This window comes from Heterocephalus glaber, unplaced genomic scaffold (genome assembly GCF_053883595.1).
Source record: "Heterocephalus glaber isolate CG9 unplaced genomic scaffold, H.glaber_assembly_v1.0 deba00001707, whole genome shotgun sequence".
In the NCBI taxonomy this organism is placed as follows: domain Eukaryota; kingdom Metazoa; phylum Chordata; class Mammalia; order Rodentia; family Bathyergidae; genus Heterocephalus; species Heterocephalus glaber.
Genome location: NW_028258427.1, coordinates 1,038,618 through 2,192,050, shown reverse-complemented (window position 1 = coordinate 2,192,050; position 1,153,433 = coordinate 1,038,618). Strand labels below are relative to the sequence as shown.

At 38.1% G+C, this 1,153,433-nt stretch overlaps 7 protein-coding genes, 6 long non-coding RNA genes and 4 pseudogenes across 38 annotated transcripts; 7 read left to right on the top strand and 10 right to left on the bottom strand.

Moving 5' to 3' along the window:
* Positions 1 to 28,898: 28,898 nt before the first annotated feature.
* On the bottom strand, positions 28,899 to 34,708 carry LOC147821764 (uncharacterized). Its single transcript, XR_015446562.1, has 2 exons — positions 33,784 to 34,708; positions 28,899 to 33,140 (listed from the first exon to the last, which is right to left on the bottom strand). It is a non-coding gene; the product is annotated as an uncharacterized LOC147821764 (long non-coding RNA).
* A 1,964-nt stretch (positions 34,709 to 36,672) lies between these two features.
* Positions 36,673 to 37,243, bottom strand: LOC101705189 (membrane-spanning 4-domains subfamily A member 13-like). Its single transcript, XM_087199376.1, has 2 exons — positions 37,115 to 37,243; positions 36,673 to 36,828 (listed from the first exon to the last, which is right to left on the bottom strand). The coding sequence occupies exons 1-2, from the start codon at positions 37,241 to 37,243 to the stop codon at positions 36,673 to 36,675; spliced, it is 285 nt and encodes a 94-aa protein (XP_087055502.1).
* A 4,293-nt stretch (positions 37,244 to 41,536) lies between these two features.
* Positions 41,537 to 51,744, bottom strand: LOC147821763 (uncharacterized). The gene is made up of 2 exons (XR_015446586.1): positions 43,997 to 51,744; positions 41,537 to 43,283 (listed from the first exon to the last, which is right to left on the bottom strand). It is a non-coding gene; the product is annotated as an uncharacterized LOC147821763 (long non-coding RNA).
* Positions 51,745 to 57,730: 5,986 nt separating this feature from the next.
* Positions 57,731 to 64,199, bottom strand: LOC147821762 (casein kinase II subunit alpha-like; annotated as a pseudogene).
* Positions 64,200 to 72,162: 7,963 nt separating this feature from the next.
* LOC147821761 (uncharacterized) lies at positions 72,163 to 78,150 on the top strand. The gene is made up of 2 exons (XR_015446561.1): positions 72,163 to 72,416; positions 77,678 to 78,150. It is a non-coding gene; the product is annotated as an uncharacterized LOC147821761 (long non-coding RNA).
* Positions 78,151 to 97,436: 19,286 nt separating this feature from the next.
* Positions 97,437 to 104,305, top strand: LOC101705934 (cleavage and polyadenylation specificity factor subunit 5 pseudogene; annotated as a pseudogene).
* A 30,740-nt stretch (positions 104,306 to 135,045) lies between these two features.
* Positions 135,046 to 172,344, top strand: Gpt2 (glutamic--pyruvic transaminase 2). Its single transcript, XM_004873890.3, has 11 exons — positions 135,046 to 135,411; positions 146,091 to 146,180; positions 148,389 to 148,497; positions 153,082 to 153,215; positions 155,457 to 155,700; positions 159,974 to 160,053; positions 161,930 to 162,066; positions 165,415 to 165,589; positions 167,089 to 167,244; positions 168,461 to 168,573; positions 169,957 to 172,344. The coding sequence occupies exons 1-11, from the start codon at positions 135,184 to 135,186 to the stop codon at positions 170,045 to 170,047; spliced, it is 1,557 nt and encodes a 518-aa protein (XP_004873947.1). The 5' UTR covers positions 135,046 to 135,183; the 3' UTR covers positions 170,048 to 172,344.
* A 16,944-nt stretch (positions 172,345 to 189,288) lies between these two features.
* Positions 189,289 to 205,762, bottom strand: Dnaja2 (DnaJ heat shock protein family (Hsp40) member A2). The gene is made up of 9 exons (XM_004873891.3): positions 205,565 to 205,762; positions 204,176 to 204,235; positions 203,655 to 203,878; positions 200,792 to 200,872; positions 200,248 to 200,381; positions 197,521 to 197,717; positions 192,114 to 192,258; positions 191,852 to 191,979; positions 189,289 to 191,024 (listed from the first exon to the last, which is right to left on the bottom strand). Exons 1-9 carry the CDS (start codon positions 205,640 to 205,642, stop codon positions 190,833 to 190,835), a joined length of 1,239 nt encoding a protein of 412 aa, XP_004873948.1. The 5' UTR covers positions 205,643 to 205,762; the 3' UTR covers positions 189,289 to 190,832.
* A 68,896-nt stretch (positions 205,763 to 274,658) lies between these two features.
* LOC101699848 (transgelin-2-like) lies at positions 274,659 to 278,921 on the bottom strand. 2 transcript variants are annotated; one of them, XM_087199377.1, is made up of 2 exons: positions 277,876 to 278,921; positions 274,659 to 275,828 (listed from the first exon to the last, which is right to left on the bottom strand). In XM_087199377.1, exons 1-2 carry the CDS (start codon positions 278,435 to 278,437, stop codon positions 275,695 to 275,697), a joined length of 696 nt encoding a protein of 231 aa, XP_087055503.1. In that variant the 5' UTR covers positions 278,438 to 278,921; the 3' UTR covers positions 274,659 to 275,694. The 2 variants fall into 2 exon arrangements, with proteins under 2 accessions (XP_087055503.1, XP_087055504.1); XM_087199378.1 differs by lacking the exon at positions 274,659 to 275,828 and having other exon boundaries at positions 277,198 to 278,917.
* A 56-nt stretch (positions 278,922 to 278,977) lies between these two features.
* On the top strand, positions 278,978 to 296,416 carry LOC147821760 (uncharacterized). 3 transcript variants are annotated; one of them, XR_015446579.1, is made up of 5 exons: positions 278,978 to 279,146; positions 286,519 to 286,739; positions 292,491 to 292,655; positions 294,176 to 294,283; positions 295,203 to 296,416. It is a non-coding gene; the product is annotated as an uncharacterized LOC147821760 (long non-coding RNA). The 3 variants fall into 3 exon arrangements; XR_015446578.1 differs by having other exon boundaries at positions 294,176 to 294,291; XR_015446580.1 differs by lacking the exon at positions 286,519 to 286,739 and having other exon boundaries at positions 294,176 to 294,291.
* Positions 296,417 to 307,218: 10,802 nt separating this feature from the next.
* On the bottom strand, positions 307,219 to 361,637 carry Neto2 (neuropilin and tolloid like 2). Of its 4 annotated transcripts, none has more exons than XM_004873893.4 (9): positions 361,215 to 361,637; positions 343,435 to 343,491; positions 340,688 to 340,828; positions 339,711 to 339,959; positions 334,247 to 334,291; positions 334,036 to 334,163; positions 327,683 to 327,911; positions 310,539 to 310,652; positions 307,219 to 309,229 (listed from the first exon to the last, which is right to left on the bottom strand). In XM_004873893.4, the coding sequence occupies exons 1-9, from the start codon at positions 361,246 to 361,248 to the stop codon at positions 308,649 to 308,651; spliced, it is 1,578 nt and encodes a 525-aa protein (XP_004873950.1). In that variant the 5' UTR covers positions 361,249 to 361,637; the 3' UTR covers positions 307,219 to 308,648. The 4 variants fall into 4 exon arrangements, with proteins under 4 accessions (XP_004873950.1, XP_004873951.1, XP_021107127.1 ...); XM_004873894.4 differs by having other exon boundaries at positions 334,268 to 334,291; XM_021251468.2 differs by having other exon boundaries at positions 334,268 to 334,291; positions 340,688 to 340,846; positions 361,215 to 361,571.
* Positions 361,638 to 361,766: 129 nt separating this feature from the next.
* Positions 361,767 to 481,174, top strand: LOC110347324 (uncharacterized). 9 transcript variants are annotated; one of them, XR_015446568.1, is made up of 11 exons: positions 361,767 to 361,915; positions 363,941 to 364,060; positions 406,249 to 406,372; positions 407,833 to 407,948; positions 444,815 to 444,949; positions 448,583 to 448,778; positions 452,328 to 452,404; positions 453,644 to 453,814; positions 454,870 to 454,994; positions 462,964 to 463,081; positions 480,127 to 481,174. It is a non-coding gene; the product is annotated as an uncharacterized LOC110347324 (long non-coding RNA). The 9 variants fall into 9 exon arrangements; XR_015446569.1 differs by having other exon boundaries at positions 363,921 to 364,060; XR_015446571.1 differs by having other exon boundaries at positions 363,916 to 364,060; positions 453,665 to 453,814.
* On the bottom strand, positions 393,726 to 679,843 carry Itfg1 (integrin alpha FG-GAP repeat containing 1). Of its 6 annotated transcripts, none has more exons than XM_087199355.1 (19): positions 679,393 to 679,843; positions 677,574 to 677,646; positions 671,213 to 671,295; positions 666,989 to 667,134; positions 665,700 to 665,757; positions 665,376 to 665,450; positions 654,891 to 654,985; positions 588,086 to 588,147; positions 580,442 to 580,523; positions 547,251 to 547,345; positions 544,948 to 545,120; positions 496,287 to 496,437; positions 494,270 to 494,378; positions 461,077 to 461,120; positions 454,232 to 454,310; positions 400,938 to 401,062; positions 400,156 to 400,238; positions 396,784 to 396,901; positions 393,726 to 394,119 (listed from the first exon to the last, which is right to left on the bottom strand). In XM_087199355.1, the coding sequence occupies exons 4-19, from the start codon at positions 667,074 to 667,076 to the stop codon at positions 394,060 to 394,062; spliced, it is 1,497 nt and encodes a 498-aa protein (XP_087055481.1). In that variant the 5' UTR covers positions 667,077 to 667,134; positions 671,213 to 671,295; positions 677,574 to 677,646; positions 679,393 to 679,843; the 3' UTR covers positions 393,726 to 394,059. The 6 variants fall into 6 exon arrangements, with proteins under 6 accessions (XP_087055481.1, XP_087055477.1, XP_087055480.1 ...); XM_087199351.1 differs by lacking the exon at positions 671,213 to 671,295 and adding an exon at positions 611,058 to 611,093 and having other exon boundaries at positions 679,393 to 679,786; XM_087199354.1 differs by lacking the exon at positions 679,393 to 679,843 and adding an exon at positions 611,058 to 611,093 and having other exon boundaries at positions 677,574 to 677,632.
* On the top strand, positions 494,364 to 496,190 carry LOC147821759 (uncharacterized). Its single transcript, XR_015446573.1, has 2 exons — positions 494,364 to 494,403; positions 495,865 to 496,190. It is a non-coding gene; the product is annotated as an uncharacterized LOC147821759 (long non-coding RNA).
* A 33-nt stretch (positions 679,844 to 679,876) lies between the features above and the next one.
* Positions 679,877 to 890,851, top strand: Phkb (phosphorylase kinase regulatory subunit beta). 7 transcript variants are annotated; one of them, XM_087199368.1, is made up of 32 exons: positions 679,882 to 679,988; positions 682,020 to 682,131; positions 723,018 to 723,107; positions 725,369 to 725,507; positions 728,905 to 729,004; positions 735,547 to 735,654; positions 747,539 to 747,619; positions 771,557 to 771,672; positions 793,393 to 793,456; positions 800,995 to 801,090; positions 802,480 to 802,677; positions 806,111 to 806,168; positions 806,647 to 806,724; positions 808,537 to 808,695; positions 819,060 to 819,151; positions 840,848 to 840,903; positions 841,403 to 841,496; positions 846,541 to 846,624; positions 847,601 to 847,705; positions 848,875 to 848,957; positions 849,154 to 849,244; positions 856,732 to 856,793; positions 856,881 to 857,043; positions 858,070 to 858,151; positions 860,175 to 860,232; positions 862,389 to 862,479; positions 865,308 to 865,510; positions 879,195 to 879,329; positions 884,158 to 884,287; positions 887,473 to 887,580; positions 889,523 to 889,663; positions 890,307 to 890,851. In XM_087199368.1, the coding sequence occupies exons 2-32, from the start codon at positions 682,077 to 682,079 to the stop codon at positions 890,442 to 890,444; spliced, it is 3,258 nt and encodes a 1,085-aa protein (XP_087055494.1). In that variant the 5' UTR covers positions 679,882 to 679,988; positions 682,020 to 682,076; the 3' UTR covers positions 890,445 to 890,851. The 7 variants fall into 7 exon arrangements, with proteins under 7 accessions (XP_087055496.1, XP_087055494.1, XP_087055493.1 ...); XM_087199367.1 differs by having other exon boundaries at positions 819,057 to 819,151; positions 890,307 to 890,626; XM_087199370.1 differs by lacking the exon at positions 846,541 to 846,624 and having other exon boundaries at positions 679,877 to 679,988; positions 819,057 to 819,151; positions 890,307 to 890,626.
* Positions 890,852 to 919,778: 28,927 nt separating this feature from the next.
* On the bottom strand, positions 919,779 to 927,169 carry LOC106008560 (origin recognition complex subunit 6-like; annotated as a pseudogene).
* A 137,450-nt stretch (positions 927,170 to 1,064,619) lies between these two features.
* LOC101707023 (large ribosomal subunit protein bL19m pseudogene) lies at positions 1,064,620 to 1,147,165 on the bottom strand (annotated as a pseudogene).
* Between the last annotated feature and the right edge of the window lie 6,268 nt (positions 1,147,166 to 1,153,433).

Here is a 1,153,433-nt window from a genome sequence, read left to right as displayed (position 1 = left end):
TCTGGGATTAATGTAATAATTCATAAATAATTCCATTCATATCGTCTAATGCATGTTCTTAGACTAATAGTTTAGTTAGCATTATTAAGCACTTACTGTACTGAACTGAAAAGGACTAATAGTAAAATGGGAAGCAGAAAAAGGAAATGATGGGGGGGTGCTAGGGATTGAACCCAGGGCTTCATGTATATTCAGACCCTGTGACACCAATGAGCTACACATCTGTCCCCTATCATACATAACTTTAATGAAGTAGAGTTTAAACATAAATGTGGTTTCTGCCTCTGAATAACTTATCTGTTTAAAGACACCACATAAACACGAGAAATTTAATAAACAGTAAAATATTGCCCCTCCAGGTTCCTGTTGCTTCTAAATCTTGTCCATGTGGTTTTTATTAATAGGAAACTTCTAAAAATAAAACATCAGAGAAATCATCACTTTTTACAGGTAATTGTGAGAGCTTACCACCTCCTTGTTTTAATTACATTAACTCAAAATTATTTTTTGTGAGTTAAAAATTTATTTTTTGGGCCAGGGATTTCAAGTTCAATCCCCAGTATAAAAAAAAAAAAAAGTTATTTTTTGCTGGTAAGGTTAAAATGTTAAAATCTATTGAAATATATTGTTGACTTATAGATACAATAAGTTGTTACAGAAATCTCGGAAAGAAATACACAGAGACACAGAATTTGGATAAAATAATAAAATTTCTTCATGCGAGCAGGCAGGAATGCCAGAAACCAGCCTGGTCAGTATCCTCACCCCCTTTGTTCAGCATTTCCCTTTTTATATCCTTTTTAGCCATTATCTCATCCCTGGTGGTCTTTGATGTGTAAATACAATTCCAGTTCCTAGTTACAAGTCACAGACACAAGATAGGCCATATACATTGTAAATTCACCCTGACAAGGTAACTTTGTTAGGTTAATGAAGTTACCAGTTAGAGTCAGGTAAGCCTCACCTTAAACAAGGAGTTATAGGAAAAGCAAATCTTAAAAGAACACATTATTTATTTCGTTTCTACAACTACCTTAATATTCGATCTATTAAGTTATCTCAGGCCCAGGATCTAGCTCAGTGGTTTTGCCACCTGCCTCGCAAGCGGAAGGACCTGAGTTCCATCCCCGGTACCAAAAAAAAAAAAAAAAGTTAAGTTATCTAAAACTTTTCTGTATTAAAGTCACTTTATGATATTGGTTTGTTTTTTATATAGTATATTCATAATTAGTAACTCCACTATACTGATAAAGCTTATAATTTTAATGAGAAATATTAACTTGAAAAAATGTTAGTCATACAAAAAAGGGAACTTTAGAGGAAGCTCCCCACCTCCATTCCAGGCTCCTAGGGCAGTGAAGCTCAGCCGGTCCCAGCACCCGGAAGGAAGCTCCCTGCCTCCATCCTAGGCACCTAGGGCAGAGAGGGTGAGCCGCCTGGGCGCCAGAAGCACCCCCCCCCCCCCCGTGGAAATGAGAAGACACATAAACAAGCCTCAAAAACAGACTTCTGGATCACCTACAGCAACCCCAAAGGGAAACGAGATGGAACACTCTGATACTCAACCACCTGGACTCTCTGAACTGGCAACAAAAGAGGATCTGCGAAAAATGAAATCAGAAATAATTACTCAGATAACAGCAAAGATTTTGCTCGTGGTGCAAGACATGATTAATAAATCTAGAGAGGACACAGATTAAAAAAATAGAGGATCTGAGGAATATGATGGAATCTCAACATAGGAAACAAATGGAATCCATAAAACAGATACAAACAGATTTCCAAGAGATTAAAAACTCCATCAAAAGTCTGCACAGCAGAATGAACCAATGTGAGGATAGAATTTCACATTTAGAAGATAAGATTGTAATTAGTGACCAGGAAAAGAAAAATTGCTTTAAAATTGTAAGGGAACATGAGAAATCAATCCAGTAGCTGCTAGATGATGCAAAGAAGAATAACGTAAGACTAATTGGAGTCAATGAAGAAAGAGGAGAGAGTGCAGATGACATCAAAAAACTCTTCACAGAAGTGATGGCAGAAAACTTCCCAAGGAGAGGAAAAGAATTTGACATACAGATAAGTGAGGCATATAGCATATAGCAGCTAGCCTTAATCAAAAAAATCTACACATAGGCATATAATAGTTAGGATTCCAGAAATCCAACAGAAGAATAAAATTCTACAAGCAGTGAGAGAAAAGAAACAAATCACATACAAAGGAAAGCCCATCAGAATCACAGCAGACTTCTCAATGCAAACCCTCAAGGCAAGAAGAGCTTGGAGTGATGTATTTCAAGCTCTAAAGGAAAACAGCCTCCAACCCAGATTGATGTACCCTGCAAAACTATCTTTCAAAATTGATGGAGAAATAAGATACTTTGATGATAAAGAGCACCTCAGGAACTTCATGAATACCAAACTGGCACTCCAAAAAATTTTAGACAATACCCTAGGAAAAGACAATGAGGATCACAACCCCAGGAAACCCAGCAGAATGAATCCACTGGGTGTGACAAATTAAACGCAAAGGGGGAGAATCCAACAAAAAGAAAAAGTCATGACAAGGCTTTTAAAAACTTTTGACTTCATCTCCCTAATGAGTGTATAATTCAATCTTATTATTGTACTGATTAGTATTTTTCTGATTCTGGAATTGCACACCATTCCTTGTGCTACACTGGCTATTTATCATCTTCTTATGTCTAAATTTTAATTGGGTTGTCTATTAATGAGCTCTAAGAATTCTTTATATATTCAGGTCATAGGTTATATGTATTGTAAATATGGTCTGTTTAAAGACTACTTTTCATTTTAATGATGTCATTTAAAGTTCTAAATTTTGATGGAATCTCATTTATCAATTTTTTTCTTTTATACATCATGTCTTTTGTATCCCAGGTAGTTCTTGCCTACCCTGAATTCATAAATATTTTCCCTTATAATTTCTTCTTAAAGTTTTATACTTTTAGGCTTTCTTATTTAGGTTCATAGATCCCTTCAAGTTATTTTCATGTATGGAAAAAAAGGGTTGAGGTTAATTTTTTATATTTGGATACCAGGTGTTCTAGTGCCATTTGCTGAAGACACTATCTCTTCCTCGGCTCTTGAATCGAGTTTATATTCTATAAAATGCTAATGTTAAATAATCTTTCAAAACTCAGTGGACCATATATGTGTGGTTCTATTTCTAGATTCTCTGTTTTATTCCAATGATCTATATATCTTTCCTTATACCAACACTGCCTTGGTTACTGTAGCTTTAGAAGAAGTCTTAAAATTGGGTGCTAAATATCTTCCAACACTGTTTTTGTTTTTGTTTTTGGCTTTTCTGGGTCTTTTGTACTCCTACATAACTTTTAAATTTCAATATTCAGTTCTTCATTTATAGCAAGTATACACAGATCTGAATTTTTATATATACCTTGTGTTTTCTAATCCTGCTAAATTCAAGTACAAGTTCTAGGGGCTCCTAGAGATTTCTTAGTATTTTCTCTGTAGATGATCATTTCATCTACATATAAAGATTTTGCTTCTGCCGTGCCAATCCTATCCTAGTTGTGTCATTTTATTGCCAGACTATTTTGGTGGGGACTAGGTTTCAAAGTTTAATGGACAGATAAACAGTAAGCATTTCTGCCCTTATTCCCCACCTTAAGGAGAAAGCATTGTATCTTCTCCATTTATACAAGGCATTCTCGCTGGAAGTATGGAGTACATGTCTTTAATTTGTTGAAAAGTTTGTGTTCTACTTCTAGTCTCCTGATAGTTTTTACCATGAACAGCTGTAGAATTTAGTCCAATACTTTTTCTCCATCTAGTGACAAGATCATATGGCTTTTTCCTTTCCTCTGTTTAAATGATGACTTTTGGGGGTGAATCTTCCCATGCTGAACCAACACTGCCATCCCTATAACAAAACCACTTTCTACATACTGCCAGATCTGACTTCTAATAGTTTGTTTTGTTAAACAAATTTCTATCTATGTTCATACTTTTTTCTATTATCTTTATCCAATTTTAGGATTAGCAAAATGTTGAGTTCCTAAAATGAGGGGAGAAGTGCTCCTTTTTTCTGCTTTAATTGTTTGATATAATTTATCAGTTAAAATGTTTATGAGCCTGCTGTTGTCATATAGGTAGGTTTTCAAGCTAGGAATAGACTTTCTTTAATAGGTGCTATTCAAATTTTATATTTCCTCCAGAGTTAGTTTCATTAATTTGTTTTCTAAGTTACTTCTTAGAAGTTGTCAAATTTATTTCAAAAATGATTTTTGTAATATGCTTTCTATATCCTTTTAAATTCTGTAAAATCTGTGGTAATGTCTCCTAGATCTTAATATTGTAATTTTTAAAATGTATAACTGATATTGTGTAACAGGAAGAAAAGGTCTAAAAGAGCAGGAGAATTGGGAGGGGTAGGGGAAGGGAAAAAAGGGAAAGGAAAAAATATGAGAAGAGGAAAAAAAATGGAAACAAGGTCTTTGCAAATAGGGAAGGGTGGAGGGGGTGAAAGGAGGGCAAGGGAAGGGGAAAAAAAATAAAGACCAAGAGACTTATGTAAAGGTACAAGATCCCAATGATGAATGTAACTGTATTTTATACCTAAAAAGTACCAATAAAGCTAATGGGGGAAAAAAAAAAAAGAAAATGGGAAATCCTTGAAGTTACAGGTAAAAACTTCCTGAATAGAACAACAGCAAAGGAAATACAGTAAAACAAGAATCAACAAATGGGACTACATCAAATTAAAAAGATTCTATACAACAAAGCAAACAATAGAATGAAGAGACAGTCCACAGAATAGGAGAAAGAATACCTTTGCCACCTACTGTTCTGAGAGGATAACTAGAATATATAAAGAACTCAAAAAACTTAACATCAGAAAAGAAAAAAAAAATCCAATCCAATCCATCGTCAGCTGGCTCCAAGGCAGAAACAGCACAGTGGAGGGGCATAGCAGAAGAAACCTGCTCACCTCATGGCAGCCAGGAAGCAGAAGAGAGCAGAAAAGGCCAGAATAAGAACATACCCTTCCAGGTCAGGTCCCAGTGACCCACCTTTTCCAACTAGGCCCACCACCTAACAGCACATTCAGCTAGAAATTCATCAATGGATTTATCCCCTGATAAATTTAGTGCCCCATGATTAAATCTCCTCCTGAAAGCCTGTCCTCTGAACTCATGAGACATGGGATTTAGAATTTTTAAATCTAAAGCACAGCAATCATGTTAGGCAAAATAAGCCAGACTCAAAAAGTCAAATAGCATCTCCAAGACTGGAAAGTAGAAGACAAACTATTAGAGAAGAGGAAGGAAATCAGAGGGACAGGAGAAGGAAGAGGAAGAAAAGTAACTGGGGGATGAAAATAAAGTATATTATTTGCATGTACAAATATGCCAAAGCAAAACCATTATTCTGTACAACTAATATGCACTAACAAAATAAAAAATAAACTTTAAAAAAAGAACAGTTAGCCAGGCATGGTGGTGCATGCCAATAATCTGAACACTTGAGAAGCTGAGTCAGGAAGATTGCCCTGAGTTTAAGTCCAGCCTGGGCTTCATGGTAAGTTCACAGCCAACTTAAACTACACAGTAAGACTTTGTCTTCAAAAACCAAGAACCTAAATAAAATAAAACAAAAGAGAGAACAATTTTATAACCCAGTTTTAAGTTAGAAATCAAATAAACCATCAACTTAAAAAAAGTTAGAAAACTCAACTATAATATAAAATTACTTTTTTTCAATTTTTCTTTTTACTAAAATGATGATGTTTCTTAAGAATTTAAAAAGTCCAAAGTAAGGGGTTTCCAGGCTGCCGTTCCACTGCTCCCTGCCCAGAGGTAGGGGCTTCTAGGCCATCATTCCACCTCTCCCATACCAGAGGTAGGGCTTCTGGGCCACTGTTCCACCACTCCCAGCTCAGAGGAAAGGGCTCTGGGCCACTGTTCCACTGCGCCCAGTGCACAGGAGATGAACCATGCAGGTGCCAACAGCATGCCCCACTCATCAAAATGAGAAGACATGTAAACAAGTCTCAAAACCAGACTTCCAGATCACCTACATTAACTTCAAAAGGAAAGGAGATGGAACACTCTGATACTCAACCACCTGGACTCCCTGAACTGGCAACAAAAGAGGATCTGAAAAAAATGAAATCAGAAATAATTTCTCAGATAACAGCAGAGATTGTGGTTGTAGTGCAAGAGATGATTAATAAATTTAGAGAGGACACAGATAAAAAAATAGAGAGGCTGAGGAATATGATGGAATCCCAACATAGGAAACAAATGAAATCCATAAAACAGATACAAACAGATTTCCAGGAGATTAAAAACTCCACTGAAAGTCTATCCAGCAGAATGAGCCAATGTGAGGACAGAATTTCAGATATAGAAGATAAGATTGCAATTAGTGACCAGGAAAAGAAAAATTGCTTTAAAATTGTAAGGGACCAAAGAAATCAATCCAGCAGCTGCTAGATGATGCAAAGAATACCAAGGCTGATTGGAGTCAATGAAGATACAGGAGAGAGTGCAGATGACAGAAAAAAAAACTGTTCACAAAAGTAATGGCAGAAAACTTCCCAAGCAGGGGAAAAGAACTTGACATACAGATAAGTGAGGCATATAGGACCTCAAATAGCCTTGATCAAAAAAAAATCTACACATAGGCATATAATTGTTAAGGTTCCAGAAACCCATCAGAAGAACAAAGTTCGAAAAGCAGTTAGAGAAAAGAAACAAAATCACATACAAAGAAAGCCCATCAGAATCACAGCAGACTTCTCAATGCAACCCCTCAAGGCAAGAGGAGCTGGTAGTGACCTATTCCAAGCCCTAAAGGAAAACAGCGTCCAACCCAGACTGATGTACCCTGCAAAACTATCTTTCAAAATTGATGGAGAAATAAGATACTTTCATGGCAAAGAGCACCTTAGGAACTTCAAGAATGCCAAAAAAGCACTCCAAAAAATTTTAGATAATATCCTAGGATCAGACAATGAGGATCACAACCCCAGGAAGCACAGCAGAAAGAATCCATTGGCTGTGACAAGAAATTAAATGTACAAGAGGAGAGTCCAACAAAAAGAAAAAGTCATGACAATGATAATTCAATACGTATCAGTTATAACCATCAATGTTAATGGTCTCAATTCACCAATCAAAAGAAATAGACTGGCAGAATGGGTCAATAAGCAAAATCCAACAATATGCTCCATGCAAGAAACACACTTAATTCAAAAGGAAACTCATAGATTGAAAGTTAAAGGGTGGAAAACAATACTCCATGTGACGAGAACCTGAAAAAAAGCAGCAGTAGCCATCCTCTTTGCAGATCAAGTGGATTTCAAACAAACACTGATTAAGAGAGACAAAGAAGGACACTACATCCTTGTAAAGGGAACAATCCAACAGGAAGAGATGACAATCATAAATATCTATGCACCAAACACTAGTGCACCCAACTATATAAAACAAATACTAATGGACGTGAAAAGTCATATATGCACTAATACAATTGTAGTGGGTGACTTGAACACCCCACTGTCACAAATAGATAGATCAACTAGACAAAAAATAAGTAATGAAATACTAGAACTCAAAAGAACTCTTGAACAAATGAATTTAACAGATATTTACAGAGTGTTCCACCCCACAAAATCAAAATACATATTCTTTATAGCTGCACATGGGTCATTCTCCAAAATAGACCACATACTCAATCATAGAACATGTTTAAGTAAGTGCAAAGGAATTGAAGTTATCAGACCATAGTGCCATGAAATTGGAGATCAATAGCAAAAGAAGCTGCAAAAATTACATAAATATATGGAAATTGAACAACACACTTTTGAATAACCAATGGGCCATAGAGGAAATTAAAGAAGAAATCAGACAGTTCCCACAATTAAATGACAAGGACAATACAACATATCGAAATCTATGGGACACAATGAAAGCAGTCTTATGAGGGAAATTCATAGCAGTGAATACCTATATTAGGAAAACAGACCAAGCCCAATTAAACAACCTGATGCTGAACCTCAAGCTTCTAGAAAAAGAAGGGCAGGACAAACCCAAAGCTCATACAAGGGAGGAAATTATAAAGATCACAGCAGAAATCAATTCAATGGAGACTAAGAGAATGATACAAAAAATTAATGAAGCCAAGAGTTGGTTCTTCAAAAGAATAAATGAAATTGACAAACCCTTAGCCAACTTTATCAGAAAAAGGAAAGAAAAGGCCCAAATCCATGCAACTAGGAATGAAAAGGGTGAAATGACAACAGACCCAGCAGAAATCCAGAGGATCATCAATACCTACTTCCAGAACCTATACTCCAATAAGATGGACAACACAGAAGAAATGGACAGATTCCTAGATACAGATGAATTACCAAAGTTGAACAAAGAAGACCTAAAAATTCTGAACAACCCAATATCAACCAATGAAATTGAAAATGTAATTAAAAACTTATCAGCTAAGAAAAGCCCAGGCCCTGATGGCTTCACTGCTGAATTCTACAAGACATTTAGAGAGAAACTGCTGCCACTACTGTTTAAACTCTTCAATGAAATTGAAAGGGAAGCAATACTCCCAAATTCATTCCTGGAAGCAAGCATCACCTTCATCCCCAAACCAGAGAAAGACCCAACCAAAAAAGAGAACTATAGGCCAATCTCACTAATGAACATAGATGCAAAAATCTTCAATAGGAGACTGGCAAAGGGCCGGGGATTTAGCTCAGTGGTTTCGCCGCCTGCTGCGCAAGCACAAGTACCCGAGTTTGATCCCTGGTACCAAAAAAATAATAATAATAATAAAAATTAAAAAATAATAATAAGATACTGGCAAATAGAATGCAGAAGATCATAATGATCATATACCCTGAGCAAGTGGGATTCATCCCAGGGATACAGGGATGGTTTAACATATGCAAATCAGGGCCAGGGATTTAGCTCAGTGGTTCTGCCGCCTACCTCGCAAGCGCAAAGACCCGAGTTGGATCCCCAGTACCAAAAAACAACAACAACAACAAAAAAATACACAAATCAATCAATGTAATACACTATATCAATAGAGCCAAGGATAAAAACCATGTGATCATCTCCATAGATGCAGAAAAAGCATTTGACAAAATCCAACATAAATTTATAATAAAAACACTACAAAAAATTGGAATAGACAGTCTCTACCTCAATCTGATAAAAACCATCTGTGAAAAACCAACAGCCAATATCATGCTAAATGGTCAAAAACTGAAATCCTTCATGCTAAAATCAGGAACAAGACAAGGATGTCCACTATCACCAATCCTGTTCAATATAATTTTGGAAACATTAGCCACGGCAATTACACAAGAGAAAGAAATAAAAGGAATAAAGACAGGAAATGAAGAAGTCAAATTGTCATTATTTGCAGATGACATGATACTCTATATAGAAGACCCCAAGAACTCCACCAAAAGTCTTTTAGACTTAATAACCAAATTCAGTAAATTAGCTGGATACAAGGTCAACACACAAAAATCAATAGCTTTTTTCTACATGAACAATAGACTCACTGAGAGAGAAATAGGGCAAACAATTCCTTTCACAATAGCATCCAAAAAACTGAAAGACCTAGGAATCAACCTAATGAAAGAAATCAAAGACCTCTTCTCTGAAAACTATAGCACTCTGAAAAGAGAGTTTGAAGATGATATCAGAAAATGAAAAGACATCCTCTGCTCCTGGGTAGGAAAGATCAATATAGTGACAATGGCCATATTTCCAAAACTGCTATATCCCAATTGAAATCAATGCAATCCCAATTGAAATGCAATCCCAATTGAAATCCCAGCAGCATACTACACAGACCTTGAGAAAACAATCCAAAAATTCACTTGGAACAAGAAGAGACCCAGAATAGCAAAAGCAATTCTAGGTAACAGAGACATGGCAGGAGGTATCACAATCCCCAACTTGAAACTATACTACAAAGCTACTGTGATAAAAACAGCATGGTACTGGCAAAGAAACAGACCTGAAGACCAGTGGAACAGATTAGAAGATGCAGAAGCAACTCCAGAAACACTCAGTCATCTCACCTTCGATAAAGGAGCTAAACACCCTCACTGGAGAAAAGATAGCCTCTTTAATAAATGGTGCTGGAAAAATTGGGTTTCAACTTGCCAAAGATTAAAACTAGACCTATATCTCTCACCATGCACTAAACTAAAATCAAAATGGATTAAGGATCTAAATACTACAATAGAAATGCTGAATCGGCTGGAATAGGGGTTAGGTAGAACTCTTGAAGACATTGGTGTAGGAAAAGATTTTTTTTTTTGGTATTGAGGAACCTTGCATTTTCAAAGTGGGCACTGGAACCACTGAGCTAAATCCCTGGCCCAGGAAAAGATTTTATGAACAAAACCTCAGTTGCCCATGAACTAGCACAAACAATCAACAAGTGGGATCTCTTCTTATTAAAAAGCTTCTGCACAGCAAGAGAAACCACCAGCAATGTGAAGAGACAACCCACAATGTGGGGAAAAAATCTTCACTTGTGGTTCCTCCTCAGACAAAGGTCTACTATCTCGAATCTATAAAGAACTTAAAAAAATCAGACCTTCCAAATTTAAAGACCCAATCCGAAAATGGGCATCTGAAATGAACAGACATTTCTCAGACAAAAAAGTAGAAATAGCAAATAAACATATGAAAAAGTGTTCAACATCACTGGTTATTCAAGAAATGCAAATAAAAACAACACTGAGATTCCACCTCACTCCAGAAAGAATGGCTGCTATCATGAAATCAACCAATAACAAATGCTGGTGGGGCTGTGGGGAAAGAGGAAACCTGCTGCACTGCTGGTGGGAGTGTAGACTGATGCAACCACTGTGGAAATCAGTATGGAGAGACCTCAAAGAACTAGGACTGGAAGTCCCATTTGACCCAGCTATTCCCCTGCTGGGTATTTTCCTCAAAGAATTAAAAGAATCATACCACAGTGATATATGTGCACCCATGTTCATAGCAGCAAAATTCATAATAGCTAAAACTTGCAAGCAGCCCAAATGCCCATCAACTGGAGACTGGATAAAGAAAGTGTGGTTTTTTAGTAAAATGGAGTACTACTCAGCCATAAAAATGAGAAATTAGAGACATTTATAGCTAAATGGATGCGCATTGAGGCGATACTCTTAAGTGAAATAAATGGGACACACATGTGTAAATACCGAATAGTTTCTCCAGTGTGAGAAACTGAAAGTGTAAGTAAGGACTAAATGGTATAATAGGTAATGTGAAATAGGAAGAAAAGGGGCAAAGGGGAAGGGGAAGTGGGAGGGGTAGGGGAAAGGAAAGAAGGGAATGGAATTAATGTGAGAAAATGAAAAAATGGAAACAAAGTCTTTGTAAATAGGGAGGGATGGAGGGGTTGAAGGGAGGGCAGGGGAAGGGGGAAAAATAAGAACCAAGAGAGATTATATAAAGGTGCAAATTTCCAATGATGAATGTCATTATATTGTATACCTAAAATGTACCAGTAAAATAAAAATTTTTTTAAAAATTTAAAAAGCAATATAAATCAGGTATAGTGGTGGATATCTGTAATCCCAGCCCTCTGGGAGGCTGAGGCACAAGGATCTCAAGTTTAAGCCCAGCCTGGGAAAGTTAATAAGAATCTGTCTCAAAATTTTAAAAGGGGCATAGGGGTGGCTCAGTATGAAGGCCCTGGGTTTAATACCCAGTATTACAAAAAAGCATCTAAATTAAAAAGTAAAACTATCTCAATGTGCTTGTGATGTGATCTAATATACAGATATTTCAAAATACATATACACACATTAAATTAGAACTAATGAAGGAATTCAGCAATGTTGCCAGTTATAAGATCAATATTCAATAATCAGCTTGTTCTCTATACACTAACAATGAACAATCAAAAATAGAACTAAGAAAACAATTTACCAGACCACCAAAAAGAATAAAGTATTACAGCCAGGCTCATGTGTGCGGTCCCAACTACTTAGCTGAGAAAGAATGAAGGTCACCTCAGCCCAAAAGTTTGAGGCCAGCTTACATAGCCTATTGAGCTCTTATAAGAGAAAAAATAAAAATAAAAAAGAATAAAACACATAGAAATAAAATTAACCAAGGAGATTGTTATGGTTCATGTCTAGATGTCTCCCCAAGGCCTCATCTGGTCATAAAGGTTTTTCAGTGGTGGCTGCATCTAGACTGTGTGATTCTGGGGATTAAGGATATATGATTACTAAATCAGTCTACTGATTGGTTTGGTACCACCCTAATTCCGGTAGTCTGGATAAAATAAAAGGGGCAAAAAGATGCTGTCAAGGTCCCTTGTTTCTTTTCCTACCATGCGGGTGCCATGAACTGTTTCATCTCTGCAATGCCCTTCTGCCATGTGTCACTCTGCCTTGGAGCCAGCTGATTATGCATTGAAACCTCTATAAACTGTAAGCTAAATAAACTCTTTCCCCTTTAACTTTGAGTGTCAGGTATTTTGTCTCAGCAATGAGAGATATAAGACCTATACACTGAAAACTACAAAACATTTTTGAAACCTTAAGGAACTAAATAAGACAACCGTTGTTTATGAATTAAAATACCAAATATTAAGATTCCAATAATCCAAAAAGCAATCTACAAATTCAATGCAGTCCATATTAAAATCCCAATGCCCTTTCTTTGCAGAAATGGAAAGCCTGATCTTAAAATTCATACAGAATTGTGAAGGTCCTTGGAAAGCCAAAACAAATATTAATAAAGAACAAAGCTCCAGGATTCACTTTCAAACTTCAAAACTTGCTACAAAGCTACAGTAATCGAAACACTGAGGTACTAGACCAAGAAGAGACACATAGATGGAATGGAATAGAATGGAATAGAATAGGTGAAATGGAATAGACTTGACAGTCCAGAAATAAACCCATATATCCAGGGTCAACTGACTTTCAATAACAATGCCAAGACCACTCAGTGAGGAAAAAATAACCCCTTCATCAAATGGCACTGAGACAACTGGATATCCACATACAAATGATTGACGTCAAACTTACACATATATACCAAAATTAATTAAAAACTAATCAAAAGCCAAAATAAATATAACTAAACTATAAAAATCTTAGATGAAAATGGGGCTGTAAAATTTTGTGACCTTGCACTTGAAAATACATTTAGCTGAGACACCACAAGCAGACTACATTAAAATTAAGAACATCTGTGCAACAAATAATACTACCAAGAAAATGAAAAAACTCACGGAGTGGGTCTATGCAAATACAGTGGTGCCTCAGTGCCCGAATGCTTTTGTTTGCAAACAATCTGTTTCACAAACACAAGCGTCTGGCAAAATTTTGTTTTTCTTTGCAAATTCTGCATCGGGTGACAGACACCACGGCCGCCATCTTTCCCACACAAACACAAACGTGGCCATCTTTTCCAGAATTGTGGAACGAATTAAATTCATGAACCGAAGTACCACTGTATTTACATATATCAAAATCATATATTTGATAAGGTTGTAGTATTTACGCAGAATTATTACAACTCAAGAACAAAAAGAAAACCCAATTAAAAATAGGCAATAGAGGGCTGGGGATTTAGCTCAGCGGCACCGCGCCTGCCTCGAAAGCGGAAGGTCCTGAGTTTAATCCCTGGTTCCAAAAAAGAAAAAGAAAAGAAAAGAAAAAGGCAATAGACTTGAACAGACATTTCTCCAAGGGATATATAAACAGCCAAGCACAAGAAAAGATGCTCAGATGTGGCTGATTTGAAATTACAGCTCTGGGGAGCCAAAACAGAATCAATCATCAAACAGCTGATCTGTACCAAGTACTCTTTCAAAACTTCTTATGAAACCAGAAATTCATCCTACACAGCTCTATCTCTGGAGGTTGTATTTCTCCATAAACAGCATTTCCCAGGACAGTTTTGTTGCTAGTCTAAGTTTACCCTATACAGTGCTATATTATAAATCTTAGAAGGTGGTACAAATAGAGAATGTGTACAAAGAGATACTAGGAGACTGAGGAAAAAAGGTTTGTAAGAATGAAAACAAATGAACTGATCCCCTTCAAAAGAAAGAAAAAAATAAGATGGTAAGTGTCTATTACAGTCTAAAAAAGAAAATGTCCTCCAAAAGGCTCATGTGTTCATATTTTAGAACATGATTGGATCATGAGGGTGCGAACTTCATCATTAATGAATTCATAGATGAATAGATGGGGCCTCGTTGGAGGAAGAATGTCACTGGGGCCTCACAAGTGCAAGGTCCTGAGTTCAATTCCTGGTACTAAAAAAAAAAAAAAAAAATCAATTAAATAGGGCCGGGGATTTAGCTCAGTGGTTCTGCCACCTGCCTCGCAAGCACAAAGTCCTGAGTTCGACTCCCAGTACAAAAAAAAAAAAAGTCACTGGGGGTGTAATGTGGAGGAGTATATGTTTTCCCTGGCCCATCGCTCTCTTTCAGTGCTTCCTGGCTACCATGAGATGAGCAGTGTTCTTCTACCATGCCATTCCTCCATATTTCTGCTTTGCCAAAAGCAACAGAAGCAGGTAAACATGGAGTGAAACATTTGGTGAGTGAAAATAAACACTTCCTGGTCTTTCTCGAGTACTTTGTCACAGTGATGGAAAGGTGACTAACACATCCTTTATTAGGAAAATTAAAATTAAAATCGCATCTCGCTTCACACAAACTTAGGGTCCCTAATAGTTTTATAATAAAATAAAATGGTGAGAATATGGAAAAATTTAGAACACTCATACACTGTTGATGGGAATGTAAAATAGTATAATTGTTGAAAACTGGCAATCCTTCAATAAGTTAAAAATAGAATTATCTTATCTTACAATTCCACCCCTACATATGTACTAAAAGAAATAAAAGCAGGTATCCAAATGAAACTTTGTTCATGAATGTTCCACTATTCACAAGAGTGAAAAGGTAGAAACAATCCAAATGTCCATCAACTGATGAATGGATCCAAAATATAGTATACCCACACTAGGAAATATTTTTCAACTACAAGAAGCAATGAAATATTGACACATAGTACAACATGGATGAGTCTTGAAAACATACTAAGTTAAAGAAGTCAAACATAAAAGGCCACATATTGTATGATTCAATTTATATGAAATATCAGCAAGCAAATTTATAGAGACAGAAAGCAAATTAGTTGTTGCCAGAAGCTGGGGGAGGGTGGAATACAGAGTGACCCCTTAGTGGATACTGGGTTTCATTTTGGGGTGATAAAATGTTCTATAACTAGATAGTGGTGGTGGCTGTCTAAATGTGTGAATGAAAGAAAACTTTTGTATATAGGAAGGGGAGGGGGCTTGAGGGGGGAATGGGATAAAAGAAAATAAAATTTATTAATAAAAAATAAACATGTGACTGTACCACTGAAATAAACACTTCGAAAAGTTTTAAATAGTGAATTTTATGTTTTTTAACCACAATAAAAAATTCCATTGTATTTCTATATGTAATTCACATTGAGAAAATTAACTCTGTAAACCAAGTTGCACTTACAATAGCATCCCAAAAACCAAAGCTCACAGGAAAAAATTTAACATAATATGTACAAAACATGTACATTGGGCCGAGGATTTAGCTCAGTGGCACCACGCCTGCCTTGCAAGCACAAAGTCCTGAGTTCGATCCCTGGTACCAAACAAATCAAAACGAAAACAAAAACCCCACAAAAAACATATACACTGAAAACAACACACTGCTGAGAAAGAGAAGGCAATAATTTGTTTTCTTGTTGAAAGAAAGGAAGAGGAGATGTAATTATTTTGAAAAAAAAATATCAAGGTTTGCATTTCTGGCATGTAAGAAAGAAGGGATCTTACAAATGGTTTCAATTGAGAGAATTTCAAATGAACTACTTTTTCTAGTTAAGAATAATCAAATGTTGGGCCGGGGATTTAGCTCAGTGGTTTCACCGCCTGCTGCGCAAGCTCAAGGACCCAAGTTCGATCCCCGGTACCAAAAAAAAAAAAAAAAAAAAAAAAAAGAATAATCAAATGCTATATACTTTCACAGAGTAAACCATTAAAAATGGAATATGGCTGGCCGAGGATTTAGCTCAGTGGTTTCGCCGCCTGCTGCACAAGCGCAAGGACCTGAGTTCGACCCCCGGTACCAAAATAAATAAATAAATAAATAAAAGTAAAAATGGAATATGGCTGGCCAGGGATTTAGCTCAGTGGTTCTGACGCCTGCCTCGCAAGCACAAGGTCCAGAGTTCGATCCCTGGTACCAAAAAAAAGGAATATGGCATTTAAAGGAAGAGGTGACAAAACTCTCTTTCATGAGAATAAAGTCATTTGGTTAACCTTCTTCTAGAAATGTTAGTCTAAGCCAGAGTTGGAATATAAGCAACATTACTTAGCAATACTGCTTATGCTACTATTGGATTCTACGCTGGAAAACTGAAGACGTACTTGGTGAGAAGACATCCCATTCCTTATTCATTAAAATCATGCCATTCCCTGCAGGGCCTTGGAAAATAAAGCTTTGATCACAGGCTATGAAACATAAAAGTTTTAAGGCATGGTGGCTCTTGGACTTGCCAGCATGGTCTTGCTTGCTTATATCTCAACTATACTTTGGGAAGGCCTGGGATACTGTGAAGGTCTCACCACAATTCTGGGACTGGACTGCTGATAGACAGTGTCTTCTGCATTGTATCTGGGCACTTGAAAATTTGAATGTCTAAATTAACCCTGGAGTACTGGTGCTGCGCCAGCATCTGGCCTTCCAAGATAGAACAAATTCAGTTTAGAAAGTAGACATTAAAAATTCCAGGAGATAGACTTCCCTGAATATGGCAGAACAGTAAGCAGAAATAAATCAGCCCCACCAAGATTCAGAAGCCAGACTCTGAAAAACAACTTGGGGAAGAAAAGAAGGAAGGGGTGAAACCCTGGGACCCAAGAAGGATCTAACAGGAAAACTGGAGCCTGAAAAGAAATTGAAGAGACAGACCACAACACAGAAAAAGGAAGGGGCAACTTGCACTCTCTCCCCAGCTCCAGGCTTATGGCATCAAAAAAGAAGATCGAATATACACCGTGAAACCAGAGGACTTCAGGGAGAAATGTACCAGTGGAACAGAGCAGTGGATGCTGTGCATTACAACAGCTGGTGAGTGATTTTAGTCCAAGCATCTGCCATATCCCCTGGAGAGGGTGCATGGTTGGAAGCTGTTATAGGGAGGGGAACAACAGAATCTGACTCAGAACAGTGATGAGTTAGCTTCATCTCAGGGGTTCCAGTGTTGAAATCCCACAGTTACTGGGTGAGGGACAACCACAGAAGATGTCCATGGTCACAAAGCTGTGGTTAGGCCAACAAGAGATACCCAGAGTGTTATAAGCTAAACAACTCAGGCCCTATCCCAAAAATTTCACCAAAAGACTCCTAGAATTAATAACCAAATTTGGTAGCATAGCAGGATACAGAGTCAGTACTCAAAAATCAATAGCATTCCTGTACACTAAAAGCAAACTCACTGAGAGAGAAATCAGTGAAATAACTTTCACGATAGCATCAGGAAAAATGAAATTCTAAGGAATCAATCTAAGAAAGGAAGTGGAAGTGCTTTACATAGAAACCTACAGTACTCTGAAAAAGGAGATTAAAGAGGATATCAGAAAATGGAAAGATATCCCTTTTTCTTGGATAGGCACTCAATATAGAAAAATGGCCATACTTCCAAAACTGTCATACAGGTTTAATGCAATCCCAATCAAAATACCAATACCACAGCTCACAGAACTAGAAAAAACAATCCTAAAATTCATATAGAACCAGGAGAGACCCAGAATAGGAAAAGCAATTCTGAGCAACAAGGGCAAGGCAATCCCAGATGTGAAGTTATACTACAAAGCTATACAAAGTGATAAAAACAGCATGGTACTGACAAAGAAACAGTCCTGACAATCAATGGAGCAGAATAGAAGATGCAAAAACAACTTTAAGAATATTCAGTTACCTTATCTTTGGCAAAGGGGCCAAACACCTTCACTGGAAGAAAGATATACCTCTTTAAAGGAGCATAACACTAATTTTGTCATAAAGAGCCACAAACATATCCATGACTATTCTTTAGACTATTTCTATTGATGAATTATCAATTTTAACTTTATGAGTTTTATTGTATTAAACATGAGTACTTAACTGGAAAAAAATCACAAAAATAACGTATTGAATTTTTAATATTTATTATTTATAAAAAAGCATCAAAAGTTTCAACATCAATTGTTTTTTGGTGTACAACATCTAAAAAGGAACACAGAAATAAAGTCCTATATGAACAACAATGAAAATACCAATAGCATGCTAGAAAAAAAATTTTATTTCAATTATCACACCTAAGGGAGTCTTCACACATTACAACAGCATGTTCCATACACACATATTGTTTACCCTGACAGCACATATGTTTTGCTTTCCTGGCCTTTTTGTAGGACATCTATAAAAATGCTTGACATCTCACTGGTCTTGCTGTTTTGTCAGGAGGTTCTTATTATATCATACAGTGTATACTTAACAGGAACTTAAAATATTTTAAAAATGGAGGGAAAAAATGGAAACAGCTTTTGCAAATGGGGAAGGGAAGAAGGGTTGAAGGGAGGGGAGAATGGGAAAAAAGCAATAAAATATACATATTATGTACACGTACAAATTTCCTATAATGAATGTGATCATTATGTATGGCAAACATGTACTAATTTAAAAAAAGGTGAATGCTGCTGCCTAGTGCCATCCAACAGAAAGGCAGGCTCCTAAAAACATGATGCTGTGTCCTCATTCACCTTATTCAGTGGATTTGGCCCTGTGTGGCTTCTGGCTCTTCCCCAAAGTCAAAATGACCATGAAAGAAAAACACTTTCAATGGACTCAGAACATGGAAGTAACCATGAAGGTACAACTAAGGACAATCAGGAAAGAGGATTCCAGAGCTGCTTCTGAAAGTGGCAAGGACAATGGGATAAGTATACTCAAAGTGAGAGGGAGAATTTTGATGGGGACATATGGCAATGTGTCATTTACCGCAATAAATTTTTCATCTAAATATTTTTACACCCCCCCCCCCCCACACACAGCAGAACAAATTTCAAAAAAAAATTTCCAGGAGATAAGATAGATGAAGGGCAAGGCTGGGGATTTAGCTCAGTGGTTCCGCCGCCTGCCTCGCAAGTGCAAGGACCCAAGTTCGATCCCCGGTACCAAAAAAAAAAAAGATAGATGAAGGGCAAATTCATTTTTTTAAACATAGAAAAAGACACAGCAATTTTAAAGAAAGGAACACCAAGAAAAACAGGACTTAATGGGAACTAAGTTTCCTCAAAGTTTTATTAAAAATTTAGAACAACTGAACTCAGGGAATGAGGAAGCCCAGCCTCCTCTTAGGCGTAGGGGAAGACGCCAGCTTTGGATCGGGTTGGTGAAAGTCAGAGCGAGGCAAGATTTTTGGTTTCAGTGTGAGGAACTAGGTGGAGTACCCTCGATTATTTATGGATCAAAATGTTTATTTTTATGATGTGCAAGTTTTAAATGAAGGAGAATGAACATTTAAAAAAATTTTAGAACAGATGAGCAAGTATTGGAGTTATGGAATTAAAAGGGATATAAAGATGACCCGGGGTTTGGCTCAGTGGTTCCCCCGCCTGCCTTGCAGGCACAGGGTCTGAGTTCGATCCCTGGCACCAAAAAGAAAAAAAAAAGGCGTATGAAGATTTTCAATTTGCTGAAATCTACGTCACTACATGCTGCCCCTTTTGTCCCGTCCCCGGGGAGCCACCCACACCTCCGCCTGGGACAAAGCTGCTGCAGAGGCAGGCGGGCTTCTGAGCCAGGGCCCGGGCCGAAATACGTGGGCCCCGACGCCGGCCCCGCCCGGCCCAGTCAGCCCCGCCAACCCCACCTGTAGGTCGCATTCAGCGCCGAATTTAGTGGCCATCCTCACTTTCTTGGCTCGAATTTCTGACCAGCTCCTCTCCACTGGCAGCGAAGCCCAGGCTCCGCCCAGCTCACTACATCGCCCGGCCTCCTCTGGGCCCGGCCTCCTCTGGGCCCGGCCCCGCCCCCCAACACTCCCTACAATCCCTACCCCACTCCCCTACTCCCCACCTCCCGGATCCTGCTGGGTTGCCAGCCCTGCGCCATACCCTCTCTCCAGCTAGGGGCGGGGCTTGGGTGGGACTGGGCAGTGACAAGCTTCGAGTACCACCAATGAATGCGAGAGTGGGGCGGGCCGTGGAGCTGGACACGCCCCCGGGGGAGGGACCCTAGACCAGGCCCTGGGGTTTAGTACACTTCAGTAAATGTTACCGCCGAGGAGTTATAATAATTTGATGAAAGCCCTAATCCAGCGGCAAGGATCGAAAGCTCATTCATTTATTAAATAAATAATTTTCTTTAAGATGCAATATGTATATATACCAATTCCCCAAAATCCATGCAATTATTATGTATAGACTAATTAAAAAATGAAAGGAAATGATTTCCTAAGGTCTACTGTCAGGCACATTAAATGAAAGGACATGCCTGTCATCAAAGAGACTGATAATGTAGAGCAATGTTACTGTCTAGTATTTTTTACCCAAACCATCCATCTCTGATACTGACAAAATTAAGATACAAATAAATTACTGGTAAAATTAAAAAATAAAATTAAAATTGTCTTTAAATGTTAAAATCAGTATGTAACTGGCACTATACAATAGAATTCCAAACTTCCTCCTTCGGAGCACATAGCAACACCCCCCCCCAAGCCCCCTCTGCCCTCTGCCCAAAAGAAGTGACAATATGCACATGCCAGGCCAGGGGCCAGGAACATGGGGGTTTTTTCTACAAGAAAGAGGAGGATGAGTTGAAAAGGGCTGGAAGTACATTTTGCCCATCTGTACACAGGGAGATGGTGATTTGAGGCATACAGGGCTCTTCATCTCCTTGGAGATAGCCGTGAATAAATCGTTTTTCCTTTTTACCCAAATATATGGCCTCCTTTGATGTGGTCAGCAGCAAGCAGACTACGCAGCAGATAACAAACAGACATGAAATCTTAGTAAGCAATCAGAAAGAACATAACAGAAATAAAAAGAATTTAAAACTGTCCCGTCCCGCGGGTAAGTCAACAGAGACTCTAGAGGGGGAGTGAGAATGGCAAAGGACAGGGGACACGAGAGATGGAGACAAGACAGGTTTCTGATCAAGTCTCGTTTATTGCGGAAGCTGCTACAGCATATATACCGTAGGGCTAGAGGGAAGGAGCAAGGGGAGGGTACTGGGGCTACTTCCTTGTTGCCGGGTAGACTTGCAGCAGGCCCAGACATGCCCGTAAAAGGCACTCAAGAGTTCTAGCGGGGGGGGGGCAAGGCCCCCCACATAAAACAATAACTTTTGCTCAGGGAAAATTTGCCATTCAGCATTTATTACAGAAACTGGCTATTCTACTCATAACTTCTGGTTCTCCAATTGTAATGAAAGAAAAGCTTTGAATTTATATTTCTCATATTAAATGTGCGTGAACATGCTCTGAATAAATATATGTATAAAAAATTAATGCTTTTAGTGTGACGCAAGAGATTCCTTCTTGTTTGATTGTTAAACCTGATTGGACTGACAAAAGCGCTACTTTCCACACAAATTTTACATCTAAACTATGTCTATGTCTGTGTTCTCATGGTAACAAAGGCAGATTCATAGAGATGTGTTAATGGGAATGGAAGAACAGATTAAAAGCAATTTCAGTAAATTCAGGATATTCATGAATTGATGATATATTTACAAAATTCATATACAAACCTTATGACTGGCCAGTTTTAACAATTTATCCTGTAAAGTAATTGTTAAATATTAACTTATCTTTCAGTGAAATAAATTAATTCCAGATCCATGATTTTCCTATGCATGCATTTTCTTTTGAGAGAGAAAAATTCAAGCTGTTCTGTCACATTTGTAAAATATTCAGTTATAACCCATCACAGATGTGGAATGTCAAGTTCATTGCTCTTTTTCATTAATAATTATTGTTAAAATATGGACCATAACATGACCATAGCATGTAAAAATGTGTTTTTCTAAGGGTGTTTTTTTTTTTGGTACTAGGGATCAAACTCAGGAAATTGTGCTTGAGTGGCAGGTGCAGCACCAATGAGCTAAATCCCCAGCCCTCCCAAGTTTTTAACCTAAATTTTTACCCTCAATTTTAACCACCAGAGGAAAATATGCTGCACTTCCTCCTTGCACTAAAATTTTAAGATAAAAAAAAAAAAATCCAAAAATTAAGGAATACATAGAAACCTGATGAAACAGTATCTTGGGAGTGTGTGTGAGCATGTTTCCAGGGAAGGTTGGCATATGGGTTTAAGTGGGTTTGCTGGCCTTTGGACTCCAGAACTTAACACCAGCAGCTCCCTTCCCTAGGTACCCAGACTTTTGTAAAAAATTACACCATCTGTTTGGAATCATGGGCTTTACCGTTACAGGAGCTACTGCATCCTAGAATTGTTACAATGACTTCTGTCGTTCTCATCCTGTGCTTCTGCAAGAATCACAAGAGTGCAGACCAGAGTTAAATATTCTGTGTGAGACTGGAGGAAGGCAAAACGTGGAAGGGATCATAGAGCTGGAGATCCCTTCTTGCTCTGCAAAGCTGAGAAGGGTCGTGATCCCTGGGACAGGTCTCCAATCTATGGCAGCGCTGGTGGGTCAGCCTTGGCTGCACTTCGGACTACATAAGTGTAAACATGTGCCTGTAACTTTATTCTAAAAACAGAATCATACTTATTAGGAGGAAATTCTGATTTAATAGAAAACAAAAAAATAGAGCCAGGAGAATATACTATGTTTGCAAAGTCCTGGGTTTCCTTTCTCTCTCAGTGAGGGAAAAACAGTTTCCTTCCCTGCCTACTGGTCCACCTGGAACTAAAAGGAATACTACTTTCTAACAGGATGTGTCTAGTAGGGGAGAAAGCCACCAAAATAAATATATTTGTTAATAGTTAAAAAAAAAGTTACACCATCAACTTCCAGGGATCTAAGGCATTCAGAGTTGGACTGAGCAATACTACTAGCTTCTCAGGATCTCTAGCCTGCAGAGGACCTGTCACAGGACTTCTCAACCTCCATAGTCATAGTGTCTACTGTCATAATAAATCCCCTCTCATATATCTATATACATATCTTATGCTTTCTGTCTCTATAAAGAACCCTAACTAATATAGCAATCTGCTGGCAGAGTTCTGAGGTGATACAGGGCATCGAATGGCAAGAGACAGGAAGTATGAATGTTTCTATCTTCTAGTGTCTATCTTCTTTAAAGTCATCAGTATTGAATCACTAGGTATATTAGTTACTTTTCTCATTGCTAGGACAAAATACCTGACACCCAAAGTTAAAGGAGGGAAGATTTATTTGGCTCACTGTTTGTAGAGTCCATAGTCAGCTGGCTCAAAGGCTGTGTGGCATGGCAGGAGGGCATCACAGAGGAGAAACAGTTCATAGTAGGCAGAAGGTAGCAAACCAAGAAAGCAAGGGACCACCAAAAAGCCTCTTTCTGTCCCTTATATCTTATTCAGGCTACTCACCCTTAGAGTGGATTACACTCACACACTTAATCCTATTGTCCTTAATCCTAGCATTGCACCATAAGTCAATTCCCAGTGTCACACATTCTAAATCCAGCCACCTCTGAAAAGCTCCACCTATGACCACATGAGGCTTGGGTGACATCTAGACCAAATTCTGTCTTAGTTACTTTTTCAAATTGATGAGACAAAATACTCTACACTCAAAGTTAAAAGAGGAAAAGTTTGGGCCAGGGATTTAGCTCAGTGGTTTTGCCGCCTGCTGCACAAGCCCAAGGACCCGAATTCGATCCCTGGTACCAAAAAAAAAGAGGAAAAGTTTATTTAGCTCATGGTTTGTAGACATTTCAATTCATAGTTGTCTGGCTCCAAGATAGAGTGGCATGGCAGAAGGGCACCACAGAGGAGGAACAGTTCATGGCAGGCAGAAGACAGCAAAATGAAGCAACCAGCAACAACAGCAGCTTCTTTCAGCTCCTTTTGTATTCTATCTAAACTATGCGGCTTAGGAAGGGTGCCAAACCAATGAGTGGACTAATTCAGTAATCACACACTATTAATCCTAGCACCCTTAATTCTAGCATTGCACCATGAATCATAATACACTCTAGATTCAGCCACCTTTTTTTTTTTGGGCAGGGGATCAAACTCAGGACCTTGTGCTTTCGAGGCAGGTGGCAGAATCACTGAGCTAAATCCCCAGCCCAGAATTTCTTATAGAGGATTTATATCTTCTTTTCAAGAGTTTTTTTTTCTTTTTTTTCTTTTTTTTTGGTACTGGGGGTCAAACTCGGGACCTTGTGCTTGCAAGGCAGATTCAGCCACCTTTGAAAAGTCCTACCTATGACTGCATGAGGCTTGGGGGTCGGGGGACACATCTAGACACTAGCTCATAACACTGGGGTCCACCCTGATGACTTATCTTGTTCTATGCACCTCTGAAAAGTCCCACCTCTAAACACCATAGTCAGATTAAATTTTCATTCTCTTAATGCTTCACAATGAGGATGAGCTCCAACATGAGCTTTAGATAGGGAAAAACTAAGTTCAAGCCACAGCATACACAAAAGAATCAAAATCTAGGACTCAGGTATTTGTAAGAGTGTCTTTATTTGTAATGTGGTTGCCTCAAAACATTCACCTTTCAAGGTCTTTTTTTTTGGTACTGGGGATCCAACTCAGACCTTGTGCTTGCGAGGCAGCCAGTGGAACCACTGGGTTAAATCCCCGGCCTTTCATGATCATTTTGACTTTGGAGAAGAACCAGAAGTGCTATGGTACCAGATCTAGTGAATAAGGTGGATTTGTAATGTTTTTGTGAGGCTCCGTTTCCATTGGATGGCACTCACCAATAGCATTCACTGTAGTTTTTGACCTCATATTGTAAAGATACTCACAAAAGAGGGCTTCCAGAACTGTTTCAGAAAGTATCAAGAATGATGGGACAGGGGCTGGGGATTTAGCTCAGTGGTTCTGCCGCCTGCATTGCAAGAGCAAGAACCCGAGTTCGATCCCCAGTACCCCCCCCAACTCCCAAAAAAGAATGATGGGATAGTTGGGCTGGGGATTTAGCTCAGTGGTTCCACTGCCTGCCTCAAAAGTGCAAGGTCTGGAGTTCAATCCCTAGTACAGAAAAAAAAAGAATGATGGGATAACAGGCCAGGTATTTAGCTCAGTGGTTCTGCTGCCTCCCTCGCAAGCGCATGGTCCCAAGTTTGATCCCCAGTACCGAAAGAAAAAAAGACGAGATAAGGTGAAGTGAGAGGGAGTATTTTAGGGCTGGGGATTTAGCTCAGTGGTTCCGCCGCCTGCCTTGCAAGTGGAAGGATCCGAGTTCGATCCCTGGTACCGAAAAAAAAAAAAAAAAAAGAGAGGGAGTATTTTAAGAACATCATTAATGGCATTGTGTCTTTTGATGTAATATATTTTTAAAATTTAAACATTCACTGTATATTTTAATCACTTTGTATGCCAGTAGTCAATCCAATATTATTCATAATAGCCAAAAGGTAGACACAACCCTGGATAAACAAAATATGTTGTATAGGCATACAATGGAATATTATTCAGTAATAAAAAGGAAAGAAAGCCTCATACATATTACAATATAGATGAATGTTAAAGACATTTTGCTACGTGAAATGAGCCAGACACAAAAGAACAAATATTGTTTGATTCCACTTATATGAAGTACCTGCAGTAGTCAAATTCATGGAGAGAGGGCTGAGGTATTGCTTAGTTGTAGAGTGCTACATGAGGCCATGGGTTCAATCCCTAGAGTGCCCCCCTCAAAGACAATAACAAAATACACCACATTGGACAGAAAGTATAGTATTTGTTACAAGAACCTAGAGGGAGGAGAAAGGATAAATAGTATTTATGGATACAGTTTTCATATCCAGAGATGCATAGCAAAGATGTTTACACAGAATCATGCACTTGAAAATGGCTAAAATGGTAAATGTTATTTTATGTATATTTTACCACAATGTAAAAAAAAAAAAAAGCTAGAAATAGAGGAAAAAACTTCTTCACATAATAAAAACTATACTTGAAAAACCCCCAACTAACATCATAATCACTGATAAAGGACTGAAAGTTTTCCCTTAACATTGAAAACAAGACAAGGATTCCCAGTTCCCCTTCTATTTAATTTAAAATTAGAAGTTCTAGCCAGAACAATTAGGCAATAAAAAATAAATATGAGACATTTAAATTGGAAAGGAAAAAATAAAATATTAGGATCATTAAAAATACCAAAGGGGCCAGGGATTTAGCTCAGTGGTTCTGCCGCCAACCTTGCAAGCAGAAGGACCTGAGTTTGATCCACCACACCAATAAAAAATAAATAAATTAATTAAAAATACCAAAGATATTAGAAAAATGAGCATGTCTGACTAATTCTTGACTTTTAAAAGTTCAAATTACATTTGAAGCTCTAGCCAGAGCATTTTGAGTAATTGTAGTAATCTAGCTTCTAGGTTTATATGCAGTATTAGTTCATTCTCTGTTGGTAATACCACAGAGTATGTTATAGTCATGATCATATATGTAGGATGACATGACCATGTGTGTAGAAAATCCTAATAAATCCACCCAACAATTATTAGAATAAACAACTTCAGCAAGGTTCCAGAACACAAGATCGATGTACAAACACCAAACCTATTTCTATAATCTTGCAATCAATAATATGAAAGTGAAATTAAGAAAACAATTCCATTGATAATAGTCTTAAAAAGAAAATACTTAGGAATAAATTTAGCCAAAGGAGTACAAAATTTACACTCTAAATATTACAAGATATTATTGAAAGAAATTACACATCTTGGGCCAGGGATTTAGCTCAGTGGTTCCGGCACCTGCTGTGCAAGAGCAAGGTCCCAAGTTCAATCCCTGGTACCAAAAAAAAAAAAAAAAAAAAAATCACACATCTAAACAAATGAAAAGATATTCTTTACTTATGGATTGAAGAACTTAATATTGTTAATTTTTTTTTTTTTTTTTTTGGTACTGGGGATTGAACTTGGGACCTTGCTCTTGCACAGCAGGTGCCGGAACCACTGAGCTAAATCCCTGGCCCAAAACTTAATATTGTTAAGATGACAATATTCCCCAATTTAAGGTAGACAGTTAACACAATGCCAAAATCTATCTAGCTTTATTGCAAAAAATTGATAAACCAATCTTTTTTTTTTTTTTTTGGTACCGGGGATCTAACTCAGGTCCTTAGCTTTTGAGGCAGGCAGTGGAACCACTGAGCTAAATCCCCAGCCCTGACAAACCAATCTTAAAATTCATTCAGAAGTTCCAAGGATTTGGAGTTTTGTTCATGAACAATCTTTTCTAAAAAAATCTTTTTAGCCAGGCATGGTGGTGAGCATCATGAGAGGCACCTTGAGAGGCTGAGGCAGGAGGATCACTGCAAATTCCAGGCCAGCCTGGGCTACATAGTAAGACCACATCTCAAAAACCCCAAATAAATATTTTTTTTAAAAAACAAATTCAGGGCCAGGGATTTAGCTCAGTGGTTTTGCCGCCTGCTGTGCAAGTGCAAGGACCCAAGTTCAATCCCTGGTACCAAAAAATAAAATAAAATAAAATAAAAAATAAAAAACAAATTCAACCTGGACTGACCATTTCAGATTTAAAATTTACTTCAAAACTATAGTAATCAGGGCTGGGGATTTAGCTCAGTGGTTCTGGTGCCTGCCTAGCAAGCACAAGGTTCTGAGTTCAATCCCCAGTATCAAAAAAAAAAAAAAGTATAGTAATCAAGCCAATGTACTACTCTTACCAGAAATAAACCTTATACTCACATTCAATTTTTGTGTGTGTGTGGTAGTGGGGATTGAACCCAAGGACCACTAAGCAACATCTCCAGCCCTTTTTACTTTTTCTTTTTTTGGTTGTGAAACAACCAACAAACAAGTTCTCACCAAGTTGTCTAGGCTGGGCTCAGACTGACAGTCCTGCTGCCTTTGATATGGAAAATTTTAGATAACTTAATAGATTGAATATCAAGGTAGTTGTAGAAGCAAAATAAGTAATGGTGTTCTTTTAAGATTTGCTTTTCCCATAACTCCTTGTTTAAGGTGAGGATTATCTGACTCTAACCACTAACTTCATTAACCTCACAAAGTTTCCCTGCCAGGGTGAATTTACAATGTATATGGCCTATCTTGTGTCTGTGACTTGTAACTAGGAACTGGAATTGTATTTACACATCAAAGACCACTAAGGATGAGATAATGGGTAGAAAGGATATAAAAAGGGAAATGCTGAACAAAGGGCGCGGGGATACTGACCAGACTGGTTTCAGGCATTCCCACCTCCTTGTGCGAAAAAATTTTATTATTTTATCCAAATTCTGTGTCTCTGTGTATTTCTTTCTGAGATTTCTGCAACACCTTAGCCTTCCAGAGTGCTGGGATTACAAGAATGCACCACCATGGCTGGCTCTGTCAACTGATTTTTGACAAATGTACCAAGACCATTAAATAGGGAAAAAGTACTTTCTTCAATAAATGATGCTGGGACAACTGTATATCCACATGCAGAAGAATGAAGTTTGACACCATATGTACAAATTACTACAGAATAAACCACAGGTTTAAAGTAAAAGCTAAAACCTTTTAGAAGAAACATACAGGACATAAATCTTTGTGATCTTAGATGTAAGTTTCAATTCCTATTATGTGACTGGGTGGAGGAAAGTAGTGTTATGCCCAGATCGCGAAGTCCCAAAGACCACCAGGAAGCCGATTCTGATGTAAGCACACGAGGGCCATTTATTCAAGCTCGAGCAGGGGCTCCCAACCGTCACCGACGCAGCGGATCAGAATTGAGAGCCCCGAATTTCAAATTAGTGGGGTTTTTATAGAGGTTACAGCAAGGTTTGGAGATTTTCCACTTAGCAGTTACATGATTGGTTAACATTTAGCAAGCATGAAGTGTACATTTCTGATTGGCTAGGTTCATGGGGGGGGGGTTGAGGGGCAGTTACATGTAGGTTTTACGAGGGAAATGAGGGACAAAGGTTAGTGGTCGACTGTCACATACTGATGGTCAGCAGACACACTGACTAATAGTCAGGACCATTACGCACTGACAGTCAGCACATCTACAGATTGTTCTATGGATAGGGGGCCCGGAACATTCTTTTCCTAGGCAAACAGATGGTTGAGTAATTAACTTAGGAACTTTGCTTCAGTACAGATTGTGTCTTTTGTCCCAGAGCATGCACATTTTAACCATTAATTTGTGAGAGACTAGGGGAGTGGTGCATTTTAGCAAAATGGAGTCGCTTTGGTCTCACATTCCCCCCTTCTCATGATGCTATAGAGGACCAATCATGGGCCTCTGGGGGTTAATTCTATTAGGTCTGTAGAAACTGGCTGGTATTGGGACCTGAGTACCATCAGCTGTACAGTGTTAATGCGTTCTCTGATGAATGAGACTAATCTATTGAGTATACAAGGTCCAAGGGTTAACAGTAGTAACAAAATAAGCAAGGGGCCCAGTAGAGTAGAGATCAGAGTAGTCAGCCATGGGGAGGAATTAAACCAGGATTCAAACCAACTTTGAGTTTGTTCTCGCTCTCGCTTTCGTCTAGCGATACCCTCTCTAACTTTGGCCATAGATTCTTTGACCACTCCTGAGTGGTCTACATAAAAACAACATTCCTCACCTACGGCAGCACAGAGCCCTCCCTGTTGTAGAAAGATTAAATCTAGCCCCCTTTTATTCTGGAGCACCACTTCCACTAGGGAGGTTAATGACTCTTGAAAGTGTGTGATGGAGTTTTCAAGTCTCTCTATATCAATATCTATGGCAGCCCTCAGATCATTATAATGCTTGTTTTGTAAGACTAAAGAGGAGACCCCAGTTCCTGCTCCTGCCAAGCCCAGGCCTAGGAGAACTGTCAGGGTGATTGCTGTTATGGGCTCCCTTTTTACCTGACTGGGGGCCCCCACTAAATGAGCTAGGTGAGCATAAACTTCCTCCTCTGAATGATACAGCAGTCTAGGTACTAATTGCACCAGCACACGAACATCCTTAGTCTGATTGAGTACTCCTCCATGTACACATGGGGTGAGCCCAGTAGAACATGCCCACCAACCATCTGAAGGGGGTACAAAATATTTTTCTGAGGACATTGAATGAGTCTGGCTACACAGGTGTTGGTGGGTGGGAGGCACATCACCTAGACATGTGCTTCGTCTGACCACCGACTGCAGGGTTAATCTAGCTGAACCCTTCTGCTGCCATCTGCATTGGCTAGGACTATCTGATTCAGTAAAATTCCCCAGAAAGGCTATCCCTTCATAGTAAGGGGGCTTAATATCATAACATAACCAACAAGATTGAGTAAGATCAGGTCGAGAGGCATTTAGGGTTTGGAAAGTTTGGACCATGAGTTTCCAGAGTCGTTCATCTGGGTTCTGATCCTGTCCTGAGTCCTTGTGAATCAGTTGAATACCTCTTAAAGAAAATAACAGCTCTTGATCACCAAGCTCAGTGAGCACTTCAGACTGGAGGTTAGGGATTATGGGAGGGGGCACCCCAAACATAATTTAAAAAGGAGTCAGTCCATCTTATTGAATTGCATACCCTATAGAGGGCGAAGGGAAGGAGAGCCACCCAGTCACCACCAGTCTCTAACGCTAATTTAGTTAAGGTCTCTTTTAGGGTCCTGTTTGTTCTCTCTACCTGTCCTGAACTCTGGGGTCTGTATGCACAATGTAATTTCCAATTTGCCCCCAGGACCTGCACTAAACTCTGACTCACCTTAGAGACAAAAGCAGGTCTATTGTCTGATCTTAACATAACAGGAAAACCATACCTTGGTAGGACGTCTTTTAAAAGCTTTTTGGCCACAGTCTGTGCCATTTCATGCTTGGTGGGGAAAGCCTCTGTCCAGCCCAAGTCTTCATGCAAAGCTTCGTCAAAAATGGTGGGCGAGTTTTTAAATCCTTGTGGAAGTCGGGTCCAGGTCAGCTGTCCATTGATGCCCTGCTCAGAGTCGCTCCATTCAAATGCGAAGATGTGCTGGCTTTTGGGTGCCAGTGGCAGGCTCACAGAGGTCCTGCACTGGTGGATAGTCATCCCAGTGGGGTTTCTGCACCGGCAACAAGGGGGTGTTCCAGGCCGATTGACAGGGCCTTAGAATACCCTGAGCAAGCAACCTCCTGATGTGTGGAGTTATTTCTTTGCAGGCCTCTAGGGACATGGGATATTGGCGAACTTGTGCAGGGTCCACTCCTGGCTTTATCTCTACGAACACAGGTGTCCTGTGTGTGGCCAGCCCCATGCCCCCAGTCTCAGCCCATGCTCGCGGGAACATGGCAAGCTATTGTTCCAGTCAGGATCAGGAGGGGACTGCTTCTGATGTAGCAGATATTCATCCTCAAGGCTCATAGTTAACACTTGGATGGGCTTTTCCTCCTGGTCAAGGACCTCTGTGCCCCCTGGCTGAAAATGGATTTGGGCTCCTAACTTAGTGAGCAAGTCTTTTCTAAGTAGAGGATAGGGGCAATCAGGTATAATCATAAATGAGTGGGTTACCCGGCCCACTCCCAAGTCCACCATTCTTCGGGTAGTCCATGAATATTTTTTTTCATGCCTGTGGCTCCTTGGACCCAGGGAGTTTTGTCAGATATATGGCCATGTGGTTTAAGCAGAACTGAATGTTGAGCGCTGGTATCTACCAGGAACTCAACGGGCTCCCCCTCCACTTTAAGGGTTACCCTGGGCTCGGGGAGGGGTGCCGAGCCCCATCCCCCCTAATCACTCAGTTCATCCATAGCCAGGATGGGGGCCTTGGGGCAGCTTCCCGGCTTTTTAGGGCATTCTCTGGCCCAATAGCCTTCCTCTTTGCAATAAGCACACTGGTTCTTTCCCAATTGGGGGCGATCCCTATGTTCCCCCTTACCTTGTCCTTCTGCTGCAATCTTTCTCAGATGACGTTAACATTCCCTCGGCTCTCCCACAGTGGTGGCCAGAAGAATTCGAGCCAGGTTTCGGGTCTGGCAGTTGTCAGCTTTTACCTGTTTTTCCTCTGTGGTTTCCCTGTCGTTATATGCTCTCTCTGCCACTGCCACTAAATCCTGGATACTCTTCTCTCTTAATCTGTCTACTTTCTGTAACTTTCTCCTAATATCTGGCGCCGCCTGGTTGACAAAATGCATTATTACAGCTGCCTTTGTCTCAGTTGCTTCTGGGTCCATAGGAGTATACCTACAGAAGGCTTCCTGAATTCTTTCTATGAAGGCTGCAGGGCTTTTGAGCAGCTGGTTTGAGACCTCCCAACAGAGCCTGGCGATAGACCTGGAGCCTCTCCTTACCTTCTGCTGTGTGGAAGTCCCAGTTGGTCCAGGACGAAGGAAAAGAAGTGTTGATAGTATCACCATTGGTGGTGGGTTGACCACTGTCACCAGGAACCAATTTCCTGGCCTCGTTCTGGATTCTTTCACGCTCCTCTGTTGTAAACAGGATCTGGAGGAGCTGCTGACAATCATCTCAAGTGGGCTGATGAGTAAACAAAACAGTTTCTAATAGGTTAATCAAATCCCTAGGGTTATCAGAGAAGTTGGTGTGTTGAATTCGCCAGTTATAGAGGTCACTAGTGGCAAAGGGCCAATAATGATGAAGCTGGTTGCCATGCTCATCAGGGGTTCCAGCCGCCCTTAACGGGAGGACAGTGGAATCTGCCGGCCCTGCCGGTGAGGCCACATGTGGTTACAGGTGTTTTGGGCAGGGCCATCTCCTCCAGAGGCGCTCCAACTCGGCCGCCACCAGTGCTCTTTCCTCTCCCCCTGCTGGCAGTGGCAGGAGTGGAGGAGCGGGGTGTGGGTGGTAGGGAGGGGGAAAGAGGAGATCTTCATCAGTTCCTCCTTGAAGAACTGGGTAAAGCGGCGCAGTCAGCTTGGTCTCAGTTTGTCTTTTTCCATCGTGTTCTCTGGGAGTCTTCTCACAGGCTGTCAGGATTACCTCTGGCTGCTGTTTCTATGGAGGCAAAAAGGGCTTGACCCATGGTGGGGGGTCACAGATTAAACTCTCCCAAGTGACAATGTAGGGAACCTGATCAGGATGTCCAGTGTAGGGACAGAAAACAGCTCCATGGACCCTGCGTATGATCTGCAAATCAAAAGTTCCCTCGGGGGACCATCCCTGCTCAAAGGAAGGCCACTCCGAACTACACAGAAGGACAAGTCTGGATTTTTTTTTTTATTTATTTCTAGACTTAGATTATGAGCGCACTCTTTAACCTCTTTAAAATGGTCCATCATAAGGGATAGAGGAGTGGTCATGGTCTGTCCCATCGTCTCAGTCCAAGTCAAGTGACAACAACAATACACGGCAATAGACAGAAATCAAGCACAACAGAGAAACAAGAGACAAGACAAAACAATCCTCTGGAGGCAAAACTGAAAGTAGGACAACGACCTCACGCCGTGCCGTGGGAGCGACCCGCACCATCCTTCCAGAAATCACGGGGCACTCTGTCCCCTCCAGAAGGGTCTGGAACGTCTTCCAAGACCCTGGGTCGGTGGCCCGCCTGCACGTCTGCTTAGACCATCTGCCGACCTACTCAGAAATTGGGCCCCTGAATTACAGACAGACAACTTACGGATACAGAGACACTTACCAGCTGGCATCGACCCTCCAGTTTGGGGGTCCTGGGGGTCTTGGGGATCCCAGATGAGCCCCCAAATGTTATGCCCAGATCACAAAGTCCCAAAGACCACCAGGAAGCCAATTCCAATGTAAGCACACAAGGGCTGTTTATTCAAGCTTGAGCAGGGGCTCCCAACCATCACCGATGCAGCGGATCAGAATTGAGAGCCCCGAATTTCAAATTAGTGGGGTTTTCATAGAGGTTACAGCAAGGTTTGGGGATTTTCCACTTAGCAGTTACATGATTGGTTAACATTTAGCAAGCATGAAGTGTACATTTCTGATTGGCTAGGTTCATGGGGGTGGGGGTTGAGGGGCAGTTACATGTAGGTTTTACAAGGGAAATGAGGGACAAAGGTTAGTGGTCGACTGTCACATACTGATGGTCAGCAGACACACTGACTAATAGTCAGGACCATTACGCACTGACAGTCAGCACATCTACAGATTGTTCTATGGATAGGGGGCCCGGAACATTCTTTTCCTAGGCAAACAGATGGTTGAGTAATTAACTTAGGAACTTTGCTTCAGTACAGATTGTGTCTTTTGTCCCAGAGCATGCACATTTTAACCATTAATTTGTGAGAGACTAGGGGAGTGGTGCATTTTAGCAAAATGGAGTCGCTTTGGTCTCACAGTAGCCTCTAACAACTTTGCAAATCCACTCACTGTGAATTTAGCACTTCAACTAGGAGTTGCAGGGCATGAGATGGCTAGTGGCCTTCTCTTCCTGGTAAGATAACACACCCTTTAACCAGAGCTGGGGAGAGAGGAAGCCCTACCTTTTTGGTTGTGACTGCCTAGAGTAGCACTTTTGTCAAGCTGAGATGGAAGATGGCAAGAAATGGGTCAGGGCTCAAGTGCCACAGATGCTTGTTCTTATGAGTTTTGGTAGATTTTCCTGAATACATGAGTTTTGATTTGCTGTATGGCCTTAAAACCATTTCCAGAGACATTAAAATGTTCTCTAGTTGTGTTCATCAGTTGTGTTTGTTTCTCTGAGGACCATGTCCATGGAGCTCCTCATGCCACCATCTCACAAGTAGAAACTGATCCCTAAACTGATTTTTTAAAATCTTGCAGAGATATTAGAAGTTTGTTCCAAAATTCAAATATTTTAATAGAACATTTTCTCTGGATAACCATCATAATCAGCTTGTGTTCCAGTTATTTATTGATTGTTCTGTACAAATAAAATTTAGTGGCTTTAAACAGCAACCATTTGATTATACCTCACTTTTGTGGGACAAGAAAGGATTAGTTGGCTTGACTAGGGTCACTCAGTGGTATTCATCTGGAAGCTAGGCTAGGCTGGAAGGTCTAGGAAGGTCTAGGTCAACTTCACTTACATGCTCAGTACCTCAGAGGGGTTGGCTAAAAGGCTGGAATCAACTTGGTTTCTCTCCATACCCACATAAACTCAGGACCTGTGCACACAGTCTCTTCAGTAGGATAGTCAAATCAGGGCTTCAATAATGAGTGTTTCTAGAGACCAAGGTTGGAGCTACAGGCCTTTTTTGGGCTGAAAACACAAGACTAGGACATACTCACTGGTCTGGCAAAAGGAAACCTCACAAGGACATATAGTTGATTCTCATTATTAAGAGCAGTTCCCAACCTTTTCAGCATCAGGGACTGGTTTCATGCAAGGAAATTTTTCAAGAGACCAAGGGAAGGGGATGGTTTCAGGATGATTTAACCACATTACATTTATTGTGTACTTTATTTCTATTATTATTATCATTATCATTATTATTATTATTATACAACTCACCATAATGCAGAATCAGAGCAAACCCTGAGCCTGTTTTCCTGCAACTAGAAAGTCCCACTTGGATATACCATGGAGACAGTGACACCCAAAATGTGTTGCTTATGTCCAGTCTACTCCATAATCTTGTTTTGGTTGCTGTCACTGCAGAAAATGCTGCTTCACAAAGATAGGGTCTTGGAAATAGAAGCAAGTGTTTCAGTGCTTTTGTGGAAATCTCAGGATATTCTGCCTTGACTTTAATCCAGAACATACAGAGATTTGAAATTGTTTCTCTTTTTTTCATTAGTACATGTTTGCAGTACATAATGATTACATTCATTGTGGGAAGTTGGTACATACACATAACAAAACTAAATTCTTTTTTCCCCTGTTGCCTTCTCCTCCCTTTCCCCTCCTTCTATCTTTGGTCCCTTCCCATTTGCAAAAGACATATCTCCCTGTTTCCTATTATCTATCTTTTATTTTGCTCTTTGATTTATACTTTGGGTTTCTCATATCAAATATGTGATATTTAAGATTATGTGTCTCATTTATTTCACTTAATATTGCAGTTTCGATGTGTATCAATTTTTGGGGGGGCAGAAAGGAACTTTAATGAGGAGTGGTGAAAGTCAAGGAACAATGAGCAATTCTGAATTGGTGGCCTTTGTCATACTTTGTTAAGGGAAAAGCTAGTTCCGCTGACAAACTTAGAATGTGAAATATGATTTTTACTCACAGGGAGACAATATTTTCTTGTGAGTTACACAACATCACACTTGAAGTCTTTATAGCCTGCACTCTAGAGAAAAAGTGTGTTTTGGAGTGCTTTATAAAAGTTTGTGGGATGTTGACAGCTATTCATACTATCTAGATAACAAATTCTTCCTTGTAGTAATCACATCCTTAGGTAGGAAAAAGCTTTCCCCTTGGAGCCTAGAAAAGTGCATATGGAAATTTCTTGAATGTTGAGGACAAAAATTCATCTTGTTTTATATTTTCTTTTGCATAAAATCTGCAGGTTTTGCAGCAGCTTTGTTATACCAAAATATCATAGCACCCACATCAGGTATCGGCATCAGTAAAAATCTCACATTTCTAAGGTTTTCACAAAGCACTTTCAGCCTCCTCTGTAGCAGGCATGGAAACACTGCCATGCTGTTGACTCAAACTGCCACATGTGAAGATTGCGTGCATAAGGGCAATGGAAACATCCAGGTGGTAGACGATCAGTAACACACGTGAAACTTCCCTCCCCAGTTTTGCTTATCCATAATTCTTATATGACACAGTTTTAAATTTAGACAACTCCAGGGCTGGGGATTTAGCTCAGTGGTTTTGCCGCCTGCTGCGCAAGCACAAGGACTCAAGTTCAATCCCTGGTACCAAAAAAAAAAAAAAAAATTAGACAACTCCACCGTCAGAACTATTGCAGTCAACCCAGTAATTATGCATAAGATATCCAGGCCTAAAGAAGACATCATCATACTTCGAGTTGGATTCTTTGTTGCTTTTATTATGCAAGCTCCTGATATGATAAAAAAAAAAAAAAAACTCCCCACAGTGTGCATCCTGTTCTGTACGTTAAAGGTTCACATTTCCTAAAGACTCCTTTAATTTGTCCCATATATAAAGCCAACAGGAAATACCACATTAAAACATTAAAGATGCCAAGCATAATCTGGATAGTCCCTAAAACAAGGCTGTCTGCTCTAGAGATTTGTGCACTTCCACACGCCGTACTACCAGCACTTCCTCTAGGTGGTTTTGTTTCTAACCTTTGGCAATATCTTCATTATCAAACTTCAGTGCCCAGGCTGAAGAGGCAAGTCCCGCCTGAGGTGGCCCTCAGCGCTGGGTGCCCGCACCCCGCCGAGTAATGTGCATCAATTTTAAAGAAATGACTCAAGCTTATACTTTTTTATGGCAGAGTAGTGCTCCATTGTGTATAAATGCCACACTTCTTTATCCATTCATTTGGTGATGGACATACAGACCACTTCTGAGACGTAGCTATTATGAATTGTGCTGCTAATAACCAGGGTATGCATATATCACTCTACTATGATGTCTTTAAATCTTTTGGGAAGATACTAGAAGAGAACTATCTGGGTTGAGTGGAATTTCACATTTTTGTTTTTTGAGGAATCTCCATATTGATTTCCGTAATGATTATACTAGTTTATACTCTCATCAACAATGTAGGAGAGTTCCTTTTTCCCAACAACTTCTCCAGCATTTTTTATTATTTGATTTCTTGATTTTTTTTTTTTTTTTTGGTACTGGGGATCGAACTCGGGTCCTTGCACCTGTGAGGCAGGGAGCGAAACCACTGAGCTAAATCCCTGGCCCATTATTTGATTTCTTGATGACAGTCATTCTTTCTGGAGTAAGATAGAATCTCAGGGTTGTTTTAATTTGCATTTCTCTGCCACTGGCCATAGATGTTGAATATTTTTCATGTATTTACTGGTCATTTGTACTTCTTCTGAGAAGTGTCTATTCATTTAATTTGCCCAGTTTTAAATTGGGTATTTTATTTCAGGGGATCTAATTTTTTTGAGTTCTTTATATACTCTATATATTAATTCTCTGTCTGAGAAATAAATGGTAAGTGGCCGGAGATTTAGCTCAGTGGTTCTGCCACCTGCCTCACAAGTGCAAGGTCCCAACTGGTTTCGATTCCCAATACCCCCCCAAAAGAAATAAATGGTACAATTTTTCCCATCCTTTACGTTGTTGCCTCACTCTGTAGGTTATTTCATTTGGTGGGCAGAACTGTTTGATTTAACGTGATTCTATTTGTTGATTCTTTTTTTTTTTTACATTGATACATTGACCTTTTATTGTACAACTTTGCTAAACTGATTCATTAATTTTCATAGCTTTTTCTTTTTTCTTTTTTTAAAAAATTCTTTTATTGGTACATTTTGGGGGGGGGTACTGGGGATCAAACTTTGGTCCTTGCGCTTGTGCAGCAGGCCACGAAACCACTGAGCTAAATCCCTGGCCCAATTGGTACATTTTAGGTATACAATGTGTTTACATTTATCATTGGGTGCTTGTGCCTGTACATGATGAATCTTGGTTTTTATTTTTTCCCCCATTACCTATGCACCCTTCACTCCCTCCACCCTTCCCTATTTATATAGATTTCTTTTCCATTTTTTTTTCTTTTCTCATAATTTTTCCTTTCCCCTTCCTCTCCCACCACCCCTTATTTATTGATTGTTGACATTTCTTCTTGTTCTTTCGGGGTTCTGTTCAGAAAGTCCTTGCCTACAACTATCTCTTCAAGAGTTTTATCTACTTTATCTTCCAGCAGATCAAATGTTTCTGTTTTAACATTTAGATCTTTGATCCATTTTTATCTTAGTTTAGTATCTGGTGAGAGATGTGGGCCTAGCTAGGTTCAATCTTCTGCAAGTGGATAGCCAATTTTCCCAGCACCACTTGTTAAAGAGGCTATCATTTCTAGCAGATGTTTTTGACCTCTTTGTCAAAGATCAGATAGCTGAATGTGCCTGGGTGGTTTCTGCATCCTCTTCTGTTTTATTGATCCACATGTCTATTTTTGTGCCAGTGTCATGCTGTTTTTAATCACTGTAGCTTTGTAATATAACTTGAAGTCCAGGATTTTGATGTTTGTTCTTGTTTGCTTAGGATTGCTTTTGCTATTCTGGGTCTCTTCAGGTTCCATATGAATTTTTCTCTAGTTCTGTGAGGAATGTATTGGTATTTTTATTAGATTGAATTAAATTTGTATATCAGTTTTGGAAGTATGGCCATTTTGAAAATACTGGTTCTGCCTATCCAGGAACAGGGGGCTATCTTTCCATTTTTCTCATGTCTTCTTTGATCTCTGTTTTCAGAGTACTATAGTTTTTTTGCTTGTTTGTTTATTTTTTCCATACTGGAGATGAACTCGGGTCCTTGCGCTCAGAGTACTATAGTTTTCATTATATAGGTTTTTCATTTTCTGGGTTAGTAAATTCCTAAGTATTTACTGTTTTTTGATACTATTGTGAATGGTATTATTTGCCTAATTTTGTTTTTGGTCAGTTTATTATTGGTGTATAGAAACATTATTGATTTTTGTGTGTTGATCTTGTATCCTACTACTCTACTGAATTTGGTTATATATTATAGGAGTCTTTTACTGTTCTACGTAAAGGATCATGTCATCTGCAAATAATGATAATTTGACTTGCTCCTTTCCTATACATATCCCTTTTATTATTTCTTTTTTTGCCTGATTGCTTTGGCTAATATTTCAAGTAGTATGTGGAACAGGAATGGTAATAGTGGATATCCTTGCCATGTTCCTGATTTTAGAGGGAACATTTTCAGTTTTTCCCCATTTAGTATGATATTGGTAGTAGGTTTATCATAAATGGCTTTTATCAGATTGAGATAAGGTCTTTCTATATCGATTTTCTTCAGGGTGTTATCATGAATGAATGTTGGATTTTGTCAGAGGGTTTTTATGTGTTATTAAGATGATAATGTGGACAGGGCCGGGGATTTAGCTCAGTTCTGGCTTCTGCTTTGCAAGCACAAGGTCCTGCCGAATTCAATCACCAGTACCAAAAAAAAAGATGATAATGTGCAGCTCAGTAGTTCCGCTGCCTGCCTTACAAGTGCAAGGTCCAGTATTTGATCCCAGTACCAAAAAAAAAAGGATGATAATGTGGATTTTGTTCTTGCTTCTGTTTACATGATGAATTACATTTATTTATTTATTTATTTGGTACCGGGGATCGAACTCAGGACCTTAAGCTTTTGCAGCAGGCATCGAAACCACTGAGCTAAATCCCCAGCCCTGAATTACATTTATTGATTCACATATGTTAAAACATTCTTGCATCTCTGGAATGGAGCCTATTTGGTCATGATATACAATCTCTTTGATGATTCATTACATTGTCTGCCAGTATTTTGTTGAGGATTTTTACATCTGTCCTCATTAAAAAGATTAGCCTATATTTCTTTTCTTTTCTTTTCTTTTGACTGACTTTTTCTCTGATTTTGGAATCAGGGTAATGCTAGCTTTTAGGAATGACTTTGGAGTTAATTAGAGTTTGAAGAGTATTGGCAATAGATCTTTCCTGATGTAGTACAATTCCCCAGTGAATCCATCAGGTCCTGTACTTTTCTTTACTGGTATTTTTTTTAATCACTGCTTCAATTTCATTGCCTGTTATTGGTTTATTCAGAGTTTTTATATCTTGTTGGTTCAGTTTTTTGGGGGGAGGGGTACCGGGGATTGAACTCTGGTCCTTGTGCTTACAAGGCTGGCAGTGGAACCATTGGTTCAGTTTTGGTAATTCACATGTGTCTAGGAATCTATCCATTTCTCTTGAATTCTCAAATTTATTGGAGTATATGTTTTTTAATCTTCTGGATTTTGGTGGTGTCCATTGTGATTTTGCCTTTTTCATTTCTAATTGGACTGATTTGGGTCTTTTCTTTTCTTTTTTTGGCAAGACTGGCTAAAGTGTCTATTTCCAGCTATAAACTTGCCTGTTAGAACTACTTTTGATATGGGGGGGATGTAATTCCCAAACCTACTAGATATCTGAAACACGAGTTCGTGTTCTCTAAAATCAAAGAATGAATTCTAGGAACGACAGAGATTAAGAGTAGGAAAAATGTATTGGGAGAAAGAAACCTTGTGCCTAAGAGAGACTCAGAAGGGGAACCAGAAAGTGGGTTCCCCACCCATCCCACTGTAAGACCAAGGGCCTTATCAAATGCTCCGAGGAGCTGACTATAGTGAAGCACACCCAGGGATCCCAGCGGTGCCTCCAGAATGTAAGGCCAAGGGCCTTACCAAATGCTCCAAGGAGCTGAAGTGGAGCACACCCGGGGATCCCAGCGGTGTCCCCAGAATGTAAGACCAAGGCCTTACCAAATGCTCCAAGGAGCTGACTACAGCGAAGACCACCCGGGAAGGAACACACCGGCCATGTTGGGAAAACAGACCTTTATTAGTCTGGCCAGACGGCACTCCCGAAGCAAAATAGCTCAGAGAGGCAACTGGCTCAGAGTCCGAGGCTGTTTTATAGGGGGTTGGGGGGGGGGTTACCATGTAGATTTACAGAAAGAAAAGAACAAAGGTTAGTGGCTCACTGTCACATGCTGATGGTCAGCAGACATCCTGACTAATAGTTATGACCACCCTGTTTTCAGATTGTCCTATAGATACTGGGCCCCGGGACATTTGGATTTAGGGCAAACAGATGGCTGAGTAATCTCACCCTATTACTGATTGTCCATTGTCCCGAGGCAAACATGAAATTTACAACAGAACCTAGGGGAGTAATTAACTTTTGAATCACACAGTCCCACATTCCCCACTGATTTTTTGTAATCTAAGTAATCTTATGCATAAATGTAGGCATCCATTGTATACAACAGCATGATAATAATAAGCAAATACATATGATTATAATGGCAACAAATAGTTGTTTCAACCATTGTAGATTGGGTAACCACGAAGTCAACCATTTGAATAAGTCCTCGCCATCTTTATTATGTACTTTTTGAGCCAGATCTTCTAATTGTTTTATCTCCTTTTTAATTTTTGGACCATTATTAGTTAGATTGAAGCAACACATATTTTTTACTTTTTTTACAGCCTTGGTGGTGGAAGAGCAACAGGTAATCTATTGCTGCTCTATTGTCTAAGATCGCTTGTCTCTGTTCTTGTAACTCTTGGTTGATTAGCGCCAAGGCCGACGAAGTGGCATTTAACCCTTTTACTACCTTACAAGCTAATTTTTGTACTGCCTTTTCAGCATGTACTCCTATAGATGGCAGGGCAACAAAAGAAGCTATCATGGTTATTACTTCAGCATCTGTTAACAGACCCACATCATCATCACATCTTGGTGCAGTATAAGGTGACCACCGTTTAGTTCTGTTAGGCACAATCAAATCAGTTCTATCTGGTAATACTACAGCTAATTGACTTGAACAGCAGCGAGTTTTGGTTAAATTGGCTGGAATGTAGTTGAAAGTTTCTCCTTCACAGGTATAGAACCATCCCATAGGCAAGGAAATATGGCAGTTGTTATATACAATTTTTTGTTCTACACGGCAGGACATTTTTTTAACCATTTGATCTTTAAACATTTAGTTGTACAATTTTCATATACAGCACATTCAGTCTTATTTGACATGATCACTTTAGGCGTATACAATTTTACAGCATTTCTAGGCTTATGACATGTGACAGGTCCCCAATTATAACTATCTATATAAGTAAGGTTCTTTTTTTTTTTTGGAATATCTTTAAACAGAGTATAAGGCCGTACTGACTCTAAAAGGGTGCATACCGGGATAAGACAACTTTTTAATACATAATGGAAATTTACATCAACACTTAAACAGAATTCAGATAGATTAAGCAAGTTTGCCAATTGAATCCATATATTTTTTGTGTGATCTAACTCTCCTGAGGGCAATACTGTCAATGTCCTAGAAAATATTATCATGAAGGCGAAGCATATCTAACCCGCTCCAGTCTTAGCTTTTGGTCGCCTGGTTGGCTGATAACCTTTCATTTGTCCTTCTCGATGTCTGTGGGGGGTCCTGCTTTTAGATGGTTGTGATGTATCCAGGCAGAATGTCCAGCCACCTTCACTGCCAAGGGAGTTGACAGGACAATAGGAACTGGTCCCTTCTAACGAGGTTCCAGGGTCTTGGAATCAAACCTGAGAATAAAAACCAAATCTCCCGGCTTATAGGGTAAAAGTTGTAAAGGTTTATCATTTGGACTAGTCATTTTCTTTCGTAATGTTTTATGTAGCTCTGACTAAGGCTGATGAACTGCTTTTAAGGATTTAAGGAGCCGAAGGTGGGAAAACTTTTCCTTTAATTCTACATCTATTAATGGAATGATTGGGGGAGATCACCCATAAATAATCTGGAAGGGGGACAGATTGAGGGGAGGCTTGGGAGTGCACCTCATTTGGAGGAGGGCAAAAGGGAGAAGCTCTACCCAACCTAGCTCAGTCTCCAAGCATAATTTAGTCAGAATCTCCTTTAAAGTCCTATTTGTTCTTTCTACCTGTTCTGAACTTTGAGGCCTATAGGCACAGTGTAGGTTCCACTTTATTCCAAGAATATTACTAATTAATTTAGATATCTTAGCCGTGAAGGCCGGACCATTGTCGGACCCCAGAGCTAAGGGCAAATCGAAACGGGGAACTATTTCTGTCAAAAGCTTTTTGACAGTTACTTCAGCTGTCTCTCTCTTAGTGGGGTATGCTTCTACCCATCCTGAAAACATATCTACAAAAACTAGCAGGTATTTGTACCCATACATGTCAGGCTTTATTTCAGTAAAGTCCAATTCCCAATGTTTTCCTGGAGTTAGTCCTCTGTGTCGGACCCCAGAGGGCCCGGTTACCCGATTAGCATTTACCTTGAGGCAGGTGGGGCATCGTCTCACCATGTCCTGGGCCTTTTGAGCTAATCTCTCACTGACAAAATGAGGTTGCAGGGCAGCCATCATCCTTTTCTCGCTGAGGTGAGTGGACTCGTGTAGTTCTCACAGCAACATATCTGCCACAGTGGCTGGAAGCACCACCTTTCCCTCTTTAGTCGTCCACCATCCATGTTCTCCTTGAGTCCAACATTTCTTGTTCATTTCTTTTATTTCTTTATCTGTGTATTCCAGTTTTTCTGGGAGCACCGGTGTGGGGAGTAGAACCATTTGTTTCCCCACTGATTTGGGGGCAGCTTGTTTGGCTGCCTGGTCAGCAGCATTATTACCAATTATTTCGGGGCTAAGCCCCTTTTGGTGCCCACGGCAGTGGATGATGGCGACCTCTAGAGGTAACCAGATTGCTTGTAGCAATGCCAATATCTCAGTCTTATTTTTTAAAGTCAAATCCTGTCCAAAGGTCAATTTGTCAGCCTCTCGGGTTAAAGCAGCTGCTGTTGTTATTGTCCTCAAACAAGTAGGCCACCCTCAGGCCACTGGGTTGAGCTTCTTTGAGAGGTATGTCACAGGCCGTTTCCATGGCCCAAAAGCTGAGTAATCACTCCCTTAGCTACCCCATTTATTTATTTTTTTTTTTTTTTGCCACATACAGGATAAAGGGCTTGTTTAAGTCTGGCAATGCCAGGGCTGGTGCCAATGTAAGTGTAGTCTTAAGCAATTGAAATGCCTGCTGGCAAGCCTCAGTCCATTCGAGGGGTGTATTTCCTCCCACAGTGGCCTCATGCAGTGGTTTGGCAATCTCAGCAAAGCCAGGAATCCAAATCCTGCAATAGCCAAACTGTCCCTAGGAACTCTTGTACCTGTTTCTTTGAGCCTGGCTTCGGAATCTGGAGAATTGCAGATACTCTCAATTCTGCCAGCCTCCTCTTTCCCTTTTTAAGAATATAGCCCAAGTAGGTTACCTTGGTCTGGCAGAGTTGAGCTTTTTTCCAGGACACCTGATATCCCAGTTCCTGGAGGGCTTCCAGGAGGCCCTCGGTGGCTGCAAAGCATTCCTTATCGTTTGAAGTCGCCACCAGGAGGTCATCAACATACTGAAGAATAGTCGCCTGGGGAAACACTTTTCTTACCTCTTGCAGATCTTTGCTGAGAGCTTCCCCGAACAGAGTGGGGGAGTTTTTGAATCCCTGCGGCAGCCGGGTCCATGTCAGCTGTCCAGTGGGTCCGGTCTTTAGGTCAGTCCATCCGAAGGCAAAGAGAGGCTGGCTCACAGGAGCTAGAGGCAGGCTGAAAAATGCATCTTTAAGGTCTAATACTGAGTTCCACACATGACCGGGAGGGATGAGACTTAACAGAGTATAGGGGTTTGGCACTGTTGGGTGAATGGTCTCCACCCGGCTGTTTACTTCCCGCAAATCCAGTACCGGTCTGAAGTCCGAGGTGCCAGGCTTCCTTACAGGAAGCAGGGGTGTATTCCAGGCAGACGGGCAAGGGACGAGGATGCCGGCTTTCTGGAGTCAGTGGATGTGTTTGGAGATCCCCACCTTGGCCTCGTCAATCTTCTTTGTCTACCAAGAGAATTCTATCTCTCTTTTTTATTTTCTCTGTATTCCTTTCAGATAAAACTTCCATCTGTCAAGGGTGCAATGTTCACCCTTCCTATCTTTTTAGCCACTCTATCCTCAAAAGGATCCCTATTGTTAAACACCTTCATTGCCACACTCATCAACTTTTCTCTATTCTCTCCCTCAAATCCTTTCATCTGTTGTGGTTTTTTTTTTAATATCTGGGGCCAACTGAGTAACAAAAGCCAAATTAATTGCCTGCCAATTTGCAGGGGCATCTGGGTCAATTGGATTATACATACTATATGTTTCCAACAGATGCTCCAGAAGGGCAGAAGGGGATTTCTCAGGTCCTTGAAGGACCTTGTTTACCTTGTTCAAGTTGGCAGCTCCCCTCAGGCCGGCTAGGAGATGCTGACGATAGGTTTGGAGAGCTTCTCTCCTGCCCGAGGAATTAGCTCGCCACGGGGGACGGGTGGACGGAAGTTGCGCCTCAAGACGGGCCCACTGTTGCTCATCGAGGGGGCCCTCTGTTCGCGTGTGGGAGGGGGAGGTCTTATAACAAGATCTAAGGGGTCAGGATCTTGTGAGAGCACTGGCTTGGGAGCCCGGGTTTTGGTCTCTTGGGGTTCCCTTGGGGCCATAACCAGAATGCGAGAGTTTGTTCGCAGGGAACAACGCTGCAACCATGCCGGAGGCTCTTGACAAGCCCGAACCCAGATATTTATATATGGAAACTGATCAGGATGGCTAGGGTGCCCAGTGACCCTTTTCCATACCGCCCTGCAAAGAGTTGGGTCAAAAGTGCCCTCAGCTGGCCATCCGACTCCAAAGGCTGGCCACTCCAATTGGCACAGGGAGCGAAGTTTTCAGCGAGAAAATTTAACCCTATATTCTTCCTCCTGCTCGGGGGAAAAAGCCAATTGAAAATTAGTGAGAAAACAATCCAATGGGGTATTTCTGGAGCAGAATCCTCCCATCTCCGTCCTGATGGTTTGGAAAAAAATACAAAATTAAACACACAACAGACAGGACTCTAATGCACGAATGACAAGACAAATAGGCGCCACAACGAAACTGAAATTAAACCTTCCCTTATTTCTCGTCAGGAATCTCAGGGTCAGGGGAGGCTTACCGGCCCGTCAGCCACCTCACTCCTGACAACAAACTGTTGCAATCGGCCAAAAACTTACCTCCGGAGGTTTTCTGAGGTCTGTGCCTGAGTCTCCTGCTGGATCCCGCCACAGAGTCTCGGCTGAACCAGGGTTCCTTACCCGGGCATCTCGCTGGGGCCTCCAAAATGTAAGACCAAGGGCCTTACCAAACGCTGCGAGGAGCTGACTATAGTGAAGCACACCCAGGGATCCCAGCGGTGTCTCCAGAATGTCAGACCAAGGCCTTACCAAATGCTCCAAGGAGCTGACTACAGCGAAGACCACCCGGGAAGGAACACACCGGCCATGTTGGGAAAACAGACCTTTATTAGTCTGGCCAGACGGCACTCCCGAAGCAAAATAGCTCAGAGAGGCAACTGGCTCAGAGTCCGAGGCTGTTTTATAGGGGGTTGGGGGGGGTGTTTACCATGTAGATTTACAGAAAGAAAAGAACAAAGGTTAGTGGCTCACTGTCACATGCTGATGGTCAGCAGACATCCTGACTAATAGTTATGACCACCCTGTTTACAGATTGTCCTATAGATACTGGGCCCCGGGACATTTGGATTTAGGGCAAACAGATGGCTGAGTAATCTCACCCTATTACTGATTGTCCATTGTCCTGAGGCAAACACACTCCAACCATCAAATTTACAACAGAACCTAGGGGAGTAATTAACTTTTGAATCACACAGTCCCACACCACTTTTCAAAGATGTTTTATACAGCAAAGCCATGTGGTGAGGTGGGTACAAAGTGGGACAAAACTATAAGACCCAGTGGAAATTTACAAGGTGGGCATGAAGTGGGACAAAACCATGACCAACCAATAAGATTACAAGTATAGTCAGCCAGGTACTATTGATTAAATGGGGATCAAATGGGAAGACAAGTCACATACAAGGAATTTCTGTTTAGAATATCAATGCTATCTATCTCTAGGGGAAGCAGTGCCTCTTCTTTTTACAATGCTAACCAGTGAATTTGCCTCAATTGTTCTCTGTCCTAGCTGTGTTGGCTCCTGGAGGGCTGGCACCTTAAGGGAGGCCCTGTCTAACTGCCTAAAAGGTATCTAATTAACTTACTTATTTACAATACTTTCATTGTCTCCCATATGTTCTGGTATGTTGTACTAGTATTATCATTTGATTCTAGAAACATTCTAATTTTTTCCTCAGTTTCTTCTGTGGCCCACTTATTATTCAACAGTATATTGTTTAATTTTCATGTGTTTATATGATTTCTTGACTTTTTTGCAATTGATTTCTAGTTTCATCGTGCTATTTTCTGATAATATGTATTTGATAATTATGATTCTTTTGCATTTACTTAAGCATGATTTATGGACAACTATGTGGTCTATTTTTGGTACCAGGGATCAAACTCAGGTCCTTGCGCTTTTGAGGCAGGCAGCGGCACCACTGAGCTAAATCCTTGGCTATGTGGTCTATTTTCAAGAAAGTTCCAAGTGCTGCTAAGAAGAATGTGTATTTTGTTGTATGGGATGCTCTGTAGATAAGCATTAAGTCCATTTGTTCAAAGGTTTGGTTCAACTCTGGCATTTCTCTATTGATATTTTGTTCAGTTGATCTATTTGCAACAGTGAGATATTGAGTTCACCACTATAGATGTGTTGATATTTGTCTAATCTTTTCTGTCAGGTGGTGTTTGTTTTATGAAGTTGGGTGTGCTGGTGTTCAGTGTATGTATATTATCTCTTCCTATGGAATTGTTCCTGATAGATTTCCCTCCAATTTAGGGTGGCTGCTGTATATAATAGCTACCTTCTTTCCAACATGCCCCTACTCCCACCAAAAGAGTAACCTGTTGCTTGCTCTCCTCCTGGCAACTAGTGACATCACAGGCTCCTCCAGTCCCTAGCCACTACCTTACTCAACCCCACCACAGCTCCTATGAGCCCCACCCCTGCTCCTATAAAAGGCACTTGCTGTCCTGGCCATATTGCTTTCGTCTCTCCTTTGTTCAGAGACAGCCCAGCAGATCTATTCCCCTAATAAAGGCTTGTTGTGGCCTGGTCTGGTCTTGGTTTTCAGCCTTTTACCTGACAGTTCCCTTAACCAATATATAGTGAAATTCTTTCAATCAGTTTTGGCTTGAAGTCCATTGTGTCTGAAAATAGAATAGCCATTCTTGCTTATTTTTGTGTTCCCATTGCATGGAATATTGTTTTCCATCATTTGATTTTTAGTCTATGAATTTCATTTTGGATTAAATGTGTTCCTTTTATACATTATACCATTGGATTTTGTTTCTTGATCCTGAGTCTTTTGATTTGGAAATTCAGAACATTGACATTGAGAGTTATTACTAAAAGGTACTGACTTATTCATGCCACTGCATTAGTTTCCTGTTGCTGATTCCCCTTTCCCCTTCTGAATAATTGCTAATCCTGCCTGGTGTGTTCATTCTATTAGATTTTTGGCATTATTGGCTTTATTATGTCTTTCTAGGATATCCTTGAGAATTTTGAGGAGTGATGCTTTGATGGTCACAAATTTCTTAAGTTGCATTTTTGTCATGGAAATACCTTATTTGTCAGGGTGGAAGTTGTTTTCTTTTAGGGTTTGAAATGTTTCACTCCATGTTCTCTTGGTCTTTAAGGTTTGTGTTGAGAAGTCTGCTGTAATTCTAGTAGGTGTGAGACCTGAGTGACTCCATTTTAAAATTTTGGCCCCATTTTAGAGTAAGGTGGCCTGGACATAAATTCTAGTTCCAAGAAAAACCACAAGATGCACTTTGGCCACCTGCCTGTGATAATGTTCAGCAGTCGCCTAGCAACAGCTAATCGGTAGCTGCCTCAATGTCCCAGATGCTCTTCTCGATGGCCTGCAACAGCTAATCAGTAGTTACCCCAATATACCAGTATCCCAGATGTTCTTTTCGATGACTTGAGCAGCCATTTGCAGTTCAGCACGCAAGGCCCAACCAATTAGGTTTAAACTTTCAAAACTTGCTAAATGCTAGCCAATTGTGTGATTTGCATGTGATTTGAAACCCCGCGCCTTGCTGTAACCTCTATAAAAACCCCTGGTGTTTTAGAGTCAGGGCTCTCAACCCTGACCCGCTGTGTTGGTGTCGGATGAGAGTCCCTGCTCAAGCTTGAATAAACGACCCTCGTGTGTTTGCATTGGAATCGGCTCCTTGGTGGTCTTTGGGGACCTCGCGATCTGGGCACAACATAGGTTTATCTCTATTTGTAATTCATTTCTTTAACAGCTTTTAAGAGTCTGTCCTTGTATTGGACTTCCAGTATTTTGACTATGATATGTCAGGAGTGGCTCCTTTCTAATTATGGCTATCTGAGGTTCTATACCTCACTTATCTGTATGTAAAATTCTTCTTTTTTTTAAGACAGGGTATTGCTATGTGGTTCAGGATGGCCTTGAATTCACTAAGGAGCCCAAGTTGTCCTTGAATTTGTGGTGATGCTCCTGCCTCAGCTTCCCAAGTGGTGTAATTACAAGTGTGCATCACCACAGTTGGCTAAAAATAAAATTCTTTCCCCATATTTGTAAAGTTTTCTTCTATAATTTCTGTAAATAAACTTTTAAATACCATTTGTTGTGTCTTTTTTTTTTTTTTTGGTATCAGGAATTGAACTCAGGACCTTGTGCTTTTGAGGCAGGCAGTGGAACCACTGAGGTAAATCCTCAGCCCAATGTCTTTTGCTTTTTAATAACTCCTATTAATCATGGATTAGAATTCTTCATATCATCTAGCAATTCTTGGATTGATTTTTCATATTCTCTTGTTTTTAAGTTATCTCTGATTAATTGGTTTTTAACAACAGCCATATTTCCTAGCTCTGACACTTGGTCCTCACACTGGTCACTTCTGCTGCCCCTATTGTCAATAGCATTTTTAATCTCCTCAATTTCTGTTGGGTACCTTTTCATGGACTCTAATTCTTTGCTAAACTGATCATTCATGTTTGTATCATTTTGTTTATCTCAGCTCGAATTTTATTAGTGTCTTCTGTAAACACTGAATGTTTTGTTTACTAAGCCCGTTATTTGTTTATTTATATCTTCTTTGAGTTTTCTGAGCATCTTATTTATCTTTTATTTTCACTCCTCTTTTATCATTTTAAACAATTCAATGAATGGCTTTTGATATCCTCCCTGTTGACTCCATAGATCAGCTATGGGAAAGCTAGGAGTTTTTGGAAGCATTTTGTTTCCTTGTCTATTTATATTGTGTGTGTAATGTCTGTGCACATGTGCACACACATGAATGTGTATATGCTGAGTTTTATTGGTTGGAAAGACTGTTTGTTGCTAGTATGAACACTTCCTTAATGTCTGCTTTTCAGTGATGCACTCTGAGCATGACTATCTAAAGGCCTTTTTCTCTGACCCAAGATCAAACCACCTGCATTAATTTGTAAGTGGAAGATACAATATAATTGTCCCAGCACTATAATCTTGGAATAGATGGAAGTACTGTTAATGACACAAAGGCACTCCAGATACTGGCATACAGAGAAAATGTATTAGTGACAACAACTGCCCCACCCTGGAAATAGCTTCTAAATCAACAACAATAATACCATCAAAGACAAATTGGTCATTGACATACCATAAAAAACAATAATGGGGCTGGGGATTTAGCTCAGTGGTTCTGCCACCTGTCTTGCAAGCTCAAGGTCCCGAGTTCAATCCCTGGTACCAAAAACAAAACAAAACAAAACAAAAAACCAATGATGTACTACACTTAAATACAGAAAAGAGATTTGTAATTATTGTATAAGCACTAAGGTATACCAAATATCGATATACAGTAAATATCTACTAAATGCAACAATTATAACTCTACTAACAATCAACGGTAAAGGCATAGAGTTGACTAAATATCTAAAGATTCATAAAGCTTAATCACCTCTATAAAGATAGAGGTGAGGGGGAAAAATAGGATGAACTATGTAAAATGTGAAAAATTAAGCAATGGAAGATGAGATAAAAATGAGATAAAGGATCCTATTAAGGAATGAAAGGAAATTAATCCAATTAAGTGAAAGTAACAGCAAAAAACAAACAAAAGAAAGAGAAAGAAGAAAAATCAGATAGCAAAACAAATAAGAAAAAAACCCAACCACCTCCCCCAAAATGAAAAAAAAAATAATTAAAATTTTTTTTCTGTAGTTTTGAATGAGTGATTTCTTTCCAGAACCTGTAGTATTAGATTCCAGAAAGTCATAGTTTTCTCCACGTACCTTTATAGCCTCTGGGTTTGTGCAATGCCCCAACACTACGTTTCAGAGGTACCTCTGTCCATACACCCCAGGCTGTGGCAACCACCCAAGACAAAGTATGTCTTTGGACATGTTGGTAGATGGGGAAAGCAACCTGACCACTGGTCTTTTGTGTTGATTGTAGGCAGCAGAGTGGGGGCTCAAGCAGATCACTGGATTAATGCCAGTACTTTCAGATCCAGCTACCTCTGAAAGCCACAAACACTGGATACGGCTTTGTAGGAAAAGAGGATCAGAGGCAAAGAAGAAAATAAAATGGGGCTCATTAGGCTTTATTAAAGAAATTATTAGGCAATTTTACTATAGGAAGCTTTAGCCTCTGCATTTAGACTCAAGCATTTAGAAAGACAAAGGGGGAGAGAGAGAGAGAGAGTAACTAGACCTGGGGAGGTGCCAGGTAACACAATTAACACAAAAATTTAGCAAAAAGAGTTGACAGGCAAAACAGATTAGCCAGAAATATGAAAGACCAGGGTAACTAGCCCCCCTCACCTGATAAAATGTAAAGGAGACAAGGGACGGCCACCTAAAAACTTTTATTTAGTATATAAAAGACATACACCTATACATTTATACATATATGTATATTCTCATTCTAGGGTCAATATTTTACCACATCAGGCACACGCTTTACCTAATTTCTAACTCTAAGCTGCCCTTCTATGAGCTCCCTCCCTCATTTATCCAACACAAAAGGACAAAATGAAATCAAAGGACCAAAAAAAATGTAGACAAAGGTGCCTGGGCTAGTGTCTAAGACAGCCACAGAGCCAATCAGATTGTTACAAGTTCCAGGTCCCCACGTGGGAAGAGTCACTGGTCTTAATAGTAATTTAAAAAAAGCTGCAATCAGAGACCCATGGATATTCACCTTACCAATGCTGAGTAGCTAGCTGTCTACCTTCACCTTTCTCCCCTCAGCCTTCTTTGAGTAAATCATCTTCCTTTATTTTAAACTTGGCTCCTTTCATTTTTCACTGGTGCTGAGTTTTACAATCCCAGTTAGCTGCATATTCCAGCAGATCAGTGCCATAGTATACACCCCTGGACACAACAGCTTCTCACCAAACAGGCAGGTCCTTGTGTCCTTCCTAACCTGAATAAAAATTTCTGAGGAGGTCTGTGTCTAGCACGCACTCTCTCCACAACTCTTGTGGCTGTCTCTCACACAGTCAGTGTAGTCACATTGAAGGTCCTGAAGTGAAGTGGTTTTGTAGTTTTGTGGCTCAATTTTAAACAACTAATACCTTTCCAAAATGGTTCCTGAGTAACCCTCTCAAATGTGGTGGACATAGCACTGGGTTTCTTCTCCAACTCTAGTCTGCTCTGAGGAAGGAGTCACTTTCAAAGTAAAACCCTTGGCTAGTTTTGCAGTCTACAATAGTGGTGGGTTTTTCTTGGGGGCTGCTATCCCAGTCCATTGTTTCTTCCTGGAGCTGCTGACCATCTGGGATTACCATCATTGCCAGGTGTTGGCCTCATCCACAATCAGGTCAGTTGGTCAGTTGGCCCAATAACAATCATTTATGATCAACTTCCATATTATCACTTAATAAAATTAATTTGCCTTCATTTTTATATAATTCACAGTTGTCCCTAAGTATACAATTTCCTTCAGCTGAATTTTTTTCCTCATAGCACAATTTTCTTGATAAAGTTATCCATGTTTAGATTCACATTCTAATCCTTGCTTTTTTTTTTTTTGGTAGGGGTGAGGGTGTGGGAGTTGAAACAAGGTCTCACTATGTAATTCAGGCTGGTCTTGAACTCACTATGTAGCCCAGGCTAGTCTCGAACTTGCAGCAATCCTCCTTCCTCAGCCTCCCAAGTGCTGGGATTACAGGTGTGTGCCAAGACAGCCAGCTTGCTGCTGCTTCTTCTTTTTTTTATGCTTTTTTCTTTCAATATTGGGTTTTTAATTTTTTAATGTAATACAAGTATATGTTAAGAAAATATAAAAAGTACTGATTCTATGAAAAATAAAACAAAATTTCATAATAAATTAATTAAAGAATAACAATAGTTAATACACTGTGTATTGTTATCTTAAAAGAATGACCAAAATGTTACTCAGAGTACAACTATTTTACAAAGAAGAAACAAGTAAGCAAAGAGCAAAACTTTGCTTTCAATGAACAAAGATAAACAAGTAGTATAAATGACCTTGCTTTTTAAATTAGTTACTTACTCTGGAGTTTTTTCCTGTTGCAGCTGTACCATCCAAACATACTTCTACACAATCCTTAAACTCTAAACCTCATTTGGTGCCATCTATATATTTTAGAGTTTGTCATGCTTGTGACCAGAGAAGTAGGTGGGGGATCTTTTTTTGTCACCATCATGTTCAAACTGCACATCTTAGTATCTCTCTGCATGTATCTTATTGCAATGAAAATTACTTGTCTAGATTTTTTGTTATTTTTTATCCACAGATTCACACAATATTTACAAGCAAATACCTGTGAAACAGTCTTTTTGCACTACTATGGCAATCATGTAAGATGTCATCAAAATATGCTGTGAATGTTTTTTATTTTGGTACCAGGGATCGAACTCTGGGACCTTGCACTGGCATGGCAGGCACCAGAACCACTGAGCTAAATCCCTGGTCCTAAATTTTTAAAAATTTATTAAGATAAAAGATATATTGCCATTAATTCCCCATCAAAATACTCCTCCTTGCATCAAACACACTTATGCCATCATTCTCACCACTTCCTGAAGAAGTTCTGGAAGTCCTCTTTCATGAGTGTCTTTATTAGATGTAATAAAAAATATGGCGAAAGCTGTTGCTGAGTACCATCCAACCTCATCCACCTGATTCACCAGATCTGTTACCTTGTGACTTCTGGCTCTTCTCCGACATCAAAATGACCAAGAAAGACAAACATTTTGAATCAATTTAGAACACTGAGGCAGTCACAACAGTGCAACTAAAGATACTCACAGCAAAAATGATCAGATATGTATGTTCAAAGTGAGGGTGGGTAAGGGCTGGGGATTTAGCTCAGTGGTTCTGGCCCCTGCCTCAAACGCACAAGGTCCCGAGTTCAATCCCCGGTACCAAAATGAGGGTGGGTATTTTGAGGGGGATCAATGGCATATGTCTTTACTGTGAAATTTTTTTTAAATTTAAAGTTAACTGATTTTTTATCACACCTGATTTTTTGACATACTTTCACATGCTAGGCAGATGATCTATCACTGAGCTACATCCCCAGCCCTTTTTAGTTTTACTTTTGAGACAAGGTCTTTCTAAGTTGCCCAGACAGGCCTCTAACTTGCAATTCTCCTGTTTCAGCCTCCCAAATACGTTGGATTACAGATGTGTGCCACAACACTTAACCAATTTTTACTTTCTTGAAAAAGCAAAACAAAAAGTTTGTTTGCCATATGAAGTTGAAAAAATAAAATGAACTTTCTTCACTAATTTAGCTAGCAATAAATGACACTTATTTTTAAAGACCTAGCTAAGAATTTTATTAATTATAAAATTGGGAGCAGCTTACCTCAGTGGTTCTGATGCAGAGACTGTCTGAGATGATTTCAATTGAGCTGTTAACAAGGGCTGCAGCCATCTGAAGTCCTGATTACACTAGAGCAGAAGCTTCCAAGGTTGCTCACTCATGTAGCTCTTGGCATGTGGCCTCAACCCTCACCACATGGACTTGTGTAGGGATCCTTGAGTATCCTCATGACATGTCAGCTGCCTTCCATCTGAAAGAGGAAACCACCCCTCCATAGGGAATTGGGCAACTATGAGTTAACTGGGTAACTATGCTCTTTGTGGAATGCAGCTGAGTAACCATGACAACTTCTGTACTCTGTCATCAAAAGAGCATAACTCAGAAAGTGCTGCCAGATCTCTGGTCTTTCCTCTCACTGCTCTGCTGTGTAAATTCTGCTTGCTCCAATGAAATTAAGCCTCATAGATGTAAAAAGAGGTATATAAAGAAGAGCAAACTTCTATTCAGTGCTCTCAAGAGGACAAAAGTCCCTTCTTCAGCAACAGGCTAATAAAGCCACTTTACTCCTATCTCCGTGTTAGAGTGCTCTGTCCAGGGTCCTCACAGTTTCCTGCTTCACTTCCAGATGAAGCAATTCAAGAGAGATCAAGTATAAAGTAACTTTCATGTTCCATTCTCAGAAGTCACAAACCATCATGTGTGCCACATTCTACTTATCAGAAGTGAGTTACCAAGTCCAGCCCACTTTCAAGAAGAGAATTTAGCTCCCCTTTCTTTCTTTCTTTCTTTCTTTCTTTTTTTCTTTCTTTCTTTCTACACAGGGTCTCACTTTGTAACTCAGGCTGGCCTTGAACTCACTATGTAGCCTGGGCTGGTCTTGAACTTTCAGTGATCTTCCTGGCTCAGCCTCCCAAGTGCTGGGATTACAGGTGGGTGTGCACCACCACACCTGGCTAAACTCCACTTCTTTAGGAAAGTGATAGAGGAGTGCTATACAATAAAACAGGCCCTTGCCTTGCCTCCATTTTTTTTCCCCACAGAATGTTTTGTTTTGGAAATATAATAGTTTGTGCTCCTGCCCAATGTATCAAATGGTTGTGACTGAACTGTGTGACCTCTCAGGAATGGTCTATTAAGCTCTGCCCCCTATCAGAAATGTTCTGTTACTCTGCCCCTTGCTTCATTGAGCATGCTCACCTACCCTGTAGATCCCTATATAAGGAGGCTCTCATTTCTGGTAGAGTGTTCAGAATCTTCTGAGCCTGCTGGGGCTCACTGGCATAATAAAGGCTTTTTCTCCACCTCTTCAACTAACCATCGGATTCTCAAGTCTTCGAATTATGACAGCGATATTCCAGAGCCACCACACTGAGCTGTAAAGCTCAGCCATGCCTCAAGGCTGTGGCACTTAGCTGAGACACTAAACTGGAACACTTGGCTATAGCACTGATCTGCTCTGTTCTGCCACAACAAAAGCATAATAAGGGATTTTTCGATCTCTTTTAAAATCACCACACTAGCTAATATGAGGAGGCCTCAGTTCATTACCATATGGGCTTCTCCACAGACCTGCTTCAGTGTCCTAATAATGTGGCAGCTGACTTTCTATAGAGTGTGTGACCCAAGAGAGAATAAGAAGTAATCTACTAATGTCTTTTATGACCTAATTTCAGAAATTAAGCTTTCATTTCTGCATTAACACAGTTATTACACAAGTTTGCCCCATTCATTGGAAGGTAGAGGACTAAATAAGGTCATATATCCAAGAAGGAGATGCTACTACCACAGGTACCTGAATGAAGCAACAATTTTTTTGTCAGGGCATTCTGGGGAAGATTTCACAAAGGAAGTGCTCTAGACACTTTGCAGGTCATGCAGTAACCCCTGAGCCAACTGCACCATACTGGCCAGATGGAAACCTTCACAAATGTCCTGTCATGTATTTATTTTGGGTCTATATTGTTTGCACAGACACAGAAGTAAGTGGTGCTTTTTAGGGAAAGAAAAAAGAGAAATAAGAAAAAAAGAGAGAAATGGGCCTTTGGGCACAACTCAAAATAGCTAAATCTCAGAAGTGGCCTCTATATCCATCTACAGTTTAATGAGTAAAGAAAATGTGGTAGTTGTATACAATGGAGTACCACTCTGGCAGAAAGAAGGATACATTTGGGGCCAGGGATTTAGCTCAGTGGAGCTGCTGCCTGCAAGGTCCCATGTTCGATCCCTGGGACTAAAAAAAAAAAAAAAAAAAGGATACAATTGGGTCATTTGTTGGAAAATGGATGCATCTAGGGCCATAATATGAAGTGAAATAAATCAGACCCACCACCTTAAATTGTGTACAGGTACCAACTCCTGACAATCAATGTAAGCATTATGTACTGCAAACATGTAATATATAAAGAAAGAAAGAAAAGAAGGAAGAAAAAGAAAGAAAGGAAGGAAGGAAGAAGAAAGAAAGAAAGAAAGAAAGAAAGAAAGAAAGAAAGAAAGAAGCCTTTGGGGCCCCTATATCCCTGAGAAAAATGAGAAAGTTTAGAAGAGGTCATCTGGTCTGTCCTTGACATGAATGAAGATAGAAAGTAAAAGCCAGGGCAGATACCAGGGGAGCCCACTTTTCCCTGGCCTCTGATGCTGTTTCTAACTTTGTTCAAGATCTTTCATGGGTGCTGCTTAAGTGACTATAGATGCTTCTCATCTTACAATATGCAATTATGACTAGGCAGTAGTTGCTTTAATAACAGGTATTAAGTACTTGATGAAACATAATGGTTATTCAAAGTCAGTTTTTTCTCTTGTATAATTAAGACCTGAGTTTCCTCATGAAGACTTGGGAAAAAATGAGATGCAGCAGCTCCCACTTCTATTTCTGTCATTGTTTTGACATTCAGAACTCAAAATCTCTATCAATGAACCATTTAAAATATTTAACATTTCTGATAGGAGAAGAATAATAGAAATCTCAGCAGATCTTTAAAAATAAAATTATCCCACCAGCGATTTAGCTCAGTGGTTCCACCTCCTGCCTCACAAGCACAAGATCCTGAGTTGGATTCCCAGTACCATAAATAAATAAATAATGCCAGGGATTTAGCTCAGTGGTTCCAGTGCCTGCCTCAAAAGTGCAAGGTCCCGAGTTCGATCCCCGGTTCCAAAAAATAAATAAATAAAATAAAGTAAAATACAATAAAATTATCCATTTTTGTCAGAAAATAACTGCTATGTTGTAAAGTAGAGGTCTTTGCTCTTGCTTGCTTGTGTTTTTCCCCTAAAATCTCTGGAATTATCACAGTGCTGCAAATATTGTGATTCCTTGTTTATTGCTTTTACTTTACAAACTTTACATATTTTTACAAAGAAATATCTTACCAATAACAACGATAACAAAGATAAATTCAAAGAACTAACCAGATGAAGAGAATGATCGTGAGAAGTCCCATTGTTGTCCAGAAAGAAAGCTTTGCTTTTCTTCCAGTTTGAGCTGTGCCACGGTGATGATTGTGTCAATTTGAGTAAGAGAAGCTCAATTAAATTGGCTCAGGAATTCCACACCTTAGGGTGGGGAAGACCCACCCTACAGTGGCTTGTCACCTGGATGGTATAAAGGGGAAATGAAGAAAGACAGATTGCTTCTGTTTCTTCAGAGGAGCTCCAGTCTTCACCTTCACCTTAGATGTCATTTCCTGGTTTCTAGCACAAACTCCAGCTTCTGGTGCAGATTCTTCAGCCTTCCAGCATAGACTCTTCAACCTTTTATCACAGACCCATCATCCTCCTGATACAGACTCCCATGGGACCCTGTAATTAGCTCCAAACCTTCAAATGAATCCTTTGGTCTCCAATGTGCAGACAGACCTTCTGCAGTCTTCCATATCTGACTCTGGGGGTGCCCATTGCAAGCAAACCTTGTAAATTCTATATATTTGTATATCTTGCATTATATCTGTTTCTCTAATAAACACTGACCAATATAGCCACCTTATAACCCATTCCCTTTTCAGTCAACCACCAGCCAATGACTAGGCATGGCAAAGTGTTCTAGGGCCTGGTCATTTCTGTCCAATGCATGACTCCTATAACAGGCAAACCTTGCTCTAGAATTCCCCATGTCATTTGCCAAAAATGTCAGTTGGGTTTTGTTCTGAGCATTCCCCTGCTCAATCCTATTTCCTTATCTTTTATCTTTTTCAGACATTAACTATTCCCCTAAGTAAACCTCTTGTACTCCAAACCCCATCTCAGGAGTCAAAGGATACATAAGTCACTGGCCCTGATGACCACTTGAAACAGATGTCTTTGCTTTATTAAGATTTCTTTTTGTTGTTTTTCAGTGTGCTCTACTCAGATAGTCTCCTGTCAGAATACGGAAGCCAACCCAACATGCAGAAAGTCCACCGTGTCTGAGAATGACTCCCTCCATTCACCTCCTCCCCTGCCATTGATCACTGCCATGATAGGTCAGGACATTCAATGCCATTCCTCTTTGCCTCTGGTCAAATCTTCTGAAACATAACTTCCTCCAGAGAACTTCAGGATGAGGATGAAGTACCCATCACAGGACTTTGCCTGAGATTACATCTGCCTGCTCCCTCCCCATGTGATCTACTCCCTCCTGCCTCCTTTCCAATGTTCCCTGGAAGTGTTTTCTTAATAAATACATCCACATGAATCATCCTCTTGGGGTGTGCTTCTCAGAAACCCAACTACAGCTCAGTATTTGCAGCCATAGCACTGATCAGATGACTCTCTCCTACAGAAAATTTGTTGCTAGGTCCTCTTTTTGCCCCATCAGAGTTACCTATAGGTGCTAGCTGCTTTCTACTGTCACTAGTTCTGGTCCTCTCCCACCACACTCCTGGAACACAAGACCTCATGAATGCTAAGCAGATGCTCTACCACTGAACCATATCCCCAGGCCTTCTTTTATTTTTTACTTTGAGACAAGGTCTTTCTAAGTTGCCCACTCTGGCCTTACACTTGTGATCCTCCTGCCTCAGCTTTCCCAGTAGATGAGATTACAGGTATGTACCACTGCACTCAGCTAGCACCCTATATCCTGGAGAACCCTGAATCATAAATAAGACCAATATGAGATTTAGCCTTTCAAATATCTATCAACTTGGTCTGTAAAATTCATAGCACTCAAGAGATTTGGAATGACATATAAGTTTAACATGGATGTCTCCCCACTTTTCACATCCAATCAATTTGGCTCTGGGACTATATGTATAATAAGCTAATGTAGAGAACATTATTGAAAGTCTGATTCTAAAGTTTTTCCTAAGTGTAAAGGTAGAGTTAATGACAAAACCCTCATTCTCCCTCAGTTGCCCCTCAGAAGGCATTCCAACTGGGAACAGCCAGTAAACAACCTGCAAAACTGACATCTGACACTAGGTGGCAGCTGTGACCCTTCAATGTTGTTGCTCACAGAAACTCATTAACAGTCCCAGCTTACCTGGCCCTGCATGTTCACTATTCACAGCCTAGAAAAGCCAGCTCTCATATCATCTCTCTATTCTCAGTTTGAGATTTTCCCACATTTTTTTCAGTGCAGAAGCACCTGAGGTACCTAGGTCTCCCTGCCCTGGGAAGGTTCCTAGTGATATTTTCCTCTGCCTGTTGTCCCTTAGTGCACTTGTTGCTAGACACCTAGCAGACCCAAGGGTCTGGATCCCTGGGGAAAAGGCTGTAGAAAAGGCACTTCTGATGCAGGAAATACTGGTGTGTGTGTGTTTGTGTGTGTGTGCATGTACATGCACACTTCCTCTCCTTCACCCTCTTTGATCTTAAAAAGAAATCAGTGACAGTCAAAATCATTACATTTATAAGGACTTTTTTTTAAGTTACAAGTAACTGAAGCCCTGTGAATGTAGCTTAAGCCAAATAAAAAGACTGGAAAAATATTTCATTAATAGTTTTTAGAAGCCCAGCATGGTGGCAGCCTGGGCCACATCGTGAGTTCAAGGCCAGCCTGAACTACATAGTGAGACTTGTCTCGAAAAGGATAAAAAAGAGTGCACCAGACCTACAGCACCCCTTTCCACAATGTGAGCAGTGGCCTGCACTGGACTCAAGTCACCAGTTCCCAAGGCAAGCAAGGAGTCCCACACCAGCTCTTCAACTGATGTAAGCAAGGATGCAAGTATGCAGACCAAGGATGTGTGGTGCCCCTCCCCCAGTGTGGGGGAGCAGACTCACACAGGATGTTAAGGATCTCATCTTCGACAACAGAGCGAGGTCATCCACCAGTTCTATATTTTGCTTCCCCTTGGTATGGGGGAACACAGGCAAGGACTACCCAAATGATCTGATCCAGGACAAGGCCAACACCTGGGGAAAGAAGGGAGCAACCAGAACCCATGACTATTGACATTCAGTTGAACAGGTAACTTGGACTCCTGCCCTAGTGACCTATATCCAACAGAGACAAAAGGACTGATTGTGGTTCCCATCTACTAACAGGAACAAGGATATGCCTTGGTTTAAACAGGAACCGCAGTTTGGGTTGAACAGACAGAGGGGCCTCTGGTGCAGGGATTGCACCTTGAAAACCCATAGGCCCTGAAGCTAGGAAGAGAAAATCATGATTGCTGCACAGACTGCAGATCTTGGAAAGAAACTGCTCATTCAAAAACACAGGAATTTTTTTCTTGACTCAATCCCTTTTTGATTTTTCCATTTTAATTTTTATCTTTCTTTCACTGTATTTTGGGGGATCTGCAGGTTTTTCTCCCTCTTTTGATTTCTTTTCTCTCCTTTTCTCTTTTCCCCTTGAAACTCCTTCCTTCTAATCTTTCTTTCACATCCTGTATTGTGCTGTTTGTTCTTCTTTTTCTTGTTTGTTTTTTCCTGCAACTGTTCTGCAACACAGGTAATTTCCATTTATTCCTCAATGGGACACTATCTCAATTCTCTCCTCCATCTCCTATCTTATTGATTTTTAAAATTTTTTTTTTAATGACTGAACTATGATAAATCCACAAGCAACAGTTCAGACACGGTGCTTCTGAAGTGTTTCACCCTCCCCACCAGGTGCAAGCTGCATCAAGGAGAGGGTAGACTTCCCCACCTCTGCTCAGGCATCAGGAGAAAGGTGGGGTCATTACTGCTGAACACCAGCTGCACAGGCATCCCAAGGGGGTTGGCAGAAGCAATCACTGGTGAGCCTGCCAGAGCTCTTAAGGGTGAAGGGGTTGGCACTGAAGAAATTCCTGACATCACGTTGGCGCTGCTGACAGGTGTACTGCCCCCTGGCATGCTAGATGAACCCATTTGAGCCTGGCCCTTCACAACAGTATAGAAATAGGGATGTTCCATGGCTTCTCTTGCAGTGAGCCGTGACTGGTGATCATATCGCAGCAGCTTATCCAGGAAATCCAAGTCCTCTGGGCTGACAAGGTGCTGGTTTTCTCTGTGGACAAAGTGTTCCCATCACTTACGATAGTGTCTGCCCAAGATATCATTGAAACGGGGATCTAATTCAATGTTGTATTTGTCAATATAATCATATAAATCTTCTGTCCCCAGAACCTTGGCTATCCTCACCAACTGATCGTAATTGTCATGTCCGTGGAAAAACAGCTCCTTCTGGAAGATCATACTAGCCAGGATACAACCCAAACTCCACATATACAAACTATAATCATACATCTGATAGTCTACAAGTAGCTCAGGGATTTTGAAGTATCAGGAAACAACTTGGACATTATATTCTTGACCAGGATGATAAAACTCAGCCAGGCCCCAGTCTATAAGCCATAGCTTTCTGTGCTCATGATCAGTCATGACATTATGGAGCTTCACATCTCTGTGCATAATTCCCATGCTGTGACAATAATCCAGGGCCTTCAGAATTTCATACCTGTAAAATCAAATATCATAGTCTGTTTAACGTCTGGTACAATTGCTTGAAGTCTGTGTTGTTTACATGTTCAAAAACCAAGGTGGGGGGTCATGACACAGGGTCTTTTACAATGTCTGCCAATGTGATGATATTGGGGCCTCCTCTTAAATTCTCCAAAATCTTTATTTCACGCTTAATTTTCTTCTTTTTTACTGACTTGAGAATTTTAACAACAACCTTTTCATTATTTGTGATGTTGATGGCTTCAAATACTTTACTGTATTTACCCCTGCCTAGTTTTCTAACCAGTTGGTAGTCATCTTGATTTCCCCATTCCACCACATGTGACTCATAATTCCAGTACTCTTGGGGTCTGTGCATAGTAACATCTGTGTAAACTCTGGCCCTGCTTGGCACAGGTCTCAACATGTCAGACAGGTTGGCAGACAAAGCTGAACTTGATGTCTGAAGATCTGTCAAACACTATGTTCAGAGGCAGCTGGGGGTAAGACCTTGTTTCAGACCGATTTTCTTCAAACTTGATTCCACCTGTATTTCTTTCTGGAACCTGGCGGGGTGGGGTTCTGCTGTCTGCTTATTCAGGTGGTTGCTGAATTTAATTCTTTGTAGTTGTAGGACTGAAGTTCCCATTTCTTTTTGCTGCTGTCAGCTGAAGCTGGCCTTTGCTACTAGAGGCTGATGCTTGTACTTTCCCTGTAGCCAGTTCTAGTAATGGCAAGTGGAGTTCTTGTCATGCTCCAAATCTTTTAACTTCTTCTATACCATACAACTCTGTGATGGAAGCGGCAGTGGCAGCAGCTGCTCTCCCCTCTCATCAACCAGACAATATGGGGGTGACAGAGGAGGAGACACACGGGTTGGCCGCCAGCCACAGGGACCAGAGCAAGGCTGCATGTAGCCTCCACTGCCAGAAGCAGAAGCCCCCTCTCTTATTGATTAATTTATCAAATTTTACTTTTTTCATTCTCTGCTTCTCCACCCCTTCTACCTTTATAACTACTAAGTTTTATGAATCTCTAGATATCTAATTTTATGCTTTTAGTTGTTCAATACTGTTCTATTGTTGACATAAAGTTGTTTCACTTAGTAGATATGTACTGCAGGTCAAAAATAGGTCAATATCTGGTTTGTTTTAGTGTTTATGCTACAATTACAGAACTCTTTTCTTTTTTTTCTGGTACCAGGGATCGAACTGAGGACCTTGTGCTTTCAAGGCAGGCAGCAGAACCACTGAGCTAAATCCCCAGCCCCCTACAGAACTCTTTTCTATGGTTAAGGGTGGTACATTTTTAGTCCTTAGGATTTGTCAATACTCAGTTTGTATTGAGCACTATAATTGATGTGGATTTTCTTAATATAGCCAAATTGATGAAACTATTGTTCTGGAAATCTTGGAAAGAAAATACATGGAGACACAGAATTCAGGTAAAATAATAAAATTCCTACTCGCAAGTGGGTGGGACTGCCAGAAACTGGTCTGGTTAGTATCCGCTAGCATTTCCCTTTTTATAGCCTTTTTAGCCATTATCTCATCCCTAGTGGTCTTTGATGTGTAAATATAATTCCAGTTCCTATTTACAAGTCACAGACACAAGATAGGCATATATACATTGTAAACTCACCCTGGTATTGCAACTTTGTTAGGTTAATGAAGATACTGGTTAAAGAGTCAGATTACCTTCAACAAAAACAAGGAGAGTTATGGGAAAAGCAAATCTTAAAAGAACACATTACTTATTTTGCTTCTACAACTACCTTAATATTCAATCTATTAAGTTATCTAAAACTTTTCCCTATCATTCCTCCCTCTGTTTACTTCAGGATAATTCTTCTATCCATTATAAGTTCTATCTAGTTTATCTACATTTCTTAACACTAGCATTTGGTAGTGTTGAGCTGTAGCACTGTGCTACTGTATAAATTTTGAAATCTATTGGCTGACACAAGGACCAAACATTAATACTAATATTATAACAAGAAGGGGACTCAGAAGAGGTCCTATCCAAGCTTTTTTCATCCTGCCCAAGTAAAATTAATCCCACAGGACAGCTCTCCTATACCAAATTTCTCATCAAGAGCCTTGATCTGATCTTTTAGTTTGTCTAGTGATGCTTGCACTACATCAGATTTATTTGCATAATAACAACACTCTTTGCCAAGAAATAAGCAAGTCCCTCCTTTCTGGGCTGTGAGCAAATCGAGAGCACACCTATTCTGTAATATGACATTGGCCAGTGAATCTAGTTGGGTTTCTAAAGCCTGAAGTGCATCTCGAATTTCCTCAAGATCTTTTTAAATTTCTTGTCCTAATGAAATATATTACTCCTTGTAGCCAAATAAGATCCCATGGGGCTGGCATATACACAGATATAGGATTACATTGACCTCGTTTCCAATTGTTACAATTACCAGTGGCTCATCCAACAAGGGAGCCATTGATCCAAACTTGTGTTTTCTCTTTGCAATATAATTTTTCATTAGAATAGTCCCCCACAGTCAGAAGTTACCCCAGGTCCCCCATAATGTTCTTTTAGGCAGGCATCAAAGAATATTGTAAATGGATAGCCTTCCAGTTCCCCTTTACCATTTTAAAAGTCACATATCGTTCATCATACTTTTCATTACTAGGCCTAAACACCCACAGTTCAAAAACAAAGAAACTTAAAGCAGTGGTGATCTGGCACAACACAATAATCCGTGTCATCCTTGTTGATGCTTCAATTCTTCAGCCATGCCTTGACTCACCAGCCTCCAGAGTGGTGAAAGCAGGGCTTTGAGTGCGTTGTCTTTCTTGGCTTTCAGCGTCGATCTCGGTGTGGGATCTTTTTCACTAGGGAGTGGTGGATCCACAGTTGGATCTCGGTGACCTTTTCAGCTGTGGGAGTAACCATAAATGTAATATACAGTCCTTCCCATAGGGTTGCAAGGGTGTCTCTTTCCAATTTTTAACATAAATTAAATCACCAGGTTTAATCAAATGTGTAGGAGTCATAGTGAGTAGGTTTTCCTTTGATCTCAACTGGCCTTGCATATTGTTAAATGCTTTACCTAACTCTAGGATTTGCAATTCCATAGTGGAAGTTCCCAATTGAGTAAGGTTACCTGTAAAGTCCCTAAGTATGCAAGGGGGTCTTCCAAACAATATTTCATAAGGAGTGAATTCCATATGGCCTGGAGTGTTTCTTATTTTTAATAAGGCCATAGGGAGCAAGTCTATCCATGGTCCCTGTGTAGTTAGACAATACTTAGTTAAGGCAGTTTTAATAGTTCTATTCATCCTTTCTACTTTTCCAGAACTTTGTGGCCTATAAGCAGTATGTAAATACCATTTGATGTGTACCATTCTAACCAAAGTTTGCAAAGTATCTGCTATAAAAGCTGGTCCACTGTCACTCCCCATAGAGAATGGGAGGCCAAAGCAAGGAATAATCTCCCTTAACAGAACTTTACACACTTCTGAGGCTTTTTCTGTTAGGGTAGGGAAAGCCTCAGGCCATCCAGAGTATGTACAGATGCAAACTAACAGATACTTATAATCTCTACAGGGTGGCAATTCTGTAAAATCCAATTGGATATCCTCAACTGGGCTAGTACCAGCTCTTTGAACTCCTGGGAGTGGTTTTGGTCCTGTTGCAGGATTTATTTTCTGGCAGGTCTGACATCTCCAAGATACCTGTTCACATAGAGCAGCCACAAGAGGAATATAGAAATATTTTTCTAGTAACTTCTATAGTGCAGTCTTGTCCCCATGCATTAACTCATGATACGGCTTTACCCAAGTAATAGGATGAAACTTTAGGAATAACTAATCTCCCTTTTGGAAGTACCCAAATATCTCCTTGGGTTTTTTTTTGCAAGCTGTTCCTTAGCCCAGATGTTCTCCTTGTCTGAATATATTATAGGAATCTGTGGCTTCTGAGCACTTTGTCATGCAGCTTTGTCCAAGTCAGCACAGCCATCTGTAATTTTTGCTTGGCAGCCTTCTTGGCTTCCATGTCTGCTCTATTATTACCCTGTATAATGAAGTCTTTGCCTTTCTGATGTCCTGGGCAATGAATTATTGCAACTTTGCTAGGTTCCCACACTGCCTCCAGCAACTGTATAATTTCCTGTTTATTTTTAATTAGTGTCCCTTCTGCCATGAGAAGACCTCGCTCTCAGTAAATCATGCCAATGATGTGTAATGTAGCAAATGCATAGCAAAAGTCCATATATATTTACCTTTTTACCCTTTGCCCATCAGAGTGCCTGTATGAGTGCCCAGAGCTTAGCACACTGTGCCAACTAAGGAAGGGGCCCTGGCTAGGATCACCTCATCCTTCATGGTTACCTTATATCCAGCATGATGAACCCCATCTTCCATGAAGCTGCTCCCATCCATTAACAGAACAAGGTCAGCATCAGACAAGGGTGTCATTTGTAGGTCAGGGTGGCTGAAAAAGAGCTCATGGGTGACACTGAAGCAGTCATGATCAGGAGGGCCTGTCTCCATGGGCAAGAAGGTAGCAGGATTTAAATCTTTTACAGTAATAAACCAGAAGCGCGGGTTCTTACAGAGAAGGGCTTGGTACTGAGTAACCCAATTATTTGAGAGCCATTGATGTCCCCTTGTGTTCAACAGTTCCAAGACTGATTATGAAACCTGCACAGTCAGTTCCTGACCTAAAGTCAGCTTGTCTGCTTCTTGGATTAATAAACCTGAGGTGCCAAGGCCTGAAGGCAAGGAGGCCACCCTTTTGCTACTAGATCTAAATTTTTAGACAACTATGCCACTGCTTGGCTCCACGGGCCTGCTTCTTGGGTTAATATTCCAAGGGCCACATGTTTCTTTTCAGTCACTTACATCCAGTATGCCTAAAGCAGGGGCGGCTGCTAAGGTCAGTTTTAGTCTCTTAATTTAAAAGCTTTTTTTTCCCCCTGTAGACCAAAGTAAATGATTTTTTTTTCCTTTAGAGCTTTGTAAAGTGGTTTAGTGATCTATGCAAAACCAGGAATCCAAATTCTACAAAAGCCTGTCGCCCCAAGAAACTCCCTCAGCTGTTTCTTATCTTGTTCATTTTTCCTCTTAGCCCGTTCCTTCTCTCTCGCTGAATCTCTTCTCACATACACTTTTTTAGTCAACTGTAGCAAGTATGTTATATTCATACCCTCCCAAGTTTTTTGCTTTTGAATTTTCTTCTAATATCTTGAGCTAACTGGGTCACAAAGTCATATTAACTAACTGATGGTTATCAGTAACAACAGGATCAAAAGGTGTATACATTCTGTAAACTTTACAGAGCTACTCATAAAAATCTCTCAGGGTTCTCATCAGGCTACTGGCATGTTTCTAGCACTGTAATCATATTTATAGGCCTTGTACTTGCGGCTCGTATCCCTGCCAGGAGGGCTGTCTGATAATTGCTTAAGCTGTCCTGGCCTCCTGGGGTGTTGGGGTTCCAATTGGTCTGCTCATTCACTGGAAATTGCTGTTTATGTCAAGCATCTGGATTTTTTGTGCCTGCCAGCATTCTAGGAGCATTGATCTTCTTAATTTCTCCTAAAACTCTCTGCATTTTTTTAGAAGTTAACAAAGTTTTACAAAGTTCTTTACAGTCCTCCCAATTAGGACAATGGGTAGCAAAAATGGAATCAAATAATTGAAGCATTTTGGAGGGGTCTTGGCAGAGAATAAATCACTTTTTCTCTGGACCTAGCCTCCTTTGTCTTTTTTAAGTCAAATCGCAAATACTGCACACCTTGGTCTGACATATTTGTGCTTTTTTCCAACAGTCTTTTTTTCTAACTCACTATAAAGGAGGAGGTCATATTGTAACCTGTTGGCTCTTAAACCCTTGAAGATGACCAATGTACATATATTATAGTAACATATTTAGAATTTAACCCTTTGATGACAACCAATATAAACATATTTAAACTTTTCATAACAAACTTGAAACCAACAAACACATATTTTTGATAAATCCCTTTTGCACATCTTTTGACATACCTAGGCCTTCTGGTCTTGTTTTTTTTTTTTATCTTTCTAACAAGACAAACATACAAAATTTTTTTATATCAAAATTGCATCTCTTTTACTTATAGCTTTTTAATATGTGTTTTTTATCTCACTGTAGACCTTTTATCACAAACTTGTCTTTAGCTGTTAAAATTTTAAAGTGTCCCTTTTTTGTTCTCAGATTGTTACACTTTAAATTTGGTTGGCTGCCAATAGAACGGTAGTAACCTTGAGGGTTTCTTTTTATCAATAAAGTACAGAAAAGAGCAAGTTAACCCTATAATTACAATTGAAATGCAACCTCCCATCCCTAGTAAATGGGGGTGGTTGGATCCTGGGGCAGGCGAAAATGCAAATAGTCATGCCCAGAGGACACCACCAAAAACTAGACATCAACTAAAGAGGGCTATAGTAGAAACAAAGCTTTCCATTACAATCAACCTGCAAGCCTCAACACAAAAAGAAACAAACAAACAAAATGGACACCTGAGAAGACAAGGCAACAAAATAGCTCCCCAAACCCCCAACTCTCTTAAAGCTGATCCATGAGTCATCAATGGAAAGGAATCAAAAGCTATACCCCTGAATTATTGAAATTATATAAGAGGAGATAACAAAACAGATCAATAAGATATCTGGCAAGCTCACAGAAGATAAAAATAGTATGTTAGACAAAATACAATGATTAGTAAATTTACAGAAGGTACTAATAAAAAGCCAGCAGAGGGCCAGGGATTTAGCTCAGTGGTTTCGCTGCCTGCTGCGCAAGCGCAAATGACCGGAGTTCGATCCCCGGTACCAAAAAAAAAAGCCAGCAGAGTTAAGTAAAATGATGCAATACATGAATGACCATCATAGAAAAGAATTAGAGTCCATAAATAGGCTCCAAACAGAAAGTCAGATTAAAATTTCTATCAAAAGTATAGACAGCAGAATAGACCAGTGTGAGGACACTTAAAGAAACTAAAAGATTGGGCTGTGACTGGTGACCAATTAATGAGTGATAACTTAAAAACAATAAGAAAACATGAAAAATGGATCCAACAGCTCCCACATGATGCAAAGAACACTAAGATTAATTGGAATTAGTAAAATATCATAAGACAGCACAAAAGGCTTTAAAAGCCTACTTCAATAAATAAGCCAATATTGTCAAAATGCCCATATTCCCAAAATTGATATACAGATTTAATACAATCACAATAAAAATAGCAAAAACATTCTTCACAGAACTTGAGAAAACAATCCTAAAATTCACATGGAACTAGAAGAGATGCAGAATAACAAAAGCAATCCTGGGTAACAAGGGCAAAGTGAGAGGCATCACAATTCCAAACTTGAAGTTATATTGCAAAGCTACAAAGATTAAAAATAGTATGGTACTGACACACAAAAAAAACAGACACGTGGACCAGTTGAATAGAAGAATATAGGATAATGGGCTGGGGATTTAGCTCAGTGGTTTCGCCACCTGCCTTGCAAGCACAAGGTCTGGAGTTCAATCCCCAGCACACACAAAAAAAAGAATACAAGATGCAGAAACAACCCCAAGCACATCCAACTATTTGATCTTTTTTTTCCTGGTACCAGAGATCAAACTCAGGACCTTAATTCCCAGTCCTTTTTAAAATTTTCAACTATTTGACCTTTGACAAAAGGGCCAGAATCATAGGGTGGAGGAGTGATAGCCTTTTTAATAAATAGTGCTGGACCACTGTGGAAATCATTATGGAGATTCCTAAAAAAAACAGAATTAGAGGTCCCATTTGACCCAGCTATTCCCCAAATTAAAAGCAATTAAAAGCATCATACCACAGCAATATATGCACACCCATGTATAGCAGCATAGTTTGTAATAGCTAAATCCTGGAAACAATCCAAATGCCCATAAACTGATGAATGGATTAAAAAATGTGGTTTTAAAAAATATAATGGACTACTATTCAGCCAAAAGAAAGGATAAACTTGAGACACTTCTAGGTAAATCAATGCATCTTGAGAACACTCTCTTAAGTGAAATAAATTGAACACACATGTGTCAATATCATATTGTGCCAGGGATTTAGCTCAATGATTTTGCTGCCTGCTGTGCAAGCGCAAGGACCCAAGTTTGATCCCCAGTACCAAAAAAAAAGAACTGTTGGCTGGGGATTTAGCTCAGTGGTTTCGCAGCTTGCTGCACAAGTGCAAGGACTCGAGTTTGATCCCCGGTACCAAAAACAAACAAACAAAACAAATATCACATTGTCTGTCTCATATGAGAAACTGAAAGTGAAAATAAGGACCAAAAAGAATAATAAATATTGTGAAATAGGAAGTAATTGTTCAAAAGTATATAGAATGTGAGATACTTTGTCAATATTTAAAACGTTTTATGCAAATAAAGGTATAGTATTAGTAGGAAATGAGCTGAGAGATAGACTGGCAAATATATTCAAGATCATAATATACAATGTACTGACCATGATTATTCTTTAATAATTTTTGTTATGAAAAATTATTTTTTATAGAACAGCTTTTATATTCTTTATTAATACCTACTTGTAATACATTAAAAATTAAAAAATTATATTAGCCAGTGAAATTATCTATTTCATTGTTTTTCTAAGATTTAATTCTTAGTTATAGTTACTAGTTTTCTCTTTGGTATATTTTTCTGTGGTGGGCCTTGCCCCCCCGCTAGAACTCTTGAGTGCCTTTTACGGACATATCCGGGCCTGCTGCAAATCTACCCGGCAACAAGGAAGTAGCCCCAGTACCCTCCTCTTGCTCCTCCCCTCTAGCCCTACGGTATATATGTTGTAACAGCTTCTGCAATAAATGAGACTTGATCAGAAACCTGTCTTGTCTCCATCTCTCGTGTCCCCTGTCCCCTCTCATCCTCGCTCCCCCTCTAGGGTCTCCGTTGACTTACCCGCGGGCCGGGACAAGTGGCGCCCAACGTGCGGCCAGAGAACGGGGGATCCAGTGAAGGACGCTGCTCAGGGGCCCTAAGATTAAGATTGAGGAACAAAGAGCACACTCGACACGGGAGAGGCTTGCAATTGACGTGGACCTGCCGTCTTTTTGCACCTCGGTAAGTTGAGCAGCGATTATGGGACAGGGCATTAGTCAGCACGAATTGTTTGTGCAAGGTCTCAAGAAGACATTACAGGCACGAGGGGTAAAGGTTACAGTCAAACAGTTGTTAAGATTTTTTGATTATATTAAAGATCTCTGTCCCTGGTTCCCTGCTGAGGGAACCATTGACGAACAGAGATGGAAAAAGGTGGGGGAAGCTCTCCAGGATTATTATGCCACTTGCGGACCCGGGAAGGTCCCTATTGCGGCGTTCTCATATTGGAATTTGATTAATGATATTATTTCTCATAAAGCGAGGGATCCACTGGTGGCGCAGGCTATACAGGCTGGGGAGGTAGCTCTCCGAGATGGTAAGGGGCTGACACCCGCCAGTGATTCTGACGCAGTCTCCCGGGCCAATATGGCGCCGGGGCCCAGGCCCGTTGAGACCACGACTTCTTTGTCAGACAAAGAAGAGGACTTGATGTCCTTTGACAGTGACGACGATCCCGTCCCCGACGGACATGACGTCCCTTCGGACCAACCCCAAACGGCCACGAACCCTGCCAAGCCCTGTAGGGCAGGGCCTCGCCGAACCCCTGCTTCCTTGCTTTCCGCCACCGCCTCTAGGACAGCCCCACCCTCGCAGAAGGTTCCGCCCCTATATCCCTCCCTTCAAGCCTATCGTGGCCCGCCTCCGCCCCCAGATCCGCCCCAAGAGGGCTCCGGGTCGGAGGAGCCCGCGGGGGGAGCATTGTGGGGCGACTCCGGATATCCCCCTCCTTATATCTCTTCAGGCCCCGACACTCCCACTCTGGCATGTCCTGTTGTTGATCCCCAAAAGGAACTCCGGGACAAAATAGAATTTCTAAAAGAACAGATAAGGTTAGAAAAGGAACACCAAGAACTTATTACCCAGCTTGAAGGCTTAAGAACAGGCAAAGCCCATAAAAATGTCCGTAGAGAAGACAAACTTAAGCCACGACCCCCCGTTAGAGGGGCGGCCCCTAGGGTGCCATCCGGGTCGGGAGTATCCCTGAAACTTAAAAATGCGGAAGCCTTTCCCGTAACTAAAACTACTGACGCACAGAGACAGGCGTGAAGACACCACAGTGGTTTTGATTTTAAGGTCATTAAAAAATTTAAAACGGCTGCAGCTCAATATGGGGCCAGTGCACCTTACACCATGGCTATTTTAGAATCGGTGGCAGAAAATTGGCTCACCCCAATTGATTGGCAGACTCTGGCCCGCGCCACCCTTACAGGAGGTGATTATTTATTATGGAAATCTAAATATGTTAAAAATTGCCGAGAAACTGCTAGGCGCAATGCTCAGGCGGGGAATGGATGGGTGCTTGACATGCTCCTTGGGGAGGGGGCCTACGCCGCCAACGACCAACAAATACAATTTGATGCGGGGTTATATGCCCAGATTCAGACCGCCGCCACTAGGGCCTGGAAAAAGCTCCCCTCCAAAGGAGACGTGAGTGCCTCCCTCACTAACATTCGGCAGGGCCCAGACGAGCCATTTGCGGACTTTGTCCACCGCCTTCTCACGGCGGCAGGCCGGATTTTTGGGAGCGCGGAGACAGGGACAGATTTTGTTAAACAGCTTGCTTTTGAGAACGCCAATGCCGCCTGTCAGGCCGCTATCCGCCCCTATAAAAAGAAAACTGACCTTTCCGGCTACATTCGCCTTTGTTCTGAGATTGGGGCCGCCTACCAACAGGGCCTTGCCATGGCGGCCGCCATGCAAGGCTTCACAGTCAAACAATTTTTGCAACGCCACGTCGGCAATAAGTGTTTCCGGTGTGGGGCCACCGGCCATTTTGCTAGAGAATGCCCGACCACTAAAATGCAGGGCCCCAATGCTCCGCCCCCCGGGCCCTGCCCCCGATGTAATCGGGGGAGGCATTGGGCGAGTGAGTGCCGATCCAAAACTGATGCCCAGGGCCGACCCCTTCCCCCTCTTAAGGATTCGAATTCGGGAAACGGGAAAGGGGGCCAGCCCCAGGCCCCCAACTCCAAACAAATTTACGGGGCGCTCAATTTTGCTCCAATAAACAGCAATCCATTTCAGACCTCATCAGAGCCACAAAAGGAAGTGCCGGATTGGACCTCAGTGCCACCACCCACACAGTATTGACCCCAGAAATGGGAGTCCAGGCCCTCGCCACAGGAGTCTTTGGACCCTTACCTAGAGAGACTTTTGGCCTCGTAATAGGCCGAAGCAGTAGTACCATAAATGGGCTGTTGGTTTACCCAGGAGTGATAGATAATGACTACTCTGGGGAAATTAAAGTTATGGTTTCTTCTCCCAAAGTTATTAATACCATTCAATCAGGCCAAAGATTTGCTCAATTGCTACTCCTTCCCCTTCTCTCTACCTCTAATAAGGCTCTAAACAACGCCCGAGGCAGCCAGGGATTCGGCTCATCTGATGTTTACTGGTCAGAGATACTTTCAGCACAAAAGCCTCTCGTGACCTTGTGGTTAGATGGGAGACAATTTTCTGGGCTGGTTGACACTGGTGCCGATGTAACTATCATAAAGGGAGAGGATTGGCCTCAGGCATGGCCATTAAAAGACACCCTCACCCATCTCGGGGGTATAGGTCAGAGTGAAAATCCTAAACAAAGTGCCAAAGATCTGACCTGGAGAGACCAAGATGGTAATCAGGGCACCATTCAACCTTATATCATTTCAGGGTTACCTATTAATCTATGGGGAAGAGACTTACTATCACAAATGGGGATAATTATTTCCAGCCCCAATGAAATTGTCACTATGCAGATGTTTAAAAATGGGTACATTCCAGGAACGGGACTGGGGAAACACCCTACAAACCTTACTCACCCCATTGAGCCTGTCCCTCGGCCCCCTCGGGCAGGGCTAGGCCATTTTCCATAGGGGCCATTGACACTCCTGCGGCCCATGCTGAAAAGATTACCTGGCTCTCAGATGATCCAGTGTGGGTCGATCAGTGGCCCCTCTCTAAGGAGAAATTGTCAGCAGCTCAACAGTTGGTGCAGGAACAGCTTCATGCTGGCCATATTATTCCTAGCCACTCCCCTTGGAATACTCCCATTTTTGTCATTAAAAAACGGTCGGAAAAATGGAGACTCTTACAAGATCTTAGAGCAGTTAATAAAACCATGGTACTCATGGGAGCTTTACAACCTGGTCTCCCTTCGCCGGTAGCCATTCCCCTTGGGTATTACAAGATTATTATTAATTTAAAGGATTGCTTTTTCACCATTCCCTTACATCCTGCTGATCAAAAACGCTTCGCATTTAGCCTTCCAGCGACCAATTTCTGTACCCCAATGCAGCGCTTTCAGTGGCTGGTTCTGCCCCAAGGCATGGCCAATAGTCCCACCCTGTGCCAGTCATTTGTAGCCGCGGCACTCCAATCCACCCGAGACAATTGGCCTCAAATGTATATTATCCATTACATGGATGATATCCTTGTAGCGGGGCAATTAGGAAGTGAGGTTTTAGCTTGTTATGCTGACCTTCGACGGGCACTTGAATCTCATGGCCTCCAGATTGCCCCTGATAAGGTTCAACTAAAAGACCCTTATAACTACCTCGGATTTCAGATGAAGGGACGTCACATTTCCTCCCAAAAGCTTACCTTGCGGCTGGACGGTCTTAAGACTTTAAATGACTTCCAAAAATTGCTAGGAGACATTAATTGGCTTATGCCCTATTTAAAGCTCACTAAACATGACCTGAAGCCTCTCTATGATACCCTACAAGGTGATAACCACCCTACTTCACCTCGACAGCTCACTGCCGAGGGGCGCAAAGCCATCAGTACAGTGGAACAAGCCATTCAAAATCAAACAATTACTTTTATGGATTATAACTCTCCTTTACAGTATATCATCTGCAAAACCTCCCTCTCTCCCACTGCTGTCTTTTGGCAAACCGCTCCCCTTTTGTGGGTTCATCTCCCAGTTTCCCCTAAGCGGGTCTTTTACCCCTATTATGTTGCAGTTGCAGACCTAGTTATCTTGGGCAGAGACCATGGAAAGATGTACTTTGGAAAAGAACCTGATGTCATTATCCAACCCTACCCTAAGGACCAGGTCGATTGGCTTATACAAACCACCGATTCCTGGCCAATTGCTCTTGCTTCTTATTCAGGGTTATTGGACAACCACTATCCTCCCAGCAAACTTATTGACTTTGCCAACAGACATGACTTCATTTTCCCGAAGATCACTTCTTGCTTTCCTCTGCCAGAGGCTCTACCCGTTTTTACAGACGGTTCTTCCACTGGAATGGCTGCCTATGTGTGGGATGATAACATTGTCCAGTTCCGAACCGCCCACTCTTCGGCCCAGTTAACCGAGCTCCAGGCAGTCATAGCGGTCTTTACCGCATTTCCTGCCCGAGCTTTTAATCTCTTTACTGACAGTGCTTACATTGCCCAATCTGTTCCCTTATTAGAAACATGTGGACTGATCAAACTTGCCTCTCAGACTGGTGGTCTTTTCCTCCAATTACAAGATCTAATCAGAAAACGATCCAAATCCTTTTTCATTGGGCACCTTCGCGCCCACTCTAACCTACCCAGCCCACTTGCAGAGGGCAACCGCTTAGCAGACCTAGCCACAAGACCTCAGGCTTTTGCCTATTCAATAAATACTGATGCCCCCAGTCCGATTGACCAAGCACAGAAGGCACACCAATTCCATCATCTTAATGCTCACACGCTTCGCCTTATGTATAAGCTTACTAGAGAACAAGCTAGACAAATTGTTAAGGCCTGCCCTACGTGCACTCTGCACCTTCCTACACCTCATCTGGGAGTTAATCCTCGTGGCTTGATTCCAAATGCCCTATGGCAAATGGACATCACACATTACCCTAAATTTGGAAATCTTAAATATATACATGTCAACATTAATACATATAGTGGATTCATATTTGCCACCCTGCAGTCTGGGGAAGCTACTAAACACGTCATTGCTCATCTCCTCACTGCCTTCTCAGTGCTTGGCTGCCCACAACAAATTAAAACAGATAATGGTCCTGGCTATATCAGCTCTGGCTTCTCCAAATTTTACAAACAATTTACAATAACACATATAACGGGAATCCCATATAATCCACAGGGACAAGGCATTATAGAAAGGGCTAATCTCACACTTAAAATTACTTTAGACAAAATAAAAAAGGGGGAATGGTATCCTACTAAGGGGTCTCCTAGAAATCTGATATCACATGCACTATTTATTCTTAACTTCTTAAATTTGGATGCCAAAGGTTTATCTGCAGCCAATCGTTTCTGGCAACCAGAGACGCAACGACAATTTGCCTCGGTGATGTGGAAAGACCCCCTGGACCACTCATGGCACGGGCCGGATCCTGTACTTATCTGGGGCCGAGGATCGGTGTGTATTTACTCCAAGGAAATGAAGTCAGCCAGGTGGCTCCCAGAACGCCTAGTAAAACAAGTTGATAGGTGTGCTGATGATGCCGATGACCTGACGTTGTCCAATCTTAACCAGTTAACAATGGCGCCTACAATTACAATCTAATAATCATCAAGAGTATAGTATAATTCAATTTGGCTAGTTATATTTGGGTGCACCCTAATTTTATACACTGTCTTATATGTTTGTCTATTGTCTGTTGTTTGTGTTTGTACAGTTGAGCTCAATATGTTCCTTCCTCTTCAAAGGATATTCGCCTATTGTTAAATTGACTTATAGATAATATTATTAAACTAAAGACATGCTTTTCTTCCCAGGTTGTGTTAATTGATCAAAGTACCACTGAAATTTATTTTATGAAAGTGACGTGCATTGTTACCCACACGCAACAATCAAATTACAATTAACAGTTATAAAATAAAAAGATATATATTCTTAATTGTTTGTCAAAACGATTATAGATGGGAACTCCCTTTGATGAATATAGAAGTGGCCACCCAGAAAATGATTATTCTGGTCTTAATTCATTAAAGGGACCCCCTAGTAAATTTTATATTATATAATCTTATGGGAGACATATCACAATGAATATTATCTAAATATGTTATAAATTGATTGTATTGGTTGTCCTTGATATTTAAGCACTAAATATGTTGTTACAAAACGTTCATATTGGTTAAGTTCTGAATATGTTATTGTAGCATGTCCACATTGGTTATCTTCAAAAGCTTAATCAGGGTAGCTTAACTCTCTTATTCACAGTCTAGCCTTAAATGAACATTGCTGTTTTTATGCCAACAAATCTGGGATCGTCAGGGGAAAAATTCGCGAACTTCAGGAAGATTTAAACAGATGACGACAAAAATTCACTCAAAATCCCCTCTGGACTGGCCTCAATGGTTTCCTCCCTTATCTCCTCCCTTTGCTGGGACCCTTATTGGGTCTACTCTTGCTCATTTCTTTAGGGCCCGTACTTTATAACAAAATCATGGCCTTTCTTAGAGCCCAGATAGAGGCAATAAAAACAGCGCCCATACAGGTCTACTATAATAGATTGGCAATGGCTGACCAGGACGAATGTCGGACCATCGATTAGGTCCTTGCCGTGGTGAAGTGTTCTCGCCCCACCTGGTGAGTGGGCTGGCAAGCCAATGACGGGCAACTGAGCAAGCGTGCCATGCAATGAGAGAGCCCTCGTGTGCCGCCTAAGACAGGTGCCAAAGCCTTGATTCTCTGGTTAACCGATGACGGGTAAGGTGCACGGTGCAGACACGTGTGTTGCTCTGACCCAAGACAGGCTCAGCCCCCGCAGGCTTGGCTCTCCTGACGCCTTTCTAAAATTATAATTTTAAAGGGAGGACCTGTGGTGGGCCTTGCCCCCCCGCTAGAACTCTTGAGTGCCTTTTACGGACATATCCGGGCCTGCTGCAAATCTACCCGGCAACAAGGAAGTAGCCCCAGTACCCTCCTCTTGCTCCTCCCCTCTAGCCCTACGGTATATATGTTGTAACAGCTTCTGCAATAAATGAGACTTGATCAGAAACCTGTCTTGTCTCCATCTCTCGTGTCCCCTGTCCCCTCTCATCCTCGCTCCCCCTCTAGGGTCTCCGTTGACTTACCCGCGGGCCGGGACATTTTTCAAATTCATTGCTTCCTGTTTTTGTCTTTATTTCTTTCATGTTGTTTCTTTTGGCTTACTTTTGCTTTCTTCTTCTAAAATGTCTCCATTTGAAAGCTCTTCTAAATAATAAAAATAATTTAAAAAATAAATGGTGCTGGAAAAACTGCCTATCCAAAAGCATATTGAGTCTAGATTCCTATCTCTCACCAACATCTCGCTAAAGTCAAAAGATGAAAGAACTAAATGCTAAAACAGAAACACTTAGCCTACTGGGAGATAAAATAGGTAAAACTCTTGAAGTCAAAGGTGTAGGCAAAGACTTTCTGAACAGAATCAATTGCACAGGAAATAGTCCTGAGAATCAAAAAAAGAAACACAATTAAAGAAACAACCAACAGTCAAAAGAACACCTACAGAATGGAAAGAAATTTTGCCAGCTGTTCCTCAGAGGACTAATATCTAGACTATATAAGAACCCAAAAAATGAGGCCTCCCCACAAAGATTCAATATAAAAATGGGCAACTGAAATGAATAGACACTTCATGGAAGACGTATAAATGGCCAATAAATACATAAAGGCATGCTCAACATTTCTCTAAGCCATTAGAGAAATCCAAAGTAAAACAACACTGAGAGTCCATCTTACCTCACAAATAATGGCCATCTTCAAGAAAACAAATAATAAACTGTACATGGTGGTGCACATCTGTAATCCTAGAATTTGGGAAGCCTCAGCAGGAAGATTGCCTGAAATTCAAGGCCAACCTGAGCTACTTAGTGAGTTCAAGGCCCACCTGAACTACATGCCAGACCCTGTCTCCAAAAACAAAAAAGGCTGGGTGTGGTGATGCATGCCTATAATCCCAGGACTGGGCATGAGGGCCAGGGGTGGGGTGGGGTGGTTGCTGAGGCAGGAGGATCGCTGCTAGTTTGAGGCCACCCTGGAGGAGTTCAAGACCAGTCTGAAAATAAACAAAAAAATCAACTGCAAATGCTGGTGAGGCTTCAGGGAAAATGAAACCTTTTACATTTTTGGTGGGAATGTACAACCACTATGGAAATCAGTATGAAGATTCCTGAAAAAACTAAAAATGAAAATTCCATTTGGCCCAGAAGTTCCCCTTCTAGGCATCTTCCCAAAAGAATTTAAAACATCGTATTGTAGTGATACACGCATGCTCATGTTTATAACAGCACAATTCATAATAGCTAAATCTTGGAAGGAGCCTATATGTCCATCAACAGATGAATGGATAAAGAAAATGTGGTATTGGTCCAGGGATCTAGCTCAGTGGTTCTGCTCCTGCCTTGCAAGGTTCTGAGTTCGATTCCTGGTACCTCCTCCCCCAAAAAAGAAAGAAAATATGGTATTTATATACAATGGAGTACTACAATGCCATACAGAAGGATGAACTTGAGCCATTTGTAGGAAAATAGATGCACCTTAAGACCATAACATTAAGTGAAATGAATCAGACACAGAAGTTTAAATATTGCATGGTTTCTCTTATATATAAGAAACCCAAATTATAAATAGATAACAAAATAGAAGATAGATACTAGAAAGTAGGAAGACAGATCTTTCTCAAATTGGAAGGAGACCAAGAGATGGAAGGAGGAGGTAGGGGAGGGAATGGGGATGAAAAAGAATTAAGATGTGGTATGCACACGGACAAACTCCCCACAAGGAGAGTAAATGTTATACACTGAAAATATCTACTAATAAAAAGTTATTATTAAACCCCATTCCCCTAAAAAGATCTTTAAGAGGCATATGTAGCCAAGGGTGGTGGCACACTCCTGTAGTTCCCAAACTCTGGGAGGCTTAGGCAGGAGATCACAAGTCTGAGCCCAGCCAAGGCAATATAAAAGTTAATGAAATCCTGTCTCAAAAATAAAGAAGGCCAGGTATGGTGGCACATGTCTGTAATCCCAGCACTCAGGAGACTGAGGCAGGAGGATTGCTGTGAGTTTGAGCCCAGCCTGGGCTAAATAATGAGCTAGTCTGCACTACATAGCAAGACCCTGTCTCACCAAACAAACAAAAAGAGCAATATGTATGTGAATTTAGACACAACTTTATACACATGAGTCTCAGGAATGCCTGGACTCAGGTGCTCAAAAAAATTCAGCAGTCTATTTTCATCTTTATCGTTTTCTGTCAAGCACATCTCCCAAGTGCTGAAAGAAATACATAGCTGTGTCAAAAACCCCAGTCTTGCCTTCGGTTCAGAATCACACCTAGATTAATCTCATGGGAGAAGGCCTGGGCGATTTGTCTAGGCCAAGTGCCCGTTGTTAGAGAGACAGATCAGGATGAGAAAAAGGGAGACTTGTAGCCAAGAAAAAAAAAAATCAGAGTACTGGGCTGGAAATTTAGCTCAGTGGTTCTGCCGCCTGCCTTGCAAGTACAAGGTCCCAAGTTCAATTCTAGGTACTGAAAAACAATCAGAATGTTGTCACCTGAAGAAGGGACACAGGCCAGGCCAAGTTAGCATATTCCCTTTATACTCAGTTATCTGTGTGTTCCTTCACTACACCCCAGGAACTCTTGGCTGGAAGCACTCTTAGCCCTCCCTCTCCCTTCCCCCCAGGTAAAAGTCCTGCTTATCCTATCTCTGGATCCTTCTAACATCTTGTTCTCTTTCTTCAAAACACTGATCAGTTCAAGATTATACAGTGATGTATGTATAATTGTTACCCTACTGTATACCTTTCCATTAGATTGTAATTTTCAAAGGGACAAGGTATTGGTGTCCCTACAGCCCATTACAGTAACTGGAACATAGTAAATAGTAAATATATTTCATTCATTTGATTATCAATTGGACACTGAGGATCTTAAGTCCAAGTAGGTATCATCCCTTTCTGGCTTCCATCCTAGCGAGGGAGACAAACATGTAAATCAATATTTACAATCCAACTACAATGCTTTCTCCAAGAATGGCAACCTCAAGGGACCCTGGGGCAAGAATATCTAAGTCAGGGCTGGGGATTTAGCTCAGTGGTTCCGCCACCTGCCATGTGCAAGTTTCCAAATTTGATCTGTCCCACCACCACCAAAAAAAAAAAGAATATCTAAGTCAGAGGGATCCAGGAAAGTTTCTCAGCAGAGTCAAGATGCTGGCCTATATGTAGAAAAATGAGAAGGCATTAGCAAGATGAAGGAGAGGAAGAAAGCCCACTGAAGTGTGCTGAAAGACATACACCCAATATGCAATGGCCTCACTCTCATGGGATTAATACTACATAGTAGTAAGTAACTAGACAGGAACTAGGTTCTTTAGCTAAGCCAATGCCTGTTTTTAAAAAATACAAAATAAAATATCAAAAGTGGAATTTTTTGGACAAAGAACTGGCTAAAAAAGATAGAGTAACTCTGATTTTATCAGTGCCTAGTAGGGCAATTGTCACATACTAGGTTTTCAATAAATATGTGAATGCCTGGTTAAAAATAATAAAATTAATATGTCTTGCTTAAAATAGAACACAAATCTTGCCAGGGATATAGCCCATTAAGAATCCAAGCAAATTCCTAAAGGCACACAAAAGAAATAAAGGGCAAAAGAAATTAGTTTAAAACAGGAAGATTTATATAACCCTGTCTATATAGAATAAGAATGTACCCAAGTTTCATATGCCATTTGCTGCCAAGATCTGAGATTGTTACAAAGAGAGGGATGGGAGGAGTTTGTTGAAGAAAATAAGATGCCAGGCCTGGACACAGGCACAGAGAATTCAACATTTGGAATTTGAAAAGAAAATTGGAGCACAAGTCTCTTTTGTTTTTCAGGCTTCCCATAATTACCACATTTGAGACCCAAATTTATAAAGAAAAATACTATTCAAGAGGATAATTTACACTTCATTATAGAGAAAGTTCAAGCATAGTCCACAGTTTCCCTCTAGCCTCACTGCATCTGTGATACAGCTGGATGAAGTGGAGAGGAGAGCTATAAATGGTTTATAAATCAGTGCATTGCAACACAAATTGAAGCAGTTGCTGCTGCCCAGGCTGGTGGAGAAATCAGTCTAAATTCTAGAGCAACGTTTGTGTTTCAAACCCCACAGTGGATTTGTCACCTCAGGATGCAAATGAGTGGAACCTGACAAAGATGGATGAGCTAATTAAAGGTGTCATTTCTAATCAGTGTTTCACAGCCTAGGCCAAAGGCCTATCCTTTGCTGAACACTGGCTATATTGAGGATTTCCCTAATCTCTCCTAAAGATCACTAAATCTCAACAATGACAAAGCTTTATCTGGATTTTTCCTGCACTAGTCAATGTTCTAAGTACTATATAAAATTAATATTGTGTCACAACAATCCCATTTTACAGATGAAGAAGCTGAGACACAGGGAGGCTTGATAGTTTACTCAAGGCCAGATGCCTGTAAATGGTAAAGCCAGTGTTAGAATCCAGGTGGTTGGAGTCCATAGTCCACACTCTCAAGCACTATGATAAGCTGTGTCTTCAGAGGGTGCCATCTAAACTATGCTGAGCCATTCCTTGTCACAGCCCCACTCTGCTAACTGTACCTGATTCTGTCCTCCCTCTCTCTTCAGCCCAGAGGTTCTGAAGGAGCTGCCTTCCCCCTACCCTGTTACATCAGTGGAAGCTTGACTAGAAGTGAGCCAGTCAACACACCACCCTTCCCCCGACTTCTATGATTAGCTCAGACTAGGATTGAGACCCAGTAAGAGCCAGTGAGTTATAAAGGTACTTTTCTGAGGCTTCTGGGAAAAAGAAGTTCATTATTCTCTCCTGAGCCTCTACAGCCCTTTTATCTGCTGTGAGGACAGGGTATACAAGGTGGAGACAGTACATAAGGTAGAGTAAGGAGGGATTCAGGCCACAGCACACACTCCAGGGGGCACTGCTAAGTATGAAATTGGACTCTTGCTACACAGTGTAAACAGGGCAAGATAGTATTGCCGTCATCTGTTTGGAACTATGAAGCTAGCCCCTCTTGGAGTGTCAAATAGCTCCACACTGTTCGGTTCCACGAGACAATACGTATGTTCCTATAAGTCATGTGAATCATAATGCAGCCTAATCAAAACAATCTCAATAGGGCTGGGGATTTAGCTCCCTGGTTCTGCCACCTCCCTCACAACCAAAAGGTCCCGAGTTTGATTCCCGGTACCAAAACAAAACAACAACAACAACAAACAACCTCAATAAGCCTAGTGAAAGCCAAGCTAAAAGCTCACTACTTAGTAGTGATGTAAAGAATAGTAAGCTTGCTGATCAAAGACTAGACAGAGACTCAAAGCCCTCACCATGCTAAAGACACACAGAGAGCCATGAATGTGTTTCTAAAATTCTCAAGTTTTACATTTTTATACAAAGGGAAGACAGCAGGATCACAGATAATTCCTCAAAACTGCTATAAATGGGTTAATTTTCATAATTATAGTTGACTCTTCTAAATGTTAAAATGATTTGAAATGCTGTCTCAGTGAGGCAAAGGGTCAGGGCCCAGAGTCTGTTAAAAATGTCCCAAAGTGAGCCAGAGATAAAAAAATAGGCAGGGTCCTGGGTTGGCCAAAGAGACTTTAGCCTTATCTATAATCTCTTATAAAAGAAAGTATTTGTAAATAATTCATATAATTAAATGTTAACTTTAAAAAGTTAGAGTTAAAAAAATAACCAGTCAGGGCTGGGGATTTAGCTCAGTGGCACTGTGTCTGATTCACAAGCACAAGGTCCTGAATTTGATCTCCACTACCAAAAAACAAAACAAAACAAGTCATATATTTATACTAACTTAGATTGGTGTTATCATACTTTTATATGGAACTCCTCAAATGAAGCCCTGTATAAAGCACTGTAGTAAACTTCTGTTAATGGTTTTACTTTTTTTGGTGTAGAATTAAAAATATGATAACTCGCTTCCTGGAAACCACTTCTGTTCACAACTATGGTTCAGGATCACAGCACCTGGGCCTGGCCTAGCCATGGGAACAAATATAATAATCTGCTTCCTGAACTCTTCTGGTTCTTTTTCCCTCCATAACTCTGGAAAAATACAGTGCAGGTAGTTTTTTAAATCTCCCTGTATCTTTCCCACAAGGGGGGAAAAACTGGCAAAGTGACTAAAACCTAAAGCTTTTGAACACTATCTTCAATGAAGCCAGATGATAAAGTATCTCCATGAACTCTAAAATGTAAAAGCAGGGCAGCCAGGTATAGTAGTACACACCTGCAGTTCTAGTGTTCTGGGAGGCCGAGGCAAGAGGATCACACGTTTGAGCCCAGCCTGGACAACTCAGCCATGTAGTGAGACTGCCTCAAAATAAAGGGGAGGGGAGGTGCTTCTTGATCAATGACAAAGGGCTGGGGATAGCTCAGTGTGAAGACCCTGGATTCAATCCTCAGTACTGCCAAAAAGAGATGATAGATAGATAGATAGATGTTCAGTCTAGGGTTATTATCCACTGTAGGATCACTATATTTATCATATAATTACAGACTACAACAGACATCTACATAGCCCTTTACTATCTCTAAGCTAATGATGAATAAGAAATACCCTTGCCCGGGTCAGGGATTTAGCTCAGTGGCACCATGCCTGCCTTGCAAGCTCAAGGTCCTGAGTTCAATCCCCAGTACCAAAGGAAAAAAGAAAAAAAGAAATACCCTTGCCCACCCCGAAGATAAGGCCCTCAAAAGTAGGTCAGGGAAAAGTAAACAAACAGAAAAAAGGGTTCATGTAGATAACCAAAAGAGATGACATAAATCCAATTAAGTTAGGGCATTTTCTGGGTACAGTGAAGGGCCTTTACCCCTTATAAAAACAGCTGGGAAGAAGGCCTCATGGGTCCTCCATTTTCCAGAGCTGCCTACTCTGGTAGATTTTTATTAGGGTAGCTATCTGTCTTCTTACCCCCTCCCCTTTCCTCTCTACAAATAAACGGTTTTCCTTTTGTTAAACTTTGTCCCTTTAATTTTTTATTGAGGCTGAGTTTACAAATCATGGGAACTGCTTGCCACAGCAGAGCAGCAATGCTTGTCCCCCAGATGTGACGTAATCATCAATGTGGATATTCTCAATTTGCCAATCAAATGACACAGATGAGCAGAATGGATCAAGAAACAAGATTTTAAAAATGTACTGTATACAAGAAACACATTTAACCCAAAAAGAAATTTATAGGCTGAAAGTAAAAGAATAGAAAACAGCCCGCTGCAGACAGGCAGGTCTGCAGACACCCTACCAAGGTCCCGAATCTGCAGAACATACTGAATCAGCCCCGCCTGGCAACAATCCACTGGACACCCCCCCACCCCCACCCCCACCCCCACTCCTCTGTACAGCCACCTGGTTCCACACTACAAAGACGCAGAGGACACCGGACCACCAGACCACGGTACTGAGTCCCGCTGCTCCCGACCCAGAGATAGGGGCTTCTGAGCCGCTGTCCCACTGCTCCTGGCCCAGAGGAAGGGGCTTCCGGGTCACCATCCCTCCCACTGCTCCCAGCCCAGATGTAGGGGCTTCTGAGCTGCCATCCCACTGTTCCTGGACCAGACGAAGGGGCATGCCGGCCACCATCCCTCCTGGTGCTCCCAGCCGAAGGGAAAGGGCTTTTGAGTCACCATCCCTACCACTGCTCCCGGCCCCTGTCCCACCTCTCCCAGCTCAGAGGAGGTAATCCGTGCAGGCGCTAATAGCATCCCGCCCCAGTCAAAATGAGAAAACATGTAAATAAGTCTCAAAACCAGACTTCCAGATCACCTGCAGCAACCCCAAAGGGAAATGAGATGGAACACTCTGATACTCAACCACCTGGACCCACTGAACTGGCAACCAAAGGGGATCTGGAAAAAAGGAAATCAGAAATAATTTTTCAGATAACAGGAGAAATTGTGCCCCTAGTGCAAGACATGATTAATAAATCTAGAGAGGAGCTCAGGAACATGATGGAATCCCAACACTGGAAACAAATGGAATCCATGAAACAGATGCAAATAGATTTCCAGGACACGAAAAACTCCATTGAAAGTCTACACAGCAGAATGAGCCAATGTGAGGACAGAATTTCAGATATAGAAGATAAGATTGCAATTAGTGACCAGGAAAGGACAAATTGCTTCAAAATTATAAGGGAACATGAGAAATCAATCCAGCAGCTGCTAGATGATGCAAAGAAGAATAATATAAGACTGACTGGAGTCAATGAAGAAACAGAAGAGTATGCAGATGACATAAAACAATCTCTTCACAGAAATAATGGCAGAAAACTTCCCAAGCAGGGGAAAAGAGCTTGACATACAGATAAGTGAGGCATATAGGACTCCAAAGAGCCTTGATCAAAAAACATCTACACATAGGCATATAATTGTTAAGATTCCAGAAACACAACAGAAGAACAAAGTTCTCCAAGCAGTCAGAGAAAAGAAACAAATCACATACAGGGGAAAGCCCATCAGAATCACAGCAGACTTCTCAACACAAACCATCAAGGCAAGAAGAGCTTGGAGTGACATATTCCAAGCCCTAAAAGAAAACAGCTTCCAACCCAGATTGATGTACCCTGCAAAACTATCTTTCAAAATGGATGGAGAAATAAGCTACTTTCATGACAAAGAGCACCTTAGGAACTTTGTGACTACCAAACCAGCACTCCAAAGAATTTTACACAATATCCTAAGAATGGACATTGAGGATCACAACCCCAGGAAGCAAAGCAGAATGAACCCATCTGCCATGACAAGAAATTAAATGTAAAGGGGGAGAACCCAACAAAAAGAAAAAGTCATGGCAATGACAAGTCAATACGTTTCAGTTATAACCATCAACGTTAATGGTCTCAATTCACCAATCAAAAGAAATAGAATGGCAGAATGGGTCAAGAAGCAAAATCCAACAATATGCTGCATACAAGAAACGCACTTAATTCAAAAGGAAACTCACAGACTGAAAGTGAAAGGGTGGAAAACAATACTGCATGCGACAGGAGCCCTAAAAAAAGCAGGAGTAGCTATCCTCTTGGCAGATCAAGTAGATTTCAAATCAACACTGATTAAGAGAGATGAAGAAGGACACTACATTCTCATTAAGGGAAGAATCCAAGAGGAAGAGATGATAATCATAAATATCTATGCACCAAACACTAGTGCACCCAACTATATAAAACAAATACTAACGGACATGAAAAGTCACATATGCACTAATACAATTGTAGTGGGGGACCTCAACATCCCACTGTCACAAATAGATAGATCAACTAGACAAAAAATAAGTAATGAAATACTAGAACTCAATCGAACTCTTGAACAAATGAACTTAACAGATGTTTACAGAGTCTTCCACCCCACAAAATCAGAATACACATTCTTCTCAGCTGCACATGGGTCATTCTCAAAAATAGACCATATACTCACACATAGAACATGTTTAAGTAAGTGCAAAGGAATTGAAGTTATCCCCTGTATATTATCAGACCATAGTGTGATGAAATTGGAGATCCATAGCAAAAGAAACTCAAAAAATTTCATAAACATGTGGAAATTGAACAACACACTTCTGAATAACCAATGGGTCACAGAGGAAATTAAAGAAGAAATCAGACAGTTCCTCCAATTAAATGACAATGACAGTACAACATATCGGAATCTATGGGACATAATGAAACAGTCTTACGAGGGAAATTCATAGCAGTGAATACACATATTAGGAAAACAGAATGAGCCCAATTAAACAACTTGATGCTGCATCTTAAGCTTCTAGAAAAAGAAGAACAGGACAACCCCAGAGCTCATACAAGGGAGGAAATTATAAAGATCAGAGGAGAAATCAATGCAATGGAGACTAAGACAATGATACCAAAAATCAATGAAGCCAAGAGTTGGTTCTTCAAAAGAATCAACAAAATTGACAAACCCTTAGCCAACTTTGTCAGAAAAAGGAAAGAAAAGGCCCAAATCCATGCAATTAGGAATGAAAAGGGTGAAATGACAACAGACCCAGCAGAAATCCAGAGGATCATCAATACCTACTTCCAGAACCTATACGCCCATAAGATGGACAACACAGAAGAAATGGACAGATTCCTAGATACATATGAATTACCAAAGTTGAACGAAGAAGACCTAAAAATTCTGAACAATCCAATATCAACCAATGAAATTGAAAGTGTAATTAAAAACTTATCAACTAAGAAAAGCCTGGGCCCTGATGGCTTCACTGCTGAATTCTACAAGACATTTAGAGAGGAACTGCTGCCACTACTGTTTCAACTCTTCAATGAAATTGAAAGGGAAGCGATACTCTCAAATTCATTCCTGGAAGCAAGCATCACCTTGATCCCCAAAGCAAAGAAAGACCCAAACAAAAAGGAGAACTATAGGCCAATCTCACTAATGAACATAGATGCAAAAATCCTTAATAAGATACTGGCAAACAGAATGCAGAAGATCATCAAGAAGATCATATACCCAGATCAAGTGGGATTCATCCCAGGGATACAGGGATGGTTCAATATACTCAAATCAATCAATGTAATACACTATATCAATAGAGCCAAGGACAAAAACCATATGATTATCCCATAGACGCAGAAAAAGCATTTGGCAAAATCCAATGTGAACTTATGATACAAACCCTACAAAAAATTGGAATAAATGGTCTCTACCTCAAACTGATAGAAGCCATCTATGAAAAACCAACAGCCAATATCATACTAAATGGTCAAACACTGAAATCCTTCACACTCAAATCAGGAACAAAACAAGGATGTCCACTATCACCACTCTTGTTCAATATAGTTCTGGAAACATTAGCCATGGCAAGCAGACAAGAGAAAGAAATAAAAAGAATAAAGATAGGAAATGAAGAAGTCAAATTTTGATTATTTGCAGATGACATGATACTCTATATAGAAGACCCCAAGAACTCCACCAAAAGTTTTCTAGACTTAATAACCAAATTCAGTCAAGTAGCTGGTTACAAGGTTAACACACAAAAATCATTAGCTTTCCTCTACACCAATGACAGACTCACTGAGAGAGAAATAGGACAAATAATTACTTTCACCATAGCATCCAAAAAACTGAAATACCTAGGAATCAACCTAATGAAAGAAATCAAAGACTTCTTCTCTGAAAACTATGGCACTCTGAAAAGAGAGATTGAAGATGATATCAGAAAATGGACAGGCATCCCCTGCTCCTGGGTAGGAAGGATTAATATAGTGAAAATGGCCATACTTCCAAAACTGCTATATAGATTGAATGCATTTCCAACCGAGATCCCAGCAGCATACTTCATGGACCTTGAGAAAACAATCCAAAAATTCATTTGGAACAAGAAGAGACCTAGAATAGCAAAAGCAATTCTAGGTAACAGAGGCATGGCAGGGGGTATCACACTCCCCAACCTGCAACTCTACTACAAAGCTACTGTGATAAAAACAGCATGGTACTGGCAAAGAAACAGACTTGAGGACCAGTGGACCAGATTAGAAGATGCAGAAAGAACTCCAGACACACTCAGCCATCTCATCTTCAATAAAGGAGCCAAATATCCTCACTGGAGGAAAGATAGCCTCTTTAAAAAATGGTGCTGGAGAAATTGGGTTTCAACTTGCCAAAGACTGAAACTAGACCTATATCTCTCACCATGCACTAAATTAAAATCAAAATGGATTAAAGATCTAAATACTAAAATAGAAGCTCTGAGCCAGTTGGAACAGAGGTTAGGTAGAACCCTTGAAGACATCGGTGTAGGAAAAGATTTTATGAACAAAACCTCAGTTGCCCATGAACTAGCACAATCAACAAGTGAGATCTCTTCTTATTAAAAGGCTTCTGCACAGCAAGAGAAACCACCAGCAGTGTGAAGAGACAACCCACAATGTGGGAAAAAATCTTCATCTGCTCTTCCTCAGACAAAGGTCTACTATCTCAAATCTATAAAGAGCTTAAAAAGATCAGACCTCCCAAATTCAAAGATCCAACCTGAAAATGGGCATCTGAAATGAACAGACATTTCTCAGTAGAAATAGCAAATAAATACATGAAAAAATGTTCAACATCACTGGTCATTCTAGAGATGCAAATGAAAACAACGCTGAGATTCCACTTCACTCCAGAAAGAATGGCTGCTATCATGAAGTCTACCAATAACAAATGCTGGCGGGGCTGTGGGGAAAGAGGACCCCTGCTCCACTGCTGGTGGGAGTGTCGACTGGTGCAACCGCTGTGGAAATCAGTATGGAGATACCTCAAAGAACTAGGACTGGAAGTCTCATTTGACCCCACTATTCCAGTGCTGGGGATCTTCCCCAAAGAATTAAAAGAATCATATCACAGCAATATATGTGTGCCCATGTTCATAGCAGCACAGTTTGTGATAGCTAAAACTTGGAAACAGCCCAAATGCCCATCAAGTGGAGACTGGATAAAGAAAATGTGGTTTTTTTTATAAAATGGAGTACTACTCAGCCATAAAAAATGAGAAATTAGAGACATTTATAGCTAAGTGGATGCACATTGAGGCAATACTCTTAAGTGAAATAAATAGGACACACATGTATAAATACCAAATAGTTTCTCTGGTGTGAGAAACTGAAAGTGTAAATAAGGACTAAAATGTATAATAGGTAATGTGAAATAGGAAGAAAAGGAGCAAAGGAGAAGGAAGTGGGAGGGCTGGGGAAAGAATAGAAGGGAATGGGATTAATATGAGAAAATGGAAAATTAGGAACAAAATCTTTGTAAATAGGGAGGAATGGAGGGGTTGAAGGGAGGGCTGGGCAAGGGTGAAAAATAAGAACCAAGAGAGACTATGTAAAGGTGCAAATTTCCAATGATGAATGGCATTATATTGTATACCTAAAATATACCAATCATTAGAATGAATAATCGATAATGTAAAATAGGAAGAAAAGGTCCAAAGGGGTAGGGGTAGTGGGAGGGGTAGGGGAAAGGAAAGAAGGGAAAGGAAAAATGCTGAGAAATGGAAAAAATGGAAATAAAGTCTTTGTAAACAGGGAAGGGCGGAGAGCGTGAAGGGAGGGCTAGGAATGGGGAAAAAATAAGAACCAAGATGCATTATGTAAAGGTACAATTCCCAATGAGAAATGTAATTGTGTTGTATACCTACAATGTACCAATAAAAGAATTTAATAAAGTGCAAAAAAAAAGATAGAAAAGGAAGAAAAAGAAAAAGAAAAGAAAACAAATGTTCTATGCAACAGAAAACAAGCAGGAGTAACTGTCTTATTTTCAGAGAAACTAGGCTTCGAAACTGATCAGAAGAGGCAAACAAAGTCACTACGTATGTATTGTTTAAGGGAACCATTCAAGAGGTAGAGATAACAATAATAAACATATATGCACCAAGAAACAGTGCGCCAAACTTCATAAAACAAACACTACTGAAAATAAAAGATCAGATACAAGGGACCTCAGTTTCCCATTATTAGAAATAGATGGGTCAACTAAACAAAAAATCATAAAATAAATATCAGAGTTGAATGAAACCTCTGGACAATGGACTTGATATGTACAGTGTTCCCACCAACAGCAGAAACACTTTCTTCTTGGCAGCATGTGGAACTTTCTCCAAAATGGACCACATACTAGCCCATCAATTATGTTTAAGTAAATGCAAAAAATTCAAACTTTACCATGCATATATCAGATCATAATGCAAGGAAACTAGAAATCAATGGCAAAGGGAACCACAGAAATTACACAAATGTATGGAAATTCAGCAACACATCCTTGAATAATCAATAGTTCACATAAGAAAGAAAGAAATAAGACAATTCCTACAATTAAATGATAATGCCATACAGCATATCAGAATTTATGGGACACAATGAAAGCAGTCCTAAGAGAGACATTTATACCTGTGAATTCTTACATCAGAAGAGCAGCAAACCACAATAAAGGACCTCACTAGGTCCTTCAGAAACAACAACAATCCAAATACACAGCTAGTACAAGTGAGAAAATTATGAAGATCAGAGCAGAACAGTGAAATGGAGACCTTAAAAATGAAGATTCTAAAAAAACCATAAAGTACAAAGAATCAATTATTCAAAAAGCTGGTTTTTTAAAAGAATAAAAAAATAGACAAATATTTAACTAATCTTACCAAAAAAGGGGAAAGAAAAGACACAAATCAAGGGCCAGGGATTTAGCTCAGTGGTTCTGCCTCCTATGTTGTGAGCACAAGGTCCTGAGTTCGATTCCTGGTACCAAAAAACAAACAAACGAACAACAAGAATGGCACTTAATTTTGGGCCAGGGATTTAGGTCAGTGTTTCTGCCTCCTGTGTTGTGAGCACAAGGTCCTGAGTTTGATTCCTGGTACCAAAAAACAAACAAATGAACAACAGGAGTGGCACTTAATTTTGGGCCAGGGATTTAGCTCAGTGGTTCTGGCTCCTGTGTTGTGAGCACAAGGTCCCGAGTTCGATTCCCGGTACCAAAAAAAAAAAATGGAATTAGAAAGTAAGAAGGTGAAATCACAACAGACACTATCAAAATCCAAAACATTATTACCAGCTACTTCATAAACTTGTATGCCAGTAAATTGGAGAACTCAGAAAAAACAGATTCTCAAATACATATGAATTATCAAAACTGAGCCAAGAAGACATAAAAATGCTGATTAATCCAATAGCAGGCAATGAAATTGCAGCAGTAATACAAAAGCCTACCAACTAGAAAAGCCCGGGACCTATTGAATTGATTGCTAATTTTAGAGGAACTCCAAGGAAGATCTAATGCTAATACTCCTGGGCCAGGGATTTAGCTCAGCGGTTTCACCACCTGCTGCGCAAGCACAAGGACCCAAGTTCGATTCCCAGTACCAAAAAGAAAACAAAAAAAACTAATGCTAATACTCCTCAAACTCTTTAATGAAATTGAAAGGGAAAGAATACTCCCAAATTCATTTGTGACTCCAAAACCAGACAAGGATCTAACCAAAAAAGAGAAGTTAGAGTTTGAGGCCATCCCAATACCCCAGGTCTGCTTCTTGTTTTAGAGAATAAATTGAGGAAAATCAGCCTCTTCACGATTTGGAATACAGACACTGGAAAATAACAACTTGAGGAAACAGAGGAGAGAGATGGATCCCTGGGAACCATGAAGGACCTGAAGGGAAAATTGGAGCCCACAAAGAAATTGAAGAGACAGGCCACAGCACTGAAAAAGGAAGGGGCAACCTACACTTTCTCCCCAGCTCCTGGCTCATGGCATGAAAAAGGAAGATCGAATCTATAGAGACACAATGAAAGGTGACTCCAGAGGCCTCCAGGGAGAACACAGTAATGGATGCTGTACACTAAAACAGCTGGTGAGGGAATCCAGTCCAAGTGATTACCATATCCATTGGAAACCATGTATCATCAGACATCATTTTAGGGAATAGCAACTGAGGCTGGGACTCAGAGAAGCCACAGGATATCTCATGCCATGGCATGAGATAGATGCCATGGGATTTATCTCAGGGCTACCAGTGATAAATTACCACAGAGACTGGGTTAAGGAGAGTCACAGGAGACATCCATGTTCTGGGAGCAATGGGAAGCCTGGAAAGAGACATCCAAAGCTAAATAACTCAGGCCCCAACCTCATGAATAGACATCAATTCACCCTGAACTTCTGTGGACTGGAAAGTTCCAGAACCAACATCATGCCATAATACTACTGCTGACTTGCTGGGATTATGCAGCACCCCATCCTAATCCCACAGTCAGCTTGCTGGGATTATTCCACATAGATCTAGGCTCTGAGCACCTCCTTTATCTAACAGCAAGAGCAGAGTGACACCTTGAAATGGACACTGCCACAAACTATAGACTCTGGAAAATAACTACAGTCTTGAAATCACAGAGAAACTTCTTATTTGTTGTTTCATTCCCTCCTATCTTCTCCACAAGTTACTTGAAGCTTGCATAAACTTCCTCTATCTTTCAGCTTTATTTCTAATCTTTTCTTCCTCTATTATTTCTCTATTTATTTCTCTTTTCTCTTTTAATTATCACACATTAGGGTAAAATCATTCTATTGAGTGAATATTTACTGTATATAATTTCCTGATTTATCTTAGATTTTGTTATATAGGTCTTGTACATATGGTTAAAAGTGGAAAATTATTAGTTAGCACACTGTGTCATTTTCCAGTCTCTGCTATTGCAGGCTGTAATACTTCAGCCAAAGTGACATAGTTGGTGTGATCAACTGATCTTCCTTGTACAACAATAACTAGATTGTATGGGAGACATAAACAATACTATAGTTCAGTACCAAAGAACTGGGTACCAGGCCAAACAGGATGCAACTTCTCACCCTTAATAAACACAAGAGGCATGATTTTGGGACAGACTCAAAAGCTAAAAGCCAGCTACCCCTAGAAGACATCTCTGAGAAGTAGTAACTTCCTAAAGAGGTATTGAGACTAGTAATAAAGCTATCTACCATGAGCAACTTATAAGCATCAGTGCAGAAAACAAATACACACACACACACACACACACACAAATAAAGAAGAAAACACAGAAGCAAGATGCAACCCCAGACCTCCAATTTGCCCAAGGCAAATCCAGAGGGCATTGAGGTGGAAGAAATAAAAAACCACCCATCTGAACTTTCTCAAATGGTAGCAGCAGAAGCAACAAAGTGGATGAATGAATCTTTAGAAAAAAACCAAAACAAAAATAATTACACAAAAACATCTTTGAAAAGTGGGGTGGGTGGGCAACCTACTCTCAGGCCCCTCCTCTGTCTCTCTTAGAAGCTTTCCTTCTCTCAATAAATTTTTCCTATTCTTAAAAAAATAATTACACAGATAATTAAAGAGATGATGAGCATAATGAAGGAAATGGTTAGTAAATCTGGGGTAGATAGAGATTTTAAAAATAGAGGAGCTTAGAAAAGATACAGAAACTATGAATGCCCAACATAGGAAAGAACTGGATTCCATAAAACAGTTTCAAATAAATATCCAGGAGATCAAAAATTCTACTAAAAATATGTGCATCAGAGTCAACACATGTGAAGAAAGAATATCAGATCTAGAAGACAGGGTTGTGGTTACTGATCATCAAATGAAAAAATTCTTAAAAATAGCAAGGGACCATGAAATCAATTGAAAAGCTGCTAGATGATGCAAAGAAGACTAATATGAAATTAATTAGTGTCAATGAAAATTAGAAGATGGCCTAAAAGACATAAAAAGCTTATTCACAGAAATAATAGCAGAAAATTTCCCAAGCATGGAAAAACAATTTGACATACAGAGAAGTGAGGTATATAAAGCTCCAAATAGCCATGATCAGACAAAAAGCACATAAAGGTATATAACAGCCAAGATTCCACAAATTCAACACAAGAAAAAAAATACTAAAAGCTGTTAGAGAAAAGAAACAAATCACCTATAAAGGAAAACCAATCAGAATCACAGCAGACTTCTCAACCAAACACTTAAATCAAAAAGAGCTTGTAGTATTTCAAGCCCCAAAAGAAAACAACCACCATCCCAGAATGATATACCCCATAAAGTTATCTTTCAAAATAGATTGAATTCAGGCGTAGTGGTGGATGCCTGTAGTCCCAGCACTCGGGCGGCTGAGGCAGGAGGATTTCCATGAGTTTGAGGCCAGGATGGACTATATAGTGAGTGAGTTCAAAGCCACCCTGAAATACATAGTGAGACCCTATCTCCAAAAAAATTGTTGGAGAAGTAAGATACTTCCATGGTAAAGAACACCTGAGGGACTGGGGATTTAGCTCAGTGGTTCTGTTGCCCACCTTGCAAGCACAAGGTTCTGAGTTCAATCCCCAGTACCAAAACAAACAAACAAACAGAAAAACAAAAAGACTCTGTCCTACATTTCTGTTTGCCGGGGATTTAGCTCAGTGGCTTTGCAGCCTGCTGCGCAAGTGCAAGGACCTGAGTTCGATCCCTATTACCAAAAAAAAAAGAACACCTGATGAAAGTCATGGCCACCAAACCAGCACTCCAAAAAGTTCTGAACAATATGCTACAAAAAGGCAATGAAGACAACAATTCCAAGAATCCCAGTAGAAGAAATCCACCAGGCAAGGCAAGCAATTAAATTGAAAGGAAAGAAAAGGAATCAACAACATGATAATAACATGTTGACAAGGACAAGTCAATATCTACCAGTTATAACCATAATCACCAATGGTTTTTCAATTCACCAATCAAAAGAAATAGATTAGCAGAATGGATTAAGAAATGAGATTCAACACTATGCTGCTTAAAAGAAACACGTTTAGCTCAAAAATAAACTCATAGACTGAAACTCAAAGGATGGAAAACAATACTTCATGCAACAGGAACTTGGAAAATAGCAAGGGTAGCTATTCTATCTGCAGACAAACTGGATTTCAAGCCAAGACTGATCAGGAAAAACAAAGAAGGTCACTACATACTTGTTAAGGGAACAATTCAAGAGTAAGAAATAACAATCATAAATATATATGCACCAAATACCAGCACACATAATTATATAAAACTAACACTAATGGATATGAAAAAATCAGATAAGCATTAATACAATTATAATGGGGAACAACAATACCCCACTGTCGCAAATAGACAGAATGATTAGATTTTAAAAATCTACAAATAAATATCAGAGCTGAACCAAACCTTTGAACAAATGAACTTAGTAGATATCTACAGAGTTTTCTTTCTTTCTTTCTTTCTTTTTTTTGGTACCAGGGATCGAACTTGGGACCTTGTGCTTGCAAGGCAGGTGCCGGAACCACTGAGCTAAATCCCTGGCCCATCTACAGAGTTTTCTACCCAACAACAAAAGAATATACATTCTTCTCAACAGCACACAAGACTTTCTCCAAAATAGACCACATACAAGCTCATAGAATATGCCTAAGTAAATGCAAAGGAATTAAATTATCCCATATGTATTATCAGATCACAGTGCAATGAAATTGGAAATTAATAGCACAATAAATCAGAAAAACTAGATAAACACATGGAAATTAAATAATACCCTCCTGAACAAACAATGGGTCACTTATGAAATTAAAGAAGAAATTAGACAGTTTTTACAACTAAACAATAATGTCAATATGACATACTGAAACTTATGTGATGCAATGAAAGCAGTCCTATGAGGTAAATTAATAGCACTGAATTCCCACATCAGAAAAACAAGGCAAGCTCAAATAACCAACCTAATGTTGAACCTAAAGTTTCTAGAAAAAGAAGGGCAAGTTGTACTCAAAGTGAGTACAAGGAAGGAAACTATAAAGATCAGAGCATAAATTAATGCAATTGAGGATAAGAAAACAATACAAAAATCAATGAATTAAAGAGTTGATTCTTTGAAAGATTAAATAAAATAGACAAACCCTTAGCCAATCTTATCAAAATAAGGAAATAAATGACCCAAATATATGCAATTAGGAATGAAAAGGGTGAAATCACAATGGATCCTGTAGAAATTCAGAAGATCATTAATACCTCTTTTAAGAACCTGTACTCGGGCTGAGGATTTAGCTCAGTGGTTCCGTTGCCTGCCTCACAAGCACAAGGATCCGAGTTTGATCCCCAGTACCAAAAAAAAAAAAGAAAAAGAAAAAAAAAAGAACCTGTACTCTAATAAGAAAACATTCAGAAAAAAATGAAAGATTCCTAGATACATATGAATTAACAAAGCTAAATTAAGAAGATAAAAATTCTAAAATATCCAATATCAGTTAATGAAAATGAAGAAGTAATATTTTTAAAACTGCAAAGAAGGAAAAGCCAAGGTTCTGATGGATTTATTGCTGAATTCTACAAGAACTTTAGAGAAGATATAATATGACTACTCCTCAAACTCTTTAATGAAACTGAAAGGAAGCTATAATCCCAAAAGTATTCTTGGAAACAAGCATTACCCTGATACTAAAACCAGAGAAGGATCCATTAAAAAAAAAAAAAAAAAGAATGACAGGCCAATTTCCATAATGAACAGAAATGTAAAAATCTTAAATAAAATACTGGCAAATACAAGGCAGAAAATCATCAAGAAGATTATACACAGGGCCAGGATTTAGCTCAGTGGCACCATACCTGCCTCAGAAGCACAAGGTCCTGAGTTCGATTCCTGGTACCACCGAAAAAAGATTATACACCACGACAAGTAAGATTTATTCCAGGGATGCAGGGAAGTTTCAACATATTCAAATCAAGAAATGTAATACACCATGTTAACAGAACCAAAGACAAAAACCACATGATCATCTCAATAGACACAGAAAAGTCATTTGACAAAGTCCAAGCCTCATTCATGATAAGAACCCTACAGATAATTGGAATAGAACATTTTATCTCAATCTGATGAAATCTCTCTATTACAAACCAACAGCCAACATCATACCAAATGGTCAAAAACTGAAATATTTCACTCTCAAATCAGGAACAAGACAAGGATCCCTAGTTCTGGAAACATTAGCCAGAGCAATTAGACAAGAAGGAATATGGATAGGAAAGGAAGAAATTAAATTATTGCCATTTTCTGATGACTTGATACTCTACATGGAAGACCCCCAAAACTCCACCAAAAGACCCCTAGAATTAATAACCAAATTAAGTAGTAGCAGAATACAAATTCAACATTCAAAAATCAGTAGTATTCCTGTACACTAATAACAAACTCACTGAGAGAGAAATTAGGGAAACAACACTTTACACAATAGCATCAAAAAATGAAATGCTTAGGAATTAATCTAATGAAGAAAGTGAAAGACCTTTACACTGAAAACTACAGTACTCTAAAAAAGGAGATCAGAGAAGATATCAGAAAATGGAAAGATATTCCCCTGTTCTTGGATAGGTAGAAACAATATAGAGAAAATGGCCATACTTCCAAAACTGTTACACAGATTAAGGCAATACTAATAACATACCTCACAGAACTAGAAAGAACAATTCTAAAACTCATATGGAACCAGAAGAGATACAGAATGGCAAAATAAATTCTGAGCAAAAGGGCAAGGCAGGGGACATCACTATCCCTGATTTGATGTTATAATATGAAGGTACCATGATAAAAACAGCGTGATACTGCCAAAAAACAGGCCCAGTGATCAATGGTACAGAACAGGAGATGCAGAAACAACTCCAAGCACACTTGCTTACCTTATCTTTGATAAAGAGCCCAAACACCTTCACTGGAAGAAAGCCTCTTTAATAAATGGTGCTAGAACCTGAAGTTGCATTTGACCCAGCTATTCCCTTCTAGGCATCTTCCCAAAAGAGTTAAAAGCACCATGCCACAGTGGCATACGCATACTTGTGTTTATAGCAGCACAGTCTATAATAGCTAAATTTTGGAAACAGCCCATATGCTCATCAACTGATGAATGAATATAGAAAATGTGGTGTTTATATACAATGGGGTACATTGTACTCCCTAAAGGAAAATAAACTTGAGTCATCTGTAGGTAAATGGATACACCACAAGACTATAATTTTAAGTGAAATAAATAAGACACACAAGTTTAAATATCACGTTTTCTCCTGTGTGAGAAACTCTAAGGGTAAACAAGGAGAAAAATGGAGGACAGATGTTGGGAAGTAGGAAGAACATGTTCATATGGGAAGGGGAACAAGGAAGGTGGAGTGGGGAAGGGAAGAAAGAGAAAGAGGATTTTTTTTTAATGGAAGGAAAAAATGGAAATAAAGCTTTTATAAATGGGAAGCAAAAGAAGAGTTGAAGGGAGGGAAGGGGAATGGGGAAAAAAGAAGAATTAAGATATATTATGTATAGGTACAAATTCCCAATAATGAATGTGAGCACTATGTATGGCAAATATGTAGAAAAAAAATTTTAATGTTTGAAAAGAGAACTAGGCCAATCTCTCTAATGAACAGACACAGAAATTCTCAACAAGATAATGCCAAGCAACAGAATGCAATAAATCATCAAAAAATATCATACACCATGACCAAATAGACTTCATCCCTGGGATGCAAGTATGGCTGAACATATGCAAAACAATAAATGTAACTCATCACATAAACAGATCCAAGAACAAAAAATCACATAATTATCTCAAGATGCAAAAAAAAAGCCTTTGGCAAATTCCAACATCCATTCATGATTGAAATCCTGAAGAAAATATGTATAGAAGGATTTCATCTCAATCTGATAAAAGCCAGTTATGAAAAATCTACTGCCAACTTCATATTAAATGGGGAAAAATTGAAAGCTTTCCCTTTAAAATCAGGAACAAGACCAGGATGTCAACCATAACCACTCCTGTTTCACATAGTACTCAAAATATTAGGGAGAACAATTAACCAAGAGAAAGAAATAAAAGGATACATATAGGAAAGGAAGAAGTCAAAGTATCATTATTTGCAGAAGACATGATCATCTACATACAAGACCCAAAATATTTCACTAACAAGAATTAAGTAGAGTAGCAGGATACAAATCAACAAATACAAATTCAAGGGAGTAGCAGGATTCAAAGTCAACAAACAAAAATTAATAGCATTCCTATATGTTAATAATGAACTCATTGAGAAAAATTAGGAAAACAATACCATTCTCAGTAGCATCAAGAAAAATTAGGGCCAGGGATTTAGCCCAGTGGTTCCGTCGCCTGCCTCGCAAGCGCAAGGACCCAAGTTTGATCCTCGGTACCAAAAAAAAGAAAAAAAAAGAAAAATTAAATACTCAGGTATTAACTAAGGAAGTGAAAGATCTCTACAATGAAAATTACATCACTTTAAATAAAGAAGTTTTAAGAGGACATCAGAAAATGGAAAAATATTCCATCTTCCTCTGGAATGGCAGAACAAATGTAGTCAAAATGGCTATACTTCCAAAAGTGATGTATATATTTAACGCAATCCCAATCTAAATACCAACAGCATTACTCATAGATCTAGAGAAAACAATTTAAAAGTTTATATGGTACCCAAAGAGACCCAGAATAGCAAAAGCAATTCTGGTTAACAATAGCAAAGCAGGAGACATCACAACCCCAGATTTGAAGTTATAGTACAAAGTTACAGTGATAAAAACAGCATGGTATGGGCACAAAAACAAATATGGATCCATGGAACAGAAGATAGGAAGCAGAAATATAGGAAGAATATAGGAAGCAGAATATAGGAAGCAACCCTGGGCTTAGTCAACTATTTAGTGTTTGACAAAAGGACTGAGAACATATACTGGAGGGAAGATGGAATCTTCAATAAATATTGCTGGGAAATTGGATATCCATATTGGATATATACATGGAGAAGCTTAAGTCTAGACCCATATATCTCACAACGTACTAAACTAAAATCAAAGTTGATGAAAGATCTAAGGTTAAAACAGAAATACTTAGTCTGCTGGAAGATAAAATAGGCAAAACTCCTGAAGACAGAAGTAAGCAAGGGCTTTCTGACAGAACTCCAATGGCGCAAGAAATAGTACCAAGAAGGCCAGGGATTTAGCTCAGTGGTGCTGCCACCTGCCTCGCAAGTGCAAGGACCTGAGTTTGATCCCCTGGTACCAAAAAAAAGAGAGAAAGAAATAGTACCAAGAATCAACAAATGGGATTGCATCAAATTAATGATTCTTTACATCAAAGGAAACCATCAACACAGTGAAGAGACAACCTAAAGAATAGGAAACAATTTTGCCAGCTATTCCTCAAACAGAGGGTTGACATCTAGAATATAAAAAGAACTATAAAAACAAAAAAAAACCAGACCTCAGAAATAAAAGACCCAGTCAAAAAATGGGCAACTGAAATAGACTTCTCAGAAGAAGTACAGATGGTCAATAAATATATGAAAAAAATGCTCAACACTGCTGGTCATTACAGAAATACCAATTAAAACAACACTGGCCCCTATCTCTGGCTTTCTGGTCGCTTCCAGGGCCAGAGCTCGCCAGCCTGTCTGGGGTACCGCCCAATCGCTCGCAGACGGGCTGGCCGCGGGAAGTCAACCAGTTCCGCAACAAGTACATCCAGCAGACTAAGCCCCTCACCCTGGAGCGCTCCATCAACCTGTACCCTCTTACCAATTACACTTTTGGTACAAAAGAGCCCCTCTGTGAAAAGGACAGCTCTGTTGCTGCCAGATTTCAGCGCATGAGGGAGGAATTTGATAGAATTGGAATGAGGAGGGCTGTAGAAGGGGTTCTGATTGTACATGAGCACCGGCTTCCCCATGTGTTACTCCTACAGCTGGGAACAACTTTCTTCAAATTACCTGGTGGTGAACTTAACCCAGGAGAAGATGAAGTTGAAGGACTAAAACGCTTAATGACAGAGATACTGGGTCGCCAGGATGGAGCCCTGCAAGACTGGGTCATTGATGACTGCGCTGGTAACTGGTGGAGGCCAAATTTTGAGCCTCCGCAGTATCCATATATTCCTGCACATATTACAAAGCCTAAGGAACATAAGAAGTTGTTTCTGGTTCAGCTTCAAGAGAAAGCCTTGTTTGCAGTCCCTAAAAATTATAAGCTGGTAGCTGCACCATTGTTTGAATTGTATGACAATGTGCCAGGATATGGACCCATAATTTCCAGTCTTCCTCAGCTGTTGAGCAGGTTCAATTTTATATACAACTGAATTCCTGCGCAGAGGAGAAGAAAAAGAAGCCGTCTCTGTGAGCACAGCTATAAACAGTGTAGAAGAATAAACATGTTAGAAAAGTTTTTTTGGTGTTTATCCTTTTCCCAAACCCTAAATTTCCCCCTTTCCATTGTTTGAATAGTAAAGTTAATATGAAGAACTAGATAGTGATGCAAATAATGTAATGTTTACTTTTGGTTCTACTCATGCTTTTTTGTACAACATTAAAGAAAGTGAACTTCTACTTGTATTTTTTAAATTTCTCATTAAACTTTGAAAACTCAAAAAAAATAAATAAATAAAACAACACTGGAGGGGCCGGGGATTTAGCTCAGTGGTTCCGCTGCCTGCCTTGCAAGCGGGAAGTCCTGAGTTCGATCCCCGGTACCAAAAAAAACCCCCCAAAACAAAAAAACAACACTGGAATACCCTCTTGCTCTGGAAAGAATGGCTATCATCAAGAAACAACTAGGGCCTGAGATTTAGCTCAGTGGTGCCGACGCCTGCCTCATAAGCACGAGGCTCTGAGTTGGATCCCTGGTACACGCCCCCCCCCAAAAAACCCCAAAACCAATAACAAATATAGGTGAGGCTGTGGGGCAAAAGGAAACCTTCCACATTGTTGGTGGGAATGTAAACTACTACAACCATGATGGAGATTAGTATGGTAAATTCTCAAAAAACTAAAAATAGAGGGCTGTGGTGTTCACTCTTGCATGGTGGCCTGCCCTCATGTTGTATGTGTACTTCTTTTTCTACTTTTACTTGGCCCAAACTCACTCTGAAGAGCCTGATTCCCCCCCGCCCCATTAAGTTTATTGGTACATTTTCGGTATACAATACAGTTATATTCATCATTGGGATCTTGTACCATTACATGAGTCTCTTGGTTCTTTTTTTTTTTTTTTTTTTTTTTTTTTTTTGGTACCAGGGATCAAACTCGGATCCTTCCGCTTGCAAGGCAAGTGGCGGAACCACTGAGCTAAATCCCCGGCCCCGGTTCTTATTTGTTTTCCCCTTCCCTTGCCCTCCCTTCACCCCTTCCCTATTTGCAAAGACCTTGTTTCCATTTTTTTTCCTCTTCTCATATTTTTTTCCTTTCTGAAGAGCCTGATTCTTTTCCTACCTTTAATAAAACTTTGCTTCCATTTGCACTTGTCTTGACCAATTTTTTTTTTGTGCAGGACAAAAAGAACCTAGAAACTACCTCCAGAAGGGGATGCCAGCACCCCAAAACCAAGTAACATTTTTGGCTTAGCCAGGCAGAACAGGTAAAGCCTTTGGCCATATTGTTTTTATTTTTGTTTTCGTTTTTCTCTCTCCCTAGGCTGAGGAATCTGGGAGGCTCCTCATGGTTCTGGGAACAATTTTCTGTTTTCCAGCATGTAGGATGGAGGGAGAATGATGGCCTCTGTGTTTTTCTTCCAGCCATAGGTGGCCTACAGGCCTGCTTGCAGTTTACCTCCCATTTTAAGAACTCCCAGAGAGCCTGTCACTAACCCAGTTGTAGAACAGATTGTTCAGGTATCAAGTGTGAGACCTAGAATTTAGAATGACTTTATCTCATGGTTCTGTTCACCATGATATTTTGCTCAGCTTTCTCACTCTTTTGAGGAAAAATACCTGTTGATAACTTGGTACCTGCCTAAGTAGCCTATTCCAGTTTACTCCTTTTTCTGCTCAAAGTCTCATCTCTGCTTTCCCCCTACATGGACTTTTCTTCCTCAGGGTATTATTTAATCCTAGTTAGTTCACCTCTTCACCATTATGGTTTGTCACATGAATTAGCCAAGTGGGTTCCACCACCTTTGTTTTCCTCATGATCACTGGAAAGTCTCACACTTGTAGATAAGAGCTAAGCCTCCAATTGCAAGAAACACATGGGCTTTCCCCCTCTTTTCTTTTGAATTAGGCTAGACGCCCTACCTTGTTTCTTCCAATAAAATTCAGGTAAGTTAGAAACATGTGCCTGACAGCCTAAGTAGAACAAAGAACCACCAGTAATGGTTGGGTCAAGTGACTGAGTCAAAGGTAACCATCATTATTCTTAGGATTTAAATTTTTTTTCTTAAAAAAGAGGTTTCCATCTCTACTGCTTTAAACAAAGTACCAAAGTTTTTATTATCAGGGTAAATGCAAGAGATATTGTTACCAAGTGTAGCCACCCTGCTTAGGTAGAGCCATCGTGAGACAGGAGATTAGGGTATGGCAAAGCTAACTGGGGAAGTAGCAAAATCCCAGGACACATGTGCAGAACAGAACTCAAAGCACTGCACATGGACTTCTTGTGAGAGTTCAAGCAAGTTTTCGATAGGATGGCCCAGACCTGATATTAGCCTGAGGCATGGGTGATTCAAAAAGGACAGTCCGCATTGAGTTTTGGCCACTGTATTCACTCTTGCATGGTGGCCCAACCTCATGCTGTAGGGTGTACTTCTTTTCCTACTTTTACTTGCCCCAATCTTGCTCTGTGTGCCTGTTTCTTTTCTTATCTTTAATAAAACTTTGCTACCATTAAGAAAAACTAAAAATAGAAATTCCAGTCAACCCAGCTATTCCCCTTCTAGGAATCTTCCTGAAAGAGTTAAAGTCATCATATTACAGGGATATATACACACCCATGTTTATAGCAGCATAATTCACAATGGCTTAATCTAGAAAACAGCCTATATGCCCATCAACAGATGAATAGATAAAGAAAATATGGTGATAGAGACCAGGGATTTAGCTCAGTGGTTTCGTCACCTGCTGTGAAAGTGCAAGGGCCTGAGTTTGACCCCCGATACTAAAAAAAAAAAAAAAGAAAATGTGGTGCTTATACTCACTGGAGTATCACTCTGCCATAAAGAAGGATAAGCTTGAACCATTTGCAGTAAATGGAAGCATCTCAAGACCACAATGTTAAGTGAAATAAATCAGACTCACAAGTTTAAATATCACCTGGTGTCTCTTATATAAGAAACCTCAAATATAAATAAAGAACAAAATAATGGATAGATAATAGGAAGTAGGGGATGTGAGGGTGATCTGGCTGCAACATCTGCTACCCCATTGATCACCAGGGTTGATTTGGCTGATAGGGCTTGCTAGGTGGTTGTCCCTTTCCCCCTTCACCACTCCATGTGCATCCCTCCTGAAGCTGCATGCTGTATGGAAGAGGGTAATCACCCCCAATAGAGGAGGACCATTTCCTCAGTCAAGGGTACACAAGCAGCTGCATTCCCCTGCTAGAACCTCCAAACAAGCTCTCAAGATAATAGGAAGTAGGGAGATCTTTTTCAAACAAGAAAGCGGACAAGAGATGAAGGAAAGGCAAAAGGAAGATAGGGAAAAGGAGTTTTTTTAAAAAAGAGTGAATCAAAGAAAAAAGAAAAAACAGAGCTTTTTCAAATAAGAAAGAGAACAAGAGTTGGAAGGAGCAGGGAGAGATGGAAGCAGACGAGGACAAAAAAGAATTAATATGTGTTATGTATATGTACAAACTCGACACAGTAAATGTAATCATTATATGCTGCAAACATGTACTAATAAAAAATAATAATAAAAGAAAAATAAAAACAAACAAAACCAAGAAGCTTAAGAAGCTCCAAGGAGGATAAATTCAAAGAGACCCACACTGAGATATATTTAAATCAAAATATTCAAAGATAAATTAAAAAAATTTTTAAATATAGAGAAGGAATCCATCACATAAAGAGATTCCTGATAAGACTATAAGCAAATTTCTCAACAAAATTCTTGTGGGCCAGAAGTCAGTGGTATAAATATATTTAAAGTGCTGAAAGTAAAAACCTGTAAACCCAGAATTTTGTATCCAGCAAAACTGTCTTTCAAAAAACAAGGAAAAAATTAAGGCATTTCCAAATAAATGAAAGCTGAGGGAGTTCATATAATAGGAATCCTTTAAGTTGAAAAAAACCAGCACTAGACAGTAACTTGAAGACATAGTACTTGATGCAAATACAAAGTACTTCAGTAAAAGTAAATATATAGACAAATATAAAATCCAGTACAATTGTAATTTTGGTTTGTAACTACACTTATGGGATGGTGAGCACATTGGTGTGCTAGGAGGGTGGTATACCTAGAAAGGACATAGAAGCTCCACATCCCTCATCTCCTACAGTACACATGGATCTAAGTTTCTCTTCAACTGACTGTTCCTAAGTTGGAGCCTTTAATGTAAAACTGTAATAACAAGATGGTTTCCTGAGTTCTGTGGGTCATTTAGCAAATTATCAAACCTGGGGAGCAGTTAATAGGAACTCCTCCAGAATTTTTAGTCAGTTTGGTAGATCTACAAGTAGACTGGGGGTCCCACTTATGGGTGTGTCTGAAGTGTGGGTAGTCCAGTGGCACTGAGCCCTTAACCTGTAATGTCCTAAGTTCACGTCTTAGCTCTGCATGGTAGCTATGTGATCTTGATAAGTAGCCCAGCCTCTGAGCATCAGTTTTCCTACTGGTTAATGGGAATAGTAGTGATAATTATGTCATAGGATTGTTCTGAGTCATGAGAGATGATGTGCTAAGCATAATACCAGCAAAATGCTCAATAGATCTTAGCTATAATTTTAATAATTTTATTATCTTTTTGCCAGCCCACCTAGTGCTAAACCTAAACATAGATAATATTCTAGGTAAATAACATTCTAAGCAAATATTCCAGGTAAATATTTGTACCTGTTTCTCCTGCCATGAAATAGGAAACAGAATTCCTTTCTCAAAACATACACAAATCTGAAAAATGAAAAAAACCAGAAATTTAAAAAAATGGAAAAATGAATGAGAACTACAAAGTGTAAGGTCTTGTGGTACTGTGCAATTATTTTTCTTCTAAGTTTGTAGGTTCAAAAGCTACTTTTGAAACTTCTCTAGCTGAAAGGTTCTGAGGCTTTATGAAGAAAATATCTGAGCAATTTGACACATAATCCCCATGGATATATTGATTTACGCCTTTGCTGGATATTTTATCTGTGTTTTAGGGCACTCAATAGTTAAATGAGTTTGTTGCTAAGAATCCTCTCTCATTAGTCCCTTGGCTGCTGCTGAAATCATTCCCAAACATCTTCCTCAGCAGAAGTAAAAGTTTAAGAGTCCTAATATCACTGGAAGATGAGGAAACAAGAAATCAGGGAATATGGGGCAACAACCATGTTCTGAAATTGCTCTTTCTCCCTTTTTTCTTTCCCAGTACTGAAGATTGAACCCAGCACTTTCACAATGAGGTGCACTCTAGTCCTTTTTAAAAATTTTGACAAAGAGTCTTGCTAAATTGCTAAATTGCCCAGACTGGGCTCAAACTCAAGATCCTCTTGCCTTGGCCTCCTAGAGCTCTGGAACTAAGGGCATGCACCACCACGACTAGCTCTCCTCTGCGTTTTCACTCCTTCTTCAGTACTACCTGGATTTAGTTGAGTTGGCAGATAAGACCAAAGTGTACAGTGAATGAATAGTAAATACTTTTGTGAAGTGTCTTTACTCAGCTTCAATCTCCATAAGTTACATAAACATTGAATTGCCAAATATCTGTAGTATCATAAGCTTTTCTTCCTTCCTTCTTTGTTTTCTTTCTTTTTTCAATATTGAGGATTGAAACCACAGCCCTGTGGTAAGCTGCCCTTAAATTTTTTTTTTTAATTTTGAAAGGAAAGCTTTTACTTTTATTTAAAATCTTCAGTACATAATAAGCCTAGCCAGGCATGGTGACACACATCTATAATTCCAGCACTTGAGAAGCTGAGCCAGGAGGATCGCCATGAGTTCAAGGCCAGCCTGGACTAGGTAGTGAGACCCTGTCTCAGAAAAACAAACAATGGGGCCGGGGATTTAGCTCAGTGGTTCCGGCGCCTGCCTTGCAAGTGCAAGGTCCTGAGTTCAATCCCCCGTACCAAAAAAAAAAAAAAATTAAAAAAAATAAAACAATAAACTTCATCCAAGAACTTTCACTGAAGATTGTTCTTTTTCTTTGAAAGTATAAATGTACACTTTCTTATTTATTAGCATTAAGTAGTAAGGCATACTCATGTAAGTGTTAGAAGAAAGCTAAGATCTGTACTGAGCAAAGAGCAAAATTGAAGATAATATAGAACTGCTGGGTGTGTGGGTGCACACCTGTAATCCCAGCACTTGGAAGGCTGAGGCAAGAGGATCATTCCCAGTTCACGGCCAACCTGGGCTACATAGAGACGCTGTCTCTAGTATGTAAATACTAATCATTAAATATATTGTTTTGGGTTTTTTTGGTACCAGGGATCGAACTTGGGTCCTCGCGCTTGCAAGGCAAGCGATGGAACCACTGAGCTAAATCCCCCGCCCACATACATTGTTTTTTGATTGACTTGTGTATATAAAATTTTGGAAGACAAAAGCCCACAATTTTTAGCTAAAACTTTACATGATAAAGGGAAGGGAGGCTAGGTGCAAAGCTCAGGGCTTAGCATGTGGCGGGCCCTGGGTTCATGTCTCCCAGAAAAAACTTGAATTGGACCTTGAGATATATATCTGTAATCTCAGCACTTAGAAGACCTTATAGAATTTACTGCCTCATTTGTCTAACAAAAATTTAACGAGCTAGGTATTGGGGATGCATATCTTATCACTCACACCTTCATCTGGCCAACATTAAACCCTGATGCCTTAGTTCATGTTCATGCACATTGAGCCCCTCAATTCTATCCTCTGTGCAGCAGAATTTAAGGCACAAATCTGAATTTTTAAAAAATTTTGAAATGGTGTCTTCCTTAGATGCCCAGACTGGCCTTGAACTCATGATTTTCCTGCCTCAGCCTTTCAAGTAGTTGAAATTATAGGAGTACACTATTGCACCTATTTTAAAATTTTAAAATTATACATATTTATGGGATATAGCATGATAATTTTATACATGTAGACAATCCATTATAATCAAATCAGTGTAATTAGCATTTCCATCTCCTTAAATATTTATTATTTCCTTGCATGGGGAAAACTCTTCTCTAATTCTTTAAAAAATACATAATAGGGGGCCAGGGATTTAGCTCAGCAGCATAGCATCTGCCCAGCAAGAGTGAGATCCTGAGTTCGATCCTTGGTACAAAAAAAAAAAAACAAAAAAACCCCTCATATATATATAGGGCCTGGGATGTAGCTCAGTGGTACCATGCCTGCCTGGAAAGCACAAGGTCCTGAGTTCAATCCCTGGTACCGGAAAATAAATTAAAAAATAAAAAATATATAATAAATCATTATAAACTATAATTATCCTACTGTGCTATAAAACACTAGAATTTATTCTTCCTATCTAACTATATTTTGGTAGCTGTTCTCAGACATCCCTCTATCTCTTCTCCCTGTGACGCTTCCTAGTCTCTATTGACCACTATACTACTCTCCCTTTTTTGTTTTGTTTTTTGGAAGTTAGAGAAGCATTTATTTATTGGAAATATAAGGCAAAAGATAAGCCAGGTGTAAGCACAGGTCTGTAGTTCCAACACTTGGGAGGCTGAGGCAGGAGGAATGCTACAAGTTCAAGGCCACTCTGGGCTACATAGCGATAATAATACAGATAGCTAAGTTAGGTAGAAATATTATAGGCAGTCAGATAGGGCTAGGTCCTTGAGGAATCAGTGCAGTAGATGAGAACACATCACAACTGTGGCTGGATAAGCATCTGTTGAAGGCCAGGCCTGGATAAAGATGGAATGACCAAGCCTATATGCCTCTCCATGGGATAAACAATAACTTGAAGATTATACTTACCTGGTCCAATAAAGTCTAGATAGACATCAATCACCCAAGTGGGTGGCCAGGACCTCCTACTCCTTCCCTTCCTAAAAAGGTCTTTATTCTTTCCATCTACATTTGCTATATGACCTGCTTCCCCATTGGATCAATATTACCTAACTGGCTATACTTGTAATCTTATTGGTTGATCATAGTTTTAACCCATATTCTACCCACCTCATGATTTTGCTCTGTAAAACATCCTTTGAGAAGTGGGCTCATTGGCAACGTACTTTCAGGTCCCCTTCCTATCTCTCAGAAGCTATTTCTCTCAATGAATTTTCCTATTCTTAATTTCTATTGTTCCTTGGAATTCATTCTTCAATTTTGGAGAACACAAACTTGGGGTATCTGACATCTAACAGGTTGAGAGTTACACTTATTTCCCTATATCACAGTGACAGTTATCACATCTTGTGATCATGTGTTTGTATTTTGCATGTGATAATCTAACTGATGTCTGTTTTTGCTGAGAAACCGTTCACCAACTCCCAAAAACAAGGGCAGGGGATTTAGCTCAATGGCACCATGCCTCCCTAGTAAGTGCAAGGTCCTAAGTTCCATTCCCAGTACCAAAAATTTAAAAAATAAATAAATAAATAAGCAAATATCACTATTCTGAATTATGATTGTGCACTAATTTAGAAGATGAAGAAGAAGAGGAGGAGGAGGAGGAAGAAGAGGAGGAGGAAGAAGAGGAAGGGGAAGAGGAAGAGGAGGAGGAAGAAGAGGAAGAAGAAGAGAGAGAAAGAAAAGAGAAAAAAAAGAATGTCAGTTCTGAGCAGGAAGGAAGGGATGGGAACTCAACAGTCTAAGCAGGTTTATTTCTAAATCTGAGAGGGATCTCCCTATTCAACCAGAACAGAGAAAGTGTCTCTTACAAGCTAAGAGGCTTTTAAAAATAGCATTTGTTGGCAGGCTTTTGAAGGGGTGGGCCATTGAAATGAAGGGCTTGTAGCTTGCTGATATGTCATCTGTGACCTACTGACATGTCTTCTGGGGACTGCTCATGACCTAAGTAAAATGAAAGCTACCTTTCTCTAATGGTGGTGGCGGGGATGTGATGAGTGCTCATTTAAACTGGTGATGTTCCTGTCGTGGCTTTATCAAGTTCAGTGTAGACAGGGACAGTCCGTTTAACTTCTCCATGTTCCAGAACTTAGTCCACTGCCTGGTACACGGTAGGTACCTAACAAAAACCTGTTGAATTAAGAAATGAAGATAGGTATGTCTAGCAAACATACAACTACCCTGAATGTGTGGGTGGATGGGTGTTTATTGTATATTTGAAGCTTTCCTTTAGCTCACAGGGAAGACATTCATGATCATTTCTACCAGATTTTATCTTTAATCTTTAGAATCCTGTTTGTGCCCCACCTCCACCTGGTCTAGAGAGCAAAATAAAGGCAAAGCTCATACTATTACCACCATTATCATTACAAATACTAACCAGAAAGGTTTTTTTCAATAAAAGCATTTAATTGAAGGATGCATTTTTTCGAAAAGAATGAAGCTAACAGTTGTTTATAGTGTATATAATTTTTATAAACCAGAAGTCAGTACCTTTTTTTTCTATCCTGCTCAGTTATTAGCTTTATTTTATTTATGTAATAATTTTATTGATTATAGAATATATTTTAAAATCATCTAATTTACATGATCTGTCTGTGAGGCAGGAGATTAAGGTACAGCCAACCAGCGGGGCAAATAGGTGTAACCTGCCAATCATGGAGATCCAGGAGACCTGCACCTAAGCCCTATACCTGGAACCAAGGAGAAAGTGCTCTCGGTGTGTTCCGCGCAACTGGGGACCTCGGTAGGGTGTGGGCAGACCTGCCTGTCTGCAGCAAGGTGATTCAGCGTCTTCCGTGCGACTCAGGACCTCGGTAGGGCGTGCACAGATCTGCCTGTCTGCAGCGGGCTGATTCGGCGTGTTCTGTGCGACTCAGGACCTAGAGTTGACTGAATGTTGGAAGAGCTGGCTATGTTTGATCTCCTGTTTCTTCATCTGTTGATGGTGTGTTAATTTGGACCAAAAAGGGCTTCAAAATCCCTAAAGGATCTTTCTTTGCTGTTTTGCCGTTGTTGAATGGTGTCCTAAGGGCCCCAAATGGGGGAGCCAATCTAGACTTCCTGGAAGATGAAGGGCCCTGTGGAGAAGATCCAAGGCACTTCATCGGAGGCCCAGCAACCATGTAGCAGTTAATTACTATATCTTGTGATAATCACAAAGGTTGTAGAAATTTGCCATAATAACCTAAGACCTCTCATGTGAATCACTTTCTCCATAAACAGAAAGACAAGCATCCCAAACCCTAAAAAACAAACAAACCAAAGCAAAACTTCAGCAAAGTCCATTGTGATATCTGCTTTAGTGAAGAGGGTAAGAGTTTCCATTTTATACTCAAAGGAAAATTAAACTTCATATTTAGGAAGGAAATTTAGCAAGGAACAGCCTCACAGAGATAGGCCCAGGAAGAAGGCAGGCCATGAAGGCATAAGAAGAGAATTTGAAAAAAACTTTGGGAGAGACATCTTGGTTTGCCACAGACCATGAGATTGGATGAGGTTTTAAAAAAAATAATGTGGGTGGTGTGGTCTGAGAGAAATGTTCCTAATTAGCATATAAGAAACATTATATTCTTATAATTATTATTTATCTTAACTGAGGCTGCAATAACAAAATACAGTAGATTGGTTGGCTTAAACAACAGACCCTTACTGCTCACAGTTGTGGATGCTGGGAAGTCCACCGTCAAGGTGCTGGCTGATTGGGTTCTTGGTGTGGGCCTCCCCTTGGCGGGCAGTGAGCCCTTCTCTGGGGACCTCCATGTGCTGAAAAGAGGAAACTCTGGTGTTCCTTATCAAAAGAGTACTACTTTCATCATGGGGTTTTTACCATCATAACGTCTTCTAAACCTAATTCCATATGAAGGCCTTCCCTTCTTATAACAGCACATTATAAGCAAAGACTTCAACACATGAATTTTGAGGAAACACAAACATTTAGTCCATCACACAGTTGTTATTGTTTGAGCATTGTTGTACCATTGTTAATAGTAGAGCCAGTGTAAGGAATTATAAAGCAGTGGTGATATAATCAGTAGAGTGACTAAAATTAGTCACCATGTAATTAAAATCTGTCCATTATTTTTCCATAAAGTGTCCATGTTTCAGTGCCTTCCTACATAAAATAAAATCATAACTTCTCTCATAAGTTCATAGGAAAAACTAAGGTAAATAAAATATGTAAAGTGCTTAGTACCAATATAAGGAGATAATAAATGCTCATTAAATTATTTTATAACTATGATTCTTATTTATCAAGAAATTCTCAATATAAATCTAATTCCTACTCAAATCTACTTAACTTGAAACTTTTTTTGTCTCAGTAATATTTTCATTAGGAACTGCTTAGATATTGTCCTAAAGTTGAGATTAAAACCCCAGCTGCACAGTACATGTGTGTTGTAATTAATCCATGGGCGTTCTGAAATAACAGTGTTAAAGGAGTTTCTGAGTCGAAGAGGAAGAAATAGCTTCACTTGCCTTTGTGCAAGGCAAGTGAGACTAAACACAAGGTGATAAATAATGTTGCCAGAAATTCAGGAACTAGGAAGCAGGTTAGAATAAAGACAATAAAAGAACTGTGGGCAAATGATTTAGAATGGATACTATGAATTGTGAGTGCTTGTCTGCTACAGATTTCTCTTGTTATGTAACACATTATTTTTAACAAAAATTTTGGCTTAAAAATAACAAGTGTTTACTATCAGAAATCCAGAAGCAGCATATGTGGTTGGTTCTAGAGTACGATGTCTCATGATAATGCAGTGCTATGGTCTAGATTAGAAGGATTTACTGGGCAGAGGAGCTCAGCCAGTCCCAGAATCCAGAAGGAAGCTCCCTGCCTCCATTCCAGGCTTCTAGGTCAGAGAAGCTCAGCTGGTCCCAGCACCCAGAAGGAAGCTCCCTGCCTCCATTCCAGGCTCCTAGGGCGGAGAAGGTGAGCCAGTCCCAGCACCTGGAAGGAAGCTCCCCCGCTGCCATCCCAAGCTCCTAGGGCAGAGGTGAGTCCTGTGGGCGCCAGAAGCACCCCCTCCTGTGGAAATGAGAAGACACATAAACAAGTCTCAAAAACACACTTCTGGATCACCTGCAGCAACCCCAAAGGGAAACAAGATGGAACAATCTGATACTCAACCACCTGGACTCTCTGAACTGGCAACAAAAGAGGATCTGGGAAAAATGAAATCAGAAATAATTACTCAGATAACAGCAAAGATTTTGCTTATGGTGCAAGACATGATTAATAAATCTAGAGAGGACACAGATAAAAAATAGAGGATCTGAGGAACATGATGGAATCCCAACATAGGAAACAAATGGAATCCATAAAACAGATACAGATACAGACAGATTTCCAAGAGATTAAAAACTCCATCGAAAGTCTGCACAGCAGAATGAACCAATGTGAGGATAGAATTTCACATATAGAAGATAAGATTGCAATTAGTGACCAGGAAAAGAAAAATTGCTTTAAAATTGTAAGGGAACACAAGAAATCAATCCAGCAACTGCTAGATGATGCAAAGAAGAATAACATAAGACTGATTGGAGGCAATGAAGAAAGAGGAGAGAGTGCAGATGACATCAAAAAACTCTTCACAGAAGTGATGGCAGAAAACTTCCCAAGGAGGGGAAAAGAACTTGACATACAGATAAGTGAGACATGTAGGACTCCAGCTAGCCTTAATCAAAAAAATCTACACATAGGCATATAATAGTTAGGATTCCAGAAATCCAACAGAAGAATAAAATTCTACAAGCAGTGAGAGAAAAGAAACAAATCACATACAAAGGAAAGCCCATCAGAATCACAGCAGACTTCTCAATGCAAACTCTTAAAGCAAGAAGAACTTGTAGTAATGTATTTCAAGCCCTAAAGGAAATCAGCCTCCAACCCAGATTGATGTACCCTGCAAAACTATCTTTCAAAATTGATGGAGAAATAAGATACTTTCATGATAAAGAGCACCTCAGGAACTTCATGAATACCAAACTGGCACTCCAAAAAATTTTAGACAATACCTTAGGAAAAGACAATGAGGATCACAACCCCAGGAAACCCAGCAGAATGAATCCATTGGGCATGACAAATTAAACGCAAAGGGGGAGAATCCAACAAAAAGAAAAAGTCATGACAAGGCTTTTAAAACTTTTGACTTCATCTCCCTAACGAGTGTATAATTCAATCTTATTATTGTACTGATTAGTATTTTTCTGATTCTAGAGTTGCACACCATTCCTTGTGCTATACTGGCTATTTATCATCTTCTTATGTCTACATTTTAATTGGGTTGTCTATTAATGAGCTCTAAGAATTCTTTATATATTCTGCTCATAGGTTATATGTATTGTAAATATGGTCTGTTGAAGGACTACTTTTCATTTTAATGATGTCATTTAAAGTTCTAAATTTTGATGGAATCCCACTTATCAATTTTTTTCTTTTATACATCATGTTTTTTGTATCCTAGGTAGTTCTTGCCTACCCTGAATTCATAAATATTTTCCCTTATAATTTCTTCTTAAAGTTTTGTACTTTTAGGCTTTCTTATTTGGGTTCATAGATCCCTTCAAGTTATTTTCATGTATGGAAAAAAAGGGTTGAGGTTAATTTTTTATGTATGGATACCAGCTGTTCTAGTGCTGTTTGCTGCAAACACTATCTCTTCCTTGGCTCTTGAATTGAGTTTATATTCTATAAAATGCTAATGTTAAATAATTTTTCAAAACCCAGTGAACCATATATGTGTGGTTCTATTTCTAGATTCTCTGTTTTATTCAAATGATCTATATGTCTTTCCTTACACCAACACTGCCTTGATTACTGTAGTTTTAGAAGAAGTCTTAAAATTAGGTACTAATCGTCTTACAACACTGTTTTTGTTTTTAACTTTTCTAGGTCCTTTGTATTCCTACATAACTTTTAAATTTCAATATCCAATTCTCCATTTATAGCAAGTATACACAGACCTGAATTTTTATATATACCTTGTGTTTTCTAATCCTGCTAAATTCAAGTACAAGTTCTAGGGGCTCCTAGAGATTTCTTAGTATTTTCTCTGTAGATGATCATTTCATCTACATAGAAAGATTTTGCTTCTGCTGTGCCAATCCTATCCTAATTGTGTCATTTTATTGCCAGACTATTTTGGTGGGGACTAGGTTTCAAAGTTTAATGGACAGATAAAGAGTAAGCATATCTGCCCTTGTTCCCCACCTTAAGGAGAAATCATTGTATCTTCTCCATTTATATAAGGCATTCCCGCTGGAAGTACGGAGTACATGTCTTTAATCTGTGGAGAAGTTTCTGTTCTACTTCTAGTCTCCTGATAGCTTTTACCATGAACAGCTGTAGAATTTAGTCCAATACTTTTTCTCCAACTAGTGACAGGATCATATGGCTTTTTCCTTTCCTCTGTTTAAATGATGACTTTTGGGGGTGGATCTTCCCATGCTGAACCAACACTGCCATCCCTATAACAAAACCACTTTCTGCATACTGCCAAATCTGACTTCTAAGAGTTTGTTTTGTTAAACAAATTTCTATCTATGTTCACGCTTTTTTCTTCTATTATCTTTATCCAGTTTTAGGATTAGCACAATGTTGAGTTCCTTAAATGAGGGGAGAAGTGTTCCTTCTTTTTTCTGCTTTAATTGTTTGATATAATTTATCAGTTAAAATGTTTATGAGCCTGCTGTTGTCATATAGGTAGGTTTTCAAACTAGGAATATACTTTCTTTAATAGGTGCTATTCAAATTTTTTTATTTCCTCCAGAGTTAGTTTCATTAATTTGTCTTCCAAGGTACTTCTTAGAAGTTGTCAAATCTATTTCAAAAAAGATTTTTGTAATATGCTTTCTATATCCTTTTAAATTCTGTAAAATCTGTGGTATTGTCTCCTAGACCTTAATATTGTAATTTTAAAAATGTATAACTGATATTGTGTAACAGGAAGAAAAGGTCTAAAAGACCAGGGGAATTGAGAGGGGTAGGGGAAGGGAAAAAAGGGAAAGGAAAAAATATGAGAAGAGGAAAAAAAATAGAAACAAGGTCTTTGGAAATAGGGAAGGGTGGACAGGGTAAAGGGAGGGCAAGCGAAGGGGAAACAAAATAAGAACCAAGAGACTCATGTAAAGGTACAAGATCCCAATGATGAATGTAACTGTTTTTTTTTTTACCAAAAATGTACTAATAAACTTAATGGGAAAAAAAAAAAAAAGAAAGTGCTCTCTTCAATTCTTTTCATGAGAACTCAGGCAGGTTTTTGATGGGACAGCCTAGACCTGAGGAGTGGGGGATACAAAAGAAGGCCAACATTAAGTTCTTGGCCACTGTGTTCTTTTTTCTTAAATAAACGTCCTTTGCTTTTATTCTCTTTTGTTTATCTTAACATTTGATCATCTGAGACACATTTATATCCTAAATATCTCTTTTCTAATAGCAAAACATTTATTGGTACATTTTTAGATGCACCTAATGACAACACTCGTAATAGGAAATTTACACATGATACCTCTCGAGTCTTTTATTCTCATTCCCTTCTCCTCTCAAGCTCACCTCCCCTCTCTATGTACAAAAGCTTTGTTTCCATTTTTCAATTCTATTTTCACTTTTTCCTTGTCCCTCCCTTCCTTTCTCCCTCCCCTCTCCCCTGTTGCCTTTCCCATTTGAACATTTTCTTCCATTTCCCAGTATCTATTATACATTTTATATATTTCACTTTTGGTTTCTCACACCAGAGAAACAACGAGGTATTTAAACATGTGTCGGGTTTATTTCACTTAAGAGTATGGTCTCAAGGTGCATCCATTAGCTAGAAATATCTCAAGCTTATCCTCCTTTATGGCACAGCAATATATATATATAGCTAAATATTGGAGCTATTACAAACTGTGCCGCTATAAATATGGATGTGCATATATCACTATGGAAGGAAGCTTTTAATTCTTTTGGGAAGATACCAAGAAGGGGAATAGCTGGGTCGAATGGAGCCTCTAGTTTTAGATTTTTGAGAAATCTCCACCCTGATTTCCACAGTGGTTGCACCAGTCTACACTCCAACTAGCGGTGGAGAAAGGGTTCCTTTTTCCCCACAGCCCTTCCAGCGTTTGTTATTTGTTGATTTCTTTCTTTCTTTTTTTTTTTTTGTGAGGCAGGCAGCGGCACCACTGAGATAAATCCCCGGCCTTATTGATTTCTTTTTCTTTGGTATCGGGGATCAAACTCTGGACCTTGCACTTGCGAGGTAGGCAGTGGAACCACTGAACTAAATCCCTGGCCCCCTGCTGATTTCTTGATAATAGCTATTCTTTCTGGAATGAGATGCACTCTCACAGTTATTTTAAACTGCATTTCTTGAAACACAAATGATGTTGAACATTTTTTCATATATTTATTTGCTGTTTCTACTTCTTCATCTGAGAAGTGTCTATTCGTGTCAGATGCCCATTTTTGGATTGGATCTTTAAATTTGGGGTGTCTGCTTTTTTTGAGTACTTTATATAATCTACTCTGTATTCTTTTTTGGTACTGGGACTGAAACTCAGGACTTTGTGCTTGCCAGGCAGGCATGGTGCCACTGAGCTACATCCCCGGTCCTAAAGAGTAATTGTACTGACAAATTTATCTTCCTTGCAACATCTTTTTTTTTTTTTTTTTTTTTTGCTACTGGGGATCAAACTCAGGACCTTCCACTTGTGAGGCAGGCGGCAGCACCACTGAGCTAAATTCCCAGCCCATATATTCTAGATAGTAGTCCTTTGCCTGAGGAATAGCAGACAAAAATTTTTTCCCACACTGTTGGTTGTCCCTTCATTCTGTTGGTGATTTCTTTGCTGTGCAATGGCTTTTGAATAAGATGAGATCTCAGTTGTTGATTCTTTGTAGTATTTCCCATGTAGTCTGGGTTTCCTTCATGAAATCTTTGCCTACTCCTAAGGCCTCAAGCATTCTACCTATTCTCTTTTTTTAGGAGATTTAGTGTTTCTGTTTTGATATTTAGATTTTTGATCCATTTTGATTTTAGGTTAGTGCATGGTGAAAGATATGGATCTAGTTTCAATCTTTGGCACATGGAAAGTCAGTTTTTCCCAACACAATTAATTAAAGAAGATATCTTTCTTCCAGTGAAAGGTGTTTGGCCCCTTTGTCAAAGATAAGGTAACTGAGTAGGTCTGGAGTTATTTCTGCATCTTCTAAACTGTTCCACTGATCCTCATGTGTGGTTTGCTTTTTGTTTTGTTTTGGGGCAGTACCATACTGTTTTTATCACAGTAGCTTTGTAGTATAATTTCAGATCAGAGATTGTGATGCCCCTTGCTTTGCCTTTGTTGCCCAGGATTGCCTTTGCTATTCTAGGTCTCTTCTGATTCCCACTGAATTTTAGGATTGTTTTTTTCTAACTCTGTGTGATAGGCTGTTGGAATTTTGATTGAGATTGCATTAAATCTGTATAACAATTTTAGAAATATGGTCATTTTCACTATATTTGTTCTTCCTATCCAAGAACAAAGGATATCTTTCTATTTTCTGATGTCTTCTTTTTCAAAGTACTATAGTATTCAATGTAGAGGTCTTTTACTTCCTTCATTAGATTGATTCTTAAGTATTTAAATTTTTGGATGCTATAGTAAAAGGCATTGTTTCTCTAATTTCTCTCTCAGTGAGTTTGTTATTCGTGTACAGGAAGGCTATTGATTTTTGAGTGTTGATTTGTATCCAGCTGTGCAACTGAATTTGGTTATCAAATCTAGAAGTCTTTTGGTGGAGTTTTTGGGGTCATCTATGTAAAGTATCATATCATCTGCAAATAATGATAATTTAACTTCTTTCTTTCCTTTCCTTTCTCCTTTTATTTCTTTCTCTTGTCTAATTCCTCTGGCTACTGTTTCCAGAATTATATTGAACAAGAGTGATAACTGTGGGCATCCTTGTCTTGCTTCTGAAATATGAGTGAAAGTTTTCAGTTTTTGTCCATTCAGTAGAATGTTGGCTGTTGGTTTGTTGTAGATGGCTTTTATCAGATTGAGATAAAGACTATCTATTCCAATTTTCTGTAGGGTTTTTATCATGAATGGTTGTTGGATCTTGTCAAAAGCTTCTTTGCATCTATTGAGAGAGGATCATATGGTTTTTGTCTTTGGCTCTGTTAATATAGTGTAGGACATTTATTGATTTGTGTATGTTGAACCATCCCTGCAGCCTTAGGACAAACCCAACTTGGTCATGGTGTATAATCTTCTTGATTATTTGCTGCATTCTGTTTGCCAGTATGTAATTGATGATTTTTGCATCTATGCGCAGTAGGGAGATTGGCCTGTAGTTCTCTCTTTTGGTTGGATCCTTCTCTGGTTTTGGTATCAGGGTTACACTTGCTTCCAGGGATGAATTCAGGAGTATTGCTTACTTTTCAATTTCGTTAAAGAGTTTGAGAAGTAGCAACATTATGTCTTGTCTAAATTTCTTGTAGAATTCAGCAGTGAATCTGTCAGGGTCTGGGCTTTTCTTTGTTGGTAGGTTTTATAACTACATCTTTAATTTCATTGGCTGATATTGGTTTTTTAGAATTTTATATCTTCTTGATTCAGTTTTCATTATTCATATGTATCTAGGAATCTGTCTATTTCTTCCATATTTTTCATCTTATTAGAATATAGGTTCTCAAAGTAGGTATTGATGATCTGGATTTCTGCAGGGTCTGTGATGATTTCACCCTTTTCATTACTAATTACATAGATTTGAGTCTTTCCTTTTTTTGATAAGGTTGGCTGAGGTTTTATCAATTTTATTTAATCTTTCAAAGAACCAACTCTTGATTCATTGATTCTTTGTATTGTTTTTCCTGATATATTCCTGATATATTTCCTGATATATTCCTTTGTATTCTGTTTTCCTGATATGGTTATTCAATGCTTTAAATTTCCCTCATAGAACTGCTTTCATTGTGTTCCATAAGTTCTGGTATGTTGTATTGTCTTTATTGTTTAATTGTATAAACTGTTTGATTTCTTCTTTAATTTTATCTGTGACCCATTGGTTGTTTAGGAGGGTGTTATTTAATTTCCATATATTTATGAAGTTCTTGTGGATTTTTTAGCCATTGATTTCCAATTTCATTGCATTGTGGTCTGATAATATGCATGGGATAATACCAATTTCTTTGAATTTACTTAAGTATGTTCTATGAGCTAGTATGTGGTCTGATTTGGAGAACATCCTGTGTGCAGCTGAGAAGAATGTGTTCTGATGTTGTAGGGTGGAACATTCTGTAAACATGTACCAAGTCCATTTGTTCAAAAGTTTAGTTCAGTTCAATATTTCATTGTTAAATTTTTGTCTGGTTGATCTGTCTATTTGTGACAGTGGGGTACTGAGGTCCCCCATTATAACTGTATTACTGTTTATATGATTTTCATGTCCATTAATATTTATTTTAGTTATAGTTTTAGTTATAGTTGCATGCATTGCTATTTGGTGCACATATATTTATGATTATTATCTCTTACTCTTGGATTGTTCCCTTTACAAGGAGTAATGGCTTTCTTCGTCTCTCTTAATCAGTCTTGGCTTGAAATCTGCTTTGTCTGAAAATAGATTACCTATACCCACTTTTCTGGGTTCCTGTCCCATGTGATATTGTTTTCTATCCTTTGACTTTCAGTCTATGAATTTCTTTTTGAATTGAATATGTTTTTTGTGTGCAGGATATTGTTGAATCTTGATTCTTGATTCATTCTGTCATGCTGTTTCTTTTGATAGGTGAATTGAGACTATTAACATCAATGGTTATAACGATGTTTATTGTCGTATCTCTCTCATGTTATTTTCCTGTTGTTGGTTTCTTTTTTTCCTTTTCTATTTAATTTCTTGCCTTCCCTGGTGGATTCATTCTGCTGGGGTTCGTGGAGTTGTAATCCTTGTTGTCTATTTCTTTTTTTGTTTTTGTTTTTATTTTTGTGGTTTTTTTTTCTTGTTGTCTATTTCTAGAATATTGTTCAGAGTACTTTGGAGTGCTGGTTCGGTGGTCATGAATTTCTTCAGGTGTTCTTTGTCATTGGAAGTATTTTATTTCTGCATCACTTTTGAAAGATAATTTTTCAGGGTACATCAATCTGGTTTGGAGCTTGTTTTCCTTTAGGGCTTGAAATAGTTCATGCCAAGCTTTCCTTGAGTTAAGGGTTTGTATTGAGAAGTCTACTATAATTCTGATGGGCTTTTCCTTATAGGTTATTTGTTCCTATTCTCTAACATCTTTCTTGCTTTCTTTTTTTGTTTGTTTGTTTGGTACTGGGGATAGAACTCAGGACCTTGTGCTTGGGAGGCAGGCGGCAGAACCACTGAGCTAAATCCCCAGCCCTCTCTAACATCTTTTGATATTTTGCTCTTGTGTTGAATTCCTGGGATCTTGACCATTATATACCTTGAGAAAGTTTTTTTAGACATGGCTAATTGGAGTCCTGTATGCCTCATTAATTTGTATGTAAAATTCTTTTTCCCTGTTTGGGAAGTTTTCTGCCATTATGTCTGTGAACAGGTTTTTTTATGTCATTTGTACTATCTCTTACTTTTTTATTGACTCTGATCAGTCTTATGTTATTCTTTGCACCATTTTTCAGCTGCTGGAATGATGTCCTCATGGTCCCTTGCTATTTTTTAGAAATTTCTCTTTTCCTGCAACCCTGTCTTCTATATCTGATATTCTGTCCTCACCATTGGCTCATTCTGCTGTGTATACTTTCAATGGAATCTTTAATCTCCTGGATATCTATCTGAATCTGTTTCATGGATTCTATTTCTTTTCTATGCTGGGTGTTCATGGTTTCCATTTCTTTTCTGTTCTGGGCATTCATTGTTTCCATAATGTTCCTGAGCTCCTCTATTTTTTTTTTTTTTTAATCTGTGTTTGCGCAAGAGTCATTAACCATGTCTTTCATTCTGGTAACTATCTCTGTAGTTATCTGAGAAATTATTTCTGCTTTGATTTTTTTTTTCTGGTACTGGGGATCAAACTCAGGACCTTGTGCTTGCAAGGCAGACATGGTGCCACTGCGCTAAATCCCTGGCCCCTGCTTTGATTTTTTTCTGGGACCTTATTCATCTACTTTGTTACTTCTGCTGTTACCACTTCAGAGAGTCCAGGCAAGTGGCTTTCAGATTGTTCTATCTCATTGTCCCCTGTATTTTCCTTTGATGAGCTGAAAGTCTGGGGTGGGGGCTGCATTTTGTTTAAGTGTCTTTTCATTTTCTATTTTCTATTTTCTTAACGTTTAATTCCTTGGTTGATGCTTGTAAATTGCTTATGGCAAGTAGCTTTATTGCCAGTATTCACAACACTTAGGAAATGACTACTCTCAGAAGTCCCTTCCAGGTGTTGTTGGCCTTTGGTTTTTGAGTCTCTTGCATGATCCTACCTCTTCAACTTATTGGAAATGAGAAGTTTCTGCCTACTTGGCCAAGTCACCAGTGCTTTGGCACTGGGTTATAGGTTTTTTTGTTTTGTTTTGCTTTGGTTCGGGTTTTTTTTGGTACCAGGGATCGAACTCAGGTCCTTGTGCTTGCGCAGCAGGTGGTAAAACCACTAAACTAAATCCCTGGCCCAATATAAGGGTTTTTTTAAGGCCCTTATGCCATCTCAGTCTTGGTATGCCAGGAGGAACAACTGATTAGCACAATTATGTCACCTTGGTTAAAGTAGTAAAATCACCAATAATAATAGCATCAAATACAGCCTAGAAAATGACAACTGTGGTAACTATTAATTTGCTATCTTTTACAGTATGAATTAGATTTGTGGTTATACAAGAAAATCTAGAATGAATCTGAAAATTTTATGCAGTAAATAAGCCCTTAATATGGCGATTTTATCCTTAGGGGAGAAGATTTAAAAGGAGTTAGGGGGGAAAAAAGCAGAATTAGAAGAGGAAGAGATCAGAAACAAGGCTGAAGGACAAATTTTAGGAAATGGTAAAGAAGACAGAGGAAAGAGAAAAGGAAGAAATAAAAACAAGAACAGAACAGAACAACAACAATGAAAAACTAGAAACCATGTTCAAACAATCAAGAAAAAATAAACAAAACAACAACCAGAAGGGAGGAAAGAAGAAAGAAAAAAGAAAAAGAAAGCGGAAAAAAGGGAAAAAAAAGTCCAATTCAAGATGTGTCTCTGCTATCACTGGTAGGCAACATAGGCAGACAGAGTCCAGAGGCAAATTGATTCATTCCAGCAAGCCAGCCACACAGCTTCATGGTGGAGTAGTGGATAATCCCAGCCAGTATGCCCCTTTAGTTCCACTAAAGTTCAGGCCAGTTTCTGGCTATGAGGTTGGAACTGGATTCCTTGAGCCTACATCAGTTCATGTGCCTCCTGACACTCTGAACTCTGCTCTCTGACCTCCTGCTGACTTGAACTCGGCACCCACACCAAGACGCCGGGAGCCACTAGATGGAGCCAGCCCATAGCTGTTCTGAGTTCTGAGCTCAATTGGCCCCTCGCCAAGATGGCTACCAGCCAATTGCCCTCTCATGGGTAAGTCGGAACCCAGATAACTCACCAGCCACTGCAGTCCTCTTCGTCCATGGCTCTGTCCCAGTGGTGTGTTTCTCCATAGAGGCCTCTGGGGTCACCAGTAGTCATCATGTGTCTGCAGGTTCAACCTGCCATTTCCACAACATGAATCTAGACTCTGGGAGAGAGCACTGCTTATTATCTTCCTTCCTCCTCTTCATTGAGGTCTCTCTCTTCATTCTCCCTGTGGATTTCAATTCTCACTTCAGATCCTTTCTGGGTCATGAGACCCACTTCCCTCCTTCTTCTCCCCTCACACTGCTATATTCCAGTGTTAGGATATCAAATCTTAGAGAGGCTCTTTCTTTGCTGCTCCTTGCTCTGCCATCTCCCTGGAATGGACACTGTGTTCTTTCACAGGGGTCTGTTCTCACCCTGTTGAGTGCACTTCTTTTCCTACTTTTTTTTTTTTTGGTACCAGGGATCAAACTCAGGACCTTGCACTTGCAAAGCAGGAGCCGGAACCACTGAGCTAAATTCCCAGGCCCTTTTCCTACTTTTGATAGGTCCATACTTGCTCTGTGGAGTATATTTCTTTCTCTACCTTTAATAAATGTAAAACCTTGCTACTTTTTGTGGTTGTTTTGTCAAATTCTTTGTTCAGGACAAGAATCTGGAAAGCAGTACAGTTGTAAACAATGAGCTGAGGGAGTCATTCCTTTCCCTCCATTTAATTCTAAACTATCAGAGGATGATCAGTCCTATGGTTTGCCTAGAAAGGGGAATGGTGAGAGGTAAAGAAAGAAAGGTAATAGACACTTGCAGAATTTCATAGTACATGGGGGTCTGAGTGGTCGGTGCCTCAGAGTGGCAAAGACAAAGACTCTCCCAAACTAGCCATTATTTATTGTGTACACACAATAATTGGAGGGAGCATCAGCTGATAGGACTCAGAGGTTAGTGGTAATCTTATGTTGATGAGGGTGGCAAGGAGAACATTCTTACAATAGTTGGTGGGATGAGATAGCAGGCTAATAAAGAATTTGTCCTAGGCCAGGGATGTGGCTCAGGGACACAGTGCCTGCCTGACAAGCTTGAGATCCTGAGTTTGATCCCCCTCCCCCCCAAAAAACAAAGAATGTGTCCTTTCCTCAAGTGAAACCTTTCCTTTTTTATTACTACTCAGTTCTCAAAGAACCAGGATGTCTTCAGCTGATGTACTCTTGCCCTTGAGCATCACAGTATCATAGGACCATTGAGGCCTCAACTTGTGACTACAGGTACACAGAGTTATGTTTCTGCATACCATAGCCAGTTTGCAGGCAAGGTGACATTGGGCCTTAGACAGCTTTAATTATGAAATTATTTTTCCCCCAAAATTATGCAGAATGACTCCTGACAGATTCCTCTTTCCGTTTATTTGCTTGTAGAAGTTGGATCATTGTGATCTGGGATTTTAATATCTCCAGACATCATTTGGTTTGAGCTCCTCTGCAGCAGACTAAGACAAGAACAAGAAGACATAATCTACTCACTACTAGCACAGCAATATAAAACCAGAAATGAGCCTTGTGATAATTAACAGGATATAAGCTGATCAAATATATCAGAAAATGTATCCCAGTTTTGAATCTGGTTATCAAAATTAGCGGTCTGTTGGGACATAGATAAAATTTCTTTTTGGAGGGCATCTAGATCTATAGTCATATTTTTGTGTGTTGCTCCTTGTACATGCTTTTTAACATGTTCCCATGGGTGGCTAGACTGATTAGAAGGTAAAGGAACAATGCAGAATTGAGTAATGTTGTCTTTTTTGGGGGGTACCGGGGATCGAACTCAGGTCTTTGCACTTGCGAGGTAGGCAGCGGCACCACTGAGCTAAATTCCTGGCTCAAGTAATGTTTAAATGACATTGGAGGCCTTGTTATAGCTGTAAACTTTCAATCTGATCTCCTATTCAGAGAACAGTAGTCTCAAGCACACTAATTTGGGATTGAAGTTTAGCGTCTATAGAATGTTGTATTTTCCAGGCCTCATCAGCAGTCTTGAAATGAGCTGTTCGAATGGAGTGGGCTTAGGCCACACAGGCAACAGCTATACTTGAAATCAATAATACCAGAGAGACTATGCCAGCAATGATAAGTTCTTGCACTCTCTTCGTTCTGTCTATGAGACAATCAAGCAGGACTTATAACAAATGAGCAGTAGGTATATATCACCACGGTTCTGTTAAATTAACAGGAACCCATACTCTTGGCATATGCCCTAGGATCATTAGAGTCTTATTTTGTGCAGATTCAAAGGGAATACAGTAACTCAAGATGCATTTCTGACAGGTAAAATTATTAGCATCCCATTGTATATTCCTATACCTAAAAGCATATGGGTTATAGATACATATGGAAGCTCGAATAGGCCAATCATACTTTGCTAACAATATAGTATTACCTGAGTCTGATTTTTAAATCATTACCAGTCCATAAGCATCCTTCAACATAGGCTAGAGCCAATTTCCATAATGTTTTTTGGGCAGACCCAAATTTTCCAGAATATAAAAGCAGGGGAGAAGGTATATTAAAACTTCTTCTATCCAACTCATTTCCTTAGTAGGGACAGATTTTTATCAAGGTTAGTCCAGTTTAATTTATACCAGTCTGCATTATTGTCTTTTCTTCCCATAAAATTTCCCCATTGCCCTCAGTCAATAAATTCATATGGTTACAATTTTCCATATCTTCCTGATCAGCCCCTACATATATTTCATGGTGGAGGTGAAATCCATTCCATGTAATACGAGCCTGAAAAATCAGATATTTGGGTAGGAAGGAATCTATTTGTTCTCTAGCCACATGAATAGACCCAAGAGTTAACATAACAAAATTTTCAGGGGTATGGGACAACCAGGTCTGAGATGAGGTGGCATAACAATAATTAGACTGTATGGAACCATCTTCCACACACAGAGGAGGATAAGTAAAATGAGAAGTATAATTAACAATTGTTTTATCTTTCATGTCTACAGGGATGAATGGGTACACAATTATTATAAGCCTCATCTGATTCTGGTTCTTCCCCAGAGCCAGAGGAGCATTAGGTGACTTTTCCTCCTTAGTACATTTCTCTTCCTCATCCTGACCAAGGACAGGAGCCTCAGGAGAAGTACTGTTTAAAGAACTCAAAACTGATTTTACTAGGTCCCAAGCTGAAAAGGTCTTAAGAGAGATAGGTTCTCCTCTGCCATGAGCTCTTCTTAAATTTTCATTAATCTTATCCCAATCTTTTAAATCTAAAGTTTTCACCTGCAGAGACCAAGGATTGAACTTAATAATCTCACACACCATTTTATTTAAGATCCCAGTACTAACTTGAGCTTGGGCCTGTTTAAGCAGCTTACACAAGAGTTGGATGTAATTTTACTGTTCTATAAACTGATTCCTCCCCATTATCCCAGCTACAGAAACTTTCCATGGATCAAAGTGCTTTACCTTTCACTTTCTCTTTGGACACTTTCTGAAGTCGTCCAGTAGAGTCTTCTTTTAGCCTTACGCACCAGCCCCTTCCTCCACTCACGTGGAATCATCCCTCTCAGACCTTTGTGCTCCCACATGGGTGCCAAATATCAGAGGCCAATCAATCCTGTGATCTGCCTAGAAAAGGGAATGGTGAGGGCTAAAGAAAGATAGACAGTAGAGACTTGCAGAATTTCATAGTACATGGGGTTCTGGGAGGTCAGTGCCTCAGAGCAGGCAAAGAAAAAGACACTCCAAGCTAGCCATTATTTATTGGGTACACACAATAATTGGAGGGAGGGCCAGGGATTTAGCTTAGAGATGCTGTGCCTGCTTGGCAAGTGCAAAGTCCTGAGTTCGATTCCCAGTACCCCCCCCCCTCAAAATAAATAAATACAGGGCCGGGGATTTAGCTCAGTGGTTTCTCCGCCTGCTATGCAAGCACAAGGACCCGAGTTTGATCCCTGGTACCAAAAAAAAAAATTAATTAATTAAATAAATAAATAAATAAATACTTGGAGGGAGTATCAGGTGATAAGACTCAGAGGGTGGCAGTAATCTTTTGTTGATGAGAGCAATAAGGAGAGCATTCTTATAATAGGTGGGATGAGATAGCAGGCTAATAATTTGTCCTTCCCTCAGGTGAAACCTTTCTGTTTTTATTACTACTTGGTTCTCAAAGAACCAGGATGTCTTCAGCTGATGTACTCTTGCCCTTGAGCATCACAGTATCATGGGACCATTTAGGCCTCAACTTGTAACTGGACGCAGAGTTATGTTTCCGCATACCACAGCCAGCTCTTGGGCAAAGTGACATTGAGCCTTAGACAGCTATAGTCATACTTTAATTATGCAATGATTTTCCCCCCAAAATTATGTAGAATGGCTTCGGACACTAAACAGTACCCTACAGTTATTCCTGCTTCCACTGTCTTAAGAGGGGTATAAAATAACAAAAATCCAAGAGACCTCTGATGCTCTAGGTGAGAGCACAGGCATGTTGGATCTCTAAACCTGACCTTCTTGTCACCTCTACCCTGTTCCCACCTCATTACAGGTTCATAAATATGCCCTACATGTCATAAATATAATTAAGATCACAGTAAATTCTGGGACAAACATGTGTTGAGAGCCCCTAAAATGACCCTGTCAGTCATTCTTGTCAACCACACCCAGAGATGAAGGGGGAGGCACCTAAGCAGAGGTGGTTGGCCTTTAAATTCCAAAAGCCTTATTTATTCATGGTTTTTGTTGCTCTGTTGCTCTGTTTGCTGCTCTGTTGTGTGCTTTGACCTGCGTGCAGTGCTTTTCTGTCACCCCCATACTTTCTTCTGTCTGTGCTTTAGCTTGTGGTGGCCTGATTTGCCCCATTATAACTTCTCATAATCTTCAATAAATGTAGCTACTTGCTACTTACTACAGGGTTTACACTTGGTAATTCTTTCCGAGTCATAAACAAGAACCTGGACTAATATCAGCCTGTTTATCCCAACAGAAAGAATCTCTAAGAGTGCCCAGTACCCCAGAAGCTGTTAACCACCAGGTATGAACATTGTTGATTTGAGTTCAATTTTTATTGACCCAGTAGAAGTAGAATTACACTTAGGTGGTTAAATGAGATATAATAACAATTTAATACTAAATGTACCTTTCTTTTAAAAATTTGATTGGGGGCAGTGATTGAGACAAGATCTTGCTATGTAGTCCAGGCTGGCCTTGAACTCACTATGTAACCCAGGCTGGCCTCAAATTTGTGGAGATGCTCCTGCCTCAGCCTCCTAATTACTGGGATTACAGACATGTACCACCATACCCATCTCGGCTTTAAATTTTTATTTGCCTATTTTTGTAGTATAATAGGCAGCTAAGTTAGATAGAAATTAATGCACAGTCAGAGAGGAACTGGGCTCTCAAGGAAGTCAGCAGATAGAATAAAGACATCAGAATTGCGGCTGGAGGCACATCTGAAGAAGACCAGGCCTCAAGATAAGAATGCAATACATGCCTCCTTGAGGGAAAAGTAGTAACTTGGAATTTTAGTATAATTAGCACCGCTTGAATAGACATTGGGAAATGGGAAGAAAATGTTCAAATTGGAAAAGGAACAAGGGGGGGGGGATGGGGAAGGAAGGAACAAGAAAGGAAAGTGAAAATAGAAAGAAAAAATAGAAACAAAGCTTTTGTATATGGGGGTGGGGGAATGGGAAAAAAGAAGCAGGATATATGATGTACAGGTGCAAATTCTCTATGAGTGTTATTATGTATACCTAAAATGTACCAATAAATGTTTTGCTTAAAAAAAAAAAATGTAGCACCACTTGGTCCAGGAAGTCCAGATAAACATCAGTTGCCCAAGTGGGTGACCAGAGCACTTGGACCCATCCTTTCCCCAAAATACCTTTGTTCTTTCTATGCACCATTGCTATGCGACTTGCTTCCCTATTGATCAATATTAGCTAAGCAGCTATACGTGTAGTACTATAGGTTGATTATAGTCTGACCCCTGTTGTACCCACATTGTGAATTTGCTGTATAAATTATCCCTGACAAAGGGCCTCGGTGGCAACCTGCTTCTGGGACCCCTTCTGTCTCTCAGGAGCAATCTCTCAATAAACATTCCTTACTCTTGCCCTCCTTTGTCCTTTGGAATTCATTCTTCAACTTCAGAGGACATGAACTTGGCACATCTGACATCCAATAGGTTGAGAATTATATTTCTTTTATATCAGTTATAGGGAATGGGGAAGGGACGTCTGCTACAATCAATAGTACATAATAATTACATTCATTGTGGGGAGTTGGTACATGTGCAATGGGCAGTTCAAATTTCCAAACAAACAGCTATGCAAGACTGGTCCCTAGGTGGGTGGGTGCTGCAGCACTGCATCAGGAAGTACAATTCTTATTCCAACTGAACAAGTTACTTAACCTCTCTGAACCTCTGTAAAGTGGTGATAAAACTGCCCTTTTGGACAAGAAAGTGCTTATAAACTGTGGTTCACAATAGAGCAAGGGAGTTTTCTTCTTATGCAAGTTCAGGGAGATACATTGACAGAACATGTTAGGGAAAATAACTACTTGTTTTTTCAGGGATGACGTTGGAGCTCATGAATGTGGGTTGTGCTGGGTGTTGTTTGTCCCTGTTGTGCAAATGGATTTTGTTTACCTCAGCCCGCCTTCCCAGCTCCCCCGCTGCTACAGATCTGGGGCAGAGAGAGCAGGAAGGACATAGTGCACTGACTCTCTGTGGACAGCAAAGAATTGTATTTACATCACACAGGTCAGGGTTAAGCACATCTCTGAGGTGGAGACATGTTTGTGTCCCCTCAACTGAGTAAACTGGGTGACTACATGATACAGAAGGCAGTGGAGTCCTCACAGGAGATCAGATCACTGCGGGAAAATATTTTACCTGGGAGGCTGGGAAGAAGACAACGTAGACACAGATGCGAGGGTTGGAACTTGTATATTAGCAGCCTAAAACAAATTCCCAGGAATGCTCAGAGATAGCTTTGTTTTCTGTTCTCTCACCCCACTTTACTGGTAATCAACTTAATCTAAACTTATGGCATTCTCTTGACAAGGATTATTAACAAGAGTGACTCACAGCATTAGGATCCAAGCTCTGATTTTTACAAAGTTCCTCTTGAACTTTCTCCACAGTTGCATGAAGTAGGTGTTGCTATACCTTTGCACAAGAAGGCCAAGTAACATGCTCAAAGTCACGTATACAGTAAGTGACTGTATGCAACTATGTTCAAATCTGATTCCCTGATACTTTCTCTTCTACATTGTTGGGTTTAAGCATCCCCTACCCCTAACTTTCACAAATCTAATATGAATGTATATGTTTATTGAGCTGTACAAATTCTGGGCTTTCTGCCTGGAAACACCTAGACTCATAGAATTTCCAAGACAGAAAGGTACTGGAGGCATTTAATCCAATTTATTTTGCAAATAGTCTGAAGCCCAGAGAGGGGAAGCAGCTATACATTTCGATGTCTCAGTCCCCATATTTTCTATTCCTACTCTTTGCACCATCGCACTCTACCACCTACACTGGTCCTGGATGAGCCAGGTTACCTTTTGTCTTAGCAAAGCCTTTACCAAAAGTAATAGCCACAGGGCCGGGGATTTAGCTCAGTGGTTTTGGCTGCCTGCTGTGCAAGCGCAAGGACCCGAGTTCGATCCTCGGTACCAAAAAACCCAACCAAACAAAATAATAATAATAGCCACTCTGTGCTGAGCAGTCCTTCTTCAATAAATACTGACTTCCATGTTCTGGGAAGTATTAAGACCTGCTGTGAATAAGGCGAAGAAATTTGTCCCTGGCCTTTTGGAGCTTATATGGTATGAGGTGGGGCATAAGCCAGTGAGAATTATCTAAAGATGACAATTTTAGATATTAGAAAAGAAATAAAGCAGGGAAGGGGCAAAATGGTCGGAAAAGCCTCACTACCTGGCATATGAATCTTTAATTCTCACAGCAACTCTCAGAGAGGGTTTTGCTGACAAGGAAACTGCTGGTGACAGGCGTCAGGGACGCACAGACAAACCCAGACACCTTTTCCTCACTTCCCTCCCACTAGCGCTGTAGAGCGGCCAGTGCCACCACTCTGTCCTGGATGATGAAACCCGGGGCGAAGACTACACCATTTCCAAGCCCGTGTTCTTGCAGGTGATGCGAGGTGAGGGTGGAGAGAGGCAGAATGGGTCTCCAGGAAGAAACTGCCAACACTTCTAAATTGCAAAGACAGAGAGGACAGGCTGGCCTGGCGTGGATACAACAGCCATTGGGCCCCCTATCTCCTCTGCAAGTCCCACATCCTCTCAGCGTGGACAAAGAGCCCGCCCGGCCCCGGCTGGAGGAGCGCGCCCGCCTCCTGCCCGGCCCCCTCGGCCAGCGCGGGGCATCATGGGACTTATAGTCCACCCGGCCCTGCGCCGCGGCTACAGAGCAGCCAGAGGACTACAAGGCCCAAGAAGGGGCGCGCGGGCTGGGCGGAGCCGTGAAGGTGGGTGTGCGGGGTGGCGGGGCTGGCCAGGACCTCTCCAGACTAGCTTGGCCGGGCGCAGCAGTGTGCACGCCCTGTGATTGGTGCGGCAGGATCAGGAGAACGGTCCCCGCCGCCGGGGGATGGTCGCCCGGGTCCGCAGCTAGGCTGGCACCGCTCGCCCAAGGAACCCTGGGCTAGGCGTGTGAGAGCACGGGCGTCCGCCGTGGGCTGTGCGCGACGCTCGTGTTCCCTTTTGTGCCAGGTCTCCCCGGCAGGCGCGCGATGCAGCGGGCGGCGGCCCTGGCCCGCAAGGGCTGCTGTCCCCGCACCGCGGGCGCCTGGGGCCGCCGTTGGAGCAGCGCGGCCGCCGAGGCCCCAGCCGTGCTCCGGGCGCGGCGCGGGCGCATCCTCACCCCAGAGTCCATGAACCCGCAGGTGCGCGCGGTGGAGTACGCCGTGCGGGGGCCCATCGTGCTCAAGGCCGTCGAGATAGAGCTCGAGCTGCAGCGGGTGAGCGCGGGGCGGGGGGCCGGGCGCTGGCGGGGTGGGACGGCTCCAACCGCTGCTGGGCTCCCCCGCGCCAGACCTTGTCCCACTCCCATGACTGGCAAAATGAGAGCATGTCCTCCTCCTGTTCCCTCCCCAGCTAGTGCCCGGCAGCTGGCACAAAGTAGGGCCTTCAGAAACGGTTCACTTGTTGAATTGTGTCCAATTGAGTCACCCATGCTACTAGAAACAGCACATTAGTTGTGTGTCTTACCCTCCTGGAATCAGGATCCATTGGAGGAAGGAAAACAACCTGAAAGAGTTTTCACAGTGAATAAGTGCTTTGAAGAAGTAAAAGGGAGAGGGTGGAATGGTGCTCTTGGATGGGGTGGTGAAGGGGAAGCTGTGAGGAGACTTTGCTCCTGAAGCTTTTCTGTCTGTCTGAGGTCTGTTGGGTCTTTGCTCATCATGATTCCCAGACATGAGTGGGATGTAGAGGAGGATTGGGTAGAATTCCTTCTTTTAGGCCCCTAGAATCTTGATGGGCTAGCCTCTTTTCTGTGTGAAGAAAGTCACTAGTAGTGGAGACTTAGCGACTTTAATAAGGGACTTTAATAATAAGACTTTAATAAGGTAGCCCTGGGACTTTCTTCATCTTCGTTGCCAGCTGACATCTTGGCACATGTAAAGTGACCACACAGCTCGGAGTGATTCCTGCCTTCCTACAACCAGGTAGATTCCCTGAGCTTGCTCTCAGAGGTACCAGATCAATGTCTCTCAGGCAAGGTGGTCACTTAGTGTCCTTGAATACACTAAAGGAAGTGTCAAGGAACAATGACACTTGACCCCTATTCCCAAGAGGACTTTGGGAGTTTAATGCGCTCATGGCCTGCTGAGACCTCATCAGGACATCCGGTTCTGCTGACTCAAACCAGTGAGCTGCACAAGTCAGAGTACAGCATCTCCTGCCGACCGACTTCTTGCAGAGCTAAGTTTAAAGCTTGGCTCAAAAATCCTGGCTCCGTTTCTGTGCTTCCTGGCCCAGAGGGCAGAAGGGAAGGGCAGAAAACGTGTTTTTGCTACTCTGTTCTTTGTTGGTATCTGGCAATCTGCACCTGGCCCTCCTTGAGGCAACAATCTTCCTGCTGAAACAACGCTGGGATTACAGTGTTCCCAGTTTATCGCAGCACAGCTGATTTCTCTGATTCCAGATCTGGGAAAGGTTGCAAGAATTATCTTTACCTTTTGTTAGACAGCAAATCCCATGTTGGCTCCAGTAAGCATGAGGAGGATGAGGACAGAGAGGGTACTGTGGTAGCTTTCAGGGAGCAGACTGCTATATTGTTCCCTCAGCCTCTGCCTCTCCTCCCCCAGTTCATTAAGGAGGGTAGGATTTTTCGCAGGGACAGAATATGTGAGAACAATCCAAGTGGAAGTGGAGCTGTGACCAAAGACAGGAGGTTGGAAAGTTTTGCACGTTCGGAAGGGAGTTGGTGCTCATAGCAGAACTGTTTGCTGGAAGGCTGTGGGAGGTGAAGGAGATGGAAAGGTGGAAGCTTGTGCTCCGGGCTCAGCACTTGGTGGTGCTTCTGGTGGGACCTGGGCAGCCAAGAAGGGCTTCAGCAGGGGAGGACTCAGTGCCTGGAGGTGGGCACATTTCTTGGTCATTGGGCAGGAGGCATCCTCAGATTTGAGACAGATGCTCCACACCCCCATATCCTACCTCCAAGTTATTTGAGTTCTTTCTGTCCACCTACATTCTCTGGTGCTTTCACTCAAATGTGTCCCTTCCCGTTCTCTTCCCACTTAAGTGTCTCTGTTGTCCGACTGTAGGAGCTGGAAGTACAGCTCTAGTCTAGACAGCGTAGTCGCACTTAAATCTTCTTCCTTTCCCAGCTTAAACTGTGTCCTTTCTGAGACAGCTGCACTTTGTCAGTCATTTCTTTTCTTGGCCTTGCACAGCTTTGGTTTTCCAGCTTCTGTTTTGAATTGTAGTGATCAAAGTTGGATTAGCATACAACGGCTTTGATCTAGCAAGAGATGGGATGGAGTGGGATTTTAGGGAATAAGAGGGAACTGAGGTAGGTCCCATATCTTCTATGAGCCTTAGTTTCTGTAGTTTATGAAACGAGAGAAGAGTTAGGTCTGGTAATGGCACCTGTAATCCCAGCACTCTGGAGTCTTTTTTTTTTTTGATACCGGGCCTAGAACTCAGGACCTTGCCGCTTACAAGGCAGGCGGCGGAACTACTGAGCTAAATCCCCCGCCTGACTCCGGAGTCTTAAGACAGGAGGATTGCCCTGAGTTTGAGGCTGTGGAATGCAGAGTGAGACCCAGAGAGAGAGAGAGAGAGAGAGAGAGAGAGAGCGAGAGAGAGCGCCCATCCTAGTTTCATACCTCTGAAAATGTCCTGGGGACCTAAGATGACTCCAGGTAGTACCAGGACCTTTATGCTGCCTCATGGAATTGTTTCACCAGGTACTCTGCAAACAGTACAAACAGTGCTGTTGTCTAGACACGTGACTCTGGTGTTTGACTTTGGGGTGGCTGGCTGGACTGAGTCCTCATCCTTTTTGCCTCTCTGACCAGACAGCCTGAAGGAAGAGGGGAGGTGGCTAAAGAGAGTGAAAGGGGCTGTTCTCCTCCAGCCTAGGCTGTTTGCTCTTAGGGAGGCTCTGTTTCTTCCTGACAACTCCAAGGGTAGGGAGAAGCTCTCTTAGCTTTTTTCCTCTAGTATGCACTAGGAGCATCACTTAAAAATAGCTGCAATTAAAAGAGCTTTGAAAAGAACTGACAGTTCCTCAGCCTACTTCTTTTTCTCTTGTCTTATTGAGGGCCAATGGTTAGGAGTTGGCACAAGATGAGACAGGAATGGCCATACTGTTGTCATTTGTAAAATACATACAAGCTGGGAGTGGTAGCACATACCTGTAGTCCTAGCTACTCGGAAGGCTGAGGCAGGGGGTTCTTGAGCCCAAGAGATCAAAGTCAGCCTGGACAACCCATCCCAACCCATCCCCCCAAAAAACCAAAATATATCTGGCAAAATATTCAGAAAGAGAGAAGACTGATTACTACTATTAACATCCACATGTGTTGAGTCTAAACATAGATAAAAATAGTGTGCTATACCACACGACTATCATAGCTAAGAACTAAGATTGGTAACCTTAGATGTGCCATTCACAGGTAGTGAAATATTACTGGTCATTTTCTGTAGAGTTTAGATGCTGCCTCAAAATATGGAAAGTTGAATAATAAAAAAAAATACAAATAAAATAAAGACAGTTGTAGTGTAGCCTTCCAACAGGATGAGCCCCCTCCTGTGTTCCCCTCACCTGGTCACAGGTCCACCTGCATCCTAGGCTCTGCCTTTAGGTGCTGTGAGGCTCAGACAAGTTACTTGGAGCGCTTCAGCCTATTTACTTTTCTGTAAAATGAAGCCAATTTATTTCTTCCAAAAACTAGTTTGCAGTGTTAGTGATAATGCTTTGAACATCTAGAAACCAATTAGAATGTTTAACAGTCTTTGTTCTCAGCCCAGTGTGGGGAAGCATAGCCCAGGCTAATGGGGGTGGGGGTCCCTGAGACAGGAAGATGGCTTAAGCCCAACCTAGGCAACAGAATGAGACCCTGTCTCAAAAAACAAAAACTGACTTTCTTCTCAAGCTAATGAGAGTTGCTTGGGGATAAGAAGTGCTGAGAGTCTTTCTTTCCTCTCCTACCTCCTGAGCACAATGTCCTTTGGTCTGGGACGTGCTCAGCAGGCTTGTATTTTCCCACCTGTTCCTCAGCCTTGCTTTCAGGAAGGATCCTGTTTGGAGATAACTGACCTTTCATTCCTGCTTCTGCCTTACAAATCTGGATTCCTGCAGTTGAACCCCAGGGTTAGGGGCCTACACCCAGCCTTCCCTGCTTTATATTTTATTTTTTTGAGACAGAGTCTCACTGTGTAGTTCAAATTTACAGCATTCCTCCTGCCTCAGCCTCCCAAGTGAGATTACAGGTGTGTGCCACCACACCTGGCTAAAGGTAACTTCTGATTTAGTAGTTAGGAAATTTGGCCCCTTGGTGTGCTCACCTAATTTCCCATCCACACAGGCATATATTGCTGCTCTGCTCTGGTTTCTTTTGTTCACCTTTTTCTTTTATTTGCAGCACTGGGGATTGAACCTAGGGCCCTTTGCATGTCTTGCATGTTTTGCATGGCAGGCAAGTGCTCTACCACTGAGTTACACCTCCAGCCTAAGTTTTATTTCCAGGCAAATTCTCATTAAGTTGTCCAGCTAGCTTTGAATTTGGTGATGCTTCTGCCTCAGCCTCCTGAGTAGCTAGGATTACAGGTGTGCACCACCACACCCAGCTTTACCTTCCTTTTCATGTCAGGGCTAGACATTGTGCTGAGCCTTAGTTTCCTCCTCTGTGAAATACATCTGCTTTCAGGGCCCATGGGTCTGTTTGGAGTTCATCTCTGGAGCTCTGTGTGACTCTCTGCCTTCCCCAGTCCTATTCATTGTCCATTTGGGGTCAGGCAGCATGGGCCCTTTTCACATGGCCTTTCTCCCACTCACTACCCGCTTCCCTGCACCCACTTTTTATTCACTTCTATCCCAGGAATGATCAGTAAGTGTTGTTGTTGTTTTTTTTCCTCAGTGCTGAGAGTATTTGTTGGACTAAAGGGAGATTCTTGTTGATAACCATCCTGCCCATCTTTCCTGCCCCAATGTCTCATGAAATGACAAAACCCATTCTTTGTACAAGCAAACTATCTTGTTCCTGTTTTTCCCACAGCTTTATGGAGGTATAACTGACAAATAAAAATTGTGTATATTCAGGGTATACAATGTGATGGTTTGATATGTGTATATATTATGAAATTATTACCACAGTTATTTATTTATACAGTCATCACACATAGATACTTTTGTTGGAGGAGGCTAAAGACATTTAAAACGTACTTTCTTAGCAAATTCCAAGTAAACATTATATTACTAACTATAGTTACCCATGCTGTACATTAGATCCCTAGAACTTATTCATCTTATACCTGAAAGTTTGTATCCTTTGATCCATATTTCTCCTGTGGCAACCACCATGTACTCTCCACCCCTCTAAGTTCAGCTTAGATTCCACATATAAGTAATATTATACCATATCTGTCTATGTCTAGCTTATTTAGCATAGTGTTTTCCAAGTTTGTCTGTTGTCACAACCAGCAGGATTTCCATCTTTTTCATGACTAACATTCCTATGTGTGTGTGCATCTATCACATCTTTGTACATTCATTTGTTAACAGATACTTAGATTGAGTCTGTATTTTGACTATTGTGGGTAATGCTGCAGTAAACATGAAAGTATAAATTTCTTTGAGATACTGATTTTATTTCCTTTGGATATGTACCTAAAATTAGGATTGGTGGATCATGCAGTAGGTCTATTTTTAATTTTTTTTTTTTGGGTACCAGGGATTGAGCTCTGGACCTTGCGCTTGCAAGGCAGGAGGTGGAACCAATGAGCTAAATCCCCGGCCCTTATTTTTAATTTTTTAAATAAATTTGGTTTTTTGGTTCCAGAGATCGAACTCGGGTCCTTGCATTTGTGAGGCAGGTGGTAGAACCACTGAGCTAAATCCCTGGCCCAACATTTTTTTTTTTTGGTACTGGAGATTGTACCAAAAAAAAAGTCCTTGCGCTTGCGCAGCAGGCAGCGAAACCACTGAGCTAAATCCCTGGCCCTAATAAATTTTATTTTATCCCATTTCCCCCCCTTACTATTTTTAATTTATTGGGGAACCTCCACCCTGTTTTTTCTAAGGGCTGAGCCAATATACATTCCCACCAGCAGTCCTCACCAATACTGAATCTTTTGACTTTTTAATATATAATATATATATATATGGCCTTCCTAAGAAGTATGGGGTTGCCAGGCAGAGTGGCTCATGTCTGTAATCCCAGCATTTGGGAGGCTGAGGAAGGAGGATTGCTGTGAGTTAGAGGGCAGCCTGCACTTCGTAGTGAGGTCAAGGCCAGCCTGAGCTAATAGCAAGACCCTGTCTCAAAAAAAAAAAAAAGAAGTATGGGGTGCTGTCTCCATGTGATTTTGATTTGCATTTGATTAGTGATGTTGAACACCTTTTTCACAGACTTGTTACCCTTTTTTTTTTTTTGATACCGGGGATTGAACTCATGACCTTGCACTTGCAAGACAGGCGCAGTGCCACTGAGCTAAATCCCTGGACCCTGTTGGCCATTTTTATGTCTTTGTAAAGATATCTCTTCAGATGCTTAGCCTACTTTTTGTTTTGTTATTGTTATTGAGTTGGAGTTCCTTATATATTTTGGATATTAACTCTATCAGATACATTTTTCAAATATTTCCTTTCTATAGGTTGCTTTTTGTTTTGTTCATTATGTCCTTGGCTATGCCTGGTACCTGTTAGAATCATCCATTAGCCTGTTCACTTCCATGATGCTGGGCCTGTGGGCTGGAAAGAACAATGCTACAACATATGATTGAAACATATGGTGAAATTTTTAAAAAGTTTATGATGGTAAAAGACACATTGCCATTAATACCCTTCATAATATTCCCCCTGTCTTAGAACACACATCCCATCATCCTTGTCATTTTCTAAAGCAGTTCTGGAAGTTGTCTTTTTTTTTTTTTAAGGATTTTTGAGACAGGAGCTCCCTTTAATTCAGGTTGGCCTCGAACTCACAGTGGTCCTTCTGCCTCAGCCTCTCAAGTACTGGGATTATAGGCATGTGCCACCATGCCTGGCTTTCTTCTTTTTTGAGTGTCTTTAGTTGCACAGTTGTGGCTGCTTGGATATCTTAAATTGATTGAAAATGTTGACCTTTCAGGCAGGTGTGGTGGTGCATACCTGTAATCCCAGCACTCAGGAGGCTGAAGCAGGAGGATCACAGCAAGTACATGACCAGCCTGAACTACATGACAAGAGCCTTTCTCAGCAAACAAACAAACAAACAAAAAACCCCACAAAAGAATAATGTTGACCTTTCATGATCATTTTGATTTTGGAGAAGAGCTGAAAGTCACATGGTTTCAGATCCAGTGAATAAGGTAGATGAGGACACACTGTATTGGTTGGCAGCAGCATTCACACTATTTTTGTTCACACCTCATAAAGACACTCAGGAAAGAGGAATTCTAGAACTGCTTCAGAAAATGGCAAGAATGTTGATATTATAGACGCTAAGTTAAAATATTATAGGCAGTCAGACAGGGCTGGGCCCTTGAGAGAATCAATACAGAAGATAAGAACATATTACACCTGTGACTAGAGACACATTCATTGAAGGTCAGGCTTCAAGACAAGAGAAATTATTACACCCACATACTTCCCCCAAGGATGAACAGCAGCAATTGATATTCTGAATAGGTATCAGTCACCTTGGGTGGGGGACCAAAACCTCCCTAGCCCATTTTTGTCCATGTATGCTAGTTTCCCCATTTGGTCCTCATTTAATCAATATTACCTAAGTGACTATACTTGTAATCTTATTGGTTAACCATAGTTTCTTCCCACCTCATACCCACCTTGTGATTTCCCATTGGATCAATATTACCTAAGCAGGTATACTTGTAGTCTTATTAATTGACTATAGTTTTGTCCCACCATATACCTGCCTCACCTATGATTTTGCCGTATAAAACTCCCTTGAGAAGCAGGGTACACAGGCAACCCACTTTCCAGGCCCTCTTCTGTCTCTCTTAGACAGAAGCTATCTTTCCCACTTAACCTCCGTTGTTCCTAGAATTCATTCTTCCATTTTAGAGAATACTAACTCAGCGTATCGGGCATCTAGCAGATTGGGAATAGTAATATTTCCCTTGTATTATTTGGAGGTCCATATTTCATCCTATATCATATGCCCTGTATCAATGAGATAAGTATGTTCAAAGTGAGGGGAAATATTTTGAGCGGAATTAATGGCAATGTGTCTTTTACTGTAAAATTTTTTACATGTAAAGATTCACCAGGGCTGGGGATTTAGCTCAGTGGTTCTGCTGCCTGCCTTGCAAGCGCAAGATCCTGAGTTCAATCCCAGTACCCCCGCCCCCCAAAATTCACCATATATTCAGTTGTATCTTGTAAATCTTTTTCTTCTCTTCACTAATACCCTCTGAAATATGCCATTCCCCCAGAGCTTGGGGGGCATACTCCCACAGCCCCTATCTGAGCTACAGTGGTGGGACGGGAGCCCTCCCTGGGTAAGGCCTTCCCTCAGTGCTACACATGGAGGTGGTCATAAGTGGGCTGTGTGTAGATGGATTAGACAGGTGGTCTCTACAGTGCTTTGAGAGAAAACCAGGATGCTACATGCTTGTTAGTCCCCAGGACCAGGGGCTGGCTTGGGACAGCGTCACCCCTGGATGTACCTACCAGGCCTAGATGAGCTACTAGGGCAAGAGTCTGCCCAGGATTCCCTGGTATTTCCCAGTGCATGAAGACCCTGTAGGCTCAAATGCAAGAGTCTTTCCAGAACAGTTGCTTCTGTATGGCTGACCTTGGCTAGTAATGCTGGTCCCCTTGCCCATTCAAGGGAGCCAGTTTCCTCTCCACCCCCTAGCTCATCTATCATAGCAAAGTGTTCAGTGTCTGTGGACACCAAGACTGAAGAAAGGACATGCTCAATGTTCCCAGGCTCCATGTCAGCAGGCCCTGAATTGGCTGAACAGTGCCAGGGGGAGGGCACAAGAAAGGAACATCCAAGACTCTGTTCCAGTATTATTCTCTTCCGGTGTCAGGCTGGCCTAGGGCCCAAGTCCCTTAGCTGTGTACTGGTTTCTGGCCCTCACGACTAACAGATTTACTCATTAATGAAGACTAGGCTCTGCATACACGACCGAAATGACCTGTCTTCCCCAAGCTGTAGGCCTGGAGGCTGAGGTAATTCAGTCAAACTGACAGAGTCCTGTGCCAGGAACCAGGCCAATGTCAAGGATGAGTTAAGCCTGTCCTTTTGCCATAGCAACTGAAGTAGCTACCCTGCTGCCAACTTTCGTGGGTCCTGCCTGTGGGGTGATCCCTGGGGGCCACATGCCCACACCGAGTCCCCAGGGTGCCTGCTGTCACCCCCAGCCTAGCTCTAGTGCAGTGGGCAGTGCTGCCACATCCTTTGGCCTTCTAGGTATTTTGGCTGCTTGTTGTTGTCCCAAGAATCTTTCTCCACGTTGGCCAGCCCTGAAAAACTCACGGAAAAAGGACAAGGGGCCTAAAGGGCCACCCCTTCCACCCTCACCCCCTGCCAGATATATGCCTTTTAGAGACCTATTTATGAAGATCCAAGGCTGTTTCTGGTGGCAAATGAGGATCAGAAAAACTTGTTTGGCAGCTGCTTTTGTTTCTCAAGCCTACTGGTTATTACTTAAGTTGTAATTACTGATTTTTTAAGAGCAGCTTTCCAAAGTTGGTTTTATTCACACATTGTGTGAGATGGGGAAAAGAACAAGTGTCGAAACCATAGAATTATATCTTTAAAATTTGTATTTGGAGTATCTTTTGGGAAAAGGTGACTGGAAATGGGAAGGTGACCAAGCTTTCCCACTGGGGCCACCCCTTGGCACTGCCACCTCTTTACCCTGACCTTTTCTTCCCCACCATGACCCTCAGGGCCTCATTCCTGGGCCAGCTTTGTAGGATGAGGATGTTTGTACTTTGCAAAGTGCTTTCAGGCTGTTTATCTCAGATTATCCCTTTAGCCCCCTTGGGAGGTCTTTAAACTCATTGATTCCAATTCTCTCACTAGCTGACTCTGGATTTATTAGGAGGCTGTGCGGAATTCCCATTTTTCTACATCTCTATGTCAAACTGTGTTTTCTCTTTTGCAGCAGCTGAGGTGTCTTAGTCACCTGCCTGAAGACGATTAAGGGTCTGAGTTCCTCTCTCTGCAATCTCTTTTCTGTGCTAAACACCTTGCTCAAGCAGTGGCCTCAGTTTTTCTCTTCAGTCTTTCATCCCTACTGTCTTAAAAGAAAAAAAGTGAAAATCAGCCCATATTCCATGTTCTACAAAACCAAGCTTGCAGGGGACCAGCCCTCAGAATTTCCTGCAGGGAACGATGTCCTCAGTATCCCTGGCTACTTACGTAAACTGTTTAGTGGAACCATGCTTGGTATCAAGGTGCAGGGGTATCTGCAGCTCCCTCTTCGACATTTGGCATGCTCTGTTGCTGACCCCTGCCTCCCTCCCATGTTTTCCTTAGAGCCGTCTTTAAGACATTCCTGTGATGTGATAGGCCATGGACCTCCCGTGGAAAGCTCTGCCAGCCTTTCCGGAAACTGAAAGCCAGTGAAGCGTAGTAGTGAAAAATTATCTTGGGTTTGTGTTTCTTGGGTTCAAATCCAGTACGTGTATTGTATTATATTATTAATATATTATTAATCATAATAATATATTATAATTAATACTATATTATTATATAACATTGGACACATTTCTTAGCCTTATAGAACTGCAATTTCCTCACCTGTACAATGAGATTAATACTAGTTCTCCTTCATGGGGTGGTTGTGAAGGTTAAATGAGACCAGGCGTGTCAAGGCCTTGGGATTGTGCTTGATACTTAGTAAGGCTCAAAATAGGACAAACTTATTAATAGCCTGTGGGAACACTGCTCAGTGTCAGGAATCCCGAGTCTGAGAGTATCTTACCATCTGTTGCCTTCTCTCTGCTCAGGGTATCAAGAAACCATTCACTGAGGTCATTCGAGCCAACATCGGGGATGCCCAAGCCATGGGCCAGCAGCCAATCACCTTTCTCCGTCAGGTAAGCCAGCCCTTGGGGTTAGATACTGCTGAGAAAGCAGGGGATTGCAGGCTGGGAGGAGGCAGCATGGGTTTGTGGGGCAGCCTCTATCTCCTTATCCATCTAGTCCCATTGGGACACAGCAGACACCAGAATCCCTCAAGGAAATGCCTGTGCAGGAGCAGCCCTTCCAGGCCTGAAATTCCTTGGTTCTATCCCTTAGCTCCTCTCTTTCCAAGGCTGTCAAAAATTCCTAAGCCTCTGGGCTTGATAGTACATGCCTGTCATCCCAGCTGCTCAGGAAGTTGAAGCAGGAGGATGGAAAGTTCAAGCGCAGCCTGGGCAATTTAGAAAACCACTGTTTCAAAGTAAAAGATAGATAGATAAATGGATAGATAGATAGACAGACAGACAGACAGACAGACAAACTGGGAGGGATGTAGCTCAATAGTAAAGTACTTGCCTAGCCTCACATGCTTGAGGTCCTGGACTCAGTCCCCAACACTGCAAACAAAACAAAAAAATCACACGTATCTGAACCTATTTAGGTGTTGCTCTGGTTTGGAAAACTCCAGGAACCCAGGAAGTTCACGATCCTGGATGCTGAGTTAGGAGCTTGGTTAACAAAGGTGTTCTTTATGTAGGCTGCAGCTGGGAAGAGAGCTAAGCTCAGTGTACAGGGAGGTGGTGAGTGAGGTACCCTGTGTTTGAGGGTGGCCTTGGGCAGGGGGACATCACCACAGACTGACTTGGAGGATGCTGAAGGCCTTGGTGAGATGAGGCCTTCTTCCAGCCCATCAGGAAAGTGCAGGCTGTGACTCCACTGTCCCCTGCTATGCTCCTGGCCACCTCTGCTGTGACCCAGATTACTCGTAAGGGCTCTATGAGGAGGCAGGTGTCAGTGCTTCAGTCTAAGCACCTGCTGCACGGCCAAAATTGTGACATTGGTGGGCCACAGAGAATCAAGAGGACATCCTGAGCAGAGGTGGGAGACGTGGCTGCAGACAACTTTCTCTGTGAGCAGGAGTAATCATTGTGTGTGGTTAAGGTTCTCAAGCTGGGACAGGCAAGGAAGTTGAGTTTTGGTGCAAAAGAGGAGCAAGCCTGCTCTTTGGGACAGGGGCTGTTGGGGGCTAGAAGGCCCCTCCCATGGGCCCTGTGAGAGGTGACCGGTCTGAGGAATGTCATAGCCGTGTTGACTCTCTGAGAATGCCTGCTGTGTGTGGGTATCAGATCCCCAGCTGGACCCAGGATGGGGAAGTGGATCCAACCAGTGAAGAAAGTAAACAGTGGCTTGGCTGTGTCAAAGTCCAGGCAGGGGGAGGGGAGAGGCTCTGATTGTCATGGAAGCACAGGTTTTGGAAGGAAGGAACCAAATGCAGCCTCTTGGCTCCAAAACAGGACTTTACTGGCTATCCAGACACATCTTCAGACCCAGCCCGACACTGCCCTGGGCCTTAGCAGGCTCAGCCTCCTGCACAGTGCGGGGTACCTGCAGCCCTCAGGCATCTCCTCTGGTCTTCACAAGAGCCCCTGGGCAGAGGGCAGGCCATACCCCTGCCCATGGTGCAGAGAGAGAAAGCCTGTCTCGAGAAGCTAGGGTGTCAGTCCCCTGAGCGCAGGCCCCTCCACTTAGCTGCCAGCTGAGACTCACCTGGCACACTGGGGTTTACCCACACTGCGGCACACATGTCCCTGTGTAATCTTCTTACTTTGTCAGGTTCTGGTGATTTTCTGTTACAGAGATGAGAAAGCTGTCCTGGTTTTCAGGTGCCAGGAAAAGCAGTGATGAGGAGGTGTGGGAAGGAGCTTAGGCTGTGGGTATGAAGAGGATCTTGCAGCCCTGCTCTGGCCAGCCTGGCTTCACCTGCCCACCCAGTCCTGGTTCCGTGTTCGGGAGACCTGGTTCTTAGGACTTCAGCTGTGTGAGCCCACTGTCCTAATTGTGGGCAAGCTGAGGCCAGGCCTTTGAGGCAGCCTCTGCTTCTTGCCTCTTCTCTGGCAGCTTGTGCTTGTGTCCCAACTGCAGGTCATGATGCACTATGGCTCTCAGCGTCTCCCTGCTGCTGCAGGGCCTGGTGGCCTCCCACAGGCTCAACCCATATGGACAGGCACACTGTAGCACTGGGGAGTTGCCACCTTCCCAGCAGCCCCAAGTCCTTTTTCGAGAATGTTGTAAGGCTCTGGGATAGGGGTGCTGGGAGCTCACCCTGCATGCTTCTTCCCTAGGTGATGGCCCTGTGCACCTACCCAAACCTGTTGGACAGCCCCAGTTTCCCAGAAGATGCTAAGAAAAGAGCCCGGCGGATTCTACAGGCTTGTGGCGGAAACAGCCTAGGTGAGGCCCAACTTGCCAGGTCCCCAAGGGCATGGAATGAACGTGTGTTGCCAGTGTGGGCCTGGATCCCCAGGCCTGAACGAAGAGTTGTGTATGTGTGTGAATATGTGTGGAGTGGAGTGCAGAAAAGTAGCATTTCTCTTCTTATCCATGCTGTGCTAGCCTCTTATTTATTTATTTATTTATTTATTTTTTGGTACCGGAGATCGAACTCAGGTCCTTGGGCTTGCACAGCAGGCAGCGAAACCACTGAGCTAAATCCCCAGCCCTAGCCTCTTGTTTATTAAATTGCTGGCATAGATGCCATCTTTTGGTAGATTGGGGCACTTAGGTGCACGTGCCTGCTCACTGCTGGGTTTGGGCTATAAAGCTGCTCCAGCTGTGCCTTTCTGTAGTGACCAGCCTCGGCAGCAGGAGGCTGAGTGAGAAGGCAGTGCCCAGCTCTGCTCCGTGCCCAGGTCTGCTCTGTGGCCAGCTTTGTGCAGCTCCCAGCCACAGAGACGTCCCCCCATCATCTGGGAGGTGAGTGGCAAGTGCTAGGGAAGGGAAGTGCTCTGAGACTCCCGCCCCCTGGCCTCTTCTGGGGCTGCCTTCAGTCTGACTGTTCTTTACCCTCCCATTTCATTGTGTTCCTATCACCCCAGCCTTTCCTCTCCAAGCCCAACTGGCTGCCTCCTGAATGAACATCAGGCACCACCAGAGGGCTTCATAGAAGGAGGTCCTAGAATTTGGCCCCTGTAGATATGAAGATGATACTCATTCTCCCTCTGTGCTGAGGTGGATTTCCAGCCTCCGGGCCTCTAGCCTTTTATTCTTATCTCATTTTCTTTCCTCTGTTTTTTTCCCCATTCCTTCTCCCAGTATCTACACAAGGAATCTGACTTCCCTTGTTCTAAAGAAACCAGTTGTTCATCTTTTAGGACATGTGCCTTTATGGTCTGAAATACGAAGCTAGGAGTTAGGGATTTCTGTGCCTTATTCATGGGGATCAGCCTTCTTGGCTCTCCCATACTATTTTTGCGCTGTGCTTTATCAAGGCCCTCTGCTTACTTTCCTGGCTGTGGTCACCCCAACAGCCCTTGCTTCCCTGCCTGCCAGCCTGGATGATGTGTGGTACACGCTTCTTTTTCTCCTGCCCTCTCTGCCCAGCCTGGTGGACAGGGTGCTTCTTAAAGACCCAGTGGCCATGGTCCTGAGGCTCCCGGAAGCCCCGGTGAAGAGGTGGGAAGGAAGAGGCTGCTTTCTGTGCCTCCTGGGTGAGGGTGAGGGTGTGGGGGAGGGGATCTTTGTTCTACCAGGCTAAGCCTGTCCAGGTTTTGGCAACTCTGTCAGCCAAAGCCGGGATGGGTTTGGGAGGCTGTGTCTGGGGATCCCCTTTTGGAGTGTTACAGCAAACCAGCTGACCTCTAGGGTTTTTGTGAGCCTGAGTTCTGTCCTAGGAGCTCAGGGAAGTACACTCTCACCCCCACACCCTAATCCTTGAGCAAAGAAGTGCTTGTCCCCTTCTGAGCTTGCAACGAAGGTTGACATGTGTACCAAGCCCCTTGTTAGGTTGGAGAAGCCCCGTTTCTGTCAGGGCACCAGTAGACCCTGCCCATGCAGGGGGCAGGCAATATGGTCCTTACTGTGACAGGAACACAGAAGTGTCCTTCTCTGTTAACTAAGCCTTGGGCAGCCTGAGCGCTTTCCTGCCTATAGAAATAAAAGTAAGTAGAACGTGTCACTGTGCTCCAGGACCACCCTGACCCACGTGGGAATTACTAAATATGTACACAGTCTTGAAGCTCACCCAGGATGTTCTTATCATGCCCTTTAAAATGATTTATTAGGGCTTTATTTGTTGTCAGTTGGACAAGTAATTCAGTTCTTAGGCTGTGTCCTGGATCTTAAATAGGATTAAGCTCAAGACCTAGCACACTGTCTGGTTGTGGTAGGGTCTCTGTGCCCTTGTCCAGCCCCTTCCTGAACATACACCATGAACCAGGTGCTGTTCCAGATACAGAAAGACATTGGTGAACAAGGCAGGTGGGGTTTCTGTGCTCGTGAAGCTACTATTAGATTTGAGAGAAACAAACATAAAAGACAATTGACTATGTAATTCTCAGCTTTCATTAACTTGCTGGAGAAGAGACAGAAAGCTGTAGAAATATATCAAGGGATTCTAATGTCAAGGGCTTAAAAGGAGAAGGCATTCACGCCCATGTGGATGACAAATAATGTGCAGATGCACACCGTACAGAAGGAACTGTGCATGCAAAGGCCCTGAGGTTTAGAAACAGTGTGATCCAGTGAATATGTTCTGTACATGGCAGTATTGAGTGCAGCTGGGAAGTTTGGCAATGATAATGCTGCCAGCTTGGCTCTCATTCAGGAAAATGAGCCTTAAGTATGGGTGTGATGGGATTAGGCCCGGTGGTAAGCTAGGTGCCCTAGGAGATGCATTAAAAAAAAAAAACCACAACAGTCCTTCCCTCAGGGAATGTGGGAAGGTAGGGCTTCTTCTGTATAAAATAATTAGAGAAATTCCAACCCAGGCTGGGAATGGAGCAGAAACTTTAGGGCAGAACTCCAGGCAACAGACTAGAAATGAGCCTTGAGGGACCAGCATAGTGAGATTTGGAACAACAGAAGATCTAATGGGGAAAAAAAAGAAAGAAGGAAATCACTAGAGCCTCCTAGAAAGGGTGGAAGGCCTGCTGAAGCAGAGAGCTTGCCAGTAGTGGTGCCTTGGGGAATCTAAGGAACCAGCAGGACTGAGGGGCTGGAAAAAGGAGGCACCTGGCTGGTGTGGGGTGCAGACCCATAGAGTGAAAGGGGGCAGTGAAAGAAAGCAAAGGGAAGGAGGGAGTCCTGGAAGGTCTCAGGGCTCAGGAGCTTAAACATATCAGTGAGGGCTGGGGATTTAGCTCAGTGGTTCCGGTGCCCGCTTTGCAAGCGCAAGAACCCAAATTTGATCCCCGGTACCAAAAAAAAAAAAAAAAAAGTATCAGTTAATTACCTAGTGGGGGAGGAGTTCTCCAACAGTGTTTGCATACATATATTCCCTTTTTAGTTTGCAGAACACTTCAGATTTTTAGCATACCCAAAGTCTCTGTACTCACCAGCCAGAGGTGATACATGTTTATGTTTGCTACTTGGCATCTTAGTATGGCCTTATGAGGTCCAGCCCCCTCCTTTCACATGGGGTGAAGCTGGTCAGATGGGAAGGGGTGAGCCCAAGGCTGCATATGGAGGCTGAGGCAGAGTCAGAACCCGCACTCTTACATTCTGCAGAACTTCACTGGGTACCAGGCCTGGGGTGAATGTGCTGAGATTCCAGAGAAGAATCTGCTGCTTCCAGAGCCCCATCCGGCCTCTGGTGGTTTTGTAGTAGTCATACATACAATGAATGGGCTGATTCCCTTTAAATATGAAATTGAAAAGTTGTGTGTGTATAATGAAAAATCTGCCTCCCACCTCTGACCCCAGCATCCCAGTGTACTTAGAGAACTCGCTCTGCAGTGGAGCCTTGTTTCAGAGACATTTTGTGTATATATGCAAGTTCGTTGTTTCCAACTTTTTTTTTTAAATAGTGGCCTGGCATTTAAAAAAAAACAAAACTGTTGTACTGGGGATGTGACTCAGTGACAGAGTGCCTGGTCAGTGATGGCAAACCTTTTAGAGCTTTTAATGACACAAACAGCCTGTTGCAGAATGCATGCCATAGGTTTACCACATTGACCTCGTTAGTGTATGTGAGGCCCTGAGTTCAATCCCAGCACTGCGTACAAAACAAAATTTGTGTGGATCTGTAACAAACATACAATAAAATGTACCGATATTAATGTACATTTTTTACATAGACACCACTGGAACCCCCCACCCAGATTATGCACCTCAGAGGGCCCCTGGGTACTCCTGTCCAGTCAGTACCTCCACCCTTCATGTAGTTACCACTGTTCTTACTTTCACTGCCATCAGTTAGTTTTGCTTGGTTTTACATTTCATATAAACAGCAACCTGACTTTTAATCCTAAATGGCAGGGCCAGGGATTTAGCTCAGTAGTTTCGCCACCTGCTGCGCAAGCGCAAGGACCCAAGTTTGATCCCTGGTACCAAAAAAAACAAAACAATCCTAAATGGCAGCAGTCTAAGGATGTTCTTGGCATGAGGTGGCATGGAGGAGCAGGACTGACCACCCCACAGATCTATGGTTGGTGCTTCTTGGTGTTCACCTACCCTGCCCAGTTCTGTGAAACCATTTGCAGGCAACTGAATAAAAGCATGATTATCCCAGATCTACAACCCAGGAGTGCTGGTAGGACAGGTACAGGCACTGTTTGACTGGTTAGAGACCAGGGTCTATAATAATGCCTAGAATATAATAGGTACACAGTAAATATTAGGTAGAAGAATGCATGGAAGCAAGGATAGGTGGATGGAGCCCAGGTAAGTAGTTAAGCAGCTTGTCACAGTTACAGGGCCTAGAGATTAGGACTTGGGCTCCACCTGAGACCTCTTCCCAGTTAATTATGCAAATGTTACACTCGTTCTGTGGAGCTAGGCATCCTGTCTCTACTTGCTATCTTGCCTGCTATCTTACAGGGTCATACAGTGCCAGCCAAGGTGTCAACTGCATCCGTGAAGATGTGGCTGCCTACATCACCAGGAGAGATGGTGGCATGCCGGCGGACCCAGACAACATTTATCTGACCACTGGAGCTAGTGATGGCATTTCTGTATGTGTGAGGCTGGCTCGTTCCTACTCAGTGTTCACTCACGTGAAGAATCACCTTGCCTGTTAGGGCCAGTGAGGTGACAGGTCACCCTCTGGTCCCTCTGTCCTGTAGAATGCAATCCTTCCCTCTTTTAGTCTTCCAAGCCCTGGACATGACCGCAGCCTGTCTCCCTGCAGAGTCCTCACCAGCAGGTCCAGCTGGAGAGAAGCCATGGGACATACCAGGGTGCCCAATGGCCTTGCTATCACTCAGCACATATTGGTGTCCCCTTCTGCCAGGCACTGTCCCTGTGCTAGGGAGCCAAGCACATCATTTGGCCTCTGGCTTCACACCAGCATTGGCATCTTGCATATAAAAGTCAGAGCACCAGTTTTCAGTTTCTCACCCACAGTGCAAAGGACAAAGTACTGTGGGAGGGAGCAGCAGGGACACTGAGCTGGTGGGGTAGCGTCAGGAAGGCAGAAAGGTAGACAGGAGTAAGCCGGGCAGGCCAGTGAGGGATGATGTCTGACCCAAAGGGCACTGTGTGGAGCTGGGAGGAGGCTACTGCTTGGCAGTGGAGTCAGGGTGCAGGGTGGATGAGCATACAGTGTCATAAACAGGGCCAGACAGGCAGATGACCGCAGGGCCTTAGAGGCCACACTGAGGATTTAGGCCACAGAAGGGTGTGAAGCATGCTCAGTACTCTTCAACTTCAGCTTTGCCTGGGAGGAACCTCATGGATGTGGGGCACACTTACAAGAGATGACTCAGGCTTGGGTCAGCTGTGGATGAGGAGAGGGTGGTGTTGATGATCACTCGGCTGGAGGAGTCTAAAATCCTGTGCTTAGGGGACCTGCAGGCTTTTTGAGGTGATAGGGCTGAAGTTCATTGTTTCCTGATGCTAGGTGAGCTCTCTCCCTCCATCCGTTTAAGGCCTCCCTCCAGGGCCTGGCCAGTGGTAGGTGCAGTTAACTCACTTACACTCCCTATTCCGGGAGTGGTGTGCTGTCCTACAGTTCCTTGTTACTGGGGCTTTTTATCTCCTAGCTTCAGAGACTTTTGTTTTTGATGTTTGTCATGTGCTTTATTCCTTTCCCAAAGCATCTCAAATCATTAAATTCTTACTGGAGCCCTTGAGGAAACAGGCCCAGAGACATTAGATGGTGCCTACTTTGAGGCATTTCTTGTGACATGGGGGATTTTGATCTTACGACTTCAGTCCCCAACCTCAGCATCTTCCACAGTTTTCTGCTCTCAGAGCCCCTCTCCCTTCCCAGAGAAGCCCAGTGCTGGCAGACATCCCGAAGGAGGGTAGGGAGTGCCCAGAAACTCAATGGAAAGAATCAAGTCATTGCACTTTTCATTCATACTTGGAGCAAGGAACTGCTCCTGAGAAAGGACCTACTCTGCATTAGGTGGAGATTCTCCTTAGAAGGGTATTGGCTTGGTAATTTAATGAATTACTGCTGCCTCCACCAACACCCCACTGGATTCCCGTGGCCTGGTTCCTCAGGAATCCTACAAACATGAGGCCTGCTAAGCCTTGCAAGCAGGTTGAAGCACCATCTGATGGTAGTGAGTGGGTATTTCATCCTATTTCAGCTGTTTCTGTTAAAGGGTCTTTCTAGCTATTGGCACCTGATGCTTACCGTAAGAGATTCTAAATATAGGTCCCAAGGATGAGGTCATAATAATTCTGAGACAGGGCTAGTTTGGAGGTGAATGTTTTCTAAGTATTAAAAATACTAACAAGGCTGAGCATGGTGGCACAAGACTTTGATCCCAGCTACTCAGGAGGCTGAGGCAGGAGGATCAAGTTCAAGGCTAGGATGGGCAATTTAGTGAGACCTTGTTTCAAAATGAGAAAAAAAAATGTAGTTCAGCCGTGAGGCCTTGGGTTCAATCCCCTGTTCCACAAAATAATTTAAAAGTGGCTGGAATTACAGCTCAGAATTCCCTGGGTTCAGTCCCCACAAAACAAAATGGTAAGAATTGAGCCTGTTTGTTATGTTCCATACTCAGTACACTGTGCTGAGTCCTTTAAGACATTCCATTTTGCTTACTCCTTCCAGCAGCCATAGTTTTATAGGCGAGGGAAGGCTGCCTTGGGGAAGTGAAGCAGCTTTCTTGGGTTACACTGGAAGCAGCCAGTGGGGTCAAGGTGAAAGGCTGGGGTTGGGCCAGCTGACTTGGCTGGTCATCAGCTCCCAAAGAGTGGGGAGTGGCAGGGACCTTCTGACTGTGACTTTTTGGTTGCAGACAATCCTGAAGATCCTTGTCTCTGGGGGTGGCAAGTCTCGAACGGGTGTGATGATCCCCATCCCACAGTATCCCCTCTACTCAGCGGTCATCTCGGAGCTCGATGCCATCCAGGTGAATTACTACCTGGACGAGGAGAACTGCTGGGCCCTGAATGTGCACGAACTCCGGCGGGCTGTGCGAGAGGCCAAAAACCACTGTGACCCCAAAGTGCTCTGCATCATCAACCCAGGGAACCCCACAGGTCTGCATTTCCCTTCTTCGCACGTTTCTTGGGAGGTGCGGCTGTGTTTGACATTTACACAGTAAAGAGTTAAAATAATGAGAAGCCCTCTCTGCACCCAGTTTCCCATGCCAGTTCCAGCTTTGCTAACAGAGAGCTATGAGATTTGTCTCAGGAGGCAGCAAATGCAGGCGTTTTCTTAGACAGGGTTCTAGTAAAGATCAGTTTTCCTTTTCCGTTCTTGCATGTGTGGAGACTCACCTCCTTGAGATTATTCACGCACAAACTCTCACCACTGATCCTAGACCTTATTTTCATTCCCACTTATTTTCCTGAACCAGTTTTCAGAATGCTGGTATGTGTTTTTTGGTTTCTTTGGTTTTGGTTTTTTTTTGACATAGCATTGCTGTGTACCTTGAGGCCCGAGAAGGAAATGCCATATTGAAAACAAAAGCAAACCAGAAAACAAAAGGCCCATTTCCAGAAATTGAAAGGCAGCCCCAATTTTGCACATTTTTCTTTTCAAAAAGTACACAGTCCTGCCTGTTTTGATCTTTCTGGGCTGCTGGCTTCATATGCCCCCTGTGCTATTTGGATGTAGAGAACAAGGGCTCCTCTCTCCTCCTTTGTTGAGATAAATTGGGTCTGGTCCAAAATGCGTTGGAGTTGATTGTGGAATCTGCTTCTCTGGAACATCAAATGATGCTTCAGTCAGCTGAAAGCACCACTTGAATTCCTGAGTGCAGAAAATGGGTGCAGCTGGCAGTAACACTGCCTTGTTTACCCCAGTGCCCTGGGGGAAGAGATAAAGAGTCTAACCAGGATGCAGCAGGAAAATGACAGAGAACTGGGTCCCAAACCCAGTGTATATTAGAATCACAAAGGGAACTTTGAAAACAAATCTGAAAGGCCATGCCATACCTCAGACTCTGGGGTACGAGGCCCAGGCGTCAATAGTGCAGCTGATGAAAACTACTTCCTTACAACAGTAGTTCTCAAACTGTAGCTTGTTAAAATGCAAATTTTGGGTTCCGCTCATAGATATTCTGATATAATTGGCCTGGGTATAGCTTGAGGATTTGCATTTCTCATAAGCTCCCAGGTGATACTTTTGCTGGTTCCAGGACCACATTTACTAGTCCTGCAACATGTTAGGAAGGATGTATGCCTCATCTATTTGAGTCAGCACTTTCCTATCCAGGTGTTTACATAAATCTTTTCACCTAGCTGTCTGGGAAGAAATAACTGCACCAGGGACTTTCTTGTTCTAAGTAAAGGGGTCATGTGAATGAATTAATGTAGGTAATTTGTGTAAAGAATAATTTTGTCAATGGAAAGAATCTGGTTTTGCTCTTTGGGTCTTAATGTATAAAAATCAGTCAACTATTAGAACAGGCGCAGTGGAACCTGAGAACCCACCTGTGGTGACCATGTATCTTGTCCGGACCACACTGTGTGACCAGTTTGGCTAAAAAAAAATCAAAAGTGCCTGGGGTATTAAGCCAGGGCTCTTTTGATTTCAAGACAGATACTTAACTCAAGAATCAGGGGATTGGATCATGGCACTGTAAGGTCCAGGCAGGGGTCAAAGCAGTACACCTGAACCAGTACAGTTTTGTTTGGTTTTGGGTTTTTTCCCATACTGGGATTCGAACTCAGGACCTTGTGCTTGCCAGGCAGGCGCAGCTCCACTGAGCTAAATCCCCAGCCCTTGAACCAGTACTGTTGTCAGAAGAACCTCAATCCATTTCTCAGCTCTGCTGTCCTCTGTGCTGGATTCCTTCTCAGGAAGGGTCTGTCCTTGTGTTGTTGACCTTCATTGACTCCACCATTGCCCACCAGCTCAGCATTAGAGGGGAGTTTCTCCCATAGGTTGACCAAAAGTCCCAGGCCAGACTTTCATTGGCCCACATTGGGTCACCTACCTGTCCCTGAACCAGTCACCAGGACTGTGATTGTCCAGGTCTGTGCCAGTGCTCCCTGCTAGAGTTTTCCATAGTGCAGCTGCGATCTGTTACTTATAAAAGCAAAGGATGCTCAGCAGCCACAAGCCACACATACTCCACCAGTCCATGAGAGATTCTTTTGGCCTAGACTGATGATAGGTACTTAGGAGCCCTGTCCAGCCTTTGAGGGTCTATATCAAAGCCAAGTCTCCTGTCTCCTAGCCCCAGTCAGCCCATATGTAACTTTCCCTTCTCCTCCACCATTGTTGATATGTTTGTCCCCTTCAGTGGCTCAGCAAGTGTGAGCCGCCCAAGTGACTGCTGTTCCCTGGGCACTGGAGAGGTAAAAGCTCTGTCCTTGTCCTCAAGTTTGCATTATGCGCATCAGTAGAATTATTTGCATCCATCGGATCTCATTTCCACTACCAAGCTTAAGGCTTTTTGAGGCTCTGGTTCTTTCTCAATTTCTCTTCGTATTACCCTTAGCATTTAGTGAACATGTTTTTGCACATTCTGGTGTTCATGTCCTTGCTTGTTTTCTAACAGGATATAGTTTTGGGATTACAGGTATGAGAGGGCAAGACCAGGAGGATTTTCAGGCAAATTCTGCCCCTGAGGCAGCCAGCTCTTGTCTATCTGTGAGAACAGTGCTGGGTTCTTTTGAAAACTAGGGGCTGCTGTCCTCTTGGAATCCTATTGCACTGAGCTTGCTTCATAGGAAGCCTAGTTGGTAAGAGAAAAGTCGGTTGAGCCAGGCACAGTGGCACATGTCTGTAATTGCAGCACTCTGGAAAGCTGAGGCAAAAGGATTGCAAGTTTGAGGCCTATCTAGGGAACTTTGTAAAACCCTGACTCAAAATGAAAAATAAAGGGCTGGGGATTTAGCCCAGTGGCATTGCGCCTGCCTCGAAAGTGCATGGTCCTGCATTCTATCCCCAGTACCGAAAAAATAAAATAAAAATAAAAATGTAGTTCAGTGCAAAGGCCCTAGGTTCAATCCCCTCTACTGCAAAAAAGAGAGAGAGAGAGAGCAAGCACGAAACAAAGAAATTGGTTCATTGCTTACATAGTTCAAGGCAGAAATCCTAGCTGAACCATACCATGCTTTTATAAGATACATGCATTGGGGTGGGGATTTAGCTCAGTGGTTCCGCCACCTGCCTTGCAACCACAGGGTCCCGAGTTCTATTCCAAGTATCAAAAAAATAAAAGATACATGCATCTATTTTTCCCAGATATTTTTACATAGATAAGAATATAGGCATTTTTATTTTTTTGCAAAAACATATAAAATTCTATGTACTGCTTTGTGTAAGATACAAATATACATATATATGTACATATGTACATAAAGTTAGATATACATATGCATAAAGAAACATGGCTTTTTTAAAAAAGAAATCGATGAGCCTGGTCGTAGTGGTACTTTTCTGGAGGACATTGTGAGTGCGTCAGATATTCCTGGTGCTACACTCAAGGTATGTCTCAGAAAATACTGGTCCCATCTCTACCTTGTTACCTTAGTTCCTTTACTGACCTGAACTGGGACATTTCCTCTGAGCTGCTGGGATTATTATCTTACTCTTTGCACTCATTTCTCAAAAATGGGTGGTGGATGTTTTCCCTGTTTTTATTAAGTCCTGAAGGAGGACAACTAAGCCAAAGAAAACTGCAAGGTGCTTATCATAATGGTGTTCAGTGATGCCTCACTCTCCAGGAGTAGCTGACAGGAGATATCAAAGCTGTTGCCCAGGATCACTCATTTAGTGTTGTCCTGCAAACATTTATTGAACCCCTGCTGAGTGTCAGCTGTGAGGATAGATGGTGAGCCAGGATAAACCCTGTCCTTGCCTCTTGGGGATTATGTGTTCCTCTCTGGGGAGAAGGTGTTTCCACAAGTTGAAAACACCTTCAGTTTTGCTCCAGTAACTCTCACCCAGTTACCCTGTCAGGCATGCAGTTCTCTCCATTGTTTGCTGCTGGTAGAGTAAGGTGAAGAGGGGGTGAGCTGATAGATTAACTCCTTCAGTTTCATTTTCCTCCTCTTCATGACACTTCCATGCCTTCCTGTCCTCCAGAACAGACAAATCCACTCATAAGAATACCAAGAAAATTGAGTGGGAAACTACTCCCCCACATCCCTGGCTTCAGTGAGTCAGCTAGAGCAGACTGACCCCCCAGACATCCCTGGAGGTTGACTACACCATCGTGCATTGCAGCTAGTAGTGTGGTCTCTTGGGATCCTAAGGGAACTCAGGACACCAGAGTGATTCTGGGTGGGATTCTGACCGGGGAACAATTTAAACAACATTACAACCTACATTTTGGTTTTCTTGGGGATTTTGTAGGCCAGGTACAAAGCAGAAAGTGCATAGAAGATGTGATTCACTTTGCCTGGGAAGAGAAGCTCTTTCTCCTGGCTGATGAGGTAAGAGTAGTCCCAGCTTCCCCCTCAGAGAAGGGTGGAGGTGAGCTTTCTTTTTGAGGGGAGGGATCCAGACCTGATTGTTCTGCAGCCAGAGAGATCTTTCTTCTAGGAGTGATTCTGTCCAAGGATGAATGAATACGATCAGTTGTACTACCTATGACTCTCTGACATAAATTGTTCTTGTATTGGTTTGGACTCATAAATTCTTAGAAATTTAACCCAAATAATTTTAAATTTAAAAAGAAAAAAATGGTGAGTGTGAAGCCATGTCAGGTAACTCATACCATATCTTCCAAATTCTCTTTCTCCTTTCCATCCCTCAATGTTGTCCTCATACTTAGGCCTGTTGTCTTCCCAGCCTAGAAAGAGGGTTTGTCACCCTAATGGTTCTATCAAAAGTCTCAGGATTATACCTCATTGGTTCATCTTGAGCCACAGTCCCATTGCTGAACCAATCACTATGGCCTGTAAGTTACAGTATGCAAATCGGGTATGGGCTTTCTGCCTGTTTTCTCCCAAACCTCCAGAAGGACAACTAGGGGGAGGGGTATTTCCTGAGGACAAATTGAAGGACTTTTTTTTGGTACTGGGCATTGAACTCAGGACCTCACACTTGCCAGGCAGGCGCTATGCTGCTGGCTAAATCCCCAGCCCAAAGGACTCTTAACCTAAGAAGGGAGACTGGATGCCAGTATGACAGAAACAACTGATGTCCACTCCTCAAAAAGCTGCAATTCTGTGCCTTGTACATCTATATCTCCTGTCTCATTTAATAGCCCATGAGACAGGGATCCTGATCCCATATCTGTTGCCTTCTGAACCCCATTTCTGAGGTTGAGGCCTGCCTATTCTTTTTCTGCTTTGCAAGGAAGAAATTGATGATTCATCAAATTCCACTTTCATCTTCATTTCTGCATGGTTTCTGCTTAGTTGTAGCTTCTGACACACTACTGTACTTTTATTTCTTTGCTCCATAGCATCCCCAAGCCACCACGACACATACATACACCTTACCCACCAATTTGTTCCATAATTAATAATAGATGAGCCTGAAATCTTCATTTCTAAAGGAAAGAGCAATAAAGAGACCCATAGTTTTCCTTGTGACTTGTGCCATAACCACCCCTGACCCTGGGGTCTGGGAGGAAGAGGACGAGTAGGACAATGCCTGGCTTGTTGCAGATGGAGCCCGACTGACCCTTAGGCTCCAGAAAGCCGCTCTGATCTTCCAAATGGGTGTGAGAAGTTATTCTCAAAGGGCAGAGTAGGGTGCTCTGGGGCTGTGAATGCCAGACCGTTGAGGGCACAGAGGAACAAAATGGATATGGGTGTTTCTCTGGCAGTGAAAAGTAGAGAGAAAAAGAGAATAATTTAAAACTGGATAAGTGTTGGAAAGGAAATGCAACAGAGTTAACTCCGCAAATAGGGAAGTCAGAGAATGGGTGCATTAACTGCTGTCATTGTTAATGTGATTAAAGGGAATCAACATTATGTTTTAGGAGGAAAATTTGTTGGGAAGATGAGAATCACTGGCCTGATGAGGGAGAAAGGAAACCTGAAGACTGGGTGGGGATGAGTATGGGAAAAATCAAGTGAGCTCCTCAGCTGTCAAGTGAGCTCGGTGTCCAGCCTGAGACCTTTCTCCCTCCTCATTGTAGGGGCTCTGTCAAGCATGTCCCAGCTCATCCCTGGAGGTGCACAGGAGTCTGGGCTGGCTGGGCTGTTCAGGACAGGACCTCAGACCCGACCTGATGGAGATGAACCCTGAGCATCTGTACCATGTCTCCTCTAGCTCTGCCCCCTCAGCAGCACCTTCCTGGGCTCAAGCCTCTCAGAAGGTCTTGGAGTGACTGTCCCTGTCAATCCTCCCCTGCAGGTGTACCAGGACAACGTGTACTCTCCAGACTGCAGATTCCACTCCTTTAAGAAGGTGCTTTATGAGATGGGACCTGAGTATTCCAACAATGTGGAACTTGCCTCCTTCCACTCTACCTCCAAGGGCTACATGGGCGAGTATGTTGGCCTCTACCTCCCTCCCACTGTCCCTGGGATCAGCGCTGCCACCTCCTCCCTGCCTGCTCCTCTGCTGTGCGGTCCACCCACTCAGATGGAGAACCAGGTGTCCCTTATCCACTGCTGCTGCTGATCTAGGAATCAGGAGGAAGCAGGCCGAGTGAAGGGAGAACTGTCACATAAAATAAGGCTAAGCTGAAGGAAACCAGACTAGATAAATGACAGAAAGGAAATCAGGATCCTACAGCAGCTTCCAGCACTGACTATTTTCTGCCATCCCTGTTACTGTTGCTCCAACGTTGACTAAAATCTGAGGTGCCAGGGGGGCAGGAAGAGTGCAGAAATGCCATTAGGGCCAACAGGCTGAGTCTGTGTGCAAGGTGCCTTAGCACCAGATGAGCTTGAGGGCCATAAATTCAGCTTGGACCCTGTATTTGCTTGTTTGGGACTTACTGACCCAAGCTCTGAGGATACAGTAATCAAACTACACCAGTAGTCCCTACCTTCACAGGGCTTGTGTTCTGGTGAGGATGGAGACAATAGCCAAAAGAGTGAAATGGGGTGACAGGTGGAGGGAAAGGCCAAGGATGAGGTAGGAGTACAGTGTGGGTTAGGATCACAGCCTTACAGAGTGCAGCCTCTGGGAAGCTGGCTTTTGAGCTTGGATGCCCAGGACAGGAGGGAGGAGGGTATGTGGGAGAGAGCATTCCAGGCAGAAGGAACAGCTCGTGGAAAGGCCCAGAGTCACCTCTGCCAGTATAAAGGGCATGGTGGAGAGCAGCAAGAGGGCTGGAAAACACTAAAGAGGAAGAAGGTGACAGAAGGTGAGACTAAACTCATAGGGGTCCAGATCACCTGGGCCATCTTGATTACCTTTGACTTTGACTTGCAGGAGTCATTGAAGAAGCCAGTGAAGGATTTGAACAGAGGTGCAACCTCATCCAGTGATACGTGTTTACTGGATCCCTGGTTTCTGAATAGTGGGGAGCAGGGCAGAAGTGGGAGCTCAAGTCAGGAGGCTGCTGTAGTCCCCAGGAAGGATATTGTGGACCAGGGTAGAAATGGGAGAAGATCTGGAATGTATTTGAGGGTGGAGTTCACAGGAGTTGCTGATGGAAAAGATAGGTGTGAGAAAGAAGAGTCAAACATGACTCCCAAGTCTTTTGTTCAGACAACAGGAAGGATGGCATTGCCTTCAAAAGCTGGGGAAGACTTGGAGGGCAGGAGTGGGAGTTTGGCTTTATACGTGTCAAATTTGCAAATCCCTAACTGATGTCCAGATAGAGATGGCTGTGTGAGTCTGGACATTAGGGCTCACATTTGTCGCCATATGCGTTCTTAGCCTGCACATCTCACACAGAGTGAGTATAGAACAGAGGTCTCAGGGCTGGGCCTGGCACCTCCTGCTCAGGTTGAGAGGAGAGGAAGAACCTGCAGGGCAGGCTGAGAAGGAGTGCTGGTGAGTTTGCCGTTGCGGGTGCTGTGAGTGCTAGGCATCAGCATGGGACAGGTTCTTGTTTGGCTGCTGGAGGCCACTGTAACTGTGAAGCTGGAAGTAGTATCTTAGCCAGGTTAAGAGAGCTCCCTTTGACCTGCTCAGCAGACTGTTGTTGGCTTTGTCTGATGGGACAGGGGTTGCTTTATGGTTGTCTTTCCGGTCCACTCAGGTAACAGTGCTGGCTCCTTGCCAGACTTTCAGGTACTGTGTAGATCTTTTTCTAAAGAATTCCGTTTTCTGTTCATTTTTCAGTTGCAGGTGTGTTTATCATATCTCTCTCCATCTCTCCATCTCTTGTTATCAATTACTTTTAAACAGACAGTCCTTTGGGTTCTGGTGCTCTGAGTTATGCCCCATTGTTCTCAGATCTGAGTTACCTAGGATTAGAGGCTTTGTGCAATTTGATTTCTGCTCATCAGCAGAGGATTAAGTACAGCAGTGGCAAACCTATGGCACACATACCACAGCATGCATACAGAGCCTGCTCTTTTCAGCATGCGAACCAATTTGCCCCAGCATTGCCCCAGCAGCCAAGCATTCAGGTTTAGTTGCAGTGTTGGCACTTTTCAATAAATAAGTGAGTTTTGGGTTCCAATTTGGGCACTGATCTCTAAAAGGCTCGCCATCACTGTGATAGAACATTCTTCCTTTCAACACTTGTTGTGGAAAACTTTTCCAAAATGCCAGTTTATTTCCCTACCTTGGAAGGTCAAGTCCAGGGATCAGATTGGAATCTGTCTTTGCCAATTCAGTTCAGCTGCATGATCCCAGAAGCACATCTCATCTTGTCAGTTGCTCTGAATTTGGGGCATGGGATGCATAGCAAAAGGAAACCATGACCCTGCCTCAGGACGCCTGTGTTTCTGTCCTTAGTCCAAACACTGGCAGGACCAAACCAGAGAAGGAGGCAGGGTAAGAAAACATGCCTGATATTGCTGATTGGGTTAAGAAAGATTTTTTAAAACTCATTTTATGTCAGTTCATTTTCTTGTGATTTAACCCTGCATCAGTCAGGATGTTTGGCTGCAGATTACAGAGGTCAATTTGAACTGACTTACACTAACAAGGCATTTTTTTTTTTTAAATCCAAGGGTAGACTTTAATCAAAAGGGTTAAAGATGGCTATGGGGATACTGGAGGTGTGTGGCTCAGTGGTAGAATGTATACTTAGCATGTGCAAAACCCTGGCGTCAATCACCAGCACCAAAACTCAAAAACAAACAAAAGATGTCAGTGGGACTGTCTCTGGTTTCTTGCTTTGTCTTGTTTTCTCATTTTCAGCTTTGCTCTCTTTTGGATTCACTTTGTTTTCAGGCACCAAAAATTATTCCAGAAAAAGATGCTCATTAGCACCAATGAATCATGTGCCTACTCCTGGAGCTTGTACCAGGGGTATGCCAGGGCTGGGTGCTGCACCCGTCTTTTGAATAGGTACTAGTGATTAGGTTTCAGGCTAAATTGCTATAACAGAACACCCCAAAATACAGTGGCTTGCACAAGATAGAAGTGTGTCTCTGACATAATGGTCTAAAGGTAGGAGGAAGGCCAAGGTAGGCTATGCTCCACAGGGTCAGGCAAGGACAGGGATCTGGCGTATCTGCCTTCTCAGCATGTGATATCCATCTTCAGTACTGGGCTGCTGCTCCAGTATCTCAGCAAGTGGGGACAGAGCAAGAGGAGCGCACACTGCTTGTATGGAAGTAGGGTTGGTACATTGGCACTTCTGTTCACCTTCCAGTGGCAGAAACTTTGGGTGTTGAGGTGGGGATGGTGACAGTCTGGGTGTCCAAATGCACTTGGTGAGGTCTTTCTCTGACTGCTGGCTGTGCTCTGTCTGCTCAACCCTCCAGATGTGGCTACCGTGGAGGCTACATGGAGGTGATCAACCTGCACCCCGAGATCAAGGGCCAGCTGGTGAAGCTGCTCTCAGTGCGTCTGTGCCCGCCTGTGTCTGGACAGGCCGCCATGGACATCGTCGTGAACCCTCCAGTGGCAGGGGAGGAGTCCTTCGAGCAGTTCCACAAGGTGAGTCCGTTGTGACCCATCTACATCACTGCTGCTGTAAGGTCACAGGTGAATTCCTGTCATGGCTGATGGTGGACCTGTCTCCACATGGCCACGTACTCTCATGGGTGTATGTGTGTGGGTGGTCCATGTGCCTGTCTGTCCTCCAGGGGGTGCTCAGGGTCCTCTTGGTGCCTAAAACACCCTCACTAGTTGGTGATGTCAGAGGATGCGGCAAGATAGGTTTTGGAGTGGGAGGACTGTGACTGCATGTGGGGGGTGGACCTTTCTTCCTCGAGATACCCAGGCAGAGGGCCTTGTGCCCTATCATTACACTAAAAGAAAGGGGAAGGAGGTGAGGCATAGCATGGGTTGTAACTCTGGCCTAACCATGTATCTTCCTGGCTCAACATGATCCATTCGCGACCCTATCAGTTATGTGACAGAAACCCAGTGCTGCCTAGTTTAAACAAAAAAGGACTTAGGGAGCTAGGTATTATGCTATGCACCTGTAGCTGCAGCTCTGCAGGATGCCGAGGCAGGAGGACCACTTGAGTTAAGCTCAGGACCAGTCTAGGCAACATAGTGAGACTGTCTTAAAAAAAAAAAAAAAAAAAAAAGAACTATGTAACCTACTGGTCCAGGGTCTTCTTTCTTTTTTTAAATTGTAGTAAAGTATACATACCAAAAAATTCACCATTGCTAAGTCCAAGGGTAAACTTGGACTACCCTTGGCAGTATGTAGTTCACTTTGTTGTACAACCATTTCCAGCATCCATCTCAAACTGAAACTTCATCCTATCAAATGACAACTCCCTACTCTGCCCTTCTCCCAGCCCCTACTTTCTGTTTCTGTGAATTCACGTACTTTAGATACCACATAGGGGTGGAATTGGCGCTGGTTGTTCTATATGACTGGTTTATTTCACTCAGCAGCTTCCTCCAGGTTCATCGTGCTGTGGTCAGAAGTCCCTTCAGGAAAGAAGGCCAACTTGTATCATCGTTTACCCACTCCTCTGTAGACACGCACCGCTTATCCCCTTTCCCGACGGCACTTACTGAAGTCCTGGGAGGCTCTGCTCCAGCTTTGGACACTGTCTAGCTCTGCGCCAGCAGGGACTCTGTTGCTCTGACCGGACCCTGTGTCCAGTGCACACCACAGGGACTGAGAGAGAGGAGAGGGCCCCTAGGGCTCATGTCTGCTAAAAATATTCCTAGGGTGTTCTGCCCAGGGCCGCGTCCATCCAGACTAATGTGCAAGGAATGATTTGTTTTGCTTTGTGAAATGACATTCTGGTACAAGAATCGAGCTCATGACACAGGCCACCTATGTGTACTGATGTGCCTCAGGGTGCATAGCAGTCTTGGGCTGTGAGTCTGTACCTACCGGCTGTGCTCACACACACGCAACTTGTCCTTGTCAATTGGTCAGTTAGCACGCTTGGAAGGAGTGGTCTCCTGTGGCTGGGGCAGGCCTCATCCAGAAACGCTGACCCCTATCTATACTTTGTCTTTCTCAGGAGAAGGAGTCCGTCCTGGGTAACCTGGCCACAAAAGCAAAGCTGACAGAAAACCTGTTTAACGAAGTCCCAGGAATTCACTGCAACCCCTTGCAGGGCGCCATGTATGCCTTTCCTCGGATCTTCATTCCCACCAAGGCTGTGGAAGCAGCTCAGGTCTGGGTGCGGCCAGGCTAGATTCCTCTCCCAGGATTCCCTTGAGACAACTGGGTCAGGGGGCTGGCCCTTGCCATGGGGAGCAGAGGCTCTGGTTGTCAGGGCTTTAAGCTCTGTGAACCTCTTAGCCAGACACTGCTTACTGTGAAAGAAAGATGGGGCCAGGGATTTAGCTCAGTGGTTTCGCCGCCTGCTGCGCAAGCGCAAGGACCCGAGTTCGATCCCTGGTACCGAAAAAGAAAAAAAGAAAGAAGGATGACAGGTCCTCAGAGGCCCAGCCCCGGTGGTGTGTTGGCAGTGGTGCAGACGTGGAGCCACCCCTGGAGGAGATGGCCGGTCTGGGCTCTGTTAACCCCCCGGCCCCAGGGGGGATGTTCCATGTGATGTCCCACTGCTTCCCAGACTTGATCATGTACACTAATCACCTAGAGTCTTGTTAAATGACAATTCTGGCTCACTGAGCGTCGAGGGGCTCAAGATTCTCCATTTCCAAATTCTCAGGTGGTGCTGCAGACCCCACTTTGAGGATCAAGGGCAGAGCAGCATTTCTGAAAGTGTTATCTGCACCCACCCAGAACCTCCTGAATACCTTGTTAAATGTTCAGAGCTATCCTAGACATTCGGAATCTGAATCCCTGCCGTTGCAGCCTGAGCATCTGTATTTAACAGGCTCCCTGGTGATGTGCAAACCAGTGTGTGAGAAACACTATCATCAGTGGCCCCAGAAACACTTGTCCCCTGAAAGCCCACTGAATGCAGACCCCAGGCCTTGTTTTCAGAGCATCATGTAGCTTAGTTCCTATCATCATCAACTTTTTTTTGGTACCGGGGATCGAACTCAGGTCCTTGTGCTTGCACAGCTGGCGGTGAAACCACTGAGCTAAAACCCCGGCCCTAGCTCAGCTCCTAGAAGGCCACCGACAGTGCTCACCAAGCAGCCACTGGGAATGGGGTACTGAAACTGGCTGGCACTGCCCAGTGGGGAGCAGCAGCATCGCCACCCCTGGATGGCCTGAAGGAACCTTCAGTGTCTGGTTTTTGAGCCAGCTACTACCGGCAGCATCCTGCCTTGGGCATCTGGCAGGGGAGGGTAGAGGGGTCCTGCTACAAGAAGAATAACCTGCCTTTCAGGTTATGTTTGGCGTTGAGTTTTTAGTGGTGTGTTTGTACATTGTGAAGCTAGGAATGAATCTTAAGTTCTGCTCTGCTCCTGCAGGCCCATAAAATGGCTCCAGACATGTTTTACTGCATGAAGCTCCTGGAGGAGACCGGCATCTGCGTTGTGCCTGGCAGTGGCTTTGGGCAGAGGGAAGGCACTTACCACTTCAGGTACGATGCCCTCTCCAACCAGGGACCTGCTTATGGTTTGTCCAGCCTGACTGGAGCATAGGCTGGCTGCAGAACTAAGAGGAGAGAAGCCTCTGTCCTTCCAAGTACGGCTCACCCTTGTGCTGTCCTACTGTCCTTGTTCCTGTGGGTGCCAAAGGAGTCTCCTCTGGGAGGTCTTCCTCAGCTATCCTGTCTTTTGCTTCTGTTGCCTTCATCTATCACATCACAGATGTGATGTCCCCAGGAATGTGTTTACTTATTTTCTGTCTCCTTTAAACTTCATGATAAGAGCACACAGCAGGCACTTGGTAGTTGCACCATGGACTCTGGCCTGTTAGGAGTCTCCGAAGTTATACAATGGAATCAGCTACTCTTCCCAAGATCCTTTTCCCAAGCTCACCCTGGCCAACCCTCAAGGGTGGAATATGATTCCCAGGGCTGCATGGCTCAGCCAGGGTTACCCACAAAGACCTAATGTGTCCAGAATAGCATCTTCCCCACGCATAAAGCTCCCAGATGTCTTCACCTAGGTTGTGAGTGGGGCCCTCCAGAGGCATGCAACACATCTGCTTGGTCTGCTTACCTCAGTCAGGATCGCCTCTGACCCAGGCCCACTCCAACATGGTGCTGGGTTGGGGTCAGTGTAGAGCACATTCCAAGTGTGAGGCCCTAGGTTCCATCCCCAAAATGACACAAAAAAGCAGTGTCCTCCTTCAGGAAGGCTGCCTCAAGGGTTAGAAAGCTGGTTGTCAGGGCTGGAGGGAGAGGTTGGCTTAGCCATGGTGACTTGGGAATGAATGTCTTCGGAAGGAGAGCTGTGAATGGAGGCTGTCTCACTGTTAGAGACTGATGGCTAGAGATTAAAAAATAAAAACCAAACTCCCATCGGGCGGGAGTAAAATCTTGCTTTGTTGTAGAAGAGACCAGTAGTCATGCTCTAGAAAGTTCTGTGCATTAATCCAAATATGGCCTTCGTCAGTAATGGGTAAACGTCTGAGTGAGCCTAAATGCTGCCCGTCTCTGCCTTTGTTTCCACCTATTACCAGTGGTGCATACCTGTTGTCCCAGCTACTCCAGAGGCTGAAGCAGGAGGATCACTAGAGCTCAGGGGTTTATGCCCAGCTTGGGCAACAGCAAAACCCTATCTCAAATGATCCCCTCATAGCAGAGGGTGGTTTCAGTCTCTGAATATATGAATGGAGTGAAAGTATTTTAGCAAGTGCCAGTCACTGTCCAGGGTCTCAAACTTTTCCGAGGGGCAGGACAGACAGGCCTGTCCTCCTCTCCCGCACCTCCATTTCTAGCAGAGCAAGACGAGCAGCTAAGTTTGTTCCTTCCCCTTTTCTTGAGCAGCCAGATTGATGCTGCTCTCTTTCTTGACAGAATGACCATCCTCCCTCCAGTGGAGAAGCTGAAGACAGTGCTCCAGAAGGTGAAGGACTTTCACATAAAGTTCCTGGACAAGTACGCCTGAGGACTCCGCAGGCCGAGGGATACCCCCACCTCGGGTTCCCTCCTTACACCACCCAGCATCCCCCACTGACTGCCTCGGGCCTCAGGGAGGTCACTGCTCATGGTCATGTCATTTTGCACAGGAGACTCCTTTGTGCCTTGATGTTGGGAGCAAATGTGAATTCACAATGTTTCATAGGCCCTGGTTTTGCAGTGCACCAAAGTAGAGAGGATTGCTCAGCAGATGTGGCTGGAGTTCTCTGAATCGTCTATTGCTGCTGCTAGTTTTGAAAAGTTCTCTTTGGGCTTTAAACAACCAGGCCGTGTTGGATGAGGTGTTTCAGACCTGGAGAGACAAGCAGGTGTTGGGAAATGTGTGACTTAACCACAGTGAGAACTGGTAACAATTCACCCTTAGTGGTGTGAAAACGTAGTCCTTCGAACAGTAGAGCCTGGAATCCATAGGGCCTCAGGAAGGGTCCGTCATTGTGGCCTGGATAAGAGCAGCCCATCTCAGGCAAGAATGATGAGACACCTGGGTAGGACAGGATGCTAGGTCAGGTTCTAGTGGCACCAGGGGCTGCAGCCAAGGTCAGAGGTCCCACAGGGAGGATTGAGTGTGAGCCAGGGTGCAGGCCAAACCCGGTCTCCACTTCTGAGCATCATGGCAGATATGCGTGCAGAGCTTCAGAGATGCAGGGTTCTCCTGAACATGCTTAGGCTGAGGCCTTGGTATGAGAGATCTCCTTGGACTTCAGGGGCCCAGGTTACAGCCTAGCCATATCCCAGTTATATGGAGGGGTTCTGCCTGGTGGCCTATGGATCATCCTCCTGGTTACCCAGTGGGAGTTTTCTCTCCAGTACTTGACTGAGCCATTACATTGCCCCTTGCTGGTGGCCGCAGGGATGAAGCAAGACTGAAACCACCCTCAGCTGTGGGGGGATCCTTATGGAGTTGACCAACTAAGAGCCTAGCCTCTGTAGTTTCATAAAATGTTTCAAACTGAATTTGATCCATTTCATAACTGGTAATTGATCAGAGTTCCTGGTAGTCAGGCTCCAGTGGAAGAGTGAATGCAGTCAGATTCAACATTTACTGGTGTTTTGACTTCATGCAAAGTGTTCTCCCTTTGTATTTGCTCCTGCCTCCCCTCCTGGCTCTGTACACGATGTGAGATGGCCATGGTCATTTTCTCCAGGAAGGAGGACAGTGTTCACAAATATGCAGCTTCCCTGCAAAAGCAAACCTGCCACCCAGCCACAGGCCCAGAAGCCAGTGTTGCAGGCAGCAGCAGGCCTTGTACTCTGTCCTTATCACCAGTAGCCTGGACCCCCTCATTGTCTGCCTTCACCAATGGGAAGTGAAGGAAGCTGTGACCAGCTCAGGCATCTGGGGACCCAGCAGTTCCCAAAGTGGAACTGAAGGAGCTAGAGAGCAATCTGAAGAGACAAAGGAGGGACGTTGGAAAGCAGCTTCCTGTGCTGATTTCCACTCTGGGTCCGTGCGGGGAAACACACTCAAACTTCAAACTGTCCTTACTAGCATTACTGTCCCTGTGAGAAAAGCAGCCACAATCTCAAATAACAAAAGAGAATGTTTTGGAACTTTTCCTTGCTTACAAAATTGAAAGACGTGTGCTTGTGCTTTCTGTACGGTATATAAACCAGGATGTGTCCCACAGTCATGAGATTTCTGGTGGGAAGGTTAAATAGTACAAGCTAGTATATTTTTTATATTTTTGTAACAATTGCTTTTTCATGAGGGAATAGGGTTAGTATTTATAGTCTTAACAAGTCCAGTAATTTTTATAAGCCTCTTCAGATTATAAATAACCCCTAAAAACTTTGCAACGTTTACATGATTTTTTAAGAGATGCTATATACACTTGGTTTGCTTTTAAAATAAAGTAATAATGTCAGCTAGTTGGGAGGTTAACCTAAGGTCGGAATGCCAATCATGACAGATTTGATTTTCTGCAGATTCTGTTACAATGCCTTTCCTCTTCTAGCATCACCACAGAAAGTTGCCTGTGGGTGTCTCACCTTAAGGCCACACTTGTGTGCTTTCTGCTGTTTAGCCTTCACATGTGGGTGGTGCCAGGGAGTCTGTGCCTCACTGCCTGGTCAATCCCTCACCACACACCTTCAGGCCACGCTGCTCATTTTCATTCTGATGTCTTAGGTGCTCAGGAAGAGCAAACACAAACTGCCCTGGGCTGTTCTCCAGTCTGGGTTCTCACAGGCATCTCCTGACAAAGGTATAGCTGGATGATAGCTCTGCTGGAAATTTTTAAACAATAAAATATGTGTCCCAAATGATGACTGTTTAATTACCCTCGTTTAAATATGAAAACTGAGCGGCCCAGCTTTGCACCATCATTCTTGGTAATGTATGTTCATAGCACAGTAACAACCATTTCTTCCTGAACACTCCATGTCTTCATAGGGTTCGGCCCTAAGGACCTTGAGCTATTGGTGGGGGGGCTGTTGTATGGAGGGAGAATTGTCACCTGAGGTGCAAAAACTTCATGGACTAGGGCTGGGGATTTAGCTCAGTGACGCCACGCCTGCCTCGAAAGCACAAGATCCTGAGTTAGATCCCCGGTACCCTAAAAAGAAAGAAAAACTTAATGGATTCTTTGAAATAGGTTGTTAATATGAACACAGACTGGCTTTCTGGTAGAAGTGAAATAAGCCTGTCTTCATAGGGACTGGGGGAGAGGAACGGGCAGGTAGAGGGATTAGCTTAATGTTTTCCACCAAACTTAAATTTTGTTTTTATTATGGAAAATACACAAAGGAAAAAAATGAGGACTATCTTACTTGGAACTGTTAGGAATCTACTCAAAGTAGCTTAGGCAGAAAAGATATGTGTTGCCTTATGTCTATGGGAGGAAAGACGGCTTTACCTCTGATGTTCACTGTTAAATGCACTCATGCCCAGCACACGCTGGAAGATCCCAAGGAAGGACTGACTGGCTGCTCTGGTCCCTGTGCCAGGATAAAGGAGAGCTTTGCTGACCGGATGTGTAGACAAAGATGCAGAGCAGGATCTGAGATCAGTCCTATTGAAGGGGTAACCCTGAAAGGAAGGAGAAACTGCTCCCTATAGAAAAGGGGGTTGGAGGAGAAGCTGCACCAACAAATCTCATTTGCCATGGGACCTAGTAGAGGGTTAGAAAGGGAGTGGTGCTCAAGCTGGATTGGGGACAGCAGGTGCTCTACATCTTTCCTCACTGCACACAAATCCATGGGGAAACACGGACCTTGTCTGGGAAGGAAAGTTGGCATTGTACAGCAAATCTGTCAGGGAAAAGAATGTTATTCTAGATTATTTCAGCATAGAGTGTGTTGTAGCTACACTCAGAATATCTTCAGTAGATGTCCCACAAGGAACCACGGGCTTCCTTGAGGCGTGGAAAGCTAAGGTTGTCCTCAAGGGGCCTAGAGGTGGAGTAGACACCAGACAGTTCAATGTGCTGCACTGAAGTATGCCACCTTTCTTGTCTCTTCCCCAATTTCATCTGCCTTTTTTCCAGTGTGACTATTGGGGCATCCTTTGAAGTCCTCTTGAAGATACAGTACTAAAATTCAAACTTTCTAAAGTTTGTTCTAAAGTTTGTTTCTAAAGTTCTAAGTGAGTCCAGTGGTAGAGACATTGTCTCACGTGTGCAAGGAGCCGATTCAATCCTCTGTGGGGTAGAGGTGGGGATCCACACATAGTCTAATAAAAATATCAACCACCTCTTTTTTTTTTTTTTCAGTACTGGGGATCAAACTCAGGACCTTGCACTTGTGAGATGGGTGGTGGCACCAAGGAGCTAAATCCCCAGCCCATCAACCACCTCTTAAAAAAAAAAAAGAAAATGGGTGCAAGGCCCTGAGTTTGATTCCCGGTACCAAGAAAAAGAAAAAGAAAATGGATCCAGAATCCTAGTGATGCTTAGAACAAGATCAGAGAGCACCAAAGGGTACATTACACAAAAGTGTTAAACTGAAAAAAATCAGATTATCAAAGTAAACACATTCATGTGGAAAAGCTAGAAAACAAAGGGCAAGGGGGAAAAATAGGAAATCTGCCGTAATCCTCTAGCCAGAGTTCATCAAGCAACAAGTTCTTCAAATTCTGGGAATATATTCTTACTGTCCTTTTCCTGGTTTGTGTGTGTGTGTGTGTGTGTGTGTGTGTGTGTGTGTGTGTTTCTGGATACTAACCTCCCCCTTGAATATTAGAACATGTTAATAAAAATGCCTGATGGACAATTCCCATGAACTAGTTCATCAATTCTATAGGTGACCCTTATTTAGCTACTGGCACATTTAAGCATTTAGGGTGTGGCCAGTTCTTGATTCTTAAAAACGATACCACATGGGCCAGGGATTTATCTCGGTGGCTCCGCCACCTGCCTCGAAAGCACAAGGACCTGAGTTCGATCCCTGGTACCAAAAAAAAACCATGCCACATGAAGAGTATTCTTACATAAATAGAGTATTTCTCCCTGTTTGTACTTAGGGTTGCTTGGAGCCTCTGGAGGAGTGAGTGTTTCCCCAAAACTTTTCCAAGGCACTGAGCATGCTTTTGCTAAAGTCCCACTGCAAGATGGCAAAGGGGCTCAACCCGAGGCAGTGTCCAGGGTGGGGCAGGCCGTGGCAAGCAGCTTGGCCATAGTACTTAGGAGAGCTGCTGGATCACTGTTATTGTCTGTAAAATGGAGTTGTTAATACCTACTCATGGATTCCGCTGCCTGCCTCACAAGTGCAAGGTCCTGAGTTTGATCCCCGGTACCAAAAAACAAACAAACAAAAAAATACCTACTCATGGGGTAATAGAACAAGTGTGAGCTTTAAATGTGTTTGTGTGAGTGTGTGCGGTGTGTGTGACTTACAATAATTCCTAGCAAGTAGCTATACTTGAACATGTTCCTTGACTATCTTATTAATGTTGAATTGAAGAAAAAATATGCCCTTCGCATCCCAGACTCATTGTGGAAATGACATTTAGAGGCAGTGATGACAATTTCCAACACTTTCATTTTTTTTTTTTTGCAGTACCGGGGAATCAAACTCAGGACCTTGCACTTGCAAGGCAGGCACAGCGCCACTGAGCTAAATCCCCAGTGCACTTTCAATACGTTTGAACATATTCTGCTAACCAGAGTACACAGGTCATTTTCTTGTCAGTGCTTCTGAAATATGAAGTTTATTGGTCTAGTTATACTATCATTGTACAAAGTGTGTCTTAGGCCGGGTGTGGTGGCAACTGTAATCCCAGTGCTCAGGAGGCTAAGGCAGGAGGATCACCATGATTGTAATGCCAGCCTAGGCTACATAGTGAGTTCAAAGCCAGCCTGAATTATATAGTGAGGCCTGGTCTCTACCCTGCCCCCCAAAAAAGAGAAAACTGTCTCCTGAGCTGGACCTACTTCCTAATCTGGTAGTGTAGACATTTGGTTTTGGTAAAGATCCATCTTGAGGGGTTGGCACCATTAGATACAGGAATCACTTGCACTCCTTAGTATTTACATGGGGTCAAATCTTCCCCAAAAGATCTTTGTGAGCTTTTAGTCTGTTATGGGTAAGATTGGCTGCTGTTTGTCATTTCTAAATTAAAACTTTAAAATAAAATACCCCTAATCTCCCTTCCTTCCTCCATCCCTCCTTTCCTTTCCTTTCTCCTTCCTTCTTTCCTTCCTTCCTTCCTTCCTTCCCGCAATACTCGAGATTGAACCTAGGGCATTCTACCACTGAGCTATATCCCAGGCCCCTTTTTTAAATGTTTTATTTTGAGACAGGGTCTCAGTTGCACAGACTAGCTTTGAACTTGTGATTCTCCTGCTTCAGCTTCTAGGATTGCAGGCATGTGTCACCACACCCAGGTGTCTCCACAATAAATACTGCTTGTCAAGACCCCACTTGAGGAAACAGGACATATAAGTTGATTCTTCTGCTCATACACGACAGAAAGCCAAACTTAGAAGCGCAGAAGAACTTGGTATATAAAGTCTACACTTCCATCTTGCCATGCAGCTATGTGTGGCCATGCACCTAAGGAGACATAGATCAGAGTGTCATGTGGCAGCTGCTAGGAACTTTCCTTAAGAGAAGTCTGCCCTGTGCTCCCTTTCTTGTCTTTTCCTCTATCTGCTGCTCGGGCCATGGCCACAAGAGGTGGTATCTTAGCTATGGGGTGCAGACTGGACCCACTCTTGCCCTCAGTAAACACTGTACAGGATTTAGCTATTATTTTGTTGTTATTATCACACCCTACTCTGAGTGACAAGATCTTTTGGGATTTTAGAAACATTTGCCTAGAGTTTAGTTTAGTTGTCCCATCTTTGTTACCATCATAAGATTCCCCTTTGTAAGGTACTACAGTTTGGATCCTGAATATCCCCAAGGACCATAAGTTAAAGACTGGGTCCCCAGGGTGGTGCTCTTGGGCGGTAGGGGAATCTTTCAAAGTAGGGGGGCTTCGTGGGACTCCCTAGGTCCCTCATGGGACACCAGCCGTCTCCTTGCTCTGTTTCTTCCCAACCATGAGGTGAACGGTTTTCACCCTACATACCTGCAGGATGTGCTGCCTTCCAGGCCCCAGACAGAAGGGCCTGGGCCAGGACTAGAACTCCAAAACTCTGAGCCAAAAGAAGCCCTTTCTTTTTATAAGTTGATTATCTCAGATATTTTTTTAAAGCAACAAAAAGCTAATACATAAGGCATCTTCATAAGTGTTGCCAACATTCAGATCTGTCATTCACTCAGCAAACACAGGAAGAGCAGCCATGTGCCAGACGCTTGCTAAGCAATGGGACTGCGGGTGAGCCCAGTGCAGGCCTGCGATTTGGAGGGTGGATGACGCCCCCTGCTGTTGGTAAGAGGATGAGAGAGCACTTAGGCAGCATCAGGGTTTAACACACACGTGCCTACTCTACAAACACAGTAAGCTGCCAGGCACAGTGGTGCATGCCTATAATCCCAGCCCTCTAGGAGACTGAGGCAGGCGGATCACAAGTTCAGAGCCAGCCTGAGCAATTTAGTGACTTAACAATACCCTGTCTTAAAATATAAAATTTTTAAAGGGGAGCAAGTTGGGAAAGTCTCAGTATGAAGGCTCTGGGTTCAATCCCCAGTACTGAGAAGAGAAAAAAAAAAACCTACAGAAATCAAGATGATCTGGTATTGATGAAAGGACAACAAAGAAACAGAAGAGCAAAAAACAAAAAACATCGGCAATAACAAAAAAAAACAAACAGAAGAGCCAGTTGTGATGGCACACACCTACAATTCCAGCACTCCGAGAGCCTGAGGCAGGAGAATTGTGGAGACTTCCAGGCCAGCCTGGGTTACATAGTGAGCTCAAGGATAATCTGAACTGAAACAGGAAACAGTGAGGACCCTGGCACGGATAACTCTTTAACACAAAGATAGGAGCAAAAGCTGATTTTAATGATACTGGTGGCTCAGCGAGTGACTCTTGTTAGTCTCGAGAGCCCCAAACAGAAATTTGTGCTTCCTTATACACCTCTTTTTACATCTGGGAAGCTTAATTCCACGATGTTTCCCTGGGAACATAGCAAGGAGGATTTACACAAAGCAGGGCAGTGGAGAGGGGGTAGAAAAGAGTCTGGCAGGACTTTCTGAGTCTCCTTTGGTGACAGATTACAGAGTTGTCATGCTGTTCAGGTACATTCTACAAAGAGCATAGTTACCTAGTTAATCTGTAGTTGCCTAATAACACATTTAACTCATAGCTGCCCAATTCCATATGGAGGGGTGGTGTCCTCTCTCAGAACTACATAGTGAGACCCTATCTCAAGAGAAAAAGAAAAAGAGAAACAGAATAGAGACCATAGTGTATGTATGCATGCACACATATCTTTGATGTGTGTGTGTGTGTGGTTTTTTGTTTTCTGAGACAGTCTCCTATGTAGCCTAGTCTGGCCTCAAACTCACAATCCTTCTGTCTCAGCCTCCTTGGTGCTGGGATTACACGTGTGCACTACCATGCCCAGCTAGATCTTTGAGGTCTTGCACTGACAAAATAGTTTTTGACAAGTATGCTGAAATAATGTAGTGGAAAAGGAGAATCTTTTAATAAATGATGCTGTGGGCTGGGGATTTAGCTCTGTGGTTCCGCCGCCTGCCATGCAAGCACAAGGACCAAAGTTCGATCCCCAGTACCAAAAAAAAAAAAAAATGGTGCTGTAACACCCAGATATCTACATGGGGGAGAAATGAACCTCAGTGTCTAATAAGAAATGTAAAATTTTAGACTACAGATCTAAAATTTAAGAGCTAAAACTATAAAGGTTCTAGAAGAAAATATAAAAGATCCTTACAACTTTGAGGTAAGTAAATTTTTCTTAGGATAAAAAAGACACAAGTAATACAAGAAAAAAAATGATAAACTAATCTTCATCAAAATTAAGAATTTCTGTGCTTGCTCCAGCAGCACATATACAAAATTAAGAATTTCTGCTTATCAATGGACATCAAGAAAATAAAAAAGACAAGCCACAGAGCATGAATTTGATACAATATTTATATCAAATACAGATAGATATAATCTCTTCAACACTTCAATAACAAATATGTTATAGTTTGGGTCTAGATGTCCCCCCACAGCCTCATGCAGTCATAGGTGGGTGAATCTAGAGTGTGTGATGCTGGGATTAAGGGCATGTGATTACTAAACCATTACACATAAGTGATTGGTTTGGCACTGCCATAATCCTGGTGTTCTGAATAAGATAAAAGGAGTAGAAAGTCACTGTTAAAGTCCCTTGTTGCTTTTGCTGTGTTCCGCTGCCTTGAACTGTTGCCTCTCTGCGAGCCTGCCTTGGAGCCTGCTGATTATGGACTAAAACCTCTATAGAATGTAAGACAAATAAACCTTTCCCTCTTTAACTTTGGATGTCAAGTATTTTGTCTCAGCAACAAGAGAAAAGTAACTAACACAAAAGACAATCCAATTTCTAAAAATAGAGGAAAGATATGAATGGGCACTTTACAAAAAAAAAAGGTATATAATAAGCATATGGAAAAATGCTCAACATCATCAGTCATTGAAAGAAAAGCAAATTAAAAACATTAGTGGGCCGGGGGTTTAGTTCAGTGGTTCTCCCGCCTGCCTCGCAAGTGCAAGTCCTGAGTTCGATCCCCAATACCAAAAAAATAAAATAAAATAAAAAATAAAAACATTAGGAAGGGTTGAGGGAGGGGAGGGGAATGGGGGGAAAAGGAAGAATTAAGATATATTATGTTCAGGTACAAACTCCCTATGATGAATGTAATCATTATGTATATCAAAAGTGTACCCATAAAATTAATTTTAAAAACAGTAAACCATTAAAAAAAGAAAAGAATATTAGAGAGCTGGCCAAGGAAGCACATGCCTGTGATCCCATCTACTTTGGAGACCAAGGATCTAAATTTGAGTATAGCAGGGGCAACTTAGGAAGATGTGTGTCAAAAAATAAAAAAGGGCCAGGCATAGTGGCAAGTGCAAGGATTGCTGTGAGTTTGAGGCCAGCCTGGCCTACATAGAGAGACGCTGTCTCAAAAAATAATAAATAAATAAATAGAAAGGGCTGGGAGTATAGCTCAGTGGCAGACCATATGTGAGGCCCTGGTTTGATTCCTGTTACTACCACCACCACCACCACTACCACAACAACGAAACCACAAAGATACCACTGGATGATTGAAATAAAAAACATTGATGATATAATCAAAATCTTAATGATAAGAATGAAAAAATAATGCAATCACTTTGGAAAACTGGTGGCTTTTTACAAGGTTAAACATACGTTGGGGTAAAAAACATGTCTACTCTATGACCCAGGAATTCCATTGTGAGCTAGGTATCTACCCAAAAGAAATATATATCTTTAAAAGCCTTTTATAAGAAGTCGTTTTAGGATTTTCTGCTATTGTGGGTCCTGTAAACTCTCCCCAGGCAGAAAGCTGGGGTGGTCCTAAGGCTCATTTCATTAGCTCCTTATCTCTCAGAGAACACTGTGTTGTGTTGCTTGCTGAATAATGTCTGAAAACTATTATTTCATATATATTTCCCAAGTTTTTAGTTTAGTTTTTTTTTTTTTTGGTACTGGGGATCGAACTGGGGTCCTTGTGCTTGTGCAGCAGGTGGCAAAACCACTGAGCTAAATCCCCGGCCCACCACGTTTTTAGTTATTTAAGGTGATCTGGTAATTTCAGACCTCCGAAATTCTCCTGTTTCATAATTTTTGCAGAGTTATCAGTTACACCGATGTATTCATTTGTCAAAACTTGCAGAACTATCCTCTCATTGTGCATTTTATTGCAAACTATAATTCAACAGACTTCACAGAAAGGATATAGCTGTTCTTTCATCTAGAAATTCCACCTCTAGAAATTTATCCTAGTTATTTTCCCACACCTGAGAGATAGATGTATAATAATGTCATTAATAGTACTGTTGGCCATAACAAAAATTGATGGTGAAAAAAAAAAAGAAAAAAAGTTGATGGTGGTGGGGGGTGACTCACTATCCATTAATAAGGAATTGTTCTATCTCTTCAAAGGAATATGTATGCAGTTGTCAATCCAGACATCTATATCTACTGACATGAAAATCACCTAACATCCACTTTTAACTTGAGACGGTGATTGCAATCAGCATATAGTCTAGTAGTGGAATCTTGCAGTGTTGTCTGATCAGACTCATTCTATTCATCTCCTGAGAATTTCCTCTTCTCTTCCAAATAGGTGAGTTGCATCCTTGGTCTTTTGATGGATCAGTGAGTCCTTTCTGTTGGGCTGGAGATGCAGCTCAGTGATAGAGCATTTGCCTACAGTGTGTGAGGCCATAGGTTCAATGTCCAGCACTTGGAAAAAATGAAAAGTATTTTTCTAGGTTTATCTAATTCAAAATCTAGTGCTCCAGAGGCTGAAATTATTTTTTAAGAAATATGAAACTCAGCCAGGCATGGTGGTGCACACGTGTAATCATAATACTTGGGAGGCAGAGGCAGGAAGATTGCTGCAAGTGCAAGCCCAGCCTGGGCTACCTAGTGAGTTCAAGGCCAGCCTGGACTACATGGCAAGGCCTGTCTCAAAAAAACAAAACAACAATACAAAACAAAGACTTCAAGAGAAAAGTTCAGTGCAAAAAAAAAAGAATGGGTAAAAGAACTGTGGCAAAATATTAGTAACTTAATTGAAGCAATGAGTATATAGAAACTCATATTATCTTTACTTTTATGTATATTTTTATAATAAATGTTCATATTAAAACATTCATAATAACAACATTTTTATCCAGGTTTTCTGGCACACAACAGTAACCCAGCTACTTGGGAGGCTGAGGCAAGAGGGTTGAAAATTTGAGACCAGCCTGACAATTTAACAAAACTCTATCTCAAAATTAAAAGAATAAAAAGGACTGGAGATATAGATCAGCACTCCCTAGGTTCAATCCCCAGTATTTCAAAACAAAACAAAAATTTTAAATACTCGTAATTCTTAAATCTAGACAAAATCACTGACTTTCAATTTTGTGCACAACTCATCAGAACAGCTACGCTGACATTTATAGATTCTGGGGAAAATCCAGAGTCACGTGCATGAAAACTTACGCTCTACCTCTGAGATAAATCCCCAGCCTGGAAGGCACAGATTTGAAAAACAGTATTGAACGGCTTCTCAACTATTGCATAATCAACACCATGTTGCGAAACAGTTTTGAAGATGTTGTTTTCTAATAGCTACATATTACTCATTAAGTAGCCATACAAAATTTAGTGAGGTGTTCAGGTTATTTCCAGTTTCTCACGATCATAAGTAATCTTTCAACAAATTACAAGAACAAAATTCTTGTAATGAATTTTGTTGCACTGCCATAACATCCTTTAAAGTAAAGGCTTAGAAAGAGAAATTTTTTTTTGGTACTGGCGATCGAAATCAGGACCTTGTGCTTGGGAGGCAGACACAGCGCCGCAGAGCTAAATCCCCAACCCCTAGAAAGAGAATTTCTTGAGGGAAAAACTATCTAATCAGCAGGGGCAGCTGGTCACTTGTATGACACTGGTGGCAGTGGGTATTGTTTTATTTTATCTTAGTTTCAAATTTTATTTTATTTATTTATTTTTTAATTTTTTTTTTGGTACTGGGGATCAAACTCGGGTCCTTGCTTGCGCAGCAGGTGGCAAAACCACTGAGCTAAATCCCCGGTCCCCATTATTTTATTTTTGAGACAGGGTCTCATTACGTAGTTCAAACTGACCTTGAACTCACTATGTAGTCCAGGTTAGCCTCAAACTCACTGTGATCTTCCTGCCTAACCCCACCCCACCCAGTGATGGGATTACAGGCGTGAACCACCATGCCCAATGGTGTTTTATTGTTTGTTTTTGTTTTTTTTCAGTACCAGGGATGGAACTCAGGACCTTGGACTTGCAAGGCAGGTGCATCACCATTGAGCTAAATCCCTGGCCCTCCAGTGGTGTTGTTTTAAAGGAAACCCACTTCCTCTAAAGTGCAAAGCCCTTGGAGCTTACAGCTCCTACTTGGCATCTAGGAATTCTTAGCAGAACATACCTCTGTGCCTACATTCTTTAATATGGACAATTTATATTCAAATGTATAAAGAGGCATTTCCTTCAAGTCCCAACTGTTTCTAGTGAAAAGTCTTTTTTTTTTTTTCTCTTGAGCTGCTCAGTGCTTTGCATATACTAGGCAAGTGCTTTGCCACTGACTACACTGCAGTCCCTAAGCTCTTCCTATCCCGACACAGGACATGCTGGCACTGCCACTAACAAGTGAGTCATTTGTCCCTACCTCTGGCTCCCAGTTGGACCCAACCACTCAATGCCCCCAGGGCTTGGCTTGGGCAGCATATAACCCCACCACATCAATGAAAGCCACACTCAGGATTTTTACTAGAAGTATTGGGGGGGCATTACTGCATTTACAAGGGTTTTTGACTTGGTTTTACAATATTGTGTTGAAGAATATGGGCTTGAATTGGAATCCCCTCTTCATCACTTACAGGCCATATAACCTTTCCAAAATTTCCTTTAAAATTAGTTAATTATTGTATTAGAAATTGAACTCAGGGCCTTTGCATTGCATTACATCCCCACCCTTTTTATTTTTCATCTTTAGAAAGGGTTTCACAAAGTCATCAGGTTGCCCAGGGTTGGCTCGAACTTGCAGTCTTCCTGTCTCAGCTTCCCAGAGTACTGGAATCACAGGGGCAAGCCACCACAGCTGGCTTAAAATTCTGTAGTATCTCTGAGATCTGACTTATCTTTAAACTGGGGCAGTCATAATTTCTACTTTACACGTTGTGGATTTCATATGATGTAACATGGAAAACACTACTCAAATGTTTCTCAGATACCTGGTGTGTATAAAACATTTCATGAAGTCAGCTGGCTGCTAATGGCACGGTCCATGCCCTGAAAGGCACAGGTAACAAACTGTCTCACTGAGCCTGTTAGTCCACAGCACTGTTGCTCTCTTACCGCCTCTTCTGCTATTAGTATACACACAAGTGAGGTATCCCCAGATGGAGACACAACCTGGGAATTTCTAGGAAACTTGCCCTTTTCAAACAGAAAATAATCTGAAGCTTCTGATCAAAGGAACATAATTCCTGTCCACCCATGATGGGAATGGACACCGTTCTAGGCATGTGTTTAGCTGTACCAAGAGAAAGGATGATTTTTGTTGGCCTTGCTTTGTGTCAGGTAGGACTCAACTGGTTGCTAAGTGACAAAAAACTCAAACAAAAGAGGAATTTCTTAGCTGATGGATTGCAGAACAGTTCTAATTCATAAGAAGTCAGTAAGATTATGGTCTCTAGAGCACAAATGAGCAAACATTTCCTATAAAGAGACAAAAGTAAATAGTACAGAGTTTGTAGAACATTTAGTAGTGTGGGTTGGATTTTTTTTTTTTTGAGACAGTTATCTCACTACATAGTTCAGGCTGGCCTTGAACTCACTATATAGACAGCCTGGTCCTGAACTCTCAGAGATCCTCCTCTCTCAACTTCCCAAATGGTGGGATTACAGGCATACATCACCATCCTCAGCAAGGGTTGAATCTTAAATGTCCTCCGAATGCCATTGTTGAAGTCTTGGTCTATGGAGCTATTGGGAGGAGGTGGAACTTTTAGGAAGTGGGGCCTAATGGAAGGAAGCTAGGTCATGGGGAACCCCACACCCTCCTCTCTGTCCTTGCTTCCTGGCTGCCATAAGGTGAACAGTTTTGCTCCACTGCGTGCTCCCTGTCATGACGTTCTGCCTTGCCCACTGGCCCAAAGTAATGGGGCCAACCGACCATGGAGTGAAACCTCCAAACCATGAGCCTAACCTGATGTCGCATACACCTGTAATCCAAGAACTCTGAGGGAGGAGGATTGCAAGTTTGAGCCCAGCCTGGGCAACTTAGCAACTTAGTGAGAACCTGTCTCTAACAGGGCTTGGGATGTAGCTCAATGTAAATATGAAGGGCCTGGGTTCAATTCCCAGGAATAGGAGAAAAAATAAAAATGAACCAAAATAAACCTTATTTAAGTGGATGTCCTCAGGTATTTTGTCACAGTAACAGAAAGCTAACTAAAACATATGGGATCGGTTGCAACTGTTCAACCCTGCTTTTGTTGCATGAGAGAAGGACAGAAAATATGTAAAAGGGGCTAGGAATGTAGCTTAGTGGAAGAGCACTTGCCTTACCTGCACATGAGGCCCTGGGTTTGATCCTCAGCACTGCAAAATGTGTGTGTGTGTGTGTGTGTGTGTGTGTGTGTGTGCATGCGCAAAAGAATGAGCATGGCTATATTCCAATAAAATTGAATTTACCAAAACAAGAAGTAGACATGGGTAATCTTTTTGTCCTTTCAAGCAGACAAAAGGACATGAAATGACTAGCCTGGCCCAGGGATCCAGTCAATGCTGATGGAACTAAGAGATTATGATTTTGCTTAGTTTATCAGGGGATCAAACTAAAGACCTGGACAGAGAATGGGCTAGGGCTTGTGTGTTGAAGTTTTATTTTTTGTGGTACTGAAGATTCAGGGCTTCACATTGAGCTATATTACTTGTCTTTCACTAAGTAACCTAACTGGCCGAGGCTGGGCTTGAACATGTGGTCCTCTTGCCTCAGCCTCCCAAGCATGCTGAGATTACAGACCATGTCTGGCTCAGGTATTCTTTTTTACAAGCTGATTTCTGTTGTGCTCACTCTGATTTCTTAGCGCTCTGGTCACATGATTGTTCTTCATTCAAGACCCTGGATATGCTCACTCTCCAGATGTGCCTTACTGTTGTTACAATGAGTAAGTTTTTCATTCAGTATACAGTGCCATAAACGTGGTGATCAATGTTAGTAGAATGTGGATCAATAGCGACATACTAGTAATGCTTTCGAATGTCTTGTTCAAACAGAAATGTGTACCATTCTAATAATTTCATGCCTAGCAAATATTAGTCAGAAATCTTATGTTGAGCAAATGTAGTCAGTGGTCCTCTGTGAGGACATATGAGAAAAGATCAGGAAACTGTGAGTGTCGTTAAGACAGAAGCCACTGCAAAAGTATGGAGGCAGTTTCCACAGGAGTGATGCAGAGCCAGCCAGCTGGTTCTCTATCCTCAAAGTCTTGGAATTCTACACCTCCGTAGCCTCAGGGTTTTTTTAACTTTTTTTCTTTTTGAGACAAGGTCTCACTACGAAGTTCAATCTGGCCTTGAACTCCTTGTGCAGCCCAGGCTGGCCTCAAACTCATGGTGATCCTCCTCTCAGCCTCCCTAGTGCTGGAATTACAGGCATGGCCACCATGCCCATCATGCAGCCTCAATAATGCCGAGTCTGACAAAGGCTGGAATCTTCTTTCTTTGATAGCAAGAAAGGTAGCATTCCAAACATACATTCCTGTAGTAGGGCCATTATGGTGGACAGCTCTAGACTACTGGGATACACAGGGAAGATCCAACATTGTCAGTCCTGGAATGATGGTTCTGGATATCAGATGCTGACTCATGTCCAAGACCAAGCCAGAGAGGACCAAGAACCTAAGGAGTTGCAGCTATTAAGACATATATTCCTAAACCAATGGACAGAGAAAAGAAAGGGATGGGGTATCACCATGTTGTCCTGTCATGCCCTGTTAATACAGGCTTGTCTGGAGAGCCCAGGAATCAATAGGCTTGGGAACCATCACAGAGAATAGCTCAACTCTTCTGATGAGCTCTCTAGACTCAGCCTTTAGACTCCTGGGTAAGGTTAGGGCCTTGGCAACTCCAGTCCAAGTGCAATCAGTTGCCTGCAGGGCAAACCTAATTCCCAGTGACATCAGGATTAGTATTTAAGGCTTGATACTGGGCCCTCTTTAAGCAGATGTTTCACCCAGAGTAGTGATTTTTCTCAGTAGGTACCTACACAGGCATTCTCCATGACTGAATCTATGTTCTCTTAAGTAGACTTCTTTTTGAGTTAAGTACCACCGAGTAGATTAGAAAAGCTCTGAGTGTCTGTGGACGATTGACACATAGGCCACAAATGAAGGAGGGAAGACCCTGGACAAAATAAAAAGAGAAAGGAGGAATATTTTTTCAGAGTGCTGCTCTTCACTACTGCTTTTGGACATTTGTTTCCAATTCCTTCAAGTTCCTGGTGGAAACTCCAGCATTCCAAGCAGACCCTTCTGCTTTCTAACAGACTCACACTGGACTCCAGAGTTCCCGCCCTCAGGCTTCAACTGGATCCTCCAGTTCTCTAATGCACAGTGAACAGCTTCCAAGCCCTGCACCTGGCACCGTCTTCAACTCTTCTGGCCCAAAGATTTCACAAGTTTTTGATAGGAAAGCCTCTATCTGAATGGATACAAAAGATGGCAGCTGTTAGCCTCGGCCCACTACTTTCTCAGTGGCCCACTCTGTGCTCTGCAGAGCTACTTCTTTTCCCATCTTAACTGGCTTGCACTCACTATGCAAAGCATACTCCTTTTCCTACCTTTAATAAATGTAAAACCTCATTGCCATTTGCACTTGTCTTAACTAATTAATTCTTCAGGACAGTGAGAACTTAGAAAGGCCCAAACCCAAACAACAAAAGTGCTACTTAGGTAAATTTGAAATGGCATCCCTAAAATTAAAAATACAAGGAACTGTACCTAGCACTGTCCTCTCGTTGACAGTTGCTTCCATGTGGGCATGAAATTAAAAATTCTGAAACCGGGGCCAGGGATTTAGCTCAGTGATTCAGCCACCTGCCTCGCAAGCAGAAGGTCCCGAGTTTGATCCCTGGTACCAAAAACAAAAAATTCTGAAACTGCTATGCATGTACCTGTGGTTACTGGCTTATGATGGCCCAGTTTGATTTTTTTTTATTTTACAAGGGGCAAAACAAATGCATTCAGTAGAAACTGTACCTCTCCTTTTGAGCTTTTTCTGGGTGAGCAATGTGTTGTACGATAGTCTCATGACGCTGGGCAGCAACAATGAACCACAGCTGTCAACCACATTATCATGATCATGAGGTGACCTGATACCTAGCATGCTTTGTTGGGAGAATTTTTAGTTGTCTTTTGAGACAGGGTCTTGCTATGTAGCCCAGGCTGGCTTTGAACTTGTGTCAATCCTCCTGCTTCAGCCTCCCAAATGCTGGCATTACAGGAGTCTGCCACATTTTGTTGCTAGTGTTTTCTGGAGGTATATTACATGATACGCAACACTTTATTGCTTAATACGCTTTGTGTAGATGACTTTGCTCAAAAGTTGATTAATGTGTTTGCAGGACATTTAAGGAACATAAGGTATACTAAGAACATTCTGACTTACAGTATTTTCAATTTATGATGGGTTTATTGGGATATAAACCCATAAGTCAAGGAGCAGCTGTACAGAGGAAATGATTAAATAAATGGCAGATGGTGAGAGCCAGATTTCTCACTGATTCACTGAAGTAACACTACACTGATTCACTTGAATAAAATGTACTGTTAAAATGTTTACACATGTACTTTTACAAAGTTTGTCACATGTAACATCAAATTGTTTTACTTAAGTAAAATTAAACTGATCCATTCATCGGGCCGGGGATTTAGCTCAGTGGTTTCACCGCCTGCTGGGCAAGCACAAGGACCCAAGTTCGATCCCCGGTACCAAAAAAAACACCTGATCCATTCATTAGAAACTTAACATCAGTCTGAGGACAAATTTTGGAGGATATTCTGTAAAATACCTGACCAGTATTCCTCCAGTGTCTAGGTTAACAAAAATAAGTCAGAAAAATGGCTTTAGAGCAACCTACGCAGATCTAACAAATACACTGTATCCTAAACAGAAAAGGGGAATTGGGAAGATATACAAATGACCACCTTAAACACGTAAGACACTTACCATTCATTAGACATCAGGGAAATGTAAATCAAAATTTCACACCCACTAGCATGGCAGTATTCAAAAGTGGAGGCAGGGATGCAAAGAAACTAGAACCTTATACTGCTCCTAGGACTATAAAATGGTGCAGCCACATTGTACAAGTTTAAAAGTTACCATGACCCAATTCTATGCCCAGTTATGTATCTAAATGGAGAACACACACAAAAATGCATCAATGTTCATTATCAGCATTATTCAGGATGGCTTCCAAATGGAAAAAAGCCAACTACCAACTGCTCAATGGCTAAAATGTATGGTATAGCTAAATAGAATATTATTTGGGAATAAAAAAATGGAGTCCTAATGCTATAGACAAGGATAAAACTTGAACACTATCGCCACAAAAGACCATGTCTTTATACAAAACGTCCAAAATATGTTAAATATTTAGAAATATAATTAGTGACTGCACAAGGAATTAGGGAGCGAATGGAATGGGGAGTAACTGCTAATGGATTCAGGGATTTTTTGGAATGGTGGTGATGGTTACATAAACATGAATATATGGGAGACTACTGAAATATAGTACTTTTTTTTTTTTTGGGTACTGGGGATCGAACTTGGGTCCTTGTGCTTGCAAGGCAGGCGGCAGAACCACTGGGCTAAATCTCCGGCCCTTGAAATATAGTAAATTTTGTGGTATGTAAATTGTATCTCAATACAACTGTTCCAAAAAGTCTGTAGTGATGCTATACACGTGTACTTTTTAGACAGGTACACTACACAGCAGAGTGAGTGGAATAACAGCTCTAACAGTGTTTAGCCATCTTCCAAAAAGTGTTCTTTGGTCTAGCAAAAATTCTAGGTAGAAAGTGAAAGAAAGACTACACTGAACAACTGGTTTTATAAACCTTTATTGGAAAGGCTACAAACTTTATATTGCCACTGCATTTCTTATGCTTAAAGTGTTGTGGGGAAACAACCTTGAATACAAAACTATGCTGCTGAATCTTGCCCAGGCTTGTTGCAAAATATTTTTTGTACAATGGAGGTAGAGTAAAGAGGACAATAATTTAAACCTCACAGGCCTTGATTAGTATCAGGACACCTTTTCTCATCAAGATTCTAAGAGTCAGAAAAAACTACATACTATATTTAGGATCACGATGGTGTAATACATTTAAAATTTTTAGTTTTAGTTTTTTCCATCTGTTGCTTTACAATGTAAAAAGAGCATCTGATGTTTCTTTTCCCTCAAATAAGCACATTCAAAAAATATCTACTCTGGGAGTGAAAAGGTAATAATCAGATGAAGAGGACTATAACAATAGTTTTACCTAATTTTTCTCATACCAGCTTGAGTCTACTTTTCTATAAAACATTATAGAAAACCAAATAGTCAATGCTTCCCCCAATTTCAAGTATTCAACTTAATGGAGACAGAGCATCTTTTAACTTAACATTTAATGAAAAAAGAGCAATTTAACAGGTTCTATGCAAACATGGTTCTACTACAAATTCACTATTATCTTATTTTGAAAAGGGAGGAGGAGGATACAGAGGCCTGGGCTAGCCCCAATGTTCAGGATCATAACTTAACAAGTTATACAACTTAGATGTCCTTGACTCTACAACGCATCAATTGAAGTCAATAAAGCCTGTTTCTACCAACCTTTTGTCTTTAAAAACTACAAATGGGCAAGTGCCTGAGGAATACACTTCAGGCCAATGGGTTTCTATGGACTGTTTAAAAACCAGAACTAAGGATACATTCTTTAGTTTAAGAATACATTTTACAGTTCAAAATATATTCTTCCTTCTAAAAATGTGACACAAAGAATAATTTACACCAACTGCTTTTTATTATGGAGTTTCAGACACCTTTCACAAGATGGTTAAAAAAAACCCAAAAAACTTTACAACCATTGCTAATGTAATTTTTCCATTGTTCCCAGTCAGCTCCAAACCCATTGTGTGCAAAGCCCATTTTTCCATGCATCTAAATGATAGATACAGGCTATGAGATTCTTTATTCTATTTGTAGCAGCTTATGCAGGTGCAGCCAAACACAAAGCTTCAGGACAAATTGTACAAACTTTACAATGTGGGATTTAAATTTAAAATATGAAACATAAAATCTACACAGAACTGATAAAAATCAAGCACAGATACCAGGACTGAAACTTATAACCCAGGTGTGAAAGGGAGTCTTGTTTCCTTTTGAGTGCTTTATTCTGCTACAGAACAGTCGAAATGAAGATGTAAAGCTTTGTGGTTAGTTTAAATTATACACTCTGTAAGATACTATACCAATTTAAAAAGTTACACAGAGACCAACAGATGTCCATTAGTTCATCTGGATTGATCACACTCCAGCTGGATCGCTGAGAACAAATTAGGCAAATATGGAAAGAAAATCCACCTGTGCAATTTGTCTGCAGTTTACTGATGGGCACATTGCACTCCAGGTCCATGATGGCTGCTGTTTTCTTCATCAGAGCTATCATTATAGGCTTCCCGCCTCTGACCACCTCCTGAGCCTCGAGTACTATCAAATTCCTGAAGCTCTACCTCCTCAGTTTCTCCAATTATGTTAGGAACCTCTGGTCTAGATGGCAGAAGATCTTCTAGTTCCTTCATTAAAACAAACAAAAGTGAAGTTAGTTTCAGTATTTTCTTAAACTTCCCTTTTGATACAATCCAGGTGCATGCTTCTCTCGGGTTCAAATAGGGAAGTGATTGGTTTTTGCACTTAAACAGGCCAAATCCGCAGACACTTTTTTCTTCAACCTATCCATTGCTTAAATTAAAAACAAAGAAATGGAATTAGCCATCACATTTCGATACTGGAAAATGTCACAGCAGACATACCTTCCTGTATTCAACACCAGCTATGCAAAGGGAAGGGGGAGGGGAGTCCCCTTTGCCCTACTCAGGTGAGGGATCTGCTTCTCCAGGGAGTCCTACAATGTCCATCACTACCTCACCCCTGTCTGTTTTTCTTCCTTCACAGCTTCCTTGCTTAGCCCCAAAGACATTTAAATCAACAACCCTCAATTTCATTAACCAGGAAAACCCATCAATTAAGTAAATATTAAAATAGTGACATTTAAAATTATGTGATTTCATCTTAGCCACAAAAGCAAAGTAAAGGTGATTAAAGTCACACGTCTATTAGGAGGCTGAGGCAGGAGGGTAGTAAGTTCAAGGCCAACTTGGGCTACAGAGTAAGGCACTATCCCCAACCCCCTTTCCCCAAATTCAAGATGCTTAAATTTAAACACCACTTACATGGGGCTGGGGATTTAGCTCAGTGGTTTCACCGCAAGCGCAAGGACCCGAGTTCACAAGGACCCGAGTTCGCAAGGACCCGAGTTCCCAAGGACCTGAGTTTGATCCCCGGTACCAAAAAAACCCCAAAAAACCAAAAGCAAAAAAATACAAAAACAAACACCACTTACAGAGAGCTTATCTGGGTTGATCCAGTTGTTTTCAGGAAACTGCACATCAAACTTTATGTAAAGGTCACCTTTTTCAAAGGGATTACGATACTGTGGCATTCCTTCACCTCGGACTACACGAACACATCCTATTATTTAACAGGAAATGATGTAAGAATTTTACCAAGAAAGGTGTTCAAAGGTGTTCCTTTGAAAGTTACCCACTAAAAAAAATAACAAATTGTAAGAATAAAGGAAATCTGGATCACATATCAAAATTTACCTGGTTCAATTACTTTGCCAGGGGGGTATTTCACCACAATCTGACGCCCATCAAGGTGCTTAAAAGTGAACTGAAATCCACATAGAGCTTCAACAAGTCCTATCTTATATGTCATGTGCAAATCATTCCCATCTCTTTGGAATACCTATACATAAAGCACACAAGAAACATTTTTTTTAAAAAAAATTATGGATCTACAGCCTGTTGACTACATACTTACAATTTCAAAACCTTAATTCTACCATTCACTGCAGAAGTCAAAGTACCACTGCCCCTAATTTACTAAATTTATGTTAGGAGAGCTAGATATTTAAGTATATGGAAATTCCTATCCCAAAAATTCCTATCAGGAAGGCACCGGAAATAGGAAAACACAAACATAAAAACAACACAGCTGAGGCACTAAAAATTTGCACTATGTTTTGAAAGCTAGGTGGGCTTCTGTAGAACAGATTCAGCCTGGAGTGCTTCTGTTACAGCTTGTGTCTAGATGTCCCCTCAAAAGCCTCATGTGGTCACAGATGGGGCTTTTTTACAGGTAGCTGGATCTAGAATGTGGGACGATGAAGTTGATTTCATGGTGCAATGCTAGGCTCAAGGGCACTAGGATTAAGAGTGTGAGTGCTACCGCCCTAAGTACCTGAATAAGATATAAGGGCCAGAAAGAGCTTTGGTAATCCCTTGTTGCTTTGCTACCTTCTATCTGTCTGCCATCCACCCTGCCTTGGCCAGCAGGTTATGTACTGAAACCTCTACAAACTGTAAGCTAAATACACATTTCCCCCTTTAACTTTGGGTGTCGGGTATTTTGTCTCAGCAACAAGAGAAAAAAGACAGCTCCCCAGAAATGGAGGGGTGAGCGGGAAGGGAATGAAAAAAGGAAATAAGATGCATTATGTACACAGACCAACTCCCCATTGAGTGTAAACATCATGTACTACAAACATGTACTAATAAAAAAAACTTTTAACTTCAAAAATAAATAAAAAGGGCTAAGGATGCACATAGTCTAAGGCCCTGAGTTTGATCCTCAGCACAAAACAAAACCAACAAAAACAAAAGTAAAGGGGTTCATGAGGTTCTGTACTTTATGTACATGTATGAGGTTTTTTTACCTAAAACTCAAAACCTGCTTACATGAACATAACTGAATAATAAGTGCTAAAATTAACTTACTTATAGTCTAAGTCTATGGCAAAGGAAATGTGCAATAAAAACAAAATCACTTTCACAAATACTTTTAATTTTTACTCAGAAGAATTTGCAATTATCTATCTAAAGATGAAACAAAATTAACTGCAGTGAAGGGTCACCTACATTTTTAAAAATACAAATTTCTCTTCTAAAGAACAATCTTAGCCAGGCATGGGTACACACCTGTAACTTTAGCACTTAAGACAGGATACCAGGGCTACAAAGTGACTTCAAGACCAGCCTAGGGCCGGGGATTTAGCTCAGTGGTTTCGCCACCTGCTGTGCAAGCGCAAGGACCCGAGTTCGATCCCTGGTACCAAAAAAGAAAAGGACCAGCCTGAACTACACAGCACACAGCAAGACTCTCTCTCAAAAAACAAACAAAAACAAAAAACCGTGGCAGGTTCATTGGAAGAAACTTGAAAGAAAAGAAAAGGCTCTTTTCACTAAAATTACCCATGATGAAATAATTTTTTTTTTGTAATACTGGGGGATTTAACCCAGGGTCTTGCACATGCTAGGCAAGTAAGTGCTCTATCACTTATCTATATTACAGCCCTTTTTAAAATTCTGAGACGTGGTTTTGCTTAGTTGCCTGGTCTGGTCTTGCTTCACCCTCCCGAGTAGCCAGGATTACAAGTGCATAACACCAGGCTTGTCAATAAACTTTTCTTAAATAATGATTCTCTTGAATGTGTTTCTGGACCAGCAGCCTCAACAGCACCAGGAAACTTGGGCCCTACTGCACAAGCACTGCCAGAAACTATGGAGGTAAGGCAGAGCAATCAGTAGTTTTAACAAGCCTGCCAGGGAATTCTAAGGTAATGTTGAAGTTTGAGAGCCAATGAATGTATGTCATCTAGGCACATTTACTCCAAGACAAGACTCAACATAAGGTGTCTTTATTAACTTTTACTATTACATGTTTGCAATACATAATGATTACATTCACCATAGGGAGTTGGTACATGTACATAACATCTCTTAATTCATTTTAACCCCCCCCCCCCCGCTGTTGTACAAGATGGGCATGGACCACCAGGCATGTAATCCCAGCTCTCTGGGGGATTGAGGAAGAAGGATAGCCAAGTTCAAGCCTTGCTTGGGCAAAAAAAGGTGAGATTGTCTCAAAATTTAAAAAAACGGCTGGGGACATAGCTCAGTGGTACAGTCCCCAGTACTGTGCAAAAAACCCAAACCAAAAAAGCTATATATATTGCCAAATGCTAGGATTTTGGAAATAGTAGTGAGCCCATTTATTGTACAATTAATGTTAATAATTATAAAAGACTAGAAAATATTTTTGATCATAATATATCTCTAATAATACTCATTTGTATTATGCCATATTACTTTTATGAATATTAATATACTAAGGAATTTAATTGTATTGCTATATATCAATTCTTTTTTTTTCATTACAGGGGATCAAACTCGGGTCCTTGCGCTTGCCCAGCAGGCAGCGAAACCACTGAGCTAAATCCCCAGCCTGCTGTATTGCTATAAAAAAGTAGTAGGGAGCAAGAAGGGATACCATGTTCTTTTTTTTTTTGGTACCAGGGATCAAACTCAGGACCTTGCACTTGTGAGGCAGGCAGAACCAATGAGCTAAATCCCTGGCCCACCACGTTGTACCTTACATAGGAGTTCAATTTAAAGTGATTCCATGGGGCTGGGGATTTAGCTCAATGGTTCCGCTGCCTGCCTCACAAGCCAAGGACCCGAGTTCGATCCCCGGTACCAAAAAAATAAATAAATAAAATAAAGTGATTCCAACAAAAAAAAATTAGAATGGTTGCTGTGGTTTTGGTGTGGGTGCTGGGGTGGCTAGACAATTTAATGCTATAGTAAGAAATGAACAAGCAAAAATGCCATAGGATTCTTTTCTTTCTGTTGCCAGAGAATGTTTGAAAAGATCAATGAGCAACTGCCAAACATCAGATAACAAAACAATTTAAAAAATCTTAGTAATTTCTGAAAAATAAAAGTACAGATTATAGAGGAAGGATTAATATCCCCAGACACTGGTTCTGCACTACACGAATGAACTGCAGTAGTAGCCAGATCACTGAAATACAAACATATACACACAGCATAACAAATGCACATGATATAGCAGTGCCAAGACAAGTGTTTTCTGATCAGAAGATTTATACTGTTTCAGCTGTAGCACCCATACTAATCTCATTATGGCCTCAATTCCTTGGGAAGGAAGGGATGGACACCACCCAAAATAAACTACAGTTTTTCTTTTTTTGGTTTTTTGAGCTAGGGTCTGTAATTCAGACTAGACTCGAACTCCCTATGTAGCCCAGACTGGCCTCCAATTTGTAGTGACCGATATGCTAAGATTACAGGCATGCGCCACCATCCCCGGTTACTTTTCTTGAACAAATGTTTTAGTTCAAAACTATTCTTAGTTTAAAACTTAGTTCAAAACTTTTCTTCAGAAGATTCAGTTTTGGTGGTATAAATTAACTAAGAAGCCTAAATCTCATCTTTGGCCCAAGTATACTAGAAATAATAAAACAAAGAAGGAACTAGATGAACTTCACATTTGCTTTCTGTTGGAAATTCCACGCAATTCCATCGCTGCCAATAATTTTAAGAGGCGAGGCCAAACAGGAGCCAGAACTTAAGTCCTTTCCCTTCAAACCCAGCAATCTACTTTTAAAATCCTAGTTTATTTATGCAGCATACTAAAGATTGAAACTTAAGGGTAAATGGTTTCAACACTTAGTCTGACCTGCCCCAAACTGAGAAGCATCTCCTCTTTTCCAACTAAGTATTAATTCTTCACTTCCTCGCTGTCTTCATGCTGATGCACTGCCAGACATCAACTGCCCCAGTGAGTTCATCAATGGAAACACCCTAGTGATGTTTGTAATATTATTCACATAGTTTAATCTATGCCTAAGTAACTATAAACTTTTTCACTTAGTATCATTGTAATTTCCTGCCTCTTGTTCCTTTTCATCCTCTAGGGATATCCTTGTCATTTGTAGGGTTAGCAAAACATAGGAGGAAAGCCAAAATTGTAGTAACTAAGGGCTTTGTTGCAACATGCGCTGACTAGTGGACCCTGAAAGGAGTCTACTGGGGAAGCAGGTCACAACCCAGTGAGGGAATACAATTGAATTCCCAGAATTTGTTCAAGAAGGCTCCATTCTCTACTGGATGAAGTGATTAAAAATGTTTTAACTGGGGCCGGGGATTTAGCTCAGTGGTTCCGCCACCTGCCTCGCAAGCAGAAGGTCCCGAGTTCGATCCCTGGTACCAAAAAAGTTTTAACTGAAAAAAAAAAATTCTGTAGAAATGACCACCAAGCAGGAGAAAAGTATAAAGAGGTTGGTTAACCTGTGTAACCTTTCTGAGGACAAGTCAATGCTATCAGACACTAAGGCAGACTCCTGTCAAATGCTTTTACACTTACAGTTCTAAGAACAGTTCTAGAGATGTATTCTACATGAATGATGGTTGACAGGATACTACAAAAGACATTTAAAAACAGGTGCATTCTGCCCTGTAAGACCCAGCTACCAGAGACAATGAAATAGAACTGCTTGAGCCCAGGAGTCAAATAAGAATTTTGGATTTGTTTTCCTCTTTCTTGAGACTGGCTCTCACTATGTAGTTCAGGCTGGCCTTGAACTCATGATGATCCTCCTGCCTCAGCTTCCTGAGTGCTGGAGTTACAGGCATGCACCACCACAAAGAATTTTTAAAAAAAAAATTTTTTAAACCCCCCAAAACAGAATAAAACAAAAAACACCCCAGATCCCTTTCTTTCAAAGAAAGCTCATCTAGTTACCCAACAGTTTAAAGCAGAGAAGTGCTGGGTGCGAAAGTCCTGTCCATTCATTACCCATCAAAGGAGTTTCATGGTGAAAAATAGACACCTTAGGCCATTTGGGCCAATGCCTTTATTTTCATAAGCAAGAAAACAGGTAGAGAGACAATACTAGTAGAGATTAGTGCTAGGTGGGACTAAAATTAACTCCCACAGGGCTTCTGACTGCACCTGCCCTTGCTGGTCTTACTTACACAAGTCAGTTCTGGTTGCTTATTGAGTGAATGAAGCCTTAGCTCAGCTCTGTTCCCTTAACTTCAGCTATGTTCACTGTCACTTTAGGGTAACAAATAGAGTTACCCTATTTCTCATGAGCAGATCCATTCCAAATAAGACAAAATACAAAAAGTAAAAGGAAATTACCTCATGTTCTTTCTCCTGCAGCAAAAGAACAATGTCTCCTGGTTCCACTCCTGGAGCCTGGTCTGCTTCCCCAGTGAATGTAATTCTCTGTCCATGTTTCATGCCTTTGTCTACATGAACTTCAAGAATCTTGACTTCTTTAATCACCTTCTTCCCTTCACATTTTTTACAGCGATCCTTTTCATTAATTACCTCTCCTGGAAAGAGAGGTCATTAAAACTTCTAATAACAGTACCATATACTGAACTCTCAGGTAAGAAAAGTCTTGATAATGTCTTTTATTCATTAAATACATCTTGTGAACTTCTTTTAATCTCTAGCTAAATTTGTTTAAGTATTGTTCTGAATGATAAAACCTCACATCTTTCAGGCTGCCTGAAAGACCCAGCTACCCACTATTTCAGCGTGTAATATGTCTTAGTATTATTCTCCTGACTACTTTTAACTCACTGTGTAGGGCAGGCTGGCCTCAAACTCATGGCAACCCTCCTGCCTCAGTCTCCCGAGTGCTGGAATTACAGACGTGTACCAGACCCGGCTTGACTCTATTTTTAAAACTAAAACAAAACCAAAAATCAAGAAAACATTTGGGGGCCAGGGATTTAGCTCAGTGGTGCTGCACCTGCCTCACAGGCACAAGGTCCTGAGCTCAATCCCTGGTACCCCCAAAAACCAAAAAAACATTTGGGTAGAGAGACACTGAAGCATCTACAACTGCTTACGTGAAGGTTTTTTTTCAGTTCTAGTTTCGAGTTAGCTTAACAATGGACAGAAGACAATTTGAATAAAACTGTAAATATTCTTTATAGCCCATTATTAAATTGTACAGGTGGTACCAGAGTTTATTTCATAGACAAAACCTTGCTCAGGATTCCCACCAGAGCTTCCTTTTGTTGTCTGCTTTGGAGTTGGAGATCAAAACCAGGGCCTTCTGCATGCAAAGCACATACCCTGTCATTGAGCTGTACACCCTATCCCCAGGTCTTCTTTTAATTTATACTGTCAAATAAAAGAAAGACCTGGGTTTCTAATGTCTGGTTATTGGCACATTTTGTTAGAAGTATATAATTAATAACTTCAGGGACTATTTCTAGAGCAGTACTCTTGAGGTTTTGTTTGAGACAGGGTCTTGGTATATAGTTTAGGTTGGACTTAAACTCACTATGTCACCCATGCAGGCCTCGAACTCCCAGTGATCCTCCTGCCTAAATCTCTCAAGTGCTGGGGTTACAGGCATGCACCACCATGTTCGGCAAGAACAGTACTTTTGCAAAGTATGTTCTATAAAAAATTCTTCAAAATGATGGGAAAAGTTTTCAGTTGATTTTGATTTCTTGATATCAGCAACTGTTAGCAACTTTAAGAAGGTAAAATGCAGGAAGGGAATATATCCAACTTAAAATTATCTCATGACTTCCAAGAGCAATTTGGAAAAGAGTGCTATACAACTGCATTGTCTAATATGGCAGTCACTAGCCACACGTGATTAAACCTAAATTAATTAAAATGAGAGCTGGAGGTATATTTTAATGGTAGAGCACCTGCCTAATATAGGCAAGGCCTGGGTTCATCCCAGCATGCAAAACCAATTTAGCAGGTAAATTAATCAAAAGAAAAATTCAGTTCCACATTTCTTTTTTGTATTGCTGGGGATCAAACCCAGGGCCTTGAGCATGATCAGCAAGCACTCTACCATTGAGGTACACCTGGTCCTACTGGCCATCATCACAGAAAAAAACCCAAAAAACTACTGGTTAACACTGCTCTAGAACAGAGGTATGCCACAGGGCAAACCAGGAAAACTGCTTATTTTTATAAAGTCTTACTAGGACACAGACATGCCCACTTGTTTACACAGTCAGTGGTTATAAGAGTAGTAAAAGGGCAGAGGTGAGTAGTTGTGACAGAAACTATTTGGCCTACAAAACCTAGAATATTTACTTCTGTGACAACAACTTCAACATGTATCAATGTTTTCCATGATGACTATAATCATTATGTACTGCAAATGTGTACTAATAAAAAAAAGAAAGAAAGAACTTTAGCCAGGTGTGGTGGTACACGCCTATATTCCCAGCACTTGGGGGGCTGAGGCAGAAGAATCCCTGCAAGTTCGACACCAACCTGGGCTACATAGTGAATTTAAGGCCGCTGCCTGCCTCAGTATCAAAAAAACCAAACCGAAACAAACCAACACAAACCACACTTAATTTAAGGCCAGTGTGCACTACAAAGCAAGATCCTGCCCCAAGAAAACAACAACAACAACTTCAGTCCTAGTATCTATTCTCAAGTTTATTAAAGCTTACAGTAAAATCCTCCATCAGAATAACTAATCTGCCATCTCATTACTTACCAAATACTATAATCTCTAAAACTATAAAGGGATAGTCATTTTGCCCATCTTTTTGGAATTAAAAAGACTAACCTACGGGGGGCTGCAGGTGTAGTTCCATTGTAAGAGTGTATGCTTAGCAGAAGCAGAAATGATACCCTGGGCTCTATCCTCAATACCAATAAAGAGATTAACCTTTCACTGACTATAGCACAAATCTACTATATAACTGTGTTCACTGGACCTATGTGTAATGAAGTAATTTTCACACTTTAAGAACTCTTTTTATCTTTACTGAGTACAAATTCACTATGAAGAAAAATTGTAAGTCTCTAATACCTGCATTCCCAATCCATTCCAACATAAAAACAAAGAAATACTGGTACACATACCTTCTCCATTACAATCAGAGCACACAGACTGCATCTGCTGCACCATTCCCGGAGCCAGCTGTCTGATCATGATGCGTACACCTCGACCTCGACAAGCACTACACTTCTGGACAGCTCCAGATTTTCCACCTTGACTAAAGCAAACAAAAATATCAATTAGATTTTTGCCCACAGACCTTTCCAGTCAGTCACAGTAACAGGAATTGTGCCTTTGCGGGGTGGGGCCAGGGACTGAACCCAGGGTCCTGAACATGGCAGGCACTGCACTTTTTTTCACCTTCATCTTTAACCCTCAATAACTAATTTCAGGGCCGGGGATTTAGCTCAGTGGTTTCGTTGCCTGCTGCGCAAGCGCAAGCACCTGAGTTAAAACTAATTTCAGAGGTATCAGAAAATGTTCTTTCTGTTGGGTAGTTTTAGTGTATGTGCTGTCAAAGTGAGCAAGGGTAGTAAGCTTTAAATCACAATTTTTACTTAGTATAGAGTTTCAGAATGCCATTGAAAGAATGTACAAAATATACTGCATAAAGTGGAACATACTTACCCACTACATGCACTACAAAGTACATTCTTGCTAAGTTGCAGTTTGGTTGTTTTGCCGTTATACAGATCTTCTAGGGATACTCTGGAGAGAAAAGAATCAGGATCAACCAAATTTTGCAATTTCTTAAATAAGATATAGCTGATAACAGAATTAAAAGAGATCTCCCATTAAACTAATTCAACTGACTGAGGTTTTATTTTGTGGTTCAAATTCACAGAGATTATGGACTATAAATATGGTGCTTAAAACCAGAAACTACAGAATCAGGGCAACAATTTCCTATCTCACAATTTCTGACAGAGCTGATGACTATACAAACTCAAGCAAACTGAAACAACCTTCATCTGACCTTAAGGCAGGAGCCTTTAAGTAACTCTTCATCAAAGAGGTACAATCATTATTCCCATTTTACATGGTAAAACTGAAGTACAGAGAGGTTAAGAAACTTGCTTAAGATCACAAAGGCATCTGACTCCAAGTCCAAGCTTTATAAAAAAGGCTGCTCTCTCTCCCTGGACAATAAGAATGGTTACAAAGCTTTATTACTGCTTAAGAAAGGAACTTAGATTGTGTCTGCCTTTACAAGTCTTCTTATCTACATTGTGACAGGAGGGAAAAAACAGGTTTTCAACAGATGGCCTCCAAGTTTTAGTTTTCTGGGGAACCTACCAAACCGTAAGCAACACCGTTATGTTTGAATAACTTCTATCAAATTTTCAAAGTTTGGGTCTATGACCCAAAAGAATGGATCAAAGGCACAGCAGTGCATGCCTATAATCCCAACCTACTCAGGAGGCTGAAGCAGGAGGACAGGGAGTTAAAGGTCAGCCTGGGCCACTGAGCAAGACCCTGTCCCAAAATAAAGGGCTGAAGAGCTGAGGATGTAGCTCAGGCATAGAGGGCTTGCCTAGCATGCATCAGGCCCTTGGTTCCACATCCAACATAGGGTGGGCTGGGGGTTATCCAGACTTAGCAAGTTGTAAGTATTAAATATGCACAGCATTTTTGTACATCACACCTCAGTAAAGGGGTAGAGGGGGAAAAAAATTAAAAATAATCACACAGGATATCTGAATTACAAGATCAATTTCCAAACTAAATCTTAAAAAAAAAAAGAAAAAGAATAAACAGGGCTGGGTGTATAGCTCAATGCCAGGTTGCTTGCCAGGTAAGGCCTTGGGTTCAATCTCCAGTCCCATAAAAAGAAAAGAAAGAAACTACATATATTAAAAGTCTCACTGATATTATTCAATTAGGATTTGGCAGCAATGCATTTATTAATTTAGTTTTATACTTGTTTTAAACTTTCCTTAAAAAAATTATTTTTTTTTGTGCAACTAGGGACTAAACTCAGGGCCTTGTGAATGGTAGGAAAGCACTCTATCACTCAGCTTTTTCCTTCCTTCCTATCTCTATTTTATGGTATTTAAACTTCCTCAAAATTGTTTTTTTAAGCTAAAAGTTTAATATACTGTAGGCAAGATAAGATACCAATGGACAAAACGTTACCAACACCACTTTGAAATAATGATAGCCTCTATTTTAGCCTTAGACAAAAATCTTGTTTGCACCTGTTTTTATATTCCTGGTAAAAATGATTAACCAAAGTTTAGACACGTCATTTTTAAACCCTACATATTAAGTTCCAATTACTATACAAAATCACTATCCCAAAAGTCATAAAAATCTGCAGTGCAACAAACAGCCAGAAAGGAAAAATACGAGTAATGATCTAGCAAAGCCTGCCACGATCCTTCCACAAGACAATTCAGTTGTATTTAAGACATTTACAGCAACACTATTTATTACAGAAAAAACTGGCAAGAACCCAGATGAAAGGCACATGATTAAATACACCATAAAATGGAATACAATAAGGCCACCCAAAAGGCAATGTTTGTAATAACAGGAAATTTTAAAATGTTAAAGCCACAGAAAAGTGCATTTACTGTACTGTATGAAATATTTCTGAAAAGAACATGAAGAACTATAAGGTACAGTAAACATTCTAAAGTTTATTTACTTTTTCTTTGACTACTTACTTTTTTTTACCAGAGAAACTCCTCTATCAAAGAAAAACATGAAAGAAGTAACTCACGCTGCACACATACTACTCCTGGGAGTGATACCCAAGTAGTATTTCTGAGAGTAAATTCTTTTAAAATACACACAAATTTAAAGATGAGACTCAAACAAAATAACAAATCACATACAAATTCTTCCAAGTTACTCAAATGTGAAATATAAAATATTTTACTTTCTTAAAGAAATATTTTAAATATAAATTTTGAACCTCAATCTTGGCATTCGCTAGTTAAAACATTATTAGTTCATGAAAATATTAATGACACAAAATACCTCATAAAACTTGCAAAGTGAAACAGTTATTTTCATACTGTCGAGGGCTTTTGGACTCTCAGCCTAAGATCAAGGTCGATAACATTCATATGTTGGCAGGTTAATGCCAGGCTGGAAGCCAGTAAGCTCCATGGAAACCATTTTAGGAGAGTTCGCACTGAGGATCAAGTAATGAGTGACTATAACACGTAAACACACTAGACACTCATTTCATAAGCTTTTAAATAAAAAGTAACTTGGAAAATTTACTTCAAGGAATATTATCTTCATACCTGAAATTCTAAATCTTAAAACAAGTGGCCTCAGAAGTATATGAAAATACTGCCTTGCTACTCAGTAAACGAAACCAACCATCCTTGAAAGATTTGAAACAAAATACAAACATCCAATTATCAAATTCTTTTAGTTACCTAATGAACACAATAACAGATTTTTTTCCCCTGAAGCATAGAACATCCTATGATGCTTCTACTACCATTTGAAAATTTAAAAACAAGATATTTACTTGAGTGGATGCATCATGTCCTCTCCTCTTCTTCTGCCATTTCGACTTCTACTCTGATTACCCATGAAGCCGAATAATCCTCCACCAAAAATGTGAGAGAAAATATCATCCATGCCACCACCTCCGCTGCTACCTTCCCGAAGACCTTGTTCTCCATATCTGTCATATAACTCTCGCTTTTCAGGATTTGATAATACTTCATATGCAAAACTTATTTCTTTAAACTATAAAGAAAAAGAGTTGGATTTTCAAACAGAGGAATGGGGGAAGGCTGCAGAAACCCAGAACCCATTTAACTCTAACAGAAGCTTCAAGTTTTCTTTGGTTTGATTCTGGTCTTACTCACCATCTACTGCTACTGCTAGGAATGTCAGTAGTATTGTATTCCCATTACAAAACTAAAATACAAAACTTGAATCTATGGATACAAATGGCTTTTTCCTACAACACTGCTCTTTTCAAACAGTAATTTAAGTTTAAAATGAATACCCCAGGAATAAAAATATTTTAAAATAACTTACTTTGTCTCCAGCATTTGGATTCTTATCCGGATGATATTCCTTGGCTAACTTTCTGTATGCCTTCAAAAAAGATTTTTAAAAAGGGTTATACACAAACACCAGTTTAAAGATTTGTAGTAACTTAATACCTACTTTTCTGAGAAGCAGTGTACTAAAGTCATAACATTCCAAGAACATCTATCAAGACTGGAATTTTCCATCAATACTATTTATGATATTTATAGACAGCAGCTATACTCGGGAATAAGTTATATTCAGTTAAAATCAGATACAATGAAGTGACCGCTACAAAGAAAAACAAAATATTGAAACATTATTCCATATCTTCACAATTTGATGGCCAGCAATTATACCAGGAAGGGCCTAAAATGCGAGATAGATGATTAAGTTTCACAGCTCTGAATTAGGCTAATCCAAGAATCCCTGCCCTTGAAGACTGTTTTCTAACAGTAACATCAAGAAGTCATGAGATGGCGTTGTTTTGGGGTGTTCTATTTGCACACTATTTGTGGTAAGTGGGTCTAAGTGACCTTGGTCTTAGTGAGGTGTGCACACTCCGAATTAGGTGGTGTAGACCTGAAGCATTCAAATCTTCATTCACAACCTCATGAATTATATAATACAGACTAACATTTCCGGTGAGGTAACAGGAAGTCCATTTTACTCTCGACTCTACCGGTCCTACCACCTAAGAAGCTTTCTCATTTTTCTCAGTTTACCAATCTGGATACCCTAAACCCAGGCGAATGCTGGGGATGCTTAATGAAACGCCTTGAGTGGCTCTGCAATCTAGAGATGAAAGGTTTCTGCAGCACTGCAAAGAGCGATAGGAAGACCTTTCCGATTTAGTGTGCACTCAGGGGCTGGGCTGGGACCTGCGGTTTATCCCTGACGCGGGGAGACGTCTGGGTTACCTGACCCAAGAACAAAGCTGGCAAACAGACCCATGCCGCCTCCGGCTCTCAGAAAAGGAAAGGAGAAGGAGCTCGAAGCCGGGAGGCCTGGAGGCCAGAGGCCGCGGCCCGGAGAAACAGACCCCAGGGCTCGGCCCTGGCGGGGTCGGCCTTGGCTTCCCGCCCCGCGGCCCTGACCCGCAGCGAGTCACCGGCTGGACGCCGGGCACCGCGCCCCGACCAGTTTTTCCGGGGTGGTGACCCGGCGCGCGGAACGCCAGGAGCCCAGTCTCGGAGCTCCTGAGCACAGAGGAGGGAGGCAAGGAGAATTTCCGACGTCTTTGCACAGGGCGAGTTTCACCGGCTGCATCAGCGAGCGGGCGAGCCGGCGGCCCAAGGTCAGCCGAGGCCGGTCCCACCGCCGGCCCAGCTCCGTCCCGCCGCCGCACAGGCCCCGCAGGCCCCGCGCACCCTCCGCCCGACCGCGGCCCGGTACCTTCTTCAGCTCGTTCTCGCTGGCGCCGGGCGGGACGCCCAGGATGTCGTACAGCTTGGTGTCAGCCACGTTCGCCATGGCGGCCTGTGAGGCAGCACTCTGAGAAGGCGACGGCGAACTAGGAGCGAAGCCGGGCCACGAGCGGCGTTGGCGGCGGCAGCGCAGGCCGATGGAGTCAGCGAGCGGAAGCGGGGCGGGGCCGAACTTTGACCCAGCGCATGACGCGCCGTGACGTCACCGCGCAGGCTCACCTTGCGCTCTGCCGGCCGTTGGTCTTGTAGTGGCAGTGTCCGGTGAACTCACCTGCGCTGGAGTCTGCGCGATGCGCGTCCCATGTAGGAGATGAGTAGGGGCTCGCGCCGGTTCTCAGGAGCTCAGCTTCCATGACCGCGTCGCGCGTTAAGCAGGGTGCGGAGAGTGCAGGGTCGTGCCCAGGAGCTGGGCAGCGCAGCGCGCGCGACCCACAGGCCTGAGTCCCTTGGGCTTCCGGTGAAAAACCGGCACGTGGGTGGTTGTTTTATCTTACGAAAATCCTCAGACATTGACAGAAAGTGTGTTCCCGAGTATAATTACGTTATACCAATTTATTTCATCAGTCTTCCTCCCTATACTCCAGACCTCAAGTGTGTGAAGGAAACCATGCATAAAAACACTAAATTTGTATATCTAACACAACTTGTTAAGGAATAGTTAACGCCATTACAGTAACTATTGTTAATAACAATAACTATTTCTTAATTCGTACTTGAATTTTCCTAGTTTTGACCTTGTACTGAAACAGGAGATGAAATATGAAAAGATATCTCCCAACCTGTTAGATGTCAGATACGCCAATTCTCTAAAATCGAAGAATGAATTATAGGACCAATGGAGATTAAGAGTAGGAAAATATGGCTGGGGATTTAGCTCAGTGGTTCCGCCGCCTGCCTTGCAAGAGAAAGGACCCGAGTTCGATCCCCGATACCAAAAAAAAAAAAAAAAAAAAAGAGTAGGAAAATATTTATTGCGAAGACAGCCCCTGAGAGGCAGGAGTGGGGATCTGAATGGGTAGCTAGGGACCCTACTTTACAGGGAAGTTTTATGAAGAAAAACCCACTAGGGTACAACGTGGGTTACAGCTATGATTAATTAACCAATAAGGTTACAAGTATAGTTGCTTAGCTAATAATGATCCAGTGGAGAAACAAGTCACATAAAAAGAGTGCATGGAAAGAACAAAGACTTTTTCTAGGACATGATGGCTCTGAAGTTCTTGGTCACCCAATTGGGTGACTGATACCTATCTGGACTTCATTAGGCCCGGTGTTTGTCTTTTGAGGCATATGCAGACCTGGTCATTTTGTCTTTATCTTGAGGCCTGGTCTCATCGTCTGGCCATGGTTTTGATGTGTTTTATTTCTACCTAACTTAGCTGTTATAATATTACCACTGGCTTGTGGCATCCAGAGCTAAACTGAGGTTGGCCTAGTCCCAGCTTAATCATGTGTTAAACTCTCAATTGATACCGTTAAAATTAGCCAACAGGAGAGGTCTAGATGGCCTAAGGCAGTCTGACTGGGTGCACTTGGTGGTTTGATGCCCATTGATGTAAATTTGTTTTAGTTTAGCTCTGCCAGGGCCAGAATGGACAGCCTGCTTTCAAACCATTTGCTGTGTATGGAGACAGTAAATTAATGCTTTTTGTTCCTTTGGAATCTGAACTGGTAGCAAAGATTTCAGCATAAGCCTGCCACTGAAGACAATCTTCATTGGCATTCCCCTTACCTAGTTGTGGAGGGCATTCAGTGCCAGGACTTTCAAATTCAGTCTGAAAACCCTCAAGAGTACCAGGTGAGGTGGGACATACTTGTAATCCCAGCAGTCTGAAGGTTGAGGCAGGAGAATGAAGAGTTTTGAGGCCTCCCTGGGCTACATAGTGAGATCCCATCTCAACCAAAACAAATCCCCTCAAGAATCTATTAATATGTAATGGTGTTCTTTACACCAAATTCCCCCTTATCCTCAAATCCCATCAGAAATGCTACTCCCTCTGAAGCTTTCCTTGATTCCACAACCTGGTGAATAGTGCTGTCTCATTTGAGTTCCCACTACCCTTAGTTTGTGTTTTTTGTGGACAGGTATGATGTCTGGACTCCCTACCCCCACACAGCCCCACCCCAGTGCTGGGGATCCAACCCAAGGCCCCAGGCATACTAGGTAAGTGTTCTCCCACTGAGCTATACTCTCATTCTTGAATTTATAGACTGCAAGATCCTGCTAGGTACGATGGTACAGGCCTGTAATCCCAACTACTTGGGAGGCTGAGGCAGGTTATCCCAAATTCAAAACCAGCCTAGACAGTTTAGCAAGACCCAGTCTCAAAATGAAATTTTAAAAATGGGCTGGGGCCTGGTGTGGTGGCACATGCCTGTAATCTTCTCATTTGGGAGGAGGCAGGAAGATTGTTGAGTTCTAGCCCAGCCTAGATTACATAATGAGACCCTCTCCAAAAAATGGTTGGGGAGGGAAGGGGTGCTGGGGATATGGCTCAGTGATAGCATGCTTTCCTAGCATGTGGGTTTATCAAAAAGAAGGAAATAGCATTCCTTATGGAAGATTTGCTTATACTACTATGAAATACCATTTCTCTTTCTTTTTACATTTTGAGATGTTCATGAAAAGGAGTATAAAGTTGTGAAGTTAAATTGTGTGTGTTGGTAGCCTGACTATGCCATTAACTATGAAATTTAGCAAATTATATTTTCAGAGGCTATTTCCTCAGTGTGAAATGAGGATTAATAATAGTGGCTATAACACTATCAAAGAACACATTCAGAGTACTGAGAGGAGAGTTAAAAGCAGTGAAGTATTAGCTATTGTTTTTGGCTGTATGCCTGTCACAGGCTATCTCTACATTTCTATTGTCTTTATTCATTTAAATTCCCTACTGGGATTCCCCAACTTCCTCCATTATCTATGCGGAATGCCCCTCAGTCCCTTTTCAAGACTTCATCTCCCTAGATCTCCCTGCCTGCCACTTTAACATTTTCTTTTATTTCTCCATTAGTTTCTGCTCCATATGAGAATTTGAAGACTGTCTTTTTTTTTTTTTTTTTTTCCAAGACTGTCTTTATTGCAACCTTCAGCCATCATAGTTTATCCTAGTTTTATTTTATTCTTCCTGCCCGTGAACAGTGCTGGACTTTCCTGTTTCACTCTCAGTCTTTTTTTCTTCTTCTTCTTTTTTTTTTTTTTTTTTTTTGGCAAGGGGAAAAATATCCTCATTCTAATAGTTTAGTGAACAGTACCTCAGTAAATTCTTTCCTTAGATCTGTTATTTTTTTTACCTGATGTAACCAGTACCCACAGTTCTTATTTTTAAATTGTATTTTATTTGCAATATTTTATACATTTAATTGTAGTGTTAATTATGTTACTTGCTAATTTTATAGGTCAACAAGTTAGTTTCCTCCCTGTCCCCAGGGACTTGAGTTACTTTTCTTATTATGAGCACTGTAACATTTCAGCCACTGACTATATTTTTTAGTTACCTCACTTATTTTAGCTCCATTATTTATCTCATGTCATGAATGAGACCTTTATTGTGTTTCTTGTCTCAGGCCTCATAAAATGGTGAGTCACAGTGCATCTGAGGTCTCTCACAGGCTATTGATTTAAAGTTTGAGGCTGGAGCAATTTCAGATTTTAGCCAGCCTTATGTTGTTCAGTTCTTTTGTTTGACTCAGTATGCTTGTGAAACTGTGGGGTTGAAGGACTCTCCTAGTGTGGGACAATACTTTATAGTTCTAGTGTATGAACAATAGTACTGTGCATTTGTTCCCAAGTAATTGAGTACAGAAGTGTAATCCATTACTAATAGACAACCTTGTATAAATCATTCAGGCAGTTCAGAAAGTAGTTTTCCTTCCTGCCTTTCACTAGTTTTGAATGTATAGTATAGGTGATACAAGTAAAAATATTTTTCAGGGATAAAGAAGGTGCTAATGGTTCTTGTTACAAGGGTGTCAGAACCAAAGAATTGATGATTACTTGTACTCTGGAAGAAAAAGTTGTGGAATTTGGTTCATTAGGTAATCTCTAAATTCCTTTCAGTACCTAAATAGGTTATTTTGGAGCAGCATGATTGTACAACTGTTAGCCTGTTGAAATCCTTCCATATTAGCAGATAGTAAAGTTTTGATTTTCTTAAATAACTTAAGTGGTACTAGTACAGTTAGAAACAGTGCAACTGAGGGAGTCACTCCCTTCCCTCCATTTAATTCTAAACAGTACCCTATGGTTATACCTGTTACCAAGTCCGAAAAGAGGTGGAGAATAAAATAACAAAAGCTTAGGAGATCTCTGATGGTAGAGCTGAGATCATAGAGTTGTTCAATTTCCCTTCTCATCACCTTTACCCTACTCCTATCTTATTACAGTCTTATAAATATGTACTACATCTCATAAATATAACTAAGATTACAGTGAATTCTGGGATAAGTGTGCATGTTGAGAACCCCTAAGATGTCTCAGCACCCTGTCAATCACACCTAAAGATTTAATGGGAGGCACCTAAAGCAGATATCCCTGACCTTTACATTCTAGGCAGACAGTTTTTTTCTGAGACAGTCTCACTTTGTAATGCAGGCTGGCCTTGAACTCACTATGTAGCCCAGGCTAGCCTTGAACTCATAGCAATCCTTCCTGCCTCAGCCTCCCAAGTACTAGGATTACAGGTTTGTGCCACCATGCCCAGCTGTGGCCTTTAAATTTTGAAAGCCTGACTTATCCACCCCTTCTTTGTTATTGTTGCTACTGTTGTGTGCTTTGATCTGTGTGCAAAGCTTTTGTCACCCCAGCACCTTTTTCTGTCTGTGACTTATCTTATGGTAGCACAGGTACTCCTGTGATCTTCAATAAATGTAGCTGTTTGTACACTTGGCAATTCTTTTCTTGTTGAACATAAGAACCTGGACTATTATTGGCCCATTCCACTGTAACTAGTAGATAGAGAAGCTGACTGGATAAATTTAGCTATCTGAAAAAATAGTGGAGAAGGTATGTCTATATATTCATTCATTCAACAAATATGTATTGTGGACCCACTCTGGGCACTGTTCAGTTCTATAGATAGAGCCATAAACAAAACAGTTCTCACTCTCACAGAATTTATAGTCTAATGAGCAAGGCAGACAACAACAAAAAAATATGTAGTATATCAGATGGTAAAGTATGCTCTAGAGAAAAAGAAGGGTAATTAGGCCTCATTGATAAAGTGACATTTGAACTGTGATCTAAAGGAAGTCAGGCAGTTAGGCAGGAAGGTATTTGAGAAAAGAATTTCCCAGACAGTGGATCTGAAAAGGCCCTGAGGCAGAATATGCCTGGCTAGTTAGAGGAAAACCAGTGGGGCTGGGAAACAAGTTACGGAGATTGTAGAAATAGTTAATGTCAGAGAAATTGTGGGGGACCCGGTCAGGTCCATTATAAATTGACTTTTTATCTGATTGAAATGTGAAGCTATTTACAGGTTTTGATTAGAAGAGAATCATAAATTGCATTTTATGTTTTGTTTTTTTGAGACAGGGTCTTGTTATGTAGTTCAGACTGAGTTTGAACTCATTTACATAGCCCAAGTTGGCCTGCGATCCTCCTGCCTCAGCCTCTCAAGTGTTGGGATTACAGGCATGCACCACCACATAGCATAAATTGCATTTTAAACACATCATATCACTCTGATTGTTTTTTGTTTTGTTTTTTTTGCCATACTGAGCATTAAACCCAAGGTTTTCATGCTGAGCTATACCTCCAGCATTTTTAAATTTTCAGACCGCATATCAATAAATTTCCCAGGGTAGACTCAAGCTTCCATCCTGCCTCAGCCTCCCAGGGTGTTGGGATTACAGGTATGCACCACCATAACCATTTTGTACTGCAGATCTTTTTTTTTTGGTACCGGGGATCAAACTCGGGACCTTGCGCTTTCGAGGCAGGTGCCGGAACCACTGAGCTAAATCCCCGGCCCTGTACTGCAGATCTTGAAAACTTATTCTCCTGTCTTACTAAAACTGTCAACATCATGATCAACAGCTTGTAGGGAACAGGGGAAGGGGACATTACCAGAACCTCTGCAGTAAGTCCTAGTCTCCTGCGAGCCACAGCAGCACATGGCGAATTACAGGAAAGGTAGACAAATGAGACTGAGAAGCTGAGCTTTGGGTCTGATCAGAGCTGCTCTGGGCAGCAAAGACAAAGACCCCCTAGCTTGCAGCACCTTTTATTCAGTACATGGGGAAACAAATGTAACAAATGAAATGCAGAGTTCAGTACTTCACCTTGGGATAAACAAGGTGTAACAAAAGACTGAGGGGCAGTGGAAATCTAAGAACAATGAGGAACTATGCAGATGAAGATTTGGTTCCTCCCAGGGTGTCTCCCATAGGTGTGGTTACAGCATCCGCGGATCCGAAGCCAAAATGGAATTATGTCTCAGAATGCCATAGCTGGGCTTGTAGGCAGGAGAACTAGGCTAACCAAATGATTTTTCCCTAAAATTATGTAGCGTTGCTCCCGACAACAGCTCCCCATTCTCTCCCCCTACCAGCCTCTGGTAACCACCTTTCTGCTCCTTCTATAAATTCAGCTGTTTTAAACTCCCCATATAAAATGTGAGATCATGTGGTATTTGTCTTTCTGTGCCTGTTTTAATTCACTTAGCATAATGTCCTCCAGGTTCATTTATATTATCACAAATGACAGGATTTTCTTCTTTTTAATGATAATCCACATATCCCATATTGTCTACAGCCATCCCTCCATTGCTAGATGTTTAGATTGATTCCATTCTTTGACTATGGTGAATAATGCTGCAGTGAATATGGGAGTGCAGTCATTTCTTTGAAATACTGATTTCCATTTTTTTGGTATATATCCAGAAATGAGATGGCTAAATCATATGGTAATTCTATTTTTAGTTTTTTGAAGAACTGGCACATTGTTGTCCATAATAGCTATATATTCCCAGCAGTGTATAAAATTTTCCTTTTTTCCACAGCTTTACCAACCCGTTAGCTTTTATCATTTTGGTAAGTCATTCTGACAGGTACGAGGTGATTTCTCACTAAAAAAATTATATTTCTCAAGAAATATCAATTAAGTAGTTGGGTTTATACAAATAGTGTTGGAAGGGATGGCAGTCCAGAATGGTGGTATAAATTTGGGCCCCCAAACATAGTGATGGTGTATAAAGAGATAAAACATACAATAATTCACTCTGACCATCAGAAAGCTTGGGAGGTTGAGTGTAGTAGCCACCTATCTCAAAATAAAAACATAAAAAGGGATGGGGATACAGCTCAGTGCAAAGGCCCTGGGTTCAATTTCCAGTACTGGAAAAAAAAAAAGAAAGAAAGAAAGGCAAAAGAAAAGAAAAAGCCTAGCAGAACATTCTAAAAAATGCCAGTGCTTAGGCCTCTCCTCACAGAGTTCCTCACTAAGTTGATCTCAGGTAAAGTGAGGCATTGCATTTTTTATTTATTTTTAGGAATCGAACTCAGGACCTTGTGCTTGCCAGGCAGGCCCAGCACCACTGAGCTACATCCCCAGCCCTCTGTATTTTTAAAAATTGCCCAAGATGATTCTGTTTTTTGAACAGTTAGATTGTTTTCGGGTTTTTTTGTTCTTTTGGTACTGGGGATTGAACTCCGGTGCTTGTGCTTGCTGGGCAGGTGGCAGAACCACTGGCTAAATCCCCAGCCCTGTTTTTACTTTTTCACTTTTACTTTTTTTTTTACTTTTTTACTTTTTAACATTTTTACTTTTTAACATTGTAAACAATACTTCTGTGAACAGCCTTATAATCTAATATTTTCATTAGTACATATTTGCATCATATAATATTTACATTCTTTGTGTGGAGTTGGTAAGTATAGTCTAATTTTTGTGCACATTCTTAGTTGCTACCATAGAATGTATTTCTAGTTTATCACCCCCCACCCCCCAACTGAGGCGGGGGTGGGGACCCAGAGCCTTCACACTGAACTATATCCCTAGCCCTCTTTAAAAAAAATGTTTTTCTAAATTTTGAGACAGAGTTAAGTTGCTGAATTGCCCAGGCTGGGCTCAAAGTTGCTATCCTACATCGGCCTCCTGAGTAGTTAGGATTACAAGTGTGTACTACACACTTAGTTTACTAATAGTTTTATTTTGTCAGTTTCACATATGAGAAACACATAATTTTGTTCCAGCCTAGTGAAAAATATTTTCTCTAAAGTCAGAATGAATTTGCTTAATAAAATTACCAGACTTGGGAAGCTAAGTCAGGAGGATCCTGAGTTCAGGGCCAGTCTGGGCTACAAAGGAGTTTAAGCCTGGCCTGGACTACATAGACTCTGTCTCGAAAACAAAAATGGAAAAAAACCCCCAAATTTTCATGCCTTAAATTTTCTCTTAGATATAGTGCTAAGATGTTCCACATTGTTTGATGAAAAAAATGAATAGAATACAGAAAGTACATTCAATTCTGACTTGTCGCCAAGATGGTCATACTCTGGGGCTCAGTTTTATTTTCTTATGTACTTTCCTCTTAGTGAATTTCATCAAGTAAAAACTAGCCACAGTATCAAAAATACACAAAACAAAATACTGGTAAATCAAGGATCAAGGAAACCAATTAGGAAGTTCAGTTGCGGGGGTCCAGGAGAGAGAGAGAGAGAGAGAGAGAGAGAGAGGAAGGAAAGTAGACAGCTTGGACCAGGATGGCAACAGTAAAAATGGAGAGGAGTAGATGGATTTGGGACATATTTTAGAATTAAAACCTGGGCATGAATTTGATATCTGATCTTCATTACTGTTGGCAAGTATTTCTCCCACATTCCCCAAAACAAAGTTTTCATTCTCAAGTAATCAGACATCACCTGCTATGCCTTATTGCATTGTCAATTTATTGACCTCCTTGAAGTCATGCCACTGTATTTTTCAAAAATTTTAGTGCCTGGTGCACTGTCTCTCCAGTTCCACTTCAGTTTTAATTTTTGGCTTTTTCTACTACGTGTAAATGATCCTTCTAACCCCCTGGCCTCCCAGTTCCTTAAACTCTCATCTAGTGATCTTGTTTACTTCTCAGCTACTCAATACCATGGTCATATGACTTTGTCATGCCAAACCCTCAATTTCATTCACTGACCACTGCCTCTTACCTTGCTACTCCCCTCTAACAACCTGACTCCAGTAATCCTTTAACTGTCATAAGAATTGGATTTATCAAAGTGGAGGGCCTTATGAGATTGGAGCAAAGACTGAGAGTATATAGGAGAGAGATGGTAATGTTTTTTGTTTTGTTTGTTTTGAGATAGCATCTTGCTCTGTAATTCAACTGAACTCACTATGTAGCTCAATCTGGCCTCGAATGTGGCAGTCCTCCTACCTCAACCTCCCAGGTGCTAGGATTACAGGCACACACCATCATGCCTGGTGAGAGATGATAATGTTTAACAGTGGGATTTTAGTGAGAATGTGGTACTATGGATGGCTTATGGGTCCTGGTCTTTATAGGTCTTGCTGATGAATTTGATGTGGATGTTGGAAAGGAGAAAAATCAAGATTACCCTCAGATTTTTGATAAGTCACTCAGCTGGTGGTATTCATTCACAGAGATGAAAAAGATGGGGAATAGCACATATAGTTGTTATGAATCAAGAATTCTAGTTTGGCAGAGTTAAGTTTGAAATTACTATATTTAAATAGAGATGTAGACTAAGGAATTGCACCAGATCACTTGGAGCTTGGAGAAAGAGGTCAGGGTTGGAAGAGTTTTGCAGCTGTCTTACTATGGTGGCATTCAAAGCTGGGATCTGATTAAAGTCACTGTCCTTCTACAGAGGAAAAAGAGCCATAAATTGAGGTCACTGCAAAATATCTAATATATTTTAACATAATCAAATCTGGTATGGTCCAACTGCAGAAGTCCTGTGACTAATTTATTATAGGTCTTTAATTATGTTAAAATATATTAGATATTTTTCCAATTCTAGCCTAATCAAGAGAGTCCAGTGCTTTCTCTCTATAAACTTTTGGATCTAAAGAATTGACCAACTTCTTAAATGGAAAAGGAAAGTAAAAACTTTACCTTAAAACATTTCACTAAATGATTTTCAGAATCAATTTCCGTAGTTTTTTAAATCATAATTTGAATATTTCTTAGACCTATGAGTCTATAAATCTATACTTCTTACCTACAGAGGAAAGTAAGATGTTATAAATTATTTTTATTAATATATTGATGTAGTTCAAAAGTCTAAACTATATAAAAATCACACAAAGAGAAATCTTGTGTCCATTTCTATTGTGACTGTAAATCCTGGTTTTTGTCAGCTTCATTGGATTAACCCAGTAGATTAGTGACCATGCACCTGGGTGTGTCTGTGTGGGTCATGGAGGTGTGATCCGAGATACTGTATATGGACCCTAGCCAGTTCTTCTGCACCTCCCCTACTCTGCTTCCAGACTGCCATGAACTAAGCGGCTTCCTCTGCTGATCAGGTACTGAAACTCTGAGGAAATTAAAGCTCTACTCCTTTAAGTTGTGGAAAGCTGGATAAAACACCTATCTGTGCCACCTCTGTTTATTTTACCCCAGTCCCTCTATTTTTCTTATACTTCCTTTGTTTCTTTTTACAAGTTGAAGCAAATAAAATTTATATTATCCTCAATACAAAAAGTAGCATACTTTATACACTGCTCTGTTCACTTAGTGGATCCTAAAAATCTTTCTACATCAGTACTTAAAGATCTTCCTAAAAAAAAAAAAAAGATTTTCCTCATTCTTTTTTATAGGCATATGGGTATGAGGATACACCATGATGTATTTAGTTTTTTACTGTTGCACAGTTGGCTTGTTATCTGGTAACTAAGATATGTATCTATCAGAGATAAAAATGCCTCTGGAGTGATTATCTCTCAACTTTTAGAAAATCTTTGGAGGGATTTTATTAAGGCTGAATCAAGTTCAGAATTTATTTTTGATAGTTTAATTTTTAAAGGAAGTTGCTTTAGTCAAAAGAAAAGTTCATATTTTCTTTAGAACAGAAGGAATTAATTTCAAAATATCCTGGAATTGATGATCTCCCCAGTGGACTGTCTGAAGCCAGCAACCATCAACATCAGCATTTGCCATTTGAGCTTGAAGTCATTAGCTTCCTCCTATGATTCAGGGAAAGATACCTTATAAAAACAGTAGCTTTGGATTACAGTTTCTAGGTCAAAAAGCATTACTTTAGTTGTGATATAGCTGTAAACTTGGCCAAAAACTAATAAAATAAATCACTAGGGTCTAAGTAGGAAAATGCATAGAAGAAATCCAGAGGACTATTGGCCTTGGTGATGGAATCCCTCTTCCTCTATAGCACAGCAAAATACTTTTTTAGAAAGCTTTTCATGAGGGATGCAACACTGATGGTTGTAGTTTAAGTCTATTTCTCTTTGGAAAGCAGATCCTACCTTGAAATTTTCTTTCAGCCAACCAAAGATAATCCTTTAAAATAGTCTTTTCCTACCACATTAGAGGACTGAATGACTAGGATCAGGAATGAATAGCCCTTCACTTTTATGAGTATTAATGAATATATTCATCCTGGGGAGATGGTACATGAATATAACACACCTTAATTCTTTTTACTTCCCCTGACCCTCCTCTCCCCCCAGTTTATAAACACTGGATATAAGTGTTAATAGCATAACTGCTCAAAATTGGAAGTAATATACATGTCCTTTAATGGGTGAATGGGTAAACTAACTATGATATAGCCATATGATAGAATAAGGTTCAACATTTAAAAATTAACAGACTACTGATGTATACGACCTGAATGAATCTGAACGGTATTATGAAAGTAAAAACATGCTGGGGTTTTTTTTGTTTGGTTTTTGTTTTCGTAGAACCGGGGATCGAATTCGGGTCCTTGCGCTTGCGCAGCAGGCGGCGAAACCACTGAGCTAAATCCCCGGCCCAAGACTGGCATCTTTCAATAAATAAAAACAACATAGGGCCGGGGATTTAGCTCAGTGGTTTCGCCACCTGCTGCGCAAGCGCAAGGACCGGAGTTCAATCCCCGGTACCAAAAAAAGAAAAAAGAAAAAAAGATGCCAGTCTCAAAGCATTGCTTACTTGGTGACTCCATTTATATGTTATTCTGCAAGAGGTTAGGATTAGAGAAGGGTTTGGCTACAAAAGGGCTTCATGAAGGGATTTTAGGGGTGATGAGCTACCTGTTCTATGTCTTTTTGTGAGGGGAGGAGTTTTGAGACATGGTCTTGCTATGTACCCCAGGCTGGCCTTGAACTCATGGCAATCCTTTTGCCTCAGCCTCCTGGGTGCTAGGATTACAGGCATGCAGCACCATACCTGGCTTGTTCTATATCTTGAGGTGATGCTGACATGCAGCTATGTCTGTTTTGGAATACAAACAATGTACATTAAAAATGAATCAATTGTATTCTATGTAAAAATTTAAAATTTCTACTTGATGAGTGATGTAGTAAGAAGCATATATTTGGTCCTTGCCCTAGACTTCAGGTATATACCTCCTAAAACCTTGGAATCTTCAAAGTCATAAGTATCTTTGTTTGCTAATGAGGTGACTGGTGGGAAGGGTTCCTGGACAGTTTCAAGGGTGCTAGGGAACCACTTTTTCAACCCCACCCCAACCCATCTCCAGAGAAGGGAAGTGAACTAGATATTGAGATAAATTGCCAATAGCTGATAATTTAATCAGCCTTTATTATAAGACTATAAAACCCCCAAAGGGTTGGGTCTGGTGGGGCATCCCAGTACTCAGAAGGCTGAGGCAGGAAGATAGCTCTAGGTTATCCTGGGAAATTTATTGAGACCCTGTCTAAACACCTTTCCCCTTCCAAAAGAAAACCCTCAAACATGGGCCAGGGATTTAGCTCAGTGGTTCCGGTGCCTGCCATGCAAGCGCAAGGTCCCAAGTTCGATCCCTGGTACCAAACAAACAAACCCCTCAAACTAAAAGCCCCAAAAGGACAGTGTTCAGAGAGTTTCTGGGTCAACACATCCACTGGGTGGTAGGGTGTCACACACCAACTTCACAGAGACAGAAGCTTTCAGAACCCCTGAAACTTACCTTACATATCATGTCATCTGGCTGTTCATCTGTATCCTTATATCCTTTCTGTTGAATTGGTAAACATAAGCACTCCCCTGAATTCTGTGAGCTGTTGTAATAACTGATCAAACCTGAGGAGGAGGTCATGGGAGCCCCTGATTTGTAGCCAAGTTGGACAGTTGGGTAACTGATACCCATTACTTGTGATTAGCATCTGAAGTTGGGGCCATTCTTGTGGAATCTGCATTGAATCCAGGTAATAAGATCATAGTTGAATTTTAGAACACCTAGGTGATATCCAGAGAGTTGTGGAATTGGTTGATTATAGAGAAAACCTCCACTCGTCTGGTGTCAGAGTGAAATGTTATGGAAATTTTGAGAAAAGCTTTTGAGAGGAAACAAGATTTTGTTTTTTCCTTCAGATATATAGGAAAATTAGCTTTGAACTGTGTCATGGCAACTGCACAAAGGCAGACTAGGCCCCTACTCAAAGTTTGGTTTGGCTGTCAGGACTGAGAACAACACACACACAGACACACACATGCACGCACGCATGCACGCACGCACACACGACGGTATAAAAAGCACATATTGAGTCTTTCTGGAGAATGCAGGTTAGGCTTCCCTAGCTGGCGTGGAAATATTGGAGAGATCACAGAAAGGAGAGTGGCTTGGGGCTTTTATCTGTTTAGAGGGTGGGCAAGGGAAAGATTCCTGTGTGGTTGAGATTTAGCATCTGCTTTCTTAGCAGCTTGTCTGATTCAGGGCAGAAAGGGCAAAGGGAGGCATGAGGCTTAAAAGTGTCAGCAGGCAAACATCAGAAAGTGGTATTAAACTCTTTATTACAAAATAAACTAAGCAACATGAAAGGTTAAAAGTCTGTATGACCCTAGTTTCAATCCAGTTCATGAGCAGAAAAAATGAACCTGCTTCAAGAAAGTTAGAAGTTAGAATGGCATGATTTAAAGGATTATAAAATATGAATATGATTTAATCTTCTTTTAACATATACAAATGCTATAGATTACAATATTATTGAAAGTAATTAAAATATTAGGGCCTTAAGAGTAGAAGTTCTTCCTCTCCCTTCACCTCTACCTCCAATTTACTACTAAACTAACTAATTCTTGGGATAACTAATGTTAAGTTTGGTGTACATCCTTCAACCTTTCACTCACTGTACATGAGAATGGTTGTGCACACAAATATATACATGCCAAAGGCACTGTGTATATATTGGGTTTTGGGGGGGTTTTTTGGTACTGGGGATCGAACTTGGGATCTTGTGCTTGCGAGGCAGGCGGTGGAACCACTGAGCTAAATCTCCAGCCCATGTGTATATTGTTTTTAACTGTTGGGGCTGCTGTTACATGGTGTCTTAGATTTGGTATTTATATACAATAGAAATTTATTGCTCACAATTCTGGAGACTGCAAAGTCCAGGTTGACAGCAGATTTAGTGTCTGGAGAAGACTTGTTCATTAGGTCTTTATAAATGATACTTTCTATGTTCTCTCATGGCAGAAATGACAAACAGGACTTGAGTCTCTTTTATAAAGACACTGATGGCATTCATGAAGGAATCACCTCCCTATAGCTCTATCTCTTGATATTACTTCATTGATTGGATCTCCACATATGAATTCAGACCATAACATGTATTTTGCCACGTGGCGTGCCATTATGAAAGTATTTAAAAGGCTTTTACAAGCTCGGTTGCTAGATTTGGTGCTGATTGTCTGCATATAATCTCTGGGTTCCAGAGGCTCCAAAAGGTGATCTCTGTGCAGTCATGTGATTCTGGATGTTGATTCTAAGTCTGAAATTGAATTACTGTGGTAACATACTCAATCCAGAGGCACTAAAAAAGGTTATTTAAAAATAATTTCATGGGGCTGGAAATGTAGCTCAATGATAGAGTGCTTGCCTCTTGCCTACCACATAAGAGGCCCAGAGTTTGATCTCTAGCAACTAAAAATTTTTTTTCTCATTAATGTCAAAATGAAACTCAATCCTCATAAATATACTGATATTGTTTAAGTGTATGTAAAATAATAACAACTAATCTTTAAAACAACCACACAAGAACAAACACAGACTTTCTGTGGGTGCTGGTCATCTGGGAGGGGTTGGGAGAGGAGGGAACATTCATTTATTTTAGTGGTGCTAATGCTTTTTAAAAGAAAATTTTGTACTTTTTTTTCTTTTGGTGCTAAGGATTGAATCCAAGGCCTCTTGCACTCTAAACCCATGCTGTAAAACTGAGCTACACCTCCAGGGCCTTGTTTGTGTGTTCATTTGTTTGTTTTGTGACAGGGCCTTACTGTGTAGCCCAAGTTGGCCTTCAACTCTGAAACTCATTATGTAGCCCAGGTTGTTCTTAAATTTGTGATTCTCCTGTCTCAGCCTCCCATGTAGCTGTGATTGTAGACATGCACCATTGTGCCTGGCTGTGTACTTCTTTGAAATGTTCTTTAGAAGCAGTTATCTGTGAACATCAGACTTCTTTCTTCTTTTTGGAATCAAACCCAGGGACTCACACATGCTAGGTAAGTGCTCTACCATGGTGTTACAGACCCGTCCTAAAATCTGGCTTTAAATTCAGGGTTTTGAAAACTCAAAAAGCAAAACAAGAAGCATCAGAGTCCTGGATTTTAAGTTGATTGCAAAGCTATAGTAATAAAAACAGCATGTGCTAGCACAAAACAGACAAGTGGATCGATGGAACAAACGAGAGGATCCAAGAACAACCCCAGACACGTTCAGCTGTCTGATTTACAAAGAGTCTAAAAACTGATGAAGGGAGGGGGGGGGACTGATGAAGGAAAGATAGTCTCTCTCTTTTTTTTTTTTTAGTACTGGGGATTGAACTCAGGACCTTGCGCTTGCTAGGCAGGCGCAGTGCCACTGAGCTAAATCCCCGGCCCAGAAAGATAGTCTCTTTAACAAATGGCTCTAGGAAAACTGTCTATCCTCAGGCAGAAGATTGAATCTAGACCCATATCTCATCATGTTCTAAACTAAAAATGAATCAAAGATCTAAATGTTAAAACAAACGATCTGCTGGAAGAGAAAATAGGTAAAACTCTTGAAGACATAGGCATAGACAAGGACTTTCTGAACAGACCTCCAGTTGCATATGAAATAACATCAGGAATCAACAAATGAGATTATATCAAACTAAAAAGCACAGCAAAGGAAAGAACCAACAGAGTGAGGAGACAGCCTACAGAATTGGGAACATTTTTGTGAGCTACTCCTTGAACGGGACTAATATCTAGAATATAAAAAGAACTCAAAAAAATTAGACTTCACCTAAAATAATCAAAAAATGGGCAACTGAAGTAGACACTTCTCACCAGAAGCACAAGTGACATGAAAAAAACGTTCATGATCTCTGACATCAGAGAAATGCAAATTAAAACAACACTGAGATCTCATCTTACCCCAGAAAGAATGACCATCATCAAGAAATCAAATAACCAATATTGATGAGGCTGCAGGGAGTGGCAGGGGAGGAAGCCTTCTGCATTGTTGGTGGGAATGTAAACTAGTACAACCACCATGAACTTGCAACCACTGTGGAAATCAGTATGGATATTCTTTTTTTTTTTTGGTACCAGGGATCAAACTCAGGACCTCGAGCTTGCCAGGTAGGCACTATACCGCTGAGCTACATCCCTGGCCCTAGTATGGAGATTCTTCAAAAAAACTAAAACTAGAAATTTCATTTGATCCAGCTCTTTCCCTTGTAGATGTCTTACCAGAAGAGTTAAGAGATTGTATTACATGCATATCCATGTTTATAGGAGCACAATTCATAATAGCTAAATCTTGGAAGTGGCCTGTATGTCCATCAACAGATGAACGGACAAAGAAAATGTATTTATACACAATGGAGTACTACTCTGCTATAAAGAAGAATAAACTTGAGTCCTTTGTAGAAAACAGATGTACCTTGGGACAATACTGTCAAGTGAAATAGATCAGACACACTATCTTAACTATTGCTTGATATTTGCTATGAGAAACCCAAAGTATAAATAAAGAGTAAAATAAGAAATAGATAACGGGAAACAGGGAGGTAGATCTTTTGCAAATGGGAAGGGAACCAAGACGTAGAGGAAAGAGAAGGGAAGGGGGACATAAAAAGAATTAAGATGTGTTACATATACGTGCCAACTCCTCGTGATGAATGAAATCATTATATATGCAAACATGTACTAATAAAATTTTTTTCCAGTACCGAGGATCGAACTCAGGACCTTGCATTTGTGAGGCAAGCGCAGTGCCACTGAGCTAAATCCCTAGCCCTAAAATTTTAAAAAACCCAAACCAGCATTAATCAGCTTAAGATAGCGGTTTCAGATTGTAAAAATAGCCATAGTTTTCTACCCTTTCTTAAATTTCTTTTTCTTTCTTTTTTTTTTTTTGGTACCGGGGATCGAACTCGGGTCCTTGCTCTTGCGAGGCAGGCAGCAGAACCACTGAGCTAAATCCCCAGCCCTTAAATTTATTTTTCTATGCAATGTGACTTTGCATTTCTTTGTATCAAAATGTAGGGTCTGTTTTTTCATCTCATGAATCTGGGCTGGTTGTGTGTATGTTACTTTGGCCAATAGAATATACTGGAGTGCTAGGATTGCTGAGGCAGGAAGATTGCAAGTTCAAGTCCAGCCTGGGCAATTTAACACAACTCTGTCTCAAAAATTAAAATTAAAAAAGGGCCTTGGGGTGTAGATCAGTTTGAAAGCCCTGAATTCAATCTCCAGTAACCACATATGCATGAGCGCATATGCACTCGCACACACACACACATATACACACACAACGTGGCAGAGTGATGTTCCAAGTGTAGGCATTAAGAAACCTTGGGATGTTTCTCCTTTCTGATTTTGGTTCTGCTGAGCTGCCACATAAATTCAGGCTAGCCTCCTAAATCATGAGATACACTAGGCCTGTCATCCCTGTCATTGCAATCAAAGGTTGAGTCAACTGCCAGGTGTGTCAGTGAGGCCTGCCCTCCTCCACTACCGGACAACAGATTAGCAGTTGACTCTAGATTCATAGGGGAGCTCTGACAAAACCAGAAGAACTGCTCAGTTAAGCCCAGCCCAAACTGCCAGGGCACAGAATCATGCACTATTATGTACCTGTTGTTTGGAGGTGGTTTGTTAGGTAGCAATAAATAATTGGCACAACACTGTAGGCCCCAAACTTATAATGAAGAAATTGACTTTAAAAAGTCAACACTCTTTCAAGGATGAAGATATACCACCACTGAAGATATTTCAGGTAAGTAGATAAATATTTTTTTGCTTATTTAACTTCATTTAAAGTAACAGGTTCTCCAGGCAATCTAAAAGCAGCACTTCCAAGTTGTTTTGTACAAAGGAAACTGTTAGGGTCTATGTCTAGATGTCCCTCTAAAGCTTCATGTGCTCATAGGTGGGGTTTTGGGAAGATGATTGGATCATAGGGGGATTAGTCCACTGATGAGGTTTTTTTAAATAGCAAAACATTTATTGGTACATTTTAGACGCGCACAATGATAACGCTCATGATAGGGAATTTGGAGCTGTACACAATACCTCCTGCCTTTTTTTCCCCATCCCCCCTCCGCTTAAGCCCCCCTCCCCTACCTATGTACAAAAGCTTTGTTTGCATTTTCCCCTCGATTTCACTCCTTTTCTTCTTGTCCCTTCCTTCCTTTCCCCTCCCCTGTTCCCCTTCCCATTTGAACACTTTCTTCCCATTTCCCAATATCCAGTATACATTTTAGCCCTTATTTCCACTTTCAGTTTATCACACCAGAGAAACAATGAGGTATTTAAACATGCATGTCTGATTTATTTCACTTAAGAGTATGGTCTCAAGGTGCATCCATTTTAGCTATAAATGTCACAAGCTTATCTTTCTTTTTTTTGGTACTGGGGATCCAACTTGGGTCCTTGCGCTTGTACAGCAGGCGGTGAAACCACTGAGCTAAATCCCCGGCCCAAGCTCATCTTTCTTTATGGCAGAGTAGTACTCCATTGTGTAAAAAAACCCCACCACATCTTCTTTATCCATTCATCAGTTGATGGACATTTGGGTTGTTCCCAAGATTTAGCTATTACGAACTGTGCTGCTATAAACATGGATGTGCATATATCACTGTGGTAGGATGCTTTTAATTCTTTTGGGAAGATACCAAGAAGGGGAATAGCTGGGTCAAATGGAACCTCTAGTTTTAGTTTTTTGAGGAATCTCCACATTGATTTCCACTGTGGTTGCATCAGTGTACAGTCCTACCAGCAATGGAGCAGGGTTCCTTTTTTCCCACAGCCTCTCTAGCATTTGTTATTGGTTGATTTCTTCATAGTAGCCATTCTTTCTGGAGTGAGATGGAATCTCAGCTTTAATTTGCATCTCTCGAATGAACAGTGATTTTGAACATTTTTTCATATATTTATTTGCTGTTTCTATTTCTTCATCTGAGAAATGCCCATGCGTTTCACATGCCCATTTTTGGGTTGGGCCTTTAAATTTGGGAGATTCTGATTTTTTTGAGCTCTTTATATATTCTAGATAGTAGGAAGAGCTGGCAAAAATTTTTATCCACATGGTGGGTTGTCTCTTCACTGTTGGTGATTTCTTTGCTATGCAAAAGCTTTGTAATAAGATGAGATCTAAGTTGTTGGTTCTTTGTAGTATTTCCTGTTTCCGTCTGGGTTTTGTTCACGAAGTCTTTGCCACCTCCTATGTCCTCAAGTGTTCCACCCATTCTCTCTTCCAGCAGATTTACTGTTTCTGTTTTAATATTTAGCTCTTTGATCCATTTTCATTTTAGGTTAGTGCATAGTGAAAGATATGGGTCTAGTTTCAGTCTTCAGCATCAACTGACGAGTTTATAGCTAAAGTGATGTTAGGAGGTGGGTCATAATGGGTGAGGCCTGAAAAGTTTTATTTCCTCCCTCCCCCTTTGATCTCTCTGCTTCCCATCACCATGCTTTGAGCCATTTTTCCTCTGCCAGGCCCCTCTGCCATGCTGTCCTGTCTTGGAGCCTGCTGACTAGGGACTGAAACCTTTACAAATTATGAGCTAAAGTAAACCTTTTCTCCTTTAATTTATAGGTGTCGGATATTGTGTCTCAGTGATGAAAAATAACTAAGATAGGAACATTGTTAGAAGTATGTGATTTCCTTTTGCATGTTTTGAAACAGGGTATTGCTATGTAGCCTAGACTGGCCTTGAACTTGCAGGAGTCCTCCTGCCTCAGCTTTCTAAGTGCTGGGATTACAGACATGCACCATCACACCTGGCAAGAATTAAGTGACTTTTTTTGCATGGTTTCCCTTATACAAAAAAGTTAATAGAAAAAAAGTTATTGTATTATAAGTATGTTTCTGATGTTGGTCTACTTTCACTCTGATATAGTGTAAGAGATCACTTTACAGGTTTTCAGTTCTTTGCATATGTTAAACTCTTTATTGTTGCTAGGGGTATGGTATATTTTGTTTTGTTTTTTCATTAGTACCTGTTGATCATACAAAGTGATCACATTCATCATAGGGAATTTGTACCTGATAATATATCTTAATTCTTTTTTTCCCATTCCCTTCCCTTCCTTCAACCTTTCATCCTCTCCCCATTTACAAAAGCTTTGTTTCCATTTTTCCTTCCATTCTTATTTTTAATCCCTTATTCATTCCTTTTCTGCCCCCCCACCTTGTTCCCCTTCCCATTGGAATATGTTCTTTCTACTTCCCAATATCTACCCTCCAGTTGAGCATGGTGTATTTTGAAGTAAAAAATTTAAAAATAAATAAATAAATAAATTCCCTAAAGAGGAAAAATCTGTGAAGGATAAAGAGTAGCTCAGTGGTTGCCCAGATTTAGGTGGGAAGGGAAGGGAAGGGAGGGGAGGGGAGGGGAGGGAAGGGGAGGGGAGGGAAGGGAAGGGAAAATGATAGCTAGTGTGTAGAGTATTTTGTTTTGAGATAACAAAAATGAAAAAAAAAATCCCAGTAAAAATAGAGCTGCCATTTGATCTAGCTATACAACTCCTTGTATATACCAGAAGGAATTAAAGTCAGCACACTATAGGGCTACCTGTATATCTGTTTATTGCAGCACAATTCACAATAGCCAAGATATGGAACCAGCTAGGTGCCCATCAATAGATGAATGGCTAAAGAAAATGTGGCATATATACACAAGGGAGCATTATTCAGTAGTAAAGAAAAATGGGATTATATCATCTACAGGAAAATGAATGGAACTGGCAATCATCACATAAAGTAAAATAAGCTGTACTCAGAAAGACAAATATTGTGTATTTTCCTTAATATGTGGAATCTAAAAAAGATGACATGAAAGTAGAAGGGAGACTTCTTAGAGAAATGGAAGGAAATAAGGGGGGACTAAGAGAGGGTATTGGGGGATGGAAAAGTCTTTTCACAATACATATGTATCTCAAAACATGTTGTACACCTTAAATATATATGATTTTATTTGTCAATTACACTCAATAAAAGTGAATTAAATTTTTTAAAAAGGGTTAAGTGATTTTTCAGAAAATGATCACTGGGGTTACACAAGCATAGCTTGTGCTCCTGATCTCTGTAGGAGGGAGCAGTAAACTCTGGGGAAGTAGCTGGGGCCAGCAAACTTCATTCAGGCACACTGGGGCCCCTTGCCATCCTATAGGGCCCTAACTTGCTTCCTTTTTATGAGAGCAGTCTTTCCATTTGGTAGGGGCCTCCTGCAAGGAGGAGGAAGGTCAGTGTCTTAGGTTGTATGTGGTTATAAGAAATACCCAGAATGGGTAATTTACAAAGACCAGAAATTTACTGGGGTGGGGTGGGGTGCTGGGAATTGAACCCAGCAGCTCATACATGCTAGGCAAGTCTTCTACCACTGAACTTCATCTCCTGCTTTTTTTTTTTTTTTTTCCTGAGACAGGGTCCCACTAAATTGTGTAGGCTGGCCTTGAACTTGCAATCCTGCCTCAGCCTCCTAAGTAGCTGGGATTACAGGCATGTGTCGACCTGCCTGACAGTTCTACAGACTGGAAAGTCCAACACCAAAGTGCCAACATTTGAAGTCTGGTGAGGGTCTTCTTAACTATTACTTCACATGGTGGGAGGGACAGAAAGGCAAAGAAAAGGGGACAAACACTATATCCTTCCATGGCAGAAGGGCAGAAGAGAATGCATTCTTGCCCTCAAAGCCCATATTTTAGGGCCCAATCCAATCCAAAAGAGCCCTCCCCTCAGTTTTAGTCACTCCCTAAGGCCACACTTATTAATAGTAGCACATTGGCCATTAAGTTTCTTTTTTTGTTTGTTTTTGGGGTTTTTTTTGTTACCTGGATCGAATGCGCTTGCGAGGCAGGCAGTGGAACCACTGAGCTAAATCCCTGGCTGGCCATTAAGTTTCAACTCGTGAATGGTAAGGGTCTTACTTAGACCACAGCAGTCAGCAAGGTTATTTGGAACCTCCTGCAAACTCTTAGCTTCCTCTTACTTAGTTTCCTCTTTTTTAGTGTAGAGCAAAGCTGTTTCATATTTTTTTTTCCTCAGAGGGTGTTAAAAAATTAACTTCTTAGAAGTCTGATATAAAAGCCCATCTATCTATTTATATAAGTAATATTTGTTCATTGTAGAGAAATACAAGTAGGTTTTCAGAAAGCAAAAATAAATTGTCATACTTTTTTCTTGTGAGACAGAGTCTGTACAGGTTGGCCTCAGACTCATAGTAATTCTCCCGCCTCAGCCTCCCAGAGTGCTGGCATTACAGGCGTGCGCCCCCACACTTGGCTGTATTTACATTTTGTAACAAATTTTTACTTAATATGAATGTTTTTCTGTATTAATAAATACACTTCTATTATTTTGAATAGACAGTACATTTACGTGTTTCAGAATGCTTTTTTTCTCTCTTTCTGAGATGGGATCTTGCTGTGTTGTGGCTGGGCTGCTCTCAGGCTTGGGAGCTCAAGTGACCCTCCTACTTCTGCCTTCAGAGTAGTTAGGACTTCAGGTTGTGCCACCATGCCCAGCTTTCATGTTTCAGAATTTAAAATATTTGAAAAGACACTCACTGAGACATTACTGTCTCACCCTGACTCCCTACTCCACACCACTTCCAAAGCTCTGAGCTTCTTTATGCACATGCAATAATATATATATATATATATATATATATATATATATATATATATATATATTTCCTGCTTTTATTCCTTTTTGGGGTTTTTTTGTTTGTTTGTTTTTGGTACTGGGGATCGAACTCAGGACCTTGCGATTGCGCAGCAGGAGCCAGAACCACTGAGCTAAATCCCCAGCCCTTTTATTCCTTTTTGGAGGTGGGTCATGAAAGATAAACATTATGTATCTTATTCTGCACGTTCCTTTTTGAACTTAACCATGTATTTTGGAGCTCTTCCCATATCAGGACATAGAGTATTTGCTCATTTTTGTTTTTTAGAGTTGGATTCTATTTCATTGTGTGGATAACCTGTAATTTAACAAATTCTTTATTGCTTTGGTGTCCATTTTGATAGTATAATTAGTGCAGAATATAATTTAATTTATTTACATATCTGTGCACATACATGATTGTTTCCTAAGGACAAATTCCTAATAATGGCTTCAAGAATTAGGATAAGTTCTAAGTATTTAAAAAGTAGGTATCAGTACTAGGAATGTAGAGTGCTGCCTAGCATCCAATAGGGTTCAACCCCCAGTAATACTGAAAGAAAAGCATCAACATAAAAAAAAGGAGGCATCACCAAATTGTGTGTGGTTTTGTTTTGTTTGTTTTTACAAATGGGCTGATTTGTGGCCCCACTAGCAGAATAGGAAGGTTTCATTTCCCAGAATCTCAGGAACACTTGGTAATATAGATATTTTTTAGTATTTATTAATTTGACAAATGAAAATGGCATTTCATTGTTTTAATGTAACTTTTTTTCTTGCAATTTTTGGGGTCAAACCCAAGGCCTTGCCACATGCTAGGCAAGCACTCTACCACTAAGCCACATTCCAGTTCCTTAATGTAACTTAAAAATAGTTTGTCAGCTATTTTTTTTTATTGGTTATCTGAGTCTTTTGCCCATTTTTTCTGTTTGGTTGTTTGTCTTTTCAAGGATCTTTATATAATTAAAGACATTAATCTTTGGCCATATATATTCAATTTCTTTCTCAGTTTATTCTACTTGTTTTCATTTTGTTTATTTTTATTTAATTCATGATTATTATTTGCAATGCTGGGGATTGAGCCCAGGACCTTGCCTGTGCTAGGCAAGCGCTCTACCCCTGAGCTACATCCCCAGCCCCTCTTTCCTTCACATTCAGAAATGTTACGTAGTCAATTTTTTTCTCCTTTACTTTATGGTTTTTACCTTTGGTGTCTTGCTTACACCATAGTAAATATCAGGGACACTGGCAAAGTGAGCCTGAGATCCTGTCATGCCTGGGAATGCTGATTTGATTGTGTAAAGTAGGGAAGCTGTCAAGACATGAGTTTTGCTTTTATTTGTGTCCACTGTGGGATGTTTTGATCTGGAGAAATCTTAGTAGAATGTCTGGAAACATAAGGTGGTCATCAAAGTTCCCCTGTTGGTGAAGTGGAGGGTGACAACCAACGACCTTCCAGGATTTCAGGGCAGGCTAATCCCTTGGAATGATCTCTGATGCTTAATAAATGTTGACAAAACTAACGTAGTTTATACAAGCATTTGTTAGACACAATCAAAGGTTAAAAGTTCTAACAAGTTATGAAAATAGCAGAATGACAGGTAACAACTCTGCAAAACTCTGGAAGAGATGCTAATTAGAGGAAATGTCAAATAGCCTTGAGACTCAGGTGAAACAACACAATATTAAAACGACAGAACATTGAGGAAGAAGAATGTTTAGAAGAGGAAAGAGTGAAGTGTTCTAGGACTAGTCAGGTAAAACAACTGATATAAACCATCCACTCATCATCTTTGACTTGGAAACAAAACACACATCCCAAATCATCTGTATAAATACATTCTTGTTAAAAACAAAACAAAACAAAAAAACCCTTGCTATATATTTCAGCACTTCAGTGCCCAAAGTTGCCTGGGATGGGGTTATAAGAAAGCTTACTTTAATCCTCCAAAATCTACATTTAACCATTGGCAATATACCTGATTTTCTCAAGAATTTGACATGCTCTGTCTTTATGAGGGATTTATGTTGTGTTTGTAATAAAGCATACCAGAGGTTAGCAAACTAGAGTCCAAGTCCTACACTTCATCTGTTTTTGTCAATACAGTTTTATTGGGCCAGGCATGGTCGCACATGTCTGTAATCCCTGTACTCTGGGAGGCTGAGGCAGGCGAATCACAAGTTTGAGCCTAACCTGGGCCACTTAGCAACCTAGCAAGACCCGGCCTCAAAAAAAGGACTGTGGATGTAGCTCAGTGTAAAGGCCCTCGGTTCAAGTCAGTACCACAAACAAAACAAAATGACACCATCACGCTAATAACTATGAAGTTCTGGCTGAATGAGCATATTAGCTGTGGATACAGAAATGAGCCCCTGCTTCTGTTAGACCTGAGGCTAAGAGGAGGCAAGCAAGAGGCCCAGCAAGAAAGGGTGAAACACACAGGATAAAAAAGCAAATCAAAGTCCTTTCCATTGCTAATGGGGAAAGGAGATGAAGTGCCTGGTGTAAATATTTGTTTTCAAATCAGCCTTCCTTCCCCTAAGATCAGAGATTTCATTTCTGGCTTCTGTTAGTCAGCTCTTGGATGCTGTGACAAAATACCTGAAGTAATCATTAGAGAAAAGGAAAGGGTTATTGTGGCTCATGGTTTCAGAGCTTTCTGTCCATTGTTCTTGGCTCCGTGATTTGGGCCCTGTGGTGCGGTAGGGACTTGTAGTGAAGCAGAGTTGCTCACCTCATGGTGATTAGGAAGCAGAGAGAAAGAGAGATGAGGCTGGGGTTCCAATATCCCCTTTGGTGGTGGTCCCTAATTACTTAACTCCCCCCTCCCCAGGCTCCAACTCCTAAAGGTTCACCACTTCCCAGCAGTGCCATGGGTCAAGGACCCAGCCATCACCAGATGGGCCTTGGGGCTAACTCCAGATCCAGGCCATAGAGGGCTATTCAGGTGGCCAGCAAAAGAGATTCCTATGTAAAGAAGGTTGTACTATAAGGATTTGCAGGGTTTGATTCCTGGGATCCGAGACTAGGAACCACTATGCTATGGTTTAAATGAGTGTATCCCCCCAAATCCACATGTTGAAATGCTAAACCCCAGAGTGAAGGTATTGAGAGATGAGGCTTTCTTAGAGGTGATTAGTGTGTTACAAAACAAGCCTAAGGGGGCTCCTTTACCCCTTCCACCATGCAAGGACATAAGGAGAAAGCACTGTCCATGATCAGAAATAGGCTGTCTCCAAACACTAAATCTTCTGGTGCCTTAACCTCAGCCTTCCTGGCCTCTAGAACTGTGAGTAACAAATTCCTGTTGTGTATAATCCTTCTAGTTTATGGTGCCCTGTTATAGCTGCCCGAATGAACTTAGACACGACACCAGGTGCCTGGACTCAGAACTGTGGGAGTGGAGGATCCCCAATTTTGGCATCCTACTCTTGTTGCTCATTTGCTTCCTCAATCTAGTCCTCTATTAGCTCTGATTTGCAAGTGACTTTGGCCTCTCTCTCTCTCTGTGTATGTGTGTAATTGCTTATGTTGCTTTTAAATTAAAGTAATAAATGCATAGTAAGAATTCTTTCCTTTTCCACATCCCCATCTCTCTTCCCCAGGAAGCAATTTCTGTTAATATGACCCTCTTAGGCATCAACACAGACTTTTCCTATGCAAATATAAGCATATATATCTCTGTTTTATGCACACATAAGGGCACTAAATGTACAGCTTTCCATTTTTACCAACTTTTAATAAAAATTATAACCAGAAAGAAGTTGGTTTATATCTCTTTTGGCCAAAGCAGAATTCATGTTAGAAAAAAAATTCTGTGAAACAATTTCTATTTTCTCTGTAGTCTTATTTATTCTTTAGTTTTCCTTTTTCATTTTCCAAATCAGATGAGTGCTAGGGAGACATATTAAATGGCTCTAAATTTTATATTATAAAATTACTCATTCCCAATAAGATACACACCATGCATTATTCATTTTAGACACACTGACCATGGCTGTGTGTGGCTGGGAATGTTTTATGATTTTAGATTCACAGTGCTGTTGTCCTTGGCCAAAATCAGATCAATTTACATTTTGTAATGGTGTGCAAGAAAGGTGTGCAAGAGATAGAGCTTTGCCTACTGTTCTATAATTCAACCTGACTTCTGCCTCTGATCCACCCTTGACCTGCATGGTGGACTCATGGAGCCCCTCCCTTGCCTGTGGTTTGTCCCAGGGCTAGGGACTTCAGTAACCCCAGGAAGTTGGGATTTGTCCTCTGTGCTGCCTCCCAGGGGTCCATAGAGCTGTCCATCTTGTCATTTGCCTGCTTCCTTCAGGTCTCGTGGCTTGGTCCACACTGTCATGAACTAAGAACAGGTCAAGGTCATTCTGCTGCTGTGCTTGGGACTGGGAAGGAACTGTCACCATAGCTAGCCGCATCCACCCAGACTCTTCTGCAGTCATTTCCTCTCGGAGTTTTGCAATTTTCCCACACAGTGGGTCACAGGCCCACTTGGATTTTAATGTGTTTCCTTCCACTCAGTGTCTCAGGACAGCTCCCTTTATCCACAGTCATCACTTTCCCTCTATCTCTCTTTTCTACCCTCACCCAGTCTACCAGCCTGCAGTCAAAATGTCTTTGGCTTTAGCTTTAGCCTGGAAGAGAGGGAGGCAAGGGGTCATGAGGGAAAGGGATGAAAGGGAACATTATTCTGCTGCAGTGTTATTACTCTTTGAGTGTTTCTTAGGTTTCTGTGATAATCAGCTTTTTGTTACTGTAACAAATATGTGAGATAATCAACTTATGAAGAAGAGAGGTGGGCCGGGGATTTATCTCAGTGGTTCCGCCACCTGCCTTGCAAGTGCAAGGACCCGAGTTCGATCCCTGGTACCAGAAAAGAAAAGAAGAGAGGTTAATTCTTACACCCCACAACTGTGAGTAAGAATTAACCTCTTCTTCATAAGGGCAAATTTGCCTTGTTGCTTTGGGCACAGCCCAGGGTGGTCAGAGCACATTGAGGAAGAGGCCTGTTCATCTCATGGTGACTCAGAAGGGAAAAGAAATAGCAGCAGAGAAGACTGAGGTCCCATGGATCCCCTCCAGGGCACACATCCAGTGATTTAAGAGCTCCCAGAAGCCCCGGTTAAAGTCTCCACCATGTACTGTTGGCTCCGTGCTGGGGAACAAGCCTTGAGCACTGAGCTTTTGGAGGACACTCCAGATCCAAACTGTAGGCATCTCTGTCCTGGGGATAACTGGTCAGTCCTCCCTCCCACCTGTATCTGGCTCCAGTGAGTCAGCCCCTCTCTGCTACATCATCATGTAAAAAAAAAAAAATCAATTAAGTTCGGAGCAGTGGCACACACCTGTAATCCCAACACTGAGGGAGGCTGAGGCAGGAAGATTACAAGTTCAAGTCCTACCTGGGCAGCTTAATGAGAACTTACCTCAAAATAAAAATATAAGAAAAGAGCTGGGGATGTAGCTCAGTGGTACAGCACCCCTAGGTTCTGTCTCCAGTAATGCACACTCACAATATTCGCGTACACACGTGTGCGCACATGCAATGCATTAGAAACGCTATATCTGGTCTGCATTTAATTTTCCCAAGGGTTTTGTTTACTTAAGGGTGTTTTTGTCTTTCTTTTTTTTTGGTGGTGGGGGGTGGGCAGGAGGCGGGGGCAGGGCCTTGCTATGTAGTCCAGAGAAAGGCTGTCAGAGAAAAGACCCATTATCATAAAGACTCTATTAGTACTTACCCTGCCCAGCTTGGATGTGCCCCCCCCACCACAGGGGAGGGGATCTTCCTCCCCACTACCTCTCAGACTCACGTACTCGCCTCCTCTTGAAACACGTGTGAGACACACTCAATGCTTTACTGGGTTTCTGGGCATTCCTTAATCCAGGCACGTTGACATCTAAAATTAACACACACTTCCAATTTAGAAAAACCATCACCACGTAATTTAAAGTCTCTAGGACTGCACAGAATCCCCCGGCACTGGAAGGTGGGTACCGGTTGGGAAGTGACTGTTTCAGCTGGCAGCTTCAAGAGTATTACAGTAAAAGAAGTGTTGCTCATTTCTTTATTACATTGTCCTAGAAATGTGCAAAGCCATGCCTTTAAGCTAGTTTTGTACAAGATTTCCTCTGTTTCATTTCTCTGTCTTTCTTTTTATGATGCTTTGAAAGAAATCATGTAGACCAAGAAAGCACTTCATGTCCTAGATCAGGACTAGAAATTCAAGGACTGCCGAGGTGCGGATGGGCAAACTGACTGTGGCTTCTAAGGCTCACATGCCAACCCTGTGAGGAAGCCCCTTTCTGGATCCAGCTAACTGTAACCATATGAAAATATGAGCCCTGTGTTGCCAGAATCGCTGCTTCAAGACATATAGAAATACAGATTTTCATGTCAACCTATTTTGTTTTTTTGTTTTGGTGTTATGAGACCTACCCAAACAAACCTGTGTGCCATATTTGGTCTGCAGGTTGGAATTTCTATTCTAAACTTTCAGACTTATACTTCTTTTGTTATAAAAAATGAAACCATAGGACTCCATAGGCAAGTTCCACCAAGATACATCCAGTAGGCACAAACACTAGAGAAATTACTTTTAATCAAGGCAAGAGAGTGAGAAATTTGAACTCCTTCCAAATGGAGGCTCTACTGACACATTTCTTCAGAGATTATGGATAGAGCAGAAATTTCACTGAAGAATGTGCCTGTGGGAAGCATCTTTCAGAAAAGGATGGGACAAGAGCTGCTAAAAGGACCCTGAAAACCCTGAATACACCATAGCCACTGATTCAGAGGAAGGGTCTCTGGGGGTGCTAGTAGGATTTAAAAATTCTTCTTTCATAATTTCTACTTAATTAAAAATATACTCCAAATTTTGGCAAATATATTGATTTATTGTTAGTATTTTATCATATCTTAGACTTATAGTTGCTTCACAAGCATTTTTATTTTTTTCAAGAATTGATAAATAAAGAGCTGGGGTGGTGGTGCATGCCTGTGACCTCAGTACTCTGGGAGACTGAGGCAGGAGGATCGCAAGTTCAAGCGTACCCTGGACAATTTAGCAACTTAGTGCAACCCAGTTTCAAAATAAAAAATAAAAAGATTTGGGATGCAGCTCAGTGCAAAGGCTCTATGTTCAATTCCCAGTACCAGGCATACACACACACACACACACACACACACACACACACACAAATTGATAATTAAAAGATTCTGACTTTCAGTTTGTGCTTTGTGGTCATTGTTGCATACTGGGGCTCTAACCCAGGGCCACATGTGCAATAGACATGCTCTTGACACTAAGCCCCAGTTTCTACTTTGTAAAATAAAATAACAAATCATGCACCAAAGTCTAGAAGACAATGGAATTGTGAGTAATGAACATTAGAACTAATGACCTTGAACTGCGTGAGAAGAATAATGATTTTAAAATTTTTCATTTTTAATTTTGATACAAAAAGTTTGTATCAAAACATTAATGGGTACCATGTAATATTTGAAACATGAATATATTGTATAATGTTTAGATCAGGTTAAACATATTTATCTTCTCAACATCAGGTTTTTTTAAACCTCCATTTTTTTGTGTGGTGAAAACTTTCAATATGATTGTTCTCATTAGAGTTACAAAGTAAGTTTATAAAGAAGTACCTAAAAGCTTGACAGATGTTGGTTGTGGTGGAACACACCTGTAATCCCCGCATTCTGAGACACTGAGGCAGGGGGATGACAAGTTGCAGCACAGCATGGGCAGCTTAGCAATTTAGTAAGACCCTGTCTCAAAAAAAATAAAGGGCTGGGGATAGAGCTCAGTGTGAAGGTCTTGCATTCAATCCCCAGGTCGGAAAAAAATAAAATAAAATACTTGACACATTTCAAAAATTATTTTAACATAACTTGGATAAAAATACTTATAGGAATTAGAAAATGCCTGAAAAGGCATAAATGGAATACACCAATAACTGGTGAGAAACCAGGGAAGTTCAGGGTGGATAAGTCCTACCTGGTCTTTTTTTTTTTTTTTTTTTTTTGGTACTGGGGATCGAACTCGGGTTCTTGCGCTTGAGCAGCAGGAGGCGAAACCACTGAGCTAAATCCCCGGCCCCCTACCTGGTCTTTGTTAGAGACCAAGACACTCAAGTGAGCTGCACACTGTGTTAGATCCGAGCAGGGACCAGAAAGAAACAAATATTTGGCCATCCTTGAGAGGAGGATGAGGTTAATGAACTATTTATTTTACTTTACTTATTTATTTGGTTTTTTTGAGGCAGGGTCTCACTGTAGACTTCAGGTTGACCTTGTACTCACTATGTAGCCAAGACCGGCTTCAAACTCAGTGATCCTCCTGCCTTACTCGCTCGAGTGCTGGGATTGCAGCCGTGTACCACATCTTGGGGAGTTGGTCCGTGTACATAACACATCTTAATCTTTTTTCATCCTCTTCCTCTTCCCTTTCTCTCCCCTCCCTGCATCTCTTGGTTCTCTTCCCATTTGCAAAAGATCTATCTCCTTGTTTCCTTTTTTTTTTTGAGACAGGTTCTCGATATGCACTTCAGGGTGGCCTTGAACTCACTTATGTAGTCCAGGCTGGCCTCAAACTTGAGGCTATCCTCTTGCGTCAGGCTCCAGAGTGCTGGGATCACAGGTGTGCACCACCATGCCTGGCTCTCTCTTTTCTGTTATTTTCTTTCTTTCTTTTTTTTTTTTTTTGGTACCGGGTATTGAACTTGGGACCTGTGCTTTTGAGGCAGGCACCAGAACCACTGAGCTAAATCCCTGGCCAGACTTGTTTTCTATTTTGCTCTATAATTTATATATACAGTATTTTATACAGTTTAACATATAAAAGAAATCACACAATATTTAAGCTTGTGTGTCTGATTTATTTCACTTACCATTATTGTCTCAAGCTGCATCCATTTTCCTACAAATAACTCAAGTATATCCTTCTTTATGGCAGAGTAGTATTCCACTGTATATAAATACCACATTTTCTTTACCTGTTCAATATCATCAACATTTCATGTTTTCTACAATGAATATGTATTACTTTTCTATTAAGAAAAAACTGTAAACATCCCACACATATTTACAGCAACAGGAACTGGCTATTCCTCTCACTAGCTTATCCTTCCATTTCATGGGATGGCCATTTGGTGGCCAGTGCAGACAGGGGACATAGCCTCCAGCCCTTTGGCACTAGGGAGCTGGAACTGATCGCTGCAGAACTCTGGAGTCCAGAGGGCTGTACTCCTGTGTCCTGGGTCCAGAAAATGTTACTCATCCTTGCAGGCTTGGGGATCTATCATGTCAGGACTCTGGGGGGTGGGGAGCAGCCTCCTCAAAAAGCTATAGGGCTTGGCATGGTGGTGCATGCCTATAATCCCAGCACTCAGGAGGCTGAGGCAGGAGGATTACCAAGAGTTCAAGACCATCCTGGGCTACATAGTAAGTTCAAGGTCAGCTTGAACTACACAGCAAGACACTGTCTCAAAAAAAAGGCTGCAACCCCAACCCAACACCATTCAAGGCTCAGAATCCAAATTGTTCTTCCTACTTATGACAATACAGAGACAATAAATTAACATAAAAAGTAATCACAGTCAAGTGAAATATGGGGGTTCTTGCCAGAGGCAAATTCAGACCTGCTGAGGGGCTGTTTTCACTTGCAGAGCTCACAGGACACCCACTTGTGCATGTGGCCCCCTCATTTGTGAGAAAGATGAGCTCTCCTGAGAAACTTGGATCCCCCATTAGAGATTATCAGCAGACACAGCATCAAGAGAATGGGTGTCCCTAAGAACTTGAGATAATTGGACAATGTGAAAAGTGTTGCTGCAGAAAAAGAACAGTCAGATTTGATGAATAAATGATTTGCAGAAGTTCCCTGAATGCTCAGTGGGATATGTAAAACTTGATGCACCCTGGAGTTATTTGTTTTGTTAGTACAGAGTTTCACAAATCAAGTGTTCTTACAGAGGAGCCCACCACACACAGGAGAGCTTTCTGGGAGGATCTGGGGACACTTTTGACAGTTGAAAAAAAGAGGCCACCAATTTCCAAATGTTTGGACAAGGACTCAGCCCACAAAACTGCTTTTATCTTGAAGAATCCCCCACAGTCCCTGTCTCCTGTGGCTTGGTGACCCTCCGCATGTCTCATCCCCCTGATCTGTGCAGGGTGCTGGATTAAAAGGTTAGTAGGTGGACGCTGGATTCGAGGAGCTGAAAATGAGTACTGGGCAGGATACCATATCCAAGATGACAAGTCTATGCTGTGACAATCAACAGGTCTGCACAATGAAGAGAGGAGGGAAGCACTGCCTGTCACTGTGGCCACCGACAGGCCACACAGGCCTGCCCACGGGTTAACAAGGGCAGCCACCTAAACTGAGAAATAGAAAGTTGAGAATGAGCCAGGAGAAGTCTGTCAGAAACAGGAGAGGAGAGGACATTCGTGAGGAGAGAGAAGAAGGGACTGGACACCACACAGGCTGTGTAGCACGTAGTGAGGTGGCTGTGCAATAGTCACCCAGCCAATTTGGTCCCTGGATGACCTGTCACTTCTTCTCCTCATCCTTCAAGACATCAGTGCCATGTCCTCTCTTGTGAACCTTTCTGTGGGCCCCGTCCCAGACTCAGCTGTGCCCCTGCCTCAGTGCATCTTTATCTGTCCACTCAGAGTCTGTATAAACCAAAAGGCCAGGGTGACCCAGTCTTCCTCTTGCCAGGGACCTGAGCGCCTTTGGCTCCCCATGGCCAGCAGAGGGCAGGACTCCCAGCAGGGCTTCAGAGGGGCTGTGGAGAGGAACAGACTCCCACGGCTGCACATTGTCCAGACAACACCAGCAGAAGTTGCTACACACAGCCTTGATAGCCACCAGGTAAATCACTTCAATTTATTTATTTATTTATTTTTTTGGTACCGGGGAACGAACTTGGGTTCTTGTGCTTGTGCAGCAGGCGGTGAAACCACTGAGCTAAATCCCTGGCATCACTTCAGTTTATTAAGACAAACTCCAGTTCAGTAGGAAACAATCACCTAGATATCTTGGCATGGTGTAGATAAAGCATTAGTTGGCTGAGATTTCTGTTCAAAGTTCAGATGTTTTGGCATCACTCACACTGTCATTTTACCTGCTTTCCCGAGATTAAAAAAAAATTCTGTGAGGTATTTTTTATCTTTTCTGGCCAGCTCTGCAGGAAAAGACTCATCAGGAGAGCTGGCAATCTATTTTTAAATACGGAACTATGGATATATTCGTGTTACTAATTTTTCTACAAAGGATTTAAACATTTATTTTAGTTATTCCTTAAGACTTTCTGTGAGTGGTAGTGGAATACAAGAGGATCATACTGTTTATTTATTAATAGGAATATAGTGCATGTAAAATAAGCTACTATTAAGCTAGACTCTGGAACTTAGTAAAAGTGGCTCTGATCAGAAGCCCAGTTTTTGAATTGGGAAAGGTACTTGCTAGGAGCATAATCTAGCATGCTCCAGCACTGAAATTAGAAGCAAAGCAAGAAGTTCATAAAAAATCCATTTATAAGCTCAGTAAATCTTCCTTTCATGAGCAGCAGCTTCTCTCCTGAGTTGGTTCCGGCTCAGCTCTGACTGAAGAGATGTTCTGCTCTAGAAAGCTTGGACGTGATTCCAGTCTATTCATGCTCGGGGGGTACAGATGTGGCTGTAATGTGGCTCTTGGCCTCATCTTCCGGCCAAAAAAGAGCCTACAGGACTCCGGGAGCCAGCACTGTTGCTGTAAAATGCCTTTTGCTACCTAGCCACATGTTCTGGGCTGAGGCACATAGTAAATGTCTTTCTGTGTGCAGTGAAGTGACTGGTACCTAATTTCTGCCTCTAGGAGGTTACAGTGTGAGAGGGGCTCTGGACAGGGTGACCAGAGTGTGCAGTCAGAATAAATGCTGTCTTGGAGCAGAGATCTAAAAGAGTGATTTGAAATAAGATCAGGCATGATTCAAAATAAGCTCAGACTGGGTAGCTTATTGTTTAAAGCCAGTGGTGAAATCTGGCCAGTGTCTCAAATGAAAAGTCATGTAGTCATCTTGTTTGGATTTGGGGAAAATCGCTTCCTGTAAATGGTTTTCAAACTTATCTGGTATTAGGAGTTGCACAGGAAACTTTTAAAACACAAATTCTTGGGCCCACCCCAGATTTTTGGAGTTAAGGATTGGGAGAATGGAGTCCAGGAATCCTGAATTTGGGAAACTCTAGGTGGACTTTAGGGGAAGAGTTTAGTTTTAGGGCCAGACAGAACTGGTTTTGAATCTTGCCTGTGTGCTCTGGAGCAAGTTTCTCCTCCATTCTGAGCTTCAGAACCTCAAGGAAGAGTAACTTTGGGGTCTGCACAGGCTGGACAGTATTTGATATTCTGTCATAGTGGGTTGCCCTCCCCGCTCCCTCTAGCAGATGCCTGAAACCACTGCCATATGATGGTAGCCAATCACACCACAGCCAGGTTGCCACATAGCAGGCCCAGAAGTTGGCTGGGTCACTGGAAGTGTTTGGCATCACAATTTTTTCTGATAACTGCAGGAGGAACCTGATTAACTGTGTGATGTCCAGTCCAAAGCCAGCAGCGGTTGGAGGGAACCAGTTGGGTAGGCTGGCCCAGGCCTCGGGGCTTCTGATTCACTGAGGCACAGCTTGGGTGAGATAGTCACCCTCTGTGTTTATTTGATATCTTAGGGTTCACTTGTTCTCACCACAGTTCGGGGATGGCCCGTGGGCACTGTCTCCAGGCAACACCCAGCTTGCCTGGCCTCCATCCTCTTTCATTTCTCCCGAGTACAGAAACAGGGCCTGCAGCCACTGGGAGCCACAGAGTAAACATCACCACGCTTACTGGGTTGGCAATTTTACCCGAAGCCCAGAAGGGACAGTGCTGTTTTTCTTTCTTTTTTTTTTTTTTTTGGTACAGGGGATTGAACTCGGGACCTTGTGCTTGCCAGGCAGGCACCGGAACCACTGAGCTAAATCCCCAGCCCCCGGAACAGTGCTGTTTTTATGGTAATAATAGCAAGTGTTGATGGAATATGTACTTTGTATGTGAAATTTTACCCTAATAAGAATTCTATGAGAAAATCCTGGGAGGTGGGAAATATTTTTTATTTGTCCTTGTATATTTTAATTTTTTTTTTTTTTTTTACAAATAATGGAACCCAGGGCCTGGCATGTGCTAGGAAGAGAATCCTTATTACCAGATCAGGGAAAAACCCCAAGAAAGAGAGAGGTTAATGAGGCAAAGAAGTATTGGAGAAGAATGAGCATCATGCAGAAAGGAGCATTCCCAGCTGCAGGGACAGAATGAGCAAAGGCCCTGAGGCAAATAGAATCTGTGTTTGAGGAAGAGACAGGTCACCATTGCTGGGACAAGGCTGCCAGACTCCACAGGCTTTTCCGGGCCACAGTGATTCTGACTGTGGGAAGAGCAGTGGGTGGTAGCACAATCCCAATACTCTGGGAGGCTTAGACAGGATCACAAGTTTGAGCCAACACTGGGCAAGTTAGTGACTTAGTGAGAGCCTATCTCAAGAAGCTAAACAAAGAAACTGGCTGGAGTAGTGGGAAGCAATTGAGTTTTTGTTTTTTAAATAGTTATGGAATTTTAAAAATAGACACAAGAGTAGAAGAGGATCCTAGGCCTCTGTGTACAAACCTCCAGCTTAAACAATGAGCTACTGTTATTGGGATGGAGAGGAGCAGGCAGCACCCCAGGAAATGCATGTGGAGGGGTCTCAGAGCAGATCCTAAAGCAAGAATTTGGTACAAGCAGTGTATCTGTGAGGCAGGAAAGAGTGACAGAGAAGTGGAGAGGAGAGATAGGGAAGAAAGGAAGGCATCCATGAGGGCCTTCTCATGTGGGCTTAGCAGGACTAGCATCATGATTTGCAGGCCTCTTGCTTACAAATTGTGAAGAATTTTAAAATGAACCAGGGCCCGATGCCTATCCCAGATATATTAGAGGCTGAGGCAGGAGTATCCCAAATTTAAGACTAGCCTGTCTTTAAAAAAAAAAAAGGAATGGGGATGTGTTCTGGGTTCAGTTTCAAAGTGGTGGCAGTGGAGCACAAAACCCAATTCAGGGCCCTCCTGAGCGCGGGGTCCTGGGTAGCTGTACCTGTCCCACACCTCTGAAGCAGGTCTCACCTTTGGGCCATCGTAGCCTATCCTCGGAGGAGACTTGGTGCACAGGGAGAGGCACGCATCTCAGAGGGATGAGTAGTCCAGTGCTGGTGGGAGATTGCTCTTGCACTGTTCCAGCTTCCTGGCTCTTCCCATCTGTCTTGTTTGTTTGTTTTTTGAGACAGGGTCTTGCTAAGTCATTCAGGCTGCCCTTGGACTCTCTTCGGATCACAGCAATCCTGCCTCAGGCTCCCAAGTTTCGGGATTATAGGCATGCACCACCACACCCCGCTTCCTTTCTGTCTTACCAAGGAAGAACGGCTTTCCCTGGCTTCCTCAGGTATAGCCTGGCAGTCGGCATGGTGCCAGTGCCACTGACATGGTCAGTCCCACGGGACATGGGCCAGGCACCAAGAGCCTCTGCTACGTGGACCAAGGACAAGGGAGCATCTCAAAGGGGACCAAAGGGACTTCTCATTTCCTGAGTTTGCTCCTGCAAGGCTGGAAGTCCTTCCTAGAGAGACAGGGTGCTTGGGAAGGGCAGTGGGCAGGGTGTTTGTGTGTGTGGACTTTGACTTCTCCACATGGCAATGCCAAGATGGCAGCTGGAGACTGGGGTCTTAGGCTAACAGTGAATGTCTGGCTATGGGTGAGGATAGCAGTGGCAAGGGAGGGAGTGCAGAGGCCCCAAGATGCGTGGTGTCCATTGTCCTTGCACTGGGGCCAGGCTACTGCAGTGCCAAGTGCTCATTAACTAAAGCAGAGAGCTGTCCTCAGGCGGCCACCTGCCCCTGCAGCCATCACTCAGGGAGGAAGGCTGGTGTCCTCTCCCTCCACAGCTCCTCCTGCAAAGGGCTTCTTGGTTCACAGCTGTCCCCATTCTGCCCTGGCCTTGGTAGGAGCAGAGAGCAGAGGCCCTGAAACCACACACCCCACCCCCCGGCCGACCTCCGCTGCCTCCCCGCCCCCCATCCAGGGGTACAGGCAGAGGCAGAGGCCAAGGGAGAGGGAAGTTCTAAAATCACCAAACATTGAAATAGTTTTTCATTCTTATCTCCAGTTTCTGTTTCAGGAGTTTTCTCTGTGCAAATAAAACTAAATTTAGCAGTGGATATTAAAATAACGAATTTACCCTCAAAATGGAGATGAGCGAAATGGCTGGGGTTGCAGGGTCTAATTGCCAGGGGCAGTTAAGGGAGCCAAGACTTTGTGAGTGGGCCTCTGGGTGATACGGGTGCTCCTGTATTTCAATGTCTGTTAAACAAAGGGCAGCCAAGGCTCTCTCAGTGGGGAGAGCCGCTCCTGAGCCGCTTTGTCCTGTCAGTAGAGTCAATCTGAGTTTCCAAACAAGGAAGAGGGTAAACAAATGGGACCTGCCAGGCCCTGTAGCCTGGGGATCCTGGGCCCAGTAATTGTTCCTTATTGTTCTTTCTCATTAAAATGAAGGTTAAAGAAGTCATATGCCCGCTAGCTGTTAGAGAATCTGGGAGGGGAGGTCCTTGAGACAGTGGAGGAACCTGTGAGCCCCTGAGGGCTGTCAGGCTCTAGGGCCCTGCTTTAGGCTTCTCTGGCAGAACCCTTCTGCTTTCTTTGCTGTAAAGAATGGGCACATAGGAAGTCATCCTGTAGGTTCTGGTGTGAGCAGGTTGAGGCAGCGCATCTTATTCTAAAACACGTCAGTGGAAAGTAGAAGAAATGCAGATGAATGAGTCGTATTTGTCATTATGGAAAATTAAACATCTGGTCTGTTAATTTTTTTTTTTACTTTTAAATCTAGTGATTTAAACCATCCAGGCACAGCTTGAGAGATTCTTATTTATTATAATTTCATGGTTGTTTAACTCAGGGGTGATATTCAATATTAAATATCAGGTTCACTGTGAACACCAGCCCCAAACAACCAACACACAGTTATGTTGTGTGCTAGACAGATGACAGTTCGTCATCTTGTTCCCTCTTGGAGACAAGAACAAGAAGGGACACTGAGGCAGGGATTCCTGACAGCATGCCCATCTGGATGTGTAGTAGTGCCATGTGTAAAGGGGAGGTGACAGGATGCTGGCAATTCTGCTCCCCAGGGCCAGCTCCTCCTGGCCACCCGCTCCAGGGCAGTCCTGTGCTGCTCACTGTCCTCCGATCCCGGAGGACTTGGAATCTGAAGATGGATAATCTGCAATATCAAAAATGACAGTCCAAATTGGTTCCAAATACAAGGATGTTTCATAATGGTGCTGGCGCTGATAGTCTCACGCGGCTTCATGCTGCAAATGTTTTCCCCCCAAATAAAGAGGACGAAAAACCATCAAACTCTTGTCCAGTGTAATTACCATAAATCATTATAAATGAGTTCTAATATTGCTAGGAACACAGATACATGGCCATGGCCACAGGATGTGGTACTGAGAGGTTTCACTGCAGCAGTGTGATCCACATTATCCTCGAAGCCTGCACTTCGCTCAGGATGAGAAAACCTCTCTAAATGTCTTGTGCTCTTGTGGTTGTTTTCTTTCTTTCTTTCTGTTTTTCGGTAGTGGTGATCGAACTCGGGACCTTGTGTCTTGTGGTAGTTTTAGATGCCATCAATGTGGGAAAGAACTGACATGCAATACCACTCTAGGAGAAAAACCTGTGATGATACCTGTCTCATAAGCACTGTGTACGTCATAATAATAAAGGTAAGAGCCAACATGTATTGTTCTAGGTAGTTGATACTTATTTTTATTTCTGTTATTGAGGATGGAACCCAGGGCATCCTGTATGTTAGGCACAAGTTCTACCCTGGAGCCCAGCTACTTTATATATATTCCCTACTTTATAAGATATGCTTGCTTGATGGTTGTTTCCATGTTACTAATGCAGAAACTGAAGCACAGAGAAATTCCAAAACTAGCTCACACTATACTGCTTGAATAAGGCACTGGCCTTACATGGTGGCAATCCTGCCATCCTCTTTATTTTTTTGGTTTTTTTTTTTGGTACCGGGGATCAAACTCGGGTCCTTGTGCTTGTGCAGCAGGCAGCAAAACCACTGAGTTAAATCCCCGGCCCTCTGCCATCCTCTTTAAATCCATTCCTTTTACACCAGTTCTTGTTACCTTCTAGGTCACTTGGGGGAAGGAGACTCAGCTTCTGCCCTTCAGGAATCAGTTGAGCTGATGAACTTGGATGAAGACTGTTTCAGGTGCTGCAGGCGTCTGCTAAATCAATGGGGTCCCGGTGGCTGGAGAGCCAGGGAAGGGCATGAGTGGAGCTGTGAACAGGTGGGGTCTGCTTGTTTTCACCACCGCACCTCGGACGATGTGGGTGTTAGTCCCAGGTAAATATGTGAAGTTCGAATCACTGCTCTCCCCTCTCTGGCTCCAGATTTAGGCCCAGCCCCTCTCCCTGTGCCAGCCTCTGGGGACTTGCGGTCCCACCTTCCTTTCCCTTTGACCCCGGTATGTCTAGATGGGCTCCTGATGGCCCTGCTCCACCCAGCAAGTTTTGCCAGATTTAGCAAATGAAAATAGAAGACATTGATTAAATTTATATTTCAGATGAGCAGTGAAAAGTTTTTAGTGTACGTGCTGTCATATTTGAGATATACTTAGATTAAAAAACATTATTTGCTGTCTAACTGCAATTCAATTTAATTGGATTGTCCTGTTTCATCTGGCAACTCAATACCCAGCGCCCCGGGCCACCCCGTAAGGCTTTCCCTGGTATAACTACAATTCACCCGCGCACCCACCATGGAGAGCCAGAGGCTCTGGGCAGGATCAACCCTGGGTGGGTAGGAGAGAGGGAGGACAAGGAGGACGTAGAGTGTCGCTAAGGACCTGCTGAGTTGATGGGGCTGAGTGAAAGTTTCCAGAACGAAGCTGTCTTAGAGAGGCATTGAGCGAGGGTCGCACCTGGTGGCCAGAGAGGCCAAGGGCAGAAGGGTGTCGCGGGGCTGGGCTCAAGTTGAGCTGTCGCACCAATGCAAGGGCTGCAGAAATAGTCTGGCAAAGATGTTCCTGAGCGCCAGGGATTTAGCTCAGTGGCACCGTGCCTGCCTGGCAAGTGCGAGGTCCTGAGTTCTATTTCCTGTACTGAAAAAAAAAAGAAAAGAGGTTCCTGAGCAGAAATAAACACAGTGCCAACTTCGGCCACCAGAGGGCGGGCTAGCTTGCGAAATGATTTTCCTCACCGCCAGGAAGAAAACATGGATGAAGTTTCACGCTGAACAGATGCCCGGGAACCAGGTCCAAATGGAAAGAAAGCCACAGTCGCATCCCTTCTTCTCTGACAGCCGAGGCTCTCCATGAACCGTGTGATAGCAAGGACTGTGGCTTTTTGGGTCAGAGGCGTCCCCCAGCACCTCTGCAAGGCTGCATACTCACAGGGTGCTGGGTAAATAGGTACAATACATAGAGTAAGGAAGTGAAGGCGGTAGGCAGACGAAGGCGTAAGGCCCAGGCCCAACCGACCCAGGGCATAACACACCGAAGACGCTTCGTAAAATACTGGCTGAAGCCAGGTGTGGTGGTGCACGTCTGTAATCCCAGCTTTGAGAGGCGGGAGAAGCGAAAATTTCAATCCAGCTGGTGCAAATTAGTGATTTAGCAATGCCCTGTCTCAAAAAGAACAAAAACGACTGGGAGTGTAGCTCGTTTGCAGGCCCTGGGTTTAATCCCCAGTACTGTGACGGGTTGAAAGGAGTATACAGGTGATAGAGGAATGATGCCATGGGTTTCAAATCTGCTCTCTCTCTCATTCTCTCTTTCCTTTTTTTCTGTTTTGGCAGTGCTAGGGCTTGAACCCAGGGCCTTATGGATGCTGGGGAAGCACCTCTGCCTTAGCCAAACTGCCAGGTCTGAAATGTGCCTTTGTGGAGTGATTGCATAACTTTCTTGAGCCTTCATTTGGAGTCAGTAAACTGGGAATACACTTTCCCCACTTCAGTGGTCAAGTGAGAAAATAGATGTGATCCCAGGGCGGAGCTCTGTAAACTGGAAAGTATATAAAACAAAGAGCTGTCAGCCACCCTTGTCACTGGGACTCCCTTGCCCTTAAAAAACGATGGGAGTAATTAAAAAACGGGCATCTGAAATGAACAGACATTTCTCAGACAAAGAAGTAAAAGCAGCACATAAATATATGAAAAAATGTTCAACATCACTGGTCATTCAAGAGATGCAGATGAAAACAATGCTGAGATTCCACCTCACTCCAGAAAGAATGGCTGCTATCATGAAATCAACCAATAACAAATGCTGGCGGGGGCATGGGGAGAAAGGAACCCTTCTCCATTGTTGGTGGGAGCGCAGACTGGTGCAACCACTGTGGAAGTCACTATGGAGATACCTCGAAGAACTAGGACTGGAAGTCCTATTTGACTCAGCTCTTGCCCTACTGGGGATCTTCCCAAAAGAATTAAAAGAATCATTCCACAGAAATGTATGCACACCCATGTTCATAGCGGCACAGTTTGTAATAGCTAAAACTTGAAAACGGCCCATCAACTGGAGACTGGATAAAGATGTGGGGTTTTTTTTTTTAATATAAAATGGAGTATTACTCATCCAGAAAGATGAGAAACTGGAGACATTTATAGCTAACTGGATGCACACTGAGGCCATACTCTTAAGTGAAATAAATAGGACACATGTGTAAATACCAAAGTTTCTCTGGTGTGAGAAACTAAAAGTGTAAATAAGAATCAAAATGTATAATTGATATTGTGAAATAGGAAGAAAATATTTAAAGGAATAGGGGAAGTGGGAGGGGAAGGGGAAAGGAAAGAAGGGAAAAGAAAAAAATATGAGAAAAGGAAAAACATGGAAACAAAGTCTTTGTAAATAGGGGAGAGTGGAGGGGGTGAAGGGAGGGCAGGGGAATGGGGAAAAGTAAGAACCAAGATACATCATGTACAGGTACAAGCACCCAATGATAAATGTAACTATTGTATACCTAAAATGTACCAATAAAATAAATGGGAAAAACCCCAAAAGACGACAGGAGTGGCTGGTGTTGAATGAAACAGAGGAAGGAAAGAAGGCAGAAAGAGTGGCAGGAGAGAAGAACATGAGAACACACAGGTGTGGTTGTTTTCCTATTCTGGAGAAGCTGGGCTCTAATTTTCCTGTTTTCAGATGAGAAGCTCACTTCATACTCAGCAAGTCTTCCCTGAGCCCAGGTCCTGCCCTTTGGGGAGGGATTGGGGGCTGCTGGTACCCGAGGCTTCTGCAAGCGTCCTCACCGCCCCAGAGCACTTCGATGGCGATCTTCTAATTTGTCCTCTAGTAACCTGGGGCAGGCACTGGGACGGGCTTAATTTAATGCTGAGTTTTAGAGACAGGAAGCAAGGTGCTCCAACACCATGTGCTGCCCAAGGGGACTTAGCAAGGGGTCAGCACAGCCTCTTTCCGAGTGGAGGGGTTTGAAATGCATAACAAGAGGAAATGATCTTGCTTTTTTGGTAAATGAGTGACATATTGAAAACTGAAAACAAGCTAGGTGTTCTTCAGCAGGATGAGAAATTCCCACACATCCTCCCCATGGAGGGGCAGAGGGTCGTGCATGAGAGCTCTTTCTGTGGCTTTTGGTTTACTTGTTTGTTTTTCACTACTGGGTCAGAAACCCAGGGCCTCACATATGTTGTGAGCCAGCCAGGCACTGAGCCACGCCAGCTTGGTTTTTTGTTTTTTTAGTTAATAGAGCTTTCATCATTTTAGGTCTCGTATGCCGTAGGCGCTCTGCTGAGCCTTCCACACCAGCTCTCACTTGATCCCCAGAGAGCAAGACGAGGTCATGTGACCTCTTCAAGGTCACACAGCTGGGGTCTGTGGGGCTGGGCTCTGACCCAAGTCACTCTGACCCTGGAACCACCCAGGGTGGGTAGCACTGGGCAGCGTTGATAGAGGCTAACAGACTGGCACTGTGCCATCCTCCTGCAATGGGCACTCTTCTGAGTAGCCTTCCTGCGATGTGGAAGCTCCCCCTGGGCTGACCTGGTGAAGAAAGCATCCTGGGGTCTTGCTGAGTAGTAAGCAAGAAAAGGAGGTTTCTCTGTGTGTTAAAAAAAGCAAAATTTCTGCCCAGGCACCCTGAGAGGCTAAGGCAGGATGATTGCAAGTCTGAGCCCAGCCTGGACAACTTAATGAGACCTTGTGTCAAAATTATAAAAATAAAAATAAAAAAGACTGAGGATGTAGCTCAGTGTAAAGGCTGTGGGTTAAATCTCCAATATTGGAAACACACACACACACACACACACACACACACACGGAGCAATAAGACAAGATTTCACATGAGCTTGTACTTTTTTCTGTGTACAAGAACAACTGAGAAGATTTTGTCCAATTTTCAATGGTCCCTTCTGTGGGGAATGGGGATAGATTGAGGGAGAACTCCTGAGCTAATTTTACAACCCTGGCTATTGTTTGAATTTCTTGTAAAAAGTCCGGAACTTTAGAAACCTCAGAAATGCATTGTTTGTAATACTGTAAGCTTATAAAGTACCTCGGTCCCCACCCCCCCAACTCCACAGGTCCTTGCTGGTGGTTCCGGCTGGCTGCCCTCCCCACTCAGCCTGGGGCGGCGCTGAAGGTTACAATCCATCCAAGAATGGGAGTCATTGTAGATTTGAGTCAGAGGAAAAGGCTGTGACCATGGCAGGATCTACTACCCACCCCCTAACACACGCATGACAGGACTGGAGCCGAGTCCTGTGGGTGTGTGGGCACGCGCATGCGCACACACATACAGACATGTGTGCACACACAGATGTGTAAGCTGCTCCTCCTTTCCTCCTGGCCTCTGCTCCCAGCCTACAGAGCCCATCCCTGTGCCCAGAGGCCTCTCCTGCTCCTGAAGCCTCCTCAGGGAAAGGGAGCAGACGGGGTTCCTCCCCTGGGACCATTCCGAGTCCTGGAAGACTGGGCTTCTGGGCAGGGAACGATGAGGCCAGGCTCATTTCCTTCCCTCCCTCAGGGTGAAGTCGGGGAAGAAGGCATCTTCCTCCTGACTGCTCCCAGGCCCGCCTCTCTGGAGGAGCTGAAGATGTGTGAACCCTGTCCCCTGTCCCCCGACGTGGCTTGGTCATGAGGTGCACGAACATGTACAGAGAAAACTTAGTGGAATATTGTCCATACTGTTCACCCCGGTTTTCTCTGATTGAGCTTTGTTTTCTTTTCCTCACATTTGTGGCTTATTTTACTTTTGAGTTGTTGTTTGTTTGTTTTGTTGGGTTTTTTTTTTTTTTTTTTTTTTTGAGACAGGGTTTTACTAAGTAGTCCAGGCTGGTCCCAAACTCAGGGTGATCCTCCTGCCTCAGCCTCCTGAGTGCATCACAGGCATGCATTACTATGCCTAGCTTGTGGTTTATATTTGCTTAATTTGTTTTTTATTTTTTTTATTTATTTGTTTGTTTGTTTTTGGGTACCGGGGATTGAACTCGGCTCCTTGCACTTGCACAGCAGGCAGCGAAACCACTGAGCTAAATCCCCGGCCCCTTAATTTGTTTTTTAAAAGTTTGTCACAACCCCATAGATAAAAATCACCAAGAATGGAACATAGAGAAAAAGAGATACACAAAAAGAAGAAAAGGAGAAGAATTAGAGAAGAGAGGATGTTAAAGTGAGAAAGAGAAGGTATGAGAGGTAGAGAATTAATGTGGAGGCAGAGGAGCCCCTGAAGCACCTGGGAGCGGCAGCTGGTGTCTGAGAGCCTCCAGTCTCAAGGGCAACAGCCTGGTCGGGATTGGCCTTACAGCTGCTTGTGGACACCCTCTAGATGGCATGAGAGCCTCTTCCCAGGCCACCCTCCCAGGTCCTTGGGCACCAGGGCAGCCCTAGCTTCTCTGCTGGGCTGAGGCAGCAGGTGCCAGACATGACCAGGCCAGAGCAGCTGCTGGGACTGGCATTTCTGCCCCGCTGGCATTCTCTTCCCATTGCTCTAGCAATGTGTCCTTGGCTATTTATGTAGCTGAGAAAGAGTGATCATGTTTCTTCCTGGAGCAAAGAGCAGGTACACTTACTGCCCATTATAAAATATTCTGTTCCCCTAACTTTAGGGGCCCTTTGATGGAGATTTACATCGCACCCACTTCCTGCAGTTTGTTCGACTCTGTCTTCAGAAACACAAGGAGGCAGAGGAGTCTCCCAGTGAAGAGATCGGACTCTGAGAGGCCCAGATCCCAGCTGCACCACCGACAATGTGACCTGGAAGAAGCTTTGCACACAGAGTGGGCCACCAGGGGTCAGCTCTGGGACAATGCCTAGAAGGAAGTACAAGGACTGGTTCTGGAGCTCATCCTGAGCTGGGTTTCCTGTACAGGTGTGAAAATTAATGATGTGTCTCCTCATGCCTAAGTTATTTTCCAGTAAGAGGTTTAGAAAGTGGAAAGGGATGGTTGAGATGCATTTTGCTTAATTCAACATTAGACTGGGTTCCTTGGGAGCCAGAAAAGGGTTATTTCTGAAAAACATCTTTGAAAAATCTTTGAGGTTATACTTTTCACAAGGCAAATAGTGTTCAGAGAGATAGACCTTTGTAACACAAGCAAGCAGAGCGTCAGCGTGTTCCAGGAAGCTTTCTCCAGTGACTAAGAGAAGCCATCTTAATAAACTTTCAGATGTGGCCTGTGCATTTCCACACCTACCCAATCTTTATGTGTTGAGTATGGGCAAATTATTCCAATGGCTGGCATTCTAAAGAAGGACACAAACCTTAGGAAACACTCTGATAAGCCAGTTTGTAGGTGGAAGGTAATATCCTGGTTTGGAAGGTATCAGTGACACAATGTTTCATTGCTCAACGTAAGAAATGCAAGAAGATTTTGGGTGGAGGTGGGACAAATTAGAGAAGGGATGGGTGGACAGTGTGGGGCAAATGGTAGAGCTTGACATTACACAATACCTACTCTGGCAGGGGGACCCCCCTAATGTTGCCTCACCAGCACACAAGTTCCAGCAGGCAAAATTACCCAGTAGTCTATTTTGCAGGGAAATGATGTTTGGCTGGCTTGTTCAGGTTGTGTGCCCAACGTAATTCAATAGAGGAAATCAGGGGAAAAGGCTGAGTCGCAGATCCTGTCAGCTCCAAGAGCTGCTGTGAATGGATGTGAGGTCCAGTGAGCTGGTAACACAGAAAGGACCAGAGTTCCTCTGAGTTCAGCCACAGCCAGGGATTCACAGAAATCTTGGGGCGGATATTGCATTTCCATTAACGAGAAATCTGGGGTGCCAGCCCATTTCATTTAAATTTCAAAGAACAGCATGTCTGCCCCTGGCATTTGGGTTCTATCCATGACTCTGAGAGATGGCAAGGAAAACCAACCCCCAAAAGGGTAAGAAATTTGTTCATGGTCACACAGTAAGGATAGTACAGTGCGATTGAAATCAACTGTACTTATAGGACACAGGGAGAGGATTTGAGCCCTAAAAGTACAGTTCCTGTCTGCTGAGTCTCCAGGCCGTCTTGGCTCCTGTTTTCCCAAGGCTAGGAAAGTTTGTTTCCCCCTTTCTTCATCTGTGAGCTGCCGCCTGGTCCTTCTGGTAAATTTCCTTCTCTGGCTTCAGCAAGCCAGGGGTGGTTTCTTGGCTTGTGACTGAAGAACTCAACTGAGACAAGTGTGCGGCTGCCCTGTGCCCAGCCTCAGAGGCCCTGCTAAGGGCGCCCCAGCCTCTCTCCGGGAGGAGCTCACGTCTGGAGAGGAAGGAGGGAGCTGCCCCCTGGAGGAAGGGGATGAGGAGGTCTGGAGGAAGTCTGACCCTGAGCTCCCCTGGGGCCCAGGACCCTCAAGGAGTGGGGCAGGGGAGAATGTGCCTCAGGCACAGTGATGGGACTCAGACCTATAAATAGCCACAAGAAGTTGGGCTGGGTGGGTCAGGTTCCCATTTAATTAAACAGTGGCCTTTTTCTTCCGGTCACTATTTGATTCTATTCAGGGTGAAAAAAAACCCAAACAACAAACCACCTTGAATTACTAAGTAATCTACTCAGCCTCCCCAGAGCTGATTCAGGACTCTGGTGGCCCTTGGCCAGGGCGTGTGAGTAGGTGGCTTGCAGGGTGGAGTGGGGACTGCAAAGCGCAAGCTCTGGCCCCCTTCCCCAGCAAACATCCCTGCAACACTCATCAGTTTGACAGCTAGAGCGGGAGACATTCAGCAGCAGATCTGCTTTTGCATAATTTCATTGCTGGCATTAGCAAGTGTGCTTGGCCTTCCCCAGTGTAAAGGCCATGAGAGAGATGTGAGGAGACACAGGCTCTAACCCTAGCAGCAGTTTTCTGAGATGATAATTAATAACAATAGCAAAACTGTTAACAAGACATTAGTTTTCCCTCCCTACACAGCTATGAAAGAGGAAGCAGGTCTGGATTATTCTCCAGTCCTGTGGTCAGTGCACCCCAGGCCTGAAGAGGTGCGGACAGCTGGGAGGGACTGTCCTGGAGGGATCCTGTCTTGGGAGCTTCATACACTCAGTTGAGCTCAGTGGCCTCTTTTGGAGACAAGGTCTCACTATGTAGTTCAGACTGGCCTCAAACTCATTACGTAGCCCAGGCTGGCCTTGAACTTGCAGTCTTCCTATTATAGACAGCTAAGTTAGGAAGGAATATGATAGGCAGTCAGACAGTGATAAGCCCTTGAGAGAGTCAGGACAAAGGTAAAAACACATCACAACTGTGGCCAGAGGTGCATCTATTGGAGGCCAGGCCTGAAGATAAAGACGAAATGACCAGGCCTAAAATAAGCGGTAACATCTGGTCTAATGAAGTCCAGATAGACATCAGTCACCTCCATGGGTGACCAAGACCCTCGGACTCATCCCTTCCTGAAAAATTCTTTGTTCCTTCCATGTACACTTGCTACATGACTTCCTTCCCCATTGGATCAATGTTACCTAAGCAACTATACTTATAATCTTCTTGGTTGATCATAGCTCTAACTCACATTGTACCCATGTGATTGTGCGCTATAAAACTTTCCCTGAGAAGTGGGGTCCTCAGCAACCCACTTTCAGATCTCCTCCTGCCTCTTAGGAGCTATGTCTTGCCCATCAATAACTATTTCCTACTCTTAACCTCCATTGTTCCTTAGAATTTATCCTTCGATTTTGGGGAGCATGAACTCAGTGTGTTGGACATCTAGCAAGTTGAGAGTTATATTTCCCCTATATCATTTGGAAGTCCTATATCATTTCCTATATCACTCCTGCCTCAGCCTCCCAAGTGCTGGGATCACAAGTGTCCACCACCACGCCCAGTTCTGAGTGGCTGCCACAGCCTCAGAGTGGCCGCCACAGTCTCAGAGTGGCCTTTTGGGAACAAGGGGCTCAGGCAGCACCTGCAGGCTCTGGCCCCTTGGTCCTTAACTGGCTGCATCAAATTCCTGTACTGACAACAGCAAGAGGAGCTACAAGAACAAAATTAATATGCTAATGCTGGCGACACACATCTGGTCACCTAACATGCTTTCTGATGCACAGTCTCATCAATAACTCACGGCTATTCAATGAAGTGCGCATCAATGTAACCATAATTCCCTGATGAGGAGATGAAGACTCAGAGAGTCATAAAAGACACCATTTGGAGTGACCCTCTGGTCCCTAGGGAGTCTCTTTTTGCTGAATGATCTGGAGACAGGAGAGTCACAGTGGCTGTGGCTTTGCCACATGACATGTCACATGCCATGTCCCCTTACCAAAGTTGATTGAACCAAGAATGAGCTATTGACCCCAGTTTGGCCACCAAAGTCCATGTCTGGAGTTTGTCAGGCTGGAGGGAAGGCAAGGGAAGGCATATTCTTCTACTGATGGCTGGTGCCATGGCAGACCTATTCTTCCCATGTGGAAGGAGGCAGACTGAAGCTGGAAGGTAGATACAGGGACAAGGTAGGGAAGAGTGGGTAGCATCCTGTGGTATTTGAATCCTTCATTTTAGGTGTCCCTTGAAGCACATGGGTTGTGGGAAGTGGTAGAATTCAGCTATCTAGTTGTAAGAATAGATCACAAGAAGTTTGTTAACTAAGGGAATTAAGTCGTTTCTGGGAAATTCCACAAGTCTGTTTGTTAAAAGAATGCCAGAAAACTTTGAGACCTTGTAAAAGTCTCACAGGAGAAAAACAGGTTTTCCTATTTACCATTTTCTGGGATCAGAGGACCGTGACCCAATGACTCTACAGGTGGTAAGAGAGATACGACTCACTATGCACATCTGTGATGTTTGAGGTGGGCCTGTGTGCTTGATTTTTGGCTAAAGTTGTCCTGCTTTCTTGATACTATCTGATAAGAAGAGGGCTGCGGTGTGCTCTTTGATGTACGGGATTGGTGAATGGAAATAGGGGACTTGTGAATTCTCCTGTAGCTTTTATGAGTCACTTAAAGTCACTGGTTATCATCAGAGGTGAAAATCAGAAAGCCGATAGCCAGAATAACTAAGCTGCTTTCCTACATGTATAAAAGCCTTGCTTCTTTCCTTTGTGATTGTTGAATAGTGCCAGAGGAATTAAACTGCTGTGCGTCACCCAGGCTGTCTCCTTTTCTTTCTTTAAAAGTCGATGCTTTCCGGGGCTCCAGGTCTCCCTCAAGAGAGACCAACGACAATGGGTAATGACCAGCCCCAGGATCTCCTTTTCTTTCTTTTAAAAAAAATTATTATTATCATCATTATTATTATTATTATTATTTTGGTTTTTTGAGACAGGGTCTTGCTCTGTAATTCAGGTTGGCCCAGGCAGGCCTCAAACTCAGGGAAATCTTCATGCCTCAGCCTCCTAAGTACTGGGATTACAGGCATGTGTCACCACACCCAGTTTTAATTATTTTTATTAGTACATGTTTAAGGTTCATAATGATTACAGTCATCATGGGGAATTGGTACATGTACATAACACATCTTCATTCTTTTTACTTACTTCTCCTTCTCCTTCCCATCTTTCTCCCCCTCCCTCCACCTCTTGGTCTCTTTCCCTTTGGCAAAAGATCTATCTCCCTGTCTCCTATCATCCATCTTTGTTTTACTCTTAATTTATTTATACTTTGAGTTTCTCATGTAAGAGAAATTATATGATATTTAAGCTTGTGTGTCTGATTTATTTCACTTAACATTATGGTCTCAAGGTGCATCTGTTTTCCTACAAATGATTCAAGTTTATTCTTTATGGCAGAGTAGTACTCCATTGTGTATAACTACCACACTTTCTTTATCCATTCATCTGTTGATAGACATATAGGCCACTTCCAAGGTTCAGCTATTGTGAATTGTGCTGCTATAAAAATGGGGATGTAAGGGCTGCCGTACCACTGCTCCCAGTGCAGAGAAAGGGGGTTCTGGGATGCTGTACCACAGCTCCCAGCACAGAGGTAGGGGCTTCCGGGCCGCTGTACCACCACTGCCAGCGCAGAAGAGGTGAGCCCCGTGGGCGCCAACAGCACACACCCCCTTTACCCCCCACTATCGAAATGAGAAGACACACAAACAAGTCTCAAAACCAGACTTCAAGATCACCTACAGCAACCCCAAAGGGAAATGAGATGGAACACTCTGATAATTAACCTGGACTCCCTGAATTGGGAACAAAAGAGGAACTGGAAAAAATGAAATCAGAAATAATTTCTCAGATAACAGCAGAGATTGTGCTCATAGTGCAAGATCTGATTAATAAATCTAGAGAGGAGCTGAGGAACATGATGGAATCCCAACATAGGAAACAAATGGAATCCATAAAACAGATGCAAACAGATTTCCAGGAGATTAAAAACTCCATTGAAAGTCTACGCAGCAGAATGAACCAATGTGGGGACAGAATTTCAGATATAGAAGATAAGATTGCAATTAGTGACCAGGAAAAGAAAAATTGCTTTAAAATTGTAAGGGACCAGGAGAAATCAATCCAGCAGCTGCCAAACGATGCAGAGAAGAATAACATGAGACTGATTGGAGTCAATGAAGAAACAGGAGAGAGTGCAGACGACATAAAACTGTTCACAGAAGTGATGGCAGAAAACTTCTGAACAAGGGGAAAAGAATTTGACATACAGATAAGTGAGGCATATAGGACTCCAACTACCCTTGATCCAAAAAAATGTACACAGGCATATAATTGTTAAGATTCCAGAAACCAAACAGAAGAACAAAATTCTACAAGCAGTTAAAGAAAAGAAACAAATCACATACAAAAGAAAGCCCATCAGGATCACAGCAGACTTCTCAACACAGACCCTCAAGGCAAGAAGAGCTTGGAGTGATGTATTTCAAGCCCTAAATGAAAACAACCTCCAACCCAGATTGATGTACCTTGCAAAACTATCTTTCAAAATTGATGGAGAAATAAGATACTTTCATGACAAAGAGCACCTTAGGAACTTCATGAATACCAAATCAGCACTCCAAAAAAGTTAAGACAAAATCCTAGGAAAAGACAAGGAGTATCACAACCCCAGGAAGCCCAGCAGAATGAATCCACTGGGGATGACAAGAAATTAAAAGCTAAGGGGGAGAATCCAACAAAAAGAAAAAGTCATGATAATGATAACTCAATATGTATCAGTTATAACCACCAATGTTTTTTTTATTATTATTAAATTCTTTTATTGGTACATTGTAGGTATACAACACAATTACATTTCTCATTGGGAATTGTACCTTTACATAATGCATCTTGGTTCTTATTTTTTCCCCATTCCTAGCCCTCCCTTCATGCCCTCCACCTTTCCCTATTTACAAAGACTTTGTTTCCATTTTTTCCATTTCTCATCATTTTTCCTTTCCCTTCTTTCCTTTCCCCTGCCCCTCCCACTACCCCTACCCCTTTGGACCTTTTCTTCCTATTTTACATTATCTATTATTCATTCTAATCATTGGTACATTTTAGGTATACAATATAATGACATTCATCATTGGAAATTTGCACCTTTACATAGTGTCTCTTGGTTCTTGTTTTTCCCCCTTCCCCTGCCCTCCCTTCAACCCCTTCATCCCTCCCTATTTACAAAGATTTTGTTCCTATTTCTCCATTTTCTCATATTAATCCCATTCCCTTCTATCCTTTCCCCTAGCCCTCCCACTTCCTTCCCCTTTGCCCCTTTTCTTCCTATTTCACATTACCTATTACACATTTAGTCCTTATTTACACTTTCAGTTTCTCACACCAGAGAAACTATTCGGTATTTACACATGTGTGTCCTATTTATTTCACTTAAGAGTATCGCCTCAATGTGCATCCACTTAGCTATAAATGTCTCTAATTTCTCATTTTTTATGGCTGAGTAGTACTCCATTTTATAAAAAAACCACCTTTTCTTTATCCAGTCTCCAGTTGATGAGGCCCCCAGCTCTTGATGCCCAGACAGTGGGGCCAAGCAGAGGACTCCTGTGAGTAAAGAGTGGTGCTGAGGCTGTGTCAGCTCAGCCCCCAGTCACCCCAACTCCTTGAAGCTGCCCCGCTCTGTCCTGGGTCCTAGCCCAGGGCTGCACTTGACTCCACAAATTTGCATGGAGGGGCCCTGCCTTCTCTCCACCGGCCCCGGGGCCCTCAGGGTTCAGGATCTACTTCTCAGGACTGTCAAGTCTCCATCCAAGGCCTTTGTAGGAAGAAGGGCTCAGGCTCCCCTGGGCCAACCTTATGAGTGAGCAGCTGGCACCTGGGGTGTGCAGGACTATGGGAGCCTACAAGGCTCAGACATGGGTGCTGCCAGTGCTTGGCATGTTCTTTGACTTCTTCATGCCTAGCACTCTAACACTATGATGAAAAAAATGACAATAATGATAGGACCCTACCTTACAGAATGATTGTTAGGACTAAAGACACAGGGAAAGTGCAGAGCTCAGTGAATTCAGCCGATACTGATTAGTGAAGATGGGGGAGCAGATGCAACAGGGAAGGTGATTTGCCCTAGTCACCTTTCCTGTGAGTGTGTGGCTGGGCCAGCAGACAGGTCTCCCTGGGAAGACCCTGAGGATGCCCCACTCCCTGCTTGAGCCCACCCCATGCAAAGCCCTGCAGATATCTGGAGGTGCTGGGTCAGGGTTTTGCATTTGGAAATGCCCAGGGAGGGAATGTCATGGTGTCAGGGGCAATATATTTCAAGGATTGGAGTTCATGAAGCGACAGAATCAATTCTGGTGATTCAGAAAATTGCGATTTATTGACATTTCAAGAAAAGCTGTCACCCCACCCGGGTCAGCTTCTTCCTTCCTTCTTGAAGGCCCAGTCACCCAGGAGGCCCCCATGAACCTAAAACTGGTGCCCTAGAGGTAAGGTGTGGGGGCAGTGGCCGGCGTGACGGGGTCACTATTTGCTGAGGACGTGTGGTATGAGTTACTTCCTGCTCCACAGAGGTTAGGTCCCGCTAACCTCCTCCCTAAGGGTGCACGCCAGCTGATTTCCCAGAGTGGGACAGGCACTGCACTCAGGGCAGTCTGTTCTGACAGGGGCCACGCAGAGAGACCCAAGAGCTGGACCTTGGAACTGGGGTCTGAGGACACAGGCTCAGGAGCTCTGCCAACATCAGGGTGGCTGAGGAGACCACCCCCTCCTGTCTTCTATCTCAAAGACCTTTGATTTTTTTTTTTTTAAACCAGGACGATTGATTGTCTTTACAATAATTATAAAATTAATCCATGAAGACAGCAGTGGTCTGAGAAAAGTCTTGAAGGAAGGAAGGACAGACAGCACAGGGCCAGGAGCCACACATCAGCAGGCCTCAGAGAGTGCAGCATGGGGCTCCGGCTGCTGGGAGGCTGGGACTGGTACTCCAGGACCTTGGAGTAGGACTGTGTCGGATGGGACAGCCAGGTCCAACATGTGACTGACTCACATGTGCACCTGCATGGTGGGTACAAAACAATCCCATGACTCTCCTTCCACAGGTGAGAAAACCAAGGCTTGGTGAAGAGACCACAACTCTCCCAAACTCACGCTGTGAGTGATGGTGGGGCCCTTGCCAGCCTACCTGGCATTCTTGGGGGAACTCAGTCCTTCAGGGCACAGCCGGAAGCTAAGCCCCATTTGGTAGGTGTTTGGTTGCACGAGACATAGCAGCGCTCATCCTGGCCTGCTTGAATCATAATCTCCGAACTCCAAAGGCCCAGTTTCTTCTAATATCCAGGGCAGCCCAGGAACGATGAAGAGCAGCAGGAAGGGTCTGGAGCATCAGATGAGCGGGCACGAAAGTGAGTGTGGATGGAGCAGTCTGAACTTCTGCTATCTGGGCCTGGGATGCCTGGGTGAGGGGCATCAAGGCACACAGAGAACTGCCATGGATAGAAATAGCTGCCAGCCACGTGTCCCTGTCCCGATTGATGCTTAAGCCATCAGTTGATGCCCAGACCTCAGTAAAGACGTTTTCAGTGTTTACTTCTAAGACATCCCCTCTCCTGGTATCACAGAGCCACAGACAGCACAGAAGAGCATCAGCCTGTGGAGTGTGGCTTTCCCTTGGGCATTGTCTTCCATCATCCCCTCCACTCACTAACACTGGGAAGGATGAGGTCAGCCACCTTCTCCAGAAAGCGTGAAGGTCACTGGACTCCCTGCTGCTGGACTGTGGGTCAAGTGGTCAGCAAGAACTTGGTGAGCAGGTCTGGGTGCAGTGAGGGCCAGGCACAGTGGAGAGAGGCCAGAAGATCAGGCTCAGTGTTGCAGTAACACTTGAGTTAATCTGTCTGTCCAGCTGTCCACTGAGCATCCACCCAATGCCAAGTACCTTCTGTGGGTAGAAGTTTCTAGTACAAAGTGTGTGCAAACATGAGGGCAGAGGCTGACTCCACAAAGGCTTTGGCTGTTGGTGGATTCAACATACTCCTGTTGCGACTCTTAGTCTCCAGGTTCCATAGGTGCTACCTGATCAGTGGGGAGGGAACACAGGGCGTGCTCTGGAATAACGACAACTCCTGGAGGTCACTTCCAGTTCTCTTTCTGAACTGTGGACACTCTTTGTTTGCAGAGATGCAGACCCCCAGTGGATGCCACTTCTGGACCTGATGGGGAGAGACCCCTGTGCAGCCTGGGCAATATTGCTGGAAGCCACACTGGGGCATCGGGTGTGCCGGTGTCTTCAGCTCTCCTTCTCTTCAGATGCCCATAACCTCCCCTGGCATTGCTTATTCTCATCTGTCCTTCTGGGTAATGTGAGGTCCCAGGATTTCATGGTATCTCTGGGCGGTGAACTTTCATGCCCTCACTTCATCCTGTATTCAGTGGGGTTAATATTTACATTTTAGTAGGATATTTTTTGATGAGTTTATCTAGAGGTAAAGGAATGGGCTTAGCGGTGTAGTTACACCAGAGGTGGACGTGCTTAGGTACTTGTTAGAGCCTCCAAAATCTTAATAAGAATCTATCTCTCACTAGGTAGAGGCAACAATCCCATCTCATCTAAGCATTCATTCCTCCCTGTGTGAAATGTGGATGCTACAGGGTTATGATCCAGGGCTTAGAACGGGCCCGGTTTCTCAGAGGCAAAGGCTCCTTTTTGGGGTGGCATTGTGCTGGGGATTGAACCTAAAGCCTTGCAAATGCTGAGCACTCCTGCCACTGAGCTATGCCCCAGCCCCACCAGCTCTTCTTATTCTTACCACAGGGCCTCCCCTCTGAATTCACTTTTTAAGGGACCACCTCTCCTTGCCCCTGTCTTTCAGACTTCCCCTTCTCAATGCACAGACTTCCCTCACTCAAATGCACAGCTGTCTCTTCCCTCCAGAGAGGAAGTGCTCCCCAAAGGGCATTGGGTGTCTCACTGTGGGGTGCTGGCATTGGCTTGAACAGTGATGTCCCAGCCCCGAGAGGGCTCTACTTTCTTTTTTTTTTTTTTGGTTCTTTTATTGGTACATTTTAGGTATACAATTTGTTTACATTTATCATTGGGTGTTTGTACTTGTACATGGTATATCTTGGTTCTTATTTTTTTCCCCATTACCTGTGTGTCCTTCACTCCCTCCGCCCTTCCCTACTTACATAGATTTCATTTCCATTTTTTTTTCTTTTCTCATACTTTTTCCTTTCCCTCTTTTCCTTTCCCCTTCCCCTCCCTTCACTCCTTCATCTTTGGACTTTTTCCTATTTCAAATTATCAATTATTCATTTTAATCATTTTAACCCTTGTTCACACTATCAGTTTCTCACACTAGAGAAACTATTCGGTATTTACACATGTGTGTCCTATTTATTTCACTTAAGAGTATGGCCTTGCTATGCATCCATTTAGCTATAAATGACTAGTTTTTCATTCTTTATGGCTGAGTAGTACTCCATTTTATAAAAAAAGCACATTTTCTTTACCCAGTTTCCAGTTGATGGGCATTTGGGCTGCTTCCAAGCTTTAGCTATTATGTGCCACTATGAACATGGGTGCACATATATCACTGTGGTATGATTCTTTTAATTCTTTTGGGAAGATACCCAGCAGGGGAATAGCTGAGTCAAATGGAACCTCTAGTCCTAGTTCTTTGAGGTATCTCCATACTGACTTTCACAGTGGTTACACCAGTCTGCACTCCCACCAGCAATGGAGAAGGGTTCCTTTTTCCCCACAACCCAGCCAGCATTTGTTATTTGTTGATTTCTTGATAGCCATTCATTTTGGGGTGTGGTGGAATCTCAATTGTTGTTTTCATCTGCATCTCTCGAATGATGAGTGATGTTGAACATTTTTTCATATATTTGTTTGCTGCTTTTACTTCTTTGTCTGAGAAATATCTGTTCATTTCAGATGCCCATTTTTGAATTGGGTCTTTGAATTTGAGGTGTCTGATTTTTTTCTATTCCTTATATATTCTAGATAGTAGTCTTTTGTCTGAGGTACAGCTGCTAAAATTTTTTTTCCATATTGTAGGTTGTCTGTTAGCTCTGTTGGTGGTTTCTTTTGCAGTGCAGAAGCTTTTTAATAAGATGAGATCCCAGTTGTTGATTGTTTCTGCTAGTTCCTGTGTTGCTGAGGTTTTGTTCATGAAGTCTTTTCCTATGCCAGTGTCTTCAAGAGTTCTACCTACTTATCTTCCAGCAAGTTTAGTGTTTCTGTCTTAATATTTATATCTTTAATCCACTTTGATCTTAGTTTAGTACATGGTGATAGGTATGGGTCTAGTTTTAATCTTTGGCAGATTGAAATCCAGTTTTTCCAACACCATTTATTAAATAGGCTATCTTTCCTCCAATGAGGGTGGTTGGCTCCTTTGTCAAAGATGAGGTGGCTGAGCATGTCTGGAGTTGTTTCTACATCTTCTAATCTATTCCACTGATCCTCAGGTCTGTTCCTTTGCCAGTACCATGCTGATTTTATCACAGTAGCTTTGTAGTATAGTTTCAGGTTGGGGATTGTTATACCCCCAGTCATGTCTCTGTTGCTTAGAATTGCTTTAGCTATTCTAGGTCTCTTATGGTTCCAAATGAATGTTTGGATTATTTTCTCTAGTTCTGTGAAGTATATTGTTGGAATTTCAATTGGCATTGCATTGAATTTATATAGTAGTTTTGGAAGTATGGCCATTTTCACTAGATTGGTTCTTCCTACCCAGGAGCAAGGGATGTCTTTCCATTTTCTTGTATCCTCTTTGATCTCTTTTTTCAGAGTGTTGTAGTTTTCAGTGCAGAGATATTTTGCTTCCTTTGTTAGGTTGATTCCTAGATATTTCATTTTTTGGATGCTATTGTAAAAGGAATTGTTTCCCTAATTTCTCTCTCAGTGAGTCTGTTTTTTGTGTACAAGAAGGCTGTTGTTTTTTGAGTGTTGACCTTGTATCCAGCTACTCTACTGAATATGTCAATTAAGTCTAGAAGTCTTTTGGCTGAGTTTTTTGGGTCTTCTATGTAAAGTATCGTATCGTCAGCAAATAATGACAGTTTAACTTCTTCTTTTCCTATCTTTATTTTTTTTTTTTTTGGTACTGGGGATTGAACTTAGCACCTTGCGCTTGCAAGGCAGGCAGCAGAACCACTGAGCTAAATCCCCTGCCCTTCTTTTCCTATCTTTATTTCTTTTATTTCTTTCTCTTTTCTAATTGCTGTGGCTAATGTTCCCAGAACTGTATTGAACAGGAGTGGTGAGAGTGGGCATCCTTGTCTTGTTCCTGATTTTAGTGTGAAAGTTTTCAGTTTTTGACCATTTAGTATGATGCTGGCTGTTGGTTTTTCATAGATAGCCTTAATCAGGTTGAGATAAAGACCTTCTATTCCAATTTTCTGTAGGGTTTTTATCATGAATGGGTGCTGGATTTTGTCGAATGCTTTTTCTGCATCTATTGAGATGATCATATGGTTTTTGTCCTTGATTCTGTTAATATGGTGTATTACATCTATTGATTTACAAATGTTGAACCATCCTTGCATCCCTGGGATAAATCTGACTTGGTCAGGGTGTATGATCTTCTTGATGACTCTCTGTATTCTTTTTGCCAGTATCTTGTTGAGGATTTTTGCATCTATGTTCATTAGGAAGATTGGCCTGTAGTTCTCTTTTTGGGTTGGGTCTTTCCCTGGTTTGGGAATCAAAGTAACACTTGCTTCCAGGACTGAATTTGGAAGTATTGCTTCCCTTTCAATTTCCTTGATGAGTTTAAAGAGTAATGGTGTTAGTTCTTCTTTAAATGTCTTGTAGAATTCAGCAGTGAAGCCATCAGGACCTGGGCTTTTCTTTGTTGGTAAATATTTTATTACATTTTCAATTTCACTCATTTTAATTGGGGTGTTTAGAATTTCTATATCTTCTTCATTTAACTTTGGCAATTCTTACGTATCTAGGAATCTGCCCATTTCTTCTATGTTTTCCATTTTATTGGAGTAGAGGTTCTAGAAATAGGTATTGATGATCCTCTGGATTTCTGTTGGATCTGTTGTGACTTCACCTTTTTCATTCTTAATTACATGTATTTGTGCCTTTTCTTTCCTTTTTTTGATAAGGTTGGCTAAAGGTTTATCGATTTTATTTATTCTTTCAAAAAAACCAACTCTTTGATTCATTGATTTTTTGTATTGTTCTCTTAGTCTCCATTGCATTGATTTCTGCCCTGATCTTTATAATTTCCCCTCTTGTACAACTTTGGATTCATTTTGCTCTTCTTTTTCTAGGAGCTTGAGGTTCTGCATTAGGTTATTTATCTGAGTTCTCTCTGTTTTCCTAATATGGGCATTCGCTGCTATGAATTTCCCCCATAGAACTGCTTTCATTGTGTCCCATAGATTCCTGTATGTTGTACTGGCATTTTCATTTACTTGTAGAAACAGTTTAATTTCTTCTGTGACCCACTGGTTGTTCAAGAGGGTGTTATTCAGTTTCCATGTGTTTGCTGGGGTTTTGCGGTTTCTTATGTTATTGATCTCCAATTTTATTGCACTATGGTCTGATAATATACAAGGGGTAACTTCTATTCTTTTACATTTACTTAGACATGCCCTATGAGCTAGCATGTGATCTATTCTGGAGAATGACCCGTGTGCAGCCAAAAAGAATGTGTATTCCAATTTTGTGGGATGGAACACTCTGTAAACATCTATTAAGTGCATTTGTTCAATAGCTTGGTTCAGTTCTAGAATTTCCTTGTTAACTTTTTGTCTAGATGATCTGTCTATTTGTGATAGTGGGGTATTGAGGTCCCCCACTACAATTGTGTTAGTGTTTATTTGGTTTTTCATATCTATTAATATTTGTTTTGTATAGTTGGGGGCATTTGTATTTGGTGCATTTATATTTAGGATTGTCATCTCTTCCTCTTGGATTGTTCCCTTCACAAGGATGTAGTGACAGTCTTTGTCTCTCTTAATTAGTTTTGGTTTGAAATCTACTTTGTCTGCAAATAAGATTGTTACCCCTTCTTTCTTCTGGGTTCCTGTGGAGTGAAGAACTGTTTTCCATCCTTTTACTTTCAGTCTGTGAGTTTCTTTTTGAGTTAAGTGTGTTTCTTGTATACAGCATATTGCTGGGTTTTGCTTCTTAATCCATTCTGCCAGTCTATTTCTTTTGATTGGTGAATTGAGGCCATTAACATTGATGGTTATAATTGATAGATATTGATTTATCCTTGTCATGATGTTTTACTTTGGTTGGCTCTTTTATTTCTTATTTTTTCCCCCTTTCCCTTTAGTGTTTTACCTTGCCTGGTGGCTTGCCTCTCTTGGGCCTCATGGAGTTGTGACCTTCATTGCTTTTTTTCTAGGATATTGTTTAGAATTGCTTGTAGTGCTGGTTTGGTGTTCATAAAATTTCTCAGGTGTTCTTTGTCGTGGAAGTATCTAATTTCCCCATCAATTTTGAAAGATAATTTTGCAGGATACAACAGTCTAGGTTGGAAGTTATTTTCTTTTAGGGCTTGAAATACTTCACTCCAGGCTCTCCTTGATTTGAGGGTTTGTGTTGAGAAGTCTGCTGTGATTCTGATGGGCTTTCCTTTGTAGGTGATTTGTTTCTTTTCTCTAACTGCTTGTAGGATTTTTTCTGTTGGGTTTCTGGGATCTTGACTATTATATGTCTAGCTGTAGATTCTTTTTGATCATGCCTAGTTGGAGTTCTATATGCCTCACTTATGTGTATGTCCAATTCTCTACCTCTGTCTGGGAAGTTTTCCACTATTACTTCTGTGAACAGGTTTTTTTTTTATGTCAATTGTACTTTCTCCTGTTTTTTCTTGGACTCCTATCAGTCTTATGTTATTCTTTGCAGCATCTAGCAGTTGTTGGATTGATTTCTCATGGTTCCTTACTATTTTTAAGAAATCTCTATTTTCATGGTCTTTAACCATGATCCTGTCGTCTATATCTGATATTCTATCTTCAGATTCCCTTAATCTGCTGTGGATACTTTCAATGGAGTTTTTGATCTCCTGAATATCTGTTTGAATCTGTTTCGTGGATTCCATTTCTTTCTTATGTTGGGCGATCATGGTTTCCATTTCTTTCTTATGCTGGGTATTCATGGCTTCCAGCATCTTTCTGAGCTCATCTATTTTTTTTATCTGTTTCTGTTCTAGATCCTCTAACCATGTCTTTCACTCTGCTCACCATCTCTGTAGATATCTGGGAGATCATTTCTGCTTTGAATCTTTCTAGAGCCTCATTCATCTGTTTTGTTACTTCCTGTGCTATCAGTTCAGGGTATCCAGGTGTTTGGTTATGGGGCTCTTCCATCTCATTTCCCCCAGGATTTACCCTTGGTGGGGTGGAAGTCTGAGTTTTTGCCTTGCTTAAGAGTCTTCTCATTTTTGTTTTTGGTACTGTCCTTGGTTTAACTCCTGGGTTGATAGTTTTAAATTGCTTATTGTAGGTCTCTTTGTTGCTTGCAATCAGAACCCTTATGGAATCACTGCTTCTCAGAGGTGTCTTCCAGATATAGCTGGTCTTTAAGTTTTGAGTCTCTAATGACTCTAAGGCTATCTCATTTTCCTTATACTAGGAAAGCTCATTGACTAGATCAATACCAACACCTTAGCCCAAGTGATACAATCAGCAACACCACTGCATCAAGTACATCTTTGAAAACGACATTTTGTAGTAGTTATTAATCTGTTACCTTCAGCTGTGTGAATTAAATCAAGATCAAGGACCAACCCAACATATAGTGAATAAACTCTTCAATATAACAACTTTACCTTTTGGGATGGGGAGTTAGAAGGGGTTGGTGATGGAGGGACAGATGGGAAGAAGGATAGGGGAAGGTTAGCAGTGTGGCCAGAGGACACAGGTGAGAAGGAAAAAGAGAATAATAGGAAAATAAAGAACTCTGAATGAGGACCAAAACAGGGACAAAAAGGGAAGATGAACAATGTGGGAGAGCAAGAGAGTGAGTGTAAGAGAGAAAGGAAAGAGAAAAGAAAGAAGAAAAGAAAAGAAAAAAAGGAGAGAAAAACAAACATTTGCAAAGAGTAGGAAAAAAGATATGAGGAGCAAAGGAAAAGAAAAGAGAAAAAGAACAAACGAATAATACTAATTTTGGGAATAAAAAATAACTATGAAGATGAAGGGCCTCTTTCAGGGTATGTCTCTGCTGTCACAATAGACAACGTGGGCAGCAGTGTGCAGATATAAGTCAATGAGTCTCAGCAAGCCAGTCGCAGACCCATGAGATTCAGGGAGATTTCGGGATGCAAGTCCCAAGTTGAGCTCCCTGTCCTCCTGTAGGGTTGAACTCTGGAGAGTTGTATTGCAGGTTCCAGCTGCCCTTCCCCTGAAGATAGACCCGGTCCTGATGGGAGGTGAAGATGACTCCAACTTACCCAGTCCAGTGGTCTGGTGGTCCGGTGTCCTCTGCATCTTTGTAGTGTGGAACCAGGTGGCTGTACAGAGAAGAGGCCAGAGGAGAGGGGGTGGTGGTGGTGGTGGTGTGTCCAGTGGATTCCTGCCAGGGCGTGGGCTGATTCGGCGTGTTCCTCGCGACCCACGACCTTGGTACAGTGTCTGCAGACCTGCCTGTCTCCTCTACTTTTTTTTTAATTAACTGAAATCTCTGCCTCCTGATGAGATCTTGTCAAGAATATCACTTTCAGTGTAAGTAAGGACTAAAAGGTATAACAGATAATGTGAAATAGGAAGAAAATATGCAAGGGGAAGGGGAAGTGGGAAGGGTAGGGGAAAGGAAAGAAGGGAATGGAATCAATATGAGAAAATGGAAAAATGGAACCAGAGTCTTTGTAAATAGGAAGGGATGGAGGGGTTGAAGGGAGGGCAGGGGAAGGGGAAAAATAAAAACCAAGAGAGATTATGTAAAGGTGCAAATTTCCAACGATGAATGTCATTATATTGTATACCTAAAATGTACCAATAAAATAAAATTTTTAAAAAACAATATCGCTTTCACTCACATAGCTATTTTCCTTTCCAATGAGTTTCTAATTCTCAGAATGCTGCCCTAATTTATCGTGGCTCCTGAGATGGTAGTGATACCAGGGGCTGGGGTGTGTGTGTGTGTGTGTGTGTGTGTGTGTGTGTGTGTGTGTGTTTGTGGAATGGGGAGTCTCACAAGGCCAGATTGCATAGCCACATTGGACATGGTGTCTGTGTGTAGGAAAGACTCCATTTTCTCTGTTACTCACATGGAAATTCTGGTCACCAAGTATGTGGATTAAAAAAAAAACCATGTAAAGCAATTTTCCAGTTCTCTGTGGACATCAACTGGATGTCTTATACTTCAGTTCAATTCTGACACTGTCTACCTGGAATTAGTACAGGTACCAAGGGTTAAGGGCTCTGTCCCATGAGACAGCTCCCCACTGTAGATGCTAGGTACAAGTGATAGGTCCGTAGTTGTGCCTAACTTCTATATTTTGACAAAAACTCAGTACAAATGGCTGTGTCCCAGGATTCCCTCCTCAGGTTCAGACATCTGCTGCCATGTCTCATAGAAACAGGGAAACACCTACCTGTGCACACTGGTTTATTACAAAGGATGCAGATAAATGAGCAGTTGAAGCAGCAGCTGGGTGAGGCGTGGTAGGAGCTCTGTCCCCACGTGGCTGGAGTGTGTATCTTCCCACACGCAGATTGCAGATTCATTCACTAATCTGGAAACTCTGCAAGTGCTCCGGGGATCGAACTCCACCTCCTCTCGCCTCCTCAGACGATAGTGGGTAATACGGAAGATTCCAAGCTTCAGCTCATGGCTTGGTCTCTCGGCAACCAGCCCCCAGCCAGGAGCCTCACAAGAAACACCTTATTAGAGCAGAAGATGCTCCTACCACCCAGGAAAACTGAAGGGATTAGAAGCTCTGGGTCAGGAGATGAGTCAAAGACCAAGTATTTTAACAAAAGACGCACCTAGTATCACTTTTGTTCAGGAGATCACAAGGGTCTTTGCCAAGAATAGGGAACAAAGAAACAACGTGTCTGGGCTGGGGATTCAGCTCAGTGGTTTGGCCGCCTGCCTCGCAAGTGCAAGGACCCAGGTTCGATCCCCAGTACCACAAAAAAAAAAAAAAGAAACAACATGTCTCTTACTATACCAAAGTATCACATTCTGTGAAACCATGTGTATTAGGATAAAATAGGTATACTTTTATGTTAAACATATAACATCTTGGGGGGGGTGCTGGATCAAATCCAGGGCACTGTATATTCTAGGAAAGTGCTCTAGTACTGGACTACATCCACAATCTTCCTTTTTGTTTTTTGAGACAGGATCTCAATAACTGCCCGGAATGTGATCCTATTGCCTCAACCTCCTAGGTAGCTGGGACTATAGGCGTGTCGCCCTGCAATATGTAACTAATGAAACAAAAGATTGCATGCTGTGTTTCACCTAAGTCATTCCATGTCCTGCTAGTAATATCTGCTGCTCTTGAAAACCTTAGTCTGAGCTTTGGGAGATGGAGAGGGGGCAAAGCCACACATCTGAGCAGATGCTAACGAGTGTCAGCCTGGGAGCTGGGTGGGAATAGAGGCTGTGCCCATCTGTGCTCTGCATGTGCCAGGTGCTCGGGATGGCATGGTGTGAGTAGAGAACACAGCTCCACATTCAGAGCTAAGTTGAAAAATAGCCTCTATTTTACCATCTGTGCAATTCAAGGGAAGCTAATCTTGGTTTTCAGTCTGTATAATGGGGAGACCTAGTAATGTTTGGGAGGCTCAATAAGACAGTCTTTCCAGTACCTAGTACAGAGAACACTGCTAATAGATGCCACTTTCCTTCCTTTCTGTCTCCTCATGTTTGATTGACCAGTCTGTACCTAGCTGTTTGTGAGGCTGTACATACATCACCTCCTTTCTCAAAGGAGTCTGCATGGAATGTCAAGTTTGAACCTCTGGTCTGGAATTCAAGCATCAACAGCACAGCTGAGTGGCACAGAATCTGAGCAGGTGCCCCTGCCCCAGTCTTGGTTCTCAAGCACCTTGTGGTGCTGACTCCTGCCAATCCAGAGTCACAGGACGGCTGCCGACCTTGGGTTGTGATCTCAATCCTCTTGGGCCCAGGTGGACAGGATGAGGTGGTAGGGGCCAAAGTGGAGCGAATGGAGACAATCAGGGGTGGGGTGCTTCAGCACCTGGAGAGGGATTTGTGGTGTCATGTGCACAAGAGAGCAGTTACACAGCTGCACTGGCTCCGTGAACCGGGCTGCATAGTTTGCAAAATTAGAGAATTTATTTACTATGAGAAATTTAATATCACTTAATGTTATAAAATGTTGATAGCCAACTTCTTTCTTTCTTTCTTCTTGATTTTTCCTTTCTCTGATAGGGTCTCCCTATATAGTCCAGGCTGGCCTTGAACTCATGATGATCCTCCTGCCTCAACCTCCTGAGCGCTGGGATTACAGGTGTGCACCACCATGCCTGGCTGATAGCCAATTTTCTAATTAACTCTAAGTTTTAAAATAATTTCTAAGGTAACATTAATATACACCCAAAACAAATATTGTAAAATATCCAAAAAATATATGCAGACTTCACATTTTCTTTTGATATAGATTTCTTTTGGACATAGATTTTATCTATGTCCACCGCAGTTGTTAAAGCTTTAAATTTCAATTATACCATCAAGAATGCAATTAATATTCCTTAGTCTTTTGAGTCAACTTATCACAAAAGTAAATTAAAGCAGAATAAGCATACATTTCCTTCTGCATGTTACTTGCATTCAACTTTCAGACTTCTTTCTCTTACAATCTCATTCAATCTTCCTGAAGATTTTTTTTTCCTGCTACATTGGGAGGGTGTGGTCTTTGTCTAAAATTCTACCACTTTACTAACAGTGTGGTTTCAGAAAATTTTCTTAAGCCATTAGCCTCATTTTTCCTTATTTCTAAAAAGTTAAGATATAACATGGGGTATATTATGGTAATTTGATATATGTATACAATGTGTAATAGTCAGATCAGGGGAATAAGCATTTCCATCTCATCAAACACTAACACATGGCAAGGTCTGACCTGGCAGGAGGCCTCTAGATTGTAACCCTCGGGGGGCTGTTGAAAGTGAGAATCATATTCACACCACTTAACCGCCAGAAATCCTGGTCACTGGACACTAGGAGCTCCCCCTTGACCCTCCCCTCCACTTGAAACTCTGGGGAGAGTGAGGCATGAACCTTTCCTGGCCCCAAGACCTGACGTTGCCCCTGTTCGCTGGTCTTTTGTGCCCTGTCTCCAGACAGGTGCTTGCCCACAGGGTGGCTGCTCTTTGGCCTCCTTCCCTGAACCCGAGCAGCTGAGCAATTGTTGCTCCAGCGTGTGGAATCTTTGGCTTGTGTGAGTTGCTCCTTTGCCTCTGGGAAGCTCTGTCCAGTCCAAAGTAGCCCAGTGTGACCTCAGATCCAGGCTATTGTGTCCATGCAGTTTCCAGCTCAGGTTCTGGGAGCTCAGTCCTGGAGGGCTGGAAGACTTTTATTCATGTCTTTTCCAGAAGGAAAGTGGGGTTGGGTAGGGGTGGCAGAAGCCCTCTAGTTGTATGACCTTCCCTGAGACCTGGCTTCTCATACCCCAGGACTGTTGGGAGGAATGAATGGAAAGCCTATCTTACTGGAGCAGTGAAAATCACAGACAGCAGGGTTGACAATGTGTGGTGGCTTCCGTTCCCTCTGGCCAGGCTGCTTCAGGTCACTAAGGCTCGGTGAGGGGATGACCTGGACCCTGCCCTGGCTCTGGGCATCAAGTGTTCCTCCCACCTTGTGTTCCTGTTTGGAGCACACTTCCACATTGACACTGCCAACCCTGCTCACCGCTCCTGATGGAGGCAGGACAGAACATGTTCTATCTGTGTCTTAGGGGCCAGATGAGAAGTCAAGGTCTTATTCAGGGTCACATAGAAAGACAGGAAAGTGAGGATGAGAACATAGGTTTCTGGCCTCCCTGTGGATTCCCACTGTCCTCTACCCCTCAATCCACCCTGAATATCATGCACACCTCTGGTGCTGCTCTGCTTGGAAAATGAGGGCATGAACAGGCACACATCCTTCTTGAAACCAGCAAGCTGTGAAACAGAAAGGGGCAGGGAGCATTTGAAAGCCAGCCAAGGTTCCACAGTGGGCCTGGTTGAGACTGTGTGTGCTCCGCACATTATGTGCGGTGTGCATTGCCACCTAAGATGTGTTCTGGCCCAAGTGTTCAACCTGAATTCACCAGTAGAGGACCCAATTCAGCAACACCACCTCAAAGCTGCTCGAAGGCAGGGCACTCTGCAGGACAAGGGTTCCGTCTCCACACCAAGTTTAATCATGTAAGGGGAAACTGCCAAGTTAAAGGAGACCTGAGGAATGTAACTGCCAGATGCAGTTAGTGGTACTAGATTGGACACTGCTTTGGGCACTGTGTCCGTAATCAGAAATTTCTTCATTCTTGCGTGTTATATGGCAGGAAAATGTTGAAGGACAAATTGACATGAAAAATGGAAGGAAAACTGTTGACTGAACAAAGTAGGCTTGGAAACTCTTATGTATCAGACGAATCCAAGATGAAGGAAATTCCATCAAACAACTGGTCCATTCAGGAGAATTAATATGATAAAGGATTAAAAAAAAGGCAGAGAAAACTGCTGTAGATGAGAGGCTTATGTCCTTCAAAACTCACATATTGAAACCTAATCCCTACTGTGAGGGTATTTGGAGGTGGGGCATTGTATGGTGAATAGGTCAGGGGAGTGGACCCCTCTGATTGGCTTTAGTGTCCTTATGAGAGGCCCCAGAGACATCTGCCCCTCTCAGCCAAGCTACGAACCAGATCACACACTGCACCAGACAGCAAGTCTGCTGGTCAAACAACTTGCTGTTGTTTATAAGATACGTTTATGTTTATTTGGGGATTGAACCAAGGGCTTTGAACATGCGAGGCTCTTACACTGAGCTGCAGGCTTTGAAGCTGTGATTCTCCCGTCTCACCCAGCCCTCCAGGAGCTGGGATGACAGACATACTCCACTATACCTGACAGTCTACAGTACTTTTGCAACAGCAGCCAGAGGAGACTGAAGAGATGTGACAATGTGAGATTGGGTCTGGAAGTCATGGAGGTGCCTTCCACATCTCCCTGAATCCACTGCATTTTAGAGATCAGAGCTTGCAGAGGGAGTCTTGTCATCAGCTCTCTGGATCCACTTCAGCCTCTTACTCTTCTTGTCATCTTCTTCCTGCTTCTTTTCATAGGGTGCATGTTGCTTGCACCCCAAACTCTGTCTCTGTATGAACTTCCAGAGCCCAGCTTTTGATGCCAACTGGAAATTAGGCATTTAGGGAACTTTGGATAAGCGTTGCATATTGGTTATTGGTATCGTGTCAGCGCAGTTTCCTGAGTGTGATAGTGTGTGGTGGCAGTGAAGGTGAAAGTCTTTGTCCTCAGGAGACATATGTGAAGCTGTTTATCAGGGAAAGGTCATGACATAGCTAATGGACCCTCCAATGGCTAACATGGCTCTTTATCTGTCTTGCAATATCTGTCTATATAGATCTCTTAACACACAGATCTCTCTACATACAGATATAGATATACAGATATCTGTATCTAGAGGCAGATACAGTATATAGAAAAAATATATACAGTAAAACCTTGGATTGCAAGAAACTTATTCTGCGAGTGTTCCACAAGATGAGCAAACATTTCTAATAAATTTTAACTTGATAAACAAGTGATGTCACATGATCACAACTGAGCCAATGGTTCTTCTCTCTCTCCCTCCCTCTTCCTTCCTCTCTCTGTCTCTCTCTTCGGGATTGTGGCTGATCATTTCCCAATAGTAAGAGGTTATGGAAGAGATTTTGTCTGCAGAGGAAGAGGAGAAAAAAAGGTGGAGGAATCCCTCACTTCAAATGAGATTAGGGAGATGAGTAAAATGTGAAAAACAGTGCGACAGTGATGAATCTGTTTAACAACAGTACAATGTCACATTTCTGTGAAATCCACAAAAGGAGGCAAGAGCAAGTGTCATTGGAAAGGTTCTTTGTTAAAGCTGCAGGAAAAAAAAAAGATTTCATTGAGCCGTTAGATAGCAGTGATTCCTTTAGTTACAGTGAAAGTCGTCCTGCAGAATAACCCTCCTCTCTCTTGTCTCCCTTGCACCAGCCACTAAGATTTTCAAAGATAAGTGCAAGTTAATTTATTTTTCTTTATATTTTGTGTTTTCTTTATTATTTTGTATTACAGTTTTATAATCATATTTATATGAATTTTTTTTGAGTTGTGGAATGAAACATCTGAGTTTCCATTATTTCTTATGGGGTAATTCACTTGATATACAAGTGTTTTGGATTATGAGCATGTTTCCGGAACAAATTATGCTCACAAATCAAGGTTTGACTGTAAATAGTGGGGTAAGAGAGAGATAAAACAAATCTGGCAAAATAGTACCAGTTCATGAATCTAGAATTATTTTTAGATGCACATTATACTACATTTTCCATTTACTGTAGATTTGAAAGCTTTCAAAGTAAAAATTGAGAGAGAAAAAAATCAATGTGTGGTATGACCTCATTTGGATAAAGACAGTCACATGCCTATTCATATACAGAAAAAATCCAGAAGGCTGTCGTGATAATCTCTAAGTGGCTGGAAACCTGTTACTTTAGTTTTGCCTCTCAGTATTTTCTTGTTTTCTAAAATTCAACATGTATTGACCTAATTATGAGGAGAAGGTGAACCTCACTCTGATCCAGGAGGGCAGAGCTGGAGAGAGGCCACCTCCTCTGCTCTCCTCAAAAGGTGAAGCTAAACTCCCAACAGTGTCTCCTCAGGCAGCCCAGGCCGGCCTGGTGGTGGGATGTGCTGGGTTAGCACCTAGAGCCATCTGCAGTCACCAGGCAGATGCTCTTTTCGATTTCCACTTATGGCTGTGTGTAGAAGAATTTCAAGTATTACTTGGAGTTATATCTAAAATTGAATTTTTTCACCCCTCTTGAGTGTCATTGTGCAACTAGCAGTTCTGATATTTTTGTCACCTTTTTTTTAGCCTTTCCCCTTTTTTCACATTGCTTTCAGTCTGAGAAAGATTTCTCAGCAATAACCAGTTTAAAGGGAAGATTACATTTAAATGGTTCCAGAGTGTCCAGGCCAACCAACAGGAGGCTGATGCTGGTCCTCAGAGATGCCCACCTGTGGCCTGCTCCCTTATTTCCTGCTCCCTTATTCACCACCCAGTGCTAGAATGAAGAGAAAGCTTTGACAACTTAGCATGGTCTTTTCTACTACTCTGTGGTCCCCAAGCTTCAGCACAGGTCGGTGGCTTCTGTGAGCTTTTCTTGTTTCACTGAAGACTTTCCTGCCTCTTTAGCTGGTCTGGGATATTCTGGATGAAAACCCAGATATTTTTTTTTCCCCCAAACGACCATGATTATTTATTTAAATCAGCAAACTCATATTCCTCAAGCCCCAGATCGTGGTGGGAAGCCCTCCTTCTTCTGTTCCCTCAACCCCATCCCTGAGCCACAGTGCGGGGAATGGAAAATGAGGAACCAAGAGGGCCTCTGCCAGGGAAGGCTGCCCCAGATGTGTGGTGAGCACAGCGCAGCAGCTGTGGCTTGAGTGGCAGTCGCCACAAGGCCCTCCCTATAAATTAAGTCCCTGCAGCCACAGCTTCGGGACAGGCATACTTGTGGAAGGAAGGCCAGTCCAACACCAGGCCAGAAGGCAGCATCCCTGACTCTGAGCCAAGGACCGCTGAGAGCACAGAGCTCAGGGTCAGGAGAGGCCAGAGAAAGAGGACAGGAATGGTGGGGAGCGGAAGGCTAAGACCTCCCAAATTTTGGTCCCAGGGGAAAAGTTGGTCCAGTTTTGATGGGTGTGGGGGAGTAAGCGCAGGGGGAGAGGCTCCATCAGGCACCCCCACAGGTGACAGGAAAGACTGGGTCCCCGCCCTGGCAGAGGGGAGCTTGAGAGCTCCGGGGGCTCTCAGGGAATGTCACTGCTAAAACGTATATACATATATATTAACCATTCATGGGAGGGCGGCAGGGTGGGGCAGGATCAGAGGATCTGGCGTGGCATCCCATAGCCAGTCATACCTGCCTGAGATGCCCCTCGGTTGGTGCCCATCTGTAACCCGATCACATTCTTGCCCTCTTGCAGCTGGTTGTCCGAGAAGTTCCGAGGGTTCTCCTTGGATTTCTTAGGAAACCCGATGGGATCCCCAGAGAAGAGTCCGTCCTCCCGGGCCGCAGCCAGCCCACCCAGGTTCATCAGTGTCTGCTGTACACAGGCCTTGTTCTTTCCTTCCCAGAGATCCACACTTTGAAAGATGTCAGTGGTATTGATGCTGTAGCGCTCAGCCGCCTGCAGGAACTGAGAGATCTGCTCCATCGGCTTGAAGGCCATGGTGGAGGCCTGGATCTTCTTCACTGGGGCCTGTCCCTCAGGGTACAGCCCATTGATGAGCTCACACAACACCGTGCCATCTTTGAGCCAGTTCTGGAAGTTCTCACGCCCAGGCTGGGGCCAGCCCACATCCTTTCGGCACTGCATGGTGATCCACTGGATCCGGATCTGTTCCAGGTCAGCGTCATACTGTTTCTCAATCTTCTGTTGTACCTCCCGGCTCAGGCCATATGCAGGTCCCCTGTTGGCCATTCTGAACACCTGTGGTGTCTGTGGGGAGCGTCAGGGCAAGCTGGATACTGCCGACAACCCAGATTTGACTCTTCACATTCGGGTCAAATATAGTGAGCAGGGGCCTTTCTGGCCCCTGCTGGCTGGGATCCTAGGCACTGGCTGGGTCTGGGAGGCCAGGGACTCAACCAGAGCAGCAGAGACCTACAAAATCCAGAGCTATGTCCAGGCCCTGCCTAATCAGTGTGCTCCACTTAGACCTCATCACTTGACTTCAAGGGAACTTCTGTTCATGGAGGCCTTCCCTGAGTACTACACTAAGTTAAGGGTTGGACATATACTCCAAAGGCCTTTACTTCCCCTATGTCACTTGTCATGTTTTAACACCTTCTGAACATTAGCCTCTGTAAGAGGCTCTACAATGGCTTACATGTAGTTTATACCTCAAAGAGTCCAGTGCTCAAAGCTTAATGCTCAATGTTAGGCTGGGAGGTGGGACATCCTTATGTAATGTCATTATTACATCATGTCATTATTACATCATTATTACATCAGGTCATTATTACATCAGGTGGGGATGAACCCTCAGAAAGGACTGTGTGACCCTAGTCTTTCTCTGGCTTCCTGTTCAAAGTGTGATCTCTTCCTTCCATATGTGCTTCTGACATCTGCCATGAGGTCCTCACTATACCAAGCCAAAGTGTTGTGACACCCTTGAATGTCCAGAAGGGTGAGCTCTCTACATCTTGTTTCTTTATAAAGATAACATGCCTCTGGAATTTTATTATAGTAGTCCAAAACATACTAATGCAGTACCTAAGTTTATATAGACAAGGATTAGGTCCTCCTGATATAGTATCAGATTCTTTATACTTGGCCATGCACAATGCCATAAATAGAATGAATGACAGAATGAAAATCCAACTCATAGTAAAGAAGTAAGTGGAAATCAATCCAGAAGAACAGCTTACCTCAAGCACAGGTCCAAGGGCCATAAGCCAGAGAGCAAATGAGGGTCAGGGAGCCATTGTTAGGTACAGGCCAGGTACGTGGCACCAGGCAGCCATGGTGTGAGCCATCTCCTGTGGGCAAGGAAGGGAGCTGGGACCTGATTGTATGGAGGACAAACGATATGGTGAGCCGGGAACTGGAGGTAGACTTCAGTCAAACACTGGCTCTCCATCATCAATGGCTCTATCAGCGCTCACTCAATTGAATATGAGTGATAGCATAATTATCGGCTCCATAACTTCGAATTATTTTTCTGAATTTGTGTGGAAGTGCTCTGCACAGATCTTGGCAGTCAGCGGGACTCAATAAATGATATTGACCCTAAAAACTAAAGAGCAAAATTATACTATTCAACCAAAGAAAAAGAGTTGTGTCTATTAAGGTTCTCCCGTTATAAACATAAGAAGCTGATGTAAGCAGATGCTTAACTGAAGACAGGGTGGAAGAAGTAGGGTTTGGAATGGACAAGAAGCAACACAGTTCTGGGAATCCAGGCATCAGAAATAGAGAGTTTCTTCAAGGTGTCCCCATGGGGAAGAATTTGCTTCATCTCTCCTGGGTCCATCTGACACCCTTCTCAGGAAGGAGGGGCCCCCTGACCAACAGTCCCACGAAAGCTGTTTGTAACAGGCACAGGGCACCTCCCAAAAGAAAGGAGTGTCAGGGTGGGAGGCTTTGGCCTTCATCATGTTCAGGCTCCCAGTGAGAGTCTTGGCACTGCCTGGCTGTCTTGCCGCTGTCTATTTTCTCTTCCTGGGCCTTGGGTAGCTGTTCTTTGACGCCTTGGACTAGATGTGTGGAACTTTTGGCTTTCTGAGCCACGTGATTTGGCTCTCCTGCTTGCATTTTTCATCCATATGTCTGGGCTTTCTACCCTTACTTCCTGAAACTGATCCTCCTGCTTGCCTGGGAGGAGAGATCAGATGAGGACCCTGGGAAATCTGTGCCATCTGCAATCAGATAGGATCTGGACTCTGAGGCCTAAGGGAGAAGAAACTAGGTCAGGGTCAGTGAGTGACTTAAGGGTAGATTCAGAGCCATAGCCCAGCTTCTTTTTTCTTTTCTTTTTTTTGGGGGTGGGTGGGTACTGGAGATCGAACTCTGGTCCTTGCACTTGTGCAGCAGGCAGCGAAACCACTGAGCTAAATCCCTGGCCCCTTCAGCTTCTTTTTTCATTAAAGGAACTCTAGAAAAATCTATAAAAGTAAGAAGTAGAAAACATGCACCTAAGTCAATCAGACATTTGTATTTGGCTATCTGGTTACTGGGGAGGTAACACTGCAGATTGGGTGTGAGAGTGTGAAGCGGGAAACTGTGAGGACCCCAGACAGACAGCTCTTAACACAAAGATAGGAGCAAAATGCAGCCTTTTAATGCCATTGGCTCAGCATGTGACTCCTGTCAGTATCGAGAGCCCCCCAAAAAGTTTGCACTTCTTTATATACCTCTTTTTATATCTGCAAAGCTTAATGCCATTGGAGTTTCCCTAGGAATATACCAAGCAGGATTTACACAAAGCAGGGCAGTGGAGGAGGGGGGAGGGCTAAGAGTTCTGACAGAACTTTCTGAGTTTGGTACACTACTTTGGTGACAGATTACAAAAGTTGTCATGGTTACTCAGGTGCATTCTACAAAGAACATAGTTACCTAGTTAACCCATAGTTGTCCAATAACACAGTCAATCCACTGTTGCCCAAATCCATAAGGAGTGGTGATCTCCTCTCTCAAGAGGGTTCTGGACCCCTGCTGTTGGCAGTTAACAGAAGGTGGCCTTGGAAATGTCCCCTAACCTAAGCTTTAGCCCTCCTCTGTAAAACAGAGGTGTGATGTGGAAAAGCCATGGCAATGTGTCATCTGCACTTTAGTGAATATCAGTGATATCAACCTTGCTAGATATTAAATTTAGAAACATCATGTGTCATTGCCATTCAGCCTGTCCTAACTCTTCTTTTTTTCGGTAATACAGATGTCTATTTTATTTAAAAAGTTACAAACAGGTGGACTGCAGGGTCATCTTACAAAAATGACAAGAATGAAATCTATTGGAAAAAATTTACTTTTACAAAATTTATTTGCCATTTTCCCTTCTATTTTCACTTTTTTTCTTGTCCCTTCCTTCCTTTCCTCCTCCACCCTCCCTTGTTCCCCCTTTTCCCAATATCTATTATACATCTTAGTCCTTATTTCCACTTTTGATTTATCACACCAGAGAAACTATGCAGTATGATTTATTTCACTTAAGAGTATGGTCTCAAGGTGCATTCATTTAGCAATAAATGTCACAAGCTCATCCTTCTTTTTGGCAGAGTAGTACTCCATTGTGTAAAAATACTACATCTTTATCCATTCATTAGTTGATGGGCATTTGGGCTGTTTCCAAGATTTAGCTATTACAAACTGTGCTGCTACAAACATGGATGTGCATATATCACTGTGATAGGATGCTTTTAATTCTTTTGGGACGATATCAAGAAGGGGAATAGCTGGGCCGAATGAAACCTATAGTTTTACTTTTTTGAGGAATTTCCACACTGATTCACACAGTGGTTGCACCAGTCTACACTCCTACCAACAGTGGAGAAGGATTCCTTTTTCTCCATAGCCCCTCCAGAATTTATTATTGGTTCATTTCTTGATAACAGCCATTCTTTCTGGATTGAGATGAAATCTCACAGTTGTTTTAATTTGCACCTCTCAAATGACCAGTGATGTTGAGCATTTTTTCATATATTTATTTGCTGTTTCTACTTCTTCATCTGAGAAGTGTGTATCCATGTCAGATGCCCATTTTGGATTGGGCCTTTAAATCGGGGGGGGGTCCTGATTTTTTTGAGTTCTTATATATTTTAGACAGTATTTCTTTGTCTGAGGAATAGCTGGAAAATTTTTTTTCCCACACTGTGGGTTTCTTCACTCTGTTGATGGTTTCTCTTGCTGTACAAAAGCTTTTTAATAAGATGAGGTCCCAGGGGTTGATTCTTTATAGTATTTCCCATGCAGTCTGGGCTGTGTTTATGAAGTCTTTGCTACTCCTATGTCCTGTCCTCAAGCGTTCCGCCCATTCTCTCTTCTAGTAGATTTAGTGTTTCTGTTTTAATATTTAGATCTTCAATTCATTTTCTTTTTTGGCTAGTTCATGATAAAAGATATGGGTCTGGTTTCAATCTTCAGCATGTGGAAAGCCAGTTTTTCCAGTACCATTTATTAAAGAGGCTATCTTTCTTCCAGTGAAGGTGTTTGGCTCCTTTGTCAAAGATAAGGTGGCTGAGTATGCCTGGAGTTGTTTCTGCATCTTCTAATCTGTTCCATTGATCCTCAAGTCTGTTCTTTTGCTAGTACCATGCAGTTTTTATCACAGTAGCTTTGTAGTATAATTTCAAGTCAGGGATTGTGATGCTCCCTGCCTTGCCTTTGTTGGCCAGAATTGCCTTTGCTATTCTAGGTCTCTTCTGGTTCCAAATGAATTTTAGGATTGTTTTTTCTAATTCTGTGAGATATGCTTTTCAGATTTTGATTGGGATTGCATTAAATCTGTATAACAATTTTGGAAGTATGGCCATTTTCACTATATTGGTTCTTCCTATCCAAAAAAAAGGATATCTTTCCATTTTCTGATATCCTCTTCAATCTCCTTTTTCAGAGTACTGTAGTTTTCAACGTAGAGGTCTTTTACTTCCTTCATTAGATTGATTTGTAAGTATTATACTTTGTAGATGCTATTGTTTAAAGTGTTGTTTCCCTAACTTCTCTCTCAGTGAGTTTGTTATTCATGTACAGGAAGGCTATTGGTTTTTGAGTGTTGACTTTGTATCCAGCTATTCTACTGAATTTTCTTATTAAATCTAGGAGTCTTTTGGTGGAGTTTTTGGGTCTTCTACGTAGAGTATCATGTCATCTGCAAATAATGATAATTTAACTTCTCCATTTCCTTTCTTTATTCCTTTTATTTCTTTCTCTGGTCTAATTGCTCTGGCTAATGTTTCCAGAACTATATTGAACAAGAGTGGTGACGATGGACATCCTTGTCTCATTTCTGATTTTACAGTGAAAGTTTTCAATTTTTGTCCATTTAGTAGGATGTTGGCTGTTGGTTTGTCATAGATGGCTTTTATCAAATTGAGATTAAAGACCATCTATACCAATTTTCTGTAGAGTTTTTATTATGAATGGGTGTTAGACCTTGTCTTTTCTGCATCTATTGAAAGGATCATATGGTATTTGTCCTTGGCTCTATTAATATAGTGTATTACATTTATTGATTTGTGTATGTTGAATCATCCCTGGATCCCTGGGATGAACCCAACTTGGTCATGATGTATAACCTTCTTGATTTGCTGCACTCTGTTTGCCAGTATCTTATTGCGAATTTTTGCATCTATATTCATTAGGGAGATGGGCCTGTTATTCTCTTTTTTGATTGGATCCTTCTCTGGTTTTGGTATCAAGGTAATGCTTGTTTTCAGGAATGAATTTGGGAGTATTGCTTCCCTTTCAATCTCATTAAAGAGTTTGAGAAGCAGCAGCATTATGTGTTGTCTAAATTTATTTTTTTTTTTGTCTAAATTTCTTATAGAATCCATCAAGGCCTGGGCTTTTCTTTGTTGGCAGGGTTTTTTTGAGGGGGGTACCAGAGATCAAACTCAGGACCTTGTGCTTTAGAGGCAGGTGGCAGCACCACTGAGCTAAATCCCCAGCCCAGTTGGTAGGTTTTTAATTACATCTTCAATTTCATTGACTGATTATTGGTTTATTTAGAATTTTTATATCTTCTTGATTAAGTTTTGATAATTCATATGTATCTAGGTATCTGTCTACTTCTGTGTTTTCTATCCTACTGGAATACAGGTTCTCAAAGTAGGTATTGATGATCTTCTGGATTAGAAGGTCTGTTGTGATTTCTCCATTTTCTTTGCTAATTACATGAATTTGAGTCTTTTCTTTCCTTTTTTTGATAAGGTTAGCTAAGGGTTTGTCAATTTTTTTTAATCTTTCACGAACCAACTCTTTGATTCATTGATTCTTTGTACTGTTTTTAAATCTCCATTGGATTAATTTCTGCTCTGATTTTTGTAGTTTCCTCCCTTGTATGAGCTTTGGGCTTGACTTACTCTTCTTTTTCTAGAAGCTTGAAGTTCAACATTAGGTTGTTTATTTGAGCCCACTCTATTTCCTTGGTATGGGTATTCACTGCTTTAAATTTTCCTCATAGAACTGCTTTCATTACCTCCCATGAGTTCTGGTATGTTGTATTGTCAATATTTAATTGTAGAAACTGTCTGATTTCTTCTTTAATTTCATCTGTGACCCATTGGTTGTTCAGGAGGGTGTTATTTAATTTCTATGTGTTTATGAAGTTCTTGTGGGTTTATTTTGCCACTGATTTTCAATTTCATTGCATTATGGTCTGATGATATGCATGGGATAATTTCAATTCCTTTACACTTACTAAGGAATGTTCTATGAGCTAGTATGTGGTTTATTTTGGAGAATATCTTGTGTTCAACTGAAAAAAATGTGTATTATGATGTTGTGGAGTGGAACACTCTGTAGACATCTACTAAGTCCATTCTCTCCACAAGTTTGGTTCAGTTCTAATATTTCATTGTTGATTTTTTGTCTAGTTGATCTGCCTATTAGTGACAGTGGGGTATTGAGGTCCCCCATTATAAGTAGATTAGTGCTTATATGATTTTTCATTTCTGTTAATATTTTTTATATAGTTGGGTGTACTGGTATTTGGTGCCTATATATTTATGATTATTATCTCTTCCTTTTGGATTGTTCCCTTTACAAGGATGTAGTGATCTTTGTCTCTGTTAATCAGTCTTGGCTTGAAATCCACTTTGTCTTCAAATAGAATAGTGACCCCTGCTTTTTTCTAGGTTCTTGTCACATGGAATACTGTTTTCCATCCTTTGACTTTCAGTTTATGAACTTATTTTTGAATCAAATGTGTTTATGTGTTTCTTTTCTTTTTTTTTTTTTTGGTGGGGGGTACCAGGGATCGAACTCAGGACTTTGCACTTGTGAGGCGGGTGTGGTGCCACTGAGCTAAATCCCCAGCCCTTAAATGTGTTTCTTGTATGTAGCATATTGTTGGATCTTGCTTCTTGATCCATTCTGCCAGTCTATTTCCTTTGATTGGTGAATTGAGACAACTAACATTGATGGTTATAACTGATATTTATTGTCTTATCTCTGTCAAGTTATTTTCCTATTGTTGGCTTCCTTCTTTCCTTTTCTGTTTAATTTCTTGCCTTGCCTGGTGGATTCATTCTCTTGGGGTTCATGCAGTTGTAATCCTTGTTGTCTATTTCTAGAATATCCTTCAGAACACTTTGGAGTGCTGGTTTGGTGGTCATGAATTTCTTTAGGTGTTCTTCTTCATGGAAGAATCTTATTTCTCCATCAATTTTGAAAGATAGTTTTGCAGGGTACAACAATCTGGGTTGGAGGTTTTCAATTCTCACTTTAGAACTTATGTGGGTCCTGGGGATCCACTTTCCTTCTCCTCCTCACACAGCTATATTCCAATGTCAGGACAGTAAATCTCTGAGAAGCTCCTTCTCTGCTGCTCACCACTCTGCTATCTTCCCAGAAGTCCTGTCTCAACTCTTTCCCTGAATTTCTTAGGCAGCTTATTCTGGGCTTCCCAGGTACTGCTAGTTTCAGAAGTTACTTTTACCAGTTCCATGCCCTAAAAACAAAGCCAGCACCTGAGAGATTATATTGAGCAATGTGGGTAGCATATATTGGAGAGACTAAAATATAAAATGCATCAAGTGCACATTAAGCTTTATGCTGGGACGTGACAACACAGCCATAACCATTCTTCCCTCTAGTAACCACACCTTCACTCTTTCTTTGGGGAACATCTTCTCCTATTCCAGGTGGTTTGAGCAAGGCTGTGAACCATGTTACCTAGTTTCCTGGCCCTGACTCTCCTGAGCTGTAGTGGTGGGCAAACAATCCAGGCCTAGCCTGTCAGAGCATCTCAATAAAATGGCCTCAGAATGTTGATTCATAACTAGCGAGTGACCTCAGCAAAGCTCATTGGATTTATATTTGGAACATTTGTTTTTGGAGTGAAGGAGCTAAAGGTATGTAAGAGCATATTCACCATGTGGTGCAAGTAGCCTGTGGAGAATGACAACAAAACCAAGAGAAGGAGCCCGCTGTGGACAGGCAGGTCTGTGCACACCCTACCGAGGTCCCGAGTCATGCGGAAGATGCCGAATCACCCCGCTGCAGACAGGCAGCCATCTGGTTCTACACTACAGAGACACAGAGGACACCACACCAGCAGACCAAGGTACTGAGTCCCACTGCTCCTGGCCCAGAGGTAGGGGCTTCTGAGCCACCGTCCCACTGCTCCTGGTCCAGAGGAAGGGGCTTCCCAGTCACCATCCCTCCTGCTGCTTCCTCCCCAGAGGAAAGGGCTTTTGGGCCACCTTCTGTCCCGCTGGTCCTGGCCCAGAGGAAGGGGCTTCTGGGCCAACATCCCTCCCACTGCTCCCAGCCCAGAGGTAGGGGCTTCTGAGCTACCATCCCACTGCTCCTGGTCCAGAGGAAGGGGCTTCCCGGCCACCATCCCTCCCATTGCTCTTAGCCCACAGGAAAGGGCTTTTGGGTCACCATCCCTACTGCTGCTCCCGGCCTCTGTCCCACCTCTCCCAGCTCAGAGGAGGTAATCTGTGCAGGTGCCAACAGCCCCCCCGCCCAGTCAAAATGAGAAAACACATAAATAAGTCTCAAAACTAGACTTCCAGATCACCTACAGCAACCCCAAAGGGAAATGAGATGGAACACTCTGATACTCAACCACCTGGACCCACTGAACTGGCAACCAAAGGGGATCTGGAAAAAATGAAATCAGAAATAATTTCTCAGATAACAGGAGAAATTGTGCCCCTAGTGCAAGACATGATTAATAAATCTAGAGAGGAGCTCAGGAACATGATGGAATCCCAACATAAGAAACAAATGGAATCCATAAAACAGATGCAAATAGATTTCCACAAGATGAAAAACTCCACTGAAAGTCTACACAGCAGAATGAGCCAATGTGAGGACAGAATTTCAGATATAGAAGATAAGACTGCAATTAGTGACCAGGAAAAGAAAAATTGCTTCAAAATTATAAGGGAACATGAGAAATCAATCCAGCAGCTGCTAGATGATGCAAAGAAGAATAACATAAGACTGATTGGGCTCAATGAAGAAACAGGAGAGAGTACAGATGACATAAAAAATCTCTTTACAGAAATAATGGCAGAAAACTTCCCAAGCAGGGGAAAAGAGCTTGACATACAGATAAGTGAGGCATATAGGACTCCAAATAGTCTTGATAAAAAAAATCTACACATAGGCATATAATTGTTAAGATTCCAGAATCCCAACAGAAGAACAAAGTTCTCCAAGCAGTCAGAGAAAAGAAACAAATCACATACAAAGGAAGGCCCATCAGAATCACAGCAGACTTCTCAACACAAACCATCAAGGCAAGAAGAGCTTGGAGTGACATATTCCAAGCCCTAAAAGAAAACAGCCTCCAACCCAGATTGATGGACCCTGCAAAACTATCTTTCAAAATTGATGGAGAAATAAGTTACTTTCATGACAAAGAGCACCTTAGGAACTTCGTGAATACCAAACCAGCACTCCAAAGAATTTTACACAATATCCTAGGAACAGACATTGAGGCTCACAACCCCAGGAAGCAAAGCAGAATGAACCCATCTGCCATGACAAGAAATTCAATGGAAAGAGGGAGAACCCAACAAAAAGAAAAGGTCATGGCAATGACAAGTCAATATGTTTCAGTTATAACCATCAACGTTAATGGTCTCAATTCAACAATCAAAAGAAATAGACTGGCAGAATGGGTCAAGAAGCAAAATCCAGCAATATGCTGCATACAAGAAACACACTTAATTCAAAAGGAAACTCATAGACTGAAAGTTAAAGGGTGGAAAACAATACTGCATGCAACAGGAACCCGAAAAAAAGCAGGAGTAGCTATCCTCTTGGCAGATCAAGTAGATTTCAAACCAACACTGATTAAGAGAGACAAAGAAGGACACTACATCCTTGTAAAGGGAAGAATCCAAGAGGAAGAGATGACAATCATAAATATCTATGCACCAAAGACTAGTGCACCCAACTATATAAAACAAATACTAATGGACATGAAAAGTCACATATGCACTAATACAATTGTAGTGGGGGACCTCAACACCCCACTGTCACAAATAGATAGATCAACTAGACTAAACATAAGTAAAACCAAGAGAAGAAGATAAGTGCAGATGACTTTGGATATATCAATTTCCAAGCCCCAGTCCTGGAAGCCCTGATTCGTGTAGACCTTCCAATTATTCAATTTTCCTGTATCCTTCCTAGCCAAGGGAACCATATACCCCCCGACACACACACACTTTTTTCAGTACTGGGGGTTGAACTCAGGCCTTTTCCTATGCTAGGCAAGTGCTCTACCACTGGGCTACATCTCCAGCCCTTGCCCCTCCCGCTGTTTCCATTTGAGACAGGATCTCACTAAGTTGCCCAGGCTGGCCTTGAAGCTGTGATCCTTCTGCTTCAATTTTCCAAATAGCTGGGCTTATAGGTGTGCTTCACTATGCCTGGCAAATTTCCACTTTTTGCTCAAACTGATTTGTCCTGGGCTGCTATTATTTTCAAGTCAAACAGTCTTGACTAATACAAATCCTTTGTTTTTGAAGGAGGGAAGGTAATTGTGTAATCATTTGTAATTTTGTGCATTCTGTGTCTGATGAGAAACAATATTATCCCTAAGTTGAAAGGGGTCCCAAGCACACTGACTAGGATCAAGGGAATCTTGGGGGTAGGGCTTGGTGGTTTCTCCGTCAGAGCTCTCTGGAGTTGCACTCTGTCTTAATGATTGCTGCATTCACTCCATCAAGCAGAATTTGAGTCTCACAAGTCTTTGGAGTTACTTGAAGAAGCTGTGGTCCTTTCATCTCTTCTGGTTTCCTTGGAGCTTGTTCTATTCCCTTTCATCTCCAACTCGGCTCTGTGAAAAGGTGTAATGGCAGGAGATCTGGGAGTCTGGCTGTGTAGGAAAGTGTACAGATTCTGAGCAATCCGAATTAGTCATGCAATGCATGTGTGCTACTCTTTATCATCACAGGCTTGGTGACTGGGAAGTCCCCAGGGGAGACACATACAATCCTCCCTGAATTGCAGAGGTGCAGGGAAGAGGCTTGGTCATGTTCAGTGAGGTGCAGCAGACCTCAGTCTACTGTCTGCCTGAGTCCCCCATTTCAGTGTCACCATATTGTGGGAGGTCGGCCCCCTCTCGTCCTCCTCTCTTGGCCTGCTCCTCCTCCAGGAAGGTGCCCAGAACACTGCAGGAAGCCTTTTTGCCTGATTCTTTTCTGTGCCAGTTAGTTCATCATTTGTTCTCACATGTGCTTTTTTATTTCTTTATTTGGGATAGGAATAGTGTATCTGTATATCCCTAAATTTCCCATAAGAATATCATAGAAAAACAGGGAGTAACTGTTTAAAGGTGATTTAATGGAGGCGAGGGCAGGCCCAGGGTCTCATCATCACTTGCGGAAACAGACCCAGGAGGAATGTGCTATGTGGAATCAGAAAGTTTGGGTTTTCATTTCAAAACATTCATAAGAAATGATGTTATTTTCTGTCTTCTATTTAGCGTATCTTTGCTGAGATTCTTATTATTTCCTTCCTTCTACTAAGTCAGAATTTAGCTTGTCATTTTCTTTCTGGGTATAATGTTAAGCAGTTGATTTGGAATCTATTTTCTTTCTTTCTTTTTTCTTGGTACTGGGTATTGAACTGAAGACTTTTACGCTGAACTACATCCCCATCCCCCTTTTTATTTTGAGGCAGTTACTAAGTTGCCCAGGCTGGGCTTGAACCTGTATTCCTCCTGCCTTAGCCTCCCAGAGTGCTGGGATTAAAGATTTTTATTCTTTTTTACGCCAGTGTTCACTGCCGTGAACTTCCCTCTTACCACTGCTTGTGAACTTCCCTCTTACCACTGCTTGTGCTGCTTCCTGTAACTTGTGGCATGTTGTGCTTTCATTTCATATATCTGAACACATTGTCCAGTTTCCCTTGTGATTTCTTCTGTGACCTATTGGTTAAGAGTGTGTTTAATTTCTACATATAATAGTTCCCCTTTACCTGTGGCTTCGTTTTCTTTGATTTTAATTGCTTGCAGTTAACCACAGTCTAAGAATATGAAATGGAAAGTTCCAGAAATAAACAATTCATTAGTTTTAAATTATGCCCCATTCTGAGTATAGTGTCCCTGAATTTGGTTGTATCAATTTCCAAGCTCCAGTCCTGGAAGCCCTGGTTCTTGTAGAACTTCTAATTATTAACAGTTTTCTTGTATCCTTCCCAGCCAAGGGAATCATACAAATTTCCTTTTTTTCCCCTTTTTGCAGTATTGGGGGTTGAACTCAGGGCCTTTTATGTTAGGCAAGTGCTCTACCACTGAGCTACATGCCCAGCATCACATCCATGTCCAGCACATCCACGTCTACAAATTGCCCACCTGTTAGTCACTTGATAGCCGTCCAAGTTATCAAATTGACTACTGCAGTATCAGTCCTCACGTGCAAGTAACCTTTATTTTATTAAAAAGAGCCCCAGAGTGCAAGAGAAGAGCTGAAGGGTACATGAAAGGACAGAGGAGCTCGAATACTGTGCGAGGCACACAGCAGAAACCACAGCAGAAACCACAGCATGTACTGTGTAAGGCTTCGGCCTCCCACCTGGGTCTTGGCATATGTCTCTACAAACAAGTGTATCCCCTGCAAATGAGGGGGACAACTGTATCTGTGTATTTTCCAGTTTTCCTCCTGCTACCTATTTATAGTTCCATTCTGTTGTGGTTAGGAAAGATAATTTGTATGATTTCAATGTTTTCAAATTCATGACTTGTTTTCTGGCCTAACATGTGGTCTGACCCACAGAGAGTTCTTTATGTGTTTGAGGAGAATGTGTGTTCTGCCCTTGGTGAAAAAGATTCCCCTTGACTCCCTTAGTCGGGCTCCTTGGGGGCCCTCACCTCGGTGCCCGTGCATGGGCCTCCGTCACCCAGTAGCAGCAAGAATCTTAAGTCAGATCAGAGAGCTCCCTCCTCCCACCTTCAGATCTGATCACTCCGGGCCATGAGTAGTTTCTTCGTCCCTGATCACAATCTGATCACCCTGGCTTGCCTTCAGCAGGAATCCTGTGGAGTCTGCCTGGCCAGAGTCCCTCCCAACACTTTGTTTCCTCTTAGTAGCTTCCTGTCCACTGTCCCCACTTTGCTCCTCTGCTGTAGGTCCCCACTTGTCTGATCTGTGTTTGGAATTGAGCCCGGTTCTGTACTGAGGTCTCCTTGCTATTATTGCAATAGTTCCTGCATAAAATCTGTTTTTACTGCTTCAAGTCCTCTCAGGCTCTGGTTTTCTTTAAAATTGGAAACCAGAGTTTTTGAATATTCACACTGACACAGACAAATATACAGATGCCCCCCAAGGCTCTTTTTGTGGTTTTATTTGTTGGCGTTACACACACACCATTCATCTTCACTGAGAACCAGTCAGCCAGGTGGATCTAACTGAAGAGCAATGGAGCCTTTCAGCAATGCCCCAGTTGGCCTTCCCAGGGTTCCAACTGGCACAGAAGCTGGTGCAAGACCAGACTGGAGCTCAGGATCCCTGTCCTGCTCCATCACTAGTCCTGGCTAGATGTGACCTGGGAGGCCAAGAGACTCTTTGATCACTTAAAAAAGATTCGATAACACATATTAAAACTATAATAAGATATCACCTCGTACCTGTCAGAGGGCTGTGATTAAAAAGACAAAGGACAAGTGCTGGCAAAGACGTGGTGAAAAGGAAGCCTTACACGCCGTTGGTGGGAATGTGCATATTAGCATAGCCATTATGGAAAACAGTGTGGAAAGTCCTCAAAAAATTAATATACCATTTTCCAGCATACATTCAAAGGAAATGAAATCAGTATCTTAACAAGATGTGCACTTCCATTCTCACTGCAGCATTATTCACAGAAGCCAAGATACGGAAGCAACCGAGGCATCTGTCAACAAATGAATGGTGAAAGAAAATGTGGTATACACACAATGGAATATTATTCAGTCATAAAGACATGGAAATCCTGCCATTTGGAACAAGCTGGATAAACCTGGAGGACACTATGCCAGGTAATATAGGCCAGGCACAGGAGAAATACTGCATGACCTCATGTACGTACAGAATCTAAAATTGTTGAACTTATAAAAGTAGAGACCAGAATTGTGGAGATCGAGGATAATGTGGGATCGGGGATACATCATTTAGAGAATATAAACTTTCAGTTAAATAGGAGGAGTGAGTTCAAGGAATGGACTATAAGACGTGGAGTTTTGAATGAAACTCTTCCGAGTTTTATTACCAACTCAGCTGGTGGCTGCCATTTCCAGCAGTCACCAGGGTGGGAGACAACATCAGCAGGTGACCCACCCACCTGTGTAAGTCTCCTTAGTGTGGCTTCGCCATCGGGCATCAGACCACACAATCATCAAGTAACAGTTTTATAGTGCTTAGTATTCTAGATGTTAGTACATGGGACACCTGGAGGAAACACACAAATGCAGAGGCCAGGAAGTTCGGGAAGCTTCATCTGATGATTTTTTAAAAAATGGAAACAGACACTAGTTTCAAGAGATCATGCTATGACTGAGAGGTGGTCACTTTAAGCAGCCAAGCAAATGTCAAAATGGCCCATTTAAAGGAAGTGGTGGGAAAGCAGGGAGCCAATCTTGGCCAGAAGAGATATCTCTAAGTCTTTAGCTCTGGCCATTTGGGTAGGGTACAGTATGGAGACTGTGTCACAGGTGATTGAGCCCCACTCTGGTGTGAGAAAGTTAGACTTCTATTTACAAATAAATGCTGAGGCAGTAGAAAATAAAGTTGTATGTCACCACTACACATGGTGACTGGAGTTAAGAACAATGCATTGTGTTGCTAAAAATCACTAAGAGTAGATTTCAAGTGTATGCTGGGCACGTGACAGTTCTCTTAAATGTTTTTGAAACTTTTTGCAAGTCTAACAATTTTTTCAAAATAAAAGCTTACAAAACCAAGATAGTTGAATATGGCCGGGTACAGTGGCACCACCCATAGTCCCAGCTACTTGGGAGACAAAAGCAGGAGGATCCCTTGAGCCCAAGAGTTTGAGGCCGGGCTGGACAACACAGCAAGATCCCCATATCAAAAAAAAAAAAGGATAGATAAAAATGATGTGGAATTTAATATTCTAATGGATCAAAGGGATTAGAAATTACAGAGATTTCTTTAAACATGAAAAAAACTATGTGAACCTCCTGCCTCAGCCTCCTGAAGTGCTGGGATTACAGTTGTGCAACACCATGCCTGGCTTAAATTCTTTTATTTGTTTGTTTTAGTTTTTTTTTTTTTTTTTTTGAGGCAGCATCTCGCTATTTAGTTCAAGTTGGCCTTGAACTCACTATGTAGCCCAGGCTGGCCTCCAACTCACAGCAATCCTCCTGCCTCAGCCTCCCTAGTGGTGGGATTACAGGCGTGCACCACCACCACCACACCCAGCATGATCTTTTTTTTTTTTAGTGTTTTTTGTTTTTATTTATGGTGAAGAGGAAAGAGGAGGAAATACAGGGTGTGAAGGGGCTGAGATCAGGTGATGTTTTCTTTTTCCTCCAACCAGAAGTACGGTCATTCCTACGGCAGGCTCGCCTGCAGGGCACATCTTGCGTTTGTGGCAGCATCCAGGACTGTTCTGTTCAATTGGACAAATCATGTGCACCAGCATCATGTGAGCAGGTCTGGCTGTGTTTCTAAGGGGAACAGGCAGAGATGGCCATGTGGCTCCACTGATCAGCCTCTTCCATTGGCTGCCAAAGGAAGCAGGGAGGACAGAGGACTCATCACAGGGACAGTGACCAGACACTTGCAGGGGGAGGGGGAGGAGAGTGATGAGACTTGGGCAGGCCAGTGCTGGAGACTCCAAGGGGGCCACCCTTCAAGAAGGGATGGAGGAGTAAAGGCTGATGGGATGGAGAAGAGAAGATGGGCTAGGAAGTATGAGGGTGGAGGCGAGAGAGAGAGAGAGAGAGAGAGAGAGAGAGAGAGAGAGAGAGAGATATGCCAGTGCCATAGACGAAGCAGGAAAGCATCTTCCAGTAAGACTGCTCTGTCCTACTGCCACTGGGACTGCCAGGCACTTCGGCCTGGAGGCTCAAGGTGACCCCCTTTCCTTACAGACACAGAGTGACAAAAAGCTACTTCAGAGTCCCTAAGGTGCTTCCTCCCTCAGGTTCCACACTAGGCACAACTCAGAGCCCAAGCAGCTGTCACCCCATGGGTGACAAGGGCAGACTGGGCACAGCCAAGCCCCTTCACGTACAGCATGCTCTCTTAAACCAGGCCTCAGGGACACCAGCAGGGCACACAGCAGCCCCAGCAGGCAGGTGATGGGCTAGGGACTCTAAAAGTGGTTGAGGAACCAGAAGTTCCACATTTTCTTGGAATGATGGAGTCAGGATGACTTCGTTTTTCACTTTAAAACTAGCCCAGAGCACAGTGGCTCACAGCAGCCTTTTGTGAGGCAGCTCTGTAGACTCAGGCTGTCTTTGGGGGGGCTGCTAGAATTCTCTAGAACTGCAGCCTCCTCCCCCACCCAACCAGGACAGCTCCCCATGACCCTGTTTTAGGGAACACATGCTTCGTTGCAGCCACAGCCAAACTGATGTCCAAGAGTTCCCGTCACCATGATTTAGTGATGAGCTGGGCGGGATTCTGCTGGCTCCAGAAAGGAGGAAAAGAAAGTGACAGTTCATGGAGGGCCGAGAAGAGGAAGTGAATGGAAGCAGTGGCCCCCAAAAGACAGGGGTGCAGGGCCCTGAAGCTCAGCACACCGATGGGGCCTGTGGTGTGTCCGCCACTCATGCCATCCTGGCCAGTCTGGGAAATGACAGGTTCTGTACCTCCACAATCTGGCACCCCGCAGTCAGCGTGTCCACTGGCTTCAGCAGAGCCCAGGACAAATTCCATGGAACTCATGTTAAAACGCCTGACTTGAGGCCAGGGCTGGTACCCAACCCTGAATGATCTTTTAAACTGTACCTGACATATTTACCAAGAAAGACTATATGCTGTGTCCTAAAATGAGTCCTAATAAATTAAAAGGACAGAAATCAGAGTGTATTTTCTAGCCACAAAATAATTAAATTAGAAATCATTAACAAAAACAGTAATAGAAAAGTCTAAAGTCAATAACCTAAGTTTCTAACTTCAGAAGCTAGAAGAACAAGTAATTACTCCAATAAAGTAGAAAGAAAGACCAGAAGAGAAACTCAACTAACTTCATGAGGCGAGCATTAGTAGATACCACAAAAATTTATAAACCTTTATCCATCAAGGAAAGGAAGGCAACTTTTTAAAAGTGGATATCCCTATATAGAATATAAACTCAATCTTTACTTTGTACCATACATAAAAATTACTTGAAATAGGTTATATATCTAAATATAAATATTAAACCATAAACCTTCTAGAGGAAAAAACAAGAGTAATCTGCTTTCTTTGGGGTGGGCAAAGATTTTTTAAAAAGGACCCCTCCAAAAGCACAAATTATGACAGGAAAAACCTGATACAATTGTACTTGATCTGCTATTTGAAAGGCACAATTAAGAAAATGGAAAGGTAAATTGGCCATGGTGGCACATGCCTATAATTCCAGACTCAGGAGGCTGAAGCAGCAGGATTGACCCAAATTTGAGGTCAGCCTGGGCTATGTAATGAGTTCAAGGCCAGCCATGATCATAATGAGACGCTATCATAAACAAACAAATAGCAAACAAACACAACAACAAAAAACCCTTAAAAAAAAGAAAACAGAAAGATAAGCCACATTTAAGATAACAAGTTAACAGAAATAGAGTCAACAGAAATAACACATAACAGAATTAGAACCCACTTTAGATAATGGAATTATTGATTATAGAATATAAAATTAAGATGTGTTATGTAAATGTACCAACTCCCCACGATGAATGTAATCATTATGTACTGCAAACATGGCCTAATAAAAACGAAAATTGAAAAACAGAATATAAAAATATGTCAAAAAATGTTTACCCAGATATAATGGCTATATAATCCCAGAATTCAGGAGGCAGAAAGACCGTGAGTTCAAAATCAGCCTGGACTACAAAGGAAGACTCTGTCTCAAAAACAAACAGTGTAAAGAAAGAAATGAGAATAAAAACCAGGAAAAGCTCCCAACAAATGGATATATCTAACATAGGACCTTTATTCACAATATATAAATGTTGTCAGCCCATAATAAGCCAAGAAAGAAGATATATAGGTACATGTAAAGATGCACATCATTAGTCAGATATTTTGTTTTTAGAAATCCCAATATGAGAAAATGATGCTGGACTGAAGGTGCCCTGGGAGGGGCTCATAGGTGCAAATACAAAGCCCATTTATAGAGTAACCTCACACCAGGCTTCTTAGAAATCCACAGGTAGAAAGCCTTTCCTAGTTATATTCACACTAGAAAGAAAATGAGAACCACCCAAGAAAACCAAATACCATGAGCATGGGGAAGCACAAAGATTACTCATAACAGAATTAAGTCCTCAAGAAAGTTAGGTAATATAATTATGGAATGCAGAATAAAAGTATATTTTAAATGGTTAAAGGGCCCCCTCCAAATAAAAGATTAAATCAAAATATGGGCAACTGAAATGAATAGATACTTCGCAGAAGTACAAATGGCCAATAAATACATGAAAAAAATCTTAAACAACTCTGGCGATTAGAGAAATGCAAATTAAAAGAAGACTGAAATTCTACCTCACTCTAGAAATAATGACCATCACAAAGAAATCAAATAATAAATCTTGGCGAGGCTTTAGAAGAAAAAGGGACATTTCTGCACTGTTGGTGGAAATGTAAACTAGCACAACCATTATGGCAATCAGTGTGGTGATTCCTCAAAAAACAAAAACTAGAAATTCCATTCAATCCAGCTATTCTCCTTCTAGATATCTTCCCTGAAGAATAAAAGACACCATATCACAGTGATACATGCACAATCATGTTTATAGCATCAGAATTTATAATAACTAATTCTTGGAAGTGGCCTATATGTCCATCAACAGATGAAGGGATAAAGAAAATGTGGCATTTACACACAATGGAGTACTACTCTATCATAAAGAAGGATAAATAAGAGTCATTTATAGGAAAATCAATGCACCTTGAGACCATAATGTTAAAATCAGACACACAAGCTTAACTACGGCATGGATTCTCTTATATGAGAAACTCAAAATATAAATAAAGAACAAAATAAAAGACAGATAATAGGAAATAGGTAGGTGGATCTTTTGCAAATGGGAGGGAGACCAAGAAAAGGAGGGAGAGAATAAGGAGGGTGAGGGAAAGGAAGTCAGGAAAAAGAATTAAGATGTGTTATGTACCTATACTAACTCTCCATGATGAGCGTAATCAATGAGTAATGCAAGCATGTATTACTAAAAAATAATAAATGAAAAAATAAAATGGTCACAGAGAAAAAAGACAATTAAAAACAGAAAAAGAGAATATCAATAAAGAGCAGGAAGACTTAAAAAAAAAAACATAGAATTTCTGCAAATAAGTACTCACTGGACAGTTAAATAAAGATTAGACCTGGCTAAGAGAATATGTATCACAATGAATATATGAAGAGATGGACATACTGAAAGATGAGGATATGAATGACAGACTTCCAGAACTGATAAAAGGTATGCATTTTTAGATTTCAGAAACATATGGTGGCACATATCTGTAATCCCAGCACTCTGGGAGGTTGAGGGAGGAGGACTGCAAATTTGAGCCCAGGCTTAGCGAGATCTTGTCTCAAAATAAAAAATAAAAGGGGCCGGTGATTTAGCTCAGTGGCACTGCGCCTGCCTGGCAAGTGCAAGGTCCTGAGTTCGATCCCCGGTACCTCCTTCCCACCAAATAAATAAATAAATAAATAAATAAATAAATAAATAAATGGGCTGGGGATGTAGCTCAGTGCAAAAGTCCAGGGTTCAATCACCACCACTGCAAGCAAACGAACAACCCCCTCCAAACATACATAAAGATAAAGACACATGTAGACAAATCGTAGTAAAATGGCAAAATAGAATAATGTAACATCAGCTAAGAAGGGAAGCTCGGATTATAGATTCAGGCATTTAGATTTATAGAAGAAGCCAGGTCATCATTAGATAGGCACTGAGAGAACGTAACTGCCAATGCAGGACACACTATCACACCACAATGAAGAAATGGGTTTTCAGAAAAGCAAAAACTGAACAGATCACAGCAAGTGTCTGGTTTCTAAAGGAAGGCAGAAAGACTGCAATCCCGGATATGAGGCGGGCCACAAGAAGGCATGAAGAGCAAATAGCTGATAAACATAGAGAAAAACCTGAGCATTTACCACAAAAACCAAAAATACTGACCATTTTGAGGAGATATTAAAAACAAGATAGAATTAAAATGCTGAAAAAATTTACAAGATGAAAGAGGGGCGATTGATTGTTGTTTTGTTCAGAAAGGGCAGAAATATCAATTTGACTTGACTGTATGCGTGAGAAAATCTGAAGACCAGCCACAAAAGTAAGCTCAATTATAGGAAACTTCTCACAGCTGCATCCATAGCACTGGTAAACACCAAGCAGGCCTCTGGCAGAGGAGGGGAGGAGGCCAGTGAAGTGTAGGGCTTTACAGTAGCTTTCACTTACATTTACAGAACATTATTTCTTAAGCAGGGTAATGAGTATGTGGGTGCTCACTGTTCTTTTCATTTTTCATAAGTCTGAAATACTTCTTTAAAGTAGGCTGCAATAAGTTTTTTAAAAAATTGCTTTAATCTTTCTGTAGCAGTGGTTTTCAACTGGGGTCAGTTTTCTACCCCTCTCCCTCAGGGATGCCTGCTATTTTTGTCGAAACTGGGGTAGTGAGTGTTACTGGCATCTAGCTACATATAACTTACAATTCACGGACTGGTCACTCCACAGACAATTACCTAGTGCAAAATATTGATAGTGCTGTGCTTGAGAAACTCTCTTCTTTAGGATGAGAAATTTTTTTCAAAACTTAGAGTTCCTTTCCCTTCCCATGTGTATAAATATTATTACATGGTGATTTTGTTCACAATATTTCTCTTATATATCTTCAGGAAGTAAAAATGCTTGACAAAGTCATCAGGAAAAACACCAACTTCATAAATGGGCAGCATAATTAACATTTTAAAGCATTAAAAATTAACCCTTGGTTAAGTAGCATGCACACAGCTGCAACCATGAGTTACTTTGGATTGGAATTTCTTTATGAGGTTTCCATGAAATGGCCAATTGCTTTCAGTCTATGTTCAAGAGACAAAAAAGGTAACATAAAGAAGCTGCTTCTGTTTTCTTGCTTAGTGCCACATTAGTATTCGGCTGTGGTCCTGAACTGAATTCGGGGGCTGCTACTAAGATGTCATCATTAAATTCCAACTGTACACCTCTGGCATGCTGCCTAAGTGCTCAGTGTGTTAAAGTGTAGATTAAAGTCCAACAAATCAATGCTCTCAAATTGTGGGTTTATGTAAACCTGCAATTAAAAACAGTATGCAATCACTTTCTTTGCCACCTGATGAGGGGAAGAGAAGCAAGCTCTTTTTCCTTGGTGGAGAGGTGAGAATGGCAGTTTAAAGAGAAGCATTCCCCTGCACAAGCTTTAAGGCGTGGCTTTTGATAAAGGCAGTTTCTCTGTACTGCTCAGCATCTTGGTGACCTGTCCATTTCAGGGAAGTTTCATTTTCTTTGACAAATCTGGGTATTTCCATTTAAAAATCTGTAAGCGTTTGTGGATAATAAGGAAGGGACCAAACCAGATCAAGAAAGGTTACTGACCAGAACCCTGATCCAGGAAGAATGTGACGAAGTGTGTGCAGGATAACCTTACTCAAAAGTGATGGAAGGATATTTAGAAGGCTTCTATTGGAAAAGCAGGTGCTTCTCCCAAATCAGAAGACAAAAAGCTCAGTGAAGTGCTTCAAGAAGCAGTCACCACCTGCCACCTAGCATTTAAGAACAGCAGGAGCAGGGCCAGGAGTATAGTGGTACAGCACTTGCTTAGCATGCACGAGGCCCTAGGTTTGATTCCCAGCACCTCAAGTGAAAAAAAAAAAAAAAGAGTATACACATTCATCTGATTTCTTGCTTGCAGAGATCTGAGAATATGTGGAGCTTTCAAAGCAACAGGCACTATCTTATTTGCAGAGACTAAGATTTAATGGACTGATGCTAGAAAAGGATTTAGGACACAATTATATTCACAGGGCAAAACTATATCAAAACTATGCCACAATAGTAGCTTCAAATTCAAAGGAAAAATTGATGCAGATACCATTATGGATACAATTGTATCCTTCATAGCAGGGTCTCTATGGCTGTCAGCCAGCTATTGAAAATAATTTCAGAAAGAGAAACTTTCCTGATTTGGTCTTTTAATACAGCAAAAAAGAGCCTTCTCTTCCAGGAAATCTATGTTTCATCACAACAGAAAAAAATGTTTGTATAGAAATGTTTTGGCCATACTTCTCATTTTGGGGGATAGGATGAGTTCTGGCAAGGAAGGCTTGCCGGCATTTCTTTTTTAGTTTAACAGTCTCCTCCACTTGTCCCACTGTTTTCTATCACCATTGTCCCAAGAATCACCCAGCCTGGCAGTCTAGGAAACCTGCTAATGTGATTGGAAATAGGAAAGATGTTGGCTGCATTATGGGGATACTTTTATAGAATCATAATAGAATTATATCCTTTATTCTTTTTTAGATAATTTTATCACACTCGAAGGAGAACTGATAAGTGACTTAAAAGGGACAGCATTTAGAGTTAGGATTTAATTGTAGTCTAAATTAATTTCAAATGGAGAATAATTGAATTTCAGTTTCTTTGGCTATCCCTGAGGGAAAGCATGAATTTGGTTATTGTTATTATTTTTTGGTACCGGGGATCGAACTCGGGACCTTGTGCTTGCGAGGCAGGCGGCCAAACCACTGAGCCAAATCCCCAGCCCAAGGTTATTTTTATTTGTAGATGGGGAGACTAAGACGGCTCATTCATCAAGATAATGTACCCATTATTTTGAGTTCTTCTGTAAACATTAAAACATCAGGTTGGATTTCTCCTGACTTTTACCCTAAATATGGAGTTGGGGTATGTCATTGTCTTCTCTTCCTAACATTGTATTAGTTACCCATGGTTGCACAAAAAAATTACTCCCAAATGTAACAGCTTCAACAACAAACATTCTCATGGTGTCTTTGAGTCAGTAATCTGGATGTGGCCCAAGGTCTTCCACAAGGCTGCAGTCATATCTAGGCTCTCCCTGGGTGAAGATCCCCTTCCAACTCACTGTATTGTTGGCATAATTTACTTCTTTGTAGGTTGTTGAAGGCCTCAGTTTTATGTTAGCTGTTGGCCAGAAATCTCCATTTCTTGTCACGGGGCCCTCTCCACAGGATATCTCAGAACATGACAACTGGTTTTAAGAAAGCATCAGAGTAAGAATGGGCAAGGCAGGCGAAGCTGAGTCTAAAGGCCACCTAAACTCAGAAATGACATCTGTTCCTTCTGCCACACTCTTCCTTGGAAGCAGATAAATAGGTGCAGTTCATACTCCAGGATGGGGAATCACACAGAGGTATAGAATCATAATAGAATTCCATTATGATTCTATAGTTACAGCAGGCAGAAGTCACTGGAAGCCACCTGAGAAGCTGCCTACAAACGTTAGTAACTATTATTGCATAAAACACAAAGAACTAAGCAAAGAACAAAGCCTGTCTTACTCTAACAAGGCAGAAAGGTGCAGGTTGGGGATGAGCCATTCCAGTAAGTTTGCCACCTGTTCCTTGTGCTCACTTTCAGAGCTAGCTTGTCCTAGGAGCTGCATACACAAAAGCATGATAAGTCAGAGAGACAGAAGAAAACTCCCTCACTCTTCATATGACTAGTTTTTCGTGCAAAATGTATGAATAGTTCTTTGAAATACCACTTAATACAACAGAACAATGTTATTGGTAGAAGAATAAAACAAAATTTGAAAAGCATGGTTCAATATCTAAACTTCTGAAGCAAGTTCCTTTTAGCAATCAGCAGCTACTCACGATGTTTCAATGGAGTACTCACCAGCTCAGAGGCTGGTGATGTTTTAGAGTATGACAGGGCTTGGAAGATGAGAACATGTTTAAATAAAACCTATTTCTTGATCCCAAATAATGAAGAATCTAGTAAATCTGCTTCAAGAATTTGTAGAAAAATACCATGGTAACAAATCCTCCTCTCTTACTCCTTGACCTGTACCTAATGATTGTTTTCAACCTTATTTTGCTTTACCCTCAGCACCCTTTTCTTGAGGTCCACTCCTTTTCAGTGAGCATGGCCAAGACCAGTGCATTTCACATCTCGAAAGAACAGCTTGGTTCTGGCCACCCACTCTGCAGATGCTCGCTGCCACTTCCAGGACTGGATGAAGTAGATTTGGTCCTGCAGGCAACTTCAGACAAAATGCATTTTTTAAAAAAGTGCATTTTTTCTGAACCTGAGAACATAAAATGGTTCTAATTGTCATGGTCCAAGGTTGCTTTTTACAAAAACCGTAAGTAAAGGGCCAGGGATTTAGCTCAGTGGTTCCGGTGCCTGCCTTGCAAGTGCAAGGTCCCGAGTTTGATCCTCAGTACCAAAACAAAAACAAAAAAAAACAAAAACAAAAACAAACAAAAACTATAAGTATGATTATTTTATTCTGGAATCTAGTAGATAGGAAATGCCAACTTTATCCTAGAAATTATTTCTGCTGCCCAACGTGGCCTAAATTCTTTGCCAATTCTAGAGACTTTAGAAATCAAGGCAAAGAAATTAAAACAAGTATTTATTTCTAGTTCAAGGCTTAAGATTCTTAAAGTGCCAAATCTAGGATTAAGCATTGGAGAACTCTTGTATGGTCTAGATCAGTGAGGGCAAACCTTTTAGAGACCGAATGCCAAACTGCAACTCAAAGCCCACTTATTTACCGCAAAGTGCCAACACTGTAATTAAACCTGAATACTGTTTTACTTTAGAAAAACAACTCATACATTAACATCTCTCGTCTTAAAAGGAAAATACAATAACACATGTGACACAGGTTCACCACCATTGGTCTAGAGGTTCATCTCTAATAAAAAATGTACTGTGTTCAGAAAATGACTCTGGACAGTACATGCTAAACATGCACCCCAGTCATCAGCAAGACTGCTGGGCTTCTGCAGCCATTTAACCAATCCCAGAGCTATATGGAAGCATACGAGAAAAAAGTTAGTAAAGGAGGGTAAATTATTAGCAGAAGAAGCTAAAAGAGATATCTAAGGTCAGTTGTCATTTAGGGTGGCTCAGACTCAAATCATTCTCCAAAACTCAAGAGATATAGCACACAAATGTTTAATTTCTACAGTATACATTATTTCCTTTAAAGTCACAAAAGCAGAAACACTGAAGCTTTTTCTAATATCAAGCGAATATATTGTTAACATTATTAAGAATTCACAGTAATTGCTTGCAGTTTGTAGGCCCCAAAGAGTTATGGTAATAAATCTACAGAAGATGGTGTTACATAAATAAAAAGGAGAAATATAGTGTTCTGAAAAAATGATAGAATTACATTTTAAATGACTTACAAGCTTTACAGCTAGGCTATTGTTTCGAACTGCTTGACTTAAAACTCAGCCAGCAATAGCTGGGAGAGAGTGCTATGGAAAGAACATGGGGCTGGGAGGTCTGAGACAGGTACAGTACTACTTTACTTCTTTGGGCTTCAGTCTTCTCATTAACAAAGGAGGACCACATTTTCTTTCTTTGATCACTGAAAACCAAATTCCTTCTGGGTCTAATCAGTGTGACTCAAGGAATATTATTGTCAGTACTTGCGAGAAAAATAACATGAACAATCCAAAGAACTCATTTTGCAATGAGCACATGGTCTTTGGGAGTCATCCTTGGAGTGGCAGCCAGGCTTTTCTCACCATTATTTCATCAACTGATAAGACACCTGAAACATCCTTCTTAGCAGGTGGCAACAGAACTGTAGTGTTCAGTGCCAGACACTCAGGAGCTTAATAACCAATGATTTTATGAAACATGACAAAGACACTGACATAAGAGCTGTGAGCTCGAAGTTCAAGGAATGGTTTTAATCTTTGTGATGTGAAAATTCTCTGCTTTTTAAAGCTAAACTTTTATATTGAGTATGGCCCGGCCCCCCCCAACGATACCACACTTTACTCTTGTACACTTGAGATGCGGGGATTCTGTTTCCTGCAGTTTGTGGGCAAATGAGGTAACAATGACATATCATAAAGGTGTATCTTTTGGGCTGTGGATATAGCTTAGTGGCAGAGTGCTTGTTAGCAAGGCCCTGAATTCAATTCCCAGCAACAAAAACAACAAAAAAATTTTTTTTTTAAGTTGAGTCCTGCTATGTTGCTCAGGCTGGTCTCTGATTCCTACCTTTAAGTGATCCTTCTGCCTCAGCCTCCCAAGTACTGGGACTACAGCCATGTGCCACTGTGCCTGGCAACACTGCTCCTTAACTGAAAATACTGACCTTTTGGTCGGTATACATTTAGCGTTAGAAGGTATTGTATACTTCACACTAGGGCACTGGGTAGAGTGTAATCACTTCCATAAGATGGCTAAATTTTATGTATTTTATTACTTAGTAAATAATTTGTAAAATTTTCTCACTGATCTCAAAGATTAAATATACAGCATTAACATTATTCTGGTACTGTCTAAAAGTTATTAGTTCCATTCTCTTTCTATAAAATACAGATAAATGTTAACTAAGAAATGAGATCTAATGCTATGTTCAAAGAAGGCAGTCTTCGGTCTTCTGGTTCTCCTGTTCCAGCCCTGCAAAAGGACTCAGCAGAATACAAGGTTCCTGGACTACATTAAGTTGTGCTTTCACTGGCTGAAGGTTTACATTGTGACTTCTCCTGCATTTTTTTTTAATTCTGAGGAAATATTGTCCTGCACAAGGATCCTCAAGCCTTAGAGAAAACTAGCCTCTGCAGATGGTGTTTTCTATTGTAAAAAGTAAAAACTGTTTCCTTCATTTTAGCAGCCAGAAAATTTAGAACCAAATTTGCTGTCCAAGCTTTGCTTTCTAAGTTGCATAAAACCTTGCATTTCTGTGCTGGTTTTATTTGGGGGGGTACCAGGGATCGAACTCAGGACCTTATGCTTCCGAGACAGGCACGGTGCCACTGAGCTAAATCCTGGGCCCCTCTGTGCTGTTTTAAGGTTAAATGTCTTTTGTAGGTCTCGTCAAATCCTTTTAAAATAGGATACAAATTCTAAAAATAAAAATATAGTTAAACATACTATCACTATTTCCTACCATAACTAGAGGTTAAAAATGGATTTAACAGCTATTTTTATAATAATTTTACATAGAAATTATGCTAATTTTTCTTATTATGAAGAATGAGAATAGTTATTGTTTTATATTAAGTATGCTGTTCAAATGTTGGCTGGCCTAAGTTAGCTATTAAAATGTCTATCCAGGGGCTGCTTGGCAAGCATGAGGTCCTGAGTTCGAATCCCTAATACCAAAATAAATACATTTAAAGAATGTACCAATAAATGTTTAATCCCCCCAAAAAAACACTTGAAAAACAATAAAATGCCTATTCAACTTAGCTATTTAAAGAAATTAGTTATCCAAGCTGTCTCTGGTATTAGTTCAATGAATATTACATTCATTAAGTCTTTTTATCCTTCCCTTTCAACTTGTTTTGTTTTTGTGTGTGTGTTTTGTGGAACCAGGGATCGAACTCAGGACCTTGCACTTTCCAGGCAGGCACTGGCACCACTGAGCTAAACCTCTGGCCCTTTCCAACTTGTTTTGAAAATAGAAAATTATGTTAACTTTAAAAAAATTAAATCATGAATATATTATGCGTAGATTTTCTCCTGGATATAATCTAATTTGTAAAAATGAATAGATAAAGAAAATGTGGTATTTATATACAATAAAGTACTACTCTGTCATAAGAAGGATAAATTTGGGTCATCTGAAGGAAAATGGCTGCATCTTGAGACAATACTGTAAAGTGAAATAAATCAGACACTCAAGCTTAAATGTCACATGGCTTCTCTTATATAAGAGAATATATAAAGAGTAAAATAAAAGATAAAAGATAATAGGAAACAGGGAGATAGATCTTTTGCAAGTGGTAAGAGGATCCAGAGATGGAAGCAGGGGTGGGAAAGGGAAGTAAGAAGAATTAAGATGTGTTTGAAAATGTGCCAACTCCCCATGATGAATAGAATCAATACGTATTCCCAACATGTACCAATAAAAATTTAAAAAGAATCTGAAAAAAATACGATTCAAGATACACACTTTGAGGCAGTATTTTGTTAAGTATAAAATTTAAAGTCAGAGCTCTCACTAATTTGAAAACTTATCTTTGTAATATTTAGAAGAATGAAATCCAGTGAAACTTCAGTCTTATGTCAGTGAAAATTCACTACAAAAATGTAGAAAATAAAAATTTACTCTTAAAGAGCATATCTGTATTAGTTATAATTTGATAAATGAATTCCTTTTTACATGTATCTTAAGATCCAAAATCTCAGTGCCAAAAATAACATGATTGACAGATCAAGTAGCAATGCATATTTTAATATTTGTGTAATGATTTAGAGCAATAAATATCACACTGAAAAATTATCACAAACTAAATACAAAGGGAAAGAAAAAGCTTATGTACATATGCCAACATGTTTATAATAAATTAGAGTGAAGAGTTCCATCACAGCTTATTTGCATACAAAGCTACTAATGTGAATAGTGAAAGAAATCTGGCATGTAGATCTTTAATTTAGATTTAATAAAGATTGTACAGTATCAAATGATATCAAAAGTCTAAAAAAACACATTTTTATAGCATGTTTATAAATTATTGTTTTATATACCATAAAAAACATAAGGTCAAAAGTGCAGTTTAAAAAAAAGTTGATATTACTTTTGATAATCGGTAGAAAAATGTACTGTACCAAGAAAGAAGCAATTTAAATGTGCACACAGTTTTTCAGAGAATTTTCCTTTAACTCTCCTACAATCTTGGTTACCATATGCCAAAAAATGAACAGAAAGGAAGCAAAGTAATTGTTTTTACAAAAATAATAGAAAACATCGATCTGGTGATAAGAAATGCTGCAAATGAACATAATTACAGGTTTCCCTACAAGTGGATTAAATGACTGTTGTGTAGGGACATCACTGACTGTGACCACATGTAAGAAATTTTGAAGGCTTGCTAGAAGTTTTTATCTTTCTCAAATTCTTTTAGTCATACTGGCAATGGTACATACATCCCAGTATTATAAATTTTCTAGTATAACTAAAAAAAAGTATGATTTAAAGGTAATAAATCATATAGCCTACTTCTTGCAGAAAGCAAGGACTAAATACTCAGTAATTAAAAGGCAGTACTATAGAAATTAGTTAAGAAGAAACAAATGAAATCTATCTGAGTCTTAACTGGCACTAATCGCAGTAACTGTATGTTGGAAACTGAGGAACAAATGCCTATCCTGAAGTACAGAACCTCTTATGTGAGAAACCAAAAAAATGGTGAAACCACAGGCATTTACCACAAATTACTTTTAAAGAAAAGTAAAAGGAATATAAGAAAAATCTTATTTATAAATTTACTGTGGGATTAAAATAGTAACAGCGCTCTATCAGTCAGGAGTAGCATTCCTGATGCTCAAACTAACAGGCAGCCTGAGCCTGGCTCATCATCACCACTACCCTCCTCTTCGACTGCTAATTAACTGTGGTGCTTTGCCTGTATGATGCCAACAAACAGGTGGGGATGAGTTTTTCCATGAATATATTAAGCTCCTTGGTTGGTTTAACATATATTACTGTCTGAGAAAATAAAAACATCACCATTACCATAGGTTAACAGCAAATGAAGGTCTTTCTAGTTTTGATGGGAGAAAAGGATTGGCTACTGCAAACAGAATGGGCATTCTGTAGGCTGCATACACATACTTAATAATTAATGTCACCTTAGTGGAAGATTAAAAGTCGATGGATATAGATGCTTGTGCAGAATCTTCTCGCCCTCTGACATAAATTTCACAGGGAATCTCCTCCATTACTCTGTCTTCTAGGGCCTGCTCAGGGCACTCGTGTGCCTGTTTGAAAGTGTAGCTACTTTTCTTGAAGGTGCTATTGAATGTTTTCATTGGCTGTGGTTGTGCAAAATCATTTCGGAAAGGAAGTTCCATGGAACTGAGGTTGGTCCTACTTTGTTTGACACTGGATGTCTGCGACCCACAGTGATGGTCATGGATGCACCGGGAGGCGGTGGATGAACGCCTCATCTTCTGGTAGTTGTCCAATTCTTCTGACAAGTCTGCCAGATCTGCAGAAATCTCTTTGTCCCTTAATGAAAACAGTTCATAATGAGGAGGATCAAACACTTCTTGGAACCCAGTTTTATTAAAGGCAGTTTTGCAAGCCATGACCTTTTTCCGGGGCTGTTTCACTTGTACTAAAATAGAAATAATGAGAAGAACCAAGACAATCCCTGATGTAATGCCAATAATTGTTCCATGAGTTTTAGTGATTTGTTCAAATATTCCGGCTTTCTTTTTTTCTGTAGAAAAAGAAACATTGAAGTTTTCAAAATTCATTAATAGAGGTCCTAGCACAAATCAGTAAGGTATTTTTAGGTAAAGAAGAAAATACGAGTGAATATATCACAGACAATGCAACTGAAAACTAGACTCTTAACTACTCCTATTACTATGATGTCTAAGTAATCACAATACAGCTAGACAGATAATAGAAAAGATAGAGTATGTACTTCATTACTCATATACATATACTTGATTACTCACATACATAAATGCATGTAATTTTCAAAACAAATCAAATACAGTAATATAGAAAATTCCAACATACTCTCTTGTTCTATCAAGTTCAGTTTTCTGCTGTATGGCAGGTTTGACCAACATCCACTTTACATAGTCATAGTATTTCTACTGATGATCACCAAGAAGAGAGAACAAATACAATCAGACTGACCCCTCCAGGTGTATCATTCTAGTCTACTGGGTTTTCTTGGTTTGTTTTTTCGTACTGGGGATCGAACTCGGGATCTTGCACTTGCAAGGCAGGCGCCAGAACCACTGAGCTAAATCCCCTGGCCCTTGTCTACTGTTTTTGAATGATCACCTGAAAATATTTCATGTTCAGTACTTAATGCAACCATATTAGATCACACCACTTTTTCATTTACTGAACTCTTGGAAAGATACAGGTGAACTTTAGTTCTGAGAGTGCTTTGACATCCAACTTGCAGACATTCAATTATTACCACAGCCATGTTTATCTTTCACAGAGTATACACTGGAAACACAGCATACGAAATTTGATGGGAAAAAAAACATCTCCTAGTGCATCTATTTTTACACTGTAAGACTGAATCTTTTAGTTGATTTTTACCAGTGTTTCCATATAATTCTTTAAAAAAGAACAATACTCTAGAGGCTATTCTCTAAATATTTGGACAACTTAAGATGAATTTATAATACAAATGACAAATTTCAACAATAAGAAAATAAAAGGGCAGGAAATACCACAATGCATTTTGAATGACTTGAAAAATATACTCAACAAAAAAGCTTTTTTTGAGTGTTTTTCTTTCCTTTTACCACACTGTAAAAGTCTATTATCCATTAAAAATTTATATATCTCTATTTCTGCTAAAGTAGCTATGCTAAACACAGTTGTAGAAAAGTACCTTTAAGCCTCTTTTTTTTGGTAACGGGGATCGAACTCGAGACCTTGAGCTTGCAAAGCAGACAGCGGAACCACTGAGCTAAATCCCTGGCCCCAAGCCTCTTAGTGAAAGGCTACAGCCACTCTTTTCTCAAAAAGGTTGGCCTCCACATTGGACTCACCTTTACAGTGATTTTCATCCCAAGGGTATGCACAGTTTTGAACACCATTACAGACTAGAGAGTTATTGATGCACATGTTGCTATGGCAAAAGAAAGTGTTGCCTGTGCAGGGAGCTGTAGGAAAATAGAAAATTGTGTTGCTAAGAACAGAGATTTATAGAGTACAAGCCCATCGTGATTCATTTTACACTTAAGAATTTGACTTTATAAGTAATTTCTTACCTCAAAGTCCTTTCCATAAACACACTCTGTGCTACACACATAATAAGACAAATGTCAAAATTTCTGATGCTGCCTCATACAAACTTTTCCTAACATTGGGCACCAAAGCGTTGCTCTCAATGTAGTGACAATATAAATGTAGTTCCCATAATTCTTATGGAATTGCTGTATAGTTTGGTAAATTTCTGCAGAATTTTAAAAGACAGTGTATGCAAGGATGTAGAGACACAGGAACCCTTCATATGTTGCTGATGGGAATGTAGAATGTTGCAGATGCTGCAAAAAACTGGTGGCAATTCAAAAAGCTCAATATACAGAATTACCTTATGATTCAGCAATTCTACTTTTAGGTATAAGCCAAAAGTAAACAAGTAGGATCACAAACAGATACTTGCATACCAATGTTTATAGCAGCATTATTCGTATCAGCCAACAGGTAGGAACAACTCGAATGTCCATCAGTAGATATAGAAAATGTGCTATATATATATATGATAACAGAATATTAGTCATAAAAGAAATGAAATTCTGTTACATGCTACAACATGGATTAAGTTTCAAAACTACACCAAGTGAAATAAGCCAAATATTTCTTAGCATAATTATTATATGATTATATATATTACCATATGACAATTAAGTATGATTCTTCCTCTATGAGGTGGTACCTAGAAGAAGCAACTTCATAGAGACAAAAAGTAGAACAAATGTTACAGAAACTGGAGGAGAAGAGGAATGGAGAAATAATATTTAAAGGGAATAGAAATTCAGTTTGGGGTGATAAAAAGCTCAGGAGACTGACAGTAGTGACAGGTGCACAACAACATGAACGTACTTACTGTCACTTAACTGTATACTTTAATCAAGGTAAATTTTAGGCTACAAATATTTTATCACAGTAAAAAAAAAGGGAGGAAAATCCACTTTTCTGAATTTCAAAAAAGGTTTCTAAAAGGCCATAAAATTATATAGAATACATACAATGCCATTTCGTATTTTCTACAAGTTATTTTTTTCAGCTCATAATGTCTCCTTCCTCCATGGTGATCACCTATTCATCTTGCAAAATAATCTTAAATGTCACCCACTAGAAAATCCCCTTTGTTCTCCTCGATGGTTACTTCCATGTGTTTCTCTCATACTCTATACTACTCTATTTGACACTTCTTGTGCATGTAAATATTTGTTATAATGGATTATGATTAAATATACTTACTTCTATTATGAAATAAAGCTCTAATCTGGAAACCAAACTCACAGTAACAAAGTATCTCAGGTGTAAAGACACAAACAAATCTGAACATTAAGAATGCAGCTTAATATCTTCCTCCCATTAAGCAAAACTGTAGCAGTATCACAAAGCCCAAAACATTCAACCATTTTGACTTTTAAAATTATAGTTAAGCTGGGCATGGTGATACCTGCCTGTAATCCCAGCACTAGGGAGGCTGAGGCTGGAGGACAGCTAAGAGGTCAAGGTCACCCTGGCTACATAATGAGTTTAAGGACAACCTAAATTACATACTGAGGCCCTGTCTCAAAAATAAAAAAGAAAAGGAAAAAGAAAAGAAAAGCTAAACAAAATGTATTTCCTGCCTAAAAGATTCTTTTTTTTTTTAAATTCAGAAAATATGTGATTTATCAAGGAAGGACAACTGAATATTAGCTCTATACCATGCTGACAAACTTAAGTATTTATACATTTTCTTTTTAAGTTTCTTTTCAATATGAAAGAAATATCTAACAATTTTACTGAAATAATACATGTTTTTTCCCCTAAACAAGATCTATTTCTTTCTTTAAAAATGTAGACTGAACCTCATTAAAACTACAGCCACAAGTTTAATATTTTTTCCCCCTAAAGAGAAGACTCTCTTTAGGGTGTAGTTGCAGGAAGTTTTGTAATACCTGGTCATGATCTCCTTGTGTTTATACTGTTGGTAATAAAACTGGTACTTTGGTGTCCACTTGCCATACCTCCTCTGTATTTTTCTCAAGTACCTCTGAATATGGGCTGGAAAATGTATTTGTTAGGTCTCCAGGAAACCTCAAATGTAATCTGATAAACACAGGTTAATAGAGATTATTCAAAATTGCTTGGTTATCAGGATGTAAACATCCCCTTAAGGCAGAATCCTCTTTCACAGTGATGGTGAATCTTTTAGATTGCCCAACTGCAACCCAAACTCACTTATTTATCGAAGTGCCAACACTACAGTTAAACTTGAATACTGAGGTTTTAGTTCAGAAAAAACAACTCATACACTAACATCTTCTGTCTTAAAAGAAAAACATAATAACAGAGCTTTCAATGATACAAATGCCTTCCTACTGAAAGGTAAAAGTTTGCATTTGGCATGCTTTTGAATAATTAATGTGATCTTTGCTGTTGTATGCATGCTGATAATCTGGCAAACCTTGGCTGGGATGACTTGGCTTGTTGCTGCTGCAGCATGCATGCCATAGGTCCACCATCATTGCTCTAAAAGGTGCTATTTTCCCAAGTTCCAACAGAGCAGGTTAATAATCTTCGGTTAGTGATTATGAAGTAGGATTTTATAACCTTTCTGCCACAAATTTGAGTTTAGATATGGCTTTTTTATCTACAGATGATAAAACAGTAGTCTTCACATTAAACTTTTAAGCTTACTTGCTAAATATGTAACCACTACAGTTTAACTATAACTCCTAGGTGACTTGCATCACTGGAGTCTAATGTAGCTAAGGACTGAATAACTTGGGGAACAGTGATGTACAGCAGAAAGTGGAAGACACAACAAACTAGCATCAATATAAATTGCTTCTGTGATGGGTCCATTTGTACACTTTAAGATATTTAACTTCCCTAGGCTTCAGTTTCCTCTTTTAAAATGAATAGGAAGAAACTGGCCATGGTGGCATATCCCTGTAATCCCAGCACTCAGGAGGCTGAAGTAGAAGGATTGATTGCTAGGAGTTCAGGCCAGCCTGGACTACAGACACAGTGAATTCAAGGCTAGCCAGAACTTCACAGCAAGACCCTGTCTCAACAAACAAACAAACAAACAAATAAATAAACAAACAAGCAAATAAATAAAAAGGGCCGGGGATTTAGCTCAGGAGCACCATGCCTGCCATGCATGCACAAGGTCCTGAGTTTAATCCTGGTACTGGAAGAAAAGAAAACAAGGAATGGTATGGAATATAACTCAGACTTCTGGTTCTAAGAATTGGTGAGACTAAAACTAGTGGCCTTGGTTTTTCATGTTGATACTTTTGTTCTTAACCTAGATGCAAAAAAAGTATGTAACTAGTAAGATTAGAGAGGCTGTTAACTCGACAAAATGTTATCATTTAAATTAAAACCAGTATTTCAGGATTCTTTTTTTTTTTTTGCAGTACCAGGGTATCAGGACCTCGCACTTGTGAGGCAGGTGTGGCGCCACTGAGCTAAATCCCTGGCCCCTGTATTTCAGGATTCTTACAAAAATGCCTGTTGATTCCAAAGCTCATCATAAGGACAATAGCTATTATTTACATAATTAACCTATCATATTGAGAATAGGTCAGCCAGTAAAGATGTACAATGGTATTTTATTTACATAGTAAAATTTGCTAGTGTACCTACCTACTTTAATTGTGTTGTAAATAGCATAAAACTGTATTTTACAAATGACTGTACTTTAAAATAGTGAAAATGGCCCTAGAGAAATAGCATTTTTTTTTCTTTTGGTACTGGGATTGAACTCAGGATCTTGCACTTGTGAAGCAGGAGGCAGAACCACTGAGTTAAATCCCAGGCAGGAAATAGCTTTTTTTTTTTTTGTACCAGAGATCGAACTCAGGACCTTGTGCTTGCGAGGCAGACAGGAGAACCACTGAGCTAAATCTCTGGGCCAAGAAATAGCATTTTTGAGCTCTTCATTTCTACTCACTGCAGTTTTCCTGTATTTATAGACCATGCCACAATTATATTATATATGATGCACTATTATATTTCAGTTCTACTATCTATTTTAGCTAGTTCATATTGTGGGAGAAGATAAGTCATTTTTGCAACAAGTTGAATGAGGTTATAAATAGCATTGTAGCTCCATGGTATTCTGACTTTCTCAGAAAATTATGTGACCATACTTTGATGGCTCTTAGTAACTTAAAAGGAGCCTAAAAGACAGGTTTTCTATTCCATGCTCAATAATTGAACATTGAGAGAAAAATACCCTTAGTTTTTATTATAGACTCTATAATTGCTCTCCATAGTATTTAAAGAAGTTAGAAAATAGTATTGATAGTCAGATTTTGTTTTGTAGAAATGCAAATTACATATATAATTACAAGTACATTAGGCTTTATGGCTTTTAATCAGATCAGCACAGATGTTTAAAATAAGAATCAGTTTAAAAATTTAGCTCAGTGGTTTCACTGCCTGCTATGCAAGCGCAAGGACCCGAGTTCGATCCCTGGCACCTCCCCAAAATAAAATGCATCAGTTAGGGCCCACCCAGTTGTCCGCAGGGAGTGAGGACTGGCCCGGACCCCTGAGGCCACAGACCTCAGTCCCAGGCTGGTGCCCTCCATGGTGTAGACGCCCTGACCGCCCTGGGATGCCCAGCAGGGCAGGGACCCTGGGTGGTGCTCTGGGGCAAGGTTAGGAGACACCAGGCTGCAGCAACCCCTGCCCTGCCTCCTTCTGTGCTTTTCTAAGGTGTAGAGGGGAGGGCGAAGAGAGGAAAGGCAAGTAAAAAGGATCAGGTAAAAAGGATGAAGCGTGGTGATCAGGTGTGGTGGCCCATGCATGTAATCCCAGCACTGGAGGCTGAGGCAGGAGGATCACCAGGAGTGCGAAGTTAGAATGGGCCACATAGTGAGTTCAAGGCCAGCCTGTATTACATAGTCGGACCCTGTCTCAACAAAAAGTAATTAAATAAAGCATCAAGACCTGCTGGAAATGTGTTCCCAAAACCATTAACTGGCCAGAACTTTACTGGATTTAAACATAAAAATGCAGCAATTGAAAGAGGATTACGAACTAGAAATTGCATCAGAATCTCAAAGCTCAAAAGATAATGCTGTGAATGAAGAAGATGGAAATGTGCACTGGGAAATCTGACCCCTAAAAATAATAGTGGTGACTCAAACAATTCTGACAGTACCATATGGATGCTTTGCATGGGCTCTGCGGGACAATTTGTAGACCAAAAAAGTGAAACTGACAAAAAAATATATAAGAGAGGGGAGAGAGAAAATGGTGCAGAGTGTTAACTTTTAAAAATATTTATTCATTGTTGGGGCTTGTTTTTCACAAGAAATTAAACAAGAGGGCCGGGATTTAGCTCAGTGGTTTTGCCGCCTGCTGTGCAGGTGCAAGGACCAGAGTTCAATCCCCGGTACCAAAAAAAAAAAAAAAGGAAATTAAACAAGAATGCTTTAATGCCAAAAAAATGCATCAGTATTGATACAGAATAACAATGACCTGCTTCAATTAGAAATCATAATAAAATGGCCAAATTCTAAGTATCTACAAGTAAGGACAAATAACAAAAATTGTGCCTGTTATGAAACTGCTCTCTGCTTACTGCCTGAGGCCTCTACTCCCCCCTCCCCCTTTTACTTACAATCATATTAGGGAAAGAAGAGGAGAGTTAGAGTTTCAGCTTCACTCCACTTTTGATGAGATGCGGCAATGAAAGATGGCTCTGTCCTTCAGCTGAGCCTGCAGGGGAACTGTAGGCAATGTCACTGGAAATCACATTATGGATTTAGTGATTTCGTGTAACAAAAATATTTTCTGCTGCTTTCACAGTTCTAGTCCTAGAAATTATCCTAAAACCATATCCTTTCTTAAAGAGTGAGGTATATATATTAGTAGTTCCTGGGAGAAAGTTAAACATATCCTCATTGCTATGCCACATCATCCATTCCAGCAAAGTTCTACTATTTTAGTCATATCTATCTGCAATAGGCAAGCATGAAGTAAATCGCTCATGCAGAATTAGGCCAATTATATAAACCCTTCTTAAATACTGTTTTCATGGATGGACTCATGACAATTACAAATCATAACAGCTTAGAGAAGAAAAAGAGTTCAACAACTTGAAATAATAAGCATATAAAAATTTCCTATCTTGAGCTCTGAAATGTGCTTATCAAATGGAGAGTTTCAGACTAAGTTTTGTTTATATAAAATTCTGTGAAGTACCTTATTTTGATCACACTTTTGAAGGGGCAGTTTTCTTCTTGTTTTGGATAATAAAGTTAAAATTTGGGATATGGAGCTATGTCTACTACAGGCTTACAATTTAGCTTTACATTTAATTAATGTAAGAATACCACTTAAGGGAGATGTTTTCCCTCTTTAATTATCAGATACTTATTAATGGAAAAACCATTAATGTACGTGGAGAAAATACCATAACTAAACCACATTAGAAAATAATTTTTTGGTAAGATACAGACTAGTACTGCACAAAATAAAATGTGATCCAAATACGTGAGCAAGTAGCCACATATATAATCCCAGCACTCCAGGAAGCTGAGGCAGGAGGATCAAAAGTTTGAGCCCAGACTGGGCAACTTAGCGAGATCCTTCTTAGAAAAAAAAAAAAAAAGGTGCTGAAGACATAGCTCAGTGTGAAGGCTCTGGTTCCATCACCAGTAACACATGAAAAATGTTTTTACAAGAGGAAAAAGGTAAATTTATTTCACTAATATAGTTTACTTAACCCAGCACATCTGTGCAAAAAACAGATAACAAAGCAGGCTGCTACATTTAGCAAGTTCAGTTACAAGGCTGGCCCTTGGCTAACATCTGTAAACTTGGCTTTCCAACATTCCCTAAAAGGTGTAAGTAGTTCTTTATGCATACAGTTTGTGTAAACAATGTCACTTATGCCCAAACACCTGCTTTCCTTTTGGCAGTTAGAAATTTTGGTACATGCAACACAGAGGGTGCCTATATAACTAGATCACAAAAAATCCTTGGGTGCTGAGTCCTAATGGGCTTCTCTGGTCAGAAACATTGTGTTACATGCTAGTGTTTTTTTTTTTTTTTTTTTTTTTAAGGTACTGGAGATTGAACCCAGCACCTTCCCACTTAGCTACATTCCCAACAACCCCACCCCTTTTAATTTTGAGACAAGGTTTTGGTTAAGCCACTAAATTGCCCAGGCTGGGTTTGAACTTGTGATCTTCCTTCCTCAGCCTCCTAGAGTGATGAGATTACAGGTATATTACAGGTGTGTTCCCCCACGCCCAGCTTCTACTGTGTTTTTGTGGCAGAGAAACAGCATGCAGAGTGTGTCCTCGTAAGAGTATTACGGAAGAGCACAGGAAGCCTACACAAGGATTTTTCCAGACCCTGAAAGTTCTTTTCTTTTGCTGATCCTCCTGTGTTATTCTCTCACTGTAATCATTCTTAGCTATGAGCACAAACATATGAGCCCTTCTATCAATGGAATCTTGGGAGTCTGAAACAATGTTCAAAGTTGTCTCATTTTAACATGTAATTAACACAAACTATTATTAGTGAGATACTTTACACTGTTTGATATCTGTCGTCTGTTCTAATCATAACAGCATATGCCCCTTTAGCCTGCCCATACATGTGGCTCGATAGCCACATGTGGCTGGAGGACAGTGCTCCGGACAGCACAGATGTCAGGAGGAAATGAACTGAGGTGAAAAGTAAGAAGGTGAAAAGGTTTTCTTGCTAATTATGTTTTTGTATAAATCACTGATGTGCAGTTTTTTCAAACAGTGAAATATCTTCTGTATATTTATTTTATAGTTTTAAAATTTCTCAAATTAAAAATTTAGAAATTTCAATGGAATTAATATGAGAAAGTGGAAAAATGGAAACAAAGTCTGTAAATAGGGAGGGATGGAGGGGTTGAAGGGAGGGCAGGGGAAGGGTGAAAAATAAGAACCAAGAGAGATTATGTAAAGATGTAAATTTCCAATGATGAATGTCATTATATTGTTTACCTAAAATGTACCAATGATTAGAATGAATAATTGATAATGCAAAATAGGAAGAAAAAGTCCAAAGGGGTAGGGGAAAGGAAAGGGAAAGGAAAAATTGGAAACAAAATCTTTGTAAATAGGGAAGGATGGAGGGGGTGAAGGGAGGGCTAGGAATGGGGAAAAAATAAGAACCAAGATGCATCATGTAAAGGTACAAGTTCCCAATGAGAAATGTAAATGTGTTGTATACCTAAAATGTACCAATAAAAGAATTAAAAAAAAAATAAAGTAACTGGACTGAAGTCACATTGCTAATGAGTGGAGGAGCTACACTGGAGACACCTGCAGAGGAGCACTGCATCTGTGGTCCCAGACTCTACGCTATTACAATTGCTGTCTCCAGTAAAATCACCATTGTACAGTCAAGAAAACTGACCGAGAAGAGAAGTGTGTACACTAGAAAGCCAACTGAAGATGCAGGGAAGAGTTCCATTTCCTGATTCTCCAACAAGGGCTGGGGTTTGGAGGGCCACTCTAGGTAAGAAACCTTGCTAGAAATTTCTCTCACTGCAGACACCATATCCCAACCCTGCAAATCCACAATTGGGCAAACTGAGTGCAGAACCCGGTCTTCCAATGCAGGTAAAAGCCACTGGAGTAGACCTGGGCTTATGGAGTTCTCAGTACGTAAACTGGAAAGATTTTTTCTTTTCTTCCGTCCATGGCCAATTTTCTCAACTTAAAGAACATTTAAAAAAATTTAGAAATTTCATAAACAGCAAATACCACTGCTGAGCTCTTGACATTTCCAACTGCCTGAGGCACTCACTATGTCCAAGACAACTGAACACTTTTCCATTCTTGTCTGTTGACTTTTCATTTTCAAAGTCAGTCTGACCCAAAATTGCAGGTGTCTCTGACTCACTCTCACCTTCCATTCCTGATTAGTTACCAACTCTTGATTCTAGCTCTGTAACTTCTTTACCCCCTAACTACTCTGGTTCAGGCCTTCATGGGCTCCCACCTTGAGCATGACCCCTTAACTAGCCTTCACGCCCCATCTAAAGTACAGCTCTCATTATGCCATTCTGCAGATGCCTATACGATAATGTCTAAATTTAGTCTTTAATGTTCTTCATACTGCAACTTAATCCACTTTTCCTGGCTCATTTCTCTCTTCTTTCTCTATCATTACTTCTTGTGGTCCAAATTAGTTTCGGTTCAATGCCTTGTTCATTTTAGTACTTCAGTTTAGAATAACCTCAATTGATGTTTTTACCTTCTAAAATACCTATTCTCAAGGGTAAACTCAAAGAACTACACTCAAGGACCACTTCCTCTATAACTTATGTTGCCTGCTAGAAGTAACTTGTTTATTTAACAGGAAAGCACTCTGACTTATGCCTCCAATTGTCTTTGTCACAGTCAATCCTGTACTGTCATTACTTGCAGATGTCACCTCACAGAAGTGACTAAGAAAGGGACTGTTTCATCTACTTTCATATCCTCACAGCATCAAGCACAGGAGCTTCTATGATAAATGTTAAACAAATGAAGGGAAGGTATGTAGGAAAGCTGGTCGGCTTAACAGGTTCCCATGTTAAGCTGGCTTTAACCACTGGTGGTACATGTATGACTGTCCCGTTGGGTGGCATGGCACAGTCCCACTGGGTGGTACAATCTGCATGATGGGACAGTCATGTAGGTACAGCCCTGTTGCTAATGTGTTAACTGGCTTCATAACCCAACTGACCAAGTGGCAACTTAGGTACTTTAAAATTATAGATATAAGAGTTTAGCTGTAATACAGTGTGTATATGGTTACAAACAGCCATGAATTTTACACAGAAACCATGGAATAATAACCTATCTTGTAATTAATATAGAAAAACTTATTTTTCAAATTTCTCAAGAAGAATACCTGATAATATCTTACTATGTGTAGTTAGAAACTTTAGATTTCCACAAAGTATATAGCTTATCATTACACCATATTCATCAGTCAGCGTATAAAGTCGAGATTTTGTTTCTCTCATGAATGTAACAGACAATACTACTAATTTTTTATAATATATATGACATGATCATACACAAGTATATCTGGGCAATTTGAATGTCACTTAAGTGGTAATTTTCTTCATATAGGAGATGAATCTGAGGAAAGGAACCAGAGACTTAATCAGCTTTGTCCAAAGGTGGATTAGAGTCATTTAAAACCAAGTGAAAAAAAATGACAATATTTTTGAGAGCAAATTCTTGTCAAAGATAACAACATGATTTGTACTTATGATAAATAAAATAACCAAAATAAGTATTAAGAAATATTGACACGTCACTTGGATTTTTAGGAGATAGTAAAGGCAAAGAAATAAAGGAAAGCCAGTTTTTCCTGGTGGAGATTTACTTATTTGAATTATCAGAGAACTAAGGGAAAAATCCTAAAATCTCTCCTGAAAGTTTCACCATGTGTACGTGTGTAGGTGTACATATGTGTGTTTGGGATTGAACCCAACGTCTCCATTGAGCTATATCCCTCACCCAAATCTTTCCACTTTTAAGCTGGATAAGTTATCTGTACATGAATTACAGTATCTTTTAATATGAAAAAGTTTCCATATGCTCATCAAATAGTAAAGATAACTTTTAAAGCAATCCACAAAAAAATAAAATCTCCATGGTAGCCACAAAGGTCATATCTAAAGAATGTGCACCAAAGAAAAGGGAATCAAACTTTTTTATTACAAAAAAAGTCAACAATAAGATGAGGTACAACAAAGCAGTAAGACATACAGAATAAATAGCAAAATGGCAGAATTCCTTTCTTGTCAATTTCTTATAATGTAGATAGATTAAATTCTCCAAGCAAGAAGAAGAGATTGGCAAAATGGATTTAAGAAACAAGATACAATTATACGCTATCTGCAAGACATTCTTTAGATCTAAATATGTAAAAAATGTTAAAGTCATAGGATGGAAAAGGATTTTATGCAAAGTTACAATGATAGTCAATTTAATTCTAAGACAAAAATTGACTTCAAGTCAAAACTGTTACAAGTGACAGAGAAGGACATGATATATTTATAAAAGGGTAATTCACCAAGACATAATACTTAAAAACACATCTGGACTAAAAATCATAGCCCCAAAATATATGAAGCAAACACTGACAGAAAGGAAGGGACAAACACTACTTCTACAAACACAGACATCCACTGCCCACTTTCAATAACAGTAGACCAGATAGTGCATCAACAAGGAAATAAAGGACTTGAACAACCCTACAGAGAAATTGGATTTAACAGACATACACAAAAAAAGGCTACCCAACAATAGAATAAGTATTTTTCTCAGGACAAACAGAATAGTCTCCAAAATAGAATATTTATTCAGCTAAAAAACGAGTCTTAATGAAAATTAAAGTCTTAATGAAAATGAAAAGACTGAAATCATATATTTTTCTCCAGTCACAGTGGAATTGAAACTAGTTATCAATAACTGAAGGAAATCCACAAAATTCACCAATTTATAGAAAATTAAACTGTACACTACATAAGTTTCAAGTTGTGATTTCAAAGAAGAAATCATGAAGAACATCAGGAAATACCTTCAGACAAGTGAAACCAAAGACATAACATACCAAAACTTATGCGGAATCCTGAAAGCAGTGCTTAAAGGGAAAGTGATAGCTATAAATGCCTACATTTAAAAGAGAAAAGAAGCTGGGAGTGGTGACACAGGCCTGTAATCCCAGTACTCAGGAGGCCGAGGCAGGAGTTTGAGTCCAGCCAGGGCAGTTTAGTGAGACCTGTCTCAAAATAATAAAAGGCTGGGGATGTAGCTCAATGTGAAGGATTTAATTCCTAGTACCACAAAAAAGAAAAAAAAAAGTAGAAATCAAAAGAAAAATGTAAGATCAATAGCTCAATCTGTACCTTAGGGAACTAGAAAAAGATCAAATTGAACCCAAAAGTAGAAGTAATGAAGATTAGATTAGATAAAGAAAATAGAAAAATGAATGAGAAAAACCCCAAAGGTTCTTTTTTTTTTTTTTTGGTACCAGGGATCGAACTCCAGTCCTTCTGCTTGTGCAGCAGGCAGCGAAACCACTGAGCTAAATCCCTGGCCGGCCCCCAAAGGTTAGTTCTTTCAAGATTAGCAAAACTAAAAAAAGAAAAGATAAAGACTCAAGTCAGTTTGTTCCCCCACCCCAACCAGGGATCTCATTGCACTCAGGACCTTGAGTTTGCAAAGCAGGCACATGGTGACACAGAGCTAAATTCTGGGCCCAAGACTCAAGCTGTTGAAATCAGAAATCAAGGTGAGGACATTACTACAGATGCATAAAAAGGTTAAGATAATGAATACAAACTGTTAACCTAGATCAGTGGTGGTGAACCTATGGCACACATGCCATAGTGTGCTGTTTTTTTTAATCATTGAAAGCTCTAAAAGGCTCACCACCACTGAATGAAAGACACAAACTCTTAGGAACATACAATCTACCAAGACTGTATCATGAATAAATAGACATATTAACAGACCTATAATTAGCAAGGAGATTGGAGAAATATTTTTTAAAAACCTCCTAACAGCTATGTATGGTGGCTCATAACTCCAGCTACTTGGGAGACTGAGGCAGGAGGACTGAAAGTTCAAGGTCAGCCTGGGTCACTCACCAAGACCTTATCACACACACACAAAAGGACTAGGGATGTAGCTCAGTGAGCACTGTGCATAATCCCAAAACTACAAACAAAACAAAACAAACAAAAAAACCTTTTAAAAACCCTGGACTACCAAACAGTTAAGAGAAAATGAACACCAATTCTTAAACTCTTCCCAAAAGGTGAGGAACAAACCCCTCATATTCATTGTGCAGCTGGCATTACCCTACCAAAGCTAGAAAAGATACAAGGAAAGAGTGCTAAGGATTAAAATCCCTTATTAATACTAATGGAAATACTATTTAGAATTCAGCAACATATTAAAAAATTATATACACGACCAAGTGGAATTTATCCCAGAATGAAGAGATGGTTCCAAATCAATCAATGTCAAGTATTACATTAATAGAATGAAGGTGAAAAAAACCCCACACGATCATCTCAACTGAGTAAGAAAAAGCAATTGACAAAATTCAACATCCTTTCAAGATAAAAGCACCCATTAAAGTAGGAACAGAAGAAACCATTCTTAATATGAAAACCCGAAGGTAACATCATACTCCACGGTGAAGGACTAAAAACTTTCTCTTTTTTTGGTGTGGTATTGGGGAATGAACCCAGGGCTGTGCACATGGAAAGCAAGTGCTCTACCACTGAATCACATACATACCAGACTTTTTATTACGAGACAGAGTCCCACTGAATTGCCCAGGTTGGCTTAAAACTCAAAGCCTTCCTGCCTCAGTCTCTGAAGCAGCTAAGATTACAGGAGTGTGCCACCATACCCAGTGGGAAAGATTTTCCAATAAGACCAGGAACAAGACACAGATGCCCAATTTCATTTCTATATAATGTTGTACTAGAAGTAGTAGCTAGGGCAAATAGTCAAGAAAAGGAAATACGTGATACGGGAAAGAGAGAGCCAGCTATTCCAGCGACTTGGGAGCCTGAGTGATGTAGGAGGATTGCTTGAGCTCAGGAGTTGGAGCCAGCCTGGGCAACATAGCAAGAACTCATCTCAAAAAAGATATCTGTTTGAAGATCACATGATTTTATATGTAGAAAATCCAAGATTATATGCATACAGACATACACAGTTGCATACCCCTTAGAGCTAATGAAATAATCCAGCAAAGGTGCAGGTTGCAAAACAAATACACAAATATTAGTCATGTTTGTAAATATTTATAAAGAACAATAAAAATTAAGAAAATATTTCCATTTATATCAGCATCAAAAGGAATAAAATACTTAGGAATACATTTATGAAGAAGTCAAGAGACTTGTAACTGAAAACTACAAACACTGCTTTTAAAGAAATTAAAGACAACAAATAAATTGGAAGACATCCTGTGTTCAAGGATTTGAAATCTTATCGTAGGTAAGAAGACAATACTACTCAAAGTAATTTACAGATTTAAAGCTGATCTCTCCTCAAAATGCAATGGAGTTGTTTTTGCAGAAATAGAAGATCCCATCAAAAAATTCATGGAATCAAGAAAACTAGAATAGCCAAATCAATCTTGAAAGAGAAAAGAGTCAGAGTACTCACACTTCCAGATTTCAAAATAGGTGTGGTCAACAGATTTTTGGTAAGAGTGCCAAGACTATTCAGTGGGTAAAGGACAGTTCTTTGAGCAAATGGTCCTGACAAAACTGTATTTATAAGAAAAAGAATGATGCCAACCCTTACCCTATACCATATACAGAAATCAACTGCAAATGGCTTAAACAAAAGAGCTAGAACTATAAAGCTCTCAGAAGAAAATATATGGAGAAAAAGCTTCACAACATTGGAAGTGGAAGTGACTTCTGGCATATCACACCAAAAGCATAGGTAACAAAATAAAAAACAAAATGGACTTTACCAAAATGGAACAATTTATGTTGTGTCAAAAGACTATTAGGAGTGAAAAGAGAACATATAGACTGGGAAAAAATATCTGCTAATCATGTTATCCGATAAGTGACTGATATCCAATATATATATTAAGAACTCATATAACTTCAAAAACAAATGACTCAATTTAAAAAATGCATGAAGGACTTGAATAGACATATCTCCAGAGAATTTATAATAATGGCTAAAGACGACAACGAGAGTACTTTACATACATTTGGATGGTTATCATAAAAATTATGCAAAACACCCAAGTGTTGGTAAGGATATAGAGAAATTGAAATCTTCTATGCACTGCTGGTGGGAATGTAAAATGGTGCAGCCACTGTAGAAAACAGTTGTCTTCTCAAAAATTTAAACATATTTTCCATGTGATCCAGCAAAGAACTGAAAGGAAGAACTCAGAAACTTATATGCCAATGTTCATAGTAATGTTATGCACAATATCCAAAAGGTGAAAAGAATGCAAGTGTTTATCTATGAATATATAAGCGAAATGGTTATATATATATAGTATTCAGCCTTAAAAAGGACTGAAATTCTGATACATACTATAACAAGGATGAAGCTTGAAAATCTTTATGCTAAGTGAAATAAGTCAAGACATAAAAATATTGTATGATTCCATTTATGTGAGTTACTTACAGAGACAGTAAGTAGAACAGAGGTTACCAGGAGCAGGGAAAGAGGAGAATGGAAAATTATTGAGAATGGGGCTGAAGTAGAGAAGAGAGGGCAATGACATTTTTCCAGTATTTCTCTTTGCAGAATTCGATAGGAACAATAATCATGTTCCAAGTACCCTAAAATAAAAACAGCTTAAAGTAACTAGATGTGACAGAAGACACAAAACAAAATATAAACAGTCACAAATGAATCTAAGTGCATATTATAACCACAAAGAAAGGAGGCAAATGAATCTAAATAACAGGTGTGTCATGACAATAAGGCTAATAACAATGAGAACTGTACATAAATAAAATAGTCTGCTAGGGAATTTCCCACAGATGTAAGGGCTGGCAATTTGACAAATCTTAGGATTGGACAAATGTGTATACTAGGATTGAACAAATAGATACAATTGTGCATTTTGGATAAAGGTAGGTTTCTTAGAGTAAGACAGATAAAGGGCTCTTTGGAAATAAGACTGTTTCTAGGGCTGGGGCAGGGAACCACAGCTATGCCTGATTCATCCAGTGCTGCCTGAAAAGTAAGTGAATAAAAAAGTAATAATTAGGCACATTGAATAGATACAGGAGGCAAACTAAGTAGCTTCCCATGGCCAAAGCTTGGGCTTTAAGCAGCAAAATAATGTTTATATTCTAGAATTATAACATTATAGCATAATAAAATAAATACACATAAGCTCATACTGATGAAATAAGTGAATAAGCAACTGAAGGGAAAATAGCTCTTCTGATTTCAGCAGAATTCCAATTAATGTACATAGAAGGGAGGATGTAACTAAAACAACTTGGATGTTACAGATAGGATCCATCAGTGGATACTAAAATAGTGACAGAAAGAATAGAATCTTAGACTTATTAAACAGAAAGAAAAAGAAATAGCTATTTTATACTGGGGAAAACTGTCAGCACCTCCGTGAAATGATAAAAGTTAATACCACTAGCAATAAGACAAATCAATAGTATGTGCCCCTACTTCACTGATATGATGCACTGAGAAATGCACAATATAATTGTGCTATTCTTGATGAAACACACATTCTCAAATGAATCTGTGACAGAACATTAGACAAACTGGTAGACATTCTACTACATAACTGGTTAGTACTCTTCACCATATGTCAAGATTATGAAGACCAAGGAAGACAGAATAGCTATTATAGATGGAGTAGACTAACGATATTTGACAAATGAATGCAATGTGGGAAACGAGATCATTAAAAGGCATTAATGGCAAAACTAGTGGTATCCGAACGAGGTCTATAGATTAATTAATATTGCATCAATGTTAATTTTAATTTTTGTTTTGCAAGATGTTTATGTTAAGATTACCTGAGTAAAGGTCATATGGGAATTCTGTACTATTGTACAACTTTCTGTAAGTTTAAAGTTATTTTTTTAAGTTCAAAAAATATTCAAATCTTTGGTGACCACAGTTTGATGGATTAATAATTACAAAGCTGAATACTACTACTGGTCATTATTTTAAAATTAGAAAATCTTGACAGTATTAAGTCTCCACTTTCTGCAATCCCTATCATTTGTTAATACTGTAAGTGTGATGCTGTCACAATTTTTATGTTAACATGGCTTTTTCACAAGGGCCAAGGGTTATTAATTTCTACATGCTGTAACCTTGCCTTTTAGTCACAAGTAAATGCTCACTGAGTATATTGTGAATGAGTCAAAAGTATATAAAACATCTCAACAGTATAGGAATTATGTACTTACGCTCCACAAAGGAAGTAAAGAGCATTCTGAACCTGCTAAGCCGACTACCTTCATCTGCCCACATTCGTATCACTCCAACTCCTGTTTTAAGCATTACATCATTGGCCACAGTGCTGCAAAACTTGGCTTTCAGATTTTCAATAGCACTGCTTCCATCATAGACTGCCACGAAGTTTCTCTTGCATTCATTTGAGTGTTCCATTTGATAATCTAGGAATCTCAAATAAATCTGTACAATTAAAACAAAAACAATGCTTTAAAAAACCTTTTTTTCCCCACTTCTCAATGTTCACGGTCAACATGGCAGACTGAATTTTAATAGCTGAGGGAAAAACATAACAGATAAAAGTTTGATACTTAAGTAGTTAAAAGATCTAAAACTAATGGTCTGATTCTTTGTCTGAATGGAACATAAACTTTTTGTGTACAAAGAGAAGAAAATTTTAAACTTTACACATTTTCCTTATAAAAGCAATCTCATGGTACTGATAGTGGAATCACTCATAATTTTATTATTTTAATAGTGAGTTCATTTGTTTCTCTATATATTTTAAAATCAAAGTTTAGAAGATATCTAAGGCACATACTTCCTGCTTTTGCTGTAACATATCAGAAATGTTATGCTCTTTATAACAAACTCATACCCACAATGTCCTCTCATTTACTCACCCATTTTTCTACTTGTTGCACACTTAAGTTCTTTTATGATTCACCCCTAACACTTTCTATACTTTCAGACAAAGTCAGCACCATAGCGTCTTCTTTATTCAAAACTTACAGGCAGTTTGCTAATTAACACTGTTATTTCTTAAAATACATTTGGTTCATTCTTGTTCAAAGACATCTTTTACATCTGCAAACTGTGGGTTTAGAAGGAATTTAATCATTAATCTATAAAAGAACACACTAATAAAACAGGTATTTGCATCATGGTGAGAGATTCAGGAACTTGCCCAGGGTTATTCAGGGCAAGGATCTGAACCCAGGTTGGTCTGACTCTATAAAGTATTTTTCACTCCATGGGTTCCCTTACATGTGTCCTTGTGCATACACATTTTGTTTTCAGAACTAGTTGTGCATACGTGACTACAACTAAAATTATACTAAGAATAAAAATTTCCACTAAATTACAACTGAAGACATTTAATAGGCACTCACTTTCTAGCTGTTACTCTTGATTTAAAGGGCTTAGTAAAACAAAAAGGTCAAGTCACATATGTTTCCCTTCTAAAATGCTTTGATGGCATAAAACTAAATGCAATTAAAAATATAGCTCAAATTTTGACTAACTTTAAGTTATTTGAAATGACCAGTTTTCCATTTTCCGTAAGAATGGTGGGAAATAGGTAATGAAATAGATTTTCCACTCCAAATGTTACAAAACCTCTGCATATATATTTTAACCTTTAGGCAGCATGTTTTTGTAAACATATCACTACTTCTCACTAATTTCTGCATTATGTATGTAGCCAAAACACTTTGCTCATGGTTCTATGGTGGCAAATAATACATATTTTTCTCTCAATTAGATTTTAAGGTCTTCCAATGAGAGAATATTTTGCTAAATCTTACCTAGTATCATTACTGCTTACAGCAAGTCTTAAACGGCTAGGTTTGTAAAACTATAAATTGGTAGAACTAAATATCAGCAAAATGGTCAAAATGTTTGAAGTTACTTACTTTCTGCTTTTTTTAAAATACAAAGAAACAGCTCTGTACAAGCCTACAGTAAATGCTCTTCAAAGTCATTTTTATTTTCAATTCAAGAGCTAAAGGTAAGTCATGACCATATAACATTTCTGTTGTAAATACAACTAAATATTCTAGTTGCTTAGTTCAACCAATTTTTAGAAAATATTCTTAGCAACATGAATGAGATGAAATGTGGAAGGAAGGGTACAAAGTACTCTTATTTCAGATGGTATGAAAAGACATCTCTTACTAAATTTTCTTCATTTTTTTTGGTACTGGGGATCAAACTCGGGTCCTTATGCTTGTGCAGCAGGCGGCGAAACCACTGAGCTAAATCCTGGGCCCTTAAATGTTCTTGATCTCTTATCCTACCCCTATATCCCAAACAGGGAGGTGGAAAGTTACCAGGATCATGGGGAGTTTGGTCTCCTTCCCTGGATAGGTATATACAAATACAAATCTGGGTAACTTTCCTTGGTCTGGTCTTGTCTTAAGGTGAAACCAGTGGGTAGGGCCTTAGCAAGACACCTGACAGTCTCACTAAGCTGATTTCCCTCACCTAGCCTTAGTTTACTATAAAAGGAACTACTTTGGATCTCCATACACTGGGTTTTTACAAATGATTCAGATACTTTTCCCAATTGGTTCAGAACTCAAGTGGGAAAAAGGGCTGCCATTTATTTGGAGTCTGAGAAGACCCCCAACAAAAACGACATGAAGTCCTGGAAATCTATTCCAATTATGGAAAGGGCACTGATGAAAATGAAAACACCACTTGTATACTCGTAAACACTTCTGTATAAGTGTGGGGTTTTTTTGTATAAGTGTATTTTAATAATCTCCTTTTGTGTATTTATGTAAGTTCTTTGCACATTTTCCTTGAATATCATGCATTAACTACTTTACTTCTTGGGTATTCAAGTGTTATGGTAGCCTTTAACTTTCTTCTCTAAATGTCTTAGACAAAATCAGTGTTTGCTCATTTAGCCACTGGGGCTGGGAATGTAGTTCAGTGACAAGAGCACTTGCGTAGCATGTATGAGCCCTTGGGGCTGCTCTCCAGTACTGCAAAACCAACCAACCAACCAACCAACCAACTTGTCCACTCACCCACCCACAAACCACCAGCACCACATCACCACAACACTGGGCTGTGTTTGTATTCTTGAGTTTGGCTTTCTGGCATCTTTCACAGAGAAAACTTTATTTTCTACCAAATACTTTATAATTTTACATTTTTGTTCATGATCTGCTTCAATTTTTGTATAAGGTATTACATATAGGTGAAGGTTCTTTTTAAATTTTCCCATGTGGATATAAAATTGCTCCATTCCTATCTGTTGAAGACTGTCCTTTCCCTATTGAGCTGTCTTTTATTTGTTAAAACCAATTAACCATACTGCACAAATCTCATCTCTGGGTTCTTTTTTCTTTTCCACTGATCTGTGTCTGTCCTCTTGTCAATACCACTGTCTTGATTACTGAAGCTTCATAGTAAATCTTGAAATCAAGGGATCGGTCTTCTACCTTTATTCTTTTTTAAAATTATTTTGGGTTTTATAACTCTTGTCTATACATTAAGTTCTAAATTAGTTTCATAATGTTTACAAAAATATAACAGAGATTTTGATGGAATTGTCTTCAACTATATAGATCCACTTTGGAAGAAATGAAATTTAGTATTGCAGAGACCATCAAAACACATGCCTGGTGCATCTTCTCATTTGGATTGGTCTTTGGATTTTTCCATCAGGGTTCCACACATTTTCAGTTTACAGATGATATGTATACTTTTTAATGGGGAGTGATTTTTTAAATGGTACCGTTTTCTTAATTTTGAACTCCAGTGGGTACTGCAGGTATACACTGATACAATAAATTGTTGATCTTGTATCCTTGCTAAATACTTATTTGTTCCAGGAGCATTTTTAGGTAGATTTTTGGAAATTTTAAATATAAACAATCAATCACATCACATAAAAAGCTTTTATTTTTTTCCTTTTCAATCTGTATGACTTTTTGGTCTGTACTGCACATTTTATTAAATGTTTTTTTATGTACATGACTTCATCTGATCCTCACAACAACCTTGTGAGGTAAGCAAGGAAAATATCAGTTTACAGATCATGAAATTGTAACAATTATATAAATTTACTTCTAGATAATGAAATTAAGGTTCAGAAGTTAAGTTATCTTCCCAGGTAGCTAGTAAGTAGAGACAGAATAAGAACTACTGGCTCTAAAGTTGAGGGCTCTTTTCTCTAAACTACACAGCTTTTCGAGAGTATAATTTTGTATATGACACACATTTTCTATAAAGTGATATAATTATATAACTTTATTATTTACAAATTATATAAATATATAAAAAATTAAGTTAAAAATTAATTGATAATTATGTGATTAAGTGATTGATTCATTGATAATTAATGATGTGATAAGTTAAGGTCACCAGTCATTTTTTTGGTCAACACTTTGAAGATATTATCCTATTGTCTTTGGGCTTCTATTTTGCCATTAATAGTTCTGGTATTAATCATTTTTTGAGGGGATTAATGGCAGTTAAACCTGAGGCCTTTGGACTGAGATACATCCCAGCACTTGAAAAAATATTTTTGAGACAAGGTCTTAAGTCATTAAGTTCCCCAGGCCGGGTTAAAACTTTTTTTTTGGAGTGGGGCAAAAATTAAATAGAGTTGTACTTAAGGAATTTCACATGTAATTCCTTCAATATTCATCAAGGTGACCTTAATGAGGCTGTCTTCAACAAAGCCCTTTTTTTCCTGTCCTGCCACAATTCTTTTATCTCCACTTGAATTATGGACAAATAATGACAACTTCAAAATTCCTCAGATCCAAATCTCTTCCAGCAATTTACCTGGGCTTAAACTTTCAACTCTCCTGCTTCAATCTCCCAGAAGGCTGGGATTACAGTCGTGTGCCACCACATCAGACTTCTTGAGATCTTTTAATAGCAGTATGTTTTATTTATAGATCCATTTGATTATTTTAAAAATCTGGTCATTTTCTTTCTCACCTTTTTGTTTCTTGCAAGATAATTAATACATTTAAGTTCTTAGAGGACGAAGAAACTTCTTCCCGTTGGTCTGCTCTTACCTGATGGGTGGACTGTGAGCACAGATGTTTTCTAATTTGGATTCTGAGGTTTTTCAGTGGTGATTTATCAGTGCTAAACCTGAAGCCTCATGGGTCATTTTGGGTTTATTTTTGTTAAGTGCCTCAAAGGTTTTATGAGTTTATGACCATTTTGTTAATTTTTGGGCTTAGTGGTTCCCAGATTGAACATGAAATATAAATTCATATCCCAAATCCAAAAGCAAGTTCCTAGGTATATACAGTGTTAGAGGAAACCCCAGTTCACCTCCACCCCCACCCAGGGAACAAACCCAGAAAAACATGTTTCCTTATCAGTGACATGTGTTAGTGTAATTTTTTTCCTAATTTACCCATTCATGTCAATCAAATTCTTTTTGATGACTATGGCTTTATTTAAGGAAGTCTTATGAGCCCTAGCCTTTTTTCTTTTTTTTACCTCAGTGTGGGTATCCAAGCTTCTGGTATGTTTACACCTGGGCATTAACAGGCTATTGAAATTAACTAGGGGCATTTGTAATATCAATTTCAGCTTATTGCTCTAATTTATAATTATCTTTCTTCATTTGTTGTACATAAGAATTACCCACTTTTTTGGAGCTTACATATGCTTTTATAAGGATACTTGTTATATTTTACTCAATGTTTCTAAGTGCTTGTTAACCTGGTGGGATTTGTGGTTATCTAATCTATCATATTACCACAACCATAAACCTGATTTTTCATGATTCCTTTAAGTACATTCTCTCTTCTTTTCTCTTTCTCTTCACAAACACATGTGGGATGACCAAAAAATATAATGAATGTTTAAATAATCCTCCTCAAAATATTTCCCTTCACTTCAAACATGCTTATCCCATTGTACTTGGCAATGTGTCTTTCACTGCACTAAGTTTTAAAAAATTTAAACATTCACTGTATTTGTCAATCAGCCCTTATACACATTAAAACAAATTTTTAACTGTTGATATTCCTAGAAATATAAATTAAAAGCAAAAAATAGCAACCAATCTCAATCTGTCATAATGATTTAAAAATGTTTCTCTGTAGTACTTTCCAATAAAAGCTCAATATAGTCAGCAGCTCTACATGCTGAACAGTAAGAACACAGAGGCAGGCTTAACATATTTATATCTTTTGAAGCCACTGTAAGCAGAACTGTTTCTTGATTTCCTTTTCAGCTAGTTCATTATTGGTACACAGAAAAACTATTGACTTTTTAATGTTGATTTTGTATCCTGTCAATGTGTTTATGTTTTGCACTGTTATAACCAACTTTGTGACCTTCAAGAAGACATGACTTGGTTTTAAGGAGCCTTTTTTATTTGTTAGACTGCATTGCCCAGGCTGACCTAGAACTCATGATCCTACTGCCTCTGCTTCCACCAAGTAACTGAGATTATGGGAATATTCCATTGTACCTGGCTAATTTTTAAGCTATAATCTTAATTTATATATTCAATAAATATTGCCATGAAACAAAAAATAACAATTATACAAGCCATGTTGTATTATGTTCTTTGAAATGACTCAATACATAGCAATACCTTAGCTTTTGGTGTAGCTTTAATTGTCCAAATGCAATCAACTGCTTGGCCTGGTTTTGTTTTCTCTTCTTGTTCTACCTGACTAGAACGCACTATTCCATCAGCTCCTGAAAGCTCAAACTGGCAATCTAGAAAGAATAAATGAATGATGTTCAAAGGAAAATAAAACTGATCAAAAATGCCACGGGGAAAAAGAGGTAATATACTAAACCTGGGATAGGATTTAAAATACCTCCTAGGTAAGTAAAGTCTGGATCTGTAACAGAAAAAAGAAGACAGTCATTGGCACAGATATCTTAAGGCTTAACATTTTAAGATATGTCAAAGCTTCATTTAACAGCAATGTAAAAAAAGCTTTTTATAGATGTAGATTACATGTCACTAGTCAAGTATGAACTTGCTTATAGGATCAACATTTATGTAATGATAATGTTTATACTTCCTAATACCAAATTTATGCTATCAACTATCAAAAATAGTAGCTAGTCCACTAAGAGATGAACAGTTAGATAAAATGTGGTCTTATGCAACAGTGGATTATTCAGCTTTATAAAGAAGTGAAATTTCTTTTTGCTGAATCATATTAATATTTGTCTTTTAAAGTTTTTGTTTAAACCTTGAAACCATAATGTTAAATTAAATAAGTCAGACACACAAGCTTAAATATGGCCTGGTTTCTCTTATATGAGAAACCCAAAGTATAAATAAATAAAATAATAAAAAACAGGAAACAGGGAGATGTATCTTTTGCACATGGGAAGGGGACCAAGAAATGGGGATGGGGAAGTAAAAAGAATTAAGATGTGTCACATACGTGAGCTAACTACCCACAAAGTATGCAATCAGGTGAAACGTATACTAACAATTTTTTTTTTTTTGCTTACGTGGGTAGTGGTGATGGTTGCCAAACATTGTGAATGCACTTAATAATACTGAATTAGATTCTTAAAAGTGGTTAAAAGGTAAATCTTATGTGATATAAATTTTACCACAATAAAAGTAAGTTTTTAAAAGTTATAAACATGGGTGTCTTAAAAAATTTATTTCAAAGTTCAGATAGAACCTGAATATACCAAATTGCCAGAATGAAAAAACTGCTGGGTAGTCTCAAATGCCTCAGAATCCTTAGTCTAGAAAACTTATTTCACACAGTTTACTGTATGTAACAGTATGCTCTGTTCTTGTTAAAACTGTCTTTAACTTGATATACTTTATAAAGTTATCAAATTACAAATTGGGAAAATGGAAATAAATTACTAAATTTAGAATACATCTCAGATACTATCCTTTTTAAACTTAAACTTCTCTTTTCTAAAAGGGGATAACTCTTTTGCAGAGAAATGTCAAAAAGATTTAAATCCTAAATGGCATGGGGGGTGGGGGTCATACTAGCTATCTGGAAAATTAATCAGATTTTTTCCATACATAGGCAAGAATTTCAAGATATTATTATTATTGCACTAATAAAATTGCCCTAATTATCCCAGTTACTAACTTTTCACCATCAATTGGTTTTTTCCTAATGTATCATTCTCTAGATAAAATTTATTCTATAAACATGACTTTAAGTAACAGCAGATAATTATGCTTACCTATTTATTTTAACACAAAGTGTTTTTTTTTCATTTAGCAATCACTCTGCAGAATCCTCAGTACATTACAAAGGCTACATAACAGAGCAGAAAAAGTTCCCTAGAGAACCGGAATCTAGTCTTGGGTTTGTCACTGTAAAAGACAATCACTTCTTCTCTTACTACGTTTCCTCACCTAGATAAAAGGATATTACATAATCCTGCTGACACTACTAGGATAAAATTAAATACTATATATATATATATATATATATATATATAGAAATTCTGAAGCACTATCAAGTATAAATAAAAGGTAAAAGTCTAGAAATCCTAAGATTTTATAACTTGTCTGTATTTTAACTACCTAACCATCATAAAGTTTCTCTCATAATATATACAACTGAGAGTTTGAATCTCATAATATATACAACTAAGAGTTTGAAAAGGAGCTACTACTTTTGGTCAAAGTAAGAATCTTTGAGGTTGGCTGATTTTTAAAAATTAAATATTATTAAAAATTAAAATATTATTCAAACAAGAACAGGGCTGGGGATTTAGTTCAGCGGCACAGTGCCTGCCTGGCAAGTGTGAGGTTCTGAGTTTCATTCCCCGTACAACGACCCCCGCCCCCAAAAAAGAGCACCGTTTTTGTTGTCTTTTTCTTTCAAACAGTCTAAACTTACTTGTAAAGATTTAACTTGTGTAAGATTTTGTAATAGTGTCTTTAGGACACAAAAAAGCATCAATTCAGTTAATTGATTTAGTTAATAAAAGTCAAATAACTGACCAATTTTATCACATCAGTTATTTTAATATAAACTATTGGTTCTCAAACTTCTGTGAACTAGTTTACAGGGAAGAATATCTTGTGTTATCACATAGTCATTTTTCTTTTCCTTGCCATTGGGAAAAAAGAAGTTACTAGCTACTTCTTTTTAGTTTTGAGAAATGACACACAAAATGGGCCATGTTAACCATTTTTAAGTGTACAGGTCAGTGGGTTTCAAAATGTTATACAACCATCACCACTATTTCCAGCACTTAAAAACAAATCCTGGGCCGGGGATTTAGCTCAGTGGTTCCGGCGCCTGCCTCGCAAATGCAAGGTCCCGAGTTCGATCTCTGGTACCAAAAAAAAAAAAAAATCCCAAACTGAAAGTCTGTACCCATTAATGACTACTTCCTTATTCCTCTTATTCCTCTCTTCCTCTAGGTGACCCAGTAACTACCATTCTGCTTTGTTTCTGTGAATTTAACACCTATCTAAATGGACCCATACAATATTTGTCCTTTCATTTCTACCAATTTTACTGAGCATATCTCAAGTTCATCCATGGTGTAAAATGTAACAGCATTTACCCAAATCAGTTAATTTCATCCTTACAAAACCCTGCACAGATGTTTATGAGCAGCCTTACTCATAATTGCTAAAACCTGGAAGCAACCAAAATATCCTTCAATAGAACAGAAAAACAAACTGTGTTACATTCAGATAATTAAGTGTTTTCAGTGCTTAAAAAATGAACTGTCAAGTCACAAAAGGACATGGAGGACTATGATGAGTGTACTCATTATGTACTACAAACATGTACTAATAAAAATAAAACATTTTTTAAAACCCTGAAAGATATGAAAGAATCTTACACGTACATGGGTTTAAGTGAATGAAACAAACCTGAAAAGGCTGAACACTGTATGATTCCAATTATACCTTACATTCTGGAAAAGGGTAAAACTATGTAGACATAAAGACATCAGTGGCTGCCAATGGTTTAGGGGGAGGGACTGAGGAATGAACAGGATGAGCACAGGGGAAATTTAGGGCAATGGAACTGTTGTATAAGTTTTGTATAATGGAGGACACATGTCATTAAGCATTTGTCAAAATTCACAGAACATACAGTATCAAGAGTGAACTCTCACATAAGCTGTGGGCTCTGAGTGATAATGACGGTCATTCACTGTTGGTTCACTGATTATGACAAATGTACTACTTGGGTGCACATTTATGGCAGTAGGGGAAGGAGGAGGCATATGATTACTTTGTGCAATTTTGCTGAACCTAAAATTGCTGTATAAAATTACATCTATCAGATAAATTTTATTTTTTCAAAATGTCCTAGCATTTAGCAGATAAATATTGGCACAAAAACTTTATTTTTAAAATTATCCAATTATATTAACTACACAAATGAGTTTCACTGTGACATTTCCATACATGCATGTACTGAGTCCACCCTCTTACTACTCCTCTTTTCCTCCCTTTTCTCTCCCTCCTCAGCTCCCGTTCCTCTTCCCTAATAAGTCTGCAAGAACCAAAACTTCACAATTTCCATAAAGAGTCACTCGTATTTTTCAGGTAAAAAAACAGGTAATAAAGGTGTATGTAAAAACTAAGCAGAAAAACACCTGAAGGGACAAACACCAAACTATCACTGATTTTATACAAAGGGCGGTAGATTATGAATACAGTACTTTCTTTTTATTTGGGTATGACTTAATTTTTTTCAATTAAATTTCTTATAAGTAAATAAAAGCAAAAAGGATTATATAGTTATTCCATTTTCAAAATATTTTTATCTTGTTAAGTCTGTAATCTGTTTGGACACAGTAATGACAACTTGTTTTTATATTTGGGATACCTATACTTTACACTGGGTAGGGTTTTATAGTTCTCAGAGAGTTCTCAGTGTCCTACAACTAACAGGAGGAAGGTAAAATAGTATAGGAGGCAGGTGTATAATAATGCAGTAGGCCAAAAACTTCCCACCGAATATGTCTACATTTGTGAATATTACCGTACATCAGTGATGGCAAACCTTTCAGAGTTTTCAATGATAACAAACAGCCCACCGCGGCATGTGTGTCATAGGTTTGCCATCACTGCCTAGTTAAAAAAAAGAGTGAATATTACATTAGAAGGGAAAAGATGTCATTGGTAAGGATTTGAGATGAGAAAGAGATGTGAAGACTGAAGCCATGACTGGAGTAATATGAAACTAGACGAGACAACAGATTCCCTTCTAGAGTCCTAAGAGTGAGTGAGGCCCTACTGGAATATGGACTTCTGACCTCCAGAACTATGAGAAAATATGTTTCTATTGTTTTAAGTCACCAGGCTTTTCAGTCTTAGCAAATACAGTATAACAGTATAATCATTTTACTAAAATAGTAGCTGTTACCATTGTCCCAATGGCAAATCTCAGTCACAACTCTGTGATTAAGTCTTATAGCTATTAGGCAGCAGAGAAAGGACTCAAATCCAGATCTTTTACCTCTAAATAGAGAGCAGTATTTGTTCAATTGATCAATATTTTCATTCAAATAAGTGGTTACCTCAATCAGCCAAATGAAATAAACCTGCCAAAATAATTTTTGTGGGCACTGTGAAAACCAGACAATATATTGGATTTTTTTCTTTTTTGGGGGACAGGGTCTATGTAGTTCAGACTGGCCCTGAACTCACTATGCAGCTCAGGGCTAGCCTGAGATTCTCCTCCCTCAGACTCCCGAGTGCTGGGATTATAGGTGTGAACCACCATGCCCAGCCCTTGAATTATTATTATTTTTTTGTTTGGGTAATTGAACTCAGGGCCTTTTGCTTGCCAGGCAGGCACTATGCTGCTGAGCTACATTCTGGCGCACCTTGAATTATTATTATTATTATTATTTTGGATTTTTGAGATAGGGTCTTGCTTTGTAGGGCAGGCTGGCCTTGAACTCACTATGTAACCTAGGTTGCCCTTGAACTTGCAGTGATCCTCTTGCCTCTGCCTGAGTGCTGGGATTACAAGCATGTACCACCGTGCCTGGCCCTTGAATTATTTTTAAAAATACACTTATTTTGATGTTATTGGCCTTAAGTATGTGCTGTAAAATATATTTTAAAACTGAGAAAATATATCACATGATATGCTCAAAATTTAAATGATATAGTTCTATTTCCAATTTTTATTTATTTGTTCATATACTATTTCCTTTTGATCTTGATAATTTCTTTAATGTCTTGATTTGATTAACTTTGTCAAATTTTCTCTATTCTGTCCTTAAGATTCTAAAATCAGAAATGCTCAACCACTGAAAAGATAACTTATTCTTTACCTGGAATAAATGAATATTTTGCACGAAATCCCAGTCCTTCGAGTTCTTCATCAGAACTAAACTTAATCCACATGAATCTCCCTGTTGACCTAATTAATGGGGGGCTTTTCATGCCACAGTAGCGATCTATAAGAGGAGAAAAACCAAATGGCCCATCTCGAACTTCCAAGTGATCAAAGCGACATTCAAATGATGGTTCTATATAATAATGTTCATCGAAGGTCAACTCTATTCTTTGACGTGGAGCAGCTGATAAAAAAAGAGGAAGCAAATTAGGACAACAAGAATAAGAAACATACCAATATACTGACACCAATGATTAAATCAAAACTACTGCTCTGTTAATGCTTCATAGATGAGGATCATAATGGGAATTATTCATCATAAATGTCACATTTTACATTAATAATAATGCTACTCTGTAGAAATAGGATAACCTTCCTTCGGCATAAACTATTTATTAAATGTACTTGATTAAAACTGAAGTGTTGAAAAGCTAGTATTTACTGAGTTCATGAGATAAAATGTATCATGATACACAAAAAGATAAATAGAACAAATGAAAAGAGCTACTAAAGTGTACAAAAATTTGTATAAAGCCTGGTAAGAGATCCTAGTAACTTTAAGTCTTTATCACAAGTTTCTCAGGCCGGTGATTTAGCTCACTGGTTTTGCCGCCTGCTGCGCAAGCGCAAGGACCCAAGTTCAATCCCTGGTACCAGAAAAAAAAAAAAAGAAGTTTCTCATATATACTGACGCACTTAACTGAATTTTATTTTTAGAGATTCAAAACTCCATTAAGTTTCAAATATCACTTTGTTAATGTAGTTAATATTTATAAATATTTGGTATTATTAGAATTTAATTCAAAATATATGTTTATTTTCAAACTGCTTTAAATGAAATTTTACAAATGCAGTTAGTTTTACAATAAAGTAAAAATTCATCCAATGAAAGAAAGTTAAGTGGTCAAATACCTTCCAAAATGTAGATACATTCCTTGTTTGGTGGATATGAATCAGGATAATTTGGTGAAGCAAAATGACCTCCATTGCTGGTTCGAACCCAAATGCCACACTGAGTTGCAGGCATGTGCTTGATTCCAATATTTTGTCCATCTAGGGAAAAAACAGCATCTAAAACATAATTACTACAAAAGAGAATAGCATTCTTCTCTTTCCCTCACAACTTTCCGAACAATTGCCCACTCTATTACACACACACACACACACACACACACACACAAAATTTATTAGAACCAATGCCAAAATTAGCATAACAAATTGAGTACAGCAGAAGTAAAAAAATAATCTATAAACTGCTTGCTGGAAAAACTTACTGCTAGAGGACAAGTTGGTTGGTTATTCCTATAAGGGAATTAGGAAATAAAATGCTTATATTTTACAAGGGCAAAAATATGGGAGAATCTGATAAATCAGTAAAATCTAATAAAGTTCTATTCTGATATAAAAATAAAAGGATCTGTGGGGTTATTATGGTATCTATACTTAGTTTAACACAAAAGTTAAATAAGATTAAAGATTACAGAGGGATTTTAAAGATTATAGTTGAACATACATTTAGCTCTGTTCTTTTGTCAAATTCTACTTAAACAAGATTGGAATTTTCTTTTTTAAGGTATCTATCCATAAGTACAAAGAAGTAGATCTAATAGCAACATCTACCATTACTAGAAATATTGTGAGGGGTTGTACATAAAACTGGCCTTATAAAAAACATGAGTCTAAAAACAAAACAAAACAAAACACACGAGTCTGGTTAAAAACCTGTTTATAGCCTATTTGGTTTCATATACCCTTCCCTTCTCCATCAAACCTAGGCAGCTGCTGCTCTATTATCAGAAAACTGGAGAAAGTAAAATAGGGTTACTGGACTAGAGGACACCAGATACAGCTGAGTGTGAAAATACTAACCTGAAAACAGGGACAATGGTGAGTATTACTGAATGATATGTCAAAACCTCTCCTACTGAATTTGGCAAAGGCCTCGGGGTGAGGGAATCTCTAAACAGGAAATGGAAAGCTGCTTTTCTGGGGAGTCTTTTAGCCCTGAGAAAGACTCAACAATACATACTTAGGGGCTCCCCAGTGTCAAGCGATTTGACTGTGGGGCCATAGCAAACAGATATTATCTACTTCAGAAAACTAACTTTCAGTGTCCCTCTTGAGATAGGAGCAGACATTTAAGGAAAGACTATAATATGAAAAACATATCCAAGCAAAAACAAATAAAGTAACTCCAAGGAAACAGACTATGTATAAAAACCATTTAAAAACGAGTAATAGCACATTCCAGATATTTCATTTAATCTCGGACAAAAAAGTATATCCATAAAATAAGGATACTCTTTTAAAAAGCATATTCAGAAAATAAGAGTGCTTCCACAAAGTGGAAGAAATTAAAAAATTACACGTTAGAGCAGAGGTCAGGTCCTGGGCCAAGCTGACCTGTGGCTGCACAGAGAGTTCTACTGGGATATTTCCATGACAATTATTTGTATATCATTTACAGCTACTTTCACACCACAGCAGAAGAACTGAGAAGATATTCCAGAGTGTGTGGTCTGCAATGATGTAAATACTTATTATTTGATCCTTTACAGAGAGTTTCCTAAATTTCATTTAGAGGATATCAACTTGAGAAAGCGTCCTAGAACATGGAGCAAAATGAGAGGTGGGGAAAAAAAAAAAGGCCATAACCAAATACTAGGAATCACTGAAAATGCAGAACAGGAAAAATGGAGACTGATGAGTGGCTCTGTACCGATTTAATTCGAATTGTGATATAACTATACTGAGAAGGGTAGTGCAAATGCAAAGAGAACATTTGTATGTCAATGGGGGTGGATAGTAGGTGTATGAAAGAGCTAAGTTCTCATATTCCATAAGAAATCAGAATCTAATGTCTAAAACTGACAGTCAAGAAATACCAGCATAGCATGTTATTCAAAGATAGGAAAAACAATCTTTTTTTCTCTCTCTTGAGACAGGATCTCACTATGTAGTTCAGGCTGGCCCTGAACTCACTGTGGAGCCCAGGCTGGCCTCGAACACAAGACAACCCTCCTGCCTCAGCCTCCCTCACAGGTGTGTGCCACCACACCTATGACAATATCAAAAGAATCAACAAAAAGCAGTTATTTCCATGGACTAAATAGGGGAGTAGACTAGGATGGGAAATCATTTTTTTCCTGATTATTTAGTACACTTTAATTTTTATCACTTGTATATGTAACTTTTGTGAAAATAGTGTAATATAGTTTAACATTAAAATCTGGCTCAAAATTCACATTCATTAATCTTTTTTCATAAATCAGAACAATTAGAATAAGACCAAGGGGCTTTGAATAATACATTGATAAAAATGCTTCATTTCTTTACACTGGGAAAAGACATTTTTAAAATTCTTTTTTGTGATAGAGCACGAATCTCATTTAATTTTTGGACATAATCCAGTGTTGTAGGAGTTACCAGTAATGCCAATTTTTTTAAACTTAAAGGGTAAAATTTATGTTGACAATTTACTCTAGGTAACTGCAGCTAAGCCCAGTTAAATTGAGGCTGACAGGTTGATATAAAAGCCTTTGGTCACTGCAACACCCCAGAAGGATTGTGGATATAGTATTCAAAAGTTGCAATCCTCTCTTAAATAAGCTATCCCACTGTTATGAACATGCAGGAAGTTATCAATGTAAGTACTTTACCTTGGGTCTTTTGAGCCACAGCGATCCCTTCCACTACAAGTATCGTTATTAACAACACTAGAAAAACAAAAACAAAATGTTAAAGAACAATCTATACTATATTTTAGTCTGTAAGGAAAATCAGACAGAATGAAAGATCAGCTAAAATCACTATTTCTAACATCCACTCTCATGACTTTTAAGTGTTAAATGTTACATTCTGACATATTATTTGATCCTTAAAGACAACTAAAGATGAAACATAATTGATTCTGTATTCATGGGTGTGAGTACATGATGTGGCATTTAAAGTATTTTTCAACCTGACAGATTTAAAAAACACACTGTGCTGCCAGGGATTTAGCTCAGGGGCACCTTGCAAGTGCAAGGTCCTGAGTTGGATCCCTGGTACCAACCCCCCTCAAACCAAAAAAACTCACACTTTTTCTGTTTTGCAAACGCAACCTTTCTTTTGCTAAGCATAACAATTCCTCTACTCATTGCACTTCATCTCAGAATGTATGTACATCTGGCCAGCACAGCAATGTGTTGTGTCAGTCAGAGTTCAGAGACTACCCAACTTGTCAGTGTATCCAGGCAGAAGTGAGGAGCAGTGGTCTCCTAGAAGTCAACTGAAACTTTTACAGCTTTACATTGCCATGCTATCTGTGTGTTGTAAAAGCTACCTGTACCTGTACACTGAAGCTTTTTTCACTCTAGATGAACACTGCTATGACCCAGTCATGAATATACTGAATTTTGTATGTGTTTTGAAGATCTAAACTTTTTTTAAAAAAAAAACTTTTATGAATGGTACACTCTTTGTTCCAATGAAAACTGTACTATGGGTTTGCCATAAACTACTGTGAGAACTAGAGTTATATTCATTCAGTCAGTAAGCACTTACAGAGTATCTACTAAAGAACAGGTACCGAGGATACACAGGTGTGGAGAGAGAAATGAAGCAAAATGGTTTAGAGTATGGGCTTGGGCTGGGGATGTAGCCCAGCGGTGCAGCACCTGCCCTGCAAGCACAAGGCCCTGGGTTTGATTCCCGGTACCTAAAAAAGAAAAGTGAAAAAAGAAAAAAAGGAAAAAAAGAGTATGGGCTTTAGGAGACAGATTAATCTAAGCTGGGGTTCAAGTTTCGTCTTATACTATCTGTGAGGCCTTTTCAGCCAACTTTACTTATTTATAAAATTGGGATATGTACCAAGTGTAGCAGCAACTTCATTGGTTGTGAAGATTAAATAAAATGTACTGTATATTGTACTGTATATGCCAGGTAGTCTACTAAGTGAATGATATCAGGACAAATTAGCACCTACAAGGATTCCATTTGTCAAAGGCAATCTACAGTACGAGTGGAAAAGAGATTTAACAGAAGGAATAATGAACGCATATGGGAAACACAGAAGAGGGAACCATTCTTTCTGCTGGGAGTGAAAGGGACCTAAGTGAGGAAAACTTCAGAAAAAAGAAGGCATATTCTAGTTGGAGCTTACAGGAGAGGAAAAAGAAACAGCTTAATATGGGGAGGGGCATGGCACTAATCCATAGCAGGTTTTAGGGAACTCTGAGTAATATAGTATGGCTATCATGTGGAAGGGAATGGTGGGATAACAAGTTAGAGACTGTAAAAAGTCTTGAATGCAATGCTGAAGATTCTGGACTTTTGATTATAATGAGAAGCTACTGCAGGTTTTTAAATTAGAGAGTGATTAATACGTGAGTTTGAGACCAATAATCCTGATGGTTGTGTGGAGTCTAACCTTTCAAAGAAAAGAAGTAAGATCATTTAGGAAACAGAAATGTGTTGAAGCAGAGCAGTGATGGTAGAAAGGGAAAGATGTAAGCAACTGCAACCAGAAACTTATATTAGGAGTGAGGGAAACAGGTATTGAAGAATTTGCTAAGTGACTAGCAATCATATCACTGCTTACTCAACAGCACATACTGAGTATCTACTAACCAAAGTTATCAATATACAAAGATACAGTCCTTGACATTCAGTTCATATTTTAGAATCTAACTATGTAACCTCTTCATCTTTGATTTCTTATATCTGGCTGATCTTTGGCTCTCTCCTCCCAATAACCTAAGCTGCCCCTTCCCCTTTCTTCAGTTACTGGTAGTGTTTGAAGATACCACATTATAAAGGAACATTCCTTCCTTCAAACTCTACATATTGGAAATGAGTTAGAGGAATGGTGTCTCGAAACTTTTTAAAAACAGATTTATGACAAAAAAGAAAACCCAAGGTAATGTTATATACTGATAACTCAGCAAATAATAGTACATTTGTATCAGTTTAATCTTGTTAGAGAACATTATCTCCCAAGGCATTCTGTTCAGAAACTGGTCAAAATTTTGTACTTAGTGTTTTTCCTTCCTGAATCACATGCATAGTTAATTTACTAGTTTTAACATTTAGGATTCGGTTTTGTTTTTTTTTGTACTGGGGATCAAACTCAGGATCTTGGGCTTGCCAGGCAGGCACTATGCCACTGAGTTAAATCCCTGGCCCTATGATTCAGTTTTTAAGGGAAGTAACCACAAGGTCAGCAGACAGGATAAGAAATCAATACACAGAAATCAAGAGAGCACCTGACAAAAAGATGAATAGTGCCAGAAGAATTAAAATACATAATGACCAGTAAAGTCTGTATAAAAGAACTGATTTATGAAATTTGCACAGAATATAAGGTAGAAAATAAAGTTGCAAGGTCAAGCAAATCTATCATAATTTGGGGGGGCCGGGATTTAGCTCAGTGGTGCTGCTGCCTGCCTTGCAAGTGCAAGGTCCTGAGTTGGATCTCCAGTACAAAAAAAAAAAAAAAAATATATATATATATATATATATACACACATATATATATTCTACATATTTTTTTCTATCTAGAGGTCTGATCACAATTTTCCCCCCAAATAATTATTCACAATTCAATTAATCAAATGAGCTATACCACTGAATTACAAAAACAACATGTAAAGAATAGGGCAAAGCTGCCCAGTAATTTGGGGTAGAAATATTTGTTGACACAATTTTTCGTGATACAGTGGTGACTGTTAATCATTCTAATTCTACATAGACCTAAACACAGTTCTCTGATTTGAACAGTAAGATCTTTGTACATTGCTTGACTTATAATCAAATTGATACTAAAATTCTATTAATGTTAAACAGTGGAATTATTTAGTACATGAAACGTTCTGTGAGCTTTGTTCAGTCTTTAGTCCCGACGTATGTGCCACTATACCCTTTCTTCTACCAAAAGGACCAATTTCTCAAATACAACAAATATCTTACATTTTAAATGCAAAGATAATGTACTCAAACAAGTACTTACTATACTTAATTCTTTGAGTCAGAAATAAACACCAAATTAAAAATTCTAAACTTCATACCTGAATACCATTTGATTATGCAGATAACTGCCTGTGATTTGATGCTTGAAAAGGAGTGGGACCCATCATTTATGCTCTTGTTTCTGGCTCTGGAGTTTAATTTACATTATATTAATCTGTATATAGATACGAATTATAGTCACTTAACAAAGACAGGTGCTAATCAAGGTGTTAAACAGAAATCCTCAAAGTCATTCACTTTATTCTACTACTTTTTTTTTGGTATCAGGGATCGAATTCGGATCCTTCTGCTTGCAAGGCAGGTGGCGGAACCACTGAGCTAAATCCCTGGCCTCTATTTCACTACTTTTTATCCTAGATCATTGCCCTTGTAGCTCTAAGAAGAAAGTCTTGTCTAGGCTTACAGTATTTTGTGGGCACTGGGGATTGAACCCAATGCCTTCACACTGAGCTACTTCCTTAACCTTTTTCCTCAATTTTTTTATTAGTACATGTTTGCAGGACATAATGATCATACTCCTTGTGGGGAGTTGGTACATATATATAACACATATTAATCCTTTTTTATCCCCTTCCCCTCCCTCCATCTATTGGTTCCCTTCTCATGAGCAAAAAATGTGTTTCCCTAATTCCTATTATCTATCTTTTATTTTGTTCTTTATAATTTGGGTTACTCATATAAGAGAAACCATGTGATATTTAAGCTTGTGTGTCTGATTTGTTTCACTTAACATTATGGTCTTAAGGTGCATCAATTTTTCTATGAACTCAACTTTATCCTTTATGGCAGAGTAGACTCTATTGTGCATAAATACCCCATTTTCTGTATCCATTCATCTGTTGATCAACATATAGGTGGTTTCCAAGATTTAGCTATTATGAATTATGTTGCTATAAACATGAGTATGCATGTATCACTGTAATATGATGTCTTTAACTCTTTCAGGAAGACATATACCTAGAAGGCCTTTTAACACCCTTTTTGCACAGTAAAAACTCAGTCACATTTATTCTTTTCAGTGTTTCTGATTAGTGCTAACTCTGGCCAATGTGATAAATATTGTGAAAATGACAAAACTATTATCTATATTATTCAAAACCTAAAAACTCCAGAATTACTTGGCAAGTTATACCTATTAAAAGACTAAAGTAATTAAATGAATAAATAAAATGAAGTAAGTGAATAAAAAATGAATAAATAACATGTTCTGGATAGTAAAACAACTTACTTCCCAGTTAATTATGCATCTAACGATATTTTAATAGACTAATGGGTTCGTTTGGATTTAGTAAAACATTTCTTGTGCTCATCTTTTTTTTATTCATGAAGTTTATTGGTTCATTTTAGGCATACAATATAATGACATTCACCACTGGAAATTTGTGATATATTTTGGTTATTTTTTTCCTCATTCCCCTGCCCTCCCTTCACCCCCTCCACCCCTATTTAGTTTTTTCCTTTTCTCGTATTTATTCCTTTCCCTTCCCCTACCCCTCCTACTTCCCCTTCCCCTTTGGACCTTTTCTTCCTATTTCACATTATCTATTATAACATTTAGTCCTTATTTACACTTTCAGTTTCTCACACCAGAGAAACTATTCAATATTTACACTTGTATCCTATTTATTTCACTTAAAAGTATGGCCTCAATGTGCACCCATTTAGCTATAAATGTCTCTAGTTTCTCATCTTTATGGATGAGTAGTACTCCATTTTATAAAAAAACTACATCTTCTTTATTCCCTCTCCAGTTGATGGGTGATTGGGCTTTTCCAAGGTTTAGCTATTAAACTGTGCTGCTATATATGGGTGGTCATATATCACTGCGGAATGGATCTTTTAATTTTTGGGGGAAGATACCCAGCAGGGGAATAGCTGGGTGAAATGGGATCTCTAATCCTAGTTTTCTGAGGTATCTCCATACTGATTTCCACAGTGGTTGCACCAGTCTATATTCCCACCAACAGTGGACGAGGGTTCCTTTTTCCCCACAACCCCACCAGCATTTGTTATTGGTTGATTTCTTGATAGCAGCCATTCTTTCTGGAGTGAGGTGGAATCTCAGTGTTGTTTTCATTTGCATCTCTCAAATGACCATTTGAACATTTTTTCATATGTTTATTTGCTGTTTCTACTTCTTTGAGAAATGTCTGTTCATTTCAGATGTCCATTTTTGGATTGGGTCTTTAAATTTGGGAGGTCTGATTTTTTTAAGTTCTTTATATATTCTAGGTACTAGACCTTTGTCTGAGGAACAGCTGGTAAAATTTTTTTCCCCACATTGTGGGTTGTCTCTTAGCTCTGTTGGTTTCTCTCGCTGTGCAGAAGCTTTTTTTTTTTTTTTGTCTTTTTGGTACCAGGGATCGAACTTGGGTCCTTGCGCTTGCACAGCAGGCAGTGAAACCACTGAACTAAATCCCTGGCCCCAGAAGCTTTTTAATAAGATGAGATCCCAGTTGTTGATTCTTTGTGCTAGTTCACATGCTCATCTTAATGACTTTTAATTAATGGCCAAGAAAACTTACAAATAAAATAAATAAAAACAAAACAGAAATAGTACATATCTATTGTAAAGCAACAGTAATTAAGAACATGTGGCAAGGACTGGGGATGTAGCTCAGTAGTGCTGCATCTGTCTGGGAAGCACAAGGTCCTGAGTTTGATCCCTAGTACTGGAAACAAAACAAAAACATGTGGCAAAGTATGGGGAGAAACAGATGATCTCTAACACATGGCACCCATTATATAACAGGTAGTAAGTCAGTTCTGGGGACAATGAACCAAGCAGTTAGGTCCTTATTCTTTAGTACCTTATTGATAATTAAATGGAAGAAAGAAAAGTAAATTTAAAAAGCTCAGAAACAAATATATACAAGTATTATGATGATATATGTGGTATTTGAAATCCTTGGTGAAAAGATGGAATAAATGCCTCTGGGATAATGTGTTAATTATTTGGAAAAAGTACTAGATCTCTACTTCAGGCTAAATACAAAATAAGTGCCAGATTTGGTGAGGGTGGGGGTATATTAGGTATATACTTTTGAGTGAAGAGCACTTTCATTTACTAAATATACATTTAAAATTTACATATTTTATTAATATTTATTTTACATACACAAATAACTAGACAAAAAAAGATTACACTGTCAGAAATACATACCAAAACACAAAACCAAACAACATGGCATTATTAATACAGATTCTAGTATCAACAAAAATTCACTAGGAAAACTTGGGGACACTATTCCACCAAGCAGCTCACCAAACCAGGGAGATATGGCCATCAGTAGAAGTGGAAAGTGAGAAATAAAGAAACAAAGAGCAACTAGCTTATACAGCATTCCCATCCAGGTTCCCACTCAGGTCCTCTGGGTAAATGAGGAACCCAAGGGTGCTAAAAGTGCGGGACTGCTGATTATTATTTACATTTGATTGCAGGTCATATTCCATAGGCAGGTCTGGATAAGACTTTCTGAGGCTATTTATCTTGGCTGTTGAAAATAGAAACAGGCACAAACAAGAGCTGAAAACTTTAGTTTGTGGTTCTTCCAGAGGTAGAGGTGTGACCCCAGTCAGTAAACGCCCATGATATTCCATTTTAAGTTCAGGTCCAGTCAGGTACTTGGGCCCCTTTATTATGTCCCATCAAGGAATCAGAGCAAGTGGAAGCTGCTCCAGGTCCAGCCATCCCTTTGTCTGCTCATGAGGGACCTAGACACCTGTGAGATCTAAATCACTCTCTCAGATTCAGCTGGCTATGGTTTCTGACTGAAGCCTCAGAGGTATGAATAGGATGCTGACAGAAATCTCTTGTAGGTATGTTACACAGGCACAATGATCTTAAAAGAGAAGTCAGATGCTTACTCACGAATGAAGACAATCATTAAAAATTGTAGGGCAGAGCACAAGAGGGAACCAATGCCAGAGGGTAGTGAGCTGAAATATGAGAATTTGAAGTTTAACAGCCACAAGGACACTTTTAGAGCTCCTTTAAGAACCTGACTAATTTTAAGATTTTCCAACTCAACCTGGCTAGAAGTATTTATCTTAGCACAACACAAGGTATTTGAAAAGCACAGACACCTCTCTGCCCAACAAACCCATCATCTAATACTGTATTATGCAGTTATGCAGAACTGTGTTAGTAAGGAATCCAAAGATTTCTGTTGAGCTCTAATGGCTCAGGTGGCAGAAAGGATGATTCTACTGACGGTGCAAGAAAGGGTAATGGTCATGCATTCATTCTAGGCAGTGGCAATTCCTAGACAGGATCTTAGTTCAGCCCAATCACCAGGATCAACTCTTCTTGGTAAATACACCCTTGGGAATGCCCACAGCTACCATCCTCACAATCTGAACGGTTATTAGGGGAACCATAGAAAATACAAAGAGGCCCCTTCTTTCTAGTGTGATCTGGATTTTGACTAGCTATTTGTAAAATAGCAAAAGATATAGTCGAACATCCCAAGAGTCATGTAACACCAATCTCCAACTGTTTAGACACTTAAGGTCTAAAGACCTGTTCTTGTAGCAACTGGTAAGAATAAACCCAGGAGGATACAAAAGGGCCTTGAAATCTTTTGGAAGTTAGTGGAAAGGGAGATAATAAGAGTGGAATAACAGCTGACAGTAAGAGGAAGAGACCAAGGCAGAGCAGGGTAATACATTTGGCAGTGATGGAGCATAGGTGGTTTTGCAGTTGACATGTACATATTGCAATAAGATATACGTTGCTGACAAAGGGGCACAGGTCTTATTAAGGAGCAAATTTGCGCCTGAAAAGCCTCAGATTGAGTACTCTAGAGTGGGTCACAATAAAGTTGTAGATGACAGCAAAGTGAGTTATTGTAATTCCAAGTATTGGGTTACCAATACCAAAGGCTTCAGTAGGTATATGGTAGCACTGTTACGTTTCCAGTCAGGACCAACACTTGGGAGTATTAGATGATGGCATTTCTCCCCATTTGCACAGGGGATTACAGATAGATAGACAGCCAGGACAACAATGAAAATCATTACTGGATTTAAATGGACCAGAGTGTGGGGGAATGTAAGGATCAGAGAAATGCCCAGAGGTCACTGAGCTTTCCAAGAATGAGGCAAATTGGCCCAGGTAGTTAAGGATCTTTACAGAGTTTTAACAAGAGGATAAGTAAAAGTACAGTAAGTGCCCGGTTTGGGTACATTTGCATTGCAAACTTTCACAGGTGTATTGTATCAGATTCACTTTGTTGCCTTACAAATGAATCCACCTTATGAACAATTCCCCTGGAAAAAAACTCATTCATAAGTTGGGGGCTTACTGTAATGTGTGTAATGTAATGTAAAGTGCTGAGAAGTGAAAAGATATTGTTGTTCTATGACCACAGAGGAAGAAAACAATAACAGCAACCAGGCAAGGTAGGACAAAGAAAAACCCAAAGATTTCAACTGGTTGCAGGTTCATTTTGAGTTTACATTAGACTGGTCCTGATTCTTGGGAGAACCAATCTACTCAAATGCCAACTGTTTTTTGTCCTGAGAGGCAGGCTTTCTTTAGCTCAGTCGTGCCACTGCCTGCCTCGCAAGCACAAGATCCCGAGTTTGATCCCCATTACCAAAAAAAAAGTATATTGGCTGTGAAGATGTACTGGTATGCTAAAGAAAGCACCACAGAGGCCAACAGCTTTGAAGTATAGGATCACAGATACAATCAAGGGTCGAGGATCAAGGGATGTTAGTAACCATGTTGTTAATGGCTCTGAAATCCTGCACAAATCTCTATCCTCTTTCATTAGGTCTGTGGACAAGTAGGATAGGAGCACTGCAAGGGCTAGTGTAAGGAATAAGTTTCTTATGTATAAAGTTGTACACTATGGGTTGTATGTCAGCCAAGACCTTGGGATTTAGGGAGTATTGCTTGATATTGAGCAGATTTTAATGTACCTGGATTTTAACTGAAGTTGCTAAATGGACATGAGTAACATCAGTACTGGAAGATGCCCCAAGGCTCTCAGGCAATTCTTGGAGGGCAGGATGGGTAGGGTTAATGGGGTTGATAGGATAGATTGGGTACGTGCTATAAGGTCGAGGCTTTCTGATGGGGCTAATTCTAGTCTCATTTCGTCCTTTGGGAGAAAGGGGTATGGGGTTAATGTGCTTCCAGAAAATTCCTCCCCCAAAAATGTATGGGTTATTGAGTAGGAAGCACCGACCTTCTGAGAGTGGGCCTAATTAGAAAGGAAAGGGCTGAGGCTAGGGAACAGTCATAGGTTGGTGAGCAACCCCAACCTTCTGGAAGAACTAAGAACTCTGGGGAGAGCACATGAAAGTTTGTCAGGGTTAAGGATGGACAGAGGAGCCTCAGGTGTCAACCAGGGCCTTGTCTATTTTGTCCCCAACTTTAGTAATTTCCCTAGTTGGCTCATTTTAGGTAGATGAAATGTTCCCTGAAAGTCCCTGAAGCTCCCTTACTTTTACTTGGAGGGGGTGGTGAAGTAGCTTCATCAGGGTTTGACTTAGGCCATTGTTTGGATTTGAAACAAAACCAGCTAATGTGCTTTTATTGAGACGTGAAGGGAGTTGGGGTGACCCTTTTTAATTGTTGTAACGGAGATGCCATTAATCTAGCAGTTTTCTCCTACCTTAGCAATCTAAGGCTTGAGTGACTACATTACTTAACCTTTTCTAGGGATTTTGGTTGGCTAAAGAGGCTATTTCAGGGAGCGTTTTACTGCCCAAACAACATCATACTGTTTCTCTAAGAGTGCTGAGGGCCACAAAAATAAACAAGCTGAGAATCACAGTTGCTTAATTCCTGAGTTTTTCTAAAAGGTTTGTTCAAATCTATCAAAGCAATCAAGGGCAGGCTCATCTTTCTTTGGGGTATAGTGCTGTTCAACTTTTGGGAAATAATTAAAGGAACGATTTTTAGTACACTAGCTGCTGTTTTTTATACTTTATTAAATTCTAGGCTACCACCTAGCTAACAGTCTTCAAAGAGTCCTTCCCTTTCATCAGTTAGCATCTATTCATTTGTACATTTCCACAAGCATGCGAGTAAGTTGGTAAAGATCCAAATATCCAGGTTGGTTATGTGCTAATGTCAGACTAAACCAGTGGCGGTGAACTTATGGCACATGTGTTGTTTTTCTTTTATGACAAAAGAGGTTAATGTAGGAGTTGTTTTTTTCTAAACTCGGGATTCAGGTTTAATTGCAGTGTTCACACTTTGTGATAAGTGGGTTTTGGGTTGTAGTTTAGGTACTTGTCTCTAAAAGGTTCACTGGACTAAACTGTCATATGAATTAAAGAGTATCAGTTTTGGGCCTAAGTAAACCACTGACAATGGCTAAACATTCCAATTTAGTTCAAGGAGTGTAGGCAATCAGTCCATTTCTATTTTCTATAATGGAAATCTTAATGGGCACACTTAGGAAAGGGTCTGAATGATTGGAGAATGGAGCAGGGATGTCAGGAGAGAGTAGGGAGGAGGGAGAAGGGTAGAGGTAGTGGGGAAGGAACAGACGGTAGGTAGGGAGAAATAATTTCGGCAGCATTTGCTGTGGGAGCACTCATGGTTTTAGCTTTGTTATTGCAAGAACTAGTTTCTTTTTCTAATTTGTTGAGTTTGAGATTTTGTTTGAATTATTCTCTTTGAGAGAAGCACAGAGATTCTTGGGTTCATTTAGAAGACTTGAAGTACCAGTTAAAGAATGCCTCCCAATGCCTCTGAGGGGTTCAGTATTTTATATATTTTAATTGTATACATAAATAGACAAGTTTTGGAATTGAGAAGAACCCCATACTAGCAAGCCAGGTTTTAGATTATCCCAGGTTATCTGGCTCCAGAGACCTAACCAATTACAGCTTTCTGAATTATAATTTTTTTTTTTTGGTACCAGGGATCAAACTCAGGACCTCATGCTTGTGAGGCAGGTGGTGGCGAAACCACTGAGCTAAATCCTCAGCCCTGAATTGTAATTTTTAATGAGAGAATCAGGAGTATCTGGAAGGTGACTGGCAGAGGGTTTGGGACCTGGGTCCACTTTGCAGTCACCTAATGAAGTGGGCAACTAAAACAGTTGTGGAAGTCCTCATTGTCATCTGTGTGGACTGAGTCTTTTTTTTGGTACCAGGGATCGAACTCGGGTCCTTGCGCTTGCAAGGCAAGCGACGGAACCACTGAACTAAATCCCCGGCCCTGGACTGAGTCTTGATAATGTAAATGAAGCTGTGCACTCTGAGGTCTGGATCCAAGAAGACTTACCGGCTGTATCTCAGCACCGGCACCATCAGAGAAATAACTGAACTCAAGGGGGAACTTGCAGGTGGCTGTGTGTTGGTCCAGGATGGTGCCAGGAAGAACTGAGAAGGTCCTTTGGATTCCACTCCTAACACCAAGGAATGTCAACAAAAATTCACTAGAAAATTTTTAGGACAAAAAAGGTGGCTTTACTTCAAATGGGAAATACAGCCTTTGTTAAAAAAACACAACTGTGATCTGAAGGAAAATAGCTGGCTTATATTAAGCAAGCTCCTGCCCAGGTTCCTACTACAGTTCACTGTATAAATGAGGAATATAAGTATGCAGGAAAAGCTTAGTTCTGATTGGTTGTTATTTAAATCTGATTGCAGGTCACAGCTCAATAATCAAGTCTGGGTGGCAAAAATGGTGGCAAAAAATGGAGACTATCTTGGCAGCTGAAATAGGAACATGCTGGAGTAAGGGCCACAAAGTTCAGTTTGTGGTTCTTCCAGAAACAAAGTATATATGTAAGCTCTTGGCCAACAAAGGGCTACCAGATTCCATTTTGGATTTAGGTTCAGTAAGCTACTTGCACCCCTACAACCTATTCTTATGCCCCTTAAAATATTTCTCATTGTTTCTGGTCATCTGTATTTACCATGGACCTCTTTCAAGTCTAGAAAATTGTCTTTACATTGTCTAAAACCTACTTTCTCTTGGAACCCTTCCCATATTAATTTTATTTGACATTATTCACTTTCATTTCTGTGAGTTTTCACCAGCTTGCTCTCTCTGGTTTTTTTTACTTTCACTGATGTCACATACTCCTATGTTAGCATTAGGATTGCCACAAGTAACAGAAAAACCTAAACAACTTAAATAAGATGGAAGTGCATTTCTCTAACATATAAACAAACTAGAGATAAACAGTCAAGGGACACAGTGAAGGCTGTATCATTACCAGGGACCTAAGCTCCTTCTATCTCATTATTCAGCTGTCTGACTTTCATTTCCAAGGTCATTTTATGCTTCAATGTGGATGCCAGAACGCCAGCCATTTTAGTCTTCCTTATGCCTGCATTCAATTTAGCAAGAATGACATGATATAAAGCATTCCTTCTCCCTTAAAAACACTTGCCCAGATCTTACAATTATCTCAAATTTTAAAAAAGTTAAAATAACAAGGTGACACTTTTCCTAAATTGTACATATCATTTTCTACTAACATCTAACCCGGCTAGCCATAGCCATATGGCTATACCTAACCCCAAGTGAAGCTGGAAACTATGGTCTTTATTTTAAGGAATTGTGTACTTAAATAAAATTCAAAGAATTACTGAAGAATGGTAAAATGAGTATTTGGAGACAACTGTAAGTTTCTGCCCCAGTCTCCTATCGCCTATTGTGCATGCAGTAGATAGAGATTACCATACACAGCAGATCATATTACAACCTTTCATAAAATCTTTTGGTAGAGTTCCATTAAATGTAAATAAATGCACTCTCCCACCTGTGGTTTCTGAGGTCCTGTGTGATCTAGAACCTGACTGATTACTGTCAAGGGCTACAAAGGCTTTCTTCCCATTACTTGAGCATGACTAGCTAATCCTTGCCTTAAGGACTAAGCCAGTGATGGCGAACCTTTTAGAGACAAGCGCTCAAACTGCAACTCCAAAGCCACTTATTTATGGCACAGTGCCAACACTGCAATTAAACCTAAATACCGAGGTTTTAGTTTAACAATAAAAGTCAGATGCTCTGCTGCTGGGGTGACCCGGCTTACGTGCTGACAGAGAGGGCTTTCCATGCCCACTGCAGCACACATGCCATAGGTTTGCTACCACTGGACTAAGTCGTACCTTTTGTTTGGAATCTATCTCTGCATGGCTGACTCCTTTGTATCACTCAGGAGTTGCAGGCCTCCCAGTTCTAAAGCAGCCCTACATTTTCTCCTGCTCCTTGGTTTTCATTATTGCTATACTATTGCATTTTGGGGTCCGATTCACTGACACTTCTCCATTGCCTGGCCCATGCAGCACTCCATACAAATTAGATGAATTCATGAGGTGACTAAGTGTGATCCTGAGTATACACTGCACAGACAGCCCTGTACCTAACTGACAAACACACATCTCAGTGTAACAGAAGCCACATGTACAACTCAGCTTTTTATCTGAGCATAAATCAGGGGATGGGGGGGCCGGGGATTTAGCTCAGTGGTTCTGCTGCCTGCCTCGAATGCACAAGGTCTGGAATTTGATCCCCGGTACCAAAAGCAAAACAAAACAAAACAAAAAAACCCAAACAAATCAGGGGATGGGAAAAGAACAGGTATTTTCTCCTCACTTCTTCAGATACCCAACATTTACTATTATCTTTTTCAAGCTGGCTCAATTTAATCTTGTTAGTAATTAAACATGTCTCTTTCTAAAACTTCCTGTTAAGTTTCTAAATGGTTCACTTAAGACTTGTTAAATCTAACATAAGATGTCAGAATGTAACAACCCTAACTGGTCTCCCTGCACAGTCATGTTTTCTATAATAGCAGAATGGAATACAATTAGAGTTCATGTACTACTTGACACAGCAGTAACTTGTTTCTTATAAACTAAGTTCCAAAGGACAAAAAAGTACCTCAAATTAATCAAATTCAACCTTATTTTTTAGATGAGAAAGAAGATGGAAGGTGAACCTTATGAACACTCCAGCCTACACATGCTAATCTCATTGCCAGTCACTTTTCTAGGAAAGAATAACTGCAGCACAGTGCTTTCTATTTCTCGCAGAATGTGAGAAACTCTTTGTTAAAATGTTTTGAGACGGCAGTTTGTAGGCTCTATTTTGATGAATTAAAGGAGTCTTCTTCTGACGTCCACAATTGTCATTAAATTTTAACAAGACCAGATTATACCTGAAAGAGTAGTTGGTATCTTCCAGGGTTATAATTTCCAACATACCACTTGGCAAATTTAAACCAACACGTTTTAATATCCTTTGGATTAGAAAAAAAACAACTTTCATGTTAGTGTACTGTAATCTGTAATTTTGTAAGCAATATAACAAACTTCAAAAAGTGTCAATTTCCGGGTAGTCACCCAGATGTCTGAAGTTACTGGAAGGCCTTCCACAAATCACAGCAATGAATACTTTCTCAAGATTGCCTTTGAAGGAGTTCTATTAAAGGAAGTTTAGAGACATTCTGGATTAGATCACATTTTAGGACTTTCCTTTCCAATGAAAAGACTATAACGAAGATCTCAAAGTGCCTCACAGATGCATTTTTTGGAACATCAATAATTATTCTGCAGGACCATGAATAGAAAAAAAAGATAGGAGTTTACGCTAAATTTGTTGGCGGTACTACTGCACAACAGAACTTGGATTGTTTCAAAATTTTATATGAACTTTACTTATAGTGTGGAATTTCCCCGATTTGAACTTGATTTGTAATGCACTCATTTTTTCCTAAAAGTCTGGCTTCAAAATATAAACCGGCTTTAAGGATTTACTGTTACATGTTAAAACAGCTTTGCTACCCCTCAGCTTTTGATAGGTAGTATCTATAATTATGCAAAAAGTTAATTTTAATAAGGCTGTGTTAAAAACTTTATTCATATACAGCTTTTCAGTACTATATTTCTATATAGTTAGCTTATGTTCTTGCATGAAGCTGAAGAGTAAAGAGTGAAAAATAATACAGTCTCAGACAAGACTTTTAAAATATAGTGTCCAGGGATATTGATGCTCTGTTACATCACAAATTTAACCACAGTTTATGTAGCTTTAAATATTACTGAGTCTAATAGGATCCTCCTGTAGCAAGTGTGCAGTATAATAAAAAATAATTTTATAATCTCAATGTAATATTTTCAAAGGACTATAATGCCTAGCCACCTCAGACAGTTAACACAAATTTTGTAAGACCTGGAAAGATAATAAACAGATAAAAGTGAATTATTTAGTACCACACACAAGAGGGTTTAAAAAAACCTAATAGGAGTTATCCTGCCCTCGATGCTGAAGTAAAACAAAAAGAATCAATAGCATTTAAAAAAACTAACTTCATACATTCATTATGGCCATTTTAGTAGAAACTGACCATAATATTCCAAACAAGGTTTCTGACAGACAGTATCCATTATTATGCAAATGTTAAATAGTTGCTTTGGATAAGAATCCGTGATATTGAAGCAACTCACCTCGTAGGATATTTGAGGGATACTCTTTCATGCTTTAGGACACATAATGAATAATAGCACTGGGAACCTATATGAAAGTTAATTTTTATAAATTAAAATTGTTTATGTTTACATAGGTAATAACTGTCCATGTATTTGGTTTAAAAAAAATCTAGCAATACAAGGCGGGTGGTAAAACCCAAGTCATTCCTTCACTCTTGTTTTCAGTCCCACAGGAAAAAGAAAAAGAAGCAATTTTTGTTAATTTTTTTAATATTCACATACCAATTTCTGGCACTTACACATACCACAGAAGATTTAAAAATAACTTGCTTTCTCTGTAGTGAACCTACAACAATTTAGCTTGAGCTTTAAAATACGCCAGTATATAAAAATAGCGTAGGGTGAGTGACATTAAAAAGAGAAGAGCCAAACACCACACCTCTGTAGGTAGCTCTGCCTTCACCACAGAATCCCTGCCTGAAAGGTCCAACAACTGAATGCTGCGCAGTGGCCAGAGAGGGCAGTGTGTACCAACCGCAAAGACAAGGCACACTCGCAAATCCCTTCCCCATCAGCGGAGCATCTACTGAGACTCTGCCCAAACTACTCAGTCTTGTCAAGTTGTGCAGGTAAAGGTGGCGAACAGATCTCCGATTTCTTCAGCTGCCGGTGGAAGGAAGGGGGTACTCTCAAATGGACTGCCATTAGGATGTTGGTAATTCTAGCATGGTGCGTGTACAACCCGAACAAAAGAAAATGTGGCTAAGCAGCACCATCAGAAATCCTATTGCCCATGTAAGTTTATTGTGAAAGAGTAAAACAAAATCTTAATGTCCAAGGAATGATTAAGAAGTTATACAGGACTACAGAATTTCAGAGGTGTTATTAATTGTAAAACAGTGTAGGTACCATTAATGATTTATGCACTGACTGAAATATTCACCAGCTAGAAAGTCTTACTTTAGTTACTTTAGTCCATGCTGAATATATGTATATAGTTGAGTGTTTTAAATTAAATGGTTAAATTATCAATTAATAATTTAAGCATATTTGTCCATTTGAAACGTAAATTTGTCCAAAACTTAATTTGTCCAGTTAAAATTACACTGAACTTTGAAAATAAAACAAATTTCAAAAAGTGTTAATGGCGGTTAAGAAAAACACCAACATTTGTTACTGTATAAATGCTAAGATACAGTGATGAGCTACACATGCCAACGTTAATACAAAGCTTTGACATCCTTCTCAGTTTAAAAAGAGGCTATCTTCTGACATTACAAGTATTCAGACATGCAATTTCCAATTAAATCAGCGGAGGGGAAAAAAGGGAAGTCCTTCATTGCGTGGTGGTGCCGATTTCCCCGGGAATAAAAGGATTTATTCAGTTCGAGTTTCAGAAGCAACTTTGTATCCCAAGCTAAAGGACCTATATTTTGGAATTTTCATCTAAAAAAACATCTCCCTGAAAAGCAAACCGACTAGTGTGTTTCAGAGCTTCGTGCACTTGGTGAGCCGACTCTGCCTGTTTCGCGCAACAAACAGGAGTCCGGGCAGGCGGCGGGGTTCGGGTGCCTCGGCCACCGAGCTGGGTCCGCGAGCGCCTGGGGCCCGCAGTGGTGCCGCAGCCTCCGCGGCCGCAGCAGGTGGGACCAGGCCGGGCGGCGGCGCCGGTGCTCTTCGAACCGAACCGCTCCACGACGTCTCAGCCGGGTTTTCGTGGATTGGGTGGAATTACTTTTTGCTATTACGTTTTGAGAAGCCTCGGCCTTCGCTGCCCTGACCTGAGCCCACAACTTTGCAAAGCGGAGTGCGGAATCTTCCGGGGGAGCGCGAGAGGAGCAGCCGAAGGGCCGCCCAGGGCCTCGCCGTGCCCGGCTCCGTCCTCGGCTCCGTCCTCGGCTCCGTCCCCTCCGCTGGGCGCGCAGAGCCGAGGAGCCGGACGAAGCAACCGGCCGGGTGCGGGCGCCGCCACACAAAGGGGTGCGACGGGGCGCCGGCCTCGCCCGCAGGGGGCGCTTACCTTTGAGGACCGCGCACAGTTGCTCCAGGGCCATGTTCGCGAGCGTCTCGGCGCTTCAGAGGGGCCGAGGCGGGGCTCAGGGCGCTCAGGGTGCGGCGCAGCGACTGCCTCGCTCCGTCCCCATGGCCAGTCCCAGCCTCCCCGCGCGGTCAGGCTCAGGTCCGGCGGCCCTCCATGGCCGAGCCCCGCGGGGGGATCCCGCACAGCACGCGTGCCCCGACGGCCGCCGCCTCTCGCTCAGCGGCGCTGCGTCCCATCGACCGCTCGGGAGCCGAGGGGCGCTGACGCGCGAGGAGGACTCACGAGCCGCTCTGCTCGTTGCCGGGCTCGGGCTGTGCTAAAGTGGCGGGCGCGGGGTGCCCCGGTTCATTTAAGCAGGGAGCGCGAGCGCCGCGTGCCGGCCGCGCCTCCATGCGCATGTGCGTGTTTCGGCCCGCCCCCGCGCCCCGCCCCACCAATCGCCTGGCAAGCCGCCCGCGGCCTCGCGCCTGCCCCTCTCGCGTGCCCCTCCAGCCCTGGATCTGCGGGCGGCCAATACCGTTAGGGCCGGGGTCAGGGCCGGGGTCAAGGCCGGGGTCAAGGCCGGGGTCAAGCCCGGGGGTGGGGGGGCAGGGCTTGGACCCCGGGGCGCCGGGACCTCTGAGGAGGTCAACGCCCTCTGGCTCTGCCCTGCAAGCTGCCTGTGGCCACCTCCGTGTCAGGTGAGTACATCGGAGCAGACTTGCGGATCTCTGCCGGGCCCTGGACGGGCCGCGCAACCCGCACTTGCAGCATCCACACGCACCGTGAGGCAGCTGCGTGGGCAGATCGGGGCGGGCTGTGGACCTGGAGGACCCCCTGCCACCACGCCGGTCTGACCGATCGCTTGACTCAGTGTGACAACGTGCACATCTGCCTCCTTCTGCTCTGAGGTGACCTTGCTCTTCAGCGATCGCCTGGGTACCCTACTCATTTCACCAAACAGAAGCCGCCTGAAGGCGTGAGGCTGCGTGTGTTCTTGCTGTGTGAAAGGCGAGGCTGTGTGCCAAGGAGGTGACAGACGAGGTCTTGACGGGGCGGCAGCTCAGGCCTGCGCCGCGAAGTGGCTTCCGAAAGTGGCGCCTCTGACTGCAGCGAGGGCCCGGCCAGGCAGCTGGGGGAACAGCCCAAGGGTGCCAAGCCCTTTGCTTTTCCTTGTATCCTCTAGCAAAGGCGCTACAGTGTAAGAAACTCACAGGGCTTACCGGTGAAAAACATTTAACATCATAATATTGATGTGTTTAGCCCTTCGATGTGTGCTTTGGGAGGGTTATAAAAGAGATGTAAGTTTAGGTTTCTCAGGACAGTCACCTACAGTTGAATGAAGATTCCACCCAAGAACCAACTAGTAAAAAAAGCCTTTAAGAATCTTTTCCACAAATATTACATAGTAAGGTGGCATGTGGGTAAAGTAGGACAGTAAGTAGTGAGACTATCAAGTCTAAGTTATAGACAACAGTTCACAAAAATGTGGGAGGACAGGACCCCCTGAGGTTTGGGACAATGACAGGTTCTTAATACTGAGCCACTGACTGAAGGAAAAGTCAATGCATGTATGGTGTCATTCGAGAAGACACATGACAAGTAGAAAAGAGACTGAGTAGGAGAGCGGGTTAGGCAGGGTGCAGGGATGAGCCCTGGATTTGGAGGAGTTTTGCTTTTTTTTAATATACCACTCTTTTCTTTTTTTATTTAAAATATTGTAACCAATTGACATACTAGAAAACATTGTTTACATTCCAGTGGTACATGTTGAATGACTAGGGCATGAATGATTAAAAACCACAACAATGATCTCAGTATTCCCTACAAAGTGCCCCATTTTGATTCATCTAAAAGATAGGAGAGGGAATGGCACACAGGGAAGGGAAGGGACGGAGGGACAACATGGAAAGGAAGAAAAGCAAATGTCAGTCATCATACTTAGGCTTCCAGGTTCAAAAACCTATTGAACAGGACAGACTGTAATGAGAAAATAGATGTCACAGTCCAGGTAGACAGCTACTCCAGTTTAACTTCATCATTTGGCTAAAAGATTAACAGCTTCTCAAAAATATACCAAATATTGGGCCTACAAAAGTAATTTATTTCTTCGTAAAATTTACTAAGATACACTCCTTTTGTAAAATGTAAAGAATGGACTGGTATCATGAGCAGGTTTCTACTTACAAAACAGACAGTAATAATATCAATAAGCGCATCTAACACAATTCTCCAGGATACACAGTGAAAGATTTTACATGTGTCTCTTACTGATGCAAGGTCTATATTTTTACATACTTACTGGTATTTTGTCAACATTGGCTATAAAGTATTCAATGCACATTTATAATTCACAGTCAGTAAAGATCTAACACTAAGGGCAACAGCTTACTTGGGAAAGCATAGAAAATTAGTGTGAGGTAGTTCAATAAAAACCCAGTTTAATTTTAAGTCATTGTGAGAATAGAAACATTATACAAAGCTAATCCACAGGTAATATTTCTCAGAAGTTTCAGTAATGCAGAGAATCTAAATCAGAAATGGCTGGAAGGTGTGACTTAACTACACTCTCCTGAAGAGCACGTCACTAACAGCAATCACTTTGAAATTAATTAGGATTTTTATTTTCCAATCATACCCCAAACTATACATTTCCACTTCAATGCCCTTTACCTCTTCATCTTTCTTGCTACTTATTAAGGACAGATGAGTTTCCTCTGATTCAGGAAGAAGCTGAGAGAGATCAGTAGAAACACAATGCACACTGAAATGCAACAGGCTGTGGAGCAATCATATCCAAGAGGGCTGCTAATGATGAAAGGTGGTGCTGGATTTCCTACTTACTGGTAAGAACTTCACTGGGGTCACAGGGCATCATGCATCCACTCTATAGCTAACATGCGACTAATGGACAACACGAGGAGTGTTGCTTTTGATGGTAAAGATAAGGTTGAACGTGCGTGTTTTTATAATGGAGAAGTCCTCATGTCCCAGTGTGCAGGCAAGATTGTTCCTGCCTCCAGTGTACCCAAATTGACAGGTGTTTCAGCCCCTACTAGAAAATGGTGTAGTATTTGTATATAACTTACACACATCCTTCCTTGTACTTTATTTTTTTAAGTTTTAAAAAAAATTTTGCTACTGGAGACTAAACCTGGGGTCTTCACACTGAGCTACGTCCCCAGCCCAATTAAAAAAATTTTTTTAAGACAGGGTCTCACTAAATGGCTAAATTGTCCAGGTGGGGCTCTTACTTGGTGATCATTCTGCCTCAGCCTCCCAGGGTTGGGATTACAGGCATGTGCCACCACACCTGGCCTAAAAAATTGTTTTCTCGGGGCTGGGGATTTAACTTAGTGGTGCTGCTGCCTGCTGCACAACGTCCTCAGTTTGATACCAAAAAAATTGTTTTCCAATCTGTTCTTAGTTGAATTCTTCGATATGGAACCCTCAAGATTTAGAGGGCAGACTATCCTTGCTGGAAAGCTAGACAGATGCGTTTGTTCCTTTTTTTTTTGGTACCAGGGATCGAACTTGGGTCTTTGTGCTTGCGAGACAGGCGGCATAACCACTGGGCTAAAACTCCAGCCTTTTTGTTCTTGACTAACATAGCCAGAGGGGTCATTTTTGATAGTGGAGTGGTAGAGTTCTGAGAGAATTAACCTGGCAATTGAATTGAGGATAGATGAGAGAAACCAAGAATTTTAAAAAGTAGATATATAGAACTTCTTCATTTAGGTTAGTTGCTTTTACAGGTAGTATCATTTTGATGAAATCTAAGAAAAATATCTTTGAGTATGATGGCTTGGGAGTAGATTTCAAATGGGAGTGTTTCTTTTGTGGCCCCCTGTTAAGACATCTATCTTTTAAATGTACTGTGTAATCATCGGTAGTAGATTTTTCAAGGAATGTAGTAAAGCACAGATCATAGGTGAGACTACTGTGTGGCCATATGTTAGCTAAATCCAAAGGAAAGCAGTTTGCCTATCTCTGCTGAGGCATTCTGTATTTGAGTTATTATTTTTCCGGAAGACCACCTGGCAGTACCCAGTCTGTTCCCAGATTACCTGCCAGTTTTGAGGTGATTGAGGACTCTGCTTTCATTGCATCCTGCCCAGTCTTCCAAGTATAAGTGTAGCCTCTCCAACTCTTCAGAGTTATTCCTGTAGTTCCATTTTTTTTCTGACCAAGTCTCATATAACACTTTAATGGTGTTGCATGCCACTCACTTATTATTAGAATGAATTATTTTTTTAAAATGAAGCTTTTTATCTCAATGTTTATATACTTAACAGATCTTTTTGTCTCTCTTTTTTGTTCTTGTGTGAGAGCTCCAACAGTTTATTAAAGGATAACCTATGAAGGCAGTTGCTATGTTTAGAGATTGTTATTGACTGAATGTATTCTCCCTAAGTGCATATGTTGAAGCCCTAACATGAACTGTGGCTATACTTGGAGACGGGAGCCTCTGAGGAAGTCATTAAGGTTGATTGATATCATAAGGGTAGGGCCCTGATCTGATAGAAAGAGGGCTGGTTCTCTCTATATATACAAAGCCTCTGAGGTTAGGCCATTTGAGGACATAGCAACAAGATGGCCATCTGCAAAGCGAGGGACAGAGGCCTCACCAGAAACTGAATTGGCTGGTGACTTGGTCTGGGATTCCTGGCCTCTAAAACACTGCAAAAACACATCTGTAGTGAACCCAATCTATGGCATTTTTTGTGGCAGCCTGACCTGACTAACACAGAAATGTAACTAAGGAAGAAAAGGGAATTTATGAACTGTGATACACAAAAAATCTATTTGAACTAAAATATAGTATGGATTTCAAAGTACACTATTTACAGTATGCAAATATAGCTACAATAATGGTGAAATTTAGTGAAAGCCAAAATCAGTCAGGATTTTAGTGTATGAAGATTTTATTTCTCATACAATTTTAAGAGTTTTTAGGGAAGGAGAAAAAGAAAACTATAGAGAACAGAGGAGGCTTCTGGGTAGGCACGCCACAGCTCCCAGCTCAGAGGAGGCTTCTGGGTAGGCATGTCATAGCTCCCAGCACAGAGGAGGCTTTCGGGTCCACATGCCACAGCTCCCAGCGCAGAGGAGGCTTCTGGGTAGGTGTGCACAGCTCCCAGCACAGAGAGAGCTTCCAGGTAGGCATGCCACAGCTCCCAGCACAGAGGAGGCCACTGGATAAGTTTGCCACAGCTCCCAGTCCAGAGGAAGCTTCTGGGTCAATGTGCCACAGCTCCCAGCACAGAGGAGGTGAGCCCCACAGGTGCCACCAGCACATCCCCCACCCCGCGGAAATGAGAAGACACATAAAGAAGCCTCAGAACCTGACTTCCAGATTACCTACAGCAACCCCAAAGGGCAATGCAATGGAACACTGATACTCAACCACCTGGACTCCCTGAACTGGCAACAAAAGAGGATCTGGAAAAAAGGAAATCAGAAATAATTTCTCACATAACAGCAGAGATTGTGCCCATAGTGGAAGACATGATTAATAAATCTAGAGAGGACACAGATTAAAAAAGTAGAGGAGCTGAGGAACATGATGGAATCCCAACATAGGAAACAAATGGAATCCATAAAACAGATAGAAACAGATTTCCAGGAGAGTAAAAACTCCATTGAAAGTCTATGCAACAGAATAAGCCAATGTGAGGACAGAATTTCAGATATAGAAGATAAGATTGCAATTAGTGACCAGGAAAAGAAAAATTGCTTTAAAATTGTAAGGGACCACGAGAAATCAATCCATGAGCTGCTAGATGATGCAAAGAAGAATAACATAAGACTGATTGGAGTCAGGGCTGGGGATTTAGCTCAGTGGTTTCGCTGCCTGCTGTGCAGGTGCAAGGACCCTAGTACCAAAAAAAAAAAAAAAAGGGACTGATTAGAGTCAGTGAAGAAACAGGAGAGAGTGCAGATGACAGAAAAAAAAAACTGTTCACAGAAGTAATGGCAGAAAACTTCCCAAGCAGGGGAAAAGAACTTGACATACAGATAAGTGATGCATATAGGACTCCAACTAGCATTGATCAAAAAACATCTACACATAGAATTCCACAAACCCAACAGAAGAACAAAATTCTACAAGCAGTGAGAGAAAAGAAACAAATCACATACAAAGGCAAGCCCATCAGAATCACAGCAGACTTCTCAACACAGACCCTCAAGGCAAGAAGAGCTTGGAGTGATGTATTTCAAGCCCTAAATGAAAACAACCTCCAACCCAGATTGATGTACCTTGCAAAACTATCTTTCAAAACTGATGGAGAAATAAGACACTTTCATGACAAAGAGCACCTTAGGAACTTCATGAATACCAAACCAGCACTCCAAAAAAGTTAAGACAAAATCCTAGGAAAAGACAAGGAGTATCACAACCCCAGGAAGCCCAGCAGAATGAATCCACTGGGGATGACAAGAAATTAAAAGCTAAGGGGGAGAATCCAACAAAAAGAAAAAGTCATGGGCCAGTTATTTAGTTCAGTGGTTTCGCCGCCTGCTGCACAAGTGCAAGAACTGAGTTTGATCCCTGATACCAAAAAAAAAAAAAAAAAAAGAAGAAAACTGACAATGACAACTCAGTATGTTTCAGTTATAACCATTAATGTTAATGGTCTTAACTCACCAATCAAAAGAAATAGACTGGCAGAATGGGTCAAGAAGTGAGATCCAACAATATGCTGCATACAAGAAACACACTTAATTCAAAAAGAAACTCACAGACTAAAAATTAAAGGATGAAAAACAACACTCCATGTGATGGAAACCTGAGAAAAAGCAGGAGTAGCTATCCTCTTTGCAGACCAAGTGAATTTCAAACCCACACTTATTACGAGAGACAAAGAAGGACACTATATCCTTGTAAAGGGAACAATCCAACAGGAAGAGATGACAATCATAAATATCTATACACCAAACACTAGTGCACCCAGCTATATACAACAAATACTAATGGACATGAAAACTCATATAAGCACTAATACAATAGTAGTGGGGGACGTCAATACCCCATTGTCACAAATAGATCAACTAGATAAAAAACAAGCAATGAAATACTAGAACACAATCAAACTCTTGAACAAATGAACTTAACAGATGTTTATAGAGTGTTCCACCCCACAAAATCAGAATATATATTCTTTTCAGCGGTACACAGGTCATTCTCCAAAATAGACCACATACTCGCTCAAAGAACATATCTAGGCAAGTGCAAAGGAACTGAAGTTATCCCCTGTATATTATCAATGAAATTGGAGATCAATAGCAAAAGAAACTGCAAAAGTTTCATAAACACATGGAAATTGTACAACACTCTTCTGAATAACCAATGGGTCACAGAGGAAATTAAAGAAGAAATCAGACAGTTCCTTCAATTAAATGACAATGCCAATACAACATATTGGAATCTATGGGACACAATGAAAGCAGTCTTACTAGGGAAATTCATAGCAGTGAAAACTCATATTAGGAAAACAGAACGAGCCCAATTAAACAACCTGATGGTGAACCTCAAGCTTCTAGAAAAAGAAGAGCAGGACAAACCCAATGCCCATAGAAAGGAGGAAATTATAAAGATCAGAGCAGAAATCAATTCAATGGAGACTTAGAGAACGATACAAAAAAAGTCAATGAAGCCAAGAGGTGGTTCTTCCAAAGAATAAACAAAATTGACAAACCCTTAACCAACCTTATCAGAAAAAGGAAAGAAAAGGCCCAAATCCATGCAATTAGGAATGAAAAGGATGCAATTACAATGGACCCAGCAGAAATCCAGAGGATCATCAATACCCACTTCCAAAACCTATACATCAATAAGATGGATAACAGAAGAAATGGACAGATTCCTAGATACGTGTGGATTACCAAAGTTGAACAAAGACGACCTAAAAATCTAAACAACCCAATATCAGTGAAATTGAAAATATAATTAAAAACTTAACAACTAAGAAAAGCCCAGGTCCTGATGGCTTCACTGCTGAATTCTACAAGACATTTAGAGAGGAACTACTGCCACTCCTTTTTAAACTCTTCAACAAAATTGAAAGGGAAGTACTACTCCCAAATTCATTCCTGGAAGCAAGCATCACCTTGATCCTCCCAAAGCAGAGAAAGACCCAACCGAAAAAGAGAACTATAGGCCAATCTCACTAATGAACAGAGATGCAAAAATGCTTAATAAGATAATGGCAAACAGAATGCAGAAGATCATCAAGAAGATCATACACCCTGATCAAGTGGGATTCATCCCAGGGATGCAGGGATGGTTCCACATACACAAATCAATCAATGTAATACACTATATCAATAAAGCCAAGGACAAAACCCATAGAATCATCTCAATAGATGCAGAAAAAGCATTTGACAAAATCCAACACGCATTTATGATAAAAAACCCTACAAAAAATTGGAATAGACAGTCTCTACCTCAATCGCATAAAAGCCATCTATGAAAAACCAACAGGCAGTATTATACTAAATGGTCAAAAACTGAAATCCTTCACACTAAAATAAGGAACAAGACATGGATGTCCACTATCACCACTCTTGTTCAATATAGCTTTGGAAACATTAGCCACGGCAATTAGACAAGAGAAAGAAAAGGAATAAAAATAGGAAATGAAGAAGTCAAATTGTCATTATTTGCAGATGACATGATACTCTGTATAGAAAACCCCAAGAACTCCACCAAAAGTCTTCTAGACTTAATAACCAAATTCAGTAAAGTAGGTGGATACAAGGTCAACACAAAAAAATCAATACCTTTCCTTTACACAAACAACAGACTCACTGAGAGAGAAATAGGGCAAACAATTCCTTTCCTAGTAGCGTCCAAAAAACTGAAATACTTAGGAATCAACCTAACAAAAGAAATCAAAACGTCTTCTCTGAAAACTATAGCACTTTAAAAAGAGAGATTGAAGACGATATACGAAAATGGAAATACATCCTTTGCTCCTGGGTCGGAAGGATCAACATAGTAAAAATGGCCATAGTTTCAAAACTGCTATATAGATTCAGTGCAATCCCAATTGAAATCCCAGGAGCATACTTCATGGACCTTGAAAAAACAATCCAAAAATTCATTTGGAAAAAGAAGAGACCCAGAATAGCAAAAGCAATTCTAGGAAACAGAGACATGGCAGGAGATATCACAATCCCCAACTTGAAACTATGCTGCTACAAGGCTACTGTGATAAAAACAGTATGGTACTGGCAAAGAAACAGACCTGAGGACCAGTGGAACAGATTAGAAGATGTGAGGCAACTCCAGACACACTCAGCCACCTCGTCTTTGACAGAGGAGCCAAACACCCTCACTGAAGGAAAGATAGCCTCTTTAATAAATGGTGCTGGAGAAATTGGGTTTCAACTTGTGAAAGACTAAAACTAGACCTATATCTCTCACCATGCACTAAATTAAAATTGAAATGGATTAAAGATCTAAATATTAGGGCAGAAATGCTGAACTGGCTGGAACAGAGGTTAGGTAGAACTCTTGAACACATTGGTGTAGGAAAAGATTTTATGAACAAAACCTCAGTTGCCCGTGAACTAGCACAAACAGTCAACAAGTGGGATCTCTTCTTACTAAAAAGCTTCTGCACAGCAAGAGAAACCATCAGCAGTGTGAAGAGATAACCCACAACGTGGGAAAAAATTTTCACCAGCGGTCCCTCAAAGGCCTACTATCTAGAATCTATAAAGAACTTAAAAAAACCAGTCCTCCCAAATTTCAAGACCCAATCCAAAAATGGGCATCTGAAATGAACAGACATTTCTCACACAAAGAAGTAGAAATGGCAAATAAACATATGAAAAAATGTTCGACATCACTGGTTATTCAAGAGATGCAAATGAAAACAATGCTGAGATTCCACTTCACCCCAGAAAGAGTGGCTCCTATCAAGAAATCAACCAATAACAAATGCTGGCGGGGCTGTGGGGAAAGAGGAACACTGCTCCACTGCTGGTGGGAGTGTAGACAGATGCAACCACTGTGGAAATCAGTATGGAAATACCTCAAAGAACTAGGACTGGAAGTCCCATTTGACCCCACTATTCCCCTGCTGGGGATCTTCCCCAAAGAATTAAAAGAATCATACCACAGTGATTTATGTGCACCGATGTTCATAGCAGCACAGTTTGTAATAGCTAAAACTTGGAAGCAGCCCAAATGCCCATCAACTGGAGACTGGATAAAGAAAATGTGGCTTTTTTATAAATGGAATACTACTCAGCCATAAAAACCAAGAAATTAGAGACATTTATAGCTAAGTGGATGCACATTGAGGTGATACTCATAAGTGAAATAAATAGGGCACACGTGTAAATATGGAATAGTTTCTCTAGTGTGAGAAACTGAAAGTGTAAATAAGGACTAAAAGGTATAATAGATAATGTGAAATAGGAAGAAAAGGGGCACAGGGGACAGGGAAGTGGGCTGGGTAGGGGAAAGGAAGGAAGAGAATAGAATTAATATGAGAAAATGAAAAAAAGGAAATAAAGTCTTTGTAAATAGGGAGGGATGGAGGGGTTGAAGGGAGGGCAGGGGAAGGGGAAAAAATAAGAACCAAGAGAGATTATGTAAAGGTGCAAATTTCCAATGATGAATGAATTTATATTTTATACATAAAATGTACCAATAAAAGGATATACAGTGGGAAAAAAAGAAAACTATGATAATTTCACAGCACGTTGTATTTTTCTGCTTGGGCTGCTATGACAGAATACCATGCCATGGTGGCTTAAAGAAAAGATATTTGTTTTCTCACAGTCCTGGAGGGTGAAAGACTGAGATCAAAGTGCCCTTGGCCACTAGAGAAATGCAAATGAAAATAACACTGAGATTCCATCTCATTCCAGAAAAAATGCCATCATCAAGAAATCTTCCAACAACAAATGCTAGAGAGGCTCTGTGTGTGTGTGTGGGGGGGCACAACCCTTTTTCATTGTTAGTGGGAGGGTAAACTGGTACAACCACTATGGAAATCAGTATAGAGAGTCCTCAAAACACTGAAAATAGGGGCCAGGGATTTTAGCTCAGCGGCACTGGCACCAGCACCGCATCTTCCTTGCAAGCACAAGGTCCTGAGTTCGATCCCAGGTACCAAAAAAAAAAAAAAAGGAAAGAAAAAAGAAAACGAGTTGAAAATAGACATTCCATTTGACCCAGCTATTCCCCATCTAGGTATCTTCCCCAAAGACACCATATTACACCAATACCTGCATAACCATGTTTATAACAGCACAATTCTTAATAGTTAAATCTTGGAAGCCACTTATGTATTTATCAGTAGGTGAAAGAATAAAGAAAATATGGTATTTATATATGGTGGAGTACTACTCTGCCCCAAAGAAGGATAAGCCTAAGTCATTTGTAGTTCAAAACCATAATGTTATGTGAAGTAAATCAGACATGTAAGCTTAACTATCACAGTGTTCCTCTTAGATGAGAAACCCAGTATATAAATAAAGTGCAAAATAAAAGACAATAGAAAAAAAAGAGAAAAAATTATTGTAATCCAACATGGTTAATATATCTAAAAGTGTACCTTGATTTAGCATAATCATTTTATGTGTTTTGTATCTTTTTTTCATCTGTTAGTCTGGCTGTTAATCTGCTTATGATAACTAATGCTTAAAAATGAATTTGATGCTTTCCAAAAATAAAGATATGTACCTGTACCAACTCCCCACAATGAATGTAATTATTATATATGGCAAACGTACTAATAATAAAAATAAAAAGAAGAGGAAAGAAAAAAGCAAAGAACAAGGTACCAGTGGAGTTGATTTCTGTTGCGGCTCCCTTGGCATGCAGGCTGCCACCTTCCCACTGTGCTCATGTGGCATTCACTCTGTGCACATGTGCATTCCCGGTGTCTCTTTCTCTTATGAAGACACCAGTCCTTTCGGAGTAGGGGCCCACACTTATGCCTCATTTAGCTTGTTATCTCCTAGAGGCCTTGTCTTCAAATACTGTCATGTAGGATGTCAGAACTCCAACAAATGAGTTTTGGAAGACACACAATTCAGACCATAAAATACAGGAGCCAGAATTTATTTCCCTCTTCATGGTAGTGAAAGAGAGCTGCCCCTTGGGGAGCTAAGAAGAGCTCTTTCAAGTAAAACTACCCCCTAAACTTATTTTCAAATTTTTGAGTTAGTGTAATTCCAAACCAGGAAAGTTTTAATGAAATATTGCTTCCTACTAGTTTTAACGTCTTTCAACTTTTTCAGGAAAATGTCAGGTGGTCAGGATTAATTTCGCCTCATCAGTTGCTTTCATTTTGAAAACCTAAAAAAGACCTTAATTGCTTAGAATAACGTTGCTAACCTATATGGCATCTTTCAGAAGCCAAAATCCCATTTTGAAAGGAGCTCTGTTTATGTTATGTTTAACCCTATTTACTAAACAGTGAAATGAGAGCTAGTTTATTGGTGAAATATGAAACTATAGATTTTTTTTGTATTAAATTCTTTTATTGGTACATTGTAGGTATACAACACAATTACATTTCTCATTGGGAATTGTACCTTTATATAATGCATCTTGGTTCTTATTTTTTCCCCATTCCTAGCCCTCCCTTCACGCCCTCCACCCTTCCCTATTTACAAAGACTTTATTTCCATTTCTCATCACTTTTTCCTTTCCCTTCTTTCCTTTCCCCTGTGCCTCCCACTACCCCTACCCCTTTGGACCTTTTATTCCTATTTTACATTATCGATTATTCATTCTAATAACTGGTACATTTTAGTTATACAATATAATGACATTCATCATTGGAAGTTTGCACCTTTACAGTCTCTTGGTTCTTGTTTTTCACCCATGCCCAGCCCTCCCTTCAACCCCTCCAGCCCTCCCTATTTAAAAAAAATTTTGTTCCTGTTTTTCCATTTTCTCATATTAATCCCATTCCCTTCTATCCTTTCCCTTAGCCCTCCCACTTCCTTCCCCTTTGCCCCGTTTCTTCCTATTTCACATGACCTATTATACATTTAGTCCTTATTTACACTTTCAGTTTCTCACACCAGAGAAACTATTCGGTATTTACACATCTGTGTCCTATTTATTTCACTTAAGAGTATTGCCTCAACGTGCATCCACTTAGCTATGAATGTCTCTAATTTCTCATTTTTTATGGCTGAGTAGTACTCCATTTTATTAAAAAACCACATTTTCTTTATCCAGTCTCCAGTTGATGGGCATTTGGGCTGTTTCCAAGTTTTACCTATTACAAACTGCTCTGCTATGAACATGGGTGCACGTATATCACTGTGGTATGATTCTTTTAATTCTTTGGGGAAGATCCCCAGCAGTGGAATAGCGGGGTCAAATGGGATTTCCAGTCCTAGTTCTTTGAGGTATCTCCATACTGATTCCCACAGTGGTTGCACCTGTCTACACTCCCACCAGCAGTGGAGCTGGGTTCCTCTTTCCCCACAGCCCCGCCAGCATTTGTTAATGGTTGATTTCATGATAGCAGCCATTCTTTCTGGAGTGAAGTGGAATCTCAGCGTTGTTTTCATTTGCATCTCTCGAATGACCAGTGATGTTGAACATTTTTTCATGTATTTATTTGCTACGAAACTATAGATTTAAAGTGTAAAAATTTTAATAGAGTTATCTGGGAATGTTTTCCAGATAATAGAAATTTCTTTTTTTTGGTGTTAAATTCTTTTATTGGTACATTGTAGGTATACAACACAATTACATTTCTCATTGGGAATTGTACCTTTATATAATGCATCTTGGTTCTTATTTTTTCCCCATTCCTAGCCCTCCCTTCACGCCCTCCACCCTTCCTTATTTACAAAGACTTTATTTCCATTTCTTCCATTTCTCAGCATTTTTTCCTTTCCCTTCTTTCCTTTCCCCTGCCCCTCCCACTACACCTACCCCTTTGGACCTTTTCTTCCTATTTTACATTATCGATTATTCATTCTAATCATTGGTACATTTTAGGTATACAATATAATGACATTGATCATTGGAAATTTGCACCTTTACATAGTCTCTCTTGGTTCTTATTTTGCAGCCTTGCCCAGCCCTCCCTTCAACCCCTCCAGCCCTCCCTATTTACAAAGATTTTGTTCCTGTTTTTCCATTTTCTCATATTAATCCCATTCCCTTCTATCCTTTCCACTAGCCCTCCCACTTCCTTCCCCTTTACCCCTTTTTTTCCTTTTTCACATGATGTATTATACATTTAGTCCTTATTTACACTTTCAGTTTCTCACACCAGAGAAACTATTTGGTATTTACACATCTGTGTCCTATTTATTTCACTTAAGAGTATTGCCTCAACGTGCATCCACTTAGCTATAAATGTCTCTAATTTCTCATTTTTTATGGCTGAGTAGTACTCCATTTTATAAAAAAACCACATTTTCTTTATCCAGTCTCCAGTTGATGGGCATTTGGGCTGTTTCCAAGTTTTAGCTATTACAAACTGCGCTGCTATGAACATGGGTGCACATAAATCACTGTGGTATGATTCTTTTAATTCTTTGGGGAAGATCCCCAGCAGGGGAATAGTGGGGTCAAATGGGACTTCCAGTCCTAGTTCTTTGAGGTATCTCCATACTGATTTCCACAGTGCTTGCACCAGTCTACACTCCCACCAGCAGTGGAGCAGGGTTCCTCTTTCCCCACAGCCCCGCCAGCATTTGTTAATCGTTGATTTCATGATAGCAGCCATTCTTTCTGGAGTGAAGTGGAATCTCAGCGTTGTTTTCATTTGCATCTCTCGAATGACCAGTGATGTTGAACATTTTTTCATGTATTTATTTGCTATTTCTACTTCTTTGTCTGAAAAATGTCTGTTCATTTCAGCTGCCCATTTTTTGATTGGGTCTTTAAATTTGGGAGGTCTGATCTTTTAAAGTTCTTTATAGATTCGAGATAGTAGACCTTTGTCTGAGGAAGAGCAGGTAAAGATTTTTTCCCACATTGTGGGTTGTCTCTTCACACTGCTGGTGGTTTCTCTTGCTGTGCAGAAGCTTTTTAATAAGAAGAGATCCCATTTGTTGATTGTTTGTGCTAGGTCATGGGCAACTGAGGTTTTGTTCATAAAATCTTTTCCTACACCGATGTCTTCAAGGGTTCTACCTAACCTCTGTTCCAACTGGTTCAGAGTTTCTATTTTAATATTTAGATCTTTACTCCATTTTGATTTTAGTTCAGTGCATGGTGAGAGATACAGGTCTAGTTTTAATCTTTGGCAAGTTGAAGCCCAATTTTTCCAGCACCATTTATTAAAGAGGCTATCTTTCCTCCAGTGAGGGTGTTTGGCTGTCAAAGATGAGATGGCTGGGTGTGTCTGGCATTGTTTCTGCATCTTCTAATCCGTTCCACTGGTCCTCAAGTCTGTTTCTTTGCCAGTACCATGCTGTTTTTATCACAGTAGCTTTGTGGTATAGTTGCAGGTTGGGGATTGTGATACCCCCTGCCATGTCTCTGTTACCTAGAATTGCTTTTGCTATTCTGGGTCTCTTCTTGCTCCAAATGAATTTTTGGATTGTTTTCTCGAGGTGCATGAAGTATGCTGCTGGGATCTCAGTTGGAATTGCATTAAAACTATATAGGAGTTTTGGCAGTATGGCCATTTTCACTATATTAATCCTTCCTACCCAGGAGCAGGGGATGTCTGTCCATTTTCTGATATCATCTTCAATCTCTCTTTTCATAGTGCCATAGTTTTCAGAGAAGAGGTCTTTGATTTCTTTCATTAGGATGATTCCTAGGTATTTCAGTTTTTTGGATGCTATTGTGAAAGGAATTATTTGCCCTATTTCTCTCTCAGTGAGTCTGTTGTTTGTGTAAAGGAAAGGTATTGATTTTTTTGTGTTGACCTTGTATCCACCTACTTTACTGAATTTGGTTATTAAGTCTAGAAGACTTTTGGTGGAGTTCTTGGGGTCTTCTATATAGAGTATCATGTCATCTGCAAATAATGACAATTTGACTTCTTCATTACCTATCTTTATTCCTTTTATTTCTTTCTCTTGTCTAATTGCCGTGGCTAATGTTTCCAGAACTATATCGAACAAGAGTGGTGATAGTGGACATCCTTGTCTTGTTCCTGATTTGAGTGTGAAGGATTTCAGTGTTTGACCATTTAGTATGATATTGGCTGTTGGTTTTTCATAGGTGGCTTCTATCAGTTTGAGGTAGAGACCATCTATTGCAATTTTTTGTTGGGTTTTTATCATAAATGCGTGTTGGATTTTGTCAAATGCTTTTTCTGTGTCTATGGAGATAATCATATGGTTTTTGTCCTTGGCTCGATTGATGTAGTGTATTACATTGATCGATTTTCGTATATTGACCCTTCCCTGCATCCCTGGGATGAATCCCACTTGATCAGGGTGTATGATCTTCTTGATGATCTTCTGCATTCTGTTTGCCATTATCTTATTAAGCATTTTTGCATCTCTGTTCATTAGTGAGATTGGCCTATAGTTCTCTTTTTCAATTGGGTGTCTCTCTGCTTTGGGGATCAAGGTGATGCTTGCTTCCAGGAATGAATTTGGGAGTATTGCTTCCCTTTCAATTTCATTGAAGAGTTTAAACAGTAGTGGCAGCAGTTCCTCTCTAAATGTCTTGTAGAATTCAGCAGTGAAGCCATCAGGGCCCGGGCTTTTCTTAGTTGATAAGTTTTTAATTACATTTTTCATTTCATTGGTTGACATTGGGTTGTTCAGAATTTTTAGGTCTTCTTCATTCAACTTTGGTAATTCATATGTATCTAGGAATCTGTCCATTTCTTCTGTGGTGTCCATCTTATTGGCGTATAGGTTCTGGAAGTAGGTATTGATGATCCTCTGGATTTCTGCTGGGTCTGTTGTCATTTCACCCTTTTCATTCCTAATTGCATGGATTTGGGCCTTTTCTTTTCTTTTTCTGACAAGGTTGGCTAAAGGTTTGTCAATTTTGTTGATTCTTTCGAAGAACCAACTCTTGGCTTCATTGATTTTTTGTATCATTCTCTTAGTTTCCATTGAATTGATTTCTCCTCTGATCTTTATAATTTCTTCCCTTGTATGAGCTTTGGGGTTGTCCTGCTCTTCTTTTTCTAGAAGCTTGAGGTTCAGCATCAGGTTGTTTAATTGGGATCGTTCTGGTTTCCTAATATGAGTATTCACTACTATGAATTTCCCTTGTAAGACAGCTTTCATTGTGTCCCATAGATTCTGATATGTTGTATTGTCATTGTCATTTAATTGAAGAAACTGTCTGATTTCTTCTTTAATTTCCTCTGTAACCCATTGGTTATTCAGAAGTGTGTTGTTCAATTTCCACGTTTATGAAATTTTTTGAGTTTCTTTTGCTATGGATCTCCAAGTTCATCGCACTGTGGTCTGATAATTTACAGGGGATAACTTCAATTCCTTTGCACTTACTTAAACATGTTCTATGTGTGAGTATGTGGTCTATTTTGGAGAATGACCCATGTGCAGCTGAGAAGAATGTGTATTCTGATTTTGTGGGGTGGAAGACTCTGTAAACATCTGTTAAGTTCATTTGTTCAAGAGTTCGATTGAGTTCTAGTACTTTATTACTTATTTTTAGTCTAGTTGATCTATCTATTTGTGACAATGGGGTGTTGAGGTCCCCCACTACAATTGTATTAGTGCATGTATGACTTTTCATGTCCGTTAGTATTTGTTTTATATAGTTGGGTGCACTAGTGTTTGATGCATAGATATTTATGATGGTCATCTCTTCCTCTTGGATTCTTCCCTTTACAATGATGTAGTGTCCTTCTTCATCTCTCTTAATCAGTGTTGGTTTGAAATCTACTTGATCTGCCAAGAAGATAGCTACTCCTGCTTTTTTTCGGGTTCCTGTCGCATGCAGTATTGTTTTCCACCCTTTCACTTTCAGTCTATGAGTTTCCTTTTGAATTAAGTGTGTTTCTTGTATGCAGCATATTGTTGGATTTTGCTTCTTGACCCATTCTGCCAGTCTATTTCTTTTGATTGGTGAATTGAGACCATTAACGTTGATGGTTATAACTGAAACATATTGACTTGTCATTGCCATGACTTTTTCTTTTTGTTGGGTTCTCCCCCTTTCCATTGAATTTCTTGTCATGGCAGATGGGTTCATTCTGCTTTGCTTCCTGGGGTTGTGATCCTCAATGTCTGTTCCTAGGATATTGTGTAAAATTCTTTGGAGTGCTGGTTTGGTATTCACGAAGTTCCCAAGGTGCTCCTTGCCAGGAAAGTATCTTATTTCTCCATCCATTTTGAAAGATAGTTTTGCAGGGTCCATCAATCTGGGTTGGAGGCTGTTTTCTTTTAGGGCTTGGAATATGTCACTCCAAGCTCTTTTTGCCTTGATGGTTTGTGTTGAGAAGTCTGCTGTGATTCTGATGGGCTTTCCCCTGTATGTGATTTGTTTCTTTTCTCTGACTGCTTGGAGAGCTTTGTTCTTCTGTTGTGTTTCTGGAATCTTAAGAATTATATGCCCATGTGTAGATCTTCTTTGATCAAGGCTATTTGGAGTCCTATATGCCTCACCTATCTGCATGTCGAGCTCTTTTCCCCTGCTTGGGAAGTTTTCTGCCATTATTTCTGTGAAGAGATTTTTTATGTCATCTGTACTCTCTCCTGTTTCTTCATTGAGCCCAATCAGTCTTATGTTATTCTTTTTTGCATCATCTCGCAGCTGCTGGATTGATTTCTCATGTTCCCTTATAATTTTGAAGCAATTTTTCTTTTCCTGGTCACTAATTGCAATCTTATCTTCTATATCTGAAATTCTGTCCTCACATTGGCTCATTCTGCTGTGTAGACTTTCAGTGGAGCTTTTAATCTCCTGGAAATCTATTTGCATCTGTTTTATGGATTCCATTTGTTTCTTATGTTGGGATTCCATCATGTTCCTGAGCTCCTCTCTAGATTTATTAATCATGTCTTGCACTAGGGGCACAATTTCTCCTGTTATCTGAGAAATTATTTCTGATTTCATTTTTTCCAGATCCCCTTTGGTTGCCAGTTCAGTGGGTCCAGGTGGTTGAGTATCAGAGTGTTCCATCTCATTTCCCTTTGGGGTTGCTGTAGGTGATCTGGAAGTCTAGTTTTGAGACTTATTTACGTGTTTTCTCATTTTGACTGGGCGGGGGGGGCTGTTGCTACCTGCACAGATTACCTCCTCTGAGCTGGGAGAGGTGGGACAGGGGCCGGGAGCAGCGCTAGGGATGGTGACCCAAAAGCCCTTTCCTGTGGGCTAAGAGCAATGGGAGGGATGGTGGCCGGGAAGCCCCTTCCTCTGGACCAGGAGCAGTGGGATGGTGGCTCAGAAGCCTCTACCTCTGGGCCGGGAGCAGTGGGAGGGCTGTTGGCCCAGAAGCCCCTTCCTCTGGGCCAGGACCAGCGGAACAGAAGGCGGCCCAAAAGCCCCCACACCCCCCGGCCGGGAGCAGCGGGAGGGACAGCGACCGGGAAGCCCCCCCTCTGGACCAGGAGCAGTGGGATGACGGCCCAGAAGCCCCCATCCCTGGGCCGGGAACAGCGGGACCCAGCACCCCGGTCTGGTGGTCTGGTGTCCCCCGCGTCCTCGCAGGGTGGAATCAGGTGGCTGCCTGTCCGCATCGGGGTGACTTGATGTCTTCCGCATGCCTCAAGACCTCAGCAGGGCGTGCACAGACCTGCCTGTCTGCAGCGGGCTGATTCGGCGTGCCCTGTGAGACCCAGGACCTGCCTGTCTGCAGCGGGCCGATTCGGCGTGCTCTGTGCGACCCAGGACCTCGGTAGGGCATGGGTAGACCTGCCTGCCTGCAGCGGGGCAATCAGGCGTCCTCCGCGAGACACAGGACCCCGGTAGGGCGTGCACAGACCTGCCTGTCCGCAGCGGGGTGATTCGGCGTGTTCTGCGCGACCCAGGACCTGCCTGTCTGGAGCGGGCTGATTCGGCGTGCTCCACAGGACTCAGGACCTCGGTAGGGCATGGGCAGACCTGCCCGTCTGCAGCGGGGTGCCTAGGCGTCCTCCGCGTGACCCAGGACCCCGGCAGGGCGCGCACAGACCTGCCCGTCTGCAGCGGGAAATTTCTTACAAATTCAACTTGAAGACTTGAATTCTAGATACCTGTGGTGGTTGATACGCATATGCTCTTCAATACTAGTGTTACTGAAAAATGAATATATTCAACCATATGTTGGTGTTATTCAATTCTTATATGTAAGGAAGGTATATTTAAATTATAATATTACCAAGTCTCGTACTACTTTTTGTGCAGTAAAATATATAATCTAAGATTTATAATGCAACTCATTGCTACATACCGTATTTCTCATTTACAGCAGTCTACATTTATTCATGTACAACAATATACATTTACTCATATACACCATCTACATTTATTCATGTACAAAATTTACATTTATTCAAATACAGTCATATCATCTTCTGGGACATTGTCATAACTCTCCAAACTCGGAATTCTGACTGGATTTTTTGCGACTCCATTTCCCGTAGAATCATTGGCCCCAATCTCTTGTGTCTGTCAACATGTCTGTCAGTGATTTTATCCCATGACTTTTTCACCCAAGTCAAGTCACGACCTCTTAGAGGCTAGACCTCACAAAGTTTCCATTAAATCAAGTCTTAATTGAAGACTTACAGGACAGGAGTGGCAATAAAAATGATGACAGTTAAGAACGATGGGCCACACTAAAGCAACAAAAAATTGCAGGCACCAAAATTCAGAAAATGTTTATTTCACATGAGTACTGTTTATTTCACATGAGTGCTTTAAGTCTGTTGCAATACACGAAGTACTGACTTATGAAGATTCGTATTAGACATAACCACATACGTTCGTTATCAAGTGTGCACATTATATGTGTGTTGTGTCTGTACTCCGATTGGTCATTCAGCAATAAGTCTCGAGTTCATCTCTTTACATAGGCATTTACCTTTTGTGCAAATGTGCCCACGTGGGTATTTACAAATAATTATAATTTATATTATCATTATTAATGTCAATATTTATATATTAATATTATTTTATAATTCAATACATCCATTATGTGTTGCAATGGTTGTACTAAATCTGTCTGGCTGACAATCTTAACTGGGGCTTATTTTTGGGGTACGGCATATACACACAGTACACCCCCTCAGCGTTGGGGCTCCGAGTTTGCGGCCTCAATCTTTTGAGGATTTTTCCTTACAACTTGTTTAATTGCTTGCGGAAATACCCACAGTTTCACGGAATCCTCAAATATCTTCCTCAATTGTTTTTTTCTGGCGGGGGGGCAGGAGGCTTGCAAGTAGCCAACTCGAGAGCATTATTCAGTTCTCCTTGCTTCTGATTGGCTGCTGCCCTGTAACCCTGGCAGATGCACCAGCATTCTTGCATCATAACAGGTTGCTGTACCACGTGTAGCTATCTCGAGTGTTCTCAGTTTTGTTCTTCTTAAAGCCTTAAGATCCCTAAGACACCATGAAAACGCCCTGCACCTTCTAAGGCTTTATTAATTTATATTATTAAATTTATTAATTTAATATTTTATTAAATTAAATTATATAACTGTGGGACACATAGCATATTTAGGGTTTAAACTATAAAAATAGGCATTTAGGTGCCAGGGATTTAGCTCAATGCTTCCACCGCCTGCCTCACAAGCGGAAGGACCCGAGTTCGATCCCTGGTACCAAAAAAAAAAAAAAAAATAGGCATTTATACTCATTTTTCTGACCATATCTGAAATTCATGATTTTTCTTAATTCACGGGTGCTCTAGGAACATAATCCCCCTGAATTTCAAGGGTCCACTGTATTATGAGCATCCTGAAAAATCATGCTCTGGCTTATTTTCCAGTTAGGTATTGTTTTCAGGGAAACACGGTAATTGATTTACAAAGGATGAAATATAATACGTATTTGGAAATGTGCCTAAAACAAATATATCTGCACAGTTTAATTAGAAAGAGCCATGTAAATACCTCACAAATCAAGAAATGCAGCGTGTGTGCTGGTTGTGGAGCTTACAAGTAGAGTGTTTGCCTAGCATGTCAATGCCCTAGATTCAATGCCACCAGCACTGAACAAAAAAGGAGAAAAAGCATCGTTATACCCTGAAGTCTTCCATGTGCCTCTGCTTCGGCCTGATACTCTTCTTTCAGTTCCCTAGAATTCATCCTTGCTCTGACTTTTATAAATTCCCGCCTCTTTTCATTATAATTTATATGTACAAATGCATCCTTAAGCAAGAGCTTAATCTGTCTTATTTTTAAACTTTGTCTGAATATAATCATGCTGTATTTACTGTTTAGTCTTGCTTTTTTGCCTGTCTGTATGAGAGAAATCTGTGTTGTTGTAAGCAGTTGTAGTTCATTAAATGTCATGGCTAGTGTTGCATTGTATACAAATCCATGGAGACAGATATTGAGGGAATTTACAGCTTTTGACCATTACAAATGTTGCTGCCATGAACATTTTTATACCTACATCCTGGTATACCTGGACAAAAACTTCTTAAGAGTAGGTGTATGACTTTATACATATCTTCAACTTTAGTAAATTAAAGCAATTACTGCTTTACAAAGTGATTATATCACTTTATAAAATTCCACCAAGAGTGGTAAGACTCATTGCTCCTCATGCATACCAATATCTGATTATTGTCAGCTGTGTTTCTCAATCTTTGTGCTCATTTTTTTTTTCTTTTTGTACCAGGGATTGAACTCCGGACCTTCCGCTTTCGAAGCAGGCGGTGGAACCACTGAACTAAATCCCTGGCCCCTGTGCTCAGTTTTTTATTCAGCTGTCTTTTTCTTTTCTTTCCCCCTCCCTCCCTTCCCAGGGTCTTCTCATTGAAGTATGCCCTCAACCCCTATTTTATTTTTTTGACAAGTTCTCACTAAGTTGCTTAGTTGTACCAGCTGGGCTCAAACTTGTAATCTTCCTGCCTTAGCCTCCCACAGTGATGGGATTATGGGATATCCTTACCATTCCTGGCCGTTGGCTTTTTTCATCTTTTTTTTTTTTCCCTTTGGCTTTATGAGACAGGGTCTCATTATGTATTTCAGACTGGCCTTGAACTCATAGCGATCTTCCTGCCTCAACCTCCCGAGGGCTGGGATTTCAGGTTTGTGCCACCATGCCCAGCTTCTCTTTTAAAATCATTTTTGTAGAATTTCTGTATTTTTGATACTAATCAGTTATATATGCTAACAAATCTTTCATTTGTGGCTTGCCTTTCACCCTTTTTATAGTGCTGAGTAGAGGTTATTAATTTTAATGTACTCTGATACATCAGAAATTTCCTTCATAGATTTGTGCTTCTTGTAACTTGAATAGGAAATTCAACCTCGTTCCAGAACCATGAAATTATTTGCTTATATTAAGTACTAAAAGCATATAAATTTGCATTTCACATTTAGTTTCAATCCACCTGGAATTGACTTTTCTGTGCATTGAGGGTGCAATTAAGTTTTAGTTCACATAGGCACTGTTTCAGCCTCATTTGTTGTTATATGCCGTTCTTATTCCACTGTTTTGCAGTGTTACGCCTTTCCCATCTGAAATGTCCATGTATGTGATACTATCTCTAGACTGTAATATGTTCCATTCCTCTGTTTGTCTCTTCACCATACGAGTTAATCAGTATACCTTAATTTTTTAAATACACAATTCTTACTAAATTGCCCAGATTGGACTTGAAATTGTGATCCTCCTGGCTCAGTCTCCTATAATGCTGAGATTACAGGCATGCACCATCATGAAGATTGATATCTAGGAGGACAAGTCCTTCTTCTCTCTCAAGATTATCTTGGCTATCCTTGACCCTTTGTATTTTCATATACATTTTATGACTAGCTCATCAAAATCAGCAGCAGCAACAACAACAGCAACAATAGTAACAGCAATCACTGGTATGCTGAGTTGGGTTAGGATTTGACATCTGCCTTACTGTCCATGAACTTGGTTCAGCTGTATTGTGACCCAAGATTTCTTTAGTGTTTCTCATTAAAGTTTTATAATTTACTCCATAGCAACATGGTGGAGTAAACACATCACATCTTGCATTATATTGATTCCTAAGTTCTTGACCTTTTAAATGCTGTTATAAATGTTACCTGTTTTTGAATCTCATTTTGTACTTGGTCGTGCTGGTATATACCTATGATTTGAGTTTAGAAACTGTCAAACTGTTCTCTAGGGTGGCTTTATCATTTTGCATTGCTGGAGAATGTAGAATTTCTGTTGTTATTCAAGCTCTCTGGGCCTTGGAATTGTGTTCTTTGTTTTGCCATTATATTGCTCTTCATGGTTTTTATATGCAAAAATACATATTTCAGTGGTACATGCACACCCATGTTTATGGCAGCACAACTCATAAGAGCTAAATCTTGGAATTAGTCTTTATGCCTATCAACAGATAACTGGAAAAAGAAAATGTTTTCACAATGAATTAATGCTCTGTGATAGAGGATAAATCGAATCCTTTGTGGGAAAATGGATGCACCTTCAGTCCACAATGCTAAAAGTGAAATAAATCAGACACAAAAGGTTAAATATCATATGGCTTCTCTTATGTAAGAAACCCAAAGTATAAGTAAAGCACAGAATAAAGATGATAGGAAACAAGGTGACTGTATAAAAGGGAAGGGGATCTGGGGTGAGATGGGAAAGAGGGGAAGTGAAAGGGCAGGAAAAAGGATCAAGATACAGTATGTATGTGTATCAATACTCCACAGTTAATATGTATCACAAGCATATACTAATAAAAATTTAGAATATAACCAGTAAGGTGATGTAAAGCTAGGCTGCAAAGTTATCACAGGGGCTAGGTTTTTTTTTTTTGTTCACCTTCACAGTGAGGACCTTGCCCTTAGGTATTCTAGATTAACCCTTGGCATGCTGTCATGGCCTGTGGGACACATTTTAACTTCTTGGAAAATTTCTAGCTATTTTTAGGATGGCGAAATGTGAAGGGCTAGTCCAAATCAACAGTGCTTTAACAATGTGTTTACAATATCTTCAAAATGATTGTTAAGTCCTAAGTACTCCTGCTCATCCACTGAAGAGGATCACCAAAGTATAATCAATAGTAGAGAAGATATTACTGTGATGGGAAATAGGAAGGAAGAAAGGAACCAGCACTTAACAAATTCTTTCTACATACAAATTGCCATTTTGAACTCTAACTTCTAAGGTAGTTATTAGTGTTATTTTGCAGATGAAGAAGCTAAAGCTCAAAGAGGTAAAGAGACCAATTCAAAGTCACAAAATGTGAGTACCACACAAGGATGCCATCACTCCCCCAGTTGCCCAGCAGGCATGAAGAGGATGCCCCCCTGCCCCACCTGTTGGGGGCGTCAAATTGCCAACTCCTACCTGGTTCTGCACCTTGGATCCTCTCAGCACAGGGCCACAGAGGTGACTATCAATCAACCTGATTGAGGACAAGGCCAACACCCTGTGGAAAAGATACGCCTGGAAGAGTTGACAGCTTCAGGGAGAAATAATCCACAGGACAGCAGCAGCACAAGCTCCAAGAAAAGCCCACGCTGACTTAAACTAAAAAAAGAGCATGGTGTTTTACCCCAAGAGTGACTTCTTCATGGAAGGCTAGGGTTCAAGAAGAAATCAGTGCAGCATCCACTTTAATGCCAGAGTATAATCAGGTGCCATTTTGGGAAGTGGCTGATTGGGACTGAGCCACAGAAGAACTATATTACAGGTTCACTCCAGAACTGAAGTGTTATCGTACCACAGTGATTGGGTGAGAGACAGCCACAGGAGACAGAGAACGAGGGCTAGACATAGATCCCCTGAGAAGTTCAAGCACAGACCAGGAAGGACACAGGGCCTGCAGTCCATGGTGGGAAGCTAGAAGACAGGGCTGTGGTTGGTGGTCAATTAATAAGAGATATCCTAAAAACAGGAGAACATGAAAAATGGATCCTGTGTGTAGATGACACAAAGAAGAGTAGTCTAAAATTAATTGGAACTGGTGAAAAATTAGAAGGCAGCACAAAGAACATAAAAACCTGTTTATAGAAGAGCAGAAAACTTTCCAAACATGAAAATAAAATTTAACATACAGATAAGACAGGTATATAGAAACTCAAATAGCTATGATCAGAAAAGAACCACTCCATGACACATAATCAAAATACCAGAAATCCAGCACAGGAATAGATTCTTAAAAGCTGTTAGAGAAAAGTAATGAACCACTCATAAAGAAAAACCCATTAGGAAAACAGCAGACTTCTCAAAAAGACTTAAAGGCAAGGAAAGCTTAGAATTAAGTGTTTCAAGCCCTAAAACAAAACAACTTACAACACAGAGTGATATATCCAGAAAAATTATCTTTTAAAATTGATGAAGAAATATGATATTTTCATGATAAAGAGCACCAAAAGAAATTCATAACCCACAAACTAGCACTCAAAAAAATTCCAAAGGATATCCTAGAAAGAGACAATAAGGTGAACAATGCCAAAAGGGCCAATATAATAAATGAACCAGGTAGGCAAGCAAAAGTAGAAGGGAAAGAAAAGTAGTCAGGAGCAGGAAAATAACACAATGAGAGGAATAAGACAATACATATCAATTATAACTATCAATGTGAATGATCTCAATTCACCAGTCAAAAAACACATTAGCAGAAGAGATGGGAAACAAAATCCAACAGTATGCTGTATTCGAAAGAAATTCATAGACTAGAAAAGGATGGAAAGCAATATTCCATGCAATGAGAACCTGAAAACAAGCAGGGGTAGCTATCCTATTTTCAGACAAAGTGGGCTTTAAACTAAAATTGATTAGAAGAGTCAAAAAAGGTTAAGGGAACTGTTGGTTAAGGAAGTGTATTGCTTAAGTGCACTATTCAACAGGAAGAGATAACAACTATAAACATATATGCACCAAACAAGAGTGCATTTTTCTTCTTAAAACAAAATCCTATTACACATAAAAGATCAGGTAAACATCAATACAATTATATTAGGGGAATCTCAAAACCCTTCTAACACAAATAGATCAACTAAACAAGACAAAAATAAAGTATCACAGATGAACCAAACCTTCAAACAGATGGGACTTAATAGATATACAGTGTTCCCCCAAATGGTAACAGACTATACATTCTTTTTAGTAGCATATGCAATTTTATCCAAAATAAGCCACACATTAGTCAATAAAGCATTCCTAAGTGCAAAATAATCAAAATTTTACCATGCATATTATCAAATCATAGTGCAATGATACTAGAAATCAATGGCAAAAGAAACCACAGAAATGCACATGCATGGAAATTAAATAACACACACTTGAATAAATCAGTAGGTTACAGAATAAATTAAGGAAGACATAAAATAGTTCAAGAATTAAATGACAATGCCAATCAGTACACCATAGCAGAACTTATGGGACACAATGAAAGCAGCCCTAAGAGGGAAGTTTATAGCTGTGAATGCCCACATCAGAAAAGTGGAATAAGCCCAAATAAATAACCTAAAAATGCACCTCAAGGTCCTAGAAAAAGAAGAATTCAAATCCAGAAGTAGTACAAAAAAGAAAATTATAAAAATTAGAGCAGAAATCAATGAAACAGAAATCAATGAAACTAAAAACAAAATACAAAGCATCAATGAATTGGAGGAATTGGAGAGTTATTTGAAAAAATAAACAAAAGAGACAAATCTTTAGCCAAGCTCTCTCTCTCAGTCACAAACACAAAGACACACATAAATGGAATTAGAAATCAAAAAGGTGAAATCACAATGGACACTACTAAAATCCAAATTATTAGCAACTACTTCACAAACCTATACATCAATAAATTGGAAAAGTCAGAAGAACTGGAGAGATTCCTATAACATATGAATTACCAAAACTGAACCAAGTTCAGTGAATAATCCAAGAACAGGGAATGAAATTCAACTGCTAAAAAAAGAACAAAACAAAGTAAAGCAAGCAAGCAACCAACAACCTCTTCAGCACCTTCAAAACAAAAAACTACTAATCAAGAAAAGCCTAGGACCTGATAGATTCATGGCTGAATGGTACAAGAACTTCAAGGAAGATCAATGCCAATACTCTTCAAACTCTTTGATGAAACTGAAAGGGAAAGAGTACTCCTGAAGTCATTCCTGGACGCCATCATCACCTTGATTCCAAAACCAGACAAGGATCTAACCAAAAAAAGAGAACTACAGACCAATCTCTCTAATAAACATAGATGCAAAAATCCTCAAGATAATGGGAAACAGAGTGCAACAAATCATTAAAAAGATCATACACCCTGACCACGTAGGTTTTATCCCAGGGACACAAGGATGGTTCAATATATGGATATCAATAAATGTAATCCATTGATTAACTATTGGTCAACTTGGAACACCCTGGCCTGAACCGTGTCAGTGTGGATCTGGGCAATGGAAGACACACCTGAGGATTGTTGCCAATGGCATAAAAAGAGAACTGGAGAAGATTTTATGCTGATGATTTTCTTGGAGAAGCTTGCCACAGCTGGTTTTCCTGATACAAACTCGGCTGTTCTCACTTGGGTCCTCACCGTCACCGGGGATGGCTACTGTTCTTGTTAGGGGAGCTCTGGTCTAGGCCTTCCTGGCTCCTGTGCAATCTCTCAGCCTGGTGGCACAAATCCTTCACCCCTCTGGTGCAGACGTCCTAGCTTCCACCACTGGCCTCTTGGCCTTCTTGGTGTAGATCCTCCATAAGGACTTGCATGAGACATTGGCTTGGGCTCTAGGCCTTTAGGTGGACTTGTGTGGGACATTGCCATGGGATCCAGGCCCTTGGCTGGATTCTTCAGGTCTCTAGTGTGTGGACAGGTTTCTTGCACTCCTTTGCAATTGACTTTTTGGGTGAATATTATAAAATAATCCTATAATTTGTGTTTTGTATTAAAATTGATTCCCTTGCAAACCCTGACTACAACAATCACATAAACAGAACAAAAATCGCATAATCATCTCAACACAGAAAGAGCTTTTGACAAAAATCCAACATTCATTCATGATAACCCCCCCCACCGAAATAGGTATAGAAAGACCTTATGTCAATCTGATAAAAACCATTTATGACAGACCTACTGCCAATATCATATTAAATGGGGAAAAAATGAAAGCCTTCTCTAAAAGAAGGAACAAGACAAGGATGTCCACTGTCACTATTCCTGTTCAACATAGTCCTTGAAACATTTGCCAGAGCAATCAGGCAAGAGAAAGAAGTATAAGGGACACACATAGGAATTGAAGAAATCAAAGTATCATTATTTGCAGATGACATGATCCTTTACTTACAAGACTCAACAATTTCCACCAAGGGCTGGGAATTTAGCTCAGGGGCACAGCATCTGTCTGGCAAGTGCAAAGTCCTGAGTTAGATCCCTGGTACCGGAAAAAAAAATTTCCACCAAAACACTTCTAGAATTACCACATTCAGTGGAGGAGTAGGATACAAAAATCAACACCCTCAAAAATCAATAGTTTTCTTATATAACAACAATAAACTCAAGAATGAAATTTGGAAAATAATACCATTCACAATAGTATCAAGAAAAATCAAATACTCAGAACTTAATTTAACCAAGGAAGTGAAGGACCTATATAATAAAAATTACATCACTGAAAAAGGGGATTGAAGAGACATCAGGAAATGGAAACATCTCATTTTACTGGATAGGCAGAGCCAATATAATCAAAATGACTATTCTTCCACTGATATATAGATTTAACACAATCCCAATCAAAATACCAATAGTATTCATCACAGATCCAGAGAAAACAATCCTAAAATTCATATGGAACCAGAAGAGACCCAGAGTAGCAAAAGCAATCTTAGGTAACAAAAGAGACATCACAATCTCAGATTTGAAATTATTACAGAGCTACAGTGATAAAAGCATGGGTACTGGCACAAAAATAGACATGTGGATCAATGGAACAGAATAGAGCAGTAGTGGTGAGCCTATGGCATCCATATTATTTTTCTTTTCAGACAAGTATGTTAATGTATGAGTTGTTTTTTCTAAACTAAAATATCAATATTCAGGTTTAATTGCAGTGTTGGTACTATGTGATAAATAAGTGGGTTTGTGGTTGCAGTTTGAGCACTTGTTTCTAAAAGGTTTGATATCACTGGAATAGAAGCAGACACAACACCATCACTGGAATATAGGAAGCAGAAACATTCTTGTTTGATAAAGGGGCCAAAAACATATTGGAGGAAAGATAGCCTCTTTAATAAACGGTGATGGGAAAACTGTTTATCCACACGCAGAACATTGAGTCTTGACCCACATAGCTTGCCATGTACTAGACTAAAATAAAAATAGATCAAAGATGTAAATGTTCAAACACTTAATCTGCTGGAAGACAAAATAGACAAAATAGACACTTCTCAGCTCTTTTTTTCATCCTCTACCCCTCCTATGCCTCCCTGCTCTTGCAACTCTTAACCCCCTTCCATTTACAAAAATGCTATGTATTTCTATTTTTCTTCAACTTTTTTACTCCATCCCCTTTCCCTTCCCTTTCCATCTCTTTGTTCCCCTTCCCATTTGAGAAAGCTCTCCCTACTTCCTATTCTTTTACTTTGCTCTTTATATTTTGAGTTTCTCATATGAGAGAAACCATGCAATATTTAAGCTTCTATGTCTGATTTATTTCACTTAATACAGTATTATGGTCTCAAGGTGTACCCATTTACCAAGTGCCTCAAGTGTATGCTTTATGGCAGAGTTGTGCTCCATTAAGTATAAACACTACATGTTCTTTATCCATTTGTTTATCAATGGGCATATAGGCCATTTTCAAGATTTACCTATTATGAGTTGTGCTGCTATAAACATGGGTATGAATGTATCACTAATATGATCTCTTTAACTCTGGGGAAGATACCTAGAAGACATATAGCTAGGTCAAATGGGGTTTATATTTTTAGTCTTTTCAGAACCTCCATACTGATTTGTTTCTATTTTTTTTTTTTTTTTTTTTTTGGTACTGGGGATTGAACTCAGGTCCTTGTGCTTGCGCAGCAGGCAGCGAAACCACTGGGCTAAATCCCCGGCTGACAAGTCATTTGTAAGACTCATACTTTCTAACTTGATAGATACTAAGCCTGTGTCTTGAAAACATGGAGTGCTTGGCATTCCAGCTCCTGGCAGAGCACTGTGGGCTGGTAACTGTTGAGTGAATGTGAGTACTATCAGGAGAACTCCGTGTTGTTCCTGACTTACAAACAGGGAATGGACAAGTCAGCTTCCCTCAGTGTCAGGGTCCAGATAAGTGATTTATAATTCAAAACCTCGAGTGCCTCTTCAGCTCCAAAATAATTGTTTAAAAACTGACCACAACACTTTCTTTCAGTAAGGCATATTTATTAGGAAGACACATTAACATGCTTAGATACACAGTAAATAATTAAACACATGCCACTCTCAGTGAACTGTAAAGAAAAAAACAGCATGAAGGGAAAAATTGTTTTCAGAGAAATTTTTGTATTTTAGAGCTATCACATGTCTATTTGCATATTAGAAAATTATTAGACTTCATATATAAACTTGTTTCTCAATCTTTTTTTTTTTGGTACCGGGGATCGAACTCCGGTCCTTGAGCTTGCACAGCAGGCAGCGAAACCACTGAGCTAAATCCCTGGCCCTTGTTTCTCAATCTTACACTTCAGTCTCTTTGAAGTAAATTTTGGCAATGTGAATATAATATAAAATTTGCATTGAAGTTTGAATGTAAATTACAGACTTTTCTAAGCCTTTGAGAACAGAAATGCAATTGAAGATTTTTTTTCCCAGATGCTGCCTACAGTAGCTTCTTTTCAAGAAACCAAATGTTCTTCATTATCACATGATAAGGATTAGTTTTCACATGAACGTTTTTAGAGCACATTTATTCTTGGAGAGTACTATAATTTTTAGTCAATATGAGCAAGTAATGTACATATAAGTTGTGAACCACCAAGAATTTCGGTTTTCCAAAGAACATGATTTCCTCATGCCTGAAAGTAAAATTCTACCAATTCTATATAATTTTTAAAATGTAATTTGATAATTAGTTGTAGAAGTCTAATAAATCATCTGAAAATAATGACAACTATCACTTAATGAGCACTTACTCTGTGCTAGGCACCAAGCTAAGCATTTTACAAAAATCTCCCCATGTAATGTTTACAATAACTCAAGTGAGTTAGGTATACTATTAGCCCCATTGTGTAAACAAAAGTGAAGCACACAGTGGTTAAGGAAGAGCCAAATTCAAACAATATCTTTGCAAGCTCTGGAAGCAGGAGTTTAAGGCAAGTCTGTCTTGCTGTGACTCCAAAGCCAGAGTGCTCAATCACTACATCGTGTGCCAACAATGAGACCCCTGAACTGCTGTAATGAAGGTGCAGGTTTAATAACTCTATCTGTGATGCATCTGCAAAAGTATAATTTGTATTATCATAATAAGAAACAAGACCAATTTAAGTGGAATAAAAGAATCCTGCTCATTTAAATAGTTTTATTTACATGTCTTTATCCATCATTATTACTCTAATAAGATTATAAATACATAGACACCACAGTACATGCAATACATTCCACAAAGGAAGAAAAATGCACAGAACTACTGAATAATGAACCCAATTGTATACAAACTGCTTAAAAAAGACCTTGTGAGACAGTCAGACTGTATTTAATACTTTCCAAATAATTACCAAATGATGCATCATTTATAAATAATATTCAAAATCTCCTATTTTTTGATAAGCCAGAAGTTGGTTATTTCAACTAATCACATGAAAATTCATTCCATTAGGCAATATTAAACCCAAGTCACATAGCATCAAAATGAAACCGATGGGCTTCTTGTCGCTTTTCTCTATCATCTGCTTTCTGAAAAAGAAGTTTAGACCAGTTTAGAAATTATAAGAAAATGTTAAGGACACTCATTTCTGAAATACAAGTGATGAATTTTTAAACAGCCCTCAGGAATTAGCAGATAATAGGTGTGATTTTATAATGCAATAATGAAGCTATTTTATAATTAATGGTCTACTAGTTCAATTTAAAAATCAACAATAGATATTCCTTAAATTCTTAGCTTGTCCTTTATTTGAAAGTAGAAATAGGGCTGGGGATATAGCTCAGTGACGCTGCACCTGCCTGGCAAGTGCAAAGTCATGAGTTCGATCCCCCATACTAGAAAAAAAAAGAAAGTAGGAATAAACATTAGATTCTATAATGACAGATTCAACCACTGGCTTCCCACCCATTCTTAACACTGATGTTAATAGACAAACCTAAAGTATATTCATTTTTTTTGGTTAACCTAATGATTTAGCAGATGTTTATTGACCTCTACTCCAAGTAAGGTATTGTGTATGTTATTTTAGGGGATTAAAATATTCCCCAGTTTCATAGCTTGCTCTTCAGCAACTTAATACTTAGAAAGAAAAAAAAAATGAAACACACTGTCCTTCAGGTCACAAAGTGAGAATGTTACTTCTGAGAGAGATTACTTCTAGGTGTGAGTGAGGAAAGGGAAAGTTTGGAAAAAGTGGTATTTATGGAAATAGGAGGGAAGGGCATTCATTTCAAGCTGGGAGAACATGATCAGTCATGGGAATTCTGAAAGAAGAATGGAATATATGAAAGGAATCAGTAAGAAATAAGGATAAAAAGATATATTGTGGAGTCCTGTGAAATCATGTGAAGGTCTGGCTCAGGAATTCACACAGTTTATGCAGCAGACAGAGATTTTTGAGCAAGAGAGTGAAATAATTAAGGCTAAACTTACTGATGAGTAATCTGAAAGCAATAGGATATGTCAAATGGAAAGGGGAGAGAAAGAAATTAGAGATATCAGGTAGGATATAAAAAGGGGCTGAGCTACAGTGGTATTAGGAAAGAGGAAGTGGAGTCAGCTAAAGACAGTCTTATGGGGAATTGACAGAAGAGAGAGAAAGCTTTAGAATACTGATTTTGAGGTGCTTCTAAGTAATCTAGGTAGAAATAAAATGGTGACAGGTGGAAATGAGGGGAGAGAGCTTTAAGAGGCTCAGCATGGTAGGTAGAGCTCATGCTTGTAATCCCAGCTCCTCGGGAGTCTGAGGAAGGAAGTTTGAAAGTTTAAGGCCAGCCTGAACAACTCAGCAAGACCCTGCCTCCAGAAAGAAAGAAAAGAAAGAAAAGAAAAGAAAGGAAAAGAAAAGAAAGAAAGAAAGGAAGAAAAAGAAAAAAGGAACAAGTGGGCGTGGTGGTGTATGCCTGTAAGCCCAGCACTTGGAAGGCTGAGGCAAGAGGGATGCTGTGAATTCGAGGCCAGTCTGGGCTACATAGTGAGTTAGTTCAGCCTGAACTACAAATAGAGACCCTGTCAACAAAACCAACCAACCAACCAAACAAAAAACGGGGGAGTGGGAGAGAAAGGGTGGGGAATGGGGATGTAACTCAGCAATTCAGCAATTACTGGATTCAATCTCTAGTAGGGAGACAGGGAGAGAGAGAGAGAAGTAAAGATGCAAAGAAGTGTCTGGGAATATTTTGAGTTAATAGCTGAGCCATGATATTACATGAAATTGTGAGAGAAAGTGTATGAAAAGTTCATAGAGAAGATAGACTAGGGCAGACATTGTAGAAAGCTTGCATTGAGAGATTGGGAGAAAGTAGCAGCCAGCATACATAAAAAACAGGTTAAAGAAGAAGAACCAGCAAAGTGCCACAAGAGACACAGTATATACATGGCCAAATATATACTTGTAATTAAAACTTTAAGGCATTGTATCGTAATTATTTATGCTATAAACAGATCTCCTGAGAAATTAATGAGATTAATTTCATGTCTTCCATAATACACAGCTATGTAATATTTTTAAACTATGTTCTCGTATGTAGAGTCATCCTTGATCATACCTTTTAAGTGCAATTTTCTCTCTCTCTGTTTACCTGAGATTGAACCTTTTGCATGCTAGGCAAGTGTTCTACCACTGAGCTACATCCCCAGATATAGCTCTAAATTTTATTTTGAGTCAGGGTCTTACTAAATTGTCCAGGTTAGACTTAAACCTGTGATCCTCTTACCTCAGCCCTCCCAACAGGAATTACAGTGGTTACCACAACTGGTTTAAACTGCAATCTTAAGGTTAACAGAATATGTAACTTTGTTATTGTTTTTGTAATGTAAAAGAGTGATTTAATTTGAGTATCAAATGTATGAATATTTATTAGAATAATTAACATGTGCTTTTTCATAAAAGAGTAATTAAGATGAAACTGAAGGTAATTTTAGTAAAAAAAGATTATGACAGGACACTCCATCAAATAAAACCCTAGCTCTTTCCTATGAAGAAGCCCTTTTTATGGAGCGGCATTACTGGAACCTTCTTATATAGTTAATACTTTTATTGTGGTGGTGCTGGGGATCTAACCCACAGCCTCACACATGCTAGGCTGCTGCTGTGTTACTAAGCCACAGCACTGGCCCTTTAATGTTGTTTTAAAGAGGAACACATTATAATACATTAACTAAAGTTAATGTTTTCATTGAAATGAACAAACCTTTTCCTGCCAATGTAAAATGCCAATTATTGCCAAGATGAAAACACAGACACCGACGAGCGCAATAGCAGTGAGCAGAACAATGTTACTTGGTGTGAGATATAGTTTGGCACTCCAGCTACAGATAAAAACAAAAAAAATTAAAATTACAAATCTTAATGAGAAGCTTAAACTGAGATGAAAAGGAAAACAGGTGAATTAACAGTACATTCAGTAAATCATTAGTCATCTACACATTCATTGTGAGTAAAATAACTTAGTAAATTTCAATAGTGGTAAGAATACTGATGATCCCTCAAAGTCCATTTCTTTCTTGATAGTCAAGAATTTTTTTTTACATGGTGCTGGGGCTTGAACCCAGGGCCACCTTGAAGGTAAACACTTTAACACTGAGACACACTCCTCACCCCTCTGAGGTATAATTCTTTTTTTTTTTTTTGGTACCAGGGATTGAACTCGGGACCTTGTGCTTGCGAGGCAGGCGCCGGAACCACTGAGCTAAATCCCCAGCCCTATCTGAGGTATAATTCTTGATGAGACATTTTGATATTTTTCCTTTTCCAAGTTTGATCTTCTGACAATTATTATTATATAAACTTACCAAGGCTATTTAGAAAAACAAAGACATCTTTTTGATATTTTGATCAACCTGCTGAATTTGAAACCTTGAACTCCAAGAATATGTAGTTACATGATTTGAATAAACCTTTTCTGACCTTTGCCCACACATGTAATATGACCAAGTAAAATGACCATATGTCTGGGTGTAGACAGGTGGCTAGTAGAAAAATCTACTATTTCTGGGTCATACTGGAGGGTTTAACATTACTGTAATGACTTTTATACTGAGATCTCTTACAAAATCACCTTTAGTTCCTCACTGTTAATGGCAGGATACACAAACTAAAGATCATTAGAACTAGCTCTTGCCTCCTAAAACAATATATATAATCCAGCACTTGCAACCCCTGAAAAGCCTGAAAGCAGGTCTTTATCACCAACACTGCAGGTAGTTATATATATGGGAATTTCTGTTCTCCCTGGAAACAGAAAACAGATATATTTTCATTTTAAATATTTAATAAAGGAAAAACCATTTGATGAAAAGCAAATCACTATTGATTTATTTTGGTATAATTAAAATTTATTGATCTTCTAGTTAGCCTCTAGTCAATAAATCTCAAAATACACCTCAAACTAAAATCAATTTGGTTTTTATTATGTACATAAATTTGAAAAGAATATTTGTTCACGGGCTGGGAATTTAGCTCAGTGGTTCCGCTGCCTGCCTTGCAAGCACAAGGACCCGAGTTTGATTCCCGGTACCCGCCCCCCAAAAAAGAATATTCGTTCAGAAAGAGCAAGAGAAACATGAAAATACTGAGATTGTGGATGAAAGCTATTGGTAAGATTTCCTGAAAATTCAGAAGAATAAGTAAACTTTAAGAAAACATAATTAGTTGAGGTTTAACTATGAGTACTTAAGAACAATTGTTTCATGAGGTTTTGCTTTTCTGGCAGTTCTACTTTTAAAATAATATTAAAAAAATAAAAAACATAGGCATTTTGGTACAAAAATAAAGTAGGACCAAAAAAAAAGCCAATACTCATTTTCCTGTTCAGGGGCAGTTGCTCAGACCTGTTTCTTGCATATTTTTTTCAGAAATAAACATATATTATACATATTCAAAGATGCCATCTTTCAAAATCACAATGGTCACATATTTTACATACTTTTCTGCATTTTGCTTTTTTATTTTTTGGCCTACTGTTTATCTTAGGAGACTGTTCTATGTCCATGGTAGTAAATATGAACCCTGGTACTGCACTATATGATAGTACCATGCTTTGTATAGTTTCCTATTCATGATATAAAGTTTTTATTTTTGTTATATATTTCATGTACAGGAAACTAACATAAATGTACAATATAGGCTCATTAAAAAAAATCTGAATCAGGGCCTGGCACAGTAGTGTGAGGCTGTAATCCCAGGTACTTGAGAGGCCTTACCAACTGGATATACAGTGTGATCCCCATCTGAAAACAAAGCAACAACAAAAACAAAAAAGAAGCAGGACTATAACTATTTCTGTTGTTTTAAGCATAACAGTGTAATAAGGTTTGTTTTCTTAAGCAAATTTGTTTGTAAAGCCTGTAAATCTACAATAAAATATATCAAGTGCTGCATTGGTAAAATGGCTCTCAAGTGGGATTAGACCTGATTTATGACATTTACCCATTTTCATGGAGCAAATTCTCCCATCACAACTGAGTTTAATGTGACTTCACTGAATAGAGATGGAAAAGGATGCACACAGCTCCAGACATGGCATGAGCTTGTTCTAGCACAGATCAAAAACATTCATCTAGGAATACAATAAATAACAGGACTGAGAGGTGGTACAGTGCATGCTTGGCATGTAAAATGCCCTGGGCTCCATCCCCAGGCTGAGGCAGGGGAAGAACAATAAAGCCTATCTTTTGAGAAAATGTGTAAAAAGCAGGACCCTATTGGTTACATATTCATAGATAAATCACACCATCTCTCTTTATTTTCCCATGTTGATACCAGACTAGAATATTTTTCCTAACCAAATTTAAACATTACTGAACACCTTTATCACCTACTTTAAAAAGAATAGCCAATCATATAATTAAAACTTGAAGAAAGATAAATTAAGCATTACAGTTAAATGCTATATCATGAAAGGCACCTGCTTCTGATAAGAATAAAAACACCTACTATTCACAACATATGTCTGGCACTGTGTTAACTGTGTTTCATCCTTACCCTCATAAGGCAGGTGTTCTACCTCCCATTCTACAGATGTAAACATTGGGCCACCGGAGAAGCAAAGGTTAGTTTTCAGATTTGCTTCAGTCAGCAATAGAGCTGAATTTTTCTAACCTGCAGACTGTTTGACTCCAAATATAGCACTTCTCAAAGAATTTACTTAAAAGATCAGTGCTTATTAAAAAATACAGCAACCTAAGACTGGAGTTATAGCTTAGTGGTAGAGTGCCTGCCTAGCATGTTCAAGGCTCTGGGTTAAATTGCTGGCAGCACACACACACACACACACCCTGAAATTTTAAAATTTATAACTAGATAACTGAAGAGTAATTTATTTAAGCAGAACATGTATAAATCTTTAATTAACTGGCTGTTTTTCCAATAGGATTGAATTTTTTCTTTATTAAATATGTCAGAGACCTTTTGTGTAAGTATGTTTACTCGTTTAAAATTTGCTATAGGCAGATTACATTACTCATGAGAACATAGTAGGAATATGAGTTTTAAAAAGATGTAATGATCTATGATTCAGAGTTGATAGTACCTTTAACAAATTTAGTTTAAGCAAGGACATTACCTTCGAGGGACATTGTGGGGGTATGGAATGACAATTAGCTGGGAATTTGGAATGATTGCAGTCCATTCTTGTTTTCTTATAGACTGAAAAAAGAATTTAAGAATATTTAACATCTATTACATTCAAGAAGCACACAATTATTTTACATAAATAAGGAAAAATCTCAGTTATTTTGAGAAATTGAAATCCTGGGTATGGATTAAGCTAAATTAACATATGTAGTCCCCAACAGATGTTCTGTAACATGTTGGAAGAACTTCTGGACCTTTTCAGGGAAAGATTATATTTGTGCCTTATGAATGCATTCATTACTCAACGAATATTTATTGGACACATATAGCAGGTACTGTTTAAAGCATTATGTACAGATGCTGTTTAGAGTTAAAATTTAAGTTGAGGAGAGATGGACAAACAAAGTGAGTATACTATTATACTTATTATATTTAGGTGTAATACAATACATAAATGTAATACTATATTATCCATGGTAGGAAAATAAATATATTAGGTGGTAAAAATGTTAAGAAGAAAAACCAGGAAAGAAGGGTAGGAAGTCTTGAGGTTTATGGGAGAGGAAATGGAAAAAACATACAATGTCTTCAAATCATGATATAGTCTACTTAAGCTTAATCACTACCAATCAATTTTTATTCCCTACAGGGAAGAACAAATATTTTAATTACTTGAATTCAAATAGAACTGGACTCATATTATTACATTCAAATATTTAAGTAGTGATTATTAAAACAGATTAATTTTAGACAAATTAAATTTTTACTTACCTTCTCTCCGGGTGGACGGGGAATACCAACATAAAGATGGTCAAGAAAATTTGCACTTCGACCTAAACCAAGTACATTGTATGGTAGCTGGAGTGCTAGATGTGCCGACTGGCTCAGTTGTCCAGCTAGATTTATTAAAACAAAGCAAAACAAAAAACAGTTTTGAAAACATTGTCCCATCAAATATTAAAATGTTAAAAATTCAGGTAACAGAAATGTTTTCAAGTTTAAAAATGTGAAATATTAATGAACCTGAAGCCACCCCCAGAGTTTTCAGAGATGTTAGTAATGAATTCTGATTTTGTTTATCTCAGAATGTCTAAAATACTTCATTTCTGAAAGATGGTAGTTTTGTCAGATACAGAATTCTTGGGGGACAGTGTTTTTCTTCTCAGCACTTTAAGTGTATTTATCCTCTGCCTCTGGCCTCCAGTTTCCGAGGAGCAGTTAGCTGTTAATCTTCTTAAGGAGCTCTTAATACATGGTGCATTGCTTCTCTTTGCCTTTGCTTCCAAGAATCTCTGGTTATCTTCTGGCAGTTTGACTATGATGTGTTTGAGTGTGGTTCTCTAAGTACCCTACTTGGAATGTTCTGTGCTATTCAGATGTGTAGATTAATATTTGTTATGAAATCTGGGTACTTCCAACTTTCTTTTAAACAGTGCCTTCATTCTGAAAAGTGAAGGGTGAAGGGGTAAGAGAGAAACTGGCTCTGCAGATCAAACTTGGGCTGAACAAAAGAGGAAAAGAGCAAAAATAAAAGTACACCTTAGGTCTAGGAGACCCAGGTGAATCACGATAGCCACAACTTATTTTTCAGATATTCCTTCTCTTTCTTTCTTTCATCCTATGACTCCTATTATGAAGATGTTGGCATGCTTGACGGTGCCTCCACATGTCTCTGAGACTGTTAATTTTCATTTTTTCCTATAATTCAGAATGCTTAATTTCAATTCACGTATATTCAAGTTTGTAGATTTGTTTGCTAGCTAGAATCTATTGCTGAGCATTGTACTGAATTTTAAAATTTCAGTTACTGTCCTTTTTCCAACTTCAGAGTTTTTTCTTTGGTGGTGCTGAGGACTGAACTCAGGAGCCTTATGCATGCTTGGTAAGCACTGTTATCACTGAACTACAACTCCAGCCCTCTATTTGATTTTTAAAAAGTGATTTCTATATATATATGTATTCTCTATTTAATGAGATACAGTTGTCATACATTCCTGCAATTCTTTAACCCTGGTTTCCTTTAGGGCTTTTAATACAGATTGTAGATAGCTGATTTACAGTCTCTAGTAAGTCCAACATCTGGTCTTTTCAGGCATATTTTCTGTTGCTTTTTTTTTTTTTTTAACTGTAATGTGTATGTAGCATACTTCTTTGTTTTTCCGAAAGTCTTGTAAGTGAACTTTTTAGATTATGTGACAAAAGTAGGACCCCTCCCCCAGTGTTTGCTTTTGTTTTGTTGTTGTCGTTATTTAGTGACTTTGTGGATTAACTGTGTAGATTCTTTATTGCCCGTAGTGGCTGCCCCTACATTCTTTTTAATTTATATCTTAGGAGTTTTTGTTCTAAGTCTAGCTTACTGAGGGGATACCTGGGTCAATATAATTTAGTGGCCAATGGTTGGTCATAAGAATTCCTTAAGTAACCTGCCTGTGTCTTCTACCCTTTGTCAAGGGGACTGATGTGTGAAAACATGCTTTCAAAGTTCAGACAGTTTATAGGACAGCCTTAGTTCTCATTTCCTGCTTGAGCAGGACCTTAAGGTCAAGGAGAAAGACAGCTGAGTTATTTCTACGAGGTATTTTCCTTTCTAGGTCTTTTTCAACTTTCAACATCCTCCATGAATATGCTGTAGCTTTTCAAAGTTGCCTATAGTTATCAATTTTCCAGGATTTCCTTTTTTATAGTTAAGCAAAGTTCTTGTTTCCTTTAATCAAAGGCTTAGATAGTTGTAATGTGGCCAGCAGACTGCTGTTGTTTTTTGGTAATGCCCAGGGATAGTTGCCTCTCAGCCCCCCAAATCTGGACTCTGAGTCAAATCAAATAGTCAATATCCTGAGAATGGAGACTTTTCCCAGGAGGTGCTAGTCATATAAAATACTGACAATGCTACAGGGAAGGAGACTATATTGGAGCACCAAGGAGTTCAGTCCTGTCCATTGGCTGTGAAGTTCCTAGGTTTTCATGGCAATGCTACTACTCTAGTGGAGAAGGGAAGCAGGATGGGAACAGCCTCAGGATTTCAGTGAGTGGCAAGGGATAAGCTGCATCTTGCTCTGCTGTCTTGTAGATGGTCAGTAGTTTCCTTGGCTAGATTAACACTTACTACCCTCTGTGGCTCTGGTTAATTTCCAGAGTACTATAATGACTGATAGGAGTTGGTTGGCCAGTACTTATTTTTTTTTTTTTTTTTAAGGTTAAGGGGAGAGATTCATCTACTGCCATTCTGAAATTCAATCTCTCCATATTACAATTTCCTTTTAAGGTATGTGTATTTGCTAGGTGTTCTACATGCTTAAACTGAACATTTAACTCTCAATGTTAATTAATACATACTTTTTTTTTTTTGTACCAGGGATTGAACTTGGGACCTTGCGCTTATGAGGCAGGGGGCAGAACCACTGAGCTAAAATCCCCGGCCCAATACATAAATATTTTAATATTCAAGGGGACTCTGCTAGACATCACTAATGTTACCCAGAAATGTGAAATTGCTTCAAAGTATATATACCATTGTTAAGCTGGAAGTTGTAAGGTCTAATGGAAAGGAACATGAATTAGAGACAGGTATTAAAAAGACTGAACAATGTATATGAAATTGTAAAACAATATAACAAATAGCATGGGCACAGAATTAGTCCATTCCTGACTGAATAATGCTTAAAAGACAAGTGTCTGACAGTCCATACTCAATACATGCTAGGTGTCTTTATTAACATAACAAGTTGAATTAAAAATTAAACATATGCTGATTTCATGATACTCTTAGCAAGGGCTGTCTTAATAGACATTAAACTATGCCTATAAACTATGTCTTTTTTTGGGGGGGGTAATGGGGATTGAACTTGGGACCTTGAGCTTGCAAGGCAGGTGCCAGAACCATTGAGCTAAATCCCTGTTCCAACTATGTCTTAACTATACTAACTAAACTATGTCTATAAACTATATCTTACGGAAGTGCCAATTTCAAAACATTTTTCAATCATATTGAACAGATTATAGAACATAAATTTCAAATTAAAGTTGCATATGCAATAAAAACTGAAAACTATTAAGTAAACTTATCTAAAATCTCAAAAATGAAAAGATTGTTTCATTATTTTATTTGAGAATACTTTGTTACATACTTTTTCCACCAAGGCACCTGCATGCACAAACATTTTAACATATGTTAAATACTAACAAGTTTAATATTATCTTCACTCAATATTATTTCATGAGCATTATTAAAACACTGAAATTCTATCAACTAAGACTAAAGGTAATACAGGGGTCCCAACCCAGGCCATGGACTAGTACCTGTATGTGGCCTGTTAGGAACAGCAGGAAGTGAGTGGTGGGCAATTGACTGAAGCTTCATTTGTATTTACAGCTGCTCCCCATCATTTCACTTCCTGTCAGATTACCGGCAGCATTAGATTCTCATAGTGCAAACACTAATGTGAACTGGATATGCAAAAGATCTAAGTTGTGTGCTCTTTATTAGAATCCACTGTCTGATGCTCTCAGCTGGAGCTGAGGCTGTGATGCTAGTGCTGGGGAGAGATTGTGAACTCCAATTAACATGAGAGAGGTCTGACTGTAAGGGGACCATAATAAATCAACTGCTTGCCGACTCATTAAAACCCTAGATAAGCTGCATCTAGTGTAAGCTTTATAGTGGCAAGTTAGTTGGTGAACATCTGCATCTGGTGGCAGGCAGTAAGTCAGAATCTGACACTTATTTTAGTCTGTGTGTGGCTGACTCATTATTTAACCACTTATATCCAAGCCTCTTTCTCATATTGTACATTTGTCTCAGTGACAGTTTTGGGAAGCCCACAAGCTAACCCTAGCCAAAGAGAGTGAAAAACAAACATCACTGGAGAGCTTCTTTGCAAAGGAGAAGTACTCCACGATGAGACAGAAGAAGACTCTAAGCCAACAAAAACAAAGGTAGTTGAAAAGAAAATACTGAGAGCCCTACTTAAATTATGAGTTCACTGCAACAGGCTTTGTAAAATATGTCGCTATCCAACCAAGGCATGACTCCTTCATAACTGCTTCACTACATGGAGATCAAGCACCCTGCATTAAAGGACAAGCCTTTAGTTTAAAAAAAAAAAACAATATGAAAAGGAAGAACAGAGCAATTATTGAAGATCACCACTTCATCAAATGTGTCTGCACTGATGGTATCATTCTTAGTAACTAACTTCACTGCTAAAGCTAAGAAGCCTGTTACTAATGAATAGTTGATTTTGCCTGCTGCTAAGGACATTTTTTTTTTTTTTTGGCAATACCGGATATCGAACTCAGGACCTTGCATTTGCCAGGCAGGTGCTGTGGCACTGAGCCACATCCCTGGCCCACCTAAGGATATTTCTGTCATGAACTTTTAGGACAAGGTGCAGTTCAAAAGGTGTACTTGTGCCAACTTCCTACAAGGAATGTAATCATTATGTACTACAAATATGTAATGATATAAAATAATTGAAAAAAAGGCACATGTTCCTCTTTTGACTCTCACTGTAACTATACAAATTGATGCAACAGTAGAGGATATTGAGGCACAATTGTTAGAGAGGATTAATGGGTCACCATGGTATGCAATTCAGGTTGATTATTCTACTGATGTTAACAAGACAACAATGCATTTGTGTGATATATTTTTCAGGAGGATGTGTTTCACAAGGATATGTTATGTGCACTTTTGTTGCCAACCAGGATCACAGCTGCAGAGATATTCAACAAAAATAGTCAAGCCTGAGATATTACATATCAGGAAAACTGAACTGGTCATTTTGTGTAGGAATATGCATAGACTGTACAGCTTTCTGGTTTCACTACTAAGGTCAAAGAGGTCACTTTTTTTTTTTTGAGACAGGGTCTCGTTATGTAGTTCAGGTTGGCCTTGAATTCACTATGTAGCTCAGGCTGGACTTGAATTCATGGAAATCCTCCCACCTCAGCCTCCCAAGTGCTAGGATTACAGGCATGTGCCACCATGCCCAGCAAAGAGGTCACTTTTGAATGTGAGTTTATGCACTATGTCATCCATAGAGAAATGCTGGCAAGTTGAAAAATGTTACTGAATGTTTTGCAGATGTGATTAAATTATCAACCACATTAAAGGACATAGCTTAACTCATGTCTGTGCAGCTCTGTCAGGAGATGGACATAAGAGCATATACATCTGTTATCTACAGAAGTGAGATGGCTTTCTAAAGGTAGGTCACTGGCTGGAGTTTCTAAGTTATGGGAACTGTTCAAGAGAGTTCTTTTAGAAAAAACAAGTCACCACTGGCAGTATATTTCAGTGACATAAAATGGGTCACAAAACTTATTTACTTATGTGACATATTCAATTCAACTCATCACTTCAGGAAAGAATGACAACTGTGTTCACACTGACAGATAAAGTGACTGCATTCCAAGACAAACTGCAATTATAGGGGTGATCAGTGAACAGTGGGGCTTTCTGACATGTTTCAAACATTAGCAGAGATTTCAAAAGAGACAGCCAGGGCATCAGATCACCAATTTCAGCTTTCAAAAGAGCTTGAGTATTACTTCCCAACCACAAAAGACCCCCAAACTGGGAGGAAATGGATCTGTGACCCATTTGTGAATAAGCAGATATACTGACTTTGTCTGTGCTAGAAGGCCAACTTCTTGGGATTGCAAATGATGGTGGCCTTAAAAGTCCGTTTGAAACAACTTAGAATCTCCACACATTGTGGATTAAAGTCAAGGTGGACTATCCTGAGGTAGCTACATAAGCACTGAAAAGCCTGGTTTCAACATGTCTTTGTGAAGCAAAGTTTTTGCAGTGACAACAACCAAAACAAGATATGTATATATTAAAAATTATTTTTCTAAAATGATATCTATGCAGATATGACAAAATATAATGTTCTTGTCTACATAATATCCTATTTTACAGTGAATCCTCTACTATTGGAGATTTAGGAATTCCTCATCTTTCACTGTTATAAATAGTGAACATCTGTGCATTACATCAATAAAACACTCATTTCAGTTTATTCTTTTTTCTTTAAGTTGAGATGAAATTCACATAACAGCCATTTTAAAGTGTAAAATTAGATATCTTTTACTGTATTCACAATGCTTTATAACCATGAGCTCTCTCTAGTTCCAAACTTTTCATCATCCCATTAACATATCCTGTTACCCATTAAGTAATCACACTCAAGTCTTCCTTCCCAGATAATGTTTAATCTGCTTTCAGCACTAAGGATTTGTCTATTCTAGTTGCATCACACAAAACAAATAATATAATATATAACCATTTCTGCTTGGCTTCTTTCACTTAGCATAACTTTTTAAAGGGTCATATAAGTTTTAGTAGGTATTAGTATGTTCCTTTTTATGGCTGAATGATACTCCACTTTCTCTATCCATCCTAAAATTTTATCTTTCTTGGTAGGTGAAAATATATGTGGTGTTGTTCATTAAAGAGTACTGAAATTTTTCGCCTGCAAGGTTTCAAACCACAAGGAATTTTCAATTAACAGTATTAACTACAACCCTGGTACTGCCCTGTCTTAAGAAAAAATAGTACCTCTATAAAAATGAAATGAAAGGATACATTGAAATAACCAATGTTTTGTGTAACTTTGAAAAAGAAAATTGTCTCAGGAAGTATTTGTTACTCTTCAACTGACAGCTCTGAAACAATTCAATATTGACACCAATTAAAATGAAGGCAGAGAAGAACACCGAAGGATGAAGTCTAAAAATTAGACAAAACACATTCTGCATAAATAAAAAGACAATTAACAGGTATTGAATGCTTATGATATACCAAAACGTGTGAGAAGTATTTTTGTGGATTATTTCAATATTTCTTAATAATAATTATATGAGGGTGGGTGCTATTATTATCTCTTTACCACCAGGAAATTGAGAGGTTAAGCAATTTGATTAAAAACACATAGTTGCTATGTGGTGGAGTTGAGAATTCATCAGCCTAATTCCAAATCCTACACTCCTTTGTCACCTGAGATCCTGTCTTTGGTCAAAAAAGAAATGTGATATTTGTCTTATTGCTCTATAAAAAGGACTTCTTATGATACACACTTTTCCAATGCTAATTGTTTATTTGTTTTATTATTTGTCTCTCTGTAATATTTGTGAGGTTTTTAGGATGTGATCTGGGAATTGGTAGCATTTTATGCCCAGTTAAAGATTCCGATTAACATGGCACTGGCTGTTTTTTACAAATCTGGACTGTTAGGCCATTATTCATTGTTGTTGTGTTTGAGCTCATTAAGTATATCTTAGGCTTTGTGGTTTTCCTACTCTATAGCCACAAATGGGCTATTAAAGTGATCCTTTTGGGGGATGAAGGTGATTAATCCTGTGGATGTTTGATGAAGGGCAACAATTTGCTGAGGAAGTTTTTAACCCAGTGATATAACCTTGCAAAATGAGATTATGAAAAAGACAACATCTGGATGGGACCAGCCCTTGACCTACATTACAAGAGGCTCAGATCAGCTGGCTGATTTCAGATAGTTAAAAAGGCTGTATCTGGGAGCGTGAAAATTTCAGGACTATTCTTATTGCTAGTAGCGGGATGCTAAGAGAAATGTTTTTGTACCATGTGGTATGACTGCTAAATTAATTTTCGTGTAATAAAACAATCGGTTGAGGACAATATTTCTTTGTGAGGAGAATTTGTAATTTTGAGAATGGCAAGCTGGATAAATAACATGAACAATAAAGGTTAAGAAATACAAAGAGAAGACTGTGAAAGAAAAACATTATATTCACAGATAGTTTTAATATTAAATACATTTTTTTACACAGGGACTCTTACAAATAATTTGCCTGGTAATGTTTCCTCTTGCTAATGGGCATGTAACTCTTCTTTCATGGTGTGCGTCTATCTTCTAGTTGCCTAAACGAATAATGCTTTTGTTACACGGTCACATTTGACTTGAGACTTTCAAGAGTAAGCGGTAGATGCTCTCTTAATCAGTGTGCTCTTTGCTCACTGGGTGACCCACCTGTGGAGATACATGGGGTGGGGAAGGAGACTGACTTCCATGTACTGGTGTATTTGTTTTCTCATACCAGAGTCAGAGTAAAAAGATTCTATTAAAATAAATGGTTCAAGTCTTTTTGATAAAAGATAAAATTAAAAATAATTTGCTGCTAGTCTATTTTAATTGCTAACAAGGTAGGTTCTGATATGTGTGTTAAAATATTTCTGGCTATAATAATTATCATTATCTCTTGTTCCTAACTGCCAACCTGGGGTAATAATTTGTTAATGTGATAAGGCTCACTGTAAACATACATAAATTGGATATTCTAGCCAGAAAAAAGTCTAGCAATTAAATTAGTGTTTAAAGTGTTCTCTGACAGTGCAATTCATTGATATTTTACAATAATTTTAAGGTGTTCCAAGTTTCATTTGAAACACAAACTTAGAGAAAAGAATCTTCCTGTTAGATGCTGCATATATGTAATTTAATTCTATGAGAATCAATTAAAAAATCTAAGGTGATTTTAGTGACTTCTTATCGACATATCTCATGTGAGTGTTCAATGCCCTGAATATTGTGGGTAACACAGAATATCACAGCTGTTATCCTAGGATAATTTCTAATAATAGACCAGTGACCACTGATTTTTTTTTTAAAAAATCAACTAAGCTAGAACAGTGTGGCCAAAGACAGCAAATGATAAAATATTTTGTAACAGATTTTTAGCTGGATGTGGATTTGTATGCTAGTAATCCCAGTTACTGTGGGAAGCTGAGGCAGGACCACAAGTTTGAGGCCAACCTGGGCAATTTAGCAAGGCTCTGTCTCAAAATAAAAAAAATAGTAAGGGATGGGGACATAGTTTAGTGGCAGAGTGCATGCTTAACATGCATAAGCACCTGGATTTAATATTTAGTACCACAAAAACCAAAACAAACAAAAAATTGATGATTAATACTGAAACTTATTAATCACACATTTAGACTGCAAATTTCTATATGTAAAACACAGTACGTAATTGTGAAAAGGCTGTTGTCAACACGTACAACTTTATCAACACACAGCATCATATTACAATGTGGTTCTAGAATTCAGCAATGGGGAGAAAAAAAGAGGACATAATAGATTTGAAGGAAGCCAGCTTTGACTGAGAATAATAAAAACACTGGCATTTAATTTTAAAGTTTGGATGGTTTTTAGGCTCTACTCACTTGACATTTAAACATTTGCTAAATTATACAGTTTCTTATCCTCTTATTTTTCTTTTTAAAAATTCACTGATTTTAAATGGTTACTCACATACAAAAAAATGGCCTCTACTTCATGGTAAATCTTTCACTGGCTTACATAATTAAAATACATGATTTAACTTGGACTTTGGGGAAAATCTAGTTTCTGATGTTAGTGGATGTACTCTTGGTTTGCTTATTCTATGGATGGTAGGTATCTGCCATAAATCAGGCATTGTATTCAAGAGAGGAATATCCTAATTACTCTGGGATAAAATTATAAATCTAAAATCTGTTAATTTAATAATAAGTACTGCTGGCTTTAAAGCCAGCTTAGTGAACAGCTTAAGAACAAGAAAGAAGCCATCTTCAAAGAAAGGCAAATATATGAAGAAAAGGTGACCAACATCTTTTAAAAGTTTGTGGTGGTACTGGGTGCTCTAGAATGTGGCTCCAGAAAGATGCTAAAAACACTGAGTGAGCAGTATATGAGAAGTTGGTGAGGGTGTGTACAAACATGCTAAATCCATAGATTTTAGAAGTTAGAATTGTAGTTATTTATGTTAAATTTCTTTAAACAATAATTGGCCTCTTTTCCTATGAGTTGATGTGTGGCTTACAACAAAGAATAATAGAACCTACTGAGTTTGTTATTCTTTTAAAATATTTTATATTATCTGAACTCAACTTCTAGATAACTAAAAGGATAAAGTAATGAAATATATTAGTAGGATCTCCAACTAGACTGAAAGTAGCTCCATAAAAAGAGGTGCTTAGATGCTACTATTCTCAGGGCATACCATAATGGCTGGCAAACAGGCACTTAATGGATGTCTGATGTACTAAACTGATGGTTTGGTTATAAATAGCAGGTATAATTTGTACAACTATTTAACTTTAGTTTTCCCTAAGGTCTTACAAGATGCTAGATCAATGATTATGGTGAAGACAAATATATGGAGTTTGAAAAACAACACGACCCTAGCTAAAATACGGAGGCTTGAACAAATGATTAGGGAACACAGAAAAATAGTAATGCAATATTATGGAAAACAGGTTTTTGAATGCCAAAGATATGTATTCTAACACTGCTTTGTTTGATCTTTGGTATGTCTCTTGACCTTCTTAATCCTTAATATTTGTGTATTCATTAATCTAAATAGTTACTGAATGCATAATGTATGCCTTTGACAAAGAGAGGAAAGATACAAATCCTGACCTGGAGATGCATAAAGATATATTGTTGGGAGCCATTCTACATAATTTTTGGGAAAAATCATTTCACAATTATGATTAGGCCTAGTCTTTTTGCTTATAGGTTGGCTATGACATGCCTAAACTCCATTTTTGCCTCTGGTCACAGCTGAGATCTCAATGGTCCCGTGATGCTGTGACATTCAAGGGCAAGATTATATCAGCTGAAGACATCTTGGTTCTCTGAGAACCAAGTAGTAAGAGAAAGGTTTCACTTGGAAAGGGACAAATTTTTTATCAGCTTAACTCATCCCACCTACTGTTGTAAGAAGTCTTTGCTCATCTTACCATCCTAATCAACATAAATTCCTCATTGACTAGATACCCTCATCAGCATAAGATCCTTGTTAAATTAGGATTATTGCCATCCTCGGAGATATACGATCCTCATTGTCCTAGGATTACTGCCATCCTCTGAGTCATCTGTTACTCCCTATGAACCCAATAAATAGTGGCATGCTTGGGGGGCCTTCATCTTTGCTGCCCAGAGCAGCATTGATCAGGCCCAGAACCCAGCTTCTTCTCTAAGTCTCACCTATCTTTATTCTTTAATTCGCCTTGTGCTGTCATGGCTCACAGAAGATCAGGACCCACTGCAGGGGTTCTGGTACATCCCCTTTCCCTGTTCCTTACATTATCAACAGAAAGAGATCACTGAGTGTTTGAATGTTTCCTTATCTCTAAAATTAGTAACAATACCACCTACTGCATGGATTTGGAGAATCAATTATAATAGCAGAATAATTTTTTTTGTTGTTTTTTTTTGGTACTGGGGATCAAACTCGGAACCTTGCACTTGTGAGGCAGGCAGCAGAACCAAGTTTTTTTGTTTTTTTTTCTTAAAGAGGGTCTCTTTTTAATTTAGGCTGGTCTTGAACTCACGATGTAGCCCATGCTGGCCTTGAACTCACAGTGATCCTCCTGTCTCAGCCTCCAGAGTGATAGGATTACAGGTGTGTGCCACAACACTTGGTGAACAGTAGTACTTTTTTTTTTTTGGTACCAGTGATCGAACTCGGGTCCTTGCACTTGCGCAGCAGGTGGCAAAACCACTGAGCTAAAGCCCCGGCCCCAGTACTTTTAATGTATACAAAAAAACTTGGTAAAATGTAAAGCACTATATAAATGTTAGCTATTTTGTTTATTATATGATCATTCCTCAGGTTTTCTAAGATTGAATTTCAAGTTGATATTAGTTACTGAAAGACAGTGTAACAACTTTTAATGATTTTTTTTTTTCTTTTGGTATTGGGGATCTTGTGCTTGCAAGGCAGGCATGGTGCCACTGAGCTAAATCTCTGGCCCTTTAATGATGTTTTTCTAAGACAGTTGTTGAAGTGGTTTAAGATTCTCTGTCAACCTGCTTCCTAGTTATAATTTAGAACATGAGTGTTTTTTTTGTCTCTTTTGCTACATGAAAATTCAAATGCCACAAAACTCAATTTAATGTATAAAATTCAGTGGCTTTTAGTATATTCATAATTGTCCAACTGTCACCAATAATCCTAGAATATTTCATCATCCAAAAAAGAAGCACCATATCCACTGTAGTTACTTCCCATTGGTAACATGAACCTCTATAGATGTGCCTATTCTGGATCTTTCATTTAAATGCAGCTGCACAATGTGTGGTCTTTTGTGCCTGGCTTCTTTTACTTAGAAATATTTAACAAGATTCATTCCTTTGTAGCATGTCTCATGTTTTCATGGCTGAGTAATATTTCATTGTATGGATATTCAATAAAATGAACATTTGGTTACCTTTCACTTTTTGATTATTATAAAAAAATGCTATTATAAACATTCATGTCTAAGTTTTTATGTGGATATACTGTCACTTTTCTTGGGAATGTACCTAGGAGTGGAATTAGTGGGTCCTACCCTAAATTTATATTTATCTTTTTAAGGAATTGAGTAGTCTGATTTTGGTAACTGCTTTTCTATAGCTTAATACACATAAGTATCTAATGAAGGAACTGTAAAAAGCCATTGCTAATATATGTAAAAAATGCCAGGGGAAACAATAAAAAGAAATCCACAGCTCTCATAAAATCAAATTGCATTAGGTGTTACTGCCAGTGGCATATCAATTTAATGGTCAGTGTCTCTTTTGAGTTGCATTAGGGAGGTAAACTTTTCTGAGGTGATATGCAATTATGTTTCAAATGTCATTTTCTGATCAAAACAAAACAAAGAAAAACAAAACAAAATTCTGGTTTCCAAGGTGAATAATGTCTTTTAAATGAGCTAAATGGGAAAGCTTAGCTTATACCCTAGTGTACTTTATTTTCCACATAGATCTATACTTCTGTTTGAGGCAGGCCAATGGTCACTGTGCTATAATGGGACTTTTTCAGTAGCAACAAAAGCAAGGGAGTAAAACTGCTTAGTTTTGAGACAGGGATGAAAATGTGTAACTATTTTATCAATCAAAGATGAGAGTTTTTTTTTTTTAAGTCTCAAATTGCGAGGTAGGTTATTTTTACTGAAACACGTGTTTTTTTTTTTTTTAAAGTTCATTAGACTAGGGAGATTTTACATGTTACTCATCTTAGAGAGACCTGGAGGCAATTACTAGCTATCAATAGACACAGAACACAAAAATACTTTATCATTCTCCTTTGTGCAAAGGCATTTTTTCCATATGCATGTTCTTTAAATTCTTCATTCTTATCTTCTGCTTCTTTACCTTTCTTCCCCTTTCCTAACCACTCAAGTCTGAACTGTCCCTTTTAATCAATGTTGACACTTCCAGCTTTGTAAATTCTTTTGGCTTGAAAAAAAGTGGAAGACTTTCTTTTTTACAATTATTTAACAAGCTAAGCCAAAATTTAATGGCTTACATTATACCCCTTTTATTTCTCATGATTTGGTGCATTGGTGGGGCAGTTTTGACTGGGCCCACTCATGTGGCTGCACTTGGCATGTGGATTAGCAGGGGCAGATTAGTGAATGAGGTTCTTTGAATGTATCAGGGCAGCCTATCAGGAGGGCAGGTCTCAAGGTATTCAGGACATATCAAGGGTTCACTTGCCTTAAGCTTGCTGTTGTCTTTTTAGCCAACAGAGTCAATGTTAGAGGGGAAAAATTAAGGTACGGATTGAGGGGAAGGACATATTAGTGTAGCATTTTACACCTGAATGTTCATTAAGGCGAAACTGCCTTTGTTTTTTGTTAGATTGAGTCTCAATATGATGTTCAGGTGGCCTCAGACTCCTGGACTCAAGTCATCCTCTTGCCTCAGCTTTCTGAGTAGCTGGGGCTACAGGTGCATGCCACCATGTCTGGCTAAAAATGTATTTTTAATTTGTTTTTCTCTTTTCAGTTTGAGAAGTTTCAACTGGCATATATCAAGGTTGCTGATTCTTTCCTTAGTCATATCTAAGCTACTGATGAGCTATCAAAGGCACTCATTTCTATTATACTGCTTTTGATTTCTAGCATTCATTTCTTTTCCCCATTATAGCCCTTAGCACACTAATCAATTATGTTAAATTCCCAATCTTATAATTCCAGTGTCTGCTATAACTGAGTCTGGTTCTGATGCTTGCTTTGTCTATTCAGACATGTCTATGTTTGTTTTTGTCTTTTTAGCATGTCTTGCAATTTTCTGCTGAAACCTGGATATGATGTATGGAATAAAAGGAACTATAGTAGAGAGATCTGTAGCATGAGGCTTTATATTAAGCCATGAGTTAGGCTGCATTTACTGGATGCTATAGCTTTGTGTCACAGGCTAAAATGCCCTCTTATTCTTGTTTTTATCTCCTTTGTAGTCTCTGGGTTCCTTTAGAGATTCCTTTTTTAAAATTAATTAAGTAATTAATTTATTTTTGGTACCGGGGATCAAACTCAGGTCCTTGCAGTTTCGAGGCAGGCGCCAGAACCACTGAGCTAAATCCCCAGCCTAGAGATTCCTTTTTAAATAGGACATGAAAGGGGCTGAGGGTGTAGCTCAGTGACAGAGTGCTTGTGGTCTAAGCTCTCAGCTAGGGAAGAGTGTGTGTGTGTGTGTGTGCGTGCGCGCGTGCACCTTTTATACTACTGGGTAAAGAACGCAGGGACATTCTAACACTGAACTACATACCCAGCCCTTTTTATTTTTTTGCAGGAAGGTCTTGCTGAGTTGTCCAAGCTAGATTGCTAGAACTTGCAATTATCCTGCCTCAGCCTCTCGAGTAGCTGGGATTATAGGTGTGTATTTTTTCACTCTTTCCTTTGTGGTACAGGTGATTAAATCCAGAGCCTTTTGAGCATGGTAGGCAAGCTCCTGACCACAGAGCTACACCTCAGCCCTCTCTGCTTTCCTGTACTCCCTTTATTAGACTGGAGACTGTCTGGTATCAGTAGGGGCAGAGTTGGTGTTTTATAGTCTCTGCACTCTTGGATGAGACAGAAAGGATGGGGGGATGGAGTTGGGAGTTTCACTTCTCTGAAGTCCATCAGACTCTGGTAAAGGCCCAGTAGGATAAGCTTTGGTACAGTAGTTTCTGTTCATGGCAGAACAGAAGAATAAAGCAGTCACTCTGGGAATATTCTTTAAAATGTGTGCTCCCTGCCGCCAGACACTTAGAGAAGCATGAGGACTATTTCTTAGATAGTGACCTAGAGGGCATGCTAGGCTCCTGGAGGTAAAAGGCTCATGACAAGATGTGGGCCCCAGGGGTACTGGATCTCAAGCTAGCCTGAGCTAAGTCTCCAGCAGTGAATCTGTTACATGGGAAGTGGTCCACCCATTTGCTGGTTCCAGCAGTGGCCTCTGTTCCCAGTGAACTGTGATTCTCTATACTTGCTTTACTTCCTAGTTTTGAGGGCAGTGAGTTGCCTTTATCTTCAATTTCGGATGTAGATCTAAGTAGAGTTGTTGATTGTTTGTTCATTCTCCTCCCCCATTCTTTTAAATATGATTCAAGAAATGGGCAACCATACCCATGTGAGATTTATTGATTTCTTTAATATGTAAAATGTAGTCAGGTATGATGGTGCACACCTGTATTCCCAGCACTCTAGGAGGCCAAAGCAGGAGGACTGAAAGTTTGAGCCCAGCTTGGGCAACCTAGGGACTTAGATCCTGCCACAAAAAGAGACTAGGATGTGGCTCCGTGTAAAGGTCCTGGGTCCCCAGTAGGGCAAAAGAAAAAAAAAGATAAAATTTTGAAATAAACTAAGAAAAAATCAATCTTTTCATTACCTCTGAAAATACACATAATGAAGTAAAATTTACTGTAATGGCTAGTAAATGCCTAAATTATCTTTAAATGCTCTAAATTATCTTTAGAACCAATAAATATTTTCTACAAGGAAGAATTAATACATGATTTCAGACCATTTGCCAAGTTATGGAAAAATACTAGAACAACTAAATGAAACGAAAGGAATATCTGAGATTTTTCTGAATGAAATTAAGAAAATAAAAATAAAATAACTCGGGCTGAGGCATAGTACAATGGTACAATATTTACTTAGCAAATGTGAGGTCCTGGGTTTGATCCCCAACACTGCACAAAAGAAAAAAAGTCAAGGATGTAGCTTTTGTTTAAACTAGGAATTTAAAAACTATTACAAAATTCTTCTTTGTTGAAAATTAATTTTTTATATTATTCTAATAAAATTATAATTCTCATTATTTTGATTTTGCTAATGGTAAATCTACTTTTCTTTTTGTCCATACACATTAATCCATTACTTATAAAGTATAATTTGATAAATCCAGTCCACAGTAGTCTCTTCCTCATTCCTATTGCACTTACTATAACTGCCACTAACATTTATTGTTTTATGATTTCTATTTAAGAATACATTTTGAAATTTAAACTTGTAGCTCCAAATACATAGTTTTTTATGGCAGTGACCTCATCTTAATATTTTTGAATATCCATACTACTTGGCAAATTTCCATGCTCAGTTATCCAGGAAAACAAGGTCAAGAAAGACATCACATTTCTAGGAAGTGTTTTCTGCTCTAGACAGCTAAGTGTTACACAGAGGCTAATAAGTAGTGAAGTTAATCATCTTTTAGAAAGCTATTAGTCTGATAAATCTTTTATTAGTGGTTGATCTTATTTATTTTTCCTTTTTTTCTCTCTAAACTGCAGACTTTTGAGGATAATAAATATATCTCATAGTTCTCTTTAATGTATCTAGAATTACAGGGTTTTGGTTTTTTTTGTACTGGGGATTGAACTTGGGACCTTGTGCTTGGAAGGCAGGCAATGGAACCACTGAGCTAAATCCCCAGCCCTAGAATTAGTTTGTACTTAGTTGATGCTCAAGACTTTTAGAATAATAATAATAAAAAAATAAATTTTTAGTGCTGGGGTGATAGAGTGCTTGCTTAGTATGTGCAAGGGTCTGGGTTTGATCCTCAGCACTGAAAAACAAAACAATGCAAAAAACCTTCACAGAGTAGCCCACTGTCCCTCAGGCTTTACAGTCTATGTGCACCCCTACTCACAGATAACATGCACATCATAAATGATTCTAATGTCTGTAAACTTGTCCATTTTCATTTAGGCTTAATAATTTCTATTTATTCGCTTCCTTTTTTTCTTATTGCTTGGTCCTACTTATTTTCTAGATTTGTCCTTATGTTTCTTTCCCTTTCATTACTATCCCTTACCTTTATGTGACTTTATCGCTTCAGTTTTCTTAAATGTTACAAAATCATTAATCTTTGAAAACTTGTTGAATTTTTAGTCCACAATTGTTTCACATGAAGAAGTCATTACATAAAGCTGGTGGGAAGGAGGTGCATGTGCGCACGTGTGTGTATATGTGGGACTAGGGACTGAATCCAGGGGCTTTACATTGAGCTACATCCCAGAATTTCTTTTCATATTTTGAGACAGTCTTGCTAAGTTGCTAACTGCCCAGGCTGAGATTGAACTTGTGATCCTTCTGCCTCAACCTCACAGGTGCTGGGATTACAGGTGTACCATCGTATGACAGGAGACCTGTCATTTCCAGGAAAAGGCAGAATTTTAATAAAAGTGTGTTTCTAGTTCTCCCTTCTCATCTTACAGCATTGCTGTCATTCATATTACTTATCCATATGCCATAATCACTTAGTACAGTTATTTTTTTTCAGATCACCCAAGAATAAGTAAAATAAAAGATTTTAATCTCCATTTATTCCCTCACCAATGTTCTTTCTTTCCTAAGAAGGTATGAATATCTGCCCTATCAATTTGTTAATGGAGTTTTAGGGTGAAATCCCTGGCTCCAGGGGTCCCAACTTACCAGGCTTGATCACTCATCCCAAAATGCCAATGAAGGACACTAGCAGTGGTGAAGGGCAGGAAAGGAGATTTAATCAGCATGGCCATGCCAGGAGGACAGATCAAGTGGTTCAAGATCTGTCTTTTAAGGGCTAACAGAATTGGGGTTTTAAACAAATATGAAACAAAGGCAAGGGTAGGGGGTTTGGATAGCTGGTAGGACAGGTAATTCTGGTCAAGTTAACGTCCAGCTGATCTCACTCAGGAGCTGTTCTACAAGGTTCTGGGAGACCCATCACTGTTTGAGTGGACAAGTCAGTTCCCATAGTGAGATGAAGGTTCCTGTCTTGGGTAACTGTTCCTACCTGAGGGGTGAGGGTGATCTCATCATGGGGTGGTCTGAGAGGCTCTGCTTGAGGTGAATGCACAATTAAGACTGGAGACATTTAGGCATCACTCCATGGAATCTAGGACTGGACATTATAAAAGCTGGTAATGTGATATTCCTGCAAATCCTCAAAATTAGTCTTTTTGTCAGTCTTGAAGTGGGATGAGATAGGCAAGGTAAATTTAGAGCTAATAAACCTTGTATTATATAAAAGCAAAACAAAACAAAACAAAACCCTTGTATTATAGACTCTGTTTAATGATTAAAATCTCTAAAGAATCTTTTAACATTTTTAAGGGGTCAGACCTGCTACTGATGAATTCCCCTTTTGTTCAAGTTGTTTTTTTTTCTCCCTCACTTTTAAAAGATAATTTTACTGCTCACAGAAGTCTAGTTTGGTGGGTTTTTTTCCTCAACACTTTAAATATTTTACTTTAATCTTTTTGCTTGTATAGTTTTTTGCTGCTATAGGTTTTTCTCCTCTGGCTTATTAAAAAAATTGTATTTGCTTTGTTTCAGTTAGAATATGGTGGTATGCTTAACTATAATTTTTGGTATTTACCTTGTGTGACTTTTTTTCTGAGCTTTCTTGGATCTGTGATTTGGTACATGTCATTAGTTTTGGAAAATTCTTAGCCATTAATTACTCCAAATACAGTGGCACTTCAGTTCACAAACTTCATCTGTTTTGAGATTTTGGGGAAGATGGCTGTGTTTGTGTTTGTGTGGTGAAGACATCTGAGGTTGTGCTTATCACCTGATGTGGCATTTGTGAATAGGAAGCAAAATTTTGTGAAACACTTTGTTTGAGAACTGAATTGTTTGCAAACAGAAGTGGTTGTGAACCAAGGCATTTCTATACTTCTTTTGTTCTCATTTCTCCTTTAGGTACTCTGATTTTACATCTTTTTCACACTTAGAAATTATTCCAGTGTTTGGATGTTCTTTTTTTATTCTTCCCATTCTTTTTTGTCTTTGCTTTTATTCTAGAGGATTACTACTGATATGAGTTAGTATCACCACTCTTTCCTTGGCCATGTCCAGTCTACTGATGAGCCCATCAAAGTCCTTCTTCATTTATGTTACAGTGTGCAGAGGACTGTAATACTGATTATGCCCAAAGCAGGCTGTAAAGAGTTAACCCCACAATTGGCTTGTTCTGAGAAGTGAGTCTGGAGAGTAACTCACACCCAAATTCTGTTTCCACAACTAAAACCTTCAGACTAAAAGGACAATGTTCCAATTACAAGCATATATTTTGTCTATTCTGTTCCTAATTTGAGAATGCTTTGTCTTGTCCTTTATGCCTTGTTTACATTAATTTCCATAGAAACCACATGTCACCTTTACCCCAATTGACTGCCAATAAAAGTCAGTGCCTGGAACTGTCCAGCGCCTTTGTCAGTTGCACTGGCATTGGTCATCCTGGTGCCCTGCTTTCTCTCTCTTAGTGTATTCTTTTTCTCAGGCCTGTGTTGCTCACTGGGCAGGTGGGTACTGGAACAGGGTACTGGGTACAGGGGTCTCTGGCAACAGTGTTTTTGATTTCTGGCATTTCTTTTTGATTCGTTCTTAGAATGTCTATCTCTCTGTCTTTATTATTTCTGTTCCTAAACATTCATTTTTTTCTAAAGAATATATTTATCTTATTAATCACAGATGTTTTTAAAATTCCTGTCTAATAATTCCAAAGCCTAACATATCTGAGTTTGGTTCTGACGTTTGGTTTGTCAGACTGTATATTTTATGGTTTTGTAACTTTCAGTTGAGAGCCAGAAATGATGCACTAAATATGATTTATTAAAGGGAGTGAAATAAACAGGCCTTTAGTGTGAGGTTTTATGTTACCTTGATTAGGATTTGGGCTGTGTTCAGTTTTTCTGTAGCTGTAGGTGCCAGGGCTTTCACATTCCTTTAGTGTCTTTGTTTTTGTCTCTTGTTATCTTGGACTTCATTAAAAACTTAAGAGTCTGTACTTACAGTTTATTCTGCTATAATCTACTACTAATGTATTAAGGCCTGTTGGTATGATGGTATGGCAGTAAGGCTGTGAGAGGGGTAACATTCTATGTTATGATAAAATGTGGTTTTCAGTAGGCTTGTTCTCTGGGCTGAGAGATTCACAGTGTTTCCAAGCATTCACCTTGTCCCCATAACTCACCCTCGGTGAGACAAGAAGGTTAGACCGTTGAAGTCAAGTAAATGTTCAAAGGTTTTTCCCTGGGGAGTAAGTTATTTTTATTATGGATAATGCTCAAAATGGCTACTTTCCCACCCACTGCGGGAAACCTGAGGGGATCTTTTTGGATCTCCATCATGAGAATCTAGTAGTTACCAGAGGTAAAACCCACAACAGTGCAGAGCTAGTTTTAATAAATACAGGACAAAATAATTTTCTCTGATTTTTACTTCTGGATGTTTATCCCACTGATTTTGTATGTCAAGTGAGGGAAAGTCAAGATATAATAAGTTCTATAGAATAATTTCTTACTACAGAGCTTAGATATGGCATTTAAGAAAGCTTAAAATATTGGTTTTGTCACAATGAATCAAGTCTTAATATCAGCTATTAACCATGAAACGCTCTCATCTTTTCTACATGTTTACTTGTAATAGTTTTAGGATGAGTAACTTGAGCTCAAATTTTAGTCTCCAAATTTATTAGTATATTAGAATGCTGTAACAAAGCACTCGAAAGTTTCACATGAAATAAACAGCATTGCAAGTTGAGACAGGGGGCATACTTTATTGTTTAGCTGTACATTTCTACACAGTAGAGATTAAAAATCAGAAAAGTATTCTGTGATGTTTCCTTCCCTTGTCCCTCTGCCTTCATACCAGGAAAATGATATACTATAAACAAATAATAAAAGTGAGGATTAAAGTGGTTAGGAATCACATATTTATTTCCAATCCTACCCCCACCCCTTTTGTAGTACTAGTGTTTGAACCCAGGGACTTCCCATTGAGCTGCATCATCAGCCCTTATTTTATTTTTTATTTTGAGACAGGGTTCCACTAAGTTATTAGGTTGTCCAGGCTCAAACTTGTGATCCTCCTGGCTCAGTTGCCCAGACTGCCTAATGCATAGTATTATTAGTAGTATTATTTTTTGGTACCGGGGATCGAACTTGGGACCTTGTGTTTGGGAGGCAGGCAGCGGAACCACTGAGCTAAATCCCTGGCCCCCTACTGCGTATTATTAAATGTCACTACACCTGACATAAAAATATTCAATTATGGGGATAAGGAGAAGCTGAATGAGTTACAGGTCATTTAGATCAGTGGTTTTTAAATATCTACAAAACTTTATTAAGGGAAAAAGGAAAGATACAATACTCTTGAAACATTGGGTATATTTTTAGTCATAAAATAGGTAAAACACTTGAAGCCATAGGTTTAGGAAAGGATTTTCTAAACAGAACTTCAAATGCACAAGAAATAACAGCAAGAATCAACAAATGGGATTATATTAGATTAAAAAGCTTCTGAATGGCAAAAGAATCAATTAGAGTAAGAGACAACCTACAGAATGGGAAAAAAATTTTGCCAGCTACTCCTCAGATAGAAGACTAATATCTAGAATACATAAAGAACTCAAAAAAAAATTAGACCACCTAAAATTAAAGATCCAGTCAAAAAAAGGGCAAGAGAAATGAACAGGCTCCTCACAGAGGAAGAAATACAAATGGTCAACAAATACAACAAATGCTGGCATGGCTGTGGTTAAAAAAGGAACCTTCCTGCATTGTCGGTGGGAATGCAAACTAGTACAAACATTATGGAAATCAGTATGGAGATTTCTCAAAGAACTAAAATTAGCAATTCGTATGACCCAACTATTCCCCTTCTAGGTATCTTCCTGAAAGAGCTTAAGACATTGTACTACAGTAATACATGCACACCAATGTTTACAGCAGTGAAATTCATAATAGCTAAATCCTGGAAGCAGCCTGTATACTCATCAACAGACAATTAGATAATGAAAATGTGATATCTATATATAATGGAATACTATTCAGCTATAAAGAAGGACAGATTTGCGACATTTATAGGAAGATATTTCCAGGAGACACCCAGAAAATATAATGTTGAATGAAATAAACCAGATACACAAGCTTAAATACCACATGCTATTTCTTATTTGAGTAAGGCAAAGTACAAACAAAGAGAATGATGAAGGATAGAAGGAGAAGAGGGGATGATCTCTTGCAAATGGGAAGGGGTCCAAGGCACCAAGGGTGAGGGGGAAGGGGGTGGGGATGAGCAAATAAGTAGAACAAAGATATGTCATGTACAGGATCCTAGCAACCTCAGTGAATATAAACATTATATGCCATAAACATGAACTAAGTTTAATAATATCAGTAAGCATGAAAAGGGGGAAGGGGAATTAGAGGAGAGTGGGAGGGGAGAGTGAAGATGAAGAGGATTAAAAAAAGAAATAAGTGGGCCGGGGATTTAGCTCAGTGGTGCCAAGCCCGAGTCTGATCCCCGGTATCACATACACACACACACACACACACACACACACACACACACAGAGCTGTATTATGTACACGTACCTACTCCCCAAGATGACTGTAAAATGCATGTACTGCAAACATGTACTAATAAAAAAACTGAAAAAATCTTTATGATTTCTCAAAACCCTGGACTCCTGAATCACCCCCAGGAAGTTGTTAGAAACACAAATTCTGTTTTCCCATACCAGACCTTCTGTGTTAAAATTTTGGTGGTGGGATCCAAAATGCGTTTAAACTCTCAGGCGATTTGATGTATGCTAAAGTTTGACAACCATTATTCTATTCAAAATGAAAAACATTAAAAATGTACTGTATTAAAGAGAAAATAGCTACTATACATGATAATTTACTAAATTCCCAGTTCACTTTTCTTATGTTTTTAAGGACCTACAAGATAATAACAATCACTATCAAGATTTTTAAAAGCAATAAAGTTTGGAAACCACTGCAACAGGGAGAATATTTACTCTTTACAGACTAAATGACAGCTGTACTGTATATTTGACAATGAGGCTCATTTTCAGAGTAACTATATATTCATTTGAAAAAGTAGCAAAGCTTTATGAGAAGGAAGATTATGTTTAGGATATTATATTTAGATTTAGAAGATTATATTTAGGATAAAAATTTCCATTTTGTGCAGTACTTAAAGCTAGAAGTATCCTTATGGAATTTAACTTTGTATATCAACAATATTCTCAGGCCGGGAATGTAGCTCAGCAACAGCACCCTGAGTTCAATTCCCAGTACAAAACAAAACAAAACCAAAATAAACAAACAAAAGAACAAATATTCTCATAGTTTATTGATGGTAAGACAACAATGAATAACGAGGCAAACAGTATGGTTGGATGAATTGAGAACCTGTAAATTACTGCCTCAGTTAAATTCTAAGTCAGTAAATAAATGACAAAGGCCCTGAAATTAGTTCATAATAGTCCTCAGTATGTTATCTTATAATTATTAATATTAAAATCTTTTCAGGGAATAGTCAATTAAATTTTATAAAAACCTCCATAATAATTCCTTGGGGCCTTTAGTGAAGGGGCTGACTTTGTGTTGTTTATCTCTCTATTCTCTTCAAAAAATGGTCTGGCTCATTACTGTGAATGTTACACATAGCAGCTAAAAATATGCAAAGAGCACTAACAATTATTTTAAGGTTTCAAAGTGATCCCTTAATGTTTATAGTATGGCGATGGAGACATTTTTCTTAGTAATAAACTTCATGTTTCTTAGGTCCCTACACTGATGTTTGTACATCCAGTGGAACAGTTCCATTTACAGTTTTATGAAATTGTTTTGTTGGCAGGGGGTGCCATGCAGAGACATTTCCCTAGGGGTCGGCTGTGTATGGTAGGCCAGCTTTAATTCTGGATAGGTTCAGTAGTGCAATTTCTGTGCAGGGTCTTCAGCTGCATTCCTTATCTACCAGTCATAGGAGGTATCCTGTTTGAGTGTCCAACAATTCATCTATTACATCTCAGGTCTTCTGTAGCAGTGTAAGAACATGCATCTTTGCTCTGGTTGAGTTGTGATCCTCTGTATCTCCCTCTCAGCTCTATTATTCAGAGGGCAGTAAGTAGTTTGCTCTATCACCTCTCTTTTCTTACAGATCAGAGTTACTCATTTTTCATTTTGTTTAGCTTTTTAATTATTTTAAGGATAGAGTGGCAACTTCCTAGCCCCTTACATGTGGACCAAAAGCTGAAAGTCTCATCCTCTTATTTACATTCTGCTTGTACTGTTATATGTATTAGATTTTTTTTTTTGTACCAGGGATTGAACTTGGGTCCTTGCGCTTGCACAGCAGGCGATGAAACCACTGAGCTAAATCCCTGGCCCATATATGTATTAGATTTTAACAGCTGTATAATTTTTCAGATATAGAATTGATGCATTTTATAGTATATTTCTGATCTACAGTATGAATGACAACATCAAACCAACATCAAGCCATTCGGCCATTATGCTAAAAATCAAAAGGAAGGGAGTAATAATTTATGTATTAATTATATGTATATCTTATAGTTAAAGGCACTTGGTTCCATCTTTGTAGGAGTTTTACATCTTTTCACTCTGCATCTTCTCTACAGATAAGTGCTGTCCACTACTTTGCATAGCCCATGAATCACATTTCAGCCTTAAGACCACAGATAGTGTAAGTTTCAAAGCCCACCTTTGGCTGTACAGACATTTTCAATGTTAATTTAATTGAACCACCTTTGTAATTCATTGCCTCTGCTTTGACAGTGCAATTCATTCATTGCCCAAGCTCCTACACTGACCATTCTTGATGGTAAGTGGTGCTTATTTTCTTCATTACCCACTGATGAAGTTAAAGCCTTCATAATACAGTTGTCTATAGAAACACTCTCAGAAGTATGAGCTATTAATTTCCTTGGCATTTCTCAATCCAATCAAGTTAACCACAATCAATTTTAACCACATCACAACCTATAAGAAATGGGTAAGCTCCAGGACACATATAACCTACCCAAGATTAAAATGTGAAAAACAGAAAATCTAAGAGGACCAATAATGAGAATGAACTTGAAACAGTAATGGAAAATCTCCCCTAAAAGAAATGCCTTGGCTTCACTGCTTAATTGTATTGAACTTTTTAAAAAGAAGAAATGACACCAACTCTTCTCAAACTATTTCAAACATTTGAAAGGGAAAAAATTCTTCGAATCTTACTGTGTGAAATCAGCATTGCTTTGATGCCAAAACCAGAGGCGGCCATAATAAAAAAAGAGAAATTTACAGATCAATATCCCCGCTGAACACAGATGCAGAAATTCTCAACAAATTATTAGCAAACTGAATCTTGAGAACTGCAAAAAGATTATAAACCATGATCAAGTGGGCAAAGACTGTTTAACAAATTGATAACCATGGTATACCACACCAAGAGAATGAAGAACAAACAATCCTATGATTTTCTCAGTAGATACAGAAAAAGCTCTTGATAAAATTCATTATTCCTTTTTGATTAAAAACTCAACAAATCAAGTATAGAAGGAACATTAATACAATTAAGGCCTTGTATGAGAACAATGGATGTCTACTTTTATCACTCTTATTCAACACAGCATGGGAAATTCTATCCAGAGCAATAAAGGAAGTGAAAAGAAAAGAAAGACATTCAAGCTGGAAAGGAGAAAGTCAAACTATTTCTCTGGGTAGACATGAATTATATATATAGAACTGGGTTGAGTATGTATCTCAGTGGTAGAGCACTTGCCTAGCATGTGCATATGTGTAAGGCCTTGAGTTCAATATCCAGCCCAAAGGAGAAAGAAAAAGAAAGAAGGAGGGGGAGAAAGAGGAGAAGTAGCAGCAGCTAGACACTCTCCCCAAAACTGCAGAACCAATATCAAATTAAGTAAAGTTGTAGATCAACATAGAAAAATTAGTAATATTGCTGTATGTCAAATAAGAAGCCAGCTGAAAAAGAAATCAAGAAAGCAATCCCACTTATAATAGCTACCAAACCCCAAAACAAACAAATGAAAATTCTAGGAACCAATTTAACTAAGGAGGTGGAAGACTCTATAATAAAAATTAAAAATGCTGATTAAAGAAATCAAAGAGATCACATACAAAAAGGGAAGACATCTCAGGTTTATGGCCTGGAAGAATTAACATTGTTAAAATGTCCAATACACAAAGAAGTCTATTGATTTAATGCATTCCTGTTCAAAATATCAATGACATTTTTCACAGAATTAGAAAAAATACTCCTAAAATGTGTGCAGAATCACCAAAGTCCCTAAAAAGCCAAAGCAATACAAAGCAAGCAAGCAAACATACAAAACAAAAAGCAAAATACAAAGCTGGAGGCATTATAATCCCTGATGCCAAAGCACATTACAGAGCTACCATAATCAGAAAAGCATGGTACTGGCATAAAAACTGATGCATAGAGCTGTGGAAAGGAACAGAGAACCTCAAAATTAATCCACACACATACAACCAACTGATTTTTGACAAAGGTGCCAAGAACATACACTGGAAAAAGGACAGCCACTTCAATAAATGAAACAAAGAAAACCAGGTCTCAATGTGAAGAATGAAGCTAGAGCTCCGTTGTATTTTGGAAGTGTCCCCACTGATCCATGTATAGGAGGTCTGGTTGTCAGCCTGTGGTGCCATGTGAGGTGGTGGAACCTTTGAAGGGCAAGGCCTAGTGGAAAAAAGTGAGGTCACTGAGTGTATAGCCTGAAGGGGATCATGAGATTCTAGCCCCTTCCTGTCTGTTTCTTTTCTTCCCAAGTGGCATGATGTGAAGAGGCCTCTTCTACATTTGCCATAATGTTCTGCCTCCCCACAGGCCCAAAAGCAATAAAGTCAACTATGGACTGTAACCTTTGAAACTGTGAGCCAAAATAACTCATTTTAAGTTGATTATCTCAGGTGTTTTGTTACAGTAATGTAACGATGACTTACATAACCTTCATATATCTCATCGTGCACAAAAATCTAAGGTGAAACTTGAAACTATGAAACTACAAAAAGAAAACATGAAGGAAACACTTCAGGACAGTGGTCTAGGCCAGTGGTGGTGATCTTATGGCATGTAAGCCAAGTCGTTCCAGCCAAGGTTTGACAAATTATCAGCATGTGTGCAACAGCAAAGATCACATTAATTGTGCAAAAGCCAAATGCAAACATTCACCTTTCTAAAAAAAGCTGTGTCAATGAAGACTGTATGAGTTGTTTTTTCTACACTAAAACCTCAGTATTCAAATTTAATCACAGTGTTGGCACTTTATGATAAATAAGTGGGTTTTAGGTTGCAGTTTGGGCACCGTGTCTCTAAAAGGTTAGCTATCACTAGTCTAGGCAAAGATTTTTTTTTTTGGACATGATGCTGAAGCAAGGGTAACAAAAACAAAAATTTGACAAATGAGACTACATCAAACTAAAACATTTCTGCACTGCAAATGAAGAGATAACCTATACAAAATGGGCAAGAATATTTCAAACTATTTATCCTATAGGGATTAATATCTACAATACATAAGGAACTCAACAGGAACTCAACAGCAATAAAAATAACTCAAATAATAGGGAAATGATTTGATTAGATATTTCTGAAAAACATATCAAAGGGCCAATAAATATTTGGAAAAAGTTCTCAATAACACTTATCATCAGGGAAATGTAAATCAAAACCAAAATAAGACATCTCACTCTGGTTATCAAAGAGATTAAAAATATCAAAGTGCTGGTAAGAATATACAGAAAGAGGAACTCATACACTGTTGTCACCAGTTCCACGAGTTCTTTCATTTATTTTTCAAAAGATCAATGACATTTTGGGATGTGCTCATCAAGGTTTAAGGATCAAATAAGGCAGCAGGGAAATGCTGTGCTGGTGGCTACAACAATCTCAACCTATTCCACTGTTTGGGGTAAAAACAGAAAGATTTCAAACCTGACTATGTCACCATACCTCACCTCATTCTTTGCTTGAGACAAAAACAGAAAGGCTTTTTTAGCCTGTTTTTACCCTAGAAATCTCCAAGCTAAAGGAGACTCCGAAATGGGGAACCATATGCTGCTAGGCACAAAATTGGGCTGAGTGCAAAAATGCACACGCGCTCCACTATCATTTCATACTCATGCATCTACATTATGTGATTGGTACTCTTTCCATGTCTGACTTTATAGAAAACATGTGTAGTCAATCTCAGTGCATCCATCCACAGGCTACTACATCTACAGAGTGTTATGCTTTACTTCTCTATCCTGAGTGCTCTGTCTAAGGAGCAGCTTACTTTGCTTCTTCCCTAAGCTGCTGCTTCTATGAGGCAGCCTGCTGCTATATTCTGTGTGATTCTAATACACTAATTCCTCCTGGCCATGTCTGATTTCCATCTTCAATAAGTCAGAGAACTCATGGAACTGGTGACAAAGCAAGACACAAAATGCCATTTCTGAATACGATCCCATTTACGTGTAGTTGTTCATGAGAGGCAGCTGCACAGAGATGAAAGTACTCATGGTTGTGAGGGGCTGGAGGGAAAGGGTAATGGGGCTAATGTGTACTGGGTGCTTTTTTGAAGTCGATGACAATATTCTGGAAGTAGACAGTGGTCATGTTTGCACAACTGTGAGAATATACTAAAAACCACTGAACTGTACATGTGAATTTTATGGTATGTGACATATCTCAAAAAGAATCAACTGTTGGGTTTTTGGCTTGACTAACACCAGGACAGAAAGATGACTGGTAAAGAACATGTTGGCTGGGGGAAGTGTTGGTAGTTATATGTTCTTTAGATCCAACTGGAGAGCTTCTGCTGACAGTTTAGATAGTAAACATTAACTATTATTATCAAATACTTAACATCATTTTGTGCAAAATTAATACAATTGAATATATACAGGTGATGGTTGGAGGCAGAGTTGAATCTTTGTATATGTTCCTAAGACAAAAGTCTGTTAAAGTGCACAGCTCTGTAGCTCTCACTGGCTGTTCTAATCCTGGTTACTTGCTGCAGTTAGGTAATTTCTCACTTACGATTTCTTCACAACAGTGGAAGCTAATAGTTTTATTAGAATATGTAGTCACAGCCTAGAAAACTGATCAATAAAAATAACCTTTTCCTCCTCCCTCAGGCTGATTGTACAGAATACCATTTTTGTCCCAATTTACTTTTCTTTTATCTTTATTTACAAATGCATTGATTTACACTGAGTATACTAAGAATCTGAGTTGAAAGCTGGACACCATGGTGCCTGAGTGTAATTCCAGCATTCTGGGAGGCTGAGGCAGAAAGATTGCAGGTTGAGCCCAGCTTGGGCAACTTAGTGACTAAGTGAGACACTGTCTCAAAAACAGTAATAGAAAAAAGAGTGGGGATGTAGCTCAGTGCAAAGATTCTGGGTTCATTCCCCCATAAAAAAACAAAACAACAACAAAAAAACGAACAATGGAAATGAAGAATTTGAGCTGATTAACTGTAAGAACTGTATCTACACTAGTGGTTACAAATCAAGGGTAATTTTGCTGCCTGGAGAGAACTGACAATATCTGTAGACATTTTTGATTGCCACAACTTTCGTGGGTGCTATTGGCCTCTCTAATGGGTAAAGGCCAGGAAGGCTGCTAAGTATTTTACAGTAAATAGAGCATCCCACAACAAAAACTTATCTGGCCCAAAATGTCAATAGTGCTGACTTGAGAAATATAAATTATAAAAGTCACAATTATAAAACATTTACAAATTCATAAGTATTCAGTTATGATTCCAATTTTCTGTGGGTATTTTTTTGTGACAGTGGGGAAAGAACTCAGGGCCTGTGCATCCCGGGAAGGTGCTCTACCACGGAGTGCACTCCCAGCTTTTTGTATAGTTTGGATCACCTTCCTACCATTCTATCTAGACAGTAATGCTACTTGCCAGGTTATTTTATGACTGCAGATAGAAAGAGGAATTAGGATAAGCATTTTAAGTTGAGGAGCTCATGTTGCAAGGGGGAAGACACAAGAGGACATTCAGATTGTCCTTGGATATGTTTTTTTACTTTTTGTGATGGCTTAACAAAGGCCTGGCCTGACTCAGTAAGTCTGAGTTAGAGCAATAGAGGCCTTTTTTTTTTTCCCTATTAACTTTATTGGTACATTTTAGGTATAAAATACAGTCACATTCATCATTGGGATCTTGTACCTTTACATGAGTCTCTTGGTTCTTATTTTTTTTCCCCTTCCCTTGCCCTCCCTTCATCCCCTCCACCCTTCCCTATTTGCAAAGACCTTGTTTCCATTTTATTCCTCTTCCCATATTTTTTTCCTTTCCCTTTTTTTCCCTTCCCCTACCCCTCCCAATTCCCCTGGTCTTTTAGACCTTTTCTTCCTGTTACACAGTATCAGTTATACATTTTTAAAATTATAATATTAAGATCTAGGAGACATTACCACTGATTTTACAGAATTTAAAAGGATATAGAAAGCATATTACAAAAATCTTTTTTGAAATAAATTTGACAACTTCTAAGAAGTAACTTAGAAGACAAATTAATGAAACTAACTCTGGAGGAAATATAAAATTTGAATAGCACCTATTAAAAAAGTATATTCCTAGCTTGAAAACCAACCTATATGACAAAAGCAGGCTCATAAACACTTTAACTGATAAATTATATCAAACAATTAAAGCAGAAAAAAGAAGGAACACTTCTCCCCTCATTTAAGGAACTCAACATTGTGCTAATCCTAAAACTGGATAAAGATAATAGAAGAAAAAAGTATGAACATAGATAGAAATTTGTTTAACAAAACAAACTATTAGAAGTCAGATCGGGCAGTATGTAGAAAGTGGTTTTGTTATAGGGATGGCAGTGTTGGTTCAGCATTGGAAGATCCACCCCGAAAAGTCATCATTTTAACAGAGGAAAGGAAAAAGCCATATGATCCTGTCACTAGTTGGAGAAAAAGTACTGGACTAAATTCTACAGCTGTTCATGGTCAAAGTTATCAGGAGACTAGAAGTAGAACAGAAACTTCTCAACAGATTAAAGACATGTACTCCATACTTCCAGTGAGAACACCTTATATGAATGGAGAAGATACAATGCTTTCTCCTTAAGGTGGGGAACAAGGGCAGATATGCTTACTGTTTATCTGACCATTAAACTTTGAAACCTAGGCCCCACCAAAATAGTCTGGCAATAAAATGACACAACTAGGATAGGATTGGCATGGCAGAAGCAAAATCTTTCTATGTAGATGAAATGATCATCTACAGAGAAAATACTAAGAAATATCCAGGAGCCCCTAGAACTTGTAGTTGAATTTAGCAGTATTAGAAAACACAAGGTATATATAAAAATTCAGGTCTGTGTATACTTGCTATAAATGAAGAATTGGATATTGAAATTTAAAAGTTATGTAGGTGTACAAAGGACCTAGAAAAGTTAAAAAAAAAAAAACAAAAACAGTGTTGGAAGACGTTTAGTACCTAATTTTAAGACTTCCTCTAAAGCTACAGTAATCAAGGCAGTGTTGGTGTAAGAAAAGACATATAGATCATTGGAATAAAACAGAATCTAGAAATAGAAACACACATATATGGCCCCCTGAGTTTTGAAAGATTATTTAACATTAACATTTTACAGAATATAAACTCAATTCAAGAGCAAAGGACAAGATAGTGTTTTCAGGAAATGGCACTAGAACACCTGGTATCCGTATATAAAAAATTAACCTCAACCCTTTATTTCCATACATAAAAATAACTTGAAAAAATTTATGAACCTAAATATGAAAGACTAAAGCTATAAAACTTTACGAAGAAATTATAAGGGAAAATGTTTATGAATTTAGGATAGTCAAGAACTCCCTAGGATACAAAAAACATGATGTATAAAAGACAGGAATTGATAAATGAGATTCCATCAAACTTTAGAACTTTAAATGACATCTTTAAGAAAATGAAAAGTAGTCCTTAAACAGACCATATTTACAATGCATATAAACTATGACCAGAATATATAAAGAACTCCTACAGCTCATTAATAGACAACCCAATCAAAATGTAGACATAAGATGATAAATAGCCAGTACAGCACAAGGAATGGTGTGCAACTTTAGAATCAGAAAAATACTAATCAGTACAATAACAAGACTGAATTATACACTCATTAGGGAGATGAAGTTAAAAGTTTTAAAAGTCTTGTCATGACTTTTTCTTTTTGTTGGATTCTCCCCCTTTGCATTTAATTTGGCATGCCCAATGGATTCATTCTGCTGGGGTTCCTGGGGTTGTGATCCTCATTGTCTTTTTCTAGGGTATTGTCTAAAATTTTTTGGAGTGGTTTGATATTCATGAATTTCCTGAAGTGCTCTTTATCATCAAAGTATCTTATTTCTCCATCAATTTTGAAAGATAGTTTTGCAGGGTACATCAATCTGGGTTGGAGGCTGTTTTCCTTTAGGGCTTGAAATACATCACTCCAAGCTCTTCTTGCCTTGAGGGTTTGCATTGAGAAGTCTACTGTGATTCTGATGGGCTTTCCTTTGTATGTGATTTGTTTCTTTTCTCTCACTGCTTATAGAATTTTATTCTTCTGTTGGATTTCTGGAATCCTAACTATTATATGCCTATGTGTAGATTTTTTTTTGATTAAGGCTAGCTGGAGTCCTATATGCCTCACTTATCTGTATGTCAAGTTCTTTTCCCCTCCTTGGGAAGTTTTCTGCCATCACTTCTGTGAAGAGTTTTTTTTATGTCATCTGCACTCTCTCCTCTTTCTTCATTGACTCCAGTCAGTCTTATGTTATTCTTCTTTGCCTTCTCTAACAGCTGCTGGATTGATTTCTCATGTTCCCTTACAATTTTAAAGCAATTTTTCTTTTCCTCCTCACTAATTGCAATCTTATCTTCTATATGTGAAATTGTATCCTCACATTGGTTCATTCTGCTGTGCAGACTTTCGATGGAGATTTAATCTCTTGGAAATCTGTTTGTATCTGTTTTATGGATTCCATTTGTTTCCTATGTTGGGATTCCATCATGTTCCTCAGATCCTCTATTTTTTTTTATCTGTGTCCTCTCTAGATTTCTTAATCATGTCTTGCACCATGAACAAAATCTTTGCTGTTATCTGAGTAATTATTTCTGATTTCATTTTTCCCAGATTCTCTTTTGTTGCCAGTTCAGAGAGTCCAGGTGGTTGAGTATCACACCGTTCCATCTCGTTTCCGTTTGGGGTTGCTGTAGGTGATCTGGAAGTCTGTTTCTGAGGGCTGTTTATGTGTTTTCTCATTTCCACGGGGGGGGGGGTGCTTCTGGCGCCCATGTGGCTCACCTTCTCTGCCCTAGGAGCTTGGGATGGAGGATTGGAGCTTCCTTCCAGGTTCTGGGATTGGCTCAGCTTCTCTGCCCTAGGAGCCTGGGACGGAGGCGGGGAGCTTCCTTCCGAGTGCTGGGACCAGCTGAGCTTCTCTGCCCTAGAAGCCTGGGATGGAGGAGGGGAGCTTCCTTCCGAGTGCTGGGACCAGCTGAGGTTCTCTGCCCTAGGAGCTTGGGATGGCAGTGGGGGAGCTTCCTTCTGGGTTCTGGGATCAGCTGAGCTTCTCTGCCCTAGGAGCCTGGGATGGAGGCGGGGAGCTTCCTTCTGGGTTCTGGGATCAGCTGAGCTTCTCTGCCCTAGGAGCTTGGGATCAATAGAGCCCTTTAATAAGTGAGGCTTAGTTACATATCCTTCCTTTCTACAAAGGTTTACTTCCTCAACTTTCATGTCTTTGGGATATTCCAATGCACAGACAAAATATAAAATAGCACCAAGATGGGCTTTTTCTACTGGAGCACTTTCCATGGTGCGATCTGCTAACAGCTGATTCAAGTGTGTCTTATGACAGGGTAATGAGGACAAGGATCCAGGCATTCTGATATTTCTCTGCCTGTTAGTGCTCATTAAACCCCATTTTACTTTTACATAATATGGCACAAGTGATGTGTTTGTGCATATTTCCTTTGCACAACAGTCAGACAAGTAAAGAAATAGAAGAGCTATAATACAGACAAATGAATACTGACAAAACTAGAAGCTATCATAGTTTAAATGTATCTCAGTTAAGTTACAGAATTTATCAAACATCTGCAGAAGCTGTGTGGCTAAAATTTTTTCTTCATCCTTGTCAATACTTGTTATTATTATTTTTCATAGCAGTCATTCTGTTTGGTGTGTGGTGGAATCTTATTGTGATTTTGATTTGCATTTTCCTAATGATTAGTGATGCCGAGTGTATTTTCATGTTTACTGGTCATTTGTATTTCTCCTTTGAAGGGATGTCTGTTCAAGACCTGTGGTTGTTTTTGTTTTTTTTCCAGTACTGAGGATCAAACTCAGGACCCTGCACTCCCAAGGCAGGTGTGCTGGCACTGAGTTACATTTCTGGCCCCTGTGGTTGTTTTTGAGCATGCTCATGTATGTTAAGATATATTCTTGAGGAAGTAAGTTTGTTCCCCCCCACCAGCCAATTTGGTGCTAGAAATTAAACCCATGGCCTTTGCACTGAGCTACAGCCCCAGTCCTGTTTTTTTTGGTACTGGGGATTGAACTCAGGACCTTGCACTTGAGAGGCATGCGAGGTGCCCAGTCCTTTTTTTGAAAAAAAAAATTGAGATAAGGTCTAAGTTGCTAAATTAGTCAGGCTGGGCTTTAATTTGTGATCTCCCTGACTCAGGCCTGACAGCGCAGGTACTATAGGTACGTGCCATCACACCTGATTTTTCTTTTTTTAATTTGTGAGACAGGGTCTCACTATGTCATTCAGGTTGGCCTTGAATTCACTATGTAGCCCATGCTGACCTTGAGCTCATGGTGATCCTCCTGCCTCTGCCTCCTGAGTGCTAGGACTACAAGCATGCACCACTACACGCCTGGCACTGCTTCATTACTGTACCTTATTTTTGAATATTTACAACTGTACAGCAGCCTCTCAAATAATTACTTAGTCTCAGGGTAGAGTATGAAAAGAATTAATGGAAGAACATTAAAGAATATTGATTAGTATATGTTTCTGCAAAGAAGTGGCACATGTTTTAAAAAGTTAAGAGGCTTTAAGTTTTTTTTTTTTGTATTAAATTCTTTTATTGGTACATTGTAGGTATACAACACAATTACATTTCTCACTGGGAATTGTACTTTTACATAATGCATCTTGGTTCTTATTTTTTCCCCATTCCTAGCCCTCCCTTCATGCCCTCCACCCTTCCCTATTTACAAAGACTTTATTTCCATTTTTTCCATTTCTCAGCATTTTTCCTTTCCCTTCTTTCCTTTCCCCTGGCCCTCCCACTACCCCTACCCCTTTGGACCTTTTCTTCCTATTTTACATTACCGATTATTCATTCTAATCACTGGTATATTTTAGGTGTACAATATAATGACATTCATCATTGGAAATTTGCACCTTTACATAGTCTCTCTTGGTTCTTATTTTTTCACCCTTGCCCAGCCCTCCCTTCAACCCCTCCAGTCCTCCCTATTTACAAAGATTTTGTTTCTATTTTTCCATTTTCTCATATTAATCCCATTCCCTTCTATCCTTTCCCCTAGCCCTCCCACTGCCTTCCCCTTTGCCCCTTTTCTTCCTATTTCACATGACCTATTATACATTTAGTCCTTATTTACACTTTCAGTTTCTCACACCAGAGAAACTATTCGGTATTTACACGTGTGTCCTATTTATTTCACTTAAGAGTATCGCCTCAATGTGCATCCACTTAGCTATAAATGTCTCTAATTTCTCATTTTTTATGGCTAAGTGGTACTCCATTTTATAAAAAAACCACATTTTCTATATCCAGTCTCCAGTTGATGGGCATTTGGGCTGTTTCCAAGTTTTAGCTATTACAAACTGTGCTGCTATGAACATGGGTGCACATATATCACCGTGGTATGATTCTTTTAATTCTTTGAGGAAGATCCCCAGCATTCGAATAGTGGGGTCAAATGGGACTTCCAGTCCTAGTTCTTTGAGGTATTTCCATACTGATTTCCACAGTGGTTGCACCAGTCGACACTCCCACCAGCAGTGGAGCAGGGTTCCTCTTTCCCCACAGCCCCACCAGCATTTGTTATTGGTTGATTTCATGATAGCAGCCATTCTTTCTGGAGTGAAGTGGAATCTCAGCGTTGTTTTCATTTGCATCTCTCGAATGACCAGTGATGTTGAACATTTTTTCATGTATTTATTTGCTATTTCTACTTCTTTGTCTGAAAAATGTCTGTTCATTTCAGATGCCCACTTTTTGATTGGGTCTTTAAATTTGGGAGGTCTGATCTTTTTAAGTTCTTTATAGATTTGAGATAGTAGACCTTTGTCTGAGGAAGAGCAGGTGAAGATTTTTTCCCCACATTGTGGGGTGTTTCTTCACACTGCTGGTGGTTTCTCTTGCTGTGCAGAAGCTTTTTAATAAGAAGAGCTCCCATTTGTTGATTGTTTGTGCTAGTTCACAGACAACTGAGGTTTTGTTCATAAAATCTTTTCCTACACGGATGTCTTCAAGGGTTCTACCTAACCTCTGTTCCAACTGGTTCAGAGTTTCTATTTTAATATTTAGAGCTTTACTCCATTTTGATTTTAGTTTAGCACATGGTGAGAGACATAGGTCTAGTTTTAATCTTTGGCAAGTTGAGGCCCAATTTTTCCAGCACCATTTATTAAAGAGGCTATCTTTCCTCCAGTGAGGGTGTTTGGCTCCTTTGTCAAAGATGAGATGGCTGAGTGTGTCTGGCGTTGTTTCTGCATCTTCTAATCTGTTCCACTGGTCCTCAAGTCTGTTTCTTTGCCAGTACCATGCTGTTTTTATCACAGTAGCTTTGTAGTTAGTAGAGTTGCAGGTTGGGGATTGTGATACCCCCTGCCATGTCTCTGTTACCTAGAATTGCTTTTGCTATTCTGGGTCTCTTCTTGCTCCAAATGAATTTTTGGATTGTTTTCTCGAGGTCTATGAAGTATGCTGCTGCGATCTCAACTGGAATTGCATTAAATCTATATAGCAGTTTTGGAAGTATGGCCATTTTCACTATATTAATCTTTCCTACCCAGGAGCAGGGGATGTCTGTCCATTTTCCGATATCATCTTCAATCTCTCTTTTCAGAATGTCATAGTTTTCAGAGAAGAGGTCTTTGATTTCTTTCATTAGGATGATTCATAGGTATTTCAGTCTTTTGGATGCTATTGTGAAAGGAATTATTTGCCCTATTTCTCTGTCATTGGTGTAGAGGAATGCTATTGAGTTTTCTGTGTTAACCTTGTAACCAGCTACTTGACTGAATTTGGTTATTAAATCTAGAAGACTTTTGGTGGAGTTCTTGGGGTCTTCTATATAGAGTATCATGTCATCTACACATAATGACAATTTGACTTCTTCATTACCTATCTTTATTCCTTTTATTTCTTTCTCTTGTCTAATTGCCGTGGCTAATGTTTCCAGAACTATATTGAACAAGAGTGGTGATAGTGGACATCCTTGTCTTGTTCCTGATTTTAGTGTGAAGGATTTCAGTTTGTGACCATTTACTATGATATTGGCTGTTGGTTTTTCATAGATGGCTTCTATCAGTTTGAGGTAGAGACCATCTATTCCAATTTTTTGTAGGGTTTTTATCATAAATGCATGTTGGATTTTGTCAAATGCTTTTTCTGCGTCTATGGAGATAATCATATGGTTTTTGTCCTTGGCTCTATTGATATAGTGTATTACATTGATTGATTTTCGTATATTGACCCTTCCCTGCATCCCTGGGATGCATCCCACTTGATCAGGGTGTAGGATCTTCTTGATGATCTTCTGCATTCTGTTTGCCAGTATCCTATTAAGGATTTTTGCATCTATGTTCATTAGTGAGATTGGCCTATAGTTCTCTTTTTCAGTTGGGTCTTTCTCTGCTTTGGGGATCAAGGTGATGCTTGCTTCCAGGAATGAATTTGGGAGTATTGCTTCCCTTTCAATTTCATTGAAGAGTTTAAACAGTAGTGGCAGCAGTTCCTCTCTAAATGTCTTGTAGAATTCAGCAGTGAAGCCATCAGGACCCAGGCTTTTCTTAGTTGATAAGTTTTTAATTACATTTTCCATTTCATTGGTTGATATTGGGTTGTTCAGAATTTTTAGGTCTTCTTCATTCAACTTTGGTAATTCATATGTATCTAGGAATCTGTCCATTTCTTCTGTGTTGTCCATCTTATTGGCGTATAGGTTCTGGAAGTAGGTATTGATGATCCTCTGGATTTCTGCTGGGTCTGTTGTCATTTCACCCTTTTCATTCCTAATTGCATGGATTTGGGCCTTTTCTTTTCTTTTTCTGACAAGGTTGGCTAAAGGTTTGTCAATTTTGTTGATTCTTTCGAAGAACCAACTCTTGGCTTCATTGATTTTTTTGTATTATTCTCTTAGTCTCCATTGCATTGATTTCTCCTCTGATCTTTATAATTTCCTCCCTTGTATGAGCTTTGAGGTTGTCTTGCTCTTCTTTTTCTAGAAGCTTGAGGTTCAGCATCAGGTTAATTGGGACCATTCTGTTTTCCTAGTATGCGTATTCACTGCTATAAATTTCCCTCGTAAGACAGCTTTCATTGTGTCCCATAGATTCCGATATGTTGTATTGTCATTGTCATTTCATTGAAGGAACTGTCTGATTTCTTCTTTAATTTCCTCTGTGACCCATTGGTTGTTCAGAAGTGTGTTGTTCAATTTCCACATGTTTCTGAAATTTTTTGAGTTTCTTTTGCTATGGATCTCCAATTTCATTGCACTATGGTCTGATAATTTACAGGGGATAACTTCAATTCCTTTGCACTTACTTAAACATGTTCTATGTGTGAGTATGTGGTCTATTTTGGAGAATGACCCATGTGCAGCTGAGAAGAATGTGCATTCTGATTTTGTCAGGTGTAACAGTCTGTAAACATCTGTTAAGTTCATTTGTTCAAGAGTTCGATTGAGTTCTAGTATTTCATTACTTATTTTTAGTCTAGTTGATCTATCTATTTGTGACAGTGGGGTGTTGAGGTCCCCCACTACAATTGTATTAGTGAATATATGGCTTTTCATGTCCGTTAGTATTTGTTTTATATAGTTGGGTGCACTAGTGTTTGGTGCATAGATATTTATGACTGTCATCTCTTCCTCTTGGATTCTTCCCTTTACAAGGATGTAGTGTCCTTCTTCATCTCTCTTAATCAGTGTTGGTTTGAAATCTACTTGATCTGCAAAGAGGATAGCTACTCCTGCTTTTTTTCGGGTTCCTGTTGCATGCAGTATTGTTTTCCACCCTTTAACTTTCAGTCTATGAGTTTCCTTTTGAATTAAGTGTGTTTCCTGTATGGAGCATATTGTTGGATTTTGCTTCTTGACCCATTCTGCCAGTCTATTTCTTTTGATTGGTGAATTGAGACCATTAATGTTGATGGTTATAACTGAAATGTATTGACTTGTCATTGCCATGACTTTTTCTTTTTGTTGGATTCTCCCCCTTTCCATTGAATTTCTTGTCATGGCAGATGGGTTCATTCTGCTTTGCTTCCTGGGGTTGTGATCCTCAATGTCTGTTCCTAGGATACTGTGTAAAATTCTTTGGAGTGCTCGTTTGGTATTCATGAAGTTCCTAGGGTGCTCTTTGTCATGAAAGTAGCTTATTTTTCCATCCATTTTGAAAGATAATTTTGCAGGGTCCATCAATCTGGGTTGGAGGCTGTTTTCTTTTAGGGCTTGGAATGTCACTCCAAGCTCTTCTTGCCTTGATGGTTTGTGTTGAGAAGTCTGCTGTGATTCTGATGGGCTTTCCTTTGTATGTGATTTGTTTCTTTTCTCTGACTGCTTGGAGAACTTTGTTCTTCTGTTGCGTTTCTGGAATCTTAACAATTATATGCCTATGTGTAGATTTTTTTTGATCAAGGCTATTTGGAGTCCTATATGCCTCACTTATCTGTATGTCAAGCTCTTTCCCCCTGCTTGGGAAGTTTTCTGCCATTATTTCTGTGAAGAGATTTTTTTATGTCATCTGCATGCTCTCCTGTTTCTTCATTGGGCCCAATCAGTCTTATGTTATTCTTTTTTGCATCATCTAGCACCTGCTGGATTGATTTCTCATGTTCCCTTATAATTTTGAAGCAATTTTTCTTTTCCTGGTCACTAACTGCAGTCTTATCTTCTATACCTGAAATTCTGTCCTCACATTGGCTCATTCTGCTGTGTAGACTTTCAGTGGAGTTTTTCATCTTGTGGAAATCTATTTGCATCTGTTTTATGGATTCCATTTGTTTCTTATGTTGGGATTCCATCATGTTCCTGAGCTCCTCTCTAGATTTATTAATCATGTCTTGCACTAGGGGCACAATTTCTCCTGTTATCTGAGAAATTATTTCTGATTTCATTTTTTCCAGATCCCCTTTGGTTGCCAGTTCAGTGGGTCCAGGTGGTTGAGTATCAGAGTGTTCCATCTCATTTCCCTTTGGGGTTGCTGTAGGTGATTTGGAAGTCTGGTTTTGAGACTTATTTACCTGTTTTCTCATTTCGACTGGGGCGGGGGGCTGTTAGCGCCTGCATGGATTACCTCCTCTGAGCTGGGTGAGGTGGGACTGGGCCGGGAGCAGCAGTACGGATGGTGGCCGGGAAAGCCCTTCCTCTGGACCAGGAGCAGTGGGATGGTAGCTGAGAAGCCCCTTCCTCTGGGCCAGGAGCAGTGAGACAGAAGGTGGCCCAAAAGCTCTTTCCTCTGGGCTGGGAGCAGCGGGAGGGATGGTGACCAGGAAGCCCCTTCCTCTGGACCAGGAGCAGTGGGATGACGGCTCAGAAGCCCCTATCTCTGGGCTGCGAACAGTGGGACTCAGTACCTTGGTCTGGTGGTCTGGTGTCCTCTGCATCTTTGTATTGTGGAATCAGGTGGCTGCCTGTCTGTAGCAGGGTGATTCGGTGTCTTCTGCGCGTGTCAGGACCTCAGTAGGGCATACACAGACCTGCCTGTCTGCAGCGGGCTGATTCAGCGTGTGTTCCATGCGACTGGGGACCTCGGTAGGGTGTGGGCAGACGTGCCTGTCTGCAGTGGGGTGATTCGGCGTCTTCTGCAGGACTCAGGACCTCCGTAGGGCGTGCACAGACGTGCCTGTCTGCAGCAGACTGACTCGATGTGTGTTCCGCGTGACTGGAGACCTTGATGAGGTGTGGGCAGACCTGCCTGTCTGTAGCAGGCTGATTCGGCGTGTGTTCCATGTGACTGGGGACCTCGGTAGGGTGTGGGCAGACCTGCCTGTCTGCAGCGAAGTGATTCGGCATCTTCCGTGTGACTCAGGACCTCGGTAGGGCGTGCACAGACCTACCTGTCTGCACTGGGCTGATTTGGCGTGTGTTCCGTGCGACTGGGGACCTCGGTGAGGTGTGGGCAGACCTGCCTGTCTGCAGCCGAGGCTTTAAGTTTTATCCATATCATGTTTGTTCCTAATATCTTGGTTCTAATCTGAAACTGAAGACCAAGTTGCCAATGTTGTAGGACAGTTCTGTGTTAATAGTAAGTAGCTGTTGAGTCCTCCAATACTTGAGTTTACTAAGTTATGTCTACTTAGGTAAAAGATAATTCTTGACTCTTAATAATGACTATCTAGCTAATCTCATCTATCATTCAGATTATTACTAAAAGAAATGATAAAATATCAATTATACAATAAATGCCTCTTATTTATTATCAGGTTTAATATAAAAGATAATAATAGCTTCATATTTGGTAGAGAACACTGGTTCTTAGTATGCAGTTTATGAATTACTATCATATTTTCTAACTTGCGACTATAAACTGTTATTTGTTTTGTTCAGTAAAACCGTCAGTACTATGTATTGCCAAAAAGCTTTTAAAAGCAATTCTTTTGATATGGAAAAGTTTTAAAGATACTAAAGCTAGACAATCAGTCAAAATGGTACATTTATTTGTACTAATGGTACATTACTCGGTTCACATTTTTAGTTATATCTATGGCCAGGTTTTTTAGTTAAAATGACCGACTTTAATTACAGCTGAATGGTTAAAAACATAACTTCTTTGGTCTTAAATTTCAGAAGTATCAGAGGGATATTTTGAGGCTAGTTTCCTTCAGAATGTATTAGGAAAACAGAAATCCACCTTTATTAAGTCAACAGAGAAAGAAACACAAGAGTAGAATACCAAGCTAGGGGTATAGCTCAGTGCAGAACTCACCCACCATGGGCAGGACCCTGGTTTGGTCTCCAGCTCGGTGAGTGGGTAGGTGGGGAGGGGAGTAGAGTACCCTGGTGTTCTCGTACTTCCTAGAACTAGAATATTTTTTCCACTTCCTTATTCATCAGTATATGTTAGATTATGTTACTACCCTATCAATAATTCTCATTTTACAGTCTTTACATATTTTTATTTTTTGAGCTTTATGCAATCTATATCTCTATATATCTGATGGGAAGTCCCACAGTTTCTCTTACTAAATAAGAAGATCAAGGGAAGTGTTTAGCAGGTGATTGCTACAATGCATCTACTAGTCAGTGTCAGCTATTATTACTACTTAGAAGCAGCCCTCAAGTCCTAAGTCATAAATATCACTCAGCAACAAACATTAAGCAATGTGTTAAAATCACTGGGTTGGTGGAGTATAGCCCTTTTGCTATGATTGAACTACTAAATAAAGTAGTATAAGCAACACCCTAGGAAGCTGAGGAATGTCATCATTATTTAAATGCTGTTTCTGAAATAAAAAATAAAGTAAAGAAATAATGAAGCCTAGGGCAAAACACAAAATTCCAGAAACATCATAAAACAACAGTTTGTATTTGTTAAATTGGGAGTCATCATTTTACTTTATATAGTTATCATTGTTTAAAAATAACAGAAACAAAGATTGTTAGGAATAATTTCCTCTTTAGGATAACCCAAATTGTTTTTTGTTCTTCCCTCCATGGCCTTTCATTCTATTGTTTTCAGTGGTCTAGAAAATGAAGATTAACAATGGACAAAGTATATAACGAAAGTTCAGAATTTGTCCCAGGGATGAACTGTCCTGTTAGCCATTAAATAATATTGATAATATTCAGTATATTGCTTCTTTAAATGTACTTACTTGACTGTAGCTGATTCTGTATTTATAAAGAATTTACAGTAGAAGTGATGAAAATTAACTAAGAGGATGAAAATCCAGTTTTAGTTTTTCAAACTATTCTATGCCAATTTAGGCTCAGCTTACAGGAAACAATTCCTTGTATTGCAATACTATATTTTACTATATGAGAGAATTATCTCAAGAATTGAATTTTAAGGTGCCATACATCTGTAACCCCAGCAAGCTGGGAAGCTGAGGCAGGATGATCACAAATTCAAGCCCAGCCTGGGCAACTTAGCAATGTATTGAGACCCTGTCTTAAATTTAAAAAATTAAAAAAGGGCCGTGTATGTAGCTCAGTGAGAAGGCCCTGGGTTCAGTCCCCAGTACCACACTAACACACATACAATTTTATTTCATTCCTGAATTTGGTCAGTGTACTGAGTGCCTTTTATGTTACAGGTGTTCTAAACATAACTATGTCTGTGAGTTTCAAGCTTTATTGTAGCATACAGTAGCTTTCTATGGTTTGTGCACAACTGATACTGGAAGGAAACATGGATACTTTGAATGGCTGAATCCCGAAATAAGACTAAGGTAATGAAAAGGAATATATATATTAACAGTATTGCTGAGTACTATTTTAATCGATTTCCTTTATGCCAAACATATTTACATTGTAGAAAGGATTTGTTGAATTATATACAACACCTTGTAGATAACAACACATTGTAAGCAAAGATCACAGAGTAGATATATTTTTTCTCACTTCCTGTTCCCATTGTTATGTGGCAGTTCTTCCTTAAGATATATGATGACTCTAAATATTATATTAGAAAATAGCTTGTAAATATAATTTCAGGAAGTATTTTTGTTGGCTTTACAGTTTTTTTCTTTTGATATTTTTGGAATATAACTTCGATATATTTGTATCTGTGTAGAGGGGATTTCTAATTGCTAAATAGCTGGATAATCAGCAAAGTTTCTTATAGTTTTTAAAATTTTTAATTTATTAATTCCTTCAGTCATCCACTTATATCAAGAAGATACATCAGTTGCTGTTTGCAGCTATTCCATATCTTTCCAAATTCTTTTCTTTCATTTCAGTGCAAGAATATCACCCATCACTGAGCCATATACCCATCTCTATCTCTACCTCTGCCAATTTGGCTTTTCTCAAGACTTTAGTTGATATGAGATTAAAATAAGAGAATGATTTTCTTCATAAAAACTCCTTCTTTCACAGGAAAGAATGTCATGGATAATCCAGGAAAGGATAACAAGTTTTTCCATTTTCTTTTGTTATACATTATGATTTTTACACAAAAAATAAGCCTCATAATTATGTATTATCAGGGTAAGATTTTTGGTTGAACTATGTGTACAGTAATTTAAAATATGATGAACGGTTAAAATAAAACTGATATGAGACTAAAAAATTTATTTTTTGGACTATTACATGTGGATAAATAGAATATGGCTATGTTTTTTGGAAGACGGCTTCAAAAAATAAGTGAGAAATGAAAATAAAAAATCAAATGGTTTTTGCTGGGCACAACGGTGCAAGATGTAATTGCAGCTACTTGGGAGACTGAAGCAGGAGGATCACAAGTTTGAGATCAGCCCGGGGAAGTTAAGAAGTGCCAGTCTCAAAACATAACCAGGGTTGGTAGTGTAAGTGACAGGGCAAAATAGATGTTTAAAAGTTAAAGTTTTTTTTCTTTTAGAGACAGACTCTTCTCCAAACTTCCTCATGCCAAAGGCTTTTCCTCCTCTCCTTTATCCATATAAATAGATTATTTAGATGATGGAACCAGGAGGTCAGGGTCCAATTATAGGAAAGGAGCCTGAAGGAAAGAAGCTGAAAGGGCCAGCGGACAAAACTAGCTTGGAGTTGTCTACTGTCTCATTGTATTTCTTCTCCCTTCTCTTCTTTACTATAAAAGGCCCATGTATACTTAAACACAAGTAAGATGGTGATTTGTAGTGATAGGAGGCTCTCCATCCCTCAGTGGTAGCTTTTAAAATTTTTTTTAAATTAAAAAATTTTTTTTTGCTACTGGGGATCAATCTTGGGACCCTGTGCTTGCGAGGAAGGCGGGAGAGCCACTGAGCTAAATTCCTGGCCCTATGGTAGCTTTAAAAAAAAAAAATTTATTGGTACACTTTTGACATACATAAAGAACACATTCACCACAGGAAATTTTTATCTGTATATATTATATCTTAATTCTTTTTTTCCTCCCTCCTCTCTTCCCTTCAATCCTTTTCCCCTCTCCATCTATCTATGAAACTTTGTTTCTATTGTTTTCCTTCCATTCTTTATTATTTTTATCCCTATTCCCTTCCTTCCCTTCCTCTTCCCCCCTCCCTTGTTCCCCTTCCCATCTGAACATTTTCTTCCTACTTCCCAATATCTAAGTTCCATTTTGGTCCTTATTTAATCTTTGGGTTTCTCACACGAGAGAAACAATGTGATATTTAAACATGTGTGTCTCATTTGCTCACTTAAAATTATGTTCTCAAGGTGTAACCATTTACCTAAAAATGTTTCAAGTTTATCCTTCTTTATGGGAGCGTAGTATTTCATTGTATATAAAAACCACATTTTCTTTGTCCATTCATCTTTTGATGGACATATGAGCTGTTTCCAGATTTAGCTATTATAAATTGTGCTGCTATAAACATGGGCATGCATATATCACTGTGGTATGATGCTTTTAGCTCTTTCAGGAAGACACCTAAAAAGGGAATAGCTTGGTCAAATGGAACCTCTAGTTTAGGTTTTTTTGAGGCATCTCCATATTGATTTCTACATTGGCGGTATCAGTTTACACTCCTAACAGCAATGAGGAAGGGTTCCTTTTCCCTCACAGCTCCCCCAGCATTTGTTAGTAGTTGATTTCTTGATGACAACTGTCCTTCCTAAAGTCAGCTTCCCTTGTTTTTGGGGAGTGGAAAACGTCAGAACCCAAACCTCTGCTGACAGTGCAGCACCCTGGATTGCCTCTGGAGGAGGGGGAGTAAAATGGTTTTTGATAGTAGAAGAATTGATAATCATTGGTTGAAATAGAGAAATTGGAAAGGTTAAAATTATAGACAACTGCTTATGTGTTATACTGAATAATTTTAATAATCTATTTACTGTAAGTATAAATTCTGTTATATGGTAATTCAAATGTTTCTCTGCTGCTCCAACATGCTGCCATCTCAGTCTGCAATACTGCTCCCATATTTGGAGCATATGTCATATTGTAATCTATAATAAATGTATGGGGCTGCGGGCTTAGCTGGTGGCAGAGTGCTTTCTGAGCACGTGTGAGCCTTTGGGTTCCACCCTCAGCACAAGAAAAAAAGTACACGGGCTGGGGACTTAGCTCAGTGGTTCCACTGCCTGCCTCGCAAGCACAAGGATCTGAGTTTGATCCCCGGTATAAAAAAAAAAAAAGTACACACCCACAAACACAGTGTGATTGAAATATACAGTGAATGTTTAAATAAAAAACCTTATTACAGTAAACGGCACATTGCCAAGATCAATGGGAAAAGTGTCTTCGAGGTGAGGGGGGAGTATTTTGAAGGGGATTAATGGCAATGTGTCTCTTAGCATCATACATTTTTTAAATATTCACTGTAGTTTTTGGTTACACCACATTCATTCATACATATATAAACACAAAGATATTATATATACACATATAAAAGTATATATACATATATTTACATATAAAAATGTTACAGAGATGACCCTAAAGTAGCATCAGTTAGACAAAAGTCTAGCCCACTAGGTTAAGAGCTAATTTAAGCAGCTAGTTAGGCTTAAAAATATTTTTTAAAAACTCCGTGAAAACAAAATATAAAAGTTAACATAAAAGAGTTAAAAGACTTTTCCTCCCAGGAAGAAGGTATGTTAATGAAGTCTGTTGACAGCTCCTGCCTAACCTCTGGGCTGGACTGGGAGAAACTTAAAAACGCAGAGTAACCAATTTCCTTTAAACTCAGTTTCCTGTTAACCAGCTAAGTAACTAATTTCCTTTAAAACTTAAATCCACACAACCACCTGTTTAAAATGAGTCCCAGCAATCTGCCTATTTATATAAGGCCCAAACAACATTCTATTCAGAATCCTCTCTTAGAGGGCCCAAGGGCCTTTTTCTTCTTCTTTCCAATAACCACTCTCCTGATTCTCTCATTTTGTCTGTGATTTTTTTTTTTTTCTTTTGGTACCAGGGATCAAACTCGGGACACTGGACTTGCCAAGCAGGCGTTGGAACCACTGAGCTAAATCCCAGGCCCTTGTCTGTGATTTTATTCTTCAACTTTGTGAGACAAAACCCCCTGAGATTTATATAAAATTAACTTTCATATCTGGAGGTCCCACTGCAATCACTCTAGACTTTAAATCCAGCAAACAGACTGATAGGAGGTAAGAGATCAAAGAGTGTTTACCATTTTACCTTTTTTCTCCACTTAACCATGTCTACATTTGGGAGTAGATGAGATTTGTGCTGTTTTTTTTTTTTTCCTCTAGATAGCCTTATATTTCTTCCTTATAGATAAAATTCCTGTGTCTTGCATAGAAAGCTTAGATTAGGCATTTCCTTATCCTTTCTCCCCTGCCTTCCCCTGAGAAACATTTACCAAGCATCTGGTGTTCTTAATAAAAATAGGGGAGATTATTAGTCTTTTGAGGCAGTGTCATTACAGTACAGATGATTTCACTAAAACAAAATACAGTGTAGGGACCCAAAAGCCTCTGGACTGCACTGCAACCCCCTCAGAGGGTCAGGGTACAAGCTAAAGAGTTCTTTTACCCCGCTGCAGAAAGCTTTACTTCTCATCTACAACTGACAGCCCTGGCTGGTGCCACTCTCCAGTGAGCCACTTTCTCTTCTGAATACTGCATCTGGCAGCAACAGCCTGTCTGGGCCAAATCTGTCTCCTCCACTGATCCCCTGCTGTGGCTGCCAGCCCAGGACTCTTGAATGACTAGGTTGGTGAGTTTCTCCCTCTCTGCAGCCATTCAGTGCCTAGCTCACCACTGTGCCTTGTCTTGATAGCATTTGTCTCAGTGAGGAGGAAACTGATTAAGACAATGGCACTTCATGTTGGAAAAGTAGTTGGTATACGAAAAAAAAAAATCAAAAAACAAAACTTAGTTGCTTTACAGGTGTGTGTGAGTGATGTGTAGAGTAAATGTGTAGAATGGAAGAAACTATTTTTTTTCCCCACATTAGAACATGTGATTGTTTAACACCACTTTGTGAGTGGACTAAGCACAGTGAAGGTAAAGGGCTGCTTAGGTTTTGCTCACACTTAAATAGTATCCTCAAAGGAAAAGGAGAAATAATTTTCTGTAGATTTAAGTAGCAGAGTTGAATAATTTAGGAGCCAGAGAAACAATTTTTGATTATTCATAAATGATCAAGAAGCTATTAGCCTGCCAAATTTTGCCAATGTGCTCAAATCTACTAAATTCTTGTCAAATATTATTTAGAGAATTTGGGTCCCCTTTTCAGATCTTTTGCTAGTTTGTAAGAGGAGTGCTACACTCAAAACAAGAGAATTTAGCTCCTAATAAATACAATTTAATTTTATGTTTTCATCTGTCACAGACCTGTTGTTTATTAGAAAACTAATGACTCCTCTGTAATATAACTCTCTAATAACATTTGGCTCTTCAGGCTTTGATAGGAATGAAGAAAGATCATAGAGTACTGTGTAAGAAAGGTAAAATCTATCTATAAACAAAAGGAAAATTAGGCTAAGCCTTTAATAAAAGACATTCATATGGGTTATTATCGCTCTCTAGTAGTGGCTTTCAAACATTCTGGATTGTACCCTGGAATAAAAACTACATTTTATGTTATCACCAAGTATAAACACATATACACACATTCTCCACTAAAAAACATTATAAAATAATACCTAACTTTTCTGTAATATATTGTGGTATTTTCTAGTGTTCTTTTATTCAATTAAATAAAAAGTCCTATAGTTACTAAATTAACTTCATGATCCACTAATGGGTAGTCATCTTCAGCTATTCTGTGAATAAACCAGTTATGCAATTTTAAAAATATATGTGTGGTCATCTTCCTATGGAGGAAAATTCTCAATTGATAGGCAGGATGGGACGAGCAGTATGGTTTAACCAAGTGTTTCTCTTTTCTTTGTTTGGTAGTACTTGGGGATTGAACCCAGGCCTTTGCATTGAGCTACACATCCAGCCCATTTAAAAAATTCTGAAATAAGGTCTTGCTAAGTTGCCCAAGCTGGGCTTTAATTTGTGATTCTCCTGCCTCAGCCTCCCAGAGTGCTGGGATTACAGTTCTGTGTCACTATGCTTCTGTCTCTTGAGTCTCTGAATATTAAGGACCTGAAAATCTGGTAACACCTAAATAAATGAAAGTAAGTCACACTTTGCTGTGGATGCAACACAGCATGTATCTGAAATATGTTCCAAACCTTCTTTTCATCTTCAAATTTTTTTCATTAGTATGTTTGCAGTACATAATGATTACTTTTATCATGGGGAATTGGCACATGTACATCTTAATTCTTTTCCTCTCTCCCCCACCTCCATCTCTTGGTAAAACCTTTTTCTTAAATTAAAATTTTTTCTTAAATTACTCAGTAGAGTAAACTGAAATGTAAAAAAAAAATAATGAAAATCCCACAACCAACAGATAAACAGGGTAACATTTTTTTGGGGGGGGTACTGGGGATCGAACTTGGGACCTTGTGCTTGCAAGGCAGGCGCCAAAGCCATTGAGCTAAATCCCCAGCCCCCAGGGTAACATTTTAAAATATGTCTTTTGCTTATATCTTTTTTCTTACAACAGACACATTATCACACCCATACAATGTGGATTACACATGCAAGTATGTCTCCTTCCCAAATACTTGCTCATTTCCTCAAAAATCATAATAAAATATTTTATAGGCTGGGGAATATTATAAAGTGGCTTAATTTATTACTTCTCTCTTTTCTAGACATTTAGATTTTTTCCCAGTTTGCTAGTACCTTTAATTTTTATGATGTTTGCTATAAAAACTTATACACTCATTTGATTTATACACTGGATTGCATTTATCATTATTTACCTTAGTATTTTCTCCCATGCTTTTATAATATTTATAAATTCCTTCTCAATCTCTATCCCAGTCTAAGAGGTAAATATTCAAGTTGGTATGAAGAAACCCAATATTCCGTTATTGTTTTGAGGGTAGATTGAAAGAAATGATGCTAAATAAATATTCCTCAGTTACTTAATAATAATGGCTAGCTAATATTATCAAATGGGGTTTATTATCTAATAAGATAATTTATGAAGTGCCAATGGCTAGTTTATAGAAGAGGTTTAGCACATGTCTGTGAATGAATCAATGATCACAGAATTAAAATACAATTTCTACATTAGTTTTTATGAGTAATCTTTTTTGTTGTGTTGAGATGGAGGTCTCACCATATTGTCCAGACTAGGCCTGAAAGGGTGATCTTCCTGTCTCAGCCTCCTGAGTGGCTGGGACTATAGGTACATGCTACCACACCCAGCTACTGCTACCATGCTGGCCTGCAAGTAACATCTCAGATAAGACTTTGATTTGGTGTAATCTTTATACTTTTAAAAAGTTAAACTGAGGGCCCGGGATTTAGCTCAGTGGTTTCGCCACCTGTTGCGCAAGCTCAAGAACCCGAGTTTGATCCCCGGTACCGAAAAAAAAAAAAAGTTAAATTGAAAAAGGCCAAAAAACAGTAAATTATTACAGAAAAGTACAAAGTAGGACGTAACTCTGAAAATCTTGGTTCCCATGATAAAAATTAATTTGGTATATATTCTTCCAGATTTTTTATTTAGTTGTACAAAAATATATTTATGTAAAAATAAGACGCTTACTGTTGCACTGCTTTATTATGATGAAAAAAATTGAGGACTGCTTAGAGTTGTTATTCTATCTTTACACAACACAGACCTAAAAGAAACTAGGACCATCATATGAACAGACACGGAAAGATGTATACAATATATCATAGTAAGAAAAAGGAAGGTAGGACTTTAAAAAATTGATCTATTGCTATAACAATTCAGAGATTATTCTATTGTAAACTGCCATGCATTCCTACGATAATCATCTACTTGGTGGTAGTTATCTTTTTTTGAAATGTAGCTAGATTTAAATTGTTAGTTTTTTAGATAGTAGTTTCACTGATAATTCACCAGTGAGCCAAGTTTTTGGTTTTTGGGTGTACTTGCTGACTTTATTAGTTTCATCTTGTTTTTATGTATTCTGGAAAATCTTACTTAGCAGTGAAATTATTTGCATCTTGAAAGTTTAAAATAGTTTATTGATAGAAGATAAAATTAGCTGATCCCATGGCCTTTTTTTGGACTAAATATGTGCACAAATTAAATTGAGAATTGCATATTAAATTATTTGACTATAGTTGTATTTGTCAATTTTTCCTTAAATTTTTAAAATAGATTTTGTTTTATGAAATGTTTCTGTACTAGAACATCAATACCACTGAGTCTCAAATGTGTATAATTAGCTAAAAAGTAAGCTCATTCTGATATATTTGATTTATGTAAGGCCAGTATATAAAATCAGAATGGCCATAAAATGAGTTCCTCCTTTTTTTGTTTTTAATCCAAAAAAGAAGAGTGACTAAAACTCTTAGAATATCAGGGAAGCACAGAAATATATTAGGATTCCTTTTCTTATTTAGGTAATTGAGATGATCAGTTGAATTTACTGTAATTTGGAACTAATCTTAGTCAGTTATCTGTTAAATACAGATATTCTTTGTTCAGTCTTGATTGCATGTCCTTTTATTATTTATTTAAATGTAAATTTGATTTCTTTCTTTTATATGTGAAAAAAATCTCTCTACTTTTCAGCTTCTATTCCAGATAGTAACAGGATTACTTTAGATTGTAGTAGCAATTGGATCCCTAATTCTTTCTTTTAAAATGAGCTTAATTTAAATAATTTACCATTTCACTCTTTGATTAAGATAAAACAAGCAATTTCTCCCAATTTCTCTTCTACTTCAAGTGAAAAACAGAGACAATGAGTTGGATCCGACACGAGTGATAAATGATGAGTTAAATTTTAGTATTTTTGTCGTATCTTTTATAATTTGTTGATATAGTCTATAGAATAACAAAGTATAATAAAAGTGAAAATTTTATTAAGAGGTATGTTGCCAGTTTACCTGGTCAATATATTAAATCAAAGTGCTTCTGTATATTAGGGATATAATATCTATATCTGGCCTTAATATAGATTGTGCAATTGGGGCTACAGGATCACTCCCCTCCACTGACCTGAACCCAGGAAATCTCGCAGGCGAATCTTGACTTCTGTCCTAAAGTTTACTACCCAGAGGCAAAGAAAGACAGAGACTCCTGCACCCATCCACCTTGGAAGACTCTGAAGTCCCAAGCCCAGACACAAGTATGTCAGATTCTCTAGCATGACCTACAGTAACCTTTCTTCCCTGGAGCTTACCAAGGCTCATGCATAAAGGACTGCAACTCATGCAACCAATTGTAACAGAGAATTATGGAAAAAGACATGTGTGATAGACAGCTGACATGACTCAATGCCCTGCCAATGACATTGTCAGTCACACTCTGAAAAACCCAATGGGAGGCGCCCTAGACCCAGTGCAACATTTTAAATTCTTAAACCTAACATATTCAGTGTGTGCCATTTTTCTTTCCCAGGTGCAAGCCTGCTTCCACTGAGCATTCCACTAATTACACTTCTTTAAACTTTGCTGCTTTTTCCTGTCACATACCATGTCCAGTTATTTGTGCGTCCCACATAAGAACCTGTCTGGCAACCCATTATCCATCGCAACAGCCTTACCTGAACCATTTTTCAGATACCCATTTGCATCAACAGTTGTATACATGATGTAAGGTCCAGGCTGATTCACTCCAAAAGGCTGTAATAAGAAAGGAAATAGTCTTGGAAAATAAGGGAATGATTTGAAATTTCAGGCAAATCTATTATAAGTAAAGTAAAAAAATTCTTACATATAGTTCTTAAATAGATGAAGTTACTTAGAGAACATTTCTACAAATATAGTACTTCAAAATAAAACCTATCTACTAGAAAATTTGTAACACTTTAAATGACCCGAGAGTTGTGTTCATTATTCAAATAATTCATTATTTTCATGAGGTATTTCTAAAATCAAATATTGTCTCTTTTTAATAAGGGTGAATATTTTAAGCCATTTTTTTTACCTTTTTTCAGTTTTTCTTTTACTTAGAATAGAATTACAACAATTTTGTGGCTAGGGGTATAGCTCAGTGGTAGAGTGCTTGCCTAGCATGTGTGAAGTCTTGGGTTCAAGGGCCAGCACTGGAAATAAAAATACAACCCAAAATCAAATGACAAAAAAAATCCCCCAAACTATAATTTTAATATGCTATATGCTGAATACAGCATTGCTTTTCTCTTCAGTGATGGATTGGACATTTTATATTTTCTCCCTACAGTATCAAGATAAACGAAACTCATGCACAATAATTACAAGTGGATGAAAAATACTGATGATTAATTCAATCACATTATTTTCTGGCTAAGAAGAACCTGACAAGACTGGCCCAGCCTTGTTACAGTGGTAAAGTTTATCTCCAACTTATTATTTCTAGAATCTCCTTCAAACCTTGAATAAAATGATTTATTCCTTCTCTTTAGATATCAAGGCTGATTAAATAGGACATAAAGAAACCAATGATTACAATAGACATCCTATGAAAATATGTTAACAAAGGGTTAAAAAATGCTTTAAAATTTTTGAATACATTTTACAGAAATAAAATTCTACAGATCCTCTCAATAAAGTAGGTAAAAGTTAATAATACCTCTAGATACTCTATTAACACTCTAAAGATAATTTCCTCCAGGATAGGCAAGAATTAACAGCACTGATGCCACAACTACTTGACTGATAGTTTAAGAATCTTAGAAGTTCATGTGTTCCCAATGGCCATGAGAAGTTAGGCTGCTATAAGAACAGAATTACTCTTAAGACATTACTAACTGAATAAAACAGTTGTGAGGACTGTTACACAAATATTAAAAACAAAGTTGTTCATGAAGTACTGTTATGTACAAAGATGAATATTACACTTTGTATTACATACTGTTTTCATCAAAGAATTGCCAAAATTCTGTATCTATAGTGTTATTTTCTCAGATACAATTTTCAAGTCAACTAGATCAAGTTAAGATAAGAAGTTATCTTTTTCATTTAATTATTCCTTTTTTTCTTATAGTTTTATCATTAAAATACATTAAAGTACAATCTGAGGGCTGAGGACGTAGCTGAGAGGCAGAGCTCTTGGCTAGCATGCACAAGGTCCTCCCTTGGTTCAATCCCTAACCACCACCCCCCACCCTGCAAAAAAAAAAAAACCAAAATAAAAAAACTCCATATACATGGTTTCTGTTATGGCAGTAGAATCAGACTGTATGTGTTCTTTGTTAATAAAATACATTTTTTTGTTTTGTTTTTATATTATGGAGGACTGAACGTAGCGGATTGGTGGTGAACCTATTGCATTCATGTTATTTTTCTTTTAAGACAGAGGATGTTAATATATGTTTTTTGTAAACTAAAAACTTAGTATTCAGGTTTATTTACAGTGTTGGTACTTTGTTATAAATATGTGGGTTTTGAGTCGCAGTTTGGACACTAGTCTCTAAAAGGTTCACCATCGCTGTCCTGGGGCCTTCACGCTAAGCTGCATTATCAGCCACTTTTAAAAATTTTTTATTCTGAGTCAGGGTCTCACTAAGTTGTTAAGGTAGGACTTGAACTTGCAATTCTCCTGCCTCAGCCTCCCAGAGTGCTAAGATTAAGATGTGGGTCACCATGCTTGGCTTAAAATACATTATTTTGAGACTCATTCATGATTAAACATGTTGCTGTAGTCTATTTTTACTGCTGTATAGTTTTCCATTGTGTGATTATGCCATCATTTTTTCATTCTATTGTTGACTGACAATTTTCCACTTTTTTTTTGCTGCAATAAACACAGCATTTTTACATGTCACCTGATGCACAAGTGCAAAAGATTATTGGGGGTTAGGAACCCAGAGGGAGAAGTCATAGGATATATGCCTCTTCAACTCTATTTTTCCTACGTGGTATTACCACTTTATACTCCAACCAGCAGTACATGAGAGCTACTATTGCTTCTCATACTTAACAATCATTATTGGGAATGTAGTAATCACTTCTTAAAATGTTTTATTTTTTTCTAGATCCGTTTCTTTGCCATAGGGTATATACTCTTTTATATTTTAAGCTCATTTTATTTCAGGGAGGCTAGAAGATAATATTCATGAGGCCACATTTACTACCATGTGATAACCTCAAATTTACTCTACACTGGAACAGATGTCCTGCTGTTTTCATCCAAGAATTGTTTTCAGTGAATACTCCCAATTATTTTTTTTTTTTGAGACAGGGTCTTGCTCTGCAGTTCAGGCTGGCCTCAAACTCATGGTGATCCTCCTACCTCAGCCTCATGAGTGCTGGAATTATGGGTGTGCACTACCATGCCCAGCTCTCAGTTACATTTTTGAGTATTTGTTCTAATACATGTGGAATATTTCATAGTACTATGCATAGTATCTTATTTTATAGATTATTTAGGCATCTCTCTCTCTCTTTTACCTGTTCAATTAAAAAAATTAGGTCAGCACGTTCCTGCATCTGAAAGCTGAATTTCACTTTTTACTATGGGTCAGTCATTCTAATATCTGAAGAGAAGGTTCCAGAAATCTAAACTTGATTGTTCCACACAATGGTTCTCAAAGTGTGGCACATGGCCCCCCAGTACTCCCAAACACTTACAGAAGGTCACATTCGATATAGTAAGATGTCATTTGTATTATATACTGTTAACATTTACACTAATAGGGCAAAAGCAACGGTGGGTAATGAGCAGTAGCACCAGAAAATTATTCATGCTTTTTTCAAAATGGACAAAGTGAGTCTGTCATTTTTAGGAAAATGAACTGACAGTATTTGTTGATAGTAATAAAATTAGAGCTTCCAAGTGAAAATCTGAAATTTTGAAATCCTGTATCTGCCACTGTGAGCTGACATCTTCCCAATACTTAAAAGTTTTCTTGACAAAATTAGAAGTGATGTTAATAAGTGATTTAAAAATATTATGCAATGCCAGGTATTAACAAAAAGATTTGCACGAGTTGGCACTGTGTATCAATATTTTCTAAATGCAGAATGCAGAAAAGTTACACAACCATGCGTGAGTACCAGGTGAATTCAGAGCGTACAGAGTAGGGTGGAACTGGTTCTGGAATGGTATAGAAAGGACCTCAAAAATCTGCTCTCTCAAAAATGCAATGAGAACTCTGGCAAAAAATTGTCAAAATTAACTTTTTAAAAACTTTGCAAAAACCTAAGAGGCATTTATTCAAGAAAAACAGCTGACTCTTTTCCACACTTCTCTGAAATGATTTACTTAATGTTTGTGTCGCTTTTTTGTCTTAATGTTTGCATTTAGAGACGGGCCCTTGGGAGGTAATTAGGGTTAGATGAGACTATAAGAGTGGCACCATCAGGAGAGGGTGAGTGCCTGAGAAGAAACCAGAGAGCTTGCTCTCCTTTTCATGACCATAGGCTGGGGAGAGGCCAGATGGGCCCACATGGACAAGGCAGCTAGCTGCAAGCCGGGAAGAGAGCCTGCACCAGAACCCAACAGGATGGGACTGTGATCTTGCATGTCCAGCCTTCAAAACTGTGACAAAATATTTTTCTGTTGTTTAAACCACCCAGGCTATGGTATTTCCTTATAACCGCCTGACTCACTTACACAGTAATTCAAGCCCTTTGAGTTCATTTATGTATTTCACGTCTTGAGACTTTCCAGTATTTGTTTCCAGATTTTGAAGATAAGAATATAGTCATTATAATCAGACATTCTGGGTTCAGACTTCTCCTCTGTACTTTCTGTGTGACCTTGGGCAAGTGAACTTTACTTCTCCGAGTTTCAGTTTCCTCGTCTTAAATTAGGAATGATCAAGGTATCTAGTAAATAGGATATAGTGGATATATCATAGGATTATAGTAAGGACTGAGTAAATATGTGTAATGTACAGTAGTTTTCCCTTATTTCTGATAAATACATTCTAAGATCCTTAACTGGATCTAGAGCCATGGATAATACCTTACTGTATACATACACTACTATGTTTTTTCCTGTATACGTGTCTCATAAAAGTTTAATTTATAAATTTGTACAGTAAGAGATCAATAATGATAATAAACTAGAATAGTTATAAAAATTTGCTGTAATACTAAGTGAATGTGTTCTCTCTCTCAAAATATGACTTGTTTCTTAGAGTGCATGGATTCTTCACATGGTATGCCTGGTTTTTTCATATCCCCTGCACATGATACCTGAGTTAACCTGTCCTTCCATGTGTTATGCACCAGTGCTACTTTTGCATTTTTATGAATGCAGATTGCATTGGTCATTTTCTCCCCAAAGAGGGCAATTTCATCACAGTTAAAGACTCGCTTTGAATGATACTCTTATCTCCTTAATCAAATTCTTCAGCTGTGCTGGGAACATGGCAGCTTCTTCTCTGGCAGATGCAGCCTCTATTTTTCTTCTGAGTACATGAGGATTGAACCCAGGGCTTTTGCACTGAGCCCTTTTTATTTTGAGATACAGTCTCACTAAATTGATAAATTGTCCTGGCTGTGCTTGAACTTTCTATCCTCCTGCCTTAGCCTCCCAGGCATGCACCACCACACCTGGCTTCCAGTAGTCTTTATATTTTTCAGTCTGAACATGTAACTGAATCTGAGTAGTCCTTCCTTACTGCAGTAAATGCCCTGGTATCAGTATGGATGTTGCAATTCATCATCTAGCTCTTCCCTTTAGGACTGAGACACTTATTTCCTAGGTGGTCCAAAGTGTTGGCTGCTGGTAACTCATAGCTGGGTCACACCTGGCCACTATTCTCAACTAAAGAGATCTGCCTCACATACTCTAAGTCCTTCCTAGGAGATGGCTGGATGCTCTGCTCTGTCTGAATAATGCAGAATGTTAAGTTTTGGCCGCTTTGCCTCACTTGGAACCATCTCTGAAGGACCATCAAAGCCTCAGTGCTCCCTATGCATGATAGACCAACATCTCTCCTTCTGTCAGCCTTGCTTTCCTCACTATTTCTGAGGTCTTGCTCCCAGGTTGAGCCTAGATTAAATCTCTGGGTCAGGGCTTGTTTCCACATATTTTAAACATAGGAAGTTCCCCAACCATACATAAAATATTGGTAATGTAGTGCTTAAATAGGATTAAGTATATGAGATGATAATCAAAACAACTAGTTTTGTATTGCAGTTCTATTACTTAATAGTTCTGTGTGACTCTGGATTATTTAATCTCTCTGAGCTCCAGTTTCCTTATCTTTAAATGAGGGATAATTTCTTATGAAACTGTCTTCCAAAAGGCTTGTTGTGTTGACAGCTTGAGTGCTGATGGGATTTGGGGAAGTGATTAGATCATGAGAGTTCTAAATTCAAGCCACTAATGGGATCATAATTTGATGGAGCTACTGGGAGTGATAGAATGAAGAGGTGGGGCCTAGTTAGAGGGAGTGGACCATAGAGGTATGACTTTGGGGACTAATCTGGGCACATTCCTTTGGTCTTCTCATTCTTTTCATGTTTCCTGGAGGGGAGCAGCTTTCCTTTGCCATGCTCCTCTGAATGATGCTCTGCTTTACCACAGCCCAGAAACAATGAAGCAGAGTGACAAGGACCGAAACCTCTGAAACTGTGAGTTAGAATAAATCTCCTTTAAAATTGTGTATGTTAGGTATTTTGTCACAGTAATGGAAAGGTGACATCCACACAAGGGTTACTATAAAGACCACAGCAGGTGCTTACACACTCACAGACACACAGACACACAGACACACGCACATACACTTTCAAAAATAGCTGGGCATGGTGGTGAACTCCTGGAATCTTTAGCACCCTGGGAGGCTGAGGCAGGTGGACCTCAAGTATAAGCCCAAACTGGGCAACTCAGTGAGACCATGTCTCAAAATAAAAACTAAAAAGGCCTGGGGAATGTAAGCTTAATGTGAAGTCCCTGAGGTTAAATCCCAAATGATGCAACCCAAACAAACAAATAAAACCCTACAAACAAAATAATTTCTATTTTCTAAACATTCTGTATGAACTGGCTTCTTTGAAACTAAGCGTGATTATTTTCACATTTTGTTATTTCACTGAAACCCATTAGCAAGTCTTTATAGTGTGATAAAGACTACAAAAAGTCATTAATTGCCTTGGATACATTTCCCCTGTGCTCTGTACCAACTATGCAAAGCTAAATGATAAGGTTCTTGACCTCAAGAGGTTATACTCCAGTGTATGAGGCCTCTATCCTAAAAGTATGAGATCAAATAAAAATACCAAATGTTCCAAAATAATGGGAAAATATCACGAAAGGCTTCATAATAGAGGTGACCCTTGTGAGAATTTTTTTTGGGAAAGGCAGTACATTCCAGCAACGATTTTTTTGAGTACTGAAGGGTACTACTGTCTGTTAAATAGTAGTAACAATTTTTACCTTATAACAACTATGTTGTGTGTATTTATCATGCAGACAATTTCCCTGACATAATAACTGAGAATTAAGTTTACTTACTGTTATCCTCCGAGGACAGTCATTAGAACACAGACCACTAAGAACTGTGGAAAAATAAAAAAAATAGGCAATTATTACTGTTGTAATGTAAGCTCTAATTTCCCCCTAAAATCCATTAATATGCCTATATGATAATAAGCAGAAATCATTTCAATTTCTTTAGGTCTGAGCAAATTAAATTTCATTTGTTCACTTTTTACCAATATTTCAAAAACCTTTATTAAGCTGTGAAGATGTTGCTGTTTAGTGTACTATATAAAGAGATAATTTATTATGGTTATATGACATAATGCTTTTCTGTTTTCCTACTGGCTAGTTAAATTACAAGGATGGCTTATATTCTGCCAGACAGATGCCAAATATAAACCAATTAAAATGAATACTGAGAAAAATAAAAAGAACATCTAGCACTTTGTATCTCAAGCTACACTTTTTCCATTTATCTTGTCAAAGATTTTGGATACCCTTAATAACTATTATGGAGAGTATAATTAAAACAATTGATAGGACTAAAAAATACACAAAAATAATTTAATGATACATTTGTTCTACAATTACCAAAAAAGAAAAATGGTAGGTTTTTCTGAAAAATCGTTATATCAGTAATGTGGGTTTTGAAATGTAACTACAGTGATACTTCGGTTGTCAAACGGTTCCAACCTCAAACTCTCCACTACCCAAACAGCAAAGTTTGAAAAACATCTGCTCAGTGTTTGTAACTCTGCTTGACAGTCGAACCAAAAATCTGACTTGAAAAAACCTGTAGGGGCAAGAAAGTCACAAGTGGTGTCTCGCCATGGACACAAAGGGGTGACGCTTCTGTTTAAGCACTACTCTCACCCAGACAACATACAGTGCCTTTGTCAGTATGTTAAAACCATTGTCATTGTGCTTTTCTTGTCTTTTTGCACTTTGTGTAAAAGATTATTTTGTGTGTGTGTGTGTAAAATATTGTAACCATGGCTCCAAAGAAAGTGATAACAGCAATAAAGCTAAGCAGAAAACTGAAAACCACGATAGAGTTAAAGAAAGAAATCATTGAGAAATGTGTTAAAGTCTTGGAAAAATGAATTTGTAAGTGTATTATTTAGGCCTCAGAGTCAGTTATTTGGTTTTCCATTATTTCTTATGGGAAAAAATGTTCAGTTCTCGAACATTTCAGTGTTAACACGGCTATGGAATGAACTGAGTTCGACAACTGAAGTATCACTGCATATTTCTACTACTTCTGGAAAAGTGATGCAGATATTATGTGCTACTAAATATTCTACATATTAAAATGAAAGAAGTTTAATTGAAAGTTCAGCTCAGTAAGCACAAAGTACTTCAATAAGAATTAGGAACATTTGTCAGTGGATTAGAATACATGCACAGGAAAGTGGTTTCTTACATTTATTTACATTATATGAATGTGGAATTATAAACATTATAATAGAAATGTTGTACTTAAGCTGGGTGTTATTGGTATTGCTCCAAAATCTGTATGTTGTGACCTAATAACCAGTAAAGATTATGAAGTGGGGCCTTTGGAAGAAATCAGGTCACAAGGGCTCCTCTTTCATGAATGATAGTGGCCTTAGGAAAGAGGCTGTAGCAGGCACATGCCTGTAATCCCAGCAAGGAGGGAGGCAGAGGCAGGAAGATCACAAATTTAAACCCAGCCTGGGCAACTTAGTGAGACCTTAGTGAGCCTGGCAATTTAGTGAGACTTAGTGAGGAGTAAGCTGAGAATGTGGCTCAGTGGTACAGTGCTCCTGGGTTCTATCACCAGTATGGGTGGGGAGAGATTTTAAGCTACCTCCCTTGCTGGGTTCTGTCATGGGATGACACAGGAAAGAGGTGTCAGCAGAGTCAGGCCCATCAATTTCTTTTCTTTTTTTTTTTAAGGAGTAGGAAAAATTTATTGAGAGGAAGCAAGCTTCTAAGAGAGACAGAAAGGGGACCGGAAAGTGGGTTGCTCACTCACCCAACTTCTCAAAGGTGTTTTATGGGACAAAGCCACAAGGTGAGGCGGGTTCAAGGTGGGACAAAACTGTAGTTAACTAGTAAGATTACAAGTACAGTCACTTAGGTAAAGTTGATCCAATGAGAAATCACAAGGTGGACAAAACTATGAACAACCAGTGAGATTATGACAAGTACTGTTGCTTAGGTAATAATGATTAAATAGGGATCCAAAGGGGAAACAAGTCACGTAGCAAGCATACAAGGAATGAGCAAAGATTTTCTGTGGTAAGGGGTGGGGCAGGGATCTTTCTTGCAAGATATTGGAACCCCACCCAGGTGACTGATACCTGTTTAGAATATCAATCATTGCTATTCATCCTACACAGGTGTGGTAGTTTCTCTCCTTTTACAATGCTGGCCTTCAGTGAAGTCTGGATTGTCCTCCATGTTGGCTCCTCCTGGGCTGGCCCTGTCTAACTGCCTACACGATATCTAATTAACTTACCTATATGCAATATTCCCCCCTCTGAAGAAGTACCCCTAAACTGCTATGAGGGGGCAAAGGGCGAAGACTATTCTGGCTAATTCCTGCTGAAGAGGGTCATAGTTGTGATCAGCAGTCAGAGTTACTCTACGGGGGGTCTATCTAAAGGCCTTCAAAAGGCACCAGCCAGGCACTGTCATCTTGGGTAGGCATATACCTTTGAGTCAGTTAAGAGCTGTTTACAAGGTCCATCTGGTGCATCCTGGTAAAAGAAGTCTAGCACATTTGTCATTGGTTCAATTTGTATGACCGCTTGGAATTTGGCAGCCTCAAGGCAAGAATAAATAAAACTTTTAAGAAATTAGAGCACGTGTAATCTAAGCATGAGTATACTAGAATGGAAGGGCAGGCTGGGGAGAAAGTTACACTTAGAAACTGAAATAGTGATTGTAACCTGCTGGTCTTAGATTCTTTCATTGGTAGAGGTTATCTGTAAGTCTAATACTTTGTCATAAGTTTCTCTAGTTTTAGCTGTAAGAAGGTAAGAGAAAATTTGAAGAACAAATTTCACTAAAAATCTAAAACTCTGAGCTCTTACAGATTTTACCTTAGTTTTTTTCTAATTATCCATAACCATGGTCAGCTACTGGTATAGCTGGAAACTGCCAGAAGGGGTCAGTGATTGAAGGCCCTTTTTATATCTAGCTTTATTACTATGGCATTATTTAAAAAAAAATTTTTTTCCCCATTCAGTTTATTGGTACATTTTAGGTATAAAATACATTCATCATTGGGATCTTGTACCATTACATGAGTATCTTGGTTCTTATTTTTTCTCCCTTCCCCTGCCCTCCCTTCAGCCCCTCCACCCTTCCCTTCTTGCAAAGACTTTGTTTCCATTATTTTCCTTTTCTCATATTTTTTCTTTTCCGTTCTTTCCTTTCCCCTACCCCTCCCAATTCCCCTGCTCCTTTAGACCTTTTCTTCCTATTACACAGTATCAATTATACATTTTTTAAATTACAATATCAAGATCTAGGAGATGTTACCACAGATTTTACAGAATTTAAAAGGATATAGAAAGCATATTACAAAAATCTTTTTTGAAATAAATTTGACAACTTCTAAGAAGTACCTTGGAAGACAAATTAATGAAACTAACTCTGGAGGAAATATAAAATTTGAATAGCACCTATTAAAGAAAGTATATTCCTACCTTGAAAATCTACCTTTATGACAACAACAGGCTCATATACATTTTCACTGATAAATTATATCAAACATTTAAAGCAGAAAAAAGAAGGAACACTTCTCCCCTCATTTTAGGAACTCAACATTGTGCTAATCCTAAAACTGGATAAAGATAATAGAAGAGAAAAGTATGAACATAGATAGAAATGTGTTTAACAAAACAAACTCTTAGAAGTCAGATCTGGCAGTATGTAGAAATTAGTTTTATTATAGGGATGGCAGTGTTGGTTCAGCACTGGAGGATCCATCCCCAAAAGTCATCATTTTAACAGAGAAAAGGAAAAAGCCATATGACCCTGTCAGTAGTTGGAGAAAAAGTATTGGACTAAATTCTACAGCTGTTCATGGTAAAAGCTATCAGGAGACTAGAAATAGAACAGAAATTTCTCAACAGATCAAAGACATGTACTCCATATTTCCAGCAAAAACACCTTATATGAATGGAAAAGATACAATGCTTTCTCCCTAAAGTGGGGAACAAAGGCAGATATGCCTACTCTTCACCTGTCCATTAAACTTTGAAACATAGGCCTAAACCAAAATAGTCTGGCAATAAAATGACACAATGAGGACAGGATTGGCAAGGTAGAAGCAAAATCTTTCTATGCAGATGAAATGATCATCTACAGAGAAAATACTAAGAAATCTTTAGGAGCCCCTAGAACTTGTATTTGAATTTAGCAGGATTAGAAAGCACAAGGTATACATAAAGATTCAGGTCTACGTATAATTGCTATAAATGAAGAATTCGATATTGAAATTTAAAAGTTATGTAGGAGTACAAAGGACCTAGAACAGTAAAAAGAAAAAGAAAGAAAAACAGTGTTGGAAGACGTTTAGCACCTAATTTTAAGACTTCTTCTAAAGCTACAGTAATCAAGGCAGTGTTGCTGTAAGGAAAGACATATAGATCATTGGAATAAAACAGAGAATCTAGAAATAGAACCACATATATATGGTCCACTGAGTTTTGAAAGATTATTTAACATTAACATTTTACAGAATATAAACTCAATTCAAGAGCAGAGGACAAGATAAGTGTTTACAGCAAAGGGCACTAGAACACCTGGTATTCATATATAAAAAATTAACCTCAACCTTTTATTTCCATACATAAAAATAACTTGAAAAAAATCTATGAACCTAAATATGAAAGACTAAAACTATTAAACTTTAAGAAGAAATTATAAAGGAAAATGTTTATGAATTCAGGGTAGGCAAGAATTTCCTAGGATACAAAAAGACATGATGTATAAAGGAAAAAAATTGATGAATGAGATTCCTTCAAAATTTAGAACTTTAAATGACATTGTTATAATGAAAAGAAGTCCTTAAACAGACCATATTTACAATGCATATAACCTATGACCAGAATATATAAAGAACTCTTACAGCTCATTAATAGACAACCCAATTGAAAAGCAGATACAAGAAGATAACAAATAGCCAGTAAAGCACAAGGAAAGGTACACAACACTAGAATCAGAAAAATACTAATCAGTACAATAACAAGATTGAATTATACATTCATTAGGGAGATGAAGTTAAAAGTTTTCAAAGCCTTGTCATGACTTTTTCCTTTTGTTGGATTCTCCCCCTTTGCATTTAATTTGGCATGCCCAATGGATTCATTCTGCTGGGTTTCCTGGGGTTGTGATCCTCATTGTCTTTTCCTAGGGTATTGTCTAAAATTTTTTCGAGTGCTGGTTTGGTATTTATGAAGTTCCTAAGGTGCTCTTTATCATGAAAGTATCTTATTTCTCCATCAATTTTGAAAGATAGTTTTGCAGGGTACATCAATCTGGGTTGGAGGCTGTTTTCCTTTAGGGCTTGAAATACATCACTCCAAGCTCTTCTTGCCTTGAGGGTTTGCATTGAGAAGTCTGCTGTGATTCTGATGGGCTTTCCTTTGTATGTAATTTGTTTCTTTTCTCTCACTGCTTGTAGAACTTTGTTCTTCTGTTGGATTTCTGGAATCCTAACTACTATATGCCTATGTATAGATTTTTTTTGATCAAGGCTAGCTGGAGTCCTATATGCCTCACTTATCTGTATGTCAAGTTCTTTCCCCCTCCTTGGGAGGTTTTCTGCCATCACTTCTGTGAAGAGTTTTTTTTATGTCATCTGCACTCTCTCCTCTTTCTTCATTGACTCCAATCGGTCTTATGTTATTCTTGTTTGCATCGTCTAGCAGCTGCTGGATTGATTTCTTATGGTCCTTTACAATTTTAAAGCAATTTTTCTTTTCCTGGTCACTAATTGCAATCTTATCTTCTATATCTGAAATTCTGTCCTCACATTGGTTCATTCGGCTGCGTAGACTTTTGATGGAGTTTTTAATCTCCTGGAAATCTGTTTGCATCTGTTTTATGGATTCCATTTGTTTCCTATGTTGGGATTCCATCATGTTCCTCAGATCCTCTATTTTTTTATCTGTGCCCTCTCTAGATTTATTAATCATGTCTTGCACTATGGGCACTATCTCTGCTGTTATCGGAGTAATTATTTCTGATTTCATTTTTTCCAGATCCTCTTTTGTTGCCAGTTCAGGGAGTCCAGGTGGTTGAGTATGAGATTGTTCCATCTCGTTTCCCTTTGGGGTTGCTGTAGGTGATCTGGAAGTCTGTTTTTGAGGCTTGTTTACATGTCTTCTCATTTCCATGGTTGTGGGGTGGGGGTTGGGGTGGGGTGGTGCTGCTGGTGCCCACGTGGCTCACCTCCTGTGCCCTGGGAGCAGTGGAATGGCGGCAGGGAGCCTCTTCCTATGGCATTATTTTTATACTTCTTTTGGTTATTCTTTTGCGCTGGGTGTTTAAGACCTTAAAGTGAGACCTGTGTTAATCAGTATGAACCTCTTGCTATCTATCAAGGATAGCTAAGTCTCCTCAGGCACTATTTTGGAACCATGCATAGAGCCTCTCAGCTCCTCTGTCAGTGTCAGCCATCAGGATGGATCACAGCCTTGCTTGACCATGTTGCTTTCAGTGAAAGCATGGGAGACTTTTCCCTCTTGGTGACCCTCCTTTAAACCCATCAATTTCTTGATCTTGGACTTTCTAGCGTCTAGAACCAGGAGCAACAAATTTCTATTGTTTATAAATTATACTGTCTAAGGCATAAATGTAAAGAAAAAAGCATAACATTTTATCTCAAAAGAAAACACCTGTTCATTTACTGTAGTACATCAACATTAAATACAAGTTAAAACAGTAAAATAAATATTTTATACTTGCAAAACACTTTTCAGTGTTTACATTTCCTATTGCAGCACAAGTGCTTGGTTCTCACTATTTTATTTTGAAACTTTCCATGCCCTAGCATCTCTCTCTCTTTTGTTTGGACATTGGTACTTTGAAAATTGTGCCCAAATCATTTTCATAAACCTTCAATTAAGACATGTATGTTAGTGAATAGTAATTACTTATTCACAAGTGTCTTTGTAGATAGCTGTTGCCTCTGCATCATTTCATCCTTACTTTCTCAGGGTCTAACCCAATATATTTGCTTAATAATACTTGTTAAAGGTTGGGAAAAGATGGATTATTTAATAAATGGTACTGGATAATTGGCTACAAGGAGGAAAATAAAGCTTAGGCTTTATGTCACAATATAAAACTCACATTTGTTAGAGACATAATAATAAAAGAAATCTTACAGTTCAATAATAAAGATAATTTAATTGAAAGATGGGCAAACGATCTGAACAAACATTTTTTCAAAGAAGAACAGCCAATAAACTCATGAAAATATGCTCAGCATTATCAGCAACTAGGGAAATGTATATAAAAACCATGATGATGCACACACCTATGTTCATAGTAGCATTAGTCACAACAGCCAATAGTAAGTCAATTGTCCATCAACAAATGAATAACGTGTAGTGAATATATATAGAATACTGAAAGAAAATTCTGTTACATGTTACAACATTGATGTACCTTGAAGATGCTCTGCTAAGTGAAATCAGTGAGTCATACACAAATGAATACAACCTGCTTTCTATTCCTGGAGGTTCATGATATGCAGGTTCAACTAACTAACTTGAAAATATCTGAAAAATAATTGTCTGTACTAAACATTTACAGATACTATTCTTGTCACTATTCCTTATTTGATACAACATAACAATTACTCACAAATAATTTATACTATATTAGGTATTATAAGTACTTCAGAGATGATTTAACATATATGGTGAGACACAAACAATTTTTGTGCAAATATTATGCTATTTTATAGAAGGGATGTGCGCATCCTTGGATTTGGTATCTGCAAGGGAAGGCTGGGTTCCAATCTCCTGAGGATACTGACGGACATTTACCATATGACTCCACTTAATGAAGTCTCTTGTGCAGTCAAGTTCAGAGAGACAGAGGCAGAATGGTGGTTAGCAGAGACTGGGGTGAAGAGAAAAGGGGAGTTGTTCAATGGGTAGAGTTCCAATTTTATAAGATGAAAAAGTTCTGGAGATGTGTTTCACAGCAATGCAAATACACAAAATACTACTAAAGGGCCGGGGATTTAGCTTAGCGGTTTCACCGCCTGCTGTGCAACCGCAAGGACATGAGTTCGATCCCCGGTACCAAAAATGTACCATGAATGTTTTTGTAAATTATATTACAAAGAGATACTATTGCTAATATACAAAGACTTTTAGGTATTAGAAGATAATCCAACAGAAAACAAGGGGTTTCACGAATCCAGAACAGAAAATGCAAATAATGAAAACAACATGAAGATGTTCAACCTCAATCTTTAGGAAAAAACTCCATTTTATTATATCTTTGGAGAAAAACGGAAAATAAATGACATACTAAGAAAAATATTTGCAACATATATGACAAAGGGATAATTTCCATAAAATATCTTATATTGAATTTACAAATCAATAAGGATGAAAGAAAGGATAAAAAGCATTCACAGATGTTCAGAAACAAATGGCCCTAAGTGATGAGCTCTGGTACTCAAGGTCCCACTTTCCTTGGTTTAGTCAGTCAGTGGAGTCAGTACAGCACAATAGAAAATGGAGAGCTGGGCGTAGTGGTGCATATCTAACAAACTAGCACTCCAGGGGCTGAGGCAGGAGGATCACCCGGGCTACACAGTGAGTTCAAGGGTGGCCTGAACTACATAGCAAGACTGTGTCTCAAAAAAAAAAAACAACAAAAAACGTGGCAGAATTAATCTATAGTGCTGGAAATCAAAGTAGGGATTCCTTTTAGGTACATTGGGTTAGTAACAGGAGCACATGAAGGCGTGTCTGGTTATTAGTAAAATCTGTTTCTCGATCTGGGTATAATACACTGGTATATTTACCTTGTGAAAATTTATAGCTCTGTATACTTAGGTATGCTTTTCTATATGTAGGCTATATTTCAATAAAATGTTTTAAAATATACATATATATTCTTTAATAATTCCACTTTTAGGAATTTATACTACAGGATATTCACTGCAACATTAATAACAACAAAAGACTGAAATGAACCTTGATATCTGTCAATAAGGAACACATTAAATTATGTTGTGCTTATACTAGGTGATACTCTTCAATAGTGAAATTAATGAAGCAGCTTGAGGTTATCTTGCTGTTATATAATCTCCAAGATACATTGTTAAGTGGAAAAAGTGAAGTCTGGAATTACAATTTATGTAATACACAAACATATATGTTATATATATATATAAATAACATACACATATATATTATATGCTTATATATATGTAAAATAGTGTGGATACAATCAAATTTTTTTTGGGAAGAGAACTGGATCACTAGGAGACAAGACTAAAAGGGAGATTTACTTTTCACCATATACTCTGGTATTTTTTGTTTTTTACTATTTGTATCACTTATTTTACATTTACCTCAGAACTTTTAAATGACTATATGGTAAACAAGACAGTGTCACATGCTGGTGGGGATATAGAGGCCTGAACAAATTTCAGGGAAAGCAATTTGGTGTTATCTATTAACATTAAAAACACAGTCTCTTCAATTTCATGTGTATGAAATAGTGGAAATCACCTAAATATCCACTATGAGTGAAAAGGTAAATAAACTGTGGGATATCTAGAATGATATGGAACTATTAAAAGAATGAGGGAGGACTTTAAGTTCTGGCTTGAAAGGGTGTTTATTATTTCTGTTAAAGTAAAACATTTAATGCAGACAAATATGCCTAATAAGATTCAATTTAAACATGTATATGTTGGATGAATCTCACAGTGTTGAGCACAGGAAGCCAGAGCACATATTATATGATTTCATTTGTATCTTCTCTCATTAATATTCAGCACCATGCAAGGAGATTGAGTCTCTTTCCTTATATGTATTTATTCTCTTTTACTGTGATTATAGTTTCCCACCTGGAATGCTACTTCCCATTTTAGCCATTCCAAATTTTAATTATCTGTGAGGTTCTTGGTTCTTACCATCTTCATGAAGTGAACAAACTTGGGGTAGTGACTGAAAGTGTTATTCTAAAACCTCATAGTCACAGATATATATGCTGTCTTAGTTACTTTTCTCTCATTGCTGAGACAAAATACTGGACACCCAAAGTTAAAGGGGAGGTTTCAGTCCATAATCAGCTGGCTTCCAGGCAGGGTGGCTTGGCAGAGAGGCAATAGTCCAAGGCAAGTAGACAGGCGAGAACAAGCAAGGGACCTTAACAGCGTCTTTCTGCCCCTTACTAGGCTACTTACAGCAGGAAGCACTCACACCCTTAATCCTAGTGCCCTTGAGCCTAGCATTGTACCATGAGTCAATTCCAGCATCACACACTCTAGATCCAGCTACCTCTGAAAAAGCCCCATCTATGACCACATGAGGCTTTGGGGGAACATCTAAACACAAGCCATAACATGCATACATGTACAAGTATGTACACACATTTTTGTAACAATGAGATATAATTTATCCTATAATTAGTTTAATGTGTACTAGTCAATGTTTTTTAGTATTTTCCCAGAGATATGTAACCAACATCATAATCTGTTCAGAACATATTCACCTTTTCAAAAAGAAGTCTTGTGCCCCTTTAGCTATCTATTCCTTAATCTTATTCCCCCATCTCTAAGCAACTATTAACCTATTATTTCTATTTTTAGTACATGCTTATTGTTGAAAAAACTTAAAAACATAAAGTAAAAAGATACAAAAACCAAAGCCCACTTATAATCCAACTACACAATATTTTTGTGTAAAGTGTGTCGGACATTTTGAAATAAGAAATACACAGTCAACATGGTATTTATGAGTGACACAAAGTCTGTGGATGCTCAGGTCCCTTACATAAATTGATGTATTTGCATATAACCTAAATACATCCTCCCATATACTTTAACAATATAAATTCTATATAAATAGTTGTTAATACTGTATTAACAGTTAGGGAATAGAAAAAAATCTGTAATAGTACAGATGAACGTAAAAAATACGTATTTTTGTTTGTTTTGTGATACCATGGATTAATCCTAAGTCTTCATGCATGCTAGGCAAGCATTCTACCACTGAGTTACACCCTCATCTCTTTTTATTTTTTATTTTTTTAATTTTTTGTATTAAATTCTTTTATTGGTACATTGTAGGTATACAACACAATTACATTTCTCATTGGGAATTGTACCTTTACATAATGCATCTTGGTTCTTATTTTTTCCCCATTCCTAGCCCTCCCTTCATGCCCTCCACCCTTCCCTATTTACAAAGACTTTATTTCCATTTTTTCCATTTCTCAGCATTTTTCCTTTCCCTTCTTTCCTTTCCCCTGCCCCTCCCACTACCCCTACCCCTTTGGACCTTTTCTTCCTATTTTACATTATCGATTATTCATTCTAATAACTGGTACATTTTAGTTATACAATATAATGACATTCATCATTGGAAGTTTGCACCTTTACATAGTCTCTCTTGGTTCTTATTTTTTCACCCTTGCCCAGCCCTCCCTTCAACCCCTCCAGTCCTATTTACAAAGATTTTGTTCCTATTTTTCCATTTTCTCATATTAATCCCATTCCCTTCTATCCTTTCCCCTAGCCCTCCCACTGCCTTCCCCTTTGCCCCTTTTCTTCCTATTTCACATTACCTATTATACATTTAGTCCTTATTTACACTTTCAGTTTCTCACACCAGAGAAACTATTCGGTATTTACACATCTGTGTCCTATTTATTTCACTTAAGAGTATTGCCTCAACATGCATCCACTTAGCTATAAATGTCTCTAATTTCTCATTTTTTATGGCTGAGTAGTACTCCATTTTATAAAAAAACCACATTTCCTTTATCCAGTCTCCAGTTGTTGGGCATTTGGGCTGTTTCCAAGTTTTAGTTATTACAAACTGCGCTGCTATGAACATGGGTGCACATATATCACTGTGGTATGATTCTTTTAATTCTTTGAGGAAGATCCCCAGCAGTGGAATAGCGGGGTCAAATGGGACTTCCACTCCTAGTTCTTTGAGGTATTTCCATACTGATTTCCACAGTGGTTGCATCAGTCTACACTCCCACCAGCAGTGGAGCAGGGGTCCTCTTTCCCCACAGTCCCGCCAGCATTGGTTATTGGTTGATTTCATGATAGCAGCCATTCTTTCTGGAGTGAAGTGGAATCTCAGCATTGTTTTCATTTGCATCTCTCGAATGACCAGTGATGCTGAACATTTTTTCATGTATTTATTTGCTATTTCTACTTCTTTGTGTGAGAAATGTCTGTTCATTTCAGATGCCCATTTTTCGACTGGGTCTTTAAATTTGGGAGGTCTGATCTTTTTAAGTTCTTTATAGATTCGAGATAGTAGACCTTTGTCTGAGGAAGAGCAGGTGAAGATTTTTTCCCACATTGTGGGGTGTCTCTTCACACTGCTGGTGGTTTCTCTTGCTGTGAGGAAACTTTTTGATAAGAAGAGATCCCATTTGTTGATTGTTTGTGCTAGTTCACGGGCAACTGAGGTTTTGTTCATAAAATCATTTCCTACACTGATGTCTTCAAGGGTTCTACCTAACCTCTGTTCTAACTGGTTCAGAGTTTCTATTTTAATATTTAGATCTTTACTCCATTTTGATTTTAGTTCAGTGCATGGTGAGAGATACAGGTCTAGTTTTAATCTTTGGCAAGTTGAGGCCCAATTTTTCCAGCACCATTTATTAAAGAGGCTATCTTTCCTCCAGTGAGGGTGTTTGGCTCCTTTGTCAAAGATGAGATGGCTGAGTGTGTCTGGCGTTGTTTCTGCATCTTCTAATCTGTTCCACTGGTCCTCAAGTCTGTTTCTTTGCCAGTACCATGCTGTTTTTATCACAGTAGCTTTGTAGTTAGTAGAGTTGCAGGTTGGGGATTGTGATACCCCCTGCCATGTCTCTGTTACCTAGAATTGCTTTTGCTATTCTGGGTCTCTTCTTGCTCCAAATGAATTTTTGTTTTCTTGAGGTCTATGAAGTATGCTGCTGGGATCTCAACTGGAATTGCATTAAAACTATATAGCAGTTTTGGAAGTATGGCCATTTTCACTATATTAATCTTTCCTACCCAGGAGCAGGGGATGTCTGTCCATTTTCCGATATCATCTTCAATCTCTCTTTTCAGAATGCCATAGTTTTCAGAGAAGAGGTCTTTGATTTCTTTCATTAGGATGATTCCTAGGTATTTCAGTCTTTTGGATGCTATTGTGAAAGGAATTATTTGCCCTATTTCTCTCTCAGTGAGTCTGTCATTGGTGTAGAGGAATGCTATTGATTTTTGTGTGTTAACCTTGTAACCAGCTACTTGACCGACTTTCGGTGGAGTTCTTGGGGTCTTCTATATAGAGTATCATGTCATCTGCAAATAATGACAATTTGACTTCTTCATTACCTATCTTTATTCCTTTTATTTCTTTCTCTTGTCTAATTGCTGTGGCTAATGTTTCCAGAACTACTTTGAAGAAGAGTGGTGATAGTGGACATCTTTGTCTTGTTCCTGATTTTAGTGTGAAGGATTTCAGTTTTTGACCATTCAGTATGATATTGGCTGTTGGTTTTTCATAGATGGCTTCTATCAGTTTGAGGTAGAGACCATCTATTCCAATTTTTTGTAGGGTTTTTATCATAAATGCATGTTGGATTTTGTCAAATGCCTTTTCTGCATCTATGGAGATAATCATATGGTTTTTGTCCTTGGCTCTATTGATATAGTGTATTACATTAATTGATTTTCGTATACTGACCCTTCCCTGCATCCCTGGGATGCATCCCACTTGATCAGGGTGTATGATCTTCTTGATGATCTTCTGCATTCTGTTTGCCATTATCTTATTAAGGATTTTTGCATCTATGTTCATTAGTGAGATTGGCCTATAGTTCTCTTTTTCAGTTGGGTCTTTCTCTGCTTTGGTGATCAAGGTGATGCTTGCTTCCAGGAATGAATTTGGGAGTATTGCTTCCCTTTCAATTTCATTGAAGAGTTGAAACAGTAGGGGCAGCAGTTCCTCTCTAAATGTCTTGTAGAATTCAGCAGTGAAGCCATCAGGGCCCAGGCTTTTCTTAGTTGATAAGTTTTTAATTACATTTTCCATTTCATTGGTTGATATTGGGTTGTTCAGAATTTTTAGGTCTTCTTCATTCAACTTTGGTAATTCATATGTATCTAGGAATCTGTCCATTTCTTCTGTGGTGTCCATCTTATTGGCATATAGGTTCTGGAAGTAGGTATTGATGATCCTCTGGATTTCTGCTGGGTCTGTTGTCATTTCACCCTTTTCATTCCTAATTGCATGGATTTGGGCCTTTTCTTTCCTTTTTCTGACAAGGTTGGCTAAAGGTTTGTCAATTTTGTTGATTCTTTCGAAGAACCAACTCTTGGCTTCATTGATTTTTTGTATCGTTCTCTTAGTCTCCATTGCATTGATTTCTCCTCTGATCTTTATAATTTACTCCCTTGTATGAGCTTTGGGGTTGTCCTGCTCTTCTTTTTCTAGAAGCTTGAGGTTCAGCATCAGGTTGTTTAATTGGGATCGTTCTGGTTTCCTAATATGTGTATTCACTGCTATGTATTTCCCTCATAAGACGGCTTTCATTGTGTCCCATAGATTCTGATATGTTGTATTGTCATTGTCATTTAATTGAAGAAACTGTCTGACTTTTTCTTTAATTTCCTCTGTGACCCGTTGGTTGTTCAGAAGTGTGTTGTTCAATTTCCACATGTTTCTGAAATTTTTTGAGTTTCTTTTGCTATGGATCTCCAATTTCATTGCACTATGATCTGATAATTTACAGGGGATAACTTCAATTCCTTTGCACTTACTTAAACATGTTCTATGTGTGAGTATGTGGTCTATTTTGGAGAATGACCCATGTGCAGCTGAGAAGAATGTGCATTCTGATTTTGTCGGGTGGAACAGTCTGTAAATATCTGTTAAGTTCATTTGTTCAAGAGTTTGATTGAGTTCTAGTATTTCATTACTTATTTTTAGTCTAGTTGATCTATCTATTTGTGACAGTGGGGTGTTGAGGTCCCCCACTACAATTGTATTAGTGCATATATGACTTTTCATGTCCGTTAGTATTTGTTTTATATAGTTGGGCGCACTGGTGTTTGGTGCATAGATATTTATGATTGTCATCTCTTCCTCTTGGATTCTTCCCTTTACAAGGATGTAGTGTCCTTCTTCATCTCTCTTAATTAGTGTTGGTTTGAAATCTACTTGATCTGCAAAGAGGATAGCTACTCCTGCTTTTTTTTGGGTTCCTGTTGCATGCAGTATTGTTTTCCACCCTTTCACTTTCAGTCTGAGTTTCCTTTTGAATTAAGTGTTTTTCTTGTATGCAGCATATTGTTGGATTTTGCTTCTTGACCCATTCTGCCAGTCTATTTCTTTTGATTGGTGCATTGAGACCATTAACGTTGATGGTTATAACTGAAATGTATTGACTTGTCATTGCCATGACTTTTTCTTTTTGTTGGGTTCTCCCCCTTTCCATTTAATTTCTTCTCATGCCAGGTGGGTACATTCTGCTTTGCTTCCTGGGTTTGTGATCCTCAATGCCTGTTCCTAGGATATTGTGTAAAATTCTTTGGAGTGCTGGTTTGGTATTCACGAAGTTCCTAAGGTGCTCTTTGTCATGAAAGTATCTTATTTCTCCATCCATTTTGAAAGACAGTTTTGCAGGGTCCATCAATCTGGGTTGGAGGCTGTTTTCTTTTAGGGCTTGGAATATGTCACTCCAAATTCTTCTTGCCTTGATGGTTTGTGTTGAGAAGTCTGCTGTGATTCTGATGGGCTTTCCTTTGTGATTTGTTTCTTTTCTCTGACTGCTTGGAGAACTTTGTTCTTCTGTTGTGTTTCTGGAATCTTAATAATTATATGCCTATGTGTAGATTTTTTTTGATCAAGGCTATTTGGAGTCCTATATGCCTCACTTATCTGTATGTCAAGCTCTTTTCCCCTGCTTGGGAAGTTTTCTGCCATTATTTCTGTGAAGAGATTTTTTATGTCATCTGCACTCTCTCCTGTTTCTTCATTGAGCCCAATCAGTCTTATGTTATTCTTTTTTGCATCATCTAGCAGCTGCTGGATTGATTTCTCATGTTCCCTTATAATTTTGAAGCAGTTTTTCTTTTCCTGGTCACTAATTGCAAACTTATCTTCTATATCTGAAATTCTGTCCTCACATTGGCTCATTCTGCTGTGTAGACTTTCAGTGGAGCTTTTAATCTCCTGGAAATCTATTTGCATCTGTTTTATGGATTCCATTTGTTTCTTATGTTGGGATTCCATCATGTTCCTGAGCTCCTCTCTAGATTTATTAATCACGTCTTGCAGTAGGGGCACAATTTCTTCTGTTATCTGAGAAATTATTTCTGATTTCATTTTTTCCAGATCCCCTTTGGTTGCCAGTTCAGTGGGTCCAGGTGGTTGAGTATCAGAGGTTCCATCTCATTTCCCTTTGGGGTTGCTGTAGGTGATTTGGAAGTCTGGTTTTGAGACTTATTTACCTGTTTTCTCATTTCGACTGGGGTGGGGGGCTGTTCGTGCCTGCACAGATTACCTCCTCTGAGCTGGGTGAGGTGGGACAGGGGCTGCGAGTAGCTATAGGGCTGGTGACCCAAACGCCCTTTCCTGTGGGCTGGGAGCAGCCGGAGGGATGGTGGCTGGGAAAGCCCTTCCTCTGGACCAGGAGCAGTGGGATGTTGGCTCAGAAGCCCCTTCCTCTCGGCCAGGAGCAGTGGGACAGAAGGTGGCCCAAAAGCCCTTTCCTCTGGGCTGGGAGCAGCAGGAGGGATGGTGACCGGGAAGCCCCTTCTTCTGGACCAGGAGCAGAGGGACGATGGCTCAGAAGCCCCTTCCTCTGGGCCGGGAACAGTGGGACTCAGTACCTTGGCCTGGTGGTCTGGTGTCCTCTGTGTCTTTGTAGTGTGGAATCAGGTGGCTGCCTGTCTGCACTGGGCTGATTTGGCATGTGTTCTGTGCAACTGGGGACTTCGGTGAGGTGTGGGCAGACGTGCCTGTCTGCAGTGGGCTCTTTTAATTTTTTTAAGACAGGATCTAAATTGCCCAGATTGGCTTTATACTTACAATTCTCTTGCCTCAGCCTCCTGAGAAGTTGGGATTACAAGCATGTACTGTCATGCCTGGCTTTAAAAATAGTTTTGATCTACAGTTCATTGAATCAATAAATGCAGATTCAGATATGGAGGGCCAACTGTATTTGGTCTCTCATACAAGTTCCTGGCAAGCAGTTCACAAAACACTGGGAATAGCAGGAGTGGTAAGAATGCCTTTTTTACGTTAATAAAATGACTAGTGGCTGGGGCTGATCAGGAGAAACACCAAGACAAGATTAGAGGGTGGGACTTTAAAGGCCACCTCTCGACTTTTAGAGACTGGAGAGGAGCTAAAGGCTGGGCTGATCACCGACGGCAGATGATTTAATTGATCACGCCTACAGGAGGCTTTCATAAAAACCTGAAAGGACTGGGTTCAGATCTGAACACATGGAGGTAACTGGTGGGGGTCAAGCCCAGAGGAGCAAAGAGGTCTGAGCCTCCCCTCTGTACCTAGTCCAATGCATCTCTTACTCTGGCTGTTGAGCCAGATCCTGTGTAATGTCCATTACAATAAATATGTAAATACAAGTAAAATGCTTCCAAGTTGTTTGAGCTGCCTTAAAAAATGAATCACACCTGAGGCAGCTGTCATGGGTGCCTCTAGTCAGTTAGAACACAGTTACACCTGGCACTTGCAATCAGCACCTGATGCAGGCAACCTTACCGGACTAAGACTTCAAACAATAGCATCAATCATATAACCAGGATCTCCAGATATAAAGCATCAGAAATGACTGGCTGGTGTGTATGGAGAAATTTCCACACAGTTTGGTAACCAGAGGTGAAGTACTGTATGTTGTAGTGACTGTGTGAGAGCAGAGAGAAAAACATTTTCTTTTTTCCTGCATTGGTTTGGACTGAATGTTTGGGTACTCTCCAAATTTCCATGTGGAACCCTTATCCCACTGTGACATATCTGGACAGGGAGCTTTAGGTTAAACAAGATCATAAGGTCTCGTAGGATTAGTGACTCCCTGAAAGGAGAGGTCTTTGTGCAGGCACAAGGAGAGAGGTCCTATGAGCACATACTGAGAGACAGCCCCTACAAGTCAAGACAGGAGGCGTCTTCAGGAAACTGACCTTCCCAGCACCTTGACTTTGGACTTTCTAGCCTCCAGAACTGTGAGAAAGAAACTGCTGCTGTTCAAGCCATCCAGTCTGCATTATCTTTTTTTTTTGGTACTGGGGATCGAACTCAGGACCTTGTACTTGCGAGACAAGTGTGGTGTCACTGAGCTAAATCCTGGCCCCAGTCTGCAGTATCTTGTTGTGGAAGTGTGAGCAGACTAATACATATGTATACTTGAAAAAATTATGAAATGAACTCATACTATACAATTTTGTTGTCTGCTTTTTGGGGGGTGGAAGCTTAACTAAAATCAAACTTTTCCCACATAACTGCAAGGTTTTCCACTGTATTTACCATTCTCCTTATTAGAACATTTAAGTTCTTCCCTACTTCATGTGCCAACTTTTCTTTTAAAATACCATTGGGAAGATTATCTATATAATCTTAGAGCATTTATACAGAGACCTCTGGCATACTTCTGACATTTTCCTTGGGATAAATTCATAGAAACAGAATTTCTGGTTCCAGTCTTAAAGCTTTTAATGTATATAGTGAAATTATCCTACAAAAAGGTTATCAAACATCTTTTTGGCAAACATTCACTGATATTCTGATAAGTGCCAACTGGAAAACATGAATTAACTTTCAGAACTTCTCAAATCAACAGGTTGAAATAAATCTAATTGTTCTGAGATCTTTTTCCTTTCTTTTACAGACTGGAAACCAAAGCTTGGGCCTATACATTACTTATGGTCACAAAGTAAATAGAACTATTTTGCAAGACTATGTGGCGACTGCCTTCAACAAGACACTAACTCATTTAAAGAACACAGTATCCTTCTGTTATGGCAGATGGGAAATCAATGAATAATTGCATTATTTTATTATTTTTCTGTGCAAGATGAAAATGTCTCTGTTGTGTTTAGTACGGTGAATATTCAAAATTCTATAACAGACTCTTATTTTGTGTATTATATACAGTAAACTAAACATCTGGTTTTATTATAAGACTTCCTGTCAAATTTGAAGTTTCACCTATTGCAACAGTACCAAAATAATAAATGTAAAAACTTTTTTATACATCTAGAGTTTATCTCTACAAATGAATTTTATATAAAGTCAGAGTATTACAAAATATATATATGTATCCTACATATATGTCACATACATTATAAAAAGAGATGCACACATAATACAAATAGAATACACATTTCCTGGGTTTTTGTAACCACTGATTAAAGAATGAAGAATACCAATTCTTAATTATCATAGTGGTTGTTAATGCTGTTTAATTAAGAAATCAGAACTCCTACTACTACCATCATAAAAGTTAATCTAAGTCTGAAATTATTATTCTGCCTACAGTATAAATTCATCTTTTTCCAGTGACATGTACCTTGGCTGGCATAGCAGATAATGCAGATTTATACTGTGGGCTTTATTGGCTATGTATATTTGTTTTTGTTTTGTTTTTTCGGTACTGGGGATCGAACTCTCGAGACCTTGCACTTGTGAGGCAGGCACCGGAACCACTGAGCTAAATCCCCGGCTTGGCTATGTATATTTGATACAAGTAGGAAACAAATTATATCTTTAGCCACTTTCAGTAATTATACTGTTGATTATAAAGAACTGTTATAGAAATAAGTAAAATTTTACTTTTAGCTTTGGCATAATCACTAAAATCTGCTGTGATCCATCCTTTAGTTTTCTTACCACGAAAAAAAAGATACACCTTCTCATAACCCTACTTCTTAATTCCTTCTTCCCATCCTGAATTAATAAAATTTGAAAAAGGTCTGAAAAGCATTGTTTCTTGAAATTTACAGATTATATAAAGAACATCTGGTTGAAACTCATATCCTTTTATTTTTCATTACATTATTGTGACAGACTTATCAGGAATATGGTTTAAATCACAGTTTATTACATATGGATTTATTCAAAAAAGAAAAGAATAACTAAATTAAATGCTGCTGGGAAAATACACTGTAAGTTCTATATACAGTGGCACCTTGGTTCATGAACTTAATTCTTTCCACAATTCTGGTCATAAACTGAATTGAATGGGACTGAATCAAATTTGCCCATAAGGTCAACGTTGAAACTAACCATTGAATTTAATTTGGTTCTCATCCAATTTGGTTTGTGACCAGAAGTTCATGAACCAAGGTACCACTGTATATTTCAGTAACACACGTTCTCTTATTAATAGTTTTTTTTTCCCCTTCACCTTAGTTTTTCTTTTTCCCTTAAATTCTTTTATTGGTACATTTTAGGTATACAATACATTTACATTTATCATTGGGTACTTCTACCTGTACATGATGTATCTTGGTTCCTATTTTTTCCCCATTCCCTGTCCTCCCTTCACCCCTTCCCTATTTACATAGACTTTGTTTCCATTTTTTTCTTTTCTCACAATTTTTCCTTTCTCTTCTTTCCTTTGCCCTTCCCCTCCCACTTCCCCTATGCCTTTGGACCTTTTCTTCCTATTTCAAATTATCAATTATTTGTTTTAATCATTTTAATTCTTATTTACATTTTCAGTTCTCACACCAGAGAAACTATTCTGTATTTACATGTGTGTCCTATTTATTTCACTTAAGAGTATGGCCTCAATATGCATCCATTTAGCTATAAATGTCTCTATTCTTTGTGGCTGAGTAGCACTCCATTTTATAAAAAAACCACAACTTGGGCCGGGGATTTAGCTCAGTGGTTCCGGGACCTGCCTTGGAAGAGCAAGGTCCCGAGTTCGATCCCTGGTACCAAACCAAACCAAACCAAAAAACCCCCACATCTTCTTTATCCATTTTCCAGTTAATGGGCACTTGGGCTGTTTTCAAGCTTTAGCTATTACAAACTATGCTGCTATAAACATGGGTGCACATGTATCGCTGTGGTATGATACTTTTAATTCTTCTTTCTTTTCTTTTTTTTTTTGTACCGGGGATTGAATTCAGGACCTTGCACTTGCAAGGCAGGCACTGGAACCACTGAGCTAACCCCTGGTGCTTGATTATTTTTAATTTTTTGGAGAAGATACCCAGGTGGGTCAAATGGGACCTCTAGTCCGAGTTTTTTCAGGTATCTCCATACTGATTTCCACAGTGGTTGCACCAGTCTGCACTCCCACCAAGAATGGAGAAGGGTTGCTTTCTCCCCACAACCCTGCCAACATTTGTTATTGGTTGATTTCTTGATAACAGCCTTTCTTTCTGGGGTGAGGTGGAATCTGTGTTGTTTTCATCTGCATCTCATGAATGGCCAGTGATGTTGAACATTTTTTCATATATTTATTTGCTGCTTTTACTTATTTGTCTAAGAAATGTCTATTCATTTCAGGTGCCCATTTTTGAATTGGGTCTTTGAATTTGGGGGGTCTGATTTTTTTAAGTTCTTTATACATTCTAGATAGTAGTCCTTTGAGGTACAGCTGCTAAAAATTTTTTCCTATATTGTAGGTTGTCTCTTAGCTCTGCTAAAGAGAGCTAAAAGCTCTTCCAGTGCAGAAGCTTTTTAATAAGATGAGATCCCAGTTGTTGATTCTTTGTGGTAGTTCCCATGCTAATGAGGTTTTGTTCATAAAGTCTTTTCCTATGCCAATGTCTTCAAGAATTCTACCTATCTTTCAGCAAGTTTAGTGCTGTTTTAATGTTTAGATATTTAATCCACTTTGATCTTAATTTAGTGCATGGTGAGAGATATGGGTTTAGTTTTAATCTTTGGCAGGCTGAAATCCAGTTTGTCCAATGCCATTTATTAAAGAGGCTATCTTTCCTCCAGTGAGGGTGTTTGGCTGTCAAAGATGAGGTGGCTGAGTATGTCTGGAGTTGTTTCTGCATGTTCTAATCTATTCCACTGATCCTCAGGTCTGTTTCTTTGCCAGTACCATGCTGTTTTTATCACAGTAGCTTTGTAGCATAGTTTCAAGTTGGGGATTGTGATACCCCCTGCCATGTCTCTATTGCCTAAATTGCTTTTGCTATTCTAGGTCACCTTAGTTTCTTTTCCTACCAGATTAGTTATATAGTCTTCAGGTCATAAGTGTTGATAAAAGTAACTATCTGATACCAGTGCTGGCTAAAACCGTTATGCTTGGCTCCTTTCAAGTGTTCCTTTTGTGAAGTACAGGAAGTGTCACCAAGTAGCACTTTTTCCTGCAGTGTTTGCTAACACAATGTGTGGTCACTAGCAAATCACTTCACTCTTTTATGCCTTTAGAAAAATCTCTAAAGTAATATCGTTGGATAAAATAATTCATATAGGGTTATAAAACCTTTCAGTTTTTATGATTCCAAACTGCAATCTATTACTATCAATTAGTTTGTCTGTGCCCCAGGATAGAGGGAATTGTTACTGTTTGTTTTTTGGTACCGGGAATCAAACTCAGGACCTTGTGCTTGCCAGGCAGGCTGGGTGCTACTGAGCTAAGTCCCTGGCCTGGACAGAGGGAATTGGTCTGGATATAAAGGACCCTTTTGCTCACCTATGACAAAATTATCTAGAAGAGAGAGAGCCCTGTAGAGACATGGTCTGACTGGATGACGAATGCCACATCTTCTCTAAAGCCAGAAACACAAAACACAGCCAACAGTACAAACTTGTTTTTGCCCTCTTTCCTTAATATGTAATACTATGCTATTTAAAAAGGTATATACTGTATTTTCATTTTAAAATTATATATAGAACATTATCAGGAGACAATCATGTGTACAAAAAGACATGGCATATTATAAATTAAGATTATTTTATTTTGATAACAGATTCTACAGTTCTGGATTCAGGATTTAAACTATCAGCTTTCATTGCTACAGCTTCTATCAGTATTCCTGAAACTTTAGGAACCAGCAGAAGCAGGCAGAGAATCCTCTGTGCTCTTGGAAGGGATATCTACTAAGTGGGAATGAATACAGCTTTTAAAAAACACTTTTCTAGACTTTCCAAATGTTTTCTAGTAGGTTGTCTTACTTTTGTAATCATAAAATAAGAAAATACTAAATCGAAATTTTACCAACACTATCAACAACTAATGCTTTAATTTTCTGCTGCAAAATACAAAAAAAGGGTAGACAGACTCTAATGGCAATTTCTACAAGTGACATCCTGAAATTTAAGATTCTATAACGTCAAGCTTATGAGGAAGTAAAATGTACCAGCAGTCTATTAAATGAGTGTAAGAATGTAATTTCTCTAATAATATCAGAATAAACATTTCATCATTTGTATTTAGTTAAGGGGGGGATAGCCCAAGGCTGAAGTTACTATAATTATAGTCAAAGCCTAAACTTTCTAAAAATGGATATAAAAGTATACAGTATACTTATAAGTGAAGTGAAACTCATTTTTCCTTTTTTTTTTTTGTACTGGGGATCGAACTTGGACCTTGTGCTTGCGAGGCAGGTGGTGGAACCACTGAGCTAGATCCCGGGCCCACAAACTCATTTTTCTTAAGCAACTGTAACATCAAGTGGGAAGGTGCAGTAAAATACATACACAGCTCATTGTGAGAAAGGAGAATTTAATAGAACAGACACCTGTATAACTCCAAGCTTCTGCTATTTGTGCTCCTCACTATCATGACCTTCTTGAAGACAAGAATTGTGGCTGTGAAGCATTGTGCAAGTGTTACTAAATGCTTTCTAGTTAACTAGATGTTCTCGTCTCACCTACATTTAATTCTAAGAAGTTTAATGAATTTAACTGTTTCATAATCTTTTAGAATTATATATTATTTGTAATCATATTATAAAATTCTATAGACTTAGTATATATATTTTTTTGGTACTGGGGATCGAACTCAGGTCCTTGTGCTTTCGAGGTAGGCGGCGGAACCACTGAGCTAAATCCCCGGCCCTTGACTTATTATATTTTAATACTCTTTTAAATAAACCATTCTTAAAGTGATTTCTAATATTCCTAGACTTTTAAAACCAAAGATTTTTTAAAAAGTCAATGAAATCTATACGAAAATAGCCTAGTCAGAATTAAATGAAAAACAGTAATTAAAATACTTAATGAGTTATGTGACACACAACAGATTATGGTTATCAATACATTTAATTAGTTTAAAATATAGCTAATGGGATGCATAATTATGAGTTTCCTTTAAAGTGACTGTGCTTGGTACATGTGCTGTCGAAATGAGAATGAAAGTGACTATGCTTGGAATTTCTTTTTAATTTTTTTATGCTTGGACCCTTATTATGTTAAAGCACACTATATGTAATAGCCCATGTATTCTTTCTTTTTTTTTTCAGTACTGGGGATTGAACTCAGGACCTTGTGCTTCTGAGGCAGGCGGGGCACCACTGAGCTAAATCCTCAGCCTAACCCATGTACTCTTATAACTATTAAAAGTCTAAAAAATTGGCTTCTAGCTTTATAATTCCACTTAAAATTAGCTACTTCACACAGATGTCAAAACCAAATCCAAAATAATCATGCATAAATACTATATCACTAAACCAGTGAGCAAGCTGGGAGACAGATGACTTGAATAAAATCAAAGCTATAAAAGTCAATACTGTGTATTGGTTTTAGGAGTATTTAAAGTAAAAACTCCTAGCATGGATTATGGATGACAATTCACATCCATTTGCTGAAAACATCTTTAGCTTTTGTTTCTTTAAGGCAGATGAATGAATAGAAAACAATGTCTCTATCAATTACTCAAGCTTTGTATAGATGTGTGAAATAACTCTGCCACTGCTATTCTTATTATTTGTACAACATTTTTCAAGTAGTTCATAGAAAGATGTTTTTTCTTTACTGATTATCCATTCTCTGTTCATTATTGTTTTAATTATAAAATCATATGTGGCATGTAAAAAACTTCAGCACAGAAAAAGAAATGTAAGGTACAAATTTTGTTCTAAGTAATTTTAGTTCTGTTCTCCATGTATACAACATGTTAAATAGTGTAGGTATATGTTTTATACATATTAATATACATACAAACACATTATATATATATAAATGTTAAAATTTTGATAAATCTAGAATTTTCACCTTTAGAAACATACAGGTAAAATGAGATGATAGATCTAAATCCTTCAAAATACATGTTAACTGAAAAATACGGTGTTTCAATTAAAATTTATTACAGAAAAAGACACATTACCATTAATTCCCCTCAAAATCCTCCCTTTCATTTCAAACACACTTATCTCATGGTTTTTGCCACTTTCTGAAGCCATTCTGCAAGTCCACTGTTGTGACTGTCTTTAGTCATGCTTTTGTGGCTGCTCAATATCCCGAATCCATTAAAAACATTTACCTTTAGTGTCCATTTTGACTTTGGAGAACAGTCAGAGGTTGCACAGTGCCAGATCTCGTGAATAAGGTGGACAGAGATGACACATCGCAGTGATTTTTATGAGCCTGTCTTTCCACTGCATGGCACACAGTAGCAACACTCACTGTATTTTTGATCATACCTCATGATAACACTCACAAAAGAGGACTTCCAGGACGGCTTTATAAAGTGGCAAGAATGATGGGATGTGTGTTTGAAGTGATGGGGAATACCTTCAAGGAGATTAATGGCAAGTATCTTTTATTGCAATAAATTTTTTAAAAGTTAAAATTCACCATATATTTTGATCAGCCCACATGTGTGTATATAAATATCACTTTGTACACTAAGTATAATAAATACATGAAAAAATAAACCTACTGGCTCTAGGTAAGTCTATCTGAAAAAACATTTATTAAGTAACTTCAAATCTAAAATATATATTTACCTACCTGAATTCTCTAAGTAGCAATGGAATGATTAAAATATATAAATGGCAGGTATTTTCAGAAATTTCTAAATGATAGAAAAGAAGTGAATAAAAATAAGAAAAGCTAATTGGTGCTGACCAAGTCAAGCAGCCTGATCATCTGATCATCTTTGAGCTGTAGCAGCTGAGAACAAGCATGGTGGGCCTGGGGAAAAAGGGCAGGCTGAAGGTCTCCAGGAAACTGGGCCAGAGGCTCATATTAGGAAGAGCTACATTTGTCATGTGCTGTTTCTTATTAAGTGGGGGATACGCTGGCTCTTCTATACAGTGATCTAAATAACTTCAGATGACTAAATAATTTTATTAAAAAATACTAAAGGTGAAAAACACAAAAAAGTCTCAGCGAAGCTGTGGGATTGTCTAATAACCTCTGCCTCCCTGAATCTTCGCTTTTCTCCTTGTCACTGGAAGAAAGCACAACTTGGTTAAGACTCTGAGAGCCTAAGGCTGTCACCCCTCTCCACTGAATAAGTCAGAAACTCTTCCAGTCTGGAGCTAATGACTCTCAGAGAAGGGAGTTGGAGTTCAACTTGGATATATATATCACTTTGGCTGTATTCTCTGAGAGCTCCCAAGCTAACGTCTTGGTCAAATACAGCTACCATCTCAGGTTGGCTCCCAGCTGCGAGGAGCTTCTACATGAGCAGGGGAGCAAGGAGTGCGGCAATCCTCTGCCAGGCAGAACTACATAGTGAAACAACTGCTTTTGCTATCCACACTACCTATCACCACTGACTGTTTTTAGAAATATAAGCAAGGTAAAATTCTCAGATACATGAAGATAAACAATAGTTTAAAAGTGAGCAATCATATAAATGGCTCCCACCTAAACAGAACATGTTGGCAAAGGAATTTCCAAGACTATCATACTACTGCAAGAAGAACACAGAAATTCTGTGTGAGATTCCATACTAGCAACAGTGTAGTGTTAATATGTGAGGCCAACAGAAGAATATCATAAGACATACTAGTATGTTCTCAGAAAATATATTTATATGCTAGTTTTGTGAAAATCAATGGAAGAAATACTCCACCAAAAAACCCCCACAAAAAACCAAAAACCAGAAAAAAACCCAGGAAACAAAATGAAAAAAGGCAAAGATGTGGTATATAAGAAAAATGACAGCAATAAAGCTGGAAAATTTTTAAGCTTAAATAATTATTGATAATATGATTGTGAATTATTAAGAATTTGTAAAATAAAGGCATAAAAGATAAAATTAAACATCCAGGAATAAATTTCCATATTATTTCAACAAAATCTGGAGACAGGCAGGAGAATAAAAGATTTCTAAAGGAAAGTTCTCGTTTTGTTTGATAAATGAAGATACTGCTAATATTTAAAAGTGCTAGGAAAAAATAGGTTCATATGTTTCTTAAAAATGAGTTAAATTCTAGTAGTTAAGAATTAGAATCTGGAGTCTCCAAATGTAGCTGACAAGAACAACAAAAACTACACCTAAGAATTAGTCTTCTTTACAGGAGCCAGGGACCCTCACAATCCTGCAGTATATAAGGTTCCCTGTCTTTATCCACATGTGGTGGGACTGTACTGCTATGTCAGCTGGCAGAGGGACGACAGCAGGACAGCTTTACCTTTCCTTGGCCACATGTAAAAGCGTAAGTACACAAACTTACTTAATTGAAAAAGAATGACCTTTAGTTTAGACTGGTTTGAGCATTAGGGTAACAGAATAATTTTAGAGCAAAATCAACTCTGGACATTATATATGGTTTTGAAAGGGTAATTACATAGTAGTAATTGACATAAGGCAAACAAGTAACAATCAAAGGAAAAAGTAGAAGGGCATAATAAAATGACTAGAAGGTTATTTTTCTTCCAAATGATTGCTTTAAATTGGTATCTCATTTCCTGTGACCTTTCTGTAAAGTATGTTATTAATATTTATGTTAATATCCTTAATGCAAAATTATCCTGTTTTCTAAATCTAAAACCTGCTGCACCAAACTGGCTATTTCTAGACTTGGGCTTAAAGATGTGTGGAGGGAGAACCTTTCTGTAGGGACAATATTACTCAGACAGGAGTGTTACCCATGGTACTTATCTTAATTTAGGCTAGGAAGTCACAGGTCAGAGAGTCTTTTGGGTTTTTTCTTTTTAAAATGTATGTATGTCTGAATTAATTAACTCATTTATTTAAGACAGGGTCTTATTACATTTTCAGCTAACCTTAAACTTGTAATCCTTTTGCCTCAGCGTTGCAAAATGCTGAGATTACAGGTGTGCACAGCCATGCTTGTCTTTTTAAAAATGGTTTTTACCAAAAAAATTCTTTTTACAGTGATTTTCCTTCCTCCTTTTTTGTTTTTATGGGTGGTATACGGGATTGAACCTAGGGTATTACATGTGCTAGGCAAGCATTCTACCTGAGTCACATCCCTAGCCCTTACCAAGATTTTTCAAACAAAATTTCAAGTACATAAAAATTAAAAAAAAATAATGAACTTTATATACACTTCCTACAACTTTAATAACTGTTAAAAGCATGGCCAATCTTATTTCATCTACCCCACCTTCCTTCCTTGGATAACTTTCAAGAAAAACTTAAGACATGACTCTTCATCCTCAAGCCATTTGTTGTCTTACTACATAATTTTTTAAAGCAGTTCACTTTCTCCTGACAAGACCATGATGTGTATACAGGTATTCTGTTTCTACAGTTATAATTTAGGATCTGCTTTAAGGATAAAACTGTAGTAATTTTATCTGGTATACTATTTGGTTTTATTCATCAGATACCAATCAAGGGCTTACCACTTGACACCAAATAGTATCACTGGATAGAAGTTACTAAATATGCACACAGTGACTTAGGATAGACTGTTTCTACCCACGAAGTCATTTAATAAAGGAAGTCTGTGCTATTTCATGGCTTGGTGAACACATAAGACTTCCTTACAATACATTCAGGCGAAGCTGCTGAGACTGGCAGTAGGCTGGACTTGGGCAAGATGCCTTCTGAGGCCTTTTCCATCTCAAGGATTCCCTGAACCTTGTTTTCTAGTTTTAAAAAATGTCATGAGTAAATATCAAGAAAGGACTCAGGATCTTAACATTTATGTATGCATTTCCCACACAGTTTCCAAATATCTAATACCATATAAAAAAGAAAGATTTTGATTCTGCTTCACACTGATACCTGCCTTCTCTCTTTAGCATAGTATGACTACAGCTGGGAATCTGAATTCCTTCCCAAAGTCAGGAAAATCCTATGCTATGATTTATTTATATTCCTTATGTCTGAGGACTTGTCCCATGAAGGAACCTATGGACTCCCGCAGGGAGAGCAATGGCCACATGCCCTCACATAAGTTACATTTGTAACAAGCACAGAAATTCAGACATTCATTTTTGAGAGCACAAAACAGAATTTTTAATATGAGTGGTTTTAAGTTTTGAATAAATGAACTTGCTGAATGTAGGAAGAACTTGATTTGTCCTAACAATATCCAAATTAATCTCTTTCATTTGAAATTTTCTTTATTCCTCAATTTGTTCCAGAAGGCAGTAATATTCAATCCATCCAGGTATATACACATACATATTTCATATAAACTAAATAATAAGTTGTATTTTTTGAAGGTGTGAATCTGAGAAATTAGTTTCTCTAAAGTAGACTGGCAAAATTGAAGTGAAGGACACAGATGCTATAGCCATCTCAAAGAGAAATAGTATTTTGAAATAGAATTATTACTAATTTGAATTTAATATATATTTTTTGGGCAAATAACATTTACTCTAGGTTTGATCAAAGGGTTAGTTTTATAGTATTCTATTAAGATAATGAGAGAAAAGTCTTTTCATATTCATTTTCTTATGCTTTCCATACATTTTGGGTGTAAGTCTATGAAATGCAGTTTGAGTTTCTACTTAACACAAAATCTGAAAAGCTGGATAGGCTTGACAAGTTAAAGCAGGAAAGGGTAACTTGTCCACTAGGGTATTTCAATCTTCTCTTTAAAAAGACACGGATTACTAATGAGCTGTGTCTTCAGTGTCAGAAAATAGGTGAAGGTGGATTATGTGTCCTTGACTGGGCATTTCATGTTGCAGTAGAATGCTTCATAGAGACAGAATATGAGGTCAGGGGCATCAAGATCTGCCTGATTTCTAGAGGAAAAGGGAATATACTTAAATTAAGACAGTAAGTTCATATGTCAGAAAGCAGCTCGTTGTTTGACGTAAGTTTTCTGAGTGCCTATGTGCCTGACCCTGTGTTTAGCACCACAGAATCAAAGATAAGACAGTTACTACCATTAAGTAGGAGAGAGAGAGAGAGAGAGAGAGAGAGAGAGAGAGAGAGAGAGAGAGAGATGCTAATACAAATGGCACAATAACCTTTATTTTAGAGTGCTTCTCAATATCCTGGGATGGAGGAAAGGAGGTTATATGTTTTACAATGTGTTGCTCTTTACAAAAGAAGATTATTTTAGTGATCTGTGGTTAAAGAACAGATTTTTTGATATACTTTTGTCCTAGGGATGATATGACTTCTTTTGACTCTTTCTCTGGAACTAAAGTTTGCATCAGTCAAATGGCTACAGTGGATTTAGTAATTTATCCGTAAACAATGAAATCCCAAACTCTTACTCCAAAAACACTTTGTTTCAATGTACTGACTACATATATAATTATAGTTAGCAAAAGATCTGTCTCCCTGTTTCTGATTGTCTTTTATTTTCCTCTTTATTTATACTTTAAGAGAGCTTTTGAAAATAGGAAAGGGACCAAGAGATGGAGGAAGGGGAAAGGAGAAATGGAAGGGGATGCAAAAAGAATTAAGTTGTGTCATGTACATGTATCAACTATCCATAATGAGTGTATTTATTGTGTACCACAAATATGTACTAACAAAAAAATTACAGTTAGCAAGTTTTAAGGATCCTTCATTTTCTAATCTTGACGTTTACAGTTGAAAAAAAACCACTGAGAAAAAAACATGCTTTCAAATACGTAAGTTACTAGCGTACTAAATAAGCAGTGTATGGTATTTTAATTTTTTTTAGTTCTGAAATAACCAAACAATACTCCATGAAAATAGCAGAGGAGATGCTCAAACGGAAATAAAAAGTACAGAAATGGTTAAGCTCGTGTATCAGTATTTTGTAGCTGCAGCAACAATGAAGATAGGAGCCACTCTTAGTGTATCCTAAGATAATTTGCTGTTTAGAAAGAAGAGTTTACATATTTTATCATTTTCATTTCTCAAATCTCTCAACACTCATTCATTGTTTGGTTGCTTTTCTGTTAGCTTTGTATGCTCATTTAAAAATTGTAATAAATATTCCTACAAAGTACATGTTACATTTCATTGATAAACAAAGTGATGGAAGATAATAAAGGTAACAAAAAAAGTCATCTTCTAACACTAACTCATAGTAAAACTGTCAGTAAACCAGGAATAGAATGAACTTCTTTAATATGGTAACAGGGCAAAAAAAGAAAACCCCTGTATGTAGTATACTTAATGGAGAAAGATAGAATGCCTTCTCCTTACTTTAATTTTTGCACCTTAGGACTGGAAACAAGGTAAGGATGCCTGCAGTTAACTTTCTTTCTAGCTAGTATAAGAAAAGATGATATAAAATGGCAGAGATGAGAAAGAATACCGTTCCTCCTTGCAGATGACAGTTGTCTATGCAGAAAAATTTTAAGGTATCTATAAAAAATAAATGAATAAAGGAAGGTTGCTTCTTTGGATGGTAGTACTAGGGATTGAACCCAGGGTCTTCACATTGAGCTACATTCCCAAGCCCCCAAACCTCCCCCCCTTTTAAAAAATTTGAAACAGGGTCTTCCTAAGTCACTAAGTTGTGCAGACTGAGCTTAAACCTGCAAGCGTCCTGTCTCAGCCTCCTACGGTGCTGGGAATTACAAGCCATGTTTATGATGAACACAGATGTCGAGGGAGGAGATGCCTGCATGGCTGTGATTTGTTTACAGTAAAAAAACAACACACTGAGGAACATCAGAACAATTCTCACTCTTAGAAAAGATATCTACAGACAAAGAAGAGAGTAGAAAGAACTTTCGAGTACTGTGTTGGATCAGAAATGGATGTACTTTTATAGTACATATAAAATATGTGAAAATAGTTACAAAGGTGCATATTTGTCTGTCTGTGAAGCCATACTTGTGATTTTTTACTTCTGCTGCCCACAGAAAAATTGGAAGTGACAACTCACTAGCACGAGCACACTGAACATCCAGAATGTGCCTTTTACATGCATGCTCTATCAAACGGAACAAGACTAAATGGAAAAATGTCTGATTCAGGATTTGGGTCAAGGGAGGTATAAGATGAATAGTAGAAAGGCTATCTTATAAATATAGATGGAATGATGGGAAAAGAGAATCACTATTTGACAAATGAAGGTTGATTCAGGCAGGAGCTATTAATGAACTCTAAGGGTAGCAGGTTGAGAACTGATGAGAAATGTGTATTTAAATATAACCGAATATGTCTTTAAAAATCCTAAATAATTAACAAGAGAAAACAGTGAATTTAGGATGGATAAATCTGGCAGTCATTGACACAAGCAAGAGAAAAATATTAATGTCAGAGCGGTGAGACAGGCAGGTCAACATCCTGCAGTCATGACATGATGGACTGAGAAGTCCTTGCAATAGAATTTCTGCAAAGAATTCATTATCTGAGACAGGTCATGAGAAAACAGGATTATCTCAGAGAGTGCAATGGCTGCATTCTTTTAAACTGTTAAGCACTGTACATGAAAAATAGAAAAAGACTAAGGAATTGTTTCAGATTGAAAAAGTCTGAAAACACGTGAGAGATGCAGCAGGATTCTGGGCAGAATCCTGGACTAGAACGAAAAGGTACTCACTTTGGGACAGCTAGTGAAATGTGAATGGGGCCTATGTGTAGATAATATGGTGTTATCCCAGAGCTGATTTCAGAATTTGGACAGCTGTACACAGACTACATAGGAGTCTGTCTTTGCCTTTTGGAATATTGGGGTGGGGTGTGGGAGAGAGGCAAACAGAATATTAATAAAATATTAAATTTTAATATTTAAAATACTTACCAATGACTTTAACAAAATAGGCATCTGCTTCAAAGTTATTCTTTAGTGTATGGATGGCAAAATCATTTTTTGTATATCCTTTACTCAGTACTATAATGTCCAAGATTCCCTGAAAAAAAAACAACAGAAGAATGGTAAGAACAAACTACTAGATGAATCAAGAAAAAGACCATTAAAATATATGGCAAGTGCTAGTTAGACAAGCATTTCCCAAAGTCCTGTGTGTTCAAAGCTTGGTTGCCAGCCTGTGGGACTTTCAAGAGGTGAGGCCTCGAAGGAAGTGAGGGCCCTGGGGCGGCCCCGGGATATGGGGACCCTGGCCCTTTTTTCTCCTTTTCTATTTCCCAGTTGCCCTGAGGTGAGCAGGCTTTCTCCATCACTAGCTCCTGCTATGATGAGCTGTAATACCAAGGCAGAACCCAATGAGCTGAACAACCCTGGGGCAAACTTCTGAAATTAAGGCCAAAATAAACTTTTATGCCTTTAAACTGATTATCACAGGTATTCTGTCATAGTGACAAACAGCATGTTTTACCATTTAAGTATAAATCTTATTTACTCAAGCTGATGTATAAAATAAATTAAAAAGTACATATATATACAGATACACAACTTTAAATAGTAACAGATGAAAAACATTTAATTTTATCTTTGGACATAAATGTTAATATTTTGGTATATTTCCTTCTGGCCATATTTGCATACATTTTATTTTTTCTTTTTCACGTTTTTGCATACATCTTAAAGTATCTGTTACAGGGGTTGCCAGATCCTTTCCAGCCATAAGAGAAAGAGAGGACAGACCTTTTCATTTGCTCCTGCCATCACTGTGTACTATTTTTTTTTTCTTGACTAAAAGGGGACGCTTTGGTAATTTTATTGAAGAAAAGAATGAGGGCTCATTTACAGTGGCATTCCTTCGGCTCTCCTCAAGGGGCTGGCTATTTATCATATATTCATGTACAGTTTTCCCTGTAAGTTGACTGTGTTCTACTTTTCCAGAGTCTTTTTTTTTTTTGCAATGTATCCATTTGTATGAATTTTTTTATAGTAAGGTTATTAATTATTTGACTCATTCATAGCAAAATTATTTCCCCAATTTAAAAACAACTTAAAATTTCTTTTATAATTTTTTTTTTTTTTTTGGTACCAGGGATTGAACTCGGATCCTTGTGCTTGCGAGGCAGGCACCGGAACCACTGAGCTAAATCCCCAGCCCCTCTTTTATAGTATTTTTGATGTACAGAATTAAAAATTAATGTGTAGTCAATTCTCTTGATTGTCTTCTCCTTTGTAATATTTCTGTCAATTACTTTTTTGCTTGGAAACTGCTACTGTAAACTGAAATAAGATTTGGTAGTTGGACAAACAGGAAAACAAAGATTTGTATAATTTGTAATTGAGAATAAGCCTCTTATAAAAGAACAAAATAAAACCCCAAACTGGGCTAATGGAGACATAACTGTCCTGATGGGAATTTAACTTTTAAAATGAATGATTTTGCAAGGATATACTTGGATACATTAACTGTTATTTAATTGTTTTTCTTCAAAATTCATTATTTTTCTGAGCAGTAATCTGACTTTTCTTTTCAGGAGGGGAAACTGGAAAGCCTTTCACAAGGTCACCTGGCAATCAAAGAGAATTACAAGGATTTGCAGCAATAGGTGCTACTTCCACCACAAAAAGAAGATTGAGCATGGAGTTCATCCTTCTGTGATCTTCTCAGGCTTAAGTCTGCTCTCCCTTGACTCTGCTTCTATGGATTCATCAGTGTGAAAGCATTCTTTGGAAGTTTAATCCCAATGAGCACAAAATGAGAAAAGGGCATTTTCCTATTTGATTATAGCAATCTGTCAATTTTTTCTCCCTCTACTATATAACTTCCAAAGGCCTTTCTTTAATAAATTCTTTGCTTTCATATCATCTATATTTTCTGATCAAAAAGGGTGAAGGTAAAGTGAAATGAGGTAGATGGCAATTAAACCCCAAACACACAGGATAACTGTGAACTTACATCTTCGTAAATGTCAAAAAAGGTGGCAACCACAGCATCTCTGATTTGATTTAGGTCTGTCAGGTCCCAGTAGACTTTAAACATCCGATGAGCCCCCTCACAGCTTGCACTGTTACAAGGAACATTCTCCAGTAAAAAAGCCTGCTGGTTGCTGTATAACAAACAAAAGACACTTAATTATACAACATATCAATGCTATACACCAACAGCTGTGCTGTGTTTTCTAGAATCAAAGGAGATGGGAAATGAAGATTAGAAAAATTCCTTCAGTTTTTGATTATTGTACAGTTATTTAAGAAAAAGTTATTTGCTATGTTTTCTCAACCTCTGGCAAAAATCCTCTGATTTTCTGAGGCCATTCAGCTAGCTGTTGGCCTCTTCCCTCTTTAAATGGAATTTCTAAATCTATCCCTCCTTCTTCCTTTCTTACTCCACAGTCACAGACCCTGTGTCCCATTATTTCATTCCTTGACCTGTAGATGTGTATTACTACTCAATGAGTATTTGAATTTTAACTGGAAACTCCTGATACCCCCAAGACTGTAAACTCAAAGTAACGAATCTACAACAGCAGAATTTCACCTACTCCAACACATAGTAAGGTAGATACAGTGGACCCTCAAGTTATGACTGGCCTGACATACGAACAACTTAGGTTAGTTAGGTTAAGGGAAGATTCATCTGCCTCTTGTTATTTACAGCATATATCCAGGGAAACATCCAGATGGGTCTACTATACTGCTCAAAATCTCTCAGATAACAGAACAGCTATGGAGTCCTTTCTCTTAAATTTTACACTACGGACAGAGTAGTCATTAGCTTAGATTATTGGATTCAAATCCTGGCTCTGTTGTTTAGCAGATAAATGACCCTGAATAAGTTATTTAACCTAAGAACAAGATCCTCCTTTGTAAACTCAGTAAGAAAAGTTTTTACAGCATGAGACTATTACAAAAATAAAACAAAATATGAAACAGAAAAGTGTAGTACTTGGGACAATTCTTGGTTAGCCTTTAGCAAAAGTAGTACATATTACCATCATTCCTATTATGAAGTGCAATACAATGCCAAGTAAAAATATTTACTTTAGCTATAAAAGTAACTTTGTAAACTATGATCTTATGTAATGGCTCTTATTTGTAGTCATTTTCCATATATAATATGTATACAAACACATGTATATGTATATATGTACACACAAATATAGTAATAGCTTTTATAGCCATTCCCCATATACATAGTATGTATATATGCATACACACATATAAAATGACTTTTATAAGCATCTTCCATATATATGTACATAAACATATGCACATACATGCATATACATATATACATACGTTCCTTCACTTCATACTATGTCCATAGAAAATAATAGACTACTAGTTTATAGGGGTTAAATTTTATTATTGTTCAACTTTTCTAATTACTTTAATTAAATATGTAAAGACAGACTCCTTGTGTTTAGTAAAAATCTTAATCTGTGTCTGGGTTATTAGGAAAAGAGAAACAGTCTCAATTATAAGAAAGGAAAATTTCTAAATGTTTAACACAGATTGGAGACCTAGGTACAAAATATTCATGCATGATGCAATAATGCATGATTGGCTTATTTTTTTCAGATAAATATTCCAATAGGAACACTGGCCAAAATAATTCTTTAATGAAAAAAAAATCTCAGACTACAACATTTACTGGGAAAATTTTAGGTTGCGTTTGTTCAAGACCTAACATGTAATAGTATTCCTCCACTAGAAAGAATAAATAATTTCTTGGTTTTTTTCTCCAACAATTGTTTTTTAATTCTAATTTATAATATTTTTTCTGGTAAATTACCTATTCTAACTTTTAAGACAATTTTACTAGAAACTTTATAGAGATGAACCATACTCTAGTTTGTTATTAGATCATATTAAAATATGAGAACATGTGATACAAGCAGGCTTTCTTCCATATTCTATGACCAATGTACCCTACTTGGCAGCCTTCTGAGTGAGCATCTACCCTGTTTCTCTTTTCAAAGCCACTGCATAGATTTCATGATTATAACACTGGTCACAATTTCAAATATACAACAGTAACCTAAAACAAAACCTTTACTGTAGTTGCATAATGTCATTTTTAGGTTAGGCACAGTAGCACATCTCCACAATCTCTGCTACTTGGGAGGATGAGGCAGAATTGTTAGTTCTAGGCCAGCCTGGACAACTTAGTATGACCCTGTTTCACAGTAAAAAATAAAAAGGGTGGGGATGTAGCTCAGTAGTAGAGCAACCCTGGGTTCAATCCCTAGTACTGAAAAATATTCATTTTCAATTTTTGATAAATGTTTATAAAAATTATAAATGTCTTTGGGATCACTAACTGCCTTTGTCTTGTACTGTGGAACTTGGGATGTGTAAAAGTTCAATCTTTTAAATTACACTGAATTCTAAAGGCAGAACTCAGCATTTTACCTTTAAAAATAAAATCTGATTTAAGCTCAAGAGGGAAAAACCTTGATACATTTTATTTTGAAACTCTTGGAAAGAATGTATTTGCTTCTTTTGAATCACTTTCTCTATATTCTTGAAAATTAGAATTAATGAATCTTTAAATTTTCTTTTCATATCAAAACAAAAACTACTGTAAAATTCAATAGACATGTTTTTCAAAAGTCAAAATCTTTCCTTTTCAGGAATAATTATTGTTAACAATTTTCTGTGTATCTTTCTAAATCTTCTAGACACATACAAATATGTAAGTACATATATCCTTAAAAAACAAAAAAAAAACCCCAAACTAAATGGAGTTGAGGTATACACATTTTTCTGTGACTATTTTTTCCACTAAATAACAATATTCATGAATAAAAGACATACTGTCAGATTGAAGATTTTTGATATCTAAGTTGCATCATCTTTTATCTCTCACCAGTAGCCCATCAAATTGTGTATTTCTCTAGGCTTGTTCTTTCCAAAGCCCACGACTAAGAGGTAATTCATTTTAACATTCTGTTATTGATGGGCAAGTTGCTGCCAACTGCTCTCCATCACATACATGCATGCACACACACATTCGTGGAAGTTATTTTTCTTTGGGAACTGGTAGAAGGATTTCTAGATGATAGCCACTGGGCCAAAGGATATACATATTTTAAATGTTAACAGGTAAAGCTAAATGGTCCTTTAGAAATATACTAATTTACACTTCCAGCAGTGTGTATTTCATATCTTGCCAATACTATTGGTATGGCTTCTTACTCTTATCAGTTGAATAACTTAAAAATATGATCACATTCTTCTGACTATTTGTAGCTAAGTATTATTTTATATTTATTAGCTATTCATACTTTTGTGAATTGCCATTTAAATCCTTTTCCTTATTGATTTTTGGATCTCTGACTGTTACTCTTAGATCCTTATTTGTAAAACGGGAATAATAATAGTACATTGCCTCAAATCACCACTGTAAGGATTAAATAAGAAAATGCACAGTAAAGTGTAGTATAGTGTCTGGTACATAGCACAGTACCACCTTTAATAACTGCTATTATTATTTATTATTATTACATTGCTATTATTACTTTGATATGTTGAAAATATTTCTTCCCTTTTTCTTCTTAAAATTTTGTTCATATCCTTCACTAAAAGATTTATAATATTTAATATAGTCATTTATGGCAATAGTTTTCCTTCTAGGACTTTAAAAAGATAAAGTTAAAGATCTAACCTATAAAAACTAAGCTATCTCAAATGAAGAGGAAAAAAAAATCAAAGAAAAAAACCAAGATCGACAACTTAAATCTAACTATACCAATACTGCCACAAAACAAAAATAGCTTAAATCCACAAATAAAAGCTATAAATTATAAGACTGGATTAAAAAACTAAGACTCAATTATATTCCACCTCTAAGAAATCTACCTTAAATAGAAAAACAGATGAGTCACGCGGAAGACGCCTAATCAGCCCGCTGCAGACAGGTAGGTCTGTGCACGCCCTACTGAGGTCCTGAATCACGCGGCAGACTCCGAATCACCCCGCTGCGGACAGGCAGGTCTGCCCACACCCTGCCAAGGTCCCCAGTCACACAGAACACACGCCGAATCAGCCCACTGCAGACAAGCAGGTCTGTGCACGCCCTACCGAGGTCCTGAGTCACGCGGAACACGCCGAATCAGCGCGCTGCAGACAAGCAGGTCTGTGCACGCCCTACCGAGGTCCTGAGTCACGCGGAACACGCCGAATCAGCGCGCTGCAGACAGGCAGGTCTGTGCACGCCCTACAGACAGGCAGGTCTGTGCACGCCCTAGCGAGGTCCTGAGTCACGCGGAAGACACCGAATCAGCCCGCTGCAGACAGGCAGGTCTGTGCACGCCCTAGCGAGGTCCTGAGTCACGTGGAAGACGCCGAATCACCCCACTGCAGAAAGGCAGGTCTGCCCACACCCTGCCGAGGTCCCCAGTCGCGCAGAACACACGCCAAATAAGCCCGCTGCAGACAGGCAGGTCTGTGCACGCCCTACAGAGGTCCTGAGTCACAAGGAAGACACCGAATCAGCCCGCTGCAGACAGGCAGGTCTGTGCACGCCCTAGCGAGGTCCTGAGTCACGCGGAAGACGACGAATCACCCCACTGCAGACAGGCAGCCACCTGATTCCACATTACCAAGGCGAAGAGGACACCAGACCACCAGACCAAGGTACTGAGTCCCACTGTTCCCGGCCCAGAGGTAGGGGCTTCTGAGCCGTCGTCCCACTGCTCCTGGTTCAGAGGAAGGGGCTTCCCGGTCACCATCCCTCCCGCTGCTCCCAGCCCAGAGGAAAGGGTTTTGGGCCACCTTCTGTCCTGCTGCTCCTGGCCCAGAGGAAGGGGCTTCCGGGCCACCATCCCTACCACCGCTCCCGGCCCAGAGGGAGGGGCTTCTGAGCCACCATCCCACTGCTCCTGGTCCAGAGGAAGGGGTTTCCCGGCCACCATCCCTACGGCTGCTCCCAGCCCACAGGAAAGGGCTTTTGGGTCACCATCCCTACCGCTGCTCACGGCCCCTGTCCCACCTGACTCCGCTCAGAGGAGATAATCCGTGCAGGTGCTAACAGCCCCCTGCCCCAGTCGAAATGAGAAAACAAATAAATAAGTTTCAAAATCAGACTTCCACATCACCTACAGCAACCCCAAAGGGAAATGAGATGGAACCCTCTGATACTCAACCACCTGGACCCACTGAACTGGCAACCAAAGGGGGTCTGGAAAAAATGAAATCAGAACTAATTTATCAGATAACAGGAGAAATTGTGCCCTTAGTGCAAGACATGATTAATAAATCTAGAGAGGAGCTCAGGAACATGATGGAATCCCAACATAAGAAACAAATGGAATCCATAAAACAGATACAAATAGATTTCCAGGACATGAAAAACTCCATTGAAAGTCTACACAGCAGAATGAGGCAGTGTGAGGACAGAATTTCAGATATAGAAGATAAGATTGCAATTACTGACCAGGAAAAGAAAAACTGCTTCAAAATTATAAGGGAACATGAGAAATCAATCCAGCAGCTGCTAGATGATGCAAAAAAGAATAACATAAGACTGATTGGGCTCAATGAAGAAACAGGAGAGAGTGCAGATGACATAAAAAAATCTCTTCACAGAAATAATGGCAGAAAACTTCCCAAGCAGGGGAAAAGAGCTTGACATACAGATAAGTGAGGCATATAGAAATCCAAATAGCCTTGATCAAAAAACATCTACACATAGGCATATAATTGTTAAGATTCCAGAAACACAACAGAAGAACAAAGTTCTCTAAGCAGTCAGAGAAAAGAAACAAATCACATACAAAGGAAAGCCCATCAGAATCACAGCAGACTTCTCAACACAAACCATCAAGGCAAGAAGAGCTTGGAGTGACATATTCCAAGCCCTAAAAGAAAACAGCCTCCAACCCAGATTGATGGACCCTGCAAAATTATCTTTCAAAATGGATGGAAAAATAAGATACTTTCATGACAAAGAGCACCTTAGGAACTTTGTGAATACTAAACCAGCACTCCAAAGAATTTTACACAATAGCCTAGGAACCGACATTGAGGATCACAACCCCAGGAAGCAAAGCAGAATGAACCCACCTGGCATGAGAAGAAATTAAATGTAAAGGGGGAGAACCCAACAAAAAGAAAAAGTCATGGCAATGACAAGTCAATACGTTTCAGTTATAACCATCAATGTTAATGGTCTCAATTCACCAATCAAAAGAAATAGACTGGCAGAATGGGTCAAGAAGCAAAATCCAACAATATGCTGCATACAAGAAAAACACTTAATTTAAAAGGAAACTCATAGACTGAAAGTGAAAGGGTAGAAAACAATACTGCATGCAACAGGAACCCGAAAAAAAGCAGGAGTAGCTATCCTCTTGGCAGATCAAGTAGATTTCAAACCAACACTGATTAAGAGAGATGAAGAAGGACACTACATCCTTGTAAAGGGAAGAATCCAAGAGGAAGAGATGACAGTCATAAATATCTATGCATCAAACACTAGTGCACCCAACTATATAAAACAAATACTAACGGACAGGAAAAGCCATATATTCACTAATACAATTGTAGTGGGGGACCTCAACACCCCACTGTCACAAATAGATAGATCAACTAGACTAAAAATAAGTAATGAAATACTAGAACTCAATCGAACTCTTGAACAAATGAACTTAACAGATGTTTACAGAGTCTTCCACCCCACAAAATCAGAATACACATTCTTCTCAGCTGCACATGGGTCATTCTCCAAAATAGACCACATACTCACACATAGAACATGTTTAAGTAAGTGCAAAGGAATTGAAGTTATCCCCTGTAAATTATCAGATCATAGTGCAATGAAATTGGAGATCCATAGCAAAAGAAACTCAAAAAATTTCATTAACACATGGAAATTGAACAACACATTTCTGAATAACCAATGGGTCACAGAGGAAATTAAGGAAGAAATCAGACAGTTCCTTCAATTAAATGACAATGACAGTACAACATATTGGAATCTATGGGACACAATGAAAGCAGTCTTACGAGGGAAATTCATAGCAGTGAATATGCATATTAGGGAAACAGAAGGAGCCCAATTAAACAACCTGATGCTGAACCTCAAGCTTCTAGAAAAAGAAGAGCAGGACAACCCCAAAGCTCATACAAGGGAGTAAATTATAAAGATCAGAGGAGAAATCAATGCAATGGAGACTAAGAGAACGATACAAAAAAATCAATGAAGCCAAGAGTTGGTTCTTCGAAAGAATCAACAAAATTGATAAACTTTTAGTCAACTTTGTCAGAAAAAGGAAAGAAAAGGCCCAAATCCATGCAATTAGGAATGAAAAGGGTGAAACTACAACAGACTCAGCAGAAATCCAGAGGATCATTAATACCTACTTCCAGAACCTATACGCCAATAAGATGGACAACACAGAAGAAATGGACAGATTCCTAGATACATATGAATTACCAAAGTTGAATGAAGAAGACCTAAAAATTCTGAACAACCCAATATCAACCAATGAAATGGAAAATGTAATTAAAAACTTACCAACTAAGAAAAGCCCGGGCCCTGATGAATTCACTGCTGAATTCTACAAGACATTTAGAGAGGAACTGCTGCCACTAGTGTTTAAAATCTTCAATGAAATCGAAAGGGAAGCAATACTCGCAAATTCATTCCTGGAAGGAAGCATCACCTTGATCCCCAAAGCAGAGAAAGACCCAACTGAAAAAGAGAACTATAGGCCAATCTCACTAATGAACATAGATGCAAAAATCCTTAATAAGATAATGGCAAACAGAATGCAGAAGATCATCAAGAAGATCATACACCCTGATCAAGTGGGATGCATCCCAGGGATGCAGGCAAGGGTTAATATACGAAAATCAATTAATGTAATACACTATATCAATAGAGTCAAGGACAAAAACCATATGATTATCTCCATAGATGGAGAAAAAGCGTTTGACAAAATCCAACGTGCATTTATGATAAAAACCCTACAAGAAATTGGAATAGATGGCCTCTAACTCAAACTGATAGAAGCCATCTATGAAAAACCAACAGCCAATATCATACTAAATGGTTAAGAACTGAAATCCTTCACACTAAAATCAGGAACAAGACAAGGATGTCCACTGTCACCACTCTTGTTCAATACAGTTCTGGAAACATTAGCCACGGCAATTAGACAAGAGAAAGAAACAAAAGGAATAAAGATAGGAAATGAAGAAGTCAAATTGTCATTATTTGCAGATGACATGATACTCTATATAGAAGACCCCAAGAACTCCACCAAAAGTCTTCTAGACTTAATAACCAAATTCAGTCAAGTAGCTGGTTACAAGGTCAACCCACAAAAATCAATAGCTTTCCTCTACACCAATGACAGACTCACTGAGAGAGAAATAGGGCAAATAATTCCTTTCACAATAGCATCCAAAAAACTGAAATACCTAGGAATCATCCTAACGAAAGAAATCAGAGACCTCTTCTCTGAAAACTATGGCACTCTGAAAAGAGAGATTGAAGATATCAGAAAATGGACAGACATCCCCTGCTCCTGGGTAGGAAGGATTAATATAGTGAAAATGGCCATACTTCCAAAACTGCTATATAGATTTAATGCAATCCCAATTGAGATCGCAGCAGCATACTTCATAGACCTTGAGAAAACAATCCAAAAATTCATTTGGAACAAGAAGAGACCCAGAATAGCAAAAGCAAATCTAGGTAACAGAGACATGGCAGGGGGTATCACAATCCCCAACCTGCAACTCTACTACAAAGCTACTGTGATAAAAACAGCATGGTACTGGCAAAGAAACAGACTTGAGGACCAGTGGAACAGATTAGAAGATGCAGAAACAACGCCAGACACACTCAGCCATCTCATCTTTGACAAAGGAGCCAAACACCCTCACTGGAGGAAAGATGGCCTCTTTAATAAATGGTGCTGGAAAAATTGGGCTTCAACTTGTCAAAGATTAAAACTAGACCTGTATCTCTCACCATGCACTAAACTAAAATCAAAATGGATTAAAGATCTAAATACTAAAATAGAAACTCTGAACCAGTTGGAACAGAGGTTAGGTAGAACCCTTGAAGACTTTGGTGTAGGAAAAGATTTTATGAACAAAACCTCAGTTGCCCATGAACTAGCACAAACAATCAACAAATGGGAGCTCTTTTTATTAAAAAGCTTCTGCACAGCAAGAGAAACCACTAGCAGTGTGAAAAGACAATCCACAATGTGGGAAAAAATCTTCACCTGCTCTTCCTCAGACAAAGGTCTACTATCTCGAATCTATAAAGAACTTAAAAAGATCAGACCTCCCAAATTTAAAGACCCAATCCAAAAATGGGCATCTGAAATGAACAGACATTTCTCAGACAAAGAAGTAGAAACAGCAAATAAATACGTGAAAAAATGTTCAACGTCACTAGTCATTCGAGAGATGCAAATGAAAACAATGCTGAGATTACACTTCACTCCAGAAAGAATGGCTGCTATCATGAAATCAACCAATAACAAATGCTGGCGGGGCTGTGGGGAAAGAGGAACCCTGCTCCACTGCTGGTGGGAGTGTAGACTGATGCAACCACTGTGGAAATCAGTATGGAGATACCTCAAAGAACTAGGACTGGAAGTCCCATTTGACCCTGGTATTCCACTGCTGGGGATCTTCCCCAAAGAATTAAAAGAATCATACCACAGTGATATATGTGCACCCATGTTCATAGCAGCGCAGTTTGTAATAACTAAAACTTGGAAACAGCCCAAATGCCCATCAACTGGAGACTGGATAAAGAAAATGTGTTCTTTTTTATAAAATGGAGTACTACTCAGCCATGAAAAATGAGAAATTAGAGACATTTATAGCTAAGTGGATGCACATTGAGGCAATACTCTTAAGTGAAATAAATAGTACACACGTGTAAATACCGAATAGTTTCTCTGGTGTGAGAAACTGAAAGTGTAAATAAGGACTAAATGTATAATAGGTAATGTGAAATAGGAAGAAACGGGGCAAAGGGTAAGGAAGTGGGAGGGCTAAGGGAAAGGATAGAAGGGAATGGGATTAATATGAGAAAATGGAAAAACAGGAACAAAATTTTTTTAAATAGGGAGGGCTGGAGGGGTTGAAGGGAGGGCTGGGCAAGGGTGAAAAACAAGAACCAAGAGAGACTGTAAAGGTGCAATCTTCCAATGATAAATGTCATTATATTGTATAACTAAAATGTACCAGTTATTAGAATGAATAATCGATAATGTAAAATAGGAAGAAAAGGTCCAAAGGGGTAGGGGTAGTGGGAGGCACAGGGGAAAAGAAAGAAGGGAAAGGAAAAAATGATGAGAAATGGAAAAAATGGAAATAAAGTCTTTGTAAATAGGGAAAGGTGGAGGGTGTGAAGGGAGGGCTAGGAATGGGGAAAAAATAAGAACCAAGATGCATTATATAAAGGTACAATTCCCAATGAGAAATGTAATTGTGTTGTATACCTACAATGTACCAATGAAAGAATTTAATACAAAAAAAAAGAAAACATGTAAAATGATGATAAAAGGCAATGAAAAAGGCTATGAAGAAAGCAAAAATACAACCCAAAATGTGAGAAAGATTTTACAATCATGTTTCCACACTTGATCTTAGCCAAAAGGCCAAGAAGCGATTGCAATCATGTTTCTGATAAGAGAACTGAATTTAGAATATATTTTAAAAACTTAAAACTCACTTTTAAGAATGGACTATGGGTCCTTGAATAAAAGATTTCTTGAAGGAATAAATAAATGTCCAATATGTACATAAAAAGATATTCAACAAACAAGCAATTAGTGAAGTCCAAATCAAAGTCACAGTGAGAAACCACTTGACACCCAAGAGGATGGCTATAATAAAAAGACAGAGCTAGCAGGTGGTGTGGTTAGGCCTGTAATCTCACCTACTGGAGAGGCTGAGTCAGAAGGATCTCTTGAGCTGAGGAGTTTTGGGCAAGCCTGAGTGACATAGCAAGACTTTGCCTTAGAAACAAACAAACAAAACAGCTAACAGCAAGTGTTAGAGTGAATACAGAAAAACTGGGATCCTCTTATATTGCTGGGAGGGTTGTATCATGGTACATCTGCTTTGAGAAACAGTCTGGCAATTAATCAAATGGTTAAACACAGAGTTACCATGGTCCCTAGATTCCACTCATAGGCATATTGTAAGAGAAATAAAATACACATCTACACACAAACTTGTGTGAAGGAATGTTCACAGTAACACTATTTGTTGGAGCAAAAAGGTGGAAATCATCTAAATACCCATCAGTTGATGAATGGATAGACAAAATGTGGAATAGGTATACAATGGAATATTATTTGAATTGAAAATGTTGTATACTGATAGAAGGACAAACCTTGAAAATACGCTAAGTGAAGGGCTACACGTTGAATGACTCTAGTTATATAAAATGTCCAGAATTGGCAAATGTGTGAGTATAATGGGTTAAGGTTTCTTTATGACATAATGAAATGGTCTAAGGATTATTATATAACTCCATGCATGTTCTAAAAACTGTTGAGTTACACACTTTAAATGAGTGAGTTGCACAGTAAGTGATCACATCCTAATAAAGCAATTACAACTGTTAAAAAAAGATATATCATGTTAAGACAAATTAGAAAATCAGAATGACTATATTAATAATACAAAGAAACTACCAGACTAAAGAGTGATTTCATAATACAGTAAAACCTTGGATTGTGAGACACTTGTTCTGAGAGTGTTTCAGAAGACACTTTTAATAAACTTTGACTTGATAAATGAGTGACGTCTTGCAATATGAGTACATCACATGATCACAACTGAGCCATGGTTGTTTTTTCTTTCTTTCCCTCCCTCTTCCTCTTCTTCCTCTTTCTCTCTTGCTGCGTGATTGTGGGTGATCATTTTCCAGCAACAAGAGGTTATGGAGGAGATCTTGTCTACAGAGGAGAAGAAAAAGGCAGAGGAATCCCTCTCTTCAAATGAGATTAGGGAGATGTGTAAAATGTGGGAAATAGTGCAAAATTTTGTAGAAAACCACCACCCAAATAAGGCTGTAGCAGTGCAGGTGCTGAATTTTTTTAATGACAATGCAGTGTCACATTTCAGCGAAATTCTCAGAAGGAGGCAAAAGAAAGTGTTATTTGATAAATTCCTTGTTAAAGTTGCACGAAAAGAAAAAGATTCCATTGAGCCAATAGATGGCAGTGATTCTGTTAGTGACAGTGCAGATTAATTTTTCTTTATATTTGTATTTTCTTTATTATATTACAGCATTGTAATTTTTATATGAATATTTTGGGGTTGTGGAATGAATCTGAGTTTCCATTATTTCTTATGGGGAAATTTGCTTTGGTATACAAGTGCTTTGGATTACAAGCATGTTTCTGGGATGAACTATGTTCACAAACCAAGGTTTTTTTGTTTTTTTCTTTTTTTTTTTGGGTACCGGGGATCGAACTCGGGTCCTTGTGCTTGTGCAGCAGGCAGCGAAACCACTGAGCTAAATCCCCGGCCCATACACCAAGGTTTTACCGTTAAAAAAAGAGTGAATTCCACTAAATGTTTATGTACATAATAATAGTTTCAAATTACATAGCATAAAAACTATGACATGCAAGGTAAAAAAAATAATTTAACATATTGGTGAAAGCTTTCAATATGCTTCTTTTAATACCTGATAGATTAAAATAAGTTCCCTGGTCAAAATGGAGTTAAATTAGAAAGTAGCAACAAAGATATCTAGAAAATCTTCAAGTACTGGGAAATTACATATAACACTACCAAATAATCCAAGAGTAAAAGCAAAATTAGAAAGTACTTTGAATTGAATGAAAATGAAGACAATGCACATGAAAATGTGTGGGATGCCACTATAGTAGTATTTAAAGGGATATTTATAGCACTAAGCACCTATATTAATAAAGAAAACATCTCAAATTATTGACTTCAGGTTCCATTTTAAGAAATTAGAAATATAAGAGTAAATTAAATGTCTTGAGGAATAAAGAAAACAACATAAGAGGAAATAACCTGGAGGAAAATAGAGATCAATGAAAACACAAGTTGTTTTTTATTTTTTTCAAAGAACAATAAAATTGATTATGTTCCATTCAGAATAGCTATATAATTCTTTTTTTATTTTTATTTAAAAAATTTTTCTGGTACCGGATATTGAACTCAGGACCTTGCACTTGTGAGGCAGGTAGCGGCACCATTGAGGTAAATCCCTGGCCCTATAATTCTTGTTTTAAAGAAAGGATACAAAGATCTAATACCAGGAAGGTAAGAGTTGACATCACTAATTATTTTAGTGATAGTAAAAGGATAATAAGGGAATGTTATAAAAACTGTGCTAACACAATCCTCAAGTTAGGCGAAATGGGCAAATTCTTTGAAAGTTAAAATATACAAAAGTTCATGCAAGAATAGTTTGAAAAAATTAAAACTGTAGCTTAACACTTTCTAAAAGAGAAAAGTCCAGACCCAGATGATTTCATTGATGAATTCTATATATATCCCATGAAAAAAAAAAATCAGTTCTGCACAAACCCTTCAGAAGACAGATGAGGTGGACATACTTCCCAAATCAATCCATGCAGCCAGCATTATACACCAAAATTAAGCAAAGACCTATCAAGAAAACTATAAACTCATTTCCTTCATGAACACAGATGCAAAATTTTAAAACAAAATTCAAATAAATAAAGTTCAGGAGTAAAGTCAGATTATTTGCAGAGTACAGTGCTCACTGAAATTTGTGCATTTTGAAATTGTGCCTCTGCTTTTTGATTACCAAAGAACCACACAGACATAGTTCTGATAATAAAGATATTTCAGTGCATATGGTACCTTACAAAGTGAAGACTACAGGAATATAAAAAAGAGAAAAGTCATGAACAAGTTGGGTTTATTGTAGGGACCTAAAATTGCTTTTATATTTGAAAATAAATCAGTGTGATTCATTAATTTAACAAAAACCATATAATCACCTTAATAAAGACAGAAAAAGTTTTGGACAAAACCACAACCATTTCTGACCCAAACTCTTAGGAAACTAGGAACAGAAGGCAGAAGAGAAGGAAATTTCTCAACACTATAAAGGGGATCGACAGAAGATCAAGAGTGAACATCATACTAATGGTGCAAAACTGAATGATCCTTGTTTCTACAAGAGAAGGATCTCTGCTCTTTCCACTTCCACTCAATAATGCAATACAGGTTCTAGCTATGTAAGAAGCAACATCAGCAACAAAGAACTCCCAAAAGAAACCACAAATAGAATCCATGCAGGAATTATATGACAATGTACTTAGAAAATCCTATGAAACCTACAAAAATTACTTGAAATAATAGGTAACTTTAACTGGTGTGAAACAGAAATACAGGAGCTAGTTGTATTTCTATATAGAACCACCAGAAATTGAAATAAAAAAGTACCAGTCATAAATGTCAAAATAAGAAATATTTGGTACAAGTCTGACAAAATATGCATATGACATATACATGTAAACCAAGAACACACTGCTGAAAAAAATTAAAGATATAAAATAAGAGATGTATGTACCACATTTATGTCCAGAGAACTCAATACTGTAAATATATAAATTATCACCAAATTAATCTATAGATTATTGTAATCCAATCAGTATTGCAGCAAACTTTCTTTTTTGGGGGCAGAAACTGATCAGTGGATCCTAAGGTTTACAGAAAATGCAAAGAATCCAGAATAGTGAAAATGACTTTATAAAAGGGTAAGTTAGAGGACTAATACTATCTGAATTCTTAGTCATTTTAAACAAGTCACCAAAACAGTATATCACTGGAACAAAATACCCAGAGATACTGTCAACTGGTTTTCATAAAAAATCAGAGGTAACTGAGCAGAAAAGGGAATTTTTTTTTTCAATAAACAGTACTGGTACAGTTTTTTTAATTTAAAATTTTAATTTTGTTAGTATATATTTATGGTATATAATGATTACATTCATCTTGGGGAGTTGGTACATGTATGTAACACATCTTAATCCTCTGTATTCCACCCCAATCTCTTGGTCCCTTTCCAGTTGGCAAAAGATCAATCTCCCTGTTTCCCATTACCTATCTTTTATTTTGCTCTTTATTTATACTTTTGTAACTCTCATATGAGAGGAAAGCATGCTGGAACAATGTTTTAAAAAATGAACTGGATCCATACCTTGTGCAATATACAAGCATCAACTGTAATCAAATCCAAACATAAATGGGAAACCTAGAACTAATATAGTAACAAGGGCAAAACATAATAGGAAATCTTTAGGTAAAGATTTCTTAGTAATGACATTAAAACCACAATCTATAAGTGAAAAATTTAACTATTGGAGAATGTTCATAGAGTGAAAAGCAAGAGATTGAGAGAAAATATTAGCAAACAACATATATAAAGGCAAACGGCTTACACACAGAATATATAAAGAACTTTAACACTCAATACTTTAAAAAACCTACTAAGATATGAGGAAAAGACCTGAACAAACACTTCACAAAGATGTGAAAAGTGAATAAGAATGTATAAGAATGTGAGAAGATACTTAATCACAGAGAAATTAAAAATAAAATTTAAAAAGATACACTACAAACAATAGATAAAACACTAAGGAGACCAATGTTGGCAACAATGTAGAACTGAAAGTATTTCGTATTTTCTCAAAAAGTGAAACGTGCAAGTTCTGAAAGACCCAGTTCTCCATTCCTTGGTATTTACCCAAGACACATGCAAGCATATGTTCAGATAATGACTTGTACATGACTGTTCACAGCAGACTATTTATAACAGGGAGCCCTGGTAAAAACATAAATAATCAGCAACATTTAGGATACACTAAGAAAATTTATGTCTATACAATTGAATACTCTAGTTATAATAAGCCACAAACAAAAGATACATATACAACCACAGATGACTCTCAGTATTTTTTATTAGTATATATTTGAGATACTATATATATATATATATATATCCATCCATCATGGGAAATTGGTAAATATACATATCACATCTTGATCCTTTTATTTCTCCTTCTCATCCTCTCCCTCATCCTCAAATTCCCTACCATCTCCGTGTCTCCCTGTTTCCTATCATGTATCTTTTATTTTGTTCTTTAATTATACTTTGGGTTTCTCATATAGAGAAACATGATATTTAACATTCTGTGTCTTATCTCAATATTATGATCTCACAGTACCTCTATTTTCTTATAAATGACTTAAATTTATCCTTTTTTATGGCTCAGTATTACTCCATCATGTGTGTGTGTGTGTGTGTGTGTGTGTGTGTGTGTGTGTGTATTTTTTCTTTATCCATTCATCTGCTGATGGGCATATAGGCCACTACCAAGATTTAGCTGCTACGAGTTGTACTGCGATAAACATGAAGATGCATGTATCACTGAAATATGATGTCCTTAACTCTTTTGAAAAGATTCTTAGAAGACATATAGGTGGGTCAAAGAGAATTTCTATTTTTAGCTTTTTGAAGAATTTCCATAGTCGTTCTATTAGTTTACATTCCCACCAACAATGTAGAAAGGTTTCTTTTCCTCCACAACCTCACTAGTACTTGTTGATTTTGGAATTCTTGATGATAGTCATTCTTTCTATAGTAAGACAGAATCTTGGTGTTGCTACTGACTTGCATTTCTCTAGTGGCCAAAGATTCTCTAACATTTTTTCATATATATATTGTACTTCTTCTTTTGATAAGTGCCTATTTATTCCAACTGGCCATTCAGTGATTGGGTCTTTTATTTGGGGAGGGGGGGTGTCTATTTTTTTGTATTCTTTATATTTTCTAGATATCAGTCCTTTGCCTTAGGATTATTTGGCAATTTTTTTTTCCATTCTGCAGGTTGTCTCATTACTGTGTTAACTGTTTCCTTTGCTGTGTAGAAGATTTGTAATTTGTTATAATTCCATTTGTTGATTGTTGATGTTATTTCTTGTGCAAATGGGGTTCTGTTCAGAAAGTCCTTGCCTATGCCTGTCTTCAAAAGTTTTACCTATTTTATTCTCTATCAGATAGTGTTTTTGTCTTTGTATCTAGGTCTGATTCAGTTTGCTTTCATTTTAGCAAGATATGGGTCTACATTCATTCTTCTGCATGTGGATAACTAGTTTTCCAAGCACATTTGTCAAAGAGGCTATCTATTCTCCAGTACATTTGGTCCCTTTGATGAAGCTTAGATCATTGAAATGTCCCTGAGGTTGTTTCTGCATCCTCTATCCTGCTGCAGTGATCAATCAACATTTCTGTTTTTGTATTAATACCATATTGTTTTCATAATTGATTACTTGGGATTGTGATGTGTTCTGTTTTGCTTTTGTTGCTTAGGATTGCTTTTGTTATTCTGGGTCTCTTCTGGTTCCATGTAAATTTTAGGATTTCTTTTTCCAGTTGTGTGAAGAATTCTGTTGGTATTTTGACTGGGACTGCATCAAATGTGTAGATCAGTTTTGTAGTTACGGCTGTTTTGATAATATTGGTTCTGCCTATTTCAGGAACAGTAGATGTCTTTCAATTTCTTTCTTCAGTGTACTATATTTTTTGTTATAGAGGTCTTTCATTTCCTTGCTTTGGTTAATTCCTAGGTATTTAATTTTTTTGAAGCTACTGTGAAAGGGATTGTTTTCTTGATTTCTTTTGTGGTAGGTTCATTGTGTACAGGAATGCTACTGATTTTTGTGTACTGATTTTGTGTCTTGGTACCTTGCTGGATTTATTATTTCTGAGCATTGTTTGGTGGTGGTTTTTGGATCTTCTATGTAAAAGATCATGTCATCTGTGAATAAAGATAGCCTGACTTCTTCCTTTCCTAAACACATCCCCTTTGTTTTGTTCTCTTGCTTGATTGCTCTGAGCTTTGAACACTATATTGAACAGGAATGGTGGGAATAGACATCCCATCTTGTTTCTGATTTTAGAAGAAAAGTTTGTTATTCCCCATTTATTATGATAATGATGGTAGGTTTGTCATCAATGGCTTTTATCAGTTTAAGGAAAAGTTTTTCTGTACCTATTTTTGTCAAGGTTTTTACCGTGAATGGATGTTGGATTTTGTCAAAGGCTTTTTCTGCATCTATTGAGATGATTATGTGGGGTTTTTTTGTCTCTTTTTTATGTCATGTATTATATTTATGGATTTGCATATGTTGAACCATCCATGCATCCCTGTGATACTTTAATGATTTGTTGTATTGTTTGCCAGGATCTTTTGAGGAGTTTTGCATCTGTGTTTATAAAGGGGACTAATCTATAGTTTTCTTTTATGTTGAGTCTTTGTCCAATTTTGGTATTAGGGTAATGCTAGCTTTTAGGAATGAGACTGGCAGTGCTCCTTTCCCTTTCAATTTTATAGAGGAATTTGAGGAGTTTAATGTTAGATCTTCCATGAAGCTCTTGGAGAATTCAGCAATGAACTCACAGGGTCCTGGGCTTTGCTTAGTAGGCTGTCTCTTACTGCCTCTATTTTATTGCCTGTTATTGGTCTATTCAGGATTTTTATATTTCTTGGCTCAATTTTGGCAACTGATATGTAACAGGAATTTCTCAATTTATTCTAGGTTCTCTAATTTATTTGTTTTGTTTTTTGACACAGCGTCTCTAAGTAGTTCAGACTGGCCTTGAACTCACTATATAGCCCAGGATGGCCTTGAACTCACAATGATCAGCCTCTGGAGTGCTATGATTACAAGCATGCACCATCACGCCCTGCTTCTTCCAACTCATTGGAATATAAATTTTTGAAAGTGTTTCTTACAATCCTTTGTATTTTAGTGGTAGCTATTGTAATTTCATCTTTTTCTTTTCAAATTACACTGATTCAGGTTTTTCTTTCCTTTTTTTCATAAGTCTGGTTAAGGGCTTATCAATCTTGTTTAACCTTTCAAAGGGCCATCTCTCTCTTTTTTTTTTTGGTACCAGGGATTGAACTCGGGTCCTTGAGCTTACTGATTCTTTGTAAAAAAAAATTTCAATTTCATTAATTTCTACTATGATCCTTTCTACTAGATTAGGATTTGGATTATTCTTTTGTTTCCAGGCCTTTGAGATGCATTATTGTTTAGCTGGGATCGATCTATTCTTTTAATCTGTGCATTTGTAGCTATAAACTATAAATTTCCCTCGGAGACCTGCTTTCATTGTTTCTAGTAAGATATGGTATGTTGTGCATCCACTGTCATTTGCTTCTAAGAACTTTTTAATTTCTTCCTTGATAGTACTCTCAATATTATGCTTAGTGAAAGAACCTAGGCATATGACAACATACTTACATGATTCCATTTCTCTAAATATTAGAAAAGGCAATCTCATCTACAGTGACAAGAAGCAGATCAGTGATATGGAAAGGGTAGATTAAAAAAGGTTAAGAGGGTATTTTGTGGGTGATTAACATAGTTGTTACTGATTAGGATGATTTTTATAGGCATATGTATATGTCATATGTATCAACTTTTATACTTCAAAGATATGCAGTGATTCTATTATTAAACCTCAACCAAGCAACTATTAAAATATATGGAAGTCTTTCATGATAAAAACACCAAAAGCACAAGCAATAAAGAAAAAAATATGCAACATTGTAAAAAATGAAAAACCTGTACTTCAAAGAATATCATAAGTGAAAACATACTTGGAATATTATTTTTATGTGGTAGTAAAATTTTCAAAAGGTGAAAAGATAATCCATAGAGAATGGGAGAAAAAGTTACAAATCAGATAAAGAATTTGTATCTAGAATATATAAAGAATTCTTAACACTTAGAACAGAAATACAACCAATGTAAAAAAAATAGGCAAAGGGTCTGAATAGGCAATTTTGCAAGGAAGATACAAAAATTTGTCAATAAACTCATGAAAGAAGCTGAACATCATTAGTCATCAGAGAACTGCAAATTAAAACATAATGAGCTAATGCTTCACATCCATCAAAACAGCTATAACAAAAAAGATAACTACTGGTCAGGGTGTAGACAAATTAGATTTTTTTTACATTGTAGATGAGAAGGTGAAATGCTGCAGTTGGTTTGGAAAACAGTCTTGTGGTTCTTTAAATGGCTACATATTGAGTTCTACCCCTAATGTATATCCTACTCCTAAGTATATCTAAAGAGAAATGAAAATATGACCACACAAAAACTTGTAGTATATAAATGTTCACTGAAGTATTTTTCATGTAAGCCAAAGAGTGGAAAAAAATCTGAATGTCCACCTACTGATGAGTGAATAAATAAAATATAGTACAGCCATATAATGGAATGTTATTTGATAACAGAAAGATGTGAAATGCTGCTACAGGCAACTACATGGGCAAACCTTGAAAACGCTACATAGAGTTAAAAAAAAAGATATAAAACACCATATATTGTATGACTGTATTTATATCAAATGTCTAGAACAGCTAAAACCAGAGAGATGGAAAATAAATTAGGGGTTTCCCAGGGTTGGTAGGGGTGGTAAGATTGGAAAGTGACAGGCTAAAGTGAATGTGGCTTCTTTATAGCATAATGAGAATGTTCTGGAATTGATTGTGATGATGGATCTACAATTCTGTGAATATGCTATTAAGTAGGAAGAGTGAAGAGAATGGACTATATCTGGTAAAAGGGTGAATTATATGGTGTGTGAATTATATCTTAATAAAGTTAAAAATAAGTAATTGCAGAAAATTTTAACAATTAAGAACATGGGCAATGTTTAAGTGGCATACATAGAAAATACACCTATTGCCACTTCTATCAGATATTGCCTCCCCCCACAGACACACACACACACACACACACACACACACACACACACACACACAGTTTGCAATCTTTTGAGAGTGGTTTTAATTTTTCTTCAAAGGCTATAAAATTGCTGTGTATTTCAGTGGACTATCACTTCACAGTCTGTGTTATTCTAGGTCTGCGGTGGCAAACCTATGGCATGCACACCATAGCGGGCTGTTCGCATCATTGAAATGTCTAAAAGGTTTGCCATCACTGGTCTAGGTTCTCAATGTGCTGTGTGCCTCTGTCCTATTTCTCATTAAGAAAGGGAGGTAGGTGATGGATCATTTAACTTGATCCCTGGCTGCTCTTAGAGCTTTTGAGTCCACTTTAGACATTTCAACCTCTAGTGACTTTTTCTAGATTGTTCTTAATTCTCTTCCTCTTAATTCCCCAATTTCATTATTAGCTTAGGCTCACATAGAAGGAAGAATTTCAATTCTGGGAAATGTGTATCATTCTAGGTAAACCTTTAGAAAATTAAGAAACACAAATCCACTAGGAATCCTCTCAAAGTGAATCATCTTTTTTTTGAATTGGTTTTCTGAAGCCCATGGTGTCTGCTACTGGCAAATATAGAATGCTCAGCGAAGTAATAGAAAACTACTTTGAAATACTAAAAATGTGTTTTGTTATTGATGTCTTTTGTAATGTACAGTACTGACAATTAAAAATGTTCAAATAAGATGATCAATCTGATATTCAGAATAAATTTCACTGGAGTTCTGGCAAAAGCAATGTATGTATTCCCCAGGCAGTATAAGGATATGTGATTCAGTGGACTGGCCAATAGTAAATGTTTCCTGAATGAAAGAAGGAAGTGAATATCTTTGGTAGAGCAAGGGCAAGTGAAAGAGAAATCTTAATGAGAGCTAAGACTGAATGCTTAAAGTTCCTATCAAATAAATGGTTAGAAAATATTTTGTCATGTTTTAATTTATTTTCAATGGAGTTTCTTATATTGGCTGGCCAGTATAGTATTTTCTTTCTAGGGATGATAATATGTGTTATTATAAAAATAAAATACAAGGGTCATTCTTTAGTTGGGTAATGGAGTAGAAAAGATATTCAGATTGTGTGTGTGTGTGTGGTTGTGCATGGATTGCTGGGGATTGAACCTAGGGTCTCATGCATCCTACGCAAGTGCTCTACCACAAATTATCTACATCAGCTTGTAGACATATAACAACTTATTAAATACATAGGTAGAAAGAACAAAGAGTGGTTGGGGACATTACACATTACACTAGTCCTTGGTAACACTGTAGGATGAAGTGATGAGTTGGGTAAGTGGAAAGAGAAAGGATATGATAAGAGATTGGGAAAGGAAGGATGAAATTTCTAGTTTGAACAATGGTAATGGTGATGATCATAGATAAAATACAACAAGAACAGATTTAGGGGAGAGAAGATACTTTTTAGGGTTCCATGGCTGTAACATCCAGGGAGATAATATCTGTATCTGTATCTATATCTATATATCCGATACATTGATTTTTAGACTTCTGATCATATGAAGTAGTAATTAAAATTACCAAAGTCCATGAAGAACATGCAGAATGGGAACAAAGGGCTGAGAATGGAACCTCAGGAACATCAATAGTTAGGGTGGCCAAGACAAAGAAGACAGTGCAGGATACAGAGAACTGCTAGGTTCAGGAGTACATCAACGGTCAAATTTAGGCAAGAATCTAGAGACACAAAAACTATGTGATTTACACTGGATTCGTCAATTAGAAGTCAATTAATAGAGTGAAGTTGGCTGAAGCTTGACTGTCAGGTTAAGGGAGAATGTGAATGTTTTCTGATCTGAGCATCTAAATTCACATGCCATAAATATCATTTCTTTATACAACATAGCAGGTTTTGCTATATCCAATGTACACCCATTAGCACTAATTAATTCCAGAACATTTTATCATATTCACATGGAACCCTACACCATTATCAGTTATTTCCCATTCTAGCAATTCTGAAAGAATTTATAAAATGTTCTAAACATCATTAAAGAAGTATCTGTTCTACCCAAATGAGTCCTTTGTGAAGTATAACTGATTCACTTATGTTATTTTTATATAAATATCAGTCATATTCACTTATTGTTGGGCATACCAATAAAGTTCAATATGGAATTTTTCTGTTGCTAATCATATTTTGTGTTTATACTATATTCCCAAACTGATGCCTGAGAAATTCATTAGCTTGTGAAAGGTAAGAAATCTATGTACTTTAATACCTGTGAGATATAAGAACTAACCAAATTTAAGATCCAATTTTATATTTTTTTTGGAAGAACCCAACAACATGCTAAGATAATTATGTACCTTAAAAAAGGGTATTAGCTGAGCAATGAAAATGCACTAAAATAAGATTAAAAGAGGAATCTATACCTAATCACCTATGAAACTTTATTAAGCAGAGGACAAAACATTTAGATAATTAACTAAAACTTGGGCTGAAAGAAAAAGCAAATATAACACAATTATTCCTTCTAAAGTATTAAAAACTTTTTCCTTGGTAAATATTTGTTGGCTTTAGGTGGTAATAAGTGACCCAATTTAAGTTCAGCATGCTAAGTTACTTTTTACTATTACACAAAGATGAGATAACATTCTCTTTTCTTGGGAAAATGCTGGCTTAAAAACTGCCAAGTAGTGGCATACCTATGATAATGCAAATTTATAGAAAATAACATTAATTGTGACTTCTATATTAGGATATTCTCGCTAACAATTATTGAAGATGTGGAGAATTGTAACTGCAGTGGGAATGGCTGTGAGTCTGATTTATGCTCTGTAGGAAAGAAAACCTGAGTAAGTCTGTTTAAATAACCTTTGCTGTCATGTGAAAGATGTTTTCAGGCAGTCTCAGGATTGCTTCTTCACTCTTCAGAACTCTATTTTAAACTCTACAGTATGTAGAAAATGATAATTTATGTTCTGTTTTCCCTTTGGTCTTCTATTTGGTTTCTGATGTTCATTTATGGGAAAAAATAAAAAAAGAAATTTCCTAGACTTTTTACAACAGCATTTTAAAAGCCTGGGTGATAGAGACTGCCAGAGAGAAAGAAGACAAACTCCTGGCCCTTAATAACCTGTTATTCATTAAAAGCATGGTTTGTGTTTTCTTTTGATGTAGTCAAGGACCTAAAAGTGGTTTTTGTTTTAAAAATACAAGTGACTCTTCATTTGAGCTTGCAGGTGCCCAATAAGCAACTGAGAGCAGAATAACACTTGACTTCACCTTAAAATGTTGGGTCAATCTTTGCAGATAGACATGTCTGTCCAAAAGTTGGCAAAACAAGGTTGATTAGCCCCCAAATTACATAACATATCTCATCTTCCTTCATGACTGAGGATACCAAGATAAGAGATTTAAGCAGGTTGTGATGTCATGCACCTGCAATCCCAGTAGCACTCTGAGACAAATGCTCAAGTTGAAGATCCTTTCCTATTTTCCTTTCCTTTCTAATCCTGCCTAATAAGTTGGTCTCTGTCCCACACTGGTGTGTCCTGAAATGCTTTTCTGTGATGAGAGTTGACTAACCTACTTGGTGATGGTGGTGGGGGTGGGGCACAAGTTGAGGTCCTCATCTCCCTTTTAGGGTCCTCCCTGAACCCCAACTGATGACATGGATAGTACAGAGAATTTTTTTTGCTGGTGAATTTTATACAGTATATCAGATTTCTGATTTTAAGTTTCCTCTGCTTGGATTCATATTCATAAATCTTCTGCTAACTTAACGTATATTCCTGAGCATGTATGAATCTGTTATTTTAATCTGTTTAGTTGACATTGATTGTCAACTTCCTGAAAGGACTTTGAATAAATATTTTCTCAGAATTTGAGAATTTCAGTCCTCTTTCTAGCTATTACATTTCTTCAACTGCTATTTTTATATTATAAATGATACTGCTTTTAAAATGCCAGTTATGGGCCTAAACAAAAATCCTAGCAAATAAACATAAAATAATAAAATGGTTACATAAAATAAGTACATTTTAATGAAAGACTTGAATCTTATACAAACTTTGGTTTTAAATTCGTAAGGCGAAAACCATGTACATACTGGAGTTAATCTGTAACATTTACCATCTTGAACCCAACTAATATATAATTCATGGCACAGTGTAGTTTTGTACACTGTAAAATATCAATACATAGTCTGTTATTAACTGTAGAAATAAAAAGGCTATAGAATTGTACTTTCATATGTAGTCTTCTCTATTTCATCTAACAACATATATTAACTTGTGAGTGACTGAATGGACTTTAAGAGTAATTTTGCTACTTTTAGATTAATTTTTAAAACTTATTTGCGATTCTTCCATATATCAAAAAAGCAAATAATGATCATCTCTAAGTGATGTGATTAATGGTGATTTAAATTTACTTTTTATTTGTACTTTGTAAGTTTCTTTAATTTCAGTTAGAAAATACATAAAATAAAAATATTGTAGGGGTTGCAGTTCAGTGATAGAATGTATGCTTAGCATGCATGATTTTCTGTGTTCAATCACAGCACCAAACCAAACCAAACCAAACAAACCATCCACAAAAAACCCAAACCAAAACGACTGTACTATATTTGCATTCTATCAATAGGCTTCCTACCCATCAACAATAATCATTAGAAAATTAACAGAATTCTCATTTACAGTAACATATCTATTTACAGTAAATATCTAAGTTATTAAAGAGAATACAACCAGATCTCTGTGGGAGTTTTATGAAGATATGACAAAACATTGCTAAAGGACATCTAAAGAAAGTGTAAATAAATGTTATGGACTAGAAGATTCAATGTCACAGACATGCTGGTTCCCCACAAATTAAAATCAGTAGTCAAAGTATAAGTATATTTTTTGGTAAAACAAAAAACTCTAAATGTATACGGATGAACAACAAACAGACAAGAACAGTCAAGACAATTCCAAAGAAAAAATTACCTGGGAAGATTTTACAATAATTCACACAATGTGCAGTCAGTGCAGAGAGTGAGGAGCAAGGCAAGGCACCAGAATGGAAGGGACAGAAACAGAACCACATACAGAGAGAGCCCTGACACACGACAGATGTGGCATTACAATACAGTGAAGGAGAGACATACTCACTAAACACAGGGGCAACTGGTTTTCCAAGATCAAAAGAATAAAATTAGATCTCTTTGATGCAATACATAAAAATAAATTTTAGGTGGACTGAAAAGAAACATTTTAAAGCTTTTATGATAAAGAAGAAAAACACCTTTATGACCATAGGATATATCATTACTAATTATCTAAATAAGATTGAGAATGTTTAGGTTGCATACAAAACTGTATGTATTCTGTGTACATTTCTAATATTAAACTGGATACAATTACCCTATTTTCTATCACTTCTTTGTCACTTCTTGGTATTTTTTGTGTTTAGGATCCTTTTGGACTTGTCCTAATGTACCTTGACATTTGGCTCTCCTGATTTTCCTTTGTATATTTTATAATAAAGTGTAATAGTATAAGTAGCATTTTCCAGAGTTTGAGGAGTCTTTCTAGCAATGGGCTGTGGGAACCTTGGAAGGGTATATGTTGTCCCCAGTTCCTTCCTCTCTGGCTGTTTGCTTCCCAGCTGCCATGAGGTGAGCACTTTTCCCCTTCCACACCCTCCCACCATGTTGTCTTGTCTCAGTTCTGGCTGAGAAAGAATAAAGCCAGCCAATCACACACCTCTAAAACCATGAGTGAAAACTAAGCTTTCATCCTTTAAACTGTCTTTCTTAGGTATTTTGCTGCATTGATAGAACACTGACAAACACAACTGTAACAGCTTCCTCGGATAATGTGTGGATTACATGAAATACCATGTAAGGTTCTTAGCAAAGTATGAGGTCACTAGTGCTGAGCAAATATTGGCAATTATCCTGAGAAAACTGTATCAATACATAACCTGGGTTAAACAGAACAATAGTCACCCAAAGATTCTGATGTGCTAAATCCCTAGCACTAGTGAACATGTTAGTTTAGATGGCAAATAAAACTTCAGAGGTGATGAAGTCACAGATCTTAGGATAGGGAGATTATTCTGTGTTACCTGAATGGGCCCAATGTCAGCACAAGTGTTCTTATAAGCGGAAAGAAGGAGGGCAAAGTTAAGACCTAGGACTCAAAGACAAAAGCAGATGGAAAAAAAGGTGATGTGATTTTGGGCCACAAGCTAAGGAATGAAGACAGCTTCTAAAAACTAAAAGAGGCAAGGAATATTCTCCTAACAAGTCCCCAGAAAGAACTAGCCCTGTGGACAACTTGAATTTTATCTTGTAAGATTAATATAAAAATTTGGACCTGCAACAGTATAACAGAATAAATGTGTGCTGTTTTATGAATACTTAGCTTCCATAATAATGTGAGGCAATTCTTCATAATAAATTTATTTCTTTATTCTTCCTACTGGTTTAGTTTTGTTGAAGAAACAGGATTAAACAAAAGTGTTACACAGTTGGCTTTGAAGACAGAGGAAGGGGCTCTAAGTCAAGGAATGTTGGCATCCTTGAAGAGCTTGACAAAGCAAGGGAATGCATTCTTTCCTATAGCCTCCAGAAAAACTAGAAGTGTTAACATCTTGATTTTAGCCCAGTAAAACTGAGTTCAGACTCCTGACTTCCAGAATTGTAATACAATAAAACTTGCCTTAAAAAAAAGACACTGTTTGTGCCAATTTGTTACTATGGCATTACAGAGCAAATACATAATCCAATGTTATACTTACTATCTTTCTACCATATTCTGTCAGTCACCCTTTGAAGCTCATGAATGGATAAATGTGACATATCCATATTATGGAAGATTGCTTGGCAATAAAAAGAAATAAAGTATTGATATTTCTACTGTATGTATTATATGATTTTATTTACATACAGTATACATATATGGTCAAATATACAGAGACTGAAAATTGATCAGTGATTGTCTATGGCTGAAGAAGTGATGGGTTTAGAGGTACAGGGTTTTCTTTTAGGCGTTGTACTGAAAATGTTCTAAAATTGAAAGTGGTGACAGATTAAAAAAAACTGTGGATATGTGAAAAGCCATTAAATTGTATACTTTTAATGTGTGTATTTTATGGCATGGCACTTTATCTCAATAAAAGTATTAAATAATTATACATTTATAAAAATATTACTATAGAACAAAAACGAGCATTAATAAGATATCATATTTCTTTAGTCATGAATATAAGCAGATACTATGTCTATTACATAATAGTCTTTGAAAATATTTTTCTTACCCTCAACTGTTTTAACGCTGATAGATAAACCTCAATTTAACTTTTCTGATATGTTTAGCAACTGGAGTGTACAGTGTGGCCATCATTTAAACAGATGACAGATAAATACTTTCATAATATTTTTTTCTTAAACCAACCATTCATAATAGACATTTTAATAAATCCTTCAAGTATCTGTCAGATTAATTCATAAGGGGCAAGTCAACTATGCTTACTTTCCCCAGAGCCACCCTCATTAAAATTGTTCCCTGTGTTCCCTGGTGAGTCAAGAGAATGAATATGCTATTTTTGACACACATCTTCAACAAAATTAATGTGTTTCATATAATCCAAGGAATGATGATTTTGTTTTTCAGTTTATACAGCTGTTTTAGCTTGTCACCAATAAACAAAATGCTGTTAATAAAATATTCTTAACTTTCTGGATGAACACCCAAAAATAGTAAGATTTTTTCAATCATGCATATATTTTGCTAACATTTACAATGTAATATTTATTCTGAAGGAATAAAAATGTTAATAATTGTTGAAATCCCCATTTCCAGAGTTGCTTTAAGTCCTGAGCTGGCAGCACATCATCATCCACTACACTGTGCACATACCATGTACCAGGTACAGAACTTTGACACATTGTTCAATTTAATTCCTATAGTCTTATGAGGTATGAATTACTATCGCTATTGTAGTAAGACAACTGAGACAAATAGGGTTGAAAGAGGTTAAAAAACATCTGAGACCTAATAATGTGGTAACTTCTAAAATCACTATTCTTTCTGCTATCATATATGTAATTTCATATAGTTTATATTCAACAAATGCCTGTGAAATTAGTAAGTTTGTTCAAAGGTTTGGCCCTTGGAGGCGAGCAAAACTTGTATCAATTGCAAGGCCCATTTCATAGATGAAGGTAGTTTAGATGAAATGTAAATAATGAAGGGTGCTTGGTCAAGAAGTGATGGTAGTAGGGGTGTAGCTTAGGGGTACAGAATTTGCCTAGCATATTCAAGGGCCCTGTTTCAATTCCCAGCATGGGGTGAGGGTGAGAGATAAGAAGAGAGGGAAAACTGATGCTGCCAGTTTAGACTAGAAATTCTACTCTGACTCTAGACAAACTTTTCCAATATAATTTTCTGTTGAGAATGCTCTGTATTTTTGATATGGCTTCTGAGAAGTTGGAAAAGTGGCTACTGAAACTAAGGAACTGAATGTAAAGATTTTATTTATAAAGATTTAATAACCACAGGTGATTAGTGACTACAATGTTAGCTGCCCACGATACACTTATTTTTTATTAAATTAATTCATCTTTCATAAAATACATTATTTTAGTAAAAGGAGAAAGATTTATACGATCTGGAGAGAAATCAGAGTATAAATACACTATTTTAAAATGTACAATTTAGTGGATGTTAATATCACTCTGGTGTGTAAACATCACTACACTAATTCCAAACATTTCTATCATCACAAAATTACCATCTAGTCCCCAATTCCTTCCTGCCCCATCTCCTGCTAAATACTAATTGACTGTCTGTGTCATACTTATGCTTATTCCTGGAAATTTTATATAAAAGGAATCACACAATAATTAGTCTTTGTGTCTGGCTTCATTCAGCTAGCAGGTTTTCAAACTTTAGTAGTGTGGTAGTATTTATCAGGATTTCATTTTTTTTTTGGTTAAATATATTCCACTGTTTCTAGTCTTAATTTTTGTGAATAATGCTGACATGAACATTTGTATACAAGTTTTTGTGTGAACACATGGTTTCAATTTTTTCAAGTATACATCTAGGAACGGGATTGCTGGGTCAGATCACCACTGCATTTCCCATTTTTGAGAAATTGCCAAAGAGTTTTCCAAAGTGGCTGGATGACTCTACATTTCTTTCAGTAATGTATGAAGGTTCCAGTTTCTGAATTTCTAGGTTACACTTGTTACTGTTTGAATTTGAGATTTTTGCTATTCTAATGGATTTGAAGTGGTATCTTATTATGGTTTTGATTTGCATTTCATTACTGAAATGGAATGTCATTGATCATCTCTTTGGGTGTTTATACAGTGTCATACATACATGTATATATATATACATATATATACACATACATACATATAAATGTATATAAGCACTTCATATCTTCAAGGAAGATTTCTTACTTGAGTTCCTCTAGAGTAGGAGAAATAGTCCTGGTGTACTTTTTCATTGTATCTCACACTATTCTCTCATAACAGTTAACCCAACTTTACCAAAAAATTGTCCACTCAGACTGAAGCAGCACAAGGACAAGGAAATGTATTATTGTCTTGCTCACTTCTGAATGTTCAGAGTAGACAAATTCTTGAATGCATAAACAATAAAATGAACTGGAATCTGCAATGAGTTGAAACCACTAATTGAGTGGTGCACTAAATTCTAATACTGAACAATCTTAAACAAGTTGTTTAACTGCTCTGAGCTCTATTTAATTTGTAAGTAAAGAAGGAGAATATGTGATTTTAAATTTCCTTTCAGCCTTAAAAACCCATGAGTCCAAATTAAGAAAAAGAAGTATTTGAACACAGAACTCTACATACCTTTATAAATAGGTAAATAAAACAAAATCAGAACAATTTTTTATATTATTATATTACAACACTTGCTAAACTCAGAACTGCCCTCTAACTCATTTCATTAGGTAATTTCACATGGAAGCCAGATGCTGAAGCAGCAGCCAACTGTATGGATAAGACCTTGTCTAGTTTCCCCAAGAGATGCTTCAAAAAAGAAAAAAGTTTTGGGTTACCAAAAGTAATGTGGTATAGTATATATATATATATATTTTTTATTATTCATTAAGTTTATCGGTACATTTTAGGTATACAATATGATGACATTCATCATTGAGAATTTGTACTTGTACATGATATATCTTGGTCCTTATTTTGTCCCTATTCCCTTGCTCTCCTTTCAACCCCTCCCCTCTTCCCTATTTACAAAGCCTTTGTTTCTGTTTTTTCCTTTTCTCATATTTTTTCCTTTCCACTACCTCCCCTCACTTCCCCTTCCCCTTCTCCTTTGGAATCTGCTTTCCTATTTTACATTTTCTATTATACATTTTGGTCCTCATTTATAATTTCAGTTTCTCATACCAGAGAAACTATTCGGTATTTACACATGTGTGTCCTATTTCTTTTGTGGGACAGCGTATTTGAAAAGAAGCTCAGGCATAAATAAAAAAGTATTGTAACTCTTAAAATAGGCCATTATTCTGGTTCTTTATAAATTTTACAGGGATTTTTTTTTATATTAGTGGTAGCATTAACAATGAATTAATAAAAAGGCTGGGGATTGAACCCAGGGCCATTGTACTGACCTACATTCTCTCCCCTTTAAAAATTTTGAGACAGGGTTTTACAGAGTTGCTAAACTGCCAGGTTGGGCTCAAACTTGTGATCCCCCTACCTCAGCCTCCCAGAGTGCTGGGGTTATAGGCATATGCCACCACACCATGCTAACAGTTGCTTTTAATGGTCAAAATTTGTGTTCATATTTATTTACAATGTTCATATTTATTTACAAGGCAAGAGAAATTTGAACTTTATCTTTTAAAACAAGTCATAAACATTGCTCTCAAATACTTTAGTTGACAGAAGTGCTGCCAAGGAATAGATCTTTTATTTAGCTGTGACCTTTTTGGTCTTGTTTCTTTTTAGCTGCTTGTTTCTTTTTCTTCATGTCTAATACATATAGCAAGAAATATATTTTTGCCAGGTGTGGTGGTGAACGCCTGTAATCCCAGGACTCGGGAGGCTGAGGCAGGAGGATTGCTGTGAGTTTGAGACCAGCCTGGGCTACACTACGAGTTCAAGGACAGTCTGAACTAATAGGGAGAACTTGACTCAAAAAACTAAAAAAAAAAAAAAAAAAAAAAAATATATTTCTTTACCTTTGCTCATAAAAAATATATGCATATGCAAAATAAATAATAAATTCCGGTAATACAGGTCTATTATTGTTTTTAAAATTCATGTACAAGACACTGAAAAGTTATCTACTGTTGCTGTAGGGGAAAAAGGTTACAAAATGAGGATACAGAGAAATTTGGAAATTTCGTGACTTTTTGCTACTACCGTTGACTTCTTCCTGTTATAGTCACTGATATAGTCTTTTGCAAGCTGTCAACAGATTCCACACTTAGTTAAAATATGCTGATCTGACTAAACAACTTATTTTTTTTCCTTATTTTATTTTATTTTTGTTTAAATTCTTTTATTGGTACATTTTAGGTGTACAATACGTTTACATTTATGATTGGGTGCCTGTACCTGCACATGATGTATCTTGGTTCTTATTTTTTCCCCATTCCCTGGGCGCCCTTCCCTATTAAACAACTTAGTTTTGACGAAAATGTTTATCTTCCATGCTTAGATTTACGTGTTTTAAATTTTCTAACACATAAACTGCTCTTTGGGCCTAGAGTTGTGGAACAAAAATAATAGAGACATCAGTCTTACTCTGGCCAATAATCTGTGTAGTGTATAGCTGGAAGGAGGTTACTAACCTACTGCACACCTTTTGGAAGTAAAGCCAACATTAACATTGTGCCAATCTAGCTTGAATACAGGTTTTTTCCTAAGTAAAGCCTGAGAAGAAGGGGGAAGTAATGGTGCTTCACTAATGCTCATGAGAAACCTGCAGGATAGGTATAACTACTTGCATTTTACTGATCTATAGATGACAGGCAGGTTAGACAACCTGCGAAAGAAAACAACTACCAAGTGGCAGGACTGCCATTTAAACTGAAGTCCAGAGCTCATGTTTTCCCAATCTCCCCATCTTAAGATGCATTTAGAAATAAACTGCATTTCATCTTATGTGAGATATAACGTAGTGGAAGAACTAGTGCCATGTGTTTCATAATGTACTGTTTTCTAAATTCCTTTCAGGAAAATTTTTTCCCATAATATTGAAATAGAAATTTCCACTTGTGTTTTCATATATATATATATATATTAATACACACACAAAAAATGTGTTTTATGTTCACAACAAAACTGCAAAACTGAGCAGGAAGAGTCCCATACATCCTCTGTATATGCACAGCCTTCTCTACTATCACCATACCCTGTGGAGTGCTACATATGTCACAACTGATGATCCTATACTGACACATGATCATCACCCCAAATTCACAGTTTACTTTAGAGTTTATCCTTGGTGTTGTACACTTTATGGATTTTGATAAACACGAAATGACACATTTCCACTGTTAACAGTATGACAGAATAGTTTCACTGTCCTAAAATTCCTCTGTGCACTGCCTGTTCATTCTTCCTTTCTCTTTGGCAACCTTTTTACTGTATTCAAAGTTTTCCTTTTTTCATGATGTTATGTAGTTGGGATCATTCAAATTCGCTTTTTAAAAACAATTTATTTTTATTAGTTTATGTTTGCAATACCTAATGATTACATTCATTATAAGTAGTAGGTACATGTAAATAATACGTTTTAATTCTTTTCATATTCCGTCCTCCACCTCGCTCCCTCTATCTTATTACAGCTATATACATAAACCAGAGAGGTCTGAATCTAAGTTCTGCCTTACTAATGGACTATTAAGAGAAGAATTTTCTATTCCTTCATTCTGGAAAACAGATTCCACATAACAAGACCAGTAGTAATCACAAATATAAAAGCTCAAAATCTTCCATGACACTAGTCTTTTGAAAAGGACTGATAATGTTTATTATAGTCATGAAACTTTGTGGCTACTATTTTTGTAAGAAGCTGGTTAAAGTGAAATAAAATGGGTTTAAGTATATTATTTCAGAATGCCTTTCTCCTTTCTCAGCATGTCTTTTATATTTTTGTGAAATATACCAGTATATATACTGATGATTCAACAGCTAAAAGGTTTATTTTATCATAGTATAAATTAATGCAAAAATAACATTAGCATGGCACCTACCTGTTATAGATAAAATACTTACTAGAATTTATTTTGGTAGTGGTAGTGTGCAAGGAATAAAATTTATCAGCCTAAGCAGTCTGAGAAGAATAGCATATATACTCATGCATCATTCACTACTCTGTCTTTGTAATTAATTATGTTCTACCCTCTACATTAGGTTATAAACTGCATTGTAAACCGGCACTCCTAAGCCACTGCCAGTAAGTAATATTTTCTGAGTACTTTTCACAGAAGTGACTAGTATTTGGTACTGATTAAACCTCAATTCTGTCTTGGTAATTTCTGTAATCAAGGTAGTTAGTGAGCTGAGCAAAGACATTTCTGTAAAACATAGTACAAAAGAAAAAAGATGAAAAATGTGAAAGATAGAAGGAGACAAGGAACACAGATCTAGACATTCTCTCCTTGGTTCTAATACAGGCGTCAGAAAAATTTAACAAGTCAACAGACAGAGAATACAAGACAAATAACAAAAGGAAATTTACAGGAATATGAGTGGATACAATTTACTAACATTAATACTATAAAGTACAAATCCTGTATCTTAGACTATAACAAGGTTATCTGCAAGAGAACAGGATTAGCACCACATGTTTAACTTGCAAAATTGTATATTAAAGTTTAATGGTGAATTATCTTTAAGGAAAACAAAACAAAATGATTTTGAACCTAGGCTCCTATACTCAGGTAAGTTAACATTCAGGCTAGGGGAAAATAAAGCAATTTTAAGACAGGCAAGATCTCACAGTCTAAATAATCTTCTTGATAAAATTGATACTGTATCCAGAAAAACAATATACAAACTTAAGAAGGAATATTCTTTCATGTTAAGGGAAAAGTAGATAAACATGAATAATTGTAGCAACAAGATGTGAAAATCAGCCAATCAAGGGTATCACTGAACTGGGAAGAGAGAAGTGAAAGTGTGCTAGAATTCTTCTCTTAGGTATTCATTCCAGTATTTATTAAAAATACCTAGGCATATGTACTTAGATATAACACTTACATATAATCACTATAACAAAAATAAAATTTGTGACATATAAACCACTTAGTAAACATGAAAGGAAAAAAATATGAGTGATCTAACAAAGGCAGAAAAAAGGGGGAACCCTCCCCCAGGAAAAGGTCATCAATATAAAGCATAAAATAGAAAGAACAAATTATGTGTGATGAAATAATGATAATGACAATAATAGTAAAAGAATACTAAACACATTGTAGCCATATGTGCCAGGCCATGCCATGAGTCCTTTACATTTATTAACTTAGTTAATCCTCATAATAAACTTAGGAGGTAGTACCAGTGTTCTCATGAAAAGACCTTAAACTTGGAGAAGCCCTTGTGGACTATCAGTAAGTGTGTCCAGACCCCAGCCAGAAGCCCACTCACACACCAGCGGCTCAAGTGCATAGCTCCCATCTAAAGGCCCTTCCACATAGCAACTATGCAGGTGGGGAGGCCTAAACCAGAGGCAAGCCAGATACCATCTTAAGTGTGCTCAGGCCCCAGCCCAGAAAACAGCTAAGCACAGGGATCCAGGTCACCATGCTGAACCTACAAATTGGCTAAGTGGTAAGCAGCAGAGAGAAGGGCTCTCTGAGGCTTGCTGAAAATTGAAGCCCACTGGGTGAGCAAAAAGTTGCCTCAACAAAGGCCCAGCAAATTGCATTTGTTGAAATGAGAAGAAAGGTAAACAAGAATCAAAACCAAAATTCCAGATCACCTAAGGCAACCCCAAGAGGCAATGAAATGGAACAATCAGATACTCAACCACGAGGACTCCCTGAACAGGCAACAGTGTGAGAAAACCCACAATGTGGGAAAAATTTTTTAGCAGCTGTTCCTCTGACAGCTTTATGTATCTAGAATACATAAAGAACTTACAAGAATCAGACCTCCCAAATTTAAAGACCCAATCCAAAAATGGGCATCCGAAATGAACAGACATTTCTCAGACAAAGTAGAAACAGAAAATAAACACATGAAAAAATGTTGAACATCACTGGGCACTCTAGAGATGCAAAGGAAATCAATGCTGAGATTCTACTTCAGCCCAGAAAGAATGGCTGCAATCAAGAAACCAACCAGTCGCCATGCCAAGCTCCTAGGGCAGAGAAGCTGAGCCAGTCCCAGCACCCAAAAGGAAGCTCCCCCGCCCCCGCCATCCCAAGCTCCTAGGAAAGAGAAGCTGAGCCGCGTGGGCGAGAGAAGCACCCCCGCACCCCTCCGTGGAAATGAGAAGACACATAAACAACCCTCAAAAACAGACTTCTGGATCACCTACAGCAACCCCAAAGGGAAACGAGATGGAACAATCTGATACTCAACCACCTGGACTCTCTGAATTGGCAACAAAAGAGGATCTGGGAAAAATGAAATCAGAAATAATTACTCAGATAAGAGCAAAGATTTTGCACATGGTGCAAGACATGATTAAGAAATCTAGAGAGTACACAAATAAAAAAATAGAGATCTGAGGAACATGATGGAATCCCAACATAGGAAACAAATGGAATCCATAAAACAGATGCAAACAGATTTCCAGGAGATTAAAAACTCCACTGAAAGTCTGTGCAGCAGAATGAGCTAATGTGAGGATAAAACTTCAGATATAGAAGATAAGCTTGCAATTAGTGACCAGGAAAGGAAAAATTGCTTTAAAATTGTAAAGGAACACAAGAAATCAATCCAGCAGCTGCTAGACGATGCAAAGAAGAATAACATGAGACTGATTGGAGTCAATGAAGAAACAGGACAGAGTGCAGATGACATCAAAAAACTGTTCACAGAAGTGATGGCAGAAAACTTCCCAAGGAGGGGAAAAGAACTTGACATACAGATAAGTGAGGCATATAGGACTCCAGCTAGCCTTAATCAAAAAAAATCTACACATAGGCATATAATAGTTAGGATTCCAGAAATCCAACAGAAGAACAAAATTCTACAAGCAGTGAGAGAAAAGAAACAAATCACATACAAAGGAAAGCCCATCAGAATCACAGCAGACTTCTCAATGCAAACCTTCAAGGCAAGAAGAGCTTGGAGTGATGTATTTCAAGCCCTAGAGGAAAACAGCCTCCATCCCAGATTGATGTACCCTGCAAAACTATCTTTCAAAATTGATGGAGAAATAAGACACTTTCATGACAAAGAGCACCTCAGGAACTTCATGAATATCAAACCGGCACTCCAAAAAATTTTAGACAATACCCTAGGAAAAGACAATGAGGATCACAATCCCAGGAAACCCAGCAAAATGAATCCATTGGGCATGACAAATTAAACGCAAAGGGGGAGAATCCAACAAAAAGAAAAAGTCATGACAAGACTTTTAAAACTTTTAACTTCATCTCCCTAATGAGTGTATAATTCAATCTTGTTATTGTACTGATTAGTATTTTTCTGATTCTAGAGCTGCACACCTTTCCTTGTGCTGTACTAGCTATTTATCATATGTCTACTTTTTAATTGGGTTGTCTATTAATAAGCTGTAAGAATTCTTTATATATTCTGGTCATAGGTTATATGCATTGTAAATATGGTCTGTTTAAGGACTACTTTTCATTTTAAAGATGTCATTTAAAGTTCTAAATTTTGATTGACTCTCATTTATCATTTTTTTTCTTTTATACATCATGTCTTTTGTATCCTAGGTAGTTCTTGCCTACCCTGAATTCATAAACATTTTCCCTTATAATTCTCCTTAAAGGTTTATACTTTTAGGCTTTCATATTTAGGTTCATAGATCCCTTCAAGTTATTTTCATGTATGGAAATAAAGGGCTGAGGTTAATTTTTTATAGACGGATACCAGGTGTTCTAGTGCCATTTCCTGAAAACACTATCTCTTCCTCAGCTCTTGAATTGAGTTTATATTCTATAAAATGCTAATGTTAAATAATCTTTCAAAACTCAGTGGACCATATATGTGTGGTTCTATTTCTAGAGTCTCTGTTTTATTCCAATGAGCTATATGTCTTTTGTTACACCAACACTGCCTTGATTACTGTAGCTTTAGAAGAAGTCTTAAAATTAGGTACTAAACGTCTTCCAACACTCTTTGTTTTTTGGTTTTTTTTTTTAACTTTCCTAGGTCCTTTGTACACCTACATAACTTTTAAATTTCAATATCCAATTCTTCATTTATAGCAAGTATACACAGACTCGAATTTTTATATATACCTTGTGTTTTCTAATCCCGCTAAATTCAACTACAAGTTCTAGGGGCTCCTGGAGATTACTTAGTATTTTCTCTGTAGATGATCATTTCGTGTACATAGAAAGATTTTGCTTCTACCTTGCCAATCCTATCCTAATTGTGTCATTTTATTGCCAGACTATTTTGGTGGGGCCTAGGTTTCAAAGTTTAATGGACAGGTGAAGAGTAGGCATATCTGCCCTTGTTCCCCATCTTTAGGAGAAAGCATTGTATCTTCTCCATTCATATAAAGCGTTCTCGCTGGAAGTATGGAGTACATGTCTTTAATCTGTTGAGAAGGTTCTGTTCTACTTCTGGTCTCCTGATAGCTTTTACCATGAACTTAGTCCAATACTTTTTCTCTAGCTACTGACAGGATCATATGGCTTTTTCCTTTCCTCTGTTAAAATGATGACTTTTGAAGGTAGATCTTCCAGTGCTAAACCAACACTGCCATCCCTATAACAAAACCACTTTCTACATCCTGCCAGATCTGACTTCTAAGAGTTTGTTTTGTTAAACAAATTTCTATCTATGTTCATACTTTTTTCTTCTATTATCTTTATCCAGGATTTAGGATTTAGGATTAGCACAATGTTGAGTTCCTAAAATGAGGGGAGAAGTGTTCCTTCTTTTTTCTGCTTTAATTGTTTAATATAATTTATCAGTTAAAATGTTTATGAGCCTGCTGTTGTCATATAGGTAAATTTTCAAGGTAGGAATATACTTTCTTTAATAGGTGCTATTCAAATTTTATATTTCCTCCAGAGTTAGTTTCATTAATTTGTCTTCCAAGGTACTTCTTAGAAGTTGTCTAATTTATTTCAAAAAAGATTTTTGAAATATGCTTTCTTTATCCTTTTAAATTCTGTAAAATCTGTGGTAATGTCTCCTAGATCTTGATATTGTAATTTAAAAAATGTATAATTGATATTGTGTAACAGGAAGAAAAGGTCTAAAGGTGCCGGAGAAGTGGGAGGAGTAGGGGACAGGAAAAAAGGGAAAAGAAAAAATATGAGAAAAGGAAAAAAATGGAAACAAGGTCTTTGCAAATAGGGAAGGGTGGAGGGGGTGAAGCGAGGGCAGGGGAAGGGGGAAAAAAAAAGAACCAAGATACTCATGTAAAGGTACAGGATCCTAATGATGAATGTAACTGTATTTTATACCTAAAATGTACCAATAAACTTAATGGGGAAAAAAAAAATCAACCAGTAGCAAATGCTGGTGGGGCAGTGGGGAAAAAGGAACTAACCCTTCTCTACTGTTGGTGGGAGTGCAGACTGGTGCAACCAATGTGGAAATTCGTATGGAGATACCTCAGAAAACTAGGATTAGAAGTCTCATTTGACCCAGCTATTCCCAAAAGAATTAAAAGAATCATACCACAGTGATATACGTGCACTTATGTTCACAGTGGCACTGTTTTTTTCCCCCATTAAGTTTATTGGTAGATTTTAGGTATAAAATACAGTTGCAGAGCCAGGGACTCCAGGGGCCGCCCTTAAGGATCCGTGTGAAGCCTGTGTGGGCACCTGAGGATGAGCATGGGATGGCGGTGGTGGAGCTTCCTTCTGGGTGCTGGGACTGGCTCAGCTTCTCTGTCCTCCGTGGGACCATTTTTAAGAGCTAAAATTGGGAAAGAGCCAATTCCCCATCAAGTGGAGACTGGATAAAGAAAATGTTTGTTTTTTTTAAAAAATAAAACGGAGTACTACTGAGCCATTAAGAATGAGATACTAGAGACATTTATAGCTAAATGGATGCACAGTGAGGCCATACTCTTAAATGAATTAAATAGGTCACACATGTGTAAATACCAAATAGAGTCTCTGGTGTGAGACACTGAAAATGTCAATAAGGATCCAAATGTAGAATAATTTGAAATAGGAAGGAAAGGTCCAAAGGGGAAGGGAAAGTGGGAAGGGTACGGGAAAGGAAAGAAGGGAAAGAAATAAATATGAGAAAAGGAAAAAATGGGGGAAAAAAGACCTTAAAGGTGGATGTACAGAAATTTAGTTACTTTCTTATGAACGTGTTAAATTCTACCACTGAAGCTAGAGACTCACATATTCAGTTGTTTTTTTTTAAAGGGTGCTTTAAACAATTTATTTAAATGAAATGCCATGTACTTCTATTTGTTTTTATACATCTTTTCCCCAAGGTGACTTAAGAGGATCTTCAAGACAATATAAACATTTCATAAATATTTGTCCATTTGGGTATACACCTGCATAATACCTCATATTTTTCAGCAAGAAAACCACTGAAGTGTAAATACACAATTAGTTGGGTATAATGACAATCTGTTCCAAATATTTGTTGCTTTGAGGCAAAGGCACCACATACCTGTTCAATTAAGAAAACCATCCTTACAACACAGGATGATTTTTAATTTTTAAGTAGGGTCTAGAACATGTAGCTGCTAATTAGGTACTGAATAGCAGAGCTACATCCCCAGCTTATGCCATGAATTTACAGGGAACAGGTTCCAGCAACTCAGGCTTCTTATCATTGCTTCTCACAAAATGTGCTTCTCTGGGAAGGGCAGGCTGGTGCTTCAGTTGAAGTCTGGTACCTTTCTCTTTGGCTTCCTTCTTTTTCTGATCATTTTCCTTGACACATTTCAGGAAGCTATCGAAACTCTTTGAGTGTTTAATATGCTTAGTATGCACATTAATCCTCTTGGCAAGTTATCTTAACCTTAACTTGCTTGTTTACAACAATGCCAACAGCATGGTGGGTAACACTGTAGTTTCCAGTTTTGCCATGATAACTTCTGTGGCATTCTTTTTCAAACAAGACCCAGTACCTTGATGTCTAGAGTATCACCTTTTTTGTAGATTCCCATGTATGTCACCAACGGAACAATCCCATGTTTTCTAAAAGGCCTAGACCATATACCTGGTTCCCCTCCTCTTTCCCTTTGTGTTCATCAGTTTGGAAAATTATGTGAAGATGGCAGTTCTGGCTGAAAGGCACATACTCAGTTTGAAAAATTCCTATCAGGTACCCCCTACCTTTATCTTAACCTAAGGATTTTGAGATTCATCTTTTTTTTGGCAGGGGGTTTGTTTTGTTTTGTTTTGAGACAGGGTCTTGCTTTGTAGTTCAGCCTGGCTTTGAAGTCATGATGTACCCCACGCTGGCCTCCAACTGGCACTCATCCACTCAATTGCTGGGATTACAGGTGTGCGTCACCACGCCTGGCTGTCATCTATGTTTTTAACTATGTATTCTTCAGTAATTTATTATATCTTTTTAAAATTATTAAGCAGTACTATTAAATAAATGCACTGTAATTTGCTTATCTTTGTCATTAAGTTTACTGGTACAGTTTAGGTATACAATACAGTTACATTTATCACTGGGATCTTGTACCTTTACATGATGTAACTTGGTTCTTCACCCCCTCCACCCTTCCCTATTTACAAAGACTTTGGTTCCATTTTTTCCTTTTCTCATATTTTTCCTTTTCCCTTCTTTCCTTTCCCCTACCCCTCCCACTTCTCCTACTCCTTTAGACCGTTTGTTCCCATTTCACATTATCAATTACACATTTTGAACCTAATTTACAGTTTTAGTTTTTCACACCAGAGAAACTATTAGGTATTTAGACATATGTGTCCCATTCATTTCACTTAAGAGTATGGCCTCAGGGCTGGGGATTTACCTCAGTGGTTTCGCCGCCTGCTGCGCAAGCGCAAGGACCTGAGTTTGATCCCTGGTACCAAAAAAAAAATGGCCTCAATATGCATCCATTTGGCTATAAATGTTTCTAGTTTCTTGTTCTTCATGTCTGAGTAGTACTCCATTTTATAAGAAAACCAGGTTCCAATGGGAGGTGGTGATCCCTCTAACTTACCAACTACGGTGGTCTGGTATGCCTTTATTGCAGAGATTTTCTTTACTTTTCTAGTGAGCTTCCATTTTATTAAGGAGCCTCAGAGAGGCCCACTTTCTGTTGTTCACTTCTGTTCTATCTTCTGGAGCTGAGAACAATGGCCTCTATGACCCCCTACACCTCTGCAGTGTGGATCCAGGTACTGGCGTGGCCTAGTGGCCAGAGCAAGGGCCGGGGGGGGGGGCGCGGAGTGGTGCTTTTGCAGCCCATACAGCTCAGCTCCTGGGCTCCTCCTCAGCGGCCTGCAGTGCAGTGTTTGCTTATCTGTTTTCCTTTAATGGATTTCTGATGTTCCCAAATTGTGGCTATGATGAATACAGCTACAGTGAACATTCTTTTATAAGTTTTTTTTGTGCTTGTGTGTGAACTTCAGTTTTCATTTTTGTTGCATAACCTAGCCGTGGAATTCCTGGTTCACGGGAGTGGAAGTCCTATAGAAGTTTTCCAAAGTGATTGGGCCATTTTATATTTCAATCAAAATGTGTATGAGAGTTCCAGGTGCTCCATAGTTTTACCAATATTTAGTGTTGGTATTCTTAATTAGCTACTTAAAATTGGTGTTACTGGTTTTAATTACAACTGTTCTAGTGGATGTGATAAAGTATATCATAATGGTTTTATTGGTATTTCCCTACCTACTCATGACATTAAATGTCTTTTCATTTATTACTGGCCACCTCTATACTTTTCTCATTGAATTGCCTTGGCATGTTTGAAAAACAAAACAGTACATCATATACAGACACCCTTCCTTTAACAACAGAGTTCAGGTTCTGCAACCAGGTTGTTAAATGAATTGGCTGCTAAATGAGGAATTGTATATAGTATGCATAATATTCAGAATAAAGAAATGGTCAAGGGAATCTCCAAATTGATGACTCTGCTTTTATTTGCGTAACTGTTACATGCAGTACTGTAATGCATAACAGAATAGAAAACTCCAGTACTGTACTGTACAAGCAGAAAAACTATAGTAGTATATAAATAAGATGTAGTGTAAATAAAAAGACATTGAGGCTCTAAAAAAAAGATATACAGAACTGTTAAAAAAAAAAAAGACAGGTCCCAAGTCAGAGCAGTGGGTCGTTAAGTTGGAACAGTGTGCCTCAGTCATATACGCAAACAGTCATTAAATAGGTAGGTTGTTAAATGAAGAATACCTTATGTTTATAGGTCTATTTCTGGACCCACTAGTCTGTTTCACTGTTCTTTGTAAGTATCTTTATGTGAATACTACAGTGTTTTAATTACTGCACTTCATAGTCAGGTAGATGTTGTCTGTCTCTTTTTTCTTCAAGATAATGTGGCTAATATAGGCCTTATGCTTTTTCACATAAATATTAGAATCAGTATATCAGTTTCTACAAGTAAGCTTGTTGGGATTTTTGACTAAAATTGCATTCAATTTACAGATTAAGCTGAAGAAAACTGCATTTGGTATATTATTCCATTTTTAAGGTATTTTATATTCTCAGGAGTGTTCTGAGGTTCAAGAACAGATAAGACCAACATATGGTGATACAAATCAAGAATGGTTACCTATGAAGCTGGAGATGAACTAGAAGGAAGGTATGAATGAATTTCTAGGGTGATGAAAATGTTTTACATGTTGACTGGAGTATTGTATACATAGGTATAAACACCAACAAAACTTAGGAACTTTGCATTTCACTCACTGTAAAATTTGCCTTAACGGGATGGTAGAGAAAAGCTGAAAATGAAATAAAAAGCAATACTTTGCAAATGATGAGAAAAAAAAAGTGCAGAAACTGGAATATTATTTACAAAAAATAATTCAAGTACTAAACGAAAAAAGAAGATATTTCATTATAATAAAGGGAACCTAAAAAAGCAGTCATAAGTTATGCACATAGTCAAGGTTGCAAGCATGTTAACTAAAATTGATAGAGAAGTTGATAACTATATTTTTATAGTGAAAAACTAAAACTGATTGAGAAGTTGCTAACTATATTTTTATAGTGGAAAGCTAACATACTTTAAAAAGTAAATAATAAAGAAATAGGGATATACAGGAAATTTAAATAACATAATTAAGATGAATAATAGTTCAAATGATCATTCATATTAAAGTACTAGAGAAATCTCAAGTATTCCACAAGTTATATTTATATTTGGAATACATTAAATTTAAGAGAGTAACAGTAAAAATCAATCCCCAAACATACTCATGGGAGCACTAAACTGTGATTAAGAAAATTTAAAATACATAAAAGAACCATGAAAACACCAATGGTCATAATATCCAGTCTAAAGCCAAATACTGGGTAACACAGGAAAACAAAAGGGTAAAAATATATTAGCTTAGGAAGATAACAGGGGTGACTCAGTGGTAGAATCCTTGGCTAGTATGCATAGGTCCTGGATTTGATTCCCAGCCCTGGAAAAAATACTTATTAACATAATATTAAATGAAATAAACTAAATTAAAAATGAAAATGCATCTGAAGAAAGGAAAGCAGAAAGGAATAAATATAAAAACAATAAAATATTCATAAAAATTACGACTGAAAACAAAGGTGATCTTTTGAACCACTATAATAATTAAAAAACATGGTCATGGGCTCGGGATTTAGCTCAGTGGTGCTGCCGCCTGCCTTGAAAGTACAAGGTCCTGAGTTTGATCCCTGGTACCAAAAAAAAAAAAAAAAAATTCATAAATGAAATAATAAAATAAGCCTTTTTCAAGTGTGATGAAAAACAAAAAAGAAAAAAATATTAGAAACATGAGGGGTTATAGTTACAGATTTAGAAGACATTAAAACAAATGTTAAAAAAGCAACTTTATGGCAATACATTTAGTCTAATTATTAACAGTTTAATTAAAATTGATTGCTGATAGAGTGAATAATGTTTAACTCCTTTGGGAATTAACAGAGCCCGAGAGTGTTTTTCTCTAATAACTTATATGTAGATGCTTTTCAATTTAGTAGAGAATGAAGAATTTTAATACAGGGTTCATTAGGGCAGAATAAGCAATCTTATTCCAGGAAAAAAACTGAAGTTGGAGTTCTCAAGTGAGTGAAGGCTAATCAACATACCAGTGTGAGTTCTTCGATGAGAATGAATTATCCTCCAGGACAAGATTTCAAAACATATATCTTGGCATTCTCATTTTGTCATACCATCTTAGGCTCATTTACTATCTTCCCTCATTTGAAGTCTCAAAGCTAGTGATGTTCACTAAACACTATGATCAGGAATAATGTAAAATTAAAAGTCAAAAGCCTGCTAAAATACTCTACATTGTAAAAATTGACTTAAGAAAAAACTGTATGTTAAAATACTTCTGGAATCTTTGTAACAAGTGCTCAGTAGAAGTAATGAATTTTATGAAATCCAATAATGAAGCGGAGATGATTCTTAAATTCAGTACTTTTTAATTTGAGAAACATTTGACAAAAATAATTCTGCTGTAATAATTTTATAAATTATATATATATACACATACACACATACTAGTTGTCAACAAATTATGAATAAAGGTAATTTATATTTTGTAGTTATTTATTGTCTAAAGATTAACTAATTATTTTGCTTGTAAAATTTAAGAATGTAGGCCATTATGTTAAAAATAGCCTATGCTTCTCTGTAATGTTTAAAATGGTTGGAATACTAATATGGTATGTGACATAGTTAAACAAGATTTACTTTGTCAAACTATTAACAAACATTTATTGGCAAAATGTGAATGGGATTTTTTTTCATTGCAAATTAGGAAATGTATTACATTTTCCCTATCCACGTATGTGCTTGCAATTCAGTTGCCCAGAATCATGGAAAAAATTCTGTAACCAGAATGATTAAATTCTTTAAGCTTGTGAACTGAGGTACTATACCACTTAATATATTTTATTATTTACTTAAGAGTATAATATCAGAACAGTGTCATTTTGTCTTTCATCTCCCAAAAACACCTACGTTCAAAGAATAAAACAACATGATTATACACAGAACATGGCAGTGATCACAGGCAACTGACTAGCACTGGGATGACCAGAGAAAAAAAATGAACCAGGGCCTTCGGTCTGCACTGCACATATGTAGAACCACTGATCTCTGGTTATGTCATTTAGAATCACTTGCTGCCTCCATAAAATGTCAAAGCAAAGATCTTCCTCTTTTAATATGATTTTAAAGGTTAACTGATAACAAATTAGATATTTAAAGAAATAGAAACCCAAAAAACTTCCTTGTCAAAACAAAAACAAAAAACCTGCAAAACAAGTTAATTTATGTTTTTAGAATTTCTTTTCATGAAATACATGTTATGGATTTCATTTTCATCTGTCAAGTTGCTCCCTGATTTTCACAATATGCAGAAAAAAGGAGACAGACATCTCCAGGTAGCAATCCCTTGAAATTAAGAACATCAACCCAGTACTAATTCTCAGCAATATAGCAATATTGAAATCAGTTAAAAATTAGAAACCGCTTTTTCAACAAAAATAAATTCATGTAGAAAATATTCAAGTGCACGTGTCTTTTCTTATCCTATTTTACCAAGAGTCTACTATGTTGAATTTTTCTAGACACACATCTCCCTCTTTAGTAGAAGGCCATTTCTCATCTAGTTATTTAACAAACACTGCAATATATCCTTCAGTTCTCAGTTATCAAAACAGAACAAAAAAACTCTCGGATTTAAACAGCTGCTTTTATAAAAGTATCTAGACTTTTACAAGAGTATGACTGCCTTTGGTACCTATAGATGGTTTCCTGTGTAACTATTCTATACACTGCTTAATTAGCTGTTGATATATCATCATTATTACTGAAAGACAAAGGAACCCAAGTTAAACATTTGAAGACTTAAAAGAGAAAATGTTAATAATTTTAAAGCCAAAATACAAATTATTTAGATATTATTCTAAGGATAAGTAGTTATAACTTCAGTGAATATAAGATACAATTTCTTATTTTTTTGAATAGGTCTAATATCCAAAACAGAGAAATTTTACAAGTTTCTTTTTGGGCCACAAACAGTGTGGCACACTTATAATTCAGGCTATTCAGGAAGCCGAGGAAGAGGATCACAGGGTTGGGGCCAGGCTAGCCAAGCCTTAACTCAAAATACAAAATAAAAAGGATTGAGATGTTGCTCCACAGTACAGTGCCCAGACTAAATTCCCAGTATGGGGAGTGGGAGGTGGATAAGAAATAGATTATGAATAAAACCCCTAGAACAACATGGTGACCATATCCATGGAGAATTCTGTAAAACAATTTAGAGGCATTCTATTTTCAAATCAAGGTCCTTAGACAACCTTAAGCACAGTTTCCCCATGAGTCTTTTTCTGGTACTGGAGACTGAACTCAGAGTCTTCACAATGAACACCCTAACCTCTTATTTTTAATTTTGAAACAGAGTCTTCCTAAGTTGCTAGATGGGCTTAAATTTGCAGTATTTCTGCCTTAACGTCCCAGAGTGCTAGAATTACAGGTGTGCAGCACCATGACTGACTGACTTGCCTATAATTTTCTATAAATATTTTAGGGGCATTAATGATACAATTTTCTATAAAAAAAACTAGGTTTCTAGACAATGTTTTTTGGTATTAAAAGCAATAATGAGTCTGATTTTTTTGTTGAGAAGCTGTACTGCATCATGAGCTTTTGTAGTGAATGTGAACTTGAATAATTACTAGATTCAACAAATCAATTAATGCTCAGAAGAAAGATATAGGAGCAAGAAAGTATAAGCAGGTCCAATGAATACAACTAATGGTAAGATGAGTAAAATAGTAAAGTATTAAAATTTAGGAGTAGTCTTCTTTATGGAATCTTCTAAGATTCTGGCTAAGTGTAACTACTGGTTTATGTACTAGCACTTCTACTTAAAAGAAAAAAAAGTAACTGCAGCTTTCAACATCTCTAGAAATATCATAAATCTGCATTTTATATATACACATAGCAATAATAATCATGTTGGAATTTCCAATGGCATTACAAAACAAGCAACAATGAGGTAATATTAACTAAAAGTAAAATCTGTTATGTGCAGAGTATTTTACTAAATCAATCATTTACTTTTACCTAATTTATGCCAGAAGCACAGTTCTTACTTTCATTTTAAGTTGAGGAGTTTAGGTTATTTGTCTAAGGCCACAAGGATAGTTAGTGGCTAGGCTGAGACTAAAGCCTAGGGTCAGTTCATATCCACCATTGTCTTCAGTCTCAAAATATAATTGGAACATTTGTCTATAAAATAAATTTGATGCTTAAAGATCCAAGTATAGTGAATGAAAAATCACTTTTTATTTTATCTGTTCATTTTTGTTCTACAGTAAATAAATCTATGAAAAAGTACAGGCATTCTAAATAGTTAGGGAAAGCTCAAGGATCACAGAAGGAAATAGGAACTGAGCTCATTATCATGGTCCTTTCTTGAAGGGACTGTATACCAATTAGTTACAAATTGCCATATGAAGATATTTTATTAATATGTCTTACTTGATTTAATTTTCATACCTTCCAGATGTATTCTTTAGTATGGCAAGCGCATCTGGATAGCCATCCATGTTGTAGTCTCCAATATGAAGGGTAACTGGAATTGGAATTTCAGTTGGTCGTTCTTCATGTACAAATGGCACGAAACCCCAGAGTGTGCCCTTATTGCTGAAATCTTGTAGGACTGGAACCCACTACAGGTTAAGAAAAAATGATTAGATTTCAACAGTTATTTTTAAAAATTACCGTCTGCAGCTGGGGATTTAGCTCAGTGGCATTGTGCCTCCCTTGCAAGCACAACGTCCTGAGTTCAATCTCCGGTACCAAAACCCCCCAAAAAACCCAAACCATCTGCAAAAGAAATGATCCATTAAAATAATCAACATTTCTCATTATTTCGATAATATGATAGGGTATTACTTATTTTGATGAACAGGTGAGTGATAATCTGGGAAAAAAGCAAGTTGCCCTCAGAAGTTATCACCAGTCATCTTTGCTTGAATTCAGTACCTACAACCATAGATGGCTTTTTTCAAACTCACAGAACCTCAGGATTGAACTGATATAGTTCTCATGTAACTGAATTGCCCAACTTAAAATTTATGTCAAGTAGAAACAGAACCTCAAGTGAATAGTTAAGAACTAGAGTAAACTATAATATCATCTAATACAGATGCCCCTTCAGATGGCCCAACTTAGGAAGAAAGATCACAATGACTCTCTCGTTTCACTGCTGTACCTCTTATAAATGAAGACTTTTACTTTCTATTATTTTATTTAATTATTTATATTTATTTACTTTAAAATTACCTAATATAACATTAAAAATCTGAAGAATGAAAGTTATGTTATTGAAATTATAGGTGTGCCCACAGTTAGCTAAGAGCACAGATGTGGACACATAACCTGGAGATGTCTGAACAAAAGCAGGCATAACGAACTTGAAAGGCCAGCAGGTCAAATGTGCCCAGTGTTTTTTTCCCTTATAAACAGGTAATTCATTTTTTTGTGGCTCCAAGTAAACCATATGAAAATAGCATCTTTAACAAACAGATTTAATGGTTTAATAAGCAGAATTATCTCCAATATCTCATAAAATTTTTTCTAAAAAAAACCTGACCTGTATTTTAAACTAATTTTTCAGTCATCTATCAAACAAGTATTATTTTATATATCATTGAGATGTTTTATTTCACTTGACTTGGAAGAAAGTGTTGGTTTTATTTTAGAAAAAGATGGGAAATGTCACAAAAAATTGTTATCACAAATTTCTTAAGTGTAGAGTTTATTAATGAGGATAATTGACTGGAAACAGCATTTCTATTAAGGCAATTTATTAAAGTCTAAAAAGTAAAAAGATTTTTTCATTTACTATGACATCCATAACAGTTACCAAAGAACTGCAGCATTTATCTTCTTTGAGAGCGATGTCCTTGTAATTTGAATATATTGTGATAGCTTGTCACTTGAAGATAGGATATAATTACTAGGTTTATTTATACCTATGAACCAATAATAGGGTGTACTTTACCTAATGTTTTAAATGAATTCAAACCTAAAAAAAATTTCAAGGTAATATAATTTATTATAATGTATAATGTATAATGGTCAAATGATTTTAGAATGCTGGGCCTGGTGGGCATGCCTATAATCCCAGCATTCAGGAGGCTAAGGTAGGAGGATCACTGTGAGTTCGAGGCCAACCTGAACTACATAGCGAGTTATGGACAGCCTTAACTGCCTATTGAGACCCTGTCTCAGAAAACAAAAACAAAATGATTTTAGAATGCTGACTGTATGATTTCTTTAGTGTTTTAGTATAAAATGTGATGTTTCCTATTCATAAGGGATATAAAAACCTACCCCCCAAAAGAAAACAATGCTGATTAAGTCTACTACTGGCATAAGCTTTCATTCACATATTAATACTCTATTGTGACTCAATCATTGAAATATAAGATATGGGTAAAAAATCAGCATTAGAAAATGAAATAGATCTAGATACCACAAATAAAAACAAGGTTAATTTTGAAGACATATAATGTTGTTTTATATAACCAGTATATTTTATTAAATTTGTGGCATATAAAATACTAACAATTCATTTAATTACAGGATTCAGAATGGGTTTTCTTCGCCAGAAATGATTATAGCAGTACTTTCTACCTAAGTGAGTAAAAAAGTTTTAATGTACTTTAAATTAAAATGAGATAGATAAATGAAGTTTGAATTTTTCTCTGATTATTCCAATGTCTTTCTTAAACTCTGAAGAATTTTCAAGCACATAACTCTTTTTATATTAAAAACAAAAAGCACGGGCATACCTGTTTTGTTCCAGATCGTACTAGGTAGATGGTACTTCTCTGGCAGCTTTTGTCTTCACAGCCTGGCAGCAAGTGATCCATGTGTCCATCTCCATCTGCCAAAAGAAACTTCAAGAGTCCATTTAACAGCCACTTAATAAAGTGTTTATTTATGGCAGATTAAAGTTCCTATTCAAAGTTTCTATTAATCTGGATAAAACCAAAGAATCTGACACATGGCTTTATCATGGTGTGTCATTTAAAAAAAAAAATCAAACTAGACCATGTTTTGTTTTAAATTTCAATCATTTCTATCATTAAATATTTACCTAGTGTTAGAAAAAAACTTTCCTTTGAGCTTTCCTGTTAAAATCAACATTTTTACAAAAGGTAGCTTTTACATAATTGTCCTGGCAGCAGGAGAAAAATAAGCATGTCAATAGTAACACATTACTTTACAGCCTATTTTATACATCAGACTCTTATCTTTATAGATAGTTTTAAGTGCCATTTATTCAAGGAGAGAGCTTGACTCCAAGAATTACAATGTTCTTAGCACTCTGGCTTCTAAAATGCACTAAGTTTTTATCAGTAAAAAAACCAAATGAAGGGAAATACAGACTTTGTTTACAACGGGCTGTTTTTTGTTTGTTTGTTTGTTTTTTGTTTTATAAAACTGTATACTATTTTGCAAATATCTCTAGAGGTGAGATTACTGAGGAACCTGCAGGCAGTGCCTCTTTAGCTTCACTTTTTATCTATTGCCCTCACCATCTGATGAGGTTTACAGATTTTAATGACCCAGAGCTAAATCTCTTAATGTGAACATTCACAATGGAGTAGTCACATAGCTTTTAATTTGGGAGCTTGATTTTTATGTTGCTTTAATTATTGATTTACATGCTATGGTTCATTATATCAGTCAACTTGTGCCCAAGGTAGTATTTATACTAAGAAAGCAATAAAATAATTACTGATAATTAAATATCCATTACTGTGTAGGTTTACATACAAAGAAGGATACATAATTATAATAAACATAAAAATCTCCCATACTGTATTCAAAAGCACAAAAAAATTAGCCTGAGTGGGATATAAATATAGTCAATGAAAGGTGATTTCAATAAGGAAATATAGAGATTTAGGGGTTTTTAAAAAAGAATTCTTCAAGAGGTATTCAGTTTTTAAAAAGTATGTTCCTCCTTCTTTTGTCTCCTGCTCCCTTCCACGATGACAACCACTAGGGCAGTTTCATGCATATCTTTCCAAAGACAGTCCATGCATGTACATGTACTGTATGTAATTCTGTACAAATATAATAGTACTTTATACACTTTCTGGGACCTTGAGTTTTTTAAATTTAGTATATTTTTGAGATGGTTTCATATCAGTAAATTTATAACTGCCTAAAATATAATATAGTATTATATCATATGCACATATCTCAAGATTTCTCTACTGGTATGTGAACACTGGGTTGTTTTCCAATCTTTTAGTAATACAAACAATCTAAGAATCAATAACCTTGTACAATCTCATTTTAAGGAGATTTTATTTGTGGCATAAATTCCTAAAGTGGGAATTACTGTTTAAATCATTTTATGAAATTAAAATTTTTGTTTAATCTCCAAAAGGGTGTAGTTCTTAAACTTTCTGATACTGTTAAAAACTAAGGACATGAAAAGAGCTTTGTTTATATGAGTTACATCTATCTATAGCTATTTACTATATTAAAAATTAAGACTGAGAAGTACCTAAATATTTATCTATTAAGTCAACAATAACAACTATAAATATGTTACATGTAAGTTTTTACAGGAGTAGAATCACCTGGTTTCAATGCCTGTCTTAACTGTTACAATGTAGTTTTAACTGACAAATATGAAAATATGTAGTTGGAAGAAATATTTTAACAGCTTTTTCATATAACTCTAGATATTATTCCATACTACCACCAAAACAACAAATAATTTTTTTCTTATAATAAAGTTTATTTGTAATGAAGACTCTAAAGCCACATTAATGCACTTTACCCACTCTGTTAATTAAAATCTATTGGTCTATCTTGCATTTTCAGTGGATGTTTTATATCCATCTGTGCAATCATGTAAAATGCATGAATTTTTAAAATCACACACTGTTCATTTGTAAAATGGTGGTTCAATGAGTTATGCAGATCTTCCAAAAAGCAGGCACACTTCATAATACAATATTAAATATTCACACTTGGTAATGTCTTCACAAGCTCATCAGAAAAGTATTAAAGTCTTTTGTCTGAAATCTCAAATTTTATCACTGGCACCAACTCCTAGCAGTTGTTTTGTTTAACTAATGAGCTCAGTTTGTTCATTTCAGAGAAAATGTCTATGAAAACACCCTATTAAATACACAAGCCTAAACAACTAGTTTGTCTGTCAGTTCTTATAAGCAAAACATGATGCAACATGCAAAAAAAAGAAGTGGCTAGGTTCAGCTTGCAACTCAATCACACCAGTATTTTTTGTCAAGACAACCATCTTATTCAGTGTACAGTAAGAGTGTTTAATGTATAGTTTATATTTCCGCACACAGACTAAGTTAAAAAGATATATACTAAAGGGTTAAGATTTAATAAAATCATTGTTTTGCTACTTCAAAAAAAAACCCATTGTTTTTTTTTTTGGGTGGGGAGGGTCTCGCTAGTAGTTCAGGCTGGTCTTGAACTCATTCTGTAGCCCACGTTGACCTCGAACTCCCAGAGATCCTCCTGCCTCAGCCTCCCCAGTGCTAGGATTACAGGTGTGCACCACCATACCCAGCCAACAAAAGCATTCTTAAGTGAAACCATATTTCTTATTTTCTTCCTGCCCCAACTTACTTTAACAGTGTGAGTATATGCCAGTGGTGAACACAAGGGATGTCAGGAAGATTAGGTGCTACTACTCTGATTTGTGCTGAACTGCAAACAGCTTTAACCACCACTGATTTGACTCATCAATGCAGGGGCCAATGTCATGCCCCGTGACATGACATAACCTGGTCACCATCCACCAACTTGGCGTCAGGGGGAAGAACCGTTACAGATCCCTGGTTGGAAAAGCCGTGGCTCTCCCCTTTGTGGGCCGGCAGCTGGGGTGCCAGTGGGAAGAGCCTCTATACAGCCATATGTCCCTTGTGGGAGGAGCACAGGCCACCCTATCTCTGCCCCCAGACTCCTTACTCCAAGACCAATGCCTGGCAACCCTTGCCCTTTTTAAGTCATTGCCCCCACCCATGAATAATTCCCTTTAGGAATCAGCCCTCCTGCTAGGGCTTGAGTAAATAAACAGCTTCCTTGGTCTTGCAAAGCCTGTGCAGGTGTTCTCTCTCTCCCCTCTGCATCTTTAACAGAGTCAACACAGGCAAAATGGCAAAAACAAAACAAAACAAAACAAAATGAAGAAGCTTAGCATTATTATGAAAATAGTTTTGACCTCATAGATGCCCTGAAAGAGTTGTAGGAACTCTCCCCTAGGTCAGTACTTTGGAGCATATTTTGAGAATCACTGCCACAGAAGTGGCACTGAGAACTGAATTATTTTTATTTTTGATAATCTGATTTGTGAAAATGATGTCTCATGATTTTAATTTTTGGTTTTCTTATGAATGATATTGATAGGGCTGGTGATGCAGCTCACTGTGAGGCTCTGGGTTAGGACTCCAGTACTGGGGAAGAAAAAGAAAAAACAAGGAAGAAAACTACAACTTTATCTGTGATATATTAATATTTTCTTTTGGAGTTTATATTTTGCTTGTAAGTTATAAAAGCCTTTTCACACTATTGCTGAAACTACCTGTGCTCCCCCTACCCATCCTACTCTCTTCTAGTACTTTTGGATATTATTTTTATGTTTGAGTGTTTGAAATTTATTTTGGCACAAAATGTGAATTATGATCTTACTATAATTTTCACAGAGAGATATAGTTTTCCCATATGAATTCATGAGTGAAAATAATTTAATTTTCAGAAAAGAAATTAAATCTCTTTTGCATTATTTATCTTTATCTGTAAATGGGGCATGACTTGTTTACCAAATGGGATTACTGAGAGATTTAAATATGGAAAGAATAATTTGGGAACAATTATAAAGCATTAAACAAATACAAAACAGTGTATTATCACCAATATCCCTTCCCTTACTGTATGCAGTGTACTCAGCACAGGGTGGACAGGGAATAGCTGGTGCAGGCAACAGAGTTAAAGCCAAAATCCTGAAGGACAGACATGCTTTTCCCTCAGGGCTCTCACTTCACTGAAACACTTAGTCATGAAAGGTAAAAATAACAATTTAGAGTTTGATAAACTTTACAGATGGAAAAAAAGATTGTTAAGTAAAACAGCTAAATATTTTGATCTGTACTCTGGAATTCTGAGTTCAAATGTAAAAATAAATTGATTTCTGATGTATGGAGCAGATTATACCATGGCAGCTCTAACATGGGGTAAGGTAAAATGTCACCTTCCACCATCTGGAAAACTTATTCATGGATCTGGCTGTAGAGTAAACCAGACACTGTATAAATTCTAAAAGTCACAAGACTAATTAATTGTAGAAGTTTTTAAATAGAGTTCAAGGTTTTCTTTAACTTTTAATATATGGGACCCAAAGCTGAAAGACATGTATATCAAGTTCTTAAAACTGCGTTTCTGGTTGAAACACACAATAGTAAAAGTAGCAGCTTTCCAATGACATTTGTCAAGAGTTGTAGGAGATGGATGACAGATAATGTGTTCACACATAAAACTACATTTTTTAGTCTTATTAATGTAAAGCTGGAAATTCATACTAAACTTTAAAAAAACTTACCCCAGATCTATTTCCTTTTTATTTCCACTGAAACATATAAAGAATATCATTTTATATTTCTCAGAGAACACAAGAAAAATTATTAACACAAAAGAAAGTACTGACAGAAATACCATGAATATGACACAAAAAGTATAAGAACTAGATTGGATTAAAAAACAAAATTCAAATTCAAAATTTTAAAATAATGAACAATATTAGGAATAGAAGCTATGCATTGAAATAATTTATTTTTCAAATGCTTGTTAACCAAGATAAGCAATAAGAGCTGTATCACTGGCAAGGAAGGAAAAAGAGAATCACACTATCTAGCATAGGGATTTAATAAAGTAATAAACTTAATTTCTATTTTTTTTTTTTTGGTCTGGTATAGGGGATCAAAGCCAAGGCCTTTGGACTGAGCTACAACTCTAGTTCATTTAAATTAAAATTTTTTTCTTTTAAATTTTGAAACAGGGTCTCACTAAGTCATTAAGTTGCCCATGCTGTGCTTAAACTTGTGATTCACCTGCCTCAGCTACCTAGAATGCTGGGTTGACAGCCATGTACCATCATGTCTGGTTTAATTTCTTCAAAATATTCGTATTTAAATGATATAAATGGCAGGATTATGACTATATGCATGAGTTTACTTATTTTGCTTCAGTTACTAAGTAGCATGCAGATTAAATTTTAAGTTGTAACCATAGAAACATAGCACTAATGTACCTGTATGATTGAAGTCTACAAAATACCCGGGCCTTAAGTGAACTTCAGGGATAAGGAGTACCATCAAAGAATATGAACAAGCCAGGCATGGTGGCTCATTACTGTAATCCCAGCTCTCAGGAGGCTGAGGAAAGAAGACTGCCATGAGTGTGAGGCCAGCCTGGGCTGCATAGTGAGTTCAAGGCCAGTTTGAAAAAAAGTGAGACCATGTCTCAAACAAAGAAACAAACAAAACAAAACAAAGAATATGAACATAACCAGAACAAGAAAACTGTACTTCTGTTTAAGATGCTACTGGTCACTATCAGATGTAGTAATGCTAGAAAGTATGGGGTGGGATCAAGGAAGAGAAAGCTGACCAAATCTACTTATTAAAAGCTTTTAAAAGAAAATTATTTTTTTCTTTCTTTCTTCTTTCTCTTGCTTTTTTACAAACAAAAATGTCTATTTTTATGGTACTTTACAACATGATGTTTTGAAATAATGTCTATGTTGTAGAATGGTTAGCTCAAGATTATTTGCATGTGTGCTATCTCACATATATCAATTGTTTTGAGAATACTTGAAATCTATTCTCTTACCAGTTTTCAAATCCACAATACATTGTGATCAGCTATAGTCATCAGGTTGTATTTAATATAAGTTTAGGCTTCATCAATAGCCTGGTCATAAGATAGGATTTCTATGATGATTTTTTTTTTTCTCTTGTAATAGTCTGAGATAACCATTCTCTTTATGCTCTGATGCAGAGTAAAATATGTGTTAGGCTTCCATGATATCTCCTGGAGGATATTCAAGTGGTGGTGCTTTTCTGTCTTGCTAAATTAATTGATTCTTTGATTACTATGCTGTGATGATTTTATAAAGCAAAGTAATGGCCTATTTACTTCCTGTTCTCTGCTCACCAATTTGTGGAAAGAGGTAGAAACTGGCTATCTCTGTGAGTAAGATATTCACGACTGGACTAAAGCCTAATTCCAGCTCAGTACCCAAGGATATGATAGCAGAAACATCTTCCAAACGTTCGACATGGCAATGGTTTTGTTTAATTTATCTTCTGAAGTTGGAAAGGGAGTGAGAAGAGGGAGTATGGATTAGTTTATTCTAAAGATCCCTATAATTAAATCTATAATTATGGCTATTATATTATTAAATGTATGAAAAGTATAAGTTGTTTAGCTTTCTTATAAAAACAACTTATTTAATTATATAGATATAGTATAATTTTCTATAATGTTCATAAAATATAAAGACATTTCTAGAAAGGGTGTTTTAAACTTTTTGAATATATCTTTAAAAATCAAACTAATATTATTTAAATGTTTTTGTAGGAAATATGACAGAAACTACATGTCAAATTTCCATATACATTTGTCATGTTGATAAAACAATAGAAAAAGATTTAAGAACATTCTACTTGTACAACTGATTAGCTTACTTTATACATCTTTATTGTCCACAGAGTAGAGTGATATATAAAGATTATTACTTTGTTTATGTATTTCCCAGTGTTTTAAATGGGAAAGTAAATTTGGGGGTAGGGTAAGGAATCATTCTAAGATAAGTTGGCTTAAGTGAGAGATTAATTTTTTTTGTCAATGGTCATGAATCCTGCTATTCAAGTAACCTATTATGACAAATTGCTAAGTCAAACCCATAAGCTGAATTCTAAAAATAAATAAGAAACTAAAACAAAATCCTATTTTTTGCTTTACTCACTAATTCAATCCACCTGTAAAATTAGGAAAGGTAACTTCTACTCTCTTTCCACTAATACAATCCTGATTCCAAAATAATGTCTAAGATCAGAAGGACAGATGTATTTAACTATGAAAATCCGCACATAAGAGGGCAACAAAATGACTCCAATTCCTGTTTTGACATAGATAAGGAAGCATAAAATAAAAGTTAAAATAAACTTGGTAAATTTAAGAATAAAATCTGTAATTTAGCTGGGGTGTGATGGTACATGCCTGTAATCTCAGCATTCCGGAAGCTGAGTCTGGAGGACTATGAGTTAGAGCCCAGCCTGGATAACACAGTGAGACCCCTTTCCCAAAACAAAACCAAACAGACCTTTAATTAATTTCCAACAATGCAGTATTTTATATTTGGATTAGAAGATGACAATAAAAATGTGTATGATTAAAGCTTTTTCAACTTAAGAAATGCAGACATGCTAGGTAGTAGAAAGGACAACAGAATTTTGCTTTTAGGGTTGTTTTGTTACTAAGGTGCTTGGTCAGTTCAGTTTTCTATCCAAATGTAAAGTGTGGTTTCCATATACACATACATGACATTCTAAAATGCTATGAAGAGTCCACCTCTACTAAGGCTGGGGCCCAGTTTAAAAGCATGAGGTTAGAGCTGGGTGTGGTAGGGGATGCTTGTGATCCCTGTACTCCAGAGGCTGACTTAGGAAAACTGCCTTGAGCTTTAGGCCAGCTTGGGCTACATAGTGAGTTCAAGATTAGCCTGAACTATATAGTGGGACCCTGTCTCCACAAACAAACAAACAAAGGCATACATGCATCAGAAGAACTTGAGTTTAGCAATGTGATACTGAGCAAATTATCATTTCTTAGCTTCAGTTTCTCTATCTGTAAAATGTACACAGTAACCCAATATAATCTTATGAAAATTAAATGATGATGATACTAGCAAGCATTCATTTAGTGCTTACTACATGCAGAACACTGTTAAGAGCTTTGAACATTCAATATTAACACTTGTTATAATGACTCTAATAGTGTCTTTTTTTATTTATCAAGTTGATTGATACATTTTAGGTACACAATATGATGATACTTATCATTGGGAATTTGTACTTTTTTTGGATTAAATTCTTTTATTGGTACATTGTAGGTATACAACACAATTACATTTCTCATTGGGAATTGTACCTTTAGATAATGCATTTTGGTTTTTATTTTCTCCCCATTCCTAGCCCTCCCTTCACACCCTCCACCCTTCCCTATTTACAAAGACTTTATTTCCATTTTTTCCATTTCTCATCATTTTTCCTTTCCCTTCTTTCCTTTCCTTTCCGCTGCCCCTCTCACTACTCCTACCCCTTTGGACCTTTTCTTCCTATTTTACATTTTCAATTATTCATTCTAATCATTGGTACATTTTAGGTATACAATATAATGACATTCATCATTGGAAATTTGCACCTTTACATATTCTCTCTTGGTTCTTATTTTTCACCCTTGCTCAGCCCTCCTTACCTTCAACCCCTCCATTCCTCCTTATTTACAAAGATTTTGTTCCTATTGTTCCATTTTCTCATATTAATCCCATTGCCTTCTATCCTTTCCTCTAGCCCTCCCACTTCCTTCCCCTTTGCCCCTTTTCTTCCTATTTCACATTACCTATTATACATTTTAGTCCTTATTTACACTTTCAGTTTCTCACACCAGAGAAACTATTTGGTATTTACACATCTGTGTCCTATTTATTTCACTTAAGAGCATCGCCTCAATGTGCATCCACTTAGCTATAAATGTCTCTAATTTCTCATTTTTTATGGCTGAGTAGTACTCCATTTTATAAAAAAACCACATTTCCTTTATCCAGTCTCCAGTTGATGAGCATCTGGGCTGTTTCCAAGTTTTAGCTATTACAAACTGTGCTGCTATGAACATGGGTGTACATATATCACTGTGGTATGATTCTTTTAATTCTTTGGGGAAGATCCCCAGCAGTGGAATAGCGGGGTCAAATGGGACTTCCAGTCCTAGCTCTTTGAGGTATCTCCATACTGATTTCCACAGTGGTTGCACCAGTCTACACTCCGACCAGCAGTGGAGAAGTGTTCCTCTTTCCCCACAGCCCCGCCAGCATTTGTTATTGGTTGATTTCATGATAGCAGCCATTCTTTCTGGAGTGAAGTGGAATGTCAGCATTGTTTTCACTTGCATCTCTTGAATGACCAGTGATATTGAACATATTTTCATGTATTTATTTGCTATTTCTCCTTCTTTGTCTGAGGAATGTCTGTTCATTTCAGATGCCCATTTTTGGATTGGGTCTTTAAATGTGGGAGGTCTGATCTTTTTAAGTTCTTTATAGATTCGAGATAGTAGACCTTTGTCTGAGGAAGAGCAGGTGAAGATTTTTTCCCACATTGTGGGTTGTCTCTTCACACTGCTGGTGGTTTCTCTTGCTGTGAGGAAACATTTTGATAAGAAGAGATCCCATTTGTTGATTGTTTGTGCTAGTTCACGGGCAACTGAGGTTTTGTTCATAAAATCTTTTCCTACACCGATGTCTTCAAGGGTTCTACCTAACCTCTGTTCCAACTGGTTCAGAGTTTCTATTTTAGTATTTAGATCTTTAATCCATTTTGATTTTAGTTTAGTGCATGGTGAGAGATACAGGTCTAGTTTTAATCTTTGGCAAGTTGAAGCCCAATTTTTCCAGCACCATTTATTAAAGAGGCTATCTTTCCTCCAGTGAGGGTGTTTGGCTCCTTTGTCAAAGATGAGATGGCTGAGTGTGTCTGGCGTTGTTTCTGCATCTTCTAATCCGTTCCACTGGTCCTCAAGTCTGTTTCTTTGCCAGTACCATGCTGTTTTTATCACAGTAGCTTTGTAGTTAGTAGAGTTGCAGGTTGGGGATTGTGATACCCCCTGCCATGTCTCTGTTACCTAGAATTGCTTTTGCTATTCTGGGTCTCTTCTTGTTCCAGATGAATTTTTGGATTGTTTTCTCGAGGTCTATGAAGTATGCTACTGGGATCTCAATTGGAATTGCATTAAATCTATATAGCAGTTTTGGAAGTATGGCCATTTTCACTATATTAATCCTTCCTACCCAGGAGCAGGGGATGTCTGTCCATTTTCTGATATCATCTTCAATCTCTCTTTTCAGAGTGCCATAGTTTTCAGAGAAGAGGTCTTTGATTTCTTTCGTTAGGATGATTCCTAGGTATTTCAGTTTTTTGGATGCTATTGTGAAAGGAATTATTTACCCTATTTCTCTCTCAGTGAGTCTGTCATTGGTGTAGAGGAAAGCTATTGATTTTTGTGTGTTAACCCTGTAACCAGCTACTTGACTGAATTTGGTTATTAAGTCTAGAAGACTTTTGGTGGAGTTCTTGGGGTCTTCTATATAGAGTATCATGTCATCTGCAAATAATGACAATTTGAATATCTCATTACCTATTTTTATTCCTTTTATTTCTTTCTCTTGTCTAATTGCCGTGGCTAATGTTTCCAGAACTATATTGAACAAGAGTGGTGATAGTAGACATCCTTGTCTTGTTCCTGATTTGAGTGTGAAGGATTTCAGTGTTTGACCATTTAGTATGATACTGGCTGTTGGTTTTTCATAGGTGGCTTCTATCAGTTTGAGGTAGAGACCATCTATTCCAATTTTTTGTAGGGTTTTTATCATAAATGCATGTTGGATTTTGTCAAATGTTTTTTTGCGTCTATGGAGATAATCATATGGTTTTTGTCCTTGGCTCTATTGATAGCGTGTATTACATTGATTGATTTTAGTACACTGAACCATCCCTGCATCCCTGGGATGAATCCCACTTGGTCAGGGTGTATGATCTTCTTGATGATCTTCTGCATTCTGTTTGCCATTATCTTATTAAGGATTTTTGCATCTATGTTCATTAGTGAGATTGGCCTATAGTTCTCTTTTTCAGTTGGGTCTTTCTATGCTTTGGGGAATCAAGGTGATGCTTGCTTCCAGGAATGAATTTGCGAGCATTGCTTCCCTTTCAATTTCATTGAAGATTTTCAACAGTAGGCGCAGCAGTTCCTCTCTAAATGTCTTGTAGAATTCAGCAGTGAAGCCATCAGGACCCGGGCTTTTCTTAGTTGGTAAGTTTTTAATTACATTTTCCATTTCATTGGTTGATATTGGGTTGTTCAGAATTTTTAGGTCTTCTTCATTCAACTTTGGTAATTCATATGTATCTAGGAATCTGTCCATTTCTTCTGTGTTGTCCATCTTATTGGCGTATAGGTTCTGGAAGTAGATATTAATGATCACCTGGATTTCTGCTGGGTCTGTTGTAGTTTCACCCTTTTCATTCCTAATTGCATGGATTTGGGCCTTTTCTTTTCTTTTTCTGACAAGGTTGGCTAAAGGTTTGTCAATTTTGTTGATTCTTTCAAAGAACCAACTCTTGGCTTCACTGATTTTTTGTATCGTTCTTAGTCTCCATTGCATTGATTTCTCCTCTGATCTTTATAATTTCCTCCCTTGTATGAGCTTTGGGGTTGTCCTGCTCTTCTTTTTCTAGAAGCTTGAGGTTCAGCATCAGGTTGTTTAATTGGGCTCGTTCTGTTTCCCTAATATGCATATTCACTACTATGAATTTCCCTTGTAAGACTGCTTTCATTGTGTCCCATAGATTCCAATATGTTGTATTGTCATTGTCATTTAATTGAAGGAACTGTCTGATTTCTTCCTTAGTTTCCTCTGTGACCCATTGGTTATTCAGAAGTGTGTTGTTCAATTTCCATGTGTTTATGAAATCTTTTGAGTTTCTTTTGCTATGGATCTCCAATTTCATCACACTATGGTCTGATAATATACAGGGGATAACTTTAATTCCTCTGCACTTAAACATGTTCTATGTGTGAGTATGTGGTCTATTTTGGAGAATGACTCATGTGCAGCTGAGAAGAATGTGTATTCTGATTTTGTGGGGTGGAAGACTCTGTAAACATCTGTTAAGTTCATTTGTTCAAGAGTTCGACTGAGTTCTAGTATTTCATTACTTATTTTAGTCTAGTTGATCTATCTATTTTTGACAGTGGGGTGTTGAGGTCCCCCACTACAACTGTATTAGTGTATATATGATTTTTCATGTCTGTTAGTATTTGTTTTATGTAGTTGGGTGCACTAGTGTTTGTTGCATAGATATTTATGATTGTCATCTCTTCCTCTTGGATTCTTCCCTTTACAAGGATGTAGTGTCCTTCTTCATCTCTCTTAATCAGTGTTGGTTTGAAATCTACTTGATCTGCAAAGAGGATAGCTACTCCTGCTTTTTTTCGGGTTCCTATTGTGTGGAGTATTGTTTTCCACCCTTTAACTTTCAGTTTATGAGTTTCCTTTTGAATTAAGTGTCTTTCTTTCATGCAGCATATTGTTGGATTTTGCTTCTTGACCCATTCTGCCAGTCTGTTTCTTTTGATTGGTGAATTGAGACCATTAACGTTGATGGTTATAACTGAAACGTATTGACTTGTCATTGCCATGACTTTTTTTTTTTGTTGGTTCTCCCCCTTTACATTGAATTTCTTCTCATGGCAGATGGGTTCATTCTGCTTTGCTTCCTGGGGTTGTGATCCTCAATGTCTGTTCCTAGCATATTGTGTAAAATTCTTTGGAGTGCTGGTTTGGTATTCACAAAGTTCCTAAGGTGCTCTTTGTCATGAAAGTATCTTATTTTTCCATCCATTTTGAAAGATAGTTTTGCAGGGTCCATCAATCTGGGTTGGAGGTTGTTTTCTTTTAGGGTTTGGAATATGTCACTCCAAGCTCTTCTTGCCTTGATGGTTTGTGTTGAGAAGTCTGCTGTGATTCTGATGGGCTTTCCTTTGTATGTGATTTGTTTCTTTTCTCTGACTGCTTAGAGAACTTTGTTCTTCTGTTGTGTTTCTGGAATCTTAACAGTTATATGCCTAGGTGTAGATTTTTTTTGATCAAGGCTATTTGGAGTCCTATATGCCTCACTTATCTGTATGTCAAGCTCTTTTCCCCGCTTGGGAAGTCTTCTGCCATTATTTCTTTGAAGAGATTTTTTATGTCATCTGTACTCTCTCCTGTTTCTTCCTTGCGCCCAATCAGCCTTATGTTATTCTTCTTTGCATCGTCTAGCAGCTGCTGGATTGATTTCTCATGTTCCCTTATAATTTTGAAGCAATTTTTCTTTTCCTGGTCACTAATTGCAATCTTATCTTCTATATCTGAAATTCTGTCCTCACACTGGCTCATTCTGCTGTGTAGACTTTCAATGGAGTTTTTCATGTCCTGGAAATCTATTTGCATCTGTTTTATGGATTCCATTTGTTTCTTATGTTGGGATTCCATCATGTTCCTGAGCTCCTCTCTAGATTTATTAATCATGTCTTGCACTAGGGGCACAATTTCCCCTGTTATCTGATAAATTAGTTCTGATTTCATTTTTTCCAGATCCCCTTTGGTTGCCAGTTCAGTGGGTCCAGGTGGGTGAGTATCAGAATGTTCCATCTCATTTCCCTTTGGGGTTGCTGTAGGTGATGTGGAAGTCTGGTTCTGAGACTTATTCATCTGTTTTCTCATTTTGACTGGGGCGGGGGGCTGTTAGTGCCTGCACAGATTACCTCCTCTGAGCTAGGTGAGGTGGGATGGGGGCCGGGAGCAGCGGTAGGGATGGTGAGCGGGAAGCCCCTTCCTCTGGACCAGGAGCAGTGGGATGGTGGCTCAGAAGCCCCTACCTCTGGGCTGGGAGCAGGAGGACTCAGTACCTTGGTCTGGTGGTCTGATGTCCTCTGTGTCTTTGTAGTGTGGAACCAGGTGGCTGCCTGTCTGCAGTGGGGTGATTCAGCGTGTTCTGTGTGACTCAGGACCTTAGTAGGGCATGCCCTTAGTTACATTTTCCCATGCAGAACAGGAGTGCAGTACATGGAACATTGAGCGACCTATCCATGATTGTTCTGGATAGTGGGAACACTCAGAGAACAGCAAAAGGAAGCAGACCTCAATTCTTTGACAAAGTTGGAAAATGACTCAGCCACAGCACTATGCCCAGGAGCCATGCAAGGGAAAGAGCACCCTCTTGTGGTTTCTGCAGATAGGGCTTGCAAATCGACCATGACAGTTGGATTCACCAAGCTCTGTGGGGTGGGGGTGGGGAGCACAGGCAGTTTGTAGAGGTTTCAGTCCGTAATCGGCTGGTTCCAAGGCAGGGGGGCATGGCACAGGGGCATCACAGTGGAGACACCATTCATGGCAAAGGAGGGCAGGCAGAAGGCAGCCAGCTGCAAAGTAGCAAGCAGCAAGGGACAAGTCGGGAATTTGTACCTTGACATGACATATCTGGGTTTTTATTTTTGTCACCCATTCTGCTGTTCTCCCTTCAGGATCTACCTTTAGGTTCTCCCTTTAGGTTCTGCCTTTAGGTTCTACCTAACATCTCTTCCAGCCAGTGTAGTGTTCCTGTTTTAATGTTTAGATCCCACCATCCCTTCCTATTTACAAGGATGTTGTTTTCATGTTTTCCTCTTCTTTTATTCCTTTCCCTTCTTTACATTTCCCTACCCCTCCCACGTCCCCTTAGGACTTCCTATTTCAAATTATCTATTATGCATTTTGATCCTTACCGACACTTTCAGTTTCTCACACCAGAGAAACTATGTGGTATGTACACATGTGTGATGGATTTATTTCACTTAAGAGTATGGCCTCAATGTGCATCCATTTACCTATAAATGTCCCTAGTTTCTCATTCTTAATGGCTGAATAGTAATCGATTTTATATTTTAAAAAAACCACATCTTTTTTTTTTTGCACTTTATTAAATTCTTTTATTGGTACATTGTAGGTATACAACACAATTACATTTCTCATTGGGAATTGTACCTTTACATAATGCATCTTGGTTCTTATTTTTTCCCCATTCCTAGCCCTCCCTTCACGCCCTCCATCCTTCCTTATTTACAAAGACTTTATTTCCATTTCTCATCATTTTTCCTTTCCCTTCTTTCCTTTCCCCTGCCCCTCTCACTACTCCTACCCCTTTGGACTTTTTCTTCCTATTTTACATTTTCAATTATTCATTCTAATCATTGGTACATTTTAGGTATACAATATAATGACATTCATCATTGGAAATTTGCACCTTTACATATTCTCTCTTGGTTCTTATTTTTCACCCTTGCTCAGCCCTCCCTTCAACCCCTCCATTCCTCCTTATTTACAAAGATTTTGTTCCTATTTTTCCATTTTCTCATATTAATCCCATTGCCTTCTATCCTTTCCTCTAGCCCTCCCACTTCCTTCCCCTTTGCCCCTTTTCTTCCTATTTCACATTACCTATTATACATTTTAGTCCTTATTTACACTTTCAGTTTCTCACACCAGAGAAACTGTTTGGTATTTAAACATGTGTGTCCTATTTATTTCACTTAAGAGTATTGCCTCAATGTGCATCCACTTAGCTATAAATGTCTCTAATTTCTCATTTATTATGGCTGAGTAGTACTCCATTTTATAAAAAAAACACATTTTCTTTATCCAGTCTCCAGTTGATGGGCATTTGGGCTGTTTCCAAGTTTTAGCTATTACAAACTGTGCTGCTATGAATATGGGCACACATATATCACTGTGGTATGATTCTTTTAATTCTTTGAGGAAGATCCCCAGCAGTGGAATAGCGGGGTCAAATGGGACTTCCAGTCCTAGTTCTTTGAGGTATCTCCATACTGATTTCCACAGTGGAAAAAACCACATCTTTATCCAGTCTCCAGTTGATGCGCAACTGAGCTGCTTCCAAGTTTTAGCTACTACAAACTGTGCCACTGTAAACATGAGTTATATGATATGGTATGGTATGAATATTTTAATTCTTTTGGGAACATACTCAGCTGCAGAATAGCTGGGTCCAATGAGCCCTCTAATCCTAGTTTTTTGACGTTAACTCCATAGTGGTTTCTACAGTCTATACTCTCACCAACAGTAGAGAAGGGTACCTTTTTCCCACAACACCATCAGCATTTGTTGTTGGTTAATTTCTTGATAACAGCCATTCTTTCTGGGGTGCGGTGGAATCTCAGCATTGATTTCATTTGCATCTATCAAGTGACCAGTGATGTCCAACATTTTTTCATGTGTTTATTTGATATTTCTACTTCTTTGTTTGAGAAATATCTGTTCATTTCAGATACCCATTTTTGGATTGTGTCTTTAAATTTGGGAGGTCTGATTCTTATAAGTTCTTTATGTATTCTAGATAGCATACCTTTGCCTGAGGAACAGCTGCTAAAAAATTTTTCCCACATTGTGGATTTTCTCTTTTCTCTGTTGGCAGTTTCTCTTGTTGTGTAGAAGCTTTTTAATAAGAAGAGATTGCAGTTGTTGTCTTTGTGCTAGTTCATGTGTGACTGAGGTTTTGTTCATGAAATCTTTTCCTACACCAATGTCTTCAAGAGTTCTACCTAAACACTCTTCCAGCTGGTTTAGTGTTTCTGTTTTAATATTTGGATCTTCAATCCATTTCGATTTTAGTTTAGTGCATGGTAAGAGATGAAAGTCTACTTTTAATCTTTGGCAAGCTGTAAACCAATTTTTCCAGCACCATTTATTAAAGAGGCTATCTTTCCTCTAGTGAGGGTGTTTGGCTCCTTTGTCAAAGATGAGGTGGCTGAGTGTGTCTGGAGTTGTTTCTACCTCTTCTAATCTGTTCCACTGATCCTCAGGTCTGCTTCTTTGCCAGTACCATGCTGTTTTTATCACAGTAGCTTTGTAGTAGTTTCAAGTTGGGGGATTGTGATACCCCCTACCTTGTCTTTGTTGCCTAGAATTGCTTTTGGTATTCTAGGTCTCTTCTTGTTCCAGATGAATTTTTGGATTGTTTTCTCAAGGTGCGTGAAGTGTGCTGTAGAAATTTAAATTGGGATTGCACTGAATCTATATAGCAGTTTCGGAAGTATGCCATTTTCACTATATTGGTTCTTCCTACCCGGGAGCAAGGGATGTCTTTCCAATTTCTGATATCATCTTCAGTCTCTCTTTTCAACATGCTATCGTTTTCAGAGAAGAGGTCTTTGATTTCTTTTGTTAGGTTGATTCCTAGGTATTTCAGTTTTTTGGATGCTATTGTGAAAGGAATTGTTTGCCCTATTTCTCTTTCATTGAGTCTGTTATTCATGTGGAAGAAAGCTATTGATTTTTGTGTGCTGACCTTGTATCCAGCTACTTTACTGAATTTGCTTATTAAGTCTAGAAGACTTTTGGTGGAGTTCTTGGGGTCTTCTATATAGAGTATCATGTCATCTGCAAATAATGATAATTTAACTTCTTCATTTCCTATATTCCTTTTATTTCTTTCTCTTGTCTAATGCTGTGGCTGTTTCCAAAACTATATTGAACAGGAGCGGTGATAGTGGACATCCTCGTCTTGTTCCTGATTTTCTTGTGAAGGATTTCAGTTTTTGACCATTTAGTATGATATTGGCTAGTTTTTCTTAGGTGGTTTATCAGGTTGAGATAGAGACCTTCTAATTCTCTGTAGGGTTTTTATCGTGAATGGATGTTGGATTTTGTCAAACACTTTTTGGGCATCTATTGAGATGATCATATGGTTTTTGTCCTTGGCTCTGTTGATGTAGTGTATTACATTAATTGATTTGCATAGGTTGAACTATCCTTGTATTCCTGGGATGAATCCCACATGGTCAGGGTATATGTTTCTGATCTTTTGCATTGTTTGCCAGTAACTTACTGAGGATTTTTACATCTATATTCATTAGTGAGATTGGATTTTCTCTTTCGGTTGGGTTTTTCTCTGCTTTTGGGATCAAGGTGATGCTTGCTTCCAGCAACGAATTTGGGAGTATTTCTTCCCTTTGAATTTCTTTGAAGAGTTTAAACAGTAGTGGCAAAAGTTCTCTAAATGTCTTATAGAATTCAGCAGTGAAGCCATGGGACTTGGGTTTTTCTTCACTGTTAAGTTTTTAATTACGTTTTCAGTTTCGCTGATTGATATTGGGTTGTTTAGAATTTTTAGGTCTTCTTCGTTCAACCTTGGTAATTCATGCATATCTAGGAATCTGTCCATTTCTTCTGTGATTTGCATCTTACTGGTGTATTGGTTATCGAAGTAGGTATTACAATCCCCTGGATTTCTGCTGGGTCCACTGTAATTTCACCCTTTTAATTCCTAATTGTATGGATTTGGATCTTTTCTTTTCTTTTTTTGATATGGTTGGCTAAGGTTTTGTCTATTTTTTTTTATTCTTTCGAAGGTCCGACTCTTTGCTTCATTCAGTTTTTGTATCTTTCTCTTAGTTTGCATTGCATTGCTTTTTGCTCTGATCTTTATAATTTCCTCCCTTGTATGAGCTTTGTTTGTCCTGCTCTTCTTTTTCTAGAAGTTTGAGGTTCAGCATCAGATTGTTCATTTGCGCTTGCTCTGTTTTCCTAATATGAGTATTCACTGCTATGAACTTCCCTCATAAGATTGCTTTCATTGTGTAACACGGATTCTGATATGTTGTAATGTCACTGTCATTTAATTTTAGAACCTGTTTGATCCCTTGTTTAATATCCTCTGTTACCCATTTGTTGTGCCAAAGTATGTCGTTCAATTTAACATATTTATGAAATTCTTGTTGTTCCTTTTGCTATGGAACTCCAATTTCATCACACTATGGTCTGATAATGTACAGGGGATAAACTTTAATTCCTTTGCATTTAATTAAACATGTTGTATGAGGAAGTATGAGGTCTATTTTTGAGAACAACTTGTGTGCAGATGAAAAGAATGTGTATTGTGATTTTTTTTCAGGTGGAACACTCTTGTAAACATCTGTTAAGTCCATTTGTTGAAGAGTTTGGTTGAGTTCTACTATTTTGTTGTTTATTTTTTGTCCAGTTGCTCCGTCTATTAGCACAGCAGGGTATTGAGGCCCCCCTATTACAACTATAGTAGTGCTTATATGATTTTTCATTTCTATTAATATGTGTTTTATATAGTTGGGTTCACTAGTATTTGGTACATAGATATTTATTTATTTATTGCATACCAGGGATCAAACTCAGCGTTTTGCAATTGCAAGGCAGGCGATGGAACCACTGTGCTAAATCCCTGGCCCTGGTGCATATATATTTATGATTGTCTTCTCTTCCTCTTGGATTGTTCCCTTTACAAGGATGTAGTGGCCTTTGTCTCTCTTAATTAGTGTTGGTGTGAAATCCATTTGATCTGAAAATAGGATAGTTACTCCTGCTTTTTTTCAGGTTTCTGTCACATGGAGTATTGTTTTCCACCCTTTAACTTTCAGTTTATGAGTTTCTTTTTGAATTAAGTGTGTTTCTTATATGCATCATATTGTTGGATCTTGCTTCTTGACCCATTCTGCCAGTCTATTTCTTTTGATTGGTGAATTGAGACCATTAATATTTATGGTTATATTTGATATGTACTGACCTATCCTTGTCATGACTTTTTCCTGTTGTTGGATTCTCCCCCTTTACATTTAATTTCTTGTCTTGCATGATGGGTTTATTCTGCTGAGCTTCTTGGGGTTGTGACCCTCATTGTCTTTTCTTATGATATTGTTTAAAATTTTTTGGAGTGTTGATTTGGTATTCATGAAGTTCCTCAGGTGTTCTTTGTCATGAAAGCATCTTATTTCTCCATCAATTTGAAAGATAGTTTTGTAGGGTACATCAATCTGGGTTGGAGTTTGTTTTCTTTTAGGGCTTGAAATACTTCACTCAGGGCTCTTCTTGACTTGAGGGCTTGAGCTGAGAAGTCTAATGTGATTCTGATGTGCTTTCCTTTGTATGTGATTTGTTTTCTCTAACTGCATATAGGAGTTTGTTCTTCTGTTGATTTTCTGGAATACTGACTATTATATGCCTAGGTGAAAATTTTTGATGATGGCTAGTTGGAGTCCTATAAGCCTCACTTATGTGAATGTGAAATTCTTTTCCCCTGCTTGGGAAGTTTTCTGCCATTACTTCTGTGAACAGTTTTTAAATATCATTTGCACTGTCTCCTGTTTCTTCATTGACTCTGATCATTCTTATGTTATTCTTCTTTGTATCATCTAGAAGCTGCTGGACTGATTTCTCTTGGTCCCTTGGTATTTTTAATCTTTCTTTTCATAGTCACTAATTCCCATCCTGTCTTCTATATCTGACATTCTGTCCTTATGTTGGCTCATTCTGCTGCATAAACTTTCTATGGAGTTTTTAATCTCCTGGATATATGTTTGCATCTGTTTAATGGATTCCATTTGTTTCCTATGTTGAGCTTCCATAATGTTCCTCAGCTCCTCTATTTTTTTAATCTTTGTCTGCTCTAGAGTTATTAATCATGTCTTTTATTATGGACACAATCTCTGTTGTCATCTGAGAAATTATTTCTGATTTTATTTTTTCCAGATCCTCTTTTGTTGCCAGTTCAGGGCATCTAGCTGGTTGAGTTTCACATTGTTCCATCTAGTTGACCCTTGGGGTTTCCTTTGGTGATCTGGAATTCTGGTTTTGAGTCTTGTTTAGGTGTCTTCTCATTGCAACCAATGCAATCTGCTGTGCCTTTATTGAAGTGACTCTTGGCTCTCTTAGTGGGCTTCAATTCTCAACAGGCCATGGAGAGGCCTTCTCTCTACTGTTCACCACGGCACCATATCCTGTGTTCAGAATTATGGCGTTTTGGATTCCTGTGCTGCGCTGTTGTCCCCATGGGCTTCTGGCTGGGACCCTTGCAAGCGCGCTGATGTCTGGGCACGCTCTTGGGTGGGTTCTGCGCACAATGATTGATGACATCTTGGTGGGCCTCTTGCTGAGGCCTGTGTGCCTGTGCCACTGTTGTCAGGGTGGGCTTCTCATAGTGTTATTATTTTATGTTATCACCTCAATTTAATCAACCATGAATCTGCTAAATTCACAAGCAAGGGACACAAATAGCAACTGTGATTTCTGTATTTCATAGCAACTAAATGTAAATGTTCTACCCAGTAAGAGGTGTAAGGGCTCCTTCTCAAAGTGCTTTTTCACCTACATATTCTATTCATATTTTCCTTATTATCGATCTATTTTAAATAATCAGAATATAATATATAATCTAAACAATCAAAATATAATAATCAGCTTTAACTAGATTAATTTACTAAGTGATTTCAAATTATATAATTTTAGAACTATAAAGCTCCATAGAAATTAATGCCATTTATTTTTACAATTTCACAGACAAGAAACTTGAGGCCCAGGAATTTTCAGCCATGTGTCCAGGATTACATAGACACGGGCTGGCAATACTTGACTACAGCCACACATTTGTTCAACCATGTAACCTCTATTTAGGGATGGTTAGAACCAGGTAATTATTCAATTAGTTAGGCAAAAGTCACTGCACAGCCTTGGGATTATTAACATCAGGCTTTTCTATAAGTTTCTGCATTAGAACAGAGATTATTCAAAGATACAGCACAATTCAGGCAGTTACTCATCTATGAAATAATTGAAACATCATTTAATATCATACTTGAAATAATTTTGTGTCCATAAGCACTGGATTAATCACAGAAAAACAAAAAAAGAAAAAATATCTAGATGTGCAGTTGTCTCTAATTTCAATAAATACACAATGCTTAAAGCCGTGGTTGTCAATTTTTTTCTATTCCAATAGATACGATAAATGTGTCCTGGGATGGAGGAAGAGAACTGATAATTACTGAACATGTAGCAAAGTTTCTTCTTTACACACTATTATGTTTGATTGTGCCAAAAACCATGAAGCCAATAATATTCTCATTTGACAGATAAGGGCACTAATTTTTGGTGATATTAATATCCAGGCAAAGAGCCAATAAACAATAGGCATATATGGGATATAAGTTCATTTGTCATTGAGTATCCTTCCCTTCCTGAAACTGGTAGGTATATTTAAAGGGTTCATGTAGAATTAGAGACCTAGCAAACAGCTGGGTAATATAGGTTTTCTTTCGATGGAAAGGGAATGATGGCTAGTACTGAAGATTACATCCTCAAATTTGACTTTTTACCTTATTCTGAGCTATCAATTCAGATATGAGAAAAGTATTTCTTTGAAACTCTTTCATTCAGTAAAGTACACTAGGAAGTATAGCCATAATACAAAATGGCTCATTGTCTTCATAATTTCATAAAATTAGTAAGGGGGTAGATCTCAGATTCACAGGAAGAACTATCTGGCTTCAGGACCACAGACAATTCCACTACAGTTAGTTTTCTAATCTACCAAACAGGCAGAGTAGACCTTGTTTCATAAGTAGCAAGCAGATATATTTATATTACTGACTAGGCATTTACTAATATTTCATTATTACTACTGTTACACTATTACTAATGTTTCAATGTTAAAACTTAAAAAATATAATGATCTGAATTGAAATATCAAAATTTCAACAAAGTGAATACTTGCACAACTCTACTGCATATCAAACAGTAACTTTTTTTTTTTTTTGTACCAGGGATTGAACTAAGGATCTTGCACTTGCAAGGCAGGCACCGGAACCACTGAGCTAAATCCCTGGCCCAAACAGTAACTTATTAATTTAGATATCCACAAAACACTCTCTTAGTCACTTTCCTTATTGCTGAGATAAAATACCTGATACTCACAGTTAAAGAAAGAAAGGTTTATTTGGCTCACAGTTGTAGATGTTTTAGTTCATAGTTGGCTGGCTCCAAGGCAGGGTGACATGGGAGAGGTGTGTCATAGAAGACAAACAGTCCATGACAAAGCAGGGAAGGCAGATCCCAGCAAGCAGCAAGCAAGGGATGATCCTCTTTTTGTCCCATATATCCTATCCAGGGTATCCACCCTGAGGGTGGCTAGCACTCAAATCCAGGGTAGGGTAACCTTAATCCTACCATGGCACCATGAATCAATACCAGCATCACATCCTTGATCCAAGAATCATATACCCTAGACCCAGCCACCTCCAAAAAGCCCCACCTTCAACCGTATGAGGCACAAAATAAAAGCTATAAAAGCACTTAGGATGCATCACTTACCAGATTACTATATTGCAGATATGTATGTTGGAACAAATTACAAATTACTAAAACATATTACTATGTGAATGAACCTTAGAAATATACTAAAAGAAGCCAGAAAAATTGTATTATCACATTTATATAAGATTTGTATGTATAAAAAAGCTATTTCAAAAAGCAAAGTTAAAATTTATTTGAATAAAAACAAAACAAAACCTGGCATGGTAGTAATAAGCCTGTAATCCCAGCACTCTGAGAGGCTGAGGTAGGAAAATTCAAAGTTTGAGCCGAGTCTGGGAATCTCAGGGACTTAGGGAGATCCTTTCTCAAACAACAATTACAACCCCCTTCCCCACTGCAAAACAAAAACAGGGGTGCAGATGTACCTCAGTGCAAAGACCCTGGGTTCAAGTCTCAGTAATGTAAAACAGAAAAACATAAAAGAATCCCAAAGTACATAAAGAGTATGGAGACAAAAATTAGATCAAGTGACATGGCTCTGGTTCCCTCACAGACACACTGAATAAATAAGCAGAAAATGTCAAAAAGAAATCTGTCATAAGTCTGGAAAACTATCAAAAGTTAACATCAACCAAACTAATTCTGAGTGAAGGAAACTCAAACACAGGGAGACCCTGGGTTGTACTCTTAGCATAGGGAAAAACTAGAAAAATGTATAGCATTTTTACTCATCCTGCTCTTGCCCCATTTTTGATGTGGTAGCAGTATTAAGGAATTGGCTTCCCTGGTCACTGGATTCAGAGACAACAAAGTAGAGCTTTTACATAAAGTAGTGTCTTTCTGTTCTACCTGCCTAGACTATCTGAATGTTGGATGCAAGGTGCTTGTCTCTCTTTTGCATAACTCTGAACTCACTTTGGTTATTATTATTATTATTATTTTTGAACTCACTTTGGAAAAGTAACGGACACTGTTCAAAAACTGCAAAGCCTGGAGACACCTGTGAAAAAAGATTTTGAGTCAAGACTTATAATCAGTAATCTAAGGTCACTACAGGAAAAGCTGGGAGAAATTCTTTGGGAAATTGGGATGTTTAAGTACTTATCAATGCTGAAGATACTGGTACCTGATAGCCTCTTAAGGAAAATTTGCCTCTATATTTTAAGCTAGAAAGTCACTGGAATAAATGTTCAAAAAAATCATCATGCACAGCCTTTCAGACTTATAGTACATAACAGAAAAAACTTGACATTTCCTTTTTATTAAACTAAAAATACAGTAGTTCTGTAGGATACTGTGGTAACAAGGTAGGTTACGTACAGATAATATCTATCTCTGTGTGTAACAGGGACTAGAAGGGAACAGTCTTGTTATTGTGGACCAGGAAAATGGAGTTGCTTTCTGAGGCTGCTAAAGGAATAGATTGCTCTGGACAAAAGATAAGTAGTAAGGGTACTTTCATCCATTCTTTCTCTATCCATTCATCATCTATCATTCATTCAACCCACTTATTTATCCAATCCATGCATCGATCAACTTTTCAGTGGGTGAATGTTAAGCACAGAGAAGCTGTGTACCTACCTACATCCAAGAAGCACAACTGTGATTTTGCTTATCAGTGGATGGGATATTCAGAATGAAAAATGCAGAGGTGTAAGTGGAAAAAAAAGGGTCCAAATGAAGCCAGGGTTGTTTAAAAATAGGGCAGGATATTTAATAAAGGGGTGGCACTAGGCTTTTCATAATGTATCCTCAGGCTTCTATATTGTTTTGACCAACAGCAGGGAATTCCCTTCAGTTATACTGTATAAGAATTTCACCATCTTCTAAGACAGATGTATCTGTAAAGTCTAAGAATAAGCAAAGAGCCTGCAACAGTCTCTTTCACAGTACTTCAGAGAGTGAAGGGATGTGCATAGTGAAGTTCCCTGGGCTGTTTATTGGTTGCTCCACTTTTCAAAGGTCTATTTTACTAAAGGAGACTTACAGTGAGAAATGTTTCAATTAAGTGTTAGGTTGTGTAAGTATTGAAACGATCCATTAAGTTACAAAATAATAATGTGTAACAATGTAAAATATAACATTTTCCTATAGGATTTTAAGTATTTTAAATATTGAGAGTTAATATACATTCCTATTACCATGGATAATTTAAAAATTAAATGCACAGTAGTTTCAAAACTACAAGATGTCAGAGATACAGCTTTTCAAAAATGCACACACACACATAACTAGAAAATCAAGGATTTAAACTTATACAGAAAGGCTTCGGGCATAGAGATCTAGTTTTTCCCCATATTTGTATACCTTAAAAGAAATAAAACTTACTCTATTTTAATTGCTGAATATGTGTAAAATCAAGACTCTTAGGTAGCAACTTCATAATTTTTATATAAATTATCATTTCCAATCAAAAAGTATTCAAAGTATTTATCAGAATCACATCTGGCACTCATGACTCACCAAGATAGATGCCTCATATAAGTAGAATCTTGGGGACTAATCACTTGTTACGGCATCCACTGCACTGCAATCACCAAAGTGACATGGAATGGGTAGAAACTCCTCATGAATTAGATTATTTGTTTCAAAGAGTACTGTAAATATTAGTAGGATACTCTAAGAACATCTAAATACTTTAGGTGCCATAATATATTTCAGCTCTACCAAAACTATCCAGTAGCATTGGTCTTTCTTTGCTGGGACACACGGAGAAGTATTTAAACTGGTTACTTTTACTTTCATAATATGAAAACAAAACTTGGAAATTTTTGTTAGGTACAAAAGGATATTAAGTTGTGTAATACAATTGTTTATTTACATGTTAAACATAACAAATAACATAAGGTATGCATATTGTTGTTCATTGGTCAGAATTAAGAAATTTAAAAAATACGAAGACTAAGAATTACAATTTTTTGGGACAATGATTCTTTCCTACTGAAATCAATACCCATCTACTGTGGAGACTCAGAACAATTTTTAGTTCAATCATTTAACTTTAATGAAAATAAGCAAAAGTAATGATATATCAGGTTTCATCATGTGAACAATGCAAGTTCTGGTTTAGAATTATAGCTGCAGGCACTTAAGATGCCCTACATTTGGACTCAAATCTTAAAAACCAGTTAGTTAAATCAATGAGAATATTTTTTCATTTAATTAAATAACTCAATCAAAACTACTCACTTAGAATATTTGTACCTTAAATGGTACTGCTGTAGGCTTGAGAGATTTAATACTGACCAAAACACACCACTGGAATATATTCTAGTGAGGGCCTAAAAGTGGAATGTGTACCATGTCAGATGGTGATAAATATACCCTTCCCTCCAACATCTAACCCCTCAGCAGTTCCTGGTAAGCCTGGCTCCAATATACCTAAATAAGACCATTTTTCTCCATCTCCTGGTGGTTGCCCTGGTCTCAGTCATCCACAGTCTTTGCCTGACTAATAGCAGGTCCTCTTAAAGAATCTTCTCAAAGCTTTGAATTATATTTAGAATAAAATCTAAACTCCATGCCATGATCCACAAAGCCATTCAAGTTCCTGCCAGGAGTCAGGCTTCTTTTTGTTCTTTGAACATCAAGCTCATTTCTGCCTGAGAACTTCCCCTTTGATGTTCTCTGAGTGAGCACTCTTCCCTCAGACCTCCTGAGTCTCTGGTCAAATGTAGTGACCTCTAGCCAGCTACCTAAAAGAGCACTTATCAAGCTCCTATTAAACCAGCTTGTTTTATATCAAGTTCTTACTACCTTCTAAAAGAAATCCATTACTAATTTACTACTTTTGTTTTTGTCCCTCAGTAGAATTTAAACTGTGAGAGCTGGGTTCTTCTATGCTTCATTCTTGGCTGTATGCCAAACATCTAAGACAGAGTCAGCCCATTGAATAGGTACTCAAAACTAATTAAAAATATATTCATCAACATCTTGTACACATTAAATCTTACAAAATAAGAAAGAAACTAAGGGGACGAAAAACATACATAATTTAAAAAAAACAGATTAAACTATTTGATTGAAGTGATGTTTGTACCATACAAAGAAAATAAAAGCTTTATATTTTAGATTCCTTGAACCTAGACTCTGTAGTCCACATATTAAAGTACTCTGTATTTACTAATAAATTCTGATGTGGTGAAAGTGATACACTGCGTTTAAGAGAAGATATCTGAAACCTCAAAATTTTTCTCTTTTTGATGATTCTCAAGTGGAGTTCAGTGTCCTTTTCAACAATTAAAAACAAGGCTATCTAACAAAAGAGCAGTCAATTTTCATCAACAAAAACTAAAGTCTATCATTTAAGACTCTGGAATTAAAGGCAACTTTAAACAATTCATATAATAATGCCAAGCACAGAAAGCATGATCCCCAGAAGTTTCCCCTATCCTACCTCTTTTATGATATAGTTATCACCTGTCTATTTGAAGGTATTTGATTTTAAAAATTATTTTGTAAGAGAGAATATGAACATTTAATTACCAATTAGCACACAAGTAAAATATAAAATTTAAATCTCCATACATGGCTCATATGATTTATTTCAAGATCAAGTAATAACAAGAAACAATTTAAATTTGTCAGGGTGCTACTGAATGCACCTAATTGTAAAACAAAGGGAATACAACTGCTATAAGTATTGATTTGAACTAAGCAATTCGGCTCTAACAGGGTTAATTTAAAATTAACATCTAAGAGGGCTGGGGATTTAGCTCAGTGGTTCTGCTGCCTGCCCTGAAAGCGCAAGGAACCGAGTTCGATCCGTGATACCAAAAAAAAAAGACTCTTTAACATCTAAGTTTTTACTAAGTATTATAAAGATTTTAAAAAATAACTTCATTCTGGGCTCTTCGGGCTTTTCTCCTTAACTTTAGTAAACAATATAATTATCTTCATGTTAAGCACAACTGAATTGGATTTAGTGTCAGCCACAAACAACACTTTCAAGTTGTTTAGTATCTTCTAATATACTAAAAACTTTCATGGATGACAAAGCTTGTCATTGTCATTAGTTGCTTTATTCATCATAGGACTGTCTAGAGACATGATTGACTGTAACACCTAATACTCTTCCTTGAAGAATAAAGGATCAGATCTTGTATGGATTGGATACAGAAAAGCATCCAATCTGGGTATATAAATTTTTTTCACTCAGATTTAAAATGATTAAATCTATAAAAAATACTAACATCTTGCACAATGTTTGTCCTTCAGTTTGTAGCTTTTTACTGATTTCCATATACATATAAAATTAATAAACATTTTCTCTAGGTCTGATCCTATGCAACTTTTTTTCACAGAAAAAAGTCTTCTATTTTCTTTTTGTCCTATATAACTTGATAAAGAGCACCTTATTTACTGAGATTCTGGAATTTGATATTCTGGTCCTACCTAGAAGACTCAACTTTAATATATTGTTTAAAGGGGTGACATAGTATACAGCAAGACACAAAACATGTCTTCTAAAAGATGCACCTTTCTTAGTGGCTGCTTACCTAACACGGCACTTACGGGCTGCGGATCTTCCAAGCATGAGGCAAGGGCACAAACTCATCGAGTCGCCAATAGTAGCCACTACTTATTGGGTGATTTTGACGGCTCATGGACTGCTCTGAGTTCTGTAAATGGCAATCCTAAAAAAACAAATGGCCTACTGAACTATAAATCTAAAGGTCTTTCTAGGGCATTCTCTGTCAACAGTTCTGGCCACCTTTTAGCACTCTTCTATCTTGAGCCTTCTTCGTACTGCTATTTTACAGCTCTGGAGGGCTTGTCTATGTCTTGACCTCGTCTAGACTTGTGGAGGGCTCTCTAAACTCTTCCTCCAACATCTAACTCCTCAGCAGTTCCTGGTAAGCCTGGTTTTACTCCTCAGCTTAGATTTGCTAAATGTTCCAGCTCTGGTGCCTTATTAATGTGATGATTCTAAGGTACTTTGATATCCAATCAAGTTTCCTTTCCTGCTTTATGCATTAAGTCATTCAATTTTTTTTACTTTTCATAATCTCTATTATTAAACCAATCAGCAAATTTGACTGACTTTTTTGGTAGTTTCTTATACAGTACCTGTTCTTCCATTTACTGATATAGCTCTAGCTCTCATCACCTCATCCCCTGACTGGCTCTCATCCTGAGAAAACACAAGCACCCTGAAACTGTTTTGATATGCCTCTTTTTTGAAGTAAAAATCCCAGGCACATTAGAAATTCTAATAATGTTCCCTGAACTCTGCTTCCAGGCCCAAGTAACATTACTTTACCCCACAGGATCAAGTGATTCTGTTCAACCTTAATTCCTTATGTTAATAAAAAAGGCAATAACAGAGCTCTTCAGCATTGTTCTACCATTTCCTGCTACTGGTACGGATAATATCAACATTTGTTCATCTGCTATTCATTTGATAATCCAGTGTGTTCATAATTAATTTGTATATTTCTATGTTTTTACAGAAAATTTCTGTTCAAACCCAACTGTTTATTTACTAATTGTTAACCATTGCAGTTTTCATGTGTCCACAAATAGTCAAACCTTAGAGCTGCTCCAATTCCAATCCCAAATCCACCTCTTCAATAAGGCTACCCATTCTCAGTGTGGAATGATCTATATTACTACAAGACAGAAATTTTCAGTGGCATTAATTTCATAATTTACAATGAAATAATCTGGTTATTCTCTTATTCTGTGGCAGCTGTTTCCTTTCTTGTATTATTTTAAATACACTTTTCTGTTGTTTTCCAAACTAGACTATAAATTTCTTAAAGGCAAGAACCTTGCCTTTAAAATCTCAGCTTTCTTACATGACTTTTCAATACAATATTTTAAGTATAACAGAGGTCCAAGTTTTGCATTTTATTTGTAGGACTTAATGTTTCTGTGAAATAACATAATTATTTCTAAAGGAATTGTTCATGGAACTCAGAAGACAAAATCAATTTTGGATGAACTTGGAAGTTGTATGACAAAAATTCTAATTATACTTAAAAATAATTTACTGAGCAATACATGGTTTCTTTCCTGCCACTGTTGACTACTGGTCTTTTGTAATTTACCTTTTCACTATTAAATTAATCACATAAGATAACAGGGAAAATGGGAAATAAGATGACTGATTATTTTGATGTATTTGTTTATCCTTTTTTTTTTTGGTACCTGGGATCGATCTCAGGTCCTTGCGCTCGTGAGGCAGGTGGCAGAACCACTGAGCTAAATCCCAGGCCCCTTTTTATCCTTTTTAAAGTAGGAGATTTACATGATAAATGAGTTGGGAGTCATTTAAACGCTCTTCTTTGGTAGGGGGCTTCTCCTTTCACCCTGTATCATTTATTCATGCATGTGTTTTCTTTAATAACTAAATGATAAATTTCTGAAATTGTGCTGACTTCCTGTTTTGGTTCTAAAAGAGTGGGTGGAGTGGAAAATGGAGGGCAGAATGTAATTCACAGATGTAATCAAATGTATATTTTTCATAGAAAAATGCATATTTTGAATACATTAATATTCATAACCTTATTTAATACCATCTGCTTTTTTTCCACTCAACAGTCTTTTTTTTTTATTTTTTGGAAACACCCAACTAAAAACACATGGACTTTAAAAAAGGCACTGTGGATAGATATTAGACGTTTACTGATAAAGTATGTAAGATTCTTAATAAGAGAGGAGAAACATTTATGTTTCTTAATTTGATTGTGTTCTATATTCTGCATATCTTAAAAATTTCAATTGTAAATATCTACATTTATAGTTAACAATTCTTTTTTTTTTTTTTGGTACCAGGGATCGACCTCGGGTCCTTGTGCTTGTGCAGCAGGCGGCGAAACCACTGAGCTGAATCCCCGGCCCAACAGTTCTTGATATAAAACATATTAAACAAAACATGCAACTTCATTCTCATTTATTTATATTTTTGTGGTACTGGAGATTGAGTCCAGGGTCCTGCACCTGCTAGGAAAGTGCTATTCCACTTGGCTATAGCTACAATCTGTTTTACTTCATTTTGAGACAGGGTCTCACTAAGTTGCCCAGGCTAGCCTAGAAATTGCAATTCTCTTGCCTCAGCCTCCAGAGTCCCTGGTGTGTATCTCCATGCTTAGTATTTCAGTATATGTGCTGCCAAAGTAAGTACAATGCTTGGCTATTTTATTTGTGGGATGGTGATGTCTCACTGTATTGCCCAGACTGGTCCTAAACTCATGAACTGAAGCGATCCTCCTACCTCAGCCTCCTGAATAGCTGAGATTACAGATGTGGTCCACCACAGTCAATTTAAAACACAAAACTTTAATTGGAGGTTCTTAAGCAAGAATTAGGAGAGATCAGGGACGTCTGTAAAATCCTAGAGAATTATATATGCTTTTTTTCCTAGAGAGATGCAAATGTATCCACTTTTAATCCAGGTAACCGAATTACTCAGCAAATTTCAAAAAATAATTCCATGAATTTTAGCATCTGAATACTTATTTATTTATTTATTTATTTATGGTACTGGGGATCAAACTCAGATCTTTGCACTTGTGCAGCAGGTGCTGAAACCACTGAGCTAAATCCCCGGCAAATCAAAGTGTGTGTATTTTTTTTCCCTGGTGCCGGGGATGGAACTCAGGTCCTTGTGCCTTCGAAGCAGGTGGCAGAACCACTGAGCTAAATCCCCGGGCCTGAATACTTTTTTAAAAACTACAAATTAGGCATTAGAAACTTAGATAAAATTAACGTAACAGTCAATGTAATAAAGCTAAAAATATAGCATAACACAGAGATTCCTGTTGAAATTTCCACTGTATGACACTGTCAAATCTCCTGTTTCAGTTGTCTTAGAACACTTCCCCAAGGCAATGAACAATATGTTAATTTAGTCAACCAAGCAGCAACAATAAAAACAAGTAAATTCAATGAAAAAATTTAAACTACACTTTCTTATGCTCTTGTGATAAGCCTGTCACTGTGTTTTACTCAAGTTGTGTTACACCATTTGTGAGATGAATATTATTGTCGTCAACATATTATCAATCAGGAAGCTGGGTCTGTGGAGATGATGTCACATCATCATTTCAAGGAACAGGCAGAGAGAGGTTTGTTGGCAGGATGAAGGAACAACAAAATGGGAATGAGCTTCGACATGTTTTAGGTTGTGGTCATCTACTACCTAATATCTTCTCATCTAACATAAAAATTCTTTTAATAATTACCCTGACAAAGGATGAAAGGAGTCATATGTGTTTTGAAGTCCCTTATCAAAGTGAACTTGAGTAACTGTGTAGAATCTTACAAAAAAGAGAAAATCACAATAGATGTCTTTTTTTGAATTAAGACTGAAATAAAAGTATTTTTTAAAATATTAAAGTTTAAGAGTTCAGGTTAACTCCTTCAATTCTATTTGTTGTATATTCTGGACATACAGGTTGAATATCCATCATGTGACAATCTGTTATTTTCCAAAATCTGAAGCTTTCTGAACACTAACATAATGCCACAAGTCAAAAATTTCATACCTGACGTTGTGTGATGGGTCACAGTCAAAATCCAGGTACACTAAAAATACTGAATAAAATTACCTTCAAGCTAGGTGTATGAGGTTTGTATGAAACACAGATAAATTTTGTGTTTAGATTAGGGCCTCATATCCTAAGATGTAATTACACATACACAAATACAAAAAATCCAAAATCTGAAACATTTCTGGTCTCTAGCAACTTGAGATAAGGGATATTCAAAATTTACACGAAAAATTCATTATAATTACTTTTGGTATTCTTTAGAAAAGCCTCAGTAGGCTTTCTTATTTTATATGTTATTCTTACAAAGATTAAATACAAATTATTTTTAAAACATACAGGCTATAAATCCTCTTCATTTATTAAGGAATGGACCACATGTACGATACTAGAACTGGCATCTTTGAAATCTAAAACCATTCTAAAAACATTTAAGTTATTTGCTAGATGGGTAATATCATGTCAGAAAAGAGCAGAATTTGAGAGACAAAAATAATCTTACCAAAGTCTGCAAATGCTGACTGTCCAACCACCAGCATATTTTGAGGTTTTTCTAATGTGCTATTGACAGAGAAGTTTCCATCCTGTTAAAATCAAAAAATGTTGAATTAGACCATCATAAGCTACTCATTTGTCAAGTGTGAAACAAAGTATTTTTTAATGAAGCACGGAAATAAATAGTTGAAGCCTTTGTTGTACTGCAATAAAATCATTCTAATTTCCTGTACATTATTATTATGAAACAAAAGAAACCACTGCAAGGTTAAGAAAATATGATTTTGGAAAACAGCTGTGCAGGCACACAGGCCACAGCCAGAACCGTGAGAGGATAATAAGACCCTGGGTGCACAGGCTCCAGCCTAAGGCCCGTCTAGAAAACAGTTGCATAGGTGCACATGCCACAGCCAGAGGGCAGCCCCGATACCACTGGTAAGTTCATAAAGACCCCAGCCAGAAGCCCACTCAAACACCAGAGACTCAGGTGCACAGCCCTCAGCCAAAGGCCCTCCCAGACAACAGCTATGCAGGTGGCCAGATACCATCCTAAGGGTGCCCAGGCGCCAGCCAGAACCCCGCCCAGACAATAGGGCAGGGCAGGGGTCCAGAAGGCCACCATTCTGCACCCAGAATTGGTGAAGTGGTGAGCATCAGAGAGTGGCCTTTCTGAGGTTGCTGAGAACTGAAACCCACTGGACGAGCAGAGAGCCACTTCAACAAAGGCACAACAGACTGCAACTGTTGAAATGGGAAGACACGTAAACAAGAATCAAAACCAAACTTCCAGATCACCTAAGGTAACCCCAAGGGACCACAAGATGGAACAACGTGATATTCAACTAGCTGGACTCTCTGAACTGCCAATGAAAGAGTATCTGGAAAAAATGAAATCAGAAATAATTTCTCAGATAAGAGAGATTGTGTCCATAATGAAAGACATGATTAATAACTCTAAACCAGACACAGAAAAAAAAAATAGAGGAGCTGAGGAACATGATGGAATCTCAGCATAGGAAGCAAATGGAATCCATTAAACAGATGCAAACATATATCCAGCAGATTAAAAACTCCACTGAAAGTTTATGTAGCAGAATGGGCCAATGTGAGGACAGAATGTCAGATATAAAAGACAGGATGGTGATTAATGACCAGGAAAAGAAAGATTACTTAAAAATACCAAGGGACCATGAGAAATCAATCTAGCAGTTGCTAGATGATGCAAAGAAGAATAACATAAGAGTGATCGGAGTCAATGAAGAAACAGGAGACAGTGCAAATGACATTAAATAAAACCTACTCACAGAAGTAATGGTAGAAAACTTTCCAAGCAGGGGAAAAGTATTTCACATACAGATAAGAGAAGAACATAGGACTCCAACTAGCCATCATCAAAAAAAATCTACATCTAGGCATAATAGTTAAATATCGAATAGTTTCTATGGTGTGAGAAACTGAAAGTGTAAATAAGGATCAAAATGTACAACAGATAATGTGAAATAGGAAGAAAAGGGGAAAGGGAAGTGGGAGGGATAGGGTAAAGGAAAGAAGGGAAAGAAATATATATGAGAAAAGGAAAAAATGGAAAGAAAGACTTTGTAAATAGGGAGCCTTGGAGGTGTTAAAGGGAGGGTGGGGAACTCGGGACCTTGGGCTTGTGAGGCAGGCAGCGGAACCACTGAGCTAAATCCCCGGCCCAGAATGAAGATATATTATGTAAAGGTATAAATTCCCAATAATGAACATCAGCATAGTGTACACCTAAAATGTACCAATAAAATTAATGAATTAAAAAAAGATTAAAAAAAAGAAAATATGATTTTGGAGTGCTTTCTTTGCTATCAAATCTGATATACTATCCTCTACCAAACCATCGTCATAATTTCAGTTATAAGAAGTGTATTCTAATTTCAAGTAAAATGGAAGTCTCTGAAAATACAAAGAAGTATAAAAATTAGTTCATATCTTTGAAGGGTTTTAGTCCAGTTGGGAGATAAGATATAAATCAGAAAGGCAATTTCTGCAGGTAACATAAATTGCACGCCTAAGTAGCAAAAATGCCATGTCTTATACATTTCAAGGAGAGAAGATTCTGTTGGGGAGAACTGGGAAAAGATAATCAGGTGAGAGGAGAATTCTAATGGCCCTTAGGGACCAATGAATTCATGCACATCATCAATGAGCTTATCTACCAATGAAAAGGGGAGCAAAATATCACAACAGCTGCCATGTACAACAGGAAAGGAGAATCTATTACAGATATTTGTCTTTGAAACTCTACAAAATCAGAGTATACATAATTGACTTCCAAAAATAAAAAATCTTTCTTATGTCCTTTCGTTTCTGTAATTTTAATTACTACATAAAAAAACCCTGAGTTTGCAATTTTGAGCTCTCTGTTTTATAATGAGCTCTCTTATTTCTGACATCTCTATTCACTCTTTGATATACTGACTCTGCTTACCATATACTTTATATAGGGTGGTTATACACTTGGATGTTTTTCCTTCTTTTTTCCTCTAAGGATACTGTAAATCGGTAACACAGCTCCTTAAGAAACAATTTTTGACCTTTATAGAGAATGGAAATGCTACAATGACAGCCGATGTTTGAGGACCATGAGTAGGTAGTAAGATTCGTCTTATGAGAGGTATTTTTGAACCATTCATTCCATTATCTACACATAGAAACATGTTTCTCTTAATGTTATTAAAGTATCTGATGTATTTTTAAAAGACTTTTCTATAGACATCTTATTTACATAAGTATATTAAGGGTTCCCTGACAGTTTTCCTAAAACCTGAATTGCTATTAAAAAAAAAGTCCAAGAATTGTTTACTGAGTGGATATAATGTTCCTTAAAAGAATGGAAAAATCTCTCTTAAGACACATCAGCCTTGTATGAGATGAAACTGAATATTAACCCAATATACTGATTCAGTGAATGGATTACCCCACTGGAGATCTGGAAAATTCAGTGAGAACATCTTCTAAATGTAACCTCACAAAACATTTCCATCAAGAAAAACTGACAGGTAATAGCTTCCCATGTCTAACACACCACATTCACAATGTGCATCAATATAAGAGGAATACTTTCTTCTAATTAAGGCAGAAAGAGAACATATTCTTGCCAAAAGGAATGTAGACAGAACACATTATATATATGATACAGCTGGGGAAAAGACAATACTTAGATGAATTTACTATCATTACCATTATTTATTCTTTACTCCATTTGGCAGTATAGATTTACATGACTTTCATTAAAAATAGTGCCATTACATGTTGTTTGATGAAAATAATTTAACAAAATGTTTCATCCACATTGCTAGTATTATCATTGGACAACACATTTTAATGTGGAACATCCCTCCTCTTCAAGTTGAACCTCTTACCTATTTAATATAGGAAGATAAACATGAGATCAATGTTCTTTTTCATCCTGACTCTAAACTGAGCGGGAATACTCTGGTACAAAGAGCACCAGTCTTGGGCTCACTGTAACATGGGTTACAGTGCTGCTTTCCATATAAATGGCTTCACTGGTTTCACTTTGGGATAGTCATTTACTACTTGGTTTTGGTTATTCACTGTTAGAAGGAGATACATGTACTCACAGGGTTCTGGAGAAGATCAGGTGGAATGATAGGTAACAGTGTTCTGCATAATCAGGTACTGGGAAGGTATCTTTACAATGACAGTCTTGTGCTTTTAGTCCCCAAGTAGTTTTTTTCTGAACTCATCTATTCCATTGTGTGCCTATTCTTTATTATGGTGATCCTACTAGACTTAACTGCTTTCCTGCATTCCAAATAGGACCATACGGGTTTCTGCTGCCGCTGTGTTCTGTTATTTTATTTTGTCTATTTGTTTCCTAGAATTATTGTACAATGACTTCAGGGTAGAAGTTTTAGAGATTTGCTAGTTCAACTCTCAACTCCACCATTTTCTAGCTCTAAAGCCTGAAAAAGTTACTTTGTATACAACAGTTGACTTAACTTTAAAATACACTTTTACAAGTTATTTTTCTTTGTGTGTGTGATTAATGAGATAATACACATACAGTGCCTAGCACATAGTAATGTATTCAGTTAATATTAAGTACCATTAGTAGTAGGAACATTAGTAGTAATATTTGTCAAAAATACTACCACCACTGAAGCGGTTGAGCCACGGTAGTTGATAAGGGGAACTGACTGGATTTTCTGCTTGAATTCCAACCATAAGTGCTACATTGCACCAAGTACCTTTTCATGGATGAATGTCAACGCTTTGGCATGAATATTTTAATATTTAATGTTAAAACTGCCATATCCATAATGTTAAAAAGTGATCAGGAAGAAATATGTAATAACTATTGTACATATCTTTATTCATGTAATGCAGTGGTTCCAAACTGAGGTGATTTTATCTGCTAGGGAACATTTGACAATGTCTGTACACATTTTTGACTGCCACAACTGGGGGTGGGAAGGGTACTAGCATCTAGTAAATAGAGGCCAGGGATACCACTACAATACACAGGATAGCGCTCTACAACACAATGGCAATAGTGTCAAAGTTGATACTGACCACTCTTAACTCTTTTCTAATGACACTTACCTTTGTTCTTAAGTTCCAGTTCTACATTTCTAACTATTTTGTCAATATACCTCTATTTGAAATTTTTTCCCCACTCCAAATGAATTATATTTTTTCTTTCTGTCATATGGTCATTCTGTCCCCTCCTATCTAACCTTTCCTGTCAATGGCTCACCTCTTTCTCAGGGTACAGTGAATTCCACCTATGTCACTTCCTCACCTCCAGATATTCCATGTTATTCTATCTAATATACAGCAGCCAGATTAAGTGCAACAATGAAAGCTGCATTCATTCCACTCTCAGTCCTAGAACATTTAATAATTTCTGAATAGATTTTTAAAAGATCAAATTACTTGGTTTAGAAATCAAGGCCTTTGGTGCTATTGTCTAAACCAATTCTTCTAAACTTAACTTCCAATATCTCTTTCATATTCTGGCCCAAATCAGGCACTTTGAACTATGAGTATATTCTGGGTTTCCTATGTACTTCCTTGTCTGTCTCTTCTTTTTTTCTCAATTCAAATCATTAAAATCCTATTCATCTGTACTAGCCATTTCAAATGTCTTATCTTTCTTGAAGCCTTCACTGATAATCCTAGGTGGACCAGAAAAGCAAATGCTCTCTATCTTTCAAATTCTGTAGCACAAGGTTTGTACCTCTTGTCATACCAGCCAGAGTCATGAACATTCAGAACACAGTCCTCCTCCCGGCCTATAAGCTCTATTCACATCTGTATCTTCCAGGGCAACATCACAGGGAATTGTGTACACACTGATTCTCTAAAAAAGATCTTTCTTTTTTTTCAGTGCTGGGGATCAAACCCAGGGCCTTGTGCATGCTAGGCAAATATTCTACAATTAGCTATATCCTTAACCCTTAAAAAAAGATTTTATGCAGTTCTTATTTTTCTACTAGCTAATATGGTATGGGTTTTGAAGTTTTTTGGGTCAATTTTGTGTTACTATAAAGTGCTTGACTAATTTCTCATTGAAAATGATCATCCATTTTACGAATGTACTTTATCTGAACTGGTTAATTTTGAATCTACATACTCCTTAATTTGTACTAAAGACTTGACTTAATATGGATACTGACATAGATCCTCTCCTTAACCAAACTCTCTCTCCTTAGGCTCCTTTGAGACCTGTACTAGACTAAGCCCAAACTGGGCTCAATTTCCATCCTTGTATAGTTCAGTTGTAGGGAAAATCCTGTGGAGTCAGTTGTCAGAATCTCCCAGTTAATATCTACTCATTCTGACCTGTCTATACCTAAACTCCTGTTATATGAGTTTAGCAAAGAATAATTCTACTACTTTAGTAATTTAAATTCACTGACCTTCACCCTGCTCCTGGCTATAAAGTCTCACTTTCCTTTGTCATATTTATAGTTGAGCTCAATGTTTCCCTCCTACTGTAAAATAGCAGCCCTCTTGAATAAAACATGCCGTAACCATGTTTAACAACTATCTGAATAATTTTTTTCTTTAATGGTTACTCACTGATGCAGTGGCTTTATTGCCAAGAACAAGTCTTAGTACCTATTATCTAACAGCCAATTTAATAATATTCTCTAAAGAAAATTATATTCAAAGGGAAAAGATCCCAATCAAATTTTATTCTCTTTATGAAAATTTTTTTCCCTATTGAGTTGCTTCACTTGATTACCTTTAAAAACAGACCCTGGTGAGAGGACATCATATACTTAAAAGTATTTCACAATTTTATATACACATTCTACTTATTTGTATTGAGGCTCTCCTCCCCTCAGCCACAAAATAATCAAGTAGATCTCTTATATTTCTAATACCTCAAGATTCATCTGAGGTAGGAATGAAAGGCCATCCATGAGCAAGTATCCTTGGCAATGGGAGTTTTAATGTATAATTACCATAAGGAATGTAATGACCATATTTCTAATAATCAGAAACATAAATATAGTAACATTTAAACATTTAAACAAAGAAGTTTTTTTGGTTTAAGCTTCCTACTTTTCCTTTTTTCATGGTAAAAATGATCACTTCGCTTAGTTTAGAAGCAGTTAGAAGCTCTGATCTTGTCTAATCAAACCCCTTCTCCTATCCATGAAATGTGAGTCATAACCAATGCCAATGATTATGCTATAAGAAATGGCTAATAATTAATCTCCTTCCATAAGTTTTTGCTTTATATTTGTTAGAACTGATTGTTTTTCAAAAGCATTCTCATAAAATTCATAAAAGGTTATGGGCTTAATTTGGATGAAATAAAAGATAATCAGGAGTAACTAGGTAGGAAGTCAAAAGATCTAAAACTAAAATTTGTTAAGTGTCTACTGTGTGCCAAGGTATTTTAAACATATCGTTTGTGAAGTTTCACTATCATTCTGTGAAGTAGATTCTTATATCCATTTTCCATGTGAGGAAACTTAAGTTTCAGGCTTGACCAATAAGTGATAAATGTCACTAAGTTGACCCATTTTTTTTACTGGCTTCAAATCCTGTCTTTTTATTATACAGCTTGAAATCCAACTTCAAGATTTCAAATGGTTTACTGTTCATTAATTAATCTTTAATCAGCTAAAAATAAAATCATGAAATCAGTCTAGTTTTCTGTTAACAATTTCCAAAAAACCTAGTGGGAGAGAATCCTTAATCCTAGTCAACTTGGCACTAAGTTTAGTGTATGTTCTTATTTCTTCATATAAGCCTGAAGGCAAAGAGGAAAAATTAGTCTTTTAAAAAGCGTTTTCTTCATAAACCATCATGCTGACAAATTAAATGACAGTAACCTCTCTCAACAGCTGACAGCCTAGCAGGGGTCCTGTTAACATGCACATTAAGGCAGACTGATTGGTTTAATTGGCAGTCATGCCTAAAATCCTGCAGAGGAACTGATGCTGAATGAATCATTTCCTTCAGTAACATTCAGCAGTTTGAATGCAGCAATGCAATCCAAGGCTCTTAAAGTTGTTCTATTTATTGTTGAAACCAACCAACCAAGTGATTACTTTAATTTTATTTTCTAAATTGTATACCTTTACTGAAAGCCATCATTTAAAAATGTTTCAAAGAAAAGATTTCTTACCGAATTTTCCCATATTTCAAACTGGAAGGTACTAGAGGAAGACAATGTAGTGAGGAATAAATCTAGAAGGAAAATAAAAGAAATGTAAATTTTTGTAGTCATACCGATGTGTATTTTTAAAAACAGAAAAAAACTGCAACATATAAAAGTATTAATACAATTCTACCAAAATATATTTAAAATTATATTTTAACAAGTTTGATGTTATCAGTAATGAAAACAAGAAGAAAAAAAAGAGAACGTAGATGTCCCTATGTTAATATAATTAAGAAAAATTATTTATAGGGCATGTTTAGTATTAATCCTTCAAAAACATTATTTTAAGAACTGTTTATATTATTCATTATATAATTTTAAATAATTTTATTCTAACTTAAAAGCTTCAGCAATATTTAAAATCACCACATTTCAGCATCTAAAACCTTTAGCAGTCATGTTACATGAGCAAAAAATTATGTTTCAAGTTTTAAGAAACTGAAGAACTGCCTTTGTAATTTCAAATAACAAAGTTCCTTTTATTGGAAAGTACAAGAATTTTACTATTTCAATTTTTTCTTAATTTTTGTGGTTCCTATGTGCTTGGAAATAGTACATGTTCAAGTGATTTACTGAATAAAGGGGACAATATTACATCATATTGTGAGGTTATACAAATTTGCTTGGACATTTAAAAATAATCATGCTATTGCATCTTTAAACAGAAAGTCTTGGGAAAAGGAGGATCTGTGTTAAAGTATTTTATCCAAAATAAGTATAAATGAACATAGGGACCAGCATAGTAAGAATGTTTAAAAGGTAATCAGCATAAGTGATAAAGGATTAATAACTACAGAGATTTCTGAGCTTCACTAAAAAAAGGCATGTCAGTGTAAACTCTGAACTATTTGAAATAGTAAAACCCAACATAAGAACATTAGTCCTACTTGTTCAAACTGAATACATCAAGCTGGTGAAACTCTTAAACCAATGAAGAATAAATTCAGTGGCCTCTTTCCAACAAGGGAGCAAAGGATCAGTACCTTGATGAGGCAGCAGGCAGCATGAGATTAGAACTACTCCATTACCATGTATCTCTAAACTGAGGTAGCTATAAGAATTATTCTATTACTATGTAGCCTAAACTGAGGTAGTTATAAGAACTTCTCCATTCTCATGAATGCCTAAGCTGAGATGGTTGCAAGGGACAGTAGGTGACTACCAGCAATCTATTACCATTCCTAGAAAAACAATTCAAATTTTTTTTCTACTGGTGTTGTATTAGTTTTAGTATATATATTTGAATTATGAGCTTCCTCTTGTTTCATGGATATTTAGAAAATCTGAAACTATAATACCAAGTGCTGATTCTATTTTCATAGTTTCAATAGCTATTTATTAAACCATAAATAGCACTAAAGCTAAATGAGAGATTGGAAGTATCTTGTAAAGAGGATTTTAAAAAAATCTTTCACTATTCAATTATGTAAAGAGATTACAGAAAGATGAATGATTCATTACACAGAGAAATAAAAAGAGATGATTAATAATTAACAATTCAATATGGAGAATCATGCTTCAGACTTTGAATGAAATGAGAATGAAAGAACTGTGAGAAAAATTTTAGTCAACCCAATAATAATGTCTCACCTTCCCACATGGCTAAGAGTAATTTGTACTACACAATTAAAGGAAATGTAGACAACTATAATGAATGCTGTGACATCCCACCCAGATCATCTCTTAGTAGTGAATGATTTATTTGCGCAGCTGCTGAAAATACTGCAAGTAGATACCTTCACTAATCTTTGGGGAAGCTGCTGGGGAGCCCATATCCAATAATTCGTCAATTCAGAGGGAATAGGGTAGGTCCAAACAAAACTGAGGACAACTCTGGAGGGCATTCTAGTTTCAGAGCTCCTCACAGGCAGCTGAGGTTTTTATTGATAACTGAATCAAAGTCCAACTCTGCTTACTTTTCTGCTCTTCCACTGGTATTGACTATAAGAACACTCCCTAAAATGACATTTCCTGGACATGAATCTTAATCTCAGAGTCTGCTTCTGAGGGAACTCAACAGCTGATAGTAAAACTGAGCTAAGAAATAGGAGACACTAAGATGAGATTTTGGAGCTGGATCACCACAGGGCTGGCAGTTAGGATTCCTCCACTGGGGGAAAGCTGAACATGGACAGTCTAACTCATAGCACTGCCTTTACTAATGCAGTCTTGGGTGGGAGGGAATGGACTAGTGTGTGTCATATTTCAAACTTTTTGAGAAATATGGAGTAAAGAATATAAGGACACTGGAATTAAATGACCATTGCTATGCTCATTGAGGAAACAAAGTCACAAAGGCCAAGAATGACTGATTAGAAATGAAAAGCTAAGTATGGTGGACTACAAGATGGCCAAACAGAAGTGCCTGATATTCAGCTCTTTGAAGGGATGGATCAAAACAACAAATGAATGCTGCTTTTAAAGGTGACTGCCTGAGGGAGATCACTGGTTCCCAGAAAGGAAGCCACAGGAATCCTGTAAGATGGGGAGACCTGGGATGGCAGCAAGAAGAGAGGAATAAAAGAGGACTACTCATTGTGGGGGAAAGAGTAAATGGGAGAAGTCCATCAGATCTCATGACTGAGGACACCAACAATCCTAGCTATGAGAGTTCCACATTATCACAGGCTTGAAGAGAAAGCCTTCTACTATGAAAGCCACTACACAGAATTGGTAAAGATAACTTATTTGACAGATGGATAAATATCACTGAAGGGAAACAAGTATAAAAAAAGCAAGGTAACATGCTGCCTCTAAAGGAACACAATATCCTCCTAGCAACTGACCCCAAAGAAAAGGTTATTGATGAAATAGCTGATAAAGAATTCAAAATACAGGTAATGAGACTAAGGAGACTCAATGAACTATAATAGTATATAGAGTGTTTCATAAAGTTAGAACAATTCATGATTTGAATGAAAAATTCAGCAAAGTGATAGAGATTATGAAAAAGAATAGAATTGAGTAACTCAATAAGTCAAACAAAAATACAGTTGAGAGTCTCAACAACAGACTACATAAAGCAGTGGAAAAAACTTTCGAATGTCATGGCTGGTCCTCTGAAATATCCTAGTCAGGTTATATCATCAGGATGGCAGACTAGAGGTAACTAGTATGCTTCCCTCCATAACAAAGGACCAAAATAAGACAAAACAACTACTATTTTACTTAGGTGTTTAAGGTAAAGCATTGGAGAGAAATGAGGATGTGTAGATATGTTACAGAACACAGAGATACACAATGAACTTAAAAGAAGAGAACTAAGTGTATAGCAACTACCATTTCATCTTTTGAGATCAACTCTTAACCAAGGGGAACGCCGCAAGGGAATGGCTAAGCCACAGAGATACCTGAAAACATTGCCAAGGGTGATAATGGCTGAAGATGCTACATGGACACTATAGCAAAGCACTGACATGAAATTAAGGCCAACGTAGCACATCCAGCCAACACCCTAGGACACAATGGCTTTCTACCCAAGTATTTCATTATTAAAGCCACCCTTAAAATTTTGTGAAGGTGGACCTGGGATGTAGCTCAGTGGCACCACACCTGCCTGGCAAGCACAAGTTTCTGAGTTTGATCCCCGGTACTGGAAAAAAAATTTTTGTGAAAGTAACTGACACAAGAGGCACGAGGCAAGAAGGTAACAGGATGCCTCTAAAGGAACAACTCCCTAGCAAAAGACTAAAAAGAAAAGGAGATCAATCAATTACCTGACAAATCAAAAGATCAATCTCTGGAATAACACAATCAGATGAAAAAATTACAAAAATTAAAGTTTTTGAGACTTATGGGTTACCATTAAGCTAGGAAACATTTGTTTTAGCTATTCATGTTCCAGAAAGAGAAGAGACAAAAACCATGAAAACCTATTCAACAAAATAATTGTTGAAAACTTTCCAAATTGTGGGAAAAATATGGACATCCAAGTCCAAAAGACCTTAAACCCATCAAAAAAGTCCTCTCGGGGCTGGGGATTTAGCTCAGTGGTTCTGCCGCCTGCCTCACAAGCAGGAGGTCCCAAGTTTGATCCCTGGGTACCAAAAAAAAAAAAAAAAAGGTCCTCTCTAAGCATATTATAGTCAAATAGTTAAAAATCCAAGACAAAGATAGATTCATAATGCATTAAGAGTAAGGTATCACATTACTTACAAGGAAGTCCCTATTAGATTAACAGTAGACTTCTCTGGAGAAACTTTACAGGGCAGGAGAAAATGGAATTATACATTCAAAGTCCCAGAAAAAAAAGAAAAAGAACTGCCAATGCAGAATACTACACACAGTAAAGCTATTCATCAGAAATCAAGGAAAAAAAGACTTTCCAAGACAAGCAAAGTTAAGGGAATTTACCACCTCCAGACCTGTTCTACAGGAAATGCTTAAGGGGTCCTATGCTAGAAACAAAAGGATGATATTTATCATCATGAAGATATGTAAAAGTACAAAATTAAACAGACCAACCAAAGGAAAAGAGAAAGAATCAAATACTAATATAGAGAGCTACCAAACTAATTGACAAAGGGGATAATTTGACAAGTGGAAATAACAACTGTAAATATATATGGACTCAACAGTGGAGCACACAATTTGCTTTATATATATGTAAATATTATTAGATATAAAAAGAGACTAATATAATAATAGCTGTGGAATTCATCAACCATCTCCATAAATGCACAGATCAGAGACAGAAAATGCACAAACATCAGAGTTAAACTGTACTATATACCTAATGAAACCAACAGACATTTACAGAACATTTCATTCAACAGTTACAGAATATACCTTCTTCTTGGAAGCACACAGAATATTCTCTAGTACAGCCAAATATAATAAGATATAAAACAAGTATCAACAAATTCAATAAAACTGAAATTGTATTATGTATCAGGTCTGTCCACAATGAAATAAGACTAGAAATCAGCCCAAATGCCCATCAACTGGAGACTGGATAAAGAAAATGTGGTTTTTTTATAAAATGGAGTACTACTCAGCCATAAAAAGTGAGAAATTAGAGACATTTATAGCTAAGTGGATGCACATTGAGGCGATACTCTTAAGTGAAATAAATAGGACACAGATGTGTAAATATCGAATAGTTTCTCTGGTGTGAGAAACTGAAAGTGTACATAAGGACTAAATGTATAATAGGTAATGTGAAATAGGAAGAAAAGGGGCAAAGGGGAAGAAAGTGGGAGGGCTATGGGAAAGGATAGAAGGGAATGGGATTAATATGAGAAAATGGAAAAATAGGAACAAAATCTTTGTAAATAGGGAGGAATGGAGGGGTTGAAGGGAGGGCTGGGCAAGGCTGAAAAATAAGAACCAAGAGAGACTATGTAAAGGTGCAAATTTCCAATGATGAATGTCATATTGTATATCTAAAATGTATCAATGATTAGAATGAATAATCGAAAATGTAAAATAGGAAGAAAAGGTTCAAAGGGGTAGGGGTAGTGGGAGGGGCAGGGGAAAGGAAAGAAGGGAAAGGAAAAATGCTGAGAAATGGAAAAAATGGAAATAAAGTCTTTGTAAATAAGGAAGGGTGGAGGGCGTGAAGGGAGGGCTAGGAATGGGGAGAAAATAAGAACAAAGATGCATTATTTAAAGGTACAATTCCCAATGAGAAATGTAATTGTGTTGTATACCTACAATGTACCAATAAAAGAATTTAATAGAAAAAAAATGGTGCTGCGATGAACATGGGTGCACATATATCACTGTGATACCATTCTTTTTATTCTTTGGGGATACCCAGCAGTGGAATAGCTGGGTCAAATGGGACTTCCAGTCCTATTTCTGTGAGGTATCTTCATACTGATTTCCACAGTGGTGGCACCAGTCTGCACTCCCACCAGCAGTGGAGCAGGGTTCCTCTTTCCCTAAAGGCCCGCCAGCATTTGTTATTTGTTTATTTCTTGATAGCAGCCATTCTTTCTGGAGTAAGATGGAATCTCAGTGTTGTTTTCATTTGCATCTCACCAATGACCAGTGATGTTAAACATTTTTTCATATGTTTATTCACTATTTCTACTTCTTTGTGTCAGAAATGTCTGTTCATTTCAGATGCCCATTTTTGGATTGGGTCTTTAAATTTGGGAGGTCTGATCTTTTTAAGTTCTTTATAGATTCGAGATAGTAGACTTTGTCTGAGGAGCAGTAGGTGAAGATTTTTTCCCACATTGTGGGTTGTCTGTTCACATTGCTGGTGGTTTCTCTTGCTGTGCATTAGCTTTTTAATAAGAAGAGATCCCACTTCTTCATTGTTTGTGCTACTTCACAGGCAGCTGAGGTTTTGTTCATAAAATCCTTTCGTACATCAATGTCTTCAAGAGTTCTACCTAACCTCTGTTCCACCCGGTTCAGCATTTCTTTTTCAATATTTAGATCTTTAATCCATTTCCATTTTAGTTTAGTGCATGGCAAGAGATATAGATCTAGTTTTAATCTTTGACAAGCTGAAAGCCAATTTTTCCAGCACCATTTATTAAAGAGGCTATCTTTCCTCTAGTGAGAGTGTTTGGCTCCTTTGTCAAAGATGAGATGGCTGAGTCTGTCTGGAGTTGTTTCTGCATCTTCTAATCTGTTCCACTGGTCCCCAGGTGTGTTTCCTTGCCAGTAATATGATGTTTTTATCATAGTAGCTTTGTAGTACAGTTTCAAGTTAGGGGTGATGATACCCCTGCCATGTCTCTGTTCCCTAGAATTGCTTTGCTATTCTGAGTCTCTTCTTGTTCCAAATGAATTTTTGGATTGTTTTCTCAAGGTCCATGAAGTATGTCGCTGGGATTTCAATTGGGATTGCACTGAATCTATATAGCAGTTTTGGAACTATGGCCATTTTCACTACATTGACCGTTCCTACTGAGGAGCAGGGGATATCTTTCCATTGTCTGATATCATCTTCAATCTCTCTTTTCAGAGTGCTATAGTTTTCAGAGAAGAGGTCTTTGATTTCTTTTGTTAGGTTGATTCCCAGGTATTTCAGTTTCCTGGACGCTATTGTGAAAGGAATTGTTTTCTTAATTTCTCTCTCAGTGAGTCTGTCATTCGTGTAGAGGAAAGCTATTGATTTTTGTGTGTTAACCTTGTGTCCAGGCACTCTAAAGAATTTGGATATTAAGTCTAGAAGACTTTTGGTGGAGTTCTTGGGGTTTTCTATATAGAGTATCATGTCATCTGCAAATAATGACAATTTGACTTTTTCATTTCCTATCTTTATTCCTTTTACTTCTTTCTCTTGTCCAATTGCCATGGCTAATGTTCCAAAACTATATTGAACAGGAGTGGTGATAGTGGACATCCTTGTCTTGTTCCTGATTTGAGTGTGAAGGATTTCAGTTTTTGACCATTTAGTATGATATTGGCTGTTGGTTTTTCATAGATGGCTTCTATCAGTTTGAGGTAGAGACTATCTCTTTCAATTTTTTGTAGGGTTTTTATCATAAATGCATGTTGGATTTTGTCAAATGCTTTTTCTGCATCTATGGAGATAATCATATGGTTTTTGTCCCTGGCTATATTGATATAGTGTAGTACACTGATTGATTTGCATAAGTTGAACCATCCCTGCATCCCTGGGATGCATCCCACTTGGTCAGGGTGTAGGATCTTCTTGATGATCTTCTGCATTCTTTTTGCCAGTATCTTATTAAGGATTTTTGCATCTATGTTCATTAGTGAGATTGGCCTATAGTTCTCTTTTTCAGTTGGGTCTTTCTCTGCTTTGGGGATCAAGGTGATGCTTGCTTCCAGGAATGAATTTGGGAGTACTGCTGTCCTTTCAATTTTGTTGAAGCGTTTAAACAGAAGTGGCAGTAGTTCCTCTCTAAATGTCTTGTAGAATTCAGCGGTGAAGACATCAGGACCTGGCCTTTTCTTAGTTGGTAAGTTTTTAATTATGTTTTCAATTTCATTGATTGATTTTGGGTCGTTTAGAATATTTAGGTCTTCTTCCTTCAACTTTAGTAATTTATACATATGTACGAATCTGTCCATTTCTTCTGTGTTCTCCATCTTATTGGTGTATAGGTTCTGGAAGTAGGTATTGATGATCCTCTGGATTTCTGCTGTGTCTGTTGTAGTTTCACCCTTTTCACTCCTAATTGCCTGGATTTGAGCCTTTTCTTTCTTTTTCTTGAAAAAAAATGAATTTGGGCCATTTCTTTCCTTTTTCTGGGAACAGTGGCTAAGGGTTTGTCAATTTTGTTTACTCCTTCAAAGAACCAACTCTTGGCTTTACTGATTTTTTGTACTGTGCTCTTCATGTCTATTGAATTGATTTCTGCTCTGATCTTTATAATTTCCTCCATGGTACGAGCTTTGGGTTTGTCCTGCTCTCCTGTTTCTAGAAGCTTGAAGTTCAGCATCAGGTTGTTTAATTTGTCTTGCTCTGTTTTCTTAATATGAGTATTCACTGCTATGAATTTCCCTTGTAAGACTGCTTTCATTGTGTCCCATAGAATCCGATATGTTGTATTGTCATTATCATTTAATTGAAGGAACTGATTTCCTCTTTAATTTTCTCTGTGAACTACTGGTTATTCAGAAGTGTGCTATTCAATTTCAATGTGTTTATGAAATTCTTGTGGTTTATTTTGGTATTGATCTCCAATTTCATCGCACTATGGTCTGATAATATACAGGGGATAACTTCAATTCCTTTGCACTTACTTAAACATGTTCTATGAGCAAGTATGTGGTCTATTTTGGAGAACGACCCATATGCAGCTGAAAATAATATGTATTCTGATTTTGTGGGGTGGAAGACTCTGTAAACATCTGTTCAGTTCATTTGTTCAAAAGTTCGATTGATTTCTAGTATTTCATTACTTATTTTTTGCCTAGTTGATCTATCTGTGACAATGGAGTATTGAGGTCCCCCATTCCCATTGTATTAGTGCATATATGACTTTTCATGTCTGTTCGTATTGGTTTTATATAGGTGAGTGCACTAGTACTTGGTGCATATACATTCATGATTGTCATCTCTTCCTGTTGGATTGTTCCCTTTAGAAGGATGTAGTGTCCTTCTTTGTCTCTCTTAATCAGTGTTGGTTTTTTTTTTTGGTACTGCGGATCGAACTCGGGTCCTTGTGCTTGCGCAGCAGGTGGCGAAACCACTGATGTAAATCCCCAGCCCATAATCAGTGTTGGTTTGAAATCCACTTGACCTGCAAAGAGGATAGCTACTCCTGCTTTATTTTGGGTTCCTATCACATGGAGTATTGTTTACCACCCTTTAACTTTCAGTCTATGAGTTTCTTTTGGAATTAAGTGTTGTTCTTGTATGCAGCATATTGCTGGATCTTGCTTCTTGACCCATTCTGCCAGTCTATTCCTTTTGATTGCTGAGTTGAGACCATGAACATTGATGGTTATTAAGTGATACATATTGAGTTATCATTGTCATGACTTTTTCTTTTTGTTTCATTCTCCCCCTTTGCATTTAATTTGTCATGCTGAATGGATTCATTCTGCTGTGCTTTCTGGGGTTGTGATCCTCATTGTCTGTTCCTAGGATATTGTCTAAAATTTTTTGGAGTGCTGGTTTGGTATTCATGAAGTTCCTAAGGTGCTCTTTGTCATGAAAGTGTCTTATTTCTCCATCAATTTTGAAAGATAGTTTTGCTGGGTACATCAATCTAGGTTGGAGGCTGTTTTCCTTTAGGGCTTGGAGTATGTCACTCCAAGCTCTTCTTGCCTTGATGGTTTGTGTTGAGAAGTCTGCTGTGATTCTGATGGACTTTCCTTTGCATGTGATTTGTTTCTTTTCTCTAACTGCTTGCAGAACTTTGTTCTTCTGTTGAGTTTCTGGAATCTTAATAATTATATGCCTATGTGTAAATTTATTTTTGATCAAGGCTAGCTGTAGCCTTTTATGCCTCACTGATCTGTATGTGAAGTTCTTTTCCCCTGCTTGGGAAGTCTTCTGCCATTACTTCTTTGAATAGTTTTTTAATGTCATCTGTACTCTCTCCAGTTTCTTCATTGGCTCCAATCAGTCTTATGTTATTCTTCTTTGCATCATCTAGCAGCTGCTGGATTGATTTTTCATGTTCCCTTACAATTTTAAAGCAATTTTTCTTTTCCTTGTCACTAATTGCAATCTTATCTTCTAAATCTGAAATTCTGTCCTCATATTGGCTCATTCTGTTGTGTAGACTTTCAGTGGAGTTTTTAATCTCCTGAAAATTGTTTACATCTGTTTTATGGATTCCATTTTTTTCCTGTGCTGGGATTCCATCATGTTCCTCAGCTCCTTCTAGATTCATCAATCATGTCTTTCACAATGAGCACAATCTCTGCTGTTACCTGAGAAATTATTTTTGTTGCCAGTTCAGGGAGTCCAGGTGGTTGATTATCAGTGTTCCATCTCATTTCCCTTTGGGGTTGCTGTAGGCAATGTGGCAGTCTGGTTTTGAGACTTATTTACATGTCTTCTCAGTTCAATGGGGGGGGTGCTGTTGGCACCCTCGTGGCTCATCTCTTCTGTGCTGGGACCGGTGGTACAGTGGCCCGGAAGCCCCTTCCTCTACACTGGGAGTGGTGGAATGGCGGCCCAGAAGCCCCTTCCTCTGCACTGAGAGCAGTGGAATGGCATCCCTGAGGCCCCTTCCTTTGGGCTGGGAGAGGTGCAACTGCGGCCTGGAGGCCCCTTCCTCTGCACTGGGAGCGGTGGTACGGCCTGATTAAGTCCTTTTGAAAATTAAGCTCATCTAGAAATTAAATAGTGAAATATCCAATGCACATGCATTTTCTCCTCCATAAAGCATGGACACATACTGAATTATCTCCCTTCACAGCTTAAAAGGAATAAAGGAGTAAAGCTCTCTGACAAGTGCAGCATAACTTTCCCTTCAAATGAGGAGCCTTCTGGGGCCAGGGATTTAGTTCAGTGGTTCTGGCACCTGCCTCACAAGCACAAGGACCTGAGTTTGATCCCCTATACCAAAAAAAAAAAAAAAAAAGATTCCTCTAATTTGTCGAGAGGAGTTCTCAAATGAGGAGCCTTCTGGTTTAGGTTGGCATCAATACTTTCGATGGTTTGGACATGATTTGAATGTACTCCAGAAAGTTTTATGTGGTGGAAAGTTGGCCTGCCACACAGTGGTGGTGAGGTGGCACATTTTACAGGTGGGACCTAGCAGAAAGTAGTTGTTAGGTTTTGGGGGTACTGCCCTTAGAAGGGAGGAAGGCTATCTTGGAGAGTGGCCTGGTGGTGCCAAGAGCAGCTTGCTATGAAAAGAACAAGCTTGGCAGCTTCCAGTCTCTCCATCTTTTTTTCTCATGGGATTTTTCCCACAAGCTCTGGCCATTTGATGTCATCAGCAATAAGAACTTCCCTAGATTTCCCCGGAAACCAGTACCATGTTCTTGAACCTCAAAATTGTGAGCCAAAAACACCTTTTCTTTACAAAGAATGGACTAAGATAAAACAAGAAACATTAGGAGTTTTAGAAACTTAAATCAGAAATTTGACTATGTAAATTAAATCACACTGGAAAAAATAAAAACAAAGCTTAATGATTAATAATGCACCCATGTGGGAAACTGTAGAATTTAGTTATCTAGTTGTAAGAATAGATCACAAGAAGTTTGTTAACTGAGAAAATTAAGTTGTTTCTGGGAAATTCCACAAGTCTGTTTGTTAAAAGAATGCCAGAAAACTTTAAGAGACGTTGTAAAAGTCTCAGGAGAGAAAAACAAGTTTTCCTAGTTTTCTTATTTACCATTGCCTGGGCTCAGAGGACCAGGACCCAGTGACTCTTTGGGTGCTAAGAGAGATAGGACTCACTATGCACATCTGTGATGTTTGTGGTGGGCAGGTGGGCTTGATTTTGGCTGAAGTCATCCTGCTCTCTTGGTACCATCTGATAAGAAGAGGGCAGCGGTGTGGTCTTTGATGTATGGGATTTGTAAACAGAAATGGGGGACTTGTGAATTCGCCTGTAGCATTTATGAGTCACTTAAAGTCACTGGTTATCATCAGAGGTTAAAATCAGAAAGACAATAGCCAGAATAACTAAGCTGCTTTCCTACATGTATAAAAGCCTTGCTTCTTTCCTTTGTGACTGTCGAATAGTGCCAGAGGAATTAAACTGCTGTGCATCACCCAGGCTGTCTCCTTCTCTTTCTTTAAAAGTCAGTGCTTTCCGGGGTCTCAGGTCTTCCTCTAGAGAGACCACCAACACACCCACAGTATCTTTCTGATACACTATGGTATGATGGAAGAAGATTAAAAACTGAAGGTCTCTTGCAATATATCTTTCAGTGTAAAGGCTTGAGATTTAAAGAATATTCCAATGGAAAGTTTTAAAATGTATTCAAAATATCATTTAGAGTTCCTGCAGTGAAAAAATTCATCTTGGATGAAAATAGCTAATATATTCTCATGAGTAATCTTATGGTTCATTTTTTAGCAAAAAAACACAGCTAAGAAAACATGTGTAGCATTTTTTTTTGATGCTTGAGATATTTCCACAAAGTAGAGAAAGCAGTATAATTATCTATACTGTTTCTACACTTGAGCTACAAGGATATGTCAAGCTCTTGGATTTTATCTGTTCCATAGTATAGTATCATTTTTCTTAGGCCCAGTTATATTATAGGAAGGGCTGGGCAGATTGCAGTAGAATAAAGCTCTTTAAAGTAGTTTTTATTTGTTCTTAAAAAAAACCCTGAAGTCTACATAACTGCTTAAATCATTAAGACAAACCAGTGGATGCCAAAAACTCTCACTCTTTGTAGTAGAGTTTAAGTGCATTGTGTAGGTCAGAGGTCATCAATACAAATACCATCAGAGAAGAGGCCCTAACTGAAATGTTAAGATGGGTGAGTACAAATGAGATGAAGGCATAGGGCGTGCAAACTGACAAAGGGTGTCAGGATGGGAGAGATAACAGTAACTAAGGGACTTGGATGAACTAAGAGTCCATCATTGACCAAAGGGGATAGTAACTTAGCTCCCACTGTTATTACGGAAATATAACTTCTTCAATATGAAAAATCATACTTCTGAGATACTGAAATTTTAATTAAAATATTTTAAATTCAGTAAGGGTAAAAAAATTAAAATGTCTGAGTATTGATTTTGGGTCACAAGCACTGGTTTGAAACCTCTGATAGAGACTGTTGCTATATTTGTACAATTTGTTTGCAGACAGCCGACTATATTCTCTATATTTACCTTTACCAAATAATTCTGCCAGATAACATTCTGCACAGATATACCAATTTGGTAATATTATAAGAGGAACTGGTTTGAATGGGTCCTCATTCAAAAGCTAGTGTTCTGAAGAAGTCTAAATTTCTAGGACTCATTTTAAAATCTCACTTTTTAAGTTCATAATCATCTGTGTAGATTTTTTTCTCTTACTTTCCTAAAACATCAGGCCCAAATGAAAATTTACCGTGGTTAGCAGACTGCTTTGACTATCTTTTATGTTATAAAATATATAAGACACAGAAGGACACACACTGTATCCTGAATACATACACATGCTATTACAGGGCTGAAAGCCATAGATGCTGGGTAAACAGTGAACATATTCCTACCCTCTGTTCTCTCATCAGTTAAGTCACAATCAGAGATGCTTTTGTTCTAAGGGGGGCCTGGGGTGGCAGGATTTTTAAAATTTCAGATTGTACTTGAATATGGCAATCATAGGCAAAAACTAACTCCAACTTCCAGGCTGCTGGGAGAAATCATCAGTTAAGTCACAATCAGATGTGCTTTTGTTCTAAGTGGGGGCTTGGGTGGCAGGACTTTTAAAATTTCAGATTGTACTTGAATATGGCAGTCATAGGCAAAAAACTAACTCCAACTTCCAGGCTGCTGGCAGCAAATAGTGATAGCATCTATTAACTGCCCAAAACAGAATGTGTAAGGGGATCGTAATTTTCATTTGTCAAGGGTTAATATCAAGTGAAGAATAAATTACAATTTTATTATAGGAGATTTGTTTTCCATAACATATATTGAATTAAGAAAAATGGAAGCAAAGTATGATGTTAATAATCTTCAAAGACTTACAAATATTTTGAAATACACGGTTACATGTATACCTTGAATTAAGTCAAACATTTCTTCTACTTCTGAGATCAAGATCTTAAAGAACTTGGGAGAACTTTTGTACTTTCAATATACTCAGTCTTGAAGGACTAAAAATGGCAAGGGTAGATATCTGCAGAAAAATACAGCCTCTCCAGGACTTGCAATGGAGATATAGTACTTGGAAAATGACTGGTGAAGAGAAAAAAAGAAGTACATATCCAGGAATTGGGAGACAGCTGGCAGGAAAACTAGGAACTACAGAGAAGCTGGAGAAATGGAGTACAACACAGAGAAAGGAATCAAGTAGTCTGGAAAGCTCACCCCAGCTTTTTTTATTTGTGTGTGGAGAGCTGTCTGTGCTGACACAAGATAAGCCAAGGATAGCAGGGTTAGCTCCAAAAAAAGCACACTGTTTTGTGAATTTCCAAACCAGTATGGGGTTTTAGTTGGAAAGTGACTCTTTCTCATGCCAGGCCAGAGTTGGAGAAGAAATCCAGTGCAGTGCCTGCCACACTTGAGAAGGTTTAATCAGGAGCCATTTGGAAAGGGATTGTCTAAAACTGAGCTACAGAACAGCTACAGAAGAACTACACTTCAAGGTTTCAAGGGTCATCCTACCAGTGACTGGGGGCAGGAGAAGGCCACAAGAAACAGCCACGGCAAGGGCAAGTTTAAGCTCAGGCCTGGAGGGACACAGGGGTCCCACCCTCCAGGTTGAGAAGCCAGGCTGGTCCAGTGTGGCTTTCAGAGAGACTGGGTATAAAAGTGATGGCATTATGTCAGCAGTCTGCTTGCACCCCTGCCTTCCTGCCTACATCCAGCACAGAACTCAGTGTTCTGTTTGGCTTCCCCATTTTCTATCACGAGCAAAGATAGGTCTTCACTTGAAGGGTTGTCAAAGTGTGAGATATATGGACAGTGTGTGTGGGGGGCAAACCCACGGACTGTAAAGCTAGGCAGAGAAAGCCATGATCTGCGGTGCATAGAACAACAAGGGAGCTGGGAATAGCTAGAGAGACTACAGACTTAGGGTGAACACCTCTGACTGACCACATCCAACAGGAAAGGCATAGCAGAATTCAGTATCCACATACAATAAATTGAGTGTTAACAAAATAGTTCTTAGTAGGGACTCACTATCCCACACATGGTGGATTCTAATACTTCAGACTTTAGAGAGAAACCACTCATTGTAAAACATGGAGGACTTTTCTGGACTCATTTTTCTTTTTCTTCATTGTTTTTTTGGAGTATTGGGTTTTTTGTTCATCCTAGGGATGCAAGAATGGTTCAACATACACAAATCAATAAACGTAATCCATCACATAAACAGAAGCAAGGTACCAAAATCACATGACCATAACAGATGCAGAAAAGGCCTTTGACAACATGCAACATCGGTTCATGATAAAAGTCAAAAGAAAATAGATAAAGAAGGGCCTTATCGTGATTTGACAAAAGCAATTTATGAAAATGTACTGCCAACATCATACTAAAGGAAATCAGGAAAGTGATAAGGATGTCCAGTATCATCAGTACTGTTCATTATGGTACTCAAAACATTAGCTAGATCAATCAGGCAAGAGAAAGAAAAAATGTGATACATATAGGAAAGGAAGAAGTCATCATTATTTGCAGATGACATGATGCTTCCTCTACACAAGACCAAAAAAATTCTACCAAAAGACTCTTAGAATAATCAAATTCAGCAGTGTAGTGGGACACCAAATCAACACATAGAAATCAGTAACGTTCCTGTACATTATTAATGAACTCACCAAGAAAGAAATTAAGAAAATAATACCATTCAAAATAGCAACAAGAAAAATTAAATAGTTAGAAATTAATCTAAGCAAGGAAGTGAAAGACCTCTACAACAAAAACTAGAATATTCTCAAAAAGATCCAAGAGGACATTAGAAAATGGAATGATCTCTGTAGGCAGAACCAATTATTGTCAAAATAGTCAAACTTTCAAAATTGTTACACAGATTTAATGCAATTCCAATCAAATCATCAATAGGATTCATCACAGGAAATAATTCAAAAATTCATATGGAATCAAAAGAGACTAAGAATAGCAAAAGCAATCCTGGGCAGCAAGAACAATGCAGGGGGCATTGCAATTCTGGTTTTCAAACTATATACCAAAGCTTCAGTGATAACAGGATGGTATTGGCATAAGAAAAGGCATGCAGATCAATGAAACAGAATAGAGAGTAGTGGTAAACCCATGGCATGTGTAGTGCAGCCAGCTTGTTTGTTATCACTGAAAGCACTAAAAGGTTCACCATCACTGGAATAGAAGATGCACAAATAACTCCAGGGGCATTTGGCTATCTGAACTTCAACAAAATGGTTGAAACCATAAGCTGGAGGAAAGATAGCCTTTTAACAAACAGTGCTAGGTAAACTGGCAATACACATGAAGAAGGCTGAATCTAGACTCATATCTTGTCATGTACTAAAGTAAAAATGAATCAAAGATCTAAATGTTGAAACAGAAACAATCTGCTGGAACATAAAACTTGGAAGACAGGCATAGGCAATGACTTTCTGAACAGAATCCCAATTGCCTAAGAAATAGCATCAAGAATCAACAGGATCAAAGCTTCGGACAACAAAATAAACAATAGAGTGAAGAGAACCTACAGAATGGGAAAAAATTTCTGCCAGCTACACCTTGGAATGAGGAGTAATATCTAGAATATATAAAGAACTCAAAAAAATTAGACCACCTCCAAAATGAAAGAAGCAATCATAAAATGGGCAACTAAAATGAACAGATATTTCTCAGAAGTACAAATGGTCAAGAAATACATGAAAAAATGTCGAACAAGTCTGCCAACTTGAGAAATGCAAATGAAAACCATACTGAGATTCTATCTTACTGTAGAAAAGAATGCCTGTCGTCAAGAAATCAAATGATAAGAAAGGCAGAAGAGGCTGTGTGTGTCAGGTGGGAATGTAAACTAATACAATGAGTATGGAAATCAGTATAATGATTCCTCCTTTAATGACCTATTTGGTGAAGGACTGATTGTTCAGGCTTATGAATGAGATGCATCATTTGGATTTACAACCTGCTGCTCGAACTTATAACCTGTCTTTTCTGGGGAGTACAGTCCTGTACATCTTGTTTACAGAGCGTCATTGTCTTCTTTTTGTACAGTATGCCTTTATATAGTACTGTAATTTTTGCTGATTGTACTGTAGAGTACTGTAGTTTTATGTTCTATTAAACATGACAGTACTGCATGTAAGAGTTATGTAAATAAAAGCAAAGCCATGAAGTTGGAGTTTCCTTTGATCATTTCTTTGTTCTGAATACTGTAATGTACATACTACATACAATTCCTCAGTTAGAAACCAATTCAATGACTTAGTCATAGGAATGAAGCTCATTTGTTACACAAGGAATGTCTGTATGGTGATTCCTCAAGAACCTACAATTAGAAATTCCATTTGACCCAGCTATTCCCCTTTTAGGTGTCTTCCCAAAAGTTAAAGATATTACAGTGATACATGCATATCCATGTTTATAATAGCACAACTCTTAACAGTTAAATCTTGGAAATGGCCTATATGTCCATCGAGAGGTGAATGGATAAATGTATTTATACATAATGGAGTACTATCCTGTCATAAAAAAGAATAACTCTGAGTCATTTGTAGAAAAATGGATGCCATCTCAAGACTACAATGTTAAGTCAAATAAAACAGACACATGAGCTTAAACATCACATGGTTTGTCTTACATGAGAAACTCAAAATATAGATAAATTAAAGAGCAAAATAAAATTTAAATAATAGAAAATGGAGATAGGTTGCAAAAGAGAAGGGGACAAAGAGATGGAGGGGGGAGAGTGAGAGGGGAAGAGGATGAAAAAAGAATTAAATTGTGTTATCTACATGTACTAACTTCCCACAATGAACGTTATCATTTTATATTGCAAACATATAGGGAATGGGGAAGGGGACATCGCCAGAACCTTTGCTGTGGGTCCTAACTTCCTGTGAGCCACCACAGCACAAGGCGAATTAAAGAACAGACAGGAAATGAGACCTGGAGAGAAGCTGAGTCTTGTGTCCTGGTCAGTGCTGCTCTAGGCAGCAAACACAAAGGCCCTCAAGCACATCCAATATTTATTGAATACAACTGTGGGAAGGAATAAGGAGCAGGGTATGCTTTGAAGGCATCTAGTGAAATACTGACAAATACTGACCAGCATGATGGCACCAGGCAGGGCTGTTAGGGAGTAAGCACTGTTTGTCTTGCTTTGATGGAACAAACTGCTACTGGGACCAGGTGCAATTAGCAAGCAACCCATAGGGTCAGTGAGAAGACATAATTCAGGGGAAAGGATTTTAATTGGGGTCACACTGACCTCACCTGCACATAACTCAGCAGAGCCCTGGCACTTCACAGACCAGAGCCTAGGTTTCTGTGCCAGTCACTGAGGGAGGGGCTATACTTGCCCAGTCAGCCAACTGACATGCCCATTTAAGTCACACAGAGCTTTGGTCTGACTCCTGATATAAAACAATATAGCCAAATTATGGAAAGCAAGAAGCAGGTGCCACTCATAGCCTGCTAGTACTGGTCAGGGATGTCTGCTACACAAACGCACTAATAAAAATTTTAAAAAGCACTTTATGAAGCAAAATTTTTCAAATTTGATATATTTCTATGTATTAACAGACATAATTCCAAATTCCAATATGAAAATCCTCCACTTTATAGAAGAGTTCTCTATATTCCAGGAAGTGAAAAACTCAATAGAGATAAGACTCAATGATGGAAAGAACTGGGGAACACAATCCTGACACCAATCATCACTAATATTTTGTGACATTCCATCAACTCTCATTTATGTAGATTTACTTGAATGTAATTTTTAAAATACAAATGCTAATACTGCATTTGTCCTACTTTTCTTTAGGGCAATGCAGTTAGCCTGTATCCATAGGGTTTATACACTAAGACTACCTACTTTTATCAGTCCCTTTCATTCTCAGATCTGATCATTTTTAATCATATCTACCTGTGCTTCATTTATATAGCTACAGAGGTTTTATACTTGCTAACTGCTCAACAGCCAGTTACGCAACCACTACTGTAAAAAAATGTTTTTTTTGGGCAGGGGATGTAGCTCAGAGGCACAGTACCTGCCTGGCAAGTGTGAGGTCCTGAGTTTGATTGCTGGTAGCAAAAAACAAACGGTTTTCTTTCATTTCTTTCTCTTTTTTTGCAGTGTAAATGTAGATTGTTGGGATTTTTGAGTATTTATTTCCTTTTAATAAAAAGACTGTATCAGTCTATGCTAATGAGGACTTCCAAAATGCATTTTTATGCATTTCTGTCTTCTGATTTATTCTATATTTAACAGAATTCTAAATTTTCACTACATGGTGGGCTCTTATTCCTGGAGTTTAATTAGGAAAAAACTCTAAAGTCTGCTCACAAAAATATTAGCTAGACATTTAAAATCAAATTCAACCTGAAAATAATTTACTTCTGAAGTAGCACAATTTAATCAAGTTAGTAAGTGCTCTCAAAATGTATGAGTTTCTCTTTAGTAACTGTTGTATCAGACTAAATAGAGAAATATCATACATATAGTCTACTATGTTTACCACTTTATTTCTCTCATAAATCCAAGGATAAGATGGCTAAAAATACAAAATGAGTTACCTGAAATGATGTATATACATATTACCTCAAAAGCAAACCTCTAAGAATAGGCAGTTGCCTCATTCAGTGTAGAAACTCCTGATTTGCATACTGTGTTCTCTTTTAATTGTTCAGTTCCCTTTCTACACAGTAGGGAGAAGCATTTGCACAACAGAATAATGATGACCTTAATGAAATAATCTGTGAATACAGTTTCTACATATCATTTCTGGAACATATGGTAGTAGAAGGGAATACTGATGCTGAACCTAGAGCAGTGCTATGATACAATGCTTGAAGCATAATAAATTCGGATAACTTGGAAAACATCAAGCAAAGTATTAACTTCTTGGGGCTTCATTTCCTTAAGACACTTTGCTATCATATCACATGCTTCTTCAACATCGTTTATCTCCTATTTGCTTGGCATTCAAATAGGTATCAAAGAGATAAACATAAATGAAGTGCACTCCTTGCTTTTGAGGAACTTCTTGTCTCAAGAGAAGACAGATGTAGAAACACACACTATGTGGTAATGGCTCTTCTAGAATTATGAACATGTATTATAGAAACAGCAGACAGAAATACTCACTACTCAGATGAATCTAGGGAAGGTTTCATGGAAAAAGTGACATGTGCAACACTCAGAAACTTATTGGGAAGTTATTACATTCACATCAATTAATGCTAACATTACCAACATATGATATTTTATAGTCCATAAAACTTTTCATATGCAGAGTAAGTTAAAATCAAGTAATCAGAGCACTGATAAACTTCAGGTTAAAGCAACTTAAGAAAATGATGACCTTTAATGTGTTGCAAATGGGGGGGGCACTACATAAAGCTTATCTTATTAATGTAATATCCACAATAAGTACACCTGACAATTATAAAAATTGCTTATATATCTATTCCAGCTGTACAAAATCTAAGGTTAATGATAATTTCTGCAAAGTAGTTTTCTCAGCATTAAGGTATTTGATTAAACCAGTTCTTAAAGGCTACATGTAAAATTATAAATATATTTCTCTTAAAGCAAAAACAACTATAATAGTGATTAAACATGAAGATTAAGTGTCCATTAAATGCATTAAAACTTCCAAATAGCTACATGAAATACTTCAAGAAACTTCGTGTTAACTCTAAAGATATCTTTAATGACATGAAAAGGGGACAGTTGTAATGCAAATAGTAATCCTTACAGTGACTAACAAATCTCCAATTAACCTTCTTTTCCTCAGTCTTCTTTGCCTGTTAGAACAGCAGAATGCTATTTATAGGTCATGCCAGGAGTGCTCATTTTAATAAAAGATTTAATATTTCTTTTTTATGTCAAATAGCCTTACATGATAATTGGAATTTTTAGCATTTAAAACAAATCTTAATTAAAATAATGCACCAAAAGTAAAGAAAAGCTATTTAATACAGACAGGAAATTTCTCATGCTGCTTTGTAAATTTATGACATTAAATTTATAGAATAATCTGTAATGTGGCAGAATAACATCATAAGTATCCATTTTAAAACCTTCATCCTGAAACAGTAGCATCAGAAGGAGTGGACAACACAATTCAAGGCCAAGGGCTTAAACAGAAACCATCAGTTATGCATTAGGAGCAACGACCTTTAAGTAGGTAAATGCCTACCAAATGCAAAAGCTCCCTTCTGGAATAGCTGTGGGCCCTGTATGTCTGCTGAGCAGGTCTTTGTGGTTGGGGGACAGCCAAGCCAAGGCAACCAGAAGCTCTTGTTTCCATTCCAATGTGCTCTGCCCTCAAAGCAGTGCATCACTTACAAGGGAGAGCATCATTATCTCTATCTCAGCTCTGAAGCCTTGAGTAAGAAGACTGGCCAAAAGGAGAGGCAGACTGTAGCAGACAGTTCTAGAAATCTCCGTAAGGAACTGACTGAAATAGTGTTTGGGAAGTTCAAACTTAAAGGTATACTCAAAAGCAATACAGATTTGGTGGAAAGCAATTCAGAGGAGTCTGTCAGCTTCATGAAAGAAACAACCTAAACAACACGAGAGAGAACCAGGGAAAGAAGAACTATGAAGAGTTTTCCTAGGGCCTGAACAAACTTACAATACCTCTCCTAAAAGAGTAACCTACAAAGAAGCCTCAACTTCCTTCTTAGACTAGGTAACAATTTATGTTCCCAAGCTATTGTTACAAACAACAGAATAATTATCTTGCAACTAATGGAACCTCAGAGCTGAGTGTGATGAGAGAACAAAACAGAGTCCTGCTAAAAACCAGCATCATCCAGACTGAATGGGCACAAATACAAAGCTGTAGCCTCTAAAGAGCAATGTCAGAAGCTTTATGCTACAGGAAAAATATACCTCAGCAAAATAGTCCAGACAGTCTTTAAAGTAATAAATAAACAACAACAACAAGAAGCTTGGGAGGGGGTAGGCTGTACCCAGAGGTGCTATATTAAACAATGTGATTCCATGTTTTGATGTTTGACTGCTGACAGGTTTCAAGCTCCTCTTTCTCCTCTTCCGCTCGGGACTCAGATATTTGCAAGCTCATTAGAAAACCAGGGTGCCGCCTCATTTGGTGCCAGCAGAAGTTCACCCCACACAAGCCCCTGCCACCCACAGAAACCTCACTCAAACCCTAGCTCTAAAGCACACACACATAACCTAAACCAAAAAACCCTCAAAGCCAGTCTGCTTTATCTGCTCTCTCAACTGTATTCAGATCTGTTAGGAAGGCCTGCTCTGCTAATCCTGGAAAGCCCCATTCTATGAGTAATAAATATTTTCATACCCGCTTTGGTATGTGTATGGCATCATTACTCTCAACCTCTGAACTATATTTTGGAGGTTGAATGCTCATATATTTTTGTGGGATGGCTACAGTGAATAAAATGTTTAATTACCAACAAGAATTATAAGGCATATAAATAGAAAAGTATAATCCATACACAGGGGAACAAAAACAAAAAAACTGACAACAGAAGCTGTGTAAGGTTTAACAAATATTTCATGCGGTCATCATTTATTATACAATAAATGTTAATAAAAACAAAGGAATCTATACTTAAAGGGAGATATGTCTTACTAAATAGAGAATACCAATAAAAAGAAATTATTAAAAAATTGGAGTTGAGAAATAAAAATACTAAGATAAAAATTGTGTAAAACAATATGTATATGGGTCAGGGATTTAGTTCAGTGGTTCTGCCACCTGCCTTGAAAGTGGAAGGTCTTGACTTCGATCCCCGGTACTATAAAAAACAAAACAAAACAATATGTATAACTGTACTGCTGAGCCTAAAATATAAAGAAATGAAATATACTTGCCAACACAGCACTAAGAAGACAACTGGGATTAAAGTGATATTGGACTAAGGAAATGACACCTGATGGTAACTTGAAATCACAGAAATAAATGAAAAGAACCAGAAATTGTAACTATGATGATTAATATAACAAATATTATAAATACATACATGTTCACTTTTCTTCTCTGAGTTTCCTTACGAGATACAAATACAACAATTTATAGTTTAGTTTATAACATATAATATGTATGGCAATAAAGTAGTAAGGTTAATAAAGCTATATAGGAGTAACATTTCCATATGTCATTGGAATTAAATTAGTTCCTGTCTTAAGTAGATTCTTATAAGATGTGTTAAACCTGAGGGCAATCACTAAAAAAGGTCATTAAAGAAGCCATTACACTAAAATAATTCACCAACTGCAAAAGAAAACAGTAAAGAAGGAATAGTGAAACAAAAAAGACATGAAATATACAAACAAAAGTAAAGTAGGCATGGTGCTGTACAACTCTAATCTCAGCACTCTGGTGGGCTGAGGCAGGAGGACTAAAAGTTCAAGCCCAGCCTGAGTAACTTAGTGAGATTTTATCTCTAAATTGAAAAAAAAAAAAAAAAAGGGTTGGGAATGAAGCCTAGTGGGAAGGTCCAGGGTTCAGTACCCAGCACAAAAATACAACAACAATCCCCCGCCCAAATCAAAAATCCAAACAAAACTGAGTAAAAAAAGGAAACAACAGTAAAATGGCAAATACAATTCCATCTGTATAAAAAATAACTCACTTTTCAAGTTACCAATGGATTAAACAATCCAGCTAAAATGCATAGATTGTCCGACTACCTAGGCCTACCAAATACAAAGACTAGCTCTGTATTTAGTAAAATAAGTAATTCAGAGTCAAAGTATTTTCATGTAGAAAGAAGCAGAGCATGAATGCATACAGAGAAGGATTTCTTTTCAGTTTGCTAGCATTGAAGCTCATCACCAGATACATGATGAATGAAATTTTAGATGAAGATGGCAATCATTGAAGATTAGTACTGAATATGATATAGGCATGGCATAGGCTGATGTTAACAGTGTCACTGTGACAGATCTGAAGAAGTATCAATAGCCAACATTTTGTTTTGAGGTTTTAAGTCAACTTTACTTGGAGACAGGTTCTGCATGTGAGATCAAATGCAGAGGAAAAACCGATGAATCCTGCAACTAGCCATAAATTAACTGAAATCAATTCAGAATAAAATGAATCAGGGTATCATAGTGCTTACTATTGGAAAAAAATTGTGTCTGAAAATTGTACTCTTCACTGATGGTTAGTGATGGTAACTGAGTGTACTACAACATGCTTAAAGATAAATCAAGTTGAGGTGAAAATATTTTTAAGGAAAGTACAAATAAAGTACATGCCAATCTTGAGGACTATAGAAATTCTCAGTAACTGGAGCACCTAAAAAGTTTCACCAAGCCTCGAGGTGTAGAAAATAATGGGGTTTGCATAGGTGCAAGGAAAGCCCAGGAGCAAGGCACAAAGGTGGGCAACAGAGAATGCAGGGAGCTGAGTACTCAGCTCAGATTACTCAGGGAACTATCTTGATTCAGCTATGATTTAAGATTATGTGTTCAACTGTTGTAAAGGGTATTTATACAAAATGTTTATTTAAGTGATGTTTCTATATGTCTTAAGATTCGAAGGTTGAAGACAATCTATAAAGTGATACCTATGATATATTCCTATTAGTTTGGAGTTCCAAGTAAATTAATTCTTTCCCTCTCCCCTTCCTCCAGTTTTGACTGAATCCAAAACTTCTGAATGGAGGTAACACTCCCAGCCCTTCTTAATGTAATTTAATTTTTATTTTCAGACAAAGTCACACTATATTGCTAAGTTGCTGCTAAAACTTGTGATCTTCCTGGCTCAGCCTCTCAGATTGTTGGAATCACAAGTGTGCACCACTACACAGGGCCAGAGTAAATATATTTCTATAGATGAATGTTGGTGCTTTTTTCTGTGAGATACTCAAGTTACTTTCCATTTAGTATTAGTTATTAGGAAACAGTAAAATCAAGTGGACAAATATTTCAATTTTGCTTAAATGTGTAGGTCACATTTAATGCCCTCGGATTAATAATAACAAATGCCTACATCATCTCTGGGATGTTTTAAATTTTTTTGTCCCAGGCAGCCTGGACGACACAATGAGTTCAAGCCCAGCTTGACGTGCAAAGCAAGATCCTGTCTCAAAAAATCAAAATCAATCAATCAGTCAATAATTTTGGGGTCCCTATTTTATAGCACATGTTCCTTAAAATTCTTTCAGAAATATGAAAAGGAGGGGCATGCCCACCAGCCTCCAGCTTAGAAGACCGCATGGGGAGAGCAGGCCCAAGATGAATGCGCCCTGCTCAGTCCAGCTCAATCCGCCCAGTTGCAACCAGGAGACCTAACCAGTGAGGACCCCCTGGGCATGCCCACTAGCCTCCAGCTTACAGTCCCCCCACCCTCTTGGCTGTAAAGCTACTTGGATCCACACTACTGAGGCACAGGGGGGCATAAAGGCCATTGTCCTGAGCTGCAGAAGTGAACAACATAGAGAGGGCCTCTCTCAGGCTCCCTGATGAAAACTGAAGCCCACTGGAAAAGTGAAGAGAATCTTTGCAACAAAGGCACACCAGACCACTGTGCTTGGTAAGTTGGAGGGATCATCACCTCCCATCGGAACATGGACTATCTTCAGGGGAAAGGCAGCTGGAAGCTGCAGTAGAACCTGGCAGAGTTCAACCCTGAAGGACGTCAGGGAGCTCAACGTGGGACTTGCAGCCAGAAATCTGCCTGAATCTCACGAGTCTGTGACTGGTTTACTGAGACTCACTGACTTATAACTGCACACTACTGCCTACGTTGTCTATTGTGACAGCAGAGACATATCCTGAAGGAGGCCCTTCATTTTTATCTTTTGTTATTTTCAAAATTACCACTATTATTTTTTTGCTCTTATTTTTAATTTTTTTTCTTATTTGCTATTCTTTTGAAATTGTTATTTTTCTCTCTTTTCTTTCTCCCTAGCTCTGCCTCGCTCCCTTGCTGTCCCACTTTGTTCTTCATCTCCCTTTGTGTTCCTGTTCTGCCTCTAATTCCTGTTTCTTCCTTATCTTTCCTTTCTTCTCTTTCTTTCTCTTGTCTGTGCCTCTGGCCCCACTGATAACCTTCCCCTGTCCTTCTACTTACCTATTCCTACCTCACCAATGCCTTCTAACTTCCCAACCCCAAGGGTAAAGTTGCTATATTGAAGAGTTTATTCACTATAAACATATGTTGGGTTAGTCCTTGATTTTAATTTAATTCACACAGTTAAAGGTGAAAGATTAATAACTACCACAAATTGTCATTTTCTAAGAGGTACTTGATGCTGTTGTGTTGCTGATTGTATCACTTGGGCTAAGGTGTTGTGATTGATCTAATCAGTTGTCCTTCCTGGTATAATGAAAATGAGAAAGCCTCAGAGCCATTAGAGACTCAAAACCTAAAGACCAGCTATATCTGGAAGACACCTCTGAGGAGCAACCATTCCATAAGGGTTCTAAATAGATCAACAAAGATACTTACAATAAGCAACTTCAACGTATCAACCCAGGAACTAAACCAAGGACAGTATCAAAAACAAAAATAAGAAGACATTTAAGTAAGACACAAACTCAGACTTCCACCCCACAAAAGGCAAATTCTGGGGGAAATGAGGTAGAAAAGTCAGATAATTCACCACCTGGACACCCTGAACTGATAGCACAGGAAGTAACAAAACAGATGTATGAGGGTCCAGAATAATTCAAAACAGAAATAATTTCCCAGATAACTACAGAGATGGTGAGCAGAATGAAAGATATGATTAGAGGCTCTAGAACAGAAACAGATAAAAAAAAATAGATGAGCTCAGAAAAATGCTGGAAGCCATGAATGCCCAGCATAAGAAAGAAATAGAAACCATGATCGCGCAACAAAAGAAAGAAATGGGATCCATGAAACAGACTCAAACAGATATTCAGGAGATTAAAAACTCCACTGAAAGCATGCAGAGCAGATTAAGGGAATCTGAAGATAGAATATGAGATACAAAAGACAGGATTGTGGTTAAGGAGCATGAAAACAGAGATTTCTTAAAAATAGTAAGAGACCATGAGAAATCCAGCAGTTGCTAGATGATGCAAAGAAGAATAACATAAGACTGATAGGAGTTCACAAAAAAACAGGAGAAAGTATAATTGACATAAGAAAACTGTTCACAGAAGTAATAGTAGAAAACTTCCAGATAGAGGTAGAGAATTGGACATACAGATAAGTGAGGAATGTAGAACTGCAAATAGCCAAGATCAAAAAATATCTACACCTAGACATATAATAGTCAAGATCCCAGAAACCCAACAGAAGAACAAAATCCTACACACAGAGAAAAGAAACAAATCACCTACAAAGGAAAGCCCATCAGAACCACGGCAGACGTCTCAACAAAAACCCTCAAGTCAAGGAGAGCCTGGAGTCAAGTATTTCAAGTCCTAAAAGAAAATAACTTCCAATCTAGACTGTTCTATCCTGCAAAATTTTCTTTCAAAATCAATGGGGAAATTAGATACTTCCACAACAAAGAACACCTGAGAAATTTCAGGAACACCAAACCAGCACTCCAAACAATTCTAAGCAATATCCTAGAAAAAGACAATGAAGGTCACAACTCCATGAGGCCCAACAGAGGGAAGCCACCAGGTAAGGTAAGAAACTAAAGGGAAAGGGGGAAAAATAAGAAATAAAAGAGCCAACAACAGCAAAACATCAAGACAAGGATGAGTCAATATCTATCAATTATAACTCTCAATGTTAATGGCCTCAGTTCACCAATCAAAAGAAATAGACTGGCAGAATGGATTAAGAAGCAAAATCTAGCAACATGCTGTATACAAGAAACACACCTAACTCAAAAAGAAATTCACAGACTGAAAGTAAAAGGATAGAAAACAGTGCTCCACACGACAGGCACCCAGAACAAAGCAGGGGTAGCAATCTTATTTGCAGACAAAATATATTTCAAACCAAAACTAATTAAGAGAGACAAAGATGGTCACTAAAGCCTTGTGAAGGGAACAATCCAAGACGAGATGACAACCCTAAATATATATGCACCAAACACATGCCCCCAACTATACAAAACAAATATTAATGGATGTAAAAAATCAAATAAGCACTAATACAAGTGTAGTAGGGGACTTCAATACCCCACTATCACAAATAGACAGATCATCTAAACAAGAAATTAACAATGAAATTCTAGAATTGAACCAAGCTATTGAACAAATGGACTTAATAGATGTTTACAGAGTGTTCCACCCCACTAAATCATAATACACGTTCTTTTCGGCTGTAAACGGAACATTCTCCAAAATAGACCACAAACTAGCTCATAGGACATATCTAAGTAAATTTAAAAGAACTGAAGTTACCCCCTGTATATTATCAGACCATACATAGTGCAAAAAAATTGGAGGTCAATAACATAAGAAACCACAAAACTCCCACAAACACATGGAAACTGAATAACACCCTGCTGAACAACCAAAGGGTCACAGAGGAAATTACATAAGAAATCAGAAAGTTTCTACAAGTAAATGACAATGCCAGTACAACATACAGGAAACTATGGGACACAATGAAAGCAGTTTTACGCTGGAAATTCAAAGCAGTGAATGCCCATATTAGGAAACTAGAGAGAATGCAGATAAATAATCTAATGCAGAACCTCAAGCTCCTAGAAAAAGAAGAGCATAACAAACCCAAAGCTCGTACAAGAGGAAAAATTGAAAGATCAGAGCAGAAATCAATGCAATGGAGACTAAGAGGATGATACAAAAAATTAATGAATCAAAGAGTTGGTTTTTCGAAACAATAAATAAAATCGATAAACCTTTAGCCAACCTTATCCAAAAAAGGAAAGAAAAGGCTCAAATGCATGCAATTAAGAACGAAAAAGGTGAAGTTACAATAGACCCAGAAGAAATCCAGAGGATCATCAATACCTACTTTGAGAACCTGTACTCTAGTAAAATGGAAAACACAAAAGAAATGGACAGATTCCTAGATACATATGAATTGCCAAAGTTAAATGGAGAAGATATAGAAATTCTAAACACCCCAATTACAATGAGTGAAATTGAAAATGTAATAAAAAATTTACCAACAAAGAAAAGCCCAGGTTCTGATGGCTTCACTGCTGAATTCTACAAGACATTTAAAGAAGAACTATCACCATTACTCTTTAAACTCATCAAGGAAATTGAAAGGGAAGCAAGGCTTCCAAATTCATTCCCAGATGCAAGTGTTATTTTTATTCAAAAACCAGGGAAGGACCTAACCCAAAAAGAGAACTACAGGCCAACCTCCCTAATGAACATAGATGTAAAGATCCTCAACAAGATACTGGTAAACAGAATACAGTGTCATCAAGAAGATCATACACCCTGATCAAGTCGGATTTATCCCAGGGATGCAAGGATGGTTCAACATTTGTAAATCAATAAATGTAATACACTATATTAACAGAGTCAAGGACAAAAACTGTATGATCATCTCAATAGATGCAGAAAAAGCATTTGACAAAATCCAACACCCATGCATGATAAAAACACTACAGAAAATTGGAATAGAAGGTCTTTATCTCAACCTGATTAAGGCTATCTATGAAAAACCCACAGCCAACATCATACTAAATGGTCAAAAACTAAAAGCTTTTATACTAAAATCAGGAACAAGATAAGGATGTCCACTATCACCACTCCTGTTCAATATTGTTCTGGAAACATTAGGAACAGCAATTAGAAAAGAGAAGGAAATAAAAGGAATAAAGATATGAAAGCAATAAGTTAAACTGTCATTGTTTGCTGATGATATGATACTTTACATAAAACAACCAAAAAACTCTACCCAAAGACTTCTAGACTTAATTGACAGATTCAGTAGAGTAGCTGGATATAAGGTCAACACTCAAAAAACAATAGTCTTCTTATAGTAGACTCACTGAGAGAGAAATCAGGGAAAGAATTCCTTTTACAATAGTATCCAAAAAAATGAAATATCTAGGAATCAATCTAACAAACGAAGCAAAAGACCTCTACACTGAAAACTACAGCACCCTGAAAAAGGAGATTGAGGAGGATATAAGAAAATGAAAAGACATCCCTTGTTCCTGGGTAGGAAAACCCAATATAGTGAAAATGGCCATACTTCCAAAACTACTATATAGATTTAATGCAATGCTGATTGAAATTCCAACAATATACTTTACAGAACTAGAGAAAACAGTCCAAAAATTCATTTGGAACCAGAAATGACCTAGAATAGCAAAAGCAATTCTAGGCAACAGAGACATGGATGGGTTTATCACAATACCCAACTTGAAGCTATACCACAAAGCTACTATAATAAAAACAGCATGATACTGGCAAAGAAACATACTCGAGGATCAGTGGAATAGATTAGAAGGTACAGAAACAACTTCAACATACTCAGCCACCTCATCTTTGACAAAGGAGTCAACCACCCTCATTGGAGGAAAGATAGCCTATTTAATAAATGGTGTTGGGAAAACTGGATTTCAACCTGCCAGAGATTAAAACTAGACCCATATCTATCACCATGCACTAAACTAAGATTGAAGTGGATTAAAGATCTAAATATTAAGATAGAAACACTAAACTTGCTGGTAGATAAGTTAGGTAGAACTCTTGAAGATATTGGCATAGGAAAAGAATTTATGAAGGAAACCTCAATAGCACGGGAACTAGTAGAAAGAATCAACAGCTGGGATTTCATCTTATTAAAAAGCTTCTGCACTGCAAGAGAAATCACCAGCAGAGCTAACAGACAACCTGCACTGTAGGAAAAGTTTTTTAGCAGCTGCAACTCAAAGGGCTAGAATATATAAAGAACTGCAAAAAATCAGAACCCTCAAATTGAAAGACCCAATTCAAAAATGGGCATCTGAAATGAAGAGACATTTCTCAGACAAAGAAGTAAAAGCAGCAAATAAATATATGAAAAAATGTTCAACATCATTGGTCATTCGATAGATGCAGATGAAAACAACACTGAGATTCCACCTCACCCCAGAAAGAATGTCTGCTATCAAGAAATCAACCAAAACAAATACTGGCGGGTGTGTGGAGAGAAAGGAACCCTTCTCCATTGTTGGTGGGAGTGTAGACTGGTGCAACCACTGTGGAAATCAGTATGGAGATACCTCAAAGAACTAGGACTGGAAGTTCCACTTGACCCTGCTATTCCACTGCTGGTGATCTTCCCCAAAGAATTAAAAGAATCAATCATACCACAGTGATAAATGTGCATCCATGTTTATAGCGGCAGTGTGTAACAGCTAAAGCTTGGAAACAGTCCAAGTGCCCATCAACTGGAAACTGGATGAAGAAAATGTGTTTTTTTTTATAAAATGGAGTACTATTCAGCCATAAAGAATGAGAAACTAGAGACATTTATAGCTAAATGGATGCGTATCGAGGGCATACTCTCAAGTGAAATAAATAGGACACACGTGTAAATATCGAATAGTTTCTCTAGTGTGAGAAACTGAAAGTGTAAATAAGGATTAAAATGAACAACTGATAATTTGAAATATTAAAAGGTCCAAAGGTGTAGGGGTGGTGGGAGGGGAAAGGGAAAGGAAAGAAGGGAAAGGAAAAAGTTTGAGAAAAGAAAAAAAATGGAAACAAAATCTATACAAAATAGGGAAGGGTGGAGGTGGTGAAGGGGGGACAGGTAATGGGGAAAAAAATAAGAACCAAGATTCATCATGTACAGGTACAAGCACCCAATGTTAAATGTAAACACATTGTATACCCAAAATGTACCAATAAAAGAATGAAAAAAAATATGAAAAGGAAATACAATTCTGCTCCACCGGTAAGTTAATCAAAGATTTATCTATGTGAAACGCTTCCCAAGATTCCTTTTGAAAATAAGGGTAGATGACAGAAATAGTAATGTTGGGTTACCCTGCTATACTGCTGAAAGACCTTCCCAAGAAATTATATTGTGTACACTTTTAGAATCTAGTTTGTGAATTAGGAGTTAGATATATCACTTCTAATGCTTCAATATCCTAAGACTTATTTCAGAATTGACATATGTACTGGATAGACATATCTAACCCTTCACTGATTTTCAAGAATACTTACTAAGTGCTTAAATACTATTTTTACATAAAAATAGGTAAAACGTACTAAAGAGCAAAACAGAGCAGGGATAATAGATAAGAAGGTTCAGCGTCATGGAGTATTTGGAGTTTCACCTGGCCAATTTAGAATCTTGAAGTCCACTGTAAGGACTTGAGTTTTATACACTGTGGCATAAAGTACAAAGAGTATGCAGGTTTGAGAATCGAAAAGTCATCCCTATCAACTATTAGCTATGTGATTTATGGGTCTTCGTCTTCAGTACTTCTTAATTTATCAATGAAATGATATAACTGATTAAAAATTGATTTTAGGCATGAATAAGAAAAAGATGAAATGAATAATGTATAGAGAATATATAAGACAGTGCTATGTGTTGAAGTGCTTGACATGTTTTAGTTTTCTTGGGGTTGTTTCTCACAAGTACATGAAAAAAAGCTGATGCTGGTCTCAAAGAATCATAGAGCCCTTAGTGAGAAAATATGCAGCATCCTAAATACAAGTATTAGAACAATCACTCAACCACAGCTTCCTGCTGATCAAAGTACTAATTAACTTACAGATGCCTTAATACAAGACATCCCATCCACAACTGGCAGGTAATTCAGGAAGAGACTGAGTACAAAAGCTACACCAAAGATAGATTATGATTTGCTGGGTTAGAATTCTGAACAGGGAAGTACATAGAGATTTACCTGCCCAAAGAGGGAAGAGAAATAAAGACAAACAAAGGTGGAAAAGAGGTAGTGTTGGCATTTTAGGTCAAATGGAGTGTTGAGGTTCAAGAAGAGATAAAGAAGGTCACGGAGCCCCCACATTTCTTAGATCTTTAACAAGAGTCACGAATATGTCTTCTTAATGTATGCGCTCCTTTCCTTACCACAATGTTCAAGGTGTTTGCAAACAGGACAGCGAGACAAGATAAGCATATTATTATGACAGTGCTTGCAATGATGGACCATGGATAGGGAGGGAAATGGAAACTGGAAGAAAGTTGGGTGGATACAAAGTAGCAGGTGGAGTCAGGGGACTGGAGATCACAATGCAGTCCAAAATATAGTGAGGAAAGCATTTCAGCAGGCAGTCAGCCCAGAAAGACAGAAGGTTCAGTGATCTGAGGCACAGTATATTTTCTGGTATCTACAAGAAGCAGGGAGAGAAATGAAGTGTTAGAAGTGGGGAAATTATGGTGTTGGATTGGTTCATCCCTGTGGACAATGGATTCATCTAAAATAATGGCAAGAGTCAGACAACTATCTGGGAGGTGTTATGTCTCCAGTGAACCAGGCAATTGGTATACGTTAGTAATGAAAAAGGGAAGTTCATGGTTGGTATAGCCAGGTGTCAGATCCCTCAGAGGAACAGATTTCCAGAAATACAGGGAAGAAATAATTTGTAATTGACACTAAGAATAAAAGTTGTTGCCCTCTTAACATCTAAATACAAGAAAGGTGCTATATTCTATTTCAGATATCTAGGGGGATGTTTCCATTAACAATGAAGGAAGCACTGTGAAAAAGCGTAAATATGACTGAGAGTACTGAGCATGGAGCTGGTGCTCCAGAAGACACAGAAGTATTCAGAGGTAGTTCAGGGGTCAGGAATGGGTAAATTGGGGGATTTACAGAGATTTGAGGGGATGGTTACCCTGACCAGAACAGTATTACCCAAAACTTGACACTTAAAGGAAGAGAGCTTTACTTGGCTTACAGTTCCAGTGAGTTCAGTCTATGGTTAGCTGGCACCAAGGAAGAAACAGTATGGTGGAAAAGCATGGCAGGCAACGGATGCTCATCCCATGGCAGCCAGGAAGGAGAGTAAGGAAGGGGCCACGTACAGGAAAAGACCTTTCCAAGTAATGCTCCCAGTAACCCACCTCTTCTGACTAGGCCTCATCTTTGAATGGCACAGTCAGCTAGGAACTCACCAATAGATTAATTCACTAAGTATATTGCCTGCAATATCCAGTAACATTCCAAAAGCCTCACCTGGGAATACATGAGACTTTTGGGGGACATTTTAGATCTAAACCAAAACAAAGAAATATAAATACAGTTAACAACACAGGAGTCAGGCTAGCAAAGAGAAAACACTAGCAAGGTTTAGAAGAAATGGCATTTGAGATAAAGCTTGAAAAGCAGACAAGTATGCTATAGACAGGCAGGACTTGAGATTTTACCTGGTCCAGAAACAGTTGTGAAGGAGGAGCTATTTTAGTGGACACTGAACAATATCTATAGAAATTTTTAGTTGCTATTCGTATTCAGAAGGTAGAGGCTAGAGGTGCTACACAACATCTTACAACGCACAGGGTAACTCCTATAACAAAGAATTATTAAACTCAATATGCCAACAGTACACAGTTGAGAAATCCTGATGGATACTTAAGAAAAAACACATTTTGGCTCTGTAGAAGAATAGGATACACTGATTAAGAGAGACAAAGAAGGACACTACATCCTTGTAAAGGGAAGAATCCAAGAGGAAGAAATGACAATCATAAATATCTATACACCAAACACTAGTGTGCCCAACTATATAAAACAAATACTAACAGACATGAAAAGACATATATGCACTAATACAATAGTAGTGGGGGACCTCAATACCCCACTGTCACAAATAGATAGATCAACTAGACAAAAAATAAGTAATGAAATACTAGAACTCAATCAAAACTCTTAAACAAATGTACTTAACAGATGTTTACAGTGTCTTCCACCCCACAAAATCAGAATACACATTCTTCTCAGCTGCACATGGGTCATTCTCCAAAATAGACCACATACTCACACACAGAACATGTTTAAGTAAGTGCAAAGGAATTGAAGTTATCCCCTGTATATTATCAGACCATAGTGCAATGAAATTGGAGATCCATAGCAAAAGAAACTCAAAAAATTTCAGAAACACGTGGAAATTGAACAACACACTTCTGAATAACCAATGGGTCACAGAGGAAACTAAGGAAGAAATCAGACAGTTCCTTCAATTAAATGACAATGACAATACAACATATCAGAATCTATGGGAAACAACGAAAGCAGTCTAACGAGGGAAATTCATAGCAGTGAATACTCATATTAGGAAAACAGAGCGAGCCCAATTAAACAACCTGATGCTGAACCTCAAGCTTCTAGAAAAAGAAGAGCAGGACAAGCCCAAAGCTCATAGAAGGGAGGAAATTATAAAGATCAGAGGAGAAATCAATCCAATGGAGACTAAGAGAACGATACAAAAAAAAAAAACCAATGAAGCCAAGAGTTGGTTCTTTGAAAGAATCAACAAAATTGACAAACCCTTAGCCAACCTTATCAGAAAAAGGAAAGAAAAAGCCCAAATCCATGCAATTAGGAATGAAAACGGTGAAACTACAACAGACTCCGCAGAAATCCAGAGGATCATCAATACCTACTTCCAGAACCTATATGCCAATAAGATGGACAACACAGAAGAAATGGACAGATTCCTAGACACATATGCATTCCCAAAGTTGAACGAAGAAGACCTAAAAATTCTGAATAACCCAATATCAGCCAATGAAATTGAAAATGTAATTAAAAACTTATCAACTAAGAAAAGCCTGGGCCCTGATAGCTTCATTGCTGAATTCTACAAGACATTTAGAGAGGAACTGCTGCCACTACTGTTTAAACTCTTCAATGAAATTGAAAGGGAAGTCATACTCCCAAATTCATTCCTGGAAGCAAGCATCACCTTGATCCTCAAGCAGAGAAAGACCCAACTGAAAAAGAGAACTATAGGTCAATCTCACTAATGAACACAGATGCAAAAATGCTTAATAAGATAATGGCAAACAGAATGCAGAAGATCATCAAGAAGATCATACACCCTGATCAAGTGGGATTCATCCCAGGGATTCAGGGATGGTTCAATATACGAAAATCAATCAATGTAATACACTATATCAATAGAGCCAAGGACAAAAACCATATGATTATCTCCATAGACGCAGAAAAAGCATTTGACAAAATCCAACATGCATTTATGATAAAAACCCTACAAAAAATTGGAATAGATGGTCTCTACCTCAAACTGATAGAAGCCATCTATGAAAAACCAACAGCCAATATCATACTAAATGGTCAAACACTGAAATCCTTCACACTCAAATCAGGAACAAGACAAGGATGTCCACTATCACCACTCTTGTTCAATATAGTTCTGGAAACATTAGCCACGGCAATTAGACAAGAGAAAGAAATAAAAGGAATAAAGATAGGTAATGAAGAAGTCAAATTTTCATTATTTGCAGATGACATGATACTCTACATAGAAGACCCCAAGAACTCCATCAAAAGTCTTCTAGACTTAATAACCAAATTCAGTCAAGTAGCTGGTTACAAGGTTAACACACAAAAATCAATAGCTTTTCTCTACATGAATGACAGACTCACTGAGAGAGAAATAGGACAAATAACTCCTTTCACAATAGCATCCAAAAATCTGAAAAACCTAGGAATCAACCAAATGAAATAAATCAAAGACCTCTTCTCTGAAAACTATGGCACTCTGAAAAGAGAGATTGAAGATGATATCAGAAAATGGACAGACATCCCCTGCTCCTGGGTAGGAAGGATTAATATAGTGAAAATGGTCATACTTCCAAAACTGCTATATAGATTTAATGCAATTCCAATTGAGATCCCAGCAGCATAATTCATAGACCTTGAGAAAACAATCCAAAAATTCATTTGGAGCAAGAAGAGACCCAGAATAGCAAAAGCAATTCTAGGTAACAGAGACATGGCAGGGGATATCACAATCCCCAACCTGCAACTCTACTACAAAGCTACTATGATAAAAACAGCATGGTACTGGCAAAGAAACAGACTTGAGGACCAGTGGAACGGATTAGAAGATGCAGAAACAACACCAGACACACTCAGCCATCTCATCTTTGACACAGGAGCCAAACACCCTCACTGGAGGAAAGATAGCCTCTTTAATAAATGGTGCTGGAAAAATTGGGCTTCAACTTGCCAAAGATTCAAACTAGACCTCTGTCTCTCGCCATGCACTAAACTAAAATCAAAATGGATTAATGATCTAAATATTAAAATAGAAATTCTGATCCAATCAGAACAGAGGTTAGGTAGAATCCTTGAAGACATCAGTGTAGGAAAAGATCTTATGAACAAAGTGTCAGTTGCCCGTGAACTAGCACAAACAATTAACAAGTGGGGTCTCTTCTTATTAAAAGGCTTCTGCACAGCAAGAGAAACCACCAGCAGTGTGAAGAGACAACCCACAATGTGGGAAAAAATCCTCACCTGCTCTTCCTCAGACAAAAGTCTACTATCTTGAATCTATAAAGAACTTAAAAAGATCAGACCTCCCAAATGTAAAGACCCAATCCAAAAATGGGCATCTGAAATGAACAGACATTTCTCACACAAAGAAGTAGAAACAGCAAATAAAAACATGAAAAAATGTTCAACATCACTGGTCATTCGAGACATGCAAATGAAAACAACGCTGAGATTCCACTTCACTCCAGAAAGAATGGCTGCTATCATGAAATTAACGAATAACAAATGCTGGCAGGGCTGTGGGGAAAGAGGAATCCTGCTCCACTGCTGGTGGGAGTGCAGACTGGTGCAAGCACTGTGGAAATCAGTATGGAGATACCTCAAAGAACTAGGACTGGAAGTTCCATTTGACCCCGCTATTCCATTGCTGAGGATCTTCCCCAAAGAATTAAAAGAATCATACCACAGTGATATATGTGCATCCATGTTCACAACAGCACAGTTTGTGATAGCTAAAACTTGGAAACAGCCCAAATGCTCATCAACTGGAGCCTGGATAAAGAAAATGTGGGTTTTTAAATAAAATGGAGTACTACTCAGCCATAAAAAATGAGAAATTAGAGACATTTATAGCTAAATGGATGCACTTTGAGGCGATACTCTTAAGTTAAATAAATAGGACACACATGTATAAATACCGAATAGTTTCTCTGGTGTGAGAAACTGAAAGTGGAAATAAGGACTAAAATGTATAATAGGTAATGTGAAATAGGAAGAAAAGGGGCAAAGGGGAAGGAAGTGGGAGGGCTCAGGGAAAGGAAAAATGCTGAGAAATGGAAAAAATGGAAATAAAGTCTTTGTAAATAGGGAAGGGTGGAGGGGGTGAAGGGCGGGCTAGGAATGGGGAAAAAATAAGAACCAAGGCGCATTATGTAAAGGTACAATTCCCAATGAGAAATGTAATTGTGTTGTATAAAATGTACCAATAAAAGAATTTAACCAAAAAGAAAAACAAAAAAAACAAACCAACATCGAAATGGATTAAAGATCTAAATATTAAAAAAGAAATGCTGAACTGGCTGGAACAGAGGTCAGGTAGAACTCTTGAAGACATCAGTGTAGGAAAAGATTTTATGAACAAAACCTCAGTTGCCCGTGAACTAGCATTAACAATCCACAAGTGGGATCTCTTCTTATTAAAAAGCTTCTGCACAGCAAGAGAAACTACTAGCAGTGTAAAGAGACAACCCACAACATGGGAAAAGATCTTCACCTGCTAGTCCTCAGTCAAAGATCTACTATCTAGAATCCATAAAGACTTTTAAAAAATCAGACCTCCCAAATTTCAAGACCCAATCCAAAAATGGGCATCTGAAATGAACAGACATTTCTCACACAAAGAAGTAGAAACAGCAAATAAACATAGGAAAAAATGTTCAACATGACTGGTCATTGGTGAGATGCAAATGAAAACAACACTGAGATTCCACCTTACTCCAGAAAGAATGGCTGCTATCATGAAATCAACCAACAACAAATGCTGGCGGGGCTGTGGGGAAAGAGGAACCCTGCTCTACTGCTGGTGGGAGTGTCGACTGGTGCAACCACTGTGGAAATTAGTATGGAGATACCTCAAAGAACTAGGACTGGAAGTCCCATTTGACCCCACTATTCCACTGCTGGGTATCGTCCCCAAAGAATTCAAAGAATCATACCACAATGATACATGTGCACCCATGTTCATAGAGCACGATTTGTAATAGATAAAACTTTGAAGCAGCCCAATTGTCCATCAACTGGAGACTGGAGAAGAAAATGTGTTTTTTTTTTTATAAAATGGAGTACTACTCAGCCATAACAAATGAGAAATTACAAACATTTACAGCTAAATCTACGTACATTGAGGTGATACTCTTAAGTGAAATAAATAGGACACATGTGTGTAAATACAGAATAGTTTCTCTAGTGTGAGAAAGTGAAAGTGTAAATAAGGACTAAAAGGTATAATAGATAATGTGAAACAGGAAGAAAAGGGGCAAAGGGGAAGGGGAAATAAAAGGGGTAGGGGAAAGGAAAGAAGGGACTGGAATTCATATGAGAAAATGAAAAAATGGAAACAAAGTCTTTGCAAATATGGAGGGATGGAGGGGTTGAAGGGTGGGCAAGGGAAAGGGGAAAAATAAGAACCAAGAGATTATGTAAAGGTGCAAATTTCCAATGATGAATGTCATTATATTGTATACGTAAAATGTACCAAAAAAAATAAAGAAAGAATAGGGTACCAGCAGGGGAAGAGGGATAAAACTGGAAACAGGCTAGGATCACAATATATGCAGGCAAAAGACCTAGTATCAATTTTAGATAAGGAGGAGCCACATAAGATCCTCGAGCAAATATCTGTACAATATCATTGAATCAGAAGCCTTTACATATGATTAGAATCTTATTTTCTTTCCAGTTCACAAGCAAATTTAAGCATTAGTTGAATCACCCTTTAATACTTTATTGATGTCTTATCTCTAACAGAACAGAAAGCCTGTGAGAGACAGATGTAGGCACACACAGTAGGCTAGCCTGAAATTCTGACTTTAAGCTTGATAACTTTTTAAAAAATATATATTTTTGCACATTGTAGGTATATGACCAACTACCTACCTATCTATCTATCTATCTGTCTTGAGACAAATGACATATTCATCATCTCACAGTTACCCGTTCTTCCATCCCTGTAGTGAAAGCAGCTATAATCTACTCATTATTAACTCTCGTCTTCATATAGTATGTTTCAACCTGTTCACCCTACGTATCTGCTAGTTGGTATCCTTTGATCCACATCTGTCCCTGTTTCTTCCCTCCTACCCTACCCGAGTTAACTGCAGTTTTAGTTCATTCTCTATCTCTGTATATTTTATCTTTTCCCCCTTAGAATCCACATATAAGTGAGATTATATAATATTTTCATTTCTGTATTTGGTTTATTTCACTTAATATGATGTCTTCTAGGTCTACCTATGGTGTGGCAAATGGCAGGATTTACTTTTATATGTCTGAAAATATTTTTTAAGTCTGAGAAATATTTGGTTGTACCCACATATATCACAATTCCTCTATCCATTCATTTGTTGATGGACACCTAGAATGATTCCCTAACTCGGCTATTATAAATACTACTACAATGAACTTGGAAGTGCAGATATTACCAGGTAGTGATTTTACTTCCTTTTTTCTTTACATCCAGGAGAGAGATTACTGGGTCATACGGCATTTCTATTTTTAATATCCTTCCAAATTTCCATACTCTTTTCTGTAATGGCTATATCAATCTATATTCACAAGAACTGTACAAGAATGCCCTTTTCTCTACACCCTTGCTAATACATGCTATTTCTTGTCTTTCTGATAATAGCTATTCTAACAGATGTGAGGTGGTATCCCATAGTGGGATAATTCTGATTTGTATTTCCTTGAGGACTGGTGATTTTATGTACCTTTTCATATACCTGTTGGCCATTTTATGTTGTCTTTGGAAAAATGTGTATTCAGGTACTCTGACCATCACTTAATCAGGTTATATGTTTTATTCTTAATGAGCTGTATGACTTTTTAATACATTTTGATATGAATACCTTATCAAATATATGGTTTGCCAATAATTTTCCCCAATTTTAGGCTGCCTTTTCATCTTTACAAGCCTGTCACAAACCTCCTTCAACTATTAAATTAGAGAAAATATGAAGAAACTTTACATTTCCTTTTCTTCATTCCCTGTGTCTAGTTAGAGGTGCTAAGTAACAAAGAAATGTCAGAAAGAATGAGGCAAAGAAAAAAAAGGCCTGAAATAATATAAGAAGTATCTAGATTCGGAAAAACTAATTATAAAGAGTATTGCTGGATTTTGGAAATATTCAGGAAAGCTAAAACAGAGGTAACTAAACTGTAATCATTTTTAACTCTTCCTCTTCAAGAAGGAAAGCATTATTAACAACTGAAGCTTTTCAATGTATACCATTTTTTAGCAGTTCCCTAAGTTCATTTGGCTCACTTCAGTCATCAGTTACTTTCTGGAATAATGGTAATTTATAAAAGCCTGAATAAAATCAAAGCAGTATGTTCCTAAGAAGAAAATATTAACTTGACTTAAGATGTCTTTTTTTGTTCCTACCCCTTACAATAAATTAGATACCAAACAAGGTCACCAAAGCAATAAGGCCCCCAAATGAATCAGATCCTTTCTAAGAGGTAAGAATTTAATCTCCTGGCAGGTATTCTGTTCTGAATGATAACCACAATACCAAACTGTCATTTATTTTTTCGCTGGTGTACCAAATGTAGCCTTAGTGACATTAAGGAGCTAATACTAGTTACAATATTCTTCTATTTATACTTAAGAAAGCTTATTCATCAGACAGTGTTTCAGTGAACACTTATCAAAGAGAGAAGCCTGATTCTCCAAACCACATGCATGCATCAGGCTAGATAAAACCCACAATGGGAAAATTCTTCCACATTAGAAAGGAAAGAGAGTATTTCTCTCTGTACTTTTAATCAGCTCAAAGAAGTGCTTCCTTCTCTTTACAGATCAAACTTTGAAAGCTAGGGTACTCAGAGAGACTGCAGAGAGTAAAAAAAAATGTTAAATGCAAAAAAACCCTGACATCTTCTATTAATAGATGATAAATTCAGTGAAAATGAGATAGAGGGTAAATGGAGTAACACTATCAATTCAATTTTAAGAGAGCTATATTTTATTTTCCTTTGTTAAGAATATTTGAAGATACATACTTTGTAAACAGTATTTTCCATCTGAGAAACTTCAGAAAACTCATTTTCTGTTCTGTTATTAATTACAATTAAGTGTCTCTTCCATTTTATGCACCACACATTTATATAACAACTTTAAAAATATTGTAGTTAGTCTTATGGTTCCCTATAACAAAGACGTTTTTCTTCACATGATAATTATTAACATTTTTATAATACTGAATTCTCAGAGGCTTAAGGCTGCATATAATATGCCTTTTTTCTTTTCATATTAAACAAGCAAACTTTCAATTTAGATGTCAGGTGCTGTCATGGTTTGGATTTGAAATGTCCCTCAAAACGCATGTGCTTAAAAGATTGGTTGCTGATAGATTTCTGGATATGATTAGATCATGAAAGCTCTAACTTCATCATTATATTAACCCATTGATGAGATCAGATTTGATGGCTTTACTGGGAGGTGAAGGAAAGGGGAGGTGATGGAGGAGGTAGGGTCTAACTGAAGGAGGCAGATCAGGGGAGTGTTATCTTGAAAACTATGTAGACTACATCTGGTCCCCAATCCCTTCCTCTGGGCTCTTTCCTTTTCACTATTGCCAGCTGCATAAAGTTAGCAGCTTTGGTCCATCAGGCCCTTCCGCAATGATGTTTCTACTTCATCATAGGGCTAAAAGCAATGAAGCCAGCTGACTATGAATGAGAACCTCTGAAACCATGAAGCAAAATAAAAATTTTCTCCTTTAAGAGGTTTATGTCAGGTATTTGTTCACAGTGACCAAAAGTTAACGCAGATGCCATTAGCAGACTGAACTAGAAGGAATATGCAAGAAATTGTTATATTAAACTAAGCAAGAGGTAACTGAGGTATTAAAACTCAGTAGTTGTGATGGAATGCATGGTGATGGTTTCAAAAGATTTTTTTCTTTGGTATTGGGGATCAAACTCAGGACCTTGCGCTTGTGAGGCAGGCGGCAAAACCACTGAGCTAAATCCCCAGCCCCTCAGAACTTTTTAAGGAGGTAGAATCATGAAACTATGGGAACTGATTAGATGTGAGGAGCAAGAAAGAGGGGATCAAGAATGACTCTTGAAATGGCTTCATGATCGAGATGGTGTTGGCACCACTGACATGGGAAACAGAAGGACAAAGGTTTGAGGCAAAGGTAACATGTTCTATAGAAAATGCTTGTCAGTTATAGAAGTGGGGATATCCATAAGAGAGATCTGGGATAGGAGATACAAATTCAAGACCTGGTAGTATAACTAATATAAGAGATGTAAGCTCTGGAAGTGGACAAGTCAATGAAGTGTCCAATAAGAGTGCTAAGTGTAAAAAGGTCTTTCTGAGTACAAAATTCTGAGCTTTACTCAGATCAGCGAGGTATAGAAAAGGAGTCCAGAGAGGGCATGGAAAAAAACTGTAATTTTCACAGTAGCCAAAGAAAGCAAGTATTACAATGCACAAAAGTAGTAACTATTAGATGCTACCCAGAGGCTAAATAACAGCCAGGAGGACAGGCAGTTGTGGTCAAAAGTGTGGGGACATAAGGATTAGATTGTCCATGAATCTGGGTACCTGAAATGAGGGGGCTTTTAGATCATGGAGATTACTATTAAATAGGACAGACAATTAAAGACTAAAATTATTTGGGGAAATGATCTGCACACAGTATTCTTGATATGATGGATTATAATTAGTTCATGAAATAATAATCTGTCACACATCTATTGTAAAGCTGATCTGCCTTGAGATTCCTTTACATTCTTTACCTATGTGTTTCTTTGTGACACATATGACACTTTACAGTGTTGTGTTTTCTTGTTTATGTTCTTTTTCCCTAGGGGCTACAAACTTCACAAGATTAAGGGCAGCTAGTTTTGTTCATAAGGGCATATGAAAACTATTTAATAAGTATTCAATGACTGAATGACCGAAGTGATAGAATCATATTTTATAGCATACTCTGAAACTAAGCAAATCTTTATGTAGTACTTTCAAACAGAGTGTCATCACCCTCAGCTTGTGGGTCATAATGTCAGTTTAGTGGGTCATAAAATCAATTTCACCAATGTTTTAAAATAAAGAACACCACACACACTACAAGTCTTTTTGTGTAAAAATAGCTACACATACAGAAACATACAAGAGGCAAACTGTATGTACAGAGGTCGTGATGTAAACTATGTTCTTACTATAGTTTCAGAAACATGCTAAAGCCACTGCATCAAGCTATTTGATAATCTCATTTTTTTTTACATAGACAAATTCATCCCTTTTTTATGTTTTCAAAGCTTTGCTTTTTATTAGTACATATTGATAATCAGAATGGTGAGGTTCATTTTGGTAAATTGGTACATGCATTTTACATATCTTGATGTTTTACTGTCCCATTACTCTCTCTCCCTTTGTTCTGCCTTCCTCTAACCTCCTTCCTCATCTCCAAAATTCTACCTCCTAGTTTCCTGTCATACTCTCCAGTCCCAGTTTCTTATAGAAGACAAAATGTGGTACTTAACTTTATTTTCTGAGTCTGGCTAATTTCACTTAATGTGATGGTCTCTAGTTCCATCCATTCTTTTACAAATAGCATGTTTTCATTCTTATTTATGACTGAATAATATTCCACTATGTATATATACACCACATTTTCTCTATCCATTCATCTGTTGATGGGCACCTAGGCTATTTCCACACCTTAGCTATTGTGAACTGCACTACTATAAACATGGATATGAATATATTATTATGCTATGCTGACTTTACTTCTTTTGGGACTATGCCCAGGAGTGGTATGCTGGATCAAATGGTATTTCTATGCTTAACTTTTTTTTTTTGGTACTAGGGATCGAGCTCAGGGCCTTGTGCTTTCGAGGCAGGCACTCAGCTAAATCCCCAGGCCTGTTTAACTTTTTTTGAGGAATCTTTTATTGATTTCCATAGTAGCTTACATTCCCACCACCAGTGTAGGAAGGTTCTTTTTTCCCAGTATCGTTATCCACACTAGCATTTATTGCTTTGTATTCTTGTTTTTGGGGTGTTTTGGGGTTTTTTTTGGTACCGGGGATCGAACTCGGGTCCTTGTGCTTGCAAGGCAGGTGGCGAAACCACTGAGCTAAATCCCCAGCCCAACAAAGATATTAATTCACCTCTCTCTGTTTTTGTTTTTTTTTGGTACTGGGGATTGAACTCGGGTCCTTGTGCAGCAGGTGGCGAAACCACTGAGCTAAATCCCTGGCCCCGCTTTTTGTATTCTTGATGATAACCATCCTGACCGGGGTTGTATTTTTTTTTTTTTTGAGTACTGGGGATCGAACTCGGGACTTTGGACTTGCAAGGCAGGCGGCGGAACCACTGAGCTAAATCCCCAGCCCCTGACCAGGGTTGTAAATGGCCACTTTCTCCCTGTCCTTCACATCATCCTCCCTCTGTGTATTTCTCTCTTTGTGTCTGCATTTCCCTTCTTTATAAGGTCACAGTCATATTAGAATAGGGCCCACCTATTTGTTACCAATCAGTAAAGGTTCATTTGCTCAATATGGATAGAAATCACAATTAGGCAAAGTTAATTTGCCCATTTATGTTAATTGCTCTGACTATGAATGCCAAAGCTCTAAGCTCAAAGTATTAGTGGCCGTTCTCTCTGCTCTTCTGACAGCTTGGACCAGCAGCTACTGGTAATTCTCCATTGCTCTTCATTGTTCTCTGGCTACTAGTTGCCCTCAGTGTTACCAGCCCTGGCTGCTGGTTGGGTTTGGTGCCGGCAACCCTTAGTGTTACCAGCTCTTAATGTACCAGCTTAGATTGCTCTATTCAAGGTAGAAATCATGAATAGGCAAAATGTATCATCTGAAAGAGATTATGGTATAAGGGTGAACAGTGCATGGACTGACCTGGGAGGGGGCTATCTGGAGTTCTGGTTATATAGGAAAAAGGAGGACTCACATACATGTAATATCTTGCCAGCTAACTGCAGGCTTTCTTAATTAATCATGGGTACGAGAGGGGCTGTGGATCACTTTGAGGATGGATACAGGGTGTGGAGTCATCCAGAGAGGCTGATGGGCAGAGTAATGTAGGATGGACTCATGACCACAAATCTTGCCATAGACAAGTCAGATATCTCTGGGAGCTGTTGTGGGGCATCTGATGTAGCCACGCACAGCCATGAGGTGTTTGGGGTGCTTGTGGGAAGAAAAATACAAAATAACTCTTTGGAAAAAATGGATCCTTCACTTGTCTCATAGTCACTTAATTTTAACCCAAGGACATCTGTGAAGACTCTTCAAATAAAATCGTGTTCTGAAATTCTGGGGTAGGCCTTCCACGTGCATTTTAGGGAGACATTATTCAACTTGTAACAGGAGAGAGTTCTGTGTTTTAGATGAAGTGGTGAATGTTGCACTGCACACTGGGAACCTTGTACGTCTTCTTGTAACCTTGTAACATCTTCTGTCCTGTGGTGTCATTCCTAATGCAGCCCTTGCTTCCCTTGGAGGCTGAGTTGACTAAAAAGCTTCAGTGCTGTCCACTCCATTCTTGACCCCTTATTTGTACAAACACTGTCAGTGTTGTCCTCTCACAACTATGAGGAAAAAGGTTCCACTTTTGGTGAGTGAAATCAATAGATCTTCCTGCCTTGAGCCGCTCTCTTCATTTATGAGTGTCAGTGTCCTCATCGAGTACTGTAGTCTGATGTGCCTTTATTGTAGAGATTCTCTTTACTTTTCCACTGAGCTTCATTCAGTTTTCATTGAAGAGCTTGAGAGGCCCTCTTTCTGTTGCTAACTTCTGCTCTATCTTGTGGCGCTCAGGACAAGGACCTTTATAATCCCCTGTGCCTCTGTACTGTGGAACCAGGTAGCAGAAGAGCCAGGAGGCCAGAGGCGGGGGGCGGGGGGGATCGGGGCGCCAAGCCTCACCAGGGTCCTTACGGTGCTGTGGGCGGAGCCCAGAACTGATAATCTCATTTTTACAAATATGACAGGGTCTCAAAGAAAAAAGGGACTTGCCTAATACCTGGACTGTGAGAGGAAAAACCTAAAGCTGGACCTATTGAGATGTTATAGCCACTGTTCACCTCTCAAGAGTTAGGATGCATGGTGGTTAACTAATGCTCACTTAGCCTTTTGTGATTATAAAGATCTGGAAAATATTTCTATTCTGCATGAATGACCCGGTGACCATAATTACTTTGTCTAGTCTCAATAGCTTTTATAGACTGAATTTACTGGTAAGTGACTTAAATGACCAAATTGATCGTGCATATAAGAAGACTACTTTTTAATTTCTAGAGCCATAAAATATAAAGGGGTGGAAACATCCTTGCATGGAATCAAAGAATATATGTTCAACGTATTATTTTACATGCCAAAATCTAGCTGTGTTTACAATATAGAGGAAAAGCCATACCTCATACATACAAATACCATAAGCTATTTTAATCAAAGCAAGAAATTCCACCATGTTACTTCTATGTAGTAACTAACATACTATAGCATTATAATATGAAAAAAATAAAAAAATGCTTGATGTTTTTAAAAAGACCACAAATGCATATGGCTCAAATACTTCTTTCTCACTGGAAATTCAACTAATATAACACACACTCAAAATCTTTGACACTTCTATTTTTTTTTAAAGATCACATTTGCAGTATTTATAGATTTGCTCCTTTCCTTTCCTTATAACAAACAAAAAATTCATCTATTACTTTGTCAGATCACATCAAGCCAACAACATTTAGCTTTCTGTAGTCTCTTCTGCTTTTTTACTTTAAAAAGTCAGTATTCCAAAGTAGAAACAACTAGATAAATCCAGAAGGTGGGACATGCTAAAATAGATGTGGCCTGGACTCTGCAAACATCTGAAAGTATAAAAAGAAAAAAGAAGAAGAAAAAAAGGGCAAGCCTGTAGTTAGACTATGAGAGACCACAGAGAAATAACCACTAAATGTATAGATATAGAGTCACCAAAAAAATGTATACACACTTCAGGAAAAGAAAAATAGTTGGGTTTTTTTTGGTACCAGGAATCAAACTCAGGACCTTGCCCTTCCCAGGCAGGTGTGGCAGTGCTGAGCTAAATCCCCAGCCCAGGATGTTTTTTAAAGAAACAGTGTTACCCTTGAATGCGGGACCCTAGAGGAGGATGTTGTATATCTCAGAAAACTCACTCCAATGCCAGCCCTTAGAGAAGAAACTGAAAATGCATGTGCAGCAGTCTTGATGATCAAAGTTACTCAAGGAAGCAGTTCACTGAACTAATAAACGTCTGGAAGTCAATGGCCACCACTTTGAGTACTTCTTGTAATTATAGAGGTCAAAGATAACTTGTATTAATCTCATGCAGTCTCAATAAGTTTAGTATTAAAATATACAAGCATTTCTTGTGTCCCCCTACAAGATACCTTCAATACATACAGATTTTACACTTTCATACACTTCTTACATCATTAAAAATAAATGAGGCTGGATGTGGTAGTATATGCCTGTAATGCCAACTGTTGGAGACACTGAGGCAGGAGGATCACAAGTTTGTGGTCAGCCTGGACAACTTAGTGAAACTCTGTCTTAAAATAAAAAATTAAAGAACACTGGAGATAGCCTTAGTAGCACAGCATCCCTAACTTTGATCTCTAGTACCACACACACAAACAAAAACACACACACACAGGAAACCACAAAGAACTCAAAACAAAACACAAAAATCACATATATTTTGTTTCATATAGTGAATGTGCTTAAAAAACAATCTGGTGAACAAATATCAAACCAGTATCTATATTACTATCTAACGTTTCAGAAAACATAAGACTTTCACTTTCTGTACCATATGTCTGTAATGTCTGAATACTAAAAGTGAGCATGAATTACTTCATTTTTAATCAAGAGCAAGTTTATGGGCAGGTTTCAGGGTGTTCATGAATATTTAATCTAATTTTTGTGGATATTTTTCTTGGGAGAGCTTCTACAACTTTCCCGAGGTTTTCCAAAAGGTTTGGAAACAAAAAATGTTAAGAATACAGCTCTAGAGGCTGGGGTTTAGCTCAGTGGTTTCGCTGCCTGCTGCGCGAGCTCAAGGACCCGAGGAGTTCAATCCCTAGTACCAAAAAAAAAAAAAAGAAAAAAAGAAAAGAAAGAAAGAATACAGCTCTAGATAGTCACGTAAAATGTATAGTAAACTCTGTTTAAAGGCATGATGCCTCTTGAGTTCCACAGCATGCCTGGGGGAAGTTTAACTTCTATATGTCAGTATCACAAATACGAGTAACAGGTTAATCAAAAACCCGTTCTGTAAGACTGTTGTGATGATTAAATAAGCAAAGACATATAAAATGCTTAGAACACGGTCAAGGTCTAAGTGTTCAAAAAATGGTAGTTTCTTATTATTTATTCCTGACTATACTTCAGATCAAGACAAAGACCCCCACCAGATTTAATGCTTTAACAGACATTTTGGGGGTGAGCAGGGAAGAAGTGGATATCCTTGGATTAAGCCCTAAAACAAACAATAGATATTTAATATCTATAAAATTTCTCTCAAGTGTTTGCTCTAACAATATAGATGTGCAAGTATTAGAGAAATCATAGCATACTTGCAATAAAATATTTTCTCTTATTTTGTTCCCCTGGTGTCTCATTCTTTCAGAGAACATGATGATAACATCAAAAATAACTGCAGCTTTTAGTAAACAGGTCTCTTCATCTTTGCTGATAAAGATCACCTATTATTTAGAAGAGAATTTGAATCAGTTCAAAGTGAAAGCATTTAGAAGCGATTTATAAGATAACCTTATGAAATACTAAAGTTGGAGTGGTTTAATTTTTATTTTAGAAAAATGAAGAAAATTTTTGAATGTTCCCATTATTTTTATATCTGCTTAGATAAAATTCTCACTGTCAAAGTTTCTAAGCTTTGTATATATTTTCAGAAACTCCTTGCGGAATTTTAAAAATAGTCTATTCAGAAATATATATTTGAACTTCTACAAACACTGATTCCATCAAAAGCACACTTACTTAGCTGTTAATCTTTTGTTGAAAGAGGTCTCCTGATTAGGGATAGTTTAAGCATTTGAAAACATGGTAGTTGTGTTTATGTTCTGTTCTGCTTCAAAAAATGTGACTAGTGAGCAAATATCCATTAAGTTCTTATCAGGTATAAGGCACTGTTCTAGGCACTGGAGAAACAACAGTGATAATAAACTCTGCTCTCCTATATTTTATGTTCAATTTTAGAATGACACAGTAAAAATAAATATACAATATTATCTGAGTTACTTTTCTCATTGTTGAGACAAAATACCCAACACTCACAAGTTAAAGGAGGAAAAGCTTATTTCAGCTCATAGTTTGTACAGGATCTAACCTGTGATTGGCTGGCTCCAAGACAGGGTGGCATGGCAAAGAACATCACAGAGGAAAAATAGTCCATGGCAGACAAGAAGCAGTGAGGAAGTAGCAGTGAGCCTGTCCTTCTCTTTTCATTTTATCCAGGGTACAAGTGTTTTGGGTGGTGGCATACCAAGAGTGGGGCTTCTGTCCCCAGTAAATGCATTCAGCCCATCCAGAGCTATGCTAATTCTAATTAGTGGACTAATTTAGTACCACAAACCCTTAATCCCAGTATCACACACTCTGGATCCATTCACCTCCAAAAAGCCCCACATCTGACTGTTTGAGGCCTTGGGAAGACATCTAGATACATGCCATAACATTCTGCCCCTGGCCCCCTGTGTTAGTTACTTTTCTCTTGTTGCTGAGACAAAATACCCGGCACTCAAAATTAGCGGAGAAGGAGTTTATGTGGTTTACAGTTCATAGACGTTTCCATCTATAGTTGTCTGGCTCCAAGACTGGGATGGGAAACAGACATTACAGAGGAGAAACATGGTAGTTACAAAGTTGCAAAGGCAAAAAGAGAGTTTAATAGCATCTTCCTGCCCCTTTTATCTTATTCAGACTACCAGGACTAAGGTGGTCCCAAACCTGTCACTTAAGTGTAGTGGTTTAAAAATCACAAGCCCTTAATCCTAGCATCACACATTCCAGACTGAACTACATCAGAAAAAGAAAGTCCCACCTCATCTGCATGAGGCTTTGGGGTACATCTAAACACAAGACATAACCCCCCCACACCAGAAAGACTCATGCACATCCCTTTATGCAGAAGGATTTAGTCTAAGAGTTGCCAAAGTCCTATCCATTTCAGCACTGCTGAAGAGTCCAAGTCCAAAGTCTCTTCTGACACTTAAGGCAAACTCTATCTGTGAGCCCCTGGAAAAATGTAAAAAACGTTAAGCACTTTTAACATACACAATGGCACAAGATAAACATGCCCAATCCAAAAGGTACAAATAGGGGGATAGAAAGGAATGAGAACAAAGAAAGCCCAATATCCAGCTGGGCAAACATTAAATCCCCGTAGTTCCACATCTGGCATCTGGTACAATCTGTGGCAAGATGTGAACTCTAAAGGGTTTGGGTGGCTCTGCCCCTATGCCACTGCCAGTGGTTGTAGCTTCTCTGGCTTTTTTCTCTTGGGCCAGTTTGCTCTCTCCTTGCAGCTTTCCTCAGATGATTCCTCACATTCCTGGCTTCTCCATTTGGGGTCTGTACTGTACCTTCAGCTTCAAACTTATAGCTTCATACACTACCTTCTCAGTGGCACACTGCCCGGTCTTCCAGGCCTAATGAAATATAAGTGAGAGCTTTCCTAGCACTGCAACTCTTGCATTCTGCATGCAACTAAAACAAGCACCACACAAATGATGCCAAGGACTGCTGGCAGCTAGAGCAGTAGCCAGGCTTCCTCCTCTCTTGGCTGTAGGGGTCAAGAGCCTGGACTGCTGAGCACTATATACCTAATCCTGAGGAACAAATTCCCTAGGCCGCCTTGAAATTTTTTCCGCCAGATTCATTAGTCTGCTGCATAGTAAGTTTCCAACTTATGAACATTTCGAGTTGTGAACTTTCACAGGTGTGCTGTATGAGACTCACTGTCAGCTTACAAATGAATCTGACTTACGAACAATTCTCTGGGAAAGGAACTCATTTATAAGTCGAGAACTTACTGTACTTAGTCTCTTGCAAAGTATCTGAACACGAGGAAAATGCAGACAAATTTTCTGCTAAAAGTATAACACACATGGTCTGGAGTCTAACATGCAGTCTTTGTTCCCAACTAAAACTTTCTGAGCTTGGACTCTACCAGCTGCAATTCTATCAGCATTCTGGTCTTCTGAGCTCTCACCAGAATCTCCCATCAAGCTCAGTTTACAGCATCCTAAGGCTGCTTCTTTAGCTGGGATCTCTAAACCTTTCCAAACTCTTATATGCCAGTTCCAAAGGCTCCTGAACCACAGGTACAGGAACAGCAATGATCCAACTTATTTGGTACCAAAATCTGTCTTAGTTCCTTTCTTGTAGTTGGGACAAAATACCTGACACAAGTTAAAGGAGGGAAGGTTTATTTCAGCTCAGTTTTTAGAGGATTCAGTCCATAGTTGGGAGGCTCCAAAGCAAGGCAGCATGGCAGATGGGTCATGCAGAGGAAAAACAGTACAATGAAGAGCAGGCAGGAGGTAGCAAGTAGCAGCAGCAGCCTCCCTTTCTTTTATCCCATCCAGGCTACAAGCCTTTTGAGTGGTTCCACCTACACTCAGAGTGGGTCTTCCCACTACCCACACCCAGAAATATGATACACCAATTAGTGGGCTAATCCAGTATCACACACCCTTAATCCCAGTATCACAAATCCTAGATCCAGCCATCTCCAAAAATCCCCACCTATGAGTGCACAAGGCTTCCAGGAGACATCCAGATACAATCCATAACAAATATTTTCACTGGTGAAAGGGCCATGGAGGAAAACTAAAGCAGGGCAAGAGTAAAGTGGAGTGCTTCAGTGATGTAATTTTGAATACAAGAGGTCTCCCTGAGAGAAAAGATAACATCTAAGTAAACATGCAAAGCAATTGAAGTATGTTTGGAGAAATAACTTGAAGAAGGTAATATAGGTTAGCTGGAGGAATAATAATTTCCAGGCAGCGAAAATAGTTACCTGAGTGAACCCCTAAGAATGGACCTTCTCTTGTAGTGTTTAAGAAACATCAAGGAGGGAAAGTAGAACAGAAGGTCAGAGAGATAATAGTGGGCCAAAGTATGTGGGACATAGTAGGTCATTTTAAGAATTTTAGCTAGTTCTCTAAATGAAATGAAGTCACTGGAAGATTCTGGGAAGAGTGACATGATCTGATTTACAGTTTTAAAGGATCACAGCAGCTCATGTATTACAAACATTGTTAGAGGCAGAAGGAGGATGGTTATGAGGAAAAGCAGTAATTGGATAAACAGGTAAAATATGATGGTATATTAAAATGGGATGGTTACAAGGGAGATGGTGTAAAGTGATCAGGCTGTGTACATGCTGAAGGCTGAATAAACAGGATTTCCCATGAGGCTTGATGTTGGATATGTCAGAAACAGGCAGCAAAGATGACTCCAGTGTTTTCACAGAGGATCTGGAAGGATGGGGCTGCCATTTAGTGAGATAGGTAGATTACGGGTTGAGGGGGTTGTCTTACTTTCTCCTTGCTGGGACAAATACCAGACAACCACAAGTTAATGGAAGAAAGGTTTATTTTAGCTCATAGTTTGTAGAGGTTTCAGTCCATAGTTAGCTGGGTCCAAGGCAGGGTGGCCTGGCAGAGGTGAAATAGTCATGGCAAGGCAGGCAAGAAGCAGCAAGCAGCAAGCAGCAAATTCTTTCTCTTTTTAGTTCAACCAGGCTATAAGCCTATTGATTGGTGCCATCCACATCAAGGGTGGGCCTTCCCATCATCCACGCCTGGAACCATGCTAAACCAACCAGTGGACTAATCCAGTTATCACACACCCTTAATCCAGTGTCATATACCAGCCACCTCGCAAAAACCACACCTATGAGTGCATGAGGCTTCAGGGGAGGCATCTAGCTATAAGTCATAACAAGGTTTAGGAGAAAAGATCAGGGATGCAGTTTGGGAAACAGTCTGAAATGTCTACTGGACACAGGGACAGTAGTAGAGATGGCTTGTGGCTAGCTGATGTGTAAGTTTGAAACTTATCGATTTGTCTAGTCTAGAGATAGATGAATTTCTCATTAGGATAAAGAATAGTTAGGATATAGATGATACTTAAAGCCATGAGATGACCAAGGGAGTACAAGAAAGGTAAACTGCTTATATAGCTTCATCAAAGGTAGTACAAACAAATGATCCTGTGAATATTAGTGTTTACCCAGGGCAGAAATTCTGCTGCATTTTAAAACATTTAAGACACAAACCAATGTGTTTAAAAATAAAGTTTAATCTTCTCAATGCAGAATGAATACAGTGATGTCTTGGTATAATGGTACCTTTGAAATTTATACTATAGTAGCACTTAAATCTGATTTTTTTTTTTTGGTACTGGGGATTGAACTTGGGACCTTGAACTGGTGAGGCAGGCGGTGGGACCACTGAGCTAAATCCCCAACCCGATTGGTTTCTTCATCGTTGAGCCCTTGGATCCCAGCATTAATATCTAGCAGAATAATTACTGAACTTGATAAAATGAATAAAAAGAAACTGTGACAAAAGGAAATTTTCAAGCCATGTTTCTCTTGACCAATAACGTAACACCTGCCCTTTAAATGCCTAACAGAACCTGTCCGCTCTGTACAATGAAGAGACTGGGAGGCTTCTGAGCATGAGCACTCAAATCCTAAAAGTAAAAAACATGCTTGCCATGACCAGGAAGTGTACAGCTAAAGGCCATGCAATAAGCTATCTTTCCAGTTTTGTCATAAGCAAATAATCAAATAAAGAAAAAGGTACAGTCCTTGGGCTGAAGGACTATATATTTTATATCATCTCACCAGTAGATCATACTTTAAATTTCTTTAGTTGGCTGCATCTCAGGTCTGGATGCCAGAACCATGACAACATTTTGGCATGAACAAGAAAAGGGATTTGAGTTGGTGCTCAGACACTGTTATAATCTATCAGACATGTCACAGCCAGGATCATACCTTTGCTTGACGAAGTTTGTATCAAGGACATTAAATTATTCCTTCTTATTAGATTGTACAGTGATCCCAGTAAGCCAGAGGCACTCAACTGTCTAAGGCAGAAGTTTGTTCTCAGGAATTATTTATACTCTGAGAAATGCTAGATATACTATTTACATGAGTTACAGTGGTACCTCGGTCACAAACTTAATTTGTTCCAATTTTAGAAAAGATGGCCACTGTAGTGTTTGTCACCCAATGCAGTGTTTGCAAACAAAAACAAAATTTTGCCAAATGCTTCTGTCTGCAAACCAAATTGTTCACAAACAAAAGCATTTGAAAAACCAATGTACCACCGTGTATCTATTGATATAGTCCATATAAAAAATGAAAAACATTTAAAAAACATAAAACATAAACATACATACCAGATGTCAGAAACACATTTAATTAAAAAAGAAATCCATACACTAACAATTAAAGAAAAACAATATTCCATAAAAGAGGAGCTCAAAAACAAGTGGAAGCAGTTATCCTATTTTCAGACAAAATGGACTTGAAGTCAAAACTCATCAGAAAAGGCAAAGAAGGTGACCACATATTAGTTAAGGGAACAATTTGAAAAGAAGAGATGACAATTGTAAATATATATGCACTGAATGGGACCAGCATAACCAATTTTACAAAACAAGTACAACTAGATATAAAAGATCAGATAAATATCAATGCAATTATAGTGGGACCTCAGTACTCTACAATCACAGATTAATGAGACAAAAAAAATCAAAGAAATATCAGAGTAGAACCACACGTTTGAACAAATGGACTTAACAGACATCTACAGAGTGTTCTGCTCAACAACAAAATATATATTCTGCTCAGCAGCACACAGAACTTTCTTCAAAATAGACTATACTATCCCATAAAGCATGCCAAATAAAAATGATCTGAAATTATACCATGCATATTATCAGATTGCAGTACAATAAAAAAAATCAATAGGAAGAGAAACCACAGAAATTATGCAAACACAAAGAGATTAAACAATATATTCTAGAATAAACAATGGGTCACAGAAGAAATAAAGAAGAAATTAGTTCCTACAATCAAATGATAATGCTAGCACAACAAACCAGAACCTGTGGAACATAATAACAGCAGAGCTAAAAGAAAGTTTATAGCTGTAAATGTACACATCAGAAAAATAAGTAACCCCAAATCAATAACCTAAAGATATACTTCAAGGTCAGAGAAAAACAAGAACAATCCAAATCCAAAGCTAGTGTAAGAAAAGAAATTATAAAGAGCAGAGGAGAAAAAAATAAACTTGAGACTAAAGAAACAGTACAAAGAATCAGTGAATGAAAAAACTGGTTCTTCAAATGAATAAAAAAACTCCCAAAAACCAGACAAACTCTTAGCAATGTTACCAAAGGAAAGCAAAGATCCATATCAATGTAATTGGAAATGAAAAGGGCAGAATCAAAACAGACACCACTAAAATTCAGAAAATATTGTAACTACCTTAACTTGTACTCTAAAATTTAAACATATATTTAAATTTTTCTAGAGTTTATTGTTTTAGAAAAGCTTTATATGTCTTGGAGAACAAGTGTACTATGGACATAAGAACTACGTGGCTCAATCTTTTTAAAACGGTTGGCCAAATTCTTAGATCAAGTGTGTAGGGCTCTACAGTCCCCAAAATAGTGAGAGTACATCCTGTTATTACCTTCTTTAGTAGTACACAGCAGTTTGTAACTAATATGCATTTATTCCATTCTGGCACAATTACAGCTAGACTTCTCAGTTTCTTCCAATAAACTAAATACTCTTTGATACGTACCAATAAATTACAAAGGGCTTTCCATGGTACAGGTACTCAGTAAATTTTTGCTAAAACAACTTCAAAGGCAAAGATAGAGTTCTGAATAACACAATTCTAATAATTAGAATTTTAATACTTCCAAATTTAGTTTAACTTCCAAAAAAGACTCATCCAACAGAATGACCCTACATTTTACACAATAAATTATTTAGCTAAAAATCATAACTCCTGTAAACAAATGGTTTTGATTTGTTTCATAATAAAATATTACATTGATGACTGTATAACCAAACCTAAGAATATTTTAGAAATTGAATGAAAAGTCAGTATTTTTTGAAAGTCTAATACTACTGAACAAAATTAACTAAGTTTCTAAAATGTCATAAAGTAGCCTTTTCTTAAAAAAGGAAATATAAAGTGTGTGTGTGTGTGTAACCAGAGTGAGATAATAGATAATAAGTCTAAACAGAATTTCCTTATCTTGAAAAGAAAAATAAACTCTCATGATAATGTACTCAAACCTAATTGTTGAAGGTTTCATATGATTTAACACATGATAAGCCATGCTAAAAATAACCTCTGTTTTCTCTTCTTAAATTCCTTCTTTCTAGACTAAATAGGAATCTAACAACTTACATTTGGGTACTAAAATTTTCTTTGTAAATCATTCATAATAATGAAAACACAATTTATAATCAATCCAGAGTTAGTAAGTAGTTTAAATTGTGTAATTTTATTTGCTACCTGTTCCTCAAATTTATGTGTTTCATTATGGAATACTTTTAATAAAGTTTAATTATTTTTAAATGCAGGCATTGCTTTACTCATTTTCAGTTAGTAAATGGAATAAAAACCTCACTGTAAAATCAAATCAAAAGCCTTTTAAAACTGGTAAAAAAAAAGTGGGAAGGAACAAAAGCCTATCTCAACTGTACTTCAGGTGAGATGTGGCTGTTCTCTTTGTCTTTTTAAATAGAAAACTCAAAGTAGTAACGTATGTAGTGAGTCAAAGATTTAGTGCTCTGCAATTTTGAAACCACTACTGAAATAATGGGCCTGAAAATGATTCTCATAGCTGATAAAACTATTAGGATACATTATAGTAGAAGATCAATGCTTAAGAAAACTGAAAGTACTGATTCATTACAACAGCCCATGGGAACTCAATGAGCTGAAACAAGCAACATCACCTAGGAAGTGTTCCTGACCACAGTTCTCCTCTTTAACTCCTTTCCACTGCCCCAGTCCAAGAAAGAAAAAAAGAAGACAGGGAGACAGACTGACTCTGATTCTAGTCAAGGGGTCAAGCTTAACGACGACAAGAAAACAGTATAAAATAAAATGTTAACATAACGGAGATATAATCAGAAAAAGGTAGACTGAGAAATTCTACAAAATATAAATTTCTGTCTGTAAGGACCTGAGACAGAGTTACAGATCTTCATAGGGATAAAGGGCAAATGTACTCCTGGGCCCGTCTCAGGACCAGTCAGTCATTGTGTACTGTTCCCTATTCCCTCATTCTCCCAAACACTCTTAGTGATCTCAAAAATCAAGTGCATTGTCAAAGGGAGGATGCCCTTATCATAGTGTTTCCAAGAATAAACTAGATGAGAAAATAAAACAGTTGGAAATCATCACAAAGGGACATCAGACAAACTCCTAAGACCTTATTACACTTAATAAAACCTTGATTCGTGTTTTCTCAGGCAATCAGGGACTTAAATGCTGCTTTTGTTAAAAAGTTACTCTTCTCATGGGCCGACAGATATATATATATAAAAGGACACAACTTGGCATCTTTGCTTTCATTTTATATCTATCTTCTAGATAACCTTTTTTTCTTTGGGACAGATCTCTGTTCAGCTGTGCATATAAGCATGTGTCTAAAAACTGAGAATACGAGATTAATAAGCTCTAAATTTAATAACTTATCTCACCCCTCTTTAAGACTAAGAACTTGGAGATAAGACACTTACAGGACATATAACTATGAATAGGTGCCAAAAAGACTTCCTAAACCTATGGTTACTTTGTATTTCAGCAGAGCTTCTACAAAACTGAGACTAGCCAGCAGAAGTAGGCATTCCATGGAGAACAGACTGCTTCCTCAATTGACAAGGCTCCAAGGCTATCTTTAGAGAACAGCAAATCAGATCCTAGACCACACTAACAACTCCACAAAAAAACTAGTCCCTTCCCTGTTTTGTTGAGGGGTCATTCTGATCTTTCTCAGAGCTAGGCCCTTTCAGCTCTTCAAACTGAAGTCCCTTTCCTATTTTCTCTTACTTTTTTATTTGGCCTAATAATTCTGACTATGTCTCTCACTGATACATCCTGAAATACTTTTCTGCAATGAATATGTCAAGAATCTGCTTGGGCTGAGTTGTGGTCCCCATTTCCTCTTTGGAGGGACCTACTCAGACAGACCCTGTTTGGTGATGAGACTTGTTTAGCTCTTGATTTGATAACAACACAGGAGGAAATTGAAAATTTTGAATACAGATCAGAAATTTAAATATATTAAAAATCATTACCAAATTTTTTAGGTTTCAAAATGATCTTCTGATGGTTATAAAGTCATTATTTTAAAAGACAGAGTGAAATATTTACAGGTGAAATTGTATGCCTGGAATTTTGTTTAAAATTATCTGCAGTGGGAGGGGCTTGGTGGCAGTAAGGATATAAGACTGGCAATACACAGCTGGGGTCTGCAATCCCCCAGGCATGGATCAGTACTGGTTTGGTCCATTGTCTGTTAGGAACTGGTACCAGTCTATGGCCTATTAGGAACTGGGACATACAGTAGGATGTGAGTAGTAGGCAAACAAGGAAAGCTTGACCTCTGTTTGCAGTCATGTTCCACTGCTCCCACTATCACCTAAGCTCCACTGCCTGTTAGATCAGTCGCAGGAGCAGATAGATTCCCATAGGAGCGTGAACCCTATTGTGAATAGCAAGAGATGTAGGCTGTGTCCTCCTTAAGAGCATCTAATACCCAACGATGTGAGATGGAGCCAAAGCAGTAATGTGAGCACTGGGAAGCAGCTACAAATACAGATTAACATTAGCAGAGAGGTTTGAGGGCATAGAGACCACAATACATCAATTGTTTACTGATTCATACAAAAACCCTGCCAATGAGTGACAAGCTACATCTAGTGGTTGGTTTTACAGTGGTAAATTAGCTGATGTACTTCAATTGTACAGCTGCATCTGATAGCTGGATTTAAGCCAAAATCCAACACTTACTCTAGTCCACATGTGATGTGTCCATTTTTATTTACCACTTTCATCTGTGCATCTTCGCTGCACTGTGCACTTGTCTCGGACAGTCTGGGGAAGCACATAAACTAACCCTAGCCAAAATAAGTAAAAACCAGTGTCACTAGAGAGCATCTCCAAGATAAGGAAGGACCTAATGATGAGACTACAGAGGACTTTAAGACTGTAAATAAAAAGAAAGCTGCATTTAAAAGAAAATACCCAAAGTCCTACTTAAGTTATGGGTTCACTGCAACAGGTGATTCACATTTTCCAAGCCTGCTTTGTATGATATGTGTGGACCCACTGCCCAATGAAGCAATGAAACCTTCAAAACTGCTTCACCACAGGGAGACCAAGCACCTGCATTAAAAGAAAAGCCTTTGGAAAAAAAAAAAAAGAAAAGCCTTTGGAGTTCTTCAAAAGGAAAAAAAAATGAACAAAAAGTATACAAGCAATTTCTGAAGGTCACCACTTCATGAAATGAGTCTGCACAGATAGCATCATTCTTAGTGCCTAAACATATTGCTAAAGCTAAGAAGTCCTTTTACTACTTTTAAAGAGTTGATCCTGCCTGCTGCTAAGGACATCCGATGTGAGCTTTTTAGAAGAGGCTGCTGTTCAGAAAGTAGCATGTGTTCCTCTTTTAGCCAGCACATAGGTAGACAAACTGATGAAACAGGTTAGGATATTAAGGTGCAACTCCTAGGATTAATGAGTCACTGCGGTAGGCAGTCCAGGTTGACAAGTCTACTAATGTTGACAACAAGGCAACAAGGCTTATTTTTGTAGAATATATTTTTCAGGAGAATGTGCATGAGGATATTTTTGTTATGTGCAGTTTTGCTGCCAACCAAGACACAGAGTCTACTCTTATACACAGAAATGAGATGGCTCCGTAAAGGCAGGCCACTGTCTGGAGTTTTTGAAATGTGAGTTGCTGTTTAGAAAACAGCACTACCAATACTATGTTAGCCACTAGTAGTAGTGCATTTCAGTGACAGAGAAGACAAAGAAGGGTCACAAAATTTGCTTACTTGTGTGAATTTAAGCTGTTCAATGAACTCAATCTGTCATTTTAGGAAAGAATGACAACTGTGTTTAGGTTGGCACATACAGTGACTGCATTCAAAGCAAAACTAGAACTGTGGGGGCAATGAGAGAACAATGGGATTTTTTACATATTTCAAACATAAGCAGAGATTGTGAAAGATTGAGCCAGGACCTTCTTTCTCCGAGCTGGTATATGATCAGGCATTTCAGCTAGCTTGCTTGCTTCCTTCCTCATCCACCCCTCCTTTTTTGGCAGACATTGGGGATTAAATTTGAGGCCTTTATACTGAACTACATTCCCAGTCCTGTTTTAGTTTGAGACAGTGTCTTACTAAGTTGCTATACTTGCCAGGCTGTGCTTGAACTTGTGATCCACCTGCCTCAGCCTCTCTGAGTGCTAGAATTACAATTATGTGTCCTATACCTGGATCTCAGCTTTCCAGCTACAAAAGACTCCTGAAATAGAAAGGAACTGATACCAGACCCATTTGTGAGTAAGCCAGGTGAATCAACTTTGTCTATGCTAGAGAATCAACTGCTTGAGAATACATGACTGTGGCCTTAAAAATCTGTCTGAGAGACCCCTGCAAAAGAGAGGAGGTGAGCTGCTCCCAGCGCACAAGAGGACGCTTCCAGGCCACCATACCACCCTTGCCAGCACAGGAGGTGAGCCACTCCCAGAGCATAAGAGGAGGATTCCGGGGCACCATACCACCTCCACCAGCAGAGAGAAAGTGAGCACTCCCTGCGCACAAGAGAAAGCTTCCAGGCCACCGTACCACCCCCGCCAGTACAGAGGCGGTGAGCTGCTCCCAACACATAAGAGGAGGTTTCTGGGGCGCCATACCACACCCACCAGCAGAGAGGAGGTGAGCCACTCACAGCACACAAGAAGAGGTTTCCAGGCCATTGTACCACCCCCGCCAGCACAGAGGTGAACCCCGTGGGTGATAGCAGCACCCCCTCACATCAAAATGAGAAGACACGTAAACAAGTCTCAAAACCAGACTTCCAGATCATCTACAGCAACCCCAAAGGGAAACGAGATGGAACACTCTGATACTCAACCACCTGGACTCCCTGAACTGGCAACAAAAGAGGATCTGGAAAAAATGAAATCAGAAATAATTTCTCACACAACAGCAGAGATTGTGCCCATAGTGAAAGACATGATTCATAAATCTAGAGAGGAGCTGAGGAACAGGATGGAATTCCAACATAGGAAAAATGGAATCCATAAAACAGATGCAAACAGATTTCCAGGAGATTAAAAACTCCATCGAAAGTCTATGCAGCAGAATGACCCAATGTGAGGACAGAATTTCAGATATAAAAGATAAGACTGCAATTAGTGACCAGGAAAAAAAATTGCTTTAAAAGAGTAAGGGATCATGAGAAATCAATCCAGCAGTTGCTAGATGATGCAAAGAAGAATAACATAAGACTGATCGGAGTCAAAGAAGAAACAAGAGAGAGTGCAGATGACATTAAAAAAAACTGTTCACAGAAGTGACGGCAGAAAACTTCCCAAGCAGAGGAAAAGAACTTGACATACAGATAAGTGATGCATAGGACTTCAACTATCCTTGATCAAAAAAAATCTGCATGTAGGCATATAATTGTTAAGACTCCAGAAACCCATCAGAAGAACAAAGTTCTATAAGCAGTTAGAGAAAAGAAACAAATCACATACAAAGGAAAGCCCATCAGAATCACAGCAGACTTCTCAACACAAACCCTCAAGGCAAGAAGAGCTTGGAATGATGTATTTCAAGCCCTAAAAGAAAACGGCCTACCAAGATTGATGTACCCTGCAACATTATCTTTCAGAACTGATGGAGAAATAAGATACTTTCATGACAAAGAGCACCTTAGGAACTTCGTGAATACCAAACCAGCACTCCTAAAAATTTTAGACAATATCCTAGGAAAAGACAACGAGGATCACAACCCCAGGAAGCCCAGCAGAATGAATCTGTCTGGCACGACAAGAAATTAAAAGCAAAGGGGGAGAATCCAACAAACAGAAAAAGTCACTACAATGATAAGTCAATATGTATAAGTTATGACCATCAGTGTTAATGGTCTCAATTCACCATCAAAAGAAATAGACTGGTAGAATGGGTCAAGAAGCAAGATCCAACAATATGCTGCATACAAGAAACACATTTAATTCAAAAAGAAACTCATAGTCTAAAAGTTAAAGGGTGGAAAACAATACTCCATGTGACAGGAACCCGAAAAAAAAGGGAGGAGTAGCTATCCTCTTTGCATATCAAGCGGATTTCAAATGAAAATCTGAAACACTCTGGTCCCAAGAATTTCAGATAAGGGATACTCAACTTGTATGTACAAATCTATTGTGAATATGTGTTTTCATTCCTCTCAAGTAAAAACTTAAGAACAGGACTGTTGGTTCTTAACAGTAATACAAGCAATTTCTATATTGTTTTCCAAAATGGTTTTGTCATTTTACATTCACATTAGAGTATTAGAAAGTTCTAACTGGTTCACACCTAAGCTGACATTTGTTCTTTTAAAGCTTTTAACTTCATCTCCCTAATGAGTGTATAATTCAATCTTGTTATGGTACTGATTAGTATTTTTCTGATACTAGTATTGCACACCTTTCCTTGTGCTATACTGGCCATTTATCATCTTCTTGTGTCTACTTTTTAATTGGGTTGTCTATTAATGAGCTGTAAGAGTTCTTTATATATTCTTGTCATAGGTTATATGCATTATAAATATGGTCTGTTTAAGGACTACTTTTCATTTTCTTAAAGATGTCATTTAAAGTTCTAAAGTTTGATGGAATCTCATTTATCAATTTCTGTCTTTTATACATCATGTTTTTTGTATCCTAGGGAGTTCTTGCCTATCCTAAATTCATAAACATTTTCCCTTATAATTTCTTCGTAAAGTTTTGTAGCTTTAGTCTTTCATATTTAGGTTCATAAATTTTTTCAAGTTATTTTTATGTATGGAAATAAAGGGTTGAGGTTAATTTTTTATATACGGATACCAGGTGTTCTAGTGCCATTTCCTGAAAACACTATCTTGTCCTTTGCTCTTGAATTGAGTTTATATTCTGTAAAATGTTAATGTTAAATAATCTTTCAAAACTCAGGGGGCCATATATGTGTGTTTCTATTTCGAGATTCTGTTTTATTCCAATGATCTATATGTCTTTTCTTACACCAACACTGCCTTGATTACTGTAGCTTTAGAGGAAGTCTTAAAATTAGGTACTAAACGTCTTCCAACACTGTTTTTTTTTTTCTTTTCCTTTTTACTTTTCTAGGTCCTTTGTACTCCTACATAACTTTTAAATTTAATATCCAATTCTTCATTTATAGCAAGTATACACAGACCTGAATTTGCATACATACCTTGTGTTTTCTAATCCTGCTAAATTCAAATACAATTCTAGGGGTTCCTAGAGATTTCTTAGTATTTTCTCTGTAGATGATCATTTCATCTACATAGAAAGATTTTGCTTCTACCTTGCTAATCCTATCCTAATTGTGTCATTTTATTGCCAGACTATTTTGGTTTAGGCCTCTGTTAAAAGGATGACTTTTGGGGGTGGATCTTCCAATGCTGAACCAACACTGCCATCCCTATAATAAAACCACTTTCTACATACTGCCAGATCTGACTTCTAATAGTTTGTTTTGTTAAACAAATTTCTATCTATGTTCATACTTTTTTCTTCTATTATCTTCATCCAGTGTTAGGATTAGCACAATGTTGAGTTCCTAAAATGAGGGGAGAAGTGTTCCTTCTTTTTTCTGCTTTATATGTTTGATATAATTTATCAGTTAAAACGTATATGAGCCTGTTGTTGTCATATAGGTAGATTTTCAAGGTAGGAATATACTTTCTTTAATAGGTGCTATTCAAATTTTATATTTCCTCCAGAGTCAGTTTTATTAATTTGTCTTCCAAGGTACTTCTTAGAAGCTGTCAAATTTATTTCCAAAAAGATTTTTGTAATATGCTTTCTATATCTTTTTAAATTCTGTAAAATATGTGATGTCTTCTAGATCTTGATATTGTAATTTTTAAAAAGTATAACTGATATTGTGTAATAGGAAGAAACGGTCTACAAGAGTAGGGGAAGTGGGAGGGATGGGGGAAAGGAAAGAAGGGAAAAGAACAAATATGAGAAAAGGAAGAAAATGGAAACAAAGTCTTTGCAAATAGGGAAGGGTGGAGGGTGTGAAGGGAGGGCAGGGGAAGGGGAAAAAATAAGAAGAACCAAGATACTCATGTAAAGGTACAAGATCCCAATCAAGAATGTAACTGTATTTTATACCTAAAATGCACCAATAAACTTAATGGGAAAAAAAAAATTCTGCATGAGCAAATTTCAAATCTCTGTACGTTCTGCATTAAAGTCAAGGTAGAATATCCTGAGACTGCCATAAAAGCACTGAAAAGCCTGCTTCCATTTCCAAGATCCCATCTTTGGGAAGCACGGTTTTCTACGGTGACAGCAAACAAAACAAGATTATGAAAGAGACTGGACATAAGCTGCACAGCTTGGGTATCACTGTCTCCCGTCACTCCTAGATAGGACTGCCAAGTTGTAGTACAATAAGTCCAGGGTTCCCTCTGATTCTGCACCATGGCAGATTGTATAATTATTCCATAATATATTATAATGTATTGCTTCTCCGCCTTTTGGCTAAGATCAAGTATAAATTACAATGTAATAATTATAAAGTGTATAATAAGTGCAGTGTACTTGAACCTTTCTGAAACCACCTCCTCCCAGCCCATCCATGGAAAAACTGTCTTCCATGAAATTGGTCACGAGTGCCAAAATGGTTGGGGACCACTGATAAACAGTATTTATAATTCTTAAAACTAGGTGATGATTAAATGTGCATATACAATACTACTTTCTCTTCTTTGTTTAAATGTTTTCATAATAAGTTTTTAAAAGACCCTGCTGTTTGGTATATAAGCAATTATTTTTCTTATTAAATTTATAGCATTAGTGAGTGAAAAAATTTTAAGTAGGAGGGAAAAAAACATCATGCAACATATTTCACTTACCATGAATTCATAAAAAGTAGAGAATTCAAATTCTGAGGTGGTTTATAAGCAACAAAAATATTAAAGACTCAATTACACTCACTAATTTTTCTACACTTCTAATACAATTGACTTACAGCCTTTTAGCAGTTTGATGTAAACATGGACTCATTATTAAATTAATACTAACTAAAGAGTAAATAAAATTCCACAATTCTTAGGCAGTTCAAGCATTTCACATTTTTGTGCAACTCACCTGCCGTAAAATCTTCAGTCAGATCAATAAATGCATGAGAATGTGGAATTCGCATTTTACTTTTAGTGGTCAAAGCAGGATGCCATGATAAATTTCTAAAATGTAAAATAAAAAAATGTTCTTAGAGTAATATCAAATGAATATTATTTCAAAATACAAAGACATGGATGGAAGACTATATATCAATATAACGGAGTATTATTCAGTTATAAAAAGGAATGACATTGATACGTGGTACAATAGAGATAAACTTTAAAAACATAATGATCTATGAAAAAGGCATATACAAAATAGATGAGTTGCCAGTAGGGAGCAAGGGACAATAACAGCTTAGTGGCGTAAGGTTTCCTTTTGGAGGGATGGAGTACAGGAACTAGATAGAGCTAATGGTTGCACAACATTGTAAATGTCTTAAGTACACTAAATTGCACACTTTATTGTACACTAGAGACCATACAACCAATGAAATGGGTTAGTTTTGATATCTGAATTCCATCTCATTAGAATGAAAAAACCAACAGTGCCAAGTTTCTATGTATCCCTCATTTAGGCTCAGCTAGTATTAACATTTATATAACCATTGTAACCCAAATCAGAACATACTATAAAACTGATAGACTACTATAAAGAAGGAAGAACGAGTTTACATCATTCCCCTACAGTTACCTATCAGGTAAGAACTCTTCAGACTTAAAGGCATTTCCACCTATTAAGACAGCCTCAAATCAGCTTCTTCCAAAAGGTTTTCTCTCCTTGTTTTCCTATTAAATTTTTCTCTTTGAATAGCATTTTGGTTGGTATTAAAGTTACTAGCAGAATTTTCTCTTTGATCTTGTAAAACTCCTCCAGAAACTCTGGCTCATATATATTTATATCTGCAATGCCTAACCAGAACCTAACTTCTATGAAATTCTCAGCAGTCAACTGTTATTTCTTATTCTCTATTTCATTTGAAGTCACTAATTTTTTCATTAGTATGTTCCAGTCCAACATGGAACCACAGATATGTCATCTTCAAAAAGAAACGTGAGGCTAATTAAATTCAACTTAATTGTACATACAGTATGCAACTGACTGGATAGGAAACAAGGTATGATTTGTGAATTTAATTTTGATGACTTTATAGACACACAATAGACTGAGATGAACTAGCACTTATCCCAGAGGCAAGAAAAATCCAGTCTTCCTGTACTGCTTCACTTGCTTTGTTTTCCTTCTTAGTCCTTTTCAATATTTGAATTTGTATCTCTTAAGGATATGGATTGCAATCTTGCTTTCTTGAACATTTAAAAGGAATATTCAAGTTCTTCACAGTATTTTGTTTTATATTTTTTGTCTATGCTCTTCTATTTTATATTTATATCACTTACAAGGCAGTAGCTGACTCTCAGAGTTTATTTTATACACAGCTCTCTGATCACAATGGAAGAAATAGCAGAAGTGAAAAAGTAGGCAGTTCTAAGCCATATTAAGTATATTCACTGACATTTTTGAACCTCTCAGAAAATTTTAATTAGCATTTCACCCCACAGAAAACACAATTACAGCAAAGTGTTCTAATTTGTATTATCACTCTTAATTTCAAAGAATAGCATGTATCAAACGATGACTTTAAAAGTAATTAATGTCAATTGTAGCTTTTGGTTGCCTATGGTAACTACTCTTTGAAATGACTATTATCTCACCCAATTTTCATTGATTGGCTCATACTGAACTGTCACTATTTAACATATTCAGGTAAGAGCAGATACTAGGATATAGGTTTGGTATGAAGAAGAATCTACTTCTAGCTCACTGATCTTCAAACATTTTAGCTCAGATATGCTCTAAAAATTGTTTTAAAAAATATAAACTCAACACAATTAATCTTTGCACCTATTAGATTCATTAAACTTTTAAAGTAAAATGATTACTTTAAAAAGGTCTTCTTTAATATTCAGAAATTATATATCTTTCCCTTTTATTTCTGAACTTTTACTTCCACTCCTTTTTTCTTAAGAGAATTTTATCATGATGTAAAATGTTTTCTGTATTTAAAGTCCTTTCACTGATGACTCTAGTGTAATTCTCTAAACAAGAGTATGTCTATAAAGTGAACTGTAAATTAAAGTTGTTATTACGTTGGTTCTCTGTTTGGATGTCAGTATTGAAAAAATCTCTTCGAAGTTGCTTTATTTTAACTACTAGTACAGAAGTGAAGAAAAGACATATGATATAATTTGATAACTTATTAAATCAAAGGTAAAATTTTATTAGAAATCCATTTTAAAAGGGATGAATGAAGCTTTAAAATACATTAATTTATTTATTCTTAAGAAATGTCTCACTGCATGAATGAAACAGAATTCAGCCTAAGGTCTATTCGTACTTTTCACTTTTTACAGATATAAGTGCTAAGACATTTTCATATAAGTAGGTAGATTAAAATGAATGGGTATTTATTATAGCAACGACTCAATTCTTTGAATTCCTTTGTAGTCAAGTTAAAAAAAATCACATAATTTATCTTTCATCAAAAATAATTTCTAATATGCTATCAATTAGATCTTCCTTCAAGCTGTTGCTAGAAAGTACCTGGAAATGAAAAGGTATATAATCTATTCATTACAGCCAGCTATATTCTCAATTTTTAAGTATACAAAAGGCCTTACTAAAGATTTATCTAACTATTAGCTATGCCTATTACTCTACATTTAGAGAAAATGTTTTTAATCAGATGTACTAAAAAAGAAATTGGGGAATCAATCTTTTTATTTTATCTTTGGCAATATTATATATGCATATATTTTTAATAAAATGTTTTTATGTTATATGTTAAGAATATTTTCATCAAACTCTTCCTGAAATTTTAATACAAGAAACTATCCTTAATTTTTTAATGTGATAAGTGGGTTATTGCACAATTATGTATATGCTACCACTATTTTTTAAAAAATCCTTATCTTTTGTAGATATGTAGAAATATTTGTATATTAAAGATGTCTAAGCAGGTATGTACAGAGATAGGAGAAATGCCAGAAAAAGGTGTGGAAAACTTTACTGGTCACGAATTGGCAATTGGTCAGGCTAGGTAATAGGAACATTGCATACAAATTTATTGTTTCATTCTCTCTACTTTTCTAAATGTTTGAAATTTTCCCCCCAAAAAGCTAAATATAAAAACAAATTTAGAGCTGGTGATTTATTTTGCTCAATTAGGGAAAAGATTGGCCATATAACCCAATCAGAAAAGTCAGACATTACTGTCATATCAATCTCCAAATGAAAGTTACTTTTGGACCAAAAGAAACCTAGTTTTCCAATTAAAATAAATGTGTTAATATGTATTCCCAGGGATGTTATAAAAAGTGCTGAGACATTACAGAATATATTTTGTAGGACAGATTACTGAAAGCAGTCAAGATTAAAATAATACAGTTTTGATAAAAGTAATTTATCAGATTTTATAAAAATACATTATAAAATCAAGATAGTAAGGTAATATGCTCTTTGTCACTAACTTGTTATTTTATGAGAAGTATGATAAAGGACACAATTGTCCAGTAAATGTGCATATACTAAAAAAATAATGTGCATATACTGAATTCTGGGGTCTGGTTTTTGGGACAGAGTAATTAAATAAAAATATAATATAAAAATCAGAAATAAGTCAGGCTTGTTGGCACAAACTTCTAATCCTAGCCACTGTGGAGACTGAGGCAGAAGGAAGCCAGTTCAAGCCCAGTCTGGGCCACTTGGCAAGAACCTGGATCAATAAAAAGGGCTGGGAATATATAGCTCAGTGGGAGAGTATCTCTGGGTTCAATTCTCAGTAATCCCCCCAACCCTCTAAAAGGAAATAAAAATAACACCATTTATCTTTTCATTTCATTGAACACAAGAAACTTCCTATGACTAACAAAAAAGGTATACACTGTGAAAATTACTTTGCTCAGAAGCTAGAATGTAAATTTATTTTTTATTAATAGAATACAGAAAATAGAAAGCATAAAATTTCCAAAGATGAAATAAGATGCTTGACATTAAATGGTGTTATATTGATATGATAAAATACAATGCTCATTACAGAAAAGCCCACATACATATGAAAGAAATTGTGTAAAAGTTTTATCTATGGATTTTTCAGTCCTAGAGAACATGCAAGTCACACCTGAAATAATTACTGTCAATCATTCAAACTTACTTTGGCAAGAAGTGTACCTTTCCAGTGAATGGTGTATCCTAGGGACAGAGTACTAAGAGGAAGGGGTGCTTTGTGGAATTTGATAGTTCTTCAGGGTGCTTACTTTGCTTTGCTCTCCTCTCTCTCAACAATGATGGATTCTTTGACCACAAAGGGACATGGAAGAGGCAAAGTCATTAAAACAAAAACTGCCATGACTACCACAGCCTCACTCCAGCATGTCTGAATTAGAATATCTCAGTATGGACCAAAATGCCTCCTTTTATAGCCAAGCCTCATCCTGTGAAAAATATATCTAAGAGAAAAATTGGAAATTTAGAATATCTTGATTAATTGTAAAAGAAGATTTCTCCTGTGTTTGATGCCTATGAGCTTTTACTCTGCAGGAAATGTATCATTAGTAAGTGTTATGGTTTGTAACTAGATATTCCCCAAGAGCTTCATGTGTTCTTAGGTGGGGCTTGTGGAAGGTGATTAAATCATGGGGCAGTAATGCAGTGCATCACCTGGAAAGACAGATCTCCCTCCCAGCTCCTCTCTCTTTCTGCATCCTGGCCACCTTGACTTAAGCAGCTCTCCTCTCCCAGTCCCTATCACCATGCCTTCCTCTTTGGAACCAGCCAACTTTGGACTAAAAATGCCTAGGGCAGTGATGGTGAACCTTTTAAAGCTTTCAGTGATATAAACAGCCCACTTTGGCATGTGTGCAGTAGGTTTGCCATGAGTGTTCTTGGGTATTGTGTCCCACCCAGCCATGGGAAGTGACTGAGAGTTAAGATTTAGGAAGGGTAAAGAATATGTTATTCTCATGTGAAGGATGAGAAAGTTAGAGTGAAAATGGAGACTACTCAGGCATGTCTAACCTGAGGGCTGCTGGGGTTTTTTTTGGCCTTTTTAAAATGTTGCAATAAAAATATTGTGAATAGTTACTTATATGCATTAACCTCATAATATATTTTATATACAGCTCTAAGGACAATTCTTCTTCACCCAAAAAACTGACAAACAAAAACAGGCAAAAAGATGGGCTACATGTTGGAGACACCTACCTCATCAAGGTGATTTCCTTGAAATGCTCTCTGCTTGTGTATTTCTCTACAAGTCTTTACTATGTAAACACAATCTACTATTTGTGTTTTCAAAGATGGCCACATTATTTCTTATTTCACATGCTCTTTTATACTTCAATTTTGCCATGGTTACATCAAGAGGTACAGTCTATAAGGGTGCTGGTGAACCTATGGCACACATGCTGCATGCAATGAGCTATTTGATCATTGAAAGCTCTAAAAGGTTGACATCACTGGTGTATAACTTCCCTACCACACTGCCACACTGAATCTTAGTGCTCTGATACATTCTGACCAATTGACAAAAGTGATGCTATCTAACTTCTGTTCCTCTGTGCGTGTGTGTGTGTGTGTGTGTGTGTGTGCGTGTGTGTTGTACAATGCTGGAGACTGAACCTAGGGCTGTCACACTGAGCTACATCTCCATATCATTTTTATTTTGAGACAGGTTTTCTCAAGTTGCTATGTTGCCCAGAGGCTGGGCTCAGATTTGCGATCCTCCTGCCTAAGGCTCTCAGAGTGCTGGCAGTATTATAGGCATGCGCCACCACACCTGGCCTAGGACAAGGCTGTAAGAGACGTGCAGCTTCTACTACATTTCTGAAAATGCTCCTCAGAAAACTGCCATTATGCTAGGAAGAAACACAAGGTAGCTATTCATATGGCAAGAAGCTTCACAAAGGAGAACTGCCAAAGAGGCTCTGTGACTATAATGATGGTAACAATTGAACAGAAAGGAGGGCAAGAACATAGGTTTTAAAATTTAGAAAATCAAATTCAAATCCCAGGTCTATTATTTATATAAACTGTGAGCTTGATGTGGCCACTTAATCTTTGAATTAACCTCTCTAACCACCATTTCTCACACAAAATATCTGTTTGAGGAAAAAAAAAAAAAAAAAGGAGAACTGATGTAAAGTGCCAACCCCAGAGATACTAAATAAACATTTTTAAAAACAAAAAGGCTTGAGATTCTCTTTCTCTTCTTCCTTTTCCATCTAACTCTGAGCTTCATAGGACATTTTATACATATATTGAAACATCACACTGTAACCCATAAATATGCACAATTATGTGTCATTTTTTTTTATTTTTTGGTATTAAATTCTTTTATTGGTACATTGTAGGTATACAACACAATTACATTTCTCATTGGGAATTGTACCTTTACATAATGCATCTTGGCTCTTACTTTTTCCCCATTCCTAGCCCTCCCTTCACACCCTCCACCCTTCCCTATTTACAAAGACTTTATTTGCATAATTATGTGTCATTTAAATTTTTTAAATAAATAAAAAAAATCAATAGAAAAGTTTGCTGCTTTCTGTGCCATTAATATTACATTCAAAAAAATTTTTTTTAAAATCTTTTTTTTTTTTGATACCTGATATCAAACTCGGTTCCTTGCACTTGCGAGGCAGTCGGCGGAACCACTGAGCTAAGTCCCCGGCCCAATTTTTTTTTCTTTTTTTTGGTACCAGGAATCGAACTTGGGTCCTTGCGCCTGTGCAGCAGGCGGCGAAACCACTGAGCTAAATCCCTGGCCCACATTCAAAATTTTGATGCAACCACTTGTGAAGTAAAGCAGAGTATGCCAAAATATATATTTGTCACATACCTATGTCAATACCACCAAGTATACAACTTGTGCCTGACCCAGAAATGTATTTGAACTCAGCATATGATTTATATCAAACATGAAGAGAATGACATTATATTTGCCTTTGATTAAAATTATAGGTAAAAGTATTTTCATTTCAGTACTAAAACAATATTCTGAATGCTTATGCAGTATCAGTTTCAAATCCCCTTTTACAGAAAATGCTCATTACATCACTGCAGAAGCTGCCCTAACACTTAATAGCTAGCTATGTGTTATCTCTAAGTAATGTGGCACATTATTATATGATTTCAAGTTACCATAAACTTGAGGCGCAAACTGAAGCTTCACCTGTGACTGCTTAACACACTTCAATTATCCTGTACCTTAGTTTTAGCACTTTTCCTGTACCTGTCAGGTGACGCCTACACCACCAATGAGAAAGGATTCCTCTACTTATTACCATTACCTGCTGAGATGGACCATATTTCTCTTTACTTCTGCCAAAGTGGCTGTGCTAGTTTTACCTGAGAGCCATCTCCAATACTCACATGTTTACTGGGCCAGGTTATAATCATAAGCTTTCCAGCACAATTCTTTGAAGCATTGAGCATTCTATTAAAAACTCACTGAAAATTTCCCATAAATTTAAATTGCTGACCAAATTTAATTAAGATGATTTTGGGTCTGGGATTCCAATAAAGCACAATATTTATGTTGCAAAAGATAGGTTAGAGTTTTTGATAAACCAGGTGAGTTTAGACTTCTTAATAAGATAAAGCAGCCACCCAAGGTCATGTGAGTAGCCCAAAATGCCAATGTTAATGGCTTTTCCACTTATATACATCTGCATATATCTGTCATTTATAAAACTGATATGACCTTTTATGGTTTGGACCTTAAATGTCTCCCAAAGGCAGTGAAGTGAATCCCCAAAGGCCATGTGCTGATGGCCTGTGGAGTAAGTCTGTGGTATTACTGGGAGGTGATGGAATCTTTGGGAGGTGGTGCCTAGCAACAGGAAGTTAGGTCACTGAGATGTGCCCTTAAAGGGGATATTAGGACCCTGACCCCCTCTCTGTCTTTGCTTCCTGGCCACTTGGTGGTAAAAAGATTTCTTTTGCCATGCACTCCTTGCCATGATGCTCTGCCTTATCACAGGTCTAGAAATAATGTTGGCAACAACTATAGATCAAAACTTCTGAAACTGTGAGCCAAAGTGAACTTTTCCATCTTTTAAGTTTATCACCTCATGTATTTTGTATTAGTGATAGAAAGCTGGCTGGCACATGTCCCAAATGTACTTTTCTTATTTTATTAATGTAGTAATGTTCGCTCCTAAGGGGACAAATTCATCCTTTGATTGTATGAATAATGATACTGCTAGGCTACAGTTACCCTAACGATGAAATTGACAGAAATTGTGTTTTTAGGGAGTGGTGTTGTAGGGTATTAAGCTAGGTGTAGTGGTGCACACCAGTAGTCCTAGCACTTTGGAAGGCTGAGGGAGAAGGACTGCAAGTTTGAACCCAACCTTGGCAACTTTCAACTTAGTTAAGATCCTGCCTCAGAATGAAAAAGAAAAACTTTAAAAAGGGCTGGAGATGTAGCTCAGTGTGAAGGTATTGGGTTCAATCCCCAGTACCATTAAAAAATAAATAAAGAAAAAAGAAAAAAAAGGTTGGTATAGGGAAGTGCATCCAGGACTTTGTGTATGCTAAGTACACATTCTACCACTAAGTTACATCTCCATTCCTTAGAGAAATTCTTTTCTGTGATTTCTTATATATTTGTCCTTTAAATTAGCATCAGGACAAACCTTGGGTTCAAACTTGTCATCTAGACTAAAGTTAGCTACTACTGTTTAATCCGTAACTGAAGTTTAAATGAGGGATAGCATATAATAATGGTATTACTCAGAACCTTGAAGTATACCTGTAAATAATATATAAAAAGTGTAAGCGAACATGACTTTATGCAGAGTTAAGTCCTAAAAGCTATACTTCTTAAAGAAGTATTAGAAAAAGTCTAATATAGAATTAAGAGCTAATAAATAAGCTATGAAAATATTATATGATATTCTAAAGTTTCTTGGTATATTAAGTACAAAATTCATAAAGATATTAGAATTTTATTTTCTGAAATATCAAAATAGGTATTTCACAAGTTTTAATTATCAAAGGTGAAACAGTATCAGATTAAAGACACTGTAATGATATCTGTGACTAAAGTGGAGGTTACCCTGGAATAAACTAGGGAGAGGTCACTATCTCATTCTTAATCCCATGTCTGCCTGTAAACAGAGGAAGAGGTTTCCTGAGCATTCCCAGCTTGCTGTGTGTTCTCCTCTCACTCCTCATACTCATTTCTTCCTAGACATGGCCACAAGGCATGTCAGGATCTGCTTCCAATTTGTCTCTAAAGCAGGACTTGTTTTCAGATATTTTGCCACATTTGGGGGGGATGGGGGGGGTAAAAACAAGTTTCTCACTAAAGATTCACAATAATTCAAAGTTCACTATACTAGCATCAAAATATTCATATTCTTTATGAAAAGCTTTTAGAAAAAGTGACATGTGATCTGACAGTTTCTTTTTAGAATACCTTACATTTTGACAATTTAATCATCTGTGTGTCTGTGAATCATATCTCAAAAATTAATCATTAAAAACATAATACTTCTCCAAAGCATAAAGAAAATTCAGTAGATTTCCATGTACCTGAGTAAGACACTTATAAAGGTGGTTCCCTGAATTTCCTTAAGAACTATAAAAGTAAATGTGTTCTACCCTCTTCAACTAAATTCTGCCACATCAGCTACAGAAAAAAAAAAATTAACCAGGTTGACAGTATGATTCAAAAAGAATCTTGATATCATGAGTGCTTGTATTAGGCGGATATAAATTATGGTGGGGATATTTGAAATGCAAGATTCCAAGCAGTTTTTGTGAAGAACTGCAGAGTTGGATAGTAAGAGAGGCTTAGCACAAATTTCCAAGGCTTAGAGAATTGCTTACATTTTTCAGATAATTATTGACTGGTTATTGAAAAAAAATGAAACAAAGCTTATCAATTAAAGTAGCTATCAATCTAGGCACTAACAAGACTAAGGTGGATCCAATCAAGACTGCAGCTAACCATCTTATTTAAAAGAAATACTTCCAATTTCAGAAACATCTAATGAATCAATATTTACATAGACACACATAAAGTTTGTATCTATAATTTCCAGGAGTACAGAAGGAATAAGTAAGCTCTATTTAGAAAGCAGTTACAGGCTAGGTATGCTGCTCAATGCTTGGTGAGCGCAAGGTCCTGAGTTCATTTCCCAGTACCAAACGAACAAACAAACGAAATCCAAACTCTTTGAGAAAGATTTTACGTTGACCAAATGCTTTAAAAAATGTTTTAAAAACTAAGATTTTTAGGTCTGGGGACTTAGCTCAGTGGTTCTGCTGCCTGCCTTGTAAGCGCAAGTTTCCGAGTTTGATCTCCGGTATCAAAAAAAAAATTTTTAATCAGGTAGTTTTTCTCCAATGGTTAAAGCAATCAGATCACATAGAAACACAGTTCCTGGAGCAGCAGCAACAATTTATACAATTAATTACATGATTTTCATCAAATGTACTCACCCTCCTAACAGTATCTGTGGTTGGCTAGATTCATTTGTGACACCAAATATATCAGGAATTAAGTCTCCATTGAAGCTAAAACGAAAATATTTAAAACAGTAAGCAGTTATTTTATTAAAGTATCATTTCTAACTTAAAACATACTTTTGGGAAAAATTGTAGACACTATAATGTTCATCAGTATCTAGTGATAGACAATGAACTATCAGCGAAAGTGCATCTGCCACCTCAAAGCCAAAATTTTTAACTTCTGTTACTGGACCCACAGCCCTCACTAAGCCTCACTAAGCCTGCTGTTGTAATGATAAGAAAATGCATACTTACTCCATAATTAGTGGTTGATCTTGAAAAGTCCTATTGAGTATGGTCATATTGTTAGGATCTATAAAGAGAGAATATATATAAATTAGCAGGCCTTTCAGATTATTTTTGATACCTATACTGAGGAAAATATTCTTTTATTCTTTACAAGATTCATATCTAATTTATTTCAACTATTATTAACGAGACACTATCAGTCCAATTTAAAGATAAAATATTGACAGAGTTTATTCTATATTGAAGACCAGCAAGACAAACTCCTTTGGAGGTGTCCATCTAAGTATCATTTGTTTGAGTCTTTTTTCTACACAATTTAGCATTAGAGAAGTTGACAATTAACAAGGTTTTGGTGACATAGAAACCAATATAAGCAAAATTGCTCAACTCTACCACATCCATACTCGTATACAAGAAGCAATTTGTATGTGGTATCCCTTCTTTAAACATTTATTGATGGAATATAAAGTACTGTGATAATTGACTGCATTTCCAAATGTGACCACATAATTGCAACCCCAATGTTCCCTTGAAATCTGGCACTATGAACAGAATTTTCTATTCAGTTATCATTAATTAGCTTTTCAGATAAATCTTATTAAAGATTCAGAGGTGAATATAGCAGACTGATACTCAACTTTTACTTCAAATTTTTGTATTTTTCTGTACTGAGGAGAAATAAAAAATAGCATTTCTCAGATACCTTTGCATCTGAGTTACTAAAGGAAAGACAAGCCTTGCCAACCAGATGCACTGTGAGCTTTGAAATGCACAAATGAGGCAAAGGCTGTGCTTCTGCTATTTCTGAGTCTACTCACTGAACTTCAACACGTTAAGGGGCCAGGTATATTATGCTGGTGAGAAAAAATAGCAGACATAGAATTATCCTGACAGGTGTTGTGCAAATGCCCAGTTCAGATAGTTAAGAGAGACAGTGCCTTCACTGATGTCATTAGAGATTGTTCTTGAAAGCTCAACCTAAGAGTTTCATCTTTCACCATCCCAATAAAGTTATAAGCTGTTAAAACTCTTTAATAGATCTTCCTTCTTTAAACTAACAATAGTACATTTTTTTCCTCTGGAATTGACCTTAGACTGGTTCTGGGCTGAAGAAGAAAGATCAGAAACAAAACTTTTGAAAACTTTTTATGATTACTGATACTTAAGAACAGCATTATGAAGAAGTAATTTCAGAACAATATTTTTGTTATATTTTCCTAAGAATATCAGGCATAATCTACATTTTTCATTAGATAGCTAATAATAAATATTAAAAATGCCTAAAACACATTCACCTAATGTTTGATTTTGTCCCCAGAAGATAACAGCTCCTAATTCACTGCTGGCATGATTTTGGGGAAAATACGTTAGAAGGACATCCATCTGTGAATTGCCATCATAATCCCCAGGGACCACACTTGTTATCAATGTACTGTGATTCCTAAGGGAAAAAAGCATTTAAAAATGATTATATAAGAAAGGACATCACTAAATTTTTACCATACATGTTTTTAATATAAAATGTAATATTTCATAGAACTGGTTAATCTCATTCTCTTCTTTTTATCTTATCACCTTTCATGTATTTGACCACTCTGGTCTCCAAAAAAGAGTTCCAAAGTGAATACAGAAAGGTATACAAAACAAGATACATCTGAAATATATCAAGTAAAAATTGATTTATACTTAAGCATTGGCTAATATGTTTTATCTTTTGTCAAAGATGCACATTTAGACAGTGTTAAGTTATAAAAAATGGGGGTATAATTACTATTCGAGTAGCAAAGAGTATCCCAGATTTTATCAAAGACAAGCTATTATTTATAAAATATTTAATTTATCCTTTAATGTAGACTAAAAATTTACAGTAAATAGTATTTTATTTCTGAAAGCTAGACCAGATTTACAACGGATACTTTTAGAGCTACTCAAACATACATATCTAATTTTACATTTTTAATACAATTCTAAAATTACTTATATTACCCTTGAAAACATCCTAGTGTCTTGTCATAATGGTGCCTGAGTGACTCAACCAAAAAACAGGGCTCACATTCAACTTATATTTAATAATTCTACCTAGAGCAAATAGCAAGACAGTAAACTTTCTCTTAGGTTATGGGTACGTATCTTCTAAATGCAACAGTGATAGTCCCTTATCCTTTTTGCTCAGCAAGACAAGAACCATGTGATTTATTTCTAGAAAGTGTTAGGCATTATGGATTTAAGTAGTAACAGAAGTTAAGGTTTTGGTCTTAAGCTTAAAACAGGGAGTCAATGAAAAGTATAAAAGTATAAAAAATGAACAGTTTGACCCTTGCCTGCACCTAGTTTCCTCAAATGCCAACCAAGTAAGAAAATGATTGTGATTCAAAACAGCAACTTGTGAAGCTAAGACAATAAACCAACTAAAGTATGTAAAGTAGAAAAAGATTCTGGATATGTAGGACCTGTGATGTACCCTTCCTCAGTAATGCCCTGAAGAATGAACTTCAGTTAAGCAACCAGGAAAAACAGAAAAAGGAAAAAAAGCCTCACTCCAGTGTGACTAAGCAGGCCTGTTCCAGATAACCTGACACACCAAGATTACAGCCATCTACTAGCTCCAAGCCAGATCTACATTTTGCTTTCCCTTGGCACAAGGGATGAACCAAGAGGCGAGGATGAACCAACTAACCTGATCCTGGATGAGGACAATGCCCAGGGAGAAAGTGAAGCAACTGGACACTGCAACTGCCTATATTAAGTCCACTTGAACCCATGTCCCTGGGCCAATATCCAGCAGAGAAAATAGGGTTGATTGTGTTGCCCATCTATCAACAGGAGGAAGGAAGGACATGCCTTGGCTTGGAAGGTAACCACAGTCTGAGGTAAATGGACACAGGGGCCTCTGGTGCAGGGAAGAAACATCAAAAACCCACAGACCTATGCTTCACCTGTAATCCCAGCACTCAAGGCAGGAGGATCATACAGAGTTCCAGGCCAGCTTGGGCTACATAGTTCAAGGATAGCCTGAACAACAAAAAGAGACCAGTCTCAAAAAACCAAAAAACCCAGAAAATAAAACAAACTGAGCCAAGAAACCACAGGCCCTCAAGCTAGGCAGAAAAAATCATGACTAGCTGGATCAAAAGACTGCGTATCTTGGAAAGAAACCACTAATTCAAAAACACAGGGATTTTTTTTTTTTTGACTCAATCCTTTTTTTTTGAACTTGGGTCCTTGCGCCTGCGCAGCAGGCGGTGAAACCACTGAGCTAAATCCCCGGCCTGACTCAGTCCTTTTTTGATTTTACTGTTTTTTATTACAGTAAAATCTTGGTTTGTAAGACTAATTTGTTTTGATTGTAATTCAAAGAACTTGTATATCAAAGCAGTGAGAGAGGGACAGAGACAGAGCAAGAGAGAGAAACCAGTTCAGTGTGACATATTAGTATTGCAAGACATCACTCGTTTATCAAGTTAAAATTTCTTAGAAATATTTGCTTGTCTTGCAGAATACCTGCAGATTGAGTTACTTGTCATCCAGTGTTTGACTGTATTTTTATTGCTCCTTCACTGGGTTTGAGATCTTCCCTTATTTTTCCTCTTTCAGTTTATCTCTTTTCTCCTTTCCACTTTTTTCTCTTCCTTATAATCTTTCTTTTATTTTCTATAATTTCTTCTATTTTTTTCTTTTTATTCTTCATTATTTCCTGAAACTGTTTTCTACTATTAATTTCCTTTCACTCTATTATCTTACTTTTCTTTCCTCTAATATCTCACTGATTAAATTTTCAAATTTTGCTTTTTTAAATTCTGTTCTCCACCCCCTCTACCTTTACTAGTACAACTACTAAATTTTATGAATCTCTACATAGTTAACTTTACACTACCGCTGTTGAATATCCTATTGTTAGTAGAGCTAAAGTTGATACATTTAGTAGATATTTATGGTAGGTAAACAGTAGGTCAGTATTTGGTTTGCTTAGTGTTCATATTATAATTATAGACCTCTTTTTATGGCTAAGGGAAGTACACTATTGGTGTGTAGTGTTTGGCAATATTCAGTTTGTATTTGATGTTATAATTGATGCTGACTTTATTAGTAGCTTTATTATAGCCAAGGTGAAATAGCTGTTGCTGTTCATTGGTTTTATTACCAATAACTGTAATGCCTTGGTGTCATTAACAATTCTGTGGCTCATTCCTGGCCAACTGGATACTGGGCAAAATATTCTAGAATTTCCCATTCCAAGTAAATGGGAGGTGGATGGAGCCTGGTCAGAGGCAAAGGTCAATAGTTAGCCGTGCCCAGAGAATACCACTGAAAAGTACACATGAACTAAGGAGGTCTCCATACTAAAAACAAAGCTTTCCTTTATAATCAATCCCCAACGTCAACACCAATTAACAAAGAAACAACAAAACTATGAGAACCAAAGCCAACAAAATGCTTCCAAAAAACACCCAACTCCCCCAAAGCTAATCCATGGGGCATCAAAGGGAGGAAACCAAAAGTCACACAATTGAATTATTTAAAGTGATATCATGAGAGATAAAACAGATCAATCAGGCATTTGTCAAGCTCAGAAGACATAACTGAACAGATATTGGACCATACAAACAAAATGATCAGCGAGTCTACAAAAGACACTAATAAAAAGCTAGCAGAAGTAAACAAAATGATGCAAAAACATGAAAGACCAATCTAGAAAAGAAATGCAAATATAAGTTCAGGAGATTAAAAATTCTATTGAAAGTATGGGCAACAATATGAGGACAGAATGTCAGAGCTAGAAGACAAGGCTGTTGTTGGTGACCAATTAATGAGATAACTTAAAAACCACAATGTGACAGGTAAAATGGATCCAACAGTTCCTAGATGATCCAAAGATTAATGTAGAATTAACTGGAATTAGTGAAAAATCAGAAGTCAGAACAAATGACATAAAGAATTTGTTTACTATAATAATAGAAAATTTTCCAAACACAGAGAAAGAATTTAACACATAGGTAAGTGAAAACATATAGAACACTTAAGGAATATAAAGAAAGCAGTCTGAACACATGATCAGAAGAGAAGCTCTCCATGACACATAATCTAAATCTCAAAAGTCCAATATAAGAATCTTAAAAGCTGTTCAGAGAAAAGCAACAAATCATTTATAAAGGAAAACTCATTAGAATTATAGTAGATTTTTCAACAGAAACCCTAAAGACTTAGACAGAAGTCTTTCAAGCCCTAAAAGAAAACAATTTCCAACCCATGCTCACATATCCTACAAAAGTAGCTTTCAAAATTAAGGGAGAAATAAGATATTTTCATGATAAAGAGTACCTATGGAACTTCATGAACAACAAACCAGTATTCAAAAAAAAAAAAAAACTCAAGGATACAGTAGAAAGACACAATGAAAGAGAACAATAAAAACGGGTCTAATACAATGAATATACTAGGCAGGGTGAGCAGTTAAGTAGAAGGGAAAGATAGGAAACCAGTAACGGGAAAATAATGCAATGACAGGAATAAGTAAATACCTTGTAGTAATAACTCTCAATGTGAATGGTCTCAAGTCTCCACCAAAAGGAAGAATGGATAAAAAAGTAAATCCAATGGTATGCTGTATACAAGAAACACAGTTAATCCAGAAAGAAAGTCATAAAATAAAAAATCAAAGGAAAACAATATTCTATACAATGAGAACCTGAAAAAAAGCATGTGCAGCTATCTTATATGCAGACATTGTGGATTTTAAGCCAAATTTGATAAAAGAGGCAAAGAAGATCACACATATGGTATTGGTTAAGGGCACAATCCAACAGGAAGAGATAACAATCATTAATACATATGCACTGAACAATGGTACACCAAACCTCAAAAACAAGTACTACTGGATATAAAAGATCAAATAAACATAAACACAGTTATACTAGGGGACCTCAATACCCCACTATCACGAGTAGACAGGTCAATCAGACAAAAAAATCATCAAAGAAATATTAATGAGCTGTGAAACCTTCAAACAAATGGAATTAATAGATATCTGCAGTATTCCATTCAACAAGAACAGAATACACATTCCTCACAGCAGCACAGGGAACTTTTTTCGAAATAGACCACATACTAAACAATACAGCAGGCATAAATGTAAAACAAATGAAAACCTAACATGCATATTATCATACCATACCAGGAAACCAGAAATCAACAACTAAAGCAAAAACAGAAATCATGCAAACACATGGAAACTAAACAGTACACTATTAGTAAATTAATGGGTTATGGAAGAAATAAGATAGTTACCAAAATTAAACAATAGGGCATGCTTATAATCCCACCACTGGGGAGGCTGAGGGAGGAGGACTGCTTCAAGTCTGAGTTCAGTCTAAACTACACAGTAAGACCCTGTCTCCAAAAAAACCAAAACCAAAAAACCTCAACAAGAACAAAAAAAACTAAATAATGTCAGTAAAACATACCAGAACTTAAGGAATACAAAGAAAGCAGTCCTAAGAGGGAAGTTTAAAGCTGTGAATGCTCACATCACAAAAACAGACCAAACCCAAATAAAAAAATCTAAACACACACCTTAAGGTCTTAGAAAAAGAACAATCCAAACCTAAAGCTAGTACAAGGAAGGAAGTTATAAAGATTAGAGCAGAGATAAATAAAATTGAGAACAAAAAAGCAATACAAAGAATCAATGAATAGAATTAGTTCTGTGAAGGAATAAAAAAAGCAGACAAACCCTTAGCCAATCTAACCAAAAGACATAAATACATTAGAAATAGAAAAAGTAAAATCACAAAATGAAATGAAGAAGATTATTAACAAGTACTTTGCAAACATGTATGTCAAAATATTGGAGTATTCAGAAAAAATGGATAGATTCCTAGGTACACATCAATCACCAAATTGGAAGGAGGAAGATTTTAAAACTGAATAATCCAATAATGGGCAATGAAATTAAAGCAGTAATAAAAAACCTACCAACTATAAAAAGCCTAGGTTTGGCTGGATTCACTGTTGAATTCTAAATAAGTTTAGGAAAGATCTAACACCAATATTCCTGAAGCACTTTAATGAAATTGAAATGGAAGGAATCCTCCCAAAGTCATTCCTAGAAGCTACCATTACCTTGATTCCAAAATTAGACAAGGATCCAATCAAAAACCTGAACTAAAGGCCCAACTCTTTAATGAATATAGATGTAAAAATTCTCAACAAGACACTGTCAAACAGAATGCAACAAATCATCAAAAAGATAAAACATCATGCCTATGTAGGCTTCATCCCAGGGATATAAGGATGATTTAATATATGCAAATCAATAAATGTAATACATCACATAAGCAAAAGCAAGATTAAAAATCACACGATTTCAATGCATGCTGCAAAAGCCTGTGACAAAAATCCAACATCCATTCATGAAAAAATCTGAAGGAAATAGTTATAGAAGGACCTCATTTCAATTTGATAAAAGCCATTCACAACCAACCTACTACCAAAATCATATTAAATGGGGGAAAACCTGAAAGCTTTCACTCTAAAATCAGGAACAAAACAAGGGTGTCCATTATCACCACTCTTGTTCATCATAGTATTCAAAACAACAGAGACAATAATTAGGCAAGAAAAAGAAATAAAAGGGCTATGTATAGAAGAGGAAATCAAATTATTGTTATTTGCAGATGACAGGATACTCCACCCAGAAGATCCCCAAAATACCAAGAGATTCCTAGGATTAATAACCAAATTCGGTAATGTTTCAGGATACAAAATTAACACAAAAAAATCAATAACATTTCAGTAACTAGCAATGAACCCACTGAAAAAGAAATAAGGAAAAAAATATCATTCACAAGAGCACCAAGAAAAATTAAATATTGTACTTGGGAATTAACCTAAGGAAGTTACTCTACAATGAAGACTACAGTACTTGAAGAAGGAAATCACAGTGGACATCAGGAAATGGAAAAATATCCCCTGTTCCTAGACAGGGAAAAGCAACATACTCAAAATAGCCATATTTCCAAAATTGATTTACAGATTCAATGCAATTAAAAAAAAAAAAAGAGAATTCTTCACAGAGCTGGAGAAAACAATCCTAAAACTGATACAGAACCAGGAGAGAAATGGAACAGTGAAAGAAATCCTGGGTAAAAAGAACAAAGAATCCCTAGCTTGAAGTTATATTACAAAGCTTCAGTGATAAAAACAGCATGGTACTGGCACAAAGACATGAGAATATATGGAACAGAACAGAGGATACACAAATAACCCCAAGCACATTCAACTATCTGGTGTTTGAAAAAGGGAACAAAAACATTCACTGGAGGAAAGAGAGCCTCTTTAATAAATGGTGCTGGGAAAACTAAATATACGTAAAAGACTGAAGCGAGATGCATACATTTCACCATATAGTAAACTAAAATAAAAATAAATCTAAAATTTAAATGTTAAAACAGAAACACTTAACTTTTCAGAAGATAAAATAGGTAAAACTCTTGAAGTCATTGGGATAGGCAAGGACCTTCTGAACACAACCCCAGCTGCACAGGAAATAGTACCAAGAATCAACAAATGGGATCATATGAAATTAAAAAGCTTCTATACAGCAAAAGAAACAGCCAACAGAATGAAAAGACAACCTATAGAATGGGAAAATGTTTTTGCCAATTATTCCTCAGACAGAGTACTCATATCTAGATTATAGATACACTTCAAAAAATTTGATCCCCCCCAAATAAGACTCAACCAAAAAAATGGACAAGTGAAATAAACAGACACTTGACAGAAGTACAACTGGCCAATAAATATACAAGGAAATGCTAAACAATGCTGGCCATTAGAGAAATGGAAATTAAAACAACACTGAGATTCATCTTACTCCAGAATGGCCATCATCAAAAATCAAATAATAACAAATGCTGGTGAGCCTGTGAGGGAAAAAGGAATCCTTCTACATTGTTAGTGTGAATGTAAACTAGTACAACCGCTTTAGAAATCAGTATAGTGATCCCTCAAAAAATAAAAAAGAAATTCCATTTGACCCAGCTATTCTCCTTCTATGTATCTTCCTGAAAGAGGTAAAGATATCATTTTACAGTGATATATGCAAAATTATGTTTGTAACAGCAGAATTCATAATAGCTAAATCTTGGAAGCCACCTATATATCCATGACCAGATGATATAAATACCGTATTTATACACAACAGAGTATTACTCTGCCATAATGAAGGATAAACTTAAGTCATCTGTAGGAAAATGGATGCACCTTGAGACCATAATGTGAAGTGAAATAAATCAGACACACGGTTAAATTTCACAGTTGCTCTTATATGAGAACCTCAAAGTATAAATAAAAAGCAAAATACAAGATAGATGATAGGAAGGAGACCTTTCTCAAAAGGGAAAGGGATCAAGAGTTGGCAATGAAAAAAGAGTTGGGGATGAAAAAAGGAATTAAGATGTGTTGTGTACATGTTCCAACTTCTGGCAAGGAATGTAAACAACATGTACTGCAAACTACTGTTGCTCATGTACTAATAAAAATAAATAAAATTTTTTAAAAAGGCAAAAAAAGGCACCAGATGTAAAAAGTAATTTTTTAAAAAAGGCAACAGAAAAATTTCTAAATGGTAAATGTGAAGAAATCTTGGAGAATGAATCCAGAGGACCCTATGAGTGAATAAAGCATCATAAATTCAAGGCCAATATAAGGGAATATTTGCAAAGACATTAAAGATATATACATATAAAACTATGCAGTATTTTTTAGCAAGAAAATCATTTACTCAGGGGAGAAAGCTATGCAAAAAATTCATACTATTACTGTACACTATTTCGATATGAAGTGCATAGAAACTACATGTTTAAAATGTAAATAATGATTACTACTTTGGATGATGGAGGTAATTTAAAGATGCCAAATCTTTATTGATGCTAACAAAACACCCAAGAGATGAGAATCAAAAATAACTCAAGAGGGCCGGGCCAGAGATTTAGCTCAGTGGTTCCAGCGCCTGCCCTGCAAGTGCAAGGTCCCAAGTTTGATCCCTGGTACCAAAAAAAAAAAAAAAAAACCCTCAAGAAATTGTAGTGTAAAAATTTATTTTAAAACATGGAAATAAACACTTTTAGAAATAGCTAAAGTTATAAACATGATTGCTTCTGAGAGAGGAATAGGGGAGCATGGGAGCAAAAGCCTGAAGCATAGTTAATTTTATTTCAAAAAATACTCTAAAGTAAAATAACAACAATTCATATAGAATTAACCAAAGAAAAATAAATTAATTGGTATTTCTGTTTTAGCTTAACAGACCTCAAGCCCTTTGTATCCTATATATTCCAAGAAAAATGATTTATTGGCAGTTAATTCATTTCTGTTATGTAACATTTATTCTCTTAAATTTTTCCCCCATTCTAAGAATTGTTGCCACCCTGTACAAAGATATATTTCTCAAGGTTTATAAATTTCATCATTGATTTATAACTTTTCTCTCAATGTTGTAGTTCAAGGCCAACTTTATTTAGTTTTGAGGATGTGTTAAATTTAAATACTGCAGAGCGTGAGCCCTAATTAACTCACAAAAGATGTGGGGGGGTGGGGATGAGGGAGCTGATTTATATCCCTAGCCCTTTTTATTCTTTGAGACAGGGTCTTGCTAAGTTGTTAAGTTGCCCAGGCTGGCTTGGACTTGTGATCTTCCTGCCTCAGCCTTCCAGAGTGTTGAGATTTAGGTGTACACCACTACTCCTGGTTCCCACACAGGATTTTTAAAAAAGAAAAACTTCCTAATTAGGCCCTGATCTTCCATATAACAATTCATCCTTCATGTGGTTAGCAAGTGAATCAATTAAAAATATTGTTTCATTATCTTTTCTACATAAGAACCTGTGATGACTCCCTTCCTTCTATAGGACTGAGTTCACTCTATGGTATTTATGATGGATCCTAGGTTGCTCTACTTTCATCATCCCAGACCATAACACTCCAAAATGTGTTACTCTTCTGTTGGGCAAATCTTTCTGCCCTCTCTTCAGAACACACCTTTTTAGTGCCATCTCTTATAAATACTGTGTCCCTCAAACTTAAACAGCTTCATTTACTTCACACTATGGTCAAGTTCAAATTCCACTACTGTCTGGCAGTTACTACTTTAGCTTGCACTCAACTTTTGCATCCTGATGTTTGGAAATTGTGTTAGCTTACATTGTGGGTCATTTTTTTCATGCAATGCCAACCATAAAAAAGAAAAATAGGGGCCGGGGATCTAGCTCAGTGGTTTCGCCGCCTGCTGCGCAAGCGCAAGGACCCGAGTTTGATCCCCGGTACAAAAAAAAAAAAAAAAAAAAGAAAAGAAAAATAGGAACTACTATTTGAAAAACATTTTTAAAAATTCAGATAAATTTAAAACCTTGATTTAAACTCCTTCAAAATTAATCTTAAGAACTCTTTATCTATTGCAATTAGAAAATTAGAACAGAAGTCATTGATACTTTCCTCACTGAAAGCTACACTTTCTTTTCCCCAATGCATACAACCTGCCTAGCATGATGAGCTTTCTGTGAGTGAACTGCAGTTCAGCATGAGGGACAACTCCCAGCACATCCAGGAAAGTATAATAGACTGCAAGAGAATGAAAGGTGCTTATATAGTAACAAACTTGATTCCACTCAAATTTCTTTCTTTTAAAGGAAATTATTTTTAAACTGTGGTATTTTGCTATTCTTCCCAACAAATCACTTGCTAGTCATACTTCATAACTAGCTGTTTTTGTGTCACAATACTACAGGGGTGTCAGACTGATTACAAAAGCAATCCAACCAGGGTATTATTACACTGAAGACTAATATTTAAACAACAACAAAAAAACACAACACTTGTACTTACTTTAAGGATATCTTTACTTTGGGCTTAAAATAGGGTGCGTTCTGGTCTGCCAAAAAGACGATTAAATCATTTCCTAAAAGAAAGAAATATATGACATTAGAAAGATATTTCCTGGTAAAACATCTAGCATCCATACAGTTGTTACAAACTTTCTGGGAATTGTTCTCAACAAGAAAACTCTTATTCTGTTCCAGTTCATCTGCCCTCTCAAAGATGGTTCTACCTACCTAATGGAATGAGGCCCTAAAACATAAGCTTAATGTTTAAAGAAGTAGAGGAAAGATAACCCCAGAAAAACACAGCTGATCAAGACAAAAATCAACTAATGAATTCTGCCAAGAATCTGATTGGTGGGCTTAACAGAAGCACATAAAAACATGCTTTAAAAAGACTATACTATAGAAGGCACAGGTCTTGTGTTTAACCCACAGTATCCCTTCTCCCAAGAAAAATAAGCAAATAACAGAATTACATTGTACTATATATTAAGCCTCATGCTTTCCAACCCCAACCCTGCTGCCACTTTTAAGGCTGTTTAATTCACCAGACAGATGCATCACATCTAGGATGCAGGACCTCCCACTGTAGGAGTCTGACAAGGGACAAGGACATGATCAAACAATATAAGCACAAAAAGCTGATTCCTCTAAGAATGTGTTTTTAGGTTTCCTATGAAACAATTTCCCCAGTCCATGCTTTATTGGAGCTAAACTAACATTCACTGGGACAGACCTTTTAAATTGTTTAATGAAACAAACGTTGTCTTTGAAGTCAAGGAGAGGCTCTATCTAGTTCAGATGCTGTAGCCTCAAGTCTGGCAGAATGTACCCTTCTTCCAATATGGGGCATCATTAAAAGGTGGGAAAAATATTCAGAGGGCACAAGAAGTTCTAGGCTTCTCCCAAGGGCCTCAAAAAGTCTGGCTCAGGATCCTGTCCATCAAGTTCTGCATCACCTCTTCACTTCCTTCTTTCACGGTTTCGAGCTTTAAGCAACAGGTGCTTCTGTTTGTACTGAACAATGTTAAGATCGCCTCTAATGTCCATTGTCAGCATCAAGATTTACAAAAAGTTTTTAGTGATGGATAAAGCAAAGGCCTTCCAAGAAACACATGCTGGCAAAGAAAGATTTGAAACTAGGGTGTTGACCAAGGTGAGGAAGAGTCAGGTGTACAACAGACTAGGCAGCTGATGTGGGAAGAATTTGTAGTTTGAGAACATTTGCCCCCAAGAAGGCACTGGGTTTACCAGTGGTTCCTGCAAAATGCTTCTGGGAGCTGTGGAGTGTTCGGGTCTTAGGATGTCAAAGTACTGTGCTTCAAAGAAAACTGAGAAAAGGAAGGGCGGATGAATTAGACAAACGGGTAGGCAAGAAGTCTTGTATGAGAAGAAATTGCCAATTGCATTTTATGTTCATCAAATGAGAAGGATGATTTAAGTAAAGTAGAAGGAAATGTGAGGGCCTCGGGAGAGAAGGTAGAGGCCAACTACAAAGACTCCTGGGAATCAGGAAGGACTTTGGGAAGAAACAAAATTCATGAAGAGGGCGGTGCGTGGGTGAAAGCCGAAAGCTTTCCAGAAAATAAACAAAAACCCAGACAAACAAAAACTGGTGTGTTGGCATGGGTTTCTGGGTCAGGTTAAATGGTGGGATAACTGGATCAGGACCCGCAGTTAGAATAGGATGCTGAAGATAAAGGTGGGGCACAGGGCTGGGAGAAAGGGGCTGGGCAATGCAAGAAGTCTAGCGATTCGGACAAGGGGCACGGGGAGCACCGGGAGGGGCACACGGACAGAGGGAAGGGCGGGCGAGCACTGACTTTCCCGCAGCACGAAGAGGTCCGTCTGCTTGTCGGAGTTGAGATCCCCGAAGGCCGCCAGGGTGCCCCAGGCCTCGGCCCCGAAGAGCTCAGCCGTGACGTTGTGCAGCGCCCGCGCCGGGACCGGCCCGGCTCCCAGCAGCGCGAGCCCCCACAGAAGTGGCCCCAGCAGCACCCAGGAGCTATGCAGCCGGCCCGCCGCCGCAGCCATGGCAGCCCCTAGGCCCTCCCGCGGCCCGTCGTCGTGCTTGACGGCAACCGCAAAGCACCCCACGGCCCTAGACAAGGAAAGCACGCAGCTTAGAGGCGCGTTCGAGCCGCTGCAGCGGATCCTCTCTCAAAGCCCCCTAGGGAAGACCCTCTCAGGACCTGGAGGGCTGGGAAATGGGGTGCCGCGCGCTCTCGCGCTCACTTCCGGCCGGCGCGCCTCCCGACAGTGTCGCGCGCGGGGGCGGGGCCGGGAGGTGGGTCTGACAGGCAGCCCGGGGGCGGGGCGGGGTCTGGCGGCAGCCCGAGAGCCATGGCTGGGGTGGCTGGGCTCATGGCCGATGTGACTTGGAAGGTCCTGGAGGGAAGAGTCCGAAGCAATCGCTCAGGTTTGGCTGGCTGGGGCGCTGTCTTCCCCACCCCCCGCACAGCGGGCGGTGCTTCCCCTCTAGCGCCCGGGGAGGGAGGCCGGTTGGGGTCGTGATCACGAACCGGTGTCTCCCGAGTTTCTCAGAAAGCAGGCGGCGGACAGGCCTTGCACCTGAACCACCCCCCCACCCCCCGCCTCCTTCAAAAACAAAGCAAAACAAAACAAAAATCGTTAAGTGGCTGTTCCAACTCTGTTGTGTGACTGTCCCCCAACCATAGAAAACACCAGCAATCCGACTTCACCTGGAGTCTCTCTACCCCAGAGATCAGGCAGTGACGGATTTCTGCGGAGGAAGTGTGGCCTCCCAAGTGTGTTCCTCCGCAAAAGTCCCTTCAAATGTAGATAGGAGGATCTGACCCCTCAGAGTCAGAGTCTGCCCTTTGTTTTTTTTTTTTCATGAATCCCTTCTACGTTCCCCGCTAGTTCTGAGCCTGAGCCAGGTATCTGTGTGGCACGTATTGAGGGAGGCAGGGCCTCAGAGCACAAAGTAAGTCAAGTTGAGCATAGTTAGGGCTCAGAACGAAGTGTGCCTCTTTTTTGTGGCAAAAGGCTCTGGGACCTGTAAGTTTCCAGTTGTGGTTTTCAAGCCCAAGTCACCCAGAGGTCAAGAGATGCCAACAGTTCAAGTGTCCTGAACTGACTTGTTGAAAGTGCGAAGTCATGACTTTTAAATTTAGCCCTTGAGGCTGATAGCTCCTCTGACAGCTGCGATTGAAACTTCCCTTATTTCTGGCTGGCTAGATATAATTTTGAGCAAAAAGTGTGGCAATAAACAGTTGAGATGGTGGCATGACAAGTCTTCAATTGAGGGCCTTTCTTTTTAAAGGATTGATGACTATATGTCATTACTGGATGATGTGAAAAGCATTACCTAAGAAAATTAACTCTATTTACATTTTTTCCCCCCTTCACTAATATGCCCCTGTTTTTCTTTTGGGCTTTTCTTATTCAGTTAAAATTTTTAGTTTTGTATTATTCTTCATCACTTTAAAAAAAATTGTAGAAAGCATCATTTCATAAACTATTTTGTTTTCAATTTTAAACTTGAAAGTTCTGTGTTTATTTATTTGGGGTTGTAGTAAAACTCCCACCTATAAAGTGTGACAGAAATTTTTAAAAAAGTAGTCTTTAGTACATTTTAGTCAATAGAGTTCCTTGAAGTAGTCATCTTTTTTTTTGTTGGCTACTAACAATGTGGGTATCTAAGCTATGAAAAATATTATAGGATTCATTATGTCTGGACAAAGAGAATAACCTGAGTTTTCTTACAGGGAACTGAACACTGCAATGTATTTTTACAGCATTCTTCTTTTAATAAGTACATAGAGTTTTTTGTCTTCTCCAATCTTTATTTTGTTTTCTCTTAAACACGTCATAATAGTAAGCTTTGAAAACTTCTTTTCTTAACTGAAAAAAAATTAAAATTTTATTTAATTGTTCTTAAACTGTAGTTGCTTAAATTGAGTTTCATGTTCAAAGTAGTTGTATGGATAGCATCAAGATTGGATGTTCCTATGTGTTTATATCACAGAAGTAAAGAGATACGAGTTGAAGCGAGTCCATCAAATTTATACTTTTTTGAGGTTTCAGAATCTTAACTCTATGAGGTATAGATGATAAGGGTTCTTGAATGAAACACTTATTTTTCTTGTCATTAAAAACATTTAACTTGATTCTGTTTGTGACTTTAGAAGAATAAAACAGAGCTTTGAATCTTGAACTAACCTACCTTTGGTATAGATTCCTTTGCAGAGTTCTAAAGAATGCTACTCTGATGTTTAATAAATAGATACTGTATTTCCTACCTCATCTATATGAGCAAATGTAATTTATCAAACAAAGGAAATAAGATTTTCAAATCATATGGAAAAATAAAATTACATAATGATCATCAATTATTGTCCTTTGTTGCATACTGCATCATGTTAATAACTCCTCACACTGCTTTCATTTAATCTAATGTTGATTGCTTCTAACCTTCACTAAACAGTTTTAAGATTGCTGTAGTTTAGCCTGGGACGCTTATGATTAGAGTCAACAATTTGAAATGGCCAACTCACCAGATGCAGTCGTCTCCTCTTCACCTGCTTTCTTAAGGTCTGGTAAGTGTGTGGACCCCAAAAGGGTAACTTGGTAATTTTAAATACCTTTGTTTCTGAAAGCTAATGATATCATATGGAATTATTTATGACCATATGATGTTATTATTTTATGCCTCTTTGTTGTGCCCAAGCCTGAGCATTATTTCAGCTAGTGTTAGGCTCAGGATTACATTGTATTTTGAATGTAGCCCTATCCTGCTTTGCCTCTAGGAGGATAGGCAGTCAGAGAGTGGAGGCTCTGCGTTGACCCTTGCAAGCTGTGTGACTGGGGCAGTTCCTTAATGCTGGGGAGCCTCATTTGTCAAATGGATGCATAGTGTAGCTTCTTAAATGATTTTTGTCTTCTCACATGATGGAAGCAACTCATAAATTGGAAATTTTGGGTCAATATCCCACTTAACTATTGTATCAACTCCCTATGAAATAGGTATTGTTGTTTCTTAGGCATTTTCATAGACAAGAAGAGATTTGTCCTCTTTCCTGTTCTGTTTCAAAAGTCTGTGCTTTGCACTGCATCCCATGGCTTCTTGGTGTAAGGAATGGAGATGCTTGTGCAGTGGCTCTTAGACTGTTGTGCAACATACCCCTGTGAGAGTTGGGTGGAACCTGTGGAATCAGCTCTTCAGAGAAATGAGCAGCATTTTGAAAACAATTTTGAGATAATTTTTGGCCCCAGAATGACCATATATGGATTCCTGTTAGGAACCCAAGTCTTTGGAAGTATTCATTTTACATTTCAGAAGAAAAATCAGGTTAAGTGACTGCATGACTGACATGTAGATTGAAGGGCCCTTTTCTGTAGGCCATTAAAAGTGTAATATGTTAGAATACTCTGGGAGGAGTTTTTCCACAAGAGGCTGCTTTGTCTTTATGGTTCTTAAGTAGAATATTCAATAATGAAGCCTCAGTACTCAAAAACAGGTAAATGTGAGTTGAACTCCACAAACTGGAACTTATTTGTCTTCACAATAGCCATTCAGAATGGTTCCCCCATTCAATTCTGTTTATATGTCAAGTCCTAGTTTTGGAAGATAGAGGAGAAAAATTCAACTTGAGCCTGAATCAATCAAACATGAGAAATCAAAGCTTATACTTAAGGAACAAAAATGATCCTTGTATTTAGTTATTATCTACTAACTGACAAAATATTTTAATAATATCAATTTATTTTTAATTTTGTTTTCAACTAAAAAAAGATGACATATTTCTCTGCTGTGTTTTTATTATAGATAGCTAAGTTAGATAGAAATTAATATATAATCAGAAAGAGACTTGGCTCTCAAGGAAGTCAGCAGAAAAATAAAGACATCAGAATTGTGGCTGGAGATGCATCTGTTGAAGGCCAGGCCTCAGAATAAAGATGCAACGACCAAACCTACATGCCTCCCTAAGGGATAAGCGGTAACTTGGAATTATGCTATACTTGGTATCACCTGGTCCAATAAAGTCCAGATAGACAACAGTCACCCCAATGAGTGACCAGAGCGTCTGGACCTATCCCTACCCAAAATACCTTTGTTCTTTCTATGCACCCTTGCTACATGACCTGCTTTTGGATCAATATTAGCTAACTGGCTGTACTTGTAATCTTATTTTTTGATTATGGTTTGCCCACATTGTACTTACCTTGTGATTTTGTACCTACCTTGTGATTTTGCTCTATAAAACATTCTTAGAGAAGTGATCTTGGTGGCAGCCCACTTTTGGGTCCCCTCCTGTCTCTCAGGAGCTATCTCTCAATAAATTTTTCCTGTTAACTTCCATTGTTCCTTAGAATTCATTCTTCGATTTCAGGTGACACGAACTTGGAATATTTGACATCTAGCAGGTTGAGAGTTATATTTTCCCCTATATCATTTTCATTTTAAGCACCAGGCTCTTATTTTCTATTTTGGCTTTCCTATTAGGAGTTACGGTATGTTTGTAGCACTAGCCATCATTCAGTAGTAAGGGGGAAATAGAATGCTAAAAAATAGGTTTTTATGCACCGATAGTCATGAAAATTTCAAATCTAAAGAATTATGCTTCAACATTATATAGAATGTTTGAAGGCAATATAAAGCTTATAAATATATAAGCTTTTCCACTGTCATCTTATTAAATTAAAATCAAATATACCAAGAAACGAAACAGAAAAATACCAAATTGCAGTGTTATGATCCATTTAAAAGATTGATTCTTTATAAATCACTTATATATTTTTGGAGGGATTCCTCTATCCAAAACTTAGAGTGTCACTGGTCTGGGTCTGAGGGTCCTCGAGGCTGAAATAAGGAACTTAACTCACCTGTTTAAAATAAGTATGTAGATTTGTTGACTCCTGTCAGGGAAAAAATTTTCAGTAAAAGAAGTATAAGAAGGATTTATCAGAGGTAGATATAGGACACACTCAAGACTGGAGTGCAGGTGCTCAAAGAAATGAAGCATGTTACAAGCCAGAGTAGGGCACATTTAAAGACTGTCTTCAAGATGAGTGATCTAGGATGTATATTCCTACCATCTGCCAGATTACAGTACAGGCCATCTATATGGATTTTAAGAGGAGATAGGGGTTTGAAGTTAAGATTTGGTGTCTCCAATGCAGCTGCGTTTTGGACTGGAAGAAAGGGCAAAGGTGAAAAGGGTAGGGGACAGTCACTTGCCAGGATAGCCTCCAGTAGCAGGAAAAGAGCTTGTCTTGAAGCTGCAGTTTTTCTTAAAAGTACAGTTTTAAAATCTCAATTTCCTTGTTTCCTTTCTATCTAGTTTTATTTTTTCTACTCTACCTCATTTCCCCTCTCTCCCTCAAGACTTTGATCTCTTATTCTTAAGGGGTTGCAGAAGGCCAATGGTCCCTCTTCAGTAACTGCTTCAGGCTGAGGAGGGGCCTTGATCTTGCCTAGTCAGCAACTGAAAGTCTTGTCCTGAGTTGTGTAAAGGAGATGTAGGAATATCAGGTTCCATCTTGTGAACAACCATCATCGTTTGATAGTCAGAAAAAGAAGGCAAGGACATACAAGACATTAGTCTGCAACAACAATGAATCATGCAACGGACAAGAATATCAATGCTCAGTATCATAGCAAGAAAAATGAAAACTTTTTTCCACCAGGTTGCTCTGGGGAACCAGCCAGTCATGAAAGCTCATGGCAGGGTCTGACACTGCACTGAGTTGTGAACATAGATCACACAGTGCAGATGACACATTTGCAGAGTTGTCAGGAATGTACACACAATGTTCTGCTGCTGATAATGGCACACATTCTCCCTTGTGCTGCTGTTAGAAAATGCAGGGCCATTTGATTTTGTAAAATGGCTTTTTCATCAAGAGGATAAAGAAATACTTAAAACTTTTATCTGCTAAAATAATACTTCAAGTAGTTTGCATGTGTAATTAATACTAATTCTGAAATACTACATTTATGCTACAAATGATTTGCTTTCCCTTATAGTTCCTTGGATAGTATCATTATGAGAGTATTTATTGCATGATTTCATTTAATAACCATTTTAGAGCATATCCTGAGTTCATAGCTGAGCTGTTCATTGGTATTTTTTTACCTAGAAACTGCTCAATATTGCCAAAAATTAAAGCATGTGTCTTGATTTTGGAAAATTAGTTTCCACCATACCTGATTGTTTTATGTATTTTAACCCTCCTTTATCCTTCTGGGTATGCATCAACTTTCTATTTTTTTCTTTGTTTCTACTCTATCAAATTTAGTATGAGTCCTGCATTTTTATTTCTTTGTGCATGCTTAAGTTGTGCTCTGACTACTAATGTGTCAGTTTGTGCTGTGGTTTAAAGTAATTTGTTTTGACTGCCTAAATTAAAAGAGAGATCTTGATATCCAGGTTTTCTTTAAAGAACCTTAGGGGAAAAAAATAAAGTACCTTGGAGTAAAATGTGCAAAACATGAATTTATAAAAAATTCAACAACCAAAAGAAAATAAATAATATTACAGAAGGAATGTAGTATATAATACCTCAGATTGCTTCCATTTTTCTCATATGGCTGCTGTAGTATACAGTTTATCAGATTAACAGAGTTCACTGACTAAAGCAGTCACCCTGTTATACTATTCAATTGTTTGGAATGATTATACCATATTTTGATGAGAAAAGAAACGACTTAGTACTTTTGCTTTTGTTCTTAAAAGATAACACATTTAAGAAATTGTTCCTTTTGAAAGAAGGGAAAGGAAAAATGATGAGAAATGGAAAAAATGGAAATAAAGTCTTTGTACATAGGGAAGGGAGGGCTAGGAATGGGGAAAAAATAAGAACCAAGATGCATTATGTAAAGGTAAATTCCCAATGAGAAATGTAATTGTGTTGTGTTCCTAAAATGTACCAATAAAAGAATTTAATAAAAAAAAAAAGAAATTGTTCCTTTTAAAATGAATCATCACCTTTCCTCTGTTTTGTCTTCCTAAGTTTATCAGCCAGCATCTTATAAGTGAGTTTCAACCTGTTACTTGAGTTTTTTCTGTACTTATTTTTTATAGGTTTTTGGATAATTTTCGTGTATTAATGTGATTGATATCAGTTCCTGGTAAAATTTTGTTATATGTTCTGCGCAAACTCAGTTTTTTACTTTTTAGATTTGATACTGTTTTGTAAAGGCATTTATGCAACCTATGTTTTAAGACAAATTTAATATCAGCTAACCAGAAAGATTCTTGTGGAAAACCATATGTTTGAGGTTCCTGGACACTTCTGAGTCATGGTCCTCTGTAAGAGCCTAATGAAAGAGTAGCCAGGTATGGTGGTCCACACCTCTAATCCTAGTACTCTGGGAGGCGGAGGCTGGAGGATTAGAAGTTTGAGACCAGCCTAGGTAACTTGTCAAGACCATTTCAAACAATTGAACAAACAAAAAGAAAGGGTTGGGTGTGTAGCTCAGTGTGAAGGCCCTTGCTTGAATTTCCCATTACTCCCCCTGCCCCCGAGTATACAGTTTGTATTTACCGATACTCAGAATCTAATCCTGGTTCTGTTGTTTACTATGTGTTTGATTATAAGCAAGTTTCTTCACAGTCTTTTTCAAACTCAGCTTCTTTCTCTATAATGAGTGTAATAAAAACCTATCTGAAGAACTTACTGTGAGGATTAAACAAGATGCTATATGTAAAACATTTGATTTTTAGTAGCTATTCAATACATTTTAGTTCTTATCTTTCCTAAAAATACACGTCTTTTACAATATTGCTTTTATTTATTACAGAGCGAGGACTAATATATACAGTTTTAGCATGTGTACTGTCAAAGTGAGCACATGAACTTATATACATGGATATGGTTGCTTATCTTTCTTTTTTTTTTTTTTAATGCCAACTCTCAGATTATCCATTTGGTTAAAAAACTGTCATTCAAAATTAGCTCTAATAAGATTACTGAGAGTATAATATTGATAGAGCTTGAGGCATTTCATTTTACTCTCTTGTCAATCACTGTAACTCTAAAAGCATTGTTTCTGACAGTTTGTATAGAAACTTCTATAAGATACCAGGTAGAGCAGTTGTTATTTTATGTATAGTTAGAAGATACTTTTGTCTTATACTGGGAATGTAATGAGCTCCCTTCATGCAGGATGAAAGTTTCAGAAGCACTTACAAATTTTATCCTATCAGGAGCTCTGATTTCTGCTTAACTAGTCTTGTCTTGTGATTTTATTAGGCTTAGGAAATAGAAGCCATATGATATGGCATAACTGCCTTGGCATAAATCTCATTGACCTTAAAGTTTGATCTCCTAATATGCAAAGCAAAGACAGTGTTTCCAATTTCATAAGTGAAATGATTTCATGAAGAATGCAACAGCTTGACTCACTGTTTCAGATTGTTAACCAGATATTCACATTGTGCATTCATTTTCCTCTTGCTGTTTTTTTTTCTTCTGTTTTCCATGCAATCAAAGAAAGAGAACTCTCTAGAATTCCTGATTCAGATCCATATGCCCACTGAGCTTTTCCAAATGGATATATGCTGAGCATCACAAATGTAACCTGGCCCTGAATGGAACTCTTATTTTCCAATCACATTCTTTTCCCCAACATGTTCCCCCTTGAGTATTCCCTGCCTCAGTAAACTAAGCCATCATTCTTCTGGCTGCTCCAGCTGAAAATATAGGGATTATTTCTCTCTTTCCCTCATCATTTTTATTCAGTTCATCTATAAATCGTTTCTATTCCATCTATAAAATATATGCCAAATCTTTGTTTTCTCCAGCTTCCCTAGTTCAGGCCACTTTCATCTCTGATCTAGCCTACTGAAATATCCCCTTTCCTTGTGTCCACATACTTACCTCACTACATTCTGTTCTTTACCCCACAATGAGAAGGCTTGTAAAAATGTAAATCAGACCGTGTTACTTTCTTGCTTGAAATTGCCTCATTGGATCCCTCATTACCTTAGCATAAAATTCACAGTCCTCAAGTGATCTAGCACTTGCCTACTTCTCTGACCTCCTCATGGATTGTTCTCTTTACCCCAGCTGCTTGCAACTATTTTGACTCACTTTGGATCCTTAAGTTATGATCTCATTTTCATTTTAGTTCTCTATAGTAGCTATTTCCTCTCTGTATTATTGCTTTTTGGGCAACTTCTTCCTTAATTGTTCTTTAGGTTCTCATCTTAAACTTAGCCTCTTTAGAAAGAAAGACCTTCTCTATACACTCAATCTAAGTGGCCTCCAGACACATTACTCTTAGTGTTAATTCTCTGTAGCATACTTCTTGCTTTTTGATATTTTCTCCTTCATAGTTCTCCTGTCCATCTCTATCCATTAAAGCTATAAGGAAGCACAGACCTCATTTTTTTTGCTGCTTTTATTCTAGATCCTATAATAATTCAGTAAATCATAGTGCTTAGAAAATTGTATTATTTTTCACACATAAATTCTTATCGCCCCTTTTGACAGTGTTATAACGTGGTTATTGCACAGACTTTAGGCTATTGGGCTCAAGTATCAGTGCTGTTACTTAGAAACTGTAAATGCTTTTGCACATAATATTTCTCATTATACAATAGAATTATACATATCCATATTTTGTTTGTGAAGATCAAATGATATGTATGAAATTCCTACTGGTGGTGGTAGTGGTACTACTAATACTAATGATTATCATGTTGATGACAACAGCTATGACAACCATTTAAACAGCTAATTTTTATTTAATACAGTATCGTGTGACAAGTAGTGTTCTAAGTACTTTATTTTAAATCTCATAATTCTATGCTATAAGTAATATTGTTGTCCTCTTGAAAAATATCAAATGAAAGAGTAAAGTATCTCGTGTAAGTTATTCAACTAATAGATAACAGAGCTAGGAAACAAACTCTGGAAGAACCTCTGTTCCTAAGCACTGCTGGTTTACCTCTCTTCATCCTTCATCTACTACTACTACTACTACTACTACTACTACTACTACTCTGTAAGTAAATGGCAGTTATTACTTTGTGCATCTTGGTGATATTAACTGTTCTTTCTTTCATTTCAAATTAATGTTGACTAGATCTTTGTGATGTCATAAGAAGTTTATAATACAAATGCTTCTCAACTTGTGATGGGATTATATCCTAATAAGCTTATCATAATTTGAAAATATTATAAATCAAAATGCATTTAATACATCTAACTTGCAGAACATCATACCTTACCAAAGCCTTCCACAAATGTACAAAGTCCATCAGCCTACAGTTGGGCAACATAATCTAATAAAAATCCTATTTTATGATAAATATCTCATTTATTTACTACCTGTATCTAAAACATACTGGTAACTCAGTAGAGTTTGTGTTGTTCCCTGTGATTGAGTAGCTGACTGGGACATCAAGAGACAGTATTGTATTGCATATTAGTAACTTGGGAAAGGATCAAAATTCAAAAGTTGAAGTATGACTGCTGTTGCTTATGGCTTTTGTACCTCTGTAAAGTTGAAAAATTGTAAGTTGAAAGATTGTAAGTCAGGGATTTTTCTTAGAGAGCTCCTGATGGAACTTTCTGCAGAGCTCAGGGTGACCAGTACTTTTTATTTTCTTCAGTTTTTTAAAATTGGTAAATAATAGAATTATATAGATATATATAAAACTATATAAATATATATATGTAACTATATATATATATATATATATATATATATATATATAAAATGATCAATTCAGAGTACAGACATTCCTTGTTTAATGACCAAGTTCATTTTTTTCTGCGACTGGGTCATTAAATGAATTGGTCACTGAAAATTCTTGCTGGTTTTTTGTGTTACTGTATGTTTCTTTTTTTCTTTTATACTTCATTTGGTTTTTGTTTGTTATACCAACAAAAATGTGACTTCTTGGTCCTTTAAAATTATTTTTCATTTCATAGCGTTTTTTCATTCATTTTTCACAAGTTGAGGAAGTTGATTTTTTTAGATAAATTTATAAGATGCCTGAACATTAAATGACTTCCAGAAGGCCATAGAGAGAATCTTCTTAAGTGTAGGATAGAAATTGGCCATATTTATAGGTTTTTGATATGTTATATTCTCATTTCTTCATTTTAGTCTTTCAAAATAGCATGCATCATTAGTTTAAATTTAAGATTTTACTATAATTGGTAGCAGATATTAAGTGTACAAATTAATGGAATTTGTTGTGATATTTCCAGGTGTGACTGTATTGTGTGTTGATTAGGACCATCCACTATTCTTCTAGCCTCTCCCCACTTCCTATCTTGCCCCTACTCCCACCCCATTCGCAGTTCCTAATAGTTCTTCTGCTTTCAGATTATCTTTTTTGTTTCCACACATGAGATAAAAATGTAATAGTTTTCTTCTAGATCTGGCTTATTTTGCCTAACATGGCATCCTCTAGTTCCATCTATTTTCCTGCAGTACATGAGATTTCATTCTTTACGGCTGAATACTACTTTATAGTGTGTGTGTGTGTATATATATGTGTGTGTGTGTGTGTGTGTGTGTGTGTATAAACTATCATTTTTTTTTTACCCATTCATCTGTTGTCAGCATCTAGGCTAATTCCGTATCTTGGCTACTGTGAGTAGTGTGGCAGTAAAGATAGTTTGTTAGTATTATTTTCATATGCTGATTCAATTTCTTCCAGATATATACCTACAAGTGGAATAGCTGGATCATATGGTAGTTCTGTTTTTAGGATTTTGAGGAATCTCCATATAGTTTTCCATACTAATGTAGCTGTACTAATTTATATTCCCATGAAAAGTGGGTATCGGTTGCTTTTTCTCCACATCCTTACCAGTATTTATTCTTTTGCTTCTTCTTGTTTCTTTTCTCCCTTTCTTTGCTTCATTCTTCCTATCCCTCTGCTTCACTCTCCTCCTTTCTCTTCCCCCCCTTTTCCCTCTTCTGCTCTCCCCTCCCTCCTTTCCTTCCATAATAGTCATTTAAAAAAATTTTTTTTAATTCATTGGTACATTTTATTAGTACATTTTATGTATACAATACATTTACATTTCTCCTTGGGAACTTGTACCTGTCCATGATGCATCTTGGTTCTTATTTTTTCTCAATTCCCAGCACTCCCTTTAACCCCTGCACCCTTTCCTATTTGCAAAGACTTTGTTACCATTTTTTCCATTTCTCATCATTTTTCCTTTCCCTTCTTTCCTTTTCTCTGCCCCTCCCACTTCCCCTACCCCTTTGGACCTTTTCTTCCTATTTTGCATTATCAATTATTCATTCTAATCATTGGTGCATTTTAGGTATACAATATAATGACATTCATCATTGGAAATTTGCGCCTTTACATAATCTCTCTTGGTTCTTATATTTCCCCCTTCCTCTGCCCTCCCTTCAACCCCTCCATCCCTCCCTATTTACAAAGATTTTGTTTCCATTTTTCCATTTTCTCATATTGATTCCATTTCCTTCTTTCCTTTCCCCTACCCCTCCCACTTCCCCTTCCCCTTTGCCCCTTTTCTTCCTATTTCACATTATTATCTATTATACTTTTTAGTCCTTATTTACACTTTCAGTTTCTCAGACTAGAGAAACTATTCTGTATTTACACATGTGTCCTGTTTATTTCACTTAAGACTGTCGCCTCAATGTGTATCCATTTAGCTATAAATGTCTCTAATTTCTCATTTTTTATGTCTGAGTAGTACACTATTTTATAAAAAAGCCCCGCATTTTCTTTATCCAGTCTCCAGGTGATGGGCATTTGGGCTGTTTCCAAGTTTTAGCTATTAAAAATTGTGCTGCTATGAACATGAGTGCACATATATCACCGTGGTATGATTCTTTTAGTTCTTTGGGGACGATACCCAGCAGGGGAATAGCTGGGTCAAATGGGACTTCCAGTCCTAGTTCTTTGAGGTATCTCCATACTGATTTCCACAGTGGTTGCACCAGTCCACACTCCCACCAGCAGTGGAGCAGTGTTCCTCTTTCCCCACAGCCCTGCCAACATTTGTTATTGGTTGATTTCATGATAGCAGCCATTCTTTCTGGAGTGAGGTGGAATCTCAGCATTGTTTTTATTTGCATCTCACCAATGACCAGTGATGTTGAACATTTTTTCATGTATTTATTTGCTATTTCTACTTCTTTGTCTGAGGAATGTCTGTTCATTTCAGATGCCCATTTTTCGATTGGGTCTTTAAATTTGGGAGGTCTGATCTTTTAAAGTTCTTTATAGATTCGAGATAGTAGGCCTTTGTCTGAGGAACAGTAGGTGAAGATTTTTTCCCACATTGTGGGTTGTCTCTTCACACTGCTGGTGGTTTCTCTTGCTGTGCAGAAGCTTTTTAATAAGAAGAGATCCCATTTGTTGATTAGGTTCTGGAAGTAGTATTGATGATCCTCTGGATTTCTGCTGGGTCTGTTGTCATTTCACCCTTTTCATTCCTAATTGCATGGATTTGGGCCTTTTCTTTTCTTTTTCTGACAAGGTTGGCTAAAGGTTTGTCAAGTTTGTTGATTCTTTTGAAGAACCAACTCTTGGCTTCATTGATTTTTTGTATTGTTCTCTTAGTCTCCATTGCATTGATTTCTCCTCTGATCTTTATAATTTCCTCCCTTGTATGAGCTTTGGGGTTGTCCTGCTCTTCTTCTAGAAGCTTGAGGTTCAGCATCAGGTTGTTTAATTGGTCTCGCTCTGTTTTCCTAATATGCATATTCACTGCTTTCATTGTGTCCCATAGATTCCGATATGTTGTATTGTCATTGTCATTTAATTGAAGGAACTGTCTGATTTCTTCTTTAATTTCCTCTGTGACCCATTGGTTATTCAGAAATGTGTTGTTCAATTTCCACGTGTTTCTGAAATTTTTTTAGTTTCTTTTGCTATGGATCTCCAATTTCATTGCACTATGGTCTGATAATTTACAGGGGATAACTTCAATTCCTTTGCACTTACTTAAACATGTTCTCTGTGTGAGTATGTGGTCTGTTTTGGAGAATGACCCATGTGCAGCTGAGAAGAATGTGTATTCTGATTTTGTGGGGTGGAAGACTCTGTAAACATCTGTTAAGTTCATTTGTTCAAGAGTTCGATTGAGTTCTAGTATTTCATTACTTATTTTTTGTCTAGTTGATCTATCTATTTGTGATAGTGGGGTGTTGAGGTCCCCCACTACAATTTTATTAGTGTTTCTATGACTTTTCATGTCTGTTAGTATTTGTTTTACATAGTTGGGTGCACTAGTGTTTGGTGTATATATATTCATCATTGTCATCTCTTCCTCTTGGATTCTTCCCTTTACAAGGATGTAGTGTCCTTCTTCATCTCTCTTAATCAGTGTTGCTTTGAAATCTACTTGATCTGTAAAGAGGATAGCTGCTCCTGCTTTTTTTTGGGTTCCCGTCCCATGGAGTATTGTTTTCCACCCTTTAACTTTCAGTCTGTGAGTTTCCTTTTGAATTAAGTGTGTTTCTTGTATGCAGCATATTGTTGGATTTTGCTTTTTGGCCCATTCTGCCAGTCTATTTCTTTTGATTGGTGAATTGAGACCATTAACATTGATGGTTATAAGTGATCCGTATTGATTTATTATTGTCATATCTTTTTCTTTTTCTTGGGTTCTCCCCCTTTATATTTAATTTCTTGTCACACCCGATGGGTTCAGTCTGCTGTGCTTCCTGGGCTTTTGATCCTCATTGTCTGTTCCTAGGATGTTATCTAACATTTTTTGGAGTGCTGATTTGGTATTCACAAAGTTCCTAAGGTGCTCTTTGTCATGAAAGTATCTCATTTCTCTATCAATTTTGAAAGATAGTTTTGCAGGGTACACCAATCTGCATTGGAGGCTGTTTTCCTTTAGGGCTTGAAGTATGTCACTCCAAGCTCTTCTTGCCTTGATGGTTTGTGTTGAGAAGTCTGCTGTGATTCTGATGGGCTTTCCCCTGTATGTGATTTGTTTCTTTTCTCTAACTGCTTGGAGAACTTTGTTCTTCTGTTGAGTTTCTGGAATCTTAGCAAGTATATGCCTATGTGTAGATTTTTTTGATCAAGGCTAGTTGGAGTCCTATATGCCTCACTTATCTTTATGTCAAGTTCTTTCCCCCTGCTTGGGAAGTTTTCTGCCATTACTTCTGTGAACAATTTGTTTATGTCATCTCCACTCTCTCCTCTTTCTTCTTTGACTCCAGGCAGTCTTATGTTATTCTTCTTTGCATCATCTAGCAGCTGCTGGATTGATTTCTTGTGGTCCTTTACAATTTTAAAGCAATTTTTCATTTCCTGGTTACTAATTGCAATCTTACCTTCTATATCTGAAATTCTGTCCTCACATTGGCTTATTCTGCTGTGTGGACTTTCAATGAAGTTTTTGATCTCCTGGAAATCTATTTGCATCTGTTTTATGGATTCCATCATGTTCCTCATCTCCTCTCTGGATTTATTAATCATGTCTTGCACTACGAGCACAATCTCTGCTGTTATGTTAGAAATTATTTCTGATTTCATTTTTTCCAGCTCCTCTTTTGTTGCCAATTTAGGGAGTCCAAGTGGTTGAGTATCAGAGTGTTCCATTGCATTTCCCTTTGGCATTGCTGTGGGTGATCTGGATGTCTGTTTTTGAGACTTTTGTACGTGTCTTCTCATTTGGACGGGTTGTGGGGGTGCTGTTGGTGCTTGCGCGGCTCACCTCCTCTGAGCTGGGAGTAGTGGGAGGGCAGCTCAGAACCCCCTTCCTCTGGGCCACGAGTGGTGGTAAGGATGGCAGCCGAGAAACTCCTTTCTCTGTTCCAGGAGTGGTGGGGTGATGGCTCAGATATCCCTTCCTCTGGGCCTAGAGCGGTGATAGGGATGTTGGCACGGAAGCCCCTTTCTCTGGACCAGGAGCAGTGGGATGGATGGCGGCCCTGAAGGGACTTCCTCTGAGCCCGGAACAGCGGGACAGTGGCTCAGAAACCCCTTTCTGTGTACCGGGAGCATCGGGATGGATGGCCGCCCAGAAGCCCTTTCCTCTGTGCTGGGAGTGGTGGGATAGATGGCGGCCCAGAAGCCCCTTCCTCTGAGTTGGGAGTGGTGGGATGGTGGTTCAGAAGGCCCTTCTTCTGGGCCAGGAGCAGTGGGATGGACGGTGGCCCAGAAGCCCCTACCTCTGAACTGGGAGCAGTGGGATGGCAGCCCAGAAGCCCCTTCCTCTGGGCCAGGCCATAATAGGCATTTTAATTGGGGTGAGTTGGAATCTCAGTTTAGCTTGGATTTGCATGTTCCTGATGGCTAAATATACTGAGCATTGTTTCATATGTGTGTTATTTGTCATTTAAGTGTCTTCTTTTGAGAAGTATCTATTCACTCATTTGCCCGTTTTTAAATTTGGTTAATTTTTGCTGCTGCTAACTTGCTTGAGTTCTTTGTATATTCTGAATATTAATCCTCTGTTAGTAGCTGGCAAAGATTTTCTCCCATTCTTTTTCTATCTTCGCTCTGTTGACTGCTTCCTTTGCTTTGCAGGAGCCTTTTAATTTAATATAATCCCATTTTTTATTACTTTTATTTCCTTTGGTTTTGGAGTCCTATTCAAGAATTCGTTGCTTATACCAATATGATGAAGTGTTTTCTCTGTGTTCCTTTAGTAATTTCAGAGCTTCAAGTCTTACATTGAGATCTTTCATACGTTTTGAGTTGATTTTTTTTACAGTGTAAGAGATAGGGATTGAATTTCAATCTTCTAAATGTGACTATTCAGTTTTTGCAGCCCCATTTTTTGAAGAGGCTGTTTTTACAGTAGTGTATATTTTTGGTCCTTTTGTCATGAATCAGTTGGCTGAATATATGTGGATTTATTGCTTGGCCTTCTATTCTGTTCCGTTGGTCAGTCTGTCTTCTTATGCTGATACCTGATGTTTTTGTTACTATGGTTCTGTAGTATATCTGTAGTATGGCTTTACTCTGTTTGCTGAAGACTACTTTGGCTATTTAAAGTCTTTTGTGCTTCTGTGAATGTTAGGTTTGTTTTTCTTACTTCTGTGAAGAATGTTATTAGTATTTTGGTGGGGATTGCTTTGAATTTGTAGATTTTTTTGGACAGTATGGAAATTTTAACAATAGTAATTCTCCCAATCTGTAAACATAGGTGTCTTTTCACATTTTAGTCTTCTTCATTTTCTTTCTTCAGTACTTTGTAATTTTCACTGTAGAAGTCTTTCACATCTTGACGTTTATTCCCAATGTGTGTGTGCGCGCGCACTGTGTGCTTATGAATGTGTTTATGTGGTTATCGAATATATGATTGCTTTTTTGGTTTCTTCTTTTTCAGCAAGGTCATGGTTGGTGTACAGTCACATTTTAGTACTGGATTGCTTTGAAACTTGTCATATTTGGTATTCAACACATATTTTGTTTCAGTGCTTGTTTGTTTGATACTTGAAATGTGAGCTAGAACTTTTAGCGTCAATTGCCTAGTAATTCACTACCCTTTTGAACCAAAACAATTTGTTTGGTACAGTATTCCTGAAACCAATTAATGATGACTACTGAGGTACTACCATATAGAAAAGCTACTGATTTTTATATGTTGATTTTTTTGTCCTGTTTCTTTACTGAATTTATCAGTTCTTATAGTCTTTTGGTGCAGTCTTTACATTTTTTATGCATAGAATTGTATCATCAGCAAATGAGTAATTTAACATTTTCCATTCCTGTTTGTATGCCTTTTTTCTTGCCTAATTGCTCTGGGTAAAATTTCTAGTACTATTTGTATAGGAGCAGTGAGAGTGGACATGCTTGGTTTGTTTTCAAGTATTTTCCATTATGTTGGTGGCTATGGGTTTGTCATATATAGCCTTTATTATGTTGAAATATGGTTCTTTTTGTGTATAATTTCTTCAGGGTCTTTATCATGAAAAGATACTGAATTTGATCAATTTTTTTGCATCTATTGAGATGATCATGCTATTTGTATTACTGATTCTATTTATGTGCTGTTACATTTATTGATTTGTGTACATTGAACTATCCTTGCATTCCTGGATGAAACCAACTTGATAATGGTGTTTGACATTTTTAATGTGGTATTGAATTCATCTTGCAGTTATTTTATTGAGAATTTTGGCATACAAAATTTTAAACAGCTTTTGTTTTACTCTACTGTCAGTAATTTCACCATTTACCTTGCCCTCCTTTTTGGCCACTTAAGATTTGAATTACAAGGCTGAGAATGTAGCTCAGTGACAGAGTGCATGCCTACCATATACCATGCCCTGGGCTTGATCCCCAGCACCACACAAAAGAAGAAAAAGTAGAAGGAGGAAGAGGAGGTGGAGGAGGAGGAAGAGGAGGAGGAAAAGGAGAAAGAGGAGGTGCAGGATGGGGAAGAGAAGGAATGGAAGGAGATTGTTAAGATTCAAGTCTTATTCTTCAGGACTTTAATTCGCAATTATATACCCCTCGTTTGTAGAGGTGAACATTCATGCTATTATTTGGACTATAAATCAAGTCTTATTCCAAAAGATGTAAATAGAAATGCAGAGAAACATGCACAAGTTGTGTAATTAGGCAGTTGAATTCTTGCTAATTCTTTATTATACATATTTTAGCTTCCTGGTATGTTTTAAAAACATTACTCATATAAAGTGTTTAACTTACTATTCTTACTACATTTCTGTTTTCTTTTATCAGTTTAATTAGTGAATAATTTTCTTTATATTTGAATAAATTTTTCCATTTTCTTACATTAACTTTGTAAGCTTGGTTGTAAATAATTGATGGTTGACTAGAGTTATTAAATCATCAGTATGTCAGAAAGAATGAATGAACCTTGCTTGTGGTTTCAGTCATTGGATTGTTGTTTACATACGGTTTTCACTTATAGGCCAGCTTATTATCTATTCTTGGTAGTTTATGTTCACATTTAAACTTCCAATAGCTTCTGATTTAGAATGATTTTAGTCTTGTCCTTTTATCTCCTGCCTTCTGAATATATTTCCTTCATAAATTTTCATCTGTGTACCTAAATGCCAGTTATGAATGCTAACTCTTCAAAAGTTAAGGACAAGAAATCAAACCTTTAAATTTACTATTATCTCCTATTTTAAATGTTTGATATAAGCATTTACTGATTTATTTATTTATTTAGTACCTGGGATTGAACTCAGGTCCTTGTGCTTGCGAGGCAGGTGGCGGAACCACTGAGCTAAATCCCCGGCCTTATTGATATATTTTAAAGGTGGAAGTTTTGGTATGTCTCAAGTAGCAGTCAGCCTGTTTGTGTTTCTCTTAACTTCTTTTCTTACTTCATTTCTATTTTCTGCCAGTAGTTGATTCAGATTTTGCTGAGAGATCTCTTAATGAAGATGGTCTTAATATCTCTTTTCTTTTTAAGCAAAATAATATATTTAATCAATTTCAAACAATAGAGCACCCTGTGACTAAATAATTCCAAAGCACATAGCACTGTTAGACTTTCACTAATGTTGGGCAATAGATTTAGTTAGGTGACTTCATCTGGAAATTTATATTGCGAAACCTGGAGCTCTAGAGCAGATATACTGTGCATCTTCAGGCTTTGCTAAGTATAGGAAATAGAGTTGTGTTTCATTTGTTAGCATTTTTCTAACTCAGCAAACTTGCATGATTTCAAGTAACTTTTAAAAATGAACCTTATTTTTAAAATGTTATTTAAACATAATTTTATTTGGTATTGTGGCAACCATTGGTAAAGAATATTAATTTTTTTATTGATGTTCTTTTTGCCCTGACAGTTTTTTACATCCAAATTTAATGCTTATAAAATATGACTAATTTAACATATGGCCTGTAGATTTTCAAATCTAAGCTCTTTACCTTTCATTTGGGTTAAACAGTTTTTAAATGGTCCAATGATGAAGTTTCCACATTAAATGTTTTTGATAATAGAGGTATTAAAATAAGAGTTTGTTTTTTTAATTTACATATTTATGAAGGTAATTGTCTTTGTTTTATGGAATCTATTCATATGAGTTTTTATCTGTTGTTTTTATCAGTTCAGGGGTCCCCTTGTTTTGTTGTATTATCTTATTTTTATGGACATACAAAATGAAGTCCAATTAATTTATTATACCCACGTAATCCCAATTCTTAATGTGTGTGTAGCTTTGATAATAATTGATTACACATTGAAACCATAAAAGATTTCTAGCAGGATGTAAAGTTAATGATTATAAGCTAGAAGACTCTTTTTTATGCTCTATTTCACTGTATGCTAGTAATATTTTTCCTACATCCAGACCAAATTTAAGCCTTTCCTGTCTCTTAAATATTTCTTTAAAAAATATATATATTTCTTTAATATTTTCTCTTTTCTGTATCCTTACTTTCACTATCTTTATCCAAGGGCCTTGGATGACTGTTTTGACTCTTGTGTCCAGGGTTCAATGCCTTTTCAGCAGTCCTTTACTGCCAACAGACTCACCTTTCCAAAGTTTAGATCATGTGACACTCCAAGGGCTCTCCATTATCCAAAACCATTGTGTACCGAGTTTAGCTTTCCTTGTAGTGAAAATGGAAGAAATCACATGAATTACTCATCCACATTGTTATATAAAAAAAGTCATCTATAGCATGTTTATTCTTTCAGAAAAATAAAGTCAACACTATTTAATCTGATAGACTTTGTTTACCATAGTGTAGATTTTACCTAAGATATCTTCAAATATGAACTTGGCATTTAAATATCAGAAATCTGTTACTGAAAGAGAGTAAAATAGTATAGTTCTAAGGGAAAGGGGAAAATATAGCCTAAATCTTGCCATCTAGAATCAGTTCAAATTTTTTCAAAATATGATATAAAATCTATTTCTGGAAGAATCTTAAACTCAATGCTAAATAATGCACTAGAGAAAAATCTGTTTTTATGTTAGACCTGTTTAGAGCTTGCCAGTTAATTAATATGTGTTTAACTTATATAAAAAGGAGCTCTTGTTTTCTCCTGTTCATTGTAGTTGTCTTATGCAAATATATTATTGAAATGGAAATAAAAGAGACTAAATCTAGATTGAGGGCAGGTACATGCAGTGATATGATAGCTGAAATAATTTATGTGGCTGATACGGATAAAGAACAGTAGATGTGAGAATTGCTTAGAAAATACCTTAGTAGAGTAAACTTTTTACAGCATCTTTTAAAAACTTGCTTTTATTTATTTATTTTGGCTGAAACAACAGAAACTTATTTTGTTACAGTTTGGGAGGCAAACAGTCCCGAAATCTAGATATTGAACATTGGGTTCTTTGGAGGCCAGTTGTAGATGGTTATCTTCTCCCTGTATCTTCACATAATCTTTTCTCTCTGCCTATTTGTGACCTAATCTCATCTTTTTTTTTTCCTGGTACTGGGATTGAACCCCGGATCTTCCTACTAAGCTACATTCCCAGCCCTTTTTTAATCTTTTGAGACAGGATCTTGCAAAGTGGCTAGGTTGCTGAGCTGAAACTTAGGATCCTCCTGCTTCAGCCTCACAGAGTGCTGGGATTACAGGCATGTACCGCCATGCCTGGCTGATCTCTTTTTATAGACATCAGTGATTAACTCTTTAAAGATTATATCTATCTTCAGGGCCGGGGATTTAGCTCAGTGGTTCTGCCGCCTAAGCGCAAGGATCCAAGTTCGATCCCTGGTACCAAAAAAAAAAAAAAAGATTATATCTTCAAATACGACCATATTCTATGGTACTTATTAGAGGTTAGGACTTCAACATTTGAATTTGGGTGGGGGGGACACATTCGGTCCATAATGTAGAACAGTATTTCTTATTTAAATGTTACCTCAGAAATAGGTTATATATTGCTTTGAAAATGCATTGTTTTCATAATGAGAAATTTAACTTTCAAAAGAAGACTTGAAATAATGGCTAAATATTATCTCTTTTGTTGTGTTTTACCCAAAAGAACAACAACAACAACAACAGCAACAAAGCATGTTTAGGTCCTAGCACTTTCACTTGCTATGAGTGCAACCTTGGATAAATCACTAAATCTTTACAATGGGAATAATAATATAGTACCTACTTAATAGGATTATTATGAGAATTAATTAAAATTACTATAGAGCCCTCAATACAATACTTCACACATGATAAATGCTCAACTAATGTTAGTTGTTTCTATTATGATGATGATAATGCTATTATTATGTTCTTATTTACCTTTTAAAATATTAAAATTTGATTTATATGCTTATATTCAATCTAGCATTTTGATAGCTATCACTAATCATAATGTTCTTGGTACACTGGTAAAATACAGTAGCACAGTGTAATGTCATTGTCCAAGACAAAGTGACCAAAATGATTAATAAAAAATTATAAAAATGTATCAGACCCATGAATAGGGAGTCTTGTTGCTGATGTTGGTTCTACTTTTAACTAGCTCTGCATTCTAGAATAAATTGTGCTTTTCCTCTATAAAATAAAGATCTTAGATGAGGTGCTTCTTAATATTCTTTTCTGTGTTAAAATGATGATACTCAATCATTGGCTCAGGAGAATCAGAGTTCAGGGTTTTAAAACTAGGCTATGTAGTTTTAAGGAAAATCTTGCAAAATGGGGGATTGGGATCGTACAGAGTTGAGTTGGTGAGGCAGTAGTTTTGGATTGTCAGTATAAACTTAAGTGTTCATAAATGAGATGTTAGTCTTAATATTTAAGATGTATTGTTTGGTTCATGGTTTTATTTTCTTGGAGTTGTAGAAGCTAGGTTTTCTGAAGAAAGCTGAGCAACTATTTGATATTGATCTTTGGCTTCTTTCACATTTTATGTCCTTTTTTTCTTCCCTCCTCTCCCCTGTCTCGTTTATTAAAAAGTAGAAATACTACCTCTGTAGAGCTCCAGATCTCCTTAAAATACAGGTTCTGATTCAACAAGACTGAGTTCACAGTTGTAGCAAGCTGCTAGGTAAAGCCTTTTCTACTGCTGCCACTATCTAGCACCAAGGAGAAAAAGTCTGTCTGTAGCACCATATTTGTGAATAGTAGTTCTTTACATCCTCATCTCTTAGCTGTGTTATAATTTAGACTGTAGATTCTTGGCCTCTGAAGTAAGTGTCCTCATATTCTCAGCCTTGAGCTTCGTCTTTGGATAAATATGTCATTATCTGCATCTTTTTCCCATTGAGAAATACTGTACAGTTTTTACCTGCAGCTGTGGCTCATTCTGCAGTTGCTTTTCACTGATTCTAATACTGCAGATTTGCTAGACAAGTTCTAACTTCTGGCCCAAACTTAGCTGGCTGAGATCCTTTTACTGAACTGGGCCCAGTTCAGGGATTCAATGTTTAGACCAGTGATGGTGAACCTTTTAGAGCTTTCAGTGATACAAATAGCCTGCTGTGGCACACATGCCATAGGTTCACCACCACTGGTTTAGACCATAACTTTACATTAATAGCAAAAGTTTAATATTCTAACAGATGCTATAGGAAATGACTGTATATGCACATCTCTTTCTAGTCTCTTTATCATATATGATTGTAGTAACTATAGTGGTGATCCCTTCTATTTCTAGAGGATCACGTAGTTCCTTTTCATTGGGAAGTTTTGCTTCAGGGCGCAATGTGTGCTTCCATTTTCAAGGAATTGCCTAACCAATAGAATGGAAATTAGAGGCATAATTGGCTAGCATTAAAAGTTAAGCTGATCCCCATCCTCAGTCCGATTTATTTTTCCTCAAGTATTTCTTTGAGAAACACGTGCTGATTATTTGATGGTCTTTCTGGAAGCTCCAGAATAAATGGTGGCAGGTATGGTTCCTTTTGGCCTCTTGCATATCTCGTGCAGCTCTTCATTTAAAGCAAAAAGATGCCAATAAACATTAGCTTCAGAAGTATTTTTCCCCCTAGTTATGCTTATAAGGAAAGATTTACCAATCTTGTGTAATGAACATAAAGATATGGGGATGGATGCTTCAAGTATATGGTAATTTTCTTTGAAAAGTACAAGAAAAAGCAAGCAGTCTCCAACTATAAAAATCTAACAAGCCTAGCTCCCAGTATAGTTTAATGTTACAGAAATAGTTTAGTTTCATTTGCAGTAGTTTAAACTGAATGAAAACCCTAAATACCCATTTTCATGACTCTAGTTTTTTTTTCAATTTTTTGCTATAATGAAATCCTTATAACTAAATTATAATGCAAAGTATGACAAAATTTTAATAGACTTAGTGTTCACTCAGGGTAACTTTTTTTCAGTTTTATATTACATAAAAAACTAGTACTCCATAAAAAACATGGTAAAAGTTAACTACACATAGAATAGACAAGGGAAACTTTAAGCTAAACTAGTTTGAAGTGTTTCACATGATGAATTAGAACTTCAAGAATACCTATTTTCGTATTCCAGTTCCATAATTTTAAATGTACATATTAGAAAGTAGATGTAGGGCATCCATCCTTGCATTGGACAAAATAATTCTGATGTTAACCTGACAAAGCTAATTATATCCAGAATTAATTCAGAATTCCTTGCTTTCCAATTTTGTGCCCAGTGCCGTTCTAAGTACCAGAAGATATGACAGAGTTTATGGTAGGTAGGAGAAGACAATCAGTATTAAAAATGTACTCTGCTAGTTTCTTTTCTTTAAGTAAATCTCAGCAGGGCCAGGGATTTAGCTCAGTGGTTCCGGCGCCTGCCTCGCAAGTGCAAGGTCCCAAGTTCGATCCCTGGTACCAAAAAAAAAAAAAAAGTTAAGTAAATCTCAGCTATCCCATTAGGTTATATAATTTTCCTCACTTTTTAAATGAGAAGGCCTAGCTCAGAGAGATCATGAAAGTTGTAAAATGATTTAGTTGTGATTATTACTAGTTCTTTCTGTTTTCAAAACCGATGTGTTTTCTACAGCTTTCTAGGTTTTAGGACAGTCTTCCCTCAGGAGTTGATGTTAATGGTGATGAGGGTGGGGAATGGGTTGCGTTATCTCTATTTGATTTATCCTTGGACTTAATCTCATTCAGTAAAAAGTGAAAATTGGCTTGTGAAATATGTGGCTTGGAAGTTTGGTCAGTTAATGATTATGTTGTAGTTCAGTCTCTGCAAAACACAATTAGACCCTCAGCACAGCATTGGAGCAAATTGCTATAGTCTAAGGGAAGAAGCATAGTGTAGGGAAGATTAATGCTATTTCTGCCCTGTTTTGTCTTCACATCAATGAATTTTGATGGGAAGAAAATTAACTAGCATTCATTATCCATGGCTGTAGTTTTCTAATGGAATGTCCCATAAAAGCCCATATCTTATATCCTTGGTTGCCAGCCTGTGGCACTGTTGAGAGGTGATGAACCTTTAGCACGTGGGGCCTAGGGGAAGAAAGATGACTTATTGATGGAGTTGCCATTGAAGGGAATATAGGAACACCAGTATCTTCTCTTTCTGCTTCCTGGCTGTCATGAGATGAACATGGTTCCTCTGCTGTGCTCTCTCTTCCAATCCCCCCATAGTGATGCTACCACAGCCCCAAAGCCCTAAGGCCAAACTTCCATGGACTGACATCTTTGAAACTTTGAGCCAAAATAAACCTTTCCTCCTTTTAAGTTGATTATCACAGGTATTTTGGCTTGGCAATGGAAACCAGATTAACCCATTTACAAACTCTATACTGTCTTACAAAGTATTTCTAGTTTTATTCTGGGTATGAATATTTTCATTTAATGTTAATGTATACTGTTGCAATAAAACTAAACTACTTTGCTAATTCATAGCTTTTTTGGTTTTTCTAAATTGACATTCAAGGCTTTATTTATTCATATCTATTGTACAGAGTACTATCAGGACAGTTTTTAATTAATAGTAATAACACTCATATTAAATGCACTGTTGAATTTTGCCAAGACAGGAATATAGAGTGGGCTTTATCAAAGTGTAAACGATAAATGGAAATAGTTCAAGTCTATTTTTTCAAAGTGCTGGATGATTTGAAAATATTATTTCTGCCAAATAAAATGCAACACAACAAAATGGCTGTCACATTTTTACCACTAGATTAAAAGAACACATTCTAAAATTAAATATCTCTTCTAAAAATTGAGAATATTGTATAGTGGTAAACTCATTTAAATCTTAGAAATTTAGAATTTAAAGTTTTAATATGTAATATAAATATGAAATCATGATCCTGTGCTTTTCTTGAGAAACCTTCTACATTCAGATTCATATTTTCTTTTATAAAGTGATCCCTTATAAATACATAAATATATTCTAGTGATGCTGCCATGTCTCAAATTATTTTTAAGTCATCTTTTATGATTTCATTCACATCTACCTTTATAAGCCCTGGAAGAATAAAATACAGTAGGGCAGAATAGAACAAATTTAATTACTTCCTGGTCATAGTTTATATTATTGATGAGCCAATCTTACTTCATCTACCCTGATGAACTACCTTATTCATCATAGTTGATTCTAAGTAAGTTTTGACAAAGTTTAGATGTAAGAGGGTAGTGATTTCATTTTGTCAATAAGTACTTATTAAGCCCTCACTATGTGCCAGGCAGTGTTGGCCCTGGAGTTACTGCAGTAAATAAAAGAATCACTGCTGGTAACATTAAATAATTTATTTTGCTTCTAAATGCATTTTTTTTGCTAAAATAAAAGAGTTTTAATAAATTTTTAGGAAGAGTAAAAGTGTAGAATACAGCTCTAACCTCACAGAAATCATACAAAATCATAGTACATTATGGCAAGGTATTCTACTAGACTATAAATAAGAAGGGAAAATGTAATAGCTAATTGAGTGATTGGTATTCATAAGGTCAACACATGAAACATCAACCAGATTTAATATCTTTAAATAGATTTTATGGGCTGTGCTCCTTCTCTAAAGGTCACTGGAAGACTTAACACCTTTTTTAAAAAAATAATGTAGGAATGGTAGAATATTGTTTTCACATCTTATTTGAATAAGTTGAATAGAAAAATTTTACTTCCATTTTGTAAAATTGTGTTATTCATATTTTCCAGTTCATATTTTATGTTTAATATATTTTATCCAGTTTTATATTTATAATATATCTCTTCCATGGAAAATTGTAAATTATAAACTTGAGGGTTCCAGTGAACTCTAATAATAGTCAAAAGTCATTAAGTAAGTCAAAATATACTTATAATTTTGTAGCAATCTACTGTTTAAGGCAGAAAATGAAAGCGAGAATTAAGGTTCTTAACTCTTCTCTGTAAGGCATTTTTTTCAGCCTTAATTTTTTTCAGCCTTAATTTTTCAGCCTTATTTTGTTCGGCATTTTTTTCATTTATGTTGTAAAGAAAAGACCACGCATACAGTTCCTCTTCAGAGAGCCCTGTATTCAAATTTAGACCACCATTTAATAAGCTCTCTATGCTTTACTTTAAAAAATACCTCACACCATTGTCAGGACTTCGAAATGAGATAGTGTATAATCTACCTTCTACAATCTGTAATGGTTAGGCATTCCAATTTTTTTTTCTACTTTTAAAAATTATTTAAGTACTAAATAAATGCCTTCTTATTTAGTATTTAGATAGTCAAAAATGTATAGAGTAAAAGTCACACTCTTATTAGTGGTAATCATTTTTAACAATTTGTATATTCTTCTAGGCTTTTGAAAGTACTTTGTCATCTGTATATGCATATACATTTCCATACATTTACAAACATTACCTATATAGTTGTTATTGCTTAGTTTTACAACATATAGAAGTGTGCTGTATATGTCTAATTCTATAAGATTATGATTTTCAGGGTATTCATGATATTGCAAATTGATATATAACTCATTCCTTTAATCTTTTCAAGGTCCTTCATTAAGTAGAAGTGTGGTAATTTACACATTCACTCTCCCTCTGAGGATACTCATTCTTCAGTGTTTTAAATTTCTGAGCATGATGGATCTGAACACAAAAGAAAATTAGTTTAAATTTTGTTTCTGTCTTTCTTACAGCAATATTGGTGATCTTGAAGATGCTTAAAGTGCTGAGTCACATATAGGATGTTCAAATCATGTAACTATAAAAGTTAACATTTATCCATATACAATTATGAGTATCCCAGCTTTTTTGATCAAGGAAATCTTGATGAGGGGTGGGACTTCATCATTAAATCAGAGGAAGTAGATGGGAAATGGTAGCAGATAGGTTACTTGTGAGAATTAGTTTATAAACTAGTCATCAAGTTTCCTCAAATAAATTTTTGTCAGCTTCTTTCCTACCAGGCACTGCTGCCATCACTAGTACAAGATATCCCTGTTGTTGATCATCTTCCAATGGAGTATGAATGATGACACATTAATTAAATAGTGAAAAATCAAATGTATTGTGATAAACAAGAGCTGTCATAAAGGTGTTTACTAAGTGCTATAAGAATACAGAAGATTGTGGGAATTCAAGAGAACCTCCCCATAATCATGTGGATCACCTAGTTCAATCAATATTTCTTGAGAATCTCCTAAGTGCCAGCATTAGAGATACAGTTTAGGCTAACTTGTTCTGTCTCTAGCAAGATTCCTGTAGTTTGCATAAATGGAGGGATAAAGGGGAATTTTAAAGTGAAATTGTCATCTGAAATTAATGAAGTAATTTAAATGAAAATATATTGTATAGGTGGTACATAGGACAGATATTATTTTCCTACAGCTTCAAAATTAATATTTTAATAAATTACTGATAACCACTAATGTGGTTTGGATATAATACTGTATTTTGCACATTCATATATAAGGCTGTGTTTCCTTTGCCTTTCCATGCCTATTCCACCCCTTCCTATTGCCTTTACCTTCTTTATATGCATATATGAGTACAGGGAATATAGCATTTCCTAAAATTATGGGACTAAGTAATTCTATACAATAGAAGATGTTCAGATTGTGCTTAGTTTTTGATTGTCCCTATCCTAATCTAGGGATTTTTATACTTTCTTAGCCCCTGTGCTGTGCTTCAGTCTTCAAAAACTGAACTCCTCAGGCTTTCGGAGACTTGTCCCTACCTCTGAAAAAAATCATAACTTTTAACATGTCTGTTAAATTAGCTGTTTACCATTAGCTGAGGAGAAGAATCTAAACCATTAAATTATTAAAATTAGTAAATTTCAACTCACTCAATTCACAGATTTAGAGAATCGTTAGTAAAACACAAAGGAGTGATGCAGATTAATTCCTTCCTTAGGCTATGATTCTACATTCACAAATTTTATGTATTTTTTTTTTTTGCTAGAACCCAAGATCTAAGGAAATATGGAAATACGTCGTTTAGATGTTAACTTCAGATGTCAATGTCCAGTATTTATTAGTATATAAAAAACAATATATGTTGCCTCAGATAATAAGCTTTTTGCAGACATTAATGCAACTTCACATAAAGCTCTGGCTGTTGTTCAGGCTACTTGTAAATATCACATGCCTCTATTAGGCTTGAAATTCTGTCTAAAAATGTTATACCTGCAAGAAAATATAGTACGTTAAATTCTACAGTATTAGTTCTAGAGTTTTTATATAGCTTTCAAAAATTAAGTTGTTTTATTTTAAGAGGAAGTGGTCTATTAAAAATCCCATAACTTGGGATATTCTCTGCTTGTGAATTAGTTGATTCAATATTTTATACCCTAAAAATTGGTCATTTAAAGTTATTTTTAAAGATTATAGAATTGAAACATTGTTACATTGTTTTTATTTCAATATAATACAAGTAGATTTAATAAAGTATTAAAAAGCAGTGTTCTGTGAAAAATAAAAATTTCATAATAAAATAGAGAATAACAGTGATTAATACTCTTTGTATTATGATCTTAAAAGAATGGCCAAAATGTTAGAGTACAAGTAATAGACAAAAAAGACTCGCTCTTAGAAAGAAGATAAAAGTATAAAATTTTCACTTCAGTGAACTGAGAAACTAGTAGTATAAATGAAACAAATTAGCATATATATTAAAATATTTTTGAAACAACAGAATAGATAAAAATTATTACATTACTTTAAAAGCCGTTTAGAAAACATTTTCAATACATTAAACACTTAAGTGGAAAATTTTATCTTTTTACATGAAAAATCTTAGTAGAAAATTGAGGTGACTATGTATAACCTAGGGGTTGTCAAAAACCATTTAAAACAGACTGGATACTTAGAACTAAATGAGAAAAGATAAATGTATTTTTGAATGTTAAATTTTTTTTTTAATGTTTGAAGTCTGGCATAGTGGCACCTGCTCGTAGTTCCAACATTTTTGGAGGCTGAAGCAGGAGAAACATAAGTAGTCCACTCTGGGCAATTTGGAACTAGTGAGATTAAAAATTAAATATCAAAATTTTAAAAAGGGCCAGGGATGTATTTCAGCGTAAAAGCCCTGGGTTCAATTCCCAGTACTGCCAAAAAAATTATTTATATATGTCAATTGTAGTACACTTATGAAAGCTAAGGGAAAATATTTGTAATGGAAATAATAAATATAATACACAATGAGCTCTTAGAAATTGATAGCAAACAACTTGACAACAATATAAATTGCAAAAGGTTGCAGACAGTTGATTCACAAAAGAGCAAATCTAAATGGCCAATTTGTAAAGATGCTCAAACTCACTAATAAATAGTATGGAAAAAGAAAAAGGAAGTAAAAAATTTTTTGTAGAGGTGAGATTGGGGATTGAACCCAGAGAGACACTCATGATAAACACACATTCTACCATTGTTCTACACCTCTGAACTTTGGTAAACTTAGAGTGGAACAATTACCTTTGTAGAAGGAATAAGCATTATTTTAGCTTTTTGGAAAATGCAATTTGCCCTTATTTTATAAAAATTACATTATTTACTTCATTACTGCTAATGGGAGTTTAGACTGGGGAAGCCAATCTTATAAAGGAACAAATGACAATCATGTGATTTTTGTCATAACTATTCAATTATATGTGACATTACTGAATGCAGAGTTGGAGAAGATGTAACATGATATTATATGATCTTTCCAATATAGAGGAATATAGATGAAAATAAATTTAAGAACCTAGATAAATAATGATGTTGAAATGGAGTACTCCCAAAGTCATTTCTGGGAGCTACCTTTACCCTGATTCCAAAGCCAGGCAAAGATCTTTTTAATGAATATAGATGCAAAAATCCTCAACAATATACTGACAAACAGACTGTAACAAATCATCAAGATCATACATCATGACCAGGTAGGCTTCATCTCAGGAATGAAATGGTGCACCATGTGCAAATCAGTAAATACAATGGATTACATAAATAGAAACAAGGATAAAAACCACATGATCATCTCAATAGGTAGAGAAAAAGCCTTTGACAAAATCCAACATCCTTTCATAATAAAACCACTGAAGAAAATAAGAATAGAAAGACTTTATCTCAATCTGATAATTGCAATTTATAACAAACTTACTAGCAGCATTATATTAAATGGGTAAAAACTGAAAGCTTTCCCTCTAAAATCACTAACTAGACAAGTATATCCTCTATTGCCACCCCTGTCAACATAATACTTAAAACATAGCAACACCAATTAGGCAAGAGAATGAAATAAAACCTCAAAAAATTAGACCACCCCAATAAAAGACCCAATCAAAAAATATGCAAGTGAAATGAATAGACACTTTCACGTCTTATCCCAGAAAGAATGGCCATCATTAAGAAATCAAATAATGACAAATTCTGGAGAGGCTGTAGGGAAAAATGAACACTTCTAAATTGTTGGCGGGCATGTAAACTAGTACAACCACTGTGGAAATCAGTGTAGAGATTTCTCCAAAATCTAAAACTAGAAATTCATTTGACACAGCTATTCTACTTCTATGTATCTTCATGAAAGAGGCAAAGACATTGTATTACAGTGATACATGCATACCCATGTTTATAGTGACATAATTCATAATCATAAACATAGGTAAATCTTGGAAGTGGCCCATATGTCCATCACCAGATGAATGGATAAAATGTTGCATTTACACAGAATGGAGTACTACACTGATATAAAGGAAGATAAACTTGAGGCATTTGTAGAAAATTGTTTTCTCCTTGAAATTATAACGTTAAGTGAAATAAATGAGACACACAAGCTTAAATATCATGTTTTCTCATTTAAGGAAGTATGAATAAGAAACAAAGTAAAGAAAGTAGGAAATAAGGAGATAGACCTTTCTCAAATGAAAAGAGGATCAAGAGATGGAGGAAAGGGGAAGGAGGGAAGTGATGAGGGATGAAAAAAATGAATTGGGATGTGTTGTGTACATAAACCCACCCACTCTACACAAGGATTTGTAAACATGTACTGCAATCATGTTCCCCCAAAAACTACAAAAAAAAAAGAGGATCAAGAGATGGGTAGAGTTGAGAGGGAGGAAAGGGAAAAGGGATGAAAAACAGATGTGTTATATACACACACCAACTTCTGACAAGGAATGTAGATATTGTGTGCTATACACATGTATTAATAAGGTAAAAAAGAATTGAGTTTAAGTTATTTAGTGTTTTATTGATTACTTGGTGGTAGGTTTATAAAATTTAATTTTTAATAACAGCTGTTACACATCCTGTCCTAAAATTTCTGGAAATGTAACAGTTGGACTCTCTCCAACAGGTAGTAGGTGGCTTCAGCACACTATTAGCTATTCCTGTATATAAGGATGCCTCTGCAGTATTGTTAATGTTGATGAGAACAAGAAACAAATTGCATTACCACTCGGGAGAATAATTAAATAAAATGTACTGTATCTATACCATGACATAGAAAACAGTTCTTAGCAAGAGTAGAGTGATTTTTTATTTGTGGTTAAATGATAGGAGCAAAATCCAAGGATGACTGTATATCATGATCCCATTTTTATAAAACCTCTGCAAATTCTCCCCTTATTTATGCATATTTGTTCAATCATGATTGTATAGACATGGAAAAAAGTATGGTTATCTGAGAGGTAGACCAGAAGGGGACTACTAGTGAGGTCTGGGACAAAAGGATTTTTGTCCATGATAAAAATAGCATATATATTATTTCATGTTTACTAAACTTTATGTACGTTTTTAGTAATTGCTGACAAAAATGTCTAAAAGGAATGCACCAACGTATTAATGGTGACTATTTTAGGGTGATAGAATTTCCTCTTTTTTTAATCTGAAGAGAAATTATTTTGAGGGAAAAATCAGAATCCTATAAGCATAAGGATTTCAATTTATGATACAATGCTCTATCTTTCGAAAGGACACTTTTGGTTCAGTTGTTAAATAAAATTTACTATTAATGACACATCCTTTATCTAAATCTTTTCCCTAAGTTAAAATATTTCAGTATGTAGTATCTTAAAACAAGTGCATTTTCCTAAGTTTTACAACTACAAATATTAAGTATGTGTGCATCTATGTGTATGTGTTTATAATTTTATGCCTTACTAGATTTCAATTGTCTCATCTTTATATGGTGTTTAATTACTTGAGATTACTAGTATTTGCAGAATTTGCAAGGCAGATGTTGCCTGTTTTTCTTTTTTTTTTTTATCCCACAAGAGGACTGAATTTTGGCCTAGTTTGTATTTTAAGAAACTCCACCACTATCTACCTTGTATTATTTTTATTCAGAACTTTTTTTGGCTTTCACCCTTAAGCTATAAGCCTTGTTAGCTTCTGGATGTATTGTCCAGAGTATTAATTAAATGAATAAGTAATAGTATTTATCTTACTTTATTACTACTTTTATATAGATATATAGATAAATGTATATATGTAAAGCTACTTAATGGATCTTTATACTCTGTCTTGATGAGTAACATTTTTGTATGTATTAGAGCTTTGAATCATGTAATGGAAAATACCATTCCATAATAATAGAGTATTGCTGTACTATTGGTTGGCTGAACAATTTTCCACCTACAGTTTCCTCGTAGGAAATCTTTTTTATTCTTTGACTTGTTCCTATTTTAATTATAAATGCTTTTGTGATTTTTTTTTTTTTTCCCTCAGTACTGAGATTGAACCCAGAACCTCATGTATGCTAGGCAAGGGCTCTACCATTAAGCTACATTCCCAGACCATTTTACTTTTATTTTGAGACAGGCTCTCACTGAGTTGCTCAGGCTAGACTTCAACTTGCAGTCCTCATGCCTCAACATTCCAAGTAGCTGGGACTGCAGACATGTGTTACCATGTGCACCTGTTATTTATAATTTCTTATGAGCTACCCCAAAATATTCAGCAACCTTCTTAGTATTTTACAGTCTAAGATTCAGGCAGTTTATTCCTTTGTTAAGTTTATAGTCTTTCTTTATATTCTTTTGGGCTCATGGGCATTTCTTAGGAAATAGCTTCTGCTTTAATATGTTAGTACATAGCACTTTCATATTTCATAATAAAGCTGTAATATTTCTCTTCAGGTATTTCTCTTCTTGTCTTGTCTTTTTATCATTGCATCCCTTTGACAGTAATGTGTTCTAAAATGAAGTTGTACATCATATTTTTCTAGCACAAAGGGTATTAACACATAAAATCTGTTAGTTTTGCCTTACTTATTTTACAAACTTAGTAACTAATAAATTAGTTTTATTTTACCTTGTAATGTTTGTATATAGACATAATTCAAATGGAAAAACATAGAAATGAAAAATTTGTATTTAAAAATTTATTCAATTTTGACCCTAATCATTTATTAGGATTTTTTGCTATAATTTTTCATCTTTTTAATTTTCTTCTGGAATTCATGTTCCACTAATTACTTTCTTCTTTTTTTTTTTTTTTCGTATTGATGCTTTTCAAATGACTTAATTCTTTTTTAAAATGCTGCCATTGATTATTTTACCTTTGGTTTCAGATATTGGTATTGTTTACCATAAATTGTATGGAATATTGTGCTTAATTTTATGCAGTTACTGAAGAAGCCCAAACAATGACCACTAAAATGTTAAAATTTACTTAAACAAGTTATTCTTAACTCACTGTGGGCTTTCTTTGAAGATTAAAAAGATAAAATCTTGATTCTTAGTAAATTAGATGATTTTATATTTTTATACTTCTCTGCTATGCTTTGAACATTCCCCCATATATGTGTATGTGTGTGTATTCATACTGCAGTACTAGAGCTTAAACTCAGTGCCTCATGTATACTATGCAGATTTGCCACCATTGAGCTAAGTACCTAGATCTTTAATTCTTACTAATAGGTATTTTCTTGAGAAGTCTGATTTTCTTTCTGTTTATGTATTATTGCCTGTAAAAAATCAAAACTCCATTGGTGATTTTTTTGGAGCAAAATTAGATGACAACATCATTTTAGTTTATTTTGGCTTCAATGCAATAGCACTTTTAAAACTATATACTTTTTTCAACCTAAAACCATTAAAACCTTAAACCATAAAACATTAAAACTATCTTTCAAAATCAGCTCACCTACCATTGTAATGCAAGTTGATTTCACTTTTGCATATTTGATTTCTTCCAAAATTTTTTTGTTCTTTTGTTAATTAATACATGCTTATGTTACATAATAATTTATATTCATCTTGGGCATGTTTGATTTCTATCTTTATCCATATTAACAAATATTATTTACCTAATTAATGAAAGTATATATTAAACGTTTGATGATTTTTTTTTCATATGTAGTACAAAATACTTGCTCTGGTAATTTAGATCTAAATAAAAAATAAGTATTTTTTAATTTATTTGCAATTTTCCCTCAGCAAAAGTTACCCCTTATAATCTTTACACACATACACCCATCCACACACATACAATTTATAACTTGTGAGTATTTGTATCTGATATTACTTTCTTTTTTTTTTTTAATTAAATTCTTTTATTGGTACATTGTAGGTCTACAACACAATTACATTTCTCATTGGGAATTGTACCTTTACATAATGCATCTTGGTTCTTATTTTTTCCCCATTCCTAGCCCTCCCTTCATGCCCTCCACCCTTCCCTATTTACAAAGACTTTATTTCCATTTTTTCCATTTCCCATCATTTTTCCTTTCCCTTCTTTCTTTTCCCTTGCCCCTCCCACTACCCCTACACCTTTGGACCTTTTCTTCCTATTTTACATTATCGATTATTCATTCTAATCATTGGTACATTTTAGGTATACAATATAATGCCATTCATCATTGGAAATTTGCACCTTTACATAGTCTCTCTTGGTTCTTATTTTTCACCCTTGCCCAGCCCTCTGTTCAACCCCTCCATTCCTCCCTATTTACAAAGATTTTGTTCCTAGTTTTCCATTTTCTCATATTAATCCCATTCCCTTCTATCCTTTCCCCTAGCCCTCCCACTTCCTTCCCTTTTGCCCCTTTTCTTCCTCTTTCACATTACTTATTATACATTTAGTCCTTATTTACACTTTCAGTTCCTCACACCAGAGAAACTATTTGGTATTTATTCATGTGTGTCCTATTTATTTCACTTAAGAGTATCGCCTCAGTGTGCATCCACTTAGCTATAAATGTTTCTAATTTCTCATTTTTTATGGCTGAGTGGTACTCCATTTTACTAAAAAACCACATTTTCTTTATCCAGTCTCCAGTTGATGGGCATTTGGGCTGTTTCCAAGTTTTAGCTATTACAAACTGCACTGCTATGAACATGGGTGCACATATATCACTGTGGTATGATTCTTTTAATTCTTTGGGGAAGATCCCCAGCAGTGGAATAGCGGGGTCAAATGGAACTTCCAGTCCTAGTTCTTTGAGGTATCTCCATACTGATTTCCACAGTGCTTGGACCAGTCTGCACTCCCACCAGCAGTGGAGCAGGGTTCCTCTTTCTCCACAGCCCCGCCAGCATTAGTTATTGGTAGATTTCTTCATAGCAGCCATTCTTTCTGGAGTGAAGTAGAATCTCAACGTTGTTTTCATTTGCATCACTCAAATAACCAGTGATGTTGAACATTTTTTTATGTATTTATTTGCTCTTTCTATGTCTTTGTCTGAGAAATGTCTGTTCATTTCAGATGCCCATTTTTGGATTGGGTCTTTAAATTTGGGAGGTCTGATCTTTTTAAGTTCTTTATAGATTCGAGATAGTAGACTTTTGTCTGAGGAAGACCAGGTGAGGATTTTTTCCCACATTGTGGGTTGTCTCTTCACACTGCTGGTGGTTTCTCTTGCTGTGCAGAAGCCTTTTAATAAGAAGAGACCCGAATTGTTGATTGTTTGTGCTAGTTCACGGGCAACTGACGCTTTGTTCATAAGATCTTTTCCTACACTGATGTCTTCAAGGGTTCTACCTAACCTCTGTTCCAACTGGTTCAGAGTCTCTATTTTAATATTTAGATCTTTAATCCATTTTGATTTTAGTTTAGTGCATGGTGAGAGATATAGGTCTAGTTTCAGTCTTTGGCAAGTTGAAGCCCAATTTTTCCAGCACCATTTATTAAAGAGGCTATCTTTCCTCCAGTGAGGGTGTTTGGCTCCTTTATCGAAGATGAGATGGCTGAGTGTGTCTGGCGTTGTTTCTGCATCTTCTAATCTGTTCCACTGGTCCTCAGGTCTGTTTCTTTGCCAGTACCATGCTGTTTTTATCACAGTAGCTTTGTAGTAGAGTTGCAGGTTGAAGATTGTGATACCCCCTGCCATGTCTCTGTTACCTAGAATTGCTTTTGCTATTCTGGGTCTCTTCTTGTTCCAAATGAATTTTTGGATTGTTATCTCAAGGTCCATGAAGTATGCTTCTGGGATCTCAATTGGAATTGCATTAAAACTATATAGCAGTTTTGGAAGTATGGCCATTTTCACTATATTAGTCCTTCCTACCCAGGAGCAGGGGATGTCTGTCCATTTTCTGATATCATCAATCTCTCTTTTCAGAGTGCCATAGTTTTCAGAGACGAGGTCTTTGATTTCTTTTGTTAGGATGATTCCTAGGTATTTCAGTTTTTTGGATGCTATTGTGAAAGGAATTATTTGCCCTATTTCTCTCTCAATGAGTCTGTCATTTGTGTAGAGGAAAGCTATTTATATTTGTGTGTTGAACTTGTAACCAGCTACTTGACTGAATTTGGTTATTAAGTCTAGAAGACTTTTGGTGGAGTTCTTGGGGTCTTCTATATAGAGTATCATGTCATCTGCAAATAATGACAGTTTGACTTCTTCATTACCTATCTTTATTCCTTTTATTTCTTTCTCTTGTCTAATTGCCGTGGCTAATGTTTCCAGAACTATATTGAACAAGAGTGGTGATAGTGGACATCCTTGTCTTGTTCCTGATTTGAGTGTGAAGGATTTCAGTGTTTGACCATTTAGTATGATATTGGCTGTTGGTTTTTCATAGATGGCTTCTATCAGTTTGAGGTAGAGACTATCTATTCCAATTTTTTATAGGGTTTTTATCATAAATGCATGTTGGATTTTGTCAAATGCTTTTTCTGCGTCTATGGAGATAATCATATGGTTTTTGTCCTTGGCTCTATTGATATAGTGTATTACATTGAATGATTTGTGTATATTGAACCATCCCTGCATCCCTGGGATGAATCCCACTTGATCAGGGTGTATGATCTTCTTGATGATCTTCTGCATTCTGTTTGCCATTATCTTATTAAGGGTTTTTGCATCTATGTTCATTAGTGAGATTGGCCTATAGTTCTCTTTTTCAGTTGGGTCTTTCTCTGCTTTGGGGATCAAGGTGATGCTTGCTTCCAGGAATGAATTTGGGAGTGTTGCTTCCCTTTCAATTTCATTGAAGAGTTGAAACAGTAGTGGCAGCAGTTCCTCTCTAAATGTCTTGTAGAATTCAGCAGTGAAGCCATCAGGGCCCGGGCTTTTCTTAGTTGATAAGTTTTTAATTACATTGTCCATTTCATTGGTTAATATTGGGTTATTCAGAATTTTTAGGTCTTCTTTGTTCAACTTTGGCAATTCATATGTATCTAGGAATCTGTCCATTTCTTCTGTGTTGTCCATCTTATTGGCGTATAGGTTCTGGAAGTAGGTATTGATAATCCTCTGGATTTCTTCTGGGTCTGTTGTCATTTCACCGTTTTCATTCCTAATTGCATGGATTTGGGCCTTTTCTTTCCTTTTTCTGACAAGGTTGGCTAAAGGTTTGTCAATTTTGTTGATTCTTTCGAAGAACCAACTCTTGGCTTCATTGATTTTTGGTATCATTCTCTTAGTTTCCACTGAATTGATTTCTCCTCTGATCTTTATAATTTCCTCCCTTGTATGAGCTTTGGGGTTGTCCTGGTCTCCTTTTTCTAGAAGCTTGAGGTTCAGCATCAGGTTGTTTAATTGGTCTCGCTCTGTTTTCCTAATATGCGTATTCACTGCTATGAATTTCCCTCGTAAGACTGCTTTCATTGTGTCTCATAGATTCTGATATGTTGTATTTTCATTGTCATTTAATTGAAGGAACTGACTGATTTCTTCTTTAATTTCCTCTATGACCCATTGGTTATTCAGAAGTGTGTTGTTCATTTTCCACATGTTTCTGAAATTTTTTGAGTTTCTTTTGCTATGGATCTCCAATTTCATCGCACTATGGTCTGATAATGTACAGGGGATAACTTCAATTCCTTTGCACTTGCTTAAACATGTTCTATGTGTGAGTATGTGGTCTATTTTGGAGAATGACCCATGTGCAGCTGAGAAGAATGTGTATTCTGATTTTGTGGGGTGGAAGACTCTGTAAACATCTGTTGAGTTCATTTGTTCAAGAGTTCGATTGAGTTGTAGTATTTCATTACTTATTTTTAGTCCAGTTGATCTATTTGTGACAGTGAGGTGTTGAGGTCCCCCACTACAATTGTATTAGTGCATATATGACTTTTCCTGTCTGTTAGTATTTGTTTTATATAGTTGGGTGCACTAGTGTTTGGTGCATAGATATTTATGATTGTCATCTCTTCCTCTTGGATTCTTCCCTTTGCAAGGATGTAGTGTCCTTCTTCATCTCTCTTAATCAGTGTTGGTTTGAAATCTACTTGATCTGCAAAGGGGATTGGTACTCCTGCTTTTCTTCGGTTCCTGTCGCATGGAGTATTGTTTTCTACCCTTTAACTTTCAGTCTATGAGTTTCCTTTTGAATTAAGTGTGTTTCCTGTATGGAGCATATTGTTGGATTTTGCTTCTTGACCCATTCTGCCAGTCTATTTCTTTTGATTGGTGAATTGAGACCATTAACGTTGATGGTTATAACTGAAACGTATTGACTTGTCATTGCCATGACTTTTTCTTTTTGTTGGGTTCTCCCCCTTTCCATTTAATTTCTTCTCATGCCAGATGGGTTCATTCTGCTTTGCTTCCTGGGGTTGTGATCCTCATTGTCTGTTCCTAGGATATTGTGTAAAATTCTTTGGAGTGCTGGTTTGGTATTCACGCAGTTCCTCAGGTGCTCTTTGTCATGAAAGTATCTTATTTCTCCATCCATTTTGAGAGATAGTTTTGCAGGCCACATCAATGTGGGTTGGAGGCTGTTTTCTTTTAGAGCTTGAAATATGTCACTCCAAGCTCTTCTTGCCTTGATAGTTTGTGTTGAGAAGTCTGCTCTGATTCTGATGGGCTTTCCTTTGTGTGTGATTTGTTTCTTTTCTCTAACTGCTTGTAGAACTTTGTTCTTCTGTTGTGTTTCTGGAATCTTAACAATTATATGCCTATGTGTAGATTTTTTTTGATCAAGGCTATTTGGAGTCCTATATGCCTCACTTATCTGTATGTCAAGCTCTTTTCCCCTGCTTGGGAAGTTTTCTGCCATTATTTCTGTGAAGAAAGTTTTTATGTCATCTCCTCTCTCTCTTGTTTCTTCATTGAGCCCAATCAGTCTTATGTTATTCTTTGCATCATCTAACAGCTGCTGGATTGATTTTTCATGTTCCCTTATAATTTTGAAGCAATTTGTCTTTTCCTGGTCACTAATTGCAATCTTATCTTCTATATCTGAAATTCTGTCCTCACATTGGCTCATTCTGCTGTGTAGACTTTCAGTGGAGTTTTTCATGTCCTGGAAATCTATTTGCATCTGTTTTATGGATTCCATTTGTTTCCTATGTTGGGATTCCATCATGTTCCTGATCTCCTCTCTAGATTTATTAATCATGTCTTGCACTAAGGTCACAATTTCTCCTGTTATCTGAGAAATTATTTCTGATTTCATTTTTTCCAGATCCTCTTTTGTTGCCAGTTCAGGGAGTCCAGGTGGTTGAGTATCAGAGTGTTCTATCTCATTTCCCTTTGGGGTTGCTGTAGGTGATCTGGAAGTCTGGTTTTGAGACTTATTTACGTGTTTTCTCATTTCACCTGGGGCGGGAGGCTATTAGCACCTGCATGGATTACCTCCTCTGAGCTGGGAGAGGTGGGACAGGGGCCAGGAGCAGTGGTAGGGATGGTGACCCAAAAGCCCTTTCTTGTGGGCTGGGAGCAATGGGAGGGATGGTGACCGGGAAGCCCCTTCCTCTGGGCCAGGAGCAGTGGGACAGAAGGTGGCCCAAAAGCCCTTTCCCCTGGCCTGGGAGCATCAGGAGGGATAGTGGCCGGGAAGCCCCTTCCTCTGGGCCAGGAGCAGTGGGACGGCGGCTCAGAAGCCCCTACCTCTGGGCCGGGACCCACAGGACTCAGTACCGTGGTCTAGTGGTCTGGTGTCCTCTGCGTCTTTGTAGTGTGGAACCAGGTGGCTGCCTGTCTGCAGTGGGGTGATTCGGCGTCTTCCCTGTGACTCGGGACCTCGGTAGGGCATGTGCAGACCTGCCTGTCTGCAGCGGGCTGATTAGGCATGTTGGCTGTGACTCGGGACCTCCGTAAGGCGTGGGCAGACCTGCCTGTCTGTAGTGTGGTGATTCGGTGTGTTCTGCACGACTTGGGACCTCGGTAGGGTGTGGGCAGACCTGCCTGTCTGCAGCATGGTGATTCGGCATCTTCCGTGCAACTCGGGACCTCGGTAGGGCGTGCACCATACAATGGAAGATTACACTTCAATAAAAGAATTAATTCTCTTAGTTCACAATTCAACAAAATGGCAGTCTCTAGTTGGCTGGCTGCAAAGCACGGTGGAATTGTACAAGGCCATGGCAGAGGAGAACCACCCCGTGACATGCCAATCAGGAAGCAGTGATATTACTTTCTTAATGGGTGATCTTAAGTGCAAGTGTGAAGTCTCCCAGAGCTTACTCCCTTCCTAACTAGCAATGACCCTGTTATTCCTTCCTGACTGCCAGGCAGCCTACATACTTATACCTGCCTGGAGCTAATTGAATGTAGGAAGGTAGAGAACATATTTGGGCCCTTGATTTCTATATAGGAGGAAGTAAGCATCCTTCATAATCTCCTGTCCGTGTTGATAAATCTCTCCATTCTTTACTATGGAGCCATTCCAGTTGCTGCCACAAGAAAGATTTTTTTTTTTTTTAGAAAATGTCTTAACTCTGAGCAGGTCATTTCCTACTCCTTTTTTTCCCCATGAAATATGTAATCTAATTACCTCTTATTCTAATAGAAGATAATGGGGTTATTGCCTTGTATAGGTTCTTACTTCTTTCTTAATGTTTATTATCTGCCTAAACTTAGGGAGATTCCTAATAATGTGGCTTTAAACTAGCCTGCTAGGCGTAACTATTTTATGATCATAAATTCTTTAATTTTTTTTCAAAATCAGAATCTAAATCCATGTCAACACCATCTTTCTCCCTCTCCCCAAGGCAAATTATAGGTTCACTTTTGTGCTGTGTTATCAGACTATCTGGTATGCATTACCTGAATCCAAAGGTAGATTAATTGTGACCTTGCAATGTTGATGATTTCTGAGTGCTTTTAACAAGAATGAGAGATAGTACTTAATTTGATGGCTGACTTTCTTTCAGCCACCATCTGAGAAAGTGCGCTAGTCAAGTGAACAATTTTCTCTACCCATTTTGTGGCAAATTATCATGATTGTTGTGTATTCTGTAGCTTTTGAGCAGCATATTCTCCTAATGCCTCAGAATAGTTTTTGTGGCTGAAAGTTGAAATGATCTCTGCTTATAGACCAGATAACAATGGAAGAGTATTACCTGCCTAGGAGAAAGTGGAGAGTTAAGAATTTCAGTATAAAACCTAGTCCAGTATTTGTGGCATGCATGACTTTAAAATACGAGCTTTACTTTTTTTCCTTGAGGTTTTTAGGGTATGATCATTGGACTGAAAATTGGCTGGAGAAGCATCAGCATAAAGGTGTAAGGTTTGGATTTAAGGGCACATAGTTAGCTATATTTCTCAGTAATGGGAAATTATTGAACTAGAGACTGTCACATGAGTATTTGGTGTGTTTGTGTTGTTAGGACTAATGTACTCATCAGATAATTGGATCAAGTGCTGGGCATCAGGGTGGGAATATCCTATGAAATTTAATGCTCATTTATACCTGTTGTTAAGAGTGCTTTCTTCTTTCTCCTTCCCTTAGCAAAAGTTTCACCAATACTGAAATATGGTAGCTTACATATAAAAATGAAAATTGCATTGTTATGTAGTTACTTTGTTCAGAACTTTTCTTTGTTCATCTGGTTGAAAAATGACTGAATTTGATGGGTTTTCATTTTTCTTTTAGGCTCAGTTTATGAACCTCTTAAAAGCATTCATCTTCCAAAACCTGATAATGAAACTCTGTGGGATAAATTGGATCATTATTACAGAATTGGTGAGCAGAACTTGAGGAAAACATGGTAGCTCTGATTAGTATTCACTGTGCCCTAGCTATTGTGTACGTTATGTAGATGATATTATTGTATTGTTTGGATTTTGGGATGGTTTCAAGCTTAGTTAGGCTGCTATGTATTCCATACCAAGACTGCAAAAGGAATCCAGCAGGTCATACCTGGCCCTTGAATAACTTTATAACTATCACTAGTATCTTCTGTGTTTTTTAAGCCTTACTAGGTTTTAGAACTTCAGGATATTTCTTCAATAATACACAGATATTTCATATATTAACCTGCTCACCTACCTATACATATATACATAAACCCTAGCCCTGAACCTTTTGTATGCCTTTCTAATTCACTGAGATACAAAAGGTAATCTCAGGTTACTATTTTTAATATCAAGTCTGGATTTTTCTTTTTCTTTATGGTACCGAGGATCGAACTTGAGTCTTGCACTTGCCCAGCAGGTGGTGAAACCACTGGGCTAAATCCCCAGCCCTTTTGTTTGTTTTTCTAGATTAACCTGGCAATTGTTTTCTAATGTGAGTAAATAGCTTTGAGATATGTACATATGGGACTCTTATTCTTCAGACTATACTTTGGAATATCTATTAATTTTTTTCAGGTTGTTTATTGTGCCATTTATTGTCCTATATGTCAAGTGGCAATAGGCAATTAATGTCCTATTATGGCAAAATTTTTTTTTGTCTCCAGAAATGTGGATTGGTTTTGACTTATTTTGATCTCATCGTAAACTTTATTTTAACTTATTTTTGGTTAAGATGCTACATGCATTCTTAAGTCACTCTTTTTATCTTCTTTTTTAGCAATAACTACCTAAAGAGAGCTAATTATAGTTTTAAAAGAAATGTCAATTATTTATTTTTGACTAGAAGGACCAAAGTAAATTTTACTCTATGAAAAATAATAAATATACTGATATTCTGAAAAAAAATGTTAATGATAAGATCAATTTAGACTGAGAGAAAATGAAATTTTAATTCCTTAGTCTGTATGAAGTATTTTAGACTTTTGAAAAGCTATCTAAAACATAGTCAATATATATTAATTAAGATTAGATTAATTTAATGAATTTTGAGACAAGCATTATTATCCATTTACTTAAACAGTTATCTTAGGTTTCTGTGACTGACACAAAATACCCATGAAAAACAACTTAAAGAAAGAAAGCTTTATTTTGGTTACCAGTTTCAAAGTTTTCAGTTCATGGTCAGCCAGCTCCATTGCTTTAGACCTATAGTGAGGCACAAACCTCTCCTGGCTGAAAGGTGTGGGAGAGGAAAGGTGCTCACTCTGTGGTGGCCAAGAAGCAAAGAGAGGGCAAGGGACCAGAGACAAGATAAACCCTTCTAGATTAAACCCCCAGCGACCCACTTTCTTCAATCAGACCTCATCTCTACAGCCGAATCAGCTTAGTGCCCCCAATTCCAAAAGCCCCACCATAGAATATGTGAGCCTAGTGGGGCACATGTTTGGACCAAACCAGAATAAGAGGAATAAAATCACTTTTAGGAAATGTAATTTTAGTATATTTGTTTTCTTATTTTAGCACACTAAAGATTATAAAAGATTAATTTCAAACTCGTTTAAGTAAATTGTTCACAAAGATTATTTACCAATGTCTTCATTCTATATAGAGATGGAATTCAGATTTTAAAATATTAAAGCATATCCTTAACCTGTACAATCTAGTAAGTAAAATGAACATACTTCTGTGAAGACCAGTCACAAATTAGTTCTCAGTGAAATACAGCATTCTTGCCTTTTTTATGGTGAATCTTCATCTTCCTAAATTTTTGATGATTGAGTTAGCTATATAATTTAGCAAATGTGGGATACTCTGTTGTAATTTGCTTTAAGTTTCCATATTGAACTAGTTATTTAGAAAAGATGTTGTGCTCAGATTTTTGGTTGATCTATTTTTCTCTGCCAAATAGTCTTAAGAATATTTGTATCATGTGTTCACATTAACCAGGATATGCTAATGGCTTTAAATTCTAATTAACTAAGTCCTTTTCTCCAAAGTAAAAAGATATTTTCATGGTGGGTGGCTTCCCACTTAGGCTGGAGCAACATGAAGTGCCTGAGTATCTTCAGATGTTTTATAGTATACCTAAGTTTGGAAGCAACAGAATTATTTAGAAGTAGGATGAGGTTATCAAAGATGTTTAATATATTCAGTCAAGGGAAATGGCTGGCTGTATGATTAATTTTTTTTTCTTATCTTCCACTATAGTCAAATCAACATTGTTACTGTATCAAAGTCCAACCACTGGTCTCTTTCCAACTAAAACATGTGGTGGTGATAAGAAGGCCAAGATCCAGGACAGTCTGTACTGTGCTGCTGGGGCCTGGGCGTTGGCGCTAGCGTACAGGTGAGCTGCTGTGGTATCGTCTAGTAATTCTAAGACTAGGTAATAAGAGTTTTGTCGGACCAAGGCAAATTGAGTAGCTGTCCTTCCACTCAATTGTTGATTACTGTGTGACTTGTGACTGCTCATGTCCCCCTTAGACCTCTAAACCTTTTCAATTTATAAGGGCTACACAAGACCAGTTGTGATATTCTATGATTTTATGACCAATATTTTTTATCTTTAGTTTTCTCAAACAGCATTAATCTTTGGCAGAATAAATTACATAATCAATTCTCATTGAGTGGTTGGTTCAATCATAGAAGGAATTAATGGTAATTAATTTTGCAGATGATAAAATTGCAGTTAATAAATTTGTTTAGCTGGGTGTGGTGGCACACACCTGTAATTCCCAGCACTTGGGAGGCTGAGGCAGAAGTATTGCTATGAGCTTGAGGCCAGCCTGGGCTACATAATGAGTTCAAGCCCAATCTGAACTACTAGTGAGACTCTGTCTCAAAGAATGAAAATTAAAAAAATTTAAAAATTAATTCAAATTGTACAACTAGTCAGTCATGTCTTTAAGACCCCTTTCTTCGTCTTTCTGGTCTAGTGTTTTTCCCACTGTACTTTTTTGAGGTATCAGTTGTTAAATCTGGTTGTAAGTCAAATAATTACTTTATGAAATTAAAAAAAATTTCACAGTACAAAATTTCTCCTTTTTTTCATTGTGTGTAGAAAGCACCAATTGTGAATCCTGAGACTTGATCTTAGAAATACATTTTAACTATAATTAAGATTATTAAATTTCTGAATATTATTTTTCTGACAGGACCTTTATATTTCTGATTTGAAAATTTTATCTTCTAAATGAACATGGTTCTTTTGTCATAAATCATTGAAATGTTAGATTTTTAAAACAAAATCAAGTATTGTGTGTTAATTGTCAATTTGATTATTTCTTTACATATTCTATGTATGTACACTATGGCTTTATTAAGTGTAAGGCTGCTAGTGGTCTAATGGGTACAAGAAACATCACTACTACTAGCACCTTAACTAAGTGCTTAATCCAGAAATAACACATAATGATGTTAAGTCCCTTGTGACATGACACAATGGTAAATACACACCAACAATGCTAATTTTTTACCAAAATGTCTTAATATATGTCCACATGAATAAATAATCAGTCACAGCTGGATTGTTGATTTTCATAAGATAAATTGCCCAAACTATTAAAAAATTTAAGTGTATTAAGCAGGGTCTTCTAGAAGAACAGAAGCAATAGAAGGTATATATAATTATAAAAGAAGATTTACTAGATTGGCTTACATGATCAGAGGCTGGACAGTCCCACAGTGGCCATTGTCAAGCTGGGGTACCAGGGAAGCAAGTAGCTGCTTAGTCCAAGAAGCTGGAAGCCTCAGAACAAGAGAGACCAGTGATGTAGCCCTAGTCCAAGGCTGAAGGTCTGGAAAATCCCTAGAGAGTTGCTGTTGCGAGTTCATATTGAAAGTGTGAAGAAGCTGGAGTCTGATGTTCCATCCACTCAAGAAGAATTAAACTTGTGTGCTCAAGTGCACTTCCCCTTCTGCTTTTTGTTACATCTGAGCCCCATCCCATTAGATGATGTTCACATTCAGGGTGGGTCTTTCTCAACAGTTCACTAACTCGTGTGCCCCCTTTCTCTAGAAACCCCCTTACAAACACACCTAGAAGTGTGATTTACCAACTTAGGCATTTCTCAATCGAGTCAAGTTGACAGCCAATATTAACCATCAGGATAAGTGTCCTAAAGATTAGGAAAAATGTGCTTGCTGATTACTATGAGCATAGCTAGGTCAAGATTAAAGAAATACAACAACCAAATGTAATACATGATCCTTAATTAGATCACATTTTTAAAAAATACAGTACAGTGCATTTTGAGGATAATTTGATAAATTTGAGTCTAGATTATTAGGTGTGTAGTATCAACTTTAAATTTCTTGGTTGTAATAATGATATGAGCATTATATAGGAGAATGTTTTTTGTTTTTACAAATATTCTGATGTGTAGGGTAAAGGATCAAGATGTTTGTAGATTACATTAAAATAGTGAAGGAAAAAATTATTGTTAGCTGTAGATTATATAAGCTAATGTTAACTGCTGAGTCTAAAAGGTTTATTCGTTGTAGCATCCTTTTAACATCTTTGCACATTTCAAATGTGGGAAATTTCTTTAAAAAATAAAAGTACAGGCATATGCTGTGCACAAAAATTAGGCATTAACCTTTTCTTAAAACATTTCAAATATTGGATAGAGAACTGAAAGTACTACTTTGCTGGACATGTTATCTGTGTAAAATTTGCCTCTAATAAAACACTTGCATTTGATACTGGAGAAAGAGGAGATATAGTACAGAGCAAATTCATGTTAGTTTTTCTGTAGTGCCTGCATAAAAAAGGAGAAATAATTGACCACAGATTAATGATATAGAATAATTTCTTCTGACATTGTCCATACAATATGAACACGATCATTCTTTCTAGTAGTTCCATGTGAGATGAGAGTAGGAGTTAATTATAATATATTTACTTTTTAAAGGGTGTGTGTGTTACTTTTTATCAAGTGAGGATGATTGCCAGATATGTTAAGATTAAATGAAACATAAGTCATTTTTATTTTCCAGTAGTGGGTAATTCTCTTCTACCTTTTAAAAGTTACTGATTTATAATTAAAAAGCAACTTTTACACACAAGGAACATTTTATCCTAGTTTAATAATTATATTTTAGCTGTTCTTTAGTTTTAAAAGCAAGAGATATAAAATATGGTCAATTGATTTTACAGAACTACTTGAGAATATAAAACCTTATGCCACAATATGTCATGTGTCATACTGGATGTGTATTTAGTTAAGGACATGCTTGACTGTAACTATTTCCTGCTCTGACAGTACCAAACACATGGTAGAGCAAAGAAAGCATGTGGTACCTTAGCCTGTGCTTCTTTAAGCCCAAACCATTGCATAGACTAAAGGAATAGGTATTTTAAATTGCCTCTGTTTCATAACAGTGAATTATAAAAAAAATGGTTGGTACATTTTTTTCCTGTGTGTGTGTGTGTCTGTGTGTGTCTGTGTGTGTGTATGTTTCAGCTAAATCATTGTGGAAAATATTGTATGCCATTTTCAAAAGAATTGGCTTACTTCCTTCAAATAAGGAAAAATCTGCACAAGTTCCGTCACATGATTTTTTTTTTTTTTTTTTGCAACATTTCAGCATCTGCTGGGAAAATGGAGTTTCACTGTGACAGAATTAGTAGACGTTACCAGAACACAGGATTAGCCAGATAGTTAAATACTTAATTAACAACAGTTCTTCTTCCTTTTCAAATACATTTCCAATTTGTTTCATGAGTTATCTCTCTCACCCAGGCGCATTGATGATGACAAGGGAAGGACCCATGAGCTGGAGCACTCGGCTATAAAATGTATGAGAGGAATTCTCTACTGCTATATGCGTCAGGCTGATAAGGTAAAACACTGTGGTGTGGACTCGAATTCTCCCATCATTCTGAACAATTAATTTATCCAGTATTGCAATAGCATTTTCTGAAGGAGCATGTACTTTTATAAAGCAAAGCCACATGCTAGGGCAGTCTGAATAGGTTAAAATAGCCTTTTCCTTCCCAGCCCATGGTTTTGGAATCCTGGAGTTGAAGGAGTACTTCAGTAAGAGATGATTGAGATTATTATTTAGACGTAAATTTGTGTTTGCATCTGGTGTTTGCTTGATAAAAATCAAGTCTTGGAGAAACCTCACAAATGTCCCTAATTCTAACCAGTATTATATTACTTTAAAAAAATGCTTGTCAGAAGTACTTTTGGACATGTGAATTGCTCAGGCTAAAGTAATCTTTAAAAATACTTCATTCATTTACATCAAAGAAGCAAGGAGTTATGTACTTTTAGAAAATTGAACTTTCCAAGGTTTTATTGAAATTTCAGAAAATAATATACATGGCATATTTTTTAAACTATAAAGCTTTATATGAGTGTCGTATGCTGGTCCTTCTACCTACCTACCTCTCTGTGTCCCCAAGTCCTAACATAGTAAATGTCCAAATACGTAAATTAATGTGTCATGAGTTCCCAAGACCACTGCCCAATATGATGATTCGCTCAGAGGACTCACATGACTCAACAAATAGTCATATGTATGGTTTATTATAGCAAAAGGAGATAAAGTGTAGTGATCAAAGTGAAAAACTATCGAATATAATCTGGAGGAAACATAATGTCACCTTATAAGAGCCCAGGGAGTCACACAGATGCACTTAATTTCCCCAGCAACTCATTGTAACAACATATGAAAAATGTTACCTACCAAGGAAGCTCTTGGAGGTTCAAAGTTTTTATTGATCAAGGTTTTTATTGGTGGCTGGTCATGTTGGTACTCTCTGCCCATCACTTACCACAATTCCAGCCTCCCAGAAGGAAACCAGGTGTTTAGCTTAAATCACATTGTATAAACAATGTAGCATAGCGAGTCACTCCTATGACAGAACCCTCACAAATCTGAGTTCCTTTGTGCTAGCCAAGGGGAACTTCTTACAAGCAGTCTTTTCTAAAGTTGGCAGTCTCTGTCCTATGATGTTAACTCTTTTCTGAACCATCAGTAACAACTAATATACTAGTTTCTAATATATTACTAGCTGTGTGATGTTAGATAAATTATTTAACTTCTACATACTTCAGGTTTTTTCATTTGTAAAATAAAATACAAATACTTGTAGTATCACCCCCCACATGGTCTTGTAAGGATAATGAAATAATGTAATATCTGAGGTGCTGGTACCAGGTGAACATACAGTAAATATATGCTCTGATATTATTATTTTCCCTCTGTCTTCTACATTATGTACTTCAGATATGTTTTTAACTCTTACTGTTTAGCAAAGATGCATATCAGTAACCATGCAGGCAGTATGATCATTTAATATTTTGTATGTTATTAATCATATGAATATATTATTTTAATTTATGCTTTAAAATAATTTTTAAATTTTATAGAAAACCTTTCTAAACTGTATTTGATGTCAAAACTTTAAAAATAATTTATATTCTGTCACCAGAATAAGGCAACAGGAAAATGTTAGTTGACAGAAAAAGTAAATTTATTTACTGGCTTATAATAGAGATACAGAACAAACCTGTTAAGTTCCTGCTGAAATTTGATTTTGCAGATGATTATTACAGGAGTTTTTCAAATGCTTGAAATCAAATAGTAGGTCATAGATTGGCATGCTGAAATTAAGCTCTTATGTCATATATTGATGTGATTATGATTAAAGTTACTTTTTTGTAAGTGAGAAATTATTGTTTCCAATATATCATTTCATGAATGCCTAATAGCTTTATGAATTCACCTTCTCTCTCTACCAAACATTTCATGTTTGCTAAACAAGCTGACAGACTTAAATTAGAATTGTTTATCAGAAGGAAGGCAAAGGTATAACAGTTTAAGGTATTTTCCTTGTGGCATGGTTAGCCAGGCAGTAATGGCCTTTTCTAAATATAGTTCAGTTTTATTAACCAGTCATCAAAATTATGTTTTCTTTTAAACAGAGCTTGAGTATAACTTAAGCTATTTGAAATCCCTCATTTAAAAAGGATTAGCATTTCTTTCCTTTTGTAGTTATGTATGTGTAGACCATTAAAATGATTGTGAGTTATAGAAGGATCTAGATCATATTGAGTACATACCACAAAATGCTGGACTTATGAGTAAAATGTGCTTTACAAATATTAAAGTATTTTTGTGGTTATAATCTTTCTCGATTCCATAACCCTTTAGAGTAGAAAAGGAGACTGTTATGATGATCCACACATGAGTATGAATGGCTGACTCAGAGAGATTGAACCATGTGCTAATTCAGTACCTCTCACCATACCTCTTCTTGGTGCTCACCTTTCTTTTCCTTCAACCTTGGCCATTTTCTTAATGATATGTAGCAGTCAAAATATGAACATATTTGAAAAATATTAAATATTTGTATTTTGGACTTTCTTTAAAACTCAAGTGAAAGACTTTCATACTGTTCATTTGCTGTTTGACTTTGAACTTTATCTTATTTTAGGAAGTAAAATCATAACCTAGGAATCATAAGGTAAATCATAAGTATAACCTAAAATCATAAGTGAAATCATAACCTAGGAAGTCTAAACCTTCTTCTATTTTGAATTTTCATTACAAAACAGGCTTTCTCACATTTTTTCCAAAAGCACTAGCTAAAAAAGATATTTTGAATTTATTAAGAAAGTGAGTGGGGTAGGCATGGTGACATATGCTATAATCCTAGCACTGTGGAGGCTGAGGCAAGAATATTTAAAGTTTGAGGCAAGTGTGGGCTACATAGCAAGTTCTGGGCCAATGTGGACCATATAGTAAGTCCCTCTCTCAAAAACACACCAAAAAAGAAATAAAAGGAAAAGAAAGAGAAAAAGTAGAATTGCTCTTGATTTATAGAATGTAGAGGATTCTGATTTCTGTATTTTATTATCTTGGCTGTCTTGACACTTCTTTTTATGCCTGCATAGTAATGTCAGGTGTGTTTTGCTCCTTAATGTATGCGCGCACACATGCGTGCGTGTGTGTGTGTGTGTGTGTGTTTGTGTGTGTATTTTCCCCCCTTTGGTGTAATACTTCTTAAGGAGAAGTATTCAGTCTTTCAGTTAATTCAATCTATAGTTGGTATTTTGGAGGGCAGAGATTTGCTTAGCAACAGGCTATGAATGTCACTGGGCCCAGTTATCTACCTCAAAAACGTGTTTAAAATGCTGCTAAGTAGTACCTAATTAATGAGAAATCATTGAAGTATTATGAAATTTATCCTTTCAGAATTCCCTTATGAGATGATTGTTTTCCATTGTGTGTATTTTAAGGGTATAAATTAAGAATGGATCACCAAATAGTTACCTTTTCCTAAATAATAAGTTGTTTATTTGTAATGGTAAAAGTTTTTAGGAAACATCTAAGCAAAATACAAGTTGATTGAGTTTAGTGCAGAAAATTTTGCTTTAATCATTATCTTTACTTGCTAGATGCTAGATATTATATAAAATACTAATTATTGTACTCTTGTATATGACTGCTTTCAAGAGTACTTTTTGTTTATAATTGACATACAACATACCCCATTAATCTTCAAAGCATGTAGTGTTTAGAGCTTGTTTTTTTCCCCTGAAATTTTAAATTACTTGTCTTTTAACAGCTTTAAAACTCAACGTGTAGTTATATAATTCCCCCTTTGAACATCACATTTGCTTTCTCCCTGACACAGTGATTAAATATAAACTCTCCTGCTGGGTGCTTGAATGTCTTGAAGACAAATGACAAGCACCCGCAGCAGTGACTTAACTAAACTGATAAAGCCTTATCCTGTTAAATCCCCATCAAGTGGGAGAATGTATTGGTCTCAGTTTAGCCGTATTTTTGTATAGAAGCCCAGAACAGTGTTCAGAGTTTTGAGACAGTAAGCGTAGTGCTGGGAAAGGAGTGACTATGTTGATTTCTGTTTGTGTATTTACAGGCTATTGCTGGTGGTTTCAGATATTTTGGTGGGTTATCCACCTTCTCTAGGATGTTTTGATCACTGTATAAATAGAGAAAGAAAAAAAATATATATATATATATATTCATTCCTAACCAAACCCTCATCCTCTCAGTCTCGATCTCTTACTAATAGTTCATGTCTTTGATGATCTGGTATTTTAGTCATAGGGAAGTCTCTTATTTGTTTGTGCATACCCTTTAAGGAAAGTAAAATTGTTTCAGCCCTTAACAGTTCTGTCCAGTAGAACTTCTTGTGATGATAGAAATATTCCTTATTATTGTGTTAAGCCATACAGTAACCATTAGTCACATGTGGATGCTGAATACTTGAACTATGGCTGTTGTGACTGAGGAAATGAATTTTAAACTTTAATTAACTTTAAATAAGTCCTAGTTAGCTGGTGACTAACATTTTCAACAGTGTAGGCTTCAAGAGTCATACAATATAGTGAGAGTATAAAGGAGAACTGTTTCTTGTCACAACACTTTTGATAACAAATGTATAGATATTCCATGGCCAAAAAATCTACATTTGGAGACACCAATTGGGTATTCTACAATTTAATTCAATTTTACTAGTAACTACCTGGAGTTAGTGTAGATCCCACAAGTTAACATCTCAGTCCCACAAGACTACTTTCTTCCCCAGATACCCATTCCAAATAATTTGGGAAATTTCCCTAACTTACCCATACATCTGTCTGACTTGGTTACAAATCAGAGGGTCCCACGATCCTTCCTCACATTCATTAATTTGTCATAACACCTCACAGACTCAGGGAAACATGTTGCTATTATTAGTTAATTATAAAGGATGCAAATGAATGGCTAGATATAGTATATAGTGCAAGATCCAGAAAGGTCTCCAGTGCAGGAGGGGCTTCTCTCCCTGTAGACTCTGGAATATGCTGTCCTGACATGAGTTGTCTACTAACCTGGAAGCTCTCCAAACCCTATTTTTGGTGAGTTTCTGGAGGTTCCATTATGTAGGCAAGATAGATTAAATCATGGTCATTGGTGAATGACTCATTTTCCAGCCGACCTTTTCCTTCCTCTGAGGTGAAGGGGAGAGGTTGAGGTGATCCGAACTTCAAATAGGTTGAAAATTCAACATTAATTACCAGCTGGTTCCTCTAACAACTAGCCTGCCATCCTGAAGCTATGTAGTGATATGTCAGGAAGTACTTCATTAACTTCTCATTAGCATACTCTCAGGTATGGTTGAGAGGGATTTACTATGAATAACAAAAAATGCTTCTTTCACATTTATCACTTGGGAAATTCCAAAGGTTCTAGTCTATTCAGGAACTGGGAGGAAAGTCGAATATATTTCATAATATCACAAGGAAGTACAGACAGTTAAAAGTACAAGAGATCAATAACCAAGAGAACCTCCATGATGTAGAAGTACAGAGGAAGGAATTTGGTTGGGGTTCAGAAAGGGGTTTGTAAAAGAAACATTTCTCAGATTGTGTTTTAAGGATGAGACAGTTTTTGAAAGATGGAGATGAGAATATGGCTCTACAAGGTTCTTTAGCCAAATAACAAGGCAAGATCACAGTTGCCTAGGTTTTTTTATCATTTAAATCTTTTCAAAGATGATGATCATTGCTATTGCATATACCTGTATCATTCTGGGTTTTTTGTTCTAATTTATCTTGTACATCCAGGGATTAACATAATATTTGGCACATGGTTGGCGTCAGCAGATAGTTCACAAATTGAATTGAATAGGCCCATAACAATGGATGAATGTGTTTTTTTATCCTTAGAGTTTATCTGTTGGATCATAGTACTTATACTTAGTATTTTAAAATAATTAAGACAGGTAAAATGGCATGAGCCAGTGATCCCAGGTATTAGGGAGACTGAGATGGAAGGGTTCTTGGGTTCAAGACCAGCCTGGGCAACATAGTGAGAGCCCCTTTCTAAAAAAAAAGTTATGTCTAATAAAGGTGTGGCCAGTGACATTTTACAATTAGTACCTTGGTAATGAGAGCATATGTAGAAGGGGAAATGAAAACATGTTCACAGGAGAATAGGTTAAAATTTGTGATCATTACAGAAAAAAATTGCATTTAAAACTTGAACACTTACTATACTAAAATGTGGCCTGCTTGATATGCATTTTCTCATGAGTGTCATGTAAGCATTTTCAAATAACAATATAGTGAAGTATAATCACTAAAGTAAATCAGTCTTTTACTCTAAAATGCAAAACATTGCAAAAGCTATTGCTGAGTTGTTATGATTGTGAAGTAGCAATTGACAATCATATTAATTCTTTTAAGTTAGTTGCTATGAGCTTTGTATCACTTCTTTTCAAAGGTGATATTTGTGCTTTCTTCAGTCCTTTGCCTCATAAGCATGATCTTTACTTATTAAAAAGTTGAGTAAAAATAACTTATATTCTTTAGTTAGTGAATTACTAGCATTATTTAAATTTTATATTTGATTTCCAGGTCCAGCAGTTTAAACAGGATCCACGCCCAACAACATGTCTTCACTCTGTTTTCAATGTGCATACTGGAGATGAGTTGCTCTCTTATGAGGAATATGGTCATCTTCAGGTAAAAAGAGAGGGTTACGATTTTTTTCATCATAGAATATTTGAGGCTATTTAAATTTTTCAAAGTAAATTTCATACATTGTTTAAAATGGAAGTATAAGAGCCGGGGATTTAGCTCGGTGGTTCTGCCGCTTGCCTCACAAGCAAAAGGTCCCGAGTTTGATCCCCAGTTTAAAAAAAAAAAAAAAAAAAAAAAGGAAGTATAAAATGAGCTCTGAAATGGATTAGAAAGTGAAATGCTAACCACTAGGACTGAAGTAATTACTGTGATTGAACATTAAATCTGACTGAGTACTTGGGCAAGAGGACATACTATAACATTATTCCTGTCTAGAAGAAGGAAGCCTACCATTCTTTTGGTAAGAAAAACACTTCTTTGTTATCAGATTTAGAAAAATTTCAGCACTTAGAAGTTAGGAAATAAAAGACAATTACGAGTGGTAAAAGTGCATATCAAAAGATTTTGTTACACAGCACATCATTTTAAAATATATTAACCTTCAGTAAAGCTAACGTCATGCCATTAAAATGCCAAAAGGCACTGTAAAACCCATAAATTTTGTCTCATGTTAAATTTTATATCTATGATAAGAATATACTATAGAATTTTATGTTTCATTTTCATTGTTTCCCCCTCTCACCTCTGTATATTGGTGTTTTTTGGTTGTTGTTTTGGTACCAGGGCTCAAACTCAGTACATTGCACTTGCGAGGCAGGCATGGTACCACTGAGCTAAATCCCTGTCATGTATATTGTTTTTTTTCCCCATTAAGTTTATTGATACATTTTAGATATAAAATACAGTTACATTCATCATTGGGATCTTTTACCTTTGTATGATATATCTCGGTTCTTATTTTTTTCCCCTTCCTCTGCCCTCCCTTCACCGCCTTTACCATTCTCTATTTGCAAAGACTTTGTTTCCATTTTTTTTCCTTTTCTCATATTTGCCCTTTTCCCTTCTTTCCTTTCCCCTACCCCTCCCACATCCCCTACTCCTTTAGACCTTTTCTTCCTATCACACAATATCAATTATACATTTTTTAAATTACAATATCAAAATTTATAGGACATTACCACAGATTTTACAGAAATTAAAAAGATATAGAAAGCATATTACAAAAATCCTTTTTGAAATAAATTTGACAGCTTCTAAGAAGTACATTGGAAGACAAATTAATGAAACTGATTCTAGAGGAAATATAAAATTTGAATAGCATCTATTAAAGAAAGTGTATTCCTAGCTTGAAAATTTACCCATATGACAATAACAGGCTCATACATATTTTAACTGATGAATTATGTCAAACATTTGAAGCAGAAAAAAGAACACTTCTCCCCTCGTTTTAGGAAATCAACATTGTGCTAATCCTAAAGCTGGATAAAGACAATAGAAGAAAAAAGTATGAACATAGGTAAAAATTTGTTTAACGAAACAAACTCTTAGAAGTCAGATCTGGCAGTATGTAGAAAGTGGTTTTGTTATAGGGATGGCAGTGTTGGTTCAGCATTAGAAGATCCACCCCCAAAAGTCCTCATTTTAACAGAGGAAAGGAAAAAGCCATATGATCCTCTCAGTAGTTGCAGAAAAAGTATTGGACTAAATTCTACAGCTGTTCATGGTAAAAGCTATCAGGAGACTAGAAGTAGAACAGAACCTTCTCAACGGATAAGACATGTACTCCATACTTCCAGCAAAAATGCCTTATATGAATGGATAAGATACAATGCTTTCTCCCTAAGATGGGGAACAAGGGCAGATATGCCTACTCTTCATCTCTCCATGAAACTTTGAAACACAGGCCCAAATAAAAATAGTCTGCAATAAAAAAAACAATTAGCATAGGATTGGCAAGGTATAAGTAAAATCTTTATATGTAGATGAAATATGATCATCTACAGAGAAAATACTAAGAAATCTCTAGGAGGCCCTAGAACTTGTATTTGAATTTAGCAGGATTAGAAAACACAAGGTATATATAAAAATTCAGGTCTATGTATACTTGCTATAAATGAAGAATTGGATATTGAAATTTAAAAGTTATTTAGGAGTACAAAGGATGTAGAAAAGTAAAAAGAAAAAAAAACAGTGTTGGAAGACATTTATTACTTTTGTTTGTTTGTTTTTTTGGTACCAGGGATTGAACTCAGGGCCTTGCGCATGCAAGGCGTGACAGAACCACTGAGCTAAATCCCTGGCCCTTATTACCTGATTTTAAGACTTCCTCTAAAACTGCAGTAATCAAGGCAATAATTGGTATAAGGAAAGACATATAGATCATTGGAATAAAACAGAAAATCTGGAAATAGAACCACACATATAAGGCCCACTGATTATTTAACATTAACATTTTATGGAACATAAACTCAACTCAAGAGCAGAGGAAAAGATAGTATTTTCACCAAATGGTACTAGAACACCTGTTATCTGTATGTAAAAACTTAACCTCAATCCCTTATTTCCATACATAAAGATAACTTGAAAGGATCTATGAACCTAAATGTGAAAGTCTAAAACTATAAAAATTTATGAAGAAATTATAAAGAAAAATGTTCGTGAATTTAGGGTAGGCAAAAATTTCCTAGGATACAAAAAACATGATGTATAAAAGAAAAAAATTGATAAATGAGATTCCATCAAAATTTAGAACTTTAAATGACATCATTAAGAAAATGAAAAGTGCTTAAACAGACCATATTTATAATACATATAACCTATGGCCAGAATATATAAAGAACACTTACAGCTCATTAACAGACAACCCAATTAAAAAGTAGACACAAGAAGATGATAAATAGCCAGTACAGCACAAGGAAAGGTGTGCAACACTAGAATCAGAAAAATACTAATCAGTATAATAACAAGAATGAATTATACACTCATTAGGGAGATGAAGTTAAAAGTTTTAAAAGAGCAAATGTCAGCTTAGGTGTGAACCAGTTAGAACTTTCTAATACTGCTAATGTGAATGTAAAATGATAAAACCATTTTAGAAAACAGTATAGAAATTTCTTGTATTACTCTTAAGAACCAACCAGGAGTTCTCTTCTTAAGTTTTTAGTTAGAGGAATGAAAATACTTGTTCACAATAGATTTGTACATGCAAGTTGAGTATCCCTTATCTGAAATTCTTGGAACCAGAAGCGTTTCAGATTTTCATTTGAAATCCACTTGATCTGCAAAGAGAATAGCTACTCCTGCTTTTCTTGGGGTTCCTGTCACATGGAGTATTGTTTTCCACACTTTAACTTTTAGGCTATGAGTTTCTTTTCGAATTAAGTGTGTTTCTTGTATGCAGCATATTGTTGGATCTTGCTTTTTGACCCTTTCTGCCAATCCATTTCTTTTGAATGGTGAATTGCAACCATTAACACTGAGGGTTATAGGTACCACCACTCGCAGTGCAGAGGTAGGGGCTTCCGGGACGCCATACCACCGCTCCCAGCACAGAGTAAGGGGCTTTCAGGCCGCAATACCACCGCTTGCAGCACAGAGAAAGGGGCTTCCGGGCCCCCCCGTACCATTGCTCCCAGCGTAGAGGAGGTGAGCTGCATGGCTGCCAACAGCACACGCAACCACTACCCCACCCCCCATCAAAAGGAGAAGACACATAAACAAGTCTCAGGACTTCCAGATCACCTACAGGAACCCCAAAATGTTATGAGATAGAACACTCTGATATTCAACCAACTAGACTCCCTAAACTGGCGACAAAAGAGGATCTGGAAAAAATGAAATCAGAAATAATTTTTCAGATAACAGCAGAGCTTGTGCTCCTAGTCCAAGACATGATCAATAAATCTAGAGAGGAGCTGAGGAACATAATGGAATCCCAGCATAGGAAACAAATGGAATCCATAAAACAGATGCAAACAGATTTCCAGGACATTAAAAATTCCATTGCAAGTCTACACATCAGAATGAGCCAATGTGAGGATAGAATTTCAGATAGAAGATAAGATTGCAATTAGTGACCAGGAAAAGAAAAATTGCTTCAAAATTGTAAGGGGCCATGAGAAATCAATCCAGAAGCTGCTAGATGATGCAAAGAAGAATAACATAAGACTGATTGGAGTCAACAAGGAAACAGAGAGTGCAGATGACATAAAAAAATTGTTCACCGAGGTAAAGGCAGAAAACTTCCCCAAGCAGGGGAAAATAACTTGACATACAGATAAGCGAGGCATATAGGACTCCAACTAGCCTTGATCAAAAAAAATGTATACATAGGCATATAATTGTTAAGATTCCAGTAACCCAACAGAAGAACAAAATTCTACAAGCAGTTAGAGAAAAGAAACAGATCACATATAAAGGAAAGCCCATCAGAATCACAGCAGACTTCTCAACACAAACCCTCAAGGCAAGAAGAGCTTGGAGTGATGTGTATTCCAAGCCCTAAAGGAACACAGCCACCAACCCAGATTGATGTACCCTGCAAAACTATCATTCAAAATTGATGGAGAAATAAGATGTACTGATGACAAAGAACACCTTAGGAACTTCATGAATACCAAATCAGCACTTCAAAAAATTTTAGACAAAATCCTAAGAAAAGACCAGGAGGATCACAACCCCAGGAAGCCCCACAGAATGAATCCACTGGGCAGGACAAGAAATTAAAAGCAAAGGGGGAGAATCCAACAAAAAGAAAAAGTCATGACAATGATAACTCAATATGTTTCAGTTATAACCATCAATGTTAATGGTCTCAATTCACCAATCAAAAGAAATAGACTGGCAGAATGGGTCAACAATCAAGATCCAACAATATGCTGCATGCAAGAAGTATACTTAAACAGAAATTCCTAGACTGAGAGTTAAAGGGTGGAAAACAACACTCCATGTGACAGAAACCTGAAAAAAAGCAGGAGTAGCTATCCTCTCTGCAGATCATGTGGATTTCAAACCCACAATGATTAAGAGAGACAAAGAAGGATACTACGTCCCTATAAAGGGAACAATCCAACAGGAAGAGATGACAATCTTACATATATATGCACCGAACGCTAGTGCACCCAACTACATAAAAGAAATGCTAACAGACATAAAAAGTTATATATGTACTAATGCAATAGTAGTGGGGGGACTTCAATAACCCACTGTCACAAATAGATAGATCAACTAGACAAAAAATTAGTAATGAAATACTAGAACTCAAACTCTTGAACAAATGAATTTAACATGTTTACAGTGTTCCATCGCGCAAAATCAGAATACACATTCTTTTCAGCTGCACACGGGTTGTTCTCCAAAATAGACCATGTACTTGCTCATAGAACATGTTTAAGTAAGTGCAAAGGAATTGAAGTTATCCCCTATATATTATCAGACCATAATGTCATGAAATTGGAGATCCATAGCAAAAGAAACTGCAAAAATTTCATAAACACATAGAAATTGAACAACACACTTCTGAACAACCGATGGGTCACAGAGGAAATTAAAGAAGTAATCAGACAATTCCTTCAACTAAATGCCAATGACAATACAAAATATTGCAATCTATGAGACACAATGAAAGCAGTCTTATGAGGGAAATTCATAGCAGTGAATACTTATATTAGGGAAACAGAGCGTACCCAATTAAACAACCTGATGCTGCACCTCGAGCTTCTAGGAAAAGAAGAGCAGGACAAACCCAAAGCTCATACAAGGGAGGAAATTATAAAGATCAGAGCAGAAATCAAGTCAATGGAGATGAAGAGAACCATACAGAAAATCAATGAAGCCAAGAGTTGGTTCTTTGAAAGAATCAACAAAATTGACAAACCCTTAGCCAACCTTATGAGAAAAAGGAAAGAAAAGGCCCAAATCCATGCAATTAGGAATGAAAAGGGTGAAATTACAATGGACCCAGCAGAAATCCAAATGATCATCAGTACCTACTTCGAGAACCTACATGCCAATAAGATGGAAAATACAGAAGAAATGGACAGACTCCTAGATACGTATGAATTACCAAAGTTGAACAAAGAAGACTTAAAAATTCTAAACAACCTAATATCAATCAATGAAGTTGAAAACGTAATTAAAAACTTACCAACTAAGAAAAGCCCGGGGCCTGATGGCTTCACTGCTGAATTCTACATGACATTTACAGAGGAAGTACTGCCACTACTGTTTAAACTGTTCAATGAAATTGAAGGGGAAGCAGTACTTCTGAATTCATTCCTGGAAGCAAGTATCACCTTGCTCCCCAAAGCTGTGAAAGACCCAACTGAAAAAGAGAACTATAGGCCAATCTCACTAATGAACATAGGTGCAAAAGTCCATAATAAGATACTTGCAAATAGAATGCAGAAGATCATCAAGAAGATCATACACCCTGATCAAGTGGGATTCATCTCAGGGATGCAGGGATTGTTCAACTTATGCAAATCAATGAATGTAATACACTATATCAATAGAGCCAAGGACAAAAACCATATGATTATCTCCATAGATGCAGAAAAAGCATTTGACAAAATCCAACATGCATTTATGATAAAAACCCTACAAAAAATTGGATTAGATGGTCTCTACCTCAAACTGATAAAAGCCATCTAGAAAAACCAACAGCCTGTGTCATACTAAATGGTCAAAACTGGAATTCTTCCCATTAAAATCAGGAACAAGACCACGGATGTATATGTGATGTGCACCCATGTTTATAGCAGCAGTTTGTAATAGCTAAAACTTGGAAGCAGCCCAAATGCCCATCAGCTGGAGACTGAATAAAGCAAATGTGGGTTTTTTTTATAAAATGGAGTACTACTCAGCCATAGAAAATGAGAAATTAGAGACATTTATTGCTAAACGGATGCACATTGAGGTGATGCTCTAAAGTGAAATAAATTCAATGTCTCCATTTCTTTGCATCAGAAAATTTTGTACCTTATTAAATAGTTCCTTGGAGAATTAGTGTTACATGAATTTGTATCTTTTCACCTTAATGTAGTAACTGTAACATAATTAGATTTTTTTGGTTTTTTTGCATTGATAAATACATTTACTATAAGAAATGGGGTTTTCAGAGTATAACAGCTCACTTAGTTTTTAAATGATAATGCTGTTATATTTATTGACCTAGAAATTTTCATACTAGATTATTCAATTTAAAATATGAAGGATAGAACATTAATTTCACCATTATTTTAAAAATAAACATTAAAAAGTTTAGAAGGGCTCACATCAAAAGGTAATGGGGAGTGGGGTTAAAGGTTGTTTTTTCTTTTCACACTCATTTTCTAATTCTTTGATGAATGTGTACTATATGTATAGTTTAAACATCTTTAAATTGTATTTTAATTGACTAATTCTAAATATTAAGGGGTACAATGTGACATTTCCATACTTATATGCAACGTGTAAATCAGATCAGTGTAATTGGCATATCTATCACCTTGACAGTTGTGAACTGTAGTTATCCTACTGTGCTAATTTGCCACTGTGCTGTAGAACATTTGAAGCTATTCTTCCTCCCCAGGTGCACCCTTGTCTACATTCCTCTCTCCCATATTCCAACACATGTTCCAGGCTCTGGTAACCATTATTTTATCTTCTTCTTCTGTTAGATCAACTTTTTAGTTTCTATGTAGGAGAACATGTAGTAATTGTCTTTCTACGCCTAATTTACTTCACTTAACATAAGATCCTCCATTTTCATTCATGTTACTGCAAATCGTAAAATTTCATTTTTTTCATGACTGAGTAATAGTACATTGTGTATATTTTCTTTATCAATTTATCTATTGATAGACTCCTGAGGCTGATTCCACATCTTGGCTAGGAGGAATAGTGCTGTAATAAACATGAGTGCAAATGTCTCTTTGACATACTGATATCAGTTCATTTGGTATATACCCAGTGGTAAGATTATTGAAGCATTATGTTCTAGTTCTAGTTTTTTGAGGAGCTTCTGTACTTTTTTTCCATAATGGCCATATTAACTTACATTCCTATCAATAGTGTATTGAGTTCCTGGTCCCTTCCCATCCCTCTTAGCATTTGCTTTTTCTTTACTTGATACTAGCCTCTCTGAGATGAGATGGTATGTTATTATGGTTTTGATTTGATTTGCACTTCCCCGATGGTTAGTGATGTTGAGCATTTTTTTATATGCTTGTTGGCCATTTGTGTATCTATTTTGAGTAACATCTATTTAGATCATTCACCCATTTTTAAATTGGATTACTTGTTTTGTGCTATTGAGTTGTTTGAGTTCTTTATATATTCTAGAAATTAATTGCTTACAGAATGAACACTTTCCAAATATTTTCTCCCATTCCGTAGGTTTTCTCTTCTCTCTGTTGGTTCTTTTGCTGTACAGAAATGTTTTAATTTTATATAATCTCATTTGTCAATTTTTGCATTTGAGGCCTGTGCTTTTAAGGCCATATCCAAAAAATGTTTGCCTAGACCAATACCTAGAAGTATTTCCTTATATTTTCTTTCAGTCATTTTTACTTTAGGTCTTACATTTAAGTTTTTTATCTACTTTGATTTGATTTAGTATATGATGAGAAAATAGGGGTCCAATTTCTTTCTTTGCATATGAATATCCACTTTTGCTGGCATCATTTATGGAAGAAACTTGCTTTACTTTTTTTTATATTTATGAATACATGTTTGTAATACATAATGATTACATTCATTGTGGGGAGTTGCTGCATGACACATCTTAATTCTTTTTACATGCCCCTTTTTTTCCCTTTCCTCCCCACTATTTCCATATCTTGGTCCATTCCTTATTTACAAAAAAAAAAAAATCTAACCTTGTTTCCTTTCATCTGTCTTTTATTTATTTAGACTTTGGGTTTCTCATGTAAGAAGCGATGCAATGTTCAAGCTTTTGCATGTCATTTATTTCACTTAACATCTCATGCTGCACCCATTTTCTTATAAATGACTTAAATTTATCCTTCTTTATGGCAGAGCAGTACTTTACTGTGTATAAATGCCACATTTTCTTTGTCTAGTCATCTACTGCTGGACATATAGGCTACTTCCAAAATTTAGTTATTAGTTGTGCTGCTATAAACATGGGTATGTATATATCACTAAATTATGTCTTTAGCTATTTTGGAAAGATACCTAGAAGGAAAGAGCTGAATCAAATGGAATTTCTGTGTTTAGTTGTTTTAAGAACAATTGATACTGATTTCTATAGTGATTGCAGTAGTTTACATTCCCCAGTAATGTAGAAGGCTACCATTTTCCCCACAGCCTCACCAAAATTTGTTGTTATTTGACTTCTTGATGATAATCACTTTTTCTGGAGTACGATGGAGTCTTAATGCTGTATTCATTTGCAGTTCTGTAATGGCCAGAGATGTTGAACATATTTTCATGTACTTATTGATCCTTTTTTCTTCTTCCAAGAAGTGTCTATTCCTTTTGGTTACTCATTATTTGAATGAGTCTTTTATTTTAAGAGGGTTGAATTTTTTTACTTCTGATTTTTCACTAATTCCAGTTAATCTTAGATTAGTCTTTTTATCATGTAGCTGCTGTTGGGTCCTTTTCCCATGACCTTTTATAGTTTTTGAATTATCTCTGAGTGTGTGGTCACCTGCATCAGCCCTGTCTTCCAGTTCTGTCCTTATATTGGTCACTTCTGCAACCGCATACTTTCAGCAGAAGTTTTTGTCTCCTGGATTTGTGTTTGGTACCTTTTATGTACTATAATTCTCTGCTAAACTGGTCATTCATATTTTATATCATTTTTATCTCAGGTGGCTTTTTATTAGTGTTTTCTATAAGCTCACTGATTATTTTATTATCAATTATGTGTTTAGTTATATCATCTTTGAACTTGCGGAGCATTTTATCTCAGTATTTTTTGTCTTTTCTTTTATAATTTGTATAATTTGTATAATTTCACTATTTGGCTTTTGATTTCCTCCCTATTCGTGCTCCATAGATAAGCTTTGGAGAAATTGGGAGTGTTTGGAGGCATCTTGTTGTCTCATTTTTTTATGTTTCTTTTTTTTTCTTTTAGGTGTGTTGAAAGTTGATGGTTAGTTATAGTTGATGTATTTTGTTGCTAGATGGATATCTATAGTTAGTGTTTGCTTTCCAGTGATGTACTCTGTGCAGCCAAACTGTATGCCTTTTCCTCTATTCTAAGATCTGACCAACTCTGTTACTTTGGAAGGGAAGAGTGCAGTGTAATTAGCCCAACAACAGGCTCTCTGGAACTGAACTGTCATATTGTTGCTGACAGAAACACAAGCTGGTTATTGGCATACAGTAAAAACCAATTCACAGCAAAAACTATGCTGCCCTTGTAATAGCCATGAAGGAAGCAACAGGAATAGAGTCAAACTCAAACTGGATATTGACATAACATAAGAACCAATAAAAGCTTCCAGTGTACCATACTTCACAATAGAAAAGAAATCTGCAACAATAATATAAACACAAAGAGAAACTAAATATTGACATATGTTAAATATCTACTAAATGTAACAATTATACCAACATTGACATTAGAAAAGAATCAAATAATAGTTAACTAAATAACTAAGGTTCTGTGTCTCTCTGAGTACCCCAAGTCACTGCTTTCTTCACCTAGCTTTATAGCCTGTTGGTTTTGTGAGAGCCCCCCCACCCTCCAGAGGCCCCTCTGTCCATACAGGCCCAGCTATCGCAACTATCCAAGCCAAGGAATATCACTGATTATGCTGGCAGATAGAGAAACCCAACAGACTAGAGTTCTGTGCTGGGTGCAGACAGTGGACTGGAGTGAGGAGGGAGTGTCAGGCAGTCACTGAACCTAGTGCTAGTACTTTCAGAAAACCATTACACATGTCTGGCCTGGCTTCTCACCACAGAGGGTGGATCCCCATGTCCTTCTTGGCCTGAGCTTAGACTCTGAGACTGTCTCTTGTAGTAGTCTTCCACCTAGTTACTGTGGTAGGGTGACCCCAGAAACCATCAGGTGTAGTTGTTCTGTAGCTCAGTCTTAAACAGGTAATCCCTTCCAAAATGGCTCCTGATTAAACACTCTGAAATATGGCAATGCTGCACTGGATTTCTTCTCCAACTCTAGCCTGCCACGCAAAAGGGTGATTTTGCGGTTGATAGTAGCTCTGAGATGTTGTTGGTGACGCACTGACGGCCTATTCCTTTGTTTCCCTGGAGCTGCCAACCCTCTCAGGGTTTTCCTTGTGTGAAATGAGACAGGTCCCCTCCCCAGGACCCAGGGTTGACTTCACAGACTGCTTCATCCTTTTTTTCTGTTATTGTACTCAGTTTCTCTAGCTTCTCTGGAATTTATAGTTTTCCTGTCACTTCGCTCTGAATTTCTGGAGATCCTTTTTTTTTTAAAGACTACCCCTCTTTTGTTCATAAAACTAATTTGTTTATAAATATATTTTATGTTGTACCACTTACTAAAATTAATGGGTTTCTGGAGTTGTTTACATAAATACTGTGTTGTCTGAAAATATAACTATTTTCAAGATATACTTCCTATTGTTTATGGAGTTCTGGCATAGTACTAAAGTCTTGCCAAATAACTTCATTTACATATACAGATGGAGTGATACTATAAAGCTTCCCATGGGACAAAATTACTTTAAAGTGGAAGTATTTTAGACCAAGTTTGAAGATAAATCTTATGAACAAATGTTACATAGTGTTAACAGTTCTAATTGCAGCCATTTCCCTTATTGAGTGTTAACCCAACATAGTGAGTTTGATGATTTTTCAATATTACATACAAAACTGAGATTTCATTATGAACTAAATCTATAGCTCCTTTATTTCATAATAGGAAAAGATAGTTTTTGCATGACACTGTTAGAGCAAGTGACTTGTAATCTTAGGTTTTACATTTAATTTCTTTACATAATATTTTGTTTTCATTTGACCTTTTAATATTACTGTTTATTTTCAGATAAATGCAGTGTCACTCTATCTCCTTTACCTTGTGGAAATGATTTCTTCAGGACTGCAGATTATCTACAACACTGATGAGGTATGATTTTCCCAAATTCTATATTACTAAACACTGAGAATATCTTTCCCCTTTTACTTTTAAAGATTTATTTTTAGTTTCATAAAGTGGATTATGCTTACATTTCATGTAATGAGATATTAGTTTTTGGATATTGTTTCAAAAAGTATGTTTTCAATGTAATGCACCTTAAAAGGGAGCACAGGTGGTAAAATTTAACTCCTATGATGGCTGTATTTCAGATGATCTGAAAGAAAAACATGTAACTTTCACAAAATTTCAATGAAAATAGGATTTACAGACTAAGTTAATGTCTTTTTTCACAGCATTGCTTTTTATAACTCAGACATTTAAAAGCATAAAGAAACTTTTATCATGTGATATTACTGTTATTTGTAAGACTTCAGTAGGGTTCTTCATGCTTTTCAAAAAACAAATACCATATTCTTATTTTTCATTAGCAAAATTGTAAAGAATTTATACCCCTAGTTGAGAGGCTTTTCTTTCACACACATTAAAGCTTCAACAAACACACCAGCACACATGCTGACTTTGCAGTGTGCCCTATGGGAACAGGAATGCTTTTATTACTTGGTGGCACACACAGTGAGAATTATCAGAAACTAGGTATGCCATGCATACTTGTTATTCCTTTCCTATGCGAAGAGAATTGTTACATCAAATTCACAGTCATCATTGGCCAGTGTTTGAATTGGGGTTCATGTAAGCCTGTCCTCTAGTAGTTTAGTCTTGTAAGTCAAGTCTTTAGAAGTACAGGTAAATAATACAGAAGAAAATACAAGAAATAATAATAATTATAGTTTTTTTCTATTTGATTCATCAATAATTTTGTGTTTTATTTTATCTAAATCATTTTTAGTTTCACAATATTGTGAAATAATTGTATTCAAGCATTTTTAGTAGAGGAATGGTTGGAAAATTTCTGTTACTGATAGTTGTAAGGTGCATCTTAAATGTAAAACAGAAGGGGTATGACTGGCAGAAGAGAGAAAGGCTTCCAGCACCAACTTGTTTAGCTTCTCATTTCTTTTCACCCATAGAGGCTTCAAGGCACTATGAGAACTATGTCTGGTACCAGAGGACCACAGTGTGATAACCATTCACAATAAATGCCAACTAATATTGTTGTTTGGAAGTGATTTTGCACTGCTCTTACTTGAAGCAAAGATAATGGTGAAAGTGTCATAGCAGCCAGGGATTTAGCTCAGTGGTTCCGGCGCCTGCCTCGCAAGCGCAAGGTCCTGAGTTCTATCCCCACTACCAAAAAAAAGAGAAAGTGTCATAGCAGTGGTTTTGTTTAGTTTGGTATTTTATTTTTGAAAATTTATTTTCTGCTCTCTAAACATATACTTTATTTCATTATAGATCTTTGTCAGTTCTCATTATTTGTCAGTATGATATTGCTTAACTTATTTTTATCTTAAACTTTCTGATAGTTTTTCTTGACCTTATTGTGTTTATATGGTGCATATAAAATTGTTACATAGCTAATATTGATAGATTTATCATGTACACTTTAAAATCCTATGATAATAAAATGTATCATTGTTCACCATCTTTCTCCTTGAGATTCTGTTTAATGTATCCAGACTGTATGAAAAGGTAGCCAAGAGGTCAACATAGACTCTTTCAATGAATGAAGTTACTTCTCTCTAGATATTTCTGAGAATTTAATCCTGCAAATAGTGATATAACTTGGATGCATTGTTTTTTCTGAATGTATCTAAGGCCCTGGTTTGGCAGGTTTGTAACCCATCTCTTCTTCAGTAGCTAGTCACATTTAGATTTTAGGGCAGTACAAGGACTTTGGAGATAATACAGCTGCCATTCATTTCCTTTTATATTTATTTTCAAATTTTAAATTTGGCACAGTCTCTATTGTTCTTAGAATTGAAGAAAACAAAGTTTGGGGCTATATATACATATATACATACATATGGATATATATACATATATACATACATATGTATATATATATGTAATGCATATATTGTCTGCATTTTTTATTTTTCAATAATTCATTTCCTTTTATAATGCATCATTTTAATTTTACTGATCCTCTTGAATCTCTGTACTGGTTTCCATATTGGTTGCACCTGTTTACACTGCCACCAACAGTGGAGAAGGATTCCTTTTTCCCCACAGACCCAGTAGCATTTGTTATTGGTTGATTTCTTGATGAGAGGCATTCTTTCTGGAGTGAGATGGAATCTCAGTGGTGTTTTGATTTGCATTTCTTGAATGACCAGTGATATTGAACATGTTTTTCATGTATTTATTTGCTATTTATACTTCTTCATCTGATAAATGTCTATTCATTTCAGATGCCCATTTTTGGATTGGGTCTTTATATGGGGGTCTGAGTTTTTTGAATTCTTTATATATTCTTGATATATATATAGTCCTTTGTAAAAAAAATTTTCCCATTCTGTGGGTTGTCTCTTCACTCTGCTGGTGGTTTCTTTTGCTGTGCAAAAGCTTTCTAATATGATGATGTTGTTTCTAATGTCCAAGTTGTTGATTCTTTGCAATATTTCCCATTTGATTAGGCTTTTGTTCATTCAGTCTTTGCCTACACATATGTCTTCAAGAGTTTTACCTATTCTAACTTCCAGCAGATTAACAGTTTCTGTTTTTATATTTAGATCTTTGATCCATTTCTATTTTAGTTTAGTGCATGATGAGAGATATGGGTCTAGGTTTACTCTTCAGTGTGTGGAAAGCTACTTTTCTCAGCACCGTTTATTAAAGAGGCTATCTTCCAGTGAAAATGTTTGGCCTCTCTATTAAAGATAAGGTAGCTGAGTGTACTTGGAGTTGTTTCTGCATCTTCTATTCTGTTTAATTGATCCTCAGGTCTGGTTTTTGTTTTGTTTTGTTGTTGTTGTTATTGTTTCTGCCACTACCGTGCTGCTTTTATCACTATATTTTTGTAGTGTATCTTCAAATCAGGAATTGTGATGCCCTCTGCCTGGCCTTTGTTGCCCAGAATTGCTTTTGCTATTCTAGGCCTCTTCTGGCTCCATTTGAATTTTAGAATTGTTTTCTCTAGTTCCATGAGATATGCTATTGGTATTTTGATTTAGATTGTATTACATCTGTATAATATTTTTAGAAGTATAGCCATTTTCAATACATTGGCACTGCCTATCCAAGAACGGGGGATATCTTTCCATTTTCTGATATCCTCTTTGCTCTCCTCTTTCAGATTACAGTAATTTTCAATGTAAAGGTCTTTTACTTTCTTTGTTAGAATGATTTCTGTCTTTCATTTTGCCTGATGCTATTGTGAAATGTGTTGTTTCCTTAATTTTTCTCTCATTGAGTTTGTTATCTGTGTACAAGAATGTTATTAATTTTTTAGTGCTGACATTGTATCCTGCAATGCTAAGGAACTTGGTTATTAATTCTAGGGTACTTTCAGTGGAGTTTTTAGGATTTTCTCTGTAGAGTATTATGCCATCCACAAAGAATAATACTTTAACTGCTTTCTTTCCTATCCATATTCCTTTTATGTCTTTCTCTTGTCTAATTGCTCTAGCTAGTGTTTCCAGGACTATATTGAACCGAGTGGTGATAGTGGGCATTCTTGTCTTATTCCTGATTTTAGAGTTAAAACTTTCAATTTTTGGTCATTTTGACCATAGTTATGATGTTGACTATTGATTTGTCATAGATGACTTTTATCAGATTGAAATAAAGACCTTCTATTCCAATTTTCTTTAAGGTTTTTATCCTGAATGAGTGTTGGACTTTGTCAAATGCTTTTTTGTGTGCCTTTTGAGATGATCATGTGGTTTTTGTCCTTGATTCTGTTCATGTTGTATATTACATTTGTCAATTTACATATGTCAAACCATCCCTCCTTCCCTGGGATGAAACCTACTTAGTCATGGTGTATAATCTTTGTGATAATTTGTTGCATTCTGTTTGTCAGTATCTTATTGAGGATTTTTGCACTATGTTCATTAATGAGATTGTCCTGTATTTCTCTTTTTTGGTTGCATCCTTCTCTGATTTTGGTATCAGGGTAATGCTTGTTTCTAGGAATGAGTTTGGGAGTATTGCTTCCTTTTCAATTTCATTAAAGAGTTTGAGGAATAATAATAGCATTAGATCTTCTATAAAGTTCTTATAGAATTCAGCAGTAAATCCATCAGGACCAGGGCTTTTCTTTGTCGGTAATTTTTTTTTAATTCTTTAATTTCATTGACTGATACTGGGTTATTTAGAATTTTTCTATCTTCTTGATTCAGCTTTAGTAGTTTATATGTATCTAGGAATTTGTCCATTTCTTCTGTGCTTTCCATCTCATTAGAGTACTATTTCTTGAAGTAGACATTGATGATCTTCTGGATTTCTGCAGGATCTGTTGTGATTTTACAGTTTTCATTCCTAATTGCATGGATTTGAGTCCTTTTTTCTCTCTTTTTTTATTTTGATAATGTCGGCTAAGTGTTTGTTAGTTTTATTTAATCTTTCAAAGAACCAACTCTTCAATTCATTGACTCTTTGTATTTTTTTTTTTTTAGCTTTAGTTGCATTTATTTCTGCTGTGATCAGGAGTGGTGATAGTGGACATCCTTGTCTTGTTCCTGATTTGAGTGTGAAGGATTTCAGTTTGTGACCATTTAGTATGATATGGGCTGCTGGTTTTTCATAGATGGCTTCTGTCAGTTTGAGGTAGAGACCATCTATTCCAATTTTTTGTAGGGTTTTTATCATAAATGCATCTTGGATTTTGTCAAATGTTTTTTCTGCATCTATTGAGAAGATCAATCATATGGTTTTTGTCCTTGGCTCTATTGATATAGTGTATTACATTGATTGATTTGCATATGTTGAACTATCCCTGCATCCCTGGTATGAATCCCACTTGGTCAGGGTGTAGGATCTTCTTGATGATCTTCTACATTCTATTTGCCAGTATCTTATTAAGGACGTTTGCATCTCTGTTCATTAGTGAGATTGGCCTATAGTTCTCTTTTTCAGTTGGGCCTTTCTCTGCTTTGGGGATCAAGGTGATGGTTGCTTCCAGGAATGAATTCGGGAGTATTGCTTCCCTTTCAATTTCACTGAAGAGTTTAAACAGTAGTGGCAGCAGTTCCTCTAAATGTCTTGTAGAATTCAGCAATGAAGCTATCAGGACCTGGGCTTTTCTTAGTTGGTGTTTTTAATTACATTTTCAGTTTCATTGATTGATATTGGGTTGTTTAGAATTTTTAAGCCTTCTTCGTTCAACTTTGGTAATTCATATGTATCTGGGAATCTGTCCATTTTTTCTGTGTTTTCCATCTTATTGGCGTGTAGGTTCTGGAAGTAGGTATTGATGATCCTCTGGATTTCTGCTAGGTTGTAATTTCATCCTTTTCATTCCTAATTGCATGGATTTGGGCTGTTTCTTTCCTTTTTCTGATAAGGTTGGCTAAGGGTTTGTCAATTTTGTTGATTCTTTCAAAGAACCAACTCTTGGCTTCATTGATTTTCTGTATGGTTCTCTTAGTCTCTATTGCACTGATTTCTGTCATGATCTTTGTAATTTCCTCCCTTGTATGAGCTTTGGGGTTGTCCTGCCCTTCTTTTTCTTGAAGCTTCGCATTCAGCATCAGGTCGTTCATTTGGGCTCACTCTGTTTTCCTAATGAGTAGTCACTGCTATGAATTTCCCTCCTAAGACTGCTTTCATTGTGTCCCATAGATTCCGGTATGTTGTATTGTCATTGTCATTTAGTTGAAGGAACTGTCTGATTTCTTCTTTAATTTCCTCTGTGACCCAGTGGTTATTCAGAAGTGTGTTGTTCAATTTCCATGTGTTTATGAAATTTTTGCGGTTTCTTTTGCTGTTGACCTTCAATTTCATCGTGCCATGGTCTGATAATATGCAGGGGATAACTTCCATTTCTTTGCACTTATTTAAACATGTTCTATGAGAGAGTATGTGGTCTACTTGGGAGAAAGTCCTGTGTGCAAGTGAGAAGACTGTGTATTCTGATTTTGGGGGTGGAACACTGTAAACATCTGTTAAGTTCATTTGTTGAAGAGTTTCATTGAGTTCTAGTATTTCGTTCCTTGTTTGTGTAGTTGATCTATTTGTAACAGTGGGGTATTGAGGTCTCCTACTACTATTGTATTACTACTAATATGATTTTTCATGTCCATTAGTTTTATATAGTTGGTTGCACTAGTGTTTGGTGCATAGATATTTATGATTGTCATCTCTTCCTCTTTGATTGTTCCCTTTACAAGGATGTAGTGTCCTTCTTTCTCTCTCTTAATCCCTGTATCCTTTACTTTCATTCTTTGGTCATTTTTTAAATGGTGAATTTAAAATCTTTGTCCAGTAAGTATGATGTTTGTGCTTAATCAGGGACAGTTTCTGTTAGTTTCTTTTTTCAGATAGATGGACCATTTTTTTTTTTTTTTTTTTTGGTTCCAGGGATTGAACTCAGGACCTTGCCCTTCCAAGGCAGGTCTGATGCTGCTGAGCTAAATCCCCGGCCCTGGGCCATACTTTTATTGTTGTTAGAAGTAGACATTTCAAATAATATAGTATTTGAACTCGAGAAATCAGATCCTTCTCCTCCAATACATGGTGGTGTTGATTTGTATTTGTTGTGTTTCCTCTTTGTTTAGTATGTTTCCTGAAAAATTTCTCTGTAAATTCTTTATTGTTTGTTATATGTACCATTGAAAACTTTGCTCAGTTAGCTCAGTGGTCAATTAAAAACTGAAGAGAGGGGCCAGGGATTTAGCTCAGTGGTTCTGCCCCCTGCCTCTCAAGCACAAGGTCCTGAGTTCAATCCCCAGTACCAAAAAAAAAAAAAATACAAAACTGAAGAGAGATTTACCTAGATGCTCCTAGCAGTAAGTCTCCTAGTCTGTGTAGATTTCCTCTATGTGTGTTTTGGGCATAACTTGAGAGCTCTCAACAGGCGGTATACAACATTTGCTGTAGCTTTCATTTAATTCCTGCCTGAGATTCTGTACAATGTGTTAGAACCATGCAACCAGATAAGTATTATCCATTCATCCTCAAAAAGTTACTGAATACCTGTTGTGTGCCAGGGCTTTGTTGGGATAGACTTCTATCAATACATTACTATTATAATATTTATGCTATTATAAATCATTCTCTGCTAAACAATCATATTCATTTTAAGCAGAATCAAGAAGTTCTTAGATTTAAGTCTTACCTTGAATCATAGTCTTACCCTGTAATTGGTATCACTTCACTGATTTCAAAACCAGGTAATGAATTTATATTTATGTTTAATGTCTGATTTTTTCAAAAGAAAATCAGACTCAATTTATGTTCCAATACTTTTGTAATTTTTGTTGGCTGTATGACTGTTAAACCTAGCCATATCAGATTTTTAAGAGCTTGTCCTATGATTATCTGGAATTTGTCTTCAACTTAGATCTACTTCTTTGGGATAACTACAGTTTCTTCAATGAATGGGTGCTTTTTTTTTTTTATTTCTCATAAGATGCATGGAGGTGGCTGATAGCTTAGTCTGTCAGTCTTTCTTGTATTACCTAAAAATTGCTACCAAAAAAAAGAGAAGGAAGGAGGAAGAAAAGAAAAGAAGGAAGAAAGGAAAAGAAATGAGAAATACTTGATTTTCTAGGGAAAGGATTTAGCCAGTTTTCATTAGAAGTAGCTCCTTTTTATCAAAAACCCCAGAGATTTCTATTTATGATTTACTGGTCAGAGCTATTGTGAGGTCACCTCCACTTGAACATTAAAGCTGGAAAAGTATATGTTTCTTTTCCATGTATAGTTATAGTGTCCAACAGAAATAAATGTGAGCCACATGTGTAATTTAAAGTTTCTTGTAAACCGTGTTAAAAACTTGGATGAAATTAATTTTTTAAATTTATTTTTTATTAGTACATGTTTGTCATACATATTGATCACACTGATCATAGAGAATTTGTACCTGTACATGATATATCTTGATTCTTTTTTTCATATTCCCCTCCCCATTTATAAAAACTTTGTTTCCATGTTTTTCTTCCATTCCTTTTTTTTTCCTTTTCCCTTCCCTCCCTTTTACCCTTCCCTTGTTCTTCTTCCCATTTGAACATGTTCTTTCTACTTCCCAACATAGTATCTATCCTCCATTATGTTCCTTATTTACCATTTGGGTTTCTCACACAAGAGAAACAATACATTATTTAAACATGTGTCCCGTTTATTTCACTTAAGATTATGGTCTCAAGCTGCATTCATTTTTCTACAGATGACTCAAATTTATCATTCTTTATGACAGAGTAGTGCTTCCTTGTATATAAATACCACATTTTCTTTGTGCATTCATCTTTTGATGGGCATATTTTATTTAGTACATTTCTAATGATATTTTAACATGTAATTAATACAAAGGATTATTAAGGAAATATTTTACATTTCTTTCTTTTGTACTAACTTCAAAATCTGATGTGTATTTTATACTGTGAAAGGCCTTCTTAATTCAGACTAGCTGGATGGTAAGTGCTCAAAATTGTCTAAACATTGGTACCTTTCCATGCCCCTGTCTCAATTCCACTTACCTATTTCTTGAAATTTTTACATTCTTGAAACCTCTCTTTCTACCTCAAATGATAATTCATCTTTCCTTTGTTGGTAACCCTTGTGCATTATTTCTGTTAACCAAATAAAAATATTTTCTACTCAGAAAATTTTTCTCCTTATTTTCAGTTGTTAGGTTGGTGTCTGGATTCAGGATAATGCTATAATTTGCGAAGTTAAAAAGATGAACCTACAGTATATTGGGTATAGATTTCTATAAAGAATAGTGTCACCATCATACATATTCTAAAAAGTTATTGATAACAAGCTAACAGGGAAGAAAATTTCATGAGAAATTGTTATGGCTGAAATTAATACACTAATTTAAAATATATAAAATGATCATTGCTTAATTTGAATTGACATCTCTTTGTGACATGTTATAAGGAAAGAATATAGCATTAGGAATTGTTCATAATAATGTATTTCCCAAATATATTTATGTTTAGTAAACAAAAAAGGTGTTACCTTTAGAAGCAAGTTAAATAAATATGTGTATATCTGTACATATGTGTGTATATATATATGTGTGTCTCATATATAAATCATAAGTATATCAGAGTACTGTTCTCGATTTCATTAGGCATTGCTGATATTTTTATTGAATAACTGAATTACCTAAAGAATTTTAATGTTATGCAGTGTGACAGTTTACAGTTATATACTAGGAATCTCATTTCCTTGTATCCATTTGTGCCAAATATTTCTATTTGGACATTAAAATGACTTCTTTTGAAACAGAATTCATTTACATTGGTCATATTTTCATGTCTATCTTCAAAGCAAATGTTTAGGCATCATTCTTGATTTATAGCATAAAATTCAACTTTCAGGATTATTCCAAATTACTATTAAGAGGAAAACAGAATCTTTTGCAATTACCTGAAATTTTAAACAATTGCCTTTCCATAATTAAGTGATGTTTATTTGACTTTCTATATATTTTGTAATGAATGAAACAGAAGAGAACAATTAATATTCTTCTGTGACGGAAAAGCTTTTCCAGACTCCTAATTTATCTATTTTTAATTGTTCCTTAGTCATTTCTCTGCAGCATCCATTCATTTTGACTCTGTCACTGTTACCTGCAGTTTCTCAACTCTTGTGAGAATAAAGTCACTGATAGTAAGATTAGTTGCTAAAGTCAGTATTCAAATATTTGATCTGCTAAGAACATTCTTTGAGGAGGATGTCTTTCACTTCTAAGCTTTCTTTATTATCATTGAATGTTACAGTGTTATCCTGAAGTATTTTTTTAGACTATATTATGAAAATTTCATTTGGGACACTTAAAATTTTAAAAGGCCTTTTATGGACATTTTAAATGAAGTTAATTATTATTAGTGTCCAAGAATTTAAATAGAATTTAAAATGTATTATTTTTCACTTGTTTGAAGTATTTTGGATCTGACAAAATTTGTCATTTTTCAGTAGGATTATTATTAGGGTGACATAAATTATCCATGTTTCCACTGAAATCTTGGAATCCCTGTTTGGAAGTTTTTTAGTATTATATACCCTTGTGGATTTGTCACCTGCAACAATATAACAGAGTTAGAAGAATAGCACATCTCCAAGAACAAGCTATTTTCATATTTTTAGAAGAAATCAGGCTACAGTTTAGCTAAGAAAAGAGTTATTTTTTGATTTTAATATTCCTGGAGTTTATGCCCACCAGTTATCATTATTGTAGGATATAGGTGGCATTTTCTTCAGTAATGCTAAAACATTAAATAGATAACTGGCATCTTTTACAAATGACGAGGGGATTTAGAGATGGAGGGAGGAGGAGCGAAAGGTGAAGTAACCAGGATTAAGATTTGATGTGTACCCCAAGATGAATGTATTCATTATGTATCACAAACATGTAATAATAAAAAAATTAAAAAGTAACTGTCAGTGTTGACAAATGTATGAATACATACACACACCAATTTCTGAATGCATAGAATTGGGAAAAGCCAGTATTGGAGGAGACAATGAATGAAAATCTGAATTGAAGAAAACATTAGGTCTTGTACAACATAGATAAACATGCCAGAATCGCCACCACCACCACCCTGAAAGTCCATGGGGAACAATACATGGAAGGAGCTTTGGTTCCTAGATGACCTTGTGGAAGTAATTTACCTCATCGGTCTGTGCTTTATAAACTTAAAGTTTTAATTTTTGATAGCTGGAAACAGTAGTAATGAAATGCACACTCTTTATTATACATCCTTAGAAGAAATGAGCAGTTCTTTGTTCTTTATAGCTTTAAATAAGACAGAGCCTGGATGCAAGGCCAAGAAGGAATTGTACTGGAGTACAGTTTAAATAGCACTCTACAACTTTAGGAAGCTGTTTTGTGTGACAAAGCGGGTGGAATTTGAGAGGTTTCTTGTTTTTCCTGTGCCCTGGCTAATTTGTTAGTGCTTTTTTTTTTTTTTGTACCAGGGATCGAACTCTGGACCTTGGGATTGGGAGGCAGTGGAACCACTGAGCTAAATCCCTGGCTCACTGGCTAATTTGAATACGGTACTTGTGTGGACGCTAGTACATAGTGGTAGTCTCAACTCTAAAGGTATCTGGCCTTGAGCAATTAAGGTTGCATAACGGCCTATAGTGTGAAAGCAAAAAAGGGAAGTGGGAGTAAGTGGATCCACTACTTAGGGTGAGGAGCTCACCAGCCTCTAACCAGGCCGTCAAAGTCAGGGTAAAATAACATTTTTTAAAAAGACCATTTTATACTTGGACCAACAATGGTAAAGTAAATCAATTATACCTCAAATGGTGTATTTGAGGCAAAAAAATAAAGAATGACATTACTAAATTATTTTAAAAAAACAGCTCGCGTTAAAGATACATCTGTACAAAGTGTATGAACCTGATAGTATTGCCTCAAAATATATAAAGCAAAAATTTGATGCAGTTGTTTGAAAAAAAACTTTAATTGTTCCTGCTAGATAGATATAACACAGAATACTTATGGACCGTATGTATGTAGATATTTCCCCTATACCAAGCAATTCTTAGCAGACACTAGCTGGGTGGGTGTCTTACAATTTAACTCAGTCCTAACACTATTTGGAGATTGAATCAGATTCCATAAGTTAAAGGCTCAGTGCCCTATGGCCGTTCCTTACTTCAGATGCCAATCACAATTTTCTGGTTGCAACCTGTACTTCTGAATAATTGGATATAAATCAGAGTCCCATTGTTTCCTTCTCGGTTTGATTAATTTGCTAAAATGGCTCATAGAATTCTGGGGAACACATTTAGCAGTTTATTACCAAAAATATTACAAAGATACAGAGGAATGTAGAGATGCATAAGATGACATATATGGAAGAAGACAATGGAGCATCCGTGCTAGCCACCCCCTAGCACCTCCACACATTCAGCAACCCAGATGCTTTCAAAACTAGTTTTTTTTGGCTTACTATGGTGGCTTCATTTCATAAGCATCATTGTTGAAATCATCCCCCATTGGTGATCAACTTATCATTCAGTCTCTTTCCCCTCCTTGGAAGAATAGGAACCAAGAGTTTCACCCTCTATTCCTATAGCTTGTTCACTTGGCAACCAACCCACATCCTGAGGCTATCCAGGAACCCACTAATCATCTCCTTAGAAAGAAACGTTCCTATCATCTAGGAAATACTGAGAGGCTTAGGAGTTCTTGTTAGATGCTCCTGTCACTCCAGAACTTCCAAAGGTCTTAGAACTGTATCATGAATTGAGGTTTAAGATCAGATATTTGAACAAACGATTCTTCTGGCATTCTGTCTACAAAGGTTTTAGGAGCATTGTCTCAGGAATTGGGAACAGATACCAAATATGTACAAATTTTTTGTTTGTTTTGTTTTTGTAGTACTAGGGAACCTTCACACAGATCTACATCCCCACCCATTTTAAAGTTTTAAATTTTTCTTCTTGAGACAGGGTCTCATTGAATTGCTAACTTGCCTAGGCGAGGGTCAAACTTGCAATTCTTTTGCAAGAATGCTGGGATTACAGTGTGCCACCACACCTGGCCTATATTTGTTCTTATATTACAGTATCATAAAAAGATAAAAAATCAGCTTAAGAAACTGATAAACCAAGGAGATAAAAAAATAATAAAAGATACGGTATAGAGTATTTGAACAGCAGTTGGTCCCAGTAAATTTCATAATGACTAAATGGATATCAAAGAATCAGTGGCTGTGTTCTCTGGCTACATTGAATTTAGAACTCAGTAGCTAACAGATGCCCGGTAAATGCCCTTTCTTAAAAATAAAAAAATGCAGTGTATTATGTAAAGTTTTAAGTGAAAATGGAATTGAGAAACAATGAGGAATGTTAATAAAAACATGACATAACAATAGTTGTTGAATGTAGCTAACATTTATTATGGGCAGTTTTAAACCTTGAGTGCTCATATAAAAAAAGTTGTGATGGAAAATTACTAAGTTAAATATCTATTTTTATGAAGTTACAAAAGAATACCTTAGTAAATGAAAAGGATAAAAACAAGAAGCAAAAAATAAAGGTGTAAAAAGAATGTTGTAAAATAGAAAAGTAAAATAGAGATTCTCAGTAAAACCAACAGCTTTTTATTAAACAAAAAGATTAAAGATGCATTCCAGATGTGTAAAAATTCTGGTAGGCAGGCAAAGAATAGTAAACCGTTAAATAATATTATCAATGAAAAGAATTTAACTGTATATATGTAGATATTTTTAAAAAACAGAATTTACCTTAAATTATGTGACGATAAATTTTAAAACTATCCCAATGGACTGGGTTCTAGAAAAGCCATAAGTTACTGTTATAGACTGACTTGTGTTCCTCTCAGAATTTTTGTGTTGAAGACCAAACCCCTAGTACCACAAAATATGAATGTATTTGTAGATATATAGTCTTTTAAAGGCTGAGCCTTGAAAAAGTAAGTGAATTAAAATGAGGCCCTTTGATGCGCTGTAGCCAAATCTCACTGTGTCTTCAGCAGATGAAAAAATTTAGACACACAAAGTTTCCAGGAACATAGGGCCATACTAAGAGATGTCAGGGACTTGGGCCTCAGCAAATAGATGGCCATCTTCAAGCTAAGGAATGAGGCATTAGAAGGAATACAACTTGCTGACATCTTGATCTTAGACTTCTGACCTTCAGAACTGTGAGAAAATAAATTTCTATCATTTAAAGCACCCACTCTGTGATATTTTGTATGATAGCCCAAGCAAACTAATACAGTTACTGAAACTAATTTAAGAAGAAATGTAAAAAGAAATAAATAGACTCATAATGGTGTTTCAAAACCTTTTTGTTGTTGTAAACCCCAAGGAGGAAAAAGCTATTTAAATTAAATTTTTCTTAATGAGAGAAGTTAAATACTAAGAAATAAGAATGTCAGGTCCAGCTGAGCCTTGAAAGACTATGCATTATTATAATATCTAAGAATTTTTGCCCACTCCCAACCTCCCTAAGAACAAATTTGGACCCCTTAGGAATGCAGGATCTGTAATCTTCAATAACAATGAAAATCATTAGTTAAAAATCTTCCCTCTCTCCTTCATCTTACTGAAAAAGGAGAACAGTTCCAGCTTGTTTTTTTTTTTTTTGGTACCGGAGATCGAACTCGGGTCCTTGTGCTTACCCAGCAGGTGGCAAAACCACTGAGCTAAATCCCCATCCCTGGCCCACCAGCTTGTTTTATAAGCAGATTTTACTAAAGCTTAAAGTAACAGAGAACTCTTACCTCATTAAACAGAGAAAGCTTCCCAATAAATTTTATGAGGCTTCTATAATTTTATAAAATTGACACTATTGGTATGAAAAATCAAACTTTAGGCCAGTCTCCCTGTAATTTTTCATTTTTCATGTATTCCTTTGGTCTAATAACTGTTCATTTAACAAATATATTGAGCTTCTGCCACGTGGAAGTTACTTTCCTAGATACTAGCAATTAAGAGTGATGAAGACAAAAATCCTTGCCTTATAGAAAGTATATTTTTGAGGAAACCTGGTAAAACCCAAATTCCTAAGTGCAAAAGAGATGATTGAAATAACATGGTACAATAGTGACAAATATACTGCTTTTGATTTATTGGACAGAAAAGGTTAAGATCCTAAATAACTTGCAAACCAACTCCAGCTAACAAGGAAGACATTAAGAATGTGAATGAACCAGGGTTAAAGTATTATTTAAAGTTGCTTTTGGCTACCAACCCCCTCCCCCAGTAATAGTTTTAATACATAAAGGTTTTATTTTCTGCACTAAAAGTTCTAGAGATTGGAAGTCCTGGGCTTTAACAATAGCTGATCAGTGTCATCAAAGATATATAATCCCTGTCTCCAGCCCTGCAGTCTTTAACATGGAACATTATTCAAGTAATATTAATATAACTGCCATTCTCTAGGTATTATGTCTACTGGCAAGAACTGAGACAGAGAAACGCTTATAAAAGTGTGCGGAGGCTTGATCTCACTGGCTAGGACTTGGTCCCATAACTACAGCTGCTTCTGGGAAGCCTTGTAATGTTAAAATCAAGATTCTCTTAGTAAGAAAGAAAATGAGTACATAGATATTAGTGGTCAGCTAGCCTTATGTACAAGGAGTATATAATCCAAGAAATGCAGATTATTCAAAATAATGCAGTAATGTAATCTATCAGGGCAAATTAAGGGAGATAAAACATTTAATCATCTCAGTAGGTATAGGAAAAGTACCTAGTCAAAATGCATTATCTCTTCATAAAAAACATTCTTTTAACCTATTAATTTATTTATACTAGTGATTGAACCCAGGACAAGCATTCCACCACTGAGCTACATCTCTAGCACTTGAAAAGCATTCTTAGGAGAATAAAGTGGTATTTCCTTAACTTAAAAAGGTATATCTGCCAAGATATTTGCATAAATATATTTACTGATAAGCTGTGTTTTAGTTACTTTTCTTGTTGCAGAACTCAATACTCAACACCTACAACTTAAAGGAGTAGAAGTTTATTTTGCCTCATGTGATTGGCCAACTCTAAAGAAGAAATAGCATGGCACAGGAGAAAGGGGAAGAGAGCTGCTTCCTTACTCCCATCCATGAAGCAGAGAGAGAAGGAACGAGCTGGGGAGAGAGATAAACCTTCCAGGCCACACCCCCAATGATTAGTCTTCTCCAGCCAGACCCTGGTTCCCCACAGCAAGCCAGCTGTTACTCCATAATTCACTCAACTTCCAAACACATGAGGCTGTGGAGGCCATTTTAGATTTAAACCATAACAAGCTGTTAGAAGAACTTCTAAGTTAGAAACAAGAAAAGGATATTGATTATATACATATATTATACAGATGAGTTAGCCAAAGCATTAAGATAAAAAATAAGATAAATTTTCAGTGATGCTATTGTTTATGTAGTAAATCCAAGTGGATCCTTAAATAAGCTATTAAAGTCTTAAAATTGTTTAGCCACAAAGTTGAATATATGATTAACGTGAATCAATAACTTGTCTGCAAAGGAATAATTACTAACTAAAAATTAAGTATAATGTAAATGAAATATTCTATTCACTATAAATAAACCTAATGGACAAAATTTAACTTCACCAAAATGTCCATGCAAATTTTAACATAATTTTCATGAAACTTTAACAAAAGGATGCTATAGGTTTTAGAGAAAAATAAACTATAAACTTCAAAAGGCCATGTTGGAGAAGCAAAAAATATGAACAGAATGAAAGGAATCTTAGTTTATCAGATATAAGACCCTACCATACCTCCAATAATACATGAAATTAAACAATATGTTATTAGTACAGTGATAAACATATAGTCAGTGGAACAGAATTTAGGATCCAGAAACAGAATGCACATACACACATGCATATACATAAAAAGTGTGATAAAAATACAGTAAATATCTTTAAAGCTTTAAGACATATTACTGTAAATCCTCTTCAAAATCCTCCCCCTTTCTTCAAACACACCCATTGTTCTCGCCACCTTCTGAAGTAGTTCTGGAAGTCCTCTTTCATGAGTGTCTTTAGGTGTACTTTGACTACTGCTTTGATGTCCTAGATTGACTTAAACAATTACCTTTTGTGGTCATTTTGACTTTGAGGAAGAACCGGAAGTCACACGGTGCCAGATCTGGTAAATAAGGTGGATGAAGACCCACTGTGGTGTTTTTACTAGCCAGCCTTTCTGTTGAATGGCACTTGCCATAGCATTCACTGTAGTTTTTGATCACGCCCTTCAATTTTTTTTTTTTTTTTTTTTTTTTTTGGTACCAGGCATTGAACTCAGGACCTTCCGCTTTCAAGGCAGGTGGCCACACCACTGAGCTAAATCCCTGGCCCACGCCTCTTATTTTTATCTTAACAGAAGATATGCAGATTGTTGTGCCCTGCTTTTCCATCAGTCTGTTGCAATATCACATACCATGCAACCTCTAGAAAACATTTTGCATTTGTAAAGGCATGAGAGTGAAAATAATTTTGATTTTAGAGGCCTCTGGGGTTTCTGTCTCACACTTTGAAAGTGACTGTTTTAGAGGAAACTATAGGAAAATATCTTTCTGACTTCAGGATAGGGAAGGCTTTCTTCAGTGAGACATAGTAAGTATGAACTACACCCACACAAAAGATAATTTTGATCCATTAAAGTAACAATCTGTTCATCAAAAAGCAAGCAACAATAAAGAAGATGAAAAGGTAAATTAGACTTTAAGATATTTGTAACACAAGTATCTGACAAAGATACATATCTAGAATATAAAAAGAACTATTAACCAATCAATTAAATACCTCTTATAGGAAATTAGGAAAATTCAAAATTTAGTTAAATGCCACTTTACATCCATCAAATTGGTATCATAAAACTGTTGGATAATGCTATGTATAAGCAAAGGGTACAAAGTAAAGAGAACTTTGCATGTTACTGGGATGGGCATAGGTTCTTATAATACTTTGGAGAGCAATTTGACAGCATCTGCTAAGCTGAAAGTACATCCTCTATAATTGAGCAATTTAGCTTTCAAAGTATACCTTACATTAAAGCTTACTAAGGTGATACAGACAGGTTGGAGACGTGTCAAGGTACATACTGAGACCTCCATCCTAAACATATTCATAGAGCGTGGGTTAGCCATGCTACCCAGGCCAATAACCTCTGGCAGCCAGGAGTTTTACCCAGCTGCCGCACTGTTCTGTATATGTACCATGATGTCAAAACATTTGGAAAACTTTCTCTTAGATACATACTTAAAATATTCATTTCAGTAGCATTCCATTAAAAATATGTTGAGGTAGGATTCTAATTTATATATGTAGAAGGAGAAAAATAGAAAATAACCTTTAGGTGAGAACTATAATAATTACAGTAGTATGAATATGATCCACTGACAAATGCTAAAATTATTGGGTGAAAAGATGAGGAAAATTCATGTAGTCTGAAAGCATTTTCCATAAAATATTTATTAAGTGTAATGTGAAAGATTATAATATTAGAGAAGATAACCCTGGATAAACCACTTAATTAAGTCATAAAGGTCACACAATCAGTAAGAAAACATGGTAACATCACCATTCCTGGGTTATGATGTGCAAAGAAAACCACAGAATTATATTCCATGATATTTTTGCCAAAAATACATTATCTCAATTCAATCATGAAAAAACATTGGACAGTCTGATTTTGAGGAACATATGACAAAATAACTGGTCAAAAATGTCATAATCCTACCAAAACAAGGAAAGAACAAAGAAGAAATAAGGTAAGAGAAAGAACTAAACACCATAAAAGTTAAAACTATGTCACTTTGGATATAAAGGAGGGACTTAGGGAGTAAATTGAAGCTACCCAGAGCTGTCTCCTTGAGCAACCACTGACTCTGAAGGTGAGCCTCAGTCACACTAAAAATTATGTAGAATTACAAATGCCTGAAGCATGATTCAGAAAGAAAAAGCTTTTTAAATTTTTTTAAATTTTAATTTTATTAGTACATGGCTTTAGTACATGAAGTTTACATTCATCTTGGGGAGTAAGTACATGTACATAACAGCAGTTTCTTTTTTTAATCCCCTTCTCATCCATCTCTCTCCCTCTATCTCTAAACCCCCTTTCCCCATTTTCATTCTTCTTGTTATTATTCTTAGCTCATGTTTATGATATATAATGTTTGTACTTGGCATATCTTACATCATCTTTCTTTTCCTTCCCCTCCCCCACATTACTCTCCCTTGGTCTCCTAGACCATTTCCCATGTTTCTTCTATCCATCCTTTATTTTGTTTTTTTGTACTTTGCTTTACTCAAATGAGAAATATCATATGGTGTTTAATCTTGTGTGTGTGCTTTATTACATTCAATATTGTATTTTCTAGGTGCATCCATTTTCCTACAAATGTCTCAAATTTATCCTTTTTATTAACCAAGTAGTATTCCATTATGTACAGATATCACATTTTCTTTGTCCATCTATCTGTTACCGGACATACAGGCTGCTTCTAGAATTTAGCTATTATGAATTGAACTGCTGTAAACATTGGTATGCATGTATCACTCTAACGTGATGTCTTTAGCTCTTTTGGGAAGATACCTCAAAGGGGAAGAGCTGGGTCATATGAAATTTGTAATTTTAGTTCTTTGAGAAATTTCCAGACTGATTTCCGTAATTGTTGTACTAGTCTGCATTCCCACCAGCAATAGAGAAAGGTTCCTTTTTCACCCCAGCCACACCACCATTTGTTAGTTTTTGACTTCATGATGATTGCCATTCTTTCTGGTGTAAGATAAAATCTTAGTATTGTTTTAATTTGCATTTTTCTAATGGCCAGAGATGCTGAACATTTGTCCATATGTTTGTTGGCCATTTGTACTTCTTCTGAGACATGTCTGTTTTTAACCAATAAAAACATTTAAATTTACCATTTGGTGTTGGGTCTGAATTGTTTTATTTCAATGACCATTTATTAAAGTCCCTAATAAACTTCTCTTTGGTCATTTGCAACTTCATACCCCTTATTAATTCCTTCATTACAATTTCAAGTATCTTATTCACAAATTATTCTACTATAAGTTTTTGTGTGTGAAATTTTAATTTTAGGATTTATAATTATTACATAATTCTAGAATTTGATACATGTATACAGCATGTAATTGCTGAATTAAGTTAGTTAATATATATCCATCACCTCAAACCTTTATCATTTTCTGGTGGTAGGAACATTCAGGAACCTCTCTTGCAGCTATTTGGAACTGCACAATAAATTATTATTAACTGTAGTCACCCTGCAATGCTACAGAACACTAGAATTTATTTCTTCTTTCTAACTGTAGTTTTGTAATGCTCAGAATTGAGGGGTTCTATACAATTTGATAGGGAGAGAGAGAGAATCCTTGCCTTGGAGTTTAGGTAAGCTAATTAAAATTATATGTTCAATGTGAGACCCTTTCAATTCTTCAATTTGTCAATTTTTTATCATACATACCTTAAATTTTATGAAGTCCATTAGGATTTTGTTTTTAACATAATATTACCCAAACTTAATATATCCCAATATGTAATTATTTCATTTGCTTGAACTCTATTTTGAAAGTATTTCAGATATATGAATTATTGTTTTAAAGCTATTAAAGTATTCAGAAAATACCACGAACGACATTTGGAGTTGACCCTTGGAGCTGTTTCTGAAATATTTCTCTGTAGACTTGTTCTAGAAGTGGATTTCAGAGAAATACACTGTGAAGAGCAAGATAACACATTGGAAATTGGTGTGAATTGTGAAGAAAAGGACCAACAGCATAGGGTACATAAACTAGAGTCAGGAATTGAAATCAATATGCAGAATACCCTGACATTGGAAGAGGTTTGTGATCTTTGTTTTCATATTCTAGTAATCTCATATTTCCTCAGGTGCCCAGTCCTTACTAAACCATGGTATTATTTTTGTGGAAAATACAAGAAATTTACATTTCTGAGTTCGGAGAAGTTATATGGGTCCACAAATCCTTATCTGTAGAAATTTGACAACTAGCTATGTTTTAGATTTCAATTTTTTTGGATTTAAAAAGGATAATACAAAGAGCAGTGGTATATACCTGTAGTCCTAGCCATTTGGTGAGGCTGAGACAGGAGGATTGTTTGAGCTTAGGAATTCAGGGCTAGCCTGGGCAACATAGCAAGACCTTATCTTTTAAAAAAAAAAAGAAAAGAAAAAGAAAAAGTGACTACTATTTAGGTATATTATATAATGACCCCACTAGGGTTTAGGGCAGAGTCACATAATTAGCACATTAATACTTTTGCAATAAGATATATTCATACAAAGTGATATATATGTATATATAGTATTTATATATAAAGAATGTATCTATATCTATATCTGAATGAGATAATCTCAGTTTCTGGTTTTCCTGATAAATGAGTGAAAAAAATGACTGTTTTCAGAGATTGTGGTATTTTAAAGTTGTAAATATGAAATGGTGGACTTTATACTAATTGGAGGTGAGGAAAAACAAACACATGAAATGAAAAATTAAGAGCCTTGCCTTTAGAACAATGAGAGTTAATAGTTTCCCTCTACTTGCACTGGGATTGGAGGAAAATTCATAGAAAAGTTTCAGTTCAAATTGAGCAAGACTAATGCCAGTGAGCCCAATTGGAGCCCAGGATATCTGTCAGAGGAAATAAATAGAGGCATGTGAGGACAGAGTGGACAGAGTGTGGAAGGTTTGAATGTGAGATGTGAAAGTTGTGACAGTGTTAAGATTCACAAAACTTTTTTGACTAAAGAAGTGCTGTGAAAAATAGCAGTCTTGGTGAAAAATGAATATAATTGATAAAAGTTGACATAATCATGTCAAAAGATAAAATACAACAAAATATACAGAAAGGGGTTGCAGAAAGCAGAAACGGCAAAATCACAGTAGTTGTCTGAAATTGCTTCCCTTATACAATTAAAACAAGGAACTTCCTTAACATTCTCGCTTAGTTAAACCAGGTCTCTTCTTTTGGTTCTGAATCTCTTATTTTTTCATGTTGGCCCATGTAAGAGGGCCTTATAAATTTCAGAAGGCAAAGATGAATTCAAGATATATAGACTGAGCCTAGAAAAGCAGCAGGCTTATGGAAAAAGGAAAATGAAAAGTGCTTCCAAGCGAAAGTGTTTAGAACATGTTGGGTTAGTGAGAAATCTAAGTGGAAATACTTCATAATTGAATATAGAAGCAAAGTATGTGTTGAATATTGAAAGCTAGAACGGGAAAATCACAAAATTGTAAACTTTCATTGTACACATAGAAAAAAATCATTCATTTCATTTTATAGCAACCATGTGTCACCCAGCTAATCCATTGTACTATATAGTGAGAGCAAGACTAAGTAACCCATGTGTGATAGATGTTGTTGCCTTTGCATTGTGTTGTATAAACCATCTCTTACACCACTATCTGTAGTGGAAACTTTGATAGTGACTAAGCTTCCTAGAGGGATGAGGTATGCATACAGAAAGAACAGGCAGAGCTTTGGAGAATGCTCACCAGTAGCGATGGCAGCAAAAAGAGGAGGCAACCAGGAAGATGAATGTAGTGTCAGTGCCAAAGCAATGGGAACTCTACAGGAGAAACAGGTGACCAGTTTTATAAAATCTGTGACGGATATGTGATTGGACATCCTCCCAAGCAGGGGAAAGGAGGAAGGGAGAGGAATAAGAAGTGATAGACGATACCCTTGAGAAGTTTGTCATGAAAGGAAGAGGGATTTGGATTGTTTTGAAGTTTCAAACTTGGTGCCCTGGCAAACTATAAAGTATTTTCTGTATGTGTTGTAAAACCTAAACAACTCTTAGGACCGTGGAAAAGCTGACATCATAAAAATGACCAGATTTATGTTTTTGTTTGTTTGTATGGCTCTGAGCATGAATGCTAGGCAAGCAGTGTACCTCTGAGCTGCATCTCCAGTCCCAATGCCAGATTTTTTTTTACAACAACAGTTTCCCCTTGTGGCATATAAGCTAGGGCAAGCTGTGGAAACCTCAGCAATATTCAATTTGAAAAAGAAAACAGTTTGTTGTTGATCTGTACTGCTCTACTCTTGGGTGGAAAGGTTATGGAATAGGTGTATGTTTTGCAGAAATCTAGAATTACCTCACACTGTACCCTATTTCTGTGTGCTTTACCCTATAAGACCTTTCCTTCACAGAAACAGGTGGGCTGTTCCTAACTCCAAAGGTAAAATGTTCCTGTTGGAGAGAAGTTCAGGAGTCAGGGATTTAAAACCCCAGCCATTCACCATCTGTGAGGTAATCTGAGCAGACTAATACCTTGATCTACTCTTGATCATTGAGCTTGACTCTGAGTTTAGTGGGTTTCTAGAAGGCCTAGAGAACAAGGAAGAATTCTTTCAAAAGGCTTTGGTCTCTCTCCTCTTAGGTTCTTCCTCAATTCCTACCCCATCTGTTTTCTTTCGTCTTTTGATTTCTCAAATCTTCTGTTGTACTGGTGTATCCTTACTTTGATTTTGTGTATTATTTTTTCATAAGTGTATACATTTTATTAATTATGTTGTGGTCAGAGGCATGTGTTGCCATCTCAAAAGGATCTTGCGATGAGGGTATTGAGTGATCTTGTGATACTATATTGAACCAGACATGAAAATTAAATTTAAAGCACTGTAGTCAGGATTTATAGCCCACTTTAGAAACTGTCTTTATTTGAATGAATACACTTTTATTAAATCAGAACTGAACATAATCTTTGGTTTCTATGTTCTTTTGAGAGTATAAATTTAACCAAATGTTTGAAGTCTGTATCTGAAAGCTATGACTCCGGCCCATTTGTTGGAGCCCACCTCCAACTGAGGTTTGCGTATGTAACCAAAGGTACTTGTAGCTATTGAAAAGGTGGGCGGGAAGATTAGCTGCTGGGAGAATGAATAGACCCAAGGCTCCAGCTTGATCCAACATGGAACTAGCGCTATGCAGGACAGAGAAATACTTTTTGATTTCTAAAGTTTAGATTTATTTAACATTTCATATGGACACTTTATATTCCAGATATTATCTATATAAAAACAGTGCTTTATATTTTTGTTAGCTTTTAAGATATACAGTATTCAAATGTTAATAGACATATCATTGAAGAATTATAGTTTGAACACTGAAAGGATAAAAAATTTTATTTCTGTACTGTATAAGTTCTCACTGAAAGTGAATTTTATTTAAAAAACCAAGTATATAATAGAGGATTCATAGTAATGAAATAATCACAAGAATTTCAACAAGTTGAAATATATATTGAGGAGCAAGTTAAGTATATCTGGATTTCAAATGGTATCTAATTATTCTTGGTCCATACCTAAAGATTCTGTTATTTCAAGTGCCCTTATGCTTCATTTCTTTTTTTATTTTAGGTCACTTTTATTCAAAATCTTGTGTTCTGTGTAGAAAGAGTTTACCGTGTACCTGACTTTGGTATCTGGGAAAGAGGAAGCAAATACAACAATGGCAGCACAGAGCTACATTCCAGGTAATGTGCCAGTTTCTTGGGGGTATTTTTGGTTGTTGATGTTGTTTAAATGTGTAGAATTTGAATATGAATAAAATCAAAGCTGTAGACTGAAAGTGTGGTTTCTTTGTTAATCTTCAACACATTATTTGTCTGTGCATGATGCAAATTCAATTAAAATTAAAGCCTAAAGGTTCACTCTCAGCTCTTAAAACAGATGCAAGAAAGGAGTAAGGCATCTTTCCCAACCTCCCTGGGGATCACTACATGCATTCAGCCTTAACCATTAATTCATAGCTTGGCCTTCATGCATTAGAATTTCCAAGCACCAGTTATATATACATGGCATGTAAAATTATAATTTCCTTCCATGTTGCGGAGCTGATTTTTACCCTAACCAGATTCTCATGCCTTTTGGTAAACTTAATATTCAGTGCTTTCTCTAAGAGTTGTGATCAACATCTTGAACTGTAGTTTAGTGTTTGAATAAGCAACAGTATTTGATGAGTGATGTTACTATTTTATGAGTTTTCTTTACTCTTAGGGTTTAGGAAATAGTTTTGGTGACTGAACCTTTTATGTATCCTTACTTTCTGCCAAGGAGGTTATCTTTTAACTAACTAGTTCAATAAGTCCTGTCCATGTTTCACTAAAAGATATTGAACTAAATAAAGGAATTTACAGGTTAGCAGAGGTCATGTAAAGGAGAAAGGTCAGTTTGAATTATTGAGATTTAAATGAAATAGAGAAGGAAATGCAGGTTACCAACAATCTGCAGCTTTGTACTTTTTGGGACACAACAAATTAAGCTAATAGAAGGTACTTAATGAACTAAAAACTAGCTTCAGATCTGGGGTGTGTAGCCCTGAGTAGATAACTTCTAAAAAAGGAAAATAATTATAGTTTTTACTTTACAGAGTTATATTATATGAGTTCATGTTGTTTATGTTTTGACTGGCTGACATTAGTAAAGACTGTATTCATACACTTAAGAACGTTTTAGTAACAAAGGTTGAAATGAAAAGAACTGTCGGATATCCAGGTAAACTAATATACAAACCTTTTTTCATAAGTTTTGTGATTTACGTGATGCAGTTTTACATAGAACAGGATAGTAGCAATCAATGAAGAATTCAAAGATTTTGTGAGAAAGCTCAGTTCAGAAACTAAATTCTTGCCCAGTGTGGTGGTGCACTCTTGTAATCCCAGCACTTGGGAGGCTGAAGCAGGAGGATTGCTGGGAGTTTGAGGCCACCCTGGGTTACATAGTGAGTTCAAGACCGACCTGATCTACATAGTGAGACCCTGTCTCAAAACACAAACAAACAAACAAACAAAAAACCCTTAATTTTTACAAATACTAAAAATAGTAAGATATTATACTTCAGCCATCTTCCAAATTAAGTTCTCAGCATTCCAGATTATTAAACTACAAGAAAGTGATCTGATTAAGTTATTTCAAAATTTTACATTTTCAATGTTTATAAATATCACATTCCTTCCTTGCTTTTTAATAAACATTTAATATCATGCCGGTCTGATTTCAGACTGCGATTATTTGCAGTATAAAATGCTGACAAGTAGGAGTTTTTCTGTAAGAAAGCCAGGTGTGTTGGTGCTCACCTATAATGCTAACACTTCAGGAGGCTGAGGCAGGAAGTTTCCAAGTTCAATGCCAGCCTGGGCAACTTAGCAACTTAATCAAGACCTTGTGTCAAAATTTCAAAATAGAAAAAGAGGGAGCAATTATGTAACTCAGGGCTTGGTTCAATATCCTTTACTGCAAAATAAAACAACAAACAAATAATTAACTATAGTATACTCAGAAAAGTTAACATTAACCCTAGAAAGTGAGGATGTCTGTAGTGAAAAATTATAAGAGACTCAAATTTGTCTTATAACTGATATATCATTCTTTAAGTTGGATCAGTAAAGATTTTATTTCAAAAATTGCAAAGTAAGTATATGTTTTTTTTTTTTTTTTTTTTGGCTCTTGGGATTGAGTCTAGGACCTTCACACTGAGCTACATTCCCTTTTATTATTTATTTATCTATTTATTTATTTATTTTTCAGACAGGGTTTTACTAAGTTGTAAAGTTGCCTAGTCTAGCTTCAAACTTAAAATTTCTCCTGCTTTCAGCCTCCAGAGTTTTGGGATGATATATGTGTACTATCACACCAAGCTGTGATGTTCTTTGCTATCTTTTGCATGCAAAATTAATCTTAATTGTAGCCAGTCAGTTTTATTCAAATGGATGGGAAATAAAGTTTATCATTTAGGTTTTCGTGATATATTTTAAATGAGGTGTGATCAAAGATACAGTGAATGTTTAAATTTTATAAAATTTATCACTACAAAAGACGCATTGTCACTAATGTCCCTCGAAACACTTTCCTTTGCTTCAAACACACTTATGCCATTGTTCGTAGTTCTAGAACAGTTCTGAAAGTTCTCTTTTGTGAGTGTCTTTATTGCTATCTCAATGTCCTGAATCAGTTTGAAACATTTACCTTTCATGGCCATTTTGACTACGTGGAAGAGCCAGAAGTTGCAAGGTTCCAGATCCGTTGAGTAAGGTGGATGAGGGCAACACCATAATGTTTTTACAAACCTGCCTTTCTTTTGGATGATATGCAGCAACAATGTTCACCATATTTTTAATCACACTTTGAAAAGACAGGAAAGATGACTTTCAGAAATGCTTTAGAAAATGGCAAGAGAGCCAGGTGTGGTGGCACACACCTGTAATCCCAGCACTCAGGAGGCTGAGGGAGGAGGATCACCACAAGGTGGAGGCCAGCCTGGACTACCTAGTTAATTCAAGACCAGCTTGAACTACATGGCAAAACCCTATCTCATTTAAAAAAAAATGTGGAGAGAATGATAGGATGTATGTTCAGAGCAAGGGGGTATATTTTGAGGAGGATTAATAGCAGTGTGCCTTATACTGTAGTAAAGTTTTAAAATTTAAACTTCCTCCTATATTTTGATCACACCTCATACATTTAACATTGATCATCTAATCGTTCATTGTGTAAAACTTTACAGTTGCTGAAAAGAACTTAAAACTTTCTCTAAGATGCTTTTTGAGCTCATGCATACATAACCTGTTTTAGATGTGTCATCTCTGGACCCAACAGGACATTGTTATGGTTTCTGTCTAGATATCCCTCAGAGCCTCCTGCACTCATAAGCAGGGCTTTTGGAAGGGGATTGGATTATGTAAGGGGTTTAGTTCTTTCTTGCTGCTAGGAGGTGGGGTCTGGTCAGAAGAGGCAGTCACTGTGGGCATGGCCTGGAAGGGTGCATCTCCCTTCCTGGCTGCTTCCCCAAAGCTCTCTGCTGCTGGGCTGCCATGAGTTGAGCAGCTCTCCACCACACCCCTCTGCCACACTGTCCTGCCTTGGTGCCAGCCAACTCTAGATGTGAGCCAAAATGAACCTCCTCTTGTAAGATGTAGGTGTGGGGAATTGTGCCCCAGGAATGAGAAAGTGACTAAGACAGACACACACACACACATTTTAAAATTTTTATCTTTATTCATGTGTACAGTACATAATGATCATATTCATCATGGGAAGTTGGTGCATGTATGTAATGTATCTTAATTCTTTAGGCTTCCCCTGCCCTTCCACCATCTCTTGATCCCCTTCCTGCTTGCAAAAGATCTGTTCTCCTGTTTCCTTTTGCCTTTTATATGGCTCTTTAATTTACTTATATTTTGGGTTTCTCACATAAGAGAAACCATATCATATGTCATATCACTAACATTTTCTCAAGATGTGTCCATTTTCCTATAAATGACTCAGATTTATCCTTCTTTATGGCATACTAGTACTCCACTGTTTATAAATATATTTTCTTTATCCATTCATTTGTTAATGGACATATAGATTGCTTCCAAGATTTAGTTTTTATGATCTGTGCTGCCATAAACATGAGTATGCATGTATCACTGTAATATGATGTCATTAACTCTTTTGGGAAGATACCTAGAAGGAAAATAGCTGGATCAAATGAGATTTTTATTTTTAGTTTCTTGAGGAATCTCCATACTGATTTCCATAGCAGTTATACTAGTTTACATTCCTTTTATTTTGGTGGGGTGGTACAAGGGATCGAACTCAGGACCTTGAGCTTGCGAGGCAGGCATGGCACCACTGAGCTAAATCCCCAGCCCACTAGTTTACATCCTTACCAACAGTGTGGAGGGGTTCCTTTTTCACCTGCAGCCTCACCAGCATTTGTTACTATTTGATTTCTTGATGGTGGTCATTCTTTCTTGGATAAGATAGAATTTCAGTGTTGTTTTAATTTGCATTTCTCTAATGGCTAGCTATGTTGAACATTTTTTCATGTATTAATTGACCACTTGTATTTCTTCTTCTGAGAAGTACCTATTTTAGTTGCCCGTTTTTTTAATTGAATCTTTTATTTTGGAGGGGATTCTAACTTTTTTGAGTTCTTTTTATATTTAGATAGTAGTCCTCTAAGCCAAATACATTTTGAAACTGCAGAACTGAGTTTCACAGTGCTTCTAGGCACACTGATGACATTGGTTTTCAGGGGGTAAGTTCTTTTTCATATTTAGGAATATGTGGTGGAATGGAGGGCTGATTCAAGGCAGGGTTCAGTCACTACTCTTTGACTATTGGTGTTATAAAATGCCCCTGAAAAGTTTTGGCCTAGCCAGATCTGATTTTTACTGCTTAATGCATTAGTCTTGCTATATTCTTATATTATTTTTATAATTGCAGAGTGCTTGAATTAATATTCACAGGTGTTCTTTCACTTAGATGGGGTTACTTCCTGGTAAACCCGTGGTAGGTTGAAGACATTATAAGTCAAAAATGCATATAATACACCTAACTTGCCAAACATCACATCAACACAGCACACTGTAGAGTATCAGGTGTTAGCTCTGGTGTTGGCATGACTGATGGGAGCTGTGATTCATCAGTGCCCAGCCTTGTGAGAATATTGTGCAGCACAGCACCATCATGGGAAAAGATCAAAATTCAAAATGTGGTTTCTACTGAATGCTCATCACTCCTGAATACTTGTAAAATTGAAAAATCATTGTTAAACTATCATAAATCAGACTGTAGTAATACTTGCTATAAATACTTACATATCTCTTTGCCTTTTGACTTTCTCTGCTTACCAGTTGTTCTAAGTTGAAAAGGTCTCTTGGTAAAACTGGTAACTTTTGAGGTTATCTTTGTTTAGTGATTAGGGCCAAATTCATCTTGATCTGCCTTTTTCTGACTCCGGTTTGCTGTTATCTCTTCAGTCCAAATTTTTTAATTATTTAAGATTTTTTAGATAAACCCTAGAATGTTTTTTTCTGAATAGCACTTTCTTCCATTTATCACAATTTCCTTCTAACAGCAGACAACCCTTTCCCGGAACTTCAATAAAAGCATCTATTGCTCTAAACTCACTGTGATTCTCTTGAAATGTTTTCTAAGCAAGCATTCATGCATTCTTGCTTCTCCTGTTGGTTTGACTTTTCTCAAGCCAGTGTGCTCCTTTCACTTTCTCTAGAATGTCTAGAACTATATCAGATAATGTGCTTTCTGTCTCCTTCAACTTCTAGTTCTTTTTATATATATACTTTAAGTTTATTGGTACATTTTAGGTATAAAATATGATGACATTCATCATTGGGAATTTGTACCTTTACCTGATATATCTTGGTTCTTATTTTTTCCCCATTCCCCTGCCCTCCCTTCAACCCCTCCACCCCTTCCTATTTATAAAGACTTTGTTTTCATTTTTTTCTCATCTCATATTTATTCCTTTCCCTTCTTTCTTTTTCCCTACCCCTCCTATTTACCCCTTCCCTTTGGACCTTTTCTTCCTATTTCACATTATCTATTATACATTTTGATCCTTATTTACACTCTCAGTTTCTCACACCAGAGGAACTATTCAGTATTTATACATATGTGTCCTATTTATTTCACTTAAGAGTATGGCCTCAATGTGTATCCATTTAGCTGTAAATGTCTCTAGTTTCTCATTCTTTAGGGATGAGTAGTACTCCATTTTATTTTTTAAAAACCCCACATCTTTATCCAGTCTCCAGTTGATGGGCACTTGGGCTGCTTCCAAGTTTTAGCTATTATAACTGCCGCTATAAACATGGGTGCACATATATTGCTGTGGTATGATTCTTTTAATTCTTTTGGGAAGATATGCAGCAGGGGAATAGCTGGGTCAAATGGGAACTCTAATCCTAGTTTTTTGAGGTATCTTCATACTGATTTCCACAGTGGTTGCACCAGTCTGCACTCCCACCAACAGTGGAGAAGGTTCCTTTTTCTGCACAGCCCTGCTGGCATTTGTCACTGCTTGATTTCTAGATAGCAGCCATTCTTTCTGGGGTGAGGTGGAATCTCCGTATTGTTTTCAGTTGCATCTCATAAATGACCAGTGATGTTGAACATTTTTTCATAGATTTATTTGCTGTTTCTACTTCTTTGTCTGAGAAATGTCTGTTTATTTTAGATGCCCATTTTTGGATTGGGTCTTTAAATTTGATTTTTGTAAATTCTTTATATATCCTAGATAGTAGACATTTCTCTCAGGAACAGCTAGTAAAATTTTTTCCCACATTGTAGGTTGTCTCTTTATGCTGTTGGTGGTTTCTCTTGCTGTACAGAAGCTTTTAAATAAAAAGCCATCCCAGTTGTTGATTCTATGTGCTAGTTCACATGCAACTGAGGTTTTGTTCATGAAACCTTTTTCTACACCAATGTCTTCAAGAGGTCTATGTAAGCTCTCTTCCAGCTAGTTTAGTGTTTCTGTTTTAATATTTGGATCTTTAATCCATTTCGATTTTAGTTTAGTGCATGGTGAGAGATGTAAGTATTTTTAATCTTTGGCAAGTTGAAACCCAATTTTTCTAGCACCATTTGTTAAAGAGGCTCTTTCCTCCAGTGAGGGTATTTGGCTCCTTTGTCAAAGATGAAGTGGCTGAGTGTGTCTGGAGTTGTTTCTATATCTTCTAATCTGTTCCACTGATCCTCAGGTCTGTTTCTTTGCCGGTACCAATGCCGTTTTTATCACAGTAGCTTTGTAGTATAGTTTCATGTTGGGGATTGTGATACACCCTACCTTGTGTTTATTGCCTAGAATTGCTTTTGCCATTCTAGGTCTCTCCTTACTCCAAATGCGTTTTTGGATTGTTTCCTCAAGGCCTGTGCAGTATGCTTGCTGTTGAAATTTCAATTGGAATTGCATTGAATCTATATAAAGCAGTTATGGAAGTATGTCCATTTTCACTATATTGGTTCTTCTTACCTAAGAGCAAGGGATGTCTTTCCATTTTCTGATATCCTCTTCAGTCTCTTTTTTCAGAGTGCTATAGTTTTCAGAGTAGAAGTCTTTGATTTCTTTTGTTAGGTTGATTCCTCGGTATTTCATTTTTTGGGATGCTATTGTGAAAGGATTTGTTTCTCCAGTTTGTCTTTCAGTGAGTGTTGTTCATGTACAGAAAAGCTATTGACTTTTGTGTGTTGACCCTGTATCCAGCTACTCTACTGAATTTGGTTATTAAGTCCAGAAGACTTTTGGTGGAATTCTTAGGGTCTTCTATATAGAGTAATATGTCATCAGTAAATAATGACGATTTGACTTCTTCATTTTCTATCTTTATTCTTTTCTCCTATCTAATTTCTAATGTTTCCAGGACTATTTTGAGCAGGAGTGGTTATAGTGGACATCCTTGTCTTGTTCTTGATTTTAGTGTGAAGGATTCCAGTTTTTGACCATTTAGTATGAAATTGGGTGTTGGTTTTTCATAAGTGGCTTTTATCTAGTTAAGATAAAGACCATCTATTCCAATTTTCTATAGGTTTTTTTTTATGAATGGGTGTTGGATTTTCTCAAACACTTTTTTTGTATCTATTGAGATGATGATATGGTTTTTGTCCTTGACTCTGTTAATACAGTATATTACATTTATTGATTTGTGTATGTTAAACCATCCCTATATCCCTGGGATGAATCCCACTTGATCAGGGTGTACGATCTTGATGATCTTCTGTATTCTGTTTCCCAGAATCTTATTTAGGACTTTTATATCTATGTTCATTAGCGACATTACCTATAGTTCTCTTTTTTGGTTGGGTCTTCGTCTGCTTTTGGGATCAAGGTGATGCTTGCTTCCAGGAATGAATTCGGGAGTATTGCCTCCCTTTCAATTTCATTGAAGAGTTTAAACAGTAGTGGCAATAGTTCCTCTCTAAATGTCTGTGAAATTCAGCAGTGAAGTCATCAGTGCCCAGGCTTTTCTTTTTGATAAGATTTTAATTACATTTTCAGTTTCATTGATTGATAGTGGGTTGTTTAGAATTTTTAGGTCTTCTTCATTCAATTTTGATGATTCATATGTACCTAGAAATCTGTCCATTTTTCTGTGTTTTCCATCTTATTGGCATACAGGTTCTCAAAGTAGGTATTGATGATCCTCTGGATTTCTGCTGGGTCTGTTTTAATTTCACCCTTTTTCATTCCTAATTGCAGGTAATTGGGCCTTTTCTTTCCTTTGTTTTGCTAAGGTTTGGTAAGGGTTTATCTATTTTTGTTTATTCTTTCGAAGAAGCAGTTGTTTGCTTTATTGACTTTTTGTATCATTCTCTTAGTCTCCATTGCATTGATCTTTATAATTTCCTCCCTTGTATGAATGATCCTTCAGTTTGTCCTGCTCTTCTTTTTCTAGAAGCTTGAGGTTCAGCATTAGGTTATTTGAGCCCGTTCTGTGTTTCTAATATAAGTATTCATTGCTATGAATTTCCCTCATAAAAGTGCTTTCATTGTGTCCAATAGATCCCAATATGTTGTCTTGGCGTTGTCATTTAATTGTAGAAACCATCTGATTTCTTGTTTAATTTTTTCTGTGACCCTTTGGTTGTTCAGGAATGTGTGTTTCAGTTTCCATGTGTTTTTGAAATTGTTGTAATCAATTCACGAATTGATCTCCAATTTCATTGCACTATGATCTGATAATGTAGAGGAGATAACTTCAGTTTCTTTGCACTTACTTAAACACTTTCTATGACCAAGTACATAGTCTGTTTTGAAGGATGATCTGTGTACAGGTGAAAAGAATGTGTATTCTGATTTTGTGGGGTGGAACCCTCTGTAAACATGTTAAGTCCATTTGTTCAAGAGTTTGGTTGAGTTCTACTATTTTGTTGTTTGTGTTTTGTCTAGTTGATCTATCTATTTGTGACAGTGGGTTATTGAGGTTCCCTACTACTACTGTATTAGTGCTTATTTGATTTTTCATTTCCATTAATATTTGTTTTATATAGTTGGGTGTACTAGTATTTGGTGCATGTATATTTATGATTGTCATCTATTCCTCTTGGATGTTCCCTTTACAAGAATGTAGTGGGCTTCTTTGTTTCTCTTAATTAATATTGGTTTGAAATCCATTTGATCTGCAAATAGGATAGCTACTCCTGCTTTTTTTCAGTTTCTTGTTGCATGAAGTAATGTTTTCCACCCTTTATTTTTCACTCTATAAGTTTCTTTTTGAATTAAGTGTGTTTCTTGTATGCAGCATATTTTTGGATCTTGTTTCTTGGCCCATCCTGCCAGTCTATTTCTTTTATTTGGTGAATTGAGACTGATATGTATTGACTAATCCTTGTCATGACCTTTTCCTGTTTTTGGATTCTTCCCTTTTGTATTTAATTTCTTGTCTTGCCTGATAAATTCATTGTGCTGGGCTTCTTGAGGTTGTGACCCTCATTGTCTTTTTCTAGGATATTGTTTAAAATTTTTTGGAGTGCTGGTTTTGTATTCATGAAGTTCCTCAGGTGTTCTTTATCATGAAAGTATCTTATTTCTCCATTGATTTTGAAAGATACTTTTGCAGGGTACATCTGGGTTGGAGGTTGTTTTCTTTTAGCGCTTGAAATACTTCATTCCAGACTCTTCTTGACTTGAGGGTTTGTGATGAGAAGTCTGCTGTGATCCTGATGGGCATTCCTTTGTATGTGATTTGTTTCTTTTCTCTAACTGCTAGTAGGATTTTGTTCTTCCATTTGGTTTCTGGACTCTTGACTATTATATACTGAGGTGTAGATTTTTTTTTTTTAAATCATGGCTAGTTGGTGTGTTATATGCCTCAATTATCTGTATTTCAAATTCTTTCCCCTACTTGCTTAGTTCTGTGGACAGGTTCTTTTTTATGTTGTTTGCACTGTATTCTGTTTCTTCATTGACTCCCATCAGTCTTATTTTATTCTTCTTTGCATCATCTAGCAGCTGATGGATTGATTTCTTGATTTGTGGTCCCTTGCTATTTTTAAGAAATCTTTCTTTTCCTGGTCACTAATTGCAATCTTATCCTCTATATCTGAAATTCTGTCTTCACATTGGCTCATTCTGGTGCATAGACTTTCAATGGAGTTTTTAATCTGGAAATCTGTTTGCATCTGTTTTATGGATTCCATTTGTTTCCTATGTTGGGATTCCATCATGTTCCTCAGCTCCTCTACTTTTTTTAATCTTTGTCCTCTCTAGATTTATCAATCATGTCTTGCATTATGGGCACAATCTCTGTTGTTATCTGAGAAATTATTTCTGATTTTACTTTTTCCAGTTCCTTTTTTGTTGCCAGTTCAGGGAGTCTAGGTGGTTGAGTATCAGATTGTTCCATCTAGTTGCCTCTTGGAGTTGCCTTTGGTGATCTGGAAGTCTGGTTTTGAGTCTTCTTTGGGTGTCTTCTCATTTCAACCAATGCACCTTTATTGTGGTGACTCTTTGCTCTCCCATGGGCTTCAAATCTCAGCAAGCCTCAGAGAGGCCTTCTCTCAGCTGTTCAGCACTGGACTATTTCTTGGGTTCCTGATGATTGCCTTCTAGATCCCCATGCTGCTCTCTTGTTCAAGTGTGATTCTGGCTGGGGCCTGAGTACACTTAGCAGTGGTGTCTGGGTAGGCCTCTGGCTCGGGCATGCCCACCTGGGTAGCTGTTGTCCAGGAGGACCTTTGGCTGGGGTCTGTGCACCCAAGCCACTGGTGTCTGGGTAGGGCTCTGGCTGGGGCTTGTCCAACCACACGGGTGTTGTCCAGGCGGGCTTCTGGCTTGGGTCTGTGTTCACTTATTGATGGCATCTGGGCAGGGCTCTGTTTGGGGCCTGTACTGCTTGGCTGCTTTTGTCTGGGGGGGGCTTCTGGCTGAGTCCTGTAGATACTTATCAATGGTATCTGGACAGGCCTCTGGCTGGTTCCTGAGAGCCTGTGCAGCTATTGTTTGGGTGGGCTTCTGTCCCAGTCCTGTGTACCCACGCTGCTAATGACCAGGCAGGCTTTTCTCTACTTCTTTTTATACCCATATATTTTACAATTAAAATTACATTTACCTCCATGTATAATTTTGCTTTCACTTTTGTAGCATTACATTAATCATTAAATCCTATAGTTACATAACCAAGTAATCTCAGCCTTTCCAAGTTTAACTCAAGTATTTTATTCTGTAAATTTTCCCTTCTCCATTGATGTAAAGATTTTTCTGCTCCTTGTGAGCTACCTTTGAACACCATACTTCTTTGTTTTGGTGGTAAGACGAGTTTTTTATTTAAATATGAAGTGAATCCCAATCCCTAACTTTGAATGTTTTGGCTATCATGAAACAAGGGAGAAACTATACTTCATAAATTAGTAGTGTGTATATGTGCCCCAATGGAAAGAAAAATTTTGAAATATTAACTTCTTTGTTTGTTTGTTTGTTTAGAGCTTTGTATTGAACTCAGGGCCTTGCATATAACAAGCCTGTATTGTACCACTGAGCTATAATCCCCAGTCTGAAACATTAACTTCTAAGCAGAACTTTACATTCAACAATATAATTTTTCTTTTTTGAGGCTTTTGTTGCAATGTAAAGACAATGTTAGAAGTAAAAAGAATTAAAATCTGATTTTTATTGTTTTTTAGTTTTGTGTTCTTTTTTCTAGCAGAGAATTAAATATTAAGTAACCACCGTAGCATCATTTTATTGTGCCATTTTAAACTATGTAGTGCTTATTATTGAAAGTAATTATTTAGTCTTAAGTCATTTTGATGTTCCAGTCATTGAGTTATGATAGCAGCATTTGCCTATCCATTCTTCTTCATTTTATGTGTTTTTGCCATTCTGAACAGCTCATGATCACCAATTAGACCCATAGTACTAAAAACCCCTTTTTCTTCCTAAAATATGATTAGTCTTTCTAAAATATGATTAGGTAGTTAAAAGAGTTAAAGTATCATGTTGTGAGCAGGAAACTATGAATGTAGTTACTACAGTTACTACTGTGGATTTTCTCATGGGTTATAAATCACCTAATCCAAACCCCATCATTTTTTTCTAGAAAAGCTTTGATTTATATAACAAATCACTTTATTACAAAGTTCTTCCAAGCAAATATTGCTACATCTTAAGTCTCTCAAGTGAATGGCAAAACACAAGATGTTATGATATCACTTTGCAAGAATCAAATCAATGTATGCTTTCTTTTACATACCCACCAAATGTTAATATATTCCATACCTAATTGAATAATTTAGTTTTCTGAGAATGTCTTCGGCCATTAAAATATTTAAATGTTACAGTAGTATAGCGTGTATTTGCCAGCTAAACGTAAGATCACATTAGGAATGTATTTGGGTTGCTGAATAGCTTTCTGTTTCCAGAGATGTAAGTAACCATTGGATAATAAAATTCTCATTTTTTAATTTATAGTGTATCTAATTATTTAACCATTGTATTGGAAAAAGGAGTTAAAATGTAAAAGAATCAATAAACATTTACTTTACTATAGGTATTGTTTTTGTTTCTTTTGTAATACTATTGAATTTCAAAGATGGTTTCCAAAATCATACTATACTCTCTTTCTTTGTTGTTTTTTGAAATGGTGTCCCACCGCATTGTCCGTGTTGGCCTCATACTGTTAGGCTCAAGTGATCCTTCTGCCTCAGCTGCCTGAGTAGCTTATACCCCACACAATCTTGAAAAACAAAGTTAAAGGATTCACACTTTCCAATTTCATAACTTACTACAGAGCTACAATAATTAAGATACCGTGATTGTGACAAAAATAGATACAGAGATCAATGGAGTAGAATTAAAGTCCATAAATAACCCCATATGTGTATGGTCAGTTGATATTGATAGAACTTCAAAGAGTCAGTTGATTTTGATAGAAGTTCAAAGACCTAGGTCAGTGAGAGAGAACAGTCTATTCAATAGATAGTACCAGGACAACTAGATGTCAGTGTTCACATGCAAATGAATAGATTTGGACTGCTACCTCACACACCATACAAAAGTTGACTTGAAATAGATCAAAAACTTTTCTATGTGTAGGATCTAAAACTGTAGAACTTTTAGAAGAAAAAATGGTTGAAAAATCATTGTGACCTTGATTAGGTACTGATTTCTGAGATGTGACACCTAAAGCATAGGTATTTAAAAATAAAAAGAAGTTTATACAGGTTTTCCTGGGAACAGAGGTATTTCTCTCTCTGGAATAAATGCCCAGTAGTTCATGCAGCTGATGAGTCATATCATAATTTTGTGGTTTTTTAAGAAACTGCAAAACTTTTCCAGAGTCCTTATATCAATTTGCATCCCCACCAACAATGTATGAGTGATATATTTTATCTCCATCCTTTCCAGCATTTGGTGTAACTGTTTTTTATTTCCATCACTCTGGTTTATAGTGATAACTCATCATGATTTTAATTGGAATTTTCTAATAGGTGTTGAATATTTTTTCACGTGTTTATTTGCTATCTGTATGTCCTCTTTGGTAAAATGTTTCCTCATATTTTTCCCCATGTTTTTAATTAGATTGTTTTTATTGACTTTTGAGAGTTCTTTATATATTCTACATACTTGTCCTTTGTTAGAAATGTTTTTTGCAGATTTTTTCTTTCATCCATATCTTATCTTTAGGGTCTTTTGCAGAACAAAAGTTTCAAATTCTGATGAAGCACAGTCTATCAGCTTTTCCTTTTATTATACTTTTCTTTTTGGTACCAGGGATCAAACTCAGGATCTTGTGCTTGTGAGGCAGGCTTGGTGCCAACTGAGCTAAATCCGTGGCCCTATGAGTTATACTTTCGATGTTGAGTTTGATAGCTCTTTAACCAAGTCTTTGATTCTGAAAGTTTTCTCCTATTTTATTTTGTCTAAAAGTTTCATAGTTTTATATTCTTATATTTATATTCATGATCCATTCTCAATTAATTTTATATAAAGTGTGAGACTTAGATTGAAGTTTCTCTTTTTAAAGTTTTTCTTTCCTTATTTTTTTATCTATTGATATCCACATCTCCAGCAACATTTAATTAAAAGACTACCCTTCCTCCAAAGAAATGCTTTTTGTCCCTCAAATAAAATGGGCATATATATGTGGATCTATTAATGGGTTTTATGTGCCTGTCTCTTTGCCAATACCAGACAGACTTAATTACTGTAACTATATAATAAGTCTTGAAATTGACTAAAATGATTCCTCTCACTTTATCTTTTGCTTTCCAAATAGTTTTAACTATTGTTGTTCCTTTGATTGTCAGTATAAATTTTAGAATAATTTTGTGTGTTTCTACAAATTTGACTGCCACGTGTTCATTGCTAGTATGGAGAAATATAATTTGCTTTTTCATATTAACCACACATCTTGTGACTTTGCTGTACTCACTAGTTCGAGAAGTTATGTTTTACTTTGTTTTTTAATACATTCCTTGGGATTATGTCTACAGAAAATAATGTCCCTGCAAACAGGGACAGTTTTATTTCTACCTCCAAACTATATTATTTTCCTTTCTTGCCCTATTATGCTACCTAGAACTTCTAGTATTATGTTGAACAGTTGTGGGGAAAGTAGACAGCCTTGCTTTCTTCACAGTTTTAGAGAAAAGGCATTCTTTGACCATCAAATATAAGGTTCACTTTAGGATTTCTATAGGTCAAATTGTATATATTTCTTCTATTCTTAGTTTTGTGAGTATTTAAAATCATGAAGAGGTATTAAATTTTTTCTCCATTGATTGATATGATCATCTGGCTATATTGACTGATTTTTAAATTATTAAACAAGGTTGTATCCCTGGAATAACTCTCACTTTAGTCCTCATGACAACTTATTTTCTATATTATGGAATTTGGTTTAGTATGTGCTTTAAGGATTTTAATGTGTATGTTCGGGAAAGTTCTGTTGGTCTACACGGTTTTTCTTTTGTCTTTTGGTTTCAGAGTAATGCTGTGGTAGCTTCATAAAATGAATTCTGTTTTTTTCTTCCAGGGAAGAACTGTTTAGAATTGGTGTTCTTTTTAAGTATTAGGTAGAAGTATCTAATGAAATCATTTAGGCCTGCAGATTTTTATTTGGGCCATTTTAAAGTTATTGATTAAATTACCTTAATAATTGCAGGGCTGTCTAGTTTATCAGTTTCATATTGAGTGAATAGTGGCAGATTTGGCTTTCTGCTTTTCTAGGCTTGGTCCATTTCTAAGGTGTCAAATTTAAATGTGTAGAATTTTTTGAAATACTTCTTATTATCCTTTTCTTGTCTACAGTAACTATAGTGATATCTCCTGTATTATTTCTTCGCCATTCTTGTTAGAGGTTGGTAAATTTTAAAGTTTGCTGCAAAAAGCCGGCTCTTTGCTTCATTACTTTTCTCTTGCTTTTCTATAAAATTTTATTGACTTGTATTCTTATCAATGTTATGATCTTCTACTTGCCCTGGATTTAATTTGCTTTTCTTTTATTAGATTCTTAAGGTGAGGCCTTTACTTCTTTTCAGATATACACATTTAACACTATAAATTTCTCTGTTGGCACTGCTTTAGTTGTGCTATATGTATTTGGTATGGTGTATTTTCATTTTCATTGAAGTCACTGTATTTATTTTTTTTGTACTTCACTTGAGATTTCCTCTATGACCCATTTGGATTATGTTAAAGTACATCGTGTTGTTTATAAGATTTAGAAGATTTTCTTGTTATCTTTGTTTTTGCTTCTAATTTCATTCCATTCTATTGAGAAAATATGGTGTAACTTTGACTCTTATTTTTTTGAAGTTTTACTTATAGCCTTATAGGTTATACTTATAGGATAATATTCTATCTTGGTAAGTATTGACGTGCACGTTAAAAAAAAAAACAACACAACAAAACACCACCACCCCCACCCCAAGTGTATATTTTACTCTTGCTATGTAGAGCATTCTAAAAATATCAGTCAATTCTGTTGATGGTATTAAGTTCTTATATATCTTTGGTGGTTTACTTTCCCCTTTGGTTCTATTAATTTTGTTTGAAATATTTTTCACCTCTGTTGCATACAGTTAGCATTGCCGTATCTTGTTACATTGAGCCTTTTATCATTGTATAATTTCTCTTTCCAGCTTTAGTAATTTTCTTTGCTAAGAAGTCTACTTTATTTCTTATTAATATGTTCATTCTTGTTTTCTTTTGATTAGTGTTTGCATGATATCTTTTTCTATCCTTTTAATTTTATCCTACTTAATTATTATATTTGAATTGAGTTAGTTATAGCTAATATATAGTTGATTCACATTTTAACTTGATCAGTCTTTTTAATTGGTGTATTTCGACCTTTTATGTTAAACTGTTTTCTTTTACTTATCTTCTTGTGGATACTTAAATGTTGTTTAGAAGTCCATTTACATTCATCTGTGGTAGTTTTGGTTATATCTTTTTGCATAGCATTTTTGTGGTTTCTTTACTTATTATATTGTATAATACCTCAGAATATCAGTGTCATCATTTTAATACCTTGATGAAAGTATAGAAACCTTACCTCTATTGTCTTAGAATACAATTATCTTAAATAATACAATTATTACATTTATAATACAATTGTCTTAAATATTTTCTCTATACAGATTTAGAATCATGTCAGATAGTGGTATAAGTTTTGCTTCAACTGCCAAACATTGAACTGGAGAGAAGAAGTCTATTGTATTACCCATGTTTTTGCTTAACATGTTATTCTTCCTGTCCTCCCTCCTTTTATTCATTCTTCCTTCCTTTTTTCCTTGTGTGTTTCAAGATTTTAAAAATTTCTTTCTCTTTCTCTTAATTGATTTTAAATCATTAACTTTATGTTTAGAGAACTGCCTATAACCTTTTTTTAAGAATAGATCTGGTTTTTTTTTTGTATTCTTTTATTGGTACATTGTAGGTATACAACACAATTACATTTCTCATTGGGAATTGTACCTTTACATAATGCATCTTGGTTCTTATTTTTTCCCCATTCCTAGCCCTCCCTTCATGCCCTCCACCCTTCCCTGTTTACAAAGACTTTATTTCCATTTTTTCCATTTCCCATCATTTTTCCTTTCCCTTCTTTCCTTTCCCTTGCCCCTCCCACTACCCCTACCCCTTTGAACCTTTTCTTCCTATTTTACATTATTGATTATTCATTCTAATCATTGGTACATTTTAGGTATACAATATAATGACATTCATCATTGGAAATTTGCACCTTTACATAGTCTCTCTTGGTTCTTATTTTTCACCCTTGCTCAGCCCTCCCTTCAACCCCTCCAGTCCTCCCTATTTACAAAGATTTTGTTGCTATTTTTCCATTTTCTCATATTAATCCCATTCCCTTCTATCCTTTCCCCTAGCCCTCCCACTTCCTTCTCCTTTGCCCCTTTTCTTCCTATTTCACATTACCTAAGAATAGGTCTGTTGGTAAGATAATCATTATTTTTTCTCGATCTGAGACTATCTTGGTTTCCCTTTGATTATTAAATAACATATTTACTCATATAGGATTCTAGGTTACCAGTTTTCTTTTTTTCAACTCTTGAAAACTCTTGGTGACATACTTCTACCTTTTATGATTTTTAATAGGCAACCGTCATTTTAATGTTTTTTTCCCTTTAGAAGTAAGGTGTTTTCAGTGGCTACTTCTAAGATTTGGTGTTACTGTTTTGGGGGTTTTTTGGTCTTTAATTTTCAGAAATTACAGATTTTTTTTTTTTTTTTTTTTTTTTTTTGGTTTTGGGTATTGAACTTGGGACCTTGCGCTTGTGAGGCAGGTGGTGGCAGTACTGAGCTAAATCCCCTACAGATTTGTTTTTAATTCTATTTGCCTTTTACTAGGCTTCTTGAATATGGATTTCATGGTTCTTGCTACTTGGGAATTTTTCTGTTATTATTTCCTAAAGTACTTTTTCATCTCCACCCTGTTTCTTCTCTCTAGATACTCCAGTGATATGAATGTTAGACCTTTTGTTGTGTTCCCAAGCTCTGATCTTTTTTTTTTTTTTTTTTAGTTTGTTTTCTCTGTATTGTTCAGATTGGGTTATTTTGATTGTTCTTTCTTCTGGGTTAGTTATTCCTTGTTCTGTCTCCTTTCTTTTGCCATTGAGACCATCCATTGAGCTCTTTATTTTGATTATTGTATTTTTAAGTTCTAAAAACTTTGCCTGAGATTTTCTGTTTCTTAGTTGAGGCTTTTTTTCATTTGTCTCAACATGTTCATAACTGCACATTGAAGTATTTTTTTTTATTGTGGCTGCTTTAAAATCTTTGTTGGCTAATGATAACATTGTTGAATTCTCAGTGTTAGCCTGTATTGTATTTTTTCATTTGGTTTGAGACCATCTAGAGGACTAGTTTTTAATGGCAACATGGACATCTTATATATAATGAGTCTTTGCATTTAATTTTAACTTTCTGAGTTAAAGTATTTTGCTCTGCCACTATAGACTGTGGAAATCAGTCTGAGGAGATACCTCACAAAACTAAGATTAAAGGTCCCATTGACCCACCTATTCCCCTGCTATATACCTTCCCAAAACAATTAAGAAAATCATAACAGTGATATATGTGCACCCATGTATATAGCAGCACAGTTTGTAACAGCTAAAACTTGGAAACAGCCCAATTGCCCATCAACTGGAGACTGGATAAAGAAGACATGTTTTTTTAAATTATATAAAATGGAGTACTACTCAGCAGTAAAGAAAGAGAAACTAGAAACATTTATAGCTAAATGGATGCACATTGAGGCCGCACTCTTAAGTGAAATAAATAGAACAAATGTGTAAATACCGAATAGTTTCTCTGGTATGAGAAACTGAAAGTGTAAATAAGGATCAAAATGTATAATAGATAATGTGAAATAGGAAGAAAAGATTCAAAGGGGAAGGAGGAGGGGGAGGGGAAAGGAATAAATATAAGGTAAGGAAAAACCAAAACAAAGTCTTTGTAAAGAGGGAGAGGTGGAGGGGTTAAAGGGAAGGCAGGGGAATTAGGAAAAAAAAATAAGAACCAAGATATATCTGGTAAAGGTACAGATTCCCAATGATGAATGTCATCATATTGTATACCAAAAATGTACCAATAAACTTCCTGAAAAAAATTTTTGCTCTGACAAGGAAAGTGGAAAAAGATCATCTTATTACTGCCAGGTAGGGTAATGAGACCAAGGTTTGTGTTACTACCCAGGGTGGGGGACTTCTCATTCCTCTTGGATCTGAGGAAAATGTCTAGCTCCCTAGATAGGCTTCACTAATACCTCCTGGCTGGGAAGGATAGCAGTGTCTCTTTACTGGTTCCCAATTAGACTCTATTTATGTGATTGTAGAAAAGTTACGGACTCCTCTGGATTTTCTTTGATACTATGCCAATAGATAAGGAAGGTTTGCCTCATTACTTATTTATAGGAGAAGAAGTCTAGGCTTTCCCTATAGTCTCCATTGATACCAAAGTGTGGGGGAAGTGTGTGAAGGGAGCATTACTGCCATCCTTCTGGAGTGGAGGCCTTGATGTCCTCTTTATGGTTTTCTGGCATGTCCATGGCTGAGGTGGTTAGGGTTGAACATGGTGCCTCATGGCAGATTCATGATGTAGAAGCCTGGGCTTCCCACTCAGCCTTCACTGAAGTGAATAGAGGTAGGATCACAGTGTTTTCTGAGTGTATATTTTTTAAAGGTGTTCTATTTTGCTAGGCTGCACTTTTCGTGGTCCATTGGCTAGAGAGGACTGGCTTTTATTGGTTCTGTTTTGCAATGCCCCTGCTGGTATTTTGTGGTTGTCCTTTAGCTGTTGTCTGGTATGTATGAGACAAAAAGGAAGGCCAGGGAGCTTACCACAGTGTTGTGTCTAGAGCCCTGGAGTTCACAGTCAGTCTCCTCATCTTTCTGAGCCGTCTTATGTTTGCTTTAAGTGTATTGTTCAAGACTTTTAATTGTATTTAGTAAGAACAGGGAAATTATGCCTATTCCATTTTCTTAACCATGTATATTTAAAATAAGCATTTACTGTCCCATAATAAAAGTAATCTTTTGGGCTGGGCATTTGACTCAATGGCACCGTGCCTGCCTTGCAGGGGCAAGGTCCTGAATTTGATATCCCCCCCCCGTACCCCCCGGTACTAAAAACAAAAAAATCAAAATAAAATAAAAGTAATCTTTCTTTGAGAATAGTTCTGTAAACAGCCTTTAAAAATGTCGCTCATGATGTCATGACTAACTTGACAAGGGTTTCTGATTTTATTTTTCTTTCTTTGCAGTGCTGGGGATTGAACTCAGGGCCTTGTGCATGTTGGGCAAATTCTTTACCACTGAACCACACACCAGTCCATGGTTGTGAGATTTAAAGTACATTCTAAGACCTGGAAAGGCTTTTTTTTTTTTTTTCCTTTCAGTATTGGGGATGGAACCTAGGGACTTGTGCATTCTAGGCAAGTGTTCTACCACTGAGCTGCACTTCTGCTTGGCGGGGGTGGGGTTGTCATTGGCACTAACTAACTGAGCTGCACTTCTATTTGGAGGGGCTCATTGGCACTACTCCAAAGAAGCTTGAAAAACCCATACCAGTTCCCCAGATGGGACCCTTGCTGTGGCTTTAGGGGCAACAATAGTAATCACAGATTCAGAGGGTGCTGGATTGATGACAGCTCATTAATTTCTAGTGATGTTAATACATATGCACGTGCTTTGAGTGAGACAGAAATTTGCAATAAGTCAATTGGACATTATATCTAAACTTTTTAAAAGTATGTTGTATTACTTTTAATGAAATATGTCCCATTTTCTAACACTATTATATATGGCATTTGAAAGGCCAAAGGAGTAGAGGGAAATATGGATACAGAAGGAAATGCTGCTTATTTTATTACAAAAAGAATGTACCAAAAAGTGAGAGGCATAGTGATCAGGTATTTTGTGAGCATAAAATAATACCTATTTTATTGGATCCTAAAAAAAGGAATATTTAAGTGGATACATTAAACCACACTCTATAACAAGTGTATGACATGCAAAATCATTTTTAAAGCTCAGAATTGACATCAGAAAAGCTCTATTACATTGATCTGAACTAATGATGCCCAACCTGGTCATTACTGCACATATCATCATAACACACATTCCTCTAAAGTTCATTTTTTTTCTTGAGTTAGTGAATAGAAATGAAACTAGAATTAAAACTGCTCCCATCAGTAGTATGACTGATAGCCTAGATCAAGGTGAACCTAGAAATATTTTTCCCAAATGATCACTAACTCTTTAAAAGAAAAATTAAAATAGTGAAATGTCAAAATGCTATCTCTTAGACATTGTTCTTTTATGGAAGTTATTATAAGTGTTAATAAAAACTTGCTTGTGAATATTCATCAGATAATGATTCTTATTTTGTAGCTAGACATTTCAAAGTAATAAATTTTTTCCTTTTTTTTTTCTTTTAGCTCTGTTGGCCTAGCAAAAGCAGCTCTAGAGGCAATTAATGGATTTAACCTTTTTGGCAACCAGGTAAAAAAAAAAGAAGTCTTTGATTATTTGAATTGCATGTTTAATTAATTTTGATATTATTTAGTAAAGTCATTTCATCATAATTATTAAATATCTGAAATATAAGTAGCAGTCTATGCATGGACAGCTTTTCCTTTGAAAATGATCTGCCAGTTAAATTTTAATTTTTTTGCCAAAAACAATTGTTTTAAACATCTCTTTATAAATAATTCTAATGTTTTGGGTTAATAGCTTCCTCAAGTTTCTTACCTATTTCTTAGGGACTTCATTCTTTTTTTAATATTCCTGGCATTATATATTCCATGTCAATTTTCATATTGGTTTCAGTTTAGTATATGCAATGCAGAGGGGAGTTTGTATAATGTATGGAGTCAGATAATAGGGAGTTTTGATCTTAATTTTACCCTTTACTATATGTAATTATTTATCTTCAATCTCATTTATCTGGGGATAAAAGGAAAAGCCTAAGGGTCACCTTAAATTTTAATAAAAATTTTAACCAGTTTTTGCATGAGAAGAAACTAATCAACTGCCATAGATTGAGTTGTCAATGGAAGGAAATAAAATATAATGGTTGCTATTCTGGGTCAAGAAGTAGGCTACTGTTTTAGCAGTTTTTATAGAGTTGCCAAATGATAAGGCAATATGAAATTTCTAATTCATATTATAATTAACCTTAAGGTATTAAAATACTAAGTCTATGAAGATGCATTTTAGGAAATTACACAGATGTGTGGCAGTTATAATACTGTGTATCTGGAATCTTGAATTTAAGAAAGTTTCAAGGTGTAATATGATAGCATGACTTCCTCTCTTCCTTCCCCTCCCTACATATATAATCTCATCTCACCCCAGCTTCCCCTGGAGGATGGGTTCTAGTTATAACTAGGATATGAGGAATGGCTACAGACAGGATTGGGAGGAGAATAATGTCTTTTCTGGGTGCACCAGAATTATCCCTGGATCATCCACTTCCTATATACTACTGGATGGATGGATGGATAAATAGGTAGGTGGATAGGTAGGTAGGTAGGTAGGTAGATAGATAGATAGATAGATAGATAGAGAATTAAAGAATGGCATTATATTATTAGTTAAGACAGGATCACTATATGCTCTGTACCAAAGTTTCAGCTTCCTCATCTAAAAAGGTAGAGATAATGATAATAGGATCTAACTCAAAAGTTTTTCAGTCAAATACAGTGTGCCCAAAAAATGCATACATACTTCAGCAGTTTGCCATACTAATAAATGTCTGGAAAGTAATGGCTACCACTTTGAGCACCTGTTATAATTGTAAAGGCCAAAGGTAACTTTTATTAATCTCATATCTCAATAAATTTAGTATTAAAATATGTATTTACAAGTTTTTCTTTCCCTGATGTATACATGTTTTTGGTGGACTCTGCATAATATGGCAGAAGTTTGGTAAAGATTAAAACCTCAGTAAATGTTATCTATTGTTACTGTTATTAATGAAATATAAGTAATATTAAAGTGGGGGAATGAAGAGATTGAACCAAAAGTCCTATAGAGAGTTATCTCAAAGACACTGAAGAGTCATGAATTATGTAATTTAGGGGTGGTACAGTTAGTCTGAAGAAGTACAAAAGTACAAGTCTGAAGTACAACTCCTGTGAGGATGGCTTCTGTGGCATACTAAATAGAGAACTGAATGAAGTTAAGTGACTTTAAGTTGACTGTGAACAATAGTGTCCAGCTTTTATTTTGCAGTCATGCCATTTCATTTAATGTAACCGAGCCTTAGTACATGTTACTTTCATGTCTTTAGGTACCTCCTACCTCTGTATACACCTACCTACATACACACAGTTACCTTTCTTAACTCTCCATAGCCTTCAAGGCATTGATTTTCCCAGGAGGCTGTTATAGGTTGCTTAGCTATAATTCCAAAACAACTGAATTTGTTTATTAGGACTTCTAATCCTCAGCCAGTTTTTCAGTCTTGAGTGCACATTGAAATTATTTGAAGAGCTTAAAAAAATACTGATGTCTGAGCTTCTCCCCCCCAGGGATTCTGATATAACTAGTGTAGGAAGAAACCTTAGCTTTGAGATTTTTAAAAATTGTTCTGAAATTCTAAAGTGCAGCCAAGGATGAGAACAGCTATTCCAAGCAGAGTTAATTTTTGCCTTGTTTAGGTTATATCTGTTTCCAACATAGCTGTGCATCAAATGTTTGCTAAATGAACCATTATTTGATTATTTCAGATAGGAATATAAGTAAATAACATCTTATTCCTTAGCCATACAAATATTACACTTACAAGTAGAACCTCTTCATCTTCCATTGTCACAGTATAGTATCAATGTCCTAGTTTTACAAATTCTCTTTTGTCCTTTCATCTGATGAGGAATATTGCAGAAATCTGATTTTTTTTTTTCTTTTTGGTGGTGCTGGGTATTAAACCCATGTGTAGTAGAGAAGTGCTGTACGATTGAGTTGTACCTCCAGTCCCAGAAACCTGACTTTGAAAATGTTAATATCCCCACCTCTGTACTAGTTCAAATGATAATGTGCCTGCTAAACAGTGGGACATTTTAAAGTGCATGATCATCTGAGTATTTAATCGTTTTATATTACTCCGTATCTTTAAAGAGGTGTGATCTTACTAAAAGTCAGTGATAGGGAAAAGAACTGCCATAAAATAATTCTTTTTATTCAAGTGAATACCTAAAATAACCCTGAGATTTGGGTGGGGATTTCAGGCCATATGGGAATTCATTTATTTCCAATGACTATACAGTGTTTTGGAAGATCTGATCATGTATCTTTAAGTAAATTAAGTTAGAGCCTTCAAAAAGTACATTTCCTAGATGGGATAAAGAAGATGTGGTTTTTGTTTTTTTTAATAAAATGGAGTACTACTCATCCATAAAGAATGAGAAACTAGAGACATTTATAGCTAAATGGATGCACATTGAGGCCTCACTCTTAAGTGACATAAATAGGACAAACGTGTAAATACTGAATAGTTTCTCTGGTGTGAGAAACAGAAAGTGTAAATAAGGATCAAGATGTATAATAGATAATGTGAAACAGAAAGAAAAGGTCCAAAGGGGAAGAGGAAGGGGGAGGGGAAAAGAAAGAAGGGAAAAGAATAAATATGAGTTGAGGAAAAAACAGAAACAATGTCTTTGTAAACAGGGAGGGATGGAGGGATTGAAGGGAGGGCAGGGGAATGGAGAAAAAGTAAGAACCAAGATATATCATGTAGGACCGAGGATTTAGCTCAGTGGCACCACACCTGCCTTGCCAGAGCAAGGTCCTAAGTTTGATCCCCAGTACCAAAAAAAAGATATATCATGTAAAGGTACAAATTCCCAAGGATGACTGTCATCATATGGTATACCTAAAATGTACCGATAAACTTAATAAAAAAGAAGTATGTCTCCTGTTGATGTCAACTCAAGAGAGTCATGGATCTTTGGAGATGGAAAGGCCCCTCTCAACCCGAATGGTCAGAGTTTGAAATAGCTTTTCTCAGATCACACAGCAGGACTAAGAATTAAACAAAAGCCACTCAATAATTAATCTAGAAGATCAGCTATTGGTATAGGACCTCTAGGATCTTGGATGTGTCCTTCCTTTATCATTTGAAGCTGCACATTTTCTTTGAAAACCCTCATGCCATTCTCTGGGTAATAAATATTTATCTTCTGAAGGTGGTATCCACTTTACAAATAGTGTGAAAAATTTGCCTTTTGCCTTTTTGTACTTTAGTACATTAGATAAAACAAATGTTAATTTTATTGTTTACTGGTATTTGGTGGGTGGCAAAAGCATTTAGCTTTGGTTATGATTATGTGTGCCTATATTTTCTCCTTTTTCTCAGCAGTCATTTTCCTTATTATTCAAAAGAAACATTATTTAAATCTCTGCTCTGAAACTATTTTCAGAATTTTTTTCTTTGGGATACTTAAGAATATAGTGTGATAAAATGACCTAATTTCTTTAATGATTGGTTGATATTAAAGGTTAATTTGGGACTATGCCTCATTTAGAAGCATACTCATGAGTCCTCTATAAAGGAATCATATGTTTCATCAGGATCTAAAACACATTCTACATAAATATAGTGATAAATATATTTAAATGTTATTTAAGTAATATTTGATAATGTTTAAATCAGGATTTAACAGTATAAAATGTCATGGATATAATAAGAAACAATTTTGTGATTCCTTGATTTGAGTCTAGCTCTGCTCTTCTCAGACCCTGAGAATTAATGCTGAGGTGCAGCTTACTCTGATTTTAGCATAAGAGCAGCATCTCGTATAGAGGAGAAAAGCCTTGATTTGATTGTAAGAGGGGCTGCTGGAAACAACTTCAGGGTTGGGAAGCAAAAGTTGGCTGTTTCCACACCCACTGCTGGTACAACCATGATATAAGGGAGAGTTTCCATCAGTAAATATCCTTGCTGGAAGAGCTCCCTTCTCCAGACTGTGCTGCAGAACTAAGGAGCAGCCTAATACTGCATAGGAAGAAAAATCTCCAGATTTTGGTTTTCTGGTCTGATTTGGCTTTCAGAATGAGATATACTGACTTTTTATTTTTTTATTCTAGGTGAAGGCAGAAAGTTCGTTAGTTTAGACTCAGACAAGTGATTAAAACACAAAAGAGGGGCTCAGATAATATTTCAAATAATTTTCACTTTTAATTGAGACCGTTGATAAGATGGTACCACTAGCCCTAGGAACCATCTCAAAAGTGTCTGTTCTGGTCATGAAGATTGAGGGTAGAGGTGAAAAGTGTGAGTATGGTCCTTTGCTATCATTGAAACTCATGTCCCTGTGACTGTGGTCAAGTGCAATCATCTCATATGTTTACTAGAACAAAAACAATTATAAAACTCCTCTTGGAGAGTAAAGTTTGAGCTATAACTTATAAAATATCCTGTTTTGGTTGAGTCAGGAGATTAGGGCAGGAAATAAAAGGTGAAGATCAAATATCCAAAGTTAATCAGATACTCTAAAGTGATGTATACCTATAAAGTAGCCTTTCATATTCTTGCTTTTGATTGGTGAACTCAAGATACTAACACATAAGCTGAGGCCAGAGTCTAAAAGGTGATGACTAGAGAGAATGCTCATATTATGCAAAGTGCTCAAAGTGATGCAGACAGCTACTTCCTTTGAAATTTGCAGGCCTAAAATTAATGTGTCTGATGATTTAAAGTAGACGATAATTAATTCGATATGTGCACTCTCCTTGATGACTTTTTCTAAAGACTTGCTTTTGAATGGGAAATAGCGGCCCACGACCTTAAGTAATTTTGCCCTCCTGGAAATCTGGACCATAATGCCTAAACCATGACATTGTTTGTTTTTGAAAGAGGACAGCCCAACAATATAAAAGACTAACCTTTAATCTCACTGTTAGAGTAATATTATGAGATTAGTTTTCCATTCGGGCATATTTCTTAGAGCCTAACAGACCTTAATTGAGACCTTAATAAATACTTGATGAATTTAGATTATTTTTGGCCAGAAAAAAAAAGTTGGCTGTTTACATTATCAAATAATGGAGAGAATTGCCAAATTTGTCATTTTACTTCATTATATATAAATTATCCTATTCAGATTGTATCTTTTAAAGAGTCAATTTCAGATGATTTGGCATGTAATTAATTTTATTAATTATTAGCCTCAGGATAAATTACAACTCCTATTATTTTGTGTATTCATAGGCTCCTAAGATAGTATACCATTTATTTTCTGAGTGTTTTGTTGTAACTATTCTGTTTGCTTTTATTTCTCCAAAAATTCAGATCTTAGATTTGGTCCTCACCTTCTCTGCTTCTCTAGGGACTCATTATAATCATTATTCTTACATATAAGGTACTTACGTGGTGCTTAGTTGCACAGTGCCATGTACGTGCCATGTGTATTTTTCTTTAATGATTGTCTTGGACTGTATATTACCTGAGACAGTTCCTTGAGATCACAGTTCAAACTTTGTTTGTTTACCACAAAGCAGAGTGCACAGTACTTTAGCCGCTACTTGGTAACACTTTGTTGAATGAATAAAGATGGAAGATTGGAACTCGCAGTAGGAAGAACAGTGAAGCATCAGTCAAGTTGTTGAGAGACAGCCTCCCTCATTTCCTTCATTTACATGATGGTATTAATTTACTTCCTGGAGTTACAGATATTTAAAAAAATGTTCCAAACAAGAAGTCACTCTGGAAGCTAGTACTCATATATGAAAGAAAGTTAACGGGAAATATATACAGCTAGTGAGTCTGATATTTGGGAGTTTGGTGCTATTAGATTTGAAGTTTCAGTCTAGGTGATTAATATGAGGTATGTTTAGTTTTCAGGGTAAGTGCATCTTTGAAGATGATGAGAATTGGAATGAGGTTTAGAAAGTGATATAGAACCAGCATGAAATGTATAATAGTTCTGTTTCTCCACACCTGTTTTTGACTATTCTCTTGTAGTGGCAGCAGTCTTTGTATTCCCATTTCATTCTGTGTTTTCAAATATTAAACTGTTCACTAAAAGAAAGTCATGTTTACTTACAACTGTGCTGTTGAATATGGAAGGCACTAATGGGTAAATGGTAAAAATATTTTAGTGTCTTAGCAGACCAGTTGATATTTTCTGTTATATGTGTAGTGTCTTGTCTTGTTTTGTTTTGTTTTGTTTTGTTTGTACCGTGGATTGAATCCAGTGCCTTCACACTGAGCTACATTCCCAGCCCTTTTTTTTTTTCATTTTCAGATAGGATTTCACTAAATTGCCCAGACTGGGCTCCAACTTTCCATCTTCCTGCCTCAGCCTCCAGGATTACAGACATGCATTACCATACTTGCCTATCTATCATTCTATTTCAGGTTTTTTGTTCTTATTTGACATACTTTTTTGTTTCTTTTGGCATGATAACTGTATAACCTAACCATGAGCTTTTGTGTCAGACTTGATTTTATACTCTTGTTCTGTTGAATTAAAGTTTAGTGTCCTTTTCAGTAAAATGGAGATAATAATACCTACCTGTGGGGATTTAATTAGATAAGCCGCATGAAGTACAAAGTTCAGTGCCTCACAGGTAGTGAATAATAGCTAGGGTTGTTTACATTATTATTGAAATCTCTTCATATTTTAATTCATAATTCTAGATTGTATGTAAATTTGTTTAGTTTGATCATATAATCCACATTCTTTGTGAAAATGTACTAAAATTTATGAATCCAAATATCTCTTGCTTTATTCCTTTTTATATTAAACTACCTATATTTGTATTTTCATTAAAATAAATGTAATTATCTTATAAAATTATTTGATTTATAGGAAAACCAATTAAAAAATGTAAAAATAACCTCATTATAATTATATGATTAATATAGTTATTGAAAGAAATTTTAGAAATACTGAAAATATTTTAAAAAGAAATTTAAGATCTCAGTAATCCCATACTCAAATGCAGTCAGTGCTAGTATTTTTGTGAAATTTCACACAGTAAGAATGCCAGATGGTTTACAAGTCCTTGAAATGTGTTTCTGTTTCTCATTGCAGGGCTGTTCATGGTCAGTTATATTTGTGGATCTTGATGCTCACAACCGCAACCGACAGACTTTGTGCTCACTGTTACCACGAGAATCAAGATCTCATGTGAGTTGTTTTCACAATAAATTACAATGAACTATCACTGACAGTTTTATATAGTTTTGTATTAATTTCCCAAGAAAGCACTCAAAAATGGTAGGAGTCATTCAGAAAGATCAGAAGACAGATCTGCTCCTCTCCCTGTGGTGGCCTCTGGAAATGCTAGAAAGTGAAACTTGTGGGTACATCTATGTGGTCCTTTGAGTCTTTTGTAAGACAGTAGAAAAATTGACATTTTTCTTTTTGGAAAGAAGCAACATTATGCCAAATGAATCATTTTTGTCATGGAATGTTAGAAAACTACATTTCATCATTTACACAATATTGCTTTTGAATAAAATTTCCTTCCTATTTCTTTTCTCTCATTAGACTTATATTTTTTCTTTTGCTGATGAACTTGTATGCTTATTGTACCTTATGGCACACTTTTCTCGGAATTACTTTGTGGGTCTATTCTTTTAAAAATACCCAAAACAGAGTAACGTAACTGTTTAAAAATAACTTTTATGAAAATAATACAGGATTATGATAAGGAAATATAAGACCATAAATAAGCATCATTTGTTTATTTAATAATATACCATCTCTTTTTTCTACCTCTCAGATATAATCTTAGGGTGACAACATTTGGCAGTACATGTTTCTACATGTTTTTATGCATATATATATTTTAAAAAAAATTTTTTTTTATTTTACAAATCTAGAACAATATTGTTCATAATGATTGTTGCTATAGGTCTATGAATAAACATTTTGTTACTATCAATAGATCTGTTCATATCAATAAGGAAACTTCTACCATATATATTTTAGCTTTGTGCAATATAAATTTTAAGGCTGCAAATTTACTCAACTAATTTTTGCTATTTTCACTTTTACAAGCAAATTACTGTGACAAACTAAGTTGTGATAATTATTAGTGTTTTTGCTAATGGTACTGGGGATTGAATCCAGGGCCTTTGCACTGAACTATATCACCAGCCCCTTTTCCCTTTTTTAAAAAAATATGAGACAGGTTCTGACTAAGTCAATAATTTGCCTAAGCTTGACTTGAACTTGCAATCCTCCTGCCTTAGGCTCAGCCTCTCAGAGTGCTACAGTTACAAGTGTGTGCCACCCTACTTGGGTAGTGTTAAGTTTTTACATGTTGCTTTAATTAATATTTTAAAGTTTGAGCCCAGTGTTGAACTTTGAAAATTCTCTTTATTAATGAATAAAGTTTTATCTCCTCTGTCAGGTTCACTGAAGCATGACATAGCATGAAACATTTGTCTCATGAAGCAGCAAAGTCACTGTCAGTTGGATAACCTCTTTTGACTTTTCATTTCTAAGATTCTCCTTGGGCTGTTTTGATCGTGTTGCTGCTTAACAATCTCTCTTTCTCATTGACCCCAGAACACTGATGCTGCCTTGCTCCCTTGCATCAGTTATCCTGCATTTGCCCTGGATGATGAAGTGCTATTCAGCCAGACACTTGACAAAGTGGTGAGAAAATTAAAAGGAAAATATGGCTTTAAGCGTTTCTTGAGGGATGGATATAGAACATCACTGGAAGATTCCAAGAGACGCTACTACAAACCAGCTGAAATTAAGGTATCAAAAATATTTCATGAGAAATATTTCAGAAGTACATGAGAGTGGTCAAAATCACAGACTAAGGAGACTGACTTCTTAGGTTTTGATTCCAGATCAACTACTTAATAGCCTTGGGTAAGCTTATTACCCTCTATGTTTAATATTCATTGGTAAATAATGATAGTACCTGTACCATGAGATTCTTATGAGGAATAAATGACAACATATATAAAAGTGCTGAGAACTGTATGGAATGTGTCCAATAAGTGTTATTACATGAGACCCATTTGCTCATTGTGGGCCATATTGAACAACTTTTCTATCACATTTTCAGTCCATTGCCTGTTTGTCTTATTTAATACCAGGTTTCTGTTTATGATCTAGCTTTCACTCTGTTAAGAAAATGTTTTTATTAAAACTGTTTTTCTTTCTTCTTGGCTTTCTTCCTGCTTTGCTTTCTTTCTTCTTTGCTTTTCTTTCTTTGTTTAATTTAGGTACTTCTCTTGGAAATACAATTCTCTAAATAATTAGCTTTAAATACTATATATTCCAGATACACACATCATTATATCCAGATTATACTAGCTGCTTTTAAGTCATCCAAAATATGGTAAATTTCCAAAAATGTTAGCATTCTTGCATATTGCTGAAGACTTGCCTTAACGGGAAGGTTAAAAATTGTTTTTGTAAACATCCTCTTAACTTGAAAGACAGGTATTGTCTCTATGAGTCTTTGTCTAAGAAACATTAGACCTTGTAATTGGCAGTTAACATGCCACTCTAAAATTCAGTATACACTTAGTTTTGCAGAAAAACTAGACAAGCTTTTATCATTTTATTTAATTTCACAGTGGACTATGATTTGGGAGCATTGGAGCCATTTTATTATGCACAGTTTTGTAATTTTACAACAGTGTTATATAGTCTTTGGGTTGGGATAAAGTATGAGTTTATCTCTTAAGCACCTTCAAAAGTTTCTTCCCCATTTACTTCATTTCTTGAGCTGTATATTTTAATTGGGCCAGTGGAAGCTACCTCTGTTCATACTTCCAATGTTGAATCCAGTGAGGAAGTCCAGTGGGCTTCCTCTACTTCTGCACTTGCTGCTGGAGCAGCAAGGGAACCACAGTATGAAGAGATGCAGTCCCAAATTCAGGACCCTGTGTTGGTTCCATCCTCACTTCCTGTCATCCTGCTTTCACTTCCTGTCAATTCTCTTCTGTGACCCTTTGAAAGCTTTTTCTGCTTTCCCCCATTTATTCATGTTCCCAGTCTTTCATTTCTTATTTCCTGCTGGATTGCCTTTCATTTCCTTTGGCCTCTTCCGCTGCACATACCTCCACCTCCCTTGTCCCACAGAAGGTGCTCTCTCTTCTTTCAGATGCTCACCCTACATATCCATGCCCTGTTCTGTTCTCTTTTACTTAGGCATCCCATTAAGAGTTTTCTTCTCTGATAGAGAAATGTATATCCTCTTTTGTTCTCTTCATCTTCCTCTCTTGTGCCTTCCCTCATTTTTTCTCCCTCAACTTAAATCAGTTTCTTTTCCTCAACATAAACACATTGATGTTCATCATTTAAAAAAATGTGAAAACCTTCCCTCAATCCTAATCCTATCTGCCTCCCTTTCTCTTGCTTTTTTTAGGCACGTGTCTGGGAAGCCTGGATATACTTGGTGTAGACCTTGTTCGGAGTCTTGGCTGTGCTGACTTTAGTCAGTTTCCGTCACTGGGTCATTCTGGATGCTTTTTTGACCTTATTTTACTCAATCTCTCCTTGTCATTTGTGTCTTAACTGAGTCCTCCTTCTTGGAACTCTCCCTCATTTGCAACAATCCCATTTTTTCCTCATTCTCTGCTTATGTCTATCACTGTCCTTCTCAGTCTCTTGTACAAGTTCTTCTTCCTCCACCTCCTCTAAACATTGCTCTTCTCCTGTGATCCATTCTCAGCCTTACTTGCTTTTCAATCATCCATGCTCACAGATATCACTATTACTAATAATTATCTCTATCTCTAACTCATACTGCTCCCCGCAGTGCCCCACTCATGTATGCTGCTTTTTTTGGACATCTTCACTTAGATGTCCTGCATTTTGCCTGTAGTCAGCTCCCACTTTTTTTCTGTCCAGGCCCCAAACCTGAGAGTCATTCTAGGCACCTCTTTCCTGCTTATCTACCTATCTAACTCCCAAAAGCTGGCCGATTTAGCCTCCTTAAAATCTTAACATTATGTCCTTTTCTCTCCTTTATTCCTTGGTTTAGGTGAATGATTATAGTGGTTATAAAGCTTGGTGGTTATAGTATTTATACCTGGGACAGTTTTGTCCTCTAGAGGACATTTGACAAGATCTGTAAACATTTTTGGTTGTCATTTGGAGGATGCTGCTGGCATCTGGGAAGTGAAGACTGGGGATGCTACTAAACATCGTACAGCACAGGAGATCCCCTCCAACAGAGAAGTATTTGGCCCAAAACATCAGTAGTAATTGAAGCTAAGATGCCCTGGTTTAGGCTGTCTTTTCTTGTTGGATTGCTCTAGCAGTCTCCTGGCTGAAGTCCTTATTTCTTGCCCTACAGTTCTTTTCAGTTCTGCCAACTGCCCAGTCTTGCAAGTAAATCTGATGTTGCTCTCTGTTCATCAGTGGTCCCTGTTACTTCAGATCAAAGTCTCATTCTTTGAGCATGACCTCTAGCCTGACCCACCTATGGGGCTTTATTTTTTGTTTGTTTGATTGCTTTTGTTGCTTTTTTGTTTTGAGACAGGATCTCACTATGTAATCCAGGCTGGCCTTGAATTCACCAGCTAGTCCAGGCTGGCCTTGAATTCATGGTGATCCTCCAGCCTCAGCCTCCCAAGTGTTAGGATTACAGACAGGCATGTGCCACCACACCTAGCTTGGGCTTTAGGTTTTACTACTACCTCATCTTTGATTATTCTAGAAATAATACAGTTTGTACTCTTGTTGCTCCTATGTGGTTATCCCTAAGCTTATCTCTTCAGCAAGGCTAATGGAGCCCTAGCTGAAACATACCTCGTCCTATAAACCCTTCCCTGACCCTCAAGACAGCCTCCAAGGTTTCATTCTCTATTCCAAATGTACCATGTACACATGTTGTACTGCACTGTAGTTGTTTACTTACATGCCAGCCTCCATACAAGGCTGTGAGCCTCTGGGGAAGTTGTCTGTCTTTTGTCTTCATAGCTCTGTCTAGTTGGTGCTAGGCATTAGCAAATACTCAGTAAATCTTTATTGAATGATTGCCATTTGATGGATTGAATAAATGAGCTTTTGAATAAAAAGAGTCCTAAGAATTTTTTTTAAGAAAAGACCAATGGTACATATAAAATCACTTTTACTTGAAGTTATTACTGTAAAAAATCTTTTATATATAGCCTAAATATAGTTGTTCTAATTTGTTAGTAAAATTTAATATTTTATTTTGTTTTAGCTATTTGATGGCATTGAATGTGAATTTCCCATATTTTTCCTTTACATGATGATTGATGGTAAGTAAGCTTTTTCCTGAAATTTAAGCTGTAGTATATCAGTGGTTTTAAAAGAGCAGAAGTGAAATGACTCCTTTCAGCTAGTAAATAGACCACAATTCTGTGATGTTAACAGCTCAGCATTTTTATATGCTACTCTTCTGCTTTCTGATCAAATGTTAAATCATGTAAAGATTTTTAAAACTACCTTGAAGTACTTAAAAATGATACTAATATATTATTCTTGTTTACAAAAGCTTTTTATTAATAGAAATCACGAATTTAATCATAACATTGTAAAGATCTGTAACATGACTTTAGAGAATCAAGTTCTTGGAAAAATATCTCAGACATTTGCATTACTTTTTTCAATTTTATTTTATCATTTAACATAAAAAATTACCACAATAATTATGAAAGAGCTAATAGATTTTTCTAAAGTGAGTTTGTGATGCTTGTTGAACACAGATGCTATTTGATTTTATATTTTACATTTTAGGAGCTTTTAGAGGCAATCCCAAACAAGTCCAGGAGTATCAGGATCTTTTGACTCCAGTGCTTCATCAGACTACAGAAGGTACAACTGTTATTCTAGAATGTTCTTATGAAATGTGTAAATGAGTCCTTATAAAATATAATAATTTATATTAAATTTTTTAAATGAAGGAGGACTCAAATTAAATTAAATTTATTTAATTAATAAATTAATTTATTTTAATAAATCTTTTTACCAAAAAAATTCATTAGGGTAGACAAGGATAGAGATGAAATAGACAATCGTGGCTATAGTGGTGCTGCAATAGTTTGCATGTGGGTGATTTTTTTCATCTGTTATTTATTATGTAGCTTTTTCACTCTTGGTAGTGTGACAGTAATATATAAAGTGGCTGGTTTTAATCCTGATCATCAAAAAGGCTATAGTCAAGTGAATTTCCCCTCTTAGCCTCCCTCTCATGTAGAAGATGCCTGGAAAGGCCCTCATCTTGTCTGAAGGCACTAATATTGCCAAGAACACTCTAACCTCCTTTTTAGGGTTGCTTCTAAGGCCTATAGGATTGTGTTTTGAATACCTGCTACTATGCTAAGATGTCATCCTTTGAAGATGGGTATAATATTTTATAAATCGTCAAATTTCCATTGTGAGTCCTCACTGGTTTTAGTCAAACACCAGTGGGGCCATAAAAGAACATAATTGACTATTCTATATAACTGGAAAAGTAATTCCCAAAGGTGTTCCACAAGAAATTTTCTAGATATCTTTAGGATTGTAAGTATTAAGTAGAATATGAATATTCTCATGAAAGAACAGCTTTTAAAACATTTATATGGAAATTAAAAATGATGGTGTACTGGTTTTAAAAAATGTGATACAGTCATAAGACGTATGTCTTTGTGATATTTGATGTTTTCCACAAATATCTCAGAGTAAATATTTCATATTTTGTGCCCATCTTTTACAGATCTTGTAATATTAAAAATTGTGAGATATTTATGCATTAACATTGGATTACAAATAAATACTAATTTTTAAAACCAGTGTCCTTTAAATATTAAATTACAAATAAATATTAACTTTTAAAAGCATTTATGTCTTTATGCTCTAAATAAGCATTTTCCTAATGAGTGAAATAATGTAATGAATGTACTGTTTGAGACCTTGAATTTGCATATCATAGATCATTTCACTGGTTTTAGACATACATATCAGTATTGATAGTTGCCTGAAGAAGGAAGCAAAATTTTAAGGAAATCTTAAAACATCGATTTTATTAGGAAAATTGTTTACTATGGGTAGATATTACAAAAAATACTCTAAAAAGATCCTACTCCTTAAATAATAGTTTAGTTTCTACAAAGAATATTTAAATGAGTTAGGCACAGGGAAAGGTGAATTTTTTTTTCTTCAGTGATATTGAATGGTAGATAATGGGCTTAATATTTAAATAGGGATTTCTTTGCTCTAAGCAGTGGCTCAGGGTTATAATTCTTTTCTTAAGATCATACAGTACCTATTTGTGAAGCAGCCGTAGACTAATCATACTAAAAACAACTTTCTCTATGGCTCTATATATTTGCATATTGTATATTTGTTGGTTTGTTTAAAGCTGTTAAAGTTAATGTTATTAAAGATGTGTATAAATTGTTGTCTAAATCATTACAGTATGCTGTTGACTTAGTGTTTTAAAATCAAGAAGTTTTTCTCCCTGTTTTTCACTGGCAATATCTGAAAGAAACCAGAATATCCCATCTTCTATAGTTGTCAAATCCACTGCCTCCAGTACAATCATTCTATCTGTCTGCTTTCTAGTGATTTCAGGGTCTTTAACAGAAATTTCAGAAGGACACTGCTTTGTTACATTTTAAATATACTTATTCTTAAACCTTATAGGATATCCTGTTGTACCAAAATACTATTATGTGCCAGCTGACTTTGTGGAGTGTGAGAAAAGAAACCCTGGTAGTCAAAAGCGATTTCCTAGCAACTGTGGCCGTGATGGAAAACTATTTCTTTGGGGACAAGCCCTTTATATCATTGCAAAACTCCTGGGTAAGTGGAGAAGGTTAGGAACATTTTTTCCCTCTTGTTATCAAGCTGTTAGAAATAAGTAGGTCTTTGCTGATGTTTTTCTTGTATTTGGGTGGTATTTCATGCTGTTAAGAGGCCTTTGGGGGAGTTTCTTAGTGTGTAAAAGTATATTAACATATCTGTTTTACTGAATGATGATGGACAGTTTCTGGGAAGAAAGTCAAACAGGTATGGGTATTATAATCATTTAGGGGGCTGCATTCAGCTTAGTAGGAAGATTTCTAGCAAAAGTCTAATAGAATTTTGAATTATTTTTATGTGATACAATAAAAATTTGATTTACTATTAAGAGTCACATTTGAACATTGTGTTAGTAAACTGCTTGTCAGGAAGAATCGACCATCTTTGAAAATTCTTTTTTCTCCAATAAATAAATGTTGACAGTTTTTTTAGTTAGCTGAAAGTTTAATGGGACTATTTGTTCATAATTCTTTGGAGTTACTTTGTAGCTTTTCCCACAACTTTAAGCTGAATCGGAGTGCTCTTGGATACGTGGAAACAGATAAATTTGGTAAACATAAAACATCACTATGTATCTCCTGTGCCATTTGTTGCTAAAATTTCAAATATTGCTAGTGTTTCCATCAAAAGGGCTATCATTTTAAAGTTAGAATTCCTTTATGACTAATGGGTTATGAGGCAAGCTTTGTAAATACTTTACCTGCACTAAAAAATAACTACTTACTATATGAAATATTGTTATTGCCCTTGTTGCTTCTAACATTTCTATATAAATGCTAAATTAGTTTGTGCTGTAACAGTAATCATCATTGGTTTCTTTTTTTATGTTCCATTAGAGAGGAATATTTCAAACACCAGATTTTCAGTTTGAGCTTTGTGTATAAGAGCAGACAGAAACAAACCAAAGAAGAGAAAATTAAGTTAATGCTTTTTTCAGTTTGCTCCTTTTCTAACTATATTTTTGCAGTCTCTATGTATATACTTAATGCTAATTTAAGAACATATAGAAAAATTTTCATTCTTTCAAAGGGCAGCTTTTTAACAAGAAGTTGATATTTACAGGCTTTCCTTTTAGAATTTTCAAAGGGAGCAAGAAATATACATAAAATAGTTTTCTTAGAATCAAGCCAAGTTTGGAAAGGTTATTTCTGGACAGAATGTGATTTCTATCTTATTTCCATAAATATAAAGAAGATTTTTGATAACAGCTAAATGAAACGTAATTTAGTAGGGGAGTAGTTAACCTATTTAAAGACAAGAATTTTAATATCAGAATCATCAGTTTCTGTACACTTTGAAATTATAAATGAGCATGACAAATTTTTCTGTGATTCAGAGCCCAAAAACTGACACCTAGGACCTGGATTTAAAGTCAAAACCTTTCTTACCTCCCTATCTTTGCTAAATGTTCAGTCTGGGGTTGATACAGTTAGAAGGAGTATTGCTTGAGCAAAGAAAGGCTTTGAATTAAATTGACAAGGCTACTGAGTTGGGAATACAGAATTGAGTATACCCCCCATAAGCAAATTGAGCTTAAAAAAAGAAAAATGTAGGTATGTATTGATTAACTGATGGTCAACATCTTTAACCATGAGAGAAATGCAGATCAAAATTACATTGAGATTTTATCTTATTCCACTCAGGGTGGCTAGCATCAAACATACAAAAAACAGTAAATGCTGGCAAGGGAGAAAAAAAGAAAAAGATTGACAATAGTATCAATCAGTAAAAAAGCACTGCTCCTTCCTTACTGCAAAATAAAAGGAAATGGATCTTGAATACAGGTAGCATTTTCTCATGATAAGACCAAAGTGCACATAAATAGTATAGGTCATGCCTTCATTCTTTGTTTCATGACCAAAATGCAGCAGAAATACTGCAGGGCTCCCTTAAAAGAGAGTCAATTTCTCTTTTTCCCTGCTGAGTTTCTTAAAAGACAGTAGAGAACATGCAGAAGTTATATGAAATATGAAACTACATACCGACTTCCTGCTGATAAAAGAGATTCTATGTACTCATTAATACTTTGCCTTAGCCATGTGTCGTCTGGTTAACAACTCACTAGTTAAGATGAATAATATTTCAGAAGTCAATCATTTAGTTGCTCTTAACTACTGCATATTTCCCTCAAGAACCATCCAACATCTATGGATTTTTATTAAGATAGCACATTTACTAACAAAATCTTATTTATTCATTAAAGTAACCTAAGATATCTGCTTAACACCATTCTGTGGACAATTAGTTAGAGTTACTGTTTTTTACATGAAACTAATCAAATAGTGAATCTTTAAAAACATTCTGTAATGTTTGACTCTCACAAATTCAGGCCAGTGTGTATTCCACTGAAATCTAATAAAAATACTTTGCCTTATGTATATCTGAGTGAATAATTATACACAATTATGTGTTGTGTCTTCTATTTCATTATTAGAGAAAAAAGACACATATGCTGTTTCTTAAACCAGTCCTGAATACCTGCTGTGATATTAGAAAATCATTAATTTTTTATAGTAATTTCTTTTTTGCCTTAGAAAACTGACTTAGAAAAATTAATATTTGCCATACAATAACTAAATACACTATAAACATGTTTATTTTAAGCTATGTGCCATATTTCATGTTAAAATATTTGTCTTAAAATGATTATTAGTTATAACTTCAACTTGTTATGTAAATTTGAATATGTCTGTTGCTTGTTTAAGACCACTATATAGAAAGCAGGGTACTTTTTTAAGCTCTTTGCAAACATAAATAACCCTAAAAATATTTACCTTACAGAAAGTCACTTGAAGATCATGATCTTTAGACTGAAAGATTTTTTTGAGGTTCTGAATACTAACAGATAAAACATTAATGATAATTTTATTCTAAAACTACCCTAAAGGCATTATATAACATATATATATATATACATATATACATGTTCTTATTTGATGTATATCTGTCACTTAGCTTTAAGAAATTTCACTTGTAGCTTTCAGCTTGTCTTTTTGATATGCATGCATGCAACCAACTTATTTTGTATAGTAGACATTTACAGGGATGACCTTCATTGAGCTACTATTAGAAGATCCCAAATCATTATACATTAGAATTTTATATACTGTGTAGCTTAAGGAAGGTAAGTAGATGAATTTTTTAGGGTGCATATTTTGAAAACATTAATAAACATCAACAATTAAAATAGAACATGTTCTTTAAGCTTGAACAATTTTTAAGCAGTCTTAATTAACTTTCTCTCCCATACACACAAACTTCTAAAATATTCAGAAGAATAAAATTTGTTCTTGAATTTCAGGAAATATGTTTTTTTTTTCATTAAGTTTATTGGTACATTTTAGGTATACAATATGATGACATTCATCATTGGGAATTTGTATCTTTACATGATATATCTTGGTTCTTATTTTTTTCCTCATTCCCCTGCCCTCCCTTCAATCCCTTCACCCCTTTCTATTTACAAAGACTTTGTTTCCATTTTTTCCTTATCTCATATTTATTCCTTTCTCTAAGAAAGATCTTTTTTAAAGAACAGGTATTATTTCATTTCCTTGGATCACTAATATGGACCTTTAAAGTGATTAAATACATATAGAAATACTTTAAAATGTCCAAAATATTGTATACATATAAAATCCCCACGTGAATTTTTTGGATTTCTAAATCCCTTAAGTCATTATTTGGAGTCAAATTTATTTTCCTGTAGACAGTAAATTTGTAACCATGAGATACAGATTGTTTTTCTACCTTAGGTTTTTCTTTCACTTCTCCTCTTCTGGTTTTTCTTCTTTTTTCCTTTTCTGCTTGTTTTTCCTGGAATGCAGGGGAAACAATAGTGGTTTTGAGATCATAAACTTAAAAATCATTTCAGAGTTTGTATACAAGTTCTACCACCTCCACTACCTGACTTGAGAAGCTTATTTTAATTTCCATGAAGATCAGTTTCCTTATTTTATAAGGATTAGCTAATGAGGAAATACATAGAAAGCATTTACTTTACAAGAAATATATACTTAAATGATTCTTTTAGTTGCTGTTCTTTGTTCTCTCCTCTTTTCCTGTCTGCTGAATTTAGAAGACAGTATATGAAACATACATTTCATAGTTTTGTTCAGGCAGGCAATCAGGATCCACATGAGCTCTTCTTGTAGGTACACCATAGCCACAAAATCAATTAACTTATTAAGAAAGAAAGAGAGAAAAAGAAAAGTCCTTCCCCAGTTGCTGTTTAACCATTCTTCTGCTCACTGATTCTGTTTTTGGAGGCCTCCTCTGTGATAGTCACCATGGTAATCCACTGGCTTTATTATTATAGAGTCTACAGTAAGACCAATAGCACATACTTCTTTCTCTCTAAGAGCAGCTTAATTATTCTGATGTACTACCTTCTAAGTCCAGTGTTTGTAACAAAGCTAAGTCTGTTTGATTTTATTTCATTCATGATGTTTCTTGCCCAGTTGACCTCAAAGATAAAAACCACTGATTAATCCTAGAAATTCTTTATGAAGTCATTGATCAAATGCCTCCTATTGTATAGAAGGACACAGGAAACTGAGGTCTTTTCATTGGTTTATTGACTTCAAATACATCTGACTCTTAGGATATCACATGTTACTACTAATCAGTTAAAGATAAAATGAGTAGATAAGAGTGTACAGATACATTTCTATATTGTAGTTGCTAAGAGATTTCCCAGCTGTTAAACTTTAGGAAACTTGAAGCAGAAAGACATCAGTTTCCTAGCAATTTCATTCTTTTTCATGGTATCCATGTGATTGCTAGTGACTTAAATTGAAATTTCTACACAGCAGGTATGTACATCTTGAGAACACATGTAATATTACTTTAGAAGCTTTTCCTAGGAAGATTTTCTTTCTTTAGCTCATTGTAAAAATAACTAGCCTTTTAAAAACTAAAACATAGTAGTTGAATTGCTGCCAGAGCTAAAAATTTTCATAAAAATTGTGTTCCTACCCCCAAATTTACTAGTAAAAATGATTATAAAAGCAGTGATGCCTCAGAGAGTCTGAGTAGGTATTTCATATGTTGTCACACTGTCTCCCAGAAATGCTAATGATAATAATAATATCCAACTTAAAATTATTCGCATTCTGTGTTTGTCTTTTACAAATACTGTTGTTATTCTTCTGACTTCTGTATGGGATAGATACTATGTGGCGTAAGTGAGGAAACTGAGGCCTTACACTTCAGAAGACCTTTCTCACCACCATCTCTTGCCTTGCATCTTCCCCTCCAGAAAGGCCTGTGTGTAAGCTTCGCTAGAGTGAGCCTCATGTGCTGATGGACATCACCTAGTTCATTACAGAGGACAGCAGACAAACACTGACTTAGGGCTTTCTATCCTCATCCTTCCTCTCTACATTGCCTTCCTTGTTATATCCTTGGGTTTTTATCAAAAATTGCCACAAGGAACTACATGAAAAGGGCTTCTACATTTACAATATGGTAGCAGTGGAGGACATTGCCCTCATGATCGTCAGTGCCTGATAAAAATGCCCCCTTTCAGAAATCTTTTTTTAGAATTTAGCACTAGGAAGCACATCTCTCCTTAACAATTTAAACATACTATTTTTAAAATAGGCTTATTAAGATGTGATTCATATACATTTTTCTTAAAGTTTACAATTCAACAATTTTAGTATAGTCAGATTTTTGTAGCCATCACAGTTGATTCAAAACATTTCATAATCCCTCAGAAGAACCTTTTAGCCTTTAGCAGTTCTTCCCCATTTCTCTCTAATCACTTCCCTAATGCCCCCACCTCCCACATTAATGTGCTTTCTGTTGCCCATTCTGGACTCTGCGTGTATCTGAGGCATATAATATGCGGCCTTCTGTGGCTGACTTCTCTCACTTAACTAGCATTTTCAAGCTTCCTCCATGGTACAGCCTGACTCAGCAAATTGTTGCTTTCTATTGTGGAGTAACATTCCATTGTATGTAAGTATTCCATTTTATTTTCCCGTTCCTCAAAACCGGCATTTGGGTTGTTTCCTCTTTTTTTGGCTATTATGAATAATGTTGCCGTGAATATTCATGTACGAATTGTTTTGTGACAAATTTTCATTTCTTTTGGGTATAGGCCTAGTAAAGGAGTTCATTAGGTTATATGCTACGTCTGTTAAACATTTTGAACAACACCCAGACTGTTTTCCAAAGCAGCAGTATCATTTTTCTTTCCCATGAACAACATAAGAGAGTTCCAAGTTCTCTACATGCTCACTAACACTTGTACCTATCTGTTGATTTTTTATTATTACAGCGACCCTAGTGAGTGTTAATTGGTATCTTATTATGGCGTTGATTAGCATTTCCCAAATGAGTAATGTCCTTGAGTATCTTTTCATGTGGTTTTTGGTAATTTATTTAACTTCTGTAGAAAAATATCTGTTTAGATATTGTGGCTTTTTCTCTCTTTCTTTCTTTCTTTCTTTCTCTCTTTTTCTCTTTCTCTCTTTCTTTCTCTCTTTCCTTTCTTTTTGTGGTAGTGCTGGGGATTGAACCAGGATCACTTTACCACTGAGCTACATCCTACATTCTCAGCCCTTCCTTTTTTACTTTGAGACAGTTTCACTAACTTGTTCAAGATGACCCGAACTTACCATCCTCCTGCCTCATCCTCCTTACTAGCTGGGATTCTAGGCATGGGCCATGGTGCCCAACTTTAACTATTTTTAAATTGGTTTTGTCTTTTTATTGTTGAGTTGTAATTTTTCTTGGTATATTTTAAATTCAAGTCCCTCATAAGATACATATTTTTCAGATATTTTCTCCCTTTCTGTGGGCTGACATTTTACTTTCTCAATAGTATCCTTTGGTCTCAAACAATTACAATTTTTATGAAATCTAATTTCTTTTATCACTTGTGTTTTGTTGTTGTAATTTTGTGTAAATCATAGTCACGAAGATTTACTCATAGCAGTGTATTAGTAAACTTTCCTGTTGTTGGGACAGAACACCTGATACCAAGCCAGGGGTTTAGCTCAGTGGCACTGTGCCTGCCTTGTAAGTGCAAGGTCCTGAGTTCAATCCACGGTACCAAAAAAAAAAAAAAAAAAAAACCACCTGATACCCACATCATAAAGGATGAAAGGTTTATTCTGGCTCAAGTTTTTAGAGGTTTAGGTCCATAGTGAGCTGGCCCCAAGGTAGAAACACCATGGGGAAATGGCATGGTGAAAGAAAGCTGCTCATCTAGGGGCAACCAGGAAGCAGAGAGCAGGAAAATGACACAGAGAAGAAGAGATCAGGGACAAGATATATTTCCCAAGATCGCACCTCTATGACCAGCTTCCTCCAACTAGGCCCCACTTCCTAATCATCCATTCAGCCTTATTCTTGCCAGTGAAGAAGTTAATACCATTAATAGAGTTAGTACCCTCCCAATCCAGTCACCCCTCCAAGAATCTCTTCATTAAGTTAAGTTGACAATCAGGATTAACCAGCACAGTCTTACAGTTTAGCTCTTAGATTTATTGTTCATGTTATTGTTGTTGTTGTTGAGTTTATTTTTGTATATGGTAGGAGGAAGAGATCTACCTTCATCTTTTGCTTTTGGATATTGTCTTAGTGCTATTTGAAAAAAAAAAAAAAAACAACTATATTCTTTTACCCATTGAACTGTTTTGTTACCCTTATCAAAAACCAGTTAACCATGCCAGGGATGTAGCTCAGCGGCACAGCGCCTGGCTGTCAAGCCCAAGGCCCTGAATTCAATTCCCAGCACCAAAAAAAAAAAAAGTTAACCACAAATGTAACAGTTTATTTCTGGACCCTGACAGATCAATCCATTCATCTATCCTTACTCTAATAGCACAGTGTCTTGATTACGGTAGCTTCTTCCTTTCTAATCTGAATTCCTTTTGTTACTTTTTCTTGCCTAATTTGCCTGACTGAAACTTCTAGTACAACGGAGAGTGGAAATGGTGAAAGTGAACATTTATGTCTTATTCCTGATCTTTGGGAAAGGCCATTGATTCTTTCATTGTTGAATGTGATGTTAGCTGTAGATGTTTCATAGATATGCCCTCTATCAAGCTGAGGAAGTTCTCTTCTATCCCTAGTTTGTTTAATGATTTTTCACATGATTAGATATTTATCTTGAAAGGATATATCTAATTTTTTCTGTGTCTGTTGAGATAGGAATATAGATTCTTGTCCTTTATTCTATTGATATGTTATTGACTTTTAAAGGTTAAGCCATCCTTACATTTGTGAGATAAATCCTCTTTGGTCATGGTATGTAGTCCTTTTTTAATGTTATGGCTTTCTTTTGCTGGTATTTTGTTTAAAAATTTTGTGCCTGTATTCATAAGGGATTTCAGTTTATTCTCTTGTGATTTTGATTTTAATATTAGAGAAATACTTGCCTCTTAGAATAATTAAGAAGTGTTCCTTCTTTTATTTGTCCAAAAATTTTGTGATAGGTTGGTTGTAATTTTTCCTTAACTACTTAGTAGAATTCATCAGTGAATGTTCCTGGGCCTTTTGTGTGTATGTATGCATGTCGTGCGTGCATGCTTGTGGGTGTGTGTGTATGTGAAGTTTCATTTATGCTCCTTTTTATAGATCTATTCAGATTTTCTGTTCCTTCTTGAGTCCATTTTGATAGTTTGTTTTTTTTGAGGAATTTGTCCATTTCATTTCTTTAGCTAATTTGTTGGCATGAATCCGTTGATATTAGTCTCTTATGGTCTTTATGATCAGCAGTGATGTGTACCTAATTTTTATTCCTATTTAATAATTTTGGATCTGTGTGTGTGTGTGTGTGTGTGTGTCTAGCTAAAGGTTTATTTTGTTAAGCTTTTCAAGAACTTATTTTTTATTTCATTTATATCCTCGATTATTTTTTCTTTATTTCATTAATTTTCATTCTTAATCATTTCCTTCCTACTCCTTTTGATTTAGTTTGCTCATTTTTGCCTACTAAGGTGGAAATACAGATTGTTGATTGAGATTTTCTACTTAATGTGGGCATTTGTAGCTAAAATTTTCCTATGAGTATTACTTTATATCCCATAAGTTTTGCTATGTTATGTCCTTTATTTTTAGTCATCTCATCAAAAGTACATTAGTATTTTCCTTTCTTCTTTTTGTGGAGCTGGAAATTAAACCCAGGGCCACACATAAGCTAGACAAGCAGTCTACCAGTGAGCTGCACCCCTACCCACAAAAGTATTTTCTAATTTCTTTTTTGATTTATTGAGCCATTGGTTTATAAAAGTGTTTTTTAAAATTTCCACATTTGTGAATTTCTAAAATTTCTGTTATGATTTTTCATTTTATTCCACTCTGATGAGAGAACATACATTTTTAGTAGTTCATTCCTTTTATATTTATTGAAGCTTATTTTGTGACCTATCAAATTATATCCTAGAGGATATTCTGTGTGTCCTGAGAAAATGGAATACTTTTCTCTTGTTAAGTGTTCTATAGGTATCTCTTACATAAACAGTAATACCTTGGTTCATGAACTCTTCTGTTTGCAAACAATCCAATTTGCAAACAAAAGTGTTCAGCAAAATTTTGCTTCCATTTGCAAATTCCACATCAGGTGACAAATACGACCTGGCCATCTTACCCTCACTAGTGCAGCCATCTTCACCAAAATTGTAGAACAAATTAAGTTTGTAAACCATAATACCACTGTACTGTAGTTAGTTTATAGTTTCATGTAACTATATTTCTGGTAATATTGATATAGGGGAAAAATGTAACTCCCAATCTGCTAGATGTCAGATACGCCACATTCATGTTCCCCGAAATCAAAGAATGAATTCTAAGGAACAACAGAGGTTAAGGGTAGGAAAAATTTATTGAGAGAGATATCTCCTAAGAGACAGGAGGGGATCTGAAAGTGGGTTGCCACTGAAGCCCTTTATCAGGAATAATTTATACAGCAAAGTAACAGTGTGGGTACAACATGGGTCAAACTACCACAACCTATAGGATTACAAGTATAACTGCTTGGCTAATATTGCTCCAAAAGGGAAGCAGGTTACATAGCAAGGGTGCATGGAAAGAACAAAGCCATTTTGGGGAAGGAATGGGTCTGGATGCTTTAGTCACCCACCTGGGCAACTGATGCCTATTTGTACTTCCTGGATCAGGTGGTACTAATTACAGTATAATTCCAAGTTACTGTTTATCTCTTAGGCATGAAGGCTTGGCCATTGCATCTTTATCTTGAGGCCTAGTCTTTTTCAGATGCACTTCTAGCAACAATTTGATGTCTTTATTTTTCTTCTCACTTCTTGACAGCCCAGGCCTGACTCTATATTAATTTCTATCTAATTTAACTGCCTATAATAATATTATTTGTGTTACTTTTTTTTCAGCAGACAAATTAATCAGTCCTAGAGACATTGATCCTGTTCAGCGCTATGTCCCACTACAGAATCAACGTAATGTGAGCATGAGATTCTCCAATCAGGTAAGAAGATACTGTATTTCTTAGTTTAGACTAATCCAAAGACATTTCGAGCTTAACTGAAGAGAAAATTTTATGCTAAATGGTTTTTGGGTTTTTTTGCTCCCTCTGAAGGAAAGGCTTGGTCCTTTTCTGATTACTGAAGTTATTTGTGGTAAAGGGCTATTTATTTATTAATGAGGAAGCAGGAATCAGACGTGTCTAAGAATATATCTTTTGGGTAAGTATATTCTCCAGAATAGGTGACTTTAAGGTATCACATAGTTTTGAGAAGTTGCAGGGCATACGCGGAGCAAGAGGACAGATAACATGTTATTGAAGATAGTGGGATTCCATAAACAGCCCTGTTCTTGGTGTCTCCCCATGCTGTGACACTGTGACAGGACTGAGTCACTGATAGAGTTGTTTTTTCACTTGGTGACATGTCGGGCAAGGAATGGTTTTTAAATTTTTATGTTTGGTATGGGTGGATAGACTATATTGTGTCAACAAAATAAGTGTTTGTAGGATCGGCAAGATTGATGTCGACTTGAGCAAACTTTCAAGTATAAAATGATACCAGTAATGAGGACTGTTAAAATGAAAATGCTGTGGATTGTGAAAACTGCCTGAGGAGAAAGGAAATGAACCTGAATGTGTGCCTGGGATTTCAAGCAGTTAACATGCATTTAATAAGAATGGCATCAGCATTTATAGAGTATATGCTTACAAATTGAAATGCTCCTTTATTTTAAAAAGTATATTTGTTAACACACACACATACACACCAAGGAATGCTTCTCTTAATGAGAGAAAGGGTAAGCCAGCAGGTCCATTCAGTTCTATTGCACTATTTCTCTGACTCCTGTTAGTCTCCAGCAAAAGATGTAATTAGCCTGAGTAGTTTATAGATGAGAATCTATGTGAGAGACTTGTTAATAAAATGTGAAGATTTTCTCAAAACATAAAATCTTTGTGTTAATATGTGATAGAAAATTTTCACTGGACTATTAAGACCCACAGGATAGGGATTCGACCTTTATCTTAGGCTAGAGTATAGTGCTATCCAAATGTACAGTCTGTACAAATTTGAGATATTCAGTTTTACTTTAAGAAATGGTAAAGCCAGGCATGGTGGTACATGCCTATAATCCCAGCACTCTGGGAGGCTGAGCCAGTAGGATCACAAGTATGAGCACTGCCTGGGTAGCTTAGAGTCTTAGGGGGACTCTTTCTCAAAATAATGAAGAAAAGATTGGGGACGTAACCCAGTGAGAGGGCCCTGCGTTCAATCTCCAGTACCACAAAAAGATAAGAAATAGTAAAATAGGGACATTCCAACTTGATATTACCTAGTGCTGTGTCTATGAGCCATTTTAAGACCTTCATGTTATCATCTATATAGCATTTCACATGTGTGAACCACTTCTTTAGGGTGATAAATCTTCAAAGCCTTTTCTTAGATAATACAATAATAGGTCACAGACTTGAGATGTAGGGGTACAGGAGCCAGAGAACAGCAAAGCATTTTATAGGCACATGGCTAACAAAATCATCAATTTAAACAGTCATTTCATGTTTGACACATTTAAGGCCAGTTGTAGTTACGTGCAGTTTTTGGCCTACCATATACCTCAACTCTTTCCTACTCAAGAAAGCTCATTCAGAATAATTGATAATGCAAAGTAGGAAGAAAAGGTCCAAAGGGGTAGGGGTAGGGGTAGTGGGAGGGTCAGGGGAAAGGAAAGAAGGGAAAGAAAAAATTATGAGAAATGAAAATAATGGAAACAAAGTCTTTGTAAACAGGGAAGGGTGGAGGGGGTGAAGGGAGGGCTAGGAATGGGGAAAGAAATAAGAACCAAGATGCATCATGTAAAGGTACAAGTTCCCAATGAGAAATGTAAATGTGTTGTATGCCTAAAATGTACCAATAAAAGAATTTAAGTAAAAAAAAGAAAGCTCATTCAAAGTGACTGAGAATGAATTTTATAGAGAATTCACTCTACAGTTATTTTTTATTTTGAAATCATTTTCTGATGTTGCCACTAAATTATCTGCACCATGTCTCCCAAGTGGAGCCACATCCTAGCCAAGAGATGCTGGAGGGCAAGATCTCTTATAGCCATGTGGCAGATTTTATCTTTGTAGCAAGCACTGTACACAGATTCTGAGAGGGTGGTGATAGGAGGATTTGCAAATAAAACTGTTGGAAACTAACATATTCCTATACCATTGGAAGCTTGGATGTGGTAGTATATAAAATGATGAGGTTCCCTTGCACCCTCTCAACCAGTTGGCAATTCCTGGCATGACCCTATCCATTGCTAGGGCTGGGTAAAGTGGACTGATGAAATATAGGTGTCACCCATACCCTAGATGTGCATTTTTCTGCTTGACATTTCAGTTTCAGTGGCTGCTGGGTCATTATTGGCTAGATCAGATTTTGTTAATAACAGATCTATGCAATTGATAGTGCTTTAAAGTCTGTCAAATGTTGGGAAAGTAAACAGAGAGTAGTAAAATCCAGACAATCTCTGCTCTCCAAGGAAGGTGTTTCAGAAGTCCCTATGACCACTGTTGGCCTTGATGATTCATTAGAGGTTCACAGAACTCAGAAGCTGTTTTTGTTAACATTTAGGGCTTATTCCATAAAAAGATATAGAATAAAATCAGTGAAAGGCAAGACACAGTTGAATAAGTCTTGTAGAAACTAGGCACAGACTTCCAAGTGTTGTTTTGTAATGGAGTTGTGTGAGATGTATGATGTGGATCAAAGCATTACCAAGTAAGAAAGCTTGCTCAAATTTGAATCACCATCGTTTTTATTAAATTATTTTTTGTACTACCTACCCCCCAAAGAAAACCAGTTGTTCGCCATAAATCAATACCACAATTTAGTTTATTCAGATTTTACCAATAATAATTGCATACATGTACGTGTGTGTGTGCATGTATATGCTTGTAACTATCATCAAAATGGAGTTACTATATTACCATAAGGCTCCTTTGGGTCACCCTTTTATAATCACAACCACTCCTTTTATCTGAGTCCTTAACCTTTGGCAATTCCTAATATAGTCTACTCTTAAATTTTGTCATTTTAAGAATGTTTAATGAGTGGAACCATACCTAGCTTTCTGAGATTGGCATTTTTATTTTTCATTCAGTATAGTTTCCGTAAGACTCATCCAATTTGTTGCATATACCTGTAGTTTATTCCTTTTTCTTGCTGAGTTGTACTCCATGGTATGCTGTATTATAGTTTAAGCATTCACCCTTAAAAGAGTGTCCTGTAAAAACTTTAACTATTCTATGTTTATTGAGCAGCATATCACATTGTATGAAAATGTTTGTTTCAGCCACAAAATTTGATTAAAGAAATTCCTTGAGGTGAAGGATAGTCTATTGTACTTACCTCAATTTTGTCTATTACATTGTTCTTTCCTTTCTGAATGTCCCAGCCTTCTTCTTCATTTTCTTTGTTTCAAGTGCTTCTTTTTACATATCATTTAATGTGTAAGTGTGCTAGCAACAAATTTCTTTGTTTTCCTTCGTGTGAAAATTTTATACTGCTTTCAGTCCTAAAGGGTCGTTTTGTGGGATATAGGATTTAGTTGACAGTTGTTTTCTTTCAGCACTAAGATATATTATGCTACTTCCTCAGGCCTCCATAGTTTCAGGTGAGAAATGCCCTGTCAGCTCAAATTTGTGTTCCACTATAGGTAATGTGCCACTTCTTTCTGGCCCAAATAGCCTTGTGCCCCTGGGTAAAGGGCCAGGAGTCCCCAGGTGTAGCTGAGGCGGGTGAATCTGTCCACTTGCTGGTGCCCTCGATGCTGAGCAGGGGCCAAGTAGATTTGTCACTGCTTGGACGGCTCTTCTAGGGCTTTTTTGCTGATGCTACTACAATCAGTTTTCTGGTTGTGGAACACAATCTGGGTTGCCACACAAGTACTTGAAGCTGTTGGGAAAGGCAAATTGACCAATTGGTACCCAATCGAGGAGCTAGGATTGAAGCTACCTGTGTAGTCTCTGTTGTGCGTCTCATTTCCCAGTCCTTTCGCCAGAGAAAACAGACTTTTAAATCCTGACTATGCCTATTTGTTGTTTCAAGCTTAGGCCTCTCCAGTGCCCACCCCAGCATATGTGGAATCTCAGAATCTCTCTTCATTGCCATTCTTCAAGTCCTAAAGTCTTTAGGCAGTCCAGCCTGCCTTCTTTCAAGTTTTCAGAGTTCTTTAATCATTATCATTGTAGGCCATCTTGTTCCTACTTCTAGGTTTTGTTAATGTGTAATTTATCTTCATAAGTCTTTCTATGAGTAAAAATTAAAGACTTCTTTTTCTTTCTTGACTTTGTCTTTTCTTCAGAGTAATTTTTTAAAAGTATGGTAATGGCTTATTTGTTGAGCATTTTTTAAACAGCTTTATTAAGATATAATTTGTATCCCATACAATTCATTACTTAAAAGTATATAATTCAGTGGGTTTTAGTTATTTACCACAATCAATTTAACATTTTTATTCCACTGAGAAATTGATTACTCAACTTTCCCCATTCCACAGCTCAGCATTAAACAGCTTCTAGTCTATTTTTTGTCTATATGATTTTGCCTATTTTAGACATTTCATGTAATATGTGGTATTTTATGAGTGGCTTTTTGACCTAGCATAATGGTTTTAAAGTTCGTACATATGATAGCATATAACTACACTTCATTCCATTTATAGTATTCCGTTTTATTTATTTACCACCTTTCATTTATTCACTCATCAGATGATAAACATGTGGGTTATGAATATTATGAATAATGCTGTTGTGAACTTTCACATACAAGTTACTATGTGACATATGTTTTCATTTTGGGGGGATAATTTTACTTAGAAATGAAATTGCTGGGTTATATGCTAAACTCTAGATTAAGATTTGCCTGACTGGTTTTAAAGTGACTGCACCATTTTACATTTCTTACCAGTAATTTGTGAGGGTTCCAGTTTCTCTACATTCTTGCCAATATTTGTTATTATCTGTTTCGATTATAGTCATTCTAGTAAGTGGGAAGCATTATCTTATTGTGATTTTTAACATGTATTTTCCTAGTTAGAAAAGTTAAGCATATTTTCATGTGATTATTGACAGTTTGTGTGTATATATATATTCTTTGGAGAGATGTCAATTCAGATACTGTAGCCAGTTTTTGACTTGTCTTTTTATTATTGAATTGTAAGAGTTCTTTATATGTTCTAGATATGACCCCTTTATATGGTGGCAAATATTTTCTCCCATTCCCTGAATTACCATTCCACTTTGTTGACAGTGCTATTTGAAACACAGTAATTTTACATTTTTGTAAAGGTCAATTTATTTTTTCCTTAATTGCCAATACTTTCAGTGTCATATCTAAGAAATTGTCCAAGGTCACAAAGATTTATGCTATGTTTTCATCTAAGAATTTTATTTGTCTTAACTTACATTTAGGCATATGATCCATGTTGACTTAATTTTTGTATATTGTATGATACAAGTAGGCCTCCAGATTTGCATGTAGATCTCTCGTTGTCACCATTTGGTGAATCTCTACAATTATTTTTTCTTTTTTAAATGAGGTAAAATAATATAATATTTAACATTTTAATTATTCATAAATGTATAGTTCATTGGCATTAAATACATTTATAATGTTGTGTAACCATCACCACTACCTATACTCAAAACTTTTAAATCATCTTGCACAAAAACTCTACCCGTTAAACAATGACGCCCTATTCCTTCCACCCTTCAGTCCCTGATAAACTCTATTTACCCTTTTCTGTCTCTATTAATTTGTCTGTTCTAGGTACCAATTGTAGGGAGAGTCATGCAATATTGTTTTATTTCTGGCTTACTTTATTAAGCATAATTTTCAGAGTAAGTTTTGTGTTTCATTGTTATGATTCTTTTTTTTTTCTTGCTGGTTATTTTGTTATATAACTGGTGGTCTTCATTATCCAGTCATGTATTAGTGTGATACCTGGGCTGCTGGTACATTAAGTAGTCTTCCCCTCAGGATTCCAACAAGAGTTGAAGGAGATGTGATTAGGAGTTTTGCCTCCTGATTAGCTTTATTCATGAGTCAGGGAGCCAGTGGCAAACAAACTACATCCTTACTGCCTTTGCCAGATGCAGAATGTGAAGGAGCTGTTGTTTGCACTAGAACCATTAACTCACCTCAGACCATTTGTTCAGTATTATTTTAGGAAAAGTCCTGCTTTGTCATGAACTATGGTCCCTATGTAGGGCATAGCTGGCCACTGTGGCACTTTTTTTTACTTTTTGGCAGGATTGAGGATTGAACCTAGGGCCTTTGTACTGAAATATATCCCCTGCCCTTCTTATTTTTAAGACAAGGTTTCACTAAGTTGGCCAAGCTGGGCTTGAGCTTGTGATCCTCTTGCTTCAGCTTCCCAGAGTACTAGAGTTGCAGGTGTGTTCTCACTTCTCCCTTCTCTGCTTTGACCTTTAATCACTCCTTCCTTCCGTGTTACTCCCCACTTTCCACACCCATCCTCCATACTACCTGCCAACTATATATGCCTCTGGAGAACCTCTAGTTGATGAGTCCGCTCCCACACCTGCTATAGCATTTTGGTGATAATCTAAGTGAGATATGGTGTGTTTTACATGGATTTCTTTTGTTTCATTCACTAGTGCATTTCTGTTTGCCATATTCTGCACTAGAAAGATACTGAAATATCCTGCAATCTGATGACCTTCTCTTCATTGTTCAGGCTTTAGCCTGCTTTTATAATTTATTTATTTATGTATTTATTTTTTTGGTACCGGAGATCAAACTCAGGACCTTGCACTTGCGAGGCAGGCGGCGGAATCACTGAGCTAAATCCCTGGCCCTGTTCTGTTTATTTTTAATATCTTTGGTCATTTCTCTGAGGTCTAAAAAGGACTGAGAATTAAGTGGGTGTGCTCACTTTTCTCATAAGATCAGCAGCCTAGTCCTCAACCTTCTGTGCTCAAGTCTTACCTCATTACTTCTAAATGTCTTTTGTACTGCTGTACTCCATGCTTCTTTTAGATGTTGGTAAGTAAACCTAACATTGAGTTGAGCAGAGTAGACATTCATTAAACAATTGTCATATACCCCCCCAGGTGCATATAAAGTAAACACTGTAATTATTCATAGTCTGGTAAAGTAACATTTGAATGAAAATATTTTGTCTCCAATTGCTAATTGATCTTTCCTTTATCTTGTAAACAGGGCAACAATGCCTGCTCCTCTACCTCTACTTTTCTGTGTCATTTGATTTGGGAAAAATAGAAAAGACCATATAATCCCGTCCTATAATGAAATAAGTTGAACAGGTTTGGAAGGTGTGCCATTAAGCCTGCTTTTCCAAAGCCCTTTGTATACCCCATACTACAACAATTATCATGCTATCGTAGTTCCTGGTTTACATGGCTGACTCTCTGACAAACATCCTCAAGAGAATGTGTCTATTCCTCCTTTTCTTCTTTTAACCTTACTAGGTATTTAACTATTCGTAAGAATGAAAGAGATATGAGTTATCAACTATTAACTATTTATAGACACTGTACAAGTCATTATATGCATCATACCTGATTTTAACACCTTTCTGAGGTAAATATTATCATGCCCATTTTACAGATAGACATGAGTCTCAGAGAGATTTAGTAATTTCTCCAAAATTACACTGTTATCAGATGGCAGAACCAAATATGAAGGTGTTAACTAAAGAAGGAAAAGAAGAAATGCCAAGCATTTGGAAGCAGTTATTTTCCTAATGGTGTGATGGAGTTAACAGAAAAATGCACTAATTTGCTTTCATAATAGTCAGGCTCAATATCACATCACAGGAAAGCAGTTTTACCTGTGCCTGAGGACAAGAGAGACCCGTGGAAGTGATCTGAAAAATTATATGCAAGTATGTTTCCACATCATTACAAAATATATGCTGGGATTCATTATATATTCCATTTATCATGTTTAAAGGGTCTAATTATTTCTTCTCTCTTCTTTTCAGTTGTGCTGGTATAAGGCCAAGTCCACAAATCTAACAAGTAGTAATTTTATTAGGGATTTCCTTCTTCCTTGCCAAAGGAAATCCCCTTCAAGAGGACTAGCAAGCTTCTTTGATGTTTACTCCCTCTCCCCATTCACCCTAACTGTTCTTGTTAGAGAGCCCATCATTTTCTTATTGCCTAGGCGATGCTAGTACTAGATACCCACTGATTATCTGTTAATAAGACTTCGATTGTTCATACTGCACCTTCTCTGCCACATTAATGTGAGATAATGGTTGCTTAAAAACTGTGTTTGTTTCTGGCCTTACTGCTTTTTCACACTTGGAAGAGGTCTGATTGTAACAGAAACTAAGCAGCTGACCATGTGCATTCCACCATTCACTATATTTTTGCATTACAGTTATCCGTTAGGGATAAGGAGACCCTGTAGAGGACATCCATTTATATATAAACAGAAGGAGGTGTGTTTCTGGAGTTCTATAACAAGTAGACTTCATTTGTAATTTTCATTATCCTAATTAGAATACAGAAGATTCTTGGTTAAATAGGAAAACACACTTAATACCTTTTTAAATGTTTGTGAGATTCTGTATGAAACTACTATATTTAACAGGCAAGAGCCAGGCAAGATCCAGCCAAGAATTTTTTTTTCATTCCCTGATTTTCCTGTTTTTAAACCTATTTAGGAAAAATTGGTCTTTTTTCTGGAAATTGATATTGTTGAAAGCAACAGAATTCTTACATAAATAAGTCATTCTAATATTAAGAGTCATAGAAAAAATATTCTGATATAAAAATGTTGTTTGAATATTCAAGAATATAAATAGGGGAGATTTTGTATTTTTGGATTTTTCTGCCTAGTAAAGTAGTATGAGCACAGCCTTTGGGGACAAATTGATCAACCTTTGTGTGCCTTAGCTTCCTCATTGGTAAAGTCAGAATTATAAGAATTAAATGAGTTAAAGGTAAAGAGCTTCTTGGCTTATACTTAAGCATTCAGTGCATGTTAACTATTGTTATTATTTGTATTTTGATATTTCCAGTACAGACATGGTAGTTAATTGAGGTGCTTAGTAGATGTAAAAAGAAAAGGTACATATTCATGTTGCTGTGAAACAAGATATGGGTGTAGACAGTTCTCTGACTGCCAGGGAGTAGGATTATAGTTGTTTGTCAGAATGTGGGTAATGCAGATAATGGAGTAAAGTATATTCTAGGAAGGGAGGGCAAAGAAGTCTCAGAAGAATGTTAAAATAGTGTCAGGAATATGAAAATGTGGAGAATTTTGAGACAGTAGTTCAAGAATGTTGACTCCCTAGTTGTCTGGGAGGAGCAGCAAAGCACTGGCAGAGATCCAGGTCTAGTCCATAGATCAGACTAGAGCTTCAGTGTAACCCAGGGAAGGTCTCCAAATGTCTCTTGAGTATTATTTTTAATCTATAAAATTTTTTGCCTATGTTTGATTCATAAACCCCTTCTAGCACTTCTCTTGCCAGCTTCCATGATCTAGATTATTGGTAACTTTTGAGTAATTTTCTTGGAGTGCTGTGCCCAGAAGCCAGATTGTAGGGAGTTTAAAGACCATCTGTGGAAGACCATCTGTTCAGGAAGTGAATTTACTACCATTCAATAAAGGTAATATGCCCCTCCTAATGTTATAGGTATATTATACCACTTCCACAATATAGACTTAGAGCTAGTTCTCTTTTAAAAAAAAAAAAAATTCTTGTTTCAAATCTATTCAGTTTAAAGTTTATGAATCTTAGGTGATTTAAGAAAAGTTTATATGTGGTTCAGTTCATCCTAATACTGTCAAACAGTGTAACCAGTTTGAGACATAATTTCTACTTAAAGGATTAAAAAAGAAGAAAAAGTGCTCTACTTCACTAGCTTGCCAAAGAAAGAAAAGTTTGTGTGGGACCAAAAAGCCAAATTAATCTATAAGCATGGGAGTGAAATTGGGTACTGAATAGAAGTTCTTATGATTGTCATAATAAAACAGAATAAAGCAGTCACAGCACAAAAAATGCTTATGAAAGCCTAGCTTTAATGTACCACAGCTACACAGAGGTTATCCTCAGGTAATACTGTCTGTAGTATGTAAGGGAAACAAGACTCTCTTATCAATCAGTATTTATGCCAGAGCCATTTAAAAATAAACGCCTTGATCAGAAAAATCCAGAACTGAGGAAAGTTGAATTGAAAGTAAAAAAGAAAGAAAGGGAGAGAGAGAGAGCTTAAACACAGTTAATACCATCCTTGTAATTAACCTACCAAACTTATTAAGACTAAAGGTTCCAATAATAGGCATGATATGTAATGAAATACTTCTATCAGATGAAGCCACCTTTTAGTTACGGCTGAGAAATGTAAAAGAGGGAAAATAGAGCCAAGTAATAAAGCAAGATTTATAGTCCAGAATAAGGATGTACAAGGAATATTATGGTCTAGTAGTGTTTTAATGAATCAAGTATTTTCTCTGAGGGAAAAACATTTATTCATAATTATGAATATAAACATATTTATCCATAATTATGAATATACTAAACCTAGAATTTACCTACTTCCCTTTTTTCTTATTTTGAATCTATTAACAATTTTTAAGGTCTGTTAATCTTGGAAGAAAGACGTCAATTAATCTTGTTCTTACCCCCACCACTTATTTAATAATCCATATTATAAGGAGCTACACTTTTTTGAAAACTAGAAGCTTAAGCTTTTGGAAGCCCCTACTTCCCTGAGGAGTGAGTGACTTTCTTTTAAGACGTCCTTGGAGAGTTCCAGGTGTTTTTGCCATCATGTTAGTCAAATAATTATGGATATTTCTCGTCAGTTCCTTGAGGCAATACTTTATATTGAGGGCAGGATTATGGTGATAGAGCAGCTCACATGTGTTGATACACTCTTGAGAGAATTCATTTTTGCATTCAGAAACACCCAAGCTTTGAATCTGAGTAGACTAACACATTTAATATGCCACTTAAAATGGATTGATCAACTTTGACAGTTTGCAGAGAAAAGGCCAGTATGAAAGAAATGCCTTTGAGTTATAAGAGCTTATTTTCCAAGCAGCAAAGTTCCAAATTCACAATAAAAGTCAATACGTATTTAGTAAACCATGTCTATATTTATATAGGTCAGAGCTAAAAGCATATACTCTTTAGTATCTCAGTTTTTAAAATTATTGAGGAAGAGGTGGTTTCATGCTTTATTTTCTTAAAATACAAGTGCATATAATTTTGCGTGCATTATTTTCATGAAGATTAATGAACACCACATATGTATGTAATTGTTTTTAAGCCTTTTTTTTTTTGGTATCGGGGATCAAACTCAGGTCCTTGCGCTTGGGAGGCAGGGCAGGCTGTGGAACCGCTGAGCTAAATCCCCAGCCCTGTAATTGTTTTTAAGAAGGTGATAGTGTATTATCTTTGCGTTATTCATGCTTATCTGTAAAATCCCTCTTGACCTTGAACAGTTAATCTCATGAAAACTCACTTTCTTCATCTATTTAGTAGGGATAACAATTCCTAACTCACGGTGTTGTGTACAGTTAAATGATAATTTAACCCTCTTAACAAAATGTATGATAACAATAAGAGCTATATAAATATTATTACTATTTTTATTTCATATAATTTCTCCTATCAGTAACACTATTTCTTATTAAAAAGATTAGAAAAATCCTGAGATCTGGAGCAAAGTGTTATATTTTGGATATTTTGGCTATTACTACACATAGGCTTTCTCACGATGTGGTTAATACCTTCATTATATATTCGGTTTTATATTCATTAATACTTATGTACACTCAGAGTTATTATTTCTATAAAATGTTAATTTTTAAATCTTGGTATAATGCTTCTTTGTTTGGCTGTATCAAGGCTCCCTTTACTCTGTGCCTTTACTATAATCATTTGTGTCTAGAAGTTTTTCGTAGTAAGAGCCAACCAAGGTTTGACGTTTACTGCAGAATTACAGCATTTTAAAAACTGTCATTGTGGCTTAATTCTTTTTCACAAAAAGTTCTCCACTTACTCAATATTTGTCTATTCTGAAATGAAATATCTAATATTACATAGTGTTGCTTAGCTAATACAAGTAAGATAAGAGATTATAAAATAACTTAAATTTACACTTATATAAAATTAATGAAAATAGTTTCAGTTTCAAAAAAATGTCCTTCCTCCACCTTCCTCAGCTTTATTGATATTTCCTAAAGCTGATCTTTTCTGTTGTGTTTCTCTATGTTTATTTGTTCCTGTTCTTGATTGTGATTAAAGCTGTGTAAATACCATGGATCAAGATTCTTCTATCCGGGCCCCTATCATTGTTCCTGGGACATAGGCTAGACCTTTAGCCCTGTCATTTCTTCAAACATATAGAAGTGTCCAGTTACAGGAAGCGCTTAGAAGGGGGTTAAAAATAGTTTAACAAATCAATTCCTTGTGACAAAGCATTTAGTATTCTCGTCTAAAATAATTACAATTATTGAAAGAATTACTGTCAAAAAGCATTGCCTGATTTATTCATTGGGCCTTTTCTAACTATGTGCAGAGGTTTAGGGATACTTTTAAAAATTCATATGTTTTTCTCTTTAAAAAGCCTACATAATTCCTAATCCAGTATAAAATATACAGATCCTAAAGAGTCATTTTCTCCCTTGCCAGCTTTCTCCTGTTGAGCAAATTTTAGCTCCTTAACCATGCTTGATGTTATTTTTCCTCTGATATTTCTACTTAATTTTGCTTTGCTTTCCTATTAATTATCTCCATGTTGCTGCTTTGGCTTGATTGGAAATACCAGAACAAGGTGCCAGTGCATCTCAGTCAGGACATGCCCATATTCAAACTGTATAACTTGGCTCCTGCCAGAGAAATACTGTGGGTGCAGTGCCTCTGGTTGGAATTGAGATGTAGAAAGCATCTGTCTAGCTTCTTCAGCTAATGAGGTTTTGCTGAAAAATGAGTGTAATGAAAAAATGCTGAATGTTGGCAGGACCTACTGATGATGGCTAATGAGCATAAATGAGTGTTCTGTGAGGCCTTAAAGCAGAGGCATAGAATGGTTCCAATGCACTGCCCTTGGGGCAAGACCAGCCTCAGATTAGATGTGACCCATTTGTTGGTTGGCTACTTTTTATTTTTCTCTCTCTCTCCTTCTGTGCCTTTCTTTCAATAAAAGACCTATTTAAGCTAGCCACAGTAGATACTTTTACACAGCATAGAGCATATTAAAAATAAAACTAATTAGACCAGTGCTCAACAGTGTTGTAGAAATAAGAATTATAAGCTTTTCATATACTATATAGATGATTTACTAGAAGAGGTAGTGATTTTTAAATGTAATTGCTAAGAACTAAATTCTATCAGAAAGCAGATAAGAAAATGGGCATTTTCTAGCCAGCACTTGAAATTGAGTTGTGTTAAAACCTGATCTCAAGTTCATGAAGAATTGACTTTTGGAACCTTGGACCATTCTTCCTCCTACCCCACTGTAACATGTTCATATAACCATGGGACAACTAATTTTATATGTCAACTTGACCGGACCAGAGGCTGCCTAGATGTTTGGCCAGACATTATTATGGATGTTTTTATGTGGTTATTTCTGGATGAGATTAACATTTAAATCAAATATACTGAGTAAAGCAGATGGCCCTCCCTAATGTGGATGGACCGGGCCTAATCAGTTTAAGGCCTGAATAGAAAAATAAGACTTACCCTTCCCTGAGCAGGAGGAAGATTCTCTTGTGTGACTGCCTTTAAATTGGAGATTGGCTTTTTTGTTGCCTTTGGATTTGAACTGAAACATCAGCTATCCCTGGGACTCAAGTATGCAGCGTGTGGGCTCGAACTACATCATCACCTCTTAGGCCTTCAGACTCAAACTGGAACTATGCATCAACTCTCCTGAGTCCATCTTGCCATGTAACCCTGTAGATAGTCGAACTTGCCAGACTATGATTGTATGAGCCAATTCCCATAATCCAGTGGTGGCAAACCTACAGCATGCGTGCTCAGCAGGCTGTTTGTATCATTAAAAGCTGTAAAAAGTTTCCATCACTGCTATGATCTTCTCCAGTCTCTCTCCCCACCTAACCTGTCATAAAGAGAGAGTGGGGGAAGGAAAGACAGAGGCAGAGGAAAATATATATATATATATATATAAAATAATGTATAATTATATATATTATATCATATATAATGATATACCTATACAATCTGATTAGTTCTGTTTCTGTAGAGAATCCTGTCTAATAGAAGCCACAGTAGTGGCATCACATAGTGTGTGAAATACATACTATGACATATGCTTTACTGACTTCAGACATGTATATATCAACACCTAAGGTTAAGTTCTATCACCTTGGGCAAATTATTTACCACTGTGTCACTTTCCTGATTTTTAAAATGGAATTTCTCATGAGCTTATACCACATACTTGAATAACACATGGAATGTAGTAGACTCTCAAGATATATTAACATTTTGAACATTGGAAACCAAGCTAACTACAAGACCAATAAAGGCAGTAAAAGAATGAGATAAATCTTATCAATAACCTGTTGTATTATTTCCATGACTAAGTTGTCAGTGAACAACTGTGCATCTTTTCATCCTTTTAGAAAAGATTCAGACTCTTTTCACTGCCCCCCTTCCAAAAATCCAACCTACTGATCTTTCTAAAAATAGTTTTCTAGTGATTCATATAATCTAGTAGTAGTGATACCTCTGAATTAGATTGAGTAGTAATTCCCCTTTTAAAAGTAAAATTAAATTGTGTTTAATAATACAACCATGTAATCATAATCATTTCCAGAGAGTTCAGTACAAAAAGTTTATTATTCTTAAATGTTTAAAAATGTGAGAAAGGGCCAGGGCTTTAGCTCAGTGGTGCCATACCTGCCTTGCAAGTGTAAGGTCCTGAGTTTGATCCCCAGCACCAAAAAAATTAAATTAATTAATTAAATAAAATATGAAAAAGATGACATCAATAAGTATGATATAGCTAGAAAATGGAATATGAAATAGAATGAATATGGAGGCATACTGACATATGAAAAGAACACCATGATATATAATTATTAAATTGGAAAAGTACTTAAGAGTACGCTACCTTTTGTGTAGAAATGTGAGAAGAGTATATATTCTTATTTGCTTTTATAGTTATGGGGAAATTTAAGAAAGAGGGATGAATAATCATGGCAATTACGTGGTCCTTAGATGGTAGAGAATTGAGTGGATTGGATGGGAAAGACATTCCCTGAAAACTTTTTTATAATTTTTAAATTTTTGAACCTTATGAATAAATTGTATACTGAAAAAGTCAATTAAAAAAAGATCAAGGGGAAGAAAATCTGAGGGCACGTTCGCATTCAGATTGCTCTCTACACCCTTTGAAAGTTCATTACACTGTTTTATTTATAGCTCCCAGGTGCAAATCTCCCAGCCTTATACTTTGACCTAATTTGAGTAATTTAAAAACTAGAATCCAGACAGATGTACATGTAGTGTCTTAATTACCATAGTTTTAAATTTTAAGCAGGATGAGTTGCAACTTAAACACAGGTAGTGCCCAGCTAATGGGTAAGTTATGGTATGAAAACTGATTAAGGTGGTGAAATTTATGTTTTTGTTATCACAATGAAAAATTTTAAAAAATACAGTCCAACTTTATTTATAAAAACATGAACTTTTAACCAGAATATTTTCAACTGTATATTGTTGGTTCTCAAATCATGTAAGTAATATGACTTGTTACATTTTTTGTCCCTTATATAACTGTATATATTTAGTTATGATTATTTCCTTTTGTTAAAAATACTCTCTTTTTAGCCATGCACAGTGGCACATATCTGTAATCCTGGAATTCTGGGAGGCTGAGGCATGAGGATTGCAAGTTTGAGGCCAGCCTAGGCAATTTAGCAACTTGGTGAGACCTTCTCTCAAAATTTAAAAATTAAAAAAGGACTAAGGATGTAGCTCGATGCAAAGTCCCTGGGTTCAGTCCCCAGTATTGAATTTGTAACCAAAAGGCAGCAAAAAAATCTTGTTTATATTTATAAATATTTGCTCTGTGTGCTCAAGGGAAAATTTATGTATTGCCAATAAATGTAATCAGCAGTATTAAAAATGTTCTTCCGGACCATCAAACGAATACCAATCGCCTTTTAGTTACAGATATTACTACCCCAGTGAAAAAAAAGCAAGCATGGGAGGGCCCTTCAAGAAGTTCAGGCTCTGTAGTTATACACACAACTGACAACCCTCACAAAGAGATGGTATGAGGCACTCAATGACTAATCTCCAGTGATTCATACAGACAGTCCCTGCTCTTGCTAGTAGGAATAAAAGATATTTGAATATTCTGACATTTGAGAGAGTTTTTGGAGGAGACTGGGTAAAAAGTGAGTCAGTATCTGGATAGACAGAGAGGACCAGTGATTCAAATGTGAAGGACAATGGACAGAAACTTGAGGTGGACATGAGTGAACTCTCTCTTTAGTGGCATGCTCAACATAGATGGGAAACAGGCAGAGAACAGTAGACTGCAGCAAAGTTGCAAAAGAACTTGCAACTTCAGGAAATTTGGGCTTTATGTGGAGAGCACAGTTTTAGCATAGAGAACTGATATCTATAAAGTACAGAAAATGGACAAAGGCAGGTGTAAAACAGAAAACTAAGGAATCCTAGTACATTCACCGAGGGTTGTGGTTATGTTACTGGTGTTGAAGAAGTTAGTTATTTTTTTAATTCTTATGATATGCCATTGTTAAATGTTAATGTGCTATATATCATCCTCATAACACTATGAAGTAGATATTTTTATTCCCAATGTATAGATGAACAAACCAAAGCTTATTGCAGGGTTAAATGACATAGTCACCTAACAAAACTATGAAATGATTCATGTAACATCAAAATTTATAAATATTTTATATGTTCTCTTTTGTTTGATCCTCTGTGTGTGTGCTAAGCACTCTAAATATTATTATTTCCGTTTTATTGATTAAACAGAGAACCAAGATATTTGCCTGGACAGTTTGTCATCAAATAGTAATGATGCGTCATATGTGCCAGGCAATGTGGACAAAGCAGTAGACAAGGTAAATTGAGGCCGCTGCCCTCAGGGAGTTACTTTCTGGTGGATGAATAACAATCACTAAATCATGTAATATAATCTTTGGAGCTTACAGATACTATGAGGTAGACGAAATAAGATAAAGTAGTAAAAAGGACCTGAAGATAACGGAAAGAAAGTAACTTTGGCTATAGTAGTGAAAGAATGCCTCTGTGAGGAAAGGACATGGTCAAGACCTGCACAATAAGATAGTCATTCAGGAATCTCAAGAAGAGCATCCCAAACTAATGGAGCCAGTACAAAGGCCTTATGATGGACACACAACATTTCAAGAGACAGAACCTGGTGTGGTGGAAACATAGAGGGAAAATAAGAGTGAAGCAGTACACAGGCCATGGTGAAGAAAGTAATGACATGGAACTTACGTGTGTTCTTCACTTCCCAAACCCACTCTCATTTCGCTGAAAGGTAGGATGAGTGAGTGGTTGTGTTATGGCTAGATGTCCCCCCAGTGCCTCATGCGGTCATCATAGATGGGGTTTTTCAGAGGTAGTTGGATCTAGAGTGTGTGACGAAGGGACTAAGGGTGTATGGCTATTAATACACTGGTTGGTTTGGCGTTGTTCTAGATCTAGATAATGGGAAGGCCCACCCTAGTTGTGGGTGGCATCACCCAAAGGGCAGGTAGCCTGGATGGATATAAAGGGACAGAAAGAAGGCAGGCCTGCTGCTGCTTTGCTACCTTCTGACTTCTATAACTGTCTCTCTTCTGTGATGCCTCTTGCCCATGGAACCATCCAACCATGAACCGAAACCTCTACACTTTGTAGAGGTTTTATTGTGACCTACAATAAACCTTTCCTCTTTTAACTTTGAAGGTCAGGCATTTTGTCTTAGCAATAAGAAAAGTAACTAAGACAGGCCTGGAGCCCAGAATCTGCAGTCAAACTGCCTCTGAATTCTAGCTCTGCTGTTTGCTAGCTCTCTGTCCTTAGACAAGTTACTTAAGCTTTCTGAGTCTTGTTTATTCTTATCTGGAAAGTGGGGGTAGTAGTTTATTAAGCACTTAAAACAGTTCCTGGCACACAGAGTGTAGTTATATTAAGGTTTTGCTGCTCTTTTTACTTTTCGGTAGCTGTTGAAAAGAAAAAAAAAAAAACAAGATGCAAGATACTTTGTGAAAGAGCGGTTAACAGAATTTTGGGGAATAATTGGATTTGAAGCATGAAAAGGGAGAGTTGAAGATGATTCTGAAATTCTGACCTGGTGTGACCCATTAAATAAAGTATAAGAAATAAGAGCTGATTTAGGGTAGAGATGAGGTTAGTAAGGAGTTAAGTTTGAGAACTGATAACTTGAGAAAAGGCCAGAGAAAATATCCACTAAGAAATTACCATAACATTGTGGAAACTGATGCAAGAGAAAGCTCAGAACTACAAATACAAACAGGATGATCTGCTGAGATTAAGCAGTACCTTTAAGCTACTATAGAGTGAATGAGATTTATGTGAGAAAGAAAGGAAATGAAATGGATTGAATATATGACCTGGTTGTGAGGATTCTCTGTCTCTAAAGACAAAGCAGGTTGCATACTGGGCAGATTGCAGAGGCAAGAAAGATAAGGAAATAGTTATGTGTCTTAGTTTGTTCAGGCTGCTATAACAAAATACCATAAACTGAGTGGTTTATAAACAATAGAAGTTTCCTCACACTTCTGGAAGCTGCAAGCCTATGATCTAAAAGCTGACAGATTCAGTGTCTGGGTGTGGCACTGTTTTCTGGCTCATGATGATGTCTTCTCACTGTGTCTTCACGTGGTTAAGAGAGCAAGGGGTCTGTCTCTCTCTCCATCGTCTTTTGTAACAGTGCCCATCATGATGATGAGGGTTCTATTCCCATGATCCAATCACTTCCCAAAGGAACTGCTTTTCCTAATAGCATCACTTCAGGATTAAAAGATCCATGCATGAATTTGGATGGTGGGAGAGACAAACATTCAGACCACAGCATGAAGCAAGGTGGTAAGCCACCTGAGGATTTCTTTTAAAGGATGTCTGGAATTCTTTGAGAAAGAACCAGCTATATAAAAATAGAATAATGGATGGTTTATGTGTCAGAATGGTGGAAGCCAGTGCCATCTTGGGTGACATAGGTTTTAATAGCACATCTCAACAAAGAAGAGAGGAGCAGCTGTCTAACTGGCTACAAACATAACTGTAAGTACAATAGCTGCAAGAACTAGTGGCATTTATCAATGTTTTATGTGTCAGATACTGTGCTCAGTACTAATTCTTTCTCTAAGTTCTCAGCAGTTCTCTGAGGTAAAGACAGTCATTATAGTCTCTGCAGATCTGAAAATTGTCCATCAAAATAAACATTCCTTAAAATAGGATTTATTCATATTATATAATGCCCTGCAGCCATTTTTCTAATGAAGTAAGTCTGTCAAAAAAAAAAAGAGGACACCAACCAAACATTTTTGTGTAATAATAAACACATATGAAAAGTTTTTTTTATCCTTTTCTTCCAGTAGACTCTGGTATCCTCTAGTCCTCCAGTCACTGGATTATACTCATCTTATAATGTCAGGGTCTAACATGGAGACTTGTATATTGATATGTTGTTGGTCAATTCAGTGAGTAAGTGAAAGCACGTAAAGGGGAGAAATCCTAGTACCATACACGGCTTGAGTATGTGTGCACATACCTATGGGTGTGTGTGTGTGTGGTTTTGAACCTAATAGCTGACAATATTAGTGTTATTACAGAAAAGATATTAGTTACTACTGGGATGCTATCACAGAGATGTCATGTAGTTTAGACAGCAATGTTGGTAGTTTTAAAAAATGATTGTAACACAGAAAAGATGGTTCTTGGGCAGTGAAAGGAAAGGAGAATTGTGATAGAACTGTAGATACTGAATTCTCTTTGGGGAGAATGGTATGAGGGGTTCTACTTGGGCTGGAATTGAAAGCTCAGCCTCATTATGGGCGATGGCTTGTGAATTAAAACTTCTAAGGTGCTGGGTTTTTATAGTTGAAGAATTATTCAGCCATCTAGTAGTCCCTAACCATGCTCACCATGATTCAACATGTATAGTGGCCATTTTAGATCTGAGTACTCCATCATACCAGTGGAAACAACATTATCCTAAACAGGCCTGTGATTCAAAAAGAAGATGCCAGTTTATCCATTAGGATGTGTAAGCTGCCTTATTTACAGTTGCTGAAATTACATCTGTATTCTAGTGTGTGTATGTATATGTATATACATATTATATATATATATATATATTCACTTGCTTTTTGAAAATTCCACAGTTGTTCTGGAAACTGTACATAATGGCCCATTCTAAGGGTAATCCTTCTTTTAAAAAAATAAACACTATATTAAGAATCAGCTCCTTTCTTTTATTAGAAATCTTGATGAGATTCTGCATAATTAATTTGCTTATCCTTTTGAGAAACACTTAATTGTAAGATCATTATTAAGTAAAAACAGAATTTGTAACATTAAATGTGTATTTGTTTTTCCTGGGTTGTTATATATGTTCTCTTATACATTCATTTAAATCATATGCCAGTCGGCCTGTAATGGCATTTTCATAATGATTCTGGGAACCATCCCTTTGATTGTATATTTACAGCTGATTTATGCATTCTGGTGTTTCTTGCCTGCCATCATACATAAATTTTCGTGGCATAGTGAATACCATGGAGAGGAGCTGACTGCTAGTAAATCAAATGTTTTACAGCTTATTATTGGGAATGTTGGATTCATTACTATAAAGGAGTTATATTTGATCAGTATTTTCAGAGGTCTCTAATACTGTAATTTATTGTTGCTTCTTAATGTTCTCTGTTAATTATACACAGACTTAAAATTGGTTTTATTTTAACAATGTATTATATATGTTGTAGTGAATCTTTTCCACACGGAAAAGAGTGGGAAATATCCAATACTGCCTTTGATTAGAACTATTAAGTGCAACAGCTGGTATTTAATGAACATAATGTTAATTAAATAGTCAACTGGATAGTTCATTCTCTACCAAAGAACTCTATATTAGAGTTATAAAATATATTAAAGCTATATATATATATATATATATATATGTAAAAGCTATTTCAGTATATAAGGTGCCAAAGGAAAATTGGCTAACAAGAAAGGGAATAACCTTATATGTGGTTAAGATGTCAAATGAAAAGTTTTAACTCACAGTCATTTTTTTTTTACAGGGAATATATAAATGGACTTTTATTTTTAGTTCATCCTCTTCCCTTCAGAATTAAATGATGGAAAATGACTCTCAGTCCCAAACTACTCTTATGCGTCATTCAAAATAGCCCTGACAGTCTAGCCCCTCTAGTAGTAATGAGATTTATGACTTTCCATTCCTTGGTGTTCCATTACTCTGTCTACACCATCAAATTGATTAGTAGGCAGTGGCAAGCAAGGAAAGAAAAGGGGCTGCTTAGAGGCAGCTGGTGTCCATCATTTTAATGAACTGCTTAGAGATGGTTAATATTGTCCTTGATTCTCATTGTAGTGATGGTAGCCAAATCTTTTTAAATATTTTTTTCTCCCTTATTTTATATTACAGGGTCCGCTGGAAAATGATTTGGTAGTTCATGTAGCACTTGTAGCAGAAAGCCAACGGTATGGAATCCATATGGGCACTGTGTATTCTTTTGTGGGGAGGGGAGGGAAATGATTGCTTAATACTTCCCATATTGACTATGGTAATAGAGATTAATTTCATAGGCCTCTTGACATGGTTTCAAAGATGTTATCATGTCATTTTAAGTGCCAGCACAGCATTTTTTCCTATTTAAAATAATTTAGTCTTAGATGATATGAATAATAAAAACTGTGACCAGTGCCAGTATTGCCTGGGATATAGTTTTAAGAAATTAATGCAGATGCATTATGGCGATTGCCAAAATTAGTATTTACCCTTTCTGTCAGCCCCTAAAGCTCCTGTCTGATACTTTGGGAAGCATCCAGGAGGGTATCTATTCCAGTGCATGTGGCATATTGGTGATATTACAAATAGTATGTCCAAGTTAGCATTGCCTTTTATCTTCCTCATTCATTTCCTGAACTATAAATGCCTTGTCTAAAAATGTGTTTATCTTCTTTTCCCTACATTCTTTAGCCTTCAAGTTTTTCTCAACACATATGGTATTCAAACTCAAACTCCTCAACAGGTAGAACCCATTCAGATATGGCCTCAGCAGGAGCTTGTAAAAGTAAGTGATTCTGGATCTTTCTCCTTGTGGAGTTAGTAGAGCTTGATTGATGGTAGTTTATAGCCAAAATGCATAACTGAAATCCAAATCTGACATAGGATCATTAATCCCAAAGTTTCTAATTAAGCTGAAAAGTCCACTTATTTTTCAACTTAAAAAAAACCAACCCTGAATTGTGTGTATTAAATTATATTCATAGGCCTTGTTGATTTCTGCTTCTTACTAAAGTCTATTACTAACCTCGGCTCAGCACTTAAATAACAAATTTGTCTTAATTTTAGTTGTCATGTGTAAAATTATTCTTTATATTTTTATTTAATTTTCCTCTTTTATTAATTGTTTAAAAACTTCATACATAAATAGTTTTGGTAGCCACTACTTCCCTCTATTTGGAGTCTAAAGCAATTCCTACCTCTTTGGTTTGTTGGGTCTCAAAGAAATTATAAAATAATGTCTGAGTTTATCTTTGATGTAGAACATACCTATTTGGGATGAGATTAAAAGGTGACTTTTGAGGCCTTTTGCATAGACTCCTCTGCAGATGGATCAAGAAGTGGCTGTGTTTGTATTTATTAGACAGGAAATTGTTGACTCCCACTGGTTATTCATAAACTACCATTTTTATTTGGTAATTGTTAAAAGCAATAGAGGAACAAACGCCCCAATGTTTGGTAGAAGTGTTTATAACAGTAGGTCTGAAGTGATCAAAGTTATGTTGTTTAGGTTAATAAAAATGGTTGTGGTCAAAACCTTGATGCTCCAAAGAGAATGAAGGTTTAGAGACTTGAGACGCACATTACATGGGAAAATGTAGGATCCCATTGTTGCAGATCATCAGGCTGGACCTTGCCCATAGGCAGCGAAGTCCAGAACCTGGGAGTCAGATCACTAACAGCACCAGCTCTTGAGGATCCTTAAACCTCTCTCAAACAAATTTAAAGCCAACTTCCCCATCCCTAATAGTATCAGTATTCATTAGAGAAACACATATAACACAAGATACAAAAATACATATGAATTTACAAAATTGGCTTACAGTGGCCACCCACAGAGTCAGATGAGGAAGAGTCCAGAAAGTCTGTCTGCACACTGGAGACTGAAGAATTTAGTTGAAGGTCTGGAGCTCACTGCAGTGTTCCTTGGGAGTATGTATCAGGAGGCCAATGGGTCTTTGATAAAAGGCCAAAGAGTCTATCCTATAAGGCTGAAGGGTGTGCACTGGAAACCAGGAGATGATGTCTCTAAAGAAAGAGAAGCAGATCTGTCCTTCCTCATTTCTCCTTTATACCATCCAAATGACAGAGAGTCACCCTAGGGTGGGTCTTCCACATCTTAGAGCATGGAATTACTGAGCCAATTTAGTTAAACCTCTCTTAACTAAACTTCTCATGTTGACACAATCAATCAACCATCACAACAGATAAAGCTGAAAACACAAGAACCCTTTGAATAGTTTATACTTTAAAGTCATGCCAAGATGTCAGTGGTCAAGAGCTTTATTTTATTGTGAAAGAGGACAAATGAGACCAAAAGGAAATGGAGGAGCTACAAAGCCGGGAGATGACACAACATTCAAGACTCTCATACAGTGCACTTACTCAGATGTAGGTTGTTTTTGTGGGCACACTTTTGTGGTCTCTCACTGAAAGTTCTAAAGAATGGTAACAAAGCTTAGTCTTTGATAAAAATATCCTTAAAACAAATTAACCCGAATCTGTTGTTTGCAAGACTAGTTAATATTAGCAAAACTTTTATGGTAGATGAGTCTTTACCAAATAACATGTAGTCAAGATGTGAAAGGCCAACATGGCTAGCAAATTACCTCAGTGTGGCATTTTATTCTTTATTCAGCAAACACCTGCTAGTGCAGAGTACTGTGAGGCACTCAGATGACCTCTGAGTCTAGTGGTGTGAAAATAATAATTATAAGTCTACTTTGTTAAGTGGTATAATAGATGGTTGTACAAAGTGCTTTAGAATCACAGTTGCAGTAGAAAGCATTTTGTTATGGAGTGAGTGAAGATTTACAGCAGGTCTGATTCACTTTGTATTGTATTAAATGGTGTTAACAAATGATTTACACTTTGAGTGTGTGATATGGTTAAAAAAGTTCTGATCAAGAACCCAGCTTCCCTGTGCATGTGTCAAGATGGTAGTTTATGTGCAGCCTCTGTTCCAAACTAGTGGGATTCATCCTCAGGGTGTACTGGCAGCATACTGCTCCTTATGAGTCAGTCTTTTGAAAGTAAATGTGTTCTTTTAAATCTTAATTGGTACACATATTCTTACAGCAATAGCTGATCCTTTTCTGAGAAGCTACAGCGTTCTTCATTCAAATCATTGAAAAGGATATGAGGGAAAACAGCTGAGAGAATGAGTTTTACAGTGTGTGGCTAGCATTCATGATATGGTATCACTGGTGTGATTTGCTTCATGGTCTGAATATAGAGTTATGCTCTTACGTACAGACCTAGTGTGAAGTACTTCTGTACTTGTGGGTGGTCATTGCTATGTATTTCATTAAATGGTGTGAATGTGCACAAAGTGGGCGCAGCAGATATGCACCTTGGAATGCAGATCTGTCTACTTGGCAGAGACCAGATGTCCCATAGTTGAGAATGTTGAAAATAATCTTTTATTGTAATAAATAGTAGTACTTAAAGGAACTCTACCTAGATTGGTGTCTTTTAATTTGTGCATGATTAATATAACCACTTGTCTAAAAGAAATGTACAGTAGTTTAGGCATACTTTATTTCTGAAAAACTGAAAGTATTTGAGGGAAATGGGGCTCCATCCAGTGTTATGTGCTAGTTTCAGTGTAGCTATGTATATGCCTATAGAGTATTTTTTTCTGGACAGTTGCAGAATCATTATTCATACCACATGTAGCTTAGGAGGACATTCAGTTGTTCTCTCATTCATCCATCAAATATGTCCTGAATGCCAGCTATATGCCAGGCACAGGACCAAGTCAGAGATGCTATTATTTTCTAAGAATGTGTAATTCAGAAGGGGAAAGAGACAGAGCTAACTCTGACACAGCAGAATGAACAGAGAACTCTGGTAGCACATTAATTTTGTATATTATGAAGCTGTTATTTAAAATCAGTTCAAATCACAATCAAGAGATTATATAGAAATGGTTTGATTTTCCATTTAGGAAAATTTAGAGTTTTACCTCTCATCAAATTCCAAACAGCTTAAAAATCTAAATATTTTAAGATGGTTTAAGTGTAAAATCACTCGAAGAGAAACAGAATATTTTTATAGCTAGTGGGAGGGAAAGTCCATTCTTAGAATGACAGCAGTGCCAAGAAGCAATAAGAAAATAATTGAAAAATTTAACTAAATGTAACATAAAAAACCTACTACATCAAAGGGGCTTATAAAATTTCTTAGTAGAAAAAAGGTTTAGGTTGAAATACCACATTCTGAAATGTTTGACCTATCATGCAGTCATTCTCCCTTTTCATAATAACATTGAAGAAGTGCAAACTGAGTAAAATATTTGATTCAAAGAGTAATATTCTCAAGATCTCATACAAATCATAAAGAATGACAGATACTCAGTAGAAAAGGAACAAATAAAAAAAACTATAGAACATCCAAATAGCCACTTACTGTATTGGAAAATGCTCAACCACAAATATTTGAACACAGCAGTTTTTTAAAAGTAAAATGAAATATAATTTTGACCCAAGATAGTGACAAAGAGGCCTGTGCATTGGTAAATGCCAGTGTCAATTTGTACAACCAGGCATTATGTTTCAAAGAAGATACGGTCTGCTTGATCAAGGAAGTCTAGGAGATTATTCTGGGATATAATTGTACACTGTCCAAAGATGTTATTGAATTATTTTTAAGATAACAAAAATTGGGAGCTATCTTTGTCTGAAAATGGCTTTAATTAGGATAAGGAGACTTCTAGGTTGGATTAAGTGCTCAGCTCTGAAATTGATTAACTCCTAATTCCAAGATTTATAAGGCTGTCTGCTTCACTGTGGCATGTTTCCCTGTTTTCTAATACTTCTACAGAATTTTTCCCATTAGTATATTTCAACATTGAAATATTCAGTATAGAAAATGCATAGATTCATTTTAACATCTTGAAAATGTAACATCACGATGTTAAATTTAAAAAATGGGTCACAATACAGATTATGTATTATTTGAACCCATGTATGTACATATGCATATATTGATGTATGTGTATAAGGTGAATATATATTTATGTACTTTTAAAAATCTATGACCTTATATATACTTTTGGTGTTACCTGGGATTGCACAATAAATTATACCCTTTAAACAAATACCAAAGTGAAATTGTTACATAAGATATTGTGAGAAAAAACAAGACCATACACTTTTGTTTATGAAACTCATATAATCAGAAATATCAGTAGAAATGATTCCATTTTGTTAGGAAATACTTGAATGTGAAAACCTAGTAGAAGACTAATGGCCTTTTTTTTTATGTAGCCAGATTTTTTTAGTGACACAGGAAGTATTTGTCTCTTTTGAGTCTTTTTTTGAATCAAAACCATGCATGTTGTACATTTATGACAAGTGTTTTGCTCTCAAAAGCTCAGTAACCCCAAGTCTAAGATGATATCTGCAGCTAGCTGGTAGTCCTTGGATGGGGTTCTCCTGATCTGTTTTTCTCCAGAAAGAGCATAAATTTACAAGCCAATAGTCAGGGAAAAGAAAATGGGAAAGAAAGAAAGAAGGAAGGAAGGAAGGAAAGAAGAGGAAAGAGCGAGAGAAAGGGAGGGAGAGAGAGGAAAGGAAAAGAGGGAAGGAAGGAAGGAAGGAAAGAAAGAAGGAAGGAAGAGAGAGGAGAGAGACAAGAGAGGAGGGAGGGAGGGAAAAGAAAGAAAAGAGGGCCAGGGATTTAGCTCAGAGGTGCTTGTGCCTGCCTCACAAGCACAAGGTCCTGAGTTCGATCCCCGATACCGAAAAAAGAGAGAGAAAGAAAAGAACAGAAAAGAAAAAGAGAAAAGCATGGGATTCTTACCTGATTTACAACCTTGTGTCTTACAGGCTTATTTCCACTTGGGTATCAATGAAAAGTTAGGACTCTCTGGAAGGCCAGATAGGCCCATTGGCTGCCTCGGTACATCAAAGGTGCTCAGAAAATTTCCTCATTGAGTAACATTTTTATTATAATACTTCCTAGTAAAATGATATGCCATTTATACTTAGGCTAATAATCTGAATTATCATTTTCTGCAAGTAAATCTTATTTTACATTATATCACAGAAGCTTTCTGAGAGTAAATCATCATCTTGCTGCTATGTTATTTCTAACCTTTGTAAAATACCTTATTTATAATATTTACTCAAACATAGGCTTTTCCCAGGAGAAGGAAGTGAGAGAGCTAGGGGAAAGGATAGAAGGGAATGGGATTAATATGAGAAAATGGAAAAATAGGAATAAAATCTTTGTAAATAGGGAGGAATGGAGGGGTTGAAGGGAGGGCTGGGCAAGGGTGAAAAATAAGAACCAAGAGAGACTATGTAAAGGTGCAAATTTCCAATGATGAATGTCATTATATTGTATACCTAAAATGTACCAATGATTAGAACGAATAATCGATAATGTAAAATAGGAAGAAAAGGTCCAAAGGGGTAGGGGTAGTGGGAGGGGCAGGGGAAAGGAAAGAAGGGAAAGGAAAAATGCTGAGAAATGAAAAAAATGGAAATAAAGTCTTTGTAAATAGGGAAGGGTGGAGGGCGTGAAGGGAGGGCTAGGAATGGGGAAAAAATAAGAACCAAGATGCATTATGTAAAGGTACAATTCCCAATGAGAAATGTAATTGTGTTGTATACCTACAATGTATCAATAAAAGAATTTAGTAAAAAAGTAAATAAAAAAACCAAAACAAAACATAGGCTTTTCCCATCCTGTTGGGGGAGATATAATTAGGGGTGATCTACTTTATTAGCATACTAATTGAATCAAGAAACTTTATAATTAATATTGTATGAATTTTATAAGCTATTTTCTCACTCAAATTTAAGCATCAGTTTTAATTTTTGTTGAGATTTATGGTACTGAATCTTTAGTATATGTTGTATTTAGTTTTTATTTTCTTTACAGATTTATCGCATTCTAGGAAAGACTGTGGTTTGTTACCCTATCATTTTCGACTTAAGTGATTTCTACATGTCTCAAGATGTTTTACTGCTGATAGATGACATAAAGGTAGCTTCATAATACCTCTTGGTTGAAATGGGATAATTTTTTTTCCACTGATTTTATCATATATTTTTTAATTGAGTGCTTCTGGGTGTCTATTACAATGAGTTAACACAGTGTAAAATTTGAAAATAAAACACCACCTTTGGTGAAAGAGTTTAGATTACTTGCAGCATTAGAATATTAGATAGAATCAGTCTTCCATAAAGTAATGAGATTGCTGTGTTACCTTTCTACAAATCAAATTAAAATGTATAGTTTATAAAAGCAGGAGAACTATTTTAAAACTATTAAAATGACAGTAATCATTTATTTCTTTTTTAACAAAAGTCAAATTAGCAAAATAATTTTCTTGTGCAGTATGCTCAGTAAGACCTCGCCTCATAACTCTGTGAGTTAAAATCGGCTCCAGTCCCCCTTTTTACTTGCAGAGTAGAGAATCTTAGCCTCATGGTCCAGAGCATGAAATCTGAAGCCAGACCGCATTTTTAAAAATCTTGGCTCTGTCACTTACCAGCTGTTCTTGGGCAATTTATTTAACTCTTCGGTGCCTGTTTTTTCTTCTGTAAAACTGATTATTAATAGTGCTGTTCTGAGGATTAAATTAATTAGTATATGTAAAGCATTCAGAATAGTGCCTGGTACTTAATGAGGGGTTATGTAGATCTTTAATATGATGACTAGATAGGTAGGTTGGTGGTGGGTAGGTGACAAGATAGATTATTTAGTCAAATAATTCTCTCCCCATTGCTAATGGTTTGAATAGAATAGATTCTGTTCAGTTTCTACTACCTGCTGTGATATAAATCCACAGTAATACAGAGTGGAAATTATTCTTCTGGATAACAACACTGAGATGACTTTTTTCTCCCTGGCACCTTCTTGAACTTTATTTTTTAGGCAAAGAAAGAAAAAGTGTACACATATAAGCAAGTGCAAGAGAGTGCACAGACATTCTCAGCAAGAGAGCCTTAAAACATGGGTGATGTGATTACTTTTAAAAGCAATGTTTGAATTAAAATGGTTTCCATACTTCTAAGTACTCTAATTTATCCAGGTTTTGATTGTGCACTCTATTAATACGTAAGTATTATTGACTCTCTGCTTCTCATGGTTAAGGATCCATATCTGCTCAGATATTATGCCATTACACCTTGCCTCTTATGTTTTGATAGAATGCACTACAGTTCATTAAACAATATTGGAAAATGCATGGACGTCCACTTTTTCTTGTACTCATCCGGGAAGACAATATAAGGTAGGTTGATGAAATAAGTAAGGTGTGTATACCTCATGGCTGTTAACACTGTGAACCCTTTAGAAGCAAGGTTTCCTTGTATTTTTGTATCTGTCTTAGCAGGTGGCATAGTACTTTACATATACAAAAGATAATATTCAGTTATTAATTTCCCTATGACTAATATGCTCATTTTATTAATTATTTCATTTTTCAGAGGTAGCCGGTTCAACCCTATATTAGATATGCTGGCAGCCTTTAAAAAAGGAATAATTGGAGGAGTCAAAGTTCATGTTGATCGTCTACAGGTAGTCCTGTTGAATTTCAATGTTTCTGTTTTCAGAACAGTTAATCTGCAATACAACTATATTTCTTACTATTTGTTCTAGTTTTGACTCACAGCTTTATTCTGTGCTTATCTTCCTATGCCTGTTGTCACCATATCAATTATCTGATTGCACTAATGTGTCTTATACAGAATTTTAGACTTTAGTAGCTCATCTTTAAATTCAAATTTGCATTTGAAGAGCTTGGGTCCATATGTGTTAATGAAGTGATCTGCTGTATAATCTAGGCTGTTAGGGACAAGTTGGGTGACTTCTGGTCTAGTGCTCTTTTCCTTACTCCACTGTAACACTCACTCAGGAGATAGCCCTCCTTCCATTCAAATATCAGTGTTTTCTTCTAGGAACCTGCTTTGGTTCTCTATTAGCCAAGACAGCTGCTCTGCCCTTCTCAGCAGCTTTTGTACTTCAGCCATATAGATTAATTACTGTATCTTGGACTGCGTGGAGTTCTGCCTCTCTGCTCCCACGATTTCCTATGCCTGGTTATCCTCCTTTCTTTCAAGCTCTTTGGGCTTTGAAGTTTTAGCATACTTTAAAGGCTAACTCTCCAAAATGTCCTGGACTAAAAATGACACTTCTTTTATGATCTTTACTCAAATTGTATTCCATATGGACTCTCATGTCTCATTTCCTGTAAAATAATTGTGATTATTGTATAGGGTCTTTATATTAGGAATTCAATATTGGGTAAGAAGGAAAATTGACAAAGAAGGACGTACATAGGTAGTGTTATAAATTTCATGTTTATATACCCATTGACTGGTGGTTGTATTCTGTATACCTGATTGATTTTTATCTAAACAATAATATTCCCCATATTTTTTGTTGCTCTATCTTTTTGTAAATCTTCCTAGGAAATTTCTTTGATTTTTATCTTATAGCTTTTCTATTGAGTTTTGGTGACCATGCTTTAAAATTCCATTTTTCATTGTAACCTGCTTTTGTTTTGTATGTATTATACTTTGTATTATTTTTTTTGAGGATATTAGTTAGAAGCTTTTAAAAAAAATTTACCTCTCTCTTTCAGATTTCTTTTTCTCTGTCTTTCATATTGAAGGTATTTGGCAGATATCTAGTGGTATTTAGCTAGCCCATCATTTTTAAAAGTAAAGAAGTAGAGCCGGGGATTTAGCTTAGTGGTTGCACTACCTGCCTTACAAGTTCAAGGTCCCGAGCTCCATCCCCGTACCAAAAAATAAGATAAAATAAAAATTAAAGAAGTAAAACGTTTATAGGAAACTATATTGAGGAAAAAGATTCATGCCTTGATGAATTTTCTTATAAAATGGTGCAATAGCAAAGGCTCTTTGAGGGAAGTTTTCAGTGCCAGTGTCTAGAGATACTAGAGCTTCTCTGAGGCTGGATCTGGATCTGGAGCTTCTCTGAGGCTCTTCAGTTTTCCAGAAAATAAACATCTGATTTTATAAATAAAGAATGTACACTTTGCCTCCATGTTGTGAGATTGGTTGTGAGAAGGGACCCAGGGGTCCCACTGTGAAATATCCGAACTTTCACCTTTGATCCTTGCAGTTCCTGCTCTCTACTGTGCCTTTTACTATTCAGTACAGTATCTTTAACCAGAGAAAAAGCCACTTGTTTCCCCAAAATTAGAGGAATGGAAGCAGATATTGCTTATCTGTAGGTGTTTAGGGAAAACCTGGAAGGCTTTAAAAGAGAATTCAGCCTCACAAAGGTAGAAAATAATATCATCCAAACCCTGAAAGTGTTTCCACAATGATTCATGTACAGTGTCTCTCTTTCATTTAAAAACTACCTGGAAAATTAGGAGAGGTGATGAAACAAAGAGCGAAGAAGAAACACAACAGAAATAGACCTACATTTGGTCTAGGTATTGGTATTTTCAGAGACAGATTTTAAAATAACTATGACCAGTATATTTTAAAAATTACATAACAATTTGGAGAATTTTTATTAAGAACTTTAAAACTATAAAAAAGGAATAAAATAGAAGTTCTAAATGAAAACTTCAATCACTAAAATTGAGAACCCGAACAGTGTGGTACTTGCTTACTATATATGATGACATGGTATAGGTAACTTAGTAACAAGCCTCACTGTATACACAAGAACTTAAACATAGCTGATGGTTTTATAGTTTATTTAACAAATACTTTGGTGATCATCAAGTTAGAGCATCACCTGATATCACAGAAAAATACATTTCAGGTGTATTAGTTTATTTAATGTAAAAAGCAAAGTTGTAAAAAATTTCATTATAATTGTTAAAAGAAATCAAAATATTTTCTGGCTTTCATTGTCAACATACAATAATTGTCAGTTTTGACATTTAAAAAATTCTTTGGCAAATTCTCATTTCTGGGCTACATTTAACTTTAAAATATTTTACATTGCTTTAAAGTTGAGTATTCGTCCATGTTTGCAAGCATTTCTATTTCATTTGAAGACTCATAGACAAATTTAAAAGTGCAAAAGGTGGTAATTTTTTTTAAAGCAATGAATTGAAGATTTCCTATTTCGATTTTTCTTTTAATGTGAAGTACAGCATAAGGTTTTAAAGTTGGAAAGAGATCCTTTTCTCCATCATTTCAAATTGGGAACATTTTCACTTATATATCCTTGTACAGAAGGCTGAAGTTGGTCAAGACCTTGAGATATTTCATCCAAGTGCCTCATTTACAAATAACAAACTGAAGTTCTTTAAGATAATCATTACAGAGGAGGGGGCAAAACTCATGACTTCTCATTCTTGGCTTAGTGTTTTTTATACTCAAGCACCTGGACTTTCATCACTGTACTTTAAGTAGCAGAATTTGATGTCCACTTCCTATTGTGATCTCATTTTTCTATTTTTAGTTGTGCTTTAAAAGTTAGAGACGAATCAGTAGTTTTGTTTTTCATGATTGAAAGTGTTTTCCATTTTAAAAAACTATAAATGGGGGCATAGCATCTTTGTTTTTATTTTTGCCTTCTCTTTTTTTCTTTAATTAAAAGTATTTTATCAAAAACAAAATGTTAGCTGGGCCTGGTAGTGCATAGCAGTAATCCCAGCTACTCAGAAGGCTAAGAGGCAGGAAGATTGCAAGTTTGACGCCAGCCTGGGCAACTTAGTGAGACTCTGTCTCAAAATAAAAAGGGAGGGAGGTAGCTTAGTGGTAGAGTACCTCTGGGCTCCATTCCTAGTTCTGCTACCCCCAAATTTTAAATATCCTTAATGATAAGAATACATTCTCACAATTGCATTTGAGGCAATTTTGTCATTATACAAACATCAACGTGTCCTTACACAAACCTAGATAGATAGCTTAGATTACTGGACATGGTCTGTTGATGCAATCAAAAGACAGAGTAATTGCAAGACGTAGGAGGCTGTTGCCAACAGAACATAGCATACTCTTTCATTGTAGACATTTTAGTTTGATAAGTAGAAGGAATACAATAAAATACTGATGAGAGGTATAGCAAAGTAAATACATTAACCAGTAGTACATTTATTTGTTTACACCACCATCACGACAAACATGGCTAATATACTATACATTACAGCTTGTACAACATCAGCACACGATAGGAATTTTTCAATTGTATTATAATCTTATGAGACCACTCTCATCTATGCTGTTATTGACCAAAATATCATGAAATCTCACATGACTAACCACTCTATTTTAGGATTACAGTGATTAGTCATCCAAGTCAGCAATATTTTGAAAGATTTTGTGAATGTAAATTTGTACTTTTACATCTTTTAAAAATTATGGTAAACATACATAACATAAAATTTACCTTCTAAAGCATTTTTATGTGCATTTGCATTGTTGGCCACCAATCTCTAGAACTCTTTTCATCATGCAAAACTTGGACTCTACCAATTAAACATCCCCACATTCTTTCTAGCCTCTCCATCATCTTCTCTGTAATATAAGTAAAAGTGACAACTTTGTGCTTCTCTTGAATTTTATTTCAAGCCTTTCAAATTTCCTTAGTGTATGATCTGCAGTTTCTGTCATCACTGGACTCAGCCTCCCTCCCCAACTTTGTTACCAGAACATTTCTCCATGCATATTCCTAACCACATTTTCCACTCCTCAAATGCTGGAAAATTCTCCTCACCCAAATGCTGGGTACATTCAAAATCTCTGAATGTAACTGAAACTTTGCCCCATCGTGTTGCTTATTGTATTGCAGTCACATTTTTCTTTTTCTTTTTGTCTTCTAAATTATACCTTAATTTTATGACTTAGGTCAGTTCTCTTCTTTAGGGAAACCTCTGGAATTTGAATTAATTTTACCTTCTTGTATGCGTCTTTGGCACTTTGCTTGAGCCTTTAGTATAACTCCTAACTTTATTTTATGGAACTAGTGTCCTTTGTCTGTTGCTTTATGTTTTGTAAACTCTCAGGCCAAGTTTTACTCATCTCTATATTCCCATCTCAGCTCACTATTCTTCTGGGAGAAATATGTAAATATCGGTTCATTGATTCAGAAAATATTTATTGATCTCCCACTCTTGGTACTGAGATTATAGTTGTATTTATTTATTTTTGGCACTGGGGATGGAACTCGGGACCTTGTGCTTGCAAGGCAGGCAGTGGAAACACTGAGCTAAATCCCCAGCCCATGAGATTATAGTTGAATAAGATATACAAGGTTCCTGACCTCATAGGACTTATTCTAGTTGGGGAGTCCAACAAAAAACAAAGCTAGGTAGACAGTGACAGGAAGGAGAAAAACCTAGGTAGGATATTGAGCTGGGAAAGACCGGGTGGGATATAATTGAATATATTAGAGCAATTGAATACCTTTTGAATATTACATTTCATTTGACATAAGCACGCAACATTAAGTTATATAATTATCATTAGAACTCTGGTATTAATGCCTAGAACATTAATTATGCTTTTTACAAAACTAAATTAGGAGCCTCTACAACCAACTGAATTTTTTTTTAATCAAAAACCATTGAGACTATTAGTGGAATTTGGCACTTGTTTAGACTAAACATTTACTTTAGGGACAGAATTACAGTATAAGAGGGCCAGGGATTTAGCTCAGTGGTTTTGCCACCTGCTCCACAAGTGCAAGGACCTGAGTTCGATCTCTGGTACAAAAAAAAAAAAAAAAAAAGAATTACAGTATAAGGATGAGTAAGCTAATAAAAAATGGGAAATATTAAATAAAATCATTTTTTATGTTTTCAGTATTAGCTACAGCTTTGAGAATTAACTCTTTTAATCTATTATTGAATCCTGTTGTCTCTCCCCTCAGATTCTATCTAGACTTAACCACTGCCTATTACATTTAGCACTAACATCATGATCCAAATTACCGTCATCTCTTACCAAGACTTTTGTAGTCATCTCCTAAATTCCTATTGAAAGACATGTAGCTTCTTCATACTCTACCTGGAAGGAGGCAGTTAGATTATGTCACATAGCAGAAGCCTCTAGTGATTTCCTTATACAAAGTGGAAACCACAGTCCTTCAGAGGACTGTGTTTTATCCATGGACTGGACCTTGTCTCCTGTTATCTCACCCATGTACTGTATTTCAACCACACGCCTATCCCTACTGCTTCTTACATACTAAGCATGCTCTTGCCTCAGGTTATATTTCCTCAGCCCTGTGTACCTCTTCCTTCATTTTCGTAGCACTGACTGCTGTTCTTCCTTAAGTTTCTGTCACCTTATCAGAGTAGTCTTCTCTGATCACCTATATAAAATAGCTAACATACTCCTCCTGCTCCTCTGCCCTGACACTTCTCTTCCCCTACTGTTCTCATTTCCACTTAGTATGTATTTGTTATTTTGTACTTAACATCATCTGATATGTATATAGTTTGTTTATTATCTACCCTTCACACATACCTATCAGGTCAGTTTCAACGGAGCAAAGATTTTACATATTTTGCTCATGCTATATTTTCAGTACCCACCATAGTGCCTGGCATATGGTAGGTGTTTGTAAATATTTGTGTGACAAATTAGTTTACTAAAGAGCAAGATGTAGAACCATTAGCCTACATGCTAGGAAATATCATTCAGCAAACTGATTATGGTCAGCACTGACCTCTCCGCAGGAGCAGAATCTGTTGTCAGGGAGCTCACAGCCCAAGTGACTTGATGGAGGCAGTGAGTTTGAGTGTGGAAGGCGTGTTTGGCCTCACTCAACTCAAACTATAACTCTGTGAGGAGGCTTTAGGATGGTTACTGGTAATATGTCCATCCTGCCATCTATAAGCAAATATTTATTGATGAGCTACTTTATGACTTTCCACTAGAAGAGAATGCAGCACAACTGTGGATAGTTTGTGAACAAAAACAACATTCTCGGGCTGGGGATTTAGCTCAGTGGTTTCGCCGCCTGTTGCACAAGCGCAAGGACCTGAGTTCGATCCCCAGTACCAAAAAAACAACATTTTCTATTTCATGTTTCTTCACATTTGAAATGCACAGTAAGAAAGTAGAGAACACATAAGATACTTTTAATTGACAAATTGTGTGATTTTTTTTTTTTTGGTACCAGGGATCGAACTTGGGACCTTGCGCTTGTAAGGCAAGCGGCGGAACCACTGAGCTAAATCCACAGCCCAATTGTCTGGTTTTTAAAAATAATTTATAGCTTGTTTATTTCCACAATATATTTCTCAATTTTCTCTGATCGTTTATCAGATAATTAGAAATGAGAAACAATGCTAAAAATAACTGTAGGTTATCAGTCATTTGTACTATTCTCCATGAACCACTGACAAACAAAAACTGGGTTTGCATTTAGACTCATTTAATGTGCCCAATATACCATGAGGAACTAATGGAAAATAAAATGACCAAATGCATATTTCCATATGCCACAGTGAAAAGAAACGCTGGATTAAATAATCAGTACCTTCACAATCCTGGAAAATGGAAGCTTGACATACCTTGTCATTGGATAGCACTGAAATCTATTATAGCGTGAACAGAACCCAAGTGTAACTTCACATTGTCTTTACACAAAACAATTTGAATATTTTAGTATTTTTTATTTTAATGTGTACTGAATTATTTTAATTCTAACTTATAAATACCAATAGTTCTAAGAACAGAATTCATCTCATGTTGACTTTTCTTTTGGGGGGGGGCACCGGGGATCGAACTCGGGACCTTGCGCTTTCGAGGCAGGCAGCAGAACCACTGAGCTAAATCCCCGGCAACATTTTTTTTATTTATTTATTTATTTATTTATTTATTTATTTATTTATTTATTTATTGGTAACGGGGATCGAATTCGGGACCTTGCACTTGCAAGGCAGGCGGCAGAACCACTGAGCTAAATCCCTAGCCCACATGTTGACTTTTCTATTGATTATGATTCATGAACTTGTTACTTGTGATGTATATATTATTTTGTAGTATTAAAAGTGTGCACAAACTCTAAGAGTATGGATTGATGAATTTAAGAGTTTAGAATCTTTTCTTATCACATTTCAGACACTAATATCAGGAGCTGTGGTAGAACAACTTGACTTCCTACGAATCAGTGACACAGAAGAGTAAGTACCTTTCAGTTATTTAGTTTCTCACTTCTTGTGATTACACTTGAAAAACAGAAGTCTAAAACACTTCCTCTTCATTTCCAGGCTTCCAGAATTTAAGAGTTTTGAGGAACTAGAATTTCCCAAACATTCAAAAGTCAAACGACAAAGAAGCACCCTTGATGCTCCTGAACTGAATCAGCTACCAGTCATCACCATTGCTGAGTGGAAAAACAAATCCACCCACGAAATTCTTCAGAAACTGAATGTAAGGATGATGCAGTTCCCAAAAGGCCATAGGGAGGTTGCCAGAGTAGGTGCTGCCAGTTAGGCTGTGTCTCCTCTCAGAGGAGGATGAAACATATGGCTCTTCTATACTTGGGGCAGTCAGGGGAGGTTGTTCCTTTGACCTAAAGTTAGCATGGATGCCTTAAGGAGCACAGATGAATGGGATTATTTTAGAAATGAGAATATTGTATGAGTCATTAAAGATGTCAGTGATAGTTGACTTTGGGTTCTCATGATTTTCTTTCAGTCCTCTTTTCTCTTCCATTTCCATTTCCAAGTCTTTCCTATCACTGAGGAAAGCAATAGTCTGACTACATGTATATATTAGCAACCTAGTATTTTATCTTTCTTGAGTTTATTCATATTTTTTTTAAAGATGAAATTCTACTGGTGGAACTGTTAGCACTGTGCCATCTTATTTGGACCATACAAATTTGAGCATGTAGACTAGATACATATCCTTCTAGACATCATCAGTCCTTATTATTTATATTATATAAATCTACATAAGGGTGAATGTGATATAACAGCCTTAAAGCACATTAGCACAGTGACCTAAACATAATAAGCACTCTGCATATCTCCCCTCACGTCATGCATCTCATCATGATAGGTAAATAGCAACATGGTCTCCCACTTACACCAATAAGTAGGGTGAAGAAGGAACAGTTTGAATGACTTGCCAGGTCTCCGAGAATGGCAGAATCAGTATCAGTACTTGTAGACAACGTGTTTTCTGTTCATTGCTGATTTTGTTTCCTGGAAAATTTGATTAAATCTTGCTACCCCAGGAAACCAGCTTGTCTACTCTCTCTTTCCACTCTATCTAAGATAAATAGTTGTGTAATGTCATCTTATGCTTGTTATATCAGTGATATTTTATCTTTCCTCAATTTCATAACAGAATATTTTCTCTTTGTATCATGTAGTTTTGTGATTAGTTATCCCTTATGGTAACTCTTGTATTCATTGTATTCCAGTTCCTGATGTTCATTTATGTTTTTAGGACTGCAGTTGTCTGGCTGGCCAAGCCGTCCTGCTGGGCATACTGCTCAAAAGAGAAGGCCCCAACTTCATCACAATGGAAGGTAAGAGAACATATGTAGGAGAACATTTTAAATAACAGAACTTCTTTCTTCTTGAACATGTTTCAGATATGCATAAAAGATATCCCCTAAGATGTTAGAAGTTATTTCCTCCTCCAGTAAACCTTTTTTTCTTTTAAATGGAGAACATTCATTCATACCCTGGAGTGTGGAATAGGCTGACACATGAATTCCTAAATAGTTTTCATGAAGTGATGCTTACTTGTTTCTCTGATTGTTTGAACAGTGTTGGAGCCTGGATTCTGCCTGTGACTGTTAACCTCTAATGACTCCATAGTTGTTTATTGACAGTTTCTGTTTCCAGTTTTATTTCCTGTATTTTTTTCAAGAATAATATTGAATAGTTATGTCTGTAAAAATTAGCTCCTTCATGGTCTGCAGCAGCCATTTGGAATGGAACATGGCATTTAATAGAATTGTGCACTGAAGATAGTTAATAAAAATAAATCATGTCTAATCATGTCTATGTCCACTCTGCATTAAAAATGAAACCCAATTATCCCCGATATCCATACTATATGTTGGGTCACAACTGTGAAGAATCCTTGAGTTCTACATCATAGTCTGCTTCTGGCATTTTATAGTACAGAATAATATAGAATATGTTTCAAGTACTTAATGTCTAGCTACTCAAAATTTTTGAGCTCATTTGAATATACTCTGTTAAGAGGCGAGGCGCATGTTGATTGGGTTAGAAGCAGAAATTGGGTTAGTGTCCTAAATAGCAGTACATTAACAATATTTGTAGTTCTAGCAATGAAATAACCATAATTATTTACTCAAATGAAGTGTGCTTAGTTTTTGTATTGTTGTAACTGAGATAAACTTCTTTAATATTGTTAAGATTTCAAACAAAGTCATTCTCTAATTAGAAAATTAGTGTCAAAACTATAATATAAACAACGTTTTTTGAGGTACTGGGTATTGAATCCAGGGTCTTTCCAGTGATCTATATCCTCCATCATTTTTTATTGTTTATCTTGAGACAGAGCCTCACTAAGTTGGGCTCACGCTTGTGATCCTCCTGCCTCAGCCTCCCGGAATGCTAGAATTATAGGTGTGTGCCACGGAACCTGGCATAAGCAGCATCTTAATTTTATTTGGAACAGTCATTGACATTTGAACTTTAGCTAAGACCAAAAAAAGTAGACTTTTTAAAACTTAAACATTTCATTAGAAACTTGGAATTTGGAATGATTATAGTAATGCTTTTAAATAAAATGAAATTTATATAAAATAGTTCATGAAAATACTGAGGGAAGTATTTTTATAAATGAGAGTAATATTCATCTTTTACTTAGATTTTGAAAGGCTTTAAATATTTTAAATCTGTAAAGCCATATGATAAATTGAAAATCACAAGCATCTACAGAATCTTAATATAACTTTTATCTAATTCATTATAAGACTATAAAAATAAGGTCAAAACAAAACTTCAAAGATCTTGTTCTTTACCTGTATTTCTTTTTTGGTGCGGTTTCCTGTTACATTGTTCATGTTCTGTCAAAACCAGTTCTGAGGCCAGACCACATTGTAAGTTGCAGCCAAAGGAGGATAGCTTAGTGGTGTGTTTTGAACTCTAGAGTATATTGGAATGATAATAGCCCCATACATATAATAGGGCCTCAGTAAACTTTCATTGAACAAATAAATCGTCATTATATTCAGAGTTTACAGTATTTGTTCAATTTACTGTTTATTTTTCTATTTTCTACAGTAAATTAAAATAACATTTGCATTTGTTTAAAGTTTATATTATATTTCAAGAAGTAAAATACCAAGATTATATACTCAGACTAAATAGTAACAAATGCTAGGGACATTCACATTCTACTTATTTGGGCTACATATTAAAATTATCAGATAGTTCAAAACCTTAAATGATGAGGGTGTCGACTCTAGAGGAACAAAATGAAAATTCATAAGTGATTTTTTAAAGGGGAATAAATGTTATGCATTTAAGTAAAAGCTTTCTTCAACAAAGACTCTATTATCCAATGTCTAGGTACCGTTTCTGATCACATTGAGAGAGTCTATAGAAGAGCTGGCAGCAAAAAGCTTTGGTTTGTATTAGTGTCCTTGTCATTATCTTTTATTTTTGTGTTGTCATATTCAGTAGCCTAAATACAGTGGACCAGTCTTAAAGATGATTACTCATCCTAATTTTTACTTTTAAACTCCAAGCTTATGGCACCGAGACTGTCTACTTTCTTAGGATGTGTCTACATTCTGCTGTATCATGGCTGTGCCAAGATACTAAAAAAAAAACTAGGAATAAAGACTTCCACAGGAAATTAACCAGGAGAGTATTTATGGGAATGATTCCTAGTTATTCCTGCTCTGCCTCCTCTGTCCCAACAAGTGCTTCAGGTTCTATTTTGTATTTAGAAAACCTGTTCTGTTATCATAGAAGGCCTTAACAAGAGAGAATTGACAATGGCTCATTTTATGATAAGCAAAATACTGTACTTAAAAGGTGATTCTCTCATTTAAGTTGGATGAATTCCAGTGATTATAACTGCTTCATGAAAAATAACCATTTTTTCTACATAAAAATTCTCTTCCCAGGGATTAAAAGAATAATAAATATGTATATATGCAAATTTAAATGAAATTGTTTAAATTCACAATGAGGAAGGTATGCCTAAATGCATGGCCCTCTGCGTTTTGATGTAACTCAAGAAATTTTATTAGGAGAATCTAAAGTAACACACACATGTACATTTTTTCAAATGGCTAGTTAATATCTAATTTTTTTTGAAAAGTCAGGCAATGTCATAAGAAACTCCCTTAATTTCAATGAGCCTCCAGTTTCTAATCTCCAAAATCAGAGGACTAGATAAAACAATAATTTGTCACCTCTATTTAATAGTAAACTTACTATTCCTACCCAGAAGAAATAATGGAATAATCCTGTAGTTTTTAAAATTTTCACTGTAAATTCTCAGTGCAGTCAGGCAGGCAATTCAACCGATACATATTGCTTTTTAGCCAGCCAGTTTCAAATGTGGTCTCCAGTCTTATTGCTTTTTGTATTATATTTCTATCTTAGATAAATCATTACCTACCAAATATTTAGAATGCTGTTTTGTTTAAAAGAACAAACTCCTGGAAGTTTTATTTGTTCTTTTTTCCCTTTTATGGCTTTCCACTGACACACCCAGGTTGGCAGTACGCTACGGGGCTGCATTTACCCAGAAATTTTCTTCCTCTATAGCCCCACACATTACTACTTTTCTGGTACATGGGAAACAGGTAACATGCTCAGAATTTGGAAATCCAAGCTGCTTGAAATGTGTGGGCTTACTTGCACTCTGAGGATTAAGTATGTCTTTCAGTCTTATAGTGTGTGGGTGAAAGCTTTTTTAAAAGTAGGAAGTCTTTGTTTCACTAACTTTATTAGTTATTAGCTTCATTTTCTAGTTGTCTATTTTTGTTGAAATTAAGTATAAATGCTTTTTAGAGGTCAGTTTCCGTGTATATCCTGAAATATATTTTTCAAAATAGCAACTAGTTTCAAAACTACATTTTTATTTTATTCTTTCCATCTAAATGTCCAACATGAATTTTTACTTCTGAAGGAAAAAATGTCCTGTGTATTTCATGTGCTCCCTGTAAAAAAAAAAAAAAAAATCTGTTCTCCCTATATTCTAAGACTTTTTCAGGAATGTAAAAATAGCAGTGTGAATTCCTTTCCCCAACGTTCTAGCTTTATTAAGGAAAGAAAGTGCTGTTATTTTATTATAGCACTTTCTAAAATTCAGTTCTGGGTCCTCTAATCCAGGGATTTGGTTATCTAGGTACTAAAAGAAACATGATTTAAAGTGGTTGTAAGAATAGGTCACATCAACCAGTGACAGACTTAATAATGAATTTCCTAATGCAAATTGGAACATTCTTTTAATTCTTCCCTGTGCACTCCTTCCCTACCTCAGTCAGAGAAATAGGCTCCCTTTTCTTCCCTTTAAAATTGATAATAGCATCAACAGTACCTGTGATACAGAGGTAAGAGTGAGGCACTATCCCTTCCTACTTCTGAATGGTCCTATCAGCTGGAAAAATTTCAACTATGAGGTCCAATGTCTTGCACTTAGTGTTTCCTCCAAATAATCACATGAGGACCCAAACATGTATGTTTTTAAGGTTCTATAATCGGCCCCATTCATGCATCATCTTTTAGGTTTGTGAACATCTGGCCTACTCTCTTCTTTGCCCCCAGGTCGGTTGTACGCCATGCAGCAAGTCTTTTAAGTAAAGTAGTGGACAGCCTGGCCCCATCCATTACTAATGTTTTAGTGCAGGGCAAACAGGTAAGTATCTGCTTTTCAGACACTCATTTGGTCACAGTTGTGAAGGTTTCTGGGTTGAGTACTTAATTTTAAATCTGGCACACCTTAGTGTCATAGACCTCTTATAAACAGGTTCACAATGGCTCAGGCATTTCCCCACAAGTCTCCTTTCTCAAGCAAAACAGATACATAGTCTCAAAACTACACTTTTACCAAGTGGGCCATCCTCTTTTCCTGCTGCACCTTAAGAGCTGTACCTTTTGACTCTGTTAACTTGAGAGCGCTGCAGGTGCAGATATAGAAAATGAAATACCACCTACTGAAGTATAGCAGGTAGGTATAGGATAGGCAGAGCAAAGACAGGTGAGTAGTGCAGGACACATTTCCTCTTCTACTTCACCTGAGTTCCTCCTGCGCCTTAGAACACACTGGTGTCCAGGCAGAACCAGAGTCTGCATAGCCAGTACTGCCCTCTAGATTATTCACTCGCCAGGCCATCTCTTCCCCCAACTCTTCTCTACCCACCAAGGCTGACTCTGTCATCTTCTTGTCACAAAGCCATCTCTGATTTGCTGCAGTCTCTCTCTCCTCTGGGTTCCCATAACAGGCTCATGACATGTCTCAGTCTGTACATAATTCCAGTTTATTTGAATGGTAGGCTGTGAGCACCTGAGGTCAGGGCCTGTCTTGTCCCGCACATGTCCCAGTGCGCCCAGCACAGGACCTGGTTTAGAGTAGGTACTTGGTAAATATGTGTTGAATGGAGCCTCTGCATGTAGATGTGTGGAGTGAGACATGGCTGCTCATTCTTGTTTTGTTTTCTATAATCTCTAATTACCTGGCTGAATCATTCTTTGATTATAATGAAACCTGCTAGCTTGCTTTCTCTTCTTTGGGAATATATGTGCTTATTGTGTTTTCATGACAGCTAACCTAGAGATATAACAAGCTTTAGTAATATGAAGTACTTTAACCTTCTTTAATAAAATCAACCAGTGGCTGACATTTTAGTGCTCTTAATTAAGATTGAAATGATTTCATCCTGATATCCAGCTTCTGGAATGTTAGAGTAATAAATTGGTTATTTTTTTCTGTAATATTGACTAACAATTAAAAAATAATTATACTAATAAATGCCTGAGGAAAAGTTAAGTTACTTTTCATGTATGTTATTTTCTGTATTCTACAAATTATTAAAAGGTAAACTTTTCATCCCCATTTGCCAGCTAAAGGAGACCAAAGTATAGGACTTAACTTATTTTGGGCCTTTCCTTTCCAGAATCCTCACCTCCAGCCCAGAGTAGTATTTTTTTCCCCTGAACCATTCCAGCTATGAGAGAAAATTAAATAGGCTATTTTTCCTTAATGTTAGGTCCCTATAATATATCTAAAAATAAAGTTAATTCTGGGGCATGTGAACATTCTTTAGGCTTTGCAGATCTTTGCAGTTACTACACCTGACACTAGGCGAAGGGCTGGGTTTGGGTTAATCCTGTCCATTCTGTACAGTATCAGTATTCTGTACAGCAGGGGCTTGCACCCTGCAGCCTGAGACCCTGCTCTCACACCCCAGAAGCCTTCAAGCCTGCCCTGCCCTAAGGCTGCAACTGGACCTTTGCCCATCAGACCAGCACATCTCCCAAGGAGATAGTGCTCTACAGAGCTGGGTAGGCCCAGGAGGCTAGCAGTTCAACTTCATTACTGGGTGCACCAAGTCCATTCATCGACTGTGTGCTAACCCTTTACAAAAACAGAAAATGAAAATGAGGCAAAATAGAGTACTCAGCCATGAAATGCCTCCCTGAGAACTAAAGTAATATTGTTTGTGCAAAGCACTTTTAGGTCACCTTACACTCTGGCATGAAACAGTGGTTTGATTAGTCATCGTTTCCAGAAGCAATGATGGACATTCTGTTTGTTTTCTTCTTTACACAGTGGCACTTTAATAAAAGTAATACACTTGGACTAACTGGTTGATGTCGCTGTCATATGATGAAGTAACCATTACACCCCTTTACAAAACTGGAGCAAAAGACCCCATGCTCTACTCTCTTCCCTCACCTCTGAAAACACAAATGCCCTTTGATATGCTTTTATTTTACTGTCTCATATAACTGTGCACTGTACATAGAAGAGAAATGGAAAGAGATAATGAGGAAGATGGGGAGCTGCAGACTCTTCTGGAAGGCAAGAGGCCACGGAGAGAGGAGAGAGAGACCAGATATTCTCTTCCCAGCTTCACCAGGACTTTCTGCTCTGAATTTTCTTTGCCATTTCTCTCTGTGATTCTTCCTTTCCCAGGCTTGTGACAGTCTCATTCATCCCCTTCTGCAGGGGAGAGATCTTCCTAGTGTTATACTAGGGAAAGTGAGGGCTACACAAGAGCCAGGTGACCTCGTACTGCCTTTGAAAAAGTTACAGTGTTAAAGAGCAAAAGGTCCCTCCTGAGAAATGGTGAAAGAAGGGAAAAGTAAATTTTTCAAATACTAGATTGTGTGGACTGTGTAGTAAAGTAAAACTATTCACTGTATTCTGGCTTCTCAGGGGAGTTTCTAGTATAAAGTCATTCAAAATAATTTTATCTTAATAGTTATATATATCGACTTACCTTCACTCCCCTAACTGAGACCCTTATCTGCCCTTATATTTTAAGCCAGACTCTGAACCATCATGAACTCCATTGAGAGTTATGCTTTGAAAGCCATTTTAATAAATAGCAGGAACAGTTATTCTACCTAATTCCCTAGCTTGTATAGAGCAATTTCAGCCTGCCAGTCATCCTGAGCTTTGAATTTTTTTAATCTTTTGGTAGCTCGGAAATTTTTACAATAAGATTCTGCCACTTGTAGGTAACTCTGGGTGCCTTTGGGCATGAAGAAGAAGTTATCTCTAATCCTTTGTCTCCAAGAGTGATTAAGAACATCATCTATTATAAGTGTAATACCCATGATGAGAGGGAAGCAGTCATTCAGCAAGAACTGGTTATACATATCGGCTGGATCATCTCCAATAACCCTGAGTTATTCAGTGGCATGCTGAAAATACGAATTGGGTGAGTAAAGTACCTTCATTTGCATATAGTAAGTTATTAAAGTGTTTCTTTAACACCCTCAGTCTTTCCATGTGAAGCCAATGCTCAGGGTATCTGGTGGGTATTTAGGAAAATGCACCTTTTCCCAAGCCATGGAGATAGCGTCTTCTGATGGCCTGAAATGCCAGTGGCCTGAAAGAATCTTCATGTTTATGTTAAACATAGTAAAGTTCTCCAGTAAAGTTGAACTCCAGGGATTTCTACATCTGCATAATGTAAAAAAAAAAAAAAACACAGTACTTATAAAAATACCTATAAATAAAACAGGTAAGCCTTTAGCAGAAAAATGATTTTCTCCTAATAGGTTTCAGGAGGCAATAGGTAATAGGTTTCAGGAGAACACACTCAGATAAAAATTGAGCCCTTTCAGAAATACTTTGCATCCATTTTCTACCAAAATCTAGTGTTTAATTTTTAAAGTTGTAAGTTTGGAGAAGTAACAAAGTAAGACTCTGGTGATCTTGAATTGTCTTAATCAAGAATTTTGTGAAGGGGCTGGGGCTGTGACTCAGTCACAGAGCACTTGCTTAGCATGTGCAAGGCCCTGGGATCAGTCCCTAGTACCAAAAAATAAAAATTAAAAAATGAATTTTTGTGAGAAAGTGTGGCATAGGGAAAGTTGACCAGGCTCTGGCATTCAACAGAACTGAGTTCAGGTCCTGACTGCCATTTATCATTCTTTGCAACTTGGGACAAATGACTAAACTTTAGCCTCACTTTTATACCAACCTCCCTGTTTTATCTGAGAATGAATTGAGGTATATTTCAGAAAGCCTAGACTACCTAATGAAGCATGTTATAAATATCATGTAAATGTGGCCTAATTGTGAAAAGTCCCATAAGAGTCTGAGCTTATAAAATAATCTTAACACGTGGCCAATTTGGGAGGTGTTCCTCAGAGTTCAAAATGAATATACATTTTCTGTTTATTGGGTGCAGATATATGTATATGTGAATGAGAATATAGCTTGCTAACTATATAATTTGTCAGTATCCTTATTCTTTCTATTCTGCTTGATCCTCGATTGCTGATAAAAGTCTCATTATTCCAGAGGATGTATCTATTTCTTTCTGCATTTCATCAATTTTTTATATAACTTTTATAAAACTTTTTGTCCATGACACTTCTTTGCTTTTGTTAATATATCTTCCTTTGTCATTTATTGCTTTTCAAGTTTTTATAATTTTTATATCTACAGAAGTATGAAGACTAGTAGTATAAGAAAGCCATGTGATTCATACTATCACTCAACTTCAGTGGTATCATGTACCCAATCTTATTTCACCCATACTCCCACCCACTGTTCATCCTACCCATACTGCCCCTAGATTTTTTTAAAGGCAAATTCATCCTAATAATTTTTGTCTAATATCACTGTCTGATTTCTTTATCTGTCATTATGAGCTTCATACATTGTCTTTCATCTCTTTACAGTCAATGTTGTACAATTTTGTATGTATATGTGTATCTATTCAGCACTTGTATTTATGTTTGAGATAGTCTGTTTTATTATTCAAATTTAAAATATATCATTTTAAATGTACAGTTCAATAGTATTAATTTTATACATCATGTTATCTTTTTTTTTTTTTTTTGGTGCTAGGGATTGAACTCAGGACCTTGTGCTTGCAAGGCAGGTGTGGTTCCACTGAGCTAAATCCCCAGCTCATATTATCTTTTAATAGAAATATTTTTATATTTGTATTATTTCTTCTATATTTTGAGTTATTTTTACATTTTATTTTGTTTTCTATTTACCATACTTTATTACTCTCTTCCTTTTTTGTTTATTGATGGTTTGATTTACCTTTCATTTCTTAGTTTTAGTTTTATATGTGAATATGAATCACTTTCTGGAAAATAAATAATAATTTTGTCTTTAAAAATTGTATGTAAAAACTCATTGCTTATTTCACAGTATCTGCATACATCACAAGGAATTTACTTCACATTGATACACAAGTACGCAAGGACATATTTTACAACAGTCTTATTTTTAGCACTATTTTAAGTAGTGAAACACTGGAACTACCCACATATTCATCAGGAGGAAAGAGTTTAAATAAATTATATCATGCCCATATAGCAAAATTCTGTGCATCCATTACAGGTAACAAGATAAAGTTCTATATACTAGCATTTATAAATGACCAAAATAAATTATTAAAAGTTGCAAATGTCTTGTACTTTTTAAATAGAAAAACTATAATTATGTACATGTATATGTATAAGGTGTGTGTAAAATATCTGAAATATATACGTCGATTGTGTCAGTTTTTTTCTTTAGGAGATTCCTACTTTCTAAGTTTTTTTGTGCTTTTATTATTACATAAAAACTTTACTTCAGTTTATTATTTTTAAATTTTGCCTGATTTCAACAATAATATATTTCAGATAAGTTTCTCATTCTGCATCTCCTCTCTTTGATGAAAAGTAAATTACTGTATCTCCCTAGAACTTGGCCTCTACTTTTATCCCCCTAAGTTGTTCCTTTTAAAGAAGTATTCTTAGTCATAAGAGGTATTCTTATTAAAGAGGTATTCTTAGTCATAAGAGCTTTGAATCATGCCCTGATTTGTTCAGTCTGTTTGCTCTAATGTTTTCAATTCCAACCAATGACAACATGTGAGGCTATAGAAATGGGTCTTTTATGTGAAGTGACTCTAAATAAAAAGAAATATGATATTCCATCTTCATACAAGATATGAAAATATTTACTTGTCGCAGACTCACATATTTCTGTTAGATTGATAAGTGTAGGTTATAATTCTTCCAAAACAGTCTTTATAATAAATGTTCTAGTCAGAGAGCCTCTTCAAGTGATAGTCATCCTTACAGAGGTTTAAACAAAATCTTAATAAATAATTACCAGTTTTCCAAGTTTTTACAATACTGTCTTTAATCTCTAATAGTTTTACCTTTACTGCTTGCTCAACATTTTAGGCTAATTTATATCCGTTCACAAAAAATTCCATATAATTTCCTTTCGTGAATTGAGATCTACTTGCAGCTTCATTCTCTTCATGGGAACATGTGTTTAGCTTATTCTGAAAGTAATTTCCTTCCTGTTTTAAACAAAAAATTATTTTTGTTTAGCTCCTTCCAAGAAAAATACCATACACTTTAAACTGTGTGTCACCCAAAATAAAAATGTCAAAATAGTGGCATGTGACTTAGTATTTAATGATAGTAGAAAAACAACTCATGAAAACAATTTGCTGTGAAATCTTATTCACTGTCTTACAGCTCACCCTGGAATAGTGGAGTTCATTGAGAATATTAACAGTGGCCCTGCCCATTTCCCTGCACATTTCCCTCTTATGCAAAGTCAGCTTTAATCACTGTGTAACAACAGTCAGCATTAATTGTCTAATTGGTTGGTTTGGGAGCCATACAGGGGATGGGTAAACCACACTTCTGGGTGTGTCTGAGTGGGTCATGGAGGTGCAACCTTGGGTACTATATCTGGTTGCTGGCTTCTTCCTTTCTGGCAACATTCACTTGCTCTGCTTTCCATTCATCATGAACTAAGTATCTTTGCTCTGCCATGCCCTTCCATTATGGTGTTTCTGCCCTGAAACCAGCCACCCATGGACTGAAACCATAAGCCAAAGAAACCTCTCCTCCTTTAAATTGTGTAAAAGGGCTTATCAAAAAATACAGTGTGTAATTAAATTTTTTTAAAGTATTAAAAGACACATTGCCACACACACCCCAAATACTCCCCCTTGCTTTGAACATACTTATCCCATCACTCTTGCTACATTCTGAAGGTGTTCTGGAAGTCTTTTTCGCAAGTATCTTTACAAGGTGTGATTGGAAAACACAATGAATACTGCTATAAGTGCCATCACAAAAAGACAGGCTCTTCCTCAAAGTCAAAATAACCATGAAAGGTAAACATTTTTAATCAATTCAGGACATCAAAGCAACCAGGACAATGGAACTAAAAACACTTATGAAAGTAGACTTCCAGAACTGCCTCAGAAAATGGCAAGCATGATGGGATAACTGTGTTCAAAATGAGGGAAGTATTTCAAGAAGGATTGATGACAATGTGTCTTTTACTGTAATATTTATTTTTTGTTTAAGCATTCACCGTGTTTTATAATCATACCTCACATATGTCAGGTATTTGGTCCCAGTGACAAAAAGTGATCAAATACAACTCAAACATTTTCAGTTTGAAGAGAAGCTAATATTTTTTAATAAGGAGTAATTTATTTAACAAATTTACTTGTGCTAAGCACTAGAGACTAGATCTTGTATTATTTCCTGTCCATATCACAGCTCACTGGAGATGCTCCATAAATATTTAACATAGGATATAAGCAGAGTCAGGTGGTTTGCTTTGTTAGGAAATTTAGAAAAAACAAAAAAATAGCATGTCTCTGTGCTCATTAGGGAGAAAAATAAAGGATTGTTTAAGCTTTGTTAATACACTTGGTGTGTGCCATATGATATTGGAATTAAGTGTAAATGAAGATTCAAGTCATGTCCTTTAAGAAATGACTAAATTAAAGAGGTTCTTGTTAATATGAAACTCCAGTCAGGCACAGAGAATATATCAGAAAGTTGTGCTTTTTTCCATTTGTTTATTAACAGAATGATGCAGTTAGTTACATCAGAGTATAGTATAGGTTGTCTTACATTGGGAAAGGCACCTCTCTAAGCACAGTTATGGGTAAAGAACTAAAGGTATACAAGTATGAATAATGCATAGTTTTTGTACTCCAAAGATCGCAGTTGTAAGCTGCCACTCTTCTCTTGCTCCACCATTATAACTACAAATATCATTTGTTGAACATGTGTTATATTAGGCAAGATGCTAAAAGTTCTTCACATGTATTGCCTGATTTAATCATTGCACCTCTCTAGGACCCTCTCTTTACAGTAAAGAAAGTGAGACTTAGGAGTTTAGATGATCTGTCATAGTCAAGCTAGTTAGTAGAAGAGCTAGGATTTACACCCAGGTCTGCCTAGCTTGAGTTCTTGTTCCTCATTCTCAAGGTACATTGTGTGTGCTTTTACTTATGTATATATACCATTACCACTTTCTCATGGAAATTGGCTTTAATGTTTGTTAGTGAAATCTTATGACCTTTAAGATAAACTTGAATCATTTGTAGGAAAATGGATGCACCTTGAAACCATAATGTTAAGGGAAATAAATCAGACCCGCAAGCTTAAATATTGCATGGTTTTTCTTATATGAAAAACCCAGAGTATAAATTAAGAGCAAAATAAAAGATAGATAATAGGAAGTAGGGAGATAGAACTTTCTCAAAGGGACAAAGGCCTAAGAGCTAGGGATGGGAGGGGAGCAGAAAGGGATGAAAAAAGGAATTAAGATGTGTTAGTACACATGTCTGCTCCACACAAAGAATGTAGACATGTTGTACTGCAACCATGTACTAATAAAAAATAAAAACTATCTCAAACATTGAAAAATTAATTAATTAATTAAAATATTATGGCCTTTATGGTCCTTTCTACATGATTTGGACTTATCCCATGGACTCCAGATTTCATTTTTTGTCTTTTGTTCTCTGATCTAGGATCAATACTATTTAAAGCATTTTACAGTGTAAGGCACACGTTAAACTTAGATACAAATGTTCCTCAACTTATGATGAGGTTATGTCTCAATAAAACTGTTGTAAATTGAAAATGTACTTAAATACACCTAACCTATAGAACATCATAGCTTAGCAACATAGTATTCTGTCAAGTACCTGTTGTTTACTGTGATGATCAGGTGGCTGACTAGGAGCTGTGGCTCACTGTCACTACACAGAATTATAAGCAGGTATCCGACCACGTATCACTAGCCCAGGAAAATGTCAAATTCGGAATTTGAAGTATATTTTTACTAACTCCCTGTCACTTTCACATTGTCATAAAGTCAAAACTGTAAGTCAAACGGTTGTAAGTTGGGGTCTGTCTGAGATTATAAAATAACAACCCTAAGAAATGAGATTTTTATGCCTTTGTATTTATCATGAGACCAAGAGAAAGGAACTTAGAACTGAGTCTAAGTTAGCCCTATACACTGTAAGAGCTATATTAACATGCTATAAAATGTTAAGAGGGGTTGCAGAGCAAGCTTTTCACTTCTTTTAATATTGTAGGGAAACTCTGACAAATGGAGAGTTTCATCATACTACCTACCTACACACACACACACATACACACACGCACACACAGACATTTATTAAATATAAATCTTCCTGTTTATTGCTGGATCAAAATTGCCTTAGAAGACAAAGTATGAGAATGGTTTTAAATGATTTATTTTTGCCATTTTTTTAAAGTCAGTATTTGCAGTGGAAGTAATACTTTCCTGAAAATTAAGCCTTTTTTGAAAATCAAGGGTAGATGCTTATGTTTCAAGTTGATAGTCCAAAGTGTTGTACATCAGTAAGCACACACTAGGCCTATAGGGCCATTTAGTGGGTCCAGCAAAGGGAAGATAATGGGATAAGTACAAAGAGTAGACAGTTGGCATGTAGCACCTCTAAGGAAAATCTTCCCAAGTCCCATAAGGCAAAAGCACTCCAACCCTCTTAATTTAGCTCTCTGGATACCAATATGAATGTTACAATTAGAAGGACTTAAATTTAATCCCCATTTCTGCCAGTAACTTACCTATCATGAGCAAATAAGTTATCCTTCCTTATTCACAGATGAAGAGATCTAATGTTTACTGAAGGCCCTTGGGAAATCCTATCTTCATAAAAACCCTCTGAGATAAGCTTAGGGACAAGTTATTTGAAATCAGCAAATTTAAATAACTTGCCTAAGGTCATAGGATGGAAAACAAGGATTTGAAACTAGTGTGAATGGCTAGAGTTCTTGCTACCCTAACCTATCTTCCAATCTCTGGTCTATAAAACAGGGAAGCTGTCCCTGTTTTGACTTCCTCATTGGACTATATGGTGAGTTTGGGTAAGGAATGTAAAGATATTTTGCAAAAATTAAAACTTAACATTATCACTGACATTTGATAATTTGAGATCTTCTCTTTGTAGCTTTTGAAGAACTGGCTCCTCTGGTGGGTTCTTTCTATGCACCACAAATCTCAAGAATCCATAGGAGGTACCTCTCCATTCTCCTAAAACACAGTATCAATATCTTTTCCTCTCCCTCTCCCTCCCCCTCTCCCTCTCCCTCTCTCCCCCTCTCTCTTGTCCTCTGGCCTTAGGTTTGCAAAGGCCACATGCTCCCACAGGAGTCATTCACTCAGAGTAGGTGTCCCTTTCAACCATGAATGATTCTCTTGAGGGCACAGCCGAGTGATCTCAAAGCATTTTGTACAAAAGCTCAGAATCCCTAAGAGATTCTCTGTGCCATCTGACATGGTCTTGCCTCTCCATTATCTAGTAGGTCCTCATGAAACACATGGAAAACACTCTGAAATCTTATACATATGTACAAAATAGTCTTTGAACATATCAACAGAAAGCTTTTGGAATGCTGTTTCTGCTGTAGAACAATCCGGACAACTTCAGAGAATGGCAGTTATCCTGCAGCTTGTGATAGTACTATTCTGAAGAGGAAAAATATACTTTTGTCTTTTTATATATTTTTGATCTTCAGTCTAATGCTGTCCTAACTGAGCTATTTCAGGAAAGATTTTATATCTTTTACTTTTTCTTAATAATTTTTTCTAAAATCTCCTCTTCTTTAAGTGAATGACTTGCGTGTTTATTTATCAGCAGCAGCAAATATATAGTGAGTATATATATATTTTTTTTTTTTTGGTACCGGGGATCGAACTCAGGTCCTTGCACTTGCGCAGCAGGCGGCGAAACCAATGAGCTAAATCCCCAGCCCTAGTGAGTATATTTCTTTATCAAAATTTACCTTGAAGTAGTCCTTGGAAGATTTTTAGTTGTTTAAAAATTGGTGGACAAATTATTCATTCATAGGCCAGCAAATTATTCATTTATAGAGTCTTTGCATGTCAAATTTTTTATAAATTGTTGAATGTGTAGCTGCTTCCAAGTCTTTTGTGTATTATTATAGCATGATGCCATAGCCTACATGGCAAGGGTCCAGGGTCTGAGTAGGGCAACAGAAGATGCAGAAAACAAAAGACAATTAAAGCTGGACCGGATGGGACCTCCCCGCCTGCTGAGCAGAGAAGACCATTGGAGGTGGGCATGTCACTATATTTAAGGCATGAGGAGGGGAAGTACAAACAAGGAGATGGGGCAGGGTGTCCTTGGTAATTTGTTGTTCTAATACTTTCTGAGACCAGCTGACTGATAAGGCTGGTGGGAACAGGGATATGCAAGCTTGCTGTTCCTAGGACCATGTCAACTAGGATTACAATAAACAGAGTACAAGGAACATTTCCTTGCACTCTGGGCTATTTTGGCAGGGTAAATCGGGCCACAAAGGGAGGGAAGTCATGAAGTGCAGGAGGTGGGCAAGACGCCTCCTGATCGTGGCAGCTCCAGACAGCATGATTTTAAAAGAAAGGTTGGAAGGGTATTTACAGAATACATTATTTATTTTACTTCTCTATAGGACAATAAAGCATCTCAGGTGCATTTTTATCTGGCTTCTTACTATTGTTTCTTTTTAATGCTAATTATCATTAAGTATATAGATTGCTGGATCAGATTTCATACAATATTCTTCTTGAAATGCCAGTATTCATCAGGGTGAATGAACATTAAGAAATAAGAATATTAGTCTTAATCACAGTACATCTTACCCAGAATTCTCCTGCACTACATGTAATCTTATCTCTGATTAAACCTTTCTTGAGATATTTATTGTAAATTTGTTCATTTATATCACTGCCTCAGTTCCTGTTTAAACCAAGACCACTGTTTCTTTTTTCTTTTTTCTTTTTTCCAAAGTTAATGCTTCCAATGTAATTTCTCCAGCTTAACTGCTATCAGACCCTCCTGTGAACAAAATTAACCTGCTCACAGGAATGGTATTCTAGTCTGATAATGATTTGATTTGCTGTCTCATTATTGATTTGTGCACCAGTTTTCATGTTGAAATAGATCAAGTTCCTGACAGGCCCATTACTGTAAAGACCTCCAATCAGCTGCTTTCTGTGGCAGGTCTGTCAGTCAGGCTTTGGAGAGAGAAAACCCCTGAGAATTTATCAGGTCGTTTTCATCTCTGCTTTTCCTACTGCTAAGACATTCTGTAAGCAATTATTATCCAGACATATCTTGTGGTCTGATGTCCAAAATGGCATCTGTGGATCACACATTCAGTGCTTACAGAAGACTGTTGGTGTCAAATATACCAACTACAACAGTGCTTATGCCATAAAGAGGAAATTAGAGCTCCAAGTTCACTGTCATGGTTCTGACACTCTTGTCTAAAGTCTTTGCTTTTGACATTTAATATGAGGTAGGAAAATGAGATGATAGAGCTCTCCTACCTCTATTCTATTATGATTACATCTGGGGTAGAGTAAGGCATTCTCCACTTCCCAAACTGGAAGCTCAGTTTGCTGCATGTGATTGTCGTATCCTCCATATTAATATAGATGAAGCAGAAAAGTCCCTTCTTGGAACTTTCCCATCTCCATTTATATGGTGTATTAGTCATATTAGGATGACATTGTGGAATATCTTAAATAAAATGGCTTAAACAACAGAAATATATTTCTTCATATCTAGAGCTGGAAAGTCAAGGTCAGAGTCCCAGTTATTTTGGTTTCTGATGAGGGCTGTATTCTCTTTGCAAACAGCCATTTTCTTCCTGTGTGTTCACGTGGTAGAGAGAAAAAGTTCTCTGGTGTCTCTTCTTGAAAAGGTTCTAATCCCTATAAGGGCCCCACCCTCAAGACCTCATCTATACCTAATTACCTCCTAAAGGTCCCAGTTCCAAACACCATCACACTGGGACTAGGGCTTCAATGTAGGCATGGTGGGAGGTAAGGGACAGTTCTATTTATAACATAGGGCCTAGAAAACTGTTTGTATGAAAGGCATTTATTTGTTTAACAACAAACAGTAAATCCTTCTTATTATCTTGAGATAATATCAAAATGATGATTAAAATTTTTTTCTTGCCAAGGATCAGTGCTATTTTTTATGGCATTTTTTCCCCCAGAAAATGTCAACGATCTGGTTTTCTAGTGGTATCTGATTTCCATGCACTTTATTGGATATTTTACTCCTTGACTGGGGCATGTTGGAAAGAAAGATGCTCATATGTACAACAGTAACCGTACAAGACAGTTTTTCAAAGGATAAGCTTATTCCCAAGATTGTACGGGAATACTAGTCCACATCAGTACATGTTTGTTCCCAGGTGTCCTTAGAAATTCATAGCCCTCAAGTCAAATCATGGTATGTGTGAAGGTTGATTTGGTCAGTTGTGTGTATCTGCTATTTTATTGTTTGCTTATTGGCAAGTAGAGTGTCTTTTTGTTTCTTTAGTCAGACCGAATGTATAAAGATCTGTTTCAAAGATAACCTTTGTTCTTTTTACCTTCCCCATTTCTTTCTTTTTTTCCTTTCTTTCCCCATTTTGGCATATAAGTGATTTTATGCCAGAATTGCTAAATCAAGTCTCATGACCTTGTCAGTGAGAATGAAGATAAGAAGTCAGATTTTCCCATGCCTTTTTTCATTGATAGTCCTATATATAGATAAAATGTCTTTGATTTTTTAAGTGTGTTACTTACTTGATAATTTATTCTCACTAAGTCTTTGACAGCTATGTTGGTAGTTTATGTCTAATGCTTTTGATATTTTTTAGTCTTTTGAAAAATTTAAAGTATGCAAAGATTATTTTGGACAATATTTTTTGAATGTGTGTGTGTATATATATATATATATATATATATATATATATATTTTTTTTTTTTTTTTTTTTTTGGTACCGGAGATCAAACTCGGGTCCTTGCACTTGCGCAGCAGGTGGTGAAACCACTGAGCTAAATCCCCCGCCTGAATGAGTATATTTTAATTAACATGACAAATAATTATACTCATTTGTTAAAGAAAAGAAAAAAATGAGTCGACTTCTTTCTTTGGTAACTGTTGGATGCAGTGTTTTCTAGAATATGCTCATGAAACTGCTGAGACTTTATAAATAAAAGAAACCTAAGGGGAAACTTGTAGGTCTCCAGCTATATTTGTGTATGCTACTATGAAATTTAAAAGATAAGTGTGATAGACTATGTTTAGTTTTAATAACTCAAATTGTTGGAGAATTTTTAAAAGTAAGTCTTTTAGGCCTGGCATGGTGTCACATGCTTGTAGTCCCAGTACTTGGGAGGCTGAAGCAGGGGATCACTGTGAGGTTAAGGTTAGCCTGGGTACATAGTGAGTTCAAGGCCAGGTGGAACTACATACCATAGCAAGACCCTGTCTCAAAAAAATTTTTTTAAAGAAAGTAAGCTTTTTTTTTTTTTTTTTTGGTACTGGGGATCAAACTCTGGTCCTTGTGCTTGCGCAACAGGTGGTGAAACCACTGAGCTAAATCCCCGGCCCAAGAAAGAAAGCCTTTTAAAAATGAAAATGTTACTTATTTTAGAAGAGGATACCTTCAGAAGTTAATTAGATGGGGCACTTGCTTAAGTAACTTCAATACTTGAATTACAAATTTATAATACTACATTACTTTAACCTGAGTCTGAGAAGTCATACAATAGGAGTTTACTAACATTTTTCTTTCAATTTTTATTTTTTATTAGTACATGTTTGCAGTACATAATGATTACATTCACCACGGGGAGTTGGTACATGTACACAAGAAGTCTTAATTCTTTTTTCATCCCTTTCTCTCCTTCCCCCTCCCATCTCTTGGTCCCCTTCCCTTTTGCAAAAGATCTCTCTCCCTATTTCCTATTATCTGTCTTTTATTTTACTGTTTATAGTGGAGGTTTTTGCCATGGGGAAAAAAGAATCCTTCTGCATTGTTGGTAGAAGTGTAACATTATGCTAACATCTTTATGAGTCATTAGGATTTCAAAAGCCATTTTATATACATTGTCTTATTTGTTCCTCAAAATAATTTTATAAAGTTAGTTAAATGGGTAATATACTGCCATTTGAAAAATAACTTGCCAATGGAACATAGCTGGTGACAGATTTAGTATGTAAGTCTGTCTTTTTTGTTTTGGCTTTTCATTATGAAAAATTTTGAATGTGTATCAGTAGAAATATTTGGTAAATTCCTATATACTCATTCTGATACTGGTAAACCACTGTTAATAATTTACATGTGCCACATTAGCTTTGTCTTTTTTGTTGCTATTATAATATATTATAAAGCAAGTCCCAGACATTTTGACTTTTACCTATGAATACTTTAGTGAGTATATATCTCTTCAAAAAGGATGTTTTCTTAATGAATATAATGCAATTATCATACCAAACACAATTAGTAATAATTCTTTAATATCACAGAAACCTCATTTCATATTCATATTTCTCCATATGCCCCTAAAATAACTTCTTACAATTGGTGCATTTGAATCAGGATCTAAAACCTGACCCACATGTGGCATTAGTTTCTATTGGCCCACAGTTTTGGAGGTTTCAGTCCGTGATAGATTAATTGGCCCTTTTGCTTTTTGTGAAGCAGCACATCCAGGCTGCATTGCGTGGCAGAGCAAAGCCTATTCATTTCATGGCTGGGAATCCAAAGAAAAGAAGAGGAAGGGCTGGGGTCCAGTCCCAGGGTCCCATTGTCTTTCACCAGCAGGCAGGCACACATTGATGACTGTAAGACTTCCACTGGGCCCCACTTCTGAAAGGCAGGGAGGGAAGAAAAGGGGAGAGGGAAGGAGGAGAGAGGCTGAGAATTCACCAGAGGGTTTAAGGATAAAGTATAGAAATCTGCTGTGTAAAAATAATTTCCTTTGTTTTCCTAATAGTGTATAGAGTTCTGGTTCCCTAAGGGACAGTATTACTTGCAGTTTTCTTTGGTTTTCGTAAGTAGTTCTTTCTATAGAAAACAGTGCATAAAAGAAATGAGATAAAACTACATAAATACTGTTTAAAAGCTTCTCAAATTAAAAAATAAAAATACACATAAAATAATGAAATATTTTAGCTTTACTGAAGTATACTGGTTAAAGTACACTCTCTAATATAATACTATAATTAAGTTATAACTAATTGCATCGTTGTATTTCAAAGGCAGGCTTCTCTCTCCCCTCCAATCCCAAAAGAATGACTGCAAAATAAAGGAAACTGGTATTCCTTTTTAAAAACTAACTGCTTGTTTGTTCCTAGGAAAGAAATATTTACATAATTGCATATCTCAGCCCATTTCTTAAATGCATTACTTATGTCACATTTATTTTTTGCGTGTGTCTAGTGTTAAGAAAATATACTGTGGCAGCGATTTGTATGCAGTAGCAATTTGTGTGCAGTACTGAATTGGTAAAATTTCACCCAGTAGAAACCTAAGTAGTCTGGCCTATTTTTGTGTTTTACAGCCAACTACATGTGCACAAGCAGGCCTCAATTAAGAGTTTAATCATTTCACACATCTTGATGGAAGTAATTGTATCAACAGTTCAGGAAATTCAAATGACCTTTTCTTTATACCCCTTTGGATAGGTCTGTTGTTAAGGGCATTACTGAGAAGCACAAAATGATTTTATTTTCAGAGTTATTGATTCATGCTTCCTCTGTTTTGTTTCAGGTGGATCATCCATGCTATGGAGTATGAACTTCAGATCCGTAGCGGAGACAAGCCAGCCAAAGACTTATATCAGCTGTCACCTAGTGAAGTTAAACAACTTCTGTTGGATGTTCTGCAGCCTCAACAGAGTAGAAGGTAATGAGGGCCTTTTATTACCTATAGGACACTCTGAATGTATAGAAACATCATACTTTTTAACTTGATGTCTGAAATTAATAGATAGTAATAAGAAATAAAATGCAGCAGTGTCAGGGCCTATGTTACTGAATAGAATATAAAAGACTAAAATATCTGTCTGTTTGATTTTGGTTGATTTGAAATTTATACTTTTTTCAGGTGTGTCTTATAAGCATTTCCTCATTATTATTCTGTACAAAATGTAACACACAAAATGCCACACTATTTTGGTTAATTCCCATTCTGAACATTCATATATAGCATTCAGCATCTATTTTGGCAGAAGGGATTGGATATGGTAACATTATCTATGTTTCCTGTGACTCTTTGTCTCTAAATAGACTGTAAACATTGGCTAAGCACTTCCATAAACTTAACTTGTGCTAGCTTAAGAAAAGAACAAAGCAAGTACTATGAGTTGCATCTGTATTGCAGATTATACCTTGTTGAGTACACCTATAGTAATATTCCAACAGCTATTTTATAGAGTTAGACAAATTAATACTGAACTTCATATGGAAAAACTAACATGCAAACATAACCAGAAAACATAAAAGAATGACTTGCCATAATAAACATTAAAACATTATCTCTTTATTTAAAACACTGTGATATTGGTGCATGAACAAATAAATAGACCCATTGCAGAGAAAACAAACTCTTAGAAGTAGATCTGCAAATACTTATTTAAATGTTAGTATATGAGGAAGGTGGCATCTCAAGTCGCTGGATCAAATTTTAAATAAGTAGCAGTGGGACAACTGGATAGCCATTTGCAAAAGAAAATCAGATATTTTATGTCATACACAAGAGTCAACTCCAAACAGATTAGAGATCTAAATGAACTTATCAAACAAGTGCTAAGAGAAGACATGGGCAAATTACTTTTTAACTTTGGTTTGGAAAAGGCTTTCTAGCTATCACTCAAAGGCAACAAAAGGAAAGATTAATAAAGTAATAGTTTAAAACAATATTTTGTGTAAAAAAAAGATAGATGTCATGAGACAGCTGAGAAACTAAAACAAAATATATGCCACAAAGAGATAATATCCAAAAATTCTTAAAAATTGAGATAGGCACCAAAAAAAAAATCCAAGATACAAATGGGAGAAAAGCATGACTAATAAATTCATTTAAAACACATAAAATGTTTTTTAGATACTTATAAAGATATTCAAGCTAACTTATAATTAAGACCAAATTAAATTAAAACATATCGAACCATTTCTCATCTTTCACCCTGGCAAAAGTTTAAAAGTATAATAAACATTTGGTAAGACTGTGCCTGCAAACAGGTTCTCTCATATGTAACTGATGAGTGCAGCCCTTCTGGACAGGAATTTAACAACATATAAAAGATCTATATTTTCACTGACTCTTTGATCCAGTAATCCTTTTAGGAATCTACTTTGAAGATATTCCACAAACAATATGAAAAATATGCATAAGATTATTCATTAAATTGTTATAATGAAAATTTGAGAATTCCTATAACCTGAATGTCTATACATAAGAAATTATTATGTGGTGTGTCTATACAACAAAGTACTGTGGAGCTGTTACAAAGAATGAGCATGATCTCTATAAACTGTAAAATACAAAAGAACTTCTGTAATATGTTACTCTTCCTGTAAGAAACGAGATATAAAGAAATGTCATGTTTATCTGCTCATTTGTATAGAAGAAATACAGGAAGGATAAATCAAAAACTAATACAATCGGTCACCTTTAGAGAGTAGGTGGAAGCAGGATAGAAAGAAAGGAGAAGTGTGGGCAGGATGACAGTAATAAGTGAGCCTATGATATTCCAAATGGATAACATTACCACACTGAGGGTGGTGGGAAGAAAAGAATTAATCAAAGTCTCACTGGAAAACACTGCTCTGACTGGATTCTGTGAGACTAAAGAAAAACTACTGCACATAAATACTGTACTCTGGCTAATAAAATTTTTTCTCACAGATGTACAGATTAACATTTCTAGATATTACCTTAGATTAATGAATGAGAACTAGATTTTTCACTATTAATGACAGCGTTATAAATAGAGAAGAAAGAAAGTCTAGGCTGGATTTAAAGTGATAATATTGGTGTGAATTCATAGTCTTTCATACAGATAGACACAGAAGTGCCTGTGGATATGTGGATGTAGATATGCATATACAGCCATTATTTCCCAGCTCTTTTTACTAAGATGACCTAGAAACAATGATGCTCCGATAGTATTGAGCAAATGTAGTACCCAGATATTGCTTTCTAGACATTTTGGGTTTTTTTGTTTGTTTTGTTTTGCTTGAGACATGGTCACACTATTTATTAGTTCAGTCTGGCCTTGAACTTACTGTGTAACCAGGCTGGCCTCAGACTCATGGCAGTCCTCCTGCCTCCACCTTACAAGCATGTGCCAACACACTCATCACTTTTGCTTTCTAAATACTATTCTCTAATGAACAAAGCAACATTCCCTGGAGAAATGATTGGTTTCAAGGCATGGCAGGAAAAATGTAAGATTAGCCTGGAGCACGTTGTGCTAGAAAGTTAGGAAATCTCAAAATATGAAAGATGTGTTAGATGGCCACTGGAGACAACTGGAAGGAGTCCCTGTGGCTATAGCTGGGACAATTTGAGCAACAAAATAAATAATGATAGTATTGGATTATAGCCCATAGAGTAAATATCCCATAATGCATGCTGCTATGAATAGTAGGAGAGAAGGGGCTCCTACTTTTGGCAAAATCCTAATTAATAAGTATAAATAGGATACTTATAATAGGAAGTCATTCATTATTAGGCAAATACAACAGTAATAATTCTTGCAGGCAAGAACAGTTGCAGGATGAAAATAATATGAGGAATGAAAAATTTGCATAACTTAAAAATACTTACACTCAAAAATACTTATTCACTGCAAAGGGTGGAAGAAGTAATTTCATAGTGGAGAAACCTAGCAGACTCTACCTTAAGCAAATGATTAAGATTAGCATCACCAGTGGTAACACATCAATACCATGTACCCATTTATAAAATAGATTGAAAAAAAATGCATCACTTCTGGATATTCTTGCCAAAAATGCATCATCTTAGTCTCTTCATAAGAAAACATCAGACATCCTCAAATTGAAGAAAATTCTGCAAAACAGCAGACATGTCTAACATGACAGTCATGAAAGAATAAGGAAAGGCTGAGGAATTGTCACAGCTTAGAGGAGCCCTCCTATGAGACACAGAATATAAATGCCATGTGGAGTCCTGGATCAAAACATTAATGGTAAAAATGATGAAATCTGAATGAGGTCCATAGATTATTGTTACTGTTCAGTATTCATTTCATAGTTTCTATAATTGTGCTATAGTTATGTAAGAGTAGGGAAGCTAAATAAAACCAAATAAAGAACATAAAAACTTTATGAATTTATCTCTGTAATTTCAGTAAGTCTAAGGTTTTTCAAAATAAAATGACAAAAAATGAAAAAGATATTCTAAAATAATTCCTCACTTGTACTGTGAGAATTCTCACATTTCCTTTTACATTCTCCTTTTTGGGGGATGCGGGTGGGGGATCAAATGCAGAGTGTGGGGTATGCAGTAATCACCAATAGATCCTAAACCTTTGAGCTTATTCATTTTAGAAAACACTGCACTCACAGTGCAAGCCTGGGTACATTAAAAGAAACTTTGTACAGCCCCAAAAAGATGTCTCCTTACAAAGTTGTCATATTTCACTGGCCCTCTTTCACAAAACCAAGTGTCTTTTCTGTATTCTGCATAGCTACATTCATACCTAGAAATATTGTTGGTCATTACATGCCTCCCGTGTGGTGCACTACACATTTCACCCTACTGGCTTTTTAAATGCCAAATGTAAAAAGTATGTATATATCTGTTCCTTTACCTTTTGTAAGAATATACTACTGCATCACTGTGTTCTTTAGAAAGTATACAAATTCTACGTCTTTAGCAGTTTGTAAATGATGTATTCTATCTTTAACACTTAATCCATGAAAATAAGAGAACTAGAATTTTGGCTTATCACTATGTTCTGATTATTATGACATGCAAGATTTTATATCTGTTTTTTTCCAGCAGTGAGACTCTAGCTGTATTTATTTTATTTTATTTTTTTAATTTTTTTATTTTTTTGGTACCGGGGACTGAACTCGGGTCCTAGCTGCCTGTAAGGCAGGTGGTGGAACCACTGAACTAAATCCCCAGCCCTCTCTAGCTGTATTTAAATAACAAACTTTTTTAAAGTTCATACGTTACAAGGGAATTTCATTACATATAATGCTTTTTGAGGACTCATTTATTCATTCATCAAATATTAAGTACCCTTGTGGAAGAGATGTATAGGAATGATTAAGTCCTGTGATTTGTATGCCTTCACAGAGCCTATATTTTATTATATGTGAAACTACAAAAATTATTATAAAGTTTGTTGCTCCTGTTTTCTTTTTCTTTTTTCCTTGGGCTGCTATGTTTTTAAGTGGAACTACTTTGTATATTAGAAAATCATTTGATCATGTAGTGAACAACTTATAGTTTACAAGAGAGTAATTACTTTATCTGTTCAAATTTTTTTAATCTTAGAGATTTCCTCCCCTATTGCAAGCTCTGTTTTCACTATAAAATATTTACTAACATCTGTAACACATGGCAGATACACATTGTTGATGGGTTTGGGCTTTTATTACTCACCCTACTGGATAGCTAATCCACTCTGAAAGCCTTGCTTTCTACCAGAACAAGCTTGTTTGTCAGTTCTGAGGCATTTTCCTTTGGTCTACAGATGCTGGCTGAATAGGCGTCAGATTGATGGGTCTTTGAATAGAACTCCCCCTGGGTTCTATGACCGAGTGTGGCAGATCCTGGAGCGCACACCCAATGGTATCATTGTAGCCGGCAAGCATTTGCCACAGGTAAAGCCCCACTATGTTTCATCAGGAAAAGAAACTTCCAAAGGGACCTAAAGGAGGAGAGCATCCTCCCCTTCTGTACTACAAATAACTTTTCTGCTTATCAGTGTTCTGTGAGTATTCAAAGAAGGGATATCCAGATACCTGAAGGGATAAAATACTATACTAGAGCTGGGCATGGTGACTCATGCCTATAATCCCAGCACTTGGGATACTGAGGCAGGAGGATCACTCCACGTTCAAGGCCAGACTGAACTACATAGCAAGACTCTGTCTTTAAAAAATAAATAAATAAAATATTAGAAAATAACAAGTCCAGTCATTGGGGATGGAAACACTTCCTGCATGCTGAGTTACTTTTATTTTTCAATTTTAGAGTCCTTGTAAACAAAAAAACTTGCTTTTCTGTCATATTCAGGTATTTCAAGGAGGGTCTCTTTAGAGGCACCACATGGCCAAACCTTGCAGAGTGAACTTTCCTTCCTTTGTGTACTTTGAGTGAATTTAGGATTTCTTGTATTGGCTTTATTTTCAGTAGGACTATCCCTTTACCACTAAAAGTAGTGGTAGGCTAGTGCTGGGGGACCTTACAAGCAGTAAAATGTAAAATTGCAGAGAAAGAACCTGGTCAAGCCTAAGAATCAAGGTAGCCCAGTGATGCTGTAGATAAGGAAATCACTGCTTACATTGAATCCGCAACTTGCATTGAATGTGAAAAATGTAGTCACTTTTTAGATCAATGAATAGATAGTCACTTATTTTACTTGAGGTAGTATAAGTTACCTGTGATCCAAACAAATTTCAGTGTCCTTTCCTGAATTTGGTTTCCTAAGTTATGTAAACTAGCCTGCTTCTTTGATGTGATTATTATATTTTTTAATCCTGGCATGGAAATCATTCTGCTTATATACACAGAAAAGGCAGAGTACTATTTTTGTATATAGTATTTAAACTTGAAACAAATTAATTTTGACAGAGCTTTTTTTTACAATGTATTCTGAAATGCACACATCCACACTCCTTTTGCTTTTATGTATACACAAAAGTATCCTTGGAAGAACACACAAGAAATTTGTAACATTCTTTTTTAAGAAGAGGGACTGTGTGTCTGGTGGGGAACAATGTGAACTTTTCACTGAAACCCTTTTTAACCTTTCACAGTAATTACATTAATGTATTTCTTAATCCAAAATGTAAATGAAAACCTTTCAAAGTATTCTATCAGTGATGGAAAACCCTTTAGAGCATTCAATGATAAAAAGCCCATGTTGGCATGCATGCCATAGGTTCACCATCACTGCTTTATGCAGTGGACCCTTGACTTAACAAACTGGATTGGTTCTCAAGGGCTGGTTGTAACTCAAGTTGGATGTGAGTCAATACAGCTAAGATCTGGATGTTTACCTGGGTCACACCATAGATAACAAGAGGCAGATGAATCTTCCATTAACCTAATTAACCCAAGTTGTTCTTATGTCAGGCTGGTCATAATTTGAGGGTCCACTGTGTTATTCTGGGACTGTGAGTGTTTTTATTTGCTTCTTGGCATAGCTACACAAGCCCTTCCCTTCCTGCCCTGGGAGCGACCCTTTCTCCTGGAAGGAGAGACAGAGTCCCTGTTGTTAGCATCCTGCTGCTTCTGGGAGCCTCATCTCTGCACTCACAGGCAGTGCACTGTGGTTGCCACCTGTCTCAACCCACTAATGTTTATTACCAGGTTTCCTTTGATTCTCTGATAGGGCAAGTCACTCACTTTTAGTATCCTACTGCTAACAATAACAATAGATACATGTTAAGTATTGTTATGCTCCATGTACCTTTCAAATGCACATTTAATCATCATAACAATTTTGTGAGAAAAGTGCTGTATTATTCCCACTTGTCAGAGGAAGAAACTGAAGTACAGCTGAATGATTTTCCCAAGGTCACATCTAGTAAGTAGGTAGCCCAGGGGATGAAACTTTGGCAGTTTGGTTTCTGAGGCTTTTATCGTCTCTGCTAAACTGCTTAACCCTAATTCCTCTTAGACTAGTAGGTAATAAGGCAAGTTTGTTATCTCTCCTATAAGCTTGTCACAGTTACATAGTGGCTCAGGTGATTTTAAATGAGATAGATTTAAAAGTAATTAATGTAAAACCATAAAAAGGGTCTTCTTTTCCTTTTGTTGCTTTGTTAATCCATTGTTAGACATCTAAACAATTATAAGTATATTTGGCAGTTGGGCTTCATTTTTCCCAAATTGGTACTATTCATGAACATCAACAATATGTTGGGTTATATTGACTGTGGAGTCAGATGTACTGAGTACAGAACTAAGATTTTATACCAAGCTGAACAACTTTGCTATCACTTGATTGGAAGAGAACAACAAAGGGCCCCTCAGTCCCATTTTGAGTAGTAAGTAGATATACATTGTTCTGAAGCCATAGTTAATTTCAATGTAAATCTTCAGTAAGATAAAAAAATAAGTATTTCTCCTCTTTGCTGGTACTTCTAGTGATGACTCCATCCACACAAGTCTAACTTTTGAATCTTTCCCTCCTGTCTTTTAAGAGTTACTCACTATGCCCAGATTTCAATCTGAATTTGAGTTTACTTTCTGCTTTCATTTGATTGTGAAAAGTGGATGGAAGACTGTATAATACTCTTGTCTTAAATGACAGATAAAGGGCAGAGTAGAGAAAATTCTTTTAGCTGTGCTTTTGTTTTCTGTTTCCTTTCCATTTCTGCATGTATTGTTTTTGCTTGTTTGTATGTATTTTGTCCTACCAGCTCAGAAAGGACCACCACAGAAATTATGTAAATTCAGTAGCAAGAGACTTACATGGTAAAATTTGACAGCAAGCATAACTTCCCATGTTAATTCTGAAAGCAATATGTACTCTATTTGTTGTCTCAGTTTTGGGCTGTTCCTGTCTTGTAGTGAAGTGGCTTTGTAATGTATTTTCCTCTAAAAATATTAATATAATGAAGAGAACTACTAAAAATGAGAGGTTTAATTTATCACAGTAATCAGCTTATTGGCTCCAGGAGTTTGACATATATAAAATCCAATCATAGAAACAAAAATGCTCTCTAAGGTTTTATAGAAACTGAAAGACTATTGATTAGAAGATGAAATTCTTCTAGTAAATGAGAACCAGAGTATGATATTCAGCAACATGTTTATGTGGAGTTATTTTTTTCAGCAACCAACCCTGTCAGATATGACCATGTATGAGATGAATTTTTCTCTCCTTGTTGAAGACATGTTGGGAAACATTGACCAGCCAAAGTACAGACAGATAATTGTGGAGGTTTGTATTTACAAATGTAAATTGCTAAAAACATGCTTTCGGTCTACTCCCTAAAAACCAGCCTAGGAAAACTGCCCGGAAGAGCAAGAACTTTATTCCTCACTTAACTCTCAGCTCCTCCAATGGAGTCTTCTAGAAGATGGCCATCCTTGACCCAAGTCAAGGTGCCTAGCAACTCAAACACCTTTAAACGCCTTCTGGGTAGAAAAACGGAGAGCCCAGCCTTTCAGCGGCACTCTCACCGTGCAGCAGCAGTTGCTTCAGTAACACCTTAACAAGAGAAGAAGTGATCTTTTTCTATTAATTTTGTTTTCAGGTTATTTTCTGTTTACAGAAATAATACACTATTATTCTAGAAAGTTTCAATAGTTTAGAAAATTATAGAAAAGAAAAACCCCCACACCCCCGCTAACAGGAGCTCATCATAGTTAATCTTTTGAGGGACATCTTTCCAAAGATCACCTGTATAGAGAAGACATGTAATTTTGTGCTGTGCCAATGCTTATATAAATTAAATGTGAAATACACAGGCACCTGTACACATATGCCCTTTTTTACTTTAAAAGATTATCTCAGATATATAATGAACCCCCAAATGATGGATTTAAATGCAGCTTATTCTCATTTTGTCTTTTCTCTTGGAAAGTATTGATCAGACTATGTGTTTCTTGAAGGTAGGTAAGATCTCTCTAGTACAGAAGTTAGCAGTGAGTGGTAAACTGGATGCCACACCTCTTATAATCCAACATTTCTGGAGCTGCAATTTGACCTCATCTCTGCTGTCCCAAGATGTGGAAAAAGATTAACTAATCAGTTCCATAGAATATGGGAGTGAGATACAGTTGGGTCAGGAAAAGATGGAATTATTTGAAGGCTGAATACCTTCTTTGTGCTAAGACCTTCCCCTTCCTTCCATGTGTGGTGCCTAGCTTCTGGGACATAGCATGGACATAGAAGCCCTTCTCACTGATTTTTTGCAGAAGAAATTTTCCTGTAGAGTGCCAGGAAAACTTCATATTCTCTTGGCTAAAACCCTGTCCCATGGGTCTTGCACATTGTGAGCCCTGGATTTTACTGAAAATGTTTCTTTTGGTTCTTTTAAGTTCTCTTGTAGAAAGAAACATTTACATGAAAATACACTCAGTAAGATTTCCAAATTGGTAATTAAGAGGTCTGTTTCTTGTTCAGTGCTCAAAGAAGGATACATAAGCCTCATCAGAAAGCCTTTGTCAGGCATTGGCATAGCAAACACAAGCTTTGCGTGTAAGAGTTTGTCACATTACCACTTGTGTAAATGTACAGGGGCCCAAATATGGTGATGCATTCATTAAACTAAGATAGTTTGCACAGTCCAGGTAATACTCATGTCATGAAAAGGCCAGAGTTAAAGTATTTATTTTTTAAAATCACTAGCCACTGAGAAACTTCGACTTAATGCTCATTTTGAATCATAAAGAGCTAGGCTCTGCATTGTTAGAACCTAGCCCTTGAGCCACCATTGATCACCATTGCCTTCTCTGGCTTTGTCCCCTGTTCCTCTTCCCTGGCATTCCTGCTCAGTTGCACACTGTTTTTGGTGTCTTGCCAACAAGGATTAGGCCCAGAGGAGTTCAGATGCTTTTGGTAAATAGAGTACCACATAATATTTACAGGATTAAGAAAGTCATTTTTCTAAGTTTCCAGTTTTATTTAAGTGACTAAAATAATTTCTATATACCTATAGAGATATATGCAATGGAAAAATGTGCAATTTCCTAATAGAACTTATACCGGTGATTTTCAAAATTAGGAAGATTCCATCCATAGGTGATCTTTAAGCCTCATTTAGAGCACTTTGTGGGATATGAATGTCATCCATCAGTCTGATTAAGAATGAAAACATGTCCACCCTGTGTTACTACTATGGTTCATATAATTGGCTTCCAATGTCTATCTTTTCTAGTTACTAATGGTTGTATCCATTGTACTGGAAAGAAACCCTGAGCTAGAATTTCAAGACAAAGTAGATCTAGACAAACTGGTGAAAGAAGCATTTCATGAATTTCAAAAAGATGAGAGTCAACTAAAAGAAATTAAAAAACAAGTAAGTAGCAAAAACAGCTTTTTGTAGAAAACAGCTTTTCACTGTCTCAATTCTTCAAAATATTCCTAATCTCTTATCATTTAGCTTATAAAACATTCGCAGAGTACAAAATAGGATACTTGAGAGGCAATCTGACTTCTTTGAGGAATTAATATCACTTTTGAGTTAATTACTAGTCAATTCAGCTATGAAGTTCAGACAAAAAAATCTAGGAAGAGATAAATTTTGTTTATATAGTTGGCAGTTAAAATGTTTTTTTTTAACCAAGGAAGAGTCATTGAGTCCAGAAAGCTATGAAATGGACTTCTGAGGAAGTTGGGAATGCAGAACAGGCTACATTGATGCTGTATACTACCTAATATGGTTCCTTCTAGGCTCCCTACTTAATATTTTAAACTCATATCTGTGAAAAGGTGTGCTAAGTAAATAAAAATTGGCATCAAAGAAGAGAATACTAAAAATGTCTGTCTTTGTTTTATATGCTGAGCAGATGTTTCAGGAAAATGAAAGAAAAGCTCAGGAAGCTCATATTTTCCATGAGGAAATCTTCTGTGAATTTATTTTTCCCTCTAGGCTGACACTGATCTTACCTGTCAACTCTATACAAAATATCAAACAACTTGCTTACTGTTTTCCTATGTAGGATGACATGACTTCCTTTTACAACACTCCACCCCTGGGAAAAAGAGGAACATGCAGCTATTTGACAAAGGTTGTGATGAATTTGCTGCTGGAAGGAGAAGTCAAGACAAGCAATGAGGATTCATGTCTGGTTAGCTAGTGAGGAAGGTGGAAGGGGCTCTTCTAAGACTGATTTCCTAGCAGTGTGTGAAGTTTTGTGTTGAAGCTTAATCAAGGAGGCCATTTATGCATGAGCTGGTCTTAATGGTGAGGTGACTGCCACACCCCTGGGAAAGTGATGGACCTTTTGCATGCCGTTGCCAGTCTAATGGTGAGAAATCTTTTAATCAAGTGAAAAAGTCTTCTTGATTACACCACCTACAATAACCTTTACTGAACAACAGAAATAGCTTATGAATTGAATATTCACTGCTGCATGTCTTACGATCAAATAGTTCATCAGAGCAGGGCATGGTGACACACGCCTGTAATCTCAGCACTTGGGAGGCTGAGGCTGGAGGATCATAGTTCAAGACTAGCTTGGACTATATAGCAAGACCCTGTCAGAAGAAAGAGAAAGGAAGAAAGGGAGGGAGGAGGGAGGGAGGCAAGGAGGGAGGGAAGGGAGGGAGGGAGGGAGGGAGGAAGGGAAGGAAGGAGTGAAAAGAATGTCGCATCAAAATGAATCTTTGCTGTTTAGACTGAATTCACACCTTTCTGCCATTAAAATGAATTTGCCAACTAGTAATGCTTACTGTGAATCAAAAGATATTGGAAGAATGATGAACATTTTTAAGTGGCATTGTCATGTTAGAGGATGATAGTAGTGTACATCACGGAGGCCAAGATAGTCAACCGATATTTGTTTTTTCAGGAACTGCATTATTAATATTTTAGTATACAAAGCTATTGTATAATTTTTACCTTGAGAATGTGACTGTGGTTTTGTATTTGTGTGAAGCATAAGAGTTGCATTTAAATATAATGTAATAAATCTATACCTTATCAGACATTTTGAGCTACCACTGGATATAGAACATGCTTAGGATGCTTTAGAAGTATGTTAAACTTTGGACCGTTAACCTTGTAAAAGCAAAATTAAAAGTCATTAAATTTTATTTCTGAATTAATGTACCTGGATACATTCTTTATTCAGACTCCCGATATAGAGTTTAATACTCCTGAATATTCTCATTTAATGGCTTTGGACATGTAGTGGAAGAGAATCTAAGGCACCTACCATTATACATTTTTGCTACCAAATTTACTCAAGCAAACATTAATAAAAATTCAAATATTAAACATTTAAATATTATGCATGTATCTCCTAAATGTTATGATGCAGCACATTAGTTTGAGCCCTAGTCCCAAAGAGTTATTTTTCTGACCAGTCTTAAAGAGTTTCACCTGAGAAATCAGATTTGCCACATAAAGTATGTAGTCCATTTGTAGCGTCTTAAAAGGATTAAGAAAGAACAAGTGGTTTCCCTAACAAGGCAATTGATACCAAAGAAATGAATGTGTCAACATGTTGAAAAATCAGTCCCATTTCTCATTTGGGGTACAGTGTCTAGGTCTTCCATAAGAAACTGTATGTATATTAGGTGATAATATTGAGAAGAAAAATATAAAATCTGTCTTTACTGACTACCTTAAGAGAAATCATGACAAAGAGGATTAAATCACTTCAACTAGTATATTAAGAGAGTTTGTGAAAAGATACCCCTGAATGATGAACCCAGTTTATAAAACTTAGGCATGAGAAAAAAAACCAAACATGAGCATGAACCCTGTGAAGAATCTAGAACTGATTTTTCATAGCTGGGGAAAGTGGAATGGGAGAGAGAGAGGTAGGGAAAAAGGAAGGAAGGAAAATAGGGAGAGAGGGAGGGAGGACATGCTTTGTTGTACATTTTTGTTGTTGTTGTTACTGGGGACCGAACTCGGGACCTTGCACTTGAGAGGCAGGCGGCAGAATCACTGAGCTAAATCCCCGGTCCTGTTGTACATATTTTTAAGAATTTTTTAAAATTTCTTTTGATTACCTGAGCAAAGTTGCCAGAAAACTGCTGTCTTAGTTGAAATCAAACATCATTTGCAAATATATGCTATCTTCTTGCTTAAATGTTACATATGAAAAATTCTGTTTTCCTCTGCTACTGAAAGCATTCAAAACCTGTAGCACATATATCAATTTTATGCTTTGATGAGATTCAAAATTTATTATTCTGAAAAATATATTGGTTTTGGTAAATCTTTTTTTTTTGTATTAAATTCTTTTATTGGTACATTGTAGGTATACAACACAATTATATTTCTCATTAGGAATTGTACCTTTACATAATGCATCTTGGTTCTTATTTTTTCCCCATTCCTAGCCCTCCCTTCATGCCCTCCACCCTTCCCTATTTACAAAGACTTTATTTCCATTTTTTCCATTTCTCAGCATTTTTCCTTTCCCTTCTTTCCTTTCCCCTGCCCCTCCCACTACCCCTACCCCTTTGGACCTTTTCTTCCTATTTTACATTATCTATTATTCATTCTAATCATTGGTACATTTTAGGTATACAATATAATGACATTCATCATTGGAAATTTGCACCTTTACATAGTCTCTCTTGGTTCTTATTTTTCAGCCTTGCCCAGCCCTCCCTTCAACCCCTCCAGTCCTCCCTATTTACAAAGATTTTGTTCCTATTTTTCCATTTTCTCATATTAATCCCATTCCCTCTATCCTTTCCCCTAGCCCTCCCACTTCCTTCCCCTTTGCCCCTTTTGTTCCTATTTCACATTACCTATTATACATTTAGTCCTTATTTACACTTTCAGTTTCTCACACCAGAGAAACTATTCGGTATTTACACATGTATGTCCTATTTATTTCACTTAAGAGTATTGCCTCAATGTGCATCCACTTAGCTATAAATGTCTCTAATTTCTCATTTTTTATGGCTGAGTAGTACTCCATTTTATTAAAAAACCACATTTTCTTTATCCAGTCTCCAGTTGATGGGCATTTGGGCTGTTTCCAAGTTTTAGCTATTACAAACTGCACTGCTATGAACATGGGTGCACATATATCACTGTGGTATGATTCTTTTAATTCTTTGGGGAAGATCCCCAGCAGTGGAATAGCGGGGTCAAATGGCACTTCCAGTCCTAGTTCTTTGAGGTATCTCCATACTGATTTCCACAGTGCTTGCACCAGTCTACACTCCCACCAGCAGTGGAGCAGAGTTCCTCTTTCCCCACAGCCCCGCCAGCATTCGTTATTGGTTAATTCATGATAGCAGCCATTCTTTCTGGAGTGAAGTGGAATCTCAGCGTTGCTTTCATTTGCATCTCTCGAATGACCAGTGATGTTGAACATTTTTTCATGTATTTATTTGCTATTTCTACTTCTTTGTCTGAGAAATGTCTGTTCATTTCAGATGCCCATTTTTCGACTGGGTCTTTAAATTTGGGAGGTCTGATCTTTTTAAGTTCTTTATAGATTCGAGATAGTAGACCTTTGTCTGAGGAAGAGCAGGTGAAGATTTTTTCCCACATTGTGGGTTGTCTCTTCACACTGCTGGTGGTTTCTCTTGCTGTGCAGAAGCTTTTTAATAAGAAGAGATCCCATTTGTTGATTGTTTGTGCTAGTTCACGGGCAACTGAGGTTTTGTTCATAAAATCTTTTCCTACACCAGTGTCTTCAAGGGTTCTACCTAACCTCTGTTCCAACTGGTTCAGAGTTTCTATTTTAGTATTTAGATCTTTAATCCATTTTGATTTTAGTTTAGTGCATGGTGAGAGATACAGGTCTAGTTTTAATCTTTGGCAAGTTGAAGCCCAATTTTTCCAGCACCATTTGTTAAAGAGGCTATCTTTCCTCCAGTGAGGGTGTTTGGCTCCTTTGTCAAAGATGAGATGGCTGAGTGTGTCTGGCGTTGTTTCTGCATCTTCTCATCCATTCCACTGGTCCTCAAGTCTGTTTCTTTGCCAGTACCATGCTGTTTTTATCACAGTAGCTTTGTAGTTAGTAGAGTTGCAGGTTGGGGATTGTGATACCCCCTGCCATGTCTCTGTTACCTAGAATTGCTTTTGCTATTCTGGGTCTCTTCTTGTTCCAGATGAATTTTTGGATTGTTTTCTCGAGGTCTATGAAGTATGCTACTGGGATCTCAATTGGAATTGCATTAAATCTATATAGCAGTTTTGGAAGTATGGCCATTTTCACTATATTAATCCTTCCTACCCAGGAGCAGGGGATGTCTGGCCATTTTCTGATATCATCTTCAATCTCTCTTTTCAGAGTGCCATAGTTTTCAGAGAAGAGGTCTTTGATTTATTTCGTTAGGGTGATTCCTAGGTATTTCAGGTTTTTGGATGCTATTGTGAAAGGAATTATTTGCCCTATTTCTCTCTCAGTGAGTCTGTCATTGGTGTAGAGGAAAGCTATTGATTTTTGTGTGTTGACCTTGTAACCAGCTACTTGACTGAATTTGGTTATTAAGTCTAGAAGACTTTTGGTGGAGTTCTTTGGATCTTCTATATAGAGTATCATGTCATCTGCAAATAATGACAATTTGACTTCTTCATTACCTATCTTTATTCCTTTTATTTCTTTCTCTTGTCTAATTGCCGTGGCTAATGTTTCCAGAACTATATTGAACAAGAGTGGTGATAGTGGACATCCTTGTCTTGTTCCTGATTTGAGTGTGAAGGATTTCAGTGTTTGACCATTTAGTATGATATTGGCTGTTGGTTTTTCATAGATGGCTTCTATTAGTTTGAGGTAGAGACCATCTATTCCAATTTTTTATAGGGTTTTTATCATAAATGCATGTTGGATTTTGTCAAATGCTTTTTCTGCATCTATGGAGATAATCATATGGTTTTTGTCCTTGGCTCTGTTGATATAGTGTATTACATTGATTGATTTTCGTATATTGAACCATCCCTGCATCCCTGGGATGAATCCCACTTGATCAGGGTGTATGATCTTCTTGATGATCTTCTGCATTCTGTTTGCCATTATCTTATTAAGGATTTTTGCATCTATGTTCATTAGTGAGATTGGCCTGTAGTTCTCTTTTTCAGTTGGGTCTTTCTCTGCTTTGGGGATCAAGGTGATGCTTGCTTCCAGGAATGAATTTGGGAGTATTGCTTCCCTTTCAGTTTCACTGAAGAGTTTAAACAGTAGTGGCAGCAGTTCCTCTCTAAATGTCTTATAGAATTCAGCAGTGAAGCCATCAGAGCCCGGGCTTTTCTTAGTTGGTAAGTTTTTAATTACATTTTCAATTTCATTGGTTGATACTGGGTTGTTCAGAATTTTTAGGTCTTCTTCGTTCAGCTTTGGCAATTCATATGTATCTAGGAATCTGTCCATTTCTTCTGTGGTGTCCATCTTTTTGGCGTATAGGTTCTGGAAGTAGGTATTGATGATCCTCTGGATTTCTTCTGGGTCTGTTGTCATTTCACCCTTTTCATTCCTAATTGCATGGATTTGGGCCTTTTCTTTCCTTTTTCTAACAAGGTTGACTAAAGTTTTGTCAATTTTGTTGATTCTTTCGAAGAAGGTTTTGGTAAATCTTGATGTTCACCTAATCAGAAGCCAGTACATATTTGTTTTCTAATTAGCAAAGCAAAAGGTAGTAAGAATTAGAACACCGTACTCATGAAATTTAGAAGTCCCATTTGGTCTGCAGAGCCCAAATGTTTTAACAGCTGCACTAGAGATTGACTGAAAATATTAGTGCGTTCATTCAGGCATGGCAGATTTAAATCTGATTTAAAGCTTCTTCTATCACAATGGCAGCTTCACTGTGTAAGTTTATTGTACAAGCAACATCTGTTGGAAACTCTTGACTGAATTTCAAATTCAACTGCATTTTAAGGAACACAATGTTTTTCCATATTTCCTGCCATTTTATTTAGGTCTTAAAATGTCATGTTTCAGTTTTTAAAAATTAGAATGGGGTCATCTTGATGTCAACTTCAATATGTGATAAGCTCTCAATGCCTTGTAGACACCAATAAACATTTGTTGAACACCTGAATACATTTAACTTTTCACCAGAACTCAGAGAGTAGATTCAGACATGCTGTCAGCTCTTTGTGAGCATGCATATAAATAGACAGCATATAAAAGTGCAAGAATCAACACAATGTGAAAACAATTATGGCAGCATAGAGAGACCCCATTTAAATCAAAGAGATTGGAAGTAGCATAGTAGCATGTGGCCAGATCATAAAAAGCCCCTATCTCAGAAATTGAAAATGTGAATGGAAAATGAGAAAGGATCAGCAAAAAACACCATTATCTTTCAAACAGTGGAAGCCATACATCCTCATACCATAAACTCTGAGAAGCAGTAAGAAGACAAAAGATCCACTGGAATTAGAATATGGCTCCTATATTCTGGCCTCCAAAAAGCTGTATAGGACAAGGTTATTAAACTATAAAAAACCTAATGTATTTGAAGTGTTGAGTCACCACCTTTGGGAAAATGTTCTTCCAGAGTAGAAGCTCTTCTACCTCACACAGCTATTGCAGACAGCTAAGTTAGTTAGAAGGCAGTTGGACAGGGCTGGGCCCTCAGAATAGAAAACAATTGAGGCACTTTCACTGAAGGTTAACATTAAAAAGAAAAACCATCCCTAGCTAGCCCATTCCTTCTGGGAAATCCATGCTTGCTGCATGACTAGGTTCCCCATTTGATCTCCATTTAATCAATATGACCTGGGCGGCTGTACTTGAAATCTTATTGGTTGATCATTGTTTTGTCCCACCTCATGCCCTCTTTGTGATTTTCCATCAGGTCTTATAGTTTTGTCCCACTTTGTACCCGCCTCACCTTTCTTTTGAGAAGTGAGGCGGTCAGGCAACCCACTTTCTGGACCCCCTTTTGTCTCTCTTAGGCAGAAGCTATCTTTCTCTCAATAAAATTTTCCTACTCTTAAACTTTGTTGTTCCTACAATTCATTCTTCAATTTTAGAGAACTCAAACTTGCATTTTGCATATCTATCAGGTTGGGAGTTATAATATTTCCCTTCTTTGGATTATTTTGCTTATTTGGATTGTTGCCCTATATCACAGTCATCCACTTTCTTCTCCAGCAGGGCTCAGCCAGCCCATGGATAGAAGAGGAACCATTTTCAGGCACCTTTGTAGGCACAAGACTGAGTAAATGCAAGAAAGAAAAGCCCTTTGAGCAGGAATAGCTTCATACCAGGATATGGCTCGTGTAAACTACATTTCTGCTCCCAGTTGCCCTTCCACTGGGCACCATGAAGAGTGTAGGGACCACATAACTGCCACAGTCCTGCTACTCAAGAAAGGGAAAAGCTAGTGGGGGTAGCATTTTGACTTTTCACCTGGGATGGAGGTAGATGAGGAGTGAAGGGGACCCTGGTCCCCCAGACTGGTTATCTCTACGACTCCAGCAGAAGCTGATCTGGGAGCTGGTGTCCTAGACCCAGGTCTTGTCATTTACAAGGGTGGGGCTCATGGGCAATGGGGATTGGATTTGATGACACCACTCCCACCCCAGAGTATTGTTTGACACTGCTTGACCTAAACTCACTCTGCCTCATCAAGGGCATAGATCCTGTTTCCAAGCATAGTGACTTAATGAATCATTCTGCCAAACTTTGCTTTCTTTTATTTTTTTGTTTGTTTGCCTTTTTTTTTTTTAACATAACAAAAATGATTGACCTTAGGGGCATATTCTCCACTCTTCACTCCCATTTCCCAAGAAGTTTCCCTTGCTCACCTCTTAGCCAGAGAGGAAAAAAATGTGAAGCAAATGGATTTGGGCCCCTACATTTCAGTGGGAGTTGAGACCTTAAAGTCAGGCTCTTTATCAGACCATTTCCTCTCTGTTTGGGGAGGTTTTTTGTTGTTGTTTTGCAGTGCTGAATGGAGATCAACCCAGGGCCTTGCACATGGCAGAGCTGTGCTCTACCACTGAGCTACATCCCCAGCCTGTTCGTGGACTAGTATTTTTCCCTTTGATCTTTCCTGTCTTTCTAAGGCTACCTCCTCCTCACCTGTGTCTTGTTTCCTGAGAGGAGAGACTTAGCTGGAAGCAGCTAAGAGAGAACGAGAGTGCAGATTGAGCAGGAAGAAGTCCAGAACACCACCTATACTGTGTAACTGGGCACCCACAAAGCTCCTTTGCTAGTCATGGGAGTGATGGGAAGAAACTGCCTGTAAACTATGTACAAAATACAGCAAAAAGATATAGGACCCATTATGAAAGAAAATATACTCTAGAAAATAGCATCCTTCACAACAAATGTCCTACACTCTAAAAGAAATTGAGGAGAAAAAAAAATAAATGAAAACAGAACTCTACAATACATTATGATAGGAAACCAGACCTAGGAAAACAAGCTTCTTAAATTAGAGCAAAGGACAAAATCTACACAGCTGAAACAGAATTGGAGACACAAAGAATTGAGATAATTTAATAAACTACTTATCCAGCATCAACGCAGTTCTGCCAGGCACTGTTCTGGCACAGTGGGGGAGAGGGCAGATTTCCTCCTAGAACTATTTTCTGTTTGGGTTTGAGCACATATGATGGCTTATAGTGATGTTAGGAAGAAAAATAAGGCCGATTGGAGAAATGTTGGGGCTCAGAAAACAGCACTCTGAAGTATGATGCTTTGACATACTAAATGCTTTATACTAAAGGAGAACCAAGGTCTCTCTGACTCTCCCCCTCATGTCTTTCCCCTCTGATCCACCTGAAGCACAGGAAGGGGCTTTCTCTGAAGTTTCCCTGTCTACCTAAAGGTTGGCTCCCCCAGAAGACTAACTAGGCTAGATTTGACACCAGCCCCAGAACCAGGGACCTTTGTCCCAGACTATTGTCTATTCTTCAGACCTAGTCATCTCCCCTAAAAATCACTTTCCTCTAAAATTGCTTACAGCCTCTACTCATCACTCTTTCATGAAGAAATCTTTAAGCTCCAAGCATCTGTTCCTTCTCTGAATTTCATATTTTTTGAGACTGCCATGCACAGATTCTTAGAACCCCTGTGGTTGTGGGACCCCTGATAGAGTGGTGTTTGATGCAGATGGAAAGGAGTGGAGTTGGAGGACAAGTTTGATCCTACAGAAAGAAAAGTGGTAGGTAGAGAAGGCTGCAATTAGCACAGGAAAAAAAAGACAAATTAAAATTTTCCGTACATAAGGAACTAAATCTGCAGATAAAGAAAATGAATCATGTTCCCCAAAAATTTTTGATGAGAATGAGCAATATTGGAACATATCTTGGAGGTATTCCTGGAGAAGTTAAAGGTTAAAAAACAAAACAAAACTGACCACAGCCACCAAAAACCTGAGTCATCCTCTGGTGTTCCAGTTCTCTACATCAGTTCAGTAGTAAGTGTGAACCTAAGGTTTTTTTCTTTTTTAATTTCAGCCACTAAAAAAGCAAATGAAGAGTTTTTAAGTATGCAAAGACTCAGGAATCATAACAAATGTGAGCCTTTCTTGAAGATTTTTGACTAGATCTGGCCAACCAAAAGAATCAATATGACAAGAATGGTAATGGAGAAGACAGTATATGTAGGAACTAGTTATGAGCCACAAATCCACTGAAATATAAAATTAATATTAAGCAACAATGTAAACATGTCAGACTTCAAAATATAAAATAATGTAACTAATGGACTGGGACAAAAATTCTAGATCTTGTTGACAACACAGTGGGGCCTGAGAAGGGAGTATAATTGAGCTAATTTCCTGTCTTTCACAGCAAGAAGTCAAAATTCACTTTATTTTCTAAGGTTAATATGAAATAAAAGTTTTTAAAGTTTTCCATTTAAAATACAAAAGAATTTGAAATTACCAGAAGAGTGGCATGGGGAGAGGTGCATCAGAAATTTGGCCATATGACTCAAGATAAAAAAACAAAACAAGGGGCCGGGGATTTAGCTCAGTGGTTTCGCCGCCTGCTGTGCAAGCAGAAGGACCCAAGTTCGATCCCTGGTACCAAAAAAAAAAAAAAAAAAAAAACAGTAAAAATGTCCTGGGCCGGGGATTTAGCTCAGTGCTTTCACTGCCTGCTGCGCAAGCGCAAGGACCCAAGTTCGATCCCCAGTACCAAAAAAAAACCAACAGCAACAACAAAATGATAGATCCAATACTGTATAACTGCAGCACTTCATTAAAATATCAGACAACATTGAATTAAAGGGGAAGAGTGCTCATCTGTAACTAGAAAACAAGTGACCTAAGTCTGTATACAAAACAAAACAGAAACTGCCAGCTATCCACCCACCCCTATTCTGTACTTCTGTGCTCCAGAAGTACAGTTGAGCACATGACTGCCCAGGTACATTCCCTTGAAACTTCACAGAATGTGAGCAGTAGTGAATGCCACGTGGGCCTGGCCTGTAATCCTTCCTCCTTGGCCCATTCCTATTATAGACTGGAGTGACAATGAGTAAGGTGAAGGTGTTAAAGATGGCTGAACTGCCTCCATCTAGGTTCTGAACTAGCTGTGGGGCACAGCCTCTATCCTCTCCACACCCCACTCTGTGTATTGAACACCTTTTATTGTCAGTGAGTCACTTCTGGCAGGAAACAGAAACTATCCCATTTAGTAAAATAGGAGACAGAGAGAGAGAGAGTGTGGGAGGTGTCATTATTTTTAACATGACTGGTTCAAAGATGCTTCATGAAGAAACAAGCTCTTCTAGTCTTCAAGATTAAAGAAACTAAGGCTCTCCTGCTGTCACCTCGCCCTTGACCACATCAGAGCAGCTTTGGTTTCTCTGTGATATATCAATTTCCTTGGGGACAGCAGGATGGAGACATAGGGGAGCAGTTTTCTTAAATGAGGGAGGTGGAAGCCTTATATCTCAGAGCACATGTCCTCTGAAACTTGGCTTAAACCACCTCTCTCCTTGCAAAAATACTACCTGAGACATACCTGACCAAAAAGGCAGGTCCTAGTTCTAGAGAGCTGAAAGCACTGGAGGACACCAACTAACCATGAAAGTTCACAGCACTCTATTTTTGAGCCCACAAAATGAGAATGAAGAAACTGAATAACATCAGTCACTCACCATCAAGTGCCCACCTTACCATGTTCCTGTATTTGGTAGCAAAATACAATGGGAAGTGCATGATTAACTCCCATCTCATGGATCAATACAGTGAGCCAAAGGGGGAGGTTTAACTGGCAATTTTGGTTCAAATACCAGCTAAGCCACCAGTGAAGATGATGGATTCAGAAGGGGTTTGGATCATTTAGAGAAGTATTTGTTTTCAGAGCTCAAGAGTAGGTTCTATAATCACCAATCTTTTATGCAGCACACATTTCTGGCTTTTCAGATTCAGTTGTTTTTTGATGGAGACAACATTGCAAATTATGAGACTATAGCTCATGACCTAGCAGTTTGGCAACAATCTTCTCTCCTAGTCTGCTTCACGCAAGACTCTGAGTTGAAAAGGAATAGGATGAATCCAAGCAGAAATAAAATGTTTTCAAATATGATTCTTTTCCTGACACTTTCTTATTTTGAGAAAAAGAAAGGGAATGATTATCCAGACCTTAAAATCATTAATATGTCTTCAATTAAAGAGATTCACTGTAATTTTGGATGTTTTTCTGGCTTTCCTTTTTGGTTTGTTTATTGACTTGTATTAAAGAACAAAGCCTATTCACTTTTTTTAGTGTTAACAGTTCCTAGGCTCATAAGTTTATTTTACCCCCACTTAGAGGCTCATGACTGCCAATTTTACACTGTTGGTCAACATCAATTCACTTACACATAGCTATTTCCTGGTCTCCAGCTCAGCACAGTGGGATAGGACAAAGCTGAGAGTCCAAGATCTTGGGTTCAGACCCCAGACCTCCCATTTTCTGGATGTCTTGAGGCACTTGACAAATCACTGCTGCTCTCTGAACTTCATCTTTTGAGTGGGTGAGTTGGGCTAGATTTTTGCAGAGTTCCCTACCAGCTCCATCATTTTATCAATTCATCTTCTATTTATGTAACTGTGAACATCCTCTTTAAACACTCCACTCCCTTGTATCTGTCTCTCACACAGTTCTATTCTCTTGCCCTAAATATCACCTCTATTCTGATAACTTCTAAACATACACACACATGCATGTATATTGCATGTACATATATCCATCCTGTATCTATTTGCCAATGGGAAATTTCCACTTAGTTGTCTTTCATCAAACACTTTTCTTGTAGAACTTAGTTTTTCTCTCAATATAAAATGTCTGCATTCTGACTTCAAGACCTCTCCTCCATGGTATCCTCATTATCCCAGGATTATATCATGTTCATTAGCCCTCTTTGTAAACTGCCAAGACCCATTGTCTTACTTCTGTTTTCAGAATCTACAATCTCCCTTCTATTCCCACTGCAAGCACTCAGACAGCCTTTTTCTCTGTAACTGCTCATTTGGTACTGGCTTGAATGAAGAGAAAGCTCCCCAAAGAATGGGGTTTGTTCACCTGCCTGTCTGTAATCACTAAATCATGAAGGGGACACAGAATGTGGTGTAGAGCTCAGTCTCAGGCCAGGAGAAAGGATGCCTGCTGTCAAAAGGAGATTGAAAACCCACAGAACCACAGACAGAGAGGCTTCCGGGGGGACCCTGCCCAGGGCTGGGCTTGCAGAGTTTCCTGGAACTCCTCACCACAAGCCATCAGGAGTCGTGGCTCCACATCTGCCGAAGTCTTTGTGTGATTTATTCGTTCCAATTCTAGCTCTGAAAAGAAAGCGTTATTACAGCTCCCATTGTACAAATGTGGAAACTGAGTAGCTAACAGGTTAAGTAGCCTGTGCAAGGCCAGTGGCAGAGCTAGAGTTAGAACAGAGACAGATCTAAGCTCAAATTATACTAATTTGCTTCATCTTCTTAACCATCTATTTTTGGCTTAAATAACAACAATGGCTAAGAAAAAACAATTCTGAAATATTATCCTCAGTAGAGGGAAAACCCTTCTCCCTCTATAAACATGGAGGAAAGGAAACTTCCATTTGTGCTGCCTCAGCTTCTGCACCATTGCATCCTCTGCCTCCTCCCTCCCCACATGGCGTTCCTAGCTCAGTTAAAAAGAACTGAGTCTAGAACCCAAGAGATTTGAATGTCCCTTGGGGTATTGTCTCTTGAGTAAGTTCTTCCCAAGGCCATGATTCCAATGGGCCTGGCACATTTGACTGATTGACAGGGGTAGTAGGACTTGTAAATCTCTCTCTCTACACAGGAAATAACATCCTTGAAGATTGGTGGTCTTAAAACACCATCCTGATTTTGGCTCAGACCATGCCATTTGTATGCCATGACAAGGTAATGAGACATGGTTCTCCAAGCTGTGTCCTTATCCTGATCCTGGAAAGAAACCACCTGGACCTGAACACCTCAAGGCTCAGGCAAGTGGGCAGCAGGGACTGTAGCCAGGCCCCAGAGGGATGACAGGTTGTACTTGTGTGGAATGGTTCTTTTGAATCCAGAGGTCCAGAGCCTAAGGCCACGCCTTCCACGGGAGGGTAACTTTTATTTTCACATTAGAGTCCAGGATATACTGCATTGCCTCTCCATCCTCATCCCGCCCCCCAGGTGCCATTAAAATAGAGTGACTAGGTTGTAAGATATTGTTCTTACTGCCATAGGAAATTACACTATCCTGGAGAGTGTAGAATGCTTGAAAGAAAGCATAATCAAACTGCAGAACTGCTTCCACATTGATATGGCTGTGAATTAATATGCTTCTTCCCTTTCCTCACATAACCTAAATATCCTTTTTCTCTGAGGTTCCTTTACTGGCAAAGGATAAAAAGGTCACATTCTGTCACTAAGAGGATATATCTGACTGCTAAATATTATACTGTACCCTCTGCTCATCCATTTTTAGGACTTAAGTCTCACTATTTGTTCCCTTCTATCCCTTGCAGCAGAATTGAATGCAAACACTCTCTTCATTTTGTGAATAAACCCTCAATGGCTCTCTATTGTCTGCTTCTGTGAGTCATCCCAGGATATTCTTGATCTTCAAAACAAAGACACAGAGAGCTGTGTGGTCTCCTTGTCTGAAAAGCTCTCCCCATCCTTGCCTGTTATTCAGTCCTTCCCTCCTGTGACTTCTCATCCTCCAGGACTCTTCAGTTCTCCTGGTCTCTATCTTGGTGTGCTCAACAATGCCACATAATTCCATCTAACTACAGACTTCAGACAATCCATGGTGTATTGATTAATTTATAAGGACAATGTTTTCTTTCGATGAAGTACAAGACTGCTAAGGACCAGGACTCAATAAAGGCTAAGTAAAGTGGGTATCTCCATCCAGAATCCATACAATGCTGAACATATAGCAGAAGTGAAATAAACACTTGTTAACTGATAAAAATGAGAGTGAACCATAAATAATGTGAATGAGGACTTGCCTCAGAGAAGATATAATTGAAAATTGCATCTAAAAATAGGAAAGGGACTAAAAGCTATTTTGATGCTTTTATGTATGCTTGTGCAGTGAAAGAAATTCAGCAAACCTGTACGTGTTTATCTCATCTAGAAAATAGAAGGGAAAAAAAATTGTAAGCCTGACGTTTATGAGAACAGCTGATGAATAACTTTAGTCATTTGAAAGCAAAAAGCTGAGAATTCCAACTTTGCTTTGTAAAAGGAGCTTTAGAGTCACATTCTGAAGCTGGAAGATTTTACACAAATTAATAACATAGGTGACTTTTCAACTTCTATTGAACAGGGAAGTAAATAACTAGAACTAGCAGAGTCAGCAGTTAAATGGTTCTCCCAAATGCATCAAGGACTGTGCCATTAATTCAGTTGTGGAGTAGAAGGAGGTGGATACCAACACAAGTCCCTCTTCTTTCAGCCCAGTGCCTCATATCCTGAATAGTGGCAGCTGTTTGGCTAAAATACATTGTAGCAGGGAAATGTTCCTTAGATTCTTTTTCTAAGAAGAGCCCCAGAGCTGCAGAGTGCAAACACTTGCCTAAATTCACCCTCCTCTACCATGAATGGGGAGGAAATGTGCACTCATCCCAGGCTCTCTCCTGGGCACCCCTTCCTCATCAGATGCATCAGGAAAACGAGGAGCTACTTCAGCACCCTTCAGAGGCCCTTGAGAAGAACAATGGGGCTAATAAATGGGATAGAGTGCTGAAAAGTATTACACCACTTTAATGCAGAGAATTAATTATTGAGGTTTTCTTGGGATAGACAACAGGTCTTCATAAACGTTGTCCCCTTACACCATGTATAAAATGAAGTTTTATCTACATACAGGCATTGCTTTGCTGTGCATATGGAGCCTGACGTTAATGTGTCCATGATAGTGTTAAGAGTGACTGTCACAAGCCTTTGGCTCCCTCAAAACTCCCATCAGAATTTTGGCCAAATCCTTCCAACATGAACATTAGTCACCTAAGGCAGGACATCTCAAAGGCACTGTACCCACTGAGTACACAATCCAGAAGTCCTAGGCTGGGGCCCACAAAGCTGTGTCACAAAGTCCAGGTCAGACCTTACCTCTGCCTGAGCACTCTGGAGCTGCACTTGAACTCTTTGGCCAGTGCAAGGCCATAGTGGGGCCAGGGTGGGTGAGGTGGCAGTGATGGGATAACCACTTCTGTCCATGGTCCAGGCTGAAGGCTTCGTGAGTTCTGCAGACCAGAAGGAGCAGGAAGTTGGGCACCAGCTGCTTCCTCCTTTGTCACTGTTTCTTCCAAAGCCTATCTTGCTGTCTTTGGGAAAATGATTTCTTGGCGTGACCCATTTCATGGGGAGCCTTTTCAAAGCCTGGAGACAGAGTGCTTCTCATATTACATGCTTTTTCCTGTCAAAGAAGTAGAAGCAATGATCACAATTGTAACTCAGTAATTAACAGAGTGATTACTCCTTAAAATCTTACATTACCTTCCAGGGTAAGGAAAATATTCTGAAATTGATTACAGCGATAGTTGATCAAATCTGTGAAAATATAAAAAGCCATAGAATTGTACATTTTAAATGAATGAATTATATAGTATATGAATTATATTTCAATAAAGCTGTCTTATTAAGAGGAAGCCAACAAGCAGACAGCCTTTCAGTAGAATGAAAGCTCTAGAAGAGTTAGGAACTCCTCTCTCTCGTTTATGATTGAGTACATCATGTACATGGCACCTTGTACATGATGTTTTTGTTTAACCATCAGTTGAATGTTTGATGCAAAGGGTGAGTTAAGGACGAGGCTGTCTTTCCAAGTGAGTAGAGCTTATAAGTGTGTAGGGAACAGGGAAAGAGGACGTTACTAGAACTTCTGCAGTAAGTCCTAGTCTCCTGCGAGCCACGGCAGCACAAGGAGAATTACAGGAAAGGTAGAAAAATGACTTTGAAAAGAAGCTGAGCTTTGGGTCTGATCAGTGCTGCTCTGGGCAGCAAAGACGAAAGCCCCCAGTTTACCGCACCTTTTATTCAGTACATTGGGAGAAACAAATGTAACAAATGACTTGCGGAGAGTTCAGTACATCGCATAAACAAGATGTAACAATCCAAGAACAATGAGGAAGTGAGTAGATAAAAATTTTGTTCCTCCCAGGATGTCTTCAGATGGTGTAATCTTGTCCTGGAGAATCACAGCATCACCAGATCATTGAGGTCTCAGTTGTGACCCGAGGCCAAAATGGAATTATGTCTCAGAATGCCATAGCTGGGCTGTAGGCAGGAGAACTAGGCTAACCAAATGATTTTTCCCTAAAATTATGTAGCATTGCTCCCGACATAAGTGTTTTGTTTTTCTTGTACTGGGAGGGAGAGGAAGTTGGTTTGATGTATTCCATCCCATCATTTTAGTATTTTTTATGCAGTGGCCTTGGACTTCTGTTGGGCTTCAAGAGAGCCATGGCTCCAAATCCAAAGGTTTCTGGCCCACCAGAGCCCTGGGATTCTTCACAGAAAGCTTTCCTCTTGCAGCACCAGGCCTGCTCTCTACTGCAAATTTAGCCAAATGACTCCATGTGTCATGATCCTCAGACTGAGATAATAATCAGAGATCTGTGTACAACTCCAATCTCCAGCATCATTATGTACAATTCCTGGGAAAGGAAGTGAGCAGTTGCAAGCAGACAGCAGAATTATTATTGACATCATGATTATTTTACACCTGGTGAATGGCTTTCTTTGTTGTTTGAGTCTGCCTCTCAGAGGTACCACACACATCTGTGTTATCACTGATGAAACTATGTAACCAACAGAGATCAGTTGGTCATGGACAGAACCATAGGACAGAATGAGAGGAGGGAGACCATATCCCCTTCTTTCTATAAAGCGTTCAGCAAATGCAGTCAACACATTTGGCCCCATTTGGTTCCACCTCCTTCTTTCCTCCTGGATCAATGACTTAAAATGAAGGAAAAAGCCAGGTGTGATGGTGTGTGTCTGTAATCCCAGCACTTCAAAGATTGAGGCAGGAGGATAGCAAGGGAGCCCAGCCTGGGGAATTTAGCCACTTAGTGAAACCCTATCTCAAATTTTTAAAAAAATTTTAAGGGCTGGGGATGTAGCTCAGCACAAAGACCCTGGGTTTAATCCCCAACACTGGAAAAAAAAAAAAAAGAAGAAGATGAAACAAAATATACCACAATGAAGATCATAACTGGAAACACTACTTTACCTTTGTGATCCCTGGATATGTGTGTGGCAGACTAAGAGACATCCAAGTAGACATATAAGGAGAATGGGTAGGTGACTGGAGGGTGTGATTCCATTCTCTCTTTTAAGGCAGACTCCTCTTTCCCAAACAGGCATTTTTCTGGCTTTAAAATTACTGCCTGTTCACAGTCTGCTTGGTATATTAAAGACTTTCAACTAACGCCACTTGTTGCTTGTTTATGTAAGATATTAATGGGGCCATCTGCAGGATGCATCTCTGGGTGAAAATGCCCTGAATTCATGTAAATGGCTCTGGAGAATGAAAACTAGAACCCCCAGGTTTTGCTATAAAGTGACTGCCTACAATCACTCCTGTCAAGTGCCAGCTGGGAGCATAAGGTGGCTGGAGCTTCGGTGATGGCTCAGATCCAAAGATGTGTAGAATTATTTCTGAAGCATGGCCAGATTGGCCTATTTCCATATATACTCATCTAGGTGCTGCAAGATTCTCAAAGACTTATTTCTGGGTTTGAAATTATCTCCTGCAGATTGTCTTAGCAAATTCATTCATTCAAAAATAATGACGGAAGGGGCTCGGGAGGTAGCTCAGTGGTACCACACCTGCCTTGTAAGTGCGAGGTCCTGAGTTCAATCCTCCGTACTGAGAAAAAAAGTTGAGGGGCTGGGGATTTAGCTCAGTGGTGCTGCTGTCTGCCTTGCAAGTGCAAGGTCCTGAGTTCAATCCCCGGGACTGAAAAAAATAATAATAATAATGACTGAACATTATTATAAGTCCTAAGGATCTGTGGTGAATAGGACAGGCAAGGTCTATGTCCTCACAGAGCTCATAGCCTACTGTGGAGAGATAGGACAATAAGCAAGTAAAATAATATCAGAGATTGATGACAAAAATCAAATCAGAATAGTGAGTAGAGAGTTATGCAGGAGCAAGGTAGGTCAGGAAAGCTATAAGTGGGTAACATTGGAACTAAATAAATCACCATTTAGGATCCAGACATGGTCCAAGAGAAGAGCAATTCAGAAGTAAAAGATGGTAAGTGCAAATGTCCTGGGGCAAAAGGAAATTTGTTGTGTTCCTAGAACAGAAAGAAGCCTAGAGCTGCTGAACAGGATTGAACAAAGGAGACTGAGGAGACTTGGGCCTGGAGGCTAGAAGAGGAGCAAAGTCAAGTGGGAACTTTGCAGGACTTGGCTTTTAGTTTAATCTCAGTGGGAGGCATTAGAGGAGTGTGTGTTGTGTGTGTGTGTGTGTGTGTGTGTGTGTGTGTGTATTAAGGGTGAAGGTCCTGCATGAAGGCCTTGGAATGGAGAAGAAGGATTTAGGGTCACTGCAGGGTCAGAAACAAAGAAGGACAATTGCAACTAACACCAAGCTAATGGGGGTTTCTGCAGCAGCCTTAGATGTCCCAGGGTCACTGCTTCTCAGTAAACTGCTTTGCATGTGAGATAAGCTGTCAGAAAAGGCAACTAAAAACCCTATGTGCCTTTAGCAGCATATTTAGTCAGTGATCTCTCTCCTTTCCAATTCATTGTAGCAACTTATATTGGATTTCTGAACTCGAGTGCCATTTCTCGTTAATGAAGAGGCTCTGGCCTTAATTAAGATAACTTGGCCACATTTGCAGAATTAGCTTTCTACCTTTAACACTACTGCCACCAGATTGCTGGGTCCCTGAAGCCAGTCAGCCTCTTCCAAAAGCTGCTTCCTCCCTGCCTCTGTATCATGGAACAGGTATCACCTAGGGCTTCCCAGGAGCCTCTTCTCCAAGTGCTGTCCAAGGCACTTTGCAACATTTGTCATGGTCCTTCGAGGCAGAGAATTGCCAATTATCCACATCATCTACTTTTGGCATCCAGTACAAACATCATTTGCTCAAAAAGAGCTAAATTATAACTTTTTCTGCTGATGGTAGATAAGAGAGCAGAGTATTTCTAAAATATATTACTCTTTTCCAGGGGAGGAGTGAAAAATTTGACACTTAAAAAATAGCAGCAACCAGCCATCACCATGTTTCCCTATGATCCACAGGAACAAGTCTTTATGGTCTTCACAAATGACAGTTACTGTCCGGGTCAGGGTAGAGTGTGGGAGTGAAAATGACTTCATGATGAATTTTGTACTTCATTCTTTGCCTATTTGTGATTTCAACTCCCACTGGTGTTTTCTGGTAAGCTAATACTGAATTATAGCAGTCTTTTCTTTAATAACATCTCTTGACAGCTAGAACTAAGGTAATAATAATGGGGGGAGGAGGAGAAAATGGATCTTTAAAAAGCTTTTATGTTTGTGATAGATGAAGAAAAGTAGGGCATAGGGTTAGCTTTGTGTGAAGCCCAGGGTTAAGGGTGGGTGATAGGATTGACAATTTTAAAGTCTATTCTGCACATTTTAAAAGGTTAATCATCAAAGTGCTTTCACAATAATCCCTCAAGAGCAAGACACATTTCCACCTATTTTTCAGAAAACCAGCAAGGTGGCTTTGGAGGCTCAACAATACCTCCAGATTAGGAGCTGGGCACAAGAGAAAGGACAGGGAACCAGATGCTAATCAGCAAGAACCATCTTTTCTTTTCATTGCCCAGGGGGGTCTTTGCTTGATGTGGTTGAAGAAGTCACTCTGGTAATGGGCTTCTCTCCCAGCTACGCAAAGCAAGAAGCATACCTGCCAGGGTGTGAAAGCCTCCAGAGCCTCTTTCTAGAAATATTTCTTCACTTGGCTGCCTAAGGGGGCACTTTTTCCATCTCTGTAGCCCTTTGCCTCAAAGCCATTGTCTCTAGGAGATTCCTGCTAGATGCACGCATTAGGCTCAAGGTACCGCACGATGGACCACATACAAACCACCCTTTAGATAGCTCCCAAGTAGTCTCCTCCTTTTTTCCTCTTTCCATTTCTACTGCCTCCTTTCCTTATTTCTTAAATGACTGCTCCAAGTACATCTTCCAGCAGATTCTCAAACTGGATTTGTTTTTCCAGCCCAGGACCCCTGTATACATGCCAGGCAATCAAGTTCTTCTTCTGCTCAGAAATCTCAACTCCTTGCTGTCTGCAAATTGAAGTGCAGTCTCCTCCAACGTGCCTTTTTTTTTTCCCTGTTTTTTTAAAAAATTATTTTATTGGTACATTTTAGGTATACAATACATTTACATTTATCATTGGGTGCTTGTACCTGCACATGATGAATCTTGGTTCTTATTTTTTCCCCCAATACCTGTGTACCCTTCACCCCCTCCACCCTTCCCGATTTACATAGACTTTGTTTCCATTTTTTTTCTTTTCTCATACATTTTCCTTTCCCTTCTTTCCTTTCCCCTTCCACTCCCACCACCCCATACCTTTGGACGTTTTAATATTTCAAATTATCAATTATTCATTTTTATTATTTTAATCCTTATTTATACTTTCAGTTTCTCACACTAGAGAAACTATTCGGTATTTACATGTGTGTCCTATTTATTTCACTTAGGAGTATGGCCTCAATATGCATCTATTTAGCTATAAAAGTCTCTAGTTTCTTGTTCTTTATGGCTGAGTAGTACTCCATTTTATTAAAAAAAATCACATCTTCTTTATCCAGTTTCCAGGTGATGGGCACTTGGGCTGTTTCCAAGCTTTAGCTATTACAAACTGTGCTGCTATAAACACGGATGCACATATATTGCTGTGGTATGATTCTTTCAATTCTTTGGGGAAGATACCCAGGAGGGGAATAGCTGGGTCAAATGGAACTTCTAGCCCTAGTTCTTTGAGGTATCTCCATACTGATTTCCACAGTGGTTGCACCAGTCTGCACTCCCAGCAACAATGGAGGAGGGTTCCTTTCTCCCCACATCCCCGCCAGCATTTGTTATTGGTTGATTTCTTTCTGGGGTGAGATGGAATCTCAGTGTTGTTTTCATCTGCATCTCTCTACTGACCAGTGATGTTGAACATTTTTTCATATGTTTATTTGCTGCTTTTAATTCTTTGTCTGAGAAATGTCTGTTCATTTCAAATGCCCATTTTTGAATTGGGTCTTTAAATTTGGGGGGTCTGATTTTTGTCAATTCTTTATATATTCTAGAGAGTAGACCTTTGTCTTAGGCACAGCTGCTAAAATTTTTTTCCCACATTGTAGGTTGTCTCTTAGCTCTGTTGGTGGTTTCTCTTGCAGTGCAGAAGCTTTTCAATAAGAAGAGATCCCAGTTGTTGATTCTTTGTACTAGTTCCCGTGCTACTGAGGTTTTGTTCATAAAGTCTTTTCCTATGCCAATGTTTTCAAGAGTTCTACCTAACTTATCTTCCAGCAAGTTTAGTGTTTCTGTTTTAATATTTAGATCTTTAATCCACTTTGATCTTAGTTTAGTGTATGGTGATAGGTATGGGTCTAGTTTTAATCTTTGGCAGGATGAAATCCAGTTTTTCCAACACCATTTATTAAATAGGCTATCTTTCCTCCAATGAGGGTGGTTGGCTCCTTTGTCAAAGATGAGGTGGTTGAGTATGTCTGTAGTTATTTCTGCATCTTCTAATCTATTCTACTGATCCTCTGGTCTGTCTCTTTGCCAGTACCATGCTGTTTTTATCACAGTAGCTTTGCAGTATAGTTTCAAGTTGGGGATTGTGATACCCCCAGCCATGTCTCAGTTGCCTAGAATTGCTTTTGCTAGTCTAGGTCTCTTCTGTTCCAAATGAATTTTTGGACTGTTTTCTCTAGTTCTGTTAAGTATATTGTTGGAATTTCAATGGGCATTGCATTAAATCTATATAGTAGTTTTGAAAGTATGACCATTTTCACTATATTGGGTCTTCCTACCCAGGAACAAGGGATTTCTTTCCATTTTCTTATATCCTCTTCAATATCTTTTTTTTAAAGTGCTGTGATTTTCAGCGTAGAGGTCTTTTGCTTCCTTTGTGAGGTTGATTCCTAGATATTTCTTTTTTTTTGGATGCTATTGTAAAAGGAATTGTTTCTGAAATTTCTCTCTCAGTGAGTCTGCTATTTATGTATAAGAAGGCTATTGTTTTTTGAGTGTTGACCTTTTATCCAACTACTCTACTGAATCTGTCAATTAGGTCTAGAAATTTTTTGGCTGAGTTTTCTTGGTCTTCTATGTAAAGTATCATATCATCAGCAAATAATGAGAGTTTCACTTCTTCCTTTCCTATCTTTATTCCTTTTATTTCTTTCTCTTTTCTAATTGCTGTAGCTAATGTTTCCAGAACTATACTGAACAGGACTGGTGATAGTGGGCATCCTTGTCTTGTTCCTGATTTTAGTGTGAAAGTTTTCAGTTTTTAACCATTTAGTATGATGTTGGCTGTTGGTTTTTCATAGATAGCCTTAATCAGGTTGAGATAAAGACCTTCTATTCCAATTTTATGTAGGGTTTTTATCATGAATGGGTGTTGGATTTTGTCAAATGCTTTTTCTGCATCTACTGAGATGATCATATGGTTTTTGTCCTTGACTCTGCTAATATAGTGTATTACATTTATTGATTTATGAATGTTGAACCATCCTTGCATCCCTGGGATAAATCTGACTTGGTCAGGGTGTATGATCTTCTTGATGACACTCTGTATTCTGTTTGCCAGTATGTTTTTCAGGACTTTTGCATCCATATTCATTAGGGAGATTGGCCTGTAGTTCTCTTTTTGGGTTGGGTCTTTCCCTAGTTTTGGAATCAAAACAACACTTGCTTCTGGGAATGAATTTGGAAGCCTTGCTTCCCTTTCAATTTCCTTGATGAGTTTAAAGAGTAATGATGATAGTACTTCTTTAAATGTCTTGTAGAATTCAGCAGTGAAGATCAAGACCTGGGCTTTTCTTTGTTGGTAAGTTTTTTATTACATTTTCAATTTCACTCATTGTAATTGGGGTGTTTAGAATTTCTATATCTTCTTCATTTAACTTTGGCAATTCATATGTATCTAGGAATCTGTCCATTTCTTCTGTGTTTTCCATTTTATTAGAGTACAGGTTCTCGAAGTAGGTATTGATGATTCTCTGGATTTCTGCTGGAGCTGTTGTGACTTCACCTTTTTTAATCTTAAGTGCATGGATTTGAGCCTTTTCTTTTCTTTTTTGGATAAGGTTGGCTAAAGGATTATCAATTTTATTTATTCTTTTGAAAAATGAACTCTTTGATTGATTGATTTTTTGTGTTGTTCTCTTAGTCTCCATTGCATTGATTTCTGCTCTGATCTTTATAATTTCCTCTCTTGTACGAGCTTTGGGTTTGTTATGCTCTTCTTTTTCTAGGAGCTTGAGGTTGTGCATTAGATTATTTATCTGAGTTCTCTCTGTTTTCCTAATATGGGCATTCACTGCTATGAATTTCCCCCATAGAACTGCTTTCATTGTGTCCCATAGATTCCTGTATGTTGCACTGGCATTATCCTTTACTTTTAGAAACTGTCTAATTTCTTCTTTAATTTCCTCTGTGACCCATTGGTTGTTCCAGAGGGTGTTATTCAATTTCCATGTGTTTGTGGGAGTTTTGTGGTTTCTTACATTAATGATCTCCAATTTTATTGCACTATGGTCTGATAATATACAGGGGGTAACTTCAATTTTTTTACATTTACTTAGACATGTCCTATGAGCTAGCATGTGGTCTATTTTGGAGAATGACCTGTGTGCAGCCGAAAAGAATGTGTATTCTGATTTAATGGGGTGGAACACTCTGTAAACATCTATTAAGTCCATTTGTTCAATAGCTTGGTTCACTTCTAGAATTTCCTTGTTAATTTTTTGTCTAGATGATCTGTCTATTTGTGATAGTGGGGTATTGAGGTCCCCCACTACAATTGCATTAGTGCTTATTTGATTTTTCATATCCATTAATATTTGTTTTGCATAGTTGGGGGCATGTGTATTTGGTGCATATATATTTAGGACTGTCATCTCTTCCTCTTGGATTGTTCCCTTCCCAAGGATGTAGTGACCATCTTTGTCTCTCTTAATTAGTTTTGGTTTGAAATCTACTTTGTCTGCAAATGAGATTGCTACCTCTGCTTTTTTCTGGGTTCCTGTCGCATGGAGAACTGTATTACATCCTTTTACTTTCAGTCTATGAATTTCTTTTTGAGTTAGGTGTGTTTCTTGTATACAGCATATTGCTGGATTTTGCTTCTTAATCCATTCTGTCAGTCTATTTCTTTTGATTGGTGAATTGAGGCCATTAACATTGAGAGTTATAATTGATAGATATTGACTCATCCTTTTCATGATGTTTTGTTGTTGTTAGCTCTTTTATTTCTTATTTTTTCCCCCTCTCCCTTTAGTTTCTTACCTTGGTGGCTTCCCTCTGTTGGGCCTAATGGAATTGTGACCTTCTTTGTCTTTTTCTAGGATATTGCTTAGAATTGTTTGGAGTGCTGGTTTGGTGTTCATGAAATTTCTCAGGTGTTCTTTCTTGTGGAAGTATCTAATTTCCCCATCAATTTTGAAAGATAATTTTGTAGGATAGAACAGTCTATGTTGGAAGTTATTTTCTTTTAGGGCTCAAGATACTTCACTCCAGGCTCTCCTTGACTTCAGGGTTTGTGTTGAGAAGTCTGCCGTGATTCTGATGGGCTTTCCTTTGTAGGTGATTTGTTTCTTTTCTCTAAGTGTGTGTAGGATTTTGTTCTTCTGTTGGGTTTCTGGGATCTTGACTATTATATGTCTAGGTGTAGATTTTTTTTTTGATCATGGCTAGTTAAAGTTCTATATGCCTCACTTCTCTATATGCCCAATTCTCCACCTCTGTCTGGGAAGTTTTCTACTATTTTTTCTGTGAACAGTTTTTTATGTCAATTGTAATTTCTCCTGGTTTTTTGTGGACACCTATCAGTTTTATGTTATTCTTCTTTGCATCATCTAGCAGCTGCCGGATTGATTTCTCGTGGTCCCTTACTATTTTGAAGAGATCTCTGTTTTCATGGTCCTTAACCCCAATCCTGTCTTCTATATCTGATATTCTATCTTCAGATTCCCTTAGTCTGCTATACATGCTTTTAATGGAGTTTTTAATCTCCTGAATATCTGTTTGAATCTGTTTTATGGATTCCATTTCTTTCTTATGTTGGGTGATCATGGTTTCCATTTCTTTCTTATGCTGGGCATTCGTGACTTCCAGCATGTTTCTGAGCTCATCTATTTTTTTTTAATCTGTTTCTGTTCTAGAGCCTCTAATCATGTCTTTCACTCTGCTCACCATCTCTGTAGTTATCTGGGAAATTATTTCTGTTTTGAAATTTTCTAGAGCCTCATTCATCTGTTTTGTTACTTTTTATCAGTTCAGGGTGTCTAGATGGTTGATTATCAGACTTTTTCACCTCATTTCCCCCAGATTTTTCCTTTTGTGGTGTGGAAGTCTGAATTTGTGCCTTACTTAAATGTCTTCTCATTTTTGTTTTTGGTACTGTCCTTGGTTTAGTTCCTGGGTTGATACTTTGAAGTTGTTTATTATAAGTATCTTTGTTGATGTATTTAGAACATTTATGGAATAGATGCTTCTCAGAGGTGTCTTCCAGATATAGTTGGTCTTTAGGTTTTGAGTCTCTAATGGCTCTGAGGCTGTCTCATTTTCATTATACCAGGAAGGACAACTAATTAGATAAAGCACAACACCTTAACCCTAGTGATACAATCACCAACACAATAGCATCAAGTAACTCTTAGAAAATGACAATTTGTGGTAGTTATTAATCTATCACCTTTAACTGTGTGAATTAAGTCAAAATCAAGGACCAATCCAATATATGTTTATAGTGAATAAACTGTTCAATATAGCAACTTCACCCTTTGGGTTGGGGAGTTAGAAGGCATTGGGGAGGGAGGAATAAGTAAGTAGAAGGATAGGGGAAGGTTATCAGTGAGGCTAGAGGACACAGGCAAGAGAAGGAAAGAGAAGAAAAGAAAGATAAGAAAGAAATACAAATTAGGGGGAGAACAGGAACACAAAGGGAGATGAAGAACAATGTGGGACAGCAAGGGTGCGAGGCAGAGAGAGAGGGAAAAGAGAAAAGAAAGAAAAAAGAAAAATAAAAAATTTAAAAGAGTAGAAATGAAGAAAAAATTGAAAATTATAGTGGTGATTTTGAAAATTACAAATAAAAGATAAAAATGAAAGGCCTCCTTTAGGGCATGTCTCTGCTGTCACAATAGACAACATGGGCAGCAGTGTTCAGTTATAAGTCATTGAGTTTCAGTAAGCCAGTCACAGACCCATGAGATTCAGGCAGATTTCTGGCTGCAAGTACCAAGTTGAGCTCCCTGACCTCCTGCAGGGTTGAACTCTGCCGGGTTCTACTGCAGGTTCCAGCTGCCTTTTCCCTGAAGATAGTCCATGTTCCGATGGGAGGTGATGATCCCTCCAAGTTACCAAGCACAGCTGTCTGGTGTGCCCTTATTGCAGAGATTCTCTTCACTTTTCCACTGGGCTTCAGTTTTTATCAGGGAGCCTGAAAGAGGCCCTCTCTCTGTTGCTCACTTATGTAGCTCAGGACAATGGCCTTTTTGCCCCTGTGTTCCTCTGTAGTGTGGATCCAAGGAGCTGTACAGCCAAGAGGCCGGGGCGGGGGGGGGTCTGTTGTTGCAGGTGCCCACGCGGCTAAACTGGAGGCTGGTGGGTATGCCCAGGGGGGTCCTCACAGGTTAGGTCTCCTGGTTGCAAGTGGGCAGAGCGAGCCAGACTGAGCAGGGCGCACTCAACCAGGGCCTGCTCTGCCCGCACCATAGCTAAGCTTCCTCCAATGTGTCTTGAGGGAAGTCTCGATCTGTACTCTCAAAGTGATGAGCTAACTGCTAATGGGAGAGCTGTGCAGCTTCTCTGGCCCAAAAAAACAAGAGCAACAGTGATTCTGAAGTGAAATGGCTCTGTCCATGTGAACCTGGGGCTCCCGCAGACACCAAAGAATGTTTAGTTCCTCTTTCCCTGTTATAGCCTTTAGATTCGTTGAAATGTCAGTTTTTATAAGCACATTCTGCCATTTCTATGAATTCACCTATTTCCAGCTAAATTCTAGAGAGACAGGAAAAGAATCTCATGCATGCAGGCGCACGCGCGCCCACACACACACACACATCACCATTGATGTTCCTCTCAGAACAGCAGCTTGCTATGAGGCATTACACATGACAGTGTCGCTGATCCCAGCACTGCCCCATCCCTGCTGTCTTCAGGTCTGGGAGGTGTCTCTTATGTCTCTGTGGGCTCAGACCCTGTGTAAGGACCCTGAGGGCTCCTTACATATTTCTCTGCTTGAAGTCGAACTGCATTAAAATTTTGACCCAGATGGGTTTTCCAAAGACTTAACTACTTCTCACCCAATTGTATCTGCTGCTCCAAGTCCACCTGACTACTGGAGTTTTACTCTTTCATTGCTGGGACCCCCACAAGTTAAAGGAGGAGAGGTTTATTTTGGCTCACAGTCTGTAGTCCTTTTAGTCCAGAGTCAGCTGTTTCCAAGGCAGTGTGGCATGGCAGTTAGGAAGAGGAACAGGATAAAGAGGGTAGGAAGGATGTATATTTCTAGGCCACACCCATCCATGATCCACCTCTTCCCACCATGTTTCACCTCCCAACATCACACCCAGCTAATCCAGTGTCACACACCCATGATCCAGTCACCTCCTAAAAGCCCCCTCTATGAACTCATGACTTTTGAGAGGACATCTAGATATAAACCATGACAACCTGTTTGTCCTTTAATTGGTGTTCCAAAGCTTGTAAACTATTACCATTGGGAGGGACTTTGAAAGATTTTTGAGTTGTCATAATGGTAAGAAAATTAGTCCTGTTTTCATGCCTTCAATAAAAAAGGAGACTCACATTGATCCAGGAACACTCTAGCATTTAACTTCCTAACAACAAATGTTGCTTTAAATCTGTGTACATTTGAGAACTAGTTCCATCTGACCTTATTTGTGTCATCTTATAGAAACCAGTTATCTTTCCTAAGCCATAGTTGTCTTTCTTGCAAAATGATGGGGGAAGTGAATAGATGATCCCTAGTCTCATTTCCCAAGCCCAGGATTTTTGTTCTTTAGTTTATACCTCAGTGGACATGAGCAGCACACTGACAATATCCGTTCTATAAAAGCCCTAAAAGAATCTTAGAACATTTTGTAGAGGTAAAAAGCAGTAGCCCTGCAGCTAGGTAGTAGATGAAAACAGACCTGTGAGTTTCATTGTTGGTTAATAGCAGAGATGGAGCCATGAGTGTAAGCAGGCATTGTGTTAACTTTCTATTGGTGTGGAAAATACCTCAGATGATTTAAAGGAGGAAAAGCTTATTCAGGCTCACGGTTTCTGAGGTTTCCATCCATGGTCAGCTGGCTCCATTGCTTTAGTCCTGCAGCAAGGTAGAAACATCATAGTGCTAGAGCATGGTGGAGGAAAGCTGTTCACTTCATGGCTGCCAGGAAACAGAGAGGGAAAGAGAGAGAAAGTGGCCAGGGACAATAGTCTTCTAGGTCACACTCTTTTTTTTACATAAAAATAATATTTATTAACTCAGACTGTACAAAATATTTAGTCAAACCAAAACAACTGCATAAAAACTTAAGTAAAACCTTATGTTCTAGATAGGACAGGAGACTGCCTTTAGCTTAAGACACAACAGAAAAGCAAAACGGCTGCCATTTCCTATTGTAGAACAGCCAGCCCTGGGGGGATCTGAGGTGCGAGGCACTGCAGTTGATCTAATGTTGCTTAGGTCAGGGGCAGCCCACTGCCCAGAACTTAGCTCAAGTAATGGCTTCGTTGCTATTACACCAATAGGATCCTTGGTATAAAAGTTCAAACAAAGCTCAAAGTCCTCAATCCTTCTTGGAGGTGGCAGTAAATTATAGGTTTGCAGTACATCCCAGGCTGAAAACTGAAATCACTCTGCTGTAGTCTTTTGAGCACTGGCTGCATTTTCCAAAAATTTCCTTTTCCATTCTTCATAATCCTGTGTCACATCTTTATCTTTCTGTGATTTATGTGGGATTTCTGCTACTTTATTTCTTTTGCCAGTGACTCAACTACTGTATTCTTTTTCATCCAGGGAAGACTAGCTAAATCTCTAAGTTCTCTGTTGATCTGCTGTCCAGTCTTCTCTAATAGTTTTTTTAAAAATTCTTTTATTGGTACATTTTAAATATAGAATACATTTACATTTCTCATTGGGAATTGTACCTTTACATGATGTATCTTGGTTCTTATTTTTTCCCCATTCCCTGCACTCCCTTCACCCTTCCACCCTTCCCTATTTACAAAGATTTTGTTTCCATTTTTTCCATTTCTCATAATTTTTCCTTTCCCTTCTTTCCTTTCCCCTATCCCTCCCACTTCCCCTACCCCTCTGGACCTTTTCTTCCTATTTTGCATTATCGATTATTCATTCTAATCATTGGTACATTTTAGGTATACAATATAATGACATTCATCATTGGAAATTTGCACCTTTACATAATCTCTCTTGGTTTTTATTTTTCCCCTTCCCCTGCCCTCCCTTTAACCCCTCCATCCCTTCCTATTTACAAAGAGTTTGTTTCCATTTTTCCATTTTCTCATATTAATTCCATTCCTTTCTTTCCTTTCCCCTACCTCTCCCACTACCCCTTCCCCTTTGCCCCTTTTCTTCCTATTTCACATCATCTGTTATACCTTTTAGCTCTTATTTACACTTTCAGTTTCTCATACTGGAGAAACTATTCGGTATTTACACATGTGTGTCCTATTTATTTCACTTAAGAGTATTGCCTCAAAGTGCATCCATTTAGCAATACATGTCTCTAATTTCTCATTTTTTATGGCTGAGTAGTACTCCATTTTTTTGAAGTTTTATGGTCAGTTTATTAAGTTTGATGGTGAAAGTTATCAGAAGAATATTCTCCTGAGAGTTATTTTTTCTTAGAAAAAAAAGAAAGGAAAATTAAAAGCCTCTCAGCACAGCCACAGATGTGTCAAGATTATGATCGGTTTCAAACAGCTGTCTGCCACTTAATTAATTTTTTCCTGCTTGCTCTTCTTCTTTTATCCATTTCTTTTTAATTTCCAAGAATTCTCCATCAAACTTGGCTTTCCAACATAAGAAATTCTCAATTGTAACAGGGGTGCCGTGGAACAATTGCTTCTCTGCTTCTTCTGCTTCTTTTTCTTTTAGTTTCTTTTCTTCTTCTCTTCTCATTATCTGATCTACTATTTCATTTAATTTTTCTTGCACTGCTGTCACTAGAGTAAAGATCATGACCACATCCAGATTTTCCTCAGCCTGTAATGCTAATAATTTTAAAATGTCTATGACATCATTATCTTCTAGGTTTTCCTGGGAAAATATTTCATAAACAGGAGCTTCATCTGGGTATTCACTGTATGTAAACTTGAGGGTAGTCTGGACAGTTTCATCATTTTCTCCAGCCTCAGATGTCAAAGTGATGGTGAAGCTGGGTGGATTTTCTGATAATACTGTGAAGGAGTCAGGATAGATAGACTCCAGAGCCCGCAGCTCGTTTCACTGCTCCTCGCTGTAGTCTGTCATCCCCGCCCTGGCTGCTGCCCATGGAGCATGCTGACTCTCAGGCAGCGCGCCACAGCCGAGTCCCGAGGCTTCTGGCCAGGCCTGGGCTGCTGAGCCACAGCCCGGCACTGCTCTCGGCCTATCGCTAGCAGTGTTCCAGTAGTACTCCATTTTACAAAAAACCTCACATTTTCTTTATCCAGTCTCCAGTTGATGGGCAATTGGGCTGTTTCCAAGTTTTAGCTATTACAAATTATGCTGCTATGAACATGGGTGCACATATATCACTGTGGTATGATTCTTTTAATTCTTTGGGGAAGATCCCCAGCCGTGGAATAGTGGGGTCAAATGGGACTTCCAGTCCTAGTTCTCTGAGGTATCTCCATACTGATTTCCACAGTGCTTGCACCAGTCTACATTCCCACGAGCAGTGGAGCAGGGTTCCTCTTTCCCCACAGCCCCGCCAGCATTTGTTATTGGTTGATTTCATGATAGCAGCCATTCTTTCTGGAGTGAAATGGAATCTCAGCGTTGTTTTCATTTGCATCTCTCGAATGACCAGTGATGTTGAACATTTTTTCATGTATTTATTTGATATTTCTACTTCTTTATCTGAGAAATGTCTGTTCATTTCAGATGCCCATTTTTGGATTGGGTCTTTAAATTTGGGAGGTCTGATCTTTTTAAGTTCTTTATAGATTCGAGATAGTAGGCCTTTGTCTGAGGAACAGCAGATGAAGATTGTTTCCCACATTGTGGGTTGTCTCTTCACACTGCTGGTGGTTTCTCTTGCTGTGCAGAAGCTTTTTTGTAAGAAGGGATCCCAGTTGTTGATTATTTGTGCTAGTTCACGGGCAACTGAGGTTTTGTTCATAAAATCTTTTCCTACACCAATGTCTTCAACCTCTACCTAACCTCTGTTCCAGCTGGTTCAGTGTTTCTATTTTAATATTTAGATCTTTAATCCATTTTGATTTTAGTTTAGTGCATGGTGAGAGATACAGGTCTAGTTTCAGTCTTTGGCAAGTTGAAGCCCAATTTTTCCAGCACCATTTATTAAAGAGGCTATCTTTCCTCCAGTGAGGGTGTTTGGCTCCTTTGTCAAAGATGAGATGGCTGAGTGTGTCTGGCGTTGTTTCTGCATCTTCTAATCTGTTCCACTGGTCCTCAAGTCTGTTTCTTTGCCAGTACCATGCTGTTTTTATCACAGTAGCTTTGTAGTAGAGTTTCAAGATGGTTATTATGATACCCCTGCCATGTCTCTGTAACCTAGAATTGCTTTTGCTATTCTAGGTCTCTTCTTGTTCCAAATGAATTTTTGGATTGGTTTCTCAAGGTCCGTGAAGTATGCTGCTGGGATTTCAATTGGTATTGCATTGAATCTATATAGCAGTTTTGGAAGTATGGCCATTTTCACTGTATTAATCCTTCCTACCCAGGAGCAAGGGATGTCTTTCCAGTTTCTGATATCATCTTCAGTCTCTCTTTTCAGGTTGCTATAGCTTTCAGAGAAGAGGTCTTTGATTTCTTTCATTAGCTTGATTCCTAAGTATTTCAGTTTTTTGGATGCTATTGTAAAAGGAATTGTTTGCCCTATTTCTCTCTCAGTGAGTCTGTTATTCTTGTAGAGGAAAGCTATTGATTTTGGTGTGTTGACCTTGTATCCAGCTACTTGACTGAATTTGGTTATTAAGTCTAGAAGACTTTTGGTGGAGTTCTTGGGATCTTCTATATAGAGTGTCGTGTCATCTGCAAATAATGACAATTTGACTTCTTCATTACCTATCTTTATTCCTTTTATTTCTTTCTCTGGTTTAATTGCCGAGTCTAATGTTTCCAAAACTATATTGAACAGGAGTGGTGATAGTGGACTTCCTTGTCTTGTTCCTGATTTTAGTGTGAAGGATTTCAGTTTTTGACCATTTAGTATGATATTGGCTCTTGGTTTTTTATAGATGGCTTTTATCAGTTTGAGGTGGTGACCATCTATTCAAATTTGTGGTAGAGTTTTTATCATAAATGCATGCTGGATTTTGTCAAATGCTTTTTCAGCATCTATTGAGATGATCATTTGGTTTTTGTCCTTGGCTCTCTTGATGTAGTGTATTACATTGATTGATTTGCATATGTTGAACCATCCCTGCATCCCTGGTATGAATCCCACTTGATCAGGGTGTATGATCTTCTTGATGATCTTCTGCATTCTATTTGCCAGTACCTTTTTTTTTGGTACTGGGGTTCAAATTTGAGTCCTTGCGCTTGCAAGGCAGGTGGTGAAAACACTGAGCTAAATCCCCAGCCCTGCCAGTATCTTTTTAAGGATTTTTGCATCTATGTTTATTAGTGAGATTGGCCTATAGTCCTCTTTTTCTGTTGGGTCTTTCTCTGCTTTGGGGATCAAGGTGATGCTTGCTTCCAGGAATGAATTCAGGAGTATTGCATCCCTTTCAATTTCATTGAAGAGTTTACATAGCAGTGGCAGTAGTTCCTCTCTAAAAATCTTGTAGAATTCAGCAGTGAAGCTATCAGGACCTGGGCTTTTCTTAGTTGATAAGTTTTTAATTACATTTTCAATTTCATTGATTGATATTGGGTTGTTTAGAATTTTTAGGTCATCTTCGTTCAACTTTGGTAATTCATACATGTCTAGGAATCTGTCCATTTCATCTATGTTTTCCATCTTATTGGCGTTTAGGTTCTGGAAGTAGGTATTAATGATCCTTTGGATTTCTGCTGGGTCTGTTGTAATGTCACCCTTTTCATTCCCAATTGCATGGATTTGGGACTTTTCTTTCCTTTTCCTGATAAGATTGGCTAAGGATTTGTCAATTTTGTTGATTCTTTCGAAGAGCCAACTCCTGGCTTCATTGATTTTTTTGTATCGTTCTCTTAGTCTCCATTGCATTGATTTCTCCTCTGATCTTTATAATTTCCTCCCTTGTATGAGCTTTGGGATTGTCCTGCTCTTCTTTTTCTAGAAGCTTGAGGTTCAGCATCAGGTTGCTTAATTGGGCTCACTCTGTTTTCCTAATATGAGTACTCACTGCTATGAATTTCCCTCGTAAGACTGCTTTCATTGTGTCTCATAGATTCTGATATGTTGTATTGTCATTGTCATTTAATTGTAGGAACTGTCTGATTTCTTCTTTAATTTCCTCTGTGACTCATTGGTTATTCAGAAGTCTGTTATTCAATTTCCATGTGTTTATGAAATTTTGTGGTTTCTTTCGCAATTGATCTCCAACTACATCACACTATGGTCTGATAATATATAGTGGATGACTTCAATTCCTTTGCATTTACCTAAACATGTTCTATGAGTGAGTATGTGGTCTATTTTGGAGAACGACCTATGTGCAGCTGAAAAGAATGTGTATTCTGATTTTGTGGGGTGGAACACTCTGTAAACATCTGTTAAGTTCATTTGTTCAAGAGTTCAATTGAATTCTAGTATTTCATTAGTGATTTTTTTATCTAGTTGATCTATCTATTTGTGACAGTGGGGTATTGAGGTCCCCTACTACAATTGTATTAGTGCATATATGACTTTTCATGTCCATTAGCATTTGTTTTATATAGTTGGGTGCACTAGTGTTTGGTTCTTAGATATTTATGATTGTCATCTCTTCCTCTTGGATTCTTCCCTTTACAAGGATCTAGTAGTGTCCTTCTTTGTCTCTCTTAATCAGTGTGGGTTTGAAATCTACTTGATCTGCAAAGAGGATAGCTTCTCTTGCTTCTTTTTGGGTTCCTGTTGCATGGAGTTTTATTTTCCACTCTTTAACTTTCAGTCTATATGTTTCCTTTTGAATTAAGTGTGTTTCTTGTATGCAGCATATTGTTGGATTTTGCTTCTTGACCCATTCTGCCAGTTCATTTCTGATAGGTGAATTAAGACCATTAACACTGATGATTATAATGGATACATATTGAGTTATCATTGTCATGACTCTTTCTTTTTGTTGGATTCTCCCCCTTTACATTTCATTTCTTGTTGCACCCAATGGATTCATTCTGCTTGGCTTCCTAGGGTTGTGATCCTCATTGTCTGTTCCTAGGATATTGTCTAAAATTTTTTGGAGTGCTGGTTTGGTATTCATGAAGTTCCTAAGGTGCTCTTTGTCATGAAAGTATCTTATTTCTCCATCAATTTTGAAAGATAGTTTTGCAGGCTACATCAGTCTGGCTTGGAGGCTGTTTTCCTTTAGGGCTTGAAATAGGTCACTCCAAGCTCTTCTTGCCTTGAGGGTTTGCATTGAGAAGTCTGCTGTGATTCTGATGGGTTTTCCTTTGTATGTGATTTGTTTCTTTTCTCTCACTGCTTGTAGAACTTTGTTCTTCTGTTGGTTTTCTGGAATCTTAACAATTATATGCCTACGTGTAGATTTTTTTTAATCAAGGCTATTTGGAGTCCTATATTCCTCACTTATCTGTATGTCAAGTTCTTTTCCCTTGCTTGGGAAGTTTTCTGTCATTTCTTCTGTGAATAGTGTTTTTTTATGTCACCTGCACTCTCTCCAGTTTCTTCTTTGACTCCAATCAGTCTTATGTTATTCTTCTTTGCATCATCTAGCAGCTGCTGGATTGATTTCTCATGGTGCCTTACAATTTTGAAGCAATTTTTCTTTTTCTGGTCACTAATTGCAATCTTATCTTCTATATCTGAAATTCTGTCCTCACATTGGCTCATTCTGCTGCATAGACTTTCGATGGAGATTTTAATCTCCTGGAAATCTGTTTGCATCTGTTTTATGGATTCCATTTGTTTCCTATGTTGGGATTCCATCATGTTCCTCAGATCCTCTATTTTTTAAATCTGTGTCCTCTGTAGATTTCTTAATCATGTCTTGCACCATGAGCAAAATCTTTGCTGTTATCTGAGTAATTATTTCTGATTTCATTTTTCCCAGATCCTCTTTTGTTACCAGTTCAGAGAGTCCAGGTGGTTGAGTATCAGAGTGTTCCATCTAATTTCCCTTTGGGGTTGCTGTAGGTAATCTGGAAGTTTGGTTTTGAGACTTGTTTACGTATCTTCTCATTTCGACGCGCGGCGGGGGGGGGGGGTTCTATTGTTTCCCCTGTGGCTCACTTCCTCTGGACTGAGAGTGGTGGAGCGGCCCAGTCTTCTCTAATTGTTTACACTTGATAAAATTTGGCTTTTTTTTTTTTACACTGGCCATTGCTATCATTTCGTTTTTATCCACTTTTAGCTTTGGAATCTTGCATGCTGAAAGTAGTGCAGCAGGGGTGGAAAGTGGCCTGGATAAATCCAGGTCTACTTGCTGTGTCTGAGGAAGACTGGACTTATGGCTTTGCAGTATCTTTGAAACCATGTTCACTGCTTCTGTACAGCTAAATTGTACAGCTAGGTCTTTTATTCCAGTATTTGAATTCACGTCTAGCAAACACTCCAAAGATTTGAGACAGCTTTGATATATCTTCTTGTTCAATCCAGAAAGTTTAATTAAATAAGCCCTGTCCAAGAGGCACTTCATAAGGCAGCTGCAAGGTCCAAGCACATGACAGCATTGCTAGTTTCTGTAGTATGTGCAGACAGAGCAGTACACTTCACCTGAGACAGTTGCAAAAACTCCTCTGCTTTCCAAGGCAGACATAACATGGAACTGTTCCTTCTTTTGTAACAAACTCTAAATATCACCTTTCTCTCCTGCCCGTCTTTGAGCAATACTCACTGCCTTACACCAGCCCACCCACTCAAACTGCGGGAGCAACCACGTGGTGCCCAGATCCCTAGGTCACAGTCTTTAACCCATTCCCTTCAAAAAGCCACCATTTGCAAGTTGCATTACCTCCCAATGATACCATCAATATATGATCTCTCACTTCTGAAAGCCCCACCACTGAACACGTGAGACTATGGGAACATTTTAGATGTAAGCCATCACAGGCACAAATCTAGCACCCATTGTTTCGGAAAAGAGCTGTAGAAATCCCATGTAACCTTCAGATTATTTTCTCTGAGCTTCTCATGGTCCTACTTTCACACAGGCCCTTTTATATCTTTCACCTATGCCAACATAAAATATAGAATGTGAAACAATGAAAACACTGAGAAACATCCTTTGTAGAGCATCCTCAGTCTCTTCCCCCTCCCAGAGCCCCATCATGCTTCTAGATGAGATTAGAAGTTTCCAGGCCAGGGATTTAGCTCAGTGGTTCTGCTGCTTGCCTTGCAAGCACAAGGACCTGAGTTCAATCCCCAGTACCCCCCCCCCAAAAAAAAGAAGTTTCCCTTGCTCCTATCCAACCATGTCAGTGTCCCATGAAGACTTTCAGATCCAATCTGACCCCTTTCATCTCCACATTGTGGGTAAAACATGCTGTTTTTGTGTTTTGTGGTGAGTATACAACATCCTTTTTCTTCTTCCTAGTTGCTCTTCTAACTTCTAAAAGTTGTGCATGCTCCTGATTTAGGAACCCTTGAACTGATAGAGCTAGAACCATACTAACAGGATACTAGTTTCTTTTATGTACTTTGCTGTGGAACATTGCCTTTTCCCAAGGTCTCTCCAAGAGAAAACAAAAATGCATCTCTCCCAGTTTGGCTGTCCTGGTTGTTTCTGCTCCATTAACACAAAATGTCCTGTTCTGTAAACAGCCAGCCAGCCTGCCATCCTCCACTGGTTTCTTACAGAGGGGGAAAATTATACTGCAGCAAGTTGATTTCATCTCTGCTCCCCAGCTGCATATGGCAGATGGCTGGCCTTGGGAGCCAGAGGATTAAATGGGGTCTCTTGTAGCACACCCTGTGTTCAAGGTTCATCTTGTTCAAGGGTGCAGTGCAAAGAACAGCCTTAATCAAAGTGAAAGCCATAGGTGACAAGGGCTCCCCACTTCCTTTTAGCTCCACTTCCTTTGCCTCCAGCTCCAGCATTACCACAACCATAGCTTTTCCTCTGCTATGTAACCAACAGATCAGATTTTCTACCAGATCCCTCCTGCCTGGTTGAATTTGGGGTGGTAATACCAATGTAATTAGTGCTTTATTGCCATCATGGCAAGTGATCTTCAGTTACTTCTGTTGAAACTCCCTCTGTTGGAAGTTGCTTACCTAAAGCTCTCAGCATACTTCAGTGAGGGACTGGGAGGAGATAAGAACAAAGAAAATAGTGTGAAAAACTGGCATGGGCTGAGCCTGAACATGGCCCTTTGCCTAATCCCTACTCCCTTTCTCCTCCATAGGTTATTCATATTGTAGACCCTGGATGGCACAGCCCCAGGAGACAATTACATTACGTAGGCCAAGTAGCACTGTTTGCCCTGCCTTCTCATTTGCCTTCCACTACAAATAAAGGTGCTCCAGGTGGCCATTAGCTTTGGTTCCACCTGGTCCCAAACATCAAGAATAGTCATGGTTTCTTCATTTCTTCTTCATCTCCCACTGCTCTCCCTGGCTTCGGACCTTATGCTGTGCGGGTCACAGTAAGAAACAGCAGCTAATATTGACTGTGTACTTCCATTGTCTCAGATACTGTATTATTATTTCATTGAATTCTCATTGCAGCTTTGTAAGGTAGAGGGAATAGATCCATCTTAGAGATGAAAAAAAAAATCTAAGGTTGGAGGATTCAAATGGTTTTGTCAAAGTCATAGAGCTAGAAAGCAGTAAAACTAGAATTCAGACTCAAGTTGGTTAGTTTCCTGAGTCCACGCTCCAACCATGTCTCTGTCTTCTGAGAACTGGATGGAACTTCGACTCGTTTTCTCCAACTGTCTAACCATTTTCTTCTTCTGCATCTTCTCTCCTACCTATTTGGGCAGTTTATTTACCCACCTTGAACTTCAAGGTCTCCACATGGTGTTTAAGATTAAATGAGTTCATGTGCACCAAGTGATTTGCTTTGTGGTGGAAAGCCTTGGTTGCACTTCTCACAAGGAATCTATATGTCGACACCTTCTGCAAAAGATCCCTTCTGCAGGTCACTTAGATAAACTTGAATGGCCTTGATGGTGAGTGATACAGGAAGAAGAGTGAGCTATTTGCTCTCCAAGATTTATGTTTGGGTAGCCAAGGGAAGGCCACCAGCCTGGTGACCTAGAGAAAGGGAGACCATGGAAGAAGCCAGCTGTGGCATGGGTGAAGGTTTCATAGTTACCATCTTTGGCTGGGTTGCCTCCCTGCCTGCTGAAGATTACACAGGAAGTTAAGAACTTTGTTTCATTTCTATGCATTATATACCTAGGGGCAAAGTGAAGCCTTTGTGGTTGAAGCCTGTTGAAATCCAGGGGCTTCCTTCTTCAATTTGATTTTTCCTCCTGGTTTTCTAGGGGCTGGTTTCAGAGGCTTGAGAAACCCTGCAGTATAATTGGATGATTGGTGCACTTTAATAAAGGCAAGTAGATGAACGTGCAGTGCATTTCAGGTTGACTGTAGTAGGGTGAGGCAGTTGTCTGCTGGGTAAAGCTAAAAGGAGAATATAATAAACCAGATGAAATTGCCATCTCTAGATTGGTCTAACTTATTAGGACTATGGGGTCACATTTGTATATAAAAAGTTCTGAGGCTCCCAAGTTATCACCCCTTCATCTAGCTCCATGTGGGTTGTGTCTTAATGAATAATGATGACCAGTTCCCTGGTAGTGCAGAAAATACTGCATGGAATTAAATGATCTCTTGATAAATTTTAGATCAGTCTGGTTTCCTTCTAGCCCTCACAGCTATCCTCTCTAATCATGGAGTTTGGGCTTAGTTGAATACTTAACTAATTTTACTACAAGATTAGTCAGAGTACAATTTAGGAAATAAGAAAAATATTCTAAAAGCCTCACATTCCTAGCTCACATGCAAATCACTTTTAGATTACTTGGCATTTTGGAAAATGGGCTACAATTGTATTGAAAACTAACTGTGCAAAGATAAAGTTTTCCTTATTTTTTAAAAATAAAAGCTCAGAAAACCTGGGAGTGTAGATAATTATAAGACATAAACATGGCTGGAGTGCAAGAAGTGCTATTTTATCATAGTGGTAGTTATGTAGCCAGATGGCATCACATGGAAAGCTTTCTAAGAATTGCTATTCTCAGGGATTTATCCAAAAGATGCTTTCATTGTATGCTTCTGAGTCACATGTCTGGGATGCTTTTCACTCACTGGTAACACTTGGGATTGTTTCTTTAGAAGCTTACCTGTCCCAAGGGTTTTGAGCTCAAGATAATGTGAAGGCACAGTAGTAAAGACCTACTCCATAGCTATCTCTCCTGAGAGTCAGGAGATAGGGATGTTTTGATGGTGTGTGTGTGTGTGTTTGTGTGTGTGTGTGTGTGAGAGAGAATAAAGAGCCAGACATGACCTACTTCTAAAACAATATTTTGTAAACAGCATCTTCAATTTTTCTGCTAACTTCTTCATCTTTATGATAGCCTTCCCAGTCTTCTCCAGTTCCTAGCAAACTTGTGTTACTCTAGTAACTCTGGAGTCACTGATCATCTGAACTACACCTCTCAAAAGTAGTGGTCTTCATGCCATTGTTCTCAGATAGGCCCATCCCCTCTCCTCAACCAGACTGCCCAGGACAGATTTGTACACATGCTGTGTACTTAGCTTGACAGCCTTACTAGTAAGATGGGAAAAGTTTCCTTAATTAGCCTTCTACCTACCTGAAAATGAGACTTCTATGTTCTTGGGAGTAGGACTCGCTTCTCAGTGTGAATTTTGTTAATCTTTGAGTTTCTCCTTTGTCATGGACAGCCACCAACTTTCCTTAAACCCAGGAATGGCATAGAATGGGAGTATGTGGCTGGTTTTGTTCTTGGAAAACTGAAGTCAGCTATGAAGGCAAAAAGGAGCTTGCAGAAATGCAGCCCCATCTTGTGACAGAAGCTATAAGCAGAATAGTTTTCTCTTCTACAAAGAAATTTGTTAGGAGGGAGACAGGACTGAACCTGTGATGCATGTGGTATCTTTTAAATGCTGACTTTCTTATTCTTTTTTTTTTCCTTTATGAATTTAAACTACATTTTAAGCTGATATTTCAGAACTAGCAAGAGTACTGAAAACAGTTTCTTTAGAAACAGTTCCAGTTTCTTAGGAAGTTTGGAGAAAACCCTAGGAGAGTGAGGGCAAACCTTTTAGAGATTGCATGCCCAAACTGCAACCCAAAATCCAATTGTTTATCACAAAAGGCCAACACTGCATTAAACCTAAATACTAAGGTTTTTGTTTAGAAAAAATAACTCATACATTCACATTTTTGTCTTAAAAGAAAAGCACAATAACAGAACTTTCAACAATACAGTTTTTATTGAAAGGTAAAAGTTTGCATTTGGCATGCTTTTGCACAATTAATGTGATCTTTGATGTTGTATGCATGCTGATAATTTGTCAAATCTTGGCTGAGATGACTTGGCTCCCATGTCGACAGAGAGGGCTCTGTGTGCCTGCTATGGCACATGTGCCATAGGTTCACCATAACTGCCCTAGGAAATGAAATAGTTCTATATTTTAGAAATTGATACTAGGTCATAATAATCCTGTAGAAATTGCTATACTCAGTGTGTTAGCATTCCATCCCTGTGACAAAATAGCATAAACCTTTATAAAGAGGAAAGGTTGGTCTCATGGTTTCAGTCCATGGTCATTTGGTTCTCTTACTTTTGGGCCTGTAGGGAGGCAGCACATCAAGGCAGGAGCTCATGGTAGAGCAAAGCTGCTCTTCTTGCAGTGACTGAGAAGTGAAAATACAGAAATGAGAAGGGGCTGGAGTCCCCACACCCGCTTCAAGGGCACACCTCCAATGATCTAACTTCCCCCAACTATCCCTCAGCTCCTAAAGTTTCTACCACTTCCAAAAAGTGCAATGAACTGGAGACCAAGCCTAAAACACAGGAGCCTCTGGGGACATTAAAAATTCGAAATATAGCACTTGGCATTATTTAGAACATGAATATTATTCACATTTAAATTTGGTCTTCAAATCAGAATGCAAATAACCCTGGGATGGAAACATAAAAGGTACAGTAGTGGTAGTCATATTAGGAAGTAGGAAATCACTGTCACTAGGGGCATCCTCTGATTGATTATGCACCACTTTAAATTAATTTACCCAATTTGTACTTAGCTCTTTGTTTTTTTTGTTTTTTTGTTTTTTGTTTTAGCCTTTGACCTAGCAAATAACAGGAGAGTCCCAGGGTGGCCCAGTAGAAGCATACAATTGACAAGAGGGCCTTGCCATTCTTTCCTTACTTAGTATTCTAGTTTAGCTTGGCTGTTTTCTAGTTATTTATTTCCTTGGAGTCTCTTTCTTTACAGAGTTAACATCCAGGCTGAACATCTCTAGGCTGGGCATGCCAGACTGCTACTGCTGTAAAAAACTCTCCAAAACAAAGTCAGTGTTTTTGGACTTCACCATGCTACAAGCTGGCTGGGTGGTCCCTCTGCTCATGTAGCTTTAGTTACCTGGATTGGGTAGGTGACTCTGCTGATATAGGCTGAGCTTTCTCAAATGTTGAGAATCAGTTGGCTTTCAAGTGGCCTGGGAAGGCCGGGGTCTCCTCCAAGTCCAGCTAATCCAGCTTGCTCACATTTAGTAGCAGTGATTGATATAAGACAGATAAAAGCAGTGCACAAGGTCTCCTGCAGCCCAGGGTCAAGACAGGCACAATGTCACTTATGCCCATTTTATTGGTTAAAGGAAGTCACCCAGCCAGCCCAGATTCAAAGGGTGGGGCAATAGATTATTGTGTGTATATAAGGTGGGGGCCCAAGGACACACTGTATGGGGCATGAATATAGGAAGGATAAAGAATTATGGGTTGATTTTTGTTTGCAGCTTATCACCCTGGGAGAATGTTATACATACACACAGACAGAACTCACAAGCTTGGTTTAGCCACTGGATGTTAGGAGCAATGATCAGAGACAATTAGATGTCAGAATTTTAAAAAAGAATTTTTCCTGCTCTCTAATTTAAAGGGTCCTTTTTCTTAAGGTTCAACCTTGGTTATGTTGTTATTTTTACTCTCTCCCTTCTCATTTGGCCACATTTGCAAAGGACCGGGATCATTTAAAAGCTCTCAGCCCTGTGTGTCTGGAGTCTTTGGCTTAATAGTTTATTTTTTTAAGATACTCATACTTAGTATTTCTTTGTGACATTTAAGAAAGTTTTGTTTTCTAATTTAAAATCATCATGTTTTAAGGAATTCTGAAAAATTCTTCTTTTCTCCTATACTCACCCCCAATTGTCTTATGACAATATTTATGTACCTAACAGATGAATGGATAAAGAAAATGTGGTATTTATACTCAATGAAGCACTAGTCAGCCATAAAGAAGGAAAAATTTTAGTCATTTATAGGAAAATGGAAGCTCCTTAAGACTATAATGTTAAATGAAATAAATCAGGCACACAGGCTTAATATCATAGGGTTTCTCTCATATGAGAAACCCAAAGTATAAATAAATTAAAGAACAAAATAAAAGATAGATACTACAAAATAGGGTGATAGATCCTTCACAAATGGGAACAAAACAAGAGATGAAGGTGGGACCAGAGGAGGGAATGTAAAAAAGATTAAGATATATTCATGTACAACCCTCCACAAGGAATGTAATCATTATGTACTGCAAATATGTACTCATAAACATAAAAAAAATTTATAGACCTACAACCAATAACTCCCAAGAAAGCCTTGAGATTCCAGATGAGGTATTGATATAGGGGAACAGATGCAGCTCTCAAACCTGCTAGGTATCTGAAATGCGAGTTCGTGTTCTCTAAAATCGAAGCATGAATTCTAGGAACAATGGAGGTTAAGAGTAGGAAAAATTTATTGGGAGAAAGAAAGCTTCTGCCTAAGAGAGACAGAAGGGGGACCGGAAAGTGGGTTGCCTGCTCACCCCACTTTTCAAAGATGTTTTATATAGCAAAGCATGTGGTGAGGTGGGTACAAAGTGGAACAGAACTATAAGACCCAATGGAAATTTACAAGGTGGGCATGAGGTGGGACAAAACCATGACCAACCAATAAGATTACAAGTACAGTCACCCAGGTAATACTGATTAAATGGGGATCAAATGGGGGAGCAAGTCACATAGCTAGCGTACAAGGATTTTCAGTAAGGGTGGGTCAGGGATATGTCCGGGAAAGGCTGGGTTGACCTTGGCCCCCCACCCAGGTGATTGATACCTATTTAGAATATCAATCACTGTTATTCATCCTACATGGGTGTGGCAGTTTCTTTTCTTTTACAATTTTGACCTTCAGTGAATGTGTCTTCACTGTCCTCCATGTTGGCTCCTTGTTGTGTTGGTTCATGGAAGGGTGGCATCTTAAGGGAGGCCCTGTCTAACTGCCTACAAGATATCTAATTAACTTACCTGTCTACAATAGTATTATCCCCTTAGGAGCCAAGACAGATGAGATCTGAGTGCACTGTTGCGGTTTTACCTAGGAGGCAGCAGGAAGAGGTAGATCCCAAGATAGGGAAGTGTTCTTGACATTTGCTGCCGATTAAAATCAGTCTAGAGAGATTTCTTAAAATGTCCAACCATGGTTTGGCTGCATTTCAGATGTAATAAACCAGAATTTCTGGGCATGTGACCCAGACATCCATATTTTTTAAAGCTCCTCAGGTAATTTCTATATGCAAGCCAAATTTATAACAAGTGAATTAATACAGTATTTCTCCATCTTAATGCAAACAAATGACCCAGAGACATTGTTAAGACACAATTCTGATTCGCCAGGTCTATGAAGGGCCAGTGATTCTTCATTTATTTATTTTTTTTTTGGTACCGGAGATCGAACTCGGGTCCCTTTGCTTGCGTAGCAGGCTGCGAAACCACTGAGTTAAATCCCCGGCCCCAATTCTTCATTTTTAGTAAGTTCCAGAGTGATGCTGATTTTGCTGGTCCTTAGCCCATACTATGAATAGTAAGGATCAAAAGTAGAGATTAAAAAAAAAAGTAGAGATTTCAGACTGAGGACATAGCTCAATGGTAGAGCATAGGCCTAGGATGTGTGAGACCCTGGGTTCAATTCTCCAACACCATGAACAAAAAAGTAGATGTCTCAAGCAGTCCATAGAGCTTTTCTTTGTGGATGAGACTCTATTACATTTTAAAACACAATTTGAGTCAGCAATTCAAAATCAAGGACTCTATCATAAAAATTCATATTTCTGGTTTCTCTTGAAAAGAATCTACAATTAAGGCTCTGCATTTACAGACTGGTGCTGAAAAGTGATTGCTCATATGAGAAACTTCAGGTTACTAACTAAGGAGGCTCTGAAATGCCTTTCTCTTCATTTGTTTATGAATAAGACAAAACACTTCTTTTATTATTTCTGTACAGACTCTCTTGTATATAGACAATGTACAAGTGAATGTGTGCATCTTCAGCAAAAACCACAAAGGCAAAACCAACCAATAAAGTGGGTAAAGGCAAAAGGAGAGGAAAATAAAGAGTAATTCCTTAAAATTTAGATATTTCTATAAGTAAGGATCCTGTCCATTGTATCAGAAGTTTTCTTGAGCTATTTTAGTGGAAAAATAGGTGAGGGAGAGATAGTATAAGCTTATAGTGATGGATCATGGACTCATCAGGCAGCCAGAGTTTCAGAAAAAAAATGGGATCAGGGACATGGACTTCAGCAAGGAGAACCTTCTATCTGTCTTCCTCTCAGCCCCTCTCTGCATACCTTCCTCATTCTGCATCTTTTCTTCCTCTGCTCTCCAGTCTATGTAGTAGAAGACATGGCCACCAGCAGGACCTGGGTTTCCATGCCAGGCATCTTACTGTGGAGCCCAATCCTTCTTTCTGATAAAGAGCTCACATTAGCTCAGCCTTAGAGGGTCTTTTGCTCTGTTACCACATCACCACAAGGCCTATAGGCCTCCTCTACTTACTGCAGTTGAGCATGGAAGTTGAACGCTCTGTACAGAGAGAAAACTAACTAATGCTCTGGAACTCTAGAATAAATCCATTCCATCCCAGTAGTAGGCAATAAGCAGCAAGTTTCCTGGACTACTTCTCTCATGAGGCATCATTGCCTCTATAGAAGGAAAGTGCAAGTATAGCCTCCACTGCTTCTCAATAATAGCAACGCTTCAGGGGAGGCAAAGGCAGCAGTGACCACTGCACTGAACTCTTCCCTCTCCAACCATGACACAAAACCTGAAAATTACACAAAGACACAGATTCCTGACAGCCCACTGCAGATGAGCTTCTGTGCTGTGTGTGTGATTGTGTGGGTGACATCCAGTGAATAACCCACAGGCATGGGCTCCATGTTAGAGGTCAGTAGAACACAGCCAAAGCTACACAAGATGGAGACACTGCAGATGAATTTCAGAAGGTGAAGAAACTGGACTAAATGTGAGAAAGGGAAAAGAGAAGAGGAAAATGTTAATGACGGATTAATGAGGAAGAGTGGTTCATAAGAATGTGCCTTTATTCTAATGAGATCAGGGATTATCTGTAAAAACATTTAGCTCTGATTGTCTTAAAGAGATAAAATGTTTAATATGTGGCACCCTGGAGTGTCCCATTTTCTGTATTTTAAACGATAATCCTAATGAAACACCTATAATGCGTGGGAGATCAAGTTATACAGCTTCCCATCAGAGAGTGCAATTGAGAACGATGGCACAGATGTTGTATACTCAAATGATGAGGTGAGAGCAGATTTGGGGATCAAAGGAACTGAAGTGCCTTATACAAGACTGTACGAGTGCTCCCACCTGCTCCTAGGACTCCACCGTGTGACTCTGACCAAGATGTTTCAGAACACACAAGGCTGAATGCTGAAGCTACCTGATAATTAAAAATATACCCTAGGGCTCTTCCTTGAGGTCTGAGGAAATGTGAATGTATTAAAATTATAATGAGACCTTGGAACCCAGACATGTGGCCCTAGAATATGACCTTAAAACTCAGAGAGAGGGCCAGGATTTAGCTCAGTGGCACAGCGCCTGCCTGGCAAGCCTGAGGTTCTGAGTTTGATCTGGGTACCAAAAGAAAATTAAAAAAGCAGAGAGAAACCTCGCATGTCACATGTGGTGGGGAAATATCAAAGAAACCTACCCAACTTGTCTTGGGGGAAAATCTTCAGTTAAGTCTGCCAGGGATCCTAAAGTTTATCTCTTCACCTTTCTCTGGATCTATTAAATGTAAAATTTCTGGCTCTTTCTGGAAAAGCTATGAATGACACATTCTTCCAAATAATCTCAGGCATGATTCCTACTAATACCTAGTGGATTCATATGGAGACAGACAAAGAAATGTCTTGTCTCCGTTCTCAGACCTCTTCTTTCCTTTGTCACCTTTACTGTGGACTCAGGCCATGGGAACAATACATTAACATAAGTCTAAGTGGATGGAACAAGAATTCCTTTTTGAGACATGGCTTTTATCTATAAGAAAGATTTGGAAAACCAAATCTTATTTGGTAAGCACTCTGAAGCGAGGGCAGAAAAACTACTCTACCCATCTCTTACCACTCAGGCTGACTTGCCTGGCTCCATTCCCATAACCAAAATTTGAGACTTTCTGCTTGATTTGCTGAACACTCTCTTTCCAATGGACCAAACCGCTCTTCCCACTAACAGGCTGAACTAACATTTGCTTTATGGACTTCTGGCTGCTCCTAGCAGAAAACACCAGCGACCTCCAATTTCTATATTCACACCTGGAGATTTTGAAGTCTCTAATGTAAACAGGAAACAAGTCTTCCTACCCTTCTGCAGAAATCAGTGTGTACAGAGACAGCTAGGATCACTCTGTCTTCATTAAAAACTTCTTATATTGTTCATAAACTTCAGAATTCCTTTGATTTATGAAGTAGAGGATGCTTTAAAAATAGATCTAAAAATATTTCTTTATATGAAAAAGTTGAAGTATATCATCCACATCATTCATTTGTCCATCTGAAGAAAATACTAAGGAAATGACTGGCTACACACACACACACACACACACACACACACACACACACACTCTCATGTTGGTGAAAACCAGAAAAATAAGGTAAATGACAAAGTATCTGTAAGTGAATGTGGATAGATTGACATTGTGAACTAAGAGAGACAAAGATAAAATTCTTGAAATAGGGATGAGAGGAGGTACAGACACATATGGAATTCTTAAAGTTGTAGTGGTCTATGAAAAGAAAATAATGGTGATAAAAATAATTCAAAGATCTCACTTTACTGTGATCATCTAGAAATCACATGAGCCCAGGATCCATTGAAATGGCCATGTTAAAATCATTAAATTGGTAAGTTTGGCTTAAGTCTATTTTGGTATTTGGGTGATAAAATTTGGCCCAATATCACACCCTTAAATACTGAACTGCAACCCAGCTTGATATACAGGTAAGTTTTAAACTAACAAAAGTGTATACTCTAGTAACTAAGCAACTGAACCTCAGTCAATCATTGAAGTCAAATCCTCAGCCAATCCCAAGATGAGAATACCAAATTATGCCCACATAAAGCAAATGCCACCTGAAACCAATCAGGTTGTTCCTGTATGTCACTTCCTTTTCATTGGCTATAAATACAAACTATATTTGGTGAGGTGGGTCATTAAGAACCACTTTCCTTTGGGAATGCTGCCTAGTTTCTAAAACTTCTTGTGTTCCTCAAATAATCTTTGTTAAATTTAACTCAGGTTTTTCTTTAACAGAATTAGTATGGAATTTAGGGGCAAAAACACTAAATAGGATTAAAAAGATTAATTATAAAAACAATACTTCCAGCACCATTTATTAAAGAGGCTGTCTTTCCTCAAGTGAGAGTGTTTAGCTCCTTTATCGAAGATGAGATGACTGAGCATGTCTGGCATTGTTTCTGCATCTTCTAATCTGTTCCACTGGTCCTCAGGTCTGTTTCTTTGCCAGTACCATGCTGTTTTTACCACAGTAGCTTATAGTATAGTTGCAGGTTGGGGATTGTGATACTCCCTGCCATGTCTCTGTTACCTAGAATTGCTTTTGCTATTCTGGGTCTCTTCTTGTTCCAAATGAATTTTTGAACTGTTTTCTCAAAGTCCGTGAAGTATGCTGCTAGGGTCTCAATTGGAATTGTATTGAATCTATATAGCAGTTTTGGAAGTATGGCCATTTTGGTGCTGGAAAAATTGGGTTTCAACTTGCCAAAGATTAAAACTAGACCTATATCTCTTGCCATGCACTAAACTAAAATTGAAATGGATTAAAGATCTAAATATTAAAATAGAAACTCTGAACCAGTTGGAACAGAGGTTAGGTAGAACTCTTGAAGACATTGGTGTAGGAAAAGATTTTATGAACAAAACCTCAGTTGCCCGTGAACTAGCACAATCAACAAGTGGGATCTCTTCTTATTAAAAAGCTTCTGCACAGCAAGAGAAACCACCAGCAGTGTGAAGAGACAACCCATAATGTGGGAAAAAATCTTCACCTGCTTTTCCTCAGACAAAGGTCTACTATCTTGAATCTATAAAGAACTTAAAAAGATCAGACCTCCCAAATTTAAAGACCCAATCTGAAAATGGGCATCTGAAATGAACAGACATTTCTCACACAAAGAAGTAGAAATGGCAAATAAACCTATGAAAAAATGTTCAACACCACTGGTCATTCGAGAGATGCAAATGAAAACAACGCTGAGATTCCACCTCACTCCAGAAAGAATGGCTGCTATCATGAAATCAACCAATACCAAATGCTGGTGGGGCTGTGGGGAAAGAGGAACTCTGCTCCACTGCTGGTGGGAGTGTAGACTGGTGCAAGTACTGTGGAAATCAGTATGGAGATACCTCAAAGAACTAGGACTGGAATTCCCATTTGACCCCAATATTCCACTTCTGGGGATCTTCCCCAAAGAATTAAAAGAATCATACCACAGTGATATATGTGCACCCATGTTCATAGCAGCACAGTTTGTAATAGCTAAAACTTGGAAACAGCCTAAATGCGCATCAACTGGAGACTGGATAAAGGAAATGTGGTTTTTTAATAAAATGGAGTACTACTCAGCCATAAAAAATGAGAAATTAGAGACATTTATAGCTAAGTGGATGCACATTGAGGCGATACTCTTAAGTGAAATAAATAGGACACACATGTATAAATACTGAATAGTTTCTCTGGTGTGAGAAACTGAAAGTGTAAATAAGGACTAAATGTATAATAGGTAATGTGAAATAGGAAGAAAAGGGGCAAAGGGGAAGGAAGTGGGAGGGCTAGGGGAAAGGATAGAAGGGAATGGGATTAATATGAGAAAATGGAAAAATAGGAACAAAATCTTTGTAAATAGGGAGGACTGGAGGGGTTGAAGGGAGGGCTGGGCAAGTGTGAAAAACAAGAACCAAGAGAGACTATGTAAAGGTGCAAATTTCCAATGATGAATGTCATTATATTGTTTACCTAAAATGTACCAATGATTAGAATGAATAATCGATAATGTAAAATAGGAAGAAAAGGTCCAAAGGGGTAGGGGTAGTGGCAGGGGCAGGGGAAAGGAAAGAAGGGAAAGGAAAAATGCTGAGAAATGAAAAAAATGGAAATAAAGTCTTTGTAAATAGGGAAGGGTGGAGGGCATGAAGGGAGGGCTAGGAATGGGGAAAAAATAAGAACCAAGATGCATCCTGTAAAGGTACAATTCCCAGTGAGAAATGTAATTGTGTCGTATACCTAAAATGTACCAATAAAAGAATTTAAGAAAAAAAATACTTTATGAATTAAACCTGTGTTTATCAAAACCAGTAGCATGCGGGTGAGGGAACCATTGCTTGTCTGAGTTGCTCTCCTCTAGGCTCCGCTGGGTGGTCAGCATGGCCCATGGTAATCAACAAGATCTTGCCCGACAGAAGAATATAAAGAAAACCCAAGAAATTAGCAAGGGAAAAAGAAAAGAGGATAGCTTGACTGCTTCTCAAAGAAAGCAAGAGGGACTCTGAGATCATGCAACAAAACCAGAAGGAAGGCAGCTAATGAGACGTCTATGCAAACAGGAGAAAAATAATGACCAGCTCTGGGAAACGTGGGTGCTACTGCCAACTGGTAATCATAAGCTCCAAGATCAGGATTCCTTAGAGTGAACAAGCATTACATGTGTTATAACTCATCCTCATAAAACTGTTTACCTCAAACTTTGTTTTTTGGTCTTAGTGTGATGTTTTAGAAACATTCTTCAAAGAATAAAACATCATGCATGTAACATTGGTGAATATTATTTTTATCAGCAAGTAAACATTTCTATAATTAGATAGGTAGTGTGGTCAGAGAGTAGGATCTCTTAAGTAGAATCCAGACTCTAGTCTAGAATCTTTGTCATCAGTTTTGTTAAAGTAGACCTTTAAAGTAAATTGTATCACACAGGGCCAGTGCTGTAGGTCAGTGGTAGTTGGTTGCCCGTCATGCACAAGTCCATGGAATGAATTCCAGCACCACCAAAAAAATATGTAATAAAATTTAAGAAACTTTCTGGAACCAGACCAAATGCCCATCAACTGGAGACTGGATAAAGAAAATGTGGGTTTTTAATAAAATGGAGTACTACTCAGCCATAAAAAAATGAGAAATTAGAGACATTTATTGCTAAATGGATGCACATTGAGGCGATACTCTTAGGTGAAATAAATAGGACACACGTGTAAATACTGAATAGTTTCTCTATTGTGAGAAACTCAAGTGTAAATAAGGGCTAAAAGGTATAATAGATAATGTGAAATAGGAAGAAAAAGGGCAAAGGGGAAGGGGAAGTGGGAGGGGTAGGGGAAAGGAAAGAAGGGAGTGGAATTAATATGAGAAAATGAAAAAAAGGAAATAAAGTCTTTGTAAATAGGGAGGAATGGAGAGGTTGAAGGGAGGGCAGGAGTATGGGGTAAAAATAAAAACCAAGAGACTATGTAAAGGTGCAAATTTCCAATGATGAATGTCATTATATTGTATACCTAAAATGTACCAATAAAAGGATATACAGTTTTTTAAAAAAGATTCCTTTGTATAATTTTGCTTTGTAGTCAATTGGCTTGCTTGAAGAATTTATAATAGATAGTACAAATCATCTGGAATACCAACTAAATGGATATAAATTAAATGAGACAACTCAGTAAAAGTTCTTTTGGGCCAGGGATTTAGCTCATTGGTTCTGCTGTCTGCCTCGCAAGTGCAAGGTCCTGAGTTCGATCCCCAGTACTGCAAAAAAAGAAACAAAAAATATCTTGTAGTGTAGATGAATTTTAGACTTTTTGAAACAGTTCTGGAGGCTGAGGCAGGAGGATCACTGCAAGTTCAAGATCAGTCTGGGTTACATAGTGAGTCCAAGGCCAGCCTGAACTGTATAGTGGACCCTGTCTCAAAAACAATAACAACTTAGTTCTTATAAATACAGGGAAAACAAGAGTTGCAAAAGGATACAGTTTTGGCCAGGGATGTAGCTCAATGGCGCTGTGCCTACCTGGCATGTGCAAGGTCTTGAGTTTGATTCCCAGTATGGGGCAGAGGGGACACATAGATATTAGGATGACTTCTGATCTGCAGTTGATAGGGTCTTGCTACTTTGGTCTTGAACTCCTGGGCTCAAGTGATCAACTGAGCGCTGGGATTATAGGTGCACACCTCAATCCCGGATATGTTTGGTCTATTATTGTCATAAAATTGTCAACCATAGCTATTCATTAATCAAAACTGAATAAAAACATTTGTCAAAAAAACCCCAGTAGCGGCAATGTGGGAGAGTTGAGCCATGCTAGAGGAGCAGTACCCACCCTGAAGGGAACACAGCATGGAGGAGCAGAACAAAGACTAAATAACCTACCTGATCCTAGAGGAGGACAACACCCGGAGAGAGGAGGGAGCAACCAGACCCCACGACTGAGGACATTAAACCCACTAGAACCCCTGCCTTGCGGCCTACATCCAGCAGAGAACAGAGGGCTGATCACAGTCCCCATCTCCCAACAGGAGCAAGGATATGCCTTGGCTCGGACAATAGCCACAGTCTGGTGGGAACATACAGAAGGGCCTATAGTCAAAAGGAGGAGACTTCAAGGACAGATAGGCCCTAAAGCAAGGCACAGGAAATTGTGACTGGCTGGGTCCCAAGAATGTAGATCTTCACTGCCTGCCTTGCAAGCTCAAGGTCCCGAGTTCTATCCCCGGTAAACTCCCCCACCCCAAAATGAATGCAGATCTTGGAAAGAAACCACTCATTCAAAAATACAGAAATTTTTTCTTTGACTCAATTTTTTCTTCTATTTTTCTATTATTTTTATCTTTCATTGAGTTGGGGGGGGGTTCCTCCTTTTTCCCTTCCATTTTTTTTCTCTTCCTTTGTATCTTTCATCTCCTATTTTTCCTCTGCTTATCTTTTTTCTTCTTTTTCTTGTTTGTTCTTTCCAGCAACTGTTCTCTTTCACTATTAATTTCCTGTTATTCCTAAATATTATCCCCTATCTTACTTTTCTCTTAACCTTCTCACATCTCATGGATTAATTTTTCAAATTTTCCTTTTTTTATTCTCTGGTTCCCTCCTCCCCCCTCCACCTGTACTATTATAACTACTAAACATTATGAATCTTTAGATATATTATACTTCATGCTATTGTATAAAGTTTTTCCATTTAATAGATATTTACTAGAGGTCAATAGTACGTCAATATGTGGTTTGTCTTAGTGTTCATATTATTATTATAAATCTCTTTTTATGGACAAGGGTAGTACTTTATTGATCCTTAGGGTTTGGCAATATTCAGTTTGTATTTTATGTTATAATTGATGCTGATTTTATTACTATGGCCAAAGTGGCACAGCTGTTGCTATTAATTGGTATTCTTGAGATGCCAGTAACTATATTATCATTTTGTTTATTCTTTCATAGAATCAACTCTTTGGGTTTTTTTTGGTACAGGGATCAAACTTGGGACCTTGCACTTGTGAGGCAGGCGGAGGAACCACTGAGCTAAATCCCTGGCCCCTAGAATCAACTCTTTGATTCATTGATTCTTTGTATTGCGTCTTTGGTCTCAGTTTCATTGATTTCTGCTCTGATCTTTATAATTTCTTTCCTTGTACTAGATTTGGGTTTGAATTCTTCTTGTTTTTCTAGGCTCTTGAGGTGCATTTATGAGGTTATTTATGTGGGCTTGCTCTGTTTTTCTGATGTGGGCATTCACGGCTATAAATTTCCCTGTTAAGACTCCTTTCATTGTGTCCCATATGGTATGTTGTACTGGTATTATCATTTAGTTCTAGAAACTGTTTTATTTCTTCCTTGATTTCTTCTGTAATCCATTGTTTAGTTAAGAGTGTATCGGTTAGTTTCCATGTGTTTGAATAATTTCTGTTTTATTTGTTATTGATTTCTAACTTCATTGCAACATGATCTGCTAATATGTATGGTATAATTTCAATTCTTTTACATTTACTTAAGTTTGACTAGTATGTGGTCTATTTTGAAAAATGTTCCATGTGTTTCTGAAAAGAATGTGCATTCGGTTGTTGAGTTGAACACTTTGTAGACATGAATTAAGTTCATTTGTTTGTTTTATTCAACTCTTTGTTGATTTTTGTCTAGTTGATCTGTCTATTTAAGGTTCCCCACTGTAACTGTGTTTGTGTTTATCTGATCTTTTATGTCCAGTCATACTTGTTTGTTGAAATTGCGTTCACCGTTGTTCAGTGTATATATGTTAATAATTGTTACCTCTTCCTGTTGAGTTGTTCCCTTAACCAATATGTGGTGACCTTTGCCTCTTTTGATCAGTTATGGCTTGAAGTCCACTTTGTTTGAATATAGGATAGCTACTCTTGTTTTGGGGTTCCTGTTGCATGAAATATTTTTTATCCTTTGATTTTTAGTCTGTGAGCTGCTTTTCAGGTTAAATGTGTTTGTTGTATACAGCATACCATTGGATTTTTTTCTTGGTACATTCTGCCAGTGTCTTTTGATTGGGGGGATTGAGATTATTCACACTGAATATTACTACTGAAGATATTGACTTAATCCTGTCATTGCTTTATTTTCCTGAGTTCATCTTGAGATCATAATGTTAAGTGAAATAAATCAGACACACAAGCTTAAATATCACATTATTTCTGTTATATAAAAACCCAAAATATAAATTAAGAGAAAATAAAAGACAGACAATTGAAAGTAGGAAAACAGATCTTTCTCAACGTTTTTTTTTGGTACCGGGGATTGAACTTGGGTCCTTGCACTTGCACAGCAGGTGGCGCAACCACTGAGCTAAATTCCCAGCAGACAGACCTTTCTCAAAGAGAAGATCAAGAGATGGAGGGAGAGTGATGAAGGGGAGGAACATGAGATGGAAAAAGGAATCAAGATGTATTATGTACATGTACCAACTCTCCACAGGAATGTTAACATTATGTACCACACACATGTCAATAAAAAAAGCAACTAAATATGACAACAATGTGGAATTTATGAACATTTAAAATGGATATCTTGATCGCTTCTCTTAGAATTCTAAAGATTGTTTTTAAAACCCTACAATTTTAGAATAGTTTTAAGCACAAGAAAAAATGCTAAGACTGAACAGAGTTTCCACGTATCCCATATGCATATTCTTCTATTAACAACTTAACTGTAGTATGGCACATTTGCCACATGTAATGGGCCAATACTGACATAGTATTATTAATTAAATACGTGTCTTATTACTATTTCCTTAATTTTTACCTAATATTCTTTTTCTATTTCAGGAGCCTACTCAGGATACCACATTACATTTATTCGTTATGTCTCCTCAGGGTCATTTTCACTGTGACAGATTCTCAGACTTGTTTTTTATGAGCTAGGCAGTTATTTATTTATTTTTGGTAACAGCTTTATTGTGATATAATTTCTGTATTATAAAATTGACCCATTTGAGGTTTATAGTTCAATTTTGTTTAGTATATCCTCAGAGATTTATTTATTTATTTAGTTAGTTAGTTAGTTAGTTTTTGCAGTACTAGAGGTTGAGCCTAGGGCCTTGTGCATGCTCTGCAAGTGCTTTACCACTGAACTTCATTCCAAGCTTTATATATTAATTTTTTATTTTGAAACATGGTCTCACTAAGTTTTCCAGGCTGATCTCTAACTTGTTATCCTCCTTCCTCAGCCCCTTGAGTGGTACCACCATCCCTGATATTCTTAGAGTTTTTAAACCATCACCACAATCAATTTAAAAACTTTTTAATCAATTTTAAAACATTTCAGGTGCTGCTGGGTAAGATGGTGAAATAGAATTCTTCTTCATGTGCCTCTGTAAGTGAGAGGAATTGGAGAAACAAAAGAGAATCTATATTCTAAGGAGAGATAGAGAGAAAGAGCTCCAGGAATAAACAAATAGGTGACAGAAAAGCTTAAAAGTGCAGAGAAGCAAAATGGTAATGCAAAGAAAATTAGGAACCAGCTCCCACCTCCAATCTCAGCTCCCTGAAAGGGCGGGAAGGCACACAAGGTAAGCCCAGGGAAGGCTAACAGATCTAATGATAAACAGTAGACCAGCAGGAGAAACCCATGGATTTTGAAGGCTTGGAATCAGTGCAGGAATTTGGTCTGAAAGTGACTCCTGTGTGGTTGGCATGCTGTAGCTGGAGGCTGTTTTGTAAAAGAGTCTATTGTTTGGGACTGAGTAGCCCTAGGGATTGAAAAACACAAATTAATCACAATTCTGAGTTCCTGGGTACACTATGCTGCAGCAACACAAGAGATGATTGTGAGAAGGTGAGAGTCGGTTGCAGGCCCTGTGAGTTTAGACAGTGGGAAGCTCAGGTTATGGAGAGCATGGTGGTCAAGGGCACCACACTCTGGTGGGCAATAACTGTCACACGTGGTTTACCCAAGGTGCTGGATCTGAAGAGTACCCTGACTGAGGCCAGCAAGTGAATTACTTGGTCAAGTGACTGCCTCCTCTACCTATGTTTGCTTCCTCCACTCTCTGACACCATGCGTGTGGGTGCATAGACTGAAGGGGCTTGGAGCTAGTTGGGACTATCAGCTCTGGTCCACATGCTCTGAAGCTAGTTGGGGTCATCAACTGATCTAGGTGCACTTTTTTTTTCTGTACCAGGAATCAAATACAGGACCTTACACTTGCCAAGCAGGCTTGGCGGCGCTGAGCTATATCCCAGGCCCTGCACATGTTTTAAATGAAGGAATGAATATAGCCCAGCAGAAGACACCATTAACCAGCCCCATTCCGTGGGAAAGGCAGGGCAGGGCTCAGCCTATAGACAGCAGCAGTCTGTTTGATAGGAGTAGAGAGGTTTACATCAGGCCCCAAATGTGACTCATTACATCCCTATACCCTGTTGAATCCAATATTAGAGGACTTGGATTCTTCTCCAATCCAAATACCTCGCTAGGAGGAATTATTTCAATTACTCTCCTCCCCCCTCTTTTTTCCTTCTATCTAATTTTATTTACTTTAAAAATTATTTGATGGGATTTTTTTTAATCTCTTGATCTTTTCTCCTTTCCAATTTTCTTGCCTTAAAGAAATCTTGCTGCTTCTTTTTCCCTTCAACCCCTTTAAAATTATTTTAGTATTACTTTACTCTTTTTATCTTCTTAGTTTATCCTGTATTATTTTCACCCATTTCTGTTATTATTGATAATCGTGTTTTTTTTAAAAAAAAAAACTGTATTTATATATCTGCTTTGTTTTCGTGTGGTCACTGTTGTTGTGCTTTGGTTTTTCTTCTCTGAACAGTACTTGGGATTAAGCCTTCAAGGGAAGGCTGCTCACAAAGACACTTACAAATAAGTGGAAGATATATTCATCCCAACAGTTGTGAAAATCTCAACATAAAAGCACAAGAAATATGAAAAAATAAAAGTTCATAACTTTTCAGTAACTAAATACAAATACATTGAAATGGATGAAATGTCAGACAAAAAATTCAAAAAATCGATTTTATAAATGATCAATGATTTCAAAGATGAACAATGAATAATTAAAAGAACTCTGGAAGATAATATATAAAAGAATAACTCAATAAAAAATTAGATTCTGAAAAAGAACCAAACAGAAATCTTGGAAATAAACAGCTCTTATATAAGTCAAATAAAAAGAAAAAAGCAGAAAGAATATGAGGGTCGAAGATAAAGTTGATGAATTACCCATTCAGACATTGTCAAATAACAGGAAACAAATAAATAAATAAATAAATAAATAAATAAATAAATAAATATGAAAAGAACATACAAGATGTATAGGACACAAGAGGACAAACCTATGAAAAATGGGTTAAGACAAGGAAGCTGACATACAGGTTAAAAGCATAGAAAACCTGTTCAGTGAAATAATAGAAAATTTCCCAAATCTTGGGAAGGAAATTGATATCCAGGCACCAGAAGCATTTAGAACCTCAAAAATACACCAGAAAAAAATCTCTCTAATCATATTACAGTATAGTTGAAAGTCAAAATAATATTGAAAGCTATAAGAGAGAAACACCAAGTCATTTACAAAGGCAATACCATGAGAATAACTAAAGGCTTCTCAGAAGAAACTCTGAAGATGTGGAGGGCTGCCAAACTAGATTACTATATGCAGAAATATTATTCTTCAGAATAAAAAAGTGAAATAAAACCTTCCAAGATAAGTATAAACTAAAAATTATGGACATAAAACCAGCTTTAGAGAAGATACTTAAAGGAATTCTAAATGCAGAATAGGAAGTAAGAGAAACACAATTACAAGAACTTGTGAGAGCATAAATCTTTCTAGAAGAGCAGAAAAGCAAATGAGAATTAGGAAAGAAATATGATTAATTCAGTGAACCATCAAACCTCTGAGATGTATAAAAGTGCAACAAACAAACATAGATAACTTAAAACAACTAGAAGAAAGCCAATAAAATGATAGAACCTAGTACATACATTTCAATAATAGCACAGAATGTAAGTGATCTGAATTCACCAATTAAAAGATGCAGACTAGCTGACTGGATTGGAAAAAATAAGACCCAAATGTTTTCTGCATGCAAGGGACCTACCTCACCAGCACAGACACACAAACTGAAAGGGAATGATTGGAGATTAATATTCCAATTAAATAGAATCCCAGATCGAGAGTGGCTATAACTCATATCTGACTAAACAGACTTCAAACCAAAATCAGAAGAGACAAAGTAATTACATATTGTCAAATGGAACAATCCATCAAGAGAGTATAACAGTTATAAATATATATACAGAGCACTCAGTTTTATAAAACAAACACTGTACAACATAGAGACAGACTCCAAAACAATGATAATGGATAATTTCAGTACTTTACTGTCTTTCACCAACAGATTGACCTTACAGAGTAAAAACAAAACAACAAACAAAACCCCAAAAAACCAAGAAAGAGCACTTAAAATACACGATAGATCAAATGAACATATCCAACACACACACAATATACAGTTTTTAATCACCTCATGAAACTGTCAAAATGGACCATATTTTAACCCATAAAGCAAATGTTAACAAATATAAAAAATGATAATTTCATGAATCTAATTAGACCATAAAATGAAAAAATAGAAACTGGAGAAAATACACAAACACATAGAGATTGAACAAAACATTTTTTCTTTTTGGTACTGGGGATCGAACTCGGTACCTTGTGCAGCAGGCAGCAGAACCACTGAGCTAAATCCCCAGCCCAACAATACATTTTTGAATAAGCAGCTTTGAATAAAGAAGGAAATATTAAAATTCCTACAATCATAAGAAAATAGCAACACAACCTAACAGAACCTATGGGGCACAGTGAAAGCAGTTTAGGAGGAAAGTTTATAGCCTATATTAGGAAAATCAGTTCTCAAATAAACTAATAATGCATCTCAAGGCCTTAGAAAAGATCAAACCCTGAATCAATAGAAGGAAATAATAAAGATCGGAGAAAAAGAAGATGAGAACTACACAGTACAAAGGATCAATGAAACAAAGAGTTGGTTCTTTGAAAAGATAAAATCGATAAACCTTTAAACAAACCAAAAGAAAAAGACTAAAATAAAATTAGAGGTGAAAAGGTGATACTACAATAGAAACCACTGAAATACAGAGGATCTTTAGGGAATATTATGAAAAATAATATGCTAATAAATTGGAAAATTTTAAAGAATTGAATGAATTTCAAAACACATATGACTCACCAAAATTGAACCAAGAGAATATGAAAAAGACTTAAATAGACCAATAACAAGCAATGTGATTGAAAGAACATTCATGAGATCCTGTATCTTTCACACACACACAGACACACACAGTCTCCCAGCAGAACACAACACAACACAACACAACAACAATAATAACCAAAAAGCCTAGGATTGGATAGATTTACTGGTAAATTTTACCAGACTTTTATTTTATTTATTTATTTATTTTTTCCTTTTAAAATTGTTTATTTAAAAATTTTTACTTTTAATTAGCAGGTGGTAATTGTGTATATTTATGGGGATTTTTTTGGGGGGGGTACTGGGGATCCAACTCGGGACCTTGTGCTTGTGAGGCAGGTGGTGGCACCATTGAGCTAAATCCCCAGCCCACCAGACTTTTAAAGAAGAATTAATACCAGTACTCATAAAACAATTTCATAAAATTGAGAAGGAAGGAGCTCTTCCAAACTCATTCTATAAGCCAGTATTATCCTGCTACCAAAACTTGATAGGATACACACACACACAAACACACGCACACATACACACACACACACAATTATAGACTGATATTCCAATGAGCAAATATATATATGTAAGAATTTCAAATATTTGCAAATCAAATTCAATATCACATTAAAAAATCATATACCTTGATCAAGTTGGTTTCATTCCAGGGATGCAAGTTTGGTTCAATATAGAAATATATTGTATAAATATATATAGAAATATGTTGTCAACATATAGAAATATGTCATCAACATATAGAAATATGTTGTCAATATATATAAATCAATAAGCTATTCAACATAAATAGAATCAATGATAAAAATTATAATCATGTCATAAATGAAGAAAAAGCCTTGAATAATTTTCAATGTTATGTTATGGTAAAAACCCAGAATAAACTAGGTGTAAAAGAATGAGACCCCAGTAGAATAGAGGCTGTATACAACAAAACCTATAGCTAATATCATATTGAATGGGAAAAAATGAGATAAGTTCTAAAATCAGTAATGAGACAAGGATGTCCCCTATCTCCACTTTTACTTCATATAGTACTGGAAACTTTAGCTTGATCAACCAGACAAGAAAATGAAATAAAAAGGATACAAATAAAAAAGAAGGAAGTAAAATAATCTCCGTTTGTAGATGATACAAACCTACACCTAGAAAATCCTAAAAAGTCCACCAAAAAGTCTTAAAACTTATAAACAAATTCAGGAGGCAGAATACAAAAATCAATATAGGAAAATGGTAGCTTTCCTATACACCAATAATGAACTTGTTGAGAAATGAATCAGAAAAAAAAAAATCCTGCTGGTAGCTGAGCGACCTCTGTCTGCCACAGGGCCTTCAGAAGCGGCCTCAGCAGTCTGGAGAGGACTAGACTCATGGGGTGTGAGGCAGGACAGGTGAGTGTGGATCTCAACCCATCTGGTGATAAAGGCTTTGAAAAGGATCATGCCGGGATCCCAAGCTCCTAGGGCAGAGAAGGTGAGCCGGTCCCAGAACCCGGAAGGAAGCTCCCCTGCCGCCATCCCAAGCTTCTAGGGCAGAGAAGGTGAGCCGCACAGGTGCCAGAAGCAGCCCCCCCCCCCCGCCGTGGAAATGAGAAGACACATAAACAAGCCTCAAAAACAGACTTCTGGATCACCTACAGCAACCCCAAAGGGAAACGAGATGGAACACTCTGATACTCAACCACCTGGACTCTCTGAACTGGTAACAAAAGAGGATCTGGGAAAAATGAAATCAGAAATAATTACTCAGATAACAGCAAAGATTTTGCTCATGGTGCAAGACATGATTAAGAAATCTAGAGAGGACACAGATAAAAAAAATAGAGGATCTGAGGAACATGATGGAATCCCAACATAGGAAACAAATGGAATCCATAAAACAGATGCAAACAGATTTCCAGGAGATTCAAAACTCCATCGAAAGTCTGCGCAGCAGAATGAACCAATGTGAGGATACAATTTCACATATAGAGGATAAGATTGCAATTAGTGAGGAGGAAAAGAAAAATTGCTTTAAAATTGTAAAGGAACATGAGAAATCAATCCAGCAGCTGCTAGACTATGCAAAGAAGAATAACATAAGACTGATTGGAGTCAATGAAGAAAGAGGAGAGAGTGCAGATGACATCAAAAAACTCTTCACAGAAGTGATGGCAGAAAACATCCCAAGGAGGGGAAAAGAACTTGACATACAGATGAGTGAGGCATATAGGACTCCAAATAGCCTTGATCAAAAAAAATATACACATAAGCATATAGTAGTTAGGATTCCAGAAATCCAACAGAAGAACAAAATTCTACAAGCAGTGAGAGAAAAGAAATAAATCACATACAAAGGAAAGCCCATCAGAATCACAGCACACTTCTCAATGCAAACCCTCAAGGCAAGAAGAGCTTGGAGTGATGTATTTCAAGCCCTAAAGGAAAACAGCCTCCCACCCAGATTGATGTACCCTGCAAAACTATCTTTCAAAATTGATGGAGAAATAAGATATTTTCATGATAAAGACCACCTCAGGAACTTCATGAATATCAAACCAGCACTCCAAAAAATTTTAGACGATACCCTAGGAAAAGACAATGAGGATTACAACCCCAGGAAACCCAGCAGAATGAATCCATTGGGTGTGACAAATTAAACACAAAGGGGGAGAATCCAACAAAAAGAAAAGGTCATGACAAGGCTTTGAAAACTTTTAACTTCATCTCCCTAATGAGTGTATAATTCAATCTTGTTATTGTACTGATTAGTATTTTTCTGATTCTAAAGTTGCACACCTTTCCTTGTGCTGAACTGGCTATTTATCATCTTATGTCTACTTTTTAATTGGGTTGTCTATTAATGAGCTCTAAGAATTCTTTATATATTCTGGTCATAGGTTATATGAATTGTAAATATGGTCTGTTTAAGGACTACTTTTCATTTTAATGATGTCCTTTAAAGTTCTAAATTTTGATGGAATCTCATTTATCAAATTTTTTCTTTTATACATCATGTCTTTTGTATCCTAGGTAGTCCTTGCCTACCCTGAATTCATAAATATTTTCCCTTATAATTTCTTCTTAAAGTTTTATACTTTTAGGCTTTCATATTTAGGTTCATAGATCCCTTCAAGTTATTTTCATGTATGGAAAAAAAGGGTTGAGGTTAATTTTTTATAGACGGATACCAGGTGTTCTAGTGCCATTTGCTGAAAACACTATATCTTCCTTGGCTCTTGAATTGAGTTTATATTCTATAAAATGCTAATGTTAAATATCTTTCAAAACTCAGTGGACCATATATGTGTGGTTCTATTTCTAGATTCTCTGTTTTATTCCAATGATCTATATGTCTTTCCTTACACCAACACTGCCTTGATTACTGTAGCTTTAGAAGAAGTCTTAAAATTGGGTGCTAAATGTCTTCCAACACTATTTTTGTTTTTGTTTTTGGCTTTTCTGGGTCCTTTGTACTCCTCCATAACTTTAAAATTTCAATATCCAGTTCTTCATTTATAGCAAGTATACACAGACATGAATTTTTATATATACCTTGTGTTTTCTAATCCTGCTAAATTCAAGTACAAGTTCTAGGGACTCCTAGAGATTTCTTAGTATTTTCTCTGTAGATGATCATTTCATCTACATAGAAAGATTTTGCTTCTGCTGTGCCAATCCTATCCTAGTTGTGTCATTTTATTGCCAGACTATTTTGGTGGGGACTAGGTTTCAAAGTTTAATGGACAGATAAAGAGTAAGCATATCTGCCCTTGATCCCCACCTTAAGGAGAAAGCATTGCATCTTCTCCATTCACACAAGGCATTCTCACTGGAAGTATGGAGTACATGTCTTTAATCTGTTGAGAAGTTTCTGTTCTACTTCTAGGCTCCTGATAGCTTTTACCATGAACAGCTGTAGAATTTGGTCCAATACTTTTTCTCCAACTACTGACAGGATCATATGGCTTTTTCCTTTCCTCTGTTAAAATGATGACTTTTAGGGGTAGATCTTCCAATGCTGAACCAACACTGCCATCCCTATAACAAAACCACTTTCTACATCCTGCCAGATCTGACTTCTAAGAGTTTGTTTTGTTAAACAAATTTCTATCTATGTTCATACTTTTTTCTTCTATTATCTTTATCCAGTTTTAGGATTAGCACAATGTTGAGTTCCTAAAATGAAGGGAGAAGTGTTCCTTCTTTTTTCTGCTTTAATTGTTTGATATAATTTATCAGTTAAAATGTATATGAGCCTGCTGTTGTCATATAGGTAGGTTTTCAATATAGGAATATACTTTCTTTAATAGGTGCTATTCAAATTTTATATTTCCTCCAGAGTTAGTTTCATTAATTTGTCTTCCAAGGTACTTCTTAGAAATTGTCAAATTTATTTCAAAAAAGATTTTTGTAATATTCTTTCTATACCCTTTAAATTCTGTAAAATCTGTGGTAATGTCTCCTAGATCTTGATATTGTAATTTTAAAAATGTATAATTGATATTGTGTAACAGGAAGAAAAGGTCTAAAGGAGCAGGGGAAGTGGGAGGAGTAGGGGAAAAGACAAAAGGGAAAAGAAAAAATATGAGAAAAGGAAAAAAATGGAATCAAAGTCTTTGCAAATAGGGAAGGGTGGAGGGGGTGAAGGGAGGGCAAGGGAAGGGGGGGGAAGAACCAAGATACATCATGTAATGGTACGAGATCCCAATGATGAATGTAACTGTATTTTATACCAAAAATGTATGAATAAATTTAATGGAAAAAAATCCTATTTACTATAGTTCCAACACAAAACAAAACACAACAAAAGGACTAGGAATAAATCTAACCAAGGAAGTGAAAGACTTTGACAATGAAAAATTATAGAACACTGAAGAAAAATTTGAAGAAGACACTAGGAGATGGAAAGATTTTCCATGTTCATGGATTAGGAGAATTAACATTTTAAAAATTTACTATCCTAACAAAATCTACCTACAGATTCAGTACAATCCTCATCAAAATATCAATGTAATTCTCATAGAAAAAAAAAAGCCTACAATTTATGTGGCAGAATGAAAGACCCTGAATAGTCAAAGGAGTCATAAGCAAAAAGAGTAGTGCTATAGGTATTACTCTATATACTATAAAGACATTCTAACAAAAGGAGCTTGGTATTGGTACAAAAACAGATACGCACACCAATGGAATAGAAGACATAGAAATAAGCCTATACAGCTACGACCATCTGATTGTTGGCAAAGATGCCAAAAATATACACTGGAGAAATGACAGCCTGTTTAACAAATGGTACTAGGAAAACTAGGTATCTATGTGTAGAAGACTGAAGTTAGATCCCAATTTCATGGCTTGTAAAAAAAAAATCAACTCAAAATGAATCCAAGACCTAAATATAAGACCTGAGGCTTTGAACCTGCTATAGGAAATAACTGGGGAAACACTTAAAGATATTGGCATAGCCAATGACTTCCTGAATAGGATTTCAGAAGCTCAAGAAATAATGGAAATGATTTGAGAAATGAGATTGCATCAAATTTTAAGTGTTTTTGCACAGCAAAGGAAATAACAGGATTAAGAGATGACCAACAGAATGGGAGAAAATCTTTAGCAGCTAAGTTCTAACAGAGGATTAATATCCAGAATATATAAAGAATTAAAACAAAATTTATACCTAATTAGTAATTCAATTAGTAAATGGGCAAGCAAACTAAATGGACACTTCTTAAAGAAGAAATACAAATGACTATATTAAAAAATGTTTAACAACTCTAGTCATCAGCAAAATGCAGATCAAAGCTACCCTGAGATTCCATCTCACTCCAGTCAGAATGTCTATCATTCAGAATACAAAAAGTAATAAAAGCTGACAAAGATATGTGGGTAAAAGGAACAGTTATACACTGTTGGTAGGAGTATAAATTAGTATAGCCACTATGGAAATAAGCACGGAGTTTTCTAAAAAAACTAAAAATAGAACTACTATGTGAGCAGCTATACTACCCCTTTGTTATACACCCATCAGACTCAAAGTCAGCACACAATAGAGATACCAGAATATTCATGTTTGTCATGGAGCTGTTCACAACAGTCAAATTGTGGAATCAGCCTAATAGCCTAACAGAAGAATAGATAAAGAAAGCATGCATTCATGAAATAATGTCATTTGTAAGAAAATAGGTAGAACTGGAGAACATCATTTTAATTGACGAAAGCCAGACTCAGAAAGACAATTATTGCATGTTTTCTCTTATTTGTGGAATCCAAGGGGTGAATGATGACATGAAAGTAGAAGAGAGACTAATAGAGAAGAAGGGAATTCAAAGTGAGGGGAGAATAAGTGAAGATACAGTGGGTGGGCCCTTGACTTATGAACTCGATTGGTTCCTGAGGGGTGATTGTAACTCAAGTTGGTTGTAAGTCAATACAGCTGAGATCTGGATGTTTACCTAGGTACATGCTATGGACAACAAGAGGCAGAATTAGGTTCATTAATCTAATTAACCCAAGTTGTTCATATGTCAGGCTGATCGTTAACTGGAGGGTCCACTGTACTGGGGAAAAGATATGATCCCAGTATGATATATGTATTTATGAAAATGACACAGTGAAACCTATTATTCTGTATAAGTTTTAATAACTAAAAAGAAAATAAAGAAATGTAATTCAATTTAAAAACATTTCATATAGATGAAGTCATATGATATGTGGGTGATTTAAAAGATATTTTGGGCTGGGGATTTAGCTCAGTGATTCTGCTGCCTGCTTCGCAAGCGCAAGGTCCCGAGCTCAACCCCCAGTACAAAAAAAAAAAGATATTTTATGTTTGAGATATGTAATGAATACATTTTCCATAGGGAATTGGTACATATCACATCTTAATCCTGTTTACTTCCCATTTCCCTTCTTATATTTTTCTGTCACTTTATTTGTTCTTTAAATTACTTATGTAGTACTTTGGGTTTCTCAGATAAGAGAAACAATGCAATATTAAACCTTCTGTGTCTTATTTATTTCACTTAGTATTATGGTTTCAAGGTGCATCTATTTCCCCACAAATGACTCAAATTTATCTTTCTTTATGGCAGAGTAATGTTCCATTGTGTACCACATTTTCTTTATCAATCCATCTGTTGATGGGCATATATACTGTTTTCAAGATCTAGCTATTATAAATTGTGCTGCTATAAACATGAATATGCATGTCATGTCTTTTTGTCTCACTTCTTTCATTATCATACTCTTTTATCCTAAATATATATTTTTAAAATTTAAATTTCCTCATTATTCCTTTTACTATATATTTTAAAATTATTTTATTAGTGGTTGCCCTGAGAATTAACATAATTGTATTAATTAATGATCAAGATATGATATTTTCTATCCCATTATACACTTACCAGTTCCCCCAAAAAGAATATAATTATTATGTATTGCAAATGTACATGAATTTTAAAAATTGTTCCAGCTTTGACCATTGGATGTTCTTTAAATAATTGTATTACTTTATAATAGTCTTATTTGGATTAATTTCAACTTGGTTTCAATAGTGTACACAGACTTTGCTCCTATTTAGCCCTAGTTATGCCCTCTTTCATGTTTTTGTCTCAAATTATGTCTCTTACCTTCTATATCCACTAACTTAGATTTATAATTATTTCTTTTTGCAGTTGTCTTTTAACTCAAACAGGAAAAAACATAATTTCAAAAAATATATCTAGAATGTCATGTACACTTAAGTAGCTAAATTTACCCCTGTTCTTTATTTCCTCACTTGGATTTGGGTTTCTTCCTAGTGCCCTTCCATTCCACCCTGAAGAACTTCCAGTATTTCTTGTAGATGAAGTCTAATAGCGATGGGCTCTCTAACCTTTTATCAGCACATGTATAGAATTCATGTTTTTCAAAGAAAGTTTTGGTAGATGTAGAATTCTTGGTTGACAGTCTTTCTTTTGGCACTTTCAGTATGTCATTCCATTGCCTACTGACCTGCAGGGTTTCTGATGAGAAATAAAGTATTAATTTTACTGATGCCTTGTTCAGGAAGAATCACTTTTCTGTGGCTGCCTTCAGTAGCCTTTGTCTTTTATTTCTTTGATTGTGATGTGTCTAGATGCAAATCTCGAAGTTTATTTGACTTGAGGTCATTAAGCTTCTTGTAGGTGTAGACTTATTGTCTTTTATTGAATTTAGAAACTTTTCACCCATTATTTCTTCAAGTACACTTTCTGCTCCTCCCTGCCATGTTACTTCTTCTGAGGCTTTCATTATGTTTACGTGCTTGTATTGTTTTGTAGGTTCTTGAGATTTTATTCATTTTTCCACATTCTTTTCCTGTTCTATTATTTGGAATGAATCTCAATTGATCTGTCTTCACAGTCAACTCTTCTACCTGCTTACATCTATGTTATATCTTATACTGAGCCTATTTTAGGAATTTTTCATTATACTTTTTTTTGGTACTGGGAATCGAACTCAGGACTTCATGCTTTTCAGACAGGCGCTGTGCCACTGAGCTAAATCCCCAACCCCTTCAGTTATACTTTAAATCCTAGTTTTCTATTTGATTCCTTTTTATAATTTTTGTTCTTTATTGACATTTTTGTTTTAATCTTGATATTTTGTTTTATTCTTTGAATATATTTTAAATAACTGATTTGAAATATTGGTCTAGAAAGTCCAATATCTGAATTTCCTCACTTTCTATTGAATTCCTATGTGTGGATCATACCTTCTTTGGTATGTATCATAACTGTTTGTTGAAAACTGGGTATCTCAAATAGTTTATATGACAAATGGAAAGCATATTCCCCAATACCTAGGGTTTGCTGTTGCCTCTTGCTTTAGTATTTATTAGCTCCATAGTGAGTTTTCTGAACTGATTAAACAATGTACCCTTACCATGTGTGGACACTGAAGTGTCTATTCGGTTAGTTTAGTAGTCAGCTAATTAGTCAAACTTAAATGCTGAAACAAGTAAGTCTCTGTGGTTTTCTAGTGGGCTCTGTGAATGCTGGGGCACATCTTCTCAACCCAGCCAAGCAATGTACCTCAGCTGAGGCTGTGCCTCAGCCTTCACTAGCTGCTTGTTGGCTCCTCAAAGTCAGCCAGAGGGCCTTCTTCAAGTCCAGGTCTTTCTGAGTATATGCAGAGACCTATCCCTACCTAGACTATGACCTTTTAGGCCTCATAGACATTTATTCCTCAGTTCTTCCTTTTCAGCTTTTGTTTAGCTGATTTTTTGTTCATTGCTTAAGGTAGCCAAGACTTTAAAAAGTCTGACAAATGCACCCTAGAGGGAAGATTTTAGCTCTGGGATAATTCTATTGAAGTAAAATAAAGGCAAGTCAAAAAATTAGTGGAATGTCAAATAATGACTTCTTGGGCCAGGGATTTAGCTCAGTGGTTCCACCACCTGCATCGCAAGCGCAAGGTCTGGAGTTCAATCCCGGGTACAAAAAATAAAAAAATAAAAAAATAATGACTTCTCTTGGGCATTGGATCTTTGAGAGGGTCCATTCCTTCTTATCTAGGAATACAGGCTGTTATTTTTCAAGACTTCCCACGGTTGAGGAATGGGAGTTTTGAGGGACACAATACATTAAAATGCAACAATGCATGTTGATCTATAGAGATTGAAGCCTTTTGGTTTAGCTAAATCCTCCCTAATTTCTATCAGTCCTACTTTAATTTTCAGAGTTTTATAGAATTGGTCTTGATCATTTGTATTAGTCACTTTTCCATTGCTGGAACAAAACACCTGACATACACAAATTAAAGGAGAAATTTATATATGTCATAAATAAGAAAATTATTTTGAGCTCATGGTTTCAAGGATTTCAGTTCATGGTTGGCAGCCTCCAACACAGAAACATCATGGAAGAAAGGTGTGGCAGAGGAAAGCAGCCCACCTCATAACAGTCAGGAAGCAAAGAGCAGAAAAGCTGGAGAGGAAGGGGTAGGAACCAGCTATAGGTCCCAAGGCCATGCCCCTATGACCCACTAGCACACACCTAGAAGTGTGTTTCACTAATATCCTGACATCTCTCAAGCCAATAAAGTTGACAATCAAGGTTAACCATCACAACATTTTGTCCATTTTTTCCCCATTGCCATATGGAAGGAGAACCTGGGGATGTCCTTATTCTGAGGTTTTTACGGATGTCTCAACCTTTAAAAAATATTTTGAGTACTACTGTGTTATGTGTGGAAGAGTCCCTCTGAGATTTGTCTTTTTCTCACAATTTGATAGGTGGTGTGGGAGGGCACCATGAGAGTAAAGTGCCTTTCCTACCACATAATATTAAGGGAATTTGCAATCAGTATGACCTCTTATGTGGACACTAACCTTTATCACCTACACTAAGATGGTGTTTGCTGCATTTCTCCACTGTCAAGCTGCTCTCTACCCTTTCCCTTTCCATACTGACTCAATAGAAATCATTAAGGAACAGCCCACATGTAAGAAGTGGGAAGTTAGGCTCCATGACCTTGAGGGCAGGGTTGCTATGTAAATTACTTAGAATTATGCATGGGAGATTTATTTTTCCCCAATACTTTAATTAAATTGTTTATATGTAAATGTGGACTTGCAGCTATTTATTTTATGCTTTGGGCTATAATTCTGTGTTAGCATTCTATTGGTGTGACAAATACCTGAGATAAACAACTTACAGAGGAAAAATTTATTTTGGTTCACAGTTCAAGGGTTTTCATAATACTTGCTTGGCTATGTGGCTATGGGCCTGTGGTAGCAGAATGCATCATGGAAGAAGCATATAGCAACAGGAAGTGAAAGAGAGAGAAAGAAAGAGGCCGGGGTCCCAATACTTCCTTCAAGGGCACACCCCCCAATGACTTATCTTTCCTCCACTTGGCCCCCCTCCTAAGGTTTCTGCCACCTCCCAGTACAGGCTGGCCATCATAGTACACTCCAGGTTCAAACAAGAGCTAACTCCATATTACCTTATTTATTTTGTTGCTCAAATAGTTTCAGCTGGGGGAGGGGCATAATGGGATAGAAAATGATGAAGACATGATATATACACTTACCAGTTCCCCCAAAAGGAATAAAATTATTATGTATTGCAAACATACACGATTTTCTAAAAAAATTTTCCAGCTTTGACCATTGGATGTTCTTTAAGTGGTTCCAGTATACCTTTGAGAAAGGATTCTTTTTACAAAGAAAAGCAAAAGGGAATTTGATCACACTGATATTTGATTTGATAATTGTATATAGAACTTTTTGTCATTCAAACACAAAAGTTTTTTTTTTCATGTCTTCATTCATGTTTTAAAAATGAACTTGGCAATGAGGAAAATGTTAATTATTAAAGATGAAAGGCACTCTACTTAAAAGATCCCCCAAAATTCACCAAATGACACAAAATTAATAACCAAATTCAACAATATAGCAGGATACAAAATCAACACACAAAAATCAATAGCATTCCTCTACACTAATAATATACCCTCTGAGAAATTAAGGAAAAAATATTACTCACAATAGCAGCCAAAAAAATTAAATACTTAGGAATTAACCTAAGGAAGTGAAGGTGAAAATTGCAGTACTCTGAAGAGGAAAATTGAAGGGGACATCAGAAAATGGAAAAATGGGAATGCTTGGCCCTGTAGCCCCAGAGAATGTCCAGACCCACAGACTGGTTCCTGACCAACTCCACAACTGTGGATTCAATGCCTTGCCTGAGCCACCAACAACTTGCAGTTGGCTCTGGGTTGTTTCCCCTCTGCATGGAACAGTAGAAGTGGCAGCCAAACAATGGACCTGATCTTGGACAAGACTGGAATAAAGGATTTAATATGGCAGACTAGAGGAGTTACATCATAGAAGCTGAGGAAAGAGCCATTGAGAAGGAATGATCTGGAAGATCCAACATGGCTGAGTAGAAGAGAAGCCATGTTGGAGAGACTCAGAACATTAACAAGAAACACAGAGAGGAGGGGAATCTATCATAAAAGGAAAGAGATATAGGAGATGGATTAACCAAACACAATGTGGTGACCATGTCTGAATTCTGCTTTGAAGATTCTAATGGAAAGAACACTTTTCAGAGACAACTGCAGAATATTCCACAAGGATGAGGCAATTGCATGAGGACTGAGAGAGTAAGTGGCAGTTGGAACCTGCAAGGAAAATGTGGGGTACTGCTCCCAGAGTGGCCTTCCACAGTAAAAAGTTGGTGAGTGACCTCGGTCCAGTGCCTGCTGCCACAATTGCAGAACAAAAGCTGGTGGAGATGCAACTGTAGAGAAGACTTCCACGTTCAAACCTCAGGCCCAGAGCAGCCCCTCAGCTCCATACAATCAAGTTCCCAGAGTGGATGGGGGAAGGATAGCTATGGGAGACAGCTGGCAGTTAGAAAGCAGATTGGAGGGAGTCCTGCTAAGGGGCTAGAGCTGGTGCACATGGACCCCATTTGTGCAGTCAGGGGCCAGGTTCAGCCTGAGTTACACAGGATTTGAAGGTCACATTGGTGTCCTGTCCCCATTGTCTGCAGATGTCTGCATTCAGCACCATTCTGGGGATGGCCTGCCACCTTACACTTCCAGTGTGAGCAGAGTCATGTCTTGGCTTGAGCTCTACTCTTTTTTCCTAAGCTATGGAAAAGAGCCACATGTTCAAAACAATAGAAAACCTTCTTTCTATTTAAAAATTTCTTTTTGCTGTTCTCCTCAGTTGGTTCACCTTCTCTCAACTTTTATTTCATTGTTTATCCCTTTTTTGAGAGAGAGAATTTCTCTTCCTTTTGCCTCTTTCTTCCAATATAGCTTATCTCTATAAGGTAAAGAAATTCTTCCTTGTCTCTTTTTATTCCTTCTACTTTTCCCCACATTTTTTTCAGCTGGCTTCTTTCTCCTGTTGCTTATCCTTCCTCTATTTTTTTCTTTCTTCTCCCCCTCTTCACTCATCTCCCTTTAACTTTTTCCATTCTATATTAGCCATAGAATCCTTTCTCATCCCCATGTCTCACTATCAATTTTATACTGTTTTCCCTGTTATCCCATCTAAATATGTAACATACCTCTACCACCTTTAGGATCCTTTGTCCCCTCCAGTTTCCTTCTTCTCATACCACATAGCATTAAGACTTTTAAAAGGCACCCTTTTCTTTTCTTTCCCCCTTTGGAATTATGTGGTTTCCAACCCTATGGGCTTTAGATAATTAATCCTATAAAATTGCTGTTGAATTTTTTATATACCATAAGAAGAGACATAGCTACTGCATTTCATGCATATTAGCTGTGAGTCAATCCTTGAGATGTTATGATGCTTACGCTGTAAGTGTGAATTTCTTCTCTAGGCTAACGGGAGATCCAAAAGTGGGCCTCATGGTATGTTTTCAGTGAGCCCAGCTAGAACTGTAACTGATTAGCTTGTTACTACTGTAGCTGATTTAATTGCATGAGAACACTCCTGACTGGACAATTTTGTGCCAGTGAATCTGTGTGCTGATTCTACCATTATACCTAAGGAGAGGAACAGCAAGAGTTCCTAACCCAAGAACTCAGACTGGATCAGATTCTGCAAAAATCCCTGCAACCTGGTGGAAAGAAGCCAGAGTAAGAGTTAGTTTCAGTTTTGCAGTGGAAAATCCAGAAGAGTTATTGGGGTGTGAGGTCTCAGATTTTCTGGAAAAGAAGCTACGTGTGAATCACCTCTGTACTGTCTCACTGAAATATTTAATCTGTGTTCCCAACTGATATGTTTGAGTTTTTGTTTGTTTGTTGATTCATTTAGTAGTGTAGGGTTATGTTATGTTCTTTGATTGGTCTTTTGTGTTTATTAGGATTTTACTTTTGTCTATTTTTTTCTTTCATTGGCTCTGATTTAATAGGTGTCGAGGTTGTTCTCTTTCTTGTCTCAGCTCCCATGTAGCTTCTTCACTTCAAATCCCCAAAGCAACTACTACCATGTTTCTTTATTCTTTTTCCAAATTCATGAACTCCTCTTCCCAGTTTTTAATTTCCTGCACTTAGCTGCCCCACAGTCATTCCTTTCTTCTCTAGAACTAATCCTCGATCCTCCCCATCTGAAGCCTTTGGCTCTTCCATTCCTTACCTAGCCTATTGTCCTATCAGCATGCATTGACAACCACAGCTTCTGGCAGTCACAAAGGAAGCCTCCATTCTCCCATATCTTGCACCTGCCCCCACAAAAATTCTCCAAAAGCTTAATACTAACCCTTTGGCTCAACTAGAAGTACTCCAGTAGAATGAGTCCCCACATCAAACTTTTGTTTTCATCTGTCACTATCCTCCCCCCAAAACCTCCCCTTTAGTGTCTTACACTCTTCATCCAACCACCTTCCATTCTTCTTTAATTTTGCCTACCTCATTGCAGAATAATCACAAATAATAAATAATCCAAATGTGCATAAAGGATAGACAAAGGGGGGAAGTATATCTGCAAGAACTGTCAAATAGAAGTGTTATATAATTGAATCTATTGATGCCGCTATAGCCAGAAGTAATTCTTTCAGCAAAATGTAGGGATGGAGTCCACATCACTTAAAGTAAATAACAGAAGGAGTAAATACTTGGGCCGAACATACAAAGCTGAAAATTATTCATGGGGAGGCACATTTCTATTAAAAATCTCCATATAAACCACAAACTCTCCTCATCTTTCTAAACCTCAACCTGTAGTACCCACCCCCCTGAAAGGAGGGGGAAAAAAGGATACTCATATGAGCATGGGGAAGCAAGGCAACAAAAGATCCCTGAATTCAGAATTCACAAGGAAGAAGAAAATAAATACCAGGTAGCAGAACTCTGTGGAAAGTTCATAGGAAGGATGAAAAAAATAGATGAGTTCAAAGAGGAAATGAACCAAAAGTTCACAGAAATTTCACTCAATATGCCCATGGTGAATTTTGGGGAAATAGGTAAAAAACTAGATGAGCTAAGCCAAACAGTTCAAAATTTTGTGTTTTGTTTTTTGAAGTGGAGTCTTGCTATGTAGCCAAGGCTTGTCTCAAACTCACTATGTAGCCCAAGCTGGCATCAAACTCATAGCAATTCTCCTGCTTCAGCCTCCCAAGGGTTGGGATTAAAGATGTGTGCCACCGCACCCGGCAACCAAATTCAAAATTTGAATGACAGATTCAAGAACGATATGGAATCCTTGAAAAAATGTCAGACAGAAATACCTGAAATTAAAAAAAAATTTAGAATCCATACATTGCCGAAATCACCAGTATGAAGACAAAGTATCTGATATTGAGGACAAACTAGTGAATTATCATAAAAGAGCTTAAAAAATAGAGAGAGAATAAAAAGGGGTTATCCAGCAACTCCTACATCACAATAAGGAGACCAATCTAAGGGCAACTGGATTAGAAAAAAACTGGAAGATAGCACAGATGAATTTACTAATGTGTTTACAGAAATCATAGAAGAAAGTTTCCCAGATGTAAGAAAAGAGGTTAAAGTACAAGTAAGTGACACTTATAGAACACCAAACAATTATGATGACAAAGTAAGCTCACCAAGGCATGTTCTTATTAATTTAAATATTAAATATCCAGCGAAAAACTCATAATTTTAAAAAGTAGCCAGAGAAAAGCAAAAAGTCAGATGTAAAGGCAAACCAATTAGAATCACAGCAGACTTCTCAACACAAAGCATAAAGCCCAGGAGAGCTTGAAGTGAAGTACTGCAAGCTCTAAGAGCAAATGATATCATATTACAGTGATACATACATACCTGTATTTGTAGCAGCAAATAATAGCTAAATCTTAGAAGCAGCCTGTATGTCCATCAACAGATGAATGAATAAAGAAAATGTGTTTTTTACACACAGTGGACTACTACTCTGCCATAATGATAAACTTAAGTCATCTGTAGGAAAATGGATGCACCTTGAGACCATAATGTTAAGCAAAACAAATCAGACACACAAGTTTGACTATCACATTGTTTCTTTTATATGAGAAATTCAGAGTAAAAATAAAGAGCAAAACAATAGATAATAGGAAGTAGGTAGACAGATCTTTTTCAAAGGAGCAGGGAACCAAGAGATAGAGGGAGAAGAAAGGCATGAAGGATGAAAGAAAGGAATCAAGATGTGTTTTCTACATGTACCAACTTCACACAAGGATTGTAAACATGTACTGCAAACATGTACCAAAAAGGGGGTGGGGATAAAGGGATGCGTGGAATGGGTGAAGGGGAGAAGCAGAGAAGGAAAAGGGGATGAAAAAGGAATTAAGATGTCTTACAAAGGTCAGGGATTTAGCTCAGTGGCATCACGCCTGCCTTGCAACCTCAAGGTCCTGAGTTCAATCCCTGGTACCAAAAAAAGGTATTACATTCAAGTATCAGCTCCATACAAGGAATGTAAACAGGTACTACACAAATGTACTAATAAACTAAACTTTTAAAAAGACAAAAACCAAAAATAGTTAAAAAGCAAATTATTCAGCATATAGTTAGAAAAATCAACCAAATAACTAAAAAGTAGTTAATAGAGATAAAACTTGAAATAGTCATACAGAAGAAAAAAGATACACACACACACTTTCAAGCCTATTTAAGGCACAAAAGAAAAAAATAAGCAAGATTTGGAATGAGCAAGGGGTCATATCTATTTAAAAATTACAGACTACTGTGTAAAACTCTATGACGTCCAGACTTAAAGCCTAAAGGAAAAGATTAATTCCAAGTAAAAATTAAAGCATTAAGTGTTAGTCAGGAATTGGAAAATGTAAACACAAAATTGACTAAAGGAAAACCTTGAAGTTGATTTAAGTCTATTTAAGTCTAAGCTGGTGTGGTTGAGTTGAGCTTATTTCTTAGAGAATAGAATGTTATTTATATATTCCAAGGCATGGAAAATGCAAACCTTTCACTTTCATTTAATGAGACCAGCATAATTTTAATACCCATTCATGATAATTCTTGTATAAAAATTTTACTTACAAATATAGAATGATTGCTACACTATTTGCTAATATTTTTAGAATTCTCATATCAAAACAATAACTAACTCAGGGATGCAATGTCAATATTACAATCTATCAATGTAATCCATTTTAATAATTCAGTAAAAGAGAAAGTCATGTTACATCAATAGATACAGAAAATGTATTTGTAAAATTCAATATTATGAGTAAAATAACAATAAGAGGAAACTATTTGAGTTACAGGTTATCAGATCATGGTTCAAAATTACAGGCAGCCAAGATTACCTCAAACAACAAATAAACTGATTTAAATTAATCTGATAATAAATAGGGCATGACTGGTATAGCCAGGATGAAGTATTAATTCTCTAAGAAGGACAGTAATACAAATCGTGAAGTAAAACTGGTATAAATATTAGGAAAAAGAAAGAGTAACAACTGTTTTTTGATAATGCTTATCTATAAATGTAGAAAATCAAAAGTTTAGGTCATGTGGGATTTTAAGTAGATTCTTTTTCAAGAAACTATCCAAATATGGAATGGTGGCTAGATGTACGTGATGTGATTGAAAAATGTTTAAATATGTTGATGTTTAAATATTTTTAACATTTTATTATGGTAAAAGACACATTGACATTAATTCCCCTCAAAATATGCCCCCTTGCTTCAAACTAACTTACCCCATCATTCCTGCCATTTTTTGAGGCAGTTATGAAAGTCTTTTTATTTTTCATTTTTTCAGCTTTCATTTTTAATCAGTGAATGTTTGCATTACATATGATCACATTTGTTGTAAGGAGTTGGCACATGCACCTGACATTGCAATTTATTTTTCATCCCTTTCCCTCTTCTCGATCCTCCTCTCTCCACCTCTTAACCCTCTTCCCATTTGAAAAAGATCTCTCTAATTTCTATTACCTTTTCTTTTCTTTTTTTTTACATTTTGGATTTCTAATATAAAAGAAACCATGTGATATTTATGCTGTGTGTCTGATTTATTTCCCTATGGTATCAAAGTACGTCCATTTTCCTATGAATGACACAAGTTTATCCTTCTTTATGGTAGCGTAGTGCTCCATTGTTCATACATACCACATTTTCTTTATTCATTCATCTGCGGATGGACATATAGGCTTCTTCCAAGATGTAGCTATTATGAATTGTGCTGCTATAAACATGGGTATGCATATATTGCTGGAATAACTCTTTTGATAAGATACCTTGAAGGGGAATAGCTGGATAAAGTAGAATTTTAGTTTTTTGAGGAATCTCCACACTGATTTCCATAGTGGTTGCGCTAGTTGACATTCCCACCAACAGTAGACAAGGGCTTCTTTTTTCCCTGAAGGCTCACCAACAATTGCTATTATTTATTTGATTTCTTGATGATGGCCATTCTTTCTGGGGTAAGATGAAATTTAAGTGATTTTTAAATTTGCATTTCTCTAATGGCCAGAAACGATGAAAATTTTCTCATGTATTTTTTGGCCATTTGTATTTCTTCTGCAAAGTGCCTATTTATTTCAGTTGTCCATTTTTGATTGGATCTTTAATTGGGGGGGTCTACTTTTTTTTAGTTCTTCATATATTCTAGATGTTAGTCCTCTGTCTGAGGAGTACTTGGAAAATTTTTTTCCCATTCTATAGGTTGTCTCTTCACTCTGGTTCATATTTCTTTTTATGTGCAGAAGTTTTCAGATTGGATATGATTCCATTTGTTGATTGTTGGTATTATTTCTTGTGCCATTTGGGCTTCTGTTCAGGCATAAGCCTCAATTGTTTTACTTCTTTTATCTTCCAGCATATTAAGTGTTTCTGTTTTAATGTTTACAATTTTGATGTAGTTTAGTACATGGTGAGTTATATGGGTCTAGGGTCAACCTTCTGCATGTATATGGCCAGTTTTCCCAGCACCATTTATTATAGTGGCTATCTTTCCTCCAATGAATGTTTTTGACCTCACCGTCAAAGATCAAATAGCAGAATGTGGCTGGGGTTTTTTTTGTATCCACTATTCTGTGCCATTGATCCAGTACTATTCAGTTTTAATTACGATAGCTTTGTAATAAAACTTCAGGCCTGGGATTGTGATACCTTCTGCTTTGCTCTTGTTACTTAGGATTGCTTTTCCTATTCTGGGTCTCTTCTGGTTCCATATGAATTTTATGATTGTTTTCTGTAGATCTATGAGGAATGGTGTTATATTTTATTGGAATTACATTAAATCTATTTATTAATTTGGGAAGTGTGGCCATTTTGATTATATTGGTTCTGATTTCTTCCTTTCCTGTATGTATCCCTTTTATTTCTTCTCTTTTTTTTTTTTTTTTTTTTTTTGTACCAGGGATCAAACTCAGGACCTTGCGCTTGCAAGGCAGGCGCCAGAACCACTGAGCTAAATCCCAGGCCCTATTTCTTTCTCTTGACTGATTGCCTTGGCTAATGTTTTAAAGACTATGTTGAACAGGAGTGATTGTAGGGATCCTTGTCTTATACCTGATTTTAGGAGGAAAGCTTTCATCTTCTCCCCATTGAATATGATGTTGGCATTTGATTTGTTATAAATGACATATCAAATTGAGGCAAGGTCCTTCTATACTTATTTTCTTCAGAATTTATATCATGAACGGATGCTAGAATTTTTTAAAGGCTTCTGTGGTCTTGAGATGATCATGTGATTTTTGTTTGTCCTTGCTTCTGTTTATGTGATGTAGTACATTTATTGATTTGCATATGTTGTCCCATCCTTGCATCCCTGGAATAAAGTTATTTGGTCATGTTGCATGATCTTTTTGGTCATTTGTTGCATTCTGTTTGCCAATATCTTTTGAGCATTTCTGCATCTATGTTCATTAAAGAGTTTGATCTGTAGTTCTGGTTTTTGGTCGAATTGTCTGATTTGGAAATCAAGGTAATGCTCCCTTCCAGGAATGACTTTGGGAGTACTTTTTTTATTTCATTAAAGAGTAGAGGAATATTAGCATTAGTTCTTCCCTGAAGTTAGCGTAGAATTTATCAATGACTCCATGAGAACTTGAGTTTTTCTTAGTTGGCAGGGTTTTTTTTTTTTTTTAATACTTGTTTAAGTACACTTTATGGTGGAAATATCTTATTTCTCCATCAATTTTGAAAGGTTGTATCACAGGATATATCAGTCCTGGTTGGAAATTGTTTTCTTTTAGGGTCTGAAACACTTCATTCCAAGCTTTCCTGGCCTTTAGGCTCTATGTTGAGAAGTCTACTGTAATTCTAATGGAGTTCCTTTATAAGTGATTCTTGGTTTTCCCTAATAGCTTTTAGGATTCTGTTCTTGTGTTGGACTTCTGGGATTTAGACTGTGTTATATTGTGGAGAGGTTCTTTTCTGATCACAGCCATTTGGGGTTCTATATGCCTCACTTGTCTATATGTTAAATTCTTTTCCCATATTTGTAAAGTTTTCTGCTAATTTTTCTGTAAACAAGTCTTTTTTTAATGCCATTTGTGCTATCCTCTGATGTCCCACTAATTCTAATTAATCTTAGATTAGTCTTATTTGCATCATTGAGTAGTTGTTGGATCCATTTTCTAAGATCTTTGTTATTTTTAATGTATCTCTCAAAAATCGATCACAGACAACAGCCCTGTCTTCTAGTTCTGACAGTCTGTTCTCACATTGTTCACTTTTGCTGCTCATAATTTCAATAGAATTTTTAATCTCCTGAATTTCTGTTTGGTATCTTTTCATGAGTTCTAATTTGGAAGTCTTTCTTTTGTGAGCATCTTCAGTTGTTTTGTCATGGCTCTCTTGATGTCCTCAACTGATTGAAAACGTTAAATTTTCATGGTCATTTTGATTCTGTAGAAGAGGCAGAAGTTTCAAGGTGCCAGATCCAATGAATAAGGTGGATTAGGATGCAGAATAATGTCTTCATGAGCCTGCCTTTCCATTGGATGGCCCTTGGCAGCCACACTCACCACACTCTTTTTTTTTTTTTTTGGTACCGGGGATCAAACTTGGGTCCTTGGGCTTGTGCAGCAGGCGGTGAAACCACTGAGCTAAATCCTCAGCCCCACACACTCACCATACTCTTGATCACACTTAAAAAGTCATGAAAAACTTCCAGAACTGCTTCAGAAAATGACAAGAGTAATGGGATAAGAGTTCAAAGTGTGTGTGGGGTATTTTGAGGAGGAGTAATGATAATGAGTCCTTTACAGTGATGAAATTTTTTATTTAAACATTCATGGATAGTTTGATCAACCTTCATAAATAGTATACAAGTATATTACACTATAAATCAATGCATAAAATATGGAAAAATTATTTATAAAGATATTTTATAGTATTTAGAACAAAATATAAATTTACTTTAAAGGAACGAGACTTATTTGAAGATAATTATGCAGTCTTTATTGATGGTAATCTCCCCAAGAAACTTACTTTTGAATAGGATAGCTTATTTAAAAAGTCAGTTCTCCCTAATTTAATATATCGACCTTATGTAGCTGCAGCCATTAATACAAAAACTTTTAAAAATCTGCATGAATAATTTTAGAAAATGGGTTAAAGAATAAGTATGAATAACCTAGAAAATTATGAAGAATAAGCATAATAGAGAATTTACCTTTATAAGATTACACCATAAAGTCACTGTCTGTAAATCAATGTCAAACTTCCATGGGAATAGATAGATTAGGGAAATAGAAAAGAGACTTCAAAATCACTTTTAATGTTAAAAAATTCAACATATTACAAAAAAGTTTAAGTTCAGTTTGGGCCGGGGATTTAGCTCAGTGGTTTCGCCGCCTGCTCCCCAAGTGCAAGGACCCAAGTTCAATTCCCGGTACCAAAAAAAAAAAAAAAGGTTAATTATATGAGGAAAAGATGTTTTATTTAATAACTGTGCTAGAGCTATTTGTGATGTATCCATATTAACTCTGATCCTATACTCAGTTCACAAATAAGTTCTTCACAGGCACCTGCAAGTTTCTAATTTGATGGGATACAGCCATACTAAGTTTAGAAAATGGCTTGAGGATGCTACCCAAGGGCTCCAGTGCTTAGAAGCCTGGTATACAGTGTTGTGGTAGTGAGAGGTGGGAGAAACTTTGTGGTGCTGAGTGCAAGATAATGAGATTGCAAGCACTGCCCATGAAAGGAATGAATGAGTTCACATGGGACCACAGTTAGTACCTACAAAAGAAAGCTGTTATGAAAGTAAACTTGATCCTTGGATTGCTCTGGCTTCCTGTCTCACCATCAGATCTCTCTTTCTCACATGCACTTCTGCAATGATGCCATCTGCTGTGTCGTAGCATAGCCAATGGGGCCTTCATCAGAGGTAAGATCAAGGGGGCTGGCTGACCTTGGACTTGTAACTTCCAAAACCATAATCTAAATCTGTTTTCTAAATATAAACTACCCAACCTCAGGTATTTTGTTTTGGCAATGGAGAACAGACCAAGGCACCTGCCCACACTTCCTCTTCCCCTACTTCAGAAAACAAATATAAAACCTTGGCATAATACAAAAGCAATGACCAGAAAGTACTGGAGAGCAAAGAGAACCAGATAGCCTCCAGTGGGTAGTACTCAATTACTTGGAGGAAGGGAGATGAGAAGCTCCACACCTGTCTCTGTGGCTCCACAGTGTACACAGAAGCTGTAGGCACACAGACTGACAAACTTAGCTTTCTTCTGGCCTGAGGAGCCCGAAGATTGAGGTTGGACTACTGTGAACACTAGATGGAATGGAGAAGGCTGTCTGCCCACATGGCTGATTCTCACACCACATGTGTCAGGACTTAAAGCAGCTCAAAGATAGAAGTTCTGAAACAAGCCTGGAGCCACTGCTCAAGAGATGGAGCTTGAAGTTTAAGTTCAGGCAAGAAAATTACTACTAAAACAAAAGAAAAAATACTCATAAGACAAAAATAGCAGAAATCCAGAAGTTCTACACCTGTAGTTAACAATGCCTAGAATGTAAGCCAAAATTATCTGACAAACAAAGGATGAAGAAAATGGAAGCTATTTTAAAGAGACTATGACTATTCTAACTATCCTCAATGAAACAAAACAAAATGCACTTTTCATCTCACCATAGAAAAAGAAATCTAAATAAAAAATAAAAATGGAAGTTCTAGAACTGAAAAACATAATTCCTGAAGTTAAAAATTCACTGGATAGGCAAAATCCAAATAGATATAGCTGATGAAAGTTAAGTGAATTTGAAGACAAAGTGATGAGTATTATACAAAATGATGAACAGAAAGGATTGGAAAAAACAAACAGTTCATTTTGGGTATTTTGTTTTTAAAAACATCTTCTATGTCCCTAATTATCATAGGCATACTTCTTTTAGCCTCTTGAACATATGGAATGTAGCTATTATGGTTTTAATATTCTTGTCTACTAACTCTATCATCAGTGTCATTTCTGGATCACTTTGATTGACTTTTCTTCCTATTATGAGTTGTGTGTGTCCTAATTTTGGGCTTCATGATTTTTGAAGGTGTGCTACTCTTTGTTAAATTTTCTTTGTTTGGGCCAAAAATATACTTGAGATTTATTTGGGGATGCAATTGAGTTGCTTGGAAATAATTTGATTTTGGGTATGACTTAAGCTTTGTGAAGAGTCAACAGTGCACAGTTTAGTCTAGGTTAAAATTTTCTCCACTACGAGACAAAACTCTTGAGTATTCTCCCAATCTTTATAATATAATTATGGGCATTTTCTGCTCCAGAAGGTGTAAAGAGGCACTGTTGTAGCCCATTGTAAAATGTTTTTCTCTTTATTCCCTTTGATAGTTTTCTCACACGCATGTGCAGGAGAGGGCAGAGGGTCTCGTAGGTGTCTAGAGTTCTTTCTTTGCCTCTCTCTCCCCTGCACACCTTGCCGTATGAATTTGAGCCACCTCAGGCCTCATCTTTACACCCACTCCCATTCCTTCTTGTCAGCTTAGGGAGACTACTGTGGTCTGCCTGTGTTTCCTCTTCCTGTTCAGTGCCTGGAAATTCTCTGAAGGCCACACCTATAACAACTGTAGGATTCAACTCATTTTTATCCTCTTGCTCAGGGCTCACTGTCTTTCTTTGCCTATTGTCTAATGTCCTGGAAAGTTTTCTTTAATATAGTTTGTCCAATTTTTTAGTTGTTTCAGGCAAGAAGACAAATATGTTCTCTTTTCCTCCATCTATTCTGGGCTCTTTTAGTAGCCACCCCCCCCACCCCCCCGTTCTGGATTCTGCCTCCAGGAGGCTCTAGGGACAGAGAAAATGAAAACCAATAAGGGTTTTGAATAAATTGACAAGCAGACATAAAACTTTATATAGAAAGGTAATTGATTCAGAATAGCGAATATAATCTTGAAAAAGAAGAATCAATTTGGAAGATTTAGACTATGATTTAAAGACTTACTATAAATCTATGGCAATCAGGCTTGGAATAAGGATAGTTACATAGATCAATGATAGTGAGTCCAGAAATAGACTCACAATTATAAATGTGGTCAATATAGAGTGTCAAGGGAATGGAGAAAGAATAGTCTTTTCAACAAATAGTGCTGGAACAGTTGTGAGCTAAAATTTTCACACTATAAAAAAAATTAACTGAGTAAATCATAGACCTAAATTAAGAGCTCAAATTATAAAACTTCTGGAAGAAAACGTAGGAGAAACATCCTTAAGAATGAGATACAAAAAGCATAAAATAAAAATTGATAGAATGGACTTCATGCAACAAAAACCAGTAAATGCTGGTGAAGATGTGGGGGAAAAGGACCCCTCTTATACCAGTACAACTACTATTGAAATCAGTGTGGAAGCTCCTCAAGAAACTAAGAAAGATATACCACTTGACCCACTCCTTGGAATATTCCTGAAAGAATTAAAGACAGCATACAATAGTGATACATACATACCCATGTCTACAGTAATTCATATTAGCTAAGCTGTGGAAATAGCCGGGATGCCCATCAACAGATAAATGGATAAAGAAAATGTGGCATATATACACACAGCTTATTATTGAGCCACTAGGAAGAATTAAATCACGTTATTTTCAAAAAAGAAAAAAATAAAAATAGAACTGGAGACTCTCCTGTTAAGCAAAATAAGCCAGTCTCAGAAAGTTAAATATCACATTTTCTCTTATATAAGTAATCTAAGAACAAGCAAACAAATAAATGAGAGATGACAGGAAGCTGGAATTTAGACATGTAGAGATGGGAGAGGAAACTGGGAGAGAGAAAGACAGGAGGAGGGGATAAGAGAGGAAAAGCAGGGTGACAGGGTGGAAGTAATGAATATATATTCTATGCATGTACCAGTGCACCAAAATGAATCTCATTATTGTGTTTATTAATATGGACCAATAAAATGGACTTCATTGAGCTTTTGGATTTTAAGAAACACAGTTAAGAACATAAAAAGGCAGCCAGGTGTGGTGGCCCATGCCAGTAATCCCAACACTCAGGAGGCTGAAGCAGGGCGGATTGCTGCGAGTTTGAGGCCAGCTTCTTCTACACAGTGAGTTCACGGCCAGCCTGAACTACATAGTAAGATCTTATCTCAAAAAACAAAACAAACAAATAAACAAAACCCTAAAAAACAGACACAAAAAGGCAAGCCATAGTCAGAGAAAAAATTTGCAAAATATACATCAGACAAAGGACTCATACCAAGAATACACAAAGAATTCTTATAACTGAAGAATAAGTCCAGCAGCCCAGTAAAAATAGATAGGTCTTTGTAAAACAAGGACCAAATATTTTACACATGAAGATATGTGAATGGCTGAGAAGCACATGAAAGGATTCTCAACATCATTATTCATCATGGGAATGCCAATTAAAACTACCACACCATGCTTGCTGGAATGGCTCCACTGAAAAATATTGACAATGACAAGTGTTGATGAGTGCCTCAGTCACTTTCCCATAGCTGACACAGAGACCTGAGAGCCACCACTTGCAAGAGGAGAAGTTTATTTTGGCTTATAGTTAGTCCACAATGGGCCAGTTCCAAGGCATAACAGCAGGTAGAAGGGCATAGGAAAGAAAAGCAGCTCATATCATGATGACCAGGAAGCAGAGAGTGAAGGGAGAAGCTGGGGAGGTGAGGAGATACAACATTCCAGGTTGTGCCCCAGTGACCTTTCTCTAACCAGGGCCAACCTCATAACAGCCGGTCATCTATAGCACCCCCATAATTTAATCACCTTCCCCAAGCCCATCCTCTAAGCATGTGAGGCTCTCGATATAAAACACAGCAGTCAGGTTGGTTAAAAAGCAAAATGGTAGTCATTTTTGAAAACAGTATGGTAGTATCTCTAAATTTATTCCTTATCTTATGACTCAGAAGTTTCCATTTCTAGACATTTACTCAAGGAAGATAAAAGCATATCTACAAGACATATACACAAAAACTTATAGTAGGATACTTTATAACTGACAAAAACTTGTGAACAGATAAAGTTTTGTTTAACTGTACTATGTAATTCTGTAATAGGATGTAGTAGGTTATGAATCTACTCAAAATAATGAATGAATCCCAATTATGTGCAAAGTGAAAAGCTTAGACATGTAAGTCTATACTGATTGATTCCATCCACAAGAAATCCTCCTGAGAATGCCAAGAGAATAAAAGCAAAGGTATCAATCAATACACTAAAATGCTTGTTGGAGCATTGTTTCTAACAGCCCAAAATTAGATCAAAGAGGTTGCTCATGAAGAAGAGAATATTGGTTGAATAACTTCTACTGCTCATTCCAGTGAACAGTCAGTAAAATGAGTGAGTCAGAGCTAAGGCAGATGACTTTATTCTACCACTTAATATTAAGAAATGGAAGATGCAGAAAAGAGATATAAAAGTAGCTACATTTTGTAAAACAAAAACTAAAATCAAACTTGGCATATACACATTTTAATATATGTTTGTGTAGTATTATGAGCATGAAGGAAAACTATGAAAAGATACCAGATTTTTAAATCCTCTACCAAAGTGACTTACGTTATGTGTGTTACTATGTGAGCAGATGGGGTGCTCCCAAGCAAAAAACAAGTGAACCAACCAAACAACATGCCTGTTTGCATTTGAAAAGTGTGTCTATGACCACATTTGTATGGTAGCAGTCAGTGTAGATTAGATGACTATTTACTTGTTAACAATCCAACATCTCAACATTAGTATACATTTTTAAAAATCTCATTTATTTCAAAAGTCTGAGGTCTGGGAGACTTTCCAATTTTCTCAATGGATGGCATAGACTTCCCAGATACTCAGGTGTTATGGAATCTTCCTACCAACACATTTTCATGATTGTTACAGCAGGGGAGGAGACAGCAAGGGAGTTATGCACTAGGAATAAAATTTTTCTCCAGAAATAGAGACATGTAATTTTTTTTTCTAAATCAAAGAACATAGCCATATAAGTTCAAGTTGTTCAGGGAAATCTGTGCCTCCTATTCCACCTTGGAAGGGGAGACATGGAAATATTGGTGAGTAGCAATAATACACACTATGTACACTATATACTTTTTATATTCATATGCATCTTTATAAAGTTATTTGTTTATATAAAGAACATGAACATGAAATGACTCTGTAGTTTATTCTTTAGAGATAAGTAATAGCAAATATAAGAAATGCATAATAAAAATGAAATTATGTATAACACAACAGATTGACTAAAATTATAAAAGTTGAGATCCTGTGATGAAATGTGGGAATGAGAAACTCTTATATGCTCCGGGTGTGAGAATAAATTTGTACATTTCCAAAATATAATCAGGATGAAGGTATCAAAATGTAACTTCAATTCTCTTTTGGTCCAGTATCATGACTTATAAGAATTCATTCTTGAAAATAATCAGGTAGATGCATATAAATACATGTAAAGAAATGTGAAATGCAACATAATGAAAGGGGAAATAGTCTAAAAATAAATCTATTAGAGAAGATAATCTCGTTAGATAATTTGAAATAGGAAGAAAAAGTCCAAAGGGGAAGGAAGGGAAAGTGGGAAGTAGGGGAAAGGAAAGAAGGGAAAGGAATAAATATGAGAAAAGGAAAAAATGAAAACAAAGTCTTTGTAAATAGGAAGGGGTGGAGGAGTTGAAGGGAGGGCAGGGAAATGCAGAAAAAAATAAGAACCAAGATATATAAAGGTCCAAATTCCCAATGATGAATGTCATCATATTGTATACCTAAAATGTACCAATAAACTTAATGAATAAAAAAAAAGAAATAGATTGCTTATCCAGGCACAGCAGCACACACCTGTAAATCCCAGCAACATGGGAGGCTAAGGCAGGAGGATTACAAACTGGAGCTGAGCCTGGGCAGCTTAGTGAGACCCTGCCTCAAAATAAAAATATATATGTAAGGTGGGTTGGAGATGTAGCTCAGGGTGAAGGCCTTGGATTATTTAAAATTTCATTCTTACAGAATTTGCAGTGCCCAAAGTATGCATTTAAATGGATGCCTTTTCTCCCCCTCAGGGGAACCTCTACATTTAAATTTCCATATTTGCAGATGGAGTAGGAGTGACAGCTTCTTAGCAATATTGAATCTGAGTAATGGATTTAAATAATAGAAGCCATTATTCCAGATGAGCTTAATGCAGTCCCCACCCAGATGAAAGATTTAGGCAATGAAATGGAGCAGATAAAAGCCTGACAGTTGCCTCATGCAAATTATGTTGTATTAAAAACTTAAACAAAAATTTAAAATGATGCAGACCAAAAACATCAAGGAGGAAGTGCTTAGAGGTTAAGTATTCTTTTCTGCAATCAGGAAAAGAGACCTCAGACTTTGTTGGACATCTGTCTGGTTCTGGCTCACTATTTTCAGCAGCATCATTCATGTAGCTGACAGTTATTAGAATAGCAGCAAATGTGTATATGTGAAGATTTTTCATTGCTTTTACCCATCTTCTCAAATACCCAGAAGTCATAATGCTGGAATTACACTGATACAATCATCCCCATGGAAACAGAGCTGGTGTCATAAACATGACATTATGACTTCTCAGCAGGGGGATGCAGATGGAATTTTGGCACTTGATATGTAGGATTTATTCAAAAACACAAATGTCTTGGAGAATAACACCAAGGGAGAGGGGAGAAAGAGCACAAGGCTTCTCCTATAAAATGCATTTAAAAATTTATTTCCAAGGATTTATTCACCTCTGGCAGGACTTGATTTTACACATTTTTTTTTTCGTTGTTGTGTCTGGCATAACATGTTCTGGCCATATCGATGGATGGAAAAGTTGAGACCAGAGAAGGAAACAGACATGCCCAAGTAACCTAGGAGGTTAGGGACCCCATTGAAGCTGGAGCTTTCCTTCTGAATCCCAATCCAGATATTTGAGTTTCTTTTCTTTGTCTCAGTTTGAGAATATGCTATGTGCATCAGATAGCACATGGGTTTGGTTCTTTGCTAAGGTTTGGATGTGGTTTGAGTGGGCCTTGGTTTGGCAGGAGCTTGGTATTCAGGTGGGGTAATTTGAGGATGTTGGAAGGTGCCCGAACCTTTCAGGGGCGAGGCCTAGTGGGTTACTGGGGTTGGATATCACCTTCAAAGAGGTTACTGTGATTCCAGCAGGACCCAGGTTAGTTTCAATGAGAGGAAGTTGTTATTCAAAAAGCAAGCTTGATCTGGAAACCTCTAATTTCCCATTGCTCCATGTGATCTCTCCCGCACCCAGTCCCACCATCATGATGCACTCACCATGAAGGCCCCACCAGACAGCAAAATGAAGGGGCCACCTAATCTTGGGCGTTCAGCCTCCAAAACTGTGAGCTAAATCAGCCTCCCTTCTTTACAAAGTACACATCCTTAAGTATTCTGTCATAGCAATAGAAAATGTACCAAGACAGTATTCTAATTAGACACCCTCAAATAAAAAGTATCTCAAATAAAGAAGTTTTTCTTTCCCTCATAACAGTTGATGGTGTCAGGGACCCAAGCTATTTCTATATTATTTTTTCTGTAGACCCCACTGTGTTACCCTGATTCGCTTCACACACTATATTTGCATTCCAGATAGAGTAAAGGGAGAGCATTGCCCCATCTTTGAAGAGTACAATTCTGAAAACAGCACAAATGACTTCTGTTTACCCCCATTAGTCAAGACGTAGCCATATACCTAGCTTCAGAGGAAGCTGGATAACCATGTAGATGATCAGCTAAATGTGGGTGACTGTTTATGGTGGGAGGAGGGAGAACAGAGAACACTTCTAGCAGCAACCATGATCTCGACCTCACCTTGCCTCCTTCTCCCAGATGCTTTCCTTGGATTGTTACCTAGTTTCTTCTCAGCTCCTGCAGTAGGTGAAGACCAACAGTGGTGTTTATTTACCCCAAAATATTCAAGACCATAATGACCAGGTTGGCTGTGGACATCACTGAATGGGCAGAGATATTAGAAGTGGCTGTAAGATGGAATCAGAAATTAACTAAGTGACCATTAGCATGCATATTAGGATTGTAACAAAGGCTGTCCAACTCAGTGGCTATAAGAACAATTACATTTATTTGTTTCCTGTCTAATAGTCCACAATGTGTGGTCTAAAGTTGGTGAAATTTTGCTTACTATGGAAACTGGAATAGTAAATATTAGTGGATGGCTAGAGGGTTTTACTATAGGGCAGTGGAGCTGAAAGGATGGGTCTTTTCTGTCATCTCAGTGTCTTTCACTAAAAGATGAAAGGTAGGAAGAGAGAGGGATTGATTTTTTGATCAACTAGGCTTGGGGCATGCATCCACTCCTTAGAGCTATTTGGAGACAGGAAGGAGGATCATAGCACCTCTTTGTGCACCCGGATTTACATTACATTGAGATTGTTCACCGTATAATATTGGTCAGAAATTTCTTTCAAAGATCCTCTAGAAATCTTCCTTCTTGCTCTTGTTATGTAACAGTATCTTCATTTTCTCTTGAAAAGTAGGATCAGTTGCAGCAACCAACACATGTTTTTGATTGTTTATCCTGTAGGTGAAGAGCTCAAAGTAATCATTCTCAGCTTTCAGCTCAATATAAACATTATTGCAATCCCTTGGGGGAAGTCTTTTTTTTTTTTTTTTTTAATTCTAAAACCTCTATATTGACAAAGCCCAAAGTTACTGGAAAGGGAAGAAAATTTTAGAGGTCTACATTCTAACCATAGATCATAGTGCATTCTGGAATTTCTCCAAGTATTGGTGCTGGCTCACAGCTTGCATTCAATAATTTCTGAATGGTCATAGTGTGTTCATTTCCTTAACCATCAGTTATCTTGGCCTTTAGTCCCACAGGCCATGGCAGGAAAGAATATTTCAAGGACATATGTGTGTTATCTCAGTATGTGTTACTCATTGTTTATCTGACCTCCTCTTTGTTCCAAGGGCTTCGCATCTAGGAATTGACTTGGGCTTTGAGTAATGAGATGTGAGTTTTTTCATAGTGACTCAAGTCCTGTTTTCTAGACAGACAGCAATGTTCAGCCATACAAAGCAAGAAGGCAAGAGATTCAGAAGTCCATCATAAAATAAGATCTTCCTTTTCCCTGAGATGATAAACAAAGTAGGAATATTGATTTTTACCGCTTCTATTGAATATTTTGTTGGAAGTCTTATCCAGCACAAGAAGCAAGAAAAATATATAGAAGATATTTACATTTTAAAAGAATATGTAAATTTCCCTTATTGGCAGATGGCAAAATTATTTATGCACAGAAGCCTAAGAAATCTAAAAACAGCTATTATAATAAATAAGCTTAGCAAGCTCCAGAATAGGATATCAATACACAATGTCTATATACTTAGATACATAGACGTGTGTAGTGATCATAATGGAAATTTGAAAATGAATACCACTTGCATTTGACATCAATATATGTGAAAACACTTAGAAAGGCAGTCTAGGGATGGAGGTAGTGAGGAAGGGGAAGTAAAAAGGATTAAGATGGGATATGTATATGTACCAACTCCTCATGATGAGTGTATTCATTGTGTGTTGCAAACATGTACTAATAAAAAATAAATAGAACAAAAGAAGAAAAAACACTTGGAGGCAAAATTGACAAAACATATGAAGGCCTAATGCTCTGAAAATTGCAAAACATTGCTGACAGAAATAAATACACAATGTTTGTGTACTGGAAGACTCAATATTATTAGGATGTCAGTTCTTCCCAAATTGATCTATAGATTCAATGCAAATAAACTTAAAATATTTTTGTAGAAATTGACAAAAATCATTTTAAAAATCTGTGTCAAAATGCAAAGGAATAAAAATAACCCAAATTATTTTGAAGTAAAAAGACAAAATGAGAAGATTTCACTACCTGATTTCTAGACTCATTAGAAATCTGTAGGAATCAAAACAATATGATACTGGCCTAGAGTCCAGAAGTAGACCCACATATATGTGGTCATTTATTTTTGACAGTGTGAGAAGAAATGAATACGACATGGGGGAGCTTGGCCTTTATACCATATACAAATATAAAACAAAGGATTAAAAGGCAAAATAGATTATAGACCTTAACGTAAAACCTACAATGATAAAACATCCAATGTAAGACACTGAAGAAAAAGTTAGTTACCTTGGGTTTTGGAAGATTTTTAAAATAGGACTTTAAAATTATCAATTGAACTTCATCACCATTAAAACCATTCATTTACTCTTCAGAATACACAATTAAGGAAACAGGCAAGCCAAAGACTGAGAGAAAAAAATTTTAATAAAAAAAAGAAAAAAGAGTTTGAATCCAGAAAACATGAAGTACTCTTACAACTCAACAATAAGATAAACTCAATTTTTAAAATGGGGAAATGGTTCTTTTACTTCTGAGAAGGTGGAATAGTTATTTATTTTTTCTATAATTTAAGAATAATTAAAATCCCTGGACCTTATACATAAAGTAAACACCAAAAGACAAAAACACATGAACTGAAAGGAGGCAAGCTAGGTAGGGGCCTCTGAACATGGTGAGCATTGTGAGGATGAGTTTTTTTGGCTTTCTTTTCCAACACATATACTCCAGACACATAGCCAAAGAGGCTGGCGACTTTCAAATAAAAATAGGAACAGACTAAAAAAAAAGTTTCAAGAATATTCAGGAAAAGGGAAGCCTATAAAAACAAAAAATATTTAGGTAATAACTTCTTACTCCAGCCAAGCACCGTGGGGGCAGGGGGTAAAAAACCAAACAGATAAGCTTCACCAACACAGCTACTGATCCCACTCACACTTGGTGAAACGCCAAGTGAGAAGTCACGAAACAAGGTTGCAGTGGAGCCATGTAGGGAGCTGGAAACGTCACCCTGCTTAGCAAGAAGGAGGAGCTCTTAATGCACAGGAGTCAGTGGGAGTTGAAAAGGGAACGTCTACTCCCATCTAGTAATAACAAAGCAGTGTCCCCACTTCCCTTGCCAGAGGAGTGTCAGAAGATATAGCTCACAAAGACAAAGGAAACATAATAGATATTGACAATATAATATAATTTTATGTAAATAAACTATCAGCAGATTAAAAGAAAATAAACTACAAAGAAGAAAAATATAGCTGAAAATAATATTTTGAGTTTCATAATACAGTGGACCCTTGACTTATGCACTCAATTTGTTCATGAGGTTTGGTTGTAACTCAAGTTTGTTGTAATTCAAGAGTATTTTTCTTATAAGAAATAATTGAGGGGCCAGGGATTTAGCTCAGTGGAGCGCTGCCTGCCCTGCAAGCTAAAGGACCCGAGTTCAATCCCTGGTAACAACAACAAAAAAGAAATAATTGAAATATGCATAATGTATTCCGAACTTCCCAAAGCACCCCTTAACTAACATTTTCATAATAAAAAGGGTTGTATAATGTGCACAATTTACCAGAAACACCAATAATTTTCCCAATGTATTCACCAAAAAGTCACAAAATGTGCGTAGTTTACCAGAAACAACAGTTTCATAGTGTACTTACCATTCAGGTTGACGTCTTTGGCTTGCAGGAAGGGAGTATAAAATGGAAGGTGGTTATTGTTTGGAAGGAGAGTCCCTTTCCATAAGAACATCAGGAATCTGGCTCTCTGATGTTCTTTCTCTCCTTGGGAGAGCCTGTGGCCCACTAGGACCTGCTTCTGGCTCACTAGGTCTCAACCTTTTCAGAACTAAAAACTGGTCTGAGGTTGTCTGTTTCTGTCTTTTCTTTAACACTGTTCTGTAGTATGACATGACATTGTTGTTAAGCAAGTGAATGGGATGATTGGCTTTTTCTCTGTCTGGGTGGGTCTTCTCTACAAATGTTAGTAACTCTGTATATTTTTTTAAAGGATTTCCTTTATTTCAGAAGAACTCTGCTGCAGTGATTGTCGATCCTCACCCTCCTCTTCAGAAAGCTCTTCAGCTGCCATTCTCTGTTCCTCAGGCAGAAGTTGCTGAAGTTCCTCTGCAGACAATTCCTTGGAGTGCTCCTCCACCAGTTCTTCAACATCGCCACTGTCTACCTGCAAGCCTATGGACTCCGTTATAGTGATAGTGTTATCAACCACAGGGTCAATTGAAGGCTCAGGCTCCTCTACGCAGCCTTCAAAGCCTCTCTCTTGTATAATTTTAGGCCACACTTTCTTTCAGGTAGATCTCAGTGTCCTTAAAGAGACATTGGCCCAGGATTTCTCAATTAACCTCACACAGGAAAGGATGTTGTGATTTTCTTTCCAGACCTCTTTAAGGCTTAAATCTGTATATGAGACCATTTGGAAGCACTTCAGGAACAGTTCCTTGGTGTATAGCTTCTTAAAGTTAGTTATAACCTGCTGGTCCATAGGCTGCAGAAGAGGAGTTATATTAGGTAGGAGGAACTTGACTAAGAGCCATGGGAATTCTTCAGCTAATTCTTCTTTCAAATCTCATGGGTGAGCAGGAACATTGTACATGATGAGGAGAGCCTTGAGACTTTCTCCTTGAGCCTTTGAGCCTTTGTCCTCTAAGAAATATCCTTTAGATATCTCTTAACAATAGGACAGAAAGTTTTTCTGATCCACTCAAGAAAAAGTACTCTTGTTTCCCAGGCTTTTGCATAATCATGGTCATGCAAAATCATGAGATCCTCACATGACCCCTAGCCTATTCTTCATGATTTTATGTTTTCTGAACACTCTAGGGGCCTCAGAGTGATTAACCAAGAGAAGCTTTATTTTGAGGTTACCACTTGTATTAGCACATAGCAATAAGGTTAGCCTATCCTTCATAGGCTTGTAGCCTGATATTTTCCTCTCTTCCTGGGTAATATATGTTCTCCTCAGCATTTTCTTCCAGAAAAGACCAGTTTCATCACAGTTGAAAACTTGATGAGACCAAAAGTCATTTCTCTGTGTCAGTGTTTCAAAGTGGTATATGTAATTTTAGCAGTCCTTTTATCAGCACTGGCTGCTTCACTATGTCTAGTTGCACTACAAACCCCAATTCTTGCTTTAAAATTGTGGAACCACCCCTTACTGGCATGAAATATTTCACCATTATCACTCGTTGATGGATTATTTTTTATGAGATCTGCATTTGTATCCCTAGCTTTTTCACAAATTATAGACTCAGGCTACCACCTGCCATTGCCTTTTGTTTATCCACACTAATAGTAGCCTTTCTTCCTCTTTTTAACACTATTGATCGTGACTTATTAATTTCAGTAGCAACACTAGCTTCCTTATAAAAATCTTTTCTCTGTAAGATTGTCGAGATGGTAGATTTCAACATGCTGTCCATATTAGCAATATTGATCACATGAATGCCACTTATATTTCTCCACAATTTCCTTCTTCTTTTTATTGTGATTGCTTTCTTTACATTCCCTTCCTTCCTTATCTTCTTTTCTAGCTTTTTTGGGGGTCATTTTGATAGCAGTAACTGTAGTGATTATATAAACACTGACCAAAGTCATGTCCACAAGCACTTGCATCTGGTCTCAGACTGATGCTTACATGTGCTTACATACACTTTTCTGGCATTGTGAGTCTTTGTCTACAACCATGCAAGCAGCCAGCATTCAGGTTGTAACTCAAGACTTTGGTTGTTAGTTAAAACTAAAATTCCAGTCATAACTGAAGTTGTTCATCTGTGAGAGAGACTGGTCTTAACTTGAGAGTCCACTGTATAAGACAGAAATGTCTAATTTTCAGCTAAAAAACCATTCATTCTAATGGGACTATCCAGAAAATTCTTAAACTAAATGAAAAAAGAAAATCAATATGTGTTGTCACCAAGATCATGGAAATCTTAGAAGTATATGACAAAAATTTTAAAGCAGATTTTGTAAACAAAAAACAAAAACCAAAACTCCATTGAGCAATTATGAATATGCTATGTTAAGTTTAAGAAAAGACTCAGCAATGAAATAAAAATATAAACTCTCAAATGCAAATTTGGAAAAATATGATGACCAAAAAAATTCAGTGACTGGGATCAACAGCATAATGGAGGAATAGAGGAGAGAATAAAGACTGAAGGATAGAAATTGTTTAAACAACAGAGAGACAAAAGATAAAATTTGAACAGAAGCTCAGGAACATATGAGACCAGTATAAAAGATGAAACATTCATATCATGAGAATCTTGAAGGGAAAAGAAATGTGGCTGAAAAGGTCCCTAAGGAAATAATGGCAGGAAATTTCTAAAATTTAGCAAGAAATATAAACTAACAGATTCAAGAAACTGAGCAGATCCAAAACAGTGCAACCCCCAAGTCCATGCGAATGCACACCGTAAACTTCTGAAAACCAAAAGAAAATAACTTGAAGACCAGAAGGAAAATGACGCTGTACCTATGAAGAAAAAATTAGAATGATAGTAGATTTCTAAAAGAAGTAATTTGTGTCAGAGAGAAGTGACACAGAGGGGTATAGTCTTCAGGTACAGAAGAAAAAGAACTGCTGCACTAGAAGTCCTCAGGGATGAAGGGCAAATCATGATATCCTCAGATGAAATTGGTAAATCTAAGGTAATTTATTGGCTACATACCTACCTAGAAGAGTGGATAAGGGCAATTCTTTAAATAGTAAGAAAGAAAACAAAATAAAACATTAAAAGTAGGATTCTATTTACACTTTCACTTTCTCACACTGGAGAAACTATTTGGTATTTACACATGTGTGTCCTATTTATTTCACTTAAGAGTATCATGGATAGTGTGAAATGGGAAGAAAAGGGGTAAAGGGGAAGGGGAAGTGGGAAGGGTAGGGGAAAGGAAATAAGGAAATGGAATTAATATGAGAAAATGGAAAAATGGAAACAAAGTCTTTGTAAATAGGGAGGGATGGAGGGGTTGAAAGGAGGGCAGGGGAAGGGGGAAAAATAAGAACCAAGAGAGACTATGTAAAGGTGCAAATTTCCAATGATGAATGTCATATTGTATACCTAAAATGTATCAATAAAAGAATTTAAGGAAAAAAAAAGTAGGATTCTAGAAATAACAGGAAGGAGCAAGTTCATGGTCAGCAAAAACATTCTAAACAATAGAATTTCCCTTCAGTCTTCAAAGTCATGTTCAACTTTTAAACAAAAATGATAGCACTATCTGATGTAGCTCTAAGTATGAGCTTTATTTTTTAATTCATTAAGTTTATTGATACATTTTAGGTATACAATATGATGACATTCTTCATTGGGAATTTGCACCTTTACATGATATATCTTGTTTCTTATTCTTTTCCCCATTCCCCTACTTTCCTTTCAACCCCTCTACCCCTCCCTATTTACAAAGTTTGTTTCCATTTTTTTCCTTTTCTCATATTTATTCCTTTCCCTTCCTCTACCTCTACCTCTCCCACTTCCCCTTCCCCTTTGGGCCTTATCTTTCTATTTCACATTATCTATTCTACATTTTGATCCTTATTTACACTTTCAGTTTCTCATACTAGAGAAACTATTCCGTATTTACACATGTGTGTCCTATTTATTTCACTTGAGTATGTCCTCAATGTGCATCCATTTAGCCATAAATGCCTTTAGTTTCTCATTCTTTATGGCTGAGTTATTTAAAAAACACACACCCACATCTTCTTTATCCAGTCTCCAGTTGATGGGCATTTGGGCTGATTCCAAGTTTTAGTTATTACAAACTGTGCTGCTATAAACATGGGTGCACATATGTCACTGTGGTATGATTCTTTTAATTCTTTGGGGAAGAGACCCAGCAGGGGAATAGCTGGGTCAAACGGGACCTCTAATCCTAGTTTTATGAGGCATCTCCATATTGATTTCCACAGTGGTTGCACCAGTCTACACTCCTACCAACAATGGAGAAGGGTTCCTTTTCCTCCACAACCCTACCAGCATTTGTTATTGGTTGATTTCTTGATAGCAGCCATTCTTTCTGGAGTGAGGTGAAATCTCAGCATTGTTTTCATTTGCATCTCTTGAATGATCAGTGATATTGAACACTTTTTCATGTTTATTTGCTGTTTCTACCTCTTTGTGTGAGACATGTCTTTTCATTTCAGATGTCCATTTTTGGATTGGGTTTTTAAATTTGAGAGCTCTGATTTTTGTAAGTTCTTTACATATTCTAGATAGTAGACCTTTGTCTTAGGAACAGCTGGGAAAAAATTTTTCCCCACATTTTGGGTTGTCTCTTCACGCTGTTGGTGGTTTCTCTTACTGTGGAAAAGCTTTTTAATAAGAAGAGATCCCAGTCATTGATTCTTTGTGCTAGTACACGTGCAACTGAGATTTTGTTCATGAAATCTTTTCCTACATCAATGTCTTCAAGAGTTCTACCTAATCTCTCTTCCAGCCAGTTTGGCGTTTCTGTTTTAATATTTAGATGTTTGATCCATTTTGATTTTAGATTAGTGCATGGTGAGAAATATAGGTCTAGTGTTAATCTTTGGCAAGTTGAAACCCAATTTTTCCAGCACCATTTTTTAAAGAGGCTATCTTTCCTCCAGTGGGGGTGTTTGGCTCCTCTGTCAAAGATGAGGTGGCTGAGTATGTCTGGAGTTGTTTCTGCATCCTCTAATCTGTTCCACTGATCCTCAGGTCTGTTTCTTTGCCAGTACCATGCTGTTTTTAATCACAGTAGCTTTGTAGTATAGTTTCAAATGGGAAATTGTGATACCCCCCTTCTGTTTGTTGCCTAGAGTTGCTTTTGCTATTCTAGGTCTCTTCTTGTTCCAAATCAATTTTCTCAAGTTCTGTGAAGTATGCTCTTGGAATTTCAATTGAGATTGCATTGAATCTATATAGCAGTTTTGGAAGTTTGATTCTTTCTAACCAGGAGCAAGGGATGTCTTTCCATTTTTTGATACCCTCTTTGATCTCTTTTTTCAGAGTACTGTAGTTTTCACAGTAGAGGTCTTTGATTTCTTTTTTTTTTCCGTATATAAAAAATTAACCTCAACCCTTCATTTCCATACATGAAAATAACCTGAAGGGATCTATGAACCTAAATAGGAAAGCAGTCTTTGATTTTTTATTTGTCTCCAGAAAGGAATCCAGTTGCCTGTCTGGTCAACATTCCATTGGCTTCAATGGGGATTAACTAGAAGGTGCTGGTGAAATCTGTCCTTTAAGAGTGGCAGCTTCTCCAAGAGCTTTTAATTAGGTAGCAGAGTAACCATTGTTTGTTGGAGTTCTATAAGGGACAGATAAAAGCCTGTGCTGTCTTCGTCTAGGATGATTTCCTTGTCTTTGGCATTAACAAACTCATTTTCTATGGGTTCATCTTAAAGGTTCTTAGTTGTTGGATAGAAGGGAAATTTTGGGGTAATTTAGGGTTCTCCCTCTAATCTTTTTATTTTTTATTTTTATTTTTTTAATTTTTTTCTCCCTCTAATCTTACATGCCTCCAAAAAGGAAAAATACAAATTGACAGAAAAGATCAGAAATGAGTTCAGAAAAAGGAAGTCTTTTCTTCTCATGCATACAGTGAGTTATTGAGAAAAGCAACCCATGAGTTGTTACTCTTAGCTTGGAAAGGTGAGAATGGAGAATTTCAAGAGCTAAGATTGCCTCCTCGCCAGCAGAAAATCAGACCAGAAAGGAAACTGAGGCAAAACAGGCTGGATATTCTCTTTAGAGTTTAGAAGGGGATTAGAGCCTATCTGTCCCAGTGAAACCTGTCCCCTAAGTCTTAAGAACAGCTGCTAACCTATTGTATTTTAATTGTGAAGCAAGTCATGTAGCAAGTGTATAGGGAAAGAACAAAGAACTTCTCAGGAAGGTGATGGGTCTGAGGGTCTTGGTCACCTATCAAGGTGACTGTTGTCTATCTAGATTTCATTAGACCAGGTGTTACCACTTATCTCATCCCTTGGGGAAGTATGTAGGCCTGGTCATTTTGTCTTTATCTTGAGGCCTGGCCTCCAACTGATGCACCTCCAGCCACAGTTGTAATGTGTTTTCATCTTTTGTACTGACTCTCTCAAAGGCTCAGCTCTATCTGACTGTTTACCTAATTTAGCTGTCTATAATAATAGCACATCCATAATCTCAGTAAATACAAATTATCTAAATATGCCAATTAAATACAGTTTGAAGAGAGATAAACATGGCCTAACTATATGATATCCACTAGAAACTCACTTCGAATGTAATAACAAAGGCAAGTTAAAAGTAAAAGGATGGAGAAGGATATGCTGTGAAAACATAAGTAAAAAAGAGGCTGAATTGATATTAAGTAAAGCAAAGCCAGACAGAGAGAAACATCATATGGTGGCAAAGGGGTCAGTCTCCCAACAAAACATACCACCGTAACAGTTATGGACCAAATAATACAGTTGCACAAATACAGAGCAAAAACTAATAAAAAACGAAGGAGAAACACACAAATCCACAATTATAGTTGGGGCTTCAATACCATGCTTTCAAAAATTGGTAGAACAGCTAGACACAAAAAGCAACGAGGATATACAAGAACTAGACAATACCATCAACCAACAGGATTTCATAGATATTCATCAAAGGCTTTTCCACAACAGCAGAATACATATTCTTTCCAAGTGACTGTGGGACATATTCTATGATAGATCTTGTCCTAAGACATAAGAGAAACTCCAACAATTTTAAAAGAATTAAAGTCACATGCAGTATATTTTCTAACCACAGCAGAATTAAACTAGAGATCAATAAGAGAAAGATAACAGGGAAATCCCCAGGCATTTGACAACTAAGTAACGCACTTCTAAATAATCTATGCATCAAAGAGAAAGTCCTTAGCCAAATAAAAATACATTGAACTGAATGAAAATAAAAATTTAAAATATCAATATTTGTGTAAAAAACTAAAAAAGTGCTACAAGGCAAATTTATAACACTAAATTTCATTATAAAGAAAAATTCTAAAAGCAATAATCTGAACTACCACTTCAACAGCCAAAAAAAATGATAGCAAAAGGAATCAAACAGAGGGAAGGAAAAAATGTGTGTCAATGGAAACTCCTCCAACTAAAATGAAAAAATAAACAAGAATTTTTAAAAATCCAAGAACTCAAAATGCATAAATAGATGTAATCTCAATACTAGAACAAGAGAGAGCAGTAGAAGAAATATTTTAAGCAATAACAATAGAGAATTTTCCAAAATTAAAGACAAATGTTAAGCATTCAAAGTAGGAATTATAACAAATAAGTTATACCTAGGCAAATTAGTTATTTCAGGCAGGAAATATAGCATAAATCTTGAAAGAGGCCAGGGGAGAAAAACCTTACTTATAAAATATCAACAATAAGAATTATACTGAACATCTCTTCAGAAGTCATATAGGCAAGAAGAAAGTGGAGTGAGGTATTTATAGTGATTAAAGAAAAAATTCCACCAACATAAAATTCTATATCAACAAAATTTTTTTAATCAATAAAGGAGAAATAGACTTTCTTAGACAAATTAAAAAAATATGCAGCCAGTAGACTTGCCTTGCCAAAAAAAAAGTAAAGGAAGTACTTCTGAGAGAAAAAATATGTTGAAAAATTCAGATCTACATATGAGGAAGAACACTAGAAAAGGGAATAAATGAAGGAAAAATTTAAAAAGTAATTTTTCTTACCTTTTATTGATCTGAGTACAGTTTGTTCAAAATTATAACAGCAGCAATGCACTTACTGATTATAGTTAATAGATACATGAAGTGAATGACGCAATGTTATAATCGATAGGAGGGAAAAATTGGGAAGACTCTGTTATAAGATACCTTATTTGCAAAATGGCAGAGTTATTTGAAAGTGGGCTTGCATTAGTCATAAATTTTTACTGTGAACTCTAGAGAACCCACTAAAATATGTAAAAAGCAAGATCATTGATATAATAATGGAAGAGATAAAGTGGAATCATATAAATGCTCAATTAAATCTACAGGAGGCAGAAAAAGAGTGGAAGACAAAGAAAAAAAGAAACGAAACAAAGGTAATGAATAGAAAGTAGTTTTACATGTAATAGGTGTTAGTCAAATATTATTAATAATCACTTTTTATGCAGTCTAATTATGACAATGAAGATAGAGACTGTGAACCACCAGAAATTCACTTTAAATACAGAGATATAAATATATTAGAAGTAAAGGCGTGAGCCATATATGAAAAACCACATGTAACAGCATTCAGTAATGAAAGATTGAAGGCTTTTCTGCTAGGATAAGAGGAAGCCAAGGATGCCTGCCTTCACCACTTCTGCTCAATGCAGGACAGAAATCATAGTTGGAGAACTTCAGCAAGAAACAGGGAAAAATATATCCAAATAGGGAAGAAAAAAAGTAAAATTCTCTCTGTTCACATATGACATGATCTTATATGTAATAAATCCAAAAGATTCCACACCAAATTCTCTTAGAACTAATGTAAAATTGAACAAAGTTTCAGGTTATAAAATTAACACCCCAAAATTAGTAGCATTTGTATACACTAATAATGAATGCTCAGAAAAGGAAAATTTAAAAATCCCATTTACAATAGTGTCAAGAAGAATAAAACACTTGGGAACCAACCTAATCAGGGAGCAGAAAGACTTTTACACTGAAAACTATAAAATATTGCAAAATGAAAAGAAAGAAAGGCACAGTAAATGGAAAGACATCCTGTGTTGGAAGATTTAATATTGTTAAGATACCAACACTACCAAAACAATCTATAGAGTCAACACAATCCCTATCCAAATTTCAATGATATATTTATTTTTGTAGAAATAGAAAACACTATCCTAAAAGTCACATGGAATCTCAAGCTACCCCAAATAGCTAAAAACAATCCTTAATGGAGCCTACTCAATGAAACTTTCATTAAAGTTCTGAAACCAGGGGAGCTTCTAGCTTGGTCAACTCTTTGATGTGCTTGGACAAAGTCACTGGCGAAGGTATGGAAGCCCTGCACCCCCAGACACTGTGCTATACATCTCTGTTCCTGAAATTTATCCTCTAGAATAAAATTGTTATGGAAAGTATAGCACTGTTCCAAATTCCTTGAGTCAAATATCTAATCTTAGGAGGGAAGGGTGAGTCACCAGAACCTTCAAGTTTGTAGTTGGCTGCACAGAAGTTCAAGTGTCCTGGAGACTCAAGTTGTCGCTGGATTATGAAGTAGAAGCAGTTTTGTGAGCCTGAATGGTTAACTTGGGGTCTGTGTTAGCTCTGGGTAGTTAGTGTCAGAATTGAACTGAATGATAGGAAACCCAGTTGGTGTCAGAGAATTGGAGAATTGGTTATTGTAATAAAGGCCCAATACAGGGTCAGTCTGGCTGTTGTTTGGCAGGTAGCATGAAGATGACCATAGCAGAAGAAGCAAGAAGACAAGTGTAATAGCCCAGGAGAGACACAGAAGTAGTTAGGATGAGACTTTTGTGGCTTATGGATGTATTTTGTGTGCTGTGTGGGGTGTGTGTGTGTGTGTGTGTGTGTGTGTGTGTGTGTTTTGGTACTGGGGATTGAACTCGGGTCCTTGCACTTACACAGCAGGCAGCAAAACCACTGAGCTGAATCCCCAGCCCTTATGGATGTATTTTGAAGGCAGAGCCAACATGATTTATTGATGGATTCACTGTAGGTGTGATGAGACAGAAGGAAGAGCCAAGCTTCATTCAGTGGTCTGGGTGTGTGGAACAACAATGTATTTCTCAATTCCTTGTTAAAGAAGTGTCTTCTGGGCACTCATAAAAAATATAGTTAAGGGTTGGGTGAGCAGGTCATAGATTACATAGATTACAAATCCATTCCAAACTCCTATCATTCTACACCTGCTAATTTCTTTTTCTGTATTGTACAAAAGAATCTGGCATTTGCATTCAGTGCAGGTCACCATTTAGTCCAGCTTTGTGCAACCAAATAAGCAAACACTTAGAATCAAAACTGGCCACATGTAGCCTGCTGAATCCAGAGTCCCTGGAAGTGCATTCCCATTGATGGATGCAGCCCAAACCAAAGCTGCTTCTGCCTGTTGCACTCAGCACCTTCAGAATTCCCACGCTGTTAACTGAGAAATCTGCAAATCCTGTGATAATTTTTAGGATTTTGTTTCTTCCCTATGGACTTCATGTTCAGTTTGATCTGACTCTACCACCTGGAGTTCAGCCTACAGGCAATGGAAGGTGTTGGGACTGGAATATGAGGATTAATATCCCTTGCAATGTAACCACTTCAGATAAGGTCATTACAGACACTTGAACAGAGGCAGCATCCAAGTCTTCCGATAGAGTGGAAATGGTGGTCTCTGCTGTGGATTTACAATTCTCAGAGTCAACTAACTCCTTTAAAATACCACCAAGTCAATTCTAAAGGCACCATTTTTCCCCATTCCGTGCCCCTTTTGACATAAAGCATTACAAAAGAATATGAATTCAGCAGCCAGGATTTTGATTCTTATTTTTCTTATGTTCATCCTATGAATATACAAAATAATATTCTTTTGTAACTGATATAAAAAAACTCCCCATGTCTCCTGTTGTGCCTTGAGTCAAAGATGTACAATTCAGAGGCTATAATTTTTCTTTTAAATTTACTAATACAGTGAGAAATACTTTCCATTTTGCACTCTTCATGAGCCCAAAGTGATGTATCCCATCAACAATTCTGTCCTTCTAAGCCTTGATTTCAATAGGCCTTTGACTCCAAATGACCACAGAGCTTTTACCATTGGAACCAAGGCCCACTCACTGGGTGGAGTTTCCTAATGGTCATTAGCGCTTTACTGAATTTACACCCAACCGTGAGTTCATCAATTCTACACTCTTATTCCCTTAAGGACTTTCTGATCTTAAAGCAACTACTATTCTGGTTTGCTCTATTAAGTGGAATTCTACTTACACTAAACTGATTAAAAAAGAAAAGATATATATATATTTTATATATATATAAAAATATGTATTTTTCATTAGTATATGTTTTCAGTACATAGTATTTACATTCCTTGTGTGGAAATGGTACGTGTACGTGACATATCTGAGTCCTGTTTTCATCCCCTTTCCCTTCCCTCTCTCTCCCCTCTCTGCATCTCTTGATCCACTCCTTACTATCTCCTTTCTTTCTATTATCTATGTTCTACTTTGCTCTTTATTTATAATTTGGGTTTCTCATATAAGAGAAACCATGCAACATTTAAGGTTGCGTGTCTGATTTATTTCACTTAACTTTGTGGTATCAAGGTGCATCCATTTCCCTACAAATGACTCAAGTTTATCTTTCTTTATGGTAGAGTGGTACTCCATTGTGTGTAAATGCACTTTCTTTATCTATTTATCTGTTGATGAACACATAGGCTGCTTCCAAGATTTAACTATTATGAATTTTGCTGCTATAAACATGGATATGCATATATCACTCTTTCAGAAGATACCTAGAGGGGTATTAGCTGGGCCAAATGGAATTTCTAGATTTTGCTTTTTGAGAAATTTCCATAGTGGTTATGCTAGTTTATATTCCCACCAATAATGTAGTAGGATTTCTTTTCCCTCTGCATCCTCACCAGCATTTGCTATTATTTGGTTTCTTGATGATGGCCATCCTTTCTGGGGTAAGATGCAATCTCAGTATTGTTTTAATTTGCATTTTCTAATGGCCAGTGGTTTTGACATTTCTTCATGTATCTATTAGCCATTTGTACTTCTTCTGTGAAGTGTCTATTTATTTCAGTTGCCATTTTTATGGAGTCTTTTATTTGGGGGTATCTAATTTCTTTGAGTTCATTATTCTAGATATTAGTCTTTTGTCTGAGGAATAGCTGGTAAAACCTTTTTCCTATTCTGTAGGCTGTCTCTTCACTCTGTTGGTTGTTTCTTTTTCTGTGCAAAAGCTTTTTAATTTGATGTGATTGCATTTGTTGATTCTTGGCCCTATTTCCTATGCAACTAGCTTTATTAAGAGTAATAGATCACACAATGAATCAGAGGGCTGAATGAGCAGACTTGCAATGGTTAATCATATGTGTCAGTCTGACTGGGCCACAGCATGCCCAGATATTTAGGTGTTTCTGTGAGATCTTCCCTGAGATTAACATTTCAAGCAGTATATTGAGTAAAGCAGATTGGCCTTTATTGTTTGGGTGGGCTTCACCTCATCAGTTGATCTGAATAAAACAAAAAGGCCAACCTTTTCCTCGTAAGAACTCTCTCTGCCTGAATGTCCCATAGCTGGGTCATTAGCTTTTATCTTCCTTTGGACTTCAAATGAATCATCAGGTCTATCTGGATCTCCAGCTTGCTGTCTCACTCTGCAGGTTTTAGAATTTATTGGCCACCATAATCACATTAACCACTTTCTTATAAAAAAATCTATCCCTCCATCCTCCTCTCTTAGTGGTTTTGTTTCTCTAGAGATCCTCTACTAACAACAGAGTACTGGCATATCTCCCTGTGACTGAAAACTAAATTGTAACTCTGGGCAATGAAAGGAGCTGCTGCCTTGCTACCAGCAGCCACCAGCATACTTGTAGCCTCCTGTGCCATAACCTGTATAGATACATGCCTTGATCCCTTCAACTTTATCCATGCCCACAGAAACCTTGCTCTGAATTGATCTTCTGTGAATCCATTCAACTGACAGAACCTAAGCCATATCTAGAACCATAAACTGAAGGGAACAAATTTGATTTCTAATCTCTGTAACAAAGGAAGGTATCTTGGTCACTTTCTTCATCACTGAGACATAATGCCCAATACCTGTGACTTAAAGGAGGAGAGGTTTATTTTGGCTCATGCTTTTAGTTCACAGTTGGCTAGCCCCAAGGCAGGAAGGCATGGTGGAAGGGGCTGGCTCATGGTGGCCAGGAAGCAGAAAAGAAGGAAGGAACCAGGGAAGGAGGTACACCTTACCAGGTCACCTCCATAGTGACCCGCTTCTTTTGACCACCTGAGGGGACACCCAGATATAAACTATAACAGTAAGTGTGCTGCAATGTGATTAGAATGCATTCATCAAGTCACAGTGCCCCAAAGGTGACTGGAAGGAAATAGAAAAGATAAACTAATCCTTGGTATCTCAAAGCTCAACAGTAAACTAAGCAGTTACTTGAAGTTGCAAAAAAAAAAAATGCACAAAAGAACACTAACAAAATATTCAAAAACATTTAAGGAATAATGAAAGTTTATCTTTGTTTTCTATCCAACCAAAATCTGACCACCCTCCCCACAGTTCACTGTTACCCATTGTTTGAAGCCTCCAAAGCCATTTCCTGTGTACCTGTAAACATGCTTATGGACAAGGGTAAAAGCTATACTAGTTGGTGGCAACAGGCAGTCACAGTGACCTTGAGGATTGAGGTGAGTGAAAATTTTGACCTCAGATCCTCCTCCTCCTGATCTCCTGGTGGAGATGCCCCATGGAGGGACATGGGAAGGACATGGAAAGCTGTTTGTGCAGCCTCCAGGCACAGAGAACAGGATGAACAGAGCCTTGGAGAAGCTGAGGAAAGACATCCAACTCAGACAGGTCAGAAAGAGGAGATAGAAATGGCTATTGTTATGGGCCAATCTTAAACATCCTACAGAACTCATGTGTTGAAGGGTTGATCCCAATTTTCAGAGCCGAGGCCTCTGGGAAGTGATTGAATAACCTTGATCCCATCAGGGGATCAATTTACTCATGCATTCATAACTTTAAGGGATTTTGAGGGGAGAGGCCACATCCTGTTGTGACAGGATATTTCTGACTCTCCTCATTCCCTTTGTAAACAGTGGTGAGATGGATAAAATCCATCTTTGTTTTTCTGGCTCAGATGGTAGGAATGGACGCTTAGCCTGGGCTGCCTGTCTGGCACAGATGTGGATCAAGTATTGGTATCTTTGGGTAGAACCATTTTTCAAACATAGCTGTGCCTCAAAATATCTTAATCAACGTCCACAGGCCTGAAAAGCCTGCTTCTTTTTTCCTTTTTTCTTTTTTGTTCCTCTTTTTTCTTTTCTTTTTCTTCCCCCCATTAACTTTATTGGTACATTTTAGGTATAAAATACAGTTACATTCATCATTGGAATCTTGTACCATTATATGAGTCTCTTCGTTCTTAATATTTTTCCCCTTCCCTTGCCCTCCCTTCACCCCCTCCACCCTTCCCTATTTGCAAAGACCTTGTTTCCATTTTTTTCCTCTTCTAATATTATTTCCTTTCCCTTTATTCCTTCCCCTACCCCTCCCAATTCCCCTGCTCTTTTAGACCTTTTCTTCCTGTTACACAATATCAGTTATACATTTTAAAAATTACAATATTAAGATCTAGGAGACATTACCACAGATTTTACAGAATTTAAAAGGATATAGAAAGCATATTACAAAAATCTTTTTTGAAATAAATCTCACAACTTCTAAGTAACTTAGAAGACAAATTAATGAAACTAACTCTGGAGGAAATATAAAATTTGAATAGCACCTATTAAAGAAAGTATATTCCTAGCTTGAAAAGCTACCTATATGACAACAGCAGGCTCATAAACATTTTAACTGATAAATTATATCAAACAATTAAAGGAGGAAAAAGAAGGAACACATCTCCCCTCATTTTAGGAACTCAACATTGTGCTAATCCTAAAACTGGATAAAGATAATAGAAGAGAAAAGTATGAACATAGATAGAAATTTGTTTAACAAAACAAACTCTTAGAAGTCAGATCTGGCAGGATGTAGAAAGTGGTTTTGTTATAGGGATGGCAGTGTTGGTTCAGCATTGGAAGATCTACCCCTAAAAGTCATCATTTTAACAGAGGAAAGGAAAAAGCCATATGATCCTGTCAGTAGTTGGAGAAAAAGTATTGGACCAAATTCTACAGCTGTTCATGGTAAAAGCTATCAGGAGCCTAGAAGTAGAACAGAAACTTCTCAACAAATTAAAGACATGTACTCCATACTTCCAGTGAGAACACCTTATATGAATGGAGAAGATGCAATGCTTTCTCCTTAAGGTGGGGAACAAGGGCACATATGCTTACTCTTTATCTGTCCATTAAACTTTGAAACCTAGTCCCCACCAAAATAGTCTGGCAATAAAATGACACAACTAGGATAGGATTGGCACAGCAGAAGCAAAATCTTTCTATGTAGATGAAATGATCATCTACAGAGAAAATACTAAGAAATCTCTAGGAGCCCCTAGAACTTGTACTTGAATTTAGCAGGATTAGAAAACACAAGGTATATATAAAAATTCAGGTCTGTGTATACTTGCTATAAATGAAGAACTGGATATTGAAATTTTAAAGTTATGGAGGAGTACAAAGGACCCAGAAAAGCCAAAAACAAAAACAAAAACAGTGTTGGAAGACATTTAGCACCCAATTTTAAGACTTCTTCTAAAGCTACAGTAATCAAGGCAGTGTTGGTGTAAGGAAAGACATATAGATCATTGGAATAAAACAGAGAATCTAGAAATAGAACCACACATATATGGTCCACTGAGTTTTGAAAGATTATTTAACATTAGCATTTTATAGACTATAAACTCAATTCAAGAGCCGAGGAAGAGAGAGTGTCTTCAGCAAACGGCACTAGAACACCTGATATCCGTATATAAAAAATTAACCTCAACCCTTTTTTTCCATACATGAAAATAACTTGAAGGGATCTATGAACCTAAATAAGAAAGGCTAAAAGTATAAAACTTTAAGAAGAAATTATAAGGGAAAATATTTATGAATTCAGGGTAGGCAAGAACTACCTAGGATACAAAAACCATGATGTATAAAAGAAAAAATTTGATAAATGAGATTCCATCAAAATTTAGAACTTTAAAGGACATCATTAAAATGAAATGTAATCCTTAAACAGACCATATTTACAATGCACATAACCTATGACCAGAATATAAAGAATTCTTAGAGTTCATTAATAGACAATCCAATTAAAATGTAGACATAAGAAGATAATAAATAGCCAGTGTAGCACAAGGAATGGTGTGCAATTCTAGAATCAGAAAAATACTAATCAGTATAATAGTAAGATTGAATTATTCACTCATTAGGGAGATGAAGTTAAAAGTTTTAAAAGCCTTGTCATGACTTTTTCTTTTTGTTGGATTCCCCCCCTTTGTGTTTAATTTGTCACACCCAATGGATTCATTCTGCTGGGTTTCCTGGGGTTGTGATCCTCATTGTCTTTTCCTAGGGTATTGTCTAGAATTTTTTGGAGTGCCGGTTTGGTATTCATGAAGTTCCTGAGGTGCTCTTTATCATGAAAGTATCTTATTTCTCCATCAATTTTGAGAGATAGTTTTGCAGGGTCCATCAATCTGGGTTGCAGGCTGTTTTCCTTTAGGGCTTGAAATACATCACTCCAAGCTCTTCTTGCCTTGAGGGTTTGCTTTGAGAAGTCTGCTATGATTCTGATGGGCTTTCCTTTGTATGTGATTTGTTTCTTTTCTCTCACTGCTTATAGAATTTTATTCTTCTGTTGGATTTCGGGAATCCTAACTATTATATGCCTATGTGTAGATTTTTTTTGATTAAGGTTATCTGGAGTCCTATATGCCTCACTTTTCTGTATGCCAAGTTCTTTCCCCCTCCTTGGGAAGTTTTCTGCCATCACTTCTGTGAAGAGTTTTTTTATGTCATCTGCACTCTCTCCTCTTTCTTCATTGACTCCAATCAGTCTTATGTTATTCTTCTTTGCATCATCTAGCAGCTGCTGGATTCATTTCTCGTATTCCCTTACAATTTTAAAGCAATTTTTCTTTTCCTCCTCACTAATTCCAATCTTATCTTCTATATATGAAATTGTATCCTCACATTGGTTCATTCTGCTGTGCAGACTTTCGATGGAGTTTTTAATCTCCTGGAAATCTGTTTGTATCTGTTTTATGGATTCCATTTGTTTCCTATGTTGGGATTCCATCATGTTCCTCAGATCCTCTATTTTTTTAATCTGTGTCCTCTGTAGATTTCTTAATCATGTCTTGCACCATGAGCAAAATGTTTGCTGTTATCTGAGTAATTATTTCTGATTTCATTTTTCCCAGATCCTCTTTTGTTGCCAGTTCAGAGAGTCCAGGTGGTTGAGTATCAGAGTGCTCCATCTAGTTTCCCTTTGGGGTTGCTGTAGGTGATCCAGAAGTCTGTTTTTGAGGCTTGTTTATGTGTCTTCTCATTTCCACGATGGGTGTGTGTGTGTGCTTCTGGTACCCACACTGCTCAACCTCTGTGCCCTAGGAGCTTGGGATGGCAGCAGGGGAGCTTCCTTCTGGATGCTGGGAGCAGCTCAGCTTCTCTGCCCTAGGAGCCTGGGATGGAGGCGGGGAGCTTCCTTACGGGTGCTAGGACCAGCTGAGCTTCACTGCCCTGGGAGCCTGGGATGGTGGGGGGGGAGCTTCCTTCCGGGTGCTGGTGTTAATCTGAAAAGCCTGTTTCTTTAGAAGCATCTCTTGTATGACCTTCAGTGTTAATTAGGCAGTAGCAGGTTTCAGTAGAAGCTTTTGATGAATTTCCACCTTTATTCTTAGCTCTTTCTGCCAAATGCCTTACAGGCTGCCATCTTAGTTATATTTCCATTGCTGAACACAGTTTTTCTCTTACCTATTGAGACACAGCTGAACCTTGGTCCCCAAAGCAGAAAAAAAACCAAATGAAAAAGAGAACTATAGGCTAATCTCACTAATGAACATAGATGCAAAAATCCTTAATAAGGTACTGGCAAATAGAATGCAGAAGATCATCAAGAGGATCATACAACCTGACCATTTGTTATTAAAATTGAGTACTTCTCAGCCATAAAGCATGAGAAACTAGGGCCAGGGATTTAGCTCAGTGGTTCTGCCACCTGCCTCACAAGCACAAGGACCCAAGTTTGATCCCCGGTACCAAAAAAAAAAAGAAACTAGTGACATTTATGGCTAAATGGATGCACATTGAGGCCATACTCTTCAGTGAAATAAATAGGACACACACTTGTAAATACCAAATAGTTTCTCAGGTGGGAGAAACTGAAAGTATAAATAAGGATCAAAATGTCTAATAGACAATTTGAAATAGGAAGAAAAGGAAAGAAGGGAAAAGGAATAAATATGAAAATGAAAAAATGGAAACAAAATCTTTGTAAATATTGAGGGGTTAAAGAGAGGGCAGGGGAATGGGGAAAAAAAATAAGAACCAAGACATATCAGGTAAAGGTACAAATTCCCAATGATGAATGTCATCATATTGTATACCTAAAATGTACCAATAAACTTAATGAATAAAATAAAGGTGGGGGCTGACCCAGCAGCCAGGAGGGGATCTTAGTCGACTAGGGACAGCAGCTCTAAAGTCCTTAGTAAATTTTCCCGAGGACTGAGAAAGAAACCGGCTCCTACTAGATCTCAGACATACATTGGACACAGACATTATTATTGAGCTGTTTCCTCTCTTCACAAAATATCAACAAAAATAATGCACATTTTCCAAGGTCACCACAACAGCCTGAGTCTGCTGACTGAGTACTTTGGGTAGAGCAGACATATCTTGGTATATCCATGTGAGAATTTGGACACTGGGGCTCAGAGAGGTAAGGTCACGTGCCTAGTCACACAGCTTGGAGGCAGCGGGGCAGGTCAATCTGGCTGCCAGATAAGTCCTTATGTGTGCTGAGAGTGGCTGACTGTGTGGATGACTGAGGCTCCCTCACCTTGGCCTGGGTTATATGTGAGAAGCTAGTCAGGGGCAAGCTGTCATTCCACTCCTACAGCTCTCCCCTGCCCCGCAAGAGCAGCACTGAGACTGGGAGGAGGATGAGGTCAATCTCTGCCCTTGAAGCCCTTCTTGGGCTGCCACTTGCCTGGACCCATGCAGGAGCTCAGCTCTGAGCCACACCTGTAGCTCAGCTCAGGAGTCTCAGGGGTGCCCTAAGAGAGCCCAGAGGGGACTCAATGCAGAACGAGAAACAGATCCTCAACGTAGACTTTCCCATGGAAGCTGTGAACGACGTTGGCTCTGATTCAGTATGTTAGGTTGACTTATTGTTTTACTCCTCAAACACTGTTTTCTGCCATCATTTCATTTCCCCTGAAATAGCCCAAGGGCATTGTACATTTTTTCCATCCACTTTTCTTTTGTACATTATATTGCACAATAGAAAGGTAAAAGAATGCAAACACAATTCAAACAAGGCAATTGTTATTATTCCCATTTTTTGCAGATGGGAAACAGAGACACAGATGTTGTGTGATTTGACTAAACAGAGCTGCCACACACACAGTTGTGCAGGTTTTTCACTGTAAAAAACACAAAACAACAAAACGGTGAGTAGAACTGAAACAGCCTGTGCTAAATGGACCAAGCTGTGCATGGCTGTGTCCATCTGCTTGGAGGAGGGACTCCGAGTTGGGTTGACCAGTCAGTGGCATCACTGGGAGCAAAGACCAGGTCGCCAAATTTTCTCAGTTCATCCATCATACCCACCACCCGTGCCCTCTGCTCCTATCCATCAGGCTCTGCCTGCCTGCATCTTCCTTCCCACCTTCTAAATGCAACAGCTCTGAGAGAAAATGACAAAATTGAGGCAAAGGGAGGACAAATGGAAGTGAAAACAGAAGTGTAATGAGCTTTAGAAAAGGATAAGCAGCTTCCCTGGGGATAGAAAGGTATGCAAACAGAGGAAAAGGAGCTTTCCCTTCCTGAGGCTCCTCAGAAGGGGGAGTGGGTTGCTCCTCTCTGTGGGTGCCTGTTAGGCACCCGGCACCCTGCCAGGTGCAGCTAAAAAGTCTCTCTCTAATGGATAATTTGCTGATTTCTCTTTGCCACTCCATTGCCCTGGAGTGGGTTTAGTCACTCCATATTGGCAGCCTTGCTTGAGTCCCTTCTGCCCCACCTGAAGCTTCCTTCAGTCTTGCATCTGGGCTCCACTTCCATCTCCTCCAAACTTCTGTGCCCTGGGCTGATAATAGCGCCCCAGGCGTGGGTTTCCTGTGGTCCCAAAGGCTCTGGACATCAGCAAGAACCTGAAGGCTCCCAGAAAGGGGCTTCCTTGATGGTGAGGAGATGGGAGAGGGCTCTTCTTCCTCCTGGTTTCCTATCTCAGGCTCCTTTGCATGGACACCTAGGTGTGCATTTCTCTCCCCAACCCTAGCTCTCCAACCCCTGCCTTCGGTTCTAAAGGTGGAACCGACAGGCTTTTGCTAAGAGGTGCTCAGGTGGGAGGTAGCAACAGTAATATGCCTAAGGGATTTCTGCAAGTGAGAACACTCAAATGCTCTTTGATCCCCAAAGAACAATCCCTGTCAGGAAATTTCCTAGCTGTGTTCCCTGGACAAGTTACTTAATCCTTCTCTGCCTCCTGGTTCTCATCTAAAACATGGAATAGTAATATCTATACTATAGGAATTTTGTAAAGATTAAATGGGATAAATGGTAGGTGATTGGTATTTTGCTTCAGGAATAAGCACTTAGCAAATACCTGCTGCTGTATTAATCTTTACTGTTTTTAGAGTAGTGTTTGTGGTTGTGGGACCTTTTCACTCCCCACATAGTCATGATCTGGGATGATGCAGAAAGCTGTCTTTGTAGCCCTATCCCACCCACCATCATGTCCTTGGGCTGAACGATGCTCAAGCCTTCACCCTCATCTACCTTGATACTGAGAGTCCCTCTGTGCACCAGGACAGCGTCACACATACACAGCCCCATGTGTGAACCATACATATTTCCGATGCCCTGCACGTCACGTAGGATACAATGACCTTGGGAGTCTTTTCCCATACCTGCTTTCTGACTCTTAACCTCTCTGCTTTCTGTAGATAAGGTCCCCTCCCTGGAAGCTCCTGGGCTTCATTCCTTCACTCATCAGAAGTTCTCCAGCTGCTTGCTCCTGCGACCCACCTCCTCCAGGAAACGTTCTGAGTCACTGAAAGCACAATGACAGCCTCCCAGAAATACAGCCCACTCACTTACCCAGCTCACTCCTTTCTTCTCCTCTCCTGGAGAAGAGGCTGCCTCCAGGGTCTGCAGTTTCGGGGCCTGCAGGGATTCTGTTGCTGGGTAGGGAGGGAGGATCTCCCAGGCCCCTTCTTCCTACTAGAGTTCCTGACATACGTAATTCTTAGAATCTGAGGACTCAGAGTTCCGAGAAACCTCAAGCACCAGATGTCGCTGAAATACTCTTAATGATGAAATTGTGTGGACCTCACAAGGTCACATGAACAAAGAAGAAAAAGACTTGGATTTCCTTCCTCTTGGTGAGAAACACTGCTGGAGGAGTCTTCCCACCCAAGCAACTCATTCTTCGAAAGTGGTGTGTTTTGATTCTTCCTCCCCAGACCAGTGAAAGCGAGGGCCACTTTGACCCATTTGAAGTTGGAATATTAACAGCCAACAGAGGGCGCCGTGCAGAAGGCGGCTGCAGGGGGAAGAGTTCTGGGTTTCCTCTGAGACTCCAGGCTTTCCAGCCGGTCTCTGGCACCTGGCTCTGTGTCTGCCTGAGGTATAGGGGTTCTCTTTCCATATCCTGGGGCTTCCTTAGAAGTTGAGTCAGCCTCCCCTTGGCTTTGCTGCTTCCATGCTTTTCACTGGCCTGGATTTTGAGGTTCAGCTCTGACTTCTTTTGGAGCCTCACCACGGACTTAGAAGCTTAGGGATACAAATTCACATTATAGCTGTTCTTAGAAGAAGCCAAGCTTTTCCTGTCCTCTGAAATGCGAGGAAAGTACTTAACTCAGGACCCAGTACATTTTTAAAATATTTTTTTCTCCACTTAGGCTATTTACATACAAGTTGAACATTTCAGATGTGTTGGATTTTCATTCTTTTGTGAATTATAGTGAGATGTTAACTGGATTAAGGTCTTTGGTGTGTAATAGGGCTACATTTTAAGGTGTTAATAATCTCTTTAATAAAAGATGGGAGAAACCAAATGGTGGTGAAGAGAGATTTTTTTTAAAAAAATTCCTTTTTCAGTTAAGGAACTTGAAATTCTGAGCATTTACATGTGAAATTCAGCTGCAACAGTAGATATAAATAATACATTGAAATTTTTATGTAGTTAAGCATTACAGGAGTTGGACAAGTTCTGCAAGGATTTGCATTTAAGTATGTTTTTAAAAAATGTGTTAACTAAAAATAAAATAATTCCAGGCATATAAAGTAACTAAGACAGTAGGAGAATTTGCAGTAAAAAAGTGGTCTTTTTAATTTAGTGCCTGCGTCTAAAGCCATTCATAGGGTCAATATATATGAAAAGGTCACACAAGTGGTGGGAGAAGGTGGAGGCTGCTCTGAATTGTAACCCAGAACATTGGTTTTGTCTTCAGATATGGCCCATTTCACTTCTCCCGGCTCTTCATAGAACCAGCTCTTCTTTTTGTTTAAACAATGCCAGAGAAACGTTCCTGCAGCTAGAAGGCCAGAGAAAGGGACAAGAGAGGAAAGGAATGGATGAGCAGGCCTGGAGATTCAGTTTCCTTTGCATTTACCTTCTCCTTCATTACTTGGGCTTTTTGAAGATGGGACAATTCTGAGCAGGTATTCTATTAGTTTGCTGGGTTTCATAACAAAATGTCATGACTAAGTGGTTTAAACAACTGAATTTTATTTACTCACAGTTTTGGAGTCTTGGAAGTTAGAGATAAATGTGCCAGCAGATTCAGTGTCTAGGGAGGGCCCATCCTGGTTCATAAATGGCACTTTCTCACTGTGTCCTGACATCTTGGAAGGCACTTCTAGCTCTCTGGGGTCAATTTAGGATCCAAATCCTAATCATCACCTTATCATCTCCCAAAGGCCCCACCTCCTAATTCCTTCACCTTTGGGGTTAGGTTTCAACATACTAATTTGGGGAGGGACACAAAGATTGAGATCATTGTATTATATTTTCAGTTCTCTGACCTCTATGCCTAAAGTGTAGAATTTCTGGGTCATATGGTAACTCTCTGTTTCATGTTTTAAGGAACCTCTACTTTTATTCTCATTTAACAGATGGGGAAATGGAGGCTCATATAGTTTAGGTCAACTGGCAAATGTAACTGGCCAGCAACAGAGCAGGGGCTTGAGCTATGCTGGCCCTTGTAACCTAGACCCCATGTACTGAACCCCCTCATCACACGGGCTTTGCTTGAGGCTTGAGCTGGAATGTGAAGGACTGGAAGTTACTTTGATTGATGAGAACAGAAAGAGTGTTTTGGGCAGATGTATTAAGTCCTAGAATTTGTGAAAGAGCTTGTTGTACTTATGGAGGGAGAGGTAGTTAAGGATGTCTACAGCATGAATTTTTTGGGATGAATTGATCAGGGAGAGGATAAAATAACAACCCCAAATGGCCTTGCATATCATGCTCAGGCGTTGAGTGCAAAAAGATTTTGACCAGAAAAATAAATTGAAAAACATGAATGTAAGACAAAAATAAAACCCACAACTCAAATGAAAAGTGAATACATTGAGAAAAAATATTTGCTGCCACATGACATTGGATTAATAGATTTGTCATAAAAAGGACTCCTAAAACTGATTATGAAAACATTTAAACAGAACTAGATAAATGGGCAAAGGACATGAACAGATGATTCACAAAATAAGAAATGCAGAGCAGTAAACAAACATATGGAAAAATGTTCAACTTCCAGTATAATCAAAGACATGCAAATTTAAACAAGAGTAAGGGAACCATTCTTTGCCTATCAGATTAGCAAATGTTTGTCAAAATGATTATAGCTGACTCTGGTGGGAGTGAGCTAGCTATAATACATTCTTAGTATGTTCAAATCCCGGCTGCCAAATACTTTCCCTGTAACTCTGCAACTCCAGTTCTGGCAGTCAACTCCCTCAGTGCGACATCTATACAATGAAAAAAAATGTCAGAAACAAGAAGGCAGATGGAGCAGTTGACTAAAGTTTGTATTATTGTACAAATGCAGACACCAGGAGCACAACTCCAGTCATGGCTTCTCACAGAGCTCCAGTAGTACAGAAGTCAATTCTTTATTGTTTTCTCCAAACCCACTTTGCCATACCCATTTTTATGTTTGATTAATGGTATCATTGGCCAAATTGCAATTTCAACTACTGACATGGGCGTATCCCAGATTTATGTTTTTCCTCCTTTTTTCTCCTTCATTTAATATATTCATCTTAAATTTTGTCAGTTACAACAAAGTCTCTTAAATTGATTTTCATCATTCTAATTGTCTCTCTAATGACCCCTTATTTTCCTCTCAGTTATTTCCAGAGCTTCCTATTACAGGCTGTTCTCGTGAGGGATGTGGAGCAAGAAGGAAGGGAAAAAGATACAACAGGACTTTTAAAACTGTGTAAGTTCTTTTTTCTTATTTTTAGAAGATCTGAAATGAATATTCCAAAAGGTTAAAATGTACTGATTCTGTATGGTGTGAACCACATGTTCATTAGATTTCTCTATTTTTTCTGGAATATTTAGTAATAAAAATGTTTCAAGTCTTCCATCTGACTTCCGTTTTGGAAATTTCCTTTCATTCCTATCTTTCTTCCACAATTCTATTAAGTATTTTAATAAACACATCTGATTGTCACTTTCTACTTGAAAACCTCCATCAGGTTAGTTTTCCATCTCTTACAGAATAATATCCAAACATCTTAGCTTGATACAGCAGATCATCCACACCCAAGGTATGCTAAATACTATGTTTCCCCAAACCCTAACCCATAGGACTTAAGACTCTAGCCCACACTTCATGTACCTTGCACCTTCCATTTCTCCATTTGGCAGGTCTTAACTTACTTTTCAAAACAAAGAGCAAATGTCTCTTCCAGAAGATATCTTCTCTTGAGGTTCCTTGTGTGGTGGTCATTTCTTGCTTTAGTTTCTCAAAGTCTTGTTATTGATCTTACCATACCGTTTTGTGATTTGTTTTCATTGTTTCTTTTAGTAGACTGTGAGTTCCTCCAGGAAGGGTTGGTGTTGTGTTGATCTTTGTAAGTCTCAGGTTGAGTGCAGAGTCAAACTTCAGGAGCTCTGTGGTGCTATTTGGATGGGGGAAACAGAAGCAGAGATCCAATGCACACCAAAACAGGAGGCCTGTTCCTCCTCAGTAGAAACTTGAAATGGTATGGACAGAAGTGTTTGTAGGAACCTTGGTTTGGTTAACATGTAGAGTCACTAATCAAAGAAGAGGGAATCTAATCCAAAGGCAGAAAGCAAGATGGGAATTTCAAACATTCGAGGATGTTCTGTGAGAACAGAACAGGGTGGGAGACTCCCACCCTGAACTGACCAGGTATACCACTGTCCTTCAGTGACAAGTGTGCTGTGTTCTGCAGCCCAGCTCTGCTTTAGGATTGAGACAGCCATTCCTCTAGCTGCAGGGACTGGGCCTTTGGTAACCAGCAGCTCTCAGTTCAGTCACTTTCTGGGGTTGCCCTCAGCTATGAAAGCCACCTCATGCAGTTCATGCCCCTTCATAAGAGAATCCCTCATCCAATGACTGATCCATGAGGAGTATAAAGGTCCGGCCTGGATAACTAAAGCACCATAGCTCCGTGTGGGGTCAGTTGAGGCCTTTTATTGGTCTCTACAACAAAATCTAGCTTTTCCCCTTAATTTATTCCACTTCCTTTTCTCCTGAATGAGTGATTCCCGAGATACCCTCTAATCAATTTCTGCCATGCATATCTCTGTCTTGGAATCTGCTCCTAGAGAAATGACCCAAGACAAATGATGTTTCAGGTATATGTTTCCATCCCAATGTTTCTACTAGATTTGGAAAATCATTCCTCATACATATTCATCAGGACTGACTCCACAGGTTTTTGAAGATTCTTTTATTATTCTGGAATTTTGCTAGTGGCCCAGAGGTCATTGATCAATGGCCTCCCCTCCTCATCTATGGCCTACGTGATTGATTTTTTTTTAACACTTGCTAAGGTCAATTATTTCAATTACATTTCATCATATACAATTCAAAATATATTTGGCAATGAACTAGGGAACAGAAAACTTTGACATTTTCATCTCTCTATTGGCTATCTTTCCCACCCCCCCATTTACTTTATTGGTACATTTTAGGTATACAATACAGTTACATTCATCATTGGGATCTTGTACCTTTACATGAGTCTCTTGGTTCTTATTTTTTTTCCCCCTTCCCTTGCCCTCCCTTCACCCCCTCCACCCTTCCCTATTTGCAAAGACCTTATTTCCATTTTTTTCCTCTTATATTTTTTCCTTTCCCTTTTTTCCCTTCCCCTACCCCTCCCAATTCCCCTGCTCTTTTAGACCTTTTCTTCCTGTTACACAACATCAGTTATACATTTTAAAAATTACAATATTAAGATCTAGGAGACATTACCACAGATTTTACAGAATTTAAAAGGATATAGAAAGCATATTACAAAAATCTTTTTTGAAATAAATTTGACAACTTCTAAGAAGTAACTTAGAAGACAAATTAATGAAACTAACACTGGAGGAAATATAAAATTTGAATAGCACCTATTAAAGAAAGTACATTCCTAGCTTGAAAAGCTACCTATATGACAACAGCAGGCTCATAAACATTTTAACTGATAAATTATATCAAACAATTAAAGGAGGAAAAAGAAGGAACACATCTCCCCTCATTTTAGGAACTCAACATTGTGCTAATCTTAAAACTGGATAAAGATAATAGAAGAAAAAAGTATGAACATAGATAGAAATTTGTTTAAAAAAACAAACTCTTAGAAGTCAGATCTGGCAGGATGTAGAAAGTGGTTTCGTTATAGGGATGGCAGTGTTGGTTCAGCACTGGAAGATCCACCCCCAAAAGTCATAATTTTAACAGAGGAAAGGAAAAAGCCATATGATCCTGTCAGTAGTTGGAGAAAAAGTATTGGACTAAATTCTACAGCTGTTCATGGTAAAAGCTATCAGGAGCCTAGAAGTAGAACAGAAACTTCTCAACAGATTAAAGACATGTACTCCATACTTCCAGTGAGAACACCTTATATGAATGGAGAAGATGCAGTGCTTTCTCCTTAAGGTGGGGAACAAGGGCACATATGCTTACTCTTTACCTGTCCATTAAACTTTGAAACCTAGGCCCTACCAAAATAGTCTGGCAATAAAATGACACGACTAGGATAGGATTGGCACAGCAGAAGCAAAATCTTTCTATGTAGATGAAATGATCATCTACAGAGAAAATACTAAGAAATCTCTAGGAGCCCCTAGAACTTGTACTTGAATTTAGCAGGATTAGAAAACACAAGGTATATATAAAAATTCAGGTCTGTGTATACTTGCTATAAATGAAGAACTGGATATTGAAATTTTAAAGTTATGGAGGAGTACAAAGGACCCAGAAAAGCCAAAAACAAAAACAAAAACAGTGTTGGAAGACATTTAGCACCCAATTTTAAGACTTCTTCTAAAGCTACAGTAATCAAGGCAGTGTTGGTGTAAGGAAAGACATATAGATCATTGGAATAAAACAGAGAATCTAGAAATAGAACCACACATATATGGTCCACTGAGTTTTGAAAGATTATTTAACATTAGCATTTTATAGACTATAAACTCAATTCAAGAGCCGAGGAAGAGAGAGTGTCTTCAGCAAACGGCACTAGAACACCTGATATCCGTATATAAAAAATTAACCTCAACCCTTTTTTTCCATACATGAAAATAACTTGAAGGGATCTATGAACCTAAATAAGAAAGGCTAAAAGTATAAAACTTTAAGAAGAAATTATAAGGGAAAATATTTATGAATTCAGGGTAGGCAAGAACTACCTAGGATACAAAAGCCATGATGTATAAAAGAAAAAAAATTGATGAAATTCCATCAAAATTTAGAACTTTAAATGACATCATTAAAATGAAAAGTAGTCCTTAAATAGACCATATTTACAATTCATATAACCTATGACCAGAATATATAAAGAATTCTTAGAGCGCATTAATAGACAACCCAATTAAAATGTAGACATAAGAAGATGATAAATAGCCAGTGTAGCACAAGGAATGGTGTGCAATTCTAGAATCAGAAAAATACTAATCAGTACAATAATAAGATTGAATTATACACTCATTAGGGAGATGAAGTCAAAAGTTTTAAAAGCCTTGTCATGACTTTTTCTTTTTGTTGGATTCTCCCCCTTTGCATTTAATTTGTCACAACCAATGGATTCATTCTTCTGGGTTTCCTGGGGTTGTGATCCTCATTGTCTTTTCCTAGGGTATTGTCTAAAATTTTTTGGAGTGCCGGTTTGGTATTCATGAAGTTCCTGAGGTGCTCTTAATCATGAAAACATCTTATTTCTCCATCCATGTTGAAAGATAGTTTTGCAGGGTACATCAATCTGAGTTGGAGGCTGTTTTCCTTTAGGGCTTGAAATACATCACTCCAAGCTCTTCTTGCCTTGAGGGTTTGCATTGAGAAGTCTGCTGTGATTCTGATGGGCTTTCTTTTGTATGTGATTTGTTTCTTTTCTCTCACTGCTTGTAGAATTTTATTCTTCTGTTGGATTTCGGGAATCCTAACTATTATATGCCTATGTGTAGATTTTTTTTGATTAAGGTTATCTGGAGTCCTATATGCCTCACTTTTCTGTATGTCAAGTTCTTTCCCCCTCCTTGGGAAGTTTTCTGCCATCACTTCTGTGAAGAGTTTTTTTATGTCATCTGCACTCTCTCCTCTTTCTTCATTGACTCCAATCAGTCTTATGTTATTCTTCTTTACATATCTAGCAGCTGCTGGATTGATTTCTCATGTTCCCTTCCAATTTTAAAGCAATTTTTCTTTTCCTCCTAATTGCAATCTTATCTTCTATATGTGAAATTGTATCCTCACATTGGTTCATTCTGCTGCACAGACTTTCGATGGAGTTTTGAATCTCTTAGAAATCTGTTTGTATCTGTTTTATGGATTCCATTTGTTTCCTATGTTGAGATTCCATCATATTCCTCAGATCCTCTATTTTTTTATCTGTGTACTCTGTAGATTTCTTAATCATGTCTTGCACCATGAGCAAAATGTTTGCTGTTATCTGAGTAATTATTTCTGATTTCATTTTTCCCAGATCCTCTTTTGTTACCAGTTCAGAGAGTCCAGGTGGTTAAGTATCAGAGTGCTGCATCTCGTTTCCCTTTGGGATTGCTGTAGGTGATCCAGAAGTCTGTTTTTGAGGCTTGTTTATGTGTCTTCTCATTTCCACGATGGGGGTGTGTGTGTGCTTCTGGTACCCATGCTGCTCAACCTCTGTGCCCTAGGAGCTTGGGATAGCAGCAGGGGAGCTTCCTTCTGGGTGCTTAGACCGGCTGAGCTTCAGTGCCCTAGGAGCCTGGGATGGAGGCGGGGAGCATCCTTCCAGGTGCTGGGACCAGCTGAGCTTCACTCTCTATTGGCTATCTTTTAAAAGATATTTAAACTTTCAAAACTTCTAAGGACTAATCCAATATTGAAAGACAAGATGACTTTGACCAGAGGTGTTTTTATTCCTATTTAAGCAGGAGAAATGAAAGTCTGTTTACTTCAGATCAGTGAAAGTTAGGGAGAGGAGGCTAAAATATGTTTGAGATTTAAAAGTCATTGTTCAAACTGTTTATTTGGAGTAGCAGGGCCTGAGATGGTCAAACACCAAATAGTGTGGTGTTTGTCCCAGAGTGGGTCCACAAAACCCTTTCTCTGCTTTGTAGATGTGGATGGCTATGATGTTGTGTTGGAAGGCAGACAAAATCTGTGGGAAGGATCTTGGAAATTACTCTTAGAAGATAAGACCTTCCTTCCTATTTTTTCTTTTCTCTTTGAAATTCACTTCAGTTCCTTTGTCTCCAATCCATTGTGAGACTTGCATTTTTGAGCCTCAGTCCCAAGAGAATCTCTCTTCTCTAATAGTCTCTACAGCTTCTGTGTGTTCATGCATATTCCTGTTCATGTTTTGTCAAGTATTCGCCAGGTTCCTCGATTCATTATTTTATAGAGTTGTTTTTTTAAATATACATGAATTCATTTGGCAGGAAGACATTGCAGTTATGGCTAAGATTGGCTATTAGGAGAAATCCTTCCTCCTCACATCCTCCCCTGGAGCAGGTGAGTATCACACCACACATTAAATCAAATGAGCAGGCATTAGCATCAGTTGTAAACAATTTACGCTGCAGAATCAATGCCACCTTGCCAAATCCCCTAAGAATTAGATTCGGATTCCAACTCACCTTGCTAATTAATTCAGAACAAGAAGATTTTCCAAAAAGCAGTACTCTTTCATTCTGGTGGAGCGTCACACAGGCATTTAAGAAATGCTTGAAAACTGGAATGAGGTGGAATGTCCATTCTGCCTGCTTTTTATAGAATGTGAAGATTTCTTTGCCAAAGTCTGTTTCCAAAATTTTATCATTTTCTGAGAAGAAATATGTAGATTTTATTACTGTCTGATTCATCTTTGAAACTCCCGAACCTAGCATAGTTCTGGTCATACTGTAAATATTCAGTTGTTAGGATACTGAATTAAATCTTAACATGCTTCTATAGCATGGTAGTCAGAAGAGGAATTTACAAGGATGACTGAGATAAATTTCAGTGCATTTACAACTACTGTAATGCTTATTCTGTGTGCCTTTATAACCAACTTTCTAAGAATGGAAGTTGCTCAAGGTTGCATTGTTAGGCCGGAGAGTAGGGTTTCTGATCTTAAATTTGGTACTGTTTGATTTTAGGGTTTGCACTCTCCTCTCTCCATCCTGGAAGATCTGTATACAAGATCTGCCCTAGGTGACCTTGTTTGGTCTTAGGCTCGCGTGGCTTCTTGCTGTTTGAAACACCTGATTTCCATTAGAGCCTCTAGTCAGACAGCCAGTGTTTCCCCATGCCTCATCTGACTGTGAATGAGAAAAGGGGTATTATCAATAGCTTTTAATTAAGATGCTGCCTCCATTAATGGTGTTTGCATTTCAATGAAAAACAAGGAAAGATTGGGATTTTCATTACTGAAATAGGTCACCTAACACCCTGAGGGATCTTTTAGAAATATACATAAGATCCCTTCTGGTCTTACAGTTCTCCCAGTTGGCCTCTGATCTCACATTGACCTTTGGCCAGCTTCCTGGCTCCAATGTGCACTATCCTGGGACTGGGACTATTATGTGTATTAAATATCTGTTAAATGAATGAATATCTTCAAAGGTGAAATTCAAGTCTTTGCAGAAGCAGGAGGAGGGGAGGGGAACTTTAGAGATCAGAGATAATCTCTGGAGGTAATCCATCTTCCTTTCTACTTCCACATGGCCTGGCTCTCTCTTGCTTTTGTTCAGGACCCCTTGATGACTGGGAGCTGTGATAGGAGTTTACCTGATACCTGTGGGTGGCTGTACCGTCTGGAGGAGAGGGATTTATGGTGGAGCTGCACAACCCTAGTGACTGTGTTGTACTTAGAACTCTTCACTGGTTATGTACAAGGGAAGCAACAGTGTACATTTTAGTGTGGAGTTAGCTTGAGGAAGCAGAAAAGGTAGTTTTACTTGCCACTGCTGAAAAAGTAAGCTCTCATTCATCCTGTTCTGTCGGATTGTGAGGCTCCCAGCCACCCACGTGCAGGTGCAATGTGCCGAGCAGAAGAACATCCAGGTGGAAGGATTGGCTAATTACTCTTTAGTCACTTTAATGAAATAAGTCCTTGAATTAATTGACACACTTCTTCAAAGCTGGTTTTGATCTTCCTCCTTCTCATTTGTCTTTTGTGGGATGAATTTTTCAACTCAACTAGGTAGCTTCACTGTGCGTGGTGCTGAAACAATTTTTCTTTCAGCAAGCGATTGAGCGGAAATTATGTTTCTCTGGTCTTCCACGACTTTGATGCTACAGGGAGATTTATTGGTTTCAAAATTCTTTTCACACATATCTTATGATTTTTTTCCTAAGAGTTTTGCAGGCTATATAGGGAAGTAGCTCTCTTTCTCCCAACTTCATGGATTAAAAATCCTTGGTTTGAATCTCAAAGTATCTACTTTTATTAGAATTTCTCTCATTTTCATGGATGTCTCTTAATACAAACATTTTTACTTCTGTAAACAAAGTTATTGTGAAAATTTTTAGAAATATAAAGAATAAAATGAAATGCTTTATGGTCTTATACTCATGTAGAACTACTATTAAAATATATAACTACTTGAAAATATTTTTTGTATAGCTAGGTAGACAGACGTAATACTGTACATACTGTTTATAACTATTTTTTCTGGCTTAGAAAGTGATTAGGTGCTTTTTTCTGTATTAATAAATATACTTCTGTATCACTGCCAAAAGTAATAGTATATAATTGTGGGTTTGTGTCTTGATTTATAATCAATTTTTTTGTTGGTGATTTTAGGTTATTTCTATATTTTCTGTGATTATAAGCAACACTGTAAAAGAACTCTTGAAGCTAAATATTTATGCATATTCTCATTTATTTCTTCTAGATGATTTTTGGAATTGGAATTTCTGGTTCACACAACTTAAGGTGTTTTGATCCATGTTGCTAAATAGTCCAATTTGTGCTCTCACTGACAGTCATTTTCTTCCACACTTGTAAATCCTGAATACTATTATTTTAAAATGCATTTTTTCACTTTGTTGGTGGAAATAGCATTTAATTGGTCTTTCTTTTATTACTAGCAAAATGGGATTTTTAAAAAAATATTTTTTGGTCATTGAAATCTTAACTTCCTTCTTCTGAACTTGGCCTATTTTCCTGTTTGTGAGTTGAGGTCTTCTAACACTAAATTCAATGCTTTTCCTTTGAACTATCAAGCGCATCTGTTGTGAAGGTAAATGGATGATCAGGACTAGTCCGTTAGGGTGTAATGTTTTTCTCGTCTTTTAGGCCTTTTCTTCCTCAGACTTCCAATGTAGTTTCAATTTTAGCTGTGATGACTTGATAATGTCTATGTGGCTTTGTGACTTACACATCATCTCGCTCAATTCTTATGGTGTCCTGAGGGGCAGATGGGGTAAATCATGGTTTCTGTATTATAGAGGAAACCAAGGTGTATTGAAGCTAAGAGCCTTGCTCAAGATCACAAACTTGGATCTAAGCCAAGTAAATCTTGTTCCAGGGTCTCTTAGGAGTGTCCTGAAAAAGTGATCTGATAAGCTACACACTGATATTAATGACTCATAATGTATTATCTTTTTCAGAGTTATTCGCATTTAAATAGAGGTACCTGAGGCAAGTGATAGATACTGAATGTGTCCTCACAGGCCAGGGAAAGACCTATTTCAGGGTCTGGAGCCTGCCCACCCTGTAAATCGCACTGTGTAGGTGCCTAGTTGCTTCATCTGTGCATGGTCCTGGCACTTCTCGTACAGGCTGACTTGAAATACTAAACATGATAACCTGAATATACATTGTATAAGGGCCAAACCAAAAAGAAATCACAGGCAATTCTCTTTCTGTCTCTTTTCTATCTCTCTCCTGTTTTTCCACTTTCTTCACAAAATTACTTAGAGCCTCTCTCTTCCCTTTTCTCTGAAGTTAGTGAGTAACTAAGTACCTCTCAAAATGTTCTGTCAGCACCCAGAACAATAATAGTTTCATTGGAGTCTTGAACAGGGAGCTGCGAGAGCTTCCTTCTCTCTCTGATGACTTCAGGCTTCAGTTTGCCACAGCTCTCCTGGCCCTCCAACCTTAATCAGTTGATCCACCGTGACTCATAGCAGTTGAGGATATGTCTGTACAGCAAGTCTTCAGGGCTTCATTGCATGGTGATTTTCCACATTGTACCGTGTCACTAAGACATACCAGAGACCTCTAGAGCATGTTCCTCCCTCACTTGGAGTGCCTGTCTTTCACTGCCATCACTCTTCATTTATCCCTGATAGATTTCAACTTTCATGATTTTTAAATATCTTAGGAAAGAGAAAACTTAGCAAATTTTTTGATTTTTTTATAATACATTTCATTGGTGCTGTTTTAATAACTGTTGAAGAGGATTGGTTATTTCAGTGACCAGCTAGTGATCTAACTATATTCCCTTTGTCTATTTTTATATCATTTTTTCAAGAATTAAAAAAAATCTTTTTGGTACTTTAAATTTTGTGGAATTAACATAGCAAGGTTAAGAATCTTGAGGCTTACAGTAGATGGGTACACTATAGCATTATTAATTTTTCTTCTTAAAAAGACATGAGAATGTATCTATAGTCAACTCTTAATTGGCTGATGATTATAGGAAGGAAGATAATCACAGATCTGTAGTTTGGTTAATAAGTTAATTCTTTTTAACTATGTTAGATTAACCATGGCCAAAGTAAGGAATGGTCTCACATCTTGAGGGGGAATAATCAGGCAGCACATCACCATTACCTGACAGCCCCGCTGATGTGTGTGCACTTGTAGAGGGAGGTCACACTATTCCTATGAATTATGACTAATCCTAGCTTGTCTTGGACTTTTTTATGGTCCATAAATTCTCTTTGAAACTCATCAATGATAATAATCACCCTGTCTTAAAAATCTAATAGTGTTGAAGTCAAGTTTAAGACAGAAGGACACTGAGAAGAAGATTCCACTATGAAAATGCAAAGGATTTTTATTTCCTGCTATTTATTGGAACAAGTAGGGTCATAGGAGAACCCACGTACATGGTCAGTGGCCTCCAGAGCTGGATAACTAAGACATCAGAATGTGTAGCTGTACAGCCCCTTGCTGAAGTGCTATATCCTGAAGGAAATATTCCAGAAGGTTGAATGACAGGTGCCTGAAAATCAATTTCTGAAACACTTCATTTTTTCTAATAAGAAAGGAGCTCATGTGATTTGCTTCAGAGAAAGACATGTCCCAGCCACAAGTATTAGCTCTTCAGTGTCTGGGGCTGCTGCACATCATGAGCATGGGTGGTGGAGCTGCCCAGATGGATGGGCAGGGCCCTAGCCTCATGGCAGGCAGCTGTTCCTGCTGGAACCAGAACTATACTTTCCTCTCATTTTGTCAGAAACAATGTGTTATTTTGGTAACTCTTTATTTTCCACATTGCAGCTTCCCATATAATTATTGACTGTAATTAGGTATCCTATGCTGCATAATTACTCAGCTATCTGTGTCTCTGAAAGATATGAAAATAAATGAGTGTGAAAGTCCAGCTTCCACCCATAGAGTAAGCATGGGCTTTCTGCTTACCTGACAGTATGTCTGATCAGACAAAACAAAATTTAAACATTTTGTTTTTTATTGTATCTGCTGTATGCATGAATGAAATTTATTGTTAGCAGCCCCAGCAGACTGGCTTAGTTGACTCTGTCATTTTAAGGTATGGCTTCCTATTCTGGTTTGTGTAGACATCCAAATAAAACCTCTCTATGGCATTAAAAAAGAAACGATGAATGGATCAGGATCCAAAGATGATCCATAAGTCCAGCTCAACTAACTTGTGTACTGGGTAGGTTGAAAGTTCTGCTTCATCTCTGTATCAAATTCATTTTTTTGGACAAGAAAGAAAAAGAAAAGAATAGCAAGGGATGTTAAAGTAGAACAAGGGCGTTGCTTTTCATACACAACTGTATTAACCAGGATTCTTTTCCTTGCAAATGACAGAACCCAATTCCAGCCAGTTTAAGCAAAGAAGGAGATTTCTTGGTAAGATACTGGGCTATCTGAGAGAATGAAAATGAGCTGCAGGAATGTGTGAAGCTCACAGACGAACTGGTGACTTGATGATACCAAGGTTCAGTCTCTCTCCATCCCGTATCACTGTTTTTTGGTTGATCTTGGCTTCATCCTCCTGTACATCAGGCATGTTTTCTCCATGCAGCACACATCATCACTGCTGGAGATGCTGGGTTCCCATCTCTGTAGCTTCTATCAAAGGAAATAAGGAAACTTCTGTGTTCTGTTAATACAATGAAAACAACAGCAAAAGCCTGTGAGGGACTTAGATTGGATCAAGACTCTCCCCTGCTGCCCCTCCCCAGGCTGGAGGGGTCTATAAAGGTGTTAAGATCTGCCCACCCTGGGGTACACACCCAACCCCATGCAAGAAACAAGATTTGTGACCAGAAGAAAGAAGCGGGGCAGGGCAAGCATGCTGGGCACATGACAACAACAGTGGGTAATATGACTTTGTGCGAACTTGAAGAACATCTCCAGGACCTAAGAGAGTAGCTCAAAATATACTGAAGTGAACATCTTTTATATAGAATCTCAGAATCTAATTTTCCATTCTTGGAATCTGTGTTTTCTTTCATGTCCAGGACTCTTTATTTTCTTAGTGAGGTCATGTAGAGATGCATAAGAATATCTTGTAGAATTATTTTCAGAAGAAAGCCAGTATCGAAACTCTAGATAGGGTAGCAGTAAATGGTGATGGAAAAAATGGTCAAAGTCTCAGGAAGCCAGTGCTAATTAATGTTAACTTTCTATGTTCAAGGTCAAGCAAGGCATCTAGGGGAGAAATGTTGGTTATTTCCCCTCTATATAGGTATATGTCTCAGTGATGGTGGTGGTGGACCATGTCTTACATTTATCTTGTCTCACTTGAAGATCATTCTTTAAGGGAATTATATTTCTTTATATAGATTAATAGATAAAAAAAGTGCCCAGGGATATTCTACTTTCTAAAAACAATCAGAAATCAAGTATAAGACTGGGTTTTTCTACTGGATTAACCATCAGATTTTACATGGCCTATTTTGATTTATGAATACTCATTGTGTCTTAGGTCAGTTTCCCCAGAAATCAAAACGTGGGGCAAAGCTCATGTGCTACCTCTTTATTACAGATAAAGCCCCAGGGACAAGAGGAGTGAGGCAGAGAAGGAAGGAGAGAGCCTTGATCAGTTGGCCACCACTTGGTGAGTATTACCCATTGCTCTATCTCATGGAGCCGTTTACTGCAGGGCCAGATAAAAAAATGATCCTAAGAATAATCTATCTGGCCATGTAAGTGAGAAGACTTTCCATCAGATTCCATTTTCCACTGGCCAAATGTTAGACCTACAGGGCAGGAATTCCCTTGTACTTGAGATTGTGCAGTGAGGGTGTGCATGCCTTAGTGTCAAATGGGGACACACTAGGACAAGAGGCCTATGTGGGTGATGAGGTCCTGAAGCAAAACACTGTCAAGTTGTGTCCATGAGTGCCTGAGTCTGATTCCAACTGAGTTGGGCACCATAATGCAAGCTATGGCTGGAGCAAGTGGCCCAAGTCCTATAGTCAGGTGAGGCCAAGAGGAGTGAAGTATCAAAGGGAGGTCCCTTCGTCTTTCAGAGTTAGAGTTTCACACCTTGGAGAAATCTCTGAGGTGAGCAAAGTAAAACCCCTAGAGTTTAAGGGACTTGCTAAAAATCTCACAACCAACTGGTGACAGAACTTAGAACATGCCTACTCTCAACTCCTCTGGTTCATTCCGTCTCCACAGTTCCTCAAAAACCAGACCCTCATTTATGAACATTTATGGCAAAATTTCCCAGACACTTGATGGGATGAGAAGCAAGTCAACATCTCCTAAATATTCATGAGCTATTTAATGTTTTGATCTCCGTGGGTAGCAATGTGTCTATCAGGATCTATTTATTCTCATTATTTCAGTGCTGTTCTGGAGCGATGCATTATGAACAATACATGATGTGTCGACAGACAGCTCAGATGAATGCTAGAGTGATCATCGGAAGAGGAGGAAATTTCACCCTGGCAAGCAGGATGCAGAAGTAGGACTCTAAAAAGACTGACAGGAGAGATTTGGATGTTAGTGGGCCTAGCCACGTACCTGTAGCCAGCAGGTTTTGTGCCACAGCATTGTGGGCCTTCTTTAGCCTTCAGTTGCTTTGGGTATCTCCATGATAGAGCCCACAGAATTTGTGTTTCTCAGGAGGGTCTCACAACTGCCAATGCAATCATCCACACAGTCTGTGAGCATAAGCACTCTTGAGTTTCAAATGCTTTAGTAGCTTTTGGGTGGAGAGGTCATTTTATTTACCAAGACAAAAAGTCATCCCCTTCAAGTTTTTATTAAGTTTCCAAAAGTCAGGGTTCAAAGCTCTGACTAAATCTCTTTATCATTTCAGGCAATTTTGAAAAGTGTGCCTGAGGCCAGTGGAAGTTCCACATTCTCTCAAATGATGGGCATTTACTCTTCTCTGCCACTTATAAGGACTGCCTATGTTTCTTACCCAGAGTTAGGGGAAGACGCTACTTTCCTTTTGCTGCTACATCCCTCTCCTATAAAAGCCCCAAGCAAAGAAAAATCATTTTAAGCTTTTTCCTTCCTAGGATACACATTATGGGAAAAAATATTTGTTAAGTGCTTGTTAAGTATTATCCACATTTTACAGGGAGAAAAAAAGAGAGGAAGGGGTGATTTGTTCAAGGGGTAAAAAGATGGCATATGTTGGGATTTGAAATCTAAGCCTCATTGGTCAGATTTCACATCTAGCTTTGAGGGTGATCATGCTTCTGTGCACCTTGAGAAATGGCGTTTACCTCTCAATGCCTCATATTTCTCATCTATAAATCATGGGTTTAGATAAATTGCCTTCATACCTCAAAGGCAAGTTCTGAGGATGAAATAAATGGATAAACCTAAAAGCACATTGAAAAAATTAAAAGATATGAGAAAAACAAGGGGAGTATTTGTCCTCTCTTGTCTCTTTTGGTGTAGTTTTTGTTTTTCTCCAAAATTTTTAGTGTCGCTTGTAGGACCTCACCCTGTGATCCCATAGCCACCACACAGGTAAACTATAGTGCATTGGAAAAGCACATTTATGCAAATCTCTCCACCTGATCTGCCGAATTCTGTGAGCTAAGTAAGGCAGAAATGATATCCTGGGTAAACTGAGTCCACTATGGACTCCTTTGTCCAGAGTAGGTGAATGGGTTGCTCAACACTGCACAGCAAGCTGACAGCCTAGCTGGGGTCTCTCCTCTCCTTGCACCACACAGTGCCTTCATACAGTTGTGCTCCAACTAAATTGTCATAGAATAGAATCTTTAATTCAGTTCTGTGCCTTGTTCTGGGTAGGCTCCTGGACTTGAAGGGATACAGCAAAGATTCTGGAAATTTCTTTGCTGACTTTCAGCTTTTCCTTCCTAAGTCACCATACACCTTTTTGAAGCACCTTTTTCATTTTCTCACTGATTTCTCTTCTCCTTTATTCCTCCTCGGTATGAAGTTCAGAGTGACCCAAGTCAAGAGAGGAAGGAAGAAATGACCCAAACCCTATGTTGTTGTCTAAATTTTTCTTTGTTTAGTTATTGCACCTGTAGTTACAACAATTTTAACTGTTCATATTTATGGCATATAAATTATTGAATGGCTTATAAGGGGCATAGAAAGAGACTTAAATAATAAAGTTCATTGGCTAATGTATGCCTCTTAGGAATTGGTAACTGCTGAAGCTGAGGGATGGCTAGATGCTGTTCATTAGCTCGGGGGTCAGTATACTATTTTTTAAAAAAAGATTATACAGTAAAGATTTTAGACTTTGGAGGACTTACGCTCTCTGCCACAACTATTCAACTTGCCACTATAGTGTGAAAGCATCCTTAGAAACATGTGAATGGATAAAACATAGTTGAATCCACTAAAATTTTATTACAGAAACAGGTGCTGGGCCAGATTTGGCCCATAGGACAAAACTTTCCAACTCTACTTTATTCTGCCTAGTCTAGTAGATGTTTCAAATTTTCTGCAATAAAACATTCAAATATTTGTGTGTGAAGTTTTACGTGGTAATTACTGCACAGCATGTGATGAAAGAGTGGAGACCATAATTATAAAACTCTTACCCTACATTCTTTGTACAGTCAATATTCACTCAATAACAGTAATTACTTGCTATAAAAGAAAGCTTTTTCCCTATGAATTAACTAGAATATTTAGCAATTATTTATAAAATGTTAGAAACAGCTAGGTAGTCTTTCTGTAAACTTTGGTATAAAAAAACCCTAATTTTGCCTGAATTATTTAAATGGACTGGCAAAGCTTAGCTGGGGAGTTGGTTGCTAAATCTCGTAGAACTCTTTTTTTTTTACTTTCCAAAGTTAATAATCTACAGACTCCAGCCCTGTATTTTATGCCTTGGGCTGGGCAGGTGCAATCGAGAAAGTGACAGTCCTGTTTTCAGGCAACAATTGTTTCTGACGGCTCGCCAAAGCCAATTCTCTCCCTTCTGCTACTGTTACTTTGGTTTCCATGGAAACGGACACCAACTCACCTAAAACGAGGTAACTGAAGTTTTAAAACAGTGATTATTTGGACTCCCTTTCAGTTTCTATGAAAATCACAGGGACCAATCAAGGATCTCTATTTAGTTCGTGATTTTTTTTCCTCTCTGAGACAAGATGCCAGACTTCACACAACAGTGTGATCTAACAGTAGCATGTCATCAGTACACTGGAGCCTCCCGTGGGTTAAATGATAACCGTCCAGGTAACTAAGGACAGTTCGTTAATTCATAGCATATCATGCAAGTATTAAAGGCGGTGTTATGGAAAGTGATGAATGGTAAGTAAAATGATTACATTAAAAAGTTTATCTCAATAACTTGAAAAGATACATGAGAAAAACCGGACATAATACTGCAATAGAGATTCTTTTTTTAAAAAATACTGACTTTTATTTATTTATTTTTCATTAAGTTTATTGGTACATTTTAGGTATACAGTATGATGACATTCATCATTAGGAATTTGTACCTTTACATGATATATCTTGGTTCTTATTTTTTCCCTATTTCCCTGCCCTCCCTTCACCCCCTCCACCCTTCCCTATTTACAAAGACTTTGTGTCCATTTTTTCCTTTTCTCATACTTTTTCCTTTCCTTTCTTTCTTAATAAACTCATAAATTATTTTCATTTTTTGCTAAGTAGTTCTGTGTTCAGTGGCTAACACTAACTCTAGCATTATGATTTGTTTTATGTGACTATATTTTTCAACTGTTTATAATACTTTATTGTATTCTTTCATAGGGAAAAAATCCAAATATATACAATTGAGAAAGGACTAATTCTGATGTTCTTCATTCCTACAATAATTACATAAGCCTACATGATTGTTGAGCTACATGATTGTTGAGCTACGTGATTGTTGAACTGTGCTACCTAGTACAGTAACCACAGGTAGAGGTAGCTAAAAAGTGCAAGATTCAGTTCAGTCACCCAAGCCCTGTTTCAGGTGCTCAACAGGCACTGCTGGCTCATGGCTCCCTCCGTGGACAGCTGAGATAGTGCACTTCCACTGTGGCAGAAAACTGCTGGGCAGCACTGGCCCACAGCACACAATTTTACTTCCTCTCCTCACCCACTGTCTAATTATAAGTAAGAATTCAAAGCAGGAGTGACTCAATTTGAAATTTTTCGACGAGATTGCTGAGTGTATCACCATCAAAATTCCGGGCCTATAAAACTTGTATTGCCAAACTAAATCAGTTTCCTGTGAGAATCCATGTATTCATTAAAAACCACAGAATCATGGACTCATTAGTACTGTTATTCTCCATGGGTTATTACTACATACAAAGGGGCCTCAGCAGACTGGGGAATATGCATCTACCCTCAGGAGAACAAAACATCTAATACTGAATGAAAATCTGCTGTAAGGGTTAGGGATTCACTTGCTAGTTCACTATTTGGAGTTCTCCCGAGTCTAGAGACTCACAGTTTGTTTGGTTAGTTTATCTGTAGGATACATAATGCATTTAACTACATCAGAGGTGCTTCATTTTCAAATTACTTTCTCCTTTAGTTGATGTTCAGAATAAAAAATACACTATGGAAAAAAGTTTAAAGGGCCTCTTTATTCTAGTGAGGCAAAAATACTCTTGTTTTCACTATTTTATATTTTAAAAATCAATCACTGGCTACCAAGACACAATGCAAACATAAATCATTTCCTTCTCTTTTCTAACTCTTCTGCAAATTGTTTTCTTATTAAATAAAGCCAGTGCCTCTTTGCTAGGCCCCAAAGGACACTGCTATCTGTTACCATGTGAACCCCTGTAGTTTCTGGCTCCTGGATCCTTCAGTATCTTATATACAGCCAATATTTATTTATTTATTTAAATATTTTTTTGCTTAGATTCTTTTATTGGTACATTTTAGGTATACAATACGTTTACATTTATCATTGGGTGCTTGTACCTGTACATGATGAATCTTGGCTCTTATTTTTCCCCATTCTCTGTGCTCCCTTCACCCCTCCACCCCCACTATTTACAAAGACTTTGTTTCCATTTTTTCCTTTTCTCATGTTTTTTCCTTTCCCTTCTTTCCTCCCCCCACCCCAACTCCTTTGGACCTTTTCTTCCTATTTCACATTATCAGTTATTCATTTTAATCCTTATTTACACTTTCAGTTTCTCACACTAGAGAAACTATTCGGTATTTACACAGGTGTGTCCTATTTATTTCACTTAAGTGTATGTCCTCAGTATGCATCCATTTAGCTATAAATGACTCTAGTTTCTCCTTCTTTATGGCTGAGTAGTACTCCATTTTATATAAAAAAACACATCTTCTTTATCCAGTTTCCAGTTGATGGGCACTTGGGCTATTTCCAAGCTTTAGCTGTTACAAATTGTGCCACTATAAACATGGGTGCACATATATTGCTGTGGTATGATTCTTTTAGTTTTTTGGGGGAAGATCCCCATCAGGGGAATAGCTGGGTCAAATGGGACCTGTAGTCCTAGTTCACTGAGGTATCTCCATTCTGATTTCCACAGTGGTTGCACCAGTTTGCACTCCCACCAACAATGGAGAAGGGTTCCTTTCTGTCCACACCACTGCCAGCATTTGTTATTGTTGATTCCTTGAAAGCAGCCATTCTTTCTGGGGTGAGGTGGAATTGGTGTTTTTTGTCATCTGCATCTCTCAAATGACCAGTGATGTTGAACATTATTTCATATGTATATTTGCTGCTTTTACTTCTTTGTCTGAGAAATGCGTGTTCATTTCAGATGCCCATTTGGGAATTGGGTCTTTGAATTTGGGGGGCTCTGATTTTTTTCAGTTCATTACATATTCTAGATAGTAGCCCTTTGTCTTAGGTACAGCTGCTAAAAATTTCTTCCCACAATGTAGGTTGTATCTTAGCTCTGTTGGTTTCTCTTGCAGTGCAGAAGCATTTTAATAAGATGACATCCCAGTTGTTGATTCTTTGTGGTAGTTCCCACGCTACTGAGGCTTTGCTCATAAAGTCTTTTCCTATGCCAATGTCTTCAAGAGTTCTACCTAACTTATCTTCCAGGAAGTTTAGTGTTTCTGTTTTAATATTTAGATCTTTAATCCACTTCGATTGTAGTTTAGTGCATGGTGATAGATATGGGTCTAGTTTTTATCTTTGGCAGGTTGAAATCCAGTTTTTCCAACACCATTTATTAAATAGGCTATCTTTCCTCCAATGAGAGTGGTTGGCTCCTTTGTCAAAGATGAGGTGACTGAGTATGTCTGGAGTTGTTTCTGCATCTTCTAATCTATTCCACTGATCTTCGGGTCTGTTTCTTTGCCAGTACCATGCTGTTTTTATCACAGTAGATTTGTAGTATAGTTTCAAGTTGGGGATTGTGATACCCCCAGCCATATCTCTGTTGCTTAGAATTGCTTTAGCTATTATAGGTCTCTTATGGTTCCAAATGAATTTTTGGATTATTTTCTCTAGTTCTGTGAAGTATATTGTTGGAATTTCAATTGGCATTGCATTGAATCTACATAGTAGTTTTGGAGGTATGGCCATTTTCACTAGATTGGTTCTTCCTACCCAGGAACAAGGGATGTCTTTGCATTTTCTTCTATCCTCTTTGATCTCTTTTTGCAGAGTGCTGTAGTTTTCAGTGTAGAGGTCTTTTGCTTCCTTTGTGAGGTTGATTCCTAAACATTTCATTTTGGGGGATGCTATTGTAAAAGGAATTGTTTCCCTAATTTCTCTCTCAGTGAGTCTGCTATTTGTGTATAAGAAGGCTATGGTTTTTTGAGTGTTGACGTTGTATCCAGCTACTCTACTGAATCTGTCCATTAGGTCTAGAAGTCTTTTGGCTGAGTTTTTTGGGTCTTCTATGTAAAGTATCATATCATCAGCAAATAATGACAGTTTAACTTCTTCCTTTCCTATCTTTATTCCTTTTATTTCTTTCTCTTTTCTAGTTGCTGTGGCTAATGTTTCCAGAACTATATTGAACAGGAGTGGTGATAGTGGGCATCCTTGTCTTGTTCCTGATTTTAGCATGAAAGTTTTCAGTTTTTGACCATTTAGTATGATGTTGGCTGTTGGTTTTTCATAGATAGCCTTAATCAGGTTGAGATAAAGACCTCCTATTCCAATTTTATGTAGGGTTTTTATCATGAATGGGTGTTGGATTTTGTCAAATGCTTTTTCTGCACCTATTGAGATGATCATATGGTTTTTGTCCTTGACTCTGTTAATATAGTGTATTACATTTATTGATTTGCATATGTTGAACCATCCCTGCATCCCTGGGATAAATCTGACTTGGTCAGGGTGTATGATCTTCTTGATGACACTCTGTATTCTGTTTGCCAGTATCTTGTTGAGGATTTTTGCATCTATGTTCGTTAGGGGGATTGGCCTGTAGTTCTCCATTTTGTCTGGGTCTTTCCCTGGTTTTGGAATCAAAGTAACACTTGTTTCCAGGAATGAATTTGGAAGCATTGCTTCCTTTTCAATTCATTGATGAGCTTAAAGAGTAATGGTGATAGTTCCTCTTTAAACATCTTGTAGAATTCAACAGTGAAGCCATCAGGACCTGGGCTTTTCTTTGTTGGTAAATTTTTTATTACATTTTCAATTTCACTCATTGTAATTGGAGTGTTTAGAATTTGTATATCTTCTTCATTTAACTTTGGCATTTCATATGTATCTAGGAATCTGTCCATTTCTTCAGTGTTTTCCTTTTCATTAGAGTACAGGTTCTCAAAGTAGGTATTAATGATTCTCTGGATTTCTGCTGGATCTGTTGTGAATTCACCTTTTTCATTCTTAATTGCATGTATTTGAGCCTTTTCTTTCCTTTTTTGGATAAGGTTGGCTAAAGGTTTATCAATTTTATTTATTCTTTTGAAAAACCAACTCTTTGATTCATTGATTTTTTTTTGTATCATTCACTTAATCTCCGTTGCTTTGATTTCTGCTCTGATCTTTATAATTTCCTCTCTTGTACGAGCTTTGGGTTTGTTATGCTTTTCTTTTCCTAGGAGATTGAGGTTCTGCATTAGGTTGTTAATTTGAGTTCTCTCTGTTTTCCTGATATGGCAATTCTCTGCTATGAATTTCCCTCATAGAACTGCTTTCATTGTGTCCCATAGATTCCTGTATGTTGTACTGGCACTATCATTTACATGTAGAAACTGCCTAATTTCTTCTTTGATATCTTCTGTGACCCATTGGTTGTTCCAGAGGGTGTTATTCAATTTCCGTGTGTTTGTGGGGGTTTTGCGGTTTCTTATGTTATTTTTTTAAATTTTTTTGGTATTAAATTCTTTTATTGGTACATTGAGGGTATACAACACAATTACATTTCTAATTGGGAACTTGTACCTTTACATAATGCATCTTGGTTCTTATTTTTTCCCCATTCCTAGCCCTCCCTTCATGCCTTCCACCCTTCCCTATTTACAAAGACTTTATTTCCATTTTTTCCATTTCTCAGCATTTTTCCTTTCCCTTCTTTCCTTTCCCCTGCCCCTCCCACTACCCCTACCCCTTTGGACCTTTTCTTCCTATTTTACATTATCGACTATTCATTCTAATCATTGGTACATTTTAGGTATACAATATAATGCCATTCATCATTGGAAATTTGCACCTTTCATAGTCTCTCTTGGTTCATATTTTTCACCCTTGCCCAGCCCTCCCTTCAACCCCTCCATTCCCTTTATTTACAAAGATTTTGTTCCTGTTTTTCCATTTTCTCATATTAATCCCATTCCCTTCTATCCTTTCCCCTAGCCCTCCCACTTCCTTCCCCTTTGCCCCTTTTCTTCCTATTTCACATTACCTATTATACATTTAGTCCTTATTTACACTTTCAGTTTCTCACACCAGAGAAACTACTTGGTATTTAGACATCTGTGTCCTATTTATTTCACTTAAGAGTATTGCCTCAATGTGCATCCACTTAGCTATAAATGTCTCTAATTTCTCATTTTTATGGCTGAGTAGTACTCCACTTTATAAAAAAAACGACATTTTCTTTATCTATTCTCCAGTTGATGGGCATTTGGGCTGTTTCCAAGTTTTAGCTATTACAAACTGTGCTGCTATGAACATGGGTGCACATATATGACTGTGGTATGATTCTTTTAATTCTTTGGGGAAGATCCCCAGCAGTGGAATAGCGGGGTCAAATGGCACTTCCAGTCCTAGTTCTTTGAGGTATCTCCATACTGATTTCCACAGTGCTTGCACCAGTCTACACTCCCACCAGCAGTGGAGCAGGGATCCTCTTTCCCCACAGCCCCACCAGCATTTGTTATTGGTTGATTTCATGATAGCAGCCATTCTTTCTGGAGTGAAGTGGAATCTCAGCGTTGTTTTCATTTGCATCTCTTGAATGACCAGTGATGTTGAACATTTTTTCATGTATTTATTTGCTATTTCTACTCTTTATCTGAGAAATGTCTGTTCATTTCAGATGTCCATTTTTGGATTGGGTCTTTAAATTTGGGAGGACTGATCTTTTTAAGTTCTTTATAAATTCGAGATAGACCTTTGTCTGAGGAAGAGCAGGTGAAGAATTTTTCCCACATTGTGGGGTGTCTCTTCACACTGCTGGTGGTTTCTCTTGCTGTGCAGAAGCTTTTTAATAAGGAGACATCCCATTTGTTGATTGTTTGTGCTAGTTCACAGACAACTGAGGTTTTGTTCATAAAATCTTTTCCTACACCGATGTCTTCAAGGGTTCTACCTAACCTCTGTTCCAACTGGTTCAGAGTTTCTATTTTAATATTTAGATCTTTAATCCATTTTGATTTTAGTTTAGTGCATGGTGAGAGATACAGGTCTAGTTTTAATCTTTGGCAAGTTGAAGCCCAATTTTTCCAGCACCATTTATTAAAGAGGCTATCTTTCCTCCAGTGAGGATGTTTGGCTCCTTTGTCAAAGATGAGATGGCTGAGTGTGTCTGGCATTGTTTCTGCATCTTCTAATCTGTTCCACTGGTCCTCAAGTCTGTTTCTTTGCCAGTACCATGCTGTTTTTATCACAGTAGCTTTGTAGTAGAGTTGCAGGTTGGGGATTGTGATACCCCCTGCCATGTCTCTGTTACTTAGAATTGCTTTTGCTATTCTGGGTCTCTTCTTGCTCCAAATGAATTTTTGGATTGTTTTCTCGAGGTGCATGAAGTATGCTGCTGGGATCTCAATTGGAATTGCATTAAATCTATATAGCAGTTTTGGAAGTATGGCCATTTTCACTATATTAATCCTTCCTACCAAGGAGCAGGGGATGTCTGTCCATTTTCTGATATCATCAATCTCTCTTTTCAGAGTGCCATAGTTTTCAGAGAAGAGGTCTTTGATTTCTTTCATTAGGATGATTCCTAGGTATTTCAGTTTTTTGGATGCTATTGTGAAAGGAATTATTTGCCCTATTTCTCTCTCAATGAGTCTGTCATTTGTGTAGAGGAAAGCTATTGATTTTTGTGTGTTGACCTTGTAACCAGCTACTTGACTGAATTTGGTTATTAAGTCTAGAAGACTTTTGGTGGAGTTCTTGGGGTCTTCTATATAGAGTATCATGTCATCTGCAAATAATCAAAATTTGACTTCTTCATTTCCTATCTTTATTCCTTTTATTTCTTTCTCTTGTCTAATTGCCATGGCTAATGTTTCCAGAACTATATTGAACAAGAGTGGTGATAGTGGACATCCTTGTCTTGTTCCTGATTTGAGTGTGAAGGATTTCAGTTTTTGACCGTTTAGTATGATACTGGCTGTTGGTTTTTCATAGATGGCTTCTATCAGTTTGAGGAAGAGGCTATCTATTCCAATTTTTTGTAGGGTTTTTATCATAAATCCATGTTGGATTTTGTCAAATGCTTTTTCTCCGTCTATGGAGATAATCATATGGTTTTTGTCCTTGGCTCTATTGATATAGTGTATTACATTGGTTAATTTGCATATATTGAACCATCCCTGCATCCCTGGGATGAATCTCACTTGATCAGGGTGTATGATCTTCTTGATGATCTTCTGCATTCTCTTTGCCATTATCTTATTAAGGATTTTTGCATCTATGTTCATTAGTGAGATTGGCCTATAGCTCTCTTTTTCAGTTGGGTCTTTCTCTGCTTTGGGGATCAACATGATGCTTCCTTCCAGGAATGAATTTGGGAGTATTGCTTCCCTTTCAGTTTCACTGAAGAGTTTAAACAGTAGTGGCAGCAGTTCCTCTCTAAGTGTCTTGTAGAATTCAGCAGTGAAGCCATCAGGGCCCAGGCTTTTCTTAGTTAGTAAGTTTTTAATTACATTTTCAATTTCATTGGTTGATATTGGGTAGTTCAGAATTTTTAGGTCTTCTTCGTTCAACTTTGGTAATTCATCTGTATCTAGAAATCTGTCCATTTCTTCTGTGTTGTCCATCTTATTGGCGTATAGGTTCTGGAAGTAGGTATTGATGATCATCTGGATTTCTGCTGGGTCTGTTGTCATTTCACCCTTTTTATTCTTAATTGCATGGATTTGGGCCTGTTCTTTCCTTTTTCTGATAAGGTTGGCTAAAGTTTTGTCAATTTTGCTGATTCTTTCGAAGAATCAACTCTTGGCTTCATTGATTTTTTTGTATCGTTCTCTTAGTCTCCATTGCATTGATTTCTCCTCTGATCTTTATAATTTCCTCCCTTGTATGAGCTTTGGGGTTGTCCTGGTCTCCTTTTTCTAGAAGCTTAAGGTTCAGCATCAGGTTGTTTAATTGGTCTCGCTTTGTTTTCCTAATATGCGTATTCACTGCTATGAATTTCCCTCCTAAGACTGCTTTCATTGTGTCCCATAGATTCTGATATGTTGTATTGTCATTGTCATTTAACTGAAGGAACTGACTGATTTCTTCTTTAATTTCCTCTGTGACCCATTGGTTATTCAGAAGTGCGTTGTTCAATTTCCACATGTTTATGAAATTTTTGCAGTTTCTTTTGGTATGGATCTCCAATTTCATCACACTATGGTCTGATAATATACAGGGGATAACTTCAATTCCTTTGCACTTACTTAAACATGTTCTATGTGTGATTATGTAGTCTATTTTGGAGAATGACCCATGTGTAGCTGAGAAGAATGTGTATTCTGATTTTGTGGGGTGGAAGACTCTGTAAACATCTGTTAAGTTCATTTGTTCAAGAGTTCGATTGAGTTCTAGTATTTCATTACTTATTTTTAGTCTAGTTGATCTATCTATTTGTGACAGTGGGGTGTTGAGGTCCCCCACTACAATTGTATTAGTGCATATATGACTTTTCCTGTCCGTTAGTATTTCTTTTATATAGTTGGGTGCACTAGTGTTTGTTGCATAGATATTTATGATTGTCATCTCTTCCTCTTGGATTCTTCTCTTTACAAGGATGTAGTGTCCTTCTTCATCTCTCTTAATCAGTGTTGGTTTGAAATCTACTTGATCTGCCAAGAGGATAGCTACTCCTGCTTTTTGTCGGGATCATGTCGCATGCAGTATTGTTTTCCACCCTTTCACTTTCAGTCTATGAGTTTCCTTTTGAATTAAGTGTGTTTCTTGTATGCAGCATATTGTTGGATTTTGCTTCTTGACCCATTCTGCCAGTCTATTTCTTTTGATTGGTGAATTGAGACCATTAACGTTGATGGTTATAACTGAAACATATTGACTTGTCATTGCCATGACTTTTTGTTTTTTTTGGGTTCTCCCCCTTTCCATTGAATTTCTTGTCATGCCAGATGGGTTCATTCTGCTTTGTTTCCTGGGGTTGTGAGCCTCAATGTCTGTTCCTAGGCTATTTTGTAAAATTCTTTGGAGTGCTGGTTTGGTATTCACGCAGTTCCTAAGGTGCTCTTTGTCATGAAAGTTTCTCACTTCTCCATCCATTTTGAAAGATAGTTTTGCAGGGTCCATCAATCTGGGTTGGAGGCTGTTTTCTTTTAGGGCTTGGAATATGTCACTCCAAGCTCTTCTTGCCTTGAGGGTTTGTGTTGAGAAGTCTGCTGTGATTCTGATGGGCTTTCCTTCGTATGTGATTTGTTTCTTTTCTCTGACTGCTTGTAGATCTTTGTTCTTCTGTTGTGTTTCTGGAATCTTAACAATTATATGCCTATGTGTAGATTTTTTTTGATCAAGATTATTTGGAGTCCTATATGCCTCAGTTATCTGTATGTCAAGCTCTTTTCCCCTGCTTGGGAAGTTTTCTGCCATTATTTCTGTGAAGAGATTTTTTATGTCATCTGCACTCTCTCCTGTTTTTTCATTGAGCCCAATCAGTCTTATGTTATTCTTTTTTGCATCATCTAGCACCTGCTGAATTGATTTCTCATGTTCCCTTATAATTTTGAAGCAATTTTTCTTTTCCTGGTCACTAATTGCAATCTTATCTTCTGTATCTGAAATTCTGTCCTCACATTGGCTCATTCTGCTGTGTAGACTTTCAATGGAGTTTTTCATGTCCTGGATATCTATTTGCATCTGTTTTATGGATTCCATTTGTTTCTTATGTTGGGATTCCATCATGTTCCTCAGCTCCTCTCTAGATTTATTAATCATGTCTTGCACTAGGGGCACAATTTCTCCTGTTATCTGAGAAATTATTTCTGATTTCATTTTTTCCAGATCCCCTTTTTTTGCCTGTTCAGTTGGTCCAGGTGGTTGAGTATCAGTGTTCCATCTCATTTCCCTTTGGGGTTGCTGTAGGTGATCTGGAAGTCTAGTTTTGAGACTTGTTTATGTGTTTTCTCATTTCAACTGGGGCAGGGTGCTGTTAACGCCTGCACGGCTTACCTCCTCTGAGTTGGGTGAGGTGGGACAGGAGCCTCGAGCAGTGGTAGGGATGGTGACCCAAAAGCCCTTTCCTGTGGGCTGAGAGCAGCAGGAGGCATGGTGGCTGAGAAGCCCCTTCCTCTGGACCAGGAGCAGTGGGATGGTGGCTCAGAAGGCCCTCTCTCTGGGCTGGGAGCGGTGGGAGGGATGGTGGCCTGGAAGCCCCTTCCTCTGGGCCAGGATCAGGGGGACAGAAGGTGGCCCAAAAGCCCTTTCCTGTGGGCTGGGAGCAGCGGGAGTGATGGTGACCGGGAAGCCCCTTCCTGTGGACCAGGAGCAGTGGGACAGCGGCTCAGAAGCCCCTACCTCTGGGCCGGGAACAGTGGGACTCAGTACCTTGGTCTGGTGGTCTGGTGCCCTCTGCGTCTTTGTAGTGTGGAACCAGGTGGCTGCCTGTCTGCAGCGGGGTGATTCTGTGTCTTCCGCTTGACTCAGGACCTCGGTAGGGCGTGCACAGACCTTCCTGTGTGCAGCGGGCTGAGTCTGCGTGTTCTGTGTGACTCAGGACCTCAGTAGGGCCGGTTTCTTATGTGATTGATCTCCAATTTTATTGCACTATGGTCTGATAATATACAGGGGATAACTTCAATTACTTTGCACTTATTTAAGTATGTTGTATGAGTGAGTATGTGGTCTGTTTTGGAGAACAACCCTTGTGCAGCTAATAAGAATGTCTATTCTGGGCCAGGGATTTAGCTCAGTGTTCTGCGGCCTGCCTTGCAAGGGCAAGGACCCAAGTTCGATCCCAGATACAAAAAAAAGAATGTGTATTCTGGTTTTGTGGGGGTGGAACACTCTGTAAACATCTATTCAGTCCATTTGTTCAATAGCTTGGTTCAGTTCTAGAATTTTGTTGTTAATTTTTTGTCTAGACCATCTGTCTATTTGTGATAGTAGGGTTTTGAGGTCCCCCACTACAATTATGTTATTGTTTATTTGGTTTATCATGCCCCTTAATATTTGTTTTGTATAGGTGGGGGCACTCATATTTGGTGCATATATATTTATGATTGTCATCTCTTCCTCTTGGATTGTTCCCTTCACAAGGATTTAGTGACCATCTTTGTCTCTCTTAATTAGTTTTGGTTTGAAATCTACTTTGTCCACAAAAAAGATTGCTACCCCTGCTTTTTTCTGGGTTCCTGTCATGTGGAGAACTGTTTTCCATCCTTTTATTTTCAGCTTATGAATTTCTTTTTCAATTAGGTGTGTTTCTTGTACACAGTATATTGATGGATTTTGCTTCTTAATCCATTCCGTCACTCTATTTCTTTCTTTTTTTTTTTTTTGGTACTGGGGATAGAACTTGGGACCTTGTGCTTGTGAGGCAGGCACCAGGAAGACTGAGCTATATCCCCAGCCAGTCTATTCCTTTTGATTGATGAATTGAGGCCATTAACATTGATGGTTATAATTGATAGATATTGACTCATCCTTATCATGATGTTTTACTGTGGTTGGTTCTTTTATTTTTTATTTTTCCCCCTTTCCCTTTAGTCTCTTGCCTTGCCTGTTGGCTTCCTTCTGTTGGGGCTCATGGAGTTGTGACCTTTGTGGTCTTTTTCTAGGATATTGTTTAGAATTGTTTGGAGTGCTGGTTTGGTGTTCATGAAATTTCTCAGATGTTCTTTGTTGTGGAAGTGTCTAATTTCCCCATTGATTTTAAAAGATAATTTTGCAGGATACAACAGTCTACATTTGAATTTATTTTCTTTTAGTGCTCAAAATACTTCACTCCAGGCTCTTCTTGACTTCAGGGTTTGTGTTGAGAAGTCAGCTGTGATTCTGATGGGTTTTCCTTTGTAGGTGATTTGTTTCTTTTCTCTGCCTGTAGTATTTTGTTCTTCTGTTGGGTTTGTGGGATCTTGACTATTATATGTCTAGGTGTAGATTTTTTTTTATCATGGCTGGGTGGAGTTCTATATGCCTCACTTATCTGTATGTTCAATTCTCCTCCACTGTCCGGGAAGTTTTCTACTATTACTACTGTGAACAGTTTTTTTAATGTCAATTGTACTTTCTCCTGTTTTTCCGTGGACTCCTATCAATCTTATGTTATTCTTCTTTGCATCATCTAGCAGCTGTTGGATTGATTTCTCATGGTCCCATACTATCTTTAAGAAATCTCTGTTTTCATGGTCATTAACCACAATCCTGTCTTCTATATCTGATATTCTACCTTCATATTTTGTCTGCTAGCCTGCTAGCATACTAGTAGGAAAAAAATTTAAAATAACAGCAAAATAAATAACAATAATTTTGAAAATAACAAATAACAAATAAAAATGAAAATGAAGGGCCCCCTTCAGGGTATGTCTCTGGTGTCACAATAGACAACATGGGCAGCAGTGACAGTTATAAGTTAATGAGTCTCAGTAGGCCAGTCACAGACCCATGAGATTCAGGCAGATTTCTGGCTGGAAGTCCCAAGTTGAGCTCCCTGTCCTCCTGCAGGGTTGAACTTTGCAAGGTTCTACTGCAGGTTCCAGCTGCCCTTCCCCTGAAGATAGTCCAGGTTCCAATGGGAGGTGATGATCCCTCCAATTTACCAAGCACGGTGGTCTGGTGGGGCTTTATTGCAGAGATTCTCTTCACTTTTTCCAATAGGCTTCAGTTTTCATCAGGGATCCTGAGAGAGGCTCTCTATCATTGTTCAGTTCAGCTCTATCTTCTGGAGCTCAGGACAATGACCTTTATGGCCCCCTCCCCATGCCTTTGTAGTGTGGAACCAGGTAGTAGCACAGCCAGTAGCCCAGAGGCGCACGTGGGGGTGGGGGTGGAAGGCTGCAGGCGAGCTAAGCTGGTCGCCGCTGTGGGCATTGCAAGTGGCTAGGGGTCCTCAGCCTCCAGCTGTTGCTGGTTGGCATGGTGTGGGCTGGAGGGAGCAGGGCTCCAGGTGGCCAGGGACCTCTCTCTCCAGCAGGCTAAACTCTATGTGACTATATATTGTGTGTGTATGGTTTTTATATAATCTGAGAGTTTTAAAGAGACCCTATAGGAATGTCCTATAGGGGCATAAAGCTGTTTTTTTTTTTTTTAAACAAATAGAATACAAGGTGATGTTTTGAGTTGTCACATAGCAGTATCTCCCAAAGCATCTAAAGTACCTTGTTGTAAAATGAAAATTGCACGCTGACTTGGCCCTGGCTGGGTTACTTTCTTCAGATATTCTGGGCTCCTGGTTCTCTCTGCTCCTGAAAGTAGGACTCACACTCAGTGCAGGCACCAGCACCAATGGTCATTGTCTTGTCCTACTATGGGGGCTTAGGGAGTGGCCCTGGGATCATGAGAGGTGCCAGGCACTGTAGCAATTCTAGTAACTGAAAATTATTTTTTTACCAAATGGAAAATTAATTTTGTTTTATTTGCCACTCCTAGAATCTGATTCATTCCACGTGGCCTAGTGCCACATTTTGGCTGGAAGTAGAGTCATCTCACTCTTACTCACTCAATGATGAAACTATATTTCAGACAAGGCAAAGGACTTTTAAAAATGCAGTACTGAGGATTGAACCTGGGGTCTTTGCACTAAACTACAACCCCAGTCTTTAAAAAAAATTTTAATTTTTTTTTTGTTGTTGTTACTGGGGATCAAACTCGGGACCTTGTGCTTGTGAAGCAGTCAGTGGAACCACTGAGCTAAATCCCCCAAAATTTTTAATTTTGAGACAGGATCTCACTAAGGATTTTTTTTTTAATCTGAGAAAATCTGGCTTTTTAAAAAATCTGAGAAACGTGAAATTTCAGAATTGTTAATAATTTTTTTCTAAATACTGTCAAAGTGCTCTCCTGTGTCGCTGGGTGAAATGACCTAATCTTTCTGAAGCACAGTAAGGCAGAGCTTACCAGGAGTCTTCATTAGCTCCTCTCCTGGGAATTTGTCCTGAGGAGGTGATCTAGTATGGTGACAAAGGTGTCCCTTGAAGTGTTGTTTTTCCATCTATGGTGGAAAGCTGAAACTAACTCCAGTGCCCATAAGCAGTGAGTGGCTTAGTAAATTACAGATGGGATATTGTGCACCATTACACATGTTTGCAAAGTTCATTTAAAAATATATATATATATTTATTGGTACATTTTAGGTATAAAATACATTTACATTTATCATTGGGTGTTTGTACCAGAATATGATGCATCTTAGTTTTTATTTTTACTCCCATTACCTGTGCACCCTTCACCCCCTCCACCCTTCCCTATCTACACAGAGTTTGATTCCATTTTTTTTCTCATAATTTTTTTCTTTCACTTCTTCCCTCTTGCCTTTCCCTTCCACCATCCCCAAACCCTTGGACCTTTTCTTATTTCAAATTATCAATTATTGATTTTAATCATTTTCATCCTTATTTATACTTTCAATTTCTCACACTAGAGAAACTATTTGGTATTTACACATGTGTGTCCTATTTATTTCACTTAAGAGTATGGCCTCAATATGCATCCATTTAGCTATAAATGTCTTTAGTTTCTCCTTCTTTATGGCTGAGTAGTACTCCATTTTATTGAAAAAAAGACATCTTCTCTATCCAGTTTCCAGGTGATGGGCACTTGGGCTGTTTCCAAGCTTTAGCTATTACAAATTGTGCCGCTATAAACATAGGTGCACATATATTGCTGTGGTATGATTCTTTTAATTCTTTGGGGAAGATTCCCAGTAGGGGAATAGCTGGGTCAAATGGGACCTGTAGTCCTAGTTCTTTGAGGTATCTCCATTCTAATTTCCACAGTGGTTGCACCAATCTACATTCCCACCAACAATGGAGAAGGGTTCCTTTCTCTCCACACCCCCGTCAGCATTTGTTATTGGTTGATTTCTTGATAGCAGCCATTCTTTCTGGGGTAAGGTGGAATCTCAGTGTTGTTTTCATCTGCATCTCTCGAATGACCAGTGATGTTGAACATTTTTTCATATATTTATTTGCTGTTTTTACTTCTTTGTTTGAGAAATGTCTGTTCATTTCAGATGCCCATTTTTGAATTGGGTCTTTGAATTTGGGAGGTCTGATTTTTTTCAGTTCTTTATATATTCTTGATAGTAGACCTTTGTCTGAGCTACAGCTGCTAAATATTTCTTCCCACATTGTAGGTTGTCTCTTAGCTCTGTTGGTAGTTTTTCTTGCAGTGCAGAAGCTTTTTGTTTGTTTGTTTGTTTGTTTGGTACCGGGGATCAAACTCGGGTCCTTGCACTTACACAGCAGGCAGTGAAACCACTGAGCTAATGCTTTTTAATATGATGAAATCCCAGTTGTTGATTCTTTGTGCTAGCTCCTGTGCTACTGAAGATTTGTTCATAAAGTCTTTTCCTATGCCAATGTCATCAAGAGTTCTACCTAACTTATCTTCCAGCAAGTTTAGTGTTTCTGACTTAATATTTAAATCTTTAATCCATTTCAATCTTAGTTTAGTGCACAGTGATAGGTATGGGTCTAGTTTTAATTTCTGACAAGTTGAAATCCAGTTTTTCCAACACCATTTATTAAATAGGCCATCTTTCCTCCAATGAGGGTGGTTGGCTCCTTTGTCAAAGATGAGGTGGCTGAGTATGTCTGGAGTTGTTTCTGCATCTTCTAATCTATTCCACTGATCTTCGGATCTGTTTCTTTGCCAGTACCATGCTGATTTTATCACAGTAGCTTTGTAGTATAGTTTCAAGTTGGGGATTGTGATGCCCCCAGTCATGTCTCTGTTGCCTAGAATTGCTTTTGCTATTCTAGGTTTCTTCTGTTTCCAGATGAATTTTTGGATTGTTTTCTCTAGCTCTGTGAATTATATTGTTGGAATTTCAATTGGCTTTGCATTGAATCTATATAGTAGTTTTGGAAGTATGGCCATTTTCACTAGATTGGTTCTTCCTACCCAGGAACAAGTGATATCTTTCCATTTTCTTATATCCTCTTCCATCTCCTTCTTCAGAGTGTTGTAGTTTTCAGTGTAGAGGTCTTTTGCTTCCTTTGTTAGGTTGATTCCTAGATATTTCATTTTTTTAGACGCTATTGTAAAAGGAATTATTTCCCAAATTTCTCTCTCAATGGGTCTGCTATTTGCATATAAGAAGGATATTGTTTTTTGAGTGTTAACCTTGTATCCAGCTACTCTCCTGAATCTGTCCATTAGGTCTAGAAGACTTTTGACTAAGGTTTTTGGGTCTTCTATGTAAAGTATCATATCATCAGCAAATAATGACAGTTTCACTTCTTCCTTTCCTATCTTTATTTCTTTTATTTCTTTCTCTTGTCTAATTGCTATGGCTAATGTTTCCAAAACAATATTGAACAGGAGTGGTGATAGTGGGCATCCTTGTCTTGTTCCTGATTTTAGTGTGAAAGTTTTCAATTTTTGACCATTTAGTATGATGTTGGCTGTTGGTTTTTCATAGATAGCCTTAATCAGGTTGAGATAAAGACCTCCAATTCCAATTTTCTGTAGCTTTTTTTTTTTTTATCATGAATGGGTGTTGGATTTTGTCAAATTCTTTTTCTGCATCTATTGAGATGATCATGTGGTTTTTGTCCTTGACTCTGTTAATATAGTGTATTACATTTATTGATTTATGGATGTTGAACCATCCTTGCATCCCTGGGATAAATCTGACTTGGTCAGGGTGTATGATCTTCTTGATGACACTCTGTATTCTGTTTGCCAGTATCTCATTGAGGATTTTTGCATCTATGTTCATTAGGGAGATTGGTCTGTCATTCTCTTTTTGGGTTGGGTCTTTCCCTGGTTTTGGAATGAAAGTAACACTTGCTTCCAGGAATGAATTTGGAAGCCTTGCTTCCCTTTCATTTTCCTTGATGAGTTTAAAGAGTAATGGTGATAGTTCCTCTTGAAACCATCAGGACCTGGGCTTTTCTTTGTTGGTAAGTTTTTTGTTATATTTTCAACTTCACTCATTGTAATTGGGGTGTTTAGAATTTCTATATCTTCTTCATTTAACTTTGGCATTTCATATGTATCTAGGAATCTGTCCATTTCTTCTGTATTTTCCATTTTATTAGAATACAGGTTCTCAAAGTAGGTATTGATGATTCTCTGGATTTCTGCTGGAGCTGTTGTGGCTTCGTTTCATTCTTAATTGCATGTATTTGAGCCTTTTCTTTCCTTTTTTTGATAAGATTGGCTAAAGGTTTATTGATTTTATTTATTCTTTCAAAAGACCAACTCTTTGATTCATTGATTTTTTGTATTCTTCTCTTAGTCTCCATTGCATTGATTTCTGCTCAGATCTTTATAATTTCCTTTCTTGTATGAGCTTTGGGTTTGTTATGCTCTTCTTTTTCTAGGAGCTTGAGATTCTGCATTAAGTTATTTAACTGAGTTCTCTCTGTTGTCTTAATATGGGCATTCCCTGCTATGAATTTCCCACGTAGAACTGCTTTTATTGTGTCCCACAGATTCCTGTATGTTGTGCTGGCATTTTCATTTTCTTGTAGAAACTGTCTGATTTCTTCTTTAATTTCCTCTGTCACCATTGGTTGTTTAGGAGGCTGTTGTTCAATTTCCATGTGATTGTGGGTGTTTTGTGGTTTCTTATGTTATTGATCTCCAATTTTATTGCACTATGCTCTGATAGTATACCGGAGATGACTTCTATTCTTTTACATTTACTTAGACATGTCCTATGAGCTAGCATGTGATCTATTTTGGAGAATGACCCATGTACAGCTGAAAAGAATGTGTATTCTGATTTTGTGGGGTGGAACACTCTATAAACATCTATTAAGTGCATTCATTCAATAGCTTGGTTCAGTTCTAGAATTTTATTAATTTTTTCCTAGATGATCTGTCTATTTGTGATAGAGGGGTGTTGAGGTCCCCCACTACAATTATGTTATTTTTTATTTGGTTTTTCATGTCCATTAATATTTGTTTTGTATAGTTGGGGGCATTTGTATTAGGTGCATATATATTTAGGAGTGTCAGCTCTTCCTCTTGGATCGTTCCTTTCACAAGGATGTAGTGACCATCTTTGTCTCTCTTAATTAGTTTTGGTTTGAAATCTACTTTATCTGCAAATAAGAGTGCTACGCCTACTTTTTTCTGGGTTCCTGTTGCATGGAGAGCTGTTTTCCATCCTTTTGCTTTCAGTCTGTGCATTTCCTTTTGAGTTAGGTGTGTTTCTTGTATACAGCATGTTGCTGGGTTTTGCTTCTTAATCCTTTCTGCCAGTCTATTTCTTTTGATTGGTGAATTGAGGCCATTAACATTGATAGTTATAATTGACAGATATGGACTCATCCTTGTCATGATGTTTTACTGTTGTTGGCTCTTTTCTTATTTTCCCCCCTTTCACTTTAGTGTCTTACCTTGGGTGGTGCCTTCTCTCTGCTGGGTCTCATGGAGTTGTGACCTTCATTGTCTTTTTCTAGGATATTGCTTAAAATTGTTTGGGGTGCTGGTTTGGTGTACATGAAATTTCTCAGGTGTTCTTTGTCATGGAAGTATCTAATTTCCCCATCGATTTTGAAAGATAATTTTGCCGGATACAACCGTGCAGGTTGGAAGTTTTTTTCTTTTAGGGCTTGAAATACTTCACTCCAGGCTCTCCTTGATTTGAAGGTTTGTGTTGAGAAATCTGCCGTGATTCTGATGGGCTTTCCTTTGTAGGTGATTTGTTTCTTTTCTTTAACTGCTTGTAGAATGTTGTTCTTCTGTTGGGTTTCTGAGATCTTGGCTATTACATGTCTAGGTGTAGATTTTTTTTGGTCATGGCTGGATGGAGTTCTATATGCCTCACTTATCTGTATGTCCAACTCTCTACCTCTGTCTGGGAAGTTATTTACTATTATTTCTGTGAACAGTTTTTTATGTCCATTGTACTTTCTCCTGTTTTTTCATGGACTCCTATGTGTCTTATGTTATTCTTCTTTGCATCATCTAGCAGCTGTTGGATTGATTTCTCATGGTCACTTACTATCTTTAAGAAATCTCTGTTTTCATGGTCCTTAACTGTGATCCTGTCTTCTATACCTGATATTCTGTCTTCAGATTCTCTTAGTCTGCTCTGCATGCTTTCAATGGAGCTTTTAATATCCTGAATATTTGTTTGAGTCTGTTTCATGGATTCCATTTCTTTCTTATGTTGAGGGATCATGTTTTCCATTTCTTTCTTATGCTGGGCATTCATGGCTTTCAGCATGTTTCTGATCTCATCTATTTTCTTGTCTGTTTCTGCTCTAGAGCTTCTAATCATGTCTTTCACTCTGCTCACCATGTCTGTATTTACCTGGGAGATTATTTCTGTTTTGAAATTTTCTAGAGCCTCATGAATCTGCTTTGTTACTTCCTGTGCTATCAGTTCGGGCTGTCCAAGTGGTTGCTTATCAGAGTTTTCCACCTCATTTCCCCAGAATTTCCTCTTTGTGGTGTGGAAGCCTGCATTTGTGCCTTGCTTAAGTGTCTTCTCATTTTTGTTTTTGGTACTGTCCTTGATTTAATTCCTGGGTTGATATTTCAAGATTGCTTAATGTGGGTATCTTTGTTGCTTGTGTTTAAAACCCTTGTAGAATGACTGCTTTTCAGAGGTGTCTTCTAGATATGGCTTGTGTTTGGGTTTTGAGACTCTAATGACTCTGGAGCTATTATATTCTTCTTATACCAGGAAGGGAAGCTAATTAGATCAATCACAACATGTTAGCCCAAATGATATAGTAAGCAATACCATAGCATCAAACACAGCTTAGAAAATGACAATTTGTGGTGGTTATTAATCTATCACTTTTAACTATGTGAGTTAAATTAAAACCAAAGACCAACCCAATGTAAATTTATAATGAATAAAGTCTTCAATATAGCATCTTTCCCCTTTGGGGTGGGGAGCTAAAAGGAGTTGGGGAGGGAGGGACAGGTAGAAAGAATAGGTAAGATTAGTGGTGAGGTTAGAAGACACAGAAAGATCACACAAACTCTAAGAAGTTGCTAAAGGTAAGAGAAAATGGCAGAATGAAAGAACAAAGATGTGAATAGAATCACCTAACAGCAACAGGGAGGCTAGATACCAAATTTACTTTCCTTTAAACCTAATGATAATCAAGAGAAGGAAAAAGAGAAGAAAAGAACAGTAAGGGAGAAATCCGAATTCAGTACAGAAAGGAACAAATGGGGAGATGAGGGGCAATGTGGGACAGTGAGAGAATGAGAGAGAGAAAAAAAGAAAAGATAAAAGAAAGAAAAGAAAGAAAAGTGAAACTTTGAAGAGTAGAAAAAAAGTAAAAATTAAGAATTAAAAATAAGAAAAATTTTTTTTTCTTTTTTGCAACTAGCAATAGAAATTATGGGCCTCCTTCAGGGTATGTCTCCGTTGTCACAGTAGGCAACGTAGGAATCCCTGTGCATATACAAGTCAATGAGTCTCAGCAAGCCAGCAGCAGACCAAGTACAGTGGTCTGATGTGCCTTTATTGTAGAGGTTCTCTTTACTTTTCTGCTGAGCTTCAGTTTTTTTCCAGAAGCCTGAGAAGCCCTCTTTCTGTTACTAACTTCTGTTCTATCTTGTGGCGCTCAGGACAAAAGTCTTCATAATGTCCTGTGCCTCTGTAGTGTGGGATCAGGTAGCAGAAAAGCCAGAAGGTAGGCAGTGCACGGGGGGGGGGGGTGTCTGGCAGTGGACCTCACCGTGCTGTGGGCATGGCCCGGGATGGCCACAGGAACTTCAGGCTGCTTGTCTTGTCTCATCAGGCCAGTCGCCGCAGCTTTGAGCCAAAGTTCATTTTTTAAAACAAAGTAATCCTATGTATGCCGTAATTAGTGAAAATTACCAGATTTTTAAATTGCAAATATTGTCTAATCTTATTTGTTATAACAATTAAACAGAAAATAACATAAAGTGGAATGAAATATAGCATTAAAAAGATCATTTTTTTGAAGTTAATGTCTTATTATAAGAAAGGCATGAACAATTTTGCATGTAAAGAATTAAAGTATTACACTAAACCTAAATCTTTTGACCACAATACCCAGTCCTAACTACCCATCTTCTTCCTCTGAGGTAATAATTGTCATTAGTTTTGGTGTGTTAAGTTTTAAAATAATATTCTTCATTCTTCTCTACTTCCCTTAATTTTTTTGTATTTCTATATTAGCATATGTTACTTTTATAGTGTGCATGTATTTATGCAGTCAGAAAATAATTTAAAAGAGAAGTGAAAATAAAAAAGCATAAGGCAACATTTCACACTCATTAGAGTGGGAAAATATTTTTTAAAAAATATAATAAGAGTGTTTGATTTCAAGGGTGTAAGAAAGGAGTACAGAATATTAAATCCTTTCCAGAAGGAGCAGCACAAATGTTAACTGCCCCATCACTTTAGAGAGTAATTTTTGATGCATAGGGTACATCTTTTCACTCAGCAAGGACACTTTTATGGGGGACACTACTGGGAATTGAACCCAGGGCCTTTGCACTGAGCTATATCTCTAGCATTTAAAAGGTCTTTAAGTCGTGCAGGTTAGGCTCCAACTTTCTATCCTCCTGCCTCAGCCTCCAGAGTTCCGGGATTCCAGGTGTGCACCACCACACCTAAGTATATGTCCTAGAGAAGCTGTCACACATGGACACAGGGAAACAAGGATGTTTGTTACAACACTGAGACAGTAAAACCTTGGAAACAAACTAATAGATATAGCAGTGCAAAGAATTTGAAAGCAGAATGAATATTAAAATTATATTCTACACAAAGAAGGACACTACATCCTTGTAAAGGAAACAATCCAAGAGGAGGAGATGACAACCATAAATGTCTATGGACCAAACACTAGTGCACTCAACTATATAAAACAAATACTAATGCACATGAAAAAACATATAAGCTCTAATACAATAGTAGTGGGGGGCCTCAATACCCCATTGTCACAAATAGATCAACTAGACAAAAACCAAGCAACAAAATGGTAGAACTCAATCAAACTCTTGAACAAATGAACTTAACAGATGTTTACAGAGTGTTCTACCCCCAAAAATCAGAATACACATTCTTATCAGCTACACACGGGCAGTTCTCCAAAATAGACCACATACTCACTCATAGAACATGTTTAAGTAAGTGAAAAGGAATTGAAGTTATCCCCTGTATATTATCACAGTGTGATGAAATTGGAGATCCATAGCAAAAGAAACTCAAAAAATTTCATAAACACGTGGAAATTGAACAACACACATCTGAATAACCAATGGGTCACACAGAAATTTAAAGAAGAAATCAGACATTTCCTTCAATTAAATGACAATGACAATACAACATATCGGAATCTATGGGACACAATGAAAGCAGTCTCACGAGGGAAATTCATAGCAGTGAATATGCATATTAGGGAAACAGAGCGAGCCCAATTAAACAACCTGATGTTGAACCTCAAGCTTCTAGAAAAAGAAGAGCAGGACAATCCCAAAGTTCATACAAGGGAGGAAATTATAAAGATCAGAGCAGAAATCAGTGCAATGGAGACTAAGAGAATGATACAAAAAATCAATGAAACCAAAAGTTGGTTCTTCGAAAGAATCAACAAAATTGACAAACCCTTAGCCAATCTTATCAGAAAAAGGAAAGAAAAGGCCCAAATCCATGCAATTAGGAATAAAAAGGGTGAAATGACAACAGACCCAGCAGAAATCCAGAGGATCATCAATACCTACTTTAGAACCTATACGCCAATAAGATGGAAAACACAGAAGAAATGGACAGATTCCTAGACATGTATGATTTACCAAAGTTGAATGAAGAAGACCTAAAAATTCTAAACAACCCAATATCAATCAATGAAATTGAAAATGTAATTAAAAACTTACCAACCAAGAAAAGCTCGGGTCCTGATGTCTTCAACTCTGAATTCTAGAAGACATTTAGAGGAACTACTGCCACTACTGTTTAAATTCTTCAGTGAAATTGAAAGGGAAGCAATACTCCCAAATTCATTCCTGGAAGCAAGCATCACCATGATCCCCAAAGCAGAAAAAGACCCAATTGTAAAAGAGAACTAAAGGCCAAACTCACTAATGAACATAGATACAAAATCCTTAATAAGATACTGGCAAATAGAATGCAGAAGATCAGCAAGAAGATCATACACCCTGACCAAGTGGGATTCATCCCAGGGATGCAGGGATGGTTCAACATATGCAAATCAATCAATGTAATACACTCCATCAACAAAGCCAAGGACAAAAACCATATGATCATCTCAATAGATGCAGAAAAAGCATTTGACAAAATCCAGCATGCATTTATGATAAAAACCCTACAAAAATTGGAATAGATGGTCTCTACCTCAATTTGATAAAAGCCATCTATGAAAAACCTACAGCCAATATCATACTAAATGGTCAAAAACTGAAATTCTTCACACTAAAATCAGGAACAAGACAAGGATGTCCACTATCACTACTCCTGTTCAATATAGTTTTGGAAACATTAGACACGGCAATTAGACCAGAGAAAGAAATAAAAAGAATAAAGATAGGAAATGAAGAAGTTAAATTGTCATTATTTGCAGATGACGTGACACTCTATATAGAAGATCCCAAGAACTCCACCAAAAGTCTTCCAGACTTAATAACCAAATTCAGTAGAGTAGCTGGATACAAGGTCAACACACAAAAATCAATAGCTTTCCTCTACAAGAATAACAGACTCACTGAGAGAGAAATAGGGCAAATAATTCCTTTCACAATAGCATCAAAAAACCCTGAAATACCTAGGAATGAACCTAACAAAAGAAATCAAAGACCTCTTCTCTGAAAGCCATGGCACTCTGAAAAGAGAGATTGAAGATGATATCAGAAAATGGAAAGACATGTCTTGCTCCTGGGTAGGAAGGATAAATATAGTAAAAATGGCCATACTTCCCAAACTGCTATATAGATTCAATGCAATCCCAACTGAAATCCCAGCAGCATACTTCATGGAGCTTGAGAAAACAATCCAAAAATTCATTTGGAACAAGAAGAGACTCAGAATAGCAAAAGCAATTCTGGGTAACAGAGACATGGCAGGGGGTATTACAACCCCCAGCTTGCAACTATACTACAAAGCTACTGTGATAAAAACAGCATGGTACTGGCAAAGAAACAGACCTGAGGACTAGTGGAACAGGTTAGAAGATGCAGAAACAACTCCATACATACTCAGCCACCTCATCTTTGACAAAGGAGCCAAACACCCTCACTGGAGGAAAGATAGCCTCTTTAAAAAAATAGTGCTGGAGAAATGGGGTTTCAACTTGCCAGAGACTAAATCTAGACCTATATCTCTCACCATGCACTCAACTAAAATCGAAATGGATTAAAAATCTAAATATTGAAACAGAAACGCTGAAACCGCTGGAACAGAGGTTAGGTAGAACTCTTGAAGACATTGGTGTAGGAAAAGATTTCATGAACAAAAACTCAATTGCCAGTGAACTAGTACAAACAATCAACAACTGGGATCCCTTCTCACTATAAAGCTTCTGCACAGCAAGAGAAAATAGCAGCGGTGTGAAGAGACAACCCACAATGTGGGAAAAAATCTTCACCTGCTCTTCCTCAGACAAAGGTCTACTATCTCCAATCTACAAAGAACTTAAAAAAATCAGACCTCCTAAATTTAAAGACCCAACCTGAAAATGGGCATCTGAAATGAAAAGATATTTCTCACACAAAGAAGTAGAAATGGCAAATAAACATATAAAAAAATGTTCAACATCACTGGTTATTCGAGAGATGAAAATGAAAACAACGCTGAGATTCCACCTCACTCCAGAAAGAATGGCTGCTGTCATGAAATGAATCAATAACAAATGCTGGCAGGGCTGAGGGGAAAGAGGAACGCTGTTCTACTCCTGGTTGGAGTGTAGACTGGTGCAACCACTGTGGAAATCAGAGTGGAGATACCTCAAAGAACTAGGCACCAAAAAAAAAAAAATTATATTCTACAGAAGGTGAGTCCTTGTGGTCTGAGATCCTAAATGGATCTATTGCCCAAGTAAATGTTTTCTATTTAAACAGAACAGAGAACTCTTGATTTTTTTTCTTTTTTGGTACCAGGGATCGAACTCAGGTCCTTGCACTTACAAGGCAGGGGGTGAAACCACTGAGCTAAATCTGTGGCAGAGAACTCTTAACATAACATTGAAAGTGTCCAATAAAAATTACAGCAGTATCTCAGTTCACAAACTTAATTTTTTAAATATTTTATATTTTTGGTACTGGCGATTGACCTGTGGACCTTGCACTTGCAAGGCAGGTGGCAGAACCACTGAGCTAAATCCCTGGCCCCACAAACTTAATTCTTTCCATAATTCTAGTTGCAACCAAATTGGACAAGAACTGAATCAAATTTCCCATAAGATCAACATTGAACCTAACCATTGAATTTGCTTTGGTTCGCATCTAATTCAGTTTGCCACTAGACTTGTGGAAAGAATTAAGGTCATGAGCTGAGGTATTTAGCATAGAAAATACCAGAAAAATTAAAAGGGGAGAGATAATCAACAGGTATGCTCTCAACGATGATCCCAATGTTGGAATTAGACCATGTCTTTGAAGGTGATTCATTTATTTAACATATACTTTATTAGTGGCTATTAATTTTAGAATGTATTGGGTTTCAATGTGATATTCTTGTTCATACATATATTTTGATCATAACCATTCCCTACTGCCCTTCCTTACACCTCCTGCCCCCTACCATTATACCCTTCCTCTTGTCTAATAATAGAGTTTGCTCTACTTACATGCTATCTTTTAAAGCTGCTTTAAAACTGTGCTGCAAGAAGTAAGGGTGAATGCCCTGGAAATACAGGAAAAGTTTAAGCAAAGAAATAGAGCTATTTTTTTTTTAAAAAAAACCTAACATCCTTAGAACCTACATATGAGTGAGATCATACAGTATTTTTCTATGTCTGTCTTATTGCACTTGACATAGTCTTTTTCATCTATGTTGTCACACCTGACTGGATTTCTTTCTTTTTTTGGTTGAACAGTATTCTTTTGTGTATACATGCACCACATTTTCTTCATCCATTGATCCATGAATGGGCTCTTAGGTTGATTCTATATCTTGGCTACTGTGATTAGAGGAAGTATATGTATTTCTTTGATAGACTGATTTATTTTCCCTTTGATAAACCCAGTCTTGGGCCTTCTGGATCATGTAGTAATTCTATTTTTAATTTTTCAGGACTTTCATTTGTTTTTCATAATGGCTATTCCTGATTTGATTATTACACAATGTATACATATATTGAAATATCACACTGTTCTTTATAAGTGTGTACAACTATTATGCATCATTTAAAAACAGAAGAAAAAAGAACCAAATGGAAGATTATAGCTATTTAGAAGATACGAATAAAATTGAGCTAACAAAGGTCTTAATGAACCTGAAATAGGTAAATAGAGAATATCTAATCTGAAAAACAGGTGAAAAGGATTGTAAAGTAAAATTACTACAGAGTCAGTATCAAAAAGGATAACATGTCATTCGTTTCTGAAGAAAAAGGTGAAGAAATGTGCACAAAACTTATTTGAAGAAATAATGACTAACAACTTCCAAAATTTGATAAATATACAACTTACAGATTCAATAACTTCAGCATACCTCAAAAAGGATAAGCTCAAAGAAATCCTCCTGGCAAACACATCGCAGTCAGATTGCTGAAAACCAAAGACAAAAGAAACACTGTGAAATTTGGCCTGAGAAAAACAGACATTACACATAGAGAACAAGTCAAAGGTCCACAGATATCTCACGGGAAACCACGAAGGATGAAAGGCAGCAAAACAACATTTTAAAAATGCTTAAAGACCCAGAATTCTACATCCAGTAAAAATATATTTCTGGAATAAAGATTTTAGAAGGACATTCTTGGGTAAAGGAAAATTGGGATAATCTATTGCCAGTACACTTGCTCTAAAAGATGTGGTAAAGTAAATTCTCAATGGAAGAAAGATCATAGTAAAGGGAAATGAATTCAGGATTGAAGGAAAACAGCAGGAATGCTATGTTGGCAAAAAGAATAGACTGTTTTTCTCCCTTTAAGTTTTTAAGATGAGATGGATGATGGTTGAATGTAAAAATAATAACTGTCTAGTAGAATTTTTGCTACATGGATGTACTACTTACGACAATCCCAATATACAGAGGAGAGAAGAAAGGGCCTTATGTGCCAGTGAGGTTCTTGTATTCCAAATGAAGTGATAATAAAATTCTACATAGATGATGACAGTTAAGTACAGTGGATTTTTGTTATTTACAGCAGCTATGTTCTATAAAATCTTTGTAAATTTCATATTAGCAAATACCAACTCATTGCTTGTAGGAGAAATATAAGGTGAGCTTCCTGCAAGCCTTTGGTCACTACATTTTTATTAGTTGATCAATACATAATCTTGTTCCATGCATGTTTCTGTTAAAAGACACCTTATTTAATACACACATATGCGCTTGTGCACACACACACACACACTCACACACACACACAGTCAATATTATTGACATTGAATGGCCAAGAGCACTTTAACTTCTTTCTGAATTAGGTTTGTCTAATAACATTTTCTCTGTAAGACATTCACGGCCTTTTTAGTGCTTAGGGATACTAGACAGCCCTTCGGGATTATATTTGAGGGCACTGTAAACATCATATTTACCCAAAAAATGACAAACCAGTAAGTCATTTGCTTAACTACTTAACTACCTCCCTAAAAGATGAATGTCTGCATCAAACTTCTTTTTCTTTTTTCTTTCTTTTTTTTTGGTACCTGGGATAGAACTGAGGAACTTGTGTTTGGAGGTAGGCACAGTGCCACTGAGCTAAATCTCCGGCTACATCAAACTTGCACGAAACTCAAGTATGGAGCATTATTTAATAAGTTCGAGTTGGAGTTCGATCCCTGGTAGCAAAAAAAAAAAAAAGAAGAATTGCTTGACAAGGAGATAAAGAGGAATGGAAGATATGAGCATAAGACAAAGGACAGGTCTACTTTTCCCTTCGTTATTTGATACTGTTGTTGTTTTGTTTTGTTTTGTTTTGGTACCAGGGATCAAACTTGGGTCCTTGCACTTGCAAGGCAGGCAGCGGAACCACTGAGCTAAATCCCCTGCCCCAAGCAATTCTTCTTATATTAAGGACAGCACATTTAGTATATTTTATTCTTGTCTGAATTTAGAAAAAGGCTGGTCTGTATCTGCCATGGAATATCTCTAAAGGAGAAGTCATCTCATCCAGTCTCCCTTCTCCTTCTGGAATAAGTATATGTTTCCTTTGTTCTCAGGTACACACTGGTAAACCATGGAGAACAGGGGGCATTCTGGGCTTTAACAGGAGATTCCTTATAAATTAAGCCAACATAGGCTTCATCAAAATGCAAGCACTTACTGGTTGTTGCACTTCATGCTATCTGCCCTTCTAGAGCAATGACTTCATTTTCTGGCCAACCCCTGTGGGGGTTAGCTAGGGCTAAATGTGACCTCTCAGGAGGATTCAGGTTGCTCAGCATCCAGGCTGGTTCAGTTCTGCCTCTTTTCTGCTTCTGTTCTGTCACTGATCTCCTTGTTATCCAGTCATAGCCTTATCACATGTTCTGTTTTTCCAAAAATCCCTCTTGATGCCCCCCCCCTTTCCTATCACTAACTCCTGTCCCTAGTCCTGGCTGAGTGACCAAGTTCCGGTCTTAGGCTCCAGTTTCCCACTCTAAGGACAGCAATGCTGTCCGTCACCCTTGCCAGGAAGGGTGGTGTGGAATATTGTGCAGAACGAGGGCTTTAAAATCAAACACATGTCAGGGGATTAAGTCTTAGCTCTGGCTGGGCATAGTGGGACATACCTGTAATCCCTGCACTCTGGGAGGTTCAGTCAGGAAGACTGCAAGCTCCAGCCCAGCAGCCCAGCCTCAGCAATTTTCTAAGTTCCTATCTCAAAAAAAAAAAAAGGTCTGGGGATGTAACAGTGTAAAGGCCCTGTGTTCAATCCCCAGTATCACCTCCAAAAAAACAAAACAAAACAAAACTCTTAGCTGTGACCCTTACAGTACACTTTGTCCTATTAGCCTTTTTAGGTCTCATTTCTCTCATCTGTAAAATGAAAATGACAATGACTATCTTTGTTTAAAACTAATTTTATTGGTACATTTTTGACATACATAATGATTACATTAATCATAGGGAACTTGTAGCTGTACATAATATATCTTAATTCTTTTTTCCCCCATTACCCTCCCTTCCATCCTTCTTCCCCTCCTGATTTACAAAACTTTGTTTCTATTGTTTTCCTTCCCTTCTTTTTATTTTTATCCCTATTCTCTTCCTTCCCTTCCCCCTCTCCCCTCCCTTGTTCCCCTTCCCATTTGAACATCTTCTTATTTCCCAAAATATATCTTCCATTTTGGACCTTATTTACCCTTTGGGTTTCTCACACAAGAGAAACAAGGTGATATTTAAACATGTGTTCAGTTTATTTCATTTAAGAGTATGGTTTCAAAGTGCATCCATTTACTTAAAAATGTCGAAGTTTATCCTTTATGGCACAGCAGTACTCCATTTTTTATAAAAACCCACACTTTCTTCATACATTCATCTGTTTATGGGTATATGGGCTGTTTCCAAGATTTAGCTATTATGAACAGTGTTGCTATAAACATGGGTGTGCATACATATATCACTGTAGTATGATGCTTTTAACTCTTTTGAGAAGACACCTAGAAGGAGAATACCTGGGTCCAATGGAACCTCCAGTTTTAGTTTTTTGAGGAATTGTCATACTGATTTTTATAGTGGTTGTACCAAGTTACACTCCCACCAACAGTGGAGAAGGGTTCCTTTTTCCCCCACAGCTCCTCCAGCATTTGTTATTGGTTTATTTCTTGATGATAGCCATTCTTTCGGGAGTGAGATAGAATCTCAGTGTAGCTGTAATTTGCATTTCTGGAATGACCAGTGATGTTAAACATTTTAAATATATATCTATTTGTTGTTTCTACCTCTTCAACAGACACCCAATTTTAGAGCTGGTCTTTAAATGTGGGAGAGGGTTCTGATCTTTTGAGCTCTGTATGTATTCTAGATATTGGTCCTTTGTCTGAGGAAACTGATAAAATTTATTCTCATTATCTAGATTGTCTCTTCACTGTGATGGTGGTTTCCTTTGATGTGCAAAATTTTTTTAATGTGATGTGATCCCAGTTGTTGATTCTTTGTAATATTCCCTATGTGATCACGGTTTTGTTCATAAAGTCTTTGCTTACATCTACGGCAATGGCTGCCTTATAAGTTTATAAGAGAGTTAAATAGTATTAATAGTTATTTTAAAAGCACCCTTTTGGGTCCATATCACTGCTCCTTCCTGTATTTCCATGAATAGACCTTCCTCTTGTTGCATGCATCCTCAGGTCTGTGGCATCTTCTTGGGAATTTACACACTCCCTACAGTGGCCCGGTTTCTTCCCATTTGATCCTTCCTATCACCTTCTAACAGTATAGTTTATAATCTGGGTTTCTTCACACCTTTGTCAATATCTGATGGCCCAACCTGAGAAGTGAGAGCCAAGACACAGCCTTCCAGTGCAATCACTTTACATCACGGCGTCTACTCCGTTCCCACCCTCTCTGGGATGTGCAATTCTCTTCTGACACTGAAGCCCTGGAATCAGTACCGCATGCCTTCTGAAGATGGTGTTTACTTCAGATACCAGCTGCACTTCTGAAGAACTGGCTGTAAGTCTAGGGGTTCCTGTCACCCTCTCAGCGTTGGCAATTCACTAGAATGACTAACAGAACTCAGAAAAACACTATATTTATTACAGCTTTATTATAAAGGACATATATATGGCAATGTCAGGGAGGACTCTAAATGTGTAGCTTCCATGTCCTTTTCTCATGAGGAAAGGCATGACATTTTCCTGGTACATCAATATGTTCACCAAGCAAGATGCTGCATGAGTTTCCATAGGAGATTCATTACATAGGCACACATGACCAAATCAATTTCCAGACCCCTGCCTCTCCCAGGAGGTCCGCCTGGCCAAAAGCCCTAATCCTTTAATCACCTGGTTGCTCTTTCTAGAAGAGTCTCCAACTTGAAACACTGTAAGGGCTCATCCTGGGTCCCCTTATTTGCATAACAAAAGCACTCCTATCACTCAAGGAATTCCAAGGATTTTACAGTTTCTGGATGAATGACATTGGACAAAACCAGACAATTTTTTTCACCATACCACAGCATCTAGTGAGTGCTCTTTGACTAGCATAAGAGTGTCTACCCTCCAGAAGATAAGACATACTCTAAACCCAGAGGTGTGATGTATGAAAAGCTAGAAGGCAGATAATTTTTGATACCCTTTTTTCCTGAATGTAATTCAAGTTGAGGTGCACTTAGCTAAGCAGTTCACATAATGTCTTTTTAAAGTAAGAGTTTATTGGGCTGGGGATTTAGCTCAGTGGTTTCACTGCCTGCTGTGGAAGTGCAAGGACCCGAGTTTGATCCCCGGTACCAAAAAAAAAAAAGTAGTTTATTTTTTACTTCTCAAGTATGATTTTTATAGGTATTGGTAGCATGTTTGTTAGGATTTATTTTCTACTAACCAAAAATAACATTTCACAGATTTTTCCTTTGCAAATGTAATCTACAAACCAGATTTCTAGCTTCAGTCACTCTTTTGGAGACTTTTCAATGTTATCAAATTATTTTTCTATAAGGAAGTGCTAAGAATAAAAGAATTATAGCATTGAATCCTAGGGTTATTCAAGTCCTAAAAGGTTTTCTAGTTCAGTCCCTAGATATGATACTTCGGTTATTTCACAGTATTTCCAACAAGTGTTCATTCAGCTTTTACCTCAGTAGGTAGACAATAGCTAACATTTACTATCTCCACAGCAGCCTGTGTCATATTTAGGCAGTCCTGTCTATGAGAAATGTTTGTTACACTGAGCTGAAACCAGCCTCCCATATTTTCCAACTGCTGGTTCTAGTACTTTTTCTTGGACGCTGTGAAAGAAAGAAGATGAGAAACATTCTCCCAAAGATATGCAAGAACAGATATTCCTGTAGGCAGAGGAAGATCCTATGAGTGTTTCAGCTCCAGCAATATGATGATCAAGAGTCTGCCCTATGGCTTCTTTTAGCTGTTAATCTGGGAATTTTGTCACCCAAAACTTTATTAATAACAAAGACATAGTTGATGAAATAATAGCTAACTTTTTTAGTCCTGTTATGTGCCAGGTACTATGCTAGGCACTTTCTTTGCATTATTTTACTTCATTTTCAAGACAGCCCTGGGTGGTAGACATTACGGTTTCCATTGCTTTACAAATAAGTTCACTGAAGCTCGGAGAAGACAACTGTTCGAAATTCCTTAATTCCTAAGGAGGCCAGTTTCAAACCTTGATTTTTAGCACTAGAACCCAAGAACCCATGTTCTTGGCAGTGAACACTATACTGCATTTCACTCTGTTCTTAGTGATACATGGGTGCTGTTGATAAGTTTCGCTGGAGAGTCTTCCTGCATGTCCCTGTCTCTTGAATGGTCAGACAGTTTTAGAGCGCTGGGGTGAGAAGGTACCAGCACCACGGGAAAAAGAAACAAAATAAACACAATAATGGTCCTTGGTACAAGAACCTAATTCTATGACTGGTGTCCTCAGAGGCTGTTTTTCTAATCTAGACAACTTTTCTGGGACTGCACCACTATAGGTCACGTTACCAGGTAAAAGTCACTGCACAAATGCTTTTATAGATGATTAGTGCCATCGAGAATGTTAGCCTAAAATTCTCTCTCAGATTAGTAACTGCCCAGGGTCACAGTAATTCAATAAATGAAGCTTCCTCTGGGCTGAGGATCACAAATAGCTTCTACGGGGAAAGACTCAGGGCTGGTACAATGCAAGGACGTTTTGAGGGTATCTCATTGGAGAATGCACCCTAGGTCTCACTCACTTTCTTACCGTCAAAGCCTCACAGTTAGAAAATATACACACATCTTGTCCTGTGAATTTTCTTCAACAAATCAATTTAGGCCAGGCATCATGAAGTTTCAGACATAAATTACCTGTGATTTCTGCCTTGCAAATCCAGAGATTTATGTGAAGGATAAGATGAATCCATAAACTATATAATACAAGGCAAGATGTGCAATGAGTAATCTGAGAGAAGCAAAACGACACAGCATCTAAAGGGAACAGCCATCATTTCCTCTTTTGGGAATCAAAGAAAACTTCACAGAGAAAGTGCCATGTTAATCTAGAAGTCGCCAACTGAAGCCCACCAACAGAATGTAGCCCCTGGGTGCATGGGAAGGAAAAGGACGCAGCTTGGGAAGCAACACATCAGACAAGCATGGAAATAATATAGAAAACCTCTTTGCTCTAGGTTTTTTGCAATAGAACTTGATCAGGAAAAGTGAGAGACTGAATTTATAATAGAGGCCAGGAGTAGATTATCAAGAACCTTGCCAAGAAATCTGAATTTTGATTCTTATTGAGAATATGCCATTAAGTGATCCTCACAAGCTAACTCTGTCCTATAACTCTCTACACCTTCACTCTAAGGGAACATTTTAAAAGGATGGAGGTGAAATTGTCAAAATACTCATGAGTCATTCCTGCTTATTTGTAACAATATTATGTGCTAAGAGGGGTTATCATTATGAGACTGGGAAAAAGCCATGATTAGCAGATGAAAATTCTTTGTGCATTTAAACCAAGAAACAAAACATCACAAAGGGCATGTTACTGGGAAGAGTGAATTCTGTGTGAGCTTCATGTTTAGTGTAATATACAGATAAGATCCCTACAGAAGCCAGCTCTGGACCATGACTCCTCCAGAGTAAATAACACCTGCCATCTTTCTTCCTGTTCTGCCCCAGCCAGCCAGTCTCGTTTATGCCACTCTGGACACTGCAGGTTGGAAGAACTCCACCTTTAACTCTCATTTTATTTTTATTTAATATTCCAATTATGGGTCTTGCTAATATGTTCGGGGGCAGTTTTTCCAGAAACCCTGTCTCATTGTGTAGATTAAGTCAGTTACGTTGATTCTATTCCATTTGCAGCACATGTGGGACAATTATACAGATTCACTACTTCTCATTCCTGCTTTGTATCTACAGCTTGTAGTAATCACCTCTCTTCTTTTTGCACTCATCTCTGTCTGGGCACGTGTCCTAGAGTTTTCCCTCTTTCCTTGCCTGAGGAATGGTAAATTTAGCCTTGCCATTCCACAATCATGTTAGAATTATTTGAATGTAAAACTATGTTGACTACGTCGTGGCGGCACAGAGCCTTAGATGGCTTTTCTAAAATGTGATGAAATCATTGAAACAGAGCCAAGAGACCTGGCTTTTTGCCCTGACTTTGCCAGTAACTTTGTGCAGCAGACTTTTGTGGATTGTACCCCCAACATCCATTCTCCTCCCCCCTTTACCATACAATCCAACATTTCTGGCCATAGGTTTTGGCAAACAGATCCTAGCTCCAACTTTAGTGTAAGGCCTTTTTTAGGCTCAAGCCAGTCTGAATATCCCATTCCAATAGCTAGAGTGATGGGGTTAGAGGTGAACCATGTACCAATGATGTGAATTAGGGCCAACAAGACTAACTTTTGTAGGTTTGGTTGAATTATTTGTTTTGGTACCAGGGATCGAACTCAGGACCTTGTGCTTTTGAGGCAGGCAGAGGAACCACTGAGCTAAATCCCTGGTCTGATTTGGTTGAATTATTGAGGGAGATGGTATGAGAGACGAAGCATATAGTTCTGGGATGACTTAGGACCCATTTTGGCTCCACCATGGGTAAGGGTGTGTTATGTGGTTTCAAATCAAGTCTGAATTAAAGTTAGGTATACCTCTGAACTGTTCAATTCCATGAATGAATACAAGTATTTTTTTGCGTAAGCCTGTTTGAATCAAGATTTTAAATTTCTTGCATTCCAAAGCATCTAAGTGTTTGGTGTTTGGTGAGTTAGCTTCTCTCTGTCTGAGTGTCATACGAGGGGCTGGGTTGGCCAAGGGCCATTCTCATTCAGAGATTCTGAGACTTGGACTTTTGCTTCCAATTCTTTATAGCATCTGGCTGTTTTCTCTGATGTGAATGACAGGAGATGTGAGCACAGATTTTCTCAGTGTGTTGTAGATGGCAAGAGTGGGTCAGCAAAGGCTACTCTTAGGGAAATACTCTTTTAAATTGAGACTCGGAGAATGAAAGACAGTGAAAATGCAAAACATAGTGTGTATTTTCTGGACAGTGGGAATAGCCAGTTGTAAATGGAACGTCTGGGTTGGGTTGATGTCTGCAAGTCATAAACATAAAAGCAAGCATTTGTCTACTCTTGAGGTGCACATACACTCTCCTCTCCCACATTTGCTGCCATAAATCAGACTCACCTTCCTGCAGACACCTTCTGTTTCTATTGTGATTTCAAATCCCGTGAGTATAGCGGTTGTGTCTTCATACAGTGCCTCCATGGTACTGAGCGTGGTGCTCTCTCTGTGCACTGCGAGCTGAATTCCAAGGGGTAGAACAAGGTGATGAAGTCTTGAAGTTAGAAAAGAGCACAGCAAGATCTGACAATAAAAGGAGACATGACTGGCTGGCGTGAGGACTTAGGAGGGAGATGAGAAGAAAGGGTGTCCGAAGTTACACTCAGAGACAGTTTCGAATGCCAAGGGAAGACATGAGGCCATTTCATACCACTATAGAGAGGATTAAATAATAAGGTAATCAGAGGACACAGCTGTGCAACTAAAATGCACTCAGTTTCATTAATGGTCCAGGCTGTTGACAGACCATTTGGCAATGGGGAAATGTGTGAACTGAAAATACATCATCCTCTAGAGACAGCTTGGGAAATTTCAGTCTTTCTCGTTTGCGTTTGGTAACCTTCCAAGAATAATCAATTACTTATTTAGGCCATTCCATACAGGTGTGCACAATCAGGGTTTTGGTGAAAAAGGTAATTGTAAAAAGGTAATGGTAGAAACACAGCCCATTCAGACAGTTTTTCAGTGGACCCAGACAAGCCAAGCATTGCTGGGCTCCCCTCACCAAACACACACACACACACACACACACACACACACACACACACACGTACGTACATACAAACACATATACACATAAACACACACTGTATTTAGCATCTCCTTATCCAACTCCTCATAGACACCTGGGATCTGAATCAGCTATGAACTCAATACATTCAACACTTCTGAAAAACAAACTCATTTTCATTGTCTCTCACCTCTAATCTGCTTGCTGACTTATGTATTTCTATTCCACTTCTTTTTCTAATAAGACACCAGTATCTTCTCAATCCTCCAGGTCTGAAAACTGAGCATCCTATTATACTCCAGCTGCTCTCACTGCCCTGATCCAGTCTCCAAGTCTTGCCCATTTCATCCTTATCTTCTGCTTGTGATAAGGGCTCTGCTAACTCCATGTTCATATTTCTGAGTCTCATCTGAACACTTGCCATAATCACTACGATAGCCTTCATTTTTGAAAAAAACCTTTAAATTTATGAAAAGTCATAAAAACAATACAAAAAACCCTTTTCCATGACCAATTTAAGAATATGCTGCCAATATAATGTTTTGTTAACTTTGATTAATTGAATTACCACAATAACCATAATATAACCCTCAGATTCAGGAAATGTAAATTGATGCATGATTACAGTCTAAGCCAGACTCCATGCAAGTTTTCCCAGTTGTTCCAGTTTCCTTTCTAGTAGAAGGATACAGTTCGAAGCACATGCTATAGTTAGGTATCACGACTATTTAGTCTTCCTCAGTTTGTAACGGTGCCTGTCTTTCCTTGACTTTTATGACCTTGACAATTTTGAACACAGTGGGCCACTTATGTTGTAAAATGCAGTCAATTTGGGTTTGTTTGTTGTTTCCTCACAATTAGATGAGTTATATATCTTTGGTGGGAGTAACACAGAAATGATATAACATGATTCTTATTGATTATGACCATTACCAGTGATGTTAACTTTTTTTTTGTATTAAATTCTTTTATTGGTACATTGTAGGTATACAACACAATTACATTTCTCATTGGGAATTGTACCTTTACATAATGCATTTTGGTTCTCATTTTTTCCCCATTCCTAGCCCTCCCTTCACCCCCTCCATCCTTCGCTACTTACAAAGACTTTATTTCCATTTTTTCCATTTCTCATCATTTTTCCTTTCCCTTCTTTCCTTTCCCCTGCCCCTCCCACTACCCCTACCCCTTTGGACCTTTTCTTCCTATTTTACATTATCGATTATTCATTCTAATCATTGGTACATTTTAGGTATACAATATAATGACATTCAACCAGTGATGTTAACTTTGATCATTTAATAAGGTGGTGTCTACCTGGCTTCATTAACATATTTCTCCTTTCCTTTGTAGTTGAAAAATTTTCTTTTGGGTGGGATGATATTTTGATACTATGTTAATAATCTATTTCTCCTCAAGTTTCAAATTATTATTTACATCAGTGTGGAATTATAGATTTGTATTTTAGTCAATAGTTATAATGTTACTGTATTTTGATGCTCTATCCTAGATTTGGTTAGTGACAGCCCCTTAAAGCTGGATTCTGTACCTTTGACATGACCCCAGCAATTTCTGGCCATGTTTTTACTTTCTGGTGCAAGACCTAGGCTTATCTTTACTTGCCCAGCACTAGCCCTGAAAGAAATCATTTCTGTAAGATGTCCTGATACCTTTTATTGAAGAATGGCATTTAGAGACCAAGGTCTGGGTTCTGGGTATACTTAAAAATGGTTATTGTTGGGCCGGGGATTTAGCCCAGTTGTTCCGCCACCTGCCTCACAAGCGCAAGGTCCTGAGTTCAATCCTTGATACCCAAAAAAAAGGTTATTGTCACTGCCCACTGGCATTTGAAGGAGACAAGCTAGGGAATATATATTTATACATTTATATCTATCTTTATTTCCATATTGATATATATTAAAAACCCTAAGTTCATGTTAGTATCATAATTCATTACAATTTTTTCCCTTTCCATTTGTAACTCCTTTCTCGGCAATCAGAAACTTGTTTCCCACTTTATCATACTTATATGCTGATCAAAGTTTTTACATGTAAACCAATCTCCCACTACTTTGGCCCTTGCCTCCAACAACAATACCTCACCCGTTGTCTCTGACACCCCACACTAGCTGCTGCCCTGCTGGGCCTGATATGACACCTTCCTCACTCCCCTGGATCAGACCCTCTATGCTGGGCTGCTACCCATGTGTCTAGGCCTTATCCTAACTCTTTGTCACTTCTGCCTAAGTAGCCCTTCCCTAACCCACAGAGGAGATGTTCTCGTTCCTCCTGACTCTGATACATTGTGTTGAAATGTCTCTGGTGTGGCTTCCCTTTTCATTCCAAGCAGGCTCTGATACTGTGTGCTGGACTGTCTCCCCAAAAAGCCCCCCATCACCCTCTCAGCCCATTCCACCTACCTTCCACATCTCGTTCCCATAGGAATGTTCTCAAGTGGTTTTCTTCTGCCTCTTCTGACGTCTAAACCAAAGCTTGAACATGTCCTTCCACTGTTCAAAAAAGAAAGAGACACATGGAAACCTGGAAGAGAGTCCTAATGTTCAATTCTACATTCAAGCCTTCCTTAACATGAGCCAAACTTGTACTGCCTTTCACTATTTACTTTCATTCAGTCCATGGTTCTCCTGTTTCTGACCACATGGTATTTCACAGATGTATCTCAGTATTTCTCAAATGTGCCTCCCACTGGTTGGATTGTGGAGTCCCATACCCTGTCACTCCAATGACACCATCCCATTTCTTGCACATCCAACATCTGTCTTCCTTATAGTCTCAGCTCAAAAGCTGCCTCTTCTATGAAGAAATTCTTGACTGTTACGTGCTCTGAATTCAGATACATTAAAAAAGCCACTTAGTTCACTTAATAACTATGTTCTTATAAATGAAATTAAATTGGTCTCAGAATAAATCCCCTGAGATTCAGTGCATCCTCTGCAAGCAAGCAACGTCATTCTCAAAGTCAGGACTTTGTGATGCTTCAATTTCATTCCATATTGCAGCTTCAAAGTATCATATCCCCTTGACATATAAAATTGGAGGAATGGCCAACTCCACTTCTGAGCTTCTTTTATTTGTTTTTCAGTTACATAAAGATCAAATTTGATTCCTTGAAAATTAAAATTTGGACATTCCCAGCATTTGGACCTGGGCTTAGGCTTTATTTTTACTTTCTGCTTATTAACAGGAAGTTCTTGGTGAGTCTCTTGTTCTATCAGCTTCACATTCAAACCAAAAGTGCTGTGTTCAGATGGGGCATCTCATAATATAGCAGGCTCTTATTCAACTATTTCTCTAATTTGACCACTTGGACCTCAAAGTTCAAAGCAAACCTCAGCACCTTGACCTTTGATACTATTCCTAAGAATGAAAGTAACTCCAAATCCTTTTCCTGATCTCTGGATGCAAATTGCCAGAAACTGACTGGCTTTCCCATTGGCATTTGGTCAGCTTTACTATCACACAGTATGGTTCTGGCATAGAACTTGGAATGTGGTTTAGATCTCAAATGTCCCCTTAAAAGTATCATGCATTCAGAATTGGGACTTTCTGAAGGTAATTGATGTACAAAGGCATATATTTATGAGTCATAATTAAATAGGATATTAGGAGGGGGGCCCCAGTTGAAAGTAGTGAATCATAGGAGCATGAAATTGGGGACTATGTCTTGTTCCCAAGCCCTTCCTGTCTCTCTCTCTCTCTCTCTCTCTCTCTCTCTCTGCTTCCTAGCTGCCATGAGGTAGGCAGCTTTGCTCCTCCATATTCTTCTGCCATTGATATTTCTACCTTGGAGCCAGCCAATCATGGAATTAAGCTCCTGAGACCTTGAACCAAAATGAACCTTTCCTCCTTTAAGCTGTTTTTCTCAGGTATCTTGTCACAATGAAAATGTTGATTAATACAGTGGAATATTTTTCTCCTATCTAACACAGCTTTTCTTTCTCCTTTACATTTCAGAGGATCTGTTCTTTCCTTTGGAAGAATGAAGTCAGGATTTAAAAAGAGCAGGCAACAGAGAGTGGCACAGAGAGTAGTGCCCTGATGTCTTCGAAGCTCAGGTCAGCCCACTGTGATACAGACTGCCATGGTGGTCACCAGGCTGAGACTCCGATACAAGCTATTGAGTGTCACTGCACTCAGCACTCTGCATAGAATTCTATGGAGGATGTAAGCATACAGCAGGTGTCCCTGCCTCACAATGCTTCAAACTATGATTTTTCAACTTTCTGCTGCTGCAAAAGTAATATATATTTAGTAGAAAACATACTTTGAATTTTGATTTGTTTCTCAGACTAGTAACATGCAATATAATACTCTGCTGTGATGTTGGGAAGCAGAGTGAGCTGCAGTTCCCAGTGGGCCCCAGTCACAAGGGCAAACAACAGATATGCTCCAGAGCATTGTGCTACTAAGCTGGGACCTGCAGGAGCTCAGGTGTAGTAAAAGTATTTTTGACTTATAATTTCAACTAATGATGGGTTTATTGGAACATAAAAAGATGACTAATATCACTAATACTTAGGAAAAGGGAAAGAAACTACAATAAAGTATCACTACACACCTATTAGAATGGCTGAAATTTTCCAAACAATGATAATAACAAGTTTGTGAAATAAGTTTATAATGGTCACCAGGGTGAGACTCCAATACAACCTATTGAGTGATATTAAATGTATCTATGTGTGTGTGTGTGCGCGCATGTGTGTGTAAGACAGAGAGTTTACTAATGTAAATTTATATGTAACAAAATTCACACTTTTTAGTGACAATAGTGGCATAGTTTAGATACCAAGTTGGAGGTGACACTGAAAATAGAGGGAAGAATTATATCATGTGAATAGCAGGGAGTATAAAGTTCCAGACTGTCATAAGAGACACAAGGGATTATGGACAAAAGAAATTTGAGAGTACTCTGGGAGGCTGAGGCAGGAGGATCTTGAGTTCCAGTCCAGCTTTGATAATGTAGCAAGACCTTGTCTCAAAATGAAAAGTATAAAAGGGGAGGACATGTAGCATAGCATCAAGGACCCGGGTTCAATCTCCATTACCACAGGAAGAAAGAAGGAAGGAAGGAAGGAAGGAAAGAAAAAAAGAAAGAAAAAAAAGAAAATAGAAATGGAATCTGAAAGCTCTCAAGAAGTGGGGACAAGCCTCTAAGGAAAATTATGACAGTTAAAAGTAATCATATATATTGGAACAATAAGCATACAAGCCCAGAGAAGACACATGCCATTTGGGTTGATAAAGAACCTACATGAAGCCAGCTCATGGAATATGTAAAGGTGACTGTTTATTCAAATGGCCAACTCTCAACACAGATTATAAGGCATTTAAAGAAACAGAGAAATCTGGGTCACTCAAAGAAACAATAAGTCTCCAGAAACTGACTCTAAAGACACACGCACATCTCCAGATTATATGACAGAGTCTAAAAAATTGTTGCTTTAAATATGGCCAGTCATAAAAAAGAACATATATTAAATTAGAAAAAGGATAGAAACTATAAAAAAGAACCAATCAGAAACTTTGGAGTGGGAAAATGTAATAACTGAACATAAACATTCACTAGAGAGGTTCAATAGCAAACTTGATCAAGCAGAACAAATGACCAGTGAACTTAAGGGTGAGTCATTTGAAATTATCAGTTCTAAGACCAAAAGAAAGAATGAAGAAAAGTGAGGAGACCCATAAAGAGATTTATGGGACACCAGTGAGCAGACCAATTTAGGCATTATGGGAATTCTAGGAGAAGAGAAAGAGAAAGAGGATAAACTAATTTGAAAAAATAATTTGCTGAAATTCCCCAAGTTTGAGGAAATAATTGGTTCAATTATGATAACCTAGAGAAACCCATACAGAGATACATTATAATCAAACTGTCAAAAAAAAAAAGACAAAGAATATTGTAATATTATCAGCAGAAGCTACAGGCCAGAAGGCAGTGAAATGATATGTTCAAACTGCTGAAAGAAAAAAAAAAAACATTAAGAATAATCAATATGGCAAAGCTGTCTTTAAAAATGGAGGAGACATGAAGACTTTCCATGATAAACAAAAGTTGCAGTAGTTCATTGCTTCTAGAACTTTGCTGTAAGAAATACTAGTGGGATTCTCCAAATAGAAACCAAATGGTGATAGACAACAAGGTACCATCATATGAAAATGTAAAGTTCTGTATTAAGATAATTGTATAGACAAATACAGAGATATGTACCAATGTAATTTTGGAAGGCAGCTATGCTCACCACTATACCACCAATGATACCACTGTATCATTGTAATTTTGGTGCATATATCTACTTCTAAACTTTGTCTAGAATTTAAAAACAAAGCATAAAATAACTATAAATCACACTCAAGAAACTAGGGATAAAAGGAAACTACCTCAACATAATGATGCCATATATGAAAAATCCACAGTGAACATTGTTTTCTATGGTAAAAGACTGAAAGCTTTTTCTCTCAGATCAGAAACAAGGCAACATAGTACTAGAAGTTCTAACTAGACCAATGGGCACCCCCAAAAAAAAACCAAAAAAAAGAAAGGAGAGAGAGAGAGAGAAATTAAATTTGGAAAAGAAGTAAAAGTGTCTCTGATTGAAGATGATATAATTTTGAGATAGAGAAAACCTCAAAGATTCCATATAATGAATTCAGCAAAGTAGCAAGATACAAAGTCAATACACAAAATCAGTTGTATTTCTACCTACAAATAGTGAACAATATGAAAAGAAGAGATTATAAGAATGATTCTGTTTATAATAGTGTAAAAATTATACAATAAATAATGTGAGAAATTTACATAATAAAAATTACAAAACATTGCTGAAAGTAATTAAAGAAGCTCTAAATAAATGAAATACTCCCCATGTTCATGGGTTGGAAGATTTAGTATGGTTAATACCATCAAACATAATCTGTAGATTTAATGCAGACTTTATCAAAATCTCAATTCTTGCCCCCCCGCTTTTTTGCAGAAATAGAAAAACTCATCCAAAAATTCACGTGAAATATCAAGGGACCCAAAATAATTTTGAAACAAAAAAAGCATACAGCTGAAGGACTTAGGCTTCCTGATTTCAAACCTTACTATAAAGTCACAGTACTCAAAACAGTACAACACTAGTCTAAAGATAGATATATACACCAATGGAATAAAATTTAAAACTCAGAAATAAATCTTCATGCATGAGGGTTTTGGACAAGGTTGCTAAGAACACACAATGGAGAGAGAACAGTCTTTTCAACAAATAGTATTGAGAACACTGGATGTTCACTTGCAAAAGAATGAAATTAACCCCTTACCTAGCACCATATAAAAAAATTAACACAAAATGAATAAGAGGTCTCAATTTAAGACCTAAAAGTATAAACTCTTAGAAGAAAATGTGGGGCCCAAACTTCATGACACTGAATTTAGCAATGACTTCTTGGATATGATGCCAAAGCACAGACAACAACAACAACAACAAAATAAACAAATTGAACTTTTTGAAAATTGAAAAAATATGTGCACCAAAAGACCATATAAACAGTAAACAATAGAATGGAAGAAAGAAAACAATAGAATGAGAGAAAATATTTCCAAATAATATACCTGAAAATGAATTAATATTCAGAATATATAGGCAAGTCCTAAAATTCAGCCACAACAACCAAAAGGAACACAATTCAAAAATAGGCAAAGGACTTGAATAGACATTGGATCTCCAAAGAAGATTTGCATATGGTCAAAAAGCACAGGAAAAGATTCTAAATATCATTAATCATTATGGGACTGCAAATAAAAACTACTGTGAGGTACTTACTATCTCATACTTGTTAGGTTATCTACTTAAAAAAAAACCCTAGAAAATTGCAAATGTTGGTGAGAATATGGAGAAATAGGAACCCTGTGCACTGTTGCTGGAATTATAAAATGGTATAGATGCTATGGAAACCAGTATGGAGTTTCCTTAGAAAAATTAAAAATAGAATTAATATATGATCTAGCAACATATTCACTTCTGGATATATATGCAAAATAATTGAAAGCAGAGCTTTGAAAAGACCTTTGTGCTTTCATGTAAATAGCAACATTACTTAAGTAGCCAAGAGGTGAACGTAACCCTAAAGCTCACTGAAAGATGGATAAACATTGAATAGTTTACAAAGAAGTATGTCGCACATCCATTTATTAACTTCTTTGAGTTGCTATAACAAATATCCAAACTGGGTGCTGAAGGAACAGAAATTTATTTTCTCACAGTTCTGGGGGTTGTGGGGCAGGGGATTTAGCTCAGTGGTGCCGCCGCCTGCCTCGCAAGCACAAGGTCCCAAGTTCAATTCCCAGTACCAAAAACAAAAAACAAAACAGTTCTGGGGGTTGGAAACTCAAGATCAAGGGGCTGGCAGGATTGATTTCACCTGAGGCCCCTCTCTTTGGCTTGTAGAAGTGGCGTCTCACATGTCCTCACAATGTCCTTCCTCTGTTTGTGATTCCCTGAGGTCGCTTTCTCTTCTAACCATAACACTAGTCCTACTGTATTAGCCCCCCACCCACATTTAACCTTAATTGTGTCTCCACTCCCTCCCTCCATTTCCAAACACAATCACATTAGGAGTTAGGGCTTCTACATATGAATTTTTTTGGTGGTGGTGGGAAAATGATTCAATCTGTAACAACAGATAGCTGTAAAAGGAAGGAAATCCTGTTACATGCTACAGTGTAGATGAACCTTGTGGACATTATCACCAAGTCTACATAAAAGACTTATGATTTGATCTTAGAGATTGCCCTGTATCCTGTTTCTCAAAGCACACATTCCTTCAGACTACATGCTTCTTTTCATGTGTCTTTGAGTCTTTGCACATGGCTGGCAACTGTGTCAACTTGAGTAAGAAACACCCAACTAAATTGGATCAGCATAGTTCTGGATGAGGGTGAAGGAATTTACTGAAGACAGAAGACCCACCCTGGTTAGGCTTGTCGCCTAAATGGTATAAATGGGAAATGCTTGCTTCTGTTTCTTCAGAATAGCTCCAGTCTTCAACTTTACCTTGGATGTCATCTTCTGGATTCCAGAACAGACTCTTCAGCCTCCAGCACTGACCTTTGAGCCTTCCATTGCAGACCTTTTGGCCTGCTGATATGTGTTCACATGGAACACTACAGTGAGCTCTGGGCCTTCTATTTGATCCTTCGGATCTCCAGGGTACAGACAGCTCTTTTGTACTCTTCCACTCCTGACTCTGTGGGTGGCCACTGTAAACCAATCTTGTAAATCCTTATACATTTGTATATCTTGTATCAAATCTGTTTTTCTCATAAGCACTAACTGATACACTTCCCTTTCCATAAACTGTGAGATCCCAAAGGCACAGGGCATCTTCTCTGTTCTTACTTGTATTTGGTACAGTGTCCAGGCACAGTGGATACCAATACTGTTATTGAATGCGTGGAAGTATAGCTCTGAAAACAATGGGAAATGGGACTGTCATGGCCCAAGCAGATTTGGCAAAGCCACTGTGTTTAATCTTGGCAGAGTGTGGTGTGTTATCAATAGTGGCTCACGCTGGGGTTTTAGCTCAGTGGTTCTGGCGCCTTCCTTCCTCACAAGCACAAGGTTCCAATCCCCAGTACCAACAACAACAAAAAAGAGCACAGGGGAGGCTTCTACAACGTGCTACAGCTCCCATCACAGAGGAGGCTTCCAGGTCAGTGTGCTACAGCTCCCAGTATAGGGGAGGCTGCTGGGTCAGCATGCCACAGCCCCCAGTGCAGAGGAGGCTTCTGGGTCAATGAGCCACAGCTCCCAGCACAGAGGAGGCTTCCGGGTAGGTGTGCCACAGCTCCCAGTGCAGAGTAGGAGGCTTCCAGGCTAACCTACCACCACTCCCAGCACAGAGGAGGTGAGCGACGAGGGCAACAGCAGCACCTTCCCTCCCATTGAAATGAGAAGATATGTAAACAAGTCTCAGAACCAGACTTCCAGATCACCTACAGCAACCCCAAAGGGAAACAACATGGAACACTTTGATACTCAACCACCTGGACTCCCTGAAGTAGCAACAAAAGAGGATCTGGAAAAATAAGAAATCAGAAATAATTTCTCACATAACAGCAGAGATTGTGCCCATAGTGCAAGATGTGATTAATAAATCTACAGAGGACACAGATAAAAAAAAATAAAGGAGCTGAGGAATACGATGGAATCCCAACATAGGAAAGAAATGGAATCCATAAAACAGATGCAAATAGATTTCCAGGAGATTAAAAACTCCACTGAAAGTCTATGCAGCAGAATGAGCCAATGTGAGAACAGAATTTCAGATATAGAAGATAAGATTGCAATTAATGACCAGGAAAAGAAAAATTGCTTTAAAATTGTGAGGGACCACAAGAAATCAATCAAGTAGCTGCTAGATGATGGAAAGAAGAATAACATAAAACTGATTGGAGTCAATGAAGAGACAGGAGAGAGTGCAGATAACAGAAAAAAAAACTTCACAGAAGTGATGGCAGAAAACTTTCCAAGCAGGGGAAAAGAACTTGACATACAGATAAGTGAGGCATGTAGGATGCTAACTAACCTTGATCAAAAAAAATCTACACATAGGCATGTAATAGTTAGGATTCCAGAAACCCAATAGAAGAACAAAGTTCTACAAGCAGTTAGAGAAAAGAAACAAATCACGCACAAAGGAAAGCCCATCAGAATCACAGCAGACTTCTCAATGCAAACCCTCAAGGCAAGAAGAGGTTGGAGTGATGTATTCCGTGCCCTAAAGGAAAACAACCTCCAACCCAGATTGACGTACCCTGCAAAACTATCTTCCAAAATTGATGGTGAAATAAGATACTTTCATGACAAAGAGCACCTTAGCAACTTCTTGAATACCAAACTAGCCCTCCAAAAAATTCCAGACAAAATCCTACGAAAAGACAAAGAGGAACACAACCCCAGAAATCCCAGCAGAATGAATCCACTGGGCTTGACAAGAAGTTAAAAGCAAAGGGGGAGAATCCAACAAAAAGAAAAAGTCATGACAGTGATAACTCAATATGTATCAGTTATAACCATCAATGTTAATGGTCTCAATTCACCAATCAAAAGAAATAGACTGGCAGAATGGGTCAAGAAGTTAAATGCAACAATATGCTACATACAAGAAACACACTTAATTCAAACAGAAACTCATAGACTTAAAGTTAAAGGATGGGAAATAATACTCCATGTGACAGGAACCTGAAAAAAAGCAGGAGTAGCTATCCTCTTTGCAGACCAAGTGGATTTCAAACCCACACTGATGAAGACAGACAAAGAAGGGCACTACATCCTTGTAAAGGGAACAATCCAAGAGGAAAAGATGACAAGCATAAATATCTATGCACCAAACACTAGTGCACCCAACTATATAAAACAAATACTAACATACATTAAAAATCATATAAGCACTAATACAATAGTAGTGGGGGACCTCAATATGCCATTGTCACAAATACACAGATCAACTAGACAAAAAACAAGCAACAAAATACTAGAACTCAATCAAACTCTTGAACAAATGAACTTAACAGATGTTTACAGAGTCTTCCACCCTGCAAAATCAGAATACACATTCTTCTCAGCTGCACATGGTTCGTTCTCCAGACCACATACTCTCTCTTAGAACATATTTAGGTAAGTGGAAAGGAATGGAAGTTATCCCTTGTATATTGTCAGACCATAGTGCAATGGAACTGGAGATCAATAGGAAAAGAAACCACAAAAATTTCATAAACACATGGAAATTGAACAACACACATCTGAATAACCAATGGGTCACAGAGGAAATTAAAGAAGAAATCAGACAGTTTCTTCAATTAAATGACAATGACAACACAACATATCGGAATCTATGAGACACAATGAAAGCAGTCTTACGAGGGAAATTCATAGCAGTGAATACTCATATTAGGAAAACAGAACGAGCCCAATTAAACAACCTGATGCTGAACCTCAAGCTTCTAGAAAAAGAAAAGCAGGACAAACCCAAAGCCCACAGAAAGGAGGAAATTATAATGATCAGGGCAGAAATCAGTGCAATGGAGACTAAGAGAATGATACAAAAAATCAATGAAACCAAAAATTGGTTCTTTGAAAGAATCAGCAAAATTTATAAACCCTTAGCCAACCTTATCAGAAAAGGTCCAAATCCATGCAATTAGAAATGAAAAGGATGAAATTACAACAGACCCAGCAGAAATCCAGAGGATCATCAATACCTACTTCAAGAACCTATATCCCAATAAGATGGAAAACACAGAAGAAATGGACAAATTCCTAGACACATACGAATTACCAAAGTTAAACGAAGAAAACCTAAAAATTCTAAACAACCCAATATCAATCAATGAAATTGAAAATGTAGGGGCTGGGGATTTAGCTCAGTGGTTCTGCCATCTGTCTCACAAGCAGAAGGACCTGAGTTCAATTCCCAGTACCAAAAATAGAAAAAAAATGTAATAAAAAACTTATCAACTAAGAAAAGCCCAGGTCCTGATGGTTTCACTCCTGAATTCTACAAGACATTTAGAGAGGAACTACTGCCACTCCTGCTTAAACACTTTCAGTGAAATTGAAAGGGAAGCAATACTCCCAAATTCATTCCTGGAAGCAAGTACCACCTTGATCCCCAAAGCAGAGAAAGACCCAACTGAAAAAGAGAACTATAGCCCAATTTCACTAATGAACATAAATGCAAAAATCTTTAATACGATACTGGCAAATAGAATGCAGAAGATCACCAAGAAGATCATACACCCTGACCAAGTGGGATTCATCTCAGGGATGCAGGGATGGTTCAACATATGCAAATCAATCAATGTAGTACACTATATTAATAGAGCCAAGGGAAAAAACTATATGATCATCTCAATAGATGCAGAAAAAGCATTTGACAAAATCCAACATGGATTTATGATAAAAACTCTATAAAAAATCGGAATAGATGGTCTCTACTTCAATCTGATAAAAGCAATCTATAAAAAACCAACAGCCAATATCATACTAAATGGTTAAAAACTGAAATCCTTCACACTAAAATCAGGAACAAGACAAGGATGTTCACTATCACCACTGCTGTTCAATATAGTTTTGGAAACATTAGCCATGGCAATTAGACAAGAGAAAGAAAGAAATATAGGAAATGAGGAAGTCAAATTGTCATTATTTGCAGATTACATGACACTCTATATAGAAGACCCCAAGAACTCCACCAAAAATCTTCTAGACTTAATAACCAAATTCAATAGAGTAGCTGGATACAAGGACAACACACAAAAATCAATAGATTTCCTCTACAAGAACAACAGACTCACTGAGAGAGAAATAGGGCAAACAATTCCTTTCACAATAGCATCCAAAAAACTGAAATACCTAGGAATCAATCTAACAAAAGAAATCAAAGACCTTCTCTGAAAACTATAGCACTCTGAAAAGAGAGATTGAAGATGATATCAGAAAATGGACAGACATCTCTTGGTCCTGGGTAATAAGGATGAACATAGTGAAAATGTCCATACTTCCAAAACTGCTATATAGATTCAATGCAATACCAATTGAAATCCCGGCAGCATACTTCACAGACCTTGAGAAAACAATTCAAAAATTCATTTGGAACAAGAAGAGACCCAGAATAGCATAAACAATTCTGGGTAACAGAGACATGGCAGGGGGTATTACAACCCCCAACTTGCAATTATACTACAAAGCTACTGTGATAAAAAACAGCATGGTACTGGCAGAGAAACAGATCTGAGGATCAGTGGAACAGATTAAAAGATGCAGAAACAACTCCAGACACACTCAGCCACCTCATCTTTGACAAAGGAACCAAACACCCTCACTGGAGGAAAGATAACCTCTTTAATAAATGGTCTGGAGAAATTGAGTTTCAATTGGAGAAATTGTCAAAGACTAAAACTAGACCTATATCTCTCAAGATGCACTAAAATAAAATCTAAATGGATTAAAGATCTAAATATTACAATAGAAACGCTGAATTGGCTGGAACAGAGGTTAGGTAGAACTCTTGAAGACACTGTTGTAGGAACAGATTTTATGGACAAAACCTCAGTTTCCTGTGAACTAGCACAATCAACAAGTGGGATCCCTTCTTACTAAAAAGCTTCTGCACAGCAAGAGAAACCACCAGCAGTGTGAAGAGACAACCCACAATGTGGGAAAACATCTTCACCTGCTCTTCCTCAGACAAAGGTCTACTATCTCGAATCTATAAAGAACTTAAAAAAATCAGACCTCCCAAATTTAAAGACCCAATCCAACAATGGGCATCTGAAATGAACAGACGTTTCTCACACAAAAAGTAGAAATGGCAAATAAACATATGAAAAAATGTTCAACATCATTGGTCATCATTAGAGAGATGCAAATGAAAACAACACTGACATTCCACCTCACCCCAGAAAGAATGGCTGCTATCAAGAAATCAACATATTCCAATGCTGGCATGGCTGTGGGGCAAGAGGAACCCTCCTCCACTGCTGGTAGGAGTGTAGACTGGTGCAACCACTGTGGAAATCAGTATGGAGATACCTCAAAGAACTGGGACTGGAAGTCCCATTTGACCCAGCTATTCCCCTGCTGGGTCTCTTCCCCAAAGAATTATAAGAATCATACCACAGTGATATATGTGCACCCATGTTCATAGCAGCACAGTTTGTAATAGCTAAAACTTGGAAACAGCCCAGTTGCCCATCAACTGGAGACTGGATAAAGAAAATGTGTTTTTTTAATAAAACGGAGTACTTCTCAGCCATAGAAAACAAGAAATTAGAGACATTTATTGCTAAATGGATGCACATTGCGGTGATACTCTTAAGTGAAATAAATAGGACACATGTGTGAATACTGAATAGTTTCTCTAGTGTGAGATAGTGAATGTGTAAGTAAGGACTAAAAGTTATAATAGATAATGTGAAATAGGAAGAAAAGGGGCAAAGGAGAAGGGGTCAGGGAAAGGAAAGAAGGGAATGGAATTCATATGAGAAAATTAAAAAAAGGAAACAAAGTCTTTGTAAATAAGGAGGGATGGAGGGGTTGAAGGGAGGGCAGGTGACTAGGGAAAAAAAAAGAATCAAGAGAGATTATGTAAAGGTGCAAATTTCCAATGATGAATGTCATTATATTGTATACCTAAAATGTATCAATAAAAGGATACACAGTTTAAAAATATATATAATTTATTTCAAATGATGAAAGTAACACGTGTATATTTTAGATTATTTGGAAGCTACAAGAAAAGCACAAGCCAGAAATACTATTATTAATATTTGGATCTCTAGTCTTTTTCTACACACGCAGACATGAATACACACATATTTGGAAAATATAATTGATGTCATGTTATAGCTTTATAACCAATTTGCATCACAGCATATGGTGAACATTTTCCTTGTTTTCCTATAACACCATTTTAATTGTTGCAGACTATTACACCATAAAATAGCCATAATTAAAAAAAATAGTGGCTCACAAGATGATTTTGGTAACACTTGGGTGAATGTGTTTTAGAAAAATAACTATACCTCAAACCTGTGATATCATGGGCTCATTGCTTTTCATGAGGTTAAGTAAAAATCAGTGAGTCAACTTAACTAAAATGGAGTAAATAATACTATAGATGACACATGGGCATGGCAAAAATCCCGAATGATTGAAGATGGGGAAACACTGCCTTGGTCTTTAGCCTCATCCTCGAGCAAAAGTATAAACTGCTGTTTCCAATTATGTTACGATGATATTTTCCCTAATTGCTTCTACTTTTCAGTCTTCACTGGCAGGAAAGGGAGGGTGAGCTGGGGAGAGGAAATAAAAGCATCCTTAAACATGTCTCCACCTGTCTTCCAAGATGCTGTTTTTGATCTTGTTTTAAGTGAGGGATGATGAGCCATTCACATAGAGTACATCAGCTAGCTCCTTTCATAGCCAAGTTCATCAGCATTTCTGGTGATTGTGCATTGTGGTAACTGCAAAGAAGTGATGTGTATTCTGCAAGCCTCTCTACCAGGGTGTTTGTAAGATAAATGTTTAAAAGATAGGTCTTTGATTGGCTTCCAAGCCACAAAGATGTGAGGCCTCTTAAAAATATTTATGCCTAAAGCTGACCTTGACAGAATGGAGTGGCTGGGGCAGGTACAACCAGGAGGAATGAGGTGGGGAGAGAGAATCCAGATGGGGACAGGTGGTAGTGGCTTTTTTTTTATATTACAGAAAGGCTCTGCCTTACAAAAGGATTAATCACAGCATTCTTTTTAAATGGAATGTTTCATGCATTTTAAAAGAGGATTTGATTTATAAGAAACTTTTCAGGAACACAGCTGCTGGGCAAAGCAAGCTATTTACACTGACTTGAAATCCATTTTATGAGTCAGGAGTCTGGGGTGTAAAGGGAGGTGATAAAATTCCTTTACTTTTTAATTGACGAGTGATATTGACTAACACTGTTAGAAGCCCAGGTATTGGGCCTGGGCCAGTGTGTTTCTGTAGTAAATATGTGTGAATTGCTGAGTGCCTGAGTATTGATTCATTTATGTACCTGTTTGACAGTTGCTGGGAAGGGCTTTGTATTTTGCAGCTTTAGAGCCAAGCTGCCTTTCAGAGAAGCATGTGTTAGAAAGTACTAGGTTATACAGCATGAATCATCTGGCTTGATGGCTTCTGGGGAGGAGGCTTAGCCTCAGACATCACTGTGAGGATCAACTCAAAGACATCCGCTTTCAGGGAAGAGCACAGGGGGTGAGGGGCTGCACCAATGAGGAGATGAGATCTCTTTAAAAACAAACCACAGGGTTTCTCTTGAGCCTTTCCCCCCTCCTGTTCAGGCTGTTAATAGTTAGCTCCCTCCCAATTGTCCCACTCCATTGAGTTTTTATTATCTCAGTCTTGCAGAAATTCTGCAGGGGCCCTAGGTCCTTAAATGATTCCCTCTTTCCCTACTTCCTGCTGCAATGGCACAACAGCAAAGTGTCAGGTTGAGAGCTTCCAGAAAGACAGGCTGTCACACTGCTGAGCCTCCGATCTCTACCAGACAAAGAAAATAACAAAAGGCATTTGTCCCACAGGTTGGTTCAGAGACCCACCTTGAACGCTCTCTATGGGATTTCTTCCTTGAGCTGGCAAAATGAGGATGTCACACCTAGAAAAGAGCTCCTTTTCTCTGAGGGTAAAGATCTGAGAAATTCAATCATTACCAAAGGCAGATGGTGACCAAGTGGCAGAAAGAGAGGTGGAAATTTCCAGGGCATTGTCGTTTGCATAATTAGGGGAAAGAACCCCTGTAGACTGACCTTGAGTTGCTCACAATGTGAAGAAAGGACCCCATAGCACACCCTTCCTCATTAGCCTGTAAAGACCTGCAGGACTCTGTCACTGCTCAATGCCACCTGCTTCCCTTCCTTGGCCCTCGTGACTTGTTTCAACCCAGTAAGATGCGAGAAAACCTCAAGCACACTTTGTCCTTTGCTGGACTCTCTTTTTTTCCTCAATGTACAGCGGCTTTCTGTCAACTGGGTCCTGAAGGAGAACAACAAAAGATGAGGGTGTCCAGGGTAATGTGACACAAAGCCCCCAGCTAACTTGTGGGGGACTGAGATGGAGCAAGAGTTGAACCTTTGTACTTTTGAGCCCCAAGATTTCAGGGATGTTTGCTACCCCTGCCCTTGCTGGCGCTTGACTGATAGACTTTGGCTTGATTCTCAGCAGCTGTAAAGGTTAAACTTAAATTGATTTTAAGCTGACTAATGTTCATTTACCTTCATTTATAGGAAATGTTGGGGAAATACTTGGGAAATCAATATAAAAACATAGAAATTTGGGGACTGAAAGGACTGTCAAGCTTTGTCCAACCCAGGGATTTTACAACAGACATTGTGCTTACATTTGCTTGTTCACCTATCTCTTCATCTGCTGTCCTTCTGCCATCCATTATCATGTTAGATTGGGCATCACAATAGGTTTCTGCTGTTGCACTTTTGAATATCATTTATACTACCTGTTTGGCTTGGATTGGACAATGGTCCTGTTGATTGCATGTAGTTGGTGAGGTTCAAATGATATAAGGAATATTTGGAAAGTTAAAAGCAGCACTCAAATAAGCATGTCCAGTACATTTTTACTGGGAATGTTGGTTCCAGGCACAGTTTTTTTGTGAAGCCTTTGGAACACAAAGATCAATCACTGTTCTTGCGCTGGAGGAACAGGAGAGCATCTCTTTGGCAACAAAATTTGGGCTTCCTTTGACTCTGTCTTTTGCTCTAATTTTAGCATAGTACTCAGGACCACTATGAGCATCTTCTATATTACGGGAATGCACAGATGCTTAGACTCCTTACTTTGCTATTTGGCTCCCTCTTTTTTCACCTCAAGGCATTTAATCTTCAGGCTTGGGGACAGATACAGACTTTGGAAGTGCACATCTGTACTCAGATACACAAGCTCAGGTTAATGCAGTACGGGTGCTGAACAATGGAGTTGGAAAGAAACCAGTTATTAACATGACATGGAATGCAATGAGCTCTCCCCAGCTCGGAGTCTGCAGACACCTTTCAAACTTTGTGGACTTGTGGGGAAGTAGGGAGAAAAACCTGCTCTTGGCCAACATGAGTCAGGGCTGAAGTGCAAAGCATCATGCTGGGTTAGTGGTATCCATGGCAACTCGAGTGCCTGATGGAGTTAATAACTCTGTTTTTCAGATCTCTGCTGTTGTCCTTTGGTGGGTGGGGGAAGGGGCCGGGATTGGCTCCTTTCTAAGTGTTATGACTTTCCTCGTTGATGCTTCATGTTAAAGGTGCTAGTCCCTTCCCAGTAGGGTGGCCTGAATGGGACCTGGTGCCATGTGAGGGCTTCACTGTGAGACAAACAGTGATGTTTGCTGCAAATGGCCTGTTCCCAATAAGCCAAAGATTCTTCTTTGCTACATCCCACGGTAAATTTGCTTTGGTACCTCCTCAACTCCATGCCCCCATTCCTGGCACCTGAATCTAGAAGAAGGGCCCTGGAGTTGGACAACCTTTGTTCAAATCCTACCTTGCAACTCAAGTATTTGTCTTGTCTGTGTCTCAGTTTCTTCATCTTTAAAACCTTAGAAGTAGGTGCACACCTCTAATCCCAGCTACTCAGGAGGCTGAGATGGGAGGATCCTGAGTTCAAGGCAGAATGGGCAGCATAGTGAGACCCCCATCTCTAAAAAATAACCACAGAGATGATAACTGGGTCAGATAATCTGTGTCCAGTGTTTGAAATGGTGCTTCACCTCTGTTATACAGGCATTATTGGTCCTGCCACAGTGGGTTCACTGGGCACCCTGGAATGCTGGGAGAGGATGGGGTGACCCTGGGGGTTATGGTCCCTGACAGTGGTAGATAAAGCTGATGCAGAAAGATGAACTCATGATGCTATGTCTGGGAATAGCTCAAGCTTATTGTCTGCTCTCTGACCCCCACCACACCCTGGAAACCGGTCCAACATCCAGTTTTCTCCATCTCAGCAAAGGATAATGTCCACCTTCTCCTTACCAGAGTGATTCTCTCTTCCCAGCCAAGCCCTTTAACAACTGGGTTAATGACTAATTCCTTCAATAATAGGGCTTGGGCTTCTCCTGTATATTAGACATGGCTCTAGTCACTTAGATATATCAGTTAAGAGGATAGTCAGAACATTCTCTGAAGAACTCCGTAAAGCCAGAAGGGAAAGACAGAAAAATCAAAAATTAGCAAATAAATAACGCATATACTATTGCTAACACTCTCTGGCTGAAAACCACTAGGAACAGAGAGAAGCTGAGCACTGAACTAAGGGAGATGCCCCCAGCCCCTGGCATGTGGTCTCCTGCAGTGACAAACTGAACTCATGGAGCTACACTGCACTCCTGGTGTTCTCTGGCTGGAAGGCACTGGCAATGCAGGAGAAGATAAGGGTCATGGAAAAAGCAAGGTGAAAAAGGACAGCAGGTATTAGAGGTACCATGAGGGAGCCTTGTCAGTCTTAAATAGGTCTCTCTTCAAGCTCCGCTGGGACGGTGGTATTTGGGCAAAGCTGTGACAGGACGAGGAGGGAGTGTGACAGGGAGGAGGGGAGAAGCAGAAGGTGCCAGGACTGGCAAGGTCTGCATCACACAGTAAGCTGGTGTCACCTAACGCAAGCAGCAAGGTGACAGGCCAGGTCACACAGGGCCTTGTGAGGACTTCTGCTTTTATGCACAGGGTACTGGAAGTGACGGGAAGGCACCAGACAGACGTGCAGCAGGATCCAACTGACCTTTTAACAGGGTTACCTTGCCTTCTAATTGAGAGAAACTATAGGGGTCCAAAAGACCAGTTGGAAAGCCATTCACCAAACCCCATTTCCCTCCTCTCTCCCCCACCACACCTAACTAATTCCCTAGTACCCTTGGGAGGAAACAGCCTCTTACTACAGAAGGTCCTGCCTGGCCTGGTCTCCCACTGAGCCCTGCTTCTCTTCATCCCCTTCCTCACCTCTCTCCCAGGGGTCTTGTGTGCTCCAGTCCCACCCCACCTTTTTGTTTTGTGAACCTCACACTGAGGTGGTGCATTCTCCCGTAACTCCCAAATGTAGGCTACCCTGCTCTGACATGCTGCCTCCCCAGAAGGCCCTGTCTAGCCACTTACTGCATCATACATGGCTACATATTCTCCCCACTTCCCTCCCAACACACACACACACACACACACACACACACACACACACACACACACAAGCATGAATGACTGTGACTCTCTTCAGGCAGGAAAAGTGCCTACTTTGTTGAGCAGTGGGACCCTGTGCCAAGCACTGCGCCATGGGGTGTAACAGGTGTTCACCAATTATTTTAAACAAACAAATGCAGGAAAGGCACTGGGCCAACACTTTATATACTTTTTCTAAATTCCACAAAATCCTGGAAGATTTGCAAATTATTCTTATTATAGAGAGGATAACCTCTGTGAGCTTCATTTCCTCCTTTGGAAGCTAGGCCATTACAGCAGAACTTCCAAGGGTGCCTGGGGCAAAGTACCCAGTCATCCTGGGCACATTTGTGTCTCCACCCTCACTCTGCCCACTTCTCTGGCCACATCCCAAAGAAGGCAATGCAGAGCCCTAGACATCCAGAATCAACTTGGTGGGGAGGGCTTTTCCCACTTTTGGAGGAGACTGGTGGCAGGCTCAGGTGTCTGAGGTTTAGTGGTTCAGAGGAACCAGGGTAGCAAGGAACTGGGAGAAGCAGAATCTCAGCTGAATGTGAGTTGAGATGTCCATCAGGCCTGGTGAGGACACAGTCACATTTTAGGGAGTAATGGGGAACTACTGAGTTTAGAGTGAATCTCACCTGTCCGGTGCTTCCACAGGGTGGATTGGGGCAGCTGGGTGCCTTTGCTCATCTGTATTCATGAACACTGGGACTGCTCAGAGACATACATGGGGCTGGTCAGGCGTGCTGCTGAGTTCAGTCCAGCTGGTCCTGCATCTTTCTGTGCGCCATCGTGTGATCTCCTAGCATGGCCTGTCCAGGCCAGGCTCCCCAAAGCATCTGTTGTCCATGCTGCCTGTATCTTTGCTATGCCCTTCACTCACCTTGGCAAATCCCTTTTCACATTGTTTCGCTCCAATGGCAAAAATTCACCTTACACATGCAAAGAATTTTGGTATTTAAAGTCCTACTTGTCATTTAGCTTATATTCAACCTCCTCCTGGAACTTCTCTTTGACTTTTCTTTCACCTGGGGAACTCATTCCTTCTTCCTATCTATGCCCATAGCCTCTTGTCTGTATTCTTTAGCATTGACTTCTCTTTGCCTACTCAGCAGGTAAAGCAAGAGTAAAGCAGTCTGGGTGTGAGGCAATAGGGAATTCAAGGGTCTAGGGCAAATAGGAAAGCACCCTACCCCAGCGGCCAACAGCTTCTCAGCTCACTGTCACCATGTGGGAACTATCATGGTTCAGTACTCCTATATCTGCTATGTTTAGAAGAAGCCAGACATGTGGTAGGTCAACAAACTATACTTGAGATCAAGCCAGTTTGTGACCCTTTTTTGGAATCTTATTTAGATGGGCTCTTTGAGGGTGAGTCAAATGGAGAGAGCAGAAGTTGCAGATAGTGACTTAATCCTCTTGGGACGTTTCCACTAGACAGGAGTACCTGATGAGTGATGTCTTTCTCAAGACATCAGGGTCTTAGGAAACCAAGTCTGGAAGGGGTCCTGTGGAGCTGACAGAAGCCAGTCCCTGCCATGTGGAGATGCCTTTATGCACCTTCCAGTCATAACCTGCTGCTCAGCCTGGGTGCCAGCATGCAGTAGATGCAATTAGTGCTTGTGGGATGGATGGATAGTCTGTGAGCAAGTTCACTTTTTCCAGAGCTGCAGGGAGAGGGCCATTTTGGTGCTCTGAGAAGGAGTACTAGAGAACTGGGCTGAGGTTTAAGATTTTCTATTTGGGGATATTTAGGGTATGATTGAAAAATACAGTGAATGTTTAAATTCAAAAAACCATTATAGTAAAAGACATATTGCCATTCATCCCCCACAAAACATCCTCCTCACCTTTTATCCCACCATTCTTGCCACTTTCTGAAGAAGTCCTGGGAAAATCTTTTTGTGTTTATAGTTGCACTGTCATGGCTGCCTCGATGTCCTGAATTGACTCAAAAAATTGATTCCCTTTCATGGTCTTCCCATTGAGTTTAGGGAAGAGCCAGAAGTTGCATGGTGCCAGATCTCATTAATAACATGGATAAGGACACAGTATAATGTTTTTCAAGGCTGTCTTTCCATTGGATGCCACTCAGCAGCAGCATTCTCCATATTTTTTATCACACCTCATATAACAGGACAGAGGACTTCCAGAACTGCTTCAGAAAGTGGTGTGAATGATAGGATAAGTGTGTTGGAAGTGAGAGGAAGTATTCTGAGGGGAATTAATGGCAATGTATCTTCTGTAATAAAATTTTAAAAATATAAATATTTACTGTCTATTTTGATCACATCTCAAACTTAGGACAAGTCAGATTCCCTTTAATCCTGTCTTAACATCTGAAAATGAGAATAATACATAGATATCTCTAATTATTTTGTGACAGTTAACAATAAAGTCAAGTCCTGGCACAAGATAGACAATGACAGTTATTAAAAAGGGGAATGTGTGAGAATGTCCTGTGCCCCAGCCACAGTGGATTGTTGGCTCAAAGGTGGACATGAGACCCAAGCAGGGTGATCAAAGCTACAGCCGGCCTTTGCTGGGAACATTGGTGTAATCTGGGTTTGCAAGGGAATATTTAATACAGGACACATAATTTACAGAATTATTTTACAAGTCACCCAAAAAATCATATGCAGAAGAGTGTAAGAGATCTGTCCATGCACCAGAGACTGGAAGAATCCAGCCAAGGACCTGGATTCCATGGCAATGTCCCATACAATTCCAGCCAAAGTCCCTTTTGGCAATGTCTCATGCAAGTCCATATAAAGGATCTGCACCAGGAAGGCCTGATGGCCAGTGGTGGAAACTAGGAAATCTGCATTGATGGGGTGAAGATCTGTGCTGGAAGACTTAGGGACCTGCACTGGAGCCAGAAAGTGACACTCAAGGTAAAGACCAGAGCTCCCCTGATGAGAACAGTAGCCATTCCCAGCAATATCGAGGACCGAAGCTCCTCCTATGATGAGAACAGCCGAGTTCATATGAGGAAAAATAGCTTTGGCAAGCTTCTGGAAAATCAACAGCATGCAATCTTCCCCTCCCATGCCATTCCGGCAACAATTCTCAAGTGGGTCTTCCATGCCCAAAACCACGCTGGCTCAGTTCAGCTGGACATTCCAAGTTGACCATTAGTTAATCCACCACAATTGGCAAAGAAAACCTCTGTCTCTTGGGGAGGCTAAACTGCTAAGCTGGGGGCTTGGCATTGGAGCTGTTGGGGCTACTGCTTGCAAGGCCTGAGGACAGCTCACCTGGGAGAGAAGTGGTGTGGAAGAAAGCAGAGCCTATATTCAGGATGCTAACGATTGGCAACACTTTTGACAGTTAGATCCAGCTGTTCCTGAAGCTGAGCTCCCCATAAGCTTCTCAGACATGGAGACCAGTATGTCTCCTTTCTTGCTAAGTTCATTTCAGTTGGGTTTCTTTCACCTGCAACCAAGAGACTTGATCCTTGTAAGTCTCTCTAAAGTGAGAAAGAGACCTACCAGGACCATGAGCTATTTCTAAATGTCTTTCCTTGGTGAAGATCTGAAGAGTGATTTCCATGCCCATCAGAGATCAACATTCATACAGCTGATCATTTATGGAGAAAACACAGTTTTCACAGGAGTCCAATTCAGCTCAGATGGAAGGTCCAGCTTTTGCAATGAGCATAGGGTGAGATTGTTTTTATAGATTTCTGACTCCAAGACCTTAGGAGGCAGAATGGTCTCTCTTTTACAATATTCATACCAAAAGAGAAGTGACAAAGAAGCTGTGATGGATCTGCAGCAAGGCTTGGCAGCCAACTGCTGCCACTGGCATTTCATATCACCCTGAAAACCTAGTTCAGTGTAGACAGGTGTCCTTGTCTGTCCTGAGCTGCTCTAATTCCTGATCAACATGCAGGGTTTCATAAGAGATGGCTCAAAGTCAGCCACAAGGGCACTGTGGCCATAACCCTCACCTCCAACCCCCGTCTCACATGTCTCAGGCCAGCATCTCCCACTTTTCTACCCTCAGGCTCTGTCCACACTGCACCCACTCCACCCCAGCCTCTGCCAAAGGAACTAAAATAAACCCTTGTTTTACCAAACTGCTCAAGCTCGGCTGGGCTGGCACAGTGCACTGCAGCAGCAGAATTGGATGGGGAGGGTGGGAGCAGTGGGGGCGGAGGGAAGGAGTGTATGCTAAATCTCTCTCCAAGAGGGGTTGGCAGGAAGCCCATGTTACAGGCTCATTTTGACAGTTCCAGGCCAGGAGTCATAGGACTGTAGCTGTAGAAAACCTAGGAAACACATTTCTGCCAGCCCATCAGAATGGGCCCAGGAGCCGGGTTATTGGGGCAGAATGTTTGTCATCATAGGCATCAGGGAGAAAAGAAAAAAGCATCACAGGAAGGAAAATGACATTACTGAGCACTGGTGACAGCAACAACCAATATTTATCGAGCACTTTGCAAGTACCAGGCCCAACCTCAGTGATCCTCTGCTTATCCTCCAGGACAGCTAACTCCAATCACCCTTCTAAGAATGAGGCAGTGGAGGTCCAGAGGGGCCAGGTAACATCCCATAGGCTGCACAGCAGTAAGTGGGGGTGGTGTGGGGATCAGGAATGGTTTGCCGGTCCCCTACCTCAAGTCCTTGCTCTCTGATGTCTGCTCTGGTGGTAGAAGTTGGGCGAGTCTCTCCTTGTAATCCCAGGGCCTAAGCTCGGCAATTTACACTCATGATCTCATTAAATCTTCACAACCTGGAGGCAGCCTTATTAGCTCTGCTCTGCAGATGAAGAAACAGGCCCTGGGAGTTCAATGACATCCAAGGTCACATCCCACAAGTGGCTGGGTTTGGGGTGCTCAGCTGAGTGTCCTGCTGCCAGTCCAGAGACTTTAGCATTGATTTCCACCAACAGGGAAGGGAGAAAGGGCCCATTGTTCATTCAAACTGTATTCAATATAGGAACGAACAGAAATTCTGTACCTCTCCTGCCTCTGTGTGTGTGTGTGTGTATGTGTGTGCGCGCGCGTATGTGTGTGTTTCTTTAGTGCAGAAAAGCATGGCACATTCTCCTTTGGAGCCAGGGAGAGATGGGGGCGAAATTTAGGGGTTTTGTTTATAAGCAACAGTAGCAGACTTCAGCTAGACGGAATAAAAGACAGTTCTCTTGAAATATGTATTTGTTATTGTTATAAGTCACTGAATAACTATGTACTGAGAACAAAAAGATCTTCAAACTTATGGAACTTAGTTTCTTCTTGGAGAAGGGAAGGAGAAGGGCTGGCAGGCAGATAGAAAAAAGTAAGAAAGGTATGAAATATATGATAAAATTATACAGAAAAAATAGGAGTGAGGCAAAGGTATTAGGAGTGTCAGGGCGGTCAGGATGGGTCACACTGAGCAGGGAAGGTGGTGCAGGCTTAGCTGCAAGGATCTCTAAGGGCCAATCCTTCCAGCCAGACCTCGGGAAGCAGACAGCGCTGGTGTGAGGAGCCCTGGAGTGATGGGAGAGGGTGTCAGAGCAGGCAGAAAGGTGAAAAGGACCGGGGATTCTGGGGATCCTGGGCTGTGGCCACAACTCTGCATTTTACTGTGAATTAATTGGGGATCCTGGAAGGTCTGAACAGAGAAGTGATAGGCTCTAATTTTCATTTTGGAAGTTACACGCTGGCTGCCAGGGGAGAAGACTGTAGGAATGGAAGAGAGAAGCCAGAAGGCCAATTATGAGGCTATTGCAGCAAATCCAATCATAGGTGAGGGCAGACAGGAGGTGGTAAGAGGCCAGGTTCTGAGTAAAGCTTGCAAGGAGAGCCCTCAGAATTTCCTGGCAGGTTGCATGTGGAATGGGAGACAAAGAGGAGTCAGAGGTGACTGCAAGTAGCTGGAAGCAGAGTCAGGGCAGCCTGTGACCACAGCATGTTCTGGGAGAAGATCAGGAGTTAGGGGGAGATATCCTCCAGGCAATGGGTATGAGTTGAATTTGAGAAAGAAGTCTGGGTGAAAGATAGAAATAGTTCACAGAATCCAAAGTAAGTCTGGGGAAAACACCCCAAAATAGCCCAATGATTTAGAAAAGGGTAGGAACCATTTTCCTGAAATTTTCCAGTAGCAACAGCATCAAAGTTTTTCCCCAAGCAAAAATCCGAACTTGTCCTGAGCACAAGGGTGAAATGAGAATAACACAGAGCAAGGAGAATCACCAGAGATGCCCACTACAGGGCCTTGTCCCGGGCATCTCCAAGAATTCTTTCCCATCCTTCCAAATGTTTCAAGTGAAGCTCCCAACAGGCTGCATTCCATCTGCTCAGAAGCATCTCTGTCTTGGGTGAGGAGTGATGGTGCATTCAGGCTATCGTATTAAATGCTGTTCATCTCCCAAAAGCAGCCAGCAGCATGTTTAATCAAAGTCAGGGCAGGTGTGATTTGTAACATCACAAAGTCACTCTTTATCCTGCTTTTCTCCCCTAGAGAAGAACAGCCCGTCACCTCACCCCCAATCCTGGAAGAATGTGATGAGCAAACAACTGGGGCATATAAGTCATGGGGCAGGGAATGGAAGGGCCACCCTTCATCTTGTCCCTGACAATTGTACCCCTCATCCTCAGCAGCCTCATACTTTGGAAATGGAAAAGAAGGAGAAGAAAAATAGAAATACAAGAAAATCTGCAGTTACCCTATCTCTACTGAGATGCTGAGAGGGGAAATATAAACCACGGACTAATCTGATTATACTTTTCCCATCATAGGACTTCTCATTAAAAATTGTCCTGTGTTGAATGGGCAGATCCCGTTTCTTAGGAGTTTTCAAGAGATTGTAGATTTTAACATTGTGTGTGTGTGTGTGTGTGTGTGTGTGTGTGTGTGTGTGTGATGGGGGATTGAACCTAGGCCCTTACACATATGAGGCAAATGCTCTACCATTGAGCTAAAGTACATCTTCAACCTTAGATTTTTTTCATTCTTGAAGAAAAATAGGCAATGTGTCTATCATCCTGTGTCTTCTATTTCTGTTCCCAAATATCTGAAGAAATGAACTGTAGTCTGATGTTCTGGCTGTCTTCCCTCAAATTCATAGGCTGAAATCCTAATCCCTAGTACCTCAGAATGTGAATGTATTAGGAGATAGGTCTTTAAAGAAGCAATTAAATTGAAATTAGATCATTAGGGTGGAACTTAATCCAATATAACTGATATTTGTATAAGAAACAAGAAGTTTGGACATAAAGAGAAGACACAGAAAGAAGACAGCATTTCCAAGCCAAGGAGAGAGACCTCAGCATAAACCAGCCCTGCCTACACCTTGACTCAAATATCTAGTCTCCAAAATAGTGAGAAAATGAATTTTTATTGGTTAAGCCGCCCAATCTGTGGTACTTTGTTATGACAGCTCTAGAAAACAAATACACCACATTCAAAGGTTAAAGATCCCTTTGAACAAATTCTATTTTGCTTTTCCTTGTCAAAGATAAGAAAGGCCAAAGATTTCAAAAGTAATTCTCAAATGTAAGGCACACTTCAAATTCCAGTTGTGTTGGAAAGGAGACAAATGAAGGGCAATGAATTATAGGCAAATATTTGTGACTTTATGTCTAGAAAGTGTCTTCAAGATAATTTTATTTTAATAGCCTAACTGGAGAAATATTTATAGGTATTCCCTCAGTGGACAAACCTGTGGGACAGGTTTGGCAGTGTTTGGACATCTCTGCAGCTACATGGTGCTGTTTCACCTTATTGCAACAGTTGCTTCATACACTTTTCTTTAGGAAATATTTGCCAAGGGGGAAAAAATCCTTTCTCCTGGAACTAGATGATTTAGTGTTTGGGAAGCTAGCCAAATTAAATGTGGCTCCAAGAATGTATTTAACCTTTAAAGTGGTTTCATTTCAAACAGAAATTCAGCCTTAGGACAAAAAGGTAACATACTGCCCCTGGAAATGTTATGCTGGGCTTTACTCTTCATTCATTCAGCAAGCATTTATGGAGTTCTTGCTATGTGCTAGGCACTGTGTTGGGTGGGCAATATTCAATGCCAGCTGAAGTCCAGTGGAAAAAGACAACTAAATGGAAATTATCGTCTGATATGATAGATCCTACAACAGAGATGCCTCTTGGGTCTGGAAGATGAAGAACACTTAGAGAATGTGACATCTCAGCTGACTTTAAGGACTGGTAAGCAATAGTTAACAGGTTAAGAGGGAATGTGAGATCAAGAAGGCTTACTCAGAGGGTTCAACATGGAGCAGGCGGCTGAGTGTGGCACTGCTCAGGAAGTCCTTCCTCATCCTAGATGTCTGTTGGTATGATGAAGATCTTCATGTTCAAGGTCAAGTCTGAATTTCCGGGAAGAAGCTTTGTGTATCTAAGGGGATGGATAAGGCATTTATTTTCCTTTCCTCTGATTTTTTAAAGTCTTCCTTCTCTCTAATCATGTTCTGTTCTGACCTGAGGTTGCCTACTGTTTTTACTGTATGGCTTTGGGTATAAATGCTTACCTGTCACCATCCAAGCAATGTCAGTAATTGAGTCTATCTTGGAAAGAAATGCTTTTCCAAGATGAATTTGAGCTTCATCTCATTGTCTCCTGTTCATCCTTCACTTTGTAAGATTCTTAAATAAGGGTTTTCCTTGTCCAGGAAGAGCCTGTGCTTAAGAATTCTGTTTCCCCTTCTTTTCAACGCCGGAGGCAGTTTCCTATGAAAGTGTGTGCACAAAGGAAAATGGACATTTTCTGCCTAACTTAGAGACTCTGGATCTTATTCCTAACATTCAAAAAGAACCATGCACAGCAGGGTTCCCAAGAGCCAGCCTGCGAATCTCCAAAAGCATCCAAGGGTAGAGGCACCATGTGTTAATATTAATAGGCTGCAGTTGGCTCTCTAGAGGAATTTTCAAAAGGCTTACTTTCCTGCCTCCTTTCTCTTTCCTATCCCTCCTTGATTTTTTTAAAGTTTTCAATCAAATATAGAAAAAGCAAATCTATTTTGGGGAGGACAGTTTGCATTTCTCAAATCTTGTGATTCCTCCTGCATGAGTGTTGCTACCAGGCCAAGTTTCAGCAACTCTTTCTCTGCTCATCACCGTGGGAAGAGTCTGGGTGTGAAAGGGCTTGCAGAGCCAAAATGTCAGTCTGTGCTTTTAGATAGCAAGGCAAGACATTTTCCTACAACATCCTTTTTCAAAGTGCAAGGAAGGAACCATTCCCACTCTTGATGCTTAGACTTGATGTGGAAGGTTTTTCAGAAATAGGACAGTATCTGCCATGGAGGCCCTAATATTTGTGAGCATGCTATGTTTGAATTGTTTAAATTCCTGGTTCTTCTGAATTATTTAAGACCAGAGTATAACTTACATAATGTAGGGAAACAAATTATAGAGGTATGAAGAATTTGTAGAGAAAAGTCAGAATGTATTTTAAAAAGCAGAGAGGTTTTAGTAGGACAAGGTTCTTGAGGGATATCTAAATTGCACACAACTGTCTGCACTTCCTGGGAGATATCAGGAATTCAGCCAATGTTCATTCAGGAAGTATTTACTGAGCACCCATTTTATACACTAGTTTGCAGGTGATTTAATTGCATACCTACAAAATTAAAAAATAAATAAGACAAGCAGTTATTAATTCTGATATGAGTTCAGCAATATGGTCAAATATAAAAGTCAGAAATAAAAATTGTTAGTTATGATATATATCACTAATAATCTATTGGAAAACATAAGGGTAAAGGATCCCATTCATAATGGAAACAACAAAATAAGATGCAAAAGGTCTATACAAAAACAACACTAAAATTTAGTGATGGACATAAAATGAGATCTAAACAAATGAAAATACATACCATATTCTTAGGAATTCTAATATTAATTTTTCCCGGTTGAACTGTAAACTCCCAATTAGGAAATCTCAATTAAAATCACAACAGGAAACCTATGATGATTTGCTTATTTTCTATGAGGAAAAGATAAGCATCCAAAGCTAGAGTGGAGAAAAAGAGAGGAAGAAAAAGAAAAGAATTGGCTAGCCATAAAAGACAACCAAATTTTAAAAAAAGCCAAATTGATGTTACAAGCCATTCTTAAGGAATGGTAATGTAAAGAGCAAGTCAAAACCAATGGGAAACAGCCAAAGTAGTATTTAGGGGAAAAAAATAATATAATTTAAGGGCATACACTGGAAATTAGAAGTATTGAAAATTAATGAACACACTGTTGTGGTTTGGATGTTCCTTCCAACATGCATGTTGAAGCCTTATCCTCATCTGGTGGCATAGGGAAGGGGGTCTTATGGGGGTGACTAAGACTCTACCCTCATGAAAGGGTTCACGCTGCTCTTAAGGGAGTGAATTAGTTCTTTTGGCTGTGGCTTTGTTTTTTCCAAAGTACATTGTTACACAAGCCTGCTCAACTTGCGTGGCTTTCTCTTGCTCCTGTCCTGCTCTCACTGTGTGCTTGGGCTTCCCAGCCTTCAGAACCTTGAGCTAAAGAAACCATTATTCTTCATAAATTACAGAGACTGTGGTATTCAGTGATAGCAGCAGAAAATGAATAAAAAGCATACTTTTTAACATAGGAAATTAGAAAAGACAACAAAATAAGCCAAAGAAAGTAAAAAAATCTACATGAAGCTAATGACAATTTGTTAATGAAGTAGGAAACAAACAAACTGAAATGGATAAAAAATGAAAATGGCTAGAATTTAAAAAAATACCTGAGAAGACAATAATCATGAAAGAAATTGAAAAGGCAATCAATGATATAACTGCCAAAGCATCCTAGTTCCCATTAATTTATGTGAATTATAAACCATTAAGAAATGGATAAACTATCATGCTGTGTATATATATATATATGCTATAATATATATGTTATAAATAAATATACAGCATATATATGCTGTAAATATATGTCACACACATAAGTACATACTTCTAGAGCTATAGAAAATGATATAAAGCTTTCTACCTAATTTTATGAGCTTATCACAATATTAGTAAAGCTCTTTATATAATATTCATATTGCAGACATACCTCCTTTTATTGTGCTGTATTTTATTTTATTTCATTTTTTATTTTTTTAATTTATATATTAATTGGTACATTTTAGGTATACAATACATTTACATTTATCTTTGAGTGCTTGTATGTGTACATGATGTATCTTGGTTCTTATTTTTTCCCCATTATCTGTGTGCCTTTCACCCCTAAGCCCTTCCCTATTTACATACTTCATTTCCATTTCTTTTTCTTTTCTCATAATTTTTCCTTTCCATTCTTTCCTTTCACCTTCCCCTCCCACACCCCTACCCCTTTGGACTTTGTCCTATTTCAAAGTATCAATTATTAGTTATTAATCCTTTTAGTCCTTATTTACACTCTCAGTTTCTCACACTAGAGAAACTATTCAGTATTTAAACATGTGTGTCCTATTTATTTCACTTAAGAGTATGGCCTCAATATGCATTCATTTAGCTATAAATGACTCTAGTTTTTTGTTCTTTATGGCTGAGTATACTCCATTTTATAAAAAACCCCACATCATCTTTAACCAGTTTCCAGTTGATGGGCACTTGGGCTGTTTCCAAAATTTAGCTATTACAAACTGTGCAACTATAAACATAGGTGCACATGTATCACTGTGGTACGATTCTTTTAATTCTTTGAGGAAGATACCCAGGAGGGGAATAGCTGGGTCAAATGGGACCTCTAGTTGTAGTTCTTTGAGGTATCTCCGTACAGATTTGCACAGTGGTTGCACCAGTCTGCACTCCCACCAACAATGGGGAAGGGTTCCTTTCTCTCCACACCCCCACCAGCATTTGTTATTGGTTGATTTCTTGATAGCAGCCATTCTTTCTGGGGTGAGGTGGAATCTCAAGTGTTGTTTTCATCTGCATCTCTCGAATGACTAGTGATGTTGAACATTTTTTCATATATTTATTTGCTGTTTTTACATCTTTGTCTGAGAAATGTCTGTTCATTTTGGATGCCCATTTTGGAATTGGGTCTTCAAATTTGGGGGAGGTCTGATTTTTTTCAATTCTTTATGTATTCTAGATAGTAGACTTTTGTCTGAGGTACAGCTGCTAAAAATTTCTTCCCATATTGTAGGTTGTCTCTTAGCTCTGTTGGTAGTTTCTCTTGCAATGCACAAGCTTTTTAATAAGATGAGATCTCAGTTGTTGATCCTTTGTGTTAGCTCCTGTGCTACTGAAGATTTGTTCATGAAGCCTTTTCCTATGCCAATGTCTTCAAGAGTTCTACCTAACTTATCTTCCAGCAAGTTTACTGTTTCTATCTTGAATTTAGCTCTTTAATCCACTTCAATCTCAGTTTAGTGCATGGTGATAGGTATGGGTCTAGTTTTAATCTTTGGCAGGTTGAAATCCAGTTTTTCCAACACCATTTATTAAATAGGCTATCTTTTCTCCAATGAGGGTGGTTGGCTCCTTTGTCAAAGATGAGGTGGCTGAGTATGTCTGGAGTTGTTTCTGCATCTTCTAATCTATTCCACTGATCTTCGGGTCTGTTTCTTTGCCAGTACCATGCTGTTTTTATCACAGTAGCTTTGTAGTATACTTTCAAGTTGGGGATTGTGATACCCACAGCCATGTCTCTGTTGCCTAGAATTTCTTTTGCTATTCTAGGTTTCTTCTACTTCCAAATGAATTTTTGGATTGTTTTCTCTAGTTCTGTGAAGTTTATTGTTGAAATTTCAATCAGTATTGCATTAAATCTATATAGTAGTTTTGGAAGTATGGCCATTTTCATTATATTGATTCTTCCTACCCAGGAACAAGTGATATCTTTCCATTTTGTTATATCCTCTTCGATCTCCTTTTTCAGGGTGCTGTAGTTTTCAGTGTAGAGGTCTTTTGCTTCCTTTGTTAGGTTGATTTCTAGATATTTCATTTTTTTAGATGCTATTGTAAAAGGAATTATTTCCCAAATTTCTCGCTCAATGGGTCTGCTATTTGTGTATCAGAAGGCTATTGTTTTTTGAGTGTTGGCCTTATATCCAGCTACTCTACTGAATCTGTCAATTAGGTCTAGAAGACTTTTGACTGAGTCTTTTGGGTCTTCTATGTAAAGTATCATATCATCAGCAGCAGATAATGACAGTTTCACTTCTTCCTTTCCTATCATTATTCCTTTTTATTTCTTTCTCTTATCTACTTGCTATGGCTAATGTTTCCAGAACAATATTCAACAGGAGTGGTGATAGTGGGCATCCTTGTCTTGTTCCTAATTTTAGCGTGAAAGTTTTCAGATTTTAACCATTTAGTATGATGTTGGCTGTTGGTTTTTCATAGATAGCCTTAATCAGGTTGAGATAAAGACCTTCTATTCTAATTTTCTCTAGCGCTTTTATCATGAATGTGTGCTGGATTTTGTCACATGCCTTTTCTGCATCTATTGAGATGATCATATGGTTTTTGTCCTTGACTCTGTTAATATAGTGTATTACATTTATTGATTTATGGATGTTGAACCATCCTTGCATCCTTGGGATAAATCCGACTCGGTCAGCATGTATGATCTTCTTGATGACACTCTGTATTCTGTTTGCCAGTATCTTTTTGAGGATTTTTGCATCTATGTTCATTAGGGAGATTGGTCTGTCATTCTCTTTTTGGGTTGGGTCTTTCCCTGGTTTTGGAATCAAAGTAACACTTGCTTCCAGGAATGAATTTGAAGCCTTCTTCCCTTTCAATTTCCTTGATGAGTTTAAAGAGTAATGGTGATAGTTCCTCTTTAAACATCTTGTAGAATTCAACAGTGAAGCCATCAGGACCTGGGCTTTTCTTTGTTGGTAAGTTTTTTATTATATTTTCAACTTCACTCATTGTAATTGGGGTGTTTAGAATTTTTATATCTTCTTCATTTAACTTTGGCAATTCGTATGTATCTAGGAATCTGTCCATTTCTTCTGTGTTTTCCATTTTATTAGAGTACAGGTTCTCAAAGTAGGTATTGATGATCCTCTGGATTTCTGCTGGATCTGTTGTGGCTTCACCTTTTTCATTCTTAATTGCATGTATTTGAGCCTTTTCTTTCCTTTTTTTGATAAGGTTGGCTAAAGGTTTATTGATTTTATTTATTCTTTCAAAAAAACCAGCTCTTCGATTCATTGATTTTTTTGTATCATTCTCTTAGTCTCCATTGCACTGATTTCTGTTCTGATCTTTATAATTTCTTCTCTTGTACGAGCTTTGGGTTTGTTATGCTCTTCTTTTTCTAGGAGATTGAGGTTCTTCATTAGGTTATTTAACTGATTTCACTCTGTTTTCCTAATATGGGCATTCACTGCTATAAATTTCCCACACAGAACTGCTTTCATTGTGTCCCACAGATTCCTGTATGTTTTACTGACATTATCCTTTACTTGTAGAAACTGTCTAATTTCTTCTTTAATTTCCTCTGTGATCCATTGATTGTTCCAGAGAGTGTTATTCAATTTCCATATGTTTGTGGGTATTTTGCCATTTCTTATGTTACTGATCTCCAATTTTATTGCACTGTGGTCTGATAAAATACAGGGAATAACTTGAATCCTTTTACATTTACTTAGGTTTGCCCCTATGAGCTAGCATGTGATCTATTTTGGAGAATGACCCGTGTGCAGCTGTAAAGAATGTGTATTCTGATTTTGTGGGGTGGAACACTCTATAAACATCTATTAAGTGCATTTGTTCAATAGCTTGGTTCAGTTCTAGAATTTCATTGTTAATATTTTTCCTAGATGATCTGTCTATTTGTGGTAGAGGGGTGTTGAGGTCCTCCACTACAATTATGTTATTTTTTTATTTGGTTTTTCATGTCCATTAGTATTTGTTTTGTATTGTTGGGGGCATTCGTATTTGGTGCATAAATATTTAGGATGGTCGTCTCTTCCTCTTGGATTGTTCCCTTCGCAAGGATGTAGTGACCATCTTTGTCTCTCTTAATTAGTTTTGGTTTGAAATCTACTTTGTCTGTAAATAAGATTGCTACCCCTGCTTTTTTCTGGGATCCTGTCACATGGAGAACTGTTTTCCATCCTTTTACTTTCAGCCTATGAGTTTCCTATTGAGTTAGTTGTGTTTCTTGTATACAGCATATTGCTGGGTTTTGCTTCTTAATCCATTCTGTCAGTTTCTTTTGGTTGGTGAATTGAGGCCATTAACATTGATAGTTATAATTGAGAGATATTGACTCATTCTTGGCATGATGTTTTATTGTTGTTGGCTCTTTTCTTATTTTTACCCCTTTATTTTTCCATTTAGTGCCTTACCTTGCATGGTATCTTCTCTCTGTTGGCCCTCATGGAGTTGTGACCTTCATTGTCTTTTTCTACGATATTGCATACAATTGTTTGGAGTGCTGGTTTAGTGTTCATGAAATTTCTCAGGTGTTCTTTGTCATGAAAGTATCTAATTTCCCCATCAATTTTGAAAGATAATTTTGCAGGATACAACAGTGTAGGTTGGAAGTTATTTTCTTTTAGGGCTTGAAATACTTCAGTCCAGGCTCTCCTTGATTTGAGGGCTTGTATTGAGAAATCTGCCATGATTCTGATGGGCTTTCCTTTGTAGGTAATTTGTTTCATTTTTTTTTCTTCTTTTTTTTAATTAAATTCTTTTCTTGGTACATTGTAGGTGTATAACACAATTACATTTCTCATTGGGAATTGTACCTTTACATGATGCATCTTGGTTCTTATTTTTTCCCCATTCCTAGCCCTCCCTTCACACCCTCCACCCTTCCCTATTTACAAAGACTTTATTTCCATTTTTTCCATTTCTCATCATTTTTCCTTTCCCTTCTTTCCTTTCCCCTGCCCCTCCCAGTACCCCTACCCCTTTGGACCTTTTCTTCCTATTTTACATTATCGATTATTCATTCTAATCACTGGTACATTTTAGGTATACAATATAATGCCATTCATCATTGGAAATTTGCACCTTTACATAATCTCTCTTGGTTCTTATTTTTCACCCTTGCCCAGCCCTCCCTTCAACCCCTCCATTCCTCCCTATTTCCAAAGATTTTGTTCCTACTTTTCCATTTTCTCATATTAATCCCATCCCTTCTATCCTTTCCCCTAGCCCTCCTACTTCCTTCCCCTTTGCCCCTTTTCTTCCTATTTCACATTACCTATTATACATTTTAGTCCTTATTTACACTTTCTGTTTCTCACACCAGAGAAAGTATTCGGTATTTACACATGTGTGTCCTATTTATTTCACTTAAGAGTATTGCCTCAATGTGGATCCACTTAGCTACAAATATCTCTAATTTCTCATTTTTTATGGCTGAGTAGTACTCCATTTTATTTAAAAAAACACATTTTCTTTATCTAGTCTCCAGTTGATGGGCATTTGGGCTGTTCCCAAGTTTTAGCTAGGTGGTTTGTTTCTTTTCTCTAACAGCCTGTAGAATGTTGTTCTTCTGTTGGTTTTCTGGGATCTTGACTATATTATATGTGTAGGTGTAGATTTTTTTTTTTTTGATTGTGGCTGGGTGGAGTTCTATATGCCTCACTTATCTGTGTGTCCAATTCTCCACCTCTGTCTGGGAAGTTTTCTACTATTACTTCTGTGAGCAGTCTTTTTATGTCTATTGTACTTTCTCCTGTTTTTTCATGAACTCCTATCAATCTTATGTTATTCTTCTTTGCATCATCTAGCAGCTGTTGGATTGATTTCTCATGGTCCCATACTATCTTTAAGAAATCTCTGTTTTCATGGTCTTTCACTGCAGTCCTGTCTTCTATAACTGATATTCTGTCTTCAGATTCTTTTAGTCTGCTCTGCATGCTTTCAATGGAGTTTTTAATCTCCTGAATATCTGTTTGAATCTGTTTCATGGATTCCATTACTTTCTTATGTTGGTGATCATGGTTTCCATTTCTTATGCTGGGCATTCATGGCTTCCAGCATGTTTCTGATCTCATCTATTTTCTTATCTGTTTCTGCTCTAGAGCCTCTAATCATGTCTTTCAGTCTACTCACCATCTCCGTATTTATCTGGGAGATTATTTCTGCTTTGAAGTTTTCTAGAGCCTCATGCATCTGCTTTGTTACTTCCTGTGCTATCAGTTCAGGGTGTCCAGGTGGTTGATTATCAGACTTTTCCTCCTCATTTCCCCCAGAATTTCCTTTTTGTGGTGTGGAAGCCTTCATTTGTGCCTTGCTTAAATGTCTTCACATTTTTGTTTTTGGTACTGTCCTTGGTTTAATTCCTGGGTTGATATTTCAAAATGGCTTATTGCAGGTATCTTTGCTGCTTGTGTTTAAAACCCTTGTGGAATGATTGCTTTTCAGAGGTGTCTTCCAGATATGGCTTGTGTTTAGGTTTTGAGGCTCTAATGACTCTGAGGCTATTTTATTTTCCTTATACCAGGAAGGAAAACTAATTAGATCAATCACAACATGTTAGGCCAAAAAATACAATCAGCAATACCATAGCATCAAGCACAGCTTAGAAAATGACAATTTGTGGTAGTTATTAATCTATCACATTTAACTATGTTAAGTATAATCCCATGTGCCTCTGTAGTGTGGTACCAGGTACCAGAAGAGCTGGAGGGGGGGGCATGGAACTGGACCTTGCAGGCGCCTGTGTGGCCAAGCAGAGTGCCAGATGGAGGCAGGGTCCAAGCCACTCCTGGGACCTCACTGTGGCGTGGCCGGGAACCAGGACACAACTGAAGAGCTTCATGCTGCTTGGCTGAGCTGCGGTGTGCTGTGTTTTATATACTATACAGTGATTGTATTTTCTACAAATTAGAGATTGGTCATGGCCACATGCTATGTAGGGTCATCAGTGCCATTTTTCTAACTGTATGTGTTCACTTCATGTTTCTGTGCCACATTTTAGTAATTCTCACAGTATTTCAACCTCTTTCATTATTATTACACCTGGTATGGTTATTGAAATTAGGCCAATTAATAAGCCTACAATGAAAGCTTCTAAGTGTTTAAGTGAAAGGAAGATTCACACATCTCTCACTTCAAATCAAAAGCTAGAAATAATTAGACTTAGTGAGAAAAGCACACCAAAAGCTAAGATAGGCCCAAAGCTAGACCTCTTGCACCAGTTAGCCAAGTTGTGAATGCAAAAGAAAAGTTCTTGGAGGAAATTGAAAATGTTACATCAGTGAACACAAACAAGTGTGATAAGAAAGCTAAATAGCCTTATTGCTGAGGTGGAGAGAAGTCCAGTGGTCTAGATAGAAGGTAAAACCCACCACAACATTCCCTTAAACTGAGCCTATCCAGAGTAAGGCCCTAAGTCTTTTCAATTCTGTGAAGATTGTGAAGAAAGGTAAGAACAAAAGTGTGAAGCTTGCACAGGTTGGTTTGTGAGACTTAAGGTAAGTATCAGGGTAAAATGAGGCATGACTGAGACCACCAGAACAGGCAAAAATGAAGCAACAAGCAAGGTTTTATTTTCAGTCCAGTGCAGGCTAGTCAAAGGTGACAAAGCTTTTGACTCTGGGGACTTGGATAAGGGGAAACTTTATAGGGGAGTTTGGATAGGGGAGGGGTAGTGCCAGGAGGAGTGGAAAATTTTTGTCTTAGAGGAAGAAGTCTTTGTTCTGGTGCAGAGGAAGCCTGGTGGTCTCCAGGGGTATCTGGACCCACAGGTGCTGCTGTGTGGGGTGGGCTGTTTATTTCAAACCTGAGCCTTGGCTTCCTGTTATCCTTTGTGCCTTGCAGGATGTGTAACTGTGTTGCCTGGAAAGTTTTTCTCTTTTGCCTGGGAGGGGGTCTGACAGTAAGTAGCCACCTGAAACATCAAAGTGCAAAGTGCAAAAGTGCACATGTGCTGATGGAGAAGTGGCAACAAGTTATCCAGGAGATCTAGCTAGGATCATTGATGAAGGGTTCAGCACTAAACAACACGTTTTCAATACAGATGAATAGCTACAGAGGAGATGTTAATGCAGGGTTTCAAAGCTCCAAAGAGCAGGCTGATTTGTTAGAGGCTAATGCTGCTGGTGATTTGAAGTTGAAGCCAATGGCCATTTTTACCATTCCTTGAATCCTAGGGCCCCAATGAATTGAACTGTCTACTCTGCTTGTGCTGTATGAGTGGAACAACAAAATCTGAATGAAAGCACATCTGTTTACATCATGGTTCACTGGACATTTAAAACCCACTCTGGAGATCTATTTGTTAGAAAAAATGATTCCTTGCAAAACATTTCTATGCACTGATGGTGCACTTGGACACCCAAGAACATTCATAGACATATTCAATGAGCCTAATGCTTTTATGCCTGCTAATACAGCATCCTCGCTGCAGCCTATGTTTGATTGTTAATTGTGACATGTCAACTCAAATGGATTAAAAAGCACATAGTGGATTAGTGGAGCACAGTTCTGGGTGTGTGCATATATAATTGGCATGCAGGCCACAGCTGAGGAGGAAGGCCTACCTTGCATGTAAGTGGCACTGGCCAATAGACTGTCACCTGGACAGAATGAAAAGGGAAAGAAAAGGGAAGTCTTCCCTTTTCTTCTTTGGAGTAGCTCCCAACTTTGCTATTACCTTTGAATGTTTATATCCAGTTCCTTCAGGCTTCCAGCACAGACTCCTCAGCCTTCAAATGCAGACCCTTGAGTCTGCAGTGAGCTCTAGTCCTTTGACCTTTGACTGGATCCTCCAGCTGCAGCATGATGATGGTTGTTTTGCATTCTTCCATCTTTGATTGCATAGGTGGCCATTGTAAGCCTACCTAGTTAATCTTCTACATATGTAGTTAAATCTGTTCCTCTAGCCCTAACTGATACACTTTGCAAGAAGAAGTCATTCTGACTTTCAAATCTTATTATTTAAGAAATACATTCATAAGGCCATAGGTTAGGCCTTTGGTAGGTTTGGCAAGGTAAATTGAAAACCTTCTGGAAAAGACTCACCATTCTAGATGTCATTAAGAACATTCTTGATCTATTGGAGATCAAAATATCAACATCAACAAGAGCTTAGAGGAAGCTGACTCCAACTTTCATGGTTGACTTTCAGGGACACCAGTGGAGGAAGTAACTGCAGAGGGTGACAGTAGCAAGGAAAATAGAAATGGAACCTGAAGATGTGACTGAATCCTTGCATTCCCATGAGAAAACTTTAACAGGAGTTACCTCTTATGAATGAGCAAAAAAAGTGGTTCCTTGAGACAAATCTACTCCTGATGAAGATGCTGTGGGCACTGTTGAAGTGACAATTTATAATAGTACATAAACTTAGTTAATGAAGCATTAAGTTTCAAGAGGATTGACTCTAATTTTGAAAGGAATTCTACTGCAAGTAAAATGTTATCCAACAACATCACATGCTATAGAGAAATCTTTCGTGAGAAGAAGTCGGTTGATGCAACAACTTCATTGTCTTATTTTAAGAAATTGCCATAGCCACCCTAACCTTCAGCAACCATTATCTTCAGCAGCCATTAACAGTGAAGGATGCCCTATCTAGGTCCTGAGTCACACAGAACACGCCGAATCAGCCCGCTGCAGACAGGCAAGTCTGTGCATGCCCTACCAAGGTCCTGAGACACGCAGAAGACACCGAATCACCCCGCTGCAGACAGGCAGCCACCTGATTCCACATTACAAAGACGCAGAGGACACCAGACCACCAGACCAAGGTACTGAGTCCCACTGTTCCCGGCCCAGAGGTAGGGGCTTCTGAGCTGTCGTCCCGCTGCTCCTGGTCCAGAGGAAGGGGCTTCCTGACCACCATCCCTCCCGCTGCTCCCAGCCCACAGGAAAGGGCTTTTGGGTCATCATCCCTACCACTACTCCCGGCCCCTGTCCCACCTAACCCAGCTCAGAGGAGGTAATTGGTGCAGGCACTAACAGCCCCCCGCCCCAGTCAAAATGAGAAAACACATAAATAAGTCTCAAAACCAGACTTCCAGATCACCTACAGCAACCCCAAAGGGAAATGTGATGGAACACTCTGATACTCAACCACCTGGACCCACTGAACTGGCAACCAAAGGGGATCTGGAAAAAATGAAATCAGAAATAATTTCTCAGATAACAGGAGAAATTGTGCCACTAGTGCAAGACATGATTAATAAATCTAGAGAGGAGCTGAGGAACATGATGGAATCCCAACATAAGAAACAAATGGAATCCATAAAACAGATACAAATAGATTTCCAGGACATGAAAAACTCCATTGAAAGCCTACACAGCAGAATGAGCCAATATGAGGACAGAATTTCAGATATAGAAGATAAGATTGCAATTACTGACCAGGAAAAGAAAAATTGCTTCAAAATTATAAGGGAACATGAGAAATCAATCCAGCAGGTGCTAGATGATGCAAAAAAGAATAACATAAGAATGATTGGGCTCAATGAAGAAACAGGAGAGGGTGCACATGACATAAAAAAATCTCTTCACAGAAATAATGGCAGAAAACTTCCCAAGCAGGGGGAAAGACCTTGACATACAGATAAGTGAGGCATATAGGACTCCAAATAGCCTTGATCAAAAAAAATCTACACATAGGCATATAATTGTTAAGATTCCAGAAACACAACAGAAGAATAAAGTTCTCAAGGCAGTCAGAGAAAAGAAACAAATCACCTACAAAGGAAAGCCCATCAGAATCACGACAGACTTCTCAACACAAACCATCAAGGCAAGAAGAGCTTGGAGTGACATATTCCAAGCCCTAAAAGAAAACAGCCTCCAACCCAGATTGATGGACCCTGCAAAACTATCTTTCAAAATGGATGGAGAAATGAGATACTTTCATGACAAAGAGCACCTTAGGAACTTCATGAATACCAAACCAGCACTCCAAAGAATTTTACACAATAGCCTAGGAACAGACATTGAGGATCACAACCCCAGGAAACAAAGCAGAATGAACCCATCTGGCATGACAAGAAATTCAATGGAAAGGGGGAGAACCCAACAAAAAGAAAAAGTCATGACAATGATAAGTCAATACGTTTCAGTTATAACCATCAATGTTAATGGTCTCAATTCACCAATCAAAAGAAATAGACTGGCAGAATGGGTCAAGAAGCAAAATCCAACAATATGCTCCATACAGGAAACACACTTAATTCAAAAGGAAACTCATAGACTGAAAGTTAAAGGGTGGAAAACAATACTCCATGTGACAGGAACTCGAAAAAAAGCAGGAGTAGCTATCCTCTTTGCAGATCAAGTAGATTTCAAACCAATACTGATTAAGAGAGACAAAGAAGGACACTACATCCTTGTAAAGGGAAGAATCCAAGAGGAAGAGATGACAATCATAAATATCTATGCAACAAACACTAGTGCACCCAACTACATAAAACAAATACTAATGGACATGAAAAGTCATATATGCACTAATACAATTGTAGTGGGGGACCTCAACACCCCACTGTCACAAATAGATAGATCAACTAGACTAAAAATAAGTAATGAAATACTAGAACTCAATCGAACTCTTGAATAAATGAACTTAACAGATGTTTATAGAGTCTTCCACCTCACAAAATCAGAATACACATTCTTCTCAGCTACACATGGGTCGTTCTCCAAAACAGACCACATACTCACACATAGAACCTGTTGAAGTAAGTGCAAAGGAATTGAAGTTATCCCCTGTATATTATCAGACCATAGTGTGATGAAATTGGAGATCCACAGCAAGAGAAACTCAAACAATTTCATAAATGTGAAAATTGAACAACACACTTCTGAATAACCAATGGGTCACAGAGTAAATTAAAGAAGAAATCAGACAGTTCCCTCAATTAAATGACGATGACAATACAACATATCGGAATCTATGGGACACAATGAAAGCTGTCTTATGAGGGAAATACATAGCAGTGAATACACATATTAGGAAAACAGAATGAGCCCAATTAAACAACCTGATGCTGAACCTCAAGCTTCTAGAAACAGAAGAGCAGTGCAAGCCTAAAGCTCATACAAGGAAGGAAATTATAAAGATCAGAGGAGAAATCAATGCAATGGAGACTAAGAGAATGATACAAAAAATCAATGAAGCCAAGAGTTGGTTCTTCGAAAGAATCAACAAAATTGACAAACCTTTAGCCAACCTTACCAGAAAAAGGAAAGAAAAGGCCCAAATCCATGCAATTAGGAATGAAAAGGGTGAAATGACAAAAGACCCAGCAGAAATCCAGAGGATCATCAATACCTACTTCCAGAACCTATATGCCAATAAGATGGACAACACAGAAGAAATGGACAGATTCCTAGATACAGATGAATTGCCAAAGTTGAACGAAGAAGACCTAAAAATTCTGAACAACCCAATGTCAACCAATGAAATGGAAAATGTAATTAAAAACTTATCAGCTAAGAAAAGCCCAGGCCCTGATGGCTTCACTGCTGAATTCTACAAGACATTTAGAGAGGAACTGCTGCCACTGCTGTTTAAACTCTTCAATGAAATTGAAAGGGAAGCAATACTCCCAAATTCATTCCTGGGAGCAAGCATCACCTTGATCCCCAAAGCAGAGAAAGACCCAACTGAAAAAGAGAACTATAGGCCAATCTCACTAATGAACATAGATGCAAAAATCCTTAATAAGATAATGGCAAAGAGAATGCAGAAGATCATCAAGAAGATCATACACCCTGATCAAGTGAGATTCATCCCAGGGATGCAGGGATGGGTCAATATATGCAAATCAATCAATGTAATACACTATATCAATAGAGCCAAGGACAAAAACCATATGATTATCTCCATAGATGCAGAAAAAGCATTTGACAAAATCCAACATGCATTTATGATAAAAACCCTACAAAAAATTGGAATAGATGGTCTCTACCTCAAACTGATAGAAGCCATCTATGAAAAACCAACAGCCAATATCATACTAAATGGTCAAACACTGAAATCCTTCACACTCAAATCAGGAACAAGACAAGGATGTCCACTATCACCACTCTTGTTCAATATAGTTCTGGAAACATTAGCCATGGCAATTAGACAAGAGAAAGAAATAAAAGGAATAAAAATAGGTAATGAGGAATTCAAATTGTCATTATTTGCAGATGACATGATACTCTATATAGAAGACCCCAAGAACTCCACCAAAAGTCTTCTAGACTTAATAACCAAATTCAGTCAAGTAGTTGGTTACAAGGTCAACACACAAAAATCAATAGCTTTCCTCTACACCAATGACAGACTCACTGAGAGAGAAATAGGGCAAATAATTCCTTTCACAATAGCATCCAAAAAACTGAAATACCTAGGAATCATCCTAATGAAAGAAATCAAAGACCTCTTCTCTGAAAACTATGGCACTCTGAAAAGAGAGATTGAAGATGATATCAGAAAATGGACAGATATCCCCTGCTCCTGGGTAGGAAGGACTAATATAGTGAAAATGGCCATACTTCCAAAACTGCTATATAGATTTAATGCAATTCCAATTGAGATCCCAGCAGCATACTTCATAGACCTCAAGAAAACAATCCAAAAATTCATTTGGAACAAGAAGAGACCCAGAATAGCAAAAGCAATTCTAGGTTACAGAGACATGGCAGGGGGTATCACAATCCCCAACCTGCAACTCTACTACAAAGCTACTGTGATCAAAACAGCATGGTACTGGCAAAGAAACAGACTTGAGGACCAGTGGAACAGATTAGAAGATGCAGAAACAATGCCAGACACACTCAGCCATCTCATCTTCAACAAAGGAGCCAAATACCCTCACTGGAGGAAAGATAGCCTCTTTAATAAATGGTGCTGGAAAAATTGGGCTTCAACTTGCCAAAGATTAGAACTAGACCTATATCTCTCACCATGCACTAAACTAAAATCAAAATGGATTAAAGATCTAAATATTAAAATAGAAACTCTGAACCAGTTGAAACAGAGGTTAGGTAGAACCCTTGAAGACATTGGTGTAGGAAAAGATTTTATGAACAAAACCTCAGTTGCCCATGAACTAGCACAAACAATCAAGAAATGGGATCTCTTCTTATTAAAAAGCTTCTGCACAGCAAGAGAAACCAACAGCAATGTGATGAGACACCCCACAATGTGGGAAATAATCTTCACCTGCTCTTCCTCAGACAAAGGTCTACTATCTCAAATCTATAAAGAACTTTAAAAGATCAGTCCTCCCAAATTTAAAGACCCAATCAAAAAATGGGCATCTGAAATGAACAGACATTTCTCAGACAAAGAAGTAGAAATAGCAAATAAATAAATAAAAAAATGTTCAACATCACTGGTCATTCGAGAGATGCAAATGAAAACAACACTGAGATTCCACTTCACTCCAGAAAGAATGGCTGCTATCATGAAATCAACCAATAACAAATGCTGGCGGGGCTGTGGGGAAAGAGGAACCCTGCTCCGCTGCTGGTGGGAGTGTAGACTGGTGCAAGCACTGTGGAAATCAGTATGGAGATACCTCAAAGAACTAGGACTGGAAGTCCCATTTGACCCCGCTATTCCACTGCTGGGGATCTTCCCCAAAGAATTCAAAGAATCATACCACAGTCATATATGTGCACCCATGTTCATAGCAGTGCAGTTTGTAATAGCTAAAACTTGGAAACAGCCCAAATGCCCATCAACTGGAGACTGGATAAAGAAAATGTGGTTTTTTTATAAAATGGAGTACACTATTCAGCCATAAAAAATGAGAAATTAGAGACATTTATAGCCAAGTGGATGCACATTGAGGCAATACTCTTAGGTGAAATAAATAGGACACACATGTGTAAATACCGAATAGTTTCTCTGGTGTGAGAAACTGAAAGTGTAAATAAGGACTAAATGTATAATAGGTAATGTGAAATAGGAAGAAAAGGGGCAAAGGGGAAGGAAGTAGGAGGGCTAGGGGAAAGGATAGAAGGGATGGGATTAATATGAGAAAATGGAAAACTAGGAACAAAATCTTTGTAAACAGGGAGGACTGGAGGGGTTGAAGGGAGGGCTGGGCAAGGGTGAAAAATAAGAACGAAGAGAGACTATGTAAAGGTGCAAATTTCCAATGATGAATGTCATTATATTGTATACCTAAAATGTACCAATGATTAGAATGAATAATCGGTAATATAAAATAGGAAGAAAAGGTCCAAAGGGGTAGGGATAGTGGGAGGGGCAGGGGAAAGGAAAGAAGGCAAAGGAAAAAATGATGAGAAATGGAAAAATTGGAAATAAAGTCTTTGTAAATAGGGAAGGGTGGAGGGGGTGAAGGGAGGGCTATGAATGGGGAAAAAATAAGAACCAAGATGCATTATATAAAGGTACAATTCCCAGTGAGAAATGTAATTGTGTTGTATACCTACAATATTCCAATAAAAGAATTTAATACAAAAACAAAACAAAACAGTGAAGTAAGACATTTCACAGTCACAAAGATTGTTAGTAATTTAACAATAAAACACTTTAGAAGGAAGATATATACATTGTTTTAAGACATAATACTACTGAACTCTTAATAGACTACAGTATAATGCAGAGATAACTTTTATATACACTGGGAAAACAAAACCTTCTTGTGAGTCACTTTATTGTGATTTTAGTGTCACTTTAGTGATCTGAAAACAAGTCTACAATATCTCCAAAGTATGCCTGCATTACAAAGAAAGATGTAAGTCAATATTATTCATGAACATATATGCAGAAAGCCTGAGCTGGAAAACTGGCGGGGATAAATCAATGCAAAAAAGCTAACAGAACCTATTTTTCCATGAAATTAAGCATTGAGTGAAAGAAATATTATATCAAGACCAAGTTCGGTTTATGAATGCCTTGGGATATCTATCTTTTTAATTGATTAAAAATAAACACTATGTTATCATTTCAATCAATTCAGAAGAATGCAGCTAAAATCCACACTCATTTGTTATTTTTTTAAACCTCTCAGTCAGCTAAGAGTAGAGAAGGAAAATTTCTCAGTTTGATAAAGTGTATGCATCAGAAGCTAGTAATAAGCGTACTACCTAATGATGATGTATAGAATTTTTCCACTAAAATCAGGAACAAAGTAAAGATATCTACTAGCACTATAACTCTTTGCAGTGGTAGGAAGTGTGGAAAGTCAGGAACAAATTGGTATGTAAGGAGGTGGATTAGCCAGAATTTTTCTGATGCAGGACCAAAGAGAAGAGATAAATAACTCCATGCTGAAGTCCAGCTTACTGTCCTGGGCAACTGGTAGGGGCTCCAAGTTGTTAGATATGGACTCAATGAGTGCAAGGCTGAGTGGACCTAGAACATAAACACAGGATGCATTTCAAAGCCCCATAGAGATGGCAATTGGAGAAGATTCTGGACCTCAAAGGAAGTCTAAGTCAAGAGATGCAGGAGCAGTGAGGCCCAGAGCAGCTGGTGAGGAAAGTACTGAGTCTGTCCCAGCGAGACGAACAGCTTGTGTGTCCCAGGCTAACTGCATCCTTCATCACCTCTGGGCAACTACTTTTTCCACTGGGAGCCCCTAGCCCCAGCCCTACAGCCCTCATTCTATTCTAGGCCAACTGAGACTTGTCCTTCATTATTCAGCCTACTTATCAACACTTCTTTCTCAGAAAACCTCAGGAGGGTGAAGTTCCACCTCTGTTTTCCCCTGGAGCCAGCAATCCCACTCTCAGCCAAGTTTTTACTATGATGCTGTGTAACAACCGCCAAATCTCAATAGCTCATAACAACAAATATTTCATTTCCTTGCTCACATATAAGGGATGAGTGTGGGAGGCATCAGCTGGGCCCTCTCTCTGTCTCTCTCTCATCTCTATCTCTCTCTATGATACTGGGGATTGAACTTAGGGCCTTTGCACTGAGCAGCTACATCCCAATCCTTTTAATTTATTATTTGAGAGAGTAAGTCATTAAGATGTCCAGCCTGGGTTTAAACTTGTGATCTTCTTGTCTCAGGCCAGAATTCTGGGCTTATAGGCATTCACCTCCATACCTAGGACAAGCCTCTTATCATTGCAGGTAGAAAATAAACAAGAGGACCAGCCAAGCTGTAAGCACAGTCAAAGCTTTGCTTTGTCACAACTGCTCACATTCTAGTTGTAGGGAACAGGGAAAGGGGACATTACTAGAACCTCTGCAGTAAGTCCTAGTCTCCTGCAAGCCATGAGAGCACAAGGTGAATTAATTTATTAGGCAGAAAAGATAGAAAAATGAGACTTAGAGAAGAAGCAGAGCTTTGGGCCTGATCAGTGGTGCTCTGGTCAGCAAAAATGAAAAACTCCAAACTTGTCACACCTTTATTTGGTACATCAAGTACATCAGGAGTAACAAATGTAACAAATATAACAGGTGGCTCAGAGGGCAGCTGGGTAATAGGTGACTCAAATGGGAGCACAGGTGAAAATCCTAGAACAATGAGGAACTATGCAGATGAAGATTTTGTTTCTCCCCAAGATTTCTTCAACTAGTATAATCTTGCCCTGGAGCATCACAGCATCACAGGACCATTAAGGTTTTAGCTGTGACTGGAGGTGAAAATGGAGTTGTCTCACCATGCCATAGCTGGCCTGTAGGCAGGAAAACTAGGCCAAATCATAATTTTTATTGTGAAATGATTTTTCCCCAAAATTATGTAGAACTGCTCCCAACATCTAGTGGCCAAAGCAAGGCACTTGGCCAAGCCCAAAGTCAGAAGGGCAAGGAAGAATACTGCACAGTGCAAAGCCATAATGCAGTGAGCAAGGACAACAATTCAACTACAGGATCGCAGTGAGGAATTGGGAGCAACAATCCAACCTACCACCTTAGTATCTAATTTCTATGAGATTCTTCATGCCTTCAAGGCAGGACTCTAGATATCTTGCTGATTATTTTATCCCCAGTTCTGACCAGAGTGCCTGCTTTGGTGTATAATCATAACCCATAAACAGTTACTAAATGAAAAACTAGATGGAAGTTCCCAGAGCCAAGGTAGAAGGGTGTTTCAGGAAACAGTGAGCACTCAGCATCTGAGAGACATCAAGACTGGAAAGGGCTCTTTCGATTGAATGATTACAACTTCATTGCTAACTTGGAAAACACTATTTCTGGGAAGCACTGGGATAGAGGAGGCAGAAGTCAGGCTGCAGGGGATGAGCAGTGAGTGGCTGGTGAGGAAGAGAAGGCAATGAGGGGAGAGCATGCTTTTAACCCTTAGGTTGCAGGTTATGAGCAGTGAATGGTAATGGAGGATTTTAATGATGCTACAGATTCAAACATCTTTATAGGCGAAGGAAAAAGCCTGCTAAAGAGTGAGAGGTTGAATATACTTACCACAGAGAAGGTGATTGAGAGAAGGGAATATTTTAGGACTGTAAGAGGGTAAAGATGAGAACAGAATTTAGGCAAGTGTGTGTGTGTGTGCATACATGTTCATGAACATTTGCCATGTCTGGGCTGTCCAGCCTCTACCAACCCTCTTGCATTGAAGAAATCCTCATCAATTATGATCTTTTTTAAAAAATTAATTTTATTGGACCCCTGCTCCCAGCACAGAGGAGGCTTCCATGTCAAAGCGCTACAACTCCCAGCACAGAGGAGGCTTCCAGGTTAATATGCTGCAGCTCCCAGTGTAGAGTAGGAGGGTTCTGGGCCAAACTACTCCTGCTCCTAGCACAGAGGAGGTGAGCTGCGTGGGCAACAGAAGCACTGTCTCCCATCCCCCCCACCCCCCACCCCCATCAAAATGAGAAGACACGTAAACAAGTCACAAAACCAGACTTCCAGATCACCTAAAGCAACCCCAAAAGGAAACTTAATGGAACACTCTGATACTCAACTACCTGGACTCCCCAAACTGGCAACAAAAGAGGATCTGGAAAAAATGAAATCAGAAATAATTTCTCACATAACAGCAGAGACTGTGCCCATAGTGCAAGAGATGATTCATAAATCTAGAGAGGACACAGATAAAAAAAATAGAGGAGCTGAGGAATATGATGGAATCCCAGCATAGGAAAAGTGGAATCCATAAAACAGATGCAAACAGATTTCCAGAAGATTAAAAACTCCTTTGAAAGCTTAGAAAGCAGAATGAATCAATGTGAGGACAGAATTCCAGATATAGATGATAAGATTGCAATTAGTGACCAGGAAAAGAAAAGTTTCTTTAAAATTGTAAGGGACCATGAGAAATCAATCCAGCAGCTGCTAGACAATGCAAAGAAGAATAAAATAAGACTGATTGGAGTCAATGAAGAAACAGGAGAGAAGGCAGATGACATAAAAAAAACTGTTCACAGAAGTGATGGCAGAAAACGTCCCAAGGAGGGGAAAAGAACTTGACATACAGATGAGTGAGGCATATAGGACTCCAAATAGCCTTGATCAAAAAAAATCTACACATAGGCATATAATTGTTAAGATTCCAGAAACCCAACAGAAGAACAAAATTCTACAAGCAGTTAGAGAAAATAAACAAATCACATACAAAGGAAAGCTCATCAGGATCACAGCAGACTTCTCAACATAAACCCTCAAGGCAAGAAGAGCTTGGAGTGTTATATTTCAAGCCCTAAAGGAAAACAGCCTCCAACCTAGATTGATGTACTCTGCAAAGCTATCTTTCAAAATTAATGGAGAAATAAGATACTTTCATGTAAAACAGCACCTTAGGAACTTCATGAATAGCAAACCAGCACTCCAAAAAGTTTTAGACAACATGCTAGGAAAAGACAATGGGGATCACAACCCCAGGAAGCCCAGCAGAATGAATCCATTCAGTGGGACAAGAAATTAGGGCAAAGGGGGAGAATCCAATAAAAAGAAAAAGTCATGATGAAAAAAAGCAGGAGTAGCTATTCTCTTTGCAGATCACGTGGATTTCAAACCAAAATCTGAAACACTTCTGGTCCCAAGAATTTCAGAAAAGGAATAGTCAATTTTTAAGTACAAATCTATTGTGGATATGTGTTTTCATTCCTCTTAAGTAAAAAATTAAGAAGATAACTCTTGGTTCTTAAGAGCAATACAAGAAATTTCTATATTGTTTTCCAAAATGGTTTTATCATTTTACATTCACATTAGCAGTATTAGAAAGTTCTAACTTGTTCACACCTAAGCTGACATTTGTTTTTTTAAAACTTTTAACTTTATTTCCCTAATGAGTGTATAATACGATTTTGTTATTGTACTGATTAGTATTTTTCTGATTCTAGTGTTGTGCACCTTTCCTTGTGCTGTACTGGCTATTTATCATCTTCTTGTGTCTACTTTTTAATTGGGTTGTCTATTAATGAGCTGTAAGAGTTCTTTATATATTCTGGTCATAGGTTGTATGTATTATAAATATGCTCTGGTAGGGCCAGGGATTTAGCTCAGTGGTTTCGCCGCCTGCTGCGCAAGTGCAAGGACCTGAGTTTGATCCCTGGCACCAAAAAAAAAAAAAAAAAAAAAAAAAAAAAAGAATGTTCTGGTTAAGGACTACTTTTCATTTTCTTAACGATGTCATTTAAAGTTCTAAATCCTGATGGAATCTCATTTATCAATTTCTGTCTTTTATATATCATGTTTTTTGTATCCTAGGAAATTCTTGCCTACCCTAAATTCATGAACATTTTTCCTTATAATTTCTTCTTAAAGTTTTATAGTTTTAGTCTTTCATATTTAGGTTCATAGATCCTTTCAAGTTATTTTTATGTATGGAAATAAAAGGTTGAGGTTAATTTTTAACATACAGATACCAGGTGTTTTAGTACCTTTTGCTGAAAATACTATCTTTTCCTCTGCTCCTGAGTTGAGTTTATGTTCCATAAAATGTTAATGTTAAATAATCTCTCAAAACTCAGTGGACCATATATGTGTGGTTCTATTTCTAGATTCTCTGTTTTATTCCATTGATCTATATGTCTTTCCTTACACCAACACTGCCTGGATTGCTGTAGCTTTAGAGGAAGTCTTAAAATTAGGCAGTAAATGTCTTCCAACACTGTTTACTTTTAAAGGTCCTTTGTACTCCTACATAAATTTCAAATTTCAATATCCAATTCTCCATTTATAGCAAGTATACATAGACCTGAATTTTCATATATACCTTGTTTTTCTAATCCTGCTAAATTCAGATACAAGTTCTGGGGGTTCCTAGAGATTTCTTACTATTTTCTCTGTAGATGATCATTTCATCTACATATAAAGATTTCACTTCTACCTTGCCAATCCTATGCTAATTGTTTCTTTTTATTGCCAGACTATTTTGGTTTGGGCCTATATTTCAAAGTTTAATGGACAGATGAAGAGTAGGCATATCTGCCCTTGTTCCCCACCTTAGGAAGGAAGCATTGTATCTTTTCCATTCATATAAGGTGTTTTTGCTGGAAGTATAGAGTACATGTTTTATCTGTTGAGAAGGTTCTGTTCTACTTCTAGTCTCCTGATAATTTTGACCATGAACAGCTGTAGAATTTAGTCCAATACTTTTTCTACAACTACTGACAGGATCATATGGCTTTTTCCTTTCCTCTGTTAAAATGATGACTTATGGGGGTGGATCTTCCAATGCTGAACCAACACTGCCATCCCTATAATAAAAACACTTTCTAATACTGCCAGATCTAACTTCTAATAGTTTGTTTTATTAAACAAATTTCTATCTATGTTCATTTTTTTATTATCTTTATCCAGTTTTAGTATTAGCACAATATTGATTTCCTAAAATGAGGGAAGTGTTCCTTCTTTTTTCTGCTTCAAATGTTTGATATAATTCACCAGTTAAAATGTATATGAACCTGTTGTTGTCATTAGGTAGGTTTTAAAGCTAAGAATATACTTTCTTTAATAGGTGCTATTCAAATTTTACAAAATTAATTTTATTGGTACATTTTAGGTATGTAATATAATGACATTCATCTATTTTATTTTGCCGAGCTAGACCAATATCTATTGGGTAGTATTTATATGGCATTTCATTTTCTTTCATTGACTTTAAAATTTTCTGTATTATTTTTATGGTGTGTATTTTGTACACATCATGTGGTTGTCTTTGTTTGTAAAGCCAGTCTGGCATTTTTGTCCTTTTAAAGTGTGACCTTAGTTTATTTATATTTAATGTAAATATTGGTATATTTTGAGCTAAATCTTTTATATTTCTATTCATTTGTATTGATTCCACCTGTCTTTTGTACACTTTTTTCTCAATTCTTACATCTTTTGGATTAGTCAAATATTTAGTATACCATCCCCTTCCATTTGCCTGTTAATTAGTTTCTTGTATTATTTTTATGATTACTTTTAGTACAATATGCATATAAATCTATTAAAATCTCAATATATTTACTTTATTCTTTAATTTTACCCCATGATATCATACTTTCTATGATTTCTATACAATTCTTACACATAGTTGTTCTTATTATTGTTCTTTCAACTCAAATTTATATTTTATTCTTAGGAATTTTATTTCTTGTTTTTTAAATTTTATTTTATTGGTACATTTTAGGTATACAATGTAATGACATTCATCATTGGAAATTTGCACCTTTACATAATCTCTCTTGGTTCTTATTTTTTCCCTCTTCCCCTGTACTCCCTTCAACTCCTCCATCCCTCCCTATTTACAAAGACTTTGCTTCCTTTTTTTCATTTTCTCATATTAATTCCATTCCCTTCTTTCCTTTCCCCTACCCCTCTCACTTCCCCTTCCCTGTTTCCCCTTTTCTTTCCATTTCACATTAACTATTATACATTTAGTCCTTATTTACACTTTCAGTTTCTCACACTAGAGAAACTATTCAGTATTTACATGTGTCCTATTTATTTCACTTAAGAGTATGGCCTCAATGTGCATCCATTTAGCTATAAATATCTCTAATTTCTCATTTTTATGGCTGAGTAGTACTCCATTTTATAAGAAAACCACATTTTCTTTATCCAGTCTCCAGTTGATGGGCAATTGGGCTGCTTCCAATTATTAGCTATTACAAATTGTGCTGCTATGATCATGGGTGCACATATATCACTGTGGTATATTTCTTTGAATTCTTTGGGGAAGACACCCAGCAGGGCAATACCTGGGTCAAATGGGACTTCCAGTCCTAGTTCTTTGAGATATCTCCATTGGTTGCACCGGTCTACACTCCCACCAGCAGTGGAGCTGTGTTCCTCTTTCCCCACAGCCCCTCCAGCATTTGTTATTGGTTTATTTCATGATAGCAGCCATTCTTTCTGGATGAGAGATGGAATCTCAGTGTTGTTTTCATTTGTATCTCTTGAATGACCAGTGATGTTGAACATTTTTTTCATATGCTTATTTGCTATTTCTACTTCTTTGTCTGAGAAATGTCTGTTCATTTCAGATGCCCATTTTTGGATTGGGTCTTTAAATTTGGGAGGTCTGATTTTTTAAAGTTCTTTATAGATTCAAGATAGTAGACATTTGTCTGAGGAACAGCAGGTGAAAATTTTTCCCACATTGTGGGTTGTCTCTTCACTCTGTTGGTGGCTTCTCTTGCTGTGCATATGCTTTTTAACATCAATTGTGATCTTGAGAGGAGGCTAAGGGCCATTTTTCCCCTCTACCTCTTTTGCCAGCCAACATACTGGCTTGTGACTTGGATTCAGCCCATCAGAACCTCCTACCAGGATGAATTTGAGACAGGGACACACAGAGAGTACATTAGGACTCTTTGATGACAATCATGAAGCATCATGCTGAGAAGCCCTAGGGCTTCCTTCTGTGTGGCCTCTGGGTTGCCCTAGTTTCAGACTTTCTCTTTTTTCTGTAGTCCGCTATTGCCAGTCAATATTTTGTCTACATTTTTCTGGTTTATTTTTGTTGCTATTGCTTATTTTTGTTTTTTGTTATTCTTTGTGATTTGTTTTTGTTCTTCTGTGTCCCTTTCAGGTCTAATGGCACCCCCTCTTCTACACATGAGCAAGCAGGCCTGTGCCAACAAATAATGCCTCCAACACAAGGGCAGACCCACCCAGCAACTTCACACCAGCATTTTGTTTCCAGAGCATAAGACAAGCAAAGACAAGCAATAACCAACCAACCTGATCCTGGATCAGGGAATGAAGGGAACAACCGGACACTAGGTTTGCAGGCATTATGTCCAACACTCCTTTCAACTCCCCTGACTGTGGCTTAAATCCAGTAGAAACCAGGGGCTGATTGGGTTCCCCATCTGCTAATGGAAGCAAGGACATGACTTGCATGGGACAGTAACCACAGTCTGGGGGAATGGACAGAGGGGCCTCAGGTACCGGAAGGGTACCTCAAAAACTCATAGGCCTTAAAGCTAAGAACAGAAAATTGTGACTGGCTGGGTCCCAAGACTGCATACCTTGGAAAGAAATCACTCATTCAATAAGACAGGAATTTTTTCATTGACTCAATCTTTTTTAAAAAAAATTCTATGTTGTATTATTTTTATCTTTCATTCATCAGGTTTTTGGGGGTTTGGGTTTTTTCTCCTTTCAGTTTCTTTTCTCTCTTTTTTCTCTTTTAATGTTTTTTTCTTCCTTCTTCCTTTTATTTTCTGTTTTTGCTTTTCATTTATCTTTTTTTTTCTTGCCCATTATTTCTTCAGATTGTTCTTTATCACTATTAATTTCCTTTTACTGTTCAGTAGGACTGTACACTCACTTTTCTCTCCTCCTCCCCATAGCTCATTGATTAATTTTTTCAAATTTTACTTTTCTCATTCCCTCTTCCCAATCCCCTCTGCCTTCACTAGCATAAATGCTAAGCTTTATGAATGTCTAGATAGATAATTTACATTATTGCTTTTGAATACTGTACTATTGTTAGTAGAAGCAAAGCTGTTCTATTCAGTAATTCAGCAGATATTTACTGTAGGTATGTCTATATTTAATAGTATGTCTATATTTAATTTTATATCTTATTGTTTATTCTATAATTATAATATCTTTTCTATGGACAAGTGTGGTACTTCATTTGTCCTTAGGCTTGTTAATATTGTTTTTATTTGATGTTACAATTAAGGCTGACTTTGTTACTACAACCAAAGAGACATACCATAGTTGTTGCTGTGAATTGGTTTACATGGGATGCAAATATCTGGATTGCCTTGGGGTCATTAACAGTACTGTGCCCTATTTCTGGAAAACTGAGTACTGGGACAAATATGTTGCAACCTCCCATCTCAACTAAATGGAGGTAGTTGGAACCTGGGACAGGGGCAAAGCTCAATAGTTAGCCAGGTCTAGAGGATACTACTGAAAAGTAGACATTAACTAAAGAGGTTTCTGTACTAAAAACAAAGCTCTCACTATAATGAACCCATAACCCTCATCACAAAACAAAGAAACAAGCAAATAGAAACATGAGAAGACAAGCCAGCAAAATGCCTTCAAAGCACCCAACTCCACCAAAGCCAATCCATAGGACATTGAAGGTGAGGAAACCAAAATCCACACACCTGAACTATTCAAAATGATATCAGGGGATTTAACAAAATGGATCAATAAGGCATTTGGCAAGCTCAAAGAAGGTATAAGTAAAAAGATATTGGGCCAAATAAACAAAATGATCTGCAAGTCTACAGAAGACACTAACAAAAAGATCAAAGAGCTAAACAAAGTGATGCAAAACATGTCTGACCAGTATAGAAAAGAATTAGAGGCCCCCAAAAGGCTCCAAATAGAATTTCAAGAGATTAGAAATTATATTGAATGCATGGACAGCACAAGTGACCAATGTGAGGACAGAGTCTCATAACTAGAAAACAGGGCTTTTGACCGTGACCAATTAATGAGAAACACCTTAAAAACAAGACAACATGAAAAATGGATACAACAGCTCCTAGATGATACAAGGAAGACATTAGTCTTCCATTCCAACTGGAATTAGTGAAAAAATCAGAAAATAACACAAATGGCATGAAAAATCTGTTTACTGAAATAAAAGCAGAAAACTTTCCCAATAAGGGAAAAGAAGGAACTTACGATGAGTGAGGCTTATAGGACCCCAAATAGCCACAATCAGAAAAGAACTTCACCATACTACATCGCAGTCAAAATTTCAAAAGTTTAACACAGGACCAGAATCTTAAAAGACAATAGTGAGAAGCAATGAATTACTTATAAAGAAAAACTCATTACAATTATAGCAGACTTTTCAACACAAACCTTGCAGGCTAGGAAATCTTGGAATAAAATGTTTCAAATTCTAAAGGAAAACAATTTTCAACTTAGGCTGATACGTCCTGCAAATGCAAAACTGTCTTTAAGAATTGTTTGAGAAATAAGATACCTTTATGATAAAGAGCACCTAAAGAAATTCATAATCACCAAATTAGCACTCCAAAAAATTCTCAAGGATATGCTAACAAGAGATAATGAAACTAGCAAAGACAGATGGTCCAATAGAGTGAATACTCCAGGTAGGGTGAGCAGTTCAGTAGAAGGGAAAGAAGGAAGCAGCAACAGGAAAATAAGAGAATGACAGGAATAAGTCAATACCTATCAGTAATAACTCTTAACATGAATGGTCTTAATTCCCAAATGAAAAGACACAGAGTGGCAAAATGGATCAAGAAAGAAAATCCAATGGTAAGCTGTTTACAAGAAACACATCTAACCGAAAAAGAAACTCATTGATTAAAAATCAAAGGATAGAAAAAAAATATTTCCTGCAGCAAGACTCCACCCAAAAAAACAGATGTAGCTATGCTATATTCAGACAAAGTGGACTTCAAGCCAGAACTGATCAAAAGAGGCAAAGAAGGTCAGTACATTTTGGTTAAGAGAATAACCGAACAGGAAGAGATAACAATTAACATTGATGCACTGAACAATGACACACTCAATTTTATGAAACAAGTTCTACTAGACATAAATGACCAGATAAACATGAGTACAATTATAGTGGGTGACCTCAATACTCCACTAATGCAAATAGACAGATCAACTGGACAAAAAAATCAACAGAGAACTATCAAAGTTGAACAAAACCTTCATACAAATAGACTTCATAGACATCTACAGAGTGTTCCACCTAACAATAGCTGAACACACATTCTTTTTAGCAGCACATGGAGCTTTCTCCAAAAGAGACTACATACTAGCTGATAAAGCAAGCTTAAGTAAATGTAAACTAACTGAAATTATACCATGCAGATTTTCAGATCATAGCACAATGAAGTAAGAAATCAGTGACAAAAAAGAACACAGGAATTATGCAAATGCACAGAAACTAAACAATATACTCTTAAATAGAGAATGTGTTACAGAAGATATCACGGGAGAAATAATACCATATCTAAAACTGAACAATAATGCCAGTACAGCATGCCAGAACTTGTGGGACATAATGGAAGCAATCCTAAGAAGGAAGTTTATAGCTGTGAATACCCACATCACCAAAACAGAGTAAGCCCAAATAAATAACCTAATGATGTACCGCAAGTTCCTACAAAAACAAGAACAATCTAGGAAACAGAATGTAAAGAATTATTAAAAAAGATTATACATCATAACCAAGTAGACTTCATCCCAGAAAGGCAAGGATGGTTCAACAAACACAAATCAGTAAATGTAATACATCCCCAAAACAGAAGCAAGGACAAAAATCACATGATTGTGTCAGTAGACACAGAAAAAGCCTCAGACAAAATCTGACATCCTTTCATGATAAAAACACTGAAGAAGGGGCCAGGAATTTAGCTCAGTGGTTCTGTCACCTGCCCTGCAAGTGCAAGGACTGGAGTTCGATCCCCGGTACAAAAAAAAACCCCCAAAACAAAAAAAAAAAAAACACTGAAGAAAATAGGTATAGTAGGACATTACCTCAATCTGATAAAAGTCATTTATGAAAAATCTTTTGGCAATATCATATTAAATGAAGAAAAACTGAAAGCTTTCTCTCTAAAATCAGGAACATGTCAAGGATATCCATTATCACCAGTCCTGTTTAATATAGTACTCAAATCATTAACAAGAGCAACTAGGCCAGAAAAACAAATAAAAGGAAAACACATAGGAAAGGGAGAATTCAAAGTATCATTATTTGTGGGTAACATGATCCTATATGTAGTAAAGACCTATAAAATCCATCAAAAGACTCTTAGACTTAATGACTAAATTCAGTAATGTAGCAGGATACAAAATCAACACACAAAAATCAATAGCATTCCTGTACACTAATAATAAACTCACTGAGAAAGAAATTAGGAAAAAATACCACTCACAATAGCACCAAGAAAAATTAAGTACTTAGGAATTAACCTTAGGAAGTGAAAGATCTCTACAATGAAAACTACAGTACTCTGGAAAAGAAAATCAAGGAGGACATTAGAAAATGGAAAGATATCCCTTGTTCCTGAATAGGCAGAACCGATATAGTCAAAATGCCTATGCTTCCAAAATTGATATATGAATATAATGCAATCCCAATCAAAATACCAACAGCATTCTTCATGGAGCTGGAGAAAACAATTCTAAAATTTATATGGAACCAGAAGAAACCCAGAATAGCAGAAGCAATCCTCAGTAAAAAGAGCTAAGTGGGAGACATCACAATCCCAGACTTGAAGTTACATTACAAAGCTGCTGTGATGAAAACACCATGGTACTGGATCAAAAGCAGACATGAGGATCAATAGAACTGAATAGAAGATACAGAAACAACCCCAAGCACATTCAACTACTTGATCTTTGACAAAAAGGCCAAAAACACACACTGAAGGAAAGATAGCCTCTTTAATAAATAATACTGGGAACACTGGCTATCTACATGCAGAAGATTGAATCTAGACCCATACCTCTCACCTTTTACTAAGCTTAAATTAAAATGAATCAATTATATGTTAGAACAGAAACACTTAATCTACTGGAAGACAAAATAAGTAAAACTGTTGCAGACCCAGGCATAGGCAACGACTTTCTGAACAGGACCCCAGTGGCACAAGAAGTAGTATTGAGAATCAATAAATGCAATAATATCAAATTAAAAAGTTTCTGCACAGCAAAAGAAACAACCAACAGAGTGAAAAGACAATTTATAGAATGGGAAGAAATTTTTTCCAGCTATTCTCAAACAGAGGACTAATATCTAGAACATATAGAGAGAGCGCAAAAAATCAGATACCCCAAATAAAAGACCCAATCAAAAGAATGGGCAACAGGGCTGGGGATTTAACTTAGTGGTTCCACTGCCTGCCTTGTAAGCACATGGTCCCAAGTTCAATCCCCATACCCAAAAATAAAAAAATTTCAAAAAAGAATGGGCAACTGAAATAAATAGACATTTCCTGGAAGAAGTACAAATAGCCAATAAATACATGAAGACATGTTTAACACTGCTGATCATCAGAGAAATGGGAATTAATTAAAACAACACTGAAATTCCATCTTACCCCAGAAAGAATGACCATCAGCAAGAGATCAGATAATATGGCTGGGGATTTAGCTCAGTGGTTCCACCACCTGCCTTGCAAGTGCAAGGACCCGAGTTTGATCCCTGGTACCAAAAAAAAAAAAAAAAAAAAAAAAAAAGAGAGAGAGAGAGATCAAATAATAATAAATGCTGGCGAGGCTGCAGGGTAAAAGGAACTTTTCTACATTGTTGGTGAGAATGTCAACTAACACAACCACTATAGAAATCAGTATGGAGATTCCTCAAAAAACTGAAACTAGAAATTCCATTTAACTCAGCTTTTCTCCTCAGTATCTTTGCAAAAGAGTTAAAGACAGCATAGTACAGTGATACATGCATACTGATGCTTATAGCAGTACAACTCACAATAGCTAAATCTTGGAAGTGGCCCACATATTCATCAGCAGATAAATGGATAAAGAAAGTGTCATATTTACACACAATAGAGTGCTGCTCTGCCATAAAGAAGGATAAACTTGAGTCATTTGTAGAAAAATAGATGCACTTTATTACCATAGTGTTAAGTAAAATAAACCAAACTTAGATATTGCAAGCTTAAATATTGCATGGTTTCTCGTATGTGAGAAACTCAAAGAATAAATAAATAAAGAGCAAAATAAAATATATGTAATAGGAAGATGGTGATATATTTTTCTCAAAAGGGAAAAGGGTCAAGAGATGGAAGGGCGGGTGAGGGAGGGAAAGGAAAGGGATCAAAAAAGGAATGGAGATGTGTTATGCACGTGGACCAACTTCCTTCCCACAAGGAAGGTAAACATTATGCACTACAAACATCAGTAATAAAATGATCCGAAAATTGCCTCAATGCTACCCAGAGGGTAAATGTGGTGGTTGGGGTCACATGAGGATGTTGACTTTCTGATAATGTACAGGGTTAAGTGCATGTGACTCGTGCAGTTCCCTGTATATTGTGTTAAATGTAGACAGAACTTTTACATTTAGAGCAGGGGAGATTTTATATTTTCAGGGAAATGAAAAAGGTGGAAGTTGGGGAAGACGATATGAGAATGAGTTAAAGAGCCAGAGTTTAGCACTGAAAAATAAGAATGAAATTTAGCATGCCACAACATAAGTATTCGTTGAAATAAGTTTTTTACTTTCTTTCCCTTCAAAAAGTTGTCATAGAATAAAAATTACTGTTTAAAAATTAAAAAAAGAAAAGTTGGGCCAATGTTTTCCAGCTTCTGTCGTTCATATGCCACCTTTCAAATACTTGCCCTATCTTACCCAGAACTGCATTGTGAAGTGCTACTTCATCATATTTTCTTTAAGTTGACTAGATTTTTAAGTACATTGATTTAAAAATCCTTATTTCAAATGCAAAACCAAATTAAAGAATTTTATTTAGTTAAAAAGGGATATGACAACCACAATGAGATATTACTTCACCCCAGGAGCAATGGCCATTATCAAAAATAAACTAAAGTTTACAAGTGTTGGTAAAGCGATACTGTTGGTGGGAATATAAACTAATATAGCCTTTATGCATAATAGGATGAAGATTTCTCCAAAAATTAATGATAGAGCTACTGAATGATCTAGCAATTTTAATCCTAAGTACATAAGCAAAGGAAATGCAATCACTATGTTGAAGAGACATCTGCACTCCCATGTTCATTGTAGCATTGTTTACAAAAAGCCAAGAAAAGGCAACAACTATATGTCCATCAGTTGAAGAAAGAAAATGTGGTACAGATGCAGGGTGGAAGAGCATGGAAAAGAATGAAACCCTGTCATTTGTACAACATAGATGGAATTGGAGACTATTACATTAAGTGAAATATTTTAGGGATAGAAAGACAAGTACTGCCTGGTCTCACTCATATGTGGAATCTACACAGATGGAATTTGAGAAATTGAGAATGGAATAGTAGTGATCAGAGGTTGGAAGAGAGGGGTGAAGGAAAGATTGTGAAAGGCTCGTCAATAGGCCCTAAGTTACGATTATGCAGGAGCAAGAAATTCTGGTGTACTACTGCACAATAGGGTAAATATAGATAACAGCAATATACTGCATTTTTAAAAACTCTAGAGGGAAGTATTTTGAAAATTTTCACCATAAATTATAAATGAGATAGCTATGTGTAAGTTGATTTAACATTACACAATGCATACATTTATCAAAATATCATGTTACTCCATTAATATGTATAATTTTTGTTTTTATGTAACAGTTAAAAATAAATTTAATAAAAATGAAAATAGATCTAATAAAAGCAAGACAATGTTACTAATTTTTTTTTTCTTTTTTGGTACCGGGGATCAAACTCGGGTCCTTGCACTTGTGAGGCAGGCACCAGAACCACTGAGCTAAATCCCCGGCCCCACTGTTACTAAATTTGAGATAGAATCTATTGCATGATGAATTCTTTCTTTGTTCAAGGGTGAGATTAGCAAGTGTCATAATTGTTGAAGACATTAGTACCAAACTGAGACTTTCTTTTTAATTTAATCAGCAAGAAACAGACAGCTTCTCCCTCTGTGACTCAATACTGCTTAAGGTTGAGCCAGCTTCCCCTTAAATCACCTGGCCCATCATCCATGGGACGCATTTCCTGCTCTAGGGAAAGCAGGGTGAAGCCATATGGGGCAGGGCATGGAAGATGCCAAAGAAGCGCGAGCAGATCTATGCTATGGAACTGACCAAAGAAGGCTTCGTGGAAAAGGTGGAGGGTGTGCTCTGAGATATAGAGGGCAGCAGAGGTCATTTCAGACAAGGAAGTTTCTATGGGAGAGTGATAGATTAGCCTGGCTAAGAGGCAGAGTTTGTCTTGGACACAAGTTCATAAAGGGTACTTATACTTCCTTTCCTCCAACCTTTGTGCATGGTCCCTTCAGCTTTGCTAGCTCCTTTTGTACCTGTGTCTTTAGCCTGCCTTGGCCCTGGGAGGGGGGCATGCAGTTGCCTGTGGTGCATTCTCATGTGGTAGCTGCTCTTCCCCGTGACTTGTTCTGTGATTTGAGGTGTCTGGGGTCCGCTGTTGACTTCCATGCTGATGCTTGGCTGGCTTCATGATCAGGTCAGCATAGCAAGCCCCAAACAGCTTTAATCAGATGTCAGGGTCTATGCCATTGCTGTTTTACACACACTGTACCATTATTATTATTTTTTTAAAAATTCTTTTATTGTAAATTTTAGGTATACAACACAAATACATTTCTCATTGGGAATTGTACCTTTACATAATGCATCTTGGTTCTTATTTTTTCCCCATTCATAGCCCTCCCTTCATGCCCTCCACCCTTCCCTATTTACAAAGACTTTATTTCCATTTTTTCCATTTCTCAGCATTTTTCCTTTCCCTTCTTTCCTTTCCTCTGCCCCTCCCACTACCCCTACCCCTTTGGACCTTTTCTTCCTATTTTGCATTATCATTCTAATCAATGGTACATTTTAGGTAAACAATATAATGACATTCATCATTGGAAATTTGCACCTTTACATAGTCTCTCTTGGTTCTTATTTTTCACCCTTGCCCACCCCTCCCTTCAACCCCTCCAGTCCTCCCTGTTTACAAAGATTTTGTTCCTAGTTTTCCATTTTCTCATATTAATCCCACTTCCTTCTATCCTTTCCCCTAGCCCTCCCACTTCCTTCCCTTTGCCCCTTTTCTTCCTATTTCACATTACCTATTATACATTTAGTCCTTATTTACACTTTCTGTTTCTCACACCAGAGAAACTATTCGGTATTTATTCATGTGTGTTCTATTTATTTCACTTAAGAGTATCACCTCAATGTGCATCCACTTAGCTATAAATGTCTCTAATTTCTCATTATTTTATGGCTGAGTAGTACTCCATTTTATAAAAAAACCACATTTTCTTTATCCAATCTCCAGTTGATGGGCATTTGGGCTGTTTCCAAGTTTTAGCTATTACAAACTGTGCTGCTATGAACATGGGTGCACATATATCACTGTGGTATGATTCTTTTAATTCTTTGGGGAAGATATCCAGCAGTGGAATAGTGGGGTCAGAGGGCACTTCCAGTCCTAGTTCTTTGAGGTATCTCCAAACTGATTTCCACAGTGCTTGCACCAGTCTACACTCCCACCAGCAGTGGAGCAGGGTTCGTCTTTCCCCACAGCCCGGCCAGCATTTGTTATTGGTTGATTTCATGATAGCAGCCATTCTTTCTGGAGTGAAGTGGAATCTCAGCGTTGTTTTCATTTTCATCTCTCAATTGACCAGTGATATTGAACATTTTTTCATGTATTTATTTGCTATTTCTACTTCTTTGTCTGAGAAATGTCTGTTCATTTCAGATGCCCATTTTTGGATTGAGTCTTTAAATTTGGGAGGTCTGATCTTTTTAAATTCTTTATAGATTCGAGATAGTAGACCTTTGTCTGAGGAAGAGCAGGTGAAGATTTTTTCCTACATTGTGGGGTGTCTCTTCACACTGCTGGTGGGTTCTCTTGCTGTGCAGAAGCCTTTTAATAAGAAGAAATCCCACTTCTTGATTGTTTGTGCTAGTTCACGGGCAACTGAGGTTTTGTTCATAAAATCTTTTCCTACACAGATGTCTTCAAGGATTCTACCTAACCTCTGTTCCAACTGGTTCAGAGTTTCTATTTTAATATTTAGATCTTTAATCCATTTTGATTTTAGTTTAGTGCATGGTGAGAGATATAGGCCTAGTTTTAATCTTTGGCAAGTTGAAGCCCAATTTTTCCAGCACCATTTATTAAAGAGGCTATCTTTCCTCGAGTGAGGGTGTTTGGCTCCTTTGTTGAAGATGAGATGGCTGAGTGTGTCTGGCATTGTTTCTGCATCTTCTAATCCGTTCCACTGGTCCTCGAGTCTGTTTCTTTGCCAGTACCATGCTGTTTTGATCACAGTAGCTTTGTAGTAGAGTTGCAGGTTGGGGATTGTGATACCCCCTGCCATGTCTCTGTTACCTAGAATTGCTTTTGCTATTCTGGGTCTCTTGTTGTTCCAAATGAATTTTTGGATTTTTTTCTCGAGGTCTATGAAGTATGCTGCTGGGATCTCAATTGGAATTGCATTAAATCTATATAGCAGTTTTGGAAGTATGGCCATTTTCACTATATTAATCCTTCCTACCCAGGAGCAGGGGATGTCTGTCCATTTTCTGATATCATCTTCAATCTCTCTTTTCAGAGTGCCATAGTTTTCAGAGAAGAGGTCTTTGGTTCCTTTCATTAGGATGATACCTAGGTATTTCAGTTTTTTGGACTCTATTGTGAAAGGAATTATTGGCTCTAATTCTCTCTCAGTGAGTCTGTCATTGGTGTAGAGGAAAGCTATTGATTTTTGTGTGTTGACCTTGTAACCAGCTAGTTGACTGAATTTGGTTATTAAGTCTAGAAGACTTTTGGTGGAGTTCTTGGGATCTTCTATATAGAGTATCATGTCATCTGCAAATAATGACAATTTGACTTCTTCATTTCCTATCTTCATTCCTTTTATTTCTTTCTTTTGTCTAATTGCCATGGCTAATGTTTCCAGAACTATATTGAACAAGAGTGGTGATAGTGGACATCCTTGTCTTGTTCCTGATTTGAGTGTGAAGGATTTCAGTTTTTGACCATTTAGTATGATGCTGGCTGTTGGTTTTTCATAGATGGCTTCTATCAGTTTGAGGAAGAGACTATCTATTCCAATTTTTTGTAGGGTTTTTATCATAAATGCATGTTGGATTTTGTCAAATGCTTTTTCTGCATCTATGGAGATAATCATATGGTTTTTGTCCCTGGCTCTATTGATATAGTGTATTACCTTGGTTAATTTGCATATATTGAACCATCCCTGCATCCCTGGGATGAATCTCACTTGATCAGGGTGTATGATCTTCTTGATGATCTTCTGCATTCTCTTTGCCATTATCTTATTAAGGATTTTTGCATCTATGTTCATTAGTGAGATTGGCCTATAGCTCTCTTTTTCAGTTGGGTCTTTCTCTGCTTTGGGGATCAAGGTGATGCTTGCTCCCAGGAATGAATTTGGGAGTATTGCTTCCCTTTCAATTTCATTGAAGAGTTTAAACAGCAGTGGCAGCAGTTCCTCTCTAAATGTCTTGTAGAATTCAGCAGTGAAGCCATCAGGGCCTGGGCTTTTCTTAGCTGATAAGTTTTTAATTACATTTTCCATTTCATTGGTTGATATTGGGTTGTTCAGAATTTTTAGATCTTCTTCGTTCAACTTTGGTAATTCATCTGTATCTAGGAATCTGTCCATTTCTTCTGTGTTGTCCATCTTATTGGCGTATAGGTTCTGGAAGTAGGTATTGATGATCCTCTGGATTTCTGCTGGGTCTTTTGTCATTTCACCCTTTTCATTCCTAATTGCATGGATTTGGGCCTTTTCCTTCCTTTTTCTGACAAGGTTGGCTAAAGGTTTGTCAATTTTGTTGATTCTTTCGAAGAACCAACTCTTGGCTTCATTGATTTTTTGTTTCGTTCTCTTAGTCTCCATTGCATTGATTTCTCCTCTGATCTTTATAATTTCCTCCCTTGTATGAGCTTTGGGCTTGTCCTGCTCTTCTGTTTCTAGAAGCTTGAGGTTCAGCATCAGGTTGTTTAATTGGGCTCGTTCTGTTTTCCTAATATGGGTATTCACTGCTATGAATTTCCCTCATAAGACTGCTTTCATTGTGTCCCATAGATTCTGATATGTTGTATTGTCATTGTCATTTAATTGAAGGAACTGTCTGATTTCTTCTTCAATTTCCTCTATGACCCATTGGTTATTCAGAAGTGTGTTGTTCAATTTCCATGTGTTTATGAAATTATTTGAGTTTCTTTTGCTATGGATCTCCAATTTCATCACACTATGGTCTCATAATATACAGGAGATAACTTCAATTCCTTTGCACTTACTTCAACATGTTCTATGTGTGAGTATGTGGTCTATTTTGGAGAATGACCCATGTGCAGCTGAGAAGAATGTGTATTCTGATTTTGTGAGGTGGAAGACTCTGTAAACATCTGTTAAGTTCATTTGTTCAAGAGTTCGATTGAGTTCTAGTATTTCATTACTTATTTTTAGTCTAGTTGATCTATCTATTTGTGACAGTGGGGTGTTGAGGTCCCCCACTACAATTGTATTAGTACATATATGACTTTTCGTGTCTGTTAGTATTTGTTTTATGTAGTTGGGTGCACTAGTGTTTGGTGCATAGATATTTATGATTGTCATCTCTTCCTCTTGGATTCTTCCCTTTACAAGGATGTAGTGTCTTTCTTCGTCTCTCTTAATCAGTATTGGTTTGAAATCTACTTGATCTGCAAAGAGGATAGCTACTCCTGCTTTTTTTCGAGTTCCTGTCACATGGAGTATTGTTTTCCACCCTTTAACTTTCAGTCTATGAGTTTCCTTTTGAATTAAGTGTGTTTCCTGTATGGAGCATATTGTTGGATTTTGCTTCTTGACCCATTCTGCCAGTCTATTTCTTTTGATTGGTGAATTGAGACCATTAACATTGATGGTTATAACTGAAACATATTGACTTATCATTGCCATGACTTTTTCTTTTTGTTGGGTTCTCCCCCTTTCCATTGAATTTCTTGTCATGCCAGATGGGTTCATTCTGCTTTGTTTCCTGGGGTTGTGATCCTCAATGTCTGTTTCTAGGCTATTGTGTAAAATTCTTTGGAGTGCTGGTTTGGTATTCACGCAGTTCCTAAGGTGCTCTTTGTCATGAAAGTATCTCATTTCTCCATCCATTTTGAAAGATAGTTTTGCAGGGTCCATCAATCTGGGTTGGAGGCTGTTTTCTTTTAGGGTTTGGAATATGTCACTCCAAGCTCTTCTTGCCTTGAGGGTTTGTGTTGAGAAGTCTGCTGTGATTCTGATGGGCTTTCCTTTGTATGTGATTTGTTTCTTTTCTCTGACTGCTTGTAGATCTTTGTTCTTCTGTCGTGTTTCTGGAATCTTAACAATTATATGCCTATGTGTAGATTTTTTTTGATCAAGGCTATTTGGAGTCCTATATGCCTCAGTTATCTGTATGTCAAGCTCTTTTCCCCTGCTTGGGAAGTATTCTGCCATTATTTCTGTGAAGAGATTTTTTATGTCATCTGCACTTTCTCCTGTTTCTTCATTGAGCCCAATCAGTCTTATGTTATTCTTCTTTGCATCATCTAGCAGCTGGTGAATTGATTTCTCATGTTCCCTTATAATTTTGGAGCAATTTTTCTTTTCCTGGTCAGTAATTGCAATCTTATCTTCTGTATCTGAAATTCTGTCCTCACATTGGCTCATTCTGCTGTGTAGACTTTCAATGGAGTTTTTCATGTCCTGGAAATCTATTTGCATCTGTTTTATGGATTCCTTTGGTTTCCTATGTTGAGATTCCATCATGTTCCTGAGCTCCTCTCTAGATTTATTAATCATATCTTGCACTAGTGGCACAATTTCTCCTGTTATCTGAGAAATTATTTCTGATTTCATTTTTTCCAGATCCCCTTTGGTTGCCAGTTCAGTGGGTCCAGGTGGTTGGATATCAGAGTGTTCCATCTCATTTTCCTTTGGGGTTGCTGTAGGTGATGTGGAAGTCTGGTTTTGAGACTTGTTTATGTGTTTTCTCATTTTGACTGGGGTGGGGGGCTGTTAGCGCCTGCACGGATTACCTCCTCTGAGCTGGGAGAGATGGGACAGGAGCCATGAGCAGCGGTAGGGATGGTGACCCAAAAACCCTTTCCTCTGGGCTGGGAGCAGTGGGAGGGATGGTGGCCAGGAAGCCCCTTCCTCTGGACCAGGAGCAGCAGGACGGCGGATCAGAAGCCCCTACCTCTGGGCCGGGAGCAGTGGGACTCAGTACCTTGGTCTGGTGGTCTGGTGTCCTCTGCGTCTTTGTAGTGTGGAAGCAGGTGGCTGCCTGTCTGCAGCGGGGTGATTCGGCATGTTCTACGGGACTGGGGACCTCTGTTGGGCATGGGCAGACCTGCCTGTCTGCAGCAGGGTGATTCGGCATCTTCTGCGGGACTCAGGTCCTCAGGAGGGCATGCACAGACCTGCCTGTCTGCAGCAGGCTGATTCCGCGTGTTCCGTGGGACTCAGGACCTCCCACTGTACCATTATTACTTAACAATTGCTCAATAATGGAGCAACTTGCTTTTCAAAGGTATAACTAGATTGACTTAAAAAAGACATTTCCCAACCATCATCAGATGCTATAAATATGAGATAATATTTTACAATAAATGCCTAACTGTCAGAATGTTATTTTCTGAGTACCATGTAAAAAGCCCTGCTGAGGAAAACACAGGGTTAGAGAAATGAAACAGGCCTATTTTTGCTAGAGGGAAGAATCTTAGAATCTTGGAACTGGAAAGGATCTTTGAATATATCTAGGTAGTGGTTTACAAGCTTTCCCCACATCTATGATCTGTTTTTGTTATCCTCTATCTTATTGCTATTTTTTCTTTAGCTAAAAATGACACGTTATGTAGCAATTGGCAGAGTCGCTCTGGCTGCACCCTGTCCTCTGTTATGGTCCAGATCTTAAATGTGGCCTGGTTGGAGGGGTGGCTCACTTGGGTGTGACCTGGAAAGGTGGATTCTTGTCCCTGGCTCCTCCCTTCTCTCTGCTTCCTGGCTTTCTTGGAATGAACAATTTCCTCCACCACACTCTTCTGCCATGCAATTTCTGCATTGGAGATCATGGGCTGAATCCCACTGGAAACCATAAGCCAGATAAACCTCTCCTTAAATTGCACTGGGATGTTTTGTTCCAGTACCAGGAAAGTGATTAAGACACATAGACTCTCCTTGGCTTCTTGGAAATACCAAAGCTCCTCTGGAACCCAGTCTGGGATCCTTCAACCTAGTCCCTTCTCCCTCTTGTGCCATCCTTGCCATCTTCCAAATAGAAGAGGTATGGATAAGAGCCCTTCGTCTGCCCTGTTAGCAGCCAGCAGAAGCAAGAACATGTGAAAGGCCAGTTAGTGGTAGTGAGCTGGGCAGAGCCTACTCTGCGTGGTGAGACCAGGGCATCCCACCACTTCAGAGTACCCAGGCCTCATCAAATGTTGAATGCCATGTGTAATGAAACTGTAAATAATAGCCCTTGAGCCGACTGCTTCCTTTCAGAGGCACATCAGCCCAGTTCCTGTTCTCTTTGATGCCAAACACAGGGGAGGTTTTAAAGATAAGACTGTTGTCTTTCACTATGTGTATTCAGCCTCCCTCCATCTCACCCTCCCTGTGGTCTCCCTGACTCTCCTTTCCTGAATATCGGTTTTTCCCTTTCTCTTGCACACAAAAGCTCCACACAGTTTATTCTGTGAGTCTAACCTTTTGCTTCCCCTGCTTTGGCTGGCTCAGCCACCGCGAGCTAAAATGTAACTCTCAGCTGGGACCGTACAGTTTCTGCTGCCCTTTCCAAGGATCTTGTTTCAATGCCAAATTCTAAGTTATTGTTCAGCTCTATACCTATAGGTAATAGCAGGATCAAGCTGTTGGGAATTGACTGGATTGGCCAATACTTATCATCACTGGGCAGACTCTGGAGGTAAACCCAGTATACTCCAGGGGAAAGTAAGACCCCAACTCTAATCCTGCCACTACCTGCAAGACCACTTGTCCTTTGGGTTTGTCTCCATTGTAAAGATCAGAATCTTGATTTCTGAGCTCATCCAACGTGGTGAGGACAGATGGAGAAGGAATGAGAGATCATCTCTAAATCTGCCTCAGTGCAGTACCGCATGCAGGGGCTTCACTTGACACCTGTAAACTCTTCCTCAAAGGGCTGAGCAGTTACCTTAGGGAAAATGTTTTGAAAATTGGCTGAATTCTCCCTTCTCCCCAGATATCCAAATGCCAGCAAGGGATTTTGTGTAGGTGATGGGTAAAGAAATGTTTATGTAAATGGAGTTCTGATTAGAAACAAAAAAGTTGACTTTTTTTCAGGGTGTTCATTTTTATTTGAGGGCTTTGTTTGCACATTAGATGCACAAAATGTGATTTACATCATTGGCCTCACCCTGTCTTATTTGCCTTAATGTAATTGTCTGTTCAGATCCACTGATGTTGAAAATTGCATTTGTCCTTATCAGTGAAGATTCTAAAAATGAGAAGTTCAAAGAAAGCTGAGGCTTTAAAGCAGGGGAAGTATGTTTATTTATTTTTTTAGCTTCTTTGAAATAGTTTTATCCCCTCGAATAGAATAATCTCTTTTCAGAACACCAAAATGAATGGCTCGCACTAGCCCCAATCAGAGGAATTACTAAAATAGTGGGCTAATTCAGAACTTCTCAATCAGTTCAACAGTGCTCTTGGATAACCTTGGAACACTTAGGGATTTTCTGAGAGGCTGACATGTGCTTTGGCTTAAATCTGAAGGTCCCTCCAAGCTCTTCCTTGGCTAGAATCCAGTATTCAGAACTGCCTCTCAGTTAGGATATATAAGAAGAGAAGAATTTAGATGCAAAGGAGAGGAGTAATATTTTCACAACTTGGGACAAGTCCTCTTTGTTAAGTTTCAATATTGAAACTTAACAAAGCTGTATTTTATAGGGCTCTTAAGATCTATTTTTTGCCTAATATAAAACATTTGGTGACATGCTGTCTTCCAACATTATTTACATTAATCAGCTTTGCATGGAGTTGCAGGGTATCGGACAAGGGTAGGTTCGTCAGACCACATAAAACAGAAACAATACCTAGCATTCGTCATGTGCCCATGCACCAGGGACTGCACTCAAGGCCCCATCCCAACCATCTCATGTTGATAATCAGTCACAGAAGCCTTCAGAGGTAGGTGCTATTGACCTCACCCCACCATGGATCAAAGCAGATAAGTAACTTTCTCTCAGGCCACACAGCTGGTAACTGGAGAGCTGAGATTTGAACCAGGAGTGTTCTGGCATCTGTAGCAATGACCTTATCAAAGAGGTCAGGAGTTCCTAAACACGTGGTATACATCAGACACACTCAGGAGAGCTTCTGTAAAGATGGCAAAATGATTATGAAACAAATGTCACTGGAGGTGGTGACTAGGCATGTGTGCTGGGAGATGATCATGCTCAGCTTTGGATAAGAACTGTCCCAGGCTACTCAGGATGGTATTTTGCAGGCTCACGTGGCTCTCAGAATAACCCAGGGCACTTTCATAACATGCTGGTTCCCAGGATCCACTTCAGAATTCCTGAGTCAGAATTACCCAAAGTAAAAAGAAACAAGCAAAACAAAGCCAAACAACAACAACCTGACAGAAAGTGATTACTAGAATCTGGGAAAGGTTCTGGGGTGAGGTAAAGTGAGAGTAGAAGAAGCATGAATAGGTAGGAGCACAGTAAATTTCATTAATATGTACAATTAATATGTATTGATAATTTAAAAATACCTGGGAAGCTTATTTGAATTAAACACTATCCCTAAACATTTAGTCAAGGATTGTGCCATTGCCAGTGAGCACCTTTAGACCATCTGTGTACAAGGACATTTTTGCGATTTGTTGTGCAGAGTGGTTTGGATGAAGACCTAGATTCCTCTTCTGCTGCCTCTCATCAGCTGGTCAATCTCTAACAATTCACTTCTTCTCTTTGGACCTCAATTTTCCCACCAGTAAAATGAAGAGTATTCAAGATGATCCTTTTTGGACCTCACATCTTTGAAGAGCATGACTATCCATCGAGCACATCTTTCAACATTCAAACATTCAAACACAGGTCTGCATGCTTTGATTTAAATCCCCAATACTAATTTTTAAGACAAGAGACCTTTCTCTCTAACCACTAATAAACAGCCATTTCACCTAGGTTTAACTTCAGGGTACACACTGGAGGTATTACCCAGCCACTTCTTTCTGTGTGACCAGATGTACAATTGTTCCTCCCCACTAGGGAGAGGCAGAGAAGATAGGCAAGGTAGGTGGCAAATGAGCCTTAACTTGAAAGCTTTCTCAGTTTCTCAACTTTTTCTATACCCATGGCTTCATCTAACCTCAACACATATCTATAAGGTGGGCAGGTCAGCAGTGTGGCCCATATCCAGTCAATGAGCTATGTACAGCTAGTCATCCCAGGGTTGGAGATGATTTCTCAACTTCTCCAATGTGGGTATGGTATCATTGGGTAGGATGCCAGCTGCAGGAGAGAAGGGGGCATCTCTCTTGTTCACCCTAGTACCTAGAACCCTGCCCAGCATATAGTGGGCACTAGTAATTACCTATTGAATGAATGAATGAGTCAGGTCCTCATTACCTAACCATGACCTCTCTGGAAGTTAAAAGTAGAGAATTACTTTCATTGCCACAGGCATTTTTATAGTTCACATGGCTACTGTTAAGCCCTTCTTTTAGAAGGCTGTTGAAAGGCTGTGAGAACAGAATTCCCTAGAGTGAGAGTTATTGGAGAGATATCAACTAATGGTTGTCATCACCTGTGAGAAATTTCCATCTCTGTAGTGTGGGTTAAAAAAGGAGAGGAACCTTTGTTCCTCTGGAAGGTCCTGAGGAGCCAACCACCTCTGATAAGGACTTACCTGCAGGTGATGGCAGGGTCACAAAACTATGGGTTGTTTTGGTCACAAAGATGACAGTAAGTTGACAGAACTTTTGTTTCACAAGATAGCACAAGGCCTTCAGCAAATTCTGCCTCCTAGGTGAGACAATTCTGAGATGTGTTCTACACAGTACCCTCTCACAGAAGATGGGCTTTCCCCCAAGATATGATAAAGAGCTTGTGAGGTGACAGATGGAAGGGGAAGAATCCTTGAAGAAAGGAAATTTATCTATGCCAAGGAACAGCATTGATGCCTATTTTACCAGAAGCTATAAACTGGGACAAATACATGAACTTTAAAAAATTTTCAATTCATTACTAACATTTTCAAAAATCTAGACAGTCCAAATAAAACTCAGATTTGTAGTTTTTCTTGAAGAACACTGGATCTGTATTCTTGCATGGCCAACAACTGGTTGGAGCTGAGCAGTTGCTGCAATTCTTCCTGATGTGGAGGTAATTATCTTTCTCATAGTAAATAAATAATTTTCTGTATCTGTGGCAGACTTTGTTGGTGCCCAGCCCACCTCCACTGAGCACATCCAGGCCCCCATGCACACCAGCAAGATGGCTTCAGGCTGCAATTACCTGTACTTCTTTCTCTTAGAGTTTTCTTTGGTCATCTGAGTGAATACATTCTCAGCTCACCAGAAATGTCCTGAGTTGCTTCTGGAAGCAACTCTCAAAAAGCGATGAATGGGAGTTGGTGGATAAATATCTTGACTGTAGGCACAAGCTTTAAGTGGTTTTCTGGAGATCCTCAGCAAATGTGAACCCCAGTTGCCCATGGCAAGAACTTGTGTATGAACACTCTTTGTATTGGCTCCTTTCCCTTCTCTCCCCCTTGAAGTTTTCCTGGCATCATCTTCCAAATAAACAGCTTGCATTTATATCATTGTCTCAAGATTTGCTTCTGGGGGATCCCAACCTAAGTCAGCAAGTGTGCTGGACCATTTCCGGAAAAGGGAATAAAAGAAAGACCAGTAGCTGACTTGATTCCCCTGGTGTTTCCCTTTCTATGGTCCTCTAAGGTTACAATTCTGGGAATTCTCAAGAAGGCTGGAGGAAAACCACCTTTCTCAGAGCAGAAGTGGCTCTGGGCATCACCAAGCAGTATGTGGCTCCAAAAGCATGATCTCTAACTCTTGGAACAGCCATGTGGTGTTGAGCAGGACAATCATGGTATATTCTACCCTCCACACTGTGTGGCGCAGGATGATGAAGTCCTGGCCCAAAGGAGCCCATGTCAAGTACCACAGAGAAGGCTGCAAGAAGATTTTCAGTGATGAGCAGGTTAAAGCCTTCATCCAGGGTGCTCAAAGGCTTGAAGGGGGTCTTTGTGTTGGTCCTGCCCAATAGACTGAACAAATTCATGGAAATGGGAATCAAGAAAATTGTGTAAAATACTTAACTGCTAAGGGTCATTTGTCTTTGCCCTGGCCAGAGCATGTCTTCAGGGGACCAAGGGAGACTCACTGTGAACAAATTTGACCATGACACCCAATTCCATGTGTTGATCACTGGGGCGGCAGGGGGGGGACTAGGATGTTCACAGACCAGGCAGCTCCACTATGCAGACTCGGACTCCGGATGTTACCAGGACCCGAGTTGTTGTGTTTAAACATTTATTTAAAACAGAAAATCATGTCTCCTGTTTGTACTTAAGCACTGGCTTTTCCTCTGCACAGGCAAATTTTGGCGTTGATGTTTTATGTTGATCATTCTGCTGCAAAACAATAAAATAGGACATAGAACACCAACAAAAATTGGGGGAGATTCCCCCACCCCAGCTCCCACTCACACTGCATTGATGCTAGTGCATATAGCATGCACAGCCCCTGGTCAGGCCTTCTGATGCTTAGCTGAGTTCCCTGACAGGAGCATATGTGAGGTCACCAGGAATTGAGGCATCAAATAATATTTAATTTCACTTCTCCCTAAATATTATCGAATTCCATTCCCAGCAGCTTTTCTTTTTGACTCACTCTTTTTGAGGCAGCTCAAGTGGAAAAAGAAATAGCTTAGATGCAAGTAAAAGAACATCATCCAACCAAAAGAAATTCTTCAGCTAAATGCAAGGGACTAGGCAATTCTTTATTTTTTCATGTATATTATTTAGCATAATGATTATCCAGCATATCCTTTTTTATTTTAAAGACTGCTTCTTCCATTCCCCTCGGGAGAGTGTTTTTAGCTCTGTGGAGCATGAATTTTTTTCACTTATCTACTGATTATTAGGTATAAAAATCCCCTTTAGTAAGAGGTTGCACCTTTAATGGTCTCTCCAATGAGCATTTACGTAAATATTGAATAAGCTTATTCGGGGAAAAGTAATGCTCCTGTCTCTGGATCCTTCGTCATTCACCTTAATAACACCACCTGCTGAGTTTCAGCTTGTGGACTTACAAAGCTGCTATAGGTCCTGAACACCTCTCTTGTTTGGGCTTCCAATCTTAAATTAATGAATGAATTATCTAAATAATTTTGCTTTAATGGGAATTTGTACTCATCCCTGGAGTTAGACTGTGACACTAAGTGTCTGTCTGACCTTGAGTAAGTTACTTAACTTTCTCTCTGGGTCATTTTCTTTATCTATAAAATGAAGAGCACAGCAGTATCTTTAAACTGGTAAAAATTGGATGATTTAACACAGGTGAGGTACTCGGGAGAGCCCGCAGCTGATCATCGTCGCCATAATCGTTGCTCAACTCAGGTGTTTTGTTTAGTTTGATCAGAGGCTGCCAAGGGAATGGCACTAACATAACCCCATGGTGTGGTGTTGGTCTACTACAACACAGTGTGCAGCGGCTGACAGCAGTAGTTTGTTCACCAAGAAAAGGTGATATTGACAATCATTGTGCCATAAGCTGATGCATGTCAAGTGGTGAACAAAATGTCTCACACAGCAGGATTTCACCAGTTGCCAACTCTAGTGTCAGACTCTTGCTCTCAGTTGAGCTCTCTAAGGAGTTTTAAATATGCAAAGCAAACCCCCCAGTAAACTCATCTCCTCCTTCCTTAAGGAAGTATTCAGTGGATTGTATATGCCAGACAGTCACTGTTCTAGCCTTGAGTGATAGTGAACAGGACTGATATGTTACGAGGTTCTTACACATCTATTCTCATGGGAGGTGACTGACAACAGACACATATCTGTGTCGTGTGGTAACAAATGCTGCTGCAAAAATAAAACAGGGGAAGGGGACAGTGAAGAAGTTCAGGACAGGGGATAGTTTGTTAGCATAGCTAGAGTGGCCTGGGAAAGCGTCTCTTGGGGTGATGCTGAGTAGATACCTGAGGGAGAAGGAGAACTGAGGGCAGGCAGGGCTGCTAGGGGCAGAGGCTTCTCTACAAAGGGAACAGTAAAATTGAAGGTTCTGGAATAGGTGCCATCCCATGGGGACACTACCATTCCTTCCTTTTTGTCCATTATCTTCTCAGTTTTCTCTTCAGCCTTGGAATAGACGTTCTCAAAGTCACATTAGACAGATGGGCTTTGGGGAGCCCAGGGTTTAACTAGTGAAGAAAACATGAAGTCATCAGCAAACACCGCAAGCCACCCGTTGCCCAAGACAGTTCACCTTCGGAGACGCGACACTTCCAGCCCAGCTTCCTCCTGGTTCAAAGAACATCAGCTGGAGTCTAAACTGCTGATATGGCACATCTACTAATTAAATTATTGCACAACACTAGTCGCCAGGCTAAAGCTAGTGGAGTGATTTGTTATTATCCTCTTGAAGAACAATCCGTGGGCAAAATATTATTAGATTTGATTTTTCTAAAAAGCAGGGAGTGAAGCTATTTAATTAAGATTGTGTCAAAGCATGGCTCCATTTTCCCCTTTGGCCCTTTTCTTTTCATTTCAAATAGGAAAGGGTTCCTGGTGGGAAAATATAAGAAACTGGTTTGTCTTCATTATTGCCAAAGTAGAAATTTTATTTCATCATCCCACTGCCAATCCATACCATGAACTTGCTGTCAGGGCTCTTTTATGCAGGAATAATCTAATATAATATAATCCACACCCACACGAGGATATAGTTGGCCATCAATTTATATCAGAAATCCCAAGTGGGGGCCAGCATGTGGGTCTTTGGGAATAACTCTTCATTTTATTCCTTCAACTCATGAATTGCTTCACTTTATATTAGTTGAACTCCTCATTTGTGCAAATTACTGCACTGGGAGCTGAGTGTGCAATTAAAGACGAAACAAAGTTATAACGCCTCTGGCTGAGAGTCGCTGAGTGATGGAAGGCCATCGGGAAAAGAGAGATGACTCAGCACCACTATTCATTCATTCCCTAGAACTACCCCTTGCTCCTGCTTATCAAACCTGACATGTCCCTGGAGCTCCTGCTCAGGTGGAGGTTCCTCCACCCCACCCCCCCATGGCCCATTCCCTCCTTAGAATTCCTAAGTTTTCTCTGAGCAATCACTCCATATAATTTCAGGTTTTATTGAATGTGCATTGTTTCTTACATGTTGTCTTATTTCCAAATTAGCTGGCAGAGACCCAGGCCACATCTTCTACTGCTTTGTTACCAAATATTTACCAGCTTTTGTCTTGCCCAGAACAGGCACTAGTTGATTTGGAAATTAGCAGAGCTTCTGACAATGTTTCTCATATGACCTGATTTGACTTCAGGAGTTTGTTCACCTATACCACCCAGCAATCCACCTATCTATCATCTACACTGGTTATTTACTACCCTCCATCCCGATACCCCATCTAGTTACATAGATATACTCATCTATGTGTCCGACGTTCACCCATTCTTCCTTTTCCCCTCCCTCTCTCCTTCCTTCCTTCTTTTAGATTTTCTTTTCTCTTTTCCTTCTTTCTCTCTTCCCCCTCCCCTTTCTTCTCTCCCTCTTTCTTACTTTCTCTCCTTTCTTCCTCCTTCCCTCTCCCTCTTTCTTTCTTTCTGTCTTCCTTCCTTCCTTCCTTCCTTCCTCTCTTCTTTCTTTTGTTCCATGGCTTCTATGTCATCAGGCCTTAGCCTCCCATGTAGGCAAAACTATCATCCCCTGCCTCTGCACCCAGAGAAACCTATAGTCCTCATCCCCCGAGGGCCCATGTGTTAAAGGCTTGGTCCCTAGGTAGGTGCTACTGGGAGGTGGGGACTCGAGAGGAAGTGAGGTCTCTTGAAGGGGTATGAGGACCAGCCTCCTCTTCTTTCTCTTTGCTTCCCAGCTGCTGTGAGCCATACTCCTCTGCCGAGTACTACTGCCATGATGCACTGCCTCACCACAGATCCCAAAGCAACAAGGCCAGGCAACTGCAGGTTGAAATCTCTGAAACTGAGCCAAAACCTTCCTCCTTTTAAATTGATTATCTCAGACATTTTGTCACAGTGAGAGAAAACTAATACATTAATATTAATTGCTACATCAAAACTGTCAAGAGAGCATCAACACGGAAAGTAAGGATCAGAAACGGGATTGGGGCCAATGATGAGCTTGGATAATCTGCTGTTTCTTCCCACTTGGCTATCTCTTGTTCCTGGAAGGCAGATGAAGTCACCTTAAAAGCATTCAGGCAACAGAAATAGTGCCACATTTTGGACTGAGAATGGCTAGTCTCTACTACCTAATGGTTTAGTAGTCAATGGACATCTATAATTTAAACCATCTAATTTGCTTTCACATGTTATATTTTAGAAGCAAACAATTTATGCTAATACAATTGCTATGTTAAAAATGGCACTAATTTAAGCTTTCTAAGAATACAAATGCATGGCCTATAACTGTTCTGTTATCATTAGTCACACACATGAAAACATGACACAAAGTAAGTTTTTTGTCTCTTGGAAACAGAAACAGCTTGAAAGAACAAAGGATTGCACGTTAATTCCCCGGGAGCAAGGATCCAGCCAAATGGAGTGCATTCTATAAGACATTAGCAACAAAAGGAAGATGAGAGAGAAAGAGACAGAGATGGAGGAGCTGGGAGGTAAGAGAAAGAGGAGCGGGGGAGTGGAGACAAAGGTTTTCTGGTTGAGTAAAGAAACAGAGGAGAGAAAGACTCGGAGGAGGAGAGAGTGTGCCGCCTTGGCCTCAGGAGGGAGGTACAAGCTGCATCTGGGGGACAGAGCCCATCAAGCAAAGCGGGCCTGGTTGGGAGGCCTGGCTTCTCCCTGCCACCATCCAATTCACACCTGGCCCATTGAGCAGCAGGCTGTCTGTCAGTGTCTTCTTACAAAGGCACCCAATCATCTTTCCCCTTCCCAAAGACCCCTTCCTCCCTGCCAAGCTCACCATCCTCTGCTGGCTCCCAGAACACAAGGCCTGTAGCATCCAAACCCAATTAATTGCCTTAATACCCTTGTCCACTGCCAAGCAGGTCTGGATAACAAAAGGGTCATGAAAGAACAGTGAGGCTATTAAGCACACAGGAAATAGGACCACTGGTGTTTGGGGGCGGGGGGGGGGGTCGGGTCTGCTGCCTTGAGTTGTATCAGAAATTACCCCAGAGATTTCTTGTAAAATAAAACAAGGAAATGATCCATTTGTTATTTGGGAAGAGAATTCTGTGCATGAATTCATTTGTGAAGAAAAAAAAGACACTGATGCCATAAGAACACAGCCAAGAACAAAAAACACGTCCTAGTTTATTCTTAAGGACCTCATCATTGGCCTTCACAATTTTAAGAAAAACCTTTCACAGGATCCTGATAATTTGCTGAGAGGGGTTGACACGGGCTTGAGGAGTGTTTTTCCAAAAGAGAATTAAAGAGAGAGCGAATGGTTTACTTCCAGAAGAAGAAATGCAAAAGAAATCAGAATATCTTGAAAAAATACAGAATGTTGGGCTTTTTGGCTTGTTGCTGTATAATTATTTTAAAATATTTTAAATGACTACTTCGCTGAATTTCCTTTTCCTACTGGAGATTGAGAAAAACATGGGAAATTGATTGTTCTTGCTCTTGCTCTCCAATTTATGTTTATTTATTTATCTAGCTAAATATAACTGCATTTAGAGAAAACCCAGGATCCTTTTTGAAGTTCCAGCCAAATGCTTGAAATCTCTAAAATGGCATTGAAGGGAAAGAAAATGTCTCAGTGGTGCCATTCCTAAAACAGCCTTAGTTTTCTCCTTTCCCAGGGAGAAAAAGTTAACTTGGGGAAGTCTATCCTGCTCTTTCTTTCTTGTTATACAGGAACATCAACCAGTTCCCCTCTGAAACTCCCTTTCTCCTAGCCCAGTAGATAGATATGAAAAAGAGAAACAGAGCAATAGCTCTGGGACAGAGACTGGGATTCCAGCTCTGATTTGCTGTGTGACCTGGGGTAAGATAGTTAACCTCTTCATACCAGTTTCTTCATCTATAAAATGAGTATTATAATTCCATACTTCCTAGAGCTCCTGGAGAATTCACAGAAAGCACTTGTACACACTGTACACACACACACACACACACACACAGAAGTAACACTAACAAACAGCCCACATATAGTGGTACCTGGCACATAATTAATATCTGACAAATGCTAATAATTACTGGCTCCCATACAGCACATCCCTTACTCTCAAATGCAGTGCCTTTCCTAGGACACGTATTTTGTACCTTACTCTATATAGTTCCTATCTCCAAAGTGTTTCATGTGTTTTCTTCATTATTCATTTTGCATGTGTTATTCACATCATAATTTGTTGTAGCCATTGTTTAAGATTGGGCCCGTTTATCCTTGATCATCTTATTTCATCTCCTTCTTATCAGCAGTCTCTGACAGAGACTGATATATTAAAGAAGCTCCAACATCTACAGAGGCCTTGTGTGGGTTTACTTGTATTCACTCTTTAGATCTGTCTCTCTAGCCTGCCATCTGTCACCTTTTGCTGAACTATTTTCCATTGCAGAAGCTCGACATCCTTGCATCCTTCTATTGGTGATCTGAATCTTGTTTTTCACTTGGCTGCCCACCCCCTTGGCAGCAATGAGGTATTGATTTTTGCTTCTAGTCATTTAACATGTGCATAGACACTTGGCAGACCAATTTATAAATGATTGCAAAAGTGCTCTGGCAAATCTGAGAGTGTTTGTGACTGAGAAAGAAAAACACAGACTATGAAAATCTCACACCTTTCAACTGGGCTCACTTAATGCTGCGCTTTCTGTCTCCTAATGAGCATTTTCAATCACCACTGAAGATCTTGTTTGTCTCCTTCATCTGCTCCTTCCTGGAGCTCAGACTCCATCTCAGCAGGCTCACTTGTTTTGAAGCCACCACCAGGGGTTAATGTGCAGGTCCTCGACCCTCCTGGCAGACACCACCAGCTCTCCTGATCCCCCCTGTCAGGCCCTACAATTCATGGCCCTTCCTAGGGCAGAAGCCATGTGCCACAGAGCAAAGCTGCGTCAGATTGTACATTTTAGGGTTATTTATTAGTCCTGGGCTCACAAGTCTAGCCGGGAGCTTCTCACTCGAGGTCTGTTTGCCTTACACAGCCTGTCTCTGAAGTGCGATTTGGAGATCTAGAGACGTCAGGGTAATTTTCCATCCTCCGGTGACAGTGTTATTATCGAGAAGGAAGGATGAGGGCCGCTGGCTGTGCTAATGACTGCTTCTCATTGCAGAGGCTCCAGGAGCTGGGCGATATAAACGACTATTCCCAGCCAGATTCCCCACAGCCTCACCTGGAGTCCCTCTCCCCCGGGGAGGCTGCGGTAATGGCTTTCTTTGCAACACCTTCTCTCCACCCTGTCACCTCACAGGATTGTAGAACCACTGTGTCTGGATTCCCTGGGGGCTGCAGGATTTCCTGAGTCTGTTTTTACTTGTTTATTGTGATGCCTCCTGGGGAGGCTGAGGCAACACTGGGCATCTGTGAGTGCTGGAGAAGGCAAAGGAGAGGACCAGACCACGTCCCAAACATGCCTGTATCCCCTATCTCTCCCAACCAGTGCCCAGTCACACTAGGCTTTTTTCAGTCTCCCAACACCATGAGGAAGCTCCTAGCCAGGCGTGTTCCTCCCTTGACCCTCCCCTTTGTGATGACTGAACCCAGGGTCTTTGCACTGAGCTACATCCCCAGCCCTTTTAAAATTTTTGGTTCTGGGACAGAGTCTTGCTAAGGCACTCAATTGCCCAAGCCAGGCTTGAGCGCGTGATCCTATTGCTTCAGTCTCCCAAAGTGCTGGGACTACAGGTGTGCATCCCATGCCCAGTCTGCTTCTTCTTCTCAATGCCACCCATTCTATGTCAGTTCTCAGGAAAGCCTTCCCCGCCTCACCGTGGACAAAGCCAGTCAGGCTGCTGCCTGAAGCTCTCAGAGATCTGGTTTGTAGGCTTCAGTGTCTTTCTGCTGCAAGCAGATGTGAGACTGCTCAGTTGCTCCTGTCTTGGAGTCAAGCCTGAGACTCCTGGGAATGGGGGCATCTCCTGCACCCCACCAAGGAACTTCCTTTTTCATCTAACTGCAGGGGTGATCATGTGGCACTAAGCCCAGAGTGTCAGGACTTGAATCAGCAGTAGGATACATGTATGCACTCACCCCAACATGGTCTTTTCTCTTGCACCATGGAAAAAGGATGAGGACAGAAGCTGTACCATAGTGAGTATTCTGCATATGAGAAGGAGGAAGAGCAAAAGATCCATGCACAATTTTCTCTTCTTGACATGATATATGTGCATGATAGCCATTAGGAATAAACTGAAAACTCAGCTAAATTTTAATGGATGTCATTTCCAGTAGACCCGTAGAAGGGAAGAGCAGGCTGATTGTTTGAACACTGACGTGTGTGCACACACAGAACTATTTACGTAGAAGATCTAATTTACAGTATCAAATAGGGTAAAAATTGAAGCACTGAAAAAACCCAGAGTTTTCTTTGAAATGATATTGCTTGAAACAGAGGCTAGATCAAAGTATCTTAAGTGTTTTTCATTTTCTTTTTGACTGGTTAAAAGTCCCTTTACTCTCCTTATCTGCCTACTCTATGATCCAAACACCCAAGCATCCAGAGAATTTGGCCAAATTTGAGTTGAGTTTTATGTATTGGATCATGAATTCAAGCCCTGCCCAGCAAGACCTTGGGGATGTAGCCCAATGTGAAGGTTTTGAGTTCAATCCTCAGTACTGGAGAAAGAAAGAGAGAAAGAAAGAAAGAAGGAGAGAGAGAGAGAGAGAGAGAGAGAGAGAGAGAGAGAGAGAGAGAGAGAGAGAGAGAGAGAGAGAGAGAGAGAGAGAGAGAGAGAGAGAGAGAGAGAGAGAGAGAGAGAGAGAGAGAGAGAGAGAGAGAGAGAGAGAGAGAGAGAGAGAGAGAGAGAGAGAGAGAGAGAGAGAGAAAGAAAGAAAGAAAGAAAGAAAGAAAGAAAGAAAGAAAGAAAGAAAGAAAGAAAGAAAGAGAACCTATTCATTTAGAAAACAGTCACCAAGTAACTGCCGCATGCTGGGAATCGTGACCAGGTTCAGAGCCACACAAGACCCAGTTCCTGACCTCAGATGGAAAGTATGGGGTTTGGAATCACACTGCCTGAGGTAGAATTACAAACCTACCGTTTACAAGCTCCATAAATTTGGGCAAGGTGTTTTATCTCTCGAACCCTCACTTCCTACGTCCCTAAAGTGAGGTTAATGCTGCTTATCTCTTAAGGTACATTTGAAGATTAAGTGAGACATAAGCACTTAGAAAGTAAATCAGATCAAGAAGGCTCTCACTTAAAACCTTCCAAAGGGTTCCTGGGAAACGTGGAAGAGTTCAAGGTCCTTAATATGGTGACCTAAACTGGCCCTTGTTTATCTCTCTCTCTCTCTCTCCCCACATTTCCTGCTCCGTGTTGCCTCACCCTGTTTTCCAAATACTACCCCCTTCCTGTTTCTCCAACATCTCCGAAATACTCCCACACAGGACCTGGCTACTTCCTCTAGTTGTGACTCCTCCTTCGGGGAATCGCAAGCCTTTGTTCACATTGTTCAGGTCTCTGTTCAGAGCCACCTCCTCAGAGGCTGCCCTCCAGCTCATGGTGGCTCTATACTTTTTTACTTATTTTGTTTTTCTTCCTGGCCATGATTCCTGCCTGAAATTATGTGATATGTATATTTCTTTTTTGTCTATCTCCTCTTTTGGAATGGAAAATCTACAGCAGCAGATCCTTTGTTTATTTTTATCGTTGCTGCTCCCCATTCCTGAAAATGTGCTTGATACTCAAATATTTGCTAAATAAATAAACGATGACTATTTCTTCACCCTGTGCTTGGTATATAGTAGGACCTCAATAAATGTCAGTTCTTTCTGCGCCCTTCTCAGCAAGGAGCTTAAACTTTAGAGCTGAAGATAAGGCAGTGTGAGATGGATTTTTTTGGATTTAGTTAAGCCCCTTGGATCTTTTTACATCCCCAAAACTACATGCTGCAGAGCCCAACAGAAAGTGAATCCTCATTTTATATTTTAATCAATTTGTTCCACATAAACTATGTCTAGGGTGATAAGAGCAAGTGTTAGAAAAATTAAAGAACTAGAACAATTCATAGAATTTGCTTATTAGTCCTTGTCCTCTGTAGCACTGCTTGCCTTGAAAGGAGCAATCTGGAGAAAGTGCTGCATTGACTGCAGGAGTGAATATCTCAATTAACGCAGTTTATTTTAATGAACCTCACTATTGAGAGATGGATGAATGAAAACTATTTCTGTCCCTTCTTTTGAACGAATTGCACAGAAATGTTTCTTTGCTGTTTTGAATCCCTGGATTCATGAACTGTCCTTCCACCATGGATACCTATTTCTCCTGTGCCTTGGCTTCCGCAAAGGTAGAGGAAGAGTTGGATTAAATGCCTTTCAAAAGCACAGGGTCCTGAGTTCGATACCCGGTACCAAAAAAAAAAAAGACTTTTAAAAGCTTTAGGTGGATAGGAATTCCATTTGATCATGCTTCCCTGTCACCTTGCTGTGATCTTTCTTTCCTATTCAGTTTATTTACCTTTTCCTCCTCAACCCTTCTCTACCCACCCCCTTTTCTCATTTATGTGTCAAGTCACTAAGGGCCTCAGAAAGCATTATCCAACGTTTCTGAGAATACTTGGGGCAGAAAGAATCCCAGCTTGCTGTGCTAGCATTTATTTTCAAATAGGGAGAATAAATATTTTAGAGATGATAGTAAGTGGTAGTGAAAAGGAAAATTGAGTTCTCTAGTTAGCAACATTTGAGCAAAGAAAACTTTTTACATAGTGGGCTGCCCAAAATATACACTTTGCATGAGGGTTATTTTGAGCTGAAGGCGACTGAGAAACAGCAGATAAAAGAAAAGCCCTCCACGAATTTCCCTCTGCAAAGGACCCCACCCCTCCTCGACATCAGAGAGAAATTACTCTTTTATCACTAGAAATGGCACTAACTAGAGTCTGCACAAATAAACCTGATTGAAATAATCCTTATCTGTCATTAATTTCCCCCCTATATTTACCTCCCTATAACTTGCCTCTGCTAGAAGCCCAAACACTTTTCCTTTGTACTGTCACTTCACAAAGTTGTTCTTTGTTAAAATGGTATGTGAGCTCTCAGGCCTAATTACTTCATTAGATTTTCCCTTTCTTTTATATGAGACCTTTTGGTGCATAAGATAATTAAAATATTAACATCAAATACAACTTGGTATGCCTTTTCTCCTGTTAATCTGTCTTTTGTCAGTTTATTTTGCCCATCCCCAGATACTGAACCAAAGCAAATAGAGGGAAAGCTTTTTTTTTTTTGCCTCCATTACAACTGCTTTGGTTCTTCCTATATTTCTATATTATCCCACAGAATTCTCACAGGAGATATCAGTTACCACTCACAATTTGTAGGTGAGGAAACTGAGTCTCAAAGGAACACCCAGCCAGCCAGAACCAAGCTAGCATCCCTGGTAGCCCAACCACAGAGTCCACACCTGCTCACCCCACATTGGTGACCCCAGAACTGCTGCATGGTGACTATGTGACCTTGATCCAGCTGCTTAATCTCTGGGCCTCAGTTTCCCCAACTGATCTCTGCAGTGCTTCCATCAGCTGTTTCTCATTCAGTCACAAGCACTTGTTCTTTCTCTGCACCTGAAGTCACTAAGAGACAATGGCAGAGAAAAGAGCAGAAGACTTACTAGCTCCATGGGAAATGTTCTGAGCTATTTCAATGACTGGAGATGTATTTAACTGAAGGGCAGAGCGAAGGACAGGTTGAGTTTTGGCATACTGGGATAGATGAGAAGAGAATAAATTTGAAGCGTATGACAATTTCTGGGGTTGCAAAGAGAACAATAAAAATCAGATGTTGCAGTGGGAAAAAGAAACCTCCCATTCCATCTGGGCCAGATTTACACTTGGGGAGCAGTTTTGGCAAGGGGAGAGCCTTAGTTTGTTAAATATTAAACAAAAAATTAATAATCCAGCTCATTCTTCATGTCTGTCTCTGGTGATAGGACAACCCCTGATTTACTACTCTTCTCCTTCTCCTCCTCCTCCTCCTCCTCCTTCTTCTTCTTCTCATCCTTCTCTTCCTCCTTCCTCTTCTTCATTCTCTCTTAGTTCATAGCCAGTGGTAAGCCCCCAAGAGGTTTCTCAAAGGTAGACTCATAAGACTCATTTCTCCTTTTCTGGTGGTGTAGGAACTGGGGATGGGGGAAAAGAGCAAGACTCCTAGATATTTTTTGACTCTAAGAATGGAAATACCAGGCAACCCTTCTCCTCCCCTTTTGTACATACTCTGAGAAAGGAAGGTGTCCACATGGGCCAGATTCAAGAGGATGATTGTGCACATCAAATCCGAAGGTTGTAGGGCTGGCTCTTCAGAAGAAGGAAAAATAGGCTGCATTACTCTGAAGTCCTACAAGATCAAAGTGAGGGTATGAAGGAAGTGAGGGATGTGTCGGACTCTGTCTGGGGAAACAAAGGGATAAGAAAGATCTCTATGAAGATAGATATAAAAGACAGTGAAGTTTAGCTTGAATTATAGCATGAGCATGTGGATAAAAGTTTCTAAAAGCATGATATTAGGGCATTATCAATAATTTATAAAGATATGAGTGCCTGTTTTACTGATACCCATACATATTTAAAATACACCAACTGCCTCCACTGCTTCCTGGAACACCATTCACACACTGAACAGACACTCCCTCAAATTCTGCGTCCCTCCAGGTAGAATTTGTTTTCCATTTTTTAAAGAAATGTTTAAAATATCCCTAAACAAAGAAATACTTTACTGGCATTTTAAAACACAAACCGAATGCCAAATAAAATGGCAGGATATTGGGAGCTCTTTAATAAATGCATACACTTTAAAAGCCTGAGCATACACATTCATTTCAAGTACATTTTATAAAATAATTTACTCTCGGTCTGTTTTGAATAATTATACAAAAATAGTTCATAAGCATAATAAATCTTTAACATACCCTCTTCTTGCATGCTGTCCCTGAAAGTCTCAATCTGAAGATTATACTTAATGGAATTGTCTGTCAATTTCCATCATTATCATCGGGGGCAGATGGCTCTTTGATTGTGCATTTAATATGCAGAAAACCCTCTGCCTCTGCTGCTTTTGAGTTAGCCTCCTGACAACTCGCATTCTGATGGGTAGCTTTCTTTTTAGGGAATTGTTTCCTTTAAACACAAGTCTTCATGTGTCATTACAAATAAATATATTCAGAGATGAATTTTTATCCTTAATTTGCTCACCTCACGTATCAGCATTTTCAATGCAGCTTACTTGGCATTTGTCACACAGAGGCTGCGTTAGAAGGGGGTGCGCTGAGCTGCCAATGAAGCTGGGGCCACCGCAGCCATTAAGGGATCATGGGGATAAGATTTGTCTGAGGCAAGGACAAGGACATGGGATCTGAGTTTGAGAGGCCACTTCATTTCTTTTGCCTTCCTCTTGGGACATGGATTCTGTCTGGGCAAGAAGGATCATTGCTGGTCCAAGGTTTGCTTTCCATCTCTTGCTGATATGGATAGGGCTTTTCTTCCAGAATTCCACCTAGAACATAATTTTTTTTTCACTCCAATGTGCCTCCAGTGTGAAAGGAACAAAAAGAGCATAAAGAACACAGGTCATAGTTCTCCCTTCTGATGGGCACCAGACCAGATGGAAGACTTCAATGGGAGAATTGGAGTTACCATTTTAATATGCCCTGAACATCTAATAACACACCCATCACTGCATATATCAAAATAAACAGATATATATCTACAGTATTTGTGAACCTTGTGTAACGTAGTAGCAAAAGCAGGTTTTGGAATTGTAGGACTCATGTTCGAATTTTAATTCCTCCTCTTGGGAGGGAGTATGGAATTATGGCAAAGAAGGTGATTCTGGGCCCTATCTGGCTGGGTTTAAATCTCATTCTTCAGTTTCTTCATGTATGACTTTGCTTATGAACCCAACCTTTCAACACCTCTCTTTAGCTGTAAAGTGGAGATAAGAATAAAGTTATTGTGAGGATCAACCGAGGTGAGGTGTATGACACAGAAAACCACCCAAAGAATGTTGATGAAAGGTAGTAATTATATTCCAAACTTCGTGTAGTACTTGGCATGTCATAATTGTTAAAATGAAAATAATACTACCACTTATCTCCAAGTGGTATCACTATTGTGATGAAATGCTACCAGCAGAGGATGTAGCATATTTGTGATCATTATTTAATTTAGCAATTATTTACATTGCTTGCCCAAAGCCATACTGTGTGGCTCCCTCACCAAAAAAGTATCCCTCTGGGCCGGGGATTTAGCTCAGTGGTGCCATGCCTGCCTCACAAGCGAAAGGTCCTGAGTTTGATCCCCGGTATCAAGACAAAAACAAAAGAATTCTCCCATGTTATGGGCCACCAGCCACCTGAGGGAGAAGTGGGGGGTGGGGGGACCTGCTGAGGCCCTGCTGGATAGGAACTATGATTCTTGAACAATAATGTGGGTCCAAAGGACAGCAATATTTGATTCACAAGAATTTAATTTGCATGCAGCTTTTTTTCTTTATTGCATGACTATATCTGCACACTGCTCACCAAGTAGTGATGCCTATGTGTGAACCACATATTGTGTTGCAGATGCATCTTCATTAGCGACAAGAGTGGTATTAGAAATGGGTAAATTGGATCATTTAATATCATTGCTCTTACCTCTAGAAAAAATAAATTGAGATATTTTTCCCCATTAGACTTAATAAGACTTGAAAGGCTAAATTTTCATTCGGAAGGCAAAAGCATTCTTATAAATCCCGTGTCTCTGAAGAAGGGCTGAGGATGGGAAGGCAGGAAGCCTGGCGGCATGGGCACCACCTTCCATGGTAAAATCATGTCCACATGGACTCCGCTTCTCTGCTCTTTGGGAATTGAAAACTTCACTGCCCAGAAGAGTTCTTTTGAGCTGCAAATCCACATTTTTCTGCTCTGAAAAGAAATTGAGAGCTCACTTCGTCCAGGACTCTCTCTGCTGTCTACCACAGCCTGGTCCTGCTGTGGACAAGTCCTCTCTCTTCAGGTGATCTGTGGGCTAGGTGTTTAATGTTTCCCTAAAAACAGAGCCTGGGGCAGGGACTTGAGACTTGGGAATGGTGCTTTATTTGGGAGACGGTTTCTAGGAATAGATGTGGGAGGTGGGAGAGTGAGAGGATGAGGAAAGGCCACAGTAAGGATGTGGGGTTGAGGTCACTCGGCTGTGGCCTGGAGCCTGGAATGCACCAGGACATCTGAGGATCCTGCGGAACACCTTCCAGAGTTATCTGCCTCGTGCACAAATGGTCTGTGCAGTGGCAGCTCTGCCTCCACTGGTCCCTGGGGACATTAATCTTGTGCTAGCGGGGTGGGCAGTGCTTGGGTTCAGATCCAGTGGAATTCTAGAGCAGCAGGGGAAATGTGGGGACAGAAGAGAAATAAACTAAACAAAACAAAACAAGCATGTGAGTGCTTGAGGTGAGAGCCAAGTGGTAAAGACCACCTGGGGCTCTCATGGGGCCACCCATCCTGCTGTGGCTGGAAACAGGGTGGGCCAAGCAAGGGGAAGTCTGACAGCCCAGGCACAGCCCATAGTCAGAAAGGTGATTAGCATCTGATGCGTATTTGTGTATCCTTCATCCAATAACAAACATGCACTGAGTGTGCGTTATTTGTCACATTTTCTTCCTGGCTCTGGGGATACTGTAGTGAATGGTAGAAAAGAAATAAATGATATCATTTCAGCTAGCAGTGTTCTATAAAAAAGATAAAGCCAGGTAAGGGGAAAGAATGACAAGGATGGTGCGTTTTTATTTTTAGATAAAGTGT

Excerpts from the sequence above, each read along its gene's own strand:
- LOC101705189 (XM_087199376.1), bottom strand. The coding sequence starts at position 37,243 with ATGCTTGGCATCTTTAATGTTTTAATGTGGTATTTCCTGTTGGCTTTA. Across the intron at positions 36,829-37,114 it reads GCACACTGTGGGGAGTTTTT|AAACTGGGGAGGGAAGTTTC; the intron begins TTTTTTTTTTTA and ends TATGGATAAGCA.
- Gpt2 (XM_004873890.3), top strand. The coding sequence starts at position 135,184 with ATGCAGCGGGCGGCGGCCCTGGCCCGCAAGGGCTGCTGTCCCCGCACC. Across the intron at positions 135,412-146,090 it reads TAGAGCTCGAGCTGCAGCGG|GGTATCAAGAAACCATTCAC; the intron begins GTGAGCGCGGGG and ends CTCTCTGCTCAG. Across the intron at positions 148,498-153,081 it reads TTGTGGCGGAAACAGCCTAG|GGTCATACAGTGCCAGCCAA; the intron begins GTGAGGCCCAAC and ends GCTATCTTACAG.
- Dnaja2 (XM_004873891.3), bottom strand. The coding sequence starts at position 205,642 with ATGGCGAACGTGGCTGACACCAAGCTGTACGACATCCTGGGCGTCCCG. Across the intron at positions 200,382-200,791 it reads CTTTGTAGTGCATGTAGTGG|TCAAGGTGGAAAATCTGGAG; the intron begins GTAAGTATGTTC and ends TGTTTGCTTTAG. Across the intron at positions 191,980-192,113 it reads TGGCAAAGTAATTGAACCAG|GATGTGTTCGTGTAGTCCGA; the intron begins GTAAATTTTGAT and ends GTTAAATAATAG.
- LOC101699848 (XM_087199377.1), bottom strand. The coding sequence starts at position 278,437 with ATGGCCAACAGGGGACCTGCATATGGCCTGAGCCGGGAGGTACAACAG. Across the intron at positions 275,829-277,875 it reads CCGAGGGGCATCTCAGGCAG|CTTTAACAAAGAACCTTTCC; the intron begins GTATGACTGGCT and ends TTTTTCCTGCAG.
- Neto2 (XM_021251467.2), bottom strand. The coding sequence starts at position 361,248 with ATGGCCCTGGAGCAACTGTGCGCGGTCCTCAAAG. Across the intron at positions 327,912-334,035 it reads AAGCTACACCAAAAGCTAAG|ATTTATTTGAGATTCCTAGA; the intron begins GTATTGCTATGT and ends TTAATTGTACAG. Across the intron at positions 310,653-327,682 it reads CTTTACTTCCTTTGTGGAGC|CTCCCTGCACAGGCAACACT; the intron begins GTAAGTACATAA and ends ATTTTCCTACAG.
- Itfg1 (XM_087199351.1), bottom strand. The coding sequence starts at position 679,603 with ATGGCTGCGGCGGCGGGCCGGCTGCATAGCTCCTGGGTGCTGCTGGGG. Across the intron at positions 494,379-496,286 it reads TTTTTGACATTTACGAAGAT|GGAATCTTGGACATTATAGT; the intron begins GTAAGTTCACAG and ends TTTTTTTTTCAG. Across the intron at positions 461,121-494,269 it reads CTATTTTGTTAAAGTCATTG|TTCTTAGTGGTCTGTGTTCT; the intron begins GTAAGTATTTTA and ends ATTTTTCCACAG.
- Phkb (XM_087199365.1), top strand. The coding sequence starts at position 679,913 with ATGGCTGGGGTGGCTGGGCTCATGGCCGATGTGACTTGGAAGGTCCTG. Across the intron at positions 679,989-723,017 it reads AGTCCGAAGCAATCGCTCAG|GCTCAGTTTATGAACCTCTT; the intron begins GTTTGGCTGGCT and ends TTTTTCTTTTAG. Across the intron at positions 841,497-846,540 it reads CTCAGCAGGAGCTTGTAAAA|GCTTATTTCCACTTGGGTAT; the intron begins GTAAGTGATTCT and ends TGTGTCTTACAG.